The sequence below is a fragment of the Rana temporaria genome, chromosome 5 (genome assembly GCF_905171775.1).
Source record: "Rana temporaria chromosome 5, aRanTem1.1, whole genome shotgun sequence".
Classification (NCBI taxonomy): Eukaryota; Metazoa; Chordata; class Amphibia; order Anura; family Ranidae; genus Rana; species Rana temporaria.
The window spans coordinates 243,767,086-244,920,518 of NC_053493.1; the positions used below are offsets into that span (position 1 = coordinate 243,767,086).

The 1,153,433-nt window shown below is 42.6% G+C and overlaps 4 protein-coding genes across 5 annotated transcripts; 2 read left to right on the top strand and 2 right to left on the bottom strand.

Moving 5' to 3' along the window:
• Nucleotides 1–30,887: 30,887 nt before the first annotated feature.
• LYRM4 (LYR motif containing 4) lies at nt 30,888–219,424 on the bottom strand. The gene is made up of 4 exons (XM_040353666.1): nt 219,269–219,424; nt 212,246–212,391; nt 191,566–191,686; nt 30,888–31,320 (listed from the first exon to the last, which is right to left on the bottom strand). The coding sequence occupies exons 2-4, from the start codon at nt 212,329–212,331 to the stop codon at nt 31,258–31,260; spliced, it is 270 nt and encodes an 89-aa protein (XP_040209600.1). The 5' UTR covers nt 212,332–212,391; nt 219,269–219,424; the 3' UTR covers nt 30,888–31,257.
• On the bottom strand, nt 155,528–161,123 carry LOC120940682. The gene is made up of 2 exons (XM_040353665.1): nt 157,159–161,123; nt 155,528–156,546 (listed from the first exon to the last, which is right to left on the bottom strand). The coding sequence occupies exons 1-2, from the start codon at nt 158,558–158,560 to the stop codon at nt 156,413–156,415; spliced, it is 1,536 nt and encodes a 511-aa protein (XP_040209599.1). The 5' UTR covers nt 158,561–161,123; the 3' UTR covers nt 155,528–156,412.
• A 359-nt stretch (nt 219,425–219,783) lies between the features above and the next one.
• On the top strand, nt 219,784–734,383 carry FARS2 (phenylalanyl-tRNA synthetase 2, mitochondrial). 2 transcript variants are annotated; one of them, XM_040353668.1, is made up of 8 exons: nt 219,784–219,895; nt 224,143–224,228; nt 347,970–348,571; nt 363,363–363,522; nt 384,209–384,340; nt 533,117–533,277; nt 614,336–614,487; nt 734,167–734,383. In XM_040353668.1, exons 1-8 carry the CDS (start codon nt 219,873–219,875, stop codon nt 734,303–734,305), a joined length of 1,455 nt encoding a protein of 484 aa, XP_040209602.1. In that variant the 5' UTR covers nt 219,784–219,872; the 3' UTR covers nt 734,306–734,383. The 2 variants fall into 2 exon arrangements, with proteins under 2 accessions (XP_040209602.1, XP_040209601.1); XM_040353667.1 differs by having other exon boundaries at nt 219,785–219,895; nt 224,140–224,228.
• A 403,594-nt stretch (nt 734,384–1,137,977) lies between these two features.
• Nucleotides 1,137,978–1,140,622, top strand: LOC120941216 (putative nuclease HARBI1). The gene is made up of 3 exons (XM_040354519.1): nt 1,137,978–1,138,073; nt 1,138,212–1,138,436; nt 1,139,814–1,140,622. Exons 1-3 carry the CDS (start codon nt 1,137,978–1,137,980, stop codon nt 1,140,576–1,140,578), a joined length of 1,086 nt encoding a protein of 361 aa, XP_040210453.1. The 3' UTR covers nt 1,140,579–1,140,622.
• Nucleotides 1,140,623–1,153,433: the final 12,811 nt, after the last annotated feature.

Sequence of the window (1,153,433 nt, forward strand, 5' to 3'; positions counted from 1 at the left end):
GGGCAGATTTTTGCCTAAGTAGGAGCCGGGGGGGGTAAGAGAGGGGACGGGATGGGGGGTCTCATAGAAGAGCCCCCCTTCTCCCTCGTCCCTCCCCCCCCTACTCCCAACCCGGCAAGTCGGGGATCTGAATGTCCAGTTTCCTGCAAAATTCACTTAAGTCCTCGGGGAATCTCAAGGTCGCAGATCTACCCTCTCTTGTCCCTATCAAACATGCTGGAAAACCCCAGTTATATTTGATATTTAAATCCATCAACTTTTTTAGGAGTGGTTTTAACAACCATCTCCTTGCCAAGGTTTCTGGGGCCACATCGGTAAATATCCGGAGATCCGCCCCCTCAAAAACTATCGGGGGTTTCCCCCTCATCTTCTTCCATATTTCTTCTTTCTCTTCAAAGAATCTGAATCTTATTATAACATCTCTAGTTCGCTCTGGGGGCCCTCTTTTCGGGTTTCCTACTCGATGTACCCGTTCAATCTTAATTGGGTTGTCCTCTGTTCTTTCTAGTACAGGGTTAAATATTGTTTGCATGATTGCCCTGAGATCCTCGCCCCTCTTCTCTGGTATTGATTTGATCCTCAAGTTTTGTCTCCGATTTCTATTTTCCTGGTCTTCTAATTTGTAGAGAATATGCCTCTGTTGTAATTTGATCTGCTCGATCTGAATTTTTAGTGAGTTTGATTCCTGTTCTTGTTTCTCTATTTGTTCCTCTGCTGATTCTATTCTGGAAAGCATATGACCAAGATCTGCCCGTAAGTTCTGTATCTCCCCCTTTATCACATTTTCCAACTTAAGCAGCATCTCTGCCATTTCTCCCTTTGAGGGGGACTGTGTATCTGCACTTCGTTCTTCCATTCTACTGCTTTCCAGTCCACTTCCCCTGGGCCCTTCCTCTCCTAATTCTATAGATGTTTCTCTGGAGGTGTCACTCTGGGGTATCTTATTATCGATCCTTTTGATTTTATTTGCTTGTTGTTGTTGCTTCGTTGTTCCCTGGCCCCCAAGGGCACGCGGGCTTTCCCCCCTAGTCACAAAAGGTCTAATTGAGCTTGTTGCTGTTGTATTGCTTGGGGTAATTGGGGGCCCCCCTTTAGTTGATCTACTCGTCATTCTACTCATATTCTTATTTTCTCTCCTTCTAATTCTCTTCCCCAGCTTGACCTCTTTTATCGAATTTTTGAGAGAATTGGCGATTGGGGAGAGGTTCCTTTGGACTGGGGTAATTCATGTAAAAAGCAGGGATAGGTGGAGCAGTAGATTTTTTTTCTCTCTTTCTTTCCCCCTTTTTTTTTTTTTTTTTTTTTTTTAAAGGTGAATTTTAAAGGCCTCTTCCCCTATTTGTTTAATCGTCTCCTATTACAGGACGTTGCCTTGTCTTAACCGGGGAGTAATATTCCGACCGCAAAGAGTTACGATCAGGCGGAGACCCCCTATTTCCCTTTAAATATAGAAGTTTTGTAATAGAGGAAGGGTAGGATGGCTATGAACTTCCTTCTCAGACCTTTTCCCGGTATTGTACATCCCGTCCAGCCTCCAAGAAATCAAGCAAGACCAGTATATGAGCCTGGCCTATATATTACACCTGGGGGTTTTTTTTTTTTCAGGTCCTATGTATGTAATTCAGAATAGAGAGGGAGCTATACCCGACAATTCACCATGTCCCTTCTCCCCCCCTCCCTTCCCATAAAATCCGTAAGTATGGTCCGTTTTTCACCAACAGCCTCTTAGCTCCGAATTTCAAACATCTTCCGCCATCCTTATCATGTGGTGATTTACACTGCGTCTCTTCATGTATTACAGGTCACATTTTGACTGGCACGCATTTACATCAATATACCTGACATTTTATATTCACAGCGTAGCATATACTTAATGTATGGTGGATCTCATCCACAATGAGTCAAATGAATTCAATCAATTCAGTCATGCTATAATTAACAGACTTTCTGGATCTTTTGCATCTATAGCAACAGAGATTTTTCACAGCTTGCAGGGTACCTCTCTATCTGGTGCATCAGAGAAGGGGGAGTACAGGGATGGATCCTCTAGGCTCAGCAGACCCACTGGTTCCACATACTCACGTCAGTGTAGGTGAATAATCTGATCGTGGATGACAGGTGCCTCCTCCAGCTGCTTGCCCCGCTTACCATACCTTCCCAGCTGATGGTCGTGGCTCCCATGCGTCTCGTATCTGTCTTCCAGCATCAGCTGTCCTGCGCTGCGTGTCCCGTCCGACCGACCCGCCGACCCTACCACACTGCGGTAGGAGCGGGCTTGGAGATCCTATGCAGGGCTGGTATTGTGAGAGCGGAGGGCTGAGCGGGGACTGCAGGGAAGCTGGCGTCTCTCCCCCTCATTCGGCGTTCGGCACCGTCCGTCCTTCCTCCCAGCAGCTCATCTCACACCCCCACCCATGAGCGCGTCGTTCCTCACATCCTCACGTGCACACGCACGCAATATTTTTTTATCTAAATAGCTTCCTTTACCTTACTGCAGTACTGGTTTCATGTCCTCATTGTTCGTTTTTACTTTGAAGTAGCTGTAATTCTGCTCTGATCTCCACACTTCCTGCTTGTCTGGCTCCTTATGAAAAATCTCATAGCAGCTTTTCACTGTGGTCCAAGCTGTGTGTCTAAAACTCCTCAGAACCAATCAGATTCATTTTAAAAACAAAACACTGCCCTGGATTTGTTTGTTTTTGTTCTGTGTCTCTCTCTACTTCACAGAAACATGAAACCAGTTTAAAAGTGAAAGTGAAACTAGAGGCACATTATATGATTGATTTTTATCTATTTTTAAAAGGAATCGGTTAACTTTTATGTCTCTATACCCTGTAAACAGTCATTTCAGCAAAACATTTTTTTTCCTTTAGTGACCCTTTAAGTTCTCCTGCAAAATGTCTTGATAAACTTGGGAAATAATTTTTCCTTCTATCCATCCAGGCCCTGATGCAGCAAAGCAGCCCCAAAGCATGATGCCCCCACCACCATACTTCACAGTTGGGATGAGGTTTTGATGTTGGTGTGCTGTGCCTCTTTTTCTCCACACATAGTGTTGTGTGTTTCTTCCAAACAATGCAACTTTGGTTTCATCTGTCCACAGAATATTTTGCCAGTACTGCTGTGGGACATCCAGGTGCTCTTGTGCAAACTGTAAACGTGCAGCAATGTTTTTTTTTGGACAGCAGTGGCTTCCTCTGTGGTATCCTCCCATGAAATCCATTCTTGTTTAGTTTTACGTATCGTAGATTCGCTAACAGGGATGTTGGCATATGCCAGAGACTTTTGTAGGTCTTTAGTAGGGGTTCTGGCAGAGCCCCTTTTCCCCAGCAGCCAATTGGAGGAGTTTTCCCTCGCGGGGGATTGTTGGGGGAGAGTATATCTGTGGCAGACGCCATTTTGTGTTGTTCTTCGCGGGTTCCAGGTGTGGCACCCACCTTCAGGGTGTGCGCATTCCAACGGACCCCGGCGATGGCCTACCAGGCCGGGGTCACACGCTACGCGGAGCTCCATGTTCCTGAAAGGGGCTCCAGTGACTTACTGGGTTCCCAGCTCTACTGAGGAGATCCCAGGCTGGATGCCGTTCGATTGGGGGGTCGGCTTGAGGAGAACCCGGAGGCAGGTTGACCAACAGGGCTTGAACGAACCATCAGGGATCTGGTGACCGGGACATTGACAGGTACACTTCAACTGTCACCCAGTGACCCCTTATTTAATCTACTGGGAGGATTCGCTCAATCCGTTCGGTTCACTTAAAGTACTAGGCCTGTGGCAGAGGCCCTAGAGCAGTGATGGCGAACCTTGGCACCCCAGATGTTTTGGAACTACATTTCCCATGAAACTCATACACTCTGCAGTGTAGTTGAGCATCATGGGAAATGTATTTCCAAAACATCTGGGGTGCCAAGGTTCGCCATCACTGCCCTAGAGCCAGGCCTGTGGCAGAGGCCTGTTCCTCCCAGCAACCTAAAGTGACACTTTGGCTGTCAGGCTTGTGGCAGGAGTCTGTCCGGGGGCACTTCACCCACTCTGGCTAGAGTGGCGACGAACTGTAACTACTACTACTGTGCTGTTGAGAGCAGGATTGCTCCTTTTATATCCAGGCCTGATACTGCAAAGTTCTCTATCACTTCATCAACCTTTTTGCTCTACCTCATGTTGATGTTGGCCATGTTGGGCCTGGAAATAAAGCATTTGAAAACCTTCTTTGATTGACTGGACATTCGCTCACTACTCTACTCTATTCATCAACTACACCCCTAGACAAAACTGAGAAGGTAACTTAATATGCCGATCCCAACAACAACCAGCGGCTCCTGAGGGGGTAGCGCTACACATTTTTCTGGTTTTCTGAAATAACTACAATCCTGCAAATAATTTTTTTTTTACTGCAGTTTTAAAGATGTTAAGCCTCATTTTTTTTCTGGAAGACTGGTTTTACTAAACATTTGGATGGTATACTCACAAAGCCATTATTACAGTAACTGCAGTTGAGCAGGAAATAGTCTCTATAGACCTGAAGTCATTTGGAGTCTGCCCAGTATTCAATATATGTCAAAGTTAGATAGCAAGAGTTCTCTGTGAAGATCTTGTTGAAACCACAACTACATTAAAGCCTGATGGATATAGTGGTCAGTGCCAGGTTTTTATTTACACGTTTTTATACGTAGAAAAAAGTATAAATGATATATTTTAAAATGTATTTTTATTGTTTTTTTAAAAAACAGACAGATTTTCTAGAGAGAGTGAAATATTGCTCCAGGTGAGTCTCTATTGTTTCCAATGTGAAGAAAGTCTGGTTGGCCGCACTTACATAAAAACACCTTTATTGATGCAGAAAATCCACAATGACAATCCACAATGTACTAATGAGGGGTATAGCATACAGCTAACACGTGTCACACCATTCTTAGCGCTTAATAATGGAGCTATGATTAAGTGCCAAGACTGGCGTGACAGGTGTTAGCTGTCCCTCATTTGTACATTTTGAATTGTCGTCGTGAATTTTCTGCATCAATAAAGGTGATTTTATGGAAGTGCGGCCAGACAGACTTTCTTCACATTGACACCGTTTTTCTAGTCCTGCTGAGCGCTGAAAACAAGTTAAAAATAAAATGCAGTGGTGGATGAGACCTAATTCATAATGGCTCTTTAAATAGGCGCAAGTGCCAAGCAGCAAGATGATTATGTTTATTAAAACATATCTGTTAAAAAATATAGAACCGCATGGTAACAACGGCCAAACGTGGTAAACTTTTATCCATTTATGCCATGATGTGCAGGGGTCGATTGTGTTCATAGATCGTGAACACGACCCTGCTTTTCCAGTCCTCCAGCCTCTGCTGTTCTCCTCTTCACTGCAAAGGGGAAAGTGGGAGGCAGCATAGTACTGGATGGAGGATGGGAGCTGCCCCAGTTCACCTTTCAAGTTAACCAGCAGGTAATTGGTTTCTTGGATGCCGGGCAGTCCTAGCAAGGGGGCAGAGGACATTGCTTTGGGGGGCAAAGGACACTGCTTTGGGGGAGCAGAGAACAATGCTATTGGGGCAGAGGACACTATAGTGGAGGGGAGGGGGGTGATGTAAATGGGGCAGGAGACCCTACAGTGGGGGGGGGGGTAGATGGGAGCTGACCCAGTTCACCTTTCCAGATAACCAGCAGGTGATTGGTTGTTAGGACGCCGGGCAGTCCTAGCAACCAACTACCAGCTTGTTAATGTGAAAAGCTATCTCTATCTAGTACTGTGCTAAGTCCTGCTCTCCACTCTGCAGTACAGCTTTGTAAGGTGGGATAGTACTACCTACTCACTGGTATGTGTTTGTGGAGGGGGTGTGTGATGTGAAGGGGATAAAGCACACTGCTTGGGGGGCCACAGGACACTGCTATAGGGGTGAAGATGTGAATGGGACACTACTGTGGGGGGCTGAGGACACTACATGGTGGGTTGTGAAGGGGGGCAGATGACACTATGGTGGGGGTGATGTGAAGGGGGCAGAGGGCACTGCTTTGGGGGCCCGGGATACTGCTGTGGGGGGCAGAGAACACTACAGTGGGGTGATGTGAAGGGGGGCAGAGGACACTGCTTTGGGGGAGAACAGGGCACTACTGTGGAGGAGGAGGGAGAGAAGACAATGCTATTGGGGCAGAGAATACTATAGTGGAGGGAGGATGATGTGAAGGGGGAAAAGGACACTACAGTGGAGAGGGGGTGATGTGAAGGTAAGCAAAAGACGCTACTGTGTGGGGGGGGCAGATAATGTGAAGGGGAGCAGAGGACACTACTGTGGGTGGGGCAGAGGACACTACTGGGACAAACTATGTGTTCTTCATACTGTGTATTTATTGTGGGGCTTCAGATTTTTTTTTCTTTATAAAGGGTAGGAATGAGCTTTGTGTTCGAGTCGAACTCACGTTCGACTCGAACATCGTATGTTTGACAGTTCGTTGAAATACGAACGTTACGGGCCGTTCGCGCCAAATTCGAGTGGCGTGTCACGGCCCATAATTCACTGCGGCATTGCAGTGCATTGCTGGCTGATGATTGGCCAAGCATGCACTATGACCCGCATGCTTGGCCAATCACAGCTTGCAAAAAACGGAGAGTCGTAATTGGCCAATTATGGCATAGGGGGTTTAGTACACGCCCCACAGTATAAAAGGCCGCCTGCAAGTCAGCCTTGTGTAGTGTGTTGCGGCGGTGGTTAAAGATAGAGACAGAGAGAGAGAGAGACAGTGTCATTTCAATTGAGTTAGATAGAGCAGGCAGGCAGGCTAGTCAGTTAGAGTTACAGGGGCAGATCCTCAGAGCGAGTACGCCGGCTTATCTACTGATACGCCGGCGTACTTTCAAATTACCCGCGTCGTATCTTTGGTTTGAATCCTCAAACCAAGATACGACGGCATCTGGGTTAGATCCGACAGGTGTACGTCCTCGTACGCCTTCGGATCTAAGATGCAATACTTTGGCCTCCGCTGGGTGCCGTTCACGTCGTTTTCCGCGTCGGGTATGCAAATTAGCTATTTCCGACGATCCACGAACGTACAAGCAGCCGGCGTTTCTAGTCGGCTTTTTCCGGCGTATAGCTAAAGCTGGTATTTCGTCGCGTATAGTTAGACCTGCCATGTTAAGTATGGCCGTCGTTCCCGCGTTTATTTTGAATTTTTTTTTGTGTAAGTCGTCCGTGAATCGGGATGGACGTAATTCACGCCTAAGTTAAAAAAAATGATGTCGTTGCGACGTCATTTAGCGCAATGCACGGCGGGAAATTTAGAAACGGAGCATGCGCAGTTCATTCAGCGCGGAAACGCGCTTCATTTAAATGAAACACGCCCCCTAATCGCCAATTTGAATTCCGTCGCCGGAGATACACTACACCGCCATAACTTACAGCGCAAATTCTTTGGGGATTTGAACTGGCCAAAAGTAAGTTACAGCGGCGTAGCGTATCTCTGATACGCTGCGCCCATCTATTTCTATGTGGATCTGCCCCACAGTGTGTAGAGGATTCATATGCATCCCAGGTGTTGTATATATATTTATACACTGTATTGAGTTCAGCTAGATCCGCTCTTCCTAACTTACTGACAGGCAGGCAGGTGATTGTGCTAGCTGCAGTATTCTCACGTGGTGTACTGTCTGTGTCCTCTGCAGTGTGCACCTAAAGCTATGTGGTGTGTGTACTGTCTGTGTCCTCTGCACATTGTGCACCTAACATAAAGCTGGTGTTTCACATATTTACTCCTAGAGGCAGAGATCTGCTCATATTAATACTATAGGCAGGGGATATTTCTGCAAGTACTTTCACGTGGTGTACTGTCTGTGTCCTCTGCAGGCCATTAGTATGTCTGGAAGGACAACAAGGAGAGGCAGAGAGTCATGAGCCGATAAAAGAGGGCAAGCAGGCTCTGCGTCTAGAGGCAACAGTGCTGGTTGTGGACACGGTGCATCCTCATCAGCACGTGGCCGTGGGACACGCTCGTCCTTTTTTTCGGCAGCTGGCCGTGTTAAGCCGCAACATGCCGTAGAGTGGATGACCAAGCCGTCCTCCTCCTCTCTCACCCAGGCTCAGGGTACTTTGTCTGGCAAAGCAGCTGCCAACGCGGCCTCCTTCCTCTGCTCTATGGCATCAGTCACTCCTTCCCTAGCCCCACCATGTCTTCCTGAGGAGTCCCCCGAACTGTTTGACCACAGTGTTGGGTACATGCTGCAGGAGGATGCACAGCGTTTTGAAGGCTCCGATGATGGTACACAGCTAGAGGAAGGCAGTAACGTGAGCCCAGAGAGAGGGGGTGCCCAACAAGGACAACAATCTGGCAGTCATGTTCCCCCAGCTGCAGCATACTGCCAGGTTTTCTATAGTGATGAGGAGGGAGGGGATGATGAGGTCACTGACTCTATGTGGGTGCCTGATAGGAGGAGGCACATCCCCTCCAGGGGCCAGCAGGATGCCCTCCAGGGGCCAGCTTAAGGGCAGCACACCGACTGCATCACAACGCAAAGCTCCGCATGTGCAGGGCGCTGCTGTCTCTCAACGTTATTCCAAAAGTTCTTTGGTGTGGGGCTTTTTTGAGACGAGTGCATCAGATCGCACCGCTGCTATTTGCAACATATGTCTCAAGCGTATCTCGCGTGGCCAAAACATCACCCGCTTGGGCACCACATGCTTGTCCAGACATATGTCGACCTGCCATGCAGTTCATTGGCAAGCGTTAAGCAGGTGGGAGAATGGATGGACAGCCGCACTCCAAAAAGTCTTGTTGAAAAAAGACGTGCTCTTTATTGTAAAAAGGAAAAAATGCACAGCACACAACAGCATACAGTGGGATAGACATCTGACGCGTTTCGCATTAACAACTAATGCTTAGCCATAGCTCATGACTAAGCATTAGTTGTTAATGCGAAACGCGTCAGCTGTCTATCCCACTGTATGCTGTTGTGTGCTGTGCATTTTTTCCTTTTTACAATAAAGAGCACGTCTTTTTTCAACAAGACTTTTTGGAGTGCGGCTGTCCATCCATTCTCCCACCTGCTTAATTCTATGCATTGCCAGCACCCGTGTGATTCCTGAGTGGACATTGATTACCTGCCTGTGCTCACCTGGAGCGGCGGTCTCCCTACCTATCATTGGCAAGCGTACCTCAAAGACCCACACCAAAGAAAAAAGCGGACTTCTCCTTGCTCCTCATCAGCTGGGATCTCCAACCCCACTATACCCTCAGTCCTCTCTGAAGCCTGCACTGATAGGACTGAAGGTGTAGAATTAGGTGTGTCACAGACAAGTACTTGCAGGCAATCTACTATCGTTACACTGACGGCAGCTTGTACCAGGCAAATTTCCCTGCCCTAGCTGCTGGAGCGCCGAAAGAAGTTCTCTCCCAGCCATCCACATGCCCAGCGCTTGAATGCTAGTTTAGCTAAAATCCATAGCACTTTAACTGCTGTCTTTTCAGTTGGTAGATTCTGCCCCCTTCCGTGAGTTTGTGGAATGTGCGGTACCTCAGTGGAAAGTTCCCAAACGCCACTTTTTCTCACGGAAGGCGATTCCGGCTCTCTACCGGCATGTGGAAGGCAATGTCCATGCCTCGCTGGACAGGGCGGTCATTGGTAAGGTGCATATTACTGCTGACTCATGGTCCAGCAGGCATGGACAGGGATGTTACCTATCTTTCATGGTGCATTGGGTGTACGTGGCTGGGACGAGGTGACTCGCGGATCCTGTCGTCCTTAGTGACCCAGAGGACTCCGCACCGATTGCCTCAGCAAACCTACGTTGTATGGCCTCCCTGATCCTGCAAAGCCTGCAGAAGGATCCTCATATTCGTGCTATCAAGGAGAGGGCTCATTACTGGCTGGCAACCCTCCTTGATCCACGTTACAAGAGTAAGGTTGCGGACCTTATCTTGCCGGCGCAGAGGAAGCAGAAGATGAAACATCTTCGGGAGGCCTTGCAGAAAGGTCTGTGCAACGCGTTCCCAGAGACTGGGAGGTTACAAAATCCTGGTCCTGGCCAACGAGGCTTCGGTCAGTGACAGAAGGAGCGGTGGAGAAGGTGGCCGTCTGAGCGATGCGTTCAGACAATTTTTTAGTCCGCAGCCCCAAGGTATGACCGGTTCCAGCAACCATCGCCAGCATCTGTTTTACATGGTGCGGGAATACCTAGGGGCAAGATTTGGACACCTTTCCCACCGAAAGTCCTCTGGCTTACTGGGTCTTGAGGATGGATCACTGGCCAGAGCTTGCACAGTACTCAATTGAGCTACTGGCTTGTCCTGCATCCAGCAATCTTTCAGAACGCACATTTAGTGCTGCTGGAGGCTTTGTAACTGATCACAGGGTGCGCCTCTCCACCGACTCGGTCGATCGACTGACCTTTATAAAAATCAATCAGGCTTAGATCACCACCAAGCACCTGATGCTGATGTAACTGAATAATTTTTTGGGAAATGTCAGATCCCTTCAAGACTGCCTATGCTGATGCTGAGTGACTATCCTGTTATGCTGAGTGACTATGCTTTTCCTCCTCAATGATCATGCTGATAGCTTGTAAGAACATTTTTGGTTCTGGGCACCGCCACCAGTGCCTTAGGTCCAATTTTTATGCCCCTGTTTAACAATGTGCAATTACAATTTTTTATGCAATACTTTGCAGCGGGCTCAATCCTGTGCTCCAACTAGAGTATCTTTGAGGGGTTGCAGTGTTGTGGCACCAGCACCAGTGCTTAAGGCCCAATGTTTTTGCCCCTGTTTAACAGGGGCATGTAATTAAAAAATGTTATGCAATACTTTGCAGCGGGCTCATTCCTGCGCTCCAACTAGAGTATCTGTGAGGCCCCGTACACACGACCGGATCTGTCCGTTGGGATTTATCCGCGGATCAGTTCCAGCAGACAAATCCGGTTGTGTGTACGGCCTAGCGGACATTTTTCGGCGGACATTTGTCCAGCCGACCGGTTTTCAAGCGGATAAAAATTTCTTAGCATGCTAAGAAATCTATCCGCTGGAAACCTGTCCGTCGGACTGATCCGGTCGTCTATACAGACTCATCGGATAAGTCCAAGCGATCCCCCATCCCTCGCATGCGTCAAAGTGATTCGACGCATGCGTGGAAGTATTTACCTTCCAGGGTCGCGCACGTCGCCGCGTCATCGTCGCGGCGACGGCGCGGCCACGTCACTGCGTATGTTTTCCTCTGGATTTTGATCTGATGGTGTGTACAGCCCATCAGATCAAAATCGGGAGCAGAAATGTCCGCTGGAAACGGTCCGGCGGACCGTTTCCATCGGATATCCTCTCGTGTGTACAGGGCCTGAGGGGTTGCAGTGTTGTGGCACCAGTACCACCACCACCAACAAAGGCCGAATTTTTCTGCCCCTGTTCAACAGGGGCATGTAATTACAATTCTTGATCTAATATTTCACAGCAGGGCCCATTCCGGTGCCCACCAAGAGTGATGCCGCGTACACACCATCACTTTATGTGATGAAAAAAAATGACGTTTTTAAAAACGTCACTTTAATTGACTGTGTGTGGGGGAAAACGTTGTTTTATGTCTTGTAAAAAACGACCAAAAAAAATTGAAGCATGCTTCAATTTTATGTGTCGTTTTTCAAAAGTGCACTTTTAATTCACAGAAATTGACCGTGTGTAGCAAAAAACGTCGTTTTGTAAGACGTTTTTTCATCCACGCATGCCCAGAAGCTACTTCAATGGTAAAACGTGGTGGAACGTAACCTCACTTTGCAAGAACATTGTGAGAAAAACGATGGTGTGTAGGCAACTTCGTCTTTGAAAATTGAAGTTTCAAAAACGTCATTTTTTACTTCACAGAAAGTGTCGTTTTTTTTCATCACATAAAGTGATGGTGTGTATGCGGCATAACTGCGAGGGCTTACATTGTTGTGGCAACACCAACACCACCACCACCAACAAAGGCCCAATTTTTCTGCCTCTGTTCAACAGGGGAATGTAATTACAATTCTTGATCTAATATTTCACAGCAAGGCCCATTCCTGCGCCCATTCCTGCGCCCACCAAGAGTAACTGTGAGGACTTACAGTGTTTTGGCACCAGCACCAAAGGCCCAATTTTTCTACCACTGTTCAACAATGGCATGTAATTACAATTCTTGATATAATATCGAACTGACAATTGCGCGGACGTGCGTTGTGGCTCCCAAACAAAATTGACGTCCTTTTTTTCCATAAATAGAGCTTTCTTTTGATGGTATTTGATCACATCTGCGTTTTTTTTTTTTGCGCTGCAAACAAAAATAGAGCAACAATTTTGAAAAAAATCTATATTTTTAACTTTTTGCTACAATAAATATCCCCAAACATCTATAAAAAAAAAAATGTTTCCACAGTTTAGGCCGATACGTATTCTTCTACATATTTTTGGTAAAAAACAATCGCAATAAGAGTATATTGATTGGTTTGCGCAAAAGTTATAGTGTCTACAAAATAGGGGATAGTTTTATGGCATTTTTAGTATTATTTTTTTACTAGTAATGGTGGCGATCAGCAATTTTTATCGTAACTGTGACTTTAGGGTGGACACATCAGACACTTTTAAAACATTTCTGGGACCATTGTCATTTTTACAGCGATCAGTGCTATAAATATGCACTGATTACTGTGAAAATTACATTGGCAGTGAAGGGGTTAACCACTAGGTGGCACTGAAGGGGTTAAGTGTAACCTAGGGAGTGATTCTTACTGTTAGGGGGCATGGCTACGAGTGACACGTCACTGATCGATGTTCCCGATGAGAGGGAACAGATGATCAGTGACAGTGTCACTAGGCAGAACAGGGAGATGCATGTTTACATTTGCCTCTCCCCGTTCTGCAGCTCTGTCAACCGTTTGCAGGACACCAGCGGAAATCGAGCTTGTGGCAGGGGTGGGAATTTCAAAGTGACATATATATGTATATACACGTTACTTTGCCCAGCTGTACCACTCTGCCGATGTATATGTACAGAAGCCGGTTGGGAACCGGTTAAAAAACAGCCTGCAGGAACTTTACTGTATCAGCATTTGTTTTGAGGTCAATAGAAATGCTATTATTCAGTAAAACATACTTAATTTGCTATAGTCTATCATATAATTAACAAACAAATAATTTTTTTACTTTTTATTTTAACATCAACATCCAAAACGATTGCAAGAACGTAGCTAAACATAAATCAACCTACAAAACTCATGCCATAATGCATGTTAAAAATGCATAAAACTACATATGTTTTCACAATATAAAATGGAAATCCAGCCTGACTGTTTTCCTAAAACATTTGGGAACTCCAGCGCCAATGTTTTAGTGCTTGCCATGAGGTCCACCTACCTGCCCTGGCTGTCATTGGTCAGTTTACAAATAGTCAATTCCCCAAGCTATAGAAACAGTGGAGACAAAAACTCTACTCAGAAGTCACTGCTGGATTCTTGGAGGGGTTTAAAATACTGTTTAAATCTGACATCCAGCTTGCTTGCCATGCTACTTGTGTGGTCCTCCGGCCCAGAGAAATTTCTCTGCCCAAGTTTTTTTTTTTCTCAGACCTTATCAGTGTATGCCCTAGAATAGGAACATAATTACCAGGCCTCCTCTGTAGCTCTTTATTATGTAAAGAAAATCTGAGAATGCCTCACCCTCTTCACTTTGAGTTCCACTCTGATAATATCAGAGACAGGACTCACTGTAGCACCGTAAGCCAACTACAAGAACTGCTTCATTGCACTATGGTGCTTACACAACCAGAACCAGGAGTCAGGATGGTGAAAGAAAAACATTAATTAAATAGGTTTTTCCTTGAATCGTCTCCTTTATTTATTTCACGTTTTTCTTTGCTGAATGAACTTTAATGGCATCCCAGTCTTAGTCCATAGGATTCAATATTGAGTTGGCCCAACCTTTGCAGCTATAACAGCTTCAACTCTTCTGGGAAGGCTGTCCACAAAGTTTAGGAGTGTGTCTATGGGAATGCTCGACCATTCTTCCAGAAGCGCATTTGTGAGATCAGGCACTGATGTGGACGAGAAGGCCTGGCTCGCAGTTTCCACTCTAATTCATCCCAAAGGTGTTCTATCGGGTTGAGGTCAGGACTCTATGCCGGTCAGTCAAGATCCTCCTCCCCAAACTTGCTCATCCATGTCTTTATTGGCCTTGCTTTGTGCACTGGTCCAAATCATTAGGTGGAGGTGGGATTATGGTGTGGATTTGTTTTTCAGGGGTTGGGCTTGGCTCTTTAGTTCCAGTGAAGGGAACTTTGAAGGCGTCAGCATACAAATATATTTTGGACAATTTCATGTTCCCACCTTTGTGGGAACAGTTTGGGGTGGCCCCTTCCTGTTCCAACAGTGCACAATGGTGAATAAATAAAAGCTAATCATTTTAATCACCCCTGCCAGTGTTAAATGGTTTGAGTCATCCATGTGAACTGATACATTCTGCTGGAGAGCTTGTGCATTTAAATAACAACAGACTTGCTGGCTGGATCACCAGGAAAATAGAAAAAGAAAGAAAGCCTAAAAAAGGAAACAAATACAGCCATTACATCTAAGAATTGTCAGGCTGCAATATAATAAAGGTTTCCTTTTGGTGTTTAATACCACTTTAAGCCAACAATAAGGCAAGGTTGCACCTGCTGTGCTGTTTCTTTTGGAAACCCATAGTGCTCTGGGAATCCTTGATGTTTTAATTGTTGCTTTGTAAAACAAAGAATTACTGTATACACATAGTAAAAGGATATAAAAATGTGTTTACAGACTGAGTAAGTTAAAACAAGATGAAATAAAATAGACCCACAACTGTTATAGTCTTCCTTTATGTAATGTCCATCATAGCACACTTAGAAAATCAAGAAAGAGGAGAAATAAACCTTTTAAGTTCTCTCTTGTATAAATATGGCAGCTAAAATTGTTTTGGTCTCTATTGGCACAATAACTGCTGCATTAACTTGCATTATTGAATCACATGGAAGCATTCCAGAAGGCAATCTGATAAAACAGTATTATAAACACCAAAAATCGAATTATATAGTACTGTACATTAGTGCAGTTTATTTTTAAAGTGGGGCACAAGTTGGAAAGCTTGATGCACTTCACTGGTTGCTTCACTGGCTTAAATGCAATTAGAAAAAAGGAAGGCACGCTCTGTGTCCAGAGAACTTTATCTTTTAAAGCAGGTGTCAAAGACAAGGCCTGCAGGCCAAATGCAGCCAACCAGACCATTTCATGTGGCCCGCAAATCTCTCCTGCAGTTGCAGAAGTCTGAACCTCCAATCTAGTCTTGGCTATAACAGGGCAAGCTCCTGTTGTTATTGGCTTACATGAGTTCTCTGGATATTCTTATAAAGATTGATTAAAATAATATGCAAAGGGGACTTGGTCAAGCTGGCAACCTGAGCGGAAGCATGTGATCGGAGCTCCGCAATCTACCTGCTTCATTTAACTGGCTATATCGGAATCTACCTCTGATCGACCACGTTTTTTTCTGCCCTGTGAACTCCGGGTATGAGAAAAGGGAAATCAGGCTCGTGGTGAAAAAGTTTCTCCGCTCCTAAGCCCTCCCCGCAACCGAAGAAGCAGACTCCTGTAGGCCACTTGCACATGGCGACACAAACAACGATGCTGGAGGAAGATCGCTTCACAGCTTTAATGCAGGCCATCACTGGCTGCCAAACCTCATTGACGGCTAAAATTGATCTCCTAAAGACTGATTTCGGGTTGATGAGGAGGGACATGGATATGTTTCGTGACCGGCTCAAGAAGACGGAGAGACGAGTTGGTGAGTCTGAAGATTCTGTATGAGATTACTGTGCTTCTATACATACTTTCCAGGTAAAAATGAAGGCTCTGGAATCCCGCGCTGAAGATAGTGAGAACCGGAGTCGTTGGAATAACCTGCAAATGATGGGATTACCAGAAGGGGCTGAGGGCCAGGACCTCACGGAGCACCTTCTATGCACACTCTTTCCACAGGGGCCATTTTGCCCTCACTTCGTAGTGGAAAGGGCTCATAGGATGCCCCTTGTCCAGGGCCCACAGTGTGCCCCACCACGCACTTAAATTTCCTGGACCAGGATCTTGTGCTCCGAGAGGCAAGGAAGGTGGAGGAGCTACGCTTTGAAAATGCGACGTTCATGCTCTTTTCGGATTACTCCATTGAAACCCAGAGGCTTCGCAGAACATTCGACCATGTTAAGGCTCAACTTCGCACGCGAGGGCTGAAATATAGCATGCTGTTCCCGACTCATCTACACGTGATGGATGGGGAGTATACCTGCTACTTTGCCTCCCCTGAGGATGCCTCCAACTGGCTTGACACTTTGCCTGGTGCAAGTAAATATACCTGCATACCTACACTTTTCTCCTCCAGTCGTCGTCCCCTCTAGGATGTGTTCTGATGTACTCTTCCACCATATTGAGGCCTACAACCTGCATGTGGCTTACTTGACCCCCTAACTCTTTGATTATGGTTACTCATACCCTATGACTTGCCTTAACTGCCACAGGGGAAAAGGGACTTGTTATACTGGTCTGGATACTGCTGTGCCCCCTGGCCTTCTATGTTACATCGCTCCCACAGGGGTTTCCCATGGTTCAGTAGACATCTGCCCTGTGGTAGGGTTGGCCAAGCTATAGAAGGAACCGTTGAAATGCTTTTTCTACAGCTTATCCATCTTTGTAACAGAACTGCCTGATCATCTAAGGAGCCTAATTTAACGGTGGTTTAATAGGAACTAAAAGGGGGAACATTGATCTCAATCCCCATTCATTTTTCCAAGAGATTTCCCATGAAGGAATGGGGGAGTAGCTCCAAGTTAGCGATATAAGTGCCTTTACTATCCCCTGTTGAATATGTTGGCTTCCTGGCTTCTCCCCTGTTCAGCTGACAGGGGTTTTGCAGGAAACCTCTTCAAGGTTATAGTTGTTAAGAGTAACTAAGATTGTGCTCTTAGCTTGTTCTAGGTGTTTTTTATTTTTCATATTGCGTAGATCCCTTCCATTTAAAGGCTGTTGTCTGCAGACTAAACTGATCACATAGTCCAGATGTATGTTTAGTGTTCGCTAACTTTTCCACTTGCTCCCATAGATTTTGGGGTTTATTACTTTTTCCTTTTGGGAGTAAACACTCCAATTTCCGATGGACGTGTGGGGTGGGATGGGGATATATGTTTTTTTTTATATTATTTGTTGGTTAAAATACAATGCAGTGGTCTTCATCTTTGGAGGTGTAGCTTGCCTAAAGCACTGGTTGGCGGCTGGGAGACAGACAGGATCGATCGATTTATGCATATACAGGATAATATGTGCTTTCTTCTGGGTCATAAGGACTGTTTCTCCCCTGGTGGTTTTACTTTTGAAAATTCTATATGGCCCCCATAAGATTTATCTCCACGAATGTCAGGGGTTTAAATGACAAGGTTAAGAGATCCTTAGTTTTTGCATACCTTAAAATATATAGACCTTGTGTGTGTGTATAATACAGGAGACTCACCTGGTGGGTAGTAGGGTCCTCAGCCTAAAAAAGCCATGGTTAGGGTATTATCATCATGCCACAGACTCTGAATATGCATGGGGGGGTTAGGATATTGATCCACAAATCCCTAGTTTATGATCTGTTAGATGTTAAAATTGACCCAGAGGGCAGGTATATGTTATTACATGTGGTTATTGATGCAGTGGTAATGTTGATTCTTGGATTATATATACACCTCCACCGGCCACAGTTTCCTTGTTAAAATACTTGACCTCTCTCCTCTCTGAATTTGCAACTGATATTATTATTGCCGGAGACTTTAATATGCTTCCGAACCTTTCTCTAGATAAGCTGTCTCCTGGGGTCGCTACGGACTCTGCACTATCCCGGTGGGCATCTCTTTATGGCCTGACGGATGTTTGGAGGTGAACATGCTTTTACTTGCCACCCCACCTCCTATAACACGATGTCCCGTATTGATTTGTTCTATGCTAGTGGTGGTTTGCTCCCTAGGGTACGAGAGGTTACAATGCTCCCACGAGGCATCATGCACCTATGCTTTGCTGTCTGAAAACTGTGAAGCCCCCTTCAGAGAGATTGTGGCAGCTGTCTCGCTACTGGATCTCTGACGTTACAATAGAATTCAAAATATCCAAGCTCATATCTGAATTCTGGTCTGAAAATGCTGGTTCTGCCTTCTCTGATACTGTATGTGATGCCTTCAAAGCATGTCTCAAGAGGATGTTATCAATTCTCTATTTCCTGAGCCTGGCGGAATGCTGCTATCACTATAGAAGAGGCTGAGACTAAAGCACAAACTCTTGGGTCTCATTATGTGCTTTCCAAAAACCCTGTTACCTATCTTGATATGCAGGCAGCCTACCAGGAAGTGATGCTTCTCCGAGTGGAGAAAGCAAAAAAATCAACAATTGGCACAAACACAGCTCATCTTTTAGCAGGGGGAGAAAATCAGGCGACTTCTAGCGTGGTTGGCTAAGGAACAGCAGCTCGTAGCCAGTATAGCTCGTATAAGGGATGTTAATAGGGCCCTTGTGGTTGACCCGATAGCTATTAATGCCTGTTTTGCCTCCTATTACAATACTGTATACTCCTCCAGGGCAACCTACTCAGGAGAAGAGCTGGACTCATTCCTTAACCAGATAGCCTTTCCTACTCTCGCCCCATCGGCTCATGAACATCTAGGCAGCCCTATTACTCTGGAGGAGGTGAAGCAGGCCCTGAGGGCACTGTAGTCGGGGAAGACACCAGGGGTGGACGGCCTCCCTCCAGGACTTTTATAAACGATATGGGGAACAGTTGACACCTAAGCTACATAGTATGTTGATTAAGGCATTAAAGGAGGGTACTCTCCTGGCCTCTATGGCTGAGACAATTATTATGGTAGTCCTTAAACCAGTTAAGGACCCAGAGGTATGTGCCTTATACCGCCCTATATCCTTGCTTAATGTTGATGCTAAGATCCTTAACAAGGTTCTAGCTCGGGGGCTTAACAAGTTTATCCTTACCCTGATCCATGAGGACCAAACCAGGTTTATGCCAGGCAAGGGGATGGATATCAACCTTCGGAGACTTTATACGGTCCTGGCCTCAACTGATTTCCTCACCCAGTCTGACGCAGTGGCCTCCCTAGACGCTGAAAAAGCATTTGATTTGGTGGAATGGAATTATCTTTGGGAGGTCCTGCATCGATTTGGCTTTGGGCCTAAATTTACTTCCTGGGTGCGGGTCCTATGCATGTCTCCGATGGCTCGAGTACGTACTGGATCGACTCTATCATCTCCCTTCTCCCCCTATAGGGGAACCAGGCAGGGATGCCCACTTTCACCTGCCCTTTTTGCGTTGGCTATTCTTTTACGATCCTCATCGGATGTTTGTAGTATAACCATAGGGCCCATACAGGAAAAGATCTCCCTTTATGCCGATGATACTCTTCTGTACCTCAGGAATGTAGATGACTCATTGAGGGCGGCCCTATTGATTATTGACAACATTAATCGGTATTCTGGTATCTGTATTAACTGGGGAAAATCTGTTTTATTTTCACTCTACTCTTCAAATACCTTACTACCAAGGACTACACCACTGCAGAGAGTCTCACAGTTCAGGTATTTAGGAGTTGCAATCCATAGGGACCTTTCACAATTAATTCCTCTTAATCTGACCCTGTGAGCTGCCTCCTGACTTAGAGATGTGCTACTTAGAAAATGTTACCCCTTACCCCAGTTGGACGGGTCAACCTTATTCAAATGTCAGTCCTACCTAAATTTATATATTTTTTTAGGCAGACCCCGGTCCATATACCGAATACATTTTTCAATAAACTGGATAGTATAATCGCCTTCTTTATATGGAATGGTAACACCCCTAGATTAGCAAAAACCACTCTGCAATTACCTAACATCCTAGTGGGCCTATTACTTTGCCTTGTTTTATTAAATGCTATTGGGCTGTGGTCCTGGTTACAGTTAAGTGGTTGCTATTGGAGGAGCCGGCCAATCCCGCGTCCACATTAGAGGCGGTTTGGCTTGGCTCCTACTCCGAACTTTATCCACGAGGGTCCCGGTCCAATCCCAACATTACTTCCTTGATGCAAACTACTCTGAGTATCGGAGTGTCCAGACCAAGGATGAATAATCTAATAGTTGGTCTCCACATACCCCACTGTGGGGTAACCTGTGACTGCCTCATTTTAAGTCCATTACGGATCCTGTGCTGTGGGCCCGATTTGAAATTAAAACTCCGGGAGATATTGTATCGCTTGGTAGATTGCTCAGCTTTGACAATATTAAACGTGGACCGGGTCTACCCAATCGAATGTTCTTCAGATACCTACAACTGCGTCATGCTTTCCAGGCTCAATTTCCCCATGCTATAACGTTGGAGGTCCATAATATTGAAAGCCTACTGAGAACCCCTTTCCGCCCGCTACTTTATTTTATCTGGGCTGCATACCTCTAAGGTCTCTCAATTATTCTCTGCATGACAGGCAGATATACCTACACTAGCTGATGATAATTAGGAAGAGGGTATCCAACAATATCTCCCCTGATGATTTCCACGAGAGATAGATCCATTCAACGTAAGTTTTTGCACCGGGTATACAGAGGGACTTTAAGGAAGCTTAAGGTAAATAGTATATTATATTCCCTCCATGTTGCTATACAATATATATACAAAAAATTGTAGGGGAGCATTAATATTCCATGTGTGTTGTATAGAATGGGATATATATATATATATATTCCCCCTCTTTTCTTACAGCCGGCGACAACCGCAAATCTAAATATACCTCTGCTAGCTATATACATATATATCTTGGTATACCAACCAGTTACAATACATGGTCTGTGATAATCTAAACATGCTTATTCAAGCTATATGTTCTGAGGGGGCGTGGCCAAGACCGGCATGTGAGAAGATGTGTGTCTCACAGCTCCTCCGCAGCACAGTCTATTGATCCTCTCCCAGCACCGATCCAACGGTTTTCAATGGCTCTCCAGCTGGCTACCACCCCAGTCACCCTCCCGGTTCACCCGCCGGCTCTCTGCACCCGTGGAATGGCAAAGAAAAAGAATGATTTCCCGGGGCTCGAAATCCAAGATGACGCCGCGGCGGCCCTGGCTCAACGCACGCCACGAGGAGGTGAGAAGTCCAAAGAGAGGGCCAACAAAAGAGCTACAAAGGCGCAGGGTAAGGACTACCTGAGGTATATGACCTACTACACCCAAAAGCTGGGGGGCCCACAAGATCAGCACGCGGGGGGCCGCAGAGCAGTGCCCTATGGCCGTGCAGGCCTTGCAGGGGCAGTCTGATGGAGAGGCGGGGAATAGTGGGAAACGTGCTGGGACAGTTAAGCAGTCTCTCACCCTGCAAACAGATACGGATGCAGAGACAGAGGACACTGAATAACCAACCCTGGCTGAAATACTTAGAGCGGTTCATGTATGTACTGCTTTCGTGAATACTCTTAAAGATCAGTTTGGGGGATTGAGAGAAGATGTGTCCCTGCTGCGACAGGATCTACAAAAGATCTGTGAGCGTACGACGGCAGTAGAGAGCAGAGTGAGCGAGATTGAGGATAAGCTAACCCCAGTTGCCCGGGAGGCCCATGTTGCCCATCAGCTGGCCAGGGACACTAATAACAGAGCCGATGATATCGAAAACCGTTAAAGGCGCAACAACGTCCGTATATTGGGGTTACCGGAGAAGACGGAGGGCCGGGACCCCACCACCTTTGTTGAGGGCTGGCTGATGGAGGTCTTCGGGAAGGAGGCCTTCTCTCCATTTTTCACAGTAGAAAGAGCGCACCGCACGCCTGGCCGCCCACCACAGCCAGGCGCCCCCCCTAGACCCATCCTGGCCCGCTTACTGCACTACAGGGATAGGGAGGCGGTGCTGCAACATGCCAGGGAGAAGGCTAATGTCCAGGTGAATGGAGTCCGGGTGTCCTTCTACCCGGATTTCTCTGCGGAGGTGCAACGTCGTCGGGCTAATTTCTCGGATGTGAAGAGGCGCTTGCGCGCGCTACAACTACCCTACGCTATGCTTATACCCTGCCAAGTTGAGGGTTACTGCCAACCGGCAGGCCCATTTTTTTTAATCAGCCCAGGATGCTGCATTGTGGCTGGTTAGTAATGAACAAGCCTTGCGTCACCATAATAGAGAAGAAGGAGACTGATTCCATGGCTGCTGATCCAGGTCACTAAGTTCTATTTCTAGTGCATTGCCTGCACGCTCTTCTGAGATCAGTTTCACATGTGCTCTCCCCCTCCCCCCCTGGTCGCAGTTTTACTTTGCTTTTACCCACTTCCCCCTTCTTTTTTACCCCCTTTTTCTTTGTGTGTGCTACGATATGCTGGGAGACTTCATATTTGGATGTGAACTTTAAGCTATCTTGTAAAGTTGCAAGGAAAATGCAATCTTTCTAAGCGAATCGTAGAGCAAATGTGCCTTATTTGTTTCTGCTCCCTGTTGGAGCTCAGGGGTCTGCTCTGTTGGCGGCCTGGACCTATCTTCTTCAGACTACAGCGCTGCTTTTGGTCTATAGGCCGCAAGCGTGGGCCCGTTCTGTTGACGGCCCTGACCTCTGTTTTTTTGCACTTTCAGCATTTACATTGAAAGCTATATTTACATGCTACTGTACTTTTGAACTGTAATTCTGTATCCCTGGCTGTATCTGGGTTTCCTGCCTTCTGCCTTATATTTCTATCTCTTAGATGGAGCCTGACCTCGTTTTTAATGTCCCTGATATTAAGATTATGCATAATTTCTCCCAATGGCTGAATTACCTATAGTCTCTTGGAATGTGAGGGGTTTAGGCTCCCCACTTAACCGTATGATGGTTTCTACCGGTTTAAAGAAATATCACCCCATGATTTTATGTATGCAGGAAACGCATTTAATCACTGAAACGCAATGTTGTCTTAAATATGCATGGGTTGGTAAGGCCTACCATTCCACTCACACCTCGTACTCCAGGGGTGTGAGCGTAATGATTCATGCCTCTGTTGACTTTCAGGAATTGGATGTGTGTATAGATGCTGAGGGCCGGTTCTGTTGACGGCCCTGACCTGTGTTTCAGCATTTACATCGAAAGCTATATTTACATGCTACTGCACTTTTGAACTGTAATTCTGTATGCTTGGCTGTATCTGGGTTTCCTGGGGTCTCCGCCGCATCGAGGGAGTCTCCATTGCTGAGATTGCTTAATGAAGTGGGTTGGTTGGATTTATGGAGGCTCAAGTCGCATGGGACGTTGTCCAGAATTGACCTAGCGGTGGGTAATCCTGCTATGCTCTCATCCGTCTCGGATGTGATATATAAGCCCCGTAGTGTGTCGGATCATTCGCACCTAGTGGTTACTTTAATTATTTCCCCACCTTCTACCCTTCCCAGGGCCCCGTGGAAGTTCAATGCCTTCTGGCTGAAACTATTTTTGACACACGAGGAGGCTGAGCGGAGCATGCAGGTCTTTCTGGATAGCGGGGACTTTGTTGACTCCCCAGTGGCACAGTGAGATGCCTTTAAGGCGTACTTGAGGGGTTGCTTATTTTTGAGATTAACAAGGTAAAGAAAGCCTCTTCTGGGCTCAGAGAGAACCTTGAAAAACAGGTAAAGGCCCTAGAGGAGGCATTTGTGTAAACCCCGACGGATTCTGCCAGGGAGGCATGGCAGTCGGCTCACTCAGCTTATGAGCGGCTGCTGTCCTCCACGGCGGAAAAGAAGCTCTTCTTCTACGAAGTGGCTTTCTTTGAGGAGGGGGAGAGCACGGGATGTATGTTGGCCAGGATAGCTAACTCTCAACAATGACCCCCCAGCATTGGGGCAATTAAAACAATAGATGACAATATAGTAAACTCCCCTGATATGATTTTGGCTGAACTAGCTACATTTTATGAGACTCTGTATCTCCCGACGGAACAGTTCACCCAGACGGAGCTCTTGACCTACCTACATGACATCGACTTCCCCCATCTTACGACTGTTCAGAGGGAGGCTCTGGATGCCCCCTTTACCTTGAAGGAGTTGCAGACAGCGTTGGCTGCATTCTCCAACTGTAAGGCTCCTGGGGCGGACGGGATACCTATAGGGGTGTACAAGCAGTATACGGATATCCTCCTGCCAAAACTATTGGCAGTGTTTAATGCGGCCAGGGAGCAGCAGACTTTGCCTGCTTCCATGGCCACGGCTAATAGTTTTAATATTGAAACCGGGCAAGGACCCTTTAGACCCAGGCTCCTACAGACCAATATCGTTGCTGCAGAGTGATATTAAGTTACTGGCCAAATTGTTAGCGATTAGGCTAAATGGTGTTATTACAAGCTTGGTCCACCCCGACCAAGCTGGCTTCATGCTTCATGCTTCGACGGCTGTCAACTTGCGGAGGCTGTACCTCAATATGCAATCTCAGGCGGATAACATGGGACAGAGGGCCTTGCTTTCACTGGACGCTATGAAGGCCTTTGATAGCGTTGAGCGGGAGTACTTATGGGAAATTCTTGGGAGGTTTGGTTTTGGGGACACGTATGTTTCCTGGGTTCGCCTGCTATATCACAATCTGCGGGCTGCCATTCGGGAGTCTGGGGCGGTGTCACATACTTTCTCCTTGGGGAGGGGCATGCGACAGGGGTGCCCTTTGTCACCCCTGCTTTTCGCTTTGGCGATAGAACCCCTTGCAATTAAAATAAGAGCCAGCCCGGAGACAGTGGGGTTCAACTACGGGGTTACTCAGGAGAAAATAATGCTTTTATGCAGATGATACTATGATCTTACTCGGAGACGTGGAGGGCTCCCTGACAGTGGCCATGGCCACAATAGGGGAGTTTGGCAGATTTTCAGGGCTTCGGATAAATTGGACAAAATCCTCACTGGTGCTTATAGATGAGGGGGGGCTCCCCCGACCACTTCCCCGGTGCCCCTGACGGCTTCATTTAAGTATTTGGGTATCCAGGTGACGCCCAAGATTTGTGACTATGGTAAACAGAATGTATCCCCGCTGCTACAAAAATGTTGTGACCGAATTAAAACTTGGAACTCGCTCTGCCTGTCAGTGAATTTGATCAAAATGATCCTCATTCCCCAGCTGCTCTATGTGCTCCATAATGCCCCGATGGTAGTGACATTGAAAGTATTTACAATTGTTAATTCCCTGTTCCGCTCGCTTATATGGAGAAATCGCACACCCAGAATTAAATTAGAACATCTTCAACGCCCGAAGGATGAGAGGGGGGGCTTGCCCTCCCTAATCTGTGGTTATACTATATCGCTGCGCAACTACAGCAGCTGATGGGTACGGTGCAGGCGGGGACGGTTGGGGAGGGAGTTCCTCTGAATTGGTGATGTTACACACCATGAAGAAGGAATCGGTGTCGGTTGCCCTGGAGTCATTGGCTTTTGGGAAACCAAACAAACAGTTCCCGACCTACAACCTGATTCAAAAAGTCTGGAACAAGACTCGGTATCTACAGGGAGTGACGGGGTTCACAGAGTACAGCCCTATTTGGTCCAACGACTCTTATCCTGAATTGACTAAGCTACAACATGAGACACTTTGGAGGAGATATGGGGTGGTCTACCTTGGCCAGGTATTTCGTGATGGGACTTTGCTTCCATTTGAAACCCTGCAGGGTATTTTCGGTTTGCCGCAGACTATGAGATTTTACTATATGCAATTAAGCCACGCAATAAAAGCTCAGAGCAGATCTTCGGAGTGTGTTCCCTCCCCTACCCCTTTGTTCAATTTGATAGCTAGAGCCGTCAATACCAAGGGGTTTATATCACAATGCTATAGTATTTTACTTCACAAGTTCCTAACTAAACATCCGCTGCGGGTGAAGGTTAAGTGGGAGGGGGAGGTAGGCCCGATAGATGGAGAGCAGTGGGAGGAGGCCCTGCAGGCGATAACAGTGTGCTCCCTGAATGTGTTCCACAGAGTATCACAGTTATATCTACTCCTGAGGGTGTATTACACCCCTGACAGACTGTTTGTTATGGGGTTGAGACCCACTCCGATGTGCACAAGGTGCAAGAGGGACCACGGGGACTTGATCCACCTACTGTGGAGATGCCCGAAACTTCACCCTTATTGGAAGGGGGTGGTGGACACCATAAATAGGGTGTTCTAGATTATATTGCCTACGAACCCGAAGCAATGCCTACTTTATGTACTGGACGAGTTTGAGTGGGAGGAAGGTACAAGGGTGGCAGTAATTAGATCTTTGTTTTTGGCTCGAAAGCTGATAATGACTCATTGGATAGCGGAGGACTCTCCTACCCTTAAAGAATGGATTAATACAATGGGGGATATGCTCAGGAAAGAAAACATAATATACCAACACAGGGGTTGTGCCCAGAAGTTTGAGAAGTTGTGGGAACCGTGGCTGGATGTACCGGGCCTGGCCCCGGTGGATATGATCACAGGCAGATTACTAGGCCTAGGTACTTGAGCGGGATTTGTGTTTTGCATATGGGGGATTTGACAGCCCATCAAGGTGAGGGGGGCGGGGTAGAGCAGGGATTGGTTTGTGATTTATGTGTGGGATGTGCAGTAGTATGGTTTATTTTGTTTGGATTTGTATCCGATTGTTTGTGAAGCTTCGATGTATGCTTTGTACTGTACTTGTTCTTCAATAAACTTTTTTCTGGATAAAAAAAAAAAAGCTGTATGTTCACCCGATATAATATACCTTTAGAAAGCAATAGGAAGTGCACATGGAAAGTTCCTTGATATCTAAAATATTGTCTGTTTTCTGGATAGATCTTCTGCTGCTTCCCTCTTCTGTCTTCGGGGGCTTGCGCACCCTCTGGGGCAGGCCTATTCTTTTGGACCATTACTCATGCTGCTGCTTTGGGTAAGGGCCATGATTGCCTTTGATACTGTGTTTACCATTACCTTACGATTATGTTGTCACTTTTTGTGATGTTATATTCTGTTTATTGCGTTTCTTTATTTTTCTGTTATATAGTATTATACATTATCTCTGTTCTTTTTTTAAAAAAAAAACACTATTATGCAAACAAAAGCTGCTGAGGAAGGGGTGAACTTCTGCGAAACATGTCGAGCATAACTAAGATTTGGTCAACTAGTATTACCATCTACTTCAGTTGCACCTCTTATATTTAGATAAACAGAGCTATTCTCTTAAATTTGTGTTTTAAATCTGTTGATGTCAATTCAATAAAACTGTTTTATATATGCGTTTCTTAATTGTTATGGTACCATCAAAGTCCACCAGCCTCAACGACAAACCTTTCTACTCCCCAGAGAAGTTCTTCTTCCATGTTGTGTGGTCTTGCTCGCAACTACAGGTCTTCTGAAATTTTACTTTGTATCTGTGATACATTGGAAGCCCTCAAACTAAAAATCTATTTTTATTTTACGAAGCCTTTTACGATAGGAAAGCGATCCTTCTTTAATGAAATAAGTCTCTCACCCCGATGGTACATCAGTGGAAAACCCTTGTAAACACAGCCCTACCTCTATACAAGTTGATATATATGGGACACAACTATCTGAAAAAGTTTGATAAGATTTTGGGCGGTGTGGGTCCAGGAGAGGCAGCTGACTCTAGAGTAGGGGTCGGAACCCCACAACCTGGTGGACCTATGGAAGATGTGCATACTACATCTGAGCCTTCCTGAGAATTATCCTCTAGCCATTTCTACTTTCTTCTTAGCTCCTCTCCCATGTGTGCCCCCCCCCCTTCCTGTACTTTTACCGTAAGCTGACTTTCCCATCCCTTTGAAATGCTGGTCTAAAGTTCTGATGAAAGCATTTTCTTTTTTTGTTTATGACATTATTTTGTTCCGATTAAGGTAATCCATACTTGACTGAAGTGAATGTACCACTGTCATTTGTTTACCTGTACTGAAACATGAATAAACTTTACGTAAAAAAAAAACAACACAAACAAAGAACTCAACCTCTCCTACCTCTAGCGTGCTAAATTCTGGAGGCTCCAGCCAGCAGTAATGATGTTTTTTTGAAGACTCGTTCTTTACTATAATGGATAAGGGACTTCACAAAAGTGAATGTGGGTCACTGTTTGAGATCATGACCCTGAGGATGCAGAGATCATTGGTAATCTCCAGAAAATTTCACTGTGCACTGTACAAATAAAATAATGGTCTGCAACAAAAGAACAAAATAACCTAAACAACATATAGTTAACAATTTTTAATTCATCATAGTTTATTATAGCAAAAACTATATAAATGCGATCAAAGCACATTATGAAACAGATATAAGGAAAAATAAAAGTAACACTCTCCATATAATGATAAATGATTATCTAAAGAACAAGTGGTTTAAGGCCATCTGTGGTTGATGATTTGATACACCATGTTGTTTTCTGAACTGACACATAAGGGCTCATTCACATTTTTTTTTACTACCCCTAGGTTGCTAGCAGACAACCCATATAAAGTGAATAGGTACACATTGTCTGTAAAGACTTAAAGGGTCACTAAAGGAATTTTTTTTAGCTAAATAGCTTCCTTTACCTTACTGCAGTTCTGGTTTTCATGTCCTCATTGTTTGTTTTTGCTATGATGTTGCTGTAATCCTTATCTGTTCTGAACAGTCTGTTTCCTGATGAAAAAAGTCATGGGAGCTTTCTCTCTGTGGCACTAATCAAGGAGGTGTGATTACTGTGTGTCTTAAACCCCTCAGAACCAATCACTTTTGTTTTACAAACCATCACTGCCCTCTATTGTCTCTGTGTCTCTGTACTTCACAGAAGCATGAAACTAGATGCAAAAAACGAAACTGAAACTACAGGTACATTATATGATTGATTTTTATCTATTTTTAAAAGGAATCAGTTAACTATTATGTCTCTATACCCTGTAAACAGTAATTTCAGCAAAACATTTTTTTTCCTTTACAACTCCTTTAAGGCAGCATTAAACCCAAAACTTAATATATTGCAATTACTAATCAGATGTGGTGGCTGCATTAGTTCTCTTTTTTTGTCTTTTTCCCCCTGTTTTCACCTGGAGATATGGCCAGTAACACACCTCCTGTATTAGAGCGCTCCGACTGATGAAAGAACACAGGGGCACCTTTGGACAACAGCATTGTTAGTCTGGGGGGGGGGGGGGAGTGGTGTTAGAAGCCAAACTTCACCTAGTACTTTATAAGCAGTTACAGAAAACTGTTTTTTTCCCAGTGATGGCAGTGATGGGTGTATGTACCTGGAGGTAGAGCAGGTGTACTCTGTGTACCTGTCAAACTTAGCTGTGTGGGCAAGTCCATACAGCCAATGAATACCCATGCACTTTCTATGGGTTGTCTGCATGCAAATCAACAGTATTAAAAAATAAATAAATAGACACACAGCTCTGCATGCACCATCATTTAAATGATCCCTAAAATGTAGGTGTCGTATAGTTACTACTGCCCAGTAGTTAAAAAAGCATTTCGATTTCAAAAATGTTTTTTACATTTTTAGTTTTTGAAGGATTTGAATTTCTCAGGTTGTTACTGTTGTCTGTGTCTCTGCTGGAGAAATTCACCCTTTTGATCTTCTCCGGAACTAAAAGTGAGGGAGAAACTAAAAGTTTGAGTTGTTGTCAGAACAAAAATAGAGGGGAGATCATGCCGAGGTGACGTCTGACCGAGAGAGCCTCCCTCACTTTAAAGATAGATTGATCGATGGAAAGATAGATATACAAGTTAGATAGATACACTATATTACCAAAAGTATTGGGATGCCTGCCTTTAGACCCCTTTCACACTGAACCGTCCATTGCGTCAGCGGTAAAACTCTGCTATTTTTACAGCCGACGCTATGGGTGGATTTATGGCACATTTCGGCCGCTAGCAGGGCAGTTTTAACCCCCCCCCGCTAGTGGCCGAGAAAGGGCTGTATAGCCGCTCTGTCCCATGGGTTTCAATGGGCAGCAGCGGTGGAGGAGCGATATACACACGGCTCCAAAGATGTAGCTAGCAGGACTTTTTTTTTACCGTCCTGCTAGCACCACGCTCCAGTGTGAAAGCCCTTGGGCTTTCACACCGGAGTGAATGTGACAGCTGTTTTAGGGCGGATTGCAGGTGATATTTTTAACGATATAGCGCCTGCATTACGCTCCAGTGTGAAAGGGGTCTTACATGCACATGAACTTTAATGGCATCCCAGTCTTAATCCGTAGGGTTCAATATTGAGTTGGCCCACCCTTTACAGTTATAACAGCTTCAACTCTTCTGGGATGGCGGTCAACAAGGTTTAGGAGTGTGTCTATGGAAATGTTTTACCATTTTTCCAGAAATGCATTTGTCAGGCACTGACGTGGACGAGAAGGCCTGGCTCACAGTCTCAGCTTTAATTCATCAGCAAGGTCCATAAAGACATGGACGAGCAAGTTTGGGGTGGAGGAACTTGACCGGACTGCACAAATTTCTGACCTCAACCCAATAGAATTTGGGATGAATTAGAGCGCAGACTACAAGCCAGGCCTTCTTGTCCACATCAGTGCCTGACCTCACAAAAGCTCTTTTGGAAGAATGGTCAAACAATCCCATAGACACGCTCCTAAACCTTGTAGACAGCCTTCCCAGAAGAGTTGAAGTCGTTCTAGCTGCAAAGGGTGGGCCAACTCAATATTGAACCCTACGGACTAAGACTGGAATGCCATTAAAGTTCATGTGTGTGTAAAGGCAGGCATCCCAATACTTTTGGTAATTTAGTGTATCTATCTAACTTGTATATCTATTCATCTATCTATTAATATTGAACCCTACGGACTAGGATTCCATTAAAGTTCATGTGTATAGGTAATATAGTGTAGATAAGATAGATAGGTGGTTTTCACTATATGGAATACCTGCAACAGTCGGAAACAGCAAATGTGAGATTTAAAAGACACAGACCACTGGAAAGGTAAGCATACACAATTTTCTTTTACAGATTTATCAAAGTATACTTTACTTTATTGTCTCTTGCCAGCTTTTATTTTGACAGGAAGTAAGCTGTAACTAGCGCTTATATGGCTTTAATGTTATTTTACACCAGTGAGCACATGAAGGACTGCATGTGATGTCTTTTGGATGCCCAAGTTGCCATCTGCATGTACAAGACAGTAAAGATGGGCTCTTGTTTGTTTAAACATTAGTACAAAGTAGCATTTCTCCCACCAAAAGTAGATTAGTTAAAATATAGCAGCTAGCAAAACAAGAGTCTCATTATGCAATGTGAAGATTTGAGAAGGCGCGGGCAGACGCGACAGTCATTCAATACAGAAGTTCCTAGGAAAGATAATTGGCATCACTGGCTTTCAGATGATTCAATGACCAACTTCTGAGTGGCATATAGGTGTCCAATTGAAGCCTGCAATTATACAGAAAAAAAAAGCATATCACAAATCTAAAACTATTTTTTTTGAAAATTACGTAGACAAAGGATTAAATAGCAAGCATAAACATATCTATATAAACATAATTATAGTTTTCAAATACTATGCTGAGTTTTAATATAATATGGAGAAACAAATTGACACACACTGTAATGCAGCCATATTTAACCTGGGTGTCTTGGCAAATTACCTAAAAATTGCCCAAATATTGTATACAAGCCAGCGGGTGGATCAAGCCTGTCCGAACAAAGCCATAGGTTTTCATTGTGCACCAATACAATGACATCATTGGTTTATAAGGAGGACATTGGGTGCCTGCCCTTCTCTGTTAGCACTGGGGTCACCATAACTGAGGGAGAAGAGAAACACTGGAATACTAATCAGTACCAGTGTGCAAAGATGTATTTGCTTTGGAAGAATAAATCACCTCTAACATTGGGTGTCCGATAAGTGTGGATGTTGCTGCAATGTTTAATGGTGAATATGAAAAAGTGTAGTGCTTATTTTTGTGAAAAAGTCAGTTAACAACACATATTAAATGTTGTAAACATACATATATATGAAATTTTAAATTTCAGTGACACAAATTGACTGAGTGTGATCCGTGAAAAAAAGAAATCAGAACAAAGCAGTCCTCTATTGTGACCACACACACAAATAACAGTCCAAAAGTGTATAAAAAACTGCAAGGCTGAAATGAAAAGTCCCACAAGGATATGACTCTCTCTGTGAAAGGATAGAGACACCACCACCGATGTAAGGAGGCGGCTTGACTTGGTGAGGTTTATACCACCCAAGTCAAAACAGGCTTATATAATCAGTCAGCAAGATGTATCTAGCTGGTCCTGAATCATATCAGTCGGCACCACAAATTCCAGTAAACACCAGGAAGTGTAAATACATGTGGTCTTGTTGGAGCCAGAGATACGGTAACCACATAACATGTGTAATGGGAAAAAAACTCACATAGTGTGATACCGTACAAGGTAGTATTTATTAAAAAGATTAAAAAATGAACAGTCACATTTGGAAGAACATCATAGGCATATCACAAAGTGCAAGAGCGATGTGTGTGAATGGGTCTACCCGACGCGTTTCAACTAGACAGTCATCATCTGGGGTCAGATGATGACCTAATTTTTTCCCATTATACATGGTGTTTCTATTCTTTCACAGAGAGGGTCACATCCACATGGGAATCTTCATTTCAACCTTGCAGTTTTTTCTACACTTTCGGACTGTTATTTGTGTGTGGTCACAATAGAGGACTGCTTCGTTAGGATTTTTTTTTTTCAGATCAGACTCAGTCACTTGGTGTCACTGAAATGAAGATTTCATATATATGTATGTTTACTTCATTTGATATGTGCTATTAACTGACTTTTTCACAAAAATAAGTGCTACACTTTTTCATATTCACCAGTTTTTGCTTTGTCTTAGCTGTGTTGGCAGCTATTTTTTGCGTTCACTTATTTCACAGCGCAGTATATCCCATATATAATAATTTGCTGCAATGTTTAAAACTATTTGTTTAGGTTTTTACATTTTAAAATGGGATGTCTCGAGATTGTGCATAACTTAAAGGGTACTATACTTTAAATTCATATATCATACTCTGCATGCAAGGGTTATAACAACAATGTGTCTATTCAAAGAAAAAACTGGTTTGGGATTTTCAAGATTTTTCTGTTGTAGTTTTCCTGGTGCATACCAACTTTGTGCAATGGCTGAAAAAAAAAAAGGACATGCTTTTTGTAAGCAGCCAGAACACTGTACTGTACACAAAGCTGATGATGAAAAATAAAGGGCTGATAACAAAGCAGAAACATTTGTCATGCAGCAGCATGAATGGGCTGTAACACATCTCGCTGTGTAAGGATGCTAATGGGGGACATGTAGAGTCAGCTCTTGAAAAGCTTTTGCTGCCTTTGTATTCCATTTCACCGCAATGGATTTGGTCTCTTTAGTGAGATTTGTGAGTGGAGCTGCTATGGTCACAAATTTAGGCACAAGCATCTGGTACCCTTTCATCAACTTTTAATTGCTTCAGTCTTGTCCATTGGAGGCCACTGCCACTGACCACCAATGTGGAAATGTTAAAAAAACAAAACAAAAAAACAACCTACCGCACTGCCCACTAACCAGTAGTATGGAAATAGTGGGAATGGGTTATACAGCACTACTACTGAGCACCAGTGCAGAGGGGGCTATTACTACAGCCACTGGAACCAATGCTGGGGTTATTATTGTGGCTACGGACACCCATGCTGGGAATTCTTATTGCATTCACTGACACCAATGCTGAAGGTAATTATCGCGTCCACTGACATCAATCCTGGGGGATATTTCTGCAGTCACGGCAACCAACGCTGGGATTTTATAATGTGTCCACTGACACCAATACTGAGGTTTAATATTGCTTGCACTGACACCAATGCTGAAGGTAATTATCGCATCCACTGACATCAATCCTGGGGGATATTTCTGCAGTCACGGCAACCAATGCTGGGATTTTATAATGTGTCCACTGACACCAATACTGAGGTTTAATATTGCTTGCACTGACACCAATGCTGAAGGTAATTATCGCGTCCACTGACATCAATCCTGGGGGATATTTCTGCAGTCACGGCAACCAATGCTGGGATTTTATAATGTGTCCACTGACACCAATGCTGAGGTTTAATTTTGCTTGCACTGACACCAATGCAGGGTGTTTGAATTACAGCCACTGACACCAATAATGACTGCAAATTCTTCTTCAGAGTGCACGGCAGTACATTGCATACAATGTAATGTAGGATGACTGACATTTTTATTTTCAGGTGCGTTACAGCCTATTCATTTTGAATAGGCTGTCTAACTCCTTGCAATGCAACTCAATGCACTAAAATGCAATGCTATTGTGCATCCCTTTGGAAGTATTGGGGTCTACACTTGATGACCTTTATAATTTTCGCATTAAACATCAATGCCTTTATGAGTTACCTCAAAACAAACAGGCAGCACTTTTTAGTGTTCTGTCAGCACTTTCACCCAGCAGCAGGCAGAGAGAGCAAAGAGCCCTAAGCATCATTAAACTTGCAAATATAAAGGTCTGTGGACAGCTGACACTAATGAAGACTACCAGGTAAGATGTGGACCTAGGAATGGAGGCTTTATCTCATCCAACAAAGTCTTTGGGTTCTCAGGACTTAGAATAGAACTTAAAGTGGTTTCCAAGGCTGAAGGTTTTTTACCTTCATGCAATCTGTGTATGAAGGTAAAAAAACCTTCTGTGTGCAGCAGCCCCCCTAATACTTACCTGAGCTCCCTCTCAATCCAGCAATGTGCACAAGAGCATCGGCTCTCCAGGGACTCTCCCTCCTCATTGACTGAGACAGCATCGGGAGCCATTGGCCATTGAGAAAACACAAACATCTCTCTCTCTCTCTCTCTCTCTCGATAGATAGATAGTGGGTATAAAAAAGAATCACCCCCTTTAAGATAATCAACTTATAACATCTAAGTGAAAAATAGAACACCAACATGCCAGAAAAAATAATTGTAAAACAAAAATCACTGAGTTGGAAAAAGGATCACCCCCTCCTAAAAAATGACTTGTAAACTCAAACAGGTGTAGCTTATCACCTTCTCATTGGCACCCAAAGCCATTTGACTTTCAACTCCCCCCCTCACGCGGCTCTACCGGGTTCTCCTGTCCCACTGGGAGGCCCGAACATCCAGCCGCCACGTCTGCCAGCTGTCCGGAGACCCGAATGAAGCCAGAATCGGCTTCAATCAGGTCTCGGATCTAGTAACCTGGATACGGTGTCATGACATCACTTACAATTCACAGAAAACTAAAAGGCGCCAAATTTGAAAAAATGTATAGTATTTAAAACAGTTAAACTTGGCGTTTTGAATACTTTTAAGTGCAAAGGAGGGATTTGGGGTCCTATAGACCCCAGATCTCTCCATAAAGAGTACCCGTCACTGCCTAGTACTGTCACAAGGGATGTTTACATTCCTTCTGACAGCAATAAAAGTGATCATAATAAAAAATAAATAAATAAGAAAAATAAAATACAATTATTTAAAAGCACCCCATCTCTCTGTGCTCGCGTGCAGAAGCGAACGCATATGTAAGTTGCGACCACAAGAGTAAACAGTGTTCAAACTACACATGTGAGGTATTGCTGCAATCGCTAGAGTACCCGAGAGCAATAATTCTAGTTCAAGACCTCCTCTGTAATTTTAAACTGGTAACCTGTAGAAATGTTAAAAAGCCTATTCCACGAGTGTGTGCAATTATAAAACATGACATGTTAGGCAACGTAACATCATCATTCACATTATACAAAAAAAACTGAGCTAACTTTACAGTTTTTTTCTAATTCATAAAAGTGATTGTTTTTATTGCGTTTGAAAAAGACTGCTTCGCAAATACTGTGACATAAAATACTGAAAAGACCGCCATTTTATTCTCTAGGATCTCTGCTAAAATGTATATATATAACAATTTTTAGGGGTTCCAAGTAATTTTCTAGCAAAAAAAAATAAAAAATACAGATTTTAACTTGTAAGCAACAAATGTAAGAAAAAGGCTTAGGCATGAAAGTTTTAAAGAAGCAGCCACAGCCCGAGTAGCAAATTTTTACTGACGACCCATTAAAAACTAACACAACCGATATTTAAAGTATAAAACACAACATGGAAACACCGACAATAACCATAACAAGTAATTTGCCTGGTTTAAACTTAAAAAGTCAACATAACATGACAAATTATCAGCCCTTGATATTTACAGATAGTTGTAAAAATCACTAATATCTACAACCTGCCAGTAAATTTACTGACAAGCGTGGTCTAGTTTGCCTCCTGCCGAGTCAGACCTATAGCTCACCAATCAAAAACTCTTTCTGCTTGCTTCCACTGCTGACCTTCTGAAAAAGGTAGATTGCAGCTCCATCATTTATTACACATCAATGACAAGTACACAGATCAGGAAAGCCAGAGTGAAGTCATTTGGGCTATTTACTAAAGGAGTTAATAATATTCACAAACTAAATGTTGTAAGTGATCAATTCAATTATCTAATCACGTGAAATCCCTCTTCACCCTGCATACCGAATCACGTGCAGATGAAATTAGTAAACAGGAGTTTGCTTTTCACATAAAGTAAAAATGTACACAATTTATTGAGTGAAGATGGTTAAAGATGGTTAAAGATGGTTAAAGATACCTTTAGTAAATCAGCCTCATTTGAAATTACACTAGATTTGAAATCAGCAGAACAACCATTTTCAGATGGAGAGGCCTTTAACCTCTTACTAGATTGATTTCAATGTGCTGCAAACAAAGTACCAGCAAAAAAAAAGAAAAGAAAAAGAGGATTGAAATTAAAGAGATTTTTAGACGAACAGAATCTGAAAAAAGAAAAAAGAAAAAAGAAAAAAAGAAAAACGACTTTCTTCTATAAGACTAAACACAGTTGAATGCATGTTTATAAATGAGAATAGCATCATATTTGGTTGGCTGCCATATGACAGAGGTCAAGGTTTTAACATTTGCATAACAGTTCAGTTGTTGAAAACAAACTCTGCCTTGAAAATGTAACTCTCCTGGGTCCACTAGACCAAGAAAGGTAAAATTATTGCCCCGGCATTGACAATACTTATGCATATATTTTCAAACACCATGCCTAAAAAAATGTATTCGTCCCTTTTGTTTAACCACTTCAATACCGGGCATTTTCACCCCCTTCCTGTCCAGGCCAATGTTCAGCATTCAGCACTGTCATGGTTTGAATGACAATTGTGCGGTCGTGCGACGTGGCTCTCAAACAAAATTAACGTCCTTTTTTCCCCCACAAATATAGCTTTCTTTTGGTGGTATTTGATCATCTCTGCGGTTTTTATTTTTTGCGCTATAAACAAAAAAAGACTGACAATTTAGACTTTTTGCTATAATAAATATCCAATTTTTTTTTAAAAAAAAAAGCTATTTTTTTTCTCAGTTTAGGCCCATCCGTAATTCTTCTACATATTTTTGCAAAAAAAAAAACTCACAATAATTATTGATTGGTTTGCGCAAAAGTTATAGCGCCTACAAAATAGGGGATAGTTTTACGACATTTATTTTTATAATTTTTTTATTTACTAGTAATGGCTTATCTGCGATTTTTGTCAGGACTGCGATATTGCGGTGGACAGATTGGACACTTTTGACACTATTTTGGGACCATTCACATTTATACAGCGAACAGTGCTATAAATATGCACGGATTACTTTATAAATGTGACTGGCAAGGAAGGGGATAACACTAGGGGGCGATCAAGGGGTTAAATGTGTTCCCTAGGGAGTGATTCCAAATGTAGGGGGAGGGGACAGATTGGGGAAGGTGACTGATCGGTGTCCCTATGTACAAGGGACACACCATCGGTCTCCTCTCCCTGACAGGACGTAGATTTCTGTGTTTACACACAGAGATCCACATCCCTGGCTCTGTGGCGAGCAATCGCGACTGTCCGGCGGACATTGCAATGCAATGTCCGCCGGGCACGCACATCGGGTCCCCAGTGATGCGGTGAGTGTGCGCGCTTGACACTGCGGGAATCCCAGGACATCATATGACGGCCACCTGGAGGGACAAAGGGTTCCTGCGGCCGTCATACGATTATAGGCCGGGCGGGAAGTGTTTAAAGCAGAAAAGTTTGGCAAAATGTACTCTTGCAGCATTCCCACACTTTAAGGGAACATACTAGCTTTAGTGTCTGAAAAACTGTGTTCGGATTGCTCTTCAGAGAGCATTTGACAGGTGTTGAGGAGGAATTGTATCACCTCTTCACTGCCTGCTTTAACCCTTTGATCACTGTGCTAGCGGCCCACAACCCCAGGCATTGTATTGCAGTCCTGCCTCCATTCACTTGAATGGGTCATGTTTGGCAGGTGCCAGCGGTAGAATTTTTGCCACAACCGCAAAGAAAATCCATGGCATATGTCTCTTCCCCCCCAAACCTTGGCCGCGGTCTCTGCTAATTATTCTAGGACCATGATTGACAGCAGGTCTTGCATTGAGCAAAACAGAATACGAGTATGTTGCACTGCAGCTTGGTAAAGCTTGCCGCTTAATAATTAGCAGACAAGGCTGGTTGAGACATGTGATGCATACTTACAGTGAAGGAAAAAGTATTGGAACTCCTGCTGATTTTGTACGTTTGCCCACTGACAAAGAAATGATCAGTCTATAATTTCAATGGTAGGTTTATTTTAACAGTGAGAGACAAAACAAAAACAACAACAAAAAAAAAAAAAAACAGAAAAACGCATTTCAAAAAAGTTATAAATAGATTTTCATTTTAATGAGTAAAATAAGTATTTGACCCATTCGCAAAACAGGACTTAGTGCTTGGTGGAGAAACTCTTGTTGGCAATCACAGAGGTCAGACGTTTCTTGTAGTTGGCCACCAGGTTTGCACACATCTCAGGAGGGATTTTGTCCCATTCCTCATTGCAGATCCTCCCCAAGTCATTAAGGTTTCAAGACTAATGTTTGATAGCTCGAACATTCAGCTCCCTCCACATATTTTCTATAAGATTAAGGATACTGGCTAGTCCACTCCAGGACGTTAATGTGCTTCTTCTTGAGTCACTCCTTTGTTGCCTTGGCTGTGTGTTTTGGGTCATTGTCATGCTGGAATACCCATCCACGACCCATTTTCAACACCCTGGCTAAGGGAAGGAGGTTCTTACCCAAGATTTGACTGTACATGGTCCATAGTTCCTTTGCTGCGGTTAAGTTGTCCTGTCCCCTTAGCAGAAAAACGCCCCCAAAGCATAATTTTTCCACCTCCGTGTTCTTGGGGGTCATAGGCAGCATTCCGCCTCCAAAAACAGCGCGTTAAATTGATGCCAAAGAGCTCAATTTTGGTCTCATCTTACCACAACACTTTCACCCAGTTCTCCTCTGAATAATCCAATGTTCATTAGTAAACTTTAAACGGGCCTGTACATGTGTTTTCTTGAGCAGATGATGGCACACGGCATAGTGTGTTACCAATTGTTTTCTTGGTGACTATGGTCCCAGCTGCCTTGAGATCATTGACAAGTTTCTCCTGTGTAGTTCTGGGCTGATTCCTTACCGTTCACATGATCATTGAAATGCAACGAGGTGAGATCTGGCATGGAGCCCCAGACTGAGGGAGATTGACAGTCATTTTGTTTTTTTTCCATTTGCGAATAATCACACTAACTGTTGTCACAATCTCACCAAGCTGCTTGGCAATGGTCTTGTAGCCCATTCCAGCCCTGTGTAGGTCTACAGTCTTGTCCCTGACATCCTTGGACAGCTCTTTGGTGGAGAGATTGGAATCCGATTGATTGCTTGTTTCTGTGGACAAGTGTCTTTTATACAGGTAAGCTGATATTGCTCCCAAATTCAGCTTGTTACCTGTATAGAAGACACCTGGGGGCCAAAAATCTTGCCAATTGATAGGGGATCAAATACTTTTTTTACTCATTAAAGTGCAAATCTATTTAAACCTTTTTTTAAAATGCATTTTTCTGGATATTTGTGTTGTTCTTCTGTCTCTCACTGGTAAAATAAACCTACCGTTAAAATTATAGACTGATCATTTCTTTGTCAGTGGTGATGAAATACTTTTTTTCTCTCACTGTAGGGTCAAAGGGGTGTGTAAGCATGGCTTTTGGGATGTGAATAACTGGAGTGTGCAACAACATTCAATAGGGAAAGAGCCTGTAGATTTTGTAGTCACACGGATGCAGAAAGATTAGAAAATTGATAGGATCAAAGTGTATTTTAATTTTAGTCCACATATTTTAAAAAACAAAAGGGAAAATTACAGTAAAGTGTTTTAAATGGAGCCAATAGTGCATATTTGTGTTTTGGGTGAGAGGTGGACATAACGTCATGTGGGGCGTTAAGACTAATATAACAAAGTAATACATAAACATGAAAGACACTAAAAAAGGAAATCGGCACAGCTCACATTTTTGAATCAATATATTATTTTTCTAATATTGTGTTAATGTCAAATTTACAGGCAAACTGCCCTTGAATTTCAGGTTACCGTATTTGTTCATGTTTGGCATGCATCAGATAACTTATTAACACACCCTTGTGTAAAATGTATGTGACACACCAGTGAAGTCTACATCACTATTACACTGCAGTTTAAAAAAAAGGTTTGTAACCCTCCAGAAATGTTCTGGATTTCTGCATGAATGGTTTCAAACGTACAATCAGATCGTTATCCAAGTCAAAATAACGAGCTCTTGTTTAACAAACACACACATCTTTCTGATGTAAAATATCTTCATTGGTCAAATGATTTAAACATTCAAGGTCAACGGCAATGGTTTTATTTAGTTTTTGGAAGAAATGCAAACAAATAGCGTGGAGCATAGCATAACCAGTTTAGTTATGTAAGGGGGGATTGTATGAGGAAACATGATGAGTAAGGTAAATATTTCCCATTTGTAGAATAGATGTCAACATGTCTTCGATAAACTAAAATGAACTTGATAGGTATCAGTGTTAAGCCCCGTACACACGATTGGAATTTCCGATGGAAAAAGTCAGAGGGACTTTTTCCATCGAAAATTCCGACAGTGTGTATGCCCCATCGGAAATTACGAGGAATTCCATCGAAGTTTAGTTTAGTTTTTACTCCGATGGAATTCTGATGTGATTTTGGCCGATCAAAAGTCTGACCGTGTGTACGGGGCTTTATAGGGAGAAAAGATGTAGAATGTATGGTATGTGGATTATGAAAATAGCTGGAAATAGGAATAGGACAGGGTGAAATAAAGAGAGGTAAGCTAAGATGCGGAAAGGAGCTCCCGGGGTCCTTTGGGATTTAGAAAACAAGTTTTGCAGCATAACAGAGTAACTTGCGAAGAGCAGTGGTGATCAATTTGAAAATTAGAGAGGGCCTCAAATGCTGCCCATTACACTTTCAGAGGGCTGCACAATAGCAGCTTAAAGTGGGGGTTCACCCAAAAAAAAAATGTTTAACATTACATTCAGCCGAGTTGTCAGAATGACATTAGGCCGTTTTTTTTTTTATTTCATTGCCGTACATACCGTATTTTCACCACCGCTTCCGGGTATGTAATCTGCGGGACTGGGCGTTCCTAATTGATTGACATCCTTCCGACCGGCGCATACAGCGCGTCACGAGTTGCCGAAAGAAGCCGGACTGCGAGTCGGCTCTATACGGCGCCTGCGCACCGACGTTCAGCTTCTTTCGGCAACTCGTGACGCGCTGTATGCACCGGTCGGAAGGATGTCAATCAATTATGAACGCCCATTCCCTCAGATTACATACCCGGAAGCGGCGGTGAAAATACAGTATGTACGGCAATGAAATAAAAAAACACAGCCTAATGTCATTCTGACAACTCGGCTGAATGTAATGTTAAAAAGATTTTTTTTGGGTGAACCCCCACTTTAATGGACTAGAATACACCTCAATGCCCCAACATTTGATTTCTGCTGCATTTTTACAGTTCATCCCAAGCACACTGAAGTTGTAGTACAATAACCCCCAAGCCCCCATTGTTGATGTCAGTGGCAGTAATAATACTCCCCAGAATCGGTGTCACCAAGTACAATAATAAATTCCAGCACTGGTGTCAGTGGATGCAACAATAAGGTCCAGCATTGATGTCAGTGAGTGCAATAATGGCCAACATTGGTCTCAGTGGACCCAATAATAACCCCCAACCTTGATGTCAGTGTATACAATAACCCCCCCAACACTGGTGTCAGTGAGTGCCATAATAATGCCCAACATAGGTGTCAGTGGCTACAATATTAACCCCCAACATTGGTTTCAGTGGCTGCAAGCTATCCAGGTCATGAGGGAGCAAAGTAGCCACACCAATATTCTCCCACCCACTATGTCTTTTCAGATGAGATGAGATGTTCTCCCCAGACCAAAATAGCTGGGTGCTCCGTATGGCAGAAAAATAATACCAGCCTCACACAGAGGACGGGAATGGATCTGGACTCTCAACCTGACCAAGAGAAACCCATGCTGTAGCTGCAGATTTTCCAAGCTTCATTCTCACAGGCCTCCTGTGCAGCTCACTGAGCTTCATAATGATATGGCCATAATTATATATACTGTATACAGCCGGGGGCCACATGTGGCCCACCAAAGCCCTCTGATGTGGCCCGCAACCTCCTTCTCTGGGAAGGAATAGAATAGAATACTGTTATTAAAGGGACGTTTTTTTTACTAAAATCACAGTGTATATATGGGCATATCTGTTCTGCAGTGGTTACTGGGCTGCTTCCAAACTGATCCACAAGTGCAGAGCAGTGTACCTGCGGGTTACCTGCACTGAGCCACAGGCCCCTTTGACAAGGTCAGTCTGACCCAATTGGACCCTCCATTCATCTCTAAGGAGTAGCAGATCTAAATGGACTTGTGTCCGTTTACGAACGCCTACCTCCAATTCGATCCGCAAAAACAAAACAAAAATAGAGTGGGCTCTATAGAGTAGAGTGGGCTGCCATCGACCCACTATGCTCATTGTGGCCCGCGACCGGTTACCATATCGCTTAGGTGGCCCGTCCTCATCAAAAGGTTTGGCATTTCTGGTATACAGTATCTCACAAAACAAATGGCTAAATGGACCCAATTTGGACATTTTGTTGTCAGCGGTTTAGACATTAATGGCTGTGTGTGGAGTTATTTTGAGGGGACAACGAATTTACACTGTTATACAAGCTGTACACTCACTACTTTACATTGTAGCAAAGTGTAATTTCTTCAGTGTTGTCACGTGAAAACATATAATAAAATATTTTCAAAAATGTGAGGGGTGTACTCACTTTTGTGAGATACTGTATGTTTATGTTACACTAACTATTAAGCTGTTACTTATAACCTTGTTAAACTTAAGTGTTTGTGGCTTACACATTTCTAGATATAATGAAAAATATCTCCAGATATGGAGATGTTTCCGCCAATAAAAGCTCTTCTTTTGGACCATTTTCTTTTTTTGTGGCAGAGTCCTTTCAAAAATCTGTTAATTATATGGTACCTTTATAGCTACAGTAGATGTGTAGTGGTTAGCACTTTCACCTAGTAGCAAAAAAGTCGCTGGTTCGAATCCCGACCATGACACCATCTGCCTGGAGGTTGCACGTTCTCCCTGTGTCTGCGTGGGTTTCCTCTGGGTACTCCGGTTTCCTCTCGCACTCCAAAGACATGCTGGTAGGTAAATTGTATCCTGTCCAAATTGGCCCTAGTATATATCGGTGTACGACTGTGTCCCAAGCGTGTCGAGATCCTACAGGGTAAATGACCGCACCAGCCAGGAAGACACTGGCTGCAAAAAAGCGCCTAGAGGCGATTCAGTTTGCATGTGTAGCGCTATACAAGTCACTCATTCATTCATACCTTAAGGCCTGATTCACACCTATGCATTTTTAGTGCTTTTTGCATTTTGCAGATTTGCACTACAGTCCATTTAACATGGTTTCCTATGGAACACGTTCTGTAGTGCAAATCTGCAAAATGCAAAAAGCACTAAAAATGCATAGGTGTGAATCAGGCCTTATAGCTACAATATATGTGATTAAGAGGTATTCCATTGCATAAAGGTGTGGCACTTCAGTTGTTAACATCAGGAAAACTGAGTACTAATCCATGCCCAGAGATCTGCCCGTGCTCATTTTAAAGCTTGCGGCCTGGTCCATAGGGTCATGGCTGTGCATACATTCACATGTGTTAGTGCACGTGTTTGGAATGTGTGTGCATATCCAGCCCTAGCTTTGGCACAGCACTGGGGAGAGTGGGTATTAGCTATTTTGACACATGATCTGACCTCTGTTCTGCTACCCTATGTTTGACCTGCATTGCCTTTTGGTAACACAGGCATTTTTTAAACTGTTACTAGTCAAACTGTTGCATGCAAAATAAAATAATTTTTTTACAAGACAAAGGCTTGCTTGATTTAAAAGAAAGTGACAAGGTTATTGCCAAATCAATATTCCCATAGCTAAAAATATGAAAAAAAAAAAAGAAGAAAAAGCTTTGGTCTGGGTGTATGTGGTTGGATGCTGTACTCCGCACATAATTGAGGTCCTTTTTTTCCCACAAATAGAGCTTTCTTTTGGTGGTATTTGATCACTGCATTTTTTTCTGCGCTATAAACAAAAAAAATAGCGAAATTTCGAAAAAGCAAAATTTTTGCTATAATAAATATCCCCCAAAAAAATGTTTCCTCAGTTTAGGCCGATATGTATTTTTCTACATATTATTGGTAAAAAAAAAAAAACAACGTAAAAAACCCCGCAATAAGCGTATATTGATTGGTTATAACTAGGGTTGTCCCGATACCACTTTTTTAGGACCGAGTACAAGTACCGATACTTTTTTTCAAGTACTCGCCGATACCGAATACCGATACTTTTTTTTTTTTTTAATGTGATGTGACAGTGGCGTTTTTTTCTTTTGTTTGTTTTTTTTCTACTTTTTTTTATTTTATTTTTATTTTTTACAGTGGATTGTCAGTGTGTTTTTGAATTTTTTATTACTATTTACATTTTTTTTTATTATTTTTTTCATTTATTGCAATTTTTATTTTATTTTTTAATCAGCCCTGTTGGGGGGGCTTTGGTGAGATATCAGGGGTCTTAACAGACCTCTGACATCTCCCCTTTGAGACAGAGAAAGGGACTAGGGATACAGATTCCCCACTCCCTTTCTCAGCAGCATCAGCTGCGCTGAAAATGAATGCAGAGAAGACAGCGTCTTCTCTTCATTCATAAACTGAAACATTGTAATCAACAGGTTACGATGTTTCAGTTCTGTGAATGGACAGAGTCATCGCTGACTCTGTCCATTCGGAACAGTAAGGAGACGGGTTTACCGGCTCCTACCGCCGCTCTCCATCCTGACAGTTCCGGGGGGGGGGGCACAGGGGAGAGAAGGAAACAGCGGGGGACGCACGGGGGAGAGAATGAAACATCGGGACGCACGGGGGAGAGAAGGAAACCGCGGGGGGGCACGGGGGAGAGAAGGAAACATCGGGACGCACGGGGGAGAGAAGGAAACATCGGGGGACACGGAGGAGAGAAGGAAACAGCAGGGGGGGCACGGGGGAGAGGAGGAAACAGCGGCTGGGGACAGGAGGGAGAAGGAAACAGCGGCGGGGGCACGGAGGGAGAAGGAAACAGCGGCGGGGGCACAGAGGGAGAAGGAAACAGCGGCGGGGGCACGGAGGGAGAAGGAAACAGTGGCGGGGGCACGGAGGGAGAAGGAAACAGCGGCGGGGGCAAGGAGGGAGAAGGAAACAGCGGCGGGGGCACAGAGGGAGAAGGAAACAGCGGCGGGGGCACGGAGGGAGAAGGAAACAGCGGCGGGGGCACGGAGGAGAAGGAAAACTCGGCAGGGGGGGCACAGAGGTTGAGAGACTGCAGAAAAAGGGAGGGGGGCTGGAGGAGGACACAGGACAAGTATCGGGTAAAGCATCGGGAGCATTTGCCCGAGTACAAGTACTCGGGCAAATGCTTGGTATCGGTCCCGATACCGATACTAGTATCGGTATCGGGACAACCCTAGTTATAACAAAATAGGGGATAGATTTATGGCATTTTTATTAGTATTTTTTTACTAGTAATGGCGGCAATCTGTGATTTTCGTGACTGCGACATTATGGCGGACACATCAGACACTTTTGAAACTATTTTGCGACCAGTCATTTATACAGCGATCAGTGCTATAAAAATGCACTGATTATTGTGTAAATGACACTGGCACTGAAGGGGTTAAACACTAGGGGGCGATCAAGGGGTTACGTGTGTCCTAGGGAGTGATTCTAACGGTGGGGGGGGCTACCAGTGACATGACAGAGAACACTGTACCCAATACAGGAAGCAGTAGATCACTGTCCTTGTCACTAGGCAGAACAGGGAAATGCCTTGTTTACTGTTCTGCTTCTCCATGACACGATCGCGGGCCGCCGGCGAACATAGAGTTTGCAGGGGCCCGTGGGCATGGAGAGCGCGGCAAATTAAAGGGAACGTACAGGTATGCCAATTTGCCCACCGCTGCCATTGTGCTAACGTATATCGTCGGCAAGTCGTTAAACAGTCAATATACCCAGAACTGATACTGTGGTTTTGTATTGAGGTTACCAAGATGTATCACAAACTGGTTACATATAATTGTCAGGGAACCCTGCACGGTTTAGGAGATATTTACCATATACGCTTGCTCCTTATGTTATCATGCATGCGTTGTGAAGAAACGACTCTCTGTATAGTTTTTTATCACTAGCAAGTGCTGTGACCGACGGCTCCCGCGGCCCCTGGAAGGAAGAGGGGTTAAGATGGATGCGGCCATCAGTGGGGACAACGTGGGCTTCATTTGCAGGCAAGTGCCACATAATGGGCTAGTATGCGATGCATACTAGCCCATAATGCTTTTACTTTGCAGAAGAAAAAAGTAAAACCCATCAGGGTTTACTTCCTCTTCAAAGAACAACCTGTCAACCAGTTTGGAACTTCCAGGCTAGATTTTTTTTGAAATGTTCAAGCATAGACCAGAGCTGGGAATGGTGTGACTTTTCAATGGCTTACACATAAACCTAAACATGTAGGCTTGGGCAATCCATGTGTGGCATAAAGAGGCAGATGGTTTGGGGAAAGGTTAGACCCTCTGTCAAGTTTTAGCAGTCCGTGTCCCCCAAAAAAGGGAAAGGAAATGCAAAATGTTAGATGTCCCCAGAACACGGGTGACAGGCACACCTGTTCTAGGGCCAACTGTCTAAAAGGGGAATTCTCCTCACTTTGGGAGATTTTCCACTAACTTTCTGTTGGGTCTTTGGGCCAGAAGGGGAAGACGTAAAGAAGAAATCGGCATTGGTTTAAACTCTTTTCTGAAAATAGTTTTGGCTATGCATACACTTTAATTGAGCAGTACAAATGGCGGTTCAGAGGCTGCTTTTGACCTGCTTTGCGTTACATTTTTGTGAGGCGATTTGAGCTGCAGGTAAAGCAGGTCTTATGCAGCCTTTTATTGTCAAATACTGCGTTTGCCATTCCAACACACGAATGCGTTTGAATAGAAAATGCAGCGTTTAAAGCATTTCTGTCGACAGACATTCTTGTCAATCTGTTTAGAACAGTCACAACAATGAATAATGATTGCTCACTGCAGTTGAAGGCTATATTACCTTACTGAAATATTAGTACTGTGGAGTTTATGCCATCAGTGAAATCGTTTTTATCCACAAATTTATATGCAGCGACTATATGCATGGATATCTATGAATTATATGCAGTCTCAGTAAAACCTGGAAATTATTGTAACACAAAAAAGAGGAACTAGCCTGAAATGTGAGCTCACAGTTGATGTTTCTACAGCTATTACTTCCTCTAACTCTTCCTTCTGTTTAACTGAAAAGGATGTAGCTTACATTTTCAACCTTGTATTAAAGCCTGAATGTGAAAAAATATATAATTAGCGCAATACAAAAATAATATGAATCAATAAAATAAAATACAGTGGAACCTCGGTTTAAGAGTCATTTGGTTTGAGAGCGTTTTGATTTGCGAGCAACTTTTTTTTTTTTTTTTAATTCCGACTCAGTTTGCGAGTGTTGACTCACAAGACGAGCAGAATTCAAGCTAAATAGGCCTGCAGTACCTCATTTGGCCTGAGGTACGGGGGCGCAGAAGCCGACCAGAGCCGAAAATAGGCCTTCAGTACCTCATTTGGCCTTAGGCATGGGGGCGAAGGAGCCGACAAAAGCCAAACAGTGGCCTGCAGTACCTCATTTGGCCTGAGGTACGGGGGTGCAGGAAACGTGCCGAATCCTTAAGCCTTTTGTCCGTTTTACGCGCTCTCTGGTGCCCCCCCATCTCTGGCCGCATTCGGTATTGCATCCCATTGAAGTTAATGCGGAACAAATTATTTTCATTTCCATTGACTTCAATGTGAAAACTCGCTTTGATATGCGAGTACTTTGGATTACGAGCATACTCCTGGAACGGATTATGCTCGTAATCCGAGGTTAAACTGTATTTGATGTATTAGCCTACTAATAGGCTTATCGTGATTGCCGCCAACACCTCTCAGCAGGGCTGGCAAAACCTCATTTTGTCGCCCCTGTTGGCTCCACCCCTGACTCCACTCCCTTCGCCCTGCCCATGTTACAGGAGGTGGCACTTTACAGGAAGCATTGGCTCTGCTTCCTCTAGCGCTGGCTCCAGTGCTGCACCGCGCCTCTAATTACACTACTGGTCGGATGGAGCAGCTGCCCGACACGGAGTTGGTTACATGCTGCAGCCTGCAGACACAAAGGGAAACCAGTGGCCAGACACCCCTAGGCAGCAGTGCGCCCTATGCGGTTGCCTAGTTTGCTTAGTGATAGCACCGCCCCCGCCTCTCGGAGTGTATCCACGTGACTCTCAATTAAATACTTGCAAACAAAATATAGTGTAGTGCAAACAATAAGCAATAAATCAAGTCCACATATTATAAAAGAAGCTCATCAGAGAGCGCAACGCCTACAGGTGTGAAGTGCCGCCATTTAGGACGTTTTTCTCGGTTTACATTAAAGTTGATGATATGCACGTTTTACATATTTTTATTTGATTATAACATCCCTGAGTTAAGTTTTTAAATAATTGTTATTAGCAGAGAGCACTATGGTTTGCCTTTGACATTATTTGGCCACACATGACTGAATGAGATCCCGGGAGGAGGTCTGAGCTGCCCATGGGCACTAGGAGGAGTTTCATGTTCCTGGAGGTATCCAGAGTTATATAATACCAGGTGTGTGTGACTCTGTAGTGGGGTCAACTTTTGGAGGTGAGCAGGCATTCCAACTAGAGGTGGTGGTCACTGAAGTCACTGGATATTAAGAAGTGTCACTGAAAGTTGCACAACTGTGAAATTTTTATAATATGTGGACTTTATTTATTGCTTTTTTGGTGCGCTACACTATATTTTGTTTGCTTGTATTAAAACCTACTTTATTTATGATAAACAATAATTTTTGGTATAACGTGTGATGACTAGTTTAAGCTTTAGGCTCCATGCACACTGAAGCTCATAAACTGCAGTTTATTGGCATTTTTTTTAAGAGCCCAAAAACTGCACTCTATGTTAGCCTATGTGTCCATACACGTTTTTTAGCGTTAATGAGCAGTGGAGATTATGAGCTTTTTTTCTGAACGCCCGAAAATCACGCTCAAAGTGCCATTTTTCGGCTGAAAAAAAAAAAAGCTAAAAAACGCAAAACTCAGAAAAACATGAATAAACGCTCAGAAACGCAGCTCGCTACACTAAAAATCGCTAATAAACGCTATTGCAAAAAAACTTTGAAAGGCTCCCTGCAAAGCTACTAGCGTTTTTTATAGCTTTTTTTTTAGCTTCCAGTGGGCATGGAGCCTTAGAGTGGATCTTCACTGCATCTGAGCACCACAAACCAAAAACACAACATTCAAAGCAGAAATCCCCCATATATCATCCATGCTTTCTTTTAAATCACTTTGAAAAACACCCACCTAGCATTTCAGGCTGTGGCTATCTTGATTAAGGGCAAATGATTAATTTAGCATCTATTTTATGGAAGCCATCTGCCCTTAGCTTAAGCATGCATGCAGGAGAGTGTGCTTAGCTGAGAAAAGTGAACACAGCTCTCATATTTGCCAATCACCCTTTGGCTGTTAACCCAGACATTCTCCATCTGGAGCACTTTGTGTCATCATGATGCTTGAGAAAGATATAAAAAAAACTATAATTAATATAAAATAAATTCCTGCAAACACATAACGTACACAAGACACAAAGCTAAGAAACCCTTTTTCATTACACATTTTGGGTATCGCTAAAGGTTGGGGGTTTAAGAATAATTTTAAGGACATAATAAGTATTAAATTAAATACGTAAATAAAAAATTACATTTTACTCCCTATTTACAGTTTTCCATTCTACTTTCTGATTCATAGAAATGTGTAATATTTGTTATCAATTTTCTTCAGTTTTCTCTTTTTCAATTTATTCAGAATTTATGAGGTTATGTTGCGTTTGTGTGCACCAACAACATTTTTATTATATATTTGCAATAATGAAAAACCTGTTGATGAGCACCTGCACAACTATCGTGGGAGGTGCAATTTCAACATTAACATCTTTTTCTATAGCTCTGCGGTATCAGAAAATATTTGGTTTGTGGTCTTTTGCAAACTTTTAACCCGGTAATTTATATGTGAAAAATAGCAAAATGATCCAGCCATCTGGAGGTGAAAAATGGGAAGCAGTGGTCAGTAGTAAAGGGTTAAGCCCCAAATGCCTATTAAGTTTTTAGGGTGTTAAAATCTTTGAGAAGTTACACATCTCTAGTGGTTTTCAATTTTATGCGTCTTTATCAATGGCAAACATAGAACAACTCCTCCTTGGCAGCAAACTACTGGGAGGAGTGATAATGCCCTGATAAGTGTGTTAGATTTGGAGCATGATCTGTTTGGAGAAGGAGTGTCATACTGTACACTTTCCATTAAAAAACCTAGCACCCGTTTAATGGAGTCTGTTTCCAAGCATTTGCGGCGATATTCATTTGTACTAAGTAAATGTCACAGCCAATTCCATCATTCCTAATCTACTAAATGAACAGTTGGTTCTTCTTACTGTCTTGTTGTCCTGTTTGTAGGCTTTTGGACTTGGCGAAAGGGCACCCAAAATTGACTTGGTTTCTTCTTTTTATCAGGGATTCCAGAAGTTACCCCCATAATGTTGTCTCACCCTTCCTAATGTACAAAGGAGAGTTTTATGTCTCCTATTGAAGTGTCTTTAAAGTGGAGTTCCGCCTGAGAAAAAAAAAGTCAGCAGCAACAAATACTGCAGCTGCTGACTTTTAAAATAAGGATGCTTACTTGTCAGAGGGTGCGCAATGTCTACACCTAAAGCCGACTCGTCCCTGGCAGGCGCTGGCATCTTCAGTAAGGGAATCAGGAAGTGAAGCCTTGCAGCTTCACAGTCTGTTTACTACAGCGCATACGCGGGTCACGCTGTGCGTTCTGAATGGTCACTGCTGTCTTCTGGCACCTGTGCATCTCCCAGAAGACGGGGGGGGGGGACAGAGGAGAGGCCGGACATGACATAGTTCACTGCAGATTCAGTGGCTCTCTTTTGCTGGAAGTGGGAGCAAATACCTGTATTAGACAGGTATCTTCTCCCCCCCCCACCCCCGAAGGGGGCCAAATGTGACACTGGAGGGGGGAGGAACCCGATCAGTGGAAGTTCCATGTCTTGGTGGAACTCCACATCCAGGGCATGCAAGGCAAATTCCCTAGGATGTTTTGGCCTGGGGCACAGGGGAGGCAACACAATGTCTTCATTCGAATGGAAATCAGAGACTACCTTAGGAAGGAACAACGGACAAAGGTGAAAAACCGCCTTATCTTTATGGAGCACCAGGTAAGGCGTACAACAAGATAACGCCGCCAGTTCCGACACCCTGCAAACAGAGGCGATAGCCACCAAAAAGGCCACCTTCCGAGACAAAGTAAGCAGGGGAATTTTCCAAATATTTTCTATGGGAGGCTTCTGGAGAACTAAAAGCACCGAGTTCAAATCCCACAGTGGTAGACTGATGAAACACAACCTGGTGAAGGGACCACTCCCTGTGGTCTAATACCTGTCTACTGAGGTAGACCGTCTGCCAGTTTTCCACTTCTGGAATGTGGACGGTGGAGATGGCGGGAATGGAGCGTTCTGCCCACTGGAGAATGCCAACTCCTTCCAGGGCCGCCAACACACTCTATTCCTCCCTGGTGCTTGACATAGGCAACCGCTGTGGCATTGTTTGACTGAATCCACACTGGGATCCCCTGAAGTTGATCCATCCAATGATCCAGACATAGTCTAATTGCCTGAAGTTCCAAGATGTTTATTGGTAGTCTGGATTCCTCCAGTGTCCAGTGACCTTGAGCAGAGCTCAGGCCCAGGACACCTCTCCACCCGGACAGGCTGGCATCCGTGGTGACCACTGTCTAATACATGGGGAGAAAGGATTTGCCCTGCTGAAGAGCCAGACAGCGAAGCCACCAGACCAAGGACCCCCTTGTGTCCTGGCTCAGCCGAATCAGATTTTCCAAAGACCCCAGACATTTGTCCCATTTCACCAGGATCTCCTTTTGCAGGGGTCTTGTATGGAACTTTGCAAATGGAACCGATTTGAAGGTAGAGACCACCAGGCCCAGAACCCGCATGCAAGTCCCAGATAATCCAACTTTCTGGCTGGAATCAGAGCAGACTTCTGGTAGTTTAGAAGCCAACTGAACTCTGTCAGAGTCCGATTAGTGATCTCCACTTCACCCATTAGGGTAGCAGAGGACTCCGCTAACAGAAGAAGGTCGTCCAGGTAGCCCAGAACCACAATCCCCCACTGATGCAGCAATGCCAGAACCGGGGCCAACACTTTTGTGAAGAGGCCAAAGGGTAACGCTACAAACTGAAAGTGCTCCTCTCCCACAGCAAAATGGAGGTATCGCTGGTGTTGGTCACATATGGGAATATGCAGACAAGCATCCTTGATGTCTATAGAAGCAAGAAAGTCCCCCTGATGAAGGGACGCCACCACAGTGCGAATGGACTCCGTTTTGAACTTACAAACCCGCACAAAGCAGTTCAGGGCTTTGAGGTCCAGAATTGGGCGTACTGTGCCCTCTTTGGGACTGTGAACAGATTTGAATAAAACCCCTGAAAATGTTCAGACACCAGAAATGGGACAATCGCCCCCTGAAGCAACAGGTCCTGCACAGCGCCACAAAGTGCTTGCAAGCATTCCGGGTACAGACGCACATTGAAAGGGAAAAATCTTTCAGGGGACAAGATCAGAATTCTATCTTGTAACCGGACAGAATCACTTTTTGGACCCACTTGTCGTTTATCAAAGAGGTCCACAGGCCCGAAAACGTCCCCCACCCCAGACACAGGTGAGGGCACCTTCATACCAAAGGGGCCTTATTAGCGGGTCTACAGAAACCCGCTCTTGTTTTGCAAGACCAGGGTCGCTTGGAACCTCCTGGGGAGGGCTTGAAGGACTTTGAACTCTGTCATTTGACCCAGAGGGACAAAAAAACATTTATGTGCCGAGAAGGAAGGGCCACATCTGCGACGAGGCTCCATCCCACTTTTACACTGTGGAAGAAAGGTACCCCCCCCCCCTCGTGGTACATCAGTAGGAGCTTTTTTTTTAGAAGTCTGGTCCGCACACCAACACTTATGCCACAATACACGCCTAAGCACCACTGCTGAAACAGACAGCCTAAAGATCAAGAAAGCTGTGTCCAAGGAGGCATTGCAGACAAACTGCAGCCCCTGGACCAACTGATCTGCCAATTCAGCAAAGGCTGGGGAAATCTGTTCACCCTCCGAACCTGCAATAGTGTTAACATCCCTTGTAATAGAAATAAGGAGGGTAGGTCCTCTTTTTTGAGAGACCTGTGGTCAAAAAGACCCCAAATCATTAATTTACCTTTAACCACTTGCTTACTGGGCACTTTCACCCCCTTCTTGCCCAGACCAATTTTCAGCTCCGTTGCACTTTAAATGACAATTGCATGGTCATGCAACACTATACCCAAATTAAATTTCTTTTAGTGGTATTTAAAGGGGTTGTAAAGGTTCATGTTTTTTCACCTTAATGCATAGAATGAAAAAACATCTGATGTTTGTCGGCCCCCCAGCCCCCCCATTTACTTACCTGAGCCCTCGAAAGTCCAGCGTCGTGAACGAGCAGGCCTCTCGACCATTTTTTCGGCTCATTCATTGGATAATTGATGGCAGTGCAGCCATTGGCTCCCGCTACCGACAATCAAACCAATGACGGGGCATGCGGGGGGCAGGGCAGGGCCAAATGATACAGTCTACGGCTGTATCATGGGAGCGCGCCCGCAAGCTAACCCCCTTGGGAGAGCGCTTCCCATGAAGGGGGTTAGCTGATGCGGGGAGGAGCCGAGACAGCCGCTGAGGGACCTCAGAAGACCAGGATCGGGGCCACTCTGTGCAAAACGAGCTGCACAGTGGAGGTAAGTAGAACATGTTTGTTATTTAAAAAACAATTATTTGATCATTTACAGCCCTTTTAATCACCACTGGGCTTTTTATTTTTTGCTAAACAAATGAAAAAAGACCAAAAATGTTGAAAAAACATTTTTTTCTTTAGTTCAACAATTCTGCAAACAGGTAATTTTGCTCCTTTACTGATGTGCGCTGATGAGGCTGCACTGATAGATGGTAATGATGGGCGGCACTTATAAGTGACACCAATAACAAGGCACTGATGGACACATATTGGCATCACTGGTGAGTACTGTTGGAACTGCACTGATAATCAGGACACTGTTTACATCGGAATAAGCTGTCATTGGAGACAGTTGATCAAGTGGTAAAGGGCTGCTGTGGTTGGCCCTTTACCCTAATCTGCGATCAGCTGAGTTAGAATCCTCGAAGGGCATACTTGTCTCCATAACCAGCTTACGGCCGCATCGGATCGTTCCCGGGCTTCACTAATGAGTCAGGCCCCCTCCCCCCACTTCTAAAAATTGGCCATAGTAATAAAAAAAAAAAAAAAAAAACGTGGGTTATGGCAGCTAACTGCTGACATAACCCTGGTATTTAACGTCAAAGTAATGATGTATTTTTACTATGGGCCTGTCATCAAGTGGTTAATTAGATCTAACATACTTTAAGTTTCCTATTCTAATGACACATTTTATATATGTAAATACTGTAGCTCCTTTCCGGTCACAAAAGTGTATCTGAAATAATGTTAATATGAATTTGATTATATTGTGGCTTAACTTTCTTCTTTGTGAAACAATTGGGTTAAAAGTTGCAGTCATAAATCAGACACTGTACTCTTCCTCATGCCCTATACAAATGAAGGGATCAAGACCGGTGATGTGTAACAATGTACACATGACAATAGAGACAAAAATGTAATATCAGTCCCCCGGGCACATTTATCAGTCATATCCTGACTCCTTGGACTGAATGAGTCATCTGTTATAACGCTGAGAATTAAGAATCAACAGTGAAATCTACTCCAACACGTTTTAACTTCCAATAGAAAAGGCTACGTTCTAAAATGCCAAGGTCACCTAATTCCTTGTGCAATTACAGGGCTAGAATTGGATTTTTATGCAAACAGGGTAAGCGATGGAATGACCTGAATGCTTGGCTACAGCAAGTCCTCTGTGACCTCTAGATGAAATCTTCCCACTCACTAAGGTACAAAATGTGTGCATTCCACTTACAAATAGTTCTAATAAAGATTAATAGCACAGTAAACACTTTAAAATAAAGCAAAAGACTTTAATTTCAACACTAGACAAAACGATTCTTCCTATTGTCTGCATTCCCTTTTAAAGGGGAAGTCTCCACTCTTTTTATTAGGACAGGAAAAAACAAAAACACACTCCTACACCCCCCACCATTGGGTGAAGGTGTGTCACAGGGACTGGAAGTAAAGGCAATGTCCCCAGTGGGGTCACAGGGAGAGATAACATTTTGGAGAGAGAGAGAGAGAGAGAGAAAACTGTGGACGATGTACCTCAAAAAGGAAAGCAAAGGACCAAGGACTAGTTACAAGTATTGCCAGCTGTCTCCCTGCAGTTGATCCTTTCCCCATAGCCGACTTACCATGGCACGTCGATATGTGAAGGCAGCCATCTTAGTATAGGCAGATCTTTGCTTCCCCATGTGATAGCTACTTTTTTTTCTAGAAAATAACTTGGAACCCCCAACCATTATATATATATATATATATATATATATATATATATATATATATATATATATATATATATATATATATATATATATATATATATATATATATATATATTTTTTAGCAGAGGCCCTATAGAATAAAATGATGGGTGTTGCAATTTTTTATTTCATACAATAGTGGAGAAAATACACTTTAATAAATTTGATTGCAGACAAATACAATACCTACCGGTATTTTTTTTGTAAAATATAAAAGATGATATTACGCCGAGTAAGCAGATACCCAACATGTCATGCTTTAAAATTGCATCTGCTCGTGGAATGGTGGAAAACTATAGTGCTTAAAATTCTCCAAAGGCGATGCTTAATACGCCTCTACAGTTTACCAGTTTAGGGATACACAGGAGGTCTGGTGCGAGAATTAATGCTCTCACTGTGACGTTTGCGACAATACCTCACATGTGTAGTGTGATCACCATTTACATATGTGTGCAGGAGTAACGTATGCGTTGGCATTTGCGTATAAGCACAGGGGTGTTTTAAAAAAAGAAAAAATGATTATTAAAGTGGAGGTTCACCCTAAAACAATTATATAGCATTACATCCAGCATACTAACGACATGTACAGTATGCTGGTATTGTTTTTTTTCGCCGTACATACCATTTAAATGTTATTTCCCCCCCAGCTTCCAGGTTCTGATTCCCGCAGGACTGGGCGTTCCTATTGAGAGCTTAGATGATTGACGTCTGGTGAAAAACTTCCCATGGAGCATAAAGCGTGTCACCAGTTTTCCGTAAATAGCCGACCTGTGAGTCGGCTCTATATGGCGCCTGCGCAGTCAGCTCTACACGGCGGGCGCAGGCGCCGTATAGCACCGACTCGCAGGTCGGCTATTTACGGAAAACTGGTGACGCGCCTTATGCGCCATGGGAAGTTTTTCACCAGACGTCAATCATCTAAGCTCTCAATAGGAACGCCCAGTCCCGCAGGAATCAGAACCCGAAAGCCGGGGGGAAAATAAAAATTAAACGGTATGTACGGCGAAAAAAATTAAATAAAATACCAGCATACTCTACATGTCGTTAGTATGCTGGATGTAATGTTATATAATTGTTTTAGGGTGAACCTCCACTTTAATTATTTTATACAACACTTTTTTTTTTAACTCTTTGTTAAAGCGGGGGTTCACCCAAAAATCCACTTTCTGTCACTAGATCCAGCATACTGCTGACATCTGCAGTATGCTGGATTTTTTTTTTTTTTTTTTTTGTACTTCTCATTTTAGCCGTATTTCTGGTCCTGCACCGAGCGGCGTATCCTTCCGGGTATAGGCATTCCTAAGTAAAGCGCAGTTGATTGACGGGCTTGGATAGCGCGTCACACCTTCCCGGAAATAGCTGACGTGACTCTCTGCAATTTACAGCGCCTGCGCAGTCAGCTCTACACGGCAGGCGCAGGCGCCGTAAGCAGCTGAGAGTCACGTCGGCTATTTCCGGATGGCGCGACGCGCTATCCAAGCCCGTCAATCAACTGCGCTTGATTTAGGAACGCCCATTCCCCGAAGGATTCCCCGCTCGGAGTCGGAGCAGAAATACGGCTAAAACGATAAGTACAAAAAAAAAAAAAATCCAGCATACTGCAGATTTCAGCAGTATGCTGGATCTAGTGACAGAAAGTGGATTTTTGGGTGAAACTCCGCTTTAACTTTATTGCCATCACAAGGGATGAACAACATCAGTTCCTCTTTCTCGGTTATGTGCAGCTGTCACCCTCCCGAGCTCTGCGATCGGACAGCAGAGCCCTGGAAAGGCAGCAGCGGGAGGAGGGTGGGACCCCCTTCCACCACCTGCAGAAGTGATCCAGTGGTTGTTCAGCCACTCTAACCACGTCTGCTGGAAAGAGAATCACTGGCTGAAAATGTTTATACTGGGATAATGCCTGCAGGTGTAGGCATCAACCCGGTATAACCACTGCAACCCGGGGACGTCCATGGACGTCCTACGGGCAGTAAGTGGTTAAGTAAAGCTTCATCTCCATTAAAGGTGAGTAGCTTTAGGTGTGACATCACCAAATCTCATTAACCTAAAGCAGGTCATACATTATGCAATTTTCCACAGGTTGAAGGAAAGAAAATGGGTTGATTCCCTCCCGCAATGCTAATGGGTTTCTGCCAGCAGGGAACCTTCCCCAGAGCCAGAATACAATGATCACTGCTGTTCAGCTATAGCCACCGGCAGTGATCAGGTGAAAAGACCCAACAGGCTTGTTGTACTGAAGTTGATTGATAGATCAACTTCAGTACAACCAATCTGCCCATAGACAGATCAAAATTCACATGGTTTCTTCTGAAGCTTTTGATCTATCTATGGCCGTCTTAACAGTAGAGGGCAGCAGTGCCTTAAAGGGGTTGTTTTTTTATTTTCTAAATAGGTTCCTTTAAGCTAGTGCATTGTTGGTTCACTTACCTTTTCCTTCAATTTCCCTTCTAAATGTATTTTTCTTTGTCTGAATTTCTCACTTCCCTTTCCTCCTCAGTAAGCTGTTCTGGCTGACTAACCCCCAACCAGAACAGCTCGGATGATGGGGGCAAGCTTACTGAAGAGAGACCCACCACTATCAGAATATACTGAATAGTAGCTGCAGGTGATTGGTTGCAGTCACTGATCAACAAAAGTTTTCCAGCATGCCCTTCGACGTAAGGCAATCAAATTCTGTTGCACAGGGACAGCCACACTGATTGAAATTCTGCCAGTCACTGCCGGACCAGGCACATTATGATCTATCTATAGACAGCTTTAGATAATCCCATACTGCAGATACACAGCTATGAGGCTGTAGGCACAGGAGTACATAGGCACAGGAAGTGCACTGTTATTTTTCAAGAGGAATTCAAGACAAAATGGTAAATCTTACAGGGTAGAAGCTAAAAATCTTCACTTTTTGAGCTTAAGTATAGTACTTTAATGCTTGCCCACATAAAAAAAAAAAAAGAAAGACTGACTGGAGTTAGGCGTTAAGAAGCCTCTGAATATGCCTGCGTGAATGATAGACTATCCCTGTAAAGGCAAGCAATTTTCCAAGCCGAGACACAATCTGCATTTATTATGCCCTGGGTATATTTCAATACTTCAACCTTTCATACTGTCTTTGAATGTTCATTCTACAGCAGTGTTACATGACAGGGCACACCTAAAAATAAAACCTTCAATGTTGATGAGCCCTTTGAGGTAAAAAAAAAAAAAAAAAAAAGGCTGGAAAAAGCTCAACTTTCATTTTTTACTAAAGTTTATCTTTAACCACTTAACCACCAGCCGCCGTCTACAAACGTCGGCAAGGTGGTTGCTTAACTGGGGGTCGCCGTTCTGAAACGGCGCCCACCAGAAGCAGTAATGCGCGCCGCCTCGGGCGCGCACACAGAAAATTCTGTGCGCGCCGGGTCTATGAGACCCGGCGCTACACAGATCACGGTAATTGACCGGCAACGGCGGTCTTTTACCATGTGATCGCGCCGTCCAATGACGGCGCGATCACAGGTAAACAAACCGGCGTCATTTGATGACGCCGGTTCCTCCCTCCTCTCGCTGTACCGATCGGTACAGTGTGAGAGGAGAGCGCGGATGGCAGCAGCAGTGTGGGATGGATCTGTGACTATTGCAGTCACAGATCCATCCATCCCTGCTCAGCCATCCCTGCATTAACCCCTGCAATACTCTGCCTTCCCTGTGCAATACTCTGCATTAACCCCCTGCAATACTCTGCCTTCCCTGTGCAATACTCTGCATTAACCCCTGCAATACTCTGCCTTCCCTGTGCAATACTCTGCATTAACCCCTGCAATACTCTGCCTTCCCTGCACAATACTCTGCAATGCTCTGCCTTCCCTGCGCAATTACTCTGCAAAACACCCGCGCAATACTCTGCAAAACACCCGCGCAATACTCTGCAAAACACCCGCGCAATACTCTGCAAAACACCCGCGCAATACTCTGCAAAACACCCGCGCAATACTCTGCAAAACACCCGCGCAATACTCTGCAAAACACCCGCGCAATACTCTGCAATACCCCCGCGCAATACTCTGCAATACCCCCGCGCAATACTCTGCAATACCCCCGCGCAATACTCTGCAATACCCCAGCGCAATACTCTGCAATACCCCCGCGCAATACTCTGCAATACCTCCGCGCAATACTCTGCAATACCCCCGCGCAATACTCTGCAGTACCCCCTGCCAGTACTCTGCAGTACCCCCTGCCAGTACTCTGCAGTACCCCTTGAGCAATACTCTGCAGTACCCCCGCACAATACTCTGCAATACCCCCGCGCAATACTCTGCAATACCCACGCACAATACTCTGCAATACCCCACGCACAATACTCTGCAATACCCCCCGCACAATACTCTGCAATACCCCCCACACAATACTCTGCAATACCCCCCACACAATACTCTGCAATACCCCCGCACCATACTCTGCAATACCCCCCACACAATACTCTGCAATACCCCCCACACAATACTCTGCAATACCCCCCACACAATACTCTGCAATACCCCCGCACCAATACTCTGCAATACCCCCCACACAATACTCTGCAATACCCCCGCACCATACTCTGCAATACCCCCGCACCAATACTCTGCAATACCCCCGCACCATACTCTGCAATACCCCCCACACAATACTCTGCAATACCCCCGCACAATACTCTGCAATACCCCCGCACCAATACTCTGCAATACCCCCGCACCAATACTCTGCAATACCCCCGCACCATACTCTGCAATACCCCCGCACCATACTCTGCAATACCCCCGCACCAATACTTTGCAATACCCCGGCCAATACTTTGCAATACCCAGAAAATACTCTGGGGAAAAAAATGTGTTTTAACCACTTCCCGCCCACGTCATATGAGCTCCTTTACTTTGTGCAGGGATATCTAAATGATGCCTGCAGCTACAGGCATCATTCAGATATCATTTTTTTCAGCCGGCGATTCTCTACACCATAAGAACAATCATGGCGGCTGTTCCGCCTCTTGATCGTTCTTACGGGAGGCAAAAAGGGACGTCCCCACTCCCTTCGCCCTCCGGTGCTTCTTCTGACTCACCGCTGCGATCGAAGCCAGGATCGTTTTTTTTCTTGTTTTTTTTCAGGCTTCCCAGCCTAGAGGTGAGATGTGGGGTCTTATTGACCCCATATCTCACTGTAAAGAGGACCTGTCATGCTATATTCCTATTACAAGGGATGTTTCCATTCCTTGTAATTGGAATAAAAGTGATCAAAACATTTATTTTTGGGGAAAAACGTGTCAAACTAAAATAAATTAAGTAAAATGAACAATAAAAATAAAAAAAAATATTTAAAGCGCCCCTGTTCCCGCGTGCTCGTATACAGAAGCGAATGTGTACGTAAGTCCCGCCCACATATGAAAACGGTGTTCAAACCACACATGTGGGGTATCGCTGCGAACGTTAGAGCGAGAGCAATCATTTTGGCCCCAGACCTCCTCTGTAACTAAAAACATGTAACCAGTAAAAACATTTAAAACGTCACCTATGGGGATTTTTAAGTAGCGAAGTTTGGCGCCATTCCACAAGCGTGTGCAATATTGAAGGGTGACATGTTGGGTATCTATTTACTCGGCGTAACTTCGTCTTTCATATTATGCAAAAACATTGGGCTAACTTTAATGTTTTTTTTTTTAAAAAGCACAAAACTGTTTTATTTCCCAAAAAAATGCGTTCGAAAAATGGCTGTGCAAATACCATGCGCGATAAAAAGTTGCAACGACCGCCATTGTATTCTCTAGGGTCTTTGCTAAAAAAGCATATATAATGTTTTGGGGTTCTATGTAATTTTCTAGCAAATAAATGATGATTTTTACATGTAGGAGAGGAATGTCAGAATTGGTCTGGGTGTTCCAGAACGCCTGATGGTGCTCCCTGCATGTCGGGCCTCTGTATGTGGCCACGCTGTGTAAAAGTCTCACACATGTGGTATCGCCATACTCGGGAGGAATAGCAGAATGTGTTTTGGGGTGTAATTTGTGGTATGCATATGCTGTGTGTGAGAAATAACCTGCTAATATGAAACTTTTGTGGGAAAAAAACAAAAAACAAAAAAACCTTGATTTTGCAAAGAATTGTGGGAAAAAATGACAACTTCAAAAAACTCACCATGCCTCTTTCTAAATACCTTGGAATGTCTTCTTTCCAAAAAGGGGTCATTTAGGGGGTATTTGTACTTTTCTGGCATGTTAGGGTCTCAAGAAATGAGAGAGGCTGTCAGTACATCAGATGTGATCAAATTGATCAATTTTCAGTAATTGGTACCATAGCTTGTAGACCCTATAACTTTCACCCAGACTAAATAATATCCAAATTTTTTTTTTTTTTTTACCAAAGATATGTAGCAGTATACATTTTAGGCCAAATTTATGAAGAAAAATTCATTTTTTGCAAAATCTTTATAATAGAAATGAAGAAAAATTCATTTTTTTACAAAATTTTCGTTCTTTTTTCATTTATAGCGAAAAAAATAAAAACCGCAGAGGTGATCAAATACCACCAAAAGAAAGCTCTATTTGTGGGAAAAAAAGGACAAAAATTTCATTTGGTTACAGTGTTGTATGACTGAGTTATTGTCATTCAAAATGTGAGAGCACCGAAAGCTGAAAATTGGTCTGGTTATTAAGTGGGTTTAAGTGCCCAGTTGTCAAGTGGTTAATGCCGCTTAGCATGATAGAGTGACTATAACCACTGTAGCTGACAACCTTTACCACGCCAATACCTGCTGTTTGTGAAAGGTCATGTTATACCTAGTGGTATATACATCATATAATGCCCACTTCATATATAGCCAGCAATACATAGGTGCAGATATAGGCGTGTTCATCCAAATGAAGAAATCTGGAAGACTGCACACTATGCCAGCTAAAAGATAAGGCAATGACACAATTCCTGCTGTATTCAGCGCTTGGTCAAAGAGCACAAATGTAGGCACTTGAACAAAGTGAGGAGTAAAGAAGGAAACACAATTTAGTCAGTAAAAAGGAACTAAAATAAAGTTGTTGAACCATTGTTTCCCTTCAATTTCCTTGGAAACATCCCTTTAAAAATATATCTAAAGTCCCAACTTCTTATTTTTCTTATAGTAGGGGAGGGTTAATGATTGTCAGTTGGTTTTTGCCATCTGTATCTAAATTAGGGAGATTTCCATTTGATTCTTGTCCTGCAGACTCAACAGGAAGTGAGAGGATATTCCAATTTGAGGGAAATCCCCCCCTTAGGCCTAGTACACACGAGAGGATCGATCCGCGGAAACGGTCCGGGGGACCGTTTCCACGGATAAATCCTCTGGCGGATTTTGATCTCATGGTTGTACTAACCATGAGATCAAAATCCCCGCGGAATTCCGTCCGCGGTGACGTGTCGCGCCGTTGCCGCGATGATGACGCGGCGACATAAGGACTTCCACGCATGCGTTGAATCATTACGACACATGCGGGGGATGGATTCGGACGGATTGATCCGGTGAGTCTGTACAGACCAGCGGATCAATCCGTTGGACTGGATTCCAGCGGATCGATTTCTTAGCATGTCAAGAAATTTTGATCCGCTGGAAATCCATCCCCGGGGACAAAAATCCGGGAAAAAGATCCGCTGGATCGTACACACCAGGGGATCTATCCGCTGAAACCGGTCCGCGGATCAATTCCAGCGGATCGATCCTCTCGTGTGTACGGGGCCTTAGAGTTGTCACCGGAACAGGTATCCCCATTAAAAGATTTCCCCTACATTCCTGTTCTGGTGGCAATTCCAAACTTTGGATTAACTCTCATTTTAATAAACTGGTGATATAGGTGATCAGAACAAAAAAAAGACAGTGAATCCCCCTAATAAAAACCTGACAGTGGTTCTAACCCCTCACCACCCTATCCAAAAAGAAAAAGGTTTGCCTTTAATTATACTTTAACTATGGCTATGATATGATTTTGAGGAGAATTGCTTTATTTTTCAGGTCCAGATGAACTCTTATCTCTGGAACTGTTTGTTGTCTGTGTTTGCACAGTCTGCAAAACATTTTGCTCACTATGGTTATCCTGTATACACACTTCATATGTTTGTCAAGCACACAACCATTTATTCCAAAGACCAACCACTTTCACAAAATTACTGATTAAAAGTACACCAGTAAGGAACGTCTACAAAGCATTCACCATCACCAACATCTAAATATCCAGAGTGTAAGCAATGAGTTTACAGTGCCCTAGTTAAAGTCCATTATCTGTAAAATGGTAGCCTTAATACAGTGCAGATATTCTCAGGTACCTGAAAGTGTCTTTTGCTACCTTCAGAAACACACCAGGAGCTCCAAAGTCCCTCTAATACGCAAATATCAACTTTCTGTGAGGAAATCAAGGGCTGCCCTCCTTCTCCCATAACTCTTTATTGGTCATTACCACAGCCCAACTGCTGCTGCGTTAACCCTGCCACTTTAAGAGTACTAAAACCCATAACACAGACAAGTGTTTCTTAAACTTTTGGGGTGCAGCTGTGTTTGTAAAGGATCACCACTCGAATTAAATCATTGGCAAGTGACACGCATGGGGAGCCAAGTGTTTTGAACATTGAAATTTGAGGCAGAATTTGTTTATAAGACCGTAGCTGTGGGTAGCCATCTAGCGAGCATACCATCAGTTTAGACAATGTTCTTCAGGTGTTCTCGTCTGCAGTTCTTGCCACTTCCCCCACACTCATAAAGAATTATGAAAACATATGCTGCTCACCTTAGGTCCCTTTCACACGGGGCAGCGGAGGTGCGGTGGCGGTATAGAGGCACGATTTTTAGCGCCGCTATACCGTCGTATTTACTGCGATATTCGGCTGCTAGCGGTGTGGTTTTAACCCCCGCTAGCGACCAAAAAAGGATCAATACCACCGGCAATGCGCCTCTGTAGAGGCGCATTGCTGGCGGTATTATCGCGGTTTCCCATTGATTTCAATGGGAAGGAGCTGTATAGGAGCGGTAAACACCCCGCTCCTATACCGCTCCAAAGATGCGGCCAGCAGGACTTTTGGAGTGGTCCTGCTAGCCCACCGCTTCAGTGTGAAAGCCTTCGGGCTTAATCATGCAGTACAGGACACAGGCTTGATATTCAACAACAAGCCAAACAGAACTGTGTCAACAGGCCCAATAATAACATTAGTTAGTAGAGCCAACTCAGACTGCTGCTGCAAGAATCTTTTGGCCAAAAGCTGAATCTGCAGGGGAATGATGTCCACCCGGTAGAACTTGGAAAAGGTATGACCAGAAAACCAGGGGGTGGCCTTACAAAGCCAGTCAACAGGATGGATGTCAGAATGCCCAGGAAACTCCTACCAACCTTGTGGACTAGGTGCACATCAGTGCAGAAGGGGCTTTATCCTTCAGAGTTCTTTAGATGAGTTGTCTTATCCTCCTAGCAATGAAGAACATGTAGCAGGATGTACCTTGCAAGATCCTGAAAGTATGACAAATAGGGAGTCCGCCTTCCCGATAGAAGCTGTAGCTTTTAGGTAAACTTTGATGGCTCAGACCCAGGGGCGGACTGACAACTCATGGGGCCCCCGGGCAATAGAAGATTATGGGGCCCCCGGGCTTACAGATGGCCACCACGCCAGGAGGCAGTGCAGAGGCGGGGCAGCTAAAATCTCTGGATTTTCACATCAAAAGCATGTCAGTTTTTGACATTTCAGGGACAGATGTAAAAAAACCCACAGATTTTTACATACTGTCCCTGGTTTTACTGAGCCTGGCAACCCTGATGGGGCCCCCTAGTTGCATGGGGCCCTCGAGCAGTGCCCGAGTGACTCAATGGTCAGTCCGCCCCTGCTCAGACCACAGTGAAGAACAATCTTTTTATGGTGCTTAGTAGAAGGGCATAAAGAAGGAATAAATGTTTTCAAAGAGGTGGAATGCTGACACCACCTTTGAAAAAAAAAAAAAGAAAAAAAAAGAAGGAGGGTCACTTTCTGAGATCCCATTCACAGCTGAATGTTTTGCAGCATAAGGCTTGAACACACTCCATATAAAAACTTAAAAGGAGAAGTATTGCCAAAGATATTTTGGCTATACTACTCCTGTAGATCACAGAAGTGCATTTTGTTCCTTAAGTCTGCTGTTTTCTGACACAACTTCAGGCTCTGAAAAGATCCCAACCAGTGAGCGCTGGGGGCAGAGCAGAGAGTCGGAGATAGTCCCGGCTCTCTGCTATGAGCGAAGGGGAGAACTGAGAGATCAGCTGTGTTTCATCGCTCAGTTCTCTCTGCAGGACCACTGGGGGAGAGATGCAGCATTGTGAGTATATACTATATACACACATACTGTGTGTGTATGTATATATTAAAAAAACAAAAACAAACATACTCCTCTTATATAATTGCGTGTTTTTAAGCTTATTTGTCCATACAGCTACAATTGATAGTATGGATGATACTGTTCTCGATAAGTTAATACAAAAACACCTGAAGCTAAAATGCTGTAACAAAACAAAACAAACATACAAAAACATTATACTATAATGAATATAGATCTAGATTAGATTTTGAATCAATCATTAATCTGAAAAACAGTGTGAATAAATAAAAAAACTAAAAAAAAAAAAAAAACAAGCTAGACCGTCATTGCCATTAAAAATCTGTAATCTTCATACACAACCTCTGTATGACTAAAAAAATTCTTCCATAGGGCTTGAGAACATTGTCAAGTGCATATGGCTATCCTAAGCAGAAATACAAAGGAGTGTTGGAACAATAGTCAGATCATAGAACTGCACTGACGTCAGTCAGATAGCAGTTGATTCATCACCAAAAGCGGAGGCTTTTACATTTACATACTCCTGTATACACAGTCTGGAACACATTCTGTCTAAAACTGCTGCATTGTGTTACAGTTTCTGAATTAAATTGTCATTCAATGTTACCAAGGAAAAAAAAGAAAAACAATCTGTATAATATGGCATGTTAGCTTAGGAGGACCCACAGCCAGGATTATGACATTTGGGCACAGGCTTTCAGTGCAGGACTAGCAGGAATTTCACATTGAATGCTTATGTCCCCCAAATTATCACTTTACCCCCAACATTCACTGGCTACCTAACACTTCATTTGTCCCTTCAATGAAAGTACATGTAAACCCCAACAATGAATTTATCTTTTCCCTTTTGGTCAACATCCATCTTTATTAATTGAGATACAATAGACTATTAACCATAGAATGTAAGAACCAGCATGAGTAACATATCGAAGGTTGAAGGCAATTAAAAGTCGATAGGCTGACCTAGACCCGTTTACCACCTGCACCCTGGCTGCCCCATCTCGCCTGTCCTCCCCACCCATAAGCACTGTTTACTTTTTTAATGCAGCTTTATACAATGCAGCAGTGTCGTAAATCGCTGGGCTGAACATGCTGTAATGTGAATGACACCATAGAAAGAAAAGCATTTTTCCTTGCCTACGCACTGGCATTTCACTGGAAATTGTTCCAGTGCAGCCACCACATTTACTATGAATGGGTCCTAAAAGTGCTAGCTCGGTTTGATAGGTAATTAAAAAAAACTGTTGATTTTAACAGAACGTTAAAAGATATGTAAAGGTTTGTTAAAAAAAATAATAATAATATTGTGATACTAACCTCCTCTGTGGAGTTGGTTTTACACAGGGTGGCCCAGATCCTCTTCTTCTGTGGTCCCTCAGTGGCACTCCTGGCTCTTCTTGAGTGCCCTGTTGGAGAGCCGCTCTCCCTCTGGGCATTCGTGTGGGTGTGCTCCTGTGTCCTGCTGGTGCGTCAGACAGCAGGACTCGGCCCCGCCCCGGCTCCCACATCATTGAATTCGATTGACAGAAGCGGGAGCCAATGGCTACACTGCTATCAATCTATCCAATTAGGACACAAGACACCGACTGGAGTGTCCTCGTCCCTGTCGATTGAAAGACCGGGTTCAGGTTAGTAAAAGGGGGGACTGCTGCATCACAGGAGGATTTTCACCTTAATGCATAGAGCACTAAACTGTTACTAAACCCACAACAGTAAAATCAGATTGTATATGCAGAATAGCATGCTTGTTATACTCACTGTGGAACCTAAGGGGTTAATCCTCTGCATTGTGTAAAAAGGCTGTTTTATCCTGTATGCACAGATCCTCCCCCTCCTGCACCGTCTATTTGGACTTGCTCAGTTGTGTCTTTTATGCTGGAGAGAACAGTTTCTTCTTCTCAGAGATAGCCAGGTCACATGATATTGACATCACACATGTGGGCGTGTATACAGGCTGCAGTGAAAATCTCCACCTTGCTGAACTTTCAGCACTGATCCCCCATGCATAGTCGTGTGCCAGGTGTGCCTGGGCACACCCTAATCACCTCATGCTGTCTCCAGAGATCTCCCCAGAATTGATGCATCCAAGAGAGTATGTGGCCCCCGCTGCCTGTGAAACAGTTTCACAGGCAGCAGATCGTGAAAATTACCAGAGCTGTTAAGTGTATGAAGCTGTCAGATAATGACACTACATGCAGGGAGAGACACCAGCTGTCAAAAGTCAATGGTGATTTCGGGGGTGGGCGGGTCTGAACGGCCATCAAACACCAGCCAATGGGATGGGTCTGGGCGGGCTGCTATATTTATGTGGCTCTGCCCGATCTATGAAGCCCGCTCAATCATTGGCTGGTGTTGATGGCACTTGGTTCCGCCCACCCCCGACATCGCGGCTGAGTTGTAAGTCATCACAACTCAGCCGTGATGTCGGGGGTGGGCGGGACCAAGCGCCATCAACACCAGCCAATGATTCGCTGCTTCAGAGAGGGGGCGGAGCCAGAGAAATGTAGCGGCCCACCCAGACCCATCCCATTGGCTGGTGTTTAATAACTGTTCAGTCCCGCCCACCCCCGAAATCACCACTGACCTAACAGCTGGTCTCTCTCCCCACATGTAGTGTCATTATCTGACAGCTTCATACACTGAACAGCTCTGGTAATTCTCACGATCTGCTGCCTGTGAAACTCCCCCTCTCCCCTACCAGTGCCAACCAATGCTGCCAATCAGTGCCAACCAATGCTGCCTATAGGTGCCAATCAATGCTGCCTATTAGTGCCAGTGTTGCTTATCAGTGCCAACCAATTCTGCCTTTCAGTGCCAACCAGTACCAACCAATGCTGCCTATCCGTGCCAACCAATGCTGCCTATCTGTGCCAGTGCTGCTTATCAGTGCCAACCAGTGCTGCCTATCCATGCCAGTGTTGCTTATCAGTGCCAACCAATGCTGCCAATCGGTGCACTGCCAACCAATGCTGCCTATCCGTGCCAAACAATGCTGTCTGTGCCAACCAATGCTGCCTATCCGTGCCAACCAATGCTGCCTATCCGTGCCAACCAATGCTGCCTATCCGTGCCAAACAATGCTGTCTATCTGTGCCAACCAATGCTGCCTATCCGTGCCAACCAATGCTGCCTATCCGTGCCAATCAATGCTGCCTATCTGTGCCAGTGCTGCTTATCAATGCCAACCAGTTCTGCCTATCAGTGCTGCTTTTCAGTGCCAACCAATGCAGCCTATCACTGCCAGTGCTGCCTATCAGTACCAACCAATGCTGCCTATCAGTGCCAACCAGTGCCAGCCAGTGCTGCCCATCAGTGCCAACCAATGCTGCCTATCAGTGCCAACCAATGCTGTAAATCAGTGCCAACCAATGCTGTAAATCAGTGCCAACCAATGCTGTAAATCAGTGCCAACCAATGCTGTAAATCAGTGCTGCATATCAGTGCCCATAGGTGCTGCCCATCATTGCTTCCAATCAGTGCTGCATATCATAGCCCATCAGTGCTGCATATGAGAGCCCATAAGTGCCGCCAGTCAGTGCCCATCAGTGCTGCCCATCAGTGCCCATCAGTGCAGTAAATCAGAGCCCATCAGTGATGCATATCAGTGCCCATCAGTGCCACCTATCAGTGCAAATCAGTGCTACCAGTGTCCATCAACGCTGCCAATCGGTGCCCACCAGTGCTGCCTTAGCAGGGATGGTTGAAACCCCTCTACAGATAATTGCAATACAAATTACCTTCAAGTGCAACAACTTTAGTTGGGAGATTCACATCATTCTATCACTTTGGAATTACATTTTTTTAGATTGTTACACTTAATTGTATAGGTTTTAGTCGCGGTTATAATGTGAATTATTGCACTTGAAATTAATTTTCCACCCCCTTGCTAAGTCCATGTCTTTATGGGCCTTGCTTTGTGCACTGGTGAGGAGTCATGTTGAAACAGGAAGGTGCCATCCTCAAACTGTTCCCACAAAGTAAGGTGCATGAAATTGTCCAAAATGTCTTGATATGCTGACACCTTAAGAGTTCCCTTCACTGCAACTAAGGGGTCAACCCCTGGAAAACAACCCCACACCAAATTATTTGGACCAGTGCACAAAGCAAGGTCCATAAAGACATATGCGTTTGGGGTGAAGGAACTTGACTGACCTGCACAGAGTCCTGACCTCAACCTGATAGAACACCTTTGGGATGAATTAGAGTGGAGACTGCAAGCCAGACCTTCTCGTCCAACATCAGTGCCTGACCTCACAAATGGGCTTCTGGAAGAATGGTCAAACATTCCCTTAGACACTCCTACACCTTGTGGACAGCCTTCCCAGAAGAGTTTAAGCTGTTATATCTGCAAAGGGTGGGCCAACTCAGTATTCAACCCTCCGGACTAAGACTGGGGGGCCATTAAAGGTCATGTGTGTGTAAAGGCAGGCATCCCAATAGTTTTGACTATATATATATATATATATATATATATATATATATATATATATATACACATACACACACACACACACACACACACATACACACGTATGTGTGCTTGAGCTTTTGGGTGCACACCCTAATGCAATAGGCTGCGCACGCCTATGCCCCCATGACAGGGAGGAATAACTCCCCACTATTCAAAACATTGCTTCCTTGTAAGAAATGAAGTCAATCATCTAAAATAGTAGCCTTTAAAACCTGCCAACTTTTTTTGCAATTAGAGTAGTTTACACTATACATGTGGGATGCCAATGGTCCACCAATATGTGCAATATTTCATCTTTTTGCATATTTATAATTACACTTTTGTGTAAAAAAGGTATAATAAAATACATTCATGGGATTTTGTATTTATTTTATTCACTCTAACATATGACCACTAGATGGCAGTGGATCACCAAATTTGAGTGCATTATTTCAGGAAACGTCAGTAATCCACTAACTTGGATATCAAAAATGACCCTATTTTTCAATTGGCTTGCAAAAATTACTTAAAAAGAAAATAAATACTTTTGTTTTTTCCAGGGACAAAGCTAGGCTTTGTTTTGCAAAATGATTTTATTTTCGGTGTAATCTATAGACAAAAATTAAATAAAAATAAAGTTTTGTTTTCCTACTTTGACCAGTTCATTTGAAAAAAAAAAGTTGTACTACCGTAAAAATAGGCACGTTATTCTATAATCTGTCTCCTGTAAAAAAAGGTTGGACTTTATTTAAACACTAGAAAATTAAATGGAGGACAACAAAATTGTAAATAATAGGTAAAAAATTAAATAAAAAAAATAAAAACAGCAGAAAAATAAAATCTCAAAAAATACTATTTAATTAAATGAATTGTTATTTGTATTAATTTATATATTAAGAGGAGCTCCAAGCTCCTTCAGGAAAAATGAAAAGTCAGCAGCTACAAATACTGTAGCTGCAGATAAGGAGTGGACACATACCTGTCCAGGGATGCCGTAATGTCCTGAGCGAATTCTTCAACCGGCATCGGGTGCAGGCGCCGGCATCTCTAGTAAATCTTACATATTTTCCAGCACACCATGTATTTTAAACTACGTCTAAATTTCTATTGAAGAACGATCACAGAACACACAGTGCAATGTCTTGGAGTCACACAGGACCCCTTTATCAGGCATGTGATCAAATCTCTAGTAGGGAAAACAGGAAGTGAAGCCTGGTGGTTTGACAGCCTGTTTCTGCTTGCACATGCACAGGTCACGCTGTGCCCTGTGAATGGTCCCCTAGTCTTCTGGGACCTGTGATGTGTCCCTGAAGACTGTAAGGAAAGGAGAGGGTTGCGAACTTTGGGCTCAGTTCGCTGCAGCAAACCGAGACAGAAGTGGGAGCGGTACCTGTCAAAACCAGGTACCCGTCCCCAAAAAAAGTGCCAAATGTGGCAGAGGAGGGAGGGTGCAAACAAGCAGAACTTTTTATTTTGAGTGGAGCTCTGCTTTAAATGAAAATTGAATTATTAATAAATTCAATTAATAAATACATAAACAATTAATTATTACAATTATTACACCTAAATTAATTAAAACAGCAAAAAAAAATAATAGGAGAAGGGAGTCAAAGGCTGATTTACTAAGGGTTAATAAGGAGTTAAAGGATTAGTTTACAAAAAATAAATAAAAAATGCCTATGCATTTTAGGGGCATCTGTAGATAAAGGCAAACTGCAGCTCTGACTGTTGGAGAATATTTACGCACTTCCTGAAGCCTGACTGCAAAAAAGGCAGTATCCTGGAAATTTTTCAAAGTAAGGCCTAGGCCAGGATTCACGTAGCACTTACGCGACATATCTCGAGATACGCCGCGTAAGTGTCAATGTACGCCGTCGTATCTATGCGCCGTGCCCATAGAACTAGATACACCTGAAATTAGGCTTCATCCGACCGACGTAAGTTTCCACGTCGTCGTATCGTGGGCGCATATTTACGCTGGCCGCAAGGGGCGCTTCCATTGATTTACAAATCAAATATGCAAATGAGGGAGATGCGCCGATTCACGAATGTACTTGCGCCCGGCGCATTCATATACCCGGTTTACGTAAGGCTTACGTCCGGCGTATAGTTAAGTCTCATAAAGCAGGGGTAAGTCATGTTAAGGTATGGACCAGGGAACAGCCGTCGTATTTTACGTGGTTTACGTAGTAGTACGTGAATATGGCTGGGCGTAGGTTACGTCACGTCGTAGTCAGTGATTCGACGTATCTTATGGAGTATTTTCAACGTGATTCTAAGCATGCGCACTGGGATGCGTTCACGGGACGGCGCATCATTTGCATGGGGTCACGGTTCATTTAAATGTATCACGCCCACTTCCACCTACTTTGAATTAGGCGGTCTTACGCCGCCGAATTTACGTTGCGCCGGCGCAACGTTGGGAGCATTTCCTTTGTGAATACTGTGCTTGCAGCTCTGCGCAGCATCGGCGTAGCGTATATTCGATGGTATGTGAATCCCGGCCCTAGTCTTTACTGCTCATCTCCTCCATCACAGGAGTAAGCTTTTTCTCACAATATGAACCTCAACTATCATCTTCCTTGAGGCCTTTTTATTCTGTATTACATATCATGCGTCCACGTTAAAAAGGAACTATACGGTTTACTATTGTCTAACAAAACGGCACTATTCTAGACATTAGTAATGACCATACATTAAAGAGAGGTGATGAGTCCTCTATTGTTGATTACAAGGAAAGGGATAAATAAGGATGTAAACTACAATGCAGCGCAATGCTCGGCCTTCCCTAGCCACCTTTTAAGTAAAGCTTCTAGATGGTGTAGTGGGCCAGCGTACAAATACTCCTTGCCATTCTACACACGTACATTCGCTTGCTAACCACCTGTTCCAAAAATCCTTTGTGCTTTTATTAGAATTAGACCTGTGGCAAGGAAAAGGGAGAGCAGAATTCATCTGCCATGACTTTTATTAGTAGATTTAGTAAAATGGTACTTCTGTTAGATATCAGAAATTCTAGCGCTATTAGATATTAAAGGTGACCCTTTCATTTCAGACTATTAGTAATCAGAAAGATGGAAGTAATTACATTTCTATTGCTTTACGTGGCTATTTTCAGAGCTACCGTTTTTATCATAGGAACAGCTGGCATCATTCAGCTAAAAGTCTGGCCTACGATGTGTATTTTGGGACATCCCACTCATTTGACATTTCACTCTTTTAGTCAGTGCAATGAATACATTGAACAATGTCAGAGAGGAAAGAAGTAGGAAGGAAGTGGCTTTGCTAGCAGGTATAAGGGACCTTCTAAAGAAAAGAAAATAAGGAAAACCACGCTGGCAAGTGGTATATATATATATATATATATATATATATATATATATATATATATATATATATATATATATATATATATATATATATATATATATATATATATATATATTAGCAGGAGGTCGCAGGCACATTAGAGGGCTCCCCGGGCCACTGGTTGGGCCCCCCTGCATTACAGGAAAGGAGCATTCTGTGTGTGTTCCCAAAAGGCACTGCCTTTTTTGCTGCATGTGCTAACGTATTCATTTATTAACATTAAATTGGTTGTAAAGGTATTTTTTTTAACCACTTAAGACCCGGACCAAAATGCAGCTAAAGGACCTTGCCACTTTTTGCGATTCGGCACTGCGTCGCTTTAACTGACAATTGCGCGGTCGTGCCACGTGGCTCCCAAACAAAATTGGCATCCTATTTTTTCCCCACAAATAGAGCTTTCTTTTGGTGGTATTTTATCACCTTTGCGGTTTTCATTTTTTGCGCTATAAACAAAAATAGAGCGACAATTTTGAAAAAAATTCAATATTTTTTTACTTTTTGCTATAATAAATAACCCCCAAAAATATATAAAAAAACATTTTTTTTCCTCAGTTTAGGCTGATACGTATTCTTCTACATATTTTTGGTAAAAAAAAGAAAAAAAAAAAAAAAAACGCAATAAGCGTTTATTGGTTGGTTTGTACAAAATTTATAGCGTTTACAAAATAGGGGATAGTTTTATTGCATTTTTATTCATTTTTTTTTTTTATTACTACTAATGGCGGCGATCAGCGATTTTTTTCGTGACTGCGACATTATGGCGGACACTTCGGACAATTTTGACACATTTTTGGGACCATTGTCATTTTCACAGCAAAAAATGCATTTAAAATGCATTGTTTATTGTGAAAATGACAATTGCAGTTTGGGAGTTAACCACAGGGGGCGCTGAAGGGGTTATGTGTTCCCTGAAGTGTGTTTACAACTGTAGGGGGGTGTGGCTGTAGGTGTGACGTCATCGATTGTGTTCCCCTATAAAAAGGGATCACACGATCGATGACGCCGCCACAGTGAAGAACGGGGAAGCTGTGTTTACACACAGCCATCCCCGTTATTCCGCTCCGGGGACCGATCATGGGACTCCAGTGGCGATCGGGTCCGCGGGTCCCGGAGCTTTGGACCGGGTCGCGGGCGCGCGCCCGTGACCCACGGCTGGACAATAGCACAGCACGTACCTGTACGTGCCCAGCCATGCCATTCTGCCGACGTATATGTGCAGGAGGCGGTCCTTAAGTGGTTAAATAAACATCTCTATACTTACCTGCTCTCTGCAATAGAATTGCACAGATCAGTCCCGAACCACCTCTTCTCGGGTTCCCCCGGCGGCGCTCCTTGATCTTCATCCAAGTCCTATGCCCCCCATGGGAAGCTGCTTCCCATTGGAGCACTTGTGTGTGGTCGCTCCTGCTGCATCCATTGACACAGACACCGGGATTTGGCCCCGCCCCTGGATCACTGGCTTTGATTGACAGCAGTGGGAGCCATTGGTTCCTAGTGCCCCAGCAAAGCCAATGAGACCTGGGAAAGAAAAGAGCTGCAGATGTGCACAGCCCTGGATCAAATAAAGGGCACAGGAAATTAGAGAGGGGGGGGACTGATGTCTAAACAATTTTTACCTTAATGCAAGGAATGCATTAAGATAAAAGATGTTTAAGCTTTGAAACTACTTTAACACCCCAAATGCAGATCACAAACGCAGTGGGGTGCATTTGCGGACTCCAAAAACGCATGGTACAGCAATGCAATGTCATGTGGCACCTTTTTTTTAAGTAGTGCAATCACTTTTTCCACATTCCGATGCAATTTGAAACCCACTGAAACTAATTTTCTGCTAAATCGCAACACAGAAGAACCCGCTGGAATTGCACAGGAACTATGTCAACTGCCTGTAAGGCTGTAATAGCGCATTTGGAAAAATAAAATAAAAAATTATACCACCTTAAAAGAATCTTGAACAATAGGGGACAGCTGGCTGTTCCTTCTTAGCTAGTCGCTTGCCTGTCACATTGCTCCAATGGCTTTAACAGTACTGACCTGACACAAGTATGCAAACATTTTGATCTGCATGCATACAGGCCTAGTACTTAGAAATGCTTGAAGCCAGACAAACTAGTATTCTTAGGTGCGAGTACTTAACAAAAGAGATGGCTGCTTTGAGTGTTTCAACGAGGGAAAGGGGGCTCAAAGAGGGCAGGACCTGCAACCTATGCTACTGTAGAAGTTCACAGCTCATGAAATGCACACGCTGACCTCGTCCTGACATTGCTTTTTTTGCCTTTACAAATGGGCTACATAATGGGCTAATGAACAACATTCTTCAAAAGAAATAGGTCTGTTTAACCACTTCAGCCCCGGACCATATTGCTGGTCAAAGACCAGGCCACTTTTTGAGATTCGGCACTGCGTTGCTTTAACTGACAATTGCTCGGTCGTGCGACGTGACTCCCAAACAAAATTGGCGCCCTTTTTTTCTCACAAATAGAGCTTTCTTTTGTGGGTATTTGATTTATCGCTATAAACAAAAATAGAGCGACAATTTTGAAAAAATAATTATATTTTTTACTTTTTGCTGTAATAAATATCCCCAAAAAAATATATAAAAACATTTTTCCCCTCAGTTTAGGCCGATACGTATTCTTCTGCATATTTTTCGTAAAAAAAAAAAATCGCAATAAGCGTTTGATTGGTTTGCGCAAAAGTTATAGCGTTTACAAAATAGGGGATAGTTTTATGGCATTTTTATTAATATTTTTTTTTACTAGTAATGGCGGCAATCAGCGATTTTTAGCGGTACTGCGACATTATGGCGGACACTTGACACATTTTTGGGACCATTGGCATTTTTATAGCGATCAGTGCTATAAAAATGCATTGATGATTACTATAAAAAAGCCACTGGCAGGGAAGGGGTTAACACTAGGGGGCGAGGAAGTATGTTCCCTGGCTGTGTTCTAACTGAAGGGGGGGTGGACTGACTTGGGGAAATGACTGATCGCTGTTCATACACTGACAGGACCGGGAGCTGTGTAACGAGCAATTGCGGGTGCCCGTCTGTGATTGCGCGCACCCCTATTGGCTGCTCGTCGAGATGACATAGATCTACGTGATCTCGCTCAGCAGAGCCGACCTGCCGCCGTAAAACTGCGGCGGCTGGTCGGCAAGCGGTTAAGGTGAAATCATTAGCCTGGTCAACAGAAATGTATAATTATTTAGAATGTTTCTTTATTTTTTCCTGGGCTATAAATTACTATTTACATTTTCTTTTTTAATTTGGATAAATATGTTGCCTGTAGCGCTGATCAAGCAACTAAAATATGACAGTGTGGTTTAATAGCAGTAATCTGTCAATTGCTGCTCAATTGCAGTGGCCACACATGGATTAAATTTGGCCACTGTAAGGATGAGCTCAGGCGTGTTCACACAGTCCACGTGCAGAGCCCGCCAGGAAGTCGGCACCGCGCTGCGCTAATCACAGGCAGGGAGACATTTCTCGATCTGTGCAGCCAAGCATCGGGACAATGTCTCCCTGCCTGCGATTAGCGCAGCGCGTGCCGACTTCCTAGCTGGCTCTGCACATGGACTGTGTGAACACGCCGGATCTCATCCTTATAGGCCAGTCCTAAAGAGGAGCAGGTCTTGCTTACCATGGTCTCCATCATGTTATGTTTATCGAGAGCATTCATCTATAGGTACACGTCTGGTCTGACTTCTGTATTTTGAGTATATGTGTTAAGAAGAGATGGATTAAGGCAGAATGAAAAATTTTGCAGTGTAACAAGTCACCTCCCCAACTAAAATATACAGCATAAAGATTGCAATAGGTACAGAGAAGTCATCTTAGTGTTATGTCTGTCTGTACTGGCCTCTATTCACCAGACACCAACTGAGTAACCTTGGTGCACCCTTCCTTGTGAAGTGATATACAGATACAAAACCAATTGTGCTTTTCCCCAGTTTTATGGCAAGAGCAAGAAGGTTAAAACTGGATCCCAAAGACATCCACTGGCCCTCAGCTTCTGCCTAGGTTGCACTGAGGTTGATCCAGCTGTGGCCGAATGCACTGCAACTATCTTTAAGCAGTGTGTCTGGTGATAGGCAAGCACTGTCAGTGCCTAAATATGTTACTATGCTCCTAGCGTCTGCTACAATGCCACCAACAGTTTGCCCTACAAATACTTGTATTCATTCCTCCAAGCAAAATAAAACACACAGTGATCAGTGCCTACAAAAGGTATGATTTTACCAACATGGTGAAACTGCAATGAATGCCTTTGTATTGGGTACACCTTGCTAGTACCAGGTTGGACCCCCTTTTTCCTTTAAAGCTACCTTAATTCTTTGTGGCATAGATTCAACAAGGTGTTGGAAACATTCCTCAGAGATGTGCCAAGAAAATATCCCCCACACCATTACACCACTACAACCAGCCTGAACCATTGCTATAAGGCAGCATGGACTAATGCGTTTACGTAGTTTACACCAAATTCTGATCCTACCATCTGAATGTCACAGCTGAAATGAAAACACAGACCAGGCAAAGTTTTTCCAAGCTTCTATTGTCCAATTTTGGTATGCCGGTGTGAATTGTAGCCCCAGTTTCCTGACAGGAGTGGGAACCTATGTGGTCTTCTGTTGTGTAGCCCAGGCATGTCCAAAGTCCGGCATGTCCAAAGTCCGGCCCGCGGGCCGAATACGGCCCTTGTGCCGGTTTAATGTGGCCCCCCTGGTAATTTGGATATATACATCTTTTGCAGCCCCCGGGCTACTAAAGATATATACTGTATTTATCAGCGCTAGCTCAGAGTGGACAGGGAGGGGGCATAACAAGAGTTTACTCAGCGGCATCTGTACTAGGAAGTTCTGTCTCCTGGGCTGCCATTGGACGACTGTTTTGTCTATCATAGAAGGCAGGACTTGGTATTAAAGAGGCCGCCGAGAAAACAGGGTATTCTCCTGCATGTAATCTGTTATTGCCCGTCCCGCCCCCTCCCAGGCTGCAAATGGGCATGGATCAGGCTGCACTGATGGCAATGGTGAGGCTGCATTCATGGAAATGGGGAGGCTGCATTGATGGGCACTGACCCTTATTTTGCTTCACAGTTCTTTATTTATTTTTATTTATTTTTTCGCTGAAACTTCCCTCTTCAAATGAAGGTGCGTGTTATACGCCGATAAATAAGGTATACATAAAATAACACTCCCAAGCTCATCCTTAGTGTTGAGCGGCGCTCTGGGATTTGTTGGGGCCACAAAAGATATATATCTATATCTATAGATAGATAGATACAAATAACACGCCCAAGCTCAACTCTTCACCACCACCAATAATTCTTGTTGGGTGGTGTATTAGTGCTCAAACTAACACACTTAGACCAAATTTTAATGGTTCAAAGAATGTCAGGCAAAAATGGTCGGCCCTCACGCATGTTCACTTCATCAAATCTGGCCCTCTTTGAAAAAAAGTTTGGACATCCCTGGTGTAGCCCATCTGCTTCAAGGTCCGATGTGCTGTGCATTCAGAGATGGTATTCTACATACCTTGGTTGTAACGAGTGGTTATTTGAGTTACTGTTGCCTTTTTATCATCTCAAACCAGTCTGCCCATTCTCCTCTGACCTAAGATGGGTGTGCTTAAAAATCCCCGTAAATCAGCAGTTTTTGAAATACTCCCGTCTGGCACCAACAACCATGCCACGTTCAAAGTCACTTCAATCCCCTCTCTTCCCCATTCTGAGGCTCGGTTTGAACTTCAGCAAGTCATCTTCCCCACGTCTAGATGCCTAAATGCATTGAGTTGCTGCCAAGCGATTCTGATTAACCATTTCTGTTGTACCAAGCAAATGTACAGGTGTACCGGTGAGAGTAAAGCAGCAAAAAATCTAAGAAGCCAAAATGTGATTGATCAAACCAGTGTACACCTAAAATGAAAAAATATGGACTTGCCCCTTACATCTTTTATTTTGTGTGTTGTTAAATTACAAGTATATTAATGTGTTTTTAATTTCATCCTGGAAGGAAAAATCAAGCCACTGCTTCTCCTTTTGTTCTTAGTCTCTCATTTTTCAAGATTCTAGCTATAACCGATGATTCAGGCCTTGTGCCATTTATCTAGCACGCCCTGATGTCAATCTCACATTCAGTTACAATTTTCTGTAACATCAACTTCATTTCTTCTTTGCTGATGTTGAATGATACTCTGAGTATAGAAGAAATAAGTCACAGTCGGTTTGTGTTAAACCATATTTCTGTGCTCAGCTCGGAGACCTGTACCAAAACAAGTACATTTTCTGCAAGTATTTTACAATACCTGTGAAACCTGTTCTTGTGATTTCCCGTGGACCAAACTGAATTCTCAGAAAGCTTTCTCAAATATCCACTGAATTACAAAACTTTATTCCTCCTTCTAAAGATAAGAATTGGAGGTATCTGTCATCCCAAGGTGAGTCAGGGAGCAGACTATGGGGTCCACAGGTACAGTGCAGTACATGAGCGTTGTTATCCTAGGGCAGGAAATATGTTACTGGCAGAATCCCTAAGAGAAAATAAAGGCGAAAAATTAATAATTTAATGAATGCAGCCGCCACATCTACAGTGGTAAGCTGCGATGTATTACTTTTCTGTTTTTGGGTTGAGATGCACGTTAAATTTAAGTGAGCCCAATTATATCCCCAGCCTTATGGCTTCAGGGGTCTCAAAATGGTGGCCCTCCAGCTGCGGAACTACATGTACCATCATGCCTTTGCCTGAGGGAGTCATGATTGTAACTGTCAGCCTTGCAAGGCCTCATGGGACTTTTAGTTTCGCAAACAGCTGGATGGCCGCCAGTTTTCCTACTGAACACGGAAAGCAAATAAAGAAGAAAGAAGAAAAAGAAGCGTGTGGGCAGATCCAGAAAAAAAAAACATAAACCAGAGGGCCCTGTACAGCTCACATGACAAGGCCATTCATTACCCTCTGGAAAACCCCTCCTTACCCCTAAACTATCCCACTCCGGCAGGCTGTTTTTTGTTAGCTCTATTGGACACTTTTATTGGCTCTCATTGGACAGACACCATTTAGGACCAATCATTCTGTGTCAGCTCCTGGAGAGCAGCTGGCACAAGCTTCCGCATTGTCATAGTGTGGGCCACAGTCCAGACCTACTGCTGACCTGATGGGGCCCAGACCCACTATGGAAGGGTTGGCATTACCTCCGTATTGGTGACCCTGGTCAGAACAGAATAGAGTCCTAACCTTAAATAATAGCCAAGAGGTTTTGTAATTTTTACGAGTAATATTCAATTGTGTGTTTACTTTGTTGTTCCTCAAATGAGAATTACCGTATGTGGCATTGCTCAATTACACATAATTAAAAACAAAAAACACAACATTAAAATAATGGATTATAGACACTTCCGCGAACAAATCAATTTATCTTGAATAGATTCTCCAGCATGCCTAAAACTATTTTTAATTAAACCATTGATTTAGGCCTGGTTAACACCTATACATTTTTAGATCGTTTTCAGTTTTTCAGAAACACACTACAGTCCATTTAACATGGTTTCTCATGGATGTAGTTCACATCTGTGCATTTTTTAAAAAGGGCCAGAGACTTTTTTTTCTGGTTTTTGGTTCCATAGACTTCAATGGATCAAAAATGGGTATTGAAAAATGCAAACTGCAACCTGCATGGGTGTGAATCAGGCCTTAAAGCTAAATACGTTTTAGGTGCATTAATAATAAGATGCTCAATGTCTATGTTTGCTTTCTTTCTAAAGCAGCCACAGACTGAGTAGATAGGTATGTCACCTGCCAGAAGCTGCAGAGTGGGACCCTTGCTCTCTTTGGAGAACAATTGGTCTCACTGCAGAGGTTCATGCCCCTCCTACTAATTCAGACTAATGTATTTCAGCAAATCAGCAAGACACTTGCCTCCTGTTGATTGGAGAGCTCAAGCTCTGACTTAGCAGGGGGTGTGTTGATCTCAGCATTGAGATTGCCGCTTCTGGTCAGAGAGCAATGGTCCCATTCTGCAGCATGCTTGTAGGGAACTGTGTTCCCCCTCAGGCTGTGGCTGATTTTTAAATAAAACAAACTACCGTATTTATCGCGGTATACCACGCTCCCGCATATACCGCGCACCCCTAAAGTAGCCCCGAATCCTGTGGAAAAATGTTTTTTTTGTACTTACAGTTTTGGTGTCTTGCGCGGCATCCATCGGCTGCCTAGTCTGGTCCGGCGTCCTTCTGCGGCTTCGGGTTTCCTCTTCGTCGTGTCCTAGGTCCGTCTGCGGCTTCGGGTGTCCTCTTCGTCACGTCCTAGGTCCGTCTGCGGCTTCGGGTGTCCTCTTCGTCGGGTCCGGCGTCCTTGCGTCCTCCCCGCTCGTTTCCCGCGCCGAGTTCGAATACTGCACCGACATATACAGAGTGCAGTCCTGTACGTCCAGGAAGTGAGCGCGGAAGGAGCCGAGACTGGCCGACTATACCCGAGTATACTGCGCTCCGTATATGTCGGCGCAGTTTTCAAACTCGGCGCGGGAAAGCGGGTATCGGCGTACACCGCGCACCCACGATTTTGCCCTGATTTTCAGGGCAAAAAAGTGCGCGGTTTACGCCGATAAATACGGTAAGTCCTTATACACCTTTTGCTTTGTGGCAATTGAAAGCTTGTTTAAAAACTTAAAATTAAATTAGGCTTTAAAATATGAAAACTTTATGCCAAGAACATTTGCTTCACGTAACTGATCCATAAATGTTAAACTATCTGATGATTACTAGGCATGACTGGATCAGCACACGTTTTCTAGATTTAATTTTTTGACATCTTTAATTCAAAATAGAGAAAAATGCAGTGTAAGCTACCAAATAATAAAACTCCAAGTAAACTCTGATGATGAAACGGCATTCAGTGATTTCGTAACTGCTAGCTGACATTTAATGATGAAATTTGTCTGTTTTGTTGCTCCGAATGTGCATATCACAAAGTAATAAGAAAAAACGACAGCAAAGAACGTACACAGAACAGTTTATTCAATATAATGCGATTAGTAGAAAAGGTCATTGCCAAGGTATTACAAAGCACAGCACACGGCTTTACAAAGTCACCGACTGCTAGTTAGAACAATCACCCTTCAGCTATTGTACAGTTTGATTGACCATATATACCTCAGTGCAACACAGTCCAACAAATGCATGATAGCATTTAAAGGTCTTCTAGCTGTCATAAAAAATTCATCTTAGGTCAGCACAATTTACTCTAGTCGTATAAAGGATTGTCCTTGTAGGAAAAGAACGACAGAGGAAGTAATGCTGCGGTTACAGTCATTTGCTGGATGATCAGGGTAATAACCGCTGTCATTATTTCTTTCATTTACCTGCTGCAGAAAATATATCCATATTATTTAACAACTTCAACTGTTATGAGACATTTGTGTAAAAAAAACTATGGAATACCTTTTTTTGCACATGCTGCTTTTTTGTCCAAAAAATCTAATAGACAGTTTTAATTGAAGTAGCATAAAACTTTTATACTTTTTACAAAAATGCGCTCTAAAGCGGGCCTTAGAAGGTTTGAATCTCGGCCCGTTATACCATGTATAGGCAGGCTGAATGTACCCAAGTTGATTAATCGATTAACTTGGGTGCAACCAGCCTGTTGGGTTTTACATGCAATTATAGCCACTAGCAGTAGTCATCACTGTGCAATTCCCCCATCAACACTAACTTTGGTTAACCCACAACCTGTGGTTGAAGGAAAGAAAATTGCTCCATCTATGGCTGGCTTAAAGTGATTGTAAAGGATCGTTTTTTTTTAACAAACATATTATACTTGCCTCCACTGTGCCGCTCGTTTTGCACATAGTGGCCCCGATCCACGACTTCTGGGGTCCCTCAGCGGCTCTCGCGGCTCCTCCCCACATCAGATAACCCTCTAGGAGAAGCGCTCTCCCGGGGGGGGGGCTATCTTGCGGGCACGCTCCCGAGTCATTAATTTGGCATCCATGTATGACTCGGCCCCAGCGTCATCGAATTTGATTGACAGCAGCGGGCGTCAATAGCTGCGCTGCAATCAATCTATACAATCAAGAGCCGAGACCCCATGGAGAGAGGAACGACCCCACCAAGGGAAATTAAGGGCTCAGGTAAGTAGGGGAGGGGCTGGGGCCGGTGACAGCATTGTAATTTTTAACCTTAAGGCATAGGATGCCTTAAGGTGAAAAAACACAAGGGTTTATAACCCCTTTAAGCAAGCAATGATGATATATTAAATATTTCCCTATAAAACAGTTATAAATCGATCCTTTTCACCCCAAAAACGAAAAGGCTGTGCTCTACCTTCAAACTGTGTAATGAAGGACACTGATGCTCTGGCTGGGGTTTCTACAAAACTTCGCAACAATTAGGCCAACCAACTAACTGAGAAAATACATCATTACGTTGCAATTTAATACCGGGGTTATGGCTGCAGCTAGATGCCATAAAACTAGTAATAAAGTAATACAATTTTACGCAGTCGCCGCTCTTTCCGATAAATCCGAGCGGCTGATTAGACCCTGGATCACTTTTAGAAGTGGCACCCCGTTGGAAAAACCGATGCATAAATACTGTGTGACATAAAAAATTGCAACAACCAGCATTTTATTCTCTAGGGCCGCTGCTAATTTTTTTTTTATAATAAACATATGTTTGGGGTTCTAAATAATTTTCTAGAAGAAAAAACATCCTGATTTTTACTTGTAAACAAGTAGTGTCAGAATAGGCCTGGTCCTTACGTGGTTAAATGGTGAAGCAAATCAGCAACTCAATATGATCTTCTTTATCACATACTATTGAATCGTTAATAATCCAATACAAAGATATTTGTTAGAGATGGATTAGCTCTTGGTTCAAGAGGACAAGCTGTCAGCAATTTTTTTCAGGAAGCCATTTTAACATATTTTAGAAACAAACAGGTTTACTTTAAAGGGGTCCTAAAAGTTACCAGAATTTTTACTCTGCTAAACCCACTTAAGGCTGCTATTGGAAAAAATAACTTACTGCTATTACCTGCCACCACAAATACTTCTGTTTTGGAGCAAGATCTCCTGGAGTTTCAATGGTCGCTGCGTCACTTTCTGTTTTGTGTGAAACAAAGGCTTTGATTGGCTGTTCAGGCAGACACACACAGGGGGTTATTTACTAAAGGCAAATCCACTTTGCGCAAACTACAAGTGCGAAGTGCAGTCGCTGTAGATCCGAGGGGGACATGCAAGGAAAATAAAGAACAGCATTTTAGCTTGCACATGACTGAATAAAATCAGCAGAGCTTCCCCTCATTTCAGATCTACCCCTCAGATTTACAGCGACTGCACTTCCAAGTGCACTTTTAGCAGAGCCGGTACATGGGGGGGGTTAAGGGGCAGATGCCCTGGGCAGTTCAATTTATTGGGGGTGGGGGGCGCAGTGACGTGTCTTTCTAAATCAGCAGTCATTAAATGGCGGCCCGTGACGCTCTTGCCTGGACAGTCAGTTTAGTAGCAGTCACTGGCTTGCTGGGACAGTGGGTTTCTCAGCAACCAGTGACGTTGCATGTATGTGCCCTGCCTGCTACTCGCGCCTCCCGGCTCTTGTCCTCTGTCCTGACTCACTTGCGAGATATATCTCACAGCTTTCTGCCCCACTGCAGCTTGTGCTGACTACTCCTGAGCTCACGGTATGTGGGGCACATGTTTCCTAAGCGGCACACTGATGGGCATAATTTGTTATGGGGCACTCTGATGGCCATATTTTGTTAAAAGGCACACCAAAAAGGGGGGGGGGGGTTGGGGGGGGGCACAGTTTGCCATCTTCACCCTGGGCATCAAATGGCCTTGTCCCAGCACTGACTTTCAGTTCAATTTCAAGTGCACTCGTAGTGCAAAGTGGATTTGCCTTTCCTAAATAACCCCCATAATCTAAACCTCCACCCTAAACAGATCTGATCTTCAGCTTTAAATTGACAATAAATTTAATTATTTTTTTCCAACAAGAATCCACACTCATCCACTACATAATGGTCATGTAATCCATTTTTTATCAAATTGTTTCTTACCGTGTTTTTCTGCCTCCCTGTAATGTCCTCCGTGAGCTCCCAAAGCTCTCCTTTTTACCTTTACTTCTGTTTGTTTGGAATTGGCCATGCATGTTAATTGCGGGCATGTACTGCTCTATGCACATTATATATTCCATAATCCATAGTCCCTACTCGGGAGCAAGCATGAGAGTGTTCTTACATACAAAGCGACCATGGAGAACGAATACTCAAAAAATCACAGCAGTATAAAAAAATATATATACAATAATAAAAAAAAAAGTTTTGGAGGAGGCTGAGGACAAGGCAATGTCCTGCTAAAATATGGTGTAGCTTTCAAGGCATAAAAACACATATCATCTACAACTGATCTGGCAAGTTATGGTCAGATCAGGAATGAAGAAAAAAAAAAAAAAAAACACGTATCTGTGGACAATTCTGGACGATTTATTATAGGTCAAGAATCAATCAGCTAAGTTGTATTTCCCCAGATGATAGCGATTGTTACCTTCCCCAAGGTACGGTTCCAGGAGTATCTTCCTGCTCTCCCCACCCTTTGCATTAGCCAAAATCATGTACGATTGGCTGGCATGAGCTCACATGTTGATGGAAACTGCTTTAATGGATGTCTGTGATAGCAATAGTTCAGGGTCCTCAGGCATGAAATGATATTTCTATTTATTTGCAGTCATTACTCCCTGGTAATACAGGACCATTGCTTGTGTTGTATTTCCGGCTACTTCTCCCTAGTCTATGCAGCAAAATAAACACACAAAATGAGCCGAGGAATGCACACACCAAGAACTCCCACTACGATAAGCCTTGTGTCTTGCCTTCTGCATCTGTTTATTACTTTTATATATCTCCACAAAAATATACTGCAAACACACTATACAATAATTGGGTATGTAGTTACTGGGTAATGCAGCGAAAACCAATAGTCTTTCGCTTTCCTAATATATAGGAACTTAGCTTAGCCACTCTAATGCCATTTTGGTTGACATTAAAAAGATAGAGGGATATCTAAGAAAATGCCCAAATATGCCCTGGTCTACACTGCATTGTTATTGTGCGTTTTCTTTAACACAGCAATGTGGGAATCAACTTGGCAAGCATGCATTCACAAACGAAATTATTTTAACCAATTCTATTAACTAATTTCAATACGAAGCATTAAACATTTATAGGCCACCTGTTTTCTCAATTCTCACAATCTGCTGCTCAAATGGCAAAATATATAGCCAAGGGAAACAGTTACTCTAACTTTGGATGGATGCAATCTTTTATCGCATTTAATTCAATCATAAAACCATGTACAGGCATACCCCACTTTTAAGTACACAACGGGACCAGAGCATGTATGTAAAACGAAAATGTACTTAAAGTGAAACAATACCTTTTTTCAGTTCTAGGGTGTAGTGGGGGGTCAGGGGCTGTAGTGAGGGTGTCAGGAGCTGTAGTTGAGGTCTCAGGGGCTGTAGTGGGGGTGTCAGGGGCACACTGGAACAGGGCGGGCTATGCTCTCTGAGCTTCAGCTCCTTCTACCGCGGCTGCAAAATGTCTGTACAGTACTTGTAAGGCACTTACGGGTATGTCCTTACTCGTGAGTGTATGTAAAGTGAGTGTACTTAAAGCGGGGTATGCCTGTAGTTACAGTTTTTTTATAAATGTTCTTCAGATATGTCAGGAGATGGCCGTTTAAAAATTTAAAACATTTTTGCGACGTGAACCCCTGCTATAAAGTTGTGTAAAAAATGTTAAGATGATACAAAAAAAAAAAATGGATGCCTTTGGATCTGTGTCAACCAGCTTCTCTTGGGTCTAGTGAGAAATCGGAATATAAACACTAAGGGCCAGATCCACAGAGCGTTTACGCTGGCGTATCTATTGATACGCCGCGTAACTTCTAGGATGCTCCGGCGTATCTTTTTTCTGTATTCAGAAAACAAGATACGCCGGAATTTTGCTAAGTATCTTAGTTGCATATTTACGCTGGCCGCTAGGTGGCGCTTCCGTCGATTTACACGAGGAATATGCAAATTAGGTAGATACGCCGATTCAGAAACGTACGTCCGCCCGGCGCATTTTTTTACGTCGTTTACGTTAGGCTTTTTCCGGCGTAAAGCTACCCCTGCTATATGAGGCGTATCCTATGTTAAGTATGGACGTCGTTCCCGCGTCGAATTTTGAAAATTTTACGTTGTTTGCGTAAGTCGTCCGTGAATGGGGCTGGACGTAATTTACGTTCACGTCAAAACCAATAAGTCCTTGCGGCATACTTTGGAGCAATGCACACTGGGATATGTCCACGGACGGCGCACGCCGTTACAAGTGACTCACATTCCTATGGACCTGAAAATGGAAGACTCCACAAAAAATGTACCAGGTCTTATTTTATTGTTAAAAAGCAGTATATAGCTATGGAATGTTGCTTGCAGTGGAGGGGTATGCCATACAGCCAATGTGAATTGGGCCTCACTTGTCAGATTTGTCAAGTAGGCAAATATTATTTGCATTGTTTCAGTAATTAGTTCTTAATAAGAAGATGACCAAATTTTTTTTGAAAATGTTTTACTTTTTGGAAATAGATAACTTAAATAAGTTGTAAAGGTTTGTTTTTAATTTTCTAAATAGGTTGCTTTAAAGCTAGTGCATTGTTGGTTCACTTACTTTTTTCTTTGATTTCCCTTCTAAATGTTTTTTTTTTCTTTGTCTGAATTCCTCACTTCCTGTTCCTTCTCAGTAAGCTTGCCCCCATTATTCGAGCCGTTCTGGCTGGGGGTAAGTCAGCATGCTTGCCCCCTCCCTTGGGACTACATCCCTGCGGGGAGACGCTGTGAACACAGCGTCTCCCCGCTGAAATGTAGTCCCAAGGGAGGGGGCGAGCACGCTGACTAACCCCCAGCCAGAACGGCTCGAGCGTCTCCCCGCAGGGATGTAGTCCCAAGCGAGGGGGCGAGCTTGTTGACTAACCTCCAGCCAGAACAGCTCTGATGATGGGGGCAAGCTTACTGAGGAGGAACAGGAAGTGAGAAATTCAGACAAAGAAAAAAAAACATTTAGAAGGGAAATCGAATGAAAAGGTAAGTGAACCAACAATGCACTAGCTTAAAGGAACCTATTTAGAAATAAAAAAAACGAACATTTTCAACCCCTTTAATTATCCTAAGCTAGCTATAGCAAAACTATATATACAGCAAATGATAGCATTGATGAAAAACTCTAGGGGTTGATTTATTACAGGTAAATAGGCTGTTCACTTTGTAAGATTTTCCCTTAGTTTAACCACTTAACCCCCGGACCATATTGCTGCCCAAAGACCAGAGCACTTTTTGCGATTCGGGACTGCGCCGCTTTAACTGACAATTGCACGGTCGTGCGACGTGGCTCCCAAACAAAATTGGCGTCCTTTTTTTCCCACAAATAGAGCTTTCTTTTGGTGGTATTTGATCACCTCTGCGGTTTTTATTTTTTGCGCTATAAACAAAAATATAGCGACAATTTTGAAAAAAATGAATATTTTTTACTTTTTGCTATAATAAATATCCCCCAAAAATATATAAAAAAAACTTTTTTTTTCCTCAGTTTAGGACGATACGTATTCTTCTACATATTTTTCGTAAAAAAATAAAAATCGCAATAAGCGTTTATTGATTGGTTTGCGCAAAAGTTATAGCGTTTACAAAATAGGGGGTATTTTTATGGCATTTTTATCAATATTTTTTTTTTACTAGTAATGGCGGCGATCAGCGATCTTTTTTCGGTACTGCGACATTATGGCGGACACTTCGGACACTTTTGACACATTTTTGGGACCATTGGCATTTTTATAGCGATCAGTGCTATAAAAATGCATTGGCTTACTATAAAAATGCCACTGGCAGTGAAGGGGTTAACACTAGGGGGCGGGGAAGGGGTTAAGTATGTCCCTGGGTGTGTTCTTACTCTGGGGGGGGGGGGGGGGTGGCCTCACTAGGGGAAACACTGATCTTCTGTTCATACATTGTATGAACAGAGGATCAGCATTTCCCCCCGACAGGATCGGGAGCTGTGTGTTTACACACACAGCTCCCGGTCCCCCCTCTGTAACGAGGCACCCGCACGGGAGTCACGGACGAGTGGGGGGCTCGCGCCCCTAGTGGCCGCAAAGAGAGCCGATGTAATAGGATGGGCTCTCGCCCAGGATACCCGACCTGCCGCCGTAGAATGACGGCAGCTGGTCGGCAAGTAGTTAAAGAATGTGGTGCAAATTCACCCAAAAAAAAATCCCAATCACATGCAAGTGAAATATAAAAAAAGTTGCTTGCACATGATTAGATGATGGAAGTCAGCAGCATTCCACCTCATTCACTAAGCCAAGAAAAAAAATCCCTTGAAAAAACTCTGATATTTGTATTTTCTGCTTAATTAAAATGTAAATAACCATAGGCTAAAGTGTCTCACCTTAGGGTTTAATACTAATCAAATAGCAGCCTACTTTATAATTTTTTTTTTCAATACCTTACTTAACCACTTAAGCCCGGACCATTTTGCAGCTAAATGACCAGGCCACTTTTTGCGATTTGCCACTGCGTCACTTTAACTGCCAATTGCGCGGTCATTCGACGTGGCTCCCAAACAAAATTGACGTAATTTTTTTCCCACGAATTGAGATTTCTTTTGGTGGTATTTGATCACCTCTGCAGTTTTTAGCGACAATTTTGAAAAAAATTCAATATTTTTAACTTTTTGCTATAATAAATATCCCCAAAAAAATATATAAAACATTTTTTTTCCCTCAGTTTAGGCCGATACGTATTCGTCTACATATTTTTGGTAAAAAATTGCAATAAGCGTTTATTGATTGGTTTGCACAAAAGTTATAGCGTTTACAAAATAGGGGATAGTTTTGTGGCATTTTTATAAAAAAAATTGTGTCGGACACATCAGACACTTTTGACACCATTGTCATTTTCACAGCGACAGTGCTATAAAAATGCACGGTTTACTGTGAAAATGACACTGGCAGTGAAGGGGTTAACCACTAGATGGCGCTGTATGGGTTAAGTGTTCCCTGCACAGTGTTTTACTGTAGGGGGTGGGCTCTTTGTCACATGACACTGATCTCGGCTCCGAGTACACGGAGCCAAGATCAGTGTCATTGTCACTAGTCAGAGCGGGGCGATGCTTGTTTACACAAGCATTTCCCCGCTCTATACCTCCGTGAGACGATCGCGGGGATCCCCGTGGTGATCGAGTCTGCGGGACCCACAGTCCGACTCACGGGGATGGCGGCAGGGTCGCGACCACATGGACAGGAATTTCCGTGTCCGTGCCATTCTGCCGACGTATATGTGCAGTAGGCGGACCTTAAGCGGTTAAAGCAGAGCTCTAGTCGTTTTTGTATTTATTAATCGTCAGCAGTTACAAAAGGTGTAGCAGCTGACTCTTAATAAACACACACTTACCTGTCCCACTATCCAGCGATGTGGCTGCCCGAAACCCTCAATTCTCTCCCCCCCCCCCCCCCCGGCAACAGCATTAAAACTGTGGGCATCCGACTGTGACAGCTTGCGGCTTTACAGCCGGGTGAGCACTGAGCATGCGCGAGTCGTGCTGTGCCTCCTGAATGGTCGGGAATTCTTCTAAAACCTGTGACTTGTCCCAGAAGATTGCAGGGAGGGAGGGGAAGAGAAGAACTGTCAAAACTAGGTACCTGGTTCCCCCCACATTCACAGAGTTGTCCCATAGCCACTCCTTTGTTATCTTGGCTGTGTGCAGATCATTGTCCTGTTGGAAGATGATCTTCACCGCAGTCTGAGGTCCAGAGCACTCTGGAGCAGGTTTTCATCAAGGATGTCTCTGTACATTGCTGCATTCATCTTTCCCTCGATCCTGGCTAGTCTCCCAGTTCCTGCTGCTAAAAAACATCCCTGCAGCAAGATGCTGCCACCACCATGCTTCACTGTACAGATGATATTGGCCAGGTGATGAGCGGTGTCTGGTTCCCTCCAGACATGATATTTGCCATTCAGGCCAAAGAGTTCAATCCTTGTTTCATCGGACCAGAGAATTTGGTTTCTTATGGTCTGAGAGCCCTTCAGGTGCCTTTTGGCAAACTCCAGATGGGCTGTCATGTGCCTTCCATCTGGCCACTCTACCATACAGGCCTGATTGGTGGAGTGCTGCAGAGATGGTTGTTCTTCTGGAAGGTTCTCCTCTCTCCACAGAGAAATGCTGGAGCTCTGTCAGAGTGATCATCGGATGCTTGATCACCTCACTGACTAAGGCCCTTCTCACACGATCGCTCTATCTGACAACTACGGTGTCCCTCCGCTCGCTGCTGATACAATTTAACTGCCATGACTAATCACAGTAGGTCACATAACAGTAGTACCCAATTGATGGCTTCCTTTCATGTAATTCATTGTGTTGCTAGCTGTGGTTTGTCAATTTTATCACATGGTAAATCACAACCAATCTGACCCATGTGGTTAGCTTAGACCAATCGCAGCTAATCACAACAAAACAGACTGAATGATTCGGTTTCGTTCAGTAAAATGCTTGCATATAGCAATGTTATGCACTGCTACAAGCAAACATAATGTGTATAAAAATAAAAAATCCGGATCACTTCCTCAGTGTAGTACAATGTTACTATGGTAAAATTGTATTGCTCTGGTCAGTGTGTTAAAAAAAAAAATCCTAAAAATTAGGGTTGTCCAGATACCGATACTAGTATCGGTATCGGGACCGATACCGAGTATTTGCGGGAGTACTCGTACTCGCGCAAATGCTCCCGATACCTAAATAGAATACTTTTTTTGTATTTATCAACATGTTCTATGAAAATTCTTTGAGTTTTTTACTACTGCGTGACAAGCAAATAAAACATTTTTATTCATTTTTACTCATTTTTATTCTTTTATAATGTCTTGAGTTAGAGTTCTTCATAATTCTAAAGAAAATATCCTTAGTCTGTATTGTGGTTTGAAAACTGTCACATGACATTTAAAAAAAGTATCGGTATTCGGTATCGGCGACTACATGAAAAAAAGTATCGGTACTTGTACTCGGTCCTAAAAAAGTGGTATCGGGACAACCCTACTAAAAATAAAAAAAAGAGAAAACTTAACAAAAAATTACAACTTTAAAAAATACCTACTTAACACCTTGGACTGCCTACTTTCCAAGAAATGAGTATTTTGGGGGATATTTCTACTGTCCAGACATTTTTGGGCCTCAAGAAATGAGACAGTCCACCACCAGCACATCAGGGTTGATCAATTTTCAGATATGCACTATAGTTTGTGAACTCTCCTACAGACTAATAATATACACCGATTTGGGTTATTTTCACCAAAGAAATTAAGTAGAATACATTTTGGGTTGCGTTAATGAAGATTATTTGCAAAATGTTATAACAGAAACAAAGAAAAACAGCTGCATTCACACCTAAGAGTTTTGTTTTCAGGCGGAAAGTCGCGCAATTTTACCACAATTTTTGACGCAATTTTGCTGTGTTTTTGTACAGGTCAAAAGGTCACCAGTGAAAAAACAGCCTGTAATCTGCCCAAAAAGAAGCTCATGTACTAAAAGCTTTAGGCGTTTTTCTTCAGGCGACAGAACGCTCAGGTTTGAACAGGGGCCATTTAAATTAATGGGATTTCGCTTGTTGGGCGTTTTGGAACTTTTGAGATGAGCGTTTTACAAGTTGAAAACGCTCAGGTGTGAATGGGCCCTTAAATAGTTTTTTTGTTGTTTATTTAGCAAACAATAAGAAAACCCAATGGTGATTAAATACCACAAAAATGTGAACAAAATGCTAACAAATGATTTTGGGTACAGTATTGCATGACCGCGCAACTGTCATTCAAAGTGTGACAGCGCTGAAAGCTAAAAATTGGCCTGGGTGCCTGGTATTGAAGTGAAGTGGTTAAAATAATAAAATATGAAGCTTTGTAATCACTTTAATGTCCATAGTCTGAGCACAGATGCACTTTAAGGCACTGCTTTCTCTATTTAATAGGTGTATGTATACGTTTTGGACCAGGGACAGGTAAAAGTACAATTTTATGAAATGGAATGCCACCTTTGCCTCTAGTAAAATGGATTACATGACACTCATTTTTTTTATGTGCTAAAGCAGCTCATACAGTTTTAAATAAGGAAGTATAATTAATGTTTTCATGGTGTGCCTTACATGAATTGCATGGGCTTATAGCTTCCGGGGACAAATTAACAAATAACTATGACAAACATCAATCACCGTAAATTAACGATATGCTTTATGTTAACACATAAGATTCTGAGATGCAATATCTATTAAAGGAATGCTGTTTCAAACACACGGAATTTAGATGCTGCTGTATGGTGTAATTTTTTTTTTTTTTCAGCATGGCTTTCTTTATATTTTTGCATATACTACACTGCTCAAAAAATTTAAAGGAACACTTTGAAAACATAGCAGATTTCAACAGGCAAAAATCTCATGCAGGATATCTATACTGAAATGGACTGGGTAATGTGTTAGGAATGAAAGGATGGCACATCATTTGATGGAAATGAAAATTATCCACCTACAGAAGGCTGAATTCAAAGTGAAAAAATTATGCAGCAAGCTAGTCCATTTTGCTGAAATTTTATTGCAACAACTCAAAATGGTCCTCGGTAGTTTGTATGGCCCCCAAGTGCTTGTATGCATGCCTGACAACATCAGAGCATCCTCCTAATAAGAAGACGGATGGTGTCCTAGGGTATTTCCTCACAGATCTGGACCAGAGCATCACTGAGCTCCTGAACAGACTGAGGTGCAACCTGGCGGCACCGGATGGACCGAAACAATGTCACAGAGGTGTTCTTTTGGATTTAGGTCTGGTGAGCGTGGGGGTCAGTCAATGGTATCAATTTCTTCATCCTCCAGGAACTGGCTGCATGCTCTCGCCACATGAGGCCGGACATTGTTGTACACCAGGAGGAACCCAGGTCCCACTGCACCAGCGTAGGGTCTGACAATGGGTCCAAGAATTTCATTCCGATACCTAATGGCAGTCAGGGTGCTATTGTGTAGCCTGTAGAGGCATGTGCGTCCCTACATGGATATGCCTCCCAGACCATCACTGACCCACCACCACACCGGTCATGCTGAACGATGTTACAGGCAGCATAAAGGTCTCCGCGGCCTCTCCAGACCCTTTCACATATGTTCTCATCTGTGAAAAGCATGGGGCACCAGTGGCGGACCAGTCAATTCTGGTGTTCAATGCAAAAGGCCAAATCGAGCTCCACAGTGTCCGGCAGTGAGCACAGAGCACACTAGAGGACATCGGGCCCTCAGGCCACCCCCATGAAGTCTGTTTCTGATGGTTTGGTCAGAGACATTCACACCAGTGGCCTGCTGGAGGTAATTTTGTAGGGCAGTGCTGATTCTGTTCCTCCTTGCACAAAGGAGAAGATATCGATCCTGCTGATGGGTTAAGGACCTACTACAGGTCTGTCCAGCTCTTCTAGAGTAACTGCCTGTCTCCTGGAATCTCCTCCATGCTCTTGAGACTGTGCTGGGAGACACGGCAAACCTTCTGGCAATAACACGTATTGATGTGCCATCCTGGAGGAGTTGGGCTGCCTGTGCAACCTTTATAGGGTCCAAGTATCGCCTTGCGCTACCAGTAGTGACACTGACACTAGCCAAAAGCAAAACTAGTGAAAAACAGTCAGAAAAGATGAGTAGGGGAAAAAAATGTCAGACACCTCCACCTGAAAAAACATTCCTGTTTTGGAGGTGGTCTCATTGTTGCCCATATAGTGCACCTGTTGCGAATTTCAATTAACAGCAAAGCAGCTGAAACTGATTAACAACCACCTCTGTATACACCCCTCCCCCACTTAACTGACCAGATCAATATCCCAGGAGTTCTGATTCAAAAGTGTTCCTTTAATTTTTTTGAGCAGTGTATATACTCTGGCACCTCTCTCCCCAATTGTCAACACTACTAACCCTGACAGCTCCTCCCCCCTTTTACATCATTCTTTCTGGCAGCACCCAGTCAACATTATGTTCTGAACAAAATAAGAACAAAATGTATTTGGGCAATTGACATACTAGGATATTGATTTAAAACCCATACAAACACAATTTACTCATTTATAAACAGGCACACACCTTCTCAAAAAATAAATAAATAAATAAATAAATACACGTTACACAGTACTATATGGGCCAGCGGTATTTTAATAAAGATTAGTCAAGTAATTGCTTTTTTTCTCCTGCTACCCTTTGCTCTTTTTTGTCACTAAAGTTTTCAACAAATTATAAAAGTAGGAAATGCAATTATGCAATAACAAAGGTGAGTAAATAAAAAAAAAAAAGAGAAAAACTAGACAAATTTTAAGGAACCATAATAAACCTGGGAAAAAAAACTCAGACGCCATCTCAAAGAAGGCTCCATCTCCTGCTTCCTGACATAAACAATTAATTAAAGCACCGGAGTGACATAAATAATTGCAAGTTCAGTGGTAAAAGGGGTAAAAATTTAACATCTTTTTCAGAAGTATGCAAACTGTGGTTTTACACTTTCCGTACATTTTTTAAGTCTATTAAGGGTTGCAGGACGGGTATTCAGGTACACTGGGTTATGCCGCTGTCTTCGGGAGATTGGACACTGGCAAACAAAGCTGTAAGGACAGCCCAGTATAATCCCTCCACTTCTCAGCTAACCCCAGTTTTGTCAACAGGTGTGGATAAGAAGAACAAAACAGAGGGGAAGGACCTGTGCACTGTAATGTACTCCAATAATAATTTTACAGCGAGTACAAAAAATCATCCTGGGACACAAGTACAGGACACATTCAGGTACATTGGGATATCCAACAGCAGTCCAAGGGTGGAGCAACAGAGAAAAAAGAGCCACTTGAAGAACCATACGAACAAAGTTGCCGCCAAGGTCTTAACAATCACTTGGTAAAACTTAAAAAACGTGCGCACAGAAGACCAGGTGTCAGTCTTCATGAAGCAATAAATGATCTAGTGGATTGTGCTTTGAATGGGAAAGGGGAAACGTTGTGCCCTTGAGGTCATAAGCTGGAATTATGAGCTGTCTAATCCACTGTGGACATGAGAAGCAGCCTATAACCTAAGGGGATGACACCCAGACAAAATAGAGGTAAATCTCCTTAGCATATTTAGGAGCAGGACAGAGAGATTGTAGAACAATGCCCTGATTACAGTTAAAGGAAGAAACCACCTCAGTAAAAAAGAGGCCCTGGACCCCAAAACAACGTTGCCCTTGTGTAGTACAAAAAGGGGCTTTTAAGGCCACCAACTTTGAAACTAACTGAAGTGATTGTGACTTACTAACCTTGCTAGTACGGATAGACATATCCTCAATATACCCTATAGTTTTTAAGGGTGGTTCTTGAAGGATTGACAGAACCAGGTTGGAATCCCATTGAGTCACTGCAGAACATATAAGAGGAACCATGTGAGAGACACCGTGTTTGAAGCCCTCCACTATGGTAATCAGTCAAATAGTCTCTGAAAAAGAACAGATAAGGCCAAGATTTGACCCTTGATGGTATTTGAGGCCAAAAACGGATTCAGACAAGACAGGAGAAAAGACTGGATTTGTACCAAGGAGAACTTCCTGGGATGGAATTTCCTTGTCTCACACCAAGAAAAATATGCTTTACAAGTGCAATAGCACACTTCAAAGAAGGTGATCTCCCAGCTTTCAACAACAAGAAAATCTCAAATCTGTTAGACCAGTGGTTCTCAACCCTGTCCTCAAGTACCTCCAACAGGCCATGTTTTGGGATAAAATAGCTGTCCAAAATATCAAGCCATTGATTTAAAGCACCTGTACAAGATGAAGGAAAACCTGCAAACATGGCCTGTTGGGCTACTTGAGGACAGGGTTGAGAACCACTGCGTTAGACCATTTGTCCCTCAGAACCTAGGCTTCAACAGCCAAGCTGGTAAAGCCTGCGATTATCATGTGCCTGGGATTGAACTTGGGTCCTTTCTGTCTTTTATGCTGCGGCTCTGTTCGCTCTACCACTGGGGATCCTGAGTCTTGCAGTATACACCTTGTATAGTACCTCTGCTCCTAATACTATCTAGTCCCACCTGTCTTCCAGCTGCAATAAAACCACATTCAGATTGGCTTAAATTGCAGAACTTCCTGTGGACTGTGCCTGTTTGTTGGATTTGTTTCCCTGGGTGTATGATATACTGTTTATCTACTGAACTTCTGAACTTTTATCTGTGCCTGTTTGCTGGATTACTCTCTTTGCTTGACAAATCTACATTACTCTGCCAGCTTGTGTATGACCCTGCCTGCCTCCGACCATGTTTTTGGATTCTGACTTTGTAACTTGCTTTTAAGATTTGTTGCTGACCAGGTCTGCTTGACTATGCCAAATGCATCAACCCCCAGCAAAAAACTCTACTCTGGACTTAACCTTTTACAGGTACCTTACAACAAGTGGGAAGCAAGGTGACAAACCAGCCCTTGGGACAGAAAATCAGGAAGGGCCCACAGAGTCTGCCAGGGTCTGGCCACCACATTTTGGGCCACTTTGGTACAATGAGAATCACTAAAATGCCCATGGAGGGAGCTTAGGAAAAGTAGATGTGCAGATCAGGCGGAATCCAATCCCAGAGTCACAAGAGCATACACTGTGAAAGCTAGGAGGATTCCTGGATCTGGAGGCAAACTTGCTGTCTTCACAGGCAAAACTAAGTAGCCTGGGGTCCTTGGGGCTGGACCATGAGCTGGAACTTTGTGCCTGTGAAGACATGATCGGCGTGCAGCTTGTACCCGGCATTATACTGACCTATGAGGGCGACAGGCTCCAAACCAAAGCAGCGAGAGAACAGGGGCTAGCGCCTTTGAAAAGACCCGAGTTGCAGTGGACCGGCCAAAAGGGAAGGGAAACAAATTGGTAATGTTGCATGCCCACAGGAAAATGCTGAGAAGATGAAGTCCTTAATGTCCACAGTGGGCAACAGGTCTCCTGGATTAACAAAAGCAGTGACAGAATGAACGGAATCCATACAGAATTTTTGTACTCAGAGGCAAGTGGGGTAGAGGCAAAGACGGAAAGTCCTTTGTGTAGCCCTTGAATTAGAGCTGCACGATTAATCGTCAAGAATCGTTATCGCAATCTTTTTCCGTTGCAATTCTTGACACAGGGTTTTGCGATCTTTGACATGAAAATAATTTTCTCTCTGTACTTTGGCATGCAAAGAATTTCCTGTCTGCTCTCAGCCAAAAGTCAGTCTGGGCAATCTGCCAAGTCTGGGCAGCCTGCCAAGTTTTGAAAACATTCTTTATCAGTGGAAAGTTAAGTCTAAACATTGTATCACATCAAAGGAATAAACTTCTGTTAGGGAACGTTTAACCACTTAAACACCAAACCTTTTTCAAGTTAAAATCATTATTTTTTTTGCTAGAAAATTACTTAGAACCCCAAAACATTATATATTTTTTTAGTAGAGACCCTAGAGAATAAAATAGCGGTTGTTGCAATATTTTATGTTGCACTGTATTTGCACAGCAGTCTTTTTAAATGCAATTTTTTGGAAAAAATTACTTTAATGAATTAAAAATAACTAGCCAGTAAAGTTAGCCCATTTTTTTTTGTAAAAATGTAAAAGATTTTACGCCGTGAGAATCGTGATCTTCATTCTAAGCAAAAAAATTGTGATTCTCATTTTGGCCAGAATCGTGCAGCTCTACCTTGAATACAGCAATTTGGATTCAAGCACCTGAAATATCCTGGGACCAGATGGTCGTAAAAGCCAACAGACGTCCTTCCACTATGACAAGTTGAGGTGCTCACTCGTCGTGAAGACGACTTTCTTGCAAACTTGGGGGTGCAGGGCTTATGGTGGAACTGGGTTCCAGGCTTTGGCATTGACCTGGTGGTTTAAAAGCCAAGTTCACCTTTTATTTTTTCTAAATTCCAGCTCCCCTATGCACCTATATAGCATTCATATACTTTTTTTTGCAAAAATATCAAAGCTTTCCATAAAAGCTAGACACATACCTTACTGTCCTGCATCCATGATTCCAAACATATATATTGCTTCTTTCTTGCTTCCTTACAGACTGTAGGTTATGACACAGGAAGGAGTTGACCAGCTGACCTCATCTACCCTCCCATTCCCAGCTCCACATTTTTTTCCAATTTTTTTGGGGGAGGGTGGATGATGCAGGGTGTGTGCTAATGAGGTCAGCTGGTCAACTCATTCCTGTGTCATGACCTACAGTCTGAAAGGATGTAAGATAGAAGCAATAGATATGTTTGGAATTATGGATGTAGCACAGTAAGGTACTTGTCTGTAGATTTTATGTAAAAGCTTTGATATTTTTGCAAAAAAGGTACATGAATGCTGTATTTGTGAATAGGGGAACAGGAATTTAGAAAAAAAAAAAGGTGAACTTAGCGTTTAAAGCTCACCACACATTACAACCCAATCTCCTTTAGATCTACCAACCATCTATCATGTAGTGCAAGGCCTGCCTGATTGGAAAATTTCAGGTAGGTGTTCACATTACACTGATTAGGTTTATCTAAATGTAATTGTACAAAGAGTGTACAGTCAGACTGTAACATGTATGGTGACCCTAAGAGTAATGAAAGGAATTTGCTTTCACTTCAGGTGCAAACGGTTTCCCAGATAGAGATTTTTGCCTTATTTTTCTGGGGCAACTTGTGCCTTCCCCCTGGTAATTTTCTTAATTCGGTTGTCCAGAGAAATACCAAAGAGGTATTTCTAATCTAAAGGCATTTCTAGCACTTATACTCCGCAAGCCAACAGAATGCTTTGCATATATACTAAAATGGGTCCTTGAAAGCCTTGAAAAAGGAGCAGTTATGGTCAGAACTTGTAGCAATGCTCCCCATGCTGTGGCCCCCTAGGTGTGACGTCACAGTCCTGCACAGTCTATGCACTTCAGGGTGGCTCTAGGATCTCCGTTTTTGTTTCTGGTGTCCTACATTGCTCCTGACAGTGGCACATACTTCCTGGCTCCTGGAGACACACCAAGGCTAAAACAACAAACGGCACTCGTGGATTACATGCTCTTATTTCTTTATGCATGTTATAAATTGCAAATTGTGATTCATAATAAAGTATTTTCCCATATATTGCACTTAGTTGGCGCCCTCTGCTGTTTCCTTTATAATGTGCAGAAGCAAGCTTTAGGAAATTAGAGATGGACTCTGGAGGTCACAAAGTAACTGAGAATTCATCCCTAGCCAATATTGAGGAAGGGTTAATTCTGGAAAGAAAGACTCCACCATACTAGTACTGTGCCCCGTAATCGGTTTTACACTTATTTTAGTTCTGACTATAATTTAAAAATATATATGTATAAACCTACCACTAAATATTCCTTCTTAACCTTAAAAGCAATCATTGTTTTAATATCTCTCCTGGCATTAATTCTTGAAAAGATATTCACCTTCCCCAACGAACAGCTATCAAATTAAATTTACAAAAACCTTCAGAGAGAAAAAGAAGAAGAAAAAAAAAAAACATTTCCAAATACTAACCCTACTGTATAATTTAACCCATGAAGGCACATTTTTTTTTTACATCTATGGTGACCAAACATAAGCCAAGCTGGACCAAAAAATGCTTTCTTTGCAATCTAAACCTCCATATAGAGGCTACTGAGAAAAGGCTGTAAGACTGTACAATGAAAAGGCAAGTGGATGTTAAAAATTTTTTGTCCAGATACACCGGCAATTTAATTTGTATGTAAATCCAGAGCAGGGCTAAATCTAATCCCAAAACCCATCAAGGAGGTATTAAAATGAGGGGTTTCAAGTTCTTTAATTATTAGGCAGCATCCATGCTATTTCAGAGTGTTAATCTCTTCTGTTTTAACTGCCTAGAAAATTACACCGGGGTGGCAAGTCTGCTGCTAACCCTATTTGCAGTTAAATTGTAATAATTGAAGAGTACACTCTATTTAATTATATTTAAATGACTACGTCTATTTAAAAAAAGAAATAACCATTTTTTTATTTTTACTTTCTCTACAGTCTAAATCATTAGGGCTCCGTGCACACTAGCGTTTTTTTAAGCTATTATGAGCATTTTTTGCTCCTAGAACCTATGTTATCCTATGTGTCCATTTACACTATTTTATGCTAGAAGCGTTTTACAAGCTTCAGCATTTAGGAGCAGAAAGAAAATAGTTTTTGTAGAGTTTTTGTGAGTCTTCCCAGCAGAAAAAAAATGCTTCTAAAAGATACTAAAATGCTTTTATTAAGTGTTTTTTTTCTTCTTCATGTACTGGAAAAACGCTAATAAAACGCTAGTGCTCCTAAAAGCTGGCACAAAAAACACTTATCAGCTTTTTTATCAAGCATTTTTTGAGCTTATAAAAAAATGTTAGTGTGCATGGAACCTAAATACACTTAGATAAACATAGTGGGCTAGATTCAGATAGATTAGCGGATCTGCGTAATCTATCTGATTTACGATCCGCCGGCGCAAATTTGAGAGGCTAGTGCAGTATTCACAAAGCACTTACCTCGAAACTTGCGCCGGCGGATCGTAAATCCCCCGGCTAGGGGGAATGTAGTATTTAAATCAGGCGCGTCCCCACGCCGATTTAAATGCGCATGGGCCGTCCGCGAATTTTCCCGGCGTGCATTGCTCCCAATGACGTCGCCTGGACGTCATTGGTTTCGGCGTGAACGTAAATTACGTCCATCCGTATTCGCGACCGACTTACGCAAACGACGTAAAAATTCAAAACTCGGCGCGGGAACGATGGCCATACTTAACATTGGATACGCCGCATATAGCAGGGGTAACTATCCGCCGGAAAAAGCCGAACGCAAACGACGTAAAAAAAAGCGACAGGCGAGCGTTCGTTTCTGAATCGGCGGATCTCCGCATTTGCATATTCGTCGCGTATAGAAATGGAAGCGCCACCTAGCGGCCGGCGGGAGATTGCAGCCTAAGATCTGACGGTGTAAGTCACTTACACCTGTCGGATCTAAGGGAGATCTATGTGTAACTGATTCTTATGAATCGGTCGCATAGATCCGACCGTCGAATCTCAGAGATACGACGGCGTATCAGGAGATACGCCGTCATATCTCTATCTGAATCTCCCCCAGTAGGTACATCTACCTGTTCCCCCACACTGCTATTTAAAATGTCTCTTGTTTCATGGGAATAAACACTATATTCAGCTCTGTACTTATTCTCCCCCTAAAAAGCAAATAATAACAGTACTCACCCCACTCGCACCCATCATGCCAGAATCATAACAAAGAAATCATAAAGTCTGCCACTGTTGAGCTTATTTTCCAAACATGCTCCATGATTGGGCTGTCAAGCTTACCATTTGGCATTAACATTGTTGAGTCACTAGGGGGGAGATTTACTATAACTGGAGCGTGCAAAATCTGGGGTAGCGCTGCATTGAAACCAATCAGCTTTCAGGGTTTACTGTCAAAGCTTAAAGTGATTGTAAAGTCATTCTATTCATGAAGATAAAAAGCCTTCTGTGTGTAGCAGCCCCCCCCCCCAATACCTACTAAAGCCTGATCTTCCTCCAGCAATGTCCACGGTGCCTCGGCCATCTGGGTCTCACCTTCCTGATGGACTGAGACACAGCAGCGGCACCATTGGCTGCCACTGCTGTCAATCAAAGTCAGTTAGCCAATCAAAAGAGAGAGGTGGGAGGGCCGAACCACGGCTCCATGTCTGAATGGACACAGGGAGCTGTGACTCGGCTTGGGTGCTTGCTGTGGGGACACTCAACAGGAGGGAGGGGCCAAGTGAGCCAGCGAGGGACCTGAGAAGAGGAGGATGCGGGCTGCTCTGTGCGAAACCATTACACAGAGCAGGCATGTTTGTCATTTTTAAAGAAGAAAAAAAAAATTGGACTTTACAAGCACATTAATTGAACAAGCTGAAGTTAACATCGGATTACCGGTAGCTACCATACACAGCTGCACCAGATTCTGAGTCCTTGTAAATCAACCCCCAAGTCTCAACAAGTATGAAAAAATAAGGACTTCTGTATATTTTCAGCTACTTTATTCTAAGCATACTAGTTTCAGGGCAGCCAGTTGGTCTGCGAAACAGCAAGGCAATTATCATTTGCACAATCGGCAATGGTAGCCCCCATTCTTTTCTTATGACCCACAAAATTGAAGCACTGTGGGTTGGACAGAATCTGGGTCATACTGGTAACTTGGACTTTCAAGAACAAGCCCATGCTTCAGATAATCTGTTTAACATCCCATGATTGAACAGAGCGTAATTGCTAATTTTTTGTACTAACTGTATGACCTTTCACACTGAGGTGCTTTGCAGGGCGCTAGAACGCTAAAAATATCGCCTGTAAAGTGCCCTGAAAGAGCAGCTCCTTTCACTCTAGTGTGAAAGCCAGAGGGCTTTCACACTGGAGCGGTGCGCTGACAGGACGGTAAAAAAAAAGTCCTGCTAGCCGCATCTTTGAGGCACTGTAGGAGCGGTGAATACACTTTACCGCTGACGCCCCAATGTGAAAGGGGCCTACAGGCTACTACTTTTGGGAACACAGTTACCGTATTTATCTTGCTATAAACGCGCCCCGGCGTATAGTGCGCACCCCCGAACTTGAAGGAAAATTCCTGGAAAAACAAAAAAATATTACAGTTTGGATGCCCCTCGTCGGTGTCTTGCCCGTCGTCCATCGCGTCCGGCCCGGCGTCCTTCTGCGGCCATCTTGGTGTCCTTCCCGCTCGATCCCGCGCTGTGTTCGAACCACTGCGCCAACATATACCGAGCGCAGTACACTCGGGTATAGTCGGGCAGGCTCGGCTGCTCTCGTGTAAAGGACGTACAGGACGTGACCGCAAGAGGAGCCGAGCCTGCCCGACTATACCCGAGTGTACTGCGCTCGGTATATGTCGGCGCAGTGGTTCAAACACAGCGCGGGAAGCGGGTATCGGCGTATATCGCGCACCCACGATTTTGCCACGGTTTTCAGGGCAAAAAAGTGCGCTGTATACGCCGATAAATACAGTACACCAATTATTAGTGATGCCATTTGTTTTACTTTGCAACTTTCTTGATCATCATCTTAAGAACAATAAATGACAATTTATTACACTGTCAGACAAAGATGTTCACAATCAGGTCCTAAAACAATTCATAATTTGCCTCATTTATGGAGATATATCAAAATATAAAATGTCAATTAGGCCTAGTTTATACAGGCTTCAGCTTGTAGAAGAGCAATGTTAAAAGCAAGCTTGCATAAAGCATTTGCAGAGCTTTCCGCAAGCTTTGTTGAAGCAAATCAATACAAGACCCTTCCATATACCAATACCTCTTCCTCTTATCCAAGCAGCTGGAAAAATTCTCATGTCCCATACAAAAACAAAGTTAAATCAATAAAGTGTAATACAATTAATATCTTCCTTACATGTAAATGACAGAGCTAAGCATATTAAAAAAAATCCCAAAGAACTGTGAGATATGATCAATAGTAATGGATAATATAAAGTAACACTAGTCCCACACTGCGTGTAAGAACTCGTATGTCCATATTCAATACAGTTCACTGTGCTCCAAAATAATAATAGTACAGCTTCCATAATTACCTTCTCCCTTAGGTACCACCTCAAAGTCTAAAAATAGTGTCCACATCAGACTCTCACTGGATATACAGTATGTGGCTTCTTATTTCTAAGCAGGTCATATAAGCCAGATGAAATAGGACAAACAGGACGACCACCAAGTACTGCTATCCTCCAATCTAGGATCTCCAGATCTTCACCACGAGGTTTTGATATCATACAAAAAAGAAGCAAATCGCTATAGTATCTATAGTATATGACCTGCTTAGAAATAAGGGGTTAGATAGAGCAGGTAAAATAAGTATTGAACACGTCACAATTTTTCTAGGTAAATATTTTTCTAAAAGGTGCTACTGGCAATAATTTTGTCACACCGTATTTGCGCAGCGGTCTTACAAGCGCACTTTTTTGTATTAAAAAATAAGACAACAGTAAAGTTAACCCAATTTTTTTATATATTGTGAAAGATAATGTTACGCCGAGTTCAATGATACCCAACATGTCACGCTTCAAAATTGCGCCCGCTCGTGGAATGGCGTCAAACTTTTACCCTTAAAAATCTCCATAGGCGACGTTTAAAAAATTCTATAGGTTGCATTGTTGAGCTACAGAGGAGGTCTAAGGCTAGAATTATTGCTCTCCCGTTTTCATATGCAGGCGCTACTCACGTATGCGTTCGCTTCTGCGTGCAAGCTCGTCGAAACGGGGCGCGTTAAAACATTTTTTTTTCTTATTTATTTCTTTTATTAATTTTTACACAAAAAAAAATAATGGATCACTTTTATTCCTATTACAAGGAATGTAAACATCCCCGGTAATAGAAAAAAAGCATAACAGGTCCTCTTAAATTGAGATCTGGGGTCAAAAAGACCTCAGATCTCATATTTAGACTAAAATGCAAAAAAAATGAAAAAATTGTCATTTGAAAAAATGACAACCAGAAAATATTGCTTTAAGAAGCATGGGCGGAAGTGACGTTTTGACGTCACTTCCGCCCTGCTATGCTTTGGGGACAGGTGGGGGCCATCTTGCCCTCACTCGTATCCCAGCCGAGCAGGGGAGATGACCCGATCCCCTCTGCCGCTGCTGACGGCTCCGGTAAGTGGCGGAGGGCGTGGGAGAGCGGCGGGAGCCCTCTCCAGCTGCCGATAATGGTGATCTCGCAGCAAATCCGCAGCAGAGACCACCGTTATCGCTGAGAGGACCGCTCACTGAAGAGATGGATATCTCGGATGTGGCAGCAGCTGCTGCCGTTACCGAGATATCCATCTTTAAAAAAATTACGTATATATACAGTGAGCGGTCCTTAACCACTTGACCACTGGGCACGAAAACCCCCTTAATCACCAGACCAATTTTCAGCTTTCGATGCTCTCACAATTTGAATGACAATTACTCAGTCATACAACATTGTACCCATCTGAAATTTTTGTCCTTTTTTTCACACAAATAGAGCTTTCTTTTGGTGGTATTTGATCACCTCTGTGGTTTTTATTTTTTGCGCTATAAAAGAAAAAAGACTGAAAATTCTGTAAAAAAAAAAAAAAAAATTCTAGTTTCTGTCATATTCGCAGGTTATTTCTCACACACAGCATATGCATACTACAAATTAGACCCCAAAACACATTCTGCTATTCCTCCCGAGTATGGCGATACCACATGTGTGAGACTTTTACACAGCGTGGCCACATACAGACGCCCAACATGCAGGGAGCACCTTCAGGCGTTCTGGAGCACCCAGGCCAATTCTGACATTTCTCTCCTACATGTAAAAATCATCATTTATTTGCTAAAAAATTACATAGAACCCCAAAACATTATATATGCTTTTTTTTTCAAAGACCCTAGAGAATACAATGGCGGTTGTTGCAACTTTTTATCTTGCACGGTATTTTCGCAGCAATTTTTTGAACGTGTGTATTTAAAAAAAAAACTGTTTTGTGCTTATAAAAAAAAAAACAGTAAAGTTAGCCCAATGTTTTTGCATACTATGAAAGATGAAGTTACGCTGAGTAAATAGATATCCAACATGTCACCCTTCAAAATTGCACACGCTCGTGGAATTGCGCCAAACTTCGCTACTTAAAAATCCCCATAGGCGACATATTGCAAGGTATTGGAGTATTGTGGAGTATGGGGGGTATTGCAGAGTATGGGGGGTATTGCAGAGTATGGGGGGTATTGCAGAGTATGGGGGGTATTGCAGAGTATGGGGGGTATTGCAGAGTATGGGGGGTATTGCAGAGTATGGGGGGGGTATTGCACAGTATGGGGGGGGGGTATTGCACAGTATGGGGGGGGGGGGTATTGCACAGTATGGGGGGGGGTATTGCACAGTATGGGGGGGGTATTGCAGAGTATGGGGGGTATTGCAGAGTATGGGGGGTATTGCAGAGTATGGGGGGGGTATTGCAGAGTATGGGGGGGGTATTGCACAGTATGGGGGGGGTATTGCACAGTATGGGGGGGTATTGCACAGTATGGGGGGTATTGCACAGTATGGGGGGGGGGTATTGCACAGTATGGGGGGGGGGTATTGCACAGTATGGGGGGGGTATTGCACAGTATGGGGGGGGTATTGCAGAGTATGGGGGGTATTGCAGAGTATGGGGGGTATTGCAGAGTATGGGGGGGTATTGCACAGTATGGGGGGGGTATTGCACAGTATGGGGGGGGTATTGCACAGTATGGGGGGGTATTGCACAGTATGGGGGTATTGCACAGTATGGGGGGGTATTGCACAGTATGGGGGGGTATTGCACAGTATGGGGGGGTATTGCACAGTATGGGGGGGTATTGCACAGTATGGGGGGGATTGCAGAGTATTGCGCAGGGAGGGATGGCTGGATCTTTGACTGCAATTGTCACAGATCCAGCCCACAGTGCTGCTGCTGCTGCCACCCGCTCCCCCCCTCCTCTCACACTGTACCGAACGGTACAGAGAGGAGAGGGAGGAACCGGCGCTGGTTTGTTTACAAGTGATCGTGCCGTCATTGGACGGCGCAATCACGTGGTAAGGAGCCGCTTCCATTGGCTCCTTACCGCGATCCTTGTTGCTGCGGGTCCCGTGGACCCGGCGAGCGCCGTTGATCGCGTGTGCGCGCCCGCTCGGGCGCGCGGGTCTGATTCTCCGGGAGGACGTATATTGACGCCCTCCCAGAGTAAGGGAACCGCCTTGTAGCCGTATTTCGGCTATAGGGCGGTTACTAAGTCGTTAACTGATAAAAAGGTGTCTCATTATCAAGGTGTCACACAAGAAACATCTCATGATGGGTAAAATAAAAGAGCTCTATCAAGACCTTTGCAACCTAATTGTTGCACAACATACCGATGGCATTGGTTATGAAAGAATTTCTAAACTTCTGAATGTTCAAGTGAGCACTGTTGGGGCCATAATCTGGAAGTGGAAAGAACATAATTTCACCATAAACCAGCCACGACCAGGTGTTCCTTGCAAGATTCCTGACAAAGGAGTGAACAAAAATTATTAGAAGAGTTGTCCAAGAGCCAAGGACCACTTGTGGAGAGCTTCAGAAAGACCTGGATTTAGCAGGTGTTTTAAAGAAAACAATAAGTAATGCACTTAACCGCCATGGCCTGTATTGCACGCTCACCACCCAAAACTCCATTGCTGAAGAAAAAACATGTTGAAGCTCTTTTAAAGGTTTGCTGCAAAAAATTTCGACAAGCCTGTGAAATACTGGGAGAATATAGTGTGGTCAGATGAAACCAAAGTTTAACTCTTTGGATGCCATAATACACACCATGTTTAGAGGTGAAATGGCTCTGCACATAACCGCAAAAAACACCCACCATACCAACAGTGAGGTTTAGGAGGTGGGAACATCATGGTGTGGGGCTGTTTTTCAGCATAAAGGAACTGGCAAACTTCATATCATTGAAGGAGGGATGAATGGAAAAATGTACAAAGATATTCTTGATAAAAATCTGCTGCCATCTACCAGGATGATGATGATGAAATAAGGGTGGATATTTCAGAAAGACAAAATATCCAAAACACAAAGCCAAAAGAAAGAAAATAAAGTAGCTAGAATGGTCCAGCCAATCACCTGTCTTGAATCTAGGGCTGCAACTAATGATTATTTTCATAATCGATTAGTTGGCCGATTAATCGGATAATAGCCTTAAAAAAAAAAAAATGTAAAAGGTTTTATTTTTTTTGGGCCAATTTCTTGTTGGGCAGGTTACAAAAACACACATTGCCACAAAAACACATTACATGCTTTTCTGCAGCTTCTCCATTGAAGTATATTGAACCAAAAAAAAAAAAAAATAGCACTGTTTTGCATTAAAAAGTCCTTGCTCTTTCCAAATACGCAGCAGCTGAAAAAAAATCATGGATGTGAACGTGTCCCATAGGAAAACATGTAAATGAACTGTAGTGTGTTTCTGCAAAAAGCACCAAAAAACAGAGGTGCGACCCCAGGCCTCAGATGTTTAGTAACCTAATGGGGTTAAAAAAAAAAAAAAATAAGTACAAAAAGAGCAAATAGCCAGGGAAGTTTCCACATCATTAAGAATCAATATGATATTGTCTGCGAACAAGCCAATAGTGCGAGTGGAATTTTGAACAGGGAAACCTCTAATGCCAGGGTGAGCACGTATATAAATTGCAAGGGGTTCCAATAATAAATTAAAAATTAGAGGAGATAACGGGCACCCCTGCCTGGTGCCATTTGAAATTGCAAATGGTTTGGACAGGACTCCCGAGGTGAGCACCCGAGCGGAAGGATTGGAGTACAGAGCCAGGATTGCGGACAAAATAGGACCCGATAAACCGAACCGCCTAAGCACTTGGGTCATATAATTCCAATGGATGCGGTCGAAGGCCTTCTCTGCGTCTAAGGCTAACAGCAGAGAAGGCCTCTTGTGCAGGTTGGCCAAGTGTATGATATTGACCAGCCTGCGTGTGGCGTCAGAGGTCTAACGACCCTTAGTAAATCCCGTCTGGTCAGGGTGTATAAGCAGGGGGAGAATGTGCAGCAGGCGCATAGCTATAAGTTTGGCATAAATCTTTAAGTCCAAGTTAAAGCGGGATTCCACCCGCAATTATTATTTTTTTTAAAGTCAGCAGCTACTAACAGTGTAGCTGCTGACATTTACTAAGGACACTTACCTTGTCCTACGTGCCCGCGCTGATGGCCCCCCCCGATGCCGATCCCACGATCGATGCAGGTCCCGCGCCGCCATTCACACTAGGGGAAACAGGCAGTGAAGCCTTACGGCTTCACTGCCCATTTCCTACTACGCCTGTGTGAGTCTCGTGCCGGCTTGTGAATGGGCGGCTGCTCTCTGAGAACACACACAGTTCCCAGAAAGCAGCGCGCCCCATTCACTAGGAGAAGAAGAAGAAGAAAACATTCCGCGGTGCCGAAGAGGCAGATTACGGACTTCCGAATAGCAACAGGTATTTCGGGTGAGTATAATTTTTTTTTTTTTTCACTTTTATTTTATTTTATTTTTTTAATACTTTTGGCCAAATGTTGTTTTCCTGGGTGGAACTCCGCTTTAAGCAGAGATATCGGTCTAAAATTTGGAGGTGAGGAAGGATCTTTCCCCGGCTTCGGCAAACTGGATTAAAGGATTTATAATAATCTCCGGTAAAACCGTCAGGACCAGAGGACTTTTTGCTAGGGAGAGAATCAATAACTTTACTTATCTCCTCTCTACTAAAAGGCGCGTTCAGTTTTTGAAGTTAGTCTTGGGATATAGAGGGGATACTTAAACCTTTTAAGAATTGGTCAATTGCCTCAGGGTCGGGTTGATGGGTATTAACATCATCCATTAAATTATACAAGGAGCTGTAGTAGAGGCTAAAGGCATCAGCTATTTCTTGAGGGTGATAAAGCTTGTAATTACTGGTGGGATGAATAATATAAGGTATCTTAGACTTATACCTCACACCCTTCACTTTATGTGCCAACAGTTTGCCCGCTTTATTTAACCGTGGCATAGTAGGTCATTTGCAATCCACGGGATGATTTTTCAAACGTCTCCAATAAAAGACGTCTGAGGTCATACCGCAGTTGGTTCCGTTTTTGAGAGATTACAGGGGACAGGTTCTGTTTGTTAGTCGTTTCAAGCAGAAAAATGTAATTAGTTGAATCTTTCGTTCTTTGCTGCCGCTGCCTCTTAGCCCTCGCCCCAATTGAATGAGGATGCCTCTGACGTACGCCTTGTGGGCGTTCCACAATACAAATTGATCTTGTACAGAGTGTTCGTTATTTCTGAAAAATCCCGTTAAGTTTGATTCAACCTGTCTCCTGACCTCCGCTTGTTGTAGCAAGAATGAATTGACCCTCCACTGTGTTGGCGCAGTGTCACCCACAGCGTCCTCCAAAGCAAGGGTAATGGAGGCGTACTCCGACCAAGTTATTGTGTTGATGGAAATGGCCGATACTTTATATAGGGTAGGTTGGTCTACTAGGAAAAAAGGTCAATTCTGGAGTATGCTCCATGTGGTGCAGAAAAAAAAGTAAAGTCCCGCTCACCAGCATGAAACCATCTCCAGGCGTCAAATAGATTGTGACTGTGGATTGAGGCCGACAATGATGGGCTTGTGCGCTTGGAGCCTGAAGAAGTATCAATAACTGGGTCTGGCGTTGCGTTGAAATCTCCACATAGAATTAGCCTACCCTTCCGATGACTGGCCACTTTGATCATTAACTTACGAAAAAAACTAATTTGGTGCTTGTTTGGAGAGTAGACATTCACAATAGTAAAGGTGGAGTTGTTAATATCACATACCAGTATGATGTAATGACCTCTAGGATCCAAAACAGATTAATGTAAAGCAAACGCCACCGTGTCCCTCACGGCCGTGAGAACCTATCTCGTTTTATTAGGAGCATTAGCCGTGAAGACATGCGGAAAGCTTCTATGAGAACAAACGGGGAGATATTGCAGAAAAATGTGTTTCCTGGACACATAAAATGTCAGCTCGGTTGGAGCCTCTCTCCACATAGACTTCCTCTTGGCTGGGTGGTTTAGGCCATTAGAATTTATAGAGATGAATTTTACACCCATTTTAGCAACAACAAAATATGTGGTATAGAATCATAACGAAAACTCATGTTTGGGGAGGTGACTCCCTCTAGTGGCCCTTCTGGAACTGGCATATAGTAAGCTCCGTGCAACAAAAGGTGGCTGACAAAGTACTCACTGTTGGCCAGAAGGGTGAAAATACTCCAGGCAATCATGATTAGACTGGAAAAACCGATTCGATCCTCAACCGCTCCTTGCAGGGAACCGCATCTCTTGTAGATGTCAAATTTGATGCTTTGAACAACACTTGGGAGTGAGAAGAAAAGAACAAAAAGAATATACGGAAAAAAAAAACCAGCAATAGTAAAAAAAACATGAACAGTCAAGTAACTGGCAAGCAGCCAACATGAACAAGGTGTGCACCTTGTTAAACACAACTTGAAAAGAATACCCATAAGCAGCGGACAACTGCGCAGGTTAAGAGAGGGATGAGTCCAGGCCTATAGGCTCCTCTGGGACACCTATCAGGGAAAAACATATAAGAAAATACCCCAGCCGGGTTCAGCTATGTGATTTGGCGTTTTTGTTAGTGACCGTTTTCCACTCGGGATCGGACCGGGATAGAGATCTGGTGGTGGTATTCGGGACAACCGTGTCCTCCGGAAGAATCCCCCACTTCTCCAGCAGGGATATGCCCTTTTCCAGCGATTCCGCAATGTGTGTGCAACCCTCCTTAGTGACAGATAGTTTGGCGGGATACCCCCATCTGTAATCGATCTTATGATTTCTAAGCACTTTAGTGATAGTGTTTAAGTTTCTCCTCTTTTGCAGAGTCCGCAAGTTCTGATATTGCGAGGGAATTTGCTCTTTCTTGCGCATTATTGCCATCAGCTGTTCCTTGGCGTGAAAAAAATGGAAACGCAGGATGACATCCCTGGGAATTTGTTCAGGCAGGAAGGACGGCTTGGGCAGCCTATGTATCCTGTCAATAGTGTGTTCCAAGTCAGAGAGCTCAGGGAGAAGTTTTTCAAACAAGGAGGAGGCAAAAGAGCGCAGATCTGATTGCAGGACAGTCTCGGGGACCCCCCTCACTTTCATATTGTTTCGTCTGCTCCTGTCCTCCATATCTGCGAGCTTAGCTTTTATCCACTCCGCATCCCCTTCTCTTTCCTTGTGCGAATCAACCAGGTCGTTAATGGTGACAGCGTATTCCCCCATCTTATGCTCAATATGCTCCATTCTAGCCTCCACTGCCTGGATATCCGTGTGAAACCTGTGCATGCATTGCATCATGTCAGATTGCAATGAGCTGCGTAAAGATAATAACATGTCTTTCAAAACAGTGTCCATCACAGGTTGATGAGCAGTGGGAAAGGATTCTATGGAGTCAAGGAGCTCACGTGTATCATCCCCTGAATCAGCAACAGGGCTGGCTGCAGGCATGGATCCCCCTCCATCCAGCCTAAACTTTGCTTTGGCCGGGCTGCCAGAGGTTGGTGAGGGAGAGGGAGACTGCAGATTCACGGGGGAACCTTTGTGCTGGGACGCCCTGGCTTGCCCAGAACTACTGCCATGTGCTGTGTGCACGTCGCCTCGGCGCCATCTTGCCTACCTCCGTGCTGATGGGGGGAGAAGAAATCCGTCAGCTGCTACGGCCTCCGCTGATCCTTTAGTTTCCTGGACATGGTCCCGAGGGTCCCCAGAGCTGGAACGCCAGGTGAAGCGGGCGAAAATAGCACCCTATGGGTTGTTATGAGCCGCTGTTTCCCTATAGACGACGGATCTCCGGATCTATGCTGCCATCTGGCTCCATAGCAGGCCACGCCCCCCCCATTTGTGTTTTTTTTTTTTAACATGTGGATAGCCATGGGGTAGATACCTGGCCATCCATGTTGCCCCCCTCCCTGGTGATTAGGGGTGCAACGGATCAAAAAACTCACGGATCGGATCGATCCTCGGATCAGGAGTCACGGATCGGATCATTTTCGGATCAGCGAAGAAAAAAAAAAAGACAAATCTTGTTACACCCACCAGAGTTTTAGATTTCACAGTTCTTCTCAACATAAAACGGAGCTTATGTGCTTAAATACAGTGTTTGGAAATCCGACGGACTGTTTATTGCTAATGTGACAGAACACCTCTGATTTTCACATTTAAACAGTCCGTCAGATTTACAAATACTGCATTTAAGCGTATAAGCTCTGTTTTGTGTTGAAATGGCTGCACATATAAGTATTGCGAGATGCAGTTAAGTGGAAGTCGCAGCCCCATGTACGAAAGTGGTGTCACCAGTTCCCTACTGTGACCTGAACTATCCCAATCATCAGATCCCTTTAGTGTCATTGATCGGCGGGCTGAGTGTCTAGTGAAAATCCCCCCTACGTGCTCAGTCCATACAGATCCCCCCGATCGCCTCCTCTCTCTTCTCTGCCAAGCAGCAGGACGCCTGGTGCGGCGGCAGCGGCTCCCCGTGTGGATTCCTTAAGGTGCAGCATGGAGCTCATCGCTGGGCTGTTAGGAGTCAATGACATATTGAGCTCAAGTGCCCACAAACTTCCGAGGAGCAGCCTGCATCCCCCGCGCGGGGTGGACCTCGATGGCCGCCGCTTCGATAGCTAGGCTGAAGCCGCGGCCTTTCCTATGGACCGGGAGGCCCGTGGATCACCGTGTGTCCCGACCCGAAGGTGCTGATCCGTACGGATCAGTTGCACCCCTAGTGACAATACTTGATGTGTTCCCACTGTCATATGGCATTCTTGTGCCACAGTGCCTACACACCGTCACGGTTTTATCCACTAACCTCTTTCCTTCATCATTATATTTGGCAGGGAAGCCAAAATGCTTCCATACAGGGGATTTAAATGACGTGGGGCATTCAAGCTCCTCTGTTCGCCATGACCACGCTGTGTGTGGACTGAAAATGCGCAAATTATTATTATTTTTTTGTTTTAGAAAACAATCCTCGGATCACGTGTGTGCGGTTCGGATCAATCTTTTTCGGTTCGGATCACGGATCAATGATGATCCGTTGCACCCCTACTGGTGATCCAGTGTGGATATCTGTGGGGGGGGGGGGGATACGCTGATAAACAATCAGCGTATACCCCCGTCAGAAGAGCCGCCGATCGGCTCTCCTCTACTCGCGTCTGTCAACGGCTCTTCCTGTTTACATTGTGATCAGCCATGATTGAACACGGCTGATCACGTGGTAAAGAGCCTCCACCTGACTTTTCATATAAGGACACTTACCAGGTCCCAGCCCCCCCCCCCCTCCCCTCCCCGACAGTGGCAAATGTTAAAGAGGAGGGGGGGTGGATGCAAAAAAGCAGAACATGCCCTTTTTGGTGAAGTTTCGCTTAATGTCCCTCCCTATATTTTGACAGCCAAATTTTATATATAAATACAATGGCACAACCTTGAGTCAAGCTTTTGGCTTGGGTTTGGGGCTCAGCTTCATTCACTGAAATGGGTCGCATGTGGCGCCGGTACTGCCAGTCAAATGCGAAGGGGGGTATTAATTTTTTCAGTCGCAGTAGGTGTACAGCTCTGAGAGGCTATATGCTCCTTTTTTAGGTTAGCGGAAAAATTTTTCCTGTTTCAAAACACCCTCTGGCTGCCGATGTGAATGAGGCCTAATATACACACACACACACACACACATTTATTATGCAGGCGTTACAACACATTTAGAACAAAAATTGCCATATTTTTCTATAACATATGTCGTTCCTATATTGTATGCACCACCTAATGGTCATAATGCATTTTTTTTCAATAAATACATCAGGAAGCAAGTGCCCTCTTGAGTCAACGATGCAGCAGAGCAGCCGCTTGGCATGGGACCTGGAATATAGTGGAGATCACTTAATTAGTGGTGCCCATTAGTGATTGCCAGCTTCTAGGGGCATTGGCCAGGTAGGATTTAAACATTGCCATATATAAAACTTCAGTTTTAGCCCCTTGCAAGCTTTAACCATTTGCTTTTCAAGTTTAAGGGTAGAGTGACACTGGAGATTTTAGTAGCTCAGTCACTGATTTCCAAACTGAGGGAATAAATGTTTCCCTATGAAGTAAGTTACAGATGTAGCATGCAGTAGTTTTAGACTAGCAAGGTGACCCCCAAAAAAACAATGAAATATTTAGTCTTTGAAACCTCAGTTCACAATAAGGGCTTGTTCACAACTGTGGCAGCACTTGCTACACCCCTGAAAAGCAATCAGTGGCAGGTCACTTTTCAGAGAGCGGTTACAGCCTAAAGGACATTTTGCAACAAAAGACCAAAGCATTTATTTGAATGGGTCCCATTTGGCAACAGTACTGCCCAATGAACATCACATCACAATATAATTTTTGCCAGGTGCACTGAAGCTGCGGATCCACGGCCTGTTTTTACCCTCCCCAGCAACCTATATAAACAAGGACTAAAAAATGTTCATTTAAGCCCCGTACACATGGGCCGAATGTCGGGCGGCATTGGCTGGTTCAATAGAAACCAGCTGACATTTAGCCCATGTGTTCTGCAGCAGGGTTCTGTCCGAGGGGCATGACTGAAAAAGGTCTGCCAACCAACTGCCGCTCAGTGCTCTCAGCCAATGGCTGAGAGTGCTGAGCGGAGTGTTCCGACGGGGGGTGTCAGAACACAATAGAACAGCAGGGGAGATCAATGTACCAACATCGGATTGTTAGTACAGTGGCTCCGACTTGAGCTGTCAGTTTTTTCATTTAGCCCGCTGGGTTGATTGAAAAAATCCAGTTTAACAGCAAGTCATATTTATTCAGCTATTGCACTAAAAAAAGAAGTGTTCAAACTTGTGGTTAAAATAACCCAAATAAAGGTGTGAGTTGTAAAAATAATATATTTTATGTAACATAGTAATTAACTTATGTGAAGTGTAAATTAACAAACATATGGCTCTATAACAGGGTATGGGTTAAATTAACACCGTTTCCTTATGTTCCAACCCTGGAATGCTTTTTTTTTTTATTTTACACAGGAAGCCAACCTTACATTCTGCTTCTCACATAAAATGTAGCCATCTAGATTTTTTTTAAAACTGCATTTTAGGGTCAATAAAATGGTACAGAGGATGTACTGGAAATGGAGCGAGTACAATGAAGGGCAACAAAGCTAATAAAGGGTCTGGAGGATATTACTTATGAGGAAAGGTTGCGAGCACTGAACTTATTCTCTCTGGAGAAGAGACGCTTGAGAGGGGATTTGATTTAAATTTACAATTACCATACAGGTGACCCCACAATAGGGATAATACGTTTTCATGGACAGCAGTAGCCCAGTCATATGTGTGCCCTGGAGCATAGTTCACCAGCCACCCCTGGAGCAATGGGGTATGTCGTGGTCGACCCAGCACGTAGCTAAAGGCCTGCTCACGCTCGATGGCCGGACTGGGGAGACTACAAGGATCTATATTACCCAGCCTGTCACCCAGCTGGCAGTTGATAGTAGATCTCAGGATAAAAAAAAGAAATGAAAAAATAAAAAATCTCATAGGGAGCCAGGTCCTTCTCATATGCTAGGCAGAAGAAGAACTGAGCTGCTAGATGCAGAGTGAGGGGTTATAGCCAGAGGGACCGCCCCCTGGGCGGTACTGTTCAGCTTTGCTGTTACATGTTTTTAACTGTTTAACATGTCTGCATAGTCCTCTCCTGATAGACGGCATATAAACCCTACTGTCAAGAAAAAAGGCGTATGAACGAAAGAGAAAGACCAGTCCTTTCCAGCCTACTTGTTCCATATGAAAAAGACAGATTCTGATATTTTAAAGGGAATAAATATCATAACTAACATTTTTCCATGCTGCTAGTATTTTTTCCAAACGTTATAACAAGTTTAAGGAGGTAAGAAAAAGCATGTAAAAAATGTATATATAAAACAGAGTTCGACAATTCCCGGGCGCAAGGTCGCAATTGCGACTAGAATTAGCGACCTGGCGCCTGGGGTGAGCTGAGGTATCCTGCGTCTCCGTTCCCCCCGACGTGCGATCGCTAAACGCCGCTCCGGCCAGTAATTGAGGCCGCGACTTTGCGGCCTACTGCAGGCCTATAATTCCTACTGTAGTCTGGCACCATCTTGTGGTCGCCGCTGGTATGACAAGAGACAACCAGCAATACTAATGGAGATTTTTGCCTGAATTTACTGCCCACCCATCTCCTTCCCAAAGTGGAGAAGAGCAGGAAGTGATTGTGGCCATCATCTGGCGCCTTTTGTTTAATGGTGAGTGTGGGGGGGAGCTGGGTTAAGCTTCATATAGACTTTTTTTTTAATAGCTTTATTTATTTATTTTTTAAGTAAAAACTGTTTTTTTTTCTTAATTAAAATGTTTTTATTATTTGTCATCTCTCTGCTTGGCCTCTTTCACCTCTTTTTATATATATATTTTTTATTCTAACACCCTAGAGAATAAAATGGCGGTCGTTGCAATACTTTGTCACACCATATTTGCGCAGCGGTCTTACAAGCACACTTTTTTGGGAAAAAAATAGTATTTTTTGTACTCACCGTAAAATCCTTTTCTCTGAAGTCCATGGACACAGCTCCTTAAATCTTGACAAGTGGGTTATGTTCCCTGTTTACAGGAGAGGACTAGGCAGAAACATGTTAAATAGTTAAATACATGTTACATTAACAGAGTTGAACAGCCCCGCCCAGGGGGCGGTCCCTCCAGACATAACCCTCCTCACTGCAGCTTGCAGCCTCAGTTCGTAACAAGCAGTACAAACCTAAAAAGGAGGGGTGGGAGCTGTGTCCGTCCATGGACTTCAGAGAAAAGGATTTTACGGTGAGTACAAAAAATCCTATTTTCTCTTATCGTCCATGGACGGACACAGCTCCTTAAATCTTGACAAGTGGGACGTCCCCAAGCAGTGTCAAAAAACGAGGGGTGGGAAATATATCAGTAAAAACAATTTTAACTTCACCCCAAAACAAGCAGAGCTCCTCAACGGAGGAGGTGCAACTTTAAACAGTCGCCGGCAAAAACTAGCGGCTGAAAAAAACATCATAAGATGCACTCACAGCAACCATTCTGGAAAAAGCGTGAACGGACGAGCAAATCGCCGCCTCGCACACCTGTGAGACCGACGCATGATGTCGGGAAAAAAAAAAAAAAAAAAAAAAAAAACCCAGGAAGCACCAATTGCCCTGGTCGAAAGTGCCGTGACCGGAAAGGGGGGCCCGCCCTTAGGAGCATAGGCCTGTATGACGGCCTGCCCGATCCACCGAGAAATGGTGGTCGACGAGACCGCCAGGCCCTTTTGTGGACCAGACACCGACACAAAAGAGAGTCAGAAGCTCCGAAATGGAGCCGTAGTAGGCTGGTATACCCGCAAAGCGCGTACCACGCCTAAAGTATGAAAGGCCGAAACCTCCTTCGGAAGAAGGGAAGGTCGCGGGCGCACCATCACCTAATCCTTATGGGGGATCAAGCATGGCGGCTTGCAAGACAAGACCGCCAACTCAGAAACCCCTCTAACAGAGGTAAAGGCCACTAAAGGGGCCACCTTCTGAGATAGTGTCAAGAGAAAATCTCTCTGATGTTTCCAAAAGGAAGGTTCCTGAAGAACCGAGAGCACCAGAGTCAAAACTCATGGGGGAAGAGATGGGCCAAGAGGGGAAAGTATATGACAAACCCCTTGCACACAAAAAAAGGGGACCCACCAGGGAACGGGCCGCAAAAAGGCCACTAAAAGAACACAGCCAAGGCTGAAATCTGCCCTCAAACGGTGCTTTAAGCAATTTTTAGATCCAATCCAAGCTTTAAAAACAGCAGGACCCTGGACATTGAAAGTACGCCCGTGGACGTCACTCCATCCCTTCGCACCAAGAGAGGTGCGACGGTAGATCCTCCGGAAGAAGACTACGGTGCCCTGTTGAGATGACCGAGTCAGACAGACCCTGGTCACCTAAAGTCTGGCTTCCAATAACCATGTTAAGCAAGTCAGTGACTGTACAACAGGAGGAAGTATGGGACCTTGAGACAGGAACCTCCTGCCCTGGCAATCGCCAGGGTGCCTCCGCTACCAGGCGCCCGATATCAGCGTACCAAGGACGCCGAGATTAATCTGGAGCGATTAGAATCATCGGGATCTCCTCAGCATCCACTCTGTGGAGCGGCCGAGGAAGCAACTACCATGGAGGAATGGCAAAAAATCACCGATACAGACAACACAGGGCCACCAGCGCGACTGACGCGTCTGTACAAGATCACTAGACCTGGCCACTAACTGACACCCTTGCGGCGGAGACAAGCTGCCAGGAGATCCATGCCATGTGAGGCTCACCTCCTGCAAGGGAGCCGAAACACCCCAAGCACAAAGACCAGTCGCCCTGGTCCAGCATCTGGCGACTCCAGTAGTCTGCCTGCTGGCATACCTGATGGTAGACTGAAGCCACGGCCGTGGCGTTGTCCGGCTGAAACCAGATTGGTCGACCACAAGGAGAAGCATAGCCTGATCGCCTAAAATAGTAGGACAATGAACAGTAGACAGCACCTGGTATTCCCAGGCGGTCTTCCACCAGGCACTAGCCAGGCCCGACCCTGGGTAGCTACCGAGACCAGACACATTCAAGGAGGTGTGGTCATAGGTCCACGCAAGTCCAGCGACTCAGGGCCGACTGGACCCCCCAGTTTTGTGAACCTCCAGGTTCACAACCCGTGAGCTGGCATTCGTCGTAAACACCGACCACTGGAAGGAAGGAACAACTTCCCGGACCGAAGAGTCGGGAATCTCTGTCACCAACTCAGAGAGACTCTGACTAGGTGGCGCACAGGAATCTAATGATTTTAGAGACAAGAGATTTTTACCACCTGGACAGTAGTTCCACTGGAAAACCAGGGTGTGGAACTGGGCATACAGTACCACCTTGAAGGAGGCTACCCACAGACCCTGAACCAGCAGGCGCCCGGAGAGAAGACCGATTGCGTGATGCCAATACCTTCTCCGCAGACTGAAGAGTCTGCAATTTCTCCAGGGGAAGAAGGACCTTTGCCACTGAGGAGTCTGGATCAACACTAGATACTCCAACGCTGAGTCGGAACCTAGCATGCCCATAATTTGAACCCTGGGTCGCACACATGTAGGGCAGGCTTGCTGCCACTGAGCTACACTTTCTGGCCTAAACGTTTAACATCCACCCGAATCTTCGGAGGGTCTGAATGGGAATAACCCATCCACTAGGTCGGAGACAGAAGCTGCTCTCAGAAGAAAGTCGTCAAAGTAGCCAATGAGGCAAAGCCTCGCTGTCCCAACAAAATTCAAATAAGTGCGAGCTCCTAGCTGAAAACCCATGGTGCTGACGCCAGATCAAAAGGGAGGGCCACAGGCTGACAGAGACCCTTCTCTCATCACGAAGCACAGAAAAAAACACTGTGACATGTGCAAAACGGGACATGCATGTATGCGTCCCTGATGTCCGAGGACGTCAGGACACCACCGAACAAATGGATTCCATGCGGAACTACCCGACGTTCACAAAGGTATTTAGGGCCTGAGGCCCATAGAAAACCCCAAAACTCTCGTCCTACAGGAAAGGTAAAATTACCTTGCAGCTTAGCAAATCCCACACTGCCCAAGGCAGACCGACGTGCCGGGAGGGGAAGACACAAGGACAGAACTTTGTTCTGTGGATAGGAGGAAACCCTATCTAGTACTCCGAAGAGACCACCTCGCAGACCCACTAGTCGGAGAGCAGGGAGGTTTCACTGAATTGTGAACCTGCAAGCCGCCCCTCCCACCTAGAGACAGGGAGGGAAGGCTATATACATTGGCAGGATTTGGGTGCCGGCGTGATCGGCTTATGCACCCAGGGACAGATTAGTCCCCCAGCTGGGCCTTTGACGGCCTGGGAGGGTTGCCCCTAAATAATACACACACATAGTGTGTATGTATATTATGTAGGTGTATGCACACATGTCTTTGGAGGAAACCGGAGTACCCGGAGGAAACCCACACAGACACAGGGAGCGACAATGCAAGCTCCAGGCAGATTGGCGTCAGTGTGCAGATTGGCGTCAGTGTGCAGATTCGAACCAATGACTCTTTTGCTGCCAAGTAATGGAGTTAAGCACTACACCACCGTGTGCATAAAACCATTCTGAAACAGACGCCCTGGATAACAAGGGCGCAGCATTCAATGAAGCATCACAGACCTATATGAGGCCCTGGACCAGCTGGTCCGCTAGGCTAATAACCTCAGGAGAGAGTCGGTGCTCCTCCACTGTCTGGTGCAAAATGCTCACTCTGTGAGTTGTATACAGCACTAGGGGTCAGGACTACTCCAAGATGGCCGCCGAGCGTTCAGAACGCGGCCACAGGAAAAAGGCCAGCACAATGTAAGCTGCGCCATAGCGTGGCTACGACAAAATGGGCGCCAATGGGAGTTTTCAATGTAATTGAAAAATCTCCCAAAAAAATAGCGCCAGCGACCACTGAGACCCCAGTGTAGTGGCCACAATAGGCCGCAAGCCAGACCCCAGCATGGTAAACATGGAACGGGTCAGTACTTCGGATCTTCTATCAGTCAGATCCATACAAGTAGGGGTTCCCGCCCGGCGGTGAGGGACTACAAAAGCCCTCAGTGGCTTTTCTCATTCCGCATCTCAGAAATTATCAAAGAAGGGCACAGAAGGAAAAAACCTACACAGCGGTCTGATTTGTGTGATCCAAAAAAGACCGAGCCCTCAGCGGAAACCCAGCTGCACTATGCAGCTTAGGAGAGTCCCTTGCAGCAGTAAAAAGCGCACCCATAAATGCCTTATTCTGCCTTTTTTTTTTTTCAACTAGGTACCTAGTCCATGGCTCCATAACAGAGCATTCCCCAGGGGATAACGGGGGAAGGGGGCACTCTTTTACCGCCCGCCCGCAGTCCACCCCCACCCTGGCACAAACTGTGTCCAGGACTAACAATAAAAACTCTGTGGGAATCCCAGGTGCCAACACCTGCTGCCACCACCAGCATGTGGGGAAGGACCCAGATACTGACTCCAATATTTACATATAGTGTGTATTATAATATGCACACCTGTCCATACAAATAGACAAAAGCTCCTAGATCCCTATTCAGGGCCTCTCACCCACTTGCTGCGCTGACCAGGGGTAACCAGGGGACTCCCTCAGGAGGAGACTGCACAGCGCTGCCTGTGAGGAAAAGAACCGTGAGGTAACTTTTGCAGGGACCTGTGTTTAAACAGGAAAAGCCTCATAGGGCTGTTTTATTTAAGGACAAGTCACAGATACAGCATAAAAAGCAAAACCATTACAGGTGTCACCAATCAGTCAGCGTCTGCTGAAGTATAATCATAAACATCTGTGCTCATCACAGGGCTTTTTACCTCACAGGAAAGCCCAATACAAAAAAGAAAAAACACAGGCCAGATAACACAGTCCCCTCAGGAAGGCCCCCTCCCCCCTGACAGCGGCAATGTTAGCAATGCAGCAAGGGAAAGGAGCAGGGAAGTAAGGGGAAGGGACCCCCGAACCCCAGGAATGCCCAGCTGTACCAACCCACCGAAGCAGGAGGGACTGTACTTACCCGTCCGAGCGAGGACTCGCTGACGCATTCCTGACAGACCTACAACCGCAATGGAGGTAGCTGTCGGCCCGGTCCACTGTGATTGAGACAACACCACAGCTCAGTCATATGTGGACCTCGGAGCAAAGCTCACCGGCCACCCCAGGAGTCATGAGGTATGGCGTGGCAGACCAAGCCTCTTTGCAAAGGTGTGCCCACGCTTGCTGGTCGGACTGAGTAGACTACAAGGATCTATAATATCCAGCCTGTCTCTCAGCCAACAGTTGAAAGAAGATTCTTCAAGAAAAAGTAAAGTAAAATAAAATAAAATTTCTCCTCAGGGCGCTGGGCCCAAAGGGAGCCATACGTCCTTCTCCTTTGCTAGGCAGAACGAAACTGGGGCTGCAAGCTGCAGTGAGGAGGGTTATGTCTGGAGGGACCGCCCCCTGGGCGGGGCTGTTCAACTCTGTTAATGTAACATGTATTTAACTATTTAACATGTTTCTGCCTAGTCCTCTCCTGTAAACAGGGAACATAACCCACTTGTCAAGATTTAAGGAGCTGTGTCCGTCCATGGACGATAAGAGAAATACACTTTTTTTAATAAAAAAAAATAAGACAACAGTAAAGTTAGCCCAATTTTTTTTTATATTGTGAAAGATAATGTTACGCCAAGTAAATTGATACCCAACATGTCACGCTTCAAAATTGCATTCACTCGTGGAATGGCGACAAACTTTTACCCTTTAAAATCATGCGATATCAATAGTATATCGAATTCTGACAGAAACAGACTTACAAGGAAATCCCTATTTTATAGAGAAGTGGGAAAAATAAACAAACAAGAAATTTGAGGATCAACAAGTCGAAAGAATAATAGCATCCATACATAATACTGCAACCGATATAAATACAATAGAAATAAACTACAAATGCATTTCGAGATGGCATAGGACGCCTGAAGTGATCCATAGATATAGTAAAGACAAAACCCCATTGTGTTGGAGATTGGAACAACTACACATATATGGTGGGACTGTCCAAAGATAAAGGAATACTGGCAGGAAATCCGGGATTACGTGGAAGTAATAACTGGAGAAAAGATATCTAATAGCATACAAGCGTGTGTGTTTCACAAATCAAAAATTAGCTATAGGAAAACATTAATTCCACCATTGATTAATGCCGCAAAAGGACCGATACCAAAAAACTGGCTAAGTACAAAAAAACAGACATAAAAGAATGGTTCGAAAGAGTGGAAAACTATAACAAAATGGAATATCTAAGCAGTAGTGATGCGGGTCATCTCAATACATATAATAAAAGATGGAGACAGTGGAAAGATTTTAAATCATCGGAGGAATACCTAGGAAAAATAATAGAGGACAATATAGGATGAAAGAAGACAAAGAAAAAAATGTAAAGAACAAACCATTAGGGGATAGGGGTGGGTGGGGGGAGGGTAGAGGGGAAAAAAAGGAAATATTAATATAAAGTAAAAAAAAAAAATATATATATATATATGTATATGTATACATACACACACACACACACACACACACACACACAAATTAACTTTTGGAAAAACACAAATGATGCAAAACCGAAAAAGAGACGATACTAATGAATGAATGAAATCATGAGCAAGTCTCTTGCTGTGGTTGAGTTTTTTACATGATTTTTGGGCTTTAAGTATTTATGTCTTCACGAGCAGCAGCACCATTGTTTTGTTTTATCAATTTATTTCACTATATCATACTGATTTTCACTAGGTTAAGCGCAGTTCTTTTCCCTTTTCTATATTGGTAAGAAAAAGCAGACAGCCGCTGGTGGGGGGGCTTCCAGAAGAGGAGATAAGCTTTTAAAGTGTTACTTAACCTACAAATGTTTTTTACCTTTTCAATTTTCCTGTATCCCCTTACCCTGTGTGAAAAGTAAGAGGGGAGAAGAGATCAGCGCTGTGCACGGCTGCATCTTTTATCCCCTTACTTCCTCTTTACACAGCATTGGAGAAGCAGCAGGAGCCATTGGCTCTTGCTGCTGTCAATCAAATGCAGTGGAGAGGAAGTGGGGGCAGGCCCAAGTATCGCTGTGTAAGTCTATGGTCTATGGCTCCATAGACACAGCTCGGGAGCGGGCACACCACGCTCTCCCCATAGCAAGCGGCTGGCTATGGTGGATGTAAGAAGAGGAGGAGCCAAGATTGCTGCCGGGTACCCTAGAACAGGAGGATTTGGGACACTCTGTGCAATTCCACTGCACAGAGCAGGTAAGTTTAACATGTTTTTTATTTAAAAAACAAAACAAAAAAACATACTTTTAAAACACTTTAATACCTCTTAAAGGGTAACTAAACACAAGAACAAAAATGCAATATATATCATAAGTCTTTTCATGTGCTGGTGGACTTTGTTTTTGAAATAAAAAATAAAACTAAGAACATATTTAGCAATGTCAGAAAATACCTGCTGACCTTGCCAGTTATGGAGTGTGCTTGTCCCATCCTGTGAGTTATACCACAGAATATCTTCCGTTCTAGCTATCTTCTGTAAACCACCAAATAGTTCTGAATTCACATAATGGAAATGAGGAGATACAGAATGTTTGTAGTCCATATCAGGAGAGCAGCCTAGGGTGACAACCAGGGCTCAAGTCCTGCGGGAACGCGTGGGAACGGAGTTCCTGCACTTTTTTCACAGCAGGAACGCAGTTCCCTTTGCAGGACTAGAGCAGCCGAGCCAATCCTTCACTAAGCGGCGATGCCCAGCTCAAGTCACTGTCAGGGGCAGGCGAACCTTAGTAATCCTTTATGTTACTGGCCGCTTCCTGTATATGGATTCATCGGGTAGTGTGCGGGTATTCCGTCACTTCCTCGATGCCGCAATGTCTCCTGGGAGCTTTTGTCATTGTTCCCAGGAGACATTGCGAAGGTCTGCCGCGAGTTATGGCGGGCTTTAGAAAGAACTTGCTTCTTTTTTTTTTTTTTTGGTGGGGGAGTGGATCTTGGGTGGGAGTTCCCACACTTTTTTCCCCAGGACTTGACCCCTGGTGACAACCATGGTTCCCTCCATAGACACAGTGGATGAGAGATATAGACAGCCAGGAAGACCCGGTTCACACAAGGGCGGCACGACTTTGGGGGCGACTCGGCAAGGCGATCTCAAGACAACTTCAGAGGCGACTAGCAAAATGACTTCTGCGTGAGTAACTTGTATAGCACTACAAATGTGAACTGAATCGCGAACTTCCGTATTGAACTCAATGTAAGTTGCCCCGAGTCGCCCCCAGTCGTACAAGAACCTTTTTCTAAGTCGGAGAGACTTGAGTCACTCCTATTAGAACGGTTCCATTGAACCGAGTGGAGCGTGACTTGTCAGGCGGCTGTGTCCCCCGACGAGTCGCCCCTGTGTGAACCAGCTCGAATAGTGTTATTTGCAGGATTTCCAGGAGAAAACAACTTGAAAAAAGAAAAAAAATGCAGGTACCAGACCAAAGATTCATAAACTGCAACATATTTCATTTTTGCTTTTGGGTTTAGATTCACTTTAAAGCACAAGCTTTATGAAAACATAATATACAGAAAGTGCAGTATTTTTTTAAGCATTCTCTTGGTGGTGGGGAGTCAATAGGACTAATACCTATTCATAGTTCGAAAACAAGATAGAAGATCACATCACCATTAATGTGAGTTTTATAAGGCAATAAATCTTCACTGCAGTCCCTAAAATCAGGTAGCATTTGTTTTCAAGGGAATCAGCAGTTTGCAAAGGAAGCTTTGAAATCCAAGTTCACATTATGTTAAATATTCATAGTCATGTACACTTATACTATTTTATAGCACCACCACCATGTTTTAGGTAGTTCTTATGCTTCTTAATAAGACATTAATAATTAAGACCCTTCCATAAAAGCACTCATACAGTTCAACCGCAGACCATCATGACCTGGTTGTCTGAATCTTAGCATGTTTATCACTTGGCTCACCATCATTAAAGTGGACTTACAACAAAAAACACTACCAAAGCACACACTAATCCCACTGTTTGAAAATATCGGTCTATAAAATGTGGAGAGAAGATATTGCTGTTGTCAAGCAGGAAACCACAAATTTCTCACTCTACAACCGAATACAGTGCCTTGCAAAAGTATTCGTCCCCCTTAGCATTATTCATGTTTTGTTGCCTCACAGCCTGGCATTAACATGGATTGTTTGAGGATTTGCATCCTTTTATTTACAGAACATGAGAAATTAAATAAAATCGCGCTAACTCTAAAACAAACCCTTTTTGAAAGCGCAAAATTATGATTTTAAATGTGAGTGATATATGATGATATATATAGCTCACTAATATATCAAAAACAATGGAGTTTGATGGCCACTAGAAGGCGCTATGTGGCAATCTCAGAACCCCTCAGTATTAGTAAAACAGTGATATGATAGTACCAACAGAAAAATGTATTATATACATTTCGATCAAAAAACACATATAAACAAAAACTGGAAACAGAAATAAAATTAAAGTGAAATAAAAATAAAAAATAAATAATGAAAGATAACAAATTGTGGCAATAAAGTGAAGTAAAATTAAAGTGAAATGAAAAATAAAAAAGAAATAAATTATGAAAAATGAAAGATAAAAAATTGTGGCAATAAAGATTGGACACGTTTGCAACTATCTGAAATTTGGCACAAATCACAGGTGTTCGATAATTCATTTTGTTGAAAACTTATGGACTTTATTGTCACAATTTTTTATCTTTAATTTTTCATTATTTATTTTTCATTTCACTTTAATTTTATTTCTGTTTCCAGCTATTGTTTATATGTGTTTTTTGATCGAAATGTATATAATTCATTTTTCTGTTGGTACTATCATATCACTGTTTTACAAATACTGAGGGGTTCTGAGATTGCCACATAGCGCCTTCTAGTGGCCATCAAACTCCATTGTTTTTGATATATTAGTGAGCTATATATATCATCATATATCACTCACATTTAAAATCATAATTTTGCACTTTCAAAAAGTGTTTATGTTTTAGAGTTAGCGTGATTTATTTAATTTCTCACATTTTTCACTTGTATCTATTGTTTACATGCTAATCGCAGCTCTTGGAGTGAATAGACTGTCACTTGGTTGCAGGTCTTTTTCCTCTTTTTCACTCTTTCCCGTTTATGTTATTTTAGCGCAGTTTCTTTCCTATTTATTTACAGAACATGCCCACAACTTGAGATTTTTTTTCCCTTATTGTGAAGTAAACAACAAATAGGACAAAATAACAGAAAAAAGTGAATGTGCATAACTATTCACCCCCCTAAAGTCAATAGTTTGTAGCGCCATCTTTGACAGTTATCACAGCTCCAAGTCGCCTTGGATAAGTCTCTATGAGCTTGCCACATCTTACCACTGGTATTTTTGCCCATTCCTCCTTGCAAAACTGCTCTAGCTCCTTCAAGTTGGATGGTTTGCGCTTGTGAACAGCAATCTTTAAGTCTGACCACAGATTTTCTATTGGATTGAGGTCTGGCCTTTGACTATGCCATTCCAACATACATGTTTCACCTTAAACCACTGAAGTGTTGCTTTAGCAGTGTGTTTGGGGTCATTGTCCTGCTGGAAGGTGAACCTCCATCCTAGCCTCAAATCACACACAGAGTGGTACAGGTTTTGCTCAAAAAAATCCCTGTATTTAGCACCATCCATCTTTCCCTCAACTCTGACAATTTTCCCAGTCCCGACTTCTGAAAAACATCCCCACGGCATTATGCTGCCACCACCATGTTTCACTGTGGGAATGGTGTTCTTTGGGTGAGGTGATGTGTTGGATTTGCGCCAGACATAGTGTTTTCTTTGATGGCCAAAGTTCAATTTTAGCCTTATTCAGACCAGAGCACCTTCCTCCATACATTTTGGGAGTCTCCCACATGCCTTTTCGCAAACTCAAAACATGCCATTTTGTTTTTTGCTGAAAGTAATGGCTTTCTTCTGGCCACTCTGCCATAAAGGCCAACTGCATGGAGCGTACGGCTTATTGTCGTCCTATGTACAGATTCTCCAATCTCTGCTGTGGAACTCTGCAGCTCCTCTAGGGTTAACTTAGGTCTCTGTGCTGCCTCTCTGATTAATGCCCTCCTTGCCCAGTCCGTGAGCTTTGGTGTGCGGCCATCTCTTGGCAGGTTTGCTGCGTCATGTTCTTTCCATTTGGTCATAATAGATTTGATGGTGCTCCTAGTGCTCATCAAAGATTTGGATATGTTTTTATAACCTAACCCCGACTTCTCAACAACATTGTCCCTTACTTGTTTGGAGAGTTCCTTGGTCTTCATGGCAGTGTTTGGTTATTGGTGACTCTTGCTTAAGTGCTACAGCCTCTGGGGCCTTTAAAAAAAGTGTGTATATGCAATGACAGATCATGTGACACTTAGACTGCACACAGGTGGACATCATTTCACTAATTAGTGACTTCTGAAGGTAATTGGTTGCACCAGAGCTTTTTATGGGCTTCATAACAAAGGGGGCGAATACATACACACATTTCTGGAAAATAGTTTTATGTATATATTTTTTAGGGTTGTCCCGATACCGATACTAGTATCGGTATCAGGACCGATACTAGTATCGGTATCAGGACCGATACCGAACATTTGCGCGAGTATTTGTACTCGTGCAAATGCTCCTGATGCTTCACCCGATACTTCAGATGAGAGAAGTCAGCGGGCGGAGAATCAGGGTGGAGAGCGTGGCTTGGCGTAGAGCGGGGCGGAGTGCGTGGCTTGGCGTACAGCCGAGAGCGGGGCGGAGTGCGCGGTGGGGATCAGAGTGGAGAGGGGCAGAGTGTGCCACGGGGATCAGAGCGGAGAACAGAGCATTCTTCAGGTGGGTAAGTAAAGTGACATGATAAGCGTGTCTTCTGCTGTTTTTTTTTGCCTGGGTGTCCCTTTCTGGGGAAGGAAACAAGTGATGTCTCTCTCTTACCCAGGAATATGGTAAAAGGAGTGCCTCCGCGCAACGCATTTTCTCTGCTTAGGATGCCATTTGGGAAGGCTTGTTTCTCTGAGTCTTCTTTGAGCACTGGACACGGGACAGCTCAGAATTTTTGAACAGGTAAAACAAAGTATGTCCCGCTGTGTAAATCCCATCACCCTGGCAGGTATTTTGCTGGATGTGACTCAGTCTCCTGCCTGTTTGTTTCAATGCTAGGGCAGGGAGTTTTGATAAGCAGTGCACTGCACTAAGAATTGCCCAGGGGGAGGGGAGACCTGCCTTTCTTTGGTGAATAAGAACTAACTCTTAAGGAGTGCAGGACATTCTTCCCACTGACCAGCAATGCAAGGAACATTCTTCCCACTGACCGCCAATGTAAGGAGGATTCTTCCCACTGACCGCCAATGTAAGGGGCATTCTTCCCACTGACCGCCAATGTAAGGGGCATTCTTCCCCCTGACCGCCAATGTAAGGGGCATTCTTCCCCCTGACCGCCAATGTAAGGGGCATTCTTCCCCCTGACCGCCAATGTAAGGGGCATTCTTCCCCCTGACCGCCAATGTAAGGGGCATTCTTCCCCCTGACCGCCAATGTAAGGGGCATTCTTCTCACTGATCACCAAAGTAAGGGGCATTCTTCAAAAAAGTATCGGTAATCGGTATCGGCGAGTAATATGAAAAAAGTATCGGTACTTGTACTCGGTCCTAAAAAAGTGGTATCGGGACAACCCTAATATTTTTCTAATTTTACTTCACCAACTTAGACTATTGTGTTCTGATCCATCCAAAAAAAAAAACATTGCACTAAAAGCTGTAATGTAACAAAACAGGAAAAAAGCCAAGGGCACAGTATACACAACAATCTCCATGGGGAATTTTTAGGCAACAAACATTCACAAATGTTCATAAAATGTGTAATTTTATATCAAAAAAATAATCACAGTTAAAACCACATAACTGCCGACATATTTTTTACATCACAACTTTCATATTGAATACATCATGTACTATACCCAAATGATTGATGCTCCAGTAAATGTCCTCAAATTTTGGACACACCCAAAACACTTTGAACAATGTTTTCTGCAGAGGTAAGGGTATACCGTATGGTTGTAAAATAAATGTAGGTGTTTACCATACACATCATACATTTATAATTACAAAGCCTTTTTCCTCACCAAGAGGGGCCAAGCTGGCTGGCAAGCCCACAACATGTGCACAACAGAGCTGCATAATTAATCGTTAAAGAATCAAGATCGTGATTCTACCCCCCTTGTGATCTTAAAACCGCATTTCCATGATTCAGTGCAGAGTTCTCTGCTCAAGCTGACAGCTGTCCAAAAAATACCCCAAAAAAGTTTATCACAACATCGCTCAGGCAAGATAAAAAGTAACATTGTAACATTAAGTACTTTTAGATCAGGGATCTCCAAACTACGGCCCTCCAGCTGTTGTTTCGGAACTACACGTCCCATGAGGCATTGGAAAACTCGGATATTCACAGACATGACTAGGCATAATGGGAATTGGAGTTCCTGAACACCTGGAGGACTATAGTTTGGACCCCCTGTTTTAGATCAAAGAAATTAACTTCGGTCTGTAAATGAGGTCACTTAAAGACTAAATCTTTTTTTTGAAATCAGTAATTCTTTGCTAGAAAATAACTTAGAACCCCCAAACATTATATATATTTCTTTAGCAGAGACCCTAGAGAAGAAAATGGCGGTTGTTGCAATATTTTATGTCACACCATATTTGCGCAGCAGTCTTTCAAACGCAATATTTTTGGAAAAAAATGCACTTTAATGAATAATAACAATAAAAAAAAAAAAAAAAAAAGAAACAGTAAAGTTAGCCCAATTTTTTTGTATAATGTGAAAGACAAATATGGCAACCGCTATGCAGTTTTAAAGTGTTACTAACCCTGCATTCACTATATCTGGTCTCCCACAGTACACACAACATGAAAATTCAATAATTTGAGTTTATATAAACTACTAAATAACTTTTCTCATCAGCAGTATATAGAATAGAAATCTTGTGACTTCTAATAGTGCCCATCCAAGCACTGTTTAAAACTTGTAGGAGGAGTTTTCATTCTCCTTTGACTGTCCTATGAGGCATGCATGACTCCTGACTCTCTGTCTGGACAATTCTGATTGGACATGTGCCGATCACATGCACCCTTCCAAAAAAAATAAAAAAACTCTATGGCAATACACATCAAACTGAGCAGTTGCAGAGTGTCCCCAAGGCTTTGTACCACCAGGATATGGATTGGGGACTGTGGAAGAAGGGGAAGATCAGAGAAGACAGGATCAAACAGCATTGTTACACAATGCAGAGGATTACCCCTTTAGTTCCACAGTAAGTATAAAAAGGATTATTTTCTGCATCTACATGAGTTTAGTAACACTTTAACTGTGATCATTATTAGGATGCAAAAATAAAAATGCACGTATTATAAAATTCTGTGACTAGCCGTTTCCTAAAAAGTCCTCATGGAGATTGTGACGTATGTTTGGTATGTATAGGAATGCTGGCAATGTTCAGTCCTACACCTCTAAATTATACCTCTCTATACCAATTGAAAAAGTGGCGTAATAAATGCCCAGTCCAACCCCATAACTATACTTTGGAAGCACCTAGCAACATTATCTCACGGGGGCCAGAACAGTAGGAAAAGAAGATTTTTATGATGTATATTTCTTATTTAACCAGCACTGGAACATCTGAATGTTTGGTTGCTTCTAGCAATATACAGCAAATTACAGAATATAAGTTAGATTATCTACCTTTCTGGCAGTGATTTAATTGGAGTATCAAACCAAGACACAGATGCACTGCAACCTATGTCTATTAATGGCAGCTCTTTCTTCTAGACATTTAAAAAAAAAAGTGTGTGATTGGGGTGAGGGGGTGACTATGAGGAAACCTATATTTAGAAAAATGGGGGCCCACCATTACCAACCAAGTTCTGAAAATGCAATCTGTGTGGTGTGGCCATCTTGCGGCTCCAATGACTTAAATAGGTTGTATACCCTCCTGTATACTCTGTACCTATAGGTAAGCCTTATTCTAGGCTTAACTATAGGTACTGTAAATATCTCCTAAACATGCGCCATTTAGGAGATATTTCCTGTATACTGTGCCGATGTCATCATCAGCGTGTGTGCTCTGAAGAAATGGCAAACTGTGGCGTGTGCTGTGACGTGACTGGCGGCTCCCGCCCAAATGCGTGGGAGTGACGTCATGAGGCTCCAGCCAGTCACATGGAGTCCACAGCCCCGGAAGGAAGATGGGCAAAGATGGATGCGGCCTGCAGCGGGGACGATGCGGGCTTCGTTTGCAGGTGTTACATAATGTGCTAGTATGTGATGCATACTAGCACATTATGCCTTTACTTTGCAGGGATGGTTAAAAAATCTGTTTTTACAGAGTTTAATTACTCTTTAAATACTTTACGGGTCAGTTTCATTATAAAGGCCGGAGAAGCAGGAGCTGCGGTGGCTCAACGCGATTGGCACTGCGATGACAAGCCATTCACCTCTGCAGCTAGGGGTTCGGATCCCGATCTCGGCTACATGTGAATTGAGTTTGGTGGTCTCAGCCCGGCTCCCGGTGGGTGTGCTATGCGAGGTAAGCCTGCGCTTAGTACGCCCAACCCCCTCCCACAAAAACCACCACACTTACACGCACTCGAAATTGGGTTGACATGCATGCACTTTGACCACGCCGTTGGGCTTCAAAGCGGAGCAGGTAGGGCGGGCTATGTGGGAGGACCCCCTCACACACCCGCCATTGCCACCCGGGACATGGAGAAAGGTGGCAGATTGCCTCTGGGGGAGGCCTGCCTACTCCCAACTCCTGCAGTCTGGCTCCTCTCTCGAGTACACGCACAAAATACACTAAAAAAATAAAGGCCGGAGAAATAAGCTTTTGTATTTTTGGTTATTGCACAGCTTGTTACATAGTAGCCCATCATAGCTGTTCTTTATAATCCTTTGCTAGACCGTAGGAAAAAAAACGGTCTGCCATTTACCATTTGGAGACTGCAGCATGTGCGTAGTAGAAAAATCCTGGCCCTAGTTTAGAAGCTTTATATATCCAAATGCTTTATAAACATAACAAAAAAAAACTGGCATAATTTGAATTTAAATCTGTTACAGGCCCAATGGAAGTTGGCTCCTGCAAAAATAATTTGATTGTGCAGCAGTGTCCCTCATGTCCCTTGGGAAGGAGTGAGGTCGGCAGTATGTTCTTCATGCTCAAAGCTGGCAAATGTGGTTGGAATAGGAAAAAGTGGCAGCTGTTGTATGGGCTAAAAACAATGTGTAGCAAACAAGTTTGGAAATGTCAGGTTGGTGTATACCTAGAACCAATTAACTGGAAAAATCTCTGAAAACATTATGATAAGCTTCAGCTTTACACTGACTGATCAAATATACATCACACACACAGTAAAACTATGGAAATCAAAATTAGGTAATTAAGTAATTAAGACAGATTTTTTTCCATATAACACATAGAGTATCAGTGTTAATCTATAACCACAGACTTCTAGTGGAACTTTGCAACAGGAGTTCAGGGGGAAGCTTTTAATGGAAACACTTGTTCTGGTTACAACCGTGTAAGGCCAGCTATAGACGGAGCGATTTTCTTTCCTGCAACCACAGGTTACAGGAAAGAAAATTACTTGATTCCCCCACCTGGCCCCTCCCCTCTGCCCCCAGAGCAAACAGCTTGCTGTGGAGGCTCCCGAGCCGAGGCTCTGCGTGTCTATTTAGACACAGAACCACAGATCAGCCCCGCCCCACTCTCTGTTCATTGGCTCCCTGGCTGTGACTGACAGCAGTGGGAGCCAATGAGGAGGAAGAGTCCCCGGAGAGCTGAGGCTCTTCTGCGCATCACTGGATAGGGATGGGGCTCAGGTAAGTATTAGGGGGGCTGTTGCACATAGGTTTTTTACCTTGCTCAATAGAATGCAGGAAGGTAAAAAAAAAAATACCTTGAGTCTTTAGACGCACTTTAAGGCCCCTTTCACATGAGGCGGATTCGCTCAACGGAGTCCGCCAGCTCAGCAGGAGATCGCTCCGTTGATCTCTGCTGAGCCGGCAGATGACAGATCTGTCTCTTCTCAATGAGCGGGGAGGGACTTGTCAGAGCGCCACTGATTCCTATGGAGAGATCGGACGAAAACAGACAGCACGTCCGTTTTCTTCAGATCTCATCCGATCCGCTAAGACGGATGGCGAACGTATTGCCATACATCTGATTTTAGCAGATCGGATGGCAGACGGGTGTCAGCAGACACATCTCCGCTGACATCCGTCTCCCCATAGGAGTCAATGGATGGCCCACTCGGATCCACCTGAAAAATGGAGTGAAAAACAAACAAAACAAAAACTATTCACCAACTAATCCAAAACTAAAAGAAAAAGGTTTTGTAAAAAATTACAGTGGCAATCAGAAGACGGACTACATATTCCAGAAAGGCAGGAAAGCAGCATTAAATCTATGAAAACATTTGTTTGGCCTGGAGTTCTGCTTATATAAATATAGTTGAAATCTAAAAAAATATTTAGCAGGAAGGAATTTAGGGCAAAAAGAAAAAAAAAGTCCTAGGGCCCTTATGCACACTGGATGTTTTGCCAACTCTCCTAGACTCCTTTCCTCCTGGCAGCAGAGTTTTGGCAGAAAAAGCTCTTGACTCTAGTAAACGCATGTAATCCCATTTAGATGCGTCAAGCTCTTAGGTGTTCATTAATTTAATTGGCCAGAATAATATTTTTTTTGGCTACTGAAATGAATTCAAGTTCAAGTGCTAAATGCACCTAGCGCTTAGGAGTTTTTAGACCCGTTTAGGCGCGCCACACGTTTTTTCTGCCAAAACTCTGCTGCTCCTCGATGCACTGGTGCCCCTGCATCTAAACTCCTCTAAATGCCTATCTGTGCATTGACCCATAGGCTAACATGCCGGGGCGTTTAGAGGTAGGAAAAAAAAAGCCTAACCCCCCTAGGAGCAGCAGAAAAACATCCACTGTGCACGAAGCCTAAGTATCTTTGGTTCTTCTCCTCTCTGCTAGCAGTTTAGAAAAATTTGTACACAGACAGCTTGGTTTACAATACCAGCATCTGTAGGATGCAAATAAGTCCAGGTATGAAGTACTGCACTTGGCACCACCAATCAAGACAGCGGAGACTACCACAGTGACAAGGTGCATATTTACACATTATGGAAAACACAGCTCCAAGGGGAACTTAAAGGTAAGCTCCATTTAAAATAAAAACTCCAATAAAAACCTGCATCAGTGAATACCACTAAAAATGAATCCACTACTGAAATCTCACCCCTAAAATGGACACTTCCGGGAATGTTATTTTCCTACCTCCCCTGTTGCCTATTGGTTGCTCTCGCTGACCTCTCATCACTACAGGGATGACTAAAAGGAACCACTTGGTGCAACAGGGGACACAGGAGAATGTCAGTCTTGGAAGTGTTTGTTTCAAAACAGGCTTCTAAACAGGATTTCTCTTCAATGGAACAGCAACAGTTGATTGAAAGTACTATCCCTCTGCCAGATTGTTCAACAAAAGTTTAGGCCCGGATTCACGTAGGAGATACGACGGCGTATCTCCAGATACGCTGTGGTATCTCTGAGGCGTCGCATCTTGGCGCCTGATTCAAAGAATCAGATACGCCAGAATTAGTATAAGATACGACCAGCGTAAGTCTCCTACGCCGTCGTATCTTAACTGCATATTTACGCTGGCCGCTAGGGGCGTGTACGCTGATTTACGCCTAGAAATATGTAAATCAGCTAGATACGCCAATTCACGAAAGTACGCCCGACCGTCGCATTACAGATACGCCGTTTACGTTAGGCTTTTTCCGGCGTAAAGTTACCCCTGCTATATGAGGCGTACCAATGTTAAGTATGGACGTCAAATTTTCCATCGTTTGCGCAAGTCGTTTGCGAATAGGGCTGTGCGTAATTTACGTTCACGTCGAAAGCATTGGCTTCTTGCGGGTTAATTTGGAGCATGCGCACTGGGATACTTTCACTGACGGCGAATGCGCCGTTCGTAAAAAGCGTCATTTACGTGGGGTCACAATAAATTTACATAACACACGCCCACATCTTCCACATTTGAATTAGGCGGGCTTACGCCGGCCTATTTACGCTACGCCGCCGCAACTTTGGTTTGTGAATACTGCACTTGCCTGTCAAAGTTGCGGAGGCGTAATGTAAATAGGATACGTTACGCCCGCACAAAGATGCGCTCTTCTACGTGAATCCAGGCCTTAATGTTTAGTGGAAAAAAGTTCCTGAAGTGAAAAGATGTGAAGACTTTATGTGTGGCCTGACACTTGCAAGCAAACCAGCAGTTTGCGACTCTGTAAACATAGATTTGAAACCATGCTGTGGTGGAACTGCAAATGGCTCATTAAATCAGTTATGGTTGCATCTGTTACTTGGATAACTGTGGTAATTCTAGAGCTAATACATGCCGACGAGCGATACATGCATTTATCAGACCAAAACCAATCTGGGGGCCTAGGGGCTCCGGACCCTTCCCCGGCCGCTTTGGTGACTCTAAATAACCTCGGGCCGATCGCACGTCCCCGTGACGGCGACGATACATTCAGATGTCTGCCCTATCAACTTTCTGCGCCTACCATGGTGACCACTGGTAACAGGGAATCAAGGTTCGATTCCGGAGAGAGAGGCTGAGAAACGGCTACCACATCCAAGGAAGGCAGCAGGCGCGCAAATTAACCGGCTCGGGGAGGTAGTGACGAAAAATAACAATAACATGCTGGAAAATGTATATAAAGACAGATGCCAATCATTTCCTTTTCCATAAAGCTGCATCTTCTATAATCTTGGAGAGATGCCTCTACATCCATTAAACAGCTGCTCATAGATATCCAAGTGTCTTTGGGCATAAATATCACCAAGCAGAGGCACAAGCACAATGATTTGACTAAACGTCACAGCTATTGCTGTGGAGGTGGGAGGGCAGGAGGTGAGCAGGCAGACACTGCCAGTGCAACTCATCAAAAGGTGGGAACACTGTCGGGACAGGTTGTCAAAGCTGCTTGATCAATTATTCTATGCAGAGCTGTCATACTGCCTTCAGCTGTGGGATCATAGACATGGAATTGTTGAAGGAAGGCCAGATCAAGCTACTGTTATCTCATGCTAATGGGAAGCTTAAATCTAATGATAGAGTAAAATAAATATTATAATTAATCATTCAGTTAATGTTCTCATCGGTTTAAAGGTGAGAGATGCCTTTAAAGTTCATTTATATACATACATGTTATACACACACACACACACACACACACACACACACACACTTTATATACATACATACACACACACACACACACACACACACACGGGCAGATCCAGAAAGAATTGCATGGGCGCAGAGTATGTGAGATACGCTACGCCACTGTAACTTACTTGTTGTAGCTTTGAATCCATAAAGAATTTGCGCCGTAAGTTACGGCGGCGTAGTGTATCTCTCGTGGCGTAACGGCGCCTAATTCAAATCGGCGAGTAGGGGGGCGTGTTTCATTTAAATGAAGCGCGTCCCCGCTCCGAACGAATTGCGAATGCGCCGTCCCTAAATTTCCCGTCGTGCATTGCGCGAAATGACTTCGCAAGGACGTCATTGTTTAGACTTGGACGTAACTTACGTCCATCCCAATTCACGGACGACTTACGCAAACGAAAAAAAAAATCAAATTAAACGCGGGAATGACGGCTATACTTAACATAGCAGGTCTAACTATACGCCACGAAACAGCAGCTTTAACTATACGCCGGAAAAAGCCGACTAGAGATGATGTAAAAGAATGCGACGGCTGCTCGTAAGTTCGTGGATCTTCGGAAATAGCTAATTTGCATACTCGACGCGGAAAACGACAGGAACGCCACCCAGCGGACGCCGAAGAATTGCATCTTAGATCCGAAGGCGTACGAAGACGTACGCCTGTCGGATCTAACCCAGATGCCGTCGTATCTTGTTTTGAGGATTCAAAACAACGATACGACGCGGGAAATTTGAAAGTACGCCGGCGTAACTACTGATCTCTCTGTGGATCTGCCCCACAGTGTGCACAATTATTAGGCAAGTTGTGTTTTTGAGGATTAAATTAGTTTTATGAACTGAAAACACTCAGGTGTGAATGCAGCAGCAACCACAGCCTCCCAGACACAGTTCAGAGAGGTGTACCGTTTTCCTTCAACGTAAATCTTCTCTTTAACCACTTAAGGACCGGGCCTATTTTTCGGACTCTGTGTTTACAAGTTGAAATCAATTATTTTTTGCTAGAAAATTTATTAGAACCCCCAGACATTATATATTTGTTTTCTAACACATTAGAGCAGGGGTCTCCAAACTTTCTAAACAAAGGGCCAGTTTACTGTCCTGCAGACTTCAGAAGGGCCAGATGGTGGCAATTGGGAGTAGAAAAGGTCCCGACATCGGAAGGGGAAAATAATAACATCCCATAGTTTGTTTCAGTGGGAGTAATTGCGCCCCATCAAATGGTGTCAAAGTGAGGAATTGTGTCCCCTCATTGATGTCATTGGACCCCATTGTTGTTGTCCGTAAGAGAAATTGTGTACCACTGCTGCTGTCATTGGGAGGAATTATGCCCCTCATTGATGTCATTGGACCTCATTGTTGTTGTCATTAGGAAGAATTACGCTCCATCGTAGGTATCAGTGGATACCAAGGGCCTGATAAAAGCAAGCAAAGGGCCACATCTGGTCCTCGGGCCGCAGTTTGGAGACCACTGCCCGATTGAATCAAATGGCGGTGGGGGGCGCATGCGCGGCGCGATGCTGGACAGACTCGCCTGAGCCGCGCTCCACGAGACCCGGGCCTTCTAGGCGGATTACCCAGGGCATTTTTAAGATTTTAGTGGCGAATCCACCTAGCACCCCTGCGGGAACATACAGTGCATGCCATCCGCTAGGAAGAAGCGGAATCGAAGCTCCGGGCATACCCTCACCAACTTTCTCCTTGATATGGAGCAGAGGCACAAGAAGGTGTCCCAAGATGGCGCCGGCCAGCTCGTGTGGACACAGGCCTGCACAGACTCTGCCTCATCCGAGGCACATCCTGAGCAGCACAACAGTGAGTACAACTCCCCTCTCTCCAAGGCTGACCTGGATGAGAGCCTTGCTGCTATATTTAACAAACTGGTGGAGAAAATAGAAAGTGAAGTACACAAATCTACAGCAGCCCTCTCCCAGGAAATTGCCAGCATAGGCAATCGTACTGATCTCCTGGAGACAAAACATGATGAGCTCGCCCTGGCTCACAATGATCTTAGAAAGGACCATGAGAACTTAGCTGACAACTTTGCATTCATGCAGGCACAGGTTGAGGACCTTGACAACCGAAACCGCCGCCACAATATTAGGCTGAGGGGGGTCCCTGAGACAGTCACAGATCTGATGCCTGCTGTCTCTAAGTTTTTTCATAACCTTCTACCAGACAAACCACCATCTGCTTTCATTTGTGACAGGATTCACAGGGCGCTGCGACCAAAACCCCCTTCAGACAGTCCACCAAGGGACATTGTGTTGTGTATGAGGGACTTTCTTATTAAAGAAGAAATTATGCGTGCCTCTAGGAACTCCACCAACCTCACCATGGAGGGTAAAAGAATCCAAATTTACCCTGATATATCCCCTGCGACTCTTGACAGGAGACGCAGGATGAAAGAAGTAACCTCCATCTTGCAGGCTGCCAGGATTAGGTATCGCTGGGGGTTCCCCTTTAAGCTTACGATCCCACACAATGGATCGACATATACGGTCTACAATGTCATTGAGGGCAAAGAATTGCTGGTGAAATTGGGCCTGCTAACCCAGGACCCTCTCATTCGCCCCCCCGCTACACCTAGGCCTTCACCGATCTGGTCGACCCCATCATCTAGACGTAGCCAAAGAGACCAAAGAAAATTGATCCATTCCTTTCAGAATCATCCTATGTGAGCTGATATGATCATCCCACGATTTGACTTAAGTTATTTTTTTTTCTCCCCTCACAGGAACTTTTCTTTTCTCTCAGTTTTTTTTATTATTCCTCTCTTCAAAAATGGATATTGGCTCGGGACACATCATCATTTTTCACTTCAGAACTCTCCAATAGATTCATCTCTAATGACTTCCCCAACCAACCTTCCTTTTACGGATAGGCTATGGTAGGTCAACACAACCATCATGAGTACATAATCACGTGTCCTAGTTCTTACACTGCCTGAGGACAAACTTGTCATATCCAGAACTTACACTCTCACTGTACGCTGATCCAGTCTCATCCGGACCTTACCAGTTTTAATATTTTTTCTCTTGGTTTAAATTTTTCTGATCAACCTCTGTTGCTTTTAATTACGAGCTACCTGATTCGCAATGTGTGAGTCTGGATCATATGTTCCACTTCATCACTCCATTACTCTGGTGGGGGCTCCCGCCAAATACACATTGAACCAAATCCTGTTTAAAGATTATTTCAAATTTTTTCAACTATTTTTTTTTCTTTTTTCTCAAGAAGCCTGGAGCATCCGTCGTCGCTAGATTGACCCCACTCCCACTACCGTTCTCGACTGCTGTTCCATTTCATGATGGGGCATCACTCGAGCAGTTTGTGGGCCAGGGACATACTTGTCCCATATCCTATTACTTGTTATTATTGTAAGTTTGACAGGTTTTATCCTGTCCCCACAGTTTTTTCATACTCACTGTTAATTTTGTGGTTCCTGCTGTTGGCCACTAGGGCCATTTTTCGGATAAGCATATATTATGACAGCCAATGGATTGTACGTTTCAAACGCTATCATCTCTCATGCATTATTCTATTTACTATTTCATTGTTTTATAAGAAATATGCACGCTTACCTTACACACTTTCTCAAACTGTATGTGATTTTATGCTGACAATTACTACATATTTGCTTATGTGCTGGGTTAGAAATCGGCTTTATTTCCGTTCAGAACTTATTCTGTCGATAACTCACATAGTGCCAACTCATGGGTATTAGGATAATTTCCCATAATACACAAGGATTTAACTCACCTCACAAACGTAAAAAAGCATTTCAACATTATAAGAGATTAGGAGCTGATATTGTCTTACTCCAAGAAACACATTTTGCCACTTCCAATCATCCTACTTTTTTTAACAGATCATATGGACAACACCATTATACTACGTTTTCCAATAAAACTCGTGGAGTAGCAATTTTCATTCGCAACTCTATCATCTTTGATATCCAACATATTTTTAAAGACCCAAATAGCCGTTTTATCATACAAGGGCACCATTAATAACAAGGAGATCACTATAGCATCTGTATATGCCCCAAATGAATCTCAAACTTCTTTTTTTTCTGATTTTTTTAATACCCTAGATAGATTTAATTCTCCTCATATAATTATTGGTGGGGATTTCAATCTAACGGCACATCCTGCGCTAGACAGAAGTAAAACTACCCCCTCCACAAAATCCTTCTCTAAAACGATTAACAGACTCATCAATAAGAACCAGCTAATTGACTCCTGGAGGGCTCACAATGTAGGAACAAAGGCCTATACACACTATTCCCATCCTCATGACTGTTACGCCAGATTGGACTACATCTTTTGCACCCCTATCCTACTAGCAAACTCCTCACAAGCACATATTCGCCCATGGGCTGATCATGACATCACCTCTTTTGACACATCACACATAGGCCTCCCCTTCTCTACTTATAATTGGCGCCTTAATGACTCTATTTTGACAGACCCAGGGAATAGAAATTCCATTTCAACACACATAGACAACTATTTCAAAGATAACATCAATGACGACACACCTCCTACTTCCCTTTGGGTTGCCCATAAAGCAGTTCTAAGAGGCCACATTATTAAAATTGCCGCAACTAAAAATAGAGAAAGACTTGCTGAGATTAAATGTCTGACAAATGACTTAAACCACTTATATAATAGATTACATCACACGACGTCCCTAGAAATCACACAACAGATCCAGGCCAAACGTAGGGCCCTTGACCTTATTTTATCGGCCAACACGGAAAGATCTTTGAGGTTCTCAAAGGCCAAATTCCTCTTACATAGCAACTCGCCCTCGGCAATGTTTGCCAGGAAATTAAATCAGGATGTCAACCCCACACATGTCTACAAACTACGTGACAACAGCGGAAACCTAATTACACATCCTCAGGGAGTCCTTGACATCTTTACAGACTTTTACAAACAACTATTGTCGGACCCATGTACTGATTCAAATACACTAGCCAACTCCTGGTTGGATGACCTACAACTCCCCTCCTTAGACGACCATCAATCAGAATCCCTAAATAGACCTTGTACGATTGAAGAGATTACCAATGTAATTAAATCCCTCAAAGTATCCACAGCCCCAGGCCCGGATGGATTTACAACATCCTACTACAAAAAGTTCGCCCCCTTATTAGCTCCTGGTCTTATGAAACTGTTTAATCACGTCTTGGAAGGTAATCATTTCCCGGAAGAGATGCTCTTAGCTAACCTCTCCTTGATCCCTAAACCAGATAAGGACCACACTCTCCCCCAAAACTTTCGTCCCATTTCAGTATTAAATAACGATCTTAAAATATTTGGCAGAATCCTTGCTGACAGACTGGCCACAGTAATTTCTCCCCTAATTCATCAAGACCAATCAGGATTCATCCCTGGCAGGCAAATAGTCAACAACATCAGACTGGTGACTAATGTAATCCAAGATGCTAATTTGAATTCCAGACAAGCCCTCCTCTTGAGTTTAGACATCCACAAAGCCTTCGACAGCGTTAGCTGGTCCTACTTGAATAAGCTCCTCCCCAAATTCGGAATCGCAGGCAATTTTCTTCAGGGATTTAATGCTCTATACCATTCCCCTCACACTCGCATTAAGATCCCGGGCAACAATTCAAAATTCTTCCCGTTAGGCAGAGGCACTAGACAGGGATGTCCCTTATCCCCACTCCTTTTTGCTCTAGCCATAGAGCCCCTCGCCCAAGCAATTAGGTCCAACTCTGATATTCGGGGATATCTAAGAAACAACTCAGAATTCAAGATCAGCCTATACGCTGACGACGCACTAGTATTCCTTACAGAACCCCTCCTCTCTATCCCAGTTCTCCTAGACACACTAAATACCTTTCATGCCCTCTCCGGCCTTAAAATCAACCCTAACAAATGCTCAGCTCTCCCACTTAACTTAACCTCGGATCTACAGGCCACATTACGTAACAACTTCCCATTCGTATGGTGCCCGGACTCATTCAAATACTTAGGGGTTAACATCACCTCATCATATAATCACTTATATAGAGCCAATTATCCCCCCATCATCACTCGCATTGGTTCCCTCCTTAATACCTGGTCCTCCTATCACATCTCCTTTCTGGGCAGGGTCTGCGCCATTAAAATGAACATTATCCCTAAATTACTGTACTACTTTCGCTCCCTCCCAATACTTGTCCCAAAAACCAAAATTGAAAGCATACAAAGAACTATTAACAAATTTATTTGGGCAGGCAAGAAACCTAGATATGGCTACGCTCTCCTACACCGTCCACAAATAAGAGGTGGCCTGGGTCTCCCCAACCTTTGGCATTACTATTTGGCCACAAAACTCTCCCAAATATCCCAGTGGTTCTCCCCATTAAAAAATTTACCTTGGAAGAAGTTTGAATCTATGTCGGTCCTCCCATACCACCTTCAGGGCATATTGTGGTCCAACACTGTCCTTTATAGAAAAATATCCAAACTTAACCTTGTTGTTGCCCATCTCTTTCAATTATGGGTTAAAATAAAGGACTCCCACTTTCTCTCATCGCCCATATCCCCTCTCACATCATTTCTTGGTGACACCAGATTTAACCTCGCATTCACAAACAAACCACGGTTTTCACATTGGATTGACAATAACCTCATCACCCTAGCCTCACTTCAATCTAAGTGGGAGTTTAAATCCTTTGCAGCGTTACAGAGGGACTGTGGCCTTCCATACTCAGAACTAGAAAATTACAGGCTTATAAAATCCTTTTTTGCACAGTTCTTTTCTCTCTCCACCCTCCCCACTAGAACCCTATTTGAAAGGATATGCCTAAACTCCTCAAGAGATAGGGGGATGATTTCTCGTTTATATGCCTACCTAAATAGCACAAATATGAGTGAGAAGTCCTCCCAGATGATACATTGGGAAGAAGATTTAGGTATCACAATCTCCCCTGAGACATGGTACTCTATGGCGGAGAATCTCCGTAAATGTAATAAAGCCATAACCTTTAGAGAAACACCAATTAAGATATTCTCCAGATGGTATCTCACCCCTTCTAAGCTACATTCCTTCTATGTATCTGTCTCCCCAAACTGTTTCAGAGGCTGTGCGGAACCGGGTACCCTATTGCACACCTTTTGGAGCTGCCCCCTACTGGACCAATTATGGAAAACTGCTACAGCAAAATTTGAAGCGACCACAGGACACAAAATTTCTCTCACTCCTCAAATTGGTATCCTTTATGCAGGGATCCCTGACATTCCCACACCAAGCGTTCGACTACTACACTCCATGTGTAGCTCTATACAGTGGATGGTCGCACTTAACTGGAGGACCAGCACAATTTCCTGGCAACAGGTCTTGGATCGCATGGAGACTCTTAAACTCTCTGAGAGAGTCTACCATACTCTTAACGATAGCCTACATATATATTACTCTAAGTGGTCTACCTGGTCCCCCCCTTATTAGGACGGACCCTGTCTCCTTTCCCCCCACCCTCAATGTTTGTGTACAACATCATTTCTTTTCTATATGTAAGTAATGACTCTAGTTCTATATAACACAAGATTAAATATAGCTATTTGATATCTCGTGCAAAATTTCTACTTTACTTTTATACCATGATTGATATACTTTCCAATACGAAACTTGGCTGTATTTTGTTCTGCCTATTTTATTATTGTATGTATGCCTATTCACATTTAAATTTACAATAAACCTTGGTAAACATGAATCAAATGGCGGTCGTTGCAATACTTTATGTCAAACCGTATTTGGACTTTTTTTTGGGGGGGGGGGGGGGGGAAATCGACTTTTTTTACTTAAACAAAAATAAGAAAACAGTAAAGTTAGCCCAATATTTTTCTATATTGTGAAACATAATATTACGCTGAGTAAATTGATACTCAATGCTTCAAAATTGCGTCCGCTCGTGGAATGGCAACAAACTTTTACCCTTATAACTCTCCATAGGCAACTTTTAAAAATGTCTACAGGTTACATGTTTAGAGTTACAGAGGAGGTCTAGTGCTAGAATTATTGCTAATGATCGTGGCGATACCTCAATCGTGTGGTTTGAACACCGTTTTAACACTTACATATGCATTCGCTTCTGCATGCGAGCCCGGCGGGACGGGGCGTTTTAAAATTATTTTTTTATTTTACTTTTTTATTTTTTTACACTGTCCTATAAAAAAATGTTTGGGTCACTTTTATTCCTATTACAAGGAATGTAAACATCCCTTGTAATAGAAAAAAAGCATGACAGGACCACTTAAATATGAAATCTGGGGTAAAAAAAAAACTCAGATCTCATATTTCCACTACAATGCAATAATAATAATAATAAAATAATTAAATGTCATTTTTTTTTTACAAAGGTATGGAGCCGAGCGGGGGCCATAGTTCCCTCACTCGACATCCAGGCAGTGAGTGGAAAGGACCCGATCATCTCCGCCGCTACAGACGGCTCCGTTCAGTGGCAGAGATGACCGGCAGGTAGTGGCCCTCTCCCACTCTCGATAAAAGCGATCTTGCAGCCCCTGAGAACACTTTTATCCCTAAAAGGACCGATGGTCATTTTTAAAAATACTGGGGTTATGGCAGCTAGCTGCTGCCATAATGGTTTTTAATGCCAAAATAGCAACGTATAATGACGGCGGTCGGTCCCAATTGCCAGGAGGATGTCAATAGACGTCCTCCCCTATGAGCGCGCCCCCTGCAGGGCGCGTGTGGTGCGCTGTGTTTAACCCTCCTGGCGGTAACCCCGAGCGCGACTCGGGGTTGATTTTTTCGACCAAAATCGGTAACCCCGAGTCACGCTCGGGGTAGCTGTGCAGAACCTGCAGCGCGCGCTGGCTTACCTTCTCCTGGATCCAGCGATGTCACCGCGCTGTGTGAGCAAGCGGAACATCGCTCGATTCACACAGTGTCCTCCTGTGCCGTCGATCTCCGTTCCCTGCGACGTTACGATGCACGGGAGCGGAGATCGGCGCCAAATTCAAAAAAGTAAACAAACACTATACACACAGTATACTGTAATCTTATAGATTACAGTACTGTATGTAAAAAATACATACCCCCCTTGTCCCTAGTGGTCTGCCCAGTGTCCTACATGTACGTTTATATAATAAAAACTGTTCTTTCTGCCTGCAAACTGTAGATTGTCCATAGCAACCAAAAGTGTCTTTTTATGTCAAAAATGGTTTTAGAGCAGCTAGAAAACAGCGATAATAAATTATAATCACTTGCAGAATTGTGCGATAGCGATTTGTGGGGAAATTTGTCATAAAGAAATAAAAATAATGACAGCGACAATTCTGCAACTGAGCAAATTTCAGTGATTTTGAGTTGATTACATTATTGAATAATTTTTATTAGAATTATATTATTATTTGTTATAATTATTTATTATATTATAATTTATAATTTTGTTTTTAAAAAAATGTCATACCCGGGATGCCTATTAGACTCTTGTTTGGTCAGATTTAAGTGAGTTATTCCTAAGAATTACAGGCCTACAGTATAAAACACCAAATTTCCTTGCAAATAATGGTACCGCTTTCAGCACCTTTTTTTCTGAAAGAATCATACCGCCAGGGAGGTTAAAGAGTCACTGAGATTCGGGTGATCACGGATCAGAGTAAGGGGCCAGTCACGGCCAGTCCCGGCCCCTTACCACGTGATCAGCTGTCAGCCAATGACAGCTAATCACGTGATCAAAACACAGCTCGGTAATCGTTTTTTGAAAAAAAAAAAAAAACGATTACCGGCTGCCGATTGAGGGACATCGGCAGCAATGCCCACCAGTGGTGCCAGTCAGTGCCACCTAGGAGTGCTGCCTATCAATGTCACCTACCAGTGCTGATCAGTGCCCATCATTGCCACCGATCAGTGCCACCTATAAATGCCATTTCTCAGTGCCACCTATCCATGCCCATCAGTGCCGCCTTATCCGTGCCCATCAGTGCCGCCATATCCGTGCCCATCAGTGCCGCCTTATCTGTGCCCATCAGTGCCGCCTTATCCGTGCCGCCTTATCCGTGCCCATCAGTGCAGCCTCATCAGCGTACATCAATGAAGGAGAAAAATTACCCGTTTGCAAAATTTTATAACAAAATATAAAACAGTTATGTATTTTTTTTGACAAAAAATAAAAACCTTAGGAGGTGATCAAATACCACCAAAAGAAAGCTCTATTTGTGGGGAAAAAAATGAATGACAAAAATGTCATTTGGGTACAGTGTTGTATGACAGCACAATTGTCATTCAAAGAGTGAGAGCGCTGAAAGCTGAAAATTGGTCTGGGCAGTAGGGGGGTTTAAGTGCCCAGTAAGCAAGTGGTTAAAAACGCAGACAGTGCGAGTTCGGGGCAAGCACCTGCACCCACTAGGACTTCAAATTGGGAGCAACTGCTGCGTCCCAAATAACATGTATGAGACTGCCTGCATGAGGATGTAAGGGACACCTGTGCATTCCACGCAGGCAGAACATGGCGCCCACATGGGTGTACGCTTAAGTATGCCCCTGTGTACGAGCCCTATTTCTTTACTGTAATACAAGAAATGGGGTAACATGATAATTACAAAAGATTTACCACTCTATTTTTATACTGTAATGAAGAAAACAATGTCAATCAGGTAAAACAGTTCCAACTGTGTATATAGCTGCTTGGCCAGAGATCAGCTGGAAGTATAGCAATCACTTTAACAAACTCCTACAACAGATGAGTAAGCATACTTTACAAAAGGTAGTGCGGCTGAAAATATACCAACACTGCATTCACAGTTAAACTTGCATGCTCCAAGAAAATAAAATATATTTTTTTAAGAAATACGAGTTTACAAATAAGACTTTAAGACCAAGAATAAAGTTGGGGCAGTGATTGAAATTTTGGCATTCAACCCATGATCTTACCACTTCATTGTGAGGATCCATTACTGTAAAAGGAGCTGAAGAGAAAAGCACTTGGCATTTCTAAAGCCTTTCACTGCTGACTTTGTGGAGTAGACAGAAGGAAGGGGAGAAGAATAAAAGAACAGTGGCTGGCACTTCTGTGCTGTATTATTGCCAGCCTGCTGAGAGCAATTACCATAGCACAGACATCACTACCTATATTGAGCTTTATTGAATTAAGCATGAAGGAAAAATGTGTTCAGTTCAGCGGGGAATTTATTAAGAAATTATAATGTAAAATGTAGATTGCTTCGAAAGCTTTCAAAGTCACTCGTCGTATATGTACACACTAGGAACACAAGTCGTGCCATTACTGAAAATTAATTGATGTCCTTTTGTTTTTTTATTATGGTATAAAGCTACAAGTCATAATCAAAGGTCACTCAATGATGCCGATTTAAAAAGAAGGGAGCGTGGAGGTGTTGCCCCCAGCAACAAGACACCAGCTGCCTTTTGTTATGGGCAATCTTCGGTTTCCTTGTAACTGTTATTTATGAACTAGCTTGTTGTACTTGCGGGTTTTTAAGCAAAGTGAAGTTTCATTAAACAAAATATGTGTGTGGAATTACTAAAAAAACGAAAACTCCACGCTCATGGCAATGTTTGCTTGAAAAGTCGATAGTTCACACAAATACAAAAACAACAAATATGTAATAGAGTTTACTGTTTAATTAAAAAAAGACAGAGGATATCTGCAGCTGCGAGCATCACCCCGGTACAGTTTTCTTAGAGCCGTCGGTCGGCTTTCTTGTAAGAACAACAGATGCGGCTAAGCAGCAGCTCAGCTGTTATTACAAGAAGCAAGAGGGAATGTCCCCCCCCTCCTCCCGCCACCTTATGCTGCTCGCCTGGGCGATCCCGAGACCTGGACGACCAGCTGGCACTTCCGCCAGCTGACCGGAAACCCAAACAAAGCCGGAATCAGCTTTGATCGGGTCCCAGATATGGTAACCCGGAAGCAACATCATGACATCACTTCCAGTTTATTGGATAGAAGAAGATCCTGGACTGCCACACTCCTTAAAACGATGTCTTTATTGTACAAATGAAATCCAAAAAACAATCAAAACGACGCAGTCAAACTGAAGTGAACAATCACTTCCGGTTTAATGGAACCAGTTTTTTTTTTTTAACCTCTTTCCCACCGGGCTTGTTTTTCAGATTCGATGTTTACGAGACTAAAACATTTTTTTTTGCTAGAAAATTACTTAAAACCCCCAAACATTATATATATATTTTTTCTAACACCCTAGAGAATAAAATGACAGTCATTGCAATACTTTTTGTCACACCGTATTTGTGCAGCGGTCTTACAAGCGCACTTTTTTTGGAAAAAAATCACTTTTTTGAATAATAAAAAAAAAAAACACAACAATAAATTTTGCCCAATTTTTTAATATATTGTGAAAGATAATGTTACGCCGAGTAAAATGATACCCAACATGTCACGCTTAAAAATTGCGCCCGCTCGTGGCATGACGTCAAACTTTTACCCTTAAAAATCTCAATAGGCGACTTTTAAAAAAAAAAAATACAGGTTGCATTTTTTGAGTTACAGAGGAGGTCTAGGGCTAGAATTATTGCTCTCGCTCTAACGATCGCGGCGATACCTCACTTGTGTGGTTTGAACACAGTTTTCATATGCGAGCGCTACTCGCGTATGCGTTCGCTTCTGTGCACGAGCTCGTCGGGACGGGACGCTTTAAAATATTTTTTTTTTGTTTTCTTATTTACTTTTATTTAGTTAATAATTTTTTACACTGAAATAAAAAATAAAAATAAAAATTGATCACTTTTATTCCTATTACAAGGAATGTAAACATCCCTTGTAATAGAAAAAAGCAGGACAGGTCCTCTTAAATTGAGATCTGGGGTCAAAAAGACCTCAGATCTCATATTTAGACTAAAATGCAAAAAAAAGAAAAAAAATTGAAACTGTCATTTTTTCAAATGACAAAAAAAAAAATATGTTTCTTTAAGACGCTGGGCGGGACTGATGTTTTGACGTCACTTCCGCCCAGCAGAGCTATGGGGACAGGTGAAGGACATTTTTCCCTCACTCGCAACCCCAGTCAGCTGCTGAACGGACCCGACGGCTCCGGTAAGCGGCGGAGGGCGCGGGAGAGCGGCGGGGCCCTCTCCCGCCACCGATAACGGCGATCTCGCGGCGAATCCGCCCGAGACCGCCGTTATCTTGTACACCACCGCCCACTGAAGAGATGGATATCTCGGTTGTGGCAGCAGCTGCTGCCGTTACCGAGATATCCATCTTTAAAAAGAGGACGTCTTTTTGACATGGGGCGGTGGTCAAGAGATTAATTAAAAAGTATTCAAAAACGCTGATTTGTGTGCCCCGGTCCCCCGTGCTAGCGCACAAAGGCAAACGCACACAAACCGCTATTGTCGCACACATGTGAGGTATCTCCACAAACGTCAGATCATGAGCATACAATTTTTTTTTATCTGCAAAAAAAATTGCATTTATTTTTTTTTCTAAAAAGTGAACTTATCCTTTAAGTGCAACTGTGGTAAATCTATGGAAAAATCAATATCAATATAAACATTACATTTGCTTAAAATAAATTACTTACCCTTGTAGCTTCAGGTACTGTGGAGAACTTTATTCTCAAAATTCATATCAGTAGCACTAAAAGATGGCCATATATGACTTTTTTCAATCAACCAGCAGGCTGATTAAAAATAAAAACAAATGGATTCCTCCATCTACATAAATGAGGTGGATGGAGGAATCCCCCCTTCCCCTGCGACATTTTATTCTGCCGTCAGGATTCTTCCGCTGTCAGAACACACTGATCAGCTGCTGCAGCCACTGATTGAGAAGAGTTTTCCAACATTCCCGATCAAATTCTGTTGGCTGGGGACAGCTACACATGAATCAACATTTGTCCGATCGCTGCTGAACTGGACAAATTTCGATCCATTTATGGAAAGTCTTGATCCAAGCTCAAACAACTCCTTCCTGCCAGTGATGACTTGTCAACTAGTCTCTAATGTAAACACAGCTCTGGGAAGCTGAGAAAGACGAACTGGTCCAGAGTTTGTTTAACCATTTGCCTACCAGACCAATTCTGACATTTCTCTCCTACATGTAAAAATCATATATTTTTCTAGAAAATTACATAGCACCCCCCTCTTTTTAGCAGAGACAAGAGAATAAAATGGCGGTCTTTGCAACCTTTTATCTCGCACGGTATTTGCGCAGCATTTTTTCAAACGCATTTTCTTTGGAAAAAAAAAAAACTGTTTCGTGCATAAAAAACAAAACAAAAAAACATTAAAGTTAGAACGTGTTTTTTTAGATAATGTGAAAGATGATGTTACGCTGAGTAAATAGATACCCAACATGTCAGACTTCAAAATTGCACATGCTTGTGGAATGACGCTAAACTTCGGTACTTAAAAATCCCTACAGGCAATGCTTTTTTAGTGGTTACATGTTTTGAGTTACAGAGAAGGGCTAATGCTCTCACTCCAACGTTTGCGATGATACCTCACATGTGAGGTAAAACAAGGTTTACACATGTGGATGCGAATTGCGTATGCTTCTACGTGCGAGCACACAGGGATTATTTTATTGTTAATTTTACTTTTATTTTACTAGTATGACACTTTCTTTATACATTTTTTTTTCTTTTTTATCACTTTTATTCCTATTGTAGGGAATGTAATCATCCCTCGTAATAGGCATAAGCATGACAGTTCCTCTTTACAGTGAGATCTGGTTTTCCCCACATCTCACCTCTAGGCTGGGAAGCCTAAAATCAAAGAACAAACCGGAAAAACAACAAAAAAACACTATCTTAGCCTGGTCTCCAAACAATCAGAGACTCCGGGGACCATCTGGTCCATCGAAAATCTCTATAGTCAGCATCCTGCGCTAGCGGTTCATTTCTCTGACTCACCGATTGCAGGGGTGAGGGAAATTAAATCGCAGGGGTGAATCGGTAGACGTTGTTTTCCGGGTCACAAGAAGAAGAGCAGACGTGTGTCCGCTCTTCTCCTTCCCCTCTACCCGCTGACAGCTGCCATGGAGAACCCAGGCCTGCTGATGGGCAAGCGGAGCCCAGTAAGCATGGCCGGCCATGGCGGAATGGCGGGGGGGTTGAGCGCCGGTTTTGGGGTGTGTGTGAGAGATCGGACGGCAGGTGAGCCTCTCGAATGTTCTCACCTGACAGGCAGGAGTCTGCCTGTCAGTCTCACACACAATCCCAAGGGCTGCAGCCACTGGATTGTGTGCGATATCCCCCGGCGTTCGACGTACGGACCAGTTGGCGAAAGGGTTAAGTGAATGTCAAAAATGTGCCATTTTGATGTTTGTTGGCAACTAGTTGCACTTTAAATTTTGCTATAAAATTCATTAGTCATATAGACTTTAGGACTATATCTGGCTATACATGAAGCAATGCTATGCAAGGGTTTGCCATCAGGATCTACACATTCAGTGAGATTAGTACAGATGAGAAAAAAAGACTTAGTTAGACTTACCGGTGACGGTATTTCTAAGAGCCTTTTAGGACAACCTTGGAGAGAGCGCAGCTCCGCCTCTTCATTAGGAAACACATGCTAATCTTTAAAAGCCCTCCTCTTCCACCATGGCCTCAGTTATTGTGGTCCGACTCTCTGGAAGACAAAGCACAGAAAACCACAACACCATGATAGATTTTATAACTTATTACTTTAACATTTAGGGAGGGAAATAGCGGTTGTCCTGAAAGGCTCTTAGAAATACCGTCACCGGTAAGTCCAACTAAGTCTTTCTCCAGTCGCCTTTCAGGACAACCTTGGAGAGGATAAACAAGTAACTTACCCTAGGGTGGGACTACTGCTTGAAGAACCTTTCTGCCAAAGGCTTGGTCTGCGGCAGACAATAGATCCAACCTGTAGTGCCTTAGGAACGTTGAGTAGTTGCTCCAAGTGGCGGCTTTGCAGATCTGCTCAGGTGTAGCGCCGGCCCTTTCGGCCCAGGAGACTGCAGTTGACCTTGTTGAGTGTGCCACAATACCTGAGGGAGGCACGACTCCTTTGGCTTTATAGGCTTCTGTAATAGCAAGTTTAAGCCATCTGGCTAAAGTACTTTTGGATGCTTTTTCCCCCTTGCGGGGACCTGAGAAAGCTACAAAGAGAGCATTTGACTTTATGAAATCTCTGGTGACAGAAAGAAACTGTAAAAGACACCTTTTCACGTCTAGTGTATGGAATGCTTTCTCCAGCATTAGAAGGGTTTAAAGCAAAAGTGGGTAACACTATTTCCTGTGACCGGTGAAATTTTGAAGACACTTTCGGAAGAAATGAAGGATCCGTCTGAAGGATCACTCGGTCTGGAAAAATTCTTAGGAAGGGTTCAGTGATGGCCAGAGCTTGGAGCTCACTGATTCGTCTTGCTGACGTAATAGCCACCAAAAAAAACTGTTTTGAGGATTAAGTTTTTCAAAGAAATATTCTCCAATGGTTCGAACGGAACTCCCGTCAAACCTTGTAGTACCACCGATAAGTCCCAACTGGGAAAACTTTTGAGGGTCACTGGCCTATTTCGAGCTAGTGCCCTAAAAAACCTGGAAATTAAAGGTTCTCTGGACAGAGTTTTTTCTAAGTAAACAGAAAGAGCCGCTACCTGTGTCTTTAAGGTACTGGCTGCAAGTCCTTTTTCCATTCCTTCATGGAGAAATTCTAGTACTTAGACCACACTTTTAGTTTGAAAGGTCTTGGAAGAACACCATGAGTTATACTTCTTCCACACTTTAAGATAAATTGATCTTGTTACCTCCTTCCTACTGGACAGAAGAGTTTTTACAACCTTGTCAGACAAGCCTTTGTTTTTCAAAATATATATGTAAAGGTCTACAGCGCTACTAAAGAAAAATAATTATACCACTTAACCAATAAATAAATGAAAAAGCTGCAATTATATCGGTGAACCAAACCAAGCAAAAATATGTGTAAATAATAATGCGCTAAAACAACTAATTAAGTGAGGTGTCAACACATCAAAATTACTGGAGGAGAAAGACAATATTATACAAAGAATAAAGTTCCAAATTTCATTTGTAAATCGTCCCTTGTTGCTATAATCCTGAAAGCAACTCAACTGCACCTTCCCAGACCACACACACACAGTGTGTTAGATATCACCAGCTTGATGATGTGATAATCAAACTTGTCAGGTCAGAATGTGCTTTCCACCAGGTATTCACGTGCTCATATAAAAGGGAGACAGAAAAAAACAATAGTGTGATACCGTAAATGAAACACTGGCGTCTCACAATATTCAGAATATCACTCACGAATCCTCGATATTATTAGGGCTTCAGCGTGTGTGCATGTGTACTGCTCAGCTTGTCAGGCTCCTCATCCGGCACCTCCGTGCGTCCCGTCACTCAAGCTCCTCCCCCACGCGTATCGTCACTAGACACGCGACTTAATCTTTGTTTTTCAAAATGTCTTCCTCAGAAACCAAGCGCTTAGATGTAACCTGTCTGTTTCTGGGTGACACACAGATCCCTGCGTTAGAAGGTCCTTCTTGGGAGGCAACTTCCATGGAGGTTTTGCGGCCAGGTTCAGTATGGTTGCGAACCAAGACCTCTTTGGCCAAAAGGGAGCAATCAGAATTAGGTCTGTTTTCTCTTCTCTGAATTTCCTTAGGACCAATGGAATCAAGGGAAAGGGGGGAAAGGCGTAGCACAGATGGTAATCCCAGGGATGAGCTAGAGCATCTATGCCTATCGCCTGGTCTTCTCTGTGGAGAGAAAAGAAGTCTTGAACTTTCGTGTTTTGCTGACTGGCAAAAAGGTCTACTTCGGGATGTCCCCATTCCTTGGAGATCATGTTGAAAATCTCCTGATTTAGACTCCATTCTGCTTCTAATACTTTCCTTCTGCTCAGAAGATCTGCCAGCAGATTTTGGGATCCTTTTAGGTGGATTGCTGACAAAGAGGCCACATTTTTCTCCGCCCAAGTCAGTAACTGATTGGCCAGATCCATCAATCCCTGGCTCCTGGTCCCGCCTTGTCTGGTCACATAGGCCACTGCTGTAGTGTTGTCCGACAAAATTTGAACATGACAACCCTTCAGCATTTGTTGATAAGCCAGGAGACCCATGAAAATGGCTTTTAGCTCTCGCCAATTTGATGATCTCCTTGCCTCCACTTTGGTCCATGACCCTTGTGCGGTCTGTCCATCCAGGTGGGCTCCCCATCCCCACGAACTTGCGTCTGTTGTCAGACGTTTGTCCGAGGGAAGGACCCATGAGAGACCTTTTGTGAGATTGGAAGGATCTCTCCACCACCAGAGGGACCGTTTTACCTTTGATGTTAGAGAGAAGGTTTTCTCCAGTGACTCTTGGTGAGACCACTCCTGTAGGATGTTCCTCTGTAGGGGTCTGGAATGAAACCTTGCCCATTGAATGGCAGGAATCGAGGCCGTGAGTTGACCTAGGACTGCCATGGCAGAACGTACTGACACTGAGAGATTCGTTTGAATCTGGCTCACTGCAGAAACTACTTTTTCTACTTTTTCTTGAGGGAGAAACACCTTCTGTAGAACTGAATTGATGGTGAAACCGAGGAACCTCATCTCCTGTGAGGGGTCCAGGTTTGATTTTTCTAGATTCAATATCCACCCCAGGCTCTCGAGATGAGCCTGTGACGTCTGGAGATCTGAAATCAGCTGATCCCTTGAACCTGCAAAGAATAAGAGGTCGTCCAGATAAGGAACAACTGAGACCCCCCTCAGTTTCAGAGGCTCCAAGGCTTCCGCCATCACTTTTGTAAAGATCCTTGGTGAGGATGAGAGGCCGAACTGCAGAGCCCTGAATTGGAGGTGCCATATTGAAGTTCCCAAGTTTATTGCCAAGCGTAGAAACTTTTGTGAGGCCTGCGCTATTGGCACGTGTAGATACGCATCCCTTAGATCCAGAGAGGCCATGAAGCACTCTGGTGTTAATAACTTTGTGATGGAATAAATGGTGTCCATCCGGAAGTGCTTGTATCTTATAGTTTTGTTCAGGATCTTCAAGTTCAAAATTAGGCGATATTTGCCTGAAGGCTTTTTACTAAAAATATGTGGGAGTAAAACCCTCTTCCCTCCTGATCTTTTGGGACTTGGACAATAACTTCCTGTTGGATCAGATCCTTTAGAAGGTTCATCATTGCGGAAGCTTTTTCCTGATCCCTTGGTAGGGCTGTCACATAAAACCTGCAAGGAGGGCACTCTGAAAACTCCAGATTGTATCCTTGTGTAACTATGTTTTTCACAAAGGGGCTCTTGGTCAGAAGGCTCCACTGAGAAGAGAAAGCGGACAGTCTTCCCCCCACAGGAGTCAGATTGTCACTTGTCTTTTGATGACTGATCTTGGGGTGACTTAAAGAGGATACCTCCTCTTCCCCTACCTCTTTGAGGAAACCAGCGCTTTTTGTTTTCTTCTTTTTTGGAGGTTTGTGGAAAAGAACGAAAATTCTTTTTAACAGGTTGTTTCTTAGCCGGGAAAGCCTTCTTTTTGTCGGCTGTTCTATCCAGAATTTTTTCAAGATGTCTGGCTGAATTCACCAGGGCAGAAGATCTAGCTGACAACTTAATTGATTCAGCTGACGCATCAGCCATGTACCTGATTGATTTTAAAATCAATGGAAAGGATTCCAAAATATCCTTCCTTGGTGTACCAGCTTCTACATGGTTCATCAGCTTTTCCACCCAACACTCCAAGTTTCTTGCCACCACTGTGGAGGCCATTGCAGGTTTTAGACTAAGAGAAGTAGAGTCCCAAGCTTTCTTTAACAGGGAGTCCGCTCTTTTGTCCATGGGATCTTTTAGTATCCCCATGTCTTCGAACGCAAGATCCGTGCGTCGAGACACCTGGGAAAAAGCAGCATCTACTTTTGGCTTTTTATTCCAGGCTTCAGAGTCTTTATCTTCAAAGGGAAATCTTTTCCTTAGACTTTTAGAAAAGAAGGGGCCCTTTCTGGATCTTTCCACTCTTTTCTAATAGTATCTGATACTACTTTGTGAACTGGAAAAACCTTGTGTTTGGAGACATCCAGACCCTGGTACATTTTGTCATGAAGAGATAATTGTACCTCCTCTTCTTGAATATCAAGTGTAGTATAAATTGCTTCAAGAAGATCATCTACTTCATCTAGAGAGACTTTGTATCTGGAATTTCTGTACTCTCCTTCCTCTTCCTCCTCATCTGAATCCCTGAGTGAGCGAAGAGTACTTGTCCCTTCATCCCCTGAATCCACAACCTCTGACCTCGAGGTGGAAGCTTTTGGGCTGGATGGTAAATGTTGGGGTTCAGCTTGCGCTGCTGGAGTCTGAACCAACATAGATTTGACCGAGTTCAAAGAACTTGCAAGTTCTTGTACTGAAGAAAATAACACTTTATATTGCTGGGATGTTTCTTCTTCTACTAAATCCTTAATACAGAATTTACACATTGCCTTCTGCCATGAATCTCTAAGAGGGTTTTTGCAGGAAGGACATTTCCTTTGAGTTGGTGGCTTTTTAGTTTTTTGTTTCTCCTAAAAACACAAAAAAGGGTATTTTACCATTGGAGAAACAATAGGTTTTTTACAAACAAGGAAAAAACCGCCACCACTTTAAAAGGAAGATGTGATAGAAAAGATCCACAGTTAACCAAAACACCACGCAGTGCAAACTGCCAGGGACCGAGAGAAGTTACCTCTGACCCTGCAGTACAGGCTCCCTAAAGGAGGACAAATAACAGAAAACCACATAAGCCCAATAGTAAGGATAGAGGCACCGCTGTACCCCCCTACCTGGACCTGAGCAGCGTCTGAGGCGCCTGTCTCCGCCATGGCTGTTGGTTCTCCTTCCATCGCCGAGAGAAACACAGCCGGGACTGAATGATTTTTAAATCTTTCCCGGGTCCGCGCGTCATCAAAGATGGCCGGAACCGGAAGACGCCGCTCTTAGGCCTGTCCCCTGACCTCTGCGTTACTAGGCGACGTGGACCACGCGTCGCCACGCCTCTACAGGAAACTACGCCGCTGTGCATGACGTCACCCGCCCGCCAGGACCCGGGACCGTCATGCGGCGTTTCAAAAAATAAACACCGCCAACGCGGTAGTGTGCCGCCCGGCCACCTGAGCCAGAAACAGCGGACCCCTGGGCACTCAGCGCCGCTTCCTGTAGAGCCTTCACTCCACTGAGCAGGGAGAGGCTGGAGACTCCGGAGGACTCCCCCCACCCTTAGGGGAGCCTGGGATGGCCACTGCACACCAAACAGATACCGATAAGATAAGGCTTACCCCTCCAACCTTGGAAAGAGCGCAGCACCCCTGGTCCACAAGCATGCGCTTCCACCATGGCGGAGGAAACACAATAACTGAGGCCATGGTGGAAGAGGAGGGCTTTTAAAGATTAGCATGTGTTTCCTAATGAAGAGGCGGAGCTGCGCTCTCTCCAAGGTTGTCCTGAAAGGCGACTGGAGAAAAATGCTAAATGGCTTTCTGGCTAAATGCAAAATAGAAACACCTTATGGATGCTTTCCAAAAAAAAAAAAAAAATGTATTATTTATTGTTACGTTATAATAATTAAAAAAAAAAAAAATTCTAGTGCTTTTCTCTATAGTCCTAAAATAATCCTCTAAAGGTAATGGCCCTCCACACTACAGCATTCTTGTAGTCTATGTGTTAACATTTTCATGGTCCACAGAGTCAGAAACTGCTGCACACATCTTTGCTCTTGACACCATTTGCCCATTCCTCACATTAACAAGTCATGTTTCCATATCTTTTCTCAAAATAAATTTATTGTCACAGCATATACGTTCATTTTACATTAGAATTGCAAACAATAGTTATACAGTATTTGACAATCCAATATAAGTTTACTTTTCTGATTGCCTTCTCTTTCCACAACTTCCTGGATTCCCTGCATGCTTTGAAGTTTCTCTGCTGTTTACTTTAAATTTTTAACCACTTCCCACCCAGTTTATAGCAAATTGAAGGGTGGGCGGGCCTCTCTTCCATCCGGCCGATACTGTGGCGTGATCCGTTGCTTGCTGCATTCAACCAGACAAAGCTGGTGACTGATCACTGTACCGGCCCTCTGCCAGTACCACGTGACCGCTACAATCACAGCAGGTATCATCCATTGTGTACAATTGTGTTGCTAGCTGTGATTAGGCACAGTGATCACATGGTACAGACTGGGCAAATCACAGTATGGTAACATTATATTGCTTTGGTCAAAGTGTGTTAAAAAAAAATTGTGAAAAAATGTATAATAAAAACAAAAGCTAAAAAATATTTTTCTTTTGTTCCATAAAAAGTTAGTATTCCTGATCACTGCCCCACCAGTTAGATCATGACGTATTTTTCATTTCTAAATTTTCCCAAAAATTACAACTTAAAAAAAACTCACCATGCCTCTTAAATACTGTGGACTGCCTACATTCCAAATTCGAGTCATTTGGGGGGTATCTGTACTGACCTGACATTTTTGGGCCTCAAGAAATGAAATAGGCCATCAGGACTGATCAATTTTGAGATATATACCATATTGTTTGGACTGTATAACTTTTCTACAGGCTAAAAAAATATGTACTGATTTGGGTTATTTTCACCAAAGATAGCAGAATTCATTTTGGTCGAAATTTATGAAGAACAATTATTTATTTGCAAAATGTTATAACAGAAATGAAGAAAAACATGTTTTTTTTCTAAATTTTCTGTCTTTTTCAGTTTATTTTGCAAAAACATAAAAAGCCCAGAGTTCTCCCAGCACAAAGAACAGGGTCTCACTGAGAGGCTGGGGCCCCTACTAATGATCAGGACCCCAAACTCCAGGTCACCTGATCGCTGTGATAGCCTTTGATTGACTACCACAGTGATCAGTCACTGTGAACACCGCCCCCATGTTTTCTCTCTCTGTGAATGGAAGAGAGAGATACATCATATGTCTCTCTTTCCTTGCAGAGAATTTTTTATATATATATATATATATATATATATATATATATATATATACACACACACACTATATATATATATATATATATATATATATATATATATATATATATATATATATATATATATATATATATATATATATACATACATATACACACACACACACACACACACACACACACATATATGTATGTATTTTTGTAAATATTTTATTATATTTTTTCATGTGACAACACTGAAGAAATTACACTTTGCTACAATATAAAGTAGTGAGTGTACAGTTTGTATAACAGTGTAAATTTGCTGTCCCCTTAAAATAACTCAACACATTAACCACATGCCGACCACGCTATAGTCCGAATACGTCTACAGCGCGGTCAAGTTATTCTGGGAGAAGGTCCTCTAGAAGACCCGGCGCATCACGGATAGCGGTAAATTGCTGCTAATAGGAGCCGTTTACAACGTCCAATGACGGAGCGATCACTTGTAAACAAACTGGCGTCATGTGGTTCCTCTGTCCCCTCTCTGTAACGATCGGTACAGTGTGAGAGGAGAGGGGAAGAGAGCGGATGGCAGCAACACTGTGGGCTGGAGCTGTGACAATTGCAGTCACAGATCCAGCCATCCATCCCTCCATGCTCAGCCATCCCTGCAATACACAATACCCTGGCAAATACCCCGCAATACTCGGTCATACCCAGCCATACTCGGCCTCTGTATGTGGCCAGGCTGTGGAAGTCTCACACATGTGGTAGCGCCGTACTCAGGAGGAGTAGGATAATCTATTTTGGGGTGTCATTTTTGGTATGTACAAGTTATGTACTAGAAATATTGTATAAATGGACAACTTTGTGTTAAAAAAAAATGCGTTTTAACCACTTCCCACCCGCCGGCCATCATATGACGTCCTTGACTTTGAGTGGGGATATCTGAATGATGGGTGCAGCTACAAGCATCATTCAGATATCAGCTTTTTCAGCCAGCGATTCCCTACACCATAAGAATGATGATAGCGGCTGTTCCGCCGCTTGATCATTCTTACGGGAGGTAAGAGGTGAGAGGGGACTCCCGCCACCCTCCGGTGCTTCTACCGACTCACCGCTACGATCAAAGACAGGATCATTTTTTTTGTTCAGGCTTCCCAGCCTAGACGTGAGATTTGTCATGCTATATTTTTGTATTTTTGGGGGAAAAAGCGTCAAACTAAAATAAAGTAAAATGAACATTAATATATATATATTATAATATATATATATATATATATATATATATATATATATATATATATATATATATATATATATATATATATATATATATATATATATATATATATATATATATATATATATATATATATTATTTTAAAGCGCCCCTGTCCCCGTGTGCTCGCATGCAGAAGCGAACGCATACGTAATTCCCGCCGACATATGAAAACGGTGTTCAAACTACACATGTGAAATATCGCTGCGAACGTTAGAGCGAGAGCAATAATTTTGTCTCTAGACCTCCTCTAACTCAAAACATGTAACCAATAAAAAATATTAAAGCTTATAGGGATTTTTAAGTAGCGAAGTTTGGTGCCGTTCCACGAGCGTGTGCAATTTTGAAGGGCGACATGTTAGGTATCTTTTTATTTGCCGTAACTTCATCTTTCATATTATGCAAAAACATTGGGCTAACTTTACTAATTTTTTTTTAAGCACAAAAACTGATTTTTTTTTTTTAATCGAAAAATTGCTGTGCAAATACCGTGCGAGATAAAAAGTTGTAATGACCACCATTGTATTCTCCAGGGTCTTTGCTAAAAAAGAATATAGAATGTTTTGGGGTTCTATGTAATCTTCTAGCAAATACATGATGATTTTTACATGTAGGCGAGAAATGTCAGAATTGGCCTGGGTGCTCCAGAACGCCTGAAGGTGCTCCCTGCATGTTGGGCCTCTGTATGTGGCCACGCTGTGTAAAAGTCTCACACATGTGGTATCGCCATACTCGGGAGGAACACCAGAATGTGTTTTGGGGTGCAATTTGTGGTATGCATATGCTGTGTGTGAGAAATAACCTGCTAATATGACAATTTTGTGAAAAAAATAAATAAAAAAATAAATCTTGATTTTGCAAAGAATTGTGGGAAAAAAAATGACAACTTCAAAAAACTCACCATGCCTTTTTTTAAATACCTTGGAATGTATTCTTTACACAAATGGATCATTTAGGGGGTATTTGTACTTTTCTGCCATGTTAGGGTCTCAAGAAATGAGATAGACATTCAGTACTTCAGGTGTGATCAATTTTCAGATATTGGCACCATTAATTGGTGTAGTCATTTTTACCAACTAATATACACTGATTTGTAATTATTTTTACCAAAGATATGTAGCAGTATAAATTTTGGCCAACATTTATGAAGAATAATTTACTAATTTTCTAAATTTTATAACAGAAACTAGAAAAATTCTTTTTTTTTGTTTGTTTTTTTTACCAAATTTTCAGTCTTTTTTCTTTTATAGCGCAGAAAATAAAAAACCCAACGATGATGAAATACCACCAAAAGAAAGCTCTATTTGTGTGAAAAAAAATCATTTGGGTACAGTGTTGTATGACTGAGTAAGTGTCATTCAAATTGTGAGAGCACCGAAAGCTGAAAATTGATCTGGTAAGGAAGGGGGTTTAAGTGCCCAGTGGTCAAGTAGTTAATGTCTAAGCCACTGGCAACAAAAGCGAGTACACCTCTTAATGAAAATGTCCAAATTTGGCCCAATTAGCCATTTCCCCTTCCCAGTGTTAGAAGGTCTCAGGTGTGAATGGGGAGCAGGTGTGTTAAATTTGGTGTTATCAATCTCATCCTCTCATACTGGTCACTGGAAGTTCAAAATGGCACCTCATGGCAAAGAACTCTCTGAGGATCTTAAAAACAAAGAAGATTTGTTTCTCTACATAAAGATGGCCTAGGCTATAAGAAGATTGCCAAGACCCTGAAACTGAGCTGCAGCATGGTGGCCAAGACCATACAGTGGTTTAAAAAGACAGGTTTCACTTAGAACAGGCCTTGCCATGGTCGACCAAAGAAGTTGAGTGCACATGCTCATCTTCATATCCAGAGGATGTCTTTGGGAAATGGACGTTTGAGTGCTGCCAGCATTGCTGCAGAGGTTGAAGGGGTGGGGGTCAGCCTGTCAGTGCTCAGACCATAGCCACACACTGCATCAAATTGGTCTGCATGGCTGTCGTCCCAGAAGGAAGCCTCTTCTAAAGATGATGCACAAGAAATCCTGCAAACAATTTGCTGAAGACCAGGACATGGATTACTGGAACCACGTCCTGTGGTCTGATGAGACCATGATAAACTTATTTGGTTCAGATGGTGTCAAGCGTGTGTGGCGGCAACCAGGTGAGGAGTACAAAGACAAGTGTGTCTTGCCTACAGTCAAGCATGGTGGTGGGATTGTCATGGTCTGGGGCTGCATGAGTGCTGCCGGCACTGGGGAGCTACAGTTCACTGAGGGAAACATGAATGCCAACATGTACTGTGACATACTAAAGCAGAGCATGATTCCCTTCCTTCGGAGACTGGGCCGCAGGGCAGTATTCCAACATGATAACGACTGCAAACGCACCTCCAAGACGACCACTGCCTTGTTAAAGAGGCTGAGGGTGAAGGTGATGGACTGGCCAAGCATGTCTCCAGACCTAAACCCTATTGAGCATCTGCGGGGCATCCTCAAATGGAAGGTGGAGGAGTGCAAGGTCTCCAACATCCACCAGCTCTGTGATTTCATCATGGAGGAGAGGGAAAGGACTCCAGTGGCAACCTGTGAAGCTCTGGTCAACTCCAGGGTTAAGGCAGTGCTGGATAATATTGATGGCCACACAAAATATTGACACTTTGGGCCCAATTTAGACATTTTCACTTTTGTTGCCAGGGGTTTAGACATTATTGGATGCGTGTTGAGTTATTTTGAGGGGACAGCAAATTTACACTGTTATACAAGCTGTACACTCACTACTTGTAGCAAAGTGTCATTTCTTCAGTGTTATCACATGAAAAGATATAAAATATTTACAAATATGTGAGGGGTGCACTCACTTTTGTGAAATACTGTAGATCAAGGTTTGATCCAAGTCAGTGCCAGGGTCAAGGTCAGTATTTTTTTGGACAGTGTCAGTGCGTTTTAGGTAGAATAAAAAAAAAAAAAGGAAAATGTGCACTTTTGTTTCTGAGCTGTACTACGGATACAAACAACTAACATACATATATGTGGTATCACTGCAATCGTCCGGAGCAAGAGAATTTATTTTGGGATGCGCTTTGGTGGAAGGTTATGGTATTTGTAAGAAATATAAAACTCAATTTATTATTTTACTATTTTTGGCCAGTTTTACTTTGATAATAAATGCCCCACCAAATGAAAGTCCAATCTGGATGCACAAAGTAGTTGTGATGCTATGTACGGTTTTACCAAGACATGTCAAAGTTGTAAAATTGTGCTTGGGCATTAAGATTTGTTTTACTCTTAGGCACGAAGGGGGTTAAGGTGACCCTACCCATGTCCGTAGCATTACTAACAATATGCTGGCAAAAACATATCCCCACATAAGCCTAACAAGCGGTGCCATGTTTTTGCCTGTTTTATATATTTGCCCTGTGTACAATTGCAGCCTTCATATACATTGCCACCTCGGCAAAGCTTTCTTCAATATGTAAAAAAAAATCTGCAAATGTGTGATAGTGACCAGTCTCTACTGCCACTGTCGTTCATTCATGGGATGCCGGTTCCATACTGCTGTCAACACAAAATAGTTGCAGTAATGGATATATCATTTTTAAGAATTATTTATCCCCATGGTTTAAGATTTTTTGGGGGTTTAATGACTTAAAATTAATCTCTCTCCGCTCTAGTATATTTAAGACTACCTGTGAAATGATTTATCCTACTAAGTCCAATGTTAAAGCTATGGCAATTAGGGGCTAAAAGGTCGAAGTGGGTCAAAAAGAACCAAACATGGGGGTAGATTCACAACGGAGATATGACGGCGTATCTCCAGATACGCCGTCGTATCTCTGAGTCTGGCCGGTCGTATCTATGCGCCTGATTCATAGAATCAGTTACGCATAGATTTCTGTTAGATCCAACCGGCGTAAGTCGCTTACGCCGTCGGATCTTAACTGCATATTTATGCTGCCCGCTAGCGGCGTGTACGCTGATTTACGCCTAGAATATGTAAATCAGCTAGATACGCAAATTCACGAACGTACGCCCGGCCGACGCAGTACATTTACGCCGTTTATGTTAGGCTTTTCCCGGCGTAAAGTTACCCCTGCTATATGAGGCGTATATGCGGCGCACCAATGTTAAGTATGGCTGTTGTTCCCGCGACAAAAGTTGAAAAATTTACGTCGTTTGCGTAAATCGTCCGTGAATGGGGCTGGACATCATTTACGTTCACGTCGAAACCAATGATGTCCTTGCGGCGTACTTTGGAGCAATGCACACTGGGAAATTCCACGGACGGCGCATGCGTTCGTGAAAAACATCAATCACGTCGGGTCAGGGTTGATTTACCTAACACACGCCCACCTCTTCACAATTTGAATTAGGCAGGTTTACGCCGGCCTATTTACGCTACGCCGCTGCAAATTTTTAAGAATACGGCACTTGCCTGTAAAAGTTGCAGAGGCGTAGCGTAAATAGGATACGTTACCCCCGCACAAAGAAACGCCATTCTACGTGAATCTACCCTATAGTATTTTTTGGCACCACCAAACCCGACCAGCTTAGAGAAACTCTTTTTGACTGCATAAAAAAGTGGCACGGTATAGGGGGCTTGAAATGATTTGCAAGTATGTGACATTGAGTGGTTGCCATTTAAGTAAACCTTTACGTATAAAGTATAGGTTCACTTTAAACTTAGAGCTGCTGGATAGTTCTAGTTTTTTTTAAACAAGGACAGGCAGACTGTTATATTATATGTACCTATACTGCCAAAAATTGACAGTGGTGCATTTTATCCTCATGCTTTATATATAAGGAATTTCATTTTTCAGTTTGAAGACAAACAAACCTAAGTTGCCATTTGTTCATTTTTTAAATGTCTTTTTGCTCAATGGTCAGCATTTTTTAGGTTCAGTAAAGTAGAAATATGTGAAAATGAAATCTGCAGGGACAAGCAAGACAGTTTAAGCAGCATTATTAGGTAACCAATAGAACCTGGAAGATAAAGCTTACACCGTCTCTGCAATGCAGCTATTTCTATTAGGCTCTTACGCCTCACACAGGGAAGGGGTTGCCTAGCAAACGGCACTGTAATGATTGCATGAAAACACTCTTCACATTTTCCCCTCTAATAGGAATTACTGTTAGGATTAAAAAAAATGCAGCCTAGCCAAAGTTTTGCAAATCAACACACTTTACTTTCTATTCCTGTCTGAGCTGTTTTACATACACTGTACATCTATCTTATGCATCAGCGTGCATGCTTTCTCTGCAGCGTTCAGGCCGTTTATGATTCATGCAGTTGCCATGTTTGTACTACATTTGTTGAATCAAAAATTATTGATCTAGATATTTCCAAAATTAGAGTAAAAACCTATGTGCATAAGCCCTAAGGCAATATAACCTTTAAACTAAGGATCTTATGAACATGCAAAAAAAAAAAAGACAGAAAGACAGCAGACATAATTTATTACAACAGCTTGCTCTCGGGTACTAATGTGGGATTTACTAATGGAATCATTTCCACTTCTGGTGGCATGAACCCGTGTTTGCTTCAAACAACCAATCAGTGACTGGAGAATTTACCAATTTGTCACCTTTCATAAACATGATTAAGTGTATAAAGTAAACAGTGATTTTGTTTCCCAAATGAAAAATGACTCATTTCATCGCGCTCTATTTGTCCGTGCCGATTGACGGTACATCTATCAAAGACTACTATGATGGTAATCGCCTGGTTACATTGAAAGTGTGCCTTTATTTAAACGTTTACTTAAAGCTAATAACTGAACTCCACTTCAGAGGATCCAAACGCCTAGGTTTTCGGTCATGTGACAAGCACAAGAGAAAGCACAAATCTTAGTTTTATTCAGAAAAAATAAATAAAAACAATCTGGATATATATATATATATATATATATATATATATATATATATATATATATATATATATATATATATATATATATATATATATATATAATCTCAGCAGAAGTGTAAACGTAGGTTTGAATGGAAATCGAATTGTTTTGGGTCAATTTTATTTTAAGTTTTGTCAGTATTTAAGTTGATATCGAAAATTCTTTTTCTCTTTTCTCTGACTCTTTCTGCTGTGTGTGTAATTTAGGCTTAAACTTCTGAGCCCTGTAAAATAGAATTTTTATAACAGCTTACCTGTAAAATCCTTTTCTTGGAGCACATCACGGGGCACAGAGCTGCATAGTAATTACTACAGTATGTGGGTTATAGGCCACCTTCAGGTGATGGACAATGGCACAACCAAGACAGGAAGTCCCCTCCACTATATAACCCCTCTCATACCAGGAGTACCTCAGTTTTTGTAGAAAATCAATACGTATCCCAAGAAGAGGGGCAGGACCTCTGTTTCTACCGTGATGTACTCCAAGATTTTACAGGTAAGCCGTTCTAAAAATCCTATTTTCTTTTTCGTACTGTACATTACAGGACACAGCTGCATAGTAATTACTATGTGGGATGTCCCAAGGCAATACCATTTGAGGAAAGAGAAATACAAAAAATAAAATAAGGTGCCATCAGACGTGAGGATCTATACTGCTGCCTGCAGTACACTGCGTCCAAAGGCGATAGCCTCATGCCTTTTTACATCCTCCTGATAGAATCTAGAAAAACTGAAGACCAAGTTGCGACCTTGCAGATCTGAGTCATGGAGGCTTGATGATGCACCACCCATGAAGCACTAACTGCTCTGGTAGAGTGCGTTTTAACTTGAAAAGGTGGAACTCTGTTTTTCAAACCATAAGCCTAAATAATAAGTTGCCAAATCCAGGCTTGCTGAGCAGGAACAACATTCAGAACCTGCTTCATCTGATCTTTAAGGGATTGGCAAACACCTATCGCTGCTACCGCAGGCTGAGCTACAGCATCTGCCAAAGAAAAATAGGTTTTCAATAAAGACTCCAACCTTATATCCGATCAGATCTTTAAACATCTGAACATTGTCCACTGGACAGGTCAGACTTATTTACACAGGAGATAGCAGCATCAACTGCTGGTAAACTCCACCTCTTGGTGAATTTCTCCTCCATGGGATAAAGCACAGAGAACTTCTTAGGAGGAAGAACATGCTTATCTGGATGATACCAAACCTCATATATAAGCTGTTCCAACAAAAGATGGACAGGAAAGGCATGCAGAGCCTGCAGAGGTTTTAGAGAACCCAAGGAAGAAACAGGCCTTCGCGCTGATTCAGTTAAGGGCAACTTAAACGCAAAACGCACCATCTCTGTAAGGGATTGTACTAGTAATTTTTCAGATTGCGAGGCTGAAAAAGGTTCCTCTACAATTTGTTCCTCAGAAAAGGAATCATCAGACTGTCGCTCTTCCCGAAACCCCGAGGAATACTCCTCTTTCTCTGGCCATTGCTGTTCTGCTGCCAGAGTTTACGGAATGGGAGAGGGAGATTTCCAGCGCTTTTTACCACTCTGGAGAGAAGATGCGATTAATGCCACTAACCTCCCTTCCAACCCCCCCAGGGCTGAAGAAAAAAACTTCTTCAGTAACAAAGAGGGGCTGGTAGGATAGGTACGGCTGCAGCAGTCCCAATGACTAAAGGCTTGCCACATCTGTTTTTTCAAGGAAGGATGGCACTGTGAAGGCATGACCAGGATCTTCAGAGCCTGATGGTGATGCCTTTGGTGCCATGCCCCTTCCTCCTTCCCCAGAACACCTCTTTCTTTAAAAAACAAATCTCCCGCACGTACCAGCGCCACTGCAGGATCCTGCATGAGGGAAGGAGGAGGGGGAGAGAGAGCCACTATGACACCCGAGGGGGGAGAAAAGATGGCACACGAGGATAGGAACCCCCGGCCGAGAACCAGCCTCGTCCTCATACTGCATGCCGCCATACTCTGAGGAGCGGCCGCGGGGGACCTCGATAGCGGACGGGCCCTGGTTGCCATGGGGACACCCCAGCAATCCCCCCTCACCATACCAGTGGCTGTGACTATACTGGAGAAGGTTTAGCCAACAAGTCAGCTGCATACAGAGCGATACATGAAGGAGGCATGGATCAGGTATGTTTTTACACCCACTATCGGCGATTTGTAGGCATGACAACATCTGCTCAAAGAAGAATCCATAAGTTCCTTAGGAATCTTCACTTACCTTCTCCCGCTGTAGGATTCTGCTAGACAACAGACAGACCCAATCTTCACCCATCACTGCAGGCAAAAGACCTTCAGGGACCGATTGCTTAAAAAAAAAAAAAAAAAAAAAAAGGTTTCCACTCCCTTGGACCTGTATCGCATCCTGACAGAAAAAAAAAAGTTTGTATTTGGTGCATAACCAAAGTACTGGATTTCAGGATCCAGCCCTCCTAAGAGGAATTAGAGGCAAAACCTTGCTCTTTACCGAGGCTGAGGTACCGTCCACTTTGGCTTCAGTGGCACTTTGGATGGATCCGGTTGCATAGCTTGCTTGATCCCAAAGGATCCTCCAGCAGAGCTTCTTCAAAGCACTTCTTTAACCGTGACCAACACCTTAGACACTGGCAAAAAAAAAAAGGAGGTACTTCCGGTATGGGAGGGGTTATATAAAGGAGGGGGACTTCCTGTCTTGGGTGTGCCAGTGTCCATCATCTGAAGGTGGCCTATAACCCACATAGTAATTACTGTGCAGCTCTGTGTCCCGTGATGTATGAAAAATAAACACTATCAGTTCTGAATAAAATAAACAAACACCATACCATACTTATGGTGATAGTAAAATCTTGTTTAAAAAAAAAAAGTAAAAAAAAATAAAAAGTTATATTTACCTGCACTGTGCAGTTGGTTTTGCACAGAGCAGCCCAGATCCTCCTCTTTTTGGGTCCCTCTTCGCTGCTCTTGGCCCCTCCCTCCCGTTGAGTGCTCCCACAGCAAGCAGCTTGCAATGGGGGAACCCAAGTCGAGTCACAGCTCCCTGTGTCCATTCAGACACAGAGACCTGACCTGGCCCCGCCCCTCTCTCCCCTGATTGGCTAGGTGACTGATTGACATCCGTGAAAGTCAATGGCACCGCTGATGTGTCTCAGCCAATCAGGGGGTGGACGGCTAAGATACTCGTGGACATCGATGGACAGGAATGGGGCTCAGGTAGGTATTAGGGGGTGCTGGGGAGGCTGCTACACACAAAAGGCTTTTTTATCTTAATGCATACAATGCATTAAGATAAAAAAAAAAAAACTTTCTGCCTTTACAACTCATTTAAGTTACTATTTAACCAAGAATGAGCATTAAGTATCTTCACATTTGTTGTCAATTAGATCTCGTACACACTTGGCGGCAAGCTTGGTTGGACAAAGAAGGCAAAAAGGGCCTGCAAACTGACACCACTTGAAACATTGATTGGAGAATTATTTGTACATTCAGGTATTTATCCCTAAAGCACAGAGCAGGTACAGCATTCAGCCCGGTCTAGTTGCAGCCTGTCAGATTTAGACAGACAGTGGGGCTGGATGCCAGTCCCTCTTGGGCATACTAAAACGCAGCAGCTAGATGCCTGTGTGTGTAAGTGCTACCTAATGGACAACTGTATAAATACAATGCAACCAACATTTCTAAGATTAAAACACTTTTTAGGTTATTGCCCATAAGATAAAAAAAAAGGGACCAGCATACAATAAATCATACGTCTATTTAATGCAATAGACTTGCCTGCCTATATAGATCAATTTTCAAGACTTATTTAGCCCCATGGTTTAATCTTTTTATTGGGTTTAACATGTAATGACTTAAAATGAATCTCTCTTTCTGCAAAGCTCTAGTATATTTCAGCCTACCTGTGAAATGATTTATCCTACAAAGTCCATTGTTAAAGCCTGGCAATTAGGAGATATTGATAAATCTAAGCACATTATTGATGCCAATTAAAAAAAACACAAGATTGATTATTTACCCAGCAGTATACTGGCATAAGCAATGACCATCAATAACAATGCACTGCTGACTAATAAAAAGAAACACCTACAAAACAAGATTTCAGCTTAAAAAGAAGGATTTCTTGAAGCTGAAAGAACACAAGCTGTGCTAGGCACAGAGTACCTGCATACATGCTGCCAGTCATAGTTATGGGACTAAAGTAATGTGTGGGTGTGGGGCGCAGTGGCAAGCTTCAATACTACCTGGAAGTGTCAGCGATTTTCCTGTCAAATACATCAGAATATGAGGTTTTTAATTAAAATGATCTCATTGGTAAACAATATTTTTTTTTAAATAATCGCACAAACTCAGAAATTCGAAATATAAACAGGGCACAATCAGATTAGCTATACACAAGCTGTGCTTCCTACCTAGTAGTACTGAACAATGACTTTTTTTACTGTCAATGCGACCCTATGGGTCCCAACCTAATCGATCTAGCCCTGTATAAAAATAATAATAATAAAAACAAAATGTCATACTTACCAGTTCTGCAGCAGCACCAGTCCAGTCTCAGGCTGAGCTGTCAGCGGCAGCTTCAGTGTGTGGGAGTGTGTAGGGGAGGCAGCCGACAATGGAAGCCCCAAAGTAACTATGGGTGGCATCACTTCCCAGCCGCACAGAGGGCGCCGCTGAAGACCGAACTAGACTTCCGCCACTCCACAGAAAAGACTGTAGAGTCCAAGCAGGCGGACCTGATCAGACAGCCCACGTGAAAAAGGCCTTGGGTAGAAGTAAAGGCCCCTTTTGCAGGTATAAGTATGTAAAACATAAAAAAAGTGTGCCTATATGGTTTAAAATCCAGTAGTATGCCGTCTCAGCCAGCTCTGCACCTGCTTAGTTTCTCTCTAATTTTCGCCGAATTTGTAGAGGCGATCTGCTGACAGCCTAAAGATTTACTGCTGTTCAGGAGCTCTGGGCATGAGAAAAATGGCAGCCTCCAGAAAGAACAAAAAGGAACAATGCTGGAGGCATCTTATATCACACAATGATTTTGGTAGCATAATTAATGTGGAATGTATGTTCCTTGCTACAAAACAACATTTTTTTTTAAGTTGCTATGGGTAAGTTCTGCTTTACCATTTTTTAAAGCGCACGTCTTCAGGTAACCGTAGAATACGAAACGTACGTCGAGGCGGTACCTGGTCACGCACGCACCAATCGTAACTTCCGGTCCCGCTGGTCTGTGGCGTTAGCAAGGTGGAACGCACGCACGCCACTACAGGCAGTAAGTCGGGAACTCGATCCATCAAAGAGACACTCGAGCAAGCCTCAGTGCCGGGTTTGGGGCACTTTTAAAAGTAAGAAGCCATTTGGCTATTTTGATGTTATCCCCTTTTATTAAACAAACAATAATACACTATGTTGGCATCATTTTCATTTTTGCATATCCGCATGGGAGATTTTTGCCATTAAGGGAAAGGAGTACAAGGATCCATCCAATCACACAGGTTTAACCTGACACAGTGCATTTGACCTCTTTTTTTTTTAAACCAAAAAAGGGTCAACTCCATTTGGTAAGAGGCCATCTTACTATTGATCACTTTGGGTGTGCACATCAATTTGTTGGCGAAGGTGTTCATTTGATTCTGATTACACAGGAGGATATATGGACGTTTTTTTGATGGACTGAATTTTGCATGCAGCACTTTATTTCACTTATAATCCTTATACACAGAACTTTGTTTCGTTTTCTCCAACCCAGTGGTATATTTACCTACGGTTAATGAGTGGATTCATACACTGTTTTTATGTGGATTGTTCTTTTAAATATTCATTTATTTATGATTATACATATATAATATAATTTATCTGCTCAGGAGCTGGTTAATTTGAAAAATATGTACACTTAGCACAGTATATATTTATATAGTATTTATTTATATATATTAAGCACTATTATTAGCGCCCCCACATTTATCACAGTCCCACTATAAGTTCCTGATCACTGCCATTACTAGTATTGAAAATGAAAAAAAAAAAAAAAATTACTTATACCAGATGCTATAAACTTTCACGAAAATCAAATATACACTTATTGGGATATTTTTTTTTTTACTGAAGACATGTAGTAGAATACATTTTAGCAAACATTCATGAAGAAATTAGATTTTTTTTTTTTTTTAAATATTGGTTTTGTAGCAGAAAAAGGGTAGTTTTTATTTTTTTCCCAAAACATTTCTGCCCCTTTTTGTTTATATCACATTAAATTAAAAACCCAAGGGTGATCAATTACCAGCAAAAATAAGCTCTATTAGTTTGAATTTTTTTTTTAATTACATTTGCTTACAGTGTTGCATGACCAGTTAAAGTAGTGCAGTGCCGCATAGAAAAAAAATGCTTTGGTCATGAAGGGGGTAAAATCTTTCAGAGGTTCGGTGGATAAGGAAGTACAATAAGAAAGGGACCATTTTTTTGCTGTCTGGGTGACAGGTCTCAGTTGAACAAGAAGAGCATACAAAGAAGACTCAGGAGAAAAGTATAGGAGGAAAAGGACATGCCTGATTTTATCACAAACTAAACTGAATTACAATTTACAGTTATCCACATGTTATATACAAGCTGCAGCAAAATTTGCTGAAGCGACTTATTTTGAAGGCTGCCATACAACACAATTACACTAACTTATCAGTATAAATTGGAGCCGACATTGCCACCAAAGGCAGTTTTTACGTGTGAACTGGAGCAAATATGGATCAAATGGAATTTCTGTTCTGACTTCATTTCAAGGCTGTATGTTAGGGGTGTTCTAGAGCTTGCAGTAACCAAAATGACAAAGCTGAAGGGGAAATGCTAGAATGACACTAAAACCCTCCCTGGTACACAAGGACATTGTAGCATTGCAGATATAGACTTTCTCCAAACATGTTCAACGTCATGATCAGGGAGCTCTGAGGAACTGTATTCTGATGTGCCATTAATATTCTGCTGTCACACCTTCTGTAATTACTCACAGCTTTATAGCAGAGCTGTTCAATTTGTCTGTAACAAAAAAGTCACAGGTACGCAATCAATCAAATTATCAATCTAGAATGTTTTTCTGTGCCAGCTCCGTTCAATTATTGTTATAACACCAGGATCTTTATCAAGCTGTCGAGCACAGGTTTGTGTGTCTTTATATATGTGGATGGATAATTCTGAAAAAAATACATTTTATAGAGCACTAATCATGAACAGCTGGATCTGCCGGTGGGTCATATTATTCTGAAGGGGGGGGGGGGGATATATTTTGCTAAAATCCGTTTATAGAACTTTAGTCACATTTTAACCAATATAACTGTGTCCTGATTTTTGTGATCAATAATCTATTGATAAAAGGTATTTGGCAAGTATAAAAATTGTTCAGTTTCAGTTGGGAGCCTGTTTTTCTTGTTTCCCTATATTCAAACTTGACTGTTAGTGCTCATTTATGTTTGCGTTTATTGGGGTTGGTGGGGTTAAAATATGCAGCTGAGCAGAGTTTTTGTTGCTCCTCGACTGCCGCTCTTAAGCTTAAAAGGCAGCGGGATAGGATTGTAAACATGCTGTGGGCGCAATGCTTTACTTCACAGTACAGCATTTGGTGGGTAGTACTGATTAACGCTGATCAGGGTTTATTCAACTAAATGGGCCCGCAATGCAACTACAAACCAAATGCTAGGTTCCCAATTGCAACAAAAACCCTGTTCAGTAAAAAAAAAAGAAAAAAGAAAAAGGGCATCCAGGAGGTGGTAACACATTACTAAAAAAAAAAAAATGAAAAAAAGAAAAAGGAAGGAGAGATGGCACCAATATTTTTTTTTTTTTTTACACACACACACACACACACACACACAAACACACACACACACACAATGGGGATCGAAAGTTTGGGCACCCCAGGTAAAAATTTGTATTAATGTGCATAACGAAGCCAAGGAACGATGGAAAAATCTCCAAAGGACATCAAATTACAGATTAGACATTCTTATAATATGTCAAAAAAAGTTAGATTTTATTTCCATCATTTACACTTTCAAAATTACAGAAAACAAAAAAATGGCGTCTGCAAAAGTTTGGGCACCCTGCAGAGTTAATATCTTGCAATCTTAAGTACTGCCCCCTTTGGCAAGTATCACAGCTTGTAAACGCTTTTTGTAGCCAGCCAACAGTCTTTCAATTCTTGTTTGAGGTATCCTTTGCCCATTCTTCTTTACAAAAGTCTTCCAGTTCTTTGAGACTTCTGGGCTGTCTGTCACGCACTGCTCTTTTAAGGTCTATCCATAGATTTTCAATTATGTTGAGGTCAGGAGCGTGTGAAGGCCTTGGCAAAACCTTCAGTTTACGCCTCTTGATGTAATCCCCCATGGATTTTGCGGTGTTTACAATCATTATCCATTTGTAGAAGCCATCCTCTCTTTAACTTCAGCTTTTTCACAGATGGCAACAAGTTACCATCCAAAATTTGCTGAAATTTTATTGAATCCATTTTTCCTTCTACTCATGAAATGTTCCCTGTGCCACTGGCTGCAATACAACCCTAAAGCATGATTGATCCACCCCCATGCTTAACAGTTGGACAGAGGTTCTTTTCATTACATTCTGTGCCCTTTCTTCTCCAAACGTACCTTTGCTCATCCCGGCCAAAAAGTTATATTTTAACCTCATCAGTCCACAGAACTTGTTTCCAAAATGCATCAGGCTTGTCTATATGTTCATTTGAAAAGTTCAAACGCTGATTTGTGTGGTGAGGACGTAGAATAGGTTTTCTTCTGAGGACTCTTCCATGAAGACCATATTTGTACAAGTATCTCTTTATAGTGAAATAGTGTACCACAACTCCAGTGTCTGCCAGATCTTTCTGGAGGGACCGTGCAGTCAAACGTGGGTTTTGAATTGCTTTTCTCACAATCCTGCGAGCTGTTCTGTCTGATATTTTTCTTGGTCTTCCACATCTTGCTTTAACTTCCACTGTTCCTGATGACTGCCATTTCATAATTACATTCCGAACAGAGGATATTGACATCTGAAAACGCTTTGCTATCTTCTTATAGCCTTCTCCAGCTTTGTGAGCATCAACTATTTTCAGTTTCAGTTTTCTAGACAACTGCTTAGAAGAACCCATGGTGCTGATTGTTGGGGCAAGGTCAGATGAGTCTGAACATTTAAAACCTTTGAGATTGACATCACCTGGTCTTCCCAGACGATGATTGAGAAGAATCCATGACACTGGCAGGTCTCAGCTTTGCAAAGGGGGCAGTGCATGCTATACATTCTGCAGGGTGCTCAAACTTTTGCAGACGCCATTTTTTTGTTTTCTGTAATTTTTTAAAAAGTGTAAATGATGGAAATAAAATATAACTTTTTTTGACATATAAGAATGTCTAATCTGTAATTTGATGCCTTTGAGATTTTTCCATCTTTCTTTGGCTTTGTTATGCACATTAATACAAATTTTACCTGGGGTGCCCAAACTTTCGATCCCCACTGTATATTATATACACAATACATACACACACACACACACACACACACACACACACACACACACACACACACACACACACTTCGGTCCATAATTATTTGGACACAGGCACAATTTTACCAAAACATAATTAAGCTATAGTTATATAATGAATATGGGGTGAAAGTTCACACTCTCGGGTTTAACCCTTTCATGCCTATGTATGACATTTGGTGTTTACAAGTTAAAATCCATATTTTTGGCTAGAAAATTACTTAGAACCCCCAAACATTATATATATATTTTTAGCAGAGAATCTAGAGAATAAAATGGCGATTGTTGCAATATTTTATGTCATACGGTATTTGTGCGGCGGTGTTTTAAACACAACTTTTTGGGAAAAATTTACTTTCATGAATTTTAAAAAAATGAAAAAGTAAAATTAGCCCAATTTTTTTGCATAATGTGAAAGATGATGTTATGCCGAGTAAATAGATACCAAGCATGACACGCTTTATAATTGCATGCACTCGTGGAATGGCGACAAACTACGGTAACTAAAAATCTCCATAGGCGACGCTTTAAACTTTTTTTACGGTTACCAGGTTAGAGTTACAGAGTAGGCCTAGTGCTATAATTATTGCTCTCGCTCTTACGATCGCGGCGATACCTCACATGTGTTATTTGAACACCGTTTTCATATGCGGGCGCGACTTCCGTATGCGCTTTCTTTGCTGCGCAAGCTCGCGGGGAGGGGGGCGCTTTAAAAAATTTTTTTTTTGTTTTCTTATTTATTTATTTATTTTTTCTAATATTACATTTTTTTTTTTTTTTTTTTTTACATTTTGATCACTTTTATTGCTGTCACAAGGAATGTAAACATCCCTTGTGACAGCAATAGGTCGTGACAGGTACTCTTTATGGAGGGATCGGGGTCTAAAAGACCTCCGAGCCCTCCTTTGCACTTCAAAGTATTCAGATCGCCGAAAACGGCGATTCTGAATACTGTGTACTTTTTTAAATCCGGCGCCATTGGCAGCCGAGAAACCCGGAAGTGACGTCATGACGCCGCTTCCGTGGTTTCAATGCGCACACTGAATCAAAGCCGTTTACGGCTTTGTTTCAGAGCGCGCCGAGACGCTGGAGGCGCCGGATCGTGGATCGGGTCTCCCGGTGGGACGGGAGGCCCGGTCAGAGCGGCGAGAGGCGGCGGGAGGGGGGGGATGTCCCCTCCCGCTCCTCCGGCATAACAACCGAGCGGCTTTTAGCCGCATCGGTTGTTATGTTTGGAAAGCCGATCGCCCGCTCTAAACAACGGTACCGGGATGATGCCTGCGGCTGCAGGCATCATCCCGGTACAACCCCTGAAAGCCGAGGACGCATATATGCGTACGCTCGGCGTGAAAGGGTTAATTTGAGGGTATGTACATCCAAATCGGACAAATTGTTTAGGAATAACAGCTCTTAAGAATAGCCACCCAGCTTTTTCAAGGGACCAAAAGTAGACAATTAAATCAAAAGCGGTTTCATGGCCAGGTGTGGGCTACTCCATTATTACTTCATCAATTAAGCAGGCAAAAAGTTATGAGTTGATTCTAAATCCTCGTACACAAGAGCCGATTGTTGGCAGGGGGAATCACCTGATCTCAACCCAATTGAGCATGCATTTCACTTTCTGAGGCTGGGTTCACACTACTACACTACTTTCACCCTACTTTGCTCTGCTACATTGGTCCTACATTTATCCTACATTGGTCCTACATCCATCCTACTTTCATGAACAGGATACTACTTTGGTCCGACTTCAATGATATTCAATGGGTTGAAGTAGGATCAATGTAGGACCAAAAGTAGTACAGGGAGCATTTTCAAAGTCGGACCGACTTGTGTAGGACCAGTTAAGACAGCTCTCATAGGGAAACATTGATTTTCACACGTCATGCTACATGAGGCTCCCAATGTAGGACCGTTTGTCGGACAAGTGTGAACCCAGCCTGAAGGCAGAAAAACACACAAAGAATAACTGAAGACAGCTGCAGTTAGAGAATAGCAAAGCATCAGAAAGGAGCAAACCCAGTCTTTGGTAATGTCCATGAGTTCCAGACTTCAGGCAGTCATTGCCAGTAAAGAATTCTCAATAAAATATAAAAAATTAACATTTTATTTATGATTATATTCATCTGTCCAGCTACATTTGGGGCCCTGAAAATGGATGGACTGTGTATAAAAATGGTTGCAGTTCCTAAAATTTGTACTTGATATTTATGGTCAACCCCTTGAATTAAAGCTGAAAGTCTGCACTTCAAATTCATTTGGATGGTTTTCTTTTAATTTTATTCTAGTGGCAAACAGAGCCAGAAGTATGAAAATTGTGCATGCGCCTAAATATATATGGACCTAAATGGTCAGCTGCCACTTTGACTATAGGTAAAACACTTCTAAGCTGTCAAACTAGATTTAGAAGGGTACACAAAAATCAATAAAAATGATAAATATCTGTGGAGCAGTTTTTTGGGGAGTTGAAGAAAGAATAGTCACCATCACTTTTCTCATTCTATAGACACTGTGATTTGGTGATATGCACCTATTAATGGATGAATAATATCATATGAGCACTTATTGTTAAGTTGTAAAATGTATTTTGTAAAACATTTATAAATAATGTATAATCTTGTATAATCTTATAATCTTTATGTACCTTATCTCAAATGATCTGTTATTTGTGTGCATGAGGTTGCAGTTTAACAGACTGTCAAGTTTGTCATTCCATTATGTTTATCATATAATTTTTATTGATTTATGTGTATGGAGTGAGCACCCTTCTAAAGCTAGTTACTATAGCAGTGCGTGACCTGTTGTTGCAGGAGGAGGCAGAACATGGCTGGATCAGTTCTGCCCTATTTTCCAGACTGAAACACAGTGCCCTGCTGAGACTCACCAGTCCAGTTGCCATTTTAAAACAGCACAGGGAGGAATATTTGCTGTCCCAAGGCAGAGATTCAAGTAATTAAAAAGGTTTTTCACCCTGTTTGAAAAAAAGGACACTTACCTATACAGATGAAAAGAGTGTTGAACTTCTGCGCTAGGACTGGGTAGATGAGCTGCTGCCCCCTGTGTGGCCCCCCCAAGGAGAGGCAAAGTAGGGTTGAGGTAAGATAGGTGTTCAGGGTGGTGGCGCTGCTTGGGTGTGGTATTGGTGTGTCCCTATATTTAATACAACCGAACTGGTGATAAGTGAATGAAAAAGTGTCGGGCACCTTTGTGCGGTGGGCTCATATAAGGAGCCTCGGCAACAGCTGGTAAGCGAACAACACGGCCCACTGATCCCGTAAGGCTCTACACCCCCCCTGTGGGGACTACTATCCGGTGAGTGGGGACCCAGGTGGGGGGAACACGGATCTCGCTTGATGACTCCAGTTGGGAATTGAGGCCGTCAGTAATTGGTTATGAGAAGCTGGTCATCCTTCATATACTGCATCAGTCATTGTTAATATATTGGACTGAGGATTGTCACACATTTCTTGAAAGTCTGTAGGGGCCCTAGTACTGGTCACCCAGCAACAGGGAACACTGCTTCTATGTTCACTTGTTTAATCAGCTGAGTGTGGCATATTGTCGCTGTTTTTTTCCCCATAACATCAGGTTTCTGATTTCATTATAATTTATACACGGTTGATTCACAACAGTGCACAAGAGGACTCTTAATTTTATTTTTATTTTCTAATTTATTTTATATTGGTTTCCACATATTGTGTTTTTTCTATATATTGTGGTTTACAACACTCACCACTAGCCACTTCTATATCTTAGCGGAGGCTTAGGAGGGACACCCAGTGGGCTGACCTGCCCTAGACATACATGCCCCCAGCCTACCACTGGCTATTTTTCACTTTCTAGCCCATCGGAGGGCTCATTTTAATTTATTTTTCATATCACCAACACTCATTATAAGGGGACCAAATACCATTGGAGGCTCCATATATGAACCCACCGCACAAAGGTGCCCGACACTTTTTCATTCACTTATCACCAGTTCGGTTGTATTAAATATAAGGACACACTAATACCACACCTAAGCAGCGCCACCACCCTGAACACCTAACTTACCTATACAAGAATACAGTGCCACCCTCATCCAGGCTGCTTCTACGCCAGTCTTCCAGTCCCCGGCGTTAGCATGTTAACTGAGGGAAACCAGCTGCGACTCATTGCGGCATAACAGCTGGCTTCCTATTGTGTATGCGTGAGCCGCGCTTGTGCTTTGTCCTGCATTTTTTGGGACCTATGATTTGTCCCAGAAGATTGCAGACTGGGAGGTTGAATTGCCCAGGAGACCCGGCAGGAAGTGGAAGCAGATACGTGCCAAAACCAGGTACTCGCTTCCCCCTAAAAAAGTTCCAAAAGAAGAAGAGGAGGAAGGGAGGGAGGGGGGGAATAAAGTGGAACTTCCCATTTAGGGTGAAGTTCCACTTTAAAATATCTTCAAAGTCCCTATAGCCAAGCAACTGATAAAACACTAAGCCTGACTAAAAAAACAAAAACAAAAAAAAAAACAACAGAGGAAAGCCCAGCTGGGTTCTTTTTGAAAGGATATTTCATGCATGTGCGGTGGAAGCTTTTTATTTTGGTTTCCCCCATCTGAATATTTGAAATGAATAAATAAATCCCATTTCAGTTTATTTTTGTTCTCAGAGTTCAGTTGGGAAGTTTTTCCTTCACTTCTTGTAACAGAGATGCAACAGGAAGTGAGGGGGAATCTCCCCAGAAAGTCACCACCAGAAGAAATGATCATCAAGAAAAATAGAGATGACAAATCCCCCTAGCGGGGGGTCACAAACAACATAACACCTAAGAGAGGTTATACCCTCTCATCACTCTATTCAAAAGAAAAAAAATATGCATTTGACTGTGCGTTTATGATTTTAAGGATAAAAAAAAAAAAATGCTGGATTTTAGAGGTGACTACACACAATGCATCAAGTGTTGTGTGGGGAGTGCTGGCGGGAGTTGGGATGAGTGGCAATGCTGGGGGGAGTTCTGATCAGCCAACTTAGGTGCTCTTGATCAAGGTCATCTGCTCATCTGAGAACTGTAGTGGGGACTTTTAATGGCAACTCTAATCACAGGTAGTGTTACTCGCTGTGTCCCGCACCAGTGACACCTATGCCGAAATTAGGAAATGGGGTCTCTTCCAGCCCCTCCCACTTCACTTTCCTCACCAGTCAACTGACCTCTAGTCTCTGCCCCCCAGCCATGCCGTGAACTGAATGGGCATCTGCGAAGAGGCTGAGTGGGCGGTTGCGGGCTCCAGGACCAGCCCAGTTATGTGGCCACAGGCTCCAGGAACAGCCCTGCTGGGTGGCCGCAAAAAGACTGGGAGAGCGGTAGGGGCTTCAAAAACAGCCCAGGATATGGTGACCCCTGGCAATTGGTCATTCGACCCCAGAGGGGGTCCCCGACCCCCAGGTTGAGAACCACTGCTCTAGTGTATCATAGAGAAGCATCCCTATGATACACTGATGACACCAAAACAGCCCAACTTTCTAAAAATGACCCTATTAGGTATCTGTTTTTACTACCCCGCATGAGAAAATGAGAACACATTAACTAAAATAATATTTCCTTCCCTGGTCCTTAACCAACTAGGAATATATTAAATGGGTGTTCTGAGCTCTTTCCGCAAATCAGTTTAGAACTGTAAACTAATTGTGCAGTACAAACACAGCAAATAACTCATGTTCAGACTTGACCGTGTTATTTTTAAGCATTTGGATTAATAATGCATTACTCTGTATACCATCATAAGGTTCCCTAACATGCTCTCTACAAACAATTAGAATAAAAAAAATAATAATAATAAAAATGTTAATAATGCTGTAGAGAATCAGTTTAAGAATAAACAAGCAGAAATTTAAGATGGTTCGTTATTTGAGTCTTTTGACTTTATACTCCAAACAAAAAATGTGTAACAAATTTACAAAATGATCAAACAAGAATTAAAATGAATTGCAATGCAGTCTAAAATTAAACACGATAATTCCAAATATACATGTGATGTAAATGTTTTCCCATCAATGCAGATGGCAAGAAGCACACCTCACAGTGTGCAGTCAATGTTTGGCAGCTGCTATAAAAAAAATTAAATAAATAAATAAATAAATAAATAACAGCCACGCTTAAAATAAAAATATGTTATGGTGTTGGTAAGAACTAAAGCTGATAACCAGTATACAATACATAAATACAGTGCCTTGAAAAAGTATTCATACCCCTTGAAATTTTCTACATTTTGTCACGTTACAACCAAAACTGTAAACGTATTTTATTGGGGTTTTATGTGATAGACCAACACAAAGTGGCACATAATTGTGAAGTGGAAGGAACATGATAAATGGTTTTCAAATAGTAAAAAAAAAAAAATGTGAAAAATGTGGCGTGTATTTGTTGTATTCAGCCCCCTTTACTCTGAAACCCCTAACTAAAATCTAGAGTAACCAACTTCCTTCAGAAGTTACCTAAATTAGTAGGGTTGTCCCGATACCACTTTTTTAGGACCGAGTACAAGTACCGATACTTTTTTTTAAGTACTCGCCGATACCGAATACCGATACTTTTTTTTAAATGTGTCCCCAAATGTCCCCCACGAATGCAGCCATGTCCCCCACAGATGCAGCCATGTCCCCCACAGATGCAGCCATGTCCCCCCACATATGCAGCCATGTCCCCCCACATATGCAGCCATGTCCCCCCACATATGCAGCCATGTCCCCCCACATATGCAGCCATGTCTCCCCATACCTAGATGCCGCCGCCGCCTAGTTAATCAGCGTTCGGGGAACATTACAGCTTTCATTTGAATAGCTGTCTGTTCCCCGCCGCGCCGCGTATAGGCACTCCCCCTTGCTCGGGATTGGACGGGTGATCTGTACTTTTTAATAGACAGATCACCAGTCCAATCCCGAGCAAGGGGGAGTATCTATACGCGGCGCGGCGGGGAACAGACAGCTATTCAAATGAAAGCTGTAATGTTCCCCGCACGCTGATTAACTAGGCGGTGGCGTTGCGGTATGCGGCGACGGGGGGGGGGGTAGTATCAGATCTGGCATCGGGGGGAATTTGCGGGAGTACAAGTAATCCTGCAAATGCTCAGTATCGGTCCCGATACTGGTATCGGGAAAACCCTACTAATTAGTAAATAGAATCCACCCGTGTGTAATTTAATAGATGTTTATACAGCTGTTCTGTGAAGCCCTCAGAGGTTTGTTTGAGAACTTTAGTGAACAAACAGCGTCATGAAGGCCAAGGAACACACCAAACAGGTCATGGATAAAGTTGTGGAGAAGTTTAACCACTTCCCGCCAGAGGTACGTCATATGACGTCCTTGACTTTCAGTGGGAATATCTGACTGATGCCTGCAGCTACAGGTATCATCCAGATATTATCTTTTAGAGCCGGCGATTCTGTGCACATAAGAATGATCATAGCGGCAGTTCTGTCGCTTTATTGTTCTTACAGGCGACAAGACATCCCCTTCCTCTGGTGCTTCTCTGGGCTCTCCCGTGCCATCGGGGACCCGGAGAAAGAATCCGCCGTCACCGGGTGACAAGCATAGAGATTTCCGGTGACCAGATGGTCACTAGTCATCTCTATGACCGTCGGAGGCCCTGTCGCGATTGCGGCTGGAAAGCATTGGATCGTTAATTTTTTTTATCTCATTGCTTTCCAGCTTGGAGAAGAGATGTGGGGTCATATAGACGCCATATCTCTCTATGAAGAGGAACTGTCACACACCATTCCTATTACAAGGTTTACATAAAAGTGTTAAAAAAAAAAAAAATTATGAGAAAGTGTAAAAAAATAAAAGTATAATAAACAATAATAAAAAAAAAAAAAACAATTTAAAGCACCCCCATGCCCGTGTGCTTGCGTACAGAAGCAAACGCAAGTCCCACCCACACATGTAAACGCTGTTCAAACCACACATGTGAGGTATCGTCACATGCGTTAGAGCGAGAGCAACAATTCTAGCACTAGACCTCCTATGTTGCTCTAAACTGGTAACCTGTTAAAAAAAGGTAAGCATTGCCTATGGAGATTTTTTAAGTACCAAAGTTTTTCGCCATTCCATGAGTGTGTGCAATTGTAAAGCGTGACATGTTGGGTATGTATTTACTCAGCATAACATTATCTTTCACGTTATACAAAAAGATTGAACTAACTTTACTGTTTTTTTTTTTTATTATTCATTTTTTTAAACGCGTGCGTGCGGCATAAAAAGTTGCAACGACCACAATTTTATTCCCTAGGATGTCTGATAAAAAAAAACAACATATAATGTGTGGGGGTTCCGAGTGATTTCCTAGCAAAAAAATTATGATTTTTACATGTAAAAGAGTTGCAAAATAGGCCCGGATGGGAAGTGGTTAAAGCAGGGTCAGTTTATAAAAAAATATCCCAAGCTTTGAACATCTCACAGAGCACTGTTCAACCCACAATCCGACAATGTAAAGAGTATGGCACAACTGCAAACCTACCAAGACATGGCCGTCCACCTAAACTGACAGGTTGAGCAAGAACAGCATTAATCAGAGAAGCAGCCAAAAGGCCCATGGTGACTTTGGAGGAGCTGCAGAAATCCACAGCTCAGGTGGGAGAATCTGTCCACAGGACAACTATAAGTTGTGCACTCCACAAATCTGGCCTTTATGGAAGAGTGGCAAAAAGAAAGTCAATGTTGAAAGCAAGTCATAAAAAAAAAATCCCATTTGCAGTTTGCGAGCAGCCATGTGGGGGACACATAAAACATGAGGAAGAAGATACTGTGGTCAGATGAGACCAATATTGAACCAATTGACCCAATAGCAAAATGCTATGTGTGGCGGAAAACGAACATTGCACATAACCCTGAACACACCATCCCCACTGTGAAACATGGTGGTGGCAGCATCATGTTGTGGTAATGCTTTTCCTCAGCGGGGAGAAGGAAGCTGGTCAGATTTAACGGGAAGATGGATGGAACCAAATACAGGGCAATCTTAGAAGAAAACCTGTTAGAGTCTGTACAAGACTTGAGACTGGGGCTTAGGTTCACCTTCCACCAGGACAATGACTCTAAACTTACAGCCAGAACTACAATGAAATGGTTTAGATCAAAGCATATTCATGTGTTAGAATGGCCCAGTCAAAGACCTAAATTGCAATTGACAATCTGTTGTTCACAGATCCAATCTGACAGAGCTTGAGCTATTTTGCAAAGAACAATGATCAAAAATTTTACTCTCTAGCTGTGCAAAGCTGGTAGAGACATGCCCAAAAAGACTTGCAGCTGTAATTGCAGTGAAAGGTGGTTCTACAAAGTATTGACTCAGGGGGGCTGACTACAAATGCATGCCACGCTTTTCACATTTATTTGTAAAAAATACAAATTGCAAACTAGTTATCATTTTCCTTTCACAATTATGTGCCACTTTGTGTTGGTCTATCACATAATGTTCCAATAAAATACACTTAGGTTTTTGGTTGTAACATGACAAAATTTGTAAAATGTCAAGGGGTATGAATACTTTTTCAAGGCACTGTATACCACCCTCCACCCCCAAAACTTAAAATTTAACCTGGAAAAAATGATTCCCTTACAGTCCAAACTTTGTTTGTTCTGGATGACTTTGGTTGGCTTTGAAAATCTATTCAATGGGCACAAAGACACCAATTAAGGAGCTTTTTATTTTACAAATGTATGAAAGCGTCTGTGGCCACTGGGGAGAAGGTTTACCCTCCAACATGACAATGATCCAAAGCACACAGCAAAATGACCACACAGTGGTTAAGGGAGAAAAAGGTACTTGCATGGCTTAGTCAGAGCTCAGACTTAAACCATATTGAAAATCTGTGGAATGACTTGGAGACTGCAGTCCACAAAGTCACCGTCACTCTGCACCTCTGCACTTAAACGAACTAGATCACACCAAGATTGGCAAGATCAAATGCTTCTGATTTTCAAAAGTGGCACAGTTCACATCACTTCCGGGTTACTTGGCTGTAATGTCATTGTTTCTTGGTTACAATATTATAGAGCCGATCGGGTCTTTGCTGGGCTCTATGATCAGCCGAGACTCTCGCTGGGCAGGGAGATCTCAGTACAGCCATGGAGGGTGGCAGGAGGGGGTGGAGGGGGCGTCCCCTCCTCTTTGTAAGCCACTAGGATTGCTTTTACAAGAGAGCTGACCAGTGGCTCTAAAACACAGGACTGGGATGATGCCTGCAGCTGCAGTATAACCCAGTATAACCACTTGAAGTTTAGCGACGTACGGGCGGGTACGTCGCTGGTTGGCAAGAGGATAAATATTACAACAAAAAACTGACAGAGGTTTTTAGCTCTCCATACTTTATGAAAAATGAAAACAGTTCAGGGTGTAGTTGGTCTGTAACCCAGCTCCAGCACAGAAATGTGTTCATACAATACAGGGTACAAAAACACTCTATTATTACTTCTGCACTGAAAGTAAATAGAATATCATCTATATTGGTATGAGTTTTGGAAGTTTACATAGGAAGTTTACATAATGCACAGAACTGCAAATTTCATCAGCATTAAATGGTATATTGACATTTGTCAGAGCTTACAGAAGTCTATTTAAGGAGTTAGCAATGCCACTGGCTTTGGTGTGCAATAGGAACTGATTTTCTCTTCAAACTCAATAGGAATGCAAAAGCAGCTTGATGCAACTAAGAATGGCAAATCCAGGTAAAAAGGAGGTCAAATACACCTATGAATAAACTCAGAAGCATCCAAGACCCCTTTCACACTGGGGCGGTGTGGGCGTCAGCGGTAAAGCGCTGCTAGTTTTAATTACGCATTTACAGCCATAATAGCAGCTCTTTGGCGCTGCTAGCGGGACGCTTTTAACCCCCCAAAAGAGGCAAAAGTGCCCTCTAGCGCTGCTTTCAAAGCGTTTTGAAAGCGGTGACCATTCACTTCAATGGCCAGGGGCGGTGAAGAAGCGGTGTATACACCGCTCCCCCACTGCCCCAAAGATGCTGCTTGCCGGACTGCAAGTGCACCACTACAGTGTGAAAGCACAGTTGCTCTCTATTTTTAGGCACTCTGCCAAATTTGTAGAGGCCGATCTGCTAACTGTAAAGATTTATTGCTGCTCAGGACCCTGGGCTTCAGCAAAATGGCAGCCTCCAGCAAGAAGAAACATGAGCAATGCTGGAGGAAATTTACAGCACACACCAATTTTGGTAGCATAATTAATAATGTGGAATGCATGTTCTTCGCTAAGGAACATTTTTTTTATTAGATTGTTATAGGTAAAGTTCTGCTTTAAAGTTCAGTGATATATTTATGCAGACTTGAAAGAATAGATTTTGTTCTATATTTTATCCTAGTAACTAGTGTTTGATCCTGTAAAGAAAATACTAGCAGTATAAAAAACAATGTTATATTTGAACTAATTTCAAGAACCCACTTGAAGTGTTTGTGAAGTCCAAATTGCAAGCAACTGCCAGACCCTCTATTAGAGCCTGGCATACCACACTATGGAAGTTATTTAAAAAAACAAGTGTTCTAAATACTTATTTACAACCGGCTTTAGGCTGGTCACATGACTTGTTGCCGCTTTACAGCTACAAGACAGGGCTTCTGCGGGAGGAGCCGTGATCTCCCTCTGACATCAGCCGGGGAGATCACATGACTGCTCGGCTCCCCCTGCAGAAGCCCTGTCTCGTAGCTGTAAAGTGGCCATGAGTCATGTGACCGGCCTGAAGACAGCTGTAAATAGGCATTTAGAACGCTCGTTTTGAGAAATTACTTAGTGTGGTATTCCAGGCTCTAATAGGAGCTGACAGGCAAGGAGGAGGGGGTGAGGGGGGAGAGGAGAGCAGAGAGGACAGCAGCGTACGACTTAGGGATACACTCTGACCACGGTGGTCATGGCTCAGTAGCCCTGGTTATGGTGGTCAGTATAGAGAGACCATAAAGGAAATGGCAGGTTCAGGGAAGTAGATTACACTCTGCTGTTTAACCTGCTTTATATTGTGTATGTTTTTTGAGGGGGGGGGGGGTTAACACACACTTTAATTAGACAACTAAATACAGCCGGCTACTGTGGTTTATCTCACTGGCTCCCTTGCAGTTGTACCAGTTTTTCTACACCAATTTGTGCACTGGAAGCCAGGCAATCACACCTGTTTTTTCATTTGTTATATGACCTACAACAATCTGATTACGAAAGAAATGCTGGATGCTGTTGGGAACAGCTCTTGGTAAATGTGTCTATTAAATGATTGGTGGGTGTGAGGAATGCCAAGACTTACCTGTCGCCGAATGATGTCCAAGTTGTCTTTAGCCTGGTAAACTAGGGTTTGCACTTCATGAAAATCATCAATGTTCTTCTTTTCTCTGAAAGCATCTCTTATCCTTCTGATGGCATAGGTTCTAAGAAGGGAAACGTAATGTATCAGGCAACACCATAATTACTTAATTTAACATTTTTAATATATTAAAAACTACAAAAATGAAAAGAGCACATGGGGTCCCCATGCCCAATATAGTGAGAACAAGTCTGAATATATTTTTTAGGCTAATACACTACACTAGGCTAATACACTACAAGTCCTGCAATGGGCACAGTTGTATACTGCAGGGATATGGGCACATCCATTGTGACTATATGCCTGATAGGAGTAGTGATAGCGGCATCACTTCTCCTGTCAGCCAAGCGCTGGAAGTAATGAGAAGAGCAGTAGAGAACCAGGAGGCAGAGGCAGTTGAAAATAGTAAGCCAAATATTGCAAATAATGGGACACTATGGAATTCATACTGTGCATAGGATATTATATACTGTATGTAAGCAATGACCTACTTCAATACAAAAATTGTGAGTTCCATTAAAGAGATTCTTCTATAGTAGTTTGTGCCTTCACAACCTACCTTTTGTTTATAAGGAATGTATCAGCTGGACTCCTAAAGCATTTGAGTCAATTGGTGAAGAGAGTTGGCTTTATTCTGGGTGCAGACATGGGGGAACGCTGAGATTTCCAGAATTACCAAAATATGCAAGCAAAATGTGTGGGTACTCAAATGTATCAAGATATAGTTGATGCACTTACTGCTCTTATACCCTACCAAGATATCATAAATAAAATAAAATTGTAAAAATGTTCGAAATTTTGTGTTATAAACTTGGGCATACATGTGTTATCACATATGTGGTATAAAACATTAATATTTATGTAGTGCATAAATACCATACCTATAAAAAAAATGATATAATCAGTTTAGGCCGATATATATTCTTCTAGATGTTTTTGAAAATACAAATAAAAAAATCACAATAGGCTTGATCGGTTTGCACGAAGGTTATAGCGTCTACAAAATAGGGGATAGATTTATGGCATTTTTATTATTTCTACTAGTAATGGGGCGATTTTTAGTGGGACTGCGACATTGCAGCGGACAGATTGAACACTTGACACTTTTTTGGGACCATTGACATTTATACAGCGATCAAAGCTATACATAGCCACAGATTTCTGTGCAAATGTCACTGGCAGGGAAGGGGTTAACACTAAGGGCAAACAAGGGGTTAACTGTGTTCCCTCATGTGTGTTCTAACTGTAGGGGGGTGGGCTGCCAGGGACATGACAGAGATCACTGTTCCCGATCACTGGGAACGGTAGCTCTCTGACATGTAACCTGTCAGAATGGGGAATCACTGATGCAGTTCCCCCGTTATGCCTCTGTAATAGGCGATCGCGGGCAGACAGAGTCCACCCGACCCGCAGGCACGCTCCCGTCAGCTATCGTGCCTGCGCGAGCCGTCGTACAGCTACAGCGATTTGTGCAGGAGAGCCGACCTGCCACTGTATAACAACGGCGCCTGGTCGGCAATCTGTTAAGGAGGGGGTGGGCTCCTTCCGGGCTTACCTGCCCTCTGCCGATCCATTATAATGTATGCGCTTCTACTATGGAGGCTCTCAAAAAAGGTATTGAGTTAAGACTGCGGATAATAATGGGGTGCCTTGTTGTGGCCTCTGCAGCTTATGCATGTACTGTATTCGCAAAAGTGTTGGAATTTCCTTTGGTTTTGTTTTATCCGTGTATAAATGCTTGATACCTATTTTATTGAAGCGAGTGTGTATTTCACAAAGTGCACTTAGAGGATTTGAGCGCTGACACAGTGGCACAATATTCTAAAGCATGGACACTGGTGATATAAGGAGTATCTAAATGCACTAGAAATAAAAGTTCTTCCAGAGGATGCTGGATTGCGTTTAGGCTGCTGCTCATCCGTTTCCAGTGAAATCACCTCTGGCAGATGTTTTCTGGTCTGTGGAACGCACACCATCTCTGTGGTAAGGGCTGTCTATCATGGTGCCTTCACGGTACAGATAAATTTGAGTGCAGAGATTTTAAGTGTATTATATGTGCTAATAAAGCGGAAGTAACCCCAACCACCTTAGTGGAGGGACTGAGATAATCATACATGTCATTGTAGACCTCAAAAATCCAGTTCCAGAAAGGGCAAACTCGACTACAGTCCCACCACACATGAAGGTAGGTTCCTTTACCCCTGTGACAGTGTCAGCAGACATCAGTAGTGTCGGGGAAGAGTCTATGGACCGTGACTGAATCCCTATACCACCTAGACAATAATTTGTAATTCTTCCTGTGTGAACCTGGAGATAGATGATTTGTGCTTGAATGTAAACTAAGTCTGCCATTGACCCGGGGATATATCAATCCCCAAATCTCTGGACCGTTTCTGCATAAAGTTTGGCAGTTCATTATGGGTATAGGACAGAATTTCTTTATCAGAGATAGAGTATGTCTGGGGGGTCTGAAAAAGACTACACAGTTTCTCAAAAGCTGAAAGTGGTCTGTGTACCCATCTGGAGAATTGTAGGGTTTTGCTAAATTCTGACAAGGACAGCGTGGATAACCAATTTGTTTTAATGAGGGACTGATGATCGGCCGTGATTGGAACGACCCATGGTGGTGTGAACAAACTGCCTTGCCGTGGGCCATTGAGTCCTTTCACAAAAACCTCAGTGCCCTAAGGTATTATAAGCAGGCAGAGCTGGGCTATCAACCAAGGGGGTCAGTGGACATTGCAAAGGTGGCTTGTTGACAGCACCATGTAAAGCGGCCACGTTAAGGGGGAAGTTCAGTCATGGTGTGAAATTTTGCATTATATCCCCATAACAGAGCTTGGAGGTCCACCAGAGACATGTCATGCTCTATGATCGTGGAAGGTTTGGTTAAAGGATGGGGAATACATTCAAGTAGTCTAGAGAATATGGCTGAGGTATGATAGATCTGAAAGTCTGGGAGACCAATTCCCCCATCGAGTATGTGAGAGCACAGCGTTTTATGTTTAAGTCCGGAAGGGTGATGAATATCCATATGAATTTGATCACTATAGAACGGAGTGTGTTAAAAAAGGCACAGGGGAGGGTGATTGAGAGGGCTTGAAATAGATATAAAAGTTTGGGGAGAATGTCCTTCTTGAGGACATTCATTCCGCCAAACCATGATGGCTTTAGATGGTGCCATGATTCCAAGGAGTGTCTAATCTTAAGCCTCGTACACACAATCAGATTTTCCGATAGGAATTGTGTGATGACAGACCGTAGGTGAAAAATCCGACCATTTGTATGCTCCATTGTTGTCGGATAATCTGCGGACAAATGTTGGATGGCAGGCTTTAATTTCAATAGTTTTGTATTGAATTTTAACCAGATAACATAGGGAAAGTATGAAGACACATATACTATTCGACAACAAAACAGTGTACATCAGGTATCACAATGCAGTAGATCTAGATCAAGTACATAGTAGTACAGTATACAATCTGACAGAAGGAAAAATGCATGACCAAGATACCCATATGTTGTGATAAGGCTGAGAAATATAAAAACTTTACCATAAAACAATAGCAGAATGGTAATTAACAAAGATAGAGAGAAAAAACAAAATCACAAAGAAAAAAAAGAGGAGCCACATCAGAACTAAATTAAACAGAGAATGCAGTTAGATATAACGAGTCATTATCCACTGTAGTGAAAATCCTGTATAGAATCTCATGAGTAATACCAACTATTCCAGGGTTCCCAAATCCTATCTATCTATAGCAGAGTGGCCCCCAGTCCCCAAGGCAAAAAGTTGTTCATGGGTACCATGTGTATGGAGAATTTGTATTGTTTCGGTCAGGCTTGGGGGTGTCATATCCCTCCAATTCCTGACCAAAGCCAATCTAGCCGCCAACAGTATATGGGACAACAAATTTCGTAGGTGATATGGGACTAAATCCATTTCCAGAAATAGCAGCGCCATCCCCGGTTCCGGAGACAAAGTAATATTAAGCACCTGAGCTACTAAGTTGTATATCAGGGTCCAGTAGTGGGTGATTTTAGGGCATGCCCATAGCAGGTGATACAAGGTACCCGTACTCCCACAGAGTCTCCAACAATGGGAGGACCCTCCAGGAGCAAATCTAGATAAACGGTAAGGAGTGAGGTACCAGCGTAACGTTTGCCACTGTTCCTCTGAGTATACTTTGTTGAAGTCTTTTTCCCACGCTCGCATAGGAAGTGACTTCAAGAACACCCATTTATTTTGGAGGCGAGAATAAAACAACGAGATACCTTTAACATTGTGGGACTTTGAAAGGTAATACTGAGGGATTTGCCACGGGAGGGAAATAGAAGCCCCAGTGAACTTTTTTAAAAAGTGGAAAATTTGCATATACCTATAGTGTTCAGTCGAGGGCAGAGAGCTCTACCTGTAGGGTTCTAAAGGTATCTGCTACATTCAGTTCTCCTCTCGGTTCCCACTTAGTAAGAATATACCCAGTATAAAAAAAAGGGACAAGGCTGATAGAGGAAGTCTCAGAGGAGTGATTTTGTATGAAGGGAATGTATGCAACGTAAGTGACCTCCATGCGGCGATGGATGCGTGGATAGTTGGACCCATCATAAGAGGTGGACGAGGAAGGGAGGGGCTAGATAGGTAAGTAGTTAAAAAGGTTCTCCCCTGGAACCTGTTGTCTTTCAAGAAGGGACCAAAGGATAGGCACAGAGGAAGGGAACCAGTTCTTCAATTGGGCAAGAATGGAAGCAGTATGGTAATCTCTAATGTGTGTATGACCTATTCCCCCTGCTGACCTGTGTTTTACGATTCTACTAAAATGCACAGCGAGCCCGCTTTCCTCCCCATAGGAACTTATTAATTAATGATTGCAATGAGGAAAAGAAAGAGGTGGGGATCGGAATGGGCAAGGTTCTAAAAAGGTAAATCAGCTGGGGGAGGATCTGCATTTTAAAAAGCAGCTAGACGACCCGACCAAGACAGTTCAAACCTTGCCAGGTTGCTCAGCTTGGGGGGGGGGGAGCGACTGCAGTAAAGGGTAAAAGTTCTCTCTAGCCAAATCGGAAGTCTTAGAAGTAAGAGTTATTCCTAGGTACGATATTCCTGTATCCCTCCACACATATGGGAACCGCTGGCTTAAGGATTGTTGAATCTCTGGTGGGATACCCAGACCCAAAATGTAGGATTTGGTGTCATTAACTTTATAGTAGGACACTGATGAAAATAATTGTAACGCCTCGTGGACTGAGATCAAAGAAGATTCCACATCAGAAAGCATCAGGATGATTTCATCCGCAAAGAGGCTTATGGTGTGCACTGAGTCCTTGCTCTTAAACCCACTAATCTGAGGATGGGAACGAATACAAGTGGCTAATGGCTCCATAAGTAAATTAAATATGAGCGGGCACCCCTGGCATGTCCCATTAGATATATTAAAAGGAGTAGATAACATGCCGCATATATACACCTGGGCCGAGGGGTTTGTATAAAGCGCCATTATGGCAGAGTGTATCCCACCCACAAATCCAAACTTGGTAAGAACTTTCACCAGGTAGTCCCAGTGTATTATGATTCCACAGAACCATAGGATCAGCGACAGAGTTAGCATTGCAAGAAAAAAAATCAGTCAGTTCCTTCTGCAGCTGGACCCTTGAACAACTATCCTGGATCAACCTCGAGTTGGACCGCCAGACGAAGCATGAATTCACGCCTGGCGAGTCAGCATCCGAGAGTGTCACCGAGGCATGGTCCGACCAGGTGATGTTGATTTTAGAGACAGTAATTTTGGGTAGCAGCCATTTGTTCGTAATAAAAAGATCCAGCCTAGTGTACACCCTGTGGCATGTCGAGAAAAAGGAGAAGTCCCTCTCTGACCCATGTAAACACCTCCAAACATCGTAGAGCTCTTGTGAATGAAGAAGTGGTTGCAGCGAGTGGCGATGCCTGTTAGAGCAGGATGTTGAGTCCATCTGAGAGTCAGGTGGAAGATTAAAGTCTCCGCAAATTAGAAGGTAGCACCTCTGCACTTGCTTAACTTTCCTGAGGACCTGATGCATAAAGCAAATTTGATGTTTGTTGGGTGCATACACATTAACCACAGTATATGTGGTGGAGGCGATGCCACAGACAATGATGTGGTACCGGCCCAGGGGATCCGCCAACTCACTATGTTTTGCGAATGCTACCGTGTCTCTAATCGCAGTAAGCACCCCGCCTTTTTTAGCCGGGGCGCTCGCAGTGAACACATGAGGGAATTTAGGATGAGAACATGAGGGCATCTTCTGCTTGTGGAAGTGAGTCTCTTATGCACAGACTACATCACCTTTATGCTGGATCACCTCACTCCACAAGGATTTTTTTTTTCACCGGATGGTTTAAACCCTTGGCGTCAATTGTCAAGAAGGTGACAGTCATGGTGATTCTTGCTCAAGAGTCAGTGTAAGAGAATGTATGGGTAACACTTACATTTAGAAGCCATAGTTCTGGTTCCGGTAGGCAGTGAAAAATTCCATCCATCAGGCGGACAATCCTGTAGGCACTTAAAGTATTTCAAGTGTAGAAGCACATCTAACTGCAAAAAAAAGCTCCAAACGAATAAAAAAATAAAGTTTCAACAAAATAAACATAGAAAACCTCAAGGGATTTGAATAGGCCATGTTGACCTGGGTGTAGCGTACAAGAACGCTAGCTTAGAATAGGGGGAAAAGTCTAGCTCGACAAATGAACTCCACAACAGGGACCACAAATATGATTAAGCACTGAGTAGTTGTACAGCCCAGCGGACATGTTAGCGGTGTGAGCGGGCATTTTTAGAATTAACCAGCTGCCAATCATCCGTGGTGTGGGATGGATCCTCATTGTTTGAGCCCCAGGGCATGTCTTCAGGTATAATAAGCCAGGATTTAAGCAGTTCCAGCCCCTTGGAGAGGAAATCAACCATGTAATCTTTCCCTTCTTTGGCGATGGTCAGCTTGGTTGGAAACCCCCACTTATAGGCTATGTTGTGATTGCGTAAGGCCTTGGAGATGGTGTTCAGGCTGCGCCGTTTCTGCAGCGTGTATTGAGACAGGTCTGCGAAAAACTGCAGGATTCTTGTGTTGTGCTGGGATAAGATCCTTGTTGCGCGCCGCCAGCATCAGACAATCTTTTATATTAACCACTTGCTTACTAGGCACATAAACCCCCTTCGTGCCCAGGCGAAATTTCAGCTTCCGGCACTGCGTCGCTTTAACTGACATTTGCGCGGTCGTGCGACGTGGCTCCCAAACAAAATTGACGTCCTTATTTCCCCACAAATAGAGCTTTATTTTGGTGGTATTTGATCATCTCTGCGATTTTTATTTTTTGCGCTATAAACAAAAAAAGAGCGACAATTAAAAAAAAAAAAAAAAATTATAAATATATATATATATATATATATATATATATATATATATATATATATATATATATATATATATATATATATATATATATATATATATATATATATATATAATTTTTTTTTTTTTACTTGTTGCTATAATAAATATCCCCATTTTTTTTTTTTAAAACTTTTTTTTTTCTCAGTTAAGGGCGATACGTATTTTGACGTATTTTTGTAAAAAAAAATAAAAAATAATAAATCGCAATAAGCGACTGGTTTGCGCAAAAGTTATAGCGCCTACAAAATGGGGAACAGAATTATGATTTTTTTTTTTTTTTTTTTTTACTAGTATTGGCAGCGATCTGCAATTTTTATTGAGACTGCGATATTGTGGCGGACGTATCGGACACTTTTGACACAAATTTGGGACCATTCACATTTATACAGCGATCAGTGCTATAAAAAAATGCACTAATTACTGTATAAATGTGACTGGCAGGGAAGGGGTTAACACTAGGGGGTGAGGAAGGGGTTAAATATGTATCCTGGGTGTGTTCTAACTGTGTGGGGGGAGGGGGGTGACCGATGCTGTGTCCCTATGTACAAGGGACACAGATCGGTCTCCTCTCCTCTGACAGCACGTGGAGCTCTGTGTTTACACACAGAGCTCCACGTCCCTGCTGTGTTACCGACGATCGCGTGTACCCGGCGGACATCGCGGCCGCCAGGTACACGTATCGGCTCCCCAGCGATGCGCCGGGACAGTGTTTACCCGCTGCACGCCCCCCAGAGGCGCGCGCGGGTAATGCACATAAAAGGACGTCTAAAGACGTCCACTCGGCACTTGAGACGCGCTGTGGACGTCTTTTGTCTATAGCGCGGGTCTCAAGTGGTTAAAAAAATGTAGGCGCAATATAATGTCCCTGGGCACTTTGTCAGGTAGATGGGAAGGATTAGGCAACCTGTGGATCCTATCTATGGTAATGTATATTGCTGACAGATCAGGCTGGATTTAGGTGATAATTTGGGTGACATGCTGGCGCAGATCCGATTGTGGAATAGATTCGGAGACCCCCCTTTTTTTAAGGTTGTTCCTCCTCGAACAGTCCTCAATATCTGCAATTTTAGCTTTAACTGCCTCCATCTCGTCATCCCTGGCATCATGTGCATCTACCAAGTTGTTTATGGTGGCTGCAAACTCCCCCATTTTAGTCTCCACATGATCCACTCTAGCAGACACAGTCTGCAAATCCTTCCCAAACTTGCGGACACATGCCATCATATCGCCATGAAGCGAGCTTCTGAGGGATACCAGCATGTCCTTAAGTGTGGTGTCCAGCACAGGCTGGTTACTGGCAGGGAAGTGGTTGATAGAATCAGGGAGCTCCCTGGTGTCATCCCCAGAGTCTAGACCCACAATAACCTCCTGGGAAGGATCCATGCCATCCAGCTTGAGCTGCGTCTTTTCTGGACTCCCAGAAGCAAAAAAGAGGACACAGGGGATGATTTCCTGGATGATGGCGAGTTTCTTTTGGGAGGTTCTTCTTATTTTGTGGTAGCTGTGGAGTGCTGGCCGCGGAAGGCATGGGGGACTCGGCGCCATCTTGCCTCTGCTCTCATGTGAAGTATTCGGTCAGCTTCTGCGGCCGCTGGGGACCTTTCCGCTTGTTCGTCATAGCGGGGGTAGTCAGCGGGTTGTAATCGCCAAGGAGGGGTGTCACGATCGCTGCTATTCGGGCTGTAATGAGCCACTGTGTCCCTGTTGTGATCGGAGCTCCGCTCTCATGCGGCCAATCTCGGTCCTCGTCAAGCTCCGCCCCCGGATGGCAGGCTTTAAAACTGTCCGAGAACAACAGTCTGTGGTCGGATTTTCCGATCGTGTGTTCACAATGCCGTCGGACAAAAGTCCAAAGTACAAACAAGCATGCTCGGAAGCAATGCTCACCTTTTTATTTTTTGCACATTGTTTCACCGCATGCGGTGTAGAGCCTTACATCTTATTTTCATTACACTATTATTTAATGTACATTGCTGGCACTAGATTATTGTTTTCACTCATTTACTTGATGTATACTATTCATGCGCTATATAAGTATTATTTTATAACATTATCCCATTAATGAATGGTTTACATATGTGATAAAGCTTGTATGCATAGGTTTACAGTATAATAACACAATTACCACTTGTTTTACACATTTCATTTCTGATTTATTGGTAGGTTATAAGAGCAGCACATCACTATATCTTGATAAAGCATTTGGGTGTTAGCAGATTGGCACACTTTAAATTATATGGGAGTGGCAGCGCAGGAGTAATCCTATTAATATGTGCATACTCTTAAATGCACTTTTTGGCTTATTCAATGGCAATTTTTCTTTAAAAAAATAAAATAAAAAATCTTTAATTTAAAAAAAGACAAAAGGCATACAGTCAATTTCTTGTTTGAGGGCCAGTTTACACCACAACTCCATGTGGAAACCCACATTCTGCATGCATATTCAGCACCATATTCAAAACGCACTACACTTGCAATATGCAGCAGGTGTCAGTGTTACCTTACTGACACCCCAAGCAGGTGTCAGTGTTACCTTACTGCACCAGATTGTATGGTATGGCTTTTTGTGCGATCCAGAAACGCACAGCACATTTCTGTGTGATTCATGATGTGAACCGGCCATGAAGCACCATTTGTCCGATTAAAACCTTGGCCTGAACTGTCTGATAAAGTTCTAAAAATATATAATTTATTTTTAAATCAATAAAGCACATAGACAAAAAAAAAAAAAAAAAAAAGTTCAACCCACTGGCTCAAAATGTTATGCAAAATATTATAACTAACTACCCAATCTGCTACATATATTGTATTAATTTTGTCTTATAACCAAAAAAAAGCAAACTATTATAGTACTACTTTCAGATGATAAAAAAATAAGTGCTTGTACAGTAGTACTCTTTCGATACAAGGAGAACCGAAACAAGCCACTCAAACACTGTGCAATACAGTGGGTTTCCGGCCAGCAAATTATGCCACCGGATCAAACAATTATCACAAGATTATCCATAAGAAACTGAAAATGAACAGGAAATGAGGGCATTTCACATCTTCCTTAGTTATTAAACCAAATATTTTTTAATCAGAAAATGTTGTAACTTTTAAAATAATAAACTAGCATTTAGCATGGCAGGGAATGGCTGCATATAACCTAGAAAGTTCTGCTAATATAACAAATAAAAAGGGCACTTTGTGTGAACTACATAATCCCATGTGTACTATAATCCCATAATACTGTAGAAGAGATTTAAAGGGGTTGTAAAGGTACAATTTTTTCCCCCTAAATCGCTTCCTTTACCAGTGCAGTCTTCCTTTACTTACCTCATCCTTCGATTTTGCTTTTAAATGTCCTTATTTCTTCTGAGAAATGCTCACTTCCTGTTCTTCTGTCTGTAACTCCACACAGTAATGCAAGGCTTTCTCCCTGGTGTGGAGTGTTGTGCTCACCCCTTCCCTTGGACTACAGGAGAGTCAGGATGCTCTCTACGTTGCAGATAGAGAAAGGAGCCGTGCGTTAGTGGGGGTACTCGTGCATGCTTTCTCCCGAGCCCCCATATGTGTGTCAGTGGACATAGCTGCATGGATCCACCTTCCCCTTATTGGCTCCCCCTGCTAGGTCTGGGCCAATGAAGAGGGAGAGAGCCTCTTCTCTCTTGCACATTGTTAGGTTGAGATCAGGCTCAGCAGTCCAAGGACCACGGCTATGGAACACTCTACCAATGAACATCCGCATGGAAGAAAACCATCGGGCCTTCAGGAAAAAACGTTTGCCTTGAGGCGATTCAGTTCGGATTTGTTATCGCTATATAAGTTACTCACTCAGGTAAGTATAAGGGGGGGTGGGGGGAGTTGCAAGGTATTTTACCTTCATCATAGAATGCATGAAGGTATAAAACCTTCTGCCTTTAGAACCACTGTAAAGTGATTGCAAACCCTCGCTTTTTTTTTTAAAGATAACACACATGCCTATACTTAACTTCTCTGCCACAATTCTTTCTTCTAGGGTGGCCCGCCAACGCTCCAAGCACCTCCTTGGGTGCCCCCTTTGCAAAGCTGCTTTTCATGGGGGCACTCGTGCAGGCTTGCTCCTGAGTCCCACTGTTGCATCCATTGACAGAGACAGCGGGATTCGGCCCTGCCCCCCCGCATCACAGCTTTTGATTGACAGCAGTGTGAGCCAACAGCTTCTGCTGCTATCAACCTGTCCAATGAGGAGAGCAACAGCGGAAGGAGCCGCTGCGCTCATGCACATAACTGGATCGGATGGGCTCGGGTAACAAAAAGGTGGTGTGTCTGAGGGGGGAGCTGCAGCAGCAAGGGTTTTTCACCCTAATGCATAAGTGCAAAACCTTAAGTCCCCTTTCACACTTATACGACTTGTCCCACGATTTTGGACTGCAAAATCGCATGACAAGTCATTCTTAATGATTTTCAATGACTTACATTCATATTGGCACGACTTTAAGTCGTGCCAACTTCAAAGTAGTCCCTACACTACTTTGGTGCAACCTCCATGCGAGTTGATGTTCATAGACCTCAATGTTAAACCCTCAAATAGCATGCAAATTGTAGCTGAATAATACACGATTTCAGTACAACTTTGTAAGCACAAGCAGCTTTTTGACCCTTGTCCCACCTAATCCTTTCCACATAGTAGCCCCTTCCAAGCACATTTTTCTAGCACACATTCACTTCCTGGTTATTCCCTCAGGAACAATGTGCTCCAAAACAGCCCAAAAAAAAAAAAAAAAAAAAAAAAAAAAAGATGTCCTTGTCCTCTGCTTCTCCTCCTCTTCTTCCTTGTGCACTGCTACTGCTGCAGCAGCAGCAATGACAACTGATGTGGCAATATATTAAGTAGCAAACATTTTCTGTCACAACACACCACACCACACCACACCACACCACAACAACCAGGAAGCAAACAGGAACTGGAAACAACTATGGCAGGGAAAGTCCTTGTCCTCCGCTTCTTCCTCATGCACTGCTACTGTTGCAGCAGCAATGACAACTGCTGTGGCAATATTAAGTAGCAAACATTTTCTGTCACAACACATCACACCACACCACAACAATCAGGAAGCAAACAGCAACTGGAAACAACTATGGCAGGGAAAGGAATTACCTCACACCATGTATGTTTTCATTAGTTAATGCCAAAGTTGTGGCAAAGTAGTACTGATCCAAAATCGCGGCAAAGGGGCCTAAGGCTTTACAACCACTTTAAGGAAAAGCTATCCCACACACAGTAGCAATGGCACAAACATGCACAACTTTTATGTAGAATACGATTAAACAATCAGTAGACCCAGAGATTTCACAATAGAAACTGGATTTCACATTTAGCAGCCTTCATCTTTGGATCTGTTTATTGTTGTGACAAGCACTGGTTGTTTTCACCTAAGCTATCTACGATTATGTGCTTTTTTTACTCCTATGATCAAGGAATTGTTCAGGTTTGAGGCAGGTTTACGTTAAGATGTTTCTCGATTGAGCCATAAAAAAAATACCAACTGTCAGTCTTGACAACTCTTATTGTCACAGATACAATCAAACAATTTTTATTACAAAGGGAAAGCAGAATGACTATTTTTTTGTGGATATAGTCGCCTGGCACCCAATTTTACAAGTTAGTAAAATTATACAAGTTTGTAGTTTGGAATGTTTGAAATGTTAAATATTTTGATGGGTTATAAACAAATAAATAAACAGTACTTGGGAATATAATTTTTCATCATTTTTGAACAGCAAATAAAAGAAACAACAAAAAGGGATGACAGAGATGAAACCTTTCCTTCAAGTTTATCCAGTCAAATTATCGTTGATCCGGTGTATTAAAATAACATCAAAGACAGTCATTTTTATCTTGTAAAAAAAAGAAAAGGGGGGGAAATGACAGATGTGCCCATTAGATGGTGCTAAACAGCCTTCAGGATGTCTTCTATGGGATCATTGACATTTTCCAGACACAGCTCATAAATAATGCATATTTAGTCCCAGGGATCGTGCTGGCTGTGGTGTGCCACCCTGCTGCCATGCACCAGCAGATGGTGTGTGCTTTTAATTAGGGCCCGTTCACCTAGAATGTGACATGGGGGTGTATTGTTAATAGAATTTATTAAATATGGAAGCTTACTCATTAAACAGCTGGTACCCTAGGATGGTATTTATTGTTCTTGGGACGAGAAAAAGTCTTAGCATTCATTGTGAAAGGTACTAGTGGTGCTAAGGCGAGTCTATTGTCTGCCTTTAATTGAAAGAAAACTGTGCTGGTAAGGAAAGGAAACAATCACGACTGACACAGAAAATAATAATTAACTTGGCTGATGTTGATGATCCGCATCATGTATCTAAGCACCACATAATGATTTTCACTAATCAAAGTTGCATTTATCACTTCCATAAACAGACAAAATTATCAAATGATTCATGCAATGTAAAATGCTGTGTAGTTAAAAACAAGCCATCTTTTTATGATCACTTTCTTGATTTTTGGCAGTTCCCCCACTAGAAAAATACCATTCTAATAAAATGAAAGATGCCTTAGAAGCTGTGTGATGGTAAACAGGGCTAGCTGGATTTCAATCCTCTGGCTATGTATGCACAGGTTCTGGATTTAGAAATTCATCCAGGCCTATGGAAAAATCCCTGAGTTGACCTCCATGTCAAAGAAGGGGATGGATCCTCCCAAGAGAGAAAAATAAATGAGGCTGGTATACAACAGCATGGAAAATAGATTGATTGATACATTCCAGGCTAGTGCTTTGGTTAAATGAAAAAAAGGGGAGAGAAAAATAAAATAAAACATATGTTGATCAGAACGGCTCAATGCACAAATACTTGGTGAAGCATTGGTTCTGTCGCACAATATAATGTATCAAGTGAACTGCTGACTGCAATGTCTGTCTTCCCCTGGCATAGTGTAAAATATATAATTAAGGGGTCTATTTAAAAAACTTTTGTTTAACAAAAGTCAGAAGCATTTGTGCAAGTTGAATGAAATGTTACTGTAATGTTTCTAAGCAATTCATTTCTGTATCCTCAGCTCCATCTAGTTGGAAGAATATGGTATCATTTTCTCATGGTATTTCAGAAAACTATACTGCATTTTGGTCACCAGATGGAGCAAACAGAAGGCATTAAAGTGGTTGTAAGGCTGTATTTTTTTTTTTTACCTTCATGCGATGAAGGCAGAAAACCTGTGTGCTCCTTCTAATACTCACCTGAGCCCCCTCTCGATCCAGCGATGTGCATGGGAGCCTCGGCTGTCCCAGGTCTCTCTCCTCATTGGCTGAGACACAGCAGTGGGAGCCTTTTGTCAATCACAGCCAGTGAGGCAATGAGGGGAGAGCAGCGGCTGTGCAGAGCTGCGGCTGCTCTATGTGTTTTATTAATGCACAGAGCGGGGCCTTTGGATAGAGCATGCACCAGTGCCCTCAGAGCAAAAGGCTTACTATTGGGGGCAATGGTCAAGGATGAGAAGCCAGGAGCGGAGGGCCAAGGAAGACGCTGCTCTGTGCAGTGGTTTTGCACAGACCAGGTAAGTATAACATGTTTGTTGTTAAAAAAAAAAAAAAAAAAAAAAGAACTTTAAAGTGGCTATAAAGGCAGAAGGTATTTTTTTTTATCTTAAAAGGGGTTGTAAAGGTACAATTTTTTCCCCCCTAAATAGCTTCCTTTACCTTGTGCAGTCCTCCTTCCCTTACCTCATCCTTCCATTTTGCTTTTAAACGCCCTTATTTCTTCTGAGAAATTCTCACTTCCTGTTCTTCTGTCTGTAACTCCACACAGTAATGCGACACTTTCTCCCTGGTGTGGAGAAAGCCTCTTGAGGGGGCGAGCAGGAGTGTCAGGACGCCCACTAACACACAGCTCCTTTCTCTATCTGCAAGAGGCTTTCTCCACACCAGGGAGAAAGTGTTGCATTACTGTGTGGAGTTACAGACAGAAGAACAGGAAGTGAGAATTTCTCAGAAAAAATAAGGACATTTAAAGCAAAATCGAAGGATGAGGTAAGTGAAGTAGGACTGCACTAAGGTAAAGCAAGCTATTTAGGGATTTTTTTTTTTTACCTTTACAACCCCTTTAAAGCGGGAGTTCACCCATTTCTGTTTTTTTTTCCCTCTTTTCCCCATAGCTGGATGCTCGTTTTGTCTAGGGGAATCGGCTATTTGTTTTAAAATATGAGCAGTACTTACCCGTTTTCGAGATGCATCCTCTCCGTCGCTTCCGGGTATGGGTCTTCGGGAGCGGGCGTTCCTTCTTGATTGACAGTCTTCCGAGAGGCTTCAGACGGTCGCATCCATCGCGTCACTAGTAGCCGAAAGAAGCCGAACGTCGGTGCGGCTCTATACTGCGCACCGACGTTCGGCTTCTTTCGGAAAATCGTGACGCGATGGATGCGACCGTCGGAAGCCTCTCGGAAGACTGTCAATCAAGAAGGAACGCCCATTCCCGAAGCCCATACCCGGAAGCGACGGAGAAGATGCATCTCGTAAACGGTAAGTACGGATCATATTTTAAAACAAATAGCCGATTCCCCTAGACAAAACGAGCATTAATCTAAGGGGAAAATGTGTTCTCCATGGGTGAACCTCCGCTTTAATGCATTCTATGACCCCCAATCCCTCCATTGCACTTAAGGTCCCATGTACACGGGACACTGCTTAACATATGTTCAGATGCGGTTGGATGCTTTTTTCAACTGCCTCTGAACTCATTCAATGTTATCCTATGTGATCCTATACACAGTCTTGTTAATTGCCGTTTTTAGGCAGTTGCGTTTAACAGCGTTTCTTTGAAAGCAAAAAAAAATAAAAAAATGGGTTCTGACACCGAAAAATTCCACGTTTCAGACGTCAAACACGACTAAATGCAGTAACCCGAGGATTGCAGCATTTCGTTTATAGGCGTTTTTGGCCATTAAAATTTTTTATTTTAAACGTGGGTTACTATCTGTCAAATTTAATCACTTAGGAGCAGTTGTAAAAACATCCCGTGTACATGGAGCCTAAAACCATTTAAAATTCCAAGTCTGGCTGTTTTAAATATTGGATTTTTTTTAAATCTGGCGCCCTAAGGGTCCTTTCACAGCTCAGCGGGGATCGCTCCGTTGATCCCCGCTGAGCCGGCGGATGACAGGGCGGTCCCCGCACACTGCGCAATCTCATAGGGATCATCCGTACACAAATGGATGAAAAAGCGGACATACAGTCCGCATGTGTGAAAGGGGCCTTAAGGCTTCAGTAAACCGGTAGTGATGTCGCTTCTGAGTTTCTAGATACGAGACCCAATCAAAGCCGATTCCGGTGGAACTGGAGAGCCCGAGCAGAGTGGTGGGAGAGGGGGAACGTCCCATCCCGCTGTTTGTGATAACGATCATGCGGCTGCTTAGCCGCATCGATTGTTATCACAAGAAACCGTTGGCTCTGAAAAACGGTACCGGGGCGACAACTTGTAGCAGAATGATGTACAGGTATGTGATTTTGTGGCAAGTGGTTAAACTACGTTTTTTTAGGTTTCTTTAGTTTTTTCCTGGTTTCTTGCCTGGGCAAATGATGTCAAACATCCCAGGAGTATTCAGGAGATGTTTTCCCAGCTATGTCACATGAAAAAGTATAACAAAATATTTTCAAAAAATATGAGGGGTGTACTCACTTTTGTGATATACTGTATGTGTTATTCTGATCTATCTTTAAAGTTTTTTAAGGATATTATATCTGCTTTTCCTATAAAGAGCATATTTTGTTATTTATATTTGATTTAGTTAACTTTGATAAATACTAGGGTTGTTACTAATTAAAATTTTCATGTTCGATTGATCTATTCTTTTTTTAAATCGATTAATCGACTAATTTTGATTAATTATAATGCACATAATTTTTTTTCGGATCACCACCATATATAGTCCCCACTGTAATATCCACAGACATCTCCCCCCACTGTAATATCCACAGACATCTCCCCCCACTGTAATATCCACAGACATCTCCCCCACTGTAATATCCACAGACATTTCCCCCCACTGTAATATCCACAGACATCTCCCCCCACTGTAATATCCACAGACATCTCCCCCACTGTAATATCCACAGACATCTCCCCCACTGTAATATGGTCCACAGACATCTCCCCCACTGTAATATCCACAGACCTCTCCCCCACTGTAATATGGTCCACAGACATCTCCCCCACTGTAATATGGTCCACAGACATCTCCCCCACTGTAATATGGTCCACAGACATCTCCCCCACTGTAATATGGTCCACAGACATCTCCCCCACTGTAATATGGTCCACATCTCCCCCACTGTATAGGTGCTTGCTTAGTGTTACCAGAGAAGCCGGCGAACACAAGCAGTTGAGGCCGGGTGATAACGTCAGCGTGCCGCTCTAGGTTCACCTAGGCCGCCGCCGGGGGGACCAAGATGGCCGCCGCTCCGGGAGCTAGGCCGAAGCCATGGCCTTTCCTATGGCCGAGGCAGCAGCGGAGCTCCGCGAAACACGTGGTGTGCCGATCCGCATATGGTGACCCCTTCGGATCACGGATCATTTACGATCCGTTGCACCACTAGTACCGATCAAAAAAATTTACGATTAAATCGAGGAATTAATCTTTAATTTCCACACCCCTAATAAATGCCTAAAAAAGTAGTGCAGTTTTAAAAGATAATAGGTAGTAAGAGTCTTAGTCTTAAAAATGTATTTGCTTATTACAGTAAAAAAAAAAAAAAAAAAAAAATGGGTTTGTGATTGTATATATGAAATATTGCAAATTAATATTATGCAGTCTTTTATCCAGCCACCAGGTCTCCTTGTCATATCTTTAACAAATCATAGCCTGTTATTAAACCTTTTGTTTACAGGATCTATAGCTCAGGCAGCAATTTATATAATGAAGTGGTTGACTCATTAGCAGTTACTAATCCCCCATCAGACAAGAAAGCCTCAAAGCAGACTTCACCATATTGACCCAAAACAATTGTAGTTTCTCTTTTGAAGGACACATTATTAAAGTTAAATATTAAACTGTTCATTTCCGCATGCACTTCTAAAATAAATGTAAAAAGAATATAGCTTGCATTTAAATGTATGCACTGTTTTTTCTTTAATTGGTTATTACTACATTAAAAGCTGCCCAGACATTGATTCTTAAATACAGGCCCCATTAGCCAACATTAAAAAGCTTCAATTCCAGGAATAAGAACATTGTTTAATTATTCCAAGAAAAAATGTGGGAAGATGTTACATGCAAGTCATTAGAGGCAGAAACAAAGAAAGCATTCAGCCAGCCACCTATTGGAGTGGGAGGGATAGTAATGGTAAAATAATGCTGAAAAATGGCTGAAGGTGAAAGATGAAGAGAGGCAGATGGATTTCCAATTTGTGACATGATAATCAGAGAAGCTAACAGTGATCCTCCTGAATCATCAATGTCTATTACATGAGCCAGTAAAAGAAACAAGTTAATGGCTTCACGGATCAGGGGGGAAATATAAAAGCACTGGAAGGGCAAGGGGACAAGATGTGCCGAGTAGTAATAAACAATCAAGAGCGGCAGGAGGTCTCGCCATTCAAGTGTCTGCGCTGATTTGTTAAGTGTATGTCTTGGGTACTTAGGAGCGTAACAGAATATATCCTACTACATGGGCAAAACCTTAGCTTCAACTGCTTCCTTTATCTCCAATCACAATTATTTCCCCCATTTAGCTAATAAACTATTTTTTTTTTTTTTTAAAGCGAATAAATTCAGGTTGATCCAATATTTAAATACTCATTCACAAAAATGATTAGTACTCACTAAGCTTTACAGAATGAGTAAATAATTCATGGCTTATAGACAAAATTTCCCTCAATACATTTTTTTTATTTATTTAAATCAGATTTGTTTGATTTTTATTAAATTTATTTTAATAAAATGCTTTTGGAGTAAAAAAAAAAAAAAAAAAAAAAAAAAAAAAATCGATCTAAAGATAGTCTTCTATTTAAGATACATGCATCATTGAGTTTATTAAGCATAAAATTGAGCTTGGTTATGTAGCATGAGGATGTATAATCTGCAATATTTCCATTTTTGCTAAACTCATTCAATGAATCCAAGCTCTGCAAGTTGAGATAACATGCAATGCATTGAGGCATTCACACAATTTCACAGTAACCATGAGATAAAACAAAGTTCAGGAATATTCCTTTATCCCATGGTTTTTCAAATGTATGTACACTACAAACTGTATGATTGAATTGGTTGTGATATCGCTGTTTTACTTAGCCGACAGCCTTTTATTCGAAATGGGAAACCTCCATTTTGTTTGCAAATATTAAAGATTCTAACTACCAGCAAGAATAAGTCCTTACATTTAAAGAGCACCTGTCAATTCAGAGCCATCATGGCACTGCCTGTTAGCGGGCATCCACTTACCTGCTGCCACCACATCCCTCAGCTTGTTGTGTCACTGCCGCCCCATTAAAGTGAATGGGACTGTCGGTGAGTCAACAGCGGGTCAGAGGAGGAGCTGCTGCGGGACAGAGATGACAGTTGCTCTATAAAAATTATGATTTACCGTATATATTCGAGTATAAGCCGACCCGAATATAAGCCGAGGCACCTAATTTTACCACAAAAAAATGGGAAAAATTATTGACTCAAGTATAAGCCTAGGGTGTCCATGTGCATGCCTCACTGTGTCCATGTGCATGCCTCACTGTGCCCATGTCTCACTGTGCCCATGACTAGACTGACGTTTAACATGGGAGTCTATGGAAGGGGTGCCCAGGTTTGGGAAAAAAAATAAAAAAAAGCCGTAGGTCCCCCAAATCAAATCCACCCTGCTAAAGTAGCTTGCTATGGGCACACTCAGCAGGGGGGAGCAGCCAGGAGAGTTGGTGGGGGACCCAAGAAGAGGAGAACCGGGGCTGCTCTGTGCATAACCATTGCACAGAGCAGGTAAGTTTAAAATTTAGAGGTGGTGGTGGAATAAGAGTTGATGTGTAGCACAATAACCCAATATGCTTCAGATGTAATTTCCCAAGGCACACAAGAAAATGAAAGCAAGCACCTTACTGGTTACTGCAGACTGTAGCTCTTTGTTTCACCTACTTCTAAACATAAAGCCTGTATAATAATAATAATAATAATAATAATAATAATAATAATAATAATAATAATAATCATCAAGAGCAGTAAAATATATTCTGCCTAACTTACCTGTAGTTGTAGGAACTGAACTTCTGGCTTTCTCTTAACATTATTTTGTACAGATTTAACACCTGAGTCCGACTTGAAGATGCCATTTTCAAAAAACCCTTGAGCGCTTTGTTAAAATACGAGTATAAAAAATCAGCAATGCTTTCCTGCACAAATACAAAAGGAAATATTTAAGGAAACAATATTTTGCCATTGACAAAATGAACTAAAACAGTAATAATGCACTTGGAAGTAAAATAAATGTTTGCATTAACAATGTTGTACCAGGGCTCGACAAAATCTGGGCGCCCGGTCGCAATTGCGACAAGAAATTGTGACCTGGTGCCCGCCGGTAATTGAGGCTGTGGCTTTGCGGCCTACAAGGCCGCGGCCTCAATTACCAGCCGTCGCGGGCCCGCCACGATCGCGCGGCAGGGGAGGAGGCGGTGCACGGAGGCACAGGATCCTGTGTCTCCGTGCGCCCCCACCTCCCCGCAATCGTGGCGGGCCCGCAACGGCCGGTAATTGAGGCAGCGGCTTTGCTGCCTTGTGAAGGCCCAAGCTTCCTTCTGTGACTTGGCGCCATCTGGTGGTGGCAGTTGGCATTACAAGTAAAACAGCAGCTCTAATTATTTTTTTCCACTGTTTTCACTGCCATCTCCTTCCCTCTAATTAGAACCCCCAAAACATTATATATATTTTTTATTCTAACACCCTAGAGAATAAAATGGCGCTCGTTGCAATACTTTGTCACACCGTATTTGCGCAGCGGTCTTACAAGCGCACTTTTTTGGGGAAAAAATACACTTTTTTTAGTTAAAAAAATAAGACAACAGTAAAGTTATCCCATTTTTTTTTTATATTCTGAAAGATAATGTTACGCCAAGTAAATTGATACCCAACATGTCACGCTTCAAAATTGCGTCCACTCGTGGAATGCCGACAAACTTTTACCCTTTAAAATTTCCATAGGCGACGTTTAAAAAATTCTACAGTTTGCCTGTTTTGAGTTACAGAGGAGGTCTACAGCTAGAATTATTGCTCTCGATCCAACGATCGCTGCAATACCTCACATGTGTGGTTTGAATACCGTTTACATATGCAGGCGCTACTGACGTATGCGTTCGCTTCTGCGCGCGAGCTTGGCGGGACGGGGCATGTTTTCTGCGTACAACGCAACCCTGCGTTGTACTATGTTAGCCATCAATCACAGCAAACGGTTTGAAATTTAGGTGATAGTCTTAACTGAATAGCTCAAGTTCAAGGTGTAAGCTTGCATTCCACAGTGATGCAAGCTCTTCTTTGCGGTGTCTTCCTGCCAGGCGCCCTACATCACATCCTACTGGCGTAGGTGCACCACACAGAACTACATGTGCAAAATAGCCATCAGCCTACACAAACAATGTGTCAGGGCACTTACCAATTGAGTAGTGGTGACAGGGAGGGAGAGAACTCCCCTGTCATCACGTCTACAAAAATATTTGCCATTCCTGTCAAGTTTGAGGCTGTAATACAAATGGCTGTAATTGTGAACATTTCTATAGCCTAGAGTGCAGCTTTAATTTAGTCAACAACACGTTTTGCCTTCATTCTAAACTATCTGCCAAGGCAAGAACTGTTATTCTAATTTATATACAGTACATGATGGAGAAGTTTAGCAGTCATTATGTAAGGCTGTGGGGGCCTATTTATTACCTAGTGTTGCTTCCCTTATAAGCACACTGTGGCAAGAAATACTCCACATTTTTCTGGTATTAGAGGTGGACCGATATGGATTTTTCTCTGGCCGATGCCAATATTTGGAAATCGGGGAGGCCGATGGCCGATATAAGATATATATTTTAGGCCCATTTTTCCATCATCTCCTAAACTCACCCACTGCCACTCCACTTGCTCCTGTCACTATACCACACACTTGATGTCCTCAGTACAGGAGGAGGTCTCAGTGTGTCCCAGACTGTAGAATATTCCTAGCATCTTCCACACCCCTTCCTTCCCCCATGTTCTGCTCTCGCCTCCTCACTCTTGATGAGCTGCCCCGATGTATCACCTTCGGGCTTACTCCAGCTGAACACCCTTGCCTGGTGCCCGCCGTGACTGACAGCACATTGGGGGCATGGCAAAGAGAGAAGAGGGAAGTGATCTGCGTGGACCGACAGGGAGGTATGGGTAAGGGGAGGCGACAAGAGAGGAGCGCAGGACAAGCTCACAGAGAAACATGGATAGGTGGAGGACATGGGGTGGGGAGGCAGAGGGGAGAAGACAGTGCAGCAACTGCTACTGTGCAGTTGCCATGGATCATGTCTCTTCAACTCAGCGGCCCCATCCCACATGGCACCTGTGTGGAGTGGGTAAGGTATATCCTGTTACATTCCTCTCATACCGCCGCCGCCACACACAGGCATGCTCTGCTTTATTGGCGACTCAGTGTCAAAGCTCAATGCGAGAGGGAGACAGCATGCATCAAAGCAGAGGGGAAATCTTTATACTGCACCGCACTGCTCTGCCAATGGAGTGTGGGGAAGGGAGGAAGAACACTTGTGGGTAGACGGGGCACGGACTCAATGGCAATCTGCCTGTTGCCTGCCTGCGGTCAGTGTTAATCTGCCTAATTTGCATAATAATCGGCCAACCCTGATTCCTTTAAAAAAAAATTAAAAATATGGGCCGATATATCGGTTGACCTCTAGCTGGCATTTTACACTTTATTCATAAAATGCAGAATGGGTGGTGGGTAAGGGGTAGGAGGTGCCCTTCGAGTGTTAAGAGGGCTAAGTACACATATATATATAATGGGAAGGTTTGATGGCTTCCCTCGGAGGTTTGTGGTGGAGGTTATTTGTCTTTTTTTTTTTTGTCGTTTTTTGTATTATTCGGAGGTAGGGGCAGGTGTTGCTCCCTTAGAACTAGGAAGGCTGGCACATATACATACACGAAGAGAAGGTGGGAGGATTGCTTCCCTCGGCGGGGGAGGTCATCGCCCCCTCCTCCTCTTTTCTTTTCTTTTTACATGGTATGTACAACACTCAGAAATATAAATTCTAATTTAAACAAGTAGTGCACGGGGTGCCCTTGATGAAGGGGATGATATAGTCACAGTTTATAATGGGGAGGGATATATTTTTTTTTTTTTTATATATTTTTGTTTTGTTTTGTCGGAGGTAGGGGCAGGTTTTGCCCCCTTAGAATTAGGAAGGCTGGCACATATACATACAAGAGGGAAGGGGGGAGAACTGTTTCCCTCGGTGGAGGAGGTCATTGTCCCCTCCTCTTGTTTTTTTTTTTTATATAGGGTAGGTAGACACCACTTAGAAATATAAATTCGAATTTAAACAAGTAGTGAAGGAGATGATATAGTCACAGCTAAAATTGGGGAGGGAGTTTTTTTTTCTTTCTTCCTTCCTTCCCTTATCCTCTATGGAAGGTAGGCATCACCTAGAAATGAATATTATAACTTAAATAAGTAGCTCACTGGGTGCCCTGGATGAAGGGGATGAATAAGCCATAATTAAAAACGGGGCAGGGTTTTGTTTTTCTTTTTTTATTATATTTTTATATATATTTTTTTTTTTCCCTTTACTTATTTTTTTTAATTTTTTTTTTTTTCTCTCTTCCTCTCTCTCTTTCTTCTCCCTACCCCTACTCATTCTATTGGTATCTGTATCAGGGACCTAGTTGTATCAAATTGTATATATCCCAGGGAGGTTACCCTCCTGTCTCTAAGTGAATTGGGGAGAAAGAGATAAAGAAGGGTATAGGGAGCGAAAGAAGGGCCACCATAGACTAACCAAAATAAGGGACCACAAGGAGACCATGTATGTGTTGTTATATGTCTGTCAGTATATAAATGTAAGAATGTGATGTTGATGTTAGTCTGTGTTAAGAAAAAAATATTTAATACAAATTTAAATGGAAAAAAATAAATAAAATGTAGAATGCATGGTGGATCCTTCAATGTCCTGTAGTGTGTCCTTTGCATAATGCTGCAGCGAACACTTACAGATTGTTTTTAACATGAACCATTGTAACTAACGCTTCCTTCTTAGATCAAAGGGATAAACTACTGTGTGGGTGTGTGTGTGTACAGAAAAAATCCCTGCCAAGTTTTTAACAACATGAAACATTGTAATTAATGCTTCCCTCTTAGATCAAACTTCTGTGTGTAAATGCTGGAAGTTTAACCACTTAAAGTCTAAATCTTTTTCTGACACTTGTTTCTTAAAGCGGAGTTCCGCGGTCCTGACGTTTTTTTTTTTTTTGGTTCCTTAACCACTTAAGCCCCGGACCAATATGCTGGCTAAAGACCCAAGGGGTTTTTACAGTTCGGGACTGCGTCGCTTTAACAGACAATTGCGCGGTCGTGCGACGTGGTGATCCTATGCATTAAGGTGAAAAAACTTCCGTCACTGACCAGCCACCCGTTTTACTTACCCGAGTTCTGTATTCCCCCGCCGGAGATGCGCTCTTTCCCTCTGCCCATTGTATCGGCTCTTGATTGGATAGATTGATAGCAGCGCAGCCATTGGCTCCCGCTGCTGTCAATCAAATCCAATGATTCGGAGGGCTGGGCCAAGTCTGGCATTCTGCGTCTATGGATGCAAATATTGGAATCGGGAGCGCGCCCGCAAGGTAACCCCCGGGAGAGTGCTTCTTCTAGGGGGTTGTACGCCAGGGGACCCCAGAAGTTGAGGATCGGGGGCCACTTTGTGCAAAGCTAACTGCACAATGGAGAGAAGTATGACACGTTTGTTATTTAAAAAAAAAAAAAAAAAAGTCTTACAATTACTTTAAGTACAGCAACTTACTTAAATTTCCTCCCATACAGTACAATGGTTACTGTACTATACGGGCTCAAAGCAGAACTAAACCCATCAATTTAATGGTTTCATAAGACAGTTACATTTCTTGCTAACTGTAACATTTGCTTGTGCTCTCAACCAAACCGTCAGACCATCAAATGGCTGGTGATATACCGTATTTATCGCGGTATAACGCGCTCCCGCGTATACCGCGCACCCCTAAAGTGACCCCCAATCCTGTGGAAAAAAGTTATTTTTGTACTTACAGTTTTGGTGTCTTGCGCGGCGTCCATCGGCGGCCTCGTCGGGTCCGGCATCCTTCTGCTGGTTCGGGTGTCCTTCTGCGGCTTCGGGTGTCCTTCTGCGGCGGGTCCGGCGTCCTTCTGCGGCGTCCTCGCCGCTCGTTTCCCGCCCCGAGTTTTGAATACTGCGCCAGCATATACCGAGCGCAGTACACTCGGGCAGGCTCGGTAACTGTTGCGCTCACGTCCTGTACGTCCAGGACGTGACCGCGGAAGAAGCCGAGACTGGCCGACTATACCCGAGTGTACTGCGCTCGGTATATGTCGGCGCAGTATTCAAAACTCAGCGCGGGAAAGCGGGTATCGGCCTATATCGCGCACCCACGATTTTGCCCTGATTTTCAGGGCAAAAAAGTGCGCGATATACGCCGATAAATACGGTAACTGATCACATGTGCAGCACCAAGGCAAATCAGATCAAACAGAACTTGAGATGACAGCTTCCATGGCTGAAAAGAATAGGAGGGTTTAGTTCCGCTACAATTTATTTTATTATTTTTAATTTTTAATGACAGAACTGATGATACTTATGTAAAAGGACCCTGATGCTGACGTTAGAAGCTGATTGGTTACTATAATTGCCCCATACACATGATCGGATTTTCCGATGGAAAAAGTCAGACAGACTTTTTCCATCGGAAATTCCGACCGTGTGTATGCCCCATCAGAGTAATTCCATCGAAAATTCAGATGAATTCCATTCTCTTTTCCTCCGATAGAATTCCAATGTGAGTTTGGTCAGGCTAAAGCCTGATCGTGTGTATGGGGCATTAGTGATGAGCTCTGGAGCTTTCGCATTTGAGGTCAAACCTGTCTGAACTATCAAACCAGGAAGATGTTAAAAGCCGACAGCCAATCACAGGCAGCAGAGGTAATGCCTGCCCCCCCTAGAGCCTCAAGTATACATACATGATCCTTGTTTACCTTCAGCTGCACAGTGGGGAAGAAGTCCTTTGCGGCTGAAACGCATCTACCTTTGCTGTACTTTTATCTTTATGGAGATATAATAAATTCGGACTGATTTAAACATCATGTATTGTATAGAGTTGCGGATTGTCCTTTATCCATGCACAGTGGGGAATGCCTTCACTGCCTACGATTGGCTGTCGGCTTTTAACAGCTTCCTGGCTGGATAGCTCTAGCAGGTTCATGTCCCCCTGAGCTAATCCCTAGTTACTATTCACAGCTGCTCCAGTTTTAGTAAGTTCCTTTACGATTTAGTGATCCGAGCGCAGTTTTTTTTTCCCTCTACTGTATATCTGAGAGCATGAGCCCTAGTGATAAAAACTAGCTTGTGCATCCTCCAAAGTCATTTTGTGCCCTTTTTCTAGTCCAATGAACCAGTCTCTTTACGTGATCTGCGGTGTGGGAATGGTAGAGTTGGGTAGGGATGAGATCAAAGGTCGCTCAAGCTCATCCCTACTCGTGAAAACACTCTCTTTTCCTGTATTTATATATATAATATGGGTGGCACAGTGGTGCCACAACACTACCTGCCTGGCGTTTGCATGTTCTCCCTGTGCCTGCGTGGGCTTCCTCCGGGTTCTCCGCTTTCCTCCCACACTCCGAAGACATGCTGGTAGGTTAATTGGCTTCTGTTCTAAATTGGCCCTAGTATATAAATGTGTGTTGGAGACCTTGGATTGTAAGCTCCTTGAGGGTAGGGACCAATGTGAATGTACCATGTATATGTAAAGCGCTGCGTAACTTGACAGCGCTATATAAGTACCTAAATAATAACAATATACACGCAAGCACGCACATATACATACACATATATATTTTACACACACGGTACAAAAGTTATATTTTCTACTAGTCATGGGTTCCAACTCCTGACTATAGACTGTTGGTTATTCTAGTAAAGTCTGCAGATACTCAGTGATTCCCCCATACACTATGAGGGGATATGAAGAGCAGCATGTATCCCCCCAATCACTCACACTGCCCCCGCTCCTGGATCAGATCAGGTGGGAACTGTCTGCACACCACACACGCTGACTCCTCGCCGAACAGCCGCACCAATCACAAGGCTCGCAGAGGTCACCTCAACTACGGAATCCCTACGAGGACAAACAAGGAAACTGTCAACAACCAGACAAGGACGTCAAAGCCTTTTTACACACTAGACTACAATTGTGAAAAAGACTTCCGTCTTTTGATGCTTCAAATATCTACCATAGTTATCACTGCAATAAGTGCTTCGACAAAATGGCTTCCACCCTAGCGTTTATTAGACGCCGTAGAGAAGACAGCTAACAGGGATGTTTTTACACACTGTTCGGCCTCTAGTAGTCAAAGGGTGTTTCATGGCTCCAATGATTTTTTAACAATAAAATAGTTAAAATATCCCCGAAATGTAACGCATATAAAAAAAAATTGGCATTTTATGTATAAAAGTGTGCATTATGGAGTAAGGTGATAGAAAATAAAGGGTTTTTATGTGTGTGTGTCCCTTCCGGGTTTCCGTAGCTGGCTGACATGCACGTGAAGTGATCAGAGGAAAGGGCACGAAGAAGAATATAGAGGTTCATTCACACAGCAGTCATGAGCCTTACTTCATATCTCCCGTGAGTGTGCAGCCTCCTGTCACCATCTACTAATGAGGAAGTGTTTCTGCCTTCTACTAGGGACACATCACTTAGGATCCCATCAGATTATTTTGTTTTTTAGGCTGTTTGGGCTCATTTCCAGGAAACGTAAAAATCCCCCCTTGCACCCCTGTGGTGCAAGCCCCTTTCACATGGGTGGCCAGGGGTGCTGGCTAAAAACAGTCTGCTGAGACGTGGGTAATGCGGGCGTACTGCGTCCTACACCTGTGAGGGCCACGTTTGCCCGCACAGGTGTTCCGTGCATGTACTGCGTCCCTATTGACGTGAATAGGATGGCATGCATGGAACACCTGTGCGTTCAAGCAGAGTCCTCACGTTGGTGTATGCTGTAGTACACTTGTGTGAACGAGACCATGTGGCTGGGTTCACACAATGTTAGGGTGACCAGACATCCCTGGTTTCCGGGGACAGTCACCGGATTGAGGACACTGTCCCCGGACCAAGTCTGTCTCCGGATTGGATTTGAACAGGGGCTGGGACAATTTTTCAACACAGTCAGTGCAGAATTAAAAAATAAAATAAAATCTGTATTACACCCCCCCCCCCCTGCTCCTACTAGCTTAGGGGGTGTATTTTTTCCATTACCTGTGCCCCTTTCTGATGATCATGTGCTGGTCGGAGCGGAGGGAATATTTCTTCAGTTTTGGGTGCATGCCCATTCAGCTCCGCTCGCATGTGCCTTGGCTCAAGTCGTGGCCAGCTGCCTACCTATCTCCTAGGGCTGGGGAAAAAATCGATTCAAATTTTGAATCGAGTTGCGAGGGCAAATTGATTCAGATTTTGACCAAATCGATTTTTTTCCCCATAGGACCGGTGCTCCGCAGACTAGGCTGAAGCCACGGTCTCGCCTAAAAAATCCTGCTTGCCACGATCCTGGGAAAAGGATTGCGGCGAGCTGCGGGCAGAATGTTTTGGGCGAGGCCGTGGCTTCAGCCTAGTCCGCGGAGCACCGGTCATAGGTTTTTAGGCCCTTTCCCAGGATCACGGCCTTGCTAAAAACTTAGGACTGGTGCGGTGTCCATCAGGAAAAAAAACTTGAGGGTGGTAATATTGTGGCTCAACCACAAGGTTTTACCAGCCCCCAACTTTATGTGTGAATGAGCCCTAAGGGCGCCGCTGCCAAATGCAATTAAGAGCTCATTCACAAGTGCAGCATGGCACTGCTGCCCCTCTAAAAATCGATCTGAGTGTGTTTGACAGGTGGTGAGGAGGGGATATGTTGTCTCCTCACCACCTAATTCAAACTCAAACTCATTATTGCTCATTATTGCTGTGCAATGCATGTGATTGTGACATGGTAGTACGGCAATTAGAGGTTTAAATCAGATGCGAGGAGATGGCACTGTGCCCGGGGATCTGTGACTTCTCACTTGTTCAGGTAGATCTCCAGCTCTTTAAGATTGCCTACCCCTGCACTACAAGGAGCCTGCCTGATGTCTCTTCCTCTCTGCTCAGCTAGGCAGAGGGAGAAGGTAGTTTCTCTGTCACCCACTGGTAGACTTAAAGGGGTTGTAAGGGTTTGTTTTTTATTTTCTAAATAGGTTCCTTTAAGCTAGTGCATTGTTGGTTCACTTACCTTTTCCTTCTTTTTCCCTTCTAAATGTTTTTTTTCTTTGACTGAATTTCTCACTTCCTGTTCCTCCTTAGTAAGCTGTTAAGGCTGACTAACCCCCAACCAGAATGGCTCGGATGATAGGGGCAAGCTTACCGAGGAGAAACAGGAAGTGATAAATTCAGACAAAGAAAAAAAACATTTAGAAAGGAAATCGGAGGAAAAGTTAAGTGAACCAAAATGCACTAGCTTAAAGGAACCTATTTAGAAAATAAAAAACTAACCTTTACAACCCCTTTAAGCCTCATACACACGATCAAATTATCCGTGGACAAAGCGCAGAACTTTTGTCCGAATGGCATTGGCCATGAACTTGTCTTGCATACAAACGGCAAACAATTGTCGGCCAACAAACACAAAACTATGTGGGTCTTCAGCTCTTTAGCGCCACCCTTTGGGCAACTTCTGCTAATGTTGTGTTATGGTGAGAATTGCTTCTGAGCATGCGTGATTGTACTTTTGTCCGGTGTACACACGATCGGAAAATCCGACTACACACAATTGTTGGCAGACAATTTTAAAGCATGCTATCCCACGTTTGTCTGTGGAAAATCCGACAACAATTGTCCGATAGAGAGTACAAATGGTCGGATTTTCCGACAACAGCCGGTCATCACACAGTTCTGTTGGATAATCCAATCGTGTGTACGAGGCTTTAGTCTTAGAGCCCTTTCACACTAACGGATCCCGTGAGGATCCGTTCCTTAAATATCCGCTTGCTCAGCGGGGATCGCTCCGTTGATCCCCGCTGAGCCGGCGGATGACAGGGTGGTCCCCGCACACTGTGCAGGGACCGCCCTGTCAGATCTCCGCCCTACTCTATGGGGGGATCGGATGAACACGGACCGTCTGTCCATGTTCACCCGTTCCGATCCGCAGACGGATAGAAAAATAGGATTTTCCTCCGTCTGCAGAATCGGACCATAGCAGGGACTAAGGATGAGCTCTGGCGTGTTCGCATAGAATTATTTTATCTATACTGTAATTCTGTACTTGGCAAAAATGCTGCAGAAATCTCTCTCCACTGAATCTGGCTGCATCCATTTTAACTGTGCACAGCTGAAGCTGCTGCCTGTTCACTTCCTAGATTTACAGAGGCGCACCTGCAGCTCTCATTGGCCCTCTTATGACTCATCCTCCTCTCTTCCTGCAAACTCTCACAAGAGTGAGAGAGAGCTATGCATGATGTCATAAGCCTAGGCTAATGACCAGACAGAAAAAAGGAAGTGGGCTGTATAAGGTATTTACTGGCAGAAAAAATAAATAAATTACTATCCAAAGTTAAAACAACAAGGGCAGAAGATTTAATAGATGGAAAGTTGGAATAATGCCGGAAAGTCTGCTTTGAGGCAGAGTATTACATCAGAGTGTTTGGATATTATACTTACCTGCCCCACCACCAGCACCACTGACCTCTGTCTTTAGGCGCTATGATGCCTGTAAAATCATCTTTATACAACACACTTTCAGGATTGTTGAATTCCTGGTCCCCTGTGAGCTCAGTGGTTACTATTGCTGGCCCCACTACTGTATCTCACTCCGGAAAGTGTGTTGAACGAAGAAAATTCTCAAGGCATGTTTGCTTTAGAAGCATCGATCTGTGTCATTGTGCCAAGCCATATATTATGTATCTCTTCTCTACAGGTGAACATTCTTTTACAGTAACAAGTATGCAAGTAATATTCTAATAAAATGTATAGTACTTAAACTTTGTGGTTCATTGTATTGTTTATTATCTAAGGGGTATATTAAAAAAAAAAAAAAAAATCAGAATTAATCCCCACTTTGGAAACTGCATGTAAATTTGTTCTGTGGGAGTCAGGGCAGAATCAAATGTTATTAGGCTTTTTTTCTCTCCAGGTGGAACGTTCTTCATTTATACACAATAGAATTAATCAGGGAAATACTGCATTATGGCCACTAGATGGAGCAGATGACCATGAATAAATACAGTGGAACCTCGGTTTAAGAGTAACGCGATTAACAAGGGTTTTGATTTGCAAGCAACTTTTTTTTAAAAATTCTGACTCGGTTTGCGAGTGACTCGCAAGACGAGCAGAATTCAACCTAATAGGGCCTGCAGTAGCGCATTTGGCCTGAGGTGCTGGAGCGCCGGAGCAGAGCCGAACAGCGATGATCGCAGCCGATCGGCCCGGTTCGGCAATGTTTGGAAAGACATGTAAATACTCAGTTTCCGAGCCTTTTCGATGTCTGCTGAGGTGTCGTTTCCGAGGGTTTTCCGCCCCTCCCCCACCTCTGGCCGTATGCGGTATTGCATCCCATTTGAAGTCAATGCGGAACAAATAATTTTCGTTTCCATTGACTTCAATGGGGAAATTTGCTTTGATATGCGAGTTCTTTGGATTACAAGCATTCTCCTGGAATGGATGTATTTATTTACCATGATCATCAGCTTCATCCAGTAGCCATAATGCTTTTTTTTCCTGATTCACTTCATGAAGAACATTCCATCTGGGGAGAATATAATCATTTAGTTACTGTCAATTTTGACCTTTCTCACTGTATAGCGCTTAGAAAAATAGTTTACTTGGAGATGCTTGGATTTAAGGTATTTGTCTTATATTTTCAGAAGATGTTCGGGAGTCAGCAGATGTATCCTGACAAGCATCCATCGGTCTCATTGGATGTGGCATCCAAGAAGGGAAGGCAGACAGTCAGGTAACCTTAACATTTTTAATTTAAATATTTATATACTGTTAAGGGGCATCTTCATCCTGTTTAAATTGTATTTGTTTTTAACAGTAGTATAATCGTGTACTGTGTTATCCCCTAAGACAGAGTTTAGCGTTTAACCTCCCTGGCGGGAAGGTTATGTCAGATTTTTGATGCTCAAAGCGGTACAATTGTTTTGCATGGAAATTTGGCGTTTTATTTTGTAGGTCTGTAATTCGAAATAACTCACTTAAATCTGTCCAAACCAGAGTCTAGTAAACATCCTGGGTATGATAAAGTATGAACACAAAATCATAAATTATAATATAAATAATTATAACAAATAATAATATTATAATAATAAAAAATGTTCAATAATGTAATCAAATCAAAAACACTGAAATTTGCTCAGTTGCAGAATTGTCGCTGTCATTACTTTCAGTGTTTGATGACGAATTTCCCCACAAATCGCTATCGCTCAATTCTGCAAGTGGTTCTAATTTATTATCGCTGTTTTCTAATTGGTGTAAAACCACTTTTGATGTAAAGGGACGCTTTTTGGTTGCTTTGGACAATCTCCAGTTTCCAGGCAGGAAGATAAGTATTTATAATGTAAAACTGCATGCAGGGCACTGGAAAAACCACTAGGGACAAAGGGGATGTGTAATTATTTGATACAGTACTGTAATCTGTAAAATTACAGTATACTGTAGCTATACTGGTGTTTTTATTTTTTTGAATTTGGCACCAAACTCCGTCCCCATACGTCGCAATGCTTGCAGGGAACGGAGCTTCGGCACTCAGGCACTGTGTGAGGAGGAGGACACAGCTCGCACACACAGTGGGGAGACATCGCAGGATCCGGGGACAAGGTAAGTAACTTTGCCTGCATTGTGATCCTGAGTGTGGCTCAGGGTTACCGCTTTTGGTACTGAAATTTCACCCCGAGCCACACTCGGGATTACCGCTAGGGAGGTTAAGTGATGCCTGTTATGGGCTAACTGAAGTTATTAAAGCGGAGGTCTACACAAAAAATGAACCTCTGCTTTTCGGAACCCTCCCCCCTTCTGGTGTCACATTTAGCACCTTTCTGGGGTGGTTGGTGCATATACCTGTATAATACAGGTATTTGCACCCACTTCCGGGAATAGTCATGTCCCTTCCCCCCGCTGTCTTCTGGGAAACAAACTGGTCCCAGGAGACAGCGGGGACCAGTGAGGACGCGCCACTCGCGCATGCGCAGTAGGGAACCGGGCAGTGAAGCCGCAACGCTTCACTTCCTGATCCTTCACCGGGGATAGTGGCGGGGGCAGCCGCAAGACAAACGATTGCTCGGCTTCAGCTGCCGACATCGTAGGCGCACTGGACAGGTAAGTGTCCAATTATTAAAAGTCAGCAGCTGCAGTATTTGTAGCTGCTGGCTTTTAATATATTTTTTTTAGGTGGACCTCCGCTTTAAGGAAGCCAGCTTTCAAGACCAAGTAGGTCCCTAAATTAGGCTTTATGCAATTCTAAAGATGGATCTGAAACCCACATAAAAATACACAGCACTACAAACTCTTTGTAAGGGTTTCCCATAAACACCAAACTTACTTCTAGCCAAGCTGTTTTTTAGAATAAATGCATTTGTTTCCATGATGGAGTTGACAAAACACTTTCTCTTTGTGTTGTGAAAGGGGGGCTTAAAAATGTAACTCCACTTTTGTTGATAAAAGAAAATCGTCACCAGGCCAAATATACGTATACATTAGAACTCTGGATTACAAGCATAATTCGTTCCAGGATAACGCATTTGCATATCAAAGCCAGTTTCCCCATAGAAGTCAATAGAAATGAAAATAATTTGTTCAGCATTGACTTCTATGGCATGCAATACCGCAAGCGGCCAGAGGTGGGGGGCGCCGGAGAATCTGGAAAAATCTCGGGGACCGCTCGGCTGAACTCAGGAACAGAGTATTTCCAAGTGTTTCCAAGTATCTCTGATCGGCTCCAGTGCCCCCGCACCTCTGGCCAAATGCGGTACTACACAACGCAGAGATTTTAATCACTCTCAAACCGAGTCAGGATTGAAAAAAAAAATGCTTATGTTGCGAAACGCTTGTTAACCCCGTTATTCGCAATCCTAGGTTTCACTGTACATTGCAAAGACATTAGCAGTAGACACTGCAGATTCTCACCTGATTCTGCTTCATAGATTCCAAAGGTGACCGTTTCATCAACTTCTTTAAACTGAAAGAAGTGGGATTTATCAGTGGAAGAGTCTGTCTGGGAAACATTGGGAAAAAGTAATGATCCAAACAATTAAGCAGGAATACAAATACTTTGTAAACTGTTTCATAACTGTTTGAAGAGGAATATTGTTATTAACAAAAACACAAGCCCACAACAACACAAGCCTGCTACTACATTTGTCTGAGAGAGACACGTGTAGTACAGTAGCTGCCAGTATCTGTTGTTGTAGGCTTGTGTTTTTGTGAATGACGACAAACCTCTCCAGCTGCTCATTCACAACACAAGCTGCCAGCTAGTACTGAAAACATTTTATATTCACTGTAGTATTTTTACTAATCTTGCAATTAATGTTGAAGTAGATATTTCTGAGGGAGGGTTGGTTCACACCAGAACTGCACACGAACGCAGATTGTGCTCCTGCATATTCCCCTGCAGTGTGATTTTAGGGCTTCATGCACACTGGACATTATAAAACTGCTAGTAGCATTAGCTGTAGAATGAGTTTTCCAGCTTTTTTGAAGTAGAGTTTTTCAGCATTTTTTTTAGCAAAACTATACTCTCACAAAAGCTTATGGCTCAAAAACAATAATAAATGCAGAATAGCCAAGTTGAGGTAAAGTGTTTTTCCAGCTGAGAAACTCCTCTCATAACCCATAATAGTTTGTTTTTTTTCCAGCCAGAAAACGTCCCTGACAAAAAACTCTAATAACATGCTAGGGAGTTTACACCTGAAGCCAAAAACAGCAGCTGTAAAAACGTTGTGTGCATGAAGCCTAAAGCCCATTCATTTGAACAAAAAGTTGTGAATAATGTATTGGCGTCCTCAGCAGATTTCAGAGGCAGAATGTTTTGATTGCATTGGGGGAAATGTGCATGGAATGGCCTTTCCTACATTGCATTCTGGTGTGAACCAGGCCTTAGGGAATGATTCCATAGATATTTGTATGTCATTGATAATTGAGAATTTCTGAAACAAAAAGATATGGCTTAGAAATGAGAATAGATGTCAAAACTACTGCCCACACAGCCCCAAAAGGCCAGATAAGTGAAGAGGACTGTATGTTAGGTTGTAGTCGTATAATAAGGGGCTGCATAATAAAGAGGACCTTTCATTTTCAGTTGTAACCAAAGTCCTAACTCAAAGTGTATCTAAAGGCAAAAACTTTATTTTCATGTTGGCCTAGCGGACAGCTTTCCAGCGGACAAAAGTTTCTTAGCATGCTTAGAAACTTGTCCGCTGGAAACCTGTCCGTCGGACATGTCCGCTGGTTAGTACGTCTAACCAGCGGACCGAAATCCCGCGCATGCGTGGAAGCATTGAACTTTCTGGTTTGCGCACGTCGCCGTGTCGCGGTCACCGCCACGTCACCGCGTTCTCTGTCCGCGGGGATTTTGGTCTGATGGTGTGTACACACATCAGACCAAAATATCCCAGGAGACATGTCCGATATAAACGGTCCTCTCCTGAGCTGGAGGATGACAGGTCCATCTCTGCTCACTAAGCAGGGAGGGACCTGTCAGAGCCCCGCTGATTCCTATGGGGTGATCGGATGAAAACAGACAGCATGTCCATTTTTATCAGATCTCATCCGATCCGCCAGATGGATGGCTGAATGTATCGCCATACATCTGTCTTAATCGGATGGCAGGCGTCAGGGGACACATCTTTGCTATCATCCGTCTGCTCATAGGAGTCAATGGATGGCCCGCTTAGATCCGCCTGAAAAACGGACATGTGCATCCAAGTGGGAGGAAGCGTTCCTCGTAGCTTAAGGAACCGTTATATCCCCTATCAATTTTTTTTACCATCTGTGTCCCATTGAGGAGATTTCCCATCACTTCCTGTCCCATAGCCCAAACAGAGAAAATCCCTTCAAAGTGAAGAAATCCCAGGATGTCACTAGAGAAACTTTTTTTCCCCTGTTTTTTTTTCCCTGAAGTTTTGGAACCATTGCAAAAAATTCAGTGTGGAGTAGTTTTTAAAATTGAAAGTCATTCTGTTACACTGGAAAGGTGAAATACATACAACAGTATTATGCTACAAAAAAAAAGTACAGCTTATTCAGTAAATAAACTAACCTTGTGTTTTAAAAATGTATTTTTTATTACAAATGGAATAACAATTATTTTATAAGGACTGTATATGTTAAAAACATATCAACTGTACATGCAAACAGGTCATCACCTCCCTTTCCCTCAAATGAATTTAAAAGCTTCCTGCCAATATGCATTTTTAGTTATTGACAATGCTGGTTAAGAAGCATATATTGCTCTATGAAGAGCTTGATGAATGTTCTGATTTCCAGATGTAATTTTATCTATAAATGCAGATATTGTGTACTGTATTTTTAGGGGGACATGGTTTGTAACATTTCCTTACTTGAAGAAGCTGCTGGTGAAGAAACACTTTTTGATGACCCAGAAGCAACAGAGAGTGTTTCTGGAATGAGAGCTTCCATCAAATATTTGTTGATGTATTTAGGGCACCTCTGGCGTGCAAGGATGTGTTTTGTCATCCTTGTAGCAGTTGGAAAAGAATATTTCTTTTCACAATATTTGCAAACCTTGCTCTCCACAGAAATTTCACTGTGAAAAAGTTGCCAAACTCTGGATGGTGGTCTCATAATTTACTGATCAGACTATAGGGAAACATTATGTTGTGATGGTGGAAAACATTAATAGGAATCATTTAAAGGTTTGAAGATAAACTAATTTGTCAGCGTTTTGGCTTCGGGTGGTTGTAGTGCAAGAACAGCTTTGATTCCCTTATCAATCAACCACCCACAATAGTGTAAACCTAGCTTAGACCTTAAAAAAAGTCTCAGAAATCTTTCATTAAGGTCTTCATGTTATATCATTTGAATACCATGTCATATACAGTATGTATTAATTATAAATTAACATATTCCACAGTTTTTTGTTTTGTTTTTTTGCAAAAAATGGCTTTGAAAAAATAAATAAAAAATTCCCCCATGGTTTCCATTTTGTTCAGGCCTTCCCATCTCTAGGTGTCAGAACTAGTGTCTAGTGCCATGGAAAGATTTCCCCTCTATTACTGTTCTGATGTTAACCCAACTGTCACATTCTATGTCCCTAACAAATGCACAGACTGCAATAGCCTAATAAGTATTGTAATCCCTCTTTAAAACCACAAACCCCAAAAAAGTTTTGCCTTTATTTACACTTTAAAGCTGAAGTTTAGGTATAATTTTATTAGGGGCTTGGGCCAATGTAAGTATGCATATCTCATACGGAACTAAATACTTGTAGTATTTAATCCCTAAGCACGACCGTGCGCAAATATGCAGCCTTGGGCACTGAGTGGATGCATATTTGCGTACCAATTTGCAGAAACGTCTGTGCCGAGAGGACGCAGTCACATGATCATAAACCCTCGCCCTACCTCCCGGCATCTGAAACCTCTTAAGGAGCTGGGTGGCACTAGGGCAAAGGGGTTAATTTACAGCTACTAGAAACAGACTTCCAGGTTCAGTGATGAGCAGCTGATCTACTGCATTGTAACCACAGGGGGTCACCCACTCGGCACTGCCACCATTTAGGCAGCATTCTCTGACTGGACGAGATGGGGAGGCACGGCAGTGAGAGGAAAAATGTTTTAGTGACGTTTCCAGTCTCCAACATCATACAATGTGATAGTCACACACTCTGTAATGCACTAATACTTACTGTGTATGATGCTTACAAATTATTAGTATGTTATAAATTCTGTAATCAATGATTGCCATTTTGCTGCTTTGTCTTATAATTATTTATGCACTAAGTATACCTATTGTTTTTATTTTTTAACAGTTATACATTATTTAGGTGTGATTGAAATTATCACAGATAATAGCACTATAGAGTTTGCAGAGGTTGCTGAGATGGGGAATGATTACAAATGTGAAGTAGCAGCTATTTGTATTCGGTACATTCATTGCCTGGCACTCTCATCTAGTGACTATTAGAGAACAGTTCGTGGCACTCACCATTTCAGGTTCAAGTGAATTTATTTTTCAATAGTTCTCATCTATAACGCAGTGGAGAAGTGACAGCAAAGAAAGAATTGGAAACTTGTATCAGACAATACTTTCCCAAAGTGTGATCCAAAGCCACACCTTACGCTATAGTCAGCTTTACCACCTGAAGTGAAGTTCATAGATTTCTGTTCTTAAAGCGGGGGTTCACCCCCCAATTTTTTTTTTAACATTACATTCAGCTGAGTTGTCCTAATGACAATCTGCTGTTTTTTATTATTTTATCCCCGTACATACCGTATTTTCACCGCCGCTTCCGGGTATGTCTTCTGCGGGACTGGGCGTTCCTAATTGATTGACAGGCTTCCGACTGTCACATACAGCGCGTCACAAGTTGCCGAAAGAAGCCGAACGTCGGTGCGCAGGCAGCGTATAGAGCCGACTCGCAGTCCGGCTTCTTTCGGCAACTCGTGACGCGCTGTATGCGACGGTCGGAAGCCTGTCAATCAATTAGGAACGCCCAGTCCCGCAGAAGACATACCCGGAAGCGGCGTTGAAAATACGGTATGTACGGGGATAAAATAAAAAAAAAACAGCCGATTGTCATTAGGACAACTCGGCTGAATGTAATGTTAAAACATTTTTTTGGGTGAATCCCCGCTTTAAGTGCAATCAAATTATGTGCTGGAAAATATTATACTGTATGAATAAATATTGGAACTACAGTTTACAACTGGTTATGCCTAGCATAGGGACATGCCCGGCAGTGATATTCAAGTGGTTGTAAAGGCTGACGTTTTTTTCCCTTCTATGCATAAAAGGTAAAAAACCTTTTGAATGCAGTTCCCCCTTTATACTTACCTGAGCCAGATCTTGATCCAGCGCTATGCACGAGAGCAGTAGCTCTTTTGGATCTCCTCCTCATTGGCTCAGAGACAGCAGTGGGAGCCAATCACAGCAGAGCAAAGTTAAGTTGTGCTTTGGCTCAGGAATGAGCCCACACAGGTGCCCCCATAGCAGGTGGCTTGTAATGGTGGGCACTCGTCGGGGGAGGGCTCAGCAGGGATCCAGAGAAGAGGAGGATCAAGGCAGCTCAGTGCAAAACCATTACACAGAGAAAGTAAGTATAACATGTTTGTTATTTGAAAAAAAAAAAAGTCAAGGGTTTTCAGTCATTTTAAAGCATTTGTAAACACGAGCATAAATTAATAGATTGCAGCTTACCAGTCCTCCTATTTGGTGCCTGCATTGTTTGTTTTTATTTTTTACGTTTTTTTTCCTTTGATTTTCCCTGGTAGTTATGCCTGTAACATACTTCCTGTCCTAGGGTGATAATGTAAGGTGGTAATGTGTTATATCTTTGGAGGAGTTGTCACTCCTAGGACAGAAAGTGAGTTCGAACTACAGACCACCTCCCCTCTTCTCCATAACATGGGGGAAAGTGTGTTGCAGTCCTAAAACACTTCCCGATAGCATTGTTTGAGATAACACTACAGAGTGCACAGGTTACAGGACAATCATTTTAAAAGTTTAACTTATTATCCTTCAAATTATTGTCCAGGTTTTATTTTCCTCCCATTTCAAACCAATTTTAATGATTTTAAAGCAGGGCAGGCCCTGACAAGAAATCAGTCTGGGTTGCTGCTAAATTGTTGATAGGTTAAATTTAGAGATCTAAACCATTTTTTACTTTTTATTTTATTTAGTAGTTATTTTTTACAAGCACACTTGTTAAACATTGGTTACTGTCAGTAGATTTTCTGGGTTTTTTTCACCCGGTGATCCGGCCAGTAGCCATGGTATATTACCCTAAGACAGGAAGTTTGTTACTAGTCGGATCACCAGGGGAAAATAAAGGGTAAAAAGGCCTATAAAAGAAAGCTAATGCAACTACCACAATTAAAGTGTAACCAAAAGCAAAACTTTTTTTAAAAAATTTGGATAGATTAAAGAATCACTAAAGGAATTTTTTTTTTTTTGCTAAATAGCTTCCTTTACCTTACTGCAGTACTGGTTTCATGTCCTTATTGTTAATTTTTGCTTTGAAGTAGCTGTAATTCTGCTGTGATCTCCACACTTCCTGCTTGTCTGGCTCCTTATAACCATGGTACTGGGAGCTTTTCATGGTGGTCTAAGCTGTCATTACTGTGTGTCTAAAACTCCTCAGAACCAATCAGATTCATTTTAAAAACAAAACACTGCCCTGGATTTGTTTGTTTTTGTTCTGTGGGTCTCTTTACTTCACAGAAACATGAAACCAGTTTAAAACCGAAAGTGAAACTAGAGGCACATTATATGATTGAATTTAATCTATTTTTAATCATTTTTAAAAGGAATCAGTTAACTTTTATGTCTCTATACCCTGTAAACAGTCATTTCAGCAAAAAAAAACTGTTTTCCTTTAGTGACCCTTTAAGGGAAGGTTATAACCCCTGTCAGTTTTTTTTTGCTTTGCAAAGAATTTGTTTGTTTTTTAAAAGGTATGCGCAAGCGTACTATACGGTGTACTACAAGAAGAACAAGGTAGGGTTTAACAGAGGCAAGTACAGGATAACAATCCATCTGGACCCAAAGACAGTTCACAATAAGATTATAATGGGGTGAAAGAGATTGATGCATAAAGATATCTAAGGAAGACCCAATATTGCAGATCATCCAGTAGTAACATGTTCCTAACAATTCTTGCCTTGACACAGATAAAGGCACAAGAAGGGTACCATTACCCGGGGAAGGAGTGTACCAGAAGGGGAAAATGAAAGGAAGGACCCCTAGACATGAAGAAGGGTGCCAGGTTCTCTGCATCTCCTGAAGGAGGTAGCAGAGGTAACAAACCTGGCCACTTGCACCAGGGTCATATACCAGCGGGAGAGTAACCTATAGGCATTTTCCTGAGCAAAAAAGTTTTGAGAACACTTAGAGGAGTCAAGCCAAATTTTGTCCCAGGCAGATTGGTTTAGAGTTTTGCCTAGGCCATCTTCCCACTCCCCAATGTAAGAAAGTGTATGAGGCCCCATAGTGTCTGTCAAGGAACCATATAGAGAAAAACATATGGAGAGGGAGGCTATCATAGACTTTAATGGTACCGTAGAATAACTGCAAAAAACTGTCACAAAAAACATACGTTTAAATAAAAATATTACAAAAATACATATATTGATACAATACAGAATGATTTTTAAAACCAACTAGGGCAATTGGACAAACATGTGTTTCATAGTCACAAAGTGTGGCACCTGACACATTATACCATCTGTGCATTTGTTGCTCTACATGTTTCGCCAATGAAATTTTGTTGTACATAATTATATTGTATATATACACAAGGATTTTGAAAGCGCTTTCCATATACCTATGAATAAAGAAAGCATAGATTAGTCACAAGTTACATGTATAGAACAAAGCAAAATTAATATACAGTAAGCTATTGTAATGATAAGCGTCTGTCGTGAAAACACCCCCAGGAAGAATGCATCATCTTGCCAAAACTGCACATATGTAGGCGACCCAAAGGAGTGTGGCCCATCCCGGAGGGTAAGGGAGCCCCCAAACCAAGCACAAGACACCAGGTAGAGATCTAATCAAAAACCAGTAGGGATTATCTAGAATGTTGTATATATACATATACATGCACATGTGTGAACAATTATATACTGAACCATATATAGCCAATAATAATGTTGTGTAGTCATGCCGTGAACTTGACTCGATCAAAAAATGTGTAACATTCCAAGTAATTTGGTTTCTATAGTATATTATGGGGTCTCTCAAAGCAAATGACTAATGGAATTGTCTCTAGAAAATGAAACTGGATTCTGTTTAAATATTCTTAAAGTTGTTTCTACAACCAAAAACAAAAGCAACATTGTGTAATACACAATACCCCAATATCAATGGGCAAGATGGGATGAGTAACTATATGTATGTTACATGTCCGATAAGCCACACAAAACAAAGCAGACATGTCTCACCTTTAGAAAAAATGGTTTGAGGTATATAAAGAGATATGCACCTATAGAAGGGCGTTTGTAAATGTCCACCAATGCTACTCTGGATTCTGAGCCCCCTGAGATAGGACAGACACATGGGCACAAAATAAATTACCTTTAAAAGCTATGAAGAGAGTTAAAACATGGAACAGGAGACACTCATGTGATAAACCTACCTTTACAAATCACAGGACTGGTGTGGCCACCCATAAACGGCAGACAGGCTGTGAAATCCACACTCTCTTTATATGCCCGTGCGGTTATGGGCTCCTATCCGCTGCATGCGTCTGACATCCCTGGACCTGGAGCGCTCATGCATCAAATCGGCACATGTGTGATGTCAAAAATTGCATTTTCATACCACAGACAAAATCCGTGGGTGCATAGCCAGAGAGACAGGGTGGCTGGAGCACTGCAAGTGCAGATGGCCCGCCTCCCTTCAGGGCTGCACACCCACCGGGAGAGCCAAAAAATGGGCTGCCCAACGCCACATACAGTGAGGGCAAAAAGGTTGGCGGCGGCCATGTTGGAAAAGAGCATAGCCAGACCTAGATGATGCATACTAATGGGTCCCCCTAGTGGATCTTGATGGAAAGTCATGATGAATCATCACGAGAGACCCTCCACAGGGGAAACAAAACCTCACAGCCATCATAGATTTAAATAATTATAATAAACAACAAATCAATACATAAAGTTTGTTTTACAAACATATCAAATTATGTCAAAATTGTGACCACTACAGGTCCTGAGCCTCCAAATCAACATGGAGGAAAAAAGAAAAGGGGGGACAGAGAAAGCTGTAGAGAGGGAAATGAAACAAGAAGAAAGAGATAAGGGGAATAGATAAACATGTGTGGCCAGCATTGAACACATTGTTAAAAAAAGGGTTTGTATGAATTGGCCTCATTCAAACCAGGTGGAGTCATGGCATTGAGACACTCTATCCAGAGAGTCTCACGTTGTAAAATAGTTTTATCCCAGTTGCCTCCTCTGGGATTTATTGGGATTACCTCAAGAACGAAGGACAACACCATTTCGGTATGGTATTTATGATTTTCCCTCCACTCGAATAATAGGTGTGATTACCAATTCTTTGTCTAAATTCAATTTATTATTTTTTCTGCCGATTTAGTAAGTTTTCCCACTTATAAAGTCACAAAGGGTCTATAATTTTTATCATAGGTGTATTTTAAAAGATAAAAAAGGAATTTCCCCAAAAAATCCAGAAAAAAACACACCAAAAAAATGCTATAAATTAAGTTGCAGTTCAGTGAGTAAAATAAGTATTTGATCCCCATGCAAATCATGACTTGGTACTTATTGGAGAAACCCTTGTTGACAAGCACAGAGGTAAGACGTTTCTTGTAGTTAGTGACCAGGTTATGGTTTACTGTTGTGAATGGTAATTGCTCATCTTTCTTTGCCATCATAGTGTTGATAATTTGCTAACCAAGAAGTTATCTTTAAATGACCACCTGCATTATTTTGCAAATTACTCTACGAAAATTGACCGAAGAGGCTCATTGGTGAAAGAAATCATTAGATCCTCATGTTGACTTGTGACAGTAGTGAGGGAAATTGATCACATACCTTAGATTTTCTGTTTCATTGAACAAAAATAGTGTTGTGACATTGATTTCCAATCTGAGCCTCATTAGTGTTTGACACTGTTTGTTAGCTGCTTAGTAACAGATTACAGTGTGTCATTCATATGTCTTTTGAGACCGGTGTAAATTAATTGTTCACTGTCAGAAGTTTGATAGCAAAGCAATAAAATGCGAGTGTTATATTTCAACGTGTTAATTTCATGCTAATGACAACTTCAGCAGACTGAAACAGGAGCAGGGGACATTTAGCTTACAAAATCAAGTTTTCTGATGCTTCTTTCTATGATTCCCATGCTGTCTAATGTTACATTTCTATATGCCCATTAGATGGTGCTGGCAACAATATAATTTGTTTTCTTTCTTAGGCATTATGTAATTTGAGGAAACTTTGGCTGGGGAAAAAAGATTTACTTTACTGGCTTGCTGTAAATATTGCAAGTGTTTGTGATCCTTTGAGTGCATCATCATTAAAGTGGAGGTTCACCCAAAAAATAAATTTTTAACATTAGATTGAGGCTATTTAAGGGGAGCAGAAACGGGTACCGTTTTCGAGATAGATGTTCTCCCGCCGCTTCCGGGTATGGGCTGCGGGACTGGGCGTTCCTATTTGATTGACAGCCTTCCGACCGTCGCATACAGCGCGTCACAAGTTTCCGAAAGTAGCCGAACGTCGGTGCGCAGGCGCCGTATAGAGCCGCACTGACGTTCGGCTTCTTTTTCGGCAACTGGTGACGCACTGTATGCGACCGTCGGAAGGCTGTCAATCAAATAGGAACGCCCAGTCCCGAAGATCATACCCGGAAACGGCGGGAGAACATCTATCTCAAAAACGGTAAGTACGGCATTGATTTTAAAAAAAAAAACAGTTTCTGCTCCCCTAATTAGCCAGAATCTAATGTTAATTTTTTTTTCGGGTGAACTCCCGCTTTAAAAATCTGTAATAGACAAATCTACCTTACCTGACGATACTTATACTCCTATTGTCAGAGTGATATTCCAAGCATGTAAATTAGGGTTGTCCAGATACCGATACCAGTATCGGTATCGGGACCGATACCGAGTATTTGCGGGAGTACTCGTACTCGTGCAAATACCCCCGATACCTAAATAGAATACTCCCCCCCCCCTTTCCCCCCCCCGCCGCTGCCGCCGCATCGCGCCGCCGCATCAAGGGACATGGCTAGAGGGACATTGCTGCATATGTGAGGGACATGGCTAGAGGGACATTGCTGCATATGTGAGGGACATGGCTAGAGGGACATTGCTGCATATGTGAGGGACATGGCTGCATATGTGAGGGACATGGCTAGAGGGACATGGCTAGAGGGACATGGCTAGAGGGACATGGCTGCATATGTGAGGGACATGGCTAGAGGGACATTGCTGCATATGTGAGGGACATGGCTAGAGGGACATAGCTGCATATGTGAGGGACATGGCTAGAGGGACATGGCTGCATATGTGAGGGACATGGCTAGAGGGACATGGCTGCATATGTGAGGGACATGGCTAGAGGGACATGGCTGCATATGTGAGGGACATGGCTAGAGGGACATGGCTGCATATGTGGGGGACATGGCTGCATATGGGGGGGACATGGCTGCATTTGGGGACACATTTAAAAAAAGTATCGGTATTCGGTATCGGCGACTACTTGAAAAAAAGTATCGGTACTTGTACTCGGTCCTAAAAAAGTGGTATCGGGACAACCCTAATGTAAATTGGTTGTCCCCACATCCCCCTACTTGAGCATAATGGAATCCTTAAAGGGGTTGTAAAGGAAACAAATGTTTTTCATAATAAGCATCCTTTACCTGCAGACATTCCTCTTTTCACTTCCTCATTGTTTGTTTTTGCTCAGAAGTCGCTCTATTTCTTCTCTGTTTTGTTCACTTCCTGCCTGTCTTATTTTACTGACCACCGTGATGGGATGCTTTACTGCGGTGGTCAGTAACGTGCTCACCCCCTCCTGGGAACTACATCTGTGCGGCAGGACGTTCTCTACATGTTAGATACTTCAAGGAGGTGTGAATTACTGGGCGTGCCGCAATTCATACTGGGAAATGTAGTTCTTACATGAACAAACGATGCAAACCAGGAAGTGAATGAGAGAACAGAAACTAGAACGCCGGAGGTGATATAGATGAAGGAATTTAATAGGTATTTACTCGTTTTTTAACAGAATCATTACACTATTCTGTCTGTCTACCTTGCAGACATTAATTTTAGGCAATTTATTTTTTTCCTTTAGTGACCCTTTAAATCAACAATACTCTATCCAGAGAAAAACTGGTATACCAACATAGGAACTACTCCACACACTTTTATAAAATGTGGGACCTGTGGCTGGCTACACTGGGTTTAGATGCAACTTTACTTATTTTGAATATATTGTTGTCGTGTTGACCTCTTCCCTGGGTGGCGTGCCTTGTATGCAGATGCTAGTGTAATGGTCACCTCCCCTTGTGGTCCATTCGCCCGTAAACTGGATTGCTGCCCACAATAAATGCATAAGCCACCTGGGTTGATATGCTTAGCAATAAAGTAATATCAGACGGTCATGAAGAGCGTTGTAATTAGTTTATTACTTATCTTAACATGATCTGTGCCCTAAGTGGATGATAGGATGACAACTGCATGGTGTTGTCCATATATTTCTCATGTTGATTGGATCACCGTTCTGTATGGCTTTGTTTTTTCACCATGTGAGCTACCAATGGATCCTCTTTGGAAGTTGTAAGTTCCCATTAAAAGTTGTTTTGTTTGTGTTCACTTTAAAATACAAAACTTTATCAGCGTCAGCGGCATCAGCAATTGTTACTCTACATGGGTAAAAAAATATCTGATTTAAAAACAAAAAAAAATGTATCTGTGTTTTCCATCCATGGCTGCTATAGAAGTAAAAGAAGGCTTCATAACGGCATACATATTATTTTCCATTAATTAAATGTAAAAAACATAGGGTTTTAAAAATCTATATAGCATGAACTACTGGCCTTCTGTAGTCGTATGGCATAGGTCACAGGTGTCAAATACAAGACCCGCGGGCCAAATCTGGCCCTCCAGGCCATTTCATGTGGTCCTCGCACCTCTCCTGCAGCTGGAGCAGGAGAGCTCAAGCCCTCCTCTGGTCCTACTCCAGACCCTTACTTTCTGATTTCAAGCAATGCATCCAGCTTCTTCCCAGCAGCAGCATAAGGAAAGGGGGGTGCACTGTGATGTAAGGGAGAGTGGGGGGACTCAACTTCTGATGGTGGGGTGGCTCTTGACATCTAATGTAAAGGGGAGGGGATGCACTGGACATCTAATCTTACAGATATAACCTGGCCTTTTTGAGGGCAATCATAATGCCGATGCAGCCCACAATGAAATTGGGTTTGACACCCCTGCCTTAGTGCATTCCTTGCATTAAGGTAAAAAATTGTTTAGACATCAGTTCCCCTCCTCCCTCTTTAATTTCCTGAGCCCTTTATTTAATCCCAAGAAACAAAACTCCGGTAACCTCTCGAACTCTGCCCTATCAATCACAACTGGCGCATAACTAGTCTCTCTGCTTCTCCTAAAATCTTTAATTATTTCCTTGGTCTTATCCACATTACACTCTAAATTATTGTCTCTGCAGCAACAAACTAGATTTATTATATCCTACCGATATGCAGCCTTGCTATTATGGTGTAATTTGTACATTTAGTTCACCTCAAAGCGAGAGATGCAATTATAAGTATACAAATTAACAAAAAGGGGCTCAGGACACATCCCTGTTGCACCCCACATTGTGCTGTGTCTGCTAACAGTGGAAGCAATTCCATAGGGACACATAAACTGCCTCTACCATTAGTAATTTCTCTCTAGCTGCAGATTTGCCCATCTGTTATCAACCTATCTTTCTGTTTGTCTGTTAATCTTATCTTATTGGCTGTAGTTTAACAGTAATGGATTTTTGAAAGATTGGTCATATGGTAATACAATGACACAGCACCACAGCAGTGCCACCAAACTGTGGCATTTGTGACAGAACATGACCAGCTGTAAGGCCTCCTACATGCGATAGGTTAACCAGAGGACAACGGTCTGATGGACCGTTTTCTTCGGTCAAAACCGATCGTGTGTGGGCCCCATAGGTCATTTAACCATTGGTTAAAAAAAAGCCAACTTGCTTTAAATTTAACCGATGGGAAAAAAACGATCGTTAGTAGGCACAACCATCGGTTAAAAATCCATGCTTGCTCAGAATCAAGTCGACGCATGCTTGGAAGCATTGAACTTCGTTTTTTTCAGCACGTCGTTGTGTTTTACGTCAACGCGTTCTGACACGATCGTTTTTTTAACCGATGGTGTGTAAGCGCGACGGACCATCAGTCAGCTTCATCGGTTAACCAATGAAAACGGTCCATCGGTCCGTTCTCATCGGATGGACTGATCGTGTGTACCAGGCTTTATGCCGCATACACACGACCATTTCTAATGGCCTAGAAAAAACAAAGTTTTTTTCATCCCGATTCTTGTCAAGCCTGCCTTGCCTACACACGATCGTGAAAAAAAAAAAAATGCTCGAGCAAAGCGCAATGATGTACAACACGTACGACAGCACTATAAAGGGGAAGTTCCATTCGGATGGCGCCACCCTTGGGGCTGCTTTTGCTGATTTTGTATTAGTAAAAGTTTGAGAGACAATTCGCGCTTTTCAGTCTTCGTACTTTTCATTCTTTTACAGCCTTTCAAATGTGCTGTCTCCATTACGAACGCTAGTTTTACCAGAACGAGTGCTCCCGTCTCATAACTTGCTTCTGAGCATGTGCATTTTTTTCACGTCGTTCAAGCCTGTACACGACCGTTTTTCACGACGTGAAAAACGACAACTTGAAAAACATCATGTAAAATGTTCTGGAGCCCACACACGATCGTTTTTAATGACATTGAAAGATGGTCATGTGCACGCGACATTACAGTGGACAAATCTAAAAAAGCATCAGTGATTGTTACTCTACATGGGTAGTTGTGGCAATACACGGGCATATGTGCCACTACATGGAACATTTTTGACTGCACACTGGCAGTTGTGGCAATACACAGTCGGGATTTGGGCACTACATAGGTAGTTGTAACAATACACTGCCAGCTGTGCCATTAGAATGTAGCTATACAGATGGAGAAGACAAAGGCATTTTTGCAGCCTTCTCTTCCTCTGATGGTGACATGCTTGATAGCACACTTTTTCAACCTAGTTCTATCTGGAGTAGTGACACTGATGTTAGTGCCCAAAGAAATTATTTCAGTGCTTATCACTGCACAACTAAAAATCTGGGCACTAAACATATGAAAACTCCATTTACTGTCTCTGGCTTAGAGGTTGCCATTTAAAATGTAAGGAATGACAGAGGATGTGTGTGTTTGTTTATAAATAGCTGGTATCCTACCTCCCAACAGTCCCAGATTTTGGGGGCTCTTCCCCTGTACATTGTGCTCTCAGTCCATTCATATGCAAATTATCATGTACTATACCTAAGCTGCCCACTCAACTGGTTTCTGAGGCACTTCTGCCTCTGATTACTATGTTTTGGAGATTTGCAGTGAAATTGGGTGATATCACTACTGTACTGCCCGCTATTTTCTTGCTGGAGGCTCTGATGTGAGAAATCAATTCTCTCCCTCCTTCATGATGGCAGTCTCCACATTGATTGTACAGGTAAAAGTAATTCAGTAAATGGAAAGTGATCAGCTGCTGGGAGACAACATGCAATTCTGGAGAATAGTCATTTGCCCTATGCTTGAGTTTTTTGGGAACAGACCCAAATATTGTGCCTAGCTGCGTTTTCTTTTTTTCTGATCCCTATCAATTACCAATGAAGATTTTCCCTAGTACTTGATGTTGAACTTGGAGAATTGCTAGTGCCACATACCTCCTAACTCTGAAACTTGACAAAGAGGGGAAGCCTGCAAAGGAGTAGAATGTGGCGTATGTAGTGTGCCGTGACAAATTGGGTGTGGACAGTAGAAAGTAGTCTTGACCATATGGGTGTGGTTTAAATATATACTGGCAAACCCAATTGCTCTTTTAGAAAATGCAGTGAAATACACACACTGCAAACACATTTAGCAGTAAATATTTAGAAAATTTAATTAGTTGTTGACTTTTCTGCTTGGTACTGAAATGCTGTTGCGTATATTCCCTGTATAAACAGAACACACATGCTACAGTGCTTTGGTTACAAAGGTTTTCTACACACCATCAATCTTAACCACTTCCTAACTGGGCACTTATACCCCCTTCTGGCCCAGGCTAATTTTCAATTTTCAGTGCTGTCACACTTTGAATGACAATTGCGCAGTCATGCAACACTGTACCTAAACAGGATTTTTGTCATTTTTTTTTCACAAAATAGAGCTTTTTTTGGTGGTATTTAACCACCACTGGGTTTTTTTGATTTTTGCTAAAGAAACAAAAAAAGACTGTAGGCATTTTAGCCAGAATCGTGCAGCTCTGACTGGTAGGTGGCACTAATAGGCAGCACTGATAGGTGACACTGATGATGAGGCAGTGATTGGTGGTGCTGATGCGCGCTAATTGGCAGCACTAGTGGGCTCTGATAGGTGGCGCTGGTGCACACTGATTGGCAGCACTGGTGGACGCAGATTGGGACCGATGTTCCTGTAACTGAAGCCTGTTACCGGCTTTCTTCTTTGATTCTCAAGCCGATAACTAGCTTCTGTTTACTTCCGTGATCAGCTGATGACATGGTAAAAGGTCACTGTGATTGGCCCTTTACTCTGTTTTGTGATCAGCCAAGTCCAACGGACGCATTCGATCACAGAGCGCACCGTGTGCCGCGTGAGCAGCACAATCACGTAAGGAAGTCTATTGACCCTCTCCCGGCAACTGAAAGCCTGCACTGTAGTCTTTCGACAATAGCATGGGTGGAAAGTGGTTAAAGTAGAACTTCAGGAGTATATAATGTAATGCAGTGGTTAGAAGTATGACATGTACAACATAATGTCTATTGTGCAGGGCTCAGAAATGCATAACGTTAATGCAGATTTTAGGAGTGTGTAATACAGAGTGCAGTGGTCAGGAATGCGTGACGCAGAGATTGCAGCGGTTAGAAGTACGTAATGTACAGAGTAGAAAAAAAATGTATCCTCTCCTCCTAGCACAAATCCCTCGCCCCTTAGATGTGGTGGCTGCATTTGTTTTCATTTTCAGACTAAGAACATTTTCAGAAAGTACATAAAATATCTGATATTGCCAAAAATGCCTTGACACTGTGTAAAACAACTACTTCCCTCAACCCCCATGTAATGGCAATAAAGAGAGAAAGACATGTTTGAAATCCAGCTAATACAGCCACCACATCTACAGACTGGTAAGCTGCAATACAGCCATACCCCACTTTTAATGGGGTTTATTTATTATTGCTGGAGAGTGCAAAATCAGGCTCACTTCTGCATAGAAACCAATGAGCTTCCAGGTTTAATTACCAGGCTTAATTGAACAAGCTGGGGTTAGAAGCTCATTGGTTTCTATGCAGAAGTGAACCTGATTTTGGACTCTCCAGCGATAGTAAATAAACCCCATTGTGTGCTTAAAAGTGAGGTATGCCTGTATTTAAAATTTTAGTTTTTTGGTTTCTTTATGCAAAATTTGACACGATGGAAAAAGAACCTGCTTGGTCAAATTCAATTAGGTTTTGTAAAGGATTTTTTTTATTTTTTATGATACCAGTTGTTTATTGGTGAATAGCACATTAAAGCCACTTCCAGATCCCGTTTAGCCGAGTTCGCCAGCTCAGCAGGAGACCGCTCCATTGATCTCCGCTGAGCCAGCAGATGACAGGTCCATCTTTGCTTACTGAGCAGGGAGGGGCTTGTCAGAGCTGCTGATTCCTATGGGGAGATCGGATGAAAACAGACAGCATGTCTTTTTTCATCAAATCTCTTCTGATCTGATCCGCCAAGACAGATGGCAGACGTATCGCCATACGTCTGTCTTGATTGGATGGCAGGCGGGAGTCAGCGGACACATCTCTGCCGATATCTACCTGCCCATAGGAGTCAATGGATGGCCTTTTTAGTCAAATATGCTTTTTCTGTCTGTTTTTTGCGTGTACGTAATTAGTCACATACCTTTTTGAGAAATTTAGTTTTAGATGACAGTAATTTTTCCAAATCTTTAGACCAAGTGTTATCACAGTGGTCACAAATGTGTCAACAGAGTTGATGTATTATCGCTCATGCTTACACTGGTGTCATCTTAGCACTTCTTCATTTAGCAGTTATGGCTAAAGTACAGAAGAGCACCTGCCCTAAAGAAAACTGAAGAGCAAGAACCCATATCTGACCCTCCGGCTCATATGTAAAGAAAAATGCTTGCTGTAAAAATGCAGAACAGATCTCTTTATTTCATTAGAAATACTCTAAAACTTGGAAGGCTGAAGGTCAAGAAAATGATTAATTAGGTGGTTACAATCTCTCTTTAAACAAATTAAGGATAGCAGTTATGCCAGGGGCAAGACACATAACACTAAGAAGAAACCTCATCAGCATATAAAACTGGTTAGATCATCAAAAAGAAATTGAGCAAGAACTTTTAATTACAGTGAATGCTTTCAGTCAAAATGCTTATTTCTAATTGTCACTAGGCAAAAATCCACTGAGGGCATGAAATACATATCCTTCTTGGTGTTATGGGAAATCTTCAACTGCTTACACCTCTGTAAAGTTATTTAAATTATCTTCATCTTTTGAATGTTAAAAATCAGTGTTTAAAGCAATGTCTATTTGTGTATGTGTGCATATATACACACACCATATTACCAAAAGTATTGTCCCAGTCTTAGTCCGTAGAGTTCAATATTGAGTTGGCCCACCCTTTGCAGCTATAACAGCTTCAACTCTTCTGGGCTGGTTGTCCACAAGGTATAGGCATGTGTTTGTGGGAATGTTAAGAAGGATATAGGTGTCCCCTAAGCATGTAAGCCAAAAACCATAGTCTCACCACATCCCTAAATTAGAACTAATTTGTGTACCCCCAAAGGGGGTGTGTTTCCTCGGTGGGACTTTTAACTTGGGAGACTGGTTAGTAAGTAAAGATTGACTAGTAATCAATTGTGTATCAAAAGTATATCAAATTTTATTAAGTATTGTTGTTCGTAGACAACACATAAAGGCCAATACTACAACGTTGGGTAAAAGCATCCAAGTGACCAAAAAAAAGGGAAAGTACAACCTAGGACATACAAAGGTCAGCGGCATTAAACATCAATGATAAAAAAACATGAAGGAAATATAATATAATGGCGACAAAAATTGCAAAAAGATCCTCAAGGAACTGTCTATTGAGTGAAGACAGATGTGCCAACGTTTCGAGGCTATTGAAAGTGGTGCCTTATCATCAGGGCAAGGGTAGTGCAAGGCTGTCGCAGTACAATCTAAAATGAAAGAAAATAATAAAAAATAAATAAAGATACAAAATACCAGAAACGATATACCAGAAAACAATGATCAAATAGCATTAACATTCCCTCACCATAGCTCTTACTATGTACAGAGCAATGCCCAGAGACACACACAGGCAAATGGCCCCAACAAACCACCACTGATAAAAAAAGATTGCATATACATCAACTGGTTAGTATATACTTTTTCCAGCCTGTCATATTACAGGAACCTAAAAATCTCAAGCAGAAATTTAACAATTTTTTTATCAGTGGTGGTTTGTTGGGACCATTTGCCTGTGTGTGTCTCTGGGCATTGCTCTGTACATAGTGGAACAGGTAAAGGTCACAATGAAGGGTGAATTAAATCTGTTATACATTGTAATAAATTACAGGTGGCCATAAAGGTGAATACAAGTGTTCTAACTGGCGTGTACAGTAGCGTCTGCGCTGCACATTTGTAATGAGTATTGTCAAAAACTTTGACACCCCATCTGGGATCAAACTGTGTCATGAGGCGTGGACAAGACATCTTGCTATCATCACATCCCCAACCCACTCTGGTGGGGTAAAAACCCTGTTGGACAGAGGTGACCACCATGAATGTATGTAAACATAGGATGGATATTAACAGAAACACCAAGAGGAATAATGAAAAGAGAGTCCAAGACGGATCCAAAAAAAAACTGACATGACTCTTTTTATATAAACCTTGAGTCCTCTGAGGGTATTATAGGAGAAAAGAGTTAAAAGGTTAGGGAGAACATGAGGAGCAGATATGAAAAAAGGTGGAACAATTCAGAAAGTATTGATAGGAGACCAGGGTACAGAGAACCAGTCTTGGAAAATGGTGAGTCATTGGCTCTACAAGAAGAGTGGTATTTTCATATACTTTGCTCATGGTTCCCATATTATCTCAAACTTCTCAGAGAAATTTAAGAGCTTGCTGACCATCTTCTCCTGGGCCATCTCTTAGCTCTAGTGAAGGAATCAAATGGTTGCTTCCATGCACTGGCAAAGATCAGTTTAGCTCCCGTTAATATGATTAAAATGACTCTTTGTAGATTTTTAGTGACAGAGGTTATTGGGAAATTGAGCAGCGCAATATGAGGGGATTTTAGGATAGGAAGGCCTGAGATCTTTTGAAGCATGTTGAAAACTTTATTCCAAAAGCTTCTTATTTTGAGACAGTCCCACCATACATGCAACATGTCTCCAATATGTTCACAGCTTCGGAGGCGGTTTGGGGAGGGTTAGAGTTTCACTAATCTTGTGAGGACCAGGTACCATCTCATCGTGACTTTTAGGTTAGCTTCAGCCAATGCTATATTCAAAATACCTTTAGTGGTCCTAAGAAAATTCTTATTCAATTCCTCAAGATCCCAATCTTGAGCTAAGTCTCTTTCCCATGCTAACATATAATGGGTCGTAAAGTCCATATACACGATATGAAAATCTGAAGTTAAATTTTGTCCGACAAAGTTTCTGCCGATTTTTGGATCATTAGTATGGTGCTTTCGACAGCCGATTTCTGATTTTTCGTACTACAAAAGCTGAATGTGCAGACTTTAATTTTTTTGTCCGATGTGAACAAAAGTCGGATTTTCGTTTAATTTGTACGTTTTTTTGTCCAAAGAAAAATCGTAAGAGCAAGACTACGCATGCTCAGAAACAAAGAATACATTAAAAAATTCAACACATTATGTCACTTCTGAAGTTGAATTGTGTCGTACGAGAATTTTCATATGGTAAGTAACCTCTTCACTTTTGACATGAGTAAGCAACAAAAAAACGGACAAACGTTCATCCGAAAATCTGATCGTGTGTACGGGGCAAAACTTCTCGGAGGACGGCATGTCAAGTTTGCTAGCACAATATCCTTAAGATATTGGTCAGATGGAAGAAAACAGTGACCAATTCTATATCCTTTTTTATTCAGCCACCATTTAAAGGCTTGAATTTTCATACCAGGAGGGAATTTCGGGTTCCTGAAAAAATGGGCCAATGGCATGAGGGAGGATACCAGTAGCATGTGAGTTCTAAGGGTGTCCTATAGGGCAAAGGAGTGAGAGAGAGTTGGGACAAGGATTGGGGGTCTGAATTTAGGAGGGCACCAAAGTAAGTAATTTAAGGTGTAGGTTAGGCAGGCCCAGGCAACTGTGTTTGCGGGAGCAGAAGAGCATCGCTTTAGACAAGCAGTGTCCCTTCGATCCCCAGATAAATTTGATCATTTTAGTCTGCAAGCATCTCAGGTGATTCCCTGGATATTGGGATAGGAAAATACCTAAAAAAAATATAGAATTTGACGGAGCTGGGTCATCTTTAATTGAATTTATCCGTCCCAGCCAAGAGGTGGTAGGTAAATCTTGCGATTTATTGTAATTCACACAGATGCCTGAAGCCTTGGCAAATATCTCTAAGACGTGGCAAATCTTGGGGAGAGAAGTCAAGGGGGAAGATACAGATAGTAGAAGATCGTCGACAAATAGAGAGCACTTATGGGTTTGAGGCCTGCAACTTATTCCGTGTATGTCGGGATGCTCCCTGATAGCTATGGCTAAGGATTCTATCGCGATAGCAAAATTCAATGGAGAGAGGGGACAACCTTGCCTTGTACCTCTCACAATGCCGAAAGATCCAGGGTAATAGCCCTGCAGACGTATCTAGGCCTCCAAGGCTGAATACAAAGCCCCAATGATATTCAAAAATGACTCGCCAAAATCCCAGCGTTTCAAAATGGCAAATAAGTAAGGCCATGAGACAGAGTCCAAAGCTTTCTGAAGATCTAAGGAAAGTTCCTTTCTGAGCTGGACAACCATCCCACTGTGAGTTCAAGAGGGAGATGATGTCAACTGCCCTGCGGATCTGGTCTGGCATCTGTCTCCCAGGAATGAAACCCACATGATCTTTATGGATAACATTGATTTGTTTTAATCCTCATGCTGCTAGCATTAGTAAATAGATAGGGAAGTACAGTATATCATATTTACTAGTTTTAAACTTTTTTTTTTTACATTTCTTCTGTGACTTTTTGTTTCTTGCCTAGGCAAATATTTTCATCACAAGAGTCATCAGGAGGGGAGGAGAGATGGGAGGGTTTTCTCAGATAAGCACTCTCTCCTGCATGCATGCTTGAGCCCTTAGCTCAATCACAGCCACTGAGCCAATTAGGAGAGAGAGAGAGAGAGGGAGCAGAGCAGAGCCACAGCTCTCTCTGTGTGAGTGCTTGCTCTGAGGGCGCTCAGCAGAAGGGAGGAGCCAGGAGAGCGGTCCGGGACCTGAGACATGGAGGATTAGGGCTGCTCTGTGCAGTGATTTTGCACAGAGCAGCCCTGATCCTCCACTTCTCAGGTCCCTGACATGCTTTTCTTAACAGTGGATTTCCTGAATAGACAAATATTTGTCTCTTCTTAGCTGTTTGAAAATACTAATGTGTACAGAGCTCAGTAGTTAATTTGCTGGTTTATGCACGTTGACATGCATGATGCTGATTTTTTATTGATATTAATGAAAACACATGGGGGGTATGGGAAGCATATATGTGAATTTAGCAGTTTATGCATTTTTGTTCATGTAACACAACTTTCTTTATGAAATAAAGTATTGCACTGTTGTATTGAGAAACATATGTGGCTTAAATAAGATGCCTGCAGTAAAGGTCATCCTACTACTTCAACAAAATAGACAAGCCATTCTGTGATCCCAGAGACTCCAGAATATATCAGAAAAATGCAGTGAAAAATATGCCCTTTAAAAAAAAAAAGTATACGAGTTTTAAAGCGTGGTTGGCATGCTTCAGGGGTCAAATCAAGTTTATATTAAACATACTCTGCATAATTTATAATGAATGCTGAATGTTCATGAATGAACTCGGAACTGCCTGTCTACATCCATGACTAATATGGTGTGCCTACAGTTTATTCTGCTCATTGATTAATGATTATATAATGAAAATAAGTACAGTAACCATCACATTTACACATGTTAAAAAGCATACATTCGTTTCCCTCTAGCTGTCATGTGACTTTAGTGATTTAGGGTTTATATGTAAAACACTTTAAACTTATGAACAAGTTCTTTGAATGAACTACAACTCTCCAGGGTGGAGGTACCCTTGTGGGCTGTAAAAATGACTGATTAGTCAGTGCTGGATGGTATCGATGTCTATGGTTGTTTTAGTGCAGTTATTTTTCATTTTTGCATATGCATGAAGGTAAAAAAGAACCTTCAGCATTTACAATCACTTTAAAAATTGTTATACAAGACAAAAGAAAATCGAACAAAAAAAAAAAAAATCTCCCAAACAGGACTAATATAAACAGTACAATTACATCTATCTTACACCCCCTGACCCAAAGAGGGTGAAAAAAAGGCAAACAACTGTTCAAAAAGGACAAAAATGTGGAATCCACAACATCAGAATCTGAAAAAAAAAAAACATATTCCAGGTCCAGCTCATGTTGTAGAAGTTCTTATATGAGTGCTCCAGATGGCACATATAGCATGTATCCATCCTTTAAATGTTCTGAATAATGCTTGTATATGTAGGTAGACTTTTTCACAGAGTAGTGAAATGTGATTAGATGTTGAAGGAGAAGTCCAGTCTGAGCTTTTTAGGCTGGGCTTCTCTTATGGGTCACAGGAGTGCAATTAGTTTTGCACTCCCGTGGCCCGTTTTCAGAGGAGAGCGGTCTAAAGTCCACTATGCGCTGACGTCACTGCCATCAGTCGGGGCAGCGCGTCATCACGAAACTTCCAAGTCTGGATCCACTAGCTGCCATGATAGATAGCGGTCTCAGCGTCTCAAAGAGCCGCTGAGATGGCCAATACCTGTCTCCCCACTGCTCAGCGCTCCAATGAGCGTGGAGAAGTAGAGCAAAAGCAATGCTGACTGGCAGTCGGCATCGCTCTGCTCGGGGAGGAGTGAGAACCAAGCCATTGGCAGTTTTCGGTGACTCGGTTCTCAGTGCAGAGACGCCGGGCGACAGATGCAGCATCGGTCTGATCCACAAGGTAAGTGTGAATAGGAAAAAAATAAAAAAAATAACCCATACTTATTTTTTAACATAAATCTATACCTAAATAAATATGTCATTGCTTCTGAACATGCTGTTGCCTGGCTGCCACAATAATATATTTGTTCCATAAAAGGATTCCTTTAAAGACAGCTCAAATCGAATGCACCATATTTTAAAAGCAGTGCAATCTCCTCCAAATTAAAGCACACATCCAAACCTTAAAAGGCTCTTGCACACGGCCATAAAGCAGTATGTATGGCAGTGCAGACTAAAATACATTTGTGATGCCTAGGAGGGTGCTCCGTCATTTCACACATAGACATGCATAACAGAATACAGCGTGCGCAGCTATACACACTTAATCACCGGTACTTGCATTTACACATACGTTCGTATGGACGTATTTTCACAAATGCAAATTTTACCCTGAAAGATTTGGGATAAGTCTCTTATGCCCCGTACACACGATCAGAATTTCCGATGGAAAAAGTCTGACTGTCTTTTTCCATCGGAAATTCTGACCATGTGTATGCCCCATCATATTATTTCCATCGGAAATTCTGAGAAATTCCGTTGAAGTTTAGATAGAGAATATGTTCTCTTTTACTCCGATGGAATTCCGTCGGAATTCCGATGTGATTTTGGTCGGACAAAGGTCCAACCGTGTGTACAGGGCTTTAGATGCATTTACATTTGTATCTGCTTTTTTTAAAATATTTTTATGCTGGTGTGTTGCCAATAGTTTGATATTTTTCAATTGAACTATTTCTGCATTTTACTTTGGACCTTAGCTGAGGTGTTTAAATAAAATACCTATACACATCCAAGCAGACCTGCTGTCATTTAGCAGCATAAATAGTATATGAGAAACATACTCTTACTGGTCACATGTTATATTGAACCTAAAAGAATGTTTATACTTGCTTTAATGATTTCAAACAGTATAAGTGCTTCCCCTTTAGGCTGGGTACACACTGCTGCGGCTCACAGCAGGGGTTCAACCGGATGCGGCTCACAGTATGGGGTTCAATCTCCTGTCATGTGCATTGGATGCAGGGAAATCCACATCCAATTCGAACTAGTGTGAACCCAGCCTCAGACAGACGTCCCTAGCATTGAAAGGCCTCATAAGAAGCTATTTTCCATTGCTTAGAATAGCTAACCTTTGCTCTCTGCATGTACATTTTACTGACTTTACAATCACCAAATCCCTAAAACCAGGATCACTGTAAAATACAAATCTCTATCTGTGCAGAGTGATTCTGAATGGGAGTTTGTGGTTCAATATAATCACTTGGTGCACTCTCAGGCCTCGTACACACGACCGGACATGTCCGCTGAAACTGGTCCGCGGACCAGTTTCAGAGGACAGATCCGATCATGTGTACAGGCTAGCGGACAGATTTCCAGCGGACAAAAGTTTCTTAGCATGCTAAGAAACTTTTCCGCTGGAGAGCTGTCCGTCGGACATGTCCGCTGGTTAGTACGTCTAACCAGCAGACCGAAATCCCGCGCATGCGTCGAATTGATTCGACGCATGCGTGGAAGCATTGAACTTGCGCGATAGACAACGTCAGTGTCGTCTACGTCACCGCGTTCTGTGTCCGCGGGGATTTCGGTTTGATGGTGTGTACAGCCATCAGACCGAAATCTCCGAGCGGACATGTCCGATGAAAACGGTCCGCGGACCATTTTTATCGGACATGTCCTGTGGTGTGTACGAGGCCTCAGTGTTTTGGTGGGAAATGTTACAGGGTCTGCATCCATTTAAATGTAATTAATCCTTAGGGAGTTTTTCACAAAATCTGGTTTGTATTTTAGGCCCCTTTCACACTGATGGACCGAGCAGGTCCATCTGTTAGTTTTTCAGACAGACTTGATTGGACCATTTGTTACTGTCTATGGAGCTGCAGAGCTGCTGACCCCTGTCGCCATCTGATCCGGTGCGCTAAAAACAGACAGATGGGGTTCTGTTCCCTTATCCGCACGGCGGATTCAATGACAGATGGAAACGGATAGGTGGTTCTTTTCCATCTGACTTCTCTATAGAGAACAGCGGACTGTGTCTGCACTGCATAGCGGAGCATACACTGACCTGTCATCTGCCTTCGCAGTGGGGAACAGCAGAGAAATCCCCTGCAGAGCAGGTGGATCCGCTTGATAGAGTCTGCCCCATCTGAAAGGGGCTTTAGTGCAGACTTATGGAAGAAAAATATACACCCATGAAAACTCCTGGGATGTATGACATCATGTTGGCCATAAACCAAGAAGCAACTGAAGAAATGTAAACAAAAGTTTAAAACAAGTAAATAAAATATACCTTCCTATCTTTTTACTAATGCTAGCAGCGGTAGTTAGTCATACTAAAGGATCAGAAAGTTAGGCTCTGTACACCCTAGTGCCCAAAGGGAGTGCCAACTGTAAATATTTGCCAGGCAGTAAGTGGTTTTCTTATTCTCAATACACAAAATCTTCATTGAGCTACAGCGAGTGCATTTAAATTATTGTGCTTTAACATTTTGGTGAACTTTAACTGCACTGTTCAATGTAATCCCAGAAGTGGTCCCCACCTAGAGAGGGTTTGAGCACACACAGATGGAAAAGAGGAGCTTTAGGCATGCCTGCATTCATATGCTTGCTTAGCCTTAGATGAGAAACATATCTAGAACAGAAATAGGTATTTGTGGACATTGTAGACCCCACTCTCATGTTAGAGTCAGGCCAGCTGTTTCTATGGAAGCCTAGCAGACAACTATTTGTGGAACACATTTTAAAACCTGATTCAGGCTAATAGATGATTTATAAACGGACTGATTCTTTACAAGTATTTCTTTCTCGTACATTACGGGACACAGAGAAGTATAGTAATTACTATGTGGTTATAGAGTGTACCTTCAGGTGATGGACACTGGCACGCCCTTAAGGCAGGAAGTTCCCTCCCCTATATAACCCCTCCCATACCGGGAGTACCTCAGTTTTTTCTCCAGTGTCTTAGGTGGTGGTCACGCAATAAACATCTTGGAAAGCTTTGCTTTTAGCAAGCCTACTTCTGGATCCGTCCAAAGTGATTCTTAGCCAAAGTGGTCGGTACCTGGGCCTCTGTTAAGAAGAATGAGGTTTTGCCTGTAATGCTTCTTATTGAGAGCTGGATCCTGGGATTCAGGGCTTTTGGTCATACCGAATACCAAAAAGCTTACTGACAGGGTGCAGTACAGGTCCAGGGGTGTGGTGTTCCTGTCCATGGACCCCGGTCCCTGAAGGTTTGCAGACTTTGCTCTCCGTAATATGCAAAGATTGGGCTGTCTGTGTTTGCAGAGTCCTGCGGTGTTGGATCAGGTAAGTGAAGGTGCTTTCAGAACTTGGCTCTGAAAGTTTCCTTCTTTTTGAGCCATTATGCTTTGCCTAAGCTGCCTGTCTGTGCCTCTCCTATCACTTGTCCTGATAATACAGTGGAGAGGAGGGGTGTCTATGCTCAGTCATTTAGCCCCCTCCTGTGCTGGTAATAGCAGTTGTTCAAAAAGTTTTGGCTACAAGTTGTCTTACCTGGTCCTCACATGGTAGCTGCGGTGGCTCCAGACCTCGTGCACGGGCACGTCAGCGTCACGTGCACACGCATAGTACATGTCATAGGCGCATGCGCACTTGCGGTAAATTTATGCACCTTGTCTAGTGCGCACACATATGCGCAGGGCTTCAGATGCGCGTGCGGCAACATGTGCGTGCGCGTGGCCCCGAGATTGGCGAGCAGTGGCGGCGCATGCACGCAAGAGGTCTATCTCAGCTGTTCTTTTTGTGGCTAGAGATTGCAGGACAGAACAGGTCAGGTGACTTGCACCTAGTCCATAAAAGCTCAGTCCACCTCACCCATCCTGGCTGACGGTGGACAAAGAGAGTATTTGTGCACAAGTTTTCAGTATTATTTCTACTGGATGATAGACCGTGACATTTGCTTAAGGCGCATAGTGGGCTCTGCATCTCAATGACCATCAAATAGCAGCATCAGTGCTGGTCTATAGGTCCGAAGGGGATGCAATTTTTGTGAGTACCTCGGATATACTATGGCTAAAGGCTCAGGGACTAGAAGTGCAAAAAAATCTAAGGGATCGCCATCAGGCTCGGATGATCTTGGGCATGCTCCTGTGGCTATTTCCTCTCCTGATAAATTAGAGGAAGCCCAGGGTGAACCATCAGGGCTGCCAGGTGCCTCATCTGCCCTTGTCCCGCCTGCTCCTGTTTTTGTAACAGAGGAGGCTCTGGCCTCAGCTATGGGTGGACTGGAGCAAAGATTGGCGACCTTGATTGCATCTTTTCTCTCTGGAGAGGAAAACACACGAGGTCCCCCTCTCCCTCTGCAGAGTTCCTCATGGTGGAACAACTATCCTCAGAAGAGGTTGATTTACCCTCAGGGGATCAGGCAGAGGGTCAGTCAGAGGTCTTGGACTCTGAGGATTCTACCCTGGGGGAACCATTTTCGGCTTCTTGGTTCAAAAGATTGTTGGTGCAGTCCCTTACTGAGATGGTCCGTTCGGCCTTCAAGTTGCCTCTTTTAGAGCCAGCATCGAGCTCAGTCTCTTCCTTAGGCTTTTTAAAAGCCCCTCAAGCTAACTATTCCTTCCTAGTTCACCCTCTACTGGAAGGTCTCATTTATAAGGATTGGGAACATCCAGATAGACTATTTCTTCCTCCTAAAAAGTTTTTGGTCTTATAACCCATGGAGGAGAAGTTCCCTGAGGTGGACGCAGCTATATCTTGCGTAAACAAGATTTGACCTGTCCGGTGGACAACGTTCAAATGTTCAAAGACCCGACAGACAAGAGATTAGAGATGCTGTTGAAAACCTTGTTCGCTAGAGCCAGAGGGGTAGCCCAACCTGCAGTAGCGGCTATTGGTATTTGCCAAGTCTTAAAAGACCAGTTAAAGGTGGTCTTGAAGGATATTCTGGCTCAACAGGCTCAGGAATTGGCTGACTTTCCCAAGGCATTATGCTTTGCGGTAGATGCTATCAAGGACTCCATACAACAGTCCTCCCGTCTCACGCTCCTTTTAGTTCATATGCGCAGACTACTCTGGTTGAAGAACTGGTCAGCTGAAACTCCTTGCAAGAAACTTCTGGCAGGGTTTCCTTTCCACGGGGAGCGTTTATTTGGGGAAGACCTGGATAGATATATCCAGAAAATTTCCAGTGGCAAAAGCACACTGTTACCAGTGAAGAAAAGGTTTAGGGGTACCCCTCCTTTAAAAAAATCTTCCTGAACTTGTCAAGTTCGGGAATTGGGATAACGACCCTGTCGGATCATGCGCCTGTTTCAATCAACTTAAAAAACGAGGGAACCCCTAAAAGTAACACCAAATGGAGACTTAACGAGGATTTAATACAGGACGAAGAGGTTGTAGTAAGGATAAAACAGGAATTGGAATGGTATTTCAAGACAAACTGTTCCGAACACATGTCGGAATCATTAGTTTGGGAGGCTCACAAGGCCTATATCAGGGGCATACTGATCGCAATAGGATCAGCGAAAAAAAAAGAAACTAAAAAAAAATATGATGACCTATACAAAACTATCTTGGATCTTGAACAGACCCATAAACTAACAGGAGAGCAGGAAGCGGAGCGTACCATTATCTTAAAAAGAGAGGAATTAAGAGATCTCATTGAACATGATAATAGAGCGGCATCCTACAGACTTAAGAAAGAGAACTATCAATTGGGGGACTTGTCCGGTAAATACCTAGCAAAAAGGTTTCAAAACAAATTTAAGGGTAATTATATAGAAAGTATTCAAACAGGCAAAGGGAGTAAGGTATATACAACTTCAGAAATAGCAAGAGAATTTCAAGAATACTATGGGAAGTTGTATTCGATATCACAAGGGGATACCTCAGAAAAAACAAAAAGGAGAAGTGTCAATATAAAAAAATTCTTAAGTAACACATGTTTAAATAAAATACCAGAGGACAAAATTAGTTTTCTAGAAGAACCTATAACGGGAATGGAAATCCGTAATAATTTAAAGGAGTTACCAAAGGGGAAAAGTCCAGGCCCCGATGGGCTAACAACTGCATACTATCAAAAGTTCAGTGACATTCTGATCCCCAGGATGTGCTCCTATATAAACGGTATTGGTTTAAATTGGGATATTCGTCAAGAGGCTTTGGAGGCTGCAATAACAGTAATCCCTAAGATAGGTAAAGACCCCTCCCTATGTTCTAGTTTTAGACCCATTTCGCTATTAAATGCAGATGTAAAATTGTTCGCCAAAATCCTAGCAGGGAGAATGAAAATAATCATGAAAGATTTAGTACATACTGACCAAGTAGGTTTTGTCCCCGGGAGGGAAGGTAGGGACAACAGCATCAGAACACTTCTGTTGACACAGATAATAAAAGATAGTAAATCCCCAGGTCTACTCCTGTCTATAGATGCAGAAAAGGCTTTCGACAGGGTAGACTGGGGATTTCTATTGAACACATTGGAATTTATCGGGATCGGTCCAAAAATGATGGGGTGGATAAGCGCTCTGTATAAACACCCAACGGCAAGAGTCAAGGTGAACGGGACATTGTCAGGGTCATTCGAAATGTTCAATGGGACTAGACAGGGGTGTCCCTTGTTCCCTCTTTTATTTATTTTATCTTTGGAACCATTGTTGGCCGGGATTAGAAATAACCCCGACATCAGGGGGATTCAAACAAATGATGGGGAACATAAACTCGCAGCGTTCGCCGACGATATCTTATTATTTATAACGAATCCAACTATAACACTCCCGAATCTATTAAAAACCCTCAAATTGTATGGAGACGTATCTAATTTCAAAATCAGTCCTCTAAAATCAGAAATCCTTAATATTAGCGTGAACGCACAGGATGTACGGAGATATAAGCAAGAGTTCCCATTTATTTGGAAAGATACCGAGATAAAATATTTGGGAGTCAATATTACTTCATCCCCTGACTTAATTTACCTGCAGAATTATATACCATTATTAAATGATATTAAAAAAGACTTAAAGAGAATTGCATTGAGACAAAGATCCCTACTAGGGAGAATAAATTGTTTTAAAATGTTTACACTCCCTAAGATACTATATATAATGCAAATGTTACCAATCGCATTACCGGGTGCCTATTTTAAAATACTAAAACAGTTACTAAACAGGTTCATTTGGCGGAACAAAAAGGTGCGCATAAGTATGGAGGTGTTAATTAGAGATAAGGAACATGGTGGTCTGGGGGTACCGGATATTTACACATATTATAGGGCTATACACATGGCACGGGTGATCGATTGGGTCAGAGATAACAAAGAGAAAAGGTGGGTGAGAATTGAAAGTTGTTCAAATAAGTCACGGTTAGGAAAAGAGATTTGGATACCACCACATCTTAGACAAATAAATCCGCACATGCACAAAATCACATTGGCATCCACGTTTATATGGGATAGGGCACATAAAAAACATAGATGGAGCTATAACTCCCCACTAATCCCTCTATATGACACAAATTTTTTTGTACCAGGGAAAGTGGACCTGTTTGGTAATTGGATTAAAAAACCAGATGCACAATTAAAAGACATATTAATAGATGGCAAAATTCTTACCTACCAGGAACTAAGTAAAAAAAAAGATTTGTTTGAGTTGAACAGGTGGCGATACTTGCAGTTGACGCATTTTGTGGATTCCCTCCCCTCCCCCCTGAGATCAGATAGACACTTGCTTCCTTTGGAGCGTTTGTGTTTAGCCCCAGGGGGAAGGGGCGCGATTTCCGCAATTTATAAAATATTGATGGGATTGAAAGACCCCGGCCCCCCTCCTTATATTAATAAATGGGAAGAGGAATTGGGAACGGGTAAATCTGAGATAGAGGTCAGGAAAATATTAGAAAGGACCCATACGACCTCATTTAATTGTGCACTGATCGAAATGAATTTTAAGTGTTTAGCACGATGGTATATAACCCCGGCCATAGCACACCGTTATCAAGACGACACCTCCAAAAACTGCTGGAGGGGCTGTCTTGAAGTGGGAACTATGTCACATATATGGTGGACCTGCCCAAAAATTAAAACTTACTGGAATAATGTATTATCGGTAATTGAGGAGATAACCGGAATTAAAATACCTCCTGATCCATGGGTCTGCTTGTTCCATGGGACAGAAATGTCAACTAAACAGTACAGGAGTACTTTACTTCCTCACGTACTAGATGCAGCAAAGAGTCTGATTCCCAAACAATGGAAGGACCCTATGAGCCCGACAGAGAAGAGCTGGTTTTGCAGAATCAATGATATATATTATGCTGAACAGCTCAGGTATATGGGAGAGGAAGGAGAAGGCGGATTTAAACGAAAATGGCAGGACTGGGCTAACTTTAAACTTGCACCAAGGTATATTGACAGGATGATATGATGATTTGATATAGTGTTGGAAGATTATTGGGCAAAGAGTGATTCAATAAGAGACTGATTTCCGGAGATAGGGGAGGGCGGGTAGGAGGGGATAAGGGTTGGGGGTGGCTCAAGGGTGGGACGAGGGTTCATTCGGCTAGGGGAAACTAATGTATCTATTTATGTATTTAAGTATTTTTTCCTTTCTCTTCTTTTGTATATTAACTGATATATATTTAAATAAAAAAAAAAAAAAAAAAAGGGGAAGAAAATGAAATGAATAGATAAATAAATTTTCCAACCATGATGCGAACTAAGGAGACTGCGAAATGAACGCAAACTGATTGAATATCCTGATAGTTCTCTGAGGCGGAAGTAAAAAAGAAAAAAAAAAAAAAAAAAAAAAATCTTCCTCTCCTGTTCCTAGCACTTCCACTGCCAGGCAGTTCCGACGGCCTCCCGGATGGTTTAATGTGGGCGGAAAACCGCAACGCCAGCCTCAGGCCTCCAAAAAACCTTGGAACCGTAAGACGGCCAAGCCTGCATCTAAGTCGGCATTATGAAGATTCACCCCCACTCGGCTGGGTGGGGGGAAGAATTCAGCTGTTTGCAGGGGCTTGGCAAGGGAGGATCCAAGACAATTGGGTCCTCTCTACGGTCTCCGAGGGCTACAGGCTTGAGTTGCGCGAATTTCCTCCACCCCGCTTCCTGGCCTCAAGCGTCCCGAAAGACCCGGGAAAAAGTAAAGCTTTAGCATTGGCCTTGGATCATCTGTTATGCCAAGGGGTGATCAGGGAACTGCCGCTGGAAGAACAAGGTTTGGGTTTTTATTCAAATCTTTTCACCGTTCCCAAGCCAAACGGGGACGTAAGACCCATTCTGCATCTCAAGGCCTTAAACCAGTTCCTAAAGGTCCGATCTTTCCGGATGGAGTCAATCCGGTCTGTGGTCGCCTCCTTACAAGGAGGGGAACTATTAGCGTCCATCGATCTAAAGGACGCATACTTCCACATACCTATCTTTTTTTACGCTTCGCAATAAATCAACGCCATTTTCAGTTCGTGGCCTTGCCTTTCGGTCTGGCCACCGCACCTCGTGTATTCATGAAGGTACTGGCCCCCCTATTGGCCAATCTAAGATCTCAGGGCATATCTATAGTAGCCTATCTGGACGATCTGTTTTTGGTAGATTGTTCAGTTGCCGATCTAAACTCAGCGGTATGCAGAACCGTGAGATACCTGACTTCCATGGGTTGGGTTCTCAACCTGGACAAGTCAGCCTTGGTTCCTGTGAAAAGACTCAAGTATTTAGGTATACTCATAGACACAGATCAGAGAAAGATCTTTCTGCCCCAGATAAAGATTGATTCTTTAAGGGAGCTAGTTCAGTTGGTCAATTCAAAGTGTCAGCCCTCCATTCGCCTTTGTATGCGGCTGTTGGGGAAAATAGTAGCCTCTTTCTAGGACGTCCCATTTCCTCAGTTCCACTCAAGGAGACTACAACACGCCATTCTATCCACTTGGAACAAGAAAACCCAAGCCTTAGACCTCCCTATGTCCCTCTCCCGAACAGTCTGGCAGAGCCTTTGCTGGTGGCTAGTTCCCCAGAATTGACTAAGAGGGAAGTCCTTAGTTCCCATATCTTGGCGGGTTGTGACTACAGATGCCAGTCTTCTGGGCTGGGGTGCAGTTCTGGAGGGGCTGTCCCTCCAGGGAAAAGTGGTCGGTCGCCGAGAAATCTCTACCCATCAACCTGCTAGAGATTCGGGCAGCTCATCTAGCCTTATCAGTATGGACAGACAGATTGCGGGGTCACCCAGTCAGGATTCAGTCTGACAATGCCACAGCTGTGGCATACATAAATCACCAGGGGGGCACAAGGAGTCGTGCAGCCCAAAGAGAAGTGGGATCAGATCCTGATCTGGGCGGAAAAGCATGTCCTGTGCATATCTGCGATTTTCATTCCAGGGATAGACAATTGGCAGGCAGACTTTCTAAGTCGCCAACAGTTGCTCCCAGGAGAGTGGACTCTTCACCCCGACATTTTCCAGGGCATTTATCAGAGGTGGGGAACACCAGATGTGGATCTCTTGGCATCGAGATTCAATGCGAAGGTGGGCAACTTTCTGTCCCTAATTTATGCGTTTCCTCCGCTTCAATTCGCCTCCTTCGCAGGATAAAGTCGGAAGAGAAACCAATGATTCTGGTCGCTCCAGCTTGGCCCAGAAGGGCCTGGTACGAAGAGATTGTAAGGATGTCAGTGCAACATCCATGGACCCTTCCGATTCGTCCAGACCTCCTTTCTCAGGGGGCCAATATTCCACCCTTCCTTACGGTCTCTAAGTTTAATGGCCTGGCTGTTGAATCCCATATCCTAAAGAGGAGGGGTCTCTCTAATTCAGTAGTGTCTACTTTAAATAATGCCAGAAAGCCAGCATCCAGGCTTATTTATTACAGAGTTTGGAAGGCATATGTGGCCTGGTGCGAAGCCAAAGGGTGGCATCCTTGCAGGTATGTCATTGGCAGAATATTGGAGTTTCTGCAATTGGGGGACAGACATGAAGTTAGCCTTAAGTACCATCAAGGGCTAGGTCTCGACCTTATCAATATTTTTTCAAAGGCCACTGGCTACACATTCTCTGGTTAAAACCTTTTACAGGGGGTGTTTCGTGTTAATCCTCCAATTAAGACCCCCTTGTGCCCGTGGGACCTGAATCTGGTCCTTTCTGCCCTCCAGAAACAACCCTTTGAGCCTCTGTCTCACATTCCCTTGGTCCTCTTGACCAGGAAGGTGGTTTTCTTGGTAGCCATATCCTCTACTAGGAGGGTATCGCAGTTAGCGGCCCTCTCATGTAAGGAGCCATACCTAATTCTTCACAAGGACAGAGTAGTTTTACGGCCTCATCCTGCCTTCCTTCCTAAGGTTTTTTCAAACTTTCATTTGAACCAGGATCTGGTTCTCCCTTCTTTTTTCCCAGAGCCCAGTTCTGCAAAAGAGAAGTCATTGCATACTCTGGACGTACTAAGAGCAGTTAAGATCTATCTTTGGGCTACTGCTCATATTCGAAAGACAGACATTTTATTTATTCTGCCGGAAGGTCCCAGATGTGGACAGGCATCGTCTAAGTCCACTATCTCCAAATGGATTCGACAAGTCATTTCTCAAGCCTATGGCTTGAAGGGAAAGGTTCTTCCATTTAAGGTAAAAGCACATTCCACTAGAGTGGTGGTTACTTCCTTGGCAGTGCATCATCAAGCCTCCATGGCTCAGGTCTGCAAGGCCGCGACTTGGTCGTCAGTCCATACTTTCACTAAAATTTACCAATTGGATATAAGGAAAAACGAGAAAGTCGCCTTTGGGCGCAGTGTGCTGCAGGCTGCAGTTTGATTCCTCACGTCTGATGGCGCCCAGCTTATATTTGGGGTCTCCCTCCCCTCATTAGCATTGCTTTAGGACATCCCACATAGTAATTACTATGCTTTTCTGTGTCCCGTGATGTACGAGAAAGAAAATAGGATTTTTATAACAGCTTACCTGTACAATCCTTTTCTTGAAATACATCACAGGACACAGAGCTCCTGTCCCTCTTGATGGGGATATTGGGACACTTATTGCTTTGCTACAAAACTGAGGTACTCCCAGTATGGGAGGGGTTATATAGGGGAGGGAACTTCCTGCCTTAAGGGTGTGCCAGTGTCCATCACCTGAAGGTAGACTCTATAACCACATAGTAATTACTATGCTTCTCTGTGTCCCGTGATGTACTACAAGATTATCACAGGTAAGCTGTTATAAAAATCCTATTTTTTTTATATTAGTCATTGGGATGTGCAGATCATCCTCTTTTTATTCCAGCAAATGTGCATACAACAACTAAACAACCATGCTGCAACTAATATTTGTATATTGAGGAACCTTCCCGATTTAGAAATAAAAATTGTTCTGGTTCTAGTACTCATTGAAGGATTGATTTGCAATATTAACCAAAACAATGCTTTTCTCGACTGAGATTAGTTAAATAACAGCAGAGTGAGCAGGCACACAATTCTTTTTTTTTTTTATTCTACTTGTCAAAACTGCTAGTCCTCTTGAGCATGATTGCACAGTTTTATCACTGAGAGACTTCTGTTCAAGAGATAAAGAGCTCTGTTTTCACTGCACTTTTGGGAAATAAGAATGGCTGTTGGCAATTTCACTGTTGAAAAGCTAATGAATATAATGTGCACCACTCCTCTTCCGAATGGCTGAAGGCCAAAGCCATTTTGTTCCAAAATCATCAGCATTGGGCATTTGCTGAACCAGAGAGTTCTAGGCAGTGGCGGCTGGTGAATTTTTAGAATGGGGGGGCGCCAGACTCCGCCCCTCCTTGTTGACCACTCCCTCTTCTCATAAGCCACACCCCTTATATAATCCACCCACTCCGCCCCTGTATTCCACTAGTGTCAGGAGTATTTAGCAAGAAAAAAAATTAATGCAATGAAAAATTAAGAAATGTCTACATTGCTTTAAACAGCTTTACAATACCATGATCTAACAGCATACGGGACAGAATCAAAGACTGCAAATACTGCAGAGTGTATAGTGGTGGGTGGTATGTGTATGGCGGTGCATGTAGGAGAGGGGTGCGGAGTGTATGGCGGTGCATGTAGGAGAGGGGTGCGGAGTGTATGGCGGTGCATGTAGGAGAGGGGTGCGGAGTGTATGGCGGTGCATGTAGGAGAGGGGTGAGGAGTGTATGGCGGAGCATGTAGGAGAGGGGTGAGGAGTGTATGGCGGTGCATGTAGGAGAGGCGTGAGGAGTGTATGGCGGTGCATGTAGGAGTGGGGTGCGGAGTGTATGGCGGTGCATGTAGGAGAGGGGTGAGGAGTGTATGGCGGTGCATGTAGGAGAGGCGTGAGGAGTGTATGGCGGTGCATGTAGGAGAGGGGTGCGGAGTGTATGGCGGTGCATGTAGGAGAGGGGTGCGGAGTGTATGGCGGTGCATGTAGGAGAGGGGTGAGGAGTGTATGGCGGTGCATGTAGGAGAGGGGTGAGGAGTGTATGGCGGTGCATGTAGGAGAGGCGTGAGGAGTGTATGGCGGTGCATGTAGGAGTGGGGTGAGGAGTGTATGGCGGTGCATGTAGGAGAGGGGTGCGGAGTGTATGGCGGTGCATGTAGGAGAGGGGTGCAGGGCACATTACATGGATAGGGGTGCAGGGCACATTACATGGATAGGGGTGCAGGGCACATTACATGGGGAGGGGTGCAGGGCACATTACATGGGGAGGGGTGCAGGGCACATTATATAGGGCACAAGGTAAAAAGGCAGCTGCTGGACAGTGTAGAGTTAATTGTACATTCCATTGGAATTAAACTGATCAGCTGTGCCTGTGTTGGGGGGGAGAGCAGATAATAATATATATATATTACTAGGCTAAGCAGTTGGAATGCTGGGATTGCAGGGAGAAAACTGGTCTGATAAGAGGCAAAGTACAAGAGAAAAAGGCTGCAATCCTAGCTCAGTGGGCTGCAATCCTAGCTCAGTGTGACTGTAAAGATAAAAACATCGTGCAGCTTCACAGAGACAGAGGGGAGATATGACAGGGAGAGCCAGTGGAGAACATTCTGGAGGGAGGGGGGGAGAGGGGTGAACACAAACGGAGCCATGCTGGCTGCAAGAGAGTGACACATGAGAGGAGAAATTAACTCTCAGCTGGAGAGAGAACCTCCGATCCCCACACTCACCTTCAGCTTCAGGAGCAGGTTCGGCACTGTCAGCTCGAGTGCCCATCCATTAGTGATGGATTAGTGATCCGATTCCTGCCTCCATAAGTTTACTAAGGGAGAGGGGGATCGGGAGCAGGCATCTTCACCTGGCTGCAGGCTCACTCTGATGCGTCCCTCTGAGATGCATAGTGCTGACGTCACTTCCTGTTGTCGGCACTATGCACAGTATACACTGGGTGCCGTGCACCCGCCCGGTCACAAGTCCATCGCGCCGGAAGCAAGTGGCGCGATGGGCATAGCCACAAAGGCATATTTTGCCTGCCAATGTAGCGCCTCGTCTGCAATCTTGTGATTGCACAGACGTGGCGCTACTCGTACCGCACTGCACCCGGCGCCCAGCGCCCGGGAACAGTGCACATAGGGACCTTTTTTTGCTTTTTTTTTTTTTTAAAGGGACATGTTTAAATACCTTTTTTTTTTTTTTTTATTTTTTTTTTTTTTACTGACTTGGGGGGGGGGGGGGCGGCGCCCGGGCGCCCCCTATGGACGGGCCGCCACTGGTTCTAGGTGTTAAATTCCAATGAATTACAGTAAGTCAAATGCTTGAGCTTTTTAAAAAACTTGCAAACTGCAACAGGTAAATCTTGTATATACATGATCTAAAAAACATTCACTAATATTTAGTCAGGTGGCCTCTGTACTGTCAAATGTAATTATGCTGTCAAGATATAAGGGAATTGACATTGGCTCTAAGGTGGCATGTTTGTGTTTGGTGACTGCAACTGGGCCAGTAGATTTTTTTTGTGTGGTTGGCTTGTATGTCTATAGACAGTAAGTGCCACTTCACACTACAACAACTTGGGATCCGACTTGTCAGACCTCAAGTTGCCCCAAGTCGCTGGACATAAGAAATTCCATTGAAGTGAATGAGAGCTGTCTTAATGTACACTACTGAAGTTGCTCCGACTTCAGAAAAGGTTCCTGTACTACTTCACGGAGACTTCTAGACAACTTGTACCCATAGATTTCGATGGAAGTTGCCTTCAAGTCGGATCTCAATCTTAACTGAAGCAACTTTACAGGAAAAGAAAATAGTTTACTCAGGCAAACCAATCCCTCCCACAGAGCTGATTATTCTGTGATTGGCCACAGCCAGTCGCCTGTCCTGGAGGCAACTTTAAGTCACGTAAGTTGCTGAAGTCACCTCCAAATTGCCTTGCAAAGTTGCACTGTAAGTCGGGTTGCCCCTGTGTGAACCGGCGCTAATAGAGCAGCTTCAAATTGTTAAATTCACTATTGAAAAACATATATCAAAATTGTTTGTCAAGTATTTAATATATTGTTGCGATCTACCCACTTTGTAGAACCTGCAGTTTTTTGGGATTCGGTGCTCCTATCTAACTTTCTTCCTACTCTTGGGGCTATTGATAAACATTCATAGAAATAAACTCTCTCAGTCAACAGTAACTAATTGTAATCCTTATGATGCTATAAATAAATAAAGTAGCTCTGTTGAAAACACCCTTTTTACTTTGGAATGAGTTCTGAAACAAACAGTCATTTTATATATTGGTGGAAAGGTCAGTGGAACCTTATACTTTAGTTTCTGATAGATGCTAGTGAATTAAACCTGATATTATTTCTCATCTCTTGAGGACTCTGATAAAAAAAAAAAAATCACTTGAGATCCTAAATGTGCATACCAGCTCCAGGCCCTTTGAGAAGTCTTTTTTTTCTTCCATATGAATTTTTTATTCTTTTATATTGTCCGAAAATGCAAAAAGGTGATGCAGGAACAGACTAAAGTAGCTTGGACTACCCTAAACTTGGAAACAATGGCAAATAAGGAAGTATGAAAAATAAGATCTTACCACTAGAGATGCCAGGTGCTTTCATTATTATGTAGACTGACCTTTTAAACTAATTATATGCAGTTTTTAAAATTTTGATTTGTAAAGTTTCCAAGCCTCATTTTTGAGATGACATTTACTTGATTATATCTAAGAACCCCAAAGATAGTTAGCATTTCCTCTCCCGCTGCATATGGTAGGATCTCATATTTTGGCTTCCTTAGGACCACAACACATTTTAAACTCATTGTGATGGAATTTTTTTCCTTGCACTGGGGAACCATGTACAAGACCATTTATTTGGTTGATTGACAAGTCACAGGAATTGATTTACTAAAGGCAAATACTGTAGACTTTTCACTTTAAAAGTAAGTTTTACCTCATTTAGTGAATCAGGAGAAGTGCTGCTGACTTCCATCATCCAGTCATGTGAAAGAAAAAAAATACTTTTCTGCCTTATGTCCAGTTCTGCCTTATGTAGAGAGACTTGCTTTAGGAATACTAAAATCTGCTCACAGGTATGGTAGGGTTACCTGCAAATACCTATGGCAGTTCACTGTCTGCTGTTTAGCCTAAATGTCCTGCTATTCTGCTCGAGCTAAGCCCCACTGCCACACATTCCTATTGGCCCATCACTTTGACTGCCTCACTGGCCAATAGGAGTGGGCACAGGAGGGGATATACAAGCTTCAACACTGTTAGAATTGGAGTTTTGCCCAATACAAATGGCCTGGTGCTTAGGGAATCAAAAGATGCTGAAAATTGCTGCAGGTATGTACAGGTACCTCTGGGTGCCTGTAGGTCATACTTTGAATGAATTTAAAGTGACAGGATATCTTTAAATTTTCTTAGAATTTTTCCAAACTCACATAATGTGGAATTGCTGTTATAATATGCTCCCATAAAAATAGAAAGTAGACATTAATGATCACAAATCACTAATCTCATTTTGCATTGAATCCCGATTAAGTTACTTCATCAGCTTTGGATTTATTTTAGATGGCCACATTTCATTTATAAGATAGTTGTTTATTATCATCAGGTAATGCGTGCAGACATAGTTAATGTAATTTAGAATAATTTACAACTTGCATCATAAAGATATGCATGCGTACATTTACTTGTTAATGTGAAAAACAAAATTAGTCAACATATTTGCTTAGAAATTAGACACTACATTAATTCCAGCTTTACATTTATTATTTGTAAATCACCAGTTACTTAACTTTGCTTATTAAAATAACATATTTGTTTTGAAGTGTACATCTCTGTGGTAGGTTTCCAGCCTGCAATTAATGTGACTCATTGGAGTAATACATCTTAGCAATAGGGCTGTGTGATGGTTTGAATTAATTATAATATAGAAAACCATGTCTTTTCTTTTTAACCCTGAGCACTGACCACAAACTGTGTTAGCTTATTATAGGAGGACTACACTCAAAATGAAAAAAATAAATATATATATCTGCAATATCCTAGATCTTTGCATACATTTTACACAGTGATGTGCACTTTAATTGCATTTCCATGCTGGACTCTAGGGGAACATTTCTTTTACCATGTGCTAAATGCTGACAAATATGGATGCAAACATGTGTTTTGTCTGCTTACGCGTATTCCTGTGGGCCCTGACTTGTACTAAAAAAATGCACCTGCATGCAAAAAAATACAAAATTACAAATGTGTAAATCCTTTGCTAGGGCATTGATTAAACTGGGTTTTCAGCTGTAGAGTAGAACACATGTGTCGTGCTGCACAGGTATAAAAAGAGCCTACGGAGCATCTAATACTCCTATTTAACTCAAACACAAACTTTTCTGTATCAGTTTTACAATCCCTATTACCTCAAAATGATTGTGCTGGTGTATGGTTCATTAAGTACACACTATGCATAGCATTAAATTTTTTCCTTAGGAATATTAAGTTACTAAAGAATTTACACTAATTTCTTGAATAGTTATTTTGGATTAAGAAATGATGATACATTTTCCACAATTTCCATTTCCTGTTGGCAGAAAAAAAATAGAGCAAAAAACTGATGATGCAAAGTAACCCAAAGCAACCAATAGTCATGTGTTAGCTGGCTCCAGTATGGGTTATTGTCCTCCTGAGTGGTCGGTAATTTTTTATGGCAACAAGGAAGTCTGCAGTACACTATCAGTTTTCAGAAGTGTTCAAAGGTGGGGGCAGATTATTCACAAATAAATAGTTAAAAATTAGGTATGCCTTAACATACTATACCTAAAACTTATCAGCTCTGTTTAACAATCAGTATACAGATGAAGGTGCACAATTGCATTGTTTAATATACTGTATACATATTAGCTATAAATCTTAAATCGTTATTTAATAAATATTTAATGTGTTCACATGGGATTGAATGCATCAATAGAAATGAAACAAGATTGAACTAAACAGTCATTGGATGCACTGGAAAATGTTACAATATAGAACAATACAGTGGTTTGCAGTAAAAAATATTTTTTTTTAATGTTAATACCCTTTGAACTACATAATGTACACCAGTGCTTGACAAATTTGCCAGCTTAAAAAGTTAGGAGACAGTTTTTTTCCCCCTTCCTTACCAGGCCATTTTTTTGCGATACGGCACTGGGTTATGCAATGCTGTACTCAAGTAAAATGTATGTCCACCCCACAAATAGAGCTTTCTTTTGGTAGTGTTTGATCACCTCCTGGGTTTTTTATTTTTTGCACTATAAAAAAATATTAAAATATATTTTTTTTATTCCCTAATCATACCTCCCTCGGTGGATGCAGCATCAGGCTGATGCTGCAGCTGTCCCCCGGTGGCTCTGCACTGAGAACCGAGCCACCGAACACCTCCGATGGCTCGGTTCTCACTTTTCCCAGAGCAGAACGATGCTGACTGTCAGTCAGCATGGCCTTTGCTCTACTTCTCAGCGCTCATTGGAGCGCTGAACAGTGGTGGGGCGGGGAGCAGCTGTCTCAGCAGCTCACTTAACCATTTTGAAAAAAAAGCCTCAATATTTTTTACTTTCTGCTATGAAACCTATCCAAATTTAGGCCAATATGTATTCTGCTGCATATTTTTGTTACAACTAAATCCCAATAAGCCTATATGAATTGGTTTGCACAAACGTTATAGCTTTTATTTTTTTTTTATTTTTATTGTAATGGCAGCGATCAGTGACTTATAGCAAGACTACAATTTTGCGGTGGAAATTCTGACACTAATTGACACTTTTTAGGGACCAGTGACACTAATACAGTGATCAGTGCTAAAATATATGCACTTTCAGTGCACTAATGACACTGGCTGGGAAGGGGGTCTACATCAGGGGAGATCAAAGGGTTAACTGTGTGCCTAGCCAGTGTTTTACTATACTGTGTGTGCTGCGTTTTTCCAGGGGAAGAGATTTAATTTCCTCCCTGCTTTGCAGAGACACAAACTCCATTCCTCCCCTCTTGTCAGAACGATGATCTGCCTTGTTTACATAGGTGCAGCTCTGCATAGGAACCAGTCAGCTTTCAGATTGTTGTTCAAACTTAATTGAACAAGCTGAAGTTAGGAGCTGATTGGCTACCATGCACAGCTGCACCAGATTTTGCACTCTTCAGTTTTAGAAATTCAACCTGACTGTGTTACAAAAGTATGGGACATTTCATGCCCTATGGAAGTATGTAAAGGTTCTAGATACTTTTGTGATTTTGGCAGTATGATGTACTACTTATAATGGGGACATCTACATGTAATAGAGAGGCATAAAGCAATGAGCTGATGTATATAACAAGCATTATTAACACTTGAGCTTCTAGAAGTAGAGTGACAATTGATTTTGTAGGGAGAGTTGATCTTGAACATTTTCTGCCTGGCCAGTCAGAGCCCCCAACACCTGGTGGAGGATAGAGAGAGTATTAAATAAAGGTGCAGGATTTGTTGGTATGAATATATATTTCTCTTAGCCAGAAAGCTCCATGCATAGATGCATTGTTTTGTAAAGGACGTACTGTAGTTATTTCACAATCGCTTTGTAGGAAAAAAGTAATGTAGGTTATTGGAGAAAAAGATTGGCTAGTGTATGCAGTGTCAGCTCTGACAGATGGCACAGATACTTGAAAGTAAGGTGTTCCCTGGAAATTCTACTGATATTATGGATACAGAGAGGTGAGCTATAAGTTACTGGGCACTGGTGGGGCAATAAGGTGATGAGTATTGGGGGGCAAGATGTGTGTTAAAATTCTGATCTTTTGTTAAGTACAGATCGCACAGAGGGTGACCTGAACAGCATTCAGGACCCCACCCCACAGACAGGAGGTCTGTGATCGGAGTCAGGTGACTCCCAAAGCTCTGTGAGAGAAGTCACAGAGTGGATGCATCTCTGCAGGAGGCAGAGGTGATTACTGTTGGAGCAGCAAGAGATAAGCTAGGTGTGTGCTTAGCTGCAGCAGGACGTAAGCTAGACGTGTGTTTATGTCTAAGAAACTGGTAGTTCTGAGGAGCAGAACTTGGGGCCTAAGCTAAAGGCCTGAAACAGCCGGATGGCAAATGTGAAAGCCGGGAGGCTGAATTGTTGATGTTTTTCCAAGATACAGGAATGGTGGAACCCCCCTGCGTGGGCTGCTATTTGTGTTTGTGAACTTTTAAATAAAAGTGGGCTACCAGGCCCTTAAAAAACTCAGTCTGGATTGGCATACTCGCTGAAAAAACGCACCTACCATTGGAGTCTGACTCCCCAATCTTACAATACTCAGTTGGACAAAGTATCGTGACAAAGAATTAAATGCACTCTTTATACTGTAATCCCGACTAAAACACCAATTTAATGTGGTAATTGCACTTACAATGAAGAGATGACAAACTCATATTCCAGAATCCAAGATGGCTGTGGCGAGATTGCATATGCATAGTGGTGTGTGTTCCGTCTCTCCCCAGAAGTTTGGTATTCGTATCTGTCATTTCACTCATGATCGAAGAATCACAAAATTCATTTTGGATTTCTTTGTGTTATTCTTACAATTTGTGGTGACACAATAATTTGATATATCTGCATTGCACTATTGTATATTTCACATACACTTTAATTTATTGTCTTGCACATACACTTTCATTTATCTTAGCGCTGCACTATTGTTTTGTGATGTTTATTATCCTCTGTATTGTGCTAGCTTCTATGTTTTTAATAACCCAGAGAGCTCTAGCGTGTTTTTTTTATTTTCTTAGTTCACAAAATACTAAATAAGGACCTGGATGTTTGGAATTTACGTCCAGATCTGTGAGAGTGTGTTGTTTGTTACTTATGTAAACAAGGCAGATCTCCAATTCTGACAGGGGGAAAGGGATGGATTTTGTTGCCCTGCAGAGCAGGCAATAAAATCCATCTCTTCCCCTATTAAAAGCAGCACATACAGTACACAAAAACACTGGCTAGGCACACAATTAACCCTTTGATCGCCCTAGTTGTTCAACCCTTTCCCATCCAGTGTCATTAGTACAGTGACAGTACATATTTTTAGCACTGATCACTGTATTAGTGTTAAAAGTGTCAATTGGTGTCCAATTTTCTGCTGAAAGTGTCAAGTGGTTAAAGCAATGTAAGTCCATCCAAATTGGAAACATTATATATATTTTTTTTAAATACAGTTCTGCATTTAAGCCTATTCTAACAAAATATATCTTTTTATGCACAGTAAGTATCATATTTATCCCAAGTGGAGTTTGACCACTGTAGGTAATTGGTCGTAGGGTTTTGCTTTCAAAATTATTTTCACTAGTTTATGGCTGGAAATAATATCAGATTAACCACTTAACCTCTGGAAGGTTTACCCACCTTTGTGACCAGGCCATTTTTTGCAATACGGTACTGCATTACTGCGAGGCACTGTACCCAAATAAAATGTATGTAATTTTTCCCCACAAATAGAGCTTTCTTTTGGTGGTATTTGATCACCACTGCGTTTTTAATTTTTTGCGCTATAAACAAAAAAGCACACAATTTGGAAAAAAAATTATATTTTATACTTTTTGCTATAAAACACCTTCCAATAAAAAATAAATAAAATAATATTATTTATAAACTTAAGCCAATATGTATTCTGCTACCCATTTTTGGTAAAAAAAAATCCCAATAAGCGTATATTGATTGGTTTACGTGAATGTTTATAGCGTCTACAAACTATGGGATATATTTATGGATTTTTTTTAATACTAATATTGGTGGCGATCAGCGACTTATAGCGTGACTGATATTGTAGTGGACAAACTGACACTTTTGACACTTTGTAGGAATCAGTGACACTAATACATTGATCAGTTCTAATAATATGCACTGTCACTGTACTAATGACACTGGCTGGGAAGGGGTTAAACATCTATGGCAAACAAATTGTTAACTGTGTGCTTAGCCAGTGTTTTTGTGTGCACCGTGCTTTCACTAGGGGAAGTGATGGATTATAGTCCCTGCCTTGCAGGAACACAAGATCAACCCCCCCCCCGTCAGAACTGATATATGCCTTGTTTATAGGTATATCTCCGTACTCTGTGTATTGCTGACAATTGGCGGGTGCCGGAGGACATCTAGTGCCTGACACTCGCAGATCAGCTTCTGCTGTGAATTATCACAGCAGAAGCAGGCCTCCAGTGACGCATGTGCGCCCCCCAGCAGGGAGAAGTCCCACAGCTGTAGCAGTAAAAGTGCACTGAAGTCATTTTGAAAAAAAAAAAATCACTTTCATCACTCTTTTTACTGTTAATTTTATATTCTACTTAGCTTTATGGTTCAATATCTTCTCCATTTAATAAAGATTTGCAGTTTTTATGGAAAAAATGCCTCTGTAGATTTAGTAGCAATTGCTTTATTGTTGTCACATAAACTGATAAAATAAAGGCAACATCAGACATTTTGTCTTTTAGAGAATATTTATTTGGTGCACGTGTTATACAGTTAGCGCTTTTTACTTTTACAGAAAAAGTATGCTCAGCAATTTATTCATACTCGCTTCAAATAATTCTCTGTAGAATACATCTTACTCCAGATAATATAAGAAAAGCATTTTAAGCAGGTAAAGGGTAAGTTGGAATTAAAATTTTGGTAGCTTTTTTTTCTTAAGTAACTGAACTACATCTACCTCAGGGATTTTTTAAATCTTAGATCACTAGATTCTCTTCAATGAGCAGTGGCTTCAGGCCACTTGAAATTGATGTAAAGCGAGGAAGCTGTCAGCTTTATTAGCTTCTAGGCAATCAAGTTCTGGATTTGATCTTTCTGGGGGTTTTCTAAGTTACTTAGTGTTCCCAACCTTCTGCAGTGTAACTTATCTGTTTAATAGATGATTCTATAACTTTGTTTTCCAACAGCCTGGGCAAGTGTATCCTTGGTAAATTATTTTATCACAGCTGCTCAGCCACCCATTGTTTCAGGTAAACAAAGTCTGCACCAGATTTGTTTAGACAGATATGACTAGGCCTCATGCACAGTGGACGTTTTTTGCTGCTGCTTCTAGGGACGCCTTCCGTTTTTTTTTTATTCCTGTTCTTAAACGCCCCTCCATGTTGGCCTATGTGTCCATGCACACATAGGCCCACATTCACAGAGAGCAAGGCACACATTACGCCACGTAGAGTAACCAATGTACGCTACGCCAACGCAGCGCAGAGAGGCAAGCAATTAATTCAGCAAGCCAGTGTTCCCAAAGCTGCGCCAGCGTGGCGTGGGATTCGAAGGCGTACGCCAGTTGAAGTGGGCGTGACCCATGCAAATGAGGCGTGACCCCATGCAAATGAAGCGCCAGACAGATACGTATCACGAACTGCACATGTGCCGTGACGTGGTCGCATCCCCCTGCGCCTGCTCATAACCACGTTGTAACAACTGCCTAAGCTACGCCGGATCACTGCGTACGGCGTGAACGTAACCTACGCCCAGCCAGACACACGTCGAACGTAAAATACGCCGGCTTGTGTTCCCTGGTGCAGACCTTTGCATGTCTGCTGCTGGGTTGCGCCTCCTATATGGGGAAAAACTTTACGCCGGACGTACAACTTACACGCACCTTGCGTAGCCTGTGTTGGGCGCACGCAGGTTCGTGAATCGCTGTATTTCCCTAATTTGCATGTTTGAATGGCTAATCAATGGAAGCGGCACCATGCACCCAGCCTAAATGTGCGCCCACCCTACGCCGGCGTAAGAAAGATACGCCGGCGGGGTGTAGCCTGGTTTTAGGCGCATATCTGTTTGTGGGTCTTGCGCACAGATACGACGGCGCACATTTGCACTTACGTCGGCGTAACTTGTTATACGTCGGCGTAAGTGCTTTGTGAATTTGGGCCATAGGCTTGTCACATCGTTTAGTAGCAGGTTATTTTAGAGGCAGGAAAATAAAACACCTCAGCCAGTGCATCTAGGAGCAGCAGAGTTTGGGGGAAAAAAAGAATGCTCAGCGCTACTAAAAGTGGCAAAATGAGCCTAAATTCTAGTGATGTGTCACAGAAGATTGCAGGGAGGGAGGGGGGAGAGGTGAACTTCCTTCCGGCGCCACAGCACCAAGGGAGGAAGTGGGAGCTAGGTGGCTGTAAAAACTGGGTACCCCCTCCCCCCAAAAAAAAGTGACATGCCAAATGTGGCATGTCAGGGGGTCACCAGCACTTAAAGTGGAAGTTCGATTTTTGGGTGGAACTCTGATGTAACTAACCTATTCTGAATATACCACATGCCTCACAAAAACAAATCTTTTTAATTTATTGGCAGCTAAAGATAAGGTTTCTTGGATTATGGTACATGGAAAATAGCTAGCATTGTGAATGATACTAAGAACTAATTTGAAGAAAAAGAAATGTGGCCCTTGGGCTCAATATATGCATATCCATTCTTGTTACATGTTGTTTGGGTCTTGAAGCTTGTGGAGGCCCCCAGAGTGGGCTAGAACTCTTTTTTCCTTTTCTAATTTGTCTTCTATTTGTTATTGGTCATAAAGTTACATATACCTTAAATTATTATTAGATTTTCAGTCTTTCTAATACGTTTTTGCCTGTAATGGTGAAGTTCAAACACTAAAGCCTCGTACGCACGATCAGGCCATCCGATGAGAACGGTCTGAAGGACCGTTGTCATAGGTTAACCGATGAAGCTGACTGATGGTCCGTCGTGCCTACACACCATCAGTTAAAAAACCGATCGTGTCAGAACGCGGTGACGTAAAACACAACGACGTGCTGAAAAAAACGAAGTTCAATGCTTCCAAGCATGCGTCGACTTGATTCTGAGCATGCATGGATTTTTAACCGATGGTTGTGCCTACTAACGATCGGTTAGGAATCCATCGGTTAAATTTAAAGCAAGTTGGCTTTTTTTTAACCTTTGGTTAAATAACCTATGGGGCCCACACATAAACATTGAGCTGGAAATATTCCTGTAGAAAAATTATTAAAAAAAATATTTAAAAGGTGTTATAATGATCTGTAATAAACTTGTTTTGTTTTAACATGAAGCAAGTTATGGGTTTTGCAGTGTGATCTGTAATACGGGGGCTGCGATGTGTTTGGCACCCATTTCGACAGTCTACGGTGTTGTCTATCTCTGATAAAACAGAGAGTATTCATGTGCTTCCAGAAATCACAGTGCTGGCTGCTAACCTTTAGGAAGGAGTCTATTAAGCAGCAGAATTGACAGGCAAGGGAGCGGCATCTAGTTCATTCTACAAGTGAGTCCTAGAGCTGCTCATATGGATTTAGACTGTTTGCTTGTTCGTTTTGGTTCTTCACAAGTTTCTTCCTTCAAACTTTTTTTCTGAATAGGTACCAGGAGAAATATGGAGTTGGCTCTGGAATGTTAGTGTGTGCCCACAGAGTCCTATTTTCGAGATTATAAAAATTTAAAAAAAGCAATAACATCCATTTCTAGAAATGTTATATTGTTTACAATTCCATATAGAAAATATCAGATTTCTATCCCTATCTGCCTAATTTTTCCTTCGGTGTTTACTATCTAAAATTACTCTATTTTGTACTTTTTGCTATACTAAATATTGCCAATTTTTTTTTTTTTTTTTTTTTTAAAAGGCTAATTTGTTTACTCACTTTAGGCCAATATGTATTCTTGTACATATTTTTGGTAATAAAAATCACAAGAAGAAAATATTGATTGGTTTACACCAGGGGTGTCAAACTCAATATCAATGTGGGCCACATCAGCATTATGATTTCCCTCAAAAGGGCCGGTTGTATCTGTAAGATTAGATGTCCAGTGCATCCCCTCCCCTTACATTAGATGTCAAGAGCCCCCCCAACATCATAAACCGAGTCCCCCACTCTCCCTTACATCACAGTGCACACCCTTTCCTTATGCTACTGCTGGGAAGAAGCTGGATGCATTGCTTTAAAAGCAGAAGGTAAGGGTCTGGAGGAGGACTAGGTGAGGGCTGGAGGTGCGAGGGCCACTTGAAATGGCCTAAAGGGCCGGATTCGGCCCGCGGGCCTTGTTTTTGACACCTATGGTTTACACAAAAGTTATTGCGTCTACAAAATAGGGGATAGATTTATGGCATTTTTTTTTTCTAGAAACGGCGGTGATCTGCAATTTTTATCGGACCTGCGACATTATGGCAGACACATCGGACACTGTTGACACTATTTTGGGACCATTGGCATTTTTGCAGCGATCAGTGCTATAAAAATGCACCGATTACTGTATAAATGTCACTGGCAGGGAATGGGTTAACACTAGGGGGCGCTCAAGGGATTAACTGTGTTTCTCAGTGTGTGTTCTAACTGTATGGAGGATGAAAGTGACTGATCATGGTTCCTAGCTTGTAGGAACTCATGATCTGCCTTTCCACTCCTCGCAGAACAGTGACCGTCGGCCACGTGCATTAGCACGACCGCAGTGCAGTGTGCGTGCGCCTGCTATCCCGCTTAAAGGGACCGACTTACAGCTAAGACGGTTCGCGGGATCGTTCCATCCTGTCACAGTATAATGACAGTGACTGGTCGACAAGTGGCTAAGGATAATTATTGTATGAAGCCATTTATTATCGCATAGTTTTTTGGATCCTTTTTAAACCATAATAATAACAGAAATCGTCCAAATGGCCCTGATAAAAAGTTTACATACTCTGGAATGTTTGGCCTTGGTACAGACACAGAAAGTGGCACACAGGTTAAAATGGCAATTAAAGGCAATTTCTCACATTTGTGGCTTTTTAAATCACAATTGGTGTCTGTGTATAAATAGTCCATGAGTTTGTTAGCTCTCACTTGGATGCCCTAAGCAGGCTAGACACTGAGCCATGAGGAGGTAGAAAAGAACAGTCAAAAGACATGCGTAACAATGTAATGGAACTTTATAAAGATGGAGAAGGATATAAAAAGATACCCAAAGTCTTGAATATGCCAGTCAGTACTGTTTAATGCCTTAATAAAAAGTGGAAAATTCAGGGCTCATTTGATACTAAGCCAAGGTCAGGTAGACCAAGAAAGATTGCAGCCACAACTGCAGAAGAACTGCCCAGGATACAAAGATAAACCCACAGGTAACCTCAGGAGAAATAGAGGCTGCTCTCCAAAAAGACGGCATGGTTGTTTTTAAGGAGCACAGTTCAACGATACCTGAACAAAAAGAGCTGCATGGTTGAGCTGCCAGAAGGAAGCCTTTACTGAGCCAATGCCCCAAAAAAGCACAATGAGGCATGTCAATGTGTTTTGGGGCTTTTTGTAACAATTTTTTTTTGTGGAACTTGTGCACTAAAGGCTTCTTTCTGGCAACTTGACCATGCAGCTCCTTTTTGTTTGAGTATCATCAGATTGCGCTCCTTAAAAACAACCAAACCATCTTTTTCCAGAGCAGCCTGTATTTCTCCTGAGGTTACCTGTGGGTTTTTCTTTGTATCTACCTGACCTTGGCTTGGTATCAAGAGATCCCCAAATTTTCCACTTTTTATTAAATGATTGAACAGTACTGACTGGCATATTCAAGGCTTTGTATATCTTTTTATATCCTTTTACATCTTTGTAAAGTTTCATTACATTGTTACGCAGGTCTTTTGACTGTTCTCTTCTGCTCTCCATGGCTTAGTATCTAGCCTGCTTAGTGCATCAATGTGAGAGCTAACAAACTCATTGACTTTTTATACACAGACACAGATTGTGATTTAAAAAGCCACCAATGTGGGAAATTAACCTTTAATAATAATTTTAACATGTGTGTGCCACCTTCTGTGTCTGTACCAAGGCCAAACATTCCAGGGTATGTAAACTTTTTATCAGGGCCATTTGGGTGATTTCTGTTATAATTTTTATTTTAAAATGAGCCAATAAATGGCTCCATGTGATCACTATTCTTCAATAAAATATATTTTTTTTGGCACAATTGGTCATATTTTTAATATGAATGCCAAAATTTCATAATTTCTGCCAGAGTATGCAAACTTTTCAGCACATGTGTATTTGTATCTCACTTGACTTCATCACATGTCTAGAGGTCATGCATTTTAATGCATTTTCAAGCTAACAGTTATTTTTTCGCATTTCAACAACGGGTCTGTTATTTCAGCACTGACTTTATTAGTCAATATATCTAAGATATGCGTTTTTTTAAATCTGTTTTTTTTTTTTTTTTTTTTTTACGGGGTTGTATTGTCTTCAAAGATTTATTTAACTGTGTATATTTTCAAAGCAAACCAAAAAAATATTTTTTTATTCAGTTTGACCAGTGAACATTCTAAACGTATTAATATAACCCCCTAATTAAAGTCTTTCTCTACATATAAAATGCTCATTGTATTCTATAATTTGTCCTATTTTTCATTATATCAATATTATATTTCTGGTAAAAAATGTTGCAAAGTTCCCATTTTTGCGAATTAGGCAGCTTGTTTCACTTCTATCACTGGTGGTCAATATTTAAATACCTCCTTGTTTTCTGAATAAAGAACTGCCCAATACCCAGGACTGCAGTGCAAACTGATAGAAATCCCATACACAAGTCCACATCCTGTCGCACATCGCCCATCATATGACGTCGACCCGGATCAACAAAAGGCCCACCTGGCTCTCATTGTGCTATAGGCTGGACAGGAACTAGTTAAAAAAAAAAAAAACCTTTAGGATCACTAAAAAAAAAAAAAAAAATTAAAATGGCAACCATCTACCTGAGATGTTGGAATATTGCTTTGAATAATTCAAACATGTGTTAATTTTAAGACTGATTGAAAGTAGTTGAAATTGTTAGAAATTTGCAGTGTGTATGGTCAGTGTTACTTTAAAGCCGACCTTCACCTAAAAAAGGAAGTTTCCCTTTACCTCCTCCCTCCTCTTCCACTTTTGAAGGTTACCCAGTTTTGGCATGTACCCACTCTCGCCTTAGAGATCTAAGTGGAAGTTCAACCCCATCCTTCCCACCCACAATGTCCCAGGAGGCTGTGGGTTGATTCACAAAGAGTGGCGGGACTTGCACATGCATAAGCTGCAGGAAGTCAAAGAGCCGGCCTGGGTGAGGACAGCTCTGGATCCATGGACAGGTGAGTGTCTTTTTATTAAAAGTCAGCAGCTACAGTATTTATAGCTGTTGACTTTTAATTTTTATTAGACTGAGGAACTGTAATTGAGATTTTAACAAAAATATATAAAAAAAAAACAGTGTGTGTATATAGTCTCTCCTCCTTTTCTCTTCCTTACTATAGCAAGGGTTGTTTTCTCCCTGTCATTATGTGTAAAACTGGCAGTTATTGAAGCAGGGCTGTGTGAGAATTAATGTCAGATTTGAAACCTTTAACAAGGCAGAAGCTCCGTGAGCATGTTCACATCACATCTTTGCAAATGCCCCGCATCTTAAAACAACTTTGAAACGTTAGGATTATGGGAAATTGTATTCAAGTGGCGTCTTCATTTAATCTTTCGTTAAATTGTCTGTAAATGCAGAAAATATAGAGGGTTTTCCAAGACCTTTTATTTTATGTTTCTGTAGACAAATTCAGTATACTCCTGTTCCAGATTAAATATTTAAAGTTAGAAATGTAGCTACAGTTACACAGGCAAAATGTTATCCCTTGCAGGACTTATTGATTAAATGTCACTGTGATGCTTTGCCCTTCCTGTCAGCTCAACCAATATAGAGCAATTCATTTAGTAGGTGTTACGTAACACAAGTAATATCCACATTGTTAAAGCTGAACTCCAGGCAAACGGTTAATCGCACAGTTGAAACTACATATAACAAATTTGAACTGCTATACCTGCTGGGGGAATTAATGTTTAATCATTCTTGTGGTCCAGGGACATGCAGTCAGGGGAGGCAGGTGAAGCAGGGCATTTAAAAAAATTAAATCGAACCTCGACGATCATAGCTCAATGATCTGGGGGTCACAGAGACCCCGAATTTGGGGAAAATGTAGCCTAAGTCCTGGTAAAAATTGGGGGCTTCTACGACCTATGGGTCTAGATTTCCTTGCACACCCTGTCAGAAGCTAAATACAGAGCAGCCACTTAAAATACAAGCTGACACACTCTGTCTGCAGCAGACTCAGAGGATGAGCTCACAGTGCCTCGCCTCCTTTCTTGTCAGAGGCACTGAGCTCAATTAACAGTTTGGAGTCTTGGACCAGTGGTAAAGTACCATTGGTCCTAGCTGTCCAATAAAAATGCTGCAGTGGAGGCATGCCTCTCACTGCAGTGTCATAGAAGGGGCATGTGTCTAAAAGACACATGCTCCCTTCCAGCCCAGCCCAGCCCCCCTAACTACAAGGAAAAAACATGTGTTTATGGGTATAAGATTTACCCACAACCCCATGTTTTTCTCACACAGTTAAGAGGGAGAAACTGGTTCTGTTGAAAAGGTACTGTTATATTCAAGCTAAATCATATATGTATATGCTATATGTTATAACATAATAATTTATTATTTATCTGTTTACTGTAAAACTACTGGTTGGAAGTTATAACTTCAAACTTCAGTAATTTGTCTGTTAAGCCACCTGCTTGAGTACAGATTTTGAAAATATAGTAAATTACCTTAAAAACAATATATAATAATTATTTGCATATTACTTATGGTAATTAACCCCTTGCCACCCAGGCCAATTCTGACACTTCTCTCCTACATGTAAAAATCATATTTTTTTGCTGTAAAATTACTCAGAACTCCCAAACATTATATATATATATAAATCTATATTGTTTTAGCATACACCTTAAGGAATAAAATGGTGTTTGTTGCAACTTTTTATGTCGCACAGTATGTACGCAGCAATTTTTTTAAAACTAATTTTTTTGGGGGGGGGGGGGGGGACTGCTTCATGAATAAAAAAAAACAAACACAAAAGCGTCCTATTCCCACATGCTTTCTGTCTCTTGATATTTGGAAAGCCTTTGATTCCGTATCCTGGCCCTATCCTACGTTACACCATGCCCTCATTTTATGCAATGGATAGCCACACTATATGACAAACCCTGAGCATAAGTTAAATATGCTGGATATAAATCTGATCCTATTAACATGGAAAGAGGTACACGTCAGGGCTGCCCACTCTCACCCCTCTTATTTGCTCTTATAGAACCATTAGCCCAATTAATCAGATCAACCCCCACAATTACAGGTATAGAGCTATGTGGCCACCAGCATAAGCTATGCTTATTCGCAGATGACATTTTTTTTTTTTATCTTTCCCACAAGTTTCTGGTCCTAATCTCCTACCCATTCTTAATGCGTTTGCTGCCATCTCAGGCCTGGTAGTCAATTCTAAGAAATCCTTTGCACTGAATATATCTCGTTCCCACTGAGAACTGCAGTTTCCTTTTACATGGGCCTCTAAAACTATCCCCTACTTGGCAATTCATCTTGCGGCTGATTCTACACAGCTTTTCTCGACTAACTACCCGGCAATCCTGAGACAGGTATCAAGCTTGATGACACAATGGTCCTCCCTCCCCCTATCTTGGATAGGTAGAATCAATGTAATCAAAATTGCCATCTTACCCCAACTACTATACTTATTTTTTATTCAGGGTCCAACCGATTTTCTGTCTCTGCCTATTATCTACAGATTCTGCAAAATCAGGCAGCAGTGTTCGTCTGGGGCTCACTTAAGCCCAGAGTACCTAAAAACACACTTTACCTCCCCAAACTTCACGGAGGCCTCAACTTTTCCAACTTTGCGACATACCACAAAGCAGCTCACATGGCCAGTCTACCCAAGTAACATTCCACCCATGAAATTCATCTATGGGTAGCAATCGAGTCAGTCGAATGTGATTTGTTATCAGTCTCTAACCTGATGTGGCTGCACCCAGTGGATCGCTCCAACGTAATCCTGTTACCAGGCACATTATCTACCTTTCTGACAAACTCAAATCAAACTATAATCTTGAATCCCCCCACAACCCCCTCCTTTCATTCCTCAAGAACCCAACCTTCTACCCGGCTTGGGAGTCTTTAACAGCATTCCATAGGTGGAAATCTTCAGAACTATTAAGGGTACACAACTTTGTCACCTCCTCCTCTTTTCTCCCCTTCCCGACACTTAATGGATCCTCCAATTTGCCTTTATCAGAATTGTTCCATTACCTTCAAATCAAACATTTTTACACACACACACACACACACACACACACTATTATTACTGGTACCCTCCTCAACCACCTCTCCAGCTTTGAATCTATATGTAAGCATGATCCACATGCTAGAGGACTGATCTCATCCCTTTACACTCAACTCCTAGTCAAATCCGACACAGGTAAACCTCAATATACTCTAAAATGGGAGGAGGACCTAGGACGCACCCTCGACATTGCAGACTGGTCCGAGACCTGGTCAGCAACTAAATCATCCTCGCCCAATATCCTGGTAGTGAAAACCAACTACAAAGTACTGACCCGCTGGTACCTAGTACCCTCTAGAATTTGTCCTTTCCTACTCAGCTGTCTGTTTCAGAGGCTGTGCAGAGCGCAATGCACAGTTTCATACTTGGTGGACTTGCCCAGTTATTTTGCTCTTGCCAGCAAATTGTTTGATGTTTCCGTACTGCCAGACCCAACCACAGCACTTCTCAATTTAAAACCAGATTCCCTATCGCGCACACAATTTAAGCTTTTGATTCAACTTTTTACAGCTGCAAAGCAAACCATGGCTAAGGCGTGGAAATCCCCTTCCTTAGTTATAGCTGAGACCAAGTACAGGGTAACCCGATTATTTTATCCGCTCCCTGGTTTCTCTACATCGCTTGTAACCTAATGATGGTAATATACACTTTTATGCTGATAACCTTACTTACGCAACAAGAGTATCCTACCATTTCTTGCAAGTGCATACTATCCAGCAGAGCATTCTATACTGTGCTCCACCCTCTCTTTTTAAGCCTGTTTATTTTTGATCTTTGTCATACTATGTGAACTCAATAAAACTTCTTTAATACCCGAAATACATTTTATTGCACTCCAAAAAAAAACGACCAAAAAAACAAAAACACCAACGTTAGCCAGATTTTTTTTTTGTATAATGTGAACAATGATGCTACGCAGAGTAAATAGATACCTAACATGTCACACTTTAAAATTGTGCACACTTGTGGAATGGCGCCAAACTTCAGTACTTATAAATCTCCATAGGTGACACTTTCAATTTTTTTTATAGATTCCATGTTTAGAGTTACATAGGAGGTCTAGTGCTAGAATTATTGCTCTCACTCGCACGATCGTGGCGTATGTAACCTGTGTGTATCTGGCTCTGAGGCCCCATACACACCATAGAATCTATCCGCAGATAAATCCCATCAAATGGGTTTCTGCGGATAGATCCTATGGTGTGTACACGCCAACGGATATTTATCCGCAGAGAAATCTCCCCTGGGATGGATTTCCAGCAGATGGATATTTGCTGACATGCACAACAAATCCATCTGCTGGAATCCATTCCAACGGATGGATCCGCTCGTCTGTACAGACTTACCGGATCCATCCGTCTAAAGGGATTCCCCGCACGCGTCGTAATGATTTGACGCATGCGTGGAATTCCTTATATGACAGCGTCGCGCCCGTCGCCGCGTCATAATAGCGGCGACGGCGCGACACGTCATCGGCAGAGGATTTCAGCGCGGATTTCAATGCGATGGTGTGTACACGCCATCGCATAGAAATCCTCTGAAATCCTCGAGAGGATTTATCCGCGGATACGGTCCGCTGGACCGTATCTGCGGATAAATCCTCTCGTGTGTATGGGGCCTGATACTAGCCAGTGCCGCACCAGCCACTGACTTCACTGCACGTCCCAGTTGTGATCCATTCTCTATTATCAGAGAGAAAAGCCAGGTCCTTCAGTTCTTTACATTAACATTTCTCCACTAGGGTTCTTTTAAACCCTAGTGTTTTTTCTGAGGCCGCTAGGGGCTTCATGAACAATGAGTCACCACTGACACCAATCATCTTTTTACCTATCTGTAAGGTTTGGTTCACATTAGTCCAACTCTTAAGTCGTCAACCTCAAGTGCAACTTTGGAATTCGACTTTGATGTGACTTTTTACACACTGTGACATTAAAGTCATATTAAAGTTGGACCAAAGTAGTGCAGCAACCTTTTCTAAAGTTGGGCAGACTTGTGTAGTATCAGTTAAGATGGATTCTCATGTCATCCAACTTTGGGTCTCACAATTCTGATCCTTCGTCGCATCAGTGTGTACCGAGCCTAAGGGAGGAATTCTTCCCACTGACCACAAATGTAATGGGCATTTTTCCACTGACCTTCCCACTAATGTACTTTGAGCTGTAAATATTGAATTATTAGCAGGGGTTCCTAAGAAAGTAAAGTTGGCTCAAGGGTTTTTCTATGTTGAAAAGATTGAGAAAGGCTGCCTTGGACATCTACAGTATACAGACTACACTGTGCTACCGCTATAAGGCCTGATTTCAAACATGCCCAGCCTGTTATTGGACAATGATGCTCTCTCCTTTAATTTTTAGTTGGATAGCAGTATGCTTCTATTTACTGCTCACTGCTTCTCTCTTATAATACTGGGTCAGTTTGTGTGACTTGAATTCAACCCCTCTGCAACAGAGCAGGGTCTGCGATTATTATGATTATTATAAAGGATTTATATAGTGCCAACAGTTTTTTCGCAGCACTTTACAACATAAGGGCAGATAATACAATTTAATGCAGGAGGAATCCGAGGGCCCTGCTCATTAAAGCTTACAATATTTGCAATATACAAGTATATATCTGATTGTTTTTCTTACTTTCTCGATTAATGCTGCGTACACACAACCATTTTTCATGACGTGAAAAATTTAAATTTTTTAACCACTTGACATCCGAGGACGTCCATGGACGTCCTCGGCTTTGTGCGGTGATATCTGAATGATGCCTGCAGCTACAGGCATCATTCAGATATCACTGTCTTCAGCCGGCGATTCTGTGCAACATAAGAATGATCATAGCAGCGGTTCCGCCGCTTGATCGTTCTTATAGGCGGCGGGAGGGGACATCCGCCGCCATCCGGGCCCGGAGAGCGAATCGGCCGGCGTTCGTTGAGAAAGCATAGAAATGACTGGTGACTGGCAACAATTCTAGCACTAGATTTCCTCTGTAACTCGAAAATAGTAATCTGTAAAAAAAATTAAAGCGTCGCCTATGGAGATTTTTAAGTACCGAAGTTTGTCGCCATTCCATGAGTGCGTGCAATATTAAAGTGTGACATGTTAGGTATCTATTTACTCGGCGTAACATCATCTTTCACATTATACAAAAAATTGGGCTAATTTTACTGTTTTGTTATTTTTTTATCCATGAAACTGTTTTTTTCCCCAAAAAAGACATTTGAACAATTATTACGCAAATACCGTGCGAGAAAAAAAGTTGCAATGTCCGCCATTTTATTCCCTAGGGTGTCTGCTGAAAAAAAAATATATAATGTTTGGGGGTTCTGATTAATTTTCTAGGGAAAAATTGTGATTTTTACATGAAGGAGAAAAGTGCCAAAATAGACCCGGTTTCTAAGCTCCGTGACCGCGCCCGCGGGACCCGATCGCCGCCGGTGTCCCGTGATCGGTCACTGGAGCTGAAAAACGGGGAGAGGTGTGTGTAAACACACCTTCCCTGTTCACTGTGGCAGTGTCATTGATTGTCTGCTCCCTGATATAGGGAAAGACGATCAATGACGTCACACGTCCATCCCTGCCCCCCTACAGTTAGAAACACACATGAGGTCACACTTAACCCCTACAGTGCCCCCTAGTGGTTAACTCCTAAACTGCAATTGTCATTTTCACAGTAAACAGTGCATTTTTATAGCACTTTTTGCTGTGAAAATGACAATGGTCCCAAAAATGTGTCAAAATTGTCCGATGTGTCCGCCATAATGTCGCATTCACGAAAAAAAAAACGCTGATCGCCGCCATTAGTAGTAAAAAAAAATATATTAATAAAAATACAATAAAAATATCCCCTATTTTGTAAACGCTATAAATTTTGCGCAAACCAATCGATAAACGCTTATTGCGATTTTTTTTCCAAAAACATGTAGAATACGTATCGGCCTAAACTGAGGGAAATTTTTTTTTTTATATATTTTTGGGGGATATTTATTATAGCAAAAAGTAAAAAATATAGAATTTTTTTTAAAAATTGTCGCTATATTTTTGTTTATAGCGCAAAAAATAAAAACCACAAAGGTGATCAAATACCACCAAAAGAAAGATCTATTTGTGGGAAAAAAAAGACGCCAATTTTGTTTGGGAGCCACGTCGCACGACCGCGCAATTGTCAGTTAAAGCGACGCAGTGCCGAATCGCAAAAAGGGACAAGGTCCTTAACCTGCATAATGGTCCGGGCCTTAAGTGGTTAATTGGTCATTAAAAAACAATGTGTAGGCTCCAGAGCATTTTTCTCGACGTGAAAAATGGGCATTAAAAATTTAGAACATGCTCTATTTTTTCTCGTCGTTTTTCACGTCATGAAAAACGGTCGGGTGTAGGCTTTAACGACTGGGAAAAAACATGCATGCTCAGAAGCACGTTATGAGATGGGAGCACTCTGTTCTTGTAAAACTAAAAGCAAAAGCAGCCCAAAGGGTGGCGCCATCCGAATGGAACTTCCCCTTTATAGTGCCGTCGTACGTCACCACGCTTTGTTCAAGCTTTTTTTTCATGATCGTGTGTATGCAACGCAGGCTTGACAAGAATCAAGTCGAGAAAAACATAATTTTTCCCATGACATGAAAAGTGGTCGTGTGTGGCTTAATAGTAAGAGATCAAAAACTGCTTTTTGTTTTGGCTAGAGCAGGAAATTACACATTTTTTTACATTTATTTTTGCTTTGTGAGACTCTGCTAGAGAGATTTAGTTTTCTGTTTGTCATGCAGTCACTGACACAAAAACAGGAAGACCAGATAAATCTGAAAAATGTGAGTTGTCATCAGCGCACAAAGTGAGGGAAAATCCTCCAGGGAGGACACCTGTTCCTATGTCAACTCTATAAAACTGGATTTCTGTTCACTTTGGAGAGATTTCTTTACATTTCCTAAAGTGTCACAAGGGAAAAAAGTGAAAGAAAATCTCACCAGCAGGGCACAGATAGCAACACATAACTTCCTTACTCTATCTACACTTAAATTGACAGTAAACAAAAGTTTTCAGACAAGTACCTTCCATTGCTCTTAGCCTTTAGATCTCAAAATTTCTGTTTTTTACCAGTGTGATCTGACTTCCAGTTAGAGGGTGGCTATGTCTGTTCTAAATGGTCTCACTGTCTCTTCCCTGCACAGTTTCCAAGATGTCCCATATATTTAATAAGACAGACGTGATGTGTTCATATGTGAAAATGCAGCACATGTGTATATTTCTGCTGTTGGTAAAAGGGTGACAACATTGAAATTTTCATATTATATAATACTACCCCTTTTGTTACATGCTGTATATAATTCCCCAACCCCCCAATGGGCTCCCAATTAATCACTACAACTTACAGTATGTAAAGGGAGTATGAGGCAGTACCCCTCTCCTTGCCCCCCCCTTTATTTGATCCCCCCCCCTTTTTCTTCTGCTGCACCAAAACTGTTAACTGTGCCACAATCTTACACCTGACTGTAACCTAACTTCTCCCAAACTCCAATGCGACCTTCTTTACACATGGACAGACATGTCTCGCCTCCCAATCTATTCTAAAAGTATTATCCTCACCCTGAGAACAGCACGCCAATACCCATACCCCTGCAGCCAGCATTAATAGGCTTATACATGGCTCTGGCTCTCCCAACACAACCACAAGCTTAGGTTATCGACCTTGTGGCCCAAAGGTCTACACAGACTAATGCTCTTATATAAAGGATTTTGGCGACACCCTTATCTGGTTCTCATGTATTTCTTAGTTTTAGACCTAGATTCCTTGACCAACGAGACAAGATCACACCCACCTTTGCTGGTTTATACATGGTCAACTTGAATATACCTGTTATGCTACTCTGTTCTCTGTGATTCATTGTATGATTATTGTTTTTACTTATTGTACGCTCTACTTTTATCCAAATAAAAATGTGTTGTGGAAAAAAAAAAAAAAAAAATTGTTCTTTGTATGTAACTGTAACACATTACTGCTTCTGATCTTCTGCATGCTGGATATCATTTTTAGTATCTGTTTTTATTCTGTTTGTTTGGATGTTGAACAACATAGTTCATCAGCTATGCTGGGTGTAAATCTTTGTTCCTGTTCTAATTCTGTATGCATGGATGCTGCACATTGGCACTTCCTTTGACCTGTATTCTGGTTAATTCTCAGTTCTTTTTATTATTATTAATATTATAAAGGGTTTTTATAGCGCCAATAGTTTGAGCAGCGCTTTATAATGTGAGGGCAGACAGTACATTTACAATACAATTTGATTTGGTTGGTATTTGGAGACTAGGTTAGTGATGTAGCTGGGGGGCAAGTTGTGGATGGTTTTGTAAGTTATTAGTATTTTGAATTTAATTTGTTGGGTGAGTGGCAACCATGGAGGGATTGTCAGAGTGGGGTAGAAGACACTGCGCGGTTGGTAAGGTGGATGAGTATGGCAGCGACATTCTGTCAGGTTAATCAATTGAATTCTAGGTGTTTGGAAGTAAAGACAATTTATTCAAAATGCACCGGCACATTTTGTGTGAAGCTTACAAGGTGAAAATCATAGGGAGAGTGAGAGCGAGCTGGGAAGCCCCCCTCCTTTCTCATACTTACAGTGAAACAACGATAACATTTTACATTGGCTAGAAAGGTCTGTCTGTACAGTAGGTGACCACAATATTGTGTCAATCTCGCTCCCTTTCTCGGCGAGATTGACCACCTACGAGCCCCATCGCGGGAGCCAGCGCCGAGCTGGCTTGCCGCGATGGAGACAAAGCCGTCATAGAAGCGACGGGGATCCGACTTAGATTCCCGCCAATACTAGCCGCTGCGTTTGGTATGAATCCTGAGAGGGAACTCCATGCCAAATTTTAAATAAAAAAACGTCATGGGTTCCCCCCCAGGGGCATACCAGGCCCTTAGGTCTGGTATGGGTTGTATGGAGACCCCCCCCCCCACAATCCATACCAGACCCGTATCCAAAGCACACTGCCCGGCCAGTCAGGAAAGTAGTGGGGACGAGCGAGCGCCCCCTTTCCTGAGCCGTACCAGGCCGCATGCCCTCAACATGGGGGGGTTGGGTGCTCTGGGGCAGGGGGCGCACTGTGGCCCCCCCACCCCAGAGCACTCTGTCCCCATGTTGATAAGGACAAGGCCTCTTCCCGACAACCCTGGCCGTTGGTTGTCGGGGTCTGCGGGCAGGGGGCTTATCGGAATCTGGGAGCCCCCTTTAATAAGGGGGCCCCCCAGATACTGGCCCCCCACCCTAGGTGAATGAATATGGGGTACATTGTATCCCTACCCATTCACCTGGAAGCAAAGTGCAAAAGAAAATAAACACACGACACAGGGTTTTTAAAGTAATTTATTAGTCAGCTCCGGCGGCCCCCCTCTCTTCTTTATCTCTTTTACAAGGGGGGGCCTTCTTCTTCCACTCGCCGGGGGTCTTCTCTGCTGTGGGTAGGTACCGGAGCATGATGGGACTGTGACATCATAAGAGATGCCTATATAAATCGGTGCGAACCGCGCAACCGGCATAACAGCGGGAAGAAGCGTTGTGTCAACATCGGAAGAAGAGAAGAAGGCAGAAGACATCACAGAAGAGCGGAGAAGATAGCGGCGGCCAGCCCTGAAGCAGAAGGCACCGGAGAACGAGCGGGAGAAGAACCGGGGAGCACCGAGAAAACAGCAGAGGAGATGGAAGAAGACCCCTGGAGAGCGGAGAAGACCCCCGGAGAGCGGAGAAGACCCCCGGAGAGCGGAAGAAGGTCCCCCCCCCTTGTAAAAGAGCTAAAGAAGAGAGGGGCTGACTAATAAATTACTTTAAAAACCCTGTGTCGTGTGTTTATTTTCTTTTACACTTTGCCTCCAGGTGAATGGGTAGGGGTACCATGTACCCCATATTCATTCACCTAGAGTGGGGGGCCCCCTTATTAAAGGGGGCTCCCAGATTCCGATAAGCCCCCGCCTGCAGACCCCAACAACCAGCGGCCAGGGTTGTCGGGAAGAGGCCCTGTCCTTATCAATATGTGGACAAGGTGCTCTGGCGTGGGGGGGGGGGGTCGCTTCTATGACGCGCTCGCTGGAATGTGCTTTTTTTATTCCAGCGAGTGCGAGATGTTGGCACCCTGTCGCCGAGAATCAGCGCGATGCTGTCGTGCTGGAAACACATTCTCGGCAACAGGTACTGTACCTGGCACAGACTGGCACGTTTATTCTCAAACAGAGCTTCCTGTACAATCTGTTATATATTACGTATGGGGTTAGTTAGAACAAAGAATCATGTTAAAACAACATGTGCTCGGGAGCCATCTTAAAAAATCAATGTCATCTTCCATAGACACACAAACAAAACTTTTCTAACACATTCATGATGGACTGAAGGGGGAATAGTCTAAGTAAAAGTAAGCCAATGAGGAGGGAGTTGCAGTAGTCGAGAGATAACCAGGGAGTGAATTAGGGGCTTTGTGGCGTCATTGGATAGGAAGGGGCATATCTTGGAGATGTTGAGGAGGCAAGCATTGGAAAGTGATTGGGTGTGGGGCTGAAAGGAGAGTTCAGAGTCCAGTATCCACCTTGTCATGTGGGAATGGGTTGATAGTTGACCTGTCAATCTTGACAGAGAAGTCAGAAGGAAGAGGCACATGGGGAAGGAAATATTATGAGCTTGGTTTTTGATAGATTGAGTTTGAGGAAATGGTGTGAGGTCCAGACTATGTCGGTCCATAAATTAGCGACGCTTGAGGAGATTGATGATGTGAGCTGAGGGGTAGAAATATTCAAGTGTCGACAGTGTCTAAATGATATTTAGCTGACCCAGGGAGGTAGTGTAGATTGAGAATAGGAGAGGTCCAAGAACAGAACCTTGGGGGACCCCAACAGTGAAAAGAAGAAGAGTGGAGGAAGTAGAATTCTAAGTGACACTGAAGTTGAGAAGGGCTAAGTAGGATGAGAACCATCGAAGAGCACAGAGAGACTAAGGCTGGGTTCACTAGAGCACGGAGCGGCTTAGAGCAGGGGGTCTGGTGCATCTCCATTCACCGTTTCAGGTCTGATTTCAGCCTGAATTTTTGTCTGAATTTGCCTGTGCAATTCGCAATTCAGAGAAAACCCCCACATCCAATTCACAATAGTGTGAACCCAGCTTTAAGGAGTGATGTTTTTTGAGTTCTGTTCTGATGCTGTATGTATGCACATTGCAGTACAGCACTTCTCTTGTCCTGTATGTTAGATACAATTCTCAATGCCTGTTTTAATTTTTTTTATGTATGCACAGTTTTATGCTGCACACTAACATTTTTTTTGTTCTGTATGCATTTCTTAATATGGGGATGCTTTCACACTTCTTCAGTTTTTTCCCCCCACAAATAGAGCTTTCTTTTCGTGGTATTTGATCACCTCTGCGTTTTTTATTTTTTGCGCTATAAACAAAAATAGAGCGACAATTTAAAAAAAATTTTAATATTTTTTACTTTTTTCTATAATAAATATCCCCCAAAAATATATAAAACATTATTTTTTTTCCTCAGTTTAGGCCGATACGTATTCTTCTACCTATTTTTGGTAAAAAAATCACAATAAGCATTTATTGATTGGTTTGCGCAAAATTTATAGCGTTTCCAAAAAGGGGATAGTTTTATTGCATTTTTATTAATTATTATTTTTTTACTACTAATGGCAGGGATCAGCGATTTTTTTCATGACTGTGACATTATGGCGGACACTTCGGACAATTTTGACACATTTTTGGGACCATTGTAATTTTCACAGCAAAAAATGCATTTAAAATGCATTGTTTACTGTGAAAATGACAGTTGCAGTTTGGGAGTTAACCACAAGGGGGTGCTGAAGGGGTTATGTGTGACCTCATGTGTGTTTACAACTGTAGGGGGGTGTGGCTGTAGGTGTGACATCATCGATTGTGATTCCCTATAAATGGAACACACGATCGATGATGCCGCCACAGTGAAGAACGGGGAAGCTGTGTTTACACACAGCTCTCCCCGTTCTTCAGCTCCGGGGACCAATCGCGGGACTACAGCGGCGATCGGGGTCCGCGAGTTCCGCGGCCACGGACCGGGTTGTGTGCACGTGCCCGCGGCGCGCGACCCCACGACTAGGCTTAAAGAGCCACGTACATGTACGTGGATGTGCCCAGTCATGCCATTCTGCCGAGGTATATCGTCGGTAGGGGGTCCTTAAGTTGTTAAATAACAAACATGTCATACTTATCTCCACTGTGCAGTTCGTTTTGCACAGAATGGCCCTGCTCTTCGACTTCTGGGGTCCTTCGGCTGCTCTCGGGGGTCCTCATTGCATCAGATAACCCCCTTAGGAGAAGAGCTCTTCCACGGGGTTACCTTGCGGGTGCGCTCCCGAGTCAAGCATTTGCGTCCATAGACACAAATGCTGCACTCGGCCCCGCCCCCCTGCACTGACATCATTGGATTTGATTGACAGCAGCAGGAGCCAATTGCTGCTATCAATCTATCCAGTCAAGAGCCGGGACAATGTGCAGAGTGGGACAGCGTGTCTTAGCCAAGTGAATTCCAGGGCTCAGGTAAGTAAAAAGGGGGGGCTGGGGGGCCGGTGACTAACAGAACTTTTTTCACCTTAAAGCGGTGTTCCGTCCCCAAAAAAAAACTTTAAAAGCCAGCAGCTACACATACTACAGCTGCTGACTTTTAATAAATGGACACTTACCTGTCCTGGAGTCCAGCGATGTCAGCACCCGCAGCTGATGTTTCCATCAGCTGTCGGTTGCTCCGCCGCCATTGCGGGTACGGGAACCCAGCAGTGTAGCCTTTTCCGCTTTACGCTGGGAACCCTACTGCGCATGTGCAAGGCTCCACTCCTCTCTCCTATTGGCCTGGCCGCCTGGGGAGGAGGGGGCAGCCCCGCAGTGACGATACGGCTCCACGGCAGGGACTCCCGGAAGTGGGAAAGGATACCTGTCAAAGACAGGTATCCTGTCCCCCCTCCCCCTGAAAGGTGCCAATTATGGCACCGGAGGCGGGGAGGAATCAGATGAACGGAAATTCCACTTTTGGGTGGAACTCTGCTTTAATGCATTAAGGTGAAAAAACACCAGCGTTTACAACTCTTTAAGAGTGTCGTATGTGCTCATTAGGAATTCACATGATTATGTCTGCTTGCACACTGAATGTCACCACCTCTCTTGCATCCTGTAAGTAATTCTGTTCTTGTTTGTTAAGTGCAACACAGAACATCCAGTGTCTATTAAACATCTAATTTTTTTTACTGTGTATATTTCTACATTCCCCTTTGAAGCTACGCACTTTTAAGCGATGTGTAAATTGATGACACTATACAAGTACCTGTAAAAAATAAAAATAAAATTAAACCTAGTTTTTTTGCATGCCACTTTCTCATCCCACTATAAATGATTCTCTTTGATTCACATTTAACCACTTCAATACCGGGCTTTTATACACACCTCATTACCGGGCCTATTCTGGCACTTCTCTCCTACATGTAAAAATCATCATTCTTTTGCTAGAAAATTACGCAGAACCCCCAAATATTATATATGTTTTTTTAGCAGACACCCTAGGGAATAAAACGACGGTCATTGCAACATTTTATCTTGCACGGTATTCGCGCAATAATTTTTCAAACGCCCTTTTTTTGGAAAAAAAATTTTCATGAATTAAAAAAATAACAAAACAGTAAAGTTAGCCCAATTTTTTTGTATAATGTAAAAGATTATGTTACACCGAGTAAATAGATACCTAACATGTCACGCTTTAAAATTGGCATACTCATGGAATGCCGCCAAACTTCGGTACTTAAAAATCTCCATAGGCAACGCTTAAATTTTTGTTTGCAGGTTACCAGTTTAGATTTACAGAGGAGATCTAGTTTTAGATTTGTTGCTGGCACTCTAACGCACGCGGCGATATCTCACATATGTGGTTTATACGGCGTTCACATATGTCGGCGGGACTTGCGTGTGCGTTCGCTACTGCGCGCGAGCTACCGGGGACAGGGGCGTTTTCATTTTATTTTTTATTCTTTTATTTATTTTTTTACTTATTTTTTTCTTTTTTTACACTTCTTTTCTAATTTTGTTTTATTTTTTTATTTTATTTCTATTACAAGGAATGTAAACATCCCTTGTAATGGGAAATGTGTGTGACAGGTCTTATTTATGGAGAGATGCGGGGTCAATAAGACCCTGCATCTCTCCTCCAGGCTGGAAACCATGAGATCGGTGAAAAAAAATTCACCGATCTCATGAATACTGCTGCTTACTAGCCGCAATCACGGCTTTGTTTACTTACGGGGACCCGGGCGTGACGTCATCACATCGCGCCCGGGTCCTCCGACGGCCATAGAGATGACTGGTGACCATCTGGTCACCAGTCATCTCTATGCTTCCTGCGAGCGCCGGACGATTCTTTCTCCGGGCCCCCGATGGCCCGGGAGAGCCCGGAGAAGCACCAGATGGCGGCGGGAGGGGGGGATGAGGGGGGGATGTTCCGCCGCCTGTAAGAACGATCAAGCGGCGGAACCGCCGCTATGATCGTTCTTATGTTGCGCAGAATCGCTGGCAGAACAAAAGGATATCTGGATGATGCCTCTAGCTGCAGGCATCATTCAGATATCCACCCGCAAAGCCCAGGACGTCATTTGACGTCCACCCAGGATGGGAGATCCCATCTGTGGACGTCAAATGACAATGGGCGGGTATTGAAGTGGTTAAGTTAAGCTGGGCTCACACTATTGCAGTGTGTTGCAATATTTAATATGTTAACATGCATTGCAAAAAATCAGCCCAAGTATTTAAATATTTTAGTTATTTTTACCAAAAAAATATGCATATACTATTTTTGTAACAAAGCATGGTGCAATGAACGGTAGTGCGTTAATGTGCGTTGGGGTGCCACAATGCATGTTCATTGGCAGGACACATTAAGGTACCTATGGGAATGAATGGTATTGCAGTTAAAAAATGCATTTTTTTCCGCTTTACACAGCATGTAGTTTATTGCTGTAAAATCCACTCCTACAAAATACAGTTCGGTTATAGTTGTATGTGTGTGTTTTAATGTGTCAAAATATCGTAAAGAGCTTCTGGCAGGTGATTTTGTAAATTGACTATCTCTGTTCTCCTATCAAAATATATATATATGTTAATGCTTGCTGCAGTAGAACATTTATCCGACTGCTTCTGTGCTTGAGCTGAGTTATAAACCAGTGGAGGTCAGTGTTGCAGAACTTTTACAATAACAATTTAGAACAAAGTAGCTGCAGAGGTAAGTATGCAATTCACAGATCAACTAACCCTTCATATCCCAGCTAAATATAATGTTTTATTTAATGTAGAGCACTCCTTTCATTGAGCCAATTGTTTTTATATTTTGGAATAGCACATTGCTGGCCTATATACTGTATATTTAAGTGTGTATGTGTGTAGGAAATTCATGTTTACCCTAGGTATTTGTTGTTTTTGATTGCTGTACAAACAGATTCAGACAGTCTTATCCAGGCTATTGATCATTATTTAGCAAACCTTCCTTCTCCAGGGTCAAGAAATGAACTTTAAATGGAAAGAAATCAGCAACTGCTAAAATCAATGTAATTATTTTATTCTGCTTCCAAACAAAAGACCGATTGAAGAATAAAAAAGAAAAAGGTATACACTTGAGAAACCATTTAGAATGCACACTCTGAAGTGCAGTAAATTAAATGTCAAAAATAAATGACATAACCTTCTAGGTTCCGTTTATCTTTTTAACGGTCTGCCTTCCTTATAGTAGGAGCCACTCAGATTTGTTATAATTATGTCATGAAAATTGGAACGCAAGCATCAAGGGTCATTTTTTTTTTCAATTGGTTTAATAAATGTCACATTCATAATTGTTTTGCATAGAATGAGAAAACAACAAGAAGCAGGCGCCACTTAGTAAACTGTAACACTTTTAATTAAAAAATGTCATAAAAGCACTCACATGGAGGTATAGAGATACAGGGATATGGATGTTGTCCTACGAGTCGTCTAGCCCAGCCAATAGATGTGTCCGTCCCTTCTATCACTTACACAGCGCTTGTGCTGTGTAGCAAATGCAACGCTGCTGGTCAATACAGTCCTGTATGTAGATGGAGGTGCACGGATGTGCAAGCAGGGATGCTGGAGCGCACGCTGGAACGCACGCTTGAGACGCTATGGCTATGGAGGAGGAAGTGACGTCATCACTGGGGACAACAATAATGCAACGCGTTTCCGTGCATATGCTGTGGTTTGATGGGAAACAAACTCACAGCGCGCACCTTTTGCAAGCTGGCTGTATAGGTCATAATTGTTTTGCAGCTTGTTAACATTTTGTTTTAATTTTTATTTTTCTTACAGAACAAAAAAAAAAACATACTTAGGTTCCTTTCACATGGGTGGCAAGGGGGTGGTAAAATAAGACAACTGATTTATGTTTTTGCTGCCCCTCCAACCGTGCCCACCTACAAGCAGACATGATGCCACTCAGATGAGTGCACATTAGTGCGGTAGTTTTAATGTTACTTGCAGAGTTTGACAGGCAGCTCCCCCTGTTAAACTCACCTATGTAAGTGAAAGGCTCTGCTCTGCAACCATGAGCCAAATTCTTACCTTGCTGCTGCACTGCAATTGGCAATAAATAAAGGCAAACAAGGAAATGAAAAAAAAACAAAAAACTGTGTTAATAGGTGAAAGTATTGCCTTCTAAACACCTGCAAACCTCCTTTCCCTGTCCTCTGAGGCTGGATTCACACCTATCCATATTTAGTGCTTTTTGCATTTTGCAGATTTGCACTATTGGACTGCAGTGCAAATCTACAAAATGCAAAAAGCACTAAAACTGCACAGATGTGAATCCAGCCTAAAAAGTGGTAAGCAATCCGATTAGTGTGAAAGGAGCTTCAGAGGTAAAGATGATCTTCTCTATATGCATTAACATGCAGCATAACAATAGTACTTGCAAACCCAACTGGTGGTGGTTGTTGTTTTTTTGAGAATTATTATTATACTTACTGCCCATCACCAATATATCTTGATTGTTATTTTTACAGTTAGGTGCGTGATAGTCATGTATATAGTAAGGTAGTTCATGACTGTTTTGTGGTATATTCTTACTAATGGTTGCCCAGAGTAACTATATACATTGTTTGTGTATGCTTATTCCCTGTAATGTATAACTCAATTGAACTCAATTAAAGCCAATTAAACCTTAATTTTAAATCAGCTGAATACATTCAAAATAAATCATCAACATAAAGATGTGAAATATATTATAGTTTGTCTTACATAGAAAGCAGCCACAACCTGAATAGAAAAGCCTGTCTCCTGCCTACATTCTGTAGAAAAAGATCTTTGTTTTTTGTAGAAGCAGTTGTTTGTTTGCGGAGGTCTGACACCCCCCTGCTGCATCAGAGCAAGAGCTGTCCAATCAACGGGGGGAATGCTCGTTATCTAATGCAGAGCTATAGGTCTGACTTACACTATTAAAGCAGATTTCAACCCATATAAAAGTAAGCAGCTACAAAAAGTGTAGCTGCTGATTTTTTTAATCGGACACTCACCTGTCCCAGGTTCCAGCGATATGGACGTAAGAAACCCTGCTCGTCTTCCCCTCCTCTCTGCAGTGCCGGCATCATGACTGTGGGTGCCCGGATTTGGCTTCACAGCCGGGCAGGCACTGCGCATGCGCGAGCCACGCTGCACGCCGGGATTGACCAGGGAATCATCTGGGACCTGTGATGTGTCCCAGATGATTTCCAAGAGGGAGGGGTGAACTTCCTTTTGGAGCCCGGGAGGAACTGGGAGCTGGAACCCTCTAAAAAGAGGGTTTCAACTCCCCCCCCAAAAAATTACATGCCAAATGTGGCATGTCAGGAGGTCACCTTTCCCTTAAAGCGGAAGTTCAATTTTTGGGTAGAACTCCGCTTTAAGCTTTATAGTGGACATATCACAAACCTGGGCTATTTAAACTGAGCATATGGAGAAAAACAGAACACTGCAGTATATCAGAGTTTGCTTATTATCTCCATGTCTGCTAACAATAAGCATCTGCCAAGGTTATTAGATTTTCCTACTTGGAGAATTAGCCACCGTAAAGCTGTAAAACATTTACATTTTTCCACGATTGGAACCTCAGGGTAATTATACCCATTAGGAGTACATGGCGTTGCAATAAAATGCCTTACCCGGGACTAGTTGATATCGTAAAAGCCATTTAGTCATGGCTTGATCTGCAAAAGACCCCCTTCTCCCATTCACACTTTCAAAATCTACACATAATTTGTAAAATCAGACATGATTAAGCTACATTACTATTGATTATATATTTAAATGTGATAAAAAATACAGGAAAGAAAGTCCTGCAAGCTGCATCTTTGGGGCGATGCGGGAGCGCCTGCAAAGTGCTTCGCCAGCAGCGCTTTTCGGGTACTTTTACCCCTTTTTTCCCCTTCTGGGGGGTTAAAAATGCTCCGCTAGCAGCAGCAAAGCTCCGCTTAAACAGCGGTAAAGCTTTACCGCTGACGCCCCACCGCCCCAGTGTGAAAGTTGCCTAAATGATCATAAAGGCTGCAAAATCCCATCAGCCACTCCTCGGACCTCCTCATTAATCAGAACATTTCTGTCCACACCCTCCTCAAAGACCAGAAAAGAGAAACTGTGTCAGCTCTCTGGAGCTCTCTTTTAAAGTAGAAGTTCACCCAAAACCTAACTAGCTCTAAACCTACTTGCCGATACATTCTAAAACAAATTTATCAGGCCTGTAAAGAAGGAATCTCTATACATACCTTTTCTGCAGCTGCTTCGGTCCGGCCCCACTCTGAACTGTCAGCGGCGGCTTCAGTGTGTAGGCGTGTGCAGGAGAGGCAGCCAACAATGTAAGGCATATAGTAAGTCTATTGCCGCATACACACGATTGGAAATTCCGATAAAAAACGTGGATTTTTTTCAGACTGAATTTTGGCTCAAACTTGTCTTGCATACACACGGTCACACAAATCTTGTTGGGAATTCAGAACGTCAAGAACGCGGTGACATACAACACTACAACGAGCGGAGAAAAATTTAATTCAATGATTCCGAGCATGCACAGGATTTTTGTGCATCGGAATTGCATACAGACGATCGGAATTTCTGACAAAAATTTTTTACCTGTCGGAAGCCAGCTCTCAAATTTTTCTTGTCGGAAATTCCGACAGCAAATGTCCGATGGAGCCTACACACGGTCGAAATATCCGACCAAATGCTCACATCGAACATTTGTTGTCGGAAATTCCGGCCGTGTGTACATAGCATATGAGTGACGCCACTTCCCATACATTTTCCAGCCATTGTCGGTTATCTCCTGCACACAGCATCTGCCGCTGGAGACCGGAGCGGCTGCGGTATGTATAGTGATTTCTTATTTACAGGGCTAGATAGGATAGTTTTAGAATGTGGCTGCAAGTAGGTTTTGGGTGAATTCCTACTTAAAAGTGGAGGTTCACCCTAAAAACAAATTTTTAACATTAGAGCCAGCATAGTAAGGGCATTTACTTTTGGCAGTTTTTTTTTCTCCGTACATACCTTTATATTCTGATTTGGTCCAGGGCTTCCGCGTTCTGATGACTCCGGCACTGGGCGTTCCTATCCCTGCCTCAGGGTTCCGATGACTGTGGGACTGGGCGTTCCTATCCTTCGGTTCGATGATTGACGTCTTGTGAAACAGGTGACCTGTCGCACAACGCTGGTCACCAGATTTCCAGAAATAGCAGAGCTGCGAGTCGGCACTATACGGCGTCTGCGCCCGCCGTGTAGAGCTGACTGCGCAGGCGCCGTATAGTGCCGACTCACAGCTCGGCTATTTCCCGACATCTGGTGACGCGCATTGTGTGACAGGTCACCTGTTTCACAAGCCGTCAATCATCGAACGGAAGGATAATAAACAGTATATAAAGGTATGTACGGAGAAAAAAAAAACAACGAAAGGAAATGTCCTTACTATGCTGGCTCTGCTAGATGTAATATTAAAAAAAAAATTTTTTGGGTGAACCCCCGCTTTAACATCAAACAAGGAACATCAGCTAAGATCTATTAGAGCCTCTGACCCATATGCTCATTGATTGGATTCGGGATTCTTTTAAGTATTGTCATTCCTAAAACTTTTTTGTTTTGCTGTTGCATTATTGTCCCTTTTTTCCCTTTTGTAATATTTTTGTTTATGTATATATTTCAATGTGCATTGTTTTATCTTTTACATTATTAAACGTTATTCCTAAAAAATTGTAATATTGTCTCTAAAGGACTAACACAGAACTTAAAGAATCCCTGTCTCTTTGAAGAGTACTACTATAGTGTAAATCTCTGGCTATAGCTATCTGAGGTGACATTTGTTTTAAGTCATAAGTTACATAGGTACATAGTCAAGTCGAAAAAAGACACACGTCCAATAAAAGTATTATTAAATATAATAAGTATAATAAATATTGTGCATATTTGATAGGTCAAACCCTATCTGGTGGCTGTGTGACAAAATCTAAACCCAGTGGCGATCACTCTCCGTCTGCTGGCACTTAGATTGTGGTCCTGCGAGCTGGAAAATCTTTGTGCAGGGTGAGACTGAGAGAGTCAATCTTGGGCACCAGTAACAGCGAGGTGTGAGTTTGATTGGCCATCTGTCACAAGTAGGTTAGGGTGGCTGGGCTTTGACTCTGCATGCATTACAGCTTGAGTGTCTTTTGTTAAAGTAGCTCTAAACCACACCACTAAACGTATTTCCTTAATTGGACTCAATCCAAGTAGTTAGTCTATGGGTTCACTTACTTTTCCTTCCAGCACCGTGAATGTTTAATGGGTGTGTTAACAACTTCAGCCCTGGAAGATTTAACACCCTTCCTGACCAGTGCATTCGTGCAATTTTGTACCCAAACAATATTGAAGCCCTTTTTTTCCCACAAATAGAACTTTCTTTTGGTGGTATTTGATCACCTCTGCGGTTTTTATTTTTTGCGTTATAATAAAAATATTTTTTTACTTTTTGCTATAATATCCCCCAAAAATATATAAAAACTTTTTTTTCCTCAGCTTAGGCCAAAATGTATTCTTCTACATATTTTTGGTAAAAAAATTGCAATAAGTAAATATTGATTGGTTTGTGCAAAACTTTTAGCGTCTATAAAATAGGGGCTAGATTCATGGCATTATTATTATTTTTTTTACTAGTAATGGCGGCGATCTGTGATTTTTATCGGGACTGCAACATTATGGCGGACACTTTTGACACTAACGATCAGAGCTACAAATAGCCACTGATTACTGTATAAATGACACTGGCAGGGAAGGGGCTAAGTTTGTCCTAGGGACATGTTCTAACTGTAAGGGGGATGGTCTCTCTATAACATGACAGAGATCACTGCTCCCGATGACAGGGAGCAGTAGATCCCTGTCATGTTACTAGGCAGAACAGGGAAATGCCTTGTTTACATAGGCATCTCCCCGTTCTGCCACACCATTTCACAATTGCGGGCCACCAACGAACATTGCTAGGAGGCAAATTTATAGGGAAATACAGGTATGCCTATTTGCCTGACCCTGCCATTCTGGGCTTCACTGCCTGGTTCCCTACTGCGCATGTGTTTCCCAGAACACAGCGGTGGTGGGGGGGACGGGGGCGGGGTTAGTGGCGTAGATACACACAGATTCTCTAGCTATCTATGCCCAGAAGTGGGTGCAAATATTTGTATTATACAGGTATATGCACCCCTCCCCCCTGAAAGGTGCCAAATGTGACAACTGAGGGAGGGAGGGTTCCGAAAAGTGGAGGTTCACTTTTTGTGTGGACCCGCTTTAAACAGAAAATACATATCATTTGTTGTATTTCCTTTTAATTATACTTTTGATTTTCTTAAAGGTGTACCTAATGATCCTATTATCAGAAAGTGTTGCTTAATATTAGGGTTGTCCCGATACCACTTTTTTAGGACTGAGTACAAGTACCGATACTTTTTTTCAAGTAGTCGCCGATACCGAATACCGATACTTTTTTTAAATGTGTCCCCAAATGCAGCCATGTCCCCCCCCATATGCAGCCATGTCCCCCACATATGCAGCCATGTCCCTCTAGCCATGTCCCCGACATATGCAGCCATGTCCCTCTAGCCATGTCCCTCACATATGCAGCCATGTCCCTCTAGCCATGTCCCTCACATATGCATCAATGTCCCTCTAGCCATGTCCCTCACATATGCAGCAATGTCCCTCTAGCCATGTCCCTCACATATGCAGCAATGTCCCTCTAGCCATGTCCCTCACATATGCAGCCATGTCCCTCACATATGCAGCAATTTCCCTTTAGCCATGTCCCTCGATGCGGCGGCGCGATGCGGTGGAAGCAGCGGGGGGGAAAGGGGGGGGAAGTATTCTATTTAGGTATCGGGGGTATTTGCGCGAGTACGAGTACTCCCGCAAATACTCGGTATCGGTCCCGATACCGATACTGGTATCGGTATCTGGACAACCCTACTTAATATTGCTAGGCAAGGATTATTATGCTGTAAATATTTGTGGCTATCTTACTGCTTAGAAAGACAAACGGAAGAAATACTGGGTTTTAGGAACCAGGCAGAATCCTATTACCTCTGAGCAAATCCAATTAACCTCCATCATCTTTAATAATTCCTCCTTTACTTTTGATTTATTTAAGGTCAGCGTGAACTTGCAGAGATAAATTGCTAACATAATGACTGACTGTTGTTGTTTTTTTTTTTTACAACATGCATATGAGTAGGTCTACAAATTTTCATGTTTAAGAAGAATAAGATAATTTATGCACTTGCATGGTTTGCATAGTCAAATGTGTACCTAGAAGGTCTTTTCTTATTGTACTAATCCACAGCTACATAAACATGAATAATGGGATGCAATGAATGGTAATTGGAATGTTGAATTTAAGCTTGGACCATTTTTAAAAAGGATGCATGGCCTAAGTCCAGCAACACTAATAGTCTACCATAATGACTAACCGAAGATGGATATTTCACTTTTGGGTGGACACTGGTTATCTGTCAGAGATTCTGGCAAATTGGTTTCTCTGCGCTGGACAGTGCCACCACCACCTTGCACAAAACTGTAATGAAAGTATTTCTCTAATACAACTGGCCTCCCAGTTATTTAACTTTATATTGTGAATTATTATTGAGGTAACGTGCTAGCGCAAAAAATGAAAAAATACAGTAACAGAGTGACAATTCTGTTTAATTTGCATTGAAATCACTGTATTGTTGTCATACTGTGGACAGGGAATTGTTAGATAGGAATGGACCTGGGGAGTCTAATTATGAAAGCTTTATTGGGTAATTTCACCAATGAATCTATTACTGAGATTCTCCCAAGTGTGATTCAACTGCAGGGATTCCACGGACACATTCATCCAATTTCATTCATTCATTCATCCATCCAATTTACTAAATAACTGAAGGTAATGCAAATATATTCCCTTGCAGTGGATCTGTCCTTGCCTTGCAAGAGTGGTCTGGGTGCTGCAAAAAAACAGTCCTTCTTTACCACAGACCTCCTCCAGGCTTTAGGACCAGAGCCAACAGCCTTTTCTTTCCTAAGCTTCAACAGTTGCAGGTCCTCTGACATCCAATGGAGAGCCCTTATGCCCTGTACACACGATCAGGCTTTAGCCCGGCCAAACTCACATCGGAATTCCATCGGAGTAAAAGAAAACATGTTCTCTATCTAAACTCTGATGGAATTCTTTGGTAAAAAGTTAGATAGGGCATACACACTGTCGGAATTTCTGATGGAAAAAGTCCGTCTGACTTTTTTCCATCTGAAATTCCGATCGTGTGCACGGGGCTTTAGCCTTGCAATGGACATAGGAAAACCCTCTATGCTAGAACATAGAGTAGAGAAAAAGCAAAGGATTGGGTAAGTAAAATTGTTTTGTGCAGACTCTAGACCTAAATGAGCATTTAATCCTTGTGATGTGAATGCATTCCCACTCCAAGGGAGGATTTTTTCTTTCTCTGGAGATGGGTTTTAAATGTGCACAAGATGAATGTGCCTATGAATACCCTTTAAATCTCACTTGTATAGTAGAATTAAAGAATAGTTATTACCATGTGGTCTACTTTGAGAGTTTTTTTTTTTTTCAGAAATGGGGGTCTCTTTCCTGAAACATCGGTATGAAGTGCAGAGGGGAATTAGACTTTTAGGCTCCTTGCACACGGGCATCATCATTTACTGAGGTTTACCCAAAAACTGTGTGTAAAGATGTGAGGCGATTAAAGGTGTGCAAGCATATAGATGAGTATAAAAAAGTAAAATGTAAAATCTTTTTCATTGTCAGTATTGTAATATACTCACTAATAGTTGCATAAACATTAACCACTTCCCGCCCAGCCTATAGCAGAATTGCGGCCGGGCGGTTGTTCTGTTATCTTGACTAGGTGTCATATGACGTCCAGCAGAATAAGCCACGATCGCATGCCGCAACTCAGATCTAGGTAAAGATCCTCTGATGTAGGCTCTTTACCACGTGATCAGCTGTGACCAATCACAGCGTGTAACCGGCTTTCCTCAGTCCACACTGACAGGGAGAGCCGATTGGTCTGAGCTGATAATCAGCGCATTGATTATCAGCTCAGCCCCCATCAGAGATGCAACCACAGCTGCCAACAAGTGACCATCAGCTGCCAGTCAGTGCTCACCAAAGTGCCAATCAGTGCCCCTCCATAACGCCTATCAGTGCTAATGTCAGATGCCAATCAGTAGCTCACCAGTTCTGCCTATCAGTGCCATCTATTAGTTCCCATCAGTGCCATCTATTGGTGCCCATCATTTCTGCCTGTCAGTGCCACCTATCAGTGCCCATCATTGCTGCCTTTCAGTGCTCATCAGTGCTGCATATCAGTTCTGCCTATAAGTGCCCATCAGTACTGCATATCAGCGCCGCCTATCAGTGCCCATCAATTCTACATATTAGTGCCTCCTCATCAGTGCCACCTTATGTGACGGTCATGAGTGCTGCTTCATCAGTGCCCGTCAGTGAAGGAGAAAACTACATTTTTAACAGAAACAAAGAAAAACGTTTTTTTTTCTAAAAATGTCAGTCTTTTTTAGTTTGTTTAGCAAAAACGAAAACTCTGTGGTGATCAAATACCACCAAAAAAAAGTTATATTTGTGGAAAGAAAATGATAAATATTTAGTTTGGGTACAGTGTTGCATGACCACGCAATTGTCATTCAAAGTGCTGAGAGCTGAAAATTGTCCAGGGGAGAAAGGGAGGGGGGGGGGGGAAGTGGCCTTTATTGAAGTGGTTAAACAAGTAAACATGCAAGTAAATTACTCAAAACAAATGTAACCTTTTCTATTTTTTTTACTGCTCTGTACTCAAAACTGTATTACTGATCTTTACTTAGCTGTGTGCAATGTCCCATACAAAACAATGCATTTAATTTCAGATCGGTAAAAAAAATGCAATCTCTGCATTATTTACTCCTGTGTTCAACAGGCCTTAGGCACTCCTGGTTCCCTTTCAGGTTTTAGTGATGTCTGAAGATTTTCTGCCACGTCTTATCCAGTGGTCAGGGCTCAGAGGAAGGAGGAACACAGGGACTATATTCCTCACCACCCAAACTCTTTTAAAGTACCAAGAATCTTCACCTCGCTGCCATGGATCCAAGTGTCCAGGGTATTCAGAAAAAAGGTGTTTCCTGTGTCAACACTGCCAATATTTGGTATTTTGTCCATATATGTGCAGGGTTGTTCTCCTGCCTAACTCAAAAGTGCAAAAATACAAATAAAGTTGGGTTAATGTGCTTTAGCAATGCATTTCTATACTGCTTATGTGTGTGACCCTGCACTCTAATATTCTTCACCCATAAGCAGTAGCATAAGTTGTATAGTTGTAGCTTAGCTCATTCACCTCTCCTCCCATTCATTCAGTCTGTGCATTTTTTGCTGAAGATCCTGGAATACAATTTAAGGTCACAAAATAAAAAGCCTTGCAAAATCTGGCACCTTACAATATGTTCTCTTTAGACTCACAATCTTCTCCTCTGTCCCTGATTACCCCTTCCTATGTACCCCCCCCCCCCCCCCCCCCCTAAAAATACAGTAGAATTATGGACAAGGCTATTCAGAAAACTTTTTCTTTTGTGCTTCAAAAAAGTGCAACCTTATGAGGTCATCTAATTACAACAAATATCCGAGTGAACAAAGCTTTCTTGACTACATGAGTGTATGAATACTGGTGAGAGAAGAAATAGTACATCTAGTACTTTACATTCAATTTACAACTGATTTTTATTATTATTTTTTTACCTGTAGATCTAAAAAAAAAAATACATATATTTGTATTCAAAGGTTTACATACCGCTGGCAAAATTTGAAGATGTGGACTCTTTTCTAAGAAAACATGAGTAATCGAACCAAACACATTGGTCCACTTGATGGTGTAGATTGGACAGAAACCCTAGTGGTCCCCAAAACTTTTTTCTGCAACTGGATCCAGGTTCTGACCATAAGATTGCACCACTAGGGGATAGCAGGTGCAGGAGTGCTGTGATGCAGAGACAGGAGACAAGAATGCAGTCTAGGTGAAGCAGGGGTCTCTCCTAGTGGCAAGCAGATAAAAGTCTGGGTAGACAATTAGTGCCCAATAAACTAGTCTGGAGACTAGAGAGTAGGCAAGTTCCAGCAGGGGTTTTGATGGGCAGAAAGCAAACAGAAAGCAGAAGGCAGAATAAAGAGAGACTAGTCAGGCAATCTGGGTCAGAAACAACAAGTAACAAACTTCAGTATTATAGCTCTTGCTCATGATTTGCTGGTCTGTAGACACAGCACTTTTGTCAGAGGACACACCCTGGAAATGTTTCAGGGAACTCTAGAAGTCCTTGCAGGAATTCTGTGAGTACCATTGGAAATACTGGCAGGAATTCTGTGAGTGCTATTGAAAGTACTGCTAGGGATACTGCGAGTCCCAACAGGCATTCTGTAAGTATCAATAGAAGTAGGGATTCTGGATATCTGGATTGGAAGTACTGGCAGGAATTGGAAGTGCCATAACATGGCTTTCCACTATGGAAAGCCTCCAGATTCCCCCATGGTCAGGTTTCTCAGGATGTGCACAATAAAAAGCACTGATTAATCGAGTAGCATAGGCATGACTTGCTGGGTCTCAAAAATCTTCTTCAGCTCCAAACCCCTTCCACTTGTTTAGGTACTGAAGGCACCCAGTGACTCGACAAGAATCCACAATGGCTTCAGTCTCAAAGTCGTTGGCACCATCCACAAGAATAGCCTGGGGTGGAGAAGAAAACCTGGGTTATTGGCTTGAGACAAGAGACATGAAACACGGTTTGCCTGATGGGAGTTTGAGGCCTGCAAGAGACCATGCACCCCCCATTGATGCTACAGTATTTAGCTGTCTGCCAATTTTACAAGACATCATGCCTTTTTGAGTTTCCAAGCCAATGAATTTACATTAGTTTTATTGCACCATTAAAGGGACCTGTTCAAAATAATGCAGGTAACTGCAGAAAAGAGTATGTCAGAGGACAGAGGGAAAGGGTGCAGAGATTGTTGAATTCTGGGAAAAAGCAGGGAGATAGCTAGATTCGAACCAGAGCTAGTGACCTTCTGATGGGAATGAATGTTTCCCTCCTCTTTAGGCCCACATGGAGAAAGGGAGCAAGATGAGTGGTCATTTGCTGTCTGCAAGCTGGAGTAGTTCTAGTTGAGCATTAATAAGCATTATTCTTAGTGAGACACTGTCTGAAGTGTGGCTCGGGGTCAAGCGGTACCTATCTGCTATGCTGCCATTGAGGAGTGATTGTGCAGGGCATTTTTAAGTTGTTTTGTGGAGACTCTCACTTTGCACTACATAAAATAAAGAAAGATCTCTTTCTCTTCCCCTTTATGTGATCCTTTGTTCTAACAATAGCACATGCCAAGAGAGACACTGGGTTAGTCAAAAAAAACGTGAACTAGTTTCCACGAGAGAGTCGCTAGTTCTGTTTTCGGCAAGATCAGAAAATTATCTGAAGCCTCAATTTAGGCAGGTATCCTGCCAATAGACCACTGGACAGGTTTAGAACATCTGGCTTGGTGCCTGGTGTTACCTGGTGAGATACCTCACACCTCTCCTATCTACCCTAGTTTCTTCATAGGATTAAATATGAATCCTGACACACGGTAAATTTGTGTTATTGTCAGAGTTTTCTGTCAGGGGTTCTGAAAGGTGGCCAGATTATACTTGCACAGTTGACTGTGCAACATACAGAAAGGACCTTTTAGTATTTCAAATACTGTCTGCTTATATTTAGTTCTTCTACAAATTTGGTATCTGGGACCCTGATCTATCAATGTTTAAAAATGTTAGAGTGTGTGATTTTGTTTTGAACTCCAGGTAGAGAAATGGGGGGTTTCAATGCATAGCGGGTGCATACTACTATATGCATTTCTACATATCAAAATGTAAACCCAGTATCAAAGGACAGGAGTCTGACTATGATACCACATGTTTAATGACAATTATTCATTCTACTGATGACTTTACTGAGCTGCCCCACCTGCACGTGGTACTTTCTGGTTGTTGCATGGGCTCGTACTACTTTTGTGATCGATCAATCTTGCATGTGCTGAACGTTGTGGTAATTTCTGTACATTGAAATGTATCGCTTAAATACTTAGTATACTCTATTAATCTGACACTTCCTAATAAAAACAAATTTGAGTTAATTATAAAAAAAGCTATTTTGCTAAACAAGGAGTCTTCTAAGCATATTTCTGCAAACAGATGCATACATTGAGGCAGGGTTATTTGTACAACTAGCCTGATAAACAGATGAGGTGTATGTATAATTAATGGTTTCCCAGATCAGGTTTCCCATGGTCAGGTTTGGGAAAGGTCAGGCCAGTTGTGTTTAACTGCAAAATCTCCATAAGGTACAACATTGGAAGCACTTGTTATTGCCAACTAGGGGTACTTCTCAATGGCCTAGGAATCACCCCCCAGCTTTTTATTGGGTTGGAAGAGCCACTTATTGCAAGCCATAAATGCGTGGTTGCTTTTTGTAGAAAGATTTAAATCTTTACATGACGCCTTGACATTAAAACTGTAACTAATATTGTCTATTCACTGAAATGTATTGTTTTTATTTTCTTCAATTTGGTTTATCAGAAAGCCTACTGTGTTGATGAGGTTTTGTGCCTTATTTAATGTGCACATTTGAACTGACTATGCATTTTCACCCTGAAATCAATGATCACCATGACTACGTCTATTCAGGCTCATCTTTCTAATCTTTGTATGCATTGTCTGTCTTTGTGTTTTACTACAGTAACTGTATATGCACAGTCTTTTTTATGTAAAAGAACAACTGTAAGAAAATACATGAAAATATATTTTAATTTTTATTATGTATTCTTTTTAAAGTATTTTTTTTTAACTCTACCTATAATATTATAATATAGACCATCGGAAAGTAGTCAGCTAGATAGGGATATTAGTTATATAACATTAACCCCTTGGTGCTGACGCTTCCTGGCCCTTTAAGGGGTATAGGATGCCAGGAGGCGGGGTGAGGTTTATGATCATGTGACTGCTGTGATTGGCTGTCATGACAGTCACATGATCGGAGAGCTGACGCTACTTGCTTTTCATTAGCCGCTGGTGGCTGTGCCTGGAGCACTCTCTCGGGACAGCTATATTGACACTAATGAACATAAATATGCGGCCGCTCAACGCCTAGTCCCATCCACCGAGAGTCTGCATATTCATGCGCGGCCGGCACCTAGGGGGTTAAACAAGATAGATGACAATTGTTAATTGTACTTCAGATACAATGCTTAACCACTTGCCGTCACTTGACGTCCTGGGCTTTCAGTGGTGATATCTGAATGATATCAATATTTTCCGCTGGTGATTCCCTTCACGGTAAGAACAATCATAGCTGCTGTTCAGCCGGTTGTACAGTCGTTCCTCTTACAGGTGGCGGGAGGGGACGTCCCGTCCCGCCGCCCTCTGGTGCTTCTCCCCGGTCGTCCCTGCCATTCACGACCCGGAGAGAGAATCCACCGCTGGCAGAAGTTAGCCATAGAGATTTCCGAGGAACAGATGGTCCCCAGCAATCTCTATGACTCTCGGAGGCCCGGGTGCGATGTTATGACGTCACGTCCGTGCCGGCAGAAGTAAACAAAGACTGGGACTCGGCAGGAAAGGCTGGGCTTGTGATTTTTTTTTTATCTCAGCCTCTTATGCCTAGAGGAGAGATGTGGGGTCTTATAGACCCCACATCTCTCCATAAAGAGGACCTGTCACGGAGCATTCCTATTACAAGGGATGTTTACATTCCTTGTAATAGGAACAGAAGTAATCAAAAACATTTTTTTTTAAATCAAAAGTGTAAAAAATATAAAATGTAATTAAAATAAACAATAAAAATAAATAAAAATAATTAAGTCCCGTGAGCTGGCACGCAGAAGCAAATGCATTTGAGCATATGTAAACAATGTTCAAACCACACATGTGAGGTATCGCTCCTAGAACGTGGTGTTGTAAAACACAACAACGTGCTGAAAACAAACGAAGTTCAATGCTTCCAAGCATGCGTCGACTTGATTCTGAGCATGCGTGGATTTTTAACCGATCAAGGCGCCTACAAATGATCGTTTTTTTTTCTATCGGTTAAAATTAAAACAAGATTGCTTTTTTTTAAACTATGGATAATTAACCGATGGGGCCCACACACGATCGCTTTGGTCCGATGAAAACAGTCCATCAGACCGTTCTCATCTGTTTGATCGATCGTGTGTACGCGGCATAACTGTAAACATGTAAACTGTAAACAAAATAAAGCGTCGCCTATGGAGATTTTTAAGTACTGCCGTTTGGCGCCATACCACAAGTGTGAGCAATTTTAAAGCGTGACATGTTGGGTATCTATCTACTCTGCGTATAATCATCTGTTACATTATACAAAAAAATTGGGCTAACTTAACTGTTTTGTTTCAAAAGAATTGCATTTGAAAAATTGCTGTGCAAATACTGTGTGACAAAGAAAGTTGTAATGTCCGCCATGTTTTTCCCCAGGGTCTCTGCTAAATATATATATATATATATATATATATATATATATATATATATATATATACAGTGGGGATCAAAAGTTTGGGCACCCCAGGTAAAAATTTGTATTAATGTGCATAACGAAGCCAAGGAAAGATGGAAACATCTCCAAAAGGCATCAAATTACAGATTAGACATTCTTATAATATGTCAAAAAAAGTTAATTTTATTTCCATCATTTACACTTTCAAGACAGAACAGAAAAAAATGGCGTCTGCAAAAGTTTGGGCACCCTGCAGAGTTAATATCTTGTACTGCCCCCTTTGGCAAGTATCATGGCTTGTAAACGCTTTTTGTAGCCAGCCAAGAGTCTTTCAATTATTGTTTGAGGTATCTTTGTCCATTCTTCCTTACAAAAGTCTTCCAGTTCTTTGAGATTTCTGGGCTGTCTGTCACGCACTGCTCTTTTAAGGTCTATCCATAGATTTTCACTTATGTTGAGGTCAGGAGATTGTGAAGGTCATGGCAAAACCTTCAGTTTACACCTCTTGATGTAATCCCCCGTGGATTTTGAGGTGTGTTTAGAATCATTATCCATTTGTAGAAGCCATCCTCTCTTTAACTTCAGCTTTTTCACAGATGGCATCAAGTTACCATTCAAAATTTGCTGAAATTTTATTGAATCCATTTTTCCTTCTACGCATGAAATGTTCCCTGTGCCACTGGCTGCAATACAACCCCAAAGCATGATTGATCCACCCCCATGCTTAACAGTTGGACAGAGGTTCTTTTCATTAAATTCTGTGCCCTTTCTTCTCCAAACGTACCTTTGCTCATTCCTGCCAAAAAGTTATATTTTAACCTCATCGTTCCACAGAACTTGTTTCCAAAATGCATCAGGCTTGTCTATATGTTCATTTGCAAAGTTCAAACACTGATATTTGTGGTGAGGACGTAGAAGAGGTTTTCTTCTGATGACTCTTCCATGAAGACCATATTTGTACAAGTATCTCTTTATAGTGGAGTAGTGTACCACAACTCCAGTGTCTGCCAGATCTTTCTGGAGGGATCGTGCAGTCAAACGTGGGTTTTGAATTGCTTTTCTCACAATCCTGCGAGCTGTTCTGTCTGATATTTTTCTTGGTCTTCCAGATCTTGCTTTAACTTCCACTGTTCCTGATGACTGACATTTCTTAATTACATTCCGAACAGAGGATATTGACATCTGAAAACGCTTTGCTATCTTCTTATAGCCTTCTCCAGCTTTGTGAGCGCCAACTATTTTTAGTTTCAGTTTTCTAGACAACTGCTTAGAAGAACCCATAGTGCTGATAGTTGGGGCAAGGTCAGATGAGTCTGGGCATTTAAAACCCCTGAGATTGACATCACCTGGTCTTCCCAGACAATGAGTGAGAACAATCCATGACACTGGTATAAATTCTGCAGGGTGCCCAAACTTTTGCAGACGCCATTTTTTTTTTCTGTAATTCTGAAAGTGTAAATGATGGAAATAAAATCTAACTTTTTTTGACATATTATAAGAATGTCTAATCTGTAATTTGATGCCTTTTGGAGATGTTTCCATCTTTCCTTGGCTTCGTTATGCACATTAATACAAATTTTTACCTGGGGTGCCCAAACTTTCGATCCCCACTGTATGTATGTATGTATGTATGTATGTATGTATGTATGTATATATATATATATATATATATATATATATATATATATATATATATATATATATAAAAAGTGCAAGCAAGGAAACCAAAAATGTTAAGTTGATACCAGAACAGTAATAGGGGAAAAATGCTCCAATAAGGACACTTTTTGCACAATAATTGTATATGCTGGGGTTGCTTAATAAAGAAGTATGTATGATAAAATGGTTAAGTTCTTAGGGCCCTTTCACACGGGGCGGATCAGTAATGATCCACCTCTGTGTGTCCGTAAGCTCAGCGGGGATCGCTCCTTATATCCCCGCTGAGCCGTCAGCTGACAGGGCGGTCCCCGCACACTTTCTCCGCTCTCCCCTATGGGGGGGTCGGATGAACACGGACCGTGTGTTCATGTTCATCCGATCCGCAGACGGAAGAAAAAATAGGACATTCTTCCGTCTGCAAAATCGGATGTTTGCAGAGGCAGGTGATTACGGGTGTCAGCGGATATTCATCCGCTGACACCCGCAATCACATAGGGACCAATGTATGTCCCTTTTTCATCCGCAAATGGATGGATGAAAAAGCGGACATACGGTCCGCACGTCTGAAAGGGCCCTTAGAAGGAAATCCTAAAGTGATTGTACACTCAACTTTTTTTTTAATAGAAAAAAACGGTTTATACTTACATGCTCTGTGCACTTACAGGTGCTTCCTATCGTGGCACACCTGCAGGCTTAATCCTGAGCGGCCCTACCTGTGTCCTTAAACACTTGACCCGTGTCCCCGTCCCCCCCAGTGGCTTCCGCTGCCTCAGCAAAGCCTGTGAGACCAGAAAGTGAGACGATAGAGCCACTGCAGACGGGCACAGTGCTGGATTGAGAGTATTGAAAATGTAGGTATATTAGGGGGGTGAGGGGGCAATGATTTACCTTAATTTTTTTTACCTTAATACAAGGCTTCGAGCTTTAGAACCACTTTATATTTCTCAAGTCGTCTTCCAGGACGGCACCTTGAGAGTAGACTGGCTCCACCTGACAGGAAACACAATCAGAAAGAGGTTTAAAAGCCCCGCCCCTCCCCGTGCACCTCAGTTATTGATTGTGTTTCCCACCAGCGAAACAGTTTGTTATTTTTTATCAGACCTAAGGCCTGGGGCTGGTGGTCCCCCTCCGGGTACTGAGCAGTGGGTCCTGGGGGCCGTCCCTGCCTCAGCTTAAAGGTGTAATGCCTGTCCCGGGGGGTTTTCCCCGTGTGATAGGGGGGGGGGAGGAAGATTGCAAACAATACCCCCCTTCTTTCCTTTCTGTAGGAATCCCTGGGATAGTGGCTATTCCAGTACTCCTATGTGGCCATGTTCCCTCTCCTCCAGGACCCCTTACCTGCTGGGCGGGTGTGAGGGCTTCCTCAGCGTGGCTCCGGTGTACTGTCCTCCCGGGGACATTTTCGAATGGAGCCAGCAGTCGACGCCGCGTCACAGGCGGCGCGCGGTGATGACGAAGTTCCGCTTCCGGTCTTCACCAAAATGGCGGCCGCCAGCGGCGTCGGCTCCTCGCTGTTCTCACTGCAGCAAGGAGGAGAGTGGCGCCTACACGACTTCGCTATGGAGCGCGAGGATCGTTCGCTAGCAGCCGCTGCCGAGGACACCACCAAGGGTGAGTCTGCCTCAGAATGTCAGGGGGGCATATTGGACTGGGTCCTCCCCCCCCCCCCCCCCCCCCCTCTCCTCTCCTCTCACACTTGATGTTTGAACTGTGATATATTTTTTCTCTCCCCTTACAGGGGAGGAGGTTTCTGCCCAGGGGGAAGCTGCTATTCTCTCCCTAAAACACACTTCCAAAACCAAGAGGTGTGGTAACTGTAGCATTAAGCTGGCTGCAGATTACTCCAAACTTCTTTGTGCCAAATGCATACAAAAATTGACAGCAAAGGAAACTTCCCTGATTATGAAAGAATTCCTAGCTGTCCAATCCCAAATGCTCTCCACATTAAAGGAATTTAAGGACACCTTAAAAAATAGGGATCCTGAGCCCATAGCAGCCGGCCCCTCTTCTCAAGAGAGCTCATCCACCCCAGTGCCACGAGTTTCCAGGGCTAGGGAGTCTCTCCTATCTGACACCGAAGATTCAGAGGCTCCAGAAGATGGCGTAGTTGATAGTCATTCTGAGGATGAGGATGAGGATGCCAGATCAGGCAAATATATTTTTTCTACAGATGACATGGGGGGTCTGCTGTCTGCTGTCTATGCCTCTGAGGGGATCCAGCAGCCAGCAGAGCTGGTGTCACCTCAGGACAGAATGTACCAGGGTTTAGCTAAACCCCAGCCAAAGGTTATCCCAGTCCATCAGTCACTTAAAGATATAGTTCTGAGGGAATGGGCTGAGCCTGAAAAGAAACTACTAAGGTACAAGACCTGGAAGAGGCGCTGTCCCTTTAAGGAGGAGTTAGAAAATACTTTGTTTAAAACTCCTAAACTAGATGCATCTCTAGCCCAACTCTCCAGGCAGTCTGACCTCTCGTTTGAAGATGCAGGAAACTTAAAGGATTCCTTAGACAGGCGGGCAGACACCTCCCTTCGCAGGGCCTGGGAGGCTAATACGGCCGCCCTTGGACCCGCTTTAGCCTCTTCCTGCATCGCTAGGAATGCAGATACCTGGTTAACCAGACTTCTGGAGCATGTACCTCAGACCTCCAAGTTTAAAGAAATTAGAGATTCTCTTACAGTCATAGGCAGTGCGGTTGCCTATCTTGCAGACGCATCGATTGAAACAGTCCGATCCTCTGCTAAGACGGGTGCTCTCGTCAACGCCGCCAGAAGGGCGGTATGGCTCAAGACGTGGGAAGGTGATCTTGCTTCCAAGACCCGTCTATGTGCCCTGCCCTTTGAAGGTACTCTTCTCTTTGGGGCAGGACTTGATCAAGCTCTAACTAGGGCCTCAGAAAAGGGGAAACGGTTCCCCCCAAAACCTAGACCTAACAGGAGAAGATTTTTTCGAGGCCCCCAGAATAAAAACCGACCTTCTGACCGAAGATCGGCCTTTAATAAGCGTTGGATCGCGGGAAAGGATAAGCCAAAAGGGGGTATCCTTTTCCCCGATCCCAAACCCGCAGGTAAGGACTCCAAGTGACTTAAGAGTCGGGGGAAGACTCTCCCAATTTTTTCCAGCCTGGGAGAGTATAACACGGAGTCCTCACATTCTGCAAATAGTGAGGGAGGGTTACAGATTGGAATTCCGACAACTTCCCCCCCCCAATATTTCTCCTCACTCATCTACCCCAAGATCCCCTCAAGGCAGCTGCCCTTCTGGGAAGTGTCACAGATCTAGCTCAGGAGGCAGTCATAATCCCAGTTCCGCCAGGACAACAGGGTCAGGGGGTGTACTCACATATTTTCATGGTGCCCAAACCTTCGGGGAAATTCCGATTGATCATAAATTTAAAACTTTTAAATACCTTTCTCCTCTACAAGAAATTCCGCATGGAAAACATTTACAGTCTCAAGGGACTGTTGTTAGAAGGAGTCTTTATGGTAACCATAGACTTGAGGGACGCCTACCTCCATGTCCCAGTCTTCAGGGACCATCAAAGGTTCCTCCGATTTGCCATTGCCTCCCCTCAGGGGATTCAGCACTGGCAGTTCACCGCACTCCCCTTTGGTCTGGCCTCCAGCCCAAGGGTTTTCACGAAGGTCCTGGCAGAGGTGGTCGCCTTTCTACATCTGAAAGGGATCTCCCTTGTCCCCTACCTGGACGACCTACTGCTTTTCAACCCCAGCCGAGAACTCCTTCTCTCGGATCTGGCCACCGTCCTGACTACTCTGGAATCTTTGGGATGGATTGTAAACAGAGAAAAATCTTCTCTCCTCCCAGAACAGAGAAAAATGTATCTGGGATTCCTGATAGATTCCATAGAGAAAAAGCTGGTTCTTCCAGAGGACAAGATCCAGAGACTCGGGTCAGTGGTCAGGTCCGTCATGGGGTCAATAGAAATTTCCCTCAGACAGATCATGAGGTTACTGGGACTGATGACCTCATGCATCCCAGCGGTCCCATGGGCCCAGCTTCATTACAGATCCCTGCAGGCCTTCCTGCTCTCCTCCTGGGACGGGAAGGACTCATCCCTAGACTCCAGGGTCAGCATCCCGGAGTCAGTAAAATGCACACTGGGGTGGTGGCTCATTCCTCAGAATTTGGAGGAAGGCCTCCCATGGAACCAGACAAATCCTCTCAGGATAACCACGGATGCCAGCTCCTGGGGGTGGGGAGCCCACATGTCGGGTCTCCAGGCCCAGGGGTGCTGGGATCGACAACAGAGCAGGTCCTCTTCCAACTTCCGCGAATTATTAGCGGTCGGGAAGGCCTTGGAGGCGTTCGAGGAGAGAGTCATAAACCAAGAAATACAGATTCTCTCCGACAACGCAACCACGGTGGCGTTCATAAATCACCAGGGAGGCACCAGGTCCCGTTCCCTCCTAAGGCTGTCCTTAGAAATTCTGAGTTGGGCAGAACAGAGAGTCCTCTCCCTTTCAGCAATCCACATCAGGGGAGTCCTAAACTTAGAAGCGGACTTTCTAAGCCGCCAACCCATCCTCCAGGGGGAGTGGGAATTAAATCGAGAAGTCTTCGACTGGGTTCGACATAGTTTCGGCAACCCAGAGATAGACCTCTTCGCGAACAGGAAGAACAGGAAGGTAGAAAGGTTCTTCTCCCTCTCCCGGGATCAGGGATCGGAGGGTGTGGATGCGTTGGCCCAGGCCTGGACATTTCAGCTGGCCTATGCTTTCCCTCCCCTGAGTCTGATCCCAAGGGTCCTACAGAAACTGAGTCGCTCACGGGGGAAGCTGATCCTGATCGCTCCCCAGTGGCCCAAAAGAGCTTGGTTCCCAATGTTAGAACGTTGGTCAGTTCTTCCTCCCCTTCCTCTCCCGGTCCGAGTGGACCTTCTGCGGCAGGGACCGATCTTTCACCCAGAGCCCGACTTTTTCAGTCTGACGGCCTGGTACTTGAGAGGTGGAACCTGCAGCGGAGAGGTTGTTCGGAGAAGGTAATAAATACCCTTTTGGCTAGTCATAAGGAGGTCACTAGGAAAATCTATGCTAAGACCTGGGGGGTTTTTTCATGCTGGTGTGCAGCCAGGCAAGCCCCACTACCTGAAATATCTGTCATCCTGGAATTTCTCCAGGAAGGAGTTGATCTAGGACTAGCCACAAGAACCTTAAGAGTACAGGTAGCCGCCTTGTCCTACTTTTTAGACAAGAGGCTGGCCCTGGATCCGCTGATCAAGCGATTCCTGTCGGCTAGGGATAGGTTATCCCCTATTCAAATCTCCAGGGTTCCCCCCTGGGACCTCACCTTGGTTCTAGACCATCTATCCAAACCTCCGTTTGAACCGATAGACAGCATTCCGGTTAGGCTGTTGACATTTAAATTCTCCTTTCTTCTGGCTATTACTACGGCCAAAAGAATAGGAGACATGCAGGCGCTCTCAATCAAAGAGCCTTATTTTCGTCTTTTTGAAGACAGGGTAGTCCTAAGTCAGGATCCCCTGTACCTACCTAAGGTGACAACGAAATTTCATAGGTCACAAGAAATTATTCTTCCTTCATTTTGCGCAAATCCACAGAACGAAAGGGAAGAGACCTTCCACTGTTTGGATGTAAGACGCTGTTTGTTAAGTTATTTGGAAAGGGTGAGCGAGTTCAGACGCTCATCTCACTTGCTAATTAATTTTTCAGGACAGAAAAAGGGTTGCCAAGCATCTAGAGCCTCTATATCTAGGTGGATAAGATAGGCAATTTCATTAGCATACATTAAAGCTGGCAAAACAGTACCTAAAGTCAAGGCACATTCCACGAGATCTATAGCAACCTCCTGGGCAGAGAGAGCAGGAGTTTCAGTGGAACAAATCTGTAGATCAGCAACGTGGTCAAGCCAGAACACCTTTCTCAAACACTACCGAGTGGAACTTCTGTCACCCCAAGACTTGACGTTTGGCAGAAGAATCCTGCAGGCAGTTGTCCCGCCCTAAGGTAGGCCTGAGGGTTACTTGCTTATCTCTCAAGGTGCCGTCCTGGAAGACGACTTGAGAAAATACCAGTTACACTTACGGTAGCTGTTTTTCTGTAAGTCTTACAGGACGGCAGGCCTATTTCCCACCCTGAGGAATTTATATGGTTTGTATTTTTATATACTGGTTCCCGTGCTCTTATGGTGGTTACTTTATCACTAACTGAGGTGCACGGGGAGGGGCGGGGCTTTTAAACCTCTTTCTGATTGTGTTTCCTGTCAGGTGGAGCCAGTCTACTCTCAAGGTGCCGTCCTGTAAGACTTACAGAAAAACAGCTACCGTAAGTGTAACTGGTATTTTTCCATGAAACACAGTGCATAAAGAGTAATTGGGGCTAGAATATCTTGATATTATCTCATATAGCAGGGGTAGCTTCACGCCGGAAAAAGCCGAACACAAACGACGGAAAAAAAAAAGCGCCGGGCGGTCGTTCGTTTCTGAATCGACGTAAATAGTAATTTGCATATTCCTCGCGTAAACAAATGGAAGCGCCACCTAGCGGCCAGCGTGAAATTGCAGCCTAAGATACGACGTGTAGACACTTACACCTGTCGGATCTTAGGGATATCTATGCGTAACTGATTCTCTGAATCAGGCGCATAGATACGACGGCCGGACTCAGAGATACGACGGCGTATCAGGAGATACGCCGTCGTATCTTCTTTCTGAATCTGGGCCGTAGTATCTATTTGTCCAACTTGGTTTCAAAAACCTTTGGCAGGGATCATATCTGTCTATTTGTCTGTTTATCTGTCTGTCTGTCTATCTGCCCCAGGATTTACAGTAATCCTGAATAGGATTCACATATCGCAAACCGATTTTAGCATTTCCTGAAGAATTCCATCTGGGGTTCTGGTACGTGACTGGGGGACTAAGGCCCCTTTCACACTTATACGACTTCAAAGTCGTGCGATTTTGCGTCCGCGATTTTGCGGCCGCGATTTGGGATCAGTACAACTTTGACTTTGCCACAACTTTGGCATTAACCAATGAAAACGTACATGGTGTGAGGCAATTTTTATTCTTGCCACCGCAGTTGTCATTGCTGCTGCAGCAGTAGCACTGCATGAGGAAGAAGAGGAGGAGAAGCGGAGGCGGAGAAGACGTTGATATTGGGAACATCCCATCATTGCCAATCGTGAAGATAGGTGTCAATTTTGGGTCCTCTATAATGAAGAATGAGAATAATGCTCCTTACATTGGTGGTCAGTGGGAAGAATGTCCCTTACATTGGTGGTCAGTGAGAATAATGCTCCTTACATCGGTGGTCAGTGGAAAGAATTCTCCTTACATTGGTGGTCAGTTGGAAGAATGTCCCTTACATTGGTGGTCAGTGAGAAGAATGTCCCCTTCATTGGTGGTCAGTGAGAAGGATGCTTCTTACATTGGTGGTCAGTTAGAAGAATGCTTCTTACATTGGTGGTCAGTGGGAAGAATGTTCCCTTCATTGGTGACCAGTGGGAAGAATGTCCCCTTCATTGGTGGTCAGTGGGAAGAATGTCCCCTTCATTGGTGGTCAGAATGTCCCCTTCATTGGTGGTCAGTGGGATATTGTCTTTGTAGTTTATCTTGTCTTTGTAGTTTGGGTCACACAAATCATAAATACTGTATTTATCGGGGTATTGCGCGCTCCGGCGTATAGCGCGCACCCGTAAAGTGGACCCGACATTCCTGGAAAAAAGTTTGTACTCTCGCGCTCACGTCCTGGACGTCCAGGACGTGAGCGCAAGAGGGGCCGAGCCTGCCCGACTATACACGAGTGTACTGCGCTCGGTATATGCCGGCGCAGTGTTCAAACTCGGCGCAGGAAAGCGGGTATCGACGTATATCGCACACCCACGATTTTGCCCTGATTTTCAGTGCAAAAAAGTGCGCGGTATACGCCGATAAATACGGTAGCTGGGCACTCACGGATAAATCGAATGATTTGCTCATTATCGAAGACGTCTCTTTTTTTTACCTGTTTGGAGTACATTGTTCCTGAGGGAATAACCAGGAAGGGAATGTGTGGTGGAAAAATGTGCTTGAGGGGGGCTTCTATGCTGAAAGGATTGGGTGGGACAAGGGTTAAAAAGCTGCTTGTGCTTACAAAGTTGTACTGAAATCGTGTCTATATTATTCAGGTACGATTTGCATGCTACTTGAGGGTTTAACATTGAGGTCTATGGACATCAACTCGCATGGAAGTTGGACCAAAGTAGTGCAGGGACTACTTTGAAGTCGGCACGACTTAAAGTCGTGCCAGTATGAATGGTGTTCATTGAAAATCATGGACAATGACTTGTCATACGATTTTGCAGTACGAAATCGTGAGACAAGTCGTATAAGTGTGAAAGGGGACTTAAGGTACTTGATTGGAAGTGGGCTCTCTCAGCACTTAATTTGGTAAGTTGGCAGACTTGCACACGCAAAGACCTGGTTGGTTGAACACAAGCACACCTTTGGAAAAAAAATTATGTGTTTCACACCTTTTATGTTTGCCTTTTGATTCACATTATGTAGGAACATTTTCTTCTATTACTACAGTATTTGTGTTATTACCACAGTGGTAAGAAACCCTTGAACAAACCAACACATTGCCTGTGAACTTATCGCACTGTTCCTGTCTTCACATTGGGCTTGGACTGTTACCAGGACTGCTGCAATTTGATGCATATTCGACTATACAAAAATAGTTCAAATATTTGTATGCTGAATTATAATATACCGTATCTACTCGAGTATAAGCCAAGTTTTTCAGGCCTTTTTTAAGGCTGAAAATACCCCTCTTGGCTTATACTCAAGTCGGTGTACCTGAAATTCTTGACAGGCCGTGGGCGTGCATTGTTTAAAAGTCGTGGTCTCCTCCTGGTCCCTTCCGTGATAGGTGTTTCCCAGCAGACACAGTTCCGCCTATCACGGTTCCGCCTATCACTCATCCTCGGACTCGTTTTCCAGCAGACACTGTATTCAGTGTTCCGCCAATCACGGACCTCCTCTTGTCCGAGGATGAAAGGATGTCCGTGATTGGCGGAACACTGTTCAGTATCTGCTGAGGATGAGAGAATGTCCATGATAGTATCTGCTAGGAAACGCCTATCACGGAAGGGACCAGGAGGAGACCGCGACTTTAAACAATGAATAGACGCCCGCAGCCTGTCAAGAATTTCAGGTACACTGACTCGGGCACAGTGAGGCTGCAATGGGCACAGTGACGATGGGCAAAGTGAGGTTGGGCACAGTGAGGTTGCAATGGGCACAGTGGGGTTGGGCACAGTGAGGCATGCAAATGGGCACAGTGAAGCTGCAAATGGGCATTCTTGACCCTCTTTTCCGTTTACAATAGCTGCTGCATTCTCACCCTAGGCTTATACTCGAGTCAATACGTTTTCCCATTTTTTTGTGGTAAAATGAGGTACCTTGGCTTATACTCGAGTATAAACGGTTAAACTATTCTTATATTTAATTGCAAACAATACATACAGTACATGAGAATTAAACAGTAAAGACGTAGCTGTGTTAGATGTTCTGTACTGTAGTGTGTTGGAATATTGAAATCATATTTTTTGTGTCGCCTAAATTTTGTAATTAAAATTAAAATTTATGAGCATATTAAAAATCACTGCTTGGTGCCCCCCCCCCCCAAATAAGATGTGTAGCAGTATCCCTTTTTTTAGGGGACAAATACATTTTGACATAGCACCTTCTTGGCATTCCTCTCACGGTGTTCTTTTATCAATGAATGGATTCTTTCATGTTTTCTCTCCTTTTAAATAATTAAAACACGCAGTGGCAGACAGACTCCCTCCTGATTCATAAACAAGATAGTATTTTTACCATGTCAAAATGACTATTGATGATATTCATGGCCTCATTAGACCACAGAATCATAAGCTGACTCAGAGTGTCAGAGAGAATAGCTTAACTCCAGTTAATTTCATGAAATTCTTGATGTCGCATGTAACTGCTTTATAAATAAATAAAGTGGATAAGAAATATCTTCAAAAGTCTTAGCTGACTACCAAGCCCAGCAAGTCAAGCTGCTTTTAACATCTTCCTTCTATGCTCAGATCAGAATTGCCTTGGCATTGTATGTTCTGTTGCTGATCCCTTTGTGCAACTACTAAACTCTTCTGCATAATCTTCCTGACAAATAGTTCTCTCATTAATATTAAAGCCATGCTCTCATATGCTGTGCACTCTAGGCAGAGCGTTAGAGTTCCATTTAGATGAGAATGTTCTTAACTTTCAAATGCTTTGTCAGGACTGATGACATCTCAAGTTCACTTACATAAGTAATTTCAGAGCGAAATCCTAAATACAGACCATGTTGTATGCATTAAGATCTCTGTTTTCGATTTCATATGAGCAAAAATTATTTATTTTTACTTAACCACTTCAACATTGGGCCTATTCTGGCACTTCTCTCCTTCATGTAAAAATCATAATATATATATTTATATTAGCAGACACCCTAGGGAATAAAATGGTGGTCATTGCAACTTTTTATCTTGCACGGTACTTGAAAAAATAATTTTTCAAACGCCCTTTTTTGGGAAAAAAAAAAAACAGGTCCATGAATGAAAAAAATAACAAAGCAGTAAAGTTAGCACAATTTTTTTGAGATAATGTGAAAGATGATGTTACGCTGAGTAACTAGATACCTAACATGTCACGCTTTAAAATTGCGCACACTCATGGAATGGCGCTAACATCGGTACTTAAAAATCTCCATAGGCGGCGCTTTAAATTATTTTACAGGTTACTATTTTCGAGTTACAGAGGTCTAGTGCTAGAATTGTTGCACGGGCTCTAACGCACGTGGCAATACCTCACATGTGGGGTTTAAACAGCGTTTACATATGTGGGCGGGACTTACATGCATGTTCGCTTCTGAGCGCAAGCTACCGGAGACAGGGGCGTTTTAAAAAATTTTTTTTTTTTTTTTTTTATTATTACATTTTTAAAAATTTTACACTTTTTTTACATTTTTTTTTAACTTTTATTCCTGTTACAAGGAATGTAAACATCCCTTGTAATAGGAATACATTGTGACAGGTCCTCTTTATAGAGAGATGCGGGGTCAATAAGACCCCACATATCTTTTCCAGGCTGGAAAACATTAGATCAGGAAAAAAAAATCACGATCTCATGCTGACAGCCGCAATTGCGGCTTTGTTTACTTCGGGCGTGACATCACAACATCAGGCCCTGGCCTCCGACGGTCATGGTATCTATCGTCATAAGCCGGCGCCGGCCGATTCGTTCTCCGGGCCTTCAATGGGAGAGCCCGGAGAAGCACAGGATGGTGGCGGGAGGGGGGAAATCGTGCGCAGAATCGCCAACAGAAAACCGTGCTATCAATTGACAATAAAGGTGGAAAAAGGGGTGTGTAGACTTGTTATATCCACCGTAAACTTTAAAGTTTTACCATATCATAAAAAAAATAAAAAACTATCAATATATGCTGTATTACATGCTGTTCATACCCACTTAGTCACTATGGGATTTGTTTTCTGTTTTCTACAAAAAAAAAAAACTGGTTGATCCTGCTGTTCTTTCTGTCCAATTTCCCAATGCAGCTAGGGCTTTTGCAAAGCAGTGTTGACAGCTCTGCACATGCTCAGTTTTCAGTGTGTTTCTATGGTGAGCATTCCCTTCCTATTACATCTGAGCAGCCCAGGTGACTATAGATTCACACATGTTGGCTTATAGTGGGGAAAATAATTATTTGGTCCCTGCAGATTTTGTAAGTTTATCAATTAAGATAAAACAAAAGAAAGCTCCAGCTGTAGTGCTTTTGGCCCGGATTCTCATACCTCGGCGCATAGTTATGCCGGCGTAGCGTATCAAATATACGCTACGCCGACATCGCGCAGAGTGCCGAGCACAGTATTCACAAAGCACTTGCTCCCAATGTTGCACCAGCGTAACGTAAATTCTTCGGCGTAAGCCGGCCTAATTCAAAGTAGGTGGAAGTGGACGTGATTCATTTAAATGAACTGTGACCCCATGCAAATGATGGGCCGAACAGACGCATCCCAGTGCGCATGCTCAGAATCACTTCCAAAATACTCCCTAAGATACGTCGCATCACTGCCTACGACGTGAACGTAACCTACGCCCAGCCCTATTCACGTACTACTACGTAAACAACGTAACATACGACGGCTGTTCCTTGGTCCATACCTTAACATGACTTACACCTGCTTTATGAGGCTTAACTTTACGCCGGACGTACGACTTACGTAAACCGCGTATATTAATGCGACAGGCGCAAGTACGTTCGTGAATCGGCGTATCTCACTCATTTGCATATTAGAATCGTAAATCAATGGGAGCGCCCCTTGCGGCCAGCGTAAATATGCGCCCAGGATACGACGGCGTAGGAAACTTACGTCGGTCGTAGGAAGCCTATTTTCAGGCGTATCTAGTTCTATGGGCACGGCACACAGATACGACGGCGCACATTGACACTTACGCGGTGTATCTCGAGATACGCCGGCGTAAGTGCTACAAGAATCCGGGCCTTAGTCTCTAAGTGACCCCAAATGGATTTTTTTTTTTTAAATATGTAATAATGAAATTAAAGCGGAGCCCATTTTTTTCCAACGTTCTATTAAATTGTCTGCCCTTGTTGTTTTAACTTTGGATAGTTAAACAATTTTTTTTCTGCCAGTAAATACCTTATACAGCCCACTTCCTGTTTCTTGTCTGGTCATTAGCCTAGGCTTATGACATCATGCACAGCTCTCTCTCTCTCACTCTCATGAGAGTTTGCCAGGTAGGGAGGGGGTTGAGTCATATGGGAGCTGCAGGTGAATAGGCAGCAGCTTCAGCTGCCCACAGTTAAAATGGTTGCAGCCAGACTCAGTGGAGGGAGATTTCTGCAGGGAGGGAAGCTTCAGAATGGCAAATATCTTTTTATTACAAATTATGTGAGCAGACTGCAGTTCCTCTTTAAGTTATGTCCGAGAAAGTCTCTGATGAGATATAAGGTATAGATAGGATTAAAACAACACTAGTGCATAAACCATGCAGCTCCATCAGCCAGCGTGACACTGGAAGCTGTAGAGACATAAAAGAAAAGGCAGAGTGCATCGGCTCCTTGTGCAATACAGTTTTATTGAATGACTAAACCAGTGGTTATCAACCTGGGGGCCGGGACCCCCTCGGGGTCGAAAAGCAATTTGCCAGGGGTCACTGAATCCTGGGCTGTTCCTGAAGCCCGCACCACTCTTCCAGCCTTTTTGCGGAAGCCCAGCCGGGCTGTGCCCTGGAGCCTGTGGCCACCCACTCAGTCTTTTCGCAGCCGCCCATTCAGTTCACGGCATGGGTGGGGGGCAGAGATTAGAGGTCAGCTGACTGGTGAGGAATGTGAAGTGGAAGGGGCTGGGGAGACCCTATCTCCTGATTACGGCATAGGTGACCTTGATCAAGAGCACAGAAGTTGGCTGATCAGAACTCAGCCCAGTGCTGCCTCTGATCCCACCCCCCACCAGCACTGCCAATCATCCCAACTTCCCGCCAGCACTGCCACTCATCCCATTCCCCCCACCAAGGAGTAAGCGAAGGAATAAAAACAGAGAATACATGGAAGGGAGAGGAAAAGAGGGGGAGAAACAAAGAATAAGAGAAAGAACAAGAAAGACAGCTAGAGAGAGGGACGGGGAAAAAAAACAAGAAATGAGGATAGGGCGAGATAAAAAAGAAAGAAAGGAGAACAAAAAAAGAGTGGTACATCCCAAAATGTACCATAAGGGGTTTTACTGTACAAGGGGAAGGGACTCAGGGAGCGCTAAATGTCCGTGGTTTAGGGACGCAAATTACTTGTCTTGCCTTGGGTGCCGACAGCCCCACACTACGAAAATAATTTTACTGTTGGGGGTCCCCACAATATGTGAAATTTTATCATGGGGTCACAGCACTAGTAAGGTTGAGAACTGGACTAAACAAAGATTAAAAACAGGTTGCACTCACAAGCCACTCCTTCCAGGCAGGTCCTGCATGATACACCAAGCAACAGATTGTCATAGGAAGCAATAAGTCTGTTTCTTGTTGAATCATGCTTGTGTCTATCTTATGGCAGTCCATTGATTGGCGCCGCTAAGGTTAATTATCCACCCATATCAGATAAAATGACCTCTGGGAGAGCAATGGGCAGACCTGAAGCAGGAAGCCTCACCCTCTGAAACACATTGCCATAGCAACCCCAGAGCGTCCCTTGTCAGCTGACACAGCTCCAGGTCATGTGATCATGTAGGTAGGACCAGCCTCACTGAGGATTCAGACTCCCTGGCCGGAAGGCATGGCTCACATGCAGTCTGTCTGCTGCTGCTGCAGGCTGGATCCCTTCTCTCTTCAGCATTTGCTCTACCACCATCCAGAGGATTACATCCTGTATGCTGGCCACGTCTATTCACATGAATGCTCTGTTTTACACAACCTGTTTTTAATCTTTGTTTTTTCATTCAATAAAACTGAATTGCACAAGGAGCCGGTGCGCTTTGCCTTTTCGTTTAGATTTTGTAAGTTTCCCCATTTACAAAAAAATAAAAGATAATGTTTTATCATATGTGTGTTTTAAATGATAGACACATAATATAAACCAAAAAGCCAGAAAAAAACACATAAAACAAATGCTATAAATTAGGTTGCAGTTCATTGAGTAAAATATGTATTTGATCCCCAAGCAAAACATGACTTAGTACTTGGTGGAGAAACACATCTCAGGAGGGATTTTGGTCCACTCTTCATAACAGCATTTCTTTAAATCCTTAAGGTTTTGGCTGCCTTTTCGCAACTCTAAGGTCGTGTACAGACGACCAAACATGTACGATGAAAGCGGTCCGCCGGACCGTTTTCACCGTACATGTCTGGCCGGGGATTTCTGTACGATGGCTGTACTAACCATCGTACAGAAATCCGCGTGTAAACAATACGCGGGGTGTGTCCGCGGCGTCGCCGCGACGATGACGCGGCGACGTGGGCGGGCCTGCCAGTTAAATGCTTCCACGCATGCGTCAAAGTCATTTGACGCATGCGAGGGATGGCGGGCGCTCGGACATGTACGGTAGGTCTGTACAGACGACCGAACATGTCCGAGCGGGCAGGATTCCAGCGGACTGTTTTAAAACAAGTCCAGGAATATTTGCCCGCTCTGAAAAGGCCCGGCGGGCAAACGTTTGCTGGAATCCTGCACGCTCGGGCCTACACACGACCGAACATGTCTGCTGAAACTGGCCCGCAGACCAGTTTCAGCAGACATGTTTGGTCGTGTGTATGGGGCCTAAGTCTCAGCTCCCTCCATAAATGTTCTATATGATTCAGGTCTGGAGACTGACTAGGCCACTCCATGACCTAATGTGCTCCTTGAGCCACTTTGTTGCCTTGGCGGTATATTTTGGGTCATTGTCATGCTGAAAGACCCATCCATGATCCATCTTCAGTGTTCTGGCACTGGGAGGGAAGAAGGTTCTTTTTTTCAAGAATTTACAATTCGTGGCCCCTTGTCCATTGGCCCCTCAATGCGGCAAAGTTGTCCTTTATCTTTAGCAGAGAAACTTCCCAAAAGCATCATGTTTCCACCACCGTGCTTGACTGTAGGGATGGTGTTCTTAGGGTCATAGTCAGCCCTCTTACCAGCTAAGCACAATGGGGTGGGATGTTACATGTAGATTGATGGAGGCTTTGCCTCCCTCTTATTTTAAGACGCAGGCTGGAGGCGCAGTATTTTTGTTTTATTTTGAACATGTTGTCATCAGCAGAGGACTTGAAGCTCCTCCTGCTTATGTTTCCCTGCATGCAGGCTGGAAAGGAGCTGTGTTATGTGACAGTTGTATGTCAAGTAGGAAAAAGGTACCTGGATTTTTTTTGTTATTAAAATACTGTAATTACAATGCCATCATCCATATACAGAATGAGAAAGGACAATGTAAATTAAATGGTGTGTTTGTTTAGTATCACTTTAACATCACTTTGTACATTATTTTCATATGTAATAATTTTGTAGAATATTTACCTTATGAAAATATGCTTAGTAATTGCTTGCAATATATAAACATATTAGACAGGTGAAATATATAATTTCCATTTTGTTCAGTGCTTCTTTTCTTCTCTTTTCCAATATTATTTGATACAATTGGATATTACATTACAGAATGGTAATCAAAGAGTATCATATAACTGCAGTAATACCCACATGATGGTCATTCTGTGTCATTTCCGTCTTGACAAATGTTTTCGGGCAGATTTCAGTGTGAGTAATGCTGCGTACACACGATAGGTTAGTCTGATGAAAACGGTATGATGTATCGTTTTCATCAGACCAAACCGATCGTGTGTGGGCCCCATAGGTTATTTATCCATAGGTTAAAAAAAATGGAACTTGTTTTAAAATGATCTGATGGATAAAAAACCTATAGAAAAAAACGATCGTCTGTAGGCACGTCCATCGGTTAAAAATCCATGCATGCTCAGAATCAAGTCGACGCATGCTTGGAAGCATTGAACTTCGTTTTTTTCAGCACGTTGTTGTGTTTTACGTCACCGCTTTCTGTCACGATCGGTTTTTTAACCGATGGTGTGTAGGCACGACTGATCATCAGTCAGCTTCATCGGATAACTGATGGAAAAATCCATCAGACCGTTTTCATCAGACTAACCTATCGTGTGTACAGGGCATTACAGTTTGGTCATCTTGACAGTGGGAATAGTGCAATAGAGTGAACACACAGGGGTTGATTTACTAAAACTGGAAAGTGCAAAATCCGGTGCAGCTCTGCATGGTAGCCAATCCGTTAATCTAACTTCAGCTTGTTTAATTAAGCTTGGACAAAAAATTTAAAAAAATAACCTGGAGCTGCACCAGATTTTGCACTCTTCAGTTTTAGTAAATCAACCCCATAGAGTAGCTTTCCTGGAGTCTGTTGTATAAAAAAAACCAAGAGAGGCAAATCCATGCACCTAGACCTTTTAACAGACCAGAGATCAAATATTGAAGAAAGTTTCCAGACAAGCTAAGGTCAGTGCCAAATCTATACATGACCAGAACATGGCATGAAAGAACAGACCTAGGTAATCAATAAACTGTCCTGGAACCAGAGCATAAATCAAGGAAACCGTTTGCTGCCTCAGCATGCACTTGAACTTATAGAAGTTGCCTTCCTTTTATAGGAAGTTTATTTTTTATTTTATTTTTTTATTCACCAATTCACAGGCTTTATGCCATTCCTATAATTGAACAAGGTTACTGTGGGAATAGAGGAACCAAAGACCAAGGATCATGCACTGATCAGAAAATCAAGAGACTAAATATGCATTAGCAATAAGGACAAACACCTGAGCACAAATGACAGAGACATAAACATACAAATGCAAAAAGACAGTGAGGTACATAGGCTCCTGCTGCTGTCAGTCAAATCCTGGGAGCAGGGGGCATGGCTAAGCCGGTCTGTGTGCGTCAGCACTGGTGCCCCCTCAGCACACAAAAGGAGGAATGGACAGCGTCGGTAGGAGACTCCAGATGAGGAGGTAAGGAACCACTCTGTGCAATACCATGTCATAGAGCAGGCAAATATAACATATTTACATGCTTTACAATCACTTTAACAGAAAAAAAATATGAAAATAGATGCTAATTGGTTGCAATGCTCAGCCCAAGAGTCTGTCTGTTTCAGTTCTGATGAATTTCTTCCAATGTATTTTTAAGGGGTTGTAAGGGTTTGTTTCCTTTTTGTTTTAAATAACATACCTCTGTGCAAGGTTTTTGCACATAGCAGCCCCAATCCTCCTCTTCTGGGGCCCCCTCAGTGGTGCTCCTGGCTCCTCCTTTTCTCTAGTGCCCCCACGAAGAGCCACATTCCATTGGGGCACTCGTGCGGGCAAACTCCCGAGTCTAGCCGCTGCATCCATTGACACAGACAGCAGGACTTGGCCCCCGGCCCCCCCAATGGCTCCTGCTGCTATCAATCTGTCCAATGAGGACCTGAGACAGCGGCTGGAGCTGTTGTGCTTGTTTCCATCGCTGGAACGATCTGGTTCAGGTGTGTAAAAGCAGGGCTGGCTGCTGCACTGCAGAAGGTTTTTCACCTTAATGCATAGAATGCATTAAGGTGAAAAACCTTGAGGGTTTCCAACCCCTTTAAATTCCTCCTGGAACATTCTTCGCTTATGTTTTGTTACATTGAGGAAATCACCTAAGAGACGCATATACGGATTAAGGTTAGAACAAACAGAGTCAGGCACTAAGGAGTATAATAGCACTGTGGAAAAGAAAAAAGGTAACCGCACTCTCTGCAGGGACAACCCAATCCATACACCGGGTCCACTCACAGGTGCCGAGGCTCGATGTGTCCCAAAACACTCCAATGCAACAGTAGTAAGAAGAGCCAGCAAGACTGTAATCCTTGAAGTGTTGTTTATTGGTACATCAGAGTGACAATAAAACAGTAATGCTGATGCGCTTCGGCAATAGCCTTAGTGGTAGGCTATTGCCAAAACGTGTCAGATTTTTGTTTTATTGTCTCTCTGATGTACCAATAAACGGCACTTCAAGAATTAGTCTTGCTGGCTCTTCTTACTACTGTATAATAGCACTGTACAGCTTAAACGTAATGATGATATTATTAATTTTCAAGTATCAATATCCAGATTACTCCATTCTGTGTTGTCTCATCGTTTTTAAACAAAGGACATTGTATTCCTATTTCTAGGTCGGTGTAGTGACATTGGCAGTACCTTATGAATTGGCTTAAGGGTGCTATTTTGTGATGTGCAGACCTGTATAATACCGTTTACACAGAGCTTCATTTACATACTATTTTAAGCTAAAGTTTTGCAAGAAGTGTCGCACATCATGTAGAGCTGAATTAATCAGACGTGCTGCTTTTCAGAATCTCTTAAAGTCCAGAGGAGTCAGCATTTTTTGAACAAACCATACACCTATAATAAACATATACAATAAAAGCAAAGTATATACATTTAATATTTATGCACAGTATGATGTAAGAATATGTTGACGTAAATGTTTTATTTTAGTGTTGCTATCTTAAAGTGGTTGTAAACCCACTCTTGCAACTTGCACCTACAGGTAAGCCTAGATTAAGGCTTACCTGTAGGTGCAAGAAATATCTCCTTTAACCTACAGGGTTAAGGAGATATTTTCACAGAAACGGGCACCGCTGTCTACGGCGCTTGCGCCGTAGACAACGGCACAGGCACACTGAGCGGTGCCGTTTTTGTGATGGCATTAACTGGGTTAAATGCACTACGCCGCCGCGTCATATCTAAGTTGCATATTTATGCTGGCCGCTAGGTAATGGTAATGAGCTAGATACGCCGATTCTCAAACGTACGTGCGCTCGGCACATTTTTTTACGTCATTTACGTAAGGCTTTTTTGGGCATAAAGTTACCCCTACTCTATGAGGCGTAGATGAGGCGTACCAATGTTAGGTATGGACGTCGGAACAGCGTAAAATTTTTCACGTTTTACGTTGTTTGCGTAAGTCGTCCGTGAATGGGGCTGGACGTAAGTTACGTTCACGTAGACTAGGCATTGAGCGGGCACAATTTAATTAGAAAATTCAACGTGATACTGAGCATGCGCCGTTCGATAAAAGCGTCATTTACGTGGGGTCACATAACATTTACATACAACACGCCCCCTACCAGCCTACTTTGAATTAGGCGGGCTTATGCAGTATCAGATACACTATGCCGCCGTAACTTAGAGCGGAAGATGTTTCTGAATATGGGACCTGCCGCTCTAAGTTACGGCGGCGTAGTGTATCTGAGATACGCTACGCCCGCCTAAAGATAGGCGTTTTTTAGAGAATCTGGGCCAATATTTTTTACTTTTTGTTATAATAATATCCCAATTTAACCACTTGACCACCGCCTCATGTCAAAAAGACGTCCTGTTTTTAAAGATGTATATCTCGGTAACGGCAGCAGCTGCTGCCACAACCGAGGTATGCATTTTTAGTGCCGACGGTCCTGTAAACGATAACGGCGGTCTCCGCGGCGGATTCACCGCGAGATCGCCGTTATCGGTGGCGGGAGAGGGCCCCCGCTCTCCCGCGCCTTCCGCCGCTTACCGTAGCCGTCGGTAGCGGCGGAGGCGATCGGGTCCGTTCGGCAAGTGACTGGGGACGAGACTGAAGGAAAAATTTCCTTCGCCCGTCCCCATATCTCTGCTGGGCGGAAGTGACGTCAAAACGTCAGTCCCGCCCAGCGTCTTAAAGAGACAATTTTTTTTTCTGTCATTTAAAAAAATGACAGTTTCATTTTTTTTTTTCTTTTTTTGCATTCAAGCCTAAATATGAGATGTGAGGTCTTTTTGACAGCAGATCTCATATTTAAGAGGACCTGTCATGCTTTTTTCTATTACAATGGATGTTTACATTCCTTGTAATAGGAATAAAAGTGATATTTTTTATTTATTTTTTATTTCAGTGTACAAAATTATAAAAATAAATAAGAAAACACAATTTTTTTTTAAAAAAAACGCCCCGTCCCGACGAGCTCGCGCGCAGAAATGAACGCATACGCGAGTAGCGCCCGCATATGAAAACGGTGTTCAAACCACACAAGTGAGGTATCGCCGCGATCGTTAGAGAAAGAGCAATAATTCTAGCCCTAGACCTACTCTGTAGCTCAAAAAATGCAACCTGTAGAATTTTTTAAACGTCGCCTATCGAGATTTTTAAGGGTAAAAGTTTGACGCCATGCCACGAGCGGGCGCAATTTTTAAGCGTGTCATGTTGGGTATCATTTTACTTGGCGTAACATTATCTTTCACAATATATAAAAAAAATGGGCAAAAATTATTGTTGTCTTATTTTTTAATTCAAAAAAGTGATTTTTTCCCAAAAAAAGTGCGCTTGTAAGACCGCTGCGCAAATACGGTGTGACAAAAAGTATTGCAATGACTGCCATTTTATTCCCTAGGATGTCTGCTAAAAAAAATATATATAATGTTTGGGAGTTCTGATTAATTTTCTACCAAAAAAATTGTGATTTTCACATGAAGGAGAGAAGTGCCAGAATAGGCCCGGTGGTCAAGTGGTTAAAAAAAAAAAAAAAAAAAATTCCTTGGTTTAGACCGATACGTATTCTTCTACATATTTTTGTTAAAAAAATCGCAATAAGCGTATATTGATTGGTTTGCGCAAAAGTTATAGCGCCTACAAAATAGGGGATAGATTTATGATTTATTTTTTACTAGTAATGGCAGAGATCTGCGTTTTTTTTTTTTTTTTTTTTTTGTCAGGCCTGCGATATTGGAACCATTCACATTTATACAGCGATCAGTGCTATAAAAATGCACTAATTACTGTATAAATGTGACTGGCAGTGAATGGGTTAACACTAGGGGGTGAGGAAGGGGTTAAATGTATTCCCTGGGTGTGTTCTAACTGTGTGGGGGGAGGGGACTGACTAGGGGAGGTGACCGATGCTGTGTCCCTATGTACAAGGGACACAGATCTGTCTCCTCTCTGCCTGACAGGACGTGGAGCTCTGTGTTTACACACAGAGCTCCACGTTCCTGCTGTCACCGCCGATCACGGGTACGTGGCGGACATCGCGGCCGCCAGGCACACGCATCGGCTTCTCAGCGATGCGCCGGGCACAGTGTTTACCTGCTGCGCGCCCCCAGTGGAGAGCGTGGGTAATGCACATAGAAGGATGTCCAGGGACGTCCACCCGACACTTGAGAGCCGCGCTGTGGACGTCTTTCGTCTATAGCGCGGCTCTCAAGTGGTTAAGGAACATATTAAGAGAATAAAAAAAAAAAACCTTCACAACCCCTTTAAACAATATGATGGTGTCATATTGTAATAATGGGTCGCTGAAGTTTTGCAACATGACATAAATAACTACTGTATATAAAAGTGCCATAAATCGTACAAATTAGTTTGTAAATAATACATCTGTTTTGTATAAGTACAGCCCTTTAATGCTTGATACTTAAACAAATAGCTTTTTTTTCAGCAAGGTCTGACGATTTTTTTACAGTAAAAAATCAAGTGAAACAAGTAAGGTTATCTGGAATTGTTATTAAAGTATCATAATTCATATGATACAAAATGTCAACATTGTTGATATTTTTTAACGGTAAACCATTTTGTAATCATCGCCTCCAATGTAGCTGGCTTTCAGATGCTGTTCCTGGTATCATTGTGATTAATGGTTCTCCATTGGAGTGAAAAAGAACACTGTTTGAAAAATCCTTGAGCTACTTTGATAATATTGTGAAACAACTTACTCTTTGAACTACACTGTAGCTGATATTAGCTAAGTTTTAATTAAGTAGTGAGTAATAAATCATATTAATAGTTTATTTTATGTATCCGAGTCAGCCAGTCCACCTTTATTGACAGAATGGAGTATTGTAGGAATACATATTTTAGCACTGCTTCTGTAGGTCTAGCAAGGTAGTTTGTAGATTGCTTAGTTTGTAGAGAACATATTTTTTTGAATTTACTAAACATTTTGTCCCATAGGTCAATTGAATATATCACATGTGCATTAAAAGAGAAGTATTGCCAATGTTTTTTTAGCCATACATCTCTTTTGATTCCCATGAGTACATGCTTTTGTTCTTTTGTGACCCAGAGTTAGCTTAAAGTGGGCTATTATCTGCTATCAGCTGATGGGGCAATGTTGAGCCAGGCTCTGGAAGGATCCTGACAATATTGTTGGGATCCAGCCAACTGTCTGACTGACAGCTGACTCCTCCTTTCAGCGTAAGGTTGAGAGTCAGCCGCTCCTGCCCCCTCCCTAACCTAGCACAACAGTCAGGCCGCGTACACACGATCAGTCCATCCGATGAGAACGATCCGAAGGACCGTTGTCATCGGTTAACCGATGAAGCTGACTGATGGTCTGATCCCTACACACCATTGGTTAATGAACCGATTGTGTCAGAACGCGGTGATGTAAAACACGACGACGTGCTGAAAAAAATGAAGTTCAATGCTTCCAAGCATGCGTTGACTTGATTCTGAGCATGCGCAGGTTTTTAACTGATGCTTTTGCATACTAACGATTGTTTTTGACCTATTGGTTAGGCGTCCATCGGTTCAATTTTAAAGCAAGTTCTCTTTTTTTTTTTTACAGAAAATTGACCGATGGGGCCCACACGATCGGTTTGGACCGATGAAACTGTCCTTCAGTCCGTTTTCATCGGTTTTGACCGATCGTGTGTACGCGGCCTCAGTGATGGAGGACCAGGGCAAAGAGTGGCGACAGACAGTCACTGCTTTCTTCTCAGAGCAGACCAATAACTGAACTATCAATCTTAGACCCCATACACACTATTAGATTTTATGCAGATTTTTGTCTTCAGATTTACCAAACCATATAATATAAGACCCCATACACACTATACAACTTTTGTTGTCTGATTTCCTTTAGATTTACCAAAACCATGTAGTGCAAGGACCTGCCTGATAGCATGCAAATTGAATCTCTTAAGGTTTGACCTCATATTATATGGTTTTGGCAAGTCTGAAAGAAAAAAAATCTACGGAAAATTGTATAGTGTGTATTTGGCTCTAAGCACCATACAAACTATTAGATTTCCTGAAGAATTTTGTCTTCAGATTTACCAAAGTCATGTAGTGCAAGGACCTGCCTGATTGCATACAAATTGAAACTCTTAGCCCTGGTTCACACTGGGCTGCGGGAGTGAAGCCGTGCGAGTTCAGCTGAACTCGCACGATTTCACTCCCGCTGGCAGTCCCGATTTTGGTCGCGATTTCAGAGACATCTGTGCAGATGTCAATGTAAATCGCGGCCCGAAATCGCAAAAAGTAGAACAGGAACTACTTTTTGAAATCGGTGCAGCGCCGCAAATGCAGCGTCACACCGATTTAGGACGGTGCCATTGCTGGCAAATGCCACCGATTTGAGATGTGATTTGACATCTCAAATCGCATCTCAAATCCTACTAGTGTGAACCAGGCCATAAGGTTTTACCCCATATTATATGGTTTTGGTAAATCTGAAGACAAAAATCTGCAGAAAATCTAATAGTGTGTATGGAGTCTTAGAGCCAGGATGGATCAGCTGCATCTTGGCACTGATGCTGCAGTATGAAGGTAAGTAGGAAGGTCTTCTTTTTTACTTATACCATACTTTTTCCACGTAAACCCATATTCTCAAAGATTACTGCATGGGTTGCCCAGTGTTAATTTGAGTAACTATAAATTGTCTGTTGTGAGATAATTTACCATGTCATGAGACTTACAATGCTGCTGCTAATTGCATGGCAATGTCTTTGCAATATCTGCAACAGGAAGTTATGTTAACTACAGGATCTCCAGATAAAGTCTGCAGATTAATAAAACATTATTTTCTTAAAGTGATATTAAACCTTTATTTTTGATTTTTAATATTAAACATGTTATACTTACCTGCTCTGTGCAATGGTTTTGTACAGATCATCCCCTATCATCATTTTCTTTGGTCCCCTTCTGGTGCTCCTTGCTCCTTCCCCTTCCAAGTACCCCCCAGTATGCCGCTCTCCAACCCCCATGCCTGCATCCATTGAAACAGACAGTGGGGATTTGCACCACTGCCTGCTTCTGTATTACAGGATTTGATTGATAGCAGCAGGAGCCAGGGACTCCTGCTGCTATCAATCTGCCCTGAGAGGAGGGAGAGAGCAGAGAGAACCTCTTCTCTTGTGGACATCGCTGGATCAATATCGAGGTCAGGTAAGTAAAAGGGGGTGAGGGGAGGAAAGTTTGGGGAGAAAAGCTGCCAATAGCGTAGCACTGTTTATAAGCTAATTTCCATTACAAATACTCACAAGATATCCATGGTGACAGCCAAAAGATTTCTCAAATCCAATTGGCGGGTTCTGGTCGGTGCTGTGGTCACTCTGAAGCTGAATCCACTGCAGGAGGAGAGACAGGGAGCCTGGTGGATGCGGGAGAACCGCTGCAATGACAGAGCTGTGAGACCTGGGAGTGTAAACCTTAAGTCTTTTGAACCACTTTAAGAAAACTGCATGCAGTTTGTGAGACACAAACTTAGGACCCTTTCACACAACCAGCCTGATCCTCCTGTCTGTTTTTTAGGCAAATCTGAGCCGACCACCTATTGACTTCTATGGGTAGGCAGATATCAGCAGAGATGTGTCCGCTGACACCCACCTGCCATACGATCCGACAAAATCCACTCAAAACCGATGGATGGCGATATGTTCGACATCTTTCGATCTGATCAGAAGAAAACTGACAGGTTGTCCATTTTCATCCAATCTCACCATAGAGAACAGCGGCGCTCTGATAGGTCCGTCTCTGTACAGTGAGCAAAGATGGACCTGTCATCCGCCTGCTTAGCGGGGATTAATGAAGCGATCCCCCGCTGAGCTGGCAAAGTCTGGATCAGCTCCATGTGTATCTTACTGATAAATACAATTATGTGACTAAGTAACTATTTCCTGTCAAAAAAAGATTCTAAATATTGTTTACGTTTGTTTTAAAGAGAGAATGGATAAGAAATAAATTATGAACCCATAACAAATCTGTTTTAATATAACTCAATACTCTACATAAGAAAATGTAACTGCAGTTACATTTTCTTATGTAGAAGATTGAGTTATATTAAAATATATTTGTTATGGGTTTATAATTTATTTCTTAATATGGAACCAACCAAAAGTGGGGGACTTTTGGTTTGTGTCCCAGTTGGGGAGATTTTTTTTTTATTTCTGTACCAGTTACCTTACAGGTAATGATGAATCTTCCTATTAGCCTTCCTAATGACATAATTGAAAACACACGAAAGGTTCTAAAAATAGTTACATTGTTACATAGTTGGTAAGGTTGAATAAAGACAATAGTGTATCCATTTCAACCTGTGTATGTGTGTCAGTGTCTAAAATTATTTTCCATATACCTGTACGTTGTGTTCACTAATATGCACGTCCAAGAGTCTTTTAAAAATATCAATACTCCCTGCTGATACCACCAATTGCGGAAGAGAATTCCACATCCTTACTGCACTGACAGTGAAAAACACCCTGCATGGTTTAAAGTTAAACCGTTTCTTCTCCAATCTCATTGTGTGGCCAATGTCTTCTTATGCTTTGTGAGACTGAATATTTATTTTCCTAAGCTGGGAACACCATTGAGGTATTTGTAAATCTTTATCATGCCCCCTCTCAAGTATCGTTGCTCCAGTGAGAATACATTTAGCATAAATAATCCTTTCCTAATTAACAAAGGCTGCATTAACACTTCTCTTTTTTTAGGCAGATATTTTCCATTGTATTTAATGCATGAAAGTGGATGTTGTAGCCTGCATCGCAAAGCACTTTGCATTGTCCATCAGCACATAAAAGTAAAGACTTGTCAATGCATATGCTGGTTACAGCATGTGCTGTTAGGCATTTCCAATTATCGTAATAGAAACACATGTGCATAGAGGCCGGGTTCACAATGGTACAACACGACTGGAAAAAGTAAGAAAAAGTGCGCTTATCTATAACAATCTAAAACAGCTGCAAACTCAAGATGTTTATACAAACAAAAAATACTATGGAAAAGAGGAGTGGAGTTGCGCTAAAAATGTGTGACTTATCAAAAAATAGTGAGCACTATAAAGTCCCAAGTAAGAGAAGAAAAAATCTTCTTAGGCAAATGTAAACTGTATAAAAGTTCTGTGAATAATTAAATTCCCTATGGAATCACAACGTGAAGAAACATCTGGATCACTGCTCCCTGAAAATGCTGACCCTTACTGGATTTTCAGATCCAAAAGGATCAAGCCGAGCAAGTAGCCAAACACCTGGGCTGCACAGGAGATCTGAATCTTGATATGGTCTTCCCAGCAGTCCGTCAGTGGAACGTCCAGAAAGCAAACAAAAATAAACTAGATAGTGTGATATTGTCTGGTAATCACACACAAATTCTCCCCCTGTGACTGGCAGACGGACAGTGTGACATGCAAACCACCACCAAAATACACACTGACCCTTACCAGAGCCCTGGGTCTAGATAGATCAAAACCATAAGGGGGATATGGGCAGCCACTGGAAAAGATCTTCTCCCAAAACAGTCCTCGGATTCACCAGGCAATCAACAGTCATGGAGAAAAAAGCTCACAATAGTGTGATAACGCTTAAAGCATTTATTAAGTAAAAACGTAGCACACTTACATAAGTAACTCTAAAAACAGTATAAAGGATCCGGCCGGTAGTAGAACGTGTAGTCCTCAAATCTCGGTGACGTCAGTACGTCTCCTCCCGACGTTTCGTCTAATCAGACTTGCTCACGGGTAGTGAGGAGGCGTCCTGCGTCACCGCTTAAATACATGTAAAGAGGCGGAGCCGGCTAAGCCAGTAATGGACACACGTCTCAGGTGATCTTCCGTCCGCCATCTTAACTCAGGGAAAAGGAAAGGGCAAATGTAAAAAATAGCCTGGAGATGCCCGGAGACTGAGGTAGCAAGGAGGAAACTGCATAGGCCAATCAACTAACCTCCCATGCATCCCAAAGTCCCAGGAAACGCAATATCCAGGTACAAAAAAGGTTTATTAAAAAATTTAAAAATTGTTTTCAATACAACCCGAGCGGGAGAAGTAAGAAACGTAAAAAATACTAACAGCATAGTTGACTCATGATTGTAAATGTATGCTAAGCCAAATATGTTTAAGCAGAAGCACGGTGGAGACCAAAACTATGGACTGCGGTGTGTGTGATTGCAACACCACCATACCGCAGAAAGGATGTTATTGCAACATGTCACAGCAATTAGCATTGTCAAATTGATAACAAATCACCATGTCGCCCACTTAGATAGAAAAATATATGCAAATTTAGATTGGACATATATAATCAAAAAAACAAATTTAAAAATAATATACCCAATTGAATATATGGTAAATCGCATATATAAATGATGGCTTATCTAGGCACCTGAGACCTATGTCCACAGCACAATAAAACATCATTCGGGCAATGCCCTCATGAAATGCATAAAAATATTATACAGAATATAAAAAATATTATACAGAATATGAAAAATATTCTACAGGATATAAAAACACAAAGATCATATGTATTATTAACCCCAACAATAATTAATTTAGACCTACTATACATAATGGGCCACCACAGCTGTCACCAACAGCATCTGGCCAAGGCTCCCATAATTTTGAAATAAGGGGGGATAAGACCAGGAATACGGAACAAAAGCATATGGCACTAAAGATTTAACCTGAAACTAGGAGTTGTCAATGAAGCAGTTCACATCCACTTCGATGTTTAAACCATGCGGTTCATAACATTTTAAAGTGTGCACCCACAACATTTCCGTTCTTGAGATACTCCTTACAAGGTCACTGCCTCTCCAATGCGCCTGGAATTTGTCTATCCCCATACAAATAATGCCCTTAGGGTCTTTATTATGGGCCACCAAAAAATGTTTGGACACTGAGTGGTCGGGGTAGCCATTCAAAATATTGGTTATATGTTCATTCAGGCGTATTTGGAGTGAACGCTTTGTCCTGCCTACGTATTGAAGGCCGCAAGGGCACTGCAGTAAATAAATAGCACCTGTACTGGAGCAAGTAATAAATGACTCAATGGGAAAGATCTTAGATGAATGTCTGGAGGAAAAACCCGTGGTCCTTTTTGAAATTACTGTATTGACAGCACAGACCTGGCACCTCCCACATTTAAAGAAACCCACGAGACCTGACAAAAACATTGATTGGATCTTAGGAGGGTCCAAGACATTAGGTGATAATTTGTCTTTGAGGGATGTAGACCCCCTGAATACCACTCTTGGCTTTTCAGGGAGAATGGCACTCAGGGTCTTGTCACTTCTGAGTACGTGCCAGTGCCTGGACACAATATGTCGGACACTGGCATGTTGACAAGAATAGTCTGTAATAAAGGGAGCTTTAGGGAGCTTTAGTCTGGAGTAGGTCCTCTCGCCTGGTGCCCGTGACCAAATCCAGAGTTTCCACAAGAGAATCTCGGCCATATCCCTTTTCCAAAAAACGCTGTGTCAGAACACTCGCCTGTTCAGAAAAAGTGCTCTGCTCACTACAATGCCTTTTTAGTCTGAGGAATTGTCCCTTAGGAACCGCTCCAAGCCATGAGGCGTGATGACAGCTGTCATGTGGGATGAACGAATTCCTATCTGTGGTTTTAAAATGAGTGGAAGTGATAAACCTTCCTTCCTTCACAGAGATAGACAGATCTAGAAAATTAATGCTGTCTCTGCTGGCCTCATATTTGAGGACAATGCCTCTGTTGTTAACATTGAGGAAAGACATAAACTCGGATAACTCCTTTTCAGAGCCTCTCTGGGAAGACCATATCAAGATTCAGATCTCCTGTGCAGCCCAGGTGTTTGGCTACTTGCTCGGCTTGATCCTTTTGGATCTGAAAATCCGGTAAGGGTCAGCATTTTCAGGGAGCAGTGATCCAGATGTTTCTTCACGTTGTGATTCCATAGGGAATTTAATTATTCACAGAACTTTTATACAGTTTACATTTGACTAAGAAGATTTTTTCTTCTCTTACTAAGGTACAACACGACTATCGTACGACTGTGGATCCGACTTTGCTCTGCGACTTGAGGTCCAACATCCGTCCGACTTCAAGGAAAAGGGGATCCGACTTTGATCCCGACAATACCAGGCACTTTGTGTCTGGTATGAATTTTTAGGGGAAACTCCACACCAAATAAAAACAAAACAAAATGGCATGGGTTCTCCCTCCAAGACCATACCAGACCCCACGCCGAAAATACAGAGTGGGTTCCCCCCAAAACACAGCCTGGCAGGTCAGGAAAGAGGGTGGGGTAAGTTCCCCCCCTGAACTGTACCAGGCCTTATTCCCTCAACATGGGGTGGTGGGTGCTTTTGGGCAAAGGGGGCCCTGCGCCCCCCACCCCGAAGCACCTTGTCCCCATGTTGACGAGGACAAGGGCCTCTTCCCAAAAACCCTGGCTGTTGGTTGTCGGGATCTGCGGGCAGGGGGCTTATCGGAATCTGGGAGCCCCCTTTAACAAGGGGGCCCCAGCCCCCCACCCTTTGTGAATGAGTATGGGGCACATTATACCCCTACCCATTCACCTAAAAAAAGGGTCAAAAATGTATTCCAAGTACGCAGGTTTTTAAAGTAATTTATTAAGGCAGCTCTTGCGTAGTTTCTGATTTCTTCTCCCCCCTCTGCTGCTGTCTTCTGCCTTCTTCCTTCTGCATCTCCCGGTTCTTCTCCCCTCTTCTGTTCTCCTCCACTTTCTAACCCTCTCTGGTTCTTCTCCCACTGTCTGCTGTCTTCTGCCAGGTCTCCTCTCTGCCTCGACACGCTCTCCAGTTGTAATGCCAGGTCCGCCGTGTGCTATGACTTATAAAGACATGGGGTGGGGGCACCCGGTGATGTCATATAGAGGCCACACCCCTTATGAGGTCACCATTCGTGCATGACTGGGTGGTGACATCATAAGGGTGTGTGGCCTCTATATGACATCACTGGATGGCCCACTCCATGTCTTTAGAAGTCATAGCACACGGCGGACCTGGCATTACACCGGGAGAGCGCATTGAGGCAACATCAGAAGAAGAACAGAGGGAGAAGACAGCACCCAGAGGAGACCTGGCAGAGGCAGAAGACAGCAGACAGTGGGAGAAGAACCGCAGAGGGCTAGAAGACTTCAGCGGAGAGCGGAGGAGAGGGGAGAAGAACTGGCAGAAGACATGAGCGGAGGAGGGAGAGAAGCCGAAGAGGGCAGAAGAAATCAGAACCGACGCCAGAGCTGCCTTAATAATTTACTCTAAAAACCTGTGTACTGCGTTTTATTTTTGACACTTTTTTTAGGTGAATGAGTAGGGGTACAATTTACCCCATACTCATTCACATATGGTGGAAGGCTGGGATCTGGGTGCCCCTGACAACCAACGGCCAGGGTCATTGTCATCATCAACATGTGGACAAGGTGCTTTGCCCCAATGCATCCCCCCATGTTGAGGGGGTGCGACCTGGTATGGTTCAAGAGGGGGGCACTCACTTGTCCCCACCCCCTTTCCTAACCTGCCGGACTGTGTGCTCGGATATGGGTCTGGTATGGATTTTGGGGGGGGGGGGCTCCACTCTGTTTTTTTTTCTGAAAGGCCTGGTATGGTCTTGGATGGGGAACCCATGCCGTTTATTTTTTAGGCGTGGGGTTCCCCTTCAAGATCATCAGAGCACAAGTAGCATGCCAAAGTCAGATCAGTTAAGATGGTGATCGGACTTTAATCCAACTTTAGTTATATTCAATGGGCTGAAGTAGGATCAAAGTCAGACCAAAGTAGTGCAGGGAGCATTTTCGGAACCAACTTGTGTCTGACCAGTTAAGAGGGCTCTCATAAGGTAACAACGGTTTTCACACGTCATGCAACATGAACGCCCAATGTCAAAACGTTTGTCGTACAAGTGTGAACCCAGCCTAAAAGAAAGGTGTAAATGGGCCTTTAAAGAAAAGGGGCTTTTATTGCTGTCTTATACTTTGTTAGAGGTCTCTGCTTACCTGTCCCAGCAACCAAACAGGAAGTAAGAGGAAATCTTCAACGTGTGTGTGTGGTAATAAATATTTTATTGTTTACATTGGCTGCAAATATACCTATTTAGGGTTAGACTTTTTATCTTGTGATGGAAACATGGCAGTGGGTAATTTGACTATTCTAAGTATTAAATTACTGAATGAGACCAGCAACTGCTATGCTATAATATACATACAGTAGGTTTATGCTACTTTTAACTTCTGAGCTCTGAAACTTTTCCCACTTTCACCTTTTGTGTCCTTTTAATGAATGCACATTCATTTCTAAAATGTATTATTTTAACCCAGTCAATACACAAAAGCACCCTATTGAGTGACCTCAATTGGATAGATGAACTAATGTTAATTTAATGCCTCTAAAGGTGAAGGTTAAAACCGTTTCATCTGATGAGTTTTCTTCCATTATGTTCATTACAGCTCTTAATATGTTAGTATTTGTCACTTATGGTGTTGTAGTTTCTAATCTGTTAGGGGGAGTAGATTATTTCTTCTTTAACTTGTTTTTGGAAAATAAAAATTTCAAATAAGTATTTGATAAGTTTAATTGTTTAAAGCACACATACATAATATCACTCTATAGCAGGAACTAAGTCCTTTTTTATAAACACCAGTGAGCCCAGAAATGTTGGTCTATTAGTACAGATATAATAAAATATGTAAAGCCATAAAATGTAATTCATACTGGTGTGATTTCAGATGCAACTTGAGTTTCACAGAATCACATGACAAGGTAAATCACATTATTTTCAATGATGCCCGTTCATATCAAAGTGACTCAACATAGAACAATTTTGGAAAAGGTTTCTGTGCTACTTTGATGCAATTCCATTCCAGTGCAATTTTAGCCCCATAGAGTATGCAAAAACCTTGCTTTGAAAAAAAAAGTTGGTTTGAAGTAATACTACATGACCTCACTGAAAGTTGGATCAAAATCTTATCGCAGAGGTGTGAACCTTGCCTTATTTATATATTTTTCTCAGATGACACCACAATGTATATTAACAATATACTAAAAAGTGCATATTCCCCTGTGTTTTATTTTTATTATTTTTTTATTTTTTGGCAGGACTAAGTGAAACTGAAATGTGCATATTCAAGTAAAAGAATAGGCTTGCCTCTGTGTTGATTAGGATCACAAGAGGAGTTGAGGCAATAGCTGTATACACAGGATCTGTTAGGAACCAAAAAATAGGGTCTTCAGTAAAGTCCTTCAATATTTTTTTTTTAAAACGTGTTAATTTTTTGAATAATCCCCTTGCCTCCGAACATATGTACATATGCATTCTCGGCTTTCGGGGGTTATACCGGGATGGTGCCCACAGCTGCAGGCATCATCCTGGTATAATTTTTTAGAGTGGGTGATCGGTTTTCCGGTGATAACAACTGATGCGACTAAAAGCTGCTCGGTTGTTATCCCTCCCTCCGCCGCTCTTACCGGGTCTCCCATCCGTCCGGGAGACCCGATCCATGATGCACCACCTCCGGCGCCTATAGAGAGACTGACACTAAGCCGTAAACGGCTTCCTGCCAGTCTCCTGAATGCAAACACGGAAGCAACGTCACTTCCGGTTTACTTGGCTGCCAATGGCACTGGATTTTAAAAAATATACAGTATTCAGAATCTGCGTTTTCGGTGATCTGAATACTTTGAAGTGTAAAGGAGGGATTTGGGGTCTTTTAGACCCCTCCATAAAGAGTACCTGTCACCACCTATTACTGTCACAAGGGATGTTTACATTCCTTGTAACAGCAATAAAAGTGATCAATTATTATAATTTTTTTTTTAAAACACAATCTAATAATGTCAAAAAAATTAAGATTTTTTTTTTAAAGTGCCTCCGTCCCCGCGAGAAAACACATACAGAAGTCACGTCCGCATATGTAAACAGTGTTCAAATCACACATGTGAGGTATTGCCGCAATTGTCAGAGTGAGAGCAATGATTCTAGCCCTAGACCTCCACTGTAACTCTATCCTGGTAACCGTAAAAACGATTTAAGTGTCACCTATGGAGATTTTTAGTTTGTCGCCATTCCACCAGTGCGTGCAATCATAAAGTGTGTTTGGTATCTATTAACTCGGTGTAACATCATCTTTCACATTATACAAAAAATTGGACTAACTTTACTTTTTCTTCTTTTTTTTTTTTTATTCATGAAAGTGTCTTTTTTCCACAAAAAGTTTTGTTTAAAACACTGCTGCATAAATACCGTGTGACATAAAATATTGTAACAATCGCCATTTTATTCTCTGCTAAAAAATATATAATATTTGGGGGTTCTAAGTAATTTTTTAGCAACAAATATGGATTTTAACTTGTAAACACCAAATGTCAGAAATAGGCTTAGCCATGAAAGGCATAATATTATAATTAATTCATTGTTAACTTGTTAATAATGATATTATTATAATATTTGTATGGCTGTAAATATGGCTATAGTGTATATTTGTGTAGGTCAGTTATTGAAACAAGGAAAGTAAATATTTAAGTATTTGTATATGTAGCATGCTGTTGTTGTGTTACCTTAGTTTAAAGTCCATCATATAGGTCAAGATTTGCCTTTGTAATTTTTACATTCACCCTTTAGGTAAAATCATGCTTAAAAGTGATGTTAAATTAAGGCTTATAGATGTTTTTATTTTGTTTTTAGGCTCTGCACTGCAAATAATTCTTCAGTATTCAACATTATCAAGATATGCAGAGGCTCATAATCTTAGGATTACATCATATTTGAAGCATGGACGTTTAAGATCAGTAACCTCTAGAGCATCTACAGATATTCCTAGTTCAGTGGAACTCTTCGGTAGACAGTTCCCTCGAGATGATTTCACAAATATCACTAGTAAAATCATGTCTTTGGTTGGACAGAATTTACACAACCAGAGTTATCATCCATTGTGGTTAATCAAAGAAAGAATCAAGGAACATTTTTACAAGCAGTATATGGGACGGCATCAAAACCCTCTGTTTTCTGTTTATGATAATTTATGTCCCATTGTCACAACAGAGCAAAATTTTGACAGCCTTCTTGTTCCTTTGGACCATCCAAGTAGAAAGAAAGGAGACAATTACTATTTAAACCATTCTCATATGCTTCGTGCTCACACCTCAGCTCATCAATGGGATTTGATGCATTCTGGACTGGACGCATTCCTGGTTGCGGGAGATGTTTATCGTCGCGATGAGATTGATAGGACCCATTATCCAGTTTTTCATCAGATGGAAGGTGTCCGCCTGTTTTCATACTATGAGGTAATGATACACCAATTTTTTAATTATTTATTACAGGTACTTGTTTAGCACCATAAATGAATACGACACTTTACATACATACATACACTATATTACCAAAAATATTGGGCCGCCTGCCTTTCTAAACACATGAACTAATGCCATCCCAGTCTTAGTCCGTAGGGTTCAATATTGAGTTGGCCCACTTTTTGCAGCTAAAAAAGCTTCAACTCTTCTGGGAAGACTGTCCACAAGGTTTAGGAGTGTGTCTGTGGAAATGTTTGACCTTTCATCAGAAGCACATTTGTGAGGTCAGGCACTGATTTGGACAAGTGGGCCTGGCTTGCGTCTCTGCTTCTAATTCATTCCAAAGGTGTGCTATTGGGTTGAGGTCAGGACTCTGTGCAGGCCAGTCAATTTCCTCCACCCCAAACTCGCTTATCCATGTATTTATAGACTTTGTTTGTGCACTACCAATCTTTCTTCTGTCATTTTTTTCATACATCATGGGACACAGAGTCAGGCTAATATTCATTACCTGCTGGGTTATACTTCATCATTAGGTTAATGGACACTGATAGACCAAAGGTCTTTAGACAGGAAGTGATCCCATATATAACCCCTCACATACAGGAAGCACATCATTTTTTTCCCAGTATCTGCAAGGTGGATGACACGGTTTGTTTGAGCTCTCTGAGCTCCAGGTCTCTAGTCCCACAAACGGTTCCAGGATGAATCAAGGGATTCATTTGACAAAGCCTATATGCTTAAATAAATGGTTCCCGAGCCTCACAAAGAAGACTTAAGATCTTGCAAAGGTTTTGCCTGTAATGCGGGCTCCAGGCGCTGGACCCTGCAAAGTGAAATCCTGGACACTACAGAGCTAAGGCATTCCTGCAGGGTGCTGTACAGGTCCAAGGGAGTGGACCCTAAACATGAAAAGGGTACCCAGTCCTTGATGGTCCTTAGTGACAGGAACCTGCCATTAAGGGTGAAGATTGGGCCCTTCGTTTCTAAGTGTCCCTGCGCCTGGACGGGTAAGTGAAACCCCTTTATTATTGTGGGGTGTCCCAGTGATTGTAACAATCAGTCAAGCTAGTTAAAGGCTGGACACCTGTGTGCGGTGGCCATACAGGGGAGTTTTGGGTTAGCTGTGGGTGTTTGCAAAGTGTACCTTTTTTGTTTTTGCTTGTGTCTGTCTGTTTTTTACGCGTATGATGGCACACGATGGTGCGCCATTTTGCCTTGGTTCCCAGGGTGCATGTGGTTTCGCAAGAGTGCGTGCCTTCGCAAAAGCGATGCACTGCTCAGCAGTTTGTTTGGCGGCCATAGCGCACATGCATTTGTCGCACACAGATTTGTGTTGTACGTGGATACTGCCATGCCCCTTCACTGGGATCACGTGCATGCGCACGCACGCATGCACAGAATGTTCAGGCGCACACCCAGCTTATGTAAGCTGTGTATGCCAAACATGCAGTGCTTCCAGAAGGCAGCTGTGGGACACAGAGCAGGCACTGAACATACACTTGCAGCAGTTCATTTCTCCTCACATGAGTCACCAGGTGTTGCTTGGCAAGCTAAAGGTGCTTAGCAGGATTGTTACATAATGGCTTGGTGAGCCCTTTTAAAGTGTCTCCCTTCTAAGGTTTTTTAATACTACACACAAGTACTCTCTTTTTGCAGCTAGTAAATGTCTTCAAAAAAGAGGAGTTGGGCTAACACTACAGGGAAGGGCACACTTATGTTGTCAGTAGTTCCTGATGAACCTAGTCATATCCCTAGTGTTGTATCCCCTGAAAGACCACAGGCTTCCGGGCAGTCTGAGCTGCTGTGCCTATCTGGTATGGTGCCTACAGTCAACGCTGCTGCTTCATCCTTTATCACCAAGGATAAACTGTCCTTGGCCCTAGCCGGGTTAGAGAACAGGATTGCTGCCATGATTGCCTCCATCCCACAAGATAGCAGAAAGCGTGACAGATCCCCCTCCCTGGAGCCTCCTAGTTTGGAGTAGAAATGGGTTGAGAATGGGGAAGAGCTAAAAGCTCAGGATTCAGTGGAGTGCCCGGCGGATGAGTTTGCTTCTGAGCAATCTGGACAACAGGATATCCTGTTGATGTCTGCCTCTCAGTCACAGATGCTTTTGATCTTGACTCATGCAGAGGTGACTGAGCCCCCTGGTCCTCTTTAGGATCACAGAGGCCTCTTCAGGCCGCACATGCTTACTCCCTGTTGGAACAGGCGGTGCATGCTCCTTGGGAACATCCTGGCAGGATTTTGTTCCTCTTAAGAGGTTTTCCCTTTAATATCCCATGGATCAAAAGTTTGTTAAGAAATGGCGCATGCCAGCCGTAGATGCAGCTGTCTCTTCCTTAAACAAGAATGTAACTTGTCTGGTAGATAACACACAGGGCTGGAAAGACCCCATTGACAAGAAATTGGAGTCATTATTAGGGATTCCTTTTCTTTTGCCAGTTCAGCTATTCAGCCAGCTGTTGCAGCAATTGGTATTTTCCAGTCCGTAATGGATCAGGTCAAACAGAAAATAAGACAGATATCAATCGGGCGCTGTGTTTTGCTGTTGACACCTTAAAAAGGATTTAATACAGCAGGTTCCTCGTTTGGCTCTCTTGTCTGTACATATGCACAAACTTTTCTGGCTTAAAGTGGTTGTAAACCCACTTTTTCACTTTTACCTACAGGTAAGCCTATAATAAGGCTTACCTGTAGGTATAAAGAATATCTCCTAAACCTGTACGGTTTATGAGATATTCCCCTCGCAATGCGGGCGGCGCATGCGCAGGGGGGAATCCACGGCGAAAGGACCGGCATCCGCCGGACCCTGCCGATTTTAAATCTCCCGCGCGGGAGTGACGTCATCGCCGCTCCAGCCAATCACAGCGCTGGAGCGGCGATGCCTGGAAGACACGCCGGAGCAAGATGACATCTCGCTCGGCGTCGACCAGGTAAGTGGTGTTCACCTCGTTCCGAGGGAAAAATTTCATAATCGGCTAGTATGCGGTGCATACTAGCCGATTATGCCTTTTGCCTTGCAGGTTTAAAAAAAAAAAAAGTTTATGCGGTTTACAACAGCTTTAAGAACTGGTCAGCCGAGCTTCCTTGTGAAAAGTTATTGGTAGGTTTCCCTTTTCACGGGGAACGTTTATTAGCAATCATTTGGATGAATATATCCAAAGGATTTCTGGAGGGAAGAGTTCTCTACTTCCTGTGAAGAAAAGCACCAGACGTCCCTTGTTTAAAAAACCTCAGGGACTGCTTCCTCAAATGTCTCAGCGTCAAGGCGGTTCTAGTTCTAAACCCAGAGCCAAGCCCTCCTTTTGAGGAGATGCACTGACTCCATCGAGTGGGGGGAAGGCTGCTACACTTTACTGACATTTGAAGAACAATAATTCAGGATGAGTGATCACCTCAATTATATCCCGCAAATACAAGCTAGAGTTGCGGGGGGTTCCCCCACAGAGGTTTTTAAGATCCAGCGTTCTCCCGAATCCTCCAAAAAGACATTTATTGCTTCTGGCACTACATCATTCAGTGCATCAAGGAGCGATTATACAGGTTCCTGTGTCCGCACAAGCTAACCTGTTTTTATTTTTTTTTTAAACAAAACGGGGTTACAAGGCCCATTTTTTGGCCTAAGATCCCTGAACCAGTATCTATTAATCTAGTCCTTTTGGATGGAATCTGTCCACTCTGTTGTAGCCTCGCTCCAGATGGGAGACTTTTTAGCCTCCATCGATATAAAAGACGCATATTTACGTTTACCTATCTTTTAGCCTCATTAGAGGTTTGTGGCTCTATCCTTCTGGCTTTCTACAGCTCCCTGGGCGTTCACAAAGGTCCTAGCACCAGTACTGGGTCTTTTAAGGGCCCAAAGGATCCTGGTCCTCGGGTATCTGGACGATCAGTCAGCCTTGAAACCAGCTCAAGGTCTAAAGTATCTAGGTCTGATCCTAGACACGGTTCAAACAAGAATATTCCTGCCACCTGTAAGGATCTGTGCCCTGAAGGATCAGGTACTTCAGATAAGGGGCACCAGACAACCCTCCATTTGGCTCTGTAGGCATGCTTTTTGCTTACTTCAAATGGTGATCCAATATGGAGGTAAGCACCATCCTCTTTTCACACCAGATCTTGGCTAGGCATTGCAAGACATTGCTTTTTTGTTGTGAAACTGTTTCACTTCCTACACAGTAGTTACTTAGGTGCACACAGTGCAACATGTTTTGTATTATGTGATTTTGTTTTTTCAAAAAAAAATGTCTGTATAAGATTAAGTAAAATAAAAACAATATTAACTCTGTTTATTTTATTTTGAGTAAAATATGACATTGTCTCTAATTAGAATAAAACTTTGGATATTGTAGCAGAATACCCAACAAAGGTAATGAAAGCAAAGATGTGACAGCAAGTATATAAAAGCAGAATATTTTACCACTTTTTTCACATCTGTGTTGACTGTTGATTTCTGTTATAAGAGCCTTAGAAACGACTTGCAGGAATTTTGAAGAGGTTACAACAAAGGTTTGGATAACCAACATAAAAAAAGACTAATTAGATATGATTTGTGGTAAAGCAGTGTCTTCAGTAAGAAAAGAACATTTTCTGAAGATAATTAGTAGAGAAGAGCTTGCAAATGGTGTTTTATTACTTTATTTTTCTTTCTAAATTCTTTAGCTCATTTCCCTACAATGGGAATAAATATATAGCACCTATTAAGTGATGTATTGCATGTTTAGTCTAAAATAAGTCCACAGATTTGGGTCACTCCATTTCACCTGTAGATTGGCAAAAATACTTCATTCTGACTCGCAACATATCCTTAGCCTCCAAAGTGCAAGAAAAATGATTCAAGTTGGTACAGTTGTCCCTCGACTTTGCCAGCACGGTATCCATTGCTCCCAGTTACCTGCTGGCATTGCTTGTCATCCAAGGGAACCCTACTCCACATTTGGTGGGAATGCCCCCCTGTGCGGAGGTTCTGACAAAAGATCCTCGGCTTGTATTGCAGACTCATGGCGACCTCAGTTACACCCTCTCCTGAGGTAGTTATGCTATCTATGCTCCCTGGACCACTTAAATAGGTCAAAAAATACATTTTACGTCACTTTCTGGCGGCAGCTAGAGCGTTTCTGCCCAGACATTGGAAGTTGACAAGCATGACTTCCCTGGGGGATTGGGCAATTGAAGTGGACCAAATCAATAGCTTGGAACAAATGTTGTCGAAGGAAATGGCTAAGGAAGAGCAATTGTCCAAGAACTGGACCTTGTGGTCTATGTTTCGTTACTCCATGGAATTTATTCCATGGGCTACAGAGGACTCCACCAACGTAACTGTGTAACCAGAGTGGAATGTCTTTCTCTTAATATCTATATTCCCTACTACCTTGACCCTTCTATCCCCACTCTTCTTTTTTTCCATTCTCTTTATATGTTGCAGTGTTACACGATCACCTGAATCATAATCTCTAGTCTCATCGGACTGGTAGTGTGGCACACACAGAGCTTCTCCCTCAGAGATAACACATTTAGCACAGCAACAAAAGCCCTGGCGTGTTTGTAATGGGTGGACACCACTCGATGAGTGGATAGTGGTGCTCACCTACCCTTAATAAGTCAGGTTAGACGATATAGCTATACAGGCTTATATACCAAACTAAATCAATCGAAGCTCACAAATTGTCTAAAACATAAGACAATATGTTACCAGTATCGCAATGAAGTCTATTTCTGTTTTTGTGTGATTGAATGACATAACTGCCTACTGTACATTTTTTTTTTCTCAATAAAAACAAGATTGAATTAAAATAAGTCCACACTAAATTTTTGCCATCACTACACCAAACTTGTGACTACCAGGATAGGTAAACAATGTTGTAAATGGCCTGTAAAGTTTGGTGATACTTACCCTAAATGAAAAACAGACTTGAAAGACTACAATTAAGTTCATCCCAACAAATTGATGACAAAGAATAGAACACGTCCTTTTAAAAGCATTTCTAAAGCAGCGAGCATTTATAATGAATAAAACCAACTTCATTTGTCAGGACCCAGATTTGAACATGAAACCTCTGCTGTTTGTCTCTTCTTGCTGAGCCACCTGGGATGCTAGACAATTGCCTTGAAAATTGTTTCTCTTGAACCTTGAATTATTCGCTCCTTCCATTGACTCCCTATTTTAGCCATGCCTCTGCACTTCCTGTTTGCCAGATTATTGTGCTCTTTCCAGCCAATATCTCGTTCTTGTCACTCGAACATGCTGCCATTAGTTTCTTCACTATCACTCATTACCGACCTTTGGCTTGTTCCTCGTCTACGCTTCTTCTTGATCCCAACCTGCACCCACTTGTCACCAAACTTTGGCTTGTTTACGGACTATGCTTCTGTTTGATCCCTACCTGCTTTATCTGCTACTGGACCCTGGGTTACCTCCTAGTGGGACAATCCTGAGAACCGCGACCTTACTAAAACACAGCAAAACCAATCTCCACCATCAGGAGCTCTAGTGAACATCAGTCAGTGCTTAGACTGTGTCATCCACCAGGGTGACCTGCTTCTGTACTTATCCATTGGTTGGTGGTAGCTGGACCCCTGACTGTGACAGCATTCCACCTTGTGACTCATCATTTATTTTTTAAAACCTTCATTTAGAATTACTCGCTACGTCCTGGGACTGTCTTTACATTTTTTAAATTCCACAATTCTGCATTATGTACATGACCTTTTGATCAGAGGACAGATATGAGGAGGAATATCTCAGATTGCAACCACTCTTTCTCAATGTCTGCAGTGTGATACTTTGCCCCGCTTACGCACACCTTTTTATCATTGATATACAGTGCTGTGAAAAAGTATTTGCCCCTTCCAGATTAATTTTTTTTTGCATATCTGTCACACTTAAATGATTCAGATCATCAAATAAATGTTATTATTACACAAAGATGACCCAATTAAATTCAAAATGCAGTTTTTAAATGATGATTTAATTTATTAAGGGAAAAAAGCTGTCCAAACCTGCCTGGCTTTACGTGAAAAAGTATTGCCTTGCTAAATCATGAATGAACTGGTATTAAACATATTTTTGGAAAATTTATTTCACTTGCCACAATCAAGCCTGATTACTGCCAGACCTGTTGAATCAAGAAATCACCTAAATAGAAGCTGTCCTGAGAAAGTGAAGCATGCTAAAAGATCTTAAAAATTAACACATTATGCCACAATCTAAAATAATTCAAGAACAGATGGGAAACAAAGCAATTGACATGTATCAGTCTGGAAAGGGTTACAAAGCCATTTCTAAGGCATTGGGATTCCAGGGAAGCACAGTGAGAATGGTTATCCAGAAGTGGAGAAAACTTAGAACAGTGGTGAACCTTCCCAGGAGTGGTTGGCCTTCCAAAATGTCTCCAAGAGTGCAACAGCGACTCATCCAGGAGGTCATATAAGAACCCAGAACAACATCTAAAGAACTGCAGCCCTCCCTTGCCTTAGTTAAGGTCAGGTTTCATGATACAATAATAAGAAAGTTACTTTGTAAAAATGGCATCCATGGGAGAGTTCCAAGGTGAAAACCACTGATGACCAAAAGGAACACAACATTTCATAAAAGGAACATCATACCAACAGTCAAACATTGTGGTGGTAGTGTGATGTTCTGGGACTGCTTTGCAGCTTCAGGACCTGGACGACCTGCCATAATAGATGGAGCCATGAATTCTGCGCTCTACCAGAAAATCCTGAAGGAGACTGTCTGGCCATCACTTCTAGACCTCAAGCTCCAGCATGCTTAGTTTATTGCAGTGGGACAATAATCTGAATCACACCAGCAAGTCCACCTCTGAATGGCTCAAAAAAACTAAATTAAGGTTTTGGAGCGGATTAGTCAAAGTCTGGACTTAAAACTGATTGAGGCGATGTGACATGACCTTATACAGGCCATTCATGCTGGTAAGCACTCCAATGTTATATGGTTACATAGCTAGTCTGGTTGAAAAAAAGACACAAGGAAAAAAAGTAAAAAAATACTATCCTATATACACAATCCTATACCCACAGTTGATCCAGGGGAAGGCAAAAAAAAAAAAACAGAGCGAAGCATGATCCAATATGCTCCAGCAGGGGAAAGGTTCCTTCTTGATCCCCCAAGAGGCAATTCAATATTCCCTGGATCAACTTGACCTATAAATATTAGTATCCAGTTATATTATATATATTCAGGAAATAATCCAGTCCTTTTTTTAAAGCAATCTACTTAGCTAGCCAGAACCAGGTCTTGAGGTAGAAATGTTCCACATTTTCACAGCTCTTACTGTAAAGAAGCCTTTTTGTATTTGGAGATTAAATCTCTTTTACTCCACATGTAAAGAGTACCCCCTTGTCCCCTGTAATGACCTTAAAGTGAATAGGGGGTTGTCTACGTGTTTTTTCACCTTAATGCATCCTATGCGTCTGGCCCTCCAGCCCCCCCCCCCCCGTTGTACTTACCTGAGTCCTGCATTTCTGTGGGCTTGTCTCTACCGAAGTTCCTCTAATCTTTCCTCATTCCCCCATGTCTCTTAGTTTGCTTGCTCTTATCTGCACCTTCTCCAGTTCCCACAATTTCCTTTTTGTGAACTGGTGCCCAAAACTGAACTGCGTATTCTTGATGATTTATTAATAATGATTTGTACAGGGGCACAATTGTATCTCTGTCTCTAGAGCAGGGATATGCAATTAGCGGACCTCCAGATGTTGCAAAACTACAAATCCCATCATGCCTCTGCCTCTAGGTGTCATGCTTGTAGCTGTCAGAGTTATGCTATCCCTCATGGGACTTGTAGTTTTGCAACAGCTGGAGGTCCGCTAATTGAATATCCCTGCTCTAGAGTATATACTTTTCTTAATACAATAAAGGATTTTGCTTGCTTGGGAAACCGCTGCTTGTCATTGCATGCCATTATTGAGCCTTTCTCCTTCCACTCATGAGGAGGCAGTAATATCCATCAATGATATGCAGCACTGATATGCAGCACTGATATGCAGCACTCATATGCAGCACTGATGGGCGGCACTGATTAGCAGGCACTAAAAGGCAGCACTGACTGACATTACTGATGGGCACAGATTGGCATCACTGAAGGTCAAAAATTGGCATCACTAAGCACAGATTGGCATGACTGATGGGCACACATTGGCATCACAGATGGGCACTGACTTGCATCACTGCTGGGCACTGTTAGGGCTGCACTGATCTTTAGGGCACTGATGATCAGTGCTCAGATTACAGTATGATTTTAGATAGGGGTATTAGAGTAAAAGTGGCTGAATACAAATGCATGCCACACTTTTCAGATATTTATTTGTAAAAAAAAAATGAAAACCATTAATCATTTTCCTTCCACTTCACAATTATGTGCCCCTTTGTGTTGGTCTTTTACATAAAATCCCAATAAAATACTTTTATATTTTTGGTTGTAACATGATAAAATGTGTAAAACTTCAAGGGGTCAATTCGGCCGCCAGCAGAGATTTAATGCTCCCCGCTAGCGGCCAAAAAGCGCCTCTAAAACGACAGTAAAGCGACGCTAAAACTAGCCACATTTTAGTATAAAAAGCAGCCTTACGGTTTTGGTTGTAACATGATAAAATGTGTAAAATTTCAATAGGTATGAATACTTTTTCAAGGCACTGTAAACACGCTATATGAGAAATCTATCTAAAATGTTCTACCAAATGAATTTGACAATTTTTGGGGGTGAGATGGGGCACCCAAACCTATGTTTGACGTCATATCATAAATCTAATTGGAAACTAACATAACACCCAGTGAATAAATATCATGGGTAATAATTTAGAAATCCAACCTGTCAGATTGGTTACACAGGTTTTATGCTTCTGGGTAAGATTAAACTATACCAATTTAACCTAAACAACCACTGCTCTGGATTCCTGTGATGTATGGTGTGTGGGAAGCAGCAGCTGATACGGCCATAGGAAATATAAATTGTGCAGAAACCCCCTTTAAGTTGTGAATAAATGATGAACAAATGTGAAAAAATAGCTATTTCCTTTTCACTGTTTTAATATTTTCAAACATTATTTTTCTCTTATGGTTTTTCACATGTAAATGGTTCTTCCTGCTAAAATCAATAGACTTGTGGTGTCACCTATATCCTTCCTGTAAACAATATCTTCTCCAATCATCAGGATGTTTTTTTTTTTTTTTTGGTTTGTGGTGTTGTAGATAAGAAAAACCCAATGTATGTCAAGTTTAATGATCTTCACTTTTGCAGAAATGTCTTTTTTTTTACGTAACCTACGTGTGCCTTGCCATTATATTTCAAAAGATGTTAATACTTAATACTTAGATTGATGCTCATTTTGTCAAGGGGAATCGGGTAGTTTTTTTAAAAACGAAGCAGTACTTACCGTTTTAGAGAGCGATCTTCTCCCGCCGCTTCCGGGTATGGGCTGCGGGACTGGGCATTCCTATTTGATTGACAGTCTTCCGACAGGCTTCTGACGGTCGCATACATCGCGTCACGAGTAGCCGAAAGAAGCCGAACGTCGGTGTGGCTCTATACGGCGCCTGCGCACCGACGTTCAGGTACTTTCGGAAAATCGTGACGCGATAGATGTGACCGTCGGAAGCCTGCCAATCAAGTAGGAACGCCCAGTCCCGCAGCTCATACCCGGAAGCCGCGGAGAAGATCGCTCTCTAAAACGGTAAGTACTGCTTCGTTTTTAAAGAAACTACCCGATTCCCCTTGACAAAACGAGTCTCAATCTAATGTTAAAAATTTACATTTCCGGTTGAACCTCCACTTTAATATCTTTTCTAGAACACTGTGTAAAGTTTTCACATAGTAATTATATTTACTTAGCGTAGCAGGGAGGAAGGAGTGAAGCAAGAGTGAAATATTCTGCAAGTTGATAGCAACTGTCTCTTTTTTTTTTTTCAATGATTGTGTCTGTTTATTAGACAGGTACATGTAGGTAATCATCTAAATCAGGGCTGCCTTAATAGCATCATGGACCCCTGGGCAAAGTAATGCTCTGGGGCCCCTACAATGATGACAGTGCAGGTAAACAGACATCAAGAAGGTAGGAGGCAGGGTGCCTCCCCTGTGTATCGATCACTCTCAGTACCATCGTGGAGCCCCCAATTTCGGGGCAGCGTGGGCTCAAGGTCCAGCTGCTTTGGGGAAAGTGCAAGGGCCCCCCATGCAGCTGGGGCCCCTGGGCAGTGCCCAGGTGTGCCCTCTCATTAAGACAGCCCTGATCTAAATACAAGGCTGCTGATAATGATGACACAATTTGGACACGTCATAGTCACACAAGGCAAGCTGGGATGGGACAGATAGGACAAAAGTTACTGATAACTACAAGATTGGGCAAATTGTGTCCCTACTTTGCTAGTATATAGCTCCCAACTGTCCCTGATTTGGAACAATGTCCCTATGTCCTTCTTTCCTCCTCATTTGTCACTTATATTTGTCTGATCTGTATAGATGTATATAAAATGCACCATTCATCTTTCAAAAAGTGTTTTACAGTGCTAAACCTTTCATCCAATTTCTAAATTGCTGCATTTGTAAATGTGGTAAAAAAAAGCACTTATGGATTTAACTAATCTTTTTTTTTTTTTTTTTTTAAGGGGTGTCCCGATATGCTCCTGCACAGTAGAGAATCCCAAAGGAGGTTACATGCCGGTTTAAAAGGCATACGACTGGCACTGCAGTTTTTTTTTTTGCTGTTGCTGCAGCAAGCACCTCGGTTGAGAAACCCTGCTTAAACCTGATGTGCACAATATGTCATTGCAGTGAACATTTGATGAAGAGTGCTACATTTCCTGTGGGAAAGTGAATAGTCTTTTGTTAATGTGATTTTCCAAGCCTCTGCAAATTTTACCAACTTTCGAAAAAAAGTGAAACTTGTGAATTATTAGCCATGTGTTAGCCATATTAGCCATGCTGGATGCTCATATTTCTGCATGGAAATCTTGTTTTTGAGTAATTTAGCAAATTAACCATTTCAGCTCCGGAAGGTTTTACCCCCTTCCTGACCAGGCTTTTTTTTGCGATACGGCACTGCATCGCTTTAACTTACAATTGTGCGGTTGTGGTTGTATGGGTCCAGTTTTTTTTTTAAACAAACATGTTATACTTGCCTCCACTGTGCAGTTTGTTTTGCACAGAGTGGCCCCAATCGTCCTCTTCTGTGGTCCCACGGCAGCTTTTGTGGCTCCTCCCCACAAGAGCTAACCCGCTCTGGGAAGCATTCTCCCGAGGGGGTTACCTTGCGGGTGTGCTCCCGTGTGATACACTCAGCAGCCATAGCTGCCAAGTGTATGACTCGGCCCCGCCCTGGCGCGCCACCCCATTGATTTGATTGACAGCAGCGGGAGCCAATGGCTGCGCTGCTATCAATCTAACGAATGAACAGCCAACAAGCCATTAGAATGCTTTAAGGTGAAAAAACACAAAGGTTTACAACCACTTTTAAAGTGTTTGTAAAGACAGAAGGTTTATTGGTTAAACTAGATTGAAAAGTGTATTTTTACAACGGAGGGCTCAGGTGAGTAAAACGGGGAGGGGGGGGGGGGGGGCGGGGGGGCCGGGCAGTGTCAGAAGTTTTTTCACCTTAATGCATATTACAACCCCTTTAATGCTGAACTTAACTACTGTATATCTGATCACCACAAACTGAAAATGCCGTTTAATACATTTTTAATATTCAAAGCAAACTCCCCCATCCATCCATGTCTCCATGCATTTTTTTTTTTTTTGAGAAATCACTTTGAAAAAACACCCTCCTAGCATTTCTAGCCAAGGAAATCTTGAGTAAGGGCAGATGATTCATATAACATTTACTTTCTGGGATTCATCTGCCCCTAGCTCTAGCATGGAAGCAGGAAGGTGTCCCCCTGCTCCCCTCCACCCAATGAAAAAAAAAATGCCCATGAAGTCTCCTAGAACGTGTGGCATCATTTTTGCCCGGACTAAAAACCAGACAGAAACTAAACAAATGTAAAAAAATAAAAAAAGTTTAAAGCAAGAAAATATATAGGTGGATTCAGAAAGACTTAGGCCAGCGTATCAGTAGAGTCCCTCTGCCCCGTTGGGCTTCAAAGCGGAGCAGGTAGGGCGGGCTGTGTGGGAGGACCCCCTCACACACCCGCCATTGCCACCCGGGGCATGGAGAAAGGTGGCAGATTGCCTCTGGGGGAGGCCTACCTACTTCCAACTCCTGCAGTCCGGCTCCTCTCTCGAGTACATGCACAAAATACACTTTAAGAAAAAAAAAAAAAGTCTGAATTTGCGCCGGCGCTAATTTAAGCTTATTCTGGAAACCAGATATGCTTAAATTAGGCTCAGATACGAGCGGCGTAAGTGTCTTACACCGTCGTATCCTAAAGTGTAATTTTTAGGCTGACCGCTAGGTGGCGCTTCCATTGTGGTCGGCGTAGAATATGTAAATCACTAGATACACCTATTCACGAACCTACGCCCGGCCGACACAGTACAGATATGCTGTTTACGTAACGCATTATCAGGCCTAAAGTTATTCCATCAAATAGCTGGAATAGTAATGTTAAGTATGGCCGTCGTTCCCACATCGAAATTCGAAAATTTTACGTCGTTTGCGTAAGTCGTTGGATTTACGTCATTTACGTCCACGTCCAAACCAATAGGACCGCGCAGCGTACTTTGCTGCAATGCACACTGGGATATCTACACGGACAGCGCATGCGCCGTTCGTAAAATACGTCAATCACGTAAGGTCACCCTCCATTACCATAAAACACGCCCCCTCAGCTAAATTTGAATTGGGCGCCATTACGCCCGCCCGATTTACGCTACGCCGCTGTAACTTAGCAGGCAAGTTCTTTGTGAATCATGTACTTGCCTCGCTAACTTACGGCGGCGTAGTGTAAACACGATACACTACGCCGCCGCAACGATACGCCTGCCTACCTGAATCTAGCTAATACTCTACCTATTTATTTGCTAAATTCTGCAACATAAGGATTAACATAAATTAATTGTGATTGAGAGAGAGCTTTGTTTTTTGTTTTTTGTTTTTTTACTTTGCTGTTTAAGGCCTCCTTTAATGCTGGCCAGGTAAAAAAGGGGAGGACCAGATCAGCCTCAGCTCGGATCCTCCTCATCAGCAGAGACCACGTGGAAAGGTGCCCCCGCATTTCTCCTTGTTTACTCATCCCAGCTAGACTTATCATAGTTTTATGTTAAAATATGAGCATTCTATTTTGGAGTTGGCCTTTATCAGTATCGGCTTTAATTCTGCATAAATCAGTAGTAGTAGTAAGACCACTGAGGTTTTTATCTCAAGGTTAAAGCATAATATTTACTCCCCAAAAGCAGCACAATTAAACACTGGACGTTTCCTGTATATTCTCATCTGCATTTCTAACTCTAAAAGGAATGTTATGTTCCTTTTCACATGTGAATTTACAGAAAAGAGGTTGCATAAATCGCTTTGCTTGTTCTGTTTAAATTAGTATAACAGAATGCATTCTAATTTAAACCACTCATACATACAAATGGGAAACTTCCTTCGCTTATCATTTATATATTTAAATCAGCTTATACAAATGGCACCTGTAAATCCATGAACCTATGTGTTCCTTGTTCTGTAGGATTATGATTATACTAATAAACACCTATTACAGTGCGTTATTTTACATAGCGAGTACTAGCACCAATAATTATACATCATATAATTAATACATAATACATAACACACAAGTTGTTATATAAGTTTGTCATCCTATAATGTTTCTTTTATTTTTTAGCTGTTTGCTGAAGTTAAAAATATGGATTCTTGCCAGCTGTTTGAGCAGGGGATTCGTACATCGAACAAGCAAGAAGCCCACACTTTGGAGGCTGTGAAATTGGTGGAGTTTCAGCTGAAGCAAGCACTTTCTAAACTAATAATGCATCTTTTTGGAGAAGGTAGGTGTTTTTCTATGAAAACTTAGTGCTTATGAACAGTTGATGATGGCTGGACAGACTAACTGGTGAATGATTGTTCTTTCATTAGAACGTGCATATACTGTAGTGCCATAAACATGCTCGCTGAATATCATATGTCTGCAGGTTAAGGCACTGTACAGAAAACACCAAAATAAATCAACCTTTAGACCGCTTTCACACTGAAGAGTTTTTACAGCGCTTTAGCATTTAAAATAGCGCTATTAAAATGCTCATAAAACGCTCTCCATGCATCTTTGGAGCAGCTTTTGGGCGCTGAAAAAAAAAACGCTTCAAAAATGCCCCTCTCCATTGAAACGATTTGAAAGCGCTGTAAACATGCCTTGCCCTTTTACACTGAGGCGTTGAACTGGCAGGGCGTTGAGAAAAGTCCTGAAAGCAGTATCTTTGGAGCAGCTTTTGGGTGCTGAAAAAAAACGCTCCAAAAACGCCCCTCTCCATTGAAATTAATTAAAAGCGCTGTAAAAACGCCTTGCCTTTTCACACTGAGGCACTGCAAAAACGCCCTAAAACTTTAGGGTCTTAGCGGTGCTTTACCAGCACATTGGGATTGCAGATGAGGCTTTGCTCGAATAACGCTCGGAAAACGCCCCAGTGTGAAAGGGGCCTTATTACCAAAATTGATCAGCTAAGTACCTGTTACAGTCTCAAGGTCCCTACGAACATTTTAGTAATCTTCCTGTCTAACCAATCACTTTATGTCTGTAAACGCATTAGTTGTGTATACCTGTTACAGCTGACCTCTACTTTATTTTTTATATTTTTTTATTCTCTTTATTGAAACATTTTTTTAATGTTGATGTACAAAGCAGGGGCGTTGGGGCATACCCCGGCCAATCTTTTCACTTAACCACATGCATAACAAGATGTAGCTAACATTGCACCTTAAAACTACAACACAACATAATCACCACTCAGGTTACACATGATAGGATTATAATATGAATTATTGGTTCTTGGAAGACCTCATCTTGTTCCTAGTTGTCTGAAATGGATGCTACGTGGACATTTAGGAGTAGATGTGGTTATTTTGTTTTCTATGCTTTCACCTCCGTTTACCTATTTGTAGTACTGACCTCATCTCTTCGCATATCAGGTAGATACAGGAAATGTATCTGGGTTACTCCCCTGAGGGCCAGTCATCAGCTGGATCTAATTAATTAACACAATTTAATGTGGTAAAACAATTATTAAAAAAGTACTTTTAGAGTGTAATTCCTGATTATAAGCTACAAAGCATTTCTGCACATGTAAAAGTGCCTACCTTTTTATAGCATAACATAGCTTTGAGCGTTTTTTACCTCATTAAAGGCCTATGATCGATGGATAATGGTAATGGCATCATCAGGGAGGGAGATATGGGTTAGTAACAGGTAGAGCTGCAAAGCTTGTGCTTTCACTAAGATGTTGGTTGCCTGACTAACCAGTCAGTTTTTTTGAGAGTCAACACAGACACTAAATTTCAATAATTCATGTCCTTACTGGAAGAACATTAATAATAACTGCACTCTGTTACATGCTGACTCTAACAATATTATGCATAGTACACACACAGGAAGTGAAGATACTGATTTCCTGTAAATAAAGAAAGCAAAGTGCAAGAGGGGAATTTAGTTAAAGTCACCCCGCAGCACACACAACTCACTCCCTAGTTTCCATAGCTCTAGTCAGATCTGTGGCACATAATACACACCTTACCCTTTCATGTGCCATCACTTAGATTTGTGAATGCTGGGATCTGGAGGAGTTATACTGGGATGTCCTAACAGCTTTGCTTTGCCAATGTCCAATTCTTGACAGTGTCCTAAAGGTTGGTGGCAGTAAAGCACAGTGTTTCAGAATATTATCCTGTGCCTCATAATGCACTCCAAGAAAAGGATTTTTCAGATTAGACAAACATTGTTTTTATTTGAGTTCATTAAAAAAGTGGATGTAAACCCTCGCATATACCCAGTGAAGTGAATACCCTCAGATGATACACAGAGATGAAACAAATCTCCCTATATATATTTTACATGTATATCTGCTGTCTTCTGCTTTATATATTCTTTAGCACATTGTGTTACAGATTGTCTTTTCCGGTTCAGCATTGGGAGTGGATTATTGGCATACAGCCAAGACAGCTGATTGAAGGAAAAGCACACTACCCCACTTCACATTGGCAAAGGAAGGAAGTAATGTGCAGAGCTCTGGGTTATCTGCCTACCAAAGGAGGATTTGGACACTGACAACATAACAGTGACCCGGCTGGTGTAACTCCTCCTGTTTCTAACATGCTTTAGTTTTGTTACAAACAATAGCGAGAGCAGGACTATAAACATTTTAATCATAAACTCATCCTTGTTATAGCAAGACCTTATTAAAGTTTGTTCGACATACAGAGTTTTGGATGTGTAAATATTAGCAATGCAAAAATCCAAAGTATTTTTTTATGAACAAAGAAAATAAGAGTGGGAGATTATTAACCCACTCTATTAGACATCAACATACTAAAACCTACATTCCAAAGATTTATTTCCCATCTGGGGTAGCCTACAACACTAAGAGGATAAAAACAAAACAAAAAAAGGCAAATCTAAGTGCAGCTTTAAACAGACTTTAATAGCCCAAAGGGTTATAAACAGTTACAAGACATCAGATGAAAGAGGGCTCATCATGGTAATGTATAGGGATGGTGGTCCAGCATCAGGGTGGTCCTAGTGGTCGAGGGCCCATAAGTGGTCCGATCTGCAACAGGGAGTCCCAACCTGGCTAACAGAGGATAACCGCAGCAGTAGAGACACCAAGGAATTGACTGTACTGCCGGGATCAGCGTGGAACGCAAGACTCAGAGGTGACATCAGCGGAAGGGGACCAACAACCAGCATGGACCGCAAACTGGAAGTATTGTAAAGGGGGCGGGGCACATTTCGGGAACAACTGATTGGTCCCTCCTTTGTGCCAGTAACTAGAAGCTAAAATTATGTGGCTTCTTATTGTTTGGGGGTGAGGCTGTGGGCAGGATTTTGGGGGCAGGAAAAGGAGGAGGCAGCCTGTGCCCAGTATTGCAATGTGCGATAACACAGAACATAGAGAAGAAAGACAATAGGAATTGCATGACTATAAACATACACAGCAACAGGAAAAAAATGGGATGGAACTACAAATACCAGCATAAACACCTAGTGGGGATGACAATAAACATGTATATAAGAAATGGATATATTAAATATATATATTTTCACACATCTCTAAAACTACATCCGCATATATACATAAACATCAAAAACACCAGATTTATGAAGAATGGTGTAGATTAATGCACCATATGGAAAAATTGCCTTCATGCACTTAAAAAAAAAAAGGCAAGAAATCGAAAAGACCTTCAGACCTGGACCCCAAATATTTCTCCTGGTTTGGAAGAGCAGCGATCTTGAGGATGGCTATCCTGCCGAGATTGTTATATCTCCTCAGGACACTTCCAATAAAAGTGCCGCAGACATTTTTCAGATCTCTGAAATCCACTCTCTTACAATTCCTGTGGAGGCACAAAAAATCCAGAATAAAGTTTTCAGGCCAAAGGACAAGGGTGGGATGGGTTTACAACTTTTACAATTACTACCTAGCATCACACCTCACAAGAGTGATCGATTGGCACTGCCATGGCGTTTCCAAAGATTGGGTTAAACTAGAGGACTCACTATATGGGCCCTCCTTGAAATTCTTAACCTGGGTGACATGGTGGAGCCAAATTAGTTCCATTAAAAATCATCCGCTAACGGGCACTATGCTGTCGTTATTCCACGCGGTCACCACCAAAACAGACCTGACAACTATTCTTAGCCCACTATCCCCAATAAAGGACAACCCTGACTTCCCCCCAGGAAATGGAAGCAACATCTTCCAAACCCCCGAACCCAACCCACAGCTCATAATGAAAGACTGCTTACACAATGGCCTATTTAAAAGTATTGTAGTGTTTAAATCAGAGTTCAACCTCCCTAGACTTAACTGGTGGACCTACTTCCAAATACGCACCTAAGGCACACAGAGGCTTTTTGTCTTAAGAGAAATTACAAAAATTGAAAAGGTCTGTGCGGAGGGCACCCACTTTAAAAGTGCAACCTCCACCGCTCATAAATGGCTTCAGTTTTCATTCTCCTCACCTGATGATAGATTTAGACAGGCTTGGGCCAAAGCTTTACAAATAGACATTACTTACAAACAATGGAGGGCTGCTTGCATCCTCCCACATAAATGTAAAAACTTAAATAATGGTACCCCACCTCTTCAAACTGCTGCTGAAGATGTGGGACAGCTGAGGGTAGCCTTAAACACATTTGGTGGGACTGCTCGTTTCTAAATGATTTTTGGAACAAAGTCAAGGAGACTGTGAGGCTGATCACGGAAACCAGAATTCACTTGAATGCAGCCTGCTGTCTACTCCATATAACAAATTTCTCTCTTAAACGATATAAACGGTCACTAACAAAACATTTACTGAATGCAGTTAAATCCTTAATTCCGCTTTTGTGGAAATGCACTAAGCCCCCTTCTATCAAAGATTGGCTAAAGAAGGTTGATGACACCTGTCATATGGAAGACACCGTAGCTCAGTCTACTGATATGACTGAACGGTTCCGGAAGGCCTGGTCTCCGTGGTTTGCCTATCGAGCATCACAGGCATATGTAGCACTAATGGATTCTCATGCCCCGTACACACCATCACTTTATGTGATGAAAAAAAACGACGTTTTTAAAAACGTCACTTTAATTGACCGTGTGTGGGGGAAAACGTTGTTTTATGTCTTGTAAAAAACGACCAAAAAAAATTGAAGCATGCTTCAATTTTATGTGTCGTTTTTCAAAACTTAGTTTCTTTATCGTACATCACGGGACACAGAGCAGCATATTCATTACTATGTGGGTTATATGGAGTACCTTCAGGTGTTGACACTGGCAATCTCAAACAGGAAATGCCCCTCCCTATATAACCCCCTCCCATAGGAGGAGTACCTCAGTTTTTACGCCAGTGTCTTAGGTGTTAGTCATGGTTTAGCTTGCCTCCGCATCCTTGGGATTAGGTGAGCTACCGGTTCTGTCCAAAAAAGCCTGAGCGCTAAAGTGGTCAGTAACCGGACCCCAAACCCTTGGGGTATAGCCCATAATGCTTTCTTTTTAAGAGAGCTGGACCCTGGGCCCAGAACTTAGAAAACCTTTGGGCGCCTAATGTTTTCTGTTTGCCAGGGTGCTGTATGGGTCCAGGACAGTGGATCCTTCATGGAAGAAGAAGGTTCCCAGGGCCTGAAGGTCTAGACATCCCCACGGAGATGGGGGAAGATTGGGCCTCTTGCTTGGCAAAGTCCTGCGGCATGGAGCAGGTAAGTAAGGGGAAAAACTTGCGGAACTTGGCTCTTAGCAAGTTTTTTCTGGGAGGTCACAGGGGACATGCCTAAGGTTATGCATTGCATCTGGCAAACCAGTCACATATCATGAAGATAGGATGGCTCTATATGTTATCATTCCCCATAAAAAGTGACCTCCCTGGTAGTGTTGGAAAAGCTGTGAGTGGGGCTGCAGGAACAGAGAGGCCCTTCCTCCCAACCCCCCCCCCCCCGTCGGCGGGCGCGGTGCGCGTGCACGTGTTATAGGCGCATTTGGCGCCGTTTTAGCTGGGGGGGAAGGGCGGGTCAGTGGTTTAAGGAAGGGGCGGCCCTTCCTTAGTGCCACAGCTCATTCAATACTTTGGCTTGAGGGAGGAAGGACTGGAGTGAAGCACGGGGCGCTGAGGACACACAGTGGCCAGAAAGAATACTACAGTCTTCAGAAGATTGTGGTTTAGCCTAGGAATAGGCTGTTTTTTCTTTTCCATCTCATAGTCTTTTCTTGGCAATACTACTCAGGGGGATAGAATGTTTTTTCTTGCCTAGATTGAAAAAAAAAAAAAAAAAAAAAAAAAAAAAGAAGAAAAGTTTTTTTCTTTTGAAAAAAAAAAAAAAAAAAGTGTCATCTGGGGTAGAGGAAACATTTTTTATTCCCCAAACAGGTGTTTGGGCATTTAACTATTTATAAGTCCCAGGTACCAATAAGTAGCAGGTGTGCCTCGGTATTGTACCATGGCATCAAAGAACAAGCCAGAGGGTACAAAAGGTGGGGATTCCCCCACAGAGTCTGAGGTCTCGGACAGAGCTATGCCGCTGCTTTCCCCACAGGGAGCCTTTGGGCCATCGGGATCTGGGGCTGGAGCTGACGCGAGTCAACCCAACCCTAAGATGGTCACGGAGGAGGTGTTGCTCACCTCTTTGAATGAGATGCGGAGAAGCATGGGAGAAATGATAGCCGCAGCTATGCGGGGTAGTAAGCGGAATAGATCTCCGTCACCCGTGCGCGGACCCTCGGAAGAGGAGGTCCTTTCCTCTGGGGAATTGGACGACCTCTTGGACAAAGACCAAGTAGGTTCAGGGATCGAAGATCCGGATACAGAGGAGTCTGGGGCAGTCTCCCTGAGGGAGAGCTGGTGGATTCAAGGCTTGACGGACTTGGTCCATAAGGCATTCAACCTGCCTGTACCAGATCTCCAGGTATCGACGATTTCAGCTTTGGGCTCACTGAGGGCGCCTCAAAGCAGTGCTGTGTTTCCGATCCATCCTCTATTGGAGGGAGTCTTGTTCCAAGAGTGGAACAAACCAGACAAGGTGTTCTTACCACCTAAGAAATTTTCTGTCTTATATCCTATGGAAGAAAAGTTTTCCAAGAGATGGGCTTCTCCTGCAGTAGACGCAGCCATCTCATGTGTTAACAAATCGTTAACATGCCCTGTAGAGAACGTACAGGTTTTCAAAGATCCAGTTGATAAGCGCTTGGAAGCACTACTTAAGAACTCCTTCACTTCTGCAGGGGCAGTAGTACAGCCAGCCGTGGCTGCGATTGGAGTCGCTCAAGCTTTATCAGATCAATTTAAGCAAATGCTTGAACTTATTCCTGCCGAGCAGGCAGAAGAATTTTCGGATGTCCCTAAGGCCATATGTTTTACGGTAGACGCAATCAAGGATTCCATCCAGCAAGCGTCACGTTTATCGTTATCCCTTATCCATATGAGAAGACTCTTATGGTTGAAAAGCTGGGAGGCTGAGCCCCCATGCAAGAAGCTCCTGGTAGGGTTCCCCTTCCATGGAGGACGGCTCTTCGGAGAGGACCTAGATAAATACATTCAGACCATTTCAAGCGGCAAGAGTACACTCTTGCCAACTAAGAAGAAGGTTCAGGGGCCTGCGTTTAAACGACAGTCCTCCCCTGGGCAGGGGCCCTCTAATGCCAAGCAGTATCGACGGCCTCCTGCAAGAGCAAACTTCGGCTTCAACAGCAGATCAGAAGGACAGGCTGTTAGAGGCAAGAGGCAGTGGTTTCGCAAGCCAGCAAAACCAGCCCCCAAGTCTACCTCATGAAGGGGCGCCCCCACCCACGAAGGTGGGGGGAAGGCTGCGACTCTTTTCGGAGATTTGGGAAGCCAGCATTCCCGACGAGTGGGTACGGTCTTCCGTGGCCACAGGCTACAAGCTAGAGTTCCTAAGGTTTCCTCCTCCTCATTTCCAGGAGTCGAGGATTCCAAACGATCTGGAGAAAGGAGCCGCGTTAAGATCGGCTCTAGATCATCTACTTTCCCAGGGAGTAATAGTAGAAGTACCAGTCCTGGAACAGGGGCTGGGTTTCTACTCCAACCTAATGGAGGCTACGGCCCCCCGGGTGTTCACGAAGGTTCTAGCTCCAATCCTAGCCAAGCTAAGGATCCAAGGGGTCACGATCCTAGCATACCTGGACGACCTCCTAGTCATAGACCACTCGTCTCCCGGCTTGGAGCGAGCAGTGGCCCTCACGGTCCAATACCTCGAGAGGTTCGGCTGGGTCCTAAATCGAGAAAAGTCAGCATTCCAGCCCACAAGGCAGTTGGAATATCTCGGCATGAGATTAGACACAGAACAACAAAGGGTGTTCCTACCTCTGAGGAAGGTCAAAGCCATCAAGGAATTAATCCTACTGGTTCTAAGCAAGAAGGAACCGACTATTCGCCTATGTATGAGACTACTAGGCAAGATGGGGGCTACATTCGAGGCGGTGCCATACGCCCAGAGCCACACTCGCATCCTGCAGGCAGCCATCCTGTCAGCATGGAGCAGAAGGCCACAGGCCTTGGATATCCCGTTGCCACTCTCATCAAGAGTCCGGCAAAGTCTGTGTTGGTGGTTAGACCCTCAGAATCTACTGAAGGGAAAGTCTTTCAACCCAGTGGCTTGGAAGATAGTGACCACAGACGCCAGCCTGACGGGCTGGGGAGCGATTGTGGATGGTTCCACTCGCCAAGGTATTTGGGCAAGGCCAGAGAAGCTTTTACCCATCAACATCTTGGAGCTCAGAGCGGTTCGACTAGCCCTCAGGGCTTGGACGTCGAAATTGCAGGGGTTCCCGGTGAGAGTTCAATCAGACAATGCCACGGCAGTGGCATACATAAATCACCAAGGGGGAACCAGGAGTCAGGCCGCTCAGAGAGAAGTGAGCTTGATTCTCCTAGGGGCAGAGGCTCATGTGCCCTGCATATCGGCAATATTCATTCCCGGAGTGGACAACTTTCAGGCGGACTTCTTAAGCCGCCAGACTCTATTGCCGGGGGAATGGTCTCTGCATCCACAAACCTTTCAAGCACTCTGCCAAAAATGGGGAGTGCCGGACGTGGATATCATGGCATCGAGACTCAACAAGAAGCTAGAATGGCCTGCGGAACCGATGCTCTGGTTTGCCCTTGGCATCAGTTCAAACTTCTTTATGCGTTTCCCCCGCTCCAGTTACTACCCCGCCTGCTGCGCAGGATCCGGGTGGAGCACATACCAGTCATCCTGGTAGCTCCAGCATGGCCCAGAAGGGCATGGTACTCACTAATCTTAAGGATGGTAGTGGGAGACCCTTGGACTCTTCCTCTACGGCCAGACCTGCTATCGCAAGGTCCGATCCTCCACCCTGCCTTACGGCATCTAAATTTGACGGCCTGGAAGCTGAATCCCTGATTCTCAGGGGTAGAGGTCTGTCTCAGAAAGTAATCTCTACCCTAATCAGAGCCAGGAAACCGGTCTCTAGGGTGATTTATTACAGGGTCTGGAAGGCCTATGTAGGCTGGTGTGAGTCCAAGCGATGGCTTTCTCGCAAATTCACCATTGATAGAGTTTTAAGTTTTCTCCAGCTAGGAGTGGATAAAGGATTGGCATTAAGCACAATCAAAGGACAGATTTCTGCTCTGTCAGTGTGGTTTCAGCGGCCGCTGGCCACCCACTCGCTGGTTAAGACCTTCCTTCAAGGGGTCTTACGTATTAAACCTCCAGTTAAATCCCCGCTTTGCCCGTGGGATTTAAACCTTGTTCTGTCAAGTTTACAGAAACAACCGTTTGAGCCGTTGGCTGAAATTCCTTTGGTTTTACTGACAAGGAAGTTAGTATTTTTGGTCGCCATAGTTTCCGCAAGAAGAGTATCGGAACTGGCGGCCTTATCCTGTAAGGAACCATATCTTATTTTTCACAAGGACAGGGTCGTTCTCCGCCCTCATCCTTCCTTCCTACCGAAGGTTATATCCAGTTTTCGTTTGAACCAGGATTTGGTATTACCATCCTTCTTCCCTAAACCTACTTCCAGAAAGGAAGGGTTGCTGCATACCTTGGATATTGTCAGGGCCATGAAGGCCTATCTTAAAGCTACAAAGAAGATCCGGAAAACAGATGTGCTGTTCATCTACCGGATGGGCCCAAGAAGGGGCAGGCAGCTGCAAAGTCCACCATTTCTAGGTGGATTAAGCAATTAATCACTCAGGCCTACGGCTTGAAAGGGTTGCCTCCTCCAGTATCATTAAAGGCTCATTCTACTAGGGCCATGGGCGCCTCCTGGGCAGCACATCACCAGATCTCTATGGCTCAAGTTTGCAAGGCGGCAACCTGGTCTTCTGTCCACACGTTTACAAAATTCTACCAGTTGGACGTAAGAAGGAATACTGATACAGCCTTTGGGCAGGCAGTGCTGCAGGCTGCAGTTTGAGACCCTCGGATTCCGGGGGCTCCTCTTTTTTGAGTTAAATTTAAAATTTAAGATTATTTTTCTCAACTAAGTTGGATTTATTATGATTTGAGTATTTCTCTAAATTAAATCCTTTTGTCTTGGAGATGTTCTCCCTCCCCTCATTGTAAGCATTGCTTTGGGACATCCCACATAGTAATGAATATGCTGCTCTGTGTCCCGTGATGTACGATAAAGAAAAAGGGATTTTTAATACAGCTTACCTGTAAAATCCTTTTCTTGGAGTACATCACGGGACACAGAGCTCCCACCCCTCTTTTTGGGGACCATTTTGGGAGGCATACTGCTTGCTACAAAACTGAGGTACTCCTCCTATGGGAGGGGGTTATATAGGGAGGGGCATTTCCTGTTTGAGATTGCCAGTGTCAACACCTGAAGGTACTCCATATAACCCACATAGTAATGAATATGCTGCTCTGTGTCCCGTGATGTACTCCAAGAAAAGGATTTTACAGGTAAGCTGTATTAAAAATCCCTTTTTTTTACTTCACAGAAATTGACCGTGTGTAGCAAAAAACTTCGTTTAAAACAACGTTTTTTTCACCCACGCATGCCCAGAAGCTACTTATGAAGCAAGCTTCAATGGAAAAAGTGGTGAGAACGTAACCTCGCTTTGCTAGAACATTGTGAGAAAAACGATGGTGTGTAGGCAACTTCGTCTTTGAAAATTGAAGTTTCAAAAACGTCATTTTTTACTTCACAGAAAATGTCGTTTTTTTTCATCACATAAAGTGATGGTGTGTACGGGGCATCAGAACAACACCACATTATATGCACTCGCCACCACAGACCAATCATTAATCAGACCTATACTTAAGGAAATAGGAATACCAATAAACAAACTTCTAAAGCTTCTGAAGAAAGAGATAAACCTTCTTCCCTTTACCCACACCCACCTCATCCCTCTTTTCTCTTTTTTTCTCACAATTTGTGTTCAATTCTTCTACTCTGACTTATTCTGAATTTAAAGTGAACACTATAAACAGATAACACAGAAGGAAGTACATGACTACTAGAGCTTTGTTTGTTACCTCCATTGTTTCCTTTTTTGGTTTTATGGATCAACTTATTGTGCTCTTGTAGTAGGAACAAACTCCTGAATTTACATTTGCCATGTTATACAACAACGAAAAAAATTGTTGAATTCAAACCTGATTTTATTGTAAGCTCCACCCCTTTCATTCATTGTTATCTGTCAACTGCACTGCTGTGTAATTCTATAATTATTTCTCAATAAACTTTTGATGTTTCAAATAAAAAAAAAGGCAAGACAACAAAAACAGAATAATTATTAGCTAGAGGCTAAAAAAGCTACATAACCAGGCGTGGGTGACATATATACACCCATATGATACACAAGCCCATACAGAGATGAACAATACATGTCCAATCATAGAAAAACAAGTGCATATTGTGATGTTGTCCAGCAGGGGACATCCATGAATGGAGGATGTAACAGGTGGCCTAAATCTTCTGTATATGCTGGATGTGATATTATATTACATGATATTTAAAGACATGTCAAATTGGGGACTTCTAGTAAGGAAAGCATATCACAGGTAATTCCACTGTGTGTGTATGGGGTAATAGATAAAACCAAAGGTAATACAAAATTAGAACCATGCAAGAAACACAAGTTGGGGAGCTACAGTTCATTAAGGGAACCATGAATGCCAACATGTACTGTGACATACTGAAGCAGAGCATGATCCCCACCCCTTGGAGACTGGGCTGCAGGGCAGTATTCCAACATAACAACCCTAAACCCACCTCCAAGAAGACCACTGCCTTGCTAAAGAAGCTGAGGGTAATGGTGATGGACTGGCCAAGCATGTCTTCAGACCTAAACCCTATTAAGCATCTGCATGGCATCCTCAAACGGAAGGTGGAGCATACTGTTTCCACTAATCATCTTTAAGATGTTTCTACAACTTGATTGGAGTCTGCCTGTGGTAAATTCAGTTTAAAATGCAAACACATCTGTCTATATAAAGTTCCACAGTTAACCGTGCATTTTAGAGCACAAACCAAGCCATGAATTCCAAGGAATGGTCTGTAGACCTCAGAGACAGGATTTTAATGAGGCACACATCTGGGGAAGGGTACCAAAAAAAATCTGCAGCATTTAAGGTTCCAATGAGCACAGTGGCCACCATCATCTGTAAATAGAAGAAGTTTGGAACCACCAGAACTCTTCCTAGAGAGGGCCGTCTGACCAATCTGAGCGATCAGGGGACAAGGTGCTGAGTCAGGGAGGTGACCAAGAACCCAATGGTCACTCTGACAGACCTCCAGCATTTTTCTGTTGAGAGTGGAGAACCTTCCAGAAGAACAACCATCTTTGCAGCACTCCACCAATCAGACATGTAGTGGCCAGACGGATGCCACTCTTCAGTTAAAGGCATGACAGTTTGCTAAAAGGCACCTGAAAGACTCTCAGACCATGAGAAATAAAATTGAAACAAAGATTGAACTTTTTGGCCTGAATGGCAAGCATCATGTTTGGAGGAAACCAGGCACCACTTTTCATCCCGGCCAATACCATCTCTACACTGGTATGGTGGTGGCAGCATCATGCTGTGAGGATGTTTTTCAGCAGACTAGTCAGGATTGAGGGGAAGATGGACGCAACAATGTACAAAGACGTCCATGAGTTAAAACATGCTCTAGACCTCAGACTGGGGCGAAGGTTCATCTTCCAACAGGACAACGATCCTAAGCACACAGCCAAGATATCAAAGGTGTGGCTACGGGACAACTATGTGAATGTCCTTTAGTGGCCCTTCCAGAGTCCAGTCTTGAACACGATTGAACATCTCTGGAGAGATCTGAAAATGGCTGTGCACCAAAGCTTCCCATTCAACATGATGGAGCTTGAGAGGTCCTGCAAAGAAGAATGGGAGAAACTGCCCAAACATAGGCTTGCCAAGCTTGTAGAATCATACTCAAAAAGACTTGAGGCTGTAATTGGTGTCAAAGGTGCTTCAACAAAGTATTACACAAAAGCTTTGAATAATTATGTACATATGATTTTTTTTTAGTTATTTTTTTTATTTAATAAATTTGCAAAGATCTCAAACATGCTTCTTCTATCTTGTCATTATTGGGTATTGTTTGTAGAATTATGAGTACAATAATGAATTTATTCGATTTTGGAATAAGGCTGTGACATAACAAAATGTGGAAAAAGTGAAGTGCTGTGAATACTTTCCAGATGTACTGTATAAGCAAACTTTTTTTTGTTTTATTTTGGATAGAATGGGAAGAGTTGGAACCCCTTTATTTCTCCTTATGTTTTCAGCAGGCAGTCCGTCCGTCTGTAAGAGGCCTAAGGGGGAATGGACTGCCATAAAGGTGTTGCTATATACCGTGTTTTCATGAAAATAAGACAGTCTTATATTAATGTTGGCTAAAAAAACGCATTAGGGCTTATTTTCAGGGGATGGTTTTTTATTATTATTATTTTTTTTAAGTCCCCTGTCTTCTCTCCATCTCTCCCCTTCCCTCCCTGTCAGCTCAGGAGTTGGCATTATTAAATTCTGTAATCACAAAATTAAGCCCTAGTTAAAGTCATTATAAAAGCATATAATTCATTCTGTAAAAGGAATTATATACTGTGCCGTGTGAAAAACCTCTATTTGGGGATTTTTAAGGCAATAAGAAAACAAGATTTTATATTCTTAAATAAAATTCATTTATTTTACAAACATTTATAAAAAAAGTTCATTAAAATTTTAACATGTTGTATGTGGAGTACAAATATTAACCACTTAAAGACCTTAGGTGTTTTTCAGATTTGGTGTTTGCAAGACTAAAACAGTTTTTTCTGCTAGAAAATTACATAAAACCCCCAAACATTATATATATTTTTTTCTAACACCCTAGAGAATAAAATGGCGGTCATCGCAATACTTTTTGTCACACCGTATTTGCGCAGCAGTCTTACAAGCGCACTTTTTTTGGAAAAAATTCACTTTTTTTAATAAAAAAATAAGACAACAATAAATTTGGCCCAATTTTTTTATATATTGTGAAAGATAATGTTACGCCGAGTAAAATGATACCCAACATGTCACGCTGTAAAATTGCGCCCGCTCGTGGCATGGCGTCAAACTTTTACCCTTAAAAATCTAGATAGGCGACGTTTAAAAAATTCTATAAGTTGCATTTTTTGAGCTACAGAGTAGCTCTAGGGCTATAATTATTGCTCTCGCTCTAACGATCGCGGCGATACCTCACTTGTGTGATTTGAACACCGTTTTCATATGCGGGCGCTACTCGTGTATGCGTTTGCTTCTGCGCGTGAGCTCGTCAGGACGGGGCGCTTTAAAATTTTATTGATTTTATTATTTTTTACACTAAAATATAAAAAAATAAAAATGATCACTTTTATTCCTATTACAAGGAATGTAAACATCCCTTGTAATAGAAAAAAGCATGACAGGTCCTCTTAAATATGAGATCTGCTGTCAAAAAGACCTCAGATCTCATATTTAGGCTTAAATGCCAAAAAAAAAAAAAAAAAAGGAAAATTTGTCATTTAAAAAAATGACAAAAAAAAAAATTTGTCTCTTTAAGAGGCTGGGCGGGACTGACGTTTTGACGTCACTTCCGCCCAGCAGAGCTATGAGGACGGGTAGGGGCCATCTTGCCCTCACTCAAGTCCTCACTCTCCAGGCGGCAGCATCGGATCTCCTCCGCCGCTACCGACGGCTCCGGTAAGCGGCGGAGGGCACGGAAAAGCGGCGGGAGGGGGGGGGCCCTCTCCCGCCACCGATAACGGCGATCTCGCGGCAAATCCGCCGCAGAGACCACTGTTATCGTTTACACGGCCGCCCGCTGAAAACATGGATATCTCAGTTGTGGCAGCAGCTGCTGTCGTTACTGAGATATCCATGTTTAAAAAGAGGACGTACATTTACAATACGCGGGTCGGGAAGTAGTTAAAAAACATTGCATATTGAAAAAAGATTAAAATAATACTGCCCACTACATAATTCAGTGACCACCGGTGAAAACAGGTGGTAATGAGTAGTGGTTAATTCAACGCGTTTCAATAAGTAATAATCAATAGAATCTTCATCAGGGATATTGTATCACTGTCTACAGAAAATAAAAGATACAATGTTAAGAATTACACAAGTGTCATAATCCATACTAATAGATATACGATATATCGGCAAGTACATATACAAACATATCTATAAATGTTTGTAAAACAAATTCATTTTGTTTAAGAATATAAAATCGTTTTTCTTATTGCCTTAAAAATCCCCAAATAGCGTTTTTTTTTCACACTTTCTTATGCTATAAGGGATGATGGCAATCACATGAGTCGCCTCAATTTTCTGAATATAATGTGCAGTGTCTTTGCGTAACATTATTGTGGAAAATACCTTATTTACAGTGCCACTGGGCACTCACATGACCCGCCAGAACTCTTCTTCCCTGCTATGAACACTGCAGAGGGAGGGGCTGAGATTCTCGCTGATGTCAGCCGAGAGGCGAGAAGGAGAGCTCCGGTGGGTCACGTGAGCTCCTAGCGGCGCTGCAAATAAGGTATTTTTCACAATAATGTTACACAAAGACACCCACTACACATTATCTAATACTTTTACAGAGCAGATTACATGATTTTACAAGGAGTTTAACCACTTAAGGACTGCCCACCGCATATATACTGTGGCAGGGCGACCCTAAGTTAAACATTTTAAATATTGTTTTTTTTTTTGGGGTAGGGCTTATATTGCAGCCATCCTGGAAAATCACACTAGGTCTTATTTTGGGGGAAATATGGCATATCCCAAGGTGAAAGTTCACTTAGATTTGGATTAGATCAATAGTTTGTCTACCAGGGCAATTTTATAAAAACTTTTGCAAACATGTTAAAATCTGCATCTTTGCTAGAAACTACCCTAAATGCCCAATTTATTTAAAGTTTTTCTGAGGGCAGAGACCCAGGACAGAATGGTGTTGGCTTATGTTGCACAATATCTGTATAGCTTTTTATCATCTATTTTTTTTAGAACATATACAGTAAAATGAATGTTAGTGCAAACAAACATAATAATATATGTTGTTGTCCTGCTGGAAGGTGAACCTCTGCCCCCCGGTCTTAAGTCTTTTGCAGACTCTTTCTCCATCCATCTTCCCATCAATTCTGACCAGCTCTCTGCTGAAGAAAAGCATCCCTACAACATGATGCTGCCAACACCATGTTTCATGGTGGGGATGGTTCAGGGTCATGTGCAGTGTTCATTTTCTACCACATATAGCATTTTGCTTTTAGGCCAAAAAGTAAAATTTTGGTCTCATCTGACCAAAGCACCTTCTTCCATGTGTTTGCTATGTCCCCCACATGGCTTCTCACAAAATTCATATGACTTTCTTTCAAGAATGGCTTTCTTCTTGCCACTCTTCCATAAGGGCCAGATTTGTGGAGTGCACGACTAATAGTTGTCCTGTGGACAGATTCTCCCACCTGAGCTGCGGGTCTCTGCAGCTCCTCCAGAGTTACCATGGGCCTCTTGGCTGCTTCTCTGATTAATGCTCTCCTTGCCCGGCCTGTCAGTTTAGGTGAATGGCCACGTCTTGGTAGGTTTGCAGTTGTGCCATACTCTTTCCATTTTCAGATGATGGATTGAACAGTGCTCTGTGAGATGTTCAAAGCTTGGGATATTTTTTTATAACCTAACCCTGCTTTGAACTTCTCCACAACTTTATCTCTGACCTCCCTGTTCCCCCCTGTTCACAAAGGGAGGGCTTCACAGAACAGCTGTATTTATACTGAGATTAAATTACACACGGGTGCACTCTATTTACTAATTAGGTGACTTCTAAAGGCAATTGGTTCCACTAAATTTTAGTTAGGGGTATCAGAGTAATGGCGGCTGAATACAAATGCATGCTGCAGTTTTCAGATATTTGTAATACATTTTGAAAATTCACTTCATAAATATGTGCCACTTTGTGTTGGTCTATCACATAAAATCGCAATAAAATAAATTAATGTTTTTGGTTGTAACATGAGAAAATGTGGAAAATTTAAAGGAATATTAATACTTTTTCAAGGCACTTTATATACCGGGTAAAATAGGTATTGAACACATAACCATGTTACTAGCACCAACAATTATACATAATATCTATGCTTATTGTTAAGTTAACATTTATTTGAATGATTTTGCACAAGTTGTTATATCAGACCTTCCTCCTATAATGTTTCTTTTATTTTTTAGCTGTTTGCTGAAGTAGAAAATGTGGATACTTGCCAGCTGTTTGAGCAGGGGATTTGTACCATGTATTAAAAAAAATTCAGTTAGCATGTTCAATACTTTTTTCCTGTGTCATTCCATTTTATTACACATAACTTAATTTTTTAAATTATTTGTTTGGTTTCTTTGTATATATGGATTGCATGGGTTGTTACCGACATGCGGTGAAAATTTCATGTCAATAGCACCTTTATGGCCGTTATACACAATCCAAAAATTGGACGACAAATTGTCAGTTTTTTTTTTTGCATGCTAGTCGCATATCGAAAATGGAGAGGTTACTAAAGTTACAAAAATTCTCGTATGACAGAATAGAAAATCAGAAGTGATGTCTTGTGTTGTAGTGTATTTCTATTGTATTTTCGGACGGCAACTGTACTGACTAAACAAAAATTGTATGATCTGGTAAATTTTCACATTTGTCCGATTGGATTATATCGGATGAACTGTCGTGATCGTCTCTCGAAAGCTCTGTACTAACGTTTCAGTTATCGTACGATAGCTTCAAAAGCAGTATTTTCCGTCAGATTTTTTTGATCGCGTGTACGGGTCATTAGGCTGGTTCACACGTCAGATCGCAGCGGCTAACAGCAGTAGTCCGTGCGTCTCCATTCATCGTTTCAGGTCCGATTTCAGACCGAATTTTGGGCTGAAATGGACCTAAAGACGCACATGACTCCTGTGCAATTTGCATTGGAGCCGCTGCAGAGATGTGTGAACCGGCTCCATTGAGAGCCCATCACAAACTACTGCTATGTGAATTAGCATGCGGAGAAACCCCCACATCCAATTTGCAATAATGTGAACCCAGCCTCAGAAATATATTTACCTAGAAAAATGGTGACATGTTCAATACTTATTTTACTCGCTTTATGCGGTGTATATATAATTTTTTTTTTTTTTTTTTGCATAATCTAATTTCAAAAGATAAGCACATATAAGGTGAAGGGATTGTATATTTATTTATCTTCACTAAGGCTTCATGTACACGGGACATTGTTCAACCTCTCCTTAACAATTTAACTTGACAGCTAGAAATCGGCATCTAAAAACGGCCGTTTAGCCGCGTTTACATGACATGTTTAGACGCATTTGCGTCTAGAAGCATTTGAAACATGTATTTATTTTTTATTAAAATGAAAAATGTTTGACGCTTGAAATGCCTCTAAACACAGATTCTGAACACATTTTTTTTGGTTCCAGAAAACGCCTCTAAACTCAACTGCCTATAAACAACTATAAACGACCCTGTGTACATGTACTGATAAGATAACATAGAGAAGAGTTCAGGAGCAGTTGAAAAAAAATGCCCAACTTCTCCTAAATGTCTGTTTACCAGCAGCAGTGTACATGAGGCCTTATGCTGCGTACACATGATCGGTTCGTCTGATGAAAACAATCTGATGGACCGTTTTCATTAGACAAACCGATCGTGTGTGGGCCCCATCGTTTTTTTACCCATCGGTAAAAAAACGTAGAACCTGTTTTAAAATGATCTGATAGTTAAAAAAACAATAGAAAAAAACGATCGTCTGTGGGGAAATACATCGGTTAAAAATCAACGCATGCTCAGAATCAAGTCGACGCATGCTCTGAAGCATTGAACTTTATTTTTCTCAGCACGTCATTGTGTTTTGCGTCACTGCGTTCTGACACGATCGTTTTTTTAACTGATGGTGTGTAGGCAAGACTGATGAAAGTCAGCTTCATCGGATTTGTGATGAAAAAGTCCATCAGACCGTTTTCATCGGATGAGCCGATCGTGTGTACAGGGCATTAGACCAGTGGTTCTCAACCTCTCTAGTGCCGTACCCCTTGATAAAATTTCCCAAGTTGTGGGGACCCCTAACAGTAAAATTATTTTCGTAGCGTGGGTTGCCAGCACCCAAGGCAAGACAAGTAATTTGCTCCCCTAACTCACAGACATTTGGCACTCCCCGAGTATCTTCCACTAGTACAGTATTAAACACCTTATGGTAAATTTTAGAATGTATCACTCTCTTTGTTCTCCTTTCTTTCCCTTTTATCTCTGTCTATCCTAATTTCTTGTCCCCCCCCCCCATTCCTCTCTCTATCTGTCTTTGTTGGTCTTTCTCTTATTCTTTCTCTCCCTTTTTCTTTTTTCCTCCCCTATTTTCCTCTCCCTTGCATGTATTCTCTATTCTCCTTCTCTTACTCCTTGGTGAGGGGAGTTGGGATGAGTGGCAGTGCTGGGGGGAAATCTGATCAGCCAACTTAGGTGCTCTTGATCAAGGTCATCTGCTGATCTGAGAAATGTAGTGGGGACTTTCAATGGCAACTATAATCACAGGTAGTGTTACTCACTGTGTCTCCAGCTTTGTGGTGTCTCATAGCAGTGACACCTATGCTGAAATCAGAAGGTAGGGTCTCCGCCAGCCCCTCCCACTTCACATTCCTCACCAGTCAGCTGACCTTTAGTCTCTGCCCCCCAGCTATGCCGTAAACTGATTGGGTGGCTGTGAAGAGACTGAGTGGGCGGCCATGGGCTCCAGGAACAGCCCAGCTGGGTGGCCACAGGCAACATAGACAGCCCTGCTGGGCGGCTGCAAAAGCGGAGCAGGCTTTAGGAACAGGCCAGGATTCAGTGACCCCTGGCAAATTACCATTCAACCCCCAGGTTGAGAACCACTGCCTTAGACAGACTGATGCTTTCATTACTTTCGACAATTATATTTATTTGTAAACTGAACATATACAGTCCTATTTTATTGTATTTTTTTTCTGTACCCTCGCTTAACATTGATGCAGAATAACAAAAGCAGTATATATTTGGTTATTTCTGTTGCTTCAAAATATGTTGTAGATGCACAATGACAATTTAGACAACTGTGTTTTTATTAAGATTGACTTAGTTATCCTGATACCAAAGTATGGAGGATAATAAATGCCTAGAGTGCAGGTGAAGTCTGTAAAGACAGCATATTCTGTCATGTGCAGCTCTAAATACAAGAATACTCTTAGTGGTTACCAGTTGTTCCCATTTACTGAGAATGACAGAACTTCCTGCTATCTTCATGATCTTTCCTTATTTTCCTCCCTGTCTGGTAGCTGAAAAAACCTGACACATGATTGATTTGCTTTCACAGACTGTCTGCATGTCATAAAATGTTTTTCTGATTACAGTAGACTGGGGCAATTTTTCATGTATCAAGAATTATCAGCTAGGAAAAAAAAAAGTGATTAAACTTTTATGCTGTTTGTTTTCTTAGATATCCAATGTTGGAGAAAAAACTTTAAATAATGGATTTTATATTCATCCTCAGGACTAGAGATTAGATGGGTAGACTGCTACTTCCCATTTACACACCCATCGTTTGAGATGGAGATCAAGTTTCAGGGGAAATGGATGGAAGTTCTAGGATGTGGTGTCATGGAACAGAAGCTGGTGAATTCAGGTAACAAAGAAAAATACATATATATTTATAAATAATCACTTTAAGCTAAAATACATATGACAGCTAAAATACATATGATTCAGGGTCAGCCTGATGAATAGGCTGTAAACGCAACCTGCTACCTATGCTGCTGGGGAAGTTTATAGCTTGTATTATCCTATAGCCATCCAAGAGAAAGCAGGACCGCACACTGAGTATCAGCCTAATAAGTCATGTGTCTCTATGATTAAGCTCGTGGGAGGGTGAAAGGGTGACACTGAGGCCGCGTACACACGGTCGATCCATCCGATGAGAATGGTCCAACGGACCATTTTCATCGCTTTCCTGCTGAAGCAGACCGATGGTCTGATGTGCGTACACACCATCAGTTCAAAACCCGATCGGGTCAGAACGCGGTGACGTAAAACACACAATGTGCTGAAAAAAACGAGGTTCAATGCTTCCAAGCATGCGTCGACTTAATTCTGAGCATGCACGGGTTTTGAACCGATGCTTTTGTGTACTAACCATCGGTTTTGACCGATGGTCAGCCGTCCATCGGTTCGATTTTAAAGCAAGTCCTATAATTTTTGTCCGAAGGACAATAGACCGATGTGCCGTACACACGGTCGGTTTGGACCGATGAAACTGGACTTCAGGCCGTTTTCATCGGTTTGGACCGACCGTGTGTACGCGGCCTCAGTGTGCGGCTCCACTTTTTCTTGTTGAATGGCTGTGCTATGGAGGCTAATCTTGAATTACCAGTTTTTGAGTCCAGGTTGATACATACAGTGGCTTTGAGCTGTACATTTTTTGTATGGGATTAAATTATCCAGTGTTTTACACTTACTAGCCAACAAACAATTCAGTCTGCAGCCCATAACCTGCTTTAAATGTCCACAGTGTGTAGCACTGCATTGTTTACTATTAATATGATTTTATGTTAAAGAAGAAGTTTGGGTTATAGAAAAAAAATAATCATGCTCACCTTTGTGCTGCAGCATTGATGTGATTCTGCAGCTATCAAATGTCGGCTCTTAGGCCTTGTACACACGGTCGGACGGTCCGATGAAAACCGTCCGCCGGACCGTTTTCATCGGACATGTCCACTGCCGGTTTTTGGTCTGATGTGTGTACACACCATCAGACCAAAATCCCCGGTCTAAGAAACATTTGTCCGCTGGAAACCTGTCCGCTAGGCCGGGAATCCGGTCCGGTCGGCCATACAGACGACCGAACATGTCCGCGGAAACTGGTCCGCGGACCAGTTTCAGCAGACATGTTCGGTCATGTGTACGAGGCCTCAGATTGAGAACTGAGCAATCACATGAATGCTGATCATCTAGTTCTCTGTCTTGTTGGAACAAAGAGCTGTGACTGTCAGTCACTGCTCTCTACTCTGCTCCTCTAGCACTCACTGGAGCTCTGGGCTGAAAAGGGGCAGGCGCAGCTGACTTTTGCTCTCAACCATTCACTGGGCAGTTACTAGGTCCTTATACCCAGCCTAAACATTGCAAGAATTCTCAGAGGCACGACACCGCTCCAAACCTACACCTCTTAACGCCCTCAGACCATCTGGGAGCCAGCTCCTGTAGCCTGTCTCCACTCCAACATGAATAAATAGGAAGAAGAAAGCTGCACTCTATAGTTAACTAGTTTTTTGATACTTTGTTTTGTTAACGATAAAGTGGCTGCATAAATATAGTTGCTACCTGAAATATAAACACACTCCCTATACACGTTTCACCCCAGTGGGTTTGCTCAGAAGGATATCCTTGGAGATGAGTATGATTCTCATCTCATATTACAAGAGCTTTATTAAAGCCGTGGATCTCTGGATTATGGATAGCTGCCAGCTCTGGTGAAGGATGGCACAAGAAGTATGCTTCTCTGCTCAAGAAAGAAGAATTAAAGCACATTGCAGGCAAAAGAGACCTAAATGACTCAGAGCCTTTCTCCTCTGTCTTCCTCAAAGGCCTGCTGTTTAAAAAATTACACATATAGATGAATATACTAGAAAATAAAAATAATTATTATTTGAATGAATACATAACTGGTGAATAGCTTTCATTAAACTACAGCTATTTTTTTTTTGGAGGTAGGGACTGATGTAGATAGTTTTATATTGTTTGTAAAATCTTCTGCAGAGAAGTGTCAGTACTGTATAAATGCCTGTAATACAATTATATAGTATTGGAAACAGCTTGTTTACTATAAAAATTAAAAATAAATGTATTAAAAAAAAATACATTTAATCAGAACTTTAGCTATTTATTTGACCTACAATGCAATGTTGCCCAATCAAAAAGGATGTCCGTGAATCCTTGAACAACAGTTTTTTTAAGTTTATTAAATGTCTATGAAAATAATGAAAATTAATTCTGAAAACTTTGGCCTACAACATATTTCAGGCCACAGTCAGGCAGATAGTTTTCAAAGGGAGGAAAGTGGAATTAAAGCTGTTTCTATTTACAGTACCTTTCTACAGCAATGCAATGTGCCATGTTTTTTTTTAGTTTTCTTCCGGGTTCAGCATCTTTGGCCATTTTGTTTGGCTGGCCTAACATGACATAACTCATTTCATGGGAGTCAATTCAAATAAGCTCTGAGCCCCCCCCCCCCCCCCCCCCATAGTGTTTGTCAATGCTACAGAAACTAGGCTAGTGTAGCCTTTAAGCTGCATTTAACGGAGCCGCACAGTCAAACATTCTCGTATTATAATACATCTGTTCTGGCCAGGCCTTGGGAAAGTGGGGAGGGAGGGACTTTTGAGGCAGCTTCAGCTGCCCATGGGCTGAGGAGGCACCAATGGGGTTGTGCATCACCTCACGCTGCCTCTTCAGCCAATGGGTACAAACAGTTCACTGTCCATCGCTGCAACTAGATCTTTATCTAGGGGCTTCCTGCCAGTGCGGGTGAGGGATGGAGTGGTGGCTCTGTTGCAGGAGGAAGCCTGCCCACAAGCTCATGAACTGAATGCTGTAAAGGTGTGGGATGAGAGAACAAGAAAGGGTTTTACCTCTGTGAGAATGAAGGAAAAAGAACTGTTGAATGTACAACTTTTACATTACATGACCTGTGCCCCCCTTTAAAGGAGAAGTCCAGCCAAAGCTTGTTTGGCTTGTCTTCTCCTATGAATCACAGGAGTACAATTTGTTATGCACTCCTGTGACCCATTTTCAGCAGAGAGTGGGATGAAGTCCGCTCTCTGCTGACGTCACAGAAATCAGTCCAGGCACGCGTCATAGCGACAATAAACGATTTTTTTTTAAATGGCGTGAAGTTCCCCCTAATTTTTGGGGGATCAAAGTCGTGTCCCTGGTCATTGAAGTCATACTTCAAGTCGTGGGGAAAAGTCGGATCCACAGTCGTATGACTGTCTAGTAAAAATCGCGAATCACGTCATTGTGTCAAAATCACGGTAAAATCGCGCAACTTTGAAGTCGTATAAGTGTGAAAGGGGCCTAAGTGGTTGCTGTAAGGTGTTCAAGAGGACAAATGGAAGTTTATAATGGTGTTATTGCACCACAACCATGAGTCAAGTGTTTGGCTTATAGCTGTAGCGCAATTGATTTGAATGGCTGAGTTTAATAGATAACTCAAAATACAATGCTAAGTTTTCTGTGGCCGTGAAGCAAAGCACCATGGCATGTGAGCAACCTCCTCCAGTTGTATTTTAGATTTTAGTTGGGTGGGTACCTGCATAAAAACTCCTTTTAAAAAATGATCAAAAAATCCAGAGATATATGCATTTAAACCATATCTCAACCTGTAAAAACTGAGATTGGCCTGCCCCATGCTGCCTCCTCCCTAGTAGTCTTTTAATGGGATGGGCAGTATCACAGGTCTACAGGAAGGCTCAGTAAATGTAAATGTTGATTTTTGCATTAAACTTAAGCTGCTTCTGAGAATCCACTAATTTTGCATTGTTTTTTATTCTATGCTCTGTGCGAATTGAACATATTTGTTACAAGCTTGCTTTAAATTGCATGTAAAGCTTCAACTTTTTTGGGGATAGAGTTGTCAGTTTTTGGTTACTATTCATGTCCCTCCTTGGAAGAATCACTGTTTCTATCTGTCCAATGTCTTCATGGCTAAAAGTAAAATTCTAAATTTTAAGTTTTTACCAGAATGGGAATTGAGGGGAAGTTTCCAATGGGAACCTTTGCTCCTGTGACAGATTCCCATCACCTTAGATGTCAAAAACACAGTGTTTTGACCATTTCCTACTCTTTCCAAAAGAATAATGTAGGCTTTAGCAATATTTAAATGCCATATGCAGCTATCTCATTAAAATCTGTATTCATAACAGTCTGAAGCTCAGTGGTAGTCAAATGACTTAAAAAGCTGCTTCAAGCTTTCTAAATGCTCTAAATCTGTCTGCTAGTCATGCTGCTCTTCAGACCATTTTTTTTCCTAAACATATGTGATAAAGACTTTTAGTGATGTGAATGTACAGTATGTAAAGCACTGCGTAACGTGTGGCTATAAATACCTGTAATAAAAATAGTGCTGTCATTGGCTCTAGTGATTCTAGACCTTCATTTTAGTCGCTGATATGCAGATTCCTTTGCAGCATATCCATTGTGGCTGTATTTTTAACATAGCTCTTCATAACTGAGCATTTGGCTTGTTAAAGTGATTGTAGTCTTGTTTTTCTTTTTTTTATAACAATCATGTTATACTTAAGGCCCATACACACGATCTGATTCTTTGACAACAAAGTTCAAAATGACCAGTTTTTTCAGGAAATCTGACCGTGTGTACGCTCCATCGGACAAACGCTTTTGTTTTTCATCGGACAAATGTTCGCTCTGCAAACAGACAAGCTTTCCGGCAACAAAAGTCCGATGGAGCAAAGTCCGATCGTGTGTACAGAATGCCATCTGACTTAAGTCCAAAGTACAAACATGCATGCTCAGAACCAATGCAAAAGATCAACCAGAAATAGCAAAATTTGCCCAAAGGGTGACACTAAAGAGCAGAAAAACCATGTAGTACGTCAATTACGTCACTACGTTCATGTTTGTTGGCTGAAAAAGTCCTGCGGTGTGTATGCATACAAAGTTCACGGCCAACGCCTTTCGGACAAAAATCTACAGAAAAGTTTGTTTGAAGTCCAATCGTGTGTATGAGGATTTACTTGCCCTGTGCAGTGGATTTGCAAAGAGCAGCCAAGATCATCCTCTTTTCGGGTCGCTCTTCACTGCTCCTGGCCCCATAGCAGCTTGCTATGGGGCACCCGAGCTGCAGCTCTGCGTGTCCATTCAGGCACGGAGATGTGGTTCGGCCCCACCCCTCTTTCTTGCTGTCTCAGCCAATCAGGAGGAAGAGTTCCGGAACAGCTGAGGGACTCGTGGACATCGCTGAATAGCGATAGGGGTTCAAGTAAGTATTACGGGGGTTGCTGTACACAGAAGGCTGTTTATCTTAATGCATAGAATGCATTAAGATAAAAAAACATCTGCCTTTACAACCACTTTAAGTATTACTGTATATTATTAAGTATTATAGCTCTGTCTCACCAAAATTATCTTGCACCTTAGTATAGGTGAAATTTTATATTTATGATTACCATACCTAATATACCAGATCAGGGATCATCTGTGTATTGCATCTGTTGGAGCTATGTTCTGCTGAGACATTAGTATTTTGGGAGTGTAACATTTTACTAAAGAAAATAATAATGCAAAACCAAGGAATGCTGTAGCAGAAATGTTTTATATTCAGGCAGGTAGACATGTACCAGGTCTACTTTTCACTCTGGAAAGTTCATAAATCCAGTCCCTTTGAAGGGATAACTACTTTGGACTCTGATGTCTGACCAGGTGCTATCTCTAGACATACTGACATAGGCACACAATTAGATACTAGCACCTTTACCAGTTCTAGTTCACTTGTTTCACATGATTTAAATTCATAAAGGGTTAAAAAAAACAATTACAATTTCAATCTAATACATTTTACCAGCAGTTTTGTGTGGTTTATTGTCCATAATAAATGTCACCATGTGCCTTTATCTGTGTTTGCTTATGAAAGGTACTGATTGATCTCAAACATATAAGCTTTTGTAGTTCTAACATTTTCTGTGGATCATGTCATGATTTGCATTAAATACTGGGACAACTAATCGTCCAGGTGTTTCGTAGGCACAGATTTACTCTTTAATATATGCAAATATTTAAATTAAATATAAGTTGTGGGTTTGAAATTGACTTTAAAATTTATGGAGTATACATATGCATGTGCACACATCTTTTTATTTTTTTTCTTCTAAACAGAATAAACTGTTGAACAGATGGTGATAAGAAATGATTTGTATATTTATGCCATACCTAAATAAATTGCACTGTATGCCATTTCATTTTATGCTGTGGCCAAACTGTGCTACTGCTTAAGTTCACAATCGCCCTGCAGCCAATAAAATTGATCTCATGTCTTATTCATGTTTTGACCCAAGTCAGTGTGGAATACCATCTGTTTCCACTTGCATTGACCTATAGAGGCTCCCTGTTTTTACACCTGGCTACTTCTGCTTGGCACCATTCTCCTTCAAACAGGAAGCCAAAACAGTAACTGCAACAGAGACAAGCTGCAGGATCATCAAATGTTAAGTATAAATTCTGCTTAACGTGGGAGTAAACTCCCATGCACAATTTTAACCTATAGGTAAGCCTATATTAAGGCTTGGCTATAGGTACTGTACATTTCTCCTAAAAGTACACCATTTAGGGCATATTTACTGTGCACGCAGCCTGTGGCATCACCGCTGCATGCGCTCTGAAGAAACGGCATACCCGTGCTGTTCCTTCAGAGTTCTGCACTGTAAATTTCGGGTAGGGAAGACCAGGTGAAGATGAATCTACATTCAGCAGTGACAGTGTGTCGCTGGAGGACTTCATTCTAAGGAAAGTTTTACATAATGTGATGCATACTAGCACATTATGCCATTGCCTTTGCAGGTTACAAATAAACTGTGATTTATTACTGCTTAAATGCAGTGGGACAATAACTAATGAAAAATTATTTCTCCATGTCTATTTTGGCAGTTTGGTATTTGATCTGTAATAAGTATATTGCTTACTTGTGTTTGTGTCCTTAATATTACCAGCCTGTTTTGCTTGATTCTGGTTGTTTGCTGCCAGCCCTGATTTTTGCCTGTGCTTTAATTTCATTTGCCGTGACCATTGTTCGTTTCATGCAATATGTTTCTGCATATTGACTTTTGCTCTCAACAATGGGACAAAGGTTAAGGCCATGAAGTGGGAGCATCACACTGTGAAATCCATAGCTCCTTGCGGTTTCCTGATAAAGGCTGGCTTTTCCATGTGTGCAGCACTTCAGGGCAAACCAAGTTTATCATTGTTAGTACAGAGAGTCCATGCTATAGCTATGACAGTCATGCTGCTTTTCCCTATTTAGCACTTTTATCATGTTAACACTTTTTTATAGCCTCCTATTGTCTAAAGTACCTGGAAACTGGTATTATTCCTTCCACTCTTCTGCCATAATAGATCATGTATTTGCATTAAAACAAAGCTGTCGTAAAATACTACTATACAATTTATTGTTTCCTCCAAAATGAACTGCCCTTCTAAAGACTTGGCTGCCTTTGATGGAGTTTATAGAATACCAATCTAGCTTAAAGCGGGAGTTCACCCATTTGTGTTTTTTTTCCTCTTTTCCCCCATAGCTGGATGCTCGTTTTGTCTAGGGGAATCGGCTATTTGTTTTAAAATATGAGCTGTACTTACCCGTTTTCGAGATGCATCTTCTCCGTCGCTTCCGGGTATGGGTCTTCGGGAGCGGGCGTTCCTTCTTGATTGACAGGCTTCCGAGAGGCTTCAGACGGTCGCATCCATCGCGTCACTAGTAGCCGAAAGAAGCCGAACGTCGGTGCGGCTCTATACTGCGCCTGCGCACCGACGTTCGGCTTCTTTCGGAAAATCGTGACGCGATGGATGCGACCGTCGGAAGCCTCTAGGAAGACTGTCAATCAAGAAGGAACGCCCAGTCCCGCAGCCCATACCCGGAAGCGACGGAGAAGATGCATCTCGTAAACGGTAAGTACGGATCATATTTTAAAACAACTAGCCGATTCCCCTAGACAAAACGAGCATCCATCTAAGGGGAAAATGTGTTCTCCATGGGTGAACTTCCGCTTTAACCCCTTTTTCATTACTAAGGTGTACTTGAAATATTTGTTTTTAAAGGATTGTTTTTATTTTGTCTGCACCACCTATTTCTGGGGACACTTTTAGTTCTATTTTATGTTTACTTTATTCTTTTTAGGACTATAACTTTTTATTTATGTTGTTCCTCCTCTGGATGGGTGACACGCTGTGTACATCTAGTCTCTACTCTAGAGTTGCTATCTTAATGCTTTCCTGTAACTCATACTGCTTTAAAAAAATATTAGGTCTCATAAATAATTATCTAATTTGAAATTTACTAACATGTCTGGTTACCACCATCTCTGTTGAGATTTCTGTTCTATTTGTTTCTCTTATTATTGCATATTAAATGCTAAATGAAGAATATGTAAGAAACAAAGCCCAGTGTTGTCTTTGTGTTAGACGTCTGTGGTAGCGAGCCCTTGTAGATGACCAACTTGGGGTTCCCCAGGGCACAGAGTCTAAGCCCAAGCCTGCTTCTTTACCAGAGCCCCTGATGGTGGGGATGGACTTGCAGCGAGCTGGAACCAGGTTTCAGCCCCCAGGTACGCTCAGCTGAGGATGTGGAGACCACCCACTTGTGTAGAGGTAAGCCAAGATCAGGGCAGGTAGCACACAAGCACAGTTGGTAAACACAGCTTGGGTTGGTACATGAGTAGCCAGATACAGTATAAACGAGTGACATGCAATGGGAGCTTGGAGAACTGTGAAGTTGTTTAGGCAATCTGGGTTACACTGAGCATGTGTTATATAGACAAGCAAACTAGGAGGCGGGCCAGGAAGTGATAGAAGGGAAGGAAATAAAAGCCCACAGAATAACAGACAAAACCCATAGGTGAGCACAGCCAAACAATGCAATAAAAGGAATCAAGGTAGGGAAGCACTGCAGCAAGGAGGTAAGACAAGCAGGAAACTGCAGGTTAACTTGTGACACTTTGTATAAGCTGGATCAACCCTTAGTCCATAAAGCTTCAAGTACAATGTCTAATTTTTAAAAAGGCAGTATGAACTTGCCATGGCACAAAAATTGTGCTTTCATAAACCTCAGTGATTTGCTTTATAGATGTACTTAATGCTCCACAATCATTGGGACTCTCAAGTGGTAAATGGAGAATGGGAATGAAACAAGCGAAAAGGAGAGCCAGGAGAGAGGCTAGTCACTTGACCTGTCTAAGTGTCATAGCCAGCTTTCATAAAATTTTCTTAAGAATTATGTTAGCAGATAGAACACTACATAGGCTATCTATAAGACAGTTTATGAATGTGCAGGCTGCGGTAAGTAGTGGTCCTGTGAATTAAAACATTTTCATCATAAATGAGCACCTTAAAGTGATACTATAGGTTTGATTTAAAAAAGAAATAACAGACATGTCATACTTGCCTCCACTGTGCAGGTCATTTTGCACAGAATGGCCCCAAACATCCTTGTTTGGGTTACCACAGTGTCATGTCCTGTGTGTTGTGAGAGACACAAGACTCTGATCTGGAGCAATGGATGTTTATTTCAGTACAGGCTGTACACTGCAACATGCATCTCAGGACAGTACATATCTCTGCTTCCTACATGTGCTCTCTCTAAGATGGCTACTATGACCCTTGACCCTTGTCATCACTGCTGGGTGGAGCCAGCCTTAAAGTGCCAGTACATGTGGAACCATTTAGGTATAACACACAGCGGCTCTCTCGGCTCCTCCCCACATCAGATAACCCAAGGGGGATACCTTGCAGGCATGCTCCTGTGTCCAGCATTCGGTGTCCGTAGACAACCAAATGCAGGACTTGGCGCCTGCGTCATTGGATTTAATTGACAGCAGCAGGAACCAATGGCTGTGCTGCTATCAATCTATCCAATGAAGAGTTGAGAACCCGTGGAGGATGCAATATGGTGAAAAACACAAATGTTTACAACCCCTTTAAGTGTCATACACTATGTTAGGCTATATCCCTGCTCAATAAATCATGCCTAATATAAATGGGCCAAATGATGTCCACCACTCACTGGTGCACATCACTCCACGCTAAGACTGCAATTCCTATTTTATTTAGAAAATACCTGTGATGTGTCCCCTGCATACAGTGGGGCAAAAAAGTATTTAGTCAGCCACCAATTGTGCAAGTTCTCCCACTTAAAAAGATGAGAGAGGCCTGTAATTGTTATCATAGGTATACCTCAAATATGAGACATAAAATGTGGAAAAAAATCCAGACAATCACATTTTCTGATACGAAAATAATGTATTTGCAATGTCAGAATGTTTATACTGAAATATTAAAATAGTAGTGTATTTATGGAAATATGCAAATCTTGTTTTTGGGAGATTTACAATTCCCTACAATATCAAACATGAAATTCTAAGTTCCTTGATCCATGCTAGTTTGAAGACACAAATGAATATTTAAAACATATCTGTAACAGAATGACCCATGACACCCAGAGACTTTTGAAGGATGAGGGGTACTCCTTTGCCAGCGTCACTAATAACTCTTGGGTCTAGGGTCATCCTGTGCCCCTTTTGGGCATAGGGTGACTAAGAAATATTAATTATAAATTACATGAGATGTGACTGATAACTGATAATTCATATTGCAGGATATCTTGTAATATTACAGTTTGGTTCATGCTGACCCACACCAGGTCAGTGGAGTGTCTCCTTCAATGTGAGGACACGTGCTTTTGAGGTGTTAATTGGGTCTGCTCCAAGACCTTTCATTGTGAGATGCTAATGCCACTGTTTTGTGTGACGATGCTATTGATGATAGATATGTGTTGTGAGTTAACAGTCTAAAGGTCAGATGTCTGACTTCTCAGGTGTAGTAATTAGGTCATGTTAAATTATGTCAGACCGTTTGCCTAAAAGTCTGTAGAATGTGATTGAAGCCCCATTGTGTGATGTGTGGGTGGAATGTGTCTTTGTTCCTTTGATTACTGTAACATGCCTGTAACTATATAAGAAAGCTAAGTTACCATTAAAAGTGTTAATACATTTTGAATTCAGTAACAGAGCTTGTCAGTCTCGTTATTGAGGGAATCCATATGGATCGTGTCTGTTGGATGGTTGGACTGTCAGATAAGCTGTCGTGGGTTGATGGAATGGGAATATCGTAAACTGTGGTGATCGTTACAATATCTATTTATTAACTAAAGATACAATGCAAAATTAAAATCAGGTATAATTTGTGATAAAACAGATACCGTATTTATCGGCGTATAACGCACACTTTTTTCCCCTTAAAATCAAGACAAAATCGTGGGTGCGCGATATACGCCGATCCTGCTGTCTCTGGGCGCCGCCAAAATAGACAGAGGACCGCGAGAGAAGCCGAACAGAGCCGAACAGACAGGAAATCCGGCTCTGTACAGCTCGGCTGAGGCGCCAAACTCAAAAATACACGCCGAGCAAGACAGTAGACGGACACCTCCAAGCAAGTCCACAGACGGACACCGGGAAAGGCCGCCGATGGACGCCAGACAAGGCCGCCGAGAGGAGCCGGGCAAGCCGCAGATGGACACCCACAAGGCTGGATGGACTCTGCGCAAGGCCGCAGACGGACGCCGCAGACGGACACCGGGAAAGGCCGCCGATGGACGCCAGACAAGGCCGCCGAGAGGAGCCGGACAAGCCGCAGATGGACACACACAAGGCTGGATGGACTCTGCGCAAGTCCGCAGACGGACGCCGGACAAGGCCGCCGATGGACGCCGAGCAAGACAGCAGACGGACACTGACAAGGCCGCACCGACAAGCATTCAAAATGTAAGTTTTTTTTTCCTGTACATTTTTTTTTACTTAAAACTTCCCTTAAGCTTGGGGTGCGCGTTATACGCCGGCACGCGGTATACGCAGATAAATAGGGTACATGATATACTTCTACAATCAGAGATAAATGGTGATTAATGTTCAGATAATATTTACATACAGTTCCATGCAAACTCTATATGACAAGGTGTATTCACAGTTCAATACTTAAATAATACTTGTACATTTAAAACGTATTAACTCTTAGTGAGATGCCTTTCTGTTACTTCACAGAAGGTGTAAACAAATTTTGTTTATCTTAGCTACGGTATTTCGTCCTCAAAACAAACAGATCTCCTCACTTACACTCTTAGGCCTCGTACAGACGAGGGGATCTCCGCTGGAAACGTTTCCAGCGGAGATTCCTCCTCCAGATTTTGATCCGATGGCTTGTACACACCATCGGATCAAAATCCGCGCGGAATACATCCGCGGTGACGTGTCGCGATGATGACACGGCGACGCTGGAAGGTAAGTACTTCCACGCATGTGTCGAATCATTACGACACATGCGAGGGAGGGGAGTGGACGGATTGATCCGGTGAGTCTGTACAGACCACCGGATCAATCCGCTGGACAGGATTCAAGCGGATAGATTTCTTAGCATGCTAAGAAATTTTTATCCGCTTGAAATCCGTCGGCTGGATTTTTATCCGCCGATAAATGTCCGCTAGGCCGTACACACGACCGGATCTATCTGCTGGAACTGATCAGCGGATCAATCCCAGCGGATAGATCCGGTCGTGTGTACGAGGCCTTAGATGCATAAACAACAATTTTATATTATGCACACGGCTTGACAATACAATGAAGGCTTATATTAAATTCAGAGAGAATTTATTTTACAATAAAACCATTGTACAAATCTAGCTCTAGCTTTATAAAGACAACCAAATTGGTGTCTCTTAATATTTGGAATATAATTGTTTCATACTGCCGTTAACCACTTGGGATCCTCGCGCCGTCTATTGACGGCTACAGCGGGGATCCCAAAAGCCAAAGTGCCGTCAATTGACGGCCGCCCCTTTGGGCGGTCCCCGCGCGCGCTCCAGAGCGCGCAGCGGGGAAATTTTGTTTTGGCCGTGTCCCTTGGACACAGCCAATTAGAGATCGCCGCAAACGGCCAATCAGAGTGGCCGTTTGCGATGCGATCTGGGCGGCCAATGAGAGGAGATCTCAAATGTAAACATATGAGATCATCTCTCATTGCCGCCTCTCCCTCCTCACACAGAGACAGCGTGTGAGGAGAGAGAAGTGAGTGAAATAAGTTACAGTGTTACAGTTACAAAGTGCCTGCCATCCATCCCAGTCCCATCCACCAGTGCCATCCATCCCAGTGCCATCCACCAGTGCCATCCATCCCAGTGCCATCCATCCCAGTGCCATCCATCCCAGTGCCATCCATCCCAGTGCCATCCATCCCAGTGCAAGCCATCCCAGTGCAAGCCATCCCAGTGCCGCCAATCAGTTCCCACCCGTGCTGCCAATCAGTGCCCGCCTGTGTGCCAATCAGTGCCCGCCTGTGCCGCCAATCAGTGCCTGCCTGTGCCGCCAATCAGTGCCTGCCTGTGCCGCCAATCAGTGCCTGCCTGTGCCGCCAATCAGTGCCCACCTGTGCCGCCAATCAGTGCCCACCTGTGCCGCCAATCAGTGCCCGCCTGTGCCGCCAATCAGTGCCCGCCTGTGCCGCCAATCAGTGCCCGCCTGTGCCGCCAATCAGTGCCTGCCTGTGCCGCCAATCAGTGCCCGCCTGTGCCGCCAATCAGTGCCCACCTGTGCCGCCAATCAGTGCCCGCCTGTGCCGCCAATCAGTGCCCGCCTGTGCCGCCAATCAGTACCCGCCTGTGCCGCCAATCAGTGCCTGCCTGTGCCGCCAATCAGTGCCCGCCTGTGCCGCCAATCAGTGCCCGCCTGTGCCGCCAATCAGTGCCCATCTGTGCCGCCAATCAGTGCCCGCCTGTGCCGCCAATCGGTACCCGCCTGTGCCGCCAATCGGTACCCGCCTGAGCCGCCAATCGGTACCCGCCTGAGCCGCCAATCAGTGCCTGCCTGTGCCGCCAATCAGTGCCCGCCTGTGCCGCCAATCAGTGCCCGCCTGTGCCGCCAATCAGTGCCCGCCTGTGCCGCCAATCGGTACCCGCCTGTGCCGCCAATCGGTACCCGCCTGAGCCGCCAATCGGTACCCGCCTGAGCCGCCAATCGGTACCCGCCTGTGCAGCCAATCGGTACCCGCCTGAGCCGCCAATCGGTGCCCACCTGTGCTGCCAATCAGTGCCCACCTGTGCTGCCAATCAGTGCCCACCTGTGCTGCCAATCAGTGCCCATCAGTGAAGGTTTAGCACACACCAGCAAAATGTCCAAAAGGTCCTATTCCCTTCAGGAGGCTTTCCAAATAATTTCTGCCCCCGACGAGAGCAACGTGGAGCTCTCTCTTTCAGAGTCCCTTTCCAACTCTGATTCGGAGTTTGACGTCGCTTATGAGCCAGCCATCAGTAGCGCAACACTGAGTGACTCAGAGGAGGAAGATAGCCGGCCGGCTAAACGAAGGCGTGAGGAGGCAGTGCCATCCACCAGCACCGCAGTGCCATCTGCCAGCACCGCAGTGCCATCTGCCAGCACCGCAGTGCCATCTGCCAGCACCGCCGTGCCATCTGCCAGCACCGCAGTGCCATCTGCCAGCACCGCAGTGCCTCGGCAACAAACTTCCAGGACCCATGCCAGCCTTCCCTATGCCCTTCAGAACCCCTTGTGGCTTCCTGCTACTTCAGGAGAAGCCAACATTCCCCCTTTCACGGCCCAGCCAGGAATCCAAGTGAACACGGAGAATTTTACCCCACTCGATTATTTTAACCTCATGTTTACAGAGGACATGCTATCTGAAATTGTGGCCCAGTGCAACCTATTTGCACAGCAATTTATTGCAAACAATCCCACGTCCTACTATGCCCGTCCCTTCCAGTGGAGAGACCTTACGTTGGACGAGTTCAAAATTTTTTTAGGCCTCACATTTTGTATGGGACTCAACCCAAAAAACACTTCACGTGCCTTTTGGTCCAAAAAGCCGATCTACCACATGCCCATCTTCTCCACCATAATGCCCAGAGCCCGATACTTTGCAATAATGAGATTCCTACATTTCAACGACAATACCCAGTGCCACCCCCGAAATCACCCAGATCATGACAGGCTCTTCAAAATCCGGCCCTTACTCAATTATTTTTCCGAGAAATTCCCCCAATTGTACACCCCGGACCAACACATCTGTGTGGATGAGTCCCTTATCAAATTTAGTGGCAGACTCCAAATAAAACAATTCATGCCCAGCAAAAGAGCCCGCTATGGTGTGAAGGTCTACAAATTGTGTGACCGAGTCACAGGATACCTGTATGCCTACAGAGTATACGAAGGCAAGGACACCCAGATCAATCCCCCTAATTGCCCAGACTACTTGGGATCAAGTGGCAAAATTGTTTGGGAACTAATCAACCCCCTATTAGACAAAGGATACCATCTATACGTAGATAATTTCTACACCTCTCTTCCCCTGTTCCACAACCTGCACCGGAAGCAGACGCCAGCATGTGGCACCGTCCGAAACAATAGGAAAGGCTTTCCTCAAAGCCTGGTGAACCAAAAGTTGAAAAGAGGAGAATCAGCAAGTCTGCGTAACAATGCGGTTTTGGCGGTGAAGTGGAAGGACAGAAGGGATGTCTATATGCTATCTACTATCCACAATGACACCATTGTTGAAACCCGCAGAAGGCGTGGCACCACCATCCGAAAGCCCACTTGCATCCAGGACTATAATTTGTTTATGGGGGGGGTCGACTTTAATGACCAGATGCTTGAGCCCTATCTTGCCACAAGAAGAACGTACCATTGGTACAAAAAAGTTGCCATTTATTTTTTTCAATTGGCCATATACAATTCTTTTGTAATTTACAGCAACTCCACCCAAAACCCCAAACGCTTCCTTGGCTACCAAGAGGACCTTATCACTGCCCTTATTTTCCCCAACGATGCACCCCAAACCATCCGATCTGATGTTTTAAGTCGTCTCGCCGAGCGTCATTTTCCCGATAAAGTCCCTCCCACAGAAACAGGCCGACGACGTCAAAAACGATGCAAGGTATGCGCCAGTGAAGGAGTCAGACGAGACACAGCTTACCATTGTGCCGATTGTCCTTCCAAACCAGGCCTCTGTATAATTGACTGTTTTCGCCGTTACCACACCAAACTAAAGTATTAATCCTCCGTTCCTGCCTTCACACACCTTCACACCCCTTATGCCACCGCCTGCTCTGTAACTGACCCCGGCTTGTTTTTTGACCACGATTCTGCCTAACGATTTTGTAATGCCTCTGCCCGATTTGGAATTGACCCTGGACTGTTTTTTCGACCATTCTTCTGCCCAACGATTCTGTACTGCCTCTGCCTGATCTGGAACTGACCTCGGACTGTTTGACCATGTTTTTGCCTGCCTCATGGACTGATCTTGTACCCTGCTACTGGACTAGTGGGAACACAGGGGTCTCACATATGTGAGGGGCGCCAGAAAAGTTTTTCTGGATGAAGAAAACTTTTTCGTTTTCTCATCCTAGATTAGGGTCTGGTTGCCCGGAGGCTTCAAAGAGATTTGGGTGGGAGAAGCCTCTACCCCTGTCCCCATTCTGTCCTGAACGAGGCCCTACTTCTGCCTGCTGCCTGTAGGACCTATGCCATCATGCCTCTTGCCTGTTGCATGAACTGACCACCTGCACTAACCCTGACGGGACAGTATCCCTGCCTGGACGTTGCTGACCAAGTCCCTGCCTGCTGCCTGGACCAGTGCTATCCTGCTGTAGAACTGCGCTACTATTACCACAGGTAATCTTTTGTTTACGCTTTGCTCAGCATAATGTATTTTGAGGTGTAATTCTTGGTATGTGCATACTATGTGTCTCTGGAACACCTGACGGTGTTCCTTGCATGTTGGATCTCTGTATGTGGTCAGGCTATGTAGAAGTCTCACACACGTGGTATTGTTGTACTCAGGAGGAGTAGCAGAATGTATTTTGGGGTGTAATTTTTGCTATCTAAATGCTATGTGTTGGAAATATCTTAGAAACATACAACTTTGTGTAAAAAAAATGAGTTTTCATTTTTCTTCCACATGTTCCAAAAACTTCTGGAAAAAAATGAACCATTCAAAAGACTCATTATGCCTCATAGATTATACGTTGGGGTGTTAGCTTTCCAAAATGGGGTCAGTGTGTTGGTAATTCCATTGTCCTGGTGTTCCAGGGCCTTCAAAAGTGTAATAGGTAGTCAACTAGTTAGATGTGCAATTTATGCTCCTAAAACCCCTGATGGCGCTTCCTGCATGTTGGGCCTCTGTATGTGGCCAGGCAGTAAAAAAGTCTCACACATGGGGTATCATTTTACTCAGGAGGAGTAGCAGAATGTATTTTGGGGTGTAATTTTTGATATGTACATGCTATGTGTTGGAAATATCTTATCAATGGACAACTTTGTGTAAAAAAAATGCGTTTTCATTTTTTTTCCACATTTTCCAAAAACTGCTGGAAAAAAATAAACCGTTCAAAAGACTCATTATGCCTCATAGATTATACGTTGGGGTATTAGCTTTCCAAAATGGGGTCACTTTGTGGGTAATTCCATTGTCCTGGTGTTCCAGGGCCTTCAAAAGTGTAATAGGTAGTCAACTAGTTAGATGTGCAATTTATGCTCCTAAAACCCCTGATGGCGCTTCCTGCATGTTGGGCCTCCGTATGTGGCCAGGCAGTGAAAAAGTCTCACACATGGGGTATCGTTTTACTCAGGAGGAGTAGCAGAATGTATTTTGGGGTGTCATTTGTGGTATGTACATGCTATGTGTTGGAAATATCTTATCAATGGACAACTTTGTGTAAAAAAAATGCGTTTTCATTTTTTTTCCACATTTTCCAAAAACTGCTGGAAAAAAATAAACCGTTCAAAAGACTCATTATGCCTCATAGATTATACGTTGGGGTATTAGCTTTCCAAAATGGGGTCACTTTGTGGGTAATTCCATTGTCCTGGTGTTCCAGGGCCTTCAAAAGTGTAATAGGTAGTCAACTAGTTAGATGTGCAATTTATGCTCCTAAAACCCCTGATGGCGCTTCCTGCATGTTGGGCCTCCGTATGTGGCCAGGCAGTGAAAAAGTCTCACACATGGGGTATCGTTTTACTCAGGAGGAGTAGCAGAATGTATTTTGGGGTGTCATTTGTGGTATGCACATGCCATGTGAGAGAAATAAGCTATTACAATGACAATTTTGAGAAATTTTTTAAATGAAAAATAAAAATCTTTATTTTGCAAAGTATTGTGGGAAAAAAACACAACTTCAAATAACTCACCATGCCTCTTACTAAATACCTTGGGATGTCTACTTTCCAAAAAGGGGTTATTTTGGGGGCATTTGTACTTTCCTGGCTTGTTAGGGTCCCAAGAAATGAGATAGGCCTTCAGTACATCAGGTGTGATCAGATGTGACAATTTTTTATGATTTGCACTATAGCTTGTAGACTCTAAAACTTTCACACAGACCAAATAATTTCCAAAAATGTTGGGTTATTTTTATCAAAGACATGTAGCAGTATAAATTGTGGCCAAAATTTATGAAGAAATATTAATAATTTGCAAAATTTTATCACAGAAACTAAGAAAAAATCATTTTTTTTCCAAATTTTCGGTCTTTTTTCATTAATAGCGCAAAAAATAAAAAACCCAGAGGTGATCAAATACCACCAAAAGAAAGCTCTATTTGTGGGAAAAAAAGGACAAAAAAATCATTTGGGTACAGTGTTGCATGACTGAGTAATTGTCATTCAAAGTGTGACAGCGCTGAAAGCTGAAAATTGCTCTGGGCAGGAGGGGTGTTTAAGTGCCCAGTAAGCAAGTGGTTAAACATAATACAACTCAAACACTAGGCGCTATATATATATATATATATATATATATATATATATATATATATATATATATATATATATATATATATATATATATTTAAATGGTTTTAGTTATGTGTATGCAAAAACAATTCCATTACCAAAAGCTAGAATAAATAAACTAATACGTTACCAGTAGTTAAAGAAGTTTGTCAGTTTGAGAAGATTCCACAGGACTTCTTCCAGCATTGCTACATGTTTGCATGCAAGATCTCCCCCTTCCAGCTTCCTTCAGATGTAGACCCCCGAGAGTGAGTCCCTTCAGAGATCCTTTCAGAGAGCGAGAGAGAGTTCCCCAGAGCTCCTCTGCAACTACTTTTTATTCCACCCTCTAAATGGGTGTCTGTCTCATTACTGTGTAATGTATGACGTCAAATGACAATGTGTTTGGCTGGGTTGCCAAAGTAACCAAGTATGCAGCCATCTTGAGTAATATCAATTTTAACCTGTAGGGGTGGTGGTGTATAAGGAATGATTCCTAATGTTAGGGTCACTGAGGCCTACTAATAATGTATGACCCCTTTTGACCTCCGGCTAAGAGAAACACCATTAATTGTGTGAGGGTTTCAAACACTGTCAACCATCTTCAGACATTCTGGCAACTTCTCAATTTATAGTTGAGGTAATTCTACCCACATCTCAGCTAATGGGCTGCAACATTCCTCGAAGCTGAAATCATTTGCAATACAACTCTTAACTTACATTTTACAAATACAGCCCCCAATGTCTTTCACATCATAAGAATATATATATATATATATATATATATATATATATATATATATATATATATATATATACATACCTGCAGCTTTCTAATAATGATAATATATATGTATTTAACCAGTTTATATATGAATTACTAATACAAATATATTGTTAACATATTTGAAAGAAACCATTTAAGATATACAATACCACAGGAATTGTGGATGAGCCCTATGGTCTCGTTATACAAATACAATACTATGCTCCTATTTCCATTATCTATACACAGTCTGTGTGAGTCTGTACTAACCTCCTTTTTATCTATATATGTCAAACCTTCAAATTTATGGTCTGGGATAAAGATACAGAAAAACAATGCCTTCTTGTAAGACAGAAAACTACTGTAGAGATTTTTTATTTGATTTAACCTCTTAGGCTGCGTACACACGATCAGTCCATCCAATGAGAACGGTCCTTCGGACCGTTCTCATCGGTTGACCGATGAAGCTGACTGATGGTCTGATGTGCCTACACACCATCGGTTAAATAACCGATCGTGTCAGAACGCAGTGATGTAAAACACAACGGCGTGCTAAAAAAAATGAAGTTCAATGCTTCCAAGCATGCGATTCTGAGCATGCGCGGGTTTTTAACTGATGCTTTTGCATACTAACGGGTTTTGACCTATTGGTTAAATTTTAAAGCAAGTTCTTATTTTTTTGACCGAAGGATAACTGACCGATGGGGCCCACACACGATCGGTTTGGACCGATGAAAACAGACCTTCAGTCCATTTTCATCAGTTTTGACCGATCGTGTGTACGCAGCCTTAGAGAGAAAATAGGAACCAAAAATGGCTTTAGTATTGTTCATAGCATATCATGAGCTAATTTAAACTTAAAATGGCCTCCCTCTTGTTCATAATATATATGAATAGGAACAATATGAAAAATATACAATAAGAGACGTGATATGTATTAGTTTAACCCCCAAATGTTCTGACAGCAAATTATGGTGGAAAATAATTATTTGGTCAATATCAAAAGTTCATCTTAATACTTTGTTATATATCCTTTGTTGGCAATGACAGAGGTCAAACGTTTTCTGTAAGTCTTCACAAGGTTGTCACACACTGTTGCTGGTATGTTGGCCCATTCCTCCATGCAGATCTCCTCTAGAGCAGTGATGTTTTAGGGCTGTCGCTGGGCAACACAGACTTTCAACTCCCTCCAAAGGTTTTCTATGGGGTTGAGATCTGGAGACTGGCTAGGCCACTCCAGGACCTTGAAATGTTTCTTACGAAGCCACTCCTTCGTTGCCCAGGTGGTGTGTTTGGGATCATTGTCGTGCTGAAAGACCCAGCCACGTTTCTTCTTCAATGCCCTTGCTGATGGGAGGAGGTTTGCACTCAAAATCTCACGATACATGACCCCATTCATTCTTTCATGTACACAGATCAGTTTTCCTGTTCCCTTTGCAGAGAAACAGCCCCAAAGCATGATGTTGCCACCCCATGCTTCACAGTAGGTATGGTGTTCTTTGGTTGCAACTCAGTATTCTCTCTCCTCCAAACATGATGAGTTGTGTTTCTACCAAACAGTTCTACTTTGGTTTCAACTGACCATATGACATTCTCCAAATCCTCTTCTGGATCATCCAAATGCTCTCTAGCAAACCTCAGACAGGCCCGGACATGTACTGACTTAAGCAGGGGGGCACGTCTGGCACTGCAGGATCTGAGTCCCTGGCGGCATAGTGTGTTACTGATGGTAGCCTTTGTTATGCTGGTCCCAGCTCTCTGCAGGTCAATTACTAGGTTCCCCCGTATGGTTCTGGGATTTTTGCTCACAGTTCTTGTGATCATTTTGACCCCACGGGGTGAGATCTTGCGTAAAGCCCCAAATCGAGGGAGATTTGTATGTCTTCCATTTTCTAATTGTTGCTCCCACAGTTGATTTCTTCACACCAAGCTGCTTGCCTATTGCAGATTCAGTCTTCCCAGCCTGGTTCAGGTCTACAATTTTGTTTCTGGTGTCCTTCGACACGTCTTTGGTCTTCACCATAGTGGAGTTTGGAGTGTGACTGTTTGAGGTTGTGGACAGGTGTCGTTTATACTGATAACAGGTTCAAACAGGTGCCATTAATACAGGTAATGAGTGGAGGACAAAGGAGCCTCTTAAAGAAGAAGATACAGTTCTGTGAGAGCCTTAAATCTTGCTTGTTTGTAGGTGACCAAATGCTAATTTTGCACTATAATTTTCAAATAAATTCTTTACAAATTAGACAATGTGATTGTCTGGATTTTTTTTCACAGTTTGTCTCTCATAGTTGAGGTATACCTATGATGACAATTACAGGCCTCTCTCATCTTTTTAATTGGGAGAACTTGCACAATTGGTGGCACAGGAAGTTGGAGTTGTGCAAGATGGAAAACCTCCAATCAATTATATTATTCATAAATCTGGGAGACTGGATGCTCTGTAGGTTTATCAGACACCTACTTGTCCCAATTCATCCTCAATTCCTCTACCAGTTTGAGTCCCTCCCCTTCGGTCTGTATATCTCCCTCAGGGCATTCACAAAGGTCTTACTGTCTGTAATAGCAACAGGAAAAATTCAGTAGAACTTCCACAAAGGAATATCCATCCTCCGATAGAGAAAGTTAAAGGTGCTTTGGGAGTGAAGTCCCTTCAAGCAGAACAGTGACGGAGTATCATTCGTTCTTCGTAACTGACCAGTTGTTTTCAGATGGAACATTTTCAATTCAGACCCCAGCTAGAAAGGTTGGGGGACGCATTTCAAAGAGTAGGCAGCCTAAGGTCATGGGATATTAAGATTATGAGGAATAGTATTGAATGTTCTTGAACTGAGTAATGTTCACAGCACTTTTGTCACTCATTCTTTTTAGAAAGAGGAGCAAGATTTGTACTGTGCCTAGACAGCAGTGGGAGGGTAGAATTCTTAGGCTGTCAGTGGAGCTTCCTGTATCAATAATTGCACATATACAATTTTGGCTTAGGAGGCGCTAGTGTCTCTCCCTCCTACTCCTAAGCATTAAATCACCATTGCCGCTTCCAGTTTTGACGGATTTGCTCTTTCATGAACAGTTTTGCAATCTATCTCCAAGATACTACTTTTGATGGCATGGAAGTTGAGAGGCAGTGGCTACCAAGTCAAGTGTGCTCACTGCAGGTAGTGCCTACCTTGTGTCAAACCAGAGAGGTCTTCATGAATAAGACTTACCAAAGAATATGGGAAAATTATGCAGATCTCACACAGCAAAAGCCTGGAGTCCTTTATCACCTAAACCAGTCAAGGTTCTACAGTTCTTACAACTGGGGCTGAACAGGGGCCTACGTTCAAATATGTTTAAAGCTCAAAGTTCAGCCTTGTCTGCACTTGCAAGGGTTTAAGGAGTCCTTAACCATTTAGTGATGCAATTCTTAAAAGGCTTGCATGGTGTTATAGACCTCCCAGGAAACCATTTCCCTGTGTGAAACTTGCTTATGGTTCTCACTTCTATCAAGGTTCTCATTTCTATCAATGCCTCATTTCTATCCTACAGAATTGGTTACACTCTGCAAACCCTTAAGACCATATTTCCGGTTGCTACAACCCCTGTGAAAAAGGGTGTCAGAACTGCAGGCTTTGTTCTCAAGGAGCCTCACTTAATATTCTACCCAGACAGAATAGTCCTAGAACTCACACTGCTTTTATCCATGGGGTGGCTTTCTCATTCCACGTCCAGGAAGTCAATTTGCCGTCTTTCTTGGTTGAGTGAGAGAACCACATCCCCTGGATGTTGAGCCAACACTAGTGACCTGCTTGGCAGTTATCTTTTCATTCAGGAAGCTGAAATATGTAATTGGTTCCAGCATGGATTGAGGCAGGGTCAGTTAGCATCCTAGATTGTTAAGACCATTACAAGAGCCTACTCATCAAGGCCTTCCAGTTTGGAGGTCTTAGGAGCTCATTTGACTAGGGCAGGGCCAGCTCTGTGGACAGCTTAGTGCTGAGTGTCTCCTGAGGTTATTTGAAAGTCAGCAATATGGTCCTACCCGGACACCTTCATTACACTTTAATAGGTGAACCCAGCTCGTGACGGTAACATTTGAAAAATTCATGGAGCATACCTGTGATGATTACAAAAATGTTCTTGCACCCTCCCGTATGGCAAGTTATTCCCCATTTGTATGCTGCCATGATGCACCAGGTAAACGGAAAATTGTATACTCACCTTTCCGTAATTTTCCTTTCCTGGTTCATCTTCATGGCAGCATACGGATACCCACCCAAATGGTGAGAGTTACAGAGAATGCTGTGTGCTGGGTCTTTCTTTGATTTATAGTTAACTAGTCCTATCAGGTTGTGGGGGTGGAGTCACAACCCATTTATATGCTGCCACGAAGATGCACCAGGAAAGGAAAATGAGTGTGGGCATATAAAGCCTAATCGCAACCTCTTTACTGGAATTTCTGATCGAGAGGTGCATGCTGGGTAACCAGCATGCGCCTCTCGTTCTCACGCATGCGCGATGCTCCGGCAGGCGTATCACAGATTGTTTAGCAAGTTGCCATAAACCGGTGGCGACGGAGGAAGGTCTCACCCCATTGTTATGGCAACCTAGATAGCTAGATCCACCTTAAATTGCGTCATTTCCTGTCAGGAAATAACGTGATGTTTTTCACACAGTCCTACCCACTGACTCCTAGGAAATGATGACTCACATTTTCCCAGGAGCACAGGTGATGGAGAAAGTGATGCAGAGCGCCGCAAAGCCGGAAGTGGAAGATTAGGAGCCACCACCTAGCAACATGGCACTTCTGGTAAGTTTAAAAAAAGTGTTTCACTCCAAATGTTTTTTATTATTGATAAAAGACTGAAAATTTAAAAAAAAGTTTTCAGGGTAGAACTCCGCTTTAACTACAAAAAGTGTTACAACATTCAACTAAATCCTTTTATTACCACATTGTTATTTACAACACACCAGTTTAAAGGAAACATAATACATTTTGCATTTCTACAGTTGCAAGAAAGTATGTGAACTTTTTTGGAATCATATGGATTTCTGCACAAATTGGTCATAAAATGTGATCTGATCTTAATCTAAGTCACAACAATAGACAATCACAGTCTGCTTAAACTAATAACACACAAAGAATTAAATGTTACCATGTTTTTATTGAACACACCATGTAAACATTCACAATGCAGGTGGAAAAAGTAAGTGAACCCCTAGACTAATGACATCTCCAAGAGCTGATTGGAGGTGTTGGTTACAGCTGCCCTATAAAAAACACACACCAGTTTTGGGTTTGCTTTTCAATTAAGAATTGTTGACTTGCATAAAGCTGGAAAGGGTTATAAAAGTATCTCCAAAAGCCTTGCTGTTCATCAGTCCACGGTAAGACAAATTGTCTATAAATGGAGAAAGTTCAGCACTGCTGCTACTCTCCCTAAGATTGGCTGTCCTGTAAAGATGACTTCAAGAGAACAGCGCAGACTGCTCAATGAGGTGAAGAAGAATCCTAGAGTGTCAGCTAAAGACTTAGAAAAGTCTCTGGCATATGCTTACATCCCTGTTAGCGAATCTACGATACGTAAAACACTAAACAAGAATGGATTTCATGGAAGGATACCACAGAAGAAGCCACTGCTGTCCAAAAACAACATTGCTGCACATTTACAGTTTCCACAAGAGCACCTGGATGTTCCACAGCAGTACTGGCAAAATATTCTGTGGACAGATGAAACCAAAGTTGAGTTGTTTGGAAGAAGCACACAACACTATGTGTGGAGAAAAAGAGGCACAGCACACCAACATCAAAACCTCATCCCAGCTGTGAAGTATGGTGGTGGGGGCATCATGGTTTGGGGCTGCTTTTCTGCGTCAGGGCCTGGACGGATTGCTATCATTGAAGGAAAAATGAATTCCCAAGTTTATCAAGACATTTTGAAGGAAAACTTAAGGCCATCTATCCACCAGCTGAGGCTCAACAGAAGATGCATGATACTACAGCATAACAACACAAAGCATAGAAGTAAATCAACAACAGAATGGCTTAAACAGAAGAAAATACACCTTCTGGAGTGGCCCTGTCAGAGTCCTGATTTCAACCCGATTGAGATGCTGTGCCATGACCTCAGGAAAGCGATTCACACCAGAAATCCCAAAAATATTGCTGAACTGAAACAGTTCTGTAAAGTGGAATGGTCAAGAATTACTCCTGACCGTTGTGCCAAAGGAGGTTCAAGCAGTTATTAAATCCAAGGGTTCACATACTTTTTCCACTTGTACTGTGAATGTTTACATGGTGTGTTCAATAAAAACATGGTAACATTTAATTCTTTGTGTGTTATTAGTTTAAGCAGACTGCGATTGTTTATTGTTGTGGCTTAGATCACATTTTATGACCAATTTGTGCAGAAATCCATATCATCCCAAAGGGGTTCACATACTTTTTCTTGCAACTGTACGTTGTAAAATGAATAAAGGTTACATAACTTCTGAAGCAAAGTCCAAGACTTGGCAAATACTCCAGAAGCCTGTGGCAAGTTCTACTTTGTTTTCTATAATTTATTGGAAAAGTAAAATGATTGGTTTCATTTTACTTTAGTGCCAGGTAGAAGGCTACACTCTCATGATGCTAAGCCTTGCAGTTTAACAGGAAATTACAGCCCACCCTTTCACAGTCACCTAAGTGTTCTAACTAACTGTGATGCCATAACTGTTCAGCTCTCAGTGAAAATCATTGTTTTATGTTAACTCTATATTAACTAGCTTTCATGGTATGTAATGGTATGTCAAAATAGATGCTAAACGTTGATTACATGGCTCAGGGCAGTTTGTGACTAGGAGGGGCATATTCACATCACTGGCACTGTCCTTAGTGAATTACAGAAAATCACAAAGCCAGTAAGACATAATGTAGATTCAGCTAAATTGCTGAATGTACAGCTTCTACTAGGCAAAGTAAAAATCAATTAAACTTATTGCCTTTAAAGTGGAAGTCCAAATTCTAACTAACTAAGCTTAAATTGTCTCCCACCCCATTTTCTAACCCCTATTCTAACTACTCTGTAGAGGGAAGATGCTTATATTTACCTATTCTCAGAGCACACTGGTCCAGTTGCTTGTTTGGCTCCCAGCGGGTCCCTCAGGGGACAGCCATCAACAGATGTCTCATAGTAGGCCTAAGGGTAATATCACCAACCAGGCATTCCATTTGTTTCAGAACTTTCTCATCTTCTTTGAAGTTGGCCATTGGGGAGATCATATGGCTGGACCAGAATGTTTTTAGAATAGGTTCCTTCTACATGGTAGTTAGAATAGGAGTTAGAAGGGGTGGGGCCATTTTAGGCTGAGTTAGAGCATGGAATTCCACTTTAAAAGAGAATTTCAACCAAAGCTTGTTTGTGGATCACAGGAGTTGTTTCCCTTTCTCCAGTACTGTGACCCATTTGTAGCAGACAGCGATCTGAAGCACACAGATGGCTGATGTCACAGAGGATGGGTAAAGATCGCGACTGTATGGTCAGGATCCACCCAGATGCCTGAACCAGCACCCATTTCAGCCGCTCTTGTCCCCTCCACAGCCCAGCTCTCCAGTAAGCACTGGAGGGGTAGAGCTGAGAGCCGGGGTCTGATGGTCATCACCTCTCCGCTCACAGAGCACTGAGAGCAGAGTGATCAGCGTTGTTTGATCGCTCAGTTTTAGTCTTAGAGCCAGCGGAGGCATCCCAGTCTAAGTCCATAGGGTTCAATTATATAGGAAAAAAGTTGTGCTACTGATGTACAGAAAATAGTGATAGCAGCCAGCATCAACAATAAGACGCATTGTAAAAAACTAAAAACCAAACAGATGCAGCACTATAAATAAAGTGCAACTCCAAAAATAGAATAATGGAGCTCAAATGAGTGAACGTGTAAATCTTAGAAAAAAACATATAGCAATGTGTAAACATGCATACAATCCTAGAAGGAAAAAAATCTCATGCTAGTATCTCATATAGAGAGTCAAAGCATGTAAAAGAAATTAAATAAATAAGTGAATCAATGAATGATGCAAAGCATACGTGAACACCGTGCCACAAATGACAAAACAGATATATTGTCTGTGATATGATGCTACATTCAAAGAGTGGACATAGTGAATAGGTTCATATCAGCATTCAAAGTCCCAAATATTCAATGAGGAACTGTAAGATGTTAACATTCCTGCTGGCATAAGAGGTATTCAGCAAGTATGACACCCAGGGCAGTGACTCCAACACCAGGGAGGGGAGATTAAATACTCTTAACCCATGTCGTGGACACACGCCAGCGGTGGTGGGTCAGAAAGGCAACAACTGATCCTCTTGGGTACGCAAGCAGGTGGGAGCTCCTCTAAAGGACAACTTCCTGTGTCCCCGCTGAACAGAATGACTCTTGCAGGATGTGGTGTCACATATTCCAGTACCGCAGAACTCCAGAGATCCAGACTCCAATGTGGCTCATAAATAAAGGAAAGAAGACTTCCACACAGTGCAGGTCAATCCAATGATTTGGTAAAAAAGGATACATTTATTCCAATAAAAACAAAGTAAAAATGTACAGGCATCTTTAAAAAAGCTTGTAATTAGTGATCACAGAATTTTTTTTTCAGTCAGGGCGTAGTATAAAGAGCTTAAAGCAAGCCGACATGTTTCGCACAAGACGTGCATCAACTGGGGCATACAAGCCAGTTATGCACCAGTTGATGCACGTCTTGTGCGAAACATGTCGGGTACATACAGTACATGGCCAAAATTGTTGGCACCCCAGAAAATCAAGTATTTCTCACAGAAAAGTATTGCAGTAACACATGTTTTGCTAGTATTCATTTACAGGCACGTTATTTTCATGTTAGGGTTAACCCGGAAGTGAACTCGGATTGGGCGAGCTCCCAGGAAGTACCTTAGTGGGGGTCATATTTTACATTTAGGCATGGTGGTATCAGTAGAGTCTTACTCCAGACGATGCAAGGTTTTGCGAAACGCGTCGGGTCTCTACTGCTGCCATGCACATTTCTATATTGATGTCCTTTTTTACTCATCTAACTGTAAGTCTTTTTAACCGTCATTAAACATTCCATGTCTTTACGGAATCACACTGTGTGCCTTTCATTTCCTCTATGCACTCTGGGTATGGTTTGTTCTTCTATGAGTCATCTCCAAGTTGTTGATACCTCCCCCCATCTTGGTTCAAGTGAAGACTTCAGTGTATCCTGCCGATTGCACACTCTGTTCCTGCTGATGCTTCTTCCATCTACATACATTCAGCTTTATTGACCCTTTGAGCGTATGCTCACTTGGGTTCAATATATCTGGTAAGCCTCCCCTCTTGGTGGTGGGTGTAATTTTCACATGTTAAGTTTACTGTGAATAACCGTAGGTTCGGAATATTTTTCTGCACTTGGTCCATTCATCTATCAAGTTTATGCACATATATGGACTTATATTTGATTACACTGTCATTTAGTGTTGGACATAGACTATCAGTGTCTTTTTCAATTTTTAATTTCATTTTAGCGCTACAATTTTTTGTATATTACATGTTTTGCTATACACATATTTATTCCCTTTGTGTCTATTGGAACAAAACAAAAAAAGGGAGGAAAAAAGCAAATTGGACATTATGTCACACACAACTCCAAAAATGGTCTGGTCAAAATTCTTGACACCCTTTCAAAATTGGGGATAAATAAGATTATTTCAAGCATGTGATGCTCCTTTAAACTCACCTGAAGCAAGTAACAGGTGTTGGCAATATAAAAATCACACATGGAAGCAGATAAAAAGGAGAATAGTTCACTTAGTCTTTGCATTGTGTGTCTGTGTGTGCCACACTAAGCATGGACAACAGAAAGAGGAGAAGAGAACTGTCTGAGGACTTGAGAACCAAAATTGTGGAAAAATATCAACAATCTCAAGGTTACAAGTCCATCTCCAGAGATCTAGATTTACCTTTGTCCACAGTGTGCAACATTATCAAGAAGTTTGCAACCCATGGTACTGTAGCTAATCTCTCTGGGCGTGGACGGAAGAGAAAAATTGATGAAAGGTTGCAAAGGATAGTCTGGATGGTGGATAAGCAGCCCCAAACAAGTTCCAAAGAAATTCAAGCTGTCCTGCAGGCTCAGGGAGCATCATTGTCAGCGCCAACTATCCGTTGACATTTAAATAAAATGAAACGCTATGGCAGGAGACCCAGGAGGACCCTACTGCTGACACAGAGACATAAAAAAGCAAGACTACAGTTTGCCAAAATGTACTTGAGTAAGCCAAAATCCTTCTGGGAAAACATCTTGTGGACAGATGAGACCAAGATAGAGCTTCTTGGTAAAGCACATCATTCTACTGTTTACCGAAAACAAAATGAAAAGGAATGAGGCCTACAAAGAAAAGAACACAGTACCTACAGTGAAATATGGTGGAGGTTCAATGATGTTTTGGGGTTGTTTTGCTGCCTCTGGCACTGGGTGCCTTAAATGTGTGCAAGGCATTATGAAATCTGGATTACCAAAGGATTTTGGGTCGCACTGTAGAGCCCAGTGTCAGAAAGCTGGGTTTGCGTCTGAGATCTTGGATCTTCCAGCAGGACAATGACCCCAAACATACATCAAAAAGCACCCAGAAATGGATGGCACCAAAGAGCTGGAGAGTTCTAAAGTGGCCAGCAATGAGTCCAGATCTAAATCCCATTGAACACCTGTGGAGAGATCTTAAAATTGCTGTTGGCAAAAGGCTCCCTTCCAATAAGAGAGACCTGGAGCAGTTTGCAAAGGAAGCGTGGTCCAAAATTTCGGGTGTAAGAAGCTTATTGATGGTTATAAGAAGCGACTGATTTCATTTTTTTTCCTAATGCTGTGTACACACGATCGGATTTCTGTTGGAATAAAATCCGATGGAATTTTTTGTCGGAATTCCGATGAAGCTGACTTTCATCAATCTTGCATACACCGGAGATACGTTACGCCGGCCGGACAGATACGCTCAGGTATCTGAATCTGGCCCGTTATAGCTGCAAAGGTTGGGCCAACTCAGTATTGAGCCCTATGGACTAAGACTGGGATGCCATTAAAGTTCATATGTGTGTAAAGGCAGGCATCCCAATATTTTTGGTTTGGGGGTTCTAACTACCAGTAATTTTCTAGATAAAAAAATACAGATTTTTACTTGTAAACAAAAAATTGCGGAAGGCCTGCTGTTTAAGTGGTGAAAGCATGGACTAAATGTGAAGCACATTTAGAATGAGAGCTGTTTTTTAGTGATACAGTGGATAATGGTTAGAACATTTGTTTTTTTTATTGCTGCCTGTGTCCCTGCTGGGGAGGATCACCTGAGAGGGGATTTTCCTCACTTCCAGTTGTGTCTTTAGGGCTGGAAGTTAAGATAAATCTTTCAAAAATAATACTTGTCCAAGGTTTTATATATTTTGGGTTTAATCTTTTAGTGATTTTGACCACTTCATAGTACTTAAAGCAGAGCTAAACTTACCTTTCCTTCAACAGTTCCTGTCCCTGGCCAGCACCAGCATCTTCTTCTGGGTGTTGGTCTTTTGCCATCTTCATTGGCTGGCGTGGGATGATGTCACTACTGTGCATGCGCAGGAGACTGCCAACCCAGCACACAGGGACCATGTCAGTGATGTATGCTGAGCTGTGCATGCACAACTCCATTTACATTTTGTTGCAAAATAGGCATTGCATATCTCTTCTGCAATAGAAAACCCTGCCTACTGGTTGTTTGTAACAGTGGAACTTTAGTTCGCTTTAATTGTACTACTACCACTCATTGATTCTGACTCTCAACACTACATGCATACTGCAATTGTGTTTCTGATGGAGGTGGTAAGAAGTTAATGAGGATACATAAAGGAGGTCCACATTGTAAACAAGGTGAATGAATAAATTAGAGCTGTCAAAGTTATGTGAATATTTATTTGAGAATATTCCTTTTCATGCATAACAGCTAACGGCGATACATAATTAATTGTCTTTGATGTGATGTCTCATTTTTTATGAACTCTCCAGACACAATTAGGTTATGAGAAGACATGTTTATATAAGACAGCATTAGAATTTCACACAATAATTTAAATGGTAAACAAAATTTGTTTATCACAAGACCATAATCTACAACATTGCATTGTTATTTTTAGGGTTGTCCAGATACCGATACCAGTATCGGTATCGGTACCGATACCGAGTATTTGCGGGAGTACTCGTACTCGCGCAAATACCCCCGATACCTAAATAGAATACTTCCCCCCCCCCGCCGCTTCCGCCGCATCGAAAGCCGCCGCATCGCACCGCCGCATCGAAAGCCGTCGCATGGGTTAAACGCCGTGCGGGAACATCACAGCTTTCATTTGAATAGCTGTAGTGTTCCCGCGCGTATAGACACTCCCCCTTGCTCGGGATTGGATGGGTGATCGTGATCTGTCCAATCCCGAGCAAGGGGGAGTGTCTATACACGCGGGCAAAACAGCTATTCAAATGAATGCTGTGATTTTCTCCATGCGCCGGCTTTCGGCGGCAAAGGTATGGAGGGACATGGCTGGAGGGACATGGCTGGAGGACATGGCTGCATATGTGAGGGACATGGCTAGAGGGACATTGCTGCATATGTGAGGGACATGGCTGCATTTGGGGACACATTTAAAAAAAGTATCGGTATTCGGTATCGGCGACTACTTGAAAAAAAGTATCGGTACTTGTACTCGGTCCTAAAAAAGTGGTATCGGGACAACCCTAGTTATTTTCTTCCGCTGTGCATTTTATTTGTAGTAGTTTACCTTTCAATAATTACCGTACATTATCAACTGTGATTCATCTGACAACAGAATTTTTTTCAAATGAAAGCAAATCTGAATAAAATGATTGGCTAAGCCCACAAGTACTTTTTTATCACTATGTTACCATTACACTGACTTTTTTAAAATAATAATGTGATAATGAAAAGGTTTGTGTGATAAGTTTAGTGTAGTGTGACACTTTTGGTAATTAAAGTGTAAGGCCGCGTACACACGATTGGTTAGCCAGAGGACAACGGTCTGATGGACCGTTTTCATCGATCAAAACTGGTCGTGTGTGGGCGCCATCGGTTATTTAACCTTAGGTTAAAAAAAAGCCAACTTGCTTTAAAATTTAACCGATGGACACTTAACCGATAGGTCAAAACCGATCGGTATGCAAAACCATTGGTTAAAGACCCGCGCATGCTCTGAATCAAGTCGACGCATGCTTGGAAGCATTGAACTTCGTTTTTTTCAGCACGTCATTGTGTTTTCCGTCACCGCGTTCTGACACGATCGGTTAGTTAACCTATGGTGTGTAGGCGTGATGGACCATCAGTCAGCTTCATCGGTTAACCAATGACAATGGTCCTTCGGACCGTTCTCATCGGATGGACTGATCGTGTGTATGCGGCCTCAGGCTACATTCACACTGGTGCTTTTGGCGGTGTGAATTGTATCGGCAAGAATATGTGTATGTTAAAGTGGTTGTAAACCCCACCTTACAACTTGCACCAACAGGTAAGCCTAGATTAAAGCTTACTTGTAGGTGCAAGAAATATCTACTTAACCTACACGGTTAAGGAGATATTTGCTCTAAGGACTGCGCCGATGTCTACTGAGCGTGCCATGTTTGTTAATGGGGCAATGGGGGGTTAATGCTGTGGTCCCGCGAGCATGCGCGGGAATGACATCATCGCCGCTCCGGCCAGTCACAGCGCTGGAGCGGCAAAACAAGGAAGAAGACTGTAGAAGACATGGTGGCGGCTGCTGAGGGGACCGAGGAGAACTTTGGGGGCTTCAATCTCAGGTAAGTCAATCATAATGAGCTAGTATGCTATGCATACTAGCTCATTATAACTTTCTCTTGCAGGTTTTTTTTTTACCAGGGTTTACAACCACTTTAACTGAAAGATATAGAGCTCTTGTAGCCTAAAACTGTAAGCAAGTGATTCTGATTAGTTGAAAGGATGTTGGTAATTTTGATTTGTAATCTATCAAACACTAATCAGTCCGATAAGGACTCCTAATAAAAAACACAATGGAAAGCCATCGGTTCTTTTTTTTTTTTTAAAGAGTATTTATTGGATTATAAAAGGTCATACAATGTATAAACAAACAGGGCAAAAGAAAAGGAGGGCAGTTGAACAAGCAACTAACATGTTACAAACAGGACAGAATTCGTCAAAAGGACATACATACAGTTTGAGATACAACGAACAGTGACTATTATCATCAAGTCGGTGATTTCTGGTAGGATCTAGTAGTAGGCTAACGGACTAGAGCTAGCAAAGGGTAGTAACATATTGGACTATAATAATACCGGCATAAGGAACAACAAGAGAGAAGAAAGGGGGGGAAAGAAGCACCAAGAGAGTCTTTCATCTGTTTTTTCTGCGGTCGAGTTATCGGGGCGGAGGGTCTGGTGTCCAGAGGAGCAGCTTCTCTAGGGAGTGAGGGCAGAGGATATTTAAAGTATGAAAAAGTAAACTGGTCAAAAGTAGCTAGGTCCTCTGGGGATAAGGTTGAGCACATGAAAGGTTCCCAAGTGGAGAGGAAGCGAGCTTTGGAGGAGGCACATTTAAAATCAGTGGTGGCTCGTTCCTTGTAGAGGAGGAGCTCTCGTTGGATTTGGGCAATGGAGGGGCAGTGAGAGGAGGTCCAATTCTTCAAGATAGCCCTTCGTGCAACAAGAAAGCAGAGTAGTGGCCAGTCTTTGTAAGCATGCAACAAGTTTGGGGTAGCAGGGGTGGTTGAGCCAACCTGTCGGGACCATTGGAGCAGTAGGGGATCCCAGTAGCCAAAGATTAGTAGCAGCGGGTCTTTTGGCAATTTCAGCAGGGTAATTCCAAAAATGTAGGCCAGCACCTGGTCCCAGAAAGCAGAGATGTAGGAGCACGCCCAGAAGCGGTGTGCCAATGAAGGCTTCGGTTGGTGGCATAAGGGGCATTCAGCGCCGTTTAGATCCGTTGCGGAGTGGAGGAAGGGTATGTGGGTCCGGTGGAGGATTTTCAGTTGGGTTTCTTTCCAGATTTCATTTGGGGGTCAGTCGCTGGACCTTATTGAAGCCCTGCAGCATCTTGTTGACCAGGTCATCATCCGGGAAGTCTCTCCCCCAGTTGGCTGCGGATACCATTGGTTCTAATTGCCTTATATGGTCCTTTATTGGTTGTTTGGAAATGGTTTGAATATTTTTTAAATGAAAAATACTCACCAGAGACCCTTAGGACTCATTTACACATGCATCAATACCCTGTGTTTATGCAGCATTTTTAAAGGCTCATAACCTCCCTTCAACGCTTGCCATGAATATTACAATGGTACCACCATTGTGGATGCGTTAACCACTTAACTTCCGGAAGATTTCCCCCCCTTTCATGACCAGGTCGTGCGATACGGCACTGCGTTACTTTAACTGACAATTGCGCGGTTGTGCGACAAATGCATGTCCTTTTTTTTCTCTCACTATTTTTTTTAAAAGGTTGAGGGTTTTCTTCCTCTTTAATTACCTCCCTTTAGTTCACCCAGCAACATGCGCACATTCCAATGCTTGGGGGTAAATTCCCACCTGACACATTGGAGGAACCCTCAGACACATCACAAATAAACTAAAAAAAGGGGAAAAAATGAAAAAAGGGGGCAAGGCAGTAGGAAAAAGAGAAACAGAAATAAATAAATAAAGAACAGGGGAATGCATGATAAGGATGCAAAATTAATATACTATTGAACTCCCCTTCTCCCACCCAGCACCCCTAAACTTGGCAGAAAAATACCATATATGTAGCTACCTTGTCCTCCTGATTAAACCGCAACATAACAATGGTAAAACTGTATTTCAATGACCCAAATTATAAGAACTCTAGAGATAATAGCAAAGAATGAATATAAGGTCAAATGTAAACAACAGTTGTGTTGTCAACAACTTTGATACAATGATGAGACGCTAGAAAATACAGAGTTGGACCCTCATCAAATGAAATTTACCTTTTCAGAGCCGAAAGGCAATCAAATGTATGTTTCCAAAGCTGTGTACTATCGAGCGGACACCTTTTGATGGACTTCATATTAAGACTGACCTGTTAGGGAGTGTAGGAATCTGAACCTGAAGTTCCTGAAGAGGAGTGGTTAAACGCGTAGAACACAGGTTCCATTGATGTAACATCTGACCCATAGATCGCACACCAGGGCAGCATTTCCGGGTCTAGAATCTGATACTGATTTGGTTCACTGGACAACAAGTCAGTGCATATTTTAGTTTTTTTTAATAAACTGTACACTATATTGGCATTCCTTTCCTCTATCCTTAATGTATATTGAACAAGCAAGTTCTTGATGGTACGGTTGATTAAAGGTGGAAGCCATGTACATGGAATTAGAACTACAGGAGAGTTCCATGAGGATCAATGATGAAGCGTAGCACACAAAAGCTGTTGGGACTCTTGAAGCTGTATAGCTATACAAGTCAGAACTCTCTGGTGATTGGGAAGTCACTTTGGGGAGGCACAATCCTCCAGTGTGAAAAGGTATGAAGAGAAAGCAGTGGATCCGTAAAAGACACAGTTTTACACATGGAGCACATGTTATATATTCTATGAATGATTTGAGATTATTTTCACAAGGACTGGACTTTATATGTTTTAAGTATTTCTTGTGAAAGTGCAAAGCGAAAGGGGATGTCCTGCTAAGGACACTTGTGCGAGCACACAACACGTTATGCGTCATGAAAAATTATTATTGGTGCACAGATTTTACTTATATTTATTCACTTATATATGTATGCACATAAGTGTGAGGACATCGCTGTGTCAGTTGGAAAAGGATGTTTTACATTTAATAACAGCAGCAGTCCCATTTATGTATGTTATACATAGCGCAGGTTTTTTTGTATTAGTTATTACAGTACCTTACCTGGGCAAAATGGTTTCCTGCGGTCTTTGTGATTTTTAGTATGATGATCTGTGATTTCTGCCTTGTTACAAGTAGGGATGAGCTTCGAGTTTGAGTCAAACCCATGTTCGACTCAAACATCGTCTGTTCGGTCATTCGTCGAATTTCGAACATTATGGGCCGTTCGCGCCAAATTAGAATGGCGCGTCACGGCCCATAATTCACTGTGGCATTGCAGTGCATTGCTGGCTGATGATTGGCCAAGCATGCACTATGACCCGCATGCTTGGCCAATCGCAGTGCATAAGCAAAGAGAGCCATAATTGGCCAAAGCCAGGGTGCACTCAGCAACAGGATGTATTTATAAAAAATGAGGCTTGTACATATAAAATATTGCTTGTGCATCATTTGAGATTTAATTTACAAGCACCATCTAATATTTATGTCCAGACTAGCATGGGCTAAGTAGAGACATCTCCCCCACTGTAATATCCACAGACATCTCCCCCACTGTAATATCCACAGACATCTCCCCCACTGTAATATCCACAGACATCTCCCTACTGTAATCCACTGTAATCTACAGACATCTCCCCACTGTAATATGATCCACATCTCCCCCACTGTATAGGAATATTAGTGCTTGCTTAGTCTTACCAGAGAAGCCGACTGAACACGAGCAGTTGAGGCCAGGTGATGGCGTCAGTGCGCCGCTCTAGGCTCACCTAGGCTGCCGCCGGGTGGACCAAGAAGGCCGCCGCTCCGGGAGCTGGGCCGAAGTCGCTGCCTTTCCTATGGCCGAGGCAGCAGCGGAGCTCCGCGGATCACGTGGTGTGCCGATCCACATATGGTGACCCGTTTGGATCTCGGATGATTTACGATCCATTGCATCACTAGTACCGATCAAAAGATTTTTGATAGATCAAAAATATTAACGATTAATTAAGGAATTAAACTTTCATTTCCACAACCCTAATATATATATATATATATATATATATATATATATATATATATATATAGCATCTAAGCTGTGAAAAGAGTATCAGTCAAGTGGAAATCAAGGCACCACTTCTTTTCAGAATCCCTATTAAAGTATTCTTATATCTGCCAGACCATATATTTTAAATTGTTTCAAATTCCCTGCAGACCTCAAAATAACTAATCTGCTTGTGGTTCTTATAGTTTCAATTCTATTTTAAAGGGAATTGAGTGGTGGGAGTCTATTTGCTGTATGTCTGTGTGCAGTAGATGTCACTATCCGGATACATATTCATGCATGCACTAGTGAAGAGAGTAGCTTATATGGCTGTGATATAGGCAGGAAATCAGACTGAGATGTGTTATACAATGATTTTATGGGAATGTATACCAGACAGCAGTATGATTACTATACAGTAAATAGCACCGATAGTGACTATTTGAGCCATGTAGAGACTTGTCACAAACTGACTAGACTAACACACTGTAGTAGATAGTAAAACATAACAAACACAGTTGTGGACAAAGTTGTATTGTTTATGTACAAAAAATGGTTTTATATATATACAACAAATATAAGGGTGCTATAGAATGGCAGTTGTCACAATTAGCATTCACTTGCCAAAAAATTATGCAAGCCGGCTGTCATAAAATAATTTAAATCCTTGCATTTTGCATGTCAGTATTCCACAGTTATTGAGTCTTCTGGACCTGGACTTTTTTTTTTTTTTTTAAATGGTTGCCTTGCTGCTTAGCTGGCACACTGGATTGAAGACATTGAACAAGTATTCTGAAAGTCACAAAGAAGTCAGAATTTGTTATATGCATGCTTGTTCTGGGCTAAGTGACCCAGAGCACCATGATACAAAAAATCAGCATGCAAAGCCAGGCAGCTAGCATCTTCTGAAGCTATATACTGTGTATCTATAGAGTTGGATAACTATTTCAGCTAATGCACCAGTATACCCATTATGGACCATTGCAATTTAAAAAATGTTGATCCAAGCCTGTTTATTTGGTGATAACTTTGCCATTACTTTAAGGATAAGTTCATCTTTGGGAACATGTTAAATGTTCCACCCATTTTTAGGGTGGGACATGTAACATGTTCCCACTCCTGTAGCTGCTCCCCGATCGGAGCCTGTACCTGCTGTCACTTTTTGAAAACCGCACAACTGTGCAGGGCTCCACCCACAAGGCTGTGTCATTCATTCCCAGAGTTCTGAGAATGAATGAACTACAAGTACTGACATCCTCTGCAGCTGTCGGCTTGTAGTTCTCAATGGACTACCAGGGTGCTGTTGAGCGCTCGGTAGGTAGATCATTGCTCACGGGCCGTATGGCAGCACCTCTCTCTCGCACCTTGTATCTGCTATTGGCTTTCAGTCTTTCCTGTTGTGACAATATTCCCAAAACAATTCCTGATAAGACAGAGCCTTTGGAGTCACTCTGAACATGCTCATTTCAGTGTGTTTTATTTTGGGAGGGTGCATGTGATCAGCACTGTCCAAACAGGGTGAGGGGTCCTGCAGCCTCATAGGACAATTAGAGTAAAATGAAAACTCATCCTACAAACTTTAACCAGACACTTATAGAAGCCACAAGACTGTTTTACACTGCTGATGAGAAAAGCCTTTTCAGTTTTTGTGGGGACACTTTGGATCGGTTGTGTTTTATGAGGACAATTTTCACTAAAACTGAGGCATAACTGCAGAGCATAGAGACCCTAGGCTGGGTTATAAGCTACATGCCGCCTACTTGATCTCCTGTAATTAAGAGATCACATCTATCCGGTAAGCAGCAGTGTGTACTTAGGTGGAGGCATTTTCTATCATCACCTTTCCTTGAGTGCTGTGGAGTTCTTATGTTGGAGCTCCAAAGCTATCTTCCTGGAGTGCCACAACCCTGTCAGATGTTAGTTAAAGAGATGTCCACAGGTAGCATGCAATTTTTGGACCTAACATGGAATACCTGCATTTTTTTTTTTTACAAAGTAGAGGAATTCATGAAGTTTAGCTTTAAATGGACATTTCTTAAAACAGATGCTGAGGTGTAGTTCTATTTTTCCAGCTTTTATTTAGCTTTTACCTGCAAGAGTCATTTGATTGAACTGAGTATATTTATGTGTTCTTGCTTTTAGTTATGATGATCTGTTGCTCAAAACAATGAATATTCATTTCAAAGGTACAGTATATTATATTTTATGTATTGGTGATATTTTGACAGTAGTGTACCCCTAGGCTGATAACACAGGGGCAACTTTGCTGCTGGCGATCCTGCCACTTACAAATTGTAAAATTTGCCAGCAGCAAGATCACAAAGAGGCTGTTTTTTTTCTCCTTATTCATTTGTTCCTTTTGTAACTAAGGCAGCAGGATGTTGCTTCCATCGCTAGCGATCAAGACTCAGCAGCATTTGGGCAAGTAAAAGAACCACATTTTGCTGATGTGGCTACAGGGGAAACAATTCCATGGGGACACACAGGCAACCTGTCAATGGTAATTTGTCTCTAGCGGCAAAATCGTCCTGCATGTCATCAGCCTTAAGAATCATGCATACACATGTTAACGTTTTTTTGATAAACTTACATAGAAATGTTTTCATCAACATACTAATGACTCAGTATTAAAAATAAACGCTAGCGAAAATCATCAAGTTTTCCTGAATAATGTAAACATGCGTCCTGAGTGTTCAGAAAGGGAGGCATGTCACTTTCCTGTAGTTAGTCCAACACACTGATCGTCTCAGAGGAGAGCGTTACTTTTTAGACTACATTTCATTACTTACCACCTCCTTTCCAACCTTCAAAATTCAGGAATTACCTGCTAATTAATACAGTTGTGACTCACACGCCATCTGCCAGTGCCAGGAACTTTCTGAAGTCAGTACTAAGAAATTTCAGTCCCCTACCGCAAGTCACCCCCACTAAGCAGGTGGTGTTATCATCTTAATGACACTGACTGAGTGAAGGAGGGTAATGGTACTGACACACATAGATGTATACAAATGCTTAGCTTAAATATGCCCCTGGAATCTAGAGGAGACAGGAATATTAAGTGCTTCATCTTAGCACTTGAATGTGTTATTCAAAAAGGAAATCTGCTTAAAAATGGCTTTATCTGTCCATACCTACCATACAGTGCTTGTCATTTCACACAATAACCTGTTGAGCAAGATCACACTGAGGGAACACACAGTTAACCCCTTAATCACCCCTTAGTGTTAACCCCTTCCCAGCCTGCGACATTTACGCAGTAATCAGTGCATTTTTATAGCACTAATCGCTGTATAATTGTCAATGGTCCCAAAAAGTGTCAAAAGTGTCTGATCTGTCTGTTGCGATGTCGCAGTACCGCTAAAAATCACAGATCACCGCCATTACCAGTAAAAAAATAAAAATGCCATAAATCTTCCCCATAGTTTGTAGATACTATAACGTTTGTGCAAACCAAACAATATACGCTGATTGCATTTGTTTTATCAAAAATATGTAGAAGAATATATATTGGCCTAAACTGATGAAGGTTTTTTTTTTAATGGGGATTTTTATCATAGCAAAAAGTAAAAAAATATATATATATTTTTTTTTTTTCAAAATTCTTATTTGTGCAAAAAAATAATACTGTAGAGGTGATCAAATACCACCAAAAGAAAGCTCTATGTGTGGGGAAAAGAGGATGCAAATTTTGTTTGGGTACAGCATTGCTTGATTGCACGAATGTCAGTTTAAGCGAAGCAGTGCCAAATTGTAAAAAGTGCTCTGGTCAGGAAGGGGATAAAATCTTCCGGGGCTGAAGTGGTTAAGGACCAGTTCACTTGCCAAAATCGTACTTCGTATGAATTTCCTGGCCTACTTTTATTTAAAGGAAGTTCAAAACAACATATGGGCTACACTCATAGGAGTTTTACAGAATTTCTCTGCCACAAATGAATGTTCATCAGGCTTATGACTTTTACTTACAGTACTGCTGCTCTGCTCTCAATCCTCAGCCCTTCAGACAGTATGCATGCTCACACTGTTGTGCATACCTGCACTGACTCCCAGTTGTCTTGACTCACACCCTGACTCCTGAACAGAAATGCCTGCCTCCCACACAGTTCTTAGGATGGGAGAAGCCAGAAACAATTTCAAACACCTAACTTTTAAGAGCTTGCTAATAGCCAATCCTGGAATCAGGATTGGAGACGCCATCTCTCCCAGCTCTCTACAGAGTCTCCAGACTCCAGAACCCATACCAGGACTTAGTAATTCCAGAGGACGCTGGACAATCTGTTTCCTCTTTACCAAACATGCATCCTGAAGCTTGTATAGATGAGAATTTTGAGCGACACTTAACCCTCCTCACATTGTAACACAGTTTCGTACTGTCACAGGACATATACAGCAATAAAAGGTCACGTTCATGCTTCTCCATCTTTGGTGCAGTTAAATGCACATGCTTCACATAAAATTGTGTGGTAACATTTGTGGCATTATAGTGAATTTCTCACAAGAAGCATTTTAGTAAAAAAAGGTTTGGCCTGAAGATGAATTTCCAGAGAGAAGGAGACCCTTCAGGAAAAAGCTGCCAAAGTTCATGAAAGTGTGTAATATTTTTTATTATACATAGATTTACATAGCTATGGTTAAACACTAAGTATAGTGTGAAACGCCTCAGCTCTGCCCTATGATTAAACTCTAAGTATAGTGTGAAACGCGTCAGCTCTGCCGGTGTGCTGTGACATGTAGTGCTGTTTTTCTATTTGGATTTACAATAAAGGCAATTTTTATTTGGAGTGCGGCTGTCCAGAAAAATCTTTTCTTTTGTTTTGCAATCTCATATGCATTGCCTGCACCCGTAGTTCTGGGAGAAGCAATTATTTTGAAGATCTCCACACCTGAGCAGCATCTTTCATTGTATGTGGAGTGCTGCATACGAAAGCCAGAATGTAAGGGGCCAAGCAGCTTGTTGTTAGAGAGGTAGCAATTTGGTTATGGACTAGGGGTTCTAGAAGTTTAGAGGTAACTTGAGGCAAAAAATTAGTCTGAGCCCAGGCTCACATTGAGCTGCAGAAATGAAGCCATACAAGTTCAGCTGAACTCGCATAATTTCACTCCTGCATTTCAGTCCCGATTTTAGCTGCGATTTCACAGACATATGTGTGGCTTGCTGACGTCATCATCCTCATCTGCTCGGTTTCCCATACGGACGGGTTTTCCTGTTTGCGTCCGGTCGGCGCTACAGGTTTAAGGCTGTTCTTACACTTATGAAATGTGAGTTTTTTACTGTTTGTTTTATATTTCAATAAAAGTCATTGGTTTTACACTATCGAGGCATCTGCTTTCTTTGCATGATACCATACCAATTGACGTTTATGCTGAGGAGTTTGTCGTATCATCACATCGTATCATCGCTATGGATGCAGAGCTCTGTCGTGTCTGCTGGGTTTAACACTCATGCTGGTTCTGGAGTTTGTCGTATGAGGAGCTTGTCGCATCATCACATCGTATCATAGCTTGCAGTGTTCAGTCGTGTCTGCTGGGTTTAACACTTATGCTGGTCTTGGTCCTATATCAAAAGGGACCTTTGGCTCTGGTAAGCAGTTTTTACCTACACTAGGGTGGTGGAATTCACTTAAAGTTGCGGATCTTGAGAAGAAAGAGCAGCTGTCAATTTGATCATCACTGGGTGTTTCTTTGTATTGCAATCATATGGACTTTTTTCCTTTTTTACTCACTGTGTTTTTAGGTTTTGCCCAATGTAGGGCTCATAGTTCATGTTTCTTTCACAACAATGTACTGTATGGTTCTTAATTGGAATTTGCACATAGGTCTACATTATGGCCTATTTCACGTTTTATGGCCTAATTTTACGTTTGTGTATTGTTTATGTAAACAGGCACCTTTTTTTTTAAATCCAATTTATTTTTGTTTATTTTTTTCTTTTCTTATTTCATACATATATATGCCTGTTCGGCATCCATTGCAGTTCAATTGACATACATTATACAACATTTTTATACTCCTATAATATTCCAATGTACGTCTCTTTTTCTTTATATCCCACCCCACCCCCTCCCCCCCTGTCCTCTGCACTCTACATATAAAGTCTATCTATCACCAGTTTTGGTGGTGCGACACTCGCATCTCTCAACCAGGGATACCAGATCTCCTCAAATTTGCCCTCTGCTTTCCTTCGTTTGTAGGCCAGATGTTCTCTACCCAACAGTGAGTTGACATACGCAATCCATTGTTTCCCTGTGGGGACCCCCGGGGCCATCCAATAACGTGCAATGGTTTTTCTTGCCAAATACAGCAGTCTTGTTACCATATAATACTTTCCTTTTGTGTACTCTCCCTGGTCAATAGCCCCTAGCAATTATACTTGGGGATCCAATGGAACTGGTACCTGTGCCACTCTAGTAATACACTGTGATACTTCCTCCCAGTACCTATGCAGCTTTGGGCATCTCCAAATCAAATGTATGAAATCCCCCTGCTGAACCTTACACTTTTGGCACATAGGAGTATCCCTTCTTCCCCATTTATAAAGTTGTGGCACTGTTCTGTAAGCCCTGTGTAGGATGAAGAGTTGCGACAATTTGTGCGACGCAGAGACAGATACCACCGGGACAGATTCAAACGCCCTCTCCCACTGGTCTCCATCTATCTCCCCAATGTCTTCCTCCCATTTTCTACAGCTTCTAAGGGAGACATGATTCTGAATTTTTGCTAACAGTCCCTCATACATTTTTGTAATCAGTCCTCTCCGAGTTTCTGCTTGCAGAACCGCCTTCATCAAAGGTGACGGTGATGTCACTACCAATGATCGTGTTTGTTGTTGTTTCTGTAGGGCATGCCGAAGCTGGAGATACTGATAGAAGCCCCGTGGGGCTAATTGGTATTCCCTGCACAGCTGCTCGTAAGTTTTCATTACCTCACCCTCATACAGCTGTGAAAAGAACCATATTCCTCTTTTTTTCCAGGGAGTGAAGCCTGCTAGATCCTGTAACTCTGCATATCTAGGATTGTTCCATATTAGCGTAAATGGTAGCACCCCCTCTGTCCCCAAAGTTTTCCGTAGCTCTCCCCACACAGGCATCTTAATTTAATTCAATTCATGATTCATGTTTATCCATGTGATTTTTACATTTATGGTCACCTTCTTCACAAAGGTTTCCTTTAGCGCAACTATATATATTTTTCTCACTTCTTTACACTGTTATGTTTTCAGATTAGGTGCTGCTTACCTCTGTAGAGCTTCAGGCCATCATTAGTTTTAGTTATCCTAGCGCAGATTCTTTTTACCTTTTTCTGCACAGATATCAATGGAAATTGCACCCTGAAATCACAAAAAGTAGTACAAAAACTACTTTTTTTAAATCGATGCCGCGTCTCACCGTTTAGGATGTGCCATTTCCGGCAATTGCTGCTGATTTGACATGCGATTTGACAGCTTTAAAGCACAGTTTATGGGAATGCAAATGCAGCCGAAGCAGGTAAAGTGCAGGTCACCTGTATCTGCAATGAATTCTCAGTTATCTCAGAAGCTTCTCAAACTGATGTCAAAAGCACGCTATATTTCCCATTGAAACCTATCGGCTAACAGGCACTTTGTGGCCATTGAGCTGCATAAAGGATTAAAAAACCCTGCCATTTATAAGGCACAGAAATGTGCTTTATGTGTGCTTTTTTCAGTGAAAGGAAAAGAAAAGCTGTAAGGAGGCCAGCCTTGTTTTATCAGGTGACTGGCCTGTCCCCAAATCACTGATTTCTCTCTGCACTTTAAAGCCCAACTCCATGAAAATTAAAAAAAACAACATTCTTTCAGTTCCCCCCTGCTCTTCAAGGGATAGGCCGGCCTTACATGGTTTGAACTGTTAATGTGTAGGCTGAATGTACCAAGTTGATTGATCTATCAACTTGGGTACAACCAGCCTGTTGAATTTTCTTACAATTATCGCTATAGCCACTAGTGACAATTACTGTCTTCTCCTGGCAGGGACTGCCAGGAGAAGACAGTGGTTGCAGGAAAGAAATTTGCTCTGTGTATGGCTGACCTTCATTGCATGTTTAGTCTAGGGGCAGATGATTAAGGAGAAAATATTTGCCTTATTCTTTGCTCAAGAAGGCTTCCTCCAGCACTGTGACCAGTCCCTCAAAGCTCCTCTGTAAGCTATGACTGTTCCAGTGACACCCCAGACACCTAAACATACAATACAGGGGTAATGGCCCTGTATTGTACTCAATGACTTCAAGGCTCTGCCTACAAAACACAAGAACAAACAGGACACTTGATTTTTTAAATGGATTTTCTAAGGGTCACCTAAATTGTCAATGTGCACAATGGGTCCGGTTCTCTCCACAAACAGAGGTCGCCCTCAGGAAGGAGGGAAGGCACCTAGAGTTGAGAGTCCGCACACATACAGTCCGATGAGAGCACCAAGATTTTTTAAGACCAAGGTAATTTAATGATAAAATTGATTCATAGCAGAGTAAAGCCAATGCTTTTCAGTGGCCAAACACACTCCCCCTTCATCGGGGCTTAAGAATAATGACTGCGCTTAGATGGAGGAATACCACATAAAACTCACTGTGATTTACTGCTTTGAAAGATTCAAGAGGGCAGGTTAAGCCAGTGCTAGTGAATGCAGTAAAAGAATTGCATGTGCAAATTTTATAAATTGTAACTGCAGTTATCTTTTGTAAATGCTTAAGAACAGAGTTCAGCAATGTAAAGTGCTGGCTTTTCCATTCTATCTTTAAGGCCTCACGTACTCTACAGCCACTAAACTGAAGTTTAGGAGCAGTTGGGTGTTTTTTTTTTTTCTTTTCAGCAGCCCCTGAACTCCCCTCTGTTATGTAGTTTATAGTAGTTTAGAGGCAGCTGAGGTTACAGGCATTTTTTTGAAAGCAGAAAAATTGCGCTCAGGACTGTAGTTTACCAGAATTCCAAACGCCAAATGCTTGTAACCGCGGTAAACTGCGTTTATGTGTGTTTTGCATTTATAAGCGTTTTTAAAGGGGAAAACATTACTGATACTGTTTGAACATGTCCAAATTTAGAAAAAAAACACAAATTTTACTACATGCTGTTGCCTGTATCAATGGATAAGTCCAGTAGAAAAAAACTCTGGTCCTCCCATTAAATTTTTTACATCTTCAGAACTTCATCAACATCAGGAGCATCTCCTCACACATGCTCATGATGGGATCCATAGTGAAAACACAAAAAATAAGACATGCACACTGCTCTCTCTCTTCTCAAACAGAATGGCTGAAATAGTAAATAATTGACTTGTTTTTCATTCATTGTGGGCATTTGGGAGGGTCTCCTGATGTTATCGTAAAAAAAAAAAAACGCATTTAACCTCAAATTCTCATAACTGCTACTAAACGTGGTATGTAAAAGCTGTAAAACAGACATTTTTCACTGTCGGTTTCCAGCTGTTAAATTTCCAGCATTCAGAAAAGGTTTTAAACTGCCCTGTGTTCATGGGCCCTTAGAAACCACTAGCCAGAAACAGATCTATCTGTTACAGCTGTTGTCACTGCCCAGAAATATATGGAGCATAGACTCCTGCAAGAGAAATCAGGGAGTTTAAAGTGACACCAAACTCTAGTTAAAAAAGAGAAAAAATGTATTTGAGTATGTGTTCTAAAAGTTACCCTTTTAGAACCTGTTACATGTTTATCCTTACAGAACAATATGTAAAGTGGATCGCAGCAATCACCCACTAGGAGACAACGGGTCGCCACCTCACTGGTCCGGGGCTTAGAAATCCCCCACAGCTTCATCTCCAAAACTTACCTCGTCATTGTAATTGGTCGACGCCTTCACATAGGACAGTGCCGACCAATCCGGATCTGTATAACCCGTTTTGTCACAGGCGAAGAGGAGATAAAGCCGCAGGGATTTTAAATCCCTGGACCGGTACAGTGGCGATAAGCTGTCAGTGCCTACTCCAGGTTAGCAAGACGGGTGGGGGTGGGGAGGGGGTCCAGTGTAAGTTCACCTTACAGATTTTCTGTAAACTTACTCTTTACCTGAAAAAGTACCTTTAATTGCTCTCAGCCTCCTTCAAATCTCTAAATTGTGTTTTGCTGCTTTAATCCAACGTGCTATTAGAGGGTGTCTGCTTTCATTCTCCATGACCTCACTGTATGTAGGAATGTAGCCACCCTCACAGTAAGGACTGGAAACTATGGTATGTGTAGTTTGCTTGTTCCAAACACAAGTGAGCGGGAAAAAGAGAGGTTCATGAGCCCATGGGGGATGCTACAAGGAAGCAGAAAACCATCATTAAAGCGGAGGTTCACCCTAAAAACATGTGTATAACATTACATTCTGCATACTTCCAACATTTACAGTATGCTGTTTGTTTTTTGTTTTTTTGCTGTACATACCGTATTATTGCTATTTCCCACCCGGCTTCCGGGTACTCACTCCCGCGGGAGTAGGCGTTCCTATGCAGAGGCGCAGTGTCATGTGGGACTTCGCCCAGATGATTGACGTCTTGAGAAAAACTTCCCCTCGGCGGATAAGGCGCGTCACGAGTTTCCAAAAGTAGCCGAACGGCGAGTCGGCTCTATACGGCGCCTGCGCAGTCAGCTCTACACGACTTCTAAGTGAGATGAGAGAGAAGATAACCGCTCATGGTTTTCTCACTGAATCCAAACCATGGGTGCCGGCAATGCAATGGTATGCAAAATAGAAGAGCTAGCTATGAATAAGCACTGAAGCACAGTGCGAAACGTGTCAGCTTTTGTCCTAATTTTTGCTGTGGCATGTAATTTTTGTGATCAGTTTTTTTAAAAAGAACGTTTTTCGAGTGCGGCTGTCAAAGCTTCTTCTCTTCTATTTTTCTACACGGCTCCTAGTCGGTGCGCAGGCACCGTATAGAGCCGACTCGCAGTTCGGCTACTTTCGGAAACTCGTGATGCGCCTTATCCACCGGGGGGGAAGTGTTTCTCAAGACGTCAATCATCTGGGCGAAGTCCCGCATGACACTGCGCCTCTGCATAGAAACGCCTACTCCCGCGGGAGTGATTACCCGGAAGCCGGGTAGAAAATAGCAATAATACGGTATATACAGCAAAAAAAACAAAAAAACTAACAGTATACTGTAAATGTTGGAAGTATGCAGAATGTAATGTTATATACATGTTTTTAGGGTGAACTTTAAGTAGTGGATATGCATGGATTATTTTTGGAGAATAAGAATATTCTTAAGTCTCATACTCACGGTCGGACTTCAAACAAACTTTTCCGTGGATTTTTGTTTGAAGGGCATTGGCCGTGAACTTGGTATGCATATGCACGGCAGGACTTTTTCAACAAACTTTCCAAAATCATGTGGTTTTTCAGCTTTTTTCTGCTCTTTACTGCCACCCTTTGGTCAACTTCTGCTATTGTTGGTTGAGCAGATGAGCTCCAGCGTATTCGCACAGTCCACATGCAGAGCCTGCCAGGAAGTCTGCACAGTGCTGCGCTAACAACAGGCAGGGAGACATTTCCCGATATCTGCAGCCGAGCATCGGGAATATATCTAGCTGCCTGTGATTAGTGCAGCACCGTGAAGACTTCCTGGCGGGCCCTAGTTCTGAGCATGAGTGCTTGTACTTTGGACTAAAGTCCGATGGACTTCTGTACACACGATAGGACTTTGCACCGTAGGACTTTTGTTGCCGAAAAGTTTGTCCGTTTGCAGAGCGAACTTTTGTCCGATGAAACCGAAAAAGTTTGTCCGATGGAGCGTACACACGGTTGGATTTTTTTTTTAAACCTGCTCATTTTGAAGTTTGTTGTTAAAAAGTCAGACCGTGTGTATGGGCCTTAAGTGTTCCTTTGACCAGAGAGTCCTGACTATCACAGCCCGGTGCCGATGGATGGAGAGATCTCACTGTTTGTGACTCAAACAGCAGAAAAACAAAAAACAAATGAGTTAATAAAAGCATGCACACTTCTTCTCATTTCATTGTATACTAGTCATTATGTAAGGTTGTCTTTCAAAGAACATGCACTGAAACTGCAAAGCAAAGAGGTCACGGGATTTTAGGCAAAAGGCTTTTAATTAAAAGGTTTCCTTGGCATTCTGGGTTTGAAACCAGGGTGTGAAAATTGTCAACTGCAGATACTAAAAGAGAATTAGTGAGCTCAAATTAGTTTATTGTTGCTGAACCCAGGAAGAATAGTGTAGATTAAGACATATATTGATGGTATAATTATATTCAAAAATAAAAATTATCTCTGTATACTTTTGTGTTATTTTTTTTTTTTTATTATTGTTATTGTTGCTAGAATTAGTATTATCCATTTACAGCTGCAGGGCGTATATGGTAGGATTAGAACCTCTATCAGTGGAACAGTTTTTTTTTTCTTTGTAGAATGAGGAATAGAGAGAATTGTTGTCAAGCTTTTATTGCTGTTTGTGCCCCTGTTGGCAGGACATGCTTGCTTCCTGCTTGGACCCCAGGACAGGAATTGTGGGGCAATTGTCCCAGCAGTGACACATATGGCAAAATAAACCCGACAAAGGGCCTAACTGCAATTAGGTTTTAACGGCAATAATTAACGGTGTAATGTAAATTCCTATGAGGCTGATGCAGGGTTAATTGTATTTGACACAGTACTTCCTACATATTTGCTTTTGCTATCATTAATGTAGGTGGGTTTGTTTTTAATACCATATAACACCATTTAAACAGTGTAAACTTTGAAATGACTCACAAGTGTAACATGATGAATAAACTATGAGAAATAGAACCAGCAAGCTACTGGAAGATTAAAAGATAAAAGGAAACCATCATTTTGATGCTTTATTTAATCTCCCATCCCTTTTTCTCCATTAAATTTACTTATTGTGTTCTGTCATGCAGTGGATACTGTGGTGAGAAGCTTTAACCTATTCATCCGCACAGCAAAACAATGGAATTTGCTTTAGGTTAAAATAATAATACAAAGTGCACCTGTCCATACTGTTAAATACAGTGCAGAAGGATATTGAATATGAATATTGGCCAATCTTCAGTTGTGGTTCTAATGAAAGCAATGCTGGTTGTCCATTATGAAATGATCAGAGGTAGTAGCCGGTGCTAAGAAAGATACTTCCACTGCATGTTAAAAGAAAACTGAATAAAAACACAATGGCTCGGATTCACAAAGCACTTGCGCAGACGTATCTCAAGATACGCTGCATAAGTGCAAATATGCGCCGTTGTAGCTGTGCGCCGGACCTACAAACTAAGATACGCCTAAAAATAGGCTTCATCAAGCCGATGTAACTTGCCTATGCCGCCGTATTTAGGCTGGATGCATGGTGGCGCTCCCATTGATCAGCCATTCAAATATGCAAATGGGGAAAATATGGCGATTCAGGAACGGAAGTGCGCCCGATGCAGGCTATGACTGGTGCGCGTAAGTTGTACGTCCGGCGTAAAGTTAAGCCCCCATAAAGGAGGTGTAACCCAGCAGCAGACATGCAAAGGTCTGCACCAAGGAATACAAGCCGGTGTATTTTACGTGGTTTTGGTTGGACGTGAGTCTGGCTGGGCGTAGGATACGTTCATGACGTAGGCAGCGATCCGGCGTATCTTAGGCAGTTGTTCCGACGTGTTTGTGAGCATGCGCAGGGGGATGCGTCCACGGCATGACGCATGCGCAGTTTGTTAAACGTACTTGTCTGGCGCTCGGACCATCATTTGCATGGGGTCACGCCTCATTTGCATGGGTTTGCATGGCTCACGCCCACTTCCACCTACGCCGACTTACGCCTTCGAAACCCAACACAGTTTTGGCAGCATTGGCTTTGTGAATTCCATGCTTGCCTTTCTGCGCAGCTACGGCGGTGTAATGTGCGCCCGTTCTCTGTGAATCTGGGCCAATATAGCTAAAGATAGGTAAATAATCATACCAGTAAATTCTATTCAGTGGAAGGGATATTGTTAATATGGTTTATAAATAATACTTTGTTGTTAACTCTTCGGCACAGAAGCATCAGCTGTCCACAAACACATATGTGCCCATATGGGCATAAACGACAACCCTCTTTGCCCCAGTATATATGCGTTACATTGGCAGCATGAGGTTAATAAAAGGTAGAAAGGATCCTATCAAGGTAAATCTATGGAGCTTCCATTGCTTACTTGTCTTTAAATAGACTGGCTCCACAGCTGTCATCCATATTCTTCCTTCACTATTTATTTAGCCACTGACCTGGAACAAGCAGGTGCATATTAGGTGTCAGTGATTTTGATTTGCACTTGGTTCTTGCATGCAATTGACTAATTAACCCTCTCATGCTCCCTGAAAATTTTAATTAACTTCTCCCAAGGCAGTTCCTTTGCCAAGAATTTTAAAGACTCTTTTTCTCCAGCTGCAGCACCTTTTTGAGATTGCTCTGATCTCCAGGGGTGGGCAGTACTGTGGGGGGAACCAGACACTTCACTGGATAATATAAAGGAAGAATACTGGGCACGGGTAAAAACATAAAAAAAAATATTATCAATCACCACCAATACAGTGTAAATTGTCCAGCAGCACCACAATAGTGAGATATAATCACAATAAACAACATGTAGGAAACAAAATATGTGCTAAACAAAATCTCATATCAGGTTATTAAAATGCAACTATGGAAAACACAAACAAACAAAACTCCACATCATGTGTGCACTGTCACCACAGGCAATATAGACTCTTACCAGAGAGTCTGGACCCTTCATTATGTAACAATCTTTGCAGGGGTCATCAGCTGGAGATGTGTCCTCAAATTAAACAGGACATAAGCAGTATATTCAAACCAAGTTCCATCCACCCCACGATCAGATTCATCATAAAATGAAAGAGATGCCAAATAGTGTGAAATCCCAAAAGGTTTGTTTAATATAAAGTATTTCACTTACATTAGTACAGGTAAAACAAAAGTCACAAAAAGGACTTCTTCCGGGGCATGGAAGGATCACTGGATAACACTCATTAGCGTGATTAATCTAAATCACAGGTTTGTGTTCTATCAAGTTAATATAAAGAAAGAAAATTATTGCGCAGGTAGAAAATTAAAAATTAAATTAAAAAAATGAATATAAGCTGCTGGCAACAACACAACAGGACATTTGGTGATAGAATCAAATATAACATAAGTTGCAGCGCTAAAAAAATAAAATAAAAATAATGAAAACTGTGTCCATATATATTAACATATTTTATTAGCATAATGCCCCCGAGGACGTCAACTCTGACAAAACGTGTAGGGCAGAGTCCATGTCTGTGATGTTACAAAGCAAGTCGAGCCTGTCTACATGTGGGCTAGTTACGATGAACCATTGATTTTTTACCTGCTAGATTTATCTGGAGTTCTGTGAGTTTTTATTATCATTTTTTTTATAATATACCATACAGTTTTACACTATGTTGACCATTTTTATTTTCCCTATGGTTTTTGAGTTGGAGAAATGTTCATTGTCAGCCATGACACTATCCTTTTCATCTTAAACAGAGGGAATACATCTTCTGTGTATCAGTCACACTTGTCTAAACGTATAATTTGGAGTCTAGAGCTCTGTTAAGCAAGCATTTTACATGGTGTACCTGGGTGAAAATTCCACTAATTATTTGTTTACTCACATTGGCTATTCACTTCAAGAGACTGTGTTCGCTTACATTGTTTTTTATGTTTGGAGACTAATATGAGATGTTTATATATATGGACACTGTTTTCACAATTTTTTATTATTTTGATTGTTTAGCGTGGCAACTGTGTTATATTTGTTTTCTATCAATCATGCTGCTTATTAGATTGACTGCTGTAGAAGTGACTCAGGTGGCTGTAGAGCAACCCAATCACTTCTACATGTTCCCAGAACTGCATTCCCTGTTGCACCCCTATGACTTTTGATTCCCAGACTCACCTGGATATTCCTTGAACATGAGACCAAGATTCTGAAGGTTGAGTGATAAACTTACCGATCTCCTCAACTTAGAATGAACCCAGAAGTGTTCAACTCTGAACTCTTCCATGTTCAGAGCTGTCAAAATGCAGAACAACAGATTACTGAATCGTTGTCCCTAGTCTGCGTAAATTAGGCAGAGGAGGTATTAGGGGTCTGATAGGCCATGTCTGCATACAAATAATATTTCACCTACTGTATAAATTACTTATTAGGCCCCCCATGTTATTTAACCTGTTTATGTCAGCCTAGCTATAGTATATCTATACCCAAGAACAAAAATGTAATATATTTCAGCTTATCAGTTCTTGTGGTGCCTGTATGTGTTTTGTGCACTAAACTGAAACCCTCAAAGTTATTTGATTTTTTTATTATTACAGGATTGATATAGTGCTAACAGTTTGCACAGCACTTTAGAAACATGAGGGCAGACAGTACAGTTACAATGCAATTCAATAAATGAGAAATCAGAAGGCCCTGCTCATTAGAACTTACAATCTAAAAAAGATATGTTGGATTCATATTTATCTGATGGCTTGTTATATTGGTGTGTATTTACTATACTATTATGTGGCTAATGATTAGCACTCCCATTTCATTCATACGTCCAGAGATTGATTTTCACCTGGCTCATTTGCTGCATGGAATTTGTATGCTCATCTGAAGTGTACAAATTTATGAAGTGCTCTACTAATTCCCTTGCCTGAATGCAGTAAAATAATGCCTGCAAGGTCAACTACCCTCTCAAGCCTAACTTAACCGATTGCCAACCAGCAATCTGCGGCAAGTTGGCACAGTTGCACAAATCACAGTAGTTGTACGTCGGCCACTTTAAGAGTTCTAGGGGTGCGTGGCCAGCGGCTGCAAGGTCTGCCAGTGACCCGTGATCCCTCCTCAGAGAGCCAGAACTGGGATCCGTCAAGGTAAACAGATAGATCCCTGTTCTGTCAGGGAAGTGACGAGAGAGGTCTGCTGTTGCTAGTGATCTACTCCCTGTCAGTACACCCCCCACAGTTAGAAACACCTCCCTGGGGAACACTTAACCCCTTGATCGCCCCCTATTGTTAACTCCTTCCCTGCCAGTGACATTTATACAGTAATCAGTGGCTATTTTTAGTTCTGATTGCTGTATAAATGTCAGTGTTCACAAAAAATAGTAAAAGTGTCAAATCTGTCTGCCCCAATGTTGCAGTCCCGCTAAATATCACTGATCACTATCTCTGTTAAAAAAACAATATCACTGATCACTACCATTACTAGTAAAAAAACAAAAAAAAGCCATAAAATATTCCCTATTTTATAGACAGTATGGGCCAGATCCACGTAGGGCGGCGTATTTTTAGGCAGGTGTAGCGTATCGTAGTTACGCTAGGCCGCCGCTACTTTGAGAGGCAAGTCTGTATTCACAAAGCACTTGCCTCAAAAGTTACGGTGGCGTAGCGTAAATCTCCCAGCGTAAGAGCGCGGAATTCAAATGATGAACAGGGGGGCCTGTTTTATGTAAAACAAGCTTGACCCCACGTAAATGACGCTTTTTTTGTACGGCGCATGCGCGCGCATGCTCAGTATCACTATAAGGGGGGGTGCTAAAGCGCTGGCCAATACTACCAAATAAAGGTGAGAAATGTGCTGACAATCTAAAATGAATAATAAAAACCAATGCAGCTCAAATCTAAATTGTGCTAACAACAAAACCAGTGAATAATAAAGTATATGATGAGCGCAAAGGTGAATGGTATAAAAATATATAAACAAAATAATAAAGTGAACAATAGAATATTTCTTAGGATCCTCTAATAGAGGAAATGACTCAAGTCCACAATGTATATTGATGGCTTGAGAAATGTGTTAGGTAAGGATAGTCAAACAAATAAAGTGTCCCAAATATGATAACTAAATGAATAAATAAATTGTCCCAAATGGCAAGAACAAATATTCAAAAAATCTGTGTGCAAGTGCTGGCAGCGATGGAATGATCCAATTACATGTGTTGAAAATGATCACACGACGACTGGGCTCACAGAGCGCTTACCTCCCTCACAGGGGAAAACAGCATAGGAACCATCAGCTGGGCTGTACACAAACTTTTCCCTTCTCAGATGGGCGAACGCCGTCCTGTAGATTATTCTCCAGAAGAGTGTCCTTCACTCTGATTGCCGATCCGGGCTTCCCAAAGATGGCGACTCCGTATCCCAACAAACACAAGGTGGTTGAAAAGAAAAAAGGCTCCAATAGTGAAGTAATTCCCAACAAATGTTTAATATATTAACAAAGGGTCTGGATGCATAGCATAAAACTTTAGAAATAGAGCAACGCGAGATATCATACAGCACTGGTGGGGACGAGATGTCGCGTCACTTCCGGTTACTACTAGATACGCCTTACGCGTTACGTCACGACACGTGACTTCATCAGAGGCTCTTTCAAATTAAATTACGCCCGCTCAATGCCTAGACGACGTGAAAGTAATTTACGCAAAGCCTTATTCGTGAACGTTTTACGCAAACGACATACACAACGGAAAATTCTACGCTGGCCCGACGTCCATACTTAACATTGCGTACGCCTCATAGAGCAGGGGTAACGTTACGCCGGAAAAAGCCTTACGTAAACGACTTAAAAAAGCGCTGGGCGGACGTACGTTTGTGGATTGGCGTATCTAGCTAATTTGCATACTCGACGCGGAAATCGACGGAAGCGCCACCTAGCGGCCAGCGTAAATATGCACCTAAGATCCGACGGCATACGCCAGTCAGACCGAGCCCACATTCAGTCGTATCTTTGTTTTGTGGATACAAAACAAAGATACGACGGGGCATCTTAGAAATAATGCGGCGTATCAATAGATACGCCGGCGTAATTTCTTTGTGGATCTGGGCCTATAACTTTTGTGCAAAGTAATCAATATAGCCCTTTTTTTTTTTTTACCAAAAATATGTAGAAGAATACATTTTGGCCTAAACTGATGAAGATTTTTGTTTGGATATTTATTAAAATAAAAAAATATATATTTGTGTATTTTACAGCACAAAAAATAAAAACCGCAGAGGTGATCAAATACCATCAAAATAAATCTCTATTTGTGGGGAAAAAATTATGTAAATTTTGTTTGGGCACGACCACGCAATTGTTAGTTAAAGCAAAGCAGTGCCAAATCGCAAAAAGGGGCCTTGTCCTTTAGCAACAAAATGGTCCGGGGTTTAAGTGGTTAAAATAAAAAAAAGTTAAAAATATTTTTTTTTTTCAAAATTTTCTTTTTTTTTTTTGTTTATAGCGCAAAAAATAAAAACCACAGAGGTGATCACATACCATCAAAAGAAAGCTCTATTTGTGGGAAAAAAAATTATTTCAATTTTGTTTGGGTACAATGTGGCACGACCGCGCAATTGTTAATTAAAGGGGAGCAGTGCCAAATCACAAAAAGGGGCCTGGTCCTTTAGCAACAAAATGGTCTGGGGTTTAACCACTTAAGCCCGAGGACCATTTTGTTGCTAAATGCCCATGCCACGTTTTGCGATTCGGCACTGTGTCGCTTTAACAGACAATTGCGCGGTCAAACAAAATTGGCGTCCTTTTTCCCCCACAAATAGAGCTTTCTTTTGGTGGTATTTGATCACCTCTGCGGTTTTTATTTTTTGCGCTTTAAACAAAAATAGAGCGACAATTTTGAAAAAATGCAATATTTTTTACTTTTTGCTATAATAAATATCCCCCAAAAACATATATAAATTTATTTTTTTCCTCAGTTTAGGCCGATACGTATTCTTCTACCTATTTTTGGTAAAAAAAAATCGCAATAAGTGTTTATCGATTCGTTTGCGCAAAATTTATAGCGTTTACAAAATAGGGGATAGTTTTATTGCATTTTTATTCATCATTATTTTTTTTTTACTACTAATGGCGGCGATCAGGTTTTTTTTCGTGACTGCGACATTATGGCGGACTCTTCGGACAATTTTGACACATTTTTGGGATTGATGCAGCCACCACAGTGAAGCACGGGGAAGCCGTGTTTACATACGGCTCTCTCCGTTCTTAAGCTCCAGGGAGCGATCGCGACGGGGCGGCTATAAACGAATAGCCACGCCGTCGTCCCGGATCGCTTCCCGAGGTAAGCCGCCCGGCCCACGCAGCGGGGGGGGGTCCCGATCGGACCCCCGACCCGTTAGAAGGCAGGGACGTATATATACGCCCATCTGCCTGTACGTGCTATTCTGTGGATGTAAATAGGCGTGCGGCGGGCGTTAAGTGGTTAAAGTCAAAAAAGTAAAAACATTTTTTTTTTTTTCAATTTTTTTTTTTTTTTTTTGTTTAAAGCGCAAAAAATAAAAACCACAGAGGTGATCACATACCATCAAAATAAAGCTCTATTTGTGGAAAAAAATAATATTTCAATTTTGTTTGGGTACAATGTGGCACGACCGCGTAATTGTTAAGGCGAAGCAGTGCCGTATCGCAAAAAAATGGCCTGGTCATTAAGTGGGCCAAGTGTTTAAAGAAAGCACAAAACCGTCATCTTGAGCACTTTACCTTCCTGTCAAATCCATAGGACCTTGAACATTTTACTGTGCCAGTACCATAATAAATAAGTAGTAATTATAAAACGATACAATTAAATATACATTATTATTTGTTTATATTTACATGTGTTCCAGTTAATTGTTGCTTTTGTTTATTCAATGCTTCATTAAACTTCACAGTTTTGTTATTCCACATTTGCGCAATGCATATATAAAGGTTTTAAAGATGACAAAACAATTATTATTATTTATTTATTTTTTAAACTAAAGTGACAACATGTGCCAGCTGAATATTTTTGCTCACCCCCTCCCTCAGTCTGCTACAAAGCATCTGCAGACATCTATAATTCCTAGAACATGAAATAGGAAACTCAATTTTGATGTGATCTTATTCACATAATACGAGGTGATTAGAGCTGGGTAAAGGATTCCCTTAGGCAAGGTCTTGTCCCACCAGCACATATAGCATGCTCTGTCTGACACAGAGGTGACTCCAGAATTCAGTAGAAGGGACTGCAGTATGATGCAGCAGATGAGCACCAGCAGTTGCCATGGAGATCTCTAATACAGCTGAATTTTCAAAGAAAAGCCACTTGCAGAAGCACGGGAGCACAAATGAAATTTAATGAAAACAACCAGAATGTAGAAAAGCACCCAAAAAAAGTCCCAGGTGGAGTTTTTTGATGGTCCTATTTGATTTTTAAGGCTGCATATATTTAAACTAATAAAACATATTAAGGCGGGCCAAGTGGGACAGAAAGGTCATCAATGCATATTAATGGAGACATCAGGGGGAAGCCTGTGTGCATTAAAAAGCCAGAGGGCTGTATGGTGGCCCGTTATTCATACTGGCTTATGTCCCTCGGGTTGGCCAAGTGTCTTGGGATTTGTTGGAAACATATGCGCTGCTGTTAATGATTGAAAAATTACCACCGCAATTAGTCATGGATGGCTGCAGGCAGGACCCCAAACGCCGCGGACAATGTGATTAAACCCATGTATGTGACAATTAACTTTCCTGCAGGTTTATTCGCAGAGGGTGTTGTTTTATTAAGAAAGGGAGGAGGGGGTAGGTGAGAGTGAAAGGACAGCATAATGCAGCAGAATGGATATGATACAGCTGGCTCAATCAATTCTCATCTGACACTGAATTAATCACACTCACATTAAACCTATTCGCATAGTACCATCTCTGCAGCCTGTTCTGAGGACATAAAAGCTGGCCCTTATGCTGGTAACTGGACAAATCCTGACTTGCGTGACAGATTCGATTCTTACCCAGTGTACGTTTTTTAAAGAAAAGCAAATGCCACAAGTAAATATTTCCCCCCTGCCTTTTGGTGGTCTTAGAACCAATTATTCAGCGTAAAATAAGCATACAACGTGTTCTGTTGTCCTGAATTCCCACTTGTGTTACAGTTGAGCAAGTCAGGATTTGTCCAGTTACCAGCATAAGGGCCAGTGATCCGTAGAGGGTTGCCTGCGTTGGGCTGGCAGCTTGCTTTGGCACAGAAGCAAACCAAAGAAAGAGATTTTAATCATTTCTGGTTTGCCATTGCAAACATTTCAGCGCATTATTTTGTCTGCTAAGTTATCTAGGAAGGAATTATTTAAACTGTGGAGAAAAAAAAAAAAACTGTTTTCGTACAAATATCTCTGTGATCTTCAGAAATATTGTCTGTATATTTACAGTAAAACCTTGGTTTGTGAGCATAGGTGTGCGCACAGGGTGTGCCTGGGCACACCCTAATCACCCTGTGTGGCACAGATCACCCGTGTTTAAACCCCTGATATTTTGCCACAGCCTCCTAATGGGCTTCCTGCAAAATTTGTAAAATAAAAATAGAAAAAAATTGTTAAATAATAACAATAAAAACTACTGACACCAATCTCTGCCCTACTGACACCATCAGTATATATACACATGCACACACATATATGTGTGTTGGGCTTCGAGGTGCACACCCTAATGCAATAGGATGCGCACATCTATGTTTGCAAGCATAATTTGTTCCAGAAACATGCTTGTAATCCAAAGCACTTCGTTTTATAGGGTATAAAAGAGAAGAGAGGCACCTCTAAGTGTAGCAATAAGTTGCTAAATATTGTACCTTCATTAAATGTAACCATTTTGCTACACTTAGAGGCTCCTCTCTTCTTTTTTTATACTTGTAATATGATGCTACTCTTATATCAAGACATCACTTGTATATCAAGGCAAAATGTATTAAAACATTTTGCTTGTCTTGCAAAACGCTCTCAAACCAAGTTACTCTCAAACCAAGGTTTTACTGTATTTTTAGTTACCTTTGCAGTAGCTTAAGTGACTTAAAGTGGAACTTTATCCATAACAACTTAACCACTTTAGCCCCCGAGGATTTGGCTGTCAAATGACCGGGCCACTTTTTGCGATTCAGCACTGCGTCGCTTTAACTGACAGTTGCGCGGTCGTGTGGCATGGTTCCCAAACAAAATTGATGACCCTTTTTTTCCCACAAATAGAGCTTTCTTTTGGTGTTATTTGATCACCTCCGTGGTTTTTATTTTTTGCGCTATAAACAAAAATATAGCATCAATTTTGAAAAAAAATATATATATTTTGTACTTTTTGCTATAATAAATATGCCCAATTTTTTTCTCAGTTTAGGGCGATACGTATTCTTCTACATCATTTTGGTAAAAAAAATCACAATAAGTGTATATTGATTGGTTATAGTCTACAAAATAGGGGGTCGTTTTATGGCATTTTTATTATTATTATTTTTTTACTAGTTATAGTGGTGATCTGCGATTTTTATCGTGACTTCGACATTATGGGCGGACACATCCGACTCTTTGACACGTCACTGATCACTGCTCCCAATGAGAGGGAGCAGACGATCAGTGTTGTGTCACTAGGCAGAACAGGGAGATGGCTTGTTTACAAAGGCACCCCCCCCTGTTCTGCCATTCTGTGACCCGATCACGGGACACCGGCGGACATCAAGTCCGCAGGTCCCGCGGGCACGGTCGTGGAGACCACGGCGGGCACACGCCTTTTAGGTGGCAGATTCAAAGCAACATATATATATATATATATATATACGTTGCTTTGCCTGCCCATGCCATTCTGCCAACGTATAAGTACGTCTAACTGTCACATTTGCTTGTGTCCTCAACCAAACTGTCAAACCATCAAATGGTTGGTGTCATAACTGATCACATGTGCAGCACCATGGCAGTTGCAAATCAATTAGAAGCAGCTTCCTTGGCTGTAACGCATAGGAGGTTTAAATTCTGCTTTAAAGTATTACTAACTAAACCCACAACAGTAAGGCCCCTTTCACAATGGGGCGGTTTGCAGGTTCCATTGCGCCTGCAAACCGACCCTAAACAGCGGCTGTTGTTTCTCCAGTGTGAAAGCCAGAGGCTCCGAAAAGCTCCAAAAAACTTTCCACAGCCCCCTGCTTATAACACACAGGCACAGTTTACCCTCTATTTTCAGGGTAAAAAAGTGAGTAAATACTCAATAAATACATTATATGTTTTGACAATAGTAGATGAATGGAAATATATGTACATATAACATTTTCACTCTCGTTTTTTGTATTTAATTAAAAAGAAAAATGGAATAAGAGTACAGCAGGGGAGGGGTGGGCAGCACTGACAGCCAGACAGGATCTCTTCAATACAAAGTGCTGTCAGTCTTACATACATTGGCAGCTTGGAAATAGGAGGGGAGAGCATGAGCTCATCAGTGTATTTCTGCTTCTTCATTCTCCAATTTGCAATCTGGAGGTGTCTGTGACAAGTGTTATGGCTTGACTACCCTAAATAAAAGTAAAATGAAGGGTGCCTGCATCATGAGACTGACTGAACAGAATTAACCACTTGCCGCCCGCCAATGACAAATTGACGTCAGCAAAGTGGTTGTAGAATCCTGACTGGACGGCATATGACGTCCTCAGGATTCTGAGCCGCTGCGGGGGCGCGCATCGCGGCAATCGTTGTTGCAGGGTGTCAGTCTGACACCCCGCAACACCGATCAAGGTAAAGAGTCTCTCACGGAGACTCTTTACCACGTGATCAGCCGCGTCCAATCACGGCTGATCACAATGTAAATAGGAAAAGCCGGTAATCAGCTTTTCCTCACTCGCGTCTGTCAGACGTTAGTAGAGGAGAGCCGATCGACTGCTCCTGTGACAGGGGGGGGTTTGTGCTGATCGATTATCAGCACAGCCCCTCCGAGGATGCCCACTGGACCACCAGGGATGGCCACTAGACCACCAGGGATTAAAAAAAAAAAGTATGCCACCCTAGACCACCAGGGATAAGGAGGACACAAAAAATGGATGCCAATCAGTGCCGCAATGGATGCCAGTCAGTACCCACAATGGGCACCACTGATTGGCAGGCATTGTTTGGCACTGATTGGCATCCATTAGTACAACACACCCATCTGTGCCACCTATCCGTGCCCATCCATGCCGCCTATCCGTGCCGCATATTAGTGCCCATCAATGCCACCACATCAGTGCCACCTCATTCAAAGTGCGACAGCGCTGAAAGCTAAAAATTGGTCTGGGCGGGAAGGTGTATAAGTGCCCTGTATGGAAGTGGTTAAACAATAGTTGGCAGAAACAACTCCTTTGTATTCAGCACAGAAAATGACATTATGGTATTTCTTGTGATGGTCAAATGTTTTCTGTTGGCTTAAAAAGTAAAATACTGCATTTGGCCACTAGATGCCACTATGTATCATGGGAATTTTCCACCCAAATATAAATTCTACTCGGTGACCCATAAATGTGCAAGAGTAAGGATGAGCTCAGGCGTGTTTTCAAATCCACGTGCCCACGCTCGCCAGGAAGCTGACACTGCGCAGCGCTAATCAAAGGCAGTGAGACATTTCCGATCTGCGGCTGCACAGATCAGGAAATGTCTCACTACCTGTGATTAGCGCTGCGCAGTGTCAGCTTCCTGGCGGCCGCGGGCATGTGGATTTGAAAACACGCCTTAGCCCATCCTTATGACAGAGTAACAAGGTACCCCTCTGTCCTTTGCAAACTTTAGTGATGTAATGGCAGTTCTTATTGGCATTATTTTTCTGACTTATCCATCTTCTGGGTAATCATATTTCATCTGGCTGTTGCTTGTCCTAAACTTCTGTTTTACTGTTTCTGGTTGTCCAGCACCAACTGCAACCTTTTCTGTGCTACAGCTTTGCCTGAATGCCACTTGTACAACCTTATCTTTTTCTTTGGGTTACTTTTCTGCCTGTTAATGTAATACTTCCCATTAGTTATATGTCCATATACCAGCCATCAGTGGGACAGACCTGACAGTTGTTACCTGGATGTGACAAACAGTGACTCCAGACAAGCCTGTATACTGATTAGACTGCATATCTTGAGATAATCTATTATGTTTTTTGGGGGGGGGTTCCTCCTAAACCCAGTCAGCTTTGGTAAAAAGATAAATAATTTCACTAAATTGATGCACCTAAATTGTCATGTGTGTTCCTGGCAAAGCTAATGAGCTGCTTTCAGTAATTAACGCATCATCTTCGCAACTGATAATTTCCTGTAAACTGTCAAATTCTGCCCAAAACTAGTGTTGGACAGAAATCTTCTAAAACTGTATGCAAGTTTCTCAAATAAACAAGTTTATTACATTACCTTTATGTAAAAAAATATGAATTTATAAAACATGTAATACAATGCATAAAACTAACAGTGGCTCTATTTATTGATTTATTGTGGCTTGTGGAGGACAAAAAAATTAGGCTTTTGCGTGTTTTTTTTTTAACATTGACAGCTAAATAATTATCGTACATCAACGTGTCTTTCCAATTCCCTTTCTGCCCTTATATATAATCATGTTAGATTTATATCACATTAACATATATACTATCAACACTATCTTGCTGAAAGCTAGAATCACAGATGTGGCTCAGTATCCCATGGGAGGTTAGGATGACATTAATTGCTGATGCAGTGACAAGGATTGCATAGAGTGATTCAAAATTATTTCCATTTTTCTGACATAGTGAAGTTGACACCAGGGCAATTTGTTGTTCTGGTCTCTTTGTGCAAAGATCACTGAGTTCTTGAAGCTGTAGAGGAACCTTCAAATCATTCTGCCACGTACTGAGCAAGTCCATAATACTACAAGGTGTTAGGGATCAGTTCTTGATTCATAATCCATTAATTTACCTGAGGAAGTTGTCACAGGAGAAGCTGGAGGCACTGGGAGCTTCCTTTGTAGGAGCCTTTTTTGTAGTAGAAGTAAAAATGTTCTGTGCTAAAGTATTACCGTATATACTTGAGTATAAGGCCGACCCGAATGTAAGCCGAGGCACCTAATTTTACCACCAAAAAATGGGAAAATGTATTGACTCGAGTATAAGCCTAGGGTGTCCATCTGCATGCCTCACTGTGTCCATGTGCATGCCTCACTGTGTCCATGCCTCACTGTGTCCATGCCTCACTGTGTCCATGCCTCACTGTGTCCATGCCTCACTGTGTCCATGCCTCACTGTGCCCATGTCTCACTGTGCCCATGCCTCACTGTGCCCATGACTAGACTGACGTTTAACATGAAAGTATATAGAAGGGGTGCCCGGATTTTAAAAACCGGTGCTCCCTGGTCGTAGGTTCCTCAGACAGAAAATGTTGCACACTTGTAGAGGAGAACTGGGGCTATATGTGTGCCAAGTTTCGGGTCCAGAGGACCTACGGCCGGCTGGTACCGGGTCCCCAAAGTTACCGGAGAAACGACTGTTTAACATGGGAGTCTATATGGAAGGGGTTTCCAACTTTGAAACATCGTTGCTCCCTGGCCGTAGGTCCCCCGGACAACAAACTTTGCACGCTTGTAGACGAAGAGTGGGGCTATATGTGTGATGGTGGGTGCTATATGGATCCCCAAAGTCCGGGAGATTAGGCGCGAAAAGGTGACTCTAGTATAAGCCAAGGGGGGCATTTTCATCACAAAAAAATGTGCTGAAAAACCTGGCTTATACTCGATTATATACGGTAATTCATGGTCCATTTTAGCACTGCATAGGCTTGTATGTAAAATAGATCTGTTATTTTACATTCAATATGTTTTAATGAATCACCCTATATAATGTGCCTGCAAACCCTAAGCCCAGTTCCTGTGTGTTTTTCTTCAATACAGTGCATGTGTTTTGGTGCAGGACATGCATTTCATTCACAAAACCATTCAAGCTAAAATCCAGGTACATAAAATAAACGGCAATTACAAAAAACAGCAAGAGGAATGCAGGTGGGCTGAAGGCTGACACGCCCCTCTCTCTGCATTCCTCTTGCCAGCGCTTGTCTTGGGCAAGCACTTGGAGATGGAATAAGCACCAATTGTCAGTGCAGCTATCTCCTTGCTAGCAGTGTTGTTAGATGGCCATGGGGGGCGCCCTGTACAGCCATGTAGGTAGCCTTGCACAGCAGAATGATGGGACAAAGTACTACATGTACTTTGTCACCATGGGGAACAGAACATTGTAATTAAAAGAGAAAAAAAACTTATTTTAGTGAGGTGGGGAATCCATTTACATGTCAAGTAATCTTTTGTCAGTCAGGTTGATTTAAGTGTTGGGGGTGGTTAAAGTGTACATACAGGGAGTGCAGAATTATTAGGCAAATGAGTATTTTGACCACATCATCCTCTTTATGCATGTTGTCTTACTCCAAGCTGTATAGGCTCGAAAGCCTACTACCAATTAAGCATATTAGGTGATGTGCATCTCTGTAATGAGAAGGTGTGTGGTCTAATGACATCAACACCCTATATCAGGTGTGCAGAATTATTAGTCAACTTCCTTTCCTTTGGCAAAATGGGTCAAAAGAAGGACTTGACAGGCTCAGAAAAGTCAAAAATAGCGAGATATCTTGCAGAGGGATGCAGCACTCTTAAAATTGCAAAGCTTCTGAAGCGTGATCATCGAACAATCAAGCGTTTCATTCAAACTAGTCAACAGGGTCGCAAGAAACGTGTGGAAAAACCAAGGCGCAAAATAACTGCCCATGAACTGAGAAAAGTCAAGCGTGCAGCTGACAAGATGCCACTTGCCACCAGTTTGGCCATATTTCAGAGCTGCAACATCACTGGAGTGCCCAAAAGCACAAGGTGTGCAATACTCAGAGACATGGCCAAGGTAAGAAAGGCTGAAAGACGACCACCACTGAACAAGACACACAAGCTGAAACGTCAAGACTGGGCCAAGAAATATCTCAAGACTGATTTTTCTAAGGTTTTATGAACTGATGAAATGAGAGTGAGTCTTGATGGGCCAGATGGATGGGCCCGTGGCTGGATTGGTAAAGGGCAGAGAGCTCCAGTCCGACTCAGACGCCAGCAAGGTGGAGGTGGAGTACTGGTTTGGGCTGGTATCATCAAAGATGAGCTTGTGGGGCCTTTTCGGGTTGAGGATGGAGTCGAGCTCAACTCCCAGTCCTACTGCCAGTTTCTGGAAGACACCTTCTTCAAGCAGTGGTACAGGAAGAAGTCTGCATCCTTCAAGAAAAACATGATTTTCATGCAGGACAATAATCCATCACACGCGTCCAAGTACTCCACAGCGTGGCTGGCAAGAAAGGGTATAAAATAAGAAAAACTAATGACATGGCCTCCTTGTTCACCTGATCTGAACCCCATTGAGAACCTGTGGTCCATCATCAAATGTGAGATTTACAAGGAGGGAAAACAGTACACCTCTCTGAACAGTGTCTGGGAGGCTGTGGTTGCTGCTGCACGCAATGTTGATGGTGAACAGATCAAAACACTGACAGAATCCATGGATGGCAGGCTTTTGAGTGTCCTTGCAAAGAAAGGTGGCTATATTGGTCACTGATTTGTTTTTGTTTTGTTTTTGAATGTCAGAAATATATATTTGTGAATGTTGAGATGTTATATTGGTTTCACTGGTAAAAATAGATAATTGAAATGGGTATATATTTTTTTTTTTGTTAAGTTGCCTAATAATTATGCACAGTAATAGTCACCTGCACACACAGATATCCCCCTAAAATAGCTAAAACTAAAAACAAACTAAAAACTACTTCCAAAAATATTCAGCTTTGATATTAATGAGATTTTTGGGTTCATTGAGAACATGGTTGTTGTTCAATAATAAAATTAATCCTCAAAAATACAACTTGCCTAATAATTCTGCACTCCCTGTAAACCTTGACAATGAATTTCTCCTTTTTGGCATACTGTATGTTATTAAATATACAATTGAAAGTGTTTTGCAGCATCTGTTTGATTGGTGCGTGAAATACCTGTTGACCCTGACAGAAATCCACGGATCCACATTTACTAGAAAGTACACCCCTATTATTTGGAAAGGTAGGTGTGTTTTGTAGTAAAAACACACTTTCATAGAGTACAGTGCATCGGTACATTACCAAAGGGAATACAAAGTGTAAAAAGCCTGAAAAAAACTAATGCAGCCATCTAAGACCAGATAAGCTTCAATAAATTTAATTTGTATTCTTGGTTTTACACACACTTTATACATTATTGGTTAATTATTACAGTTAGGATAGATATTAGGGAGCATGTTGATGGTAGAGGTAAGTGTTAGAAGCTAGCATTTTTTGATAAATTGCTTTATTTATTTGGAGCAGAGGCATAGCTTAAAGCTTTTGGGCCCTGATGCCATAGTTGACCTGGGGGCCCCCACCACCACCCACCGCTTCCACTATCACCTGGGGCACCCTCCAATACCAAGCAGGGTTGCACTACTACTTCACCACCCGGGGTGGGCAGGCCCTCTGACTTTCAAATTCACATACAAACCACCCCACGGCTTTCACCTGACAGCACATGCACGGTTGAGCAGGGTTGATCAGGGCAGTGAGTGAGAAACTTCTAAAGCGCAACACATGCGAACTGAATCGCCTCTGGGTGCTTGGTATCCATTCCCTGGGCCTTCAGAAGAGATGGGTCTTGATCTTTCTCCTGAAGGCCAGGTGGTTTACCTCCAATCGGATGGTGGTTGGTAGAGCGTTCCATAGTCTGGGTCCTTGGACCGCAAATCTTCGTTCTCCTTTGGACTTGTATCTGGCTTTGGGTATCTGGAGTAGATTTTGGTTGGTGGATCGCAGAATGCGATTGGTGTTGTGAGCTTTTAGTTTTTCGCATAGATATTGGGGGGCATTTCCCAAAATACACTTATGCATTGGACAGAGTGCTTTGAAAGTGATTCTGTCTTTTACGGGCAACCAATGAAGGGATCTCAACAAAGGTGAGATTGATTCCCATCGAGTCGAGCGGCCGTATTTTGAATGACTTGCAGATGAGTGATTTGGTATTTTGGGAGTCCAAGATAGAGGGCATTTGCATAGTCAAGTTTGGAGTTGATAAGTGTCCCCACCACGACTGCTATGTCTTTTTTTGGGATAAAGGGAGTGAGTCTGCGTAGAAGGGGCAGCAGATGGTGCGATCCGCTGACTACTGACCCTATTTGTGCATCCATTGTCATGTAGGTGTCGAAGATGACTCCGAGACTTTTGACTTTGGTGCTGGGGGTGATGGATTGACCCAGAATGGGCGGGGGCGTCCATGTTGTTGCGGGATGAATCTTTCGATTGGCCTGAAACAGGAGAAGTTCTGTTTTTGAGCCAGTGGGCCAGATTCAGACAGGTCAGCGGATCTTTAGATCCGCGTAACCTATCTGATTTACGCTACGCCGCCGCAAGTTTTTGAGGCAAGTGCTTTATTCAGAAAGCACTTGCCTCTAAAGTTGCGGCGGCGTATCGTAAATCCCCCGGCAGAATTCAAATTCCGCGGCTAGGGGGCGTCTAAAATTTTAATCAGGCGCGTCCCCGCGCCGATCGAACAGCGCATGCGCCGTCCGCAAATTTTCCCAGCGTGCATTGCTCCAAATGACGTCGCAAGGACGTCATTGGTTTCAACATTAACGTAAATTACGTCCGGCCGTATTCACGAACGACTTACGCAACCTACGTAAAAAAATCAAAACTAGGCGCGGGAACGACGGCCATACTTAACATAGGATACGCCGCACTTACCCCTCCTATAGCAGGGGTAACTTTCCGCCGGAAAAAGCCGAACGCAAACAACGTAAAAAAAAGCGCCGGGCGGTCGTTCGTTTCTGAATCGGCGTAAATGCTCATTTGCATATTCAAAGCGTAAAAGATAGGGAAGCGCCACCTAGCGGCTGGCCTGAAATTGCAGCCTAAGATCCGACTGTGTAAGTCACTTACACCTGTCGGATCTTAGGCATATCTATGCGTAACCTGATTCTATGAATCAGGTGCATAGATACGACGGCCGGACTTCTTTCTGAATCCGGCCCATTGAGTTTAAGGTAACTCTTTGTCATCCACTTTTCTATCAAAGAAAGGCATTTCTCTAGTCCGAGATAATGATCCTTTTTGTTGCAGATGCGAAAATATAGTTGTGTGTCATCTGCATAAGAGTGGTAAAGTAACTTCTGGTTGCTGATGATTTCAAAAAGAGGGCGAAGATAGATATTAAAAAGGATAGGCGACAGAGGGGATCCCTGGGGGACTCCGCATGACACCGTGCGTTTTTCAGAAGTGAAAGGGCCCAATTTCACTATTTGTGATCGGTTTTCCAAGAAGGAGGAGAACCACGATAAATCACATTCCGCAACTCCGGCTACTTCACCAAGCCGTGTCAGCAATAATTGGTGGTCTACTGTTTCAAAAGCTAGCTTAGGTCCAGCAGTACTAGAAGACAAGATTCTCCTTCGTCTGTGGCCTCTAGAGCTTCATCCCATATTTTGAGCAGTGCTGTTTCTGTCCCGTGACCCGGACAGAAACCGGACTGGAATGGGTCAAGTAATTTATGGGTGTCTAAGTGATGTTGTAGCTGTTGTACAACTTCTTTCTCCATTACCTTGGAGAAGACATTCAGGCCTGTTATGGGGCGACGATGGTTAGAGCCTTTGGGGTCGAGGGTGGTTTTTTTTTTTAGAATTGGTTTGATTATACCTTGTTTCAGCAAGGGTGGCACCACGCCCTCCTTGAATGACTGGTTTATGAGCTGCATGATAGCTGGAGCCAAAATATCGGCACATTCTTTCAGCAGTTTGGTGGGGATGATATCATTGGGCGCTGTGCTATTTCGCAGAGTCTTGATGATATTTTTAGTGGCATCGCTGGAAGTGGGTTTTAGAGTGAAGTTAGGTGATTGTGGCAGAATTATGTGGGTATTAGGTTTGTGATTTGGGGGGGGGGGGTAGATGGAGGTTGTATTTTGCTGAATACTTTCACGGATTCTTTCAATTTTGTTAATGAAATAATCCGCTAATTCGTTGCAAAATTCTCGTGAATTAGAATTATCGGCTTCTAGACAGACTGGGTTCATGGTCTTGGTAACTAGATTGAAAAGTTCACAGGGGCGGTTTAGGGAATTGGTGATAATATTGGAAAAATTATTATTTTTTGGCAATAAAGATTTTTTTATGGTATTTTTGGGTTATTATCTTATAAATGGTGTGGTTTTCCTGGCTGTACTGGGCTCGGAAGTGAAGGGGCTGTACTGGGCTTTTCGGGGGAGGGGCTGAGCAGAGCGTGTGCTGCTGGGGGAAAGGGCTTGCCCCATCACCCTATGTAGGTGAAACTGGAAGCTCAGAGGGCCTGGGTGGGCCCCTGTCCCACCAGCCTAAGCCCTCTGAGTTTGATGAATTTACTATGCCGGGTGACGCGACAAGTATTTTTCCCCAGTGACACAATGTAAAACAGGGGTAGGCAACCTTTTGAGGGGCAGAGATCTACCCAAACAACATAATCAAAAGATCACCAAGATTTAGAGCCCTTTTTTTCTAACTAGCTAGGCCTAACTAATTAGTAAGGAATACTATAATAGAACAAATATCACTGTAAAAATTTAAACTTAGCCTACCTTAGAAGTGGACAGTGTCAATCAGTAGAGCAGTGAACTGTGTGTGGATGGTGTCAGTCAGTAAAGCAGTAGATGGCGTGAGTAGGGCAGAGGATGGTGTCAGTAGTTTATTATTTTTTACATTTTCTTTTAGCAGCCCTGTTGGGGGTCTGTGGTAAAATATCAGGGGTCTAAAGAGACCCTTGATGCCTCACTTTTAAGACAGAGGAGATTGAGGACACAGTCAAAATATGCAGCCTCAGCTGCACAGAATAAAAGAAAGGTGAGAGCTCTGCACAATCTCCCTGTTCATTTACAAACTAAAGCATAGTAAACCCAGTTTATTATGCTTCAGTTATGAACACTGTAAGTTATTGGTATCAATCACTCACTGTGTTTATTCAGAAATGGAAAGGCCGATAAATTACATACAGTGGGGCAAAAAAGTATTTAGTCAGCCATAATTTGCAACCATAATTTGCAAATAAATTCTTTCCAAATCAGACAATGTGATTGTCTGGATTTGTTTTGACGTTTTGTCTCTCATAGTTGAGGTATACCTATGATGACAATTACAGGCCTCTCTCATCTTTTTAAGTGGGAGAACTTGCACAATTGGTGAATGACTAAATACTTTTTTTGCCCCACTGTATATACTGGTCCTTCCCCTGCTCTCCATCCTGAAAGGATTCCTTCAGGTAGTGCTGCAGTGGGGGACGGGGGTTGGGGGGGCGACAACCAGGGGAACCAAACCAGAAGAAGGAAGGGGAACCATGACAGGAAGGGCACTGTTTACTGTAACTGATCTCTATTTTCCTCGGCAGCTGAATGATGGCCAAAGAGAGCAGAAAAGAGGATGGCTTCCAGCTGCTGCCAGAGTAAAATAGAGGGGATTGGTTCCAGTAAATGTTGCCCCTCCTGTCAAGGTTCCAGGGGTCGGCAAGGAAAGGATGTGATCTACCCATCACCTGTCCATGATCGACAGGTTGCTGACCCCAGTGTAAAACCTAATGTGACAGAAATTCTACACAAGCCCCCTGGACTATGGGCCGGGTCACTATTGCAACTCCTGCAACCCCTCAAGCTCCGCCATTGATTTGTGGGGGTGTGCTTGGACCTAGCTTTCATACTTTTGAAGCACAAAAAACCTATGGGGAGAGGTTCGTCTCAGGTCTCTAACACTGAAAATTAAAATTCTAAATTATTATTAGTGATAATGTAATTTTAATATTCACACCCACACAGACACAATTCTGTTTTTCTCACATTATACACAGTTCATTTACCTTAATGACTATTTTTTTTCAGAGGAACCCTACAGCATTTTTCATTATGTTAATATATTTATTCAACACAGATGTGCTCTTTATAAAGAGTAATGGCTAGATTCACAAAGAGTTACGCCGGCGTATCAGTAGATACGCCGTCGTAACTCGGAATCTAAGCCGTTGTATGTTTAAGTGTATTCTCAAACTGAGATACACTTAAACCTAGCTAAGATACGACGGCCTGCGCCGTCGTATCTTGGCTGTCTAGTTCCGCCAGCCGCTAGGGGCGTGAACGCTGATTTACGCCTAGAATGCGTAAATCAGCGAGATACGCCGATTCACGAACGTATGCTTGCCTGTCGCAGTAAAGATACGCCGTTTACGTAAAGGCGATTCCCGGCATAAAGTTAGTCGAACAAATAGCTGGACTAGTTAATGTTAAGTATGGCCGTCGTTGCCGTGTCGAAATTTGAAAAATTTACATTGTTTGCGTAAGTCGTCCGTGAATGGGGCTGGAGGTAATTTACGTTCACGGTCGAAACCAATACGTCCTTGCAGCGTACTTTGGAGCAATGCACACTGGGATATGTCCACTGACGGCGCATGCGTCGTTCGTAAAAAACGTCAATCACGTTGGGTCACGAGTAATTTACATAAAACACGCCCCCCTCATCCTCATTTGAATTAGGCGCGCTTACGCCGGCCCATTCACGCTACGCCTCCGTAACTTAGGAGGCAAGTGCTTTGTGAATACAGCACTTGCCTCTCTGACTTACGGCGGCGTAGCGTAAATACGATACGCCGCCTCAAAGATGCGCCGAGCTACCTGAATCTAGCTATAAGTGCACATTTGTAGAGCCCAATGTCCTGTAGCATCCCTGGCAAGCCACATACTCCTCTGCTTTATGATCATCTGCCTGTTGATTCCTGCTCTTACTGCACATGCTTGCTGTCATCTTCATTCAATCTAGTGGAAAGTCTGTTCTCCACCAGGGACAAGAAAGTATGTGGCTTGTCAGAGATGCTGTGGGAGGGCATCAGGGCATAAGTAAATGCACTAAAGTTACACTTATCTTTTAAACACCCATGTGTTGAATACTTTTTTTTGCAAACATATTTTCATTTTGTTTCATGTTTCAACAAACCGGCAACCTTTTGCTTTTGTCTAAGCATTTCAAAGAGCAGCTGTCTCCCACATAGTGTCCCACATAGTGGAGGCAGACATTCTGTAGGCTAAATCAGTATTTGTGCAACTATTGTACTGTTCTGAACATAACAAACTCATTATATTGCCTAAGTGTGGGCTCATGCTTTAGGAACCAACAAAAAAAAAAAGATTTAAATTGCTTTGCTGAAATATTTAAGACAACTGTTACTAGTCTTAGCACAAGATATATTTAAATGAGCCGATCATGAAGATTCTTTAATGGACAGATGCTATTTTGTTAGCACCACGAGACCATGCACCACCCACCCAGTGGGCTCAATTCACTAAAGGATATTGTATGTGATATTGGAATTATGTGACTCATTTAATCCAAATATTGCAAATATTGAAAATCTTAATTCACTATTAGTTTATGCAGTATTTACCGCAAAAAAATAAACACATGGGAAATACCTTCTAAACTGTATATAACCTGACACGTGACACAGCAGCGTGTGTGTCCCAGGCTGGGAGAGAGGAGCGGTGTGTAACGTCACCTTTCCCCGTATTACGCTATGTGCCCTTCTCTTTTCTCTTAATTTTTAATTTTATAACCTCATCTGGTTCCACCTCCCAGCATGTTTTGGGATCATTACCCATAAGTACCTAGCATCCATCTACCCTCCTTACAGTGGTATGGGAACTACAGCAGAGGATCCAGCTTCCACAGTGGTTTATACCATGTCTAGTTGACCCTTTGAACGTTCTGTTCTCTAGGGTTCACTGTTTACGGTAAGCCTCTCTTAAGTTGGTGGTGGCCATCTTCACTTCACCTGTTTTCACTCAAGAATTTGAGAGCACCAGCACTTTGATTTACATCAAACTTTTGCTACAGTAACATTTTGCACATTAGATAAGGGATGAGCTGATGGAAGAATTAAGGTTCAGTAGTTGGGTAAAGGCAGGATAGGCTTCCTTGAAGAGATGTGTTTTAAGGGATTGCCTAAAGGAGGTCAGAGTAAGAGCAATGCCAAACAAATCTAGGCAGAGTATTCCAAAGCACGGAAGAGGCTCTAGAGAAGTCCTGGAGACAGGCATGTAAGGAGGAGACAAGGGAGCTAGAAAGCAGGAGGTCTTGGGAAGAGCAGGGCAGATGGTTTGGGTAATATTTTGAGACAAGATTGATGATGTAGCTTGGGGCAAAGTTGTCAATGGCTTTGTATGTTGTTAGTACTTTGAATTTAATTTGCTGGACAGTCGGAAGCCAGTGGAGGATTTGGCAGAGAGGCATGGAAGATACTGAGTGGTTGGTAAGGTGGATAAGTCTGACAGCAGCATTCAGGATAGACTGAAGAGGGAATAGTCTGTGTAGAGATCGGCCTATGAGAATGGAGTTGCAATAGTCAAGGCAAAAGATAAGAGAGTGAATAAGTAGCTTGGTGGTTTCACTGGGGTGAATTTTACAGATATTATGGCAGTGAATTCTACAAACTTTTGACACTTGGATTTGGGTCTAAAAAACGAGGTCAGAGTCTAGGATTACATCTAGTACCCTGTAATAAGTGGAGGGAATGATAATTGTATTGATCTTGATGAGGTCAAGGAGGAGGGCACTGACGGGGTATTTTACAAGCTTGATTGTAAGAAAGAAGAAGGGGAGAGGAGGATACAGAGTTGTAGGGAACACTGAAGGAGCACTGTGATCGATAAAAAAAGAACCAGGAAAGAGCAGAATCCTGGTGGCCAAGGGAGTGGAAGTTATTAACCACTTAAGACCCGGACCTTTAGGTAGCTAAAGGACCCGGCCAGTTTTTGCGATTCGGCACTGCGTCGCTTTAATTGACAATTGCGCGGTCGTGCGACGTGGCTCCCAAACAAAATTGGCGTCCTTTTTTTCCCACGAATAGAGCTTTCTTTTGGTGGTATTTGATATCCCCCAAAAATATATAAAAAAACTTTTTTTTTCCTCAGTTTAGGCCGATACGTATTCTTCTACCTATTTTTGGTAAAAAAAATCGCAATAAGCGTTTATCGGTTGGTTTGCGCGAAATTTATAGCGTTTACAAAATAGGGGATAGTTTTATTGCATTTTTATTTTTTATTTGTTTTACTACTAATGGCGGCGATCAGCGTTTTTTTTCGTGACTGCGACATTATGGCGGACACTTCGGACAATTTTGACACATTTTTGGGACCATTGTCATTTTCACAGCAAAAAATGCATTTAAAATGCATTGTTTACTGTGAAAATGACAATTGCAGTTAACCACAAGGGGGCGCTGAAGGGGTTATGTATGACCTCATCTGTGTTTCTAACTGTAGGGCGGTGTGGCTCTAGGTGTGACTTAATCGATTGTGTATCCCTATAAAAGGGATCACACGATCGATCACGGCGCCACAGTGAAGAACGGGGAAGCTGTGTTTACATACAGCTACCTCACGGCTAGGCTTAAAGAGCCACGTACATGTACGTGGATGTTCCCAGCCGTGGCATTCTGCCGACGTATATCGGCGTGAATGGGTCCTTAAGTGGTTAAGGATAAGCGGGTATTCAACAATATCAAAGACCACAGAAATGTCTAGTAATAAGTGTATGGAGTAGTGGCCATTGGTTTTATCAGTTAGTAAATTGTTAGTAAGTTTTAGATGGGCATATTCTATGGAGTGCTGCGTGTGAAAGCCAGTCTGTAAGGGGTCAAGAAGGTTGTTTTTCAATGAGGTTTGAGCTCAGATGGTTGTAAACTAAGCGTTCTAAAAGTTTGGAAGTAAATAGGAGCAAGGAGTTACATTGTTCAGGTTGATGGGGTCCTGTGAGGGCTTTTTAAAGTGGTAGTAAAGTCTGTTCTACCACTTATTCCTTTATGGCCCATGCCATAAACGGCTCCTGCTGCATGTGCGGGAGTGACGTCATCGCACTCTCAGCCACTTATGTAACCGGAGGATGGGGAAGATGTCAGCCCTCTCAGCAGTGACATTGCATCTGTGAACAGGCACTGTATACCAATGTGAAACGTTAACATTGGTCCTGTATTCTCTGTCTGGCATACGACAATAAAGATTCCTTCAAAGCAAACATCTCGTTCCAGTGTGAAGCCACGCTTCTTTTTACAGCACAGTGACATTACGGTGCTGGAGGGCTTTGTTCTAAGGTAAGTCTTTCATAATGTGCTAGTATGCAATGCATACTAGCACATTATGCCATTGCCTTGCAGGGGATTTTTTGTCTTCATCAATGTGGTTTACTACCGCTTTAAGTATGGGGTTGATCTGTGCATGCTTTAGAGGGGAGGGTAATGTGCCAGTAGAATGGGAGAGTGAAGATGTGAGTGAGATAGCAGGATAGAAGAGGAGGTTGATGGTAGTAGCTGTGAGATAGCAGAATCCAGGGGACAATTGGCCACGTAGACGCCTGAGAAAAATGTGGTAACCCCTTTAGTAGCCAGGCCAAAAAGGAAAATATTGTGCTAATGTGCTAATAAACAAGGTAAGTTAAGTGGGAAAGATATCCGTACAGTGGAGTTGTCATCGTGAATTGCATCAGTCTTGTTTTTAAAGTGATTGGCAATCTCTTGGTCAGTGAGTGAGTTAGTGAGTGGAGGTGGTGGGGGACAAAGTAGAGAGTTATAAGTAGAGAAGAGCTGAATACGACTGACAAAGTAGGTTTGTTTGGTAGCATGGAGGCAGGAATTGTATTTTAGGAGTGCAGATTTGTATGGGATGAAGTCTTGCAGGGGTTTAGTTTGATATCAGAGTTGCTGCACAGCATGGGTCTGTCTCTTGTGCTATTTTATGTCATCAGTTTGCAGAGGTTGTAACTGTCTGAGCCTGATTCTGTGTGTAGTTAGAGAAGCAAGCGCTTCCAGTGAGGATGAGAGTGAACTGTTGACAGAGCTTGGGTTAGGGCAGGAACATCATAGAACATCATACCAACAGTCATGCCACGTACACATGGTCGTTTTTAAAAACGTAATTTAAAATGATCGTGTGTGGGCTTCACATCGTTTTTCGGCTTCTGAAAAACGACCCAAAAAAAATTCGAACATGCTGCATTTTTTAACGTCGTTCTTTAAAATGGCCCCTTTTCGGGTTGTAAAAAATGATCGTGTGTGGGCTAAAAAACGTTTTAAACCCGCGCATGCCCAGAAACTAGTTATGAGACGGGATCGCTCGTTCTGGTAAAACTACCATTCATAATGGAGTAAGCACATTCATCACGCTGTAACAGACAAAAAAGCGCGAATCGTCTTTTACTAACAAGGAATCAGCTAAAAGCAGCCCAAAGGCGAATAGTACTTCTCCTTCAGAGTGCCATTGTATGTGTTGTACGTCACCGCGCTGTGTTCATAATTTTTCAAAAACGATGGTTTGTGGGCAACATCGTTTTTTATGATGAAGTTGGAAAAACTTTGTTTTTTAGACATGCTGAAAAACTTTGTTTTTTTTTTCATGCCGAAAAACGACCGTGTGTACGCGGCATTAGACATGGTGGTGGTAGCGTGATGGTTATGCAGCAGGACAAAGATCCGCAACACCACTTCCAAACAAAGCAAAATTTTGGTTTCGGAGTGGCCTAGTCAAAGCTCTGACTTAAATCCAATTGAGATGCTGTATAATGACCTTACACAGGCTATCCATGCTGGAAAACCCTCAAATGTGGCTGAATTAAAAGAATTCTGCAAAGAAAAGTGGGCCAAAATTGCTCCACAGCAATATGAAAGACTCTTTGCCAGTTATCTCAAACGCTTGATTGCAGTTGTTGCCGCCAAGGGAGGCACAACCAGTTATTGGGTTTAGGGGGCAATTACTTTTTCACATAAAACCAGGCAGGTTTGGACTGATTTTTTGCCTTAATAAATGGAACCATCATTTAAAAACTGCAATTTGTATTTATTCGGGTTATCTTTGTGTAATAATAAAATTGGTTTTATGATCTAAATCATTTAAGTGTGACAAATATGCAAAAAAAAAAGCATGGAGGTGGTTAAACATGGATATTCCGCGTACGTTCGGGAATTCGTGTATTTTGCTAATTTGCATACTCGACGGGGAAAACGACGGAGATGACACCTAGCGGCAAAAAAACATTGCATTTAAGATCCGACAGAGTAAGAGCCTTACGCCTGTCGGATCTAATGGATATCTATGCGTAACTGACTCTAAGAATCAGTCGCATAGATACGATGGCCCAGATTAGGACTTATGACGGAGTACATTGTGTTGCGCCGTCTTAAGCCCTTTGAGAATCTGGGCCAAAATGTATTATTTCTTCACAACCCACAACATACAGTAGCAGACACAATTTTGGCCTAAATCTATAAAGAAATTACAGTATTTATCAGCGTATACCGCGCACTTTTTTCCCCTTAAAATCAGGGGGAAATCGTGGGTGCGCGATATACGCCGATCCCCGCTGTCTCTCCGAGAGCCGAGTGTACTGCGCACTGGGCTAGGCTCGGCTCCGCCCGCCGCAGCCTAGAGCCGAGCCGAGTGTACTGCGCACTAGGCTAGGCTCTGCCCGCAGCCACGCGAGAGGAGCCGAACACACAGGAAATCCGGCTCCTCTCGGCTCGCGCCAGAATACAAAAACGAACACCGGAGACGGACACCTGGATGGAGGCCGCAGACGGACACGCTGGACAGAGACGGACACCTGGATGGAGGTCGCAGACGGACCCCTCCAAAGCTGCAGATGGACCCCACGCAAGGAAGCCGCAGACGGACACCCACAAGGCCACAGACGGACGCCGGACAAGGCCGCCGATGGACGCAGGGCAAAAATGTAAGTTTTTTTTTTCCTTTTTTACCTTGCTAAGCTTGGGGTGCGCGGTATACCCCGATAAATACGGTAGGTTTTATAGGTCTGTTTTTTTTTTTTTTTATTAAAAAATAACAAACATGTTATACTCACCCCCTCTGTACAGTGGATTTGCACAGAACAGCCTGGGTCCTTCTCTTCTCAGGTCCCTATTCCACTCTCCTGGCCCCTCCCCTCTGTTGGGTGCCCCCACAGCAAGCTGCTCCTGATGATGCCAGTATGGTGAAACGTTTGTCGCAGCAGGGATTTGTCATTTCCTGGTCCCATATGTGACATCTAACTAAGCAGTATATCCAGAACGAGGTGTGGATTGAACGCCGGCATAAGCCTGCTATACTCCTCTGCACATGTTGTAAACACCTTAGTGCCAGGATTGGCACAGTCACATGTGAGCGCAACCTATGTTTTAATTTTAAACCCTTTTAAATAAAAACATATTAGACCATAAAGCTCTTCTTTGTGACCCTGGTGGAGTCTGTTTCCACATCCCCAGTCTATGCCAGAGGGAGTCCCAAAGTAGAGAGATGCAAACCCCGGATCTATCTGGTTTATCCCAATAAAGCGCATTTTGATCTACAGTACATTAAAAAGTGGTCAAACACCTTTGGTGAGTTGCCATCTACCTCATGAGCACTTGTGGTGAAGCATTTATTTAAAGATACACCAAGCTAGAAGAATTTATGTAATGTTTTTATGGTTTTAGGGTTGTCACATTGGGCTGTAATAGTTTGCAATTTGCACATGGTTTATTATGCACCATTTATTATTTTGAATCACTGCACAGAACAGTGTGGTTCCTCACAGTCAATCTTGTCTTGTGTTCTTTTCTAGCCATTTTCCCTCCCCAGTGTCCTGCTTCGTTAGTGTTACAAGGTCTCAGGCGTGAATGGGGAGCAGGTGTGTTAAATTTGGTGTTATCGCTCTCACTGTGTCATACTGATCACTGGAAGTTCAACATGGCAAAAAATTCTCTGAGGATCTGAAAAAAAAAATTGTTGCTCTACATAAAGATGACCTAGGCTGAAGCACGGTGGCCAAGACCATACAGCGGTTTAACAAGACAGGTTCCACTCAGAACAGGCCTTGCCATGGTCGACCAAAGAGGTTGAGTTCACATGCTCAGCGTCATATCCAGAGGTTTTCTTTAGGAACTAGACATATGAGTGCTGCCATCATTGCTGCAGAGCTTGAAAGGGTGGGGGTCAGCCTGTCAGTGTGCATACTGCATCAAATTGATCTGCATGGCTGTCATCCCAGAAGGAAGCCTCTTCTAAAGATGATGCACAAGAAAGCCCACAAACAGTTTGCTGAAGACAAGCAGACTAAGGACATGGATTACTGGAACAATGTCCTGTAGTCTTATGAGACCAAGATACACTTATTTGGTTAAGATGGTGTCAAGTGTGTGTGGTGGCAGTCAGTCGAGGAGTACAAAGAAAAGTGTGTCTTGCCTACAGTCAATCATGGTGGTGGGTGTGTCATGGTCTGGGGCTGCATGAGTGCTGCCAGCACTGGGGAGCTACAGTTCATTGAGGGAACCATGAATTCAAACATGTACTGTGACATACTGAAGCAGAGCATGATCCCCTGCCTTCAGAGACTGGGCTTCAGGGCAGTATTCCAACATGATAATGACCCCAAACACACCTCCAAGACAACCACTCCCTTGCTAAAGAAGCTGAGGGTAAATTTGATGGACTGGCCAAGCATGTCTCCAGACCTAAACTTTATTGAGCATCTGTGGGGCATCCTCAAACGGAAGGTGGAGGAGCGCAAGGTCTCTAACATCCACCAGCTCTGTGATGGTGTCATGATGGAGTGGAAGAGGACTCCAGTGGCAACCTGTGAAGCTCTGGTGGACTCCATGCCCAAGACGGTTAAGGCAGTACTGGACACTTGACACTTTGGGCCCAATTTGGACTTTTCATTTTTGTTGCAAGCGGTTTAGACATTAATGGCTGTTGAATTTTTTTGAAGGTACAGGAAATTTACACTGTTATACAAGCTGTACACTCACTACTTTACATTGTAGAAAAGTGTCATTTCTTTAGTAATGTCACATGAAAAGATATAATAAAATATTTACAAAAATGAGAGGGATGTACAAATTTTTGTGAGATAATGTACATTAGCGGAAGTTTCATAAATAGGCCATATACGTCTGCTATAATATAATATATCAGGTATGATTTTTATAAATAGGCCCCTGTCTGGGTATATTCCCAAGCAGACCTCTGAATCTGTGCTATAACATTATACATACATCTTATATCAGTTGTTTGGGAGGATAAGTACAGTATAATTGATGACTTGCTGCTAACTTCAGATTTTGTAAAATAAGTCGTCATAGAGTAAGTTATGCCAAATAATATAATCTTTGTCCTGGGCCATTAATGAGCCATAATCTGAAAGCTGGGTGACCTAACATAATGTCATAGATGGCATTTACTGTCTTATTTGTCAATAGATCTGTGTGCTGGGGAGATACTCACCTATCCGCGGTCTCTGTCTGGCTGTAAAGCAATAGAATGTATGTTACTATTTTCTTTTGCATGCTAAAAGGCTACCATTTAATGAAGATACATGGTTTATATAAAGATTTTTTTTTTATTTTCTTATTCAAAGGACATCTTCAAGCAGCTAAATGCACAGCTCAGACACATCTACAGAAACGGTTTTATTTGTCAAAGGATTAAGAATTTAATTGACATACCCTTGGGATTCATCCACCTTTGCTATGACTGTAAAGCATAATGACTGTGACAGCACTATTTAGAGCCTGAAAATCAGCGGAATCCTTTCCTCTGACCTGCCTACTGCATTAACTGCTAGTGAAGGTCAGCACAATGGTGATATCCACCCCAAGTATTATTCCCTCTGCATCCTAAGCATTCTTTACTAAACAGCGCACAGAGCAGTCATTCTCAGTGCAAAACTGATTTCAAATTACACTTGGTGGGTGGCAGCTCAGTTTAAAAGAGAAGTATGTTTTGTTTTTATGCATACTTATCTAGGTGGATACAGCATCATTCATCCAGCGCCTCTACATTGAGAACAGAGCGATCGAACACCTCTGATCACTCGGTTCTCAGAGCTCTTCAAGCTCTGCCCCCTTCTTGCTCACTGGATTGCTGGGCTGTGGAGTGAGTGGGTGGGTGGGAGCGACCGGCTCAGGCTCTCAGCAGCTTGTTGGAAAGGCTGATGGAGTTGGTCCAGGGATCTAGGTGGATCACGACTCCGTGGTCATGATGGCATGGAGCCTGGGCCGTGATGTCAGCAGAGAGAAAATTTCAGCCCACTCTCTGCTGAAAACGGGTCACAGAAGTGCAAAACGAACTGCACTCCTGTGACCCACAGGAGAAGTACAGCCATATGAGCTTTGGCTATACTTAACCTGAAATCTGTCTTTAAAGGAGATCATATTGGATCCACATGACTTCAAGAACACCTCATCAGGATTCTGAAAATTATAGTAGCCTGTCTTAATTATTAGTACTTTCTAAATCACTGACCTGGAACAACTATATAGATTACAAAAGTCAGATAAAATTCTGATTTGTATACTTACAGTGGGGAAGCCATAAAATCAACATGACAGCTATGGAACTACTACTTTAAGGAGAGTTGAACAATGGCAGCCTACATGCTTTCTAAGTTCCTTCATAGCTTGTTACAGAATAGATTGAATTGAGGGGTGTTTTTACACATTTGCCAGCTATTCCTGTAATAGAGCTTTCAATGAAAGTGGCAATTGAAATTGAAACTGGGTTTTGGTTAACAAGAAATTTACAGCAAAGGTACATGACACTATGAAGAAATGTAAACACGTTTGGGATCTCTGGATCTTCTGTTGTCTTTCAGGGAATCTTGACTGCTGCCTTCTCGAACTTTAACCTCCCTGGCGGTACGATTATTTCAGAAAAAAGGTGCTAAAAGCGGTACCATTATTTGCAAGGAAATTTGGTGTTTTATACTGTAGGCCTGTAATTCTTAGGAATAACTAACTTAAATCTGACCAAACAAGAGTCTAGTAGGCGTCCCGGGTATGAATTTTTTTTAAAAACAAAATTATAAATTATAATATAATAAATAATTATAAATAATTATAACAAATAATAATATAATTATAATAAAAATGATTCAATAATATAATCAACTCAAAATCACTGAAATTTGCTCAGTTGCAGAATTGTCGCTGTCATTACTTCGCTATCACTCATTTCTGCAAGTGATTATAATTTATTATCGCTGTTTTCTAGCTGCTCTAAAACCATTTTTGACATAAAGGGACATTTTTGGTTGCTATGGACAATCTACAGTTTGCAGGCAGAAAAAAACAGTTTTTATTTTATAAAGGTACATGTAGGGCACTGGGCAGACCACTAGGGACAAAGGGGGTGTGTATTTTTTATATACAGTACTGTAATCTATAAGATTACAGTATACTGTATGTATTGTGTTTGTTTACCTTTTTGAATTTGGCGCCGTTCTCTGCTCCCGTGCGTCGTAACGTCGCAGGGATCGGAGATCAGCGGCACACAGAGGCACTGTGTGAATCGAGCGAAGTCCCGCTCGCTCACACAGTGCGGTGGCATCGCTGGATCCAGGGACAAGGTAAGTAACTTTGTCTGTGGCTGCAGCGAGGCGAGCCCGAGTCTGACTCGGGGTTACCGATCATAGCCAAAAAATCTCACCCCGAGTCAGACTTGGGAATACCGCTAGGAGGGTTAAATAATTGGACTGCTCAATGAGTTGCCATCATGTACTAACTTGGAGCGCCCCTGGTCGTCTCTTCCCTTCCTCCCTTTCCTTCTTGTCTCACCCATCCCTTCTCCATTCCCCCCCTTTTTTTCTCTTTCTTTCTTTTGTTCCTTCTTACTCCATCCTGATTTTTTTACTGCCTTCAGATAGCTTGTTACACTTAACTACACAGCCTCTTATCTTGAGATATACAGTATGTTACCCTTGCTACCACTGGTTATTACCACTCCTACTTTTCAACATTTTGTCCATAGGCCTTGTTTACCTAGCTGACAAGCCTTTGTACGAATATTCTAACATATTTAATTTTCTATGTCTATAAATGCAAACAATTCCAATGAAAATATTAAACAAGAAATGAAAAATAAATCAAATTGGCAGCACAGCGTCTACTTTCTTAGCCTTACCTTGCTCTGATGTTTTTCAACTCATATGACAACAATCCTGAGACAGATTGAGATTGATTGTCACTGGAGAAGGTATGTCTGTATAACTCTATTCCATGCCCAGACAGAAATGTAACAGTAAGTACACTATGGTAGCTCTTCACTGAGTCAACATGCTTTAATTTCCAGTTACAACCACAGTGTAAAAACATTGATTAGAACAAAAAGAAATATGGTGAAAGAGACATCTACAGACAAATATGACTAAACAAACATAAGCCAAGGTAAAATAAAATGTTTTTCAAATTGAAAAAATAATTACTCAAATTCTGCCTGTTGTTTGGTTCAGTGCAGAGTAAGTCAAATCTGATATGGCAGAGTAATTGGCCCTCAGAATCAAACAAGGGTTTAGAGCTGCTTTTGTTTGAGGCTCTAAATAGTGTTGCTGACTTAACCCCCACCCAGAAGGTTTCAATGAACACACCCTTAATACCATGCATCCTGGGTACATCTATATTCCCATATGTCAAAGATTCACAATCCGAAGACAAGTATATTATTTACCAGAATTAAACTATTTGTTAGAGACCAAATAAAGATTTGATACAATTATGATATTAAACTGTTGTCTTTTTTGTTTAAAAATAACTAACATGTTATGCTTACCTACTCTGTGCATTGGTTTTGCACAGAGCAGCCCCAATCCTCCTCTTATCAGGTCCCCTACTGGCGATCCTGGCCCCTCCCTCCTGCCAAGTGCCCCCACAGCAAGCTGCTGCTATGTGTCCATTCAGACACAGAGGCATGGCTCGGGCCCAGCCCCTCTCTTTTCTCATTGGCTTACTGACTTTGAGAGCAGTGAGAGCCAATGGCGCCCCGGGGCTGTCTTGGCCAATGAGAAGGGAGTGTCCCGGACAGCCGAGGCTCTTGTGCAACATTGCTGGATCGAGATGGGGCTCAGGTAAGTACTAGGGGGCAGAGGTGGGATGCTGCACACAGAGATTTTTTTTATCTTAATGCATTAAGATAAAAAAAAAAACTTCTGCCTTTAAAACCAATTTAAGTAGTCTAATATGTCCTATTAGCCCTGTACATTAGGTGTGTTTGGTGTCTAGCTGGTACTTTCTTATATCATAATGTAGATACTTTTTAGAAAGGCAACTCCAATGCTGCAGGAGTTATGTAATATTGATAAAGTTGGCTCTGGAAGTTCAATTTTGGGTCAATATAGTTCATTACCCTTATTCTGACAAATGTGTATTCCTAAACAGTTTTCAAGACTGTTTATGACTTGACCACTTGGCTAGTGGAGATTTTCTGTCACCTCTGCTCTGTTTTCTAGATCATGTGCTTAAGTGGGTCTGTGGTGTGTCAAATGTGTCACCTTACATAGAAATGTAAATCGGATAATTTTTTTTACCAACTTGAAAATATTAGGGAATATTATGGTGGTCCAGTGTTCAGTTCTATTCCCCCCATTATCTCCATACAGTTTGGAGTTTGTCAGACCTCACCTCATCATCACAGGCAGGCTTTTCCAATGTTATATTTTTCTATTAATGTGGAGCTTGGTGTTATGGGTCCTTACCCAGACTGTCATATTTCTAATACTGGTGTACTTGTATATGTTATGTGAAATGGCAGTGCATTGCAGGCAGGTCTACCACTAAAGTAAATAGAGTCCTTGGTATGCATATGCTGGTACAGGTAGGATTTTGAATATTTTAGCCAGAGGCTTTGTGGCACAGGACAGGCCCTAAGTGCAGATTCTGGGGACAGCAAGATTGTAAGTATATAGATATGTTCTGTGATTTAAAACATAGGGTCACTTTTTGTTACATGTTACACCCGTATACAGAGGGTAGCATGTTACTGTGAAGCAGTCCCTCGGACCCCCCTGATCCACTGCAGTGACAGGGGGGGATCCTTTCTCCATACTCACTGTCACAATTTAAAAAAAGGTGCGGCTGTTTGGGGCTCCTTTCACACAGCTGTGTTATTTATTCACATAGCTCTGTGAATGAATGAGCTTCAAGTCCTGTCGGCCACCGCAGAAGATGGCTTGTAGTTCTCAATGAGCTGAGTGCTTTCTTAGTTTATCGATTCTTCCTGCAATTCAGTGTCTGCCTATACGGGAGGTACAAGCAGACAGCTATTATAAGTGTCTGCAGGAGCCTTACATTGCAACTCCAATCCAATAATCACACTTGCAATGCTTTACAAGCTGCAGTGTAAAAAAAATAATAAATGCATATTTCTTTACCTGCAAAATCATGTGCATTTATTATTATATGTTTTACAAAAAGTGACCTTATCCTTTAAGTATTAGAGGGAGAAGAGTGGAAAATGATATACAAAAAGTGTCTGGCTGCATGACTGAGCAAATTATTAAAGTTATTATTAAAAGGGACCACAATGAGTTTCATACCCAATACGACGATTGACAGTTTATATCAGAAGGCTCTTCACAAATTTACACACAAGATACACCAATTCTGATAGCTGAACATTTATGTTGATAGTTGCAAAGGCAAGCTAAATTGTGTTCTCTCAACAAACAAACCTATACTTTTCTTAATATAGTGGGTTTAAGAGAGAAGGCTTTATAGCAGATATTCCATGGATGCTGGTTACACCTTGGTATACTTGGCACAGTCTGACAGGTGCACTCCTGCATTACTGTTCAGAACTTTCAGTAAGAAGTCCTAACTATGGATGCTTTGGAGCTAACAACAAAACACTAACGAAATTTCCCCGTTGGGCAAACCCTTTTCTTTGAGACACACATTTTGCCTCCTGGATTTCTTTTCTAAAAATTTTTTGTATATATACAATTTTTGGGGCTGTCTTTTTTTATCATTCTCTTATGAGCCTAGGGCAGCTTGGTGACACACCACTCCCTGATGCCAAGGGCTCACAGGAAGTGGGTTAAATGAATCCATTCAAACTAGAAGCGGAAAGGTACCTGGAACCAAAGGGAGACGGGAAGTGTAGTGCAGGAGTACTAAGAGTACCAGTTTTCCCTTTTTTAGTGGTTGAGCGAACGGATTTAAAAAAAAAATGAGGTTGGACCATTGAACTTCATGAAACATATTAATTTTCTTGAGATGTGTTTTCCTCTCAATTTGCTTCATGTCCTTGCTAGTTCACCCTACTGGATCCCTAAGGACTTTCTTATACATCTGACAGAGCTTGGGAGCTGGGGAAAAAAATTCACTCTCTAGATGTGCAGAGCTGTTGGAGACATCCCCAAAAAGACTTGCAGCTGGAATTGCAGTGAAAGGTGGTTCTACAAAGAATTGACTCATGGGGGCTGAATACAAATGCACGCCACACTTTTCACATATTTATTTGTAAAAAAAAAAATTAAAACCATTTATAATTTTTCTTCCACTTCATAATTATGTGCCACTTTTTGTTAGTCTATCACATAAAATCCCAATAAAATACATTTATGTTTTTGATTGTAACATGACACAATGTGGAACATTTCAAGGGGTGTGAATACATTTTCAACAATATATATATATATATATATATATATATATATATATATATATATATATATATATATATATATATATATATATATATATATATATATATATATATATTGTGACAGGAAGTCAGGTAAATCTGTGGGTGTTGTCACAGACGGGACATACATTTCTGCCTTGTTTAGACAATACACCAATTAGTATTAGGCGTTGGCTGCAAATGTAGCCAGGAAAGGTTTGAGGGTGTTGGAAGACTTCAGCTGTTCAGAATGAGGCAATTAAGGCCTCTATAAGTAATCCAGAGGATTACCACTAAATTGCTGCTTCCTGAGGCTTTGTGAGGAAGGAGAACAGTGTACTGCAAGTCTTCTGAGGAGGTGAGGAGAGGATTGATTTTTCTGTGTGATAAAAATCAAAAGACTATTGTTTTTCTGCTGTATGACCAGCAGTGTCTGCCCAGCACTAGGCTGTGCCAGACTCCATAGATGATAGGTTCCTGTGTGGTGAAGATAGACGCCCCAAGTGGCCAGGGTTTATTTTATGTTTGATTTTGTTTATGCTGTTTGGATGCTTGCACTTGTTTCCAGCAAGATGGAAGAATAAACCAAAATCTTTGTTTTCAACCGTCTTCAACTGCCTGTCTGTATAAATTCAGTGTAGTGAACCCCACCCAGGGGGTCACACACCCTGCTACCGAGCTAACCCCTTACAATATATCTATATACTTTGTTGGGAATATCAGCTAACAGATAATGCTTGAGGCTACCTTCTGTGATATAATTTGCTGTATACAATTTCCTGTTTCTACTACTTTTTTGCCTATGGTAAAAACACTGTAAGATTTAACCCTATGTTAAATATTTATATCTATATAAAGATTACTACATATGAGTCGACCAAGAAGTTAAAGCGATTGTAAATGCTCACCTTGTAAAACAACCCATTCCGTTTAAAATAGAAATGAAAGGCAAAACATTTGTGTATAGATAAAAAAAAACATTATAAATACGTATTTTGCCAGTGAATGGCTGTGCAGCTGGGGCGTGTCAGTACAAGTCTGATTATTGGAGGAGAGTACACTGAGTTCTCAGCATATTTAGAGAACTGACCACAGTGTGTTCTCCTGCTTAGTGTGGTCAGTATGTAATAGAAATACAAGGGGAATAGCAGGAACACCAGGGATTTCACACAAAGGAAGCAATACAAAGAGAACAGGATACTTTCTCATACAAGTACATGGTACAGCAGGCACATATCAGGAATACGAAGTGTTGGGGTAAAAATGCTTTAAGTAGTCATCATCTAATTCTACAGTATATAACCAGGGCAATTTAAATAATGTTGACAACTGCTGAGGTACATTAAGAAAGGGTGAATAAAAGACAGCAGGAGGCAGCAACAATAAACACTACATATCTTTAGATTTGTTAAAGGGGTTGTAAAGTCACATTTTTTTTTGTTTTTATCTTTATGCATTAAGATAAAAAGCCTTCTGTGTGCAGGAGCCCCCCACTACCCCCTAATACTTACCTGGAGCCCCATCTCTGTCCAGTGATGTCCACAAATGTCTTTGCCTTCCGTGACTCTCCCTCCTGTTTGGCTGAGACACAACAGTGGTGCCATTGGCTCCAGCTGCTGTCAATTGAAGTCAGTTAACCAATCAGGTGAGAGAGGGGGTAGGGCCGAACCACAACTCCATGTCTGAACGGACACACACAGCTGCTTGCTGTGAGGGCACTGAACAGGAGGGAGGGGCCAGGAGCACAGAAGAGCCACTTGAGAAGAGGAGGATCCAGGCTGTTCTGTGCTAATCCACTGCAACAGAGCAGGTAAGTATTATTATACAGGATTATTATACAGGATTTATATAGCGCCAACAGTTTGCGCAGCGCTTTACAACAGCAGGGAAGACAGTACAGTTACAATACAATTCAATACAGTAGGGATCAGAGGACCCTGTTCGTTAAAGCTTACAATCTAGAAGTATAACATGTTTGTTATTTTTGTAGAATAAAAAACAAGACTTTACAATCACTTAAAGTGTAAGTTCACCTTTAAAGGTAAGGGGGGTGCGAGGGCGACCATGGCCCCGGGTGCAACATTGGGGGGGGGGAATTCTTGCACCAATGTGAGTCACCCCCAGCCCTGTCCTTATTTTGTTTTCATGTGTCCCTGTGCTGCCATTTTAATACTCAGGCTAGCCCCTGGTGCCCTTTGATTAGGTAACTTGGTTCTTGTGTGGTGGCGAAGTCCTGGATCGCAGGCAAGCGTAGCTGGTCTCCACTTCGCTGCTGCCACTGTTTTCTCCTCCTCCTGACAGGATCCCAGATCATTCCCCGTTGTGGCAGGCAGTGTGGCAGGCCGCCGAACAGATGGAAGAAAAGCAGGGGAGACTGAGAGACTCTCCTGTGAGTCATGTTGCTGGCCCGGGGGGAATAGACATGGTCTGGGGAGAGAAAGCAGCTAGTAAGTCAGTAGAGTGTAATGTGTAGTGTTGTGGTGTGTATAGTATAGTGTGGTGTGTATAATGTAGTGGACAGTGTCGTGTAGTGGTCACTGTAGTGGTGTGTGTAGTGTAGTAAAATGTGTAATATAGTGGTCAGTGTAGTGTGTGTGTAGCGTGGTGGTGTGTGTAGTGTAGTGGCGTGTGTGTAGTGTAGTGTAGTGGCAACAGATCCACCCACATAATCTGCAGTTTTTCAGGTCTTATAACAGAGAGAGGGGAGACATTTGACAGGTAAGGATACATGCAGGAGGCATTTATATCATTATAGATCAGCACTATGGCAGTAGTTTAGAAAGGATGAGAGTGGGTTTACATCCACTTTAAGTATAAAGTTGCTGTTTCCTAATTGTTATATTCTAACATTCATACAGTAGCTAATTGTTACACCATTTCATAGTTAACCTAGCTGTGTATTTGGTTCTTAACACTGTCTTATCACAGCCATTGTCACATCGCCCACAGCATGCTGCCATGTGAAGTGTGTTTTCCACCTTACACAGTATCAACTATTCAGACAGTAGGTTACTGTAAGTCTGCATGTGAAACTGATAACAAAGGATGTGCTGTTTATAATGGGACAAAGAAATAGTAATAACAGTGTCTTCTTGGATAGAGATTTCCTATCTTACCAATGTGTTTGTAATAGAGGTGGGGGTATATCACATCACTGTTAAAACATAAAAAATGGACCGAGGCAGGAAATGAAGGATGAAAGCACTGGGGAGATGTCCTAACTTCTCCAGTTTCAGAAGTGCTGCTGTTTTTAGCCCTGTTTAGAAAAGGGTTCACATTTACAGGCGTATTGATTCTTTGTGTGTCTTGTGTGCCCTTGGTTGCTAAGCAGCAGACCTACCATTTGTTTTGTTTTTTTTATTATTTTTGGGGTGGGTAGAAAGTTTATCTACAGAGATATTTAAGCCGTATGGATTTTTATGCCAGCTGGACATTGCTTAAAAGCGTGTTCCATGCTCCATAAATCAGGTTTAATTTTTTTTTTCAGTTAAATGGCACTTTGATTTTTGTTGACTTTTGTGTTTCACGAGTGACTTTCCTGTCCTTACTGTTGATTGAATATCATTGACCTCTACAAAGAATTCTTAGAGAAAAATAATATAGATATTAAAAGTGACTTCCAAGATGCTCAATCTTAGACACAATATGATATATCTTTTAGTTGCAGGCATCTTTCTCTTGACCATCTGCCAGTTTTAAAGCAGAAACTTCCCATGTCAAGCTTATTTTCTTTTAAACATAGGTACCGTATTTGCCGGCATATAGGACGACTGGGCGTATAAGACGACCCCTTTTTGGGATATACTCGCCGTATAAGACGACCCCCTTCATACTAGTCTGTATGGAAGCTGAGGGGTAGCCAGAACAACCACTGACAGGAACAACCGCTGACAGAAACAGGCTTTTTTCAGCTTTTTTTCAAATCTCACTGTGCCATTACATTACATTACATGCCTCACTGTGCCATTACATTACATGCCTCACTGTGCCATTACATTACATGCCTCACTGTGCCATTACATCACATTACATGCCTCACTGTGCCATTACATTACATGCCTCACTGTGCCATTGCCTACCTCATTGTGCCATTATACATGCCTCACTGTGCCATTATGCATGCCTCACTGTGCCATTACATTACATACCTCACTGTGCCATTATACATGCCTCACTGTGCCATTACATTACATTGCATGCCTCACTGTGCCATTGCCTACCTCATTGTGCAATTATACCTGCCTCACTGTGCCAATGCCGACCTCACTGTACCATTGTCGACCTCACTGTGCCATTGCCTGCCTCGACTATCTCCCTACCTTCTCCTGTTTGCAGAGTTTGTCAGGCTGCAGACGTCCATTATTCAAAAGCCACGCCTCCTCCTCAGGCTGTTCCATGAAAGGTGGAACACTAATTTTCCCAGCAGAGCCTCTGTTCAGTGTTCCGCCTATCATGGATGTCCTCGTCCGAGGATGAGAAGGCATCCGTGATAGGCGGAACACTCATTTTCCCAGCAGAGCCTCTGTTCAGTGTTCCGCCTATCACAGAACAGCCTGAGGAGGAGGCACGGCTTTTGAATAATGGATGCCCGCAGTCTGACAGACAGGTACCGGCGTATAAGACGACCCCCGAGTTTTGAGGCATTTTTTTACATGCTAAAGGTCGTCTTATACGCCGAAAATACGGTAATGTTAGCGTTTTCTCTCTTAAAGCATAAGTGAACCCTCAGCATGTAAAACAAGCATTCATTTTAAAATAGTAAGGAAAAGCAAAACTTCTGAATGAATATTACAATGGTACCACCATTGTGGATGCGTTAACCACTTGACTTCCAGAAGATTTACCCCCCTTTCATGATCAGGTTGTTGCGATACGGCACTGCGTTACTTTAACTGACAATTGCGCGGTTGTGCGACATTGTACTCAACATTTATGTTTTTTCTTTTCTCTCACAAATGGGGATTATTTTGGTGGTATTTGATTACCTTTTTATTTTTTGCTCTATAAACAATAAAAGACAGACAATTAAAAAAAAAAAAATATATATATATATATATATTTTAATTTCTACTATAAAAAATTGAAACAAATCAAATTCCCTCATCAATTTAGGCCAGGGATCTCTAAACCACAGCCCTCCAGCTGTTGCAGAACTACACGTCCCATGATGCATTGTAAAACTCTGACATTCACAGACATGACTGGGCATGATGGTAGTGATGTAGTTCCTGAACAAATGCAGGGCTATAGTTTGGAAACCCCTGATTTAGGCCAATATGTATTCTGCTACATATTTTTGGCAAAAAAATCCCAATAAGCCTATATTGATTGGTTTGCACAAAAGTTACAGCTTCTACAAACAATAGGATATATTTATTTGTACTAGTAATGGTGGTGATTAGCGACTTAAAGCGGGACTGCAATATAATGGAGGACAGCCGGACACTAAGGCTGGATTCACACTTTTGCGGTGCGAATTCCAGCTCTCTTATCTCTGAAAAGAAATAAGAGAGATGTTCAGCAAATCATCTCCGTTTTAGCTGCGAATTTGGAGACCTGGGAGAGGGGAGGGGGGAAGTGTATTAAGTGAAGGAGAGAAATCCTGAGGAGAACTGAACACATCTGCGAATCAGATGCGTGCCCATAGAAGATAATGGGCCTGAATTCGCACCTGAGCCGCACCACAATGCCTAGAAAACGCACAAATTTTTTGGGCAATGCATCGCACATATGTGAACCAGCCTCATTAAAATCAATGTATTTTATAATGTAATGCGAATTGGATGCAGTTTAAGCCGCAACCAATTTGCATAGGTGGGAACCCGGCCTCACTCAAACTTTTTGGGCACCAGTGACACCAATGCAGTCAGTGTGAAAAAATATGCATGGTCACTGTACTAATGACACTGGCTGGGAAGGGGTTAAACATCAGGGCTGATCAAAGGGTTAACTGTGTGCCCGACCAGTGTTTTAGTGTACTGTGGGAGGGACTTTTACTAGGGGAAGGCATGGATCCATGTGCCTGCTTTGCACAAACACGAGATCCATGCCTTCCCTAACGACAGAATGGCAATCTGCTTTGTTTACATAGGCAGACCGGTGTTCTGCCTCTGTCCTGGATTCTTGGTGGGTACGGACTCCGTGGTACCCGCAGAACAGCTCCCACTGTGTATAATCACAGTGAGAGTGGGCCCCAGGTGGTGAGCATGCGTGCCCCAGACTTATAAGCGTCAGATCACGTAACAGTGCCACCTTGCCACCATATAAATTAGTTATACAGGCAGCAAGTGGTAATGAGCATTGCTTCAATCTTCACACCTGTGAAAAGCTGAAGTTATTTTTTTGTGGGGATATAGGTTCAATAACATTGCAGTACATTAAAGAAGTCCTGATAGAGAGGATCCTGTCATTCATCCACATTTCTCCCATTCACAGAAAGTATGGCATTCTGTGAAACAGTACAAGGATTTTTCTGAAATAGAAGGGGTAGACAATGAATTGGTAGAAACTCATATTCCAGAAAAAGAAAATACATTTCAGCTGTAAGAACAAACAAATTAATAGAATGCATTTACATGCTTAGTATATAACCATCCCTTTTAGGCTAGGTTCACACTGCTGCGAATACTTTTGCGAATTTGAGCCGTTGCGATTGCTCAAAGTCAATAAAATAATATTGTTTTCCATTAGTGCCGTTCACATCAATGCAGTTGCAAATATAAGCTGCGGGAAAAAAAGGGTCTTGTGCGAGTTTGCTCCGTGTGCGATGCAAATTTAGCTCTATAGACTGGCATTCCCTGAAATCGCGGCACATTCGCGGCAAAAACGCAGCTGTAAAATCGCGATTTTACTGCAATTTTAAATTCGCAGCAGTGTGAACCTAGTTCATCTTTTTATTTCCTATACATTTTTATTAGTATTAAAGTTTATTGGTAGTTCAGTAAGGACAAACACAGAAAAAGGGAAAAATAAATAAAAGTTTTTATACAGAAAATTGTAAAGACATTCTGGGCCTTGTGGAAGGTAAATGGCAATTCCCATGTCTACTTATTAGACATTTAACTGCATTCAGTGTATTTTTAATGCAAAACAACATTTTATAGGTATTTGCAGAAACTTGAGCCTTGTATAAAAAGATTTGTTTCTGGATTGTTTTCAGGTCAAGAATGACTTTAAATTTGAATTTTATTAGTTTAAACCAGAAAAAAATGTGCCGATCCAACAGATGTAAACCATCTCTGATATCTCAGGAACTATATTACAGAACTGTATAGAGGTTTGATTGTGGATAATTTTATATGAATTTCATACCTCCCAACTTTAGAACTTAAGAATAAAGGATACCTGAGGTAGAGAGGCAAAAAGTGGGCATGGTTAACCACTTAAGGACCGTAAGGTTTGCTCCCTCAATGACTGGGACATTTTCTGCAATACGGCACTGTGTCACTTTAATTGACAATTGCACGGTCATGCGGCGATATAAACAAAAAAAGTGTCAATTTTGAAAAAAAAAACAATATTGTTTACTTTTTAATAAATATCCAAAAAAAACAATTTCTTCATCAGTTTATATATCGATATATATTCTTCTACATACTTTTGGTAGACAAAAATCACAATAATCGTATATTGATTGGTTTGCGCAAAAGTTATAGGTGCAGATCCACAAAGATCTGCCCCGGCGCAGCGTATCTGATATACGCTACGCCGCTGTAACTTCTCTTTGGTCGTAAGTTACGGCGGCGTAGTGTATCTCTCGCGGCGTAAGGGCGCGGAATTCAAATTGGGCGGGTAGGGGGCGTGTTTCATTTAAATGCAGCGCGTCCCTGCGCCGAACGAACTGTGCATGCGCCGTCCCTAAATTTCCCGCCGTGCATTGCGCTAAATGACGTCGCAAGGACGTCACTGTTTTGACGCTGACGTAAATTACGTCCATCCCGATTCACGGACGACTTACGCAAACGAAAAAAAAAAAAATTCAAATGAAACGCGGGAACGACGGCCATACTTAACATAGCAGGTTTAACTATACGCCACAAAACAGCAGCTTTAACTATACGCCGGAAAAAGCCGACTAGAGACGACGTAAAATAATGCAACGGCCGCTCGTACGTTCGTGGATCGTCGGAAATGGCTAATTTGCATACTCGACGCAGATTACGACGGGAACGCCACCCAGCGGACGCCGAAGAATTGCATCTTAGATCCGAAGACGTACGCCTGTCGGATCTAACCCAGATGCCGTTGTATCTTGTTTTGAGGATTCAAAACAAAGATACGACGCGGGAAATTTGAAAGTACGCGTACTCGCTTTGTGGATCTGCCCCATAGTGTCTACAAAATAGGGGATAGATTTATGGCATTTTTATTATATGTATATATATATTTTTTTTACTAGGAATATATGCATATTCAGGACAATGAGAAGGTGGTTACTGAAATATAAGTTCTTCTACAGTAAACTACAGTTTGGGTTTTGTCCATGGCCTGTTACAAATGGAAAGCATATCTTCAACTCTGAATGACTTGGTTTGTTCTGGGACAGAAAAATCTTGGTTTTACATTGCCATTAGTACTGCAAATCAACTAATATAGTTTAAGTTCATTTATAATCTCTATTAGACTCCGGAGCGGATTGCCAAAATGGGAATCTTGCCTAATGCCAAGTTTCTGCAATGTGTTATGGGCCCAGCATGTTTGTTTCACGTGTTCTGGTTGTGTCCTCTTATCCACCCCTACCGGTCCCATATATATTATTTTCTTCAATCACACTTGGGCTTTTCAGAATCATACTTTCCTAGAAACATTGCTTCTGGGATCAAGTGATGCATTGCATTTCCACCTAATATCATATAAATGTATGTAGCTGAATGTGTATCCTTACTCTGTGTACACCCTGTATTTCGCTATTCTAGGTATTCTGACTCCGATTGTTGTGAAGCGATTTATCCCTTGTGAGATCTCTATACCTGGCCTGTATAAGCAGATATAATCACTGAGCACAATCCTTATCAGATAGCTCGAACTTACTGATACCATTTCAATCCACATAGGTGTTTTAGTCTGAAGCATCAGGTTACAGCAGATGACAGGGTACAGCAGATGAATAGATTGTGTTATACATGCGGTCAAAAGATGATATTGTCTGTAGCTTACTATGCAGAATACATGTGCCCTGCTACATGTGGCCCGTAGCTGCCTCCATTACACAGGAAATACAATCACAGGATAAAGGGGTGGAGCATTACATACAAAGGAAGTATGTCATAACATCAGAGAAGGGGAACATGGAAAGCAAGTGCATTACCACAAAAGGTCACTAGATGGCAACATGTTAAGTAAATATAAACATCCATAGAAAAATGGTTAGTATATTGCTGTTCATTTTGTATTTATACTGCTCTCTATTTCATGTATATTGTATATTGCTGTCTATTTCTAATGTAATCGTTATAAAGGCTCTAGATTTTAAGATTATTTTTTATTAATGTATTATTTTTTTTATTTTTTTTGTGTTTATATACTTATTCCTTTGGAATAATAAGTGACATCTTATATTATTATCCAGAGATGTGGTTATCTTATCTCAATTTAAAATGTTGTAGTTACAGTATGTTAACAACATTTTATGTAGCGGAATGTGCATAATATACCAGTAAGCCCCCCAAGGAGGCAGATTGTATTGTCTGATCATTTAGTATGTGGGATCTCTAGGACATTGAGCTGATTAGGTTGACGTCATACAATGTTATCTCATGGTAAGCAGCAGTGTTTCTCTAAGACCCCTGCCACACTGGGGCGTTTTTCTGGTGTTTTTCGACTAAAAAATAGCACCTGAAAAACGCCTCCCCTGCAACCCCCATTTAAATCAGTGGGCACCACTGCCGAAGCACCTGCAAAGCAGCAGCGCTTTGCGGGCACTTTTTAACCCTTTATTCAGTCGCTAGCGGGGGGCTAAAAGCGCCCTGCTAGTAGCCAAAAAATGCAGCCAAAACAGCAGTAAAGCACCGTTAAAATTAGCGGTGCTTTACAGCTAACAATAACCCCCCACACCCCAGTGAGAAAGTAGCCTTAGTGTATATGACCGGCTTATTTGTTTTATTTATTTAAATTCACAACACTATGAGTTGTTTCATTATCCCACGCGTAATGTGTGGGATCAGGGGTCTTTTTCTAATCTCTGTAGTGGCAATGCCTTGACTCGTCAGCAGTTGCCTGTCTGCAGGAAAGATTTGGATATCTGTTTGGCATGGCAGTCACCTGTCTGCAGGGGAGATTTGGAGACCTATTCTGCATGGCAGTCACCTGTCTGCAGGGGAGATTTGGAGACCTATTCGGCATGGCAGCCACCTGTCTGCAGGGGAGATTTTGACTTCTTATCCCACTGAGCCTATTCTGTCTTTGTGTGTCTGGGAAATTCACCACTTGCTCTTAGATAATGGGTCTCTCACTGCAGACATTTCTAAGGTGATGGGACTTTGAGAAACAGGATTTGGTGACTTTTTTTGACAATGTTTGAATTTTGACTTTAATAATTCTATTATATATGATTATTGTGGATTGATTACTGTGTAGTATGCACTAATTTTTTTTTTAAGTTTATAATATGTTTGGCTCTACAATTACACATATTTAGCCAGATTCAGAAAGACTGGCTTAACTGTGTGCAGGCGTAGCGTATCGCATATACGCTACGCCGCTGTAAGTCAGAGAGGCAAGTGCTGTATTCACAAAGCACTTGCCTCCTAAGCGCGCCTAATTCAAATTGTGAAGAGGTGGGCGTGTTTTATGTAAATAAACCATGACCCTACGTAAATGACGTTTTGAACGAACGGAGCGTGCGCACTGGGATACGTCCACGGATGGCGCATGCTCCAAATTACGCCGCAAGGACTTATTGGTTTCGACGTGAACGTAAATTACGTCCAGCCCCATTCACGGACGACTTACGCAAACGACGTAAAATTTTAAAAATTGGACGCGGGACCGACATCCATACTTAACATTGGCTAGGCCAGCTTTTTGGTGGAATAACTTTACGCCTGAAAACGCCTTACGTAAACGGCGTATCTTTACTGCGACGGGCAAGCGTACGTTCGTGAATAGGCGTATCTCCCTGATTTACGCATTCTAGGCGTAAATCAGCGTTCACGCCCCTAGCGGCCGGCCTAAATAGACAGCTAAGATACGACGGCGCAGGCTGTATCTTAGCTAGATTTAAGTGTATCTCATTTTGAGAATACACTTAAAGATACGACGGCTTAGATTCAGAGTTACGACGGCGTATCTACTGATACGCCGGCCTAACTCTCTGAATCTAGTTAATAGTTTTTATTTTGGGTTCCTATGCATCATTCTTAATAGCCAGCAGCCTTGAAAAATGGGTACTAGCATGGACATTGGGATGGATTTGCTAAAGGCAAATAGACTATGGGCTAGATTCAGGTAGGGGCGCGCAATTTAACGGCGGCGCAGCGTATCGTATTTACACTATGCCGCCGCAACTTACAGGAGCAAGTGCAGTATTCACAAAGCACTTGCTCCGTAAGTTGCGGCGGCGTAGCGTAAATAGGGCCGGCGTAAGCGCCCGTAATTCAAATGTGTAAGGGGAGGGCGTGTTTTATGTTAATGTGTGTTGACCTGACGTGATTGACGTTTTGTACGAACGGCGCATGCGCCGTCCGTGTACATATCCCAGTGTGCATTGCTCCAAATGACGTCGCAAGGACGTCATTGGTTTCGACTTGAACGTAAATTACGTCCAGCCCTATTTGCGAACGACTTACGCAAACGATGTAAAAAATTCAAAGATCGAAGCGGGAACGACGTCCATACTTAACATTGAGTGCGCCTCATAGAAGCAGGCATAATGTTACACCGAAAAAGCCTTACGCAAACGACGTAAAAGAACGAACGCCGGCGCACGTACGTTTGTGAATCGACGTAACTAGATAATTTGCATATTTTACGCTGAAAACAACGGAAGCGCCACCTAGCGGCCAGCGTGAGAATGCACCCTAAGATACAACGGCGTAATAGAATTACGCCAGTCGGATCTTAGGCTAATGTCGGCGTATCTAGCTTTCTGAATACAGAAAGTAGATACACCGGTGCAGCTTTGAATTTACGCGGCGTATCTATGGATACGCCGGCGTAATTCTTTGCTGAATCTAGCCCTATGTACTTTGCAAGTGTAGCTGCACTTATTTTTCACAGAGCTAAGTAAATGTGGCAAAGCTCTGATGATTTCCATCATCCATGTGCACAAGATTGGGTATTCTTTACAAAGTAAAACTTTTACCACATTTACTAAGCTCTCTGGAAAATAAATTCAACTGCACTTGCAGAGTTTATGGTCTATTTGGGTGTAGTGCCCCCCCATTGTCTTTTAGATATACCGTATTGGTCCTAATATACTTAAAGTGGTTGTAAACCCTTTACTACCACTTTAACCTACAGGTAAGCCTGTAATAAGGCTTACCTATAGGTACCTTAAATATCTCCTAAACCTGCACGGTTTATGAGATATTTACCATATACGCTTGTGCCGACATCATTGGCTCATGCACACTGAAGAAAGAGCACGATCGTGCCATTTCTAAAGGGTCTGTGCCGTGACTGGCGGCTTCCGCTCGCATTCGTGGAAGTGACATCACACGACTGGCCAGTCCTGGAAGGAAGAGGGGTGAAGATGAATGCGGGGACATTGCAGGCTTTGTTTGTAAGGTAAGTGCAACATAATGGGCTAGTATGCGATGCATACTAATCCATTATGCTTTTACTTTGCAGGGGAAAGAAAAGGAAGTAAAACCCATCAGGAGCACGGCTTAAAGCTGACCATATTCTCGCAGATTTTTAAGCAAACGTTTACACAAACATTCTACGAAAATTCTTATCAATACATTTGATGACATGACAAATGTCATTCAAAAGTACTTAAAAAAACGTTGTGTTTAATGCTTAATTTTGAAAAGAATGGACTTTCTGGAATGAAAACCACACTCATGCCCTGTACACACGATCGGTTCAACTGATAAACGGACCGATGGACCGTTTTCATCAGACGAACCGATCGTGTGTGGGCCCCATCAGTTTTTTTCCCATTGGTGAAAAAAAATAGATCCTGTTTTAAAATTTTCGTATGGTTTAAAAAACGATCGTCTGTGGGGAAATCCATCGGTCAAAAATCCACGTATGCTCAGAATCAAGTCGACGCATGCTCTGAAGCATTGAACTTAATTTTTCACAGCGCGCCGTTGTGTTTTACGTCACCGCGTTGGACACGATCGGATTTTTAAACGATGGTGTGTAGGCAAGACTGATGAAAGTCAGCTTCATCGGATATCTGATGAAAAAAATCCATTGGTTCGTTTTCGAACCGATCGTGTGTACAGGGCATCACTGTTAGAAATCCATTTGCTAAAGAAAGAATTTCTATCTGTTCAAGAAAGAATTTTCATTCTGCTACTATGAATTTTCTTGTAAATGTGATCGAAAACAAAGATTGATCTGATCTCGCTAACAATCATAAAATCAAATGAACGTTCTTAAAATTAAAATTCTACTAGTGTATGACCAGCTTTGCTTGTTTAACTCTGTAGCCTGTTCTTTGGTCATTGTAACATAAACAGGATCAAATTAAGCCCTTTTCTATTGTTGTATGTGGCTTGTCCAAAGCAATTCTAGCTATGGCTATAGACCACCTAAAGCAATGCCCCAGGCTTTCTTGTCTCACCAGTTGTTTGTAATAACTGGATTTTTTTTTGTCATGTTCTATTGCTCTATCTATTATATTAGTGAGGCTGTTGAAAAGAAAATCTGCAGAAAATTATTTTGGTGACATGCGCTACGCCGACGTATCCCAGAGAGGCAAGCGGAGTATTCACAAAGCACTCGCTCCCTACGTTGCGCCAGCATAACGTAAATCATTTGGCGCAAGCCCGTCTAATTCAAAGTAGGTGGGCGTGATTCATTTAAATGAACCGTGACCCCATGCAAATGATGGTCCAAACGAACGGCGCATGCGCGCGCATGCTCAGAATCACGTCGAACATACTCCCTAAGATACAACGGCTCAATGCCTACGATGTGAACGTAACCTACGCCCAGCCCTATTCACGTACGACTTAAAAAAAAACGTAAACAACGTAAAATACGATGGCTGTTCAATCGTCCATACTTTTGCATGGCTTGCGCCTCCTATATGGTGGAATAACTTTACGCTGGACGTACGCCTTACGTAAACGGCGTAGATTACAGCGACGGGCGCAAGTACAGTCGTGAATCGGCGTATCTCAGTCATTTGCATATTCGACGCGTAAATCAATGGAAGCGCCCCTTGCGGCCAGTGTAAATATGCGCCCAGGCTCCGACGGCGTAGGAAACTTACGTCGGTCGGATGAAGCCACATTTCAGGCATATCTAGCATTAAGAATCAGGCGCATAGATACGACGGCGCATCTGTGCACTTATGCGGCGGATATATATATGCTTTAAGAATCCGGGCCTATATGTCTATATAAACAATGATGTTATTCAAATAATCTTGGAAATCTTATGAAAATGTAAACTTGTACAGCATATCTAATAAAGGGGATTACTCAACCTACATAAGCTACTGTAGTTAGTACTTTGTACCCATAATTTGCTGCTTCAATTGATACTAAACACTCATTTTTTTTAGTTTTTTGTAAAAAAAAACAAACAAAAAAAACATGTTATACTTACCTATTCTGCGTAGTAGTTTTGCGCAGAGCAACCCAGATCCTCCTCTTCTCATGCCGCATACACACGGTCGTTTTTCGGCATTAAAAAAAAGTCATTTTTTTAATCATGAAAAAAAACAAAGTTTTTCCAACTTCATCATTAAAAACGACATTGCCCACACACCATCGTTTTGGAAAAATGATGAACAAAGCGCGGTGACGTACGACGGAACTCTAAAGGGGAAGTTCTATTCGCCTTTGGACTGCTTTTAGCTGATTCCTTGTTAGTAAAAGGCGATTCGCGCTTTTTTGTCTCTTACAGCGTGATGAATGTGCCTACTCCATTATGAATAGTAGTTTTACCTGAACTAGCGCTCCCGTCTCATAACTTGCTTCTGGGCATGCGCGGGTTAAAAACGTTGTTTTAGCCCACACACGATCATTTTTTACAACCCGAAAAACGACATTTTAAAAAACGACATTACAAAATGCAGCAGATTCGGAAAAAAAAAATTCGTTTTTCAGAAGCTGAAAAACAATGTCAAGCCCACACACGATCATTTTAAATGACATTTTAAAAAATGCTGTTTTTTTTTCATGCCGAAAAACGACCGTGTGTACGCATCATCAGGCCTCTCCCTCCTGTTGAGTTGCCCCACAGCAAGCAGCTTGCTATGTGGGCACCCAAGTCAAGACGCAGCTCTGTGTATCCATTCAGACACAGAGTCCCGGCCCCGCTCCTGCCCCTCTGTCTCTACTCATTGGCTCACTGACTTTGAATAACAGCAGCAGGAACAAATAGTGCTTTGCTGCTGTGTCAGCCAATGAGGAGAGAGAGTCCCGGACAGCTGAGTCTTGCGTACACACGATCGAACATTCTGACAACAAAACTGTGGATTTTTTTCCGACGGATGTTAGCTCAAACTTGTCTTGCATACACACGGTCGCACAAATGTTGTCGGAAATTCCGATTACCAAGAACGCGGACACGTACAACGGCACTATAAAAGGGAAGTTCAATACCAAGTGTGCCACCCTTTGGGCTCCTTCTGCTAATCTCGTGTTAGTAGAAGTTTGGTGAGAGATGATTCGCGCTTATATTTCATCTGCTGCTGTTCCCAATCTCTCAGAGTCTTGGAGAAATCAGTTTGTCAGAACTCTGTGTGACTATCAGCAGCAAAACAACTTCATTATTCTAGCATTATAAAGAAGAAGAGAATGCGCTGCATTAAAAGATTAAAAAATTTGCAGCGTGACTAATGTGCCATCTCCATTACAAACGCTAGTTTTACCAGACCAAGCGTTTCCGTCTCATACTTGATTCAGAGCATGCGTGGAATTTTGTGCGTCAGAATTGTCTACACACGCTCGGAATTTACCAGAATGGATTTTGTTGTTGGAAAATTTGAGAACCAGCTCTCAAATTTTTGTTGTCAGAAATTCCGACATCAAATGTCCGATGGAGCCTACACACGGTCGGAATTTCTGACAACAAGCTCTCATCGAACATGTGTTGTCGGAAATTCGGGAGCTGAGGCGGGCTGCTGCACACAGAAAGCTTTTTATTTTAATGTATAGAATGTATTACCACTTGCCCGCCGTCGTTATACATTTGCTGTTTGAAGAGGAATATCATTGTTATGGCAGCAGCTAGCTACCATAACCTCGGTATCCTCTTCAAGTGCGGGTGGTCGGCTCTCAGATAAAAGTGGGGTCTCTGGAGCGGATTTTTTTTTTATCGCATTTTAGTGTAAATATGAGATCTGGGGACTTTTTGACCCCGGGTGTCATATTTAAGAGGTCCTGTCATGCTTTTTTTTTCTATTACAAGGCATATTTGCATCCCTTTAATAGGAATAAAAGTGACACGTTTTTTTTAAAAGAACAGTGTAAAAATTTTAAGTAAAATAAATTAGAAAACATAAATAAAAAAATGTAAACGCGCCCCGTCCCGCCGAGCTTGCGCTCAGAAGCGAACGCATACTTGAGCAGCGCCTGCATATGTAAATGTTGTTCAAACCACACATGTGAGCTATTGCCGCAATCGTAAATGCAAGAGCAATAATTCTAGCCCTAGACCTCCTCTGTAACTCAAAACATGCAACCTGTACAATTTTTTAAACTTTGCCTACGGAGATTTTTAAGGGTAAGTTTGTCGCCATTCCATGAGTGGGTGCAATTTTGACCGCTGCGCAAATGCGGTGTAACAGAAAGTATTGCAACAACTGCCATTTTATTCTCTAGAGTGTTAGGAAAATATATATAATGTTTGGGTGTTCAAAGTAATTTTCTAGCTAAATTTTTGTTTTTTAATCCAGTAAAAACCAAATCTCAAAATTAGGCTCTGTCCTTAACTGGTTAATAAAAGCATAAAAAGTACAGCGTAAAATGGCAATAGGAATAAATGAAAAAAAGTTCAAACAATAAAATTGTCCAAAGCACCAAAGCCAGACCGCAACAGCACATATCCTCCACGTGTGAAAAAAGGGAGATCCAGAAACACAAGGAAATATTTAACAATACCTTCTCCTGTGAAATGCTTGCTCGCTCAACTTACTAAATGGACCCTTGAGCTAACAGGAAGTCAACAATGCGTGTCCCCTTAAGGATAGCATGCAATTAGGAAGTAAGCGATGTTCCACAGAAAACTCCCCCACAACACATGTAGGTAAAGAAAAGGATCTAAGTGCTCTCTGTTTAAAATGGTCAATGCTTTATTGTATAAAATATCTTACTCACATGTATGCAGTGGCTAAAGGCTCAAAGTCTCTCAAGGACGATCAACATACACAACTCCGTCGGACAGGATGGCAGTTGGTGACGTCATCCGAGCGTAGCTCCTCCCCGTACGCTCGGATGATGTCACCCACTGCCATCCTGTTCGATGGAGATGTGTATGCTGATCGTGCTTGAGAGATTTTGAGCCTTTAGTCACTGCATTGACCATTTTAAACAGAGAGCCATTAGATCCTTTTCTTTACCTACATGTGTTGTAGGGGAGTTATATGAAGAACATCGCTTACTTCCTGATTGCATCGTACCCTAAAAGGGACACGCGCCGTTGACTTCCTGTTAGATCAGGGGTCCATTTGCTAAGGTGAGCGAGCAAGCATTTCACAGGTGGAGGGATTGTCACATATTTCCTTGTGTTTCTGCATCTCCCTTTTTTCACACGTGGAGGATATGTGCTGTTGCTGTCTGGTTATGGTGCTTTGGACTTTGGACAATTTTATTGTTTGAACTTTGAACACTTGCACACAAGTGATATTACAGATATAACAAGAGTTTGGTTTGCTGGTGATTTAACTGCTGCTTCATTACTTTCTTTGAGAACCCCAGGGGTAGGACCTAGAATACCTGTGTCTGTGTGCAGCAGGAATTTGAAATACAGCATGCAGGGACACTGGAGCATATTTACACATTTATTTGGTGAAAAGATATTGTAGTTCATGTCCCTCTTTTTAGTTAACCATTCCAGTGTTACATTTTGGGAACCCCTTGGTTCCTCTGCCTATTGTAGAAGTACAGTGCCTTGAAAAAGTATACATACCCCTTGAAATTTTCCACATTTTGTCATGTTACAACCAAAAACATAAATGTATTTTATTTGGATAGTATGTGATAGACCAACACACGGTGGCACATAATTGTGGAGTGGAATAAAAATGGTTTTCAATTTGTTTTACAAATAAATATCTGAAAAGTGTGATGTGCATATGTATTCAGTTCCCTTTACTCTGATACCCCTAGCTAAATTCTTGTGGAACCAATTGCCTTCAGAAGTCACCTAATTAGTAAATAGAGTCTACTTGTGTGTAATTTATTCTCGGTATAAAGACAGCTGTTCTGTGAAGCCCTCAGAAGTTTGTTAGAGAACCTTAGTGAACAAACCGCATCATGAAGATCAAGGAACACACTATTTATAGCACTGATTGCTGTATAAATGACATTGGTCCCAAAATAGTGTCAAAAGTGTCTGATGTGTCCGCCATAATGTTTCATTCCTGATAAAAGATTACCGCCATTACTAGTAAAAAAAAAAAAAAATGAAATAAAAACGGTATAACTCTATCCCCTATTTTGTAGACGCGATAACTTTTGTTCAAACCAATCAATATACAGGGAGTGCAGAATTATTAGGCAAGTTGTATTTTTGAGGATTAATTTTATTATTGAACAACAACCATGTTCTCAATGAACCCAAAAAACTCATTAATATCAAAGCTGAATATTTTTGGAAGTAGTTTTTAGTTTGTTTTTAGTTTTAGCTATTTTAGGGGGATATCTGTGTGTGCAGGTGACTATTACTGTGCATAATTATTAGGCAACTTAACAAAAAAAAAATATATACCCATTTCAATTATTTATTTTTACCAGTGAAACCAATATAACATCTCAACATTCACAAATATACATTTCTGACATTCAAAAACAAAACAAAAACAAATCAGTGACCAATATAGCCACCTTTCTTTGCAAGGACACTCAAAAGCCTGCCATCCATGGATTCTGTCAGTGTTTTGATCTGTTCACCATCAACATTGCGTGCAGCAGCAACCACAGCCTCCCAGACACTGTTCAGAGAGGTGTACTGTTATCCCTCCTTGTAAATCTCACATTTGATGATGGACCACAGGTTCTCAATGGGGTTCAGATCAGGTGAACAAGGAGGCCATGTCATTAGTTTTTCTTCTTTTATACCCTTTCTTGCCAGCCACGCTGTGGAGTACTTGGACGCGTGTGCTGGAGCATTGTCCTGCATGAAAATCATGTTTTTCTTGAAGGATGCAGACTTCTTCCTGTACCACTGCTTGAAGAAGGTGTCTTCCAGAAACTGGCAGTAGGACTGGGAGTTGAGCTTGACTCCATCCTCAACCCGAAAAGGCCCCACAAGCTCATCTTTGATGATACCAGCCCAAACCAGTACTCCACCTCCACCTTGCTGGCGTCTGAGTCGGACTGGAGCTCTCTGCCCTTTACCAATCCAGCCACAGGCCCATCCATCTGGCCCATCAAGACTCACTCTCATTTCATCAGTCCATAAAAACCTTAGAAAAATCAGTCTTGAGATATTTCTTGGCCCAGTCTTGACGTTACAGCTTGTGTGTCTTGTTCAGTGGTCGTCGTCTTTCAGCCTTTCTTACCTTGGCCATGTCTCTGAGTATTGCACACCTTGTGCTTTTGGGAACTCCAGTGATGTTGCAGCTCTGAAATATGGCCAAACTGGTGGCAAGTGGCATCTTGGCAGCTGCACGCTTGACTTTTCTCAGTTCATGGGCAGTTATTTTGCGCCTTGGTTTTTCCACGCGCTTCTTGCGACCCTGTTGACTATTTTGAATGAAACGCTTGATTGTTCGATGATCACGCTTCAGAAGCTTTGCAATTTTGAGAGTGCTGCATCCCTCTGCAAGATATCTCACTATTTTTGACTTTTCTGAGCCTGTCAAGTCCTTCTCTTGACCCATTTTGCCAAAGGAAAGGAAGTTGACTAATAATTATGCACACCTGATATATGGTGTTGATGTCATTAGACCACACACCTTCTCATTACAGAGATGCACATCACCTAATATGCTTAATTGGTAGTAGGCTTTCGAGCCTATACAGCTTGGAGTAAGACAACATGCATAAAGAGGATGATGTGGTCAAAATACTAATTTGCCTAATAATTCTGCACTCCCTGTATGCCTATAGAAGAATTCATATCGGCCTAAACTGAGGGAAAAAAAACATTTGGGGATATTTATTATAGCAAAAGTAAAAAATATAGATTTTTTCTCTCAAAATTTACGCTCTTTTTTTGTTTATAGTGCAAAAAAAAATAAAACTGCAGAGGTGATCAAATACCACCAAAAGAAAACTCTATTTGTGGGGGGAAAAAGGACGCCAATTTTGTTTGTGTCCAAAGTCGCATGACCACGCAATTGTCAGCTAAAGGACGCAGTGCTGAATCACAAAAAATCCTCTGGTTAGGAAGGGGGTAAATTCTTCCGGGGCTGAAGTGGTTAATCATATACAGTCAGTTTCAGTTTCCTTGGTATCCCTGACACCTAGTAAATCCAAAGCACCAAATGCATATGGATTCAGCAAGACCTTTCTAACTCTGACCCATAATATTCATTATGATTTTTATTATTTCTATCTATTATGTGCTTTCTAATATTGACATGTACTTTTTATGATAAATTAAATCTCCTTATCATTCAGTCTTGACCTAATAAAAAGTGGTTTAGAAAGTAAATGGCTTCTTTATTGGTAATGGATAATTTTATTTAATACCGGTAAAGAAAATGTCTTTTCTGAAATTATTTTCTCCGGACGCCTTAAAATTTCCTTAAATTAAGCAAATTGATCACCTTTTTAAAAAATGTGTAATTTGTTTTTTATGGCGATTCCTTCATTCTCAAGAAATCTTTGCTGGAAAGCTGCCTGTTCGTGTCCTTGTGCCTCCATGTCCTGTTGAGGGGACCGGACAACCTAGCCTGGTTTCTGTACAATGGATGACTTCTCCCCTAAACATCCTCTTGTAGATCTACTTCAGGCAGCATTGACTGTTTCAAACAGTGCATCTGGAAAGTATTCACAGCGCTTCACTTTTTCCACAATTTGTTATGTTACAGCCTTATTCCAAAAGGGATTACATTTATTATTACAAGCTTGGCACACCTTTTTTGGGCAGTTTATCTCATTCTTCTTTGCAGGACCTCTCAAGCTCCAGGGGAACATCGATGCACAGCCATTTTCAGATCTCTCCAGGGATGATGAATCTGGTTCAAGTCTGGACTCTGGCTGGGCCACTCAAGGACATTCACAGAATTGTCCCATAGCCACTCCTATGTTACCTTGGCTGTGTGCATAGGGTTGTTGTCCTGTTGGAAGATGAACCTTCGCCCCAGTCTGAGGTCCAGAGAACTATGAAACAGGTTTTATATCAAGGATGTCTCTGTACATTGCTGCATTCATCTTTCCCTCGATCGTGACTAGTCTCCCAGTTCCTGCCGCTGAAAAACTTCTGCACAGCATAATGCCGCCACCACCATGCTTCACTGTAGGTATGTTGTTGGCCAGGTGATGAGCATTGTCTGGTTTCCTCCAGATATGAGGCTTGCCATTCAGGCCAAAGAGTTCAATCTTTGATTCATCACACCAGAGAATTGTGTTTTTCATGGTCTAAGGCTGCATTCACACCTGAGCGTAGCGTTTTTGGTTGTTTTTTCCGGCATTTTGTTGCGCGTATTCATGCGTATTTGCGCGTTTGCATACAGCATCGTCCGATGTTTTTGTGCTTCAACGTTTTTTTATTTTAGCCAATAGGAAAAATTATCATCTTTTCATCACTTGTTGCTATGTTTGTAGACACTTGTTGTCGAGCTAGACGCTTGAATCAAGTGTTTCCATTACTTTCTATGGGAAATACAAACGCTCAAAAACGCCCAAACCGCCCAATTCGCGCAACAAAAAAGGGTCCGGAACTTTTTTGAGCTTCAGGCGTTCGGTGTCAGGCGTTTTGGACTGGAGATGTGAACCATCTCCATAGAGAATAATGTATTTTTTCCCCTCTAGCGTTTTAGAGCGCTTCAGGCAACAAAACGCTCAGGTGTGAATGGGGCCTAAGAGTCCTTTTGCAAACTCCAGGTAGACTGTCATGTGCCTATTACTGAGAAGTGGCTTCTGTCTGGTCACTCTACCATACAGGCCTGATTGGCAGACTGCTGCAGAATTGGTTGTTCTTCTGGAAGGTTCTCCTCTCCACAGAGAAACACTTGAGCTGTCAGAGTGACCACTGGGTTCTTGGTCACCTCCCTGACTTAAGGTCCTTCTCCCCGATCGCTCAGTTGGGCCCAGCAGCCCGCTCTTGGAAGAGTCCTAGGGGTTCCAAACTGCTACCATTTTCGGATGATAGAGGCCACTGTGCTCATTGGGACCTTCAATGCTTCAGAATTTTTTCTCTTCCTCAGATCTGTGCCTTCAATACAATCCTGTTTCGAAGGTCTACAGACAATTCCATGGACGTCATTGCTTGGTTTGTGCTGTGACATGCACTGTTAACTGTGGGACCTTATATAGACAGGTGTGTGCCTTTCTAAATCATGACTAATCAATTGAATTTACCATCAGTGGACTCCAATCAAGTTGTAGAAACATCTCAAGGATGATCAGTGGATACAGGATGCACCTGAGTGTCATGGCAAAGGCTGTGAATACTTTTGTACATGATATTTTTTTGTTTTATATTTTTAATACATTTGCAAAAATTTCAAACAAACTTCTTTAATGTTGGCATTATAGGGTATTGTTTGTAGAATTTTGAGGAAAATAATTAATTTAATCCATTTTGGAATAAGGCTGTAACATAACAAAATGTGAAAAAAATGAAGCACTGTGAATACTTTCACTGTATGTGCTAACTGAAATTAGAGGATTCCAGGGTGAAGTGTGTAAGCTAAGTGTACAGAAGGCTTCCAATTTTAAAATTACAGTATGGCTTGGCATAAAGTGCTATAATTTTTTTTATTATTTGTTATATTTTTTTTTCCACAAGAGTGGAGTTATATTTATTTGTGTGTATATGAAAAATCAATGAACTACTCCTATGACCACTCCTTTCTGTCTGCTTTTTCTTATTATCAGGTTCCTATGATTTGCGCTATCTTACCTCCAGAAACACAGTTCTGTCCCTCGATGTTTTCTCTGCCAGTCAGCATATATTCAGCTCCTAATTGCCAAGGAGCTGAGAATGCTATCCGCTAAGTTAGAAAGATTGCTGTTTGCTGAGGCAGGGTAGCGCAGATCATAGGAACCCTGTAAAAGAGCAATGCACGCTATAGCATGTGCCTATTCCTATTCCTATTTTACCAGAGAGAAGCTACTAACAGCTACAGAAATGACAGGCAAATTCTTTGTTCTCTTGTCACGACCTATCAGTCTGCCTACATTTTTAAGTGCCAGCCCATGCATGTGACATTGGGCACCTTGCTGATCCATCCTCCTGGAAGCCCCAGATAGCAGTACGTTTTGAATAGAATGATGATGTCACTGTTTACAAAACTATTATTAATAGTTAAAGCTGCTATCTGGTGGCGTACTCAATGTTAAGTATGGCCGTCGTTCCCGCGTATAATTTTGAAAATTTTATGTTGTTTGCGTAAGTCGTCCGTGAATGGGGCTGGACGCCATTTACGTACACGTCGAAAACAATTACGTCCTTGCGACGTCATTTGGAGCAATTCACCCTGGGAGTTTTGACGGACGGGGCATGCGCAGTTCGTTCGGCAGGGGAAGCACTTCATTTAAATGAAACACGCCCCCTACCCGCCCAATTTGAATTCCGTGCCCTTACGCCGCGAGAGATACACTACGCCGCCGTAACTTACAGCGCAAATTCGTTGAGGTTTCAAACCAAGTCAAAGTAAGTTACAGCGGCGTAGCGTATCTGACATCTGCGCCGGGCGCAGCGTAGGTATGTGGATCTGCCCCTCAGTGTTTTGAATATACAGTATTCCATTTTTTCCTCTGGCTCATATTTTGTGTAATGGTGTGGATAACTGTAAATATTCACAACTGTATAGATTTATGTCAGACTAATATAGATGGATCACAGTTAATGTTAAGCATTACAAATCATTTGGTAGAGTTGCTGCATGCCCCAGAGGGGATTTTATTCTTCTATGCTTGGGTTCTATAGTATATTGTTTGTAGAAAGTATTTGTTTAAATATGAAGGTTTTTTTGCAAAGTACTTTGTATGAAAATAATATCTGGGAACATTTTCGATATATTCCGAATATTTCAGGCAATACTGATATATGTTTTGCAATACTGGGTTTCTTATCCAGATATTACTGTACTCAAATGCTTATTAACATGTAACTACAAGGACTTGTTTAATTCAGCCTTCTTCAACCCTTTTACCATTGAGGAACCAGTAAAATTATTTAGTGTCTCGGGAAACCCCTGCTAAAAATGATTATACCAACAACTTCATGGTACATGTATGTGATCAATACGTTGTAGGAAGTTTTGAATTAGATAATAAAGATTGTGGTATTCCTAGAGTATTTGACTCCCAGGGCAGATGATTTTTTTTTTAACACCACCTGCTGTATATAACAATTTTTTTTTATTTTTTTAGTAGTAATCTTGAAATGAAATGAATTAACCACTTCAAGACCAAACTGTTTCACCCCCTTCCAGCCTAGGCCTAGTTTTCAGCGCTGTTACAGTTGGAATGACCATTACTCAGTCAGGCAATGCTGTACCCAAATTAATTGTATATATTTTCTTTTAGATAGATAGAGATTTCTTTTGGTGGTATTTAAAGCAGTAGTAAAGTGTAGTTTAAGAAAAAATAAAATAAAATTCCCCTGCAAGGCAATGTCATAATGTTCTAGTGGCATCGCCTACTAGCTCATTATGAGAGACTTACCTTAAAACAAAGCACTCCAGTGGTGGTCTTCCTTTTTTTCCAGCTACATGAGTGGCCAGGGGCGTGATGACGTTACATCCGCACATGTGCGCAGGAGCAGTAGTTTTATTTTATTGACAGAGCACTTTTTTTACTGACAACCTGAAAAAAATTACAGAACTATTAGAAACTAAAACAAATGATATTTAAGCAGTAAATACACAATTTGTAAACACTGACAATACCCATAACAGATAATTGGCCTGGTTTACATTTAAAAAGTCAACACAGCATGAAAAATTATCAACCACCCTGCTGGGATTCAATTGAAAAACAAGTTCTGTTATGCATGCACAAGAGAGCAATGAGCATGACCAGATTGCATCGAATAGTGGGAGTGACCTAAAGGAGGATAAATACTGTAAATAGAATCTTCCCTGACCACCTACCTCTAGATGAGCATAGCAGCTGCTTGGCTAAGTACACATTTCCATGGCCTTGATGTTTAGCTTCATAGTGCAGCAATTTTAATTTAACATGTCAAGTTTCAGAGGCGGCATTGCCTGTTGAGCCCAGTAGGGCTGCACAGGAGCCACAAACCAAATGCTTGGGTTGCAGTTGTGACACTATATTTAAATGCAAAGTTCCCATTCAGCTGGAAAAAAAGGGTTCTCTACTTTCCTGTTGGGATTCTCGGCTGTTTTCCTGATGGGAAAACTGCTATGGAGCATACACACGGCCGGGATTCCTGGCCAAATGCTCTCCTGGCAGTTTTCCTGCCGGGAAAACTGGTCGTGTACACGGCTTGAGACCACTTTCACACTAGGTCGCTTAGCAGGCGCTATAATGATAAAAATAGCGCCTGCAAACTGACCTAAAACAGCCGCTGCTGTCTCTCCAGTGTGAAAGCCCCAAGGGCTTTCACACTGGAGTGGTGCGCTAACAGGACGGTAAAACAAAGTCCTGCTAGCAGCATCTTTGGAGTGGTGAAGGAGCGGTATGTATACCGCTCCTCCATCGCTCCTGCCCATTGAAATAAATGGGGCATCGTGGCTATACCGCCGGCAAAGCGCCTCTGCAGAGTCGCTTTGCGGTGGTTTTTAACCCTTTCTCGGCCGCTAGCGGGGGTAAAATAAAAATAGTGGCACTTTACCGCCACCCCCGCCTCAGTGAGTAAACAACCGATGCATGCTTTAGCTGTAGATGCAGCAGTCGGGGTGTACACATGCCATGGCTGTAATACTTTGCTAGGCAGTCATTGCAGAAATTATATCCTCGTTTTTTTTCCTTACAAGCATGACTCATTTGAGTGAGTGAGGGCACTTGTACGGGGTTAAAGCAGATAATGAGGTGGGGGCTATACAATGCCTCCTCACCTCTTGTCTAATGGATCGCTCTTCAGAGCACTGCACATGTGAATGAGGATTTATGGTGACACTGAAACTGGTGTGGAGGTGACTCGGGACACTGTGACTGTCTGCACTATTAGGGATTGTTCATGTGCTAGGTTGGGGGGCAGTAAAACCTCACAGTTGAGCCATGGTTTACCACCCCCAACAACCCCCCTCTCCTTTAGCTATAGAGGCAGTGGCCATGGTGTACACATGTCAAAAAATTATACCCCCAACGCTTTCAGCAGATATAGCGCTCGCTGAACATTAACCATTACAGCACCTAGAGTCGCTGATTAATAGCGAGAGCGGTACCTGCTTCCTGAATCCAAGCAACTACGGCGGCACTCGCTGGGCTGGTATCACTTCAGCAGGTGGAAGCAGGGGTCTGGAGGAACTTGGCCTCAGACCGTGGCTTGAGAAGCAAAGCAGGGATGGCTGCAGGAAGATGGCGTCACCTGGTAATGGACGCGTTTCCTGAGCTGGCGCGCTGCGATGGTAAGGCAAACCGCACTGCTTTTTCAAGTCTGTTGTTGAAAAATTGAAAAAGGAGTGCAGTTTACCTTACCATCGCAGCGCGCCAGCTCAGGAAACACGTCTATCCGCCATCTAATTTTCTAACATACTGTTTTTTACTACTGAAGAGCTTTCACAAAGAAACAATTTATCTTTTTCTCCTCACACAGGGAAGGCGGCACAATTGATTATCATGACTGGTTATCACAGTGATCACGTGACTGTGAACTGGCCCTCCGGTCATCTTATACTTACTCTAATGCCCCGTACACACGATCGAAAATTTTGCCAGCAAAAGTCTGATGTGAGCTTTTAAACGGAAATTCCGACTGTGTGTATGCTCCATCGGACTTTTGCTGTCGGAAATTTCCACCAGCAAAAGATTGAGAGCTGGTTCTCAAATTTTCAGACGGAAAAAATTCCTATTGGAAAATCCGATCGTCATGTAGCAATTTCGACGCACAGAATTCCGACGCATGCTCGGAAACAATTAGACGCATGCTCGGAAGCACAGCTCGTCTTAGTGTTGTACTTCACCGCGTTCTTGACGGACAACAGTTCAGAGAACTTTTGTGTGACCGTGTGTATGCAAGCCAAGCTTGAGCGGAATTCCGTCAGAGAAACCATCCAAGGTTTTTCAGACGGAAAATTTGATTGTGTGTACAGAGCATTAGACCAGTAGCTGTTGATGACAGCTCGGTCTCCGTGTTTGGGGGGGCACATTAAAAAGCATTTCTAGCATAGGCATGGTATGCATATATGTGGCGGCACAGCATAAAGCCCAGTCCATGATCCCATATACAATATATATATGTACAGCCAGTGGGAAGGAATTGCTCAAATCTATTGTGCACTACTGTACCATAGTTTTCTATTTGTTTATTATATATAAAACTGCTCAGATAATTGTTTTAGGTGCTGCTGGGCATAGACTCGGCTCTGTGGCCTACAACAGGCAGAGATTTCCCTGGACACTGGTTGGAGTGTTTTAATGAATATAAGCTCGCTGGCTTCCAGACTTTCTCTGTGGGCAGATTTAAAGTGGATGTAAACCCCGAAAAAAATAATGCAATTAAGGTTTGCACCTTGTACAGTATAGGATTTCATGTCATCTGTGCCCAGTCTTGCCACGAATAGTTAATCCAGCTCTGAGCAATCCTCTTCTCTTTTTTTCCCAGTGAGATAAAAGCTTGCTGTGAGTGACAGGTGATTTCCTTATCTCATGAAGGAGCCTGGGAGAGGCATTCTGTGTACTTCCAACCCCCCCCCCCCCCTTCTTTCTTTTCCAGCTCTCCCAGGATTGGCTGCTCCACACCTCGGCATGATTGGGCATGCTGAAGTCATGTGGTGACCTTTCTGGGTTTTGACTGGATGTTAGTGATCATAGCAGAAGTTCAGTGTAACTAATACACAGGAGAAAATGCATGTTGACAAGGGGAGTGTAGAGGTGGGCGAGAGTCTACTGACATCACAACTCCACCCACTGAGCTCCAGACAACAGACCCACCCACAGAATCTGCAGTTTTTCAGGTCTCATAACAGACAGAGGGGAGACATTTGACAGGTAAGGATACATGCAGGAGGCATGTATATCCTTATAGATCAGCACTATGGCAGTAGTTTAGAAAGAATGAGAGTGGGTTTACATCCACTTTAAGGCCCCATTCACACCTAAGCGACAAAACGCCCGACGCGGGACGCTTCTGTCGCTTGAGGGGAGAATTCCCATTGCCGTCTATGGAGATGGTTCACATCTCATAGACGCGCAACGCCTGTCGCCTGAAAAAAAGTCCCGGACCCTTTTTTTCACGCGACAGGCGCGTTTTCCCATAGACAGCAATGGGAATACTTTAGAAAAAAAAAAAGATACATTTGTAATCGCGGCAAATCTGCCGCTACACGCGTACGCGGCTGTCGCTTAGGTGTGAATGCAGCCTAAGTCTTTAAGAGTTGCCACTAGAATCAGTGTCTCCTCTGCAACTCTGTTCGTGGTACGCAAGCTATAAACACTATTGTAGGCTAGGTTCACACTGCTGCGAATTCAAAATCGCTGTAAAACCGCAATTTCACGGCTGCGATTTTGCCGCGATTTCGGCCGCGATTTAAGAGACATCTGTGCAGGGTTCAATGTAAATCGCGGCCCGAAATCGCAAAAAGTAGTACTTTTTGAAATCGGTGCAGCGCCGCAGATGCGGTGTCGCACCGATTAGGACAGTGCCATTGCCAACAATTGCCGGCAAATGCCGCCGATTTGAGATGCGATTTGACATGTGAAATCGCATCTCAAATCGTACCAAATCGTACCCAGTGTGAACCTGGGCGTAAAGGGTCCTTTTTGCTCTGACAGCCCTTGTTCCACTGACACCAATGAGGGGGTGTGCATGAATAGACTGGGAATAAGCTACCCTTTACTGTGATGTGCTGTTGCTGTATGGTAGTATTTGATGTTGGTAATTATTATAAAATGCTTTTATAGCACAATATGCTTTTACCGGATGACATGTGCTGTTTTAGTCTAGAAAATAATACAAATAGTAGGGAATATCCACAGGACTTCCCTACTAAAGAGGACCAATCATTTCTGTAGTCCACTATACCACCAGGATGGTGTTGATTACTGTACCCAGACACAAAACTATAAAAAAAAAAAAAAACTGGGAATGCTCTCAAAAATGGTAATATTTTTGGATTGACGTTCAAAAATACTTTATTAGAGGACATTAGACAGTATACAGAAACTCACTAAATGAATGATTACCATCACCAAAGTAAAAAAAAATTACAAAGTAATAAATAAATAGAGTCCAAACTCAGATGTCACCTGCCAGACTAAAAATTGAAAGGCACAACCAAAATACTTCCATGTACTCATGGATCTCTAACATTTGCTAATACATTTAAACAACAAGCTCGCCATTATAGGTTTAGAGAATAGATTCGGATAAAGAGAAGTCAAGGTTGATTCAATATATCATGACATATAGTAATATGTTTTTGCTAAGTGTTATACATACAGGCATACCCCACTTTTAAGTACAGAATGGGAAAGTGAAAAATCAGGCTCACTTCTGCATAGAAACCAATGAACTTCTGTCACGTACCTGGTAACAGAGCAGAGCCTGACGTGCAGGGAGCGGCTACTCTTGCTCCTCTGACTCCGGAAACCCCTGGTAGAGTAGACAGGGAGCGCGGGAGTTCAGAGTCGCACAAGCGCCTGGCAGGAACGCTGTGCAGGAACTGCGGTGGTCTCCTGTAGACTCCAGGAAGATGTCGGTGGTGCTGGGAACAGCAGGATAGTAGACAGCTGGAGCTTGGTGCAGGTAGCCAGAATCAGCGAGGTGACAGGTAGCAGGAACTTGGTGCGAGTAGCCGGAATCAGTCAGCAGGAGGGAGGTGTACTGTAGTGTTGGTACAGGCAGGGTCAAGCAGGCAGGCCGGGTCGGACATAGGCGGGTGGATCAGGTACAGGGGAGAAGCAATAGCGGAGTCGTGGTTCAGGCCGGATCAGCAACAGGCGGGCAGCAAACAGTTAGGAGGAGAAGGCAGGATCAGGAGTCAGACAAGCCAGAGGTTAGGGCTGGCGGAGGTCAGGGTGATCAGAGACAAGCCGGGTTCACAGGAACAGAAGTCAATCAGGTAGCAGGTATCAGGTGGGTATACAGGAACAAGGAAAATCACCGCTCAAGGTGGGTCTGCTATAGGGTCATACACAGGTGTAGGATTCCAAGGGTGCTGGCAGTGCACTAGGCAAGCATGGGCGTAAAATGAAGGATGGATGGCCGCACTCCAAACCAAACAGGTTGTCTTTTATTTAAACGAACAGCAAAACATACCAGATCACAGCAACAGAAACAGGAGGATAACCGACGTTTCGCACTGACTTAGTGCTTATTCATGGCTAACATGCATTAAGACTGTTTAGTATATATAGAGATCAAAAGCTGACATGTGACCTGATTGAATGATTGGCTGGAGGTGGCCCGCAATCACTGGACACACCAGAAGCCAATATCAGGTCACAGACTGCTGGTGCATATCAAAAGGGAAAAAAGGAAAACATTTTTTTAAAAGAGAAAAACAAAATATAAATAAACCAAAATCCAAGGTGCCAAAGTACAAACATAATCCACATAAATATATATCTGGACTAGGTATGTTTGAGTGAATAAACAAACATAGTGCAATTAAATACCATCAAACATTTATACAAAACAATATATATCAATATAGGTATAACAAAGAATTAGGCCTCGTACACACGACAGAGAAACTCGACGTGCTTGGCACGTCGAGTTCCTCGTCTCGTTTTGGGATGAAGCCGCCGAAGAGCTCGGCGGGCCGCCTTCTCCTATAGAACAACGCGGCCAACGAGAAAATAGAGAACATGTTCTCTATTTTCTCGTCGAGCTCCTCGGCGGCTCCATCGAGCCAAAACTGTACAGACGACAGAGATTCTCGGCAGAATCCGGGTTTTGACCGAGTTTCTCGGCGAATTCTGCCGAGAATCTCTGTCGTGTGTACGAGGCCTTAGATTCATTGTGAGTGTGAAATAAGAGTAAATATAAATGTGTGGATGGTGAGGTGCCGTCTCTAAAGTTGCCACATTGGCGACAAGCGCCAGGAGGTGTGTGTATATATCGGGAGTCAGTCTGCATGAGTGTATGAGCTCAAGAATCAATGGCTGCAATGGTAAATCCATATAGCAGACTCTCGTCCTGATAATAGGTCGAAATTAAAGGAGGTGTATTGTAGATCATCCTATTATCTATCAAAAACCAGAGAGAAGAAAACCGAATAATATGTGAGAATGTGGAAATGCGGAGTACTACACTCTGTAAGACGTAGTAAAGATGCAGTGCACATTTATTATTTATATAAGTAAAAAAGATCTTTTAAAAGGTGAAATGCTCAATGAAGAAGTGTAAAGCGGTCGAAGACCGTGATGTGAAGTTCTAAAGAAACACAAGTGGAGGACATGTGAAAGGAAACAATTGTGACATATGCCAAAGTGTAAAAATGGATATCCGGGAACTAAATAGTTCCCTAAAAAATATATATGTGACCTACAGATGTCTCATAGTACAAAACCCTATAGGGATGAGATTCCATATTGCAAAAAAAAAAATAAAAAATTTAATGCATGGAGACATTGAATACTGAGGTTGTCTGTGTCTGCATATTAGTTAATGCACGAGTCCTGTCGTATGTAATTGATAAAAAAAGGGGGAAGGGGGAAGGGGGAAGGGGAGGGGGGGGGAGAAGGAGACAAATGTCATGGAAACACAAACCCGGGCTAGACACTGAAAAAATCATAATCTGCCGCAATAGGCATCATGACTTGAGGACATTGCCCATATGGGTATGCAAATGTTGAAAATGCATTATTACCGTGAACTAAATCTGGAAGCAATGTCGCATAGCATGAATGCAGGCTTAAGATACAAAATATATGTGAATATATAGTTATAGAACCAGATGCTCTGGCTATAATGTAAAGAGTGGCTAGAGATACATGGGTGATAACCAATATATCTCGCCGACCTAATATTCATGTAGGTAAAGGAAAAAAGAAAAGAGAAAAATATATATGCCTGTAGAATGAAAAGTATAGCCGGGTTTGTGAACCTGGGTAAACCATGACAAGAGCTCCCGCGAGATATGTCTTGGGTAAAATTGATTGAATATGTGCATGCGTATGTGTGCAGATGTATCAAAATAAAATTTGGCTGCACATGCATATATACAAAAAGATCTATATAAAAAAGAAAAAACAGAAAAATGCATGGAACAGGGTCCGCAGAGCGCGCGTAGTCGTTTAAGACTATTATCGCATTGGCAATCAATGTGTGTTGATTGGTTAAGGGGTGTATATATATATATGAGACGGACATCTCTAATGCTGTATATAACACATCAATTGCTACCGTTTCCGTTGACAACTAGTTAGTCTTATCAATTCTTAAATTGCAAGTGTATGCACAAAGATAAAAGAGAGATAATAGCCAACCAAACGTGAACATATGAAAGCGCGCTGGATGTGGACACTGTAAAGCAGGGCCCCTTAAAAAATAATAATACTCTGTAAAAATGGCCAATTTATGTAATAACATAAGGCACTATGTATTAATGTCAGGGGCGTATTGAAAACGAACGTGATAAAAACAGAGAAATTGGTTAAAATAAAAAGAAGTAAACAGACGAAATTGGGGATGTTTAGAAAAATACTTGGTATGAGTGCACTATGTGGCTTGTGAGTGTGTATGGTCAGAGAAAAGCATCGAATAGCTCGAAGATGGTTTTTGGAGCACTTAATGTAGGCATTGTGGACGAAAATTATTCATAGTGCATAGTCACTGTCAAAACGATATAGGGTGTAATGAGTATAGTACCCTAATCATAATAATAGGAAACGTCCCATTGAAAATTTAACCCCTCAGGCATTCTAGTGCCTAAAAGAAAAATCCAAAAAACTTCTCGTCGGCAAAGCAAGCGGAATTTATCTCCCCCCCTCACTGGGCGGGTTATTTTCTCCATGCCTTGTATATGCAGGCTAGAGACATCTTTATGATGAACCAGGTTCCAGTGTTTTGCTACATTTGTATTATTATCTTGGCTGATATCATAAAGATGGTCTCTAAGCCTGTCTTTCAACCGTCTGATCGTGCGGCCCACATATTGAACATGACATAATTCACAGCTAATGACATAAACTACATGTGCAGTGTTGCAGTTAATGAACTGCTTAATATCATGGTTCTTGTTCATTGAGTGGGAATGCACTGATGGTCCGGTTGTAATGTGTTTGCAATACCTACAACCCCCCACTCCACTCACTCCAGGTGGGTATACAGGAACGCTGAAGACCGAGCAGCAAGAGGCTACAGGATGAGCCCCATTAAATGGCCTGAACTGGTGCCAAAATGGCGTCGGCCTGAACTGGCGCCGTTGCGATTGCGCGTGCCCGCGCGCGCGCCGATGTGCCGCAAAACCGCGCTCCCGTGTGCGCTGGTGCGCCATTGCAGCTATTGCGCGCGCCACTGCGCCGTTAGCACCACCTAGTGACCTGCCTCGTCTATGACAGCTTCTAACCCCAGCTTGTACAATTAAGCCTGGTAAACAAACCTGGAAGCTCATTGGTTTCTGTGCAGAAGTGAGCCTGATTTTGTGCTTTCCAGCTAGTAAATAAACCCCATTGTATACTTAAAAGTGGGGTATGCCTTGTATTGTTTTGGTGTTATATAATCTGTTACCCTGGTGGAAAATGTTCTTATGACTGTTGATGGATCTCAGGATTAGTGCCATTCAAAACCCTCTTGTGCTTTTATGGTTTGTAAAGGCCCAGGTGTCGGCTTCAGAGAGCTAATCCCCTCTCAGCATGCTACACACTGCTGATAATCTCACACCTATTGATCAATTCAGCCACACTGGTTTCCTGGATAGTCCCCACTTTTGACCACGCCCCACTGATGCGTTTCATCCCTATTGTGCTTAATCATAGCCCAACGGGGTGAAATGTGACAGAAGGGTGTGGACACAGTCCAGTATGCCAGTGGGGCTAAATAAATGGTTGTGTTGTCATCAGTGTTTGGCTTTGATTCTATGTATGCTGCAATATGTGGAATACGTGTGATAAGACAGTTAGGCTCACATCACCTAAAAATGTTCAATTACAAAATAGGCATCTAGCTCAATCTGGTTGTTTCCACTTCTTTTTTTAAAGATCTAAACCCAAAAGCAAAATATAATATATTGCAACTTCCAGGTTCCTAAATGATTTGGTGCAGATCTCTATTTTTGACTCCGTTTAGCTTTATCTGGTTACACATTTAATGTCCTAGGGTGACAACTCTCACACACTGCTCTGTGTCTACGGAGGAGCAGTGTTGTCACCTTAGGACAACGTTTCTCAACCAGTGTGCCGCGGCACACTGGTGTGCCGTGAGGAGTCCCCAGGTGTGCCGCGGCAAAATGACCCCAAATATTGTAACATTACTGCTGGGCATTTGTCTTTACAGCGGTGCCGGTCCGCTGTGTAAAACTCCCTTCCCGGCACTCGGGAAGCTGTGCTGGCTGTGCGGGCCTCCCGACCGCATCTTGCCAACCGAATACGTCATCGGTTCCTATGGGAGGGTCGGACGCACGCACTGCGTTTTTCCCTGAGGGGGAAGAAGAAAGAGTAGAGCCACCGTGACCAACACTGCTCCCCTGCCCGCAGACATGGCCACCCGCTCAGAGAGGGAAAAGGCCCTGAAGCTGAATGAGCAGCACCAGGCCATCCTGTCTCGTATGCTGAGGGAGGAGGACAACAAGTACTGCGCTGACTGCGAGGCCAAGGGTAAGGTGGTGAGGGAGGGCTCTACTATGAATAACCAGCTGTCACAGTCACTGCCACCCCACATCCTCCATTCATGGCTACAGCACTCTGGATCTGATTGGTTGTTGTGCAGCTCTGATAGTTCTTCTTTCAGTGTATGTGTGCATGTGTACACATGTCTGTTAGTGTGTGTGTGACAAAAGTAGTTCTGATGGTACAGGAATAAGGGGGTCGGATTAAAAGTAACATACATACAGACAGATGCGCATGCACACAAACAGACACACGTACAAACACACACACTGTGTGTGTTTGTACGTGTGTCTGTTTGTGTGCGTGCGCATCTGTCTGTATGTATGTTACTTTTAATCCTGACCCCCCTATTCCTGTACCATCAGAACTACTTTTGTAGGGCTTATTCGAGATAGCAGCAAGGACTGCTGCTCCTCTGAAAAGCAATTTGTGTTCATATCGCTTTTCAGGGGCATTTGTCAGCCAGTAAAGAGGCATATCTTGCCTCCTTACCACCTGTTTTAAGCCCGTAAATGCAATGCACACAGTTGCAGTGCAGCCCCAATCACCCTGGGTATACCTCCAGCTGCAGCCACAGCATGTTTACACCCCCAGCTGTTGCCTCTGCAGCTAAAGGGGCAAAAGTTGGGAGTGGTAAAAACAGCTCAACCATGTGGTTTTACTGCCCCTCCAGCCTGACATGTGAACAAGCTCTTGGTTCTGTGTGGGTGCGTGCTGCGTGTAGGGCAGCCCATTCAATTCCCTACCCGCAGTAATGCGGGGAAAGAAGTCCCTGACCCTTTTTTTAAATTGTGCCACAACAAAAGCAACCCATGTTTGCCAATGGATGGTGCACCATTAAGAATTAATGGCACCCCTAAAGAGCAGAGCATTTGTCTGTGTGTCAAGAACGAGCGCGATTTTGCGCAGGTTCCGCAACACACAGCGACGTGAACCATATTTTGGACAGGGGTGCCTCAAGACTGAAACATTTTTTCAAGGGCGCCCCGACTGGAAAAAGGTTGAGAAACACTGCCTTAGGACAATAAGAAACAAAAGAGGGGGTGTGGGCAGGCAGCGGACATGTAAGCAGTGCGGCTTAAGAGCTACTCCGCCACCGAGAGATCCGGACATCAATTATCCTTACCAACCGCACTACAAGATTGGGTACATCTCTGGTACTGCTCTAAGCCTGCAGAGATGGTCCGACACGGCCCAGTAGAGACTAAATTAGCCGATGATCCTCTGCTCTCACTGCCTTTGTGGAGATCCAAGGATGGTGATCAGTCTCCCTTACAACTTACAATTCAAGTGTCTAGGCCTCCCGGGGGCCAGGTCTGGTGGATAAGTCCTTATTGGATGGTGGATTCGATGGTCCTGTACACTTGTGCAGATGCTTTAACCAAATTTTGGCAGGAGAATGCTCGGGAAGTGCCAGAACTGCTTACATGGGACGCCTTCAACATGGTGTTAAGAGGAGCTTACATTAAAGGAGTTTTAGATCTTAAGAAAGCTAATGGGGAACGGGAGCTTACTCTGGCTTCTGAAATGAAAGCGGCTGAAGAGCTTTATATCAGGGATCCATCCCCTTTATGTTACCAATTGTTTCAAGACGCCCGAAGGGCTTATGAGCTGGCACTGGTGTCGCTGACTCAGAAGCGCTTACTGTATCAGCGTCAGAGGGTTTTTGACACAGGGGACAGGAATGGGAGGCTTTTTGCCTTTTTAGCTAAACCTATACCTGATCCCATCGCTATTTCTAGCATTTGATAGTTCTGACACTCTTCATTCATCCCAGGAACGGATTATGGAGGCCTTCTTACAATTTTATTAGGACTGCTATAAATCTTAAACTCACTATACGCCCCCGGATTACACCCCCTGATTATGTAGACTCTATGGCCTTCCCCACCTTGTCAGATGAACAACAACTATACCTGGAAGCACCCATTTCCATTTCCACAAAACCCCAGGACTAGATGGGTTCCCTATTGAGTGGTATCTGACGCACCGGGATGCCCTGGTCCTGAGACTACATAAACTTTATTCCACTATCTTTACACAGAAAAGTCTCCCTCCTTCTATGCAAGAGGCCCTAATTGTACTGATTCCCAAGCCTAATAAAGACCCCCTTTACTGTGAATCCTATAGAACATTTTCCCTGATTAACACAGATCTTAAGATTATATCCAAAATTCTAGCCTCCCATGTAAATTTGGTAAATACTACATTGGTAAGCCCAGATCAAACAGGATTTATTCCTGGGAGATCTACATATAGCAATATACATAGATTGTTTACTAACCTTCAGGCTCCTAACACTTTGGTTCCCAGAGCTGTTGTGACCCTTGATGCCCATAAGGCATTTGATTCAGTAGAATGGCCTTATCTATTTTATATACTGAAGAAATTTGGATTTGGAAATAATTTTCTCACCTGGATACGTATACTGTATGACCAACCTCTAGCCCACATTAGGATTAATAATATAATTTCTAGATCCTTCAAAATTCGCCGGGGCACTAGGCAGGTGTGTCTTCTCTCCCATTATTATTTGCGCTTTCTATAGAACCCCTGGCCAGACTTCTTAGGTCTTTTATGGATCTGCAAGGTATGTGGATCAGTAAATTAGAGGAACCAGTGTTGCCAACCATTAGTATTTTTATTGGCAGCCAGTAAAAAACAGACCATTTTCTCTTGTCAGTAAATGCCAGTAAAAGGTTGCCAGTAAAAAATATGACTGTGACACTCGGCTTGGTCCAGACCTGGCTGAGACCATCTGAGTGTCTGCTACAGTGTGATCGGGCATATGCCTGAACATATCGTGTGATGTCATAATGCAATGGAGCCAAACAGAGCTGCCAGAGCCTTGTGTGTGGGTCTGCAGTATGGGAGCAAGGCAGGCTGGGACCAGGACTGTCAGTGCTGTTTAGACTGGAGTGGACTGAAAAGACCACCTGGAATGGAGAGAGACTGTCACTGTGACTCAGGAGGGAATGTGTCCTGTCGGTGAGGTCTCTTAATCATCTGTGCTGCTGCACACGGCTGTCAGTGTCACTGTGAGAGTCAATTTTATGTGTGTGCCGCCCAATCTAATTTCTTGCCCTCCTGAGTCTGGTCCCTGCGCTATTTACTTACTATATCGAAAACAAAATAAGAAATATGTTTTTTGTCTCATTATCTACCTTAAATCACATTGCTAATTGTATTATTTAATTTGTTTGTAGCCTAAATACTCACATTTTCACTTAAAACTGTAATTTTGTAACTTTTGGAAATGCCAGTAAAAACTTGGCTGTGCCAGTAAATTTTGGGTGTTGTGTCAGTAAATTTCAATCTGGTAGGTTGGCAACACTGAGAGGAATGCATATCACTGTATGCAGACGATATGTTACCTGTCTAATCCTCAGGTCACGATACCTTTAATGCTTCAGCTAATAAGTAACTATGGAACTTCTTCTGGGCTCAGGGTGAATTGGACCAAGTCCAGTGTGTTCCCTGTGGATCCCACCCTCCCATTTGATGTTCCCTTAGACTGTACATTTCAAATCACCTTTTTTAAATATTTGGGAGTTACAGTACAATTGCCGATCTCCAACTATATCACAAATAAACTTTTACCATGCATAGCATCCTTTAAAAGTAAAATGACCAGCTGTGCAAACTTGCTACTGACGTTAATGGGTTAAATATATTTAAAATTGTGCTTTTACCAACATTTTTATATATTTTGCCAAACAGCCGATGTATATACCCAGGGAAAATTTTCAGGAAATGTATTCTTTGTTGTCGACTTTTCTGTGGTTCCCTAAGAACCCTAGAAAAGCTATGGCTACATTAAAATTGCCTACAACTCAGGGTGGCTTGGCTCTGCCAAGTTTAAGATTTTATTACTATTCATCAAAACTGGTCTATATACAGTTGAGGAGGGTATGGAAATGTTAAAGGTCTCTCTTAAGATATATGGACATTGTCTCTCTTTGGTTCCAGATGACCCGGCTCCCATTTCCCCTAATCATCCTATATGGTTTAACCCCACATTGCCTCATTTTTTTTTTACATTCCCTCATTCTTATGACCTAACTTATGCCTGCCTTTGGGCTAACAAGGGGATGAAATATATACATCAATTATATGACCAAGGCCAATTTAAAACTCAAATTCCCACTATAGTGGGAATTTGAAATACCTAATACATGGAGCTTTAAATATCTTCAATTAAAACATGCAGCCCTGTCTCAATTAGGCCTTAGAGGTATTTCTTTTCAAAATTCTACCTTAGAAGGGGCACTGATACAACCAGAACACACAGGTCTGATCTCCTCATATTATAAGGCTCTGGGGCACCCCAAATCCAATCGCTTACGACCGTTTTGGTCACAAGTAACCCACTTCATTGCGATTAACTTTAGCTTACCCAATATTTGCAGTCCCAAGTGGTGTATATTGGCGATTTTCGAGGATGTGGAGTTGAGCTCATATCAAAAACAATTCCTGTGCTTCTTATTATTTTACGCCAGGAAAATGGTGGTGTTGCAATGGATATACTCCACACCAATCTCCCTTAACATTTAGAAAACCCTGATAAATCAGGTATTACCGACGTACAAACTCACCTATGAAGCTAGGAGTTGCGTTAGTAAATTCATGAAAATATGGGGAAAGTGGACTGAACTATCAGATACCTGTGAACCTCCTGAATGATGAGTTGGACTTTTACGATGTGGACAAGGTGATGTGTTTACTAGGCCAAAATGTGAACTAAAACTCCTATTTGCCTGTGGTACCCGAGGAGAAAGAAATATAAGTTTCAGTTTCTATTGTTTATTACTATAGGTGCAAGTGCTTAGTTGGTTTAGGTTGTTTAGTTTAGAAATGTTAAATATTCATGTTCGTCCAGGAATTATTTGGAGATCATCCCGATATGGAAATCTGTAGAATACAGTTGTCTTTTGGTGTTGGAATAAGAGGGTAGGGGAAGGAATGCAATTGTTGATAAACTCATGTACACTGAATTTTGTATGCATTATGTTTCTATTGTATCCTTTGTGTTATTGAGATTAATAAAAAACTCAGTTAAAAAAAAAAAAAAAAGAACTGGAAAGGGGAACAAAACATTTTAACCTACATCTAGTGTAGTATTAAAAAAAACTCACGTGCAAATTAATCGTTTGTGGAGTGTTTATGTAGACTAAACTGTTCGTAATAAATTGTCGAGAGTTTCTTAATGTTACGTTGGATGTGGGTTGCACAGTCTTGTCCTCCTTTCCTCTTTTGTTTCTTACATTATATAGTTGCTCCCACTTCAGACGCTCTGACAGCAGGACCAGCTTTCTAGTGTCAGTGTTGTTTTTCATTGGATAAATGGACTACCTGCAATTTTAGCTAATGTCTGTTTGTCATTTATTTTCTTTTTTTTTTGAAAGGTGTTTATTTATAAGTTTTGCAGTTAAGCATACAATTCACAGTATAGTACACAAAACAATACATGAAAAGAAAAGAAAAAAGGAGGGTGGAATAACAGGGGACCAACTATACATTGCCTAAGTATATATATATATATATATATATATATATATATATATATATATATATATATATATATATATATATATATATATATATATAGGCCTAAGTTAGGGTGACCAGACATCCCCAGTTTCAGGGGACAGTCCCCTAATTGAGGACACTGTCCCTGGACAAAGTCTGTCCCTGGTTTTGTCCCCAGATTGGATTTTATAGGGGACAGGGGCAATTTCAAAGATAGTCAGTGCAGAATTAAAACAAAAAAAATAGAATTACACACCCCCGCTCTGCCGTGCCTACTAGCATAGGGGGGTTGTTTTTTTCCATTATCAGTGCCCCCTTCTGATGATCATGTGCTGGTTGGAGCGGAGGGAATATTTCTTCAGTTTCGGGCGCATGCCCATTCAGCTCCACTCGCATGTTCTTCTGCCTTGGCTCAAATCCTGGCCAGCCACCTGCTTATCTCCTTGCCTTCCCTGGTGGAGTGATCTTCCTTCGCTCCCCATCCAGTAGTAGCCGGGGCCCAAAGAGTGAGACTTGTGAGGCTGTGACGGGCAGAGAGTCGCTGATTGTTGCCATTACTAGTAAAGAAAAAATCTGTCCCCGGATTTAATTTTAAAAATCTGGTCACCTTAGCCTAAGTGACCCAGTAAAATCACAGACACCATGCCAGAGCCCTGGCAGGGGGGTCTATGTCATTTATTTTCAGTTGTGGTGTACACTTTTACCTGCACATTACAGTGGGCCCCTTTAAGCATCCCTTCATAGGATCCGTATAGGACATCCACTTGTCTTTTGTGTTATATATTATATCCATGCCATACGCAAAGGCAGTTTCATTCAGGTGGCAAACTTATGTTTTTGCAAGCTTATCTATACCTATTCTTCTTTGATTTGATGTGGGATGCTATGTTTTTTTTTTACTTTTTTTTACTTTTTTTTTGATCAATACAATTCCTTTTAAAATAAACTAAAGTTACCTCTGTGGCTTTTTGCCTCTGAAAATTGTTTTTAATTAGCTGCATCTAATAAGCTGTCAAAACCGTATAGTTCATTAGAAAATAATGGTGTATTTTATGAACCAAGTACATTTGGGTGGCTATTTTATCGTCATGTCTTCTTAAAGACCCAATTACTTTGAACATAATTCAAATCTCTGGATACAAGCATGCATCCTAACAACTGGCATAGAACTGTTTATATTATGCACATATGTAGAACCTAATATTTTGAATGCCAATTAAATTAGTAGTGTCCACAATAAGATCAAGTAAAATTACTTTGATTAAACAGTAGCCTTCTTCATGCCTCATTAAATTCTGGTTATTTTTCCCTACCGTTTTCTTTATTATGTCATTTCTTTTATTCAGATGTTTTTTTATTCTTTATTTTGGCACAGTAGTTAAAAATATCTTAACTAGAATAATACAACAGTTACATCGGTATAGGAATGGATTAATTAGATTTCTAGGCATAAATGCTGAACTACCACAGAATGTCAGCTCGTCGGTATCTTAATTGGAATATTCTTCAGCAATATAATGCTAAAGTTACAAGCTTTGACTGAAGTGGTTCCTCCTTAGGTTTGAAGCAATAATTATTTGATTGCTGTGAGTGCCATGGCTTTATAAAAGCTTCACAGTAGAGGAAAGTACTGTAAAGGCTAAGAAATTAAATGTTAAAAATGCATGGATATGTTTTTGTGTTCCAGTGTGTTTGCTGATTTTCAGCTCAAAATTTAGGAAATCTTTTACAACCAGAACATGCTTCGTTAGAAAAGGCCAATCCATTTTGCCTTTGCAGATGTGCATGTCTCTTAAGGTGTCAAACTTAAAGGCATCTTGTCAGTTTCATATTATTCAGTCTTTAAAGCCCAAATGAAGTCTTTGTATACTTGTTATACATTCAGGCCACATAACGGGTAAAGAATATGGATATATTTTTTTAATTAATATGTGTGTTTGAAAAAAATAGGATATGTCTCTGTGCCTGCTTACACAGAGCACAATGGCCTAGGTCTCCAGGTGTCTGCCACATTCCCTAATATAGTATTCCAATCAACAGTGCTTAGCCAGCCTACATAACAGGTAAAAAGCAAGATTAGAATTAGACTTTTGTAATTATTATACAGTGGCGAAAATAATTGTTTGATCCCCTGCAGATTTTGTAAGTTTGCCCACTTACAAAGAAATTAAGGATCTATAATTGTTATCACAGGTGTATTTTAAATGCTATAGACAGAATATCAACCAAAATCTAGAAAAAACACATGATACGAATGTTATAAATTGAGTTGCAGTTCAGTTAGTAAAATTAGTATTTGATCCCCTTCCAACCAATAATTCTGTCTCTCACACACTGGCTATACTATGTGCTCATGTGGTACACAGATTAGTCCTTTCAATTTAAGAAGGTGCTCCTAACAACAACCTGTTATGTGTATAAAAGACAACTGTCCACATAATCTCTTTCTTCCATTCAAATTCACCATCATGGGCAAGACCAAAGAGCTGTCAAGGGACGTCAGGGACAAGATTGTAGACATGCACAAGACTGGAATGGGCTAAACGACCATCAGCAAGAATCTTGGCGAGAAGGAGACAACTGTTGGAGCTTTTATTCGCAAATGGAATAAATACAAAATAACTATCAAAACTGCCCTCAGTTTGGAGCTCCATGCACGATTTTGCCTCATGGGGTAAGGATCACCATGAGAAAAGTTAAGTATCAGCCCAGAACTAGAAAAGAGGAGCTTGTGAATGATCTCAAGGCAGTTGGGACCACAGTCACCAAACAAACCAGTGGTAACACAATATGCCACCATGGATTGAAGTCCTGCAGCTCCCGCAACGCCCCACCCCAAGAAGGAATGTACAGGTCTGTCTGCAGTTTTCCAATTAACATCTACATGATTTAGACAAGGATTGAGTGAATGCTGTGGCCATATGAGACCAAAATGTAGCTGTTTGGCATTAACTCGACTCGCTGTGTTTGGGGGGAGAAATACTGACCATTACCCTAAGCACACCATCCCTACAGTCAAGCATGGAGATGAAAACATTATGCTTTGGAGCTGTTTCTCTGCTAAAGGTACAGGCTGACTTTGCCGCATTGAGGGTCTAATGAACGGGGCCATGTATTGTAAAGTCTTGGATGAGAACCTTCTTCCCTCAGCCAGAACACTGAAGATGGGTCATGGATGGGTCTTCCAGCATGACAATGACCCAAAATATGGCAATAATGCCGCGTACACACAATCGGAAATTCTGACAAGGAAACCGTGGATTTTTTTTCCGATGGAATTTTGGCTCAAATTTGTCTTGCATACACACGGTCACACCAAATTCCGACAGTCAAAAACACAGTGACATACAACACTACGACGAGCTGAGAAAAATTAAGTTCAATGCTTCCGAGCATGCATCGACTTGATTCCGAGCATTCGTAGGATTTTTCTCCGTCGGAATTGCATACAGACAATCGGAATTTCCGACAAGAACTTTTCCCATTGGAAAATTTGAGAACCAGCTCTCAAATTTTTCTTGGTTGAAATTCCGTTGGAGCCTACACACGGTAGGAATTTCTGACCAAAAGCTCACATTGGACTTTTCTTGTCGGAATTTTCGATCGTGTGTACGCGGCATAAGGCAACTAAGGAGTAGTTTAACCACTTCCATACAGGGCACGTATACACCTTCCCGCCCAAGCCAATTTTCAGCTTTCAGCACTGTCGCACTTTGAATGGCAATTGCGTGGTCATGCTACACTATACCCAAACAAAATTGGCGTCCTTTTTTCCCCACAAATAGAGCTTTCTTTTGGTGGTATTTGATCACCTCTGCGATTTTTTTTTTTGCGCAACAACTAAAAAAAGACTGAAAATTTTGAAAAAAAATATGTTTTTATTTTTTTCTGTTAATTATTTTGTAAATAAGTAAGTTTTCTCTTTCAATTACGGGCACTGATATGGCGGCACTGATGGGCACCGATGAGATGGCACTGATGGACATCGATGAGGTAGTACTGACGGGCACAGATGAGGTGGCACTGATTGGCGGCGCTTGTATGCGGCACTGATGGGCACACATAGGCGGCACTGATGGGCAAACATAGGCGGCACTGATGGGCACACATAGGCGGCACTGATGGGCACACATAGGCGGCACTGATGGGCACACATAGGCGGCACTGATGGGCACACATAGGCGGCACTGATGGGCACTCATGGGCGGCACTTATGGGTGGCACTGATGGCTACTTATGGGTGGCACAGATGGGCACTGATAGGTGGGTACTGGGCATGGATGGGCACTGTGGGGTGGCACTGATGGACACTAGGGTGGCACTGATGGACACTGGGGCGGCACTGATTAACCTATGTTGCCAGTCAGTGCCCATTTGTGGGCACTGATTGTTTTTTTTTTTTTTAATGCTTTTTTTTTTTACAGCCTTTTTTTTTTTTTTTTTAGCTTTTTTTTTTTTTTGATCTGCCCTTTTTTTTTTTTTTTTTTTTTTTTACAGCCTTTTCCTTTTTTTTTTTAGCCTTTTTTTTGGATCTGCCCTTCCCTGGTGGTCCAGGGTGGGCTTCCCTGGTGGTCCATGTGGCGATCCGAGGGGGGGCTGCGCTGATAAACAATCAGCGCGAACCCCCCCTGTCAGAAGAGCAGCCGTTCGGCTCTCCTCTACTCGCGTCTGTCAGACGCGAGTGAGGAAGAGCCGTCAACGGCTCTTCCTGTTTACATCGTGATCAGCCGTGATTCGACACGGCTGATCACGTGGTAAAGAGTCTCCGTGAGAGACTCTTTACCGAGATCGGTGTTGCGGGGTGTCAGACTGACACCCCGCAACAACGATCGCCGCGATGCGCGCCCCCGGGGGCGCGCAGCGGCTCAGAATCCTGAGGACGTCATATGACGTCCGGTCAGGATTCTACAACCACTTTGCCGCCGTCAATCTGTCATTGGCGGGTGGCAAGTGGTTAAGAAGAAGCACATTAAGTTCATGGAGTGGAGGGAGCTGAAACTTTTAGTTGTTAAGTGACTGCCAAGAAGCCTTGGGGATTTGGAGAAGTTCTGCAAACCTGGTAACCAACTACAAGAAACATCCTAACTCTGTCCTTGCCAACAAGGGTTTCTCCACCAAGTACTAAGTCATGTTTTGCTTGAGGATCAAATTATTATTTTACTCACGAACTGCAATTTAATTTATAACATCTGTATCATGTGCTTTTTCTGGATTTTTGGTTGATATTCTGTTTCTATCATTTAAAATGTATCTTTGATAAAAAATTATAGACCCTTCATTTATATATATATATATATATATATATATATATATATATATAATATATATATGATAGTTTTAGCTACTTTACCAAGCAGAGATGGTTGATGGCAGTGACAGCAGCTGTCGGACTTTAGATGACCTCTGTTTCCCTTATTGTCTCAGTAACAGCAGTTCCTATAATTCTGATAAATTCTTTTTAAGGTGAACCTGTGATTTACCCCTGCATGATGCACACACTGTGCATGCTGTACATATATGTATTCCTGTTTTTTCTCCTGGTTCATAATTTTGTCTCCGGGATCCAAAAGAAAAACCTAGTTTTCAGGTTTTGTAAGCACACTTTCTGCCAGCAGGTAAATTGAGTGACGGGGAGCAAAAATATATTAAGTATGTGCAGATGGGGAGAATGGCAGTTAAAGCAAGTCTGTTGCTATCCTAAAGTTACTGAACTGTAGTCACCCTGTAAAAGAACAGGCTAATTGCTTATTTGCCCAGTAGGGGGCAAGGGAAATTTTCACTTGATTCAGAAGCTTTAGCCACTGCTTCAATTTGACCCTTTAGGGCAGGGGTGCCCAACCTTTTGAAGAGCGAGGTCCACTTAAGCAACTTGGCAACCAGTCGAGGACCACAATGAGCGGAGTGGGCGGATGACTGGTCACGGCTACTCTATAGGCCCTCCGACCTGCCCAGATGAAAGGGGTGAATTCCCTTCTGCTTTTCGTATTGGAGGTAGGCGGGCGTAAACAAACATCTGTTGCTCTATAGAGGTGAATTGTGGGTCCCATTTGGTCGGGTTAATCGTGTGAAAAGGGCCTAAGACTGCTTTCACACTGATGTGCTGCGGTTTACACACACGTGGGTGCAGCGTAGTGTCTATCTTGTGGGTTAGTTGAACTTTGCCATAGACTCCACCTGTGGCAAAAGCCAGCGCTATAGACAAATCATCGGCCTTTGGGGCTCTGCTCCACAGCCGCTTTCTTCCTCTACCACCAGCTTTATTCACAACACTGATGCTGTGGTATGGCGGGTCGGCAACCTGCGATCTGGGCTTGCCAACCTACTATTCCAGAGCAGGAGGTCGCGGGCCACATCAGAGGGCTCCACGGGTCACATGTGGCCCCCAAGCCACGGGTTGGCCACCCCTGCTTTAGGGTATCCCACACATGCCTCCTGTCACATGCTGTGGTTTATCTTGTTGACTCCTACATCACTGGTATGTTCTGTAGTCATATAGTGATCAGCAAGAGAAACCACAGCACATGGCGAGAGACAATACTGTCTGACCCCCTTGTAAGTGTTGAATAGCAGCAGCTCTCGAAGCGCGTAAGCTGGCCTAAGCTTTCTCCTTATTGCCTGCTAGACAGGTAAGAATTCAGTCTGTTTTTAAAGGGTGTTGGCCATTCAGCAGCTTTAGAAAAGCAACAGGGTTACTTTAAGTAAAAACGTGGTTTTGCCCTGATGCACATCGATTTTTGATAGGTGCTGCCTTCAACTGTAAGTTGTAACATATTTTTTATATTTTTGTTGCATTAGCAATAAATGTAATCATACATTTTAAGGTATGTCTGGGCCTTATGTATCATATTTTTGTTCATTTAGCTATTTTACAGGGTTGAATTTCTTGTGAAGTTATGTGTCTTGGTAAAGAAGTTCTGTTCAGCAGACTTCAGAATGAGTTCCTGAATCGTGAATTCTATATACTGGTTTGTGTCTTTAGGTTAAGCTCCTGTGTGTTCTCTTTGGTCTTTTCATTGAGTTCTGCATCTTCTTTTATCACTCCACACATTTCATGTCATTTACAGCAATTTAACAGACAAGTGCCAGCACATTTTACTGAAAAGATTCTTTCCTTTACTCTTTACTATGGAAAAACCCAATTAATGAAAGAAAACTTTCAGCGATGACACATCCTTGCCTTCAGTATTCTTGTGCCTCCCTGTTCTCTTTACAAAAAATGTCATGAAGTACAAATGGTATTTCTTTATCTTTTCAAAAGTTTTTGAGCTTTTGCTGGTTTTATCTAAGAATCACCAGGATACCCAAGATACTTATTAAAAGCTCAAGAACAACCAAATTAAGATTTATTTACCGTGTAATGTATATTTTTCAGTATAGACTTGTACACCTAAAAGCTCATTTGATTTTACGCAATATAACTGCTATCTTTAAAATGTAGCGAGTTGGTTCTGTTATGGAAACCTTGGCTGTATGATAAGATGCCTACTGCCAAAAGTTTCCTCTGTACTCGCATACACCTGTAGTACATGCACACTCATATTCAGCTTTATGTTTATGTGGCAGATAGTCGCAGCTAGCCTGATTCCTAGCTCAATACTGTGCCTTTTAATCTCGTTTCACTGCTGGCTGTGGCTTGCGGGTGTCTACCTTGCTATACTATACCACATAGACAGCACTATTCTATCAAAATCAAAGTAGGTTGGCAGGTTTCTAAAGTATCAGTGAAAGTGAAGTTAAAGAGTCAGGGTTGTCATGCTTATAAGCTGATTTGTGGACTAAGGAGAGCGCATTGCTCTAGCGCAGATAAACAATCAGTGTACCATCTGTCCTAGCTTATATGCTGGATGGCGCCAATCACTCAGAATGCTATTTTTATGGCCAGGCCTTGCAAAAGCTGGAGTTTACCTACAGGTATGTAATTTAAAAGAAGCTAAATTTCCTCTATACTGCACTATCATATTTAACCTACTGGGGTCCCTTGGTTACACTGCAGAAAAGGTGAACTACAATTTTAAAGGTCATCTTTAAAATGATTATTTTGAATTACTGATCTGTACAAGTATAAGAATCAGGTATTCTGACTTTTCAAATCTACATTCATGTTCTTGGTCAACTCACAAAGTATTGGAACCAGAGACTTTTTCATGGGTAGAGAGTGAGACCAGGAGGCCCTAGTGTGTTGTATGTGGTTAAGTGAAAGAACCCCATAGCAGGAGAGAGTCCCTACAGTGTGCTGTTACGAACATTGCTCTTAATTCAGAAGAGCCTTCTGGGGATAAGCAGGACACGGTTTACACATTTTTTTAAGTGACTAACTGATCATCTGTGACACTGTAAGTGCCTGAGCTCTAACAATTCTGAACATTTTTGATCTAGTAAAACTTGCCTTGAGCCACCATGTTGGAAATGCTTCTTAGTGAAGAAAAGATTGTTTGCTAGCAAGCTATGTTACAGTTGTTAACTACTTGCCAACCAGCCGCCGTAGAATTCTACGGCGGCAGGTCGGCTCTCCTGGGCGAGAGCCCGTAGCTATACGGCGGCTCTTTGAGCCGCCACTAGGGGCGTGTGCGCGCCGCCAGAAGCGCGCGTGCCCCCCCGCTCGCCCCAGACTCCCGTGCGTGTGCCCGACGGGCTCGATCGCCGCCGGGCACCCGCGATTGCTTGTTACAGAGCGGGGACCGGGAGCTGTGTGTGTAAACACACAGCTCCCGGTCCTGTCAGGGGAGAAATGCTGATCTTCTGTTCATACAATGTATGAACAGAAGATCAGTGTTTACCCTAGTGAGGCCACCCCCCCCCACAGTAAGAACACACCCAGGGACATACTTAACCCCTTCCCCGCCCCCTAGTGTTAACCCCTTCACTGCCAGTGGCATTTTTATAGTAATCCAATGCATTTTTATAGCACTGATCGCTATAAAAATGCCAATGGTCCCAAAAATGTGTCAAAAGTGTCCGAAGTGTCCGCCATAATGTCGCAGTACCGAAAAAAATCGCTGATCGCCGCCATTACTAGTAAAAAAAATATATTAATAAAAATGCCATAAAAATACCCCCTATTTTGTAAACGCTATAACTTTTGCGCAAGCCAACGCTTATTGCAATTTTTTTTTACGAAAAATATGTAGAAGAATACGTATCGTCCTAAACTGAGGAAAAAAACGTTTTTTTTATATATTTTTGGGGGATATTTATTACAGCAAAAAAATATTCATTTTTTTTCAAAATTGTCGCTCTATTTTTATTTATAGCGCAAAAAATAAAAACCGCAGAGGTGATCAAATACCACCAAAAGAAAGCTCTATTTGTGGGGAAAAAAGGACGCCAATTTTGTTTGGGAGCCATGTCGCACGACCGCGCAATTGTCAGTTAAAGCGGCGCAGTCCCGAATCGCAAAAAGTGCTCTGGTCTTTGGGCAGCAATATGGTCCAGGGGTTAAGTGGTTAAATTGCAATCTGAAACGAACTGCACATTTTGTTTTTGAAATGGGCTGGATTGATAAGTGAGTAAGAATAGAGAAGGTGTTGACACCATTGTGGCCACAATAATAAACACCAGTATTTGAGTCAGTGACTGCAATAATATCTCCCAGCATTGGTGTCAGTGGATGCAATATTAACTCTAGCATTGTTGTCAGTGGCAATGTTATGAACTCCCTTCCCTCCTTCACTGGTGGTCAGTGGCAGTGCTTTTAACCCACACTTTGTATTGCTGGTCTAGGGCACTTCTGTTAATCCCTCAGTCCCCCCCCCCAATGCATTGCTGATCAAAACAGGTAATCCCCTAGATTGGTGGTCAATGGCAGTGCTGTTAAGCCCCTGTCTGCATTGGTGGTCAGTGGCGGTGCTGTTAATGCCCCCTTCCAACCTTGTATTGGTGGTCAGTGGCAGTGCTGTTTCCTCCCTTTGCATTGCTAGTCAGTGGCAGTGCTGTTACTGTTCCTACATCCCCTTCATTGGTGGGTAGTGGCAGTGCTGTCAACCACTTTCTTCCCTTTCTGCATTGGTGATCAGTGGCAAATAGTGTCAGCCCCCCCCCTGCATTGGTAGTCACTGGCTGTGTTGTTAACCCCCTCACTCCCTCCCCCAGCATTGGTAGTCAATGCTTACTTATAGAGCTGCAGGATTAATCGTCAAGAATCACTATCGCATTTTTTTTTCACCGTTGCGATCTTGACAAAGGGTTTCCCGATCTTTTTATGCAAAGAATTTTCTCTCTGCTCTCAGCCGTCAAAAGTCAAAGTCTGGGCAGTCTGCCAAGTTTTAAAACATTCTATCAGTGGAATGTTAAGTCTAAACATTGTATCAATTTGACTTTTACATCAAAAGAATATACTTCTGTATGTAAATTAGGAACGTTTAACCACTTAAACACCAAACCTTTTTCTGACAGTTGTTGTTTTCAAGTTAAAATAATATTTTTTTTTGCTAGAAAATTACTTAGAACCCCCAAACATTATATATATTTTTTGTAGAAGAGACCCTAGAAAATAAAATGGTGGTTGTTGCAATATTTTATGTCGCACTGTATTTGCAGCGGTCTTTTAAATGCAATTTTTTGGGAAAAAATTACTTTAATGAATAAAAAAAATTAAAAAATAAAGTTAGCCCATTTTTTTTTTGTATAATGTGAAAGATTTTACGCTGTGGGAATCGTGAGAGAATTGTGATCTTTATTCTAAGAAAAAAAATTGTGATTCTCATTTTGCCCAGAATCATGCAGCTCTACTTGCTTATCTTATCACACGTTCCTGCGCCACTCTCTCTCTCTCTCTCTCTTTTTTTTCCTTTTCTCTTGAATGAATATGCCCTGACCGAAAGTATAGGCAATACATAAAGCAAAACCAAAGCTAAATTAAAAAATGTGAGCTAGCAATATCTTTATTGAAGAAGAGACAAGCAATTTCTTTTCTGCAATAAAACAAACTTACTTGCCGGTTCCTAATCTTCTTTTCAATATTCTCGGAACACCTCAGTACTGGAATGAATGAATTCTTATGTGTATGGGCTGAAGACCCAACACCCAGAAAATGCCAGGGAGAAAATATTAGCTCTAGCGAGGCATATCCTAGACGCTTTGTTGAAACGGAGATAGTTATTTGTGGAGTTTAGTTCAGATTTAAGCCAGAGCCATATTTAGATATCACGACCTAGGCATGCCTAAATGGCGGCCATTTTTGCAGGCTCCAACCCCTGCATTGTAAATATTGACTAACAGACACTCTTTTGGAAACAGCTGTCTACTTTATATGCAGAGCTATGTTTCATCTGTACAGATCATTAGATTAGTGGACAAAGAAATGACATATGGTTTAATGTTTGCTGAACAATAAAGAGTCCTCTGACTCCTCTCAGTATCCACTGTACCCTCTTCCCTCGTCAGTTTAGTAACTGATGTCAAGGAATGGAAAGAAGAGCGAAATAAAATTAGTGCTGCCCCCATTACCCTGCTACCCAGGGTACTGGCCCACTAGTGCCATTATAGTACATAAATACTGATCAGATCTGACATTAGCAATGTGTTTACTGTATACAGTATGTCAGGGGTGCCCAATCTTTTGAAGAGCAAGGGCCACTTAAGCGAATTGGTAACCAGTCGCAGGCCACAATGAGCGGAGCGGGCAGATGTCAGGCCCATGTCCACTCTGCATATGCAGAGCAGACAGGGGCACAGCACACTCTACTCTATTGTCCCTTTCATACTGATATTCCCAGATAGAAGGGGACGGATCCCCCCCCCCTTATATTTTTTTCCGGGGATCGAAATTAGAGGTAAGTGTGTGTAAACAGCCACAAGTCTATTTACATCTGTGGCTCAATAGAGGTGAACGAAGGGTCCAATTGGGTCAGACTGATCGTGTCAAAGGGGCTTAAGGCTGCTTTCACACTGATGCGCTGCGGTATATCCACACCGAGGGTGCAACACAGTGCACCTGTGGCTTTCCTGTGTGTTAGCTGCACTTTGCCATAGACTTCTATTATATCCTGCAGTTGTGGTGCACTTTCTGAAGGAGAGCTCTTCTTTGAAGCTCTTTTACTAGCGGAGGCCAGCCTGGTCTTCTTTGTCGCTTTCTGCCTTCTTCTCTTCAGATGTTTACTCGACACTCCCTCCCGCTGTAATGACGGGGTGCGGTGCGCAATGATTTATATAGGCCTCTTATGACGTCACAGTCCCAGCATGCTCAGTGGGTCCCGGAGCATGCTGGTTTTCAGTTTTTCAGACGGAAAAAAATCCTATTGGAAAATCCGATCGTCTGTATCAATTCCGCCGTGCGAAAAATTCAGACGCATGCTCGGAAACAATTTGACGCATGCTCGGAAGCATTGAACTTCATTTTCTCGGCTCCTCGTAGTGTTGTACATTACCGCGTTCTTGACGGACGAAAGTTCAGAGAACTTTTGTGTGACCGTGTGTATGCAAGCCAAGCTTGAGCGGCATTCCGTCGGAAAAAACATCTAAGGTTTTTCTGATGGAAATTCCGATCGTGCGTACATAAGAGTTTCAATCTGTATGCAATCAGGCAGGCCCTTGCACTACATGGCTTTAATAAATCTAAAGGCAATCCGACAACAAAAGTTGTATAGTGTGTATGGGATCTTAAATTCTATCATCTTGTTCTTAAAATCCTTTTTTAAATGCCACCTTCCTGAATTCATAATACCTCTGATATATTTGAAGGTTCCTGTCATTTCACAGAGAAAGACAAAGACAAGGACAAGAACACTTTTTTGAATGAAAAGGTGTTAAAAGTAAATGTCTGGGATGTGTAAAGTCTAAATCACTATTCATATATTCACCCTATCACACAAACCTGTGTCCTTATTTCACCTTTTTTATGTAAGGTTCTGCTACCAAACTGCATGAAAACCCAATTAAGGGGAATAAAATCAATCAGAGAGGCTTAAAATGGGAACATTATGCTTTCAGCATGATTCTATTTGTTTACCATAAACTAATTATGATGGGTCTTTGTGTATACAACAACACTGTGAAAAGAAGGACAACATGAAATATAAATATGCGAACTAAAACACATTTGGGGAGATTTAGTAAAACTGGTGCATTCAGAATTGGGTCCCGGCTGTGCATAGCAGCCAATCAGCTTCTATCTTCAGCCCGTTTAGTTAAAGTGACACTAAGGCCCCTTTCACACAGGGCGGATCAGTGATGATCTGCTTCGTGAACCTCCGCTTGCTCAGCGGGGATCGCTCCGTTGATCCCCGCTGAGCCGGCGGATGACAGGGCGGTCCCTACACACTGTGCAGGGACCGCCCTGTCTTTTCTCCGCTCTCCCCTATGGGGGGATCGGATGAACACGGACCGTCTGTCCGTGTTCACCCGATCCGCCAGATGGATGGAAAAGTAGGTTTTTCCTCCGTCACACTTTGGCGGATCGGAGCGGGTCGGATGTCAGCGGGCATGTCACCGCTGACATCCGCGGCACCATAGAGGAGCATGGAGTGCCCGTTCAGGTCCGCCCAAAAAACTGGCAGGCGGACCTGAACGGGCCGCCCATGTGAAAGAGCCCTAAAGGTTCAGCTTCTTTTTTTTTTTTTTTTAAATAACAAACATGTCATACTTCCCTCCACTGTGCAGTTTGTTTTGCACAGAGTGGCCCATTTCTCTTCTGGGGTCCCACGGCGGCTCTCGTGGCTCCTCCCCGCAATAGATAACCCCATCTGGAAAGCTCTCTCCCAAAGGGGTTACCTTGTGGGCACGCTTTCGTGTTATACACTCGGCGTCCATAGTCGCCGAGTGTATGACTCGGCCCCGGCGCCCACATTATTGGACTTGATTGACAGCAGCGGGAGCCAATGGCTGCGTTGCTATCAATCTGTCCAATAAAGAGACGAGAAACCGCGGAGAGAGCAACGCGGGATCGCGCCCATGAAAATTCAGGGCTCAGGTAAGTAAAATGGGGGGGGGGGGGTTGGGGGGCCGGACACTGCAAGGTGTTTTTTCACCTTAATGCATAGGATGCATTAAGTTGAAAAAACACGAAGGTTTACAACTCCTTTAAGCTAAAACCTGGAATTTGATTGCTTATTATGCAACCAGATTATGAATGCTCCAGTTTTAGCAAATAACCCCCATTATGCCTAAAACTGACAAAAGTTCAAGTGCTACTCTAGTCAAACCTTTTTTTTAATAGAGCATGAAAGAGTCAGATCCTCTGTTAGGTTTGTATTGCTGCCTGTGTCCTAGTTAGGGGGAAGTCCCCTGTTTAGTGACAGGTGGTCACCAGAACTGGAAGTATAAGCAGATCCCTCATTCAAAGTGATAGATGGCAATGGCAAACCTTTTTTTTTTTCTTTTTTTTAAAGTGTATTTTGTGCGTGTACTCAAGAGAGGAGCCGGACTGCAGGAGTTGGGAGTAGGCAGGCCTCCCCCAGAGGCAATCTGCCACCTTTCTCCATGCCCCGGGTGGCAATGGCGGGTGTGTGAGGGGGTCCTCCCACACAGCCCACCCTACCTGCTCCCCTTTGAAGCCCAACGGGCAGAGGGACTCCCTATAAGGGAGTGAGAGGATTTGCCCGCTCAACCAGCCCCGTTAGTCCTTCGCCTCTCTTTTTAGAGACCGCGTGGTCAAAGTGCGTGCATGTTAACCCAATTTCGAGTGCGTGTAAGTGTGGTGGTTTTTGTGGGAGGGGGGTGGGCGTACTAAGCGCAGGCTTACCTCGCATAGCACACCCATCGGGAGCAGGGCTGAGACCACCAAACTCAATTCACATGTAGCCGAGACCGGGATCCGAACCCCTAGCTGCAGAGGTGAATGGCTTGTCAGCGCAGTGCCAATCGCGTTGAGCCACCACAGCTCCCTCAAACCCTGGCAAACCTTTTAAACCTGATAAGTCATCCGCTCTGATGTGCTGTAATACATTGATAAGTTATCACAATTCTAATGTTTTCTAGTGTTAGTATGATACCTGCCAATGCATGCAGAAGAGCACTGCTGTTCAGGGAATGACAGAAGCTGATAAGCAGACTGGCCAGTTTCAAAGGCCCTCTCCATCAGAGCTCTGATGATTTACAGTATCTCACAAAAGTGAGTACACCCCTCACATTTTTGTAAATATTTAATTATATCTTGTTATATGACAACACTGAAGAAATGACACTTTGCTGAAATGTAAAGTAGTGAGTGTACAACTTGTATAACAGTGAAAATTTGCAGTCCCCTCAAAATAACACAACACACAGTCGTTAATGTCTAAACCGCTGGCAACAAAAGTGAGTACACTGTAGTGGATGATTATAAAATCCCTATTTTCAAATTAGGCTAATTCTTTTACTGTTTATTTGTTTTTATACGCATTATGCATATGTATGTATGGGAATGATCAATACTGCTTATTTTCCTTGATAAGATTCGTCAGATATCAGATATTGTTTTAAAGTAATGAACACAGCATTGAAAAGACAAAGGAGAGCTGTTTGTTCCATTTCCTCTTTATTTTCTCCATTTTTCCCTCATGTTACAAATGTGTCCGGCCCATCCTCCTATGGCATTTCCCTTCAGCTTCACATTCCAAGCCTTTTCGTGGAGAGAAGGCAGATATGGACTTCAACCTTCCCTCCCCCTTCTCTTCACCCCCACCAAAAGAATTCTATGTAAAATGGCGAATGAGTTTGAAAAAGGACACGAGGGAACTTTATGTCACATGACAAGAAGGGTGTGTGCAGCTGGTCTGAAATGAACTCGTGAGGAGAAACCACCCTTCTATATGAATTGACCAATGACAGACTCACAAGGGGGTGGGTGGTATTGAGGATTGATGGGTGTTTCTGTTTAATGAACCAATGAGAATGCATTTTTGTGATCGTGTGCAGAAAATAAAGTGAACTGCTCAGACGGCAGCCATCCTCTTGGCCGTTGAACGTTGGAGAGGTGAGATGTGAAATCATTTTGTCTAGATTGCATTGTCTCACCCATAGTAATTTGGATCAGGCGGCAGTATGGGTAACTCTGAGATTGGATCAGGATATCAATTAATTAATGAGTCCATGTCAACACCCCTAAGTGAAAATGTCCAAATTGGGCCCAAAGTATCAATGTTTTGTGTGACACTTTGGAATTCACCAGAGTTTCACAGGTTGCCAGTTATTGTTGTTGAGTTATTTTGAATCCAAATTTACACGGTAATATAAGCTGTACACTCACTACTTTACATTGTAGCAAAGTGTAATTTCTTCAGTGTTGTCACATGAACAGATATAATAAAATATTTGCAAAAATGTGAGGGGTGTTCTTACTCTTGTGAGATACTGTATGTGATATAAACACTTTACTATTTTTTAATAAAGGTTTTGTGAAGGCTTTTCATGATGCATGTGCTCTTTCTGGACAGACAGACATAGAGATCATTTGGCAGGCAAAACAGTTCATATTTATGTCTTTCATCTGTGTAACTAGCTGTTTTCCTGGAATTCAGCTTCAAAGCTGAAGTTTAATCTGCATGTATTTTTTCATTCTTCCTCTTCATCAATATGAGATGTGGCCGTTTTGAGTGGCAGATAACCTTACAGGTTAAAAAAGAACTCCAGGAATATGTTTTTTCTAAAATGTGATGTGTTACAACTGCTTAATTCCCATGAGATGTATGCTCCTTGCAGGATAGCTTCTGTTTCTGTATTATTTGACATTTCATTGATGGCAGATTGTGCAGCTCTGGCTCTACCTCCAGCGCTGTGGCAAGAAGGCTGCAGCTCCTCCTACACACAAGCTGCACTGTTATTTGACCTCCCCTCCTCTACCCTTGTCCACTCACAGAATGTTTTATATTTTTTGAATGGTTAACAGAATACAAAGTCTTCTGTGAATGGACAAGGGAAGAGGAGGAGCAGACAAGTTACAGTATGATTAATCTCCTCTACGGTGTTTCATAGAGGTGAAATGACAAAAACAAGCACCAAAACTTCAAATATGGCCATTTCAAAAGCTGCAGTGTCCCCTTAGGTCAAAATCAGAGTTCACTTCCTCCTCTGTTATGTATAATATGGTTCACATAAATTCATATACAGTTCAGGCTGAAGCGAAACCGATCACAGCTGATGTTATGAAAAACGAAATCACTGCTGCTGCTCATATGCTCCCCCTTGGTAATGTACTCACCGAACACCGGAAAACATATTGCCTAATAAATCCTCTCTGGGTAACACTGGCGGTCCCTCTCTGGATATGTTGTGGCTCAGTCTCAATGGATGGATGAGTGCGGAAGTGCAGACATGTAAGTATACAAAAGAAAGCTTTTGTGCCTTTTTTGGTTCTTGGATGTAGGTTGGCTTCTATGAGATGATCCCAGTATGATGAAACTAAAGACATTTCTTTTTGTGGCCTCTGGCCATCCACCTAAAGAAATGTCTTTGGTTTCATCATACTGGGATCATCTCATAGAAGCCAACCTACATCCAAGAACCAAAAAAGGCACAAAAGCTTTCTTTTGTATACTTACACTCATCCATCCATTGAGACTGAGCCACAACATATCCAGAGAGGGACCGGAGGAGCAGCAGTGACGGAGTTTTTCATAACATCAGCTGTGATCGGTTTCACTTCAGCCTGAACTGTATATGAATTTATGTGAAAGATATTATACATAACAGAGGAGGAAGTGAACTCTGATTTTGACCTAAGGGGACACTTCAGCTTTTGAAATAGCCCTATTTGAAGTTTTGGTGCTTGTTTTTGTAATTTCACCTCTATGAAGCACCGTAGAGGTGATTAATCAGGTGTCACCATTTGAGGCTGTTGTTTTGCAGGATATGAGTATATACCATATTTGAAACTCTAGATTCCACGCTGTTAATGTTTTGTTTTTAATGAAGCATATGTTTTTTAATTTTACTTGATTTGTATAATATTTCTTTCAAGTCTAATTCAGTGTTACCATTGTACCCTAGGATCAGAGACTCCCTAGGGAGTTTTTCTGATATTTTGTGTTAAGTTACAGTATGACTTGTGTATAGAAGAGTCAAAGCTCTCATTGTTACAGCAATCCTGGAGATGGCATACACCTAGGGGATTTAACTAATTGTAACACAGCACATTTTTAAGAAAAATGTTTCTTTTTTAAGTTACTCTGAATCAGGATTTCCAACTCTTCATCACTGATACTTACACATAACACATGACAGTGTCCTAAAACATATTCGTGAAACCACAACTTAAAACAAAGACATGTTCCTGTCCCTTTAAGGCACAAGTAATAGCACAGTGCTTTTGTTGTCCATTTCTTTGTTCTACAATACCTGGTTGATCCTGGTTTTTCCTCTCTTTCCCTCTGTAAACTGACCACGTTTATGATGGCTGCTAATCTTTGATAGTGTGGTCATTTTACGTGCCTCCGTCATCCAGCTCTCTCCTCAGCATCTCTGCATCTCCTCCTCTCCCCTCCCCTCTTCTCTCCTCATTTCTCCTTTCTGTGTAAAGTAAAGTAAAAAATCATGTATTAATTATTTTGATCCTCTTTGTTTTAGTTCCCTGTTCTGTGCAGTTTGTGTGTTTTTCCAAAATTATAATGCTAAATACTAGGGTTGTCCCGATACCACTTTTTTAGGACCGAGTACAAGTACCGATACTTTCTTTCATGTACTCGCCGATACCGATACTTTTTTATTAAATGTGTCCCCAAATGCAGCCATGTCCCCCCACATATATCCAGCCGTGTCCCCCCACATATATCCAGCCATATCCCCCCACATATATGCAGCCATGTCCCCCCATATATTGCAGCCATGTCCCCCCATATATTGCAGCCATGTCCCCCCATATATTGCAGCCATGTCCCCCCATATATTGCAGCCATGTCCCCCCACATATATCCAGCCATGTCCCCCCACATATATCCAGACATGTCCCCCCACATATATCCAGCCATGTCCCCCCACATATATCCAGCCATGTCCCCCCACATATATCCAGCCATGTCCCCTCGCATATATCCAGCCATGTCCCCTCGCATATTGCAGCCATGTCCCCCCACATATTGCAGCCATGTCCCCCCACATATTGCAGCCATGTCCTCCCACATATTGTAGCCATGTCCCCCCACATATTGCAGCCATGTCCCCCCACATATTGCAGCCATGTCCCCCCACATATATTGCAGCCATGTCCCCCCACATATATTGCAGCCATGTCCCCCCACATATATGCAGCCATGTCCCCCCACATATATGCAGCCATGTCCCCCCACATATATGCAGCCATGTCCCCCCACATATGCAGCCATTTCCCCCACATATTGCAGCCATGTCCCCCCACATATTGCAGCCATGTCCCCCCATATATTGCAGCCATGCCCGCCCACATATTGCAGCCATGCCCGCCCACATATTGCAGCCATGTCCCCCATACCTAGTAGATGATGATGCCGCCGCCGCTGCCACATTAATCAGTGTGCGGGGAACATTACAGGCAACTTTCGTTTGAATAGCTGTCCATTCCTTGCCGCGCCGTGTATAGACACTCCCCCTTGCTCGGGATTGGACGGATCTGTCCTCAGTATCGGTACCGATACTGGTATCGGTATCGGGACAACCCTACTAAATACCTTCTTTGCAGAGCCCTGCTGTGCAGACACGTGACCTCCCTCTGATAGCTTGCATTCATCAGAGGGTAATCTCAGCCCCTCCCACTATCCTAACTCAGGAAGGGAAGCATAGGGAGGTCACATGACAGCACAGCAGGGCTCTGTAATGAAGGCATTTAGCATAATAATTTTAGGAACACACACACACTGTACTGAACAAGGACCTAAAATAGGGAGAACCAAAGTAATTAATACATGTGACTTCACAACCAGTTTAATAATGATGTCATGTAGTAGGGAAACAGACATAAGCGTTGTGTTTTTTGGACTTAGAAATTCCTTTGAAGGAATATTATGGTAATGCAATTAGTATTATTTCTTAAAAGATTGGGAAAACTCTGGACAATCATTAATGTGCAAGCCTTCTCTGTTGATTGGCTTCACAGCCTTTTGTTTGCATATCTTTTAGAATCATCAGATGGCAATTACTGACAGATTTTGCTGTTTCTTCAGTTCATCCACTAGAGACGCAATAAATATTTTATTTGATATCTTTCAAACTAAGCTCCTGGATTTTCTTCTTGTTTTTGATTGCAGCTGGCGCACATGATAAAATTGGATGGGCATTTGGTCTCGGATTAGAGAGGCTGGCCATGATTCTTTACGATATTCCTGATATCCGCTTGTTCTGGAGTCAAAACGAGCTCTTCCTGAAGCAGTTCTACGTGTCTGACATCAACCAGCAAGTACAATTTCAGGTAATCAGTGCCAGCAAGGCTGTCACAAGAAATGAGAATGCTTCAAAAATATTTGTTCAAACTAAAATGCAAGTTGTTTCAGCAAAATTCTGAATAATGATTGTAGCATACATTTCCATGATGTATGCAAAGTGTATGGAGCATTTAGCAGTAAAAGGAAAAAAGAAAGCTACTCAAAGGACTGACTGCAAACAAAGTGTTAAATTAACATGAAAAATTAGGTATAATATTGAAAAATGTAAAGCAATGCACTTGGGGGCAAAAAATATAGCCGCAAGGTACACACTAGGGGGAGAACCTCTGGGGGAAACCTGGATGGAAAAAGATCTGGGGTTCTAGTAGAAGACAGACTGAGCAATAGCATGGAATGGCAACCCGCAGCAAGTACAGCTAGCAGACTATTGGCAAAAAGGGATTTTACTCCAGAGATAAAACGATAATCCTGCCACTTTATAAAACTCTGGTTCAGCCACATCTGGAGTATTTCATCCAGTTTTGGTCACCAATCCTCAGGAAGGATTTGCTGGAACTGGATAGAGTCCAGAGAAGGGCAACACAATTAATAAGGGAACTGGACCTCAATTACGAGGAACGACTACAAGCACTAAACTTATTCTCCCTGGAGAAGAGATGCTTGAGAGGAGATAATATAGCGATATACAAATACCTCAATGGTGATCCCAGCATAGGTAGGAAACTGTAACAAGTGAAATATTTGCGCTGTAAAGTGTTATACAGATTAATGTGTGTGTGCATATAACCACATATATATACAAGTACAAAAAAAAAAAAAAATGGGTGGGGAAAGTCCAAAAAAGGGGAAGTGACACTAATATACCAGTAAACAATATTGTTGAATAGTCCTTAATCGAGGGCACAGTGCTGAAGAGGTCCAGGTACAACAAAATCCAACCGTGTAGGGATGCAGTTCATCAATACTTAATCCAATCAATAACGTTGTGAAGTGAAAAATGTTGAAAAACACAACAATAAAAGTAATAAAAAAATAAAAATAAATATAAAAATAAAAATAAGGGTCAAAGTATTTAAGAAGAAGGAGGCCTTGTATCCAAAAAGGGTGAAAAGATAGAGAGTGAGCCGTAACCAAGATCTCATATATGCACCTCTAGTGATCCCAGCAGCTCACCTCTAATCTGGCAAGCTGGATTAGATCAGCCTGATCCTGATGGGTGTGGTCCGTTGTTGGATATCACATACGGGTCTCCATAAAGTGTGTTACATGAAAAAGTAAAAAAGGGTAGAAACCAAATGGTGTGATAACGTCACAGAGAGGGGTAGCAATGTCTTCTGATTTAAACCAGTGGAGATGCACTCACATATGGGTGAAAAAACTGGGGCTCTTATCCACGAACGCCAAGCTCGTCAGTCCCTCCTTCCTCTCCCTTACTGATTCTCCAGGGTTAGGGGTCCCGTGTCCCCAATGGTTCACGAATCGGCTCTTGTTATGTATGAGGATCTCGGTAGTGTATATGGGGTGAGAGAGAAGGACAAGCCTGATCGTGTGATATCATCAACAATAAACAAAAAACCCCCAGGAATACCCAGATGGTAATGCACTCACATGAACAATATAACATAAAAGACCTTCCTCCACGAGTGCGGACTCGCAATAAATCTGTGCCTCCAACACTTCCCCTCTATCTGTGGCTCAGTCCGGACACTCAGATGTGGCAGTCATACATGGGGGGAAGTGGAATAAACAACCACAGCGTAGCCCAGTCAGACGTGAAAAATTTATTATAAAAGCACTTAAAAACTCACATTTAAAATCGAAATTGCTGCATCAATCCGACGAGTGGCGAACTCGTATGTCCAATGGTCGGATGCTGGAGTGTGTCAAGCCCTCCAATCCCGACGCGTATCGTCAACATGTGACTTCATCAGGGGATGATGTAGGGGACACACTAACAGATATTTATAGTCTGTGAAATTGGGCGCCCGGTGGCCATTTTGTAGAGGCCCGTGTATCTCAATGGGGACAGAGATTATTTCAACCAACCTGCGCCATGTTGTTGGTTATATTCAATACTGTCCACATACAGGGAACCCGACAAATGCATCCACAGCATTGTCAGTCCCTACAGTGCAGACAGGCGGATGGTGTGCCGAAGGCACATAAAACCTATTACCAATGGAATATACAGAACGGGAAAGAGAATTAGAAACTCAGAAAGATAAGGAGAGGGGGGGGAAACGGAGGACGAGGGAGTCCCCCTGGTGGCAGAGAATGATATTGGAAACTGAAAACACAGACTGGGACGTAAGAGGCACTCGTGACAGAGCAAGCTCTCTTCAGTGCATGTTGCCAATGATTGGAAGACCTGGAAGGAGCATCTGGGGGACATATATATATAATCCTGGGAGTGGGACGGTATACCATAGACAAAAGGATCCAAGCGGAAATATCCACAGGGCACAGGTGTCTATCTGTAAGATATAAAGAGGCAGACATCTCTCTTCTCATCTGTTGCCACAGCAGGATAAATCAGTAATGGGGTATACATACTTGGGATGTAGAACACCCAGCAGTCTGGATAATGTTAGTCCACTGGTTAGCTGAATCTATAGGTGAACCCACAGATGAAAAAAATATACAAATAAAAATGAAAATAAAAATAAAAATAAAACGATAAAAAAAAAAATAAAAAAAAAAAAATATATAAATAAAGAACAAATTTTATTAAATTAATTAGGCATGGGTGTGGGGGGTGGGGGGAGGGGGGGGAAGGGGAGCGGGGCCTAGATGACTGAGCCCTATGGGCAATGTCAACTTGCCACACAGATAGTACAATGGGTCCCAACAGTCTGGAGGTATAAATGGATTTAACATGTGTCACAGGGGATGATTACATATAGAGTGGCACGTGGGAGCTAGGTCGCAGTAACCAAGCATAGGGGGTGGGAGGGGAAAAAAAAAAAGAATGAGACGCGGAAACAGAGTTGCATAGAGAACAACAGAGAGCTGGTGACTGATTGAAAAACAAAAAAAAAAGGATAGGGTCTAACCCGAACTAGAGCGCGATCGGCATGGCGCACTAGAGCATCCAACGCACGGCCACACAGCATCTAGGTCATACATGCATCACAAGAAACAGGAGACAGCTTAAATCAAAAGTCACTAAGGAAACAATTCAGGTCGAATTCGATGTTTAAACCCTTAGGTGTGAAAGTGTCCATCGAGAAGATGTATTTGGACTCGATTTGACTAAGTGATCTCACTTTGTGGCCACCTCGCCAAGGTCTAGAGTATGGTACTATCCCCCAAAATCTCAAGTGTGTGGGGTCATTTTGGTGTACTTCGGCAAAATGACGGGATACACTGTGTTTGGGAAAACCGCATTCTATGTTTTTAACATGCTCCTTAATGCGGATCCTCAGGAGCCTTTTAGTGCGCCCAATGTACTGAAGGCCGCAGCTGCATTCCAAACAGTATACCGCACCTTCCGTATTGCACCCAATAAATTCTCTGACCTCGTATTGGGTCCCATTACTGTTGGACTGGGACCCACCCCCCCCCCCCCCCCCCCCACACCCATGCCTAATTAATTTAATAAAATTTGTTCTTTATTTATATTTTTTTTTTTTTTTTTTTTATCGTTTTATTTTTATTTTTATTTTCATTTTTATTTTTATTTGTATATTTTTTTATTTTTTTTTCATCTGTGGGTTCACCTATAGATTCAGCTAACCAGTGGACTAACATTATCCAGACTGCTGGGTGTTCTACATCCCAAGTATGTATACCCCATTACTGATTTATCCTGCTGTGGCAACAGATGAGAAGAGAGATGTCTGCCTCTTTATATCTTACAGATAGACACCTGTGCCCTGTGGATATTTCCGCTTGGATCCTTTTGTCTATGGTATACCGTCCCACTCCCAGGATTATATATATTTATATGTCCCCCAGATGCTCCTTCCAGGTCTTCCAATCATTGGCAACATGCACTGAAGAGAGCTTGCTCTGTCACGAGTGCCACGAGTGCCTCTTACGTCCCAGTCTGTGTTTTCAGTTTCCAATATCATTCTCTGCCACCAGGGGGACTCCCTCGTCCTCCGTTTCCCCCCCCCCTCTCCTTATCTTTCTGAGTTTCTAATTCTCTTTCCCGTTCTGTATATTCCATTGGTAATAGGTTTTATGTGCCTTCGGCACACCATCCGCCTGTCTGCACTGTAGGGACTGACAATGCTGTGGATGCATTTGTCGGGTTCCCTGTATGTGGACAGTATTGAATATAACCAACAACATGGCGCAGGTTGGTTGAAATAATCTCTGTCCCCATTGAGATACACGGGCCTCTACAAAATGGCCACCGGGCGCCCAATTTCACAGACTATAAATATCTGTTAGTGTGTCCCCTACATCATCCCCTGATGAAGTCACATGTTGACGATACGCGTCGGGATTGGAGGGCTTGACACACTCCAGCATCCGACCATTGGACATACGAGTTCGCCACTCGTCGGATTGATGCAGCAATTTCGATTTTAAATGTGAGTTTTTAAGTGCTTTTATAATAAATTTTTCACGTCTGACTGGGCTACGCTGTGGTTGTTTATTCCACTTCCCCCCATGTATGACTGCCACATCTGAGTGTCCGGACTGAGCCACAGATAGAGGGGAAGTGTTGGAGGCACAGATTTATTGCGAGTCCGCACTCGTGGAGGAAGGTCTTTTATGTTATATTGTTCATGTGAGTGCATTACCATCTGGGTATTCCTGGGGGTTTTTTGTTTATTGTTGATGATATCACACGATCAGGCTTGTCCTTCTCTCTCACCCCATATACACTACCGAGATCCTCATACATAACAAGAGCCGATTCGTGAACCATTGGGGACACGGGACCCCTAACCCTGGAGAATCAGTAAGGGAGAGGAAGGAGGGACTGACGAGCTCGGCGTTCGTGGATAAGAGCCCCAGTTTTTTCACCCATATGTGAGTGCATCTCCACTGGTTTAAATCAGAAGACATTGCTACCCCTCTCTGTGACGTTATCACACCATTTGGTTTCTACCCTTTTTTACTTTTTCATGTAACACACTTTATGGAGACCCGTATGTGATATCCAACAATGGACCACACCCATCAGGATCAGGCTGATCTAATCCAGCTTGCCAGATTAGAGGTGAGCTGCTGGGATCACTAGAGGTGCATATATGAGATCTTGGTTACGGCTCACTCTCTATCTTTTCACCCTTTTTGGATACAAGGCCTCCTTCTTCTTAAATACTTTGACCCTTATTTTTATTTTTATTTTTATATTTATTTTTATTTTTTTATTACTTTTATTGTTGTGTTTTTCAACATTTTTCACTTCACAACGTTATTGATTGGATTAAGTATTGATGAACTGCATCCCTACACGGTTGGATTTTGTTGTACCTGGACCTCTTCAGCACTGTGCCCTCGATTAAGGACTATTCAACAATATTGTTTACTGGTATATTAGTGTCACTTCCCCTTTTTTGGACTTTCCCCACCCATTATTTTTTTTTTTTTTGTACTTGTATATATATGTGGTTATATGCACACACACATTAATCTGTATAACACTTTACAGCGCAAATATTTCACTTGTTACAATTATCACTTTTTGTCTATCGAGGTAGACCCCTTTTTTATTTGCAGCAGTATCCCCACTTTTCACTTGTCCCCTCACTCTAGACAGCGCAGGAGTTCACTTCACTTATAGGTAGGAAACTATTCAGTCTTAGGGAGTGTAAAAAGACACAAGTTTACTCAATGAAATTGAAGGAGAAGCAGTTTAACCTTAAGTTGTGTATGGGGTTTTCACTGTCAGGGCGATTAGGCTGTGGAATTCTCTTCCACAATCTGTGGTGTCAGCAGGAAGTATTGATAGGTTTAACCTCTTACAATACTGGGCACTTTTATCTCCTTCCTGCCCAGGCCAATTTTGAGCTTTCAGCGCTGTCACACTTTGAATGACAATTGTGTGGTCATGCAACACTGTACCCAAATTACATTTTTAGAATTTTCTTCCCACAAATTGAGCATTTTTTTGGTGGTATTTGATCACCACTGTTTTTTTTTTTTGCTAAACAAATTAAAAAACCACCAACATTTAAAAAAAAAAAAAATTCTTTGTTTCTGTTATAAATCTTTGTAAATAAGTATGTTTTCTCCTTCACTGAAGCTGTGCTGATGGGCACTAATGAAGGGGCACTGATAATGTGGCATTAATGGGCACTAATGAGGAGGCACTAATATGCAGCACTGATGAGAAGGCCCGGACAGGTATTACTGATGGACACTGATTGGCATCTGTGATGGAAACAGACAGAAATTACTGATGGGCACTGATTGGTATCTGTGATGGGCACTGATTGGCATCTAGGGTGGGCACCTCTGATGGGGGCTGTGCTGATAATCAATGCACTTACTTTCAGTACAGACACCCCCCCTTCAGGAGAGCTGCTGATCAACTGAGGAAAACCAATTACCAGCACTTCCTGGTTACCGCTGTAATCAGCTGTGATTGGTCACAGCTGATCACGTGGTAAAGAGCATACGCATAGGTTCTTTACTAAGATCGGCGGTGCGGTATGTCAGAGCGACACACCGCACCGCTGATCACCACTCTACGCCCCCGGGGGCGTGCATGAGCGGCTTATCCTGCTGACGTCATATGACGCTTAGTCAGGATAACAGATCCCCGCCTGGCCATCATTCTGCTATAGGCCAGGCGGGATGTGGTAAAAAGTCTCTAAAATGTGCATCTCAGTTAATACAATATACAGGCATATAGCAAATGATTATGAACATGAACACACACACAGGTTAAACTGGATGGACTAGTGCAGGAATCCTCAAACTATGGCCCTCCAGCTCTTGTGGAACTACACATCCCATGAGGCATTGTAAAACTCTGAAATTCACAGACATGACTAGGCATGATGGGAATTGTAGTTCCTGAGTTTGAAGACCCATGGACTAGTGTTTTTATTCAGCCATACCAACTGTAAAAACTATAATGTTCATCATTTAAAGTATTGTTTTCTTCATGTAGACCTTCTTAGCCTTTTTGTTCCCCAGAAATATTCACATAAACTTTGCATGCATATGAATATATATACTTTATTTTATTGAAATTTGACTGCCTCGTACACACATGACATTTTGCAAGTAAACATTCTTTTTTTTAAAATCAAAACAACTTTTATTAAGCATAGAGAATACATGAACAGAAGGGTGATAAGTGCAACATGCACTACATTTGCGAATCAATCCATTTGACATACCTTGAGACATGCAAAAAGAAAAGGGAAAAATTATGGGGGAAAGTGTTTACGTGGTATGGGCTGCAGAGCACCAAAGCAACAGGGGGTCAGAGGGGGAGGGAAGAGGGGAAGTCCATGAGAGGGGCGTGTGTTCGCCGGGCAGGACCACATCTAGTCCTCCACAGTACACGTGGAGGAATCTTCTAGCCACCTATCCCAAATCTTATTGTACTTCTTTGGGCAGCCCCTGTGGGAATACATTACTTTTTTGTAGGGGAGGGTAGTGTTGACAGCTCTAAGCCATTTCTGTAGAGTAGGAGGAGCCCCCCTTATCCACATCCTGGAGACCTGCATTCTGGCAAGGAATAGTGTTTCTTGCAGAAATATATTTAAGTACTTTTCGCCTTCAGGGAGTGAGAGGAGCCCCAACACACATTGACAGGGGAGAGCCCATGCGGTCATAGAGGAACCGGACCACCTGGGTCCAGAACCCTTGTATGGGCGGGCAAGTCCAGAGCAGGTGGTAGAAGGAGGCGTTAGGGTGGCCGCAGCTGGGGCAGTTGGGGTCGTGGCCTTGTCTGTATTTAGAGATACGGTAGGGTGTCAGGTACGACCTGTGGAGGATAAAGCAAGTAAACATTCTTAACAAAAAACTTTTCATGCAAAAAGTAATGGCCAAACAAACAGGTTGATTTACCTATATAATGGCAAAGTATTGGGTTTCTGGAGGTACAGACACAACAATAATATTAAATATTACCTGCCCTGTTATATTGGTTCATATTTTTTTTTTTTTTTATTCTTTATTTTATTTTATCAAAAGTATACGGATACCAAATATAAATTTACATGAGTAAAATACCATTCACCCTCTTACAACCCTAGTATCCTGTTTACTTCTGAATTATCCATCCAAAGGTACCCCACCACTCCCTCCCGCATTTTCTCGGCCCACTCCCCTCCCACCCAACACTTGCACCCGCTACCTCTTAAACTTTATAAATTTATCATCTTTTTTATATATATATATATTGGTAACTTTTTAATCTTGAAAATTTCAATGTGAGACATTTGGGCTCACCCAGTCCCACAACACCTAAATGAAACCTGTAAAAATCCTGGATCTTGTATTGCAAAACTCAACTGCTATAGTATTTAAACAAGTTGTTATCCAAAACACAGTCTTTATGCCTAAACTTGAGAGTAACTCTGTGCCTCAACTGAACTCTTTAGCTGGCCAATATGCTGATCGAAATCTGGGCGTTTCTGAATTTCAATCAGTGTGTGGCCTTCCCTACTTGACAGAACTGATCATTTAATCCTCTTCAGTCAAATAAAAAATGTGGTTGCAGCTAATCATCAGTGTACTTTGACAGCAGCAGGTCCCACTGTTGGAAGACAATATCCCAGTTGGGGGATTCTTCCATCCAAAAAATTGAAGATACCGTCAATTGTGCAGAGACTTAACAGAGATGGTGGACCAGAGGCGTATACCATTTAAAGGGGAGTTCCAGGCTTTTTTCTGTTTATTAAAAGTCAGCAGCTACAAAAAGTGTAGCTGCTGGCTTTTAATAAACAGACACTCACCTGCTCCACGGTCCAGCGACACGCCGGCCAGAGCTCTGCTCCTCTCCCCCCCTCTCTGGCCGGCATCTTCATTCTAAATGTGGGCACTCACTGTGCATGCGTGAGCGGCGCTGCGCACTGTGATTGATCAGGAGATCGCCTGGGACCTGTCACGTGTCCCAGGCGATCACCTACAGGGAGGGGCCGCTGTAGGCGATATGGCGTATCGCCTAGGCGGTCCCTGGGCGGAAGGAGGAAGTGGGACAGGAAGTCCCACTCCTCCTGAAGCTCCCACTTCCCCCCCCCAAAAAAAATGACAAGCCAAATGTGGCATGTAAGGGGGCAAGGAGTGGATTAAGCGGAAGTTCCACTTTTGGGTGGAACTCCGCTTTAAGTCAAACGGGCTTTAGGATGAATTCCACCATTTAGAGGATAAGAGGAAAAAGCCTTCACAAATCCGGATGAGCAAACACTCGAATCTTCCGCAGACCGATGGATGAGCAAACACTTGAATCTTCCACAAACTAATGGACACACCAGGTTCTTATGAACTTAGGTTCTTAAAAGGAGGGAGAGGGATGATCTAAATGCTCAAATGTAGTCACCAAAAAATGAGAAGAGATCCCACATAGCGTAATAACGTAAAGGTATTTATTATAAAAGAGTGGTGAAAGGTCTGAGGGATAAAACATATCAGGAATTACTTCAGAAAATTAATATGTACAATCTGGAGGAAAGAAGGGAAAGGGGAGACCTGATTGAAACCTGTAAATATGTTAAGGGGGTGAAATAGGTTCAAGAGCGCAGTATTTTCAATATGTAGCCAAGATCAACAACACGGGAACAAGGCCTCAAACTAGCAGAAGACAAGTTCAAAACTGTAGTTGATGCTTGGAATAGACTTCAAGCAAAGGTACCCATGTAAGTCAATAGTAAGTGGATCCAAACATGCCCAAGACACACACAGATTTATGCTCAGATAAAATAAGTTAGGAAAAAAAGGGGGGGGGGCAAAATTGATGGTCTTTGATCTGCCTTTTGACTCTTCTTTGGTCGGTTTTCACTGCTCTGCGTTTCTATATTTCTCACTGATAGCAGTGGTGGAAACACAGTGCGAGGTAGTCACAGCAAAAACGTAGTCAAACACTTTCTCTGCCAAAGCTTTACATAACAAAAATAACATTTAGAGTGAGAATGTTTCTCTTGCACCAGAGCAGGACCTATTTTAACACCAGTCTCTGCATTCCAATGCCGTGTACACACGATCAGTCCATCTGATGAGGATGGACCGTTTTCATCGGTTGACTGATGGTCAGTCGTGCCTACACACCATCAGTTAAAAAAACGATTGTGTCAGAATGCGGTGACGTAAAACACAACAATATGCTGAAAAAAAACGTTCAATGCTTCCAAGCATGTGTCAACTTGATTCTGAGCATACGTGGATTTTTAACCGATGGTCGTGCCTACTAACGATGTTTTTTTTTTCTATCGGTTAGGAATCCATCGGTTAAATTTAAAACAAGTTGGCTTTTTTTTAACTGATGGTTAAATAACCGATGGTGCCCACACACGATCGGTTTTGACCGATGAAAATGGTCCATCAGACCATTCTCATCGGTTTAACCCAGGGGTCTCCAAACTGCGGCCTGAGGGCCAGATGCGGCCCTTTGCTAGCCTTTATCCAGCCCTCAGGGCATTATTCCTCCAACAGATATGAGGCACTATTCTTCCCACTGACTCCAACAAGGGGGCACTTTTTCTTCCACTGATACCAATGATGAGATACAATTACTAATACTAATAGGGGCACTACTCTTTATCCTACTGATCGCAAACTATGAGGCCATATTTATTCTCACCAATGCTGAGCCCGGGGCTTTTTCTGCCCCCGCTGGCCACAATCCGGCCATCCTAAAGGCTGAAGAACAATAAACTGGCCCTTTGTTTGAAAAGTTTGGAGATCCCTGGTTTAACCGATCGTGTGTATGCGGCATAACTCTATCTCAGGCACGCAACAAGTGACCTATCCTACGAAGCCAGCTTTCCCTGTGACTATGAAAAACATTCTAGGACAGCTAAAAGCCAGTAATACAGCCATCACTTTCCAGAGCTCAAAGCCACCAGGCTTCTTCTTCATCCCCACCTTCTCTAGTTGAGTTAGAAGTAGATCTACCTGCTTGTTGGAGAAAACTGCAGAATATTTCTCGTCTCCAGGCTCCTATACACTTGATACTAGGGTTTCACACAAAATATCCACTGGAAAAAGAATTTACAAAGAAATTGACTATTCTGGTAAATAAATATCTTGTTGTCCTTTTAGAAGCTGTTCCATTGTTTAAGGATTCTGCAGAGAGAAAATTGAATCCACTCTTACAGAAGAATATCAAGTATGGATATTTTATACCTAGTTACATTGGTCCAGCTTGTACGAATGTAAATATGTATATACCATGCCTGGCTGATGCCCCTGGAAGCTGGAAATCAATGAAGCAAACACAGTTGCTCCAGTGATTTCCATATGTGTCCGAGTTCCATGCTAAGCCAGATGCCTTTTTCGTTTGGTGGGAATACAAATTTTTCACAACTGTAGAGATTTAAATAAAAGCAATTTTGATTGAACTGTAAATTCAGTGTCTTGGAGTACAGTAAAGGCCACAGGCCACCCTCCCCTCTGTTCTTGGGTTACTCAGCTTGCTAAAAAAAAACTGGGAAAGAAAAATATGACCTGAAGCATACAAAATAGCATGCCTCCATCTGTAAATATACATAAAAAAAACATAGCAAAGGACATGGGACTATAAATCAGGCAGGTCACATTAGTAGATACAAATTTATTACAAGCAATAATAAAACACATACCATGAAAAGGATGAGTACACACAATCAATTTACAAATATTTATATTACAAACATATGTTAAAAAAGGAGCTGACATAACTGAGGACTCATTGAGTGAGGCTGGGTTATAGCAGTATGCCCGAGGGGCATGAGCAGCAAAGCTTTTCCAGTGTCCAATCACTTGAAGGTAGCATCCTATATCCTAGGGTCTATAAACATCCAGCCTCTTGTACTGTGCGCTATGATATAGAATTTCCATTCAAATTGAATCTCCCTTTTTTTGAATGGAATCATATTGGCTCAGTGGTAAAAGCATTTGGAGCGAGAACATCACAGTCAAAACTGTGGTTTTAAGGCTTGCCAGCCCACTTTTATTAAAAAAATTTAAGTTCAACAGAAAACAATTGCTCACTCAGGGTTTTCACCATCAAAACTAGTGACAAAAATATTCCCAAGCCAGCTGGCTCTCTTTTCAAATAAGTTGCTGCTTAAGCTTTAACCTTGGCTTTTGGCTGGTCCCCCCCAGACCATCTTACACAGTACCTTTGTGTTCGCTCAGCTTTCCTGGCTCTCTTAGACTTTTTGGTTGCAGTACTCATGCTTCATTGGTCCACTCCCTTGCGTATTGATAGGGGTTCTCCTGACACTCAGACTCTTTCATGCCTTAAAGACCTCCAGATTCCTTTAGTCCACTGGACTCCACCGGCCTAGTTGTTCTGGGTCTCTGTCTCCCAGACTCACTTTGCCACCTCGCATATATGGACAAGGAATGGAGCAATGGACAGCATGGAGTGCTGTCACTTGGCTGCAGCACACCTGCCTCATTAACGGGAGTTATGAACTATGCCCAAGTCCTTCATTATAAGGGCTGTGTGCACCTGCACTCGCAGACGGCCATTCTCCTGTAAGACCTGGTCACTAAGTTGCAGATTTATTCCCTCCCAAAACTCTTCCAAATCTCAAAACTCCTTAACCCAATATGGGAATATCAAACCTCTGAGAAAGTAAAAAAAAAATCACCTTTCTCCATTCAGAATCACTTTTCCAGATCCCGCACCCTGCATATGGGCAAACCTAGAGTCATATCTACTTCCCTTTTCACAGTGGCAGGGCCTCGCACTGTCACAATATGTAAAATATTCCTTCTCGTCCCCTGTTTAAAGTACAAAACTTTTGTACTAAATTCCCAGCTCCTTTTGTAGTCTTTCATGTGTGTTGAGAAATTTCTGCAGAGGCAAAGATGTCACTAAAAAGGCTTTCCACGTTGTTATGGTTAGTTATTAATATTTATATCTCCTTGGAACTTTGTCATCCAATTGTGTTCTTAGTCTTACCAACCATTTATGCCTTGTGCCCATCAATCCAGGCATCTAAATTGCACTGTTGAGACAATAGTTACTCCACCCATTCATCTATGAGTTTTTTTGCAAAACAATACTGTACATGGGAGACACAGTCCTAGACTACTGTAATGTTATGTAGAAAAAAGTTAAGTAAACAGTAAAAGGCATGTCATAGCTGTAGTGCCATCTTTGAAGAGATATACTGTATCCTGTGATGCCTTGGCTTCTAGGAATATTATGTGAAATATCCACTTTAATATTAACTATGTAAAAATAATTTCCGAAAACTAATATGTTTTTTCTGTTCACAAACAGAGGGTTTGCTATCTCACAAGCCTTCTAGCTAACAGTGAGAAGATGGTATATCATGCCATTTAATTGACTGATAATGCAGCCACAAAAATAAAATTGTTTCTATATGTCATACTTAAAGTGGTGTTTCACCCTAAAAAACGAATTTCTTGCATGCCATCCAGCATACTAGCGCAAGCTACAGTATGCCTTTCTTTTTTTTTTTGCGCCGTACTCACAGTTTAATCCTGTAGTGAAGTTTCAGACTCCCCGCGGGGAATGGGCGTTCCTATGCAGAGGAAAGATGATTGACGGCCGGCTATGGCGCGTCACGCTTCCCGAAGATAGCCGAAATAGGACTTGCCTCTTCACGGCGCTATACGGCGCCTGCGCACAGACATCGGAGCTGACTGCGCAGGCGCCGTGAAGAGGCAAGTCCTATTTCGGCTATCTTCGGGAAGCGTGACGCGCCATAGCCGGCCGTCAATCATCTTCCCTCTGCATAGGAACGCCCATTCCCCGCGGGGAGTCTGAAACTTCACTACGGCAGTAAACTGTGAGTACAGCGCCAAAAAAGAAAATAAAGGCGTACTGTAGATCGCGCTAGTATGCTTGATGACATGCTAGAAAAATAAATGTTTTTTTAGGGTGAACCCCCGCTTTAAATACTAGATTTCACCAGCAGGTACAATCATTTATTGCAGCTTTTTATCTTTAAAGAAAAAAAAAGAAGGGGTGCCCCTTCTACATCTCTCAATATAAATCACCTCTATTGAAGTACAGTAAAACTTTGATTTGTGATTATAATTTGTAAACATGCTTGTAATCCAAAGCACTTGTATATCAAAGCATTTTTTTTACATGGTATAAAAGAGAAGAGAGGCACCTCTAAGTGTAGCAGTAAGTTGCTAAATATTGTACCTTCATTAAATGGAACCATATTGCTACACTGTAGTGTAGAGGCTCCTCTCTTCTCTTTTATACTCAGTTGTGACATGACGTTACTCTTATATCAAGACATCGCTTGTATATCAAGGCAAAATGTATTAAAACATTGTGCTTGTCTTGCAAAACGCTCTCAAACCAAGGTTTTACTGTTATTGCAAATAATTTCTTTTCCCCCATTCATTGCATTTTGTATGTATATAAAAGCACAGAATATGTATGTAAATATCTCTCAAAAAGCCCCTGTGTAATACAGAAACTACGTTTATGTAGATATTATTCTTGAATGCTAACAGGGCTGCAATATTTTTGCTTCCCTTTTTGTAGGAATATTTAATATTTAATTAACCACTTCAGCCCCGGACCATTTGGCTGGCAAAAGACCAGAGCACTTTTTGCGATACGGCACTGCATCGCTTTAACTGACAATTGCGCGGTTGCGCAAAGTGGCTCTCAAACAAAATTAGTGTCCTTCTTTCCCCACAAATAGAGCTTTCTTTTGGTGGTATTTGATCAACTCTGTGGTCTTTATTTTTTGTGCTGTAAATGAAAATAGAGCGATAATTAAAAAAAAAAAAAAATATTGTTAACATTTTTCTGTAATAATAATCCCCAAAAAATATATATACATTTTTTTTCCCTCAGTTTAGACCGATTCATATTCTGCTACATATTTTTGGTATAAAAAAAAACGCAATAAGCGTTTATTGATTGGTTTGCGCAAAAGTTATAGCGACTACAAAATAGGGGATAGTTTTATGGCATTTTTATTAATAATTTTACTAGTAATGGCGGCTAGATATGTGCATTCCCGTTCTTACGAATGTTATTTTCGTACGAAAATGTTCATTTTCGTACCTGCAGAATAATGTGTACATACGAAAAAAATAAAGCACCAAAATACGAAAATGACAGGATTACGAATGAGCCGCATAACGAACAACCGCAAATACGAACGAACGATCTGACGAAAATACGACAAAACGAAAACGGCAAAAGAACAAAAATTACATCTATAACAAAAGATTTGCATTCTGTATCCTGTTTGAATCCCCTCTCTGTTCGTATCCTTAGCTGTATGTTCACACGACATCCACAACAAAAGATTTGCATTCTGTATCCTGTTTGAATCCCCTCTCTGTTCGTATCCTCAGCTGTATGTTCACACGACATCCACAACAAAAGATTTGCATTCTGTATCCTGTTTGAATCCCTTCTCTGTTCGCACCCTCAGTCGTATGCTCACACGACATCCACAACAAAAGACCCGCACCCTGTATTTTGAATTCCTTTTTTCTGTTTGTATTTTGGATTCAACAGAATGCAAATCTTTTGCCACAGATGTCACACGAACACACGACCGAAAACACCAAAAGAAAAAGGACCCAAAATACAGAATAGAAATCTTTTATTATAGATGTCATTTTCGTTTTTTTGAATGGGCAGTGAGTGTAGTTACTAAAGCAGCTTCTCTTTTGTGCTGAGTAGTACAGTAAAGCCAAATAAACTTTTCTGTGGATTTTCATCTGAAGGGAGATCAGTTGGCCAGACTTTTGAACCCAAAAATGGTTTTCTGATGGAGTTTAAAAACGAACAAATTTTCTGAGAACGAACGGAAAACGATCGTTTTTATGTTTATGGTCGTTACCCTCTAACCGAGAGAGATGTGGATCACATAAACACGCGACAAGACTTACAACATAAATAGACCTGAAGTGTGCCTTGGTGGTCTGGTCAGTATGCCAAGAAAAGGGGGCATACCCAAGGTAAGTAATGGGTAGTTAATTGAAGAAGGACATGCTGAGAAGTGCCCTGAAAAAGGGAAGGGCGGGAGGGTGTCGAATGTGATTGAATGCGCAGACTCACAGATATGAGGTGAGCTGGGAAGAGTCGGCCCAGTGACGTGTAGTACTGCACTCTGAACCGACAAAGAGCATGTGTGAGTGGGCTGCTTAAATACCCTCCGGGCTCCTCCCATAAACTCAGGCCACCATACTGGCCTTCTTCTTTGTTGTTAAAAAAGTCTGACCAAGTGTATGGGGCTTAACAATCGTTAATATGGATGAGCCGTGTGTTGAAAGTGCCGCGAATCCCCGCGATATATTTACGAAAGTACAAAATGACGAAAATCCTTTTTCTGTTCGTAGCTTCAGTCGCATGCCCACATGACATCCACAACAAATTGTCATAGATGTCACACGAACACACGACCGAAAACACGAACAGAAAAAGGAATCCAAAACACAGAATGCAAATCATTGACGAAAATTCACGAAAATTATTGTCTAACAAGTAACGAACATGAATTAAACAGAATAACGAACCATCCCGCATGTACGAAAATAAAACGGTAACGAAAATACGAAACGATCGGAATACGAAAAAATCTCGTCGTACGAAAAACGAACGGGAACGAACAGGAAAACGGGCGTCTTACGAAAAACGAACGGAAACGAACCTACGGAACGATACGAAACAGAACAAAAAAAAAACAATTTTTCTTTATCGTTACATCACGGGACACAGAGCGGCATTCATTACTATATGGGTTATATGGAGTACCTTCAGGTGTAGACACTGGCAATCTTCAAACAGGAAATGCCCCTCCCTATATAACCCCCTCCCATAGGAGGAGTACCTCAGTTTTTACGCCAGTGTCTTAGGTGTTAGTCATGGTTTAGCTTGCCTCCGCATCCTTGGGATTAGGTGAGCTACCGGTTCTGTCCAAAAAAGCCTGCGCGCTAAAGTGGTCAGTAACCGGACCCCAAACCCTTGGGGTATAGCCCATAATGCTTTCTTTTTAAGAGAGCTGGACCCTGGGCCCAGAACTTAGAAAACCTTTGGGGCGCCTAATGTTTTCTGTTTGCCAGGGTGCTGTATGGGCCCAGGACAGTGGATCCTTCATGGAAGAAGAAGGTTCCCAGGGCCTGAAGGTCTAGACATCCCCACGGAGATGGGGGAAGATTGGACCTCTTGCTTGGCAAAGTCCTGCGGCATGGAGCAGGTAAGTAAGGGGAAAAACCTGCGGGGCTTGGCTCTTAGCAAGTTTTTTCTGGGAGGTCACAGGGGACATGCCTAAGGTTATGCATTGCATCTGGCAAACCAGTCACATATCATGAAGATAGGATGGCTCTATATGTTATATTTCCCCATAAAAAGTGACCTCCCTGGTAGTGTTGGAAAAGCTGTGAGTGGGGCCTTTTATGTACAAGTGTATGTGTGTGTCAGAGAGCTATGCTTACCTGCAAGCCTCCAGGCGATGCTCTATCCAGTCCTCTCCCTCATGCCTGCAAGGCAGGCAAAACGCTGACCTCCTCGTGTGTTCCAGGCCTGCGGCTGCAGGAACAGAGAGGCCCTTCCTCCCAACCCCCCCCCCCGTCGGCGGGCGCGCGCGCGGTGCGCGTGCACGTGTTATAGACGCATTTGGCGCCGTTTTAGCTGGGGGGGGAAGGGCGGGTCAGTGGTTTAAAGGAAGGGGCGGCCCTTCCTTAGATGCCACAGCTCATTCATTTCTCTGGCTTAAGGGAGGAAGGACTGGAGTGAAGCACGGGGCGCTGAGGACACACAGTGGCCAGAAAGAATACTACAGTCTTCAGAAGATTGTGGTTTAGCCTAGGAATAGGCTGGTTTTCTTTTCCATCTCATAGTCTTTTCTTTGGCAATACTACTCAGGGGGATAGAATGTTTTTTCTTGCCTAGATTGAAAAAAAAAAAAAAAAAAAAGAAGAAAAGTTTTTCTTTGAAAAAAAAAAAAAAGGTGTCATCTAGGGTAGAGGAAACATTTTTTATTCCCCAAACAGGTGTTTGGGCATTTGACTATTATAAGTCCCAGGTACCAATAAGTAGCAGGTGTACCTCGGTATTGTACCATGGCATCAAGATCAGAGGGTACAAAAGGTGGGGATTCCCCCGCAGAATCTGAGGTCTCGGATAGAGCTATGCCGCTGCTTTCCCCACAGGGAGCCTTTGGGCCATCGGGGTCTGGGGCTAGAGCTGACGCGAGTCAACCCAACCCTAAGGTGGTCACGGAGGAGGTGTTACTCGCCTCTTTAAATGAGATGCGGAGAAGCATGGGAGAAATGATAGCCGCAGCCATGCGGGGTAGTAAGCGGAATAGATCTCCGTCACCCGTGCGCGGACCCTCGGAAGAGGAGGTCCTTTCCTCTGGGGAATTGGACCTCTTGGACAGAGACCAAGTAGGTTCAGGGATCGAAGATCCGGATACAGAGGAGTCTGGGGCAGTCTCCCTGAGGGAGAGCTGGTGGATTCAGGGCTTGACGGACTTGGTCCATAAGGCATTCAACCTGCCTGTACCAGATCTCCAGGTATCGACGGTTTCAGCTTTGGGCTCACTGAGGGCGCCTCAAAGCAGTGCTGTGTTTCCGATCCATCCTCTATTGGAGGAAGTCTTGTTCCAAGAGTGGAACAAACCAGACAAGGTTTTCTTTCCACCTAAGAAATTTTCTGTCTTATATCCTATGGAAGAAAAGTTTTCCAAGAGATGGGCTTCTCCTGCAGTAGACGCAGCCATCTCATGTGTTAACAATTTGTTAACATGTCCTGTAGAAAACGTACAGGTTTTCAAAGATCCAGTTGATAGACGCTTGGAAGCCCTACTTAAGAACTCCTTCACTTCTGCAGGGGCAGTAGTACAGCCAGCCGTGGCTGCGATTGGAGTCGCTCAAGCTTTATCGGATCAATTTAAGCAAATGCTTGAACTTATTCCTGCCGAGCAGGCAGAAGAATTTTCGGATGTCCCTAAGGCCATATGTTTTACGGTAGACGCAATCGAGGATTCTATCCAACAAGCGTCACGTTTATCATTATCCCTTATCCATATGAGAAGACTCTTATGGTTAAAAAGCTGGGAGGCTGAGCCCCCATGCAAGAAGCTCCTGGCAGGGTTTCCCTTCCATGGAGGACGGCTCTTCGGAGAGGACTTAGATAAATACATTCAGACCATTTCAAGCGGCAAGAGTACTCTCTTGCCAACTAAGAAGAGGGTTCAGGGACCTGCGTTTAAACGACAGTCCTCCCCTGGGCAGGGGCCCTCTAATGCCAAGCAGTATCGACGGCCTCCTGCAAGAACAAACTTCGGCTTCAACAGCAGATCACGAGGACAGGCTGTTAGGGGCAAGAGGCAGTGGTTTCGCAAGCCAGCAAAACCAGCCCCCAAGTCTACCTCATGAAGGGGCGCCCCCACCCACGAAGGTGGGGGGAAGGCTGCGACTCTTTTCGGAGATTTGGGAAGCCAGCATTCCCGACGAGTGGGTACGGTCTTCCGTGGCCACAGGCTACAAGCTAGAATTCCTAAGGTTTCCTCCTCCTCATTTCCAGGAGTCGAGGATTCCAAACGATCTGGAGAAAAGAGCCGCATTAAGGTCGGCTCTAGATCATCTACTTTCCCAGGAAGTAATAGTAGAGGTACCAGTCCTGGAACAGGGGCTGGGTTTCTACTCCAACCTATTCATCATCCTAAAGCCCAATGGAGATGTCAGGCCAATTTTGGACCTAAAGATGGTAAATGCATACTTAAAAGTCCGCTCATTTCGGATGGAATCCGTGCGGTCAGCAGCTGCCACACTCCAAAAAGACGACTTCATGGCGTCCTTAGACATAAAGGATGCCTACCTTCATGTTCCAATTTATCAGCCACATCAAAGATATCTACGCTTTATGGTGGCTTCGCGTCATTTCCAATTCGTGGCGCTTCCCTTCGGGTTGGCTACGGCCCCCCGGGTGTTCACGAAGGTTCTAGCTCCAATCCTAGCCAAGCTAAGGATCCAAGGGGTCACGATCCTAGCATACCTGGACGACCTCCTAGTCATAGACCACTCGTCTCCCGGCTTGGAACGAGCAGTGGCCCTCACGGTCCAATACCTCGAGAGGTTCGGCTGGGTCCTAAATCGAGAAAAGTCAGCATTCCAGCCCACAAGGCAGTTGGAATATCTCGGCATGAGATTAGACACGGAACAACAAGGGGTGTTCCTACCTCTGAGGAAGGTCAAAGCCATCAAGGAATTAATCCTACTGGTTCTAAGCAAGAAAGAACCGACTATTCGCCTATGTATGAGATTACTAGGCAAGATGGTGGCTACTTTCGAGGCGGTGCCATACGCCCAGAGCCACACTCGCATCCTGCAGGCAGCCATCCTGTCAGCATGGAGCAGAAGGCCACAGGCCTTGGATATCCCGTTGCCTCTCTCATCAAGAGTCCGGCAAAGTCTGTGTTGGTGGTTAGACCCTCAGAATCTACTGAAGGGAAAATCTTTCAGCCCAGTGGCTTGGAAGATAGTGACCACAGACGCCAGCCTGACGGGCTGGGGAGCGATTGTGGATGGTTCCACTCGCCAAGGTATTTGGGCAAAGCCAGAGAAGCTTTTACCCATCAACATCTTGGAGCTCAGAGCTGTTCGACTAGCCCTCAGGGCTTGGACGTCGAAATTGCAGGGGCTCCCGGTGAGAATTCAATCAGACAATGCCACGGCAGTGGCATACATAAATCACCAAGGGGGGACCAGGAGTCAGGCCGCTCAGAGAGAAGTGAGCTTGATTCTCCTATGGGCAGAGGCTCATGTGCCCTGCATATCGGCAATATTCATTCCCGGAGTGGACAACTTTCAGGCGGACTTCTTAAGCCGCCAGACTCTATGGCCGGGGGAATGGTCTCTGCATCCACAAGTCTTTCAAGCACTCTGCCAAAGATGGGGAGTGCCGGACGTGGATATCATGGCATCGAGACTCAACAAGAAGCTAGACAGGTTCATGTCCCGCTCAAGGGATCCGATGGCCTGCGGAACCGATGCTCTGGTTTGCCCTTGGCATCAGTTCAAGCTTCTTTATGCGTTTCCCCCGCTCCAGTTACTACCCCGCCTGCTGCGCAGGATCCGGGTGGAGCACATACCAGTTATCCTGGTAGCTCCAGCATGGCCCAGAAGGGCTTGGTACTCACTAATCCTAAGGATGGTAGTGGGAAACCCTTGGACTCTGCCTCTAAGGCCAGACCTGCTATCGCAAGGTCCGATCCTCCACCCTGCCTTACGGCATCTAAATTTGACGGCCTGGAAGCTGAAACCTTGATTCTCAGGGGTAGAGGTCTGTCTCAGAAAGTAATCTCTACCCTAATCAGAGCCAGGAAACCGGTCTCTAGGGTGATTTATCACAGGGTCTGGAAGGCCTATATAGGCTGGTGCGAGTCCAAGCTATGGCTTCCTCGCAAGTTCACCATAGATAGAGTTTTAAGTTTTCTCCAGCTAGGAGTGGATAAAGGATTGGCATTAAGCACAATCAAAGGACAGATTTCTGCCCTGTCAGTGTGGTTTCAGCGGCCACTGGCCACCCACTCGCTGGTTAAGACCTTCCTTCAAGGGGTCTTACGTATTAAACCTCCAGTTAAATCCCCGCTTTGTCCGTGGGATTTAAATCTTGTTCTGTCGAGTTTACAGAAACAACCGTTTGAGCCGTTGGCTGAAGTTCCTTTGGTTCTACTGACAAGGAAGTTGGTGTTTTTGGTTGCCATAGTTTCCGCAAGAAGAGTTTCGGAACTGGCAGCCTTATCCTGTAAGGAACCATATCTTATATTTCATAAGGACAAGGTCGTTCTCCGCCCTCATCCTTCCTTCTTACCGAAGGTCATATCCAGTTTTCATTTGAACCAGGATTTGGTATTACCATCCTTCTTCCCTAAACCTACTTCCAGAAAGGAAGGGTTGCTGCATACCTTGGATATTGTCAGGGCCATGAAGGCCTATCTTAAAGCTACAGAGAAGATCCGGAAAACAGATGTGCTGTTTATTCTACCGGATGGGCCCAAGAAGGGGCAGGCAGCTGCAAAGTCCACCATTTCTAGGTGGATTAAGCAATTGATCACTCAGGCCTACGGCTTGAAAGGGTTGCCTCCTCCAGTATCATTAAGGGCTCATTCTACTAGAGCCATGGGCGCCTCCTGGGCAGCACACCACCAGATCTCTATGGCTCAAGTTTGCAAGGCGGCAACCTGGTCTTCTGTCCACACATTTACAAAATTCTACAGGTTGGACGTAAGAAGGAATACTGATACTGCCTTCGGGCAGGCAGTGCTGCAGGCTGCAGTTTGAGACCCTCGGATTCCGGGGGCTCCTCTTTTTTTGAGTTAAATTTAAAATTTAAGATTATTTTTCTCAAATAAGTTGGATTTATTATGATTTGAGTATATCTCTAAATTAAATCCTTTTGTCTTGGAGATGTTCTCCCTCCCCTCATTGTAAGCATTGCTTTGGGACATCCCATATAGTAATGAATGCCGCTCTGTGTCCCGTGATGTAACGATAAAGAAAAAGAGATTTTTAATACAGCTTACCTGTAAAATCTTTTTCTTGGAGTACATCACGGGACACAGAGCTCCCACCCCTCTTTTGAGGACCATTTTGGGAGGCATACTGCTTGCTACAAAACTGAGGTACTCCTCCTATGGGAGGGGGTTATATAGGGAGGGGCATTTCCTGTTTGAAGATTGCCAGTGTCTACACCTGAAGGTACTCCATATAACCCATATAGTAATGAATGCCGCTCTGTGTCCCGTGATGTACTCCAAGAAAAAGATTTTACAGGTAAGCTGTATTAAAAATCTCTTTTTTTCTGTGCACATGTCTAATGGCGGCGATCATCAGACACTTTTGATGTTATTTTGGGACTATTCACATTTATACAGCGATCAGTGCTATAAAAATGCACTGATTACTGTGAAAATGTGACTGGCAGTGAAGCCACTAGGGGGCTAGGCAGGGGTTAAGTGTGTTCTAGGGAGTGATTCTAACTAATCGCTGTTCCCGATGAGAGGGAGCAGACAAAATCGGTGACCTGTCACTCGGAAGAACGGGGAGATGTTGTGTTTACGGATGCACAGATGTCAAAGTAAATCGCAGCCCAAAATCGCAAAAAGTAGTACAGAAAATACTTTTTGAAATCAGTGCAGCGAAGCAGATGTGGCGTAGTACCGATAAGGATGGTGCCATTGGCAGCAAATGCTCCAGTGTGAACCAGGGCTTGAAGGTGCTTATTGGGATAAAAAGAGGAGGTAAAATAGCAAAATATTCTTATTTTTTTTTTTTATTTTTTTTTTTATTTTGTCCAAGATTTTCCATAAATGTGCTACACACTGGACATACAAGGGTATTCTCCGTTTCCATTGAAAATAAATCTGTACATACAAAATGTATACCATTTAGGCTTCATGTCCATGGACGTTTTTAAAAATGGGCTGTAAAGCTAGTACAGACGCCAGGAAAAAAGCGGAATTTTTAACACAACTTTTTCTGCGTTTTGCATTGAATTCAATGCACGTTTTGCCGCTCTAGTTTTCAGCCGCGTTTTTATCTTTTTATTCAAAATCAATGGTTCCCTATGGGAGCCCATTGACTTGAATAGAGGTCGCACCAGAAGTCGAATCAAAATGATCCGACTTGCGGGGCGACTCGCGTGCGGAGAATCTTGAAGGGGAACCCCGCGCAAATTAAAACAAAATCTGCGTGAGGTTCCCCCCAGGATGATACTAGACCCTCCGGTCTGGTATGGATTTTAAGGGGGAACACCTACGCCGCAAAAACGGCGTGGGGGTTCCCCCAAAATCCATACCAGACCCTTATCTGAGCACGCCACCCGGCCACCCCCCCCCCCTCCTGAGCCGTACCAGTCCCCATGCCCTCAACATGGGGGGGTGGGCGCCCCCCACCCCAAAGCATCGTTGTCCCCATGTTGACAAGGGCCTCTTCCCGACAACCCTGGCCGTTGGTTGTCGGGGTCTGCAGGCGGCGGGCTAATCGGAATCTGAGAGCCCCCTTTTATAAGGGGGCCCCCAGATCCACCCGCCCCCCACCCTATGTGAATGAGTATGGGGTACATCGTACCCCTACCCATTCACCTGGTGGTAGAAAAATGTCAATAAAAAAAACATTATACAGGGATTTAAAGTAGTTTATTAGGCAGCTCCGGGGGTCTTCTTCCGACTTCAGGGGTATTCTGCTGGACACTACCGCTGTCTTCTTTTAGCTCTTTTACCAGCGGCAACCCGGTCTTCTCCCTTCTTCGGGGGGGTCTTCTTCCGACTTCGGGGGGGTCTTCCGACTTCTTCTTCTCCTCTTCGATGTTGACTCGACGCTCCCTCCCGCTGTAATGCCGGGCGTGCGGTGCGCGATTATTTATATAGGCCTCTTATGACGTCACAGTCCCAGCATGCTCTGGGTTCCCCCCATGTTGAGGGGATGCGGACTGGTACGGCTCAGGAGGGGGGGCGCTTGCTCGTCCACACCCCCATTCTTGACCGGCCGGGCGGGATGCTCGGATAAGGGTCTGGTATGGATTTTTGCGGCGTAGGTGTTCCCCCTTAAAATCCATACCAGACCGAAGGGTTTGGTATCCTCCTGGGGGGAACCTCACGCAGATTTTTTTTTAATTTGCGCAGAGTCCCCCTTCAAGATTCTCTGCACACGAGTCGCCCCGCAAGTCGGATCATCTTGATCCGACTTTTGGTGCGACCTCTATTCAAATCAATGGCTCCCAAAGGGAACCGTTGATTTTGAATAGAGAAAGAAATGCCGAACAAGGCTTAACACAGCGTTAAGCCTTGTTAAATCACGTTTGCCAGCATCTGACGTCTTTACAGCTCTAACGCTGGAGCTTCAGAATGCACTGGTCCTGTTTATTTTTTTTTGCAGCTTAAAAACAGCTCAGCCATTTACAGCTCAAAAACGTCATGGTGGGCATGAGGCCATAGGCTAACACGGAGAGACGTTTTTAAGCTGCAAAAAACTCTCATAAAAGTGGCTGTAAAAACGTCCATGGTCATGAGGCCTAAGGCCTCGTACACACGACAGAGAAACTCGACGTGCAAAGCCCGTCGAGTTCCTCGACGAGTTCCTTGTTGAACTTGTCGAGAAGCTCGGCAGGCTTGCTTTGCGTACACACGTAACATACCAAAATCTGGTCGTTCTCCGGCGCGATGACGCTCACGACGTATGACGCGACTATAAAGGGGAGGTTTGATTTTGTTGGCGCCACCCTTGGGGCTCCTTTTGCTGATTCCGTGTTTACGCGTGTTAGTAAAAGTTTGGTGAGTGACGATTCGTGCTTTTCAGTCTTTGTGCTTTCAGATTGATCTCTGCCGTTCAGTTTGTACTTGTGTGGGTCGTATCTAGGCAATCGAGACGTGCGGTCAGGTCGTATTGTTTTACATTGCGGTCCTGTCCCCGCGTTTTTCATTGTCAGGGTCGTTCTTCATAGGTCTTGCTGTTCTTCACTGCGGTCTGTTTAGTGCAATTCTGATTTGTCGTTCGTAACTAGCCTTGTAGCCATGTTGCAGGCACCTAGTCGTCGCCGACTTCGTGCTAAGCATCTTCTGTCTATAGGTCTGTTTGTTTATGACCTAGACAATGAGGAGTTCATGAACAGGAGGAGGACACGTTCATGGACCAAGAATTGGTTGCTCCGTAGGAACCAATTCTCTCACATGCCTTTGCTGCGGGAGCTTCAGGAAAATAATCCTGTTGATTACAGGAATTTCCTGAGGATGTCTGATCCCGTCTTTCAGCACCTGTTGGCTTTGGTGTCCCCCTATATTACCAGGCAGGACACCGTTATGCGGGAAGCCATCAGTGCTGAGCAGAGGCTAGTTGCCACCCTCCGTTATCTGGCAACTGGGAGAAGCCTTCAGGACTTAAAGTTCTCCACGGGCATCTCCCCCCAGGCTCTGGGCCTCATCATTCCTGACACCTGCTCTGCCATCATCCAGGTTCTGCAGGAGGAATATATGAGGGTAAGTTTTCTCCTTTAATATCACATTTTATGTCTATAATGTATGCTAATGTCTTGTAGTTATCTCCTCCTTCCCTAATTACCATGTCTGGAATATGCTGTGAATGTCCCCTTTGCCCCCATGCATGATGTAAACTTTGATGCCCCTTTTTTGGCCTACATGCATATTTTCCAGCACTTACCTCCCCAGCATGGTATCCTGGGCCCCAACCTACCTAGTCTAGTCACTTCCCAATGTATTGTGTTATATCCATTGTAATGTCCCCCCCCTCCCCTCCAAAATGTGTTGTAAAGTCTATGTTCACCAATATTTTTTTTTTTTTTAATTTTAGGACTCCCAAACTCATCTAGCCCTCCCCTCCAAAATGTGTTGTAAAGTCTATGTTCACCAATATTTATTTTTTTTTTAATTTTAGGACTCCCAAACTCATCTAGCCCTCCCCTCCAAAATGTGTTGTAAAGTCTATGTTCACCAATAATCAAAATTAATTTTTTTTAGTACTCCCAAACTCATCTAGCCCTCCCCCAAACTTGGGCATTGGCCCATCAGAGGGGGTGTTTAATGTGTTAATTGGCTAAATATATTTAGATATAATATGCTAGTTCCCAGAAATGTTATAATGCTTATAATGTCTTTGTATAATCTGCTTGCAAGGTTATGTGGCTAATTTTTTATTTTTTTCTTCCCCAGCTTCCGTCCACACCACAGGAGTGGCAGTCTGTGGCTTTGGACTTCCAGACCCGATGGAACTTCCCCAACTGCGGGGGAGCCATCGACGGGAAGCACGTCCGCATCGTGCCTCCACCCCGTTCAGGATCCCAGTTCTTTAATTATAAGGGGTTCAACAGTATTGTGCTGATGGCGGTGGTGTCAGCACAGTATGAATTCCTTTTTGTGGATGTCGGGATGAATGGACGGGTATCGGATGGGGGAGCCTTCAGGCAGACGGAGTTCGCGCTTCGCCTTCAGGATGATGATCTGTCATTGCCACCGGATGACCAGAATGTAGAAGGCCTGCCATTTGTTTTCCTGGCTGATGAAGCGTTTGCCCTGGGACCCCATCTTATGAGGCCATTCCCTCAGCGCACCCTCACCCCAGAGAGGAGTGTCTTTAATTTCCGGCTGGGCCGAGCACGTAGAGTGGTTGAGAACGCTTTCGGCATCATGGCCAGCCGGTTCCGCCTTTTCCTCACCTCTCTCCACATGGCGGAATATAAGTGGAATACAATTATTTTTGCCTGCTGCATTCTCCACAATTTTTTAAGGAGACAATCTCCAAATTATATGGCCCTGGTTGGGCCCGAGGCACAACATTTGACCCCTGCAGAAACTTTGGCGGGCCTTGAAGCTGGCCACACAGGACTGCCCCCCCAGAGTGCCCGTGAAGTCCGGGACAAATACATGGACTATTTCATGGGTAGGGGGGCAATACCATCTCAATCAAATTTGCCCTAATTGTAGCTTTCTTAAAAATAAATCATAATTTTTTTTCTAAACTTGTTATGTCTTGCTTGTGTTGTTTGGAGTTCTTTACTAAGTGTAACTAAGTGTATTTTCATTATCAACTAGCAAACATTTCCCAGGTGACCCCCAAACCAAACACATAGACAATTTTACGTATTTTAGTAAAAACACCACACACTTTTTTGATGTTCAAAAGCTCTTTATTTTCTAAATTTTTTTATTTTTATTTATTCATAAATACCCTACAAAATTTTTTGTTATATTTTCTCATACAATATACAATCATTTTTGTGGGTGATTTTTCTCATACAATATACAATCATTTTTGTATTTTTTTGGTTGATTTTTCTCATACAATATACAATCATTTTTGTGGGTGATTTTTCTCATACAATATACAATCATTTTTGTGGGTGATTTTTCTCATACAATATACAATCATTTTTGTATTTTTGTGGGTGTTTTTTCTCATACAATATACAATCATTTTTGTGGGTGATTTTTCTCATACAATATACAATCATTTTTGTATTTTTGTGGGTGATTTTTCTCATACAATATACAATCATTTTTGTGGGTGATTTTTCTCATACAATATACAATCATTTTTGTATTTTTTTGGTTGATTTTTCTCATACAATATACAATCATTTTTGGATTTTTTTTTTTTTTTTTTATTAAATAAAGTAGAAAATCTGGTTTTATTATTTTTTTGGTTTTTTTTTGATTAAATAAAGTAGAAAATCTGGTTTTATTATTTTTTTGGTTTTTTTTTGATTAAATAAAGTAGAAAATCTGGTTTTATAATTTTTTTGGTTTTTTTTTTATTAAATAAAGTAAAAAATCTGGTTTTATTATTTTTTTGGTTTTTTTTTTATTAAATAAAGTAGAAAATCTGGTTTTATTATTTTTTTGGTTTTTTTTTTATTAAATAAAGTAGAAAATCTGGTTTTATTATTTTTTTGGTTTTTTTTTAATTAAATAAAGTAGAAAATCTGGTTTTATTTTTTTTTTGGTTTTTTTTTAATTAAATAAACATTAAAATCTGGTATATAAAATTTTTTTTTGTATTTTTTTTAGATTCAGAGTCTCCCCAAAACATCAAGTAAATTTTTTAATTTATTTTCCACCCTCCTTGTTCTTTCTTTAATTTGTCGGTTGGCCAGATGAATCTCCTCCACCTCTTCTCTGCAGGCCCAGATTTCAGATATAACCATCTGTTTTGTATGCCTGTCCAAGCCACCACCTGATCCTGAAATGTGGGACAAAACCATTTTTAAAAATTAGGCAGGCCTACATCTACATTACCTGAAGCTGGGTTAGTTATATGTTACTTTACCTGATGTGGTGGCAGGCTGCGCATCATCCCCATCCCTCGGGGGTGTGGCTTGCTGGACTTCTTGCTCCCGTGTCGAAGCTTCATGACGCCCTACGAGAATGAAGAAAATGGAAACATGTTTTTTCTAGCTTATAGGCCTGAAAGAGGAATATGATTCACTTTAGACAATTTCTGGGACTATTGATGTTTTGAAAAACCCCTCAGGGCAAAACACAGGATTGAAGGCATTCACAAAGATCCTGACAAATCTTGTAGCTTTGGTCTACTTTTAAACATGTAAGCCAACAAAGTATACACTGGATCACCTCAGCTCTGTGTGAAGCCCAAAATGGGTTATTAAAGGGGACAACAATTATGCAAATGAGTCCACATGTGTCACCGACTGCTGAGCAGACTCTCCTTTTACTGTATATTTAATTAATAAAAAAAGTTTGGTGGTTTTAATAGCACATCTACATTATTTTCACGATTGATCTCACCACAATTTTAAAAAAATGTCCTAATTTCTAGGATTTTAAACACAATATTTAGTCGTTCCGAATGGACGTCCAGTTTGACGACAAATTATTGTGCCTAAAAAAATATTACAGTACAACCTGAAATCAAAAACACATGGCGCAGAACAAATCTTACAAAATATATAACAAACTTACTTCTTCTAATCACTCTCCTGATCCTCTTCATTTGTTCCGGCTCCCGTTTTTTAAGGTCACACCACCTTTTCCGGATCTGCTCCTTGGACCTTTTCACCCCAAATTTCTGATGGAGACTCCTCCTCACCTTCTCCATTATTTGGGCCTTGACCTTATTAGGGTACTTATATGGCCCATGCCTCCCATCGTAGTCCTCTGCTTTGAGGATGAGGACCATCTCCACCATTTCCTCAAAGGTCATGTTGGAGGCCTTACACCTGATTCGCCGTGCTGCCATCTTCTCCAACATGTGCTTCCAACAAAAAAAAGATGGAAAAGGGGCGGGGAAAATACGATACCATGAACGTCAGGGGCGGGGAGACGTGCGTAAAGTCCCACATGCGCGTGTATAAAGGGCTACCACGTGAGTAAAAGGGGCGTTCACAGTTTGTGGAAGACGGCGGAGATAACGATCGGGTCAAAGACCGGTATGTAACTACATTTTACATGTTTTTCTTGATTGAATGATTTTGTGGCCTACATCTTAGGTTCAGAAATTACAACATAGCCAGTTTTTAATTTGAAGGTAATGGTCCGCTATAGTGCCGTCGTACGTAAACAACGCTTTGATTATGCATTTTGATCCAACTACTGTTGTGTGGGCAATCTCGGTTCTCATCAGGATGTCTTCTAAAAACAAGTCGGTTTAAACATGATGCAAATGGTCGCTTTTATGTCTTGACCAAACTATATCGGAGTGCTTTTATCTAACTAACGTTTCATACACAAATGAGGATGAGATCTGGCTTATTAGTTCGACACAACTGGTCATCTGTTTCCTAGGAACTGACCCAACATGATCTCTTGCCAATTCCACCTTGTCGTTTTTGCGACGGAAGATAAGGGGCGGGGGGGAAACATCAATTTTTTTTAAGCATGGGCGGATGTCGTGTGCGGAGTGTATATAAGGCTCGAACACATGTAGCGTCCATACGACCGGGTTGCGTAAGAAAGACGTTTGAACGACAAGCGTGTAGGTATGCTTCGAACTTGGGACAGCAGTGGCATATTCAGGAAAGACAGACATTTAAAGGAGCACTAAGCCAAAATTGTTTGGGGCAGAAATAACTAACTTTACATTATATCAGTATTGATTTCATGTCCTCATTGTCCCTTTTTGCTTTTAAGCAGCTGTAATCATTTGCATAAATCATCACTTCCTGGTTCTGCTCCCTCTCAAATTTATCAGGGGAGCTTGTCACTGTGGTCTAAGCTGTGTGTTTAAAAATCAACCAAAACAATGCTAATAATTTTTGAAATTAAAATATGCCCTGCTTTTATTTTTTTTTGGTTCTGTGTGTCTCTTTACTTCACAGAAACAATAACTAAATTTAAAACCAAAAGTGAAACTAGAGGCACATTATATGTATGCACTTGTATGTCTCTAGACACTGTAAACAGTAATTTCCTCAAAAAATATAGTTATCCATTAGTGACCCTTTAAGGGCTAGCTTGTGAGAAAGAGTAATTGACTTTCTAGATTGTGTAGTGACATTATTTTTTTATCCTTGGTTTTGGACAGGAAAAGATGAATCGCTTTAACCAACCCGACTTCTTGGAGATCTTTATTGATAGGTGGCAAGAACTTCCTGTTCTGTGGGCCACCAAAGACCCCATCTCTCGAAATAGAGAATTGCGCAAAACTGCACTGGAGAGCCTGCTCCCACTTGTGCGGAGACAGGTGGGGTTTGATGTGACAACTGACCAGTTGGAGGTCAAAATTGGGACCTTGAGAGGCACCTACAGGAAGGCACGCAACAAGGTCTTGGCTTCGATGAGGTCTGGAGCTGGAGCAGGGCGGGTATTTCAACCCAAGTTGTGGTACTACAGCAAACTGAGCTTCCTGGATGAACACCTGGAGGTTAGGGAGTCACTTTCTAGCCTTCGCCCCAGAAGCCACAGAAGCTCCAGCCTTCCCTCCAGCCAACCTGCTGCTCCCTCTGCAGAAGAACCCTCTCAGCAGCCTTCCATCCTGGATGAAGATCCAGATTTGCCCAGCTGGAGCCAGGTATATAGTACTTTCAATGTGCAAATATGTGGTGTTCAAATGTTGTTAAAGAGATGTAAATTAAGATATTAAAGGTAAAACAAATTTAAATATAAAAGTGTTATTCCTAAAATTTGTCAGTATTGGCCATGAATTTTTGTGGTGTGATTGACCATAAAACATGGGTCAGAATGATTGGCTTAGCTAAGTCGTGACCAAAAAAAAAGGTACAGTCAGGAGCTTAAATAAATAAACCAAAAATTTTAAAAAATAGTAAAACTTTACTTTTTTTCCATACACAGGACGAGACCAGGCAGCAGGAGGATCAGGAAAATGCCAGGCAGGAGGAGGACAGGGTGAGTGGCTTGGAGGAGGCTGCAGGCCCAAGTATCTTGGACGTGTTGGCAGGCCCAAGTAGCAGTAACGTGGTGGCAGGCCCAAGTGGAGCGGATGAGGTGGCAGGCCCAAGTGGGTTGCAGGAGGTTGCTGGGCCAAGCACGAGATGCCAGGTGTCTCCTCTTCATCTGCGTCCGAGAAGGCAGGTGAGGGATACAAGGGTGCGTGACGCCTCACTAGCCCTCATTCGGGATGCCCATGCAACCCTGCAACAGCCTCCCACTGCTCAGGAGGGATTTGTCACAGTTGTTTTGGCCAAAATGTCAGAAATGACATTAGACCAACGCCTCCTCTTTGAGGGCCTCCTCATCACCCTGGCAAATCAGGGGGTGAGGGGTCTTCTCACAGAGGACACTGTGATTTGCCGCCATCCCCATCCTCACACACCACATAACTCACAAGCTCCCCCACCTTCTTCTTCTTCTCATGCTCCTTCTCAAGCTCCCCCACCTTCTTATTCTTCTTCTTCTTTTTCTCATGCTCCTTCTCAAGCTCCCCCACCTTCTTCTTCTTCTCATGCTCCTTCTCAAGCTCCCCCACCTTCTTCTTCTTCTCCTGCTCCTTCTCAAGCTCCCCCACCTTCTTCTTCTTCTTCTCCTGCTCCTTCTGAACATTCTTCTTCCTCTTCTTCTCCTGCTCCATCTGAACATTCTTCTTCCTCTTCTTCTCCTGCTCCATCTGAACATTCTTCTTCCTCTTCTTCTCCTGCTCCATCTGAACATTCTGCTTCCTCTTCTTCTTCTACTACTCCTCCTCCTTCTACTGCTCCTCCTCCTTCTACTGCTCCTCCTCCTTCTACTGCTCCTCCTTCTACTGCTCCTCCTCCTTCTACTGCTCCTCCTCCTTCTACTGCTCCTCCTTCTACTGCTCCTCCTCCTTCTACTCCTCCTCCTTCTACTCCTCCTCCTTCTACTGCTCCTCCTCCTTCTACTCCTCCTCCTTCTACTGCTCCTCCTCCTTCTACTCCTCCTCCTTCTACTGCTCCTCCTCCTTCTACTGCTCCTCCTCCTTCTACTGCTCCTCCTCCTTCTACTCCTCCTCCTTCTACTCCTCCTCCTTCTACTGCTCCTCCTCCTTCTACTGCTCCTCCTTCTCCTCCACCTCCTCCTCCACCACCGTCGGCTACTCATCCTCCACCACCTTCGTCTACTCCTCCTCCTGGCATGAGTACTACCCCTGTGGCACCACCTCCAGCCAGGCATAAGAGGAAGGCTGCTGAGAAGGCTGCAGAGAAGGTGAAAGAGCAGGCTGCAGGGAAGCCACCAAGGAAGGCCTTGAAGAAATCAAGAAAGTGACTCCCTTACTTCCATGTGGTGTACCAGAGTTCAGGCTGCTGTAGTACCACAACCTGGTGACATCTGCCTGCCCTGCTCCAGTTTCTGACCTCGGGGAGTCCAAGACCTTGATGCGTGACTTCCTGAATGAACCTCTCAAGTCCCCATTTTGGCCTCCAACTGATCACCAGTCACATCAGGCCACACCTGGCTGTGCACAAATGGCAGCAAGCTCTCCAGTGCTGACTTTTGCATATCAAATTTTGTTTTATTACCAAAATAAATGGTACATTTTTTTTTTACAGTTCATACTTGTCCTTGTATTTTTTTAGATTTCAATTTTGCAAGTGAGAAGGCAGGTTCTTATTTTGTAAAAATTGGATATAAGGTGTAATTTGAAAGGGACACATGAGATAAGACAAAGCAATAAGGTTTCTATGGGGGGAACTTGACATTACAAAAAATAAAAGGATTAGCATTTTCTAAAAATTTAAAAATAAGGTGATTAAAAGCAGGATTTAAAACACACGACCAAAATAAGGTGACAATAAAAAAAAAAAAAAATATTGAGTCCAGTAAGAAAAAGGTTCCACCTAATTTTAAGGAACTCTGTGTGAATATCGTAAAAAAAAAATTAGTATATTGCAGTTTTGTGCCCTTAGGAAAAATTGTGTAAAGCGCTGCAAATAAACGATTAAATAATGTTGGAAGCGACACGAATGTGCTATCTCCAATCCAAACGCTAGTTTTACCTATGTTGGTCTCCAGTGTCAAGTTTTTGACAAGTTTCTTAGCATACACACGACCGAGTTTCTCGTTTAAAAAACAGCCCGATGAAGAACTCGTCGAGCCAAAATCCACTGCCATCGAGAAAATAGAGAACCTGCTCTCTATTTGCTCGACGAGTTCCTCGGCGGCTCCATCGGGCCAAAAATGTACACACGACCGAGTTTCTCGACAGAATCCGGCTCTTCACCGAGATTCTCGACGAATTCTGCCGAGAAACTCTGTCGTGTGTACGAGGCCTAACTGACCTATCCCAGATGAGGTGATCTTTTTCAGAGAATGAGTAGCAGAGGGAGCTTTGTATGATGTTTGTTCTTCAGAGACTTGTCCTTAAAATTCTGTTGAAAGCACATTTATAAAAATCATACTGATCTTCAGAAAGATAGCTTAGCAGAAATAAAGGTCAGTTTATTTTCTGCAACTGCTGCACATGACAGCATCATTTGTGCTGGTCCTTTTTATATGTAATGGGAACGTATACATTGTTCACCTATAGAGCAGAAAACAAGTACTTGCTGTAGCCTCCAACCTTGGGACCCGCTACAAAAGTATGTTTGTTAATGAGGAAGAGACTGAGGAAATGCTTCCTTCTGCCACACAACAGTTTTGAAAATGTATTCTATTGTTGTATAATGTTACATATCAGGAATGTATTCATGTAGATTTGTAAAGTTACTGAAAGTTCCACTTTAGCAGCCGGATATATACAGTAGTTGCATAGTTAGTCAGGTTGAAAAAAGACGCAAGTCCATCTAGTTCAACCAAAAAAAAACATACAATCCCATATACACAATGCTATACCCACAGTTGATCCAGAGGAAGGCGAAAAACCCCAGCAAAGCATGATCCAAAAGCCACACAGGGATGCAGTGTGCATTCCCCTGCAGTGCGATTTTCTGCCCATTTATTCAAATAGGCTGAAATAGCAACGGATCACACAAAAAGGAGTGTATGCATCACTTTTGAAAAATGGGTCGCATCAAATTGCATGATATTGTGGTACCATGCGTTCTGGTTCCCACACTACATTTGTGATTTGAAGTTGGGGTGCCATATTGGCACCCGCAGCATAATATGAAGACAGTGCACTTTAAACGCGATGTGGGAAATGCGCACGGAACATTCCCTTCCCAACACTGCATTCTGGTGTGAACGGGACCCCATGTTTAAAACTGCCTACCACTCTTATATTTTCTGCATACAGTTTGTAAAAAAAACCTCAAAGGAAATACTTTTTTTTAATCATCATATTGCTCTAAGGCAGTGATGGCGAACCTTGGCACCCCAGATGTTTTGGAACTACATTTCCCATAATGCTCTTGCATTCTGAAGTGTAGTTGAGCATCATGGGAAATGTAGTTCTAAAACATCTGGGGTGCCAAGGTTCGCCATCACTGCTCTAAGGCATCATCAGACCTGAAAGAGCTAATACATACCAGCTGTGTTGTCAAACACCGGAAGCAGCTTTGTGGTCATGTGACCATTTACAAGAAGTAAAAAAAAAGAAAAAGGTATTTCCATTGAAATTTCTTGCAAACTGTATGCATCATGAAGAAGCCCCTTTCACATGCCTGTTCTGCCGCTGTTAAAAGCATGTTTTTTTATTTAAAAATTCCAAGACTCCAGGCACAGCGATCACCTGCATTTGTACATTGTGATTAGCTGCGGTGGAACATTCTTGCCGTTTCTGATGTTCTTCCTGTGGTTTTTCTTTCCTTGTTGCCACTGCTATCTGCAGGTGAAATAGTACACTGCAATTACCTGCAGTTATGTGCAAATAGCTGCGCTAAATCGGTCCCCGATGAAGTCGAATACATTTTTTCTAACTGCACAAAACCCCATGTAACGAAAATGTTGCTAAATGCAGTGTATGAGTGGGGCCATAGGAAAGCATTGTCTGAGCTTAGGTGCGGTAGATAACTTGATCTATCCGCAGCTAAAAGCCGAATTCTATCCACTCGTGTGAAAGGCCTTAGGGTAGTGGCAAGGCAATGTTTTTTTAGTTTTCGCTTCAACTTTAACAGCTTTTAAAGTGGAGTTCCACCCAAAGATTTAACTTCGGCTTTAAGAGCAGGTGACCCCCTGACATGCCACATTTGGCATGTCATTTTATTTTGGGGGGGGGGGGGGTAAGCGGAAACCCTCTTTTTAGAGGTTTTCAGCTCCCACTTTGTCCCAGGGGTCCGCATCGCGCCGGAAGGAAGTTCATCTCTTCCCCCTCCCTCTCGGCAATCATATGGGACACGTCACAGGTCCCAGATGATTGCCCGGACAATAATGGCGCGCAGGGCAGCTCGCACAGTGCGTGCCCAGCTGTGAAGCCACAGCTGGACGCCCACAGTCATGATGCCGGAACCGCAGAGAGGAGGGGGAGATGAGCGGGGCTTTGTACCCCTGCATCGCTGGAACCTGGGACAGGTGAGTGTCCAATTAATAAAAGTCAGCAGCTACAGTATTTGTAGCTTGCGACTTTTATATGGGTGGAAATCCGCTTTAAGGTCTGATTTTGGTCACATAGGCAGGAAGGACATTGTTTACAATGAATCTACACTCCTAATGACTGGCCTGGTAAGCAGCAGCAAGAACACAGGCACTATGGTAGTTTTTGTGCATGGAAATACATCTACTGTTTATATTGGATGTTGAGCCTAATATACCTTGCCCTGAATTGGCATCAAAATTTTTATTTCCTGGGTAGATACCGCTATAACCCTAGGTAACAAATAGCATTTGGGATGACCACATGCTTTACGTGGATTGATCATACCACGGATACAAGTGTTATTTTAGTATTCTGGGTCCAGGTTAGAAATAATTAGTATTATCAATAACAAATTAAATCAGTATCCTATTTATGTGCCTGAATGGATATTTTAGTTTTATTTATTTTTTTTATTTTTTTTTGTGTATTTTGTGAGTGTACTCGAGAGAGGAGCCGGACTGCAGGTGTTGGGAGTAGGCAGGCCTCCCCCAGAGGCAATCTGCCACCTTTCTCCATGCCCCGGGTGGCAATGGCGGGTGTGTGAGGGGGTCCTCCCACACAGCCCACCCTACCTGTTCCGCTTTGAAGCCCAACGGGGCAGAGGGACTCCCTATAAGGGAGTGAGAGGATTTGCCCACTCAACCAGCCCCGTTAGTCCTTTTTTAGAGACTGTGTGGTCAAAGTGCGTGCATGTTAACCCAATTTCGGGTGCGTGTAAGTGTGGTGTTTTTTTGTGGGAGGGGGGTGGGCTGAGACCACCAAACTCAATTCACATGTAGCCGAGACCGGAATCCGAACCCCTAGCTGCAGAGGTGAATGGCTTATCAGCGCAGTGCCAATCGCGTTGAGCCACCGCAGCTCCCATTTTAGTTTTATTTTAAGATGGAGATAAAAAATTGTGTGCCTTTCATATGCCTTGAGATATATTTCAAGTATAAATATGATGTATAGTTATGGTATTGTGGGTACTGGGCACTTTTAACTGTTTTTAGGACTGTGCTTTATTTGAAATAAAATTTATCTGCGTTCATACAATCAGTTATATCGAGTATGTTCATGACAGTTGCTGGTATTAAAGACCAAAATTTTAAAAACCAAAGTAATATTTGTCTGGTCGTTGGAAGCTTATCTTAAGACATACTTTGCATGTTATGAAGGTATTCACCTGGAAAGAAAGCAACTTATTTTCTATACAGAAATCTGCTACAGCATACAGTTTGGCTATACCTGAAGAACTATCTATGAATTGGCCAGAGCTTCTTATCTTTCCCAGACTAGACTGATATGTCGCCTTTATGCTCAGCTCAATGCTTCTTGCTTTCCAAGCAGCTTTGACATTCTAGAGAAAAGAGGCTTTTGAAAGTGATCTCCCTACCTCCTCCTTGTGCAGGCATGACACTGACATTTGGAGAGAAGCTCTCTCCTTTCTGATCTAATGTCAAACATACACTTTCTCTTCATCTCCTTTTTTCACATGTCCTCATTAGCTGCACAGCACAATTCCCTAAGATCATGTTGCGTGAGCGTATACCAGCCTATTGTCCATTATTTGATGCACATTTTATTTTTATTTTGTATGTATATGTTTGACCATGCTAACACAGCGTATATGATTGTTTATGAGTTGCACTGCATTTGTTGCAATATCAATGAGCAAGACTTGTTTCTTTTTCCTTTTTTTTTTTTTTTTGAATACATTATTTATGATCACATTTTTTTCAATGGGAGAAAAAATCAATTATTTACAGGACTTTAAGAATTGGAAATGCTGAGTTATGATGAAATAACTTTCATTCTGTGCTGAAATGCAATATAACGGGTTACTATAGCAACCAGTCCTGTGGTTAAAAGAGACTATGCCAGAAATGAAAAGAAAAAAAAAAGATGAATATGCTTATGCTATATGTGCGCTTTTTGGGGCTTTCTAGTATGATACCTAGTTTGATCTTTATTTACATTTGAACTAAACCTATTTTGTAAGCACAGGGCTTTTTAATATTGTAGTTTTTACACTAAGGGCCATTTCACACGTCCATTTTTGGATGAAATACAGACATACATGTATCCCTATGGGATTGCGCCCGATCTCATCGGTCCCCGCTATGGTCTGATTATGCAGACGGAGGAAAATCCTATTTTTCCATCCGTCTGTGGATCGGATTGGGTGAACACGGACAGACGGTCCGTGTTCATCCGATCCCCCCATAGAGGAGAGCGGAGAACTGACAGGGCGGTCCCTGCACGGTGTGCGGGGACCGTTCTGTCATCTGCCGGCTCAGCGGGAATCAACAGAGCAATCCCCACTGAGCAAGCAGAGGAGAAATGTATGGATCCTCACTGGATCCGTACGTGGGAAAGGGCCCTAACTTTCTGGTCTACGATAGTTACAATATGTACTGCAAAATTATTAATGTGACTGGGGACCTACTTTTTGACAAAAGGTTGCCACTTATTGGATATCCTGTTTACAGCAGGTGGAGCTCTTACCTCTGGAGTAAGGATTTAGCTCCAGTGTGTTCGCATGGTACACGTGCAGAGCCCGCCAGGAAGTCTGCGCGGCGCTGCGCTAATCACAGCCAGGGAGACATTTCCCGATGCTCGGCTGCAGAGATCGGGAAATGTCTCCCTGGCTGTGATTAGCGCAGTGCCGTGCAGACTTCCTGGCGGGCTCTGCACGTGTACCATGCGAACACGCTGGAGCTCATCTTTACTCTGGAGCTGTGTATCCTCTCCTTAGGTAATACTCTCCTTAGTGTGAAGAAAATGAAGGTCCCATTTACATGGGCCTATAAATATAAGCAGCATTTTTTTCTGCCATAATTTACTCCTGTAAATGTCTATGTGTGCATGGCCACATACAGTGCCTTGAAAAAGTATTCAAACCCCTTGAAATGTTTCACATTTTGTCATGTTACAACCAAACAAATGTAAATGTATTTTATTGGAATTTTATGTCATAGAGCTACATTTCCCATGCTGTTCAACTACACTGCAGAGTGCATGAGCATCATGGCAAATGTAGTTCTAAAATATCTGGGGTGTCAAGGTTCGTCATCACTATGATAGACCAACACAAAGTGGCACATAATTGTGAAGTGGAAGGAAAATGATAAATGGTTTTTAAAACTTTTTACAAATAAATATCTGAAAAGTATGGCCTGCATTTGTATTCAGCCCCCTTTACTCTGATGCCCCTAACTAAAATATAGTGGAACCAATTACCTTTAGAAGTCACCTAATTAGTAAATAGAGTCCACCTGTGTGTAATTTCATCTCAGTATAAATACAGCTGTTCTGTGAAGCCCTCAGAGGCTTGTTAGAGAACCTTAGTAAACATATTTGAGGAAAGGACTAATAAATTGGGCTTTAAGGGCACACAGTACCAATAGATGTAGAAAACTAGAAATGTATTTAGTATGAAATATCATAAAAGTGGAATGACATAAAATCAAAAGAAAATAGGTCAGCAACTAATACCACAGCTGTGATTACAACACTATACAATCATATCATATATAGGCTTCATTTAGAGAGCACAGTTACAGGTACAATGTTGAGTTGCATATCCAGTGTAGTATTCCAAGATTTGGTGAAGAGCTTGCAAGCTCTTCACCAAATCTTGGAATACTACACTGGATATGCAACTCAACATTGTACCTGTAACTGTGCTCTCTAAATGAAGCCTATATATGATATGATTGTATAGTGTTGTAATCACAGCTGTGGTATTAGTTGCTGACCTATTTTCTTTTGATTTTATGTCATTCCACTTTTATGATATTTCATACTAAATACATTTCTAGTTTTCTACATCTATTGGTACTGTGTGCCCTTAAAGCCCAATTTATTAGTCCTTTCCTCAAATATCGTTATTTCGGGGCGTTGGCACATTATTTACTAGTGCATTCGCGGTGTCACCACGCGATGTATGCACATTAAAATAGGTCCCTCTCTTATCAAATTAACCTTAGTAAACAAACAGGATCATGAAGGCCAATGGACACATCACACAGGTCAGGGATAAAGTTGTGGAGAGGTTTAAAGCAGGGCTAGGTTATAATAAAAATATCCCAAGCTTTGAACATCTCATGGAGCACTGTTCAATACATCATCTGAAAATGGAAAAAGTATGGCACAACTGCAATACTACCAAGACATGGCCGTCCTCCTGAACTGACAGGCCAGGCAAGGAGAGCTTTAATTAGAGAAGCTGCCAGTGATAACTCTGAAGGAGCTGCAGGGATCCACAGCTCAGGTGGAATAATCTGTTAACAAGGCAACTATTAGTCGTGCACTCCATAAATCTGGCCTTTATGGAAGAGTAGCAACAAGAAAGCCATTGTTGAAAGAAAATTATAAGAAGTCCCATTTGCAGTTTGCAAGTAGCTATATGTGGGGATACAGCAAACATGTGGAATAAAGTGCTCTGGTCAGATGAGACCAAAATTTTACTTTTTGGCCTTAAAGCAAAATGATATGTGTGTCAGAAAACTAACACTGCACATTACCAGACCCACCGTGAAACATGGTGGTAGCAGCATGTGGGGAAGCTGGTCAGAGTTGACGGGAAGTTGGACGGAGCCAAATGCAGGGCAATATTGGAAGAAAGCCTCCTGTTAGAGTCTACAAAAGACTTGACACTGGGGCAGCAGTTCACCTTCTAGCAGCACAACAACCCTAAACAAACAGCCAGAGCTACAATGGAATGGTTTAGATCAAAGCATATTTATGTGTTAGAATGGCCCTATCAAAGTCCAGACCTAAATCCAATTGAGAATCTGTGGCAAGACTTGAAAATTGCTGTTCACAGATGCTCTCCATCCAATCTGACAGAGCTTGAACTATTATGCAAAGAAAAATGTGCAAAATTTTCACTCTCTAGATGTGCAAAGCTGGTAGAGACATACCTTGCAGCTGTAATTGCAGTGAAAGGTGGTTCTTCAAACTATTGACTCAGGGGGCTGAATTTTTGGTAAAATTAGGTGCCTCGGCTTATATTCGTGTCGGCTTATACTTGAGTATATACGGTAATTAGATCTCAGATTACTCTTATATTGTAACTCTGACGATCGTGTTATTATGCATTGTGAGTATTCTACAGATGTATATATGTGTAAGAATATGAAGATATGTTATGTGTGCAATCCATCATGCCAGTCCTTGCTTGTTCCAAAACTGCCTACCTCATTTCTATACAACAGAAGTGGCCATGAGAAATATTGTTTCCCCTTTGTATAGTTACAGATGAAGAATTGTGGGCTTATTAAATAACATAGTATGAAGAGAAACAATGTGCTGTAACTCATAGCAATCATCGCTTTCGGGAGTGTAGCCAAGCTAATGAAAGCTGATTTCAGAAGGCTTGTCAGGGGATAATGCACATTCTTTGCACATTATTATTAAATAAAGCCCTTACTGTTATTTTCCATTACGCTGATGGAGTCAGAGCAAATGGAGTTTGCTCATTGTAAGCGCAGCAGGCAAAAATGCATCGTTTGATAGGGTAAGTACAAAGTATTTCTGATTGTTTTTCTTAAAGCGTATCTTTGGTTAAAATGTAAAATCATATATTTATTGCCACATTGTATTTCAATTATTATTAGCCTTTTCCTATTAATCTGAACGATCTTGGAAATTTGCAATCTTACGTTGTGGAGATCACCACACATTTAATACCTTGAATTCTCTGACACATATTCGCTGTGCCCTGTGAGTAGGTACAGCTGTGTCACAGAATTCTCAGAGCCTGTCTTCTGAACTACAGAGGTGCTTGGAGTTTCAAGAGGTGGAGTCAGTACAGGAGTTACAGGAGTTATTGCTTGCAGGCAGCAAGGTACCATGGGATTTGTAGTCCTTGGCAATTCAAAGTAAACAGCAGAGGAGAAGCTGCAACACATACAGGGAATACAGGAAGTTGTGGAATGAGATGGCCAAAACACAGGCAGAACTCACAGCATAAAAGAAGATTTTTTTAAATAAGCTTATATTGGATTGTCAATAATTATTGTATTGTTATTACCAGGGCTTTTTTTTCCCAGAAAATAGGTGCAGGAACTCAACCACGACCCGTTCAGATTTCACAAACAGTAGAAGGGTCTTAAAGGGGCATTACATACCAGGATTGCATTACATACAGAGTGCAGAGTTCAGGGGGTTACACACAGAGTGCAGAGCTGTCACTTGTAAACACAGAAACCAGAATTCTGTGTTTACAAGTGATTGTGGTTAGCAGGCACCAAAGGGTCTGAGCCAGAGGTGGTGGAACTGAGTTCCCCCAAGTTCCCCTGAAAAAAAGCCCTGGTTACAGTGCCAATGTTATAAAATGAAAAAGTACGCTGTTGCCATAGACTTACTTTAATTTACTTACTTATTTAACTTTGGTATATGATTGTTGTTTGGTGGTTGTGGTCGCTATTGGTGATTGTTTATTAGGTGTTGTTACTATCAGTGTAATTGTTTATTGCTATCTAAAGCTGGTTATACATGTTAAAGGTTTTTGTCGCTTAGCCACACAAGCTAGACAAGAGAAATCACTTGATTCCACCATCAGCGCTAAACTGCATGGATTGAGGGATCTGCAGTGCTGGCTATTTTTTTCTGGCCCATGGCTACTAGAAATTTTTGTCATTTCTCCCAGCCCAGGTTCACACTCATGTGGCAGCACCTTCCTGTTCAAATTATGTTTGTGTCTCTGGGGTGTGATTGGAGCATAGATTTGTATGGCTCAAATCGCACCACATTTGCACCAAACTCGTGCAGGACCCTTTTTTTTGTCCTCTCCAGAATATTCACACCCATGCGATCCGATTCTGCAAATAGCACTGCATTTTGAAAAATGATTTCAGAGTGTCGTTAGGTTAACATACACTCTGCAATTGGTTCACATGAAATGGTTGCAATTTTGATGCAGTGCAAAACCCACAGTGAATTTGCACCACATCTACTGTGCACCAAGTGTGCACCAAGGCTCAAACCTGTTTGGGTATTCTAAGTCATGGGTCTTCAAACTACGGCCCTCCAGTTGTTCAGGAACTACAATTCCCATCATGCCTAGTCATGTCTGTGAATGTCAGTGTGTTACAATGCCTCATGGGATGTGTAGTTCTACAACAGCTGGAGGGCCGTAGTTTGAGGATCCCTAAGTGAACACAGCTTCAGTTGCAGTTGGATTCACTTTAAAAAGTGGACATTTGTTTTGACAAGTAAGCCTCTACTCATTTAGTAAATTATCCCCTTTGTTTTGTTTTACTCTGTTCTTCTTTAGACTGGGCTCACACTTGTGCTAACTGGATGAGGGTTTCCCCACATCCAATTCGCACGACAGGAGAGTGTAACCGTCTCTCAATAGACCTGGTTCACACAGCTCCAGGGTGGCCGCGTTCTCCACTGGAAAAGGGTCCTGTGCGTCCTTGGCTCCATTTCAGGTTCGAATTCAGGCAAAAATTTGGACCTAATCTGCCCCTAAAACAGGGAGGACAGGGACGCACCAGACCCCCTGCTGTGAGCCGTGGTCACAGCTAGTGTGAACCCGGTCTCAGAGTGATTCCTGAATTGGAGGATCTGCCTTCATGTAATCATCTAATCAATGTCAGCATATGATAAACAAGCCTTGGAAAGTTAAATAAGACCTCTCTTGTGGGGAATTCCTGAAATTTGACTTGTGTCTGAGCACAGATATTTATAGGAAAGCAAGAAGGGAATCACATAAGGAGGAAGTAAGATCTTTGGGAGAATTCCTTACATCAATAGAGCAGAACACCTCAAGGCTGACAGTGACACAGTGCAAGGAGTTTACTGGCGGTTGAGAAAATGACAGCATCTGCAGGTAGAAATGGAAAGGTCATTTTTATAACCCTAAATTACAAAATGGCTTATATGGCAATTATTATGTGTAACTTTTATTATTTTGGAAAAAGTGCTGTTTTCTTTTAAAGCTTGTGAGCCCAATTTATAAACCCTGATCAAGTAAGGGCAGTTGGCCATAACAATCAGGTTTCATCTCTCAGATGAAAAAGGGAATTTGATTGTTTGATATTGCCAACATCTCTACTTTGGCTCTAGTTTTCATTAAACAGCCCCTTTGTATGCCCTGGTATGTCTACCTAATGTTACACAATGGAAATTACTTTAATCAAATCCTTGAAACTTGATGAATGGGAAAACATGCATTTTGTATTTGTTTTTTTTTTCTGAATAGAAAACACACTTGTCATAGCTTTCATTTGTGCTCAGGGCTTCACACTGTATACTTCTCTCCCTGCAAGGTACATGGTTATTTCATGTCTTTAATGCATTTAGCCTGAAACAGTTATGGGACTGGGAATATTTCCCTTTTGCATCTATCTAAATATAGTCTTCCAAATGAAATTGTGTGTCCTAGACCATACCATTTTAGTTCACGCTGCTTTTTATTCAGCCAATCTTCTGCTACAGTTCACTGGTTAGAAAACAATCTCCACTTCGCAAACTGACTTATTTTAAAATCTAATGCAAAGTGCATTGAATGTATACAGTGTGGGCTAACCCACGGCAATCATGTTTAGTCTTTCTTATAATTTGCTACACCATCTTCAAATTTGGTTACCCTGGGTTACTGCTTTTTTTTGTCATGGAAAGCGAATACAAAGGGCTATTCTAGGACTTTGTAGGCACGGTAATGGACCATATTTTATACAAAAGTTTGGCCCCATTGTTGCTATCTATTTTTTGAGTGTCATCTATTTGGCTTTTTTCCGCCCCTTCTTTTGAGGGCATATTGCTCTGTGTGTTTTTTGCTCGCATATTTAGAAGTGCATAACTTTGTATCTATTGTGACTTATATGGAAGCAAAAAGGTATGGACAGCCGCACTCCGATAAATGTAAAAAACAATAAAAGCCTTTAATCCAGTAAAAAAACACTGCACAAACAGAGAAAAAGCAAACGGTGGGATAATATAGCTGATGCGTTTCACATTGTTATACAATGCTTAGTCATAGCGGCTGTCCATACCTTTTTGCTTCCATTTATGCTTCGTGCATTGCCTGCACCCATTGGATCTCTCTGAGTTCAGACTCACCACCGAAGTGCACTCATCTGGAGCGGCGGTTTCTTTCCCCTACTATTGTGACTTATATGTGTATGTTTTACAAATTCTTTCCCTCTTATATAGCTTACTTAACAAAGGCTTTTGAAAAAGCGTGGATACACGCGAAACATGTCAAGTCTATCCATCTCCCATGTTAATCTACATTAAGCACAAGTGGTCAACTAACTCTCCAAGATCATTCTGTTATGACTGTTTATCACCTTGGAAGTGTTTTTACTACGTTTTTTTCCACTAATCTTTTGTATGCTTTTTGGCTCTATATGGGTATCTGTTTAAGTATGATGCTATATTAAGACTCTTGGGAATTGTTTTTCACGTCAACTGTCTTAATACATTTTTATATTTTTGTATACAATATGGTCCATTACTGTGCCTACAAAGTCCTAAATAGCCCTTTGTATTCGCTTTCCTTGACATTTATACAAGGACACGGCACACTTATTACTTTAATGTATACACAGTACCACTCTGTGTTATGGTACATTTTCTTCTTCATTTAATTTACTTATTCTTTATTAATTTTCATCATCTTTTAAAAACAACAGGTGATTACAATCATATATCTTTTTACCATTTCTGTTTCACATATTTCATACATGTCTTCTATATTCCCCCTTTTATTTTACCCTTTTCCCTCCCTCCCCTCCCCCCTCCCTACTCTAACCTTCCGCTTTATTGGGTTTTCTTTCACACGGGGTATCTCATTTCTTCCAACCAAGGGTTCCACATTTTACAAAACTCCCTGATATTCCCTCTCCTGGTATAGACCACCTTCTCCTTCCAGATTGTCTCTGTGACTACGTTAGTCCATTCCTTTACTGATGGAGGGTTCGCTGCTTGCCACCTCTGAGCTATTAGCTTTCTTGCCTGAAAACAACATCTCAACACTGCTTTTGATGTGCTGGCCATTCTACTTATTTCTTCCCCTAGACCCAAGATACATAATCTGGGGTTCATCTCCAACTTTATTTTATATATCTTGTTAATGATGTCCAGTATCCCTCTCCAATACCTGAACAGTTTCGGGCACTTCCATATCAAATGCAATAAATCTCCTGTTTCTTGGCACCTGGGGCATCCTGCATCCACTCTCAATCCGAAGTTAAATAATATCTTAGGTGTGTAATATGTCCTATGTATCAGCATCAGGAAGGAAAATCTCTGTGCTGGCGAGACTGTAGCCGAATGTCCTCTTTCCAATACCTTCCTCCATTGATCCTCTGTTATAATCCCTAGGTCTTCCTCCCATTTTACTCTGCTTCTTCTTCATTTAAACTGCTTTTTTTTTACCTAGGAATTGCACATTGGAGTTTGACTATGCATTCGATACACATATAGACCTGTGGGCATTCCTCATTCTTTTGACCAAGCCATAACTGAGCACATATTAATCCAAACCAGGGCAAACAAAATAGGGTGCTTACCTTGTTATGTTGTATGTAAGCAGCCAACATAGTGTATTATAGAGGGTGGGCATGGACACAGAATGTTCCAACCAATCAAGTTCACAACATTCTTTGGCCATGTGTGCACAATGTTTTGGCCCACACCCAACCCACCACTGAGCGGGGATTAGTCACTGATCTGCAGTGTAATGCCATAATTGGAAATGTTGAATGGGCTGGTTAGTGAATAAAGTGCAGAGTGGAGGCTTTCTGAAGTTAGAAGCTAAAACCCTATACTGGTTTCTTTGTTTTGGTTTCCTTAATAATAAGATTGCATTTTATGCAATCAATACATTTTTCAGCAGGTAGAAAGATCCTAGTTTATACTGCCTTCTTAGAAGCTTGTTTCACCTGCGTGTTTATCACTCTGTGACCTTGTAATGTAGTGCACCTTACAGACAAGACACAAATAGAGTGCAGTTTTGATCTGCGTGATTACTTCGCAAAATGTTTTTTTTTTTCATACATTTTCTTGCTTTTGCCTGTTTTCTATAAACAGAAAAGTGACGGCAGAAAAAAGACAGTGTAGTCCATCTATCCGTTTTTTTTTTTTGTTTGGGTTGTTTTTTCCCCCCTTTTATACTTACCTAGGTGGATGCAGCATGGCACCGATGCTGCATCTGTCCCCCAGCGTCTCTCTACACTAAGAACTGAGCCATCGAACATCGTCAATGGCTCGATTCTCACAGATCCCAGATAGGAGAGTTGCTGACTGACAATTAGCAGCTTTCCCCTCGCTCTTCCACACTTACTGGAACGCTCAGCTGTGGAGGGGCAGAGATCAGCCGTCTTAGTCTCTCAGCGGCTCCCTGAGAGGCAGAGACAGACATCAGTTCATGCACCTGGCAAATCCAGGCTTCATTGTCATGATGGAGCGGTGCCTGGCCTGATTCCAGTGATGTCAGCAGAGAGCAGACTTCAGATTGCTCTCAGCTGAAAACTGGTCACAGGAGTGCAAAACTAATTGCACTCCTGTGACCCTTAGGAGGAGCTCAGCCAAACGAGCTCAGGCTGGACTTCTCCTTTAAGTTCCTAAAGTTGATCTTGATATGTTTTATTTACCAGACCTTTCACCATTTTTTTTACTTGTCTCTATTTTATCAATATTTTTTTAAGTGGGGTCTCCAAAACTGGACACAGTATTCTAAATAAGGTCTCACTTTGGACCACTGAGCAACAGACCAGGTGTGTTTTTCTTTAGCCCAGGTAAGACGCTTCGGACGTTTGTTGTTCAGGAGTGGCTTGGCAAGAGGAATACGACATTTGAAGCCAGGATCCATCTGTGTGTGGTTTCTCTTAATGCACTGACTCCAGCCTCAGTCCACTCATTGTGAAAGTCCCCAACACTTTTGAATGGCCTTTTCCTGACAATCTTCTCCAGGCTGCCGTCATCCCTGCTGCTTGTGTACCTTTTTCTTCCACACTTCCCTTCCACATAACTTTCTTTTAATGTGCTTTGGTACAGCACTTTGGGAACATCCAACTTCTTTTGCAATTACCTTTTGAGGATTTCCCACCTTATGGAGTGTGTCAATGATTGTTTTCTGCACAACTGTCAGGTCAGCAGTCTTTCCCATGATTGTGATTCCTACTGAATCAGACTGAGAGACTATTTAAAGGCTCTGGAATCCTTTGCAGGTGTTTTGGCTTAATTAGCTGATTAGAGTGGGATACTTTGAGCCTAGAATATTGTACCTTTTCACAATATTAAAATTTTCTGAGATTGTGGATTTGGGGTTTTCATGAGCTGTAAGCCATAATTATCACAATTATGACAAATCACAGATAGACTCATTACATGCAAAGCAAGATAGTACAATCTCATATATTAGTTTCACCTTTTAATTTGCATTAGTGAAATTAATGAACTTTTGCACGATATTCAATTACATTTTTCGAGTATCACTTGTAGCTTTTTCTTATTTTCTTTTAGAGGTGCATCCTAGTTATCAATGACCATTTTCAGATATATGTCTGGGTACCATCTGGGAAGATGAAAAATACAGTGTTTATTCTTCCCAAAATCTATAATTGCCACTTCCACAATACATTTGGTAATGATTGTCATATTCAGAAATAATTCCTTGTTTTAGATGCTTTTAAAAGCTATGTAAATGAGTGTCTGTATTCTTGTGCACAAGAGGCATGTGCTTTACATCAAACAAAGACTTGAACTTAATTTGATGTTCCGCAACAATCAAGGGAGAGTTAGTGAACAGCAGTCAAAATATGCTTTTGGTTCATAAATCATCTTATAAAAACAATGGGATAATGGATTTCCATATTTGCAGTTATTTTTAAACAATTAAACTGTCTTATTTATATTGCTTCATTGTAGATTAAAATCATGTGGTAAACAATTAGTGAAAGACTTTAATATATTTAATGAATATTTTGTTACTTGCCGCTGAATATTCTGATACTGTTTCTCAATGTATCTGGATATTTAAACATTAGTGAAAGTCAGCTACAATTCTATATACAAAAAGTTGAACAGTATATTGATGGTAATGAACCAACAGAGGTTTTGCTTCTCATATACATTATGCTTTATAAATTAGTGATACTCATCCTATTTATGCTGTGGAACCAAGTATATTTGTTTTTCCTTTTGGATACCTTTCAACAGTGCTCAATTTTGATCAATGAAACCTGAAGCCTTTGGGGTCCAAAGCAATATCGCTCCCCTTGGATGACAAGGGGCATTGGAAGGGGGGGCAGGAGCCCCGAATGGGTCCCCGAAAAGCCCAGAGTCTCAGGAAGGCACCGTCCAATTGTTAGCCCTGAGTGCCGCCGCCAAGTGGGGACTAATCTGATCCGCCGACATAGCAGGTTCCCGCCTTCTGGAGCCTGTGGCGCCTATGATGGATGACCCACTGGTCCAATTCCGGGACCGCGGGATGCGTGACATCCATCATAGGTGCTGCAGGCTCCAGGAAGTGGGAATTACAATGCCGCCGCCGCGCCACATCACTGAGATCCACGCTCCCTGCTCAGGCGGGCGGCTCTCGGCGTGATCGAGAGAGATCATTGCAGTGGAGGAGCGATCGGGCGAGATCTGCCACTCTGCCAGTGACTGCACTGATGATTGTAAAGGAGGGGATGAGGATGACCAGAGGAGCCCGCGGCACTTAGGTGTGTTGATGACCTGAGCTGTGCTGGGAGCGGATGGCAGAGTGAAGAGCTCCGATCTCTGTGTGTCTGATCATGGGCACCGGAGTGTGCAGCAGGAGACAGAAGAGTCTTCTTCATACTGCCTTGTGCCTGCTGGCCGTGCTGGGACTGGGCGGCGAGCTCTACTTTGTATAACTATGTGCAGGACAAAGCCCGGAGCCCAAGGTCCAGGCGATGAAATTCAAGCAGTCTCCTCTTCTTCTCTGGCTGCCTGCTGTTACACATGATAGGTGCGTTGCACACCGCACACTATGGCTGAGGCTGAACTGAACTGCAGGACACCTGGACACATAAAGTCTGTCTCCTGGTCAGGTAGGTGAGGTCAGTGTATGTAGGTCAGGTAGGCAAGGTCAGTGTATGTATGTCAGGTAGGTCAATGTATGTAGGTCAAGTAGGTGAGGTCAGTGTATGTATGTCACTCAGGTAGGTGTATGTATGTCAGGTAGGTCAGTGTATGTAGGTCAGGTAGGTGAGGTCAGTGTATGTATGACAGGTAGGTCAGTGTAATAGTCAGTGTGTCAGGTAGGTGAGATTAGTGGTCAAAATTGATGGGCACTGGTAAGACCCAGGCAGAAACCAGCAAGTGAGCTTTCCCCCCGCCACACAACCCCACCGCCCAGTAAAAAAAAATGTGCCGCCACCACCCATGACCCCCCCCCCCCCAGTGCCAGCCTTAGACTTTGGGCTGAGGCCCCTGGTCTTTTTGCCACCTAGCAACGCCCCTGTGAACAACCCCTTTTGCACAAAGGATTTTTTTGTTTTGAATTCACAATTCCAATATGACCATCCTTCTAAAGGTTTTTTGTCTTTGAAAAAGATCACACAATAGAACTAGGGTTATAGACAAACAATTCCAGTTTCTTTTCTGTTGTACAATGAGACGTACTTGGACAAATAGGCAGTTGCATGCCCTCCTAGAGATGGGATACACCAGAATAAGAGGAGCAGCAATGGCCAGAGTGGCCATAGAATCAAAGGAGGGGGGGCAGAGGATAGTGGGGGAAGAAAGAGAACTCAAAACCAGTGATAACAGGAAATAACCAGCTGATGAGCTTCTATAGTGGAAGTAAAATAGGTATGATGGGGAGCTCCCAGAAAATATGCAGTAGGGGGCATATTGTAAACAATCACTTTGTGAAACAACCCATTCAGCATAAAACATAATTGAAAGGCAAAACAGTTTTGTATAGCTATAAAAAAAAAACATTATAAATACCTTTTTTCCCTTTTTTAATAATTATCAAATTCTATCAGAATCAGGAATTTAGGAATTTCGGTTTCGTTCGAAAAATAAATTTTATTTAGTTACGTTTTTATTTATTTTGTTTTGTTAAAAAATGCATTCATCCGAAAATTCAAATTAAGGTTGAATCTGTCAGTCAAAGGCTTATGGTGTCTGTCGAATGTTCTAAGAAGATTCCACAGAGCAGCTAAACTGTACAACGCTGCAATCTTACATTTCCGTTCGAATGTTCCGCCCACAAGCTATAGTAGAGTTCAAATGTTGTATGGCAACAATAATAATTATATTTATTAATTATTACTAGTCAACCAAAATTAGAATTCTTCTATAGCCTATGGGCAGAGCATTTGACCATAAATGTCCGCTCGTGGCGATCGTATGTTTTTAGTTGCTTTGTTGAATCTTCATGTCTCTATAATGTTGAATCTTTTTTCTCTATATCGAATAATCTTAGACCAATAGAGTTGGGTTAGGCACATTCAATCGCAGGTTCGATAGATACAGGTCGCTATTGTCACCATCATGTTGAATGTTCTATTTAAATCGAACTGTTGTCACAACGAAACGAAAATAAAGCATTTTTTATGTCAGATCTTTTGGATTTCGGATTCTGCGTGTTTGTTAAAACTAACGTGAAAATCCCTGAAATTCGGACGAAAACAAATTGCCTAGAAACTATTAGGTAGATTCACACACATTGGCCTAAATTTAGGGCGGCCTAGCCTAGCCTTTTTAGGCTACACCGCCGTAAATTAGTTAGGCTAGTAGTGATTCACAATCTACTTACCTGCTAATCTACGGCGGTGTAGCCTAAAACGAGCGGGCGTAAGGGCGCCTAATTCAAATGACTTGGAGGGGGGCGTGTTGTATGGAAATGAGGCTTGACCTCACATTTTTTGACGTTTTTTGACACTGCGCATGCGCCGGGCGACTACATTTCCCAGTGCGCATTGCGGCTAAGTAGGATGTACAGGCCTATTGATTTTGACGCGGACGTAAACGACGTAACTCCCGATTCGCGGACGACTTACGCAAACGACGTAAAAAATTCGAACCTCGCGGCAGAAACGGCGGCCATACTTTAACATTGTTATTCCACCTCATAGGTGGAATAACTTTAGGCCATTTTTGGGGGAAATCAAATGAAATGGGCAGAGTAAGTCAGTACTGTAGTTTGTATTTTCTAATGCTGGATTCCTTAAATTGATTCCTACCAGAGCAAGGTATCTATAGAGTTTGTATGTTCTTGGGTTTCCTCACAATGCTCCCTTTTTTCTCCCACAATCCAAGATTATATTGATAAGTTAACTGGCTTTGAAGCTGCAGACAAAAAAAGAATAGAGGCTGTATTATTAATCTGTCTTTCTTGAATTTCTCAATATGCTACGCTATTTTTCATAGCCTTAGAAAGACAGAGGTTATATTCTAGTTTTCTTTATAATTCTGCATTCACTCGATAGAAAGGTGACTTTCCTTTTCGTCTATAACAGTATGTGTTGCAGCCATGCTGAAATAACTGATGAGAATTTTTTTCATTAGGAATCATATAACACGCTCTATGAAGATACTTCTTAAGGTCCCGAAAAGTTCTATTGTCATTTTGTATTGTGATTGCTGGCCTCTCTTTCCACATGTACTGTGTTTTTCTTTTTTGCTATGGTTTTTGTTTTACAAAACCCTTTTTATTGTTTTTAATTACAAGAGTATACAGAGGTTCACACGGTAAGAAGGCAGTTGTATAATATAAGTATGATGGGATTATCAGGCAATAATACTGTTCATTTGGATTTTAAAAAAAATGGGGGGGGGGGTTTGGGGACAAATTTGGGAAAGTTAAAGTCAAGAGAGGAAGGAAAGAGGATATTGAAAATAGGTGAAAAGAAGAAGGTAGGGAGGAGGCATTTGCTAGGAAAGGAATTAGTAGGGAGAGAGAGGATTCTTGGGGGAGGGGGGGTTAAGGTTGAGGAGAATTCTGGGGTCTGGTCAGGCCCATGGTCACCCTATTGTGTTGGAAAATAAATTCAAGTCAAAGGAGAGAATGGTCCAGGTTCATATGGCTGTTATATTCTATCCATGGATCCCATATTTTCAGAAATGTAGGGTGGGTGTCATTAAGTTTGCAGTGAGTTTCACGGGCACCATGGTGCACAACACCCATTGTATCACCTCTGCAAAATGTAGTTTCCAAGATTTAAGTCAACATTTGCCTGCCAGCAAAAAAATACAAACTCTGCTAGTTTTCTTTTGTGTTTGTAAAAGTCAGAGACTGTTCTGTGTAGCAGGGCTTCCTAAGGATTCCAGGTCAGGTTTCAGTTCAGGACTAACCTGATTATGTTATATATGTGGATCCACAATAGACTTTAGGGCAATGCCACCATATATATACACTATATTACCAAACATATTGGGACGCCTGACTTTATACACACATGAATTTTTTTATGACATCTCAGTCTTAGTCTGTAGGGTTCAATATTGTGTTGGCCCACCCTTTTGTAGCTATAGCAGCTTCAACTGTTCTGGGAAGGCTGTCCTGGCTTGCAGTCTCCGACCCTTATTCATCCCAAAGGGCATTCTATCAGGTTGAGGTCAGGACCTTGTGTAGGTCAGTCAAGTTCCTCCACTCCAAACTCGCTCATCCATGTTTTTACGGACCTTGCTTTATGCACTGGTCCAAATCTTTAGGTGGAGGGGGGATTTTGGTGTGGGGTTGTGTATCAGGGGTTGGGCTTGACCCCTTAGTTCCAGTGAGGGGAACTCTTAAGGCAACAGCATACCAATATATTTTGGACAATTTCATGACAACTTTGTGGGAACAGTTTGGGAATAGCCCTTTCCTGTTCAAACATAACTGTGACCTCACAAATGTGCTTCTGGAGAAACGGTCAAAAATTCCAATAGACACACTTCTAAACCTTGTGGAAAGCCTTCCCAGAAGAGTTGAAGCTGTTATAGCTGCAAGGAGTGGGTCAACTCAATATGGAACCATTTCGGACTAAGACTGGGATGTCATTAAAGTTCATGTGTGTGAAAAGGCAGGTGTCCCAATACTTTTGGTAATATAGTGTATATAAAATACCACTCTCCCCACAACCTCAAAATTTGCTTTATTTTTTTTGTTTGTGTTCAAATTGCTCAAGTGTCCATATTGTTGCTATCCTATGTAACAGTGTCTAATATCACAACTCTCTAGCAATTTAGATAGAAGCTGTTCAACTTTTATTTTTACTCTCCCTTCCTTGGCTAAACAGTGTGGATGGAGGAATCTCCTCTGCCAGATATTGTAGTCTGGCAGCCAACACCCATGCCTGTCAGAATACCTGCTCAGTAGCTGTATCTGACTTGGAAGCAGTTGCTGTTTTTCCACCTGACGCTAATAGGCAGGAGGGTGCCAACAGAACCACCCAGTTCATCAGCAACCATCCAAAATGTGTTTCTTATATGGCCTGCTCGAGCTTAATGCATTTTTACTTTGTTGGTGTTATAAATCGATTATTAAACTTTTCAAATATTGGGTCTCCAAGTTTTAGTATGACTTTCTTGAGACCTCACATTGTTTTGTGAACCTAAAGGCTGTGATTTTCAATAGAATCCCACTAAAAAGCACATTTGGTATCAGTCTGGAGTCATAGAAAATGTGGTTGTATTCCATAGATACTGCTCCTAGAATCTAGATCAGCCTTTATCAACCAGGGTGCCTTGAGGTTTCTTCAGGGGTGCCTCAGCAAAATGCCAAAAAATTTACCCAAAATTGTATACAAGCCATTGGGTACATGAAACCTGCCTTTTAGTTACACAAATCCACAGGTTTTCATTGTAACGACTAATGACATCATCAGTTGATAAGGAGAATGTCAGTCACCTGCATAGGATCCTATAGCCTTTATCTGGCCCTTGGGGTACTATTCCTCCCACTGACACCAACAAGGAGGCACTATTTCTTCCACTGATACCAATGATGGGATACTATTCCTCATACTAATGACGGCACTACTCCTCCTACTACTGACCACGAACCCTGAGGCCCTATTTATTTTCACTGATGCTGGGCTCTGGAAATTTTCTGCCCAAGCTGACCATAATCCGGCCCTTCTAAAGTCTGAAGGCCAATAAACTGGCCCTTTTTTTGAAAAGTTTGGAGACCCCTGCTCAAGACTATCCATAATTTTGGAGGGTGCCTCAAGATTGTCCCATAATTTTAAAGGGTTGACTGAAAAAAGTTTAAGAAACACTGATCTACAATGAAAGAGTAATAATTAGTGGAAAAGTTCACTCCAACCAAATGCCATTTTAGCTGTGAAAGGGGAGACAGTGGGGGAGGGTTAGAACCACTGTCAGATATGTATTGCTCTCTCTTGGTGTCCATGCTGGGTAGATTCCACTCACATCGCATTTCAGTAAGGCCTCTTGCACACTGGCCGTTTTTTTTTTGCTGCCCCATAGGGGTTTTGCCCATTTTTTCCCTGCCTCTAGACTTCACTGTTTGTTAACTAATCTGCGTTTAGAGGCAGAAAGAAAACCCAACTGCCAGTGCATCCAGGAGCATTAACATTTTGGCAGAAAAAACGATTGCCACGTCTAAACACTTGTTAGTGCTAGGCACATTTAGCGCATGAATGTTAATTCATTTCAAGCCAATGAAGGGAATTACTGCCCAAGCTCTAAGCGCGCCTAAGCGTATTGCCTGCGTTTACAAACAAAAAGCGTTTTTTTTTCTGCCAAAGCGTTGCTGCCAGGTGAAAAAGAATCCAGGAGATTTAGCAAAATGTCCAGAGTACATGAGGCCTAAAAGTGGTCACTTAAGCAGCCTCTACAATAGTGACATGACAATAGAAGACTTTTAATGAAGTGCAGAAACGTTATAACCCCCAAAGTACTGTAGATGACAGAAATAGACTTAACATAAGTTTCATTGCCTTCCCACTCTATTGAAAACTTACAAAAGAAGTTTCGGCACTTTAAAGCAAACTCCAACATTGCTGTACTGAGAACTAGTGTTTTTTTTTTTAAATAACAAACATGTCATACTTTTCTCCACTGTGCAGTTTGTTTTGCACAGAGTGGCCCCGAACGTCCTCTTCTGGGGTCCCACGGTGGCTGTCTTGGCTCCTCCCCACAAGAGCTAACCCCCTCTGGGAAGCTCTTTCCCCAGGGGGTTACCTTGCAGGCACGCTATTGTGTTATACACCCGTACACCTGCCCCCTGGCGAGCGCATCACTGGATTTGATTGACAGCAATATCCAATGAGGAGCCATTCAGACATTGAGAGAACGTCACGGGTTCGCACCCACAGAGATTCAGGGGCTCAGGTAAGTAAAATGGGGGCTTGTGGGGGCCGGAGAGGCTAAAGTAATGGATTATCTCAGACTTTCAGGACAATTTCCCTTTCTTCTCTACAAGCACATGTACTTGATTTATCGACTTTAGACTGGGAACATGTATATTTAAAGTAAGCCTAGTGCTTTATGTACACTAGCCTACGCTGGAAGCTCCTTAACTTGAGTTTAAGCACGTTTTGTGTTGTTTTGCCAAAGCTTCTAAACGCAACTCCATAAAAGCTAATGTGTCAATGTGCACATGGGCTTTTGGCAGAGTTTAGAAGCTGCCACGTTTAGGTGAGCTTCAACCTCCCTCTCCTGAACGTGGAAGAATTGCATTCAAGATAGGAATGTTTTGACCGCCGGGCACAGGAAAGTGCAAAATCTTGATGCGATTTTGCCTCATTTTGCTTTTTCTTGCGACTGTGGTAAATGTAGGCCAGTGTACATGAAGCCTTAGGCCAGTTGCACACGTACAATAATAAGTTACTGATGTTTATCCTCAGGATTTTGTTGACAAAATGATCCTGAGTAAAATGTGCTGTAAAGATCTTGCGTAAACACGCATATAGGCGTATAAGCATATACTGTATGAGTAAAATTCTTCTTCATTGCCAGTGTTGTAATATACTCTTTTATATGCAACTAAACGTACGTTTGCGTGTATGTGTATTGCGTACAACAATGCATCTACTGTACTTTCAAATCAATAAAAAAAAATGAGTTTTTCTCCCGTGTGCAAGAGACCTTACGGTATTAGCCTGAAAACCCTCCTCTGCACACCTACCTGATTTAGTGGTGCTTTGTTGCTGAGATCCTGACTTGTGGGATAAAGCCTACTCGCCTCCACCCCTGAAGGGGTCCTACTACACAAGAAGATGTCTTTTGCAAGGGCTTAGCCAAAAAAAAAATCTAAATCAGAAGTCAAGATGTAATTTACAGAAAGAAAAGTATTCAGAAGAGGGTTTTCTTGCTAAAAAAAATCAAAAGCTTACACCATGCACTTAGACAGGACCTTTCTTTTAAATATTTAAAATGGTTGAATAGTTTCTTTAACCACTTGCCTACTGGGCACATATACCCCCTTCCTGACCAGAGGACTTTTTGCGATTCGGCACTGCGTCGCTTTAACTGACAATTGCGCGGTCGTGCGCCGTGGCTCCCAAACAAAATTGACGTCCTTTTTTTCCCACAAATAGAGCTTTCTTTTGGTGGTATTTGATCACCTCTGCGGTTTTTATTTTTTGCGCTATAAACAAAAATAGATCGACAATTTTGAAAAAAAAAAATATATATTTTTTACTTGTTGCTATAATAAATAGCTCAATTTTTTTTATTATTATTTTTTTCTCAGTCTCGGCCGATACGTATTCTACATATTTTTGGTAAAAAAAAAAAATCGCAATAAGCGACTGGTTTGCGCAAAAGTTATAGCGCCTACAAAATAGGGGACAGAATTATTATTATTATTATTTTTTGTTTACTAGTAATGGCGACGATCTGCGATTTTTATTGGTACTGCGACATTATGGCGGACACATCGGACACTTTTGACACAATTCACATTTATACTGCGATCAGTGCTATAAATATGCACTAATTACTAATTACTGTATAAATGTGACTGGCATTGAAGGGGTTAACACTAGGGGGTGAGGGAGGGGTTAAATGTGTACCCTGCCTAGTGTTACTAACTGTGGGGAGGGGGACTGACTGGGGGAGGTGACCGATCTGTGTCCCTATGTACAAGAGACACAGATCGGTTTCCTCTCTCCCTGACAGGACGTTGATCTGTGTGTTTACACACACAGATCCACGTCCTTGTCTCTGTAACCGCCGATCGCAGGAGCCTGGCGGACATTGCGGCCGCCAGGCTCGAGCACCGGCATCCCAGTGATGCGGCAGGCATGCGCGCGCGCCCCCCAGTGGCCAGGAGGAGCGGAGGCCGTAAAAAGACGGTGGCTCAAAGAATTAGAACCACCCTGTGGCCGTATAAAGTCGTACGGCTGTCGGGAAGTGGTTAAGGCCCATAGCACACTTATGCCCTGTACACACGATCTGAGTTTTCGTCGGAATAAACTCTGACAGGTTTTTCCGTAGAAATTCTGTTCAAGCTGTCTTGCATAAACACGTAGACACCAAATTCAGACCGTCAAAAACGTGGTGACGTACAACACTACGACGCGCATAGAAAAATTAAGTTCAATGCTTACGAGCATGCGTTCGAATTGTTTCCGAGCATGCATGTTTTTTTCTCCGTCGGAGCTCCAAACAGACGAACGGAATTTCAGATAAAAAAAAATTCTGTCTGGAAAAAAAGAGAGCATGTTCTCTTTCTAACTCCGACGGAAAAAGTCTGATAGTGGCATACACACGGTCGGAATATCCGATGAAAAAATTCCGTCTGACTTTTTCCATTGTAAATTCCGATCGTGTGTACGAGGCATAAGAATTCTGGGCCAGATCCTCAAAAGGGATACGCCGGCGTATCTACTGATACGCCGTCGTATCCCTGTTTCTATCTTTGGAACTGATCCACAGAATCAGTTTCCAAAAGATAGGCAGAAGATCCAACATGTGTAAGGGACTTACACTGCCGGATCTTAGGATGCAGTACCGCCGCCGCCGCTGGGGGCATTTTGTGTCGAAATGCCGCTTCGGGTATGCAAATTAGCACTTACGGAGATTCACAAACCTTTTATGCTTCGTTTTTTCTCCGTAAGTATTAAGTTGCATGTGTAAAATTAGGGCTGCTTTTACAAAGTGTAAACTGTTTACACCTTGTAAAAGTAGACCCTTCTTACCCGCGACGCTGTTATTTATTTATTTATTTATTTATTTATTTATTTTCCCGCCGTATCTTTTTTTTTTCCCCGACACAATTTTTTTGACCCGGCGCGATTCACGAAGCTCGGCGTAATGTAATTTCGCGCTATGCACGTCGGAAAAATGACGTCACGAGCATGCGCAGTACGTCCGGCGCGGGAGCGTGCCTAATTTAAATGGGACTCGCCCCCATTTGAATAGGAACGCCTTGCGCCGGACGGATTTAAGTTACACAGTTGAAAATTTCTAGGTTAGTGCTTTGTGGATCGGGCACTTAGGTAGAAATTTTGCGGCAGTGTAACTTAAATCAGAATATTTAAGTTACGGCGGCTCTTTGTGGATCTGCCCCTCTATTGCCACCGACAGCAGCAGCAGAATTGCTAGCAGTTTATTCACATTAATCACTGGCCAAAGCAAAGAGTGCTTAATCACTGCTCCCTCGCTAGTGATCAAGATTCCCCAGCAATTCAGCCAGCGAGGGAATGACTTTTATTAGGAAAAAAGTGACAGTTGCCCTTTGAATTTCTGTGCTTGCTAATATTATCACTCTTGCCTCACATTATCCTGACACTTTCCAGCCAAGATAAGGTTCTTTTTTGAGAAGATATTTGTGTAATTTTATGAAGAACAGTAGATAAACAGCTAAATATATAGTAAAAATATATGTCTATATACTGTTTGTGTGTATATATATATATATATATATATATATATATATATATATATATATATATATATATATATATATATATATATATATATATATATATATATATATATTGGACCTACCTAATATATAGAAAATCCACAACAAGAATTGCAGCACAACTGTGATACTTTTATTTAACATTTCATATTATACAGCAAATGCAATGGCATCAGTTTCCAGCATCTTACTTTTTCACAAGCCTGTGAAAAGCACATCTGATACAATGTTACTTTCAGCATGCAGCACAGTGACTGGCTCACCTGAAAATGTGCATCAAAAAACGTACTCAACAGATTTCGAGATTTTCCTAGCTTGTGACGGAAAATATTAATTATATGAAGACAGGAGGCGAGTATCTTATGCATTATCTTTCTTTAATAATGCCCATAGCAGAAATACAGTAAACATTTATTGTAACTTAAAAAATTCAAAGAACTACCCTTCCCAGCAGTCCCTGGGCCAGTGTAGCCCCTCCCAGACCGTAGCCTATATAAGGGACTGTCTGAGGTAACCTATTCCTCTTTCTTCATGCGAATTAGTGTAAACAGGAACCGAAAGTCCAATTAGACATCTCCGCGGCTGCCGGGAACCTTCCGACCGGAACACAACATCCGAATCTGGAGGAAACGAAAGGACAAGGCCAACACGGACCAACTTCATCCATACCAGCTTCATCCCAACGGGGACTATAGGAAACCCAAACCATTCGGAGCCGACCGGTCAGTTGTCCTCAGGAACATGGACCAACGGATTCAGTCAACGGCATCCCGACTCCGGATCTGGAACGCAGTAGGAACCTCCATCTGCGGTGAACTAAACCCATGGATCGAAAACGGACAGCAATCCCAACGGGGATAGTGAAAACGAACTCCCGGGGCGTACCAGCCTCCGACTTGCAGGGTGCGTGGTTCATCAGTCTAGAACGAGAGAGAGACAACCTCGTGACAGGGTTGGGTTGGGAGGGAAGATACTCGCCTCCTGTCTTCATATAATTAATATTTTCCGTCACAAGCTAGGAAAATCTCGAATTATACATCAGACAGGAGGCTCATATCTTATGCAAGTTCAAAGCTATAACAATGCATATGACCAATAACAATCAAAATAATCCACAACACTGACATAGATATGTGTACCTCCTGTTCAAAGCGGGATTGGCGGAAAAGCGGTCGCTGACAACAGTCCGCCGCTATAGTAAGTCACAGAGGAAACCGGGAAGAGAGGATTAACGTAGGAAACGAGGAGTTGAAAGACTTGCGAAGATCGCAGCGAGGCTGTCAAGGACATATAAGTCTGTAGACAGCGGACCACATACAGTTGTTGATGTGCGGGGAAGAACGGGTAGAAAACCGATCGAAGTACCATCTGGTCCAACGCACGACGGAAAAAGACTTGAGTCTCTGAGGCGAGGAATGACGCCTGGATATGTCCAAAGCCTTGACGTCTGACCCACGATGATGAAAATCAGACACAAGAAGACAGTAAGCTCGAAAAGACAGTAACCTCAAAACAGAGTGTCAACGTCCCCCAGCCCGAGAACATGATCATGACCTTGGAAAAATCCCAAGTGTGTTGGTACATTGGGCGATTTAAACTTAACGCCTTCAAAATTGACACACCAACGGATCCAAAGAGTCCGCCCGATAATTGGCTATTACAGACCCTGGCGCTTGAACGGGGTCGACCCGTCGTTGATCACACCAAGTAACCCAGAGTCCCCAGGTAGATCGAGATGCCGATCTAGTCCCGGGGCCCAGTCCAAGGCAGGGAATCCCTAGCTGTTCCCGAAAGGTCGTAGTCTGCGACCGGAACCCCGATACTAACCATGTGAGGAGAGGTAGGATGTGCTTCGTGAGTAGAGGGTGCAGATCCCCGTTCGGACCAGCGAGGAGGTGGGGGGAATGAGGAAACAACCTGGGGAGTTCCACCGTCATCCTCAGAAGGAGGGGAAACCATGGCTGCGTCGGCCACCACGGAGTGAACCGCACGACTGATGCCCTCCGGCTCGCTAAGTGAAGGAGGACCCTGAGGGTCACCGGGAACAGGGGAATGCGTAATGTGTCCCCTGTGACCACGTTTGGCCTCCGGTTGTAAGAGCGCGGAAACTGGTGGTTTATACGGGGAACGAACAGGTCCATAGAGAAGGATCCGCGAAGTGAGCGAGGATCAGGGACCCTGACCGGTGCGGTCGCCAATCGTTAGAATCGGTCAGGTAACGAGAATCCAATCTGCCACCCTATAGGGATAGTCTGTGGCATATCCCGCAATCGGGACGATGTTGCATTCCAGGCAGAAGTGCCCGAAGTCTTACTAGATCCGCTAGGATTCTGGATCAGGGGCCCACCAAGCGATCGACGTACCGGACTGCGGGTACGTTGTCCGAACGCAATAGCACACAGCAGATGGACGTGCGTGGCAACAGACTTCCGATGGCAAAAAAGGCCGTCAGGGGTGTACGTGTTGATGTGCAGCCGAGGGTTCTCTGCGGACCACGTCCTACCGGAGGACGAGGGACTGCACCGAGCACCCCAGCCGAGGCGGCTGGTATCCGACCCTATGACGAAATCCGGTGAGGAGTTGAAAATGTCTCGCCGTTCCGTTTGACGGCATGACGTAACCACTACCGTAGGTCCACCGCGTTCTCTACAAAACGGGTGGCACAGATAGCAAAGTGGGAAAAGTATACAGCAAAAACTAAACGTTTATCATTTTTAGAAATATCAGTTGTGCTTCATAAGACAGAAGGTTGATAGAACAACACACAGATGAAGGTCTGAGGGGATCAGAGGGTATATACAGATACAGGTGGAAGTTGAAGGGAATAGCGGAGGAGGGAAAAACCTCCGTAGCTGTAATAAAGGCCGGGGTGGGAGGGGGGGATCCCCAGCACCCTGTGGAAAGACGATGTGACATTAGGATCTACACAAATTAAAAAGGCTGCTGATAACCAAATAACAAGCAAGCCTACATAAAAAATTATAAATATAGAGTAATGTACTTATCTGAATTCTGGCTATGAGCAGAAAGAAAGAGGAATAGGTTACCTCAGACAGTCCCTTATATAGGCTACGGTCTGGGAGGGGCTACACTGGCCCAGGGACTGCTGGGAAGGGTAGTTCTTTGAATTTTTTAAGTTACAATAAATGTTTACTGTATTTCTGCTATGGGCATTATTAAAGAAAGATAATGCATAAGATATGAGCCTCCTGTCTGATGTATAATTACAAATTACAGTCCAACGCCAGTAAAGCCTCATCCCGTTATCCAATGGGAATTGTGTGATGACAGGCTGTTGTCGGAAAATTTGACCGTTTGTACCCTCCATCGGACAATTGTCAGATTTTCCACGGACAAATGTGGGATAGCATGCTTTAAAATTGTCCACCAACAATTGTGTGTTGTCGGATGTTCCGATCGTGTGTACACAAGTCCTTCGGACAAAACTCCAAAGTACAAACACGCATTATCAGAAGTAGTGCTCACCATAACAAAACATTAGCAGAAGTTGCCCAAAGGGTGTCACTAAAGAGCTGAAAAAACACGATCGGAATTTCCGACAACAAAACCCTGGCTTTTTTTCCGAGGAAATGTTGGCTCAAACTTGTGTTGCATACACACGGTCACACAAATGTTGTCTGAAATTACGAACGTCACGAACGTGGTGACGTACAACACTACGACGAGCTGAGAAAATTGAAGTTCAATGATTCCGAGCATGCATTGAATTGATTCCGAGCATGCGTATAATATTTGTGCGTCGGAATTGCATACAGACAATTAGAATTTCCGACGAGAACATTTGTTTTCGGAAAAATTGAGAACCAGCTCTCAAACATTTTTTGTCGGAAATTCCGACAGCAAATATCCGATGGAGCATACACACGGTCGTAATATCCGACCAAAAGCTCACATCGAACATTTGTTGTCGGAAATTCTGATTGTGTGTACGCGGCAGTAGTTTTGTGTTTGTTGGCCGGCAATTTTTTGCCTTTTGTATGCAACACAAAGTCCTGGCCAACGCCCTTCAGACAAAAGTCCTACTCTTTGTCTGCAGAAAATATGATCGTGTGTATGAGTAAAAACCCCACTGCATAGTTAACCTATGCAGTGGGGTTAGGGATTAGGGATTAGGGTTGTCCCAATATCACTTTTTAAGACCGAGTACAAGTACTGATACTTTTTTTCAAGTACTCGCCGATACCGATTACCAATACTTTGTTTTAATCTCATGTGACAGTGGCACATGTGTCAGTATTTTTTTATTTTATTATTTTTTACAATTTGTTTTTTTTATTATTTATTGCAATTCTTTTTTTTTATCAGCCCTCTTGGGGGGGCTTTGGTGAGATATCAGGGGTTTTAACAGACCTCTGACATCTCTCCTTTGAGACAGAGAAATGGACTAAGGACACAGATTCCCCAGTCCTTTTCTCAGCAGCCTCAGCAGCACTGAAAATGAATGGAGAGAAGACAGCGACTCCTCTCCATTCATAAACTGAAACATTGTAATCACAGTGATCACTGACTCTGTACATTCGGAAAAGGTAGAAGCCGGATTTACCGTCATCTACCTCCGCTCTCCATCCTGACAGATCGAGGGGGACAGCAGCATGGAGGAGAAGAGAGGGGGACACAGAGGAGAAGAGAGGGGGACAGCAGCACATATGAGAAGAGAGGGGGACAGCAGCATGAAGGAGAAGAGAAGGGGACAGCAGCACGGAGGAGAAGAGAGGGGGACACGGAGGAGAAGAGAGGGGGACAGCAGCACGGAGGAGAAGAGAGGGGGACAGCAGCACGGAGGAGAAGAGAGGGGGACAGCAGCACGAAGGAGAAGAGAAGGGGACAGCAGCACGGAGGAGAAGAGAGGGGGACAGCAGCACGGAGGAGAAGAGAGGGGGACAGCAGCACGGAGGAGAAGAGAGGGGGACAGCAGCACGAAGGAGAAGAGAAGGGGACATCAGCACGGAGGAGAAGAGAGGGGGACACGGAGGAGAAGAGAGGGGGACAGCAGCACGGAGGAGAAGAGAGGGGGACAGCAGCACGGAGGAGAAGAGAGGGGGACAGCAGCACGAAGGAGAAGAGAAGGGGACAGCAGCACGGAGGAGAAGAGAGGGGGACAGCAGCACGGAGGAGAAGAGAGGGGGACAGCAGCACGGAGGAGAAGAGAGGGGGACAGCAGCACGGAGGAGAAGAGAGGGGGACAGCAGCACGGAGGAGAAGAGAGGGGGACATCAGCACGGTGGTGAAGAGATGGGGACATCAGCAGGGAGGAGAAGAGAGGGGGACATGGAGGAGAAGAGAGGGGGATAGCAGCACAGAGGAGAAGAGAGGGGGATCCGGAGCAGCATGGAGGGGGACACGGAGCAGCATGGAGTGGGACACAAAGGGGGACAGCAGCAGAACAGGGGGACTGGAGGAGGATGCGGGGACAGTCAGCGGTGATCGTGTGTGAGAGAGTTAAAAGGACAGATCACCGCTGTTTTCACTTACGGTGGGAGAGTGCTTGTAACTCTCCCACCCCACTGATCACCCTGACTGCCCAGGTATCGGGTGGAGCATTTGCCCGAGTACAAGTACCTGGGCAAATGCTCGGTATCGGTACTGATACTAGTATCGGTATCGGGACAACCCTAGGTTAAATGCTCGTTAATGTCTAGGGGGATTGGAAAAGGACTTACTTACTTGATCATCTCCTCTTCGGGCATATGGTGCCCCATACTCCAGTGGTAGAGTGTTCCTTTGTGTCCTAATGTCCAAATGCAGGGATGTGGGCCTTAAATCAGTCTTAAAGACATCAGAGAGCATCAGATCACTGGAGTGCAGGGAAGAAGTGGCTGCCAGGACTAGTCTAGCAGCACAGATGAGGATCAGGTAAGTAAAAGTGCTCATCTATGTCCTCTAAACATAAACAAGTATTTATTCCATGCAGTTAAAGTGCAGCCCCACTTCAAATGAGATTTTTTTATTTAAACAATGTGAGAATTTTTTTCTAGAGTTCCTCTTTAATTCTCAGCTTATATAGCTGTGCAAATACATTTGTAGAGTCAAGTGTTTAATAACCTGCACATGCTGTTTAACTCTTTCACTATATTTCTTAAACCATCTCTTAGCTGTCCTTTTCAATTCAGTTTTGTTTTAATACTTTATTTTATGAAATCTTCAACAATTTTGACATTAATACCTATAAACTGATTAAGTAATCAGTGCAATATTAAAACTGCAGAATGTGTCATGGTCTGTTTCATCATGCTTGTAACAGGCTTTGACATTCTTTGATTTTCATGAGATTTTTGTTTCATATAGTTACCATCACAGTAATCTACCTGTTCTCCATGCTGAGCAGCTAAAGTATTTGTCAAATGTTACTCCACCTGTAAACAAAAAGTACAATAGCTTGCTTACAGATGTAAGCAGGTAACATCACAGTAAACGGAAATGAAAATTTGATTCCCTTGTCAAAATGCAATTTGAGGACAGGGTCTAAAACAAAAAGAGTACAGTTTGTTATGCAATATGATAATGTCATTGCTATATAAATACTGGAAATCAATGTCTATATTGTCACTAGAAGGCGACCCTGCTACTCAGAGTTGCAGTTTTTACTCATTCAAATATAAATGCACATTATTGCACTGGTGTATGCTTAACCCTGGAAAAACAAATGACATCCCTTACACTGAGACTCACCTCAGACTGAACGGGTTAAATGCTCATTTACTTACCTCATTCCTCACTCCCCCAGCAGCCAGCGCTGACCTTTGCACCCCCTTCAATCCAATGATCTCCTCTGCACCCCACAATCCACTGGTCAGTTCTCCACTTCTTTCCTTCATCCACTGGTCACCTTTTCACCCCTCCCTCCACTAGTCACCTCTGCACTCAGCTGCATGGAGGTGCCCCTGCACTTTCCCCAAAGCAGCTGGTCCTTGAGCCCACGCTGCCGTGAAATTAGGGGCCCCATGATGGCACTGAGAGTGATAGATACACAGGGGAGGCTGTCTGCATCCTACCTACTTGATGTATGTTTACCTGCACTGTCATCATTGTAGGGGCCCCTGAGCATTACTTTGCCCAGGGGCCCATGATGCCATTTAGATGGCCCTGTCTGCACTCTTTCCCTCCCTGCTCTGGTCACTTATGCACCCATCTCCATCCAAAGGTCACTTCTGCTCCCACCTCCATCCACTGGTCTCCTTCTCTGAACGCCCTCTATCCACTGATTACCTCTGCACTTCCTACCTCCACTGGTCACCTTTGCACACCAAACAAATGTTATCAGATCATTAGCCAGCCATCAACAAACCAAATTGACTTTGTCTAACAGTTCACATTAAAACCAAGAGGCTTAGTTTGCACACAATTGCAAATACATGCATAAGCTGCAGTGGCCACATCATGGCACCTCAGTGTACTACAGTCCTAACTCTATAATTTTGCGAGTCTCCTGAATTGGAGCACATATGTAATAATGAATAGATTAAAGAGTTTGTTAACTCCCCCCCCCAAAAAAAAATGATTCTGGTCCCTTAAAGGAGATTACACAGCACAGTGCTTGTGCTGTGTAATCTGCCCCCCTCTAAACTGTAAAAAATCTCCTTGATCCTACCACTTCCTGTATGCCCTCTCTATACTGACCACGATAACCAGGGCTGCTTAGCTCTGACTACCGTGGTCAGAGTACGCCCCCTCCATAATACGTAGCTGTCCTCTGCTCTCCCCCTCACCCCCTCCATCCTGCCTGTCAGCACCTCCTCTTTGTCTCTGTCTCCGCCCCACCTCTGCCACTACTATTAAAAATAAAAACCCTACATTGGTCACTGTCAGCCCCTCTATTAGAGGCTGGCATACCACACTATACAAGTCCTTTGTAAAAACGAGTGTTCTAAATACCTCAGATGGAGATCATCTTGGCCCCTCCCGCAGAAGCAATGTCTTAGGCCCTGTACACACGATCAGTCCAAACTGATAAAAACGGACTGAAGTTCAGTTTCATCGGTCCAAACCGACCGTGTGTGGGCCCCATCGGTCTGTTGTCCTTCGGTCTCAAAATTTAGAACTTGCTTTAAAATTAGACCGATGTACGCCTGACCGATAGTACGCAAAAGCATCGGTTCCAAACCTGGGCATGCTCAGAATCAAGTTGACGCATGCTTGGAAGCATTGAACTTCATTTTTCTCTGCACGTCGTTCTGTTTTACGTCACCGCGTTGGACTCGATCGGTTTTTGAACTGATGGTGTGTAGGCACATCAGACCATCAGTTAGCTTCATCGGTTAACTGATGAAACTGAACTTCTGTCCGTTTTTCATCAGTTTGGACTGATCGTGTGTACAGGGCCTTAGAGCTGTAAAGCATCTGTGAGTCATGTGACTGGCCTGAAGACCGTTATGAAGAGGTATTTAGAACGCTCATTTTTACAAAGGACTTGCATAGTGTTGTATGCCAGCCTCTAATAGAGGGACTGGCAGTGAATGAAATAATAAACTTAACAAACACTTTAAGGGTAGACATGTCTTGAGGGAGCCCACCCCTCCTTTAAGGTACAGGGATGTACTGCACACCCAGCAATAGCATAATGACAGTGAAGGTGTTCAGTGCATCCCCTCTCCAATTACCAACAGTACAAACTGAACCACCCTAACCTATAACTGGCCTTTTCAACAAGGAGTACATGGACGGGTGACACATGTCAAAAAACAACAAGCAAAAATAACCAGCTCACTTACTAGCCAGGTGACTGCAGTACACTGTAGTGACATGACGTGGCCGCTGCAGCTTACGCATGTATTTGCAAATGTGTGCAAACTAAACCCCTTGGTTTTAACGTGACTTGTTAGACAAGATCAATTTGGTTTGTTGCAGGCTGGCTGGTAAGTGCGCTAGGAATTTTTGTTTGTTGTTTTTTGACATGTGTCGCCTTTCCATGTGCTACTTACTGCAAAGGCCAGTTATAGGTTGGGATGGTTGCCATTTGTTTGTCACCTTTGCACACCCCTTCATCCACTGGTTACCTCTGCAACCCCCTTCATCCACTGGTTACCTCTGCACCTTCTTCATCCTTCCAGCCACGTCACCTCTGCAACCCTCCACTCCTCCATTGGTCAGCTGTGCACTATTGTTCACTATCTTCCTGCATCCAGTGAATCCATGCAGACACTGGTGGTGCTTGCCTGCATATCCTTAAGGAACAAGCCATGGGGATAGAGGTGCTTTGGGATGCTAGCAATATTTTTGGAGTTGTTTTGGCACAGCCAAGTACTCTCCAGACACCGCCACTGCATCGTTTTTACTGGAGGCCAGAACAGGTATAGCATTTTTTAAGATTATTACACAATCATCTATATGTTAAATGGATAAGCAAAGTAAAGCATTAGATCAGTAATGAACAATTATGTCTTGTTTTTTGCTATTATATTTATAGTGAACTGCTGGATAATAAAAGGTACAGTATGTATAGAACGTGTGCAATTCCTTACAGAAAAAAAAAATATTGAAGTGGATTTTCTTCTTACCCAACAATACTTTTCCTGCAGTGCTTCATCAAAACAAGATGATGAATGAACAGTCTTATGAAATCTCATCCTAAAACAGCTTATTGTTGCCCTCTGTTTAACTGTCTTCTCTACATAGATGGCAGTGTCTTCCTGCAGCCTTCTCCATCTCTCCCTAGGAATCTCTTACATGGTCTCATTGCGTGCATCAAAGATAACAGGATGTGAGCCTAGTAATTGACGTGTTTAGAGCTCTGGCAACAGTAGGAAATAACAGCTACTGTAACATAAGTGAAAAATGGATCTTTTGCATTAGGGCCCATTTATACTAACGCAGTGTACAATATGTAGTGCCATTTATTTTGAATGGCACAGCACTGCACCTGCACTGTAGTGCACTGTAAAACATGGCAACGCTCTGGCGTGCATTGTAGTGTGCTGTGTTGAAGAAAGTGGTGCATGCAGTGTTTGGTCCATTGTGGTGCAATTAGGCAGCCCATTTAAATCAATGAACTGTCTTAAAGTGACATTAAACCCACATTATTAAAAACTATCAATAAATGCTAAAATATAGAGATGTCTAAACTCTGTGCCACAGAAAAAAAATAAAAATAAATGAAATCCTACTACTGTCACCTTAAAAAAAAAACTACAAAAGTATTAGCTCCCAATTTAATGGAGGTGCTGTAAACAATCACAAAAATCTAAAAACTTTGACATACAATAAATTAAACACTGTGTTATCACATTAAATAGTGAAAGTATTATGTATCGAATAGTCCAAAAAAAATTCCACAAAAATTAGTTTCCATAAGGTAATTTTTTTTTTCTTAACATCCACCAAGTGCATCTTTCACCCGCCACATGACTGAAATGAACACACCACAGTCAGGTTAAGTACTCATATCAAAAATGGACACTAGCTCTTTAACCACTTCCCGACGGCCGTACGACTATATACGGCCGCCGGGTGGCTCTACTTCTCTGGGAGGCCGTGTTTTTATGGCCGCCCCTTTTCGCGTTCCCCGCGCGCGCTCCCGAGCGCGCAGCGGGGAACTGCTGTGCTGGCCGTGTCCCTTGGACACAGCCAGTCACAGATCGCCGTGAACGGCCAATCGGAGCGGCCGTTTCCTAGGCGATCTGTGCGGCCAATGAGAGATGATCTCATATGTTTACATATGAGATCATCTCTCATTCCCGGCTCTCGCAGACAGCGGTGCTGTCAGGGGAGAGAGGAGACGGATCTGTGTCTCTTGTACATAGGGACACAGATCGGTCACCCCCCCAGTCACCCCCCCTCCCCCACAGTTAGAACACTAATTAGGATACACATTTAACCCCTTCCTCACCCCCTAGTGTTAACCCCTTCCCTGCCAGTCACATTTATACAGTAATTAGTGCATATTTATAGCACTGATTGCAGTATAAATGTGAATGGCGCCAAAAATGTGTCAAAAGTGTCCGATGTGTCCGCCATAACGTCGCAGTCCCAATAAAAATCGCAGATCGCCGCCATTTCTAGTAAAAAAAAATTTTTATACAGTAATTAGTGCATATTTATAGCACTGATTGCAGTATAAATGTGAATGGCGCCAAAAATGTGTCAAAAGTGTCCGATGTGTCCGCCATAACGTTGCAGTCCCAATAAAAATCGCAGATCGCCGCCATTTCTAGTAAAAAAAAAATTTATACAGTAATTAGTGCATATTTATAGCACTGATTGCAGTATAAATGTGAATGGCGCCAAAAACGTGTCAAAAGTGTCCGATGTGTCCGCCATAACGTCGCAGTCCCAATAAAAATCGCAGATCGCCGCCATTTCTAGTAAAAAAAAAAAAATAATAATAATAATTCTGTCCCTTATTTTGTAGGCGCTATAACTTTTGCGCAAACCAGTCGCTTATTGCGATTTTTTTTTTTTTTTTTACTAAAAATATGTAGAATACGTATCGGCCTAGACTGAGGATAAAAAAAAACGTAAAAAAAAAAAATTGAGCTATTTATTATAGCAACAAGTAAAAATATTTTTTTTTTTTTCAAAATTGTCGCTCTATTTTTGTTTATAGCGCAAAAAATAAAAACCGCAGAGGTGATCAAATACCACCAAAAGAAAGCTCTATTTGTGGGGAAAAAAGGACGTTAATTTTGTTTTCGAGCCACGTCGCACGACCGCGCAATTGTCAGTTAAAGCGACGCAGTGCCGAATCGCAAAAAGTCCTCTGGTCAGGAAGGGGTTTAAGTGCCCAGTAAGGAAGTGGTTAATACAAGTTATACAATGTGAATTTATATCGTAAAACATTCTAAAAAAAATAGTGTAAAGTCCAAATCATTATATAAAGTAAAGTCTGCAATCACCGTTCAATCAATCAAATGTGAAGTATCTAATTCGTATTTATATTTGTGAAAAGTGCTTTTCCACATGCCCAGGTGAAATTTACACTCACCAGGTTGTTGCGGCTGACAAAGCAGCCTACAAGCTTTGTGTGTTAGATCCTGCATAGGTTTTGCCTGATCTTCTCCTTAAAGGTTCCAATGCCAGCTAGCTTAAAGGTGTCACTGTTATGAATTCTCATCCACTCATATAGGTGAACGATAAACTCAGAGACATATATCATAGTGTAGTATATGTTATAGGTGCCAATAGGGCACAAACACAACCATCTTGATTATTCCTATTTCCTGAACTCCCACTCGCGTTCATATTAACTCATGTTACGTGGGTGAAAGACCGGATATGACATCAGAGACTCAGCTTCTATGCATTCTGTGGTGGGGGTGGGGCAGAGACTGAGACACAGAGGAGGCGCTGATAGGCAGGAAGGAGGGGGTGAGGAGGAGAGCAGAGAGCACAGCTATGTATGACGGAGGGACATACTCTGACCACGATAGTCAGTGCTGAGCAGCCCTGGTTATCGTGGTCAGTATAGAGAGGGCATACAGGAAGTGGCCAATGCTTCCACGCATGCGTCGAAGTGATTCGACGCATGCAAGGGATGGCGGCCGCTCGGACATGTACAGTGAGTCTGTACAGACGACCGAACATGTCCGACGGACAGGATTCCAGCGGACATGTTTCTTAGCATGCTAAGGCCTTGTACACACGACTGAACATGTCTGCTGAAACTGGTCCGCAGACCAGTTTCAGCAGACATGTTCGGTCGTGTGTACGGCCGACCGGACAGGTTTCCAGCGGACATTTGTCCAGCCGACCGTTTTGCAGCGGACATGCTAAGAAACATGTCCGCTGGAATCCTGTCCGTCGGACATGTTCGGTCGTGTGTACAAGGCCTTAATCAAGACATTATTGTGCCTTTCTTTTCCAGGCATCACCGGGAGACAGAGCATTCCACACTTTAGGTATGGTATGGGCCATCAAATTTATTTAAAGGTATCCGCTGCAGTTAGGCAGTTGGACTTGTTCATCCTTCCTGAAATTCCTAGGAAGGGTCAATCAGCTACTAAGGCCACGTACACACGGTCGTTCCAAACCGATGAGAATGGTCCGACGGGCCATTTCCATCGGTTCACCGCTGAAGTGGCCTGATGGTCTGATGTGCGTACACACCATCGTTCCAAAAACCGATCGGGTCAGAACGCGGTGATGTCAAACACACGACGTACTGAATAAAACGAAGTTCAATGCTTCCAAGCATGCGTCGACTTGATTCTGAGCATGCGCGGGTTTTGAACCGATGCTTTCTGTACTAACCATCGGTTTGGACCGATCAGGCAGCGGGCCATCGGTTCGATTTTAAAGCATGTTTTAACATTTTGGACCGAAGGACAGCAGACCGATGGGCTATACACACGGTCGGTTTGGACCGATGAAACTGAACCTCGGTCCATTCTCATCGGTTTTGTCCGACCGTGTGTACGCGGCCTAAGTCGACGATTTTTCTCTAGATCCATCAGCTTATTGCCTATGACTTGAAGGCTAAGGTTCCATCTGTGAAGGCTAACTCTACCAGAAGTGGTGGAGCCTCTTGGGCTATCTGTCAGTAGGCATCAGTGGCTCAGGTGTACCTGACGACCTGCAGCCTGGTCTTTGTAGCCTGCTCTGTGTTTTGTGGTGTACAATTTATTTTTAGTATTTACCCTTAAAATCGATTTCTTGGAGTACATCAACTAAGAAGCTTCATGAATAGGAGGGGGGGGGTTATATAGGGGTACTTTTTTTCAGGTTTTTTTTCTGTCAGTGTCCATTCAACTGTTGGTGGCGCATAACCCAGGTAGTCCTGATTTATAGCTTGCTCTATGTCCCATGATGTATTCCAAGAAATGGAATTTACAGGTACAAAAATAAAATTTTCCTGGATATTTTCCTGCCCACCCGGGGGAGTTTGTTTGCTCGTATTAACCTCTGCATGTTCTAATATGGACAGTAGGAATCCCCCATAATAACCACAACATTTGTGCAGATCCAGGAACTCCACCACAGATATCTCTGTGACATAAGCAATTGGTTTACCTCTTTAACATCTACCGAAAAATTAACTACCAGTTTTGGGTGGACTGGCCAATAATCTTTTAGGGCTCGTTCACATTGGAACCCGGTTTGGGAAGCCTGTGTTCTGTGCGCGCGCTGCACTGCGTTCATAATGCACTGGGTGTGCAATCTGCTGTGGGTGTCAATATAATCCTAACAACACCCAAAACAGAGATCGCAAATGCAATGTGTTTGCCTGCATCGGATCGCATAGTACCACAGTAAGATGCGATCCAGTGCAGTGCACATTTAAAAAAGTAGAGCATGCACTACTTTTGGTGAGATCCAGTGTGATTTAAACCAATTAAAAAGCATAGGTTCAAATCGCACTCCACAGGATTGCGGATGTGCTCCTGCGTGAGGCAGGTGTGAACTGGCCCTTAATCTGCTGTCTTTTACATTAGAACTATTGTCAGGCTACATTTACATAACACGCAGTAAGTACGTTTTAACTATGAACTCTAGGCAGAAATAAAAGACACTAATTAAGCAGCCCTGTATTCAATAGTACATCATCAAATTTATTTATCATAATCGTACAGTACAGGACAGAGAAGTTGATCCTTAGAACATGAGTTATATGCTGGCACTTTGAGGTAATTGGACTCTAGCAAAAGCTTTGCTGGGGACCACCTTTCCGTGTACGCATATATTTCCTTGGACACCATACCTGGACCTCGTAACAGCGGGACCAGCCTGTGATGCTTGCTTAGGGTACTGGATCCTGCATTTAGCGTTTACCTTGGTACGTGGTGCAATCAGTGAGTTAGTCAAGAGATGTTATACATGTACGGGGCTGTGGTCCATTCCTATGGCACCCGGACCCTGACAACCACTTTAGGGGTATACACACCATGATGAGCAAAGCCTGGACCCTAAACAGGACCAGCAACATGAACACGACAAAACAGCTATGCACATACGCTGTTTGGAGGGCACAGGTTATGAGGCAATCTATAGGGTGTGTTTTACCCTGATTATTATTGTCTCACACACTAAGCCAGCCCTCAAAATTTGCACTCGCCTGCTCGCATTTGGCGAGTGAATTTATGAGCAGTGCGAGTATGTATTTAGTTCCCCTCCCGCCGTGCGGCCAGTACAATATGTATTCTACAGCTGCACTGGATCACACATTTTTGCCTCGCAGAGTGAGCTTTGCAAGGAAGTGTTGTACCAGCCAGCGCCGCCCCTCTCCACCGTCCACACATCGAGGCTTAGGACTGCACCTCTTCACCTCCCACACATCCCCTGCACTGCACAGGCTAGCAGCAAAGCAAAGCGCTTTGCAAAGAAGTGTACCAGCCAGCACCGCCCCTCTTCCACACATCTCCGTCCTGCACAGGCTAGCAGCAGCTTTGTGGAAATAAATTTACCTGGACAGGACAGCTGCGCCATTTGGGACTGCCCCTCTCTATCTCCCACAGGCTAGCAGCTTTGCAACAAGTGTACCAGCTGCTTGGGACCGCCCCTCTCCACTTCCCATACATCCAAGGAGTGCACCGATGCCTGACACCCCTGGCTGAAGGACAATCGTATGTGATAATGTGACAGTCTGTTGTGATGTTCTGGCGGCATTGGGGGATTGAACAAGACGTTTGGTGGGAGTAAGGGGGAATTGAGAGAACATATGTGCTGGATTGGGGGGGAGGCATAGGTCTGAATCACCCACCCCAATTCTGCCCCCCCCCCCTCATTCTATCATACCTTCACACCTATGCCTCCAATTCGCCCCCCCCCCCAAATCTATCATACCTATGCCTCCAATTCTGCCCCCCCATCTATCATACCATATGATAGATGGGGGGGAGTGTAATTGGAGGCATAGCTATGATATAATGGGGGAGAGTGGCCGAATTGGATTCATAGATATGAAGGTATGATAGAATGGGGGAGGATGGCGGAATTGGTGGCATAGGTATGAAGGTATGATAGAATGGGGGAGGGGGGGCAGAATTGGAGGCATAGGTACGCTGGTGAGGGGAGGTTGGAAGACTAGGTGCAATGGGGGAGGCGTTGCAGGTAGAGGTGTACTGGGGGGAGGTGTTACAGGTAGAGGTGTACTGGGAGGAGGTGTTGCAGGTAGATGTGTACTGGGGGGAGGCGTTGCAGGTAAAGGTGTACTGGGGGGAGGCGTTGCAGGTAGAGGTGTACTGGGGGAGGCATTAAAGGTAGAGGTGTACTGGGGGGAGGTGTTGCAGGTAGAGGTGTACTGGGGGGAGGCGTTGCAGGTAGAAGTGCACGGGGGAGGCGTTTCAGGTAGAGGTGTACGGGGGGAGGTGTTGCAGGGGTGTGTTTAGGGGCGGAGCAAGGTAGGGTTTGGGTGGGGCAAAAGGTGGCGAGAAAATCTTAAGGCCTGGCTAGTAGCTCAGTCTGACTTTTTTCTCGGAAAGTCTGGCCATGTGTATGAGGCATTACACACACTGTTGCCTGATACTCCGAATGCACAGCCATGGAGCTCAGTTAGCGCCTGGGTTATTGCAATTCCTTCATACCAGACATGCTGTGCCCCCTCAGTTCATGTCCATTTCATGAGCACCTTGCAGGGGAAGATCCTCACTTAGCAATGGTGGATTACAGGTGGCCAGAAGCAGGAGTTTATTGGACAAATAGTGGTAATTCCACTGCAGGCCCTGCGGAAACTCCAAGTAGTACTCAGGCTGATTTGTTAAATAGAGAATATATATTTCGAATATAGAACATTTATTTTTTCCAAAAGGTTCAAGAGAGGACTGGCTAAACCACCTGGTAATTTAGAAAGCCTGTTTCAGAAAGCACCATTTAATTTGTGACTCCTGAAAAAATGAAATGCTAGTGTGTTTCTGTATGGCAGACATCCAAAAGTAGGCTTTAATTTTGAATGTGCATAATCATATAATAAAATCTTAATCCCAGCAAAATACTACAACATTTTTACTATTTCTGTAATACACAGCTTTTACGACCATGAATTAAAACTAAAGAGAGCAGCTGAAAATTATTGGCACCAATACCGGCATAAGTAAGCATTCAGATGAAAGCTATGTAGATCAGTTGCTCAGTTAGGTGATAAATGGGTAAAAATATTTGCTTCCCTGAAGACAGGTTTTTCCTCTGCAGCTCGGCATAATGCACAATTATTTCAAGCCTTTTTTTATCTGCTGTGTCAGGTTTTTTTTTCTTCCTCTTTTTAAGAAAAAATGTCAGACGACACTTGCTGCAAAAATATAAAATAATTAATCCAAGATATATTTTTTGTGTTTGTGCGTATGGCAGCATTTGTAATTACTTACAGGGGGACCATGATGTGGAGCATTTTATTGCAAGAGAGCAGTTTAAAGTAATATATGCCACTCATCTATGTATTCTGGTAGATCCTTCATATTGTTTTGCTTCTCCTTTGCAGAAAATTAATTCATTTGACAGGTTTATTCATATAACAGGCTGTGAAAAACCCTTTGATTTCACAGCTCATTCGCTGAGGGTTTTATTAGTCCAAATGAATCATAGACACCGTTTGTAGTTGGTGTGTGTACAAGCCATTTTCACAATTAGGATGCTTTGAAGACACCACATGATATACCGTCTAGGGTAAATGAGAAAGTATATGGTTGTCACCTGCAATGTTTGCTTGCTAGCAGCATGTGCAAACAGATGTGCCTATCTGTGTTAGAATTAAAGGGGAACTCCAGACAAATACAAAAGCTTCATTAAGCTCATCTTTAAAGCAACTTACATTTACCTAAACGATGCCATGGTTTGTCTGTAATTCATTCTTGCATTAAAACTGAAAGCTGCACAGTGTGAAAGATCTTCTGATCTGATTGATGGTCCATCCTGATGATGTGGGTGCCACCTATTTGTTTGGCTTAAATTCATTCAAATAGTCCTGCACTGATAAATGTGCCAACTTAACCACTTAAGACCCGGACCAAAATGCAGGTAAAGGACCAGGCCCCTTTTTGCGATTCGGCACTGCGTCGCTTTAACTGACAATAGCGTGGTCATGCGAAAATTACAATTGCAGTTTGGGAGTTAACCACAAGGGGGCGCTGCAGGGGTTAAGTGTGACCTCATCTGTGTTTCTAACTGTAGGGGGGTGTGGCTGTAGGTCTGACATCATTGATTGTGTGTCCCTATATTAGGGAACACACGATCGATGACGGCGCCACAGTGAAGAATGGGGAAGCTGTGTTTACACACAGCTCTCCCTGTTCTTCAGGTCCGGGGACCGATCGCGGGACTCCAGCGGCGATCGGGTCCGCGGTCACGGAGCTTTGGACCGGGCCCGCGACCCACGGCTGGGCATTTAACAATCACGTACAGGTACGTGATTGTGCCCAGCCGTGCCATTCTGCCGACGTATATCGGCGTTAGGCTGTCCTTAAGTGGTTAAAGGAGAAGTCCAGCCTGAGCTTTTTCCGCTGGGCTTCTCCTATGGGTCACAGGAGTGCAATTAGTTTTGCACTCCTGTGACCCGTTTTCAGCGGATAGTGGTCTGAAGTCCGCTCTCCGCTGACGTCACTTCCATCAGTCGAGGCAGCGCGTCATCACGACTTCCAAGTCGTGATCCGCCAGCTGCCTTGATTAATGGCAATCTCAGTGTCTCGCTGAAACGGCCGCTTCCCGCCCCTCCATGGCTCAGCGATCCAATGAGCGCTGAGAAGTAGAGCAGAAGGGATGCTGTCTGACAATCAGCATCGCTCTGCTCGGGGAGGAGTGAGAACCGAGCCATCGGCGGTGTTCGATCATTTGGTTCTAAGTGCAGAGATGCCGGGGGACAGACACAGCATTGGTCTGATGCTGCATCCACCTATTTAAGTATAACTAGGCAAAAAATATTAATAAACCCATACTTCTCTTTTTATGATGTGGGTGTGAAGCAACAAGACCCGTTGACTGGTTACAGTCATGTAAGATGTATGTAGACATTGTATCATATTTTTTAACATTTTATCCATAATATTTACGTACGAAAAAAAAAATTGTGTGCAATGGGATACAAACATTGCTTAAAATAAAAGGCTGTAATTAAAGCAAAAGGTGGTTCAACAAAACACTGAGGCCTCGTACACACGACAGAGATTCTCGGCAGAATTCGCCGAGAAACTCGGTCAAAACCCGGATTCTGCCGAGAATCTCTGTCGTCTGTACAGTTTTGGCTCGATGGAGCCGCCGAGGAACTCGACGAGAAAATAGAGAACATGTTCTCTATTTTCTCGTTGTCCTCGTTCTTCTATGGGAGAAGCCGGCCCGCCGAGCTCCTCGGCGGCTTCATCCCAAAACTCGACGAGGAACTCGACGTGCCAAGCACGTCGAGTTCCTCTGTCGTGTGTACGGGGCCTGACACAAGGGGGTGATCCTTTTGCCAATTCTGCGATTCTGTTTTTGTTTTGTTTTTTCTGACATGTTGATGTTATGTCTTTTATTTGGATGTTATAAGTTGCACTAAATTAAATACAGCTGGATGAAACAAAAACTGTGTCTCTCTTCATTTCAGGCTGCAAAGCAACAAATTGTGATTGTTTTAAAGGGGGTGATTTCTTTCTATATCCACTGTACATAATGTAAGGTTTTTGGGTGTGTTAAGTTTGTTTTTGGGTGGTAAATTCACTTTTTAGGTGTTCTAAGCTAGTTGGCACTAAAACAACATGTTCCATTTCTTTGATGAATTCTTATGAATCAGCATAAAGTCAAATTTTTTCCTCGCCAAACTAACTACTAATTTTAAACATTATTATAGCTGTATAGATTTTACTTCCTAAGCACACCAAAAAAGGTGAAGCGTTTTCATTGTTTTGTCTGCTCCAAATTAATGTACTTTTTGATAATTTTTTTCTATTAAGCTGACATTTTATCTATAGTTCTTTACACATAATAGTGAAACCTTTAATCTTACTAATAAAGATAATATATGTAGCACCCTCTACCATAGGTAGGTGCTAGTGTAGGATTTTTGTGAGGTAAAACTATCAGAGCAGGTAAATTTAAGCAGACTTACGTTTCAGGCTAGGCCTGTGTGCAGGGAGTGGTTAGTGTAGCAGTGGGTGTGACCACCTGTGCTTCAGTACTTGGGCGCCTCCCCTGCTTTTGGTGGATTGTTCTGGAAGAGGGACAGGCCCAGGGCTGGAGTGACAGGCAGCTTGTGTGAGGAGCCCTGACCAATCCACACTTGGTATTGGCGGGGCGGGCCTTCCAAATAAGCTGAAGTAACAGCTCACTGGAATTGTCGGCCTGGAGAATGGAGTACTAGACAGTGGCAGGAGGTGGACCCTATCTGCGCCGAGAGGGGCTGGAGACTGTCGGAACGTATGTCCAGTTAAAGTTCTCAATCATGGACTCGGGGCAAGAAAAGGTCAGTGAGTGGACGACAGTAGAGTTCTGGATGAGGCATGCCAGGGAATCTGTGAGGGAACTTCATCTTTACTCGGTCATGGATTAAGTCCTCATCTTTACACAGTCATAGATGAGGAGTCCTGGATCAGAGGAGAGACACTGGGGATTGTGTCAAATCGATGCGCCCTGCGGACGCAGGATTTGCAAGTCGGGCTAGTTGGAGTCAGTAGTCAACCAACCAGTACAAGCTGTTAAATTACTAGGCCTTCGGGAAGGGGTACTGCAGGCCTATATTATGCTTTAAAGAATCAGGATTTTTTTTTAAGGGTTATATCCACTTTAAGATTATCATGAAGACATGACTGTATTTGAATAAATGTAGATTTTTGTACCTACCATAAATAAATAAGACCTCCCCTGAAAATAAGTCCTAGTGTGTTTTTGTAGCCAAAATATATATTTATGTTTGTCCATCTGCAGGAAATAAAACAATTATTTTATTTTTCTAGCCAATAAGCAAGTTTCCATTTTTGGCCAATGACATGTCGTTCTGGCTTCCCAGTGGAGGATATTTGGAGAATGATTTTTTTGATCTAGTCCGAAGTATTGCAGGAGACATTGTTGAAGAAGTGACTTTGATTGATCAATATACTGATCCAAAGTAAGTGTTTTTTACTATGTACATCATTTGTTTCTGTTCATCAGCCTACATCAAATTCTAGTTATTTTTATTTTTTTGTTGCATGTGGATATTTCCAAATGTAGGAACTCACTTGTAGGAAGAAAAAGCCTGTGTGTACTTGGAAATAACTATGACCTCGGTAATAGCTGGACATTTAAGTATTTCTCTTAGACTGGCAGGCATAGAGCTTGCCTTTTTCTTGAATGAGCTGCCTGAATTCCGGAACCTGCTGTTGCTGTTTGCCCAATGGTGCACAGGCCATACTTTGATTCCCCCCTGGTCCACCGCAACAGGTTGGAAAGTCGTACTATTTTGTAACAAGCACCTCTAACTACTACCCCCAGAAGGCTCAGAAATTGCCAGTGAATTATAAACTATGCTTAAAATATAGTTAGATTTTATTCTGGGAACTTTTGAACCAGGAAATCCTGCAGTGTGCATATTATTAGCATTGTATAATATAATGCCAAGACATAACACTCATATATCATATCATAAACATTGAGAGCCCTTTATATTCTGTTATGCGGTGGGAGCATGCGTCAGATCTAACTTATGCCCTGTACACACGATCGGTCAATCCGATGAGAACGGTCTGATGGATTTTTCCATCAGTTAACCGATGAAGCTGACTGATGGTCAGTCATGCCTACACACCATCGGTTAAAAAAATGATCGTGTCAGAACGCGGTGACGTAAAACACAACGAAGTGCTGAAAAAAATGAAGTTCAATGCTTTCAAGCATGCGTCGACTTGATTCTGAGCATGCGTGGATTTTAAAACAAGTTTCACATTTTTTAACCGAAGGATAAATAACCGATGGGGCCCACACACGATCGGTTTGGTCTGATGAAAACGATCTATCAGACCGTTCTTATCGGATTGACCGATCGTGTGCACGCAACATTATCTTGTGAAGTTAATGGCATTGCCTTATAATAGCTTCTTTCACATCATGAGTTTAGGCTAGAAAAAAGATGTTTGCTTTACAGTGACCCTGTTGCTTACCAGACAAAATAAAATATAAAGTAGCCTGAAAGAGAAGACAGTGAATATGCACCATCATGCAGCATGCTGAAACCCAACTATCTTACAGACCTCCAATCACCACTGCTTGTCCCGCAGTGTTTAGATTTTAGTTCCTATTGCCAAACCCTTAGTCACCAGCAGGGGAGCGGACTGACAACTCAGGGGGGGGGGGGGGACAATAGAAGATTATGGGGCCCCCGGGCTTACGGATGGCCACTATGCCAGGAGGCAGTGCAGAGGCGGGGCAGCTAAAATCTCGGGATTTTCACATCAAAAGCATGTCGGTTTCAGACATATCAGGGACAGATGTAAATAAAACACAGGTTTTTACATGCTGTCCCTGGTTTTACTGAGTCTGGCAACCCTGATGGGGCCCCCTAGTGGCATGGAGCCCTCGGGCAGTGTCCGGGTGCCTCAATGGTCAGTCCGCCCCTGGTCACCAGTGTGTCCTGTAGTGATGTAGGGGTCTTCAGGAGGAACCAAAGTGAGCAGTGGGGAACATGCTATTTGGCATTACTGGATGTGCTAGATAACAGCAGCGCTTGGCGCTTTGCAAGGGAGTTTCAACATATCCCCCTCCAGAAAGGTGGGTAAACATCAGGAAATTTACCCTAGGAATATACAATTCCTATAAAAAAAAAACGTTGGCACGGCATCATTCCCATTTGCCCCTTTTCTGCAGCACTATCTCTGAAAATCATATGTGTGTGCAAATTTGCCATGGGTATCTGCCAGGTATTTAGGACCTCCAAAGATAACCTGCCCTATGCCTTCACCTGTATGGGGGGGGTTGGTTGGCACATATGCTCTGATGCTGTCAGTTTCTGGCATCAGGAATGACCCGCAACATCTGTGCACATGCACAATGATCCCTGTGTGCAGGGATGCTAATGCTAAAAAGAATATGTCTATGAATGCACTGAATCTTGCAACTTGCATGCACCCTCAGTAGTAAAATGCTGCCTCCTAGTATGCATGATGTGGCAATCCCTCAACTGCCTTTTTTATCCAGGCAATTGTTGAAATTTACTGTAAATTGAATACTGTTGTATATAATGGGGATAATACAAATAGCAAGCCAGGTTTTTTTTTTTTTTTTTTTTTTTTTTACTTGTTAATATACCTTTGCTACACTCTCTCACTGTTGTTCCCACAAATTCCTGCCTGTATCACTCACTGTTGATTGGATTAACCACTTCCATACAGGGCAGTTATACACACATCCATACCCGGCCTATTCTGGCACTTCTTTCCTACATGTACAAATCATATTTTTTTTGCTAGAAAATTACACAGAACCCCCAAACATTATATATGTTTTTTTAGCAGACACCCTAGGGAATAAAACGACGGTCATTGAAACGTTTTATCTTGCACGCCATTTGCGCAATAATTTTTCAAATGCCTTTTGTTTGGAAAAAAATTGTTTCATGAATTAAAAAAATAACAAAACAGTAAAGTTAGCCCAATTTTTTTGTAAAATATGAAAGATGATGTTACACCGAGTAAATAGATACCTAACATGTCACGCTTTAAAATTGCGCACACTCATGGAATGGCGCCAAACTTCGGTACTTAAAAATCTCCATAGGCAACGCTTTGAAATTTTTTACAGGTTACCAGTTTAGATTTACAGAGGAGATCTAGTGCTAGAATTGTTGCTGGCACTCTAACGCACGCGGCGATACCTCACATATGTGGTTTTAACGGCGTTTACATATGTCGGCGGGACTTGCGTGTGCGTTCGCTTCTGCGCGCAAGCTACTGGGGACAGGGGCGTTAAAAAAAAAAAATGTATTTCTTTTTTTTTTTTACATATTTATTTATTTTTTTACACTTTTTTTTTTTATTTTATTTTTTTTATTATCACTTTTATTCCTATTACAAGGAATGTAAACATCCCTTGTAATAGGAATGTGTGTGACAGGTCCTCTTTATGGAGAGATACGGGGTCAATAAGACCGCACATCTCTCCTCCAGGCTGGAAAGCATGAAATCGGTGAAAAAAAATTCACCGATCTCATGCTTACGGTTGCTTAGCAGCCGCAATTGCGGCTTTGTTTACTTACGGGGACCCGGGCGTGACGTCATCACATCGCGCCCGGGTCCTCCGACGGTCATAGAGATGACTGGTGACCATCTGGTCACCAGTCATCTCTATGCTTCCTGCCAGCGCCGGACGATTCGTTCTCCGGGCCCCCGATGGCACGGGAGAGCCCGGAGAAGCACCGGATGGCGGCGGGAGGGGGGGATGTCCCCTCCCGCCGCCTGTAAGAACGATCTAGCAGCGGAATCGCCGCTATGATCGTTCTTACGTTGTGCAGAATCGCCGGCAGGAGAGAAGGATATCTGAATGATGCCTCTAGCTGCAGGCATCATTCAGATATCCACCCGGAAAGCCCAGGACGTCATATGACGTCCTCCTGGATCGAGGAGGGGTTCCTGCCGCCGTCATTTCACAATGACGCGGTAAGGAAGTGGTTAAAGGCCAACTGATTTTGGTTTTGCGTGGTTGCTGGCAAGATCCCAGCATGATGAATTCCATCCTGGCTTGGCGTTATTCTCTGCAAAACCAGCAATGAGATCTCCCCCACTAGAGTTTCCAGTTCATTACTAGCTGCATGGCCATTACAATCTGACTGATAATGTAATGTTGATCTCCCTCAGTCCTAATGCTTCAGCTAGGTGTCATACACTCATACAGAGGCAATACAAAACAGTGTGAATGCTGAACATGACAAAAAAAATGATCTAATGATACAACTGCACTCAGCCCTTGTTGACTTAACAGATACAATCCTATTACATTTTCTCAATTGAAATATAGCCGTGGATGTAAGGGCACCATGAAAAAAATAGTGCAAGTTGTCTGATTTGTTGCTGGCTATCTGATATTGTGCTAAAGTTCAATTAGCTGCTCAGGTTGAAAGCAAGAGCGAAATAAAATGAAGCTTCACCCAGACAGAGAAAGTGGCAGATGTAAAAACTGTGCTGCACTTTAAAATGCACAAGGCTCTCATTCATTCTTAATGGCACCCCCTTGCGTTTGCCGGTGGGAGAATTGCTGCTGCATTTTAAAAATGGTGCAGGAACTTTTTTCCTGCATGAATCTCAGGCACAGCAGCCCATTCAAATAAATGGGCTGCCATCCCCGTGCAAATGCAGCCACAATAGTGTGAGCCAGACCTTAAAGTGTATGTAAACCTTCACATATACCAAGTGAACAGCCTCAGATGATACACAGAGATGAACCAAATCTCCCAACATAGGTTTTACAGGTATATCTGCTGTTTTTCCCTTTATATACTGTTTAGAATGTGCACATTGTGTTCGAATTTTTACTTCCTTATTCAGCAGTAGCAGTGTAGTGTTGGATTACACTGGGAGACAGCTGATTGGAGGAAAGGCATACATCCCCCTCCAGATAGGCAGAGACTTTTAGAGCTGTGCTGTGAGTAGAGCAGCTTTTTGTTAATCGCTCTATAGCACCCACCCTGACACAAAATTCAGGCTGGTTTTATAACGTGTCAGAGAACTTGTCAGAAGTTATGCTGATAACAGAAGAACGGAGCAGGAGAAAGCCACATGATTTATTGCTTTGAAGTGGGATAAGAAAACACTACAGATATATGCGCCCAGCTCAAATTTCATGAATCGGATTTACATCCACTTTAAAGCAGAACTAAAGGCAAAGGTGTTTTTTTTTCCATTATAGTAAGAGAGGGTTACCCTGTCAGTAATAGAGTCTGCAATAAAAACTGACAGGTACTCTATCCAAGTCTAAAAATATGTTTTTCCTTTAGTTATATTTTAATACTGTACTGGAGAGAGTTCTGTAAGTGTCAGTAGTCCCTGAGCGTTTATTTAAAGTCTAACCTGACTAAATGTTAGTGGTGTAAATACAAAATGAATATGTCTAATTCAATATGCTAAATAATGCTATCACTTTTTTGGGATTTTCCCCATGATAGAAATATGTGGTACTGTAGGGGATATTTAACATAAGAACTGAAACTGCAGTCAAAAATCACCTTCTGCAGGGAGCCTAGAGCTGAAATGCCTTCTATTTCATCTAGTGACAATGTGTTCTTGTTTATGAGAGCTCCCAGGATGTGTCACCAGTAATACAGACATCCCCTCTACACCAGATGCAGACTTAAAGTGTGATTTGGAAATTTCACATCATAGGTGGTGACAGCAGCATCGGATACTAGAAAAGCAGTAGGATTTTGTAAACCAAAATGAAAAGAAAGAAAATATAATTCAGCCTTTACAATATTTTTTGTTACTAAGTGTGCATCAAATATTCTCTTTAATATCTTCATGCATTTAACCCTTTTTGCTGCCAGATCTGTTTTGTATATTTTGAGTAGACGTTAAAATGAACATTTTAGGACTGAGGATGAGTTAAACCCCTAATATTATATGTTTTCTGATAGGAGAACCCCTGGGGAATAAAATGGTGGTTGTTTAATTTTTGTCACACAATATAAGTGCAAAGGTTTATCAAACCCATATTTTTAGTAAAAACTACACTAGAGTTAGTTTTTTTGATTGTACAGTACTAGTCTTATTCATAGACAACTGGGTTATTAAAGGGGTAGTAAAGGTAAAAAATTGTTTTCCTAAATGGCTTCCTTTACCTCGAAGCTAGTGCAGTCCTCTTTCACTTACCTCATCCTTTGATTTTGCTTTTAAATGTCCTTATTTCTTCTGAGAAATCCTCACTTCCTGTTCTTCTGTCTGTAAATCCACACAGTAATGCAAGGCTTTCTCCCTGGTGTGGAGTGTCGTGCTCGCCCCCTCCCTTGAGGGGAGAGGGGGCAAGCAGGAGAGTCAGGACGCCCACTAACACGCAGCTCCTTTCTCCATCTGCAACGTAGGGAGCATCCTGACTCTCCTGCTTGCCCCCTGCCCCTCAAGGGAGGGGGCGAGCACGACACTCCACACCAGAGAGAAAGCCTTGCATTACTGTGTGGAGTTACAGGCAGAAGAACAGGAAGTGAGGATTTCTCAAAAGAAATAAGCACATTTAAAAGCAAAATCAAAGGATGAGGTAAGTGAAGGAGGACTGCACTAAGGTAAAGGAAGCTATTTAGGGAAACACATTTTTTTCCTTTACAACCCCTTTAAGAGATTACCTTTTCTGATTTATTTATTTTTCCAGATTTCTGCTTCAACTTGGCAACTAGACACTGCATAAAACAATGGAAGACTCAGGGTCTGCCTGTAAAATTGCTTTGGGTACAGGATCCTAAGTTAGGTGACCCTCCTTGGCACATTGTGCAGTGTGTAGAATAAGTAGCAGGGTGCTATTCATGTCCAGTGCAGTGGCAATCCAGACTGGTGTTATCCAGTCACTGAAGACCCTTTCGGGGGGGGGGGGGGGGATTTGTGACGCAAATGATGTGGAGGGTCCGCATTCCCCATAAAATTCTGTGGCTATGTGTTTGCTGGTTGGTAAGTAAAGGACCTGTTTTGGTTAAAATCTACCCCTTTGTACTGTATGTCCCATTGCCAATCATGCCTGCCATGCCGCCTGTTGTTGCCTCCATGGACATGTGGGAGACCCTTGTAATCTGGTCTAATCATATGGCCTGTGACCCCACTTCTATTTTCATGGACCCTTCTGTCCTCCAGCAGCTAGAATTTTCTCCTAATTTTTGCCTTACGGTATTCCATGAACCAGCAAGTAAAAAGTCAAGGAAAGGGAGTCACCGCTCCAGGTGGATCTTTAGCAGACAATTGGAGGAACCTCCCAGGAGTCCAAGGTGCTGGCAATGCACTAGGCAAACATGGAAAACATGGAAATCGATGGACAGCCGCACTCCGGATAAACTTGAGAAAGTTGTCTTTATTGATAAAAGTAAGACATGTACATCCAAAGATACAGTCACATGAGGGGACAGCCGACGCGTTTCGCACACAGTTAGTGCTTAGCCATGACTACATATGCTCGTTGCTAGTCAGTGTCTCCTTGGCAAACATCAGGATTCTTTTATCAAGGACGTCATTGGTGGTAACAGCATGTTTTTTCCTCCCAGGCCTCATTTCAAATCGAAGCCCGGCACCCCTTTCAGCATGAGCACTGGATTCACAAGCCAGCAAAGCACAGCTCTCAGTGATGGGGCACCCCCATTTCTTTAAGTGTGTTGATGTCTGTCAGGCCTTCTCAGATGCCTGGGTTCAAGACATTCTATACCTCTGAGATAGTGATGTCATCTTCAGGAGGTACAGGCTGAAGTTTTGCGCTCTCCCTGCACAACATTCCATGCAAAATTACTCATAAGTTTTCACCAGATGAAGGGCTAACTGCTTTTAACGCTGTGCAGTTTTTGATACATAATTATAGAATACGTAGTATAATCTTGAAAATTATGTGATGTATTTCTGGTGATTTTTTGACTGATAGTATGAAAATATGCACTAAGCACCTTGTGAGCTGCCACTGATCATTTATCTGATAAGTTTTTAGGCTTGTCCTTGTTTCTTGAAATCAATGCATGTGCACCACTCTTGTTGAAACAGTGATTTGTTTCACATCCTACGTGTGCACGTAAACCCCTTAGCTATTATATGTGTCTACTACTTATAGTATGCGTAATCTGTGGACCCAGACTGAAATTGCAGGTACTGTACATTTTGCACTAGCCTGTATTCTAATCCAGAGCGACCAACCTAGCGTACAAGCACTGCTCCTGCACAGATAAACAATGAGTAATGCCCGGTACACGCGATCCGATTATCAGACGAATGATCGTCCGTTTTTTTTTGTATGCTAATCTCACGTCGAATCTGATGATACTAAAGTCACGAAAATTCTCGTACGGCAGAATAAAAAATCGGAAGTGATGTCATGTGTTGTATTGCATTTGTTTTGCATTTTTCGAACGACAGCTGTACAGATTAAACGAAAATCGTACGATCTGGCATAGTACGAAAAAAAATTCGGTACATGTTCGATAGAATAAAATTGGATGAACTGTCCTGATCGGCACTTGGAAGCTCTGTACTAATGATCCGATTATCGTACGATCGTTTCGAAAGCGCCATTTTTCGTACGATTTTCGGATCATGTGTACGGGGCTTAAGAGCACACAGGATTTGGACGTGTGTTACTAGCTGGATTTCTAGCTAAAAAGTAAGTTGTAAAAAGCTGGAAAAAAAACGTTTGCTGGTGACTAGATTAAAGGCCAAATTGTTATCAGTTTTGTGTGGCTGCTGGCAGTCGTGTGTTTAGGTTTCGTGCTGCCCTAGGCCTGACTAAACTCGTGCACCCCCTAATTTAAATATGAACCACCCCTTCCTGTCAATGCCACGCCCCTTTCTGTTTAAGACCCGTCCTGAAATTTTTGAGTGGGGACAAGAGTTCTTAGGGCCTGGGGAAGAGGAGGGGGGATGGATTCCCTTAATTTGCATAGATTTCCTCTCACTTCTTGTTTGGCTATGGGGCAGGAAATGAAGGGAAATCTCTGCAATGGGACGGAGATGGTAAAAAATAAACTGACAGGTGCTATAACCCTCCCTTACTCTATCCAAAATGAAAAAAAAAAAGTGTTGCCTGTAGTTCTTCTTTAAGCACAAATTTCTGATAATTTTATGGAGAGGACTAAGAAGATATAACTATGCCAATGGTGCAGCAGAAAACATATAGCACAGTGAGGAAGGTTTGTGGTCCAGGATGATAGGACAGTCAAAATTAGAAGCAGCTTGTGTTACACTAACAGTGTAGCACAAGCAGGCAGGGACTCTTTCCGTGCTGCCCCCCTGCAAGGTGCTGCCCTAGGCCTGGGCTTTGCTGGCCTAGGCCAGGATACAGCCTTGGCTGCTGGTAAGATGTTGGCTTGTTCTAGGAAAATAGTAATTAAATATCCCCACCAGAATCCCCAGATCATCCTCAACTGCTATTAGTAAACGGAATGATGCTGTGCTTCCTACCTTCAACCCTGATGCTTTATTAATGGTTTACCTTGCTCTATGTCCTTTTAATGAACATTACATGCACAACAACAATAGACAATATAATATGAATAATCATGAATTGTTTAATAATCAGGGTGTTCTGCAATTTGCAAATACTTTTAATTGTCATGAATATATTCAGGCAACATTGTCCAAACTGTATAGAATTATACGCTCCACAAATCATTTCTAAGGCCCTTTATTGTAATGGCCAGCTTTACTGGCCAGTATTAAATCTTAGTGAAAGAATGGGGATGTGGCCAGGCTGTGGACCAGTCAACCTAGGAAGTAATGGAGGATACAAGCAATGCAACGTTTAGGGCGTTACATTAGGGAAAGTTCTGATATACAACCACTTGAAAGTGCCTTTTATGTGCTGACAATGCTTGATTTTGTAAGGGTGGATAAGGTCTGCTTTAAAGAATTTAGACATACTGGTCTTCCCACAGCAATTGAGTTGCAGTTGTCGGTGGCTGACATTAAGGGTCCTTTCATCCGTGATTATCCGCCCCGTGAACATCCGCTTGCTCAGTGGGGATCGTGACGCTGATCTCCGCTGAGCCGGCGGATGACAGGGCGGTCCCCGCACACTGTGCCGGGACCGCCCTGTCAGATCTCTGCTCTCCCCTATGGGGGGCTCGGATGAACTCGGACCGTCTGTCCGGGTTCACCCGATCCGATCCGCAGACAGATGGAAAAATAGGATTTCCTACGTCTGCAGAATCGGAGCATAGCGGACCCGGATAAGATCGGGTGTCAGAAGATGTTTATCTGCTGACACCCGCTATCTCATAGGGATCAATCTATGTCCCTTTTTCATTCGTAAACTGATGGATGAAAAGGCGGACATACGGTGTGAAAGGGTCCTAACATTTTTGCTAACATTTCTTTGCATGTCCAAACAAATAAAAAATAAATTATTTGCGATTGATTGCTCTATTTTGTAAACAAAAGCCTTTGACTTTCAAATTGCAAGGTTTAGATTCCCATTGCTAAGTTCAACTAGGACTTTTCATCAGAGTCCTTCTTTATAGATTACTTCTATAGAGTAGGCCTTGAACTAGCTATATGAAGGTAAGAGGCAGAAGGCATCTTGTGACATTATATAGAATTTCAGCATGCCAATTATGAATTTACTTTAGCTGCCAGAAATAAGGAATGCATTACAACCCTTTTCACATTTCACAGCTTCAAAGTACCTCCACACATTGCAACATGTCAGATAAGCTGCTATAAAAAACAGTGTGGGAAAGTTCTTTGAAGCTGCGGCCTCCAGTATTTATCATGCACAGGTTATTTTTTATAGTTTTGTAATTTTATTAGTACAAAAAATATTTAGGCTGTCATTGTGGGACACAAAATTTGAAAATGCAGTAGTAACCCAGAACAAGTATGCAGATCTGCAGCAGTGATTTTGTTCAGACTTCATGAGCTGCATATTTGTTCAGAGGCTATAAACAATCAGTAGCTGAAATTTTCAGAAAGTGGTCAGCAATGGGAGCATCCACATTTATTGCAGTACAGGTTTTTTTTCAAGTTCGTCTCTGAACAAAAAAAAAAACGATTCAGTACATCTTTGCAATACATGTTAATTTCCCCATGTTTTATTCCTTTAGTAACACAGTGGGGGTTATTTACAAAATGCAAATCCACTTTGCACTACAAGTGCACTGCAAGTGCACTTGGAAGTGCAGTCGCTGTAAATCTAAGGCCCCATACACACGATAGAATCCATCCGCTGAAAAATCCCAGCGAATGGGTTTCAGCGGATAGATCCTATGGTGTACACTCCAGCGGATCTGTTTCCGCGGATATTTATCCCCTGGGATGGATTTCCAGCAGATAAATATTTGATGACATGCTATCAAATCTATCCGCTGGAATCCATCCCAACGGATGGATCCGCTGGTCTGTATAGACTCACCGGATCCATCCGTCCGAAGGGATCCCCCGCATGCGTCGTAATGATTCGACGCATGCGTGGAATTCCTTATATGACAGCGTTGCGCATGTCGCCGCATCATAATCGCGGCGACGGCGCGACACGTCATCGCCAGAGGATTTCGGCGCGGATTTCAATGCGATGGTGAGTACACTCCATCGCATGGAAATCCGCACAAATCCTCGAGAGGATTTATCCGCGGAAACGGTCCGCTGGACCGTATTCGCGGATAAATCCTCTCGTGTGTATGGGGCCTTAGGGGTAAATCTGAAATGAGGAGAAGTTCTGCTGACTTTATCATCCATTCATGTGCAAGCTAAAATGCTGTTTTTTATTTTTCTTGCATGTCCCCCTTAGATCTACAGTGACTGCACTTCCAAGTGCAAAGTGGATTTCCCTTTAGTAAATCACCCCCAGTAAGTACCTGTATATTGGCCAATGTGTTCCTAACTCAATGAGCTGACAACAATGCCTCTGCTTCTGTGGAATCCTAAATAGTGTGGCTAACCCTGCCTGAACTCTCCTCCACTGGTCTTTAGAACTCACTCCTCTCTCTTCATCTTCATAACATAAGAGGGAGATGTTCTGTAGTCCAGCAAATAAATAATTAAGCAGGACTGACAATACTGCTTACTGGATTTCTGGCTGGATCAAGAGGTATTCTTCTGTACTTGAGCAGTAATTTTAAAGAGAAAAGTGAGCAATGGTGCAGAGATGTACTTTTTTTCACATTTCTCCCAGGCATCCATTTCTATGCATCGAACCAACCCTTGATCTTTGCGTGTGTGTGGTTTTTTTTGCTATGAAAGTGCAGGGGTGCTTCTGCTGGCGGTGGTCTGCCCGACATGCGGTGTGCACGTTCCACAACAAATGTCGGGGAAATTACTGCCCTACCATATGTATCACAAAGCAGAGTCTCAAGAAATGTAGGTTGGTCTCTCCCCTCCACCCCCTCTGGCAGACCAATGAATCTAAGATTGCATCTGCGCAGTCTATTCTCAATATCGTCCTGCTTTTGCAGGAGCTGATTCACCTGGAGCTGCATGACATCAGAGGAGATCTGGAGGGGGGTGGGGAATCCTCCGCTGTGCTCAGGCGGGTCTCAGCCTCTGTGACTCTCTCCCTTAGTTTCTGGAAGTCTTGTCTTACCAGCGAGATATCCACCTTCACCTCTTCTTTCTTTTCTGTAAGGTTGGTCTGGCAGGATGTAACAGCTTCTCGGCGGGTGGTGATGGCCTCCAGGAGCTTTGCCGTGTCAGTGCCCAGAGATATCTCTTCCCCCTGCGTGGCGCCGCCATCTTGGTCCAGGGGGTCCGGATCCCCATGGCCAAATTAAGCCAGTTTGGCGGGTGCTGCCAAGTTCTTTTTTGACGGAGACATGTGCCCAGAGTGTGCCGGATCTGATGAATGCCATTCTCGGGTCTCTATCTGTGGGTAGGGTCGCAGCATATAGTATCAGGATATTCGGCTGGCAGAGCTCAAGTTGTTAGTGTCCTACCCCATGCCGCTCCAGACCACGCCCCGTGTGTTTCTTTTTAATAATTCTGTAAGTGAAAAAATATTTTGTTAAAAATATATTCGTGACGAAATGATGGCAATATTTAAATCCAAAACCAAAAATCTCCCCACCACCCAAAATGTGTCACTAAACTCACAGGCCCGGATTCACGTAGATGCGCGTAACTTTGTGCGGGCGTAACGTATCCTATTTACGTTACACCTCCGCAACTTTTACAGGCAAGTGCCGTATTCTCAAAAGAAAGTTGCGGCGGCGTAGCGTAAATAGGCTGGCGTAAGCCCGCCTAATTCAAATTGTGAAGAGGTGGGCGTGAGTTATGTAAATTAACCATGACCCGACGTGATTGAAGTTTTTCACGAACGGCGCATGCGCCGTCTGTGGAATATCCCAGTGTGCATTGCTCCAAAGTACGCCGCAAGGATGTATTCCAGCCCCATTCACGGACGACTTACGCAAACAACGTAAATTTTTAAAAATTTGACGCGGGAACAACATCCATACTTAACATTGGTACGCCACCATATAGCAGGGGTAACTTTACGCCGGGAAAAGCCTAACGTAAATGGTGTATCTGTACTGCGTCGGCCGGGTGTACGTTCGTGAATTCGCGTATCTAGCTGATTTACATATTTCTAGGCCTAAATCAGCATACACGCCCCTAGCAGCCAGCGTAAATATGCAGTTAAAATCCGACGGCGTAAGAGACTTACGCCGGTCAGATCTAATAGGAATCTATGCATAACTGATTCTATGAATCAGGCGCATAAATACGACCGCTCAAACTCAGACATACGACGGTGTATCTGGAGATACGCCGTCGTATCTCCTTTGAGAATCTGGACCCTGATCTACATTCAAAACAGACATGCGACTATCAACTAAATACCCTCAAGTTCTCAGCTTTATGAGGCTCTGAACCTTGTGGCTCCTATCCAGTAATAATTAGTAGAACAAGAAATTTGTTATAAAAAGCCTTACTTGAAAAGTAAAAACACAAACCCACACAAACACAAAGCAATGTTTTGAATTGAATGGATAATGTATTACTTGCTTTATTATTACCTGCAGTGATCGATGGCTGTGCAGAGAGCAGCAAATTGCGGCAGTCGCTGGCAACTTGTCATTAGTGAAGAGGGCTGGTGGCCGCACCTACCCTCTGACAGCTGCAGAAGGAACTGCTGCTACAATTCGCACCAGCCCTAATTGCCAGTGTGAATGTAGCCAGACCAAGCTGCTTGGCGATGGTCTTGTAGCTCATTCCAGCCTTATGAAGGTCTACAATCTTGTCCCTGACATCCTAGGGCAGCTCTTTGGTCTCGGCCATGGTGGACAGATTTGAATTTAATTAATTGCTTCTGCGGACAGGTGTCTTTTATACAGGTAACAAGCTGAGATTAAGAGCACTTCCTTTAAGAAAGTGCTCCTAATCTCAGCTTGTTACCTGTATAAAAGACACCTGGGAGCCATAAATCGTGCTGTTTGAAAGGGGATCAAATACCTTTTTCATTCATTAAAATGCAAATAAATGTATAACTTTTTTGAACTGCGTTTTTCTAGATATTTTTGTTGTTCTGTCCCTCGCTTAAAATAAACCAATCATTAAAATCATAGACTGATAGGGCTAGATTCAGATAGAAGCGTCTATCTTTATGCCCGGCGTAACGTATCTTAGATACGTTACGCCGCCGTAATTTAGGGCGCAAGTTCTGTATTCAGAAAGAACTTGCGCCCTTAGTTACGGCGGCGTAACGTATCTGTGTCGGCGTAAGCCCGCTAAATTCAAATGTGGATGATGTGGGTGTGTTTTATGTATATTAACTGTGACCCTGCACATTTGAAGTTTTTTCCGAATGGCGCATGCGCCGTTCGTGAAAAAATCCCAATGTGCATGCTCGAAAATCCATCGCAAAACGTCATTGCTTTCGAAGTTTTTCAAAATACTCTGACCAGCCTGTCCCTATTCGCGAACGACTTACGCAAACAACGTAAAATTTTCAAAACTCGACGCGGGAACGACGGCCATACACCTCATATAGCAGGGGTAACTATACGCCGAAAAAAGCCTAACGTAAACGACGTAAAAAAATGCGCCGGCCGGACGTACGTTTCTGAATCGGCGTATCTAGCTCATTTGCATATTCCTTGCTTAACTATACGGAAGCGCCACCTAGCGGCCAGCGTAAATATAAAGCCTAAGATACAACGGTGTAAAACACTTACGCCGGTTATATCTTAGGGAAATCTATGCGTAACTGATTCTATGAATCAGGCGCATAGATACGACCGGCCGGACTCAGAGATACGACGGCATATCTGGAGATACGCCGGCGTATCTCCTCTCTGAATCTAGCCCATAATTTTTTTGTCAGTGGGCAAACATACAAAATCAGTAGGGGATCAAATAATTTTTCCCCTCACTGTGTTTACCACACTCACTGGCCACTTTAAGAGGTACACCTGTTTAATTGCTTAGTAACACAATTTTCTAATTCGCCAATCACATGACAGCAACTCAAAGGGGATTTAAGTGACTTTGAATGTGGCATGGTTGTTGGTGCCAGACAGGCTGGTCAGAGTGTTTAGAAAAATTGCTGAACTACTGGGTTTTTCATGCACAACCATCACTAGGGTTTACAGTGGACATGTGCATTCGTTTTCGTCCGAATGCATTTTTGTCTGAATTTCAGGTATTTTCGAAAACGAATGCGCAGAATACGAAAACTTAAAGATCCGACATAAACAAATGCTTTATTTTAATTTTTCGTTGCAACAACAGTTCAATATAGATAGGAGATTCGACATGACACTGACAATAACAATCTGTGTCTATCAAAGCTGTGGTCGAATGTGCCTAACCTAACTCTATTAGTTCAAAATTATTCTACATAGAGAGGAAAGATTCGACATTATAGAGAGAAAAGATTCGACATTATAGAGAGAAAAGATCGCTGCTGGAATTGGGTGGGGGAAGTAAAATAAAAATAATGATGATGATGATTGTTATTGGCAAATTGTAACCAAATAGGAGGAGCAGTAAAATAGCTAGCACTAACTTGACAATTCAACATGAACGACGAAGATTCGACAAAGCATCGAAAAACATTCAAACGTCGAATCTGTCATTGAAGGCTTATGGTATCTGTCAAAAGTTCGAAGAAGATTCGACGGAGCAGCTAAACTGTACGAAGCTGCAATCGTACATTTCCGGTCAAATGCTCGGCCCATAGGCTATAGAAAAATTCTAATGTTGGTTGACTGGTAATAATTAATAAATATAATAAAATAAATTAATAAAAACGAATTTCGGAAGTAACGAAATACATTTATTTTTCGGACGAAAACGAAATTCTGAAACAAAATATTTTAGTGTGCACATGTCTAGTTTACAGAGAATGGTCATAAAAAGAGAAAAATCCAGTGAGCCATAGTTGTGTGGACAAAAATGCCTTGTTAAGGTCAGAGGAGAATGGGCAGACGATAGAAAGGCAATAGTATCTCTGAATGCACAACACATTAAACCTTGAAGCAGGTGGGCTACAGCAGCAGAAGACCACACCGGGTGCCACTCCTGTCAGGTAAGAACAGGAAACTGGCGCTACAATTCACACAGGCGCATCAAAATTGGACAATAGAAAATTGGAAAAATGTTGCCTGGTCTAATGAGTTTCGATATCAGCTGCAACATTAAGGTGGAAGGTTTAGAATTTGGCGTAAACAACATGAACGTATGGATCCATCCTGCCTTGTATCAACGGTTCAAGCTGGTAATGGGGGTGTAATGGTGTGGGAAATAATTTCTTGCCACACTTTTAGTACCAATTGAGCATCATTTAAAAGCCACTGCCTACCTGAGCATTGTTGCTGACCATGTCCGTCCCATGACTACTGTATTACTACAGTGTACCCATCTTCTGATGGCTACTTTCAGCAGGATAATGAACCATGTCGCAAAGCTCAAATCATCCCACCACTGGTTTCTTGGACATGACAATGAGTTCACTGTACTACAATGGCCTCCACAGTTACCAGATCTTAATCCAATACAGCACCTTTGTTGAATCTATGCCACAAAGAATCAAGGCAGTTGTGAAGACAAAAGTGGGTCCAACCCGATACTAGCAAGGTGTACATAATAAAGTGGCTGGTGAATATGTGTGTGTGTGTGTGTATGTATATATATATATATATATATATATATATATATATATATATATATATATATACACACTGTATGCACTCACAAACCACATTGTATTTAAAGCTGGATTCCAGCCACCAAAGCTGAATTTAGTCACTTTGATAAATGTGAGGCATGCTAGGACATTTCCTGGACTGATCTCTATTATCTAAATCTGACAGGTTCATGGTGCTCCCAGAGGAGACACTCAAGGCTTTGAAAGGAGAAAAGCACACAGCAGCTCTGCCCACCTTATCATCTCTCCTGCCTATTTGCAGAAACCTTTGTATTTTTGTATTTCACATAATACTAAGGCTTCTGTGATTGGGCAGGAGTAGGGGAGGGGTGGGCATAGCAGCTGCACCGACTGCTGCTAAAGCTGTTGAGACCAGAAGGTCCAGCATCAGAGCTCCAGGAACTTTAGCGATACAAAAGCGGTCTTCCAGGGGCTCCATAAATCTGTCAGATATAAATAATAGAGATAAGTCGAGAAGGGGGGCATGCTCCTCATTGCCCTTAACTCATAATATGCTTGCACTTTTTTTTTTTACAAAGTAACTGAATTCCTGAAGTTCAGCTTTAATACAATCTTCCGCATGCTTACTTTATAAATAAAAATAAGTAGTATAATTGTTTTTTTTGTTTCATGGTTTGTGTAGATTTCTTATGTACTTATGGTATGTGTAATGTTTACATAAACTATGCCAATAAAATAGAGGCCTACAGCTGTGATTCAGATCCCTTTAGGCAGGTAAATGGCAGACCTTAACCCGCACATTATCATGTTTACCGATTTACAGTTAGGTCAGAGTTTAATTTTGAAAAATAAATGTGATAAATTAAAAAAGTCAGATAATTGAAATTATTTTAATATATGGTAATATTTGAATAATTTGTACTGCTGAATAGGCAGAATAACTGGTAGTTTTATTATTGAAAAACTGCGAATGGTTTGACAACAGCTGTCAGTGCGGAGAGTCGTCCATTATTAATGAGATGATTTTCTTCAGCTTTTAGCTGTGAAGTGTTTTACCTCACTGGGTCAGCTAAATACTGGATTTCCCGAGCACATTTTTTATTACTTTAATAATTGATGTGTATTTGGTTCACACTACTAAATCCTTTGTTTAAAGTTTGCCTTCCTGGCATGCATGCATAGTTTTTACTTAGTCGGTTTTCACAGTAAAAGCCTACTTTGTAGGGAGAGTACATACACACATGCACATTTACACATATAATTAGTTATTTTCAAACACCACATCTAGATTCCAAAATACAGGAAATAAATCTGGAATACCCACATACATAATTTTAATTGGCTTCTGCAGTTACTAACTGTTTGTTACTACAGGGGCACAGTAAAAGCATTACATGCACCCTGAGAACAATATTTAATCTGATTTCCCAAAATAGGGACTTAAAAAAACGTAGTCCTGTGGCTAGTCCACTGCTATGGCATCCCTATGAATAGAAACACTGTGGGTTGGGTTTACTTAACCTGGTGCAGCTGTGCATGGTAGCCATTGAGCTTTTAACTTCAGTTTGTTCAATTAAGCATTGACAATAAAACCTGGAAGCTGATTGGTTTCTATGCAGAGCTGCACCAGAGTTTGCACTATGCAGCTTTAGTAAATAACCCCCTATTTAACTAAGATACATAGGAGATAGGAAAAATTATTTCAAATTGTGATGGCAAAGTAAAAACATTCTTCAAAGTCAAAAGAGTGACAGCTAATAGGCTAAGTGTTGCAAAAAGGTAAGAATATATTAAAAATGCACTACCTTAACCATAAACAATTCCAACATTCATTGTATCAGTATGATGATAAAAAATATTTTTTTGATGGTTCAAATAGTTATGTCTGTCATACTTGGAATGAATGCAACACTTACTGCAAAGGGCACCCATAAAAAGTAGAAGATCTGGGGCATGTCTTGGGTGCAATGGTCTAGTGCATGGGTGCTCAACGTGTGTCCCTCCAGCTGTTGCGGTACTACAAGTCCCATCATGCCTCTGCCTGTAGGAGTCATTCTTGTAACTGTCAGCCTTGCAATGCCTCATGGGACTTGTAGTTCTGCAGGGCCACAGGTTGAGCACACATGGTCTAGTGTGAATGCTATATCATTTCCCATTTAGCATTTAGTTTCAGATTTTATATTATCTGTGGCATGTTGTTAAATATGGAATATTAATAGGTTATACTGTACAGCTTTTGACACATTTGTCAATAACATGTAGAATTCAAAATTAGTGGTAGGAATTGTGTGTGTTTTGATAATAAAAAAGCCCTATTGTAACCTTATTTTGTCAAATCTTTAAGGGTCCTTTCACACGGGGCGGATCAGTAATGATCCGCCTCTGTGTGTCCGTAAGCTCAGCGGGGATCGCTCCGTATATCCCCGCTGAGCCGACAGCTGACAGTGCGGTCCCCGCACACTGTGCAGGGACCGCCCTGTCCTTTCTCCGCTCTCCCCTAGGGGGGGATCGGATGAACACGGACTGTGTGTCCATGTTCATCCGATCCGCAGACGGAAGAAAAAATAGGGTTTTCTTCCGTCTGCAAAATCGGATCTTTGCGGAGGCGGGTGATTACGGGTGTTAGCAGATGTTTATCCGCTGACACCCGCAATCACATAGGGACCAATGTATGTCCCTTTTTCATCCGCAAACGGATGAATGAAAAAGCGGACATAAGGTCCGCACGTCTGAAAGGGGCCTTAAGGGAATTAGGAAAGCTAGCAACAGAAGCCAAAGATTTTTGTTTTTACTTGAAGGTATCATTTTTGGAAGCCTATTCATTACTGAAGTCTCCCTCCACTACAATCACTTAACTGGTCATTGCAACAGCATTGTTTGTAGTTGCCAACTGATGCACCACTTAAAGTGTTACTAAACCCAGGACCCTGCATTCACTATATCTGGTCTCCCACAGTACACAGAACATGAAAATGCAATTATTTTAGTAAATATAAACTGCTAAATACCTTTTCTCGTCAGCATTTAGAGCAGTGGTGGCTGGTGGGTTCTTGTTTGGGGGGGCAGCAAAACAACTGAACCCCCCCCCCCCCTGTGGCAACTGAAACCCCCCCACCATCTGCCAGGTCCTTCAACACTTACCCCATCTAGACATCCAAGGAGCCACGGGGATTGGGCATCCGAAGAGCAGCGGCGGGGACCAGGCCGACTCTTGCATCAGTTGTTCTCCTCCCCTTCTCCTAAGTGTCCAGAAGGGGCGCCTGTCCTTTTACCCAATCAGGTGATGGGTATCAGACCCCCTACCCGATTGGCTGGGAGGAGGATCAGTGTTACAACAGCAAATATTCATTCGCTGTTGTATCACACCTGGGTGGGATTGGAGCGCACTCTCTGCGACCCAATCCATTTTGAAGGCTATTAGAGCTTCTGCCTCTTATTAGGTGCTTCAAAAAAAACCTGGCCATTCTAATTCATGTAACCTGTGACCCAAAAGGGGCCAGACACATGACTAGGGGGTGGCCACAATGCTAATGGGTAGATTCATGCTATTGATGGATATATCTATTGCATATAGGGGGCGGCGCCCCTAATGAATGGGCCACCCCTGAGTTAGAGCAGTCTCGTGGCTTCTATCAGTGCCCAGAAGAGCACTGGGTAAAGCTCGTAGGACGAGTTTTCATTCAACTCTGACTATCCTATAAGGCAGCAGGACCCCTGATCCTCTGTCTGGACAGTGCTAATTGGCCCTGTGCAGATCACATGCAGTATCCCAAAGAAAAAAACTCTCTAGCAATACACACTAAACTAAGCATGTGCATCAGGAGATGGATTGGGGACAGTGGAAGAAGGGGAGGATCAGAGAAGACAGGATCAAACATCCTTTTTACACAATGCACAGGGTTTACTCCTTAGGTTCCACAGTGAGTATAACCAGCATGTTTTACTGCATATACAGACTGGTTTTACTGTTGTGGGTTTAGTAACACTTTAATGTTTGTTTTGCCCCTATAGAACACCTTTGCCTTTAACTGACAGCTGCGCTGGAAGAACTCCTTTCGTAGGGAGATAATCTTTTTTTATTAAAAATCTTTTTTTGCCCCTCCCTATACTGCCAGCGTATTCCTCAAGTTAATCAGTAGACATGTGCACACTGAAATAATTTGCTTCGGAATTTCGTTTTCGTCCAAAAATTTGTTTTATTTAGTTACTCCTGAAATTAGTTTTTATTTATTTTGTTTCGTTAAAAAATGCATTTGTCCGAAAATCCGAATTAATTAAGGTCGAATGTTCTAAGAAGATTCAACGCCGCAATCGTACATTTCCGGTCGAATGTTCCGCCTACAAGCTATAGAAGAATTATAATGTTGTATGACACTGGTAATAATTATATTTATAAATAATTATTATTAGTCAACCAACATTCAAATTCTTCTGTAGCCTATGGGCCGAGCATTTGACCGGAAATGTACGATTGCGGCATCGTACAGTTTAGCTGCTTGTCAAATCTTCTTAGAACTTTCAACAGACACCATAAGCCTTCAATGACAGATTCGACGTTTCTATGTTTTTCGCTGCTTCGTTGAATCTTTGTCGTTCATGTCGAATGGTCTACCCCAACACTGTCTCTATAATGTTGAATCTTTTCTCTCTATGTCGAATCTTTCCTCTCTATGTAGAATAATCTTGGACTAATAGAGGTTAGGCACATTCGACCGTAGGTTCGATAGACACAGATTGCTTATGTCAGCGTCATGTCGAATCTTCTATCTATATCGAACTGTTGTTAAAACGAAAACAAAGCATTTTTTTATGTCGGATCTTTCAGATTTCAGATTCTGAGCGGTCTTTTTCGTTTGTTAAAACGATAACGAAAAAACCCGTCTACTAATGCACATGTCTACTAATCAGTGATGTTCAGGAAGCTTTGACATATTTGTGTGTTTTAGTAAGACTTTGCAAGAAGATGGAAAGGACCATTACAAAAACATAGATGTTGACTTACCAGCTTCAGCAGTCTTGGTTCACTTTTAATATATGCCGTAAAACACATATTTGATAGGAAGTGACAGCAATGTCTTAATAATTCAGTCAAATTTGGTCAGGAGCTTATTAACCAGGTTCAACAGGAAGATAAGCTGTATGACCTTCATCCGGTCAGACCATTAAGCCTCGTACACACGCACGGTTTTTCTCGGCAAGAAAACTGCTGGCAAAGCTTTCTTGCCGAGTAAACCATGCGTGTGTAAGAGGCTTTGAGGTTTCTCGTCGAGAAAACTGCCCAGATCCAGACAAGAAAAATAGAGAACCTGCTCTCTATTTTCTCGTCGTGATTCTCGGCAGTGTTTTCCTGCCGAGAAACCCGAGCGTCTGTATACTTACCTGCCTCCATGAAAACCCACGCATGCTCGAAATGACTTTGACGCATGCGTGGTAGCTTCCAAGGCATAGGTAGGGTGAAGCAAGATGGCGGCGACAGCATCGAATGTGACGAGCGCATGCTCGTCGTAGTCGATGACGTCACCGCGTTCGTGCCATTCAAAAGAACGGCGGTTCTTTTGAATCATACGTCTGTACACTTGGCCGGCAAGAAGATTTTGCCAGGAACGTTTTTTTTCCTGATGAGAATCCCGGCCGTGTGTACAGGGCTTTAGACTTGACAGGTAGGTCTTCTTGTCTTCTTCTGGATACTAAAATTGGACATTAGTCCTGTCTCGTATCTTCAGCACTGGAAGGAAAAGAAGCAGTATTATTTCCACCTTGAGACTATTGCTCTATACCTACTAAAGGTTATTAGTAACTAAGCACCAATAACAAGCCAAAGAGGACCCTGAAGACTGTACAGTACATTTTAAGATATTATAAAATATATCCTCCTAAAAGTTATAAAAGTGAAAGCATTTTTCAGCTTTTGTTTTAATTTGTGTAATCCATTTGTTTTAAACTAGTTTTTTTTAGGAGGTGATGGATGTGCTGATAGTTGTTATAGATTGCAACATTCAGTAGAAACGGTAATGTAATCTTGCTACTCGTATATCACCGCAAAGGTAAAATTGAAACAATACACAGACACATTAAATCCAACATGCTGAAAAAAAAGGAACAAACATTTTTCAAGCGTGAGTTTAAAATGGCAGCATAAAGCTGCTCAAAAAACATACGCACAGCCGAATGGAAAATATATTGGGATCCTGACAAATTGTCTGTAGCAATTACAGGTTGGTTCAGTTTTTTTTTTATGTATTAATGAAACAGTCTCATTTATCTGTATTAAATGTGTGTTCATAAAGTGTATTCTACGAAATAATGAAAATGAATCACCCGGTTACAATACAGTCCCCCTAGGTGAATCTTTTGTCACACAGCTGCTTTGACATTTATGTATGCTTTTATTTAGAAAGCATATTTAGGACAATGTCCACCCCAAACTGAAATAAAACTTTTTGGTGGAAGTTGGTGGTTTTGATGAGAAATATAAGAGGCTGGATGAACACCAAATAAGTGCATACTTCATAGGTTGCAGTATCTTTACCACTTGCCAACTGCTGCACACATATACATCAGCAAAAGGGCTTGTATAGGCAAATGAGCGTACATATACGTCCCTTTGAATTTGCCTCACGCTGTGGGTGCATGCCCACGGGTCCCACGAACTCGACTTTCACTTTCGTGAGACACCTATGTAAACAAGGCATTTCCCTGTTCTGCCTAGTGACATGACAGGGGTCTTCTGCTCCCTGTCATCAGGAGGTGAAAAAAGGCTGATGTCCTTCTAATTAATGATAGGTATATCACCTCGTGCTCCCCAAGGGATAGATAAGACAAAAAGATCTTCTTACCAGATAATAAGATCTTTCAAGGCCTGTACACGCATTAGTGAGTATTGACCCCTCACTTTAGGTATAAAGCCAGTTCAATTGTTCAGCCTGTTAAGGAACCCCAGTGATGCATATATCGATCTCATAGGAGCCTCAGACCCGTTCATGTAAACCAGAAGGAACAGGAAACAAACTCATTGCGCAGCATTCTATTAAAAGCACAATAGTTTATTAGCAAATCTGTGTTCCAGTTTAAGCAGTCCTTGCACCATCTTAAACTGGAACATAGATTTGCTATTAAAGGCAACTAAACACAGTAAAAAGTGATTTGAAAAAGTTGTTTATACTTTCCAGATTAACACTGCCTGCGTTGGATTACGTGGCCCATGTGCATGTGGTCTAATTTTTCTGCATTTCTTGCTTTTGCCAAGCCCTTCTTCATGTTGAATGTCCTATGAGTTTATGCACTTTTCATAACCTCAGAAAGGAGAATGCAATCCAGAATATCTTTGCAATCAGGTAAACTAATTCAAATTTCTTGGCTAATGTACTAAAGATATTGAGAATCTTTACTGAAAACCTTTGTGAATATTCACTTAACATTTTCAGTTATTCAATAAGCAATAACTTTAACCACTTCAATATTGTGAATGTTTACCCCTTCCTGCCCAATCCAATTTTCAGCTTTCAGCGCTGAGACAGATCAAGCTTTCTTTTGGTTTATTTAATCACCACTGGGTTTCATATTTTTTGCTAAACAAACAAGAAAAGGCCAACAATTTTGAAAAAGAAAATGTTAATAAGTAGTTTTCTTCACTAATTTGCACTGATAAGCTGCACTGATTAGGCTGCATTAATGTGCACTGATGGGCACTGATGAGGCTGCACTGATGAGGTTGTAGTGATGAGGCAGCACTGATGGGCACTGATAAGCTGCACTGATGAGGCTGCATTAATGTGCACTGATGGACACTGATGAGGTTGTAGTGAGGAGGCAGCACTTATGGGCAATGATTGGGCTGTACTGATAATTAGTGTAAACAGTGTGCTGACAGGCTTGCCAGTTATCAGCTTTCCTTTCCTCACACAGACACAGCACGTGAGAAAGGACTGCCAAAAACCGGCAAGCCTGTTGGTAAACAGCCATTGTGATTGGCCCTTTTACCCCGATCTGTGATCTGCGATCTGCTGTGAAGGAAGGACACAGCGGTCACAGAGCGCTCCTGATGCACGCCGCAGGGGGCAGGTTCTGGGGGGACGTCTATGAACATCCTCCTAGAACTATAGTACCGCGATGTAACTATCTTTTGGCTATAGAATGGTAATAAAGTTCTTACATTTCTAATCATGTGCCGGTGCTTTTAACATGTTTAGATAATTTTTGTGAATAGTCACGCAGTTCATTCATTTTTAGTGGGCCAGTAGTACACCTTAATGCATGAATAAATAAGCATGACCCTTAATTCTAATGCAACGCCCCAGAATGCAATGTGCCACAAATGTAACATATTGCCTACTACTGTTATAGTGTGATGGGTGCCATTCAAAATGAATGCCACTGCAGCACACTATGCGAGTGTTAGTGTGTTAACATGCATGTAGTAACTTGTGGTAAAACATAACTTTTACCTCATGTCCTACAGCACAAAGATGTGATTATGCCCTCAGAGTGCCGAAAAGATTTACCCCCTTCATGACCATTTTTTGCTTTTTTGCACTGCGTTAACTGACAATTGCACGGTCATGCAACGCTGTACACATATGAAATTTATAGAATTTTTTTTCACACAAATAGAACTTTCTGTTGATTCTTTTTGATCACCACTGTTTTTTTTTGTTTTATTGTTTGGCCTATAAACAACAGAAGACTGAACATTTTGAAAGAAAACAATACTTTTTACTTTTTGCTATAAAACAGATACAATAAAAAAAATGTCTTTATAAATGTAGGCCAATACTGTATGTATTCCAATATACTGTGTGTGTGTGTGTGTGTGTGTGTGTGTATATATATATATATGTGTGTGTGTATTTGCACAAAATGGTATAAAAATTCTACTAGTAATGTCGGTGATCAGCGACTTATAGCAGGACTGTGATAGGATAGCAATCTGACGGTAACTTTGAAACTTTGTGGGAACCAGTGACACTAATACAATGATCGGTGCTAAAAATATACACTGTCACTGTACTAATGACACTGGCTAGGAATGAGTTAAACATCTAGGTCGATCAAAGTTCTAATTTTGTGCCTAAGCAGTGTTTATGTGTTTACTTTGAGGTGCTTTCACTAATGCCCTGTACACACGATCGGTTCATCCGATGAAAACGGTCTGATGGATTTTTTTATCAGATATCCGATGAAGCTGACTTTCATCAGTCGTGCCTACACACCATCGGTTAAAAAAAACGATCGTTTCAGAACGCGGTGACGTAAAACACAACGACGTGCTGAGAAAAATGAAGTTCAATGCTCCCAAGCATGCGTCGACTTGATTCTGAGCATGCATGGATTTTTAACCGATGGACGTACCCACAGACAAATGTTTTTTTCTATCGGTTAGTTAACCATCAGATAATTCTAAATCAAGTTCCTAGTTTTTTACCCGATGGATAAATAACCGATGGGGCCCACACACGATCAGTTAGTCTGATGAAAATGGTCCATTAGACCGTTTTTGTATCAGACAAACCGATCGTGTGTACGTGGCATAAGGGACGTGCCGGTTTTTATTCCCTGCTGTGCAGGGAAACAAAAACAGGCATATCCCTGCTGACAGCACAGAGCTCTGTATTGTTTACATTGACAGAGCTCTGTCCTGTCTCCCTCCTCGCTGATCAGCGGGTGACGGTGGTCAGTCATTGGCTGGCACCCACTGATTGCTACCCAGAGGTGCCAGATCACAGAGCTCTGCTGCCGTGCTCCTACGTCAGGCGGTCGGCAAGCAGTTAATAGAAATTTTATTTCAACATGTACTTTTTTAGTAAACCGTTTTATACAGTTACCTTACATAACCCACATTCACTTTATATCAATGAAATAGATGGATAACATTTGGCCAACACTGTTGAGATTGTCTATTTTTATAGCCTGCATCAAGCAGCACATTGTTTTTAGAAGTATAAAGAAACAAGTTTTATCTGTAGTACGCCAATATTATTGCTGTCTCTAAAGGCACTTGCTCTCCCTTCTCAGTTATTACATTACTGCTCTGCTAACTTCAAAGCCTCGCCATTGATTTTATTTTATGATTTGGTAAAATCTGTTCATTCCAGTAGTTTATGTGCCTATGTGGAATACTTGATTCTTGTTGCCCTTTACTTCACATGATTTAAAAAAGCAGACTCTTGACCTATTCAAATAAATATTAGAGTAAACTCTGTATTAATCCATCTACTGTACTGTCTCTATATTGTAAGGGTGGGAGCCTCGCTTGGTAGTGACAGTAGTAAACCATGCATCAGACAGGGATACCCATGAACTGTCCAAGTAGTCCTACACTGTTAACCACTTCCTGCCGGCCTATTGCAGAATGATGGGTGGGCAGGGGTTCCGTTTTCCTGACTGGACGTCATATGACGTCTTTCAGTATAACAAGCCAACGTGTGCCTGTGGGGGCGGATCGGCGGTGTGGTGTTTCACTCTGACACACTGCATCTCCAATCATGGTAAGGATCCTTTGATGGAGGCTCTTTACCATGTGATCAGCTGTGACCAATCACAGCTGATAACAGCGTGAACCAGGAAGTGCCAGTAATCGGTCTTTTCTCGGTTTGCGCCGATCTGCGCCTCTCCTGTCAGATGGGGGGGGGGTTTGTGCGCTGAGAATCAGCACACTATCAGTGCAGCTCCCATCAGAGGTACCCACCACAGCTGCAAATCAGTACCCATCAGTGCTCACCCAAATCGCCAATCAGTGCCACATCAGTAATGCCTGTCAGTGACCTCATCATCAGTGCTGCCTATCAGTGCTCATCAATGTTGCCTATCAGTGCCACCTATTAGTGCCCATCAGTGCTGACTATCATTGCCCATCAGTGTTGCGTATCAGTGCCCATAAGTGCTGTATATCAGTGTAGCCTATTGGTGCCCATCAGTGCCGCCTATCAGTGCCCATCAATTTTAAATATTAGTGCCTCCTCATCAGTGCCGCCTTATCAATGCCCATTAGTGCAGCCTTATCAGTGCCCGTCAGTGAAGGAGAAAACAAAATTTTATAACAGAAACAAAGTAAACCTTTTTTTTTTTTTTATGTCAGTCTTTTTTAGTTTGTTTAGAAAAAAATATAAAACCCAGTGGTTATCAAATACCACCAAAAGAAAGCTCTATTTGTGAGAAGAATATGATAAAAATTTTGTTTGGGTACAGCGTTGTATGACTGTGCAATTGTCAAGAAGTGTGACAGCGCTGAAAGCTGAAAATTGTCCTGTGCAGGAAGGGGGGAAAGTGCCCTGTATTGAAGTGGTTAAACAGCAAGCAGTACACAAACATAGGCCAATGCAGGTAGCATAAAACCAAAAAATCTGCATATCTAAACTTGTGTCAGTTCCTGACTAACAGAATGCCCCCCAAATGAGCTGTCCAATGTATCAGTTACAGAAATGAGGCAAACCATTAAACATTAGCAGGGGTTCTTACAATGATCAGTTATTTATTTATGTATAACCTTTATTCCAAAAAGGGGAAAAAAATGTTTGCTGTAACTGCTTATAACATACAGTATCTCACAAAAGTGAGTACACCCCTTACATTTTTGTAAATATTTTATTATATCTTTTCATGTGACAACACTGAAGCAATGACACTTTGCTACAATGTAAAGTAATGAGTGTACAGCTTGTATAACAGTGTAAATTTGCTGTCCTCTCAAAATAACTCCCACCCACGGTGTGAATGTGGAGCAGGTGTGTTAAATTTGGGGTTATCGCTCACACTCATACTGGTCACTGGATTTTCAACATGACACCTCATATCAAAGAACTCCCTGAGGATATGAAAAAAAGAGTGGTTGCTCTACATAAAAATGGCCTAGGCTATAAGAAGATAGCCAAAACCCTGAAACTGAACTGCAGCATGGTGGCCAAGACCATACAGTGTTTTAACAGGACAGGTTCCACTCAGAACAGACCTCTCCATGGTCGACCAAAGAAGTTGAGTGCACATGCTCAGCGTCATATTTAGAGGTTATCTTTGGGAAATAGAAATATGAGTGCTGCCAGCATTGCTGCAGAGGTTGAAGTGGTGGCGGGTCAGCCTGTCAGTGCTCAGACCATACGCGGCACACTGCATCAAATTGGCCTGCATGGCTGTCATCCCAGAAGGAAGTCTCCTCTAAAGATGATGCACAAGAAAGCCTGTTTGCTGAAGACAAGCAGACTAAGGACATGGATTACTGGAACCATGTTCTGTGGTCTAATGAGACCAAGATAAACTTATTTGGTTCAGATGGTATCAAGCGTGTGGTGGCAACCAGGTGAGGAGTACAAAGACAAGAGTGTCTTGTCTACAGTCAAGTATGGTATTGGGAATGTCATGGTCTGGGGCTGCATGATTGCTGCCGGCACTGGGGAGCTACAGATCATTGAGGGAACCATGAATGCCAACATGTACTGTGACATGCTGAAGCAGAGCATGATCCCCTCCCTTCGGAGACTGGGCCACAGGGCAGTATTCCAACATAATGACCTCAAACACACCTCCAAGACAACCACTGCCTTGTAAAGAAGCTGAGGGTGAAGGTGATGGACTGGCCAAGCATGTCTCCAGACCTAAACCCTATTGAGCACCTGTGGGGCATCCTCAAATGGAAGGTGGAGGAGCTCAAGGTCTCTAACATCCACCAGCTCTGTGATGTCATCATGGAGGAGTGGAAGAGGACTCCAGTGGCAACCTGTGAAGCTCTGGTGAACTCAATGCCCAAGAGGGTTAAGGCAGTACTGGAAAATAATGGTAGCCACACAAAATATTACACTTTGGGCCCAATTTGGACATTTTCACTGGTGTACTCACTTTTGTTGCCAGCGGTGTAGACATTAATGGCTCTGTGTTGAGTTATTTTGAGGGGACAGCAAATTTACACTGTTATACAAGCTGTAAACTCTCTACTTCTTCAGTGTTGTCACATAAAAAGATATAATAAAATATTTACAAAAATGTGAGGGGTGTACTCGCTTTTGTGAGATACTGTATTAGCTGGAGTTTGGGTTCACTTTGATAGTATATTTAAATCTGCTAGTACATCTTACACTCACCTCCCTCCAGACTGAAAATGCTGCTATTCAAAGGTGCCCCATGTGCTACTTCATCCAGAAGGGTACACCATACTACAGGAGGTGTGTCACTGGGCAGATCACTAGGTGAAAACAGAGGGAAAAGAGACTAAAAATAAAATGAATGCAGCCATCGCATCTAACGATTGGTAAGCTACAATATATTACATTTTTGGTTTTAGGTTTAATACCACTTTAAGTATGATGATAAAAAGGGGACTATAGTTCAGCTTTCTTGTTAATTAGAAGGTTACATAACATTAATATGCAATTTGTTTATATATACTTTTTTATTACATTTTATTTAGTAAACCTAACCATAATATTGATAGAAGGAAAAAAAAAGAACAAAACCACAATATATTACTTTTAAAGTGGATTTCAACTCTTTTTAAAGGTTAGAAGAGACAAGGTATGCATGCATTTGATTTTAGCCTTTCTCATTAAGGAGTCATAACAAGAAGCTTGAGGCAGAAACTAGCAACCATGATTACTGTCAGCAAATCCATATATAATTATGAATATTCATCAGTGGAAGTTATTTTCTAGATCGCAAGGTGTTAAAAATAGGTCTTAAAGTGAAAGTCCAGGCACCACAATTAAAACATTGTTCAGTAGAGAAACCCCTGGTACATGTAGTACAAATTGTGAACGTTCCATAAAGTCATCGGCCGGGAACATGATCCTGATGTTCCTTTTCCTATTTCAAAGATCCAGCCTAAGTGAAGGGATTGCTGCAGAGGCTCTGGCTGGCAATATGATGCAGGGGTGGGGGGGGAACTTGCTCTGCAATACCTTAAATAGACTTAACACAGGGATGTTATATGCTGGCAGTCTCTGTGGACAGATGCATTGTTACAGCATATCTGAATGTCACGCAAAAGGTAGGATAAACTAAATAAGGATAATTATTGTTAAAGATGGGAAAAAAATTGTCTTTAGTGTGATGATAATGTGGACCGGACACCCCAAAGCCTGTGTGAGAGGGCCAGACACCCATGTTGTTCAGAATTCTTAGGTCAGCCATGACATTTATGGACACATAACAGCAGTGCATTCCTTTCCACAATCACAGGAGTGCATCTCCATACACTCCTTACCAATGAACAGGGATTTTCTAAAGTCAAAAATACCTAAATGTGCCTTAACCACTTTAACCCCCGGAAAATTTTACCCCCTTCCTGACCAAAGCACTTTTTGCAAATCGCCACTGCCTCGCTTTAACTGACAATTGCGCGGTTGTGCGACAATGTACACAAACAAAATTTGCATCCTTTTTTTCCCACAAATAGAGCTTTCTTTGGTGGTATTTGATCACCTCTGTGGTTTTTATTTTGTGCGCTATAAACAAAAGAACAGCGACAATTTTGAAACAAACACAGTATATATTTTTTTAAAACAATTTTTTTCTCAGTTTAGGCTGATATGTATTCTTCTACATATTTTTGGTAAAAAAATCGCAATAAGCGTATATTGATTGGTTTGCGCAAAAGTTATAGCATCTACAAAATAGGGGATAGAATTATGGCATTTTGATTATTATAATTTTTTTTACTGGTAATTAGGGTTGTCCCAATACCGATACTAGTATTGGTACCGGGACCGATACCGAGCATTTGCGCGAGTACTTGTACTGGCGCAAATGCTCCCGATGCCAGACCCGATACTTTTCATGAGAGCTGGGGGAAGAGCGGGGCGGTGACCCAGAGGAGAGAGGGGGAGGGCGGAGAGCAGTGTAAGAGGGGCGGGAGGCGGGTAAGTCGAATAGGCGGAGGAGGACGGCCGGGTACTGTGATAGGCGGACGAGGATGGGTGGGTACTGATTCCGGACTGTGATAGGGGGAGGAGGATGGCCGGCACTGAGCTGTCCAGGTGCTTAACATGCGGCGTACGCTCACCTTCTGGGAGGTGAAGGAATGAGACCATATCACCCGATCCGCCGCACTGTCCTCCATCTCAGCCGGGGGGAGCAGAGCTCTTCACCTTCACCGGAGCCGTTACCTGCCGCACAGCATTGTGGGAGAGCCGATCAGCAGCTTGCTCCTTGTGCTTCTTCCTTCTCTGGAATGCTGGGACGGGACTGGCTTATTAGCAATCATTGCTGTATAATAAATGTGAAAGCTGCGCTGCTAATATAAGATGTGTCTGTGTCGATGTCAACATATCTCAATGGCAACCACTAGATACACAGCAGCAATCATTGCTGTATGACTAGTGTGGTTAAAGGGTCACTCCACTTCCATCATAGCAGTGCTTGTAGCTTTGAATGTATATATCTGCACCATATTAATTTTACACAGTGCCTCTCTCTCTAGGTAATAATCACATATCCTGATATACAGCATCTTATGGTTGTAAAGATTTGTATTTATTTTATTAAAATACCAAACATGTCATACGTATCTGTTCAGTCCACCAGGCAGATGGGAACTGTCATGTACTAGTTGTACAATAGATCAATACACTGACCACCAATGTAAGGAGTATTCTTCATATCATTAGTCTGCATTGTGGTTTAAAAACTGTCACATGACATTAAAAAAAAAGTATCGGCGAGTACATGAAAAAAAGTATCGGTACTTGTACTCGGTCCTAAAAAAGTGGTATTGGGACAACCCTACTGGTAATGGTGGCGATCTGCGATTTTTATTGGGACTGCGATATAATGGCAAACAGATCAGACACTTTTGACACATTTTTGGGACCATTGACAATTTTATAGCGATTAGGGGAAGGGGTTAACACTAGGGGGCGATCAAGGGGTTAAATGTGTTCCTTCTCTGTGTTCTGACTGAAGGGGGGATGGGACTTACTAGGGGAAATGACAGATCCCTGTTCATACTTAGTATGAACACACGATCAGCCATTTCTCCCCTCAGAGAATCGGGTTCTGTGTGTTTACAAGCACGATCACGGGTGCCCGGAGGTCTCGCATTGGTCTGGGGGCAAGAAACCCCTAGTGGCCACAGGGTGAAGAGACGTAACATAACTTAAGTAAAACTGTGGTGGCTGGTCGGCAAGTGGTTAACAGGTGGTATACACAGAATATTGCAGAATGTCCGGGCTTGCTTATCATCTCCATGTCTGCTAATAATAAATATCTAGAAGGTTATCAATTTCCTCTAAGAGAATTTGGATTGACCTATTGTGATACCATAAACAATCTTTCAGCTCTGTCATGCATGGTCTGGACGGTAATTAAACCCAGTAGGATTTCAACCCCAATTCCCAAAAAAGTTGGGATTCTATGTATCTTCTACGTAAATGATTTGCAAATCTCATGAACCCATATTTTATTCAAGTAGAAAACAGGAAATATAAATTCACCAATGTGTGAAAGGCTGCATCTAAAAATTGTCTAGCAATTTCTGAATAATGTTCCTAAGCATATAAGTTTAAAGACTTTAGATTTATTATCATCTACAGTACATACCGTAATATCTTCAAAAGATTTTGAGAATCTGGAGAAATCTCTGTGCGCAAGGGACAAGCCAAAATGCAATATTGGACAACCATAATCTTTGGGTCATTGCAGGGATTCAGGAATACTTCTAAAAATCACTGTCTGTGAATACAGTTCGCTGTGCCATCCAAAAATGCAAGGTAAAGCTAGCTCTATCATACAAATAATAAGCCATATCAGAAACACGGAAAAACAAAAAATGCTGCGCTAAGAAGAATATAATAAACACTGTGATCCACTATCACGTGGAAGTGTAAATAATTTATATCAGAAACACTGCTGTCTTCTCTGGGTCAGAGCTCATTTTAAATGGTCTGTTGCAAAGTGGAAAACTGTTCTGTGGTCAGACTAATTGAAATTTTACATTCTTTTTGGAAACCATGGGCGCAATTTCCTGCGGACTAAAGGGGAGAGATACCTTCTGTCTTGTTATCGGCGCTTGGTTTAAAAGCCTGCATCTCTGATGGTCTGGCGGTGCATTAGTGTGTATGAAATGGGCAGCTTGCACATCAATGCTGAAAGATATATCCAGGTTTTAGAGCAGCATATGCTCCTATCCAGATATCTTTTATAGGGAAGACCTTGCAAATTTTAGCTGGACAATGCTAAACCACTTATTGCATCTATGGCAACAGCATGGCTTCATAGTAGAAGAGTATGGGAGCTTAACTGGCCTGCCTGCAGTCCAGACTTTTCAAGAATTGAAAATATTTGGTGCATCTTGAAATGAAAAATATGACAATGAAGACCCAAGGCTGTTGAGCATTTACAATCCTAGATCAGGCAAGAATGGTACAACAGTAGAAGTGGGGAGTTTGGGACTTTAAATGAGGCACAAGTACCTCCATCCCGGTTTCAATGAGACAAAAGAAGGGGAAATTGGGACTTTAAATGAGGTGGTTGACTCGTGTAGAAATATGTGATCAAATTTTATTGTTGAAGTAAAAAGGTATGAATATGCATAACAATAGTATAATTCATATAAGAAAATCAATGAGTAAATGTTGTCATATTTGTACATATGTATAAAAGGCAGAATCATGTTCACAGATATATACATGGTCAACATATGGCAATCGTATACGGTATAACATAATCAGTTCACATAAAAGCTGACAGCCTGGTTACGTGCCAGCGAATAGAGACGGTATGCAGTATGAGCAGAACCGAAGCCATAGGAATGGTCTGTTCCAGGAGCTGAGGTGTTCAAGTACCCCATAGCCATCTGGGCACACACGCAGAACCCCCAAGAGAAGCGCAAACCCCTTATCTCCAAACGTATATCCAAAATGGTAAAAGGAATATAAATTGATACTACGTTTTATGCATACGTACAAATATGACAACATTTACTCATTGATTTTCTTACATGAATTATACTATTGTTATACATAGTTATACATTTTTACTCCAACAATAAAATTGTTCACATTTTTCTACACGAGTCAACCACCTCATTTAAAGTCCCAATTTCCCCTTCTTTTGTCAGAATGGTACAACATTCCTCTCCCAAAACTCCAGCAACTGGTCTCCACAGTTCTTATGCCGCGTACACACGATCGGATTTTCCGTCGGAAAAACCTTGGATGTTTTTTCCAACGGAATTCTGCTCAAGCTTGGCTTGCATACACACGGTCACACAAAAGTTCTTGGAACTTTCGACCGTCAAGAACGCAGTGACGTACAACACTACGACGAGCCGAGAAAATTAAGTTCAATGTTTCGAGCATGCGTCAAATTGTTTTCGAGCATGGGTTGGGATTTTGCATGTCGGAATTGCTACAGACGATCGGATTTTTCGATAGGAATTTTTTTTGTCTGAAAATTTGAAAACCAGATCCCAATCTATTGTTGGTGGAAATTCCGACAGCAAAAGTCCAATGGAGCATACACACGGTCGGAATTTCTGTTCAAAAGCTCATATCGGACTTTTGCTGTCAGAATTTCCTGTCGTGTGTACGGGGCATTAGAGGTTTACAGTGTTATTAAAAGAAAATGGGATGCTACACCATGATACTTTTTTGAGGTGTGTTGCTGCCATCAATTTCAAAATGGCCTTATTTTTTTCTTAAAATGGTACTTTTTCTCAGTTTAAACATTTGATATGTTTTCTATTTTCTATTGTGAATAAACTAAGGGTTTTACACAGTGTCACAACTTTTTGGGAATTGGGGTTGCACATGGTATGCAAAAGGCCTTACCCAGGGCTAATTGATATAGTAATAGCCAGAGCAAATGGCTGGACGGCTGCACTCCATTAAGACACTTTTATTGAACTCCAAATAGTCACAAAAGATCACATTGATCCCAAAGGAACAAGACAAGGCGAGGCTTACATGTTTCACACTGCAAGTGGGTGCTTAATCATAGCTATTGTATTACTATCCCTCTGTTTATTTTTTAATACCCTTTTCCTTAATTTTTTTTTACCTTTTCTAATATTAAACAATATTTCGATTTTTTTTTTTTTTAATTGTCTCTACTGCACTAAACACACCATACATGTTCCTTTGAAGAGCGCTTCTGTATGGTAAATCTCTGGGTATTCCAGTCTGTGGTGACAGTGGGTATTACAGGCATTTATTTTGAGTCATAATTAGTGTGAACATTCTATATTTACAATAAAAATACCTGTTTACAAAATACAAGAAAATAGGATTTTTAAAAGTGCTATTATCTGTACTCACACAAGTAACATTTACAGTAGGTATATAATAAAAACATTTCAATTGAATTTACAAGATGTTAAAATACCATCAAGATACAGATATTAAAACCATCACAGAAGAGCATGCAGCTTATGCATTACTGCAGCGACTTTGGCTCTACATATGTCACCACAATACGGCTTCTTCGGGAGTCTTATGAGTGCAGCCTAAACGGGGCGATCAGAAGAATTACATAGACTAGATACTTTGTGCATCAAAGCATATTAATGACTATAGGAGGGACAGGTGCTGTACTTTTTTTTCAGATATGGTATGTAGCGCCCTGCTCCTGTTGAGTAGGCGCTATCTTGTAAATTTAGTTACCTAAGCTGTAGTTTAGCTCAGAGGATTATACCAAGTTGTGGGTTTCTGTTCCAGTCCAGCTGTGTTGCACATGTTTCCCTTTTCCTGCTGGTGTCGCTGTCACCTGGAGTCAAGGTTGGAAATACAATAGGCTGGGTGCATTGGGTGCCTTCTTCCCAGAGATAGCCCAGTGGGCGTGGTCAACAGTGTGGTGAACAGTAAGGTAACGGCAGGCCCAAAATTAAACCAGCAGCTCCTTCGGGGGTAGTGCTACAAGTATATTTTATAAGATGTTTGCTCAAGAAATACAAAGAGAAATAGCCAACAAAAAAAAGCTAGGTAACAATTAGCCTAAACGTAATGACAAGTTAGTAGTGACTAAGAGTATAATGCATTTTCCAAGGAGCTGAGTAGGGTAGCATCCTATACTAAGGGGTTGAAATAATAATAGTGTGGAATAATAGTTGGAGACAACGTAGGAGACGCCCCCCTGATGGAAAGTGTTGCTTGGAATTATCGACGGCACACAAACCCACATGTAGGTGTTTATGCGGCCGATAATAAAAAGCAAGAGGGGGTGAGAGTGCCTGACTGGAGGGTGCCTAGCTATATAGGAGACATGGGTACCGTAGATGTACAGAAAGCGGACCATTTTAGAGTTTGCCAGCAAAGATTCAACCATAGGATGCTGTACTTTAATGCCTTAAATGAGATGGGGCACTTTAAGATTTTAAAAGCTTCAGGATTAGTTGCTGGTTTACAACATGTAATAATGATGGTGTCTCTTTAACATTCATATAGAGTGACACCAGACAGAGGAGAAGGAAACGAAACAGGCCCCAAGATGGTAAATCCACTCCTCTACCTAACAGGGGAGAGGGATACCCAAGTCAGTGTCCGCTCACAGAAAAAAACACATGTCCAAAGTCATATCGCAGACCATTCAGGAACTGTCCCCATACATGGTATAGTCGCACTCCCGAAGAAACCAAGTTGCTGCAATATTGCCTAAGCTGCACGCTCTTCTGTGATTTTTTTTTTAATATTTGTGTCTTGATGGTATTTTAAAATCTTGTCAATTCAAAAAACAGGTTTTATTATATACTGTACCTAAATGTTACTTGTATGAATTATGATTATAAAATACTTTAAAATCTCTGTTTTCTTGTATGTTGTAAATTGATAGCTTTCTATGAGATGCAGTGCCCTTGATCCCTTGACACCTGGTAACCTTAATATTAATAAAAAAAATCTGCTTTGCAGTCATTGGTTTGGGGTATGAATTGCTTAGTTAACGAAATTCAGCGAACATCACTCTGTCTTCTGGCACTCAATTGTGGTCCCATGAGCTGAAAAATCTGCAGGGTAAGGCTGAGTGTGGTTTTTGTGTATCAGTGACAGCATGGTGCGTTAACCAGCCATTTGTCACAAGTTGGTAAAAGTGGCCAGGGTCTGACACTGCGTCCGTTATATATAGTTCCTCTTAAAGGTCAATCATAAATTGGCATATGGCTCATATCCAACGGCATTCCTTGCTGTACCATAATCCTGTGCAATACTTTCCATGAATTAGCTTATGTCAATGCGGCAAATGAGTTTCAATCACTTTATTAGATAATAGTAATTTGTATGCCTGTTATTGCCGCTCTAACGTGACCAACTAGTTTCCCAGGTCTTTTTATGCATCGTATCACTTGCAACCATCATCCCGTCTATAGGTACCCTTATGCCGCGTACACACCATCACTTTATGTGATGGAAAAAAACGACATTTTCTGTGAAGTAAAAAACAACGTTTTTGAAACTTCAATTTTCAAAAACGCCGTTGCCTACACACCATCGTTTTTTCACAATGCTCTAGCAAAGCGAGGTTACGTTCACCACTTTTTTCCATTGAAGCTCGCTTAACTAGCTTCTGGGCATGCGCGGGTTTAAAAACGTTGTTTTAAACTTCGTTTTTTGCTACACAGTCAATTTTTGTGAAACAAAAAACGACGTTTTGAAAAAAGACACAAAAAATTGAAGCATGCTTCAATTTTTTTTGGTCGTTTTTCACAAGACATAAAACGACATTTTCCCCCACACACGGTCATTTAAATTGACATTTTTAAAAACGTTGTTTTTTTTCATCACATAAAGTGATGGTGTGTATGCGGCATTAGAACAAGCAGTTTCATGAAACGTGCTAAAAACGAATATCAGCATTTCAAATGTTGATTGTCCTGAGAATTGCTTGTTGTTAAGTAATTCTACTATTTTTTATGGCATTCAGTATGCACAACATAAATAAACTGCATGCTGTCTTATGATATTTATGTACTTTGGATGTAGATCTGATTTTATGCCTGTGCTTTTGCATTGTCTGTGAAAGAAGTAATATGTAAGCTATATGCTTACTTCATCTACTGCAGACTGCAATGCAGACAAAACCCTACAAAAAAAAACTTGCATGACAAACAGCTGTTGTGGGGAGTCTGCATCCAGCTTTAGTTGCAGTGAAAGCCCACTGAATAAATTAAATATATATATATATATAGCATATCTTTGGTCCAAACCTAGACTACTTTATAATTTTATAAAGGCATCTAGATTATGTCATGCTTATATTAAAATATCCACCTAATCAAAATTAAGAAATTAAAACAGAAAATAGTTTTTCATTCTTTAAAGGAATACTCAGTATTAGCTTGAAGATGAAACTTTTTAGTGCATGCAGGAAGCATTATACCTACCAGGCCTAACTCTATTGCCCATTGGTTAAAATCCTCTTGCTGCAAGTGCTGTAGATAGGTTTCAAGCCAGTAGATTACAGCCAGTAGATTACATTTAAATCGGGTTTAGGTATACTATGTAAACTTTTAATTTATTTTCTGGATAGCATTAGCACATAAAATGTATCGCAGAAGATAAAGTGTTTCAATGTTATCCCCTCTTCATCAGAACTCTGAGGAAGAGGGGATATCCTCGAAATGCATCAGCATCTGTGAAACATTTTATGATGCCATTTGTGCCGACCTGGGACACAAACAGTGATTCTGATGGACTTCTCTCCTGACATATGTGATGAGCCTTTACAAATCTATATTTGTGAGTATGCCGTATTTATCGGCGTATAACACGCACTTTTTCACCCTGAAAACAGAGTGAAAATAGCATGTGCGTGTTATACGCTGATATCATAAAAAAATCCAATGGGGGAGGTGCAATCTCAACCGAGCAGACACCACCAGAGACAGCCCAGGGGACCTGGGAGTCCCGGGACACTCAGACCTGGCATTGTTGACCTCTGCGGCAGACATCCTCCTGTCTAATTCTCGCGGCCCTCAGAGCATAATCATGGTAACGCTCTGCACTGCTCGCGAAAGTTGCGGCTGACAGGAATCTGTGTGGATGACAGAGCTTGGACCCGGCAGGTACAAATTCTTTAAAAAAACTGATTGAAAAAAAGAGAGTCTTAATAAAATCAATAAAATGTAATGCCAGCGGGGGGGGGGGGGGGTGGGTTGTGGGGGACAATGAATTATACTGCCTGACAGGGGGGGAGGGGGAGCTAAGAGACACACACACACACGGTCTGACAGGCCCCCTCCCTGCAGAGTTTGTGTCTCTTTGCCCTCCCTTGTCAGGCATCAGTGTGTGCACTGGTCTTAACCACTTTAGCCCCAGAAGGATTTACCCACTTTTTTTACTTTCAAATTATGTTATTTAAATATTTACCTTCTAAGTAGTATAAATGTTAATAAAAAAAAAAAGTTTTGAGCTACCCTTATTTTACTTCAAAGTTCTATATTTAAAATTTAATTTTTTTCCCTGAAACTTTCCTCTTAAATTGGGGTGCGTGTTATACGCCGGCGCGTTTTATAGATAAATACGGTTATTGTTTTATCTTCCTTTTCAAATAAATGGCGAGTTGGATAATGCACTAGGCTGGTGAAACCCTCTTTAGTTGTACTAACAATCAGGTGTTAAAGGGATTGTTTTTGCTTGAGTGCATTCAACTTTTAATGAACGAAAATTATGGAAAAAAAAACTTGTTTTTCTTTGTTTTTGGCATAACATTTTCCAAATAAATAATTGTTCTTCATTAATTTACCTCAAAATGTATTCTGCTAATTTTTTGGGTGAAAATAACACAAATCAGTGTATATTGTGTAGTCTGTATTGAATTGAGTCCACAAGCTATGGTATATATTTGAAAATTGATGAATCCTGATGAGCTGATGGCCTATCTAATTTCTTGGGGACCTGAAATGCCAGGACAGTGCAAATACCCCCAAAATGACCCCTTTTTGGATAGTAGACAGTCCAATGAACTTAGTAAGAGGCATGGCAGGTTTTTTGAAGTTGTCATTTTTGTCATAATTGTATTTATTTTTTTACATACTGTTACCAGTGCAGAACAACACAGCATACTCGTATACCTGGTGTGGCAGTGATCAGGGACACTGACTGGTGACAGTACGGGGGGAAAAAACTGTGACCAGAGCAATATAATATTGCCATAGTAACATTGTACTACTTTTTTTTTTTTACTCATTATGTTTGCTTATAGCAAGGAATTACATTTCTATAACCAAGCATTTTACTGAATGAAAGTGATTCAGTCAGTGTTTTTTTTTTTTTGTGATTAGCTTTGATTGGTCAAAGCTAATTACATGGTACAAATAGGGTATGATTGGCCCTGTCTGTACCATGTCATTAAAATGACCAATCACAGCTAGCAACACAATTGTACACAATGAATAGCATGAATGGAAGCTACCCATTATGTACAACTGTCATGTCACCTGCTGTGATTGGTCACGGCAGTTACATGGTAAAGGCAGCAAGCCAGTACACTCATCAGACATCAGCTGTGTCCCACAGTGCTTTCTGGCAGGATGTCGTATGATGTCTAATCAGAACGGTAAAGCCACAGCTTGAACGTCATTGTGCTATAGGCCAAGCAGGAAGGTGTTAAAGAAGTAATTAAAGCCAAAGACATTCCTGTAGGACCGGTTGTCTCTGGGGTCCTGTCCAGCAGAAATATTTGGTGCTCAAGCATGATCCAAACCGAGGGTTGGAGCCCAGCTAGGGACTGGAGAGGGCTGCAGTGCAGTGCAGAGCGGGATGGCATCATAGACGGGCTTGTGACGCATTTCGAAGCATGCGCACTGGAGTGATGCGCACAGTGCGTGCTCCTTTGTCAAGCTTGACAAAGGACTGTGCACATCTCTCCAGTGCGCATGCTCCGAAATGTGTTGCAAAACCGTCTGTGACACCATCCCGCTCTGTGCTGCACTCACACCCCCTTCTTCAGTCCCCAGCTGAAGAACCCTTGGTTTGGATCACGCTCAAGTGCCAAATATTCCTGCTGGACAGGACGCTGGCTTCATCTGGACTAGCGAGACATGGTTGCAGCAGACAGCCTGGACGGTGACAGTGCGATCTATTGGGCATTCTTGTGCCTTCATACAGATACCTCAAATGTGAGTTTTTAATACACCATTTTCCTTTAAATACTACAGTCCTTACGCCTGTGTCTTTCTCTCTTTGCAAGGCTTGCCATGACACAGTGGACTGTTTCTCAGCATAGAGCAGGTTAGCTCAAAGGACTCCCTATGGACTTGTACCTTTTTTAGACCCCTTTCACACTGATGCTGTTTTTTAGGTGCTTTAGCGCTAAAAATGGCACCAGTAACGCACCTGAAAAAACGCTCATATGCAATCCCAGTGTGAAAGCCTGAGTACTTTCACACTGGGGCCCTGCGCTGGCAGGACATCAAAAAAAGTCCCGCAAGCAGCTTCTTTGAGGCGCTTTAGGAGCGGTGTATACACCACTCCTTAAAGGGTCACTAAAGGAAAACATTTTTTTTGCTGAAATGACTGTTTACAGGGTATAGAGACATAAAAGTTAACTGATTCCTTTTAAAAATTATTACACATAGATAAAAATCAATCCTATAATGTGCCTGCAGGTTAGTTTCACTTTTAAACTGGTTTCATGTTCCTGTGAACTAGAGAGACACACAGAAAAACAAAAAACAAATCTAGGGCAGTGTTTTGTTTTTAAAATGAATCCGATTGGTTCTGTTAAGTTTTAAACACACAGTAATGACAGCATAGACCACCATGAAAAGCTCCCAGTACTGTGGTTATAAGGAGCCAGACAACCAGGAAGTGTGGAGATCAGAGCAGAATTACAGCAACTTCAAAGCAAAAACGAACAATAAGGACATGAAACCAGTACTGCAGTAAGGTAAAGGAAGCTATTTAGCTAAAAAAAAAATCCTTTAGTGATCCTTTAAGGGCTCCTGCCCAATAAAATCAATAGGCAGCGCCGCCAAAGCACCTCAGCAGCAGCACTTTGCGGGCGCTTTTAACCCTTTATTCAGCCTGCAAGCCCCGCAAAAACTACGGTAAAGCACCGCTAAGACTGGCAGCGTTTTAATGCCGACACCCCCGTGCTGGCAGTGTGAAAGGGTTTTTAAATATATCACAGATTGCCCCACTACCCCATGTATTTTTAGCCTGGAGAATAAGATCTACATTTACCACGCTTGAACATACTTTGTTTATATACTGCATGAGGCCTTTGCCTTATTCCCTGACACTTAGGCCTCGTACACACGACCGAACATGTCCGCTGAAACTGGTCCGGTGGACCAGTTTCCGCGGACATGTTCGATCGTGTGTACAGCCGACCGGACAATTTTCCGGCGGATCGGACAGGTTTCCAGCGGACAAATGTTTCTTAGCATGCTAAGAAACATGTCCGCTGAAAGCCTGTCCGTCGGACATGTTCGGTCGTCTGTACGACTCACCGGACATGTCCGCTCGGCCGAAGCCCTCGCATGTGTCGAAGTGATTCGACGCCTGCGTGGAAGCATTGACCTTCCAGGGTCGTGCACGTCACCGCGTCATCGTCGCGGCGACCGCGCGGCCACGTCACCGCGGATTTCTGTTTGATGGTGTGTCCGCGGACCGTTTTCATCGGACATGTCCCCTCGTGTGTACGGGGCCTTAGATGTGTGATTCCATATGAATGAATGAATGAATGAAAAACTTATAAAGCGCGGCGCATGCGAACTGAATCGCTTCTGGGCGCTAGTTGTTCGTGTCTCATGTCATCAAAAGAGCAGAGTTTTGATTCGTCTTCTGAAAGTCAGGTGGTTTTCCTCCAACCGAATGCTGGTTGGTAAAGCGTTCCATAGTCTAGGACCCTGAAAAGCAAACCTTCTTTCTCCTTTGGACTTGTATTTGGTTTTTGGTACCCTGACCAGATTTTGGTCGGTGGATCGCAGAACGCGATTCGAATTGTGAGGTTCTATCTTGTCGCAAAGATATTGCGGAGCCTTCCCATGGATGCACTTATGTGTCAGGCAGAGTGCTTTAAATGCAATTCTGTCTTTTACTGGCAGCCAGTGAAGGGTTCTCAACGAAGGTGAGATTGATTCCCATTTTTTTTTCCCAGTCACAAGTCTGGCGGCCGTATTCTGTACGACTTGCAGACGAGAGATTTGGTACATTGGTAATAGTGTTACTGCTCTTTATATTACAATTATGCTACAGCTTTTTTAAATAACATGAATTGTTTTCTTTGTGCTGAAAACCTTGCTAAAATATATATATATACATTTGAAAACATACAATTTTCCTGAATAGGATGGATGGTAGTTTGTGGTTCAGGGCCAAAATCACAGTTGTGCTACCTATGGCACAGTTTCTCTAGCTGAAAATCATTAGCTGAATTCACGTAGATGTGCCTAACGTTAGGCAGGCGTAGCGTATCTCATATACGCTACGCCGTCGTAAGTTAGAGAGGCAAGTGCTGTATTTACAAAGCACTTGCGTCCTAAGTTACGGTGGCGTAGCGTAAATGTGCCGGCGTAAGCGCGCCTAATTCAAATTGTGAAGAGGTGGGCGTGTTTTATGTAAATAAAGCATGACCCCACGTAAATGACGTTTTGAACGAATGGCGCATGCGCCGTCCGTGGACGTATCCCAGTGCGCATGCTCCAAATTACGCAGCAAAGACTTATTGGTTTCGACGTGAACGTAAATTACGCCCAGCCCCATTCACGGACGACTTACGCAAACGACGTAAAAATGTCAAAATTTTACGCGGTTCCGACGTCCATACTTAACATTGGCTGCGCCATCTTTCTGGTGGAATATGTTAAGGCCTGAAAACGCCTTACGTAAACTACGTATCTTTATTGCGATGGGCAAGCATACGTTCGTGAATAGGCGTATCTCGCTGATTTACGCATTCTAGGCGTAAATCAGCGTACACGCCCCTAGCGGTTGGCGTAAATAGACAGCTAAGATACGACGGCGCCGGCGGTCGTATCTTAGCTGGATTTAAGTGTATCTCAATTTGAGAATATACTTAAATATACGACGGCGCAGATTCAGAGTTAGGACGGCGTATCTACTGATACGCCGGCGTAACTCTACCTGAATCTGGCTACATGTGTTTTTGGGGATTAAGGGAAGCATCATGGATTGGCAGCCAATGATGTCTTTATCCTCCTATGCTGTAAAAAATATATTTTCGATCTGGGTGTTTGGTACATTGAAAGAGGCCCTGTCACTCTTTATAAATCAGCATTAATTGTAAAAATTAATATTGATCCTAGAGCATATTGTTTCTGCTAGCCCTAGCCAGACTTGATCTGCACAGTCAAAACTGGCTCTGCCGGTGTAATCACTGTTAGGCATTGAGCCTCATTCACACCTGAGCATTTAGTAGCTCGGAGCTGGTGTCAATGCAGCCTTAAAGTGGAAGTAAACCCTTTTTGGCACTTGTACCCACAGGTAAGCCTATAATAAGGCTTACCTGTAGGTACAGTAAATATCTCCTAAACCTACATGGTTTAAGAGATATTCATACTGCATGCAGCCGATGACATCACTGGTGCATGCGTACTGAAGGGAAGGCATGCCCGTGCCGTTCCTTCAGAGCTCCGTGCCACAGTCCGTGATATTGTTGCATCGCGGCCAATCAGACGGCCAGAGGACGCGAACCCGGAAAGGAAGACCAGATGAAGATGGAAGTGCCTTTCAGTGGTGACAGTGCAGTGCTGGAGGGCTTTATTGAAATGTAAGTATCGCATACTAGTACATTATGCCTTTACCTTTTTTTTTTTATTGTTGCAATTTACTACCGCTTTAAGGAAAGCTATCATACGCAAAATTTTGAGGTCACCCACAGAAAGGTTCCAGCATGGCAGAACCAATGCATGTCAGGCTGAGGGTTCCAGTGACTAACATTTCTCTGCATGAGTCAAATTAGAATGTGTGTTTCTAAATTACATTATCAATCAAGTACAATTAAATACATAAAATTATAGGCTGCCTATGTAGTTAAGACCTTGTATTGACCTGCTTCTGTAAAATGTGTTAGCCTTTACTTTTACAGATACAGCTGACACAGATATGTGCTGTTATTCAATATGGCATTAAAAAGAGCAATAACCATGTTTAAAGCGGGGGTTCACCCAAAAAAATTTTTTTTAAATTAGATCTAGCATACTAATGATACTAAGGACATTTATTTTTGGGAGGTAATTTTTTTTTTCTCTGTACATACCTTTATATCCTGATTTTTGTCCAGGGCTTCCGGGTTCCGATGACTGCGGGACTGGGCGTTCCTATCCTTCGGTTCAATAATTGACGGCTTGTGAAACAGGTCCCCTGACGCACAAGGCGCGTCAATAGATTTCCGGAAATAGCCGAGCTGCGAGTCAGCACTATATGGCGCCTGCGCAGTCAGCTCTACACGGCGGGCGCAGGTGCCGTATAGTGCCGACTCACAGCTCGGCTATCTCCGGGAATCTGGTGACGCGCGTTGTGCGACAGGGGACCTGTTTCACAAGCTGTCAATCGTCGAACTGAAGGATAGGAATGCCCAGTCCCGCAGTCATCGGAACGCCCAGTCCCGGAGTCATCAGAACGCGGAAGCCCTGGACAAAATCAGGATATAAAGGTATGTACAGAGAAAAAAAAATGACCTGCCAAAAGTAAATGTACTTAGTATGCTGGCTCTAATGTTAAAAATGAGTTTTTATGGTGAACCTCCACTTTAAAGTTATTTAATTAAAAAGAGCCCTTCTGATTTTACTTTGCTAGGCAATTGATTACACAGGTAACTGCACTAAGACTCTGTTGTTACTGTGTGTTCCACCTTATGAATGCTCCTTAATCTTTTTTACACATGACTACTGCACTTGGATATTGTGTCTTCTGTTTGCATGGTGCTTTGTGTGCCCTTTGTTCTGATTTATACTAGGTTACAGTCAGCCTTTTCTTTCCCATGGGATAACAAAGAGGGGATAATATGTTCACAAGAACACACAATATGTCTTTAAAAGGCGATTGCAGCTGTCATGCGACAGAGATGTATGTGGCTTAAGAGAGGAGGAACAGGTCATGCCCCTTTAGAAAGACTAATTTAGCCTGGTTTATAGAGAACTGGTCATTAACCACATATATATGGATTTTAGAGTGAGTAGGCAATGGTAAATGAAAAGCATGTCTTAAAATGTTATATTGTGTATAGTGTTATGTGTGCTGTTGCTTGAACAAATCTGCAGACCTATCATTTTTGTGGAAAAAATTATAACTGCGCTGCATAAAAACTGAATGGTAGCTGCAAACACCCAGAAAAAAGTTAATTCGTTCACATGATTGTAAATAAATATAAAATCACCACAAATTCATTTAAAATTAAACATGCGACCACAAATTAATGTGGGATAAAGTGCAAAATGACAACTATCCAGGGGTGATGTCATATAACGAAATGTGCGTAGGGAGGAGCGGCGTGCTGACGTCACCGCAACTATCCACGGAAGTCCCAGGAAGCTACGGGCTGTGGAAAATAGCCGGCCAGCTACATCTATTTGAGACGCTTTATATCCATCTGCCAAATGTGAGTGCATTTGTTTTTTAATACAATAAATTATATTCGACTGGATTACACTATGGGCTGTTTGTTTTTGTTTCTTCCTATCTGGATCTGTACCTTTATCGAGTGGATGATTGCTATGTCTCCTCGAGACATACACAGCAGTTGGTGGAAGGACACTGCAGCAAGTTATCAGTAAGTGTTTATGATCTCCTTAAAACGAGATCTATCTATTTGGTAAGCGGCAGTATTATTATTGGTGGAGGAATCTTCTTTTCTTTTTCTCAACTTGAGAAGAGCACTATTCTGGAGGTGTTTTGCATGTCTTCACCTATATGAACAAGTGGATATAAAATATTCTGTTTGGAGAGATCATCCATTGGGACTTTTCATTATTTGCAATTTTATGTATATTGCTATATTTTTTTGAATTTATCATTTCTATTGTGATATATCATGTGTGTTATGAGACTCACTTAACCTATAGCGGAGTCTCTCTTTCTTTGCACATTTCGACACTATACTTATCAACAGCAGTTGTCATTTTTGCACTTTATCCCACATTAATTTGTGGTCGCACTTTTAATTTTAATTTTATATTCATTTGTGGTGATTTTATATTTACTTATAATCATGTGAACGAATTAACTTTGTTCTGGGTGTTTGCAGCTACCATTCAGTTTACACAAAATCTATTTGAATTGATGGGGTTTGGGATTCGCACTCCACATATGGAAGAAACGGTTCCCTCCTCCAATGGGAGGGGGCGTTCTATTTTCCATTACTGGAATTGCACATGCAGTATATGTCAAACACACAAATAAGAAAGGAGAGAGAAGAGCGAGAAAATTAAGGGGGAAGGAAAGAGGGGGGGGGGAGTCCCATGACTTTCTGCTGCTCCATTTATCTGTTATCAGCATGATAACTTCTATCAAGCTCAGAGAACAACTGAGATAAAACCTGAACAGCCTGAAATGTGTCTCTTGGAGGTTGCTTTAAATAGATTAGTAGAGAGCTGGTCTATTCACTGCACAGCTCTGCACATTCCTTCCTTTCTCTGCCTATGTGAAGTGGGTGTGTATGCTTTTCCACCAATCAGCTGTCACACAGTGTATGCCAATACTTCACTTCCAGTGCTGAACAGGAAGAATAAATTGTAATACTATATACATTTTAGCAGATACAAATATGAAAGTGAGGAATCTTCTCGAGGCTTCATCCACCTTGCAACCCAATGGGGCGTGTTTGGGAGATTTGGTTAGATTGGCTTGAGTGAGGGTAAAAATGGAGTTGTAAACTGATACAAAATCGCCTTACCTTGGGACATTGCCACCATATATGGTATACCGTGGTATACCGTTCCTTCCTGACCACAGCCTTGAAAACACTTTGGAGAAGCTCCTGGGACATAGGTAGCCAATCTGGCCTGACACCATGTACCATCTCAAGAGTACCTTATAGTTTGCTTCAATAATCGATTTATTGATAAGTGATCTGGATGTTGTGCAATCGAGTGCCACTCCTCAAGTTCAAAGCTTTCCTAGTTGTCTTGCTGCCATTTGACAATGTAATCCTGTTTGGCTGAGGTACATGTTAGAATAGTATTCATTTCAGATCCTTGATCCCAAAACCTTATCATAATTATGACATGGATATTCCATGGACGACATACTTGCATGAGACAGTATGGAAATAGTGCTGTAATTGAATGCATCGCAAGTGTTACAAATCTGGTAGTTGGTGCTTATCTATTAGGATCTGCTTAGTCAATAAGCCCTTATGATCACAAAGGTCTGCTATGGAGAATTTATTGGTCCACCATTCGAATGTGTGGGGGGTGAGGCCCAGGGTAAAATCCATATTTCTCATCAGGAGAGCCAACAGGCAGTGGGGGGAGACTTAAAGTTGTGGGATTTAAAAAGTCTATCCCATATATTGAGTGAAATAGAGAGAGAGAGGGGCATACAATTAGAGTCCTGTCTCATGCTGGTAACCACATGGCATGGGAAATCGGACTGGATAGACAGGAGTATGATTCCACTTGCAACCACAGTGAGTTGGGCTGGTGTGAATGAAATCTAATAAGCTGGGCCAACTGTGCGTGATAGAAATATTTGAGTAAATGAGGGACATCCAGGCATCCCTTTTTGTTTTGGAGTATACAATGTGCGCTTATACACCCTAGGCCTCTGGTCCCCCCCAATAAATAAAAAAAGCTTTTTTTGGAATACTATCAAGTCAGACCCAACCAAAGCGACTGTTACAGTACGAAAGAAATACAGATTCTTTGGGAGAATATTCATTTTTATAGAGTGCAGTTTGCCAAACCATGATGGGGGATGGAGTTGCCAGCTACCCATATCTGCCATTAAACGTTTATACTCCTGGATAATTCCAGGAGTATAGGGTGTGTAAAGAGTTTGTAACGTGTATGCCTAAGTAAGGGAGAGCCTCAGGTTCCCAATCAAACTTATACGAGAGTTTAAGAGTTTCTAACGTGCTGTCCTGTAAGGAGATATTTAATGCTCAAGACTTTTCATGGTTTATTGTAAGGCCAGAAATCTTCGAAAAGGGCTGAAATATTGCATAAAGGTTAGGGAGGGTGGTGAAAGGTGTTGTGATAACCATTAAGATATCGTCTGCGAATAGTGCTCATTTATGCTAACTATCTTCACACTCTACCCCTTTTATGTCCGGGCAGTTGCAAATTTTGATTGCGAGTGGTTCTAAAGCCAACACAAACATTAAAGGAGACAAAAGACAGCTCTGACGAGTCACTTTTTGAATTGCAAGGGGATATGACAAATAGCCCTTGATCATTAAGGGCGCACTGGGCGAGCTGTACAATACTAGTAACATAGACAAGAATTTAGGGCCAAAGCCAAGCTGAGACAAAATATAGAATAGGTAGTCTGAAGACAGGGAGTCAAATGCCTTACGTATATCTAGAGACAGCAACATACTCTTGTCGGGGTCCTTTCCATCCCGGTCAAAATGAATAGCTGAAATAATATCAATAATTCTCCTGGTGTGATCTGATGCCTGCCAATTAGGAACGAATCCCGCTTGATCAGTGTGACAGAACCCACTGTCACTGTATGTTTTGGAAGGGACCCCCTCCCCTCTATGACAAGGCTAAGGGGAGTGTCCCTAACTGTGTGTAAAAGTGTATTTTTTGTATTTTATAAACAGTTTATGCTCTGCATGTTTAACCCTCAACACCTGTGTGGCTTGTCTCGTGATTGAGGGGTTAAGGGCTGGTTATGGTGAATCTGCAGGCTGCGGGTGCATTTGGAGGACAGGAGACACAGGTCTGGCGGATGTGCCCACCTGGGGTATCCGAGATCCGTCACAATCAGGATGAATATAATGTGTAAGGAATGATTTCAATCTAAAAGCTAGTACTTTTGACATTATTTTTAAGTCCACATTATCAGCGAGATTGGACGATAATTAGAGCAATCACTGTGGTCCCTTCCCGATTTTGGTAAGACATGTATATACGCTGTATTCTCATGTTCTGGGATACAATTACCTTGTCGCAAATCATTAAATATGAGCTTAGATAGGGAAACAGACTTTCCTGATATTTTATATAATAATGACATGAAAAGCCGTCTGGGCCTAGGGCTTTGAATTGATGTAAGGACTTTATGACCATTCTAATTTCTTGCTCAGAAAATTCCTTGTCTATAAGCCCAGTATGAGCTCGCTGAAGCTGTGGTAGAGAAATATCGCTAAAAAAGGCACCTTGCAAAATTTCAAAGAAATTTCTAACTACAGACTTTTCTTGTTGCTCTGTCATGTGACAAATCATATGACAGCTAGAAAAAAAGCCACAGAAACTGCATAGACATTGAGGTCTGAGTAGAGGAGCAAGTTCACAGTATTACAGCTTTACTCAGTCACTGCAAAGCTTCTGCTGGAAAGGGGCTTTAGACTGTTACCCAATATGACCTCCCCCCCTTCAGTGGTGACCTTGCATGGACTACATGTTCAGTTCATAATAGTAGAAATCTTTGGTGTGATTTCAGTGTTTCATATTCATAATACAACAAAGTGATTATTACTATTATTACCATACAGAATTTATGTGCAATAGTTTGTGCATTGCTTTACAGTATAAAGGGAGACAGTACAGTTACAATCTGCTTCAATGGGAGAGTTGGCAGGGTGAAAAAATAATACAATTATGTATTTTGGTTCAGGAATAATGACCTTGTCACACTTGAAACATGGTAGCAAAGGTTTGTACAGGTACACCTCTGATTATTATTTTTTTTTGTGATTAATTTCTATCTAAAGTATTTTGTCTGTAGTTGTCTATGGTGCCTGTTTATGCAACTGGTATGCCATGATAACTAGCAGCTGCATTGAATAAGGTGAGTAGCCACAGTAGCTGTGATTTTGTAGATAATTGCAAATACTGTATGAAGTAAATCACTCGGGGACTGAGCTACAAATTGTTGGAATCGATGCTACTTCTTTCATTGACTGCAATTCAATATTTCCCAGCAACAAAGATGCTAAGGAGAGTTATTCTGGAGCTGTTAAAATCTTTTCTACAAATTCACTTGTGTGACCTAACCCTTCCTTCTGTTGAATGAGATCTTAAAAGGCAAATTCCAGTCCAAAAAATCTATTTTCAACCACTGCTTGCATCATACAGAGAATCTTTGGTTTGTTCAGAATATACAATTTTGGTTTTGTGACTACATGTGTGAAAGTAGCTTGGTACTGCAGTCTTTTTTACACTATCTGAACTCAAGGTCTTGCATCAAGTTCTTCTGCCATCAAAATGTGTTTTTATTATCTTAAATTCCAACATTTTACATCTTTGTTATTTGTATAAAGCTATTGCCATACTTCCTAGCTTTCTGAGATGAGAATGACAAGCACCTTTTAGTATAAGGTATATAAGCAAATGACACAACGCTGCTATGCACATACATAGACAATCAAGAATTGAAAATTAAAAAATTATTGGTTAAACCCACAGGTGTTCTTTTTTCACTACTGTTTTTTCATCGTACCTGCATTTCAAGTGAACAAATGCAATAATTTAATGGTTAAATATACAGTTTATTGCAGTATATCTAAATAGTACGTATGTTTCTTTATAAAGGTCTATGTATCAGACCAAAAGAGGGACAAATGAGGTAGAAAAAGGAACGGAGGGATTTGGTTCCATAAGAGGGACAGTCTGAAAATCAGGGACATTTGGGAGCTATACTACTGCTATGTTTACAGGCAGACCTCTTAATGATATCAATGAGGACTTGCTAGCACTTGTATACTAAATTAATGACTGTAGCACCATTGGTATTGTAAAAAGTACACAATAAATGGGTCCTACAAGTGGCTGATATGTTGCTTTAATGCTGCTTTATTATTTCCTGTTCTCCTGCGATGATATATTATAGTAGATGGGAGAGATATCTGCCCATTCTCATTAAAAGTTTGCATTTTGCTGTAAATTGTTTATCCAAACTCAGCTTACATTCTTTGATGGCACTCAAAATGTTGATCCGTTTTTGTAAAATGTTGCAAGATTTCTAAAAACTAAAGCCTCGTACACACGCTCAAAATTTCGGACAACTGTTTTTTGTTGCATGCTAGTCTCATGTTGAAAGTGAAGAGGTTACTCGCCATAAGAAAATTCTCGTACGACAGTATTCAACTTCAGAAGTGACGTCATGTGTTGAATAGTTTTGTATGTATTCTTGCGTTTCTAAGCATGTGTAGTCTTGCTCATATGATTTTTTTTTGGACAAAAAACGTACTAATTAAAGAAAATCGGATGTTGTGTTTACATCCGACAAAAATGTTATAGTCTGCACATCCAGCTTTTGTCGTACGAAAAATTGAAATCACTATACTAACGATCCGAAAATCGTCAGATCGTTCGTTGGGCAAAATTTTACATCCGATTTTCGGATCGTATGTATGGGTCTTAACAATCACAAGTGCTAATTATCACTTGAAAGAATGCCTCCACATTAACTCTTTATGAAACATAATCTTCAAATTCATTATATTATTTACAAAATCTACAAATATGGCAATTTAAAAAAAGAGTGCTCTTTAATAAAAGAAAAGAGTAGTCAGCTACGACTTTCATCATATAATAAAGTGATGGCCACAATGCATCTTTCAGTATTTCCTATTCAAATGTTAAATTCATTTTAGAGAAAAAAATTTAACTTTATTAACCACTTAAGGCCCGTAAGGATTTACCTCCCTAATGATAATTTTTTGCGATATGGCACTGCGTCACTTTAACTGACAATTGCGCGGTCGTGCGATGTTGTACCGAAAACAACATTTTTTTACTTCTTTCTCCACAAATATAGCTTTCTTTTGGGGGGTATTTTTTTTTCCGCTATAAACAAAAGAACACCAATTTTGAAAAAAAGCAATGTTTTTAACTTTGTGCTGTGTATATATATATATATATATATATATATATATATATATACACAGTGGGGATTGAAAGTTTGGGCACCCCAGGTAAAAATTTGTATTAATGTGCATAACGAAGCCAAGGAAAGATGGAAAATCTCCAAAAGGCATCAAATTACAGATTCGACATTCTTATAATATGTCAAAAAAAGTTAGATTTTATTTCCATCATTTACACTTTCAAAATTACAATAAAACAAAAAAATAATGTCTGCAAAAGTTTGGGCACCCTGCAGAATTTATAGCATGCACTGCCCCCTTTGCAAAGCTGAGACCCGCCAGTGTCATGGATTGTTCTCAATCATCGTCTGGGAAGACCAGGTCATGTCAATCTCAAAGGTTTTAAATGCCCAGACTCATCTGACCTTTCCCAAACAATCAGCACCATGGGTTCTTCTAAGCAGTTGTCTAGAAAACTGAAACTGAAAATAGTTGATGCTCACAAAGCTGGAGAAGGCTAAAAGAAGATAGCAAAGCGTTTTCAAATGTCAATATCCTCTGTTCGGAATGTAATTAAGAAATGGCAGTCATCAGGAACAGTGTAAGTTAAAGTAAGATCTGAAAGACCAAGAAAAATCTCAGACAGAACAGCTCGCAGGATGTGAGAAAAGCAATTCAAAACCCACGTTTGACTGCACGATCCCTCCAGAAAGATCTGGCAGACACTGGAGTTGTGGTACACTATTCCACTATAAAGAGATACTTCTACAAATATGGTCTTCATGGAAGAGTCATCAGAAGAAAACCTCTTCTACGTCCTCACCACAAAAATCAGCGTTTGAACTTTGCAAATGAACATATAGACAAGCCTGATGCATTTTGGAAACAAGTTTTGTGGACCGATGAGGTTAAAATAGAACTGTTTAGCCGAAATGAGCAAAGGTACGTTTGGAGAAGAAAGGGCACAGAATTTAATGAAAATAACCTCTGTCCAACTGTTAAGCATGGGGGTGGATCAATCATGCTTTGGGGTTGTATTGCAGCCAGTGGCACAGGGAACATTTCACGAGTAGAAGGAAAAATGGATTCAATAAAATTTCAGCAAATTTTGGATGGTAACTTGATGCCATCTGTGAAAAAGCTGAAGTTAAAGAGAGGATGGCTTCTACAAATGGATAATGATCCTAAACACAGCTCAAAATCCACAAGGGAATTACATCAAGAGGCGTAAACTGAAGGTTTTGCCATGGCCTTCACAATCTCCTGACCTCAACATAATTGAAAATCTATGGATAGACCCTAAAAGAGCAGTGTGTGACAGACAGCCCAGAAATCTCAAAGAACTGGAAGACTTTTGTAAGGAAAAATGGGCAAAGATACATCAAACAAGAATTGAAAGACTCTTGACTGGCTACAAAAAGCGTTTACAAGCTGTGATACTTGCCAAAGGGGGCAGTACAAGATATTAACGCTTTTTGCCAATCAATCAACTTTTAGCTGTCCTTGACAAAACGTAACTAAACAAGCTGAATGATTAAGGTGCACAACAGTTTGTGATCCCCAGAGCTTACATAAGTGTATTGCACCATAGAAATCATCATGTATGACTCCTGGCAATGAAGACATTAAGCTTCGGTTTCCACTAGTGCGACTTGTCCTGCGACTTGGGACTGCAAAGTCGCATGACAAGTCGTACCCCATGATTTCCAATGAGGTACCGTTCATATCTGCAGCAACTTAAAAGTAGTCCCTGCACTACTTTGGACCCACTTTAATGCGACTTGAGGTTTATAGACTACACAGGCATTGCTTCAAGTTGCATCGAAATCACGGCAAAACCGTGCAACTTTGGGGTTGCAATAGTGGAAACCTAGCCTAAAACAAAAATGTTGTTTAGTTCCTTGTCTGCAGTTACAGTTTAGACACAGACAAGCTAAATGTAAACAATTTAGTGCCCGTTCACACCACCATTGTGCACTACCCTACTGTCGCTGTGCTCTGTAAGGCAGCTCACTGAAAAAAATATATCATACTGTGTACTTTTTTATACAAACTTTATTGAAATTACATTCATAATTTTTTTTTTTTGCCCCGGCGCGATGCAATGCAGTTGTTTGTGTCACAATATACTGACTGTACTGAAAAAAGCACTGCATGCCATACTTTTATTCAGTGCACACCACCACAGCATGGTGAGAACAAGGCTTATTGCCTTGCATTACCTTGTAATGATGGGCTCATGTGTGGTAGATGCAGTTTGTAGTATCATGGATTTATTTCTTTATGTCCATGTATTTCTTCACCTAGCTTGTCCCTATTCGCTAAAGGGACAGGCAAGTTTTGGGTCATGTAGGGTCCAATCTACGCCTTGCCAATTTATCTGTGTTACATCACATATGTGTAAGTGTTAATGTGATGAAAACATATATTTTCCAGCATGGTGAGATCTCTGCTTGTTGGTGGCTGTGTCAGATCTAATGAGTGCTAGACTGAGAGACCCAGAGATTGTGAGATATGTAGTGTCTTCACAGGAAGTGTCAATTCTTAGACTACAGACAAAGGTCATGCATTACCTGTGCAGTGACACAGGAATGGGAATATTTACTCGATACATTACTACGATAGTGGGCGTGTACAAGGCAACAATTAATGACATGAATCTACGCGATGTGCAGGCAAGAATATTTATAATGTCTTTAAAGGCTAAGTTCACCTTTTTTCTAAATGCCAGCTCCGATATGTACTAATATAGCATTAATGTTCTTCTTTTGCAAAAATTAAACAGCTTTCCATTTATTCTACACATGCTTAATGCACTTATGGCTGTTTAAAAAACACTGATCCATTACTTCTGCCTTACTTCCTCAACAGACTCTAGGTCATGACACAGGAAGGAGTTGACCAGCTGATTTCATCAGCACGCACACTGCATCTACCCTCAGCTGGTCCACTTTTTCCTGTGTCTAAAGTCTGTTTAAGAAGTATGTAATAAAGCAGTGTTTTTAAATAGCCACAAGACAGTTAGGTAAGCATGTGTAGAATAAATTGAAAGCTGTTTTGTTTTTGTAAAATAAGTACATTAATGCTATATTAGTACATAGGGAAGCTGGAATTTAGAAGAAAAAATGTGAAATTATCATTTAAGACACAGATGAAGGAAAGGCATACGTAATTCATTGTATACAGTTGAACCTCGGATTACGAGCATAATCCGTTCCAGGAGTATGCTCGTAATCCAAAGGACTCGCATATCAAAGCGAGTTTTCCTATTGAAGTTAATGGCAATGAAAATAATTTGATCCACATTGACTTAAATGGGATGCAATACCGAATGCGGCCAGAGGTGGGGGAGAGCGCCAGAGAGTGCCAAAAACGACCGAAAAGGCCCGAGGACACTTCGGCTCGTTTCCTGCACCCCGTACCTCAGGCCAAATGAGGTACTGCAGGCCAATGTTTGGCTTTTCTCACCTATTGTCCCCCCTTTCCTCAGGCCAAATGAGGTACTGCAGGCCAATGTTCGGCTTTTCTCAGCTCCTGCGCCCCCATTCCTCAGTTCAAATGAGGTACTGCAGGCCTATTTTCAGCTCTGCTCGGCTTCTGCACCCCTGTACCTCAGGCCAAATGAGGTACTGCAGGCCTATTTCGCTTGAATTCTGCTTGTCTTGCGAGTCAACACTCCCAAACCAAGTCAGAATTAAAAAAAAAATAAAGTTGCTTGCAAATCCCAAAACACTCTCAAACCTAGTTACTCTTAAACCGAGATTCCACTGCATTTATAAAATATATAGTAGTTTTACATTTCATAATCAAAGTTCAACTTTAGGCTAAATATCTTATGTTTACTCTCCACTAGTGCTATGATTCTCACACTCTCTCATAGACTTCACTGTCAGTTTATATGTTCCTGGTTCAGCTTGTTGTCCTGTTTACAGTGCCTGTTTCCCATATACCTAAATTACTTATATATCTTTACTCGAGGCTATAAAAAAAAAACATTTCTGATATAAAAAAAAAAAAAACTTTCATTTGTCAAATTGTATGTAATTGAAAACATAGTATATGTGTTATACAGCAAAAGGAACTCTAAAATACAAGTCTTACAACATGCCAGAGACTGATTGCTTATCTGTTGTGTACAGGGCAATAGTTACACCACTGGAATCTGTAAACAGGAGAATTTGTGCTCCAAAAGTTTCCTATATATTAGGAATTCTGATCATTCTACCTGGAATAATTAGACCCACACAAGATTGCTGTTTAGCTTGACATGCACATCTATAAGACAGTATGTGGTGAGTGAGCTTTCCACAGGAGACATAACAGCTTATCTATCAGAGAAATTAATCCAGAATGTTCCAGGCTGCCCAGCAGCGGCCTCAGCTTTTAATAAAGGTCTGATGTTATGTTTATTTTTTTCATACATTTTCAAAGTGTGACTTAATTTTGTCAGGCTCCTAAGACTTGTGCAACAATGCATTTGTGTACACAGATTTTTGTGTTTTACTTTCTCATTTATTCACATTCTACAACCTTGAAGAATAGATTGACGTTAACTTGTGCACTTACATTTTTTTCTTGCTCATTTATAGTGTTTTTCATTGGTAAATAAAGAAGTTTACTTATCAATACACTTAAAAAAAAAATTACCAGTATGAACCATGGCTGAACCTAGGCATAAGGAGCTTTTCTTTTTAAATCAGGGTAGTGAACTTTATGCAGCAACTGTTTGCGGGCCTTCTTGTGCATCATCTTTAGAAGAGGCTTCCTTCTGGGACAACAGCCATGGAGACCAATTTGATGCAGTGTGCAGCGTATGGTCTGAGCACTGACAGGCTCACTCCCAACACTTTCAACCTCTGCAACAATGCTGGCAGCACGCAAACGTCTATTTCCCAAAGACAACCTCTGGATATGACGCTGAGCATGCGCACTCAACTACTTTGGTCGATCATGGGGAGGCCTGTTCTGAGTGGAACCTGTCCTGTTAAACCACTGTATGGTCTTGGCCACGAGGTGCCAAGTTGAACTTCTAGTGATTAGTATGAGAGAGTGAGAGCGATAACACCAAATTTAACACACCTCCCTATTCATACCTGAGACCTTGTAACACTAACAAGTCACATGACATTGGGCCCAATTTGGAAATTTTCACTTAGGGTGTACTCACTTTGGTTTGCAGTGATTTAGACATTAATGGCTGTGTGTTGAGTTATTTTGATTGGACAGCATATTCTGCGCTTTTGGAATATTGCAATAACTCTTAATCCTTGGATGTTTCTTTTTCCAAATCAAATCTCTAAAGATGGCATTCATATGTATAAAAATGGGGCATCTTGCACCATATTTTGCATTGGTTTTGGAATCTAGCAAGTAGAGGTAAGATATTATCTGAGATGTAGTCTCTGGAGGAGTAAGGCAGGCAATACACGGTTCGACTTTGCTGGTTCCTGCTGAACCTGCAGAGATTTTAACCGTGTATAGGCAGGCTGAATGTACCAATTTGATAGATGCTTGGGTACAACCAGCATGCCGGGTTTTACCTGCAATCATCGCTAGTGGCTGCTATAGCCTCTAGCAAAAATCACTGTCTTCCCACGGTGGGAAAAGACAGTGTCATGACAACACATTGTCTGTGTTGATGGGGGAATCTAATGCCGCGTACACACGATCGGTTCATCCGATGAAAACGGTCTGATGGATTTTTTCATCAGATATCCAATGAAGCTGACTTTCATCAGTCTTGCCTACACACCGTCAGTTAAAAAAACGATCGTGTCAGAACGCGGTGACGTAAAACACAACGACTTGCTGTGAAAAATGAAGTTCAATCATTCCGAGCATGCGTCGACTTGATTCTGAGCATGCGTTGATTTTTAACCAATGGATTTCCCCACATCGATCTTTTTTTTCATTTTTTTCTATCGTTTTTTTTAAATATCAGATAATTTTAAAACAGGTTCTAAGTTTTTTTACCGATGGGAAAAAAACTGATGGGGCCCACACACGATCGGTTCGTCTGATGAAAACGGTCCATCGGACCGTTTTCATCAGACGAACCGATTGTGTGTACGCGGCATAACGTATTCCTTTCCAGGAACGGAATTTGCTGCATGTATGGTCGGCCTTAGTTATGATAATGCCAAATATTTTGGTGTAGGAACAAAATTAAGGTATGCAAATGAGGAAGGTAAAAAAGTGGGGAGTGCATCCAAAGGTAGCAACCAACATTTCTACCAATTAATATGTATTCCAGAAAATTTCCCAAACTCATTAACATGATACAAAATGGCAAAGAGAATTAAGTATTAGAAAAAAATAGTCATATATCATCTGCATGCAATGCAAGTTTCCCATGAGTGTCTCTAATAAACCCAGTAACATTTAGGGATTTGCGCATTAAACACGCCAGGGGTTCGATTGCAATAGCAAAAAGAAGGGGAGAACGTGGACACCCCTACCTTTTGCCTTGGATTTTCCAATCTCTGCAGCCGAGCATCGAGACAATGTCTCCCTGCCTGTGATGCCTGGCGGGCTCTGCACGTGGCCTGTGCGAACACGCCGGAGCTCATCCCTAGTGGCAAAAGGGCTTGTTTACACGTGTGTCAATACCATATGTTTATGTTGCATTACATTTAGCATTATAACCGCCCTTCAACACCTACTATTAATATTACAATGTCGCCACACAGGGCTGTTCACACAGGAGAGTTAGGCCTAGTACACACGAGAGGATTTATCCGCAGATACGGTCCAACGGACCGTTTCCGTGGATAAATCCTCTCAAGGATTTCCACCGATTTGGATCCGATGGAGTGTACTCACCATAGGATCGAAATCCGCGCCGAAATCCCATCGCGATGACGTGTCGCGCCGTCGCCGCGGTCATATAATGAATGCCACGCATGCGTCGAATCATTACGACGCATGCGGGGGATCCATTCGGACGGATTGATCCTGTGAGTCTGTACAGACCAGCGGATCAATCCGTTGGGATGGATTCAAGCGGATAGATTTGAAAGCATGTCTTCAAATTTTTATCCGCTTGAAATCCATCCCAGGGGAAAAAAATCCGCGGAAACAGATCCGCTGGGTTGTACACACCAGCGGATCTATCCGCTGGAACTGATCCGCAGATCAATTCCACCGGATAGATCCTCTCGTGTGTACGGGGCCGTAGGGTTGTGTCGCGTTAAAAATTAAGCAGCATGTCTCTTTCATGAGGCATTAACGCTTGTCAGCTGCCTCCACCTATAACATTTATGGTGTGTGTTAGTGAAGCATTTAGGATGGGAGAGAGGCAGTGGCACTGGGAGAGAGGCAGTGGAGATTCCTGTATCCCAGAATTCACTGGAAAATAATAGAGAAATATGAGCAGCTCAGTCACTTCCAGCCATGTGGTAACACCATTTGCTTCTGTCCGCAGGCAAAACCATCAAGCTAGCCATCAATACTGCCAGTGCCAGGTCGGTGCAAGGGCACTGATCATTGTTACTAGTGGCAAAGCTTTTTGTTTCAGCAAAGCTTGGCTGGACCAAGCCAAGTGTTAAAGAGATTAAGGTCTTTGAATCCATCCACAATGCACACAAATTCACAAAATGCCTGCAATCATACCCCAACCAAAAATAACACTGCCTGCAGAGTTTGGTATGTGTTAACGCTTTGCAACTGCCTCCGTTCACTTCTAATGAAACTTACCACAAACGCACATTGAATGCACTGTAAACAAGCCTACAGCATTTACAGTGTGGTTAAGGTGTGGTTGCAAACCATCAAAAGTGATCATTTCCCATTCTAGCCTTGTAGAGAATAAAAAAAACACATCTCACATGGCAATTGAGGTGTGTTGTCTGTCACACTTTAAATTCCTGTACACGTCCAAAGTGCTTATTAATGCTATAGGTGTGTTAACACGCTTTAGGGCTGCTTTCAAATTCAACATCTACGTGAAAGATCCCTTAGTATGATAGTTTATGGGGACTTGGATAGTCAAGTAGATACATCTAATATTCAAAGCAGTGGAGAAATTAAGCAAAAAGCCCACCTGATCTTAATGTACAGTGTAATATGCAAAACTACTTTTTTAGTCAAGATTTTAATATCATTAGAAAGTATAGAGATGGGTCTATATGATTCTAGATATAGGGGTACTTTATCCTTCTTGGGTATGATCACTATAACCGCCTGATAGATTAATGGAGGGAGCCAACCCTTGCAGATAATGCAACAGCATTGTAGTGGGATATGCTTCCATCAAGACATGTTTTTTTTTCAAGGAAGACCTTGTCTATTTCATCAGGACAATGCTAAACTGCATACTGCATCTATGACAACAGCATGGCTTTGTAGTAGATGAGTCTACTACTCTATAGTTTGTGGACTCTAATACTTTCCTACAGACTAAATAATAAAAACTCATTTGGGTTATTTTCACCAAAGAAATGTAGCAGTATACATTTTGGCCTAAATTTATGAAGAAAGATACTTATTTGCAAAATGTTATAACAGAAACTTGTTTTTATATTTTATTTTTATTTTTTGCAAAAAAAATTAAACCCCAGTGGTGATTAAATACCACCAAAAGAAAGCTCTATTTGTGTGACATTTTTTTTAAATAATTTCATTTGGGTACATGACCGCACAATTGTCATTCAAATATGACAGCGCTAAAAAGCTGAAAATTGGCCTGGGCGTAAAAGTGTCTGGTACTGAAGTATCTAAAGTGCAAAAAGAAAACTAGAACCTGTAAAAACAATCGTGTGGCCTATACCCCAAAAAAGGGAAAAAAGAGGGAGTGGAGTAAGACAAAAAAATAAATAATCCTAACATCTAAGGGTCAGTGCATATTACAAAATAGAATATTACCAAGAAGCACTAACAATATATGAATAATTAACATACTGTATTGCACCCCTTGGGGATAGTAAAAGAACTGTGCTTTGCTCCCGCTTACCACCCATGGCTGAGTTGGGTACGCCATAGAATATTCCAAGTGTAATTAATGTAGATATTTCTTGTCTTCTTCAAAACGGGCAATAGTGTTTCTGTACCTCTGGGGAGAAATCAGGAAAGTACATAATTCGAGAGCCACTGAAAAAGTTCTCTGACTCCTTATTTCTATAATGCACCGTACACCTTGGATGTTTTTTTCTGACAGAATTCCGCTCAAGCTTGGCTTTCATACACACGGTCACACAAAAAATCTCTGAACTTTCGTCCGTCAAGAACGCGGTGACGTACAACACTATGATGAGCCGAGAAAATGAAGTTCAATGCTTCCGAGCATGCGTCAAATTGTTTCGGAGCATGCGTCTGAATTTTGCGCGTTGGAATTGCTACAGACGATCGGATTTTCCGATGGGATTTTTTTCCGTCTAAAAATTTGAGAACCAGCTCTCAATCTTTTGTTGGCCGAAATTCTGACAGCAAAAGTCCGATGAAGCATACACATAGTCAGAATTTCCGTACTTTTGCTGTCGCATTTTCCAATCGTGTGTACGGGGCATCAGTCAGCAATTGTAGAAGGAAAGGTCTGGGGAGCTTACAAGAAGACAGCGAACAGATGGGGACCCTGTATGACCCTGCGAAGAGGGGAGATGGATGTTTTTTTTTCCAAATATCTCCAGAATCCAACATTCTGCAAATTCACATGAGTTTACTCCCTCAATTTTCTCAGAGAGGCCTACTATCAACACGTTGTTCTGACACAACCTATTCTCAAGGTCTTCTGCTTTGGAGATGTGGACATCAGTCCTGTGCATTACTACTTTCATATCAGTATGGAATGGAGAAAAAGCATCTTCTAAATCACTAACATGACTTTTGAGTGCAGATGAGCTTTCTCACACTTTCTGCAAGTTATGGCGGATCAAGGAGACACCTTTTGCCTAGAAAGTGTAGATATAGATGCGGTGCCCTGTTGATCATCACCAAACTCATCTATTAACGTGGGTTCAGGCCCCCCTTTCCCCAGCTCTTCTAGGAACAGCAGTAGCTAAAGCTGTACTCACAACAAGCTGGCCGGCAGTTGGGATAAGTGGCAATGCTGGGGGGAGTTCTGATCAGCCAACGTAGGTGCTCTTGATCAAGGTCATCTGCTGATCTGAGAACTGTAGTGGGGACTTTTAACTGGCAACTATAATCACAGGTAGTGTTACTTCACTGTGTCTCCAGCTTCACTGTGTCTCCTCGACTTTGTGGTGTCTCGCAGCAGTGACACCTATGACGAAATCTGAGATCTCCTCCAGCCCCTTCCACTTCACATTCCTCACCAGTTAGCTGACCTATAGTCTCTGTCCCCCAGCCATGCCGTGAATTAAATGGGCGGCTGCGAAGAGGCTGAGTGGGAGGCCACAGGCTCCAGGGACAGCCCTCCTGGGCGGTTGCAAAAAGGCTGGGAGAGCAGTGCGAGCTTCAGGAACAGCCCATGATTTGGTGACCCCTAGCAAATCATCATTTGACCCCCGAGAGGGTCCCGACCCTCAGGTTGAGAACCACTGTTCTAAATGCTCTCTGCCTGTACAGCAGTAGCAGAGTCGGCAGCTTCAGCTGGTGACAAAAATCCGGCTGTAGGATTAATTTTCCTGGGCTCTGAGCGACCCTCTCATGTCTCAAACCACTCCAAGTAAGCTGCTGCCAACTCCTTTGTTTTCTCCCTGGTGGAAGAAAAAACTGTGTGGTGCTACCAGTGCTGTCATGGATCACTAGGTCCGCTGTCCCCTGCCATTTCCTTTGGCCAAATAATAATAATAACAAGAATCCAAGGGAGGTTGAGAGAACCCGATACCCAGTATGTGATATTTGTAATGTGCAAGTCTATAAAGAAAAAAAAAATGGCAGGACATTTTTAAAGGATGGTAAGCAGGAACTCACCTACCCACGTCCTCTCACATGCATGGCCACCACACCCCCCGAAAGTCTTACCACCACTTCCTTTTAGGATTTTTAATGCATGAACTTCATTATTGAACTGTCTTTATTTTGGCTCCTTAATTTCCTCTTAAACTGAATGAACGGTAAGAAATTCTTATAGTAAAATGTTATTGAAACAATAGTTTCCAGGTAGCTTCTCTCCTTATGGAATGGTTTGGTTTCCATTAATTTAGCATTTTGGTTGAATTTATACCAGTGACGTATGACACAAGTACTTGTGTTAAACTTTTATAGCAAAGCTATGTTTTTCCACAGCTAATTTAATCAGAGTTTGCTGACTGGGTCACCCTGTAGTGGCTTTATACTAACTGTGGGGAATCTGTGTATAATTATTAAAACAGGTAACAGTTCTCATCATTAATCTACTTCAGGAACTGTATGGTGCAATTTTAACAGACAGCTTAAGTAGAATCATTTCTCTCACAGCCAGCAAAATCTCTGCCATAAAAAGTGCCGCATCACAAATCTCTCTGCAGCCTCTCTGTCTAGAAACTTATTTTCAGCTGATTGGCAGAGGCGACTCTAGGGGGGGGCCAGAGGGGGCCCTGACCCCTCCAAAATGATGCTGTGCCCCACCATGTGCTTTTTTTTTTCTCGGACCGCCGCTGGAGTAACAGTCTCTTCTGAGAGGGAGAGTGTCCCCAGTCAGCTCTGCTGGGCATTCCTCCCCCCCTCCCTCTGCTCGCTGACACTGCATAATGCGAGCGTTCACACAACCACAGCCGCCCGATCTGCTCCTTCCCCTGCATCCTCATTGGCACGGAGAAGAGCGAGTTTCAGAAAGGACTCCATGAGCACTGTGGGGGAGGGGGGACCCAAGCCTTCATCTCAGTTACTGAAAAAACAGACTGATTTCTCCCGTCCTTAGGACAGGAGAACCAGCCTTTAAATTCCGAGAGTGGTGACTGCAAGCTGAGCCGAGTGTCAGTCTATGACACTCTTTTACAGCCCAGCGAGTCCAGCCACCTCCCCCCCACTCTCCTCACATACGAGCAGGGAGGAATACAGCTCCTCCTCCTTTCAGTCCTGCCCACACTATCTCGGTGTGCTGTATCTGAAGAAAGGGGATGTGTGTTCAGGAAATATGAAAATCAGCAGCATGTGTGTGAATGATGCCTGAGATTTTAGCCTGGACCGTGGGTAAGTGTGTGCACTGCAGACTGCAGTACACTGTAATCACTGAACTGCATTATCTCCATCCCTTCTCTCCCCCATCTGTCTCCCTCCCCCTCTCCTGTTCTTTCAAGACATTCACAATTTACTTTCTGTAACGGTCACCACCGTTTACGATATTCTATTCCATCGCCCCACGACAGCTTATCCGACAGTCCGACAGACATCAGACACGATCCATTTCATTTCCCAGAATAACCGAGACAAAACAAGCTCTGGTACTGGTTCCAAAATTAATGAATGAATCCTTTAATGGTAACTTAGCTTTCTTATATACAGTACAAGCATGTTACAGTTAATCACAGGGACAAAGACACACTCCACCCACACATCACACAATGGGGGGCTTCATACACATTCTTTTAGATAATGACATTCCGATGAGTTAATTACTACTCATTACCCAGACGGTCTGGCTCCGCATTTAGAGGGGTTAATTACTACAGCTTGACAAGTCACATTCCACATCTTAACAGTGTCATTAGCATACACAAAGATCAGGTCTTAGGAGCAGACCTAATTAGCACAATGGACACAAAACAGTATTGGCATCACACAAAGGAATGTCTAGGAGCAGACTCAATTAACACCTTAAAAGCATGTGTCCCCCACATTAAATGAAAACACTCTACTGACCTGTCGGAGTGTTACGGAACCATGAACCAGACGTACAACAAGAGATAAGTGAAAATAAGAAGGCTTTATTGAAAATCAAGCTGTAAAGCAAAAGTCCAAACGGATGGTGAAACCGAAGCAGAGTCTTGCGAAGCCAGAGGTCAGGAACCAGAAGGGTAGTCAGACGAAGCCAGGATCAGGAACCAGCAGGGTAGTCAGACGAAGCCAGGATCAGGAACCAGCAGGGAAGTCAGACGAAGCCAGGATCGGAACCAGAAGCAGCAGCAGTCTTAGAAGCATGTGAACACAGGAGGACCAAGCAAGGAACTGAAGACACAGACCTCCTATATATATGAGCCAGGCATCCAGCTCCTCCCAGTGGGAAGGAGGAGCCGCAGGGTGGGAGGCTACAAGAGACCCAGAAACCAAGATGGCCGCCAGCACATGTCAAACGAAGGAGACAGGAGAGAGGTAAGACCATGACACGGAGTCAGACTTTAACAACTTGTAATATTTCAAGATATCCTGCAAAACATGAATATCAGTAATGTCCCATTGCATGTAATTTATCATTATCATTTCTCAGTCACCCTATGCCCAAAAGGGGCACAGGATGACCCTAGACCTAAGAGTCATTAGTGACGCTGGCACAGGAGTAAACCCCATCCTTCAAAAGTCTCTGGGTGTCACGGGCCATTCTGTTACACTTTCACTTTCAGTTAGGCAGGTAATATACAGTCCAAATTTCTTTCCTACATCCACAGATTGCAGGAAAGAACCTTGCATGATTCCCCCATCAACACAGACAGTGCTGACAGGGGAATATCCCTCCTGCCCAGCAATTGTATTCTCCCGACAAACAGTGATTATCACTAGTGGCTATACAGCAACCACTAGTGATAATCGTAAGAGAATCTGCTCATTAATGGTTCAAATCTCAGCCAGTTCCTGCTGAACCAGCTGAGATTTAAACTGTCTATGGCTGGTCTTAGCTCTTAGGCAGCCCATCCAATTCCCCCATCTACACATTATAGGTGGATAGGGGAAACCTCCCAGTGTGGACCAGTGCTGGAATAACCAGAGTTGCTGTCCTGTCCCGGCTATTCACAGCGCTGGCCTCTGTCTCCATGGCAGCGGCGGCAGCACATTGGAACCCAGTGCTGGTTACTTTATGGGCAACAATTAACAATCTAACAATTTGTTGTTAGAGATGGGCTGGGCATGTTCAAAATTCCACATGCCAGAGCCTGCCAGGAAGCCCACACTGCACAGCGCTAATCACAGGCAGTGAGACATTTCCCGGTCCGCTGCTGCACAGATCAGGAAATGTCTCACTGCCTGTGATTAGCGCTGTGCAGTGTGGGCTTCCTGGTGGGATTGGGCATGTTGGATTTCAAACACACCCGAGCCCATCTCTATTGGTTGTAGACAGTTGAGCTCCCTGCAGGTTTCTTAGCAGCAGTAGAGCCTTCTCTGACATGCTGATCGGGATGCAATCCAGGTGATGCTCCCAGTCAAATCCGAGTGTTAAATATCAGTGATTTTATTGATCAAAGCCCACACTTTACAGGCATAGAGCCCACACTTTACAGGCATAGAGCCCACATGGCTGCGGAACATACGTTTGTTTGATTATATATATATATATATATGTGGTTATACTCTTGATGCTAATAAATACTGTGTTTATTAGAACACCAGGCCCCGGTGGCAAGACAACCTTTGCAATCCTGAAAGTTCTCCCACTGCTTTGGACCCTTATATTTTCTTGGTGTGCTGGTGCCATATATCTCTTGTTTTCTGCCACCCTGGGGGGCCCCAGTATAGTAGGAAGAGAGCTCACTGCAGAACATGTAAAAGGGCCCGTTGTGGGATCGTAGTAAAGGGCCCCAGGAGATATCTATCTATCTAATTGCATTTTATAGTTGGCCCCCCTACTTTTGTCCCTGTCCCCCCATGTGCCCCCCCTAAATATGAAAGCTGGAGACGCCACTGCTGATTGGGTACCCAAACAAAACCACCCCATCAGCTGGTGTGATTCAAAATACATTGGTTGTAACAGCCTCCTGTTCCTACTGTATTGAACTGTATTGTAATTGTACTGTTCCACCTCTACATTGTAAAGCGCTGCGCAAACTGTTGGCACTATTGAAATCCTGTATAATAATAATAAATTCATCTATCCACAAACAAGGAACATAGCAGTAAAGTACACCCCAAAAGATGCCAGCCATAAACATGAAGGGGGTAAGTTCAACTGATCTGCTGCGGCAAGCTTCATGTAGTAGATGACGTAGACGTACTACTGCAGCAGTGTACTTTTCCCACCTGTGACTGTGCCTATACACTGCTCTGCCTTGAGCCTCATAGCTATATCTAAAGCCTAGTACAACTATACACTATAATTTTTTTTATTTAACCCAGTGGGTTGGATGGAAAAAAAACTGAGGGGCTCGGGAGCAGCCACTGTACTAACTATGTGATGCTAGTACAGCTATCTTTCCCACTGAGCTATTGTGTCGCCCCCCCGCCCGCCAGAACACACCTGTCAGCGCTCTCAGCCATTGCATGAGAGTGCTGATCGTATGCTGATTGGCAGACATTTTTCGGTCATGACCCTCCAACAGAAGCTGGGAGAATGGCCGGCTTCTGTCGGACCAGCTGCCATACACAGGGGCCGAATGTCCTTGTAAGCCCAGATCCACAAGTAATGGAATCAGTTTTTCATATATACTTTGAGTGGAATGCAAGTAAAAATTTTATTTTTATTATATTTCATGTGTTCTTTGAACTTCTGTATTTATGTTTCCTTTAATTCCACTTACAGACTGTGATAGTTTTCTTAATCTGCTGTCTAGAGTAATAAATCTTACTGGAAAGTATGAAAATGAACAGTCTTTTGTGACATATAACCTTAATAAGTATTTGATAAAATACTGCTCACAAAGACAATTTTACTAATCCTCTTGATATACATGCCTATGAGTATTTCATTATTACTTTTAGGAATGCATAAAACCCGATGGCTACATTTAATATATGATCTGATATTTACTGCAGTTTGCAAGGGCATGAAATGATTCTTAATTACATCTTGCTCACAAAAATTACATAGATTTTATGTGTTTCAAAATTGTATTTTTCAGATCTTTTAAAAGAGCCTCCCTGCAGTTAAAAATTCCCTTATCAGCATATTTATATATCCAAAATGTCCAAGTGTGCTTCACAATGATAATATAACTTAGATCATTAGAAATCATTTAGCATCTATATTATATGCCGTGTCACACAACCCTGGAGCATGTTAATAGATGCAATCATAAAATGTGTGCTAATAGACCGTTGTGTCAGAGCTGCTGGTTTTTAAATTGCTTTCTTATTTTGTCTGTTTGCCATTTTCTTGACCTTCACAATACTAAACTGCTAAAGGTAGACTTGAGTCACAAGGAAAAAAAAAAAGCCTTCAGATGCTTATAGGAAACACAGCCTTCCAGCTTAGGGCTTCATAGGTGTAGTTCACCCGTTTACTCCCTTTTGTTGGTTAACTGGTGAGCTGGGAACTTCTGGCCCCTTATTGGCTTTCCTGTACAGAAAGTATTTTAGGCCTCATGCACACTGGACACTTGTAGCTGCTTCTAGGGGCGCCAGATTTTTTTTTTCCCCTGCTTGTTGTGCACACATAGGCTGTTAGCCGCGTTTAGTGGCAGGGGCTTTTAGAGGCAGAAAACAAAAACCTTTGCCAGTGCATTCAGGAGCAGCGGCATTTGGGCAGATAAAGCTCTTGAAGCTAGACACGTTTATCACTTGAATATTCATTTTAATGGCCATAATAAATATTTATTCTGGCCAGTGAAATTAATTAACAAGCGCTTGACGCCTGTAAACATGCCTAGATGCAGTCAGGCTTTTTTTTCTGCCAAAACGCTGCCGCCAGGAGGAAAGGGTGCTAGTAGAGTATGCAAAACGTCCTACATGAATAAGACTAATGGATTGAGGTATCAGTACTAATAAGCGTTACATACCGTGTTTCCCCGAAAATAAGCCCGGGTCTTATATTAATTTTGGCAACAAAAGATACAGTAGGGCTTATTTTCTGGGTAGGTCTTACCATGTAATGTGCTGTCTTCTCTCCCCCTCTCTCTCCCTGCCTGACAGGAATCCCCAGTGTGAACTGGGTTAAAATGCTTGTAAAATCCTATAATCCACTCTATTACAGTAGTATATAATGTACAATGTGTGTATTTCTGTAATATAATTGTGCCTAATACCTTCTTTAAAGTGCCTCTCTGCGCTTTTGTGACCTGCCAGAGCTCTCTTCCCCGCAATTATATTACAGGAACACACACATTGTACATTATATACTACTGTAATAGAGTGGATTACAGGATTTTACAAGTATTTTAAACTGGGGCTTATTTTCTGGGAAACACAGTAGTTATCAATCGGATGAAAACATGCTTACGAGTGTTTTTCAGGGATGTAAGCGCATGCATTTTTGGTTTACTTTGTAGGAAATGCATGTTCACTGATGAAAATAATGCAACTCAACATGCACACTGATGTTTGTACAAATACATAAATAGAAGTACAGAAATGTGGGAAAGCTAAATCCATCTTCATTAAGAACCATGTGGCAAAGTTATATGATTCAAAGATATACAGTAAGCAGTTCATTATGTATGCTTTTCCTGTAAAAGTGAAATTTGGTCCAGCCCTATCCTGTCTCCTTTTAAGGGAGAATTAAAATGACCCATGCCATTCCTATTTAACCATACCTGTTCACAAAGACTGTTTTAAGCTCTTTATTGGTCTCTCTCTTTCTCTCTCTCTCTCTCTCTCCTGTCACAGCTCTCTAAAAAAAAATCCATGGATAGCACCAATATAAACTGTGTAAAAATCCACTTCATATAGTTTTACAGTTCTTTGACCTTAGAGCAGTGTTTCTCACCCTTTTTTCAGTCAAGGCACCCTTCAAAATTATAGACAATCTCAAGGCACCCTTTAAAATTATAGCTCAAAGCACCCTTTAAATTATGGACAATCTCAAAGCACCCTTTAAAATTATAGATAATCTCAAAGCACCCTTTAAAATTATGGACAATCTCAAGGCACCGCATTCTAAAATGTAAAAAACTGTTCTAATAGTTTTGCATGCGTCAGCATCAACACACGAAAGATACCCACCAATATGCCTCATACACACGGTCTGACTTTTGACCGTGTAAATGTCCACCGTGAGTCAGTCGGAAGTCCGACGGAAAGAAAGAGAACAGGTTCTCTATCTTAGGTCCGTCGGACTTCCGCCAAAAAACGTCAGATGGAGGCTACACATGGCCGGCCTTTTTCTGAGAAAAAAAGCCTGTCAGAAGTCACGAGAACTGACGAATGCGCGTATGAGTGATACAAAGAGTCCACCTAGAGGAACCGGAGGTGACGTCGGCGAACGCCCTGTTTTTATATGCATGTTTTTTATCACAACAATGTGAGTACCTAGTGTTTTATTTTGTTTGAATAAACTCCTTTTTTAAACGATACTACACTATTGGCACTCCCTGGATGCGAGTCACTGTCCCTGTTTGGATGTGACTATCGAGAGGGATCTACCCTTCCCATTACAGCCCATTTGGAGGATAACGTATGTGGACATGACCAGAAAAGTGTACCTGGGTCTTTATGCTATTACCTTACAGCAGTAAGGTAAGGGCACATCCTCACTTTTTCTGAAGAAAACACCTGAAATCAACCTTTCTTCACGTCACTTTGGCATCTACACCAGCACTTTTATTTTGGACTTTGCCTGTTGTTCCGTTTACAGTTATCTGCTGCATGGACATTTAATCTAGTCTATTATTATCACCGTTGTGTGTTATACTTGGCATGTTGTATGTTATACTTGGCACGTTGTACACCCCATTGTGTATCAGTACATTTTTTACTACTTTATATGACACTTGCACTGTCACTTTGCAATACTTCACATTTTGGCAGCTAGCCTTGGCTGCATTGTAGCACATTTTATTTTGATGTTATTTACTTATTAGAATTTACCACTACCATTCTTTATTATTGTTACCTATGATCACTAGTCAGAGTATATTTTTCCATATATAAGGATTTGCCACACTTCCTTTGCACGTTACCCCATTCCCCATTCATAGCGCAGCACTACCCCTTTATTCTTCATCTTCTATGCATAGGTACTGTTGGATGGAATAGCAAGTGGAATGGCATTTTTATGTAGAAAGATTTTTTTTTTACTTTTGTAGTAAGGATATTTGCATACATGTCTGGACCTATTGATCATTTTGACACTATGTTTTCCCTTAAGGTAACCTCTACATTCTTCTGTATGCAAAGGAAAAATTATTCAGTGAAAATCCATATGCTGTTAGAAGACAGATAGGGACAGATAGCAAGGTGAGAAACATGTCCCTGCCATCTCTAGAATGCACTATCTGAGACAGATTTTCTACCCTTCCCCTTGAAGGGTTTTAGCCCACTAATATCTGACTTTTGTTTCCTAAGAGGCTTTAATAATAATACACATAATTTAATACACATGCTGATGCTACTACTATTATTGTTTTAAAATCATTAACCACTTCATGCAAATCGTCATACCCCTATGTCGGTACTTTGACTCTAAATATCGTTATTATGGCAGAAGCTAGCTGCCATAACCCTGGTATTTTTAGGAACGGCATGCGGTTTTCTTTAAGATAAAAGTGGTCTCTGTTTTTATCCCCCCACCGTGTTGCGGTTGATTGTGTCCGCTTCCCTCACTGCCTGGATGCCGAGTAAGGGGAAGATGGCCTCTGTTCGGCTCCTTAGCATTGGACGGCGGAAGCAATGTCAAACGTCACTTCCGCCCAATGCTCTTTAAGGAGATTTTATTTTTTTGCATTTTAGTGTAAGTATAAGATCTGGGGTCTTTTTGATCCCAGATCTCATATTTAAGAGGTCCTGTCATGCTTTTTTTTCTATTAAAAGGGATGTTTACATTCCTTGTAATAGGAATAAAAGTGACCCAAATGTTTTTTTCAAAAGGACAGTGTCAAAATAAAAAAAAGTAAGAAAAATAAATTGAAAGCGCCCCGTCCCGACAAGCTCACGCGCAGAAGTGAACACATTCGTAAGTAGCGCACCCGCATATGAAAACAGTGTTTAAACCACACATGTGAGGTATCGCCATGATCGTTAGACCTAGACCTCCTCTGTAACTCAAGACTGGTAACCTGTAGACATTTTTTAGGGTAAAAGTTTGTCGCCATTCCATGTTGGGCATCAATTTACTCGGCATAACATTATCTTTCACAATATATATTTTTTATAATTGTCTAAGAGTGCTGATCATGGCTTTTCCAGTGTGCCAAATATTAGAAGAAGCTAAAGTAAATACAGAAATGTGATATATACAGCCGTTTTTTTGTTTTTGTTTTTTTACATTTAATGGTACATTTAGGGGGGGGGTATAATAATTAGCTTAGGGTACATTTTTAAGGTGCAATTCCAATCCTGACCTTTTTTTTCCATAGCTGCTTAGTTTTCCCAGAGCATGAAGCCTTTAGATGTTTTGGGACAGAGTGCAGAGCTACTAATGCCAGGAGACTTTTCTGGCTGGAGTTCTCCTCTAAAACTGCTGTATGCATTGTATTTATTATTTTTTAATACTTGTTCCAAGTTTGTACCTATAGCACAAGGAAGAAATTATTTATCCAATTCAACAGCCCCAAACCCTTTTTATGGTCCACCATTGGGTGTGCACTATATCCATGATACTATTTGAATTTTGGCTTTCCCAGTTCAAGTAGTAATTAAGTTTGCTAAATTAAAAGTCATGCATTATTCAAATATCAATCTAAATATGTAACCCCAGCTCATAAATAAATCAATGAAAGCAGATTTAAAAAGAGCAGAAATCATAGCAGAATCATCTACATATTAATTGGCAGAAATGGGCAATCAGAATAGGTTTGTGCCAATAAGTTTGTACTTTTATACAGAAAACATATATTTCTAGATATATGGAAAAACATATAAAGTAATGATTATTATTGTTACTATATAGGATTTATATAGCGCCAACAGTTATAAATAAGTAGATTGGGACATGTATAATCTAGGAATGACCCGTCTAATGCGATGATGAAGCATTCTATGATCAGGACTCATTTGTGAACATTTCTGACATTTCCGATTTGTCCTGAGAGTCTTATCATTTCTGTTAGTCAGGGCTGCCAAAATATAGCTGTACCATGATGCGCACATGTTGTAGAATACTATATTTATGTGTTAGACTATACCCGGGGTCAGCAACCCATTATTTGCGATTAGGGTTGCCACCTCATGCCTTTAAACCCGAACACATATGAGGCTATGAAGTTCTGAGGCTAATTTATTATAGATAAGGCACCAAGTGAGTTTAATTACCACCCACCTTAATCAGCCACAGAACCTGTGTAATTCATATGTGTTCGGGTTTAAAAGGATGAGTTGGCAACCCTAATTGCGATCTACCCGGCAGTCGACAGCAGATCGCATCCCTTGATTGCCAACCTTGAAACCTGGAGAGGAGGTGTGTACAGAGATAACAAACTTTCTGTTTATTATCACTACAAAGAAGATATGAGAAGCTTAGAGCTCTTGTAGTAAAAGCAGCTCACATTACACATAGTTAGGCACACTATCAGGAATCAAGTACTCACCGAGACCGAACTGCCGAGGGTGGTTCACCTTTACGACCAAGCGCGCCCGCCCACTGAGTTTTGGAACAGGTGGCGGAAGCACGAGGCGGTACCGGTGCCAGTGGAGAAGCGTTGACCGGTGACGGTTGTAGATGACAGGTGCTTCTGGGTGACTGCAAACGGAAACAGGAACAAACGATACTGAAGCTGGATAACCGGTACTGAAAGAGTCCAAGAAACAAACTGGAAAGTCCGGGGTGCAAGCCAAGGTTCGGGGAGCAGAGAAGACAGCAGATCCGGGTCACAAGCCAAGAGGTTCAAGGGCAGGAGAAACAACAACAGAGTCCAGGTCACAAGCTGAGGTCGGGGTCAGAAGAGTTCAATAGAGTGGTGAAGCAATCCGAGGTCAGGTTCCAGGTGAGAGGTGAGTCGAACGGAATTCCAACAGGAAATGGTTTCCAGAGACACAGGTTCAGGAAGTAGCTGACGATAAACCAGCAACCTGTCTACTGACAGGAGCTGGTTTAAATAGGGCGGTCACGCTGGTGATTGGCCCCGAGAGGTCACATGCGTATGCGCACACGCCTAAAGTGCCCAGTTAGCCGCCGGGAAGCCAATCTACTACGCTGGTGTGTTAAAGGAGGAAGTACAGCGCTTTGGCCCTGACACACACATTTAAACCCTTGCCCTAGATATTAACCCCTTTACAGCTAATGTCATTAGTATGGTGACAGTGTATAATTTTATCACTGATTATTGTATTAACCAGTAGAGTACCGGGCCATCGTCAAATGACGGCTCCACGGTGACTCTGAATATTCAACAGGACGTCATATGACGTCCTGTATTCCTGCGGCCACTGGGGGGCGCGCACGCGCCCGGCGCGTCCCCGAGATGCCGATGCGCATGCCTGGCGGTCGCGATGTCCGCCAGGTACCCGCGATCGGTAACGACAGAGCAGGGACGTGGAGCTCTGTGTGTAAACACAGAGCTCCACGTCCTGTCAGGGGAGAGAGGAGACCGATCTGTGTCCCTTGTACATAGGGACATAGATCGGTCACCTCCCCCAGTCACCCCCCTTCCCCCACAGTTAGAACACAATACAGGTATACATATTAACCCCTCCCTCACCCCCTAGTGTTAACCCCTTGAATGCCAGTCACATTTATACAGTAATTAGTGCATTTTTATCGCATTAATCGCTGTATAAATGTGAATGGCGCCAAAAACGTGTCAAAAGTGTCCGATGTGTTCCCTGCAATGTCACGGTGACAGTAAAAAAATCGCAAATCGCTGCCAATACTAGTAAAAAAATTAATAAAATAAAAATGCCATAAATCTATCAGCTATTTTGTAAACGCTATAACTTTTGCGCAAACCAATCAATATATGATCATTGCGATTTTTTTTACCAAAAATATGTAGAAGAATACGTATCGGCCTAAACTGAGGGAAAAAAAAGTTTTTTTTAAAAAAAATGTGATATTTATTAAATAAAAAAGTAAAAAATAGTGTTTTTTTTTTTTAAATTGTCACTCTTCTTTTGTTTATAGCGCAAAAAATAAAAACCGCAGAGGTGATCAAATACCACCAAAAGAAAGCTCTATTTGTGGGAACAAAATGATAAAAAAATTGTTTGGGTACAGTGTAGCACGACCGCGCAATTGTCATTCAAAGTGCGACAGTGCTGAAAGCTGAAAATTGGCTTGGGCAGGAAGGGGCGTAAGTGCCCGGTATGGAAGTGGTTAATGTCATTTAGTGATGCCAGTGGCAGTTAAGCCCCGTACACATGATCGGACCTTTGTCTGACCAAAATCACATCGGAATTCTGACAGGATTCCATCGGAGTAAAAGAGAACATGTTCTCTATCTAAACTCCGATGGAATTTATCTGAATTTTCAATGGAATTACTCCGATGGGGCATACCCACGGTCAGAATTTCCGATGGAAAAAGTCGGTCTGACTTTTTCCATCTGAAATTCTAATCGTGTGTACGGGGCTTAAGTCATTTCCCCCCTGCGTCAGTTAGTGTTAGATAGCCCGCCGCACTGTTGCAGTTCCATTATAAATGACTAATCACTGCCATTAGTAGTATTAAAAAAAAAGATATTTCATATATATATATACTATAGTTTGTAGGTGCTATAACTTTCACACAAACCAATGAATATACACTTTATTTGAATTTCGTTTTTTATTTAAAAGAAAATAGCAAAATACATTTTGGCCAAAATTAATGATGAAATTTGATTTACATTTTTTTTATTGGATATGGTTTATAGCAGAAAGTAAAAAAAATATATATATATATATATATATATATATATATATATATATATTTTTTTTTTTTTTTAATTCTGTCTTTTTTCATTTATATTTCAAAAAATAAATAACCCAGTGGTGAGCAAATATCACCAAAAGAAAAGTTCTATTTATGTGAAAAAAATTATATAAATGTAATTTGCATACAGCATTGCATAACCATATTAAAGTAGCACAGTGCTAAATAGCAACAAAATGGACTGGTCATGAAGGGGTAAAATATTCAAGAGGTCAAGTGGTTAAAGCATGAAACAAAACATAAGAGCTCAGAACTGTAATAGCTTGGTTACGTGTTTTATTTTATAGTAACTGGTTTCACTTTGGTTAATCATCCTTAGTATGCAATGGACATACTGGTTTTGGTTTTCAGTAAAGGCAATGTGCGAGCAAATTTGGTTTTATTTTAAAAGGCAAAAAACAACAAATCTACTGGGTGCAAGAACAGTTTGACTGGTACAGATTTCTAGAGTCCTTAACATTGTTTACAATTCAATGTGACATGCCAGACTATTTTGCTGCCTTGAATGACTTTGGATGGCCAGAGCATCAGGAGACTTCATCTTGGCAGCCTTGAGCAACCCTTTACAGTAATGGGACAAAAAAAACATACATTACCTGCAATGCACTTGGTATCAGTAGTTTCATTTTTTCTGAAGTTGTTTTACAGATTGTTCTTCTCTAAGGGCTTGTACCAGCTTTGCAGTCCCACTCATTTCAAAGTTGAAAATATAAATCATATAAGGTGTCTAAATTATTTTGTCAGTTTACTGAAGGTAAAAACAAAAGACATTCATTTGCCTCCATTATTTTTCTGCCCAGTCACTAAGATATGGTAGCTGTCACTACTGAAATACATAGCATACAAACCATTACACTAGAGTACCTGTAGTAAATAGAAAGTGGTACTTATCATTATGTACCACCCAGGACAAAGATACTGGCATGTGTTTTCTACCATTAAAGAAGTTATTTTGTATGCCTATTAGGATCTGGAGTATTAACATAAAAATTGTAATGGTATTCCACAAATGTTTGAATAAATTACTTCATAGCAAAGGTCATTACTCCATGGTTAGAATTGAGAAATCTATAAATGGCTGTGTTTAAAGGGACATTAATAGGTAGATTCAGAAAGAGTTAGGCCGGCTTATCAGTAGATAAGCCGACCTAACTCTGAATCTATGCCGCTGTATGTTTAAGCGTATGCTCAAACAGAGATACGCTTAAACAAAGCTAAGATAGGACGGCTTGCGCCGTTCTATCTTAGCTTGCAATTTTTCAGATGGCCGCTAGGTGGCGCTTCCATTGCGGCCAGTGTAGATTATGTAAATGAGCTTGTACGCCGATTCCCAAACGTACGCCAGCCCGCCGCAGTCGAATTACGTTGTTTCTGTAAGGCCTTAGGCGGCCTAAAGTTATTCCACCTATGAGGTGGAATAACAATGTTAAAGTATGGCCACCGTTCCCGCCGCGAGGTTAGAATTTTTTACGTCGTTTGCGTAAGTCGTTTGCGTAAGTCGTCCGCGAATCGGGAGTTGCGTCGTTTACGTCCACGTCTAAATTAATAGGCCCGTACGGCGTACTTAGCCGCAATGCGCACTGGGAAATGTAGGTGCCCGGCGCATGCGCAGTAGCAAAACACGTCAAAAAACGTGGGGTCAAGCCTCATTTCCATACAACACGCCCCCCACCAATTTGAATTAGGCGCCCTTACGCCCGCTCATTTTAGGCTACGCCGCCCGTAGATTAGCAAGTAAGTTGATTTAGAATCATTACTAGCCTAGCTAATTTACGGCGGCGTAGCCTAAAAAGGCTACGCTACGCCGCCCTAAAGTTAATCCTATCTACCTGAATCTACCTATAAAGGTTCAGATTTTAACAAACATTTCATACTTACCTGCTCTGTGCAGTGGTTTTGCACGGAGCAGCCCCAATCCTCCTCTTCTCGGGTCCTTCCCACCAGTGCTCTTGGCTTCTCCCTCTTGACCAGTGCACTCAATAGAAAACCGCTTGCTATAAGAGCACGCTGCCAGCCTGGCTCTATGCATCCATAAAACAAACAGAGCCACGGCAGTGGGAGCAAATGGTGCTGGCTGCTGTCTCAGCCAATGAGAAGAGGGAGTCTCGAGACAGCTGAGCTTCTCGTGCACATCACTGGATCAAGAGAAAGCTCAGGTGAGTATTAGGCCTCGTACACACGATAGGTTAACCAGAGGACAACGGTCTAAAGGACCGTTTTCATCGGTCAAAACCGATCGTGTGTGGGCCCCATAGGTTATTTAACCATAGGTTAAAAAAAAGCCAACTTGCTTTAAAATTAACCTATGGATTGGTAACCGATAGGTCAAAACCAATCGTTAGTAGGCACAACCATCGGTTAAAAATCCACGCATGCTTAGAATCAAGTCGACGCATGCTTGGAAGTATTGAACTTCGTTTTTTTCAGCACGTCATTGTGTTTTACGTCACCGCGTTTTGACACGATCGGCTATTTAACCTATGGTGTGTAGGCGTGGCGGACCATCAGTCAGCTTCATCGGTTAACCTATGACTGTTGTCCTCTGGTTAACCTATCGTATGTACGAGGCTTTAGGGGCCTGTGGGGAAGGAGCACACGGAAAAGTTTTTTACCTTCATGCATGCACAGTGGTTGTAAAGGCAGAAGGATTTTTACTTTTATGTATTCTATGCATTAAGATAAAAAATCTTTGGCATGCAGCTTGGACCAGTTCTCTATGCAAATTTCCTTCTGTTGCAAGATGTTTGGGGGTTTGCTTACATCAGGGGTCAGCAACCTTTTTCCACTTAGGCCTCGTACAGACGAGCGGACATGTCCAATAAAAACGGTCCGCGGACCGTTTTCATCGGACATGTCCGCTGGGATCATTTGGTCTGATGGCTGTACACACCATCAGACCAAATTCCCCGCGGACTGACGACGCGGTGACATGGCGGCGACGTGCGCAAACCCGGAAGTTCAATGCTTCCACGCATGCGTCGAATGACTTTGACACCATGCGCGGGTTCTCGGGCCAGCGGACATGTCCGATGAGTCGTACTGACCATCGGACATGTCCAGCGGACATGTTTCTTAGCATGCTAAGAAACATTTGTCCGCTGGAAACCTGTCCGCTAGGCCGGAAAACTGTTCCGGTCGGCCCTACACACGGTCGGACATGTCCGCGGAAACTGGTCCGACGGACCAGTTTCAGCGGACATGTTCGGTCGTGTGTACGAGGCCTTAAGGGCCGGATTCAATGTATATGAATGCATGGAGGGCCGCTTTCACCTGCTAATAAATGAAGATAATAAAAATCCTATTACAGTAATAATAACAGTACAGGTTCACCCTGAGGCATTATGTAGCTGGGGATTCAGATTTTACTGTTCCACCTCCTGGCACCCAAGGGTGGCTGATGTCAGCCCTGCTAGCCAGCATGGTCTTGTGATAGATCTGGATAAAATTTATATTTGATAAGTTGAGCTTATTCTTTTATTAGAACCACTAAAATGTTTCTCAGTTTATATTCCTTTAATTTCTTTTTCTTATATATTTTTTTATGAAGTTATATTGTTTTTATATATATATATATATATATATATATATATATATATATATATATATATATATATATATATATATGCATGTGTGAAATATATGTATCACAACAAAGGTTTATTTTCCTTAAAGAGTTTATATCAGGAATGATATATGATGGTTTTTAAAGTCAAAAGAACACAGCATTGAAATTGAAGGACAAGCATGTTCTCCCACCCCCCCCCCTTCCTGTCTTCAGCCCACCAAAGGGATTTGGTGTCTTGTGAAAAGCAGAACTGTTTTCCAAATCAAGAAGCAGCTCTATTCCCCTCACTCCTAAATTCCTCATTCCAAAACCCCCTTCTCTTCACCCCCACCAAAGGAATTCTATGTAAAATGGTGAATGAGTCTGAAAAAAAACACGAGGGGACTTTGTCACATGACAAGAAGGGTGTGTGCAACTAGTCTGGAATGAACTTGTGAAGAGAAACCACCCTTCTATATGAACTGACCAATGAGGGTTCCCTGCTAAGCACAGGGGGCGTGTAATAAGGGGGCTGGGATGAATGAATTATATGGGTTGACCAATGAGAATGCATTTTGTGATCTTGTGCTGATAATAAAGCCAACTGCCCAGACGGCAGCCATGCTCTCTGCTGTTGAAACGTTGGAAGGTGAGCATGTGGTCTGTTTTGTCTATAGATTGCACTGTTTCACCATAGTAATTTGAATCAGACGGTAGAATTGGTAACCCTGAGATTGTCAGGAAATGAATTAATGAGTCCACATCAGTCTGAAGATGGGGTTCCTGTCCCTATGGAAAATAAGGTTCATGGAGAGAGTGTTAAATGTAGGAGTGTACCTTTTCCACATTACAAATCTAAATTTTTATTATGAGCATGAAAAGAATACACCATATTAGTTTGTCTGTGTCTTTTAGTCGGGTACTGTATATCACCTTTATTTGTAGGCACTATTTGAATCAAGATCTAAGGTTTCCCTGTTCAAATTTGTTGAAATAGTCAACCATTTCAATGGGATGTACTTACTTTTATCACATGACTGTAGCAAACTGTATTGCATTGAAAATTCAGCACATGCAAAATGTTAGTAATCTGTTAAAACCGACCAAACACTGTTTTTAAAGTTAAAAATGTTGATGCAGCCAAGAGTACTAATTATAGTACATATAACCAGTTGTGAATATTTTAAAACAATTACCAGTGACACTTTGCTGTTGATTTGTTTAATAGCTTTTTATGCACGACTCTGCACCGTGAAATGTTTTACACCTATTTACAACTATTAAGTTGGAAAATAAATACTTTTTGTCTGCATTTTTTATCTTGCTTCTCATCAAATAATTATAAAGTTCAAAAATGTTAATGAATTGTGAAAGTAAAAAGATGGATTTTATGGAAAATGTTGTAATGAAAACCAAAGAGAATATTTCTGGGATGCTACTAGTATTTGTGAGCTGCTTAAAATGTTAGTAAACCCACAACAGTCTGTATATGCAGTAAAGTATGCTTGTTATATACCCACTGTTGAACCTAAGGAGTTAATCCTCTGCATTGTGTAAAAAGGCTGTTTGATTCTGTATGCACAGATCTTCCTCTTCTTCCACTGACTCCAAAATAGGTCTGGATAAGACAGTTAGTGGAGTCAGGCTGCACAAGATCAGTTTGGTGTGTATTGCTAGAGAGTTTATTTTTTCTTGGGAGGGTGCATGTGATCAGCACAGGGCCAATCAGCACTGTCCAGACAGAGGGTCAGGGGTGCTGCATCCTGATGGGACAGTATGAAAACTCCTCCTCAAAGCTTTAACCAGGCACTGGTAGAAGTAACAAGACCGCTAAATACTGCTGATGAGAAAAAGATACTTTACAGTTTATATTTACAAAAATTATTGCATTTCCATGTTCTCTGTACAGTAGTGAATGCAGGGTCCTGGGTTTAGTAACACTTTAATCTTAATCTTGTTGTTTGCTATAGTCTGTATGGATTTTGTTGTGGCTGATGCTAAAATTGCACAAATGGGCTCTATCGGGCTTGGCAAAGGCTGCATATTTTGCAAATGTGTGATATGTCAGGACAGTACCCTAACCACTTCAGCCCTGGAAGAATTTGCCCCCTTAATGACCAGGCCATTTTTTGCGATACGGCACTGCGTCCCTTTAACTGACAATTACGCAGTCGTGAATCGCTGTACCCAAACAAAACTGATGTCCTATTTATCCACAAATAGAGCTTTCTTTTGTTGGTATTTGATCACCTCTGCGTTTTTTTTTTACTATAAACAAATAAAAGGTGAAGTTTTTGAAAAAAAGCTATATTTTTTCCTTTTGTGCTATAAGAAATACCCCCCTCCCCACATAACAAAAACAAACACATTTCTTCCTCAGTTTATATATTCATCTTCATATTTTTGGTAAAAAAAATCGCAATAAGCGTAGATTGATTGGTTTGCGCAAAGGTTATAATGTCTGCAAAATAGGGAATTGATTTATGCATTTTTTTTTTTTTTTTTACTAGTAATGGCAGCAATCTGCGATTTTTAGCAGGACTGTGACATTGCGGTCACGCACATTGGGTCCCCTGCCGTGAAGTGGACGCACGTGCCTGCTATAGCAGTTCAAAGGGTCGATGTACAGATATGGCGATTTGCACAGGAGAGCCCACCTGCCACAGTATAATGACAGCGTCTGGTCGGCTAGTGGTTAAATTAGATCTATAATCACAGCATACACTTTCATTTTATAACATCAGCATTGTAATAACAATTCAAAAAATAGGTGTTTCTGACAATCCAATATATGCTTACTTGAAAATCTCCCTTCATGCTGTGAATTCTGCCTGTCCGCAGGCCATCTCATTGCACAACTCCCTGGATTCCCTGCATGCATTGCAGTTTCTCCTCTGCTGTTTACTTTCAGTTTACAAGAACTACATATCGCATTGTACCTTACTGTCTGCAAGCTGTGATTCTTGTACTGACTCTGCCTCCTGAAACTCCTTTTCTCAGCACCTCTGTAATTCAGATTGCAATTAATTAATATTAACACAGTTTACTAGTCTTTCGCTATGAATGGATACAAATTACATATTTGCTATCCCCTTTCCCCGCTCTCCATCCTGAAACATCCCCCGCAGCAGCCAGGCGGAGAGGGGGAATCCAGCAGCACTGCAGGGCGGAGGGTCAACAAGGAGGGCAGGGAGCCTGGGCAGTAGGGGAAATCGGCACCGCACATAGGGATTAGGGCACCCCATTAACATTCCTGAGAGAGGCAGAACGCTGGTCTGTCTATGTAAACAAGGCAGATCGCTGTTCTGTGAGTGGGGAAGATGGATATCCTGTGTTTCTGCTATGCCAGAACACAGGCCTCTGTCTTCCCCCAGTCAAAGCATCCCCCACACAGTTAGTAAGCACTCTCAGGGAACACATTTAACCCTTTGATCGCCCGGGATGTTAACCCCTTCCCAGCCAGTGTCATTAGTACAGTGACAGTGCATTTTTTTGTTCGATTTGTCTGCCGTAAAAAGGTCATCACTTTGCATCTGTTTTCTATAAGCATAGGCCTACGGTGCTTAGTGGAAAATATGGCCCTAATGTCTCCACTTTCAAGTAGGCAAATTAGTAAAGTTGGAGCTCCTGATCTGTGTACTTGTAGGCAGATCAGATAAAAGTAAAAGTAAGTTATATAAAGATGATGGAATTGTTTTTGGTAGCTAATTTCTTGCTAACTTGATTATAATGATATGTTATTGTCATCGGTTTATAAGAATGACACTCTTTTATAATAGTGTGTTGTAGTTGAGCCATTTTCTTTTAATTTCCTTTTTTCTACTGACAGCAGTTTGAGATTTGATATTAGTCTTTTCATTAGTCGAATATGTCACAAGTTAAATCTCCAAAGACTTAGCTTTTGTATAGGTGGAATGCATTTTAATACACTGGATACACAAAGCTTGCAAATACAGGTATGCATTATTGCTGCTTCAGTGTTCTTTCACCTTTCTATGTAAGGCCTCGTACACACGGACGGACTGTCCGCTGAAAAAGGTCCGCTGGACCGTTTTCAGCGGACATGTCCGCCCGAAGATTTCTGTCTGATGGTTGTACACACCATCAGACAGAAATCCGCGGGTACACGATATGCGGTGATGTGCGCGGCCCTGGAAGGTCAATGCTTCCACGCATACGTCGAATCACTTCGACGCATGCGAGGGATGGTGGCCGAGCGGACATGTACGGTGAGTCTGTACAGACGACCGAACATGTCCGACGGACAGGCATCCAGCGGACATGTTTCTTAGCATGCTAAGAAATTTTTGTCCGCTGGAAAACGGTCGGCTGGACAAATGTCCGCTGGAAACCTGTCCGGTCGGGCCGTACACACGACCGAACATGTCTGCTGAAACTGGTCCGCGAACCAGTTTCATCAGACATGTTCGGTCGTGTGTACGGGGCCTTAGGGTCCTTGTTATGTGCTGTTATTGTTGTATTTCAAGTTTTGTGTTAAAACAACTGAACTAAATGACCTGGAATGAATATAATGATCATTATAGCTATAGCCATTGTCACTAATAGATGTACTGAATAGAATCTGTGTAAGCGGCGCAACCTCATCAGTCCAATAATTGCAGGGCTTCCGTTCACCCAGATAATGCTTACAGTAAAGGTTCCTGCACACGGCATTGAGTTACTGCACTTTTTTTTATCTTCAGACATATCTTCAGCTAAGAAACAGGGGCCTCTAAAGGAATTTTAGCCACAAAGGGCCCTAATTATAGCCGTTTTCCTGAAGATTATTAAAGTGCGCCAACTCAATTGTCAGTAACATGCCCTAAGAATTGTCTTACGACTGTAGCTTTTTTGTTGGCGGTAGTAAGGGTGTTTTTCAATATCTTAAATAGTTCACTTATGCACATTGTATTTTTGTGGTGTAACGTTCGGGGCTATAGCTCGGTGGGATTAAGTGCACAAACCGTTCGACCTGAACATAAAAAGGCTTTTATTCATAGGTCAACAAAAAATAAGGCTTTTCTCAGCACACAAGGAAAACTATAAACAAAAAGTCCGCTTAGCTTCAGCATTAAATAAAGTCTGCTTATCTTCAGCACCAAAAAGTAAGTCAAAAACAAAACACATACAGTTCGTTGGTAGCCGGGTCTTCACCCCCTGTATTCCAAAAGTCCTCACTGTATTGTGAACAGCAGCTATCAGACTCCCAGCTTGTCCTCACAGGTGCAATCTCCACACTCCTCCACACACCTCCACCATCACTTCCTGTTTAAATGGGTGGTTCTCTGGGAGTGTTAACACCTTGTGTGCTGGCTCTTCAGTGTTTAGGAGTGGAGGCTCTTTCCCACCCAAATAGCACTTTAGAGCCTCCAGAATTCCAGGCCCCAAATTACTCTATCAAAACAGATAGAACTGCGAGCCAGTCCTCTCTGGATTAATTCTTACCTGGAATCCTTCACCCACTTTGGGTGACCCCCTGAACACTCTTCCCGCTATTTAAAGGGACCATAGCCCAAATAGTGGTGCTGTATAGCACCCGTCCAGGACCCAACCCTGGCGTCCTGTACATATCCCCCCCCTCTGCCTCAACGCGGAGGTGTTGGAGGCACCAGTAGACACCATACAATGGACACGGGAGAGGGCATCGGCATTCTGATGTTGTCTCCCGGGTCTGTGCTCTACCACAAAATTGAACTCCTGGAGAGAAAGGAACCACCTTGTTACCCTGGCATTGGTGTGCTTGTTTTGTCTCATCCACGTAAGGGGAGCGTGGTCTGACACCAAGCGAAACTTCCTACCCAGGAGGAAATATCGTAGGGAGTCTAAAGCCCACTTGATGGCCAGACACTCCCGTTCCACCACTGCGTAGTTTCTCTCAGCTGATGTCAGCTTCCTGCTAAGAAAAACCACGGGGTGCTCCTCTCCATTGATTTCCTGAGACAGGACCGCTCCCAACCCTTCACTGGAAGCATCTGTCTGCACTACAAAATCTTTTTTAAAATCTGGAGCTACAAGCACCGGATCTTGGCACAAAGCTGTCTTAAGCTTTTGAAAAGCTGTCTCGGCCTCGGCGTTCCACTTTATCATCACTGACTTTCTACCTTTGGTCAAGTCAGTCAGCGGTGCAGCAATAGTGGCGAAGTTGGGGACAAACCTCCTATAATAGCCAACTATGCCCAAAAACGCTCTGACCTGCTTCTTGGTTACGGGACGGGGCCAGTCCTGTATAGCCTCCACCTTATTCATTTGGGGCTTCACCAGCCCTCTACCCACAATATACCCTAGGTATTTTGCTTCCTCCATCCCAATGGCACACTTCTCTGGATTGATGGTGAATCCTGCTCTTCTCAAGGAGTCTACGACTGCCTGAACCCGGGGAAGGTGGGACTCCCAATCAGTGCTGAAGATGACTATGTCATCTAGATAGACCGAAGCGTACCGTTGATGTGAACGCAGAGTTTTGTCCATGGCCCTTTGGAATGTGGCGGGGGCTGAGTGTAGACCAAACGGCATCCTTTTATATTGGAAGTGGCCTTCCGGGGTAGAGAAGGCTGTTTTCTCCCTGGCTTCCTTAGTCAGGGGGATCTGCCAGTACCCTTTTGTGAGGTCCAGCGTGGTGATGTACCTGGCAGGACCTAACCTCTCAATCAGCTCATCTACCCGTGGCATGGGATATGCGTCAAACTTGGAGACTTCATTAAGTTTTCTGAAGTCGTTGCAGAAGCGGAGGGTGCCGTTGGGCTTGGGTACCAACACGATTGGACTTGACCACTCGCTCTGCGACTCTTCAATGACTCCAAGCTCGAACATTCTTTTAACCTCTTCTGACACTGCCACCCTATGAGCTTCTGGGATACGGTAAGGCCTTAATCGGATTTTTACATTCGGCTCGGTCACAATGTCATGCTCGATGACATTGGTGCGACCGGGCAACTCTGAAAACATATCCTTATTTCTTTGTAAAAATTCTTTTGTTTGCTGGGTTTGGGGCCCAGTCAGGGTAGCAGCAACCTGCACCAGGTCGATCCCTGCATGGTCCCCTGACTGTACCCCTACTACCGCGGACACTTGTTCTCTGTCTCTCCAGGGTTTCAATAAATTAACATGATAGATCTGGTATGGTTTTCTTTTTCCTGGCTGGTGTACCTTGTAGTCCACCTCACCGACTTTCTCTACCACCTCAAACGGGCCTTGCCACTTGGCCAAGAATTTACTCTCTACCGTGGGTATTAGAACAGCCACCCGGTCTCCTACTTGGAACTGTCTAATTTTAGCCGACCTGTTATACACTCTTCTTTGGGCATCCTGAGCCTTCTGCATGTGCTCCCTCACCAGCGGCATCACCTTAGCCACTCTCTCTCGCATTTGAGAGATATGCTCCACCACCGTTTTATGCGGTGAGGACTCACTTTCCCATGTCTCTTTTACCAGATCGAGTAATCCCCGGGGCCTTCGTCCATACACTAATTCAAATGGTGAGAAGCCCGTGGATGCTTGTGGAACCTCCCGGATAGCAAACAACAGAGCAGGGAGTAGCATATCCCAATCCTTACCATCTTTCTGGACTACTCTTTTCAACATGGACTTTAGGGTTTTATTAAACCTCTCAACCAGGCCATCGGTCTGAGGGTGATAGACGGACGTCCGCAACTGCTTAATTTGGAACAGTTTGCACAAGTCCGCCATCACCTTTGACATAAAAGGGGTACCCTGATCCGTCAGTATCTCTTTGGGGAACCCAGTTCGTGAGAACATTTGAAACAATTCCCTGGCAATGGCCTTAGAGGAGACTTTCCTCAAAGGGATGGCTTCTGGATACCTAGTTGCATAATCTAGGATTACCAATATGTATTGGTGCCCCCGGGCCGACTTTACCAGGGGTCCCACCAGATCCATAGCGATTCGCTCAAACGGGACCTCAATAATTGGCAAGGGTACCAGAGGATTTCTATAGTGGGACACTGGGGCGGTTAACTGGCAAATGGGACAAGACGCACAATACCTTTTAACCTCGGCTTTCAGCCCTGGCCAGTAAAACCGGTCGGTTATCCTGGCCTCTGTTTTCTCCGCCCCCAGGTGTCCTCCCAGTGCATCGTTGTGGGCCAGATCAAGGAGCATCCGTCTATACGGTTGGGGAACCAGCAACTGCTCTACAGTTTCCCCTCGGCTCTCAGCCACTCGATACACCAAGTCCCCCTTCAATGCAAAGTGAGGAAACCTCTGATCTGCGCCTGGCATTTGTGAGACCCCACCAATAACAGAAACCTGCTCTCGAGCATTGATCAATGTAGGGTCCTGTAATTGGGCGGTGCCGAACGCACCCCTGGATATATCCAGGTCTGGATGTACTGGCCTTGAGGATGCTTCCCCTTCCCCCTCCTCAACCTGGGAGAGCTCCTCATCATCCTCCCCCAGCATAACTTGCAATGGGAAGACTTCCCCCCCCTCAGAGATCAACTCGGTTTCTAGACCTGGGACAGGGGCATTATCCTCCATATTAGCATTCTCTGCAGTTTCATTATTGGTGACAGGTGTCTCCATATCGGAGGGGTATGTTGGGGAGGTTTCAGGTTCGGACCCCTCAGACCCTGTCCCTTCCAGGTCCAGTGTCCCCAGTTCTCCTGGCAGCCCCATCTGTACCTGGGTCCATAGTTCCAGAAATAGTGGACAGTCCCGCCCCACTATGATGTCATGAATTAAACTTTTTACCACCCCAACCTCCTGTGTAACTGAGGCATGGCCATAGGAAACAGTCACCGGGACCAAGGGGTACTCCTTGGTGTCCCCATGGATACACACTACCCGTAGTGTCTTGGTTACTGGCCCAAGCCTCCCAAGTACCCTGGCATGTACTAGTGTTACCATGCTACCGGAGTCCAGTAGAGCCCTGGCAGGAAGGTGGTTCACCCACACTTCACACTCAAACCGTCCTGCAGCCAGATCGAGATGAGTGGCACACACACTTTGCACATAGAAGGAGCTTCTCCGACCAATCCCGCAGTCCATAGGCTCCTCCTGCAGTGGGCATTGTGCCCGGGTATGCCCCCAGGACCGACATCGCCAACATTGTATGTCTCCCATCTTTGGTACAGGAACCGACCTCCGTGGTTCTAGGGCAGATGGTGTAAACCTGCGGACGCCAACATCTGGCAAGGCTTCTCTCCTCAGGTTGGTGGCTGGTCTGGGTGTCCTTGGCGTGGGTTCTCGACGCTTGGCAGGCCCAAGCAGGTCCTCCACCACGGTATACCGTTCAACCAGCTCGATCAGCTGGTCAGCATTAGTAGGGTTTCCATGGCTTACCCAGCGCTGTAGGTCATCTTGTAGGGACCGTAGGTACCGGTCCATCACCACTCGTTCCACCATTTGTGGACCTGACAACTTTTCTGGCTGCAGCCATTTTTTAACTAACTGAATTAGTTCATGCATCTGGGACCTGGGTGGTTGGTCCGATTTGTACCGCCAGCGATGCACCCTCTGAGCCCGGACAGCTGTGGTCACTCCCAGGCGGGCCAGGATTTCAGCTTTTAGACGTTCATAGTCTTTGATGTGCTCAGCTGGGAGGTCAAAATAGGCCTTTTGCGGGTCACAAGTGAGAAAAGGCGATATAATGCCGGCCCATTGGTCCCGGGGCCACGCTTCTCTCTCTGCTATCCTTTCAAAGGTGGTAAGAAAGGCTTCCATGTCATCGCTGGGTGTTAGTTTCTGCAAAAAATGGCTGGCTCTAACAGACACTGGGTTGCTAACGGCAACGACCGCTTGCGCTTGTCCCTGAGCCAGCTGCTGTACGGCCTCCTGCAAGGCAGCCACCTGTGCTTGAGTGGACTCCTGCTGGGCCGTAAACTGGGCGGATAGCAGCCGTGTATTTTCCTGCTGCGCAGCTATAGCCTGTGCCAGGGCCTGCTGCTGCTGAGCCATTGCTTCCTCATGGCGACGGTTTGACTCTGCTGACGCTTGCTGCTGGGCCACAGTGGCTTGTGCCAAAGCCTTAACGACCTCCTCCATGCCTTTGTCTGCTGTTTGTAACGCCTGGGCTGACTTCACCCAAGACATGCCATAAGTATACTGTCTCTTTAAATGTCAGTTTTTAAACGGTTTTTGCGCCTGCAAATGCACTTTGCCCGCATTCGACACCAGTTGTAACGTTCGGGGCTATAGCTCGGTGGGATTAAGTGCACAAACCGTTCGACCTGAACATAAAAAGGCTTTTATTCATAGGTCAACAAAAAATAAGGCTTTTCTCAGCACACAAGGAAAACTATAAACAAAAAGTCCGCTTAGCTTCAGCATTAAATAAAGTCTGCTTATCTTCAGCACCAAAAAGTAAGTCAAAAACAAAACACATACAGTTCGTTGGTAGCCGGGTCTTCACCCCCTGTATTCCAAAAGTCCTCACTGTATTGTGAACAGCAGCTATCAGACTCCCAGCTTGTCCTCACAGGTGCAATCTCCACACTCCTCCACACACCTCCACCATCACTTCCTGTTTAAATGGGTGGTTCTCTGGGAGTGTTAACACCTTGTGTGCTGGCTCTTCAGTGTTTAGGAGTGGAGGCTCTTTCCCACCCAAATAGCACTTTAGAGCCTCCAGAATTCCAGGCCCCAAATTACTCTATCAAAACAGATAGAACTGCGAGCCAGTCCTCTCTGGATTAATTCTTACCTGGAATCCTTCACCCACTTTGGGTGACCCCCTGAACACTCTTCCCGCTATTTAAAGGGACCATAGCCCAAATAGTGGTGCTGTATAGCACCCGTCCAGGACCCAACCCTGGCGTCCTGTACAGTGGACAATATTATTATTATTTCAGGTACTTATATAGCGCTGTCAATTTACGCAGCGCTATTACAATCTAAGGTCCCTAACTCCCATTATTACATATACATACTACGGACAATTTAGACAGGATCCTATTAACCTACCAGCATGTCTTTGGAGTGTGGGAGGAAACCAGAGACCCAGAGGAATTCCACGCAGGCACAGGAAGAACATGCAAACTCCAGGCAGGTAGTGTCGTGGTTGGGATTTGAATCAGCGAACCTTTTTATTGCTAGGCGAAAGTGCTACCCATTACACCACTGTGCCGCCCACTGTGGACATGTTTGTTACTTTCTTTGCTTTTGGAAATACTCTAGAGAGACAATCGTCATGTCATAAAATGTAAACAGGGTGTGGGAGAATTGCAATTGATTATGGTGACAACTGTTATGCCACGTATAGACAATCGGACATTCCGACAACAAAACCGTGGATTTTTTTAGACGGATGTGGACTCAAACTTGTCTTGCATACACACGGTCGCACAAATGTTGTCGGAAATTCTGATCGCCAAGAAAGCAGTCATGTACAACACGTACGACGGCACTATTAAAGGGAAGTTCAATACCAGTCATGTTAGTAGAAGTTTGGTAAAAGATGATTCGCCCTTTTCAGCCTCCTGCTTTTCAGTCCGTTACAGCATGACGAATGTGCTAACTCCATTACGAACGCTAGTTTTACCAGACCGAGCGCTTCCGTCTCGTACTTGATTCAGAGCATGCGTGGAATTTTGTGTGTCGGAATTCTCTACATGCGCGGAAATTACGAGAACCGATTTTGTTGTCAGAAAATTTGAGATCCAGCTCTCAAATTTTTGTTTTTGGAAATTCCGAAAGAAAATATCCGATGGGTCCTACACATGGTCGGAATTTCCGACCAAAAGCTCCCATCGAACATTTGTTGTCAGAAATTCCAAGCGTGTGTACGCGGCATAATGGTCACTTGAACGTACATCAAAGCACTCCTGTAAAATGGTTCATTAGATTGGTAATTCGAACATGCATTGATTCCTTGACCAGTCCATCCAATGTCCTTTGTTAAAGGTTAACTCCACTTGTGTGGGAAAAAAGTATCAAATAAAAAAAAATTCATATACAATTGCTACACAAGCCATATTATAATTGAATGTCATTAAAAATGACTCTTCCTTTTCAGTCTGCAGTGTTGTCATTTTCTGTAAAATGCTATGTAATATGGCAACCTGGAAGCCTTCTGTACACAGTTAGTGTACAGAAGGCCTCCAATGTCATTTCATTAAGCTTCCTCTATTTTAGGTGCACAAGAAGAAATCTTTTACACAGCCCCGTAGCTCTAATCCCTTAGGTCCATGTTTTCCTGATGTCCGTATCCGCGGATAAATCCTCTCGAGGATTTCAGAAGATTTCTATGCGATGGCGTGTACACACCATCGCATTGAAATCCCCGCTGAAATCCTCTGCCGATGACGTGTCGCGCCGTCGCCGCTATTATGACGCGGCGACGGGCGCGACGCTGTCATATAAGGAATTCCACGCATGCGTCAAATCATTACGCCGCGTGCGGGGAACCCCTTTGGACGGATGGATCCGGTAAGTCTGTACAGACGAGCGGATCCATCCGTTGGAATGGATTCCAGCAGATGGATTTGTTGAGCATGTCAGCAAATATCCATCTGCTGGAAATCCATCCCAGGGGAGATTTATCTGCGGATAAATATCCGACGGAGTGTACACACCATAGAATCTATCCGCAGAAACCCATTTGATGGGATTTATCTGCGGATAGATTCTATGGTGTGTATGGGGCCTAAAGTATGCAGCAAAATATATTTGTTGAAATCAAGAGCTTTTCTTTCATAATACATTATTTGTTATAAAAAATTTGCACGCATGATCCATTACTTTAAAGATGCAAAGATTTTTTTTTTTTTTTTTTAGAAAGAATACACAAAATTTGGGTATTTGCCCTAGTTTCCGTAAAGGAAATTGTGTAGTTAGATGAAAAGTTGTACAAAAAACGTAAAAAAAAAACGGAACTCAATGAAAAAGAACAATTTGCTTTATTACTTATATAATTTGCATTAGATAATTAGTAAAAAATAAAGATATCAGAAGTGGTGGAACCGGGAGTAGCTGTAGAACCACCAGGGCAACCAAAAATTACATCAGACAACAATCCGGAATTGATGTGCCAAAAGTGACGCAATCGTGGACCGTGTCAGAGGTGCATTCACTGGTCCTACTGCCACTGGCGGCTCTGATGGTGATGTTTTCATTGATTTTGATGGGCCTACTTTTTATTGCTTTTGTAAGAGTTAACTTGAGTCAGTTTTAATAAAAGTAAGGTACAAGATTATGCTATCTCAGTTCTTTTAATTTCCGAGTCCCAGTGAAGCTACAATGGGGGAGTTGGACTGAGAAGGAAAAGATCAGAGGAGGTGACAGCCCTTGGAGCCAATAAGGAGGATATACATTTAAGCTCAGTTTTCTAAGCAGTAAAATGGGAGGCAAATTTGTTCACTGAGTTTGGAGACCTGTGGAAGCAGAAACCACTTATTTGCACTGTGGTGTGGAGCATGGAGAAGCATGCTCCACACCACAGTGCAAATAAGTGGTTTCTGCTTCCACAGGTCTCCAAACTCAGTGGACAAATTTGCCTCCCATTTTACTGCCATTTTTACACTATGAATGAAGACTAATTGACACTATGATACTGGTTATATGAACTTTAAAACTTGTTGAACACCTTTACTCGCACTGAGTAATTTTATATGTTTGTTCATTTAAACCACTGCGCTACCTATTGAGGATTTGTATTTCTTCTATGTGTTTGTTGGCTTTTTATAATCCAGTTTCCTCCAACGGTCCCATCCTTTGACAGTGCCGGCATCTATTCCTGTGTCAGTTTTGGCTATTTTCATTGTCTTGTGTGGGTTGACGTCACTCATGCACATGCGCAGGAGGCTGGCAAACTAGGAATTGGGCCAGCTTCTGTAAGCTGAGATGTGGGGGTGTGGTGAGCAGTGTCTCTTCTGCAATAAAAAAAACTGCCTGATCTTTGCAACGGTGGAACTTCGCTCCGCCTTAATATCAAAATAAAATAATGGCATAGTTGTCTTTGGAACCCAAGTACATTATGTTTACTTGCACAGCAAGTGCATGATTACAGAAAAATGGCAGATTTGTTTTTATTGAGAGAGAGCACTGAGATGAATAAAAAGTTGAGGGAAATTCAATTATTTTTTTTGTTAGCAACCTTAACTGTTTTGTGAATATAGAGTGCTCATGTTTCCGTTAGGCATGCAAAGAGTGTCTGCAAGAGCAGGAAACCCTGCCTTAGGTCCCATCAAATAGTTATGGCAGTAGGTAAGGAGCCACGTAATTTTAGGTACGCTAAGGCTGGTAGCCCATTTTTGTGTTTTTGCTGATGTGTTTTCTACTGAAATCAAAGAAAACACACAGTGCTTAATAAAAAGCATGTTTACGCCCATCAATTTGTGGCATCTCGTACATCAAGGCATGTCAGTGCAACACAGAGTGTTTTTCAACATGCAACATGCAGTGGTGCATGTTTATGCATTGTTACTGATGTCAGTGGATTGTGAAACAATTATTGTTTCAAGATAAGCCAGATTTGGAGAAATAATAAATGACACTGGTTTAGACTGCTCTATCCAATGCATGCTGATCATGGCTGGTGGGAAGCCCTGGCAAGGTGCAGTACGTAGCTACCTGAAAACAGTGCAACACCCTACCTGAATACTCCTCTCAAGGGCCCACACACAGCCTTGCCTTGGTGCAAGCAGTGGGTCAGTTTTTGAGAGGAAGTATATTCTCCTTATTACGGTGATGTGCATGTGATTTGAAGCCTTGTTTCTTTATGTCATCCTTATACATGTTTGTAAAAAAATAATAAAATGCTATTTTTTGACCACTTCAGCCTCTGCAACGTACCTGTAAATCACTAGGGCTGAAGGTGTTACTAGGTTGATGTATGCAGCTACAGTCGTCATCACAGTATAATTTTTTCAGCTGGCGTTAAATGTAAAAGTGATCCTAATTAGCCAGTGTTAAAATTAGACAGTGTAAAAATGTAATAATGAAAAAAAAATTAAAGTGCCCCAATCCCCTTGTGCTTGCACGCAAAGGCGAACGCATAGGTAGGTCTCGCACGCATGTGTAAGCGGTGTTCGTAGCACACATGAGGTATTGCTACCACACATATGAGGTATTGCTGTAAACGTTATAGCGAGAACAATAATTCTAGCACCATACCTCCTGTGTAACTCTAAACTGGTAACATGTACAGGTCTATAAAGTGTCACCTATGGAGGTTTTTAATTACCGTAGTTTGACGCCTTTCCATGAGCATGTGCAATTTTAAAGTATGACATGTTAGTTATCTATTTACTCTGTGTAACATCATATTTTATATTTTAACAAACAATTGATTATTAAATTGTGTTTTTGTTCATTAACTGCTTGCCGACCAGCCGCTGCAGTTTTATGGCGGCAGGTCAGCTCTGCTTGGCGAGAGCACGTAGCTATACGTCACCTCGCCCAGCAGCCGGGAGTCAGCTCGTCCCTGACTCCCGTGCGATCCCCGCCGGGCACCCGCGATTGCTCGTTACAGAGCGAGGACCCGGTCCTGTCAGGGGAGAAATGCCTGAACGTCTGTTCATACAATGTATGAACAGCGATCAGTCATTTCCCCTAGTGAGGCCACCCCCCCCCCTACAGTTAGAACATACTTAACCCCTTCCCTGCCCCCTAGTGTTATCCTATTCCCTGCCAGTGGCATTTTTATAGTAATCAATGCATTTTTATAGCACTGATCGCTATAAAAATGCCAATGGTCCCAAAAATGTGTCCGAAGTGCCATAATGTTGCAGTACCGTAAAAAAAAATCGCTGATCGCCGCCATTACCAGTAAAAAAAATAATTAATAAAAGTGCCATAAAACTACCCCCCATTTTGTTAACGCTATAACTTTTGCGCAAAGCAATTAATAAATGCTTATTGCGATTTTTTTTTTACGAAAAATATGTAGAAGAATACGTATCGGCCTAAACTGAGGAAAAACATTGTTATTTTTATATATTTTTGTGGGATATTTATTATGGTAAAAAGTAAAAAATATTAATTTTTTTCAAAATTGTCGCTCTATTTTTGTTTATAGCGCAAAAACTAAAAACCGCAGAGGTGATCAAATACCACCAAAAGAAAGCTCTATTTGTGGGAAAAAAGGACGCCAATTTTGTTTGGGAGCCACACCACACGACCGCGCAATTGTCAGTTAAAGCGACGCAGTGCTGAATCGCAAAAAATGCTCTGGTCATTGACCAGCAATATTATCCGGGGCTTAAGTGGTTAAATTCCACTAAAGAGTTTTTTTTTCTACAAAGAATTGCATTCGAAAACTGTTGCGCAAATACTGTGTAACAAAATGTTGCAACACCAATCATTTTATTCTTTAGGGCCACTGTAAACAAATATATATATATATATATATATATATATATATATATATATATATATATATATATATATATAATGTTTTGAGGGTTCTGAGTTATTTTCTAGAAAAAAAGGCGGATGTTTACACTTACATGAGAGGTGTCATGCCCTGTACACACGATCGGTTCGTCTGATGAAAACGGACCGATGGACCGTTTTCATCAGACGAACCGATCGTGTGTGGGCCCCATCAGTTTTTTTCACAGTTATTTTCGTATGGTTAAAAAACTGATAGAAAAAAATGATCGTCTGTGGGGAAATCCATCGGTCAAAAATCCATGCATGCTCGGAATCAAATCGACGCATGCTCGGAAGCATTAAACTTCATTTTTCTCTGCACGTCGTTGTGTTTTTTACGTCACCGCGTTGGACACGATCGGATTTTTAACTGATGGTGTGTAGGCAAGACTGATGAAAGTCAGCTTCATTGAATATCTGATGAAAAAATCCATCGGTTCGTTTTCATCAGACATCCGATCGTGTGTACAGGGCATCAGAATAGGCAGAGGGTTGAAGTGGCTAAATGTTAAAAAAAATAAGCCATAATTGGTTATAGTAGTTCATAGTTTCGTTAAAGCATTTTTATTATGGCGTGCACATTCAGTAGGACTTATTACTTAGTTGAACTTTTTGGCAACAAAAGGTTTTTAGGGATAATAACCAACTTCTAATGAAATCCTATTGAATTTATATTTACCATTGTAACAGCTCACAATCTACTTCTTATCTGATGAATGGCAGTGATGTCTGCTCTCACTATTAAATCTAAAGTCCTCACTTCTCCTGTCTTGCCATACATATTTTCCGCACATAACTTTTTCCTTAGCTGTAAATCTGACAGGTTAAGACATTAAAAGCAAGCTGTAAGCATTTCAGCATGAAAATAACAGCCTTACCAACTCTTTTGATTGGTAAATAAAAGCGTTTATCATTCATTTTATTGGTTTGTCAAGTATGCACAGGTGCATTTTTGTTGGCGCAATGTTTTGTATTTTATTGACCAGTCCAATAAATTAAAGTTCTATGTTGTAATGGGATTCACTCTGCTGAATTCCACAGTAGCCGCATGGCTGAAGAATTCCTATTGTAATGCTGCAGGTGTGCAGTGATAAGTCTGTATTTATGACACAAATTACATTTTGTCCGAGCAGTAGCCGGCAGTGATGAGCGAGAACTGCGCTTCTGTGCGGTGAAGCGGTGCTTCTAGGCATACTGAAGACCCTTGCTTAAATTTACTAAGCCTGTATTTTCTTTCCCTGGTTATTTTACAATGTCATGCTTCTCCACAAACAGCAATGCAGATGGAAAGGAGTAGAATTTTTAATGATGGTGTAATTTTCCTATCTTCCACTAAACAATAAACTGTCTCAATAGTACAATTTTGGGGTGTAATTAAAGCTGAACTCCAGGATAAGTAAGTCTTGTCCTCGTGAATGAGGGATGTGTATATTTACTTGAATCTTGGTGTGCTTTGTCTATTTATTAAAAAATCTAGCATGAAATGTTCTTCTGTTAAAGTGTTTATCCAGACTCTCTTTCCCTTCCGCTATTTTACCTATATTGGCCTTCTCACACCGTAGCCTCAGTAACCCGGAATTTCAACCAGTTTATACTGTAGTGGTTTCCTATGCTGGACGTAATCTTCCCCCTCCTCAATTTGGCAGGCAGCTTGTTCTTCAGGTCTTAGACCCCTTCTTGAGATTGCTGCTGTGGAAGCTCCACAACAGTGCAGGTGGTTTCACTTTTTTCAACTACAGCATTTCTATTTAATGCTCTCTAAAATGAGGAAACTCAATAGGAAACTAAAGGCCTTTGTACAGTGGATGCAGAAAGTATTTAATCCACCTTGGAATAAGGCTGTAACAAAATGTGGGAAAAGTGAAAAGCTGTGAATTATTTCCGGATGCACTGAATGCACAACCAGGACTGCCTTCGTATGATATCTCAGGTTTATAATATTCTTCTAACCCATGCCTTTCCTAAATAACCCTTTTATACAAGAGGCTGGAAGAAGGAATTAGGACATTTCATCTTTGAAAAAGACAGGGACAAATCCTTCTTCTTAACCTTTAAGACGAGTATTACTAGCCAAACTCAAAAGTGGAATTTTAAGGTTCTGACAAGATGATATAGAAGTCTGCCTACATTATTTAAGATTATGCATTCAAACCCTGATCGGGACTGGGGGTTTGGACAATAGGGGGGGGGCACTATTGCATATATGATGGGCCTACTCTCATATCTGGCCCCTTGGAAATCTATATTTCAGCTCTGTCACTTGATCATTGGACAGTCTTGGCGAGAAACCCAAGAGATGGCACTTCTATTATTAATACCTGAGTTGATTGCAAAAAGGAAAGGGGGCATACTCTCATTCCCTAGGCATTGGAAATGCAATTCCTACAGTTATAGAATGGGTTCTATATATGGAGGAATTAAGGGCCAGATTCACAAATGAGATACAACGGCGTATCTCCTGATACGCCGTCGTATCTCTGTTTCTATCTATGCGACTGATTCATAGAATCAGTTACGCATAGATAGCCATGAGATCCGACAGGTGTAATTGTTTTACACTGTCGGATCTTAAGATGCAATACCGCGGCCGCCGCTGGGGGGAGTTTGCGTCGTAAACCAGCGTCGGGTATGCAAATTAGGATTTACTGCGATCCCCGACGGTTTTTCGCGTTCGCTACGTCGCCGCTAGTCTAGTTTTCCGTCGCAAAGTTAGTCGTTTTTTTTTAGTGCCTTAACTTTACACAGCAATCGTATTGCTGTGTAAAGTATGGCCGTCGTTCCCGTGTCGAAATTTAAAAAATAACGTTGTTTGCGTAAGCCGTCCGGGAATACGGAATTACGCTACGCGCGTCGCCGTTCGAAAAAATGACGTCATGTCACGCAAAGCACGGCGGGAGTTCGGAAACGGAGCATGCGCGGTAGGTCCGGCGCAGGAGCGCGCCTAATTTAAATGGCACACGCCCATTTGAATTGGCCCGCCTTGCGCCAGAGGCCGCCGGCGTAGGTTTTCATCGCAAGTGCTTGGTGAATCAGGCACTTGCGATGAAAAATTGCGGCGGTGTAATGTATCTACGATACGTTACGCTGCCACGATTCTACGTGAATCTGGCCCTAAGTACCAATCACCACGAAAGGTATCCAAAAATTCTGGCAGTGTGGTACACATGGATCATCTTTTCTACATCATTCAAGCTTCAACCCTTTCTCTATTTATCACACAGTACCTAGACCTTGGTGCTGACAACTCCAGTTGGACCATACCTTATTTTAATTTCTCCTCTTTTCTTTATGCTCCTTACATTCCTCTACTTTTCTTTATTTTTTCTTCTCACATCTTTCTCTTGGAGGTACCAGTAACTTGCTTTTATGGTTCCCCCACATGTTGTAACTATCTTACGTTAAACCCATATTACTTTGGTATTGCTATGTGAAACATTTTTCTTTGTGAGCTTATGTACGTTCTACTTTCTGTATTTCCATCCAACTTTCTGAGTCAGTGTGTCTGAATATGTTATGAAAAACTAATAAAACGTATACTTAAAAAAAAAAGAAAATGGTCTGCTCTTTACTACAGCGCATCTAAAACGATACCTACAGTGCCTTGAAATTTTCCATATTTTGTCATGTTACAACCAAAAATGTAAACATATTTTATGTGATAGACCAACACAAAGTGTAAATAATTAAGAAGTGAAAGGAAAATGATAACTGGTTTTCAATTTTTTTTACAAATAAATATGTGAAAAGTGTGGCGTGCATTTATATTTAGCCCTCTTTACTTTAATACCGCTAACTCAAATCTAGTGGAACCAATGGTCTTCAGATGTCAGCTAATGAACAAATAGAGTTCATGTGTGTAATTTCAGCTCAGTATAAATACAGCTGTTTTGTGAAGCCCTTAGAGGTAACCCTAGCCGTTGGTTGTCCGGGTCTGCGGCGGGGGGCTTATCGGAATCTGGGAGCCCCCTTTAATAAGGGGGCCCTCAGATACCGGCCCCCCACCCTAGGTGAATGAATATGGGCTACATCGTACCCCTACCCATTCACGTGGAGGAAAAGTGTAAAATAAAATAAACACACAACGCAGGGTTTTAAAATAATTTATTAGTCAGCTCCGAAGGGTCTTCTCCGCTCTCCGGGGGGGTCTTCTCCGCTCTCTGCTGTCGTCTCGGCGCTCCCCGGTTCTTCTCCCGCTCGCTCTCCGGTGCCTTCTTCGGGACTGCCCCCTGCTATCTTCTTTTTAGCTCTCTTACTAGCGGCGGCGAAGCCTGCTCTTCTTTGCCATCTTCCGCCTTTTTCTTTTCTTCAGATGTTGACGCTTCGCTTCCTCCAGCTGTAATGCCGGGTGTCCGGTGTGTGATGATTTATATGGGCCTCTTATGACGTCACAGTCCCTTCATGCTCCGGTCCCGGAGCATGATGGGACTGTGACGTCATAAGAGGCCTATATAAATCATCACTTTCAAAATTACAGAAAACAAAAAAATGGCGTCTGCAAAAGTTTGGGCACCCTGCAGAATTTATAGCATGCATTGCCCTCCTTTTGCAAAGCTGAGACCTGCCAGTGTCATGGATTGTTCTCAATCATTGTCTGGGAAGACCAGGTGATGTCAATCTCAAAGGTTTTAAATTCCCAGACTCATCTGACCTTGCCCCAACAATCAGCACCATGGGTTCTTCTAAGCAGTTGTCTAGAAAACTGAAACTGAAAATAGTTGACGCTCACAAAGCTGGAAAGGCTATAAGAAGATAGCAAAGCGTTTTTAGATGTCAATATCCTCTGTTCGGAATGTAATTAAGAAATGGCAGTCATCAGGAACAGTGGAAGGTAAAGCAAGATCTGGAAGACCAAGAAAAATACCAGACAGAACAGCTTGCAGGATTGTGAGAAAAGCAATTCAAAACCCACGTTTGACTGCACGATCCCTCCAGAAAGATCTGGGAGACACTGGAGTTGTGGTACACTATTCCACTATAAAGAGATACTTGTACAAATATGGTCTTCATGGAAGAGTCATCAGAAGAAAACCTTTTCTACATCCTCACCACAAAAATCAGCATTTGAACTTTGCAAATGAACATATAGACAAGCCTGATGCATTTTGGAAACAAGGGTCTGTGGACCGATGAGGTTAAAATATAACTTTTTGGCTGGAATGAGCAAAGGTACGTTTGGAGAAGAAAGGGCACAAAATTTAATGAAAAGAACCTCTGTCCAACTGTTAAGCATGGGGGTGGATCAATCATACTTTGGGGTTGTATTGCAGCCAGTGGCACAGGGAACATTTCACGAGTAGAAGGAAAAATGGATTCAATAAAATTTCAGCAAATTTTGGATGGTAACTTGATGCCATCTGTGAAAAAGCTGAAGTTAAAGAGAGAATGGCTTCTACAAATGGATAATGATCCTAAACACACCTTAAAATCCACAGGGGGTTACATCAAGAGGCGTAAACTGAAGGTTTTGCCATGGCCTTCACAATCTCCTGACCTCAACATAATTGAAAATCCATGGATAGACCTTAAAAGAGCAGTGCGTGTCAGACAGCCCAGAATCTCAAAGAACTGAAAGACCTTTGTAAGGAAGAATGGGCAAATATACCTCAAACAAGAATTGAAAGACTCTTGGCTGGCTACAAAAGGTGTTTACAAGCTGTGATACTTGCCAAAGGGGGCAGTACAAGATATTAACTCTGCAGGGTGCCCAAACTTTTGCAGACGCCATTTTTTTGTTTTCTGTAATTTTGAAAGTGTAAATGATGGAAATAAAATCTAACTTTTTTTTACATATTATAAGAATGTCTAATCTGTAATTTGATGCCTTTTGGAGATTTTTCCATCTTTCCGTGGCTTCTTTATGCACATTAATACAAATTTTTCCCTGGGGTGCCCAAACTTTCGATCCCCACTGTATATTTGTAAAAAAAAATTGAAAACCATTTATCATTTTCCTTCCACTTGACGATTATGTGCCACTTTGTGTTGGTCTATCACATAAAATCCTAATAAAATACATTTACGTTTTTTGTTGTATCATGAAAAAAATAGGAAAATTTCAAGGGGTATGAATTATTTTTCAAGGCACTGTAAATGCAAGACTTGAAATCTTGGTCAATCAGAAAGATAGTTCAATTTTACTATTATAACAAAAATAGATTTGTGTGTACATTACTTTGTTCGTATCATATAAGTAACAATGGCTCATTTTATGTATCCAGAAAGTAGTTAAACTCGACTTGTATTTACTGAATCCCCTTAAAAATGAATTTGTGCCCTTTGACTCGAGATTTAGAGGACACAATTGTGTTAGATAACCTTGCTGTGGAAATGCAAGTTTTCTATACGTCTAGGGCCTTAGGGAATTATTCTGGTTGAGGCTTTGACCAGCCATATGATATTTTGTCTGTTACAAATGTCCCAGTGTGTGGGGACTGTGCCATCTGAATGAGTCAATCTATGTGCCTCACCTTGACTTTAATCAAACCAATGTCCTTTTTCTTAAGGTCGTTGCTTTGAATAACACTGTATTTTGATATGATCATTGTATGGTTCGAGAGATTGTTTTGCGTTTTCTTTCATCGTATTGTACTTTACAAAACCCTTTGTGTGGACATTGTTCTGTGTGTTATCATCACACTGCATAGCACAGCTTATAAAGTGCGCCAGTCAGGGATAAATTATGTGCAGCATAGCTTAGAGTGCTGCGGTCAGGGGTATGCCTAGGGTATCCACTGTAAAGCATGGTTAGTGCCGGGCCCCCCAATAAAGAAGTGCCCTTTTATATTGGTGGCCAGTTTAAAAAGTTCTCCTTAGATTGGTGGTCAGTGTAGTGCCCCTGTTCCTTGGCATCCATCTATATTGGTGGTCAGAGAAGAAGTTCCCCTTTACAATAAAACTCAGTGTAATGCTCCCTTGCATAGCTGGTCAGTGGAGAAATTGGTGGTCAACAAAGTGCCCCTTATATTAGAGGTTAGTGGAGAACCACCCCTTACATTGGTGATCAAAGCAGTACCCACTTACATGAGTGTTCAACGGGGAAGTGCCCATTATATGTTGGTGGCCACTTCTACTGATGAACATTGGAGATGTCCTATCCTACATTGATGATCAATGGAGATGTGGTCCTTACATTGTTGGAGCTGAAGTGTCTCCTTTGGGGAGCGATGAAGTTCTATATTCCATTGTTGGTCAATGGTGTAGTGTTCCTTTTTTTAGCGCTTACTAAAGTTGGTCACAGAAGATGTGCCCCTATGTACTAATGTGGTGATGTGCCTGCTTATGTTGGTGGTCAATGGGAGCTAAATAGATCAATGGTATCATTGTTTTTTTACCTATAGGAGAAGAGAGGTTTGGTTGTTCCTGTGCCACTGGCTCTGCTGAGTTCTGCTATTGGCACAACAACTGTACAGTCACTTTGGGGCAGCACTGCTTGGCCCAGGTGTTACTGGACCTGGGACACTCTGAAGGAGGTCTAGGACATATGTAAGCCTAGGCACCAGGTCTAACAATGCCAATGTTTGTAAGTATCTTGCTGGTTTTATGGGGAGAAAGTGTTGGAAATTTGGAAAACGCACCAAAAATCATCACAGAGTGCAAAAATCTTTTGAATGGCAATGAACAATCATTAAATAAATTTACTACTGATGACTTCATTTTATTTCAAGATGTGCAAGACTTATGTACAGCTGTATGGGCTGCTATTCTCCTCCTGCCAATATATTATTCCACAAACACTCTTAATTGCTTAACCACTTGCTTACTGGGCACATATACCCCCCTCCTGCCCAGGTGAGATTTCAGCTTCCGGCACTGCGTCGCTTTAACTGACAATTGCGCGGTCGTGCGACGTGGCTCCCAAACAAAATTGATGTCCTTTTTTCCCCACAAGTAGAGCTTTCTTTTGGTGGTATTTGATCACCTCTGCGGTTTTTATTTTTTGCGCTATAAACAAAAAATAACGACAATTTTGAAAAAAAAATACAATATTTTTTACTTGCTATAATAAATATCCCAATTTAAAAAAAAATAAATTCAGTCTAGGCCGAAAAAAATCGCAATAAGCGACTGGTTTGCGCAAAAGTTATAGCGCCTACAAAATAGGGGACAGAATTATTATTATTTTTTTTTTTACTAGTAATGGCAGCGATCTGCGATTTTTATTGGGACTGTGACATTATGGCGGACACATCGGACACTTTTGACACATTTTTGGCACCATTCGCATTTATACTGCAATCAGTGCTATAAATATGCACTAATTACTGTATAAATGTGACTGGCATTGAAGGGGTTAACACTAGGGGGTGAGGAAGGGGTTACATGTGTACCCTATATAGTGTTCTAACTGTGGGGGAAGGGGGGTGACTGGGGGAGGTGACCGATCTGTGTCCCTATGTACAAGAGACACAGATCGGTCTCCTCTCTCCCTGACAGGACCCTGTCATTGTGAGAGCCGGCAATGAGAAATGATCTCATATGTTTACATATGAGATCATCTCTCATTGGCCGCACAGATCGCCTACAAAACGGCCACTCCGTGATTGGCTGTGTCCAAGGGACACGGCCAGCACAGAAGTTCCCCGATGCGCGCTCGGGAGCGAGGAAAGGGGCGGCCGTAAAAAGACGGCGTCCCAGAGAAGTAGAGCCACCCTACGGCTGTATATAGTCGTACGGCCGTCAGGAAGTGGTTAAATGGCAAACAGAGTTCCATGCGGAAAAAAAAAATATTATTTTAGTAGCTTTTATAGAGCGAATAGAAAAATTCCCTTATCAATTTATTGAAAGCATTCATCGTGCTGTATGCATACTGAACATAAAGGTACTCATCATTGTTTCTCTCTAATGAAGATCACACATATTTTTTTTTAGCACTCATACTTAAACTATGACTAAAGACATTTTTTTGTTTCATTTTGGATAGATTGGAGAGAGATTAGAATACCTGTCATTATTTTGCTGTTTGTCTCCCCTTTGGGGAGAGTCATTCTCTCTATTTGTCATCTTCATCTTTATGACCAAAACTAAAAGTGAAAGACAATCACAGTTTTTGTATTGTCCCCAGAACAGTAGCAGAGGGGCAATCTTACAATGGGGACTTTGGTGACAACCAGGGATTCCCTTGCTTTGGAGGGATTTTCTCTCACTTTCTGTTTTGTCTATAGGATAGGAAGCGAGGTGGAATCTCTGCAGTGGGACACAAATGGGCAGTGGAACAAATAAAAAAACTAATAAAGGTTATAATAAAATTCCTTTGGTTCTACTTTAACCACTGCACTTTAACCACTGCACTTTAACCACTGCCAAGATCCGGGTCCAGGGGACCTACAACTAGCCAGTACCAGGTCCCCAAAGTCATCGGAGAAATTACTGTTTAACATGGGAGTCTATGAAAAATTGGTGCTCCCCGGACAACAAACTTTGCACACTTGTAGAGGAAGAGTGGCGCTACATGTGTGCCAAGTTTGGTACTCCCCGGCCAGTAGAAGGTCCCCAAAGTCCAGGAGATCACGTGCAAAAAGGTGACTCGAGCCGAGGGGAGCATTTTCAGCACACAAAAATGTGCTGAAAAACTCGGTTTATACTCGAGTATATACGGTACTTACACACACCTCTATTACATTTATTTGATTATTGAGATTTGTCCATTTCTTTATTTCATTTGCGCAGGTCTGGGACCTCTATTGGTTCCTTTACCTTTTCTAATACACACGCCTCTATATTTAGACATCAAGTTGCGTGGGTGCCTTTGAACGGTGATGTCCTTTAGGGCAGTCTCAACCTCTTTGATCATGTGATTATTTTTTTTATCATTTCTAAAATACCAATGCTTTTTTCAGAGGCAGCTTGCTTTCTGCTGCTATTTAGTTGAATAGTCCAACAGTGGAGAACAAGGGTAAATAGATTTCTGTTGCCTGATGTAAAGCATGTCTTGAGATTCATATCCGAAGCCCCTGCATCCTTTCCTCCTGAGATGAAAAAAAGTAGCCAGTGAAAATAAAACAAGCCGATGGTTACCACAAGTTTTTGTCAAGGTTCTTACTTCTTCAACCATGCTGACCTAGGTGCTGACCCATAAGTGCATTATTGAAAATGTTGCCCTTTCTATATGTACACAATTTTTCTGTAGAAACTATAGGAACTAATTTTACACACATTTGAAATTGCAGAACACCTGCTCATGGATACATCCCGTTACCTCTATTGTGCCATGACTACCTGCTTTAGTATTACAATATGTTGCCACTTCCCTACATCTCACCAAACTGCCACCGTTTTCCAAATCTTTCAACAGGCTCACATACATGTCCATTTCCAACTGACTTTTCTTGATTTAGCACTTTGTGGTGATCCTCCATTACTCTGATTGAAATAAAATGCAATAAATGTTGCTTTGTTGTAGAAAGAGTCTTTTTGAAAAGATAAAAACAGTAGGCAGCAATCAGCCATATACTGGGGGCCAGATCCACGTAGCGCCGCGCATTTTTACGTCCGGCGTAGCGTATCTCAGATACACTACGCCGCCGTAACTTACAGCGTATTTTCCGTATCCACAAAGAATTTGCGTCATAAGTTACGGCGGCGTAGTGTAAATGTGTCGGCGTAAGGGCGCGCAATTCAAATCACTACGTTGTGGGCGTGTTTTATGTTAATACGTCTTGACCCGACGTAAATGACGTTTTTTCTGAACAGAGCATGTCCATACTTAACATTGCGTACGCCTCATAGAGCAGGGGTAACGTTACGCCGAAAAAAGCCTTACGGAAACGACGTAAAAATAATGCGTCGGCCGGACGTATGTTTGTGGATTGGCGTATCTAGCTAATTTGCATACTCGACTCGGAAATCGACGGAAGCGCCACCTAGCGGCCAGCATAAATATGTACCTTAGATCCGACGGCGTACTAAGACGTACGCCAGTCGGATCTATCCCAGCTTCAGGCGTATCTTGTTTTGTGGATACCAAATAAAGATACGCCGGAGCAACCTAGAAGTTACGCGGCGTATCAATAGATACGCCAGCGTAACTGCTTCGTGGATCTGGCCCAGTATGTGTGTTTTCTTCATGAGACGGTGGCAGAACATCCAGGTTTAGTACGTTGGTGGGAAAATGGATTATCATTATACTGTGATAACATTGCTTAGTTCATCTATTTATTTGAGCCCCTAAAAACTAATGCTTGCCGTTTCAAATAAAGGAGGTTGTAATAATACATTTTGTTTTAGATATGTAGTTACTGATCACTGTTTAAGGGTTCTGACTGTATTTAGACTATATGGGGTTGATTGACTAAATTTGGAGGGTATACAATCTATGCACCTCTGCATAGAAAGCAATTAGCTTTCAGTTTTTTTGTAAAAGCTAACGTTAGAAGCTGATTGGCTACCATGTAGAGCTGCACCAGATGTTGCCCTCTCCAGTTTTAGTAAATCAACCCATATGTCTTTTCCCATAGACGACCATATTTTGTTGACATTGCAGAGAAACTGATTTCATAGAGTGAAAAAGTATACATATTTATGCTTTACCATTTTATCTCTTGCACTTTTATTGAATGCCATTATTCATCAGTTTTCAGCATGTTTAGGCTGAAGCTATCAGTTTTATCTTGCTGTCAACTGTCATTTTTCATGATGCAAGTATGCAGAGGTTCCTCAAGTAGCAAACATTCTCCAAGGTAAAAAAATCAATCTTCGTACTGGAAGATAAACCTTGCTTTATGCAACTGGGATTTGTTGCTATTAAAGACATATATGGACTAAATTCTTTCCATGCCTAATTGGATTTATAGCGGTAGTGCTAAAGGGCTGGAATTATATGCTTTCTGACAGGTCGTTTTGTCAGCATTACAGAGCTCAGAGAATCTACAAGGAGACTGTTCATTTTAAACAAAATGAATAAATAATTAGGGAACGTGTTTTCGCTTGCACCCATCTGATTGAAGCATATAATGATATCTTAAGTGCCTTGATGTTAACGTAGTAAGATGTACAAATATTTATTAACGGTAAATGTGAATTGATAAGGGAGCCCTTGAGTGATACACACCAGTAAGTTTTAATATGTGCTGCCATCTCTGGACATAACTGAAAGGTTAGAGAGAACTCTAGGGAACATCATATTCTTACTAGTTATTTGGTGTTACAGGAATAGAATAATTTCATATTGTAGGCTGTTGCGCAGAAAAAAAAATAATAGACACATGAATGTATACAGCTTTTTGGTGTATCTGCTGATAGGTACAGTACTAAAGTTAAAAACTTTGAGTTTTGTAAAATGCAGACCCTGTAGGCATGGCATGTAGAGGTCTTTTCCCAATGTGTATTATACAGAGGTACTTCCCTTCGAATATGCCATAATAAACAGAAGCCTTTTTCCCAGTGGTCATTGTCATATACAAAGATACATTTTCTGGTGGATAGCATAATACGTAGAGGGCTTCCCCCAGTGGTCATTGTAATATACAGAATAACCTTTTCTTAGCGTTTAACAGAGTATGTAGAAGACTTTTTCCCTGTATTACCGTATATACTCGAGTATAAGCCAAGTTTTTCAGCACATTTTTTTGTGCTGAAAATGCCCCCCTCGGCTTATACTCGAGTCACCTTTTTGCTCCTGATCTCTCGGACTTTGGGGAACTGGTACCGGTCCTCTTCAAGTGTGCAAAGTTTGTTGTCTTGGGGACCTACGGCTGGGGAGAACCGATTTTTCAAATTCGGGCACCCCTTCCATAGACTCCCATTTTAAACGTCAATCTAGTCAAGGACACAGTGAAGCATGGGCATCGTGAGGCATGGGCACAGTGAGGCATGGGCACAGTGAGACATGGACACAGTGAGGCATGCAGATGGACACCCTAGGATTATACTCAAGTCAATAAGTTTTCCCATTTTTTTGTGGTAAAATTAGGTGCCTCAGCTTATATTCGGGTCGGCTTATACACGAGTATATACGGGACAGACATTGTAGTATACATAAATACCTGTTGTTCAATTAAATATGCAGAGGTATTTCTCCCAGTGGTCAGCATAATACATAGAAGTCTTTTACCAAGTGGGCATTGTAATATACAGATGCCATTTTCTTGTGGAAAAGCATACTATGTAAATGTATATCACCAAGTGGGCACTGCACTATGCAGAGGTACTTCACTTGATGGACAGCATAGTGTGTATAGGTCATTGTAATATGCAGGGGTATTTCTTCGGTGGTCAGTATAATATACAGAGGTCTTTCCCTAGTGACCATTGTAATGTGCATACGTTTTTCCCCATTATATATTGCGTTCTTTCTCCGGGTTGATAAGTGATGTACTGAGGTTTTTCTTCAGGTAGTTAGTGGATCAGTTAAGTATTGGTTCCATGTTAAAATGTATATAAAACTTACTAGTTCTTAGATGCGATAACTGCTTTGGTTTTTATTTTTCAGGTTAAAAAAAATATATTTTAGCTTTAGATATGCTGAAAAATGTATAATATATAGGGCTTTAATGTTGTGCAGCAGTACATCAGCTTCTAACTTCAGCTTGTTCAATTAAGCTTTGGAGAAAAAAAACTGGAAGGTGATTGGTTTTTATGCAGAGCTGCACTAGATTTTGCTATCTCCAGTTTTAGTAATTAAAGAGGAACTGCAGTCTGCTCAAATCATTTGTAATAAAAACATCTTTGCCATTCTGAAGCTTACCTCCAACCACTTTGCATATTATTTTAAAAATACTGTAATTCTGTACTTGCCAAATATGTTGCAGAAAGCGCCCTCCACTGAGTTTAGCTGCAACCATTTTGACTGTGGGTAGCTGAAGCTGCTGCCTGTTCAGTTCCTGGAGTTACACAGACACACAGAGGCACACCTCCATCTCTGCAGCTCTCATTGGCCCTCTTATAACTCATCCCTTCTCCATTCCTGGCAAACTCTCACGAGAGTGAGAGAGAGAGCTGTGCATGATGTCATAAGCCTAGGCTTTTTACCAGACAAGAAACTAGAAGTGGGCTGTTTAAGGTATTTACTGGCAGAAAAAAAATGTTTTACTATCCAAAGTTAAAGCAACAAGGGCAGAAGATTTAATAGATGGAAAAATGACTAAAGTTCTGCTTTAACCACTTAACGACCCCTTCACGTCGGCAGAATGGCACGGCTGGGCACATCAACGTATAGGTACGTTGTCCTTTAAGCCCAGCCAGGGGGTTGCGGGCGCGCGCCCACAGCGCGCTCCCATGACCCGGTCCGAAGCTGCGAGAATCGCGGACCTGATCGCCGCTGGAGTCCCGCGATCGGCCCCCAGAGCTGAAGAACGGGGAGAGCCGTGTGTAAACACGGCTTCCCCGTTCTTCACTGTGGCGGCGTCATCGATCGTGTGATCCCTTTTATAGGGGAACACAATCGATGATGTCACACCTACAGCCACACCCCCCTACAGTTGTAAACACACTTGAGGTCACACATAACCCCATCAGCGCCGCCCCCTGTGGTTAACTCCCAAACTGCAATTGTCATTTTCACAATAAACAATGCATTTTAAATGCATTTTTTGCTGTGAAAATGACAATGGTCCCCAAAATGTGTCAAAATTGTCCGAAGTGTCTGCCATAATGTTGCAGTCATGAAAAAAATCGCTGATCGCCGCCATTAGTAGTAAAAAAAAAAAAATTAATAAAAATGCAATAAAACTATCCCCTATTTTGTAAACGCTATAAATTTTGCGCAAACCAACCGATAAACCCTTATTGCGATTTTTTATACCAAAAATATGTAGAAGAATACGTATCGGCCTAAACTGAGGAAAAAAAATTTTTTTTATATATTTTTGGGGGATATTTATTATAGCAAAAAGTAAAAAATATTTTATTTTTTTCAAAATTGTCGCTCTATTTTTGTTTATAGCGCAAGAAAAAAAGACGCCAATTTTGTTTGGGAGCCACGTCGCACGACCGCGCACTTGTCAGTTAAAGCGACGCAGTGCCGAATCGCAAAAAGGGGCAAGGTCCTTTAGCTGCATTTTGGTCCGGGTCTTAAGTGGTTAATCAACCTCATTGTATCTTTTTCAGGGCTGTACCTATCATAAGAGCATTTCAAACTGCACGTTGTGATAACCTTTTTTCCTTGATTGTTTCTTTCTTTTGTCCACCTCTAAATATGTATAGCTGAAATTAGCAAGAGAACTAAGAAGGGTGCAGCAGATATTCAGATGATACAGATGGCTATTTAGATTTGAAATCATCTTTCCTTTGCTGTTTTGTAGTCTGTACATATGAAACGTGGTTCTTCAATACAAAGACCAAATTAAACTTCCACTTATGCATTCTTTTAAATAAAATCATCATATGACACATAAATGGTGCTTGCCTAGGACAGCCTGGTGTCTAAATGAACCCACCGATCATATCACATGTGGATAGTAAGATTTCATAACTATGTACATGTAACATACTTTAGAAAACGGTATGACTTTGAAATTATCTTATATTATTCCATTTGTATATAGCAGTGGTTCCCGAAATGTGGTCTGTAGGCCATATTCGGCTCTTTTCTTGCATTTAAAGTCGTAGTTAAACCAATTAATTTAACAGTTTCAAAAAATAGAACCGGAAATGTAGCTGTCACATTGTTTCTGCTTTCAACCACTTCTGTGGGAAGTTACACCTACAGGTAAGCCTAGATTAAGGCTTACCTGTAGGTGTTTGCAATATCTCCTAAACCTACATGGTTTAGGAGATATTTGCCAAAAGGAATATGCCGTTGTCTATGGCGCATTCGCACCATAGACAACGGTGCAGGCGCACTGAGAATGCTGGTTTTCTTAATGGCTAATGCCGGCTTTGCCAGTACCCAGAAGTAACCTTCCGGAGAGATGTCTGCGGCAGGAGGGGGAGATGAGGACGGCTTTGGGGGCTTCGATCTAAGGTAAATAATTCATAATGAGCTACTATGTTAGGCATACTAGCTCATTATGCCTTTGTCTTGCAGGTTTTTATTTATATATTTTTTTTTTTGGGGGGGTTTACAACCACTTTAAACCATCAAATGGCATAATTTGATCACATGTGCAGCATAATGGCAATTGATGATCAAATAATGGCCAATCTGGTAGCTTCCCTGGCTGAAAACGATAGGAGAGTTTACTTCTGCTTTAACTTGACTTTGGGGGGACTCTACCTTCCATTGATAATGAAGGGGCTTTATGTCTTCCACTAAAACCAATGATGTGGCACTATTCCTCCCACGGTAAGCAATAATGGGGCACTGTTTTTACCACTGGCACCAACAATGGCACACTATGCCTCCCAATTATACCAATGATGGGGCACTTTCCCTTCCACTGACAGCAACAATATTCCATCCCCACAAACCACAAAACCTGGGCATTGTGTACTCCCATTGACGCAGGTGGTATTTTTGTACTCTCACTGGCCACAGTCTAGCCACTTGAGCCTCATTCACATGGATGCTAATACCCATAGTCCATGAATGGGCCAGGTGTTTAAGGGGCTTAAACGTTCACAGATACAGCTGCTTGACTAATTTTGACAGCCATGTGGGTTCAGGTGTGTGGATCTGAATGCACACTGTCTGCTTACCTGCACTGCTGTCAAATTGATTTACGTGGCTGTGTCCTCATAAAAGTGGATGTCCTACCTGAACACAGCACATGGCCAATCATAGAATATGTGTCTCATTGCCCATGTGAATTACACAGTTGTTAAGCCACTTTCACATCTTCATACTATCCCCTCTGTGTTCTAATCTTGTGTGAGGGATTTATTTAAAAAAAAGCCTGCTATACCTTATTTCAGAGCTCTTCTTAGTGATCACATGATCAGCTGGCTTTCTTCTCTCCCCGTCTGATAGATGCAGTGGGCGGGGCTAAAAATGTCCCCACTGACATCACTCTGGAGAGGAGAGAGAAAGCCAGCTGATTATGTGATTGCTGAGAAGAGCTGTGAAGTGAGGTATAGCAGACTTTTTTTTATAAATCTCTCACACAGGCGGTTATCAAACGCTTTATGGACAGTGTCTCTTTGTTTAGAGCGTTTGAAATCTCCATGCATATAGGGATGATTTTCTAGTATGTATGCTAAATATACTGCTGTAAAGTTTTATCAGGCATATATGGTAATCATTTTTAACAATCACTGATACATAGTCATTGTGACCTTAAAAGTAAAAGATAGAGGTACCGCGCTACGTGTTTTGCTATATGTTAATTTCCTATGGTTGTTGGCTTTAGAGGCGATAATGTGGGTTTTTTTTTTCTGGAACCTCAATCAGGAAAAATACTGAATTATGGCCACTAAATAGTGCTAAAAATAATAGAAAATAAAAATATTAATCAAAGTACAGTCAGATTTCATGATAACTGGCAGATGTCTCTGACATTTATCCAATGTTTTTTTTTATTTTATTTTTTAATGACCAAATCCCTATGTCTTAGAGCCCTTTCACACTGCCAGCGCCCAAAAAACACTGGTAAAGTGCTGCTAAAACTAGCAGCGCTTTACCGGAATTTTTCGGGCGCTTTTAACCTCCGCTAGTGGCTGAATAAATGGTTAAAAGTGCCAACAAAGTGCTGCTGCCAAAGCGCTTTGCAGGTGCTTCCCATTGATTTCAATGGGAAGGGGCACTTTAGGAGCAGTGTATTCACCACTCCTAAAGCGCTGCAAAGAAGCTGCTTGCAGGACTTTTTTCGACGCTCTGCCAGTGCAGTGCCTCAGTGTGAAAGCACTCAGACTTTTACACTGGGATTGCAGATGAGGCTTCTTTCAGGCGCTTTACAGGCTCTATTTTTAGCGTTAAAGCACCTGAAAAACGCCCCAGTGTGAAAGGGGTCTTAAATACACATTGCATAGTAAACAAGACTAACGTTGCTCCAGATCAGCTGCAAAACTGGTGGTATTGATCATGTCTAGTTGCCATTTTTTTTTTTAAGTACACACAACCGTTTTTCATGACGAGAAAAATGCCATTTTTAAAATTGGTCATTAAAAACAATCGTGTGTAGGCTCCAGAGCATTTTACTTGACGTGAAAAATGGGCATTAAAAATTTAGAACATGCTCTGTATTTTCACGTAGTTTTTCATGTCATGAAAAACGGTCGTGTGTAGGCTTTAACGGAAAAACCCTGCACGCTCAGAAGAAGTTTATGAGAAGGGAAATTTGCCTAATCAGCCCAAAGGGTGTCGCCAATCGAATGGAACTTCCCCTTTATAGTGCCGTCGTACCTGTTGTATGTCACCGCGCTCTGCTCGAGCATTTTTTTTTTCATGATCGTGTGTATGCAAGGCAAGCGTGACAAGAATCACGTCGAGAAAAACATAGTTTTTTTTTTCCATGACATTAAAAACGGCCGTGTGTACGCGGCATTAGGGTTTCATGGTGTCTTTTTTATACTTTCTTCCCCTTTGTCTTCTGTCTTAACCTCTCTTCCACTGATATGTCCACTGATATTTGCTCTTCTTTGTGTGCCTTTAACAAACAAATTGTCAGAAAAGTAAATGGTATCATGCTATCATAGAACCAGCCAGTTATGTAACATACTCATTAATGGACCCTAGTTTTTGGAGAATATAGCTTGCTAAAACTAAAGATTCTAAAGCTCATGGAGAGAGTAAGGTTATCTCTGTCATTCCATTTTTAAGATGAACAACATACCTTTCCAATAGTAACCTTAATAAAGGTCTCCAGTAGACCAAAGGGTTGCTGTATTTCAACTGAGTAGAACACATTCTTAAGAATACAAGACTGGAGGTGCAACTGACCTGTTCTTTACAGTAAATTTATCGTACACACTTTCAGCGATTTCCTGAAAGTCACAATTTGTAACATGTGTTATGTTTTTGACTTAGAAAAAGGAAGGTAGGTTGGCCTTTTGTAAAGGTACGGAGTAGGTTTTAAAACATGGCAAATCATTTGAGGTTCATGCTGCACACATTTATTATGTCTGCAGAAGTATCTGTCTAATCAATAGAAATATAAAACAAGATGCAAGCATCAGGAAATATCTGGAAGACATCAAGATTGCCAATTTCATATGACAGTTCACGTATCTGTAGCACTGATCTCTTTCATGCTGTCTTCATACATACACACTCATGTGTATTCCACTTCAGTTGTATCTGTTCCAGTAGACCACTCAGACAATTTATCAGTTCAGTACTCCAGGGAGTCTACTCAAAGGTTTCTTTATAAAACAGCAGCATGTATACACCAAGTTTTCACTCATCATTACTACCAATAAATGCAAATCACATTTACAAATACAGTTCTCAGTATTTAAAGATTAAAGTATTTGATATTATATTTTACATCTGTACACAGCTTATTTTTATTTTGCTGTTCATTTCAGATTAACCACTTTCCACCTGGCCTATAGCAGATTGACGGACGGAAAGTGGTTCTGTTATCCTGACTGAGCATCATATGATGTCCAGCAGGATAACAGACAGGTGGGGGCACGCGACGATCGCGAGTACGGCGTGTCAGTCTGACACGCTGCATCTCCGATCGTGGTGAGAAGCCTCTGACAGAGGCTTCTTACCAGGTGATCAGCTGTGACCAATCACACCTGATCATCGTGTGAACCAGGAAGTGCCGGTAAATGGCATTCCTCGGTTCGCGCTGACAGGGAAAGCCGATCGGCAGCTTTCCCTGTCAGTGGGGGAGGGGTCTATGCTGATAATCAGCTCATTGATTATCAGCACAGCCCCCATCAAATGTACCCATCAGCTGCCAATCGATGCCCAGTAGCTGCCAGTCAGTGCCCCATCATGAACTCATGTCAGTGCCCAATGAAGTGCCAATCAGTGCCCACCACAGTGCAAACCAGTGCCCACCATAGTGCCAATCAGTGTTTATCACAGTGCCAAGCATTAACACCTGTCAGTACCTCCACTATCAGTGCTGCCCATCAGTTCCATCTATTAGTGTCCATCAATGCCACCTGTCAGTGCCGCATATCAGTGCCCATCAGTGCTGCCTCATCAGTGCCTATCAGTGCTGCCTCATTTGTGCATGTCCGTGAATGAGAAAACTGAATTTTATAATGGAAACAAAGAAAAAATTTTTTTTTCAAAAATTTGGGTCATTTTTTAGTTTGTTTAGCAAAGAATAAAAACCCCAGAGGCGATCAAATACCACCAAAATAAAGCTCTATTTGTGGAAAGAAAATCATAAAAAATTTAGTTTGGGTACAGAGTTGCATGACTGCGCAATTGCAATTCAAAGTGCGGCAGCGCTGAAAGCTCAAAATTGTCCTGGGCAGGAAGGAGCGGAAGTGCCCTGTATTGAAATGGTTAAGGAAGGTGAAGGCTGCCCATAGATGGGGAGGTCTTTCATTGAGATTGACAGGCTAATTAAACATTTCACTGTGGCTTATAAGTAGTAAAATACCCCTTTCTATGGGAACAATCCTTATCTTTTGCACTGACTGTTTCTAAATCTCTGCAATCAATAATGAGCATGCTTGCTCCCATTTGATTATTTCTTGTCATTAATACTGCTTAAATTGGTTGTAAAGTCAGAGAGTAGGATTACTGCCAGCTCCCTCTAATAAGGTATACTACACAGTGTAAAAAATTTTTTTAAATGATGCTGCTAAATATGTTATTTCAGTTCGCCTCTGTGTGGTCACGTGACCTCCTGCTGGGCTCCTCCCCCAATCCAAGGGCTACAGCGGGAGTGGCTGAGATTCCCCTCTGATGTCTGCTGGGAGGTTATGTGACCGCTGTGCTGTCCACTTCCACTGTAGTCCTTATACGGGGGAAGAGAGCAGCGGGAGGTCACTTGACTGCACAGAGCTGATATGAAATAAGGTATTTAGCGTCATAATTAAAAAAAAACATTTACACTGTGTAGTATACTGTACCTTATAAGAACAGAGGGGCTGGCAGTAATCCTACTCTCTGGTGTTACTGCCAGCTACTAATAACTGTGGGGGTGGGGAAGAAATCGCTCACAGACTAGAAGCTGACAGGCAGGGGATAGAGGAGAGACTTTAATGCAGCGGGATGACTGAGGCACATAAACTGACCACGGCATTATGGATCAGCAGCTATGATTTCCGTGGTCAGTTCACCTAGGGGGACACAGGAACAGGCAGGATCAACCAGTTTTTTTACAGCATAGAAAGGAACAGATTAGACTGCACAAGCACTATGCTGTTCAACTAGCTTTAAAGGAACAGGATCTTTTTTTTTTATTATCTTTTTATTTTAGGGTTACAATCACTTTAAGTGATATTTTTAATTCTTCTATGTCTTATAAATAAGATGAGTGGTGATTAATGAAGAAAGTATCAGTTTTCCTGAATTGATATTTCCACCAGATTGGGAGATTCAATGGTGAGCAGATGTTCATCATGGACTAGCAATTTGGGATCCTCTCGAACCTTTACAAGTCCACTTGCTAGGCCTCTAGTTAGAATTATGAGGGCCCAATGGGAATCCCACTTCTTTTAAAGGCAGTAGGCTCACAAGATTATAGGGGAGAGATTTCCCATCCCCTTATATGTCATTCTTTTATTAAGGAAGTATTAGCCCTTCTGCAGTCATGATGGTAAAGCCCAAACTCCTAGTTTGCATTCTTGGTTTGTGTCAGTGACATATAAGCCACTGGAGCAACAAGGGAGCGTGATGGTAAGTAAGACATATGGGGCTCATTGGTTTCTTTTAGGGACTGCGATACCCTGTGTCGACCATGACTGTCACACAAATCATTCACTGGGGTCTCTAGCGGTCTCTCATGCCTCCCTTAAACACACTCTAATCTAATCAACAGCTCAGCTAGAGGATTGGGAACACTGTTTATTAGAGCAGTGTTTAAGTGAAAATGCCAGTTAGGCCTCATACACACGATAGGTTAACCAGAGGACAACGTTCTGAAGGATCGTTGTCATAGGTTAACCTATGAAGCTGACTGATCGTCCGTCGTGCCTACACACCATCAGTTAAAAAAACGATCGTGTCAGAACGCGGTGATGTAAAACACAACAACGTGTTGAAAAAAACAAAGTTCAATGCTTCCAAGCATGCGTCGACTTGATTCTGAGCATGCGTGGATTTTTAACCGATGGACGTGCCTACTAACGATCGTTTTTTTTCCCATCGGGTAGGAATCCATAGGTTAATTTTAAAGCAAGTTGGCTTTTTTTTTAACCTAAGGTTAATTAACCTATGGGGCCTACACATGATCGGTTTGGACTGATGAAAACGGTCCATCAGACAGTTGTCCTCTGGTTAACCTATCGTGTGTACGAGGCCTTAGAGCACTGGAGAGCGGGGCAATTGGTTTGTGTGAAATAGAATCAGTCCCACTTTTCTGTGTGCTGCCAGCACAGGGTTTTTAAGATTTCTGAAGCACAGTTAAAACAGTAAAAGCCCCATATTAAAAACTGTATATGCAGCCTGACTGTGTTACAGTAGCAAGGGTTCAATTAGTCTTAAAATACTGTAATACAATGAAAGATTGAATTTGTTGTATTTTTTTTTTATATATATATATATACAAATGGTATGCATAGCTGCACATTGTTGAATTTATAAAATGCCTTTTTCTTTTTTGATGTAATTAATAGTATACTTATTGTTTTTCCAGGACCCAGAGAGTTAGTCATTGCTACCGCATTAAATATCGACACATGGAGCGCACTCTGACACAAGACGAAGTCAGCATATTACATAAGAAAATTGGACAATCAGCAATAGAAGAGCTCAGTGTGGAAGGAAGATTTTAAATCAACTTATAAATAATGTAAACTGTTAATCAAGGCGTTCTTGCTTTATAATGTATTAAACAATTGATTTAGTCTGTGGATATTTGTTTTTTTAACAGTGTCTTTATGTCTGTTTGTCTTCGTTCTTAGTCTCTAGATACATACTGTAGATGTTTTACCTTTTGAATACAAAATGACTTTTTTTAAGTAGTTATTGTATACTGATGCTGTAGAGCTTAAAGACACAACTTTATAAGTTTGATCTGTGTCCTTGAATAGCATCTACTTGACTTTCTGCAGTACGATACCGAGTTTGGCTATCTTACACATTTATTACTAGCTCTATTCGTGGTTACCTGCTTGATATGGTGTTTGGGCTTATGGACGCCTTCCAGTTTTTGGCCTGCCTTCAAAACCCCTCAGCAAATCCCTTGTGTGATCTTAAGTATGGAATTATACAGTCTAGTAAAATGCCTGTCCTAAACAAACCATTTACTGGTTATAAAAAGCTAGTATGAACGCAGTGCGAAAACGTAATTCACAAATGGCTTTGAAGCCCTTTGGCGGCACAGATGATGCTGAGAATGTTTACAGTCTCTCTCTCTTAAAGACAACATGACTAGCAAGGCCAAAATAATCTGCCAAAGGACAAAAGAGGGAATGAAACCAAAGAATGTTTATTAAAGCAAAAACATTACTTCTGTTTTTAAGCAATATACATTCCAAATGACTAATTTTCCATCCATGATGTATTTCCATTCAGTGAACAAAATGAGTGATGCTTATTATGTAATTTGGGTAGCTAGTTAATGGCTAATATATGAAAGTACATTTTTTGTAAAATTGGATGATTGGACCATCTGTCAGGGACGGGCCTCAAGCAACAACAGAGATTATATTGTTTTTTTGTTTGTTTTTTCTTTAAACAAACACTTTTAGCTGTTAGGGCCAGTTCACGTGCCGTGCGCATTTTTTCTGCACTCAAAATGCATGCACAGTGTTTTCCATGTATTCCAATGGCTCTAGTTCACACCATGCAGTCAGTTTCCGGTCAGTTTCTGGTGCAGAAGATTATTTATTATGACTTAAATGTGACCTTGCTGATGCAGTAAGTAGTCGGGTAAGTATTTCCAAAGCTGTATACACACGATCGGTTTATCCGATGAAAACAGACGTTTTCCATTGGTGTTAAAAAATAGAACATGTTTTAAATGTTTCCTATGGATAACAAATGAATAGAAGAATATGATCGTCTGTGTGGAACTCCATCGAATAAAAATCCACGCATGCTCAGAATCAAGTCGACGCATGCTCGGAAGCATTGAACTTCATTTTTCTCAGCACCTCTTGTGTTTACGTCATCACGTTTTGGCACGGTCGGATTTTTGACTGATGGTGTGTAGGCAAGACTGATGGAAGTCAGCTTCATCGGATATCCGATGAAAAAATCCATCGGATTTTAATCGGATGAACCGATCGTGTGTACAGGGCATTACACTTTAGGATCGTTGGGAGGCAATGTGGGCCAGGCTGTGTCTGTACCCATTCCTACTGTGGCATGCTGAGGTGCAGAAAGATGAGTTGCTCATGCCCAAATATTTGTTATCTTTGTGTGAAAGACAGGAGACTCCCTAACCATTAAATATTTTTTTACAGAAAAGATTGCAGCTTTTTTTTTATTATTATTATTACTTTGAAGTTATGTTATATTGCCATTGCTTATTGCTTAGAAGAGCTTTTTTTCATGTGGGATAACCCAAGGTGAGGAAATAAAAATCAAGTAATGTTCCCCTATCAAACAGAATATAAAATGCTCTTTCTGCTAAGGTCACAACGTGCAAATTAGCCTTGTTTAATGCAGACTGTCTCTTAACTCAATAGCAAAAAAAATGCTCTTTTTTAGAGCCACTTACCCAGTGATAAACAATAACAGTGTCATCCTAAAATAACACCATCAGGGTGGATAAACACTATGAATGTCAAGGAGGTGAAACTCTCACATGAACTTTAATTTCTGCTGGGCTCATGGCAAATTCCTGTGTTTTCTTGCTGAAATCTAGATCGCCTTAGGGTTTGTGTTTCCCAGCAGTAATTCAGAAAATTGGATTTATTGCCAAAGTCATAACCTTTTAGAGAAAAATATGTGTGTCTTTTCTCTAAGTATTTATAATTACAGGAAACCTTTCTTGAGATTACATACCCACAGTTCAGCAAACCAAAATGCACCAGCATCAGAAAAAAAGATACATGAACACATGGGTGTTGATTTACTAAAGGCACAAAGACTATTTAACCACTTGCTGCCCCGCCACAGTACATACAGTATACTGCGGCGAGGTAGCAAGTGCAGGTACAACCACGTAATTTACGGCATAGCAGGCCCATTTCCTGCCAACCCCTCCCCTATGAATCCTGATACTTGGGGCTCGGCGATCATGTGATTGCTATGTGATGTCAACAATGTCTAAAGAGCTGTGTTGCCTATGCTGTTATTAGCCCACAACTATCCCATAGTACCTGCCACAATCACAGCACCCTCTACCATGTGATTAACTGTAGCCAATCACAGATCACTAGTGATCACAGCTGTCATATATGGTTAATACGTTCATGACAGTTTCTTTTCTTTTCTGTAAAACAGTGTAAAAACAATGTAAAAAAAAAATAATCCATTACTATAGTGACACTGAACTACTCTGATGAAATTAATAAATAAAAAAAGTTAGAAAAATATATATACTGTTACCAGTCGTGACCCTGATCACCAACACTTCAGTCATATGATGACACTGTACTACACTGGTAAAGGTATGTAACAACAAAAAAAATTGTGAAAAAAATAATGTTATTCAGCCACTTCAGCCCCGGAAGGATTTGCCCCCTTAATGACCAGGCCATTTTTTGTGATACGGCACTGCGTCGCTTTAACTGACAATTGTGCGGTCGTGACCCTGTAGCCAAACAAAATTGATGTCTTTTAACCACAAATAGCTTTATTTTGGTGGTATTTGATTACCTCTGCAGTTAAATTTTTTTGGGCTATAAACAAAAAAAAAGACCAATAATTTCTGCTATAATACATATCCAAAAAAAAAAAATATTTATTCATCAGTTTAGATAGGCGTATATTGATTTATTTGTGCAAAAGTTATCACGTCTACAAACTATGGGATACAGTGGGGATCGAAAGTTTGGGCACCCCAGGTAAAAATTTGTATTAATGTGCATACCGAAGCCAAGGAAAGATGGAAAAATCTCCAAAAGGCATCAAATTACAGATTAGACATTCTTATAATATGTCAAAAAAGTTAGATTTTATTTCCATAATTTACACTTTCAGAATTACAGAAAACAAAAAATGGCATCTGCAAAAGTTTGGGCACCCTGCAGAATTTATAGCATGCACTGCCCCCTTTGCAAAGCTGAGACCTGCCAGTGTCATGGATTGTTCTCAATCATCGTCTGGGAAGACCAGGTGATGTCAATCTCAAAGGTTTTAAATGCTCAGACTCATCTGACCTTGTCCCAACAATCAGCACCATGGGTTCTTCTACGCAGTTGTCTAGAAAACTGAAACTGAAAATAGTTGACGCTCACAAAGCTGGAGAAGGCTATAAGAAGATAGCAAAGCATTTTCAGATGTCAATATCCTCTGTTCGGAATGTAATTAAGAAACGGCAGTCATCAGGAACAGTGGAAGTTAAAGCAAGATCTGGAAGACCAAGAAAAACATCAGACAGAACAGCTCGCAGGATTGTGAGAAAAGCAATTCAAAACCCACATTTGACTGCACGATCCCTACAGAAAGATCTGGCAGACACTGGAGTTGTGGTACACTATTCCACTATAAAGAGTAACTTGTACAAATATGGTCTTCATGGAAGAGTCATCAGAAGAAAACCTCTTCTACATCCTCACCACAAAATCAGCGTTTGAACTTTGGAAATGAACATATAGACAAGCCTGATGCATTTTGGAAACAAGTTCTGTGGACCGATGAGGTTAAAATATAACTTTTTGGCCGGAATGAGCAAAGGTACATTTGGAGAAGAAAGGGCACAGAATTTAATAAAAAGAACCTCTGTTCAACTGTTAAGCATGGTGGTGGATCAATCATGCTTTGGGGTTGTATTGCAGCCAGTGGCACAGGGAACATTTCACGAGTAGAAGGAAAAATGGATTCAATAAAATTTCAGCACATTTTGGATGGTAACTTGATGCCATCTGTGAAAAAGCTAAAGTTAAAGAGAGGAGGGCTTCTACAAATGGATAATGATCCTAAACACACCTCAAAATCCACGGGGGATTACATCAAGAGGCGTAAACTGAAGGTTTTGCCATGGCCTTGCATGGAACGTTTGCCATGTTTCTTCCTGGAACGTGCCCTACGAAGAGTGCTGGATCAGGCCATAGATGAGCGTGAAGAGGAAGAGTTGTGGTCACCATCACCACCAGAAACAGCCTTATCAGCATCACTTGCTGGACCTGCAGGATGAATGTGGATTTGAGGAGGAGAAAGACCAACCACAGCAGGCATCCCAGGGTGCTCGTTGTCACCTATCTGGTACCCGTGGTGTTGTACGTGGCTGGGAGGAAGAACAGACCTTCAGTGAGATGAGTGAGGATGAGGAACAGGACATGAGTAGCTTGGCATCCAACCTTGTGCAAATGGGGTCTTTCATGCTGTTGTGCCTGTTGAGGGACCCTCGTATAAAAAAGCTGAAGGAGAACGACCTGTACTGGGTGGCTATGCTACTAGACCCCCAGTATAAGCAGAAAGTGCCTGAAATGTTACCAAATTACCAGAAGTCAGAAAGGATGCAGCAGTTCCAAAATTAATTAAAAAGTATGCTTTACACAGCATACAAGGGTGATGTCACAGCACACTGGGAATCTAACAGTGGAAGAGGTGAAAGTAATCCTCCTCCTACCATGACCACGCCGGCAAGGACAGGACGCTTTACAGACGTGTTGTTGATGGAGGACATGCAGAGCTTTTTCAGTCCTACGCATCGCCACAGCCCTTCGGGGTCCACCCTCAGAGAACGACTCGACCGACAGGTAGCAGACTACCTCGCCTTAACTGCAGATATCGACACTCTGAGGAGCGATGAACCCCTTGACTACTGGGTGTGCAGGCTTAACCTGTGGCCTGAGCTATCCCAATTTGCGATAGAACTTCTGGCCTGCCCCGCTTCAAGTGTCCTTTCAGAAAGGACCTTCAGTTCAGCAGGAGGTATTGTCACTGAGAAGAGAAGTCGCCTAGGTCAAAAATGTCTAGATTGCCTCACCTTTATTAAGATGAATGAGGCATGGATCCCGAAGGGACTGACAGTGGGCGATACATTTGACTAAAGGCCTGATGAGATGAGCTTCCTTGGGCTACAAATGGTCCACACGCTGCTGTATTTTATATCTGCATGCCGGATGACTTGCGTGACTTATCCGCCACCAAATAGGGTTCAAGCCGCAATGTTTTAGTGCACTTTCTGCCTGGAAAACATACATTTTTCTGTCCGCTGCTACAGCAGCAGCTGCAACAATACCTACTTTTTCAGGCATGTGTACATGCCTAATTTTTCTGGCCTCTGGTGCTGCACTGTGGCTGTAAAAACAAAACCAATAAAAAAAGGCACATACATGTGTCAATTCCCCTTCGTGATCGTTACCTTGTTGTGGTGAAGGGGCTTGCGTATCACAATGAAGCGGCCACCTCTATGAGTGTGTTGGAAATGGCAATGTCGGCACACCCCAGATGATAAGGTCGTTGCTTCATTGTGAGTGAGTGAAAAACGTATATAGCGCTACACATACGAACTGAATCGCCTCTGGGCGCTTGTTTGACCACTTCTCCCTTGAGCTCAGAAGAGGTGGGTTTTGATCTTTCTCCTAGAGGCCAAGTGGTTCTCCTCCAACCGAATGGAGGTTGGTAAAGTGTTCCAAAGTTGAGGGCCTTGGACAGCAAATCTTCTTTCTCCTTTGGACTTGTATCTGGTTTTGGGGATTTGGAGTAAATTTTGTTTGGAGAATCGCAGAGCGCAATTGGGGTTGTAGGCTTTTATTTTGTCGCATAGGTATTGGGGGGCATTTCCCCCAAATACATTTATGCGTTAGACAGAGTGCTTTGAAAGTGATTCTGTCTTTCACTGGTAGCCAGTGAAGGCTTCTCAGTGATGGGGAGATTGATTCCCATGGTTTTTTTCCAGTCACCAGACGCGCGGCCGTGTTCTGAACGACCTGTAGGCGCGTGATTTGGTACTTTGGGAGTCCGAGATAGAGGGCATTTGCATAGTCCAGCCTGGAGTTAACAATTGTTCCCACCACGACTGCTATGTCTTCTTTAGGAATAAATGGAATTAGTCTGCGTAATAAGCGTAGCAGATGGTGTGATCCGCTGACTACTGACCCTATTTGTGCATCCATTGTCATGTAGGTGTCAAAGAAGACCCTGAGACTTTTGACTTTGGTGCTAGGGGTGATGATTTTTCCTAGAATGGGCGGAGGTGTCCAGGTTGTTGCCAGTTGTTTCTTCAGATTGGTGTGAAACAGGAGAAGTTCTGTTTTTGAGCCAATGAGTTTAAGATAACTCTTTGTCATCCAGTTCTCTATCAAAGAGAGACATTTCTCTAGATTGAGATGGTGATCCTTTTTGTTGCAGATACGAAAATACAATTGTGTGTCATCCGCATAGGAGTGGTAGAGCAGCTTTTGGCTGCTGATAATTTCAAAAAGAGGGCGAAGATAGATATTAAACAGCACCGACGACAGAGGTGATCCTTGAGGGACTCCGCATGACACCGTGCGCTTTTCAGAAGTGAACAGACCAAAAGCGATCGGCTGGATAATTTTGCATAGAAAAAACATTCATTTTCTTTGTGATCATCTAAGGCAGGGATATGCAATTAGCGGACCTCCAGCTGTTTCAAAACTACAAGTCCCATCATGCCTCTGCCTCTGGATGTCATGCTAGTGGCTGTCAGAGTCTTGCTATGCCTCATGGGAATTGTAGTTCTGCAACAGCTGGAGGTCCGCTAATTGCATATCCCTGATCTAAGGTAATCATTAAAGCCTACTAGACCAACAATTGGCCCACACTGCAGAATCATTGTTTTCTGGGTCACTTAACTGTCATTGAACTACCTCAGCACGACCAAAACCCCCATCGCCTGCAATCTCCAAAACGTTCATTGACGTCAGTGAGGACAAGGAACGGGACATGGCTAGCTTGGTATCCAACCTTGTGTAAATGGGGAGTTTGCGGTTGTACAAATGGACTGTTTGCAGGTGTTTGCGGTGCGTTAAACGGGGAGTTTGGTCTGTCAGAGTTTTGTCTGTCACTGTGAACCCTAACCCTATTACAGACAGGGTTAGGGTTACAGATAGGGTTAGGGTTACAGATAGGGTTAGGGTTACAGTTAGGGTTACAGACAGGGTTAGGGTTACAGACTGTAACCCTAACCCTATCTGTAACCCTAACCCTGTCTGTAACCCTAAACCTAACCCTATATGTTACCCTAACCCTATCTGTAACCCTAACACTTACACTACCTGATCAATACAACATCATACCTGATGTTTTAAAGCTCGTTATTCCAAACAATTTATGAATGTTAAGTGATTTATGCCCTTTATGGATTAAAAAAGGACTCTGCGACAACTACGTAATTTCCCATGGGAGTTTTGCCATGGATCCCCCTCCGGCATGCCACAGACCCGGTGTTAGTCCCCTTGAAACAACTTTTCCGTCACTATTGTGACCAGAAAGAGTCCCTGTGGGTTTTAAAATTCGCCTGCCCATTGAAGTCTATGGCGGTTCGCCCGTTCGCGAACATTTGCGGAAGTTCGCCGTTCGCGAACGCATAATTTTAGGTTCGCAACATCACTAACTGTCACCAGAGCAAATGCAGTTTCACTATGATGGCACTGTACTGCTGTTGTAGTAATCATGTACAATGGCTGGCTGCTCTGATATCACTGTATGTCAGTGATCATCGCTACAGCAGTACAATGTCAAAAGAACAGTGCTGCCAGTCACTACAGTGTCCCTAATCATCATTGCACTTGTTACAGCGTCCCTAATCACCGCCACATGAGTCAACATCTTTTACCACCCCTGCACCAGTCACAGTGTTCCTAATCTTTGCCACACCAATCACAGTGTTCCTAATCACCGTCACATCACTCACAGTGTCCCTAATCACTGCTGCACCAGTCAGTGTGCCTGATTGACGCTACACCAGTGCCAGTGTCCATAATCACTGCCACACCAGTCATGGTGTCATCATAAGGACTCATTCACATGTGCAGTGCTCTCTGAATAGCGATCAAAACATGCAGTGAGTTTGTGTTGTATCGTCTCCTTACCACCTGCTTTAAACCCCTTGGACCCCACACAAGCACCTGCATTCACTTGAATGGGTCATGATTGACAGGGATACAGGGGGCACAGTTGCGGCATGTGTTTACCCCAACTGCAGCTAAATGAAGTAGCATTTGAGGAGTGGTGAAACTGTGGCCACAATACCAGAATGCTAGGATCAGTGGTCTCTGCCATTGGCTGAGAGCGCTGATCAGGAGTTGGTCGCTGCTGGTTTTCAAGGATGCTCATCCGACAGACACATGAGATGTTTGCCATGTCCCAACATTCGGCCAGTGTGTATCTGGCTTTATTATAGTATACTTTTTTTTTACCTGCTTGTTTTATTTATCATGTGAAAGTTATTGATTTACATGGAATAATTTTTTGCACGAGTATGCATATATAGCATCATTTACACCTGGTATACTTACCAAGGTGTCTAATTTTTTAAAGTACCTTTCATGGCTGCATTTCCGCCACTTATCAAGAAATACATTATTATGCAGTGCATAAATGCTAAAGAATGGCAGTTGCTGCATTATTTTTTAGCCAGTTGCTCTCTGTTGTCTGTCTGGCTATTTGAAATTCCAGACATAAATCGCCTCTGCAGATCTATCTAATCACTTTACAAAATATAGCAAATTACATTAATGGGTACAGCGTTATCACATTTACTCAAGTCTGATATGCACAAAATGTTCCTGCTCTTTTAGAATAGCTATTAGTATAACTGTTACTGCACTTATTGTTTATAAGGAAACCTATTTTGAAACAGTAGAATTATGCACATTAGAAATTATGAGATATTATTCACTTTAACACAATAAAGATTGGTGAGAGAGATGTACAAGATCATAAGACTGCTGGTGATTGCTCCTCACACAATTAGTAAATTTACCTGCATGTAGATTTCCCTTATTATGTTTCATTATGTTTTCCTTTTTTTTTTTTGCTTAAGGATAGATCAGATTTAAAGAATGTGGCCATTTTTTATATTAAAATTACTAGAAATAAGGGATCCAGTCTGTAGAGCTCAATCAGGTGACTGTTTACAGTAAGGCAGCTTAATTATACCAGAGCCCCCAAAGCCAATGTACTTTCAGTAACACATTTTTTATCATTGCTCGTGGACTAGAGGCTTTAAAGTACTGGAGTAAGCCTCCATGGTTATGTAATAAGTAAGTGTACCAGCTTACCACTGTGCGTTTGATTAAAGATTATCCTTAGGAGACACAATGGGATATGCATTGTGGACCATGCAAGGTCTTTTGTTATATCCATTTCAACACAGAACACATCAAAATAAATATAATAAAATAGTAAAAAAAAATACACAGATTAAATTATATGAGAATAAAGGTAATGTTATAACACAATACATGAAAATAATCAAAAAAAAAATCAAAGATTTATAAACATAATAAAGTTTTTGGCAACCAGAATTTATCTCCAATGTAGGAGAATTTTAGCAATAGTAACATTAGTGGGGAGAAAGTATGAAAGAACACCTGAAGCAATATAGCAACGCCAGTGCATGTTTATGTAACACATTCTGTGCTGTCTTCAATGGAGCTTGTCAAGTATTTTTGAGCAATGGCAGTCCCATCATGTCCACAAGGTCTGGCTCCAAATATCTTCTTACAGATGACCATGTCCAGGCAGACATTGTACATTTACTGACATGAGTATGTAGCAATATTTTTTTTAAACACTAGATCACATGTGTCAACCCCCACAAGGCCCCAGGGCCGAATCCAGCCCACTAGGCTATTTCATATGGTCCTTGCACTTCTCCTGCAGCTGTGCCAGCCCCCTCATCTTCCCCCTCACCTTGTGTCAGCAGTCGGCAGCAGAGAAAAGGACTGGACTCCTCCACTAGATCCTGCGCTTCTCCATGCGGTATCCCTTCATCTCTGCCTCCCCTGCTCCCAGCATTCAGCAGGCTCCGGCAGCTGACTCCAGCCCTCCTCTAGTCCCTGCACTTTCTGCTTCCCAGCTCTGACCCAGCTTCTTCCGGCAGTAGGACAAGGTAACAAGGGTGCACTGTGATGTAAGGAATGATGGGGTACTCTTGACTTCTGATGGTGGGGATGCTCTGAACATTTATGCCGCGTACAGACGGTCGTTTTTTGTGATGAAAAAAAACGTCATTTAAAATGACCGTGTGTGGGGAAAACGTAGTTTTATGTCTTCTGAAAAACGACAACAAATTTTTTCGAACGTGCTTGAATTTTTTGTGTCGTTTTTCAAAACGTTGTTTTTTGTGTCATTTAAAACGATAGTGTGTGGGCAAAACGAAGTTTTTAAACTCGCGCATGCTCAGAAGCAAGTTATGAAGCGAGCTTGAATGGAACAGAGTGCCGTTGTACGTGCTGAACGTAACCGCGCTTTGCTAGAGAATTTTGAAAAAACGTTGGTGTGTATGCTACGTCGTTTTTAAAAATGAAGTTTCAAAAACGTTGTTTTTTTTCATCACATAAAACGTCGTTTTTTTCTATCACAAAAAACGACCGTCTGTACGCGGCATAAGCCGTACAAATACAACTGGCCCTTTGAGGGCAACTATAATTCTGATGTGGCCCACAATGAAATTGAGTTTGACACCCTTGCACTAGACCTTGTACCAGATGAATAACTAAATTTGTTTCCACGTTAAGCTTGTTACTGATACCATATCCTGGTTGTCAGAAGTCACAAATAGCAACATAATTATATCATGGTTCTTCCATTTCACGGTCTAATAATGCCAAAAACCAAGCGGTTTAAAAAGATGGTCATACCTGGTGGAAAGAATGGTCAGACCATTAGAAAAGCCCCCCTAGCTTTCACATTCATGGTTTTCTAAATTAATCACAGATAGCAAAAAAGAATAAAATTACAATTTTTTCAAGCCAGCCATACATGGATCAACATTTGTCTGGCTCAGCATGGGCTGGACGAATTTCGATCCATGTATAGGCAGATTGTTTGTGTAGAAGTCAATCTACCTATTGACTTCTGTACAACCAGCCTGTCAAATTTTCCCCACTAAATCAGCGCCACAGGCTGTAGCCAGCAGCTCTGATCAGTGTATTCAGACAGTGAGAAAGTCACTGTCAGAATACAATAGTTCAGTGGGAGGATTCCCTCATACACATTTAAGCCTCATACACACGATCGGACTTCCAGCGGACTTTTCTGTGGATTTTGTTTCGAAGGGCGTTGGCCGTGAACTTGTTTTGCATACACACGGCCCAACATTTTTAGCCAACATTCACCAAACCATGTGGTTTTTCAGCTCTTTGCCACCACCCTTTGGGCAACTTCTGCTATTGTTGTCTGATGTTTAGCATTGGTCCGGAGCATGCGTGTTTGTACTTTGGATTTTAGTTGGATGGATTTGTGTTCACACGATCGGATAAACCGACGTAACAGATTTATTGCCAGACAGTTGGTGAGCATGAACAGCCAACATTTGTTGTCGTTAATTCTGTTCAACCCACTAGTAGAAGAAAAAAAGATGTCTTGCTCTATCCAGGAAACATTTTAACTTGGATATATTTTAACATATATTTTAAATTAAGTGTTATGATCCACCTTGATATTATTGGATTTATTAATTATTATTTAATTATTATTAAAGGGAAAATATTATGCTCCTGCATTTCTGAAATGCCCATCTTTATACAGAGCTGAAAGTCAATGGTCACAAAAGTTATGTGCATCAGCGTAATTTGTTATTTTATAATGTTTACATTACTTTGTTTGAAATGCTCTTCATGGTCTGTTTATAGTGAAGATTATAAGAAGTTAATTTACCTTTCAGGTTCAGATTGAATTTTAATTTTGTGTGCCAAGATGAGATACTTAATGCTTTACATTCATTAATTTATGTCAGTGGTTTCAGTTCCCTTGTCATCAAACTGGGGAACAGCAGAGATAATTTGTTGCATGCCACAGGCTACCTTTTCAGCAGGCTATCAGCAAATTTACAGCTTAATTTACTTTATCAGACTTTTTCTGCCCTAATAGGAGGCTGTTGTGTAACAAATTGATGGACGATTAGTATTGTACAGCAGCTGACCTCTGTGATCAGATAGCATTATGGGTTAAGGATTCAACTAGATTGCCATCAAAGAACACTCAATGAAGATCTGTCCAATTTACCTTGTTTGGTGTTCACTCCTTTGCTGTTTATCCTATCTAAAGCACACATCTTTGTATTTTGTAGAATTGATTCTGGCATTTCGGTTATTTTCAATGTATTTTTTCTCCAACAAAGGTTTTGTACTGTAATTGACTGATCCAATCCAGTATTGATTTTTATTTAAGGAGTGTTTGCAGCTAAAAAAGAACAAAACAGCGCGAAAGGCTGAAAATATTTTAAAGACCAGTAGTTAATAGATAACAGACAATAGACACAAGAGAGGTTAAATAGACATGTATTTTGCACATTTAAATAAATTGTAATTACCATATCAAAGGAGGGTTCCTTTCTCAGAATGATGGGAATGATAACTCTACAGGCTTGAGCTATCCTTACTTTCAGTGACAGTAAAGCTGGAAACGCATGGATTGAAAGGTGGCCACTTGAGCAAGGACCAGTTACATTTTGATCTATGTACAGTGCCTTGAAAAAATATTCATACCCCTTGAAATTTTTCAAATTTTGTCATGTTGCAACCAAAAACGTAAATGTATTTTATTGGGATTTCATGTGATAGACCAACACAAAGGGGGTTTATTACGAAAGGCAAATCCACTTTGCACAAAGTGCACTTGAAATTGCACTGAAAGTTCACTTGGAAGTGCAGTCGCTGTAAATCTGAGGGGGTAGATCTGAAATGAGGGGAAGCTCTGCTTATTTTATCATGCTATGCAATGTTATTTTTTATTTTCCTTGCATGTCCCCCTTAGATCTACAGTGACTGCACTTTCAAGTGCACTTTCAGTGCAATTTCAAGTGCACTTTGCACTTGTAGTGCAAAGTGGATTTGCCTTTAGTAAATAACCCCCTCTGTCTGATCATTCGGCTGATTACACATTCAGTTACAGGAGTAATTAATGAAGCCAGTGATGGCCAGGCAACTTGCATTCTCAAAAGGTCAGTGATAGACCAACACAAGGTACAACATATTGTGAAGTGGAAGGAAATTTATACATTTCACCATATTTTACAAATAAATATGTAAAAAGTGGAATGAGTCAATACTTTGTAGAACCATCTTTCGCTGCAATTACAGCTGCAAGTCTTTTTGGGGATATCTCTACCAGCTTTGCACATTTAGAGTTACATTTTTGCCCATTCTTCTTTGAAAAATAGCTCAAACTCTGTCAGATTGGATGGGGAATGTCTGTAAACAGCAATTTTTAAGTCTTGCCACTGATTCTTAATTAGATTTAGGTCTGGACTTTGACTGGGCCATTCCAAAACATGAATATGCTTTGATCTAAACCATTCCATTGTAGCTCTGATTGTATTTTTAGGGTTGTTGTCCTGCTGGAAGGTGAATCTCCACCCCAGTCTCAAGTCTTTTGCAGACTCTAACAGGTTTCTTCTAAGATTGCCCTGTATTTGGCGCCATCCATCTTGCCATCAACTCTGACCAGCTTCCCTGTCCCTACTGAACAAAAGCATCCCCACAACATGATGCTGCCTCCACCAGGATTCAAGATGGGGATGGTAAGTTCAGGGTGATGTGCAGTGTTAGTTTTCCGCCAGACATAGCGTTTTGCTTTTAGGCCATAAAGTTAAATTTTGGTCCCCCAGGCCGGGGGTCAACAAAAAGTAACTGAGCAGTAATGCTTGGGAAATAAGGCGTGGAGTAATTCACTAAATTGTGGGGAGTAAAACTAAAATCGGGGACACAAAAATAAAAAATAAATAAAAAAAGTGAAAGAAGAAGTGAGCGCAAAGAAGGAAAGAAATAAGGAGAGAGACTGAGAGAGGGTAAAAGAGAAAGGGAAAGGAGGGAAAAAAAGGGGGAAGAAGAGAGGGAGAGGGACCCCCAGGTCAGGAAGGTAGGGGAGTCAGTTAGCAAGGAGAAAACCCCGGGATTTTGCGATGATGTAATAGAGAAATCAAGTGGACCACCTTCCTGATATTGTCCCCGGCCTGGCGTCCAGGCACAAAGCCAACCTGGTCCCTGTGGATCAGAGAATGAAGATATTTATTGATGCGTGAACACAGGATCTTGCCTAGGAGATTCATATCCTCATTCAGCAAGGAAATGGGGCGGAAAGCTTGGGGATCATGGGATTCGGCAGTGGTTTTCGGAATCATGGAAATGTGCGCTCGTAAGGAGTCTGGGGAAGGTAGAGCTCCCTGTTTCATACTGTTAAAGTAAGCCGTCAAGTGGTGGAGCAGAAGGGAGGAAGATTTTCGGTAGTAGAGGCCAGAGAAGCCATCTGGACCGGGGGCCTTAGATAAACAAATGCCTTTGATAGCCTGGGCTACCTCCAGCTCAGTTTTGTCTGCATTCTGGGCCACAGATGAAATAGGGGGAAGATGTAGGTCATGGAAGAAGGCCTCTGCTAAGGGGGAGGGTCTCCTGTATAAAGTGGCCAGAAAATCAGCGAAGGCTGCTGTGACTTTGGTCGGATCGGAAGTAGGAGCACCTCTGCCCGAGTTAAGGCAAATTGGTTTATGTGTACAGCCCGCGGCATTACGTTTTCTTGCCAGCATCTCCCTATTTTGTTTGCACAGGAATAAAACTTGTGTTTGGTCCAATGCAGGGCTTTTTCGGCACTATCGGTGGACAATAAATTAAATTCTGCTGCAATAGTGTCATAAGCCATCTTATTGGTAGAGGTAGGACTGGATTTCCATGATGCAACCGCGGACGCCAGGCTGGTCGTGAGATCATGAATCCTCTTTTCCCTATCCGGCTTATGAGAGGAAGCAAGCTGAATGCAATGACCCCGCATGGTGACCTTATGTGCCTCCCACCGGGAAATGGTCGACGACACGGAGCCCACGTTATCAGAGAAAAAGTGCTGGAAAGAACTGCGTCCTGGGGACATTAAAAGGGAGTCATTAAGCCGCCATTGGTTGGGCGAACGAGTTAGGCCTGGGAGTGCAAGCAAGAAAACTATGGGATCATGATCTGACCATGGAGAGGCGGGAATCGTTATCTTGAGGATATTAGAAATGATTCTCATGGGGACAAAGACGTGATCGATCCTGCAAAAACTATCATGCGGATTAGAATAAAAGGTAAAATCACGAGCACGGAGATGATGTTTCCTCCATGCGTCTAATAGGCCATATGATTGCAAGAGGGATCGCATTTGGGCTTATACAGTTGGGTTAAAGGAGGGGGATGGTCCATGCGAACATTTCCGATTCACTGAGGAATCCAGAGTTACATTTGAGTCACCCATAAGGATAATGCCGCATACACACGATCGGTTTGTCTGATGAAAACGGTCTGATGGACCGTTTTCATCAGACCAAGCCGATTGTGTGTGGGCCCCATCGGTTATTTACCCATTGGTTAAAAAAAATGGAACTTGCTTTAAAATTATCTGAAGGATACCTAACCGATAGATAAAAATCGTCTGTAGGCACGTCCATCGGTTAAAAATCCACGCATGCTCAGAATCAAGTCGACGCATGCTTGGAAGCATTGAACTTCATTTTTTTTAGCACGTTGTTGTGTTTTATGTCACCGCGTTCTGACACGATCATTTTTTTTAACCGATGGTGTGTAGGCACGACTGACCACCAGTCAGCTTCATTTGATAACTGATGGACCGTTTTCATCGGATTGACCGATCGTGTGTACAGGGCATAAGGGTCCCAGAGCAATGCTGGGAGACCACCTTAACCAGTTAACCACCAGCCGCCGTCCAAAAACGGCGGCAAGGTGGTTGCTTAACTGGGAGTCGCCGTTCTGAAACGGCGCCCAGCAGAAGCAGTAATGCGTGCCGCCTCGGGCGCGCACACAGAAAATTCTGTGCGCGCCGGGTCTATGAGACCCGGCGCTACACAGATCACGGTAACTGACCGACAACAGCGGTCTTTTACCATGTGATCGCGCCGTCCAATGACGGCGCGATCACAGGTAAACAAACCGGCGTCATTTGATGACGCCGGTTCCTCCCTCCTCTCGCTGTACCGATCGGTACAGTGTGAGAGGAGAGCGCGGATGGCAGCAGCAGTGTGGGATGGATCTGTGACTATTGCAGTCACAGATCCATCCATCCCTGCTCAGCCATCCCTGCATTAACCCCTGCAATACTCTGCCTTCCCTGCGCAATACTCTGCAATGCTCTGCCTTCCCTGCGCAATTACTCTGCAATACCCCCTGCGCAATACTCTGCAAAACCCCCGCGCAATACTCTGCAAAACCCCCCCGCAATACTCTGCAAAACCCCCGCGCAATACTCTGCAAAACCCCCGCGCAATACTCTGCAAAACCCCCGCGCAATACTCTGCAAAACCCCCGCGCAATACTCTGCAATACCCCCGCGCAATACTCTGCAATACCCCCGCGCAATACTCTGCAATACCCCCGCGCAATACTCTGCAATACCCCCGCGCAATACTCTGCAATACCCCCGCTCAATACTCTGCAATACCCCCGCACAATACTCTGCAATACCCCCCACACAATACACTGCAATACCCCCGCACCAATACTCTGCAATACCCCCGCGCAATACTCTGCAATACCCCCGCGCAATACTCTGCAGTACCCCTTGCGCAATACTCTGCAGTACCCCTTGCGCAATACTCTGCAGTACCCCCGCACAATACTCTGCAATACCCCCCGCACAATACTCTGCAGTACCCCCCGCACAATACTCTGCAATACCCCCCGCACAATACTCTGCAATACCCCCCACACAATACTCTGCAATACCCCCCACACAATACTCTGCAATACCCCCCACACAATACTCTGCAATACCCCCCACACAATACTCTGCAATACCCCCGCACCAATACTCTGCAATACCCCCGCACCATACTCTGCAATACCCCCGCACCAATACTCTGCAATACCCCCGCACCAATACTTTGCAATACCCCGGCCAATACTTTGCAATACCCCGGCCAATACTCTGCAATACCCAGAAAATACTCTGGGGAAAAAATGTGTTTTAACCACTTCCCGCCCACGTCATATGAGGTCCTTGACTTTGTGCAGGGATATCTAAATGATGCCTGCAGCTACAGGCATCATTCAGATATCATTTTTTTCAGCCGGCGATTCTCTACACCATAAGAACGATCATGGCGGCTGTTCCGCCTCTTGATCGTTCTTACGGGAGGCAAAAAGGGACATCCCCACTCCCTTCGCCCTCCGGTGCTTCTTCTGACTCACCGCTGCGATCGAAGCCAGGATCGTTTTTTTTCTTGTTTTTTTTCAGGCTTCCCAGCCTAGAGGTGAGATGTGGGGTCTTATTGACCCCATATCTCACTGTAAGGAGCACCTGTCATGCTATATTCCTATTACAAGGGATGTTTCCATTCCTTGTAATTGGAATAAAAGTGATCAAAACATTTATTTTTGGGGAAAAACGTGTCAAACTAAAATAAATAAAGTAAAATGAACAATAAAAATAAAAAATAAATATTTAAAGCGCCCCTGTTCCCGCGTGCTCGTATACAGAAGCGAATGTGTACGTAAGTCCCGCCCACATATGAAAACGGTGTTCAAACCACACATGTGGGGTATCGCTGCGAACGTTAGAGCGAGAGCAATCATTTTGGCCCCACATGCAAAACATGTAACCAGTAAAAACATTTAAAACGTCACCTATGGGGATTTTTAAGTAGCGAAGTTTGGCGCCATTCCACAAGCGTGTGCAATATTGAAGGGTGACATGTTGGGTATCTATTTACTCGGCGTAACTTCATCTTTCATATTATGCAAAAACATTGGGCTAAACTTTAATGTTTTTTTTTTAAAAAAGCACAAAACTGTTTTATTTCCCAAAAAAATGCGTTCAAAAAATTGCTGTGCAAATACCATGCGCGATAAAAAGTTGCAACGACCGCCATTGTATTCTCTAGGGTCTTTGCTAAAAAAGCATATATAATGTTTTGGGGTTCTATGTAATTTTCTAGCAAATAAATGATGATTTTTACATGTAGGAGAGAAATGTCAGAACTGGTCTGGGTGCTCCAGAACGCCTGATGGTGCTCCCTGCATGTCGGGCCTCTGTATGTGGCCAGGCTGTGTAAAAGTCTCACACATGTGGTATCGCCATACTCGGGAGGAATAGCAGAATGTGTTTTGGGGTGTAATTTGTGGTATGCATATGCTGTGTGTGAGAAATAACCTGCTAATATGAAACTTTTGTGGAAAAAAAATAAAAATAAAAAAAACCTTGATTTTGCAAAGAATTGTGGGAAAAAATGACAACTTCAAAAAACTCACCATGCCTCTTTCTAAATACCTTGGAATGTCTTCTTTCCAAAAAGGGGTCATTTAGGGGGTATTTGTACTTTTCTGGCATGTTAGGGTCTCAAGAAATGAGAGAGGCTGTCAGTACATCAGATGTGATCAAATTGATCAATTTTCAGTAATTGGTACCATAGCTTGTAGACCTTATAACTTTCACCCAGACTAAATAATATCCAATTTTTTTTTTTTTTAACCAAAGATATGTAGCAGTATACATTTTAGGCCAAATTTATGAAGAAAAATTCATTTTTTGCAAAATTGTATAATAGAAATGAAGAAAAATTAATTTTTTTACAAAATTTTCGTTCTTTTTTCATTTATAGCGAAAAAAAAAAAAAAAAACGCAGAGGTGATCAAATACCACCAAAAGAAAGCTCTATTTGTGGGAAAAAAAGGACAAAAATTTCATTTGGTTACAGTGTTGTATGACTGAGTTATTGTCATTCAAAATGTGAGAGCACCGAAAGCTGAAAATTGGTCTGGTTATTAAGTGGGTTTAAGTGCCCAGTTGTCAAGTGGTTAAAAAGGTGGGAGAAAAATTTGTGTTGGAAGCGTTTCGGATCATAGTAGGCTACTAAAGATACTGGGCCAGATCCACGTAGCGTGGCGCTTCTTTACGTCCGGCGTAGTGTATCTCAGATACACTACGCCGCCGTAACTTACAGCGTATTTCCCGTATCCACAAAGAATTTGCGCCGTAAGTTACGGCGGCGTAGTGTAACTGTGTCGGCGTAAGGGCGCGCAATTCAAATGGATGAGATGGGGTGTGTTTTATGCTAATACGTCTTGACCCGACGTAAATGACATTTTTTCTGAACGGCGCATGCGCCGTCCGTGGGGGTATCCCAGTGCGCATGCTCCAAATTAACACGCAACGAACCAGTGCTTTCGACGTGAACGTCATTCTACGCAAATCCCTATTCGCGAACGTTTTACGCAAACGACGTACACGACGGAAAATTCGACGCTGGCCCGACGTCCATACTTAACATTGGCTATGCCTCATATAGCAGGGGTAACGTTACGCCGAAAAAAGCCTTACGGAAACTACGTAAAAAAATCCGCCGGCCGGACTTACGTTTGTGGATTCGCGTATCTAGCTAATTTGCATACTCAACGCGGATATCGACGGAAGCGCCACCTAGCGGCCAGCATAAATATGCACCTTAGATCCGACGGCGTACTAAGACGTACGCCAGTCGGATCTAGCCCAGCTTCAGGCGTATCTTGTTTTGTGGATACAAAACAAAGATACGCCGGAGCAACCTAGCAGTTACGCGGCGTATCATTAGATACGCCAGCGTAACTGCTTCGTGGATCTGGCCCACCATTTCCATTTTCTATTTCCATTTTCGAATGATGGAATAAACAGTGCTCCGTGAGATGTTCAAAGCTTGGGTTCAAAGCTTGGGATATGTTTTTATAACCTTACCTAAACGTCTCCACAACTTTATCCCTGACCTGTCTGTGGTATGTTCCTTGGCCTTCATGATGCTGTTTGTTCACTAAGGTTCTCTAACAAACCTCTAAGGGCTTCACAGACCAGCTGTATTTTATACTGAGATTAAATTACACACAAGTGGACTCTATCTACTAATTAGGTGAGTTCTGAGGAAATTGGTTCTAGACTTTAGTTAGGGGTATCAGAGTAAAGGGGCTGAGTACAAATTCACGCCAGATTTTTTAGATATTTATTTGTAAAAAAATCTGAAAACCATTTATCTTTTTTCTTTCCACCTCACAATTATGTGCCACTTTTTGTTGGTCTATCACATAAAATCACAATAAAATACATTTACGTGTTTGATCATAACATGACAAAATGTGGAAAATTTCAAGGGGTATGAATACTTTTTAAAGGCACTGTATGAGCAGGGTGATTGTACAGAAGTTGATCTACCGATTGACTTCTGTGCAACCACCCTTTTCAGATGTTTGCTGCTCGATCAGCACTGCCAGCTATAGCCTGCAACATTGTTCAATGTATTCTGACGCAGGGGGAGTCTCCCGGCTGTCAGAATACAAAGACACAGGGGGAGGATTCTCCTATACGCCTCAAATGTGTGGATGGGGGGATTTAGTATTTTTTGGGGTTTAACTTTCTGGTTGAATGAAAAATAAAACATTATCTATGGGCTGCTTTAAGCTTTTTAATAGATTTGACACTGGTTGATGCAGATTTGGGTGCAGCCAAATGATGTAGCACTGAGGGTTAAAGTACATGTAAACCCAAAACTATAAATTCAAATATACTCTGTGCTCCTTTATATCTCTCTTTTGTTCAGCTATAGTAAACCTGTAGTCAGTTCCCAAATTTCTGCTTCAAAACATAAAATTAAAATGATAGATATAATAATAATAATAATAATAATCCTCTTTTTATCCAAACTCTATGAACATCTGGTCTACAACCGACTAAGCGACCACCTTGCTGATAATAGCCTTCTTGATCCCCTTCAGTCTGGATTTCGTCCCCAACACTCCACAACAACTGCTCTACTTAAATGAACAAAACGATCTACTAATGGCCAAAACCAATGGACACTATTCTGTACTCCAACTACTGGACCTCTCTGCTGCCTTTGATACGGTTGACCACCACCTCCTCCTCAAAAAACTCCACGCCTTTGGTCTCTGTGACTGTCCTCTTCGCTGGTTCTCTTCCTACTTATCCAACCGCACCTTTATGTTTCTTACAACTCTACTTCCACCTCTCCTTCTCCTTTCTCTGTTGGGGCCCTCCAAGTTTCTGTTCTTGGACCTCTCCTATTTTCAATCTACACCTCCTCCCTGGGTCAGCTGATAGCCTCCCATGGCTTCCAATACCACCTCTACGCTGACGACACCTAAATCTATTTCTCTACCCCTCAGCTCCCTCCCTCTGCCTCCTCACGTATCACTAGTTTACTAACAGACATATCAATCTGGATGTCATACCACTTCCTCAAACTCAATCTATCCAAAACCGAACTTAAAATTCTTCCTCCCCATGTGCCCCTTCCCCTGATCTCTCTGTCAAAATCAATGGCACAATTATAAGCCCATCCCCGCATGCCAAGGTTCTAGGTGTAGTCCTGGACTCTGAACTCTGCTTTAAGCCCCACATCCAATCACTGTCCAAATCTTGCCGCCTCAACTTCCACAACATCTCCAAAATACGCCCCTTTTTAACCAATGACAAAACAAAGCTCTTAATTCACTCCCTGGTCAACTCTTCTCATTGACTTACATCTACATACTGTAGTCTGTCACCCCTTCAATCCATCATGAATTCTGCTACTAGACTCATCCACCTTACCAATCACTCTGTGTCTGTTACTCCTCTCTGTCAATCCCTCCACTGGCTTTGGCTCAGCCAATGAATTAAAGTCAAAATACTAACAACTACTTTTAAGCTCTTTCTTTTGATGCATGATAGGAGCCACACCATCCCCACAGAAGCATACAAGTGTAGCAGGACTGTTTTTTTTTGGTGATCATTTTACAGACAAAGGCCGTTCTAGTCTATTGGCAACACTGAGACAACATATTCCTGGATCAATATACTTTCCATGCTTTTAGAAAGATATTGTCTAGCCCAACCTAGTGGCCAAAGATATATCTTATGGAATGCTCACTTCAACATTTGAGAACTCTCTTGGCTCATGAGGCTTTGACCTGCCTGTGAGTGTAGCCGACAGACTACTCTTTCTATTTATTTATTTTGAATTATCATCCATTGGTTAGTGACACATTTACACTGGGGATCTAAGTCACAGTTCTGAAAGCACCAAGCCCGTTTTATGCCCTGATGAAAATCCCAACAATGTGTTTTTTTTAAACATCTTGGACGCTCTGACAGCTTCCGGGCTTCTCTCTCAGCTAGCTTTTGCATATCCCCAATTCTATGTGTTTGTTTTTATCTAGTAGTTTTTTCAGATTTTTGGGCATGTATTAGTCTCATATATGTCAATAAAATTGTAATATTTTTTACTGCCTGTGGTCCATTTAAAATCCCACTTTAAAGAAAACCTTCTTTAACAAATACTTCCAAAGACATTCACATCTTAGCTCCCAGCTACACCACTAGCCTAGTTTCTAAATACCAACCTACTTGCTCTCTTCATTCCTCTCAAGACCTCCTGCTCTCTAGCTCCCTCGTCACCTCCTTTCATGCTCGCCTCCAGGACTTATCCAGAGCCTCTCCGATCCTATGGAATGCCTTACCCCAGATGTCCGAATATCTCCGACTCTATTAGCTTTTAGACGATCCCTGAAAATCCTTCTCTTCAGAGAAGCCTACCCTACCCACACCTAACAATTGTATTTTCATTTTCTCCATCATCTCATGCTCCGCAGTTATTACCCTTTGTTCCACTTGACCCTCCTTTCTAGATTGTAAGCTCTAGCAATCAGGGCCCTCTAATCCCTCTGTATTGATTTGTATTGTAAGAGTACTGTCTGCCCCCATGTTGTAAAGCGCTGTGCAAACTGTTGGTGCTATTTAAATCCTGTAAAATAATAATGAGATATGTGCCCATCTACTGAACTAGTACTGATCACATGGAAATTTAGTTCCCTGTCAGCAGCAACAATCTCCTGTTGTCACACACACTGCTTCATCTTCAACCCTTACTTGGGGGTTCCACCATCTCTTCAGTTAATAAAACACACAGTGCATCTCCTTATGCAATGAAATAGCTTTATTAAAAAAAATAAAAGCTACTCAAAGGCATTTGGTAAAAAGCATATAAAGGGACAGACTCACCAGCATAAACTATTATTCTGACCAATGAAAGTAATTAACACACAGGATTGACGTGCCTAAATGCGTTACACATGTTTACAAGTGTCAAGCCTTTTTTCTGACAAAACTCTACTGCCAGGAGGAGTCTAGGAGAGTTAGCAAACTGTTTAGCGTGCATTAGGCCTAATACATATCACAAACATGGCATCAAAAACCTGTACGGAAGTTTCGCAGACCTAGAACCTATTTCAAAAAAATGAAATAGGTTCTAGTTCTGCGAAACTTCCGTACAGGTTTTACACTATATGAGCCCCTTTTATTCCTACATACCCTCGGATGGCTTATCGGGAGTCCTTCTAAGGATACGAGATACGAGGTTTCCATCATCTGGGCTTCCTATTGGACACCATCTATCCATATCTCTTACCAGGCTGTTTTTGATCTCTTATAATTTGGAGATCAACTCCATTCGGTAAGAGGCTTGATTTGACTGTGGTGGAGGTTCTTTCCTTTCAAGCACTTTCTCGTGTGGATTTGTTATACATCTGGGAGACTGTTTATACACAATTTGCCTTGGTGGACTTATCAACATGAAATTTATCATTATGAACATTTATGTGTTTCCATATACTCAATATTTTTTCATTTAGCGCGATCCTTTCTCTTTTTGCATGTAAGCAGAGATACTGTATATTCTTTAAAGAAAAAACGAATAGAGCTTTGCGTTTAAAATTTTTATTTAAGATAGAGGGCCCTGCTCATAAGAGAGTACAATCTAAGAGCGTAGGGCAAGTGGTACAAAAGGTTATAACTGTGGGGCATGAGCTGATGGAAGTGATAAAAGATTAGTTGAGGCGTAATAGGCTTCCCTGAAAAGCTTCGTTTTCAGGGATCTCTTAAAGGCAGCCAGAGTAGGAGATAGCCAGATAGATTGAAGTAGATCATTCCAGAGGATGGGAGAGGCCCTGTAGAAGTCCTGGTGTAATAGAAATAATAGTTTGCGCCTGGCGCACACTCAACCACGGACTCGCCCGAATGCCAGTGCGCAACGGACAGTGTGCACGCGCAGGAGTGCGTCCCTAACTCCAATTGGTGACCAGACGGCCTATTTAAAGGGTGCTCTGACTCTCCAAAAGTGCTGACTGGTCTTCAGCTGTGTCCTGAAACTCTGAACCCTGTTTAAAGCTGCATGATACCCATTGCTGATCCTGGCTTTCCCTGACTCTGCTTTTGAACTCTGATATACTCTGGCTACTGATTTCTGATTCCGGCTTCCACCTGACCCTGCTTCTGCTTGAGGCTGGGTTCACACTACTACACTACTTTCATCCTACTTTGCTCTGCTACATCGGTCCTACATTTATCCTACATTGGTCCTACATCCATCCTACTTTCATGAACAGGATACTACTTTGGTCCGACTTCAATGATATTCAATGGGCCTGAAGTAGGATCAATGTAGGACCAAAAGTAGTACAGGGAGCATTTTCAAAGTCGGACCGACTTGTGTAGGACGCTACAAGACGCTCTCATAGGGAAACATTGAACACAGAGCAAAGTAGGATGAAAGTAGTGTAGTAGTGTGAACCCAGCCTAATGCCTTGTACCTTGCTGCCCGCCTGTTACCGAACCCTCACAACTCTGCTTTTGTCCTCTGGCCAGCTCCAACACTGTTTCTGGATACCCGAGATGGCTCCCTATCATCTCAGTTCTCTTGGGTCCAGTATCTTCCTGTCGCCTGACCACAGGAAGCTCTGGCAAGCCATGAAGCCTGAATCTGCAAGTTGGTTGGAGTGCCTCTTTAACATCAGCTGATCTACTGAGCTTCTTCCCAGCTCCTTACCTGTTGTCCTATTTGTGCCACCAAGCCTACAAATTCATCCGCAAGTTCTGCAAGCAACATTTCCAGGCACTCGTGTTCCTCAAATCCCTAGCCACCATCTGTTCCACCTTCAGTGGGGCTTGGGTTGGAGATACAAGGGAGGCTGACCTTGTCATATTGGACTCTTACCAGGTACGTGACTCCTGGAGACGAGCATGGGAGGAGGAGACAAGGGAACTTGAGAGCAGGAGGACCTGATATTAGGTTGCAAATCTGCCTGGCAGAGTTATGGCTTTCTTTAGGAACCGCCTGCATTGTTCTCTGTTATTGCTCGCAGCCAACCATATCTGGATTCCTATCTTTATCTGATCCTAATGATTTCATCTTCCCATTGTGCTCTGTGCAGCCAGTGTCTCTTTCCATTTAACTTGACTTCCTGAATTCCTTCCTCAAGTCATTTTATTTATTGTCTCCAGCCCATTTTAGATGAGCAATATTTATTATTTTTAATAGCTTCATCTTTATCTCTTTCATAAAGCCCATTATTATTATATCATGATCTCCACATTGCATTTAAAAGTAATATTCCATAAATCCCCTAAGAATCTTCCTTTCAAATACATCAAGTATTGGCATACAGTGCATCAAAATAGGTACTGGCTTGTTAAATAATACATAGTGAAGTATATACAAATATGCCTTTAAGGCAAAGCTTCAGACACATACACTATCTGTCTAACAAAAAAAATATCAAGATGCATATCTGCCTGGCAGGCAACACATCAGCATTCATATTAGCGGTGCAGAAAACTAAACAGTTCTTGCTCACAGGTAGGGTCCCATCTCTCTGGCAGGAAATTCATCAACAAAAATAAGACTGGAAGGCAGTATTCAAGAATACTTGCTTGCCAATGCAGTACATTACTATATTCATTTGTCCAGAAGGACTTACAGTACATCCTAATAAACTGCATTGCTTGAAAAAAGTACTTTAAAGTTCATAAACCTGAGCAGTCTTCTGAAGCACTTGGACGAAAGTAACTAAAACTATGTTTTTTTCTATGACAGTGTGCATTCCTTTATATTGGTTAAAGCTGCAGTTTAGTGATTTGTTTATTTTATTAAATCAGCACTAGGGGCGGTAATTACATGATGAAAGTCCCGTGTGCTGATGGCTGCACTATTCTATGACATGTTTAGTCCTTTGCCCCCTGGGATACCTCCACAGCTGTCAAAGGCACTCATCAAAAGTATGTTGTCCTTCCCCCCTTCTGCTTCATTCACAGAAGTTGTATTATCAGTCTCTTTTATTCATCTGTCCATACTAGTGAGCTTTTCATTGCGGGTACAGCTCCTTTGAATGGAGCAGGGAGACGGAAAGGGCAAGCACAGTCATCACTTTTCACGAGTGCCTATGACAGATAGAACCCTATTAACCCCTGCCGCACCAGAATATCACAGCTGTGGGGGTATCCAGGAGGGGGATGTTACTGTTCATGAGGTTACAGCGATTAACATCATTTTATAACATCTGAACATTCCTGGAAAATCTATGGGCCTCTTTGCTTGATATACAGTAGGTAAACACATAGGGCTGGATTCATAAAGAGTTATGTCGGCGTATCAGTTGATACCCTGACGTAACTCGGTATCTAAACCCGTCGTAAGTTTAAGTGTATGCTCAAACTGAGATACACTTAAACCTAGCCTGCACCGTCGTATCTTAGGGTTCAATTTTTCCGCTGGCCGTTAGGTGGCACTTCCGTTGATTTCGGCGTAGAATATGTAAATGACTAGATACGCCGATTCACGAACGTACGCTTGCCCGTCGCAGTAAAGATACGCCGTTTCCGTAAGAGATACGCCGCGTAAAGATAAAGCTGCCCCCTAGGTGGCGTAGCCAATGTTAAGTATGGCCGTCGTTCCCGCGTCGAAATTTGAAAATTTTATGACGTTTGCGTAACTCGTCCGTGAATGGGGCTGGACGTAATTTACGTTCACGTCTAAACCAATGACGTCCTTGTGGCGTACTTTGGAGCAATGCACACTGGGAAATTCCACGGACGGCGCATGCGCCGTTCGGGAAAAACGTCAATCATGTCGGGTCACCAATAATTAACATAAAACACGCCCCCTCATCCTCATTTGAATTAGGGACGCTTACGCCGGCCCCATTTACGCTACGCCGCCATAACTTAGGAGGCAAGTGCTTTGTGAATACAGCACTTGCCTCTCTGACTTACGGCGGCGTAGCGTAAATACGATACGCTGTGCCGCCGTAAAAATGCGCAGATCTACTTGAATCCAGCCCATAGCACATAGAATAACACTGACACTGTCTATGGACATTATATTATTATTAATGTAGCACCCTTGTCGTAAACAGGGCTGCTAGTAAGTTTAGTTGTGCTAGGTGGCAACTGGCCTGGATAATTTGTAGTCTTTGATCAAATGGGTTCCACAGATTCAGCAAAGTCTGCTGTTGCATGTTCAAATTTTAATCTGCTCCCGGCTTAAGAGTTCTCTACAGAGTCAGATTCTGATGTCCTGTCTGAACAGATCTCTGAATTGTTTTCTTGGCCTGAGATGATCTGAAAGTGATGCTGAGCAACAGTGTGAGCCTGCAGAGGAGAAAGTTCTCTCTACTACCCAAACCTCCAGTATTACGCCTGAGTTGTCTGTATCTACATCTCCTGTTCTCTGTCCTGCAAGTTCTCTGGAAGAGGAGCGGTGGGCTCACCGTGTTAAAACCCCTGATGCTACGGGGCAAGTCTCCTCTTTATCTTACGGAAGTGTATCTCAAAAGCCTGACAAAATTGAAGGCTATCATGTCAGATGTGTCTTAGATATTCAAGTGTTACCCAGTTGTGGGGATCCTAAATTGTTGCCAAGATTGTCCAAGTTGCAACAAATTGCTATGAAAAAAGTGGCTGGGGAATATGGCTATTTGTACCCACGTGTGCCAGAAAGTCTGGAAGCTGAAATTCTACAAATTTGTTTCCAAAAGTAGGTGTAGTGGTAGCAAATTTGCAATTAACATGGCCAACAACATGCTTGCATATCCAATACATTTCCCTGCACCATGCAGAGGAATGAGTGTAGCAACCTCCTAGATAGGCTGCTAGGATGATTGGTAAAAAAAAATTCAATAAAGTTACAAATTAAAAAGTTAAACATCATACCACTCCACACAAAGCATGCTGGCAGGAACATGTTATTCCAAATTCTTCTTTTTTTTTCTTATATTCCAAATATATTGGTCACCCACTGTGAATACATTTAGTGCGCCTAAGAACACTAATGTAAATGAGGTCTTAGAACTCATACACACTGGGCGCTTAGAAGCGGTGCATGAGAATTAATAGGTAGATTCAGGTAGAGTTAGGCCGACTTATCAGTAGATAAGTCGACCTAACTCAGAATCTACGCCGACTTATGTTTAAGCGTATGCTCAAACAGAGATACGCTTAAACATATCTAAGATAGGACGGCTTGCGCCGTCCTATCTTAGATTGCAATATTTTGGATGGCCGCTAGGTGGCGCTTCCATTGCGGTCGGCGTAGAATATGTAAATGAGTTGATACGCCGATTCACGAACATACGCCCGGCCGCCACAGTCGATTTACGCCGTTTCCGTAAGGCATTAGCAGGCCCAAAGTTATTCCATCTATTAGGTGGAATAACAATGTTAAAGTATGGCTGCCGTTCCCGCCGCGAGATTTAAATATTTTACGTCGTTTGCGTAAGTCGTCCGCGAATCGGGATTAACGTTGTTTACGTCCACATCGAAATCAATAGGCCCATGCGGCTTACTTAGCCGCAATGCACCCTGGGAAATGTAGGCGCCCGGCGCATGCGCATTAAAAAAAATGTAAAAAACGTGAGGTCAAGCCTCATTACCATCAAACACGCCCCCCTCCAAGACATTTGAATTCGGCGCCCTTACGCCCGCCAGCTTTAGGCTACGCCGCCGTATATTAGCAGGCAAGTACATTGAGAATCATGTACTTGCCTAGCTAACTTACGGCGGCGTAGCCTAAACACGCTAAGCGTAACTGTAGGCTCTTGTACCTGAATCTACCTACTAGTGTTTAGGTGCGAGTGGAAGGCACTGGTGGCGTCCAGCCCTGCAGTGTGCTTGAGGCCTTAAAGGAAGAGAAATGTATGGCTAGGTCATTTCGAGCTTATACCCTGTTTAGCGTTACATAAAGTTTAAACAAAGTATACAAATTACACATCATCCAAACTAAAATGAACATCCAATCTCCAGAGGCTTGTAGCAAGTGATGCCTCAAAGTCCACTTCAATCTAGATGCCATGTTATATATCATGATACACAATACACATAATATATAGCATTGGTATGTACATCTTTCTGGCCAGCAGTGCTCCATATTACATATGGCAGGAAATGCATCATGATATGTATTTATGTGGCAGTCACTGCATCAAGGGACAAACTATTCTACCAGGCAATGCAATACTTCTGTCTGGGTGATATACAGATCTCCAAGCAGACAATGCATACAGGTACTTCTACCTATCAGGCAACGTATTGGAATGTACAGTATGTATGCCTAGCAGATGATAGCATTCGAAAAAACCTCAAGGAATGGGATTGTATAGGCAACACACATAGAGCTTCAAAATATATAAAAAATATATCAATTTATTACAAAAATATAGAAATATTACGCAGTACAAAAAGTTATGAGTTGGTCTTTTTCTGCCTAGCAGATGATAAAATGTATATTACTGGCAAATATACTAATACCTACTCATCTGCTTTGTAGGCAAGGCTTTCCAATACACATCTGCAGGCAATGCATTGGTAAGCATGCGTGTATCTTTCTAAAGACAATTAAAAACACAGCTATAATTAAAGCTTCTAAGTGTAACTAATATGGGAATATAATTAAATATAATGTAATTTGCTGTAACCACAATGTAATCAGAGGTATCAGACCATTATAAGGTGGTCGCAGTCACTGAGCTAACGCTTATAAAAAAAGAAATGTTGAAGCTCTGCTGTACAGAGACGCAAGGGACAGATATAAAATGAGATAGGTGAGAATTAATCCGTGCATATGTCACAGATTACTAAACCATGCTGCCCAAAGGAGCTACAAGAATTCTCATAGCTCAGACCATAATGATGGTATTCACTGGAATTATGTTGCTTAGTGGGAACATTTTGTGAAATGATAATAGAGTAGATTTTACAACTAAGATGACTCCCTTGCTTATTTTAAGCTGATATGGTACAATTGTTTACATAGTTTCAATGAAAATTCAACAGGTTATCTCTGAACATCGATAAAAATCAGAGAACTGGTTGATGTAGCAAGATAGTAGTTTTATTTTAATACTATTTTTAAAATGGTATGACTGCTATGCAAGCCGGAGACTGCATTCTGTGCAATTATGATGTTATAGGTATGCATATTAATCTTAGTATGGAAGTTTCATAGGACAAATCAGGGCAGGTGCTTAGGAATACTGGGCCAAATCTTCAAAGGAGATACGCAGGCGGAACTGCTGTTCAGCCTGCGTATCCCTGTGGCTATCTTTGGAAACGATCCTCAGAAGGATTTTTCCAAAGATAGTCAGAAGATCCGACATCTGTAATAGACTTACACTGTCGGATCTTAGGATGCAGTACCGCATCCGCCGCTGGGGGCATTTCGAGTCGAAATGCCGCTTTGCGTATGCAAATGAGTACTTAAGCAGATCCACAAAGCTTTTTAGTTTTGTGTTTTCTGCGTAAGTTACGTTTTGCATATGTAAAATTAGGGATGCTTTTACAAGGCCTAAACTGTTTAGACCTTGTAAAAACAAACCTTTTTTTCGATCGCCGCGTTTTTTTTTAAATTTTGATTTTTTTTCCCGGCGCGTATTTTTTTTTTCCCGACGCAACTTTATTGTCCCGTCGCGATCCACAAAGCCCGGCGTAAAGTACGTTCGCGCGATGCACGTCGGGAAAAATGCGGGAGCGCGCCTCATTTGAATAGGAGTCGCCCCCTCGAGCAGACGACCGCCTTGCGACGGAGGCACTTAGGTTACACGGCGTGTAATTTCTAGGTAAATGCTTTGTGGATCGGGCACTTAGGTAGAAATTTAACGCCTGTGTAACTTAACTGCTGAAAGTTAAGTTAGGCAGCTTTTTTGAGAATTTGGCCCACTGTTTTTGGGGGGACAAATAATTTCAAATCACAGCTTCGATACACAAAGATAAAGTGGTTGTATAGCCTAAACAATTTTTACCTTAATACATTCCCTAAGATATGTAATTTATCTTAGATTATTCTCTAATATAGCACAACTGTTTAAAGGCTGTTAAAGCAGTTTTTTTTTTTTTAAAGCTAATTCTTTAGGATTAGAGCATTGTGTGAATAACTTGTGTAGGCCTCTTTTGGAAGGGTATTATATGCAGTGGCCCTTCCCAAGCAAGATTTTGCTCTAAATAGGAGAACCAGAACCTTTGCTAAGTGGAAGATTGGGTTTCATAATAACATTGGCAGTGCCTATACCCAGGACAGGGCTTCTGTGAACAGAAGGAATGCTGGGCCAGATTCACAAAAGAGAATCTCCTTATACACCGTCGTATCTCTGAGGCCCCGTACACACGACAGAGGAACTCGACGTGCTTGGCACGTCGAGTTCCTCGTCGAGTTTTGGGATGAAGCCGCCGAGGAGCTCGGCGGGCCGGCTTCTCCCATAGAAGAACGAGGACAACGAGAAAATAGAGAACATGTTCTCTATTTTCTCGTCGAGTTCCTCGGCGGCTCCATCGAGCCAAAACTGTACAGACGACAGAGATTCTCGGCAGAATCCGGGTTTTGACCGAGTTTCTCGGCGAATTCTGCCGAGAATCTCTGTCGTGTGTACGAGGCCTGAGAGTATCTATGCGGCTGATTCATAGAATCAGTTACGCATAGATAGCCCTAAGATCGGACAGGTGTAATTGACTTACACCGTCGGATCTTAGGATGCAATACTTCGGCCACCGTTGGGTGGAGTCCGCGTCGTTTTCCAGCGTCCGCGTCGTTTTCCAGCGTCGGGTATGCAAATTAGCTTTTACGGCGATCCACGTAGTTACGCGCGTTTGTTACGTCGTCGCTAGTCGTTTTTTCCCGTCGCAAAGTTAGGCCTGCTTTTTCATGGCTTAATTTTAGACAGCCCATGTTAAAGTATGGCCGTCGTTCCCGCGTCGAATTTCAAATTATTATTTTTTTGCGTAAGACGTCCGGGAATACTAAAGTACGTTACGCACGTCGCCATTCCAAAACATTACGTCGGGCGACGTCATTTCGCCCCAATGCACGTCGGGAAATTTTTACACGGAGCATGCGCAGAACGTTCGGCGCGGGAACGCGCCTAATTTAAAAGGTACACGCCCCATTTGAATTAGGCGGGCTTGCGCCGGACGGCTTTACGTTACACCGCCGTAAGTTTACACGCAAGTGCTTGGTGAATCAGGCACTTGCGCTGAAAACTTGCGGCGGTGTAACGTAAAGACGATACGTTACGCCGCCGCATTCGTACCTCAATCTGGCCCACTGTTTTTGAGGAGACAAATAATTTCAAATCACAGCTTCTCCCACCTCGATACACAAAGATAAAGTAGTTGTATAGCCTAAACACTTTTTACCTTAATACATTCCCTAAGATATGTAATTTATCTTAGATTATTCTCTAATATAGCACAACTGTTTAAAGGCTGTTAAAGCTGTTTTTCTTTTTTCAAGCTAATTCTTTAGGATTAGAGCATTGTGTGAATAACTTATATGCAGTGGCCCTCCCCAAACAAGATTTTGCTCTAAACCTGTAGGTAAATAGGAGAACCAGAACCTTTGCTAAGTGCAAGATTGGGTTTCATAATAACATTGGCAGTGCCTATACCCAGGACAGGGCTTCTGTGAACAGAAGGAATGCTGTTCCTTGGAAATCAACCAGTAATGTAATTAACATAATTGGGAGTAGCAAAATTGCTGCAACAAGCATAAAGTATTAACCCTAATGCCACTACACACCATCCGAAAATCGGACGACAGATCGTCCAACTTTTTTCGTTTACTAGTCGCAAGTAGAAATTGAATAGGTTACTAAAGTCACGAAAATTCTCGTACGACAGAAAAAAAAAATCGGAAGTGATGTCATGTGTTGTAATGTATTTGTGTTGTATTTTCGGACGACAACTGTACTGACCAAATGAAAATCGTATAGGGAAAATTGTTGTGCATGTCCGATAAAATAATATCGGATGAACTGTCATGATCGGCTCACGGAAGCCCTGTACTAACGATCCGATTATCGGACGATTCTTCCTCGGACGACATTTTTCGTACAATATTCGGATCGTGTGTACGTGGCAGAAGTATATAGATGTACTCCTGTATAGAAATGTTACAAGCTTTATATAATAAGTATCGGTATCGGGACCGATTCCGAGTATTTGCGGGAGTACTCGTACTCCCGCAAATACCCCAGATACCGGAATAGAATACTTCCCCCCCCCCCCGCACCGCCGTCGCGCCGCATCCCGCCGCCGTTACGCCGCATCCCCGCTACCGCCGACTGTGTAATACACGCCGGGAACATTACAGCTTTGAATAGCTGCAATGATTCGAGCCACGTATAAACACTCCCCCTTGCTCGGGTGAACTGTCCAATCCCGAGCGAGGGGGAGTGTCTATACGCAGCGCGGCTCCAATCATTACAGCTATTCAAAGCTGTAATATCTGCGTCCGTGGCCACAACTCGTTTTCCCCACCCAGGAGCGGACTGTCTGTCACTGACCACTTCCTGAGGTCGGAGGGTTACCGCTGCTTTCCTCTCATGTCCTTACAGCCCTGAGTGATGATATGCATGCTATCCGGCATATGATGACACTTACTGACCCCATGCCATCATTATCCTCCCCTTTTCCCTGTTCCTGGCATCCTACCTCCTGTAATACTTGCCAGCTTCCTACCAACTTACCCCTGGCTGTCATCTCTATCCTCATCCTAATCCCCCTGTTCCTGGCATCTCACCACCCTACAATCATCTCTGCTGTACCCACTGCCAGCTGCCTACCACCTCACCCCCTGTCATCATCATCATCCTCTACCCCACATCTGACATCCTACCACCTCACCCCCTGTCATCATCATCATCCTCTACCCCACATCTGACATCCTACCACCCTGCCTTCTGTCATCATCATCATCCTCTACCCCACATCTGACATCCTACCACCCTGCCTCCTGTCATCATCATCCTCTACCCCACATCTGACATCCTACCACCCTGCCTCCTGTCATCATCATCATCCTCTACCCCACATCTGACATCCTACCACCCTGCCTCCTGTCATCATCATCCTCTACCCCACATCTGACATCCTACCACCCTGCCTCCTGTCATCATCATCATCCTCTACCCCACATCTGACATCCTACCACCCTGCCTCCTGTCATCATCATCATCCTCTACCCCACATCTGACATCCTACCACCCTGCCTCCTGTCATCATCATCATCCTCTACCCCACATCTGACATCCTACCACCCTGCCTCCTGTCATCATCATTCTCTACCCCACATCTGACATCCTACCACCCTGCCTCCTGTCATCATCATCATTCTCTACCCCACATCTGACATCCTACCACCCTGCCTCCTGTCATCATCATCATCCTCTACCCCACATCTGACATCCTACCACCCTGCCTCCTGTCATCATCATCATCCTCTACCCCACATCTGACATCCTACCACCCTGCCTCCTGTCATCATCCTCTACCCCACATCTGACATCCTACCACCCTGCCTCCTGTCATCATCATCATCCTCTACCCCACATCTGACATTCTACCACCCTGCCTCCTGTCATCATCATCATCCTCTACCCCACATCTGACATCCTACCACCCTGCCTCCTGTCATCATCATCATCCTCTACCCCACATCTGACATCCTACCACCCTGCCTCCTGTCATCATCATCATCCTCCTACCCCACATCTGACATCCTACCACCTCACCCCCTGTCGTCATCATCATCCTCTACCCCACATCTGACATCCTACCACCATGCCTCCTGTCATCATCATCATCCTCTACCCCACATCTGACATCCTACCACCCTGCCTCCTGTCATCATCATCCTCTACCCCACATCTGACATCCTACCACCCTGCCTCCTGTCATCATCATCCTCTACCCCACATCTGACATCCTACCACCCTGCCTCCTGTCATCATCATCATCCTCTACCCCACATCTGACATCCTACCACCCTGCCTCCTGTCATCATCATCATCCTCTACCCCACATCTGACATCCTACCACCCTGCCTCCTGTCATCATCATCATCCTCTACCCCACATCTGACATCCTACCACCCTGCCTCCTGTCGTCATCATCATCATCCTCCTACCCCACATCTGACATCCTACCACCTCACCCCCTGTCATCATCATCATCCTCTACCCCACATCTGACATCCTACCACCCTGCCTCCTGTCATCATCATCATCCTCTACCCCACATCTGACATCCTACCACCCTGCCTCCTGTCATCATCATCATCATCCTCTACCCCACATCTGACATCCTACCACCCTGCCTCCTGTCATCATCATCGCCATGTACATGGCTGGAATATGTGGGGGACATGGCTAGAATATGTGGGGGACATGGCTAGAATATGTGGGGGACATGGCTAGAATATGTGGGGGACATGGCTAGAATATGTGGGGGACATGGCTGGAATATGGGGGGGACATGGCTGCATATGGGGGGGACATGGCTGCATATGTGGGGGGGGGGACATGGCTGCATTTGGGGACACATTTAAAAAAAGTATCGGTATTCGGTATCGGCGAGTACATAAAAAAAAGTATCGGTACTTGTACTCAGTCCTAAAAAAGTGGTATCGGGACAACCCTAGTACATACAGTATCTCATAAAAGGGAGTACACCCCTACCCCTCACATTTTTGTAAATGTGATAACACTGAAGAAACTACACTTTGCTACAATGTAAAGTAGTAAGTGTACAGCTTGTATAACAGTGTAAATTTGCTGTCCTCTCAAAATAACTCTCCACACAGCCATTAATGTCTAAACCGCTGGCAACAAAAGTGAGTAGAAAAAAAAAGCCCTAAGGCTGACGTTGCGCTAAAAAAAGTGATGAATAAATTATAATAAATAGCAGCTCGCAACTAAGTTTAATACAAAAAATGTAAATGCAGATAAAAATTCAAAAAAGTGCAGCGCTAAAGTGATAAAATTAATTAGCACATATATGTACCATATATATGAGAATAAATCAAATGTTTTGGCCCTAGTTAGAATTGATATACACAATAGCCAGCAAATATGTGAATAAATCAAGTGATATTATCACTTGATTTATCACTTTAGCACTGCACTTTTTAGAATTTTTAATAAATATGAGTACACCCCTAAGGCCTCGTACAGACGAGGGGTTATCCGCTGGAAACGGTCCGCCGGACCGTTTCCAGCGGACATTCCTCCTCCGGATTTTGATCCGATGGCTTGTACACACCATCGGATCATAATCCACGCGAAAAACATCCGCGGTCACGTGTCGCGCCGTCGCCGACGATGACGCGGCGACGTGCGCGACGCTGGAAGGTAAACACTTCCACGCATGCGTCGAATCATTACGACGCATGCGAAGGAAGGGAGCGGATGGACTGATCCGGTGAGTCTGTACAGACGACCAGATCAGTCCGCTGGACTGGATCCCAGCGGATAGATTTTGTAGCATGCTACAAAATTTTTATCCGCTGGGAAAATGTCCGCTCGGACGTACAGACGACCGGATCTATCTGCTGGAACTGATCCATGGATCAATCCCAGCGGATAGATCCGGTCGTCTGTACGAGGCCTAAGTGAAAATGTCAAATTTGGGCCCAAAGTGTCAATATTTTCTGTGACCACCATAATTTTCCAGCACTGCATTAACCCTCTTGGGCATGGAGTTCACCAGAGCTTCACAGTTTGCCACTGGTGTCCTCTTCCACTCCTCCATGACAACATCATGGAGCTGGTGGATGTTAGAGACCTTGCGCTCCTCCACCTTCTGTTTTTAGGATACCCTACAAGTGCTCAATTGGGTTTAGGCCTGGAGACATGCTTGGCCAGTCCATCACCTTTACTCTCAACCTCTTTACCAAGGAAGTGGTTGGCTTGGAGGTGTGTTTGGGGTCTTTATCATGTTGGAATACTGCCCTGTGGCCCAGTCTCCGAAGGGAGGGGATAATGCTCTGCTTCAGTATGTCACAGTACATGTTGGCATTCATGGTTTCCTCAGTGAACAGTAGCTCCCCAGTGTCGGCAGCCCAAATGCAGCCCCGGACTTTGACACTCCCACCACCATGCTTGACTGTAGGCAAGACACACTTATCTTTGTACTCCTCACCTGGTTGCTGCCACACACGCTTGACCCCATCTGAACCAAATACATTTATCTTGGTCTCACCAGACCACAAGACATGGTTCCAGTAATCCATGTGCTAAGTTTAGTTGTCTTCTGCAAACTGTTTTCAGGCTTTTTTGTGCATCATCTTAGAAGATGCTGCCTTCTGGGACAACAGCCTTGCAGTCCAATTTGATGCAGTGTGTGGCGTATGGTCTGAGCACTGACAGGCTGACAGGCTGACCCCCCACCCCTTCAACCTCTGCAGCATTCACACATGAGACCTTGTAACACTAACAAGTCACATGACACAGGGGAGGAAAAATTACTAATTGGGTCCAATTTGGACATTTTCACTTAAGGGTGTATTCACTTTTGTTGCCAGTGGTTAAGACTTTAAGGGCTGAGTTATTTTGGGGGGACAGCAAATTTACCCTGTTACAAGCTGTGCACTCCCTACATTGCTTTGTAGCAAAGTGTAATTTCTTCAGTGTTGCCACATGAAAAGACATAAATGATTTACAAAAATGTGAGGGGTGTATTCACTTTTGTGAGATATTGTACATAGAATGTACAAACAGGTATCAGCAAAGGGCCCAGCCAGAGTGCTGGTTGAACTGGGCACATACAGTATACCTGAGTATATAAAGTTAATAATACAGTAGCACACACCTAGCTATCTGGCACTGTGCATGTGAGATAATAAAAAAGTCTTTAGGTATGTACAGTGTATATACATCCAGAAGTTATGTACTGCAATTGTAAACTAACATAGAAGCACTTGCCTAATAATCCCTGTTTCTTAGCCCAAGCTGGGGAATTTTTGTATTGTTCCACTGATTGTCCTGCATGTATGCGCCTTTCCTTTTGCTATACATACAATTATCTGAGGGGTTGCCAATTTTGCTCTGTTGGCTTAGGTACAGACACACTTCCTTGGGCATAGCTGGCCATAAATGAGTTGTTTTTTTTAATTTTATTTTCACCAGTGTGCTGAATAAAGAAAACTAACACATTCCTTCATCCACACAAGTGAGGCGGCTGGAGGAATACCCCCTGGGGTTTTCCAGCTTGTTCTTTAGACAGAAGTGAATCAAAGGATTGTTGTCTGTCGAACAGGCATGGCCTTTCGATCCCTCTGAATGAATGAATGAAAAACTTATATAGCGCGGCACATGCAAACTAAATCGCCTCTGGGCGCTCGTTGTTCCTGTCTCTCTTGATATCAAAAGAGATGAGTTTTGATCTTTCTTCTGAAGGTCAGGTGGTTTTCCTCCAACCTAATGCTGGTTGGTAAAGCGTTCCATAGTCTGGGACCTTGGAGCGCAAATCTTCTTTCTCCTTTGGACTTGAATTTGGCTTTGGGTATCTGAAGCAGATTTTGGTTGGTGGATCGCAGAATGCGATTGGTGTTGTGAGCTTTTATCTTTTCGCATAGATATTGCGGAGCCTTCCGATGGATGCACTTATGTGTCAGACAGAGTGCTTTAAAAGCAATTCTGTCCTTTACTGGCAACCAGTGAAGGGATCTCAACGAGGGTGAGATAGATTCCCACGTTTATTTCCCAGTCACAAGTCTGGCGGCCGTATTTTGTACGACTTGCAGGCGAGCGATTTGGTACTTTGGGAGTCCGAGGTAAAGGGCATTAGCATAGTCCAGTCTGGAGTTCACAATTGTTCCCACCACAACTGCTACTTCTTCTTTAGGAATAAATGGAATAAGTCTGCGTAGTAGGCGCAGCAGATGGTGGGATCCGCTGACTACTGACCCTATTTGTGCATCCATTGTCATGTAGGTGTCGAAGATGACCCCGAGACTTTTGACTTTGGAGCTAGGGGTGATGATTTGGCCCAGAATTGGCGGGGGTATACAGGTTGTTGTCCGTTGACTCTGGCGTGTAACAGAAGAAGTTCTGTTTTGGAACTGTTGAGTTTAAGATAACTCTTAGTCATCCAGTTTTCTATCAAAGAGAGGCATGTCTCTAGATTTGGATGATGATCCTTTTTGTTGCGGATGCGAAAATACAGTTGCGTGTCGTCTGCATATGAGTGATAAAGTCGTTTTTGGCTACTGATGATTTCAAAGAGAGGGTGAAGGTATATATTAAACAGCACCGGTGACAGAGGGGATCCCTGGGGGACTCTGCATGATACCGTGCGTTTTTCAGAAGTGAAAGATCCCAATTTCACTGTTTGTGATCGGTTTTCCAAAAAGGAGGAGAACCATGCTAAATCACCTTCTGCGACTCTGGCTACTTCAGCTAGCCGAGTCAGTAATAGTTTGTGGTCTACCGTGTCGAAAGCTGCGCTTAGGTCCAACAGAACCAGGAGACAGGGTTCTCCTTCGTCTGCGGCCTCGAGGGCGTCATCCCAAATTTTGAGCAATGCTGTTTCCATCCCGTGTCCGGGACGGAAACCCGATTGAAATGGATCAAGTAGATTATGGGTATCCAGATGCTGTTGCAGCTGTTGTACCACTACTTTTTCCATTACCTTGGAGAGGGCGGTTAGGCCTGTTATCGGGCGGCGGTGTATTGGGTCCTTGGGGTCTAGGGTGGGTTTCTTCAAGATGGGCTGGATTGTGCCCTCTTTCAGCTGTGAGGGCACTATGCCTTCCTTGAATGACTGATTTATAAGCTGCGTGATAGGCGGCGCCAGGATATCGGCACATTCCTTCAGCAGTTTAGCGGGGATAATATCATTAGGCGCTGTGCTGTTTCGCAAAGTACCGATGATATTTTTAACGGCATCAATGGAGATGGGTTTCAGAGTGAACTTTGTTGATTGTAGCAAATTTCTATGGGTGTTGTGTGAATGATTGAGGGGGGTATTGTTTTGCTGAATGCTTTCTCGGATTCTCTCAATTTTATTGATGACGAAATCCGATAATTCATTACAGAATTCTTGGGTGTCTGAACTGGGGGGTTCAAGACATCCTGGATTCATGGTCTGAGTGACCAGTTTGAAGAGTTCGCGAGGGCGGTTTATGGCATTGGTGATGGCATTGGAAAAGTGATATTTTTTGGCTTTGAAGATCTCTTTATGGTATTTTCTTGTTATTGCCTTATAGATGGTGAGGTTCTCCTCTGAAGCGTTTCTTTTCCAGGCGGCTTCCGCCCTTCTGTGCTCTTGCTTCAGTAACGACAGCTGGCTGTTAAACCAGCCGGAGTTGTTTTTCCGGATGCAGGCCTTGCGTTTCGGCGCTATTAAGTCGGCTGACTGTAATAGGGCTGTATTTATGGCGTCCAGTGTTTCAGAGGCTGTTTGAGGTGGTTGGATTATTTTTATTTTATTACCTAAGGTAGATTTGAAGAGTTCCGAATGGAGCTTCTTCTGAGATCTAGTCCAGTGTGTTATCACCGGCTTAGGTATTTTTATTAATGGTGGAATTATGGAAACTATGAATTTAATTGCATGGTGATCTGTCCATGGCAACGGTTCATTTTCCAAAATGTTTATTTCCAGATCTTGTCTGAAAATCAGGTCGAGCGTGTGACCGGAAATATGTGTGGGCCCACATACTAGTTGCTGCAGACCTAGTCCTTCCAGATGGTCAATGCAGGCGTCGGCTACGGGATCCTGTGAGGAGTTTGCCCAGAGGTTGAAATCCCCGAGTAGCAAAAGGTGTTTGCTATTTAGGGTGAAAGTGGACATGAATTCTGTCCAAGGTGAGAGAAACTGCGATTTTGGACCCGGTGGTCTATAGCAGAGAAAAATATGAACGGTCTCCTGGGGGTTTGTTTGTAGTTGCAGAGTGAGGGTTTCCATGAATAGAAGTGAGTACTGAAGGGCTGGTTTAGTGATCGCGAGGTGAGTCTTATGGATCACTGCCAGGCCTCCTCCTCTTTGCCCCATTCTGTTTTCTGTTATAATGCGATAATTTTCTGGCACCAATTCACCTAGAATGGTGTTACAGTCAGCTATGAGCCAGCTTTCTGTAATAAAGAGACAGTCTAAGTCGCATTGTAGGATGAAATCATGGATTTCCAATCGGTGTCTTACTGCTGATCTTGTGTTAACCAAAGCGCATGATATTCGCTTAGGCTGCGGTAAGTGGATGTAATTTTGCCGTGTCGATCGTCGATCGATTCTAAAAATATGCTCAGTCCTTAGAGCTTTTTTGGTGGCGGCTAATAATCTTGAGGCAAATGGCTGTAATCTCCGTATGGTTTCTGCAGAGTATTTCAGCTTGGCCATAGTCGCCAAGAGGCGTGGGGAAATGATGCCTATTTGGGATGGGGGGTTTCCAGGAGGATTCACTGAATCCTTCCTTCCTATTTTTTTCTTTGATCCAGAGGAAGGCAAAAAACCCCTACCCGTGCTGTGCCAATATGCTGTGGATAGGGGAAAAAATTCTCTCCTGACCCCTCAGAGGCGATCGGACGAGCCCTGTATCAAAAAAAATGTGAGAAAAGCTGTGGTTGTTAGGGCCTAATGAATGGGGGGGGGATATACTCTCTCCTGAATATGTCCAGTAGGAGCCGCTTGTGGTTATTGGGTTGGGGGGGGAAGAGTTCAGATGGCCCCTGATCAGGGGTCCTGGTCTGGATGGCCTGCCGCTGGATGGATAGCTTGAGCGGGGGAGGGGGGGGAGACAGAGGGGTGTCTAGTGAGGGGGGGTCCTCCTGGGGTAAGAGGGGGCTTACTATAGATTTTGAGGACGGGTGCTGGATGTTTGGTGCGGCGAGCCGCTAGGCCGCGGATGAAGCCGCGGTCTTTCCTAAATGCGGCTGCCGCGAATTGTTCCACGAGGTGGCGCGAGGGCCAGGATCCGGTTTGCTGGCTGTCGGAGGCCGAGGGGGGGTACCTCAGGTTCCGATTGGTGGTTGGGGGTCCAGAGATGGGGGATGAGAAGAAGGGAGGCCGTTTCCCCGATAGTAAAAGATTAGGCCGCCGCCGCGGCTTGTCCTGAAAAGGACGGCCGCTTACGGGCCCCGGGGAGGTGTAGATAGCTCTGAGTAGCAGGAGCCTACCTTGTGAGCCTCCCGGGGGTGAAGCCTGCGGAGGGGGAGAGGCGGCCAAGGAGAAGCTGGTGGATGGTCCTGGAGCCAAGGCGTACTGCGGCTGAAGATGGAAAAAATCCTGCCTGTCTGGAGCCCAGGAGCCACAACGTCCTACTGGTAGGTACGTGCGCCGATTACTACTGGGACAGTTCTCGCCCTGGGGAGGGTCACTCTATGGCCAGCTTGAAGATGGGGCCTACCTTCTCTTAATTATTTTGTTGGTATATACAGTATGTCTCAGGATGGGAGCTCAGAGTTTTAGGTTATGGACCACACTTTACAGAAGTGCCTTGACACAGAAGACGGGAGTGTGGCTTCATCTCTGCATAAGGCCATTCTGCCTCTAGAAAGGTCCCAGCTAGGCCTGGAGGGAAGTCTGGGTTGTTTCGCACTGGAGTGATCAGGCAAACTTTAGCCTTGTTTTTTTGTTGTTTTTTTGCTGTGAATAGCTGGAGAGTGTGCTGGGTATTTTTTGGAGATCTGGAACCTCTTATGTGTTTATGAGAAGGAACTGGAATCATGAGCACTTTATTTAGGGGGGCAGAGTTTGCAGAAAAGGTGAATGAAGAAGTTGGAAGAAGCACAGATTTCTGCAATCATGGATAATATTTTATTGAAGATCTAGCAGTATCCCAGCACATTTCAGGAACCTGCATCTCCTTATGTGGTTTTTCTCCTGGTCCAGGCCAGAGCAACAAATTCCATTCAAACACTTAGGGCCCATGTGACGAGGGTGCCATCCCTCACTACCAGGAGGATGCCTATATATCTCCAACTGCCACCAGCTCTGATGCTGACCAGTATTCACCAACCACTTCACAGGTAACGCGTCTCCACTCTGAATTTGCTCTTCTTTACACACTTTAGAACAGTAATGTGTAGTACATATAAATACGCTGCCCAGGAGACAATAACGAAACAAGTTTATTCTTTGCTTGAAACTTTACTTATAAGAATATTTCATAATGCAATAGTCCATACATTAGCAGAATACAGAATGTCTCCCATTAATTATCCAAACATGGTATTAGATGCAAAACATCAATATTGTAAATACTGTAGGTACAAATCTTGGGTCAAAGTAGAAGTCTTATTACACACTAAAAGCAGGAAGGGTGCTGTAGTGCAGGGCTCGTCAACCACCGTGCCACAGCCCACTACCGGGCCATGGCCTTTCTGCAGCCGGGCCGCGGGTGCGGGCGGCCGACATGAGACACCTGGGCGGGCTGGTGACATGAAAGAGCCAGATGGCCGACATAAGAGACCTGGGCGGGTGGCATGAGACAGCCGAGTGTCCGGCATATGAGAGCCAGGTGGATGGAATAAGCGAGCGGGTGGTCAAGCAGAGATGACATCATCTCTCTCCGCCCCTGAATCATGGCTCTTCCACTCTCATAGCCGGTGTTCTGTCAGCCTCAATGTTGGAGGTGCAGCAGGGAGCAGAGAGATGACATAATTTCTCACCGCCCGTCCCGCATCACAGCTCTCCTGCCTTCATTCAGAACCCACCACTGCACAGAGGCCTGCATCTGTGCTAAATGGAGATCAGTGCTGCCACCAATGCAGTGGTGACAGGCAGCGTGGCAAGTGACATTATGCATCTGGTGACAGGCAACGTGGTAAGTGACATTCCGCATCTGGTGACAGGCAACATGGCAAGTGAAGTGGCAATCCACATCTTGTGGCAGGCAGCATGGCAAGTGACAATCCACATCTGGTGGCAGGCAGCGTGGCAAGTGACATTCCACATCTGGTGACAGGCAATATTGCAGGTGATGTGGCAAGTGACATTCCGCATCTGGTGGCAGGTAGCATGGCAAGTGACATTCTGCATCTGGTAGCAGGCGACAGTGGCAAGTGACACTTTGAGGGCTCCCACTGATTCTGCATTATGGTGAGTTGAACTATTTAATTTATTACTACAATGTAATAATAGAAATAATGCACTTCAATCAACCTGACACCATATCAACCATGGTGCTGTGATGATTGAAACGCTAACACCAGCCATTGTCCGCGAAAAATTGTTTACTCCATGTGCATCATCCTCCCCGGTCCTTGGCACAATTTTCTTCCACGAAGCCGGCCCCCGTTACCAAAAAGTTTGGGGACCCCTGCTGTAGTGTGCTCACTCAGTGTCCCATTGAATATCAGTCTCAAGCTTGAGGCCTCCTATGGTCCAAAGCCTTCTCCCAAGGCTCCAGGTAGAAGCTTTCCCACTCTAGACAGGCATATTCGCCTGTTGTTGCTGGTATTCCTAGAAAATGAATGAACTCCTCCTCCCAAATATAAAGGGAGAGGGCAGGGCAATGGATACCAGCCCACTTACTGATGGGAGAGATTAAAGTTAAAGGGGACTACTCACTTCCACCTGCATACAGATCGAACTACAGCATGTGGGAAAGGACTTTCAGATATGTCAAATGACCAAAGACACTTAAGGAGATCGAAAGAATAGAAAGGAAGTAGGAGAAAAAGGCCCCCCAGGAAGGGAGTAAAATCCCTTTTCTTTTGCAAGCAAGTGCTGGTTTATTTTATTTGTTGACCTGACAGGATCTTTCTAGTGCCGTGACCCCTTGATAAAATTTCCCAAGTTGTGGGGACCCCTAACAGTAAAATTATTTTCGGAGCGTGGGTTGTCAGCACCCAAGGCAAGGCAAGTAATTTGCACCCCTGACCCATGAACATTTAGCGCTCCCTGAGTCCCTTCCACTCCACATTTTAGGATGTACCACTCTTTCTCTTTGTTCTCCTTTCTTTCCCTTTTATCTCTCTCTATCCTAATTTCTTTTTTTCCCCCCATCTCTCTCTCTCTCTAGCCGTCTTTCTTGTTCTTTCTCTCCCTTTTTCTTTTGTTCCTCCCCCTCTATGCTCTCCCTTCCATGTATTCTCTATTTTTATTCTTTCTCTTACTCCTTGTTGAGGGGGTGGAGGAAATGGGAAGAGTAGCAGTGCTGGGGGAGTTCTGATCATCCCATTTAGGTGTTCTTGATCAAATCTGCAATGTTACTCACTGTGTCTCTGGCTTCGTAGTGTCTCACAGCAGTGACCCCTATGCTAAAATCAGGAGATAGGGTCTCCTCCAGCCCCTCCCACTTCACATTCCTCACCAGTCAGCTGACCTCTAGTGTCCGCCCACATCCATGCCGTCAACTGAGCAGCTGCGAATAGTCTGAGTGGACGGCCGTGAAAAGGCTGGGAGAGTGGTGCGCGATTCAGGAACAGCCCAGGGTTTGGTGACCCCTGGCAAATCATAATTCGACCCCCAGGTTGAGAACCACTATTTTAGAGGCTTCTATGTATACTGTAGTCCTGCTGTAATCTAAAAGACTATAAACTGTTGAATATAACATAAGATAAATTGTGGGCAGGTTCCCCCTTTTCTCCTTTCTTTCAAGTATGGTGACGTTGCTCTTTATTTATATTAAGATATGAAAAATAGATCAAAGAAATGTGTAAAATCTTTCTCATCTGTTTTGATTGGCTGTGTTTTTCATCAGTAATGCCAATTTGAACACAGCTATACAAAAACTCTTCCTATGCGTTACTAAATTAGAATTTTGAGAAATTACTTTTTCGCTTTTTAAGGTCTTACAGTTAACAAAAGAAAACTGGACCATTTTTAAGAAAGTTGGGGGGGGGGGTGGAACTTTTACACTTTCTACAATGTAATGAACATGTTAGTTGATATTAATGAAATCAACACTAGACCTTCATGAGGCTGCACCATTAGAGAGACACATGATTAATGAATGCAGATAGTAAGTTGTGATGATAGGAGCAGAAATTGGATTATCTTTTCTTTCTTGAAGCTGGCACTAGAAAAATATATCGGGAAGCATTTTTCAACTTAAATATGAAAACTGTGAGCTGGCCCAGACATTAATCAAGGAGGACCTTGAAACGTGGCTACAGGAAACTGAAGTGAAAGCAACAGTCACCCCCTGAACTGCAGCCAATTAGTAACCCACCTTGAGCTATAAATTGCATTTGAATTGGATCAATAAACTGCACACAAACAATACATATTCACTTCTACTGTACACATATTGTCAGCAGGTGATTTACACTAAACCTTTAGAATAAAACAGTTGTTTTCAGGGATAAAATATGCATAGATAAAATAAATTATGACTTGAAAGGGCTCTCCATATTAAAGAAAAATGCCACATCTCACGTGCCTCTGTTTAAGCTGGAATGCTACTTTTAATTATCAAGGTTAATGTCATGATTGGTGTGCAGGAACCTAAATTATATATATTTAATGACCTTTACCAGTGTTTAGGGCAGAAGGGAACTGGGGGGCAGAATACATTTCTTATGTGCCCATTATGGTAATCATTTTTTTGTTTCCCTCGTCTGTCTACCTCTGGTAATTTCTAGCTTAATTCAACATAAGTACTGTTGGGGGCTAGGATGCTGTAGGTGAGATTCTATATATTGTGAAAGAATAAAACAAATACCCTTCTCTCCTGTTGCCTGCAGCACTGAACATCATTCCAATGTGAAGATATCCTCTTCTGAAATGTGTTTTGAAACCAACAGTTCCAAGAATATGTTTGTTGTGTCCTGTGCAGCACTCAGTAATTCATTGAGCCGATCTCTACGTCACTATAGGACACTGGAGGTCTGCGGGAGGAACCACTGAGTGCTGCAGAGATTGACACTCCCAGAACTATCTTCGGAAGACACTTCAGAAGAGGAGTTCTTCATAATGGAGCATCATTCAGCAGCACTGGCAGCGGGAGAGGTAACTTTCTTTTTTGCCACCTTTGTCACATTAGGGTGATTTACCTTCAAGTGAGAGTAAATACCTAAAAATTAAGGAAATCTTTTCGGGACCCCCATGCCACCAGAACTTGTGTCCCCATTGGAAGATTTTCCCTGTATTACTTTTCTAGGGACAACCCAAAATTGGGGTTTTCTTTTACTTTCACTTTCAATGATAATGGTAAACAGGACACATAGAGAAGGTAAATCTCCTTAATGAGGGCACAGAAAACAGTAAAAACCTAATATGTGTTGTACTACCTCTCCATCCTATCCAAAACTAAAAAAAAGTTTCCCTTTACTTTAATAAAAGTATGTGCATATTACTGAACAAAAAAATTTAACTCCAAAAAAATAACAACTTTCCACTATTCAGTGGATATGACTTGTCTGTATAATGTATATTTCTTTAACTTTCTTGCTAAAGTAAAAGTAATAGCAGATACAGTTATTAGTGACTTCGATTTAAGTCATAGAAATTCATATTTCTATTTGAAAACATCTCTATTTCTTTTCACACTCTTATCAACAGTAATGGACACATTCTGCTATACTGGTATAAAAGGCTTACATCTTGATATTCCGCAGGAATCACACAGAATTCAGAGGTTTCCTTTGGTATGTGCAATGACATGCTGTTTAAAGGTCATAACTTTAACGGTTGAAAACCTACCATTGTGCAGAACTAACGTTTCTCCTGTTTGAGAGTTTATATTGTACAAAATTGGACTCTAAAGCACAGAAGGTCAGTTGGTACGGGTTTCCAAAAGAACAAGTATGTATTACATGACTTCTGTCTATTCTTAGAATTTGATAGCAATTCTGGGTCTCTCCTTTTCCTTTAGAATCATTTGGCATCCCACAAAACAGCTCCCATTGTGTGTCTAGTTTAAAACTTCATAGTCTCTCTTAGTAGTTTAAAGGCTAAGTTTGCCTTTAACATAAACTGGCCCATGCAGATAAGAGGCCCCAGTAGTTTAAAATACACTTAGCCTTTTGGAAATGTGTTTAAAGCAGATCTTGACCCTCCTTCCCCCATTTTTTTCAAACCCCTGCATACCTTGTTGAGGGTTTGCAACAATTCAGATACTTATCCGCCCAACGGATCCAGCATTGTCCTTCAGAATCCTCCCAAAATGTTGAGTCCGCTCAGTCCTACACTTCCATCTTCTTGTGTGATGTTATTGGGAAGTTTCCAGGCTCTTCTGGGTTCAGTTGGCAGGCCTCCCAATGATGCGCTACTAGGCCCGCCCTCTTCATCCTTTATCAATGAAGGACTATGCCTTCTGCTTTATATGATGTGCATATGCCAGGAGGCATAGCAAGCATAATGGAAGTCATGCATCTTAGCTTCACATTAATACTTTGCATGCATGTTCACTCCTGTGATGCTGGGGGCACCCACACAAAAAATTGGAAATAACGCAGCACATAGCCAATGAGCAATACTTGAATCAGCATTGAGATTCCCTGTGCCTCTCAAAATAAATTTGTATGGAATAATGTGCTAATAAGTTGTGCAAACTAACATAATCAGGCAGACATCTAGCTAAGACTCAAAATAATTATTTTGTTTTGGTGGTTTATTTTTTCTGAACCACCAGGTCGTTAATTATATCTAGCACTAAAGCCCTGTACACACGATCAGTCCATCCGATGAGAACGGACTGAAGGATCGTTTCATCGGTTAACCGATGAAGCTGACTGATGGTCTGATGTGCCTACACACCATCAGTTAAAAAAACGATCGAGTCCAACGCGGTGACGTAAAACACAACAACGTGCTGAGAAAAATGAAGTTCAATGCTTCCAAGCATGCGTCGACTTGATTCGGAGCATGCGCGGGCTTTTAACTGATGCCTTTGCATACTAACCGTCTTTTTTGACTGATCGGTTAGGTGTCCATCGGTTGAATTTTAAAACAAGTTCTACATTTAGCGACCGAAGGATAACGGACCGATGGGGCCCACACACCATCGGTTTGGACCAATTAAACGGACCTTCAGTCTGTTTCCATCGCTTTTGACCGACCGCGTGTACAAGGCCTAAGAAACAATGGAAAAGGGGCGCACCAGCCTGACACATTACCTTTTACCACAATTTTTGGATTCAAAAAAGCAATTATTATTCTCACACACAACTTAGTTCACAAGTAAATTATTATAAATATATTCAAAGTCACAGACACCAAATCTGTAGCACTTGCTCATCAGCATAGGAAGAAGCCATCCAGGTCCAAGATGGCTGACTCATTTGTTTGTGAGTATAAGAATTGCTTTTATGAATCAATAAATAGTGTTAAAAGGCAATGCGCCAGGCTGGTGCACCCTCTTTCCATTGTTTTTTAGTGTTGTGCATAATGGGACACCCTAATGTCCTGTACACACAATCGGAATTTCCGATGGGATAAAAGCTGATGGAATTTTCTATCGGAATTCTGTTCAAGCTGTCTTGCATACACACTGTCAGACCAAATTTCGACCGTCCAAAACGCGGTGACGTAAAACACTACGACGAGCCGACAAAAATTAAGTTCAATGCTTCCGAGCATGCGTCGACTTGATTCTGAGCATGCATGTTTTTTTCTTCATCGGAGTTCCACACAGACGATCGAAATTTCCATCGGAAAAAAATAAAACATGTTATATTTCTAAACTCGGACGGAAAAAAAGTCAGATGGGGCCCACACAAGGTTGGAATATCCGATGAAAAAATTCCGTCTGACTTTTTTCATCGGAAATTCCAATCGTGTGTCCAAAGCATACGTGTGGTGGGGCCATTTAACTTGGAATTTGAAGAGTAGAAACCTACTAGTTTTTGAGTACCAAGAGAATCTACTGATGTTTTATCATAGGTCTGGACAACTGCTGTGACCATTATGAGAGTCCCACTTTTTCTTTCAAACTTTTATTATTTTTTTAAATGTTGTTCAGAATGCAACAAAATGTATTGTATGGCAGGGGGATTCCATTGTTGCAATATGCAAAAAAGGGTTGAAGGAACAGTTTAAGGATTCAGAATAATGTTCTTAGGGTGCCGATATTTGAAACTCTTCCTATTTACATAACCCATTCCTCAGATCCTTGATTGATTGACTGTTATACAATTTATTTATCTCATGTCTAAATCATAAAATAAAAAGTTGAATGTATTTTTGTCAGTACTTAAGTATTCTTCACAATGCTGGGCAAATAAAGAGCTTAAACGGTCCTTTTTGTAACCGCATAATGGATGGGATTTTTTTGTGTGTGTATTTTTGTTAGAGTTTTGTCGATGTTGATTTTAATAGAAAACCTAAAGTGGACAGATGTGTGTGCTGACAGTACATTTACAGGCCTTTGTTGTTCTCTGGAAGCACCCTCGCTATTCCTTGTGCTGTGGATTTCTACCTGCAGAGAAAAGCAATTTCTTTGATTCAGCAGAAGAAAATGCCGCCTGAGGACTTGGATTCATCTTTTAAGTAAAAAGAAAAATCTAAGAAAACAGTTTACTGCAGATGCAACAGCAACTAAATCTTCTAGGTAGTTAAATATATCACCTGGCCACTTGGTTATTGGAATACCTGTGTTTTATTGATTTGAAATTTTGTTGAAATTTTATTCTATTAAGTAAATCTTCAATTTTGTTTTAATCTACAGCTGAAATCTGTGCAGACAGCTCAATACACATTTGATATATAAAGGATTTGTAATTTTGTCCAGCCACTTTGTAAAACTTTTTTTAATACTACAATTTTTTTTTAACAATTTGCCTGTTCTTACAAAATATTAAAATGTATAACCTCACTAAACTCTTTGTTGGAAACAACACCAACTTTAAAGCGTGACCAGTGTAGCAATGACATGATAGATGACAGCATCATTGAATCCATGTGACCTGATGACATTACACAAATGCAGTGACACATGGGCAGTTTGCTAGATGATGCACATGCGCCTAATGCTCATGCACAAACATGACGTACACGGTGATGTCATTGTGCATGCGCTAACGCGATTATAAATAGAGAAGAGAAAAATTACGTCTGCCATTAACACACGTGGCCTGTATTGGGCACATTTGTTTTCACTATGTTATATACACCCCTGACAAAGCTTTTTTTTTAGGCGGAAACTATTGGGTTTATGGGATTGGGTTGTTTAATATTTGTTTTGTTGTTATCAGTGAGTGCACAGATTTTGGACTTTTCAAAATTTTACTTAGACAAAGAGGAGGATTGGTTTGAATTTAGAGGGCAATGGTGATGAATTTGATAGTTAGAGCTGGCTGGCTCTTTAGACCAGTCAAAATAATCCTTCTTTTTCATTTTATTTCCCCGTTAGATTTTGGAAACACTGGGCCTGATTCTCAAAAGAGATACGCAGACTTAACTGCTGTTCAGCCTGCTTATCTCTGTGCCTAACTTTGGAAACGATTCTCAAAAGGCTTTTTCCAAAGTTAGGCAGAAAATCTGACATGTGTAAGACACTTACACGGTCAGATTTTAGGATGCAGTACCGCATCCGCCACTGGGGGCATTTCTCATTGAAATGCAGCTTTGTGTATGCAAATGAGGACTTAAGCAGATTTTCAAAGCATTTCATCACTGTGATTTCTGCGTAAGTTCCGAATTTGCCTGCGCAAAACTAGGGCTGGTTTTATAATGTGGAAAGTTAGTCACACATTGTAAAGGCCCATTCCAGCGACGGCATTTGGTATGCATTCCCGAGGGAGAACTCCACGGCAATTTTAAAATTCAAAACCGGCATGGGTTCCCCCCCAGGAGCATACCAGGCCCTTAGGTCTGGTATGGGTTGTAAGGAGACCCCCCCACGCCGAAAAATTGACGTAGGGGGTCCCCCTACAATCCATACCAGACCCGTATCCAAAGCACGCTACCCGGCCGGTCAGGAAGGGAGTGGGGACGAGAGAGCGCCCCCCTTCCTGAGCCGTGCCAGGCCGCATGCCCTCAACATGGGGGGGTTGGGTGCTCTGGGGCAGGGGGGCGCACTGCGGGCCCCCCCACCCCAGAGCACCCTGTCCCCATGTTGATGAGGACAGGACCTCTTCCCGACAACCCTTGCCGTTGGTTGTCGGGGTCTGCGGGCGGGGGCTTATCGGAATCTGGGAGTCCCCTTTAATAAGGGGGCCCCCAGATACCGGCCCCCCACCCTAAGTGAATGGATATGGGGTACATCGTACCCCTATCCATTCACCTGGAGGCAAAAAGTAAAAGTTAGTAAACACACAACACAAGGCTTTTTAAAATAATTTATTATTCTGCTCCGGATGCCCCCCCTGTCTTCTTTATTAGCTCTATTTCCAGGGGGGGCTTCTTCTTCCGCTCTCGGGGGGTCTTCCACTCTCCGGGGGTCTTCTTCCACTCTCCGGGGGGGGGTTTCTTCTTCCGCTCTCCGGGGGGGGGCTTCTCCGCTCTCCGGGGGGCTTCTTCCATCTTCTCCCCTCTTCCGCTGTTGACTCGGCGAACCCCGGTTCTTCTCCAGCTGTCCGGTGCCTTCTTCTTCAGCGCTGGCTGCTTGCTATGTTTGTGTGTTAGCTCAATTAGTAACAGGCAGCCGGCGCGGTCTTCTGTGACGTCAGGGTCTTCTGTTCTTCTCCCCTCTTCCGATGTTGACTCGTCGCATCTTGTCGCTGTAATGATGGAAGCGCGCCTTGCATCCCATTTATATAGGCATCACCGTCCCATCATGCTCCGGTAGGTACCCACGTGGTGGGTGCACGTGGGTAGGCACCCACCAAGTGGGTACCTACCGGAGCATGATGGGACGGTGATGCCTATATAAATGGGATGCAAGGCGCGCTTCCATCATTACAGCGACAAGATGCGACGAGTCAACATCGGAAGAGGGGAGAAGAACAGAAGACCCTGACGTCACAGAAGACCGCGCCGGCTGCCTGTTACTAATTGAGCTAACACACAAACATAGCAGGCAGCCAGCGCTGAAGAAGAAGGCACCGGACAGCTGGAGAAGAACCGGGGTTCGCCGAGTCAACAGCGGAAGAGGGGAGAAGATGGAAGAAGCCCCCCGGAGAGCGGAGAAGCCCCCCCCCCGGAGAGCGGAAGAAGAAACCCCCCCGGAGAGTGGAAGAAGACCCCCGGAGAGTGGAAGACCCCCGGAGAGCGGAAGAAGAAGCCCCCCTGGAAATAGAGCTAATAAAGAAGACAGGGGGGCATCCGGAGCAGAATAATAAATTATTTTAAAAAGCCTTGTGTTGTGTGTTTACTAACTTTTACTTTTTGCCTCCAGGTGAATGGATAAGGGTACGATGTACCCCATATCCATTCACTTAGGGTGGGGGGCCGGTATCTGGGGGCCCCCTTATTAAAGGGGACTCCCAGATTCTGATAAGCCCCCGCCCGCAGACCCCGAAACCAACGGCAAGGGTTGTCGGGAAGAGGTCCTGTCCTCATCAACATGGGGACAGGGTGCTCTGGGGTGGGGGGGCCCGCAGTGCGCCCCCCTGCCCCAGAGCACCCAACCCCCCCATGTTGAGGGCATGCGGCCTGGCACGGCTCAGGAGGGGGGGGGCGCTCGCTCGTCCCCACTCCCTTCCTGACCGGCCGGGTAGCGTGCTTTGGATACGGGTCTGGTATGGGTTGTAGGGGGACCCCCTACGTCAATTTTTCGGCGTGGGGGGGTCTCCTTACAACCCATACCAGACCTAAGGGCCTGGTATGCTCCTGGGGGGGAACCCATGCCGGTTTTTTCTTTGAAAATTGGCATGGAGTTCTCCCTCTCAGGAATGCATGCTGAGCGATGCTGTCATTTTTTTTAAAAATTATTTGTTTTCCCGGCGCGTCTTTTTTTTTTTCACCCGTCGCAACTTTAGTGTCCCGTCGAAATTCTCAAAGCCGCCCGGCGTTAATTACGTTCGCGCGCTGCACGTCGGGAAAATGACATCACACGCATGCTCAGTACGGCCGGCGCGGGAGCGCGCCTCATTTAAATTTTAAACGCCCCCAGGAGAGGAGGACCGCCTTACGACGGCGGCACTTAAGTTACACGGCCTGAAATTTCTAGGTAAGTGCTTTGACGATCGGGCACTTAGGTAGAAATTTTAAGTCAGTGTAACTTAACTGCTGAAATTTAAGTTAGGCAGGTTTTTTGAGAATTTGGCCCACTGCTCTTAGCCACTGGAGTTTATTTGATATTCACCTAATTTTATCTTAGTTATAAAAACTGTTTTAGAATTAAGTGAGGTTGATGTGTAGTGTGAGGAGCACATCATTCTTGATTATAAAGTCAATGTATACAATTTGGCCTAGTGGGTAACAATACTTTCACTGTTAAGCGTTAAATTGTTTTTTAAGCCAAGTCTTTTTTCTACTATCCCCTCTGTTATAGAAACTGATGTGCCCAGTGTATGTGTTTTTTTTTTAAAATAAGCTGCTATATAACATATATACCTTATGCTTTATGCCGACATCAGCCAGGAGGAGAAGAGGAAAGGAGAGAGGCGGTGGGTCATGTGAGGAGAGCTGGACAGGGCCGAAGAAGGTCCTTAACCCATTAGCAGGACTGGTGTCTGCTCTTTTGTGCAAGGAGGAATAGGATGAGAACTGCCAGAGCCCTACAAAATGACCTCTAGCAGGCCACTGGTGAAAATGTCTCTGAACAAACTATCAGAAACAGACTTCATGAGGGTGGCCTGAGGGCCCAACATCCTAGTGGGCCCTGTGTTCACTGCCCAGCACTGTGGAGCTCAATTGGCATTTGCCATTGAACATCAGAATTCGCAAGTCTGACACTGGCGCCCTGTGCTTTTCACAGATGAAAGCAGGTTCACCCTGAGCACACGTGACAGACGTAAAAGGGTCTGGAAAAGCACTGAAGAACATTATGCTGCCAGTAACATGGTTAAGCAAGACCGATTTGGTGGTGGGTCAGTAATGGTCTGGGGAGGAATATCCATTGAGGGATGCACAGACCTCTACAGGCTAGACAATGGCACCCTGACTGGCATTAGGTATCGGGATGAAATCCTTGTACCCATACGCTGTTGCAGTGGGTTCCTCCTGATGCACGACAATGCCCAGCCTCATGTGGAGAGAGTAGGCACTCAGTTCCTGGAGGATGAAGTAATTGATACCCATGAATTGCCCCAATGCTTGCCTGACCTAAATCCAATAGACCACCTCTGGGACATTATGTTTTGGTTTATACGATGCTGCCAGGTTGCATCTGCAGTCTATTTAGGAGCTCAATGATGCCCTGGTCCAGATCTGGGAGGAAATACCCCAGGATACCATCCATCATCTCATTAGGGGCATGCCCCGACATTGTCGGGCATGCATACAAGCAGGTGGGGGCCATATAAACTACTGAGGACCATTTTGAGTTGTTGCAATGAAATTTCAGCAAAATGGACTAGCTTGCTGCATAATTTTTTCACTTTGATTTTTGGGGTGTCTTTGAATTCAGCCCTCTGTAGGTTGAAAAATGTAATTTCCTTTAAACGATGTGGCAGCCTTTCGTTCCTAACGTATTACCCATTCCATATCAGTATAGATATCCAGCATGATATTTTTTTTCCCCATTGAGATCGGATGTGTTTTCAAAGTGTTCCTTTAATTTTTTTGAGCAGTGAGATATATATATATATATATATATATATATATATATATATATATTTATATTTTTTTTTTTCTGCCTGTAAGTACCTGAATTTGACTTGGTATCCACTTCTTGTAAACAAAAGTACAGCAGAGCTCAAAGTTGGAGAGTAGAAAGCAGTATAAGGAGCCAACCAGTTCATGTGCTGACAAAAATCTATTAGTAGGAGAGGAACAGTGTGACAGAGAGATAAGATAACTACAGTGCTGGTTCTTCTTCATTGTCCACTCCCAGGCTGGTAGGAGTGTGTTTATAGCCTGGGCTAGAGGAAGTGGGTTGAATGATGCTGATTGTCATTCAACTTGTAAGTCTGGCCAGGAAATAAATCCCATTTATTCCCCCATCAACACAGACAGTGTGTTCTACCGTTGAGCCATTGTGTTCTACCGCCAGAAGGACACAGTGGGCCAGATCCACAGTGGGAGTACGCCGGCGTATCTACTGATACGCCGGCGTACTTTCAAATTTCCTGCGTCGTATCTTTAGTTTGAATCCTCAAACCAAGATACAACAGCATCTGGGTTCGATCCGACAGGCGTACGGCTTCGTACGCCTTCAGATCGTAGATGCAATACTTCGGCGTCCGCTGGGTGGAGTTCGCGTCGTTTTCCGCGTCAGGTATGCAAATTAGCTTTTTCCGACGATCCACGAACGTACGCGCGGTCGTCGCATTATCTTACGTCGTCTCTAGTCGGCTTTTTCTGGTGGTATTTTGAGGCGTATAGATAGACTTGCCATGTTAAGTATGGCCATCGTTCCCGCGTCTAAATTAGATTTTTTTTTTTTTGCCCAAGTCGTCCGTGAATAGGGATGGACGTAACCCACGTCTAAGTTAAAAATAATGACGTCCTAGCGACGTCATTTAGCGCAATGCACGTCGGGAAATTTTGGGACGACGCATGCGCAGTTCATTCGGCGCGGGGACGCGCTTTATTTAAATGAAACCCGCCCCCTAATCGCCGATTTGAATTCCGCCGCCAGAAATACACTACGCCGCCGTAACTTACGGCGCAAAATCGTTGAGGATTTGAAATTCCGCCAGGTAAGGTACGGCGGCATAGCGTATCTCTGATACGCTGCGCCTATCTAATTCTCTGTGAATCTGCCCCATTGATTTTTGCTAGCACCTATAACAGCAATAATCACATGTAAAATCGATCAATCAACTTGGGTACATTCAGCCTGCCCATACATGGTTCATATGGCTGCTGAAAGTGTTACTAAACCCAGGACCCTGCATTCACTATATCTGGTCTCCTACAGTACACAGAACATGCAATTATTTTAGTAAATATAAACTGATAAATACCTTCTCTCATCAGCAGTATATAGCAGTCTTATGACTTCTATCATTGTCTAGCTGAGCACTGACTAAAGCTTGTAGGATCGTAGGAGGAGTTTTCATTCTCCTCTGACTGTCCTATGAGGCCATCTGATATTCTCCAGTACATTCTGCAAGGACTAAAGGACTTTACAGTGGATAGCTTCCAGGCTGTAGCCTTCAGACCTGGACTTTCAACAGTTAACAGCAGCAAGATGAGGTACTAGGCACACAAGGAATTCAAAAATTCAGACAGAATTGGGGTTAGTGGCAAGTCAGGATGTCAACAGGAACTGGAAACAGGAGCAGGGTGACAGGTATAGGAGCCCGGGAATTGAGTCTCGGGGAGAGGTCTTTGCTCAGACTTGCTTCTGAATGCAGCCAAGTTTTGAATTAGCAACAGCAGCTAGCACATCATTGTTCTCTCAAATTTCTAGTGCAGCCGTAGTCATGTATTAACATATATACAGTATATACAAAATCATTGCTTTTCAAATAAACAATTAATACATAGCATAATAATGCTAGAGCGCTATGGGTTCACCAAATAGAGAAAACTAAGCTTTTTGATAAAAAATGGTTTACTGGGAATTGCAGCTTGAGCTACTGAGCCTGTAAATGAAAGGATTTCCTACACTAAATAATTTTTATTAAAGAAAGCGGATGAATTTCTAGATTTATCATAAAGGGAAATGTATCAATGCCTATGGTGATATAAGGCCAAATTCAGACCTTTGTGTTACATTACGACATGCATGTCAATATGAATTTTGTGTTAACCACTAGCCGACCAGCCGCTGGCAGGTCGATTCGGCTGTGCGAGATCACATAGCTATACGTCATCTCGCATTTCAGCCAATAGGGACGCGGGCAATGCCGGAGGCGCGCACACGCACCCCCCGCTAGCCCCTGGTGCCGACGCGCGTGCCTCGGCCTAAACTGAGGAAAACATACTTTTTTAATATATTTTTAGGGGATTTTTTTTACAGCAGGGGGGAGGGTGCGAGCAGGAGTGTCAGGATGCCCACTAACACACAGCTCCTTTCTCTATCTGCAAAGTAGAGAGTGTCCTGACTTGCCTGCTCGCCCCCTTCCCCCTCAAGAGGCTTTCTCCACACCAGGAAGAAAGCCTCGCATTACGGTGGCGAGTTACAGATAGAAGAACAGGAAGTGAGGATTTCTCAGAAGAAATAAGGACATTTCAAAGCAAACCCGAAGGATGAGGTAAGTGAAGGAGAACTGCACTAAGGTAAAGGAAGCTATTTAGGGGGGAAAATGTTTTCCTTTACAACCCCTTTAACTAGAACATTTTTCCTTTTATCTGTGGCTACACGTGTTAATTGGCCTCCTTACTCATTGTCACTGACCCTAGGCCTGAACGTCTTGTCAGTGGAGCATGCTCCTTTTGTCCATCATAGGCACAATGCAGCAGGGACAGAGCAGGCTCCAGTCATTGTGAATCAGCAATTGGAGAGAGAAACAGTTGCATGGCTTTCTACTGGGGCTATGAGCTTCTGTGAATGTAATGAGACTTATCCACAGAGCTGACCAGGAACACACATGCAGAGGTGGCTTTTTTCATCAGAGGGCTGGAAAGCGGGCACAGCAAGAAATGAAAAACAGACCTAAACATAAGGTAAGTGCTTGCAGTGTCAGATTTAAAAGAGGACAAAAGGGGCAATTGCCCTGATCCCTCCCATGTTAGAAGGGGCCCCGGACTTCTTTTATAAAGAAATTAATCCTATTTTACTTTGAGACTTCAGTAGTGTGTTTGATGAGGAAATTGTCCAGTTTTGAGCCTTGGCCAATCTTTGGTCATGTCTCACTCTATCTCAACAGGCAGTTGATGAAGGGCTTTCCGATACCTTTCCAGGCGTTACTGTAGGTCAATAAGCAAATTGTCCCTATTAAAAAATTATCTGAGACCCACGATGACCAATTAAAGACTAAGGCCTGCTATTCTCTGAGTGGATTTCTGTGGTTGCAAGAAAGGAATTTGCCTGATTGCCCCATCAACATAGAAAGTGTTGATGTGGAAATCCCTCCTGCCATTGTCTTCTCCCAGTGGAGATCATTTGGCGTTCATAGCGCAGTTTTTTATTTTTTGCTTATAGTGATTATTGCTAGCGTCTTTAGCAGCTGCTAGTGATAATCGCAAGAGAATCCAGCAGGCTGGTTGTACCCAAGTTGATCGATCGGTTAACTTGGGTACAACCAACCTGCCCATGGATACATTTAGCCTGCCCATTAATGGTTTGAATCTCAAATTCGAACCATCTATGGCAGGCCTAAGTGCTCAGTGCCTGTTGGCTATCGAGAGCAGTGTCCTCAACATGATACAGTTTGATGAGTTAGTTAAAGATTTTGCAGATGCTAAGTGCAGGAAGAAATACTTTGTGTAAATATTGTAGTGTGATGCATAACGGTGATGTATGACTTGTCAGTTCCATTTACCTGTTTAATGTGTATTCTTACAATAAAATTGAGAGAAAAAAAAAACCAGACAAGAGTCTTCTTCAGAACCTAAATTATATATATTTTTTAGTACAAATGTGGTTTATCATTCATTTCAGTTCACTTGTTATTCATCATATAATTTAATTTCTGTGTTGAGGGACTCCCAAACATTAAGTGCCCCGAGCCCTCCCAAGGTTTTAACCTGGCACTGAGTGCTGGTGTCTACAGCATGTAGTTTGTTTTAACTGCTTGCCGACCAGCGCACGACGATATACCTTGACAGCATGGCACGGACAGGCAGAAGGATGTATATATACGTCCCCTTTAAGAAGCGGCATTGTGGAAGCGCCCGCCTCAGGCTCCGTGAGCCTGACCACGGGCATACCCGCGATCGTCGCACAGAGAGGAAGAGCGGGGATGTGTTAGTGTAAACACAACATCTCCCTGTTCTGCCTAGTGACACTGTCACTGATTGTGTTCCCTGTCATCGGGAACATCGATCAGTGATGTGTCACGGCAAGCCACACCCCCTAACAGTTAGAAGCACTCCCCAGGTCACACTTAACCCCTTCAGCTCCCCCTACAGAATAACCCCTTCACTGCCAGTGTAATTTTTACAGTAATCAGTGCATTTTTATAGCACTGATCGCTGTAAAAATGACAATGGTCCCAAAATGGTGTCAAAAGTGTCTGATGTGTCCGCCATAATGTCACGATAAAAATCGCTGCTCGCCGCCATTACTAGTAAAAAAAAAATATTAATAAAAATGCCATAAAAGCGATTTTTTTTAGAACAATACTTATTGGCCTAAACTGAGGAAAAAAAATGTTTTTTTATATATTTTTTGGGGATATTTATTATAGCAAAAAGTTAAAAATATTGAATTTTTCTTTATAGCGCAAAAAAGCTCTATTTGTGGGGAAAAAAGTACGTCAATTTTGTTTGGGAGCCACGTTGCACGACCGTGCAATTGACAGTTGAAGCAACGCAGTGCCGAATCACAAAAAGTGGCCTGGTCTTTAACCAGCCAAATGGTCCGGGGCCTGAAAAGGTGTTAATTTGTTTTTTCCATCTGTGTGTTGCATTGCTTTAAACACAGATCCATGGTACTGAAGTGCATTAAGTTGTAAAACGAATGGCACTACAGTGTACCACACCGTTCTGGGCTTGTTTTGGCTGCTGGGACTCTGTGCCCTTAGGTAGGAGACATGACCCCTAATCCCTCTATTAAATGCCACACCATGTACTCCAGAGGGTGTATATCATACACACCCCTTGGATGAAGTTATGTATATATTGTTGATATTTTTGTAATTTCTGTGTTTTTAATTTATAGATTGTCTCCTGACGAATCGATATTAATCGCAAAACTAGTAGAGACTCGAGATTGTCCCTTACGTGACCCCAACTCCTCACCTGAAACTTCGAGGGATTGCACGCTTGGTGATCAGTTTGTTGTCACGTTTTGTATATTGTTTTATCAATATATGTTTTGCTTTTAATCCTTGTTTTTTATACTATGTCAATAAATTTTGTTAAACTTATTTCAATACTAGCTCGATTTTGAGTATATTCACTTTATCAAGTACCGCTATAGTCCTCCCCGCCCATCTCTACTGTCGGTGTTTCAGGGTCTACGGGGGTTCCCTGAACCCTTCATTTATTCTTCAAATATTAGGATGATGGTACATTTCCAATTAACTCACTTTTCTCAATGTTAGAGGTTCAATTTATTTTTTATACACCATGGTTTGTGTGTTACTGTGTGTGGTTGCAATGCAAAAATGGCAATCTCCCCTAAATGTGTACTAAGCCAACACATTGACATGTCAAACCATTTGTTAACCTAATATCTTTTTTGACATACAAAAACAGAACCCTGTTAAAAACAAATGCAAATACAAAGTACATCATGTGTATCTGGCAGTCTAGTTCATTATTAAAGCAGTGCGGTGTGCAGTGATGGTATGCGAATTTCAATATTCCATGACAACCAAATTTTACTTCTCTGAAATCAGTTCAGTGGTTGCCAGGGGCTATTTGCTTAGGGCTGCACATCTTTCTTTGCTTCACTTAATTAACCTGAAAATAGATTTAGTAACTCTAAAATACTTTACCAGCTTTATTTTTTAAGTTTATTATTTTAAATATGTGCCAGTGCCTATGTCCTCCCATGAATGTATGATATTAGTGAGTATACAGTATATCAGTAAGTCACAGATTATTGTTATACTGTTCAGTGTAAGCTATTTGTATAGTGCAGGGGTAATAAGGTAAAACATTTTGTTAAACTCATACTCAAAATATGTCCCTGTCTCTCAGATGTTTAATCTCCCTTATGAAAACCCTTCTTGTGTCACTTAAATTCCCAATGATATCTTAATTTAAACCATAAATGTATTATTTACTTTTAGGGCTGTTACTGATTAAAATTTTCGTGTTCGATTAATCGTTTTTTTTTTTTATCGATTAATCGACTAATTTCGATTAATTATAACGCACATACATTTTTCGGATCACCACCATATATAATATCCACAGACATTAAAAATTAACGATTAATCAAGGAATTAATCTTTAATTTCCACAGCTCTATTTACTTTTCAAAAATGGTGTTGTTGCTTGTAGTAACCAATTATATTCCTTGTTCTGCAACGCCACTTCTGTTCTTATTTTCTTTACTTCTATTTTTACCAAAGAATAAACATGTGAAGCCTGGTTAGATGCTCTGGACAACAAATCCACACACATTCCTATTTTCATTTTTTTTTTTTAATAAAAAATGTCCCTAAAGTGGTTATAAAGGAAAAAGATTAATGCATTCTTTGCAGTAATTTAAAAACCTTCCAATATGTGCTTCCCCCAGTCCCCCCTTTAAACACTTACCTGATCCCTCTCTCAATCCAGTGCTGGTCCCGCCTGCACCAGTTCTTCTCATTTATCTCTCTTCTTATGTGAGACTTGGCAGCAGCAGGAGTTGTTGGCTCCTGCTGCTGTCAATCAAATCCTGTGAGAAGGGAACAGGGCGGGGCCAATCCACACTGTGTGTGTCTATGGATGCACACAGTCGGACTAGGGAGCAAGCCCGCAGGTGTGCCCCTATAGCAAGCCATTGCTATGGGGGAACATGGAGAGCACCAGAGGGAGACCCCAGAAGAGGAGGTTTGGGGTCACTCTGTTCAAACCCATTGCACACAGCAGGTACCGTATTTTCTGGCGTATAAGACGATCTTTTGAATGCAAAAAAATGCATCCAAAGTCAGGGGTCGTCTTATACGCCGGTGACAGTCTCCGTCGGGCATCCATGATTTAAAAGCCGCGCCTCCTCCTCAGTGAGTTCCGTGATAGGCAGAACACAATTTTTCCCAGCAGGGCCTCTGTTCACTGTTCCGCCTATCATGGATGCCTTCTTATCCTCGGAGGAGAGGACATCTGTGATAGGTGGAACACTGAACAGAGGCACTGCTGGGAAAATTTGTGTTCCGTCTATCACGGAACAGTCTGAGGAGAAGGCGCGGCTTTTGAATCATAGATGCCCGCAGCCTGGAAGCCAGAATCTGCAGCAAAATAAAGTAGGGAGATCGTCTTGACCGGAACAGTGGGGGCAAGTGATGGCACAGTGGGGGCAAGTGATGGCACAGTGGGGGCAAGTGATGGCACAGTGGGGGCAAGTGATGTCACAGTGGGGGCAAGTGATGGCACAGTAGGGGCAAGTGATGGCACAGTAGGGGCAAGTGATGGCACAGTGAAGGCATGTGATGGCACAGTGGAGGCATGTATGTGATGGCACAGTGGAGGCATGTAATGTAATGGCACAGTGGAGGCATGTAATGTAATGGCACAGTGAGATTTGAAAAAAGCATGTTCCTTTCAGTGGTTATTCCTGTCAGTGGTTGTTCCGGCTACCCCTCAGCTTCCAGAAAGACTAGTAAGAAGGGGGTAGTCTTATACACCGAGTATATCCCAAAACCAACATTTTTCCTGGAAAAATAGGGGGTCGTCTTATACGCCCAGTCGTCTTATACCCTGGCAAATACGGTAAGTGTAATATGTTTATTATTTTAAGTAAAAAATTCAAGCTTTAAAATTGTTATAAATGGTTCCGAAAGCTGGGATAACTTTTAAAATGTAGTCATTTATTACTTCTGACATTGTACCATGTGGAGAAACAAACATGGAGAATTCAAAATGAGTCATCTTAAGCTGAACCATGTTGTTCTAGAAACTTAAAAGGTTTCTTTGCTTTGACACCCACACATCACAGGCGAATCAGCAGTGACTTCACATGTGCAAATTCGCATCAGGAGACTTCTTGCATCTCCGCTTGAAGAGTATGACTTTACATTGTGCTTGATAGCAGGTAGATTACTATTAAAGGTAAAAATCTGACTTATGGTAATGGAATGCCTATTTTTTGCACTTGCATTAATACATTTAAAATAAACCTGTGATGAGACAAATATAAGGGCTGCAGTTACTGACCTTACTAGGTATTCGCCTGCCTTCCATGCTGATCCTCTTGCTTTAATACTTTAGGTCACGTATGCAGATAAGGAATACTTTCTTTCAAAATCGCAATTTTGTTATTCTGGGTCAGTGGTTTTAAAAATTTTGAGGATTAGCACAACAACTAGGCAACTCACCTTTTCATCAGGAATTTAGCCATAGCAACAGGTTTACATAATACAGTTGTGTGCGGACCTACTAGTCTGAAGATCTGCTGCAGGTGTGGCTGAAAACTTCTTGAAAATTCTGCAGGAGATGGTCAGAGACCAGTAACATGTTATAGAGATTGCTAGGAAGCGGAGAAATGGGACTTTGAATGAGGCACGTGTATAACGTCTGGTGCTTTGATCAAAAGTAAAAAATGTTTAATAATTCATACATATACACTGATGAAATGGTAACAAGGTGGCATAGTACATTTATTGCATAGTATTAAAAAGAGCCGATATGTATTTGGGTCTTCCTATACAATTAATCAAGAAAAATGCATATAGAGCAAACATGTAGTGTAGTGTAGTATAGCACAAATGCATCAAACGGCTTAACACGTTTCGTGGAGAACATTCCACTTCCTCAGGAGCAAGTGCATTATGTATAGATGTGAATCTGTAAAACACGCATGTAGACATCAAAAATATAATGGTTAACCAAAAACTGAGAGGGGGGAATCCCCATAAAAAGATAATTTTACTCACAGATCGGCTCTAAATTCAACATGTGATACTATAGACCAAGGAAAGTTAGGGACATTAACACAGGGAGCTGTGGCAGTGTTATCTGTGATCAGGCAAAGCACAAATGGATGAATTTCAAAAGAAAGATAGTAAATCTCCATTACATAATGATGTTGATGCAAGTTACAATTCCAGAGATTGTCTATAAAATATATGTATATACAGGGGCAGATCCACAAAGAGAGTACGCCGGCGTATCTAGTGATACGCCGGCGTACTTTCAAATTTCCCGCGTCGTATCTTTGTTTTGAATCCTCAAAACAAGATACGACGGCATCTGGGTTAGATCCGACAGGCGTACGTCTTCGTCTTCTGGGTGGCGTTCCCGTCGTATTCCGCATCGAGTATGCAAATTAGCTATTTCCGACGATCCACGAACGTACGAGCGGCCGTCGCATTCTTTTACGTCGTTTCCGTTCGGCTTTTTTCGGTGTATAGTTAAAGCTGCTATTTGGTGGCGTACGCAATGTTAAGTATGGCCGTCGTTCCCGCGTCAAATTTGAAAATATTTTATATTGTTTGCGTAAGTCGTCCGTGAATGGGGCTGGACGTAATTTACGTCCACGTCAAAACAATGACGTCCTTGCGACGTCATTTAGCACAATGCACGGCGGGAAATTTAGGGACGGCGCATGAGCAGTTCGTTCGGTGCGGGGACGCGCTTCATTTAAATGAAACACGCACCCTACTCGCCGATTTGAATTACGCACTGTTACGCCGCAAGAGATACACTACGCCGCCGTAACTTACGGCGCAAATTCTTTGTGGATTCAAAGATTAAAAAAGTAAGTTACAGCGGCGTAGCATATCTCACATACGCTGCGTCCATGCAATTGTACGAGGATCTGCCCCACAGTGTGTGTATATATATATATATATATATATATAATATATTTGTGAGTGTTACATTTTTGGAAACAAACTATTTTAATCGGTTACTGCTAGTTGGGTACAAATAAAAAAAATAGTTGTAAAATAAAAAAATAATAATAAAAATTTGACTAATAAACCTTATCCCCATGGAGGAGAAAATTAAAATAGGATGAAATAAAACATGAAGTGGCTGGGATGAGGACAAAAAAGAAGTGAAGTGTGGGTGCAGCAGGGAATCTGCCACCCAAGTGAGAAATGGAAAATAAATATAACTAGAAACAACCACATAGTGAGGGTCCCCCGAAGAGGGGATTTATAAAAATATATGTGAAGATCAATGAGCAAAAAAATCCAAAAGTGAACAAAGGAAAAAGTTATAGTGCATCAGAGAAGTAGATACCTTGTCCAATAAATGTAAGCCAAAATATAGAGTACAGTGCATAGTGTCCCCGATGGAGAAGCAACCAAGTGAATGACCCATACCGAGTGAAGTGCCATTTATGCTAGACGCAAGAACAAGGACAACTCCCTGTGCAATGAGGGCGTTGTGAGGGAGGGCGTCAACCCCTGAGTGATTGGTGCCAAAAACACTTGTGGAACAAACGCCGGATGGAAAAGAACGCGCCGAGCAGCATGTGAATAACGCCACATGTGCAGTGTGGGGCATGATGCTGATGCACATTGAGCTAACACCCGCCTGGTCCCCCGCATCTAAGAGGGGGGCTCCCAGTGCGCATTGCAGCTCCCGGATACAGAAGAATAACCGGCAATACCTGTAGGTGCCGGTCACATGTGAATCAAAATGGCATAATATAAATCATGAATGTATAACATAAATGAATATTAAATGATATCAAATTGTAGAATCCACATAAAATATATATATATATATATATATATATATATAAACGCAGACCACATGTGTGGGTGTATGTCGCTATATGGTGGATTACCAAAAAGTAATGATCCAGCGCAATAGCTGTATCAACATGCCTTCATCTCTAAATACTGAATGGGAGAGGGGGAAAGGTTTGGGACTTTAGATTAAACACAGGCCATGATGTAGCTATGTTTCCATCCCTAAATATAATATTAGAAAGAGGAGAATGGGGCTTTAAATGAGGCACAGCTGGTCACTGGAAGTTCAACATGGCACCTCGTGGCAAAGAACTTTCTGAGGATCTGAAAAAAAAAAATAGTTTCTCTACATCTAGGCAATAAGAAGATTGCCAAGACCCCGAATCTGAACATATAACCTTTGTCACTTTTTTTTTGCCATCTGTGTCACTATTAGGGAGATGCCCCTTCACTTCCTATAGGAAGTCAAAAATCCAGGTAGGTATATTAGACTGTACTGCTACTTATTTTCAATGGCATCTCAACATGCATACACAGAGTAAACCAATGCGCCTGCCTCTCAGCACACTGCATCATGTGTATTAAACTGTCATGAACAGGGCCCACATACCCTCTTGTCTTGAATTGTATTGTAATTGTACTTAAAGGCAGGTAGGAAGTTTAGATTTAACTGTAATTCCTGGATTTTTCTTGGCAGTTTTTTTGGCTCCAACCCTTCGGCCCTGTGTGCAATAAAAGGGACAGGGGCCCAGATTCAAATAAGGGAATATCCCATACATATACATAGATTTAGGAGTTTGGTTTGGGACTGTTTCAAGCTGCCAGACCCACCTGATGCCGAAATTGGAGTCTGGATGGCCTGTATCCTACCAAAGCTGGAGCTAGACTTGAGACCTGGGGGCAGATTCAGATAGATTTGCGGATCTTTAGATCCGCGTAATCTATCTGATTTTCGATCCGCCGGTCCAATTTTGCGAGGCAAGTGCATGATTCACCAAGCACTTACATCGAAAATTGCACCATTGGATCGTAACTCCCCCGGCGGAATTCAAATTCCGCGGCTAGGGGGAGTGTACAATTTAAATCAGGCGCGTTCCCGTGCCGATTTAACTGCGCATGTGTCGCCGGCGAAATTTGCCAGTGCGCATGCTCCAAATGACGTCGCTAGGACGTCAATGTTTTCGGCAGCTACGTAAATTCCGGCCATCCGTATTCCCGATCGACTTACGCAAACGACGTCAAAATTTGAATCTCGGCGCGGGAACGACGGCCATACTTAACATTAGCTACCCCTCATATAGCAGGGGTAACTATCCGCCGGAAAAAGCCGAACGCAAACAACGTTAAAAAAAAGCGACGGGCGGGCGTTCGGTCTTGAATCGGCGGTTCTCCTCATTTGCATATCCAACGCGTAAAAAACTGCGACGACACCTAGCGGCCGGCGGTAGATTGCAGCCTTTGATCCGACTGGTGTAAGGCACTTACACCAGTCGGCTCTAAGGGAGATCTATGCGGAACTGATTCTTATGAATCAGTCGCATAGATCCGGATCGCAGAGATACGACGGCGGATCAGGAGATCCGCCGTCGTATCCCCTTGATGAATCTGCCCCCTGGACTCAACAAGTATTGGAATTTTGCTTGAACAGGTAAGCTGGGGCAGCCACAAGCCTGTAAATAGGGACTAGGGACATTAGGAAATGTTGGGACTTAATCTTGGCTGTCGATTGTCTCTGTCATCATGTTTGAAAATATGCTTTTGCCTGGTCTGAAGTTACTAAAGGGGTACAATGCAAGTTAAGAAAATATAGTGTGAAGATAAAGGTATAGCAGATTAAAATACAATTTTTACAAAATTCCTGCTAAATCCCTACTAAAAGCTTAACCTGTATGGGGTTAAGAAATAGCAGAAAAGGTAATTTTTACAATGATTTTCACTATTTTGAAAAAAGATGCAAACGTACACAAAAAATGTAAATATCCAAATTTCTCTCAAAATCTGGAGGTTTTAATTTTTCCCTTACAGCTTTCATAATTTCTGAAAAAAAACAAAACCATATATTTTCTGAAAGCATATGACCTCTAGAATAAAAAAAGTTGCAACTGATTTCTTAGGCCCTGCCGTATTTGCGCAAGAAATACACTAAAACCATTATTAGCAGATAAAAACACACAATTTTACAAAATTGCTGCTAAATTCCTGCTAAATATGAAAGTTTATCCTCTGTTGAGTTAATAAATAAAATATTTGTAAATTTTAAATAGCGCCTTTTTGCAAAATGGTGAAAATCGAACGTACCCAAAAATGTTTAATTAAGGTTTCATTTTTCACTTACAGCTTTCAGAGTTTGTAAAAAAAAAAAAAAACATATTTTCTGAAAGCATATGACCTCTGGAATAAAAAGAAGGTGCTACTGTTTTTTAGGCCCTGGAGTATTTGTGATTTGTTCATTAAAACAATATTTTTGCTAAAAATACACTAAAATGGCAAAATGTACAAAATTCCTGCTAAATTCCTAGTAAATATAAAACGGTATTGAGTTAATAAATAACAAATATTGGTACATTTTAAATTGCACTTTTTTGTGAAATGGTGAAAACTGAAGGTACGCAAAACTGTAAATAAAAACAATTTACTCTAAAAATCCGGAAGCTACCATATTTCATTTACAGCTTTCACAATTTGAAAAGACCCCTCAAACTAGACATTTTCTGAAAGCACATGACATGGGCCCTGCAATAATTGTGCAAATGTTCATCATATGGCTATTTCCACAAAAAATACACTAAAATCATTAATAGTGCACATAAACACAACATAACTTACAAAATTCCTGCTAAATTGCTACTAAAGCATCATTCACATGTGGCATAATAAAGTGTATGCCCATGGAGGGCCATCTTTACCTGCACAGGGATGGACAGGTGTTCCGTGCATCCCCGTACAGGCAGTCCCACTTATGTCAATTGAGATGCAACAGCTGCACAGGCATAGCTGCTGTGCCCAATCTGATATCCGTGTGGGTGTGGGTACATTACCCCAAACGCAGGCAGTGTGAGCTCAGGGACATGCACGTGGACCTACATGGATTTAAAACTGGGAGCAACAGCTCTGTTTGTGCAGTTGCTACATCCCAAATGACATCAATGGGACTGCCTGCACAGAGATGCATGGAACACCTGTGCACCCCTGTAAAGGTACGCTGTGTATGTCCTGTGTGAAAAAAAAACTTAGACCCCTTTCACACAAGCAGACCAATCGGGTCTGCCTGTCTGTTTTTCAGGCGGGTCCAATCGAACCACCTATTGTTCTCTATGGAGAGGCTGATGTAAATGGACATGTGTTCGTTTACACCCTCCTGCATCCGATCCAGTCCAGTCTGCTAAAAACAGATGGATGCGGATTCCATTCCCCATCCATCTAGCAGATTGAATCAGATGGTTTCAGATGGAAATGGACAGGTGGTCCATTTCCATCCGACTGCCCCATAGAGAACAGCGGGCTGTGTCTATGTCCGCTCTTCATCAGCGGAGCGGACATGGACCTGTCATCTGCCTGCTCAGAGGGGATCAGCAGACAGATCCCCCATTGATAAGTTGGATCTGCTTGACATAGTCCGTTCCATGTAAAAGGGGTCTTACCAGAAGCGGCCGGTCCATTAGGGGTGCAGGGGCACCGCCCCCCTGCAGGTTGCCAGAGTTTTCTTTTTTTCAAGCCACATGATTAGAGCCTGATGCCGCGTACATACAACCATTTTTAATGGTCTAGAAAAAACGTTGTTTTTTTCTACCCGATTATTGTTAAGCCGAACCTTGCCTACACACGATAAAAAAAAAAAGCTCTAGCAAAGCACAGTGACATACAACACGTACGACGGCACTATACAGGGGAAATACCATTCGGATGGCGCCACCCTTGGGGCTGCTTTTGCTGATTTTGTGTTAGTAAAACTTTGGTGAGAGACGATTCAGGCTTTTCAGTCTGTTACAGCGTGATGAATGTGCCATCTCCATTACGAACGCTAGTTTTACCAGAATGAGCGCTTACGTCTCATAACTTGCTTCTGAGCATGCACGTTATTTTCATGTCGTTAAAGCCCACACACTACCATTTTTTATCATGTTAAAAATGACAACGTTAAAAACGACACAAAAATTTAGAGCATGTTCCAAATTTTTAATGCCCATTTTTAACGTCGCGAAAAATGCTCTGGAGCCCACACACGATCGTTTTTAATGACATTAAAAAAAAATAAAAAAATTCACATCGCGAAAAACGGTCATGTGTACGCGGCATGAGGCTCCAATTGGCTTGAAAAAGGTTGGGTTCGGGGTGCTGAGCATTGCACCCCGAACCCACCCACTTGTGACAATAGCAAATGTATACAGTATTAACTATTGTCTTCCAGCTTCTCCTCCTGGCCAATCAGGATGGATCTGTTTAGCCAGGAGGAGAAGCCGAAGAAGCCATGGAGGGGGGGTGGGGGTAAGGGAAGCATCACCCTGGAGGGTTGAGTGCAGGCAGACCTGGTGGGTCTTACTATATTTGTGTTTTTTTAATAAATTTTTTACTTTTTACATGTTTTTCCAGTTATTTTTTACATATTTTTTTGTAAAACATTTTTGTGGGGGAGGTTTTAGAGGTCAAAGAGACCCCGTATCTCTTTTTTTAGACAGCGAAAGGTGACTGAAGATAGTTCCTTTTCTCTGCAGCACTTTACTTGGATGAATGAGAAATATGTATAGAGATACTAGTCATTCATAAAATGACAGTCTAATCCATAATAGCACTGAGGTTTGCTATGTATCAGCTGTCAGTGGATATACTGTAGGTGTGATCGCTGCCTATATCCACTCTACTACAGGGGGAGCTTGATAAACATGTATACCAAGCCCCCCAAAGCCCCAACTTCACCCCCACCCACACCGTTCCCCCCCTTCACCTCAGCCTGACAGATTGCAGAGATCAGTGCAGGGAGAAGCTGTAGGTGGCGGGAGGGAAGGAGAGATGCTGCTCGGATCGGCCATGCATGGGCATGCTGGGGCAGTATGGGGGGTGATCTGACTGATGGGGGGCACACTTCTGGATCCCCGCCAAGCCCAATGCAGCACCTGAAGCCGGCGGAAACAGCTAAGGAGGGATGCTGGCAAATTATGGTAGCTGCAGGGGAACGGGTTTGAGGGGATCAGATCGAGTGGAGGTGGGTAATCAGTGCTTGGGGGAATCAAGGAGGTGAAGAGGATAGGAAAGGAGAGTGGGGGGCAGATTAAGATGAAAGTTAGTAGCGGGAGGTGGAGGTGGGGGGGGTTACATTTAGGCTTAATAACTCTGATCAGCAGGTTGTAATTTGCTGATCAAAGCTATAGAGTTATAGAATTTTTTAGAATAGTCTGCTGAACATTTCTGATATAAGCTTACAGTGTATGGACTTGGCCACCTACGGGCACTTTGCCACCTGCGGGCACTTGGCCACCCGCCTCCAGACATATCTGCCTTTAAAGTGCAATGAAAGTTCCGCTGTTGTTCACTGCATGTCTCTTCTACATGTCTCTTCTGCAATAAAATACACTTACCTGCCTGTTGTCAGTGCCCCCTGGCATGCCAACTGAGCTGCGCATACAGTAGGTACAGAAAAGAATCACCTCCCATAATCAGATTTTGTTGACAGACACAGTTTTTGTTTTATTCAGCTATATTTACCCAGTGCAATGTATAACATCCAAGTAAAAGATATAACACCAATATGTCATAAAAAAATAAAAAATAAAATAAAAAACTGAATTACTGAGTTGGAAAACGGATCCCCCTTGTGTCAGGATTTTGTTGAACATCTTTTGCTTTAATTACAGCCTTTCGTCTGTTGGGATATGTCTTTACTAACTTTGCACATCTATAACTTGCTATATTAGCTCTTCTTTGCAGAACTGCCGATAAGCTCAGTGCATTGATGGTTGCTGATTGGCCAAATTATACACCTGCTTTGGCCAATCACAGTGTGATGTACAGTAAGAACCATGATTGGCCAAAGGCAGAGTGCCTTTGGTCAATCATGGCTCAGGGGCTAAGTCCATGCCCCACACTATACAAGGTTGCTTCCAAGGGTGGCCATTTATAGTATGCATTAATGGAGAGAGATTAGGCAGGGTAGTTAGTGGATTGAGTGTGCAGTCAGTGTAGTGTATATAATGCAGTGCAGTGTATATAATGCAATCAGTGTAGTGTATATAATACAGTGCAGAGTATATAGTGCAGTCAGTGTAGCTTATATAACGCAGTGTCGAGTATATAGTGCAGTGTAGTGCAGAGTATATAGTGCAGAGTATATAACACAGTGCAGTGCAGAGTATAAAATACAGTGTAGTGTAGTGTAGAGTATATAATGCAGTGAAGTGCAGAGTATATAATACAGTGTATTGATATGGTTAAGGGGAACCCTATGACAGAATTAAGAAAATAAACATCATGGGGCCCCCCAAAATCCATACCAGGCTCTTTGGGTCTGGTATAGATTTAAAGGGGAACTACATGCACAAAAAAGGCATGGGGTCCCCTCCAAAAACCATACCAGGACCTTTGGGTCTGGTATAGATTTTAAGGGGAGTGCCACGCCAAAATAAAAAAAGAAATGGTTGGGGGGCCCTCCAAAATCCATACCAGAACTTTATCCGAGCATGAAGCCTAGCAGGCCAGGAAGGGGGGGGGGAACGAGTGAGCACCCTCCCTCCTGAACGATACCAGGACGCACCTTGTACCCATGTTGATGGGGACAAGGGCCTCTTGCCGACAACCCTGGTCTGTGGTTGTCGGGGTCTGCGGACGGGGGCTTATCAGAATCTGAAAGCCCCTTTAACAAAAGGGGCCCTAGATCCTGTCCCCCCTTATGTGAATGGGTATCGGGTACATCGTACCCCTACCCATTTACCAAAAAAGTGTCAAAAAGTAAAAACCACAAGAGACAGTTTTTGACAAATCCTGTATTAAAAAAGAAATGAGAAAAAGTGTCCAGCAATGTAAATCCACCGTCAATTACGCCACCCAACGGACCCAAAAAAAATGAAAAACGCTCCACCTCCATGGGAGGCCTCCTGTCGACTGCTCTCTTTTTGCTTTTGTAGCTCTTATATAGGCAAGGGTGGGGCCGCCTAGTGACGTAAGTGGGCGACCCCGTCCCCTTCTGATATCATGTGATATCATATGATGTCAGAAGGGGCGTTGCGGCCCGATTCCATCAATAGGTGGCCCTGCCCTTGCCTATATAAGAGCTGTCAGAGCGAAGAGAGAGCAGTCGGCGGGAGGCCTCCCATGGATTTTTGCCATTTTCCGGGTCCGTCGGGTGGCATGATTGATGATGGATTTACATCGTGGGACACTTGTTTTTATTTTTTAATAATAGATTTGTCAAAAACTGTCTCTTGTGGTTTTTACTTTTTGACACTTTTTGAGAGACTTTTTGCCTGTTTGAGACGTTCTGGAGCACTGTGCTGGCAGAGGAGAGGAGCCATATCGTTTGTTCCTACTAAGTACGACATGTCTTCTCTTCTAGTCAATCCTATCCCCATACAGTTAGAACACACTGAGGGAATACACAATTAAACTCTTAATCGCCCCCTAGTGTTAACCCCTTCCCTGCCAGTGACATTTACACAGTAATTAGTGCATTTTTATAGCATTGATGGCTGTATAAATGCCAGTGGTCTCAAAAAAGTGTCAAAAGTCACTAGTAAAATAATTTAAATGCCATAAATCGTACCCATAGTTTGCAGATGCTATAACTTTTGCCCAAACCAATCAATATACGTTTATTGAAAATTATTGAATTCAATTAATTTGGAGTATGAACACCAACTGATAACATAGTTGGAGGATCCAGACAAATGTACATCTCTATCGTCTGTCCAGCAGCACACAGCATTAGCGCGCACGCACATTATTACGCTGAAGTATATATCAGGAACCATGATCTTCTCACAGTGGGATCTGCAGTAAGTCGTGATGTGCAGCAGCTATGCTGCTATGTAGTCAAAAGACACACTTTTTTATCTTCGAGTAAGAAAATAAATCAAAAGCATAAAATAAAATGTGAAGGTCTTATAAGCGTAAACAATACAGTGGGAACTGAAGATGAGCAGAGCTTTTCTTCTCTTCTTCTAAATTTAACCTCGTGATTGTCTCATTTCCCATAGAGAATATTACCTGCCTTAGTCTGAATTATTGTTTCTGTACATTTTTTGATAACCCTCTCTTTAAATGAGCTAGGAAAGCCCAGTGGACTAGGAAAATAGAGCACAATGAAACGTCTGTGAAACACAGAATCATCAAGTGCGGAAAAATGAAGACAGCACGAGTAAAAGGGGGGAATGAAAGTTAGTGCACTGCCAGGGTTACATGCATGCAGCATTGGGAAGATTAGACTCAGGGTGTGATGAAACACAGCAGCCTATGCTAATGAAATATTTATGAATGGGGAAATGATACTACATTCTGCAGTGCAGTAGAGGAAAGGGAAGTTTCAACCTTCTGTAATAGCAAAACCCTCCATTAATTATTGGAAGCAAGCTGTAATGCCAGTTTCCATGGAAACGCTATCCCATATGTATTACATTTTTTTTTTGTTTTTGCTCCAGTTTACAATGCTTTTGTGTTTGCTATTGTTATTATTTTTGTTTTTCTTAATCATATTTAGCCTCTACAGCAGTGCAGCAGGGGGCTGCTTACAGATTTTCTTTTTAAGCCATGGTTGCAAGTACACTTTAGTGTACGCATCGATTTTATTTCTTAAAAGAAAACACTTAGAATAGCATAGGGAATAATTGCTTTATTTTGTCAGACACTTCTTTTGATTTGCCTAGTGTTGTCAGTAACCCGTAGCAATGAATTTACCTTTTTAGTGATCACACTGCAATAAGCTGATATAGTATTGGCTGCTCTGGCTTCCTGTGATTTACACTGCATGCCCTCATTGAGCTAGTCTGTGGGTGTCCATTGTAAAATGAAGGCTAATAAATAGCATCTGATATACTGGCCACTCATTAGAATTGCATTGACAATAAACACGTTACATAGTGCAGAGAAGGGCAACCAAACTAATAAGAGGCATGGGTGAGCTCAGCTATGGGGATAGACTTAGAGGAACTGAATTTATTCTCTCTTGGGAAGAGAAGATTAGGGGAAGATATGATCAACGTGCATAAATACATAAGTGGTCCATATAGTGTACTTGGGGTGGAGTTATCACATTAAGGTCATCACAGAGGACAAGGAGGCACTCTTTACATCAGGAGAAAAAGAGATTTAACCCCCCCAAATGGCACTGAGGCAGGGGCCTGATGTGGCCGACTAGCAGGTGCGGATGCTGAGCTTGTGAGCCCCCTCAGCCCCATCAGCTCCCTTCAGCATGATGAAGGCCTGAGGAGAGGCCGCCTCCCCACCCCCCACCAGTCCCATGTACGTCCCTGCTTTGAAAAAAAGGGAGAGCAATGATAACGAACACAAGCAATCCCTCCAGTGGCGAAAGATCATGTGACCGGCGCTCACCTGCACCCTCCTCGGGCCTCCGGAAAGCAGTGACTACGAGATGGCAGCGGCGGGACCGGCGGCTCATAAGGTCTAAGACAGGATGATGCAGCAGTCCATCAGGTTCGTATTATCGTATTACCGCAATACAGCAATACCGCATTTTCAACATAAATGCGGGACCGGCGGCTAAACCGTAACGACGAGCGGAACATAACGGAGCGGAACCCATAAGGGGGTACTCATAGTGCGGAGCAAGGTGTGTTTTTTTTCTCCCTGTCTGGACCCCGGACCCCCCCCCCCCCTAAATGAATGCATACTTGCATACCTGGTGTACAGCAATAAGCCAAGTACAGCTTGAAAGCTTGAAGCCTGGAACAGGAGAGTGTGGCTGCAAAGGAGTCAGTCCTCCTAATACAACTAAGGTACTATAATATTGGCCTCTACTGACCGCTATGGACTGTTCTTTTTTATTTATTTTTTAAGTCACAAACTGTTTAGAAACCATAAAGAGAGCATAGCAGGTTGATATATTTGACTGTAAAACTACCTATGCACACCTAAGTACTCCTGCAAAAGAAGCTAAAAAAACAGCTCAGTGGCTTAGTGGCTCAGGTGGTTCATAAGCAGTGGGAATACTGTGGGAATAGCGTGGGCCTGCTGGAAACAGCAAATTACCAGGAATACTAAAATAGAAAATCATACTGCCAGAATATGAGAACCGTATGATAAATAAACTGTTCCTGTTTACCTGACTTCAATGGTCATATTGGTATATATCGGTATACTGCCAATATATTACCTGTTTGAAAAATTGGACTGTAAAAAGACAGGGGAGACATAGGTGGCATATCGTTAAAACTATGTATGCATGTGTGAATAGAAGGGGGCCATTATCGCAGCGGACCTGTGTCCCCCCCCTGGGTGTGGGTCCTTCCCCTTCCCTCCACCCATGCTGTAATTAGACTGATAACTGATAATTTATATATTCCTTCATACAATAGTACTATGGTAAACAAAAAAGTGGGGAGACTAAAGCGCTAGCCAATACTACAAAATGGAGAGTGCAGAGAAAATAAAAACAATATATAAATCAAAATAAATGCTGCTCAAATCTAAATTGTGCTAACAACAAAAATTGAATATGAATAAATGAGTGATGAGCGCAAAAATCGCTGAATAGTGCACATAAAAAATAACAAATAAACAGTGTAAAAAGAATGCATAGAAAGTCCAAATCAGTGAATGAATCTTCTAAACTGAGAGGAGATGTTGCCACAGATATACCAATGTCCACAGTGCGAGAACCATCTGTGATGGTGAGTGGGTGGGAAGGGAGTGGGTGGGAAGGGAGACCTCCAGGAGAAGATATGACCAGGTCAGTAGAGTCGATTATAAGTAATGATAGCTAAAGTAAATATAATTTCATACAATGTGCGAGGATTAAATGCTCCTACTAAAAGTGCTAATATAGTGAAAGAATTGAGCTTATTTAGACAGGTTTTTCTCTGCAAGTCTTTTTAAGACTTGCTAACAACCCACGCTACAAAAATAATTTTAATGTTAGTGGTCTCACGAAATGTTATCAAGGGGTCACGGCACTAGAAGGTTGAGAACCACTATCTTATATGAATGGGATAGGTACGAGGTGGGAGATGCGGAAGGAAGTATTAGAGGCTTCTATCACCTTAATACTGAAAGAAGGTAAAGATGGCACACTTTGCTCCAGCTATAGACCAATATCACTCTTAAATAATGAGACCAAAATATTTGCAAAGATACTCGCAGGGAGGATGAAAACAATAATGAATGATTTAATACATGCTGACCAAGTCGGTTTCATTCCAGGAAGAGAGGGGAGGGAAAATGGAATTAGAACACTTCTTGCCCTGCAGAAAATTAAAGCCCCAGGTCTACTCCTGTCAATTGATGCTGAAAAAGCATTTGACAAGGTAGACTGGGGCTTTATGCAGAGCACGCTAGAAGAAATAGGATTAGGACCCAGAATGACCACCTGGATAAAGGCATTATATAATCAACCCACGGCAAGGGTAAGAGTCAATGGGACCATTTCCAGGTCAGCTATCTTGGGGAGGAAGAATAAACATTTTTAAAATGGTAATCTTACCCAAAATCAAGTATAAAATGCAAATGATCCCAATTCCACTACCACAAACAAACAATGCTCTTAAAATTTATCTGGCGAGGGAAAAAATCACATAATCAGAAACAATTATAATGCGATTATTCTTTCACGAATAATAGAGTGGGCCAAAAATAAGAAAAGAGATGTGTAAATATGGAAAATAGAAATAGCAAAGCCATAATGAGGAAAATAATATGGATCCCAGCACAGTATAGAGACCTTATTAGGGACACACATAGTATGGAACGCACTAAAAATTTGGGATAAGGTACACAAAAAGGAAAATTGGGAATACAGCTCTCCACTAATACCACTAACGGACACAAAATATTTCACGCCGGGGATAGATAAAATATTTAGAAAATGGATCATACAAGAGAACGCACAACTGAAAGATGTAATGACGAAAGATAATTTGAGTACATATCATGAATTAAAAATAAAAGAGATTAATTGGTGATAGATGAGTGGCGGTATACCCAGCCAACACACTTTTTCGAGGCTCTACCCCAGCCTTATAGATCGGCAGAGAATTTACGCCCCCTAGAGAAATTGTGTAGAGAAAAAGGAGGGACAGGAGTAACCTCTAAGATTTATAAAATATTGAAGGAAGCAGAAAAGCTGGAGATACCGCCATACATCAGGAAATGGAAGGAGGAATTGGGAACACGGCTGAACGATTCTGAGATAAGGCAACTAATGGAGAGGGCACATTCTACGTCAGTAAACAGCAATATAATAGAGTTAAATTATAAGTGCATTGGTGTATAACACATGTTAAGGCACACAAATATCATATGGAGACATCGGAACTCTGCTGGCGGGGGTGCAAAGAAATTGGGTATATGTCACATATTTGGTGGACATGTCCTAAAATAAAGAATATTGGAAGGAGATTAGGTATTTAACCACTTGGAACCCGGGGCCATAGACAAATGACGTCTTCGGCTCCTCTATTGACGTCTTCGGCTCCTCTGGCCACTGGGGGGCGCGCGTGCCCGCCGCATCACTGGGGTGCCGGTGCGCGTGCCTGGTGGCCACGATGTCCGCCAGGCATCCGCGATCGGCTGTTACACAGACAAGGACGTGGATCTGTGTGTGTAAACACACAGATCCACGTCCTGTCAGGGAGAGGAGACCGATGCCGTGTCCCTTGTACATAGGGACACAGATTGATCACCTCCCCCAGTCAGTCCCACAGTTAGAATCACTTAGCAGGGAACACATTTAACCCCTTCCTCACCCCCTAGTGTTAACCCCTTCCCTGCCAGTTACATTTATACAGTAATCAGTGCATATTTATAGCACTGTTCGCTGTATAAATGTGAATGGTCCCAAAAATGTGTCAAAAGTGTCTGATGCGTCCGCCATAATGTCGCAGTCCCAATGAAAATCGCAGATCGCCGCCATTACTAGTAAAAAAAAAATAATTTAAAAAAGTTCATAATTCTGCCCCCTATTTTGTAGGCGCTATAACTTTTGCGCAAACCAATCACTATACGCTTATTGCGATTATTATTTTTTTACCAAAAATATGTAGAAGAATACGTATCGGCCTAAACATTTTTTAAATGGGATATTTATTATAGCAAAAAGTAAAAAAATATTGTGTTTTTTCCAAATTGTCGCTCTTTTTTTTGTTTATAGCGCAAAAAAAAAAATAATCTGCAGAGGTGATTAAATACCACCAAAAGAAAGCTTTTTGTGGGAAAAAAAGGACGTCAATTTTGTTTGGGAGCCACGTCGCACGACCGCGTAATTGTCGGTTAAAGCGACGCAATGCCGAAAGCTGAAACTTCGCCTGAGCAGGAAGGGGGTATATGTGCCCAGTATGCAAGTGGTTAATAACAGAAATAACAAATATTGAAGTCCCAGACGACCCTTGGGGGTGTTTACACCATGGGATCAGAATGTCAACCAAGCGATATCTGAAAATCCTTCTCCCACAGTTGTTAAATGCCGCCAAGAGCCTAAAACCCAGACACTGGCAAGAAAATGAAAGTCATTCGATGAAAAAATGGGGTAACAAAATAAATGAAACCACAAAATCTTGAATACTTGAGGTTCAGTGACACAGAAGGCTTAGAGGAGTATGAGGAGAAATGGAAGAGATGGATTGACTATAAGCAATCAATGAAATTCGCAGAAATGATGGGAGCATAAAGTAGTAAATTTCATGACAGACTTGGTGTAAGAAAAGAAAATGGGGAGGAGTCTCCTGGGAAGGGTGGGGGGGTGTGGGGTTGGAATTGCTTTTTTCTGGTTTACACGGTGATACAGGTTACTTACTTATGTATGTTTATGTATGTTGAAGATGCAATGAGAAATTTGTTTAAAGTAAAGATGTTTTGTACCAAAAAAATAAATAAATAATAATAATAAAAAAACAAATATGGAAACGTTTCTTCACAGTAAGAGCTGTTAAAATATGGAATAGAATCCCTTAGGCCCCATACACACGAGAGGATTTATCCGCGAATACGGTCCAGCGGACCGTTTCCGCGGATAAATCCTCTCGAGGATTTCTGCGGATTTTCATGCGATGGAGTGTACTCACCATCGCATTGAAATCCGCGCCGAAATCCTCTGGCGATGACGTGTCGCAACGTCACCGCGATTATGACGCGGCGACGTGCGCGACGCTGTCATATAAGGAATTCCACGCATGCGTCGAATCATTACGACGCATGCGGGGGATCCCTTCGGACGGATGGATCCGGTGAGTCTATACAGACCAGCGGATCCATCCGTTGGGATGGATTCCAGCGGATAGATTTGTTTAGCATGTCAGCAAATATTTTATCTGCTGGAATCCATCCCAGGGGATAAATATCCGCGGAAAAAGATCCGCTGGAGTGTACACACCATAGAATCTATCCGCTGAAACCCATTCACTGGGATTTTTCAGCGGATGGATTCTATCGTGTGTATGGGGCCTTAGGAGCTGGTTCTTGCCAGCTAGAATTTATATGAAAAAGCTTGAATTCTTTCCTAAATGCACAGAAATTAGCTGGATACTACTATGCATAGATAAAGTTGGTCCAGGGATTATCCAATTGCCTTTTGGGGTGTCAGGAATGAATCCCACACCACCCCCACACTGAAATACATGGGACCATGCTTTATTGTTGTTTATTTTACATTTTTTCCCTTCCTATGGATCTATGGATCAGCTGTGGGTATAGGATTGTGTATAGGGAGGTTTTCTATATGTGTGTTTTTAATTTTTATTCTATGGGTTCAACTGAATAGATTTGTGTCCTTTTTCATCCATGTAACTATGTAACTTGCAATGTTATCAGCCAAACTTGTAACACAAACTATAGCACTAGCTATTTCAGTATTAATAATATATAGAGAAAGGTTTATAATATATTAATAATTACATGATTTTTGGATAGCTTGTATGCTTTATTCTGATATGTATTATACATGTATGGGGTGTAGTAAAACTTATTTTATTTTGTGGGTCTGGGTATTGAGGGCAGTATACCTTATAGCTGTCTAGAACAGCTGGAGACTTGTTCTCATCTGATGCTAGTAAAATGCAAACTAATAGCATATTCAAAGGGAATATTATGGCGTATTGTTTGTTGAGGAAAGTGGGTTAGAGTTTAAATTTTTATATATGTCACATACTTCAATGAAATTGTTTCTGTGAAAGCCACCTCTAGCTCTCCTTTTCCATGTTCTGGCATGTAGTAGTTGTGGACAAATATAGCAGCAGAAATTAAGGGATGCGATGTATAATTGTACATTTTAATAAAGACACTGAGCCTCCATTCACATTTACTCATGTAGCACCCTCTAGTGTTCTACTAGTGTCGGAGTAGGTAAAACATATTTTGACTTATGTTAAAAACCCTGTGAGTCTTAATTGGGTCAGGGTTATTAGAGTTCAGGGCAGCACAACTCATACAGGCAGCTTTCTGGTGGCTCCCCCTGGTTCTAGAAAGTTGGAGAACATTCTGGAAACTAGAGAGCGGAGGCTAGGAGGGACTGTTCTGCATATTTAGGGGGCCTTAGTCAATCCCCAGGAGAGGGGCCTGGCAAGGGACTAAGTGAGCCCTTAAATAGGAATGAGTCATGCTGGGAAGGAAGTTGGGTGGAAGATGGATATAAAGTGCTGAGGAGACTGTTGGTGGCCCTTGAGGCAAACCCTCTAGGCTGGGGATTAGGAGTTGGCCTGGGAGGATTTTTTACTACAGGACAAGATTGGAGGAAGTCTTCTATGAATGTACCCTACCTTGCCCTAGGAGATCACCTGAGAGTCATGCCGGTAAACTGGTGAAGAGTCAGTTGGGTAGACTGGGGAAGTGGCGGCCTGGTGGGCTGGCATTTCCTGCAGTGGTAGAACTGGGACCAGTTGTTACAAGGGAGTTGGAGGTACTCCAGGATGCAGTTCACAACACGTTGTGCTTTTTTCTAAGGGACTGAGAGTTCTCAGCCTGTAAGGGGCTGTTGCTGATTAAACAGAGGCTGTTAGCCACTAAAGAGGAATCAATTGGAGTTGTACAGAGGAATAAATTAAAGTTGTACAGAGGAATCAATTGGAGCTGTATATAGGGAGGAAGTTGTCCCTGGTTATGTCCTATCAAATTGGACATCCCATAATTCCAATACCCATACAAGTTATTGCCCCCTAATAAAAACACAAAACAAAAGCTCAAGGACTGTTTACTTTGGATACAAACTGAAGATACAAGCGGTAGTGTGCTTGGCTTTGCAGCAGTGGGGAACCCTGTCATCTGCAACCCCTACGGGGTAGTGCTACTCTCACATATACTCTCCAAATACAATCCACCTTTAGAGCCTGAACAACATTCAACTGAGAATTTGGGAAATCTGAAAAATTAAGTTATAGTGAGAGAACAAAAATATAACCATGTCTGTGAAGTCTCCTATTTATCCAAGTCATAGTATAACTGGTAGTAGATAATTACATTTGATTGGACTTGTTCTGTAATGCTGAAAACATTTCATCTCTTATCCAAGTGGTTTTCCCTACTCTAATGAGTGTCAGGAACATATGCCAGCATTTATAGCAACACAGGTAACTCAGTGACCTTAACCCAGTTACCATGGCATGTGTTAAGGTTAATTGTCCATGAATATGATGGGAGGTGTAAAAGTTTGTGAACATACATAATGCAATCACTATGGTGCTGTGAAGTCTGGTGCATGTGATGATTGAGTTACATTGTTTAAGATTTGAACTGTTTTAAAATGACCAGGGTAGAGATTTTATAATGGCATTCTATGAAGGTGGCAGATGTTGTTGATGGTTCCCATCCCTGTATAGGGGTGGTTGTTCCAGTTTAATATAGATGGTCTCCTTTACACCTCTTTTGATTGGATTATATAATTAGTACAGGGTGGGTTCACAACCTTTCGCATCTCCCATCATGTTCCCTTGACATATTCCATGGTGATTGGATTAAGGCGAGTGAGCTATCCATGTAACTATAAATACTAAGGTTTGTGCTTGGCACTCATTAGGACTAAATAAGCTGCTTGAAAAAAACAACAAAAATGTCTATACCATTATAGAAAAAGTTTCAGTGACCTGACATAAACCATGTGAAAAAATATACAGTAGCTAAAGATCGGCCTATTTAACTTGACTTATTTTCTCACATCTCATTGTGTTCCTTGGTATGTCCATGGAGAATACATTCCTCAATTTGCCTCCATCAGAAGCTCGAATTGGCCACACCTGAGCAAGTGATTTGAAAATAAGTGAGAGGCCCTCCACTATCAGAACCTGCGTGTAGGTAACCCAGTGCCTAATAGCACACCGCTTCTCCAGAAGACTCAACTACTCTGGGGAGCCTCTCCCTAATTACTACCAAAGTATTCCAGTTCCAGTAGGGTACACCTTTGTCCTTAGGCCCTGCATCCCCCAGCTGTTTACCTGCATTACCAGAGCTACCCTGTTCTTTACTATCCGTAATGCTATTTATTAGGATAGTTGCAAGTAGCTGCTTGTGTTTTGAACTGTTTTACTGAAGGAGTGATTGCCAGCTAGACATCTGGCCAGAAACAAGAATTTACCTGATCTGCTCCAATTCTAATGTGATGGGAACTCTGATGTGAGGAGGGAGCTCCTGTTGTCAAAAGGTGGCTCTAATTTGATGGGGGACTTCTGACGTGACATGTTACCATGACATGACTAATATAATTAACATAGCCAACATAAGCATAATCTAAGTAAGCTAATCAACATAACCATATAACATCCCACACTGGTTCGATAACAAGGTACAGTGGTCACAATATTAATCACATCTCCAAGAGATGATCAGCCAGACAGAAAAAATATGTGATTTAATTAACAATGGGAATGTGCACCTAGCAGCCACACAATGGGACAAAGGCACACATAATAAACACTGATCCCACCCCCACCTCAGACTGTCTGGAAAAGTCTTGGAGACAAACTCATATATTGTTCCAGTAGTCTGAAAAGTTGGAATTAATAGATCTCTTGAGGGATATTGTTGATAAATGTTTCTGTCCCATGTGAAGGAACCTATCCAACCCAGTCTACAGGAGGGCCACCATATTCCCTCTGACCATCGACCTGTACAAGATTAATATTACACCTTTCCATCCACTCCAGAAGTAATGCTTTATTGTCCTTATTCAGAGACGTTGTCATGGATATGCAGTAATGTTTGTCTGTCAGCTTACCTCCTCCATGAGCTCACCTTAGAGACCAGCCACTCTCACCTGGCTGCTTAAGTAATCTCTCCTTTAGCATGGCTCCACCCCAGGCCCTATCAGGGAACTCTATATTAACCTGTGCACTGCAAGCCAGCCGTGCTGATCAACAGTGTTTGTTAAACTATTGTGTGTTTGAGTTCCTGCTTGCCGTGTGCTACATCTATCTGTTTTACCGATCTTGGCTTGTTCTCGACTATCCCTGTCTGCTTGTGACCTTGACCTTTGGTGTGTCCTTTGTTTATCCTTGTCTGCTAGTCTCCCTGACCTTTGGCTTATCCCCTCACTATCTCTTGTATCCTGAGCTGCTGCTTCCCCTCTATCCTCTATAGCCTACTGTGAGCGTGAGCTGGGGGAATCTGGGGGCCGTGACCTGGATCCAGTTGTAGCCCAGTCCATCCTCACCACTAGAGGATCTGGTGAACACCTGCTGGATCCTAGACTCTGCACCCCTAGGGAATCTTAGGCTCTAGCTCCCTGTGGGATCCCTGTTAGTGCTCCAGTGCAGTGGTGTAGTGTGGGGGGGCAGAGGGGACTGTGGCCCCGGGCGCAACATTTAGGGGGGCGAAATCCCACACCAGGCAGTGTGTGTCACTGCTGGCTCTGTCCCCCTAATGTTTACTTCCTGTGTTCCTGTGTTCAACTGCGGCTGGCGCCCTGTGATTAGGTAAATGGTGTCATGTGCGGCAGTGCTGGCCTATCTGGGATCACAGCACTGCTTGCCTATCTGGGATCACGGCAGTGCTAGCCTATCCGGGATCATGGCAGTGCTGGCCTATCCGGGATTGCGGCAGTGCTGACCTATCCGGGTTTGCGGCGGTGCTGGCCTATCTGGAACACGGCAGTGCTGACCTATCTGGGTTCGCGGCTGGCCTATAGAGAACGCATTGGTGCTGGCCTATCCGGAAACTCGGCAGGGCTGGCCTATCCACGATTGCTCCTGAAGTCCTGCCCCCGCCTCCACCTCGTTGTAAACTCTGCTGCTGTCTTCACCTCCTCCAGGCTCCCCTGGACTGATGCAAGCTACAAGCTGCAGGTGAGGGGGTGGATACAGTCTGGAGAGAGGGAGCAGCCAGATTAGCCAGATAAGACAAGCAGTTAGAGTCAATATAAATGAAAGAAAGTTCTAGTGGCAGTATAAGTACAGTGTAGTGGTCAGTGGCGTGGACAGTGCAGTGTAGTGGTCAGTGCAATGTAATAGCCAGTGTAGTGGTCAGTGCAGTGTAGTGGTCAGTGTAGTGGACAGTGCAGTGTAATAGTCAGTGCAGTGGACAGTGCAGTGTAATGGTCAGTGCAGTGGTCAGTGGCGTGGACAGTGCAGTGTAGTCGACAGTGCAGTGGTCAGTGCGTTGTAGTGGACAGTGTAGTGGTCAGTGCAGTGTAGTGGACAGTGCAGTGGTCAGTGCATTGTAGTGGACAGTGTGGTGGTCAGTGCAGTGTAGTGGACAGTGCAGTGGTCAGTGCGTTGTAGTGGACAGTGTAGTGGTCAGTGCAGTGTAGTGTAATAGTCAGTGCAGTGTGTAGTGGAAAGTGTGGTGGACAGTGTAGTGTAGTGGACAGTATAGGAATTAGGTAGTGTAGTGGTCAGGATAGTGGATAGGTAGGTCAGTGTAGTGGCCAGTATAGGAAGCAGGTAGGTCAGTGTAGTGGTTAAGTAGGTCAGTGTAGCAGTCAGTGTAGGAATCAGGCTGGTCAATACTATTGTAGGAAGGGAAGGGAAGGGACTCGGGGAGTGCTAAAAGTCCGCAGGTTAGGGGGCGCCTTGCCCCGGGCGCTGACAACCCACGTTACGCCACTGCTCCAGTGGACCTGCCTTCCTTAGCCACCCAGTTTTCCATCCACAGCAGTCAGCCATAGGGTCCACTATCTTAGCGGTGCACTCCTGACCCCAAAGGTGTGCATCTGTCACCTGACCGCAGGTGACATGACACTGTATACACTATGTTGGGTGAGGCAAAGAGATGTTTTTTTGTAATATGTGAAAAAATCGATAAAAAAAATATTTGATTGAAAAAAAAAAAAAACCAGGGTCAAACTCAAGCAATAAAAGTATTTACTCTTTCCAAGGATTCCAAAACATTTGCGTAAAAGTTGGTGTTTCACATGCCTTTATTTACATTGTTCTCCTCATTTATATGTAAACCTAGATATTCAGCAAAAGTGGCAATTAAGAGCTTCGGGAAAGAAAGAAGTGTTTTTTCAGGTGGGGCATTTAGTAGGAAGACACATTGAAAGTGGCAAGGTAAGAACGCAGCTACAGGTAATAATTGTGGTGTTTCTAGGTGGAAGGTGTGGAAGGTAGATTTTCTCTTTTTCAGCATATACTGGCTGTATTTGTTGAAGGGAAGTTAATGGGTATGTTTGTACTGGGTGGGCACCAAAAGCGCATGGGTATATACTGATTTAGCACTTGAATAGCATGGGTATATAAGGATTCATTTTTAATAAGCATAGTTTTAAGGAAAATCTTAAAACTATGGGTATATTGGAGGCAACTCCACTAAGACAAGAAACTGCAGTCTGGGCCTCAGCAGCATCTGGATTGAGGGCCTGGGGAAGATTGCTGGAGGGCACTGCGCTGAAATTCGGGTCTGGAGCAGGATATGTAGTTAATCTTCCTAACGTAGGAACTTTATGCAGATTCTGGATGGCAGACAGCTCCAGGGACATTGTGAGTAGATGTACTGGCCATTCCATGCTACCTCCAGAAAATATGCTTTTGAATGATTGGAAGCCTGTCCTCCTATCTATGTAACAGATCATTTTAGAGTGACCTTAAACCCCTATCTTGCTGAAGTTCCCGGACAATAGATATTAAAAAGACATCCCCTAGACTGAGAGTGAATTGTTGGTGTGCTTGGAACTATACTTGTGTGACTGGCAGCCTCTGTACTACTGTGGGGAACTTGTCTATTCTCAGCAATCTTAAGTCACATTTCTATGCAAGAGACCTTGCTAGGCCTAAAGTCAGCTGTGTAAGATTTACATTCAAATACCATTTTACAAACTGTAGAAAATGACCTGGTTGAGATTTCACAAACTTTAAACTGTGACAGGAGTGCATCTGAGGTTATCTCTGAAGACAATATCTATGTGTAAGATGCAGTCTGAACTTTTCTTTCTTATGATGAATTGTATAACTGAGAGAACAGAGAAAGGCTCCTGGTTAAACCCTTTCAGTGCCTGATCATTTTTTCAGTTTTCACATGCAAAATAAAAAAGAACATTATGGACTATTAAAACATAATAAAGGACCCTCTATACATTTTCTGAAAGCATAGGACCTATAAAAAGTATATTGTATCAATCATTTTTGTACAGCCAAAGATTCTTGTGTTAATCAAAGAGAAATTTCAATAGAAAATACACCAAAATAAATATTGTTATGCTCACAGAAACACAGCATAGTTTCAAAAGTATCCATTAAAATAGGAGCAGACTGTGTTGACATAATAAATAACAAAATCACGTGTGCTTGCAATACAATGACAACAACATTGTATGTAGATAATATATTAATAACTCCTGGTTCACAGCTATGCAGTTTGCGGTTGATGCATTTTGATGATGCAATTTGTGTTTTTTCACAAGCATGTTTGAAAAAAAATGAATGCACTTTTGATGCGTTATGGGAGGTGTCTGTTGTCATGTGGGAGAAAGCAGCAAAAACCCAACAAAAAAGCATAAAAGATTCAAGCACTGTGTTTTTGATGCATTTGTGCTACATTGAAGTCTATGGAACCAAAAACACTAGCTGCTGCTGGGAAAAAAAGTCCCTGACCCTTCCCAAAAACACATCAATGAAAAATGCATATATGTGAATGTGACCCATATGAAACAATGTTAAATGGACTGTAGTGCATTTCTGCAAAACTGATAACGCCCTTAAAAAATGCATAGGTGTGAACCAGGCCTTAAAGCATTAATGTGCATCCTTAAAATGGATTGGCAATTTTTTTTTTCTGTTCGCTTACCTGATTTATGCCTATATCTAATTTCACTTCCTCCTCTAGGGGTCCGCAGACGTAATTTCCGGTTTTGCATTGGCTCCTGGGAGATCTTGTTCAGCTTGGCATGGCGATCTATGGAAATTCTTGGCCAGCTTGGCATTGCATGGCTCCAGTAACATTTAACATTGACGTCTATGGAAAATCTTGGTCAGCCTGGCATGGCAGTGCCATGCCAAGCTGACCAAAATTGCACCACACTGCACATGCGCAAGATCGGCAGGTGCAGGCTGGGTAGCCAGCATGCATGGAATCTAGGAAGAAGGACACTGTGGCTTCAGATGCCCACAATGGAGATGGCCGCGCTGTGCAGAAACTTCACAAAGCAAGAAAACAATGCTGCACAGATAGAAAACTGGGTATGGTTTACAGCATACATTTGTTACATTGTTACATTGCATGAGGCATGAGTATTCTTGGGGTATTTTTTATCTTAAAAGTCATATTTCGGCCGAAACTCCACTTTAAGCTCAGTCTAGTGTTAAATAAAAATGATATTTTCCGAAATTATTCTTCTTCTTTTAGTGTGCAAACTGAATCCATGTAGCATAAATTATGTTTTAAAGTGAAGTGTATCTAAACCCAAAAGTATAAAAAAAACTTGTTTCTTATTGCTGTGTTTATCACTGCTAGGGAAGGTGACTCTCAGTAAGACCAACACAATGGCCTTACTTTATATTCCTGACTTTAATGCCGTGTACACACAATCGTTTTTCGGGTTGTAAAAAAATAAGTTTTTTTTTAATGTCATTAAAAACTATCGTGTGTGGGCTCCAGACCATTTTTCACGACGTAAAAAATGTCCATTAACATTTTAGAACATGCTGTGTGTGGGCTTTAACGACGTGAAAAAAATGCGCATGCTCAGAAGCAAGTTATGAGACGGGAGCGCTCGTTCTGGTAAAACTAGCGTTCGTAATGGAGATAGCACATTCATCACGCTGTAACAGACTGAAAAGCGCGAATCGTCTTTTACTAACACAAAATCAGCAAAAGCCCCAAGGGTGGCGACATCCGAATGGAACTTCCCCTTTAAAGTGCCGTCGTACGTCTCCACGCTTTGCTAGAGCATTTTTCTTTCACGATCGTGTGTAGGCAAGGCCGGTTTAACAATAATCAATAATGTGGAAGACACAAGCATGCAAAAGTCTTTAAGACAGAAACATTTAAGGCCTCGTACACACGGACGGACTGTCCACTGAAAACAGTCCACCGGACCGTTTTCAGCGGACATGTCCGCCCGGAGATTTCTGTCTGATGGTTGTACACACCATCAGACAGAAATCCGCGCGTACACGATACGCAGTGACGTGCCGCAACTATGACGTGGCGACGTGCGCGGCCCTGGAAGTTCAATGCTTCCACGCATGCTTCAAATCACTTCGACGCATGCGAGGGATGGTGGCCGATCGGACATGTATGGTGAGTCTGTACAGACAACCGAACATGTCCGACAGACAGGCTTCCAGCGGACATGTTTCTTAGCATGCTAAGAAATTTTTGTCCGCTGGAAAACGGTCGGCTGGACAAATGTCCGCTGGAAACCTTTCCGGTCGGCCGTACACACGACCGAACATGTCTGCTGAAACTGGTCCGCGGACCAGTTTCAGCAGACATGTTCGTTCGTGTGTACTGGGCCTTAAAAGTCAGTATTTTAGATGAGTGGTTTTCAAACTTTGGGAGACCAGGGCCCAGTAAATTCTTTCCAAAAGCTTTCCTACCACAACATTAAAATAAAAGTTTTTATGACACCCTCTGCCCCTAATCCCAACTCTGACTACTTCTTATCGCTAACCTACAGCTTGATAGCACTGGATTATCTTGTGTCTTACGTATGGAGTAACACTTATGCCACGTACAACTTGTCTTGCATACACATGTCACACAAATGTTGTCGGAAATTCCAACTGTGTGTATGCGACATTATTGTAGCTGGCTAATGCTGTCCAGCATGAAACCAATGCCAAATTAAAGCAGGATCTAGCACACCAGTAACATGTTTGGCAATAGGCTATGATAACTCAACAACAAGCTCCTGTTTGCTAGCAGGATCTAAACCCTGGGACGGCAACTTGTCGTTCGCGATCTACCTGTCAATCACGGGAAGCTGCCAGGTAGATCACGAGCAGGGCTGTGCTGATGCTTCCTCCCAGCCTTGGCCGCTCTCCTTTAAATAGCAGGGTGGAGTGAGAGGCAAAACAGTGTTGAATGGATGGCGGGAGCTGCTTTAGTTAACATCAGGTTGTCAACATGAAAAGATAATTCTGGCAGCTTCCGTCCCTGCCCTACATCCAGCACTATGCCGACTCTCACTCCGCTCTGATGTACAGCCACTGTAAGGTAGGAGAGAGATATCTATACACCGCTGTGTGTTGTGAAGGGGCAAATGTCTCTACTTGTAGGGGACTGAGAACACAGCTGTGGGGGAACAGAGGGGCAGAGGACACTACTGTGAGGGGATGGCAGAGGACACTGCATTGAGGGGGGCAAAGGGAACTACAGTGGCGGGAGGGTGGGCACAAAACACTGCTTTGGGGGCACAGGAAACTACCACGGTGAGGCAGAGGACACTGCTATGGGGGGCGGGGGCAGAGGACTATACAATGGGGGGGGGAGATGCGGGCATAATGCGAAATGGGGCAGGGGACACTACTGTGAGGGCTGGGCAGAGAATACTACTGTGGGGGGGGGGGGGGTGTAAGGGATGTGAAGAGGGGCAGAAAACACTACGTGTTCTTCATGCCATCTTTTTATTGGGGGCTTGATTTTTTTTTAATGGTGACGCTACTGCTCCCCCCTAGGATCTTTGATTTCCTACATGTTGTTCAGGTAGTTGTCAACCTCTAAAAAGGTTGCCTACCCCTGATGTAAACAGACTGCTGTCCACTTAGGTGGAAATCTATGGATGCCTAGATTGCAGGATTGGTCAAGGCAGCAGAACAAAAATTGGCAATACCTATCTGAAGGGGCACAATGTATTTCTAAAAAATTGGGATGCATCTGCAGTCAATCCTGGCAACACTGCATCAATCAGGGCAATCCATAAAAAAAAAACAACACAAATACCCTCATGAAAATGCCTTCTTCATTTTATATAACAAAAAATGTACATATAATACGTACATACTTATAATATTATTATAATTATGATTATACAGGATTAATATAGTGCCAACAGTTTGCACAGCGCTTTATAACATCGGGAAGACAGTACAATTACAATACATATCAATATACGAGGAATCAGAGAGCCCTGATTGTTAGAGCTTACAATCTAGAAATGTAATGCATATTTGGTTACTACATTTATAAGAACATTGTGCATGGTGGATCTGTGTTAAGTCCAGTGAAAAAAAACTAGGGGGGCGCATGCACGGCGCGACGCGGGACGGATGCAGAGTGAGTGAGCTCCGTCTGCCAGAGTGAGCCAGGCACAGATCCCGGGGCCATCCTGCAGCAAAAATCGCCCAAATTTCTCCTATCACCCCTGCGGGAGATCGTGGATGCCCTCTGGCAATAAGGGGCGCAAACGCCGCTCCCCTCACAACTTTACAAGCTATCTCTTAGAACAGGAGAGAAGGATGTCTCAAGATGGCGCCGGACGCCATGCGGCCTCTAACAGCTCCTCTCAGGCTCCAGCCCTACATCCCACTAACTGTGAGTACTCTCAGCCTCTTTCAAAGGCTGATCTGGACGCTAGTCTGACTGCAGTATATGAAAAACTTGTGGGGAAATTGGAGCAGGAACTACATAAATCTACCAGTGCTCTTACACAGGAGATTGCTAATATTGGAGGCCGCACTGACATACTGGAAACTAAACATGACGAACTAGCCCTTGCACACAATGATTTGAGGAAAGATTATGAGTTATTGGCTGATAGTTTCTCATTCATGCAAGCACACGTGGAGGATTTGGACAATAGAAACAGACGCAAAAATATTAGAGTGCGCGGTATTCCATAATCGATCACCGATCTTAACCAGGCGATCACTAAGCTTTTCCATAATCTAGTACCTGATAAGCCATTGTCTGCATTTGCCTGCGACAGATTGCATAGAGCACTACGCCCTAAGCCAACTCCTGATAAACCTCCCAGAGATGTGATAATGTGTTTGAAAGATTATGTCACTAAAGAAGATATCATGAGGGCCTCTAGAAACACTCCAAATATCAATCTGGATGGTGTTAAACTACAGATCTACCCTGATATTTCCCCTGCGACCCTGGATCGCAGACGCAGGATGAAGGAGGTCACAAGTATTCTACAATCAGCCAGAATCAAATACAGATGGGGTTTTCCCTTTAAACTGTCTATAATGCATAATGGCACGATGTATATGGTGTATAATGTAATAGAAGGAAAGGATCTGCTGATCAAACTAGGCCTATTGGACCAGGAACCCCAGCAGCAATTTCCTGCGAGCCCAAGATCCTCTCCCATCTGGTTGACCCCATCTACTAGACGCAGCCAGAGAGATCAGAGAAGATGGATACAACGCCCCATCCATGACCAAGCAGCCTAGGCTGATTTGACTGTTCGAGCTATGTTCTTTTTTCAAGATCTACTGATTTTTCAACTCTTTTTGTTCTTCTCAGGCCCGCATCACAGAACTATTCTTGCAAGACAATCCCTCCCTCCCTCCCTCCCCCCCTTTTTTTTCTCCCTATCTCATTCTTCTCTATAGATATCTCTACATTGTGGTGACCCAGCCTGAACGACTTCTCTTGGAGACTCATCCCCGCTGTCCAGAACCATTGAAGCCGGAGATACAATACCTGCCCAGTGTCGAATGACTATCTCTGCACCTCAGTTGGAGATCTCCCATTATGTTATCAGCTCATTCTGGACTGCCTTGTGAGTTACTCCACACTACAGGTTTGCACCCTCCACTGTCTGGGGACTCCTCACCCCTATCTCCCAGCAACCCCTCCCTCACTAATATACCAGCTACCCCTAGAGGGGTTGATTCCCATATTATATCTGGTCTCCCAGGTAATTTCTCTATGAAGATACAAACAATGCATTCTCTCTCCCTCCCTCCCTCCCTAGTCCCTCCCCCAATGCCGCTTTTGGTGTCTACTGCCTTTATATATATTGTTAGCACATGCACTTACTTGTTATTGCCAGACTAATTTTCACACTCTAAATGCCTGGGTCGTCCGCTGTCGTTGGATTGTCCCCCATTCCGCCTGTGCGTTCAGCGGGCTGGCCTAATCCCTGGGCTTGCCCGCTGGCCCTGCTGGTGGAAATTGGACTTGTTTGTCCACTTTCATTTTTGATTGTATCAAGGGTCCCTTATGGCATTTCAATTTAAACCATTTTTTTCAGGAAGACTTTTCTTTTTTCTCCTGCTCAGTGCAATGTCTCTTCTATTGGGTAACAAACTGCATACAATGGGCCAGATCCACAAAAACCTGACGTAACTTAAAAATTCCAATTTAAGTTACACTGCCTTAAAGTTTCTACCTAAGTGCCTGATCCACAAAGCACTTATCTAGAAATTTCAGGCTGTGTAACTAAAATTCCGCCGGCGCAAGGCGTTCCTATTCAAATGGGGCGAGTCCCATTTAAATGAGGCGCGCTCCCGCGCCGGCCGTACTGCGCATGCGCGCCGGCCGTACTGCGCATGCGCGAAGTTACGTTACGCCGAGTTTTGAGGATCGCGACGGCTTAAAGTTGCGTCGGGGATAAAAAAAATGACAGCGGCATGCATTCCTGAGGGAGAACTCCATGCCCATTTTCAAAGAAAAAAACGGCATGGGTTCCCCCCCCAGGAGCATACCAGGCCCTTAGGTCTGTCATGGGTTGTAAGGAGACCCCCCCACGCCGAAAAATTGACGTAGGGGGTCCCCCTACAATCCATACCAGACCCGTATCCAAAGCACGCTACCCGGCCGGCCAGGAAGGGAGTGGGGACGAGCGAGCGCCCCCCCCCCTCCTGAGCCGTGCCAGGCCGCGTGCCCTCAACATGGGGGGGTTGGGTGCTCTGGGGCAGGGGGGCGCACTGCGGGCCCCCCCACCTCAGAGCACCCTGTCCCCATGTTGATGAGGACAGGACCTCTTCCCGACAACCCTTGCCATTGGTTGTCGGGGTCTGCGGGCGGAGGCTTATCGGAATCTGGGAGTCCCCTTTAATAAGGGGGCCCCCAGATACCGGCCCCCCACCCTAAGTGAATGGATATGGGGTACATCGTACCCCTACCCATTCACCTGGAGGCAAAAAGTAAAAGTTAATAAACACACAACACAAGGCTTTTTAAAATATTTTATTATTCTGCTCCGGACGCCCCCCCTGTCTTCGTTATTAGCTCAATTACCAGGGGGGGCTTCTTCCTCCGCTCTCCGGGGGTCTTCTCCGCTCTCCGGGGGGGGTTTCTTCTTCCGCTCTCCGGGGGGGGGCTTCTCCGGACTCCGGGGGTCTTCTTCCATCTTCTCCCCTCTTCCGCTCTTGACTCGGCGAACCCCGGTTCTTCTGCAGCTCTCCGGTGCCTTCTTCTTCAGCGCTGGCTGCCTGCTATGTTTGTGTGTTAGCTCAATTAGTAACAGGCAGCCAGCGCGGTCTTCTGTGGCGTCAGGGTCTTCTCTTCCTTTCTTCCGATGTTGCCTCGTCGCCGGTTGTCGCTGCAATGATGGAAGCGCGCCTTGCATCACATTTATATAGGCATCACCGTCCCATCATGCTCCGGCAGGTACCCACGTGGTGGGTGCCTACCCACGTGCACCCACCACGTGGGTACCTACCGGAGCATGATGGGACGGTGATGCCTATATAAATGTGATGCAAGGCGCGCTTCCATCATTGCAGCGACAACCGGCGACGAGGCAACATCGGAAGAAAGGAAGAGAAGACCCTGACGCCACAGAAGACCGCGCTGGCTGCCTGTTACTAATTGAGCTAACACACAAACATAGCAGGCAGCCAGCGCTGAAGAAGAAGGCACCGGAGAGCTGCAGAAGAACCGGGGTTCGCCGAGTCAAGAGCGGAAGAGGGGAGAAGATGGAAGAAGACCCCCGGAGTCCGGAGAAGCCCCCCCCCGGAGAGCGGAAGAAGAAACCCCCCCCGGAGAGCGGAGAAGACCCCCGGAGAGCGGAAGAAGAAGCCCCCCCTGGTAATTGAGCTAATAACGAAGACAGGGGGGGCGTCCGGAGCAGAATAATAAAATATTTTAAAAAGCCTTGTGTTGTGTGTTTATTAACTTTTACTTTTTGCCTCCAGGTGAATGGGTAGGGGTACGATGTACCCCATATCCATTCACTTAGGGTGGGGGGCCGGTATCTGGGGGCCCCCTTATTAAAGGGGACTCCCAGATTCCGATAAGCCTCCGCCCGCAGACCCCGACAACCAATGGCAAGGGTTGTCGGGAAGAGGTCCTGTCCTCATCAACATGGGGACAGGGTGCTCTGAGGTGGGGGGGCCCGCAGTGCGCCCCCCTGCCCCAGAGCACCCAACCCCCCCATGTTGAGGGCACGCGGCCTGGCACGGCTCAGGAGGGGGGGGGGCGCTCGCTCGTCCCCACTCCCTTCCTGGCCGGCCGGGTAGCGTGCTTTGGATACGGGTCTGGTATGGATTGTAGGGGGACCCCCTACGTCAATTTTTCGGCGTGGGGGGGTCTCCTTACAACCCATGACAGACCTAAGGGCCTGGTATGCTCCTGGGGGGGAACCCATGCCGGTTTTGTTTTTTACAAATTGCCGTGGAGTTCTCCCTCGGGAAAGCATACCAAATGCCGTCGCTGGAATGGGCCTTTACAAGGTGTTACTAACTTTACACTTTGTAAAACGAGCCCTAATTTTACACTTGCAAAATAACACTTACGGCGCAAAAAGGAAGCTAGAAAGCTTTGTGGATCGCCTTAAGTGCTAATTTGCATACTAGCAACGGCATTTCGACTCGAAATGCCCCCAGCGGCGGATGCGTTACTGCATCCTAAAATTAGGCAGTGTAATTCAATTACACATGCCGGATCTTCTGTGTAACTTTGGAAAAAGCCTTTTGAGGATCGTTTCCAAAGTTACACACAGACTGAACAGCAGTTAAGTCGGAGTATCTCTTTTGAGGATAACCCCCAATGTTTTTATCTTCCGTGTACTGCCCTCTCACCAAAACTTTTTTGTGTAATCTGAATTTCTGCTGGTTGGGTACATTTTTGTGTATATCCTGTATTGTGTTCAAGATCCCTCTCCCCAGGTCCTTACTGATCTTGCTTTACTCACGCAACAACCCCCCCTTCAATCTAATGGGACTTAAGATTTTTTCACATAACGTTCAAGGTTTTAATTTGCCTAATAAGCGCAAAAAAGCCTTTAGACATTACAAAAGATTGGGTGCAGACATTATTTTAATGCAGGAAACCCACTTCGCAATGGCTAATCACCCCCAATATTTTGACAAATCTTTCAACCAACTACATTACACCACATTTTCGAATAAATCACGCGGAGTAGCAATATTTATAAGAAATATTGTGATTTTTGAAATACAGTCTGTCTTTAAGGATGTGGAGAGTAGATTTATTATTTTCAAGGGCAGTATTAACCGTCGCAAAATAACTATTGCTTCAATATACGCCCCCAATGAAGCTCAAAACTCTTTCTTCACAAAATTCTTTGACACGCTTGAGCTCTCTAATTCCCCGCATATGATTATAGGTGGAGACTTCAACCTAGCTGCCCACCCCACTCTAGATAGAAACAGAACATCCCCTTATTCTAAAGCCTTCACCAAAACTATTAACCGCATTCTAAATAAATCCCAGTTGATTGATACCTGGAGAGCTCATAATATTGGAATTAGAGCCTACACACACTACTCCTTTCCTCACGACTGCTTCGCCAGACTAGACTATGTCTTCTGCACCCCCATACTTTTGGCCAACTCTTCTAAAGCAACTATTCACCCTTGCCCTTGGTCTGACCATAATATAGCAGCTTTCGAGACCTCCCACATTGGACTTGCCCCAACCACGTTTAAATGGCGCCTCAACGACTCCCTTCTCTCTGATCCCTCTACTTACCAACAAATTAGATCCCACATTGAAAACTATTTTCAAGAGAATATTCCTGGTGAAGTGCTCCCTTCGTCCATTTGGGCCGCTCATAAAGCAGTCTTGAGAGGACACATCATCAATATAGCTGCGGCTAAACACAAAGACAAGCTCACGGACATAAAGTGTCTCACCAGGGAATTAAATGACTTATATAATAAGATAAACTCCTCCCCATCTCAGGCATTGACTGACCTTATCCAATCGAAATGCCAAGCCCTTAACACCCTACTTTCTGAGGACACGGAAAAATCACTTCGATTTTCTAAGGCCAAATTTTTACTTCAAGGCAATTCGGCCTCTGCAATGTTTGCCCGCAAGTTAAATCATGATGCCAACCCCCCCCCCCCCCACGTTTACAAACTAAGAGACCCAAAAGGTAATTTTGTCACTCACCCTCAAGATGTTCTCCAAATCTTCACCTCCTTCCATAAAAACCTACTCTCTGGCCCTCAAACTCACCCTAAATCCTCAGCTCTAGACTGGCTAAACTCTTTACATCTCCCTAAACTAGATGATGCTCAGATCTCCTCATTGAATGAACCCTGCTCTGAGGCCGAGATTGCAGATGTCATTAAATCTATTAAAACATCAACAGCCCCCGGCCCAGATGGCTTTTCAGCTATATACTACAAAAAATATGCTCCTCTGCTTGTCCCTAGTCTTACTAAACTTTTCAACTTTGTCCTTCAGGGAGGGTACTTTCCTGAGGACATGTTACTGGCGAACTTATCCCTGATACCCAAACCCCAAAAAGACCATTCTCTTTCTCAGAACTTTCGCCCAATTTCAGTTCTTAATAATGACCTTAAACTATTTGGCAGACTACTCACTAACAGACTATCCTCGGTAATTACCTCCCCCATTCATGTAGACCAAACAGGCTTTATTCCAGGTAGACAAATTGTCGACAACATCAGATTAGTCACCAATATAGTACAAGACGCTAACTTGCATTCCCACCCCGTATGCTTACTTAGTCTTGATATACACAAGGCATTTGACAGTGTTAACTGGTCATACCTGAACCACCTTCTCCCGAAATTTGGCATTTCAGAAAGATGTATTCACGGCTTTAATGCCCTTTATCACCTACCCAAGACCAGAATCAAAATCCCTGGCCGCAATTCTGACTTCTTCCCCCTTAGCAGAGGCACTAGACAGGGCTGCCCCCTTTCTCCCCTCCTTTTTGCCCTAGCTATAGAGCCACTTGCTCAAGCCATCAGAACAAATCCAAACATTCACGGATACCACAAAAACTCCCATCAATTCAAACTCAGTCTTTACACTGACGATGCCCTTATATTTTTAACAGATCCACATACTTCTATCCCTAATCTCCTTTCTGTACTCCACAAATTCCATGAACTTTCTGGCCTATCCATCAGTACCAACAAATGTTCCATTCTCCCCATTAATTGCCCTCCGAATCTCATCACCTTAATGAAGCAGAACTTCAACTTTATATGGTCCCCCACGTCATTTAAATATCTCGGAGTTCACATTACAGCTTCGCACAATCTACTCTATAAATTCAATTACCTTCCCTTATTTTCTCAGGTCAGTGCTTTAATTAAGGTGTGGTCCTCCTATCATATCTCTTATTTAGGTAGGATTTGCGCTTTTAAGATGACCATTCTCCCCAAGCTGCTATACTTCTTCAGGGCATTACCAATTAATGTCCCCAAAACCCGCTTAGAAGCCCTGCAAAGAGAAATTAACAGATTTATATGGAATGACAAGAAACCTAGACGTAGTTACTCTCTCATGCACAGATCTCAAACTAAAGGTGGCCTAGGCCTACCAAACTTGTAGTATTATTTTCTAGCAGCTAAACTTGTACAATTGGCACAATGGTTCTCATCGGATGCTAATATCCCATGACTCCGTTTTGAATCAATTTCAATACAGCCACTTAACCTCAAAGGGATCCTGTGGTCTAACGTAATAACATACTATATTCTCTCTAAGAAAAACACAATAATAGCCCAGATGCTGCAGATTTGGAGGAAGGTCAAGGATAAACATCTCCTCTCTTCCCCCATCTCACCCCTCGCATCATACCTTGGTGACCCCAGATTTTCAGCTGCCTTCCCCGATATGACCCCATTTAACGATTGGATTGCCAGGGGTCTCACTACTCTTAAATCATTCACCTCCAACTTGTCATTTCTCCCCTTCTCTTCCCTGCAGGCCAAACATGGTCTTTCCCTTCCTGACCTCCCTCAATACACACAAATCCGTGACTTTTATGCAAGATACTTCTCCACACATATTTCCCCCCCTAGCACCTTATTTGAACATGTCTGCCTTTCTAGCCCCAGAGACAAAGGTCTAATATCCAGTTTCTATAACTATCTAAACTCCCTACTCCAACCAGAGAAATCTGGTCCCATGGAACGCTGGGAACTTGAGCTTAATTGCTCCTTCCAGGCAGATCAGTGGTTGGTTATGATTGACAATCTTAGAAAGAGTAACCGTGCCGCTGCCTTTAGAGAGACCCCCCTAAAAATTTTCACCAGGTGGTACATGACCCCTGCTAAAATCCACTCCTTCTACCCTAATGTCTCCCCGAACTGCTTCAGAGGTTGCCCTGAGGTAGGTAACTACTTCCACATCTTTTGGGACTGTAAACTTTTGGAACCTATATGGCTCGCAGTAATAAATAAACTCGAGATTACCCTCAAGAAAAAAATCACCCTTACCCCTGATATATGCTTAGTATTTGCCACGGTCCCAGATGTCCCCCCCCCCCCTGTAACAGATTGATCCATTCTCTTGTCAGCACTGTACAATGGATGATTGCTTGCAATTGGAAATCACAAAACCTTCCATGGCCCCAGGTTGTTTCTAGAATGGAATCCATCAAACTTTCAGAAAGAATCCACCACACTTTATATGACAGTATGCATATTTTCTCTAATAAATGGCTCTACTGGTCTATGCCTTCCTTATAACTTTCCTAACCTCCTTTCCTCATACAACAATATAGCACTTGGTCTACCTGCCTTCCCCCACCTATCCGATTGATCCTGAGTGCAATATCCTATTATAATCTGTTTATAGCCTAAGTCCTTTCGTCTACTTTTATATTGATGTACACAGGTAATTGCCTCCCCTCCCTGTATGCTCCTTATACCATTACTCCCCGATCATTGACTCCCCCATGTTATATTCCATATTCTTGTTTTCTAACTCAATGCACTGTATTGTACTGTTTTATTACCTATCTTCCAAATAAAACTTTTTTGAAAAAAAAAAAAACTAGAATGGACACAGTGAGATGGAAAGGTAGCAAAGTTCTCCATAGATCATTTGTACTTGTGTTTTGCAAAAGTCTGCAAGCCCTTCTAATGTGATACAAGCAGATGCTGTAAACATTTCAGTTGGTACAATGCAGTAAACAAACTCTGTGAACTGAAATTAGTAGCATGTAAAGTAATCTCATCAGGAAACATTTGTTATTTGTCGACTTTTTTAGATGCACAAAACTTGGCATATTTTTTAGCTAGGTAGTTTACATTAAAGCAGGGATGTGCAGTAAAGAGGAAAATGCTGATTTACTGCTGGGATCATTGAAGCATAAAAAAGTTAAACAAGGACAAAGTACAGACTGCACATTTACTGGAAATTCAATAACTACTTTTTTTTATCATGAAAAGGTCAATTAAGACATTTGGTTTTGGTTAAAGAGAAAATGCAGTCTATACAAAAAGTGTTTATACTCTCTAATAACAGAGGTATATTGAAACTCTACATTAAAAATATTAGCAATATTGTTTACATTTCCAAAGCTGGAAAGGTCTCCTAATATCCAATTAACCAAACTATTCACCCACAATCATTTTGTGAGGTATGAAGTAAAACTTCTGCTTTTGCGGATTTCCACGCTGATCAAGTGAGCTTGCTTTCTGCACCATATAAAGGATTCACTAAATCAATGAATTCCACCCTGAAATATTATTTTTTTCCCTCACTAATGAGGTTTTATTACACTTTTTCATAAGGTAAGTCCATAAATACTACAGAACTGATAGTGGAAACATGTCTTGATTGTTAGATAGAAATTCAAATTCCACTTATTATATCCTATTATAATAAATGACAATTAACAATACTCATACTCTTGGACCTTTCTGCTGCCTTCGGCATAGTTAACCGCCTGCTCTTCCTCAACAAACTCCACTCCCTTGGCCTCCATGATTCTGCTCTTTCATTGCTCTCCTCCTACCTATCACAGCACACTTTCACTGTCACATATAACACCATCCCCTCCGCTTTTCTTCTTCTTTCTGTTGGGGTACTCCAAGGCTCTGTCCTTGGGCGCAGGGGCACTGCCCGAGGGCCCCATGCCACTAGGGTGCCCTATCAGGGTTGCCAGCCTCGGTAAAACCAGGGGCAGTATGTAAAAGAATGTGTTTTTTTAAAAATCACAAGATTATAGCTGCCCCGACTCTCCAGTACCTTTTCAGTGTGTGTATGTGTATTCTGTGTGTATGTAAACTGTGTGTGTATACTGTGTGTCTGTGTATGTATACTGTGTGTATATATTGTGTGTCTTTGTGTGTATACAGTGTATGTATACTGTATGTGTGTATACTGTGTGGCCCCATAATCTATTGCCTGGGGGCCCCATAATCCCCTATTGCCCGGGGGCCCCATAATCTCCTATTGCCCAGGGGCCCCATAATCTCCTATTGCCCGGGGGCCCCATAATTTCCTATTGCCCGGGGGCCCAATGAGTTGTCAGTCTGCCCCTGCTTGGGCCCCTCCTAGTCTCTTTCTATACCTCCTACCTAGGCCAGTTGATAACCTCTCATGGCTTCCAATTTCATCTCTATGTTGACGACACCCAGATCTATCTTTCCACTCCTCAACCTACCCCCTCGAGTGACGTATTAGTATGGGTGTCACACCATAAACTCAATCTTTCTAAAAGTGAGCTTATAATATTACCTCCTTACCCACTTCCTCCTTAGCCACCATGACTTTACTATTGAGATCAATGGCACAACCATTAGTCCCTCCACACATGTCATTGTGCTGGGTTTAATCCTGGCCTAGCTTTACACAGGCTATCTCACCATCAGTCTATTATGAATGCTGCTGCTGCTACACCTTACTAACCAATCCGTGACTGCTCCCTCTCTGCCAATCTCTTCACTGGCTTCCCCTATGCCACTGTATCAAATTTTAAACACTTACCATAACATACACCCCCCAACTACATCACTAACCTCATCTGCAGATATTGCCCAAATCATCCTCTCCACTTCTCGTAATACCTCCTGCTCTCTACCTCCTCACATGCTTGCCTTCAGGACTGTTCCAGAGCCTTTCCCATCCTCTGGAACCTCCTGCACCAGTATGTCCAGTCAGCCCCTACCTTGTCCATCAGATCATCCCCCGCAGCTATTAGCTTTTGTACCACCACCCACTTCTTTTAGATTGTGAGCTCCACCAGAATCCCTTCTGTATTGAACTGTACTGTAATTGTACTGTCCCCCCTCTACATTGTGAAGCCCTGTGCAAACAGTTGGCACTATATAAATCATGTATAATAAAAATAATATATTTAAAATCCCATATTAAAATATCAGACACTTCAATAATCTGAAAAACATGAAACTTCAGTTTGAACTAGTGAGATCTATAATCTATTGACATAATGACAAAATGCAGAATTGCAGTTTACACATGAGCTTTGTTAACAGCCAACGGATTTTCACACATCTGTTGAACTAAACTAATAAACATGGACTTAAAATAAAATATATGGTTCCACCTATCTGCCAATCTTCATTGAAAAACATTTTTATAAGCCTTTCTTAAATTAATTTTTAATAAATATCCTATAATTTGCTTCGTAAACTTAATAATAAAAAAGTTGTCTTTTTATAGTACTTTGCTCTGTCATTTGCAGTCTTAAACAAGTACCAGCATCAGAAAATGTGCATGCCACAGTCTTACTTCAAAACAAATATTAATATAGGCACTGCAGATTTAACAAAGAGACTTCCAGGGCCCAACCAAGGCGCTGTCCAGTTCTGGATTTGCATAATGACCTGTAAAGAAAAGTAAAATCATGCATTGACATAACTGTTCAGTCAATTGGGTTGATTTACTAAAAGCAAATAGGCTGTTCACTTGGTATGGGAAGTTGCACTTTGCAAGATAATTTCCTCCAGAGCATAGTGAATGTGGTGAAATTTCACTAAGCAAATAATACCCAATCATGGAAAATAAAAAAAACTCACAGACCCACACAGCAGCCAGTTAAATCATGGATTTGGAAGCTGGGGAACCTCCTTTAAGACCTGCCAGAGTAACAATAGGGAATCCATGTGTTCCCAGCAAAATAGCAAGAAGACAGCAGAGAAAACCCGGCAGAAGACAGCGGACATAGGGAGAAGAATCGAAGAGGGCTAGAAGACCTGGCAGAGGCAGAAGACGACGCCAAAAGAGGGAGAAGAGTCGGAGAGGGGAAAGGAAGTTGGAAGAGACCCCGGAGCTGTCTTAATCAATTACTTTAAAAACCTGTGTACTGCGTGTACAGGTTTGTCGGAACAAGGTGCTTTGGGGTGGGGGGGTGCAGGGTCCCCCTGCCCCAAAGCACCCACCCCCTCATGTTGAGGGCATGCAACCTGGTATGGTTCAGAAGGAGGGAGAGCTCAATCGTCCCCACCCCCTTTCCTGAGCTGTGAGCTGTGTGCTTGTATAACGGTCTGGTATGGATTTTGGGGGGGACCCCCACGCTGAAAATCCATCACTACACCGCACCCGAAGGGCCTGGTATGGTCTTGGAGGAGAAACCCATTCCTGGTAGTAGAGATGGCCTGCCGGTTCGTCCGGCGGTCATTTTGCGGCAAACTTCGCTGCTCGTTCGCGGTCTGCCAAACCAGCGGATATCTGGCGATGTTCGCGGCAGTCCGCAATGTTACATAGGTAAGAACTTTGACCTATGACACATTCATCATGTGGTGCAGGACAGCCAATTGAGACATTTCAGCACATGGACATACCCCCTACCTTATAAATAGACCTGATCTGGCGGCCATCTTACATTCTACTTTTTGTCAGTGTAGGGAGAGGGTGCTGTTTGGAGCAGGGACAGGCTGTATTCAATCAAATAGCTATCTAAAAGGTCCACAAATGTCCTTTCAAGCACTGGTATAGGTGTGCTACTTGCTGTGCAGTACATAGGTGTGTAATATATTCATATACTTTTTGTAAGCGTAGGGACAGGTTGGCGTTTCCAGCAGGGACAGACTTTAGCGACACAAATCACAACCTAACAGGTCCACAAAAGTTCTTTCAAGCACTGGTATAGGTGTGCTACTTGCTCTGCAGTACATAGGTGTATAATACATTCACATACTTTTTGTCAGTGTAGGGACAGGTTGCTGTTTCCAGCGGGGACAGACTGTAGCGACACAAATCGCTACCTAACAGGTCCACAAAAGTCCTTTCAAGCACTGGTATAGGTATGCTACTTGCTCTGCAGTATATAGGAGTAATATACACTTATAATATACTTTCGAATATAGAAAGCATATTATAGTGGATTTGTATTGTGCAGCAATGTGACTGGCGGTGTATTTGGTTACTGCTGAATTTTTGCCTCTTTCGCTGCGTTACCTCTGCTACACACATTGACAACATTTCCTGAAAAAAAAGTTTCATAACTGGTGCGATAAACCAGTGGCCCCCCAAAACGACAGATTTTGTTATGTACCTTCTTCCACATATATTGCGCTTCTCTAGAGACTTTTGTCACAGGGTCATTTAAAAAATGACAGGCAGAGGAAGAGGCAGGCCCTTCCACAGGGGTGGTAGGGGTAGGGCAGGAGCACCAGGCCTGAGCCAAAGTGGAAAGTGGCACAATGTTCGTTCGATTACGTCAAAGGACGCACCAGACTTGGTTGAGTGGCTCACCACCAACACCACCACCATATACCCTCCTCTTGAGTCACAGAAATTATTTTCCGATCCATCAGAAGACATTTCTGATGTGCAGCCATTCTTGGCATTGGATCAGGAAGAGGAGGTAGCAACAGCTGGCACTCAGCAGTTTAACGACAGTACTCAGATCAGCCCAAGGAGGTTGGTGCCCGCTGTTGCTGCCTACTCCGAGATCTCTATTGTTAGTGATGGGGAAGGTGACGTCGATGATGACGTGTCTACAGACGTCACATGGGTGCCCACAAGAGAGGAAGAGTAGGGGAGTTTAGAGGGAGAGATGGACCAGCAGATAGGGAGGAGAAGCAGGCCGAACTTACATTGCACAGGAGGAACAAACCAGACTCCTAATGTATCAGGAGCGAGCCATCAAGCATGTACAGTCACATCTGGCGCTCCCAGGACGCCGGCCCATGGCTCCGCGGTGTGGGCTTTTTTTAACGTGTCTGCTGCAGACAATAGTGTTGCCATCTGCAGCCTTTGCAGTCAACGCATAAGTCGGGGTAAGCCCAACACTCACCTAGGGACAACCGCCTTAAGAAGGCACCTGGCCTCCCATCATCAAGCCCAGTGGGAGCAACGCCATCAGAACCCACAAAGCCACACTCCAGGCTCTCACCGTCCAACCTCTTCTCCTTCCCCTCTATGCTCACAATTGTCCTCCACTCCACCTTCCATCATGCCATCCTCACGTTTTTCTGCAAAAAGTCAGGCTTCCGTGGCCCAAATGTTCGACCGTAAATAAACGATGATGCTGGCTATATGTACTTTCAAAGTACCTGAGCTATATTGCCTCTCATAGGCAATTAATACTTGTTACTACAAATACTATATATATGTACTCTCAAAGTACCTGAGCTATATTGCCTCTCATATGCAATTAATACTTGTTACTACTAATACTATATGTACTCTCAAAGTACCTGAGCTATATTGCCTCTCATACCTTTCTATTAGTTGCCAGTACAACTTGTGTATTATACGTGTATCCTCAAAGTACCTGAGCTACACTATCTCTCGTATGCAATTAATACTTGTTACTACAAATACAATTTACTACGTGCTCGACAGAAGTATAAAATACTTATAGGCCTTGTCCTAATTGTTGAACATGTTCACTCTAACTTTTCTATGCTAGGGGTTGATGCTATTTCATAGCATCTCCCCTAGTGGCCTAAATACATCTCTACATGCTAAGGTTGATATGATGTAGAGAACCCCCAAACTCCTGTTGCTAGGAGTGACGCCTGGGGTTCCTTACTGAAAATCACCTGCATGTAGTGGTGTATTGGGATATTGACCTTGAACTAATTTTAAACGCTAAGCCTTGGTCGTAACTTGTAATGTGTCATGCTTAGTAGCTCAACGCCTTTCTTTATGTGACACAGAGATGATGTATAGATCCCCCAAACTCCTGTTGCGAGGAGTGACGCCTGGGGCCTAATACCGAGTTGTCGCATAGAGAATCGCATTGGATTCCTTGTTAACCGCAATTGTGGTTCACTCCATTCACCAGTGCTGTAACAATGCCTAATGTACCACCAGCCACAGAATACAAGGTTGTTTGCTGTCAGGTGAATGCCTGTGGCCGTGGGCTAATTTTTGGGGCCTGTAATGGGCGTGACTTACTTCTGTATCCGGTGAATGCCTAATGTTCCACCAGCCACAGAATACAATGTTGTTTGCTGTCAGGTGAACGCCTGTGGGCTAATTTTTGGGCCCTGTATTGGCCGACACTTACTTCTGTACCTGGTGAATAGCTTAATGTACCTCCAGCCACAGAATACAAAGTTGTTTGCTGTCAGGTGAATGCCTGTTGGCTAATTTTTGAGGCTTGTAATGGCCGGCACTTACTTATGTATCCGGTTTTTCACTTAATACTTCTGGTAGGTCAGTGTCCATGTTGTGGGACTATTTGTGCACAGCTAGTAAGTATTTTGTGGCTGCAAATATGACCTGCAGGTTTTTTATATTCGCCTGCCATTAAAGTCAATGGGGCCCGCTGCGAACTTGCGGTTCGCGGACATTTGCGAAAGTTCGCGGTTAGCGTTCGCGAACCGTCCCGTCGGATGTTCGTCCATCACTACGTGGTAGTGTCGGGGATCAAAGTCGGATCCCTGTTCATTGAAGTCATATGCATGTCGGACTTCAAGTCACAGGACAAAGTCACAGGACAAAGTCGGATCCACAGTTGTACGACTGTCGTGTCGTACCAGTGTGAAAGGGGCCTAAAAGTTGTCCCGTGGACCGATTCTCCCACCTAAGATTTGTATTTCTGCAGTTTTTTCAGAGTTATCATGGGCCTCTTGGCTGCTTCTCTGTATATGCAGTAAAGCACACTTGTTATACTCACCATGGAACCTAAGGGGTTATTAATTTGCATTGTGTATAAAGGATGTTTGATACTGTCTCTTTGTTTCTTCTCTTTCTTCCACTGTCTCCAAAAAAATATCTGATATTTACAGAGCCAAGGGACAAGCTCAGTTTGGTGTGTATTGCTAGAGAGTTTCTCTTGGGAGGGTGCATGTAATCAGCACAGGGGCAATCAGCACTGCCCAGACATGTCCAGACAGAGGATTTGGGGAGAATGAAAACTCCTCCTACAAGCTTTGCTAGGAACTGATAGAAGTCACAAGGCTGCTATATGCTGCTGAAGAGAAAAGAGTTTTTATCAGTTTATATTTACTAAAATAATTGCATTTCCATGTTCAGTGTACTGTGGGAGACCACATATAGTGAATGCAGGTTCTGGGTTTAGTAACCGTTTAATGCTGTCCTTGCCCAGCCTGTCAGTTTAGGTGGTTGGCTATGTCTTGGTAGGTTTTCAGTTGTGCCATACTCTTTCCATTTTCAGATGATGTGCTTTTTGTGATGTTCAAAGCTTGGGATATTTTTATATAACCTAATCCTGCTTTAAACTTCTCCAAAACTGTATCCCTGACCTGTCTGGTGTGTTCCTTGGCTTTTATGATGCTGTTTGTTCACTAAGGTTCTCTGACAAACCTGTGAGGGCTTCACAGCACAGCTGTATTTATACTGAGAATAAATTACACACAGGTGGACTCTAATTACTAATTAGGTGACTTCTGAAGACAATTGGTTCCACTAGATTTTAGTTAGGGGTATCAGAGTAAAGCCTCGTACACAGAATATAAAAATCTGATTGGAAAATTAGTAAGATGAGCTGTCTGCAGACTTTCAGATCGTTAGTACGGTGCTTTCGACATTCGGTTTGACTTTTTCGCCAGACAAAAGCTGGATGAGCGGACTAGCAAATTTTTGATGAACGACAGCCCGATATCGGATTTTCGGATGGTCAGTACAGAAATCCGTCACATAAAAGTCAAAAGTACAAACACGCATGATTGGAATCAAAGAACAACCGTAAAGAGTTTGGTCTTTTAAACTACTGTTCTTAATCTAGAATTAACATTCGTAATGCAGAAATGTATGAAATGTTGCACATTCTCATCTTCTTTAATGGGATAATAATGAAGCTGCTTTGCTGGTGACACTGATGTAGTTAGGATAAATGTATTTTAAAAGGCATTTGTTTTGTAGTGATATAAATAATCTTAATATTATGGTTGTTGTTAGATTTTTTGGGGAAGTTACCACAACACCATTATCCCAAAGATACAGCTATGTTGGTGTCCTTTGTTAATTTTCCATTGTATTGTTTTTAATGTAACTTCCTACATTAAAAACTGTCATTTGAAGAAAAACACATAGCTAAGTATTATTCTACACAATTTATTTTATTGTGCAGAAAAAAAACGAACGGAAATTAAATTAGAGATGCTATCCAAATAAAAATAACTTGACAGAAAATTGCGAATCAACGCTTACCAAACTTATACTAACTATGAAATTATCAGAAGGGGCCCAAAGGGTGGCTCTTGAGAAATTAACTTCCTCTTTATACTATCATAGTACGTCACTACGTTTGTGTTTGTCAAACGACAATTTGAGGATAGTTAGTATGCTAGACCAGTGTTTCTCAACCTTTTTCCAGTTGGGGTGCCCTCAAAAAGTATTTTCAATCTTGAGGCACCCCAGTCCAAGGATTGGTTAACGTTACAGTGGGGCTGATTTACCAAGCCTTTACTCCATGACTCATGGAGTAAAAGCAGGAGTAGCAGCCGTTTGGTCATTTACTAAAGAAATACGCTGCTAGTGCAGTGTATTTCCCTAGTTACTAATGTGCTCCGTGCGCCCAGGAGAGGGTGCATTGTGCACCAGTACAGACCTGGCGCACGGCACATTGAAATGTAAATTGCGGGGGTTTGGGCGGGAGTTTATTAGGGGGGGAGGTGGGGGGATGCAGGGGAAGTGAAGTGACATGTGTTTGAAAGTGTTTGGCGGGCCGAATTGAAAGGGAAAGTGTTTTTTGAAAACAGATCCCCGTACGCTTGCACAGTGCGCCTGAACCTCGGGAGGTTCATTTGCATACTGGGCATGCGCAGAGAGAAATTTCGGCGCTTCCCGTGCGCCTTGTCAGTATGCCGTGAAAATCTTGGTAAATACCAAGCGGCGTACCCGTGAATGCGCTGCGTGACGCGGCGCACGGGAATCTCCGAGCTGTTTTCAGCCATGAAGGGGAACTCCGCGCCAAATTTCAAACTTGAAATCGGCGCGGGTCCCCATTCAGGGCTACATTAGGCTCTTAGGCTTGGTCCGGAACGTGAGGGGTTAAACCCGCGCCGATTTGGCGCGGGGGCCCCCCCCCAGATCCAAACCAAGCCCTCATCCCAAGCACGCAGTCTGGCACGGACAGGAATGGGGGTGGGGACGAGCGAGCGCCCCCCCCTCCTGAGCCGTACCAGACCGCATGCCCTCAACATGGGGGAGTGTGTGCTGTGGGGGAGGGGGGCACTGCCCCCCCACCCCACAGCACTCTTGCCCCCATGTCGATAGGGACAAGAGCCTCTTCCCGACAACCCTTGCCATTGGTTGTCGGGGTATGCGGGCGGGGCTAATCGGAATCTGCGAGCTCCCTTTAATAAGGGGGCCCCCAGATGCCGGCCCCCCACCCTATGTGAATGAGTATGGGGTACATCGTACCTCTACCCATTCACATGGGGGAAATGTAAAGTAAAATAAAACACCACACAGAATAAAATATTTTATTAATCAGCTCCGGAGCCCCCCCTTTCTTCTTTAGCTCTCTTACAAGGGGGGGTTTCTTCTCTCCCGATCTTCCGCCGGGACCCTGGGCTTCGGTGATTTCTGCCGGGGGAGGGCGCCATCCCTCGGTCCTCTCCGGAGCCTTCCGCCGGATGCCCCCACCCCATTTAAGCTCTTTTACATTAGGGAGGGGCATCCGGACTTCGGCGACTTCTGCCGGGGGATGGCGCCTATCCCCCGGTCTTTCCGGTGCCTTCCGCCAGGGTTCCGGTTTTCCTGGTCTTCTGCCGGGGGTGCGCCAACTCCCAGGTCTTTTCTCTTCTGTCTTCTCTGCTCCCTCTTCTGCCTGGCTCCCCCGCGGAGCCAGGGCTTTCTTCCGTCTTCTTTCTTCTCTCTTCCTTCTTCTGCCTGTCTCCTCCGGGAGCACAGGGCTTGTCTGCGCTGTCCTCTCCCTTCTCTTCCATTGGATGTTGACACGATGAGGTTCCGCGCTGACATGCCGTGTCAGCGGCGGGCATGGACTTATATAGGGTAATGCCACACTGGTGAAGGGGGTCCCGGTGAATTACGGCGCTGAAGACGGGGGTGGGGTGCCAGTGCACCCCCCCCCGCAGAAACCGTCGTAGAAGCCCGGGACCCTCCCCCAAAGGCAGGAGCCTCACTGGTGAAGGGGGTCCCGGTGAATTACGGCGCTGAAGACGGGGGTGGGGTGCCAGTGCACCCCCCCCGCAGAAACCGTTGTAGAAGCCCGGGACCCTCCCCCAAAGGCAGGAGCCTCACTGGTGAAGGGGGTCCCGGTGAATTACGTCGCTGAAGACGGGGGTGGGGTGCCAGTGCACCCCCCCCGCAGAAACCGTCGTAGAAGCCCGAGACCCTCCCCCAAAGGCAGGAGCCTCACTGGTGAAGGGGGTTCCGGCAGAAGATGGCGAAGCCCGGGGCCTAATGGGGTGGTGGTGGGGGGCCCCGGCAGAAGACCCCCGGCTGACTAATAAATTAATTTTTAAATGTGTGTGGTGTATTATTTTTGTCCATTTTTTTCCCCAGGTGAATGGGTAGGGGTACAATGTACCCCATACTCATTCACATAGGGTGGGGGCCGGAATCTGGGGGCCCCTTTATTAAAGGGGCCTCTCAGATTCTGATAAGCCCTCCGCCCGCATACCCCGACAACCAACGGCTAGGGCTGTCGGGAAGAGGCTCTTGTCCCTATCGACATGGGGACAAGAGTGCTTTGGGGTGGGGGGGCAGTGCCCCCCTCCCCCATGTTGAGGGCATGTGGTCTGGTATGGCTCAGGAGGGGGGGGGCGCTCGCTCGTCCCCACCCCCATTCCTGTCTGACCAGACTGCGTGCCTGGGATAAGGGCTTGGTTTGGATCTTGGGGGGGACCCCACGCTGTTTTTTTTTGCGCGGGTTTAACCCCTTATGTTCCAGACCAAGCCTAAGAGCCTGGTATGCACCTGGAGGGAACCCACCTTCATTTTTTTTTTGGGGGTCTGGAGTTCCCCTTCATGAACAGCGATCTGTCATTTACACATGTCAGTCCCACCCCCCCTACAGTTAGAACACACCCAGGGAACATATTTAACCCCTCCCTCGCACCTAGGATTAACCCCTTCCCTGCCAGTGGCATTTTTATAGTAAGCAATGCATTTTTACAGCACTGATCGCTAGAAAAATGCCAATGGTTCCAAAAAAGTGTTCGATGTGTCCGCCATAATGTCGCAGTACCGATAAAAATCGCTGATCGCCGCAATAACTAGTTAAAACAAAAAAAAGCCATATTTTGTAGACGCTATAACTTTTGCCAAAACCAAACACTAAACGCTATTTGCGATTTTTTGGAACCAAAAAGATGTAGAATACGTATCGGCCTAAACTGAGGGTTTTTTTATTTTTTAGAATATATATTTTTGGGGATATTTATTATAGCAAAAAGTAAAAATAATTTTTACATATGTGGGCAGGACTTACGCAAGTCCCGCCCACATATATAAACATCGTTCAAACCACACATGTGAGGTATTGACGCGTGCGTTAGAGCGAGAGCAATACTTTTACCACTAGACCTTATTTGTAACTATAAACTGGTAACCTGGAAAAAAAAGAAAAAGGTCGCCTATGGGGATATTCACGGAATTAATTTTGGCCCCATTGCAGGAGTGTTTCCAATAGTAAAGCGTGACATGTAAGGTATCTATTTACTCGGTGTAACATCATCTTTCACATTATCCCCAAAAATTGGGCTAACTTTTGTGTTTTGTTAATTTTTAACCACTTGAGCCCTGGACCATATTGCTGGTCAATGACCAGGCCAGGCTGGAAAACATGAGATCAGGGGAAAAAAAAAAAAAAACTCTCATGCCATTGCAGCTTGGTTCCTACATGTGTGATGAACTGAGCATGTTCAAACACTTAGAAAAAATCCTTTCTTTTTAAAAGGTGAAAATCTCTTGGATGGTCATAGAGCGTGGGTTGGGTTAATTAACCAGGTGTAAGCTCACCCACACTAGAGACTGCAATTTGTTCATGTGATTTCAATTGCTTCATTACTAGCACATGTTATAAAAACCGTGCATCGATCAGTCCTCAGCTGCCCTCATAGGGGCAGGCAGAAATGCTGTTGTGGAACACAAATATGGTTTGTTGCATGGGTTTTTATTTTGCCAATGGTTTTTGTTTATTTTTAAATGATGTTCACTTTGATGTATTTGTCTCTGCTGCCTTATTTTATGAAAAAATTGTGAAGATGTTGCGACTTTAAATCTGTTTATTTTGAGTTTTGAAATGTATTTTTGTTTGTGTGTGTTTGTTTGTTTTTTTTCTTTCCTTGTTTTGTTGACCAATAAAAATTACTTTAAAATTTTGAAGTTAGTTTTTTTGTAACTTTTTCATGCAACATATTTTGACAGCTGCAGCTGAACTAGGTTAGGGCCTAACAAATTAGGTGTGATTTTTGTCTAAGCTTCTTTCCTGGTGTGTAATCACGAAATGTTTGCCATGTTTATTCCCCATGACTTTAAAGACAAAAACTGGTAAGTATTTTCTTTTAACTGTAGTGGTCCTCAGCCCTCAAGTACCCCCGACAGGACATGTTTTGTGGATTTCTCTTATCAAGAATTGCTGTCCAGACTGTCTTTTAAAGCACATGTGCAAGATGAAGGAAAACCTGCAAACATGGCCTGGGGGGGGGGGGTTGCTATTGGTGGACAGGCTTGAAGTGCTGATTTACAGCACTGTGCTTAAATCTAGCGCAAGGCAATCCTATTCTAATTGTGGGTGTTTGAGGGAAGCCAAGTGAGTGTTCGAACCGCTGCTTGTGTTTTTTTTTTTTGGTGTTGAGCTTTGTGTCCCTTTTCTTAAAATTGGCTTCACTTCCTGTCACACAGCTGAACAGGAAGTGAGGTTAAAACCCTACCAGTGTCTTTTCTTGGGGACACAGGTCAATCTAACTAGTGTCCCCATTAAGCAAATTGCACTCCAGCACTGCTGTGTACACCCCAAATCATGGGTCTTCAAACTACGGCCCTCCAGTTGTTCAGCAACTACAATTCCCATCATGCCTAGTCATGTCTGTGAATGTCAGTGCATTACAAGGCATCATGGGATGTGTAGTTCTACAACAGCTGGAGGGCTGTAGTTTGAGGATCCCTGCCCCAAATGATTATTTAGTTTGGGGTTTAGTAAAGGCAAAGCCACTCTGCAGTACAAGCATAGTTGCTGAAAATCAGAGAGGAAGCACTGATGGTTTTAACATCCAATCCTGTAGAAGCAAAGTTGTTTTGTTTTCTTCCTTGCTTTGCACTTGTAGGAGTGGATTTGCCTTTAGTAAATGGACCCCAAGATCCCTAATAATTTGGGGTGTACACAGCAAAATACTAGAGTGCAATTTACATAATGGGAAACTATTTAGATTGATCTCTGTGTCCCCAAGAAAAGATATTAGTAAGGTTTTACCCTCACTTCCTGTTTGGCTATGTGACAGGAAGTGAATGAATTTGAATTAGAAAGGGTGAAGACACCTCACAAACGTTCTCACTATCAGGGGTGCTGACATCCCCAAAAAATAAGCAGATAATACTTATTTGCAAATTAATAATTTTTTAGTTAACATTGGGTGGGGTGCTCTAACACACACATTCATACATATTAGCCACGCTGTATCCTGGCCTATTGGCATGGTTATATTTTCTTAGGCCTCTCAATAAAACTCTATGAAATTTGTGCTTAAACTAGAACCAGGGGCGGACTGACAACTCATGGGGCCCCCGGGCAATAGAAGAGTATGGGGCCCCTCTGGCTTACAGATGGCCACCACGCCAGGAGGTAGTGCAGAGGGGGGCAGCTAAAATCTTGGGATATTCACATTAAAAGCATGTCATTTTCGGACATATCGGGGACAGATCTAAAAAAAACACAGATTTTTACATACTGTCCCTGGTTTTACTGAGCCTGGCAACCCGGATGGGGCCCCCTAGTGGCATGGGGCCCTCGGGCAGTGCCCGAGTGACTCAATGGTCAGTCCGCCCCTGACTAGAACTATAATCAACACTTTTTATTTTCTTTAATTTTGGATAGAGTGAGGGAGGGTTATAGGCCCTGTCAGTTTATTTTGTATTATCTGTGTCCAATTGGGGAGATTTGCCTTCACTTCCTGCCCCATAGCCAAACAGGAAGTGAGAGAAAAACTATGCAAATTAACCACTTCCCGCCCAGCCTATGGCCGATTTACGTCCGGGAAGTGGTTACACAATCCTGACAGGACGTCCTGCAGGATTTCATGCCGCGCGCGCCAGTGGGGGCACGCAGCGCGGCGATCGGTGATGCGGGGTGTCAGTCTGACACCCTGCATCTCCGATCTCGGTAAAGAGTCTCTCACGGAGACGGAGACTCTTTACCACGTGATCAGCCGTGTCCAATCACGGCTGATCACGATGTAAACAGGAAGAGCCATCGATGGCTCTTCCTCACTCGCGTCTGACAGACGCGAGTATAGGAGAGCCGATCGGCGGCTCTCCTGACAGGGGGCATTCGCGCTGATTGTTTATCAGCGCAGCCCCCCCTCGGATGACCACACTGGACCACCAGGGATGCCCACCCTGGACCACCAGGGTGGGCAAAAAAACAAAAAAAATATGGAAAAAAAAACAAAAAGCATTAAAAAAAAAGAAAAAAGATGCCAATCAGTGCCCACAAATGGGCACTGACTGGCAACCTGGGAAAATCAGTGCCACCCCACAGTGCCCATCCATGCACAGTGCCCAACTATCAGTGCCCACCTGTGCCACCCATAAGTATCCATCAGTGCCACCCATAAGTGCCGCCCATGAGTGCCCATCTGTGCCGCCCATGAGTGCCCATGAGTGCCCATCAGTGCCGCATACCAGCGCTGCCAATCAATGCCACCTCATCTGTGCCCGTCAGTACTACCTCATCGATGTCCATCAGTGGCATCTCATCGGTGCCCATCAGTGCCGCCATATCAGTGCCCGTAATTGAAAGAGAAAAACTTATTTACAAAAAAATTAACAGACAAAAAAAAAACGTTTTTTTTTTTCAAAATTTGCAGTCTTTTTTTAGTTGTTGCGCAAAAAAAAAATCGCAGAGGTGATCAAATACCAACAAAAGAAAGCTCTATTTGTGGGGGAAAAAGGACGCCAATTTTGTTTGGGTACAGTGTTGTATGACCGCGCAATTGCCATTCAAAGTGCGACAGTGCTGAAAGCTGAAAATTGGCTTGGGCGGGAAGGTGCGTAAGTGCCTGGTATGGAAGTGGTTAAGGGAATCCAGTGCCCCCCTCCCCCCCAGAACTAGTGTGTGGGTCCCCTGAAAATTCCTGGGCGGGTCATACAAAAACAGGGTGTGACCTTGACAGGAAGGGGTGGGTCATTTTTCTATTAGGAGGTGCAGATATGTAGTCAGGCCTAGGTAAGAACAAAACCTAAATATACTACTGCATATTAGGGCTTATTTAGACCGGATCCGGTTTACAGCGTGTTTTTATATTGTGGGAGGAAACCCACGCAGGCACAGGGAGAACATGCAAACTCCATGCAGATGGTGTCACGGGCTGGATTCGAACCAGCGACCGCAAATACCGTTGGAAATCAAATAAAAAATTACCGCCACTTTATTCCCTAGGGTGTCTGCTAAAAAATTATATATAATGTTTGGGGGTCCTGATTAATTTCCCAGGAACAAAATATAATTTTTACATGAAGGAGAGAAGTGCCAGAATAGGCGCGGTATGGAAGTGGTTAAAGTGAAATAATAAAAGTGAAATATTCCTTTAAATTTCATACAGGGGGGAGGGGGGGTACACGCATGTTTCCCGTGCTTAGAACTGTCCCTGTACAAGATGTCATTTCTGAAGTGAAACAAAAAAAAGGAAGTTTAAAGTACTCATGGCTATAAAGAATACAGTCATTGCTCATTAAAAAAAATAAAAATAAATAAAAATAAATGGGGGTCCCTCCAAATTAAATTACCAGGCCCTTCAGGTCTGGAATGGATATTAAGGGGAACCCCGCCGTAAAACCCCCCCCAAAAAATGGCGGGGGGTCCCCCCAAATATCCATACCAGACCCTTCAGGTCTGGTGTGGATTTTAAGGGGAACTCCACCCCAAATTTAAAAAAAAAATGGCGTGGAGTCCCCCTAAAAATCCACACCAGACCCTTATCCGAGCACGTTGACCTGGCCGGCCGCAGAAAAGAGGGGGGGACAGAGTGCGGCCCCCCCCCTCTCCTGAACCGCACCAGGCCACATGCCCTCAACATGGGGAGGATGTCCCCATGTTGATGGGGACAAGGGCCTCATCCCCACAACCCTTGCCCGGTGGTTGTGGGGGTCTGCGGGCGGGGGGCTTATCAGAATCTGGAAGACCCCTTTAACAAAGGGGACCCCCAGATCCTGCCCCCCCCTATGTGAAATGGTAATGGGGTACATTGTACCTCTACCATTTCACCCCAAAATAAATGTCAAAAGTGTTAAAAATTACAGTAGCCGGTTTTTGACAAATCTTTTAATAAAATCTTCTTTTCTTCTTTCCTTCGGGTTTCTTCCGCTGCTTCTTTCTTGGGTCTTCTCGTCCACATCTTGCCCGACGTCTTCTTCTATCTTCTCCGTCCGTCCTTCAGCCTTCTGGTCCCGCATCTTGCCCGTTGTCTTCTCCGGTCTTCTTCTCCGTCCGTCCGCCAGCCTTCTCGTCCACCTCTTTTTCTTCCCCGGACGCCGCGATTGAATTTGATTTGGCCGCCGTGTTCCCGCTCCTGGGACCCGCCCCCCTCTGACGCCACAAGTAAACTCATATGAAAGTCTGCGTGTGGCATATGTGCGTCAGAGGGGGGCGGGGTCACATGAGTGTGACACGGCGGGAACTTCTTCTCCGGGCGGCGCGATTGAAATTGAATTCCCCTGCTGTGTGATGCTCTGTGACCCCGCCCCCCTCTGACGCACATGACCTTCTAAGAAGTTTACTTGTGGCGTCAGAGGGGGGCGGGTCCCAGGAGCGCAACACGGCGGCCAAATCAAATTCAATCGCGGCGTCCGGGGAAGAAAAAGATGTGGACGAGAAGGCTGGCGGACCGAGAAGAAGACCGGAGAAGACACAAGATGCGGACGAGGAGGCTGGCGGACAGACGGAGAAGAAGACAGGAGAAGACGTCGGGCAAGATGCGGGACCAGAAGGCTGAAGGACGGACGGAGAAGATAGAAGAAGACGTCGGGCAAGATGTGGACGAGAAGACCCAAGAAAGAAGCAGCGGAAGAAACCCGAAGGAAAGAAGAAAAGAAGATTTTATTAAAAGATTTGTCAAAAACCGGCTACTGTAATTTTTAACACTTTTGACATTTTTTTTGGGGTGAAATGGTAGAGGTACAATGTACCCCATTACCATTTCACATAGGGGGGGGGCAGGATCTGGGGGTCCCCTTTGTTAAAGGGGTCTTCCAGATTCTGATAAGCCCCCCGCCCGCAGACCCCCACAACCACCGGGCAAGGGTTGTGGGGATGAGGCCCTTGTCCCCATCAACATGGGGACATCCTCCCCATGTTGAGGGCATGTGGCCTGGTGCGGTTCAGGAGAGGGGGGGGGGCCGCACTCTGTCCCCCCCTCTTTTCTGCGGCCGGCCAGGTCAACGTGCTCGGATAAGCGTCTGGTGTGGATTTTTAGGGGGACTCCACGCCATTTTTTTTTCAATTTGGGGTGGAGTTCCCCTTAAAATCCACACCAGACCTGAAGGGCCTGGAATGGATATTTGCCAGGAACCGATCGTCTTTTTTTTTTTTTTTTTACGGCGGGGTTCCCCTTAATATCCATTCCATACCTGAAGGGCCTGGTAATTTAATTTGGGAGAACCCCTACACATTTTTTTTTTTTGTTTTATGAATGAATCCCTTTAGAATTGTCAGAGCCGACAATTCATTATAGCCGCGTGTGAATTTTTAAATGACTTTTTTCCTTCTGAATGTCACTTTGTGCAGGGGCAGTTCTAAGTGCGGGAAAAATGCGCTATTTCACATGCTGACATTACACCCCCCCTAGGTACGAAATTTAAAGGAAAAAACGGCCGTTTTAAAAAATAAAAAAAGCATTGATACATGTTCCCTGGGACAGGACTGAGGTCTCCAAACACTTTTTAGGACAAAACTTGCAGATTAGCCTTTAAAATTAACACTTTTGATTTCTCCCATAGACTCCTTTAGGGAGTTCGGCGCGGCTTTACATATTACTTTCAATGCGCCGGCTGCTACGCTGGTTCATGCGCCCAATTAAGCCTCCACCCGGAGTACTAATTAACGCATGAACCAGCGCAGCGCACAGAGCATAGTAAATCAGGCCCTATGTGTTGCTGAACACGCACAAAATCGCGCTCGTTCCTGACACACAGACAAATGCTCTGCTCTTTAGGGGCGCCATTAATTCTCAATGGTACCCCACATATTGGAAAACGTGGGGTGCTTTTGGTGCAGTGCAATTTTAAAAAAAAGTCTGGGGACTTATTTCCCTGCATTTTTGTGGGTAGGGAAGCTCATTGAAATTAATGGGCTGCCCTATATGCAGCATGCAGCCACACAAATGTGAACCAAGGGCTTGTTCACATGTTAGGTTGGAGGGGTGGTAAAACCACATGTTTGAGCTGTTTTTACTACCCCCAACTTTAACCCCTTTTAGCTGCAGAGGCATGCTGTGGCTGCAGATGGAGGTATACCCAGGGTGAATTGGGCTGCACTGCAACTACCCCGCAACTGTGTGCATTGCACGGTTGCAGTGTAGTGATGCTGCATTTGCGGGGTTAAAACAGGTGGTGAGAAGGCAACATAATGCCTCTTTACCGCCTGTCAAAATGCCTCTGAAAAGTGATCTGTGCATGGATTGTTTTTCAAAGGAGCAGCAATCCTTGCTACTATGACAAACAAGCCCTACAAAAGCAGTTCTGATGGTACAGGAATGGGTAGGGTCAGGATTAAAAGTAACATACACACACACATACAGACACATGCACACACACACACACACACACATAGAGACACATGCAAACACACATACAAACACACATGCAAACACACATGCAGACACATACAAACACACATGCAGACACATGCACACACACATACAGACACACATGCATACACACACACACAGACACATGCACACACACACATGTACGAACACACACAGACACATGTATAAAGCCCTTTTAAAACAAATCTGGCTTCTAGAAAAGTAAAGTACGTTTTCAGTTTCCTCATTCAGCCGGGTACTGCACTGTAGGGGTAAGCAGAGAGCACAGCACACTCCCCTGCACTTTACCTTCACTTTTGAGGCTGACGGAGAGTCTCTCTCTGATGTAGAGGTCGGCAGGGGACCGGGAGATCGAGCTCATCTGACAGCCCTTCTCTCCCCTGATCCCGTGGCACACCTGAGAACCTCTGACGGCACACCAGTGTGTCGCGGCACACTGGTTGAGAAAGGCTGTGCTAGACAAACACATTTGTTGTTGGACAATTTTAAAGCATGCTATCCCACATTTGTTGTCGGAAATTCTGACAAATTAAATGGTCGGATTATCCGTCAACATCCTGCCATCACACTTTTCCCATCGGAAAATCAGATTGTGTGTACGGCCCTTAAGACTGTCTCCTCTTAGGAGCACCAAGTTTTATCTTCACATTCTTTGTGGTTTGTAAATTATTCCTGTGTTAATAGCTCACCCATTAAATCAAACACCCGTGATAATAAAACATACATTGTCAGTATAACCACAGTGCTTGCTTTTTTCCAGAAGTGCTGGTTACTTTATTATACTTTATAATCATTTCCTTTTTTTAGGAGACTTCATTAATCCTTCTACAAATACTTCCTCTGCAGCTTATTAATGGACTCTTGGAGGTAGAACTGAAACGCATTAGTGCTTCAGAAATGTTTTCTGTCTTCCACACTGTCTACATTCATCTTACTTACATGCAAATGTATCTGGGGAATACAGAATGCAGCTACTTGTCAGCCTCTATACTAGAACTTGAAATGTACCAGCATGTTACATATGCAGTGTGTCCCGGGGTTAACCATTCTTTGAAAGGAAAATAAAACTTATCCCTCAAAAAAAATTCAATGTTAGTAGTCCCAAATGATATCCTGAAAATATTGCTTCTGAAGCTCTGATTCTATTGTTTATATAAGATATTCAGGCTATGATGCAGGGGAAATTATATCTATAACACCTTGGTCATTGCTAGGGTCTAGGACTGACATCACTAAATGGAGGACCGGGGCATGGGTCTGGACCCAATCACTGTCCCACCCAGACCACAGCGGTCTTGCCATTTTGGAGCCTGTCTCTTCATCACCGCTGTCACCTTTGCAGAGCAGACAGTGGGAGGCAGTTCTGGATTGAGGACGGGAGCTACCTGAGGTAATCAAGCGAGTGATTGAATTCTAGGATGAAGGGCGGTCCAAGCAACCAATCACCAGCTTGCAACTCCCGTCCTCCATTCAGAACTGATGTGCCTCCCACCCTCCTATCTGTGTAAGGTAGAGTAGATGTGAAAGGGGGGATGAGGACATTAGTGTGATGGAGGGTAATATAGGGAGCAAGCTGGGAACAGTAATGTGGGAAGGGAGAAGGGGGGTGCTAAGTACTGTAATGAAAGAGGCAGAGTACTGTAATGTGTGTGTGGGGGCTATATATTGTATTGGGGACTAAGGACAATAATGTGGGGGAGCTGAATACTGTATTGGGGCTGAGGACAATGTGGGAGAGCTGGATACTATAATGGGGGTCTGAGGACTGTAATGGGAGGGCTGAGGACTGTAATGGTGGTCTGATTACAGTATTGTGGGGGGGGGCTGAAGATAGTACTGTTGGAGGGGGTTGATGTTGTCACGGGGGTATGAAAACACTACTATGAAGGGGGGGATCTTTATATGAAGGGAAGGGGACTGTGATGTGCAGTGGGCACTGTGGACACTGATGTAGTGATGGGATTGTGATATGGGGTTCAGTTCAGATCTGTGCATGCGCATTTGCATTTGCACATACATTTTAATGGGCTGCACTACCCATGAGAAATGCAGGGAAACAAGTCCTTGTCCTTTTTTTAATTTGCGCAGCACCAAGCTGCATGGTGATGCAGGACTATGCAGTTTGCGCACACATGTGATAAAGTGTGGTGTGCTCCTCTGTTGGTCTAGAACACGGCCCTCCAGTTGTTCAGGAACTACAATTCCCATCATGCCTAGTCATGTCTGTGAATGTAAGTGTGTTACAATGCCCCATGGGATGTATAGTTCTACAACAGCTGGAGAGCCGTAGTTTGAGGATCCCTGGTCTAGAACATGTGCAATTTTGCCTATGTTCCCCAGCTGCACAAATGGAAGTGCCTAGGAGAAGAGGGTGGTGTGATGTAAAGTATCTGAGTCATATCACAAACATGTGATTCGGACCTCTGTTGGAAGATTTTACTAACTGAACCTCTGTGAATTTTAATTCGGTACCTTGAATGTGGGATGTATTAATAGAAAATATGTAAACCAAATTATAAATTTCTAAAATATTGCACTTTACCAGTTTTTAGATGCGCTGACTACATTAGTTTTAATTTTTCAGGCTTCTTTCCCTTATTTTCAACTAGTAATCCTGGGAATAAAACACTTCCTGTCCCTTTTTAGATACACTTATTTCTCCACTGTATATACAAAGGAGCCATAGTTGTCAAACAGGCTGGATTTTAGGGAATGTCATAAACCATAAAACCATTTCTTAATATAAACATATACAAAACAATATATTAATTTCCACATTGTATTTCAAGTATTTCTAGTCTACTCCAATTTATCTGAACAATCCTGAAGTTTGTAAATTTACTTTGTGAAGATCTCCACACATTTATTTTCTTGATTTCTACAACACATATTCTCTACGTCCTTTGAGTAGGCACTGATGTGTCTGATAGGAGATGCTGTTAGGAGTTTCAAGAGGCAGTCAGTACCGGAATCACAGCTTGCAGGCAGTGAGGTACCATGGGATATGTAGTCCTTAGAAATCAAAAGTAAACAGCAGAGGAGAAGCTGCAAAGCATGCAAGGAATTCAAGAAGTTGTGGAAAGTGATGTCCAGCAGACAGGCAAAACTCACAACATGAAAGGAGATTTTTCAAGGTGTTATTGAAAGTGTATACATGTCCACCTTTGTTCACTTCCATTACTTGTTGGATTGATGGGACTACTAGTTTACACAAGAAAGATAAGGATCTTTGAGCTTTCGTTTCATCTCACAGACAGTGACAAGGACACAGCATTTCAGGCAAGATCAATGGGTATTTTTTTATACTTGCAGAAAATGTTCTTTGCCTGGAATGTAAGTCTTCTACCCCTAAATGTAGTCCTTTTTAGTCTAAAAACACTGTGGGTTTTAGGTTTGTGTGTGATGTGCACACAAAATTTTTCAGAAGTACATATAGCCTAGCTCTGAAATACATTTGCTATAGTATGTCTGCTACAGACTATTTGTGAGTGGTGGCTGATGGTGGTCAATAGGTACAGATTGTAGAAGACTAATGCCGCGTACACACGATCAGGCTTTTGCCCAGGCCAAATCACATCAGAATTTTGACGGAATTCCATTGGAGAGAAATAGAACATGTTCTGTAACTGTACCCCAAATGGCACAGGGGTTAAAGCTGTTTAGGATATTCCATTCCCGCACACAAGGCAGCCATCGACACACCACAATCCGGCGAACACGACCCATACGAATTCCCCCATTAACGAGACACACAGCTCTGTTTGAGATTCAACAGGAATAGACAATCTTTATTGAGTAATCAGGCTCTTATATACACAAAGAGAATACTGCAGTAACCAAATGAACAATGACCCAACTCCACCCACAACATCACACAATGGTTCCTAACGAGCCCCAATACACATCCTTTAGTAGACATCCTGACTCTGGCTCCTGACATAATTTACATTAGCTAATTAACTACAGCTGATGACTCATACACCTGACCTTTAGGCTGTCTGCTAACTTTCTATACACATTACCATCAATAGACCTTCACACAATACAGGGTCAATTAGCACAAGCCACAATGAAAGACCCTTAGAAGTTAGTCTGGATTCAATACACATTTATCACAGTAGCAGACTTAATTACCACAGCAAGCTTTATAGTACACAACAGCCAACACACAATATATATGCAATATATACAATATATACCGCATTAAATCTGACTAGCCCAACCATAGTGGGGTTCTCATTCACCCTGTGCACCTATTAGAGACACAGGGTGATCTACACATAAGAGGCATCGGGAGCTTCTGGGTCCTACGGGCCCTTCCGTTACATGTTCTATATCTAAACTCTGATGGAATTAATTGGAATTTCTGATGCAAAAACTCTGATGGGGCTACACACAATTAGAATATCCGATAGAAAAAGTCTGTCAGACTTTTCCCATCGGAAATTCCAATCGTGTGTACGTGGCATAAGAGCTAAGGTTTTTTGGCACAAACTGGTAATCTTAAATGAGATATGTCCATGGATTAACACAAATATAGGAGAAGTGAATTGAGAGATATGAAATACATATAAAAAAACATAACAATCTAAAAATGGTTGTAAAGAGCCAATACACAAATGGTGGCCTCCCGAATAAGAACATGAAGCAAATTCTAGCAGCATCTACAAGGTGAGAGGCACCTCTAAGTGTATGAGTATAGTACTATTTTAATAGGATAAAACGAATTGACAACTAACATAGCAAGTAGTAAAAAAGAAACATCAGTGTGAAGGCATCCTAAGCAAGCTGTCATCAGTGTCCATCGGTCATAACACTGGCTCCAACTTCCAGCTAGTGAAGGAAAGATCATTACAACATGAACCAACATGACGGACATGACGGACACTGACGTCAGCTTGCATAGGATGCCTCCACTCTGATGTGCCATTTTACTACTTGTTGGAGGTGGCAAGGTAAAGGGGATTAAGAGGTTGGGGCAGTATGTAGAGGCTACAGAGAACCCTTAGGCCTCGTACACGATAGGTTAAACAGAGGACAACGGTCTGATGAACCGATTGTGTGTGGTCCCCATAGGTTAGTTAACCACTTGCCGCCCGCCAATGACAAATTGACGTCGGCAAAGTGGTTGTAGAATCCTGACTGGACGTCATATGATGTCCTCAGAATTCTGAGCCGATGCTCGCCCCCGGGGGCACGCATCGCGGTGATCGTTGTTGCAGGGTGTCAGTCTGAAACCCCACAACACCGATCAAGGTAAAGAGTCTCTCACGGAGACTCTTTACCATGAGATCAGCCGTGTCCAATCACGGCTGATCACGATGTAAACAGGAAAAGCCGGTAATCGGCTTTTCCTCACTCGCGTCTGTCAGACGCGAGTAGAGGAGAGCCGATCAGCTGCTCAAGTGACAGGGGGGTTTGTGCTGATCGATTATCAGCACAGCCCCCCCGAGGATGCCCACTGGACCACCAGGGATGCCCACTAGACCACCAGGGATTAAAAAAAAAAAGTATGCCACCCTAGACCACCAGGGATGAGACGGACACAAACAATGGATGCCAATCAGTGCCGCAATGGATGCCAATCAGTGCCTACAATGGGCATCACTGATTGGCAGGCATTGTTTGGCACTGATTGGCATCCATTAGTACAACACATACGATAGTGCCCATCTATGCCCATCCGTGCCACCTATCAGTGCCCATCCATGCCGCCTATCAGTGCCCATCCATGCCGCCTATCCGTGCCGCCTATCCGTGCCCATCCGTGCCGTCTATCCGTGCCCATCCGTGCCACCTATCTAGGCCCAGCTGTGCCGCCTATCTGTGCCCATCTGTGCCACCTATCTGTGCCCATCCGTGCCGCCTATCCAAGCCCATCCATGCCGCCTATCCGTGCCACCTATCAGTGCCCATCCGTGCCGCCCATCAGTGCTGCATATTAGTGCCCATCAATGCCACCACATCAGTGCCACCTCTTCGGTGCTCACCAGTGCCGCCTTTTCAGTGCCCGTCAGTGCAGTACCATCAGTGCCCATCAGTGAAGGAGAAAACGTACTTATTTACAATGTTTTATAACAGAAACAAAAAAACTTTTTTTTTCAAAATATTTGGTCATTTTTTTATTTTTTTGCAGAAAATAAAAATCCCAGAGGTGATCTAATACCACCAAAAGAAAGCTCTATTTGTGGGTACAAAATGATAAAAATCTCATTTGGGTACAGTGTAGCATGACCACGCAATTGTCATTCAAAATGCAACAGCGCTGAAATTTAAAAATTGGTCTGGGCGGGAAGGTGTATAAGTGCCCTGTATGGAAGTGGTTAACCATAAAAAAAAGCCAACTTGTTAAAATCCACGCATGCTCAGAATCAAGTCGACGCATGCTTGGAAGCATTGAACTTTGTTTTTTTCAGCACGTCGTTGTGTTTTACGTCACCACGTTCTGACACAATCGTTTTTTTAACCGATGGTGTGTAGGCGCGACGGACCATCAGTCAGCTTCATCGGTTAACCGATGAAAGCGGTCCATCGGTCTGTTCTCATCGGATGGACCGATCGTGTGTACGCGGCATTAGAGACAGTATGTGCAAGGTGAACAGTTGCCTGGGGGATATAAAATGTTGTAACTAAGTGGCTACTGTGGAAAATAAAACATGGGGGAGGGTTGTTAAAGCGGAGGTCCAGCGGTAAAAAAAATAACAATAAAACTCAGCAGCTACAAACACTGTAGCTGCTGACTTTTAATAAGCACACTTACCTGTCCAGGTTGCCCTTGATGTCGGCCGCCCAAGGCCGATCCGTCCCTCAGACCAGGTCCTGGCGCCGCTATCCTCACTAAGGGTAACAGGCAGTGAAGCGAAGCAAGTCACACAGCTTTTTGTGAATGGGCACACCGTCCTGTGTGTCCCAGAAGGCAGCGCGCCTACATTTCCCAGGAGGCAATGTGAGGAGGAGAACACAGAACCTCACCGCGGATGAGGAAGAGGCAAATTAGGACGATCTGCCTAGTAACAGCCTTTTCTGGTAAGTATAATTTTTTTTAATTTTTTTTTGCCTTTTTGGCTATTTTTTTTAGGGTGGACCTCCACTTTAAACAACAACTTTGAAGATAAGAAGAACTTGTGCGACAGTAGAAATTGAATGTGTTGCTGGCACAATTAGAGACAAAGTAGTTGAGAATGGGTCAAACTGCATGATGAGCAGGTACCATCAGTGGTGACAGGCAACAGATGTCATAGAAAAAAGACAAATACTGCATTTGGACATGGAGCTTAGAAAAATTATAATTTTTTGTCCTGAATATTATTTTTTATCTGTGGTTTTGTTTTTTACTACTGTACACATCTGCATATTAGAACAGTGCACAACTTTTAATTGGTTTCTCAAAGCTTCTCAAAGCTTCACATGAAGCACATGAAGCCCCATTCTAAACTTTCTATATGAAACACAATCATTGTTAACCTCTGTGGTGAACACAATCTGGCCCTAGAGACTAAAGGGCCATGCTGAATAGGTACACAAAAAGAAAAAAGCTGCGCTATATAAATTGACCTGTGAAGCACTATCTAAACCAAGTGCTAGCACCCACACCTTAAAAAAAAGACAATGTCCTTTTGAGTGACAAAATGCTTAGGGAGAAGCGGCGTGCTAACGTCGCCGCCTATACGCAAGTCCCGGAAGCAACGGGCTGTTATCGAGAGCTGGCCGGCTTAATGTTGTTTTTTTCTACTTTATCGTAAGTGTCCATTTGTCTTTTAAACTTATTACATTTAAAAAGGTTTTACACTTTGCAAGCCTTTTGTTTTTATATGGGGACCCATTGATTGTGTACATTCGTATGAGGATAATCATTGCAGAGGCTGAGAGGTTTGTTGCAAGGCACTGAGACCCCAGGCTGGGTTATAAGCCATAGGCGCTTCCTGATCTCCTGTAATAAGGGATTATATCTATCTGGTAAGCGGCAGTGCATGATTAAGGTGGAGGCACTTTTCTGATTTCACTTCCTCTGTGGTGTTTGCATCATATGTCAGTTTTTGATATATTTTCTCACGGACTACCACTTCTGGTTTTCACCAACCAAGGACTTAACAATCATCAACACTTTTGTAGTTACAACCACTGAGGCCCTTTTTTCATTTATTCTTTGGTCTTCACATGGACTCTTTTATGTTATCATCTAATTTGTTTATTATTCGTTGTATTGGCATATTTGGTTCACTTCCATTTTTGCTTTATCCAAAACAACTGTTTGACACTATTATTGATTCGTTACCTACAAGTTACAATACTTCACTTGTTTTCATTATAATTTTTTTAAAAGTGTGGGTGCTAGCACTTGGTTTAGATAGTGCTTCGCAGGTCAATTTATATAGCGCAGATTTTTTCTTTTTGTGTATGTTTATTGGTGTTGTATAACATCTTGAGCATCGCATACTAGCACATAATGAAATTCTTAGCTAAAACCGAAGCACTTCAGCAGCAAGCTGTCACCACTGATAGGGCTTTACATCTTCACCTGGTCTTCCTTCCGAGTTCCCATCCTCTGGCCTTCTGATTGGCCGCGCAAGGATCTCACACCTGTGCATGCGCACGGGAGTCACAGACCACGGCACGGAGCTCTGGGACGGCATGGTATGCCTTCCCTTCAGAGCGCATGTGCCGATGACGTCACTGGCTGCATGCTGCAGTGTGAATATCTCCTAAACTATGCAGGCTTAGGAGATATTCACTGTACTTACAAGTATGCGTTATTATAGACTTACCTGTAGGTACAAGTTCAAAAACAGGCTTTACTTCCACTTTTGTAAAAGCCCAAAGTGGGTTAAATCACCTACCAATGTAGCATATCTGCTGGACTTTATTCTGTTAGTCACAATCTACTGGGGACCCAGTACTGTATATTGCACATTATGCGTTTTTTTATTACCAGTGTTCGAGTTTTATTTAAATCATCAGAAAACAATGGAGGTTCTGCAAACTACTTTTTTCCTTCCCATTATAGCTGAATAGGTATCTTTGGGTTTGTGGTGCAATTTCAACACTGCTAAGCTGGTAAGATTCCCAAAGTGCTTCCACATACAACAGATTAACAGCAATCAGTATAATTTCAATATACAAATTTATCAATTTATGCTTATTTTCTGATTATGTGCTGCAGCAACACATGCAATGAATGTTGTTGTTTTTTTTTTTAAATTAAATAAAGTATACAGTGAAAGATTTAGAAATGAATGAAATGTATTTTGTGTAATTGTGAGGGAAATGTCAAACTCTGTATATACATGATTTTCATCTTGTATGCTTTGACCACTGAAGCCAACATTCTTGGCATCATATTAACGCTTCTGCCATTTGCTCACATTCCAAAGACCCTAATAAAACATTAGCATGCCTATATACTGCTTCAGTTAACCCGTCTAATACTTTGAAAGTATATTCTGTAATATTAATTTGATACTTAAGTAAGCCCGTTTATTAAACTAACCTTAAATGTGCTGAATAAAGAGAACTGTTATTTAGAAAGATGCTGAGTTTTGTGTCTGTTCCCTACTGCAGTAGTTATTATTAATTTGGAACCACTAATCAATATTAGGATAAGAGTTGCCTGTCTGCAAAATTTCCAAGACAGATGCATATTGCCCAAAACGCACAAAAGCAGGATGCTCTCTACTTTAATCACAGTTTTTTCCTATTCCATTTCTTAGATGCTCAGAACTGGACATGATGCAAAAACGTCCTTAACTTTTACTTATTTGTGTTATGAACACTGCATCAATAAAATCTTTAATTACATGTTAATTAATTAGCATAATTAAATATATATAAAAATCTCTCTCTCTCTCTCTCTCTATATATATATATATATATATATATATATATATATATATATATATATATATATATATATATTTATATGTATAGATATGGATATATCTATATCAGTGCCAATCCTGACCTCCCTGGGGAAGAAGAAGAAGAAGAAGAAGAAGAAGAAGAAGAAGAAGAAGAAGAAGAAGAAGAAGAAGAAGAAGAAGAAGAAGAAGAAGAAGAAGAAGAAGAAGAAGAAGAAGAAGAAGAAGAAGAAGAAGAAGAAGAAGAAGAAGAAGAAGAAGAAGAAGAAGAAGAAGAAGAAGAAGAAGAAGAAGAAGAAGAAGAAGAAGAAGAAGAAGAAGAAGAAGAAGAAGAAGAAGAAGAAGAAGAAGAAGAAGAAGAAGAAGAAGAAGAAGAAGAAGAAGAAGAAGAAGAAGAAGAAGAAGAAGAAGAAGAAGAAGAAGAAGAAGAAGAAGAAGAAGAAGAAGAAGAAGAAGAAGAAGAAGAAGAAGAAGAAGAAGAAGAAGAAGAAGAAGAAGAAGAAGAAGAAGAAGAAGAAGAAGAAGAAGAAGAAGAAGAAGAAGAAGAAGAAGAAGAAGAAGAAGAAGAAGAAGAAGAAGAAGAAGAAGAAGAAGAAGAAGAAGAAGAAGAAGAAGAAGAAGAAGAAGAAGAAGAAGAAGAAGAAGAAGAAGAAGAAGAAGAAGAAGAAGAAGAAGAAGAAGAAGAAGAAGAAGAAGAAGAAGAAGAAGAAGAAGAAGAAGAAGAAGAAGAAGAAGAAGAAGAAGAAGAAGAAGAAGAAGAAGAAGAAGAAGAAGAAGAAGTTAAACCAATTTCTCTGTAGTTACTTTGTAAAGACTTCACATTGGCCTTCCGCCAACCCAGTGGTACCATGGTAGTCTATAAAGAGTCTCTAAAAATATTAAACATTCGCTTAGATGTAACAGAGCACAGTTCTTTGAGGACCTTTGGGTGTAAGCCATTTGGTCCAGGTGCTTTGTCTTGTCTAAATTTATACTATTGTTCTGATGTACGCTGACATCTCTGATTTGGTATCTCCCTCTCTCCCCCTCCTCTTGTTTAGTATTAGTTAGTTTGCTCATAGCTAGAACCTCCCTGTTTCCGCCATATTCTCTCAGTCAGTGTTAGTTCTTCACAAAGACAGGGTTTAGGAAAATTATTGGGGCTGATTTAAGTCAAACAGACTGTGCTCTTTTCAATTGCAGTTGCATTAATTTCCCCCAGAGCTTAGTGAATGTGGTGAAGCTTCACTTTGTAAGAAATACACAATCAAGTGCAAGGAAATAAAAAAAAAAACAGCATTTCTGCTTGATTTGAGCTGGAGAAAATTAGTGCAACTCATACATTCTGTAAGCAGGTGCTTCCAAAGGGTTGAAGATTTTCTTCTGTGCTGACTTATGGTAGATGGTAGACTTATGTAGATGTGTGTACTGCATCCTTGGGTTGACCTGCTGAGGTAACTAACTGCACTTTTTTTTAGCAAGGTTGCTGACCCCAGAAAATCATAATAATGTCCTAGACAGGGGTGTCAAACTCAATTTCATCGTGGGCCGCATCAGCATTATGATTGACCTCAAAAAGGCCAGTTGTATCTGTAAGATTAGATGTCCAGCGCATCCCCTCCCCTTTACATTAGATTTTAAGAGCCACCCCACCATCAGAAGTTGAATCCCCCAATATCCCTTACATCACAGTGCACCCCCCTTTACATACAGTTGTATTCAAAATTATTCAACCCCCACTGAAATTGATTGTTTTGCCCAGTTTGACATTGATTTTGATCATCCTGTCATCCTGCTTACAATTAAATCAAAGAGGCACGTGTAGGTCAGACAAATATAACATAACATTTATAATGAAATAACCACAAATGTCTTTTCTGTGCTCACATCATTATCAGTTTTATTCAACCCCCAATTGACATTCAATCTTAGTACTTAGTATAACATCCTTTTACAGTTATAACAGCTTTTAAACTTGAAGCATAGCTTGACACAAGTGTCTTGCAGCGATCTACGGGTATCTTCGCCCATTCGTCATGGGCAAAAGCCTCCAGTTCAGTCACATTCTTAGGCTTGCGCACTGCAACTGCTTTCTTTAATTCCCACCAGAGGTTCTCAATCGGATTTAAGTCTGGTGACTGCGATGGCCACTCCAAAATGTTCCAGCCTTTAATCTGCAACCATGCTCTAGTGGACTTGGAGGTATGCTTGGGATCATTGTCCTGTTGAAAGGTCCAACGTCTCCCAAGCCTCAGGTTTGTGACGGACTGCATCACATTGTTATCCACTATCTCCTGGTACTGAAGAGAATTCATGGTACCTTGCACACGCTGAAGCTTCCCTGTACCTGCAGAAGCAAAACAGCCCCAAAGCATGATTGACCCCCCGCCATGCTTCACAGTAGGCAAGGTGTTCTTTTCATCATAGGCATTGTTCTTCCTCCTCCAAACATAGCGTTGATCCATGGGCCCAAACACTTCTAATTTTGTTTCATCAGTCCACAGAACACAATCCCAAAACTTCTGTGGTTTGTCCACATGATTTTTGCATACTGCAGTCGACTCTTCTTATTCTTTGGAGACAGCAAGGGGGTGCGCCTGGGAGTTCTGGCATGGAGACCTTCATTACGCAGTGTGCGCCGTATTGTCTGAGCAGAAACTTCAGTACCCACATCTGACAAATCTTTTGTCAGTTCCTCAGCAGTCACAAGGGGACTTTTCTCCACTCTACGCTTCAGGTAGCGCTCAGCAGTCGAAGTCAGCATCTTCTTTCTGCCACGACCAGGTAGCGTTTCAACAGTGCCCTTTGGCTTGAATTTGCGAATGATGCTTCCTATGATGTCTCTTGGTATGTTTAACATCTTTGTAATCTTCTTATAGCCATTGCCTTCCTGTGAAGAGTAATCACCTCTTCTCTTGTCTTCCCGGACCATTCTCTTGACTTCACCATGTTTGTAACCACACCAGTAAATGTCTAGAAGGAGCTGAGTATCACAGTCATTTTAAAGCTGCCTGATTGGTGCTTATTAGGCTTTATTGCTGCTCCCTGACATCCACAGGTGTTTTCAATACCTGATTGAAAACACTTCAATGAACCTCTGTTCTTCAGAGTGGTAGTCTTTAAGGGGTTGAATAATTGTGTAAATGAAGAATTCACAAAATAAACATTTACTACTGTATTACAAAACCAATTGATGTCATTTTAGTTGCATATGGTTCTTTAAGAAGTCCTTGTAGGATTTCATTCTGAATACAATTACAAATGTACACTAAATTCCCTAAAACCCTTTACAGCATTGGGGGGTTGAATAATTTTGAACACAACTGTATGCTGCTGCTGGGAAGAAGCTGGATGCATTAATTGAAAGCAGAAACTAAGGGTCTGGAGTAGGACCAGAGGAGGGTTGGAGCTCTCCTGCAGCTGTAGGAGAGGGCCACAGAAAATGCCCAGGAGGGCCAGTTTCGGCCCGCGGGCCTTGTGTTTAACACCTGTGCCCTAGAAGAATCCATTAAAAATACTGCCAAGAAGTAGGCTGTAATCTGACAGTATGTCCCCCTATCTGGGGAGCCCTGTTTTGTTCCCCCAATGGGTTGGCAACATGAGGACTTTCGTGGATTTACAAGTACCAGGTGTGGACTTATTGCCCTTGTGGATGGCTGCCAGATCATTTTAAAGGACTGCTAGCTACCTCTGTGGATTACTCACTAAACAGACTCTTACCTTGAAAGATTGCCCAATGGAACTTGCCGTCCTTATAAGGTACAGTCACCTATAGGGTACTTAGAGAAATCTATACAGAAATGTATGTCACATTGGTTTGACGGAACTGTTCCTGTATGCTGATGCACTATTTCAGTAAATACATTTGTTGTTCTGTTTAATTCTTGGTCTAAAGAAATCTATGTGATTATTATTATTATTTCAGGTACTTATATAGCACTGTCAATTTACGCAGCGCTTTACATGTATATTGTACATTCACATCAGTCCCTACCCTCAAGGAGCTTACAACCTAAGGTCCCACACACACATTCATACATATACTAGGGCCAATTAACTTATCAGCATGTCTTCAGAGTGTGGGAAGAAACCAAGCAGGCACAGGGAGAACATGCAAACTCCAGGCAGGTGGTGTCGTGGTCGGGATTCAAACCAACAACCCTTTTTGTTGCTGGGTATAAGTTCTAACCACTACACCACTGTGATGATAATAAGATGACTGTAAACAAGTAGTTGAACCTGTCAGTTGAATCTGTTTGCCACCATGATTCAGTTTATAATTTAAGCCACATGAGAACATACCAATAATAGCAATGTACTCTATGTGAGAGAAGCATGTATCTTAGATGTTCACCCCAGCCCCCCCCCCCCCATTATACAGTTGTATGTACAGTTGTAAATGTCATGTCACATGAGTTATTGTGTTTTCATGGTCATTTACACATTACTTTCTCTCCTTGTAGAAATACAGGTTTATGTCAAGTCCATGCTAATGTGGTGATCTTTTGTAACTACCATATCTTCTATTGTTGGCAACCTAAATAAAGAACGGAATAAAAAAAAAACTCTCAGCAGCAAAGAGATTTAAAGGAACTCTGTAGTGAGCAGCTGACATTGCTGACCTTTTGAGAATGAAAGTTACCTGGCCATCACTGGCTTCATTGCTTTCTTAACTACTGCTATAACTGAATGAGTAATTGGCCGAAAGATCAGGCAGAGGTTAGCTTTAACTTGAACTTTTCTAAAGAGGTTCAAAGTCGGATCAACAAATGCAAACAGGGTTATAACAATGTTAAACTGATTATGAGGCTGTACAAACAGGAGCTCATAGGAGTAATGTCTCTACAACTTAATATAGACACTGGTTGGCAATATTGTGCTGTTTCTATAAGACTCACATCCTAAAGATTGAACAATATTTTAGTAAACTCGTAGGCCTCGTACACACGATAGGATAGCCAGAGGACAACGGTCTGAAGGACCGTTTTCATCATTCCAAACCGATCGTGTGTAGGCCCCATAGGTTATTTAACCTTCGGTCAAAAAAATGAGAACTTGCTTTAAAATTTAACCGATGGACTGGTAACCGATAGGTCAAAAACGATCGTTAGTATGCAAAAGCATCGGTTAAAAACCTGCGCATGCTCAGAATAAAGTCGACGCATGCTTGGAAACATTGAACTTCGTTTTTTTCAGCACGTCGTTGTGTTTTAAATCACCGCATTCTTACACGATCGTTTTTTTAAGTGAGGGTTTGTATGCATGACGGACCATCAGTCAGCTTCATCGGTTTGCAATCCTTGACTAGAGTGGATCAGAGGTTACACTAGGCTTTTTGTCCTTGCTCTTGAAGGCTGAATGCAGTGAAGGAAGGGTGAGTATGGGCTACTAGAATAGGGAGCATTAAAAGAAAACCTGTTGCTTTTCCATATATGGCAAACCATGACCGGTTGAGTTCTTTAGGACTGAAGTTGATAAAAACTTTAGCATTTCTTTCACAGAGATGTATTTTACATGTTATTTCATAAAAGGTTATTACTTTTGTTTGGGTGCAACTTTTAATTCTATTCCAAAGAAAGAGAACCCTACTATAGTTTGATGATTGCATTATTTTAGCAAGTCTTATTGCCCAAGTGACTGTAATAAAGAGTAAGAGCACATCTACTGTACTTGCAGATCTTAATGTGGCCCCTCTTTATTTTTTCATTCCGACATCATTATTGTATGAAACTGACAGAAATGCTGCATAACATTAGTGATATTGTATATTTCCATGATGAAGGTAAATTTATCATTTCTAAAAAGTTTGAAATATTAATGCTGCTATTGTTCTAACCTTCTGCTTACTTTACATTAGATCTTATAAATATGCCGCCTAAATCCAGTTTTCTTTCCTACTTATTCTCCCACTGTTTCTGAAACATGCCAATGAATCATTGTAGAGTACAGAAGGCACTATCTGTAGCAGAAACTGCATGGGAGTAACTTAACTTCCAAATGTAAAGGGCAATGCCAGATAAACTATATACAATGCATTGATTTTAGCATTTTGTGCAAATTTTTATTTAATTTGTACTGAATTAATCCATGCTTGTCTTTTCTCAAACTGATTTTTGAGTGGGAGGGCCAACATTCTTTATAACTAGTTAATACATTTTGAGTTGTAATAAGGAAAGCTGCAGTGCCTGTAACCATTTAGATGAGCCTGCATCGGATCCAAAAATCAGACACAATACAGCTTTCGAAGCGTTCGTATGATAAACGGATCGTTAGTACACAGCTTCCATGAGCTGATCCCGAATGTTCATCTGAAATTTTCTGAAAGAACACAAGCGGAAATTTTTCTTGTCTGATAGCACATCTAACGATAATCGCATTATTAGCACAGTGTTAGTATGACAATAGAAAAGGGGCGAACACCATGCATGATTGGAGACAAAGGAATCAACCGGAAGGAAAAACTGTCAACAAGTAACAATTTTTTTTTATATAGAACGACAAATGATACACTGCCATGGAAAAATCCCTTGCCATGTATCATATACATGGGGATTAATATTTTTTTTTCCAATCTGGAAATTCTATTAATGTCTAGTTTCATCGTACTTGTATGGAATATATAGTAATATGTGCATTTTATGGGATCTGTGCTGTGAATAAACGATTGAACTATAATAGCACTGAAGTATCAAATAGATGTGTGGAAAGTTTCTTTGCATAGACAAGTGCAAGTGAATATATATTGCAAACAAAAATCATGAAAGTGAAATATTAATAATTACACATTTTAATACAGATAACCAAGCATACATTTTCAAAGTACAATGTATAACATTTGAATATAACATCCAAAGAAGAACAACAGGTTCTTGGATGTACCGGTAATTGTTTATATAAGTGCAGAACATTGTAACAAAGTGCAATGATCAATAATATTTTTAATTATAACGAGTTACTACAATGAATAGAATAACCATTTTACCAAGAATATATGGCTCCCTTGGACGACACATTACCTGTCTTCTAATTTCGATGCAACACTATTGATGCCTGGGTAAATTTCTCATGCATTTTAATTTTCTCATATTGAATATATGATTGGAAACACATCTTGCCTCGGAGATCCCTTCCCTTTCCTCTTTCCTTTCTTTTCTAACCCTTTCACTATTTTTCCTTTTCCTTTCTTATATTTTTCTCTCTTTATCAGGCTCACATAGCGTTACTAATAATTGTATTTCTTGTTTTTTATGACGTTATTAACCGTTGGAATTTTCTCTTACTTGGAAAATGAGAGCGATAATCAATTAACACTTTGTTTATTAAGAACTTTAGATATTTCCAAATTATAATTATTTTGAGACTCCGTAATTCTACCATAGTCTAGGTTTAGACAAATTTGTTTTCTTAACACTATAGGAAATGTCTCTCTGAGTTGACAATCTCTTAATTTAAATACGAGACAACATTATTTTTAGTCATATTATAATGTTATACTGTACCTTACTATTGTATATACCTGTATCGCTTTTCCTGACTTGTGAAATTTCAATAAACAAAAATGACAAGAATAACCATTTTACATAAAAAAAACAACATGTGGATAGATTCCCCCTCCCTCAAGCCAAAATAATGTAAGGTCCATATTATTCAAATCTTTGCCCAATGACAATTATGGGGTTGAACTAGTGGGTAATGCCACTGTTCTGCCTTGTGGTGTGATGGCTGCGGTTGGGAAAGCTGCATTGGTTGCGAAAGTACAGGGTGTTGTTCCTCTGTCAATCTTGTCTTCCTTGTCAGTTCTCCCCTGAGCCCTTTGTACAGCACCTCCAAGACCTAGATCTCTGCCAACTCCTTCTGTTCATCAGTCATTTTTCTGTGCTTGCTGCCATTCATGACTCTGAAACCATCTGAATAATCTGCCTTCTTCTGCAGTGCAGCTGTAGCCTTGTTGAGAAATGAGGAAGTAGCATCCTCAATGTTTTTCCTTTTTTTCCTACTGAGGGTTGTATTTACGGGACTGGAGATTCCAATCTCCTTGCTGTTTTCTGGGTCCTGTGACTGAAATAGGAAATAAAGGGTTACGTCAATAGCATTGGCTGAACTGTTGGCCTGTAAATGCAATTTAACGTTGTCCATGTACATTCCAGAAGCAAAATGCAGTTCTAAAAAGCATAGCAATTATATGTTGCAAATCATCTACTTAAAAAATAACAAATTTTTCTCAGCTAGAGGACATTTATTCACTAACCTGTGATATAGATATATACTCAGAAATGTCATGGTCCACATAATGTGTTATGTGCTCTGGAGATGCAGCAGATGTGAATTTAGGTGTACACGGTGAAGCTATTGCATCCACCTGGTTTGTGAGTAATCTTATAAATACCACAAATGCGGAACATTCCTTAAGTTTGCAATTTTATTCCTTCCATATTCAAGGGTAGGATGTGGGCACACTGCTTTGCATAGTTCCATCAGTTTTGTCAGGGCCTCATGCTTCTTATTCCTATTTGAATAGTCTTTGGATGTTATTTTCCACAAACAGGGCATCTGCCTATACATTTCAATAAACTATGGCAGAAAATCTGGGCAGATAAACGTGTCTGGCATGATTCCTGCAAAATAACATTAAATGTTTAAATTAATATATAGTTAATACCTTTAATCATACATAAATTTGTGTTAATAGTTTAGCTTGCAATCACATTACCATATTCCCTCAGTTATGCAATGTAAGGCTTGTAATACAGCTGTACACCATTTTAACAAAGAAAAACTACTATGGCGCTGAATTGAAGTACAAGGATATGACAAAGGACAAAAGATTATGGTGGAACAAAATTTACCTTTGTTCAAGGTGGAAAATCATTCGTAGGCTGTAAAAACTCGTGCTCTTGATAGTCATTCATGCAGAAATGCACCAACAGCACTATGATTGGTCTTCGTTTTGTACCATGGCATGCGTTAATTGCCCCGCCCCTCTTTCACGCTACAGTATGGACGTGCAATGTAGCTGACGTTTGCAACACAATTCACGTACAAGGAGGCAGCATGCACAAAATGTCAGACATGGTGGGCAGGAAGGCACACTGAAAACAACCCAGTGAGAAAGCTGCACATTATGATTCCTAGCATCCCCTCCTTATTACCTTCTATTATATGTAGGCAGATCAATACCAATGTGGACCTGTGGGATTATTTACCTTAATTACCCTTTGTAGAAGTACTTACCTTACAGATATAACCTCCAATTATACTATAGGTAGGTGAATTTCTGTTCTATATAATCCTGGGGTTGGGTGTTCTGCCGCCTTGACAGCAAATGTTGTTTTATAATATACTGTATGTGTAAGTACTTTTTTCCCATTATTTTTATATAACTTACCATATTTCAGAATAATTATAACTGTTGTATTTGTATTACTTTCTTGTGTAAGTGACTTTACTCTGCTCTTCCTTTATTTTCATCAGATTGTCTTAGCTCCAGAAGAAGCGCATATATAGGCGCAAAACTAGTCGAGCGCGTAATTTGTACTTTGAAAAGCAGAACTGACATTTCCATAGCTGGCTACCGGTACTCATTATCAACTATTTTAGGATTTTACCTGGTCAGGCTATCTTATATGTTATGGTATTGGGTTGACTGCCTTACTCAGGCTTATTAAGGCCAACCAGTTGTATCCGTTGAGCCCGCTTGGACTCTGGATAGACAGCAAACCTTATGTCTTATAGATTTTATGTCTATGTGTTTTATCTATTGTCTGTTTATGAATTTGTTATAAATATTTAAACTTTGTGATATTGCTTGTAAGTATGCAGATAAAGTAATGTTTTTCCAAACCAATGCCTTAAAAAAGCTAGTGCCATGTCAAGGACAAGGAGTGAGATGGTAGACATGGTCTATCTATTGGAGAAGCATGATTAGGATGGGAAGCTGGAGAACTACGAGAGGCTTAACAGAGGGAAGGACATCATAGAGAAAGTAATTAAAGTGTTGAAGAACAAGTATGATGTTGACAGATCCAGGGATCAGTTTAGTAAGCAGTGGTCTGACCAAAAGCAGCGGGAGCAAGAACAACTTCAACAAATTCATTAAGCTATTAAAAAAGTAAGTCAACAATTAGATCATAGTATAAATGGTAGTAGTGTTTTACTAAAATTTAGTTATGGGTTAATGAATACATAAACAACCATGAAGCTAAATGCAATGCATTGTATCATTGCAGAAAAAAAATGAGAATTAGAGCAAGGAAATGACATTGGCAAAGACGTTTAGCAGACAGTCTTCTAGGAACTGTATCGGAAAAAATAAATAGAATCTGGTGATGCCTCATCAGCTCATGAGCCAACGTTCAGTCAAAAATACAGGTCAAAGTCTTTTGGATTTAGAAAATAAATATATGCTAGTACTTACGTCATGATTCACACTAATACAGAGTGGGATTGGGTGCGATTATGTGCATTTCCCACAGCGTATGATAAATGCAGTGCTTTGAATATAAAAGCAAATCCATTCCTGTACAGATCACATGTCTTTTTCTATAATGCCTAACTTTGAAGTAGCACTTGCAGATAAAGTTTGCCTAAAAAGCACTTGTCATTGTTTTTTTTTACAGGTAAAAAAAAAAGAGAAGTGAAGTATTGGGGGAAGAGAAACAAGTGGAGGGATTGATGTGTGAGAATGCTGCAGACAAGCTCACGGCTCATCAGAGATGTATCTTGGCCTAGGCCAACAAAGCCTAGGCCTAGGGCGGCACTTTGCAGGGGGCGCCAAAAAAGCCGCCCCCCCACCGAAAAAAGCTCCCCCCGAGTCCTGGCTACCTCCCGCAAATACAGCCCCCGGCAGTGGCCAGCTTAGTGTGCGGCACTTGCTAACATTATCGGTGCCTGCAGACAGTGTTAGCGGCCACCACAGACTTTTTTTTTTTGCTGATGATGACCACTGCTCTCCTCCTAGGCTGAGCTGTACGGGTCTGTGTAAATCTATCCGGCCGGGAGCGGCGCCGCCCACTCCACCTGACTCCTGCTGCGGAGTGATCTCTGAGGGAGGGCATGGGCTCCTGTAGTGTCAGCAGCGTGGGTCGTGGGCCTCGAGGCGGGGGAGGAAGGAACTGGAAGCCATCACAAGCTGTTCAAGGAGCCGACTGAAGTAAGTGATGAAGGGGAGGATTGTTGTTCTTCTGACTGAGGGAGCACGGACAGTCACACGACTCAGGGAGGGACTGGTCTGGGACTGCGGGTCAGTGCAGTGGCCGTTGCAGTGTAGAAGAAAAAGCACAGAGCCAAGGAGGAGGGGGGAAGAAGGTGCTGCTGCAGATCTGGGTACCTACCTACCTAGGTGTCTTACCAATGTGCAATGATAATGATTGTATCTGCATTCTGCAATCATCAGTGCAGGCCAGGGCCCTGCTAAATGAAGTGGTGATGAACTCATTCAGCAAAACATGGGCAAGTCTGTTTTATGCAGTGCCAAGCAAAGCAAATGCTTCCCTGTAAAGTTTGGAAGTTTGCAGGGAAGCATTTGCTTTGGCACTGCATAAAACAGACTTGCCCATGTTTTGCTGAATGAGTTCATCACCACTTCAAATAGCAGGGCCCTGGCCTGCACTGATGATTGCAGAATGCAGATACAATCATTATCATTGCACATGCTAAAACACCTAGGTAGGTAGGTACCCAGATCTGCAGCAGCACCTTCTTTCCTCCTCCTCCTTGGCTCTGGGCTTTTTCTCCTGTGCTGCAATGGCCACTGCACTGACCCGCAGTCCCAGACCAGTCCCTCTCTGAGTCCTTCACTAATTTTTAAAAATTTCTGCCCCAGCCTTGGTTCGTGCCTATTCCTGAGTATGGGCCCAGGGGTTGGGAGCGACTGACACCCCCATAAAATGGCAGGTGACTGGCCAGACCGGGCGCACGTAATTGAACTGGTGGAGGCAGAGCCTAATGCTCCACCTACCCTCCTCCACGTGGCACCCTTACAGTACATATTTTGCCCGGTCCTGGTCTCTCTGTGACGATAGGAGGAGGAGAGAGAGAGGAGGACGACGACAGTAACCCCCAGGCGGCGGCCAGGGCAGCAGGTACAACAATTACTATTACTTCTGTGCATGTGCCAAGCAGAATACAAAGTGCTCAACGTGGATAATATATAAAAATCATTCTGCAATTAAGTGCTCCGTGCATGCTACAAACTCATTAAAAATTAGTTTGCATTAATTTCAGCATGTGCAAAATGCTCCATGCTATAATGAAAACCTAACTCATATACACTAATAAGCTGTTATATTATGAAACTGATGAGGCGGCACTCTTAGGCTGCACTAGTGGCCCCCAATTAGGCTGGACTCATAAGTTACAATGATAGGGCAGGTCATAATCAGGAAGGGGTGTGGCCTTGACAGGAAGGGGTGGGTCGTATTTAAATTAGGGGGTGCATTCGTTTAGTCAGACCTAGGGCAGCACAAAACATAAATACACCCCTGCGGCTCATGCATGTGTACGTGATACTGACAGTGGTGTGATAACCCTAACGAAATCCTCTCTTTCTGTAGAACCTGCAGGAGGTAGGCTATATCTTTGTTTTGTTCGTTGGGGTTTGCAGCATTCTTAGTGATTGTTTAATTGACCAAACTACATGAGGTTAGTGAACTACCAGGAAGGGGGACAATGGGTGGACCCAGTAGAGTAGGTATGCAGGATGTACCCCTTAGGCCTTGTACTCACGGCAGGACATGTCCGATGAAAACGGTCTGCAGACCGTTTCCATCGGACATGTCTGGCCGGGGACTGCCCGGGGACTTCTGTTCGATGGCTATACACACCATCGAACAGAAGCCCGCGCGTAAACATTACGCGGGGCGTGTCCGCGGTGTCGCCGCGTCGATGACGCGGTGTCGCCGCGACAATGACGCGGCGACGTGGGCGGGCCGCCTTAAATATGCTTCCACGCATGCGTCGAAGTCATTCGACGCATGCGAGGGATGCGGGCGGCAGGACATGTACGGTAGGTCTGTACAGACGACCGTACATGTCCGGGCGGACAGGTTTCCAGCGGACTGTTTTAAAACAAGTCCGGGAAACAGTTGTCCGCTGGAAACCTGTCCGATCCGTCCCAAAATGGTCCGCTCGGGCCAACACACGGCCAAACATGTCTGCTGAAACTGGTCTGCGGACCAGTTTCAGCAGACATGTTTGGTCGTGAGTACGGGGCCTAAAATGTAAACGTTCATACCATGTGTTCATAAAATTATGTGAAAGTATGTCATGAGAAATGTTGTAGACCTGCCATGGGATTATACAACTGCAATTTATAGAATAACTAACTATAGATTTGTATGCAGATATCATACTCAACCTAATTATATTAATAAATCCGTGCTTAGGATATGTCTCAGCTACTGCCTCCCCTAAAGATCCCTAAAAGAAGGAATCTGAATTGTATAAGGAATATGTGATGTTGGGGTGTGTGGCGCTGTCTTCCACCTGTTTGGTGGTAGGGATATAAAGCTAATAAAGGTACTTCCGTGACTTAAATTATAAAAGTGTTGAATTACACCTCAAAGGGATGTTTATATCAAAACATAATATTAAACTTTCCAAAGTAATAATAATACCTAAGTGAGAGCCGTTGCTATGTGCCACCTATGAAGAGCGACTCAAACGTCATGTCGCTTTCCCTGGGGGCCAATCAGCAGGTTATATATATGCAAAACGTAGTGATTCCTCAGTCAGTCAACCCCCCAAATAGGCAGACATAGATCCCAAGAGTTAACAAAATATATGAAATAATCTGAAGTGTGATAATCCTCGGTGTCCTATGGTGGCTTTATCCTCAAATATGCAGACAAGGGTGACTTTTGTGCTCCCCCCTTGGTTCCCCACTCACCAGATCCAGGTACCCCTACAGGGGTAATAACTGAAAGTGAGTGTGTTGGCTCTCTCTATGCCAGACCTCTGCTCCACTACTCAAACTCCAGGTCTCTCGGGCCGTACACCAGATCTTGTAGCCTGCTTTCCCAGCATGCCAGTTGCTGGTATCCTCAGAAAAAATGGCGTCTGCCACAGATATACTCTCCCCCAGCATGCTCCGCGGGGGAAAACTCCTCTAATTGGCTGCTGGTAAAAAGTGGCTCTGCCAGAACCCCTCTAGCGCCACCTGTCGCCCAGGGGTGAGAACAGCACCCCTGGAGAGCAGACTGACCTACAGGACAGTTCAGGAACGACAGCAGCCCAAATTTAGAAAATTGGGAATGGGAGCAAAATAACTCTCCCATTCCCCACTAACTTTAGCATAGTGCCCATACTGAAAGTAAGGGGGCGCTACATATACACCATAGAAGATCAACCCTGAGGCGTCCCTCTGATGTGCTTTATCAAAATGCCTAAGGCTATGTTTTGGGAACCCGTTGCGTATGTTATTTATATGCTCCCTAATCCTGACATATAGGGGTCGTGTAGTCATCCCTACGTATTGGAGTCGGCACGGGCACTCAACCACATTGGTGACCTGAGTGCTATTACAGGTATTCAGCTTTTCTATCTGATATTCTTTGTTGTTCAATCTGGACCAGAAAGTTGTTTTCTTTCGGGGGTTGTTTCTTTCTTGCTCTACAAAGGAGACGTTTGACACTTGTAAAAGCCTTTCAATTCAGGGAAGATTTCCACAGGTTTTGGGGGGTCTATGACATTATGAACCAGATGGTTTCTCAATGTGGGGGCTCTCCTATAGATAAACCTTGGTTTCTTTGGCAGGATTTTTGATAGAGTTCTGTCTTCTTTAAGGATAGGCCAATACTTCTTGATGATGTGTTGTAGTTGTTAGTATTGATTATTGAATCCTGTAATAAAGGCTATGTCCATATAGTTGTTTGCCTTCTTCCTGTCTTTTTTGATCATTAGTACATTTCTATCCATCCCTTTTATTTTTTATTTCAGTTTTATTAGGTTGTGTTCTTGGTATCCTTTTTCTTTGAATCTATTAATCAAGGTGTCTGCCTGTTTTTCAAAATCTGCCATCAGGTGTCAATTTCTTCTTACCCTTAACAATTGTCCCTTGGGGATATTTCCCTTCCATTTCGTGTGGAAGTAGCTGGAGGTAGGAATGTACCCGTTTCAACTCGTTTTTAAAAAAAAATCTTTGGTACGGAGTTCCCCTCCTTCCTTGAAAGTCTGCAAGTCCAAATAGTCAATTTGATGACTATGCCAGTTCCCTGTAAATGTTATGCCATACCTTTTGTTATTCAGTCCTGCTAAGAATCCTTCAAATGTTTTAGCTATTCCTGTACATTCTAATCTGAGGATTTCTCTTGTTGTAGATGTACTCTTCCTCCCACATGTCCATGAACAAATTAGCTACGCTAGGAGCATAGCGTGCAGCCATTGCCACTCCCTTAGTTTGAACATAGTACTCTTTCTTGTACCAGAAGTGGTTATTTTCCATTGCTAGCTTGAGGCCATCCAGGATGAAGGTTATTTGTTCTTCTCTCAATATGGTGTTCTCATGTAGGGCTTTTTCCACTCCTTTAAATCTGTCTTTTTGTATGATACTCATATACAATGAGTTAACACCAATGGTTGCAAGCAAGCAATTTTCCACTCCTGTGATATCCTGTAGTTCAGTAATCAGCTGTGTACTGTCCCTCAAATGGGACTTCCCCTTTGTTACTAATGATTTAAGAAATTGATCTAGATATTCACCTAGCCTGGAGAATATTAAATGGATCCCACTAATGATGGGCCTGCCTGATGGTTTTTCCAGCCTTTTAGGGATCTTAAAAATGTGATATATCACTGGGGTTTTTGTAGATTCAGATACTAGGTATTCAGCTTCTTTTTTGCTGAGGATCCCTTTGTCGCTTTTGTTTTTTTTTTTCAGTTTTGGGGTTAAAAATGTAGTTGTTTTTGAGTTTAGTTTGAGTGAAAATCGAGGGTTCCGGTATTCTAGTGTCCCCATTAAGTGCAAAATGCTTTTTCAAGTTCAGTTTCCTCATACATTTTTGGAGATCGATATAGGCTTCGAATTTGTCTATTGTCTTGGCAGGCGCAAACTTAAGGCCTAGATCAAGTATTTTCAATTCTTCTTTTGTAAAAGTGACACTACTCAGGTTATAAATTCCCTCCTCTAGTACTCCCTCCTCTCTTCTCTCTTGTCTGTCTGCTCTTTCTATGTTTCTTTGCAATGGTCTGTTCGTCCTATCCCGGTCTCTTATGTTTGTACCCTGGATTTGAGGATATCTGATATCAATGGGGAAACATATCATGCTGTATATCTATACTGATATGGACTTGGTAATGTGTTAGGAATGAAAGGATGCCCCATTGTTTGATGAAAATGAAAATGATCAACATACAGAGGGCTGAATTCAAAGACACCCTGAAAATCAAAGTGAAAAAATTATGCAGCAGGATAGTCTATTTTGATGAAATTTCATTGCAGCAACTCAAAATGGTATCCAGTAGTTTGTATTGCCACCACATGCTTGTATGCTTTCCTGACAATGTCGGGGGAATGCTCCCAATGAGATGACAGATGGTGTCCTGGGGTATTTCCTCCTAGATCTGTACCAGGGCATCACTGAGCTCCTGAACACACTGAGGTGCAACCTGGCTGCATTGGATGGACCCAAAGGTGTTCTATCGTATTTGGGTCATGTAAGCGTGGGACCATTCAATGGTATCAATTCCTTCATCCTCCAGGACTTGGCTGCATAGTCTCGCCACATTAGGCCGGGCGTTGTCGTGAACCAGGAGGAACCCAGGACCCACTGCACCAGTGTAGGATTTGACAATGGGTCCAGGGATTTAAACCCAATACCTAATGGCAGTCAGGGTGCCATTGTCTAGCCTGTAGATGTCTGTGTGTCACCCCCATGGATATGCCCCCCCAGATCATTACTGATCCACCACTTAACTGTTCATGCTGAATGATGTTACAGGTAGCATAATGTTCTCCATGGCTTCTTCAGAACATTTCACGTCTGTCACATGTGTTCAGGGTGAACCTGCTCTCATCTGTGAATAGCACGGGGCACCAGTGGCGGACCTGCCGATTCTGGTGTTCAATGGCAAATGCTAATCGAGTTCCACAGTGCTGGCCAGTAAGCTCACTAGAGGACATTGGGCCCTCAGGCCACCCTCATGAAGTCTGTTTCTTATTGTTTGGTCAGAGACATTCACACTAGTGGCCTGCTGGAGGTCATTTTGTAGGGCTCTGGCAGTGCTCATCCTATTCCTCCTTGCACAAAGAAGCACATACCGGTCCTGCTGATGGGTTAGGGACCTTCTACGGCTCTGTCCAGCTCTCCTAGAGTAACTGCCTGTCTCCCAGAATCACCTCCATGCTCTTGAGACTTGTGCTGGGAGATACAGCAAACCTTCTGGCAGTGGCATGTATTGATGTGCCATCCTGAAGGAGTTGGACTGCATGTGCAACCTTTATAGGGTCCAAGTATCGCCTCATGCTACCAGTAGTGACACTGACCCTAGCCAAATGCCAAACTAGTGAAAAACTGTCAGAGAAGATAAGTAGGGGAAAGAAATGTTAGTGGCCTCCACCTGTAAAACCATTCCTGTTTTGGTGGTTGTCTCATTGTTGCTCATCTAGCTGAAACTGATTAACAACCCCCTCTGCTACTTAACTGACCAGTTCAATATCCCAGGAGTTTATTTGACTTCATGCTATACTCTGACTAAAAAGTATTCCTTTTTTTTTTCAGCAGTGTACATAATATGCCATTTTCCTTTCCTACAGAACCCATTCTGAATTCAGTAACCTTATCCATGTTGTCAGCAGACCTGTTGTAATGTTGTGCAGAGCTGCAGAACATTAAGAAAGCTGTATCCTCTTTATTACATCAGATACAGTACATAATTGATGTGTTAGCAAAAGTACAATGATACATATTTTTCTCAAAAGTGGAAAGCACTCATTGTTTGACATTTCCTATATGTTTTTGTTTTTAAACAGTTACACTTTTGTTAGTTCTAAATTATGGACACTTATTTGTCAGCGTGAATATGGGTAGTGATACTTTTTGGGAGAAAACTGGTGAACACAGAATCTGGTGCAGCTGTGCATCATAACCAATCAGCTTCAATCTGGATTGGTTTCTATGCATAGCTGCACCAGAATCTGTGTGTACCAGTTTTAGTAAATCCCCCCTTTTGCCTCAATAACTTGCCAATACAAATTTAAAATATTTTTTTGTGTGTGTGTAAATTGAAATGTGAGAACATAAAAACTGAATGGATTCAAAACACATTGCAAAGAGTCACCGGTGATTTGAACAGCAATGTTGTGCGATTACTATACTCACTTTGACAAGTCCGAGATGTCAGCGACGTGGGAAACCGCATTCTTTTTCAAATCACAGGTGATTTTTTGCAGTGACATTGAGCCAATCATTCATTAAAGCGGGGGTTCACCTGAAAAACATTTTTTAACATTAGATTGAGGCTAATTGTGGGAAGCACAATCAGGTGTTTTTTTTTTTAAATCAATGCAGTACTTACCGTTTTAGAGATAGGTGTTTTCCGCCGCTTCCGGGTATGGTCTTCGGGACTGGGCGTTCCTATTTGATTGACAGCCTTCCGACCGTCGCATACAGCGCGTCACGAGTTGCCGAAAGAAGCCGAACATCGGTGCGGCTCTATACGGCGCCTACGCACTGTCGTTCGGCTTCTTTCGGCAACTCGTGACGCACTGTATGTGATGGTCGGAAGGCTGTCAATCAAATAGGAACGAACAGTCCCGCATACCATACCTGGAAGCGGCGGAGAACATCTATTTCTAAAACGGTAAGTACTGCATTGATTTAAAAAAAAACACCCGATTGTGCTTCCCACAATTAGCCTCAATCTAATGTTAAAAATGTGTTTTTCGGGTGAACCCCCGCTTTAAGCAAATGCTTACTATTATCACCTATAGCGATACTGGTATGGTTACAACATTAATGTCAATGTCAGTTTCTGGATTGTAGAGGACTTTGCTTTCCTTCAAAAGCATCAGAGCAAAATGCACATGCACTAACCTTGTTGTTGTTTTATGTGCAATAAAAAGAAAGTGTTCGTTAAACTTGGCGTGTCTTTCTTGACCAATAAATGATGATTGATGCTTGTTCTTAATCATAGATCACTACATTTAGAAAGATAATCCCTAATAAAGCAAGCATGGAGGTGACACACTTTTATTGTAGGAAATTGTCACAGATTCATTAACAAGAATATTCTACAGTAAATAGCTTTTTTGCTAAAGCATATCTCTATATTATGTATTACAGTGTTTACATGTCATTCTGCCAGGACACAGCCCCCTGACTCACAAAATAATTGAGATAATCCATTCGGCATTGACAGGTGCTTTGAGTTGGCAGCCTTGGATGGGCAATGGTAAGGATTGTTAACTCATCCATGCTCGCATTACTATCACCACGCACATGTTGGCTGGGCATAGATGCTCCTCGGTCAGAGTTAGATTCACAAGGCACAGCAGCAATATAGGCCTGTGCATGTCTCAGCACTCAGCAGGTAATTGTGTAATATACAGCAACACAGAACCAGAGAGTCTATTTTTATGCAAACAAAGGCTGATTGTGGTTTGAAAAATGTGGAAACGGTTGGCCATTATGCCGAACGCATTCTCTACTAACCTTCATGCCCTGTACAATCTATAGGTAAATATCCTATGCTCAGGGGTCATTATTTCTCACGGGGAAGGGCTTGAGTAGGTCTCTCACTGCAAATGCATCATCTGCAACAAGTACACAGTTCATACCTTCCAAGGTTTCATTGTAGGTCAACAGATTCAAGGAACCTCTCTGCAGGAGCTGATAAAACTTGGTGTGTTCTATAACATTTGCATCAGAGTTGCGTCCATTTTTACCAATGTTCAAATACATAAACTCGTAATTGGCATTCACAATGGCTAGCATTATTATACTAAAAAAAACTTTGTAGTTGTAGAGATAGATAGTCAATAATTATCCGACTCTATACAGATATTATATTTTTTGCTTTTAGGGTTTACATTTGTGCAATGTAGACACAGCATGTGATTCACACAGGAATCACACCGCATTACTGTGCGGTGTGATTTTAGCCATAAATTGTGTATCACTGAAATCACTTCCGCACCAAAATAGTGCAGAACCCTTTTTTCCCGCCACCTGGATGCTAATTGCAGATCAGGGATATGCAATTAGCAGAGCTCCAGCTGTTGCAGAACTACAAGTCCCATGAGGCATAGCAAGACTCTGACAGCCACAAGCATGACACCCAGAGGCAGAGGCATGATGGGACTTGGAGTTTTGCAACAGCTGGAGACCTGCTGATAAGTGTTGAGCGGAATACACCATATTCGATTTCGCGATATATCACGAATATATAGCCGAATATTCGTGAAATATTCGCTAAAATCGAATATTCGTGATATTTTATCAAAAAAAATGTTTGCGAAATTTCGCTAATGCGAATGCGAAACTGATTGCGAAATTTCGCTAATGCGAATGCGAAATTGATTGCGAAATTTTGAAACATTCAATTTCACCTGCCCTTTGGAAAAAGTGTGGTTTTACGTAATGGACCCTGCAACTAACAAGGTATTAATAAAATAAATACATTATTATATAGATTTGAGGGTTTACTTTGACCAATTTGTATATTGATTAGTTTAATAAATATTGAATAACCATAGATTTGGAAAATACAAGTAAACCGTTTACGTTGACATCTCTTAAATGTCTTTATGTTGAACAGTTATTATTCTCATTAAAGCGGTGGTTCCCCTAAAACGCAACTTTTAACATTGCTTTTCCCACATTAATTACGATTAGAATCGGCTGGTTTTATTAAAAAAAAAACGTCCGTACATACCGTTAGCTATATTCGCTCTCACCGCCACTTCCGGGTACGATGCTGGCGGTGGGCGTTCCTAATTGATGGACAGGCATCCGACCGACGCATACGTCGCGTCACGAGATGCCGAAAGAAGCCGAACGTCGGTGCGGCTCTATACGGCGCATGCGCACCGACGTTCGGCTTCTTTCGGCATCTCGTGACGCGATGTATGCGTCGGTCGGATGCCTGTCCATCAATTAGGAACGCCCACCGCCAGCATCGTACCCGGAAGTGGCGGTGAGAGCGAATATAGCTAACGGTATGTACGGACGTTTATTTTTTAATAAAACCAGCCGATTCTAATCGTAATTAATGTGGGAAAAGCAATGTTAAAAGTTGATTTTTAGGGGAACCACCCCTTTAAAGAGGTGAAATGCAAATGATGATGACATGGGACAAAAGATGGAAAATATTCGAATATGCCATATTCGTAACAAATATTCGCAATGCGAATATTCGTGAGCAACACTACGGCTTATTGCATATCCCTGAACTAGATGGACTTGTGTCTTTTTTCAACCTGACTAACTATGTAGCTATGTATCATTGACTCCTGCAGCATATCGCATTGACGCCATGTGATTGCAAGGTGGTGCAGGAAACACACATGGTCCGCTAAATTTCCAGGAATAAGACAAAAGTGGTAACTAAGTGGCTTGGGGAACAAAACAACTACATTTTGGGTACATGGCCAAGAAACTTCCAAGACCTTAAGTGTTTGTTAACCCCAAAAAAACCCTGAGATCACTTAAAGAAGATTAAACAGCACAGTGCTTGTGCTGTGTAATCTGCCCCTCTCTAGAAGGTAAAAAAAACCTGGCTGAACCTGCAACTTCCTGTATCCCCCTCTCTGCACTGACCATGATAATCAGAGCTGCTGAGATCTGACCACCGTGGTCAGCGTACGTACGTACGTACGTACGTACGTCCCTCCCTCATCCCCTCCTCTCTGCCTGTCTGCTTCTTGTTCTGTGTCTTTGTCTCTGCCCCCCCCCTTGCTATTATAAAAAAAAAATAGAAATGGTCACTGGCAGCCCCTCTGTTACAGGCATAACACACTGTCTTAGTCTTTTATAAAAACAAGGCATTTAAATATATTTTTAGAGCGATTTTCAGGCTGGTTACGTGACTCTCGGACAGTTTCCAGGGCTACTGCAAGAGGGGCTGACATCAGAGGGAGATCTTGGCCCCTCCTTCAGAAGCCATGTATCGTAGATGTAAAGGGGCTGTGAGTCACGTGACCGGCCTGAAGATCGTTCTAAAAATACATTTACATGGCTCGTTTTGATAAAAGACTTATACAGTGTGGTATGCATAGATCTAATAGAGGGTCTGCCAGTGATTTCAATATTTGAGTTAACAAACACTTTAATCCCATTGAGAACTTGTGGTCAATCCTAAAAAGTTGGGTGAACAAAAAAAAAACACAAATTGTGACAAACTCCAAGCATTGATTATCCAAGAATGGGCTGCCCAGTCAGGATGTGGCCCAGAAGTTGATTGGCAGTAACATCTGACAAAAAAATCTAAACACTGAAGCAGCAGACTTTTGTGAAAATTGATGTGTGTCATCCTCAAAACTTTTGGCCACAACTGTATGTGCATTGTCTCCTCTACCTCACTGTACAATAGACTGGAATGGGGAGATTACTTGCGAGTAGCTCTAAAAAAGTAATAATCTAGGATATAAACAAAAATGATTTGAATTCTTTAAATTTGCTACAAGTTTCTACCCCACCATGAGCAATACTAGTACCTCTGCTGAATGAGTGTGAAATGTCTGCTATACCTCTATTTGGTGTCAATAACATTCTCCCCTTCTGTCTCTCTTGGTGACATGATTTGTACATTACATGTTTGCTTTGAAAAATGAAAACATTAAAATAGACAATAAATTACATTTGAAATCAACATTAAAAACTCCTAACCCTACACGTAGGCAGTAAATCACTTTTACCTATAGTGGTGTAAAAACTTTGTATGGTATTATAGCTAATAATAATATTGCTGTCGGGTGAACCAACTATATGATACTTATATTACTTTGTGGTTGCGTCATAAGCTCTGTCACACAATTGCCTTTCTTCCTTCTAGCATCAAAGTATCCCCAGGAGTTCCTGATTGGAAATGACTGGAAACAGACATTTGTGAACGTCTGATGAACAGCCTTTTGGGACAGCAAGCAATGCAGCTGACAGGGATCAAATAGAGGGCAAGAAGATAAAGGGATTTATTTCAGCACATTAAATATTGGCAGTCATCTAGAGGTTGATCCGATAACAAATTATTCACACACACCATTAAGGGCAGCGCCAATAGATTTTGTTGTTACCATGTTATTGTCTTGATGATGACCGAAAGTAACAAGATAACTTAAAAAAGCATTGCTCACCTATGGTACACATTATTATTATTTATATCAAGGTTATACGATTATATATATATATATATATATATATATATATATATATATATTTTTTTTTTTATTTTTTTTTTTTTGAGTCATATTTAACCTCTTGCTGCCCTTGGGATGTATATATCACAACGGTCAACAACGCTATTTCAAAATGAAGCATCATTTATCAACAGTGGGCATAAATACAAGAAATGTCTCTTATTATTTGCTGCTGTCATCCAGTGCTACAGTCCAGTAGCTGTTCATTTCAGTTCCTAAGCCCAAAAGAAAGGTTTTTAATTTTTACAACCAAAAACATACATTTATTTTATTGGGATTTTATGTGATAGACCAACACAAAGTGGCACATAATTGTGAAGTGGAAGGAAAATGATAAATTGTTTTCAAAATGTATTTACAAATAAATATCTAAAAAGTGCGGTGTACATTTTTATTCAGCCCCCTTTACTCTGATACCCCAAAACTAAAATCTAGTGCAACCAACTGCGTTCAGAAGTTGCCTAATTAGTAAAAAGAGTCCACCTGTGTGTAATGTAATCTCAGTAGAAATACAGCTGTTATATGAAGCTGTCATGAAGGCCAAGTAACACAGCAGGTTTAGGTTATAAAAAAATATCCCAAGCTTTGAACATCTCACGGAGCACTGTTCAATCCATCACCCGAAAATGGAAAGAGTATGGCACAACTGCAAACCTACCAAGATATGGACATCCTGAAATCTGGCCTTTATGGAAGAGTGGAAAGAAGAAAGCTATTGTTGAAAGAAAGCCATAAGAAGTCCTGTTTGCAGTTTGCGAGAAGCCATGTGGGGGACACAGCAAACATTTGGAAGCAGGTGCTCTGGTCAGATGAAACCAAAATCGCCTAAAATAGCCTAAAAGCAAAACTCTATGTGTGGCAGAAAACTAACACTGCACATCACCCTGAACACACCATCCCTTGGTGAAGCTTTTGTTCAGCAGGGACAGGGAAGCTGTTCAGAGTTGGTTTGAAGATAGATGGAGCCAAATACAGGTAAATCTTAGGCCCCATACTCACGACCAAACATGTCTGCTGAAACTGGTCCGCGGACCAGTTTCAGTGGACATGTTCGTTCGTGTGTAGGCAGTAACGGACAGGATTCCAGCAAACATTCGTCGGCCAGACCGTTTTCCAACGAACAACTGTTTCCTGGTCTTGCTTTAAAACAGTCTGCTGGAATCGTGTCCGTCAGACATGTTCGGTCGTCTGTACACAAAAGCAGCGTACAAAAACCCCGCGCATGCTCAGTCCAAATGAGGAGACGGGAGCGCTCGTTCAGGTAAAACTCGCGTTTGTTTGGGATATGGCACATTCGTCATTAGAAACCTTTTATTCTCGCAAAAGAACAATGTCTTAAAAAGGCGCACTAAACCACATTTTCTTGCCTCGTTTTATTAATTCTTCTCTTGCTAGAATAACCCCGTTCTCTTGCTGATGCAATTTCAATAGAGTTGTCCCATACTGAAATGTCACATTTCTTGCTTGTGATGTAATCCTTTAATAAGGTTTTCTATGCCAGACGTGTGTTTTGGTTGGTGGTCCTCCATAATTTATAGTAGTAATTTTTGTAAATGAATGTGCATTTATTTATTTTTTTTGGTTCTTTCTAGTTATGTCACCATTTTGTTTAATATATTTTTACATGTTTTTTTTAAAAAATCTTTTTTTTTTTTTTTTTTTGTGTTTCATTTGAGAATATTGAACCATGTTGGCACACCAAATGTCCCCCCCCCCCCCAAGGAGTGTGTTCTTTGTAAATGACCCATTGTATATTTATTAAAGGTTTGCTGCCTAATAATCCCCACAGTATAACTAACAAACAATAAACATGTTTTCAAATGAAAGCAAAAAGCCTTTTATTTAGGCAAATGTCATCTCTAAAAATAAACAGAACGGCAGCACTAGAATAGATAGCAAACTATATGCAAACTTGCATTTCCAACATGGTGAAGGATAAACTTCCAAGCCTCAGGAGCCAAACCCAAAAATATGAAGCAGCAGCACAGAAACAAAGGAACCCAAACTGTGGTAGTCCAAACAATATGTCCTTTATGTGGAAGGAAATGGAAGGCAGAGAATCAACGTTTCCTCCTCTTTCCAGCCTTCCCTCCAGGCAGCCTTCCAGCGGATCTAACACGGGGTCTTGCAGGTGGGGTCGATGTGGCAGCAGGAGGATGGTGTTCCGCAAGCCGGGCCGGGTCACATATCCCAGTGTCTGGGGTCAGCAGGCCCTTCTGCATCCACCAAAGGACCTGGTTCATCAGGGCCTTTGCCAGTCTTCTCTGGCCCTCCTCCCCTTCATTCAAATCGTGGGCCAATGAGGCACTGAAGGCCTCTGTGGGGTTGAGGGGGGCCCTCATGATGGCGCTTGCCTCCTGTATCATGCGGAGGCTTGCCTCCTCCACAGGCCTCAACTGCCTCCTTCGGCCTGATGGCCTCACCTGGGGGGGAGAAGACTGGCTGGTGGTGGTTCTCCTGGCCTGGGGGACCTGCTGCAGGCCACTGGGCCCAGCCTCCTCCTGGCTGCCACTGACCTCGGCCTCCTCCTGGCTGCCACTGACCCCAGCCTCCTCCTGGCTGCCACTGACCCCGGCCTCCTCCTGGCTGCCACTGACCCCGGCCTCCTCGTGGCTGACAGAGACGTGAGGATCTGCCACCTCCTGGCTGATCTCTTCTTCCTGTGTGCAAAAAAAAGGACATTTTTTACAATTTCGCTAAATAAAACCACACTCATTTTCATGTTTTTCGTTTAGTATTTTCTGTTCATTATTACTTGAATACACTCTACTTCTGACCCCTGCAGTTGTCATCCCTGACACCTATTTGTCTGTACACCTTTTTTTGTGCTTTTTCCCAGCTTGGCTTTTCTTTTACAATATCAAATCATTAATCCACCAATAATTATTTACGCCAGAAATATAGAGGAAACTACTATACCTCCTCATCGAAGGGTGGCAGATCTGCATCTCTGTCAGCCAGGCCCTCTTCCTCCGACTCTGCAGGGCTGTGGTCATCTGGGGAATGTCCGCTGGAAGGTAGCATGGAGGAAAGGTTGGAAGAAAGACTCGACATCGTTTTCCTGCCTTCCATTTCGTCCCGCAAAAAAGCCATCTGTTTGTAATACCACAGTTTGGGTTCCTTTGCTTGTGTTGCTGCTGCTCCCGATTTTTTGCTTTTATTAGCTTTATATGCTCTTCTGTATGTGCTTCTCAGGTTGGCAAGTTTATCCTTCACCATGTTGGCAGTGCATCCTGGCACCCATGTTTGCATATAGTTTGCTAGCTCTTCTAGTGCTGCCGCTCGTACCTCTTTATTGCAATATAACGCGTGTTTGGAATTCCACAGGATGGGCGTGTCCTGATATTTTTGGAGTAAGGCCTCTATAGCTTCCTTGGTTTGTAGTTGGTCCATTTCCCGTTATGAAATATGATATTTCTTTTTGAGTCTACATTCGCAAAACATAAACCAAAGAAAAATAAACATTCAAAAGGATCAGCGTTGACCTTGATATAATATGTGTCTTCAAATTTATTACCTATATCTAATTACAAACACAGTCTCTCTTGTTTAAACAATGATTGGCAGCTCGGCCGCATTGGTTGTACCAAACATTTATTTGCTAGATGCAGAGCCATTGTTAACATTGCAGTAACAATTTTTAAGATAGAAAAATAAACAATGATTACAAATGACAGTATTCATCTAGGCACTCTTTCATGTGTAAATCTCATGCCCCTGACAATGGATGACATAAAAGACACTTCCTAATGACCTCTGTACAACCAACACTTGAACAATACTTTGCCTGATCTGAATACACCATTCAAAAACTTGTCAATGAGGTACAGCATTGTTCACATCTCTATTTTGTCAGTTGTCCAAAAGCATTTGGATACCAAAATAACATTGTGGTACCCCATAGACAGAATAGCTTAAAACGGGTGCAACCAACAGCCCAAACCCCCATCCCATGTGTCTACATTTTATAGGCCTCTGCTGATCCAATTTTTAATTTCCTTACCTTCCTGTCTCTCGCTCCTCGTTTCTCACGCTCGCCTAATTACCGCGTAAGATGCGTAATCACGGCGTGCACCTTTTAAACACTCCGCGTATTTATTAAAGCCCGCCCTCGTCACCTTTGCTAGGCCCCTAATCAATGTGTTTAGGAAATATGGCGTTAACTGTGTATGTTCTGGATGCGCTCGAAGATTCTCCGCGTAACCTACGTAAACACGTTGTTTGCATTCTCTACACTCCGCGTATGTATTAAACGCCGCCCTCTTCTCCGCCCATGGCGTAACAATTCATCTTTTCCCCGCCCATAATCTCTGTGGGAAAGGAAAGATGGCGATGTCACACGAGCGGGCACGATGCTCTCATGCCACAAGTGAAGGGACAGAGGCAGGGACGTCCCGATCAAGGCAAAGAAGATATAAAGCCACTAATATGCGGTTCCAGGAAATGGTGGAGTTAGTTTACATCATGCGAAAGAAGGACTATGATGGTGAATTAGGGCCATACAAGACCCCTAACCGCCGAAAGGCACATATTATGGACAAGGTGGCGAGGAGAATGCAGAGGATGTTTGGGATCACCAGGTCCAAGGAACAGCTGAGGAAACGCTGGTCAGACTTAAAATTGAGGGAGCCACATCAGGTGAAGAAGATCCTTAAAATTCTTCGTAAAAGTAAGTAAATATATTTTGGGGTTGGGGGGGGGGGGGTTGATAGTCTGCAATAATGTGTTGCCATGTATATTTCACCATCTGCCTCCTTGGCCTGCTTGTAATTTTAAAGACATGTTGTCATTTATTTTTTATGACATAAATAACTACATATTTACAAATAGTGTTCTTAGTAAACCACGTAACATCACATAGTTTCTCAGAAAGGCTCGGTTATTCCAGGAACAACACACCTGGACATGGCTCACTGGCCAAAAACTTTGTTTGTAAACATTGTGTAAAAGCTAGTTCTAAAAAATAGAATGAGGAGAATGGGAAAGGCAAACAGGATACATTCTAAAAACAGTGGTACTAAAGCAGATGTTTTCACATCTGCAATGCACAGCACCTGTGTCTCCCCAAATCAAAAATGGGTTTTGGTAGGGTCTCCCAAAAATACAGTTTAGGGGGGACATCCATGTGTGTCACTTTGCTAAAAAGGGGCAGGATCAGAGCTTGCCATAGAAGTAATTGCAAAATGTAGGTTTGGTGAAAGATAAAAGTAACTAAATGAAAGCCTCTTCTAAGCAATGTGTGCGATTTATGCTCTCCAATATCTGTGTGCTGATGAGTATACATTTTTTTTCTTGTTATTTAAGGGGAAAGAAGTCGCCAGCATTTGGAGGAGGCAGAGAGGGCCAGACAAGGCCAAAATCTTCCATCTCAACATGTGGAGGAGGAGGAGGATGTGGAAGGAGAAGAGGATGTGGAAGGAGAAGAGGATGTGGAAGGAGAAGAGGATGTGGAAGGAGAAGAGGATGTGGAAGGAGAAGAGGATGTGGAAGGAGTAGAGGATGTGGAAGGAGTAGAGGATGTGGAAGGAGAGGAGGAAGGAAGAAAGGATGAAGGAAGAGAGGAGGAAGAAGTAATTTTGGACTTAGAATTTATAGCAGATGAAGGGCAAGTGGCGGAAGAACAATTTGGCGAATTGAAAGAAGGTGGATTGATGGATGAAGGAGGAGTCGAAGATGATGGGGAAGTGGTGGAAGAAGGAGGAGTGATAGAAGATGATGGGGAGGTGGTGGAAGAAGGAGGAGTGATAGAAGATGTCGAAGAGGTGGAAAGGAGAAGCCCATCAGGTCAGTGTCACCCTAGCTTGATTATAAAAAACATATGTAGATAGGCCTCATCCAAAAATAATTTGGTAAATGACCATTTTTTTTGTTTTTAGGGGAGGAGGATGGTGTGTCAATATTTTCACGTGCAAGTGCTGCTATAATTATTCAGCAGGTAATGGAGTGCAGCACTGAAATGCACAATATGCGTGAAAGGATGGTTGTCATGGAACAGAATGTAACAAATGTCCTTTTGGAATGCAGCACGGAAATGGACAATATGCGGCAAAGAATGATGGTCATCGAATCTAATTTCAAAAATATTATTGACATGATGGGCCGTGTCAAAGACTGAAACACCCCCCGCCCATCCCCCGCCCCCACAAACATTTTTACTGTTTTAATAATGAATACGCCAAAATTTGAAGATACACACACAGTGTGCCAACATGTGCTATCTGCCATCACAGAATATCTAGTGTCTGTGCTTTGTGGGTCCAACCCCCTCCTCCATCCTCAAGTAGTTGAGAGGAAGGGTTTGCTCCCACAAAACACAGACATTGATCACCCATGATGTCAGATAGCACATGTGGCCATTTGTCTGTTGAACCAATGACATTTGGCGAGTTTGCACTGAATGTGTGTATCTTCAAATTTTGGCGTGTTCCAGTGTGAAAGCACACCATGACTGACTGCTGTTGTGAATTTTTATATTTTTATATTTTTATTTTTTTACTTTTTGACCATGTTGTACATTTTTGGCTACTATAAAGTTTAGACCATAAAGAATAAACACCGATAAAAATTCAAAATATATATATATAGAATTATAAATCTCTCTAATCACTGAATTTAGTGAAGTCGAGATTTGACTCCTAAATCTCAACAACAAATATTCGTATTTAAAAACACACCAAACAATTAATAAAAAAAAATAAATAAATTATAGGTTTTTGGGCCTAAAAAATATGCCGAGAAGAAAAAATACAAAGGCGGTAAACACCACACCAAAAATATTCTATATATATATATATATATATATATATATGTAAACAATAAATCAAACTAAATTTTGATAAACAAAACTGTGAACTTGTTAAAAAATGTATAATCTTCATACTATTTTTTGGTGAATTACCTGAAAAAAAAAAAAAAAAAAAAAAAATTATTGTAGACTCCTAAGTACAAAAGCAGGGAGTAATGAAAAAAATATAAACTAATTTTTGGGGTCATGAACAAGCAAAAATAAAAAAAAATGACCTACAAATTTTCTAATGGAGTTGCTTGTTATTTCTTGACTCAATACCCTGTTTGTAGATGAGTGAATACTGTGCAAAATGTGGTTAAGTACTAAAAGTGGAGAAATCAATTATGCAGTAAAATGGCAGAAGTTAGTTAGAGAACCAGGAAGACAGATAAAAAGAGAAAAAGCATTAATGACAAACAACTGTATAAAGTCCAATGGTCTAATTATTTATTATTTGTGAGAATATTCCTTTCTTTGGGGGCCGAATTAGAAAGAAATATGATCTGGCATAGCAATGGCCCCCCGACCCATGAAGTACTCAACATATTTGTCGCGTACCTCACGAGCTGATTGGGGGGCCAAGCCAGCGCGACCAGTGTCCAGCCCGGGAAGGGGATCTGAGGGTAGTCTTGCCTCAGAACCGATGTCGGGTAGGTACGTCTGGGAGTGCCTGCGTAAAAAGTTGTGCAAAATGCAGCAGGCAAATACAACGGTGTCCAATTTATATTCCGCCAGATGTATCGATGTCCTGAACAGGCGGAACCGGTTGGTGAGTATCCCAAAGGCATTCTCGACTACCCTCCGAGCCCTGGCCAACCGAAAATTAAACACACTCCTCTCTGAGGTGAGGGTCCTCTGGGGAAAAGGCCGCATGAGGTGAGGACCAAGCCCGAAAGCCTCGTCCGCTAGGAACACAAACGGAAGTCCTTCCACATTCTCTTCATCTGGTGGCAATGCCAGACCACCAGCTTGGAGACGATCATAGAAATCAGTCTGTGCGAACACTCCCCCATCAGACATCCGGCCGTTCTTCCCCACGTCCACATATAGAAACTCATACTGTGCCGACACCACCGCCATCAACACAATACTATGATAACCCTTGTAATTATAATAGTAGGACCCCGAGTGGGGTGGGGGCACTATGCGGACGTGTTTCCCATCTATTGCTCCACCGCAGTTTGGAAAATCCCACCGCTGGGCAAATTGGGAAGCCACAGACTGCCATTCCTGTGGTGTGGAGGGTAGCTGTGGGGACAAACAAAAAAAAGAGATTTAGTACTTTGGCACAAAAACATCCTACAAGCATCCTTGTGAAAATTCACAGTATTATAATTGCATTTGAAAAATGTGCATGGAGAATTTGGGGAATGAAATATATAGGGCCACTTAATTAAGAGACTACACAGCCCTCTGATGGGGACTAAAAAAGTTTGAAGGGGGGGGGGGACACAAAAGCCAAAAATTCGAGCTTGCAAAAATGGAAAGGTGGGTTTGTCCCTAGGATAGCATGCTAGACAGGTTAATATTGGGTAAGGGACAAATATGCAGGTAGGTCAAGAATAAAACATGTAAAGCTTATATCAACATGCATAGGGAGAAAAGGGAACGTTAGTTAAACACACAGCATATCTGGGAAATTAAAAATAAAGTTAGTTGCCCACATTATTACAGCCAGGAAACTTACCTTTATATACTCCTCATGCAGAACTTTAATGATGGCAGCACACGTGTCCGGTATGATGACCCCAAGCGCCTGCGGAGAGATGCCTGTCGAGAACTTGAGGTCCTGCAGGCTCCTCCCAGTCGCCAGGTACCGCAACGTGGCAATAAGCCTCTGCTCGGCCGTGATGGCTTGGCGCATCACAGTGTCCTGCCTCGTGATATAGGGGGACAGAAGTTCCAGCAGACGGTTGAATACGGGGTCCGTCATGCGGAGAAAATTCCTAAAGTCATTAGGATTATTCTCCTGGAGTTCCCTAAGCAGAGGCATATGTGAGAACTGGTCACGCTGGCGCAACCAATTCTTGGTCCAGAAACGCCTCCGCCCCCTGTTTCTGGCCAAAGTACTGGAAAAATGAACATATCCAGCAGCCATCCCATAAACAGCACCAACTCGCGAAAATTGACGCTGCTGCTCCATCATGGCTTCAAACCGGCCGGCTGGTCAGTCAAGAACACACTCAAACAGAAAGCACTCGCAAATCCAGCACTACCTGCGACAAACGCGTGACAAACAGATACGAGCGCACAGGATGCGACTGCAAAAGCAGAAACAACCTGCTAGCCTATAGCCGAATGACAACTACGTTACCGCAAGCACACGCACTGAACCCGTGAATACACGCTGTCAAAGCCTGGAGACCGAGAAGCGCGAATCAGCTCTAACCAAACCTTCACTAACACGAACAAACCCGTAACTAGCAAAAGAGGAACAGAGGGCGGCACCATTAAGTTTGGTCTTCCCCTTTATAGTGACGTCGTACGTAGTTTACGTGCACGCGTTCCGGTACGACGGTAATTTGGTCCGATGGTGTGTACAAGCCAGCGGAACCAAACAAAAATCAGCCTTGTACGCCGGAAACTGTCCGGCAGACAGTTTTCAGCGCACAGATCCGGTCGTGAGTACAAGGCCTTAGAAGAAAACCTGTAAGGCCCCGTACACACGGTCGGACAAAACCGATGAGAATGGACCGAGGTTCAGTTTCATCTGTCCAAACCGACCGTGTGTATAGGCCATCGGTCTGTTTTCCTTCGGTCCAAAATTTTAAAACATGCTTCAAAACCGAACCGATGGACCGCTGCCCAATCGGTTCAAACCGATGGTAAGTACAGAAAAGCATCGGTTCAAAAACCGACGCATCGGTTCAAAACCCGTGCATGCTCAGACTAAATGAGGGGACGGGAGCGCTCGTTCTTGTAAACCTTGCATTCGTTTTTGAGATGGCACATTTTGGCACATTTTTTAAATTAGTGTTCCGTTTCTTGCTGAGCATTTGTTTCTTCGCTCTATTGCTAGAATAAACACGTTGTTTAGCTGATGCTATTTAGCCAGTGTTCTCCCATACAGAAAAAACATCATTGACATGATGGGCCGTATACAAGATTACTCCCCCCCCCCCACCAAACCTGTTTCAAGGTTATGTTTTGCACACCAATTTGTATTGGAGAATCCACACGCCAAAATTTTAAGATGCACACAGTGTGTCAACATGTGCTATCTGCCATCACAGGATATCGATTGGCTTTGCTTTGTGGGTTCAAGCCCTTCCTCGCTACTCAAGTAGGTGAGAGGAAGGGTTTGCCCCCCAAAACACATCCATTGATCACCCATGATGGCAGATAGCACATGTTGACAGTTGGCATGGTATCAGGAGAGAATTACCCATTTGGCCAGTCAAAATGTGTGCATCTTGAAATTTTGGCTTGTTCTGGGGTGACATCACCCCATCACATGTGTTTGGAATAAGGTTGAACTTTGTAAGTTCCATTGTTGGAGATCTTGTTTTTTGGTAAAAACGCATGGGTTTTGTACAACATGAAAACATATATTTTTGAAAAAAAAGCAAAGAATAAAAAAAAACGTTAAAAAAAAACGTTAAAAAAAAAAACGTTGTGCAGAAACAAACACTATTTTGTTACCAGAAAAAAATAAAAAAAGGAGGTTGAGCACAGAATAAAAACCCCAGAAAAATATAAAAATGGAGTGGCTTCTTCTTTCTACAGGGAGTGCAGAATTATTAGGCAAGTTGTATTTTTGAGGATTAATTTTATTATTGAACAACAACCATGTTCTCAATGAACCCAAAAAACTCATTAATATCAAAGCTGAATATTTTTGGAAGTAGTTTTTAGTTTGTTTTTAGTTTTAGCTATTTTAGGGGGATATCTGTGTGTGCAGGTGACTATTACTGTGCATAATTATTAGGCAACTTAACAAACAAAAAATATATACCCATTTCAATTATTTATTTTTACCAGTGAAACCAATATAACATCTCAACATTCACAAATATACATTTCTGACATTCAAAAACAAAACAAAAACAAATCAGTGACCAATATAGCCACCTTTCTTTGCAAGGACACTCAAAAGCCTGACATCCATGGATTCTGTCAGTGTTTTGATCTGTTCACCATCAACATTGCGTGCAGCAGCAACCGCAGCCTCCCAGACACTGTTCAGAGAGGTGTACTGTTTTCCCTCCTTGTAAATCTCACATTTGATGATGGACCACAGGTTCTCAATGGGGTTCAGATCAGGTGAACAGGGAGGCCATGTCATTAGTTTTTCTTCTTTTATACCCTTTCTTGCCAGCCACGCTGTGGAGTACTTGGACACGTGTGATGGAGCATTGTCCTGCATGAAAATCATGTTTTTCTTGAAGGATGCAGACTTCTTCCTGTACCACTGCTTGAAGAAGGTGTCTTCCAGAAACTGGCAGTAGGACTGGGAGTTGAGTTTGACTCCATCCTCAACCCGAAAAGGCCCCACAAGCTCATCTTTGATGATACCAGCCCAAACCAGTACTCCACCACCACCTTGCTGGCATCTGAGTCGGACTGGAGCTCTCTGCCCTTTACCAATCCAGCCACGGGCCCATCCATCTGGCCCATCAAGACTCACTCTCATTTCATCAGTCCATAAAACCTTAGAAAAATCAGTCTTGAGATATTTCTTGGCCCAGTCTTGACGTTTCAGCTTGTGTGTCTTGTTCAGTGGTGGTCGTCTTTCAGCCTTTCTTACCTTGGCCATGTCTCTGAGTATTGCACACCTTGTGCTTTTGGGCACTCCAGTGATGTTGCAGCTCTGAAATATGGCCAAACTGGTGGCAAGTGGCATCTTGGCAGCTGCACGCTTGACTTTTCTCAGTTCATGGGCAGTTATTTTGCGCCTTGGCTTTTCCACACGCTTCTTGCGACCCTGTTGACTATTTTGAATGAAACGCTTGATTGTTCGATGATCACACTTCAGAAGCTTTGCAATTTTAAGAGTGCTGCATCCCTCTGCAAGATATCTCACTATTTTTGACTTTTCTGAGCCTGTCAAGTGCTTCTTTTGACCCATTTTGCCAAAGGAAAGGAAGTTGACTAATAATTATGCACACCTGATATAGAGTGTTGATGTCATTAGACCACACACCTTCTCATTACAGAGATGCACATCACCTAATATGCTTAATTGGTAGTAGGCTTTCGAGCCTATACAGCTTGGAGTAAGACAACATGCATAAAGAGGATGATGTGGTCAAAATACTAATTTGCCTAATAATTCTGCACTCCCTGTATGCTCAATGCCAGTATGTAGATGAGTGACTACTGTGCAATTGTGTTTATTTACTAAAACTGAGAACTACATTTGGCACTAGAAGTGCACTAGAAGGAGAACCAGGGAGACAGAGAAAATGAAACCAAAGCAAGAATGACAAACAACTGTATAAATTCCAATGGTCAAATTATTTATTAGGTAATTAATATTTCTTTCTTTTGGGGGCCGAATTAGAAAGAAATATTTTCTGGCATAGCAATGGCCCCCCGACCCATGAAGTACTCAAAATATTTGTCGCGTGCCTCACGAGCAGATTGGGGGGCCAAGCCAGCGCGACCAGTGTCCATGCCAGGAAAGGTATCTGAGGGTAGTCCTGCCTCAGCACCAATGTTGGCTAGGTACGACTGGGAGTGCCTGCGTAAAAAATTGTGCAAAATGCAACAGGCAAAAACAATGGTATTCAATTTATATTCCACCAGGTGTATCGCTGTCAGGAACAGGCGGAACCGGCTGGCGAGTATCCCAAAGGCATTCTCGACTACCCTCCGAGCTCTGGCCAGCTGAAAATTGAAAACCCTCCTCTCCGGGGTGAGGATCCTCTGGGGAAAAGGCCGCATGAGGTGAGGTCCAAGCCCGAAAGCTTCATCCGCAAGAAAAACAAACGGAAGTCCTTCCACGTTGTCTTCATCCGGTGGCAGTTCCAGACCACCAGATTGTAGACTCTTGGCAAACTCCGTCTGCGCGAACACTCCCCCATCAGACAGCCGGTCGTTCTTCTCCACGTCCACATACAAAAATTCGTACTGTGCCGACACCACCGCCATCAACACGATACTATGAAAACCTTTGTAGTTAAAATAGTATGACCCCGAACGGGGTGGCGGTACTATGCAGACGTGTTTCCTATCTATTGCCCCTCCGCAGTTCGGAAAATCACACCGCTGGGCAAATTGGGAAGCCACAGTCTGCCATTCCTGTGGCGTGGAGGGAAACTGTGGGGACAAAAAAAAATTACAATTAGAAATTTGCTAAATAAACATTGCAATCACAATTCCAAAAACATCCTTGTGCCACATCATTATAACATTTACTAGCATTCGAGTGAGTATTACATGGCCAGAGATATAGGCCCACTTAAATCAGACTCCTCCCACCTCTGATGGGGCATTAAACATTTTTAGAGGGGGGGGGGTCTAGCTGAGTGTAGGCCCTAAAAATTCAAAACAGGTAGCACTATGCCTAAAAATATTACAAAAATCAAAAAATAAAAAGGGGGGGGGGGCAGAACTACAATGGAGCAGACAAAAATAAGGTAGAAAAAAGATTAGGCTAGGTGTGTTTGGCCCTAGGATAGCATGCTGGACAGGTTTAGTGAAGGTAAAGATGCATGTAGGACAAGAAAAGAGCATGGAAAGCTTAAAACAGGCATGGGGACAAAAGGGAACATTCACAGCATAATTCAATCATGGGAAGTAGGGAAATCTGCAAAATAAATAAGATATTAGCATACATTAAAAAAACATAGATTGTGATGTTTAAAGGAGGAAGCTTACCTTAATATACTCCTCCTGCATGACTTGAACGATAGCAGAACACGTCTCCGGTATGATGATCCCAAGCGCCTGGGGAGAGATGCCTGTCGAGAACTTGAGGTCCTGCAGGCTCCTCCCAGTCGCCAGGTACCGCAACGTGGCAATAAGCCTCTGCTCGGCCGTGATGGCTTGGCGCATCACAGTGTCCTGCCTCGTGATATAGGGGGACAGAAGATCCAATAGACGGTGGAAAACGGGGTCCGTCATACGGAGAAAGTTCCTGAAGTCATCAGGATTATTCTCCTGGATTTCCCTAAGCAGAGGCATATGAGAAAATTGGTCACGCTGGCGCAACCAATTCTTGGCCCAGGAACTCCTCCTCCCTCTGGTCCTGGCCAAAGTCCTTGAGTTATTATGAACTGCAGAAGCCAGCCCATACGCAGCACGAATTTTAGAAAAATCACACTGCTCCATCATGGCTTCAAACCGGTCGTCTGGTCAGAAGGCACTTCAAACAGAAAGCACCCCCAAATCCAGCAATACCTGTAAAGAACGCACTGCACACAGATACGAGCGGACAGGACGGCACTGCAAAGCAGAAACGACCCGAAAGCCAGCACTGAATGACAAATACGAACCCACAAGCACACACTGAACCAGAGAATACGATCTGAAAAAGCACGGAGACTGAAAAGCGCGAATCGGCTCTCACCAATCTTTCACTAACACGTGGTTACACGGAATTAGCAAAAGCGGACTCAAGGGTGGCGACGAAGGCTTTGGCCTACCCCTTTATAGTGATGTCGTACGTGGTTTACGTGTCCGCGTTCTGACCCGATCGGATTTTGGACTGACGGTGTGTACGCATATCAGGCCGTCAGGCCACTTTTGTGGTGAACCGATGAAAACGGTCCGTCGGACCATTCTCATCGGATGGATCGACAGTGTGTACGCGGCCTTAGAGTCTGCAAAGACCTGAGACTGGGGTGGAGATTCTCCTTCCAACAGGACAAATACAGTCAGAGCTAAAATGGAATGGTTTAAATCAAAGCATATTCATGTGTTAGAATGGCACAGTCTTTCCTCCTTTCTCCCCTCTACTCTTGTGTTCTGGGGGGGGGTGAAACATGGTTGCCAAGAATAAACAACAAAGGCACACCAGCCTAGTGTATTACCGTTATAGCAAAATGTATTGAAATACTAGATAAAAGACCTATTCACAATTGTGGTAGAGAAATTCGCAGTAAAATGATTAACATGGAGGCTGCAGCATATAGAACCCGGACCTTACTCCAAGCGGTCAGAGAGGAGGTGAAGAGGGTCACTGCCGGCTGACGCGTTTCAAAGCACAAAGCTTCTTCATCAGAGCCCAGCCTGGCTCCGCTTGCAGTAAGGTCCTGGTTCTATATGCTGCAGCCTCCATGTTAATCAATTTCTCTACCACAATTGTGAGTAGGTCTTTTATCTAGTATTTCAATAAATTCTGTTATAATGGTAATACACTAGGCTGGTGCACCTTTGTTGTTTTTTCTTGTCTTACTAGGATACCCCCATCCATGAAGGGCAGCAAGGCCAGTGTCATCGTTATTATTGTTACCGCCATAGACTCTTTGATCATCTGACAATTGACTCATGTGCAGGGGCATTTTGTTTTCTGTTATGACACATGGTTGCCTCTGGGGAAAGAGGGGCTGGGTGAAGCGATGGGTACGCTCTGGCTAGGCACCCATCTGTGACCCCATCCCCCCCTCCCCTGGGATGTGAGGGAGTGATGCCAGAGCAAAGACTAACATGGTGGGTGGTTATGGGGAGGGAGAGACAGGGATCTCCAAGCTTTAGGGAAATTATTTTTTTAATGTGATTTTACAATATGTGAAAAAGATTCTTTCTTCTTTTTTTGTGCAATATGATATATTGGGACCTTATATGTGTTGTATTATTTTATGTTTTGTCTTAAAGGAAACTTAATAAAGAAAGTTTAAATAGAATGGCACAGTCAAAGTCCAGACCTAAATCAAATTGAGAATCTGTGGTAAGACATGAAAAACTTGCCGATATAACTATATATCCGACATGCTTTGTGTACTTATATACTGGCTATTATAGCCAACACTTGTGTTTGTAGTTGCAATCTCTTCTTCAAATATTTAACATGATGTTTACCCATGTCTTTTCTGTTATCCCTATCATACAGTACCATGCACTGTACCAAAACTCCTGAAGAAGCTCAAAGAGTGAAACGTGTTGAGTGGTATCTTTTGCACCTATGCTTGTTTTGTACTATACAACATTTGATGTGGATGTTTTTATCTTTTCATGTTTTCTGTACTTTTATAATACAAATTCTTTAACATATGGATGCCATCAGTGTGTCTATACCCTATTTACTTTAAACACTTTTAAAGTCCCGGGGTTTGTTACCCTTTTCTCCTTCCTTCTTAATAATTGCTAATTGGGATGTGGTGTTTTGTTTGATGTTTCTGCCCCAATTGTTATTTCACTTGAAAAATGCTGTTTACAGACACTCTCCATCCAAACTGACAGAGCTTGAGCTATTTTGCAAAGAAGAATGGGCAAAAAAAATCACTCTCTGAATGTGCAAAGCTGGTAGAGACATCCCCAAAAAGAATTGCAGCTGTAATTGCAGTGAAATGTGGTTCTACAAAGTATTGACTCAGGGGGGCTGAATACAAATGCATGCCACACCTTTCAGATATTTTTTTTGTAAAAAAAAATGAAAAAACACTTATCAATTTCCTTCCACTTTACAATTATGTACTCACAACACACTACAACTTTCTGTTTCTGTCCCAGGAATATGTGTCAATGTAATACAGAAAAGCACAAATCTCACAGAGGCTGGGATAGTGGGATATATGATTTCTGCAGTTCAAACCACATTGCCAACAGTTTTAGGAGGAAAATTGCAACTTGGAGAACTTTGCACAGTTCATACTTTTAGCAGCTTTCATGTGCTCTCTATTCTAACCTCCCAAATTCACTGGCAAAGTCTCTCCCTCCCCAAAAATCATAGATACTACAGGCAACTTATCTCCCAGTAGCTCAAGTAATTACACATATACATGAACAGGTTGAAGGAGTGTTCGCAAGAACTCGTTGCTTTTGCTTCTTTCAGCTCTGTGTCAATGACCCCACAATGGCCCCAACAGAGATGTTCATAGGCCAAAGAGTTAATAAAGTGCAAACAGGGTTTCCTTTTTATTTCCCTTCCAACTTTAAACAAGTACAATTGCATGCAGAATTTTATTGTTTTCATGGAAGTGATCACATTTTCGATTATGCAGGTGGATTAGACATTTTTGGATGATCAGTCCCAAGAGAAATCCATAAATCAATACATGATCAACAAAACTACACCATACTCTACCTCAGTGGTTCTCAACCTGGGGGTTGAGACCCCCATGGGGGTCAAATGACGATTTACCAGAGGGTCACCTAATCCTGGGTAGTGTTGAGCAGAATACGCCATATTCGATTTCGCGATATATCACGAATATATAGCCGAATATTCGAGAAATATTCGCTAAATTTGAATATTCGTGATATTTTATCGAAATGAAATGTTTGCGAAATTTCGCTATTGCGAATGCGAAAATAATTGCGAAATTTCGACAACTGCTGTAGGAGCACTCTGATTGGCTCAGAATATTCGTGATATTTTATCGAAATTTCGCAAAATGCGAATGCGATATTTACTGCGGAATTTCGACAACTGCTGTAGGAGCACTCTGGCTCAGAGTATTCGTGATATTTTATCGAAATTTCGCAAAATGCGAATGCGATATTTACTGCGGAATTTCGACAACTGCAGTAGGAGCACTCTGATTGGCTCAGAATATTCGTGATATTTTATCGAAATTTTGCAAAATGCGAATGCGATATTTACTGCGGAATTTCGACAACTGCTGTAGGAGCACTCTGATTGGCTCAGAATATTCGTGATATTTTATCGAAATTTCGCAAAATGCGAATGCGATATTTACTGCGGAATTTCGACAACTGCTGTAGGAGCACTCTGATTGGCTCAGAATATTCGTGATATTTTATCGAAATTTCGCAAAATGCGAATGCGATATTTATTGCGGAATTTCGACTACTGCTGTAGGAGCACTCTGATTGGCTCTGATGCGGAAGATAGGGCGAAGAAAATAATCGCGCGATATTCCGATTGCCGAATAATCGCATTGCGATTTTTCGGCAAGATAAAATGATCACTTCAGCTACTCGGCCCAAGGTCTCTAATCATACCAGCAATGCTTTTAGACGTCGATCGAGATCTCTAGGATGTGATCTGTTCTAAAAATAAAATTGAAAAAATTCGAATATTCGGAATAGCGAATATTCACTGCGAAATTCGAAATATATCGCGAATACTCGAATATGCCATATTCGAGCCGAATATTCGCAATACGAATATTCGTGAGCAACACTAATCCTGGGCTGTTCCTGAAGCCTGTACCACTCTCCCAGCCTTTTCGCGGCTGCCCAGCTGGGCTGTTCCTGGAGCCCACGGCTGCCCACTCAGCCTCTTCACAGCCTTCTATTCAGTTCATGGCATGGGTGGGGGACAGAGACTAGAGGTCCGAGGGACTGTAGACACTAGAGAGGGATTGGGGGAAAATAAACAAGAAATTAGGATAGAGAGAGATAAAAGGGAAAGAAAGGAGAACAAAGAAAGAGGTACATCCTAAACTGTACCATAAGGGGTTTTAATATTGTATGAGTGGAGGGGACTCGGGGAGCGCTAAATGTCCTGGGTTAAGGGTGCAAATTACTTGTCTTGCCTTGGGTGCTGACAACCCACGCTACGAAAATAATTTTACTGTTAGGGGTCCCCACAACTTGGGAAATTTTATTAAGGGGTCACGGCACTAGAAGGTTGAGAACCACTGCTCTACCTAATGTTAGCAGCACTATCATCTTTAGACCATTTTTAGGGCAGGCTCACATGGGGAGCTGAGCCTCTTCTAGATTGTAAGCTCTAACGAGCAGGGTCCTCTGATCCCTCCTGTATTGAATTGTATTGTGACTGTACTGTCTTCCCTGATGTTGTAAAGTGCTGCGCAAACTGTTGGCACTATAAAAATCCTGTATAATAATAATAATAATAATAATAATAATAATATTCAATGTAATTGCTGGAGTATTTTCTCTACCAAGACAGCTTACATTTCTTTTTCCTTTTTTTTTGCATACACTACACTTGTGTTTATGATATCACTGCCATATACAGCAGCGCACAGCCATGTATGTCATTTGGAGGCTGTATGCTACACCTGGGCTGCCTGGGTGGAGGAATTTTGCCAGCAGTTATGCTAAACAGGCTCAGCCGCCCTTGCGCTAGAACCTTTAAAGCTATTTTCTTAAATCACCACGACAGAAAGTGAAGAGAAATCTTTCCAACAGGGACACAGGCAGTAAAACCTAACAGAGGCTCTAACTTCTTGAAAACTCCATCCAAGAGAAAAAAAAAGGAAACTTTTCTTGTAATCAGGCTTTCTGGAAAATTTTACACCCTAACTCACAGTAATGTCCTGTAAACAGTAATTATTTTCCACCTTAGTAAGGAAATCTTCCTCCACTCCAGCTGGTGTCTATGTGTTGTCTCTCTGATCTGTTCAGTCTGACAACTGGACTAAAAACAGAGACACAGGCACAGAGAGAGAGACACATACACGCTGTGAACACCCACACACATTAACACAATGTTATTTGCATCAATTTTTTGGCACTATCTGTCCTTACTAAAAGATTTTCATTAAAAAGTAAAACTTTGTCAGCAAGTAAATCGCATAGCTGCTAAAAGTTATGATATGATAACGGCAAATTTACAGTTCAAACCATACTTCACATCTCCACATGCTTATTTATCAGCAGCTGATAACAGATGGCATTTACCCAATATTGGCATATACTGTAGAGTCCTAGTAAAGAAAATATTTTGGGTCTAAGGCCCCCGAACCAAAGAACCAAGGGGGGAGGAATGGGCCAATTAGGACTATCGCGGTACAGGTACATAAATGAAAAATGAGGGTACATATTTAAGATTTCACTTTGTAGAGTCCTAGTGTTGAGAAATAGTAGGTATGGTATGGTAAATCCAGGACCCTTTACTTTTTTTTTAGGTAGTAATTAGTATTAGTTCAGGGTTTGCTTTATTATCTTTTGGAGGTCCTATATTATCACATTGTTTTCTTTTACAGTTCCTATCTTTATAAAATTGGGGGGGGGGGGGGGTATTTATTATTATTGGCAATTTGTTTTTCAGAATTCAGTCTCTACAAGTGTAATCTATTTTTTTGAAAAGTGTATTCTTTTTTTTTTGTTTTTACTTTAGTTTAGAAGTTAAAGATTTACTGTACATAAACAAAATGGGGAGTATGGCCTCATGTATGGAATAATAAATTGAATAAAAGTGTACCATCATCCCAATTATAATAGAAAATGGGGGAGAGTGGGGGCGAAGGGCTAGTAGCTGAAGCTAGACCTGAAGCTACCCACTCAATGGTTTGGGGGGGACTATCACGGTACTGATAAACATAATGATATAAAAAAAGTTTATTGATATATAAAAAATTTACTGTACATACTTTCAATTTCTATCCTACCATTAGCCTAGTCAAAAATGTTGTATTGTTGCTACTGATACTCTCTTTGTTATTGGTCATTTCTTAATAATTTGTTTAATATCTTAATTTAATGGTACATCCTCACTGTTTACAAAACTAACTGCTTCTTCAATTTTTTTACACTGTTTCCCTAATTGTTATATTCTCCTTGTCCAACACTCATAAGAAACCAGCTCAAATGTTACTATATGGAGGCACTGTTCTAAAAAAAATCCTAAAGTATATGGAATGAAGCAGGGGTGCTCTGTTATATAAGGTGGTACAGGGCAGAAATTTAGTCTGCTGCAGCCCGGTAACAATGAGACAGAGGGGTACTTCAGCTCCAAGTTGTCACATGTACAGTTCAACTTATGTTATGTACCTTTGTATTACATGTTCATTATTTTTAGGAGGCTGCGTCCACCTATTTTGTAATTACTGTTGTATGATGTTGACCCTGTTCATTCCTGAAAAAATGTAATAAATTTACATTTGCAAAAAAAAATAAAAAATCCTTTTTCTTTGCTACCCCCAGAGGAGCCACTGAATTGTTTTGTGATTTCTCTGCACACCTGAAGATGACACACCTTACACACCCACAGTGTTGGCAACTGTCTGTATTTTTACGGACAGTTCGTAAAAATTGGCACTTTTTTCCCCCATTCGTAAATGTCCGTAGTTGCAGGAATGTGCCAGTAAAAATAGCCGAGATCAGTTTGGCTTGGAACTGCGCATGGAGATTGGAGGCAGGGGGTGATTGGAGGTAGGGGGTGATGGTGGCTTGGAGGCACCGCAGAGGGGGATGGTGGCACTGCAGAGGGTGGGGGATCGAGACAGGGGTTGTTGGTGGCACCGTAGAGGGGGATGGAGGCAGGGGATGAAGGAGGCAGGGGGTGATTGGAGGCAGGGGGCCTGGGGGAGATTGGAGGCAGGGGAGATTGGAGGCAGAGGAGATTGAAGGCAGGGGGAGATTGTGGCACCGCAGAGGGGGGTGAAGGTAGGGGGTGTTGGTGGCAGAGGGGGATGGAGGCAGGGGGTGATGTGACTAAATAATTTGCCCTTATTATATCGAAAATAACAAAAATATGTTTTTTTACCTTAATATCTACCTTAAATCATATTGCTATTTGCCTAGTGTACTTGTTTGTAGCCTAAATACTGAAATTTGCACCTAAAAATGTAATTTTTTTTTAAATCAAAAATAAGTTTATTGTAGCAATACAAACATATAAATATACACAGGCAGATCAATAGAAAGTGCATCAGAATGGTAAAGGGAATATACCAAGTGTACTCCCACAGTGGCAAACATCCAAGTCTTAAGTAATGCCGAAACATACATTAAATGAACGAGTCATTATCTACACTTCAGACGTATAGAAGGATGGATATGATATTATAACTTGCTTCATCATACAAGGCATTACCACATTAGCTCAGTCTGACTGTGTATTTCAATAGTAACTCTTTAACTCCAGAGGTAGAAAGATAAAACCAAATAGGGATAGGAAGAGAAGAAAGAGAGGGGAAAGAAAGAAAGAAAAAGAAAAGAAGAAAAAGAGAGAAAGGATCTTTATCCCTAGGACTGTGGTCCTCAACATGTTTCCATCTTCCACCTAGTGTAGCAGAGGTTAGTGTGGCATTCTCACTCCTCATACCCCACCATTAATACAATTACACCACTCAATATTGATTTATCGTCATTTGTTTTGAGGTATCATCCCTGTAGCAATCTGTCCCTCACTAGCTGAAGAGGTCCCAATCCTGGGACATCTAACCAGGGCTGCCATAGTGAATAAAACTTTTTCGAAGCACCCCTGTGCTGGTATGTTAGTTTTTCACGAATCAATAAATTATTGACCTGTTTCACCCATAGTGTGCCCGTTGGTACCCTAGGCGTAATCCACACCTTCGCAATCTCCTTGCGAGCCAGGTAAAGCAACCGTAGCACCGCAGTGTGACCATTTGGTGACAGGTCAGGTAACTCCAGAACGCCAAGAAGGCAGACCACTGGGTCAGTAATAACTGGTATCTGAAATACCTGGGCTATAGTATCAAGGACATATTTCCAGTACCTAAAGAGTTTCGGGCATTTCCAGAACATGTGCAAGAGATCCCCAGTATGCGCATTACATTTTGGGCACAAAGGTGTCTCTCTAAAACCCCATTTATGTAGCCTAGCCGGGGTTCTGTATACCCTATGCAACAAATATAAGTGAGAGAGCCTCTGTGATGCCGATACAGATACTAGTGGGGCGGATGTCAGACACAGTTCCCATGTTTCACCATCTATAGGCCCCAAATCCCGTTCCCACCCTCGTCTGCAGGGGAGCTTACTTGCATCATGTGTAGATTGGATCAATCTTGCATAGACCCTAGATATCATGCCCGCCCGGTCATCCGCAATGAGCACATCCCTCGTCAGAGGGTGTACCACTACAGCTGGTCGGGTAAGTCTGTTTTCGCATTGTACAGCGTGTCTCAGTTGCAGGTATTGGTAAAATTGGGAGTTACATAAACCATATTCCTCTTTTAGGGTCGCAAAGGATTTAATTATAGTTCCAGAGAACAGCTGGGCGATATAATGTATGCCCAACCCTTCCCAGGAGCCAAATCCCTTCAACTTAAGAAGTTCACAATAATATCTATTCCTCCATATTGGGGTAAACTGGCACATTGTCTTGATCTTAAAGATGGTCCTTACATATTCCCATAACTTATTTAATAGACTGACTGTGGGTAGTGCAGTAGGGAATTGAGTAAGGCCCGCACCTAGATACACCAGTGCTGGAAGGGTTGAGTCCACTGGGACTATCAGTGATCTTATCGGGTCAGATTCGTCCGCTATTCCCCAATTAGCAAGTTGCTGGAGCTGTGACGCTATGAAATAGAACCGAGAATGCGGAACTGACCTCCCTGATCTTTTGGTAATTGCAAAGAGTGCAAACTAATGCGGGCCGATCCCCCCCCCCCCCATATCAACTCTCTGAATTGAGAGTCTATACGGGTAAACCATCTGTGAGTGATCCAGATCGGGGAGTTGTGAAAAATATATAAAAGTTGAGGTGCCCATATCATCTTAATTAAGTTAACTCTTCCGGTCACGGATAGAGGTAACTTTCTCCAAGCTGAGCATTTCAGCCGTAGTTTCTGCATCAGTGGAGATAAGTTTTTGTCAAGGTACTGGGATGGACTTGGCGTGAACTGTATGCCCAAGTAACGGAATTCATCTACTACTGCAATGTCCTTCTCACAGTCCGGCAGAGGGCTTGGCAATGGATCTAGAGGCATAATAACTGATTTGTTCCAGTTAATACTGAACCCCGAAAGCCGACCAAAGTCAGCAATCAGGCCCATTACATTTTGCAGGGAGCTTGCCGTGTCCCCCAGATATATCAATGTATCATCCGCATAAAGGGAAACCACATCTTTTCTGGGACCTCTCTGAAACCCCACTATATCCTGCCTATTTCTAATGTGAATGGCCAGTGGCTCAAGAGCCAGGGCAAACAACAGGGGCGACAAAGGGCACCCCTGCCGAGTGCCCCTAGCCAGACAGAAGGGTTCCGACACCTCTCCATTAATACGCATTCTCGCCGACGGGGAGCTATACAATAACTGTACCCATTTCAAAAATGAGGGACCCACCCCAAATCGAGTTAGGACTTCCCAAAGGTATGGCCACTCCACACTGTCGAACGCCTTAGCGGCGTCCAACGATAGGATCGCCCTGTTACCTACATTGTCCGGGGGGATTTGTAAGTTCAGGAAAAGTCTGCGCAAATTCTGAGATGTGGATCTCGTCGGAATGAACCCAGACTGATCTCTATGTATCACTTTTTGTATACAGCTAGCCAACCTGCTAGCCAAAATCCTGGCCAGCAGCTTGACATCATAGGTTAGAAGTGAAATCGGTCTGTAAGAGTCCGGAGACGAGGGGTCCTTTCCGGGCTTCAACAGGACCACAATAAGTGCCTCATTCATAGAAGGGGGGAGAGACCCTGTTTCGAATGCATGATTATACATTTTAAGAAGAATGGGGAGGAGTTGAGTTGAGTACCTTTTGTATACCTCAGAGGGTAACCCATCAGCCCCGGGAGCCCGACTATTTTTCGAGTGGGCCAGCGCCTCAAGTAATTCATCCTCAGTCAGAGGGGCATTAAGAAGGGCAACATCCGAAGCAGACAAGGATGGCACAGGATACTTGTCTAGAAATGAATGTATGTCATCTCGAGTGGGGTTAACCTTGGAGGAATAAACATCCTGGAAAAAAAGACTAAATACTCTAGTAACTTCTCTAGTAGAATGGCAGGGATTCCCCTCGGAATTTGTTATAGATGCGATATGCGAAGACGGCTGTTGTTGTGACTTAGCCAGTAGCGCTAACATATGCCCCGTATTCTCTCCCTCCTCAAAATGACTTTGTTGTAGGAAAAAACGCTTATTTTCAGCTAGTTGCATAGTTAGGTCTTTAAGTAAGGTTTGGGATGCTAGCCACGAGCGTTTCGTATCGTCTGTGGGGTCAGCAATATACCTGGCCTCCGAGGATCGTACTTCCTCTAGGACCGACATTTCCCATTCCTTAGTGGAGGTTTTTATCTTGGAAATTACTCTAATAAATTGCCCTCTGAGGAAGGCTTTGGCTGTGTCCCAGACTATATCTAATGCCGCAGTATCTAGGTTTTGACTGAAATTTTTTTTGAGGAGCTCTGGGATAGGATCAGGGTCCGGAATGAGTGATAGCCAAAAGGGGTTAAGCTTCCAGAGGGTATTGCCCCTGCGAGCCCCACACCTGATGTCAATCGAGAGAGGAGCATGATCAGAAATTTGCCTAGGGTGGTATTGAGAGGTTTCCAACAATGACAGGAGTAATGCATTTCCCAGCCCTAGGTCTATTCTAGAGAGGCCCCCTACCGAGGCAGATTGACACGAATAGACTCTGGCATCCGGATTACGGACCCTCCAAACATCTGTTAGGCCCATTTCCAGTAGTAATCGAGCGAACGGGGTAGGCCCACTTCCCCTTTGTACTCCAACCTCCCCTTGGGCAGACAACCTGTCCCTAGTATGGTCCAGACAGTTATTAAAATCCCCTACAACCAACACAGGGACACCTGGAAAACGGGCAACAAAATCTGACAGTACTTTCAGTATGCTGGTAGAAAAGGGAGGGGGAATATAAATACCTGCAAGTAAACATTTAGTACCGCATATACAGCATAGAATAATGACATAACGCCCCTCAGGGTCAATTAGTGTCTCCAGAGCCGTAAATTGCGTGCCCTGTTTAACTAGGATGCTCACCCCCCTCGAGTACACTGAGAAAGTAGAATGATACTGGTGGCTAAATTGCCTTATCGCAAATTGGGGTGTGGAGGTCGGGGGGAGATGAGTCTCCTGCAGGCAGACAATATCAGCGGCTATACGCTTGATCGTGCGAAGCACAGCCAAGCGTTTAACAGGATTATTCAATCCCCGCACATTCCAGGACACAAATCTGGTTATCTTAGACATTGTATATTAGGGGTAAGTAAAACATAGGAGTCAATGGCAAGCACACAGCAGCAAAAAACAGGACAGCCAGTCACCCTTGGGGGAGGATTCATTAGTATGCCCTCAGTCAAGTGCAGAGGCGCACATAACAGGGCCAGACGGTCCAATGGAGTTGATGAGGCCAGACCGAGGAGTATCACAAAGTGCACAGCATAGGCAGTCACTGGTGGGATAATAAACCCCAAAAGCAGGTAGAATGTAAAGGACGATGAACCCACAGTCACATTGGCAGATAAAAAAAGGGATATTAAAAGAAAGAGAAAAAAAGATATATTCAAAAAATAACAGGCCAACATGGCCAACTTTGTTTGCCTACAGGCAGTGCGAGGCCTGTACCAGGCCCGCATGGGGGCAACAGTGGAAGTGCACCAAGTGTCTAAACTTCTCAACAGCAAGAACAAATAGCCCAGTGTATCTAGTATGAGCGAAATCTCAGCAACTTCTTCGCCTTGATAAAGGGGAATAGTAGGTAAGTGGCAGGATAAGTCTATCTAGGTATTACCCATCTTGTTGAGCACGGTGACGATTGCGACCTTCTCGGATTGAATGTTCCTCTCTGTCTAGCCATTGTGCAGCTGATGACGGAAGATCAAAGAAGTGTACAGATCCCAATGCTTCCACCCTAAGCTTGGAGGGGTACAGCATAGCATATTTCACATCTAATACTCTGAGGCGACGTTTAACATCCAGAAACTTTGCACGTTGCTTTTGCAGCTCAGCAGAAAAATCAGGGAAGCAGGAGATTTTAGCATTATCAACTTTCATGGCCTCGGGTTTAATCCTGGCATTTCACAGTATGGCATCCCTGTCTTTGTAATGCAGAAGTTTAAATAAGAAGGGTCTCGGAGGTGCTCCTGGCTGAGGGGGACGGGAAGGCACCCTGTGAGCTCTTTCCACCGAGAATAATGGAGTGAAAGCTTCTTTGCCAAAAGCAGTCACCAGCCAGTTTTCAATAAATTCTACAGGATTCTTCCCTTCAGCTCTTTCAGGTAGACCCACCAGCCTCACGTTATTTCGTCTCATTCTGTTCTCCAATTCCTCTAAACGAGAGGAATGTTGTGTAAGGAGATGATTATTGTAGGAAAGATCCCTTTGCATGGGGGCCATATCATCCTCTATGGAGCTCACCCTCCCCTCCACAGCAGACGTCCTCTCCCTTAGTTTCTGTGCATCCTGCCTCATAAATGACATTTCTGCTTTCACCCCTTTAATATCAGCAGTCAGGGCAGTTAGGGAGGTATTGCATGTAGTTATGGCTGCAAATATATCTCTTAATGAGGGTTCATTGTCAGTAGCAGGACTAGTGGCTGGGCTGGTGAGGGCCTGCGGCCTAGTGGTATTGCCGTTAGGGGTACTCACTGTACTCCATGGAAAGTCCGGGCCTCCACCATCCTCCAGGGGGACCGTATCGTCCGCGTCTGACACTACACCCGGCATCTCGCTCTGGCCTCCCGGGCGAGCATTGGGATCGGCGGCCAGCACTCTGGAGAATAACTTCTCCGCCCCATCCCTGTATTTTTCCTTGGCCGTGCGCTGGGCCTGAGCGCCATCTTGGATCCCCACGCTGTCCGGGGACCGGGCCGCATTTTGTCTCCTAGCCGCCGCCATCGTGCTCGGATCGGGGAACAAGAGACACCGGAGCGATCAGGGAACCTTCCTGCAGCGAGCTGGCGTGAAGAACGGGTCCGTCGGGTAAGTATCAGGATGGATTGCAGGAGATTCGGCGGAGAGAAGCAAAAGGTGCGTCCGGCTACATCCGCTGCCTGGCCACCTAAAAATGTAATTTAGTAACTTTTGTGAAATGCCAGTAAAAACGTGGCTGCGCCAGTAAATTTCGGGTGTCGTGCCAGTAAATTTCAATCTGGTAGGTTGGCAACACTGCTCACCCAGCACTTACCAACACACCCGGAGGTATTTTAAAGCATTTATTAGGTCAAGCATAGCCTAAAAGATGAAAGGTTTAGCAAGTTTACAAATACAAACAATCAATAAGAAAAGAACATTACTCTGAGAGATATGGTTAAATACTTGTATTATTATGAGTACGGTAGAAGAGAACTGAACTTAATTTACCTAGCAACAGTATATATAAGGCAGTGTTAACAGACCCAGTTTTATACCACTGGCCAGTGATTGATGAAAAAAAAATGTTGGTTGGCAAATTTTGGGCTCTTTAGGAAAGCACAACAGTTCCCAGCAGACAACAGATTAGCTTGTATGATGTTAGCCTCTTACCAGTTCCAAGGCACTCTATTCTGGGTCTCCGGACACATGCTCTGATTCAATAAAGTTCAAGTTCAAGTCAGACAGGGAAAAGGTTGCTGATGATCTCTCTCTTTCAATCCTGCTGAGGCAGTATTACTTCATTAAAAGTGGTGGGAGTGCACTCTAGTAAAGCCTGATCTCACTAGTCATGCAAATCACACCCACCTATGAAGAAGGTATTTTTGCTTTTCTGAGATTGTGGTCAGTTATGGCAGGGATCCTTTAATTCACCAGCATCAGCATCAGTTCAGTTTATTTTCCACACACACCTGCTTGTTTCCAGGATGGACCCACCCCCTCTCACACACACACGTAGCATTGCGTAAGAGTATGATTTTTCTGGGCAGCACAGCATTAGCCAGAAAGCTCTGAACACACACTACTGTCCCCCCTTCACTACAACCTTGTGGTGCTCTCTCTGAGCTGTTAAGCACAGCAAACTGGCTGCAGCACTTGGTACCCACAGTGACTTCCTCCCTCATTCTGCAGACTGGTGGCACAACAGAGCTCCCTTTCTCCAGCAGCCCAGTTTATTGTCCCCTTGCTCAGTTGCATTAGCCAATCACCGTCCTCCAGACCCATTGCCCCTTGCACTGGAGAGATCGATGAGCATTACAAAGTGGTCTCCGTAAAGATGGCTGTTGCACTTCTATATTAATGAATATTCAGTTTAACCTTGTCCATACTGTCCATGCTGCAGAAGAATATTGCAGTGGCAACAATGGAAGAAGTTCCAGTTATAAGCTAAAGTCAAGGTGACACATATGATGTAATGTAGTATCTGGCCAAATAAATATGACCAAATGTAGCATATCCTCTCTTTTAATTTATTCCAGCTAGCACTGGAGTAATCTGTTTTAATATAGATAAATATATATATATATATATATATATATATATATATATATATATATATATATATATATAGTACATACCAAAAGTTTGGACACACCTTCTCATTCAAAGAGTTTTCTTTATTTTCATGACTATGAAAATTGTAGATTCACACTGAAGGCATCAAAACTATGAATTAACACATGTGGAATTATACATAACAAATAAGTGTGAAACAACTGAAGATATATTTTATATTCTAGGTTCTTCAAAGTAGCCACCTTTTGCAGCAGACACATCTCTAGAACTGTTAAGAGGAGACTGTGTGAATCAGGCCTTCATGGTAGAATATCTGCTAGGAAACCACTGCTAAAGAAAGGCAACAAGCAGAAGAGACTTGTTTGGGCTAAAGAACACAAGGAATGGACATTAGACCAGTGGAAATCTGTGCTTTGGTCTGATGAGTCCAAACTTGAGATCTTTGGTTCCAACCCCTGTGTCTTTGTGCGATGCAGAAAAGGTGAACGGATGGACTCTACATGCCTGGTTCCCACCGTGAAGCATGGAGGAGGAGGTGTGATAGTGTGGGGGTGCTTTGCTGGTGACACTGTTGGGGATTTATTCAAAATTGAAGGCATACTGAACCAGCATGGCTACCACAGCATCTTGCAGCGGCATGCTATTCTATCCGGTTTGCGTTTAGTTGGACCATCATTTATTTTTTCAACAGAACAATGACCCCAAACACACCTCCAGGCTGTGTAAGGGCTATTTGACCAAGAAGGAGAGTGATGGGGTGCTGCGCCAGGTGACTACCTCTTGAAGCTCATCAAGAGAATGCCAAGAGTGTGCCAAGCAGTAATCAAAGCAAAAGGTGGCTACTTTGAAGAACCTAGAATATGAAATATATTTTCAGTTGTTTCACACTTTTTTGTTATGTAAAATTCCACATGTGTTAATTCATAGTTTTTATGCCTTCAGTGTGAATCTACGATTTTGATAGTCATGAAAAGAAAGAAAACTCTTTGAATGAGAAGGTGTGTCCAAACTTTTTGTCTGTACTGTATATATATGCCTTGTACAGACAAGTGCTTCAATGTCAGTTTAAATCTGCAGCTGTCCTAGTTTGCGAATTATTGGAAACTGTTTTGTGTTTGCTAACCTACATTTTATGTTTGTATCGCCACATTATTTTTCAGTTTCATACAATTTTTTCTACCTAATTTTTGCCTAATCTCTGACCCTCCTCTCCAACCCACGCACCTCCAGATATAACTTCTAATCACCATTCTCCATTTTTTATACCCATGGTTATTCTCGCCCCCCTCCGCAGAACTTTTTTTCCCAGTACAACAGCACCTTTCCTATAAAGTTTTAGCTGGTCTCTAGCACAGAATTTATAGCTATATATGAAATTTGCCTGGTTCTCCAAGAATCCAAACCCTTCCTTCGTCCACCAACTTTTCATCCATACATTTAATGCCTAAGCTACTGCTGTCTCCCTCTCTCTGCTGTAGAACATGCCACTAGTAGAATTTTCCACAAAATACTCCCTTGGAGATTCTGGATTTGAAGAGAAGCCCTTTTATCTTCACCTTACTATGACCATTAGTACTGATATATAAGCAACCCACTCACACCTAATGAAAACAGCATTTACGCTCAAAAGGAGGTTCCAGGAATGTATACATTGCACAAGATGTTCAGATTACAGTTAATATAATGTTGTGCCTGATATCCATCAAACAGCCAGTAAGTGAGAGGAAATATCCTCAAGGGGAACACATACAACAACAACAACCTGACATCATGAAAAATAATCAAGTAAAAAATTCATAGCAATTCATTTTTAGGAATCGTACTTGCTCTTAACCTAAGGTTGTGACTTGAAAAGAGTCATGACATTTTGGATTCTCCAAATCACTTGGTAACATAGGGCAAATGTGGTGTGCAAGTTTTCTAGATGGACCCTGATTTCCATCCCTGAGTCCCACTTGAGCAAGCAGAGATGTGGAAAACCTAATGAAATTCTTCACTTGTGTGGTACATTTTAGAAAGACTTACGACAATGTTTTAGTGCCCCACTTTCTTGCATTAAGGCAACTGGCAATGCAATGCAATGTGAAAGCATACTTATCAAAATCCCCTATTCTAGATGCTGGTCCTGCTACATTGCATTAAGCAGTTGATACTCTTCACATATCAGCATTAAAATAAAAAAATAAAACTGGCATACTGACAAGCCAATGTCTAATCAATACGCTTGATAAAGCATATTATTTCAGTTGTTAGCTGATACTATAGTATTAACAAGAAAAAAAATATATTGTTTATTTTGTAAATATACTCTGGGATCTTTACACTGGTGATTCATCAGTATAGCTATGTAAAGTCAATACACTTTGACTTTTTATGATATGTTAATCTATAAGTTATTTGTGGGAGAGTAATAAATATATCTGTGATGTTATTCAGTCTCTGTGACCTCTTTCTGGTCTCACTTACTTGACAAGGGTGTTGGCAGAAGCAAAGGGCTGATTTATTTTCTTAAATTGAAGTGATGCATTGGGTTCAGAGAGATATCTGTTTTAATGTCACTGAGATAAAATCAGGTGGCTGTGTACTGCAGCACTATGCCAGATAATTAGAGCTTTATCCTGCGGTCTAATACTTTCACTGGGGTTTTCAAGTCATAGTGATAGATGTAGATCCCCAACCATTGATTTTTCTGTACCTGTCTTAGTATATTATGATAAAGTGGCATTTTGAAAAAAGGTGTTGAATTACTAGCACTCCTCGAAACTCAAGCAAAGTATCTGTAGTTGAGCTGTGTAATCGCTGTGATTCACTGACCATTAGAATTCATCATAAGGGTTATTGTCCTTTTACAAAGGCTTTATTGCAGGAAAAAAAAAAAGCTGATATGCAACAGAAATAACTGACTTTGCCACGTAAAGAGGTCAAGACCTGTACCTTAAATAATAGGGAAGACTGATGTCTCAGTTTATAAAGGTATCCATGGACAGCCAAATCTTGTTGAAGATGTACCTGTCTTTGAGGCGATGAGTTGCCACGGTTTTTTTTCTTCTGTATTGCTACTTTTCCTTATAGAAAAGGGAATAAAAGAACAATCACTAGAGAAGCTTTACATTCTGGATCAGTGTATTTCATACATTATGGGACTATGAGCTGTCACATGGTTTGCAAAAATTACACCAGACTTACCTGGAATCAGGTCAGAATAAAAAGTATGATAATTTAAAACCATAAACTCACAAAAGCTTAAAGTCCAACTGCAGACATAGCTATCAATTCCTGAAGGAAAACCAGAAATACTAAGAAGGTCAATTGTATTCCCTGGAGGGAACGTACTGAGTGACCAGTATGGACGCTCTGACCTCAGTTTCCAGAACTGACAAATTATTGTACATCTCTGTGACAGTTGCATGAATAAGCTGCAAATGCTGACAATTGTGATATGGCGGTAGATAGAATTCTAAAGGGTGCCTATGGCACCCATTATGATTTCCCTCCTCTGTGTTTAGATCAAATAGTCCTTCTTATTTAGCATTTTGTTTTTAGTGTGAGCAATTTTTGTAGCAAAGAAAGTTTTTATATAATAATAATAATTTTAGTTTTAACATCTGAACCACATAAAAATGAACAGGTGTGAATGTAGTGGAGCCAAGTGCTTGGCTAAGAATTGAATGTTAGAATAACACTGGCTGTAGCTGTTTCCCTGTGGTGCTGACCTGGTTAACAGCTATATCAGGAAGAGTAGGGAGCTGCTCAGCAGGAAGAGTTCAATAGACTGAGCCAGGCAATGCTGCACTGTGGAAACTGTAGTACAGAGGAGAGAGACTCTATTATAATCAAGAGCTTTTGAACTGAATTTCCCAGAGGAAGATTGCCAGGAGAAGGGGAAAGAGCTGCATTTGCTCAAGACACAGTTTCCTCCTGCCCTGAGGGAGCCCAGAGAGTACACATCGCTGTCCAGTGTGCACCACTCTTGCTGCACAATGGAAGCCTGAGCAATATCTGGAGTGTTGAGTCTAGGTGTGCCAATAGCCAAAGTCACCTGGGTGCAGAGCAAAGTGTAGACTAATTGCTGTGGGTAACCAGATTGTGAGATGCAATATCGCTGGGACTGGTGAGCTGCTGTTGTTGGGATTTACTATTGGCTGCTAGAAAGACTGAGCCCTTTAGGAACTGATCATGCAGTCATCTAGTCGACTCATTGCTGCCCCCCTAGGCTTGACTGAGAACTTTTTTTATGTGAATTAACAGTACAATTGGGCCCCAACTTTAGATGGCTGAAAAGTTAGGACTACACAGAGACCTCTACCTAATGCTTATGCTAAGAGGTACCTCTGAGGGGACATTGCACCACATCCTTGCCATTCTCCTAGAGTACACTCAAAACTAGTGATTGTATTATGATTCACGTTGCAATTAATGCTTATTTGTAAGTTTTATTGCTTACTTTGCTGATTCATGAGTTAATCCCAGTCTAATGATATATACCGTATTTATCGGCGTATACCGTGCACTTGTATCCCCTTAAAATAAGGGGAAAATTGTGGGTGCGCGATATACGCCGATACCGCTTCCCGCGTTGTGTTTGAACCTTGCCGCAGACATATACTGAGCGCAGCACACTCGGGTACACTCGGTCAGGCTCGGCTCCCCTAGCGGTCACGCCCTGTGCCGCTTCCTATTCGAGAGGAGCCGAGCGTGCCCGAGTGTACTGCGCTCGGTATATGTCGGCAGCGGCGTTCAAGCACATCGCGGGAAGCGGGGATGGGTTTAGAAACAGCGCGGGAGAAGCAGGGAGGACACCACCGAGGCCGCAGACGGACGACAAGGCCACCGATGGACGCCGGACAAGACACCGACGAGGGGCATTCAAACTGTAAGTATTTTATTTTTTCCTAAAATTTCCCTTCTAGGTTGGGGGTGCACGCTATACGGCGGTGCGCGCTTTACCCCGATAAATACGGTAACTCTTTTCTACCTCTGCATAGTGATTATACTGTCTAGCGGATTGTGTCTTAACCTACTTTTTGTATGTTCATTTATGTGCAAACCACTATTTATTCTAACCCGCACCAATACATTGATTTAATTTACCATTAAATGTTCTCATGTCTATTTCCTGGTGCTAATTCACAGCAGAGTTAAAGGTATCTGTACTCATGTGCTTATAAGTGCTTGCAGTAACTTTCATTTAGCCAGGTGTGTCAGAGTGGCTGAGGTTGTTCTTGGAGTTGAGACACAAAACAGAGAACCTAAATTACCAAGCAGGTCCTGCAGAGGTAGTGCTACAGTAGTCTTAACTCAGTTTACAAACTCTGGGCCGGATTCAGATAGATTTGTGTATCTATCTGCTGGCGTAACGTATCTGCGATACGTTACGCCGCCGTAAATTAGGGTGCAAGTTTCGTTTTCAGAAAGGACTTGCGCCCCGTGTTACGGCGGCGTAACGTATGTCGTCCGGCGTAAGCCGGCCTAATTCAAATGTGTTTGAAGGGGGACGTGTTTTATTTAAATTTACTTTGACCCCACGTATTTGACGTATTTTACGAACGGCGCATGCGCCGTTCGTGAAAAAATCCCAGTGCACATGCTTGAAATTACGCCGCAAAGCCTCAACGTAACTTACGCAAAGCCCTATTCGCAAACGACTTACGCAAACGACGTAACAATTTCAAAACTCGGCGCGGGAACGACGTCCATACTTAACATTAGCTACGCCTCATATAGCAGGGGTAACTTTACGCCGAAAAAAGCCTAACGTAAACTACGTAAAAAAATGCGCCGGCCGTACGTTTCTGAATCGGCGTAAATACCTAATTAGCATATTCCTCGCGTAACTATACGAAAGCGCCACCTAGCGGCCAGCGTAAATATGCAGCCTAAGATACGACGGTGTAATACACTTACGCCGGTCGGATCTTAGGGAAATCTATGCGTAACTGATTCTCTGAATCAGGCGCATAGATACGACGGCCCGCACTCAGAGATATGACGGCATATCTGGAGATACGCTGTTGTATCTCGTATCTGAATCCGGCCCTCTGTATCTAATTTATTGATGTATTTCAGATACCTATTATCACAGTATTTAAGAACAATGGTATATGCTAAAGTTTCGGAGTATCCCACAGGCCCAAAGCCCAGTTCCAACTGAAAGGTTTTATTGTGATGCTGGGGCACCCTCCTCGTTTTTCTTACAGACATACATACATACACATGTTGTTAGTGGAATATTAACCCCAATGCCTGGGCCTTAGTGCCGAGAGGCTGCATATTTGTCTGAATTTGCGATCAATAGCGATGTGCCGAGAGCACGGTCCCTGCAAAAGCTTTTGTTTTCAGGTCACATCACCGCCGTGAAAGCCAATCACGGCAGTCACATGATCTAAGGCCACGCCCCGCCTCTTCGCATCTTAAACCTCTTAAAGAGCCAGGAGGCACCAGCGTGAAGAGGTTAAAGTTACTATAAATGGCAATGGGTCATATTTCAGATTTGTGATTTCAAGTCCAGGGCCTTATATATTCCATGACAATTTCCAGAAAAAGGGGGAAAATGCTAAAGATTTACTCTGTTACGTTATTGTATTTTTTTCTTTTAATACAACAAAGAAAGTGTACAACTCACATCATAACACAAAGAACAAGAAGGTGGTTACCACACTTGGAGGTAAAACCCCCCCAATGGTCAACCTAGCAGTTACTGAGGCAGAGAACTGGACTTACTGGAATGGCACTTTAATGATATCCAAAAAATCCAAATAAGAAATAAGAATTACATTTTTCACATGGTACAAAAATATTTACAGTCCCTCCACCACACCATAAAAAACAATGTCACTCAATAGTTACGTCTAAACCATTTAGCCATGTGTGGTGCATATATCTGTGTAGTACCCACATGGGTAGCTCAGCAATATACTGTACAGAGTAAGCAGCACACATGTTCACTGGATCCCCCTTGTCGCCCGTACTATTCAATATCTATCTCCGCCCTCTTTTTGAAATCATCAGTAACCAGAAGTTACTCTACCACTCCTATGCGGATGACACACAACTATATTTTCGCATCTGCAAAAATATGGATCATTATCTCGGACTAGAGAAATGCCTTACTTTGATAGAAAATTGGATGACGGAGAGTTACCTTAAACTCAACGGCTCAAAAACAGAACTTCTCCTGTTTCACGCCAACCGAAAGAGACTTCCCGCACTAATATGGACACCGCCGCCCATTCTGGGACAAACCATCACCCCTAGCACCAAAGTCAAAAGTCTCGGAGTAATTTTTGACACCCACATAACAATGGATGCACAAATAGGGTCAGTAGTCAGCGGATCCCACCATCTGCTGCGCCTGCTACGTAGACTCATTCCCTTTATCCCGAAAGAAGACATAGAAGTCGTGGTGGGTACAATTATCAACTCCAGACTTGACTATGCAAATGCCCTCTAGCTCGGACTCCCAAAATACCAAATCACTCGTCTGCAAGTCTTTCAAAATACGGCCGCTTGACTCGTGACTGGAAAAAAACCATGGGAATCAATCTCACCTTCACTGAGATCCCTTCATTGGTTGCCAGTAAAAGACAGAATCACTTTTAAGGCACTCTGTCTGAAGCATAAGTGTGTTCAAGGAAATTCCCCCCAATATCTATGTGAAAAATTTAAATGTCACATCCCCAATTGCGTTCTGCAATCCACCAACCAAAATCTACTCCAGATACCCAAAGCCAGATACAAGTCCAAAGGAGAACGAAGATTTGGAATCCAAGGACCTAGACTATGGAACGCTCTACCAACCAGCATCCGTTTGGAGGTGAATCACCTGGCCTTCAGAAAAAAACTCAAAACCTATCTTTTCTGAGGGCAAAAGTACAGTAGGGAAAGGATACTAAGCGCCCAGAGGCGATTCAGTTCGCATGTGTTGCGCTATATAAGTTTCTCACTCACTCACTTATAACAGGCGGCCTTCCGATTATCTTAAAAGATGGAAACTGGTGCCAAATTATCTGTAATGTACTAAGATTGAACCATGATGAGCCAGCCTGTTTAGTTATATGATGCATTAAAACATATGTCCCATGAAGTATTTTTTTGCGATTGGCTATTCTGCATTAACACCCTTATAACCCTAAAACCTAATGACACTAGCAAAACAATTTGAATTTTATGAAGTGAGCAGGATTATATGAATACACTATAGGGGTGGCTCTAGCAAGTTTCTGCCAGTGCCCAGACACATGAAGGTAGCTTGCATATAACCCATGGTCTATGAATATGAGTTCTGTGTCCTGCACTGTAAGTTTAAGATAAATACTTAACTCATTCTATGCTATCAGCAATCAAAGCAAAGTTTTATTTTAAATAAACTTTACATTGCTTGAAAATCAACATAGTAAATCTTCCTGTTGCATACTATGCTCCCCTTTAGGCCTTTTTAAGATACTTTTAGTACATTGCCAAATATTCCAGCAGTCTGATCTCTACTTATTTTTCATTAGTTCATTTCTGAATTAATTTTAAATTCCTTGCAGGTAAAATCTTTCATTCTTTCAGTTGATGGACTTCACACTGTTTTACAAAAATGTATCGCCTTCTTTTTCTCACTTTGCTAGCTTATACACCTTTAAAGATCTGAAAACGAAAAATAATACTTCATAAAAAAGTTATTTCAATATTTGCTCGTGATAATCTAATCTGTTCTTTTCTAGGATAATACATCGTTTTAGATGCTTAGTAACTTAAAACCTGAGGTCTAGTGGGTCAATTTCATATATGCAGCCATGACTTAGTACCTCACATTTATACTGTTTGTGAATAAATGGGAATGAGATCTACTTTCAGCTTAACCAAAGGAATATTGGATATGAAGATAATTGGCATACAACTTCCAAATGCTCTATCAAATGCTTGACTTTAGAATTTGCATATACAGTTATCAGAAACCTAATTGGAAAGATAGAACTGTTAAGGAGAGTCTTGAGTGAAAGATGAGGAGAGCCCATAGAATGTGAAGCAGACCTACAGTAGGCTTATGGAGTCGATAACAAGAGAGAAAAAGTGTTTCTAGTGTTATTTCAGTGCTGTAAGAGATATCTTCCAATGGCATATGGGACACTTTTTTTGTTCTGGCATGAGAACTAAATTATTCAACATTAAAGGTACACTGCGATCAATGAAACCTTTAGATTTACTGCAGATACAGGGGGCCAGTTTTCCTACAGTTTTTCATTCAGGAATAGCTATAATGTAGTTCTCTGTATTACATTTTGTTAGTAATCTGACAATCTAATAACCCCTGTTTTGCATTCAAGCTATTCCTAAAAACACCCAATTCAGGCTATTTTTTGCCTCTCATATAAAGGAAGCCTGATGTTAGCAGAAAAAGAGGACCAAAAAGTTTATCAAAGTCATCAATTAAATTCAACCATGCCCATGGCCAGCCCGAGGGCGGATTCCACCCAAGGTGGCCATTTCTGCCACCCACATATCCCCCCCCTGTAGCAAAGATGTCAACCTCTGGTGCTAACGCTGCCTGCGTGCATGTGTATGCTCACACACACGCACACAAACACTCAGCTCAGTAATGCTAAGCTTGTTAAATGTGCAAGCCAGGCCAAGCCTGAGGGCGGATTCCACCCAAGGTGGCCATTTCTGCCACCCACCTGTTCCCACTGTTGCATAGATGGCCGCCTCAGGTGGTAATGCTGCCTGCGTGTATGTGTCTGCTCACACACACAAACACTCAGTTTAGAGATACTAAGCTTGTTAAAGCCCCGTACACACAATCAGAATATCGTACAAAAATACCGCTTTCAAAGCAATCGTAAGATAATCTGATTGTTAGTACACATTTTCAGCTGAACTTTTCAGAAGGGGCAAAACACAAACCTTTTTCTTGTATGATACCAGATCGTACGGTTTTCGTTTAATCAGTACAGTTTTTGTCCGAAAATACAATACAAATACATTACATTTTCGTACTTTAGTAACCTATTTGTTTTCGCTATGGAGACTAGCATCCAAAATAAAAAACAAATGATAATTCTTACGATAATGTCATTGTGTGTACTAGGCTTTAGCATCATTAAGCAAAGTTTTCTTCCCACCTGCTGTGCCTGTCACACAGGTAGGTGCAGTGGCCAGTAGCTCTGTGTTCATTGACATTGTGGTTTTACCAGGCTTAGTTTTACTGTGTTGCACTGAAGTAAGAGTGTCTGGTATTAACACTTGGGATTGGCCTTCTGGGTGGTATGGCCCGACCATGCCTTAAAAATTTAAAGTGACTGATAGTACAGGAATTATTAGAAAAGATAGAAGAAGATGAAGGTTCACAATACATGCTACAGGAATGACACTCTAAAAGACCCTTATTAGACTGTAGATGTACAGAGAACACAGATTAGGGTCCACAGAGCAAACTTTCAGACTTCAGAAAAGCCTTTGTAGATCACTGAGTACTTTTATTTGTTGACTCTATATTCTATACTCTACTTTATACTATTGGAGTATAAATAGAAATATGTGTATTTTCGTTACCATTAATATTCTGTACTGGATGTAAAACAAAACTACTAAATGCATATGCACATAGTAGTGATGTTTTGAGCAGAAGAGGTAATTGTATATAGGCACCTTACCCAGCCTAAAATAACTGCCCTTGTTTACTTTCCTTTATGGTAAAATTTACTTTGCAAATCCCAGTTTAAACACATTGCTGATTAATTTAATTTGTTCATTAAATTCAATTAGGTCATATTTGTCTTTTTCCAATAATTATCATGAACTTTAAATATGTATGCAAATGTATATGTAAATGTAGATGACAAAATATGCTTTTTTATAAACTGTACATTCCCACAGAAAATAAAGTTAATCAGATTATTTTAAAAATAATCTGATTCGTGACTTAATTGGCCACTAAATTAGACTAACCTTCTTTTTTTTTTTTACGCCAGCAAAACTAACCAAGGGAACATTTGAAACAGTAAAGCCCTGTACACACGATCGGTTTGTCTGATGAAAACAGACCAATGGACCATTTTCATCAGACAAACCGATCGCGTGTGGGCCCCATCGGTTTGTTTTCCATCCGTGAAAAAAAAATAGAACATGTTTTAAAATTTTCCTATGGATAAAAAACCGATAGAAAAAAACGATCGTCTGTGTGGAAGTCCATCGGTCAAAAATCCATGCATGCTCAGAATCAAGTCGACGCATACTCGGAAGCATTGAACTTCATTTTTCTCAGCACGTCGTAGTGTTTTTTGTCACCGCGTTGGACACGGTCGGATTTTTGACCGATGGTGTGTAGGCAAGACTGATGAAAGTCAGCTTCATCGGATATCCGATGAAAAAATACATCGGATTAGTATCCATCAGATATCCGATCGTGTGTACAGGGCTTTTGGCTTTGTAGTCAGGTGCCAGCTGCCACAAGTTGGTCTTTTACGCAAACTACTGGTTATGTTATATTATTACATAATTTGACCACTCTGACATGGCCTCTCTCTTTTTTATGCCACTGTTATTGCACCACCTGAAAATTATTATTGCACCTAAGTGGGAAAATTAGCCAAACCAACAGGTCGCATCTGAACAATGTTACGCTTAGCACATAAGTCCTCAATATTTAGTAGATTTCAAGAGTCTGGATATAAACTACAAATTAGGTGGTATAGAGTTCCAGTGAAACTAAAGAGGATATTTTCCAATACTTACCCTTCCTGCTGGAGATGTGGGAAACAGGAGTGTTCTCTCTACCATATTTTCTGGACATGCTCACGAATAAGGCTTTCTTTGGCAAGAGGTATGATCCCTAATTTTGGATCTCTCTAGCCTGTCTTTGATAGATAGTCCTGTTGCCTGCCTTCTAAATCTCAGCTCTCTCTCAGAGAAATGTGTAAATGTTCCCTGGTAATTCACCTCTGAAATGCTGCAAGAATCTGAATACCAACTAGGTGGAAAGACACATCCCTCTCCAATGGTGTGACAATGAATTATGGTGGGTAACAATATTATGAAAATGGAAGACCTCATGCTGTCACTTAGAAAGCATGTGTAATTTCTAAAAATGTGGTTTTATTTGTCTCAGTTCCAATTCTCAACTATAGTAATTATAAGGAGGGATTACTTTGATGGAAACATGTGACATGTTTGGTCTGTGTCTTTGACTGAACCCTTATTTCAAACTTATAAAGGATATCTAAAGGCTAAAGAAGTTGGACTTTGAAGGCACAAGGGTAGATAGTGTAAAAAACTAGGGGTTTTTAATGCAGAAAATTTATAAAAACACTTATACATACACAATTATCTGTATCAATGTTGTTAAACGGCCCACATAAAGGTTATCATAACACTTCCAACGATACAAGGTTATATTTAGGAGGTCCAATGAATACAATGGTAGGTATCAAAAAGTATTGACAGAAGACAAGAAATACAAATATGGAGTGGATAAACCATAATGTGGGTCCAGATGCAGAAAGAAATCACTCTACATGTTGCACGTATGGATACGCTTCTTCAGGAGTTTAAGAGTCTATTAAAATATATATAAACAACATTATATTAGCACCTAACCTCCCCTTCCTCCTTTTCTTTTTTCCACCCTTCCATTTCTAATCACTAGCCCATACTTCTCTAGCAGACGCCCCCATGCCATGACCCTTTCCCCCCTTCCTCCCCATTCCTCCTTTTTGATAAAAAAAGAAAACAGAACAACAACAAAATCAGGACCATAAATATCTTTGCTCCTTACTGAGCCGTAATACGATCATTTCACAATGGCTACAGAGTTTTGCATAAGGTTGTTAAAACTAGAAGATGGTCCACACCAATGTGATCTTATGTACCAATGAACTGGAATGTTAAAGATCATTTATACATTATCCACATATATGATAACTCTGTATTACTCCACTTGTAAACACTTTTTTCGAAATGAAGCTAAGATCCTACCTTACAGCAGAGATCACCAGATCATCAACTGCCTAGGCCAGGCATGTCCAAAGTCCAGTCCAATCCAGTTCCGGTTTTGAACGACCCACCTGGTTATCTGGACACAAAAGATATATATGCTGGCTGCCTTGGAGGGGACAGGGAGGAGGGGGATGAGTGCCGTTCATACAGGAGGAGAATTTCCTTATGGGCAGCATCTGTAATAGGCGCTACCATTGGACAACTGTTCTGTCCATCAAAGGAGGTGGAACTTTCTATTAAAGAGGCCGCTGTGTAAACAAGAGATTCTCCTGTATGTAATCTTTGGTGCTCATCCCGCCCCCTCCCTGTCCCCTCCAAGGCTGCAGATGGATGAACATCAATCAGACTGCACTGATGGCAATGGTGGGTGCTGCATTCCTGGCAATGGTGGGCGCATTCCTGGCAATGGTGGGTGCTGCATTCCTGGCAAAGTTGGGTGCTGCATTCCTGGCAATGGTGGGTGCATTCCTGGCAATGTTGGGTGCTGCATTCCTGGCAATGGTGGGTGCATTCCTGGCAATGGTGGGTGCTGCATTCCTGGCAATGGTGGGTACTGCATTCCTGGCAATGGTGAGTGTATTCCTGGCATTGGTGGGTGCTGCATTCCTGGCAATGGTGGGTGCTGCATTCCTGGCAATTGGGGGTGCTGCATTCCTAGAAATTGGGGGCGCTTCATTCCTGGCAATTGGGAGTGCTGCATTCATGGCAATTGGGGGTCTGCAGATGGGCACTTGTGAGGCTGCAGATGGGCACTGACCCTTATTTTGCTTCACAGTTCTTTATTTAAAATGTATGTTTTTTTCCTGAACCTTCCCTCTTAAAGTGAAGGTGGGTGTTATACGCCAATAAATACGGTATATCCAAATAATACGTCTGAGCTCATCTCTTTACTCACACACATCCACAAAGATAAGATAATTCTTGTTGGGCAGTGTATTAGTGCTCAGACGAACATACTTAGACCGAATTTTAATGGTTCAAAGAATGTCAGGCGGGGGCGTGTCCAAGATGGCGATGGGAGCAGACGTGTAACTGCTGAGCTCCCGGTCCGGAATCCCATCCTGCCTTAATCCTGTGCAGAATCACCCATTCCTCCTACCTACACCTCTGCCCTTCCTTGACGGAGTCTCCGGGGCATGCGGGGGACTAGATCCGGCGGCCGGGGGAGACGGAACAAGCCTGCTGCCCACAACCCGCCAAAACTCGGGCCTACTACTCCACCTTTTGCCGGAAGCATGGAGGCACAGAAGGAGTCCCCGCCGGACGGCGCGATCCTCGCTGGCTCCCCGGCTTTTGATGCACTAATGCTGGTGATCTCGAACTGCCAAACCGCACTTACCACCAAGATAGACCATGTCCAGATCGAGATGGCCCTCATCCGTCGGGACATGGACGTGTTCCGTGAGCGGGTGACGGAGGTGGAGCGCAGGGTCTCCGACGTGGAGGATCAACGAGCGGATCTGGTCTCCCTGAAATCCAGGGTGAAGGTGCTGGAGACCAGGGCGGAGGACGCCGTAAATCGGAACCACCGCAATAATTTGCGGGTCCTGGGCCTGCCGGAGGGAGCGGAGGGACCGAATCCCGTCGCCTTCATGGAGCGGCTGCTCCCCTCTCTACTACCTGCTGCACGCTTCTCCCCGCATTTCTCCATCGAACGGGCCCATCGCATGCCGGCGGGCAGGGGCCCGCAGGGGGCCCCCCCGCGCACCTTCATCTTCAAACTGCTTCACTACAGAGACAGAGACACAGTCCTCCACGCGGCCCGGCTCCAGCGGGAGCTGAAGTTTGAGAACACCAGACTCCTCATATTTCCGGACTACTCCGTGGAGACCCAGCGCCAGCGTAAATCCTTTGATCACGCCCGCGCCCTGCTCAGGGAGCGTGGAATCCGCTATAGCATGCTGTTCCCTGCTAAGCTGAGGGTGCAAGATGGCGAGCGCGTACAGTTCTTTACTTCCCCCCGTGATGTAGTGGCCTGGGTAGAGACACTGCCGCGCTGAAGGTGGACTGCAATTGCTGCCTGTGCTCCAACTTGTGAGTATGCTGTGGGGGGCCCCTACAGTTCCTTTGAGGGGGTCCTGGGTGTGGGGTGGGCGGCCTGGGGACACGTTTTGAGACTTGGCGGGACGGAGGTGGCGGTACCGAACTCTCTGACCTTGATGCTATTCCCCTCTCGAGGTGCTGTGCTCCTAGCCTCCTTCTCCTGTCCTGTCCTTGGGGGTTATAATGGTCACCAATGAGATGTCGGAGGACACGATGCTGCCCCCCTCCCGGACCTTGCCCCCCCTTTTTTGCCCTGCGTGTACCTGGGACGGACGCTCTCTCTCTGTGGCCCTCTGTGCTGACCCCTCACTGCTACCCTCCCCCGTCTGTTTAGGCATGGGGTTCCCTCAGGCTGACTGTTCCTGTTTCCCCACCCTGCTGCTGGACTATGCAGACCACTGGGATGCCCGGAGTGTGTCCCTTCAAGTTTGTACCCCCGGGGCTCCGGGTGATTCGCTCATTCCTATTTTACCGGACGCCTTAAAGGACTTTCTGGTTTTTGTCCTTTGTGTTGTTTGATTCTTTATTTTTCTCTCTTGTGACCCTCTTGGTCCAAGGGAGCGGACTGCCTTCTGTTCACTGCCCTCGGATCTGGCCTGAAGGCTGGTTGTTTTTGGGATGAAAACTCTCCTCTATGTTTTGGGGGGGGGTGGGGTGGGGGGGGTTGGTTACGTGGAGCCGCTCTGCTGGCTCCCATGTTCTTGTTTTTGTTTCTGTTCTATGTTGCATGACAGTAATTTTCTCCTCATGTATTGCTGCACTGGCAGGGAGGCGGGGTCCTCCTCTCAGCCCTGCGATGGCTGCTGGGGTTGCCCGGCGTCTCCTATCCGGTGTTGATCCTCTCATTATTTATTTTATCAGTATGTATGGCTACTCTTGATATCCTCTCCTGGAACACATGGGGGCTGAACGCCCCGATTAAACGCTCCTTAGTGTTTCAATTTATTAAAAAATATCATCCGCATGTGTGTGTGTTGCAGGAGACGCATTTGATAGGGAGTAGGACCCTCAGTCTTAAGAAGCCGTGGGTGGGACACCATTACCATTCCACCTATTCCAGTTACGCCAGGGGCGTGAGCATCCTTGTCCTCAAGTCGCTCCCCTTTAAGCTCCTTGACCTAGTTCTCGACCCGGATGGCAGGTATGTAATAGTGTATGCGTTGATCCATAGCTTACCGTGGGTGTTGGTGGGCCTCTACCTACCACCGCCTGCCTCCCTTGGAGTTTTGAACCTCCTTGCATCTAAAATGGCACAATTCCCGACTGACAACGTTGCATTGCTGGGTGACTTTAACCTTGTTCCAGACTCTGCTATGGACCGGTGCGCCGGACCGGGTGTGACCCGACAGGGACTGGCGGCCTGGGCGGACACGTATGGCCTTACGGATGTGTGGAGGTATCCGGGTGTCAAGGCCTTCACTTGCCATTCGGCTACTCACAAATCCTTCTCTCGTATAGACCTGGCCTATGTGGGGGCTCCGGTCCTGCCCAGGGTCCAAGATGTTCTTATCCTACCTAGGGGTATATCCGACCACTCGCCGCTGCTCCTATCACTGACAATATCGACTGACCCGACTGATAGACTCTGGAGACTTTCTAGATTCTGGATCACGGATGCGGAGGTGGAGCCTCGGTTCCATGACTCTCTCAGGCAATACTGGTCTGACAACCAGGGCACGGCAGCGGAGACCTCTGTATGGGACGCCTTTAAGGCCCCCTTCAGGGGACAGTATCAGTTGATCATAGCTGCAGTGCGACGGGAGTGCAGGGCGGAACTTGTTAGAGCCGAGGGGGACGCGAGCAGACAGGAGGCCCTCTATATTCGGACTCGGGACCCTCGCCACTATGACCGGTTGCAGCTATTGTGGACATCCCTGACGGAAAAAAGACTACTACACCAGTCGCAGCGTATCTTCGAGCAGGGGGAGAGGACGGGTAGACTCCTGGCCTGGCTGTCCAAGGAACAGTCCGGGGTCACCGCTATTGCTCAAATTCTGGACTGTGCGGGGACTTCCCATCAACCGATGTTTCGCCAGCTATTACCAGGGACTTTACAGCTCTAGAGTGGATTACGAACAATCTGCCTTGGTTGATTACCTGGAGGCGGTGGACGTCCCTGTCCTCACCCCCTCGGTGGCAAAGAGGTTGGACGCCCCAATCAAATTAGAGGAGATCCAGCGGGCACTAAAAATGATGCAGGGGGGGAAGACGCCGGGCCCGGATGGGCTCCCGGTGGAATTTTATAAGACCTATGCCGAAGACCTTGCCCCCCGATTGTTGTCCCTCCTGTCCCGGGTGTCGGAGTCCGGGGCTCTCCCGGACTCGATGAGTGAGGTGGTGATAGTGGTCATCCCCAAGGCTGGTAAGGATCCTGCCCTTTGTTCCTCGTATCGACCTATCTCGCTTCTTGAGAGAGTGGGTAACCGCTCAAAGAGAACCAGGTAATCTGATTCCTGTGGTCCGAGCCAAGGGTGCAGGCAGTGCAATCAAAATGCAGGTTAGGATGAAGGAAAAAAGCTGGGACAGCCGCACTCCAAAAAAACTCCTCCTTTAATTAAAAATCACAAAATACATGCCACAGCAAAAAACAGCACAACAAAAGAAAAGCTGACGTTTCGCACTATGCCTTAGTGCTTCTTCATAGCTCATGAAGAAGCACTAAGGCATAGTGCGAAACGTCAGCTTTTCTTTTGTTGTGCTGTTTTTTGCTGTGGCATGTATTTTGTGATTTTTAATTAAAGGAGGAGTTTTTTTGGAGTGCGGCTGTCCCAGCTTTTTTCCTTCATCCTAACCTATCTCGCTTCTTAACGTCGACGCTAAGATCTTCGCGAAGGTACTGGCCAACCGCCTGAATACTGTCATTACGGCCCTGGTCCACCCGGACCAGACGGGCTTTATGCCTGGTAGAGGCACGGATATCAATCTGCGTCGACTGCACACACATCTGGCGATTGCGGGACCGGATGCTCCGGGTGTGGTGGCCTCACTCGACGCTGAGAAGGCCTTTGACTCGGTCGAGTGGGGCTACCTCTGGACGGTCCTCTCCCGCTTTGGCCTGGGCCCCCGATTCCTGTCCTGGATACGCCTGCTCTATGCGCATCCCAGAGCTCGTGTCCGCACTAATGGCGCCCTGTCGGACCCCTTCTCCCTTGGGAGGGGGACTAGGCAGGGCTGCCCGCTGTCCCCGGCGTTGTTTGCACTGGCGCTCGAGCCCCTGGCCGCCCATCTGCGGGGGGACTCGGGGGTTAGGGGGATCCGGGTGGGACCCTTGGAGGAAAAGCTGTCCCTGTACGTGGATGATGCCTTACTGTACCTGGCGGACGCCTCCTCCTCTCTGCGTAATGCCCTTGCCCATTTTGATAACTTTAGTCAATTCTCGGGGATTCGAATCAACTGGGATAAGTCGGTACTGTTCCCGCTCCATTCGTCGGTGACCCGGGCGGACTCGCTTACTCCCCTCTGCTGGGTTGAGGAATTTACCTACCTGGGGGTTCAGGTGGGTTCACAACCGGGTAGCTACCTTACTAGGAACATACTCCCAGTGTTGGAACAACTTACTAAGAAGTGTGCGACGTGGAGGAGCCTTCCCCTGACCCCAGTCGGACGGGGGAACCTTATCAAAATGGTATATTTACCCAAATTGTTGTACCTTTTCAGGCAGACCCCGGTCCCTATCCCTCGGTCATTTTTCCGACAGTTAGACAGTATAGTTTCATAGTTTCGACCTTTGTCTGGGCTGGGCGTCCGCCGCAGGTGGCGCGGCGCACACTTTATCTCCCGTTATCGAGCGGGGGGCTGGCGCTCCCGAACTTTTTGCTTTACTACTGGGCGGCGGTGCTGGTCACGGTGCGATGGTAGTTCTCCCAGCCCAGGCAGAACCCGGCGGTGGTGTTGGAGGCGGCGGTGCTGGGTTCATATGCAGCACTCTCCAACCTGGTATTTAGGGGTCCCAAAGCGCATCCGTCGGTTACCGGCCCCATGAGGACTGTCCTACTGGTCTGGCGCACCTCTAGGGTCAAGCACATCAAACCCGGGTCCATCTCTCCCCACACTCCCTTATGGGCCAATCCTCTCCTCCCCCACCTATACAGTCTCCCTGATCCTGCATTGTGGGCGAAAAAAGGAATCCTCACCCTCCGGCACGTGATGCCGAACGGCAAGGTGATGACGTTCCAGGAGCTGAAGGCGGCCTACCGCCTTCCCCTCTCCTTCCAATTCAGATACTGCCAGCTCAGGCATGCCCTCGCCTCACAGTTCACGGCTCCTGTGACCCTCGAGCCTGATTCAATTGAGCGCCTCTTGATCTCGGGGGTGATGGGGAGTCCTTTGTCCTCCCTTTACCTCCGACTCACGGTGGCTCATGATGTGGACACAGCTGGGGCTTTGGGCAAGTGGAGTGCGGACATCCCTGATATTGACGAAGAGGTGTGGGAGGATTGTGTCTCCTCTTATATCCCCTCTATGATAGCTTCCAGAGACCGTTTCATCCAGCTGAAGTTTTTGCATAGAGCATACTACACACCGCAGAGGTTGGCTGGAATGTTTCCCTCTAGGAGTCCGCTTTGTACCCGATGTCTGACTGACACTGGGACATTTTTCCATATGGTTTGGTCCTGTCCGAAACTACACACGTTTTGGAGAGAGGTGGCTGACACTCTGTCCGAACTCTGTGGGGTGGACTTGGCTATGGATCCTCGCATATTCCTGCTTAGCTATTTGGGCGAGATTGAGGGCGATAGGTACGTCAAGCTTTGTATTACTTTTGCTTTATTTTATGCTAGGAGGGAGATTCTTCTACGTTGGAGAGGCCCGGAGCTCCCCAAAGTGTCTTCATGGCGGGCAGCGATTGAACGGGTCCTCCCGCTATACAAGATTACATATGAAAGCAGAAACTGTCCAGCGAAGTTTGATAAAATCTGGTCCAACTGGGTCGATGCCTCTGGCTAGATGCCCTCCTCCTCCCCCCCCATGGTGATGGTGTCCCATTCTTTCCCCCCCCTATATGTGTGGGTGTATCCCCCTTTTTCCCCGGCTCCTATCCCCTCCTTGTGGGTGGCTCTCCTCCTGGTTTGTCCCCCCCTCCAGGGGGTGGGGGTACGTAAGCTCGTTAAAAGACGACTGGGGTGATCTGTTGACTTGAACCCCCCCCTGCTCGATCCTACTGCTTTGTTGATTTAGGTTTGGCTCACCTCTCTATTGGTCTGTGGCCCTTACTACTGCATCTGCCTCTGATTCCCCTACTTGAATTGTTAATGCAATCTTGACTGACTGTGTTCATGATGCTTTCAACTGTCATTGCTTCCTGTCACTTGTTAATTTTTCAATAAAGAGAAAACTTTTTACTGTAAAAAAAAAGAATGTCAGGCAAAATGGTCGTCCCTCAAGCATGTTCACTTTATTAAATCTGGCCCTCTTTGAAAAAAGTTTGGACACCCCTGGCCTAGGCCTTTATTCATGTTGCCAACTGTGTGTTTTAGCTCTTCCATTTCTCCTTTTTTTTATTCATCTCAACGAGACTGTTACACTGGTTTAAGTTAACATATGGCTATGGGTCCGCCGAACATCATTTATTATTCTATGTTGTCATACTTTAATCGTTTACTGCCAAATTAGCCATAGTCAGTATCCATAAAAAAATATCTGGTTGTTCTGTTTCTGACACCTTAAATAACAGGATTGACATGCAAACCTGCTTAATAAAAATATAATTGCATTGTATTATCAACACCTGCATTAAGGACATTGTTGAAAATGAGGCATATAGTTTTAACAAGTTATAAATGGACGCTCAAGGTGTGAAAATATTAATTGCTTGACTGACACTCAACAGAAGGTGTAAGTGATTTTTACGAAAATAATTTTTAAATTCAAGCTGTAGAAGGACAAATTGAGTAATTATAATAGTGATCTGGTGCCTTTTTATAGTTATGTAAGCACACAATAGAATAAATATAATAATATAATATGTTTTATGGTAATAATAGTCACATTTAAAGTGTCCCCCCCCTATAAAAAATATGGTGCTGCCATTGCTGGCCTCTTATTAAAATTTACTGGCTGTTATCTGACTCTGTAGTTTCAAAAATGTCTAAGTCACTAGTTGACAGCAACAGTCCAGCTGCAGAGCCCAGACTGTTTTGTCAAGTATAAGTCTTGCTGGTGCCATCCAATATCAAAACTAGAGCCCTCCAATCAACGCTTACACCCCCTGCTTATTGGAGACTTTTAAAGCAGAACTCCAGCCCAAACCACTAAGATACAAATGAATAGCCTATTAAAGGGTCAAATAACAAAACCATCCTGTGCTACAATATTCACATTCAATCGTGATATTTTCCCTTCAGTACTTTTTTTTCTCTTAGGCCCCGTACACACAAGAGGATCGATCCGCTGGAATTGATCCGCGGACCGGTTTCAGCGGATAGATCCCCTGGTGTGTACGATCCAGCGGATATTTTTCCGCATATTTTTTCCCCCGGGGATGGATTTCCAGCGGATCAAGATTTCTTAGCATGCTAAGAAATCTATCCGCTGGAATCCAGTCCAACGGATTGATCCGCTGGTCTGTACAGACTCAGCGGATCAATCCGTCCGAATGCATCCCTCGCATGCGTCGTAATGATTCGACGCATGCGTGGAAGTCCTTATATCACAGCGTCGCGCACGTCGCCGCGTCATCATCGGGCCGACGGCGCGACACGTCACCGCGGACGGAATTCCGCTGGGATTTTGATCTCATGGTTAGTACAACCATGAGATCAAAATCCGCCAGAGGATTTATCCGCGGAAACGGTCCTCCGGACCGTTTGCGCGGATCGATCCTCTCGTGTGTACGGGGCCTCAGATGTCCTCAGTCTGATGGTGAGCATCATTCAATCCATCTCCTTCAAGCCCAGGTCATCCTGGAACCGCAAAATATGTGATTTTTTTTTTGAAAGGTGAATTTATACTTTAATGAAAACAGAGCTGTTGTCAGGAATGTGTAACGCTCCTTTTTCATGAAAGCTGTTGGTTCCATTCCAGCATCCTGGTTTTGGCTGGACTACCTTTTCCCTGTCTGCCTGTCCACCTGCAGGGTGATTGATGTAGCTAGTCTCTGGGTGAAGACAAAACCAGTTTTAAGCCCACAGTGTCTTGCCTGTGGTAGTGTTTTGAATGCATACTTCAAGCTCCCTGTTTGCCTGCCCTGTTCCTGTACCTTGATCTTGACCTTGCCTTTACCTGGTCCCTGCCCTGCCTGCTAGTTTGGATTCCCTTGTTGATGACCTTGGGTTAGATATTGACTATGATCAGAACTTAGGCCCCGTACACACGACCGAGTTTCTCGGCAGAATTCAGCCAGAAACTCGGTCGGAGCTGAATTCTGCCGAGAAACCCGGCCGTGTGTACACGTTCGGCCGAGGAAGCCAACGAGGACCTCGGCAAGGAAATAGAGAACATGTTCTCTATTTCCTCGTTGTTCAATGGGAAATTTCGGCTCGCCGAGATCCTCGGCGGCTTCACAAGGAACTCGACGGGCAAAACGATGTGTTTTGCCCGTCGAGTTCCTCGGACGTGTGTACGGGGCCTTAGCCTTTACAGCAAGGTACACATAGAAGGGCAATGCACATCGCAAACAAAAACAAATGATTTCACAGCACCAATACCAGCCACCCTGCAAAACCACCAAATTGTCCCTGTATGGCCCTGTCTACCTGTCTAAAAACAGAGGGTTTTGTTTGCACACATTTAGAAATATATGCATATGCCACAGTGACCATACTAGAACAGGATAATTAAGACAGGATACAATTAACCTACCAGCATGTCTTTGGAGTGTGGGACGAAACTGGAATACCCACAGGAAATCCAAGAAGGCACAGAGGGACATGCAAACTACAGGCAGGTAGTGTTGTGGTTGGGATTTAAACCAGTGACCCTTTTATTGCTAGGTTTGGGTTCTAATCCTGTTTTTTGCATGTACTCTATGTGTAGTGTTATATTCCTGGTCACAACATTTGCCTATCTCTTGTGTACTTATGCAATGTTTCTGTCTACCTGACTGTGTCTGCTTAGCTAGGCAACCCCCTGGGTCACATACTGAACTGTCACCAGAACAAGTATTCCCATTGGAAGATTTCCCCTCCCCTCCTGTTCTTGTAACAAATATAACATGTTGGATTTCCTGGCTGACAATGGTCATCATTAAGGTGCAGTATGATCTAGCTAAATAGCTCTGACTAGTGTCAGTTTTTCAGGCTTCATACACCACTAGCGAGTATAAATTTGTGAAAACTGTGAGGCCCCGTACACACGGCCGAGGAACTCGACGTGCAAAGCACGTCGAGTTCCTCGTCGAGTTTTGGGATGAAGCCGCCGAGGAGCTCGGTGGGCCGCCTTCTCCCATAGAACAACGAGAAAATAGAGAACATGTTCTCTATTTTCTCGTCAAGCTCCTCGGCGGCTCCATCGAGCCAAAACTGTACAGACGACAGAGTTTCTCGGCAGAATCCGGGTTTTGACCGAGTTTCTCGGTGAATTCTGCCGAGAAACTCTGTCGTGTGTACGGGGCCTGAAAGGGGACAAATGTGTGAAGAGTGGTTAGAGACAATGAGCCTGATTTACTAAAATGGAATGCACAAGAGCAGGTGAAAATCACAAAAAATGGTACAAGGGTACAAATCCACAAATTAATTTGCAGGGGAGCGTGGTTTTGCATTCTTATGCCTGTGATCTGTTATTTTAGCTTACTCTGCATCACCTATCATATTCAAATTTGAAGGGCATGTTTAAATCTAATTGGTGGTTGTGCCATCATGCTTTCTGTATGTTAGTTGCAGTAAAGAGGGTGTCCCAGCATCACATCTTTGTATCTTATGGCCAGATTACTGAAGGGGAATGGGGAGGACTGATACACTACAGCAATTCCCTGGTAAAAAAAACTAAAGTACAGAGCAAGTTGACTCTGCTTTTTTTATGCATGAGGCTACCTTGTCAATGTTCACCAAAATGTACATTTAATAGAGTAAAATGTTACAAAGAGGGACAAATAAAGGTAATGGACAAAAGCTACAAAGTCATCTTTATTCCGATAACTGTAATAATGACTTATTTGCATATGATGCCTCTTCTCTCCTCCTGCTCTTAGTGGAAGATAAAATCTATAGTTACTCAGGTATGTAGTACAGTAGGTCATCATACATCAGTGGTGGGAGGACCAGTGTTGCCTAATAATTACATGGAACAGCTCTTGACTACCCAATAGGCTTTCATAACATACATACAGAGGTTAATCTCTTTTCTGTTCTGTTCTTGTCACATAAGTGAATAGGGCAACAGACCCTGAACACAGGCAACTGATCTTGGAGGTGTCAGAACAAGCCGGTATCAATCGATTTCTAAATCAGACAAGACCAATTGACAAGCTGGCTGATGGGGCTTAGATCTGTGTGACAGTTGACCTATGACTGTAGAAAATTACATTCTGATAGATAAATATTGTTGGTAAAGACTTGCTGAATTGCTTTGAATGTTACCTGCCACCAGGAATATTGCTAGGATCATAAAAGACCCAGGGCATCCAGGACTATCTAGACTGAAATGTCACAGTGCTTGTACAATAACATAATGAAGAGTGAATGATGCACTTTTTTCCATATATCATCTTTTCTCTTTTCTATCTTGCCTTTCTTTGGTCTCTTTCCCTCTCCAACTGCTTTCCCATAGTATGGAACCATTAGAGCTACAGATCAGTGTTGATAGTGTGAACTGCAAGTAAAAGAGTAATTTATTTAAAGAGCCAGATTCATTAAGTTACTAAATGATCTCCTTAACAAAATTCTCAGGAGTACTTCCATCTTCTTCTGGTTTTTCTACCACTTTTAGTCTGTCCAGCCCTTTGAATGACGGGCCGCAATGATGTCACTCTCGCACATGCGCACAGGAGTCACATCATCACGACACTGAGGGGTCCCATAAATGTACGCTGAGCTGCTTGGCTCAGTGTACAATACCATGGACAGGCAGGGAGTAGGGTCTCTTCTGTTATAAAAACCCTACCTGTACATTTTTTTTAGTTCAATTCCATTTTAAATGTGTTGTAATATTTGGTTAAAATTCACCATTTTGGCTAAATGCATTGAAGGCAATGGGGAAGACAACATTGAAGTGTGTTTTGAAGGGTGCGATGGGCTTTAAATCAATTAACGGAAGCTTTTTTTTTTTCATTTTGGATCTGTGACTTCAAAAATAACAATCAAATACATAAAATAAAAAAATACAGAGAACATTAACTAAAAAATAATATATAAATATAAATATATTTATATAAAACTGCGACAGGTCGGCTCATTTCCAGGAATCGCCGTAGCTGTACGTTGATTCTTTTAAGAGCTATAGCAGATGTGTGCGCCCGCTGCATGGTGGGGGAGCCGATGCACGTGGCCGGTGGCCTCCATGTCTGCTGGCCACCTGCGATCGCTCCACAGAGAGACAGAACAGGGATCTATCAATGTAAACAAACGGATCCCCGTTTTGACAGAGGAGTAGAGGGTGATCGTCTGAAACTAGTGATAAGCAACAGTGATCTCTCTCCTCCTCCAGTCACTACACTCCCCCCACAGTTAGAAACACCTCCAAGGGAACAACCCCTTGATTACCACTAGTGTTAACCCCTTCCCTGTCAGTGTCATTTATACAGCACTGTCAGAATGTTTATACTGAAAAATAAAACAGTATTGTATTCATGAAATAATGCAAATCTTTGTTTTGGGAGATTATAATTTTTCCACAATTACAGCCAAGTAATTAAAGTTTGTTTATCTGTGCTATTTTGAAGACAAGTGACACAAATTATATGCTTAAAATATATATTTATTAATTAAAAATACAGTGTAATATCAGGTATATTTCATGATAATACAAATATGGATATACAGTACTTTTAAATATCAAAGAATTATGATGATACAGATGAAGATAATCACATTTCTATGCAAGCTCTTATTACAAAATACTATATTTCAATACTTGAATAATAACTTGTTAAATTTAGACTTGGTAACTTAGTGAATAGCTTTCCGTGGCTTCACGGACTTGTGGTGTTGATTCTAGCTCTGGTGATTCCTTCTCAAAACAAACAGACCTTCTAGCTTACTCTTTAAAAATGCACAGACAAAATGTTATACTGTGCATAGGGCTTGATAATTTGATCAATACTTATTTTTTAATTTAGAATGAATCTATTTTTAAACAGGTATCATGACAAAACCATTGTACATACTTTGGTCTTAGATTTGTAAAGACAGACAAAAATGTGTACGTCTCTTAATATTTGGAATTTAATTATATCATGCTGCAGGGAGAAATAACACAATTTCAAATTGCTATACCACAATATTAAATGGTTCTGTTTTGTATATGTCAAAACAATTCAATTACCAAAAGAAAAAATAGAAAATGTATACTTTACCGGAGGTCTAAGAAACGTTGGTTTTGAGAAGTATCAGTTAGGTATCCTGAAGGACCTCTTTCAACATTCCTACATCTCTCAGTTATCAAGATCTAAACACCCTCTCACCTTCCAAGATTTGTCCAGTCTCTCTCAGGCTTTTCTTTTAATTTTAGCTTCCTCACCTCTGCTGTGTGTAACCACTTTTATCCCACCCAAAAAGTGTGTGTCTGACATTACTATGTAACGAATGGTGTAAAATTATGTGTTGTTCCTATGTTACCATGATAACCACATCTGGTTGCCATCTTGAATTCTTAATATTTTTACCACCAGAGGCAGTATTGTATAAGAATTGTGTTTAAATGTTATTTTCGTTTATGTCCAAGTCAATTTATGAATGACCCTTGACTAATGCCTCGTACACACGTACAGGGTTTCCGTAGGAGATCCAGAAGGGAAAGCCGAGAACCTGCTCGGTTCAGTCTTTCCCCTACACATGGCCGGTTTTCCCGACAGGAAAACTGCAATGGAGCTTTGGCCGGGAATCCCGGCCATGTGTATGCTCCATCGCAGTTTTTCCCATAGGAAAACTGCCAAAAACTGCCGGACAAAAGTCTGCCCGATTTCCCGGTGGGAAAAAAGAGAACTGGTTCTCTTCTTTTGTCTGGTGGTTTTTGGGCAGTTTTCCCCGTCTGAATAACTGATAAGAGCATACACACGGCTGGGATTCCCGGCCAAAAGCTCTCCTCACAGTTTTCCCGTCGGGAAAACTGATCGTGTGTACGAAGCCTAAGGATTAGCAGAAAACCATTAATTGTCTAAAGCTGACACCTTGGTGTCAATTTCTTCCAGACATTCTGGAGCCCTTAAAATATTTATCACTTTAAAAACAATATACCCACACAATTGGCTTGTATCGTTAAATTCTTTGAAACTCAGATCATTGGAATTTAACCCTGTGTACTATTTCACAAATACAACTTCTAATACATTCAAACTTTTCATAGGATCTCATATTTGTACCCCTTATTATGATAATATATATGTATTAATGGGTTTTATTAACATCCAAACAATACATAATGAAAGTATTATGAAAGAAACATTATTATTAAAATACATAATACAATAGCTTCATTTGTGAGTAAGCCCTCTTGTCTCGTGGCTCAATTTTGGAAACACCAATTATGTCTGTAAGCTCACTTGAAATACGATTCTCTAATCTAAAGACTGCCTGTGGAACCTTCCCTTGTCTTTAAGTGTCAAAGGCTCTGGATTTATAATCTAGGATAATGTAAGGAGCCTAAAATTCTCTTACAAAAGAAAAACTTCTTCTTTAGAGACAGTGAACCTCTTATAAAAAATGGCTTTGGTCATGCTCATAGCATATAAATGAAAAATATACAATATACAGACCTTATATATATTGTTTAAACCCCAATAATCCTGACAGCACTGATCGCTGTATAAATGTCAGTGCTCCCAAAAAAGTGTCAAAAGTGTCCGATCTGTCCGCCGCAATGTCGCAGTCCCGCTAAAAATCGATGATCACTGCCATTACTTGTAAAAAAAAAGTGCCATAAATCTATCCCTTATTTTGTAGACGCTCTAACTTTTGCAAAAAAACAATCAATATACACTTATATAAGAATTATATATTGGCCTAAACTGATGTAGACATTTTTTTTTGGGGGGGGGGGGATATTTATTATAGCAAAAAGTAAAAAATATTGTTTTGTTTTTTTCCAAAAAAATTTTTTTGTTTATAGCGCATAAAAAAAACAAATGCCACCTAAAGAAAGCTCTATTTGTGGGAAAAAAAGGACATCAATTTTGTTTAGGAACAGCGTTGCACGACCGAGCAATTGTCAGTTAAAGCGAGGCAGTGCCGTATCGCAAAAAATTGCCTGATCATTAAGGAGGAAAATCTTCCGGTCCTTTAAAAGAGAAGTATGGGATTTTTTTTATCCCATAATCATACTTACCTTGGTGGATGCAGCATCAGTCTGAATCTGTATCTGTCCCCCGCCGCCTCTTCTTTGAGAACCGAGCCACCAAACACTGCTGATGGCTCTCTCACTTTCCCGACCGGAGTGCTGCTGCCTGTCAGTCAGCAGCTCCTCCATGCTCATTGGAGTGCTGAGCTGTGGAGGGGTCGTTGTGAGGCTGAGAAGCCCATCAGTCCAGGCATCAGTCCAGGCACCTGGCTGATCCAGACTTCCAGAGTAGGGATGATGCGGTGGCTTGACTGATCTTGGTGACTCCAGTCTGCTCTCTGCTGAAAATGGGTCACAGGAGTGCAAAACGAATTGCACTCCTGTGACCCATAGGAGAAGCCCAGCCGAATGAGCTCAGGCTTGAAAAACTGAGAGTTCCTATTTTTAAGACATTTTGCCGACAGCAAGGAAATCCATTGTACCAAAATCGCTTATTGCTATCTGTTAGTTACCTGTTTCACAGGTATTGTTATTGTTTTCCTAAACTCTGTACATCAATTTGCATAATTTATTTTAAACCTATAAGCTTCTTACCTGCAGCCAGCCCTATAAAGCCAATCTCTGGGACAAAACTATCAAAAAACATCATCAGCAAGGGACAGACTTGGGTGAGTATAACTTACTTCACCAGGTAAGAGCAACACAAAACTTTACATGATGAGTTGTGGGGCTGGGGGAGTTGGGTGAAAGAAAGTTAATATTTTGCCTGGAAGGATCATTTGTCCATTCTTTAATGGTAAATCAGCAAATTTCTTCCTTTCAGCCAGCCTCCTGTGCTTTATTTTTACAAAACCATACTACATAACCAGAGCCTTGGGCAAAATGTCCAAATGTTAAATATTCTAGAACATTTTCAGAAGCAACTGTATATCATAACTGTTACTTAAATGCAGAATTAGTTAATTCATGAAACATCAATCCCATCTATACTAACTGCTTGTTACCGCTGGTCCTCGCAAGACAATTTTGGAACTAAAGAATTTGCTTGAAATTAGCTAACACCCTGTTTTTCAACAATGCAATATTATTGTTTGAGGCAATTTTCCTATTTCAGTGATATATTTTTTTTTTATGTGTGTTACACTGAATAGCAGAAATGCCAATAACCAATCCATAAAATTTGGACACAAATCATTATTAGCTTTAAAGCATCTATCATTTAGCAGAAACGAGAATGTACAATTGGAAAACAGTTATGAAATCATTGCTAATTCAAACATAACCTTTACAACAGAAATAAATGTCAACGTGTTTGTTATAAGATTGCTATATTTTCTGTATACATATATCTCCATGAAAAATTACTCGAATTACTCCAATCTGACCACATAGCCCACTTTAATAAAAACAAAAAAAACAGTAAGGTCGCTTTTTACATGGACTATATTAATTTTTTTCATTTTGACCAGCAGAGGTTCTGTGAATCTGCATCTGTTGATTTTGTATTTCTTGCCAGAATGGGCAGGCAGATGTAAACAAACATGCCTCTATTTACTATTCTTCTACCTCTGATCTGCAGTGTTGAAACCCCCCTAAGTTAAATTTACTAACAGGACACCCAAAATGTACAAACAGCTATTTTTTACTGTTAAAAATCATGAAATTTACTGACAAAGCCACATTTTTTTAATAACACTTAAAAAAAAAAAAATTGATGTTTTAAGTGCAAACCAGTGCAAATATCAATATTTAAGCTATAAACGTATAGCTAGGGCAGTTCTAAGTACAGGATTTCAGTATATAAACTCACTTTACTGTTAAATATAAGTGTAAAATGCAAACCTTCGGTGTTTGTAACAAGATGTCCGCTTTCCACTTCTCAGAGTATCCTTACTATTGAGGAGTGTGGGGTGTAGCAAGATGGCGGTGACAGAATGTCACTTCTGTTACCAATTCTGACGGGTCGCCATATCTGCCGAAACACCTGCATGAAGATGCACAGGGTATGCATTGATAGACTCCATGCAAACAAGGCCTTATGGTGACATTGAGAGTGGTGTGGCAGTGATTGAAGACACTGTGAATGGCTGTACTATTAGGCCTCATTTGCAAGGGGTGTAACAATTTATATCCTGTGCAAGGGCTATGTTTACCTGCACAGGTCTACCTTCCTTCCTTACAGGAAGTCTCATCGATGTCCCATGAGATGCAGAAGCTGCATGGACATAGCCACTGTTTCCAATATGACATCTGTGCGGTAGATATGTGCGTTTCCGTTCGTAACAAATGGATTTTCGTATGAATTTGTCAGTATTCATACATTCGGAACAATTTGCACAAACCCGAAAAGCTGAAAGAACCAAAATACGAATTACGAATAAGGAAAATAACGAACAAGCGAAAATAAGCACATACAATTGGAAAATCTTACTAAAATACAAAACACCGAAACAGCAAAAGAACAAAAATGTAAATTTCATTCGTATGTTCGTATTTTAATTTGTGTGTTTTGTAAATCCGTTTCTTTGTCTGTTCGTAAATTTGCGTACTCAAATCGTTCTTTCGAATGGGCACTGGGCAGTGTAGTTAGTGAGTAATGTATCTTACTTAATGTCTTAGCTAATCAGCTTATCTCTTTTGTGCTGAGTCACATTGGAGAGTGTAAAGCCTCGTACACACGATCAGACTTCAAACAAACTTTTCTGTGGATTTTTGTCCGAAGGGAGTTGGCCGGACTTTTGAAACCGCAAAAAGTTTGTCCGATGGAGCGTACACACGGTCGGATTTTTTGGAAAATGCTAGTTTTGAAGTTTGTTGGCAAAAAGTCTGACCGTGTGCACGGGGCTTAAGAGAAAGTCTATCTTAATATGGATTAACCCCGTGTTGAAAATTAAACTAAAATACGAGATTGCGAATGACCGCTCCGCAATGTATTTACGAAAGTACAAAATTACGAATCATTCAGTATAAACGAAAATAAAACTGTTACGAAAATACGAACGGGTCCGAATAGGAAAACTTGCGTCTTACGAAATACGAACGGGTCCGAATAGGAAAACTTGCGTCTCACGAAATTACAAATCTTTACGAATCTACGGAACGAGACGAAACTAAACATGTGCGCATGTCTACTGTGCGGTTCCATGTCTCTGAACACACACTGTATGCATTCAAGTCTTGCACCTGCACAATTGTCAGATTGGTAACAGCAGCTGTATTCATGTATTCATGTAGCTGCTGCTTCCCAAAAGACTTTGATGGGACTGTCTGAACGGAGATGCACAGAACACCTATGCATTCTCGTGTGGGTAAACATGGCCCTCACGCTAAGTACACATTAATACACCCCGTGTGAATGAGGACTTATGGTGAAACTGGGATTGGTGTGGCACTGATCAGGGACACTGTCACTGGCTGAACTATTAGGCCTCATTTACATGGGGTGCATATCCTATGCATGGGGCATCTTTACCCACATGGGGATGCACAGATGTTCAATGCATTGCCATGCAGGCAGTCCCATCGATGTCTGTTGGGAAGTAATGGCTGCACGGACACAACCACCGCTTCCAATCTGACATCCATGTGGGTGCATGTCCTTGAAACCACACTGTTTATGTTCAGGTATTGCACCTGCATGTATGTCAAATTGAGAGCAGCATCTGTGTAAGTGCAGCTGCTTTGTCCCAATTAACATTGACTGCCTGCATTGAACATCGCTGCATCCCTATGCAAGTAAACACGGCCCTGACACAAGGTACAAACTGATATACCCCATATGAATGATGCCGTATGGTGACACTGAGACTGGTGTGGTGGTGTCCAGTGACACCATCACTGGTTGCAATGGTGTGGCAAGTGTGTAACTGCTCGTTTACACTTGCGGTTGGTTGGTAGTGAACCCCACAGTTGAATAGTTTTATTACTGCCGCTCAACTGCTTCCCCTTTAGCTGGGAAGGTTGTGGCTGGGGGTAACAGTACACATGCCTTGCCAAGAATTATACCCAATGTCATGTTCAGTGGGCACTATTGCTTGCCAAGGCGGACCACTCAGGTTTCTGGCATAGTAGTCCAGCATTTAGGGCATTAATTCTCAACCTGTGGCCCTCCAGTTGTTGTTGCGAAACAAGACATATCATGCCTTTTCCTTTGGGAGTCCTTCTTTTAACTGTCAGCCTCACAATGCCTCATGGGACTTGTAGTTCTGCAACAGCTGGAGGGCCGCAGGTTAAGCACCCCTGATTTAGGGGGTTTAACCAGGCAGTGAATAGACGATACAACGCCTACTTGCTGCCTGTTAAATGCTCTCTAAAGAATGATCGGAATCAGGATCGCTTGTCAGAGAGCACTGCAAGTGTAAATGAGCCCTAAAAAAAGGTGTCAGTGTCACCAGAGCAGTGCAGTGTCACTATGGTGACATGGTTGCTCTGGACAACCATGTCTCTGGCATACCTTGGCTCTGAACACAAACCAGAGCAGTAAACTGTCACCACAGTGATGCTGCTCTGCAATGATTTTTATTTATTTTGTTTTTACTTCTTGAATGTGTAGTACAGTGCAGAACACTGTACTACACACTCTCTCCTCTAGCTGCCAATTGGTGTGAAAGAAAAGACTTTACATGTTTACATGTGTAATTAGGCCCCTTTCACACTGGGGTGGTGGGGGCGTAGGTGCTTTACCGTCTTATTTGCGGAGGTATTCGGCCGATAGCAGGGTGCTTTTAACCCTGCTACTGGCTGAAAAAGGGTTAAAGCCACCCGCAAAGCGCCCCTGCAGAGGCGCTTTGCTGGCAGTATAGCCGTGCTGCCCATTCATTTCAATGGGCAGGAGTGGTGGAGGAGCGGTAAACACACCACTCCTTCACCGCTCCAAAGATGGGGCTAGCAGGACTTTTTTTACCGTCCTGCTAGCGCACCGCTCCAGTGTGAAAGCCCTCTGGGTTTTCACACTGGAGAGACAGCAGCGGCTGTTTCAGGGCGCTTTGGGGGTCTTACTGTAATGGTCTACGCAAGCATATGGTACAAGGGCAATGAAATTGGCTCTGCATCCCGATCTGTGATTCACTGTCTCTGTCTAATCTATTAACCTTCCAGAACCCTCTAAAACACCTGACCTTAATTGGCCAAACCCTACCTAAATTGCTGACCTTCCAGAACCCTAAATGACACGTGACCCTAACTGACCAATCTCTAACTAATCTATTAACCTTCTTTAACCCTCTGTGTCACCTGACTCTAACTTGTCAATCAGATCTAAAACCCATTAAAAAAAATATTTAAATGCTCCTAAATGCCGATGCCGCAATCCCATGAGGTAAAGGGGGCCTAAAATGGCTCCCCCCTTTCCTCCCCTATTACTAAAAGTTATTCATAGAATTACAAAACGGTAAAATATATATATATATATATATATATATATATATATATATATATATATATATATATATATATATAAAAACTGTACATACACACAGTATTAAAACACTCATGCCGCGTACACACCATCACTTTATGTGATGAAAAAAAACGACACTTTCTGTGAAGTAAAAAATGACGTTTTTGAAACTTCAATTTTCAAAGACGAAGTTGCCTACACACCATCGTTTTCTCACAATGATCTTGCAAAGTGAGGTTACGTTCCACCACGTTTTACCATTGAAGCTTGCTTCATAAGTAGCTTCTGGGCATGCGTGGATGAAAAAACGTCTTAGAAAACAACGTTTTTTGCTACACACGGTCAATTTCTGTGAAGTAAAAAGTGCACTTTTGAAAAACGACACATAAAATTGAAGCATGCTTCAATTTTTTTTGGTCGTTTTTTACAAGACATAAAACGACGTTTTCCCCCACACACAGTCAATTAAAGTGACGTTTTTAAAAACGTCATTTTTTTTCATCACATAAAGTGATGGTGTGTACGCAGCATTAGAGAAGATCTTCGCCTAATTCTTCATCCCCCAATACTACTTGTTGCCCCTACTTGTAACAGAATCGCATTCAAATAATTGTATTTATTTATTTTTTGCAGCAACATGTTTGAGTGTTTTCTCACTTTTACGCTTGCATCAACTTGATTTAAGCACAGGAATTGAAACACACACGACAATCTACTGACTGATATGTGTAAGATTCTACCTTTTGCATAAACAGTATCTGCCCTTTACTTTAAGTGAATTGGGACCTGTTATTTGTTAAATAAAGAATCCACTGCAAAGTCTTGACATCTTACCCTATTACTGCACAGAAAGGGTCATTGTGACCTATTAAGCTGAGCACAGAAAGAGATTAGAATTGTCAACACAGCAATATAGGTGAGATGTAATTTATCAAGTTTTGCAGTAAGAATTACATTACAAAAAGAGCAATATATTCATAATGTATTAAACTCTAGACATTTCTACATTCCATAGTACAGTAAAGCAATATAGCCTGGATCAGGACCTATTTCAGCACAGGATCCACCCAAGCTTATATACTTAAGAGCATCAGCATGTGGATTACCTACTATGTAAAACAGAGTCAATTTTATTTGAACTGCTGTGTAGTTATAGGAACTGTGTATCAAGACAAATACAGGAACTCACTGTATGTTAGCTCTAAAAATGAATTAAACATAAAACACATTTAACTGGCCTAAATACTGTTTTTCTATACTTCTGTTTAAATATACATCTGAAGTTCACTGTGATGTTATATATTACGACATATAGCAAGAAAATTCCCCCATTAAAAGGGGACTTTAGTGGCTCTAAAATGTATGCTATTTAGTAAAGAATATACAAATATTTATTTATATCAAAATTATTGTGATAAACAATATTATATGTTAAAATTCCACATATGAAAAGTAATAGAAATCCACAAGGGTACAATATTTTGATGCTTGTTTATACATACCACATTTATCAGCGTATAACACGCACAGGCGTATAACACGCACCCCAACTTTATGAGGGAAGTTTCAGGCTCCTGTGTATAACACGCAGGCACAGTTTACCCTCTATTTTCAGGGTAAAAAAGTGAGTGTTATACGCCAATAAATACAGTAATTATTACATAAATAGAAATCAAATAAAGAAATAAAGAGATCTGACATGTTTCGGAGACACTTGGCTCCTTCTTCAGGGTTAATTCTGCAGGTAGTATAATCAGACCATTAGGGTGGAAATATTGTATTTGGGAAAAATGGACTTTGTAGGCACGTATAAAAATAATAACAAATTTTTTAATAGTTCACATAGACATGTCAAGAAAATGCCCACACCGAGATTCCTCTTGGGTGTTCCCAAAGTCCTTATAGATTAAAAGAATTGCTTGCTCTATATGTTTGATGACCTGAACAGTCACTTCTTCAGGAGCTTCAATGTTTCTAGTTAGAAGAACATATTTTAATTAGAATATATTATAAATATTGAGGTACACAGGTGCATATGCATATACAATATACATGAACTCATCAAAACAATGGTGCTTTAGCAGAGAGTTTCAACTGTTGGGGTGTGGGGACGTACAGGGTAACTATAAATATAGAGCATATATGCTCTATATTTATAGTTACCCTGTTCACCCCCACATCCCAACAGATGTGTTGACCTTTGGCTGCTGCTAAGTAGTAGGGCCTGTGGTCTTCACCTCCTCTCTTGGAGGGGGGGGCTCTCTGTGGTTGCGATTCCTGGGTATAGGTGAGCATTGAAACTCTGCTGTAGCACCGTTATTTTGGTGAGTTCATGTATACTGTATATGCATATGCACCTGTGTACCTCAATATATTGTATAGGCATACCCCACTTTTAAGTACACAATGGGGTTTATTTACTAAAGCTGGAAAGTGCAAAATCAGGCTCACTTCTGCATAGAAATCAATGAGCTTCCAGGTTTAATTACCAAAGCTTAATTGAACAAGATGGGGTTAGAAGCTCATTGGTTTCTATGCAGAAGTGAGCCTGATTTTGAACTCTCCAGCTTTAGTAAATAAACCCCATTGTGTACTTAAAAGTGGGGTATGCCTGTATATTGTATTCTAATTAAAATATGATCTTCTAACTAGAAAAATTGAAGCTCCTGAAAAAGCAACTTTTCAGGTCGCCAAACATGTAGAGTGAGCAATTCTTTGAATCTATAAGAACACCCAAGAGGAGTACATACATCTCAGGGTGGGCATTTTCTTGGCACGTCTAGCATTGCCCCACAGGATGTATTATATTTAGTATTTCCTCCAGGAAAAAAACAATATCTGTCCCATATTTTGTTTTACAAATCATGTGTTTTATATGTATGTGTTTTATTTTAACTATTAAAAAATGTGTTATTATTTGTATACATGCCTACAAAGTAAATTTTTCCCAATTACAATCTTTTCAGATTATGTAGGATGTGGCACATGTATATTTAAGGTGTTTGATTGCCACCTTAGGGCATTGCAATCAACCAAATTTCAGATCATTAGGGTGTCATCATTTGATCTGTACATTAGTTTCTGTAACATATTGCTACATTTGTATCTCTATGGCCGTATTGTATTTTTCAAATATGTTCTTAATTTTTGTACAAATAAATGATATTTTTTATCTATTTTGACTACCATTAGTGCCTACATAGTCCCAATCCTAGAGGGTATTGTTTTCAGATATTGTAGATAATTATGATAAAGTTATGGTGAGTAGATAATCTGTAATGTAAAGTATAAAACATACAGTAGGGGCAGTATAATAGGGATAGGCAAAATCGTGACATGACTGAATGTTAGGCAAGCCCCAATCCTGTTATAATATCTAAGGACACAATTAAGCTTACAACTTCACTGGGGAAATTATATCAAGTTAATAACATCCCGCTACTTAATGAGATTAAGGCCGGATTCACACTAGTGCGTTGCGTTTTTGAGCTCCGTTGTCTTTGCGAATTTCTCTATCAGGTGTTCAGCGGATCCACTGAGTTTTATCTGCGGATCAGCTGCAAATTTGAAGAAATTATCTTCAGAGCTGCGTTTTTGGTGAAGGCCAATCATTGTTAGCTGTGTGATGATGTAGCTAATAAAAGGGATTGACCTTTCTTGGACTCTTCCTGGTTGTCCAGCAGTCAGTATTGTGTGGAATTGGATTCGGATTTCAGAAGAAATGTGTGTTGCCCATGATCATGCCTACAGTTGTTGCTGCAACAGCAGCAATCTTGCTGGAATTTGAGAGGAGGAGAAGGAGGAGAAGAAGAAGATACTTGGTTCATCCCATCATTGCAAATAGGGATAAAAGAGGGCAGATCATGATATTGTATGAAGATCTCTGTGGGCATGAAGACAAGTTTTTTGATTATATGCACATGTCAATAAATAGGTAATATTATTTTTGCCTTGCTATACATTTTTTTCTCCATTGTTTCATAGTTGCATAGTATTTTTATTTTTATTTTTTTTTAAGTTTTAATGAATTGTTAGGAATAATGTACCCTAGGTTGAAGCGACAGAACACATGCTACAGAGCAAGCATACAGCCTGCAGAAAGATTACTCATCACATTAAGGTAATTTTCACCACCTATGTCAATTGTCATATTTATTTTTGAGCATGGAATATTAAGTGTGTAGAACTATCCAACATGTGTAATTATAAATGAATAACCAGACAGAAGATAACCACAAAAATCTTTATATATTTTTTTTGGTATAAAAAATAATAGCTCAAATAGCCAACATAAAAATATGTTTTTTTACAATATACAAAAAATAAACTTTGCTTTCAAGTATACCTCATGCCAACATTTTAAACAAAAAATGCACACATGCTCGTTAACTGTGGGCATAACTCAAACTTTATAGATTATGATATGTTCTTTTGAATAATGCAGCCTCAGTGGAGTATCGACTTGCAGAAGGATTTTCAGCAATGGCAGTGCTGGAAGCATGGCTAGACTCGCCATGTTGCTGTGGCACATGCTGCTGTGGCACATGTTGCTGTGGCACATACATCCCCTGAATTTAAGTGGGTGGCCTAATTGAAGGGATTGGGGATGGAATGGGATAGGGAATTCGCCTGTGTTGTGCATCATATATAGAAGTAGCCTCTTGAAAACTGGAATGATAGGATGGAGAAACAGAGGGGTAAGGTTTGTGTCCCTGTTCCGGGTACTGGCCTGACATTGGGAAGTGAATTTGAGATTTAGCTTGTGGCATATATGGCCTTTCAGATGTTGGTTCCTCACTTGGCAGTTTAAACGACTGCAGAACTTGTTCTATAGTGGTTCTCATTTCCAAATATCGCTCAGGTAGTACTTTTTTTATTAAAGGGACAAAATTGAGCGCCAGTATCGTAGCCGGACATAAAAAAGCATCCACCTTTTCAGACATTTTTTGTAACATATCTAGTAGACGCTCACTTATGTCCGTCTGCGATACTGGCGCTCGCTTACGCGTCACTTTGGCAGGCCGAACAATGCTTGCATGAGCAGAGGAGGGCCCAGGGATTGGCTCTGCCACTACAGATTCCTCTTCTGTGTTATCTAACCATAGATTAGAACAGATTTGGATTTGTGTGTGATCCTCATTTGGTTCCATCAAAACTGTATCTACTGTTGCCTCTAAATGTGCCTCAGAATGGCTCTCCGGTTGATCCTCTAACACGTCTTGTTCATCCCAACTAGCTTCGGTCCTGTATTAAAAGAAAGATTTTAAGTTAATAATGCAAAATAATAAATATGTAGGCCCGATACATTGATGATGTAGATGATAACTAAAGCCTCGTACACACGATAGGTTAACCAGAGGACAACGGTCTAAAGGACCGTTGTCATAGGTTAACCTATGAAGCTGACTGATGGTCCGTCGTGCCTACACACCATCAGTTAAAAAAACTATCGTTTTAGAACGCGGTGACGTAAAACACAACGACGTGCTAAAAAAACGAAGTTAAATGCTTCCAAGCACGTGTCGACTTGATTCAGAGCATGCTTGGATTTTTAACCGATGGTTGTGCGTACTAACGATCGGTTTTGACCTATCGGTTAGCAATCCATCAGTTAAATTATAAAGCAAGTTGGCTTTTTTTAATCTGAAGGTTAAATAACCTATGGGGCCCACACACGATCGGTTTTGACCGATCAAAACGGTCCTTTAGACCGTTGTCATCTGGTTAACCTATCGTGTGTACGAGGCCTTACTCTCTCATCTCTATGAGTGGTTTTAGAAAATCTAGGTCACCAGCATACATATAGGGTACTCTAGCTGTTGCCCACGAGCCACTCATCACTTCTCTGAGGTGTCGATTATATTTTTTTAAGGCATCCCGCATACTTCGCCACCTTCTCTTTATGTATTGCACTGAAAAACAGAGAAAAGAATATTAATGTATTATTTAAATTTTGTTTAAGGTACCTAGCTACAGGCAATTCTTTCGGAAGTCTCCACTATGAATTCAAGGTTGGCAAATCAACAATATGTGGCATTGTTAATGAGGCATGCATTGTTTTATGGGAAGAACTTAAGCCTTTGGTGTTCAAAAAGCTTACAAAACAAGAATGGTTGAAGGTATCCGAAGAATTCTGGGACCGATGCAATTTTCCAAACTGTCTGATGGGAAGCACATTCGCATCCTGAAGCCATTTGATAGTGGGAGTCAGTTTTTTAATTATGAGTTTTTTTTTTCTTTTATATTAATGGGAGTGGCAGATGCAAATTATAAATTCCTTTATATTGATGCCGGTGCTTATTGCAGCAGCTCTGATTCAGGTGTATTTGCCCATTCCTCATTTGGGAGAATGCTGAGGGAGAATAGACTTGATTTACCAAACGATTCATCCTTGCCCGGAACAAATGAGCCTGCCCTCCCATATGTTTTTGTGGGGGATGAAGCGTTTGCCCTTGGGAAAAATATGCTGAGACCCTTTTCTAGTAGAGCACTGACCAATGAAAAAATAATCTTTAATTATCGGCTCACTAGGGCACGCCAAGTAGTGGAGTGTGCATTTGAGATACTTTGCAATAAATGGAGATTCTTGCACACTGCCATCAACCTCAGTCTGGAGCATGCTGTCTCTGCTGTAAAAACTGCCTGTGCACTACACAACTATGTGTGAGAACGTGATGGTTATGTTTTTGAGGATTCCCTGATGCATAACATGGAGGCGGCACAGTGGAATGTGACTAGGGGCACTACCAGTGGGAAAGTGATTAGAGATCTATTTTAAAATTACTTAATGTCGCCAGCTGGTGAGTTACCTTGGCAGATGCAGTCAATTTAATTAAAAAAATACCTTTTTTGTGTTGCCCTAAAATTCTCTGGCCCTTTAAAAATTAAAACATTACATACTGATAAAAAAAATTCACTATTTGTAAGTTAAATGCTGAAGAAAATAAAAACAAATGATCTCATTTGTGTCTTAAAATATTTGCGACTCCTAAGCTAATTTCAACCTGAAAATAGAGCTAAATTGATGACCTCATCCGTCGCTGTCTGACACTGTTATGTGTGCTCTGCTGGGGGTCATTGTAAATAAGAGCAAGGGGTCAGGGTATATATACGTCCCTGCCTTCTAGCGGGTCGGGGGTTCGATCGGGACCCCCTCCGCTGCGTGCGGCGGGCGGCTTACCTGCAGGAGCGATCCGACTCGAGAGGGCGGCTGTTCGTTTCTGTCTGCCCCCTCGTGATCGCTCCCAGCCAATCCCGCGAGCCTCCACCATGTCACTTCCTCTGCCTGTAAAATGTAAACATAGGCAGAGGAAGTGATGCAGCTCTCATCTCGGCGGTATTTTCAAACCGCCGAGATGAGAGAAGACTCACACAGTAAGTCGCACCAACACTACACTGACACCACACACGCAGGCACACTTAACCCCTTCCGATCACCCCCCCCCACCCCCTGTCACACTGTCACTGAATGCAGTGATCATATATGTACTGATCACTGCATTTAGTGTCAGTGTGATAGTTAGTGTGACAGCCAGTTAGTGTTAGGTCCAGGGTAAACCCGTACCCCCCCTAATAAAGTTTTAACCCCTTGATCGTCGCCCTAGTTAACCCTTTCACTCCCTATTGCCAGTGTCACTAAGCGATCATTTTCCTGATCGCTGTATTAGTGTCACTGTTGCCGCTAGGAAGCTAATTTTTTTTTATTGGGATTTTTTTTACTAAAGACATGTGGCTAAATAAATTTTGGCCTAAATGTTTGACTAAAATTTAGTTTATTCAATTTTTCTTATAACAAAAAGTTAAAAATATTGATTTTTTTTCAAAAATGTCGCTCTATTTTTGTTTATAGCGCAAAAAATAAAAATCGCAGAGGCAATCAAATACCATAAAAAAATCTCTATTTGTGGGAAGAAAAGGACGCAAATTTTGTTTGGGAGCCACGTCGCACGACCGCGCAATTGTCTGTTAAAGCGACGCAGTGCCGAATTGTAAAAACGCCTCTGGGCATTTAGCAGCATATTGGTCCGAGGCTTAAGTGGTTAAATTGTCACTTGTCATTATGATGTCTTCGTATGACTAGCATGGGCCATAACGTAAAAAGGGGCTGACAAATACAGATAGCCACTCCCCCAAGGATCTGCAAATAAACATGTTAAAGTGAGTTTGCATATTCTTCAAATAGACACACACACAGACTCCTACAAACAATGTCCAAGGATGTGGGAATGAGTCCCTTGTCACATCAACATGGGGACAGGGTGCATTGGTAGGGAGCCAAAAACACCCTGCCCATATTGAAAACATGTGGGAGGGCTCCCTAGCACACTTAACATGCCCTGACAGACTGCATGCTTGGATAAGGGCCTGGTCTGGATTTGTGGGGGACCACACTCTGGTTATTGGGGTTTTATTTTAAATATAACTTTAGAACATAACTAAATAATAGGTGAACATCTACAGGTAGGGAATAAGAAAAATAAACTTACCTTTGTCAGCCTGAACTTGGGATGAGCACATGCTCCACTCTGGCAATAGGTTTCTGCCAATTTCAACCCATATTCGTTTTTTAAGAACGTTGTCCTTATATTTAGGATGCCGGATGTCATAGAGCATTGGGCTCTCCCTGACAAGGCGGATAAGCTTCTCACAATCCACGCACTCCTTCACCTTTTCTGTCACTTTTTTGCTCCGTCTTTTCGACATGGCTACTCACCTCAGCGGCATGAAACAGACAGGGGAGGAACTTGGAAAAGGGGGAGGTGGAGGAGGAGGAGAGAAAACTTCTGTTAAAACCGCAACACATGTGTGAATTAGATGCATTCCCATAGAAGATAATGGGCCTGAATTCGCACCTGAGCCGCACCGCAAGACCTAAAAAGCGCACGCGTTTTTTCTGCAATGCGCAGTGCAAATGCATCGCACATATGTGAACCAGCCTCATAGAAAACAATGTATTTAGAATTGTTCTGCGAATTGGATGCGGTTTAAGCCGCACTCAATTCGCATAGGTGTGAACCCGGCCTAAAACAGAGATTAGGAAAATTCCAACATGCCCACTGTCCTGAATGGGAAGGGTAAATATGTTAAAAATGGTTATCCTCCCGAAAATACTATATACGTTTCAAATGATACCAATAGCACTCCCCCAAAGTTTTTTTAAATCAATAAAAACATTGATTCTAAAATATACATGGCAAGATAAAAAGCCCCAAGTACAATTTGCGCTAATAGGTAGAGGGAAAAAATACAGGGGTCTGGCGACTCCAGATATAAAAAGATATTACAAAGCGGTTATCATAGCACGAATAATAGAAAGAATAAACACAAAAAAGTGAAAAGATGGGTTAAGATGGAAAATGCACAAAGTAAGACACATTTGTACAAGAATATTTGGATTTCACAAAAATATAAAACACTGGATAAGGATGCACATGAGTTGACAAGAAATGTTTTTGAAGTTTGGGATTTAAGTTATAGAAATATAACTCACTATTAATTTCACTTTCAAGAACAATATTCGTTTTTGCCTGGGAAAGGGACAGTTTTTGGAAATTGGACATAAAATGCACAGTTAAAAGATGTAATAGATAAAGGTGAAATGAGATTGTTCCAGGAATTAAAGCACAGAGGTGAGTTGATGATAATCAATGAATGGGGAAATCTACAGCTAAAGCACTTTGTAACTACATTACCCCAGCCAATTAACAACTTAACCCCCGGACCATATTGCTGGTCAAAGACCAGAGCACTTTTTGCGATTCGGCACTGCGTCGCTTTAACTGACAATTGCGCGGTCGTGCAACGTGGTTTCCAAACAAAATTGGCGTCCTTTTTTCCCCACAAATAGAGCTTTCTTTTGGTGGTATTTGATCACCTCTGCGGTTTTTAGTTTTTGCGCTATAAACAAAAATAGAGGGACAATTTTGAAAAAAAATAATATTTTTTACTTTTTGCTATAATAAATATCCCCCCAAAAATATATATATATATATAAAAAAAAAAATCCTCTGTTTAAGCCGATACGTATTCTTCTACATATTTTTCATAAAAAAAATCGCCATAAGAGTTTATTGATTGGTTTGCGCAAAAGTTATAGCGTTTACAAAATAGGGGGTAGTTTTATGCCATTTTTATTAATATTTTTTTTTACTAGTAATGGCGGCGATCAGCAATTTTTTTTCGGTACTGCGACATTATGGCGGACACTTCGGACACTTTTGACACATTTTTGGGACTATTGGCATTTTTATAGCAATTGGTGCTATACAAATGCATTGGATTACTATAAAAATGCCACTGGCAGGGAAGGGGTTAACACTAGGGAGCGGGGAAGGGGTTAAGTATGTTCCCTGAGTGTGTTCTAACTGTAGGGGGGGTGGACTCACTAGGGGAAATGACTGATCGCTGTTCATACATTGTATGAACAGACGGCCAGGCATTTCTCCCCTGACAGGACCAGGAGCTGTGTGTTTACACACACAGCTCCCGGTCCCCGCTCTGTAACGAGCGATCGCGGGTGCCCGGCGGCAATCGCGCCCGCCGGGCATGCGCAGTGCTTATCGGCCGACCAATGCTTCAACCATAAGGCTCTGCGGGTTGTGAAGGAATGAGCCATTATCTTTGCTGTCATCTTGACCTGGTCGACAGCCACTTCAGCCACAAACTCTAGTCTTGACAAACTGCAAAGGAGAACAACTGCCACTTCCTAGACTTTCATCCGAGCTGGATTCACACCCATGCATTCCCAGCACTCCCCGCATTCCGCAGACCCGCACCACAGAACGTGTTCCGTAGGAGACCATGGTAAATGGACGGTAGCTCAAATCCGCAAAACGCAAAAAGCACCAAAAATGCACAGGCGCTAATCCAGCCCAAGGGCTGCTGCCACGGAAGTGAGTGCTACCGCCGGTCTTCAGGCTGCTCAAGCCAAACTATACAGCCTTTTTAGGTCTGCATTTATTCTGCGATCCATTGGTTCCCTAAAAGAGACAGAATCCTCCAGTGGAAGCGTAATATGGCAGGCAAATCTGTGTAATGAAGCATCCACTTTATGCGTAGTGTCCCAAGGGGTACAGCTTTGATACTCTATTATGCACATTAAACTTCTTCTCAGGCCCCGCCCACTCATCGTCAATTACTTCTTTCATTTCAGAAATGAATGGGAAGGAATGTAACGATTTCTTTAAATACGTGTAGTATCTTTGCTGTTTCTTTGGAGGTGGCGATTCTTCCTGCCACATCATCGCATCCTTAAAGCGGTAGTTCACCCTCACTTGCATCATTTTTCCATTGAGACAGGCATTGTAGCGTGAGCTACAGTATGCCTGTCCCGATTTTTTTACCCCCGTACTCACTGTGTACCTGTACGATAAAGATTTCGGCTCCCGCGGGGAATGGGCGTGCCTAGGGAGAGGGAGGATGATTGACGGCCGGCCCTGGCACGTCACTCTCCCCGAAGACAGCCGGAGTAGGTCTCGGCTCTTCACGGCGCCTGCGCACAGGTTATGCGCAGGCGCCGTGAAGAGCCAAGCCTATTTCGGCTATTTCCGGAGAAGCGTGGACGCGCCAGAGCCGGCCGTCAATCATCCTCCGTCTCCATAGGCACGCCCATTCCCCGGTATCTTCGATGTACGAGTACAAGGTGAGTACGGGGGTAAAAAAATCGGGACAGGCATACTGTAGCTCGCGCTACAATGCCTGATTTTATGGTACAATAAAAACATTTTTTTTTTTTTTCGTTCATAGGGTGAACCCCCGCTTTAACAGCCTCCACCAAGGGGGGAATCAGTGCAAAAATCAAACGTATGCGATTCCGAGAGCCATCTCAGCCTCTGATGGATCCGAATCGCTATCGACTTCAGAGTTAAAATGCACTGAAAACACATGATCGGAATATGCAGATGCTGAAGCTACAGCAGGATGAGCAGGATTCCTTGAAACACTCTTTGACACTTCCTTTACTGCGTGCTTAATGTAGAATTTAACCTGGCGTGCTTTCTCAGCATTGTCCTGAGCCGCCTCCTTGAAGCAAGATGCACATAAGAGCTTTCCTCTGAGGACCTCAGTTGAGCAGGTCCAACAGGATTTTTCTTCTGCCTGGGCTAGCGATGAAGACCTATCCGAAGAAGAGGATCTTCTTTTTTGTCAGCACCTGGATTTGCTCTTTCTAGAGGCTTTCTGATGTCTTGACCTCTCTTGGCTCGGGTCCGAGCGACTAAAGTGAGGTAAGGGCGAGGGAGATTTGGAATGCCATGACAACGGGCATCTATGCAGCTGCATGCGACTCTGTGATTTGTCATGTCTAGTCCGTTTTTTACTCCTTTAAGGCTGGAATGCTGATTTGGAACCTCTTTGCGGGCAATTTATCCAGCACTGGGCCCTTCTCTCTGTAAAACACAGAGGATGTGCTCTCTCTCTTTTTTTTATAAATAAATAAAAAACTTTTTTTTTTTAACAAAAAATAAATAAAATAAATAAATACACTTAATATAAACTTCTCCATCCAAATCTTCAGTGCTAAGGCAGCTAGGCAGGCAGTTAGGAACAATTCCCCAGACCTAAAAGGCACAGGATAATATAAACACTCTAACAGTAACACAGCAGTAAGGCCCCTTTCACACTGGGGTGGGAGGTGCGATGGCGGTAAAGCGTCACTATTTTTAGCGGCACTTTACCATCGGAATTTCAGCGGTATTCGGCCGCTAGCGGTGCGGTTTTACTCCCAATGGGAAGAAGTGGTGGTGTAGCAGTAAACACACCACTCCTTCACTGCTTCAAAGATGCTTCAGAGCAGAGCAGCAGATTGATCAGCTGGAGGCTGAGATTAGCCTAGAGGAAAGAGCCTGCTGCAAATCAGCAGTGAGCATTCTGGTGTTTGCTAGGCAATCCAAAGAGAAAGCTGCCACTGACCTCACCTGCTCAACTGTGAGCTTCCTGAAATGAATACATGTGGAGGCGGTGAACAACAAGTCCCAGTGAGCCTAACCACTGCCTGAACACACAAAAACTTGGAAAACATGCCAGCACCTGCCTAACGAAGGTATATTCAGTCATTTATACTGCCAGTGACCTTTGCCAGTAATACACAGTCATTTATACTGTACCATACAATCCCAGCACCATGGGAACCCACCTCCTCGGGAGATTTACAGCCTATATAAGGGGTTTTCTGAACTGGCAGAGGCTGATCCCGAATAGGGTGGATGGTGGATGGAGAATAAATAAATAAATAAATAAATAAGGGAAAAAAAAAAATCTTTAAAAGGTGCCCGGAGTGAGGACGAAAAAAGACAGCCACCCTTTATGGCCTAAGAAAGAGGTGGTCCTGAAGGGGTCAGAGAGGGCGGAGCTGGCCCATAGTAAGCTGACACGGGGAGGTCCAGGAAATAGGTTTTAGCTAATCTAGCCACAAAATCACAAAGAATTCTTCAGTCAGCTAAATTCTATAATCTTCTCTATTATTTTGTATACACCTAGACACAAACCTAATGCATATTTCCACTTTTGCAGTCAAATTTGAGAAGATCTCACTATAGTGTCCTTTTATGAAGCAGTGAAATCTATTCACTACTTCGTTCTCCGGCATTTACAGAGGAGATTTTTCTCTTCTGGGTGCCAGTTTATGAAGCGGAGTAGATCGCTTCACCCTTGGAGGAGTGAATTGATCTACCAACGCTTCTAACACTGGAGAACGGTCCCTGATACTGGAATCTTGTGAGACTTTACGAGATTACAGTACAAGAAATTCACAGAAACACAGAGATGTCAGTTTATTGAGCAGTGATAAATTGTTACTGCTCAGTACACTGACAGACGGCGTGGTTAATGTTATTAAAATAAGGAGTCCCCCTACATTAAATATATATGTATACACACACACACACATTGTATATACATGTATATACACACACATTATATATATATATATATATATATATATATATATACATGTGCACATTGGCCCGGATTCACATACCTTGGCGCATAGTTATGCCGGCGTAGCGTATCGAATGCATGCGCTGTCCCATGGGCGCTTCCCAGTGCGCATGCTCAGAATCACGTCGAAACAACTGCCTAAGTTACGTCGAATCACTGCCTACGACTTGAACGTAACCTACGACTAGCCCTATTCACATACTACGTAAACGACATAAGAAACGACGGCTGTGTTCCCTGGTGCAGCCATTTGCATTGATGCTGCTGACTTACACCTGCTTTATGAGGCTTAACTTTACGCCGGACGTACGACTTACGTAAACCGCGTATATTAATGCGCCGGGCGCAAGTACGTTCGTGAATCGGCGTATCTCACTCATTTGCATATTGGAAGCGTAAATCAATGGGAGCGCCCCTTGCGGCCAGTGTAAATATGCGCCCACGATATGACGGTGTAGGAAACTTACGTCGGTCGGATGAAGCCTATTTTCAGGCGTATCTTGCTTTCAGAGTCAGGCGCATAAATACGACGGCGCATATGTGCACTTACGCGGCATATCTCGAGATACGTCGGCGTAAGTGCTACATAAATTCGGGCCATTATATATATTATATATATATATATATGTATACACATAAATATTACAGGGGGACATGGTTACAGTGTTGGGGGGTCTGAACGAGGTAGAAGGGAGTTAAAAATCTTCCTCCTTCCTCCTCAGATCCCCCGTGATTCCCTCGTCACTCCCTGATTCACCACCTCTGAGCTGGTGAATCGGGGAGTGTGAATTCTGACACAGATCGCCAGTGAAGTGCTCAGATCGCAGCTTCATAAACTGGCCGTTTCTGTGTCAGTCTATGAGGATTCTCTGTGTGTGGAGATAATCTGCGGGAGAACAAGTTCAAACACTTCTCCCCCGATTAACTTTGTTTCATAAACTGTTTATGGGCTGTGATCAGTGGTGATCCTTGGGATCACCGCTGTTCACTGCTTCATAAACTGACACCTATATGTATATTATGTGATCCTATTCACACAATGGGCCAGATTCACATAGAACTGCGGCGGCGTAACGTATCGTAGATACGTTACACCGCCGCAAGTTTTCATCGCAAGTGCCTGATTCACAAAGCACTTGCGATGAAAACTACGCTGGCAGCCTCCAAGGCTCCGGGCCAATTCAAATGGGCGTGTGCCATTTAAATTAGGCGCACTCCCGCGTCGGACCTACTGCGCATGCTCAGTTTCGCAATTCCCGTCGTGCTTTGCGCGCCGTGATGTCATTTTCTCAAACGGCGACGCGCGTAGCGTACTTCCGTATTCCCGGACGTGTTACGCAAACGACGTTAAATTTTAAATTTCAACGCGGGAACGACGGCCATACTTTAAACAGCAATACGATTGCTGAGTAAAGTTAGGGCAGGTCAAACGACGACTAACTTTGCGACGGGAAACTAGACTAGCAGCGACGCAGCGAACGCGAAAATCCATCGGGAATCGCCGTAACTCCTAATTTGCATACCCGACGCTGGTTTACGATGCAAACTCCCCCCAGCAGCGGCCGCGGTACTGCATCCTAAGATCCGACAGTGTAAAACAATTACACCTGTCGGATCTTATGGATATCTATGCGTAACTGATTCTATGAATCAGTCGCATAGATAGAAACAGAGATACGACGGCGTATCAGGAGATACGCCGTCGTATCTCTTTGGTGAATCTGGCCCAAAATGCCTACATTTTTGAAAAATATCTCTAACCTTTTTAGTTGTTTTAGAATATGGCAAAGTTTCACTTTGTAAAGAATACCCAATCAGGTGCAAGGAAAAAAAAACAGCATTTTTGCTTGCACATTATTGGATGATGGAAATCAGCAGCGCTTCACCACATTTACTAAGTTCTGATGAAAATTCATTAAAATAAAGGGCCTTTAGTAAATCAATCCTCATAATCTTCAACCCTAGTCACAATTAATACTACCTGCACAGTGCAGACAGTGTTAATTATGAGAAACCCAACTAGCCACTGCCACCCCTACATAAGCAATGAAACCTAACTAGGATTTTTTCTTGTTAGAGGGTTCAAAATAGAGCATCTAAAAGGGTAAGCTGAAATTTTTTTATATTTTTTATTGGAAACATGTAACTCGCATTAAATAGGCGCTATCCCAATTTGGCTTCAAAAGTGGAAATACACTTTGAATAGATTTTTTACAGGTTTTATATTCTTTTCTTTAAACTAAACATTTACAGGAAATAAATTATGGCTTTAATTTAATATTCACAAAATGTTACATTCATTTGGCCACAGTTTTGGTTTTGAACATAATAAATATTGTGATAAAGCAAAGATTCTAAAAGCTAAAACACATAAAGTTGGTTGAACTGCTTGGTCTTACTTTGCATTATCTTGCTATTTTTGTAATACATTTAATGCATTGTACAAGCATTCTCCTGCAACCCAATGGACTATGTATGTTATTCTGTGTACTATCTGAAACATTGTATTGTCTTTCTACATAAAACAAATTAAATTATTTAATTATATTTCTCTATAGCCACTAGGGATGAGCTTCGTGTTCGAGTCGAACTTATGTTCGACTCGAACATCGTATGTTCGATCGTTCGTCGATAGATGAACATTACGGGCCGTTCGAGACCTTTACGACACCAAATTCGAGTGACGCGTCACGGCCCATAATTCATTGCGGCATTGCTGGCTGATGATTGGCCAAGCATGCACTATGACCCGCATACTTGGCCAATCACGGCACACAAAAAAACGGAGAGCCATAATTGGCCAAAGCCAGGGTGGCTTTGGCCAATTATGGCTCAGGGCTTTAGTACACGCCCCACACTATAAAAGGCCGCCTGCAGGGCGGCCTTGTGTAGTGTGTTGCGGCGCTGGTTAGAGATCTGTCAGAGAGAGAGAGAGAGAGAGTGTCTTTTTTTCTAGGTAGATAGAGCAGGCAGGCTAGTCAGTTAAAGTTACAGTGTGTAGAGGATATATATACATCCCAGGTGTTGAACATATATTTATACACTGTATAGTTTAGCTAGATCAGTTCTTCCTAATTTACTGTCAGGCAGTTGATTGTGCTAGCTGCAGTAATCTCACGTGGTGTATTGCCCGTGTGCTCTGTAGTTTGCACCTAAAGCTACTTGGTGTGTACTGCACTTGTGCTCTGTAGTTTGCACATAAAGCTACTTGGTGTGTACTGCACTTGTGCTCTGTAGTTTGCACCTAAACCTACTTGGTGTGTACTGCACATGTGCTCTGTAGTTTGCACATAAAGCTACTTGGTATGTACTGCACTTGTGCTCTGTAGTTTGCACCTAAACCTACTTGGTGTGTACTGCACGTGTGCTCTGTAGTTTGCACATAAAGCTACTTGGGGCTAGATTCACGTACCTCGGCGCATCTTTATGCTGGCGTAGCGCATCGAAGATGCACTACGCCAACGAAATTTCAAGAGGCAAGCAGCATATTCTGGAAGAAAATGCGCACTACGTTGAGCCAGTGTAACTTAAATTAGACGGCGTAACCCGACGTAAATCAAAGTGGGAAGGAAATGGGCGTGATCCATTTAAATGAAGCGTGACCCCATGCAAATGAAGGGCCGAACGAATGGCGCATGCGCCGTCACGTGATAGCATGTCCTGCGTCCCTCTGCGCATGCGCACAACTACGTCTATCGTATCCCCCGAGATAAGCCGGCCCACCGTTTACGCCCCAGGGTATAAATACGCCCAGACATGCGCCCGTCGAGTGCAAAAGTACACCAGCAGCTTTGGTTGGTTTGGTGTGGCTACTTTTGGCTTGTTATTTCTTAAAAAATGTCTGAAGCAGTGCCTAAGGAAAGGAGGCTTAACATTTTTTCTAAAGAGGAGAAGGCTCTAATAATTGATGCCATGTCAAGGTACAACAAGTACCTCCACGGATCGGAGAGTGGCGCGACCAGCAAGGTCCGTAAGGATGAGATATTGGCAGAGATTGCAACACAGGTCAGTGCCCTTGGCCATGCGGAACGGACCCCTGACAAGATCGCCAAGAAAATAAACGACCTGCGGCGTCTCGTGAAGGAGAAGGTGGACAAGATGAAGAGCCACAGAAGGGGCACCGTAGGTGGACCAGCCCTGAATATCACACTGACACCTGATGAGCAGGTCATAGCCAGGTGCTTGGAGAGGGAGCAGGTGGAGAGCCTGGAGGGATTTGAGTCTGTTGATCAGCCCTTGAGGACAGGTGAGTGTGTTTTATCTCTTATCTGGTGTGTAGCATGTGTGTGGGGGGGGGGGAGGGTACATGTGACAAGTGTGTGGGTCCACCAACATGTGAATGTTTTGTGTCATCCACAGATGTGCAGGATGAAGTGGGCCCATCCTCGGCTGCTGGGCAACCAACCACATCCCATGAGGACAGTGTCCATACCTCTCCTTTAGAGGAAGTAGAGGAGGAGCACAGGGACCTTGAGGATGGAATTTACCTGGGGGACGAGACCACCATCCCAGGACACTCCCATACCTCCAGCTCCATAGGGGATAGCCCCCCAAGGGCCTCCACTATTTTGGGAAGCCCCCCAAGGGCCTCCACTATTTTGGGTAGCCCCCAAAGGGCCTCCACTATTTCTGGAAGCCCCCCAAGGGCCTCCACTATTTCTGGAAGCCCCCCAAGGGCCTCCACTATTTCTGGAAGACCCCCCTCCTCCTCCATAAGGGAAGTACCCTCAAGGGCATCCCCGTACAGTCGGCCCCAAGCCACACCTGCACCCAGGAAGGCTACTAGTAAGACGAGGGGTGATCCAGAGACCTTTGAGGCCACTTTGTCGAGGGACCAGGCCAAGCAGACCCACCACGTTGGTTGTGTTGTATCTGACATGCACTGGGTGGTAGCAAGCCTGGCCTCCTTGGAGCAGACCCAGGCTGCTTACACTGCCGCCATCATAGAAAGTGTGCAGGAGGTCAGTGTAAACAGCACTGCATTAGTGACCTACGTGAGTGACCTGGAGGCCACAAATTCAGGCCTTGTGGCAGAGGTGAGGAGCCTGGCAGTGGCCATACAGGCCAATACAGCTGCCATTGAGGCGGTGGGGACTCAAACAAATGCGGTCCTCACACGCATAGCCGTGGCTTTGGAGGGAAGCCAGGCAGCCAGGGAGAGACTGGGGGATGTTCCTCCTCCCAATGACCCACCCCCCCACCCGCGGCTGCCACCAGGCAACAGAGGGTCAGGAGCCTTGGCACTAGCCGTAGTCCACGTCAGGCCAGATGATTGCCAGTTCTATTATTAACTTATTATACTCGATATGAGTCTTATTTTTTTGTTTTATACTTGATATGAGTCTTATTATTTACTTATTATACTCGATATGAGTCTTAATATTTTTTTCTTTAATAAACAGCAACATAATTGGAGCCTTGACGTGGCGTTGCTGCTCCTAAGTACCGTGCGATGTACTTTGATCTAATCCAATTTAATGGGGATGTGGGGTGTGTGTGCTGGGGACCACAGTGGTGTGCATGCGTGCATTCTCATTTTACCATGATGAATGTGTGTGTTTAATGTGAAAATAAGCCTACTGTGAGGCATCTCCTGACTGCTCTTCCCTCAGCAGACGGGGTACCCTTGGTTAGGGGGGGATTGTGTGGTTGGGGGGTCAGGTCATCTCGTAGGTCAATCTGCTGGCCCCTTCTCATGGCGAAGTTGTGCAGAATGCAACATGCACCGATGATCTGGCACACAAAGTTTGGGGAATACAACAGGGTACCCCCAGACTTATCCAGGCATCGGAAACGGGACTTCAAGAGGCCAAAGGTGCGTTCCACCACTGCACGGGTACGTACGTGTGCTTCATTGTATTTTCTCTCTCCTCTGGTTTCAGGATTCCAGTATAGAGTCATGAGATGGGGTCCAAGTGCATATGCAGAGTCACCTGGAAGGGAAAAGACAGGAGAATGTTAGTCATGCATGTGCCCCTCATGATGTCTGCATCATGGGGGGGGGGCAGTCATGCCTGACACCCATGTCACTCACCAACCAGCCAGCTGTCCCCATACACGTTCTGTTCAAATTCTGTTAGGATGGTGCATTGACGGTATATAAAGCTGTCATGGCTGGACCCTTGGTGTTTGGCATGGACGTGCCATATGAGGCATTGGGCATCGGCTATCACCTGTACATTGATGGGATGCCAGTGCTTCCGATTGTGGTATATGTACTCTGTCTCACAGGGGGCTGTAGTGCCACATGTGTGCAATCAATGGCCCCGATGGTGCGTGGGAATCTGGCAATTCTGTAGAAATCTGTCATTGCCTTCATCCGCTGATGCTCCTGGGTGGGTCTGAAGATGTGATGGGACATGCGTCTGAGGATTGCGGGGACAACCTGGTGCACACCTCTGCTCATGGTGGTTTGTGACAAACCAGCCACAGCTCCACTTGTTATTTGAAAAGATCCACTGGCCAGGAAATGCAGTGTTGCCAGTACCTTGACCAGTGGCTGCACTGCATGTGAGCGGTGTGTCTTGCTGGTGATGTCATCCTGCAGGGTTCTGGCTATTTTCAGGATGGCATTAGTGTCAAATCTGAACATGCGATACACCTCCGAATCCCCGATGCCAAAGAGGTCCAATGCGCATTCGGTATATCCTCTCCTGTGCCCTCCTCCTCCTCCTACGTGCCCGTAGATGCAGTAGTGCTATGACCACGGCTGCCCCTGGCATGTTGGCACACAGATGTGTTGTCCTGCAAGTGTTGTTGCTCAGGTCGTCTGTCACGCTGCTGCTGTTGCTGCTCTCCAGCTGACCTGTGCAAGTCTGGGGCAAAGTTACCCCTGCTTTTATGAGGGGTAACTTTAGGCCGGGCGTACAGCTTACGCGCAACACGCGTAGCCTGCGCCGGTCAAACGTACTCATGAGAATCGGCATATCTCCCTCATTTGCATAATTGAATAGGAAATCAATGGAAACGAAAGATGCGCCCAGCCTAAATATGCGCCTAAGTTCCGCCGGCGGAGGACAGTTACGTCGGACGGATGAAGCCTATTTTCGGCCGTATCTGCTTCTGTGGGTACGGCGCATATATACGACGGCGCAAATTTACAATTACGCCGCGCATCTCGAGATACACCGTCGTATCTCGATGTGAATCTGGCCCTTGGTGTGTCCTGCATGTGTGCTCTGTAGTTTGCACATAAAGCTACTTGCTGTGTACTGCACTTGTGCTCTGTAGTTTACACCTAAAGCTACTTGGTGTATAGTTTGCACATAAAGCTACTTGGTGTGTACTGTACTTGTGCTCTGTAGTTTGCACCTAAACCTACTTGGTGTATACTGCACATGTGCTCTGTAGTTTGCACATAAAGCTACTTGAAGGCTCCGATGATGGTACACAGATAGAGGAAGGCAGTAACGTGAGCCCAGAGAGAGGGGGTGCCCAAGAAGGACAACAATCTGGCAGTCATGTTTCCCCAGCTGCAGCATACTGCCAGGTTTTCGACAGTGATGAGGAGGGAGGGGATGATGAGGTCACTGACTCTATGTGGGTGCCTGATAGGAGAGAGGAGGAGGAGGAGTAGGAGGAGGAGGAGGAGGCGGCACAGGCACATCTCCAATGAGGCAGGATGCCCTTCAGGGGCCAGCTTAAGGGCAGCACACCGACTGCATCACAACGCAGAGCTACGCATGTGCAGGGCGCTGCTGTGTCCCAGCGTTATTCCAAAGTTCTTTGGTTTGGGCATTTTTTGAGACGAGTGCATCAGATCGCACCGCTGCTATTTTGCAACATATGTCTCAAGTGTATCTCACGTGGCCAAAACATCACTCGCTTGGGCACCACATGCTTGACCAGACATATGTCGACCTGTCATGCAGTTCGTTGGCAAGTGTACCTCAAAGACCCACACCAAAGAACAAAGCGGACCTCCCCTTGCCCCTCATCAGCTGGGATCTCCAACCCCACTATACCCTCAGTCCTCTCTGAAGCCTGCACTGATAGGACTGAAGGTGTAGAATTAGGTGTGTCACAGCCTAGTACATGCAGGTAATCTACTATCGGTTCACCGATGGCAGATTGTACCAGGCAAATTTTCCTACCCCAGCTGCTGCAGCGCGGAAAGAAGTACTCTCCCAGTCATCCACATGCCCAGCGGTTGAATGCTAGCTTAGCTAAATTGCTAGCACTTCAACTGCTTCCTTTTCAGTTGGTAGATTCTGCCCCCTTCCGTGAGTTTGTGAAATGTGCGGTACTTCAGTGGCAAGTTCCCAAACGCCACTTTTTCTCACAGAAGGCGATTCCGGCTCTCTACCGGCATGTGGAAGGCAATGTCCATACCTCGCTGGACAGGGCGGTCAGTGGTAAGGTGCATATTATCGCTGACTCATGGTCCAGCAGGCATGGACAGGGACGTTATCTATCTTTCACGGTGCATTGGGTGACTCTGCTGGCAGCTGGGAAGGACGCAGGACAAGGTACAGTAGTGTTGGAGGTTTTTCCACCACCACGCCTCCAAAATGCAACTACTGGTTGTGACACACCTCTCTCCTCCACCCCCTTCTCTTCTTCTTCCTCTGTGGCCTCTTCCTGTGCTGATGTGTCCTTGGAAATCAGCGGTGCTCCGTAAGCATTCAAGGGGATACGCAGGTACGCAGGCAAAGAGATGCCATGCGGTGCTTGAGCTGGTGGGCTTGGGAGACAGGAGCCACACTGGGGCAGAGGTTCTGTCATCTCTGGAGGGGCAGACTCAGAGGTGGTTGACGCCACGCCAGCTTAAGTGAGGAATGGTGGTTTGCGACAATGGCACCAACCTCCTCTCCGCCCTGCGACAGGGACAACTGACCCATTTGCCCTGTTTTGCTCATGTCCTTAATTTGGTGGTGCAGCGGTTCTTGGGCAGGTACCGGGCTTACAGGATGTCCTGAAGCAGGCCAGGAAAGTCTGTGTGCATTTCCGAAGCTCATATAATGCCAGTGCTCGGCTGGCAGACCTCCAAAGGGAATACAATCTGCCCAAGAACCGCCTAATCTGTGACATGCCCACCAGGTGGAACTCTACGTTGGCCATGCTGCAGCAGCTGCACATGCAGCAGAGGGCCAACAATGAGTATCTGTGCCAATATGGCAGCAGCACTGGGTCAGATGAGCTTGTTTTTTTCCCCCACACCAGTGGCCCTAATCAGGGATGCATGCACTGTCCTGTCATCATTTGAGGAGGCCACGAGGATGGTGAGCAGTGACAGTGCATGCATCAGTGAGACTGTCGCTCTTATTCACATGTTGGAGTACACGCTGCGTGGAATAATGGACAGGGCCCTTGAGGCAGAACAGAGGGAGGAAGAGGAGGACTTCCTTACCTCTCAAGGCCCCCTTTATCCAGACAGTGGTCCTGCTTGCCCGCCTATCACACAGGAACAGGACGAGGAGGAGGAGGAGGATTGTGTCAGCATGGAGGTGCAGCCTAGCACTCAGCATCAGCAGCAGCAGTCTTCAAGAGATCAATTACAGTCCCAAGGAACCCATGGACTTGGGTCTTGAGGATGGATCACTGGCCAGAGCTTGCACAGTACGCAATTAAGCTACTGGCTTGTCCTGCATCCAGCGTTCTTTCAGAACGCACATTCAGTGTTGCTGGAGGCTTTGTGACCGATCACAGGGTGCACCTCTCCACCGACTCCGTCGATCGACTGACCTTCATAAAAATAACTGAATAATTTTTTGGAAATGTCAGATCCCTTGGAGACTGCCTATGCTGATGCTGAGTGACTATCCTGTTATGCTGACTGAATATCCTTTTCCTCCTCAATGAACTTGCTGATAGCTTGTAAGAACATTGTTGGTTCTGGGCACCGCCATCAGTGGCTAATGCCCAATTTTTCTGCCCCTGTTTAACAGGGGCATGTAATTACAATTTTTGATGCAATATTTTGCAGCGGGCTCATTGCTGTGCTCCAACTACGGTATCGAGGGTCCAGGCCAAGCAGACCCACCACGTTGGTTGTGTTGTATCTGACATGCACTGGGTGGTAGCAAGCCTGGCCTCCTTGGAGCAGACCCAGGCTGCTTACACTGCCGCCATCATAGAAAGTGTGCAGGAGGTCAGTGTAAACAGCACTGCATTAGTGACCTACGTGAGTGACCTGGAGGCCACAAATTCAGGCCTTGTGGCAGAGGTGAGGAGCCTGGCAGTGGCCATACAGGCCAATACAGCTGCCATTGAGGCGGTGGGGACTCAAACAAATGCGGTCCTCACACGCATAGCCGTGGCTTTGGAGGGAAGCCAGGCAGCCAGGGAGAGACTGGGGGATGTTCCTCCTCCCAATGACCCACCCCCCCACCCGCGGCTGCCACCAGGCAACAGAGGGTCAGGAGCCTTGGCACTAGCCGTAGTCCACGTCAGGCCAGATGATTGCCAGTTCTATTATTAACTTATTATACTCGATATGAGTCTTATTTTTTTGTTTTATACTTGATATGAGTCTTATTATTTACTTATTATACTCGATATGAGTCTTAATATTTTTTTTTTCTTTAATAAACAGCAACATAATTGGAGCCTTGACGTGGCGTTGCTGCTCCTAAGTACCGTGCGATGTACTTTGATCTAATCCAATTTAATGGGGATGTGGGGTGTGTGTGCTGGGGACCACAGTGGTGTGCATGCGTGCATTCTCATTTTACCATGATGAATGTGTGTGTTTAATGTGAAAATAAGCCTACTGTGAGGCATCTCCTGACTGCTCTTCCCTCAGCAGACGGGGTACCCTTGGTTAGGGGGGGATTGTGTGGTTGGGGGGTCAGGTCATCTCGTAGGTCAATCTGCTGGCCCCTTCTCATGGCGAAGTTGTGCAGAATGCAACATGCACCGATGATCTGGCACACAAAGTTTGGGGAATACAACAGGGTACCCCCAGACTTATCCAGGCATCGGAAACGGGACTTCAAGAGGCCAAAGGTGCGTTCCACCACTGCACGGGTACGTACGTGTGCTTCATTGTATTTTCTCTCTCCTCTGGTTTCAGGATTCCAGTATAGAGTCATGAGATGGGGTCCAAGTGCATATGCAGAGTCACCTGGAAGGGAAAAGACAGGAGAATGTTAGTCATGCATGTGCCCCTCATGATGTCTGCATCATGGGGGGGGGGCAGTCATGCCTGACACCCATGTCACTCACCAACCAGCCAGCTGTCCCCATACACGTTCTGTTCAAATTCTGTTAGGATGGTGCATTGACGGTATATAAAGCTGTCATGGCTGGACCCTTGGTGTTTGGCATGGACGTGCCATATGAGGCATTGGGCATCGGCTATCACCTGTACATTGATGGGATGCCAGTGCTTCCGATTGTGGTATATGTACTCTGTCTCACAGGGGGCTGTAGTGCCACATGTGTGCAATCAATGGCCCCGATGGTGCGTGGGAATCTGGCAATTCTGTAGAAATCTGTCATTGCCTTCATCCGCTGATGCTCCTGGGTGGGTCTGAAGATGTGATGGGACATGCGTCTGAGGATTGCGGGGACAACCTGGTGCACACCTCTGCTCATGGTGGTTTGTGACAAACCAGCCACAGCTCCACTTGTTATTTGAAAAGATCCACTGGCCAGGAAATGCAGTGTTGCCAGTACCTTGACCAGTGGCTGCACTGCATGTGAGCGGTGTGTCTTGCTGGTGATGTCATCCTGCAGGGTTCTGGCTATTTTCAGGATGGCATTAGTGTCAAATCTGAACATGCGATACACCTCCGAATCCCCGATGCCAAAGAGGTCCAATGCGCGTTCGGTATATCCTCTCCTGTGCCCTCCTCCTCCTCCTACGTGCCCGTAGATGCAGTAGTGCTATGACCACGGCTGCCCCTGGCATGTTGGCACACAGATGTGTTGTCCTGCAAGTGTTGTTGCTCAGGTCGCCTGTCACGCTGCTGCTGTTGCTGCTCTCCAGCTGACCTGTGCAAGTCTGGGGCAAAGTTACCCCTGCTTTTATGAGGGGTAACTTTAGGCCGGGCGTACAGCTTACGCGCAACACGCGTAGCCTGCGCCGGTCAAACGTACTCATGAGAATCGGCATATCTCCCTCATTTGCATAATTGAATAGGAAATCAATGGAAACGAAAGATGCGCCCAGCCTAAATATGCGCCTAAGTTCCGCCGGCGGAGGACAGTTACGTCGGACGGATGAAGCCTATTTTCGGCCGTATCTGCTTCTGTGGGTACGGCGCATATATACGACGGCGCAAATTTACAATTACGCCGCGCATCTCGAGATACACCGTCGTATCTCGATGTGAATCTGGCCCTTGGTGTGTCCTGCATGTGTGCTCTGTAGTTTGCACATAAAGCTACTTGCTGTGTACTGCACTTGTGCTCTGTAGTTTACACCTAAAGCTACTTGGTGTATAGTTTGCACATAAAGCTACTTGGTGTGTACTGTACTTGTGCTCTGTAGTTTGCACCTAAACCTACTTGGTGTATACTGCACATGTGCTCTGTAGTTTGCACATAAAGCTACTTGAAGGCTCCGATGATGGTACACAGATAGAGGAAGGCAGTAACGTGAGCCCAGAGAGAGGGGGTGCCCAAGAAGGACAACAATCTGGCAGTCATGTTTCCCCAGCTGCAGCATACTGCCAGGTTTTCGACAGTGATGAGGAGGGAGGGGATGATGAGGTCACTGACTCTATGTGGGTGCCTGATAGGAGAGAGGAGGAGGAGGAGGAGGAGTAGGAGGAGGAGGAGGAGGCGGCACAGGCACATCTCCAATGAGGCAGGATGCCCTTCAGGGGCCAGCTTAAGGGCAGCACACCGACTGCATCACAACGCAGAGCTACGCATGTGCAGGGCGCTGCTGTGTCCCAGCGTTATTCCAAAGTTCTTTGGTTTGGGCATTTTTTGAGACGAGTGCATCAGATCGCACCGCTGCTATTTTGCAACATATGTCTCAAGTGTATCTCACGTGGCCAAAACATCACTCGCTTGGGCACCACATGCTTGACCAGACATATGTCGACCTGTCATGCAGTTCGTTGGCAAGTGTACCTCAAAGACCCACACCAAAGAACAAAGCGGACCTCCCCTTGCCCCTCATCAGCTGGGATCTCCAACCCCACTATACCCTCAGTCCTCTCTGAAGCCTGCACTGATAGGACTGAAGGTGTAGAATTAGGTGTGTCACAGCCTAGTACATGCAGGTAATCTACTATCGGTTCACCGATGGCAGATTGTACCAGGCAAATTTTCCTACCCCAGCTGCTGCAGCGCGGAAAGAAGTACTCTCCCAGTCATCCACATGCCCAGCGGTTGAATGCTAGCTTAGCTAAATTGCTAGCACTTCAACTGCTTCCTTTTCAGTTGGTAGATTCTGCCCCCTTCCGTGAGTTTGTGAAATGTGCGGTACTTCAGTGGCAAGTTCCCAAACGCCACTTTTTCTCACAGAAGGCGATTCCGGCTCTCTACCGGCATGTGGAAGGCAATGTCCATACCTCGCTGGACAGGGCGGTCAGTGGTAAGGTGCATATTATCGCTGACTCATGGTCCAGCAGGCATGGACAGGGACGTTATCTATCTTTCACGGTGCATTGGGTGACTCTGCTGGCAGCTGGGAAGGACGCAGGACAAGGTACAGTAGTGTTGGAGGTTTTTCCACCACCACGCCTCCAAAATGCAACTACTGGTTGTGACACACCTCTCTCCTCCACCCCCTTCTCTTCTTCTTCCTCTGTGGCCTCTTCCTGTGCTGATGTGTCCTTGGAAATCAGCGGTGCTCCGTAAGCATTCAAGGGGATACGCAGGTACGCAGGCAAAGAGATGCCATGCAGTGCTTGAGCTGGTGGGCTTGGGAGACAGGAGCCACACTGGGGCAGAGGTTCTGTCATCTCTGGAGGGGCAGACTCAGAGGTGGTTGACGCCACGCCAGCTTAAGTGAGGAATGGTGGTTTGCGACAATGGCACCAACCTCCTCTCCGCCCTGCGACAGGGACAACTGACCCATTTGCCCTGTTTTGCTCATGTCCTTAATTTGGTGGTGCAGCGGTTCTTGGGCAGGTACCGGGCTTACAGGATGTCCTGAAGCAGGCCAGGAAAGTCTGTGTGCATTTCCGAAGCTCATATAATGCCAGTGCTCGGCTGGCAGACCTCCAAAGGGAATACAATCTGCCCAAGAACCGCCTAATCTGTGACATGCCCACCAGGTGGAACTCTACGTTGGCCATGCTGCAGCAGCTGCACATGCAGCAGAGGGCCAACAATGAGTATCTGTGCCAATATGGCAGCAGCACTGGGTCAGATGAGCTTGTTTTTTTCCCCCACACCAGTGGCCCTAATCAGGGATGCATGCACTGTCCTGTCATCATTTGAGGAGGCCACGAGGATGGTGAGCAGTGACAGTGCATGCATCAGTGAGACTGTCGCTCTTATTCACATGTTGGAGTACACGCTGCGTGGAATAATGGACAGGGCCCTTGAGGCAGAACAGAGGGAGGAAGAGGAGGACTTCCTTACCTCTCAAGGCCCCCTTTATCCAGACAGTGGTCCTGCTTGCCCGCCTATCACACAGGAACAGGACGAGGAGGAGGAGGAGGATTGTGTCAGCATGGAGGTGCAGCCTAGCACTCAGCATCAGCAGCAGCAGTCTTCAAGAGATCAATTACAGTCCCAAGGAACCCATGGACTTGGGTCTTGAGGATGGATCACTGGCCAGAGCTTGCACAGTACGCAATTAAGCTACTGGCTTGTCCTGCATCCAGCGTTCTTTCAGAACGCACATTCAGTGTTGCTGGAGGCTTTGTGACCGATCACAGGGTGCACCTCTCCACCGACTCCGTCGATCGACTGACCTTCATAAAAATAACTGAATAATTTTTTGGAAATGTCAGATCCCTTGGAGACTGCCTATGCTGATGCTGAGTGACTATCCTGTTATGCTGACTGAATATCCTTTTCCTCCTCAATGAACTTGCTGATAGCTTGTAAGAACATTGTTGGTTCTGGGCACCGCCATCAGTGGCTAATGCCCAATTTTTCTGCCCCTGTTTAACAGGGGCATGTAATTACAATTTTTGATGCAATATTTTGCAGCGGGCTCATTGCTGTGCTCCAACTACGGTATCTGTGAGGGGTTGCAGTGTTGTGGCACCAGCACCAGTGCCTAAGGCCCAATTTTTCTGCCCCTGTTTAACAGGGGCGTGTAATAACAATTTTTGATGCAATGTTTTGCAGCGGGCTCATTGCTGTGCTCCAACTACAGTATCTGTGAGGGGTTGCAGTGTTGTGGCACCAGCACCAGTGCCTAAGGCCCAATTTTTCTGCCCCTGTTCAACAGGGGCGTGTAATTACAATTCTTGATCTAATATTTCACAGCAGGGTGTTCCAGCGCCCACCAAGACTAACTGTGAGGGCTTACAGTGTTGTGGCAACACCAACACCTGGGGCCCAAATTTCTGCAGAGTATATACAGCAGGCCCCTACTTTCAAACATCCAACTTACAAACGACTCCTGCTTGCAAACGGAAGGAGACAACAGGAAGTGAGAGGAAATCTACCCCTAGGAAGGGAAATTCTCTTCTGTAAAAGGTGTCTCCTGTCCACTGATGCTTTATCACAATCCTTGTTTCACCAAAAATAATAATAATAAAAATAATAATAATATTTTGTCATTGGGACAGAAAGTGAGATGCAATCTTCTGAACAGATGCACACAGACAGCAAAACAAATGTTACAGGGGTGATAACCCTTCTCTATGTTTTCAGAAAAGCTTAAAAAAAGATTTTATGACTGAAGCTACACTTTAAAGAAGTACCAGTTGAAAATTACAAACAGATTATACTTAATCACAAACCTACAGTCCCTGTCTTGTTTGTATACTGCTGTTCAAAGTATATAGGGCCAAAGGGGCTTGTAATGACCTGGGGGGAGGGGGCGGGGAAACCCATGCTATTTTTCTCAGTGATTTTCATCCATATTGCAGGGACCAGACTTTTTTCTTATAGTAATCTCATTTTGTGCAGGGACAGTTCTAAACACGTGGCACTACTATAGACACTCAGCAGGTACGATATTTAAAGGAATTTTTCATTTTTTTTTCACTTTAAGCATCATTAAAATCGCTGCTCCGGAAAAAACTACCACTTTTAAAACTTTTTTTTCCATTGATACATGTTCCCTGGGGCAAGACCCGGGTTCTCAAAGACGTTTTCCGTCAATAATTTGCATATTGGGCTTTAAAATGAGCACTTTTGAATTTGAACGTTCGAGTCCCATTAAAGTCAACGGGGTTCTAAATGTTTGCGTGAACGTTCGGTCCGTTAGAAGGTTCTGGTGCAAACCGAACGAGGGGTGTTCGGCTCATCCCAACTGTTTATGGGTGTACACAATTTTAGGGGTGAAATGCTACATGTCTATTTAATCAGTGTAACATCATCTTTTGTATTTTACCATGAATTGGGAATTATATTTTGTTTGTGTGGGGTAAAATTTATTAATTCCTGAAAATTTGCATCTGATAAATTGCTGCGCAAATATTGTGCAACACAATGTAAAAAATTGCAACAGCAACAATTTTGTTCTCCATGGCCTCTACCTAAAAATATATAATGTTTGGGGGTTCTAAGTAATTTTTCTTGCAAAAAAAAGCAGATTTTTACATGTATGTGAGAAATGTCAGAATTGGCCTGGGGTCAAGGGGTTATATATTTCTGTTGCCGTTAAAAGGTACGTTTCAACCTTCAATATCGTTCTGTTAAAACAAAATATTTCTGCATCTTTACATGTAAAGGATACAATAGTAAAGCCAACGTTACATTACTACTGAGCCTTAGATAAAACTAATAAATGGCTCATGTTTTCATTTGTCCAAATCATTCCTAGGTTGTAAAAATCTTGTAACTCTACATCTAAAAAAAAGGTTTTAATTAAAGAATTTAAAGATCACAAAGGCATTGGAGGACTGAAATATGGGAGCTTTCACTGCTTATTTGTTCTTAGAGATGTTGGTTTTGGATCCATCATTCTGATTAACTACACACAACATGAGTTTAAAAATCAGACATAACTCACCGCACACTTTTTCCAGGTCAGTGACAAGCAAGTTAGTAATGCACATGTTCGATAAAAATTCAGAGCCCAAACATTTTGGATAGAGTAGGGAAAACACTCCTTGGATTTTATTTATTTTTTATTTGTCCCACGTGGGAACTTTCCCTTTACTATGTCTCCCAGAGACGCAACTGAAAATGAGAGGAAATCCCTGCAAAAGGCCATCGTCACCAGAGCAGGTATTCCTATTGGATTATTTCCCCACACCTTCTGTTCAAATGGCAACTTTACAACTTTGAATTTCCCATCACTTTATGTCCTGGTGGCAAGGATCTGAAGAGAAATGAAAACTGTAACTCTGTTCTTTACTTTAATTATTGGAATATGGACCCAAAGTAGATAAAACGCACATAAGTTCACAGAATAAAAGTCTACCAACAAAAATACATAAACTGTGTAGGGACAACAGTGAGGACTAATGCTGATAGGCAAGATGTTAGTTTGGAACCTATTTTATTTAGGATAGTGCCAGTGACAGCAACCTTATATGTGCCAGTGTGCCGACCCCGGCAGTCATGAAGCGATGTGACAGTGGTGTCACGCCAGTGACATCACAACATTCCCAACCAGAAAAATTGGGTTTTGCTTAAAGCCTGGCTTCACAGGCTTAAGCAGATAATACATGCACATTGGGGGTTATTTACAAAGGCAAATCCACTTTGCACTACAAGTGCAAAGTGCAATTGAAATTTCACTGAAAGTTCACTTGGAAGTGCAGTCGCTGTAAATCTGAGGGGTAGATCTGAAATGAGGGGAAGCTCTGCTGATTTTATTATGCAATCTTGTGCAAGCTAAAATGCTGTTTTTTATTTTCCTTGCATGTCCCCCTCGGATCTACAGCAACTGCGCTTCCAAGTGCACTTTCAGTTCAATTTCAAGTGCACTTTGCACTTGTAGTTTGCACTTGTAGTGCAAAGTGGATTTACCTTTCGTAAATAACCCCCATAGTCTAGTACTATCCATGATTGACTGCTTCCCCACAGAAATGTAATATGTCTTCTGGTATTGGAGTGGCTATATAACCCATCAAGTTTCTTTAAATACAGTTTTGGATATGAAGCACTACCCCCGCAGGAGCTGCTGGTTATATTTTGGGTGGCATGTTACCTATACATTCTCGCTGTCCAGGGTGAAACGAGAGTCTAAAGAATTTCAATGTCCACACAATGCACTTCTTTTTCTTGGATTTATTGTTGCAGAACTTTAGCAGACAAGAAGGATAAGGGGTGGAAGGGTAGGTAGGTTCAGGTGCATAGTCACAAATATGGAAACAGTTCTCGTCGCCACTCTAGCCAGAGTGGGTATTGCTCACCCGGATAGGTCCCTCTCACTGGCCCAGCAGCCAGGATGGCGCACAAAGTAAAGTACAGTCTCTGCCACAGACCTTCCTTTCTAGATGAGACACTTTGGTCCGGAATCCTCTGCCACAGGATTCAGCACCCGGATCTCTTTAGCTTTGTTTCTTTAGAACTTTTAGATCTAACAGGCGACACTGTCAAGCCTCTCAGTGCACAGTGCATCCATAGATGAAGCCTCCAGGCCTTCTCCCAAGGTACCAGCCTCTCGCATGGCCCTCTCCAGGACAGGTGCTCCCTCCCCTCTCCTCCCTGGCTCCCCTTAGGACGGACAGCACAGGATCAACTTTGCGGTACTGGTCCCAGCCAGACAACTGGGCCCAGCAAATGAAGCCGCAGCCCCAGGCCAACATGGTCCCGGCAACCAGAATTCAGAGCATGTACCTCAGGCCAGGCGGGCCACGAGTCACGGACGGACGGAACGACCCCGCACCAATGGCATCTGTCCCTTAAGTACCCCTCACCAGCATGCACAGAGAGGCGACCACTCCCACTGATTCACTCCTGAGGGGGACACCCAATACACCTTGACCTTGCTGCTGCCACCCTTGGCCTGAGGGGGTAATGACACCCCCCAGGCAAGCAATTGTGGATACTCTCAGTACAGCCATGGCTGGAACAGAGGCTAAATTGCCCTCAATCACTTTGGTCTAAGCCAGATAACAGCTCAGACCCCCCCTAAATTTAAAGGAGCGCTTGTTCAACAGGAGCAGGGCGCTACAGATACAATAGGCATTTTCTTTAAAAAAAATTGGAAGCCAATCTACAATATTTAGGCACTACGGAGTCCGCCAGCTCCCGCCGGCTCAGCAGAAGATCTCTCCGCTGATTTCCGCTGAGCTGACGGATGACAAGTCTGTTTTCATCAGATCTCACCCGATCTGATCTGCCATGGACGGATGGGGATGTATCGCCGTCCGTCTGATTTTAGCGGATCGGATCGGGTCGGATGTTGGCGGACATGTCTCCGCTGACATCTGAAGCTCCATAGGACTGCTTGGAGCGGCCGTTCAGGTCCGCCGTCAAAACTGACAGGCGGACCATGGACGGTTCGATCGTGTGAAAAGGGCCTTAGGCTTAATATGACAGTTGATTTTAAAGGTTGGTGCCTGATGTAGTGGGAAGCTGTTTTTAAGTTTGAGGAGGATGCTATAGACCAGGGGTCTTCAAATTATGGCCCTCCAGTTGTTAAGAAACTACAATTCCCATAATGCCCAGTCATGTCTGTGAATGTCAGTGTGTTTTACGATGCCTCATGGGATGTGTAGTTCCGCAACAGCTGGAGGGCCGTAGTTTGAGGATCCCTGCTATAGGCACTATTTTAATGTTTTATTCTTATTTGTTTAACTTCAGAAATGCAACTATCGTTTAATTAGCAGAATTTTGTACAGTACAATACCATTAATTATTAAAGCAGCATCGAACCTGTAACGGTCACCACCGTTTACGACCTTCCATTAACCCACGACAGCTTATCCGACACACAAACAAACCAGCAGGCACGATCCATATCAATTCCCCAGAAAATGAGACTGACGGCTCTATTTTCTGCTTCAAAATGTATGAACACTTTTAATGGTTAGCTCTCAAGTCTATATACAGTTTTCAAGGCATGTTTCAGTGTTTACAGGAACAATCAAACTCTCCACCCACACATCCCACCCTGGGGGGGCTTCAATACACCTTCAGATGGCTAATTGCTAAACATTCCAAACATCTCGGCGCCAGTCTATAATTATCATGACCTAATCACTGCACCTGAGGAGTCAAATTCCTTCATTAACAGAATTCAAACAAAACACCATCACACAATGAATTCCCCTCAATCCACATCTTTATGGAAAAAAGGGGTGGAGATAAGGGCCGTCTAATGTGAGCCACCCTCACTGCGCGTAGCTGGAGAATAAATGTGAACACTGGTGATATTTATAAAATAAATGAATAAATTAATAAATATACAAGAGCTGCTGCTTTAAAAATTATAAAATCCAAAATAGTTAATATGCAAATACAGTGATACCTATTATAAATGTATATTTATATAAATTATATATTATAATTTATATATTTATATAAATTATATATTTATAATAGGTATCACTGTATTTGCATATTAACTATTTTAAATCCACATCTTTAGACAGACGGTCTGTCTCCGACAGAAAGGTATTCACACCTGAGCATCAATAGGCTTTTCACAGTGTTATCACACAATGAAAGGCCTTTCAAGAGCCAGCCTCATTAAACATGTCAACAGTCTACACCGAGAGATGAGTCATAGAATAAACCAACACTTTGCAATATCTCCTGCAATATGAGCTATCAGTAATGTCCCCTGTCCTGTAATTTAGGATATCATTTCTCAGTCACCCTATGGCCCTATCGGACATAAGGTGACCCTAGACATAAGACTCCTTGGTGACGCCGGTACAGGAGTACCCCTCATCCTTCCAAAGTCTCTGTTTGTCACGGGTCATTCCGTTACAGAACCCAAAAGCAAACATTTATTATATTACAGCTTACCAATTCTTAGATGTGATGGCTGTATTAGTGTCCTTTCTCAGGCTCTGGTGATTCAGCCAGCAAGTCCGATGTTTTTCACAAGGTCAAGCTCTTCAGCAGAATGTATCAGTTTACATGGATGAGACAAACCACTTAACACTGAAAGGGGTGATTAAAATAATCAGCTTTTATTCACTGTATTCATACAAAGCCTTTATCCCAAAAGGAAAATAAATATTTGCTGTAACTGATAATAAAGTATGAGCTGGAGTTGGGTTTCAATTTGGTAATATACTTAAATCTGCTAATACATTTAAAACTACCCCCCCCCCCAGACCGACAAGGCTTCTGTCTGCTGTGCCTCCTCTTCTAATTCCTCCAGAGTTGTGTCCCACTAATACAGGAGGTGTGTTACTGGCCAGATGACCAAGTGAAAACAGAGGGGGAAAAGTCAAAGAAAGGAAACCTAATGCAGCCACCACATCTAATGACTGGTAACCTGAAATATTATACATTTTTGTTTTGGGTTAATACCTATTTAACTTATCACCTACCATACCATGTGTTGTTTTTGTATCTTATAAAAGTAGAACTTTATGTTACAGAAAATACTTAATTGATGGTGTGTTTTCTTGTACATGTTATTCTCTTCAATCTTGTAAGCATGAAATATTTACTTACTAAATCTTCACCAGGGCAGCAAATGGATGTCTGCTCCATTTTATGAAAAGTTAAAGTGCATAAAAAAATAATGCTGTTAGCAATGTAACATCAATCTAAAATAGAAAAGAGATTGATCAAGCATTGATGAATTCCTAACGTGGTGTCACAAAGTCACACACATTCATACAATGTATTACTTGTTCCCAAAGCAAATAATTACTCTGTAAATGTAATATATGTACGTTTCATTATTACTTATGGAGACTTTGGATTTATAAAATGCTGTTGCAGTGGCCCAGATAAAATATTTAATGGTGGCCTTTACAATATTTCTTGATATTAAAAATTAAAGAGCATTCGATAATCACACAGATATTTCTGACTCAAAGTTATTAAAAATTATATATTTTTTATTATGTGTTTAATTTTAATTCTAGTGGCACTTTTTGTTCTCTGAAGCAAGGCTGGTCCTTTTTTTTGGGGGGGGGGGGGGGAATCAAACGTAATTTCTTTAAAGTACTATGGCCCAGATTCACGTCCAGCGGCGTATCTCTGCGGCGGCATAACGTATCCGATTTACGTTATGCTGCCGCAACTTAGACGGGCACAAGCGCTGTATTCTCAAAGCACTTGCTCCGTAAGTTGCGGCGGCGTAGCGTAAATCGGCCGGCGTAAGCCCACCTAATTCAAATTTGGATCAGGGGCGTGTTTTATGTAAATGCACTGTGACCCGACGTGATAGACGTTTTTCCCGAACGGCGCATGTGCCGTCCGTGGAATTTCCCAGTGTGCATTGCTCCAAAGTACGCCGCAAGGACGTCATTGGTTTCGACGTGAACGTAAATGACGTCCAGCCCCATTCACGGATGACTTACGCAAACTATGTAACTTTTTCAAATTTCGACGCGGGAACGACGGCCATACTTAACATTGTTACGCCGCACTTATGCCACCATATAGCAGGGACAACTATACGCCGGGAAAAGCCTAACGTAAACGGCGTAACTTTACTGCGTCGGCCGGGCGTACGTTCGGGAATTCGTGTATCTAGCTAATTTGCATATTCAACGCGGAATTCGACGGAAGTGCCACCTAGCGGCCAGCGTAAAAATGCAGGTACAATACGACGGCGTAAGAGACTTACGCCTGTCGGATCTAACAGATATCTATGCGTAACTGATTCTAAGAATCAGGCGCATAGATACGACGGCGCAACGCAGAGATACGACGGCGTATCTGGAGATACACCGTCGCATCTCCACTGAGAATCCGGGCCTAAATGACTAATGCCTTGTACACACGATCGGAATTTCCGATGAAAAAAGTCAGACGGAATTTTGTCATCGGATATTCCGACCGTGTGTGTGCCCCCACCCCAATTCCGACGGACTTAGAAGGAGAACATTATGGGCTAGATTCACGTACCTGGGCGCATATTTTGGCCGGCGTAGCGCATCCCATTTGAACTACGCCGACGTAACATAGTGAGGCAAGGCCAGTATTCACAAAGCACTTGCTCCCTAAGTTACGTCAGCGTAGTGAAAATGGGCCGGCGTAAGCCCACCTAATTCAAATTAGTCAGGTAGTGGGTGTGTTACATGTAAAGTAACCGCGACCCCATGTAAATGAATGGCCGTTGGTACGGCGCATACGCGCACATGCTCAGAATCACGTCGCAAATACTCCCTACTATACGACAGCTCAATGCATACGACGTGAACCTAACTTACGCACAGCCCCATTCACGTACGACTTACGTAAACTACGTAAAATCTGACGGCAGTTCCAATGTCCATACTTTGCATGGGCTGCGCCACCTAGAGAGGTGTTTTATCTTTACGCCGGCGTATGTCTTACGTAAACGGCGTAGCTTACTGTGATGGGCGTACGTACGTTCGTGAATCGGCGTAGCTTGCTCATTTACATATTCGACGCGTAAATCAACGTAAACGCCCCTAGCAGCCAGCGTAAATATGCAGCCAAGATACGACGGCGTAGGAGACTTACGTCGGTCGTATCTTGGCAACAGTGAGGCATAACTCATTTAAAGAATGCGCGCAAAAATACGACGGCGCTCATTCGGACTTACGACGGCGTATCTACTGATACGCCGTCGTAAGTCTCTCTGAATCTGGCCCGTTCTCTTTTTTTCCAATGGAAAAAAATTCTAGCGCAAATTCCGTTCGTCTGTGCGGAACTCAGAAGGAGAAAAAAAACATGCATGCTCAGAATCAAGTCGATGCATGCTCAGAAGCATTGAACTTCATTTTTCTCAGCTTGTCGTAGTGTTGTACGTCACCGTGTCTTGGACGGTCAGAATTTGGTGTGAGAGTGTGTATGCAAGACAGCTTGAACGGAATTCCGTCAGAAAAATCCGTCTGAGTTTATCCCAACGGAAATTCCGATCGTGTGTACGAGGCATTAGATGCCCAGGTAATTAAAAAGCATGAAAGTACCCATACACTAAGCTAATTTGTAACAAAACTGTTTTAAATTTTGGTACTACTATTACAATAATTGGCCATTCCCAGGCCTAATAGGTAAAAGAAAGAAGTTAATTAAAATGTAATCAGCTATGCCATGTCTATCAGGGCATACATATATTATACAATTGACTCTGTTCTCCTCTTCTTCCATCTGGCGATATGGACCTAAATATGTGTTATACTTGTAGCAATTGGCCTCACATCTGTATAAACATATCTGTTTTAAACCAGTACTAAACCCAAAAGCAAACTTGTATTATAGTGTAGCTTACCAATTCATGGATGTGATGGCTGTATCCGTTCCCTTTTTTAGGCTTTCTTTCTTCTTTTTTCATCTAGTGATCCAGCCAGCAAGTCTTGTTTTTACCAGCACAAACTCTCCTGAAGAATGTATCAGTTTACACGGATGAGACTAACCACTTAACACTGGCAGGGATAATTAAAATGATCAGATTTTATTTATTCATGCAAAACTTTTATCCAAAAAGGAATAAAACTGTTTGCTATAATCTCTGAGGCCTCGTACACACGACCGAGGAACTCGTCGGAAAAGACACATCGTTTTCCTCGAAGAGTTCCCTGTTAGGCTTGTCGAGGAACTCAACAAGCTTTCTTTGCGTACACACGGTCATGACAAAATCTCCTTGTTCTCAAACACGGTGACAAACAACACATACAATGGCAGGGGAAATTCGATTCCACTGGCACAACCCTTGGGGCTGCTTTTGCTAATCTCATGTTACTGCATGTTAAGTAAAAGTTTGGTAAGAGACAATTTGACTTTTCAGTCTGTTACAGCGTGAAAAATGTGTTATCTCCATTACAAACGCTACTTTTACCGAAGGTGCGCTCCCGTCTCATACTTTATTCTGAGCCTGCGCGGGTTTCTTAGCATACACACGCTCGCGTTTCTAGTCGAAAACCAGCCTGACGAGGAACACGACGAGGAAATTGAAACTCTCGTCTAGGAAAAGGAGAACTCTCTTTTTTCCTCGTCGAGTTCCTCGACAGTTTCCTCGATGAAAAACGTACACACGACCGGTTTCCTCGGCAAAAAAGCTCTCCCACCAAGTTTCTTGATGGATTCTATCGAGGAAAACAGTCGTGTGTACGAGGCCTCAGAAGGTATGAACCTAAGTTAAATTTGTTAGTGGTTCTAAATCTGCTAATGAATTTAATACCCCCCTTAGACTGACAATGCTGCGATCTGCTGTGCCTTCTATGCTCATTCCTCCAGAGCTGTGTCTTACTAATACATAAATCACAAGGAAAAAAGCCAAGCAAAAGAAAATGGATACAGTCGTCACATCGAATGACTGGTAATCTGCAATATCTTAAATTTTTGGTTTTGGAAATATCGAGCCAAGAGATATGCTTATACGAGGGGGTGCTGATAAGTATTGAGACTTACCCTGAAAAAATGTAGCTAGGAAGCTGTAAATTTCAGGGTGTACTGGCCATTTTGTCTATATTCAGTGATGCAAAAATCAACTACCTATGACTTTCTTTTTCAGGTCCAAAATGAACATGGCAGCACCTCCAGAATTTTTTTATGTGGAAGCGCATAGGACCATAATCAACTTCCTGTTTCTCCAAAGGAAAGATGTGAAGCAGGTCAGTAACTTTGGGTGACAGTGGCCCTTTATATGCAACAGTTAAACGATGGGTTGTCAATTTTCAAACTGGTAATTTCGGTGTTGAAAGTGAGAAACCAAGTGGAAGGCCTGTTTCTGTCTCTGTGCCTGCAAATGTGAAAGCCATCCATGACATGATCACGGAGGACCGCTGAATACCAGCCAAAAGTATTTCTCCATATCTGGCAATATCATGTGAGAGAGTTGGGGGGGGATTTACTAAAATTCCTGCACACAGAATCTGATGCAGCTGTGCATGGTAGCCAATCAGCTTCTTACTTCAGCTTGTTCAATTAAACTTTGACAAGAAAACCTGGAAGCTAATTGGTTACTATGCACAGCTTCACCAGATTCTGTGTGCACCAGCTTTAGTAAATCTCCCCTTTGGAGCCATTATCCACAACGACTTGTAAATGAGAAAGCTTGGAGCAAAGTGGATCCCAAAACTTTTGACAACTGAACAAAAGAGGACATAGCCTCGTCACACACTGCGGGTGAAACAATGGCAAAACTGACCTCCATAGGCTTTCAAGTGATGCCCTATCCACCCTATTTACCTGACCTGGCTCCTTTTGACTATCATCTGTTCCCCAATCTCAAAAAACACCTAAAGGGACAACGATTTGGGAGTGTTCCAACAGCAAACAGAGGTGTATTTAGGTTTTGTGCTGCCCTAGGCCTGACTAAACTCATGCACCCCCTAATTTAAATACGACCCACCCTTCCTGTCAAGGACACACCCCTTCCTATTTAAGACCCGTCCTGTCATTTGTAAACCACACCCCTTCCTATTTAGGCTCCACCCCTTCCTCTCTGAATTAGCACACACAAAATTTGCCATGGTCAATTCATCTTGTCAACATATTACAGCTCTCAATTTTATTTTCACATAAATATTCGTCAGGCTTACCAATAATATTCATGAGGAAATAGCTTATGTACACAGTGTAAATTAATTTTTAAGGGCAAGTGTCTTAAAGACGATCGTGGGTTTCATGACTCTGCTGGCAATTATGTAAAAAGGTCTAATACCGTAGTGTAGTTTAGTGCGGGTGGGTGAGTTCATAGAGAGATAATAGGAGCTGCAATATAGATGGAAGTGAGGTAGTAGGTATTGGCGCCTCTTAATTTGTGTAAAAAACAAAAAATAATAAATGAAAATAAAACTTAAGATGAGGAATAAATCAGTAACCTCCTATGAATCCATGCCTATATAGTTATTCGTGGTATGTGGGTATATATGGATATATATCAAACCCTTTCTAGATCATAAACAAAGACTATAATGCTCAAAATCAACAACTAAACATTTGAAAAAACATTTGAAAAAAAGTCCATACAGTTATAAAAAAAAATATATATATATATATATATATATATATATATATATATATATATATATATATATATATATATTATTGATGGATGAATTAAATTAAAGTGCTCTGTGCTGTGAATATCCACTGATATTAAATAAACAGTCCATGTAAAAAAAGTGCTTTGTGCTTCATATAATATGCAGATGACAGTGTGCTCAGTGCTCCCTCTTCACATACTCTGGTGGGTCCCTCACTCACCAGATCCAGGCACCCACAAGCGGTAAGACGCCTTCACAGAATTAGCCCTGTGTCGCTCTCTGGCAAGTATCCACTTGTTTGGGCCCCTTCACTTAGATGTATATCTCAGAGGAGAGAGAGTACTCACATAGTACAGTATCGTTTTGATAAAAAAAAATATTTTATATAAAAGTCAGGTACTCACAATTGGCAAGAAGTAATCAAGCGTTTGTGTCAGATATCCTTGGAGTGTTTGCGAATGGGTGCTCATGATTAGTTGTTGATTTTGAGCATTATAGTCTTTGTTTATGATCTAGAAAGGGTTTGATATATATCCATATATACCCACATACCACGAATAACTATATAGGCACGGATTCATAGGAGGTTACTGATTTATTCCTCATCTTAAGTTTTATTTTCATTTATTATTTTTTGTTTTTTACACAAATTAAGAGGCGCCAATACCTACTACCTCACTTCCATCTATTCTTTTCGGTGGAACACATTCTATACTATCACCACTGCAGCACTTGAAAATAATTGGTCTGTAGCGCGGGTTCTACCTACCCCCCTCTTTCAGGAGCTGCAATATACCTTCCAATTTTCTGAGCTGAAAAAAAACGGGTAAAGTCTTAACATACCGCACATCATACATCATGCTGTATTCACATGTAAAAAAAAGTCAATAAGCAGGGGGGCAGTTAGGCAGCAGACATCATGCTGTATTTTACATTTAAAAAAAGGATAATAAGCGGGGGGGGGGGTGGTTTAGACATCAGACAGCTCTCATCGATTTGTACCTGTTATTAGATGACGATCTGAGTGCTGCTTGGTTTTCCTCCACGGTCCACACCGTTCACCATCATTCTTCTCCTCTCTCTCGCTCCTCCTCCTCTCGTCCCGACCAGATGCTATGATGCCACGCGGAGGCGAAGCATCCACCAGCTAAACTGGTGGATGCACCAGATCTATGGGGGGCGGCACTGGCAGTCGCTCCGCACAGTATGCAGCGGTGACACTTACAGAAAGGCAGCCAGCTGTGGGAGGCGGCAGGCCGCAGCTCCGCGGCAAGCAATCTCTGCGGGTGGCTGCCTCTGTATTGGGAAGACGTTTGGGGGGTTTTTCGTGCGGGGGGGGCCGCGAAAGATACATCTCTGGCAGCAAATAATGCTGCAAAAAAGTGGTTACACCAGCAGTCGGAAGAATTTTATTTGCAGGGATTTAAGAAGCTGCAGGACAGATGTCGCAAGTGCATTGACTTCCTGGGGGAATATGTAGAATAGTGTGGCAGTTACAGCTTACTAGCTAAATTTGTTCTGTGTAAAGTTCAATACTTATCAGCACCCCCTCGTATAAAGCCACCTTAAAGCGGAGCTCCACCCTAAGGTGGAATTTCCGCTTATCGGATTCCTCCCCCCATTCGGTGCCACAATTGGCATCTTTCAGGGGGGTGTTTTTGTTTTATATATATTATATACATGGCTTTTTTTCAGAGGCAACTTGGTAGTTCCACCACCTCTGGCTCAGAACCTTGGGAGGGGGGGGGGGGGGCTGCTCACCACAATCACTTGTCCGGTTTCTGTGTTTACAAGTGACAGATCTGCACTCTGTGTGTAACAACCCTGAACTTTGCACTCTGTATGTAATGCAATCCTGGTATTTAATGCCCCTTTAAGACCCTCCTGCTGTTCGTGAAATTAGACTGACCACACCCACTATCTGATGTGATTTGGAGGGTGTGTTTGGGTGGGGTGGTTTTGGGGGGTCGTGGTTGAATTCTAGCACCTATTGTTTGAGGAAAAAAGCCCTGTGTATATATATATATATATATATATATATATATATATATATATATATATATACAGGGAGTGCAGAATTATTAGACAAATGAGTATTTTGACCACATCATCCTCTTTATGCATGTTGTCTTACTCCAAGCTGTATAGGCTCGAAAGCCTACTACCAATTAAGCATATTAGGTGATGTGCATCTCTGTAATGAGAAGGGGTGTGGTCTAATGACATCAACACCCTATATCAGGTGTGCATAATATTTAGGCAACTTCCTTTCCTTTGGCAAAATGGGTCAAAAGAAGGACTTGACAGGCTCAGAAAAGTCAAAAATAGTGAGATATCTTGCAGAGGGATGCAGCACTCTTAAAATTGCAAAGCTTCTGAAGCGTGATCATCAAACAATCAAGCGTTTCATTCAAAATAGTCTACAGGGTCGCAAGAAGCGTGTGGAAAAACCAAGGCGCAAAATAACTGCCCATGAACTGAGAAAAGTCAAGCGTGCAGCTGCCAAGATGCCACTTGCCACCAGTTTGGCCATATTTCAGAGCTGCAACATCACTGGAGTGCCCAAAAGCACAAGGTGTGCAATACTCAGAGACATGGCCAAGGTAAGAAAGGCTGAAAGACGACCACCACTGAACAAGACACACAAGCTGAAAGGTCAAGACTGGGCCAAGAAATATCTCAAGACTGATTTTTCTAAGGTTTTATGGACTGATGAAATGAGAGTGAGTCTTGATGGGCCAGATGGATGGGCCCGTGGCTGGATTGGTAAAGGGCAGAGAGCTCCAGTCCGACTCAGACGCCAGCAAGGTGGAGGTGGAGTACTGGTTTGGGCTGGTATCATCAAAGATGAGCTTGTGGGGCCTTTTCGGGTTGAGGATGGAGTCAAGCTCAACTCCCAGTTCTACTGCCAGTTTCTGGAAGACACCTTCTTCAAGCAGTGGTACAGGAAGAAGTCTGCATCCTTCAAGAAAAACATGATTTTCATGCAGGACAATGCTCCATCACACGCGTCCAAGTACTCCACAGCGTGGCTGGCAAGAAAGGGTATAAAAGAAGAAAAACTAATGACATGGCCTCCTTGTTCACCTGATCTGAACCCCATTGAGAACCTGTGGTCCATCATCAAATGTGAGATTTACAAGGAGGGAAAACAGTACACCTCTCTGAACAGTGTCTGGGAGGCTGCGGTTGCTGCTGCACGCAATGTTGATGGTGAACAGATCAAAACACTGACAGAATCCATGGATGGCAGGCTTTTGAGTGTCCTTTCAAAGAAAGGTGGCTATATTGGTCACTGATTTGTTTTTGTTTTGTTTTTGAATGTCATAAATGTATATTTGTGAATGTTGAGATGTTATATTGGTTTCACTGGTAAAAATAAATAATTGAAATGGGTATATATATTTTTTTTGTTAAGTTGCCTAATAATTATGCACAGTAATAGTCACCTGCACACACAGATATCCCCCTAAAATAGCTAAAACTAAAAACAAACTAAAAACTACTTCCAAAAATATTCAGCTTTGATATTAATGAGTTTTTTGGGTTCATTGAGAACATGGTTGTTTTTCAATAATAAAATTAATCCTCAAAAATACAACTTGCCTAATAATTCTGCACTCCCTGTATATATATATATATATATTATACACATTATACTATATAATATATTCCATGAGGCTAATAGGGTTTGCTATATTCTTTTTTCTCTGACAGTCAAGTATTAGCAATATTCTTCTCCACAGGCTTCAGATATGGGTCAGTTATTAGTTTTCCATGTTTTCTCCTAAAAATGTCTGCAGTATGATAATCGAACCAGGCTGTCAAAGTATCCTAATTGATGTCTGGACTCCCTCCAAGGAAATGCAGCATAGAAATGAATTACATTGCATTAAACTATACTGCTTAGCATATCTAGTAGTGTTGAAGACATGAATTTGTTGTTTCTACGCACGATTGAACAACATAAGACTTTCGCAATGTCAGTATGTAGAAATGATTGTTTGTAGGGTTTAAAAACAATACAAAATAATAACTTGTTCATATTATTACACTGAGCCAAACAGAATAAAAAATAAGAATACCGATTTCCTTCCAAGTATACAATATGTATAAGCAAAGTAAGACTTTGATGTAATATCAGGTTTTCATTTTCTCGTAATAAAAAAAAGTCGATTTGAAAATGTTTTTGAACAAAGAAAGCATCGAATTTTAAATTACAAAGAATAACAACGTGCATTGGGATCAAAAATGTAAGGTATTGTATTTATTTGAAAGAAAGCTCTGTAATTTTGAAGCTAACATCTGGAGCTATATGTTTACTTTAGTTATCTATTTATCATGTAATGTTAAAAAACATTATACAAATCTGTATGTAAAAAAAATAAAATGCATATATTACATTGTATTATTATTCATGTATTACTGTATTCATGCATGTAGTCTAAAACTGTATTCATATTTTGGCTATGATCCAACAAGTTTTAAACTGGGTTTTGAATTGTTCACCACCTAACTAGGAGGCCTTTGATGGGAAATGATATTCAGAGGTTAAAATAACCTGTTTTTATAAATAGATTTTTTGATTCTGCACATACACAAGTGCAGATATGCATCTCTGAACATCAGAGTCGCATGGAAAGTTGCAATCCATTATTTGCAATGGCACATGTTCAAATAGGTGAGACTTAAAGTCAGAGTAACTTTGAAAAGGTGCCTGCACAACTTTGGTGTGGCTTTTGATGCGACTTAGATTCATCGAGTGTATTGTCAAAGTTGCAGCGAAAGTTGTATTAAAGTCGCACTCCAAAGTTGCGCTGGAAATCGTGCACATTTTGAGAAGTGCTGGAATGTGAATGGAACCTAATAGCTAGATTCACAAAGAGTTAAGCCGGCGTCGTAACTCGGAATCTAAGCCGTCGTACATTTAAGTGTATTCTCAAATTGAGTTACACTGAAATGTAGCTAAGATACGACGGCCTGCGCCGTCGTATCTTAGCTGTCTAGTTCCGCCGGCCGCTAGGGGCGTGAACGCTGATTTACGCCTAGAATGCGTAAATCAGCGAGATACGCCGATTCACGAACGTACGCTTGCCCGTCGCAGTGAAGATGCGCCGCTTACGTAAGGTGTTTTCAGGCGTAAAGTTAGTCAAACAAATAGCTGGCCTAGCCAATGTTAAGTATGGACGTCGTTCCCGCGTCGATTTTTGAAATTTTTACGTCGTTTGCGTAAGTCGTCCGTGAATGGGGCTGGACGTAATTTACGTTCACGTCGAAACCAATACGTCCTTGCAGCGTACTTTGGAGCAATAAACACTGGGATATGTCCACGGACGGCACATGCACAGTTCGTTAAAAACGTCAATCATGTCAGGTCACGAATCATTTACATAAAACACGCCCCCCCTATTCCTCATTTGAATTAGGTGCGCTTAGGCCGGCCCATTTACGCTACGCCGCCGTAACTTAGGAGGCAAGTGCTTTGTGAATACAGCACTTGCCTCTCTGACTTACGGCGGCGTAGCGTAAATATGATACGCTACGCCGGGTCAAATTTACGCAGCCCTACCTGAATCCAGCTATAAATTCATTTTGACGTCTGGGTTTTTCTATTTCTTCCAAATCAGTGCAGTAATACAGGATAAAAGTTTACCTCTGTGCAGGAGCTTCCTGTAATATAGACCAGTAACTGCTGCACTCTCTACTTGTGCAGGGTGACCGATCTTGTCTCTACTCTCTGTAGTTTTCTGCAGGTGGATGATTTCAAGATCCTTTCCCCGGCTCTAATTTCTCCAAGTGCAGCACAGTGGTGAGATCACCACTACATTTACAAGGCAATATCTGTATTTTCAACAGCCTTTGCTGTACACAAAGTGGATTTGTGCTTATATCTTTTGTGGCTATTGAGGAATATATTAAAAATTAAGCTTTAAATGCATTATCAAAGGCAGGGTTGTGCTGTGTCAATGTGTCAGAAGAGGCTGGTGTCACCCACGGCTCTTATGCCGCATACACACCATCACTTTATGTGATGAAAAAAAACGACATTTTCTGTGAAGTAAAAAACGACGTTTTTGAAACTTCAATTTTTAAAGACGAAGTTGCCTACACACCATCGTTTTTCTCACAATGTTTTAGCAAAGCGAGGTTACGTTCCACCACGTTTTTCCATTGAAGCTTGCTTCATAAGTAGCTTCTGGGCATGCGCGGATGAAAAAACGTCGTTTTAAACTACAATTTTGCTACACACTGTCAATTTCTGTGAAGTAAAAGTTGATGTTTTGAAAAACGACACATAAAATTGAAGCATGCTTCAATTTTTTTTGGTAGTTTTTTATAAGACATAAAACAACGTTTCCCCCCACACACGGTCAATTAAAGTGACGTTTTTAAAAACGTCATTTTTTTTCATCACATAAAACGACCGTGTGTACGCGGCATTACTCATGCAGGTTGAGGGAAATTTATTTTGGGTGGAGAAAACTGGATTTGCACTTTTTCCCAGGATTGGTAAATCTTGGTATGGGTCATGGAGCCAGATGGCTTTGTAGAGTCTGGGCTTAAGCCTCCAACCCGGGGTCCACATTTTGCCAACAACCAACGTGCTGACTGTGCAAGTGTGCACAGCCCTCTTACAATGGGGGATGACTATGGTTCAAGGTTCTACCCACCCAAGGAGACCGTTGTGCTGCCAGGGAGCAGCATGGGCAAGAGTGTGTGTATGTCTGTGTGCACTAGACAAGACAATGCCAGGCAAAAAAAGTTGCAGAAGTATCTAGCTGCCTATTCTTGCCAGAGAGGCTGAGAACTAGTGTAGCCATAGTTAGGCTGCTTTATAGCCAGAAGACTGTAGTTTTGTTTTGGATACGGTGCCATGATAAAACCCCTGTGTGGGAAATATGAGTGTAAAGCCTGTTAAAATGTCATTGCTGGAAAACTAGTACTTGATCAGTAGCCATTGGCTGCATGTGCTGATCTGTGTATTCTGACTGGGTTGGGGGAGCCCCCCTGTCAATTTACAACAGGATAGATCCCTGCATCAACATAGTTTGTGCTGATGCAGGGATTTCCATTCAACCCGCCATTTAAACGGAAAAAAAAATGTACGTATATACCCAGCTTAAGATAATTTTTTTTTTGTTTTGCATAATTACATTGGTCCAGCTTATAATACTGTTATTATACACATTCTATAAATGGCTGATCCCTATGGAAGCAGAGAAGAATTGCAGTAGCTACCACTACTACAGAGGTCCTTGCTGTCTTCCAGATACCATGCCAAGCAGTTGCCCTGCTGCCTAGTGACTACAGAGGGTCAATCAGTTGGCACGGGTGACATTCAGAGAACACCTTGAATTTTTCTCAATGCAAAGCACTCCCTGGTTGGACATGGTGGAGAGGTAGACCGGTAACATCAGTGGATGCCTTGTATTCATTGAAAACAGCTGAGCAGGTGACCCCCTGTGGTTACTATGCAGCAGGGCAGTCAGGACCTGGAAGATACGATCACTGTGGTAGTGGAGGCTACTACAGTGATTTCCAGATTCCAAAGGGATCAGCCAGATATGGAATTTGCATATTTACATTAATCCAAGATGAAGAAAAAATTATTTTGCAAATAGCAGCCCTGATCCTCCTCTTCTGGGGGCCCCCGTTGATGCTCCAGACTCCTCCTCTTTGGCGAGGGCCCCCATAGAAAGCTATTTTCTATAGAGGGACTTGTGCAGGCTCGCTCCCTGGGTGGCTCGGTCCTGCCCCCGATTCCTCATTACAGCATTTGATTGACAGCAGCGGGAGCCAATGTAACATCCGCACCTCTTGAATACCTTTTAATGTATGTCACTCAACAGTGACAAAATGATTGGAGGGACAAACCATGGCACATAGCGTAGGACACAGGCAATTGATGCTTATTGTTTAATACCAAAGAAATACCAAAGAAACTGACAGAGGCACCAGCATTAGAACAGATCGGAGATAGGACCATTGTTAGGACTCTGAAAATCCTGCAACACCCTGGGGCACACAGAGAAGTTGTAATTCATGTGGCCAAGTTGTGCCTTGCAGTGGGAGGAGAATATGTAAACCGGACTATAGCCTACTTTATGTACAGTATATACTGCGCACACACATGCTGTAGCAACCACATGCCAGCTGTGCCAACAAAAAGGTTCATTTAATTATATGTAAAAAATAACACACAGCTCAGTATACAGAGTACAATAACCAAGAGTAAAACTAATATACAGCCCAGAGTACAAATTACAGAGATCAGAACCATGTTACATATAGTGTGCAGGGGTCAGGAGTGTCTTGCATACAAAGATCAGGGGTCAGGAGGCAATTATGTCCAGCGTAAAAGGGTCAGTAGTGCGTTACATACACACATTTCTTGCATGGGCAAGAAAAGTGTAACATACAGAGTGCAAGAGTCAGAAGTTTATAAAGTACAATGTACAGGCGTCAGACGTATGTAATTTACAGCTGGCAGGGGTCAGTATTGTGTTATGTACAGAGTCCAAGGATCAGGGGTGTGTTACATACAGATGCATGCATAATAAATGTGTATAAAGTGCAGTGGTCTGGAGTTTATAATGTACAGTATAAAGTACAGGGATTAGGAGTATGTAACATACACTGTGCAGGGATTAGGATTAATAAAGTACAGTGTGCAGATGTCAAGAGTGTTTTGTATACAGATTATATGGGAAAGGAGTAAAATCAACATACAACCCAGTACACAGAGGTTTTTTTGATAGCAGCAAACATATACTCTTGTGCACAAATATGTTGATCAGGCGATCTATAGTTCAAGATGGATAATGACTCAGGCCTTGCTGCATAAGCGTGCGCATGCACAGACTCGCTCCTGAGGGTGAACAGAGCTGGGTATAGGCGAGAATGTTCACCAGAAGCGCAGGCGCATGCATTAGCCATTACATTGGTGACAATGGGCCTATATAAGGACAGTAGCTGCACTGATCTGCAGCTTTACACTGTGTTCTGTTCCTGTGAGTGTATTTGATCTTGTATTGACCCAGATTCCTGACCACGCTGCTTATCCCCAGTCCTGACCCTTGGTATGCCTTGACCTTATTATTTCTGCTAATCTGCCTGATTTCCTGTTGCCAAATGCTGCATGAACACTGACCATTCTCTGCCTGCCGTTACAGGATATCTGATCCCCTGTGTATGACTTGGCTTGTCTGACCCTGCATTAGTCTTCTGACGTTGTCCTGCATCCACAGCATACCTGAATCTGCTGTTTCTGCAGTCATCTGCTGCTCAGCGACCCAGGCCGGTCCTGCTACACACCAGCTACGCACCTGTGCTACCAACAAAGAATATTGCAGGTACTCTTACCTCGCCGTGATCTTGCGGCCACTGCCACATCTCCAGTGGTCTTTGATCTGGGGCTGTATGAGAGGTCCCCCTCTACTCGTCTGGCTCTACTCGAAGGTACGTGACAGATTCATACTGATAGCAGAGGAACAAAGCAACAGACAGAAATTACACTTAGTGCTTTATAATTGAGACAAGTACACAGAAGGATATTATTTGGGTTTATTTCATGTCTGAAGTTTACAGCCACATTAAAGATATATTGACACTTATTCATTTTTTGAAAGTGGAGCATTAAGAAGCAGTTCTGCTCAGTGTCATCGCTATGAGGGGGGGGCTTGACACTGGGCCAATGCTACACAGTGCACTATATTGCGTGCACTTGCAGAGCTGCAGCGGAGCGGTGCGATGAAGGCTGCCTATAACACTCAGTCAGTGAAGCTAACCCTCGGGGATCTCCAATATCTCCTTCAGACGGGGTTGGTGGGCGGAGCTGGGGGTGTGTCTGACTCCTCCACTCCTCCCACAGACTTCTTTACTCAGCTGATTTCGTGGCTGAAGTGGGAGAAAGGGGAGAGGACACAACAGCCTCGAGGTACTGCAAACTCTTACTACATAGGTCCCTAACCTTTCCTATACCTCACTAACCTGCCCTATACCACCCCAAACTGCCGTATACCTCACTAACCTATCCTATACCACCCTAAACTGCCCTTTACCTCACTAACCTACCCTATACCACCCCAAACTGCCCTATACCTCACTAACCTGCTATATAAGGGGGGGGAGGCTGTCGACAGTGACATTAAAGATTAATGTTGAGAAGCGGGGGGAGAGGGTCTTCTGCTGTCGGAAATGACATCTTACATTAAAGTGAGAAGCGGGGGTGCCGACCTTTTACCTCTTCTCCCATGCTGCCAGGGAGTTGAGAAGCGGGGTGAGGGGCTGAAAATGACTTCTCACCAAGCGGGGCTTCTAGTAATTTGGGGGGCCTTCCGCAGCTTTACAGGACCCCTAGGCAGCTTGCATAGTGAGCCTATAGGGTGGATCGGCCCTTCCTATACCTCACTAACCTTCCCTATGCCACCCCAAACTGCCCTATACCTCACTAACCTGCCCTTTACCACCCCACCTTCTTTATACCTCACTAAAGTGCCCTTTACTACCCCAAACTGCCCTATACTGCCCAAAATTGACATATACTTCATTAACATGCCCTATACAACCCTAACCTGCCCTATACAACCCTAACCTGCCCTATACCACCCTAACCTGCCCTATACCACCCCCACCTGCCCTAAACCACCCTTACCTGCCCTATACCACTCCAACCTGCCATATATCACCCCAACCTTCCCTATAACACCCTATACTACCCTAACCTGCCACTACACCACCCTAGCCTGCCACTACACCACCCTATACTATCATTTACAGGGACCAGTTTGGGGTGCGCCCCGTGACCTGCAGGGCGCTGGGCAGAATACACGGGGGGGGGGGGTGACACCTGGTGTTTTTCTGCACCAGGTGACACCAAGCCAACCCTAGTGACGCCACTGATTCTGCTTTCTCCATCTTTTGTATGCTTTCCAGCAAAACACATGCTCCATAGGACTGAATTGCACCACATTCAAAATGCATCTCAAACACACCAAACAACAGTGGTGCTCGTGAAAAATGTAGAATTTTAAATGTAACCTAATACATAGGAAAATGGAAAAAAAAGTATTTAAAGTGCAGTTCCTCATACAAGCCAATCATATACTGTATTAAATTACTGTAGCTCAGGCAAGAGATTGCTTCTGTCTGGCTGTTATAGGTAAGTGCACTTCGCACATTTTCATTATACTTTGCACTGTCATATTAAATAAAAGTGCTTCTGTTTTTTTTTTTAATAAAAGCCCCTTGGTCAGACTGGTATTAAATAATATTCTTAATATTTAACGAAACCGAAACCAGGCCAGTTGCATATTTCTTGCTGGAGTTGCACGGATGAACTTCTGCTTGGTAAAACGGAGACTAATTTAAGTTCCTGTTCAGCAAGAATGACTTTTCACATGCATCCATCTCTTGTAAATTGTGTTGATATAACCCAGCATCAGGCATCACCTTATTTCAAGAGATGTTACCAAGGAAACCATCATACACTGCTGGGACAATCTTTCGGTCTCTCTTCTGGCCACAGCTATTAAAACTTAGCTGCTCAGCAGCTTCCATTATAGCAGAGAGTAGGCAGTTCCAGTACGCTATGTGCTGTAAAAACCCCAATCAATGTTTTAAATCATAGCTTATGTAATAATTGCAAGGCTAACATAATCCTACCAAGAACAGTGGAAAAACAAACATTGTGATTGTAGGTTTTCCAATATCAACACTGTAGAGGATAGCATTATTCCAAATTGAGGTTACTGAAGAGTAGGATAAACATGAAAGGTAGCAATATGACAATCGTGAAATGTGAAATAATAGGTGATTCATAGTGGTCATTTATTTTAACAGTATTGATATTTACACAACTGCATTTTCCCTGCAAACGGGGAGATTCTGTATTAATAACTGTTCCTATCATTGAAGCTAATCTACTAAAGAAGTAACACTGCAGAGGCGCATTTACACACATACACACATACACACATGCCCCCTCAGTTACGTACCATGAGGTCAGTGGCTGGTGAGGCACTGGCTAGTATCAGAGCCAGATACAGATAGGTTACATACGCCACGATTGTAAGAGCGAGAGCAATAATTCTAGCACTAGACCTCCTCTGTAACTCTAAACATGTAACCTGTAAAAAATGTTACATTGTCGTCTATGGGGATTTTTAAGTACTGAAGTTTGGCGCCATTCCACAAGCGTGTGCAATTTTAAAGCATGACATGTTAGGTATCTATTTAGTCGGCGTAACTTCATCTTTCACGTTATACAAATCGGGCTAACTTTACTGTTTTTTATCTTTTTATTATTAATGAAACGGTTTCTTTCCCAAAAAAACGCGTTTGAAAAATTGCTGCGCAAATACCGTGTAATATAAAAACTTGCAATGGCCACCATTTTATTCCCTAGGGTGTCTGTTAAAAGAATATATATAATGTTTGGGGGTTCTGAGTCATTTTCTAGCAGAAGAATTATGATTTTTACATGTAGGAGAGAAGTGTCAGAATTGGTCTGGGTAGCAAGGGGTTAATTACTATAAGTATATAATATACAAATAATTATTATATATTGTTTTTAAGGTAATTTACTACATATTTAAAAACTGTACTCAAGAAACATTTGTTTCTGTTCATATCTTGAAACTGTATGTTTTTCTTTCTTTCAGAGTAATTCTATACCAACTTCTCCATTATCCTGAAGAAGGGTTACGTGTTAAACTTCCCAAAACGCGTTGGGCTGTAGGTGAAATGTTTTTTAAGTTTATGTAGTTCTTTCTGAGCTTGGTACTTTATTCATATGCTGTATTGTACATTATGTATGGTGATGTGTTACGCCACTACATTTTTTAATCTCTAAACATTAATAAATGTCATGTTTTACGATACATTGTATATAAGAGTTCACCTGTAAAGTCCCGTAGTACCAGGGGGTATTTTTTTCTTTTTGGTTAAGGCGTATGGATAAGAATCACAACAATGAGAATTTTTATGGACTTTATTTTTGATTGATTATCAGATTAATGAATTCATCACCATTATTATCAACTGTTTATTATAGCAATATGCACTTTATTATGTTTGTCGAATAACAAATTGTATATCGTGAATTTTAGAGTTTTCTTGCATAGCACTTATACTAGCGCCCCCTGTCACATACCATTCCAATTTATAAGACCATGATTTTTTTTCTTTGGGGCTCTCCTGACAAAAAAAACAGTAATGCCGCATACACACGATCGGAAATTCTGACAACAAAACCTTGAATTTTTTACCGACTGAATTTCGGCTCAAACTTGTCTTGCATACACACGGTCACACAAATGTTGTCGGAATTCCGAACGTCAAGACTGCGGTGACGTACAACACTACGAGCAGCCAAGAAAAATGAAGTTCAACAGGCAGTTTGGCTCTTCTACTTGATTCTGAGCATCGGAATTGCATACAGACGATCGCAATTTCCGACAACAACTTTTGCTGTCGGAAAAATTGAGAACCAGCTCTCAAATGATTGCACGATGGGTATTATAAATGTGATTCACTTGTGTTAGTGGATTTAATATAGACAAATAAAAAAAAAAAAAGCTAGCACTTCAATCAATATGTTACATACATTGTAAGTGATAAAAAACATGACCATTGATTGTGATATATAATGTGTACAAAAGACTGTCATACAATAGAATATAAAAAATTATAAAAAATTGTGAAAATAAAGTTCGTATTGAAAAAAGTCCACATAGGAAAATTTCTTCTATAAGTGGTCATGCAATCAATTTCCAGATGATAGGCCAGCCTTCACCAACTATTCAACTTCACCCGAAGTGCTCTGGACTAGTGTTGCTCACGAATATTCGTATTGCGAATATTCGGCTCGAATATGGCATATTCGAGTATTCGCGATATATTTCGAATTTCGCGGTGAATATTCGCAATTCCGAATATTCGCATTTTTCCAATTTGATTTTTAAAACAGATCACATCCTATCGACGTCTAAAAGCATTGCTGGTATGATTAGAGACCCTGGGCCGAGTAGCTAAGCTGAGGCGATCCTTTTATGTTGCCGAATTGAAAAAAAAAAAAATTGCGAATTTTCGCTAATGCGAATGCGAAAATGATTGCGAATTTTCGATAACTGTGGTAGGAGAACTCTGATTGTCTCTGATGCAAAAGGGGGGGGGGGCTTTGTGTATGTTTCTGTTATGAATATTTGTATGTTTGATATTATTTTTTTTTGTAAGAAGGAAAAAATTGCGCATACCTTAAAAAAAGGGGAGAATACAGCAGCAACTCAAAAATGTTATACAACATAAATTAATACAAGACAGAAAATGGAGTCGCTCTACAAGAATAAAAAATATGTCTAGTGACAAGACATGTGGGCAAATTATAAAATAAGCAAGCGCAAATAACTTGTGAAATACACAGTGAAACAAATATATAAAGAAATATAGTCCCAATAATAGAAAAATAATCTTTCATAAAAATGTCTTTGATATGTGAAGTGAAAAAAAGTCCAAAGCATGCAGCATGAACGTGTTCAATCTTCAAGGTGTTTGATTGACAAACGGCTGTGACAGATGGATAGAGTAAAGAATCACCACCAATGCAAAACACTTTTTATTTTCTATTGTAAAATATCAAGAATATTCTGAGCCAATCAGAGTGCTCCTTCCGCATTTGCCGAATATTCACAATTATTTTGTATTGTAAAATATCAAGAATATTCTGAGCCAATCAGAGTGCTCCTTCCGCATTTGCCGAATATTCGCAATTATTTTGTATTGTAAAATATCAAGAATATTCTGAGCCAATCAGAGTGCTCCTTCCGCATTTGCCGAATATTCGCAATTATTTTGTATTGTAAAATATCAAGAATATTCTGAGCCAATCAGAGTGCTCCTTCCGCATTTGCCGAATATTCGCAATTATTTTGTATTGTAAAATATCAAGAATATTCTGAGCCAATCAGAGTGCTCCTTCCGCATTTGCCGAATATTCGCAATTATTTTGTATTGTAAAATATCAAGAATATTCTGAGCCAATCAGAGTGCTCCTTCCGCATTTGCCGAATATTCGCAATTATTTTGTATTGTAAAATATCAAGAATATTCTGAGCCAATCAGAGTGCTCCTTCCGCATTTGCCGAATATTCGCAATTATTTTGTATTGTAAAATATCACGAATATTCTGAGCCAATCAGAGTGCTCCTACAGCATTTGTCGAAATTGCGCAGTAAATATCGCATTCGCATTTTGCGAAATTTCGAAAAAATATCAAGAATATTCTGAGCCAATCAGAGTGCTCCTACCGCAGTTATCAAAAATTCGCAATTATTTTCGCATTCGCAATAGCGAAAATTCGCAATCATTTCATTTCGATAAAATATCACGAATATTCGAATTTAGCGAATATATCTCGAATATTCGACTATATATTCGAGATATATCGCGAAATCGAATATGGCGTATTCTGCTCAACACTACTCTGGACCACTAAAGTGAATGGACCACTTTATTACAAGTAGGTCATAAACGCTGAGCAGGTTATGTGCCTGCACACTATGTGGCAATGACTGGAACAGTAACTTCAATTTCGATGCCAGTGAATAGAGCCACGATGAGACAAAAATGCCTTATGACGTGCATAGCACGAAACATATGTCGGCGGCTTCCATCTGGTCACCCCGCACATAGCTGATCTCGGCACCCGACAAACGCTGCACAGCCCAGGACCACCCAAGCCTCCAGCTGAGCGACATCCTCTAACGAGAGTTACTACGCATGCAGTCCCAGTGCTGGGCAGGCACTTATTCAAGTAAGAGGCCAATCAGTAATTTTTAAACATGCCTTTTAAAATAAATGGTAATACACTTTGAGAGATCCCCTTTTTGTTTCCTCGTGGCTCTATTCACTGGCATCGAAATTGAAGTTACTGTTCCAGTCATTGCCGCATAGTGTGCAGGCACTTAACCTGCTCAGTGTTTATGACCTACTTGTAATAAAGTGGTGTATTCATTGTGGTAAGCGCATTTGATTATCCAGAGCACTTCGGGTGAAGTTGAACAGTTGGTGAAGGCTATGCACGTCATCAGGCATTTTTGTCTCATCGTGGCTCTATTCACTGGCATCGAAATTGAAGTTACTGTTCCAGTCATTGCCGCATAGTGTGCAGGCACTTAACCTGCTCAGCGTTTATGACCTACTTGTAATAAAGTGGTCCATTCACTTTAGTGGTCCAGAGCACTTCAGGTGAAGTTGAATAGTTGGTGAAGGCTGTCCTATCATCTGGAAATTGATTGCATGACCACTTATACTGTAGAAGAAATTTTCCTATGTGGACTTTTTTCAATACAAACTTTATTTTCACAATTTTTTAAAAATTTTTATATTCTATTGTATCTATTGTATCACGGTCTTTTGTACACATTATATATCACAATCAATGGTCATGGTTTTTATCACTTACAATGTATGTAACATATTGATTGAAGTGCCAGCTTTTTTTTTGGTCTATATTAGATCCACTAACACAAGTGAATCACATTCATAATACCCACGTGCAATCACGGCAGGTATTATATTAATCTAGCGCCCTCTTCAATACTCACAACACTGTGTAATGTATAAAAACAGAGAACAGTGCAGCGCTAATAAATGATAAATGTAGGATTCATTAAGTGAAATTAATAAATAAAAAAGTTCATTTCTGGAATGAAATAGAAAGCCAGAAAGATAAGAGAAAAAATTGGTATATTAAAGAAATAAGTCCATAGAAGCCATGAAGTGAAGGAATCAAGTGACTTAATCCAGCATCGTTTCTTGTGAAAAAAACTATTAGTGGGATAGATTTCACCAGTACACCCGTGTGATAAGATTGCCTGCTTACCGAAGGAAAAGACTGCTTTGCATCAGTCTCATGGAGCCTGTGGGAAGTATGGTCTCCCAATACCCTGTCCGTCTAGATAATCTCAGTAAGACTCAGGAACTCAGCATATGATCCAGGATAACGTAAATGACAAGAAAAGAGGATCTCTCATAGCGTATAACGTTTAACAAGGAGAAAGGTTTAATAGATAATGCACTTACAATTATGCAGTGAATTTTGTGCATGAGGTGGTGGATTGGAGAAGCGCCTCCGCTCTGCTGTTCCGATGCTTCTCGCGACTCGATCAGGATAACGTAAACTGGGGATTAGCCGTTGAAGTCCTATAGTGACGAAACGATCGTAGGGTGCCGTGACGTCATCGCGTTCCGTCCTGAACGCCGGCTGTGTTTTTTCTGATCGAGTAGCGAGAAGCATCGGAACAGCAGAGCCCTCAGCATTTTTCAGTTTAATCAATTGAGCACAATGAAATAATCATTCTCCAGTAAACTAGTTAAGATTCTTACCTAAGCACTAGCAGTTTACAACTTTTAATGCTTCTGGCTCCTGTTCTCTCAATGGCACTTCCCTGAACTGAGGAAGGAGGCAGTGCCTTGCCATCCAAGGCCACGGGACGTTGTGTTTCGCTTTTAATATTTTTATTGTGTTGCAATAAACAAAAGTACAAATATTTATTTAGATCATTGGTCAAAAATAGGAAGTATAAACTACAGTACAGTGAGTAGTGAGTTTCTGAGTAAAAAAATATTTGCATATTGTATAATCAGTGAGAAGGTTGTAATACATAAAGGCATTCAATATCCAGCTTTTGGCTATAAAGTAAAAGGCATGTAAGCCCATTCTATCCTATATCTCAGGCTCTGAGTAAATTATTCCTCTAGGAAATGGATGTTTTACAGTAGTTTCAAATAAACCTTAAAGTGGCTCTAAAGGCAGAAGTTTTTTTTTACCTTAATGCACCTTCTGGATGGAGCTCCTCCCCCTCCCAGCCCCCCTTATACTTACCTAAGCCATATTTCAATCCAACAATGTGCACAAGCGCAGCGGCTCTTCTGGGTCTCTCTCTCCTCATTGGCTCACACAGCCTCGAGAGCCAATGAGGAGAGAGTAAGAGGAGGGCCGAGCTGTGCCCTGTGTGGGAATGGACAATGCCCATTCACAGGAACATGGCTTGGGAGTGAGCCTACTTGAGTGCCCCTATAGCAAGAGGCTCGCTATTGGGGGCACTCGGCGGGGGGAGGAGCAAGAACCACAGGCTGAGGACCCAGAATGGAGAGGATTGGGGCTTCTCTGTGCAATACCATTGCACAGATCAGGTAAATATAACACTCTTGTTATTTAAAAAAAAACACAACTTTTAGAGTGACTTTAACCACTTCAGCCCCGGACCATATTGCTGCTCAATGACCGGGCCCCTTTTTGCAATTCGACACTGCGTCGCTTTAACTGACAATTGCGCGGTTGTGCAACGTGGCTCCCAAACAAAATTGGCGTCCTTTTTTTCCCCACAAATAGAGATTTCTTTTGGTGGTATTTGATGACCTTTTTATTTTTTGCGCTATAAACAAAAATAGAGCGTCAATTTTGAAAAAAAAATGAATATTTTTTACTTCTTGCTGTAATAAATATCCCCAAAAATATATATAAAAAAATGTTTTCCTCAGTTTAGGCGGATACGTATTCTTCTACATATTTTTCGTAAAAAAAAATCGCAATAAGCGTTTATTGATTGGTTTGCGCAAAAGTTATAGCGTCTACAAAATAGGGCATAGTTTTATGGCATTTTTATTAATATTTTTTTTTTACTAGCAATGGCGGCGATCAACGGTTTTTATTGGTACTGCGACCTTATGGCGGACACTTTGGACACTTTTGACACATTTTTGGGACCATTGGCATTTTTATAGCGATCAGTGCTATAAAAATGCATTGATTACTATAAAAATGCCACTGGCAGGGAAGGGGTTAACACTAGGGGGCGAGGAAGGGGGTAAAGTGGAGTTCCACCCATTTTTTTATGTTTGTCTGTGCTGCATGCCCTAATCTCATAGTGTTCAGAATGGACAATTTTTATTTATTTTGTTGCTTGTAAATACCTTTATTTTGTAGTCCTTCATTACTTCCTCCTGCTTATTAGCCTAGGCTATTAAGTCACAAGGCTATTCGCAAGGGTTTCTGGGATAGGCATCATGTATCCCAGTAGTCCTTGCAAATAGCCTATTTGCATAGAGAAGGGGCGGCAACTTCCTCTGACACTCCCGTTGCTATGAAAACCTGACTGAAACCTATTACATCGCTTGTGCAGCACTGAGCATGTGCGAGATCTGCAAGGCTGAAATCCAGGAAGTCATACAGTCTGGCTTCATGATGCCCACACTTAAGATGGCCACGGTCTATTTCTAGATTATAAACTAACTAAATGCTCTAACAACCTAACAAAACGGACCTTAGTTTACAGACTAACTTTACTAGACTACATTAAGCTTGTGTATTACAGGGGTATTTATATTTAAAAAGTGAAATTGTGGGTGGAACCTCCCTTTAAGTATGTTCCCTGGGTGTGTTCTAACTGAAGGGCGGGTGGACTGACTTGGGGAAATGACAGATCGCTGTTCATACAGCGCCTATTGGCTGATTCGCGAGATGGCGTAATATTATGTGATCTCGCGCAGCCGAGCCGACCTGCCACCGTAAAACTGCGGCGGCTGGTCGGCAAGCGGTTAAAGAGGAACTGCAGTCTGCATACATAATTTGTAATAATAACATTTTTGCCATTCTGAAGCTTCCCTCCAACCACTTTGTATATTATTTTATAAATATACTGTGATCCTATACTTGCCAAATATGCTGCAGAAATCTTCCTCTACTAAGTCTGGCTGCAGCCATTTTAACTGTGGGCAGCTGAAGCTGCTGCTTGTTCACTTCCTGGATTTATACAGAACCAAAGAGGCACACAGACACACACACACATACACATATATACAGACACACAGGGGGTTATTTACGAAAGGCAATCCATTTTGCACTACAAGTGGCTCTGATAGACACTTCCAAAACACACCCACCGCTGTTATTCAGATGGCCGGGGCTCAACAGGGGGCCAACCACCTGAATAGTGGGTGGCAGCAGCGACAACACATAGATTCATGCAATGCATGTATCTATGTATTGTTGAGTGACGTGCAGGAGAGAGGGGTCGGCACTCCTGCGCCCACTATGGACGCACCGCCACTGCCTTTATGTAATTTGTCTGCCACCTGAAACAAATCTTCCTTAGCTATCTCTGTTTCAAAGTTTGCTTCCCACACCAATTGGTAGGGTAGCTTGGTTAGGGTCCCGCAGGCATCTGTTTATTGTAGTAATGTCATTGTAGTATATTGGGTTATTGTAGTAATGTCATCTGTAGACTGCTTAAGACAACACATAAAGTAAAGTATTTGATGCAAGTGGAACATTTCAAAGAGGGGCATCCTATGTGTTTGGAGGAATTATTCTGGTAGCCTAACTACTTTGTGGTCTAGAAAGTGTCCTATCCGATATAGGCCCTTGTTTGTTCACTACATAAATCCGTGGAGAGATAGGCTTGGTGGGAAAGCAGGGTTGTTAAAGGTGAAGGGGACACTGCTGTGTGTGGTGACTTTTGAAAACAGTATCCCAGAGGTGGAAGAAGTGGGACAGAGTGGGCCATAATATAGCTTCACAATCTCTGGATGGTAGCCGGGCCCGGGCTTTGTGCTTCTATTGATGCACTCAATTTAGGGAGACACATCGCTAGTCCCTGCATGCAAAGGTGGTCCAAAGGACATTGCAAAAGGAAGGAGCCACCCTGAAACAGGAAACCTTGGGTAAAGGTCATGGCACCAGCATAAACATGAACATAGACACGGATTAAAAAATGAAGAAACTTCATACTTGAAGTGATTACGTGATTAATTCAGCTACTGAAAGTCCTTAAAAACTGAGGGTTTAATATCACTTTTTGAAAGGGGACATATACAGCGTTAAGCCTTGCAGGAGGGCATTTACAAGCCAGTAAATTCAAGTAATTTGAAGACGATGGCACATGCATTTGTAATTATAGGTTTTATTATTATATTGCAGAGTGCCCATTTGCATTGCAAATATAGAACATAAGTCATAGATCCAGGCAGGACATATGCAGATGGTGTTTTACAAGGCAGTATATGATGTTGGTAAAAAAAAAAAAAAATTATCATGACTTGGTACCCTAAGGCAGTGTTTCTCAACCTTTTTTTAAGTTAAGGCACCCTTTAAATTGTAAACAAACTCAAGCCACCCTTTAAAATTATGGACAGTCTCGAGGCCCCCCATTCTAAAATGTAAAAAACTACTCTTATAGCTTTACATAATGCAGCAACATCCATATGTAGGACACCCAATGTTAGAGGTGATTTATTCTTCGACAGCAAATACACTTTTTTCACAAAAAAATTTATAATTTTTCTCTTCTTCCTCAATTTATCTTCAGTCAGCTAATGTCACCCCAGTGCTGAGGGAGAGGGGCACAGGAGCGTCAAACAAGGATGCTGTGGAGACAACAGACATCCTCTTTATTAACTGATGATGTCCTTGGATGTTAGGATGCCCAGTGTCTAGAAAGTTGTAATGGTGCATAATGAACACCCATGGCTTTGTGTAACTAAAAGCCCAGGCTCACACTGGGTTGCGGGAATGAAGCCATGCAAGTTCAGCTGAACTCGTACGAATTCACTCCCGCCTGTCAGTCCCAATTTTTTCCACGATTACAGAGACATCTGTGAAGATGTCAATTAAAATCGCGGACCGAATTTGCAAAAAGTAGTACAGAAACTACTTTTTGAAATCGGTGCAGCGCCGCATATGCGGCGTAGCACCGATTAGGACACTGCCATTGCCGCCGATTTGACATGCGATTTGCCATGTCAAATCACATGTCAAATTGCACCAGTGTGAATCAGGGCAAAGGCAGACTTGATCCACCTGCTGGCTTTTATACCATTTTGATCAATTTTTGAAGCATTTTGCCAAGGCACCCCTGAATAAACCTCATGGCACCCTGGATGAAAAAGGCTGCCCTAAGGTACGCCTACAACAACAAATGTATAGGGCTTTTTTGTTTGTATGATCACTTGTTTTTTCTTGCGGGAGTAATTACTACATATTTTAGGGACCCCCTAAACCCAGGGACATGCTATGTGCAAAAAACAACTTGGAGCCCAAGTCTGAGATCTGGCAAGACACCTCTCTCCAGCAATGTAATAGGTCAATGAATGCTTTGAGGGTCACTGAAGTGATGTGTGGAGGCATGGTAGAGGGTCTGACTTGATATCCAGGTTGGTGGACATTGAAGCACCCAGAACCTGTTTGAGATAAATATATATATATATATATATATATATATATATATATATATATATATATATATATATATATATATATATACATATATATATGTATTCAAAATTATTCAATCCCCACTGAAATTGATTTTTTTGGCCAGTTTGACATTGATTTGGATCATTCAGTCATCCTGCTTACAATTAAATCAAAGAGGCACGTGTAGGTCAGACAAATATAACATAACATTTATAATGAAATAACCACAAATGTCTTTTCTGTGCTCACATCATTATCAGTTTTATTCAACCCCCAAGTGACATTCAATCTTAGTACTTAGTACAATATCCTTTTACAGTTATAACAGCTTTTAAACGTGAAGCATAGCTTGACACAAGTGTCTTGCAGTGATCTACGGGTATCTTCGCCCATTCGTCATGGGCAAAAGCCTCCAGTTCAGTCACATTCTAAGGCTTGCGCATGGCAACTGCTTTCTTTAAGTCCCACCAGAGGTTCTCAATCGGATTTAAGTCTGGTGACTGCGATGGCCACTCCAAAATGTCCCAGCCTTTAATCTGCAACCATGCTCTAGTGGACTTGGAGGTATGCTTGGGATCATTGTCCTGTTGAAAGGTCCAACGTCCCCCAAGCCTCAGGTTTGTGACGGACTGCATCACATTGTCATCCAATATCTCCTGGTACTGAAGAAAATTCATGGTACCTTGCACACGTTGAAGCTTCCCTGTACCTGCAGAAGCAAAACAGCCCCAAAGCATGATTGACCCCCCCACCATGCTTCACAGTAGGCACATTGTTCTTTTCATCATAGGCCTTGTTCTTCCTCCTCCAATCATAGCGTTGATCCATGGGCCCAAACAGTTCTAATTTTGTTTCATCAGTCCACAGAACACAATCCCAAAACTTCTGTGGTTTGTCCACATGACTTTTGGCATACTGCAGTCGACTTTTCTTATTCTTTGGAGACAGCAAGGGGGTGCGCCTGGGAGTTCTGGCATGGAGGCCTTCATTACGCAGTGTGCGCCGTATTGTCTGAGCAGAAACTTCAGTACCCACATCTGACAAATCTTTTCTCAGTTCCTCAGCAGTCACACAGGGACTTTTCTCCACTCTGCGCTTCAGGTAGCGCACAGCAGTCGAAGTCAGCATCTTCTTTCTGCCACGACCAGGTAGCGTTTCAACAGTGCCCTTTGGCTTGAATTTGCGAATGATGCTTCCTATGGTGTCTCTTGGTATGTTTAACATCTTTGCAATCTTCTTATAGCCATTGCCCTTCCTGTGAAGAGTAATCACCTCTTCTCTTGTCTTTCCGGACCATTCTCTTGACTATACCATGTTTGTAACCACACCAGAAGGAGCTGAGTATCACAGTCATTTTAAAGCTGCCTAATTGGTGCTTATTAGGCTTTATTGCTGCTCCCTGACATCCACAGGTGTTTTCAATACCTGATTGAAAACACTTCAATGAACCTCTGTTCTTCAGAGTGGTAGTCTTTAAGGGGTTGAATAATTGTGTAAATGAAGAATTCACAAAAGAAACATTTACTACTGTATTACAAAACCAATTGATGTAATTTTAGTTGCATATGGGGGGTTATCCTCAAAAGAGATACTCCGACTTAACTGCTGTTCAGTCTGTGTGTAACTTTGGAAACGATCCTCAAAAGGCTTTTTCCAAAGTTAGACAGAAGATCCGGCATGTGTAATTGAATTACACTGCCGAATCTTAGGATGCAGTACCGCATCCGCCGCTGGGGGCATTTCGAGTCGAAATGCCGTTGCTAGTATGCAAATTAGCACTTAAGGCGATCCACAAAGCTTTCTAGCTTCCTTTTTGCGCCGTAAGTGTTATTTTGCAAGTGTAAAATTAGGGCTCGTTCTACAAAGTGTAAAGTTAGTCACACCTTGTAAAGGCCCATTCCAGCGACGGCATTTGGTATGCTTTCCCGAGGGAGAACTCCACGTCAATTTGTAAAAACAAAACCGGCATGGGTTCCCCCCCCAGGAGCATACCAGGCCCTTAGGTCTGGCATGGGTTGTAAGGAGACCCCCCCACGCCGAAAAATTGACGTAGGGGGTCCCCCTACAATCCATACCAGACCCGTATCCAAAGCACGCTACCCGGCCGGCCAGGAAGGGAGTGGGGACGAGCGAGCGCCCCCCCCCCTCCTGAGCCGTGCCAGGCCGCGTGCCCTCAACATGGGGGGGTTGGGTGCTCTGGGGCAGGGGGGCGCACTGCGGGCCCCCCCACCCCAGAGCACCCTGTCCCCATGTTGATGAGGACAGGACCTCTTCCCGACAACCAATGGCAAGGGTTGTCGGGGTCTGCGGGCGGAGGCTTATCGGAATCTGGGAGTCCCCTTTAATAAGGGGGCCCCCAGATACCGGCCCCCCACCCTAAGTGAATGGATATGGGGTACATCGTACCCCTATCCATTCACCTGGAGGCAAAAAGTAAAAGTTAATAAACACACAACACAAGGCTTTTTAAAATATTTTATTATTCTGCTCCGGACGCCCCCCCTGTCTTCGTTATTAGCTCTTTTACCAGGGGGGGCTTCTTCTTCCACTCTCCGGGGGTCTTCCGCTCTCCGGGGGTCTTCTCCGCTCTCCGGGGGGGTTTCTTCTTCCGCTCTCCGGGGGGGGCTTCTCCGGACTCCGGGGGGCTTCTTCCATCTTCTCCCCTCTTCCGCTCTTGACTCGGCGAACCCCGGTTCTTCTGCAGCTCTCCGGTGCCTTCTTCTTCAGCGCTGGCTGCCTGCTATGTTTGTGTGTTAGCTCGATTTCAAACAGGCAGCCGGCGCGGTCTTCTGTGACGTCAGGGTCTTCTCTTCCTTTCTTCCGATGTTGCCTCGTCGCCTGTTGTCGCTGTAATGATGGAAGCGCGCCTTGCATCCCATTTATATAGGCATCACCGTCCCATCATGCTCCGGTAGGTACCCACGTGGTGGGTGCCTACCCACGTGCACCCACCACGTGGGTACCTGCCGGAGCATGATGGGACGGTGATGCCTATATAAATGGGATGCAAGGCGCGCTTCCATCATTACAGCGACAACAGGCGACGAGGCAACATCGGAAGAAAGGAAGAGAAGACCCTGACGTCACAGAAGACCGCGCCGGCTGCCTGTTTGAAATCGAGCTAACACACAAACATAGCAGGCAGCCAGCGCTGAAGAAGAAGGCACCGGAGAGCTGCAGAAGAACCGGGGTTCGCCGAGTCAACAGCGGAAGAGGGGAGAAGATGGAAGAAGCCCCCCGGAGTCCGGAGAAGCCCCCCCGGAGAGCGGAAGAAGAAACCCCCCCCGGAGAGCGGAGAAGACCCCCGGAGAGCGGAAGAAGAAACCCCCCCCGGAGAGCGGAGAAGACCCCCGGAGAGCGGAAGACCCCCGGAGAGTGGAAGAAGAAGCCCCCCCTGGTAAAAGAGCTAATAACGAAGACAGGGGGGGCGTCCGGAGCAGAATAATAAAATATTTTAAAAAGCCTTGTGTTGTGTGTTTATTAACTTTTACTTTTTGCCTCCAGGTGAATGGATAGGGGTACGATGTACCCCATATCCATTCACTTAGGGTGGGGGGCCGGTATCTGGGGGCCCCCTTATTAAAGGGGACTCCCAGATTCCTATAAGCCCCCGCCCGCATACCCCGACAACCAACGGCAAGGGTTGTCGGGAAGAGGTCCTGTCCTCATCAACATGGGGACAGGGTGCTCTGGGGTGGGGGGGCCCGCAGTGCGCCCCCCTGCCCCAGAGCACCCAACCCCCCCATGTTGAGGGCACGCGGCCTGGCACGGCTCAGGAGGGGGGGGGGCGCTCGCTCGTCCCCACTCCCTTCCTGGCCGGCCGGGTAGCGTGCTTTGGATACGGGTCTGGTATGGATTGTAGGGGGACCCCCTACGTCAATTTTTCGGCGTGGGGGGGTCTCCTTACAACCCATGCCAGACCTAAGGGCCTGGTATGCTCCTGGGGGGGGAACCCATGCCGGTTTTTTCTTTGAAAATTGGCATGGAGTTCTCCCTCAGGAATGCATGCCGCTGTCATTTTTTTTTTCCCCGACGCAACTTTAAGCCGTCGCGATCCTCAAAACTCGGCGTAACGTAACTTCGCGCATGCGCAGTACGGCCGGCGCGGGAGCGCGCCTCATTTAAATGGGACTCGCCCCATTTGAATAGGAACGCCTTGCGCCGGCGGAATTTTAGTTACACAGCCTGAAATTTCTAGATAAGTGCTTTGTGGATCAGGCACTTAGGTAGAAACTTTAAGGCAGTGTAACTTAAATTGGATTTTTTAAGTTACGTCAGGTTTTTGTGGATCTGGCCCATGGTTCTTTAAGAAGTCCTTGTATGATTTCATTCTGAATACAATTACAAATGTACACTAAATTCCCTAAAACCCTTTACAGCATTGGGGGGTTGAATAATTTTGAACACAACTGTATATATATATATATATATATATATATATATATACAGCCACCTTATAGTACTAGCCATTAAGGAAAATATGATTTCAGTTACGTTTTGATGCTTACAGTTTTGCTGTAACTAAAGGTAAAGCTTTTTATTCCATTTTGGAATAGCATGGGAGGGTTTCGTGTCACTTTTTTGGGGGCGATTCTCCTTCATTTCCTGGAAATTTCCTGAGGAAATCTCTGATTGTCCCTAAAAATAGTGTCCTCGTTGGAAGATATCCTCTCTATTGTGTCTTGTACACACAATCGGATTTTCCGATGAAAAAAGTCAGACGTGTGTGGGCCCCGTCAGAGTTTAGAAATAGAACATGTTTTATTTTTTTCCGATGGAGAAAATTCCTATCGGAAATTCCGATCGTCTGTGTGGAACTCAGAAGCATTGAACTTCATTTTTCTTGGCTCGTCACAATGTTGTACGTCACCAATGTTGTACGTCACCGCGTTCTTGACGGTTGGAATTTGGCATGACAGTGTGTATGCAAGATAGCTTGAACGGAATTCAGACGGAAAATTCCGTCTGAGTTTATCACGTTTGGAAATTCTGATCGTGTGTACAGGGCATTACTGTTCTTGGGACAATGATAATAACGGTAAACAGGAAAAATAGATAGGGTGAATCTCCCTAATAACAACAAAACCTGGGGAATGCCCAGGGAAAAACCAAGCCTCCTTACCGACCAGCCTGCAGAACAACCAAATTAACCTGTCTAACAGTTCGCGTTAAAAACAGGGGTTTTGTCCTCACGCATTTGCAAACACATGCGTGAGCCACAGAGCCGCGCCAAGGCACCCTGTAATCTGTGGTCCTAACACTAAACAATGAGCGTCCCCACAGTGGAGGCACATGCATTCTAATGGATAGATGGGAGCAGGTGGACTGAAAGGGAGCCACCCCTCTTTAAAGGTACAAGAGCACACCAAACACCCAGCATATAGCACAATGGCTGCAAAGGTGTTGGTGCACTGCTGGACCAATATAAACACCACAGGTGAAACAAAAAACATTGACAAAAGCAGCAATAAAACCTGACGTGTTCTAATCCTTCTACACACCATCCAAAACTTAAAAAAAAAGTTTTGCCTTTATTTATACTTTAAGCCTATTTTTCCATAATAATTTAATTGTATATATTGCTGACCTTTAGACATAGATAAATAAACACAGTGAACTTAACCTGTGATTTAGGCCTATCCTCGTTTTAGATACTCACCTGCCCTATGGATCCAGTGTTGCAACAGCTGTGGTCCTGACTCCTGAACCGCCATCTTGGTACTCCTCATTAATGGGAAGCTGGGTTCAGGTGATCTGATCAGATGATGCGCACAACTTTGCCCACTAACTGCTGTCAGGCCCTTCTGCAGCCTCCCTTGATAAGTAACATGGAATCCCAGGAGGCAGCAGGGAAGAGGCAAGAGGCCTAGGCGAGAATAGTGGTGGGGGGGGGGGGGGGCAGGGCCAGATTGGTGTCAAATACAGTATATTCTGGGAAGATATATGAAATGACATGATCTCTTCCAGGCACTAGCTAAGAAAAGGAATGCTCCTAGTCTTTACTGTCGAGTTGATGGATATCAGTTACCTACTTTTCTTTGCAGGCTACTGAGCTATTAGAGAAAGCAAAGTTGAGCAGTTTGTATATGTAAGTGACATTGCTTTTTTAAACTGTTCTTTTCTCAATAAATGTTCAAGGTTAGTACATTTTATGACAGAGGGGAATGTTTTGAACTGTGTATTAAAAGTACACCTAAACTATAAAAAATATAATAGTCAGTTATTTTCCAGCCCAAATGATCCATTGAGATTTTCTATCAGCTGCAATTGATTTTGTTTTCACAATGTGGCACAAACCTTTCCAGGCCCTAAATCACCAGTTTGAGAGTAGGATAGAAATCTCCACAAAGAGGGACAAAGAAAGTGGACCTCTGGTAATTATACATTATTGTATATACACAACAGTCAGGGACTAAGTGAAATTTGCACAAAAGGGAGCCAGTAAAGGGCATTTCAAACATTGTACTCTAAATTATTTATAGCTTTATAGGAGCCAAGATAATCTATTTTCAATGCCATTTCTGCAGTTAAGCTATGCAGGACCAGCATTAATGGGGAGAGACTAATGAAAATTCTAAAAAGTACCTGAAAATGTTTAGAATAGTTAATTCTCCGCACTATACATGAAAATGTAAGGGGATAGTTTGACCCTAGGGGTAGTATTGTCCCATAGAAAGCCAGTAATAATACTTTCAAGGTACTAGTTTGCAGCACAGTCTGGATCATTGTGAATGTCAAAAGTCCGAAAATCTGAATTAATTAAGGTCGAATCTGTCCTTGAAGGCTTATGGTGTCCGTCGAATGTTCTAAGAAGATTTGACGAAGCAGCTAAACTGTACAACACCCCAATCATACATTTCCCGGGGAATGCTCCGCCCACAAGCAATAGTAGAAAAATGGTTGTTGGAGAAGAACAAAAATGGACTTTATAGGCACCAATTATAAAAATACAAAGCGTTTATTGATGCAATTCCCACAGGGGTTATTGGACCAACATTACAGTAAATACATATATAAAAAGCACATAAAAAAACAAAGATGAATTAACACATAACAACTGTATTAAACAGCAAAAGGTCAGAATTAACCAATAATGATCCAGATGAGACATCAATAAGATTTTAGAAGAGATATGATGACTAGCATACATAGTAGATCACAACCAAGCTCGACATGTTTCGCGGAACACCGCTTCTTCGGGAGCTAATGATATTTCTAAAAAAAAGAACAGACTGTTATTGGTTTATGCGTGTATATTGATATATACCTATACATCATACATATTAAACAGAACATATATAACGTGTGCAGTGGAGCACCATATCACAGAGCATGCGAGTATGACCATAGCCACCCAAATGCCACCAAGGGAGAGGTACAGCGTGCTGTGGGTCCCACAAGAAAGCAATGACGGGACACATCAGAAAGAAAGTGGTATAAAAAATGAAAATAAATAAGAATAGTGGTATATTGGTACATGCAGAAATATGGATTAATTGACTGCTATAATCCAATATTATAACCATTCCAAATGGTCGTAAAGGGGCCATTACAAGAGGGAAAAATGTGCACTTAGGCAGAGAAAATGACATTATCACCAGAAGGAAAAAAGTAAAGTGGCAGAGGCAAATGATTAGAAATTATGCCTACTATCCAGTAGGTACTGGATAGAATGTTATAAAAACCCGTAGGTATTTACGGATGGGAAAATAATTATGGTAGTAGATAAAGTACTCAGAACTTCTCGGTGTGTCTTGTTGGTAATGAAGATGGAAATGCGTCTAACATGGAAATAATCCATGAAAAAAAACAGCAAGAAAATACACAGAATTAGACCTTATTTATGGGAACTACTTAAAGTGATAGTGTGCAGGAAATGTATGCACTTGGCAATAGTCAATGGGTGACACATTGCTGAGTGTATATGTAAGTATAATACACCTCAGTACATACCTAGTTAACAGCCAGGGGAGAGAAAGACACCTTGGCCCGGTCACTTAATATATGAGGACGGTGAAGGGACCGAAAAACATAGGAGGGACCGTTGTCCCATATGATTTAGATAGTACTTCTAAAATTGGTGTGGGCCAAAGAGCACCTTACTGGCTGTATTGTAGATGAGTATCTAAGGGAGAGAAACCAAACACAAAAAGCAGAAGGAAAGAGTTAAAAATAAAGCAGTCCTGCTATCCCATAAGGACATCCGGAGTTAAAGTGTGGCAAAATTACCTTCCAACAAGACCACTTTAGAACCGACAGCCTTGTGATTGTCAGGAGATGTATGTAACGTCTGCCTAGTTGGGCTGCACATTTGTATGTGTCTCCAGTCACGTGTGCGGCCAGGACTTCCGCATCACGTGACTCGGCCGCTGCCCAGGCGGGCCAATCAGAACGTCCATCCTATGGCAGCGATGTCGGTGACGTCACGCCGCAAATAGGTGGGCATAGGAAAGGCCGTCGGGAAGGGAGGGAGGACGGAGATCACTCCAACCAATAGGAACCAGTGGGGCGTGCCAAAGGGCACGTCTGTGGCCAGATGGTGTGAGGAGGCTGGCTCATATGGAGGGAGGGGATCAATCCATCTCACCATTCCCAGCCGCAGAGTGAAGAACAACACACTCTGCGGTTATCTGGCCCTACATACCCAACCATGGGAACCAAGGGTGCACACTAATCCCAAATGGTAGCAATGGGGCCATGATCCACTCGCAAGCAGGAAACAAAAAATAAATGAAAAATAAAAGTAAATTGATATACGGTGCATGTATTGCACATGTAAATAATAATATAATTAATTGTACATAAAAATGAAAAAGACATTAATATTATATGCATATTCTTAATATAAGCAAACAAAGAGGGGGGGAGAAAACAAAATTATGGAACAGGTATTAGGTATTAGGTCTGGATAAATAGAAAAGGAGCAAAACATTTGCGCAAGATGGAAGCTATAGAATCAGCATCCCATATGGCAACAGAGAAACATTTCACTATATGACTAAAAGGAGGAAATTAACACCACATAGGGTAACCATTTCCCTATAAGAAAGATGTATAGGTTTGTAACTCATTGATTCCCAGTGGTTGTGTGGCATTAAGTCTTTCAATCCATTTAGTCTCATGTTGGAGTATTTTTTTGTCCCAATCGCCTCCCCTTGGGTCCTGCTGGATCACAGCTAGGACCAGGAAGGAAACTGATGACGTGTCGAAACAATGGTACAGATCCAAATGTCTGCTTATTGGTGTAAGAATTTTACCATTGGAGGAGTAGTAAATGTGATCTTTGATGCGTTGGCGTAGTTGGTGGATGGTCTTACCAACATAGTATGCACCGCACAGACATTAGGTATACAACAGTCTGTTACAGTCTGCTCTAAATTTTGGTTGGAAAGGTTCACCGTTGGGTAATGTGAACTTGGACCCTGTGGCTACCCATCGACAGAATCCACAGTGTCCACATTTAAACATTCCTTTACTTAGGTTGAGCTGTTGTTTATTAGGGGCGTAATGACTACATGTTAGTCGGTCGCGTAGAGATACAGTATAGTCTCTATAGTCTCTACGCGACCCACATACTTCCTCAAGATGGAATCCTCTGATAAAATATGCCAATGTTTCGTGAGTACACTCCTAACTTGACAAGCTATAGTAGAATTCTAATGTATGTTGTATGACTAGTAATAATTATATTTATTAATTATTATTACTAGTCAACCAACATTAGAATTATTCTATAGCCTATGGGCGGAGCATTTGACCATAAATGTCCGTTTGTGGTGATCGTATGTTTTTACCTGCTTCGTCGAATCTTCATGTCTCTATAATGTTGAATCTTTTCTCTCTATGTCGAATAATCTTGGACTAATATTGTTAGGCTAGGCACATTGGACCGCAGGTTCGATAGACACAGATCGCTATGTCGAATCTTCCATCTATATCGAACTGTTGTCGCAATGAAACAAAAATAAAGCATTTTTTATGTTGGATCTTTCGGATTTCGGATTCTGCACATTCGTTATCGTTTGTTAAAAGGAATGTGAAAATCCCAGAAGTTTGGACGAAAATGCATTCGGACAAAAACGAATGCGCATGTCTAGTAATGAGTGATCAAAGACCCTTCCCCTTCACTCTGCGCAGAGATCAGTGACTGTCAGAATGAAATGAAATATTGGATTATTTTGCCCTTTATACCTAACTTCTTCAGCATGACACCCTCTAATTTCACATCCTCCGGGTGGAAATCTTCTTGGCGATGGGCATGCCTATGCAGTGAACCCTCAAAAGACTTGAGTGGCATGTTCTGGTAAGTAAGCAGCTGGTGGGGGGGGGGGGCTTTTTCCTGTTAAGTTAGGAGGCTACGGAGAATTAGTGTTCTTTTAGTGAAGGTGCATTTGTCTTTTTAGTCTGTGAGCACATGCATGCCGTATATAGCATACATTTATTACAGCTCTATAGGTACGCTATCTAGGCTTCCAGAAAGTGTGGGATCCAAGAATTCATGTTCACAAAGAGAGATAAGTATATTTCTGAGCAGGTTATTTCTTTTAAAGAGCTAGTTGCTGTAAAGGTTTATACAACAAAAGCAATCCACAAACATCTTTAGAAAATCCAGTGACCATTTGACCCGAGGGCTGGCCAATAACCGGGATTTTAGCCTGCAGCTCAAGCAATTTTCAATTTTTTATCTTCCTTTATAAATAATTATTGCCAGAGAGCTAATGCATTTTTAACTGCCAAGAACACATTTTCAAACAATTTGTCGATCTACCCTCAGTTATTCCCTTACGCATTATACCTGCATTCCCCTGCTGTATGCTGCAAAACCTTGATTGTCCTAAGGGCAAAATTGTTTATCTAGCCGGCAATATAAAACAAGCATGTGTCCCCTTTAACTAATGAGCAATCACCTTTTTATAGACAAAATGATTATTTGTTCAAATGTTCAGTCCTTTCCATTGCTAAGCAACGACACATAAATAAACATGTAGATCTTAAAGCAGTAGGGTGCAGAAAGAATTATTTGGTTTCCATTTGCAACAATTTGTTACAAATACAAAAGAGTAACATGCAAAGATACACACTGTGCAGCCAATTCACATCAGGAAACTGAACACAGCTTGCAATCTGAAAATGCAAATAGACTTTCTGTAGTTTATTAATCACAGTTATAACAAATACTGGAAATCCACTGAATTTCTGTTCTACTTAATCTCTCTCATAGCTAAAAGGAATTATGTTCTCAGTAAATAAATCAATAGCCAGTTTCCATTTGACACTAAAATAAACATTTAAAAAAAATATATGTGATCATTTAAAGAATATGTTACCCCAGGAATTTCATATTCCTGATATGTGCCTGCTGTACCATGTACTTGCATGAAAAAGTATTCTGTTCTCTTTGTATTGCTTCCTTTGTGTGAAATCCTTTGTGCTCCTGCCACCCCTCTGCTTTCTTATTAAAAACTGACCACAGTAGGAATTAAAGGAGAGCGTGGTCAGTTTGTCTGAGAACTCAGCCTGCTCTCCTGCAATGATTATACTTAGGCTGCCACACCCCCTCTCCCTTCCCTGGGAAGACCAGTGTGCTGCTGTTTCTCCTCCCCCAGTTCTCTGAGCTCCTTTATGAAGCTGAGAATAGAGGTTATGTGATCACTTCTAAAAAGGGGGGAAAAAGGGTATTTATATTATACAGGCAAATGTTTTTCCTTTCATTTCTATTTTAAACGGAATGGGTTCACATATACTGTAAATATACATAGTCATTTAAATCTATGTATTTAAAAAAAAAAAAAAAAAAGAAGAAGGAATCTACAGTTGCTAGTAAAGATAAAAGAAACCCTGCACTGCTAGTTATAATTGCAGTCATAGATAAAAATGACCTTCGAAAGTTCTATCATACCAACGCCTGATTTTCCTTCCCATAATATGTTGTTTGATCTTTTTTCTTCCTAGGAATGTTTAGTCATGTTAGATGAGGGGGGCCGGGCTGGACCGGAGTAGCTCTCCTCGGTCCTGTCTAACCTCCTCCCCAATAGGCTGAAGCACCACCCCTGGTGTGAATCGGGGCGTGCTTTCTTTTGCGCAAGCGCATATCGCTTGCACCTCTTCGTAGGATAGACGGTACATACTGTCCACTGTGTGGGGATTTGTTTTACCAGTAGGTATACAAGTGCTACATCTGTGTGTTTTTTTTTATTATAGAATACTTGTAAGTTTTGTCTGGTTATTTGTGTGTATTTTGCCCCCCTTTTCTTTTTCTTTTCCTTTTTTTTCTTCTCTTTTTTCTTTCTTCTTCTCTCTTTCTCTCTATCTCCTTCTCTCATCCCCCCTTCCCTTTTTATCTGCTCTCGTCCAATTCTTTTTCTCTCCCTCCCCTCTATCTCCCTCCCCTACCCCCCCCCCCCCACTCCCATTAGTAGCTTAGCTCCCCCCTCTACTCCTCCCTTCTGCCCACGCGCGCATTCTCCCCCCTCCAACACCTGACTTGTGCTCTTCGCCCCCCCTACCCTCTCTAACTACTCCCTTTATTGCTAACCCCCTTCGAGTGACCCGGGGAATATGGACAGTCTCAACATCTTTTCGCTGAATGCAAAGGGACTTAATGTGCCCGAAAAGCGTCGGATGCTTCTTAATGATCTTAAGAGGATTAAAGCAGACGTAGCATTCATACAAGAGACGCACTTCAGGACTGGGGGGCCCCCGTGCTTGAATAGTCGTTTCTACCCCTTTGTGTACCATGCAACTAATGAAACGGCCAAATCTAAAGGGGTGTCCATTCTTGTGTCCGGAGGGGTACCTTGGACGTGTGGCGACACCCTGGCGGACGCCGGGGGTCGTTATATGTTCATCAAGGGGACCATAGGGGATACAAAGGTGACGTTCGCCACTTTGTACGTACCCAACGACCGACAAGACACCTTTATACACGATACCCTGGACCTACTAACAGGCTTCCAGGAGGGACAATTGATTGTGGGAGGCGACTTCAACATCCCGCTGTCTCCAGCAGTAGACACTTCATCAGGACACTCTTCTGTACGCCCGGGAATGCATAAACGCGTCTCCAGGGATTTACACAATGCCCAACTGATTGATGTGTGGAGGTTGCACCACTCAGGGGTTAGGGACTACACGTTTTATTCGTCTCCGCACAAGGTATACTCGCGGATAGACTACCTTTTCGTCCCTCATGGCCAGTTGGAGGCAGTACATACACCAACGATCGGGAATATCACGTGGTCGGACCACGCACCTATTACCATGCGATACGATCTTACAGAGACCTCGAGGTCCAGAACACGGTTTTGGCGCTTGAACGAAAGCCTACTCCAGACGCCGGAAGTTCTGTCTGAGGTTACAAGCGAGATGCAACATTACTTCAGAACTAATGCCACTGATAACTGCGACCCAGGTATTTTGTGGGAAGCACATAAATCAGTGATCAGAGGGATACTGATCAAATGCGGCGCGCGGGTCAAACGGGAGCGAGAGCGGCAGTTGTTGGGTCTCCTGGACAAAATCCGCGTGGTGGAGTCCACTCACAAGCGGACACCTACGCCCTCCTTGGAGGCAGAATTGCTCGTACTCAGGAGACAGACGGTAGACCTACTTCAATACAGGGCTAAAGCGGCACTACAATTCTGCCGGAAACTTACATACGAATCTGGTAACAAATGCGGAAAACTACTCGCCAGAGCAGTTCAGAGCCGCAGGCTTAAAGCGTTTATACCTCACATAACTGCACCTTCGGGACAAAAACGGACTCTCCCCACCCATATAGCACAGGAGTTTAGGACCTACTACTCCTCCTTATACAATCTCCCGACCGGGACCCCCAGCGAAACGACAATCGACGCTTATATCGAGGCCTCGGGACTACCCCACCTCCCAACGACGTTGAGAACAGACTTAGATGACCCTATCACTATAGAGGAACTGCAGCGAGCGGTGGGTGACATGAAACCCGGTAAGGCGCCGGGACCGGACGGATTCACCTTACAGTACTACCGGACCTTCCTCCCGTGTCTGGGTCCCCATATGGTGAAGATGTTTAATGGCCTCGGGGAGGGGGGAGCCTTCCCTAGAGATACTCTGCGGGCACATATAACCTTGATACACAAAGATGGTAAGGACCCGACGGCATGTGGAAGCTACAGGCCTATTTCCCTGTTGAACACAGACCTCAAACTGTTTACCAAAATCCTGGCCAATAGATTGACTCAATCCATGCCGGATGTTGTACACTGGGACCAGGTGGGTTTCATCCCGTCACGAGAGGCGAGAGACAACACCACGAAGGTGATGAACCTGATCCACGTGGCGACCAAGTCCAAGGTGCCCTGTGTCTTCCTCAGCACAGATGCTGAGAAGGCATTTGACCGGGTTAACTGGTCATTTATGTTCGCCGTTCTCAGACGTATAGGCGTAGGACCTAAGATGATTCAATGGATCTCTAGCATCTACTCCATACCTACAGCCCAGGTTAAAGCCAATGGAATTCTTTCAGAATCCTTCCCCATTACAAACGGGACCAGACAGGGTTGCCCGCTCTCGCCCCTGCTCTTTGCCTTGGCTTTGGAGCCGTTTCTGTGTACGGTACGCGCACAGCCAGACATTACGGGGATCACTGTGGGAGATGAACAGTACAAGATCTCCGCATACGCGGATGATCTCCTGTTCTCCCTGACCAATCCGGTGATATCCCTACCGAATTTACTGCGAGAGTTTGACAGATATGGGAATCTGTCCAACTTGAAAATAAATTTTGACAAATCGGCGGCGATGGGGGTTAATGTTCCCCCCGCGAGATTAGGCTCTCTGAAGACCCAGTTTAAATTCAAATGGTCTGACTGCTCCCTCGGGTATCTGGGGACTCGGATTCCTGGAGACTTGAGGCGCACCTTCGATCTTAATTTCCCGCCGTTGCTGGCCAGGGTTAGGGAGCTGTTGAAAGACTGGACCAAGGGATTGCACTCCTGGTTCGGGAGGTGCAACCTGATTAAGATGTCAATCCTGCCCAAGTTTCTGTACTTGTTCCAAGCATTGCCGATTAAGATCCCATCATCATTCTTCAAACAGGTGAACTCCATCTTCATTGACTTTATTTGGGCCGGCTCCAAGCCCCGTCTACGTAGGAGCCTCTTGACGCTGCCAAAACATCTTGGAGGGCTGGCCCTTCCAGACACGCGGAATTACTACAGGGCAGTTCACCTGGGCAGAATTATAGATTGGAACCGGCATGGTAAACTTAAGCTCTGGGTCCATCTGGAACAGGCACAGGCGGAGGTCCCGTTGGGGGGGGCACCCTGGTGCGTTGACCGACTACCCTCAGACATGACTTCCCACCCGGTTATTGGCACTACCCTGGGGGTGGGGACGACAACCTTGTTCTCATCTCATCTCTCGTCAGGTCAATCTCCACTATACCCGATTTTGGGGAACCCAGCGTTCCCTCCGGGATTGGAGGCAGCGGAATACGGGGCACTGGCGTCGACGGGGAGGGTTCGGGCCTCCCACTTCCTGGAGGGGGATCATTGGCCTTCTATTCAGGCCCTGACTAGAGATACTGGCCAGTTTCGACTCCCGTTTTGGAAGGCGATTCGCCTACACCACTTCCTACATTCTATTGCGAACCCAGCGCACTATCAGCGGGAGCTAACGTCCTTCGAGGAGTATTGCAGGGATGAGGGGGCAATGCCACAGGTGTTGTCCAAAACGTATGAGCTGCTTAACTCCCCTCCGACACAGCCCGACTTGCCCTTTCTACAGAAATGGGAAACCGAACTACAGTGTTCCTTTACTGATACCCAAAGACAGAAGATAATTCGCTTTTCCCTTAAAACGTCGATCTGTACAAAAATTCAGGAGCTTAATTATAAGATCCTAACCAGGTGGTATTATACCCCTCAGGTCTTACACAGATTCTTCCCCACGTCCAACAATTTATGCTGGAGATGCCTAGCGGAGGTGGGAACGTTCCTTCACATCTTTTGGTCCTGTCCCAGATTACAGCACTTCTGGTCAATGGTCGGCGAGATCACTCAGAAATTCACAGACCACGTAATAGTGAACGACCCGGCCTTCTTCCTGCTCCATGACATCCCAATCCCAGAGAGGACTTACAAGAAGTCAATCGTACGTCATTTACTGAACGCGGCTAAGTCCTGCATTCCTCTCAAGTGGAAGAAGAGATCGCCCCCGTCGGTGGGTATGTGGCTGCGGAGGGTGGAAGATATTAAGCGGTTGGAGGACCTGGTCCTCACGGCTCAAAATAAGCAGGAGAAACATTCTCAGGCGTGGAGACTCTGGAATATGTATATCTATTCAGATGAAGGGTCCGAAATGCTCGCTTCATAACTTGATCAGGAGAAATGGCCCCGCTGTCCGTGACGGCAGGGAACCTAATCCCAACCCCGGGTCGCCCCTTCTCTCCTCCCCCCTCTCTTTTTCCCCTTCCCGGTCCTCATCCCTTTTCCTCATTCTATGGTTGTTTATCTTTCTCTACCCCCCTCCCCCTTGGCCTCTGTTTGCTCTATCCCCATTGCTCCCATGCTAGCGCTTTCTTTCTCTTTCTGGTTAATGACAGGTGAGACCTGGACGGGGCAATTGAACCGTAGACAATCACGAGTTAGTAGCGCAATCTGTTCGATGTCTTTTGTAGCACAGGCCAGCGTAGGGGGAGGGGGTTATCAGCGTAGTCTTGTGATATAGGGCCGATATTGTCTCAGGTTATGCTTTGTACACTGGAGAATATCTGGTCCCTTCAGGGATAAGAATGCACGTGATTCTTACACCACCCCTTCTGGTGGACAGTACCGTATTGTATTGTAATTGTAATTTTTTTTGTTTGTATGTATGTATGTCTTGTCTGTTTTGTAAGAAAATAAATAAAAATTTATATTTGAAAAAAAAAAATGACCTTCGACCCCCATTATACTTACCTGACCCCTCAAAAGTCCCGCGCTCGGCCCCGACATCCTCTTTGCCACTCAGCCTGGCTGCTGATTGGCTAGAGCGGATGGATTGAAAGCAGCGCAGCCAATGGCTGGCACTGCTGTCAATCACATCCAGTGACGCAGTGCGCCGAGGAGGGGGGGCCAAGTGATACAGCAAGCGGCTATGGGCACTCGCTGTATCACGGGAGCGCGCCCGCAAGGACTACACACAATGCGACCTCTCTTGCATGAATGCGTGTAGTTCTTGCGGGGAGGACCAGAGACAGCCACCGAGGGACCCCAGAAGACGTGAATCGGGGCCACTCTGTGCAAAACAAGCTGCACAGTGGAGGTAAGTATAACATGTTTGTTATTTTAAAAAAATAAAAATGTTTTGTTTACAACCCCTTTAAGTAGGGTTGTCCAGATACCGATACTAGTATCGGTATCGGGACCGATACCGAGTATTTGCGGGAGTACTCGTACTCGCGCAAATGCTCCCGATACCTAAATAGAATACTTTTTTTGTATTTATCAACATGTTCTATGAAAATTCTTTGAGTTTTTTACTACTGCGTGACAAGCAAATAAAACATTTTTATTCATTTTTACTAATTTTTATTCTTTTATAATGTCTTGAGTTAGAGATCTTCATAATTCTAAAGAAAATATCCTTAGTCTGTATTGTGGTTTGAAAACTGTCACATGACATTTAAAAAAAGTATCGGTATTCGGTATCGGCGACTACATGAAAAAAAGTATCGGTACTTGTACTCGGTCCTAAAAAAGTGGTATCGGGACAACCCTACCTTTAAGGATATAAAATATGTATAAATAAATATATTACGTGTTGATCATTAGAGTGCTGCTAAACACTAACTTGTGTTCCCACAGGGAATAAATAAATGTGTATTCGAAAAAACAGTAAAGTGCTCCCTTACCATCAAAACAATATATGCAAAATTCACTAAATATGATTAAATACACTTTTAGTGAAAATATAAATTAAACACACCAAATAATGACTTAAGAAAGGAAATACAGTAAATAACACATACATAAGAGCAAGATTCTTAAGAAAAAAAAATTAGTCTGTAAGTCCCAACATGATCAGTTCATAAAACGTAGATTTGCCAAGGACTGGGAAAACACTGAAATACAATTCCACCATAGATCATCCAATAAAGATCCAATGTGCTCCACCATTGTGTGAATTGGCCACTCACCTTAAAAATATGACCCAAAACATAGGCCTAAATTGCGCTCTGAGAGTCCCCTTTAAGGCAGGATTTGACTTCCCTCTCTAGTCCCCAGTGGGCTCAATAACCAAGCCTCTCTTTCACAATTCACAGCCAATGTAATTGCTCCAAATGTAGAACACAAAGAAGAAAGGTCATAGCTTAATACTGCTAGATAGTTATCACAAATTATACTGCCAAATGAACAATTTCATTATAAAAACGTGTGCCAATGCTCATGCGGACCACAATGAAATGGAGTTTGACACCCCTGCTTTAAGAGCATTGGGCAGAAGTGACATCTTGATGTCGCTTCCTCCCTGCAATGGTATGAAAACATATTCATATCCCTTGAAATTTTCCACATGTCATGCTACAACCCAAAACTTTAATTTTGTTTATTGGGATTTTATGTGATAGACCAACGCAAAGTGGCACTTACAGTCAGGTCCATAAATATTGGGACATCTACACAATTCTAATCTTGTTGGCTCCAGGGGCGGACTGACCATTGAGTCACTCGGGCACTGCCCGAGGGCCCCATGCCACTAGGGGGCCCCATCAGGGTTGCCAGGCTCAGTAAAACCAGGGACAGTATGTAAAAATCTGTGTTTTTTTTAGATCTGTCCCTGATATGTCCGAAACTGACATGCTTTTAATGTGAAGTTCCCAAGATTTTTGCTGCCCTGCCTCTGCACTGCCTCCTGGCGTGGTGGCCATCTGTAAGCCAGAGGGGCCCCATAATCTTCTATTGCCCGGGGGCCCCATGAGTTGTCAGTCCGCCCCTGGTTGGCTCTGTACACCACCACAATGAATTTGAAATGAAACAAACAAGATGTGCTTTAACTGAAGACTTTCAGCTTTAATTTAAGGGTATTTACATCCAAATCAGGTGAACAGTGTAGGAATTACAACAGTTTGTATATGTGCCTCCCACTTTTTAAGGGACCAAAAGTAATGGGACAGATTAACAATAATAAATCAAACTTTCACTTTTTAATACTTGGTTGAAAATCCTTTGCAGTCAATTACAGCCTGAAGTCTGGAATGCATAGACATCACCAGACGCTGGGTTTCATCCCTGGTGATGCTCTGCCAGGCCTCTACTGCAACTGGGTGTATGGGATTGTATTGTGTTTTTTATTTCGTTTGTTTATTTTTTTGAGGTTGAACTGGATGGACTTGTGTCTTTTTTCAACCTGACTAACTATGTAACTATGTAACTATGTCTTCGGTTCCTGCTTGTTCTTGGGGCCTTTTCCCTTCAATTTTGTCTTCAGCAAGTGAAATGCATGCTTAATCGGATTCAGGTCGGGTGATTGACTTGGCCATTGCCTAAAATTCTACTTCTTTCGCTTAAAAAACTATTTGGTTGCTTTCGCAGTATGCTTGGGGTCATTGTCCATCTGCACTCCGAAGCGCCGTCCAATGAGTTTTGAAGCATTTGGCTGAATATGAGCAGATAATAATATTGCCGAAACTCTTCAGAATACATGCCTGCTGCTTTTTTCAGCAGTCACATCATCAATAAATACAAGAGAACCAGTTCCATTGGCAGCCATACATGCCCACGCCATGACACTACCACCGCCATGCTTCACTGATAAGGTGGCATACTTTGGATCATGAGCAGTTCCTTTCCTTCTCCATACTCTTCTCTTCCCATCACTCTGGTACACATTGATCTTGGTCTCATCTGTCCATAGGATGTTGTTCCAGAACTGTGAAGGCTTTTTTAGATGTTGTTTGGCAAACTCTAATCTGACCTTCCTGTTTTTGAGGCTCACCAATGGTTTACATCTTGTGGTGAACCCTCTGTATTCACTCTATTGAAGTATTCTCTTGATTGTTGACATTCTTCACCAGGGAAAGAATTCTTCGGTCATCCACCACAGTTGTTTTCCGTGGTCTTCCGGGTCTTTTGATGTTGCTGAGCTCACTGGTGCATTCTTTCTTTTTCAAAATTCTTTATTTATACAATACAACGGGCGATCTCGCACAGATCACAGCAAAAGTGCAACATACAGTGGTGAGCATAAACTCGCAAGTTAAGTGCATATCAGTTATACAGTCATATTCATCTAAGTCCTATAAACATGACCCGTCGATACGCCCATATTTTCCTGTTTTCTAAGAAATAGTAGTTAGAGGTAGAAAGGGGGTTGGTGGACAGCACCAGTGCCCGAGGGAAGTATGGGAATAAGAGTAGAAAAAGAAGAAAGGGGGGGGGGTTCGCGGGCATGGACACCCGCATCTCCAGTCCCGCTTGTCTTGCAGATTCATCTATATTGGGTTTGGGTCATCGTCCTCTGCTCCATTCAGGCTGGGGCTGCTGTTAGCCGCGTTCAGCCCTAGGGCGGTGGGCCTCTGAGGGACTGTCCCTCGTCTGAGTATTTGTGTACGTTCCACAGTTGCCATGTATTTTTGTAGGATTCCTGTCTGTCCTGGTTTGATAGGGTCAGGTCTTCCAATCTTCCAATGTCGTCCACCTTACGTAGCCACATTGCCACGGTCGGTGGATCGGGGGACTTCCAGCAAAGTGGAATGCAGGCTTTGGCGGCGTCAAAGAGGTGTCTGAGAATCGACTTCTTATACACACGGGTCGGGATGTCAGTAGCGTGTAGTAGATAGAAGGCTGGGTCGTCAGGGAGCTGTCGTTCCGTAAACGTCTGGGAGATCTTTTTGACCTCCGACCAGAAGGGTTTCAGTTTTGGGCAGGACCAAAAGATATGTAGTAACGTACCCGTTTCGCTCTGGCAGCGCCAGCACAGTTCGGACGTTGTCTGGTATAGTTTACTGAGGAGAGCTGGTGTGCGGTACCAGCGTGTCATGATTTTATAGTTCGTTTCCTGCACTTTTGTGCAGATGGAAGATTTATGGGTAAAGGTCAATATGTTTTGTTTTCGTTTTGTCGAGAATGAGCAGTGTAGGTCATGTTCCCATTTGACTATGCATGGGATTAGGTAGCCGTCCGGTGGCGTCAGGAGTGTGGTATACAAGATGGACAGGGCATGCGGTAGGGCATCAGTGCCCGAGCACAGCTCCTCCAAGGGTGTCAGTGTTTGCATCCTTGTGTCGGGAAGTGGCAAGGAGCGAAGGAAGTGATGAAGCTGAGTTGCTGCCAGGAAATTTAAACTGTAGTTTCCAGTCGGGTCTGTCAGTTCTGTCAGGGTTCTCCAGCGGCCGGCCACACTTAAGTGGGAGGCCCTAAGCATTCCCTGGTCCCTCAAGTTCTGGAAACTCCCATCCCGTAAACCTGGCTGAAAGTTTGGGTTGCCCAGCACTGGATATAAGGGTGAAACTCCCTGTGTCGGTCCTGTTCTGGATAGTAATTTAGCACACACCTTAATCGTGGTGCCTATCAGCGGGTGGTCGCGTACCAGTCTGGGGAGTGCCGCGAGGCACCACGGGGCTGTCTGCAGTGGAGTCTCGCTCTGGGCTTGTTCTATGTGAGGCCACAATTTTATGTCCCTGTGTCGACCCCAGTCAATGAGGCGATTGAGATGGGCAGCATGGTAGTACGCCCGGATGTCAGGCATGGCCATTCCCCCGTATATCTTGGGCATAGTTAGCACCGATCTGCGTATCCGGGGATGTTTTCCGGCCCACAGGAAGGTCCTAAATACGTTCTGGACTTGTTTGAAATAATCTGCTGGTATATGTACGGGGAGGGCTTGTAGGAGGTATGTGAACTTTGGCAGTATAGACATTTTTAGGATGTTGCATCTCCCGAACCAGGAGTGAAGGCCGGTGGTCCATTGGTCTAGTAGTTTTTGGACAGCTTTTAGTAGTGGCGGAAAATTTAGACGAAATGTTTGGGCGAGGGTCGGGGGGATGTGTGTGCCGAGGTAGTGTAGGGCTGTGTCCGTCCACTGTAGTTTAGTGCTGCCGCGGAGTCGCTCTAAGCATGAGTCCGGGATTCCCACTCCCATCGCCACCGACTTGCCCATGTTGATCTTAAGGTTAGATATTTGTCCATATGTCTCAAATTCTCGCATGAGACTGGGGAGGGACACCATCGGGTCAACTAAGGAGAAGAGCAGGTCATCCGCGTAGGCGGACACCTTGTACTCTCCTCTTCCCAGCTTGACTCCGGATATGGTCGGGTTGTGCCTGACATGACGTAGGAAGGGTTCCAGCGTAAGGGCAAATAGCAGTGGCGACAGGGGGCAGCCCTGTCGTGTTCCATTGCTTATTTGGAACGGTCTGGATAGGACCCCATTGGCTCTAACCCTAGCGGATGGGTCAGTATATGTCGCCTCTATCCAGCTGAGCATCTTACTGCCCAATCCGATATGCGACAACGTTTGAAACATAAATTGCCAATTTACGCGATCGAACGCCTTTTCGGCGTCGGTGCTAACGAAGACGCACAGTGTTTTGGTGGTGCTTACTCTGTGGACAAGGTTCAGGACTTTGGCAGTGTTGTCCCTCGCTTCTCTAGAGGGAACAAAGCCCACCTGGTCCAAGTGGATCAGGTTCGGGAGGTGATTTTGGATCCTACATGCCAGGATTTTGGTGAGGAGCTTAAGGTCTACGTTTAGCAACGAGATAGGTCGGTAACTACCACACTGACCTGGGTCCTTTCCTTCTTTAGGTATGACCGCTATCTGTGCTTCCAGTGTGGAGACATGAAGCTTCCCGCCAGCACCCAGCATGTTAAACAGTGATACCAACTTAGGCCCTAGAGTTTGGAGGAACGTCTTATAGTAAGTCACGGTCAGCCCGTCTGGCCCCGGTGCCTTGCCCGGTTTGGTAGCGCTCAGAGCCGACTGTAGTTCAGGAAGGGTAATGGGTTCTTCTAGCAGGTCTCTGGTGTCCGTGGGTAGTGTCGGCATGTCTGACGAGGTTAAGTAGTCGCGCATCGCGGCTATGTCAGTGTCCCGGCGTTTCGGGGGTAGGTTGTACAGGGTTCCATAGTATTCTCTAAATACCTCGGAGATGGATTGTGGTAGTGATGTTTTCTGGCCTTCACGGTCAGTTATGTGTGGAATATAGGATGCACCGGTCTGGGATCGTAGAGATCTCGCCAGCATCTTCCCGCATTTATTCCCCGCCTCATAGACTTTATGTCTACAGATTTGGAGCGCGGCCTTTGCCTTGTATGTCAGAACATCTGTAATCTGCCTACGTACTGTGTCTAGCTCTACTCCTCGCTGTTCCGTGGGGGTTTGTTTATGTTGCTTCTCTAGTGTTTGTAATTTAGATAGTAGGTTATTTAGTTGTTCTGTCCTTAGTTTTTTCTTCCTAGCTCCATGCTTGATAAGGACGCCGCGCACGACCGCCTTATGGGCCTCCCATACTACTTCTGGTCTGCTGTCAGGGGTGGTGTTGTCTGTGAAATAGTTTGTCATTTCTTTCGTTACATCTGCTATAATGTCAGGGTCTTGTATTAAGGACTCATTCAGGCGCCATGGGTGTCTCCTTTCGGAGTGAAAAAAATACGTATGTGTAGCGCTAAAATTAATAAATGAATATCAAAATACCAAAAAATGTGTATAGTAAAAAATAAAACACATATAACATTAATAAATGTTAGACACAAATTGTGAAACATGTGAGATTCCTCTGTAGCGAGGGGTGACAACAGTGCCAACTGGCACGTGAACTGATGCACCTAAGGTGGTATCAAACATAAAAACAAAGTCCAAAAAAAACTCCTAAGTGTGATGATCCGAGGTATGTAGCAAAGTTCATCAACATCCACAAGTCATTCAAGTGAAAAGGTGAATAAATAGAAAAAGCGTGACTCCTTTAACGTGACAATCCCATCACCGGAAAAAGTGCAGGCTTACCGGAACTTGTTGACCACTGGTGGCATATGCCAAAAGAGGTCAGTCAAGGCTTTATATGACGGTTGTCAAACAGCAATCCTTGGCAGGAAGCGTAGGTCCAACTGATGGGTAGGTCCTTATATGGAATAGGTCCCCAGGAGTAAGCCGGAAGCTATACTGATGTTGGTATCCCAAAACCAATTGGCTCAGTGTGTTAGTGGTGCATAGAGAAAAATAAAGAGAAGTGGCCACATAGCGTAACTCCGTATAAAAGAAAAAATACGTGTTTATTCACAGCTAACAAACTTACATTTGGCTGGAAGTAAAAGAGCTCTTGCATGTAAATGGGGCGACAGTGGAGTCCTCCCGACGCGTTTCGTGGTCAAAAGCACATCGTCTGGGGTGGAGATCCGTCAGGGCGTAGATCAACGTGACCGGAGCATGGTCCGACCATGTAATTGGGCCTATGGTGACCCCCCTAACTGCACTCAAATTCCTATGTAGCACTAGGAAGTAATCGATTCGGGAATAGACTTGGTGCGGCCTGGAGAAGAAGGTGAAGTCTTTCTCACCTGGGTGGAACAGCCGCCATGCGTCCACCAACTGAGATTGGTGGAGTGCTGCCTGTGCTCTACTATGTGCTTTAGCAGTCATTGAGGATAGACCCGAGGACGTGTCATCTTGTGGTGATAGGGGCATGTTGAGGTCCCCACCTATAATCAAATGTCCAGCGGTAAATCGCGTCAGAACCTTAAGTTGTTTGGTCAGGAAGTCTACCTGGTGTTCATTCGGGGCGTACAGGTTAGCTAGAGTGATCACTGAGGTGCCTATCCGTCCCTTTATGAACAAAAAACGTCCCTCAGGGTCCCTTCTCACCTCATTCAGTGTCCAGGGCACTCCGGCCGCAATAAGGACCGAGACACCTCTGGATTTCGCCTCCGTATAGGATGAGTGATATACCGTGGGATAGTGCCTGCTTTTCAGTATAGGTAATTTATCTTCCCTAAAATGTGTCTCCTGTATGAAGACAATGTCTGCCTTCTGTGCTCGGATGTCATGTAGCAGTATCTTACTTTTTTCGGGTGTGTTCAGGCCCTTGGCGTTTAGTGAGAATACCGACAGGGCGTCCATGTCCGCGGGCAGGGGGGGGGGGGGTAGGTTGAGTAGTTCAGGTGTAGTGGTTCACCGGGTTGGTTGTGTCCCCAGACGGGGAGCAAGGAAAGAATAGAGAAGAAATAGAAAAGTAACCAGCACCAGGTGGTGTGGTCTGGGAGAAAACTAATATAGCTTTAAACAGCTAGCACGCTCACCAGTGTTAACTGGTGTATGAGCGCAGTCCTATGTGGGTCGGTGGATAGACAGAGCCGATGGCGCGAGCTCCCGACTCCGTCCATCCCCCACGGCCAAAACAGTTGTTAGTCTACAGTAACAGTAATGCAATCAATGGTAATACAGTATTGGTTTAGTGAAAATAAGAGGAAAGAAAAAACCAAGTCTCTCAGCCTAAAATATGAACAAAAATAATAAGAGCAGTGCAAAACAGAACGTATTGAACATTAAGTCTCACTTTACCCGTCCGCAATCTCAGAGATGAGCGGGTCTGGGAACAACCAGTTTCCAGACCGCATGTCTGAATCACATCGTGTCCCCTTCTCTCCCTATACAACGTTCCCAAACTGCCAGTATCTCCCTCCACCCCAAGCTATCCATCCAACACACCGTCCCACTTCTCTCAACATGCGTATGGCTTGCAGATCTCAGAGCGTATTACCCTCCTCCCAGCTCCGGCCTAAGTTGTGAGCTGTCCCATGTCCCTTTCCCCTATACATTCTCCATCATTAGGAACGAACCCTTCTCCCAGGGGGGGAGATATCCCCGACACTCCTGGGTCAGCGACCACCCTCACCCTACCAGCATGGGCGACTAGGTTGAAATAGTATGTCCAGTACTTGGTGCATTAAACAATGTGGATCGGTCTTCAACTGCGCGGTCAGTAGGTGGTGTTGGTGATGGTGGGCTGGAGCGTAGCAGGTTTATAGATTAGGGCGCGCTCTAACAGCGCGGGTGCCCAGTGGGTCGCCAGCTTTTAGCGCTTCTAGTGCCCATGTAGCGTCTGGGACTCCTCCATCTTGGGAATGGCGGTGTTCCCCCAAAACTCTAAAAGTCCAGCTTCAAAAAGTAATGAGGGGGGGGGGGATCTCCACTGTGGGTGGCAGGGAATGTAACCATTCTAACAGCCCCAGGGTTCGAGCTTCATCTGTCCTTGTCCGGGAGACCGGGGGTAAGGGCACGCTCTAACAGCGCGGGAGCCCAGGGGGAATGTTTGAGTTGGGTGACCAGTTTACTAAGCTGCGTCTCGGGGCACATCCCACCTCCATTCGCGTATTGGGTCTCAATATGTGGGTTTCCTCGGCCATCAACCGTCCAGTGACATCATAAATCTAATCTCTTGGCAGGGGGGGAGAGAGTGTCTCCGGCGTAACATAGAGGCGTGGGGTACCGGGAGTGGGGACTGTGGCCTACGGCCTACTCACGGTTTGCTTCTCCTGATGGTACACGTTGCCTTCTCCGACCGCGACCTTGTTGGCGGGCTCCCCTGCCGGGTCTGTATCTCGAGGGTCCTCCACGTCCCTGGGTCCGAGGCAGGAGTTGGAGCCAATCAGGTACTGGCACCTGATCCGAGCCCAGGTAATCGAAGAGGGCCGGGAGGTCTGCAGGCGTTTGGACGGTGAAGGCCTCTCCATCCTTCCGAAAAGTCACCGCGAGAGGGTAACCCCAGCGGTACGTGTAGCCGCGCTGTCTGGCGACGTCCAGCACCGGCTTCAGCATCGCACGGCGGCGCAGGGTTGCTCTCGAGAGGTCCGGCAGGATCTTAATCTCTGCGTCTCCTATGCGGATCTCGCCACGGTCCCAAGCGTTCCTGACAATGCGCTCCTTCTGCGCGTAGCGGAGGAGTCGGCACACGACATCTCGGGGCCTGGTTGGATCGTCCGATCTCGGGCCTAGCGCGCGGTGTGCGCGGTCAATCTCCACCGTCTCCTCCGGGTTCTCCAGCGCGTCTCGGAACAGCCGCAGCAGTGTGCCGTCCAGGTCCTCGGCCTCTACCGACTCTGGTATGCCCCTAAGTCGTAGGTTGTTGCGGCGGCTCCTATCTTCGGCCTCTTCGAGATGTAGTTGGAGTGTGATTGCCGCTTCTCTGTGGAGGTCTCTGTCTCGCTCCAGGCCGGATACGCGCTGCTCCAGGGTTGTCAGAGATCCCTCTCCCGCGGTTACCCTGTCCGTGAGGGTGGACACCTCCGCCCGAACCTCCTGGAAGTCCCGACGGTGTGCATCCTCCAGCCTGAGCACTAGTGTCTCTATGTCGGAGCGGGTAGGGAGGGCCTGGAGGAGTGCTCGTATCTCCCGCATCTCCCGTTCCGTCGACGCGCCCCCCGGTTCCGCAGTGGAGGAAGACATAGCCAGGTCTCCCTCGGATATCTCGGGCGCGGTGGGGTCAGTTGGCTGGTCAGCCGGGTGGAAGGTCCAGAGGGCCTGCTCTGAGTCCTCTATCGGGTCGCCATGCGGGGTGCCACGTGGTGCCGCCACTCTTGCTCCCGATGATATCGGCGTATTAGGGTAAAAATAATGGTGTAAGTCTCCCGTCTTAAGGCCCGAACGGGTACGCCTGGGTGTTCCTTTGTTCTTTCCTCCTTTGGCAGATTGCATGCCTGTATTTTGAGGTTTATGGCCGGTATAGAGGAGGACGAGGCCGGGAGCTCCAAAGATGTGCGTCCTCACTCAGCCATGTCCAGGCCACGCCCCGCATTCTTTCTTTTTAAGGATGTTCCAAACAGTTGATTTGGCCATACCTAATGTTTTTTTTTATCTCTCAGATGGATTTGTTTTGTTTTTTTCAGCCTAATGATGGCTTGCTTCACTGATAGTGACAGCTCTTTGGATCTCATATTGATAGTTGACAGCAACAGATTCCAAATGCAAATAGCACACTTGAAATGAACTCTGGACCTTTTATTTGCTCCTTGTAAATTGGATAATGAGGGAATAACACACACCTGGCCATGGAACAGCCGAGCAGCCAATTGTCCCATAACTTTTGGTCCCTTAAAAAGTTAGAAAATTTCCAGGGGTATGAATTTCTTTTTCAAGGGACTGTAGCTATTAATAACATTAAGAAGTAAAAACACTGCTTCTCACCACTACTTTTTTTTTTTAAACCAGAAGTGATGTCACCCCACTCCATATGACGCGTTGCATCACAAAATCATATGACGGATAGGGCAGGGTGAGGTCACAGTGGTAAGAATGTAATTCATGATCCCACACTGGTATTCAGTGTGTGTAGTGCAGTTTTAGTCTGCCATGAACATCCAAATAATGCTGGCTTTGTTCCTCATTTTCCGGTAAGGTGTTTTATAAAAAATACACCTTGACATTTAGCTTAAAAATGTATTAAAACATATTTTAAAAAAACAGCACAAATGTGAGTCACTAAGCAAAAAAACTATGCTTTGCTCAGCTTGGCTGTATACCAAAAACAAAACATACGTGCTGCTATCACAGGAAACAGGCAGACATATGTACAGGCATTTATTATTGGTACCTCTGTTTTAAGAGCAAAAAAATACTACACTGTGTGTGTGTGTTTGTTTGCAGGTGCATAGTAAATAAGATTTGGTTATGCATGATTGCATAGGCGTGCATGCACGGTGTGCCAGGTGTGCTTGGTCACAACATAATCGCCCTGTGTGGCGCACATTACCCCTGTTTAAACCCCTGATATTTCACCAAAGCACAGCACAGAAAAAATAAAATAAAAAATAAAATACAAATAAAAACTACTGACACCATCCACTGCCCTACTGACACTGCACTGCGCTACTGACACCATCAGTATATATACACATGCACACACACGTATGTGTTTGAGCTTTGAGGTGCACACCTTATGCTATAGGCTGTGCACACCAATTAATTGATACAGAGGATTATAAAACACATTTAACCATGGCCTGTAATCTGAGGCAGAGCTAGTTTGCTATGTTTTTAAAGTAGCAAAAAATGAGGGGAAGGGGAGGGGGATTAGCCTAACCCTTCATACACACCATCAGATTTTCTTCAGATTTTTGTCTTCAGATTTACCAAAACCATGTAGTGCAAGGGCCTGCCTTATTGCATACAAATTGAAACTCTTAATGCCGCGTACACACGGTCGTTTTATGTGATGAAAAAAAATGAAGTTTTTAAAAACGTCACTTTAATTGACCGTGTGTGGGGGGAAACGTCGTTTTATGTCTTCTAAAAAACGACCAAAAAAATTGAAGCATGCTTCAATTTTATGTGTCGTTTTTCAAAACGTCAACTTTTACTTCACAGAAATTGACCGTGTGTAGCAAAAACGTCGTTTAAAACGACGTTTTTTCATCCGCGCATGCCCAGAAGCTACTTATGAAGCGAGCTTCAATGGAAAAACGTGGTGGAACGTAACCTCGCTTTGCTAGAACATTGTGAGAAAAACGATCGTGTGTAGGCAACTTCGTCTTTGAAAATTGAAGTTTCAAAAACGTTGTTTTTTACTTCACAGAAAATATCGTTTTTTTTCATCACATAAAGTGATGGTGTGTATGCGGCATTAAGATTTGACCTCATATTACATGGTTTTGGTAAATCTGAAGACAAAAATCTGCAGAAAATCTGATGGTGTGTATGGGGCTTTAGAGAAGGCTAATTGAAAGGGGTTACCTTTAGCAACAAAAAATCATCTAATCGGAAATAATACAAAAATATTTTATTCCAATAGCAATGTTTATACTTTAAGAAATGCAGTTATAAAAAACCTTAGAAAAAATGACATCATATAGAAGTTGATTGCCATGAACATAAGTGACGAACGGGACTCACAAATAACAACATAAACACAGCACTTGTCCGGACGTTTGGATCCTGCCACAAGTTATACGCTCTCCATCCAATTGGATATTTTAATTTTAGCTCATAGGGGAGAATTATATAAATTCAAATGTGTGGGTACTAAGTAGTCCCTCCCCTCATAAGGCCAATGAGTGCGTTTACAAGGGGCTGGACCCAGTGTGTGGGGCGAGAGGGGGAAGGAAGAGAGGAACAAAAGGAGTTTAAGTGGGGTGCATCCTAATGGCTTTAATAGCATAGGAATACAAATCGTATGTATACACTAGTTGAACAGTGTTGTTGGTCGGCAGTCCCAATTATTAATTTGCAAGGACAGAGTATACTGAAAGGTAATCATACAGTTCTGCAGAAAGTGTCATTAGTGTTGTTAATAGAAAAAATTCCAGTTGTTACTTCCTCATTTTATCTGTTGACATCCTATAGGTGGAACAAAATTAGTCCATGTGTTAATTTGCCTTGACCATGCAATAAATAACCTACCACAAATTGAAGTGGAAAGGTATTTCTAATCAATAATATTTCAGAAAATATGTTAGGTTTAGGCTGGGATATGGCAGAAGTGCTAAAAGAGTTCAGGCGGCTGGTAAATAATACACATTGTATGGTGTTACAGTATGTTACCACTCTGTTGCTTGTTTTCTGTTGTCGCGCTAGTTTTAATTAGCTAGCTGTTGGAACGGCCGAAATTGGAAGTTGAATATGGACATCCAATTATGAAGATATTACCAGGGGGCTCGAAGGGGGGAATGGCAGAAATGGTATCTCAGGACTTGGTCGGTCTTCACTGCACATTCAAATACTGTATCCCTGCAGTGGCATGTTGCCAGATGGTAATCTTGCACCGTCATGTAAGCCCGGTCCTCATTGCTGGTATGCCGCAGCAACTTGTGTGTATCCCCGCTCCGTAGCTCCTTCTCTTAGTTCGTCCGCTCACCGCACGCGTGACGTCAGGTGGCTGCGCAGGGTGATGACGTCAACGCGTTTCCCCGTGCTTAGTGGCGTAGCTTTATCTCAGATGTTATCCATTACCTGCCACTGTACTTGCTTATATACAGATCGGCTGGTGATTATCACCAAGAAAGGGGGATGGAAATAGTTTGGAAAAAAGGAGTTCAGTCCAATTCTTGTAAAGAAAACAACAAATATTCATTGTGGCTAGTGTTGAGCAGAATATGCCATATTCGATTTCGCGATATATCTCGAATATATATTCGAATATTCGAGATATATTCGCTAAATTCGAATATTCGTGATATTTTATCGAAATGAAATGATTGCGATTTTTCGCTATTGCGAATGTGAAAATAATTGCGATTTTTTTGATAACTGCGGTAGGAGCACTCTGATTGGCTCAGAATATTCGTGATATGTTATCGAAATATCGCAACATGCGAATGCGATATTTATTGCGCAATTTCGAGAAATGCTGGAGGAGCGCTCTGATTGGCTCAGAATATTCGTGATATTTTATCGAAATATCGCAACATGCGAATGCGATATTTATTGCGCAATTTCGACAAATGCTGTAGGAGCACTCTGATTGGCTCAGAATATTCGTGATATTTTACAATACAAAATAATTGCGAATATTCGGCAAATGCGGAAGGAGCACTCTGATTGGCTCAGAATATTCTTGATATTTTACAATACAAAATAATTGCGAATATTCGGCAAATGCGGAAGGAGCACTCTGATTGGCTCAGAATATTCTTGATATTTTACAATACAAAATAATTGCGAATATTCGGCAAATGCGGAAGGAGCACTCTGATTGGCTCAGAATATTCGTGATATTTTACAATAGAAAATAAAAAGTGTTTTGCATTGGTGGTGATTCTTTACTCTATCCATCTGTCACAGCCATTTGTCAATCAAACACCTTGAAGATTGAACACGTTCATGCTGCATGCTTTGGACTTTTTTTCACTTCACATATCAAAGACATTTTTATGAAAGATTATTTTTCTATTATTGGGACTATATTTCTTTATATATTTGTTTCACTGTGTATTTCACAAGTTATTTGCGCTTGCTTATTTTATAATTTGCCCACATGTCTTGTCGCTAGACATATTTTTTATTCTTGTAGAGCGACTCCATTTTCTGTCTTGTATTAATTTATGTTGTATAACATTTTTGAGTTGCTGCTGTATTCTCCCCTTTTTTAAGGTATGCGCAATTTTTTCCTTCTTACAAAAAATAATAATATCAAACATACAAATATTCATAACAGAAACATACACAAAGCCCCCCCCCCTTTTGCATCAGAGACAATCAGAGTTCTCCTACCACAGTTATCGAAAATTCGCAATCATTTTCGCATTCGCAATAGCGAAAAATCGCAATTTTTTTTTTTTCAATTTGGCAACATAAAAGGATCGCCTCAGCTTAGCTACTCGGCCCAGGGTCTCTAATCATACCAGCAATGCTTTTAGACGTCGATAGGATGTGATCTGTTTTAAAAATCAAATTGAAAAAATGCGAATATTCGGAATTGCGAATATTCACCGCGAAATTCGAAATATAGCGCGATTTCTCGAATATGCTATATTCGAGTCGAATATTCGCAATGCGAATATTCGTGAGCAACACTAATTGTGGCAAGTCTTCTTGATTTTTATATCATTGCCGTGCCATTTCAAGAAAGCAGGGTAGGAGATCACCATACATTAAAGCAACCTCTATCCCCGCATCGGCTCAGCAGTGTACATGGCCCAACCGGTATTCCTAATTAATTGTTCTAGAAAAAGAAAGGAAAAGGAAGAAACACTGGACATATAGAAGGAACAGACAAGTAGGAGATTATTGAAGTTAGACAAAGAAAAAGAGAAGAGAGACGGAGGAATTGAGATTGAAAATAAGAACACAAGGTAAAATGTACAAGTAGCCGACGTTACCAGTCAGAGTAAATGTAGGGGGAATTTTGGAAGACGATATTGGAAAATAAACTGATATAATATGCTATTAGATCAGCCAATATATCATCATTGTAATTTTTTTTTTTTATATATTTTAGAAAGGCTGAGATAGTTCAATAGGCATTGTTAAGGGCAAAGAGAAGAAAAATCAAAGGAGAAAAATGGCACTCAAAACCATATATTTATATGTATAGATACTAGAAAATCTATTTCTGGAAGATGTATCTAAATGCATGGAATGGGAAGAACATTGTGAGAGATAGATGATCAATAACAAATGGCTTGAACACAGGACCAGCGAACAGGAATGAAATGTATTTATATATATTGCATTGGTTGGATATAAAAATTATTATAGTATCAGGTGTCCAAAAAAAACCTGTAAATTTAATTCAGTATTCAAGCCAATTGGCACGAGGGACTTTAAGCGATAGACCCACCATTTCTCCTTTTGTAGGAGAATACGATCATAATCACCTCTTCTGGTGGGTAGTTAGTCCCTTGGAACTCCTCCCATGGCATTGAGCAAAATACTTTGCCAATGGTTTTTCTGGAGTATTTTCTTTATCGGTTATCTCTCTCAAGTGCTCCCCAATCTGTATTTTAAGAGATCTTTTTGTCTTGCCAACATAGATTTTTGGACATGGGCAAGTGATTACATAAATAACGCGAGAGGAGGAGCAATTTATCAGATTCCTAATTTCAAAGGAGCCATATTTGTAAAGTACCTTAATATGCCTGGATAAAATAAAATAACTAATATGTTTAAACTAACTGTTATTCTCTAAAACAAAAAAGTCCTGTTTGTAGGTCTGTAGGTTGAGTTTTCAGCTCTTGGACAAATAAACAATGGCATGCTATTTTGACAAGATATACGATTCATGTTTCAGCCAGGTTCCATATTATTAATTCAGGTGAAGTAAAATCTATAAAGCATAAACAATGGTAAATTTGTCTTTGATTCTGACCAAGTGCAGGTGTGTCTCGCCAGCCTTTATTATTTTATCATGAAAAAGACAAATCAATAATGGCCAAATCCAATACTGTCTGAAATAAATTTACTGCATTTCTACAATTTGATACTAAAGTGTGATTTGTTTTTGGCCCTTGATAGTTTGTTTTTATCTTTATTTCTTTGTTTAAGTTTTGCAGTAGCTTGCTGAAGCAAATTATAGAAATCTGAACAGATTACAGATATAACACAAATATGAAGACTATTAGGATTAAAAATAAAGACACGTTTTTACATGACTATACAGTCATGTTCTAAAGTTTATTTAAATTCAAGCAGGTTATTTACACATAACCTAACAAGTAGTAAACACACTTTTAAGCAAACTGTCAATTACCTCTCTAGATGCAGATACTGAAGATGAATTCATCCACAAAGTGATACTAAAGTCTAAAGTGATACCTGCTATATATATATATATATACTTATATATATACAGTACAGACCAAAAGTTTGGACACGCCTTCTCATTCAAAGAGTTTTCTTTATTTTTATGACTATGAAAATTGTAGATTCACACTGAAGGCATCAAAACTATGAATTAACACATGTGGAATTATACATAACAAAAAAGTTTGAAACAACTGAAAATATATTTCATATTCTAGGTTCTTCAAAGTAGCCACCTTTTGCAGCAGACACATCTCTAGAACTGTTAAGAGGAGACTGTGTGAATCAGGCCTTCATGGGAGAATATCTGCTATGAAACCACTGCTAAAGGAAGGCAACAAGCAGAAGAGACTTGTTTGGGCTAAAGAACACAAGGAGTGAACATTAGACCAGTGGAAATCTGTGCTTTGGTCTGATGAGTCCAAACTTGAGATCTTTGGTTCCAACCCCCGTGTCTTTGTGCGACGCAGAAAAGGTGAACGGATGGACTCTACATGACTGGTTCCCACCGTGAAGCATGGAGGAGGAGGTATGATGGTGTGGGGGTGCTTTGCTGGTGACACTGTTGGGGATTTATTCAAAAATTGAAGGCATACTGAACCAGCATTGCTACCACAGCATCTTGCAGCGGCATGCTATTCCATCCGGTTTGCGTTTAGTTGGACCATCATTTATTTTTCAACAGGACAATGCCCCCAAACACACCTCCAGGCAGGGGAAGGGCTATTTGACCAATAAGGAGAGTGATGGGGTGCTGCGCCAGGTGACTACCTCTTGAAGCTCATCAAGAGAATGTCAAGAGTGTGCAAAGCAGTAATCAAAGCAAAAGGTGGCTACTTTGAAGAACCTAGAATATGAAATATATTTTCAGTTGTTTCACACTTTTTTGTTATGTATAATTCCACATGTGTTAATTCATAGTTTTGATGCCTTCAGTGTGAATCTACAATTTTCAGAGTCATGAAAATAAAGAAAACTCTTTGAATGAGAAGGTGTGTCCAAACTTTTGGTCTGTACGAAAATTTAAGTGAAAAAATTATGCAGCAAGCTAGTCCATTTTGCTGAAATTTCATTGCAACAACTCAAAATGGTCCTCAGTCATTGCAACAACTCAAAATGGTCCCCTGAGTGCTTGTATGCATGCCTGACAACATCAGGGCATGCTCCTAATGAGACGACGGATGGTATCCTGGGGTATTTCCTCCCAGGTCTGGACCAGAACATCACTGAGCTCCTGAACAGACTGAGGTGCAACCTGGCGGATGAACCGAAACATAATGTCCCAGAGGTGTTCTTTTGGATTTAGGTCAGGTGAGCGTGGGGGCCACTTAATGGTATCAATTCTTCATCCTCCAGGAACTGGCTGCATGCTCTCGCCACATAAGGCCAGCATTGTCGTGCACCAGGAGAAACCCAGGATCCACTGCACCAGCGTAGGGTCTAACAATGGGACCAAGGATTTCATACCTAATGGCAGTCAGGGTGCCATTGTATAGCTTATAGAGGTCTGTGCGTCCCTCCATGGATATGCCTCCCCAGACCATCCCTGGGAACGCGTGGGAACGGAGTTCCTGCACTTTTTCACAGCAGGAACTCAGTTCCCTTTGCAGGACTAGAGCAGCCGAGGCGCCCGAGCCAATCCTTCACTAAGCGGCGATGCCAAGCTCGAGTCACTGTCAGGGGCAGGCGAACCTTAGTAATCCTTTATGTTACTGCCCGCTTCCTGTATATGGATTCATCGGGTAGTGTGCGGGTATTCCGTAACTTCCTTGATGCCGCAATGTCTCCTGGGAGCTTTTCTCATTGTTCCCAGGAGACATTGCGGAGGTCTGCCGCGATAACGCAGGATTTAGAAAGAACTTGCTGTTTAATAATTATGCATATGAGCGTATAATTTTTTATTTTTTTGGTGGGGGAGTGGATCTTGGGTGGAAGTTCCCACACTTTTTTCCCCAGGACTTGACCCCTGATGCTGAATGATGTTACAGGCAGCATAAAGTTCTCCATTGCTTCTCCAAACCCTTTCCCGTCGGTCACATATGCACAGGGTTAACCTGCTCTTATCTGTGAAAAGCATGGGGGCACCAGTGGCAGACCTGCCAATTCTGGTGTTCAATGGAAAATGCCAATCAAGCTCCACAGTGTCTGGCAGTGAGAACAGAGCATAAAGTCTGTTTCTGATTGTTTGGTCAGAGACATCTACACCAGTGGCCTGCTGGAGGTCATTTTGTAGGGCTCTGGCAGTGCTTAAATGGGCAGATATCAGTCCTGCTGATGGGTTAAGGACCTTCTACGGCTCTATGTCTAGCTCTCCTAGAGTAACTGCCTGTCTCCTGGAATCTCCTCCATGCTCTTGAGAGTGTGCTGGGAGACACAGCAAACCTCCTGGCAATGACACGTATTGATGTGCCAACCTGGAGGAGTTGGACTGCCTGTGCAACCTTTATAGGGTCCAAGTATCACCTTGTGCTACCAGTAGTGACACTGACCCTAGCCAAATGCAAAACTAGTAAAAACAGTCAGTAAAGATGAGTAGGGAAAAAAATGTCAGACACCTCCACCTGTAAAAAACATTCCTGTTTTGGAGGTCGTCTCATTGTTGCCCATCTGGTGCACCTGTTGTTAATATTAATTAACAGAAAAGCAGCTGAAACTGATTAACAACTCCCTCTGTATACACCCCTCCCCCTCTGCTACTTAACTGACCAGATCAATATCCCAGGAGTTCTGATTCAAAAGTGTTCCTTTAATTTTTTTGGGTTTAGTTGTAAGTAGAATGTGGATGACCACCAAAAAATTGAATTATGTACTTCTACATATTCTGTGTGATATAAATGACCATAAATGATATATGGAAAGGTGACATAAAAAAGTCAATAAGTGAAATATAAATGACTATAATCAATAAATGTAATGATATAAAACAGTGACATGAATATTACAGGACATCCAATTTTGAGTCCATATATTGTCATAAAAAATAAATATAACGTGAAAAAAAGTCCATAAAAAAATTGTGGTAGTGAGGAGTGGATGACTTCTAAACCAAGAAAGACATTTCCTCGAGACATCAATATCGGATGAAAAAACAGCAGTAGAACCACCACCGGTTGTGAAAAGGCTTACTGGAGTAAAAGGACTCAAATGGGCATATGCTCAATGAGTCAGTAGAGCTTGTGGTGTAAAACACCAATGCATGGAACATCTATGCCTGTAGTCCGAATCACAGTGGAAGGTGGTCAATCCGTCCAGAGATCAACACAAATCAGAAATCCTTGAAAATGACCAGCGTGGTGTACTGGATCCTCTCATGTAGTCAAACAATATAGCCAAAAAGGAAGAAAAAAACTCCACATAATGTGAACCAGTACAAAATTTTATATACTTATTAAAATAGGGAACACTCACATGTAGTAGGTGTATAAAGCGCTTAAATTGTACAATATGACCAACGCAATGGCATCCACAGAGCTCATCCCCTTACCTGCTCTGTGCATTGGTTTTGCACAGAGCAGCCCATATCCTTCTCTTCTCGGGTCCCTTTTCGACACTCCTGGCCCCTCCCTCTTGTTGAGTACCCCCACAGCAAGCAACTTTCAGAGCCGCTGCTCTGTGTGTCCATTCAGATATGGAGCCATGGTTTGGCCCGACCCCCTCTCTCTCCTCATTGGCTCACTGACTGTCCCGTCCTGCTGTCTCAGCCAATGAGGAGTAAGAGTCCCAGGCAGCTGAGACTCTTGTGCAATATTGCTGGATCGAGATGTGCTCAGGTAAGTATTAGAAGGGCTGAGGGGGGTTGCTGCACACTGAAGGTTTTTTATCTTAATGCATAGAATGCAGGAGATAAAAAACGACTGTACTGTTTTTAGAACCACTTTAAAGCCCAACCTCAATAGAACTAAAACTACTTCCCTGCAATGGGGCTGCAACCACTTCTTAACCGCGCTTTTAGTCTAGAGCAATGTTTCCCAACTCAGGTCCCTAAGTACCCCCAACAGGTCATATTTTCAGGCTTTCGATTATTTAGCACAGGTGATTTAATAAGTTTCACTGCCTTAGTAATTACCACAGCCGTTTCATCTGAGGGAAATCATGAAAACATGACTAGACTTGAGGAGAAGACACTGCCAGGATCAGTGCAGTGCAGAGGACCCTCCAGAAGTAGAGGAATAAGTAAGTAAAAGTGCTTTTCTTGGTCCCCTAGACCTAAACAATCAGTTAACTCCTGCTGTACGGGCATAGCCCAGTTGTAAGGAAGGATTTTTAGCTTTCTTGGAGTTCAGCTTTAAACTCAATGTAGAAGCACAGCTACCCAAGCCCACTCCCAGCTCCCAGAGCACCTGTTCTGTGTTTACATTAGAGATTAAAAGGCTGGAAGTTGGCCTTACTGATGAGATGGGGAGCAGAGGGAGTTGATCTGCTAAAAGGAAGATTTGAAAGACTTCACTGCTTCTTCTGCAAAATTTGAGAATGAATTTCTCCACAATGCCTGCAGATACAGGGGTCAGCCAGCAGGGCTGTCATAATGCATGTGCCTCTCTCCTAGTCTTGAAAAGTGCGGTCAGACAGGGGAAGGCAGTGGCTATTTTTTGTAGCATTTTAGTACAGCCTCAACAGCTAACTGGCTTTAAACACTGAACTGCAGAGCTGGATAGGGCAATAAATGGGCACAGTTGTGCATGGGGAAAACTGCTTCCTGAGACCCAACCTGCCCCGCAACCCTTCCATGCAGTACTGTGTAAACAAACATCTTACTTGGTGATACAAGTGCCAAAAACTGGCTTGCCAGGTATAGTAAGCTGTGTTTTTTCAAAAGGCTATGTATATATGTATGTGAGTGTGTATGTATGTGTGTGAGTTTTTGTATGAGTGTAGGTGTGTTTGTGTACGTACGTATGTATTTATGTATGTATGCTTGTTTATCTATGTGTGTGCATGTGTATATTTATATGCATGTGCATTTATGTATGTCTGTACAATATTGTTAAATGTTTTTCACCCGGACATACTTAAGCATACACCCATTTGAAGGCCATGATTGCCCGCACATCATGGGCTGCACAGGTATTGTGTAGCATAAATCAACTGGTTTGTTGGACAATTTTTTGTACTCTTTATTTAAATTAACTCCTATTTTGGTATGCCCTAGAACTTTTGCACATATTACAAAGGAGCAACGGGTTCTATGGTATAGCCATATTTATCATTTGGTTGTAAATATGGAAAACATCAATAGCCCCGATGGGGTTAATAGGGTTAATTTTGTTTTTTCCATCTACGAACTTAGTTCCTATTGAAGGTTTAGCTAAACAAGAAGTTGGAGGGATAGTGATGTGGCACAAAGTGAGGACAGAGTCAGAGGGCTTGTGGGAAGGAATCCACGTGAAGAACTCAGCTAGACCTGGAGAGGAAGAGAGGAACAGCAAAACTGTGTTCTCAATGACTTCAATGAATCATGCATCAATCATTAGAGCTCTCTACCAATAGAAGTGCCTGATTTAAGCAACTATTTTTTTTTATTAAGTGCATAGATGAATGGCATTTTGTTAAATACATAGAGAAGGGAATACATAGTTTTGGTTCTCCTGTATGTGTAAGTGAATAGAATCACTATTTTGTTTGTACATATTGCAGTATTTAACTTTCTGTAACTGGTATCTTTTTATACTTCTAATTCAATAAATGTATTTTTTACACAGTATCCATGTAAATGCCCATGATGTCCACTGTAAAATGTTTCCTTGGCATTACAGAGGTGGACCAGCTCTCCAGAGATGGAGTTGGGCAGAAAAGCTGTGCTAGCTAGAGGGCTGGCAGGTGCTAGGCAGGGAACTAGTAGATTTCAAAACCAACCAAATGTAAACAGTTCAGAAGAGTGAGAAAGGAGTATTGCTGAACATATAGCCAGGAGTAACTAAAATTAAGTATCAAAATCAGGGAGTTAGGAATCACAGCAAGGTAAGGGTAGGTGGAGTTCAAATCAAGACAAGCAAAGTCAACAAAAAGGTAAATTTGTGAGTCAAGCCCACAGACTAAATAATTTTAGGACTGACAACTTGGAAGTGGAAAAGTTGCCTTCAAACAGGGAGCCTGACCATTCAGGATGCAGGCTGACTCTCACTGATGTACACAGATGTGCCTGTCCATGCATCTCCAGGTGAACGGCACAATTGGTGATTTATAATGAAATGGTGGGACACTTGTACACACATGTAGTGTTAAACTCATATTGGACATTGCCTGTTCGCCTGTTCGGCGAACAACGAACAATTTGAGGTGTTTGCGGCAAATTCGAAAAGCCGCGGAACACCCTGTTAAAGTCTATGGGGGAAATCTAAAGTACTCATTTTAAAGGCTAATATGCAAGTTATTGTCCTAAAAAGTGTTGGGGACCTGGGTCCTGCCCCAGGGACATGTATCAATGCAAAAAAAGTTTTAAAAACAGACGTTTTTTCGGGAGCAGCGAATTTAATAAGGCTTAGAGTGAAACAATAAAAGTGAAATATTCCTTTAAATTTCGTACCTAGGGGGGGTGTAAAGTAAGCATGTGAAAAAGCGCATGTTTCCCGTACTTAGAACTGTCCCTGCACAAAGTGTAATTTCTGAAAGAAAAAAAGTAATTTAAAACCGGACTTGCGGCTATAATGAATTGTCGGTTCCCGGCAATTCAGAGAGGATTCATTCATAAAAAATAAAAAAAATAGCGTGGGGGTCCCCCCAAATTCAATTACCAGGCCCTTCAGGTCTGGTATAGATATTAAGGGGAACTTCGCCCCAAATTTAAAAAAAAAATGGCGTGGAGTTCCCCCAAAAATCCACACCAGACCCCTTATCCGAGCACGTTAACCTGGTCGGCCGCAGAAAAGAAGGGGGGACAAAGTGCGGCCCCCCCTCTCCTGAACCGTACCAGGCCACATGCCCTCAACATGGGGAGGATGTCCCCATGTTGATGGGGACAAGGGCCTCATCACCACAACAGGCCCAGTGGTTGTGGGGGTCTGTGGGCGGGGGGCTTATCAGAATCTGGAAGACCCCTTAAATTGTGGGGTACATTGTACCTATACCATTTCACGAAGGAAGTGTAAATAGTTGTAAAAAACACACACACACACTGTGGAAAAAAGTCCTTTATTAATAAAAAAATAAAAAATAAATCCAGCGGTGGTAATCCACTCAGTCGCGGCTCCCTGCTCCAACGTTGTCTGTATCCAGCGACGGGTGATCTCCTCTCTGGTCCAGCGATGAGAAGATCATCCAGGCTTCCCCAGTGACGTAGCAGAGGGTGCATCAGAGGGGGACGGGGTCACGTGATGGGTGGCCCCGCATCACCTATAAAAGAAATGTCACAGCCAGGGCCGATCCTAGGGTCACAGGCGCCTGGGTGCAGAAATATTTCTGGCCCCCCCACATGAGCGTCGTCATTTTACCATCTCCTCCCCTTTACAAATGTTTCTATGGCAATGACTCACCACAGAGATGCTCCCCCACAAAGTCTTCATTGCCCTGGGATCCTTACATGATCTCTTAACAATAATTTTTTTTTTATTATTAATAAAGGACTTTTTTCTACGGTGTGAGTGTGTTTTTTACAACTATTTACACTTCCTTCATGAAATGGTAGAGGTACAATGTACCCCATTACCAATTCACATAGGGGGGTGGACCAGGATCTGGGGGTCCCCTTTGTTAAAGGGGTCTTCCAGATTCTGATAAGCCCCCCGCCCGAAGACCGCCACAACCACCTGGCAAGGGTTGTGGGGATGAGGCCCTTGTCACCATCAACATGGGGACATCCTCCCCATGTTGAGGGCATGTGGCCTGGTACGGTTCAGGAGAGGGGGGCCGCACTCTGTCCCCCCTCTTTTCTGCGGCCGGCCAAGTTAACGTGCTCGGATAAGGGGTCTGGTGTGGATTTTTGGGGGAACTCCATGCCATTTTAAAAAAAAAATTGGGGTGGAGTTCCCCTTAAAATCCACACCAGACCTGAAGGGTCTGGAATGGATATTTGGGGGGAACCCCGCGTAATTTTTTTTTTAATTTGACGGCGGGGTTTCCCTTAATATTCATACCAGACCTGAAGGGCCTGGTAATTGAATTTTTTTTTATGAATGAATCCTCTCTGAATTGCCGGGAGCCAACAATTCATTATAGACGCAAGTCCAGTTTTAAATGACTTTTTTTCTTTCTGAAATTACACTTTGTGCAGGGACAGTTCTAAGTACAGGAAACATGCGCTATTTCACATGCTAACTCCCCCCCCCCCCAGGTAGGAAATTTAAAGGAATATTTCACTTGTATTGTTTCACTTTTAGCATTATTAAATTCACTGCTCCCGGAAAAACTGCCGTTTGAAAAAAAAAAAAAATTGCATTGATACATGTCCCTTGGGGCAGGACCCAGGTCCCCAAACACTTTTTAGGACAATAACTTGCATATTAGCCTTTAAAATTAGCACTTTATATTTCAAACGTTCGAGTCCCATAGACTTTAACAGGGTTATAAATTTCACACGAACGTTTGGTGTGTTCGCAAGTTCTGGTGCGAACCGAACAGGGGGGTGTTCGACTCATCCCTATAGAGCATGTTAGAACCCATGTAGAAACCAAAGAGCATATCCTAAAAAATGCCCATTACACAATTATTCCTATACAGACTGTAATTAGAATCCTCTGATCCTTGTACTTACAAAATGCTAATAGCACAGTCCAGAACTTTAAGGTTAACATTACAAGAGCTATAAAAGGTAAAAAAAAGAGCCATGAATGCCACATTACTAGTTGTTGCCAGCTTTCAAGACCTAGATTTCTATAATGTGAGCTAACAGTGCCACAATGTTACCTTGTTTTCAGGTACATAATACAAAAGCGAGTTGATGCCGTGACATCAAAGGTGTCATACTGACAAAGTAGCTTTGTTACTGGCTACAGACTACATGCTTCAGGATACAAGTGCACTTTAAAGCGGAGGTTTACACAAAAAGTGAACCTCCGCTTTTTGGATCCCTCCCCCCCTCCAGTGTCACATTTGGCACCTTTCAGGGGGAGGGGGGTGCAGATACCTGTCTGAGACAGGTATTTGCACCACTTCCGGGTTCTGACTCCTGCAGGGAATCCAGCCGGGTCACGTCACACCCCCCCCCCCCGCTGTCTTATGGGAAACACTGTTTCCAGGAGAGAGCGGGGACCAGTGACGGCGTGCCGCGATCCTCGCGCATGCGCAGTAGAGAATTGGGCAGTGAAGCCGCAAGGCTTCACTTTCTGATTCCCTCACCGAGGATGGTGGCGGAAGCAGCCGAGGACCGAGCGATTGCTCAGCCTCGGCTGCTGACATCGCGGGCGCGCTGGGCAGGTAAGTGTCCATTTTTTAAAAGTCAGCAGCTGCAGTATTTGTAGTTGCTGGCTTTAAAAAGAAAACTGGTGGACCTCTGCTCTGAGCCCTTAAAGACCAGGCACCTTTAACTGACAATTGCGCGGTCGTGCGATGTGGCTCCCAGACAAAATTGACGTCCTTTTTTTCCCCACAAATAGAGCTTTCTTTTGGTGGTATTTAATTACCTTTGCGGTTTTTAGTTTTTGCGCTATTGCGCTATAAACAAAAATAGAGCGACAATTTTGAAAGAAAACAATATTTTTTACTTTTTGCTATAATAAATATCCCCAAAAAATATATTAAAAAAACATATTTTTTCCTCAGTTTAGGCCGATATGTATTCTACATATTTTTGGTAAAAAAAATTGAAATAAGCGTTTATTGATTGGTTTGCACAAAAGTTATAGCGTCTACCAAATAGGGGATAGTTTTATTGCATTTTTATTTTATTTTTTTTACTAGTAATGGCGGCGATCAGCGATTTTTATCGTGACTGCAACAATATGGCGGACACATCGGACACTTTTGACATGTTGGGTATCATTTTACTCGGCGTAACATTATCTTTCACAATATATTAAAAAAATGGGCTAAGTTTACTGTTGTCTTATTTTTTAATTAAAAAAAAGTGCGCTTGTAAGACCGCTGCGCAAATACGGTGTGACAAAAAGTATTGCAATGACCGCCATTTTATTCTCTAGGGTGTTAGAAAAAAATGTATAGAATGTTTGGGGGTTTTAAGTAATTTTCTAGCAAAAAAAACTGTTTTAGTCTTGTAAACGCCAAATCTGAAAAACAGCCAAGGTCCTTAAGTGGTTAAGCCGTTATTAGGGATCTTGGATCACCAAAAATGTGGCTTTTGGCCAGGTGCAGGGTGATATTTGGTGATGTCCATCCTGTCACTGTGTTGATAGGTAACATTCCTGCCTTGTCAGGATGTTCATTTAGCACAAGAAACAGTTTTTAAAAACCATCTAATGTCACAGAAAAACATGTAACTAATAAATACAGATAGTGAATAAACATTGTGTTAAATCCATTGCCAAACGTGTACATTGTATAGGCAAATCAAGACTGAATATGATGACCTCTGCAGTCTGAACTGGTGGTAGGGTTCTTCTAGCTAGCTTCCTTCCTACAGTCACTGTCTTACAAACTGATTATGCCAAAAAACAACTTACAGTACCCTTTTATGTTTTTTATTAGTTTTGAAGCTTTCTGCCTTTCAAATGAAAGTCTGGGGTCTGTTTACATGGGTGTCTTGTTCAAAAAGGGCATTTTACATTGTTACATTTAAGACTTTCTTTGCTAAGAACTTTGCTAAGAACTTTCTAACATACAGCACATTGTAGGCACACTTCTTCATTTCTGTAAGCTTCAGTAATGTTTTTAATTTAAAATGGAAAATATACCGTATATATTTTATCTGACCACTAAATGGCAAATTGAATTTTCTATGGTGCTTATTGTCATTATAATTGTATCATAATTGTATTGCATTGTTAAATAGTATTTTTTCTTTTAAATTCATAAAAATAAATTCAACCAGCACAGGGAGAAGCCTAATAACACGTGTTTATATTTTTCCCTCCATTAACACAGAATGTATATGCACTTTCCTTGGGAAAATTGCTGTGTGATTAAATGTTTTTATAAATATTCCCCTAAAGTAGTTTACTTAACTCCCTGACTGAGAAGATGGTATTAAAAAAAAAAAAAATCAATTACACTTCAAGAGTGCACCTCTATGTTAGGATGAAATAAAAAATGGATTACTTTTTTTTTTTTGGTAAGGAACATAATTAACAAATTTCAAACGTTTTCTACTGTCAAGAAATATGGGGCCAGATTCAGAGACATCTGCGGCGGCGTAACTTATCGCATTTACATTACACCGCCGCAAGTTTTATGGGCAAGTGCATGATTCACATCCCTCCGGCGCAAGCCCGCCTAATTCAAATGGGGCGTGGATCATTTAAATTAGGCACGTTCCCGCGCCGAACCTACTGAGCATGCTCCGTTTTGAAATTTCCCGCCGTGCTTTGCGCGAAATGACGTCGCACCGATGCCATATTCACGGACGACTTACACAAAAAAAAAAAAATTTAAAATTTGACGCGGGAACGACGGCCATACTTTAACATGGCAAGTCTAACTTTAGACCACAAAATAGCAGCTTTAACTATACGCCGCGCGTACCTTCGTGAATAGCCGGAAAAAGCTAATTAGCATACCTGACGCGGAAAACAACGCGAACTTCATCCAGCGGGCGCCGAAGTATTAAACCTACGATCCGAAGGCGTAAGAAGCCATACGCCTGTCAGATCGAAGCCAAAAGCCGTCGTATCTTGGTTTGAGGATTCAAACTAAAGATACAACGCGGCAAATTTGAAAGTACGCCGGAGTATCAGCAGATACTCCGGCGTACTTTTTCTGTGAATCTGGCCCATGGCACTTAAGATGAACATGCAATTGCATAGGAAAAATCTCCACAGAAAAAAAGGTATAGCCCCATGTGGGTTTAAGTCACCATAAAATGCTTTTCCAAAGCTTGCGTACTAAAAGTTAATGCCTCATTGGCTTGGCCCATAACCAGACATTATGCTTTACACAGGATGCCCCCTCAGACGTACCTGAAAAACTATAGACCAAAATTGGCTCATCTAGAAAATGTGTCTACAAAGAAAGCTTTGCTTTATAAGCATGTACAGTGTTTGTTGATGCATTATTGGTTTTCTCTTGTTCACCTTCATTCAGCATTCTTTGATAAATCATTAAATAAGACAAGATTGTACTCCGCTGTCAGCTGCAATAGACAAATGCTAGAGAGGCTCTGATAGGGGCATTGATAGCTAATAAGGAATCGTTTAAAATATATCTTTTCATGTGGAAGAAGTAGGACCTGAAACTCTAAGATAAGGTCAGCAATAAAGTTAACTTCTGTGCAGCAAGTAAATATGTAAATGTTTATTAATCTTGGAATTCCTATTAGGAAAAGTGGTATTTATCTGGCATGTAATTAACATATGGAAATGTTCACTTATCTTCCTCATTATTCATTCCACTTGTATATTCTAAGTATGTCAGAGCCATTAATGCTTTGAAAATTATCACCTATGGCTGTACGGCATTAGCTGATCATTAGCACACATTCTGAAACTACACTGTGTAACCAGGGAGTCAAACAGCCACCTATTTCAATGTTGAGTAACAATCAGTAATTTAGTATAAGAGATAATATTATTTATAAGAGAGGCACTGTTGGAGATTTTTTTTTTTTTTAAAGTCCACACTATTCCAAATGACTTGTTTTAGGAATAAGAATATAGAAAAACCCAATACAAGGAATGAGTAAAGGTCGGACTTTGAGGCAAGCGGAAGTATATAAAATATATTATTTATTACAAAAATGAAAAAAATACTTTTACACAATAGCAATGGTATAATAAAGAATAAATAAATACAATCAAAATAAAACCATCATGGGTAATGAATAAATCCTTTGAAGTCACCTACGCGTTTCGCCGTGGGGCTTCTTCAGGACGAGACAAACAGGATTTTTTGATAATATATAGATATTGTTTCATAATCTGATGCATCGCGGTAGGTGCATCCATCCAAAACACTCCGAGCATATGGGGAGTATGCACAAATATTGTGGGATTATTTAAATATCACTTTTAATGGTACCAAGGATGGTCATCAATAATCCAAGCTTAATGCATCTATGGTGATAATTCCATGATGTCAAAGTTTGGACAATTAAATCCAAAATCTCAAATTTATACCAAAACTCTTAAATAGACATTGTATCGAATAAATTAGTAGTCACATGACTTACACTTAATTTATACTGCTCATAGAATGAAATTCAAATAATGAGTTGACATGATAGACATAAACAATAAAATGGATACATAAAAAATATATGCATAAAGGAACCAGATGTATCTTGGTATATAATAGCACTCAACGCATTTCATGGCGTTACAGCCACTCATTCGGAGTGTAGTATGACAGTATACTGTAAAGAAGTATCAACAATTAAAAGTCCCCTCTAAAATTTGTCGACAGGTTAATGACTCACCATTCTGCCCCAAGACTGGATCCAACCTCTGCACGGGAACTTGTGGGGATCTCAGATAGGGTGTCTCCCCCGGGGTTGAGGCGGGAAAACCCTCCACTGACCAAGGGAGTAGCCAAAGTAAAGCCGGATGGCCACAGTCCTAATGTAATATGTGTACACTTAAGCCGTGTACACACAATCGGAAATTCCGACAACAAAACAGTGTTTTTTTTTCCGACGGATGTTGGCTCAAACTTGTATTGCATACACACGGTCGCACAAATGTTGTTGGAAATTCCGATCGTCAAGTACGCGGTCACATACAACACGTATGACGGCACTATAAAAAAGAAGTTCAATACCAAGAGCGCCACCCTTTGGGCTCCTTCTGCTAATCTTGTGTTAGTAGAAGTTTGGTAAGAGACGATTCGCCCTTTTCAGCCTCGTGCTTTTCAGTCCGTTACTGCTCTTCAGTTTGTGCTTGTGGGTTTGTATCTGTGTGAATATCAGCAGCAAAACAACTTCATTATTCTAGCATTATAAAGAAGAAGAGAATGCGCTGCATTAAAAGATTAAAACATTTTCAGCGTGACGAATGTTCTATCTCCATTATGAACGCTAGTTTTACCAGACCGAGTGCTTCCGCCTCATACTTGATTCAGAGCATGCGTGGAATTTTGTGCGTCAGAATTGTCTACACGCGCTCGGAATTTACGAGATCGGATTTTATTGTCGGAAAATTTGAGAACCAGCTCTCAAATTTTTCTTGTCGGAAGTTCCAACAGAAAATGTACCATGGAGCCTACACACCATCGAACATTTGTTGTCTGGAAATTACGATCGCGTGTACGCGGCATAAACGTGCAAATAAATGAATTAGCAAGAATGTGTAAATGGGAAGGGTCATCTAAGTGTTCCCTCCAAGGGACTACATGTGGGATGGTCGTAGGTGTGAATGTGCCCACTAAACAAATTGGATACTGTCCTACAAATGGTGCACCCCACACAAAATAGGTGTGAAGGAGGTGATAAATTAACCCCCGAAAAATGACCAGGATATATGGTTCATAGACCAACTCGTGTCTGAGTATCCTTCCAAGTAATAGGATCATGCAAAGTGAACCACTGGCTGGCCCAGGCTTAAATACCCCCAGTCCAAGGCGGAGTCCCACCAACGTCATGCTAAACAAGTCAATGCAGCACGAGGGACACGAGAAGGTGGATCATATCTACGTGCGCCATTTCCGCCAGCAGCGGGTCCAAGCCCACCTTGTCTGCGGCGTGAGGTGGAAAAGAACGTCCCTGACATTGAGGAGTCGGCTGACGCCATGAGCAGGGCGTCAGTGCATGACGCCGATGTGCAGGAGGTCAATCCCTGCCCCCACCAACGGATGATGGAGAGGAAAGGACTACTGCACATCGCAACCCCGGAAACAAAACACAATCCGATCCCCATCAACCCTGCGCTGGGCCAACCAACTGGAAATAAGAATGTATATGGAAAGAAGGGAAAAGGAAAAATGTGAATCTGCGCTACAGAATATTTAAAAATAAGGTATATAATATAATAAGTGTGAGGGGCTGCCCCTGCAGAAAAAACCCCACAGAATGGAGAAAAAGTGTGAAATATGAGAAGCAGGTCGTGGCGCCAACCTTAAGTGTAGATTAAATATCAAAAAATAATGAATGTTGTATGGGTGGTATAATAAAGCCAAATCAAAAACAAAAAACAACAAAATTGTTGCGTGGTGATCCAAATAACAAACTGTTCAAAAACTATTCAAGAAACAAAAAACTCAAAAAGTGTTCAAGTGCTGAAAAATCATTCCATCTCTGCTTCATGCAAAATTGAGTGAATCAATAAATATAAATATAAATATAAATATAAAAATAAAAATATAGTGCAGTGTGCTTTCAACAAACAGTTTCCATACTGTCAGTAAAAGAGTCTTTATGCAAAAAATCATGCAAAAATAAATAAATAAATAAAATATTAAAAGTGCTGTGTGCTTCTTCCACGTGAGAGCAACGTAGGTATAAATCTTCTGTGCAAAAAAAACCGTGCTCGCTCCCTATGGTCCCGTACTCACCAGATACTTGAACCCCTACAGGGGTAACAGGCGTTCACAGTATAAATACTGACAGATCCCTGGATCTTCCCAGAATCTAAAATTCCACCGCTCAGAAGAGGAGGAGACAAATGGATTGCCCAATAGTGTGATATCGTTTTTAAAAAAGGAACAATTTTTATTCACATTATACAGGGTACTCACAATTTGGTAGAAAGGTTAATACACATAACATAAAAACGTGCTGTAGCTTAGAGTAGCGTCTGCTCTACCGGTTTCGTCGATCTGACGTCATCTGGAGCGCGCCTCTAAGCCCCAGCACTACCTTATTTATATGGGACGTTTATGTCTGAAACGTCCGCCATGTTGTAGTTTTTGAGGACAGAAGTCCAGCCACTAGAGGCCCTATAGTTTAAAAAACCGCATCCGCCATGTTGTAGATTATGGCAGACAGAAGTCCACCTAATAGAGATCTTATAGGATTTTCTGGTGTTAGACTGGGCTTGCAAATGCATCTGTTGTGGTTTTGTGAAGACCGGAGTCCTGAGCTGAAATTACTCTATATATTTAGGAAAAAGACATCGAGCGTGTCTCCCTATTATGTAAATAAAACAAAACAAAAACAAAAAACACATTCGCCATGTTGTGGTTTTTTGGAGACCGGAGTCCTGTTTAAAAATTACTCTGTATATTAAAACAAACGGAATGAAACGAATCTCCCTTGTTATATTGATGAAATTACTATGCGTTGGTAAACAGAATGGTATTGTGGTGCAAATATTTGAATCGTAAAAGCAAGTGTCTTTCAGACATAAAGTGCTACAATAAAGATTACATGATTATATAGGTCATTGCTATTAGAGCTTGAGAGTTGCATATTAGACCTTAAATAATATAAATTAAAAACATATGTAAATATTAATATAAAAATATATAAATATATATATAAAAAATATATATAAAAAAGAAGAATAGGATATCCTTAATAGTATATATGTATATTGGAAGTGGAGAGGCTATAAAAAGCAGTTAAAATGTATTGAAGATATAAATGGAGATATAAGTGAAAATAGTAAGTATTGTAATGTGTCAGCTCACATTACCAATGACATTAAAATAATTGTTAAAAATTGGTTAAAAAGCAGTTCAAATCTACGTCAATGTTCATACCTGCCGGCTGGAGGGTATCTAATGTATAGATCCATCGGGTTTTCATTATCACAACAAAGACCCTGGGTGTATGACATTTTATGGGATAGACAAAATAAAAGAACACTGGAGGGGTGAGGATAAAACTAAAAAAGTATCCCAAAATGAAACCCGATGGATCTATACATTAGATACCCTCCAGCCGGCAGGTATGAACATTGACGTAGATTTGAACTGCTTTTTAACCAATTTTTAACAATTATTTTAATGTCATTGGTAATGTGAGCTGACACATTACAATACTTACTATTTTCACTTATATCTCCATTTATATCTTCAATACATTTTAACTGCTTTTTATAGCCTCTCCACTTCCAATATACATATATACTATTAAGGATATCCTATTCTTCTTTTTTATATATATTTTTTATATATATATTTATATATTTTTATATTAATATTTACATATGTTTTTAATTTATATTATTTAAGGTCTAATATGCAACTCTCAAGCTCTAATAGCAATGACCTATATAATCATGTAATCTTTATTGTAGCACTTTATGTCTGAAAGACACTTGCTTTTACGATTCAAATATTTGCACCACAATACCATTCTGTTTACCAACGCATAGTAATTTCATCAATATAACAAGGGAGATTCGTTTCATTCCGTTTGTTTTAATATACAGAGTAATTTTTAAACAGGACTCCGGTCTCCAAAAAACCACAACATGGCGAATGTGTTTTTTGTTTTTGTTTTGTTTTATTTACATAATAGGGAGACACGCTCGATGTCTTTTTCCTAAATATATAGAGTAATTTCAGCTCAGGACTCCGGTCTTCACAAAACCACAACAGATGCATTTGCAAGCCCAGTCTAACACCAGAAAATCCTATAAGATCTCTATTAGGTGGACTTCTGTCTGCCATAATCTACAACATGGCGGATGCGGTTTTTTAAACTATAGGGCCTCTAGTGGCTGGACTTCTGTCCTCAAAAACTACAACATGGCGGACGTTTCAGACATAAACGTCCCATATAAATAAGGTAGTGCTGGGGCTTAGAGGCGCGCTCCAGATGACGTCAGATCGACGAAACCGGTAGAGCAGACGCTACTCTAAGCTACAGCACGTTTTTATGTTATGTGTATTAACCTTTCTACCAAATTGTGAGTACCCTGTATAATGTAAATAAAAATTGTTCCTTTTTTAAAAACGATATCACACTATTGGGCAATCCATTTGTCTCCTCCTCTTCTGAGCGGTGGAATTTTAGATTCTGGGAAGATCCAGGGATCTGTCAGTATTTATACTGTGAACGCCTGTTACCCCTGTAGGGGTTCAAGTATCTGGTGAGTACGGGACCATAGGGAGCGAGCACGGTTTTTTTTTTTTTTTTTTTTGCACAGAAGATTTATACCTACGTTGCTCTCACGTGGAAGAAGCACACAGCACTTTTAATATTTTATTTATTTATTTATTTTTGCATGATTTTTTGCATAAAGACTCTTTTACTGACAGTATGGAAACTGTTTGTTGAAAGCACACTGCACTATATTTTTATTTTTATATTTATATTTATATTTATATTTATTGATTCACTCAATTTTGCATGAAGCAGAGATGGAATGATTTTTCAGCACTTGAACACTTTTTGAGTTTTTTGTTTCTTGAATAGTTTTTGAACAGTTTGTTATTTGGATCACCACGCAACAATTTTGTTGTTTTTTGTTTTTGATTTGGCTTTATTATACCACCCATACAACATTCATTATTTTTTGATATTTAATCTACACTTAAGGTTGGCGCCACGACCTGCTTCTCATATTTCACACTTTTTCTCCATTCTGTGGGGTTTTTTCTGCAGGGGCAGCCCCTCACACTTATTATATTATATACCTTATTTTTAAATATTCTGTAGCGCAGATTCACATTTTTCCTTTTCCATTCATCTTGCATCATCATGCAAGTAGAAACTGCAGCAACGGATATTTTTAAATACATACACAATAGAAGTATTAATTTAGGTGAAGTTTTCAATCAAGAACAGGTAGTAAGCAGACAGGACACTGATGGACTCTTTAAACAACTAAGACACTGCCTAGAGAAACAACTCAGGGTGTGGTGGGACATAGCCACCCTGGGAAAATACATAGCAGAAAAGATCACACCTAGGAGACTAAGGTGGGATATCTCACCTAATGATGCCATCAATGATAAAGAATTAATGAGTGACTGGTATAAATTTTTTAACCAGAAGGAGAATGATTTACTACACAAGATTTTAGAAAGAAGACAAATTAAATTAAAAATGATTGAATCAGAAATTCTCCATGTAAGGGACCAATTGATCCCATTCGCAGAGTCACAAGAATACAAAGATAAAGAAAACCTGTTACAAGAAATTATCAAAAAATATGATATAGAAATTCAACAAAAGAAACAAAAGAAATTTAAGAGAGATGTTTTGGATTATAAAAACCAACAAGTATATAAATGGCAAACAGATGAAATCTATCATAATAATTCTATAGAAGAAGAATCGAGAGAAAACTCCCCAGAAATGGAAACTAATATTTGGCAACCCACTACAAATGTGGAAGCGAGACCAAATAGAACCGTACGTACCACTAATATGACAGCACCACAGAGGAGGGAAGAAATAAGTCCCATACGTCAGACGTATAGAGAGAGACCACAAAACGAAGAAAGGAGACCTCAAGCACCGTACACACCAAGGATTCCAAGACATAGAAACAGGTTCTCCCCATTAAGGAATCACCCACAAGAAACTCCATATAGAGGAGGACAAAATAGAGTTTTTTTTCCCAGGAGATACAGAGGCAGACCACCCGTCGTGAGAGAAGACAACCGACCTTACAGGTCACAAGGATGGAGACAACCTTTCAGGTACCCACAGAGGAGAGGCCCATACGGAGAACAACAAGGATGGGGCCAGAGACCATACAGACACCCGAGAGGGGAATATTGGGACCAAGAAGAGAACGAGTGGGAAGAGAGGAGAGACCAGACTTACAGACCACAAGGATGGGACCGAGGATACGCAAACGAGGCAAACGAGGGGGGCACAAGAAAAAGAAGGAGAGAATATTAGGAGGAGGCATTTTTAATTTAAGTAATGAAATTTTTACGGAAGATGAGATGAGAGTTTTAGATTTAGGATTGAAATATGCACCGGATAAAGAATTGGATAAGTTTGAAGCATATATAGATCTACAAAAATTTGTACGCAAACTGAACATAAAAAAAATTTTTGCAAATAAAACACCAAAACAAATGGATAACATAACACAATATCAGCATTCCAACTTGAGAAATAATTCAACTTTCAATCCCAAGAGTCAACAAAATGAAAGTCTGACAGTTTTTAGAAAAATGGTTGAAGAAGATATAAGAATTTTAAAAGTTAACAAATCAAAACGTAACAAAATATGGAAAACTATTAAGGAGCTTGAAAAGAAGAAAGATATTATTATTCGTCCCGCGGATAAAGGGGGAGGATTGGTCATACTTAAGAAAAAAGATTATGAAGAAGAAATGAGCAAATTATTAACCATCCCTAACACGTATAAGAGATTGAAGACAAATCCCAAAAAAGAATACAATAAGAAATTGATTACTTTCGTAGAAAAAGGCAAAAAAATGGGCATCCTTACTAAGAAAGAGGCAAAATATCTAACTCCAAAAACAGCAAAAACACCTATCATTTATTATGTTCCAAAAGTACACAAAGATGAAGTCCATCCTCCAGGGAGGCCAATTATAAGCGGCATTGACTCGCTTTTTTCAAGACTTGGGGCATATATCGATGGGTATTTACAACCGCTAGTCAAAGAAGGACCATCGTACCTCAAAGATAGCAGGCAGCTTATAATAGAACTCAATGACATGGTAATAGAACCTACTGACCTTTTAGTTACCATAGATGTGAACTCTTTGTACACTAATATAGTACAAGAAGATGGTATTAAAGGAGTAAAATGGGCTTTGCATAGAGATTCCAAACTGAAGCAGGAACAAATAAACTATATTTTGGAGGGTTTAACTCTAGCTATGAGCCACAATTATTTTTGGAATAAGGGACAATATTACGTCCAAACAAAAGGGGTGGCCATGGGGGCTAAGTACGCCCCCAGTGTAGCCAATATCTTTTTGAATCACTGGGAGGCGGAACAAATACAAGGAATAACGAGACCACCATTGAAATTCTATAGAAGATATATAGATGATATTTTAATTGTATGGGGAGGCACAGAAATGGAATTACAGATGTTTTTTGACGAAATCAACAACAACATCTATGGCATTACGTTCTCGGGGACCTGGAATACAGAATCGATAGACTATCTAGATCTACAATTATTTAAAATGGACAATAGAATTCACACTAGAACTTTTTTCAAAAAAACCGACAGGAACAGTTATATCCCTGTAAACAGTTGTCATCATAAGCAATGGATTCAAAATATCCCCAAGGGACAACTCATGAGACTGTTTAGAAACTGTAGTAACAGTGCTGACTTTGAAATACAGGCCACACAAATTATTAACAAATTTGTTGAAAAAGGCTATAAAAGAAAAGAGCTAGAAATTTTGAAAACGAAAGTCATGAGAATGAACAGAAGTAACATCATAACAGGCACATACAACAAGAAAAAGAAGAAATTTATGGATACAGCGTTCCTAACAGGTTATAACATACAGCACAAGGACATTGAAAGAATTTTTAAACAACACTGGCCTATTCTACAATCAGATAAAAGTCTAAAAAATCTGTTACCAAACAAACCGAGTTTTATATACCGAAGAGCCCCTAACCTCAGAAATAGACTAGTCCACAACGCAATAGACCCTCCCAAACAAATTCAAATTTTTAAAAACTTGAAAGGTTTCCACAAATGTGGAAAATGTTTACCATGTCGTGTTAGTAAAAAAACTAACAAGAAAAAAACAGAGTTCTCCTCAACAACAAATGGTTCCTTACACAAAATAAGAGAACTCATTACTTGTAACAGTACACATGTAACGTATGTTTTAGAATGCCCCTGCCACAAGCAATATGTGGGCAGAACGACAAGAGAATTACATATTAGAATAAGAGAGCATATTGCCAACATAAAAAAGGGTTTCCACAAACACAGTGTGTCCAGACACTTCAGGGATTATCACAACAAAGACCCTGGGTGTATGACATTTTATGGGATAGACAAAATAAAAGAACACTGGAGGGGTGAGGATAAAACTAAAAAAGTATCCCAAAATGAAACCCGATGGATCTATACATTAGATACCCTCCAGCCGGCAGGTATGAACATTGACGTAGATTTGAACTGCTTTTTAACCAATTTTTAACAATTATTTTAATGTCATTGGTAATGTGAGCTGACACATTACAATACTTACTATTTTCACTTATATCTCCATTTATATCTTCAATACATTTTAACTGCTTTTTATAGCCTCTCCACTTCCAATATACATATATACTATTAAGGATATCCTATTCTTCTTTTTTATATATATTTTTTATATATATATTTATATATTTTTATATTAATATTTACATATGTTTTTAATTTATATTATTTAAGGTCTAATATGCAACTCTCAAGCTCTAATAGCAATGACCTATATAATCATGTAATCTTTATTGTAGCACTTTATGTCTGAAAGACACTTGCTTTTACGATTCAAATATTTGCACCACAATACCATTCTGTTTACCAACGCATAGTAATTTCATCAATATAACAAGGGAGATTCGTTTCATTCCGTTTGTTTTAATATACAGAGTAATTTTTAAACAGGACTCCGGTCTCCAAAAAACCACAACATGGCGAATGTGTTTTTTGTTTTTGTTTTGTTTTATTTACATAATAGGGAGACACGCTCGATGTCTTTTTCCTAAATATATAGAGTAATTTCAGCTCAGGACTCCGGTCTTCACAAAACCACAACAGATGCATTTGCAAGCCCAGTCTAACACCAGAAAATCCTATAAGATCTCTATTAGGTGGACTTCTGTCTGCCATAATCTACAACATGGCGGATGCGGTTTTTTAAACTATAGGGCCTCTAGTGGCTGGACTTCTGTCCTCAAAAACTACAACATGGCGGACGTTTCAGACATAAACGTCCCATATAAATAAGGTAGTGCTGGGGCTTAGAGGCGCGCTCCAGATGACGTCAGATCGACGAAACCGGTAGAGCAGACGCTACTCTAAGCTACAGCACGTTTTTATGTTATGTGTATTAACCTTTCTACCAAATTGTGAGTACCCTGTATAATGTGAATAAAAATTGTTCCTTTTTTAAAAACGATATCACACTATTGGGCAATCCATTTGTCTCCTCCTCTTCTGAGCGGTGGAATTTTAGATTCTGGGAAGATCCAGGGATCTGTCAGTATTTATACTGTGAACGCCTGTTACCCCTGTAGGGGTTCAAGTATCTGGTGAGTACGGGACCATAGGGAGCGAGCACGGTTTTTTTTGCACAGAAGATTTATACCTACGTTGCTCTCACGTGGAAGAAGCACACAGCACTTTTAATATTTTATTTATTTATTTATTTTTGCATGATTTTTTGCATAAAGACTCTTTTACTGACAGTATGGAAACTGTTTGTTGAAAGCACACTGCACTATATTTTTATTTTTATATTTATATTTATATTTATATTTATTGATTCACTCAATTTTGCATGAAGCAGAGATGGAATGATTTTTCAGCACTTGAACACTTTTTGAGTTTTTTGTTTCTTGAATAGTTTTTGAACAGTTTGTTATTTGGATCACCACGCAACAATTTTGTTGTTTTTTGTTTTTGATTTGGCTTTATATGGAAAGAAGGCATTGGTTCCCTTTATGCATATATTTTTTATGTATCCAGTTTATTGTTTATGCCTATCATGTCAACTCATTATTTGTATTTCATGCTATGAGCAGTATAAATTAAGTGTAAGTCATGTGACTACCAATTTATTCGACACAGTGTCTATTTAAGAGTTTTGGTATGAAACTCCTCCAGTGAGGAGTTTGATGACGTCACTTCTGGTTACGTCCGTGACCAGAAGTCCCTGTGTTTGACACATTTTTTGTTGCTGGCTTGTTATGCTATTTTTAAACTGTCATGTTACTTTTTTTTAAATAAATCAAAGAGTTTTTTAATTACTACACTATGGAGACTCTTCTCTAATGCCGTGGGTCTGGATATATTTTCTCAGAGGAGCAGGTCATGGAACTTGGATTGGATAGAAAGACAGCTTTGAAACTGCAATGAACAATCATTTAATGTCAAACATTCGTCGATGGACTACTAGACCCATTGGGGTCTACCTTTAAAGTGAGAGACTAGCACACACTGGGGGCGGATTTCAGAAGGACACCTACAGGCTATCATCTTCTATTATAAATTGGACTCCCTTTCCCATCCTTTTCCCCCCTTTTCTTTTTTTTTGACAGGAATTTTTTATAAGCATATAAAGAGACTACTTTCCTCAACCGTTTGAGATTTTTAATGCACTTTACCACTGGTCTATTTATTTCAACTTTTGATGTTATTTGGCTGTATTCTTACACATTGGGATGTGATCTATGTATTTTTAGCTATTTATATTCACATAAGCGCTTTATTTTAGTTATTGCTCACAGTATTTAGTGCTGCTTCACTATACTGTAAATAAATGTATATTTACATATATGTACTTATTCTATTTTTATTTGATATAGCGGGCCTCAGTCCCAATTTCTCACCTTTCCTGTAACCTTTATCAGGGATGGAGGCCTGCCATTTGGCTTTGCCAGGTCTCACCTCCTTCAATTGGTACATTAATTCATGTCACACTCACAATGTGCATTAACGTGTGCTTTAACGCAGGGCATTGGGAGAAGTGTCAATGGACCCAGAGTAATTACAAGGTGGTCACCGAACAAACAGGCCCATAGTGCAAATGTGAAAATCGCTCTGGTCCCTCAAAGGGCTGCATTATACTTGAGTATCAGGGGCAAATGTAAGGGCGCAATCTCCTTTCCACGACAACCAATATAAGCAAAATGCAAAAAAGATCCTGCGAGCCACCACTCCTAAATGCTTCCTAAATGCTAAACGCTCAATATAGAATAAATTACAGCTGCTTGCGTGAAACACGTCTCATAAATCGTGCCAAAACTTAATGAGTGAACAAAACGCAGCGCTACTAGAAATGTTATACACACACCACTGTGAAAAAAAATAAAAAATAAAATACTGGTAAGGGAATATGCAGTTAATAAAATATAAATAGTGTACAAACCATAATAAATTAAATATAATATAATATATCATTACAAATGCGTATAAGTCCACAACATGCTAAAGTGCTCTAGTGCACGGACATGCATAGGAATATAAGAATAATCATAGACAAAAGTACATAAGGGTGGTATTCAATATGGTCCTTAGAAAAGATAATGACACACAAGTCCATATATGAATAATCCAAAGTGCTTCAGTGCATATAGTAATAAGTGACAGCGTTCCAGGGAATGATGCTTAATTCAATACATACGTATCACACGACCCAGTGGGTGATCCAGAAAACATGCCAAGGTGCAATCACACAGGTGCTCCCCTATGGTAGTGGACGTTCACCACTGCTGACATCAGCCAAAAGGGGGGAGGAGAGAAGAAGAGCGGTGGGCGGTCACGTGAGTGCCAAGCGGAGCTATGAAGTAAGGTATATAGCAGCATTTTTTTTTTTTTAAACATACACTGGGGAAAAATAATATAAAATAGCACAGGGGATTGTAGCAATAACACACAGTTATGATAGCAGCAGGAGGGGAGGGACAGGGAGCAGATCAGGACTGTCACTAGATGACAGGCAGAGAGGGAGAGGGATAGAGGGAGCAAGGAGAGACAGCGGGATGACAAAGACATGTAAACTGACTACAGTATCATGGATCAGCAGCTATGACAAACGTGGTCAGTTTTACAGAGGGGGGGGGGCAGCACCAAGCAGGATCAACCAGATATTTTAGATGATACAAAATGCCAAATTACACAGCACAAGCACTGTGTTGTTTTTCATGCTTTAAGACTGGGTTCACACTAGTGTGAGTTGGATGTGGGTTTACCCACATCCAATTTGCATGACAGGAGATTGTGACCGGCTCTCAATGGGGCCGGTTCACATATCTTCGTGGTGGCTGTGGAGAAAACTGCACAGAGGTCCTGTGTGTCTTTGGCTCCATTTCAGGTCCAAATTTAGGCAAAAATTCAGGCCTGATTTGTCCCTGAAATGGAGAACAGTGATGCACCGGACCCCTGCTGTCAGCAGCATCGTTATAAGTTACAACCACTTTAATGTGTATTGCCATATTCACAGGTAAATTACAGAGACTTACACCTGTTTTTTTTTTTCATACTGTACTACTAGAAGAGTCCCTTTGAGGCCCCGTACACACAACCAAACATGTCTGCTGAAACTGGTCTGCGGGCCAGTTTCAGCAGACATGTTCGGTCGTGTGTAGGCCCGAGCGTGCAGGATTCCAGCAAACATTTGCCCGCCGGGCCTTTTCCCAGCGGACAAATATTCCTGGACCTGTTTTAAAACAGTCCGCTGGAATCCTGCCCGCTCGGACAAGTTCGGTCGTCTGTACAGACCTACCGTACATGTCCGAGCGCCCGCCATCCCTCGCATGCGTCGAATGACTTTGACGCATGCGTGGAAGCATTTAACTGGCAGGCCCGCCCGCGTCGCCGCGTCATTGACGATGTTTAGTACGATGGTTAGTACAGCCATCGTACAGAAATCCCCGGGCAGACATGTACAGTGAAAACGGTCCGGTGGACCGGTTTCATCGTACATGTTTGCCCGTGTGTACACGGCCTTAGGGAAATGGGAAAAGGCTACCAGACTGTGCAATCTGGATTCTTTAAAGTCTTTGAAAATCTGCATATGGAAATAGGGCATGCTGCAACTGTGAACAATATGTACAATTTATATCTTTGGTGTATGTACATTGTATTGAACCTAGTCTTATGGTCATTCAGATGAAAAGTAACAACAGACCAAATGATCCATCTATTTATGAACATATTTCAACCAGCAGTGACCCTATACGTGTGGAATAACTGTATTTCCATAATAATAATAAAAAATATTAAAGGAAAAAAAACAATGGTGGTTCTCCCCATTGAACAATGAGCGCTATAGAACTTTATTTTTTACAAACCAGTGGATCACAAACATAATATTCTCTCATCATCAGATTATAAACATCTATTAGCAAAAGTATTTAGACATAGGACACACCCCCTGTCACGGCCCCTAAAATATAATTATTTAAAAAAGTGACTTAAACCCACAAGTGTTTTTTTTTTTTTTTTTTTTTTTTTTTTACCACTACTTGTCCTTTATACTGGCTTTTGATATTTACAAATGCAGCAATTTAGAAATTGGATGAAAGGGTTAGCACTGGGAAACACTTTTTGAAAGATTAAATGAGGGACAAATGAGGAGGAAAGAGTGACAGAGGGACTTCATTCCCAATCAGGGACAGTCCCTCGACTCTCTGGAGTACTGTGTATAAAGATTTATGGGTGTATGTATACCCCAGTAGGAGTGGGTACATGATAATACCGTCATCTAGTTTTGGGTGGGTTATAGATTGCTCTTAAATGGTTTTAGGTGTTTTATTATTGCTTTATAAATAATAAAGTGATTCGTATTCTGTCCTTGCAGCTTTCTCATGATTTTTATACATTTGGATCATTTGGAATATTCGCTATGTCTATCCGTATTGGAGGATATACTGATCTTTTTGGTTTATGAAATAAGTTGCGCAAATGTATTAAATACTTTCGAGAAATAGACAGGTTGTGTTAATTGAAAACCCATTTCAAATTTATTAAAAGAATTAACAAAATAGTCACTATGCCTAAAAAATGTGTTTGTAAACAGTGCTGTTAAATTTATATTTTCCTTCATCGAATGAACATAAAGCGGCAGAATTTTTATCACTAAAGAGTGAGCACTGATGGACAGAAATCTATTTTAAAGCGTGCTGTAGCTAAGAATAGGCAGGAATTCACACCTGCAAGTCAGTCTCCTGATTATCTTACAGACAGAGCCAATTAAAAAAAGAAAACAGATAGCTAGTCTGTAGAATTCTGGACAATTTTTAAAAATGTCAGCTAAACTTTTTTTTTTCTATAGAAAATCATGAGCCCATTTTCAAAAGACACTTGTAAATGGTGTTTGTAACTCTTGCGTGTTTCTAAATATCAGCCAAAAATTCTTCTTTGGAGTTGAAACAATACAGCAGCAGATATGTATATATAGTACAATTTATATACTATTTGCTTCAGGAACTACGGGCCAGATTCAGGAATAATTACGGCGGCGTAACGTATCCCCTTTACGTTACGCCGCCGCAAGTTTTCGGCGTAAGTGCTTGATTCACAAAGCACTTGCCTGTAAACTTGCGGCGGCGTAGCGTAAAGCCGTTCGGCGCAAGCCCGCCTAATTCAAATGGGGCGTGTACCATTTAAATTAGGCGCGTTCCCACGCCGAACGTTCTGCGCATGCTCCGTTAGGAAATTTCCCGCCGTGCTTTGCGCGAAATTACAGCTCCCCGACGTGTTTTTTGAACGGCGACGTGCGTAACGTACTTTCGTATTCCCGGACGTCTTACGCAAAAAAAAAAATTGAAATTCGACGAGGGAACGACGGCCATACTTTAACATGGCTGTTCTAAATCTAAGCCATGAAATAGCAGGCTTAAGATTGTGACGGGAAAAACCGACTAGCAACGACGTAAGAGAATGTGACGAATGCGCGTACCTTCGAGGATCGCCGTAAACAGCTAATTTGCATACCCGACGCTGGAAAACGTTGCGAACTCCACCCAGCGGCCGCCGGAGAATTACACCTACGATCCGAAGGCGTACGAAGCCGTACGCCTGTCGGATCTTAGCCAAAAGCCGTCGTATCTTTGTTTGTGAATTACAAATAAAGATACGACGCAAATTTGAAAGTACGCCGAAGTATCAGCAGTATTTTCTGTGAATCTGGCCCTACAAACCCATGCCCTTCAATTATCAACATCTGCTATGAGAAAAAACAAATATCATCAATAACATCTGCTGCTCAGTACACAGCTCATTCTCGAAGACCCCCACCACCAGTGAGATCTTTCATCCAGTTTACATTTCCTATTCTTAAGCATCCATGCCACTAGGTGAATCTATGATTTAAAACACACAGCTCACTTCAGGCATCCATGTTTCCAGTAATATTTATCATTTAGCACACATAGCTCACTCCAGGTATCTATATGACTAGTTCGATCTACCATCCAGCACACATAGCTTGCTCTAGGTATCTAAGGCAAGGTACACACGGGCTGAAAATTGGCCTAAAATGGTTGATTTGGCAGGAACTAACCAACTTTCGTCCTGTGTGTACAGCTCCTCTTCCGACAGAAGTCGGTCTCATGACAGGCTTCTGTCGAACAAGCATGCTGGAAAACCAGCAGCTGATCAATCCTCACAGCCAATGGCTGCAAGCACCAATCAGTGTGTTGTGGCAGGAAGGCAGTCCCCCTGTCAAAACACAATGGCTCAGGGAGATCACCACACTAACATCAGATGTGTTAGCATGGCAATCTGTAGGTCATATTTTTTGCTCAGTCCATTTGGTTGGATGAAAAACAATTTGAGTGTGTACCTGGCTTATGCCACGTACACACGATCGGAAATTCCAACAAGAAAACCATGAATTTTTTTCTGACAGAATGTTGGCTCAAACTTGTGTTGCATCTCCCCCTTGATCGCATTCTCTCTTTATCTTTACTTTAGGGCACTGCCCGTGTTCCACCTTTCCTTTATTCTTCTCAACTTGTCTTTAGTCAGTTGAAAACGAAAGGGGACTGGGCCTGCAGGACCATAGTAACCTAGTATACCTCATACAGACATGTAGGACAACCTTATGGAAACGGGAACTCATAGCAGGAACCTATAGACGCACCCGTACCAACAGTCCTAGACAAAGTTTACGAAACACCTATCCTGTTTCCCAGCACATGCGCACACAGGCCTAGAAGTCAATACTTCTCCCGTTACCCTACATCCTGTTTTCTTATTTGCCTGTCTTTATTTGTAGCTGTATTACTGCTATTTTGACTGTATTGTTGTTGTGGTCCTACTTCTCGTTAAAAATAAACAATAAAAAAAAACTTGTGTTGCATACACACGGTCACACAAAATTCCGACTGTCAAGAACGCAGTGACGTACAACACTACAACAAGCCGAGAAATGCGTTGAATTGATTCCGAGCATGCGGTTTTTGCACGTCAAGGAATTGCGTACAGCCGTTCGGAATTTCCGACAAGAACTTTTCTTGTCTGAAAAATTGAGAGCCAGCTCTTAATTTTTTGCTGTCCGAAATTCCGACAGAAAAAGTCAGATGGAGTCTACACACGGTTGGAATTTCCGACCAAAAGCTCACGCGACATTAAAGTACATTCCACCTTTCTTTCACTAGAACTGAATAGAATGATGAATCCCAGCTTAGATTATACCTCTGTACCATGTTCTCCTGATTTTCCGTGTTTAGTTGTGGCTTTGTATCCTGTAATACTCTGTATATCCTGCTGATAGACTCTGTCCCTACCACAGGCACTTACTGCAACAGCTAGAGTCTATATCACTCCCCTTTGTAGTCTTTCAGACTTTGTAAATGATGTAATTCACAGATCTGATGGTGGTTGGAATTAAATACATTCTAATAAGCATTCAGTCCTGCCCATTCACACCTACAGGAGGAGTCCAAACCTCCCAAGTCCCACCTCACAGATCACAGCATTATTCAAGAAGGAATCCCCTTCATACACAGCCTGTTCTGAAAGCTAGTTGTGCTGCTGCTGGGCAGGATTCAATGGATCACAAATGGATCACAAATGGAATGAAAACCTGTCCAGTTAAATATGCCGACCAGTGTGAACAGGGAGAGTCCCACCCCTCAGATCCTGCCCTCCCATAGCCCTGCTCCCTGTGAACGGAATCATTTACATATGAAGGAAACAGCTTCATAATAATCTCCCATAGCCCTTACTCTGTAGTCTTGCAGTAAGCCATTATTCTTTGGCATTCTGCAAGACAGGAATGACACAGGAGGAGGTATGACACATATACACTTTTCACCACTCACATAAAGGCCCAGAAACACCCCCAGTAACCCTATTAACAGACATTCCAAGTCTCCTACGAACCACGGGAGTCTCCTGAATTTGGCAGCACATACTGCTGTTCCCAGCCTGCTTTGGTTGCTGCATGGGTACTTGTTTTGTAAGGCCGGTCCGGCCAATTCAGCAGGGAAGGAGGGGGGTGGGCGGAGGCAGAGAGAAAACTGTGCACCGCTGGCATCTGCAGGCTGTAGCAATTAAAAGGAAAAAAACTTTCCCCAGTCAAGCGGACTCTTTTTCCACTTTCGGGTGCCACTGCGCAGTAATCTCCTGTGCGACAAGTACATGACAGACCCGGTGTCTTCTATATCAATCCACCGGACAGACTGGGACTATCATGTACTTTGATTACTGCACAGTGGCACCCGAAAGTGGAAAAAGAGTCCGCTTGACTAGGGGAAGTATTTTTCCTTTTAATTGCTACAGCCTGCAGATCATGGCGCCCAGTCTTTTCTCTGCCTCCACCCACCCCCTTCCTTCTGGGGGATTCTTTGACTGGGATGGCTCATCAGCCCCATTGCAGCCAGACCCCAGGACCAGCAGCTGTACCCTTGCCTCAAACACCATACCCTTGGCCCCAGCAGCCGTACCCTTGGCCCCAGCAACCAGGCCCCAAGAACCAGAAGCAAGGGCCCAGCAACCAGACCTGTGGCTCCAGCAGCTAGACCCCAGGCTCCAGCAGTTAGACCCCTTGCCCCAGCAGCTGGATCCTTGGCCACAGCAGCCAGACTCTTGACCCCAGCAGCCAGACCCTTGGACCCAGCAGCCAGACCCCTGGCCCCAGCAGCCAGACCCCAGGACCAGCAGCCTAGCTCCTGCAGCCAGACCTTTGGTCCCAGCAGCCAGACCTTTAGCCCCAGCAGCCAGACCTCAGGACCTGCAGCCCAGCTCCAGCAGCCAGACCCTTGGCCCCAGCAGCCAGACCCCAGGCCCCAGCAGTCAAACCCCAGGACCAGCAGCCCAGCTCCAGCAGCCAGACCCTTGGCCCCAGCAGCCAGGCCCTAGCAGCCAGACGCCAGGATCCAGCACCCAGACCCCAGGACCAGCAGCCCAGCCCCAGCAGCTGTGTGATCAGGCTGCATTATATTCATTGGCACTGGTAAGGCTGCATTTCATGGACACTGGTAAGGCTGCATTTCATGGGCACTGGTAAGGCTGCATTTAATTGGCATTGATCAGGTTGCATTTAATTGGCACTGTTAAGGCTGCATTTTAATGGGGGGGGGGGCGGCACGAAGTATGATCTGCCATTTAGTGCACACAGCTCACTTCAGATATCTATTGTATGTCACCAGCAAGGTCTATCATCTAATACTGTATATGCAACCCACTCCATATACAGTATGTCACCAGCAAGATCTATGATTTGGCACACACAACTCGCTCCAGACCTAGTTTAACCACTTAAGCCCCGAGCCTGTTTTTCAGATTCGGGATTTACAAGACTAAAACATTTTTTTTTGCTAGAAAATTACTTAAAACCACCAAAAATTATATATATATTTTTTTCTAACACCCTAGAGTTATTCTCTAAGGTGTTAGAAAAAAATATATATATAATTTTTGGGGGTTTTAAGTAATTTTCTAGCAAAAAAAAATGGCGGTCATCGCAATACTTTTTGTCACACCGTATTTTCGCAGCGGTCTTACAAGCGCACTTTTTTTGGAAAAAATTAACTTTTTTGAATTAAAAAATAAGACAACAATAAATTTGGCCCAATTTTTTTATATATTGTGAAAGATAATGTTACGCCGAGTAAAATGATACCAAACATGTCACGCTTTAAAATTGCGCCCGCTCGTGGCATGGCGTCAAACTTTTACCCTTAAAAATCTTGATAGGCGACGTTTAAAAAATTCTATTGGTTGCATTTTTTGAGCTACAGAGTAGCTCTAGGGCTATAATTATTGCTCTCGCTCTAACGATCGCGGCGATACCTCACTTGTGTGGTTTGAATACCGTTTTCATATGGCGGCGCTACTCGCATATGCGTTCGCTTCTGCGCGCGAGCTCATCGGGACGGGGCGCTTTAAAAAAATTATTTTTTTGTTTTCTTATTTATTTTTATTAATTTTATTATTTTTTACACTGAAATAAAAAAAAATAATTATCACTTTTATTCCTATTACAAGGAATGTAAACATCCCTTGTAATAGAAAAAAGCACGACAGGTCCTCTTAAATATGAGATCTGGGGTCAAAAAGACCTCAGATCTCATATTTAGGCTTCAATGCAAGAAAAAAAAAAAAAAGGAAAATTTGTCATTTAAAAAAATGACAACAAAAAAATTGTCTCTTTAAGACGCTGGGCGGGACTGACGTTTTGACGTCACTTCCGCCCAGCAGATCTATGAGGACGGGTGGGGGCCATCTTGCCCTCACTACAGTCCTCACTCTCCAGGCGGCAACATCCGATCTCCTCCGCTGCTACCGACGGCTCCGGTAAGCGGCGGAGGGCGTAGAAAAGCGGCGGGAGGGGGGATGGGGGCCCTCTCCCGCCACCGATAACGGCGATCTCGCGGCGAATCCGCCGCGGAGACCGCCGTTATCGTTTACACGGCAGCCCACTGTAAAGGTGGATATCCCGGTTCTGGCAGCAGCTGCTGCCGTTACCGAGATATTCAGCTTTAAACATAGGACGTATATATACAGTGGGCTGTCGTTAAGTGGTTAAATAGATGAGTATTAATATTGAAAAATGTAAAATAATGCACTCGGGAGCTAAAAATATGAAGTTACTAGCTTGGGGATGATCCTCTATGTATCAATGATTTAAAAGGATCTAAGGTTCCTAGTAAATCACAGACTATTTTACAATTGCAGCCACTCTCCAAGTGTGGAGAATTTTCCTAAGATCATTATAGCCCACAAGAAAAATCGATCACCACCCCTATTCCCTTAACTGTGTTCAGCTTCCTTACCCCTCATGTCATTCAAAGCATGGCCCAAAGCACACAATTTGACACTCATCTTTCCCTACCCACTAGTCAATTTTTAACCTATACAACTCTATAGGGCTTACTTTTTGCACAACTCTACTCCTAATCTGGAACTCCCCCTTCAAGCTTGGCTAATTTGATCAGGTGCCTAACCGAAAGCTAAAGTTATTACTTTTTATAACCGAATTCAAGCTAAATTGCTGTTTGCTAAATCTTCCCCTATTCTTAAATGGGAATCAGTTTTTTAAAAACCTATATCTGATATGCAGTGGCATTAAGCTATTATCTGTAACTATAAATACTTCAGATACCCAACATGCTGGGAGATGTCACAAAAAATCCACACTGCAATGGCACCTTACTCCACATATTACAGCAAAATTCACTCCTGCATCAGACAATAGTTGGAAGGAAGGGGACTCTCATCTGTCTCTAATTTATATTGCTTTGGTCCTGCCAGCATTTTTACTGTTTTTGGAAAGCCATTTTCAGACTGATCACTTCCATTACAGGCCTTATGTTGACACCTAGTCCTGAGTTGGCTCTACTTAGCATAGGTGTAGAGATAATTCCCTCTGAATAGAGATCCATGGTACTCCAAATTACGAGAAAATAGAAATCAAACAAACCTCCAGATATATGAGAGGTAAAAAGACAATTAGATGTAACGTACAAATAGGAGAAACATATTGCTTATATTGCCTTTAGTGCCGAGAGAGGACAGTGATTATCGGCTATAGCAGCCATCCAACAGGCTGGTTGTACCCAAGTTGATCAATCAATCAACTTGGTACATTCAGCCTGCCCATTAATGGTTTGTATCTTGGCTGGTTCAGCAATAAAAGTCTTTAAGTCTTTGGAATACAGAGTAAAAATAAATTGGCATACAAATATATATTTGAAATCAAATCTTTATTAGTGTTCTGCCCCTCCAGCCTGTGTTAAAATAATAGGAAGGTGAAGCCATCATTAATTATGTAATATCCTGCCCCATTGCATTCAGCTGGTTAGTGGGCATGGAAGGAGTGGGCTGTCATTTACCACTGTGTATACGCCCGTCGCCCACATGTGTGATTCTATAGTCACATGGGCTGCTCAGATGTGATAGGGAGGAAATGCTCAGCATAGAAACTCATTGAAAACCAAGCATGTGCAGATTTGGCACCACACCTGCAAAATTCCTAGCTGAATCGGGGAAATGGACAGAACGTGGCGATAGAAAACACCAGGATCAACTAAGTTTTGTGTAAAATACAGAAAATTTTTCTCATAGTAACTGAGTGAGTATGAACATCATGTATACAGCATTTATTGATAGTTTTTTATGATGTGGGTTTAATGACACTTTAGGTATTATTCTTTCTTTGTAACTTTCTTACTTCTCTATGATTGACATGCCTCCATGCCATACTTAATACGCTTCTTGTCATGACTTAATAAGCTAAATATAAAGCGGCTAAGCCAATTGATATAGTGAGGTATATACTCTACACTGCTGACATATATTTTACTTCTGAGTGACATAGAAATGTTATTGGTTGATGGATCTTCAGCATTGTACCAAAGATGTCAATCCCATTTAAGTCTTTACCAGCTTTAGTTAATCTCCCCCATGGGATTGATTCACTAAAAACAAATAGACTGTTCATTTTGCAAGGGAAGTTGCACTTTGCATGGGAATTTCCCCCAGAGCTTAGTAAATGAGGTGAAGTTCTGCTGACTTTTAACATCCAACCATGTGTAATAAAAAAATGCTATTTTTTAATGTTCTTTTCAATTGCTTGGGTATTTTTTGCACAGTGAAATTTCACCAGACCTGCTACGCTCTGGGGAAAATTCCCATGCAAAGTGCAACTTTCCTTACCTTTAGTAAAGCAATCCCAATGTCCTCTGTTTTCCTAATATCCACTACCTGCCCTGAATAACTACATTCCCATGGGAAGAATGCAATGGATGCTCCAACCATGATGACTTGCAACCAATGTTACTCTGGTCCAGTACACAGGACAGGGGAGCAAGGGATCATGCGTCTTTGCTAACCAACATAGGCTGGACCACATGACTGATTATATTTGCATCAACTGGGACATAGATTGTTTTTCCTAGGCCTAGAAAATCTTAGGTCTTAGAAGCCAACATGCCTATCTCACCAGCAGAATAGGCAACGAGAACATCACTAGTAGCTGCAATGGAATCTGCTCACTAAGGCCTGCTGAACTCTCAGGCCCAGATTCACGTAGGAGTTACGCCGGCGTATCTCCAGATACACCGTCGTAACTCTGAGTTTGAGGCGTCATATCTATGCGCCTGATTCTTAGAATCAGTTACGCATAGATTTGTCTTAGATCCGACCGGCGTAAGTCTCTTACGCCGTCGTATCTAAGTTGTATATTTACGCTGGCCGCTAGGTGGCGCTTCCGTCGATTTACGCGTCGAATATGGTAATGAGCTAGATACGCCGATTCTCAAAACGTACGTGTGGCCGGCGCTGTTTTTTACGTCGTTTACGTTAGGCTTTTTTGGGCGTAAAGTTACCCCTGCTCTATGAGGCGTATATGAGGCGTACCAATGTTAGGTATGGACGTCGGAACAGCGTAGAATTTTTCACGTTTTACGTTGTTTGCATAAGTCGTCCGTAAATGGGGCTGGACGTAAGTTTTGTTCACGTCGACTAGGCATTGAGCGGGCGCAATTTAATTTGAAAATTCGACGTGATACTGAGCATGCGCATGCATGCGCCGTTCGAAAAAAGCGTCAATTACGTGGGGTCACGATTAATTTCCGTAAAACAGGCCCACCACTTCCACATTTGAATTAGGCGGGCTTACGCCAGGCTATTTACGCTACGCCGCCGCAACTTTGCTTTGTGAATACTGCACTTGCCTGTCAAAGTTGCGGAGGCGTAGCGTAATTGGATACGTTACGCCCCCTCACAAATACGCGCTTCCTACTTGAATCTGGGCCTCAGTCTGGAGTCTGGACATATGTATTCTGGAAGGGAGACTGACCATCATAGGGTGATGACCAGGGACCCAGACTTTGCACTGCAAGTGGCTTTTTGAATAGTTGATCAACCACCAGAATCAGATCTGTAGCAATCTGTAGATGTAATAAAAGTGTCTCTCAACTTTGGGACAATTAAAGGGGTTGTAAAGGTTCGTTTTTTATTTTCTAAATAGGTTCCTTCAATCTAGTGCATTGTTGGTTCACTTACCTTTTCCTCCGATTTCTCTTCTAAATGTTTTTTTCTTTGTTTTCTTCTGTTTGTTCTGAATTTCTCACTTTCTGTTCCTCCTCGGTAAGCTGTTCCGTAAGCTGTTCTGGCTGACTAACCACCGCTCGGATGATGGGGGCAAGCTTACTGAGGCGAAACAGGAAGTGAGAAATTCAGACAAAGAAAAAAAACATTTAGAAGGGAAAACGAAGGAAAAGGTAAGTGAACCAACAATGCACTAGCTTGAAGGAACCTATTTAGAAAATAAAAAACAAACCTTTACAACCCCTTTAAGGAAATCATCCAGATGCAGTACAGTGTTCAAATACGCTTCTCTCTTAAAGGAATGATGATAGCTATTAGGACCTTGGGCATGTTGACAAGAAAAACAGAAGGCCCTGAAACTTTATATGAAAATCTCTTACATTGAAATGTAAATGTCTTTGGAAGTTTTGTTGACCCGGTACATGGAGGTAGGTGTCTGGCAAATTTAGCAAGACAATCCAATTTCCCACAGTTGCACTTTTCTGATGGGAACACCATAGTATGGAGGAAAAGGGATATTTATTAGACCAGAAAAGAAGGCAAATAAAGGGAAATAAATGACGTCAGCCATTAAGCACCGCATAGCCCTGCAATAAAGGTGCAATAGGCATAACTAAAATGGCTAGAAAGAGATCCAAAGAAAAAGAGGCTCCCACATTTATGGCATATTTTATCACCCAGGAGATTGTGAACCTGAGTTGACTTACTTGATTAAAGCGGGAGTTCACCCGAAAAAAAAAAATTTAACATTAAATTGATGCTCATTTTGTCAAGGGGAATCGGGTAGTTTTTTTTAAATCTAAGCAGTACTTACCGTTTTAGAGAGCGATCTTCTCCGCGGCTTACGGGTATGGTCTTTGGGACTGGGCGTTCCTATTTGATTGACAGGCTTCCGACAGGCCTCTGACGGCCGCATACATTGCGTCACGAGTAGCCGAAAGAAGCCGAACGTCGGTGCGGCTCTATACAGGGACCGACGTTCGACTACATTCGGAAAATCGTGAAGCGATGTATGCGACCGTCGGAAGCCTGTCGGAAGCCTGTCAATCAAATAGGAATGCCCAGTCCCGCAGCCCATACCCGGAAGCGGCGGAGAAGATCGCTCTCTAAAACGGTAAGTACTGCTTCGATTTTAAAAAAACTACCCGATTCCCCTAGACAAAATGAGCAGGAATCTAATGTTAAAAATTAACTTTTCGGGTGAACCTCCACTTTAACACCAAGAAAATCTAAAGGGAGCTAGAAAGATCTTACAGTCACGAGAACAAAAACAAAAGGAATGGTGTGGGGGCTATTTATGTAAACATTTATAAAGTTATAATTAATCCTGTAGGCTGGATGAGGGTCATGGCACCAACCATTAGAATGCGTCCGTGAAGGCACCATTGAAATAATATTCAGAAAAAGGCTGCATGCGATTAAATGTTTAGAGTGAAAACAGGTACAAAAATATATCGCACATCCCTTTAATACACAAATGACACTAAAGCTGTGTATATTGAGGCACTCTGTCATGGATCAGAACATAAACATCCAGATGGTCTAACAAAACATGTTGTTCCTATTTATTGCACATATTTGCTTTGTTTTTTCAAAACTTAAAAAGGGCATGTATAGTTTTAAGAATTAAGTATCGCTTAGTAGTTTAGAGTGTGGTTTTACTTATGCCCTGTACACACGATCAGTTCGTCTGATGAAAACGGTCTGATGGATTTTTCCATCGGTTATTCCGATGAAGCTGACTGATGATCAGTCGTGCCTACACACCATCAGTTAAAAAAACGATCGTGTCAGAACGCGGTGACGTAAAACACAACGACGTGCTGAAAAAAAATAAAGGTCAATGCTTCCAAGCATGCGTCGACTTGATTATGAGCATGCGTGGATTTTTAACCGATGGACGTACCCACAGACGATCGTTTTTTTCTATAGGTTTTTTATCCATCAGATAATTTTAAAACAAGTTCCTAGTTTTTTGAATGATGAATAAAAAAATGATGGGGCCCACACACGCAGCATTAGAAATACTAGTGTTTTACCATATATTTATATTTTCCTAATTTGTGAATCTTGTTTAGGAGTAAAAGAAAATGAATTCTTTGTAGGTAGGGACATAGAATATCGTTTATGACATATTAGAAATTAATATTTCATAGTTGCATTTCTGCATCCATCAGACGGATAGTGTGTGTAGTACTCCTGCATTTCCGGTTGCACATAGCCTCGTCTGAATGATTCAGATGAGTGACGAAGAATAGTAGTTTCCTGTATTACCCACTTTGGCACTAGAACATTTTTTTTCATTATTTAACACGCATGCAAAAATCTACAATTTTGGCCAAAAAAAATAACATAAAACCTCTTTAACATTTTATACTGTATTTTCTGAAAGCAGAGGCTATGTAGAATAAAAATATAATAGTTGCAATTTGGTTAGTTGCACAATATTTGTGCAAATGTTTATCAAATGCGTATTTTCAGTAAAAATTTAATAAAATGATTATTTAGTGCAGACAACCACAATATAATATACATTTTTGGTAAAAATATAAAATATGGGATTGCGCCAAGTAAATAGCCAAACATGCTAAGTCTTAAAATTGCATGCACCCATGATATCATGAAAAACAATGGTACCCAGAAATCTCCACTGGTGACATTTCAACTGCTTGCCGACCAGACCACGACTATATACCTCGTCAGCATGGCACGGACAGGCAGAAGGACGTATATATACGTCCCCTTTAAGAAGCCGGCATTGTGGGCGCGCCGGGAGCTCCATGACTCCGGCCGCGGGTCCCGCAGGCTCGATGTCTGCGTCACGGTGAGGAAGAAGGGGGAAATGCTGATGTAAACAAGCATTTCCCCAGTCTTCCTTGTGACAGGACTGTAATTGGAAAGCTGTGATCACTGCAGTGTCACACACAGCCCAGCCCCCCTACAGTTAGAACACGTCCCTAGGCACACTTAACCCCTTCAGCGCCACCTAGTGGTTAACCCCTTCACTGCCAGTGTAATTTTCACAGTTATCAGTGCATTTTTATAGCACTGATCGCTATAAAAATGACAATAGTCCCAAAAATGTGTCAAAAGTGTCCCATGTGTCCGCCATAATGTCGCAGTCACAATAAATATCGCTGATCGCCACCATTAATAGTAAAAAAAAATATTAATATAGGGGGGACTACTGCAGCCATTACATTGTTCTAGCTGAACTAGTTAATTTATTTGCAAAATAAGCATTTTACACAAACAATGAAAATAAAGATATAGAATTTCAGTGTATAAACGTAGTGTTAAAATAATAATAATAATAACAATAATGTTTTATTAAATAAGGCTCAATTCAGAAAGCTTTAAGCTCCATGCACACTAGTATTTTTTTAAGCTCCTAGAAGCGGTTAGTAGCATTTTTTTTCTGATCCTCTTTAGGCTATTAGCATTTTTTGAGCTTCAGTGTCTAGTAGCAGGAAAACAAAATGTTTTTGTGGAGTATCTTGGAGTGTTTTTCCCGATTTTTTTTTTTATCTAGTGTTTTTTTCCAGATTTTTTTTTTATTAAAATTCTCATGTGCATGGAGCCTTAATACAAGGATATGGATCTTTTTTAGCCATAGGAATGTTATTTTCAAATTTCATTGACCTTGAAAATAGCTTTCACTTTTAAAAAAATAAATAGTCGTTATCTCGTCGGCAGCCACAAATACTGTAGCTGAGGACTTTTAAAAATCAGGACACTTATCTGTCCAGGCATCCCACGATGATGGCACCCCAGCTGATTTTTCAGTCGGCTTTTGGGTGCTGCCGCCGCCATTCCTTGTAAGGGGAACTGGCAGTGAAGCTTCACAGCCAGTTCCCTACTGCACATGCACGATGTGCATTGCACATTCTGGCATGTGGCACAATGACAGGGTAAAGAAGAGGGGGGCAAACTTCTGGGCGAGGTCCCCTGGAACTTTGGAAGTGGGACCTTTCAAAAATAGGTACCCCCTCTATCGGAGTGTCTTTGATATGGACACTACAGCTTCAGTATTTCCCCCCTCCAAGCCACTTTCATGCATCTGTAGATATAGAAAGACAGAAAATTCTGCATATGCAAACCGAAAATATGGCAACCCTCATAAACATTTGTGATTTGCAACTATATGTACAAAACAAGTTTTAACACATTAACACACATTGATAAGATTATTTTACATATTGATAAGATTATTTTACATAAAGCCAATCTTTTTTGCATTTAAAAAGACTTTAAATGGTCACTAAGCTGCATTCATTATTTTATTTGCAATATTATTTTATGACATAATAGTTTTGTCATCAAACTATTATGTCAGTTCACAATTACAGTATTTATCTCTTAACGTTTTATTATCTCTTTATATGGCTCAGTTTTCTTCTCTCCTCAAAAGACACTTCATAGAACTTCACAGTTATAGAGACCCAGCCAGTTCTCCCAGTTTGAGCAGAACCCAGGTTCAGACTGTTCCTGTGCTCGTCCAAATGGCAAACTGTTGGCCCCTTTGGCAGGAGCTGCATTTCATACATTATATAGTAGCATATTTTTTCTACCACTGCTACATATATATGACAGTTTCCTTATTTCCCTGTCAATAGTTGTTTAGAAAGCAGTGGGTCCCGGCACCTAGTGCTTCTTTATCAACCAGTGACGTTACCCAGCCCCATTAATTTGCTGACTGAGAATACTTGCCCATGTAAATAAAGGGGAGGGATATCGGCTGACATCATCGCCATATGGCCATTAAGCCATACTTAAGCAATGATATTTACAAAATATGATCATGACCTAAATTATGTCATCCATTATGTCATCCACTTTCCCCACCCCGTTGTTGACATTCCAGACGACAGTTTGGAGAGCTGGCACTAGCACATGGTAGTCTGCTGGCCAAAATGTTTTTTTTTCGGAATTTAAAAGGAAAAAAAATTGCTTGTTCCCTAGGGTAGCGTCCTGCCCCCTATGCCAATTGCTTGAAAACCCCTTACCTATTAGCCTAGAAAATTGGCATTATGTTTTTTTAAGAATCAGCTTCCATTGACTTTAAAGGGATTTGGATGTGGCACTAAAGTTCAGTAATGCTTGGTGAACCAGCCCTGAACCAAACCCAGGTACATTCTGCTCATCACTAATACAGGGACTAAACAGTAATATTAATACTGATTAGTTGAGCCAGTGTCCTACCTCCCCTCCACTGCAGTCTACATCGGTATCTTTGGCCTTCGATATTATTGTGTGTGATGCCTATGTTTCCCGTTGCACGCCCTAGTTCCTTCTATTGACCCCTAAGTCCTGTAGTAGCACAGGGTTCAGAAGAATTAACAGTGTCGTTTAGCAGGAGACTGTAGCATCTGACACTCCCAGAAGTGGCAAAAACACTGACAGGTGCTGCAGCACTGAAACAAAGGGGAGAAAGAGAACACGTACAGACACAGAAGTAAGTATACTACCCTTTCTTCTACTAGGTGCTGCCCTTTTCATTTCTTTGGAGATACAGAAAGGTTTCTTTAACCTCTGTTGGCATAACTAGTGCACTCTCAGGAGCACTGGCATGTAAACAAACTCCTGACCACTATAGTAGCTGGCAGTCTGTTTATATTTTCACACCTGTCTAACAGTTATATGGGCAATATTCTATCATATAGTCCCCCATGATAGCAAATAAGTGTAAATAAAACAATTATAAAGGCCCCTGTCCCCACTTGCATGCTCATACAAACAAGCAAACATGACAATTTGTACCCCACATATTAGGTATCACCACACACCAGATTAAGAGAAATAATTTTCAGGCAGTTGTTTACTTTTAATGCTAAATCAATGAGTTGTAAATTATATTAAATAGTCACTTATGAACAATTTTGGGCACATAAGTTGTTCGTTGTTTCATAGGTGCGCATAGATCTAAAGCTTGACATGTTTTCTATCTATTCACTTGACACCACCTCATCTTTTAAATTTTAATAAAACAATTGAATATTATATGGTGTTTGTGGGCACTAAACTTAATTTGAAAAAGGTAGTGAACCTGCACTATTTATATTATTATAATGACCACCAGCTGCTGCAATGACTACATCCCCCTTGATATTGAAAACATTAGAGCTTAAATTACCTAAAATCTTATCAAAGTGCTACTAAACCAATAATCCCAACAAAGTGCTTTGATACTTATGAAAGTAAAAATAAATTCTTGAACTGTGACTACTTGTGAGTACCATAAAACTTTTCAAAATGATATTCAAATCATACAGTATATCAGTGCAAAAGTGCATTCCCATAGAGCAATTTATTACATATAAGTCCAATATAACCACTGTGTCTTTAAACTCAAACTCCAACTGGTGCCAATGTTTGTGTGCTTCCAAAGTTCAAGTGCAATGCCTCACTCAAACCCCCCATCACCAGATGTTTAGACCCCTCAGTAATTTACTACACAGGTCCAAATACCCATTGTAAGTACTCATCTCTAGGTTCCCCAAAGGTATTGCTTTGTTTTGATGAACTCCAAAAATAATCCCTCATAGCATCCCAGACAGGGACAGACCAAGTAAGAAGAAACTCTCATTATGTAAAACCTTTTTTTTTTATAATTAAAACCGTACATTAATCAAAATTACTCACTGTTCCTATTCCGGCAACAGGATTGAAACTGTCTATTTTTTCTATTGAGTGTTTATCCACAGGCTGTCATTATCCCCTGTACGAATATGCTTTCCAAAGATTAGAAGTTGTATCTTAAGCAAAACCCTAGCCAATTTGTTTCATCATCAAAACGACATTGTTGGGAGCAGTGTGCCTGTGTGTTGCAACTCGTTATATAAGCTACTCCTAATAATCCTTTCAGTGGTGTGTACCAGTCTACTCACTGTTCCTATTCATTCCAAAGCTAATGACATTCCTAAAACATCTAAGGGCAATAAATAATAATTCCCAGGCTCTTTTCTAATAATGCTAAAAATAATATAAATCAATATAAATATAAATAAATGTAAAATAGAATACAGGTACAAAATATATAAGAAACACAAAAAGCATTTTTTTTTTTTTTTATTAAATTCCTTTTTATTTTTAGAATTTTGCTCTTATGATACACACTGGGGGTTATTTACGAAAGGCAATTGCAGTTTGCACTACAAGTGCACTTGGAAGTGCAGTCACTTTAGATCTGAGGGAGACATGCCAGGAAAATAAAAAACAGCATTTTAGCTTACACATGATTGGATGATAAAATCAGCAGAGCTTCCCCTCATTTCAGATCTTCCCCTCAGATTTACAGCGACTGCACTTCCAAGTGCACTTGTAGTGCAAAGTTGATTTGCCTTTTGTAAATAACCCCCATTGTGCTTACAATCTTATACAAAAATATACATTAAAATACATTTAGTTGCATTTCCATAAAACCTTATTTTTATTATCAACTGTGTGGCCTGTTGTGTATAATATATTTTTTTCCTTTTCCTTCTTCCCTTCCCCTCCCTCTCACCCCATCCCCTCCCTCTCACCCCCTCCCTCTCACCCCCTCCCTCTCACCCCCTCCCCTCATCCCCTCCCACCCTCCCCCTCCGCCAACACCTTTTTAGTGCCCTGTTGTGTCTAACTTCCATTTTTCCTTCTAATTCATGTGCTTTTTCTCCTTTAAATTATACGTTTTTTACTCCTTTCCACCTTTCCCCCTCTTTACCCCACTAAGCTCCCTATCTCCGGAGTCTATCTATTACCAGTTGTGGTAACGCAAGACTGGCATCCTCCAGCCATGGTTGCCATATAAGTTCAAATTTACTAATTTCCCCCCTACGACCATATGACAATCTTTCTCTTAGAAGTAGGGAGTTTACATATTGGATCCACTGCCTCCCTGTGGGTACACCCGGTGCCATCCAATGTTGTGCAATAAGTTTTCTCGCCAAATATAGCAATCTGGTTATCATGAGGTACATTCCTCTTGAAAACCGCTCGACATCTATAGCCCCCAGTAAGTACATCAGGGGGTCTAAAGGGACTGGTACCTGAGCCAGTCTAATTATACACTGGGAGACTTCTCCCCAATACTAATGTAATTTTGGGCATCTCCATATTAAGTGTATAAAATCCCCCTGATGTACTTTACACTTTGGGCATTGGTGGGAGTCTCTTCCTCCCCATCTATACATCTGTAGTGGTGTTCTATATGCCCTATGCAAAATAAATAATTGTGATAATCTATGTGACGCAGATACCGATACTACCAGAATGGATTCTAAAGCTCTGTCCCACTGGTTCTCATCTATATCCCCTATATCTTTTACCTATTTTCTACGGCATCTCAGAGAGGTATGGTCCTGCACTACCGATAACAATTTCATATATATTTTTGATATTAATCCTCTCCGGTCATCCGTTCCAAGGGTTTCCTCTATCAGGGATGGTGACACTATTGCTAATTTTGTTTTTTGCTGTGTCTGCAGAGCATGTCGAACTTGGAGGTATTGATAAAACCCCCTTGGACTTAGCTGGAATTCCTGACACAACTGTTCGTATGTTTTTAATACCTCCCCCTCATACAGTTGTGCAAAAAAAAATATCCCTTTCTCTTTCCATAGGGTAAATCCCCTTAATTCCTGTAGCTCTGGGTATCTTGGGTTATGCCTTATCGGCGTAAAGGGCAACAAACTGGTTACCCCCAGAACTTTCCGGATCTCCCCCCATACCCTTTTAAAAAGAGTGCATATCGGAGCAGAATACGGTAAACTAGGCAGGTCCATTTCCAGATGTGATGCTGCCTCTAATGTGGGAACAGATATAGTCACCAACTTGCATATGGGGTCCTCACTCATTTCCCGCCCTCATCCTGCCAACTGCTGAAGCTGAGAGGCCAGAAAGTACATTTTAGGGTGGGGGACTGCCAGGCCTCCTCTGTCTTTTCTGTACTGAAGGGTATCTAAACTTATTCTGGCTACCTTCTTTTTCCAGATTAGATCCCTCATTAATGTATCAATTTGTTATGTGTCATTATTTAAGTAGGTATTAGCTTTCATGGTATACGGGGAAGGTAAAGTGCAGCCTGCATTCCCATGGCACACAAAAACTTTCAGGGGATATAACCTTCTCTTATGCCCTTTACACACGATCGGTCAATCCAATGAGAACGGATTTTTCCATCAGTTAACCGATTAAGGTGACTGATGATCAGTCGTGCCTACACACCATCAGTTATAAAAAACGATTGTGTCAGAACGCGGTGACGTAAAACACAATGACGTGCTGAAAAAAATTAAGTTCAATGCTTCCAAGCATGCTTCGACTTGATTCTGAGCATGCGTGGATTTTTAACCGATGGACGTGCCTACAACGATCGTTTTTTTTCTATCGGTTAGGTATCCATCGGTTAATTTTAAAACAAGTTTCACATTTTTTACACGTGATATCCCCATACTCAGTAGGAGTAGCAGAATGTGTTTTGGGGTCTAATTCTAAGTATGCTTATGTTGTATGTGACAAAATATCTTATTAATTTTGTATAAAAAAAAAATATTTTCTTTCTGCATTTTTCAATTTTTTTGGGCAAATATTGCAATCTTAAAAAGACTCACCATGGTTCTTAGAATATAAATTTGGAATAAACTGTTAGCGCAAACACTGGTATTACCAAACACTTAAAAAGCGGGTAATGTATATGTCTAGAAAACAGTCACAGTTTTATAGTCCATATAGTGGTACAAAATGGAGGCCTGTAGAAGGAGCTTGTAGAAGGAGCTTGTCTCCGAGCGTGTAGCCTGTTGTTTCTAGTCTCACCTTCCTTCTGGTGCTCTCCCTGGTCCCGCTCTCTGGTAACATCATCATCTGCGCCTCCACGCTGATCATGGCTGTTTCCTGGTGGCCACAGGATGGATTTCTCTCCCTGCCTGCAGATCCGTGGATCTAGATGGACCTGAGACTGGACCGCATTGCGCATCATGAGACCCTAATGAGCCTGTTTTGTAATTGTGTATTGTAAGTGCGTTTCTTTTGAGATTAAACATAGTATCTGACATATTGCACTTCCTTTTTTGTTTCCTATGCTTCTTAAAATAAACCTTGGCATGTGTGATTTTCAAAATGGGATCATTTTGTGTTTTCCTTGTCCTGGCACTTCAGGACATGAATAAATGTGATATGCAGTAAGGAAATGATATGCCTAATTTATGTTCCTTGAAAGCTTAAAGGGTCTCCTTGGCTTTAGGAGCCTCCTGGATGGCAAGGCTTTAAAAAAAGTCTCACACATTTGGAATCCTCATACTTGAGAGGTGTAGCAGAATGTGTTTTGGGGTATAATTCAATTTTTTTATTCTATTTTGCATACTGAGAATTTGCATAATTGACCACTTTGTGTAAAAAATACATTTCCATTTTCTTTCCACATTTTCCAAAAGCCTATGGCAAAAAATATAATCTTCAAAAGACTCGCCATGCATCTTAGAAAATATCTTGGGGTGTTTGCTTTCAAAAATTGTAATTTCATGTGTTTTTCTCCTGTTCTGCCACTGCAGGGCCTCAAGAAATGTCACAGGTAGTCTGGAAATTTGATATCTGATTTATGCTTCTTGAAAGCCTGAAGGTTCTTATTGGATTTGAGGCCCCACTATGTAGAGGATCTGAAAAAGTCTCAAACATGTGGTATTCCCATACTTGGGAGGAGGAGCATAAAATGTTTTGAGTTAGTTCTAAGTATGCTTTTGCTGTGTGTTAGAAATATCTTAATTAATTGACAACTTTGTGTAAAAAAAAAAAAGATTGAAAAAAAATCACTATGCCTTTTGGATAATACCTTGGGGTTTTTTTCTGTAAAAAAAAGGGTCATTTAATGGGTATTTCCACTGCCCTGGTACTTCAGTACCTCAAGAAATCTAAAAGGTAATCTGGAAATCAAATGCATTATTTATGCCCCTTGAAAGTCTGAAGGTGTTTATTGGTTTTTGGACCTCTTATGTATCTAGACAGTAAAAAAAGTTCCTTGGGAGGGGTTCAATATTAATGTGCTTTGTAGGCATGCCTGTGCTGCTGTTAAAATGACAACTTTGTGAAACAAACAAATTTTATTTGCTTTCCTAATTTTCCCCAAAAATTGGGCAAAAAAGGACCAATTTTGAGGGTATTTTTACTGTCCTGACACTTCAAGGCCTTAAGAAATGTTACAGGTAGTCTGGAAATTCAATATCTGATTTATGCCTGTTGAAAGCCGGAAGGTGCTTATTGGATTTGAAGCCCCTCTATGTAGTTAGGATCTGAAAAAGTCTCAAACATGTGGTATTGCCATACTTGGGAGGAGTAGCAGAAAATGTTTTGAGTTTCAATTATAAGGCCTCGTACACACGACTGAGTTTCTCGGCAAAAACCAGCAAGAAGCTTGCTGTTTTTTTTTTTGCCGAGGAAACCGGTCGTGTGTACACTTTTCGACGAGGAAACAGTCGAGGATCTCGTCGGGCCAAAAAGAGAACATGTTCTCTATTTCCTTGACGGGAATGGGAAAATTTGGCTCGCCGAGATCCTCGGCGGCTTCACAAGGAACTCGACGAGCAAAACAATGTGTTTCGCCCGTCGAGTTCCTCGGACGTGTGTACGAGGCTTGAGTATGCTTTGGCTGTGTCTTAGAAATATCTTATTAATTGACAACTTTGTGTAAAAAATAACATTTTGAACAAAATCACTATGCCTCTTAGATAATACCTTGGGGTTTTTGCTTTCCAAAAGGGGGTAATTTTGTGGATATTTCCACTACCCTTCTACTTCAGTACCTCAAGAAATCTAAAAGGTAATATGGAAATCAAATGCATTAATTATGCCAAAATATGTGAAAAAAGTGCTTGACTCCGCCCTTCCTAATAATAAAGCACTGCTCAGCGCACAGGAGTAAGCAGTTAAGGTTAATGATATAGGGAAAAGGAGACACCTGGATACACAATAAGCAGCCGCTTATATGAAAAAATATTGCAAATGACAGTAAACAAAAGAAATGGATAAATGACTATAGTCAAAACAGTTCAATGTGTACTGTAGCAGCGCTACAAACAGAGTGTGCACTCTGAAAAAAGTTCTATGGTGACATAGGTATCCCAAATAATGGTGCAGGTGGACAGCGGCAATAAACAGTGTCTTCATCAATGTGTGCTTCTTATCACCAGGGAGGTTGTGTTTCACCACGTGGGGGGATATTATCCCCTTATGGGGATGCACTCACCAGACCAAGAGTAAAAATCAGCATTGGATACATCAGCCTCTGCCACCAGCCTTGCACTCTCCACAACTCCTGCTTAAGTGTGTCTTGCTTGTGTACATATAAAGGAATAAACTTTGGATAGTGTATTACCGTTTAAAAAAGTTTATTAATAAACCCACAGGTCCCCTTATAATATATGCGTACCACAATGCAGTGAAACATAAGCATGAAATGTACTGTGCCTGTTGAAAACAGTTTCTGGCGCTCCGGCGCGTTCCTCTGTTCCTGATCCACCAGGCTGACAGTCTCTGGGTCGTCTGATATTGGCCACACCCTGACGCGTTTCGTCATTGGCTGACTTCGTCTGAGGGTGTGGCTGCAACATTCGGCGACCTGTTAAATAATGGAGCACGTCCCTAAGTACCGCCCACCTTAATGCCGTCATGGCGTCTGACCCGCGCATGCGTGTCAAGCATCGTGAGGTCCGTGCCAGGCATAGGGCGGAAGTGGGGCGTGTACTCACATTCCCTGTCCAATCCGGACCGGGAACGTGTGATGCAGCATAGTGACGCTGGTCTCACTCAGACGCGCTGACGTCAGTGAGGCCAGTGCCAACAACAGGGCGGAAGTGAGCTCAGAGGCTCATTGTCCCGCGCAGCCGCACATTGTGAAATGAAGCCACTGCCCACAATGGGTCCGGGCTTATCAACACAATGTTGTGACAGACAGGATGCGCGCGCATCTCGATGGCGAGAACTGCAGGCGCGCTCATCCTTGTCACATCAGCCAGTAGGTTTGTGGTGTCAGAATCTCTCAGTGCAATGTTATACATGGACGCTTGCTTCATACAATGTATAAGCCATAGCGAGAGATCCTCTGAGCTCACTTCCGCCCTGTTGTTGGCACTGGCCTCACTGATGTCAGCGCGTCTGAGTGAGACCAGCGTCACTATGCTGCATCGCACGTTCCCGGTCCGGATTGGACAGGGAATGTGAGTACACGCCCCACTTCCGCCCTATGCCTGGCACGGACCTCACGATGCTTGACACGCATGCGCGGGTCAGACGCCATGACGGCATTAAGGTGGGCGGTACTTAGGGACGTGCTCCATTATTTAACAGGTCGCCGAATGTTGCAGCCACACCCTCAGACTAAGTCAACCAATGACGAAACGCGTCAGGGTGTGGCCAACATCAGACGACCCAGAGACTGTCAGCCTGGTGGATCAGGAACAGAGGAACGCGCTGGAGCGCCAGAAACTGTTTTCAACAGGCACAGTACATTTCATGCTTATGTTTCACTGCATTGTGGTACGCATATATTATAAGGGGACCTGTGGGTTTATTAATAAACTTTTTTAAACGGTAATACACTATCCAAAGTTTATTCCTTTATATGTACACAAGCAAGACACACTTAAGCAGGAGTTGTGGAGAGTGCAAGGCTGGTGGCAGAGGCTGATGTATCCAATGCTGATTTTTACTCTTGGTCTGGTGAGTGCATCCCCATAAGGGGATAATATCCCCCCACGTGGTGAAACACAACCTCCCTGGTGATAAGAAGCACACATTGATGAAGACACTGTTTATTGCCGCTGTCCACCTGCACCATTATTTGGGATACCTATGTCACCATAGAACTTTTTTCAGAGTGCACACTCTGTTTGTAGCGCTGCTACAGTACACATTGAACTGTTTTGACTATAGTCATTTATCCATTTCTTTTGTTTACTGTCATTTGCAATGTTGCATTAATTATGCCCCTTGAAAGCCTGAAGGTGTTCATTGGTTTTTGGACCTTTTATGTATCTAGATAGTAAAAAGTCCCTTGGGAGGGGTTGAATAATAATGTGCTTTGTAGGCATGTCTGTGTTGCTGTTAAAATGACAACTTTGGGAAACAAACACATTTTATTTTCCACAAAATTGTGGCAAAAAAATTGCCTATTTTGGGCGTTGTTTTTACTGTCCTGGCATTTTAGGGCCTTAAGAAATGTGATAGACAGTACATCAACGTTGATAAATATGCCATAGTTTGTAGACTCTGTAACTTTCAAATAGACTGTATAATATACACTTATTTGTTTGTTTTTGTTTTTTTATCAAAGAAATGTAGCAAAATAAAATTTTGCCTACATATATGAAGAAAGGTTATTAATTTGCAGGGTATTATAAACTAAGAAAACTTTTTTTTCACAATATCAGGTTTTTTTTCCTTTATATAATAAAAAATAAAAACAGTGGTGATTAAATACCACCAAAAGAAAGCTCTATCTGTCTTGAACAATAATATACAATTAATTTGGATACAGTGTTCCATGACAGAGTAATTATCATTCAAAGTATGACAGTCCTGAAAAATGTCCTGGACAGGAAAGAGGTTTAACGTGCTGGTCTTCAAATGATTAAGATGAGCCAGGACCCACCCCATCAACACATTTGATACGTTTTGTAAATTGTCTTTGATAAGGAAAATACCATGAATCAATAATATATTTATGTGGTAAATTATGCTGATTTGTGTGATAAAATTATTAAGAAATTTAAAACCCCATTTTATAAAAAAAATTGGCTAAATATAATTATATTATTTAAGTATTTTTTAGTCATATAAATTGTTTTAGTGCTCTGATCCTTAAGACAGTTGTGTTAAAAAATGCATTTGTAAAATACTTCCCTATCGTAAAAATGTATTGAAGCGATGCTTCAGGATCACAGGTGAAATCATTAGCATGCATTATTTTTAATTCTTACAAATTAAAACATCTAAACACCCAGGAAAATTTGCTTAAGAAGAACTAAGCCCAAGTTTGCATGTCAAATCATATCAATGTGAACCAGGGCTAAGTGATCTTTTTCTGTCTTTAGTAAAAAAAAGTGTGAACTGAAATACATACATGAATTTAAAATAATGAGCTAAAAAAAAACATTAAAATTTATTTTTCACCTGTTAAACATGATTCCTATTAATAATGTACTGTTTCTATCTATATACACTTATGTGTGCAAATGCTTACACTGATGCCATTTCTTCCTCTGTCACTCTAGCCTTTGTCATATTCTGTGCATTTCCGTTTGAAATGGTATCCTACTGTCAATCTCCTTGTTCTAGTGGCACTAAAACCAACTGTTCAGCATAGTCCAAGTTGGGAGTTCAAAGCAGTCTAGCATATGAATCATACTACCACACGTGTATATACAACTAAACCTTGACAGGTGTAATAAAACAATAATGCTGTATTCATGTGATGGCATCCCTGCTTCTTTTTCTCCACTGTGGAGCCCAGGTGTTCATAAGCTACAAGGAATGTTGACATTTGATTGAACCAGTGTTAGCTTAGGCTTTGCATAGCCACCCACAGTTAGTCATGAACTATTTTTTAGAAGCATTTTTTATAAAGAAAAACTTTTTTTCTTAACTTATTTTATTTTGTAAATTAAAGTGTAAATAAAGGCAAAATCTTCTACAGTATTCATTGGGCCCATATGCAATAGCACAGGCGACACATGCTGCATATTCATCCCTATTAAGAAATAAAAAAAGGAATTAACAAATTTTAAAATCTTTGCACATCCACAATTTTTACTGCAATCACAGGTTTGCTCCTTTAGTTTGGCTTATACTATTGACCACTGATACTTTTAAAAAACCAAAAGATTTTCATTTACAATACAAATGTCTTCTTTCTATGTGCTTCTAGTTTCTATTTTCATAGACCTGACCAGTGGCGGTACGTCCATAGTGGGCGCAGAAGCGCCGCCCCTCTCTCCCCTGCACCCGTCACTCAAGTCAACAATACATAGATTCATGCATTGCGTGAATCTATGTATTGTCGCCGGCGTTACTGCCGCCCACTATTCAGATGGCTGGCCCCCTGGTGAGCGCTGAATAACAGCAGTTGGTTGGTTTTGGAAGTGTCTATCAGAGCCAGCGGGCTCTAATCCGCTTCCATATAGTTAACTAGGGGACGCACAGGGTGTGCGTTCCCTGGTTAACATTGACACGCTTCTCAGACAATCAGGTTCACTAGGTCTAGTTACCCCTAACTTGATTGGCTGAAGCGACATCGAGGGTGGGAGAAGACATCGAGGAAGCGTGGAGGGAGGATGGCTGACCCGAGAAAGGTAAGTGCCGGGCGGGCAATCTGGTGGTATTTGAGGGGGCAATCTGGCGGCATTTTACGGGGCAAACTGGTGATTTTTTAGGGGGCAAACTGGCGGCAATTGATGGGCACAGTGGCGACAATTGATGGGCACAGTGGCTGCGTTTGATGGCATGGCACAGTGGCGACAATTGATGGGCACATTGGCGACAATTGATGGCACAGTGGCTGCGTTTGATGGCACAGTGGCTGCGTTTGATGGCATGGCACAGTGGCAACAATTGATGGCACAGTGGTGACAATTGACGGGCACAGTGGCTGTGTTTGATGGCACAGTGGCGACAATTGATGGCACAGTGCCGACAATTGATGGGCACAGTGGCTGCTTTTGATGGGCACAGTGGCGGAAATTGATGGGCACAGTAGCTGCGTTTGATGGGCAAGTGCAGAAAGTACTGAAAAAAGTGTCCCTAGGGATGGCATACCACATATGGTGGCAGTGTCTCAAAGTGGGGAGATTTTGGATCAGAGTTTATAACGTAATTTTTACCCTTACTCAAATCAATCTGATTAAATCTCCCAAAGATAAGGGATAAGCCGAGTCGAGTTCACCCGTTCGCTGAATTTAGAACATTATGGGGCGTTCGCGGGAAATTCAAGCGCATGCGGAACGCCCCATAATGAAGGCCGAGACCATCAGTGCACTGCAAGATCACAGTGCATTGGCTGCTGCTGATTGGCCAAAGCATGCACCTGACCTGCATGTTTTGGCCAATCACAGCGTGCTCTGCTTTGAGAGCCATGATTGGCCAAAGACAAGGCCAAAGAATTGGAATCTGGAAGCCCCCTTTAACAAGCGGACCCCCAGATCCCTCCCCCCACCCATGTGAATAGGTATCAGGTACATTGTTACTCTACACATTCACCAAAAAAGGTGTCAAAAACGTAAAAATTACAGTAGACAGTGTCATAGAAAAATTAATAACGCACGTACATAATCAATAATCAGAGAAATATTAATATCGCACGTGAATAATTAAGATAAGCTATAAAAATCTTTTTGTCTATATAAAAATTAAAACAAAGAATAGCGCTGCGAAAAAGAGAAAAGTATTACATTTATTGATACAGAGAAGAAACTTGTATTACTCTAATATTTACAACTATAACATAAAGGATATCACTTGTTAAAACAGAGAGGATATTGCTGAATGCTGATACAACATACATTTATGGCTATAGAGAATTCAACAATGAGTAATACTAAGTGGTAGAGAGAGACAGAGAGACAGAGGGAGAGAGAGAGAGAGAGAGAGACAGAGGGAGAGAGAGAGAGAGAGAGAGAGAGAGACAGAGGGAGAGAGAGAGAGAGAGAGACAGAGAGAGAGACAGAGACAGAGAGACAGACAGAGAGAGAGAGAGAGAGAGAGAGAGAGACAGAGAGAGAGAGAGAGAGAGAGAGAGAGAGACAGAGGGAGAGAGAGAGAGAGAGAGAGAGACAGAGAGAGATTACATCACCAGACTTTTAGGTCAGCTCCTTCATCATGCTTCAGTCTGCTTGGTCAAGGCATCATACACTGAACTCTGTCAAGCTGACTTGACTGGCTTTATACCCTTCAGACTACACCTTTTCCCTCAAGTTCCCGAGGATTCGATTGGTTGCCTCTATGAGTCTTTTCAGTAATGACCCCCAACCGGTAACCTCCTCTTGACACCTACCAACTTCCCTTGTGATCACCCACTCACATATTTCCCACACTTAGTATCTCACAAGGACATCATTGGACATGTTCAATTAACACAGGGAGACCTATTGTGTTCCTTAATCAGACAGAAGATGAAAGTAACCTCTCTTAATATACACACACACCTGGTATTATTATCTAAATAACACAGTTCAACTAAATGTGGTCTTCATACAGGAGGTTGCAGGAAATTCTCTTAATTCAATGAGGGACAATTCCTATCAGATTCCACCCCCCCATTGAGATAACATCCTTATGCTAACGTAGGTTCAAAAGCCTTTTGTTTGGTGAACTTTAACACTGGGTCACGCTGTTGACAAAAAAAACCTGTCCCAGTCACATTAATAAAAAACCTTGTAACCGAACGACATATACCTCTTCATACAGATTTTTCATATGGATATGAAAAATCTCTACCACAGTTCCCCCTGAAGTTCATCCTTGAACTTATGTCCTCCTTCAATGATTCGGTACACACCCACAACGGCCCAGAAGCCCCGACCCTTCCCCCACCACCACTGCGGCCTCTTCCCTTCTTGAACTCGCCGTAACTCATCAAGGTAGACTTGAGACAGTCCTGGTGCCTTTGAGACTTCCGATCCGAACCCTGAGTGTCTGTACTGCAATGTTTCATCGCCCCTCTGCATTGGAGGAGTGGAATTCCAACATTGATGGCGGGATCCTTATATATTTAGTCCTGTATCTTGGAAAGATGGTGTTCTGATTGTCACCATTGGATCGGACTGCGAGACCGCACTTTTTCAGCATGATGAAGAAGGGTTTCAGAGTGTCTTATTCATGGCACGTTTGTCTTAAAAAAAACTGACTTGGTTGTCGTTGTTTCTTCAGGTGGTGGTTGGGTGGGCCTCCAGACAGTCATGTATGAATACAAAAGGAGAAAGGAAAACGTCAGTGTACAGTTATTGGAGGAATGTCAGACAGGAGCCGTGGGGTGGCCTTTATAACTATAAAGCCGTAGGTAGACTAGGGGAGGTAGAATTACTTTAAGACATGAAAACCTGGATGTCCAGGGATACAATATGGCACTGGCGGGCAGGAATGCTCACGTGCCTTAAAAACAAAATATGACTGAAGTTCTAGTTACATTATCCTGAGAAGATGTATGATGGAAGCCAAAAATAAAAACTTAGAGAGCATAAAATTAAAGGAGGAAAGGAAGAGAGGTGAGTAATGAAAAAGAATATGGAGAATAGAAAAAAACAAAAAAATAAAAACTACAGATTTAATGCTGCTCCAACCAAGCTCTCCAGTTTAGATTCCACTTTCGATTGTTAAAGAGCATTGAATCGGTATTCAAAAAACGTAATAAAAAATAAAAAATAGAACATTGTTCCGTTCAAAAAAACGACTCCTCTCTCCTACTAGTAATTGGTGGTATTTTTGCTGGTCAGGTATACAGATAATAACGAGAGAGAGATGATTTAAATTTGTAGACTTTGGGTAAACCTGACCGCACGTTATTATTACAAATTGAAGAGGCTTATTCCTAGATCAACAGGAAAAAAATATAGTTCTAGGGTCCTCTCTTAAAAAAAACAAGAACAAAACACAAAAAAAACAAACAAATAAATAGAAAAATTAAAACTGACAACAAAAAAACTGATAAAAATGAGAAATGAGAAAAATTGATTAAAAATTACTAAAAATTGAAATAAAACTGAGCGAGAAAAAAATGAATAAAAAAAATGAATAAAAAATTAAAAAAAATGTATAAAAATTAAATGTAAAAATTGTAATGGATAAAAAATGAATACAAAATAAAAAATAGAAATAAAAATTACTAAAAAAATTACATGAACATGATAAAAATTTAAACTAGGAGTATAAAAAAACGGTACGTTTGTACTGGTCTGGATTTGGACAGGCTTCTTCGGAAATTTGTTTCTGAGTTAGTGACTTTTCTGTTCCTTGAGAGAAGATACCTCGTTGAGGTGCACATTCTCATAGTTTTGGCGTTCATTCTCCTGATAGTAATGCACATCATTACTTGCATCAGGGAAAGCAATACAGCTACACAGATTAGGACAACGACAGGGTGGAGCAAAATGTTTAGGAACGCTGACGCGTTAGGACTATACCCAAATATACTTTCCCACCAGGAAATCTTAGCGTCTTCCTCTAAAGCGTGGGATACTTGGATCAACTTATTTTGATCATGGGTGAGTCGTATAGTGGCTTGTTTCTCAGCATCTTTCAGCACATTTAATATTTCATCCTGTTGTCCAAAATCTACCAGCCAAGCCTTTAACTCAGCCCCAAATCCCAGAGGAAGTTTCTGTAGATGTATGGGGGTGTCAGGTTTGATATCAAGCCTTTTCTCTGGGGTAATAGGGGTACGTCCTTGTGTCCCGGCTATATCTATTCCCAGGACCGGGGAAGATGTACAGTAGACTCCCTGAGGTAATGTACCCCGTTGAGTACAGTTCAACCCGTAGGCCGAATATAGAGCATCATTGGACATTTGATACCAGCACCAATACCCTTGCCCCAAGTATTTTACATAAGGTTGGGACAATTCCTCGGCATCCATGAGACATGACCCTTCTTTGTGCCAGCATTGTTGTCTCATGATCCTATCCTGTTTCCCTTGACACAATACCACCCCTTCCTTCCTCCAGCACCCATCCGTATCAATCATTTGAGGTTGTTTGGACTCATAAACCATCAGATCATGATGGACTCGGGGGTGTAACACGGTAGCCCGCTATCTGTCCGGTGAACTTCTGTTTCATTATCTCAGACAATGAGGCAGTAGCATCAATATGAGCATGTTGTAGATTTTCAAGAATATGATTCACCTCTAGCTGCCCCTCAACCCCTTCCCCAACCTGCTGTGCCAACCTACCTAGCTTGTTTATGAGTACCTCTAAATCCCTTGAGACGGGCCTTTTTATTCACACCTTGCACAAACTGTTGGCACCATTTAAATCCTGTTGCCCGAAGTTTAACTACCTAACTTTTAATTCCTCCCCGAATCCCAACGGAAGTTTCAATAAGTGTAAAGGGGATGTCAGGTTTGCTATAAAACCTTTCTTCAGGGCAACTCGGGGTGCAACCCGGGGTTCCGTCTATATCCATCCCAAGGACAAGAGAATAGGTACAATAGACTCCCCGAGGTAGCGTGCCCAGCTTGGTACAGTTCAACCTAGTGCTGATAACCGTGCATCATTAGACATGTGATACCATCATTCGGTATTGAGTCCCACAGCACATATACCATTGAAACAATGACAAAACCCACAAAAACTCCATCCCTGTGACTTGATTTCAGTGACCATGCCCCACTACCACCAGGTAGGTCCAAGGAACACCCTAGTTCCATGACTAACACCCCATCGGTATCCTCTAGGACAAAGAAACAAAACCCGCCTATGTCCTAAATTATACCTAGGTGTTTCCTCCCCCGTAATGATCTTCCCATCCAGAACCCACAGTGAAATACCTTCCCAACCTTCCTCCTTCACTACCGGGTATTGACCTGGAATGCAAAAGACATCGTGGTCACACTTCTGACAGGGGGAAATATCAACCTGCTCTCAGCTTCCGTGCCCTCTGATCACATGTGGGTCACTTAGCCCCAAATGCACCAAGATAGAATCCCCAGTCAGTAAGCTCATTGATGCCAACCTATCTACAGACCGAGTCTGCACTTCCGTATATGGGATCATACAGCACCTCATTTCTCACCATCCAAACCAGTACAGCCCATCCCGGCATTTGACTACCATTTTGGATTAGTGTACGCGACGAGTTTTGTCAAAGTCTTACTGAATGGTGATGCTAACTCCTCAGGCTACCGCCCATCATACAGAGATTTGGACACTCAGCATGATCCTGGTCAATAACTCCGCCTGCCCCTGCATGTACGCCAGAGCCAATGACATATTTTTGTTCTATACCCTTTCATACTCTCTTCCAACCTCTTAACATGGTCGATAAAATCGTGAGCCATATTGAACTGGGTTTTCATGTAACTTTGTTGCATGTTGTCACAATTGTCACCAATCTCTCTGAGCAACAAAGCCGTGCTTATTGTCTGAAGCCATGGCTGCGGGTCTGTTCCTCAGGAGACCGCTGTCCACTCTATTACTAACACCCATCCCAGCTCCTATTCCCCCTATATAGTGCTGAATACCCCCCTCCTCTGTTGGGTTACTCCCCAGAAAGAAGCGTCCTGCGTGAACCTTATGCTGTGTCTGCACATCTCTGGGAGAAAGCCACTGGTCACTTAACAATCACTTGATTCAGCGTATACTCAGCACATACAGGGTAATAGTCTTATCAACCACTCTGTACCCTGTTAGCCCGCGTGTATTCCCTTTATTTGACAGGGCATGTTCCTGTATGTAGTTACTGTCATTACTTGTGCAGGGATTCAACCTCTCAGGTGAGACATCAACTAGGTGTACCTCTCCCATGTCCAGTAAGCGAAAGCTTCTTTATAGGACTGATAAGCATGAGACACTGCCTCTACGAGGAAGTTTTCACCCTATTGATGTATCACCTGGCACCCTCTAGTTTGGCCAATAGACACCCTATTATGCATAGGTGTCAGTCTCCTGGGTACCTGCACCACATACCTTTATGTCATACTAGTCACCCATTCCAACATTTCTTTCAATTCCTGTCTGGACTCACAACCCTCGGAACAGGATGGACTCCAGGGTGTAACCCAGTAGAGTCTGATAGGATAGTACCTAACCTAACTGTGATATATGCCCAAAGTTCCGTCCATGCCCTTATGGATGAGAATAGAACGAGTTGGATTTTCCTAACCCTTCCCTGATATGTAGCCCAGGGCCTCCCAATGTGTTCCTGATTATCTCCAGCTCTATGGTGATTACGGTACCCAATGACCCATCTCTCACTCCCAAGACAGTCGCCATTGAGCCTCTCTTTACTATGGGAAATAGTCTGGATACCCGGATTGAAAACCACCTGCCACCAGGTACACCCGATCCCTCATAGAGGCTGCACCCTTTCTCCCTCCTCTATCAATTCAGTAATTAGACCATGTTATCCTTCACCCCTACAAAACAAACTGCCCTCACCCTTCAGACAGGACTCCCATGAAAGACAGGAGTCTAGTGCCACCCTGGGGCACTGATATTCTTGGCATGCAAGTCACAGACCACCAGTTAAGGTACCCAAGTAATCTAGGACAGGGAGGACACCTATGGATATTAACTGAGGAGAATACTGCATGCCCACATATATATCGGAAGTGAGGGCCTCTGGAACAGCCAAGAGCTGATATCACCTCATACAATCTTCCTGCACACCTTTTCTCCAGACTCAACCCAAAAACTATACAATACGAGGCCATACCTATGCACTTTCAACTCGTATGCCACCAGGCAGGCCCTCGTACTACATGTCTGCCGTTAACTCTAAAAGAAATTGGAAATCAAGAATTGCATAATGTGTATCCAGCTCAAGGCAACGGGTGCTGACCAATAGACTAAGAAAATTCCCTTGTAGCACTGAGGCAATGCAACCTTGTACAGCCAGGCTTAACAGCGGGGGGGGGAGTTTAAGAAGTCCTAAAAACACAAGTCTGGCCAAAGTAACATTAGGATTTTACCTATTGGATCTATGGAACTACACATGTCAGCATGGCTGATCTTGGGTAAATAAGAAAACCATATGCCACGGATCTATGGCCGATCCATTTCAACCGCTGGAGAATACCCCAAAACCCTTGTAACACTAAGTGTGGTACCCCTGAATGCTACTTAGCCTAATATATGTGTTAGAGTGCCAATTATCCCTTGCAGTCTTACTCAATTTTTCATAAAAAACTAATACACGGACCTCAGTTAGTTGGTTCTGCTATTCAGTGGATCAGCACATGTAACCCCCACTAGGTGGTCCAAAAACATAGCCAAATGGACTGACCACTAGACGTTCCAACTAGATAATGGTCATGCAAACCTAAACCTTGTGAAACCCGACCGACTAACCAACCTAAAGATTTCCTCTTATTCTGAAATCCTGAAAAACACAGTTATCGATTCTGAGGGATAAAACACAAAATAAAAGTTTAGTAATAAACATTCAATTTTTTCTTAACCTGGAAACAAAAAACAATGGTTATATATCTGTAACAAGACATTATCATATAAAACACAAATATACATTACATTATATTACATAAACCGTGCACTTTCTTTTAAAATACCAAAAATTGTTGAGCTCAACGTTTCATTAATATGTATTACTATAATACATATTAATGCCATATGGATTTTTGTTCTATGGTATACCAATAATTCCCCCCTAAAAAATGTATTCACCATGGTTAAAAATGAGCAGTTTTAAAACAAACACATTTTTTTATACGTTTCCCTTTTGTCTTGCAAGACAGTCCTACTTCATCACAACGTTTTCGCAGAACCTTCTGTAAAGAAAAACAAACAAATTTTTGTAATTGCCCTTTTCAATTCACCATTACAGAATGCAGGTCATTTGCAAGTCAATAAGCTCTCTTTTTCCACTCTCCCAGACCTAGAGAAAAAAAGGAGACCTGGAGAAAAAAAAAAAGGAGACCTGGAGAAAAAAAAAAAAAAAGAGACCTGGAGAAAAAAAGGAGGGGGGGTAAGTTGGGCTGTCAGCAGCAGAGAACACACGTCACACACTCTCACAGAATAGAAGGATCTCACACATTTCCGCAAAACCTGTTTAGCTAGGTCAAATATGAATCGCTTCAAAACAGAGTTACTGTGGGGAACCTTACCACGTGACTCCGAGGGAAGAAATGATAGATAAATATGGACCTTGGGCTGTAAAATATATAAATGATGGGAATCGCTAGACTGGAAACTGTATTTTTAAGAGAAATGCTTACTGTACAACAGGGCTTCCCAAGCGTTAAGCATGATTAGACCCTATTGGCTTGTACTACAGGAGGCAATTTTAACTGACGAACCCCTAATTACACTATGATTTTTTTTTAGTTACAATATAGCCAGTGTTTCCAGATTCAATTACACCGCTTACAATCCCCAGTTATTTGTTTAAACAGAGGAATAGATTCACATACATCCAGATAATTCAGTGTGATTTTAGTCTCCGCTTCCACTGATGCGATTTGCCATGCGACTTTGGACCCAAAGTCGCATTACAACTCGCAGCCCCTTGATTTCAATAGCACCCATTCCAATCTATGTGGCTCAATCCTGCAGCGACCGATAAAGGTACCTGCACCATTTTGATGCGACTTCTGGATCAAAAAAACGCATTCAAAGCCACACCACAGTCGCACTAAAGCTGCATTTCCAAATCGCACCCTGAATCAGGCCACATTGGAGTTGCACCAGTGGAAACGCAGCCCAAAAGCATAGGTGCTGACAACAACTGAAAATTAACATTTGTGAGATGGATAGGGAAGCTTTGCTCAACAAGAAAAAGCTTCATTAAGCAGCTACCATGGATCTGGCCTTTATCACAGTATACAGCAACCAATACCAACAATTGGAAAAGATCTTCAAATAGTATTGGCCCATTTTGCGAGAGCACAGAACTTTAGCAGCGGTATTGCCATCACGACCCAGACTCACCCACCGCAGAGCACCAACACCACTAACACACCCCGTCCACAATGCACTCGATCCCCCCAGGGAAGCGAACACCTGTCCAGAACCTGAAGGACTCCACGGATGCCAGAGATACCCACCGTGCAAAACAAATAAACCCCAGCCTCGGAGAAAAACAACATTCAAGTCCCATGTACCCAATAGAGAATTCCAGACAAAATAACATATTACTTGTAATAGCACCCATGTGACCTACGTCATAGAGTGCCGCTGCCGACTCCAGTATGTGGGCCGTATCACCAGACCCTTACGTGTAAGAACACGTGAGCACATCCAAAACATACGTAATGGATTCCCAAAACATAGTCTCTCTAGACATTTTGAGGAAAAACATCATAAGGATCCATCTTGCCTTACGTTCTATGGGGTTCACATTATTAAAGACCACTGGCGGGGGCAACAAGAAGATCCAGGTCTCACAAAATGAGACCCGTTGGATACACAGGTTGGGGTCTCTAGTTCCTAGAGGCCTCAACCTGGATATTCATTTGAACTGCTTTATTTCTAATTTTAAATGTTTTTTTTTATCACAAGTCACTTCTCTTTGCTGGCCTGCACAGGGTCCTGACTTTATTCATTCATCTATTTCTCCTACTATCGTGGAGGTTTCTTGGACACCAACTATTGGTGGAGGTTCACCAACTGAGTCACATAGGTTTAATAACCACTACACCCACACCTTATTGAATATTAATCATTATAGCGGCGCCATCGCCCCACTGTTTATTTACAAAAGCATAGGTGTGTTTCACTCACAAAGATTGGCCTAATCTTATTCAAAGGGTCAACTGCATAGACGCACACAGGCCCAGATTCACAGTCAGCGGGGTAAATTTGTGCGGGTGTAACGTATCCGCTCTACGCTACGCCTCTGCAACCCAGACGGGCAAGCGCTGTATTCTCAAAGCACTAGCTCTGTAAGTTGCGGCGGCGTAGCGCAAATCAGCCGGCGCAAGCCCGCCTAATTCAAATCTGGATCAGGGGCGTGTTTTTTTTTTTTTTTTTTTTAAATCTACTGTGACTCGACGTGATAGGCGTTTTTACCGAACGGCGCATGCGCCGTCCGTGGAATTTCCCAGTGTACATTGCTCCAAAGTATGCTGCAAGGACGTCATTGATTTTGACGTGAACGTAGATGACGTCCAGCCCCATTCACGGATGACTTACGCAAACTACGTAACTTTTTCAAATTTCGACGCGGGAACGACAGCCATACTTATGCTTCATATACCAGGGGCAACTATACGCCGGGAAAAGCCTAACGTAACTTTACTGCGTCGGCCGGGCGTACTTTCGGGAATTCGCGTATCTAGCTAATTTGCATACTCAACGCGGAATTCGACGGAAGCGCCACCTAGTGGTCAGAAAAAAATAAAAATAAAAATAATATGCAGTTACGATCCGACGGTGTAAGAGACCTGCGCCTGTCGGATCTTATGGATATCTATGCGTGAGCGATTCTAAGAATCAGGCGCATAGATACGACGGCTCGGATTAGGACCCACGGCTGCGCACCTGGCGTTGCGCCGTTTTAAGTCCTTTCTGAACCTGGGCCACTGTCTCCAAGATTCCAAACAGAAATCCCTGCTACAATTTCATTCTATATATATATATCTACATTATTCAAAATCAGTCTCATCAACCCATTCGCATAGACAAAAAGAAAAGGTTAAGTTCTGAAGAGTAAGTTTGTTAGGTATTCAGACAGGTTAAAACAAAATAGACCTAAACCAGTTCTGTCTACCATACAATAAATCATATCTATCCAAACTTTAAACCCTCCTCACACGGGGCACCATCTTGTCATAGAAAAATTAATAACGCACGTACATAATCAATAATCAGAGAAATATTAATATCGCACGTGAATAATTAAGATAAGCTATAAAAATCTTTTTGTCTATATAAAAATTAAAACAAAGAATAGCGCTGCGAAAAAGAGAAAAGTATTACATTTATTGATACAGAGAAGAAACTTGTATTACTCTAATATTTACAACTATAACATAAAGGATATCACTTGTTAAAACAGAGAGGATATTGCTGAATGCTGATACAACATACATTTATGGCTATAGAGAATTCAACAATAAGTAATACTAAGTGGTAGAGAGAGACAGAGAGACAGAGGGAGAGAGAGAGAGAGAGAGAGACAGAGGGAGAGAGAGAGAGAGAGAGAGAGAGAGACAGAGGGAGAGAGAGAGAGAGAGAGACAGAGAGAGAGACAGAGACAGAGAGACAGACAGAGAGAGAGAGAGAGAGAGAGAGAGAGACAGAGGGAGAGAGAGAGAGAGAGAGAGAGAGACAGAGGGAGAGAGAGAGAGAGAGAGAGAGACAGAGAGAGATTACATCACCAGACTTTTAGGTCAGCTCCTTCATCATGCTTCAGTCTGCTTGGTCAAGGCATCATACACTGAACTCTGTCAAGCTGACTTGACTGGCTTTATACCCTTCAGACTACACCTTTTCCCTCAAGTTCCCGAGGATTCGATTGGTTGCCTCTATGAGTCTTTTCAGTAATGACCCCCAACCGGTAACCTCCTCTTGACACCTACCAACTTCCCTTGTGATCACCCACTCACATATTTCCCACACTTAGTATCTCACAAGGACATCATTGGACATGTTCAATTAACACAGGGAGACCTATTGTGTTCCTTAATCAGACAGAAGATGAAAGTAACCTCTCTTAATATACACACACACCTGGTATTATTATCTAAATAACACAGTTCAACTAAATGTGGTCTTCATACAGGAGGTTGCAGGAAATTCTCTTAATTCAATGAGGGACAATTCCTATCAGATTCCACCCCCCCATTGAGATAACATCCTTATGCTAACGTAGGTTCAAAAGCCTTTTGTTTGGTGAACTTTAACACTGGGTCACGCTGTTGACAAAAAAAACCTGTCCCAGTCACATTAATAAAAAACCTTGTAACCGAACGACATATACCTCTTCATACAGATTTTTCATATGGATATGAAAAATCTCTACCACAACAGTTTGGGACAAGTCCTCTATTAAAAAAAAAAAAAAAAAAAAAGGCTTGCGATGTCTATCCATCTTTGATCACAGCGTCCGTCGACCCGAGAAAAAAAATGGAAAAACTCTGCCTCAAAGGGAGGCGTTCCCGCGACTGCAGCCTTTTTTTTCTCGGGTTGTCAGCGCTGTGATTGAAATTGAAAGGAAAATAGTAATTTAAGCTACCTAATGGTCTGAAAGCTGAGAAGCCGAGCCATCACCAGTGGCAAGTTAAAGTAAGTTACTACTGGGGCTTTTGGCACATTCAATCCAATTTGATCCTTTGAATATGATTGCCCAACTACTCATTTTGATTACTTTATTTCGATATACAATCTCCCTCTAGTGTTGCTTTGTTTATTCTTGCATCACTAACAGTTTACTTTATATATTTAATATATATGATCTATTATGGATATTATTTCCTAATAATTTTTCAACATACTTACGTTACATCATATATTTTTATGTTTACATATTTCTGTGGTACTCTGCCGATCCTCGTGGACTCCACTGCCTTGTTTGCTCAAACCTGTTTTATTTCCTCACCCCACTCTCCCGTGCTTCCTTTTCCTCTCCCCCTCCCCTTTTCCTCTCCCTCACCTTTGTCCCGCCTTCCCCTGTGGCAGGTGACACTATTTACTCACGATCTTTGCAACCATTTGCAATTTGATGAACTACAAAGATCTTATTTCATCCTAATATAGCGTTGTGTGACACAGATGAAGGGACTGTAGGGTAACGTCAATCCTATCTATAAGTGGTCTCTAATGTGCATGTGAACTTATTAAAAATGGTAAATTTGCCTGTAAGTATTTTCAGATTGAAATTAACTGCCCCTCAATATTTGCCATGCTATTTTCCAAATGTTTCTTATACATCATATTTGAATTAATTCTCCTGGTCTATCTTTTCTAGATAATACAGCTTATCTTCTACCCCTGAAGAAGGAATGTAACAATTAACTCCAGAACATGTTAGAATTTCTGAATTTCATATGATCTATTTGGCCTCCCACCATGAGACCTTTCTTATGATTCAGAATTGAGCTATATAATTTTATAGCATGACCATTTTTTATAACAATCTTTTTATGTAAATTATGTTTGTATAATAAAATGTTGTAATATTTCTTTATACTTGTTTGCTACTCTTGTACTTGGTTATACCCCTTGCCCATACAATCCCTGGAGCATCTTTTCAAATTTTCTGATTGAAATTGAAATGACATCGCGGGACATTTTTTATTTTTTAATAAAGGAATTGTCCCAAACTGTCTACTGTCATTTTTACTTTCTTTTACACTTTTTTTGGTGAATGTGTAGGGGTACGATGTACCCAATACCCATTCACATAGGGAGGGGCCGGGTTCTGGGAGTCCCCTTGTTAAAGGGGGCTTCCAGATTCCCATAAGCCCCCCGCCCGCAGACCCCCACAACCACCGGGCAAGGGTTGTGGGAAAGAGGCCCTTGTCCCCATCAACATGGGGACAAGGTCCCCCCAAAACACCCTCCCCATGTTGAGAGCATGTGGCCTGGTACGGTCCAGGAGTGGGGGCGCTCTCTAATCCCCCCTTTTCCTGCAGTCTGCTGGGTTTCGTGCTTGGCTAAGGGTCTAGTATGGATTTTTTTTTTACATTTTGGCTCGGGGTTCCCCTTAAAATCCATACCAGACCTGAAGGACCTGGTATGGATTTTGGGGGGGGGGGCCACTCCATTTTGTTTTAAAATTTTGGCACAGGGGGAACCCACACTTTTTTCCAATGATTTTTTATGTATATTGCTAGGACCCCAAATACTTTTTATGGCAATAAAATGCATATAAGCCTTTAAAATTAGCACTTTTTATTTTTTATGTGCGTGTCCCATAGACTTTAATGGTGTTTGCGTGTTTGCTGCAAATTTGTTGCCTGTGCGCAAGTTCTGGTGCGAACCCAATGGGTGGTTTTTGGTTCATCCCTACTAAAGGAAGCATTGAAAAATCTGAGATGACTCCTCACTTTTATATTTGTATCCGCTAAAATCGCTATAGCTAGAAACTGGAAGTTGGCCATTATACCATTTGACCAGCTTAAGCACAAACTTTTTGGGCTAATGATAAATGAACGGTTATCAGCAATCCTAAATGACAAAATGAAACTGTTTGAAAAGGTCTGGGGTCCATGGATCAGATAAATGACAACTGATCCCCGGAATATACCTGACTAGAAAGCCTTCTGGTGGGTGTATGCCAGAGCGTGGAGTCTCTTCCCCATTTTTTTTCTCTCCTCTTTCTCTATCCAACTTTTCTTTTATTTGTGTGACTGTAAATTTGAACCAAATGATTCTCATGGAAATAGAAAGATGTGCTGAGATTATTATTTCTCACAGTTGGGATATAATTTATAGACCATAGGTGGTCGAGTATAGCTCATAAGTCTGCAGGCATGTATTAGATATGGGATAAAGATAGTCATGCTAGCGGGAGTAGCCCCTTGCTAATGTGGAGCTTGGTGTTATATGCCTTTTAATTGTTCTTTAATTAACTATAGTGCGGGATTAAAAAGGGGAAAAAAGTTTTTTTTTATTCTGATTTCAATTGCTTTTTAATTAATCTTTTTACCAAAACTTTTACATTTATACAAGATTCCTTTAGAATTTGCATCATTCCCTTTTTAATATGCAGAATCTTGATAAATATCTGTTAGTTACTTTGTTCTTAAAACCCAATACCTTTCATACATATACTCCCATTATCTTCCATTCCCATTCATCCCCTCATCCATACAAAAAATGGGTTTAATACCCCAATTCCCCCTAGTCCTCTCCCATTTTCCACTTCATTTTCACTTCGTATTTCTCCTAGTATACCTTTATATATATTCTTTCATTCCTTCCGATATTCATCCAATTTTTGCCATAATTCTGGCATTTGACTATTTATACATCCTTCTTCTCTTATGTGTTTTTCCATATATTGTATTTTGTTCAGTTCACATATCCAATCTGCTATATTTGGACTTATATTTTCTCTCCAATTACGATGATTGTTCTAGCAGCCGTTGTCATATGATGGAAAATATCCTTTATACTGTTTATTAAATCTGAAGTCAAAGATAGCAGTGAAATATCTAAACCTGGATTTCTCTCTACTCTCTTTCTCACCAGATGACATCCATACCAAATATGGTCCAGGGTCCCCCTTTCGATCTTACATCCCCAACAAATATCTGTTTGTTCTCTATTTATTTTATCTAATGCTACTGGGCTCCAATACCATCTCATTGCAATTTTGTAATACATTTTTTTAGATTTTTTTTACTATAGGTGCTTTATGAATTATTGAGACTATTTTCTCCCATTCTATTTCTAATATTGATCTCCCTATTTCCTTTTCCCATTTTTTCATAGCTCTCTAGTGGGTCCTGAAGGGAGTAATAAACCATATATCTTGGATAATTTCTTAGTTGGTTTTTGTTCTTCTGTTAATATTTGTTAATTTTTTTTCCTTCTGGGTATTCTCTTATCCTTTGTCATAGTGTGAAAATTGCATAATGGTTGAAACATCTACTGTAATTTCTGTACTCGTGAAAAATCTTCAAAAAAAATTGAAATGAAAAAGTGCCTGTGTCACTTTGGGGGTTATTTACTAAAGCTAGAGAGTGTAAAATCAGACTCACTTCTGCATAGAAACCAAACAGCTTCTAACATCAGCTTGTTCATAAGCTTTGGCAATGCAACCCAGAAGCTGATTGGTTTCAATGCAGAAGTGAGCCTGATTTTGCACTCTCCGGCTTTAGTAAATTAACTCCTTTCTGTGCAAAGTGATCAGCCAGTGCGAGTGTACCCAGGTCTGATTCCAGAAGGCTTCATTGAAAGTTAACTGAGTTTGGATACTATATCCAAATCCCAAACAAATGTGATGGGGTGCAGAGCACTGACCTGGGGAACATGTACTAATGTACTAATTAACATTTTGTTAATGTTTGAAGTGAAAAATTAGAAAATGCCTAGTTACTATTAAAAGGGTTGTAAAGGTAAAAAAAAAAAAATCCTAAATAGCTTCTTTTACCTTAGTGCAGTCCTCCTTCACTTACCTCATCCTTCGATTTTGCTTTTAAATGTCCTTATTTCTTCTGAGAAATCCTCACTTCCTGTTCTTCTGTCTGTAACTCCACACAGTAATGCAAGGCTTTCTCCCTGGCGTTGAGTGTCGTGCTCGCCCCCTTCCTTGGACTACAGGAGGGTCAGGATGCTCTCTATGTTGCAGATAGAGAAACAAGCTGTGTGTTAGTGGGAGTCCTGACTATCCTGTAGTCCAAGGGAGGGTGCGAGCACGACACTCCACACCAGGGAGAAAGCCTCGCATTACAGTGTGCAGTTACAGACAGAAGAACAGGAAGTGAGGATTTCTCAGAAGAAATAAGGACATTTAAAAGCAAAATAGAAGGATGAGGTAAGGGAAGGAGGACTGCACTAAGGTAAAGGAAGCTATTTAGGAAAAACATTTTTTACCTTTACAACCCCTATAATAACCTGTCTGGCAGTGCCCCAAATCAGACTGTGAAGTGTCACATCTGTAGAATGTATACAACCTACTACAACAACACTGACATTTACAAAGATAGAAAAATGCTGTTTCAATTCTGGTAAGTGACAGCTTCCTGCCAACTTGTTTTTCTTTGTAAGAAAAGGGCATGGAACCCACTAAAATGCATACCAAACCCTTAATTTAAAAGTCTTTGATTTTTCTTTGTAAATATCCTACAGCAAGAATGAAAAAACAGTGTGGGAAATGTACTAGCATGTACTGTAAGCAAATGGGGCTGTGTGACAACAGTGGCGGCTGAGGATGCAGTGGATGTCTGTCTCTGCCACGTCTTCAGCAACTACTGACATCACCTAGCCCATTCGCTTTGTAGGGGAAGAATGCCCAAACAACAAATGCTCAGTCAGAACATAAGTTCACTGTTCAGGAAGCTGTCATTCATCGAGTGTCTGTCATCTTCTTAGGGTCGTCTGGTTTATGAGCTAGGATCACCGGGATTCTGAGCTGAAAAGAAAGCATAAACACCTTCATCTTTCTTGTGTACATTTTTGGTCCCATCATTCCACAATGTAATGGAAATGAACAAATATTAAAGTCCAGCCTGTGTGACCACTATGGCTCCCTCCATAAATACAACTGAGAAATAAGTGTCAGGCCTCGTACACACGACCGAGTTTCTCGGCAAAAACCAGCAAGAAACTTGCTGGGAGATATTTTTTTGCCTAGGAAACCGGTCGTGTGTACATTTTTGTCGAGGAAACTGTCGAGAAACTCGACGAGCCAAAAAGAGAGCAAGTTCTCTATTTCCTCGACGGGAATGGAGAAACTTGCTTTGTCGAGTTCCTCGACAGCCTAACAAGAAACTCGACGAGGAAAACAATGTTTTTCGCCCGTCGAATTCCTTGGTCATGTGTACGAGGCTTAACAACAAAGAGATAGGAATTGTGCTCTTTGTAGGACTACCAGGTGAAAATAAAGGGAAAGAAGCCCAAAAAAGAAAATTAATTCAGCCACTATATCTAAGGATTGATAAGGTGCACTATATTATTTAAGTTTTTTGGGTTTAGTTACACTTTAAGGCGGGATCGGCAAGCCATTCTTTTATGATCTACCTGTCAACTACAGGCAGCCGAAAGGTAGATTGCAAACACATTCCAACTTCCCCCCAGGCTCCGCCGCCGAGGCAGAACAGTACTGGATGGACGGTGGGAACAGGAGCTGCTTCTGTTAACCTTTTGAGTTAACCAGCAAGTGATTGGTTGCGAGGACGCTGGACATCAGCATCCCTTTCCTTTTGTTATGTGTGGCAGAAAATTCCACAACTGAAGCTGATTGGTATGGTGGTCTGCTGCTATATGATAGTTGCCCATGGGTTTGGGCTGAACTGAGTTTGGACCACACTTTAACTCATCTCTAACTGTGACATGTCAGGAATTCATTCATGCATAGTTATTAAAACATCTACTTTAAAGCCCATGGGTGCTCTGAGCATAAAAAAAAGAATGTATGGGAATTCAACAGTGATCCTAAGCCACCCGGTAAACTTTTTAGAGTTAACATCCTGCCTAAAGAGCCAAACACAAGGGCCGAATACCAGGCGGTACTGGCCGGTTCAATAGAAACTTGCCAAAATTCGGCCCATGTGTATGGCAAAACGGACATGAACAAAAAAGTCTGCGATCAGCATCCGATCAGCACTCATAGCCAATGGCTGAGAGCGATGACTGGTGTGTTCTGGCAAGAGGGCCGTTCCCCTGTCAGAAATCAAAATAGCTCAGTGGGAGAAATCGCTGTACTAACATTGCATAGCTCCTCACAAGCTTTTTCTATTTTTTCCTTCAGCCTGCTGGGTTAAACAAACAAAACAAAAAAAAACAATAGTGTGTACTAGGCTTTAGAACAGACACCACAAAATCAATGCCTCAGTGAGTCAAGACAAAGTAACAATGTGAAAATAAAGCCTAGGACATACTACTAGTTTTTTTTTCCGTTCAACCCAGTTGGCTCAGCTCAGGAGCCCAGGAGCAGCTGATGTACTAACTATCCAATGTTAGTACAGCAATCTCCCCTGCTGTGCTATTGTGCTCTGACTGGGGGGGGGGGCGGCTCACCCACCAAAACACTCCAGCCAGCGCTCTCAGTCATTGGTTAAGGGGACTGATCTGGAGCGGATCAGCAGACCTTTTCCGGTCATGGACATTTGGAAGAAGCCAGTTAACCACTTAAGGACCACCGCACAACGATATACGTAGACAGAATGGCACGGCTGGGCACAAGTGCGTACGTGTACGTCCCCTTTAAGAAGCCCAGCCGTGGGTCGTTAGCGCGCCGCCGGAGGCCTGGTCCGAAGCACCGTGACCGCGCCCACAGGACCCACGGACCCAATCGCCGCTGGTGTCCCGCGATCGGGTCACAGGAGCTGAAGAACGGGGAGAGGTGAGTGTCAGTGTCAGTGATCGTCTGTCTCCTGTTATAGGGAACAACGATCAGTGACATCACATGTACAGCCATGCCCCCTTCAGTTAGAAACAAACATGTTTAATAAAAATGCCATAAAACTATCCCCTATTTAAACGCTATAACTTTTGCGCAAACTAATCAATAAACGCTTATTGCGATTTTTTTACCAAAAATATGTAGAAGAATACGTATCGGCCTAAACTGAGAAAGAAAAGAAAAATGTATAGATTTTTTGGGGATATTTATTATAGCAAAAAGTAAAAAATATAGTTTTTCTTTTAAATTGTCACTCTATTTTTGCTTATAGTGCAAAAAATTAAAACCGCAGAGGTGATCAAGTACCACCAAAAGAAAGCTCTATTTGTGGGGAAAAGAGGACACCAATTTTGTTTGGGAGCCACGTAGCATGACCGCGCAATTGTCAGTTAAAGCGACGCAGTGCCGAATCGCCGAATCGCAAAAAGGGGCCATGTCCTTAACCTGCATAATGGCCCGGGTCTTAACCGGTTAAATGTCCGGCTCCTGTCGGACCAGCTGCAGTACACACGGGACAAATGTTGCCCAGTTTCTATTGAAATTGTCTATTCCCATCCGACATTTTCGTCCCATGTGTTCTAGGCTTAAGCTAGAGAGGGGAACAAAAGAAGCTTTAATGTCTGATAAAGGTAATAGCAGGCATCTTTCAGCATTTGCTCTTAACAGGGTTGGTTATTTTTAAATAGTTAAAAGGGAAAACAGATTAACTAAATGTACATGAGTATTGACAGCCGGATACTATATGTATGCCATTTTACTAAGCTGAATGTGTATTATCTATGAGCTTTAATTGTTTATGGCCCACAGATGCAGAACAAGCAGGAGATATAATGCTGTCTTGTGCTTGTGTATGAAAATGATTTTACTAGTAGTCATCTGCATTTCATCCAATAACCAGATCTTATTGGTGGACCTGCACCATGACAGCAGTAAGACAAAATCACTACACTACAATCAATCAAGTACAACTGCATATTTAAATGTATTAAAAATGTCTGGCTCCATGTTCCTGGTGGGGATGATTTATTAAAAGAGAAAATAATGTTCACTCCCACTGTCCCACAGCACATTTTCACTTTGCAAGGATTATTTTTATATGGTTTAGTGAATGAGGTGAAACAAAGTAAAAATTCCAACTGCAAAGAATACCCTTGCACATGCTTGGGTGATAGATGATAGATGATAGATAAACATGTAGATAAACATGTAATATTTTAACACTAATGCCGCGTACACACGACCGTTTTTCATAACGAGAAAAATGCCATTTTTAACTCATGTTCGACTCGAACATGTTCGATCGTTCGTCGAATTACAAACATTTTGGGCCGTTCGCACCAAATTCGAGTGGCGTGTCTTGGCCCATAATTCATTGCTGGCTGATGATTGGCCAAGCATGCACTATGACTCGCATGCTTGGCCAATCACAGTGCGCAAAAAACGGTGAGCCATAATTGGCCAAAGTCAGGGTGGCTTTGGCCAATTATGGCTCAGGGGGTTTAGTACACGCCCCACACTATATAATGCTGCCTGGAAGTCGGCCTTGTGTTGGTGGTTTACAGAGAGAGACAGAGAGAGAGTGTCATTTTTTTGGAGTTAGATAGAACAGGCAGGCAGGCTAGTCAGTTAAGAGTTTCAGTGTGTAGAGGATATATATAGATCCCAGGTGTTGTATTCATACACTGTATAGTTTAGCTAGATCCGCTCTTCCTAATTTACTGACAGGCAGGCAGGTGATTGTGCTAGCTGCAGTATTCTCACGTTGTGTACTGTCTGTGTCCTCTGTACAGTGTGCACTTAAAGCTACATCAATAGATTTGCTGGTGTTTCTCATATTATTTCCTAAAGGCAGTAGAGCTGCACGATTCTGGGAAAAATGAGAATCCCAAAGAATCTTAGAATGAAGATAACAATTCTCTCACGATTCTCAAATGATGCATGGTGCTTTTGTTAGCATGCATTTTTGTATTTTTTTTTTATTTTACTTACACACACATTATATATATGTGTGTAAATAATAAAAAAAATCACAAAAATAAAAATGCATGCTAACAAAACCACCATGCATTTTGGTGCAGCGGCATTAAAAAAAAAAAAAAAAAAAAAGGTCCATGCACTTTGGTGCTATTGAGGGGTGGCAGGTAGTTCATTCTCAAATTAATAGGCTGCTCTGCAGCAAGGCACATACTCTGATGCATCGCATAGATGTGAAGTTGAACCTTTAAAACACAGTCAGGAGGCTGAGGGGCATCAAATACCACAGCAGTGATAGCAGCATGGCTGTTTTGTACAATGTCACTACAGTACTACCCTACCTCACTGCGCACTCACTGCTCTATGTTTTCTAAAAAGCTTAAAAAATAGATGTTTTGGCTGGAGCTACACTTTAAAAACGTAACAGTTCAAAATTACAAACAGATTCTACTTAACAACAAACCTACAGTCCCTGTCTTGTTTGCACCGCCTGTATACTGCTGTTCAAAGTATATAGGGCCAAAGGGGCTGGTAATGACCTGGGGGGAGTGGGGGGAAACCCATGCCATTTTTCTCAAGGATTTTCATCCATATTTCAGGGACCAGACATTACATTAAAGCCGCAAGCAGTGTTAAATCACTTTTTTCTTATAGTAACACCCAGCAGGTACGATATTTAAAGGAATTAAAAAAAAAAAATAAAATCACTTTAAGCATCATTAAAATCACTGCTCCAGAAAAAACGACCGTTTTTATAACTTTTTTTTCCATTGATACATGTTCCCTGGGGCAAGACCCGGGTTCTCAAACTTGCATATTAGCCTTTAAATGAGCACTTTTGAATTTGAACATTCGAGTCCCATAGACTTCAATGGGGTTCTTAAAGTTCGCGCGAACGATCGGTCCGTTCGACGGTTCTTGTGTGAACCGAACCGGGGGGGGGGGTTTTCATTTCGTCCCCAGTCGTGAAAAACGATCATGTGTAGGCTTTAACGACGGGGAAAAAAACGCACATGCTCAGAAGCAAGTTATGAGAAGGGAAATTTGCATAATCAGCCCAAAGGGTGGCGCCATTCGAATGGAACTTCCCCTTTATAGCGCCGTCGTACGTGTTGTACGTCACCACACTTTGCTCGAGCATTTATTATCACGATCGTGTGTATGCAAGGGAGGCTTGAGAGGAATCACGCCAAGAAAAACATAGTTTTTTTCCATGACATGAATAATGGTCGTGTGTATGCGGTAAAACACTTTGCTTTGACCTGTTGGACTCTCTGCACCTAACAACTCAATTTTAGCTTAAAAGCTACACTTTTTGCCTACATCTATTGTGCTCATTCTTTGGCACAGTCTCTGGTCAGCTGGATTCAATCCTTGGCTATTCCCAATCTAAAAACGTGCCTAATGTCTGGTATTCTACTTTTACCTCTCTAGCTGCCATAGACAAGGCCATTCAAGGGCTTGTCTATGGTAATGGTATTCACTTAATTCAATATCACCATCAAAGCTCTTGTAAAGGCTAATTACTTTCAGAGTTTGCATTTGATGAAAGCCTAAGGCCCCGTACACACGGCCGAGGAACTCGACGTGCCAAACACATCGAGTTCCTCGGCCAGTTCAGTCCTGGAGCCGCCGAGGACCTCGGCGGGCCGAGTTCTCCCATAGAACAACGAGGAAATAGAGAACATGTTCTCTATTTCCTCGCCGAGGTCCTCGTCGGCTTCCTCGGCCGAAAGTGTACACACGGCCGGGTTTCTCGGCAGAATTCAGCCAGAAACTCTGTCGGAAGCTGAATTCTGCCAAGGAAACTGGTCGTGTGTACGGGGCCTAAGTCCATTCTTATAGTGGCTCTCAGCATCACCATTACAGCATCGTATGCTCATATTCTAATGCCGCGTGCACAAGATCGGTCAATCCGATTAGAACGGTCTGATGGACCGTTTTCATCAGACCAAATCGATCGCGTGTAGGCCCCATCGCTTATTTATCCATTGGTTAAAAAAATTCAATCTTGTTTTAAATTTAACCGATGGACACCTAACCGAAAGAAAAAAAATGATTGTTTGTAGGCACGTCCATCGGTTAAAAATCCACGCATGCTCAGAATCAAGTCGACGCATGCTTGGAAGCATTGAACTTCGTTTTTTTTCAGCACGTCGTTTTGTTTTACGTCACCTCGTTCTGACACGATTGTTTTTTTAACTGATGGTGTGTAGGCACGACGGACCATCAGTCAGCTTCATCGGTTAACCGATGGAAAAATCCATCAGACCGTTTTCATCGGATGGACCGATCGTGTGTATGTGGCATAACCCTAAATCAGGATATTGACAATAGATTAAAAACATTTTTATAAGTATTTTATTATTTGAACATTAATCATATCATTTTTCAGTATGCATTCTGTGTACTGTAAAATTGGAAGAAATGTTTTATTATAGGAAAACTATTTTAATTTGTAAAAATATAATTATACTTTGTAATTGATATTCCAGATATTTTTAATATACCATTATATTGTTTGAAAAATCTTGTGTCTTTTTCAGGATTTCAATTTTACTTTTACAAATAAAATATTGCATTCCATTGTCTTCTGATTCATAAATGAGGGACTGGGTTAGTCCAGGTCAAGTCATTCATGAGAATATGATCAATTTATAGCTTGGTTTCAGTTCATCTGAAAAGCAGGTATTGAAGAATCCCAGGGGTTATATATGCATCTACGGGTTGAAAAATACTGAAACTAATGACCTAAAAGTTGTGAGACCATGACCTGTTTTACTGATCAGATTGTGAAAGTTAAGTTTTGAAATAAATAGAAAGTAAATAAATTTCCTATTTCAAAAATAGAATGCACAGGGAATTGGATGTGAGTGGAGGAGAAGAATAGGAGAATGAAAAATAATTAGAGAATTAAGCGCACTTATAATGTAAAATCAATTTACAAAATGTGGTAAATATTGGTAACAATAATTTGGAATGTTTGACTGACCTGACTGTAGCAGACTAAAATCTAGTAGATGGCAGGGACTTCTGTGATGTTCATGTCATCTTATTTCCTTGACATGCTATATTGATTAAACTGAATAAGTATGCATGGGTAAACCAAGCTGCCGCACATCTAGATTAAATTTATTTCTCACCATTACTTTTTACCCATGAATTTCAATGGTTGAGGAGACCAGCCAACAAATGATATACACATGATGTGTACTAGAGATGCCCAGCTGGCAGCCCAGAGGATGTACAGTATATGGAAAACACAAAAGGTAGACCAGAGGCTGTTTATAGATCAGTCTACACATAAAATGTAGTATGGATAACCAATTAAGAGTCCAGAAACCAGACTAGACCAGTATAGACCAGCCTACATAAGATACCCAGATGACAAGCCACAGACTATGCATAGACTATACATACTAGGGAAGCCCAACTGCCAGTTCAGAAGCTATGTATATACCAGCCAATACATCATCTATACTAGGGATACTAAACTGACAGTCCAGATGCTGTGTAAAGACCAGTCTACACATGATCTGCACTAGAGATACCCAGCCAGCAGACCATAAGCTGGATATTGACCAGTCTAACCACTAGGGAGACCCAAATGGCAGTCCAGAAGATGTGTGCAGCCTCCATGGTCCATCCTTGTGAATAACAATGTGCTTTTGTGCCATAATGTGTCAAGGTTTTTATTTTTTGTCAGGTTTAGTAAATGGTGAAGTCCGTCCCTTAAAAGTCATTGAGGTCTGCAGAGAAAAATACTAACATTTTGCAGATTGTCCTCCATTTGTTTGGAAACACAGTTAAGTACTGTCTCTTCTACATTTCTTTATTTGAACTAAGGCCACATGCACATTAGTACAGACATGCTCTCTGGGCATTCGACCCTGAACACATACAGCCCTAAATTCAGGTACCGCCCGGTACAACATCCAGCCCCTTCCAGCCACTGCCTATTTCAGCCTGTCATTGCTGGCAGCCAGACTGGGCACTGCACCTGTGCCTCCCAGGCGCCTGAAAACTCAGGTATGAGATGTGCTCGGTCCTAAGCGCTATTGTGTACAGTATCTCACAAAAGTGAGTACATCCCTCACATTTTTGTAAATATTTTATTATATCTTTTTATGTGACAACACTGAAGAAAGTACAGCTTGTATAACAGTGTAAATTTGCTGTCCCCCTAAAAATAACTCAACGCCCAGAAAATTAATGTCTAAACCGCTGGCAACAAAAGTGAGTACACTCCTAAGGCGGCGTACACACGGTCGAACATGACCGCTGAAACTGGTCCGCCTAATCGGACATGTCCGCTGGTTATGACATGTAACCAGCGTCCCGAAATCCCGCGCATGCGTCGAATTGATTCAACGCATGCGTGGAAGCATTGCACTTCCGTGTTTGAGAACGTCGGTGTCTTCTACATCACTGCGTTCTCTGTCAGCGGGGATTTTGGTCTGATGGTGTGTACACACATCAGACCAAAAGCTCCCAGGAGACATGTCCGATGAAAGCGGACCGTTTTCATCGGACATGTCTCCTCGTGTGTACGGGGCCTAAGTGAAAATCTCCAAATTGAGCCCAATTAGCCATTTTCCCTCCCCGGTGTCATGTGACTCGCTAGATATACCGTATTTATCGGCCTATTGCGCGCCCCGGCGTATAGCGCGCACCCCCGAACTTGAAGAAAAATTCCTGGGAAAAAAAAATACTTACAGTTTGGATGCCCCTCGTCGGTGTCTTGCCCGTCGTCCATCGCGTCCTGCCCGTCATCCATCGGCGGCCTCGTCCGGTCCGGCGTCCTTCTGCGGCCATCGTGGTGTCCTCCCCACTTGATCCCCGCTTCCCGCGCTGAGTTTGAACCACTGCGCCGGCATATACCGAGCGCAGTACACTCGGGTATAGACGGGCAGGCTCGGCTCCTCTCGCGTAAAGGACGTGACCGCGAGAGGAGCCGAGCCTGCCCGACTATACCCGAGTGTACTGCGCTCGGTATATGCCGGCGCAGTGGTTCAAACTCAGCGCGGGAAGCGGGTATCGGTGTATATCGCGCACCCACGATTTTGCCCTGATTTTGAGGGCAAAAAAGTGCGCGGTATACGCCGATAAATACGGTAATAAAATATTTACAAAAATGTGAGATACTGTATGTGGCCTAGCAGTTACATTTTCAGGACAAGCTTTCAGGGTGTTCCTTTATTTTTAGTTCAAGCATCACTGACACAAAAGTTTGGCAAAATGCTTAGAGCAAATGTGCAAGGTCAACAATCTCTGGGGGAAACTTAAACCCTAAGGCCCCGTACACACGACCGAGTTTCTCGGCAGAATTCAGCCAGAAACTCGGTTCAGAGCTGAATTCTGCCGAGAAACCCGGCCGTGTGTACACTTTTGGCCGAGGAAGCCGACGAGGACCTCAATGGCAAAAGTCGGCCCGCCGAGATCCTCGGCGGCTTCCACACTGAACTCGACGAGGAACTCGATGTGTTTGGCACGTCGAGTTCCTCGGTCGTGTGTACGGGGCCTTACAGTAATAGGCTATGGAATGGGGGGGGGGGTCACAGATCTTACAGACTTTTGGTGCCAGAGATGGTTGTCTTGTCTTTGTAGATTATTTCCTTACATTTTTTTTAAACCTTTGTGTATTAGTACTGCTTGAACAGAGAAGAAATTAACAACCTAAATGTTTGTCCTGAGAATCTGCCAGTGCAAATAAATGTGTCATGAACTGTATTGTTGCAAATGCACTAACAGAGCGTATTTTCAGATGTTGATATCCCTGTACTACCCATACTGCTCTTTACCACCATACACTTTAATATTCAGTTTGGAGGACAGTCAGTGATTTTATCTAACAAGCTGCCTCATTTTCAGTTGTCATGTCAGGCTGCAGGGAATTATCTTACAAGTGTATTAGACATGTGTAGGCAAGCAGAGAGAATATTACAACAATTTCTGGAGGCACATGCGCAATAATACTCATGAGCTGCTTTTGTTTTATTAAAGATTTAAAAACTGCTAATCAAAACTTCTCTGTTTACATCCACTGACTGATAAAAAATTTAATAGCAATTCATGGGTTATTAAATGGGGTAAATAGATCTGTAGTCAATAGATATTTATAAATCAGTTAACCTGTAATAGGTAAATAGTCTGAACAAGAGGAAAATCTGTGCAGATACTGAGAAGCCAAATGGAGTGATGGATTAAAAAGGTAAATAAATTAATATATCATGGGAAAGAATTGCATAAAGAAGGAATATAAAAAAAGAGTCACATCCTGGCTAGGAAGAATAAACTCAATAAAATTGACCTTACTCCTGAGAATTCTCTACTATTTCAGATCACTCCCCATTCCAATAAAAAAATGTCACTTAACTGCTTGCCGACCAGCCAGTTATACGGCGGCAGGACGGCTCGGCTGCTCGAGATCACGTAATATTACGTCATCTCGCGATTCAGCCAATAGGGGAGCTCGCCCCTGGTCCCGACGCGTGTGCCCGGCTGGCACGATCACCGCCGGGCACCCGCGATCGCTCGTTACAGAGCGAGAACCGGGAGCTGTGTGTGTAAACACACAGCTCCCGGTCCTGTCAGGGGGAGAAATGCCTGATCGTCTGTTCATACAATGTATGAACAGCGATCAGTAATTTCCCCAAGTCATTCCCACCCCCCCTTCAGTTAGAACACACAGGGAACATAATTAACCCCTTCCTCGCCCCCTAGTGTTAGCCCCTAACCTGCCAGTAGCATTTTTATAGTAATCAATGCATTTTTATAGCACTGATCGCTATAAAAATGGTCCCAAAAATGTGTCAAAGGTGTCCGAAGTGTCCGCCATAAGGTCACAGTGCCGATAAAAATCGCCGATCGCCGCCATTTCTAGTAAAAAAAAATATTAATAAAAATGCCATAAAACTATGCCCTATTTTGTAGACGCTATAACTTTTGCGCAAACCAATCAATAAACGCTTATTGCGTTTTTTTTTACGAAAAATATGTAGAAGAATATGTATCGGCCTAAACTGAGGAAAAAAATCGTTTTTTTTTATATATATTTTTAGGGATATTTATTACAGCAGAAAGTAAAAAATATTCATTTTTTTTTTCAAAATTGTCGCTTTATTTTTGTTTATAGCGCAAAAAATTAAAACCGCAGAGATGATCAAATACCACCAAAAGAAAGCTCTATTTGTGGGGAAAAAAGGACACCAATTTTGTTTGGGAGCCACGACGCAAGACCACGCAATTGTCAGTTAAAGCAACGCAGTGCCAAATCGCAAAAAGTGGCCCGGTCATTGACCAGCAATATGGTCTGGGGCTGAAGTGGTTAAAATCACTTCAGAGCAAAATCCTCAAATATATCTGGGGTACTTCAGGGTTTTCGTATATCACAGAACACACTTTATCGTCATAGATGTAATGGAGTTCTGAGTCTTCCAGACTTACACAAATATTTTATAGCAGCAAGACTAGCACAACTCTCCTCGATATACTCAAGGTCTGAGAAAGATGGAGAATCAAGCAGTACCCTGCTACTCCCTTGATTATCTTCTATGGAGGTCACCCAAGAAACGACCACCCATAATGTCTCCTATCCTGTCTCAATCCTTTGCTCTATGGGACAGATTCAGGTGTCATCAGGCTCTTATTTCCACAGGCCATCCTCTAGATCCGTTATTTAATAACCCTGATTCTCCTCTGGGATAAAATGTGGAAGAATTCTAATGGTGGACAGACAGAGGTTCATACTCAATTTGCACACCATCTACTGGCTCTGGTTGGAAGTGCTAGGCAATTCATGCACTGCAGCTTATCAAGCAATAACTTTCCACCACAAATGCAGCAACTATTAGGGCTGGTAACCTGTGTTGTTTGTAAGCGGGGAGCAAACATAATCAGAGTTTTTTCTCACCCCCCTGTTCCACGTATGGGATTCACCCCCTTGGAGAGAGGGATACCCACTTTTTTCCATTTGGCAACTCTATCAGTGGAGACGAGGAGGACTACAGGGGTTGGATGATCTCGACATTGTGGAGGAGTACTAAGACCCCGCAGACGTTCATCTGCAAGCCTCTATGACCTTGCCCTAGGAAGGTCCACCTTATCTGGTAAGGTTCCATTTTTTACCTGTGGGTACCGTAGGAGGAGGAATAAATCTTGGTGGTGGTGAACAGCCATTTTATCCCTTTCTTTCTTCAATTATAACTTATATGGATTTTCCATTGTGGGACTGGAATTTTCCTTCTTCTTTTTAGATATATTGGACTATTTTTATTGTCATATTTTTACTTAATATATGTTACATTTTATTATTCCATTTTTTTACACGCATGAACATTTGCCATCTTTATTCACAGATTTTTGTTTCACGCAGAAGGGCTCTGTGTGATGGTTTGCATTTCAATATATATTGCGTTTATATACATTTGGTGCTCTTCACTGTATGTCACTTATCTGTGTAGCAGTTATATGCACTTGTTTAACATATATTTTATTAGAATATTTCCATTTCATATTTTAATAAGCACCTGGATTTTTTCTATATACACTCTAAATGTTATTTTAGCGCGACTATTTTCTTTGCACAGTTGTTTTCACATGATTATTACATGTTTTATGTCGCAGCTTATTATTCACTTAGTTTAATTTTGTCATATAAGCACCACTAGCGCAGAATTTACCCTTTTCCTTACCAGAGGTTTATACAGGATTGGAAACGTTGCTGTAACTTTCAATTACTGCACCTAAAAATGTAAACTCCCAGACTCCGAAAAATACACTTTCGTCAAATCTCACAATTCCTAAATCCTCTATGGAAGGCTAAATCTCTACCTCTCCAATTTACTAAATATGAACTGTGGTGTGGTCAAAAGACGGAGCCAAGGGGAGGCATTTCTATAATTTATTCGTCCCTTACTCACTCTATGACGAAATCCTCCTTTATGACAGCTTGGGAAACAGATTTTCAGTTCAGCTGGGGCCTGGAAGCCTGGCAAGGAGCATGCTCTAAATCCTTCAAAGGTATTATAAACATATATTTATCAGAAGCTAATATCAAGGTATTAACTAGATGGTATCTTATTTCCACTAAACTGACCACTGTATACCCTTCCTCGGATCCTTCTTGCTTTAGAGGGTGTCATTTTTCAGGTTCGATGGCCCACATCTGGTGGGAATGCGCGAGAATCCATTCCTTTTGGAAAAAGTCTTTAGCTTGATCTTCAGGGTAACTGTGTGCCAGGCTCCCAGGTCTCCATGTGTTGCTCTCCTAAATGCCCATATACCCCATATACCTAAGTTTACCCAAATCCTTATTCATTTTATCCTTACAGGGGCCAAAGTAACTGTTGTCAAGGCATGGAAAAAAACAAAAACCTTTCTTTCTGATGTCATTTGGAAAGTCTCGTGGATAATGACTCAACAGAAACTGGCCAGTATTCTAAATAACACCACCGCAAAATTTGGAAAAATATGGGAACCATGGGCTAATTATAATGGAATATCACTTAGTTGAGACGTATTTAAATTCTCTCTAGACTCATCTTTATGGAGCTAGGCATGTACTCTCTGCTCTCCCTATTTCTTTCTTTCCGTTCTTCCTTTTCTTTACCTTTTTTTTCTATTAGTACTCTTTTATAAGTCTCCCGGAGACGTGTTTAAGGATCCTATCTACAAGTTTATCCTTTAGTTTTATTATATTTATAAGCAATATTTTTGGAGAATTACAGATGAGTTATATTGGATATTTTTCTATTACTTAATAGAGTCTAGAAAGACTACAATTTAAGTTCATGTGAGGGATTGGAGGTCCTCTCTTCGGGCACAACCGTATATCCGTTCCTCATATGGCTAGCATTTCAGGGGCCTCTTAGGCATAGTCTAGCCTCTTATTTAATGCTTAAAGGGTTTGTAAAGGATTTTTTTTTATCTTGATAGCTTCCTTTACCTTAATGCAGTGCTGTTTTCACGCCCTCATTGTTCGTTTTTGCTCTCAAGTTGCTGTAATTCTTCTCTGATCTCCACACTTCCTGGTTGTCTGTTTCCTGATAACCACAGTACTGGGAGCTTTCTCTCTGTGGTCACTAATCAAGGAGGTGTGATTACTGTGTGTCTAAAACCCCACAGCACCAATCAGTTTCGTTTTCCAAACCATCACTGCCCTGAATTGGCTCTGTACATCACAGAAGCAGGAAACAACATGCAACAACGAAACTAGAAACTGCAGGTACATTATATGATTGATTTGTATCTATTTTTAATCATTTTTAAAAGGAATCAGTTAACTATTATGTCTCTATACCCTGTAAACAGTCATTTCAGCAAAAAAAAAAAAAAAAATCCTTTACAACTCCTTTAGGCTGCCCTAACCAATATTCTTGTATCTCCGATGTTATTTTTTTCCCCTTTTTTTTCCTTCCTTTTTATTTTTACCAGTTCTGTTCTTCTGTTTGTATTAGCTTATTGGTTGTTGATTATCCTTTCTTTTTTGTTATATCTCTCCGGAAGGTATCTTGATTACACTAAGATGTATTGTGATTTATTTTCTTTATATTATTTATTATTTCTTGAAAATAAAATACTTTGAAAGTAAAAAAAGAGTCACAGACCTTGTATAAGATAGGTATCCAGGGCCTATTCAAGGACACACAGAAATAGCTTTAAATCCAGGAGGAGAAGACTGTGTCAACAATGTCAACAAATAAGAACTAGAGAATGAACTAAAGCTTCTATGGCAATAAATAAAATATGCATTTACAAGGACAATGTTTTTCTTGTTTTTATCAGACTTTCACGCTTGGACTTTAAAGTCTTATAAAAATGCTGAAATAATTTCATGTGTATTTACACCTAAAATGATTGGCTTGGCTGGATAAGGTAGGAAGAGGCGCTTGAGAGCGGCTATGATTTAAATTTACAAATACCATACTGGTGACCCCACAATAGGGATAAAACTTTTTTGCGGAAGGGAGTTTAACAAGATGGGTGGCCACTCATTAAAATTAGAAAGAAAGAGGTTTAACATTAAACTATGTAGAGGGTTCTTTACTGTAAGAGCGGCAAGGATGTGAAATTCCCTTCCACAAGCGGTGGTTTCACCAGGGGGGGGGGGGCACCAATAGTTTCAAGAAACTTGATGGACTTGTGTATTTTTTCAACCTCACCTACTATGTAACTATGTAAAAAGTGCACAATGGTGCAGGGGCAGTGAACGCAGAAGTGAGAAAGGGTGCAGTAGTACGTGAAGTGATGTGGGAGACGTGAGAATAGGGGGAGAGAATGCTGTTCAGGTGCAGTGGTGAGTGTGGGGATGGTGGTGAAAATGCAGGAGGGGGGTGTCATGAAGGCACAATGATTAGGAGGTTTCAGGCATGTTGGTTTAAATGGGGAGTGCAGGCACAGTGTTAACAGGGGAGAGGGCAGGTGAGAGGGTTCTGGCTTAGTGGTGGTGAACAGAGTGGTTGCCGGTGTGGTGGTGAGTGGTACCTCTGCAAGAAGCTGTCAGCTGTAACACCAGATGTAGTCATATTGGACAGTAGCAGAGACCAAGTGATGTAATCTCTCAGGCTTTAGAATACAGAGCCTGTGTAAACCCAACAGAGGCCAGTGAGTTGGAGGGCGGTGTGATTTAATGGAACCAGAAAATAAATAGAAACATCCTATTGCAACATAGACTCAACTACTACATGGACCACCCTGGATGTACTGCTGCTACCTATGGCTGTTGAGGCAAGTTTCCCTATGATTTCATAGGGAAAATAATTTCAGTGCTTCTGCTGTGAGCTTTTAATAAATATTTGCTTTACAGTGTCTGCAGCTACAGAGGTCAGTAAGGCCCCTTTCACATTAGGCAGTGGAGGCGCGGTGACGGTATAGCAGCGCTATTTTTAGCGCCGCTATACTGTCGTATTTACCGCAATATTTGGGTGCTAGCGGTGCGGTTTTAACCCCCGCTAACGACCGAAAAAGGGTTAATACCGCCCGCAATGCGCCTCTGCAGAGGCGCATTGCGGGCGGTATTACCGCGTTTTCCCTATTTTTTGCGCTGTAAAACGCCTCAATGTGAAAGTAGCCTTAAAGCTGTTGTCTTGGTAAATAAAGAAGATAGCATATCTTCACGCAGCCTACAGTTCCTTTCATCGTTATTTATTTAGGAAATGCTATCTGCTAACTGTTATAAGGGCAGCACATTCTGTTGGGATCATTGATAACATAAAGATTTTATTTCTTCCTATTATGTCTCAAGAAAAGAAGTAAAAGGAAAATCTCCACAATAGGAAATAGGCAGCAAAAATAAAATAAAAATTGTCAGGTTTGAACCATTCAACATTTTAGTGTTTCAGTCAATCTACCCTTTAAAATTATGGACATTCTTGAGGCACACTATTCTAAAATGTATAAAAAAATAAATAATTTTACATATCGCAGCAGCACTAAAGCAAACATTACAGTTGCTTTATTCTCCATCTTTACAAGCTGGTACCAAATAGTGTTCTAGCATTTCTCTTCCTCTCTCTATGGTCACCCCAATGCTAACAGAGAGGGATGTTGGACAAGGATGTTGTGCAGGTACTCAATGTCCTCTTTATCAATCAATGATGTTGTCTGTTGCTAGGATGTCAGTGGCTGGCCTACAGAGTGCCCAAACTTGTAATAATGCACAATAAAAACCCGTGGCTTTGTGTAACAAAAAGGCAGGCTTGATCCACCCACTGGATTGTTGAAAATGTTTGCCATTTTGCCAAGGCACCCCTGAAAAACCCCAGAAAGCACCCCAGTGTGCCATGGCAACCTAGTTGAAAATGGGTGCTCCATTTCATCAAATCCTAAAAAAGAAAACTTTAGGATTAGATATACGTTAACCACTTCCATACCAGGCACTTACACCCCCTTCCTGCCCAAGCCAATTTTCAGCTTTCAGCGCTGTCGCTGTTTAAATGACAATTGCGTATTCATGCTACACTGTACCCAAACAGAATTTTTATAATTTTGTTCCCACAAATAGAACTTTCCTTTGGCGGTATTTGATCACCTGCGGTTTTTATTTTTTGCTAAACAAATAAAAAAAGACCAAAAATTTGGGGGGGGGGGAAGCCTTTCTTTTGTTTCTGTTATAAAATGTTGTAAATAAGTATGTTTTATCCTACACTGATGGACGCTGATAAGGCGCGCACTGACGGGCACTGATAAGGCAGCACAGATGAGGTGGCACCAGTGAGGTGGCACTGATGGGCACTGATGATGGGCACTGGTTTGCGGCACTGATGGGTGGCACTGATATGCAGCACTGATGGGCACTGATACGTGGCACTGATAAATGGCACTGATAGGCATCACTGATCTCACTGATCTCACTGGCACTGGTAGGCATTTTGGATGGGCACTGATTGGCATCTACCTGGGCACTGATTAGCAGTTCCCTATGCACTGATTGGCATTTCCCTGGTGGTCTAGGGTGGCATACCTGGTGGTCCAGTGTTGTGGCCTTCCCTGGTGGTCCTGGAGGCATCCTGGTGGTCCTGGGCGGGCATCCAAGGGGGGGGCTGTGCTGATAAACAATCAGCACAGACTCTCCCTGTCAGGAGAGCAGCCGATCAGCTCTCCTCTGCTCGCATCTGTTAGCCGCGAGTGAGGAAAAGCCGATCAATGGCTCTTCCTGTGTACATCATGATTAGCCATGATTGGACACGGCTGATCACGTGGTAAAGAGCCTCCGTCAGACTGAAACGGCGCACCACCGATCGCCGCGATGCATGCCCCTACGGGCATGCAGCGCCTGTTATCCTGCTGGATGTCATATAATGCCCAGTCAGGATAACTGAACCACCACCTGGCTGTCATTCTGCTATAGGCCGGCGGGAAGTAGTTAAGGTACAATAGAGTTGATTATATAAGCAGGCCAGGCTTCAAAGTGGATTTCTGCGCCCCCCCTCCAAAAATGAAATTTCAGCAGCTACACATACTGTATCTGCTAACTTTTAATATTAGGACACTTACCTGTCCAGGAATCCAGTGATGTCAGCACCGCAGCCGATGTTTCCATTCCGCCATTGCCGGTAAAGGAACTCGGCAGCGAAGCCTTGCATCTTCACAGCAGGGTCCCTACTGCGCAAAGCATGCTGCGCTTTTGGGTGGAACTCTGCTCTAGGTAGGCCAGCATTCCAAGCTAACTCTAAGGCCTCGTACACACGACCGAGAAACTCGACGGGCGAAACACATCGAGTTCCTCGTCGAGTTCCTTGTTGGACTTGTTCCGAGGCTCGACGGGTTTGTTGTGCGTACACACGTAATAGACAACAATTTACTCGTTCTCCAGCGTGGTGACGCTCACCACGTACGACGGCACTATAAATGGGAGGTTTGAATTCTTTGGCGCCACCCTTGGGGCTGCTTTTGCTGATATCGTGTTTCCGCGTGTTAGTAAAAGTTTGGTGAGTGACGATTCGCGTTTTTCATTCGTCGTGCTTTCATATCGTTTTCTGCCGTTCAGTTTGTGCTTGTGGGATCGTAGCTTGTTTATCGGGACGTGCGGTCAGGTCGTATTGTTTTACATTGCGGTTCTGTGCGCTCGTTTTAGATTTTCAGTGCGTTCTTCCTAGCACTTGCTGTTCTTCAGTGCGGTCTGATTGTGCGGTCTGATTACACGGTCGTTTCTAGCCATGTTGCAGGCACCTGATCGTCGTAGGCGACTTCGTGCTATGCAAATGTATGGTTCAGGTCTTGTTGCTTTAGACCTAGACCCAGCCATGAACAGGGTGAGGAGGAGTTCATGGACCAAGAATTGGTTGCTCCGTAGGAACCAATTCTGTCATATGCCTCTGCTGCGGGAGATCCAGGAAAATAATCCTGTAGATTACAGGAATTTTCTGAGGATGTCTGATCCTGTCTTTCAGCAGCTGTTGGCTTTGGTGTCGCCTTATATTACCAGGCAGGACACTGTTATGCGGGAAGCCATCAGCGCTGAACAGAGGCTAGTTGCCACCTTACGGTATCTGGCAACTGGGAGAAGCTTGCAGGACTTAAAGTTCTCGACGGGCATCTCCCCCCAGGCTCTGGGCCTCATAATCCCAGATACCTGTTCTGCCATCATCCAGGTTCTGCAGGATGACTATATGAGGGTAAGTTTTCTCCTTTAAGATCACATGTAATGTTTTTAATGTATGCTAATGTATTGTAATTATTCCCTTCCTCCCTACTTACCATGCTTGTAATGTACTGTGAATGTCCCCTTTGCCCCCATGCATGCTCTAAGCTCTTATTGATGTCCCTTTTTAAGGCCCACATGCCTATTTCCCTTCACTTACCTCCCCAGCATGCTATCCTGGGCCCTAACACACCTAGCCTAGTCACTTTACAATGTATTGTGTTATATCCATTGTAATGTTCCCCCCCCCACCTCCAAAATGTGTATTAAAGTGTAGGTTCACCCAGAAAAAGTTGAACAAATATTGGTGAACCTAGACTTTAATAGTCATTTTGGAGAGGGCTAGATGAGTTTGGGAGTTTCATGGGTAAAAAAAAAAAAGGAACTCCCAAACTCATCTAGCCCTCTCCAAAATGTGTATTAAAGTGTAGGTTCACCCAGAAAAAGTTGAACAAATATTGGTGAACCTAGACTTTAATAGTCATTTTGGAGAGGGCTAGATGAGTTTGGGAGTTTCATGGGGAAAAAAAAAAAAGGAACTCCCAAACTCATCTAGCCCTCTCCAAAATGTGTATTAAAGTGTAGGTTCACCCAGAAAAAGTTGAACAAATATTGGTGAACCTAGACTTTAATAGTCATTTTGGAGAGGGCTAGATGAGTTTGGGAGTTTCATGGGTAAAAAAAAAAAAGGAACTCCCAAACTCATCTAGCCCTCTCCAAAATGTGTATTAAAGTGTAGGTTCACCCAGAAAAAGTTGAACAAATATTGGTGAACCTAGACTTTAATAGTCATTTTGGAGAGGGCTAGATGAGTTTGGGAGTTTCATGGGTAAAAAAAAAAAAGGAACTCCCAAACTCATCTAGCCCTCTCCAAAATGTGTATTAAAGTGTAGGTTCACCCAGAAAAAGTTGAACAAATATTGGTGAACCTAGACTTTAATAGTCATTTTGGAGAGGGCTAGATGAGTTTGGGAGTTTCATGGGGAAAAAAAAAAAAGGAACTCCCAAACTCATCTAGCCCTCTCCAAAATGTGTATTAAAGTGTAGGTTCACCCAGAAAAAGTTGAACAAATATTGGTGAACCTAGACTTTAATAGTCATTTTGGAGAGGGCTAGATGAGTTTGGGAGTTTATGAATAATTGTTTTATTTTTTTTTATTTTTTTTTTATCTCCCAAATTTGATCATTGATCCATCAGAGGGGGTGATGTAAGTGCTAATTGTGCGTTATATTTTAGTTGTAAAAAGCTCATTTAATTTAAAAGTTAGAATAATTATGATGTCTTTGTCTAACGTGCTTGCAATGTTATGTTCCAAATATTTTTTAAATATGTTATTTTTCTATTACACAGCTTCCGTCCACGCCACAGGAATGGCAGACTGTGGCAGCGGAGTTTGAGACGCGTTGGAACTTCCCCAACTGCGGGGGAGCCATCGACGGAAAGCACGTCCGCATCGTGCCTCCACCCCGTTCTGGTTCTGAGTTCTACAATTATAAGGGGTTCAACAGTATTGTGCTGATGGCGGTGGTGTCAGCACAGTACGAATTTCTGTACGTTGATGTGGGCAAGAACGGCCGGATGTCGGATGGGGGAGCTTTCAGGCAGACTGAGTTCGGGGAACGACTCCAAGACGAAGATCTTGCATTGCCACCGGATGCGGACAACGTGGAAGGACTCCCCTTCGTCTTCTTGGCTGATGAAGCTTTTGGCCTGGGACCCCATCTAATGAGGCCATTCCCCCAGCGCACCCTCACCCCAGAGAGGAGTGTTTTTAATTACCGGCTGGCCAGAGCCCGGAGGGTGGTGGAGAATGCCTTCGGGATAATGGCCAGCCGGTTCCGCCTGTTCCTAACCTCGATCCATATGGCGGAGTACAAATGGAACTATATCGTATTTGCATGCTGCATTTTACATAATTTTTTGAGACGAAATTCGCCAAACTATATGGCCATGGTTGGGCCTGAGGCTGGACTTAACAATCCCGAGCAAATGTTGCCGGGCCTGGAACCTGCCCGTACTGGCTTGCCCCCCCAAAGTGGCCGTGCAGTCCGTGACCAATATATGGAGTATTTTATGGGTAGGGGGGCCATTCCCTCACAAGCCAATTTGGCTTAGCTTTGTTTTATCACATTATAAATCAGTGTACCCAAAAATTTTAATTTGGTCGCTTGTGTTTTTTGAAGCTGCCTCATCATTTTACATAATGTACTACATGTAGTGTCAAGTGTATTTTCCTTGCCAACTCGCAACCATTTCCCAGGTAACACACAAAGTAAACACATGTAAAGTTACAGGTTCTTTAATCAAAACACCACACACTTTATTTTTTACGATTATTTTATTTATTTTAACAATCTTCTTACCAATTTGTGATTTGTACATTTTTTAAACCAATTTTTGAAGATATCAAAATCTCTTTATATATTTTTTTTGGTTTTTTTGATTCACAACAATCACTTTATATATTTTTTTTTTTTTTTGATTCACAACAAGATAAAAATCTCTTTATATATTTTTTTTGTTTTTTTTGATTCACAACAATCACTTTATATATTTTTTTTTGTTTTTTTTTTTGATTCACAACAAGATAAAAATCACTTTTTTTTTTTTTGTTTTTTTTTTGATTCATAACAAGATAAAAATCTCTTTATATATTTTTTTTGGTTTTTTTGATTCACAACAATCACTTTATATATTTTTTGGGGGTTTTTTTTGATTCATAACAAGATAAAAATCTCTTTATACAGGGAGTGCAGAATTATTAGGCAAATGAGTATTTTGACCACATCATCCTCTTTATGCATGTTGTCTTACTCCAAGCTGTATAGGCTCGAAAGCCTACTACCAATTAAGCATATTAGGTGATGTACATCTCTGTAATGAGAAGGTGTGTGGTCTAATGACATCAACACCCTATATCAGGTGTGCATAATTATTAGGCAACTTCCTTTCCTTTGTCAAAATGGGTCAAAAGAAGGACTTGACAGGCTCAAAAAAGTCAAAAATAGTGAGATATCTTGCAGAGGGATGCAGCACTCTTAAAATTGCAAAGCTTCTGAAGCGTGATCATCGAACAATCAAGCGATTCATTCAAAATAGTCAACAGGGTCGCAAGAAGCGTGTGGAAAAACCTAGGCGCAAAATAACTGCCCATGAACTGAGAAAAGTCAAGCGTGCAGCTGCCAAGATGCCACTTGCCACCAGTTTGGCCATATTTCAGAGCTGCAACATCACTGGAGTGCCCAAAAGCACAAGGTGTGCAATACTCAGAGACATGGCCAAGGTAAGAAAGGCTGAAAGACGACCACCACTGAACAAGACACACAAGCTGAAACGTCAAGACTGGGCCAAGAAATATCTCAAGACTGATTTTTCTAAGGTTTTATGGACTGATGAAATGAGAGCGAGTCTTGATGGGCCAGATGGATGGGCCCGTGGCTGGATTGGTAAAGGGCAGAGAGCTCCAGTCTGACTCAGACGCCAGCAAGGTGGAGGTAGAGTACTGGTTTGGGCTGGTATCATCAAAGACTCCATCTTTTTGTTTTGAGGATGGAGTCAAGCTCAACTCCCAGTCCTCCTGCCAGTTTCTGGAAGACACCTTCTTCAAGCAGTGGTACAGGAAGAAGTCTGCATCCTTCAAGAAAAACATGATTTTCATGCAGGACAATGCTCCATCACACGCGCCCAAGTACTCCACAGCGTGGCTGGCAAGAAAGGGTATAAAAGAAGAAAAACTAATGACATGGCCTCCTTGTTCACCTGATCTGAAACCCATTGAGAACCTGTGGTCCATCATCAAATGTGAGATTTACAAGGAGGGAAAACAGTACACCTCTCTGAACAGTGTCTGGGAGGCTGTGGTTGCTGCTGCACGCAATGTTGATGGTCAACAGATCAAAACACTGACAGAATCCATGGATGGCAGGCTTCTGAGTGTCCTTGCAAAGAAAGGTGGCTACATTGGTCACTGATTTGTTTTTGTTTTGTTTTTGAATGTCAGAAATGTATATTTGTGAATGTTCAGATGTTATATTGGTTTCACTGGTAAAAATAAATAATTGAAATGGGTATATATTTTTTTTTTGTTAAGTTGCCTAATAATTATGCACAGTAATAGTCACCTGCACACACAGATATCACCCTAAAATAGCTAAAACTAAAAACAAACTAAAAACTACTTCCAAAAATATTCAGCTTTGATATTAATGAGTTTGTTGGGTTCATTGAGAACATGGTTGTTGTTCAATAATAAAATTAATCCTCAAAAATACAACTTGCCTAATAATTCTGCACTCCCTGTATATTTTTTTGGTTTTTTTTGATTCACAACAAGATAAAAAATTACTTTTTTTATTTTTTTTTATTTTTTTTATTCATAACAAGATAAAAATCTCTTTTATATTTTTTTTTTGTTTTTTTTGATTCACAACAATCACTTTATATATTTTTTTTGGGTTTTTTTTTGATTCACAACAAGATAAAAATCACTTTTTTTTTTTTTGTTTTTTTTTTATTCATAACAAGATAAAAATCTCTTTATATATTTTTTTTGGTTTTTTTGATTCACAACAATCACTTTATATATTTTTTTGGGGTTTTTTTTTGATTCATAACAAGATAAAAATCTCTTTATATATTTTTTTGTTTTTTTTTGATTCACAACAAGATAAAAATCACTTTTTTTATTTTTTTGTTTTTTTTTTATTCATAACAAGATAAAAATCTCTTTTATATTTTTTTTTTGGTTTTTTTGATTCACAACAATCACTTTATATATTTTTTTTTGTTTTTTTTTTGATTCACAACAAGATAAAAATCACTTTTTTTTTTTTTGTTTTTTTTTTATTCATAACAAGATAAAAATCTCTTTATATATTTTTTTTTGGTTTTTTTGATTCACAACAATCACTTTATATATTTTTTTTTGGTTTTTTTTTGATTCATAACAAGATAAAAATCTCTTTATATATTTTTTTGGTTTTTTTTGATTCACAACAAGATAAAAATCACTTTTTTTATTTTTTTTTTTTTTTTTATTCATAACAAGATAAAAATCTCTTTTATATATTTTTTTGGTTCACAACAATCACTTTATATATTTTGTTTGGGTTTTTTTTTGATTCATAACAAGATAAAAATCTCTTTATATATTTTTTTGTTTTTTTTTGATTCACAACAAGATAAAAATCACTTTTTTTATTTTTTTGTTTTTTTTTTATTCATAACAAGATAAAAATCTCTTTTATATTTTTTTTTTGGTTTTTTTGATTCACAACAATCACTTTATATATTTTTTTTGGTTTTTTTTTTGATTCACAACAAGATAAAAATCACTTTTTTTTTTTTTTTGTTTTTTTTTGATTCATAACAAGATAAAAATCTCTTTATATATTTTTTTTGTTTTTTTTGATTCACAACAATCACTTTATATATTTTTTTTGTTTTTTTTTTTGATTCATAACAAGATAAAAATCTCTTTATATATTTTTTTGTTTTTTTTTGATTCACAACAAGATAAAAATCACTTTTTTTATTTTTTTTTTTTTTTTTTATTCATAACAAGATAAAAATCTCTTTTATATTTTTTTTTTGGTTTTTTTGATTCACAACAATCACTTTATATTTTTTTTGGGGTTTTTTTTTTGATTCATAACAAGATAAAAATCTCTTTATATATTTTTTTGGTTTTTTTTGATTCACAACAAGATAAAAATCACTTTTTTTATTTTTTTGTTTTTTTTTTATTCATAACAAGATAAAAATCTCTTTTATATTTTTTTTTTGGTTTTTTTGATTCACAACAATCACTTTATATTTTTTTTGGGGGTTTTTTTTTGATTCATAACAAGATAAAAATCTCTTTATATATTTTTTTGTTTTTTTTTGATTCACAACAAGATAAAAATCACTTTTTTTATTTTTTTGTTTTTTTTTTATTCATAACAAGATAAAAATCTCTTTTATATTTTTTTTTTGGTTTTTTTGATTCACAACAATCACTTTATATATTTTTTTTTGTTTTTTTTTTGATTCACAACAAGATAAAAATCACTTTTTTTTTTTTGTTTTTTTTTTATTCATAACAAGATAAAAATCTCTTTATATATTTTTTTTGGTTTTTTTGATTCACAACAATCACTTTATATATTTTTTTTTGGTTTTTTTTTGATTCATAACAAGATAAAAATCTCTTTATATATTTTTTTGGTTTTTTTTGATTCACAACAAGATAAAAATCACTTTTTTTATTTTTTTGTTTTTTTTTTTATTCATAACAAGATAAAAATCTCTTTTATATATTTTTTTGGTTCACAACAATCACTTTATATATTTTGTTTGGGTTTTTTTTTGATTCATAACAAGATAAAAATCTCTTTATATATTTTTTTGGTTTTTTTTGATTCACAACAAGATAAAAATCACTTTTTTTATTTTTTTGTTTTTTTTTTATTCATAACAAGATAAAAATCTCTTTTATATTTTTTTTTTGGTTTTTTTGATTCACAACAATCACTTTATATATTTTTTTTGGTTTTTTTTTTGATTCACAACAAGATAAAAATCACTTTTTTTTTTTTTTGTTTTTTTTTGATTCATAACAAGATAAAAATCTCTTTATATATTTTTTTTGTTTTTTTTGATTCACAACAATCACTTTATATATTTTTTTTGTTTTTTTTTTTGATTCATAACAAGATAAAAATCTCTTTATATATTTTTTTGTTTTTTTTTGATTCACAACAAGATAAAAATCACTTTTTTTATTTTTTTGTTTTTTTTTTATTCATAACAAGATAAAAATCTCTTTTATATTTTTTTTTTGGTTTTTTTGATTCACAACAATCACTTTATATTTTTTTTGGGGGTTTTTTTTTGATTCATAACAAGATAAAAATCTCTTTATATATTTTTTTGGTTTTTTTTGATTCACAACAAGATAAAAATCACTTTTTTTTTTTTTTTTTTTTTTTTGATTCATAACAAGATAAAAATCTCTTTATATATTTTTTTGTTTTTTGTTTTGATTCACAACAATCACTTTATATATATTTTTTTTTTTCTTTTGGGATTATCAAAAATAACCAAATCACTTTGTACTTTTTTTTGACCATCCTAACTCCAAAAATCATTTACACTCTCCCCAAAATGTCCAACAAATTTTTAAGTTTATTTTCAACCCTCCTGGTCCGATTTTTTATTTCCCGGTTGGCAAGATGGATCTCCTCAACTTCCTCTCTGCATGCCCATATTTCACTGATAACCATCTGTGTCGTCTGCCTGTCCAAGCCACCACCTGCCCGTGAAATGGGGGACAAAACCATTTAGTACAATTACGCAGGCCTACATCTAGCTAACCAAATTTAGATGATACTTTACCAGATGTGGTTGCAGCCTCATCCTGATCCCGCGGGGGTTGTCCTTCATTTGCCTCCTGGCTTGCTGCTTCCTGTCGCCCTACAAGAATGAAGAAAAGGTGTTTCAAACATTATTGAAAAATATTGAAGTCCTGAAAGAGGAATATGAATAATTGTTACAATAAATTATGGGACTATTGTTGGTTTTTAACAACCCTCTAAGCAGGACACAGGATTGTAGGCATTGCCAAAGATTAAGCAAAATCTGTGTACCTTTTCTTGTCTTTTTAAACATGGAAGCCAAACAAGTATCCACTGGATGACCTCACCTTTGTGTTCGCCACTAAAAAATTTCTTTGGGATGGCCAACAATTGTGCTACTGACCGCATGTGTCCCCAACTGATGAGCACACTATCCTTTTCCTGTATATTCACTTAATTTGGATTACTAAAAACACATCTAAATTAAATCCTCATTGGATCTCACCAGGGCCGCTGAGCAAAATCATGTGGCCCTGTACAGCCTACCTGACGGGACCCCCTTAAGCTGCCCCCCTGGCCCCGCATTGAAACTGTCTCTGCAGCACGTTACGGGATTGGCGGCATTGGTAGGCACCTGGATCAGAAAAAAGGGGGGGGCTGCCGTCTGAAATCAAAATTACAAAGCGGAGGGGGGCCCTTTACAAATTAATAATAAAAATAAAAAATGAAAAACTTAAAAAAGTAGTTTTCAGAAATAAATAACTAAACATTTATTTAAACATGAAAAAGGGGGGGCTTGGTTTGCCATTCAGGGCCCTGGGGACCTCTGGGCCCTTTAATTTGAATTTTGTAATTGTTTTTTTAATAAAAATAAAATGGGGGTTTGCCACATGGAGACCTCATGAGCCCTTTAATCTCTCTCTCTGTATCTATCTATCTATCTATCTATCTATCTATCTATCTATCTATCTATCTATCTCTATATATATATATATATATATATATATATATATATATATATATATATATATATATATATCTAAGGACTAAAAACTAAAAAATTAATAAAAATATCTGGAAAAAGTAAAAAAATGTTGATGGGCACAATCTTTGGTCGTACGAGTCATCGTTCTGTGAATTAACGACGACTTTCACGACAAATATTTGGGCCCACTAACATGAAATACATAATACAGTACAACCTTCAATAAAAATCACATGGCGAGAATTACAAACACAAGACAGGATTACCCCGAAAAATTACTTACTTTTTCTAATTTCTCTCCGGATTTTCTGAAGGGTCTCTTGTTCCCTCAACTTAAGGTCCGACCAGCGCTTTCTCAGCTGCTCCCGAGACCTTCGGATCCCAAATTTCCTGAAGATCCTCCTTTCAACTTTTGACATGATCAGGGCCTTGAGTTTATTAGGGTGGAGATATGGCCCGTGTTTCCCGTCATAATCCTCCTCCCGGAGGATCTGGACCATCTCCACCATCTCCTGGAATGTCATGTTGGTTGCTTTATATCGGCGAGATGTGCCAGTGTCTCTGTGGGCTGGGGCAGGCATGTTGGGGTGCTCGGGTGCTGCTGCCATCTTGTTGATGCGGGGTCAAGGAGAGAGAAGGGGCGGGGAAAAGACTAAAAAGAACGTCAGGGGTGTGGAGACGGGCGGAGCGTCACGCATGCGCGTGTATAAAGGGATACCACGTGAATGAAGGCGGCGTTCACAATCTGTAGAAGGAGACGGAACTATCGACCGTGTCATACGACGGTACGTAACGTTTTATTGAAACTTTGAGTTTGGCGGCTAGCTAGATATGTTGTTAACCGAGCATAAAGCAAGAAAATAAAGAAATTTCGATGTCAGTCAGCCAAGATCTGACATGGAAATGGCCATTTATAGTGCCGTCGTACGGGCTGTACGTAACCGCGCTTTGCTGTAACATTTCTCAAAATCTGCTGTGTGGGCAATGTCGTTATTTTTGCATGAAAGGTGTATTTTTTTGCATGATGAACCTCGTCGTTTTTAGCATGAACCTAGTCGTTTTTGGCCTGAATCTCGTCGTTTTAGGCATGAATCTCGTCGTTTTAGGCATGAATCTCACAACCTGCTCACATAATTACTTCTTGTCGATTGCGCGACGAAAGCTAAGGGGCGTGATAACATACACACGTGTCGTACGTACGTTGGGGGGTGCGGAGGAAGACGGTTGACCGACGAGAGTGTAGCTATACTTTGATTTTGTGTCGTCATTGGCCTATACTCAGGGCCGCTGATAAGCCAGTACAGCTGGCCCTGTTGTAGGGGGCCCAGGGCCAGCAGGGGCCCGGATGGCAACCCCCTTTAAAGAAATAAATATATCTAATTTTCATATTGTTGTAGAGTTTTAGTGGTCCTGAGATCCCCAGGGCCTGGGATGAAAACACAACATTTTAAAAAATAACACCAAAAAAAAAATGACCATTTTATTTTTAGGAACTATATATATATATATATATATATATATATTTATTTTTTTCTATTAAAGGTCCCCAGGGCCACAGATGGCAATCCACCTTGTTTTATTTATTTTCTAGAAATTATTATAATTTATTTAGTTTCTTCTTCTTCCATATATACTAAAGGGCTCATGAGGTCTAGATGTGGCAAACCCCCTTTTCTTACATTTTTCAGAAAAATGATTTATTTGTATTTTAATTAAAGGGCCCAGAGGTCCCCAGGGCCCTGAATGGCAACCCCCCCCCCCCCCCTTTAAAAAAAATAAATAAAAAAAATTATTTTATATATTTTAATTTTTTTTTTCGGTTTTAATATTAATTTGTAAAGGGCCCCACTCCGCTACTCAATTTGCGGCAGCCCCCCCCCTCCCCCGGTTGTCTGCTCCAGGTGCCTAACAATGACGCCAATCCCGTAAATACAGTTTCAAGGCAGGGCCAGGGGGGGAGCTGAAGGGGGCCCCGTCAGGTAGGCTGTACGGGGCCCCATGATTTCTATCAGCGGCCCTGCCTATACTGCAAAGACATTTAAAGGCTATATGGGGATAAAGATTACTACCGTTTCTAGACTGATTGTGTGTTTTGCATATTTTTTGTCTTGCAGAAAAATGAATAAGTTCAATGACCCAGATTTTCTTGCCATTTTTATTGACAAATTAAGAGAGCTGCCCGTTCTTTGGGCCACAAAAGACCCAAGGTCAAAAAATAAAGAACGAAGAAAGGCAGCACTCAATAGTCTGCTACCATTTGTACAAAGACAGGTGGGGACCCATGTTACAACTGACATGCTGGATACTCGGATTGGGACCTTGAGAGGCTCATACAGAAAGCAACGGAACATGGTCCTGGCTTCTCAGAGGTCTGGAGCAGGAGCAGAGCAGGTCTATGTCCCATCGCTGTGGTACTACAGCAGACTGTCATTTCTGGATGAGCACCTGGAAGTTAGGGAGTCACTTTCTAGCCTTCCCCCCAGACAGAGAAGATCTAGCTCCAGCCTTCCTCCCAGACGGGGAAGAGCAAGGTCCAGCCTTCCCTCCAGCCTTCCCTGCAGCCAACCTGATCCTCCTGAAGGGGAGCCCTCTCACAATCAAGAGGAGCGTTCCACCCTGGAGGAACAGCCTGATTTGCCTGCCTGGAGCCCGGTATAGTACTTTAAATGTGTTATTTGGTGGTGTTGAATTGCTGACAAAGAGATGTTAAAGCGGATGTTACATTTCTAAAAAGTAAAATTGACAAGTATGAAAATCATAAACACTGTAGCTGATGACTTTCAAATTATCTCTAAAATATTCCAATTGCACACCTTCCGGCAAAATGGCCAAGTAGTAAAAGGGTGCTGAAACGATCACCGGCTGGGAACCGGAAAGCAAATCATATATATATATATCTTCGCCAGCACACCAGGGATCATAACGTCCAAAGATTTAATGCATATCTATTATTTCAAAAAGAGCAACGTTTCGAGGCCACGCAGGACCTCTTCGTCAGGGAAAAAGATGCCTGACGAAGAGGTCCTGCGTGGCCTCGAAACGTTGCTCTTTTTGAAATAATAGATATGCATTAAATCTTTGGACGTTATGATCCCTGGTGTGCTTGCGAATATATATATATATGACTTTAAAATTATGACACGTAACTTTACGAGCCGCCAGCGATGTCAGCCCCCGCCGAGGCCCATACTCAATCCTAGCAGCTCCAAGCGCAACCATCCATAGTTAAGGGAAACAGGCAGTGATGCCAAACGGATTCACTGCCCGTTTCATAATGCGCATATGCAAACAGCGTGGCGCTTTGTGAATGGGCCGGCTGCTTTTGGGGACACACACAGTTCCCAGAATGCAGCGCGTCCCATTCACAAGTTGACACCCAGTGTAGGAGGAGGAACATAATACACCACGGCGGATGAAGAGGCAGAATTTTTATGTCCACATAGCAACAGCTAGTTAGGGGGAGTAAAACTTCAACATTCTTTTAATGTAATTTTTTGAGTAAAATGTTTTATTTGTAATTTAGGGTTATGGTGGAACCTCCTCTTTAATATGTTAAAAAAAAAAAAAATTGGGCGAAATGTGGTTTCCATATCATTAGTCAGTAGTTGCCACAAAAGTATTTGTAAAAATAATGCTAACTCCTGGTGTCAGAATTATTAGCTTTTCAAAATATTGCCTAAAATATATCAATAGTCAGGAGCTGTAAATTGTGTGTGAATTTTAAAAACCACTTTAAAACTGACCCTTTTTGATACACAGGAGGACACCAGCCAGGAGGTTCAGGAAAGTGCCAGGCAGGAGGAGGCCAGGCCTAGTGCCACAGAGGAGGTGGCAAGGCCTAGTGCCACAGAGGAGGTGGCAAGGCCTAGTGCCACAGAGGAGGTGGCAAGGCCTAGTGCCACAGAGGAGGTGGCAGGGCCTAGTGCCACAGAGGAGGTGGCAGGGCCCAGCAGCAGCACAAGGTGCCAGGTGCCTCCCATCCGCATACCTAATCGAAGGGAAAGGAGGGATATGAGGGTCAGTGAAGCAGCACTGGCCCTGATACGTGATGCACAGGCCGCCCTCCAGCAGCCTACCACCACCGAGGAGAGTTATGGCAGCCTGGTCATGTCAAAAATGGGGAAAATGACTGAGGAGCAGCGCCTCCGATTTGAGCCCCTCCTCATAAGCCTGCTCAATCAGGGGGTGAGGGGCCTAATCACTGACGAAACAGTGATTTGGACCCCCGGCCGTAGTCACCCACCATATAATTATCCTCCTCCTCCTGCTCCTGCAAATCTTCAGACTTCTTCTTCTCCTCCTGATACTCTTCTAACTTTTCTAACTCCTTCTCCTCATCCTCCTCCTGCTCATGAAACTCATCACACTTCTTCTTCTCCTCCTGATCCTCTTATAAATTTAACAACTCCTTCTCCTCATCCTCCTCCTGCTCAGGAAACTTCAGAAACTCCTTCTTCTTCTCCTCCTGCTGCTCACGAAACTCTTCTAACTTTTCAAACTCCTTCTCCTCATCCTCCTCCTGCTCACGAAACTTCCGCAAATCAGAATTCTTCTCCTCGTCCTGCTCCAGAAACTTTGCCTCCTACACCTTCTCCTCCTCCTGGCACAAGTACTACTCCACTGGCACCACCTCCAGCCAAGCAGAGAAGGAAGGCTGCAGAGAAGGCTGCAGAGAAGGCTGCAGTGAAGGCTGCAGTGAAGGCTGCAAGGAAGAAGGCTGTCCGGAAGACCAAGAAGTGACTCCCTTGCTTCCAGGTGGTGTGACAGAAGGCAGTCTGCTGTGGGATCACTTCCTTGGGACATCTGCCTGACCTGCTCCTGTTCCAGACCTCTGGGAGTCCAAGACCAGATTGTGCTCCTTCCTGGATGAGCCACTCAATGTCCCAATTCGAGGATCCAGCTGCTCATGATGTAACATTGTGCCCCACCTGGCTTTGCACAAATGCCAGCAGGGTATTGAGTGCTGTCTTTCATTTATTATATATATATTTATTTTATTTGTTCTGTTCATGACCGAAATAAATGGTCTTTTTTGGATTTGAAATTCATACTTGTCTATGTGTTTTTCATCAGCAAAAATATGTCCCTTGTGAGAAGGAAGGTTAACTTTACAAATAATGTCAAAAGGTAATATTATTAAGGGACAGATCACATAAGACAAAACAAGAAGGTTACAATGGTGGTTACTTTCCAGAAAAAGAAAAAAAAAATGATTACAATAAACTCATAATATAAATTATCTTAAATGAAAAACTTGTTTGCAAAAAAAAAAAAAAAAAAAAACAGCAGAGAGAAAAGATTTGTCAATATTCATGATATCAGCATTAAAAAGGTGAAACAAATTTGACAATAATCTGTGTGAAGATAAGCAGCAAAAGAATACATTTAATGTACGTTTTTTTACATTCTAAAGATGGTTGAAATGCGCGGCATTTAAACGATGCTATAGAATGTTGGCAGCGTGACGAATGTGCTATCTCCATGACAAACGATACTTTTACTGAAGTTGCGCTCCCGTCTACTACTTTAATCTGAGCATGCGCGGGTTTGTTAGCATACAGACGTCCGAGTTGCTCGTCGTAAACCAGCCCGTCGAGAACCTCGGCGAGCCAAATTTGGACTCCCGACGAGGAAATAGAGAACTTGCTCTCTTTTTGGCTCGACGAGGTTCTCGTCAGTTTCCTCGACGAAAATGTACACACGACCGGTTTCCTCGACCAAAAAATATCTCCCAACAAGGTTCTTGCTGGTTTTTGCCGAGGAAACTGGTCGTGTGTACGAGGCCTAATACCTGATCTACTATGACCTAAGTTGCTACAAAAAACGATGTTATACTTACCTGCCCTCACAGCTAAGATCCCACAAGACACAACTTTGGTGTTTGGATATGTGGTCTCTGTCAATGGGGGATATTCACAAATAATCAATCAGTGACTTTTCCTGAACATTAATTATTTTCTCTAAAAGTGGGCACATGTACCACCAACCTAATTGTGGAAACAGGGGTGGGCGTGGGCTTAAAATATATAAGGATTAGCTTAGACTTTGGATCTTTTTTTTTTAAATAAACCATTACTAATAAAATATGAATGCTCCCAATGCTGGATTTCCTTCAAAGGAGTGTGAAAGCACACAATTTTCTTTCATGCAAAACAACACCTAAGACAGTTAATCTATTTGTAGCTGGAATTCTGTTGAATCATTGTCTACATCATTAAGGCCTTATTCACACGGCTTGCATTGAGTCATACAGCTTCTACACCCAAGAGTCACAGGGGTTTGCATACAGCAGCAGGCAGCAGCCTTTATAAATCAATGACAGGCTGACCAATGTCACAGTTGTATACATTTATCTAAGCATAAGAGGGGATACATGTGGAAAGGGGCAGATGAGCATTCCTAGATGCAGACAATTTGAGTCTAGCGCCACTTATCTGTTCCTGTATGGATATAAACACTCAGATGTGCATATAGCCGCAGTGTCTGTCTTCCTGTCATTGATATCTACAGGGTGCGGTCTGTGCTTGCATGCCAACCACTGTGAAATTACGCTCCTTTGCATGATGTATGGCCCTCTGTGTCCATGTGAATGAGGCCTAAGGCACAGATTATTGCTGAGAGTTCCTAACTTTCTGTAGCTATCTGTTG

Coding starts and splice junctions, on each gene's coding strand:
- LOC120940682 (XM_040353665.1), bottom strand. CDS start 158,560: ATGGCACCTCCAATTCAGGGCTCTGCAGTTCGGCCTCTCATCCTCACC. Junction 156,547..157,158: donor AGACATTTTGAAAAACAAAG/ATTAAGTCGCGT, acceptor TGAAAAACAAAG/GCTTGTCTGACAAGGTTGTA.
- LYRM4 (XM_040353666.1), bottom strand. CDS start 212,331: ATGGCATCTTCAAGTCGGACTCAGGTGTTAAATCTGTACAAAATAATG. Junction 191,687..212,245: donor TTCAGTTCCTACAACTACAG/GTAAGTTAGGCA, acceptor TTCCCTTCTTAG/AACCTATGCCATCAGAAGGA. Junction 31,321..191,565: donor TGGACATCATTCGGCGACAG/GTAAGTCTTGGC, acceptor GTATAATTGCAG/GCTTCAATTGGACACCTATA.
- FARS2 (XM_040353667.1), top strand. CDS start 219,873: ATGAGCCTTACTTCATATCTCCC. Junction 348,572..363,362: donor GCCTGTTTTCATACTATGAG/GTAATGATACAC, acceptor TTTATTTTTTAG/CTGTTTGCTGAAGTTAAAAA. Junction 614,488..734,166: donor GATCAATATACTGATCCAAA/GTAAGTGTTTTT, acceptor TTGTTTTTCCAG/GACCCAGAGAGTTAGTCATT.
- LOC120941216 (XM_040354519.1), top strand. CDS start 1,137,978: ATGTTGCAGGCACCTGATCGTCGTAGGCGACTTCGTGCTATGCAAATG. Junction 1,138,074..1,138,211: donor TAGACCCAGCCATGAACAGG/GTGAGGAGGAGT, acceptor CCTGTCTTTCAG/CAGCTGTTGGCTTTGGTGTC. Junction 1,138,437..1,139,813: donor TGCAGGATGACTATATGAGG/GTAAGTTTTCTC, acceptor TCTATTACACAG/CTTCCGTCCACGCCACAGGA.